We start from the raw sequence: 1,153,433 nt of genomic DNA on the forward strand, positions 1-1,153,433 counted from the left end.
AAGCTTCAAATCGCTGTCATCTGTCACATTGTGTGAATTCCAGTCTGCTACCACATTCTGACTCCTTGGTAAGTATTCCGTCTTCAGAATTACATTTTCTCCAAACAAAACTCCCACATTTCCTTTGCTAACTCAGACAGCCTCTTGAACCTGCTGCCCTCCAATTTGTTTATATATTTTACTGCCGGCATAGTGTCCATCCTCACCAACGCAGAGCTTCCCTTCAATTCTGACTTGAAACTCTGACTGGTAAACAAACCTGCGTGCATCTCCAAACAGTTTATATGCGCCTCTTTTTTCCGACTGAGTCCATAGTCCACCAGTCTCCTGACCCAAACATGTTGATTTTCTTCTCTCCCCCCCCCCCCCCCCCCCCCCCCAACCTGAACTGCTTTCATCCATCTCCCACACAAAACCTGGTTTTGTTCCAAAAATAGCCTGACCGTTCCAGGCTTCCAAATTCTCTTTCCACCAATGCAATTCTTCTTTTGCACTCACTTACAGACACACCTTGTACCCCTACCATAAGCCTTTCGCTAGTTCATTCTTCTTCAAAAGCTGAAGTGGCCTGTACTGCAATGTCCCTAGGAAGATCGCTTGGATAGAAGATTACAGCAGGCCCATCACTCAAGCTAAATCTCTCAATTTCACTTCCTTCCTTAACATCAATTGCACCTCCAGCTTTATTTTCCTCACTTTCTAGCCTGGTAATTGTAACTAGTATAAAACGGTGTTCACCACAAAACCCAGGAATTCTAAATTCTTTGCTGGGACTAATACCGACTTCTCTATATTTATTATAAATCCCAAATCGTGTAAGAGATGCTTTTCCTTTTCCAAATGCTCCATCAACTCGTCAACCAGTTGGTTCAATATTAAGATATGGTCTAAATAAATAATTTCATTTAGAAATCCAACAACTGGTCTCAACACCTTTGTGAAACACCATGGGGCTGATGACAACCCAAAGGGAAGACTTTGAAACTGATAAAGTTGACCTTTCCATCTGAACTGCAAGAACCTCTGACTCTCCCTCACTATTGGAATAGTGAAATATGTATCTTTCAGATCCATCTTCACCATCCAATCTGATTCCTGAAGCAAATCTCTCAAAAGATGTATACCTTCCATTTGGAAATGCTGATAAGTCACAAAAATGCTTCAGATCTCTCAAGTTTATCACCGGTCTCCATCCTTTGTTCTTTTTCCCCACCACAAATAAGTACTCATGAAACCCTTGTCTTCCTCTCTTACCTTTTTTATATTCCATTCTTTTCCAACATTTGCAAAACCTCCTCCTGCACAATCTGTTCCAACTCACTTGGCTCTTTTTGGCACTGAGTCAAACTGTATTTGATATCCTTTTATAGTCTCCAACACTCACTCGTCCTTTGTAACCTTTTCCCAATGATCTTTGAAATATTTTAACCTTCCTCCCGCACGTGTTGGCATAGAAGAAATCTTCCTACTCGCCATGGCTTTGATCTGGGGTGAAACTTTGGCCCCTTTGTCTACTACTGTGACCACGGCCTCTTCCTCTTTGAGGGTAAAATTGGTAATTTCCTTTTATAATTCCCAAAACCTTGTTTTTGGTATTTAGCCCTGTCTCCTGCTTGGTCGGAAGGGTGCCCCCCTCCTACCAGTCCTGCCATAAAAACTGTTTTTGGAAAAAACGTTCCACATAGAAAACTGTGCCTTATTTAAGCTTGTGAATGTACAAACATATTTGGTTAGGGATTTTACCATCCCTTCCCTAAAAAACAACCCACATGCATCTTCGCTAGACTCCTGCTTGGCTAAATCACATAGTTTTGGATTAATATGCATGAGTACATTCCTTCGCCTTTCTGACAAAAGGCCAGCATTGCATGGCCTAAAAAACAGATTGCACACTGACATCTTTCTCATATTAGATTCAAATCTCCTATGTGTTTCAAAAAGTCCTCTTCCACTGTGTCAAAAATCTTAGCTAAAGGCTCCAGTATATCCAATAGCCTATCCTGGCAATGCTTCAGAGATTTCTCCAAACCTTTTCTAGGATCTCTGCTCATCTTAAATAAGTATGTAATTAGCTTGGAATCAAGACTGGGTGTCATTGTCACTTTCTCATCAATTTTGAAACGAGAACACTCCGCCCTTATTATATTCCTTTCTTGCTTCTGTAAGGATTTCTGCAACCAAAACTTAATATACTCAAAAACGTGATCCATAGGCCACCAGTGCTTTTCTCTGGGATGTCTTATATCCTTGGGATTGAATAACTTCTCACCCAAAGGATCAATCACTGTATCTTTTAATGTACTCTTAGCACTTACCTCATTCTGCTCACATAAATCATATTTATACATCACATCAAGGATATATTCATCAAGATAGTCATCAGATCTGCTTTTTGACACCTCCATACCCTCAAAAGAAGAATCCACATTCTCAGTGTTAAACTGACGTTTCTTTCTACTGCTTTGGGTACACATCCTTTTTGAACCGCTGCAGATTCCTCTCTCATTGGTTGAATCTTCTATATGTTTTTTCTTTTTGATGCACTTACCCCCGGACACTTATTCAGGTCCTCCTCATCAGACACAGAATAATACCCTTCTTCATCAGCACTTTGTCGTGACTGATGTCACATTTAGAATAAACTGATGTTATAGTTAGAATGGGGATAAATGGGCTGGGGATGGACTGTTGTGGGGAGATGATGTGAGGGATGAGCTTGACTATCTGCTTGGAGCTGTTCTCCTTCAATGAAGGTTGTTTCTTCATAATACGAGTGCCAGTATTTTCATACATTTTTGACAACAAGTTAACCTCGGCACCGGACCCTCGCATAAAGGACCGCCACCCTTTGTGTTGCCAACCACTTTGAACTTCAGAGTGACCAATTCATTAACCTGTACCGGCGCCATGATGTGACTATCGCTTTTAAAAGTTAAGTACATTATAGACAAACTGCCATGTATTTACTTGCTTCAAACCTTCTGTCAGTCGACATCTACTGTGGTTAATGGATACTTATTCTTGCGCTTCTCGCGCACGTACAAGCTCATATCATCAAAGAACAACAAAGCCCGTCACCATTGCAACGCTTAATGCTCCATCACAACTAAGCGTGCTACCATACACCACAGCACCAGGGAAGTCATTCATGTACGCTCGTTTTTTTCTACTAATCTACAGCAATACGCACGCTTTAAAGTGGCAGAACCTTATGCTCTCTTTTATTGCATGTGCGCTCGACCCTTCATATTGCAGTGATGCACACGCTCCACAACTTTTGCTGCCCAAATTAGTCTCTAAGCATTTTCTTTTCTACAGTTGTGATTTCTAAATTTTTTGTCTCAAGGGCATTGCAATTTTAAATATTTCCAACTGCAACACTCCTTTCATTTGTCTGCTCAACATGGTTTATAGTAATCCATTGAATCTCACGCCCCCTCAACCGTTCAACAATACAGCTTGTGATTGCTCACTTTAATGGCATGAATATTTCACAAATTATATTTCTACATTTGACAATGGTGAGTTCCCTCCGGAAAAGAAAAAAAGTTTCTCTTACACTGCGTAGGACCGTCAGGGCTGAAAATATACAATCGTGTTGAAAAAAAATCTTTACGAGGTGATGTTTTTTCCAAAGCATTAGATAATTTAGAGTAGTATTTTGCACCAACTGTTTGTGTAAGTGTAGATAGGTTCAAATGTTTTCACAGGAAACAAAATAAATAAATAATTGATTGATTGCATTGCAGCTTTAAAGAAAACTTAGCATTAGCTTGTCGCTTTGGATTACATGTAAACTAATAAGAGACTAAATCATCATGCAATCTGCCAATCCTGCAATTCGAGAGAATTTATGGGCCAAGGGTGAATTGCCATTACATGAAGTCATTGTAATAGTTAAATGCACAGAACTCATGGGCAGACGTGCAAAAGCTGTCCTATGTGAATCCAACAAGGAGCTTACGGATGATAATTCCCATTCACCAAGGGATGTAGCCCATAAAGTCAAACAAGGTAAGAAAAAGAATGACAAAGATGTCTTAAGGAAGAAAAATTCATCCAGTGGACAGAAGGTGATAAATGAGGAGAAACGCAATATTACTTGTTTCAGATGTGGATTTTCAGGACACTACAGCAATAAGAAATGCCGTTTGAAAAATCAACGTTCAGCATGTGGCATATTAGGTCATTTAAAAAAGTATGCAGAAAAATGAAAAGTGGCGCATAAAAATGCTAGAAGGTGGTCTAAGCCAGGATTCATCTAGTTATGATGTGGATGACGCTAATATGTGCGTGATGAGCATAGAATCTTGTCATAATGCCTCCAAAGTGTGTAAATTCAAAACTAAATGTGACATTTTCAATTGCTAGAGTCAAAATGTTGGTTACAGTTGACACTGGTTCACCTTATACTATTGTAAATGAAAGTATTTGGGATAGTAAATTTGCGTTTGTGTTGGGAAATGAATTGCCACCATCTGATATTTCACCTAAAAGTTTCACCGGTGACACATTTGATGTGTTGGGGTTCAGAGAACTTCCTTTTGTTTTTAAGAATAGAGAAGCATTATGTAAACTGTGTATTTCCAGATCTGGGCATCCTTTTTGGGCTGGTGGGACTAGCGAGATTTAGGCATCATACTTAATCGCAATAGCACTGACCCGGTGTTAGTTGTTGATGACACCAAAAATTATATCGCTGTTGTTTCAGCTTTCCCAGAAGTTTTTTCCGATAACATTGGATGTTTAAAGGGGTTCCACCACAAGATTATTTTAACAAAAGATGTATTCCCGTGTACATAAAATCAGACATATTCCCTTGAGCATCAGAGAAGAAGTACGTTTGGAAATAGATAAAGTACAAAAACCTGGAATTATAGAACCAGTGGAGACGTCTGATAGGGTTGCTCCCCTATTTGTGGTACGACGATCCAATGAGAAACCAAGTCTGTGCATCGATTTTAAGGGATTTAAATAAGAATATTTTGGTCGATCAGTTTCTCCTCCCCAACATTCATAAAATGCTGCCCAGAAAATGGTTTACGACCATTGATTTGAAGTTGCATATTATCAGGTCACCCTCCATGAGAAGAGTCGCAGGTTCACGACATTTAGAATGCCAATTGAATGTTTTCAATTTGTGAGAGTTCCTTTCGGATTGGCATTGGCGGCTGCCATGTTTCAATCCCTTAGGTATTGAGTGTTCAGTGACTCAAGTAATATTTTGATGTATTTTTTTATTTTTATTTTTTTTATTTTTTAGGACGAGAAACTGATTATGGGTCAAGATAAGAGGGCGCACGATGCAAACCTAATTGAAGTTCTCAAAAAACTGAAGGGAAGTGGTTTAACTGTAGAGTATAGCAAATGTATAATTGTCAGTGAGGAAGTAACATACTTGGGTCGTGAAATCAGCAGCAGAGGAATTGTCCTAAATCATCCTTGGTGAAAGTCATAAGTTATGCACCTAGCCCCAACTAGTATGATATTGGGGCTTTCTTGGGTTGGTTGCGTTCTATTCAAAATATGTACCAAACGTTTCGAACAAAGCCTATCGCATCAGACACCTTCTCAAAGCAAAAAGTGAATTTGGATGGGCGAGCAAATTTGAGGAGCATTTGTTTTCATTGAGAGAGATCTCCAATTCCCCTCCATTGCAGGTTTTTGATACGAGTCTAATAGAACCATGGTCGCCATAGATGCAAGTAGCTGGGGGTTGCACTTGTCCAGATGGAGTTCTCGGGAAAGAATGTATAATAGCTTTCGCTTTGTGTTTTTTGTTACCCCCTGGGCAGAACTATTTGGTGATTGAAAGAGAAGCATTAGCTTGTGTGTGGGGATTAAATCATTTTAGGCCATGTATCTGGGGTTCTCAAGTAGAGTTGCGTAGTGACCACAAACCTTTAACCCAGGTCCTAACTAGTAAGGGTTTATACAGTGCATCACCGAGGCAGGGCTCGAAAAATCCACTCGACTCGATGCATACAGCAAACTTTAGTCTACTTAATCATACAAGAGGGTTTTTTGTACTGCAGAAATGCTGAGCTCACATATTTTGAAGGTGTGATCATACGTGAGAATTAAGAAAAAGGCAACTGTAAACTATTTGCCTAAGATCACACAATTTTGGACCTGTTTACGTGTCAAGTACTTTATAATTATGTCGAGTAGATTATTTAACTTACTTGACCTGCAGGTCTTGTAACATTTTTATGATTTTTCTAGCCCTGCGGGGTTAGCATGAATGTCCGTAAAATTGCTAGACTGTAATTATATTGGTAAGTATGCTCCGGGAGTTAAAAACAAGAATGCTGATTTTTCGGAGTCGCATTCCCATCACGGAGGAATATACTAAGTAAAAGTGTGTGAATATGGAAAAACTTGAAATTTTTTTATGTGGCTGACATATGTGAGGAAGTGATGGTACTTATGAATGACGGATGGATGATGGCGGTTGAAAAGAGTTCCATTCCGCAAAAAGTTTGTGAATGGTTAAGAAATGGCTGGCCACTTAAAGGTGTAACGGAAGTTGACAAATGTGTATTTTGGGAGTTGAGAACCCAGTTATCTAAAGAGAATGGGGTGGTGTTACGCAATGACAGAATGATTCCACCAGAAGTTCTAAGGGACCGAATTCTGGACATTTGCCACGAGGGGCATTTGGGAATCTTTAAAATAAAGAGTAGTGTAAAGGAATTTTATTAGTGGCCCGGTGTTGACGCTGCAGTAGAGAGGGAAGTCGGGAATTATGACCTATGTAACAAATCAGAAAAAACTTTGAACATGCACAAACCTCCCCTGATGTGGATTAAAACTCCAGATATGCCATGGGAGTTGGTTGGACTATACATAGTGGGGCCAATATCAGATGATCTGTATCTAAATATATTTTGGTATGTTATGATCATTTTGCTTAGTGGCCAGAGATTGTTTTCTAAAGCAGACTCCAGTGTTCGTTTCTTACACCGCATATTTTTAAGAGAAGTGCTGAAATGCATAATCACCGACAATGGGGCCCCAGTTTGTTGGAGATGTCTTCAATAAAAATCTACATAGGAATGCTATTTATTACTCATAACCAGACTTCAGTGTGCCATCCTGCCGGGAACGATGCAATAGAGCATTTTAATGGTGTCAAAGAATAGTATACAACTTGCAAAAAGTACTGCTGTGAATTGGAAAGAATAATTGTGGAAGACTGTATGGGCATACAGAGATACACCTTGTTAAGTCATTTCTCACTTCGAGGTAGGATTCCATTAAGAAAATATATTGTTGGTTGGGTGAGTACAACCAGAATGAGTGATGGACACCAGGAATAGTGAAGAGATATTTGGACAGAGCAAAGGAGAATTACAAAAAACTCTATGGCCGGAAAAATGGTTGTAAGAAAATTCAGGTGACAGCGGGAGATTTGGTAAACATGATTGTAAAAAAAAAAAAACAATGGTTTGTATAAGAAGGGTGAAGGCAAGTTTTACGACCCTGTCAGAGTAGTAAAAGTTTTTTGCAACTCTGTTATGTTGGAGGATGAAAACGTTTGGCAGATGACCCCTGTTTCCCCATATAAAGGTAAGGATACCCTTTGAAAACTAATTACAAGGAGGAATAAAATTCTAGAAAGATCCAGTAGGAGCAAGGGTTGGTGGATCGAAGAATTTAATTTTTAAACACAAGCTGCAGAAAATGGGAATAGGGAAGACTCTTCTGGAGAGTCGATGATAGTTCATGTAGGACAGAATAGAATGTTCAGGTATTAGATAACAGAAGGGAAATTAAATGTGGTAGGTTTGGTAGGAGAATTGACAAGCCTACCAAATTCAAGAATTTAATTTGTACATAACCTCAGTCTTTTTTATTTGGCCTGTGTGTAATATATAGAGCATGTTAAAATTTGCTTACTGTAGTTTTAGATATGTTGTATATCGTTTTTTTAATGTGTAATTGTTAGGATGCAATTATCACTCAATTCTTCATTTATAAGAAGGGAGGATGTGTCATGACTTATGTCACATTTAGAATAAACTGATGTCATAGTTAGAATGGGGACAAACGGGCTGGGGATGGAATGTTGTGGGTAGAAGAGAGAAGATGTAGCTATGTGAGAGATGGGCTTGACTGTCTGCTCAATGGAGTGCTTTTATGGCATTTGTTGTCGAAATAAAGCTTGAAATTGAAATTGACAATGACTGTCTTCCAGCTGCTGTAGTTGTTCTCCTTCAATGAAGGTTGTTTCTTCATAATATGAGTGCCAGTATTTCCTACAGACTTCTTTTCCTACTCAAGGCCTGCCTCACAGACTCCTGAACAACACCATGAATATCTTTACCTTTAATCTTTCTTTTTAAATTCTCCTGACTACATTCCTCCTTATTTGTTTCAGGCATGTTTATACTTCTTGTCTGTTTAAATCAGACTAATTATTAATATTTCTATTAGATTTTGAATATATTAAAAATGTTTTCTTTCAGGAAATCTGTCAAATACACTTTCTTATACTTCTCCGTCACTTGTGACTGTTTGAGGCAACTAAATGCACTTACTGCGCTCCGTTGCCGCAGAAACTGCTTCGCAGAGCGATTTGCTTTATGAAAAAAAGCCAGCATTCTCTTAAACAAGGCTATTGTGTTAAAAAAAACAGGAGCACACACAGCTCCAAAGAGATCCAGGTGAAAGATGCGCCAGGAACAGCATCGGGACATCCTCCTTTCTCTCATGAAACACTGCACCTCACAACAACTGCCGCGATCAAACCACTACCTCTCACGCACACTCGAGGCTGTACGCTTTACCTCATGTGCTCGCCAGCACGTTAAGCACCGCATTGGAATTAACAGTTAACACAAAAGCACGGCACCTTTTTGAAAAAGTAAGAACTTTCAATTCTTAATATAATTGTTGCTTAAGCAAAAATAAATGTTTAAATATTACATTCATGCTTTCCACTCAAACATTATAACTTAATTTCTACTTAAAATTATTACACTAACATTTAACTGTATACCATAACAAAGCTTTAATCAAAAATAATAAACCAGTTAACCTAAACACAATACATATAAATTGGGCAAGAACAACAAATACAATAAAGTCCTACTATTATACACTCAAAATTGTTACGCTCTAGTATACTTACCTGCTCGGAAGAACCAGACAAAAGAGGAGGAAGATTGCTGTTAAGCAGTGTATATGGGACTAACATTCTATTTTGGAAGCTTTTAATGGTTTGCTGCTCAGGAGTGAATAAAATGTTAATGCATAATGCAAGTCTCCCATCTTGACATAAAATCCAGGGTGATCCACCATTAAATTTGTCACGAGAGAAAAGGTTTAACAATGTGAGAATGTAAAGTTACACATGCATGAACGGACCTGGTCTGCTGTTGTACCAACCCAACTTGCACCTTTCCCTGCTTCTTTTACAACCTTAGTTATACGTCTACATGTCTGGAACGATGATTATAAAGGGCCACAATCAAAGATAATATCCAGAAATCGTATGGAATACACAGTATAAGGTCTCTCTGACTGACCTGATTAGCTGAAAGAGAGCTGTGCGAAATGATGCAGTACGTTACTTCCGTGGGAGTGTTATGTTAGGACATATTGGACTTTATGGATGTTTTCTAGTATCAGCTCTGTCCTACCACAGCCTACCAGCACCGTGCAGGATTGGTGTCTCATATACTTTACACTGTCACAAGGGAAACCCCCCAACCTACAAACTACACTCCACATAGTAGCCCGACCGTTCACCTCATGACCCTTCTAATTCAAGTTCATTTATCCGAATGGAACACTGTTTGGCAGCACCATTCATAAACAAGTAGAAGCCACTTTCTCCATTTAATGAATTTAAAAGCCCTAAAAGTCACCTTGTCACTTAAGAATTCTGGTACATTTTAAGCCCAACCTGTATGACTCCTTCAGAAGTGTCATATCAGCCATGTACATTTAAATTGTGATCATGTACTGCATGAGTCTGTCATTATTCAAACATCGATTTTATTTTCTTTTTTTATATATTTTTTAAAATGTATGTAACAACCAGATCAGTTTGTATTTAATTTAGCACAATAGTTTTTAACCTGTCGTCCTTGAACCCCTGAGGGGCCAACAAAGCCTACTTAGGGGTTTGTGACTGTCTAGTAAATTAAATATTATTAAAGTAAAAGTGCATATAAAAAAAGAAGCAAATTGTAAAAATGTTTAAAGTGTTCTGTAAACTTGAAGTAATTTAAAAATTGGAAGCTAAAAATTGAGCTACTATCCTCCAGATTGATTCATCAGAGCAAGTGCATGAAAAAGAATATAGTATGGATGATTGGCCTGAATTAATTTAGAAAAGCTTCAATCTGCTCAAAAATTAAAATATTGATTTTATTTATATTTGTGAATTAAAATATTTCATAGTTTGTGCGTTTACTTTATGAATGTTTGTTTCTATATTTTAGTGTAGTTTTTTTTGTGGTTCAAATGAATGAAAATTCTTAAACTGCGGACCCAAACTTCCATTAAAGACACAGTGGGGATCCCTGGGTTCCAATAATGACTCAGTGGGTATCCCAGTAATGATTATGTGGGAGTCCAAAGAATGCAAAAGTTAAGAACAACTTTGTGCATTCGGCATACTGGAAGCATATCGCGTTTCTTGTACAACCACAAATAACTATTGTCCTTTTGAAGAGTATTATTTGGCTTTGGGGCCTAAAGGGGGTCACTTAATTTTCAGCAACCTAAAACAAACAACAACAAAAAAAAACATATTTAACATGCAATACGCTGTTTAATTTATTTTATTCCATCGTGTTTTTTATTATAATGTATTGAACAGCAGGAGTTGCAGGCTCTGCGGAAACTTAACGCATCTCTGAAATCTCTCCATTACACGACTGTTAATCTCAATAAGGTAAGTGCCTGCAGCTTTCAGAAATGAGGCTCTGAGTATTATTAATATATATTTTTTTAAACTCTAAATAATGCGTGGCTATTAGAAAAAAGTTACAGCAGAGAAACAAGTTGCACAGGATGGTCGACTACATTATGCTGCAAGAAAGCAAATTATGCCTGTTCTTTGGCAGTATCTCGCTATTTTAACAGAGATCCAAAAGTGATGCCAGCCCGAAACTATAGGAAAGAAGACCGGGATCATTGGAGGCAATAACATTCATCCAGCAAACAATCCATGGAAGCAAAGGAACACCAAGTTATTCACTGTCCTCTTGCTTTACATAACGAAGTAGTCGTCATTACTACAGAAATGGTTTAGGTGAAACATTGGTTTCAGCAGAAGGCAAGCCTACATGCATGCTCTTTTTAATAAAATGTCTTATATTCACCCTCCTAGTCCTGAAAATGCTCCGTCATGCCTGTCAACAAAATGACACTATGGGCCAGATGTATCAAGCAATTTTGCATTTGCAAACGGTGCGAATCGCAAAATTAGGCCGTTTGCAAATGCAAAAATGCTTTTCAAGATGTATGAAAGGCATTCACTGTGCAATTTTAAGGAATTGCAAAAATAGCCGTTCCTTAAAATTGCGACCCCATTTAGAGAATCGCAAATTGTGACTCTAAATAGGAAATTGCAAATAGGGGATTCCAATTTGCGATTTCCAAAGCACATGTATCAAGCATTTCCTAAATGTGAATTGGGCATTTAGGAAATGCAATTACCACCATGTGCAGTTTTTAAAAGTGCATTATAAATGCATTTTTAAAAATGACTTGTAGCGCACACATGCCCCTAGGGTGTGTGTGTGTGCTTCGCATGTCCGCAGATATTTTTTTGGGGTGCATAAAGGGGGCCTTAGGGACCCAGGACACTGGGGTTTGCATTACCTAATTTGCGAATTCCCAACTGGAATTTGCAAATTGGGAAATGCAAAATCATTCGCACCTAAGTCACATTCTCTGATTGCGAATTTTAAGAAATCGCTATTACCGAATCGCAAATTTCATACCTCCCATTTTGCATTTCTTAAATAGCGATTTCTTAAAATTCACTATTTAAGTAATGCAAACCGGGAGCTTGATTCATCTGGCCCTATGTGCTGACACTCGTTTTGGTTACCTTTCCTTGCTGGCCTTTTTCATACACACAAGGCAGCCGATGTGGCGGCTCCTGCCTCTGTTGTTGTCCCCGTTTTACCCCAGCTTTCCTCTCGTGGACCTAAACTTTTTGTGCTTCTTGGCTGCCTCTCCCAGGTACTTGACCCAATTTCACTCAATGTGTTCTCCTGACTGAGCTGCTTCTTTAGAGCTTCCTATTAATTTTGAATCTAATTTTGATATTTCTTTGATGGGAACTGAACAACTTTCTACACGCTTGGTAAAGTGTACTAGGGTTGACACGATTTAATATCTTTCTTTCTGCAATCCGCAGCAGGAAGAACCTCCAACAGGACAATGTCCTCGGCTTCGACTTGGCCAGAAATTACAATGCACTCTCTATACTCTTCAATTGTACTAACCAGTAGAATGGAGACCCAAGCTCCCACAGCAACTGCGCAGCACCTCAAATGGCTCAAATTAACTTATCCAAACCCAAAGTTCTCAATGAACACACATTTTGTTTCATTTATAATGATTAAAGTAACACACCCCCACCAAGTGAGACAGCTGAAATATGAACCCTCTTCTTTCAGTTCCACAACCTGCTTTTCAGATTAATGAACAAACCACGTATGTACCTCATGCATTATTTGTGATTTTATAGTTGCAAGAAAGTTAGCACAAATACTGTCAAGCTAATATGGCTTTCCACAGCTATTGATAGTGATGCCAACGTGTTGTTTTATTGAATGCTCATACTGCTCTGCTATATATCCCTTTTAGATGCTTTAAAGTTAGTCTTTTGTTAGGATACCAATGTTAAGATTGGCATTGAAATATGGTTAACCAGCACCTGGCAATACAAAACAATTAGGGTCGATTTGTGACGAGCATCACACTGCAGTCGGTTTGCTCCTGAATAGCTATCACTTCTGAACTTCGTATCTGTTGCTTTCTGCTCTGTTGGTGCACAATTTGCTGTGCGTTATTATGTTAATGGTATCTACGAGCTAAGGTCTAGAGCTGGTAGATTCTATTGTGTATTATTCAGCCTGTGACCGAAAAATGCAATGGAGTAAGTAGAGGTTGGGCAAGTTCAACCAAACAAAGTCATGATCATATTATTAATGTCAAAAATGGGGGTGTCACAAAAGTACTCAAATCTTGACCTACACACCATTAGAATGTTTTTAAGAATGTCACACTCTTATCTGGAGTTACTAAATGGAGGATTTCACAATCGCAGTTCTTTTCAGCCTTTAGTAGCCAACATTTTAATTACATTAATCATTGTTGCTAGCACAGTAGCCTATTTGTCGATGCTATCTGTAGACTTTAGAAATCATTCTCTTTCTCCGGTCACCCTGAAAACTGACTTGTACCCCCTGATAAATTGTTTTGTCAGTAATTTCCAGGCAGGCCTAGAGAAGAAGGTTTGGTCTTGGCCCAGGCTAAATTATTGTTAATTTTTTAATAGTTGCAGGTGTTGTCAGTGGTCAGAACATTTGAAAGTACAGTATGGGGATTAGTTTGGTGTGGGATGTAGGGATGTATTTTGATTTTGCAGTTCTCACATGAATAGGTTATGTTTCCTTCCCTCAAGCAGAGATACAATAAGTTATCAAGACAAATGGGGAAAGAAGGGTAAGGTGGTACTTGTGGCTCAGAGAAACAGTCTGACCAGCCATGCCGTCAGATAATTTGATATGTTGTTTAGATCACTTGATTGTTTATTTGTGGTGAAATTAAATACTACAGCATTATCCTTTTGCTTGTATTTCACAGATGATCAATTCCGTCGTTCAGAACAGCAATGATCTAGCAGGTTAGTATCCTAAATTTCTGCTGTATATTGTAGGTACCTTCTTTTCCATTGGTTCATATCCAAGCTACGTTTTGCTTTTATTTTGTATATGCCTTGCGACAATGTTATTTTCACTGATACATTGGTCTGTATAACAAGAAGCAAATTCTGGTTTGCATGAGATCAGTCTCTATTTTGTTCTGGTGAACTTTATTTTCACATAATCCAATTACCTTAATTACAGGTTTTTCCAACGAGCTTGTAAAAAGTAATTAAATGTTCTTTTTGAAGTCGAATAGAATTGACAGAGCATCTCCATACTAAACAGATGAACCCTCATGTATCAAAAGTAAATTTACTGTCTAGGTTAATCCACAATTTCTGCACTTCTTACTGAATTTATGGAGCCTGATCAGCAGTGCAGGTGTTTTCACCATTCAACACTTGACATTGCACATCGGTTCCTTGGCATTGGTTTGTGGTAAACCAGGAACAAGCCTAGCAAACCATACCCTGGAAGAACACTTGGATGATCTGTGTTTACATGGGAGTTTGAACAGTAGTGCCCACCCCCCCCCCCCCCCCACCCCAAAGCTTTATTAACTATTATGGCCATCTTGCGTTGATGGTAAACCGGGGTTGCAGGTCAGTGCTGATAGCAGAGAATGGGACTGTCTGATTTATGACCAGAGACTTGATTTAGGCATAGAAAAATCATAAAAATGTTACTAGACCTGCAGGTTGAGTAGCTTGAACAATCTACTCGACCTGACTGTAATGTACTTGACCCGGAAATTTGTCTCATTGTGTGATCCTATGCAAATATTGTATTTTACAGTCTCCTTTTACTTCATTCTCACATATGAGTGCTTCTTCAAATATGTGGATATTTTTGCTGTAAAAAAAAAAAAAACTCCTCTTTTGTTTGATTAAATACACCAAACGTTTGCTCCATGTATAATAAATATAGCCCACATATAGGGCACACATGATCCATGCATGACTTGCCCCTTAGTATACCAATGGCTTTGCCATCAGGGCAGGAGTGTTTCTCAGTTTGTTTAAACCCTCACTTTTAATAAGTATGTTACTAAAACATGATGTGATAGCAAACTGTCATTTACAGACAGTTAATTTCCAAGAAATGTCTAAAAACCTTCTCACTAACTTGCAGCTTTACTGATAAAACTATATAGTGTATTAACAATCTGCGAGAATTAGGTTTCAGAAAAAATATTTATCATTTCCACATCACCAACTAAAGTGTTCTGACTTTTGTTTTCATCCTATTAAAAAAAATGTCATCACATAAGTACAACAAATAGTCTTTTACAGCTACTGAAATATATTTTGAAATGTTTGTTAAGTTGGCTTAGTTATATAAATGCTGTGTGTTAGGAAAGACCTGAAAAAAAAAAGACACACATTATTAGAATTATTATATGTATATTTTTTTATTTTGCACGGGTTGGCTAATCTCCATCATCTGTTGACACACTCTTTATATAATTACTGTCTCACTGGTAGTCGTTATTGGTTTTTCACACGTATTCTTGTTGCACTATATCATGGAATACATATGTTTCTTTTGATTATGTTTTTAACCCTGAAGAAGCCCCATGTTGGGTGAAACGCTTTGGCCATTCATCAAGAACTCATTACTTATCTATGAACTCGCTACGACAACAAGGACATAAGAATTTCTTGTCTTCTTGGTTTCCTTGACTGTACATTATATAATTTTTTCTTTCTTTTTTGTTATTCATTTTGCCAAACAAATAGGCAATCAATGATTCACTTTCTTGGATTGTTTTATGACTTATTAAACGCATAATATTTTTGTTCTCTACATTGTAACACTGGCCTTGGCCTTTTTGTTATGGTTCTCTGTATATATTGCAGTGCACCACCTTCTGGTAGCATTTTTAGTGGAGCTTTTCCTTAGCTCTGCTTTGTTCTTTATTGCAGTAGGAACTAAGGTGTAGTTGCACGCTTGGTGTTTTCTTTATTGCTGATTATTCCAAGCTTTATACTTAGGGGATACATATAGGGATAGTGCGTTTCTTAGGAGCTTACTGCATATCTTCCATTCTGTTTAGTGTTTGATAATTAGGCTGATCAAACCACGTTTTGGTTCAGGATTGTGATTTACCAGTGGGAATGATGAGGATAACTAAGGAACTGATGACTGTCGTCATTTTGAGGGCAATGCATGTAAGTGCCCTTTTTCATCGAAGTGCCTATGGCTGATGAATTCTTATCCTTTGCCAACTTGATGGGTACTGCAGAGAAAGTGTTTTACCTCCTCATCCAACTTCCTAGATCCAGAGTGATTTTGTTTTGAGACTCTTGAGGCACCTGCTACCCAAAAAGAGTACATGCCTATTGTTCAACAATAAATGGACAGGTTTTTCCAACCCATCCTTTTTCCAATCGGTGTCCACAATAAATGAATGTAAATACGAGGGTGTGTATTCAGATCCTGTTTTTCTGAAAGCTTGTGCACCAGCAGAGTTTTAGCTTGTTTCCGCTGTGGTCCGGAGGTTCTCAGGAATCTTGAGGGCAGCAACTCCTCCAGACTAGCACAGTCAATGTTTACAAAGCTAGGGCAATAAAGTTTGTCTGTTAGGAAGATTTCCTTTGGGAGGAGAATGCTGTATTTATTCTGGGCATGTTGGCTAAGAGGAGAAGGGACAAAATAGAATAGATTCTCTAGTACCTCCACAGCGAAAAGAGAATAAAATATGAATCTGTCCTGACTGATGGTCACACTGTACCAAACCAGTTGATTCACCTTTAGCCAGAATTATTTGCTTGCGTGGCACATGGATTTATGCCCAGGAGATACAGATGGTCTTGACTTTCGGTTCTGCATCCTAAAAATCAACCTCAGTTTGCTCACTTTCATTTTTTGGCTTCTTTCTTTTTGGTTGGTGCAAGGGTGAAGAGGGCCAGAAGGGAGAGTTTGAGATTGTGAGGTCTGTAGGATTAGAGCAGAGTAAGCTAGCTACAATAAGAAACATGGTTCTTTTAAAATATGCTTGTTGCATTTGGTTTAAGCCCAGAGAAACAAGCCACAGTGTAAAGTGGAGGAGCTGCCATAGGTCGTGCAACTTTTAAGAAAACTTGAACGCCAAGCCATTATGAATTCGACGATCCCATCCCCCCCAGTACCTTGGTGAGAGGAAGAGTAAGATTATTCTTGGATGAGAAGAAATTAAATTAGACTTGATTGCTGGAGGCTGTGCACTAGTGGCATAATCTCAGTTATGCAATCCCTTCATGAGATCCCACCTCAGTATACCTTCTACACAGAAAATCATACTTGTCCTTGGCAAGATGAGACTTCTCTTCAGAAAAATGTGGAGGAGGTGCAGTTTATTTCAAAGAAGAGGAGTGTACTGTGTTTCTGTAGACCAGTAAGGAGTGGAGGAGCAGAAAAGGCCCCTGCTAGATGTAAGGCATCTAAACTAATTTCTGTCTGAGTAGAAGTTCAAAATGGTGACCCTGCATTAGTGGCCATTGTGGAAGTAGGCATGAAGGTATTGTCTAGCCATTTCTGGACAAGTAGTTGTTGGCACCATCAAAGGAGGCTGTTCATGATCATCTGACCATGGAGCTGCTTCTTCATTACCTGAATTATTCAATCTACTGAGGGAAATCATCCATAATTCCTGCTACGGGAGTTCAATGAAGCTACAATGGAGGCAGAAAAAATGCGCTTCACATCTGTCACACATTTCAGAAGAAGGAGGTCAGGAAGGAGATGTGGACAGAGAGCAGAAAGTAGTATTTTCTGTTGGCATTGCATTGTTCTGGTCCCTCCTGTTTGTCTTCAAGTGGGTTCTTTAGGAATGTTTCATCGTAGTAGGCCGAAGTACTTCCTCAAGCTTTGGTTTATTTGTTTTGCTTTCCCAAAATCCAACTCCAGCGGACCCTGTCAAGCGCAGAAAATCAATGAGGCTCCAGTCATTGTTTAGTTGGCCTAAGTGGAATCTGCTGTGGTATGGTTTGATCCCAGAAGCTTGCTTAGAAATCTTCCCATTGCTTTCCTAGTAAGGTTTTAGGTGCCAGCTCTAATCTCTGCCTTTATCCTTTGTGATTCGTTATTTTACTGAGACACAGTAAGCATTACTGTATATTTTACCATTTAAATTTTGTGCCTCCCCATCTTTTTAGTTAATTAGGTGTGCTTTCAGATTATCTGATTCAGACAGTCTGCCAATCGCAGCGGGAACACTGGGGCTCCAGCCTTTTAGTTGTAACTATTTTTTTCTTTTCCACCTTGTGGCTCATCGGCTAGCAAATCCCAATAAGTTATGGGCTCACAGTTGACGACCACTTCTTGCATGTAACTTCCACTCTTACCTGCAATAATAAGGTAAGCAAAACTCAAGACTCCTCCCTTTTCACCCACTACTCACTTCCTTCCACCTAAACTATGGGTCTTCCTAACAATTTCGTCCCTACTCCTTGTTGCATTAGCAACTGAGGCCGACTCTACAGTCTCACCTGAATGCCTTTGGTTGAACACTCTTATTGCCTTGCAGTAAAAATGATTTGTCGTGGTTTGTAGAGACATTCAAATTTGTTATTATGGAGACAGGGTAACAAGATTCGTCTGGTCCTGACGTCTATTTTGCCAGCACACTGGATGTAAAATACTTATTTGTGACCGCATCAGCAAACGTTGTGGTCATGCTGTGGTTTTTAAAGACATTTTAACAATCTACCTTGTTGAAGCTGATCCTTTCCCTTTGCTGAAACACTACTATTTTTCATAATGCCAAATTCTTCCTATTCCATCTTGAGACTTTTCTCTTATCATACTCTGGGCATTATCCTAGTTTGGAAATGGTCTACCCGACTTTGTGGCTCTATTTCTCCTCTAATCAGCCAAGTTCATACTTTTAGGCAGTGTCAACATCTGCTTTCATTTCCTGAACAAACCTCACCCTTGACTATCTGTCTACCAAAGACTATGAACCGTTTTGGTAGGATATTTCGGAAGGGGAAAGGTAGAATGGGAGGGGCAAACAAGGTTTGATTATTACCATGGCTTCTGATGTCGTGCTGTTCCTCTAAGGTTGCTCAAAGAGTTGTAGGGTCCTGAACCTCTGTGACATGAGACTGCTGAAGTCAAGCCTTGATGTGTAATGCATGACGGATTGCCTGGGGCAGGAGAATTTCTTATCCATGTTTGCTAGATTGTGTGTGATACACTCCTTGGTGAAGCCTTGCAACATCTTGTGGAACCATAAAGAACTAAGAACTGGGTCCTTTTTCTTCCAGTAAAGGGCTATCAATTGTTTACCCGCTCTAGTCATATGGCATGCAAGTGTCCAGTCCTACCCACAATCATGGTCAGTCTCACTCCTAACAGAACAGTGTCAGGGGCAGTAAAGATAGGGCTTTTAACAGTTTGAGCCTCCCACTTACCAGACAGGAGACATTTATAATCCATTTTGCTCCTGTTTGACCTGGCCAACTCCTTGTCCTTGGTGAAGGTCATGGCCGCTTACCTGACTAATACTTCTTTCCCGTTCCTTGCATCTGCTCCTTGTAGCACGAACATGGAGAAGAATATCAAAACCTGTCAATTTTGGATTGAGTTCACCCCCTAATACCACTACATTTCTGAAGACATCTTGTCCCAATGCTTTTCCCTATCTGTTCTGTGGTGCACTAACAAGCTCGCTGCTGACATCAGACATCAGAACTGATGCTGATGCCAGAGCAGCTTATGGATTAGCATTAAAAATTCACAATAAAGTATGCTGAGCAATTTGCCTCCTATTTCACTGTTTTACCTGAAGCCAGCAACTCATCGTGAGAAGTCTATAACAAAGTCAAAAAGCTCTTTGAACCTGTGTTGGGCAGCACTAGTCTGTTGCCTACTGATGAGCTATATGTTTCTCTTTCTAACTTCAGCAAAGTCTAAGATATCTGTTGCCACTTTAACATTCCTGCTGACTCGTCTAGTTTTGAATCTAGTCCCAGTAAAAAGGCTTCTTTTCTCTAGTTATCTTCCTCTTATGGATAAGGTTACAAAGTTTTCCTTCAGCCAGAATTACCCTGTATCCCAGTGCCCTTCAGTTCTGGTCTTGGTGGTTGAGCATTAAGAATAGCTGTGATTCCCATTGAAAGTAGAGCCTCATCAGATGACTTCCATGCAGATGGGACCTGTCCAGATGAAAAGTCTGAATTTTTGATCATCGCCTCAGCTCTATCAGTTAGTCCACTGGTGCTTGCAGCCCTGCTGTATGACCTTTATTCTGCTGCAGGGGTGCATGAAAATTTTCAGAAAAGCTTGTTATCCTTTTACCAGGTTATTTTAATCCAAGACGTTGATCATATTTTGTATGTGGTGCATCTCAAACAATTGTGATCTTTTGCAGTATTAAGAAGAAACTTTATGGTTCTATTTATCCAAATTATGTTTGCAGTGTGGTTCTATTAGAGCTCCCCTACCTGCTGTTATAACCTACAGAACATCACCTGGTAAAGTGTCGTTCTTTAAGGTAACGTTTCAAGAATGCTGGTTGAATCTCCAGCAGTTATGTTTGTTTTACTTGTAGGTATTTGGTACGAAGGTTGTAATCAGTTATTGTGTTCCACATCCAAAACCTCTTATTCAGAGTTCACTTATAGCCGTCTTGAGGATACCATATCTTTGACAATGCTTTAATAACAAACCTGAAAAGTTGTAGTACACTGGTTGCTGCACCTACCTTTTTTGCGAAAACCACAGTTAAAATGCAGACATGTAGGCGTTGCAGAGTAGAGGATATTTGCATTGGTGTTGCTTTAAAGTACCAGTTATTTAGGACTACTTTGACGGTCTAAAAAGGGTATACTCGCCAGCTGGTAAAAATGCGTCTATCGATTAGCTCACTGCTGTTCTCTCGAAGTTAATAACTTCACCATTTGAATCTGTGCCTAAATGGGAGGAGTTGGGAGACTGCCTTTCCTGTAGCATTTTTTTTTTTCTGTCACGAGGGTTAATGTGCTCCAGGCTCTTTCAACAGACGAGAGTTGTACCGTTTTTCATCTTGATATCATAGTAGGTAAAACTCATTTTGCCTTTCTGTTAAAGGTTGAAGTTGAATTGGGGGGAAATTTGAGTGGATGCAGAAATTCAAGGGAGACAACTTTAAGCTGGTTCCTTCACCACATACACTACATTCTTACTATTCATAGAATATACAACATAATAAAAAAAAAAATGTTTTCATTGTGAACGGTTTTGCCTGCAGTAACCCCGTCTTCGACTTCTGCTTCAAGATATCTCTTTCAGGCTGACCGGATCTCCAGCCCTTCCTTTGCCAGCTGCTCTCCTGCAGCTTGTACTACCTCTTCTGTCTCCTTGTACAGTGTCTTCCATCATTGCTTGTAAATGCCCTAGGATATCACTAATGTCTTGAAGACAACTGGGACTCCATAAGCATTCTAGGAGCTCTCATCACAAATCCATGTGTCATCAGTCCAGATTTAGGCATCCAAATCGCTTCACATCTTCTCGGTGATCAAGGTCTATGTCATGCAATTTCTACATGTCTTTTAAGATCTATACACCTTACAAATGCTTCTTCTCATCCTTCAGTTTCTTCAATATGGCCATACTCCCCAACTTTGAGCCCCTTCAGAGAGAGTCTCGCTGATTGGTGCCATTACAACATTTAATGAGGGCAGGGGAGTTATGAAGCATAATATACTGATTCCGACAGCTCACTGTAAAAAGTTGGTTGTTTTTGAAACCCTAATTTTGCAAGACTGTTACTCCCATTAGTCCAGGGACTATTAGAACCAAAAATTTAGTTTTTCTTAACTCCAGCGCAAAATGGTTCTCCTGGATGTTTGCATAAATAGAACAAGCCACTGGATACTACTAAAGATTCAGCAATTGTTTTAGCTGCAAGGAAATACCACCCTACCTCTCATTCTCTACACTGTCTCCTAAACAGGAGAGCTAAGCGATTACGGAGATATCCTTAGTTACAATAGTGCATGCTTCGTGTTTTTAATTCTGAAGATCCAACTGCAGCAGAGTGCACTGCAGCTGTGCCTGCCTATGGTGCCAGTACCCGGGCAGTTGTTAAGATAAACTGATTCTCTATCAAATCGCAATCCATTCTCTGCTCTGGTGGTGCCATTACATGGTTCTTCTTAAGGATAAAGTTGTAAAGAGAACTTATCAAAGTTTTGTCCCCAAATTAATTTCAGACGTCATATCAAACTATTTCTCTTCCAACTTCCTTCCAAAATCCAACCTCTCCAGCAGAGTTTTAAAATTTGACCTCACTTGAACGAAAGACATTGGACAATTAAATCAGCTATTTGTTATGGCCCCTTACATGTTTACCCACTACGAACAGTCCATATCTAGGTGTATTGCATCCCTTATTTTGCTCTTGTATACCGATGCTAGTAGAACCTTATCTGGTAGTCCCAAAGCTGATTACAAAAGAGATAAAGCCTCTACTACTGCCTTACTTAGAAATGTTTCCATGCTGTCATCTGTTAAGTGGCCAGTTAGAAGGTCAAACATCGATATAGATGACATTAGGCCTTACTTAAAGTTTGGTGGATCAGATACTCTGCCAAAATGCAACGATGTCTTGTTTGCTATATTACAAGTGCAAAAGGCTATAATGTACTTGTACTATGGCGAATAGGATATCTGCCACATTTATGATGGAGTATGCCATCTGCCAAACCCTAAATAAGACGTATTGTCTTTATTCAGATTTCACAGCAGAAGTGAAGCAAGCTTCTGTTTTGGGAGTGTAGTTCTTTCCCCGTCCCTCCCCCCCCTTCCTTTCTAGAGGTACACTTGATACTCTCGTCACTGTATATGACTACAAATGGAGAGCCTCTGGAGAAGCAGTAGTAGGTCTTGTAATCAGAGTTCAGGGGAATATTCATTAGTCATAAACAATCTTCCCTCGTGCCTGGAGAAGAGACCAAGATTACCTATAGTTCTGTCTGATCCATGGACCCCGTAAAACCAAACTGGCTCAACTGCCACTGACAGGCATGATGTGTTACTAGCGGTATGATATTCCTTGAAGAAGCAGTGACAATTCTAGATAACTAACTAGTAAGCAAAGGATTTTACAGCTGATGACTTAATGATTTGCAGGATTGCAGTCCAAGTGGAAGTAAAGTGACAAACACTTGAGTTATATTGTGTGCTTCCTTGTGTAAAGGGTGTTGTGGTCCACAGACTCCTGAAATTAAACTAGAGGCGGTTGGGAGATGAATATACAGCGAACAGCTCATATCTAGCAATTGAACTGCGCAAACATCAAGTGAACAGTGTTTGTGTGCATGCAAAAGTGCATGGCTCCATATCTAATTAACAATAACTACAAAAGAATGGAGTGGTGCAATGGGTACATATAATAGGAGAGCTGCTTGGTTGGTAGACTTTGCCGTCTTCAGTGCAGTCTTGAGATGTTTGGTGTTCTTAGACATTTTAGCCATAGTTCATAAGGTAAAGAAACCATCATGATAGGTACTTGCTTGCATAAACTTTCATAGGCATGAAAAGAAGAGTGTTACTGGAACTCTGGAACTGTGTAATAATAATTTATGAACCTAATAAGGTAAGGGCACCGAGACGTATCTCTGGCCGTTGGAAAAGTATTTTCTTTTGAAGCTGCTAGATCAGTTGTGGGGGGGGGGGGGGGTCAGGCATTGGGGGGGATGTAGATACAGGTCATTGAACACGACTCAACTCAAAGTGCAGACAGTTTGAACAATAAATGAATGTCCAGCCAACTTCCTACTTTTATAACAAAGTAGTATTTCATTTCTAACTCTACACATGCAATGAAATGCAACAACACATTACCCCTTGAGGTCGAGGCTCTTGTAATTGTCGGACAAATTCCTGTCTGACCCTCCTTCGTGCAAAATATTTGGGGTTATGCCCTAAGCACTGGTGGCCGCATCCAGGGAATGCACACTAATAAGTCATACCCAAGAGTTCCCTTTGAATCTTCAGGTTTTTAGTCAAAAGTATCTGTGGTGCCGCAACACCTTTAGCAGCGAATTCCTTGGGGCCCACAGGCTCTAGTTCAAGTCTTACCTGTTCCTGCTGCACAGAAGCATTTGGCATTACAGTGGGTGCCCTCAGGCTGGGCCCTCGAAATATACAATCCTGCTCAGAGAAGATGGGCTGCTTGTGGTACATGCAGCATCATCAGATGGTGTCATGGAGACCAGATCCTCGGGGCTTGCGCATGTTTCCAACATGTCCACCTCTTGGCAGCTCCAAACTCCACTAGTTATATAGCACAGAGTTAAAGAATGGCCAAGTGGGGGAATGGGATTTGGGTTGGGAACAGCGGGGAAGGAGACCTGTGGAAGCAAGAGTTAAACAACACAATTGCAAGATTAATCACAATGACCAGGAGTTAGATCAATTTGACAGTCATATGGTCTGTGAGGTGGCAAGGTTTCTGCTTCTCTCATCAAAAACGTCTAGATAGGACGAATAGTGCCAGGGCAGCGTTACATCTTTTTCGGCAACTGTTGCTATGTGAGCTTTGCAAGGTTTTGTGACTCTTGATGTCTGGCGACATTTTTCATTATACAAGATGGAGGAGAATAAGATATGATAGCTTAACCATGGCAGTACAAGAATGACTCCATACTGAGGAGCATGGATGACGTCAAAGATGATTTTCTCTTTATGTTTGATATTCTGATCGCCCCCATTACAGGTCACCGACAAGGGGACAGTCTGTGGGTCACTGGGCCTCCAGTTAAAAGTTTTCCATCCATGGCTTGTATGATTTCTGGGGTTTTCTTTTTGGTGCATGGGATCCCCCATGTTTGAACCAATTGTGCATCCACAAAGTTACCAGTACCCCAGTAGCCCCAGAATCCACTAAGGCTTTCTTAAGATATTTGTTCTTCTTTACTTGTACTTCAATGTCTAACTTTAGATGCCTGGAATGTGAAGGGTCCATGGTGACACCCAAGAGCAACCCTTCTTTACATCTTGGGTGATCTAGTTTTCCTGCTCGGTTTGTGCATTTGTTGCTATTTTCTTGATTGGACCTTGTTTGCTCTTCGGTTTTATTTGACCTCTTTGGCGAAGTGGCCCTTGCGCCAACAGTAAAGACATTGTCCGTTCTTTCTACGTAGGTCTTTTTCGTCTTTTGTCAAAGGCCCCCTGATAGTTCCAATTTCCATTGGTTCATGTCTACTCTTTCGGAGTTCTTGATTCTCTACATTTGTGAACGCGCTAGGAATATTTTTCAGTCTTTTTGCGTGTTCCCTGTCGTTCTGCAAGACAATGGTTTATTCTCAAAACAAGGTTTATCAGATCTTGACAATTTGTAGGTTGAGGATCGATCTGGGCAAGAATGTCTTTTAGCTCATCTCTGAGTCCTTGGTAGAACAGGGCTGCTTGCTTTTCTTCAGGCCAGGATGTCTCTGCTATCTGCCGATTGAAACTAGCCAAGTAGGTAGCTAAATCTTTATTGCCTTTTCACAGTTCTCGGTCTGCTGATAGTCACTGTTCTTCGATCAAACACACTTTCAAATTCGCGGACAAAATTTCACCAATTGTAAAGCAGGGGACTGTCTTTACGCACGAGGAATTGCCCAAGTGGCCGCGTCTCCAGTCGGGTAAGATAACAGGAAGGCCACTCTGGATTGGGCATCAGGGAAAGTGTGTGGTCGACAGGTAAAATGCAATTCTACATGAGTCTAAAAAGATTGCGCTTTTAGAGGATCACCTGAAAACCGTTCTGGAGGAGCCAGAGGAATGGCTGAGGGAACGTTGAGGGAAATGTTAGTCAGAGGATTACCTCCTGAAACTTGTGGAGGAGTACCAAACCAACCTGCACCCAGAGGACCTTGTTCTTTCTTTTCTACTCGTTCTTGTAACTGACTCACTCTCTCAGATAAACTGGTTGCTATATCTTTGGATGCTAGCACATCCGATTGGAGCTGCGTGATAACTTTAACTAACTCATCCAATGTGGCCATATTGAGAACCTAGCGCAAACTAGGAGGATTAAAAATTTGTGGGCTCACTATTCTGTCACGGAGACCAGATCCTCTGGGCTTGCGCATGTTCCCAACATGTCCACCTCTTGGCAGCTCCAAACTCCACTAGTTATATAGCACAGAGTTAAAGAATGGCCAAGTGGGGGAATGGGATTTGGGTTGGGAACAGCGGGGAAGGAGACCTGTGGAAGCAAGAGTTAAACAACACAATTGCAAGATTAATCACAATGACCAGGAGTTAGATCAATTTGACAGTCATATGGTCTGTGAGGTGGCAAGGTTTCTGCTTCTCTTTCATCAAAAACGTCTAGATAGGACGAATAGTGCCAGGGCAGCGTTACATCTTTTTCGGCAACTGTTGCTATGTGAGCTTTGCAAGGTTTTGTGACTCTTGATGTCTGGCGACATTTTTCATTATACAAGATGGAGGAGAATAAGATATGATAGCTTAACCATGGCAGTACAAGAATGACTCCATACTGAGGAGCATGGATGACGTCAAAGATGATTTTCTCTTTATGTTTGATATTCTGATCGCCCCCATTACAGGTCACCGACAAGGGGACAGTCTGTGGGTCACTGGGCCTCCAGTTAAAAGTTTTCCATCCATGGCTTGTATGATTTCTGGGGTTTTCTTTTTGGTGCATGGGATCCCCCATGTTTGAACCAATTGTGCATCCACAAAGTTACCAGTACCCCAGTAGCCCCAGAATCCACTAAGGCTTTCTTAAGATATTTGTTCTTCTTTACTTGTACTTCAATGTCTAACTTTAGATGCCTGGAATGTGAAGGGTCCATGGTGACACCCAAGAGCAACCCTTCTTTACATCTTGGGTGATCTAGTTTTCCTGCTCGGTTTGTGCATTTGTTGCTATTTTCTTGATTGGACCTTGTTTGCTCTTCGGTTTTATTTGACCTCTTTGGCGAAGTGGCCCTTGCGCCAACAGTAAAGACATTGTCCGTTCTTTCTACGTAGGTCTTTTTCGTCTTTTGTCAAAGGCCCCCTGATAGTTCCAATTTCCATTGGTTCATGTCTACTCTTTCGGAGTTCTTGATTCTCTACATTTGTGAACGCGCTAGGAATATTTTTCAGTCTTTTTGCGTGTTCCCTGTCGTTCTGCAAGACAATGGTTTATTCTCAAAACAAGGTTTATCAGATCTTGACAATTTGTAGGTTGAGGATCGATCTGGGCAAGAATGTCTTTTAGCTCATCTCTGAGTCCTTGGTAGAACAGGGCTGCTTGCTTTTCTTCAGGCCAGGATGTCTCTGCTATCTGCCGATTGAAACTAGCCAAGTAGGTAGCTAAATCTTTATTGCCTTTTCACAGTTCTCGGTCTGCTGATAGTCACTGTTCTTCGATCAAACACACTTTCAAATTCGCGGACAAAATTTCACCAATTGTAAAGCAGGGGACTGTCTTTACGCACGAGGAATTGCCCAAGTGGCCGCGTCTCCAGTCGGGTAAGATAACAGGAAGGCCACTCTGGATTGGGCATCAGGGAAAGTGTGTGGTCGACAGGTAAAATGCAATTCTACATGAGTCTAAAAAGATTGCGCTTTTAGAGGATCACCTGAAAACCGTTCTGGAGGAGCCAGAGGAATGGCTGAGGGAACGTTGAGGGAAATGTTAGTCAGAGGATTACCTCCTGAAACTTGTGGAGGAGTACCAAACCAACCTGCACCCAGAGGACCTTGTTCTTTCTTTTCTACTCGTTCTTGTAACTGACTCACTCTCTCAGATAAACTGGTTGCTATATCTTTGGATGCTAGCACATCCGATTGGAGCTGCGTGATAACTTTAACTAACTCATCCAATGTGGCCATATTGAGAACCTAGCGCAAACTAGGAGGATTAAAAATTTGTGGGCTCACTATTCTGTCACGGAGACCAGATCCTCTGGGCTTGCGCATGTTCCCAACATGTCCACCTCTTGGCAGCTCCAAACTCCACTAGTTATATAGCACAGAGTTAAACAATGGCCAAGTGGGGGAATGGGTTTTGGGTTGGGAACAGCGGGGAAGGAGATCTGTGGAAGCAAGAGTTTAACAACACAATTGCAAGATTAATCACAATGACTTTTAATAAGTTTTGTTTCAAATAAAACACTTACGCTGAAAACATGAATGGTCTAAGGCTTCACTATAACTAGGCCTCAAGAATCTAGGTACCTGGAAATCAAGAAAGGTTATGCAAGATTTTCACATGAGCATTCCAGAATTAGCATATTATATTTTTGAACAATAAACTCTCTCCAAAATACGGCTTAGAACAATTTCTGCATTGTAGCAAGAATCAAAGAACACATGGTTTTTTTTGCTACATGAATGAACTGTAAAAATACCATGAATCGCACTTCTACATCACTTTCTGATTAGGAGTTTCAAGACTTGAATGTTTAGGGAATATTATGCACTTTAATCAAAACTGCTCATCTAAGCTTCAATGTCTAGAAATGATTGCGCACTCCGCCGATCTGTATTTCAAAAGTTAAACAGCAGGAAAGAATTGCGCACTCTGTTGCTGATTCGAACATCTAGATTTTTATGCAATGAAATGATCGCGCACAACGCCGATCTATGATTCAAGATCTAAATGCAAGGAAAGAATCGCGCACACTGGTGCCGATTTCAGAATTCACAATACAAATGTCATGAAATGATCGCGCGCACTGCCGATCTGAATGCCAAGAAGTAAATGCCTGGAAGGAATCGCGCACACTGTTGCCGATTCGGAATTCACAATGTAAATGCCATGAAATGATCGCGAACACGCGATTTCAAGTTTAGGCCCAAAACTCGAATGTCACTGGAAAACTGAGTCGGGGGCCTAATCCAACCTCCGCCTTACCACCCTGCCTGAAGATCACCAAATAAGCAAGAGCAGGCCTGGAAGTGACTGGATAGGCCTCCGGGACAGGAGCTCTGGAAAACGCTGCTGCTCTGCACCCGGACCTCGGAATAGTGAGCACTTGGAGCTGGGCTGGCTCCCTTATATAGAGCCAAGCCCCGCCCACGAGCCACACCCAACCATGCTGCAAGAAAGGCTTCTAGAAAGTCTTAGAATAAAGGACCACACCCTGTAGTCCTGTAAACAAGCCTTGCAAATGAACAATGAATTACAAACAGCATTAATGACTTTTCAAGGTGAAAGTTCTGCAATGAAAAAGATTAACATCCTGCATAGAAACACAATGCATGAAATATACCTCTGCATAAGGACTGGGTTTTTGCATTTACGTCGCCCGTAGAGCGCGCACTGTCCTGATGTTGACAGATGGGCACAAACTCGCTCTTAAAAGTGGTGTGGCCGGCTCTCCCCAGCAATTGGAGTAGCTTTGCAGAGACATGGTAAGTCCTGTTTGCCCCGCCAGGGGGAATTCATTCCTTCAGCTCCTGACTGAAGTCCTGTGAGGGTGTGTCATCCTCCTCTGCATCTTCCTGGTTCTCAAGAGTCAGTCAAGGCAGATCTCTTGGTGCGACTAGACCTGCTGGTCACAGCCTCACTTTAGTCCCTGCTGACAGCCCAAAGTCTTTGATAATTTGATCCTAGCAGGCCCTCCTGCTGCAGTACCTTCTGGACGAAATGTAGATTCCTCATGTGCAATTGCTCACACCACAATGGTGCCTCCTTGCATATGCGGTTGCCACTCAGGCATTCACGAGTTCTGGCATGCTGATCACACACCTTTTTCAACATTGGCCTCCCTGGCATACAGGGTCACCGCCCTGAGACTGTTTTGGCCCGACGCCTTCCACACATTGCTCGATACTTGGCTTAGTCAGTGATATCCCTCTCCGGGCATACATGGGATTTCTGAAATTAGTCCTGCATGTGACCTATGGTCTGAACAGTCCACAGCAGTATCCTCACACCGGGAGCCCTCACAGGCCTCCCTACTGGACCTCCCTCCAGCCCACCCCACTCAACTTCTCACAGGGCACACCGGTCTTGGCAAGCAGGTGCTGGTTCTTCAGGCTCTAGAGCAGGTCGACGTGGTTTCCCTGGATGATGTCCTCTTACCTAACAAAGAGTCTGGAAGGCCTTGGCCGCCAATCCTGGTCACAAGCAGAAGTCTTGCAGAGCACCCTTCACACACGGCCTATCTGGCTGCTTTGCATATGACAAATGTTTGGGGTCTTTACATTCTCTTCTTAAATTCTCCAGACAGCAAATGTGATTTCGGGTCTGAGACTTTGAAGTTGTATGTTGGGGTTCTGCTTCTTTTGAAGTAGACACTCCTCTTTTTCTTCATTCCTTATGAAAGAATGTCTGTCACAGGAGACATGACTCACAAGAGGATTTACCCACAACACAGTAGATGGGAGTGACCAGAATTCAGACGTGGATGTCAGCCAGTGCATCAAAAGGTTAATTCCGGGCTCTCGGTCCTACTTTGATTTCCAAATCAGCCCCATCTTCCTCCCTGAGATATGTCCAGGCCCGGTTCCTTGTGATCTTATCACTGAATCAAAGAGCAACCATCCTCCAGTGTGTCCCACCCACTTCACAGGAATGCAGCAATACACAAATCTTTCTGGTGGGTGGTTGGGGGTGTGGGGGATTGCTCTACTCATGTCTTCCCCAGGAAGGCGTGGGATTTCCAAAATTGAACCCAAGGTCCTCCATATAACGTACCATTGCAGGCACATTTACTTAGTGTACATTCATAGCACACTTAAACTGTCCAGCACTAGTACCTCCATGCATTGTACCATTTCAAGTACACATGCATTCAGTACACACACTGTCTGTGCGCATTGTTCAGCACTGAAGATTTTCTATATTTAACTAGGGTGTGCTATTTACAAACACGCACACACACTGCCAGCGCGCGCACTAATTTTTTGCACAATACACAACTCTTCACCTTTCATGTATTGTACTTAACGCAAGTACTCCTACACCCAGCACATGCACTCATTGTGCATGCACTGCACAGCACTGCATAGTTTGTGTCACGTTTTCCTCACGGGCATACCTACTCTCAGCACGTGCACCAATCTCACATTAACTTCTCAGTATTGCTCCATCCTTATACTATACCCACCCCAGGCACATACACATCCAACGCAGCCACTCCTGCACTATGCGGCACTCCACATCTATCTGATGTAGTCCAAGGGTGAGTTAAGCACACAGCAGCAGAACTCTTAAAGATGAATGAGCCCAAGGACGCACTCCAGGGACACAGGGATAAAGGTTCTGTTCACTACTACTGATTACATGGTATGCTGCTACCACTGCATTTATGCTACTTCACTATTATGATGGTAGCTCTTTGGGTGCCCTTCCCAGTCCCACAAGATCGCAGTCTGAGACATGCCTATGTCATGGCCACACGCATGGTTCATGTTCACTTAATAAAAAATGAGCATGAGTGATCCAGACAACAGTATAGTAGGGCACTCAGGGAAGGGATACACTTCTTTACCATGCAGAGGACTTTTCCATCCCAACACACACCCATGATGAACGCAAGAAAACTTAGGATAATTGCATTGCCAGTGTTAGCAATATGGCATTCTCACTCTTTGCTGATTTAGCAGAATCATTCAGCTGACCTTGGGTGCAAGAAAAACCTAGACTTGGAAGGGAGCTCTTGCAGTAGTTGAGGGTATGGAATGTACTTAAGGATGGGTGGAAGCGGTTGAGAAAAGAAGCAAGACAGTTAACATGAATGAGGTTACCAGAACAAGTGAATCATGCGATGGAGAGAGGAATAACCATCAGAAAGCATTGTGGAAGACTGCTGTAATAAGTGGTGATAATAAATTGATGAGTTATAGATGTGCAAGTTCAGGATATGCCTGGAACAGTAAACATTGCTTTGCCAAGAATTCTGTGTGCAAGACGTATGGCAAGTCTGAGCATTGTGTTTGTAAAGGTATCCAGATTCAACAGAAAAAGGGGCGAACAAACATGGCTTACAGAAAATAATCTTCGGGTAAAATTAATGATTCACGAGGATGAGAAGACCATACCTAGTTATGATGTTAATGTTTTTTTGGAAAAATAGTAACTTTGTTAGCTTATTCTGGGTTACATTACACACTCATTGGAGAGAAAACATTGGACAGAGTGTTTGGGAAGGAAAACAGAACTGTCAGAACCAGAAAGAAAAACAAGTGGTATACAGAAAAATCAGTTTTGAATTGATGGATCTTACAAAAATTAAGATTGTATTTAAAGGCTGAGAGTTGATTAACAAAATCTGTGTTGCGAAAACGGGTAATAACCTGGGTGTAAACATTAGAAGGACCGCTGTATAATGTTGAACACTACTGTTTCTGAACAATAATGTTAGTTCCAAGGTTAGCTGAGGATGAAGATATTGTGAAAGCATGTTTCAGATTATTTGAGGCTAGGCTAGAGTTGTTGGCATGGTTTGAAAATAAGGTGATACCAAAGATGCCAAACTGGTGGTTTACAAGGTATAGAGTTCCACGTCTGGTTTTAGAGCTGTTAACAATCTAGCTAGAGAGATTAAACTATGAGAAACTATTTGATGAGATAGAGGCCTCTGAATGCATCACCCCTGTGGTTTTAGCACCTCAGACAGGACACAAGAGTATCTGGATGTGTGGATCTTTGCAATCTTACAATTAACATATGGGTAGAGACGGTCCCTGTCCAACGTTTCTGAAGGGCTGGTGATATTGTTGCAAACTGTGCTCCCTATTTCTCATTCATGGCTTTCCAAACACAGGCACAACTTGTTGTTACCTTGTCCTGATGATGACTTTTTAATTTACTATGGTTGAAATGTTGACAATACAAACAGACTGTCTACTCTAATTATTAGATACTATGTTGTGAATTCAAGACCACTATTTGGATTCAAGTCAATTTGTTTTGTTTTGTTACACTTGTCGCTTTTGTTATATTCTCACCCTATCATCAGTGTGTGCTTCGAGAACATCCTTTATCACTATTTGAACTCTAATTGTTGGCAATAAATGTGCTTGTATTGGCTAGGTTTGGCTTGTGTAGCATTAACTGCATTGACAAATTGCCATTTAAATTTGAAATGTACACTTAAATGAGCCAATGTTAGTAGAAACAATTGTATTGAAGGTCACGTGTTTTTGACATCCCATCAGGTCAAGTTACAGGAAGACAGGACGCTTACCTTTTGTGGGGCCCCACTTGATGCCTATGCGTTTGTTTAAATGCATGCTGCCCCTGAGGCCAATCCAAACGCCATGAAGAACACATTGGAACACATTGAAAAAGTCCTGTTCTTACAAAATTATATCTTGGTGCATATTAAGAACCGAGTGAGCAATGATAAAATCTTTTGGAAAGTGTTGAAAAGATTAGAACAGAGTCTTGAGACATAATTAAGCATGGGTGTGAAATATGTTTGGACTGAAGAATGCCAAACAGCTTTGGTCATGGTAAAAGAGAATATGACGAAAGTACCCACATTGAGATACTTTGTAAGTAGGAAAAGTGTACTTATGCAAAACTGAAGGGGTTAGTTGCTGTATTGTCTCAGGAAGCTAATTTGGAAAATGAATGATCCATGAGAACGAAGAGGAAATGAGAGCATTTGCATCACAAGAACCAAGACCTTTTGGTTTTATTAAAGTTTTATGTCTCTCTCTAGCCATCTGTTGGCTGACTTCACTGTGAGTGTTAACAATCTGCTCTTTCACAAGGGGCATATCTGCACATAAAGTAGTTTTATTCAGTGCCAGGAACTACTGTGGCAGTGTGTGCATTTTGAGACCAAAAAATATTTTTGCCTTTTAACAATGTTTGTTACAATGATGAGGGCCCAGCGGCACCCACAACAATGAAGTGTTACAAAATCCATCTCAAAACAAGAAAAGGATTGACAAAACCAAAAGACTTGACCACCAGTGTCGGGCATATTGGCTTTGACAATGCATGTATATTTTCATGTTTGCCTTAATCCTATTTAAACTTGGTTGCACTGATTTTCCATCATTAATATTTTTGGGAAATATCAGCATCCATTAACACATTTTACTAAATGATTCTTCAAAGAAATGATACCTAAAACTTCACAGTAATTTAACAATTTTTTTTTCTCAAGTTGTTTTTTTCTGAACATTTTATTTTGAAAGCAAAGAATCAATACAGCCTGCTTTCAAGCTTCTGAAAATATTTGCATATAATCAGACAGCATTCTGGGAGCATTATACGTAACCACATTCTGTTACACTTGGCAAACGTGTACACTTTTTTTGTTTCTTACACTGGAACTACTGTCAGTAGTGCAGTCCTGGCTTAAAATTGATATTTAGAGAGGTCATCCTAATAATAAAAGTTTTGAATTAATGAACCATAAATACAAGTTAGAACAGTATTTACATATGGACACAAATATTACCTCAGCTGCACACAATTCCCTTCATGCACCATAATGTGGTACTGTAATCTGGCAGCCAAAGTGTTTATGCTGCAGGGGGTTGGGCCTACTTATCACAGGGACAAGATAAACATGAAAGCTTCTTGTCTTTGACACCAAACACCTGGGAGTCAGGGTATAGGAATTCAACACCACTGACTCCCTTTCAATCTGTTCTGTCTATGCTGGGGACCATTCACCATCATGACCACAGTCTGAACTCTGACAGTACCCTATATCACCGTACCTGACGCAGATTAACTGAAACCTGCTTGTAGTGCTCTGCCTCTGTAGCTGCTGGATTATTTACTCCATCCTGACCACAAGCTACTTGTGTTGCTTTGCCCCCTCCTGCAATGGACTGGATGCTGGTGCACCATGGAGGTGTATCTGCCTGATGACCAAGTAAGCTCTGACCGCTTGGACCTGGTTCGGGACTAGAAAGACTGGTCTTATAACACTACAGTATCCTGGTTTGAGTCTTTCCTGCTAAACTATTCCAACCCAAGTGAATGTGGGACCATTCCTTTCCCAGACCACAAATATCTGCGGTTGAGTTTTCCAAGCCTCTGTACGGTCACTTTCACTCTTGAACATTTACATGGCCTCACTCAATGCCATCATGAACTCTTACCAGATAGGCCTCCACAGATAATGTGCAGCTCTGTCTCCTTCCTTATTGTGTCTCAGTACCCCACCTGTGTTCATCAGTGTATAGAGATCTGGCTGTGCTCCAGTGGGGAGAAAATGGAAGTCTTACTGCTGGGGAAAGTCATCCCACCTCCTTTTCCTCTTCCCAGGCCTTTAGAACTAGGTTCCTCTCCAAAGCCGGTGGATAAAGTTTGTAATGTGGGTGTACGCTTTGACAATGACCTTTCATACATCCCTCCCCCCACTAAATGATGTTTGCAAAGCAGTTTTCCACCATGTTCTGCTACAAAAAAAGTTTTTCCTTTGCTACACTGCACCCACAAACGGGCCTTATTATAACAGTGGTACTGTCGTGTTTGAACCGTTGTGACATCTTTTACACTGGTCTCTCTAAATATACCATTTTAGAGCTTCTGAGTAAAAAAGAAAAAACAAAGAAGCCCTGCCTACATATTATTCGACCTGCATAGACAAGAATACATCACATCTGCCCTAAAGTACCTCCTCTGGCTACTAGTAAAAGAGCGATCAACCTTAAAGACTCACCGCACAAGGCACTTCATGCTTGTGCACCCAGTGACTTCTCAAAGCTGTACACCCTGTATCTTCCACCAAGGAACTTAAGATCTTCTAACAAAGGGATTTTGACAGTAAACAGGACCAGATACAAGAATATACATTTTATACACATGAATGTTACTAGTTGGCTGCAGCACCCTTTAACTCACCCACTAAAGTGACCAGCAAATCTATATCCAGGCCTACCATTACAGTCTGGCTATGCAGTGTCATACTACTATTTTGAGCTGTCAAAATAAACCCTTTTTAATTGTCAAACATCCTTTTACATATTACTAAGCCACCCCTGAGGAGGCCTCATTTCCCATGAAGCAGGGTGTGTGGTATTTAAAAGTAGGGCGTCTAGAAACTTCATGTTAACATGTTCTTACAGTGATCAGCACCCAAAAGCTACATTTCACTGTGGGAGATCTATCTCTTGTATGTAGAAAACCAGAGAACAGAGTAAAAATCTTAGTACTGTGCCTCGAGTGGGACTAGCAGAATAATTTGGCAAATATTTGTAATTGTTATAAAAATCCAATTGATTGTTTTCTGAGTTTTAATGAATATTAAGGAAAGGTCACTTTTTAGAAAGTTACCTTTTATCCTGTCTGAAGTTCCTGGAAGCTACATTTACATTACCTCTTCTGACAGCCAGTGAAAAAGGTGTGAAGTGCCTTCTAGGAGCGAACATGACCTGAATGAGCAGATAGGTCTTCTAAACCTGACTGAATACACAGGGTGGGGCTGTGAGTATCCCTTTTGACATTGGTGGCAAATCTACATATAACACTGGGGTACACTTGAAAGTAAGGGAAACTGGATGCCAAAGGAATTCTTGTGTATCCACTGTCTGGTTGCTGGAAAAGTCAGCTTTGTTTTATTAGACTTCTATCTCTGAGTTTATTAGAGGTATAGTAACTTCCCCAAACTGGACTTCCGTGTTAAATGCTGGATGATACTACGATTACCTTACTACACTCTCCCAGCCCTCCGAGACCAAGTTTAGTGTGACTGAAGATTTCGATCATCTTGCAAATGCCTGAAGTAGGTAGGGTGGGCCCTGGAAACGTTTACCCCATTGGTTAGGATGTGCCCAAGGTCATTCCCATCCAGTAGTTTGTTCCAGTCGTACGAATGAAACCTCCAGACACCCACTTCAGAAAACTCCTGGACCTGAAGATCAAGAGAGGGTTAAACCTGCTGTCTTGAACTTGAGAACTGGACCTGCTCCCTTTTTTTACCCTGGAAAAAGAAATTGACTCAAAGAGTCATAAGGCTGGCCTCCTGTTCAAACTACAGGGATACAGCAGGCAACAGGACTGCAGTGGCCTAGCTAATCAGTGGCAGCTGGATCTAAGCTGGACTTTATTGCTGGCGCCTCTTGGACCCCCCTATTAGTCTCCAACTACCTCCCCCTAGATCACAGGTATTGAAAAGTGTACTCATGTGGTAAATTGGGACCTAAAGGTCTAAAGTAAGAAGGTAACATCTTTGACCAGAACATATATGGTTGCCTCAAATTGCACCAAGGTCCTGGTCTACCACGACCATTGACTATCATTGCCACTTTGTTCTTTTGAATGCTATTCCTACTTGCGTCTTTTAAAATTCATAACTCTGGTTCTTCTTATATTTTTTGTCATTTTGGTGGTGTTTATTAAACTCTACTGTATTTTGTACTTCGGGTTGGGTTTTTTATTGTTTTGCATTCTGACTTTATTACTGTTCTGGTACTGCATAAATACTTTGCACGTTTCCCTAAGTTAAACGCCTCTGCTCTGTGCCACAGCTGACAGGGGGCTGAGCTCTGGTTAATTTAGTGACTTTCAGGGAGCACCCTTATCAAGGGTTGTGCTTATTCCTTAAGGTGGGTTGTCGCCCACCCCAATCAATAATCCAGTTTCTTACATGACCCTTCAAGGTAGTGAATGTTACACTGAATATAGTTGAACTTCATTCTGGAGCTACATGGACTGTGTCAAAACTAATACGAGTGAGAGCCAGTGACAGCCTCAATAAGGAGTGTGTGCAAGAAGGTGACTTGGTAGTGAAGAAGTATGACAACACTTCCAAGTGCAAATATCCCAGGGGATCCATAAAATGACTGGTTTAAATGAGCATTTCCAGTGCATCTAAAATTGTAATTACATGGCTGTGGGGTGAATGTTGCTTGTCATCGTCTTTTCTTTTTGCCTTGCGTTTCCATGGGCTTTCTTGTACGCAATCACCGTACCAGTTAACTGTATGATTCAAGGTACCTTGCCTTATTTTGATTTTGATATTTTCATTATCTACCAGTCTTTTTTTGTCTCCTGCACATTTTGTTAGTATACTGTGATGTTCTATTGCATTCATCCTACTTTTTTTCTTCATAAGTTATTGTCTTTTTGCGAATGGGAGTGTTCCAGTAGAGGCTAAGAACTTGTGCTCTGTGTGTGTGGTTTAATTTTGACCTAAGGTAAGGAAACCCAGAGTGATGCTAGCAGGATTGTGGAATTTAATAAGATATCTAATTGTCCATGGGACAGGTTGCTTCATAAATCTTCTTGCTATGTAAAAAAAGTTCCACTTGTCCCTTTAGTGCTGTGTAGTGCAGAGCAAATGGCAGCAATTTAGTTGTGTAAGAGCACTGATTATAGCCTCCCTGATTATGCCAAAGCTCATACCTTAGCAGGGTTTGAATATTAGCAATTCCATTATATTGCCATCTTTTCGCAGATCTGTATACTGGGGCTGGAGTTAGCATAAATAGTTCCAGTGTTGGACTGCCCTTTTGAGTCTGTGCAAACCTCCTAACTTGCATGTTTTAGAGTTTTTCCACCAACTCTTGTGTCCTCTTTTCCCATACTGAGAAAGGTTGGAAATTTACTCTTGACGAGGGCAGAAGTAAAATTTCTTACAATGTTGGGGGGTGGGGGGAGGGTAGGTGGTTGGAGGGAAAGTAAACTTGTAAACACTCAACTGATTTTCGCATGAGCAAATCTACAGATGCATATTTGCTTGTGCTAAAATGCAGTTCACAAATATTTTGTAGGAGTACGATTTTCTGGCATAATGCTGTTATTTCTTGTGAATTCAGGAAAGCCATAAATCTGCACTAATGCAAGGGCATATACCATGGATGCAGTTTTGTGACTTTCTTCTAGAATTGGGCCCCTAATTAGGTCTGTTAACCAAGACCTTTTGTTTTCATTAAAATTTCACTTCACTGTGAATGACCGCTTTCTGCTCTTTCACAAGGAGCATATTTGCGCACAAAGTAGTTTTATTGCGTGGAACAATGTGGCAATATGTGCTTTTTGAGAACAAATGTTTTGTGGCCATTTCTAACATGAATGATTGCATGAGTGGTGCAGTATGCTTTGTGTTGGATCTAGTTGTTCATCATATCTGTAGATTTATATAAAGTCGTGTAAATTAAATACAATAGTTCCTCAACTAAAGATTGTTAACCAAGTTTCTCAAGGATGGTGCCAGACCTTTGAATTATTAAAATTTCTGAAAATTAAGTGATTCTGTTGAATGTCACCTAGTGAAGGCCTCTAGTAGTGAATGTGGTCCATCTACATCATTCCATCTGAAGCTTTTTCCACCTTTCGAGTATCTTGTAATAATATTCTTATGTGGAATTTTTGGGTTGAAATTGTGAGTTTTGCCATGGAGGTTGGGGAAAAACGAACTTGATAGTTCAGACATACTGTGTTTTCAGAGTTGCAGTAAAGAAGTAAACTGAAATAAACCTGGAATAATACTTCCAACTGTAGACTCCTTACCTTGTGTATTTCCCCAGCTGTTAGATCGGATTCGGAGATTTTGCTCAGCAGGCCCTTCGCACGTTATGTGGCTTTATGTGGCCCTTTGTCTTGTCCCCCCACCCTAAATGGGACGTCTGGGCTCTGCATTGGAGTCCCCTTTGTTGGCTGTTGTCAGTTGCTTTCTCTGTGCACCTTCCGAAGCGCATCCTGAGCTCACTTTCTCAAAATCTGTCAGACATAATATACTTTATTTCATGCAGAGTATTTTTTCCAATACAGAATATCCGACCCTTTATAATAACAAAAGCTGTACCTACGATAAAGAAACCCTATTTTTTGACCTACAGGACACCAGTGGGCTCGATACATTCCCTTACAGTGGCGTCCATTTACCCACACAGGCTACAGCTACCAAGGAATCTGCTTCATTTGACATAGTTATAAGGATAGCGGCAGAGGTACTAGATGTTAACCTATCCACTTCTGAGGTAAAGAGAAATGTCTTCACAGAGGTCCTTCACCCATGGCAGACGTCTCGGAGCCTCTTGTGCCAATGAACTAAACTCTGACATTTACACATCTGGGCACCTGGACAAAGCATAGATCTAGCCCTCCAGTTAAAAGACAGATTGCAAAGTGACACAGGCCTGCTTCAGAGACTTCCTCTTTCTCCTCCAACACCCTACTCCAGAAAGCAGGTCAAACACAAATGTATTTGTGACAACCCTTCAGACAGAGTCGGAATGATGCGTGGAGATGTTCTTCTAGGCCAGAATTGAGCTCTGATCTTTAAAAACACCAACTGCCTCCTGAGGGAGCATTTGCATGTGTTATGGGACATGGTGGAGGACAGATTGCCAACAGTCCCACATGACATTCGGTCCAATCTCCAATGCCTTATTCAGGGTGGCCAGGACGTAGTGAAGTACTTCATTTTAGTTGTGCCTGGACACTGCTGCCTGCTTGGGTCGGGCAGTTGGGACCAGCGTGGAGCTTTGATACCATGCTTGGATTTCCTCTACAGGTTCTTTTGAGCGACATCCAACAGTCTTTCCTGGACATTCCAGAGACAGGGCAGAATCACCTCTGGACTTTTTTCAAGAGAACAAAGCGCTACCGCACCACCAGTGCAGCCATTCCCCAACACTTGTTCCTCTTTCAAGCCTTCAAAAAGGGGTTCCAACAGAGGCATCCGATCTTTCCTCTCTAGCAACAGGCCTTTGAAGCCTTTTGCGGTAGAGACCTGGGATCCAACAGTCAGTGTCCAGTCCCTCCGGTGCAGTGAACTACCTAAACCCAACAGAGGTTGTACCGCCTTTTTTCTCCTGAGATGGAGCATCCCATCCGACAAATGGGTACTCCAAATTGTTCAGTAAGGTTACTCCCTTCCTATCTGACTAAACCTTCCCCACTGTCCCCCCGACATGCCTCTTATTCCACAACTCCTCTCAGAGGACCATTTGTCTATATATGTGAGGAGAAGTTTGTTATCTTGGCCAGGAGAGCCATAGAGAGGGTGCTGGGATCAGAAATTGGGACTGATTGCTATCACTGTTACTTTCTGGTGCATACACATATGCGTTTCCTCCCTTTTTGACAGTTGAACGTCTTCCTTGTAGTTCAAGTTCAACATGCTCTCCCTTGTCCAAGTTTTGCCTGCCCAGGATCCAGGTCACTGGATAGTAGAGCTGGATCTGCAGGACCCCAATTTCAGCAATCTGGTCCTGCTGTCCCACAGATGCTACTTGCAGTTTCAGGAAGCCCATGATCACTTTCAGGTCTTGGTGCTCTCCTTTGGCATTATCCATGCACCTTAGGTGCTCCTAAAAGCAATAGTGGTGGACACTACCCATCAGCAGAGGTTGGAAATACCAGTCTTCCAGTACCTCAAAGACTGGCTGCTTAAGGTGGGCTCACCTTGAACAGTGGTAAATCACCTCTAGCCGATGGCCAGTCTGACATTGTTGGGTTTTTCCATTAACATACTAAAAGTCACACCTGACTCCTTCACAGAGGCTCCCTTTTGTTGAAGCTATTCTGGACAAAGTGCTTTTCGGAGCCTTTTTCTCCTCTTCAGCAAGTCCAGAACTTTCTGGCTATGTTTCTGATGCTTCACCTTTTAACCAGGGTCCCTGTGAGAGCAGCTCTGAGGCTTCTTGACTGCTTGCATCCTGTAAGGGACACACTGGGTGGAACATGCACGTTCTGTGTTGGGATTTGAAGTTTCAGTGGGCTCAGCACCAAGGGAAACTGTATGCTTATGTCCAGATGTGGTGGCTGCTAGACCGCAATCTGACCAATGGCAACCCTCTCCCTAACCCAACCGGAGCTAATTGTTGTGAATGATGTATTATTGCAAGGTGGGGGAGGTCATCTAGAAGAGGTGGAGATTGAGGGATTCGGGTCTCCGATAAAAGCCTGTCTCCACATCAGCTTGTTGGAGCGGCAGGCGATACTCTTGGTACTGGAATTGGTCTTCCTGTCCAGTGAGAAACGAGCACAGGTTCACACAGACCACACCACCGCCATGTGGTGCTGCAACAAACAGGTAAGATTGGGGTTGTGAGTCCTGCTGTAGGAGGCTTTGTGCATTTTGGAAGTTGCTGAATAATGAAGTCATACCCCTGACTGTATAACGCCTGGCAAGATCTTTGAACAACCGGGCAGACAAATTCAGCCGATGTTCTCCTAGCAGATCACAAAAAGGTGGCTCCACTTGGAGGTGACACTAGGTGTCTTCTAGCATTGGAAAGAACCCTGGCGTGATCTTTTCGGCACTGCAGAGAACATGCGGTGTACAAAATTCTGCGTATTGGAATTCCTAAGGCAGTTCTCATTTGGAGAAACCTTAGGCTCAGATTAGAGCTCTGGAGTCTTGCATGCCTTTTCTGCTTCTACCTCTGCTGCCAAGAGTTCCAAAGATCAGGAAAGGCAACGCCCAAGTTATCATAGTAGTTCCACGCTGGGCGAGGAGAGTGTGGTACCCTGCACTTCTGGTGATGAACATGTTTCTTCCAATCTCACTGCCATTTCAGAAGGACTTCCTGTCACAGCAGCAGGCCAGGTTCCTGGACTCAAACCTGCATAGCCTCCACATCCTTGCATGGAAATTGAGCAAGGAAAGTAAATGGCTTTTGATCTGCCGTTCAAAGTGGTATGTGTCATTTTGGCAGTCAGGTGTCCCTTCACTAAAACAATTTATGCAGTACACTGAAAGAAGTTTGTCTTGCGATATATAGCCTTTACAGGTGCATTTGAATGACATACTGATGTTTTGTCCTTTGCTAGGCCCATCATGGCCTTGCTGTGACAATAGTTTAGTTAACTCTGCCCTTTTGACCTTCCTACGTTTACCTGATTAACCCTCTCTATTCAGATCAATTTATTATTTATCTTTTTAAGGTGTGGATCCATATGATCTGATAAGGAATCTAAAGCTAGTTTTCTTTATCTTAGAATTCTCCCCTAGGCGTCGGACTGTATCTGGAATTTTTTTCTTTGCGGTACCTCTGCGCGCGCCGGTAGATAGCCGGTAGATAGCATTGCGCATCTCCACAGTGATGTCGTCCCCGGACATGACATCAGCGGAGTCCATATATTCCCTCGTCTGATGCGCTGATGTCGGTTTCTTCTTTTCCATGCAGCAACACGGATGCAGTGTATCGAGTACCTTTGGCTTTTTGGCCTTTTTTCTACCCGATCTTCGGGTATTTTTGTAGATTATTCTCAAAATTCGTGTATATGCCTTCTGGATTTAACCCCTTGCGGGCCATAAACGAAATGGTTACGTCCATGGCTGCGCCTCCCAGGCGCCACAAACGTAACCATCTCATCCCATCCGGTTACCGTCCCGTGTGCTGACCTCATCAGGTCACCTCCCATCGCGCTGGGAGCATGCTTCCAGCGCGATGCTGAAGAGAAATGCAGAAGCATTTCTCTTCTGCTCTGGAGGAGGGGGGGCCAGCAGAGTCATGAAAGGAAAGGCCTTTCCTTTCCTTTAGTGTCTCTGCAAGCATTTATGCTGCAGAAATGCCCACTAAACACCAGGGATTTTTTTTTTTTTTTAAATGGACATGAGGGGAGCGGCCTCTTGGGCAAGGGCCACTCCCCAGGGGGGGGCAATAATTTTTAGGCCTATATATATATATATATATATATATATATATATATATATATATATATATATATATATATATATATATATATAGTTTTTTTTACTTTGTGTTTTTGTATGGGGAGCAACCCTTTAGGCAAGGGTCACTCCCCTGAGGGGCAAATTGTATTTAGGCCAATTCTGCCCCCTTTGGGGGCAGATCACCCTTATTTTGTTAGGTTACTAGACACCAAGGATTGGTGTGTTTGTACGTTGTGTGTTTTGTTTGGGGGTGTAGCCCCTTGGGCAAGGGTCGCTCCCCATGGGGGCACCTTACTGTTGGCCATATCTGCTCCCCGTGGGGGCAGATCGGCCTATTTTTGGAAGGCCCGTCTGCGCCCAAGGGGGGCTGAAAGCCCACCAAAGGCCAGGGAAGATTTATTTCCCAAAATAAGAGGGTGGGTGTATGGCCATGCCCCCACCCCAAATAAATGGGGCCAAAGTTGTTCTACCCACCAGTGGGCCGATGGGGCAATTACCTCCGATCCACACCCGGGGGGCAGAAAGTCTACTAGATGCCATGGAATAAAAAAAAAAAAATAGTGCAGTGGTAGCTTCCAACCAGTATGGACCTGGTTATGCCCCCACCCAAACTGAAGGGGGTAACAGTCTTTCAGCTCTCCTCCCTCCCCCGCACACTAAAACATCTTATCCCATGGCAAGCAAGAGGGCATTCGATTATTTGGGGTTTTGGTTTTACATTTGGGCCATGAGAGCTTGTCTAACTCTCAAAATCGTCCCGCTTGGAATGGTGAGGGCTGCACTTTTTTGACTTTGGGACGCTGCCATGTATAAAAATCCACAAGACCTAGACACATCTGAAAACTAAACATCTGGTTGATTCCAGGGTGGTGTGCTTCACATGCACCTGCACCATTTTCTCACACACAGTGCCCTGCAAACCTCCAACTTTGCTGGAAATCACACATTTTTCCCACACTTTTGTGATGTAACCTTCCGGAATCTGCAGGAATCCACAAAATTCCTACCACCCAACATTGTCTCATCTATACCAATAAAAATTCTGCTGCACTTGTCAGCCTAAAAAATGTTTTTTTCCAAACTGCCGTTTCGGATCCGCTTTAGTTCCCCCTCAATTTTGACATGTTTTTGGCTCTTCCCTGTCACAGGCAGTTGGCCCACCTACACAAGGGAGGTATAATTTTTACCAGGAGACTGAGGGGAACGTTGGGTGGTAGGAAATTTGTCCCGGTGCGGTGATCCCACACAGAAATGTGGGGCAAAAAGTTTTATTTTTTTAGCTACATTTGAGGTTTGCTGAGGATTATGGGTAAGAAAACATTGGGGGATCCACGCAATTCACACGTCCCTGGACTCCCTCTGGTGTCTATTTCAGAAATGTCTGGGTCTGGTAGGTTTCCCTAGATGGCTGCTGAGCCCAGGACAAAAAATGCAGGTGTCCCCTCCCCCCACCCCCTTGGAAAAACAGGTGGGTTTGTATTTGATAATTTTGATGTGTCCACATAGTGTTTTGGGGCATTTCCTTTCATGAGCACAAGGCCTAACCACACAAGTGAGGTACCATTTGTATCGGAAGACTTGGGAATGCTGGGTGGAAGGACATTTGTGGCTCCTCCCAGATTCCAGAACTTTGTCACCGAAATGAGGGGAAAAAGTGTGGTGTTTTTTTTTTTTTTTTTTTTTTTTTTTGCCAAATTGTGAGGTTTGCAAAGGATTCTGGGTAACAGAACCTGGTCATAGCCCCACAAGTCACCCCATCTTGGATTCCCCTAGGTGTCTAGTTTTCAAAACAGCGCAGGTTTGCTGGGTTTCCCTAGGTGCCGGCTGAGCTAGAGGCCAAAATCTACAGCTAGGCACTTTGCAAAAAACATGTCCGATTTCAATGTACAAATGTGATGTGTCCATGTTGTGTTTCCTGTTGTGAGCATTAGGCCTACCCACGCAAGTGAGGTACCATTTTTACCAGGAGACTTGGGGGAACACAGAATAGCAAAACAACTGTTATTTCCACATGTCTTTCTCTAAATTTTTTCCTACCAAATGTAAGACGGTGTGTAAAAAAAAAAACAAAAAAAAAAAAAATAACCTCTATTTGAGAAATGCGCTGTAATTCACATGCTAGTATGGGCACCCCGGAATTTAGAGATGTGCAAATAACCACTGCTTCTCATCACCTTATCTTGTGCCCATTTTGGAAATACAAAGGTTTTCTTGATACCTATTTTTCACTTTTTATATTTCAGCAAATGAATTGCTGTATTCCTGGTATAGAACGAAAACCCATTGCAAGGTGCAGCTCATTTATTGGCTCTGGGTACTTAGGGTTCTTGATGAACCTGCAATCCCTATATATCCCCGCAGCCAAAAGAGTCTACCAGACGTAACAGTATATTGCTTTAAAAAATCTGACATCGCAGGAAAAAGTTACAGAGTAAAACGTGGAGAAAAAAGACTTTTTTTTTTTTTTTTTTTTTTTTACCTCAATTTCAATATTGTTTTTTATTTCAGCTGTTATTTTCTGTAGGAAACACTTGTAGGATCTACACAAAATTCAGAATTTTGTCTACTTTTCAGAAATGTTTAGCTTCCTGGGATGCAGCATTGGTTTCCCGCCCATTTCTGTCACTAACTGGAAGGAGGGTGAAAGTAAAAAAAATAGTAAAAATGGGGTATATTCCAGTTAAATGCCAAAATTATTTTGAAAAATTGGGTTTTCTGATTCAAGTCTGCCTGTTCCTTAAAGCTGGCAAGATGGCTATTTTAGCACCGCAAGCACTTTGTTGATGCCATTTTCAGGGAAAAAAAACACAAGCCTTCTTCTGCAGCCCTTTTTCCCTTTTTTTTTTTTTTTTTTTTTTTTACTACATTTTTCCTGTATTTTGGCTAATTTCTTGGTCTCCTTCGGGGGAATCCACAAAGTCTGGGTACCTCTAGGATGTTGGAAAAAAAGGACGCAAATTTGACACTGATAGTTTATGTGGACAAAAAGCTATGAGGGCCTAAGTGCGATCTGCCCCAAATAGCGAAAAAAGGCCTGCCACCTGAGGGGGAAAAGGCCTGGCAGCGAACCCTGTGGATCCAGTTCCCAGCAGACGTCTGTTTATGGTGTCTGGGATCTCATCACGACACAACGACTACGTCTGCCATCGTTTGAAGCCAGTCTTTGAGGGCGCTTTGAATGAAGCTCCTTGTGGCGCGAGTGGGCAAGTCCTCTTCTCGCCTTCGTCGTTGTTGTTGTTGTTGTTCTCCTTCTCCTTTCTCTTTTTTTTGTTTCTTTTTTTTAGTTTCCTTTTTTTTGTTTCCTTTTTTTGTTTCCTTTTTTGTTTCCTTTTTTTTGTTTTCCTCTTTTATTGTGTTTCCTCCTTCTGTTTTTTTTTTTTCCCCCTCTTCCCAGGAGTCGTTCTTGCATGATTCCCTTGACCTCGGGTGGTCCTTCGGCGTCTCCAGGTAGGTCTGCCTGGACACTATCATGCCCTTCAGCATCCCCGCCCCTGCGTTCTCCTCATGTGCAGTCCGCTACCGAAGCGACCCTTTCCCTTCCGCTCTATCCCGGGGCAACAATAGACCAAATGCGACGTCACTATGCGTCTCTGCATTCCATCTTTGGTTCTTTCCCTCCCTCTGGAGTGCCTTCAGGCCCTATGGAGGTGGTGAGTGCTTTGCTGGAGTGTTCGCCGAAGATTTCTACCTCGATACCACTTCACACTCTTAGCGCCCCATGTCTGATCAGCGCCGGTGCACGGCCTTGTACAACCTCCGTCTCCTCCACCTGATCCTGTTGTCCTGAGGCCCCTCACGGCGCCGTTAGGTCGGACGACTCCACTTGACAGCCCTATACTGATTTCCCCAAAGTCGAATGATGCAGCTTCTGAGGAAGCTTCCACCTCTCGACATTGGTTGAACCTGACGCATGGAGCGGCGCCGTGTGATTCGAATGTGGTTCTTGTGCTGGGTCCACTGTCTGTGCCTCCTACTCAGCCTCCTGCACCCTTTACGAGGCCCCTTCTGGGATCATCCTCTGATTGGGTGCTTGATTTAGCCATGCCTAGTGGCCTAGACTCCTCGCTGATGTCTAGCCTAATCTCGTCCCCTGGATTGGCGACAGAAACCAGCTCTGCCTTCGCAGATGTCTTGAGGCGGGTGTCTGAAGTTTTGAACTTGCTTCCTTTGGTACAATTATCCATTGATTCGCTGTTAACATTTACTCCAGATCATTCCGACACTGAACCCGTTCTGCTTTTTTGTGAAGCTCTGTACGGCATTCTTCTTGGTGTCTGGACTCAGCCTGTCTCTGGTCCTTCGGTGACCGTTCTATCTTAGACAGGCCTTGGCCGGTACAGGAAGATCTCTTGTGCCTTCGCCATCACCCTTCCTGTTGGGGGTTTGTTGCCCGAACTGCTTTGGGCATCCCAGCTTTGGAGCAGATTCCTCTGACTGCCGCACAGGGATTCTAGTCGGTTAGATGCTGCTCCATTGGTTCGGTCATGGCTGCCTCTGTTGCCATTTGTCGCAGGGCTTGGTTATCTGCTTCGAATTTATCTCCTCCAGTGTGGGATGCTCTTCTTGATATGCCATTTGATGGCAAGTCTCTTTTTGCGGTGCATGCAAATTCAGCCTTGCGCTATTTTCGTGATTCCCATGTTGGGCACGAATGTCCGTCCTCTTCTAATGCACTTATGCTGCTCCGTTGCACCTATATTTGAACAGCTAGGTTCCTTTCAGATGTGGGTCCTGTTATGTACTCCCCTGTTTCTGTTACATGTTATTGCATTTTGTGCGGCCCTGTGACTTCTTCTGAGTCCATTCAGAGTCTCCTCCTGTTCTTTCCAGTCTATTTTTTTTTATCCACTTTGAATATTTTTGCATCTCTTTTAGTGGTGCTCTGCGTGCTTTTCATGCTGCTGCTCATTTCAGTAGTACTGTAGTTCCTAGGCATAGTCTGGTGCTTCTGCTGCCACAGGCTCCTCTGTACAGGGATTTTATTCCAGGGCCGGTACTGATACATTTCAGTATACTTTCTGTGTGAGTTCCAACTCTCAGCTTTGTTTCCATTCGGCAGATTCTCACCATGTTAGAAGGTAGCTCTACTTCTGAGGCAGGCCAGGTGCCCTCTTATAATTAGGCCATATCTGCTGGTGGTTCCCTTCGCCTCCTTTTGGCCTTTCCATTCCACGGTTAGTGGTTCTCTTTTTGTTGTGTGTTCTGACAACATTTCCTCTCCTTCAGTTTACTTTAGGCATCTTGCCTGTCGTCTCTGTTGATATGGAGATTGGGTTGGGCGTTAGCTCTTTTAAGCTTTTGGTAGTAAGCTACTTTACACATTTACCTTGTTTTTTTCCCATGTCTTAATATGTTGTACTCCTCCAGGAGCCATTTCTTGCCTACTATCTGGTGTCCCTTTTTCTTATGTCTTCTGGGAAGGCTTCTTTTCCCATTTTATCAATGAGTTCTACATTGTCCTTATTTTCCTGTGCTACAGTCACATATTGGTGCCTGTTGCAGATTCCCCTCCCTGTCTTTCCGGGTGTTCTCGATTGCTTCTACCGTAACCTTTATTTACATTTCTACCGGGTCCATTGCACAGTGGCTCAGTGTTAACGTCTCTTACCTTTCGTGGCACCGGCTCCCCCATACCGTGGGTCTCCGGCTAGCCAATGCAACACTGTTTATGTAAAAAATAAATAAAAAAATACAGTACTATTATTATACTCTCCACTGGAGGGTACTGTCCTCTCCTTCCATTTTACGTCTTGCCCACTCCTTTGTGGTCCTTCCTGAGTTTGTGCTGTCCCTGTGCTGTTGTTCACAGGTTCTTTCTTTCCCACAGGTTGTTGTGGATTCTTTTGTGGTACTCCCTCTTCTTGAGGCAGTGCCGTTCCTCCTTCTGGCATATGCAGGGGTATCACTTGTTTTTTGATTTTTCATCCTGCCGCCAAATTCAACTGGCTACCGCCCCCCCCCCCCCCCCAGTTCGAGTGGAGGGGAATGGTGCTCTTCCTGCCCTGGCTTGTACAGGTTTTTTACGGCTTGCATGGTGCCTTTTTCCTCGCCTTCCTTGTTCATTGTGATGGCTTGGGAAAAGTGCTACCGTTTGCTTCCTGTTGTCAGTCTTTCTCCATTGTTCTTGGTTGACCTGCTGACGACAAGTCATTTGGTCCCCTTCTGTGCACGCTTACGAGGATTGTTTTCTTCACAGGTGTCTCTTGTCTACCTGTTCTTTGTTTCTGAGCACTGATTCGGTCAGTTCCTTACCGTACATTCCATCCTTCTAGCTCATGGAGAGTTCTGTGTTTTCCCTATACATCTGGTGTTTTCACACCTTGCATGATTCCTATCTTTCTTCCCTGGCCATGGCCAATGGTTGTCTTTCCATGCTTCCACGTCCTCCTGGACACGGTCATAGACCCTCGCTCTTTCATGAAGTGGGCTTTTTCAGACTCTTGTCTTTTAACATGTCTCAGATTGATCTTCCTTTCATGCCCTCTTCTTTCTTCGGGGGTACCATGATTGGTTTGCTTTTCGGTCATGCTCCTTTCAATATGTTCTGTGCTTTTCTGCTGCACAGTTCTGTGGGCTACTTTTGTGTGCGAATGCTTTTTCTGCCTCCGGTTCCCAGGTCAGGCTGCTTCCTTGTTTTCAAGGCTGTTTTCATTGTCTGGAATATTTTTGTACCCCTTCATTTCTTTTCTCACATTCCTTTTTTGCTCTGGGTTCACACGGGACCTTCAATTTCTTTTACCTTGTCATTCCACTTCCGCTTCAGTGTTCTCTTTTTGACTTTATCTCATACCCTGTCTTGTGTATGTCAGTACACTTTGCACTTTTGCGCAGGGCCGTACTGGTTTTTTCACCTTTATTCTTCCATTGGGGCCTGGAGCTGTTTTCCTTACTGCTGGTAAGCCTGTACTCTTTCGGTTTTTCATTCATTCTTTTCCTGACCCCGTTTTCCGTCTTGGCTTGTGTCTCACATCGCCTCTGCTGGGGTTCTATCTCATTCTGACTGTGAGATTGTTTGTATTGCACAATTATTCTTGTCCTTCTACTTTGATTCTTTTACACGTTTTCTGTCACGTGTTTTTTGATTCTTATCTGACTTTTTTTTTTACCCCCCGCAGTTTTCACTCCCCTATGGGTGTGGTCGATGCCGCAGTTTCCTGTGAACACTTTCACTTACCAGTCCTAACTTAGCATTTCCCCTGTGGACATGACGGTCATTTTTTTATATTAGTAACTTATGTTATTCTCTCGCCTTCTGTCTCCGGCTGTCCTTTGCGAGACTGGTGTTATCTCTTCACACCCCTCCTCCGGGTATTGCTTGGGTATCTAATTCTAAGATCAGGAATCTGCGGCTAGTTGTCTCTGAGATGAACAAGTTAATTACCTTCCTGCTTGCGAACTATGTACTCTTCAGTCTCTCTTCGGGCGATTTTGTATTTTTTCTAGTTGTTGTACATCTCATGACGTGTGTTTTTCTTTTCTGGTTGGTAAATACACTATTACTGTTTTATTATTTCACTGCCCGTTTTTCTGTGGCTCTGCGTTGTTCTGCATCTTCAAGCCACAGAAAAAACGGACTTCAGGGAATATATGGACCCCATGGGTCATGTCTGGGGACAATGTCGCAGTGGAGTCGCTCAACTCCCTCTACCGACGCGCTGAGGGGGAAAAATTTCCAGATCAAGACTGATGCCTGGCGGAGAATTCTAAGATAAGGAATCTACGGCTAGAAGTCTGTCACACGAGTTCATTTCACAGAACGGGGACATGGATGGTTTGATGAGGAATCTGCAGGTTAACAGAGTATCAACCAGAAGGAGTTTTACTGATGGTTATTTGTTTTTCTGATGGATATTTTTAACAGCAGATTCCTAACAATGTGAATAGATTTCAAAGCAGTGGCTTTCCCAGATGGTTGGTCTCTGGAATGGTTCAGGTCAGGAAATCCTGTAGGGCAAAGGCTCCTCCTGCTGTACCTGGCTATCCAGGCAGTAGCCACAAAACGCATGCCCCCTCCCCTCTCAGCAACACCCAGCCCACTTGACGCAGATACCAGGCACCCACCACCAGCTCGCATTCAGCCTCTATACTTGTTCACTCGGAAAAGTCACATCTGGGACTTTATCACCACTGTCTCACCTGACAGTCTTCCTAACCAAGACCTTGCTGAATCCTGCGTCAGCCCCGACATCACCACTGCCATACCAGTAGGATACAATATAACCCACCGCTTCAACAAGCCAGTGGGGGGAATTTCCATCATCCACAGAAACTGCATCAAATGCACTACCGCCACGGATGACGCCATCTCATCAATGGAACACCTCAACTTCACTATCCACACAGGTGAGAAATCCACCATTAGGGAAACACTGGCATGCCGTCCACTGGGACCTCGAACCACGTTCTGCGACTCCATCACCGATTTCATAGCCATTGTCTTAAGGGACAACATGTTCCCTGGGCAACTTCCATCTTGTCGACCTAACCGGTCCTAACTCAGCCAACCTCCTCAATAGCCTGAACGCCATTGGCCTCACCCAAACGATACACGACCCTATGCAGTTTGCAGAACACATGCTCAACCCCCACATTCACCTCCGGCGACCGCATCAAATACAGCTAATCGTCCACTTCATCACCATGACTCCCATGCTTGCCCCCGATGCAACCCAGTGCCACCTGTTGCACCTGGAGCAAGGCCCCAGAGACCAGATTGACCAACACCCTCGCCCTCAATCCAACCAAACACCATAAAAATATAAACCAGGACATCCGAAGCTTCAACAAGTGGATCACTGGTTGTGCTGATATCATCACTCCCAGCTCTGCCCCATCAAAAACTAAAAACCAGAAGATACACCAAGCAAGCCAGCTGGTACACCAAAGGGACCTCAGGACAGCCAAGCGCCACTGCAAGCACCTCGAGGAAAGCTGGCACACCAGCAAAAGCTCCACAACAGGACAGCCTGCAAATCAGCACTCAACCTATACTACTGCCAACTACGTGGGATGGAAAAAAAAAAGCTTTGGCATCGTGCACTGAAGCAACCCCAACAACCGTAAGGAGCTCTTCTGCATAGTCAAGGAATTCACCAACCCGAGCATGGCGACAAGCAAAATCCCTCCTTCTCAGGACCTATGCGAAAGCCTTGCAGATTTCATATGTGATAAAATTGCCAAAATCTACAGAAACTTCAACCCCCTACTCAAGCCTGAAGACTTTTTCAACAGCCATACTTACACTCGCAACCATCCCAAGGCTAACCACCCGGAACCACTTCACCACTCAGGACCCTATCACCATCATGAAATCCATCCTCTTGGGGCTAATCTGACCCATGCCCCCACCACATCTTCAACCAGGAGCATCCAGAATCGGCCTCAAACTTTATACCCTACTTAACTCGCTGGATTCTGCCACCTTCCTAGAAGACTGGAAGCACACAGGAATGAAACCCCTACTGAATAAACCTTCAGAGGACCCCAAAGAATTCAGCGCCTATAAACCCATCTCCCTGCTGCCTTTCTCACAAAGTCTTAAAAAAAGCCATGAACCAAAAACTCGCCATATACTTGGAACACAGTCCCGTCCTGGATGACTCCCAATCCGGATTCCACTGCACCGAAACAGCCCTGATCGCTGCCACAAATGACAGCCGGACCCTCCTCGACAAAGGAGAGACCGCTGCCCTGTAGTCCTCAATCTCTCAGCATCCTTCGACAGTCTTCCACCACACGCTCATTGCCCGACTTCATGACAGGCAACCAGGGAGCCACCCTCGGATGGATCACCACCTTCCTCACCAACAGAACACGAGTCCATTTTCCACCCTTCTCCTTCAAATCCAAACCAATCATCTACAGAGTCCCTCACAGCTCATCACTCAGCCCCACTCTCTTCAACATCTCCCTTGCCAACACAGTCAGATCCCATGGACTCCACGTTATGTCCTACGCTGACGACACGCAACTCATCCTTTCCCGCTCCAAGATCTTCACCGCCACCAGAACCAGCTTCTACCAATGCATGACCAGTGTCATCAGTTGGATGAGGAATAACTGCCTCAAGTTTAACACAGACAAAATGGAAGTCTTGATGTTTGGCAACAGCAACTCCCCCTGGGACACCACCTAGTGTTCCACAGAACTCGGGCCCACTCCAACCCCAGCTGAGCACGTCGGGAATCTTGGTATCATACTGGACAGCAAACTCACTATGAGGTCCCAAGTCTCAACGCAGTGTTGTCATCCTGCTTCTTCAACCATGCATGTTACGTAGGATTTTCAGACGGCTTCCCCAAAATGTGAAATGCACGATCACCCTAGCTCTTGTCACCATTTGACTGGACTATGGAAGCACTATATACGATTTGGAACACCACAGCAAGACTTGTTCTGACTCTCCCTTGTCGCACCCACATCATCTCCCACCTTAAAAAAAAAAAAATAATACACTGGCTCCTAGTTCAGAAGATGTGCCAGTTCAAGCTCCTCATCATATGTTCAGGGTCCTCCATGACTCCGGATCCACCTACATGAACCACCACCTGAGATTCCATGAACCCTTCAGACACCTCCACCCAACCTCCCTCGCAATGGCCCATACCCCTTCATATACAACTCATCAGGGCAGGATGACGATCCTTCTCCTATCTTGCAGCTGAAACCTAGAACGGCTTCCCCCTGAAGCTCAGGACACTCCTCCTCTACAGGAGTTCTGTAGGACGTTGAAAACTTGGCAGTTCGACTGAGGCCCTGGACCCTGCCAGCACCTGTACACCCTCACGAGTAACAGGTTGCGCTCTACAAGTCAACTGATTGCTGGATTGATTGAGTTTGACACAGAGCAGGATGGGCGTCATCTGACGCTGGCACCAATTGGAGGCATTCCAACCAAGATGAAGCCTGTGCCCTATTCCTATGGGCTAAGATTTGGGTAGACTGGGAGGGGCCACTGGACCCTGATGAACACCAGCCCCTAGTTGTCACAGAGAACACCTGGTGTGAACATCTGGTGAATGCTAGTGGTCTGGACCCCTCCCCAGATTGTGGCTTGGTTTCTCCTGGCATACCATGGTTAGGGAGGAGGGAACCTTTTTCTTTGGTGGTGAGGATGGCGGCTGAGGGCATGAACCTCAATTGGCCTCTGTGGCTGTCAAGACTAATGTATTAATGGAGTTGCTTTAGCTATAGTTCGGCACGCCTGCGGGGACCCCGGAGCACTGTTCTGAAGTGTGTTCTTAAGTGTAGATGTTACGCCTTTCTTGAGGAAGGCCTGCAAAGTCACTTAAGAATGTCAATCTGCAGCCTAGAGGAACATCTACAAAGGCCAAATTGTTCATTCTTTTGGTTAAAAAAAAAAAAAAAGATACTGTATTTTAGATATACATTTAAAAACATGTTTATTCTAGAGATGAGGTAGAAAACATCTTTCACAAACCTTTTTACAACTTCAAAATAAGGATGAAATAATGCAGGGCAGTGTAGCCCATAGGCTGCCATTATACAGAATGTAAATAGAGCTGTGCCTTTAAGAAGAGAAAGTCTTCCTGTATCCCATCATGCATAGCAAAAGGCAGTTGCCTCAGTTCTTTTTGTAGGCTTGTAATATGACACGAAGAAGTCTGAATATATCCTTCATTATTAATATTACTATTATTAGTTGTTATTATGTCAACTCCACCGGGGAGGAGGGAGGGTTGCTTATGACCATCATGGAAATACCCCTACGAGAGAACTGGAGTTACAGGTAAGAAACTATTCCTTCTCTCATAGGGGATTTCCATGTATAGTCATAAGCACTGAATAGATTAGCAAGCCCATCCCAATAACCGCGGTGGAGTAGACGGAACAATAAAGAAACGATAAATCATGCAAAGAGATTCTTAAAAGAGGCCTGTCCAACCTGAGCATCTGTCCTAGCATCCGAATCAAGACAGTAATGCTTAGTAAAGGTGTGGACAGATCTCCATGTAGCTGCTTTGCAGATCTCTTCTAACGGAATGTTTCTCATCAAAGCAGCAGTTGCTGCTTTACCCCTAGTGGAATGGGCCTTAGGCCTGCCATCAAGGGATTTATTTGCTAACTGATAACAGAATAAGATACATGAGACAATCCACCTGGATAAGGATTGTTTGGAGGTGGCCAGACCTGTCCTAACTGGCCATAGTTAATAAAGAGCTGTTGTGATTTGCGCAATGATTTTGTTCTAAGTAAAATTTTAAAACCCTCTTTACATCAAGAGAGTGTAGGGTTCTCTCAGCAGGAGTAGATGGATTTTGGAAGAAAGTCGGTAAGGATATGGTCTGGTTTACGTGAAAGTCTGAAATGACTTTAGGTAGAAATTTAGGATGTGTTCTCATTACTACTTTTGAGGAATGAAAAACCGTATAAGGTTCCTGAGTGCAAAGGGCCTGGATCTCACTAACCCTGCGAGCTAAAGTGATTGCTACAAGAAAGGCAGTTTTCTAAGTAAGATGCTGGAGGGATGCCTTGTGTATGGGTTCAAAGGGGTGTAGCATCAGGCGCAAAAGGACTATATTAAGCTCCCATGGAGGAGATGGACGTCTAATAGGAGGAAAAACCTTTTTTTAAACCTTCTAGGACATTTTTTATGATTGGAATCTTAAAGAAAGAGGTTTGGGAAGGACTTTTTCTATATGCTGATAGTGCTGCAAGGTGTACTCTGATTGATGACAGCTGTAAGCCAGACTTCACCAGGTGTAATAAATATGGAAGAATAGGTTCTTCTCCACATGGCGTTGGGTCAAAGTTCTTGTCCGAACACCATATGCAGAACCTTTTCCATCTGAAGGCATAAGCTGTTCTTGTAGAAGGGCATTTTGCCTCCCTTAGAATCTCCATGCAGTCCTGAGGAAGATTAAGGTGACCATACTGCACTAGCTCAGAAGCCATGCTGCCAAATTCAAAGACGAGAGGTTGGGATGTCTCATCTGGCCTCAACTTCGTGAGAAGGTCAGGGCGGCAAGGTAATCTGATATGTCGACGGAGTGATTGGTGAAGGAGGTCTGGAAACCACCACTGGCGTGGCCACTCTGGGGCGATGAGAATCCTCTTGGTGTTGGAGTGGAACAGCTTGAGGAGGACTGTCGGTATCAGGGGAAGCGGTGGAAAGGCATAAAGAAATTTTCCTGACCAGTTTATCCACAGGGCATTCCCCAATGTTCCTGGATGGTAGTACCCGGAGGCGAAGTCTTGGCATTTTTTGTTTTCTGGGGTTGCGAATAGGTCTATAGAAGGGGTACCCCACATGGAGAAGATGGAGTGGACGACGTCGTCGTGCAGAACCCACTCGTGGTTTTCGCCCATTGCTGGACTGAGGGCATCCGCTTGGACATTCTGTATGCCCGGAAGGTGAGTTGCTACTATTAAGTTCCTGGCTAGAAGCCAGTGCCAAATTGTTTGGGCCTCTGTAGACAGAGTCCTGGATCTGGTGCCCCCTTGTTTGTTCAAGTAATACATGGTGGCCATGTAGTCTGTTTGGAGAAGCAGAGTTTTCGCAGTCAATGCGGGGAGGAAGGCCTTGAGTGCAAGATGGACTGCACGTAACTCTAGGAGATTGATGTGATATAGTCTTTCCCTCTGCGACAAAGAGCCTTGAATATGAAGGTGATCCATATGCGCTCCCCAACCGAGCAGCAATGCATCTGTGACTATGGTCTGAGTGGGAGGCTGTTGGTGGAATGGCATCCCTTTCAGGAGATTGCTCGGAGCACACCACCACTTGAGGGATTGAATGGCATGGGGAGAAAGAAGGATGCTGTTCTCCCAATCGTCTACTGGTTGATTCCATTGATTTTCTAGGCACTCCTGTAAAGGTCTCATATGGAGGCGAGCGTTGGGAGTGAGATAGATGCAAGACGCCATCGACCACAGGAGAGAGGATATCGCTCTTGCAGTGGCCTGAGAGATTTTCTCGAGCAGCTGGCACTTCTGGAGGATTGATAAACGTCGTTCCTCCGAAGGAAACACCTTTGCTTGAGTGGTGTCGATGATGGCGCCTAAGTAGTGCAACCTCTGTACAGGTGATGTTGTGGACTTGGAGAGATTGACCTGAAGACCCAGTCTCTGGAGTAGATGGTAGGTCCAATTGAAGTGCTGTTGGGCCTCTAGGTATGTGGATGCTTTTATGAGCCAATCGTCTAGATAGGGATAGACAAAGATCCGATGTTTCCTTAAATGGGCTGCCACCACCGCCATGCAGTTGGAAAACGTCCTCGGTGCTGACTTGAGGCCGAAGGGTAGCACTGTATACTGGTAAAGGCTTTTTCCGACGAGAAATCTTAAGAACGTCCGATGTTTTTTGACCACGGGAATGTGGAAGTAATCGTTGCGGAGATCTATTGAACAGAGCCGATTGCCTTGATGAAGTTGGGGATAGATTTGGTGTAAGGATAGCATTCAGAATTTTTCTCTGCAAATCCATTTGTTGGCTATTCTTAGATCGAGAATGGATCGGAACTCGTGCTTGTCTTTCTTTGGTACCAGAAAGTACCTCGAGTAGATTCCCTTTCCTTGCTGGTTCATAGGAACAGGTTCTATCGCCTTCTTTTGTAATAGGGTTCTTACCTCTACTTTTAGAGCGTCGAGGTGGTATTTCACCGGTTTGGGTGGAACAGAAGGCGGAGGGTTTATGAACCTGAGACAATAGCCATTCTGTACAATATTCAAAACCCAGGCGTCTGGTGTTATGCGTTGCCACTCTCCCAGATGATGCTAAATACTTCCCCCTACCGGAGTGGGTAACGTAGGAGGGGTAAGTGAGGACTCAGAGTTTAGACGCCGATGTTTGATGACCTGTTTGGGCGGTCTGTGGTGTGGAGCGACCCCTTGTTTGTTTTCGCTGGGTCGAAAAAGGTCTCTGGTGTTGCTGGTGCTGGGATCTCGGAGGCATCCACTGCGGTGTTTGAAGCCTTTGAGCGAAGAATCTCCGGTGGTAGGGACGGAATGTTTTCCGTTGTTCTCTTCTCGATGCCCACTGCCTTCAGAGTGTCTAATTCTGTCTTCATCCTAGACATCTCGTCGTCAGCATGAGACCCAAACAAAGTGGAACCTGAAAAAGGAAGGTTTTGTATCCTCTGTTGCGCTTCTGGCTTGAGTGAAGTAGGGCGTAGCCAGGAATGTCTTCAGAAGGATATGCCATGAGAATAACTATGTGCAGATATAACGCAGAGGAGTCTGCAGCCGCACTAATCACTTGGTTGGAGACCATGGCGCCTTCGTTTACAATCGCCAAGAAATCCTCCCTTTTGTCTTTAGGAAGGTAATCGGCAAATTGTAGCACAGAATCCCAAAGGGCGTGATCATACCTGCCCAACAGGGCAGTGGCACTAGCCGCTTTCATGGTTATGGCTGAGGTTGAGCAAACTTTGCGGCCTGCGGCATCAATATTTCTACTCTCCTTGTCTGGTGGAGAAGAAGACGATGGAGATGTTGAATGCAACTTTTTAGCAGCCACGATTACCACCGAATCGGGCGCTGGATCCGCTCTCCGAAATAAAGGGTCCTGCTCTGGAGGACGGTATTTCTTTGAGTCTGGAAGGAGCAGTCTTGGTTGTGGACGGCGTAAGGAAAATGTCCATTGCCGGTTCAAGTAACCCTGGAACCAGCGGTAGTAATGGTCTAGCCGAAGATCGCTGGTGTAATGTCTCAAATATGACAGAAGTTGTTGGAGTGGGTACTACCAGAGGGATGTTCAGCTTGGTAGCACCGCAAATTAATACCTCTTGAAAAGTATTCACATCATCTATGGGAGAAACTCTTGGAGACGGGGGAGTCCGATAACGTCGGAGAGTAATCTCTTGTGGATAAAGAGGAGTGTCTATGGTGGGAACGAGGAGACCTGTGATCTGAGTCATGCCGATGACGGTGTCTAGACGCAGAGGAACGTCTCGAAGAATGACGTGATTGTCTCGTGGATTCTGCAGGAGTCACTGGGGCGGCCTCCGAAAGAGGTACCGGCAGAGGAGCTGTAGATGACAGAGGTGTCGGTGGTAGAGGAGATGGCTGAGGTGAAGGTGGCAAGAGAATCAGAGAAGCAGAGGATTCCGAGGTGGTATAGAGACTCTCCTTGGTCTCTTTGAATGCCTTCTCAACGCCGACAAGCTTCTCGACGTCGAAGTACGATGCAGACGTGTACCCCTCGACATTGACTCCTCTCGCCGTTGCGAACCCCTCGACGGTGATCTGCCTCGACGTCGGTGGGATGGCGTCGATCGTCTGCGACGGCGAGTACTGTCCCTCGACGTCGATCTTCCCCTTCGCATCGAGGGTGACCTGGACAGGGAACTTCGACGGCAAATGTCTATGCCGTCTCGTCGATGATAACGCTCTCGACGACGAGCGATGCCTCTTTCTCGACGGTGAGCATGTCGGTGCCGTTCCTTGTCTTGACGTTGATGCTCTCGACGTCGTCGGGGACCTGTGACATTTTTGAACAGATCTGGAAGCTGCTCCAGAGGACAAAGTGAGAGCCCTGGTAGAAGACTGACCTTCTCCTCGCTCTGTGGCGGACTGTGTCCTCCGTCTACTGTCCTCCTTGGCTTGAAGACAAATTTTCAACTGAATAAGCGCGGTAGATTCCAAATTTCTTACCTCCCCCCCCCCCCCCTCCCCACCGCTCCCCCCTCCTCCCAGAGGCACCCGAAATTGGTTCAAGTTAAACTATAGCATTAAACTTTAGCATTGGACCTCCCTACCAGATCTTTCCAGACCACACAAAAGACTGCTGCACTAGCTACCGCAAAAATTTGCATACTCCGTCACTGGCGGTCAGAGGCCCCCCCAACCCCAGATGAATGGATTATAGCCATGAGCCGCACGGGCACGCACGAAAGAATCATCTATAACCTACAAGACCAAGACCAAATATTCACACAGATATGGGCTCCCTTCGTTACAGTGGGAAGATAGCAAACCATCTGGAATCTCTGCCCCCCTCCCCCCCCCCCCCCCTCACCCCTTCATTCCTCTTCCTCCTTTTTTTTTTTTTTCTTGCAAACCTCCCTCCCTTTTCTCTCCTTTCCTTTTTCTTTTTTTAATTCCTTTTCTCTCTTTTTCTTTCTTAATTTCACTAAAGACTAAACACTGAGCTTCCCCATCATCTCAAGCAGACTTTTTTCCCAGATCTTTCTCTCCGTGCCATGAGAAGGACACTTAGTATCAGTTTGAACTGGCCAAGCGACGACAGGAGATCCAAATCCCACTATTTGTACCGCGTAGTCACCTTGGCAACTCGCAGCCCTAGGGTACACTACTGTCTCGGGGTCGCGCCTCCCCCAAGGTAAAAAGGTCCGGCCGAACGCCCCGCGGCGCAGGCGCTCTCGGACCTGGTTCCAACCCAGATATCGACGCAGCGAGAAATATATTCCGCATGCTTAGGGAATCAGATGACCCCGTACTCAAAATCTCCGCTGCCTGACTAGCTTGCTCATTTGCTTCCCCTTCTTATCCTCTCTCGCCTACTACCTGGGCGACTAATGACGCGATACCTCGTTTATCCGTTTACTCGTTAACTCTCCATCCTTTATCCCTACCTATATCTTAATCCCCTTTTCCTATTGCATGCTGGAATTGAACAGTACATCATGTTTTTTTTCTAAGTACGAATGATAATATTCCATTGTTTTACCCGTTTTTCTTATTCTTTGATGTTCAATTGCTTATAAATGCCGGGACTTTGATCCCATTTGGTCTTGTATCATATTGCAGTGTTTACAATAAAATCATATAAAAATTAAAAAAACTTTAGCATTGGGTTTTCCATATTTGGAGTGGCTTGAGTTGTAATGTTCAGGAAATGGATACTTGAAATCGTGATTCCTGATAGGTACCTCTTAAGTGTTCCTGTATCCTCTCCTCTAAAGGATGAATAGCCCATCCACCATATATAAGATTACAGTGGCAAATAATACAATGTTCCACAAAAGTGATGTTAAAATTTATAAAATGGATCAAGGAGTATTTCCTATTAATGTTACATGAAAAAGTAACCATTTTATCCAGGTCAAATTGGCAAACATTGCATCTGCCACATTTGTTAAAACCTCTCCGTAATGATGGTAACCATATTTTTGTGACACAGCATATCGCAAGGAATTCTGCCCCTGCTATGTGTTAAGGCAGTTTATTTTTTAGATAGAACTTTGGAAAGAGTATTGTCAATAGTTGCCAGTGTAAAATGTTGTACACTGACGAGCTCTGTCTACTATGATGTTATTTGCAAGATCCTATCTTTTTGGTGGCCAACTTTCTTCCTCGCTCTAAGAAGCATTCTGCATTTTATGGTACAAATCTTGTGCCAAGCCGCCACCAAAAAGTCTGTAGGGTATCCCCTCATTCTAAAATTGTCTTGTAACTTTTTGAGTTTTACAGTGAAAATCTCATCACTTCTACAGATGCATCTCAAACAAGTAATTTCTCCTATCGGTATGGCTTTTGTTCGTATTCGAGGGTGCCATCTGGTGTCTTGGAAAACTGAATTGCTCGTTGTGGGTTTCCTGAAAATCGAGGATGCTGTGCTCTCACTCTCCATATACAGTTCACATCTAAAGTCTGTTTGTTCTCAGTTATAATTATAAAATATGTTCAGTCACATGAGGAGGACAGTGGGTCCAGATGTGTAAGTACTCATACCAGCCCTTATTGAGAGTCACAAGGAAAACATTTTGAGCCCATAGCGACCCCCTATGTTTGTTAGAACCAGCAACAAATGTGTGTGAAAATGTGGTCAAGAACCAGCAATGTAATTTCCAAAAGCATATTAGTGTGTTCCATTAGTGTAGCATTTCTAGAAGGTGGGAAATATTGTGTAGCGTTACACCCTCTTCTTAGGAATACATGTATAGAAAGCATATACATCCATGGTGACATTTAAACCATGACCCCAGGAGAACTTGCCATACTTTTATTTTTTTATTTTATTTTATTTTTATTAAGCATTTCCCAAGCTGGAGGTTTTGCTATACAACTGGGAGTTCAGCTCTGTGTAGGGGCTAGTACCTTGTTAGCTTTCATGTACAAAGCTCTTTTGAGGTTCTTTTTATGATTGTATTTTTTGGACTGAAATGTTGAATGGAAAATTGAGACATATATAACTTTAAAAAATCTGACTATTTACATATTTTCACCCACAAAATGTATTAATAAAACTATGTAAAAACAGACCTGTAGTTTGGCAAGACTTTATTAAATATTTGTAAGTAATCATTATTAAAAAAAACATGCATTGGGTGTATTATTGAAATATACATTTGATTTAAAATTATTGGTGATTTTTGGATAGTGAGGAAAGATATTCTTTTATTTATTTTTATATATATATATATATATATATATATATATATATATATGGGTTTGGGTGGGGAGAGTGTTGCATGCAAAGAATGGGTATTGAGTGCTGAGCGAGGTTGCAGAGGTAGGGGGCTGGAGGGTGTGGGTGAGTGCTGGGGGGTGGTGGAATTTTGGCAGAATGCCAGGCCCTGCAGCGAAAACCCTGCGGTGCATGCCAAAGGCGGTGCTCTGCCGGGGTTAGCTTTACGTTTGGCAATTAAATATTACTTTGTTTAAAAAAGTTTTTTTTTTTTTTAAAACAACCTAATAATTCACTGAAAAAGCAAGGGCTAAAGTTGTGTTATTTAGGAATGATAATTATGTCAAACTTTGCATTTAAAAAAAAAACCCTGAGGTATTCACGGAAAAACCTTAGTTTAAAGTAATGTTATTGTTAGTTGAGAATTTCAATGATAACGTAATGTTTAAACAAAACCACAAAAACTCACCAGTTAGATCAATTAACAATAGATTATGCCCTAAGGTAACTAACTCTGGCCACTGCCAAGCTCCCCACATACTATATCATTCATGGCATCTTCTATGAGTTCATTGATAACATCACTGAAACATTTTCCATGAAATTGAGGAGAAATCTGTACTCATTAGCCAGTTAGTACTACCTTAGGACACTAGTTATAGTTACTTGAACTAACTATAACTGGTGAATTTCAGTGATGGGTTTGTTTGTTTAAAATGTTACGTCATCACTGAAATTCTCATCTAACTGTAATGTTGCTATAACCTTTGTCATTTTTTTCCAGTGAAGTGTGTGTGTGTGTGTGTGTGTGTGTGTGTGTGTGTGTGTATATATATATATATATACACACACACAATCTATGTGTTTTTGTACTTTTTCTTCTGGAATAAGGGTAACATTTACCTCTCGAGGCATAGACGACACTACTTCACTTGAAATGTGGTAGACACTACAGGGAGGATAAAAAAAATAGTGGATTACAGGTATTAACTTCAGATGTTGAAATTAGAGGAAAAGGTGAAAAATTACTTTCAAGGGCATGTGTCGCCCCGAGTCAAGGATGGTGCGACATGTATTTGCTTGAGTACATTTATCGAAAGGTATATTTAATACTTTTAGTTTGAAGACTTCAGCAGCTATATCTCTGGTTATTCTAGCCAATGTCACCTTGGAAAAAAATTAGTTGATGGTTGCCTTCACTATTGGGCTACTACTTTTCCAGCATGACACTGATAAGCATATATTCCCTCTTATGGGAAATATGCTAATTTCAGCACATTTCACAGGCGGACCAAAATTATCCTACTGATTTCACTTTTTCGAAGCAATGCTGAGTTGAAACATGAAGGAGAAATTAAAACAGGTGGTAATTCATCCATGTAGGTTTATCCGATTTCACCCCGGATTTTACAAAGGCATTTCCATACGGCAGGATTTTGTGACCTCATTAAGCTTGTAAATCCTCGTAAAAGGGTGCTGCGTCTTCTCTATCTTTAGATGAGAATTGCATAACCATCCATCTTTGGGCTTTCCTAATCCTATACTAAGGGTTAAGTTTGAATTCTGAAAACTCAGATGTTGAGAAAATGCACATTACCAACAAACTAGGCTAGAGACCTTGAGGGGGTGCTCTTCTCTTTTCTTGCTGTTTATCAATATTTTATATTTTTTTAGTAGAGTAGTTGAGATTCATGTGTAAATTTCCCCCAACCAAGTTAAGTGCTCTAATGAAACTCTTGATTGTCTGTAAATTTACAAGGCTAAATTGCAGCGATTATTTAACAAGCTCAGATACGTACAGTAAAATGAATGCCTTTCAAATGAATTGTAGAAAACATAAGACTATGGGACTCGATAAAGATAAACACCGAAAGAGAGAGCAAGCTAGTTGGTAATAAACTTGAGGTTGTGCAGACATATACCTACCTGGATGTAGAACTTAACTCGAAATTAGATCGCCTCCAGTATTGAAGAGATGCTCTTACCATGGTGAAGGATTTAGATAGCTAGCTATAATTAAAAAGAAAATACTCTGCTAAAATAACCATTCTGAGAAGGATATCAGTTTTTATGAGTGACTCTGGAACTTTGAAACTCCTTTGCTGTCTGAAGTTCCTAACACACTCTGCTATTAACAGTGAGCTAGATTTCGCCTCAACTGTGGAAGAACGGCATGTGCTGTGATGTGGGTATAGGAAGGGTAACATATTCTGCATAAGTTGTATTTCACTCAATATAGAAACGTTTGAAATGGTGGGAACCATTGCATCTGTTAATTGTGATGAGCAAAGGATACAAATGGGTGTAGATGATTTTACTGGTTCAAGAACTAATAAGGTTGACTGAATTCATTAAAGACGATTGAAAAGCAGTGATTAATTACTTACATGATGATTTGTGCCTGTTAATGAAAAATTGTCCCTAAAACTGCGGTTGGTACACTTAAAATTTGGTACAATCCAGGAGTATATTGTACAACTACATTGAGTGGAATCGTGGACTATTGTAGATGTTTAGACTGAATAAATTGCACAACCTTTATGTGATGGGTGCTTTATTTATGTAGTCAGCAACATTTTGAATGTTCTGAGTGTGCAAGTAGTTTGAGTGGTTGAAACTAAATCAACTTATGCTCGTCAATCCTAGCACTGGTTTAAAGTACCCAGGTTTGTTTAAATGCATCAGTTTAATCTCTTTTTTAAAATGTTTTTCAGGCATTACAATCCCCGTGCTATATAAATAATGCCTTTTTTTTTTTTTTTCTTACTTGTAGGTCTAAATGTTGGTTGGAAGATATTTTTCACTGGACGGAAGTGAGACTTGAAGTTATATCAACATTTACAGGGATCTTTGCCTTCCTAATTTTTAACAGTTTGAGCAGATTGGAACTCTACTTCGTTGCATGGCAAAAGGACTAAGCTGCACTTTGAAATACAGCAGCAATACTTTATTTGTCGGGACAGGCCAAAGTCCTTGATGGTCTATCTATACCTCCTGCTCCCAAATGAGGCATTTCTGAAAACCCATATCCCACTTAAAGAAATGTGTGTGAAAATGGAACGAACATTGCGCTGAGTATAGTGTATCTCAAACATTATATTTTAGGATTTCTGTGACAGATGTAAAAATTACAGCATTGTCTTTTTTTTGTTTTCCCCAGAAAAACATTTCAGGTTTTCTGAAATGTATACAGTAATATGCAAACTGAGTTCATGCTTTCAGTTTATATTCTTTCAATGTTAGTTGCCGTTGTTTAAGGAGACTGCTTCAGAATATCACAATTAAGTAAAATGATACGATGAAAATGGACAAAATTGAATGAAAAAAATGACAGTAGGTGTCAAACAATAGTAATAGTATTTTGACACATGAGAAATTTCACAAGTGCATTTGGAAAACGTGGAGGCGGTAGGTCATGCAAAGAACTGGAGTTTTTTAATCTGTTTGTGTTATGCACAATTGAAAAGTTTTGCAGTAACAGTTGTGTGGCACATAAGTACAACAATAAGGAAGGTGACTACAGTGTCAAAAAAACAAAAAAAAAAAATAGAATCAAACTCAGAATTAAAGTTATTTAGAGAAATGAGGCCTGGTAGGGATAATTTTTAGAATATTAAGGAAGCCTTGGCAGATACTGCCGCCTCAATTGACAACATTGTCGAGTGCTTTTGTGGTGACTCAGGTGGAAATTTTGTTCTCATTCCACAAAAGTGAAAGAGGTTGAAATTGCCTACCGGCCCAGATAGCCTCCTTTCAGTATAGGTATTTAAGCAATCTTTGAAAGACATAGTAGAATAGCTTCAAGCAAGTGTCTCATCATAGCCTTGGCGGGCAGCTTTGACAGGGATGCCAAAAATCTGATTTCTCTCATGACCATTGATTTGAGTCAGGATGAGCAATTGATTAAACTACGTTATAGTAGCCAAAAGCATTTAACTCTCTATACGACAATTTTTTTTTTTTTATTTTTTTTATTTTTTTAAAGTCTCAACAGTTTTGTGTTGCTTCGCCATCCTGAGATACAGGGTTGGGAAAGTGACTGACCAGAAACAAAGGGTTCTTTTAGGTCGGGAAAAGTGATAGAAGATGAGGGTTCAGGTGCGTAGCAGTGTTAATTCACTACTTGTATCTGTATTTCTGAAAATGAACCAGAATGGAGAATACGTGTCAACACTAAAATCAACAACAATCTGACTCACAAACTTAAAGATCTTTTAAAACCTTTAAGGATGCCTTAGATGACCCCCCCCCCCCTGGATTTTAACTCATGTGCCTTCAGTTATTATCTCCACTTTTCTTCATTGAACATTTAAATATTGGCTAAAATGGCAGGTCCTTGGATTGCAGTATACCAACCCATTTTATTTTATGAATAATTCAACATGGATTTTTGGATAGGTTCCAGGGGAATGTGAAGACATTCTTGGTGGATATTTACCATGGCATGAGCTTTTGTTTCGTCTCATCTCCAGCTTGGTTTCCTTCTCTAGTTTACAGGATCCAAATTTAGCAGTACCCCAATATGGAATCCACTTCTTGAGAAAAATACATTCTTTAAAACTATTTAACTGTTTAAGTCTGTGTGAAGCTTGCACAGCTTTCTGTAAAGCTAACATGGCCGTGTCTTTTGATATTGGTGCAGTCAGTTATATTACTCTCAACATCGGGTATCTTTTTATGACACAAAGCTTGTGCACAGTATTTACATGTTCGCTAACTATACATTTCAAACAAACTTAATGTAATTCATGTCTTCTGTGTAAGCATCTATTTTTCAAAGAGAGAAAACATCTGAGGCAAAATTATATGTTGGTGTATTCCTATTTTCCACCTTTGTTTTGCAAAACAATATTTCCCATGCTGTAATTGGGATGCAACATTTCCTGCTCATCACTGCCGTATGTTTCAACTGTTGGGACTCTTCCTTTGTGTCTGTATTGGTTGCCCTTTTTTGCTTGCCCTTTGTTTCTAGGCTTGAGAACACTCACTGAAAAATTACAGGCTCTAGTTAAATGTGTTGGCTATGCTTTTTTTTTTTTTTTCCACCTTTTCTGACAACTGTAAATTATAAATAAGATTTTTATCACATATGTAATTGATCATTTAACTACTCAGTACGAATGTACTATTCGTTATTACTGCAACAGAAGAGTGATTTCCAACCTTTTTTTCTTGTACCTCTCTTTTACACTAAGTGTCAATATGAGTGTAAATTACAATCCTTGACCACACATTTTGATTAACTACAGTGGTTCAGTTCAAAGGATGACTTGCCTCAACTGGGTTAAGCACCTACTTTAAATTCAGGATATGATCTACTCCAAAAATAAAAACAATCTATGTGAAGGAATCTTAAGAGAAGCTGTGATAGCTGATTAACCCCCTAGGAAAAAAAGCACTAAAGGCCAGGTTTTGCTAACTGAAGTGTAAAGAGTATGCAGTTCTTCAATTATTTAAGACAAGTTACACCCTCATTTGCAAAAGTTAATCTTTTCACCTTCCTTTAAAATGTATTCCAAAAACTACATCACCATACAATAGCTTAATGTTGTACATGTTAGTGCCAGCTTTCATTACATGTAATGTTGACCAGTTTAAATTTTTCTTATGTAACATTACAAACTTCCCCAACGAACACTCCCTTTACACCTCTGCCCTATATACTCGATTCCCCATTGCATGTCTCCCAATGGACTAATTCCATTCAAAACAATAAACCATTCTTTTGCACAATTCAACCTATTTAGCCCTCAAGCAATCACAATTATTGCTCTTATATGTAGGGTCAGATTTATGTGAACTAACACATCGCTGCGGCAACACAGCAATGCTTTAGAAACGGTTCTGCTGGCAAGGCAGTTTGAAGCAACATAGATGCGTTGTATTTACGGTATGGCAAACCATGTCGTCGGGTGTTTAATGTTGATGCATTGGTGGGAAGGATGGTGCACAACAGCGTAATGGTTCTTCTCCAGTTGTGACGCAAACCTCATTTTTGGCATGTAAAGCATTTTTTACTTCCTGCAAATCAAATTTGCGAACATCGGGGTGCGTTGTGTCGGAAAGCCTAAAAAGATGCATTACAAAAAAAACAGTTTTGTAGTTCAGCAAAAGCAAGAAATGGAGAGAACAGCAAGCACAAGCACAAGCACTGAGGACAACCACAACACCAGCCAAGATGTCCAGAAAGAAGCTACGAGGAAGAGCACTTTCAGTGAGGAGGATATCCAATTATTTATACCTGAGGTGACAAAAATGAACATCTCTTTCTCACCTCCAAATTGCCATTAGGGAAGAAGGAAACCATTTGGCAGTCCATAGTGGATAGGATAAACTGTGTTGGCCAAACAAAAAAAGACTGTCTGAGCCGAAAGAAAGGTGGCATGAATATAAGAGCAGGACCGTGGAGAAACTAGCCAAGAACCTGAGGGCAGCCATGTGGATAGATGAACTCATTGGAGGAATGGGTGGTGTCACTTATGCCAACATAGTTGGTGGCAGGGGTTGCTGGACTATACAGTGCTGCAGTTTAGGACCAGGATGATCTACAAGGTTAGTGTTATCAATAAATAATACGGTTAAACATATCATGTTGTGCAGTGCAGCAATACACTTTGCTGCTCTACACTGCGCTGTGTGTAAGGGAAAAGGCAGGAATGTCTAATATGTTAACCTATATATCACCTAAATGTTAGTTATTTTGCCAAACAACTGTTTATCCTGTCCAGCTCTGCCAAGTTTTTTGATGTGCTGCCACAGTTCAGGTTGTCATTTGATTACTGCTGCTTGTGGTCTAATGTTTAACATCAGTGGCCAGGACTACATAGCAAAAAACCTGGAATGTAGTAGCACGTCATGCATGGACATGAGCAGCCTACCCAACCTTACTGTGACAAAACAGGCCCCCTTGCACCATGAGACAAATGTGTTTGTCTTGGGGCTACCCAGTCAAAGGTGGAGTGTGAACTAATGGATTGGAATAGGGTTGCCAGAGGGTCAACTTTGCACCAGAGAGGAGATCCAGGGCTTCAGTATGTGGAGTATCTCCAAGTAGTTTCACGTGAAGAGCCATGTGTATGGTCATTAGCATGAAACCACAATGCACACAGCTGTCCTGATGTGCTGGATCATATCTCACAGGTGTCGTCTGCCATTTTAGAGACACTACCTCCTGTATTGTTCAAATGAATAATGGGGGTGGAGTGAATGCAAGTGATGCATGCCAGAGCTCCATGAGTGTTTGTCGGAAGCATAGATTGGTTAGTCTCTGGTAGTGTAGTGCCATGTAGTTGTGGCTGACACATGGAATTGGCAGTGTGTCTGAATGGAAAGCCATTGGATCTTAATGAGAAGAGGGGGAAATGCTTGTGTGGCCAGGTAGCCAAAGGGACAGTGATGCACTGCTTCTTTTCGATAGTGTTTCACTTTTGTAGTACCTGTGAAGGGGTGGCGTAGAAGAGATCATTAGTGCACTACACAAGTGATGTGGGCCTGGCAGAAGGTGTCGGGAGGGAGGTGCAGGCAGAAATTTCAACTATGCTACATATGTCAGAGCAGGAGGCTGTTTAACAGGGAATTGTGAAGTGACACCATGAGTCCGTTGTCCAGGATGATGGGCATGTTTTGGGGATGTTTGGAGGGTGAGGTGTATGAGCCTAGTCGTATTGGCAACCAGGGTAGGTAAATGTTAGAGATTATTATCACTACTCTCTTGTGAGGTTTGGCATGAGCCATAGTTCTGACATACAGGTAGACATGTTTGTCAGTTGCAAATTGTGACTAATGTAGGTTTTGTTGGTGTCTCATGAGTCAGTGTGTGGAAAAATAGTTTCTCACCCTTCGTGCAACCACTGTTCATTTGACATCAGGACAACCATATTGAATATGGCATCCATTTTGTGAGTGTTTTAAACACCCCGTCGCAGAGAAAATAGGCAGAAAAAGATGCAGCTTGAAAGCAGCTACATCGTGTAATATGCCTAAGGCCGAATACCAGACTGGCCACATACCTGTGGTTAAGCCAATTTTGAGAAAAACTAATTTCCACGGAATAACCTGTAATTGGAACAAGGTCATACCTGCCATTTACTACACACTATTATACGCCTCAGCTGTTTGCACATTTTTGTTTGAAAGCAATCTCCCACTCCTCTCCCCTGAGGCATACAAATGTTTTTATACCTAACTAGTGGAAAATGATTGAACCTCTGCCATTTGTTTGCATGTAGTAGAAAAATGTATAAAAGCTCTATGCTGCGCGAAGTAAGACAGACTACTCCCTAACCCGCTTGGTGAAGGAGCTCTCCCTTAACTCGAGTTATTGAATAAATCCCGATTATTCTCTACATCTCGGACCCCGTCTCTTTCCTTTTTTATTATTTATTTAACTTACAAGGAAAATTCAGAGGTATTTTAAATTATTTACCACATTTTGGCGCCCGAACAGGGACTTTCCCTTCTCTACACGCGCCGGTTTTGCCGGTCGCGGGTTTTTCCCCTACTCTCTCACGACGGACTTTAGGTGCACCCGGTGGGGATTTCCCGCCGAACTCCCTCGGAGACCTAGGGGCGGACCAGCGCCCGGCATACACATGAGGCGGTGAGAGACGCGGAAAGTCCATACCCGAGTGCGACAACGAGGAGAAGAGGAGTCCGAGACGTCCGAGATCCCTCAAAAACGCGCAGCGTCTAGATTCGATCGAAGAATAACGAGTTTGCTTTTCGGTGAGTACTGCTGAAAAGTATCAAGACGTTTTCTGTTTAAACAGAAACGGTACAGATATACATTAAGAATGTCATTATTTACTAAATTCAAGTATCGGGCAAAAGAGAAAAAATTGTTAGAGAGGGCGATTGCACTTCCACCCAAGGACACTCCAGCCAGGTTCATGTATAACAAACATGGTATGCCCGCCATTGTATTTTTGGACCTATGGGTAGAATATACTAGTCAATTAACGGAACGATTCAAATGGCCAAGTATGGGGACTTTTGATATAGAAAATGTCCTCAAAGTAGAGGAACAGTTGTTCAGGAGAAAAGCAAGACAGGGCCAGTTAGAGGCCATAGAATGGTGGAGGAAAGAAGCCCAACGGAGGCAAGAGAAAGCGCAAGGGAAAGTGGAGAAAGCCCAGAGAATGTCAGGAAAAAATAGACAGGAGGAACTACAAGAGAAAGGAAAGGAGGTAGTTCTCGAGCAGATGATAAGGGAAAGTCAAGGAAATGTTACAGGTTTATACCCCGTACTGCCAAGTAGTGAAAATTCCTGCCCCGATAAATCAAAAAAGAATCCTCTCCTTCCCAGTGCACCTATGCCCCCTGATGATTCAGCGCTTATAGACTTATTAGATGTGCCACCCCCATATTCTACCAATACACGACCACTCTTACCTGTACATAATCTACCACCATCGGTTTCTCCTGAAACTGTTGAGGATCTCTCCAAAGCAGCGAGATTTATCTCTATAGCAGAAAAGGATAAGAAGGACGAAGCGGGAGGGGGAGAACCAGAAGGACAGTGTCCACACGATCCCTTATCCACGATATACCCCGCTTTAGGGGAAGAGGGAAAAAGATTAGTTGCCATTTGGAAAAAAATAGAAAAGATCCCCGCTGTACAAAATAATATCAATGGTATGCTAGAATTACTGTTAAGAGGGGGCGACTCTACTCCCTATCAAGATGTTCTGAAAGGAAGAAACAGAAAACAACAAATGTATATATATACCTTCATGTTATATCTATTTGCTCGATACTTCCAATTTAAGAGATTAAGAAATCCGGCGAAATTAGAAGATTTAATGGAAGAGGTGGCGGAGGAAGGGGGGGGGATAAGGGAGAAGGAGTGGATTCCAAATTAAATAAATTATTAGATCTCATGAGGGAACATAGACATAAATTTAAAGAAGGAACAGTAACTCCCGAGAGGAAAATCAGTAAACAGCACCCTGTACGATGCGTACCACCCCTAGGGGATAGGTTTCCTCCCCTACTCGCGTTCCCAGAACCTCCCAGTAGCGAAGAATTATATGAGGAAACTGAGGAAGCTCTAGACTGGTTCTTTGAACAAGAACCGCCATTGACAGCCGAGGAACAAGAAATGGTCCGTACTGCTACCCTATGGACTTCACAACCGAAGATTTATAATTCGGACATTATAGCCCAGTTATACTCTAGTTTACCCCTCATCCAGCGTAGGTTAGCAAGTCTGTACATGACACAACACTTGATGACACTGAATAGAGTTTTCAGACCCCATCAATCAGCCCTTGAAGACTTGTTATCCAAATGTACCTCCTTGGCCTTCTTGAAAGATCCTGCACACTTCCTTAACATATTTTTAGATGCAAGACAGGAATATCATGATGAAGTGGCTAGGACACTCCTTCGGGCCCGCCATACTGATTATAGGGAGAAAGAAATGTATCGACAATACCCTCTCAGAGAGGTCCATCCTAGAGTAAACGCTGCAAATGAATTGCAGAAAGTTTTTGTGTATACACCTCTTACTAAATTAGAAATAATGAAAATGAAAGAAATGGTACCACCGCATTCTAAGGATCCTGTTGGGTTTTTTAAGGAACTCACAGACGTCCTTACTATGGGAATATATACCTTAACAGATCTAACAATTATACTAAAAAATTAGCTGCCCCCAGGTATATATGAGAAATTAAGGGGACAAGACTGGTTAGTGGATAACGCTAATTTGAATTGGGCCGCCTTAGAGACAAATGACAACGCCAGGACAGCTGGAGCCGACATACCAGATGATGTGAAATTAGCACCGACCCTCATTCTTAAAGTATTGCCCCAACTTCTTACCACAAGGAAAGAGGATTGGGATGCTATCTCCGCCTGTAAACAAAAGACAGGTGAAGATATAGGGGATTATTATACGAGATTAGAGAAATGTTTCACTGCCAATAGTGGTCTTAAATTAGAAAGTGATTCATATGCACATCTTTTTGTATCCAAATTGGTGGAAAACAGCCTCCCGAAGTTAAGGGAAAGAGTTCAGAAGGTAGAGAGCTCCTGGCAAGCACAAAGTCCCTCCCAAGTCCTACGAATATTACAATACCATCAAAACAGGATAAGGGGGAAGAAGAAAGCGAAAAGGTTAGGGTAAAGGAGACTAAGTTAAGAGCTCTAGTGGCACAAACAGTGATGCCCAAATCAGGGCCACAACTTCAGGTACAAAGAAAGGTTAATAATTCTAAAGGTGTTTGTAACTATTGTAAAAAACCAGGACATTATGTTAAAGATTTACAAGGGAATGTTACGTGCCCAGTTCTAAAGCATAATGTGGCCGTTGGGAAAACTGCACCTAGAATACATGTTCCTCGAGATCAGTACAGACCTCAAGAAGGAACGCCCCAAGAACAGAATCAGGGAATACCAAACACAACGCAAATGTACATATCTGATGAAAATACTCGATATGCCGATTTTCCCAGTTTTTTATGAGGCTGCCCAGGGGGGGTCGAGGATAAATTGCCCCTTATTCCTATACCTGTGGACCAAACTGGTCCATATGTAGACGTTCACCTCCTGGGACAAGACAAGAAATTCCTATTGGATACAGGGGCAAGTAAGACAACGATAGATCATAACGAGCTTCCGCAAGCTCCACTCTCTGGGAATAAAAATATTTCACTGGGTTTCTCTGGTCAACCCATTACAAGTAATACATCAGAGCCACTACCCTTACAAATTGGCCCCCTTACCACTACGACAGATCTTCTCTTGACTGATGCTTGCCCCGAGAATCTATTAGGAATAAAACAATTGAAAGAATTAGGAGCCATAATAGTGTGCTCCCCCTAGGATGTGCGTCTGTTCCTCCGAGACTTCAAGGGCCATTATACAGTCAGAGATTTAGATCCTCGATTGGCCCACCTCCCAGCCGAGTTGTGGGCCACCAGTCCCACATCGGTCGGGCGGATGGTCATTACGCCCCACAAGATCATTTTAAAGGAGGGAGCCATACTACCACGACTCCGTCAATATAAAATGCCTCCACAAGCTGAGAAAGACCTTATTTCCATTATAGAGGACCTCATCACTAGTGGGGTGGTGATCGAAGTACCATCAAATACCGTGAATTCACCCGTATTACCTGTGGCAAAGAGAGTACAACAAGGAGAAAATACCAACTATAGACTGGTGGTAGACTTACGGGAATTAAATAAATGTGTTGGGGCACAACATCCTGTCATACCAGACATATCTACCCTTTTAACAACAATTGATTGTGAAGCCACACGTTTTACTGTTATCGATCTCAAAAACGCGTTTTTCAGTGTACCAATACATGAAGACAGTCAATATTTGTTTGGGTTCTCATTATCCGGAAGGAGTTTCCGGTTTACCCGAGCTCCTCAAGGATTTACTGACAGCCCGAGCATCTATAGCCAAGCAATAAAAAGACAGTTAGACACTATACAAATGCCTGATCAGACAGCTCTTCTGCAGTATGTCGATGATATACTCATTACGGCCAGATCTGAACAGTCATGTGTCGAAGCTTCATTATTGGTATTAACATTCTTGGCTGAAAATGGCTACAAAGTGTCACCAAAGAAATTGAAATTCTGTCAACAGCAAGTGACCTACTTAGGGCACTTGCTGTCAAAGGAGGGAAGGCAGCTAACAAAGGAGAGAATACAATTGATACAAAATATACCACAGCCAAAAACACAGAGACAAGTACGCGAATTCATAGGACTAACATCCTACTGCAGACAATGGATACCCCAATTTGCACTAATATCAAAACCACTTGTAAAATTGACGACATCAGAAGCCAGCACGTCTCCCCAGCTTCCCTGGACAGAGGAACACACGCTCGCTTTCAAAACATTGAAAGAGGCGATGTGTCAGGCCCCGGTGTTGGCCACCCCTGATTATCATAAAGATTTTACACTATTCGTCACTGAAAAGAATGGGACCGCTCTATCAGTTCTGACACAAGAGCAAGCTGGAAAACAAAGACCATGTGGATATTTTTCATCCACCTTAGATCCTGTAGCACAAGCTCTTCCCGCATGCCTGAAGGCTGTAGCAGCAACAGCTCAAGCTATTAGACAAAGCGATGCTATAGTATTGGGACACCCTTTGATAGTACGAGTCCCCCATGCAGTAGAACTATTACTTAACAGAACACAGACACAACATCTAACAATAGCAAGACTGTCAGGGTATGAACTGACACTTTTTCAACCTCACATACAGATCTTAAGATGCAATACCCTGAACCCTGCCACACTCTTACCCATTCACGAGAACATAGATGAGGTACATGATTGTATGGAAGTGATTGAACAAGTGACAAAACCACGATCAGATTTAAAAGACACTCCATTACCAGATGCCGAAGAAAATATTTACGTGGATGGTTCTTGTAAAAGAACAGAAAAGGGGGAGATAATGGCCGCCTATGCTGTTACCACAAATACTCAAATTTTAGAAAGCAAACAGATACCCATTCTCTCAGCACAAGCGGCTGAGTTGATAGCATTGAGCAGGGCCTGTCGATTGGGTAAAGGAAAAAAAAAAAATATTTATACTGATTCACAGTACGCTTTTGGAGTAGTACACAATTTTGGAACATTATGGAGAGAAAGAGGATTCATGACATCGCATGGATCAAAAATACAACATGCAGATTTGATAACACAATTGTTAGATGATATACATCTACCAGAACAAATAGCTATAATAAAATGCAAAGCACACACAAAGGGGACAGATCAGGTTATATTAGGAAATGCATTAGCAGATCAAACAGCTCAAGACATGACACAGAAAGACGTAGAGAGTACGCTGCATCACGGTCCCGAATTTATGCATATGCAGGTCACACGAGATATAACTATGGATATCCAAGACATACAGAGTCACGCCACAAATGAGGAAAAAGAAAAATGGAAAGAGGAAGGAGGGATACTAACTGATCAAGGATGGATGACACCACATAAAGCAGTCTGGTATCTTCCCGATGCCATGGTGCAGATTATTATAGATACAATACATGGACCAGCCCACCTTGGGGAAAAAGCTATGCTAGACGCAATACAACATATATGGGACAATAAACATCTTAGGGCAGCAGCCAAACAAAGAGTCCAAACATGTATGATATGTTGTCAGTATAATATTGGAAAAGGCACAACAGTAGGGGCAGGAGGATTTCATCCTTCTGAACACCCTTTTGAAGTTATACAGATGGACTATATACAAATGGAAAGGTGCAGAGGACAGAAGTATGTACTCGTAGTAGTATGTACATTAACACGATGGACCGAAGCTTATACTGTACCTGACTATACTGCCAGCACTACAGCTAAACAATTGATTAAGGAGTATTTCCCTAGGTTCGGTCTGCCCCGAGTTATATATTCTGATAATGGTCAACCATTCTCGTCTGAATTAATGAAAAAGATATCGCTCCTGTTGGGATACCAGTGGAAATTTCACTGTGTGCGTCATCCACAGGCAGCAGGCCTGGTTGAGCGACATAACCAGACTTTAAAAAACAAGATGCAAAGATATGTGCTGAAAAGGGAGTTGATTGGATTACTGCCTTACCAGTAGCTCTGTTTTACATGCGTATGATTCCTCATTCCAGAATGGGGCTTGCGCCGTATGAAATAGTTTTCGGTAGGCCTCCTAACATATGGGGAATACCACGTGCGAAAGCTATAACAGATATTGAAATACCTGTACTGACTGATTACCTGGCTTCCTTGATGTCTGCACTTCAATCTTGTCGTTCACAGGTTGCAGCCGCATTTCCTGATAATACTGAACCCAAAGAGCACCAGATCAAACCAGGCGATTGGGTTTATATTCGTAATTTTGATCAAACAACACCTCTTGAGCCTCGATGGAAGGAACCGAAGCTCGTTCTACTGGTTACCAGGACAGCTGTAAAAGTCGAAGGTCGTAAAGGATGGCTCCATGCCAGTCACTGTAAGAAACATTTTCACAAGGAAAAAAGCGGACAGACATCGCCACTTCAGACACAACAGAACGCAGAACAATTGACATTACCCACAGAAGAAAGTCTCCAGCAGACTTATAGATCTAAACTCAGGTCATCTACTCGAGCCCAGGTCAATTAAGTCCAAACAAGCTCTACTTGTTGGTGAAACGGCAGGGGCTCTGAGAAGTATACCTGACAAAAATGACGACGGAGACAGTGAAACAGAAGATGTTGAGAGACAAATACAGAAAGAAAATGTGTGCGAAAAGAAATTTTTGTATAATGATGTTAATGTTGTTTCTGGCAGCAGCAATGTGTTTAGGTTGGGTTTTACATTTAATTTTTCCATCTAGTCAACTCCCTATATTCTCACCCAACAGTACACAAGAACATACCTATTATGATCTTACACCTCATGAACGGGCCCACAGATTAGCTATGCAAAATAACTCCTTTGTACGGATGTTGCACTATACTCACCAGGTTGCCAATACTACCGATTGCTGGATATGCGGACAGATTCCCCGTCATCAGAATGACGGAGGGATGCCACTGGTACCTTTTCCTTTTTCATATAATGGTACCTGTGAGGCTTGGTTTGCCTTAATAACAGCGTACAATACCTCCAATTCCGCATGTCCTGAAGGAGATGTTCGGATATGTAAGAATGGGTGGCCATGGGGAGATCTGAATACCGTCCTTAATCAAGTCTGTTATCCCGACGATAATGGAATACCACAGGCTAAGGGGACTATATTCGAAAGTGAAGAGTATAAACAGGAGTATTGGTCTTCCAAATTAGTAAATACCAAGCCTAAAAAGAAAGGCGGACCAACCTCCATATCTGTTTCCAAAATGAAAGGACAGCTGTGTGTCCAGAAGACTGGTATAACACAGTGAATGTAATATTACTGTGAGTTTCGAGGACAAAGGCCAATCAACGTTTCCAGCGTCTGGACATACATATTTTGTCTGTGGAGAGATAGCCTATATACGTCTTCCCCTCGGATGGGGAGGAAGATGCTATATATCTTTCCTATTGCCTCCTGTTTTCCTTGCCCCGCCGATGTATCATAAGGATCGCCTACTCCCTAATGAGAGGCATAAGAGATATATAGATACTTCGGGGATAGACCAAACAGAGACTACCCTGGAACAGTATACAGACTTCAATAGAGGTTTCTTCTTCTTCTTTATTGGACCGATTCAGAATAGTAAGCTTATCCGTAGGCTTACTCGAACAGTAGAAGCAGTTGTAAATCAGACTATAGCCGCTCTGGGAAATTTGACACAGGAACAATCCGCTATCAGAATGGTAGCGCTTCAAAATCGTCTTGTTCTTGATGTCATATTAGCAGAGAGGGGTGGAGCATGTAAAATTATCGGGTCGAGCTGCTGTGTTTTCATACCTGATAATGCCCCCTCTGTCTATGAGGCTATTTCTAAATTGCACAAAATTGCGTCCAGCTTACACCAGGATCCTGGCAACTGGACCTGGTCAGGATAGTTTTGGGGACTAGTCTCCACATGGGGCTGGAAATTGATTTCTGCTATTGGCATAGCATTGTTTACATTAATGGGATGCTGCCTGTGCATCCAGTGTGGCCCGCCACTCTGTGGATTGTGTGTTACTATGTGCATTCCTAAACCACACATCCAAAAAAAAGAAAATGTTAAGATTATGCTCCAAGACCATATTGATGATCTTATGGCCATCGAAATAGAGGACAATGGTTGCACTCTGGTGCAAGGAGGGAATGTGGAAAAATAGTTTCTCACCCTTCGTGCAACCACTGTTCATTTGACATCAGGACAACCATATTGAATATGGCATCCATTTTGTGAGTGTTTTAAACACCCCGTCGCAGAGAAAATAGGCAGAAAAAGAAGCAGCTACATCGTGTAATATGCCTAAGGCCGAATACCAGACTGGCCACATACCTGTGGTTAAGCCAATTTTGAGAAAAACTAATTTCCACAGAATAACCTGTAATTGGAACAAGGTCATACCTGCCATTTACTACACACTATTATACGCCTCAGCTGTTTGCACATTTTTGTTTGAAAGCAATCTCCCACTCCTCTCCCCTGAGGCATACAAATGTTTTTATACCTAACTAGTGGAAAATGATTGAACCTCTGCCATTTGTTTGCATGTAGTAGAAAAATGTATAAAAGCTCTATGCTGCGCGAAGTAAGACAGACTACTCCCTAACCCGCTTGGTGAAGGAGCTCTCCCTTAACTCGAGTTATTGAATAAATCCCGATTATTCTCTACATCTCGGACCCCGTCTCTTTTCTTTTTTATTATTTATTTAACTTACAAGGAAAATTCAGAGGTATTTTAAATTATTTACCACAAGTGTATGAGCTGGGTGTCATCAGTGTTTGAGAGTAAGTCCTGGCCTTGGGCCCAAATGGTGATTGACTGAGGAGTCATGTGCAGGTACAAGTGAGCAGGGTTGAGTGAACAGATCTGTGATATTTTGCAGAGGAGCAACTTGGGTAATTACAAAATGTGGTGAAATTTAATGTTTGTATTTTTACAAGTGTAATGGCGTGTATCCCCATTATAGATAGTTCAAAGTGAACATTAGTCCGGACTTTGGAGATGACGGTGTGTGCTAGGACGTCACAGGAGTACACACAAATGAGTAAATCATTGTAAGTACATGCCCTTACCCATTCATGCAGTGTAGCAAGGCAGCTTGCTGTGTAGAGTTCTGTGGATGTGTGCCAAGTAGGAGCCGTTGGCCACATGAATGCACAAATTGCATGCAATACAGCACTGCGAGGCAAATTGGCATGCTGTACTGTGTGAGAGGCAGAGTAATGGACCTAAAATAATAGGTGACCAGGCTAACATCACTTTGTTAGGAGCTGGGAGCTGAGTAATGGCTACAGGGAATGCAGGCACAGTGGTAACATGGTGCAGTGTTCTCAGTGGTAGTGTCAATAAGTTAACCTTACATCAATATAGCCATGATATGAAAATAGGTCCAACAACATGCTAAAGGGGGTCATTACATACACTCAGCCTTTCAGCCAGGACAGGCCAGCAAGGATCCTAACTGCCTTGCAATGTGTGCCATGACACAAAAATAATTCCCTTGCCACACATTGGTTGTGTGAAGATGTACAGGTATTTCCATTTGGAATGCAAGTGTAACTTTGCTTCATTTACTCTGATTAACACATGTTCCACACATGTTACACAAAGTGAACGATAATAAAGTATGTTTGCAAAATGATATTGGCAACATCTATCACAGATCATCATAAAAAAAAAAAAATCATTGCAGATGGACAACACCTCCTGCCCAGCAGCCTGTCCTTGATGACATCCTGCTCCCCTATGAACATCTTCTAGCAACTCCTAGCTTTCAAAGAATCTACTGCGCCGGACATGGCAAGGGATGACCGTGTTACAGGGTCTCCATATGCACCACCACCCACAGAAAATGCCCCCTCTGCCAGTCCAAGCCTAGCTGTGGATTTGAAGGACCCCCTAGTTGTGTTCCAACGGCGAGTGGTAGGAGTCTAGCAGCAGATGATTGAGGTGTGGGAGGGGATGGGAGACCATAGTGGGTACTCTAGAAGGGAGTCCATAGGTGCCTAAGTCCCATTTAGGATAGGTCTGAGGCAATACAAGGCATCTACACCTGCCTCCATAGTAAGGGTGAGTCCGTAGCTGACATTGCTGGTGTCATGGGGCAGAGGCAAGAACACAGATCCACATCTTTAGTCCCTGATGTGTGTTTGCCTCAGATGCCTCATACACAAACAATACCAACTGCATGTGAGGCACATTAGCAACCGGAGGATGAATATGTGCACTTCTTTAATTTCCACTGGAGAACTGCCAGGTAACGTCTGTGCCCCCTGGACAGTCCTCCTGTGGTCCTGTGTCTATCATCATGCCACCTTGTTACACAGAAGTGCCACTTTTTGTTTGTGCACCTTTTAACATTATCCACCTGTGGATTTGTAAAGTGGCCTACCTTGCCTCATGGCAGAGTGTGTCTCTTCATTTAAATTCTCTTCACCTCTGCATGTCACACGGCATGTCTCCCACATGGACTCTGACTGGGCATCCTTTGCTCACTATCAATTTTGGTGTAGTTGTCTCAAACAATGTAAAAATGCTCTTGCTTACCAACCAATACATGTAAATAAATTCACTGATATAAACCTGAGTGATGTATGTTTGTTCCAGAAAAGACTACTTATACCAAAGTTTATGGGTACATACAAAACCTGTTTATCATCTCAAGGAGCTCGTGTTAAGCTTACCATCACTTGCTCTTGTTGTATATGGTCAAACATCATGTACATCAGCTGCCATTTCATCATGCAGAAGGTCTTGTCTACCAATTGAGCATCATGGTGTGACAGTAAGCTTCAGTTACTGGACTGGCACACAGTGAAAAGGCCTTACTAAACACACACATGCCTCAAAATGGGGGCTGTGAGACGTGTGGCATTAACAAGGTTTCACTCATCCACTTATAGCTCAGTGTACATGACGTGATCAAGCACATATGATAGTCTCAATCCTTACACTGCAGAGACACTAAAATACCAAAATTATGATTGTACTGTTAATATGCAGATACTCATGTCCAGGCTCCTTCTGAATTAGCATCATACCTATGCTGCACAAGGAAGGATGTACAAGGTCAGTCCCACACCTTGGATGTCAGTATGTATGAAATCCCACCACTCATTTTTTGCAGTCCAGTTTCAATTGATAAATGGTGTTGAAAGGTCCACTTTGATACATAGGGTATGTGTGCTCCTCTGCCTCTGAGAGGCCTCTCATGTTGGAGTGTAACCACACATGACATCTGTTGTGCAATATACACACATATTACTGATTAGGAAACAAAACACAGAACTTGGAACAAACCATCACCCCATAGGGGAAAAGGAAATTGGAGAAGCATGTTTCAAGCTGCAAGTACGGTAACAAAGTTATATGCATGAATTGCCCTACTTAGGAAATAGTCTGTGCCAATGATGGTGGAGATTCTTCAAGCAGGTGTGGACACATTTTTGTTTTTAATCAGGCAAGTACAATGTTCCACTTGCGCAATGGTTTGTGGGATAGTGGCAGGCACCAGTGTGTGTCCCCGCACAACTACAAATCTGTCATCTGTACTGACAAACATATCCCAAATATACCTGGCATACTTTCACTTTGGATGCAATAGTAGTAGTAATTGTATGCTACCTGTGTTGTGAGTAACAATACAAAATGGGTCCCACTTACGGTGACTAAAGTAGAAACATGCACCATACTTGACTTGGATGTAAGGTAGATGAACATCTCTTCATAGTCCTCTGCCAAGGCAACATTTAACTCCAAAGTCTGTAGGCAAATAGCTACATCATGTTCTCAACTCACTCCACGCTACCAGCTCATAATTATTGAAATGACCAAGTTCTTAAACCTTTACCAAATTGTATTCTATACAAAATATCTAACCTAACTACTCCTACCTAGTCTAGACTGCCTAAGATTAAAACAACTTTACCCATAATTAATCTTACACTACCTACACCTACCGAGCCAATCCAATCCAAACTAAACTTACCTCTAGCCTACACTATCTTAACTTATCTAAATATATCCTACCTACAAAACACAAATAACAATGTAAACATCAACCTCCCTTCTCCCTTAATACACCGAGATCGGCACAATACATACAAAATCCACATCTTAAACATACACTACCTAAACATGTATTCCTAAACATATATATATATCTTTTATTTAATAAAAAAAAAAACACATTTACCCCCACCCAGTTAAAAAAGTAATACTATAAAATACACTTAAATAAAACTACCTAATAACATATATAAAAACCTAGCACTATACTGTGCTAAACCTATGCTAAATTCTAACGCTATGCCTATTTTAATACTACTAATCAATAAACAGCTTAACAGGGAAAGGTGTTTGGGCAAGGCTATTTTAAAAAAAAATGTGTGCACTTCTGCGTTCCAGTATTTTTTAATTTGCAGCAGCATGGCACACAGGCTCGCCTGTTCGTTTTCTGCATGCATGTTTTAAGTTCTGATATCTTGAGAACCTGGCTCTGGAATATTGAGTCAGTTGCAGGTATTGTCTGCATTAGCTGATGGCGTGCCACATATCATCCACTAGATGTGCCCAGAATAGGTTGGCCGGCTAGTATTCACCTGCTGTTGGACTCCAACCTGTTGTGCAGGGCAACTGCATAGGCCAGTGTGTGTCCGCCTTTCTGCATGCCAGGGACCCACTGACTTTGCCTTCTCTTATATCACATCCATCTTTCGAAGTGCCTTGCCAACATGCCTGCTATGGCGACAGAGCTCAAGTCATAGACAGTATTGTTTGTCGTGTGTGTGTGTGTGTGTGTATATATATATATATATATATACATATATATACACACACACACACACACACACACACACAGGTAAAGAAATAACATATAATTTGTCATACAATTATATGTGGCATCCCAGACCAACCACAGATGGCAAAAGGGATCTGAACAATGTACTGTCTGAACAAATACATCTGAAAATCAAACAACACAAACTGAATCAAGTGCTAGCATTGGAGGTATGTGATATTCAACTGCAGTTCACAGTTTTACAATTGCATATCATTCATGACCATGACTAGCAATCATGATGACCTGTACACAGGGAATAGGACGCTTGGTCTAGTTGTGGACATTTGGCTGTTAGTTTTGCATCATGCAAATGGGCATGTAAATTGCTCATGACGGTAAAATGTGCTAAGCAGGTCCAGGTAGTGTGCTTCTGCACTGCATTACTCATCTGGAATAACCTAAGGCTACAGGCATTGCTGTCATGATTTACACAGTGACAGATAGCATATACATAGATGGAGAGAGGTTGGCTACCTCCTGCAAGATATAACTTTAGTACAACACAACAATTGAGCCTAAGGCCAGTTCCAGAGAACCAGACAAATAGCGTCAGATAATATAACTGTAGCATGGTGAGCTAAACCTTTACAAACCTCTCTACACACATCCTCCCAAAGCTGGTTTCCACCCTACACATTCTTTTTTTTTTTTTTTTTGGGCCAAAGCATCTCTGAAGTGTGTGTGTTTTCTGGTGTACCCAACTGTACAAGACAAATGTAGCGCATGGTGCTGGTAACTGTGCACCATAAGGCAAGGCTGACTCCGTTGTCGTCAGCAAGTACGAGTTATCCCACCAGTATGGGCTGTATGTTGCGGACATAGGGCATCCTTGCCTGTGTTTTTTTTTTTTAACAAGTTCATCAACATTGCTACTTATGTTGCATAGGATGAATGTCTTTGAGAAACAGGGCATAGAGTACATAAGGCAATGATCTAGGCATTTCAGTGGAAATCCATGTGCCGACCGGTCACCTTTGTTCACTGTGTCCCCCATTATTCTGACTGCACTGAGCTAGGAAATCGGACATCCTCATATGACCTGCCAAACCATATGTCCATAACCCAGACATCTACCCTCGCAATGCGATTCAGTTTGGCAGTGTGATAATGTTTTGACCAATACCATGGTTAATAACAGTTGCAGCCCTACATCCTTACAGCCTCCAGTACATCTGTGTTAACGTTCCTACACACACACCCCAGACATTTTCAGTGTTTTCTGCATGACTGCCTGACCACAAATATATTCATCCACAATACAGGATAGATGTAATGTATGCAGCATGTACATGCCTAGTATGATGGAAAACAATGCATTATATGTGGCATTTGGACGCACACTTATTTTAAATCATGCTTCATGAGTCAATTTTTTTTAAACTCTTGGTAGCACTGACTAGTTGATGTCTTACACCTCAGTAGTACCAGTGTCATACTCAGTTATGGATGTAGGCTGCCAAACTGTTCCCGGGCAAACTTAGCCTAGCCCTTTCTACTTTTATGCAACACCTGTTGTAACATTGTATATAAGGTATATGCCATATGCCTTCAGTTAAAGTTTTATTGTGTTGACCATCTACTAATTTATGGCCAAATAAAGGGAAATGTACCATAAGCATCAAAACTGTATTTTAGCAAACCCCACCACAGCTGTTAAAGATGCATGCTACCTGTGTGCCTGCATGCATTGCTCTTACATGCACATTGACGCCTGTCCTTGGCCTTTTACCATTAACGTGGGTACAGATTCAGTTGTGTTGGTCCACTGAGTTTTGGCAGGTGATTGATATAGCCACATACACATTACAATCTTAGCACTATGATGGATCACACATCAACCCTATAAAGTGACAACAGCGTACTTATCACATTTACTGGTAGCTGTTCTCTTCCAGTTCTCTGTGTAATAGCAAATGATGAGCATGCCATGATACTGTAGACACTTCTACATCCTGACTTCCCTGTTTATCCAGTAGTTGAGATGTTCTTAATCATTCTGTTATGTGCACATTCCTCATATGTAACATGACAGATTGTTGGTCAGCTTTTTGGCCAGTTGCTCTTCCCTAGTTAGGTAGTGATATTGCCAAAGTTTCACACTTGCACATACATATGTCCATGTAAAACCACTGATGGTGTTGGTGGTCTGCATGACATTAACACAGCTGCTTAACTGCTCACTTACTTTAGCATGTGAATTTGGTGCATTCATGCAGTGCGTTTCAACCATGCAACATGGATTATTATACATTGTATTGTCCGTCTTCAGCTATTGTCTTTGACAGAGAGGTTATCCTGGTGCACTTTGACAATAGGTCTTGCAATGTGGGGGTCATCTTCATGTGTGGTACACTAATGTTGTTACAAGTAGCTGTCTACTACAAACCTGGACACAATACTTTGTTTTGTTTTCCCCATGTATGTCTATGACTCTAACTCGTAGGGGATTTTCTGCTTCTATGCCTTAATTCTGTTGTCATATCTGTGACCAGTGAATCTTGACATTGGTATCTTCGGTACACTGTGATGCCTTTTACAGGTTGTATTTTAATCTGTTCATGACTGATGTATGACATGTTTGACAGCATTGTGTTAGACTTTGTTTGTTTCACGTTGGTGGATTAATGTGCATTTAATTTGGGCAACTTATACCAGAGAACTCTTGAACCATAATGTTGCTTACGTATGTCAGCGTTGCTTAATACCCATGTATATGTGTGCACTTAGACTGTCGGTATGCCTGTTTTGTACAGTTAGTGTCACGAAGTTACCCGATATTGACATTTAAACATTTCAGGGGCATACACTTGCATAGCAAAAACAACAAGTGATGGACGGAATGCTGAACATTGTCAAACACTCACCCCCAGTCATAGATCTGGGTTTAATCCATCGTTTTTTTGCTCACCATGCCACCCTAGCTTGGACCCAGCCATATGCAAATCAGTCTTGACCCTGTTCCTCATGGGAACAGTCCAGACCGAACTGCCAAGCCAGGTCCTCACTGGACCGGAAACAAGCATCCTGGGACCGGTTTCGGGGTTTCACCCCTCATCAGCCAGGCTAGCTTGAATCCAGTGGCATGGGAAGCACGGGACGGCGGAATGCTGTACATTGTCAAACACTCACCCCCAGTCATAGATCTGGGTTTAATCCATCGTTTTTTTGCTCACCATGCCACCCTAGCTTGGACCCAGCCATATGCAAATCAGTCTTGACCCTGTTCCTCATGGGAACAGTCCAGACCGAACTGCCAAGCCAGGTCCTCACTGGACCGGAAACAAGCATCCTGGGACCGGTTTCGGGGTTTCCACCCTCATCAGCCAGGCTAGCTTGAATCCAGTGGCATGGGAAGCACGGGACCCACGTCTGGGCATACCCTTCCCACTTAGGGCGACAAAGCAAAAACAACAAGTGATGGACGGAATGCTGAACATTGTCAAACACTCACCCCCAGTCATAGATCTGGGTTTAATCCATCGTTTTTTTGCTCACCATGCCACCCTAGCTTGGACCCAGCCATATGCAAATCAGTCTTGACCCTGTTCCTCATGGGAACAGTCCAGACCGAACTGCCAAGCCAGGTCCTCACTGGACCGGAAACAAGCATCCTGGGACCGGTTTCGGGGTTTCCACCCTCATCAGCCAGGCTAGCTTGAATCCAGTGGCATGGGAAGCACGGGACCCACGTCTGGGCATACCCTTCCCACTTAGGGCGACAAAGCAAAAACAACAAGTGATGGACGGAATGCTGAACATTGTCAAACACTCACCCCCAGTCATAGATCTGGGTTTAATCCATCGTTTTTTTGCTCACCATGCCACCCTAGCTTGGTGTAGTGCTTTCCTCTTATTTAGTTTCTAAGCACTAACATAACACAACAGAAATGCACTTCTGAGGTCAAAGAAGACTTTTATTGTTATTTTATTCTTCCCCAACCACAATGTTTATGAATGAATGACGAATTAGTAGCTTTCAAGTCCGCGTTAATCAAACAAAATATATCAGTTTGCAATATACACAGCAGGTTATATTTATAAGATATTGAATGCAAAGCAAAACAAATACTTCACCGTGTGGGAACTATTCACAGCTTCATCTTTCTAAGGTCTGCAAGCTGAGGACCCCTGTCAGCCGCGAGAAAGAGAGATTCATCTACCCACACGGGATTGCTGGCAGCCTGCGCCAAGCTCCAGCACGAGGTCCGGCAGATTCGAATCTGACTCTCTGCAGCCTGTTACATTCGTTACAAAGGTGTGCCCCCTCCTCTCAGACCCGGGAAACTGAGCAAGCCTTTTGGAGACTGGCCAGGTCTCCAAGACTACTCCTGTTCCCAAGCTCAAGGGAAGAGAAACGACGCCCATGTACTCTCTCTTATCAGGTCTAGTCTACTGTGAGAGCAAAACATCTTGGTTCTCTGGTGCAAAAACACAGCTTGGAAAAATACAGCTTAGATTCTCAACTGCAATGTCTAACTCCACGTTAAAGGCAATGGGCAGCTAACCTAAATATCAAATGCAATGTCATGTTAAAGGCAATAGGCAGCTAACCTAAATATCAAATGCAATGTCTAGTGTCATGTCAAAGCCAATAGGCATCTAAGCTGAATACAAAATACAATGTCTTATATCATGTCAAAGCCCATAGGCAGCTGAGCTGAATACAAAATGCAATGTATAATATCATGTCAAAGCCAAAAGGCAGCGGAGCTGAATACAAAATGCAATGTCTAATATCATGTCAAAGCCAATAGGCAGTTAAGCTGAATATCATGTCAAAGCCAATAGGCAGTTAAGCTGAATACCAAATGCAATATATAATATCATGTCAAAGCCAATAGGCAGTTAAGCTGAATATCATGTCAAAGCCAATAGGCAGTTAAGCTGAATACAAAATGCAATATATAATATCATGTCAAAGCCCATAGGCAGAATATCTAATAGCATGTCAAAGTCAATAGGCAGCTAAATTGAATACATCATGTCAAAGTCAATAGGCATGCAATGTCAAAGCCAATAGGCGGCTAGACTGGATACAGCATGTCAAAGCCAATAGGCGGCTCAACTGAACAAAACATACCATGTGCTACTGGTGAACATTGAGCAACTAATATGCGCAGTGGTGAAACACAAAGTCATTGGTCAAAACAAACTTTATCAAATGGCAGGACATTCCGCCCTTTGACCAATGAATTTTTGTTTCACATATCTCATATTTCAAACAAACAAAAAAAAAAAAAAAAAAAAAAAAAAACATCAGCACAAAAAAAACATTATGATCAAAGCAATCCCTGTAAAGCAATAGAAGTGAATTAACACATTGATTTCATAACCTTTCACATCAGATACATCTACATAGAAAAGACTGGGCAATTTTTTTTTTTTTTCTGAATGAGTCTCTAATTCAACAGTGTTAGCAATTTGATGTGGCATGAGTTCTGCTCATGTAAAGGTGCACGGTCCACCTGAAAGGTTTTCTGGAAGGTAAGCAAAAGTCAGAGTTCCATACGAGAGGGGAAAAAAAAAAAACACAGCAAACAAGTTGAACTTGAACTGAAGGCGCAGTTTGCGCAAAATGGATCCATGGTGCTGGCACTTTACTCAGCCAGGTTCAGGTTGGGGATTCGGTCCCTTCCCCGACCCCACACGCACACACCGGAAGGGGGACCACACAGCGCACTCAGGGACAGTGGCGAAACGTGGTCGGATCTGTAAGTGGCCTTTTCACATTTCTGGGGCACCCACATAGCCATCCCCACTAAGGCAGAATTCTGGGTGAACACTTCTCTCTCTGCATTTTTCTCATTAACATCTGCAAGGTAATTGAACCAGTTAGGTGCTAAAACATTATCAAAGAACCAAAAATCAGCATAAAAATGACACATCTCACGTAGCTCTTGCTTTAAAATCTGACACACATTATACAACGCTGTTCCTTCTACGGTGCCAGAAAACAACATTTCAGTCAATGAATCATTAGTAAAACAAACATGCTTTTTATCTTCAGTGGACACGAATTCAAATGGTGCATTCAACTTCATTGGTAATTCTTTTATCTGTGGTACTCTAGCCCTGTCTTGCAAGTACCAGATCCATTGTATGATTCTAGCTAGGGGCTGTATTTTCTTCCCTTGTTCTTGAATTACATGTACATAAGTATTTCCTTCTTGCACTGCGCAGAAACCTAAAGTCTGCATTATTTCATTTGCCAAATCACAAGCGCGCAGCTGCATATTATTTTTCACAGTGACCATATACAAAAGTGTTAGGATTTCTCTCAAATGAGGGCTATTCTTTTTCCAAAAATCAAACAAGCTAATGAAACTCGGTGTCTCTTTCTCTAAAATCTTTCCTTTTACTTGGGCATTTTGCAATGGTAACTTGTAAATCACATTCTGGGCTCTCTCGTCCCTGTTATCAGTTAAGGAATGCATTTTGGCTGCCAAAAACCCTGGCTCACACGGAAACTCAGTGCAGCTCGGAGCTGTCTTAACCCCCTCATTACTGGAATGGGACAAGAAAGATTCTTCATTTTTATAACTTTCAGCATTATTTTGAATTATCGTATCCTGGCTAATTTGCTCACGTAAATTCCTATTTTCATGTTCCAACTTCCTACATTTCTCCTGCATTTCTCTGTAAGCAGATAAAGGTATCCAGACCTTTCTGTCATCATTACTTCCAAAAGACACGTTTTCTACATATATACAACAGGAATTATTTCTCAAAACATTATCAGGCCTTTTAGCTACACATGCATTTTCTTCTGTAATTCCCCAAACAGAAAACAATTCACAGTTTTTCTTAGCACCATCAGGCAGTTCATCAACACATGTATTCTCAGACATGGTCTGCCATGCTACTGTGATTCCCCAAACAGAAAACAATTTCTGTAATTCTCCAAACAACAAAAAACAATTACACTTTTAAAGTGTGCACTTGGAAATCTACTAACTCGTCAAACCCCTTAATCACCTCTTAATGACCGACACCCCACTCCTGGTACCAATTGTAGTGCTTTCCTCTTATTTAGTTTCTAAGCACTAACATAACACAACAGAAATGCACTTCTGAGGTCAAAGAAGACTTTTATTGTTATTTTATTCTTCCCCAACCACAATGTTTATGAATGAATGACGAATTAGTAGCTTTCAAGTCCGCGTTAATCAAACAAAATATATCAGTTTGCAATATACACAGCAGGTTATATTTATAAGATATTGAATGCAAAGCAAAACAAATACTTCACCGTGTGGGAACTATTCACAGCTTCATCTTTCTAAGGTCTGCAAGCTGAGGACCCCTGTCAGCCGCGAGAAAGAGAGATTCATCTACCCACACGGGATTGCTGGCAGCCTGCGCCAAGCTCCAGCACGAGGTCCGGCAGATTCGAATCTGACTCTCTGCAGCCTGTTACATTCGTTACAAAGGTGTGCCCCCTCCTCTCAGACCCGGGAAACTGAGCAAGCCTTTTGGAGACTGGCCAGGTCTCCAAGACTACTCCTGTTCCCAAGCTCAAGGGAAGAGAAACGACGCCCATGTACTCTCTCTTATCAGGTCTAGTCTACTGTGAGAGCAAAACATCTTGGTTCTCTGGTGCAAAAACACAGCTTGGAAAAATACAGCTTAGATTCTCAACTGCAATGTCTAACTCCACGTTAAAGGCAATGGGCAGCTAACCTAAATATCAAATGCAATGTCATGTTAAAGGCAATAGGCAGCTAACCTAAATATCAAATGCAATGTCTAGTGTCATGTCAAAGCCAATAGGCATCTAAGCTGAATACAAAATACAATGTCTTATATCATGTCAAAGCCCATAGGCAGCTGAGCTGAATACAAAATGCAATGTATAATATCATGTCAAAGCCAAAAGGCAGCGGAGCTGAATACAAAATGCAATGTCTAATATCATGTCAAAGCCAATAGGCAGTTAAGCTGAATATCATGTCAAAGCCAATAGGCAGTTAAGCTGAATACCAAATGCAATATATAATATCATGTCAAAGCCAATAGGCAGTTAAGCTGAATATCATGTCAAAGCCAATAGGCAGTTAAGCTGAATACAAAATGCAATATATAATATCATGTCAAAGCCCATAGGAAGAATATCTAATAGCATGTCAAAGTCAATAGGCAGCTAAATTGAATACATCATGTCAAAGTCAATAGGCATGCAATGTCAAAGCCAATAGGCGGCTAGACTGGATACAGCATGTCAAAGCCAATAGGCGGCTCAACTGAACAAAACATACCATGTGCTACTGGTGAACATTGAGCAACTAATATGCGCAGTGGTGAAACACAAAGTCATTGGTCAAAACAAACTTTATCAAATGGCAGGACACTTGGACCCAGCCATATGCAAATCAGTCTTGACCCTGTTCCTCATGGGAACAGTCCAGACCGAACTGCCAAGCCAGGTCCTCACTGGACCGGAAACAAGCATCCTGGGACCGGTTTCGGGGTTTCACCCCTCATCAGCCAGGCTAGCTTGAATCCAGTGGCATGGGAAGCACGGGACCCACGTCTGGGCATACCCTTCCCACTTAGGGCGACAAAGCAAAAACAACGAAAACAAATTGCATGCCACAGATGGATTTTGCAAATACTTTTTCCAGGGTTGCATCTGAAACTTTGGACAACATACAAGTATACTGCTATAATGACACACTTTTTCATGTATTTAATATTTGTCATGACACCATTAAAATTGTGGACCTTCATCTGATACCAAGGGTAGGTACACAATTGAGGAGGCACTCATCTTACACTTCTCTATTGTGTAGCCTTCTTACTCATATGAAATTGTCTGGCATATTCATGCATAGGCCCTCATCTACAGGGATTTGGCATAGGCCAATGCAGTAAGTCACCTTGCTGCTCTGCCCTACACCAAAGTGAACGTTCAGTAATGCACCGTATTAATACAATACAGTGCATTCCTGTCCTTTCCCCCTGGCTGGAGCCTTTATGGCAGCCTAGAACCAATGCAGACACCCTTTGTAACATGGTGCAAGGGTGCCTGTGTTGTCGGCAGGATTGTTTTTGTGCAGGAATGGGGACCTTCCTGCACAGAAACAATCCCTAGAGTCGTTTCCCTCTTTGCAGCACACATGGAAAGAGGAAAAAAGTGGAGGAATAAACATATTTCTCCTCATTATGCCTGCCATGGGAAGGTGTAAGGTTTTGGCATAGCTCCAGGTTTACAGGCTTCCCTATTTCTGAGGATGTCAAAATCCATGGGTGTTGCGTGGGAAAACCCATTGCAACACCCAGGGAGCGCCTCCCTGGCACAGAGTGAGGCAAGACTTGCCTTACTCCATATCTGTGGCACCATTCAAAGCCAGGCAAAGTAGCTTTGTGTGGCCTCAAATATACGATTTTGTCATCTGCGCCGCTGGAGCATCACATAAAGTGATGCTCTGATGGTGCACACTGCTCATAAATATGCCCCATGGTTTTTGACGTGATTCGTTGATGAGTGCAGATGATGTGTGTCAGTTCACTCACACAGTGGAATGAAACATTACTGTTTAAAGATGTTCTCTAGCTACTGACATTGACAGATTAGTGAAGGAATATCAGTATGTGAAATCATTAGCTACATATTGTTGTACATTGTTCCCACTGTGTGCACATGACACTGGGGGCCAGATATTTAAGAAAGTGGCACAAAGTAGCACAGCAAATCACCTGTCTAAGCTGCTCTATGTCACTTGTCACTGGGAAAGGACAATAATGCACAGTATTTTGGCCAAAATGCAATCCTGTCCTTTCACCCGGCACTGGCACACAATCGGCTGCATAGCACATAGACACTCATGCACCATGGTACAAGGGTGGCTGTGTTGCGTGCAGGATTGTCTTTGTGCAGGAAGGGACACATTCCTGAACATAACCTTTAGAAGCATAGTCAACTATGTATGTGTGCCATGGAATGCAGCACACATGGGAAGTGGTAGTAACTTCAGGGACTATAGTTATTTATCCTTGTTGCACATCATCTGAGGGGCACTATTTTTTGGATGCATTTCCAGGTTTCCCTTGTTTGGTATAAATGGCACGCATCATAAAACATGAAAGTTTAATGGAAACACCCACACAACACATGGAAGTTTCTCCTGCACACAGTGATGCAACACAGCATTTTGCACAGGTTTGCATTAGTCCAAAATGTTTTGATATTCAAAAGCACGCAAAGTTGCTTTGTGTGTCTTGACATATCAGAAATAGTGATTTGCATTACGCATGTACCATGATGCAAGTTTGAGGCATACCCCTCATACAGATGTCCCTAGCTTCGTTGACAGACACAGAGAGGGCTATCTGTCATACATTTCTACATTTTAGTTGGTTATCAGATTTACTTACCAACGAGTAGGCCATTCCCATATAGCCCATTCTGGAAGCACTCATTTATAATGCTGTGTCTGACGATGGATTGCAAGCATATTGGGGAACCTTACCAGATGAGCCACAATGGCCCGAACGTTGATGGAGTACTTATGTTTTCTGTTCTGGAACAGGTGTGCTATTTGTTTCTGGCAGAACCAATTGCACATGTGCAATCCATAGCACCTGAGATGTGGATAACCTGCAATGGCATTGAAGCCTTGCTTGTTGTTCATCTGATGATTTTGTGTCTTTGGGAATAGAAGGTACGGCGATGAGAGGCGATTGATGGATTCCAGGACTGTGGGCAAGAAGGCAGAAAAAGATGCCTAGGATATTCCTGCCACTCTTGCTGTTTTGACCTGGAATGATTCAGAGGCCACCATGTGGAGCACAGCCACCAGTTTCACCTAGGGAGTAATGGTGAGCCTGGCAGTTGGTGGCAGCAGACTTGGTCCAATCTTCTGAAGCAAGTCTATAATGGACTCCCTCCCGAGCTCTAGAATTTTATCACCTCATCCTCTCTGAGGTTGATGAGGGATTTGCACTGCTGAAACGCACACTCCCTCCTCTTTTGCTGCCTACTTGGTGGTGGACTCCTTGCAAAACTGAGCTGCAGGATCCCCTACCTCAATGGCTTAGTTGAGCTTGCCAAAGAGTTCCTTGATGTTCAAGTTTATTTAGCACACCCACTGCGTCATTTCCTATGCCACTGAGTTGCAGAAAGTTTGGCCCATTTCAGGCTTTGCATGCTGAATCCATAGGATGCGTCACACATTGCCAATGGCATGAATATTGTTGCGTTAGTTTTCTGTGATATTTTGCAGGGGAACACTTAACTTAGCATATTTTCATTTCTGTGTGGCAAAGCTGGTCTAGATGCAGCTTTTATCTGACACATCTTAAATGATGCCTTTGGGCAAATGTATTCTCATAATTTTGGATTAGTGCTTGTGCGGCTGATGCATCAAAACGTTTGGCGCAACAGAGGTGCAGGCCACTCATAAATATGCCCCCTAGTGTTTTTGTCTGACCTCTCCAACTATTCCATCTTACGTGGCAGACACCCAGCTGCGTTCAAAGGCAAATTTGTCCTACCTCGCCTTTATTAAAAAACAAAAAAGCTGCTCTTTCTTTTGCTCCAATTAATGCTCACTGTCTCTACTCTCATTTTTAGGTTAAGCCTGTGTAAGTGTGCGCTAGCGTATGCACCATTGCTTGCAAGACACATTGTTTACAATTACCCTTCAAGCCTACCCATTGCTTATGTTGGACCTGGTTCTTTTTGCGGGGTTATTCTCAAACGTTTTGCCTATTTTTTTTCTGACCTATTTTTAGCCCAGGGCCTGTAAATCAAATGCTACTAGTAGGCCTGCAGCACAGATTGTGCCACCCACACGAGTAGCCCTGTTAATATGTTGCAGACCTGCCATTGCAGGATCTGTGTCTGCCGTTTAATCTGCCATTTCGACCTGGCAAGTGCATCCACATACAAGGCCTAAATCTTCCCTTTTACTACATGCAAGTTACTCCTAAAGTGGGTCCAATGCAGTCCCAATGGCAGGGTGCAGTGTACTTGAAAGGTAGGACATGTACTGGTGTATTTTACATGTCCTGATAGCAAGCCCTATCTCTCCCTTAGGGTAACATGGGGATTGCCTTGAAATATCTTTTAAGTGAAACTTCAAATTGGGTGCAGATAGAGATGTGGAGTTTGGGGTTTCTGAACTCACAATTTAAAAATACATCTTTTGGTGAAGTTTGTTTTTGAATTGTAAGTTCGAAAATACCACTTTTAGAAAGTGAGCATTTACTTACGTAATCATTTTCTGCCTGTCTGCTGAATACAGGTCTGGGTCAAGATGAAAGTTGGGCTTTTTGTGTTTTAACTCTAGACATTAACACAAAGGGGGCTGAGGTGTCCCCTGCATATCCTGATGACCCATCACCAGGCTGATGGGTCTTCCTGAGCTAGACTGGTGGGAGGAGCTGACACTTGCTCCTGTATAGGGTTGTGCCTGTCCTCTCACAAAGCAGTCTCTAACCGCGTGCCTGGGGCCAGGGGACGGAAAGGCCGGCCCTTGAGTACTATAAAGACTTCTTTGATGTTTGCCTACTTTAAAGATAGAAATGAGTACAAGTACTGGACTTCTTAGACCACAACTTTAGAATCCTTCTGGACTGAGGACATTCTGCCAGGAAGAAGAGCTGGATTCTGTAGGACAAACTGCCACTCTGCCTGTTTCTTTGTTGTGCTAGCCTGCTGCTTCCGTTTTGGGAGTAAAGGACTGGAGTTTGCATTCTACATCCTGCTTCCAAAGGTTCTCCAAGGGCTTGGACTGAGCTTGCCTCCTGTTAAGAAGTGTCATGTACTTCAAAGACTTCATGTGCCAGCACCTGGGCTCTTTTGCTGAGAGTCCTGACTTGACAAGTGGTGCTAAATCCGGTTCTTTGGCCCTTGGGAGTGAGTTCTGGTGCAACAAGGAAGAAAAGAGAGCATTGACTTCCAGAATGACTTTGAAACCGGTGCTGCTTTCTGACCTCGTGCCGCTGCCTGCACTGGAGCCTGGTCCCTGCTGAGTACAATGACTGCGATCTACAGTGCAAGCCTGATGCCTCAGAAGTCCCAGCAAAACGTGAGTCTAGATTGCTGTCACTGATGTCTGTGGTACCCCCCAACTCTGCCGCAGCAGCTGTGGTGTGATCGTGATACTGTGAAGTTGATGCCCCGTGTCTTGACCTGCTGGATTCATCGCCCCCCCCCCCCCTTTGTCATAAGGAACCGATGCCTTGCTGTCAACACTGCATCACCTCCTCTGCAACCATAAGGAACCGACGCCTCACCTCCCCTGCCTAGCAGTAAGGAACTGATGCTTCACCTCCCCAGTGATAGTAAGGAACGGGTGCTGCAGTGGCTTAAGCTATGCCCCACCTCCCTGACTCCTTGCAACGTCTTTGTTTCATCATTGTTTTCCAAGGTACTGCAACCAGGGTCTGTATGACTCAGTGGTTAACCGTGCTCCCTGGTGGGTGGTACCTGACTGTTGAAAGTGACTCCGTCAAGCCATTGTGATGGCCCCAGTTGGAGCTATTGCATTTCCAAGTGCTATACTACATGTAATCTTTGATCATTTGTATCTTTACTTGTATATGTTGGATTTTTGTTGTTTCCATCTTGTTTTACTAAGATAAATACTGGTTATTTTGGATTAACTTGTGTGGAGTACTTTTGTGGTGTTTTCATTGTGTTACTGTGTGTGTACAAAAACTTTATACATTGCCTCCGAGAAGTCACACTGCTCGTGCCAAGCTACCTAGGGGGTGAACAGAGGTTCTTAGCGGTGTTACTCCCTTACCCTGACTAGAATGAGGGACCCTATTTGGACAGGGTGCAAACCATTGCCAGCTAGAGGCCCCATTTCTAACAGCTTACCATTCAGCGGCTTGAGCGCCATTCCCCTTTTCTGCCTCCCAATTGGTTAGTGCAGGCCAGGCATCACTTCCTGTTTGTCTGGTGCATGGACCAAGTATAGCCAGATTCCTCTAAATTAGTGTCCACCCACCTCACAGACTGTGATTCAGTTACTTCTTTTTCACGTTCAACCTGCAACAGTGCTTGTTTCCCCTGAGTGTAATCATCTTAAAGATACCAGCCCTCCCCAAAATAGTCAGGTGCAGCCAACACCAGCGTTCAGTATCTCCCAGAAAAGAAATCTACATCTTCCCTGGGTTTGCCACCAGACAAGTCTCTTATCAGATGTGACATGAATGCTCAAGTATTTAAAACTCGCTGTTTAAAGTCGCAATCTACCTGGCAAGGCAACAGTGTCAGGGGAGTCACATGGTTGGAATAGCACAAATTTCCCCAAATTTATTTTGTCACCTGAGTAGCTACCAAACAGCTCTATGGTCTGAAAGATTACGGGATTGTGGCATGAGGTTCCGTGACATAAAGGAGGACATCAACTTTGTAGAGGAAGGTTTTCTCTTCCAACGGGGTGGAATCTGAGACCTGGAATTCCAAAATAGCAGGGTGAGCGCGGATCATGCATGTCAGCGGTTCTAGCTTGAAAGCAAAGAGGAGAGGACAGAGGGCACCCCTGCCACTTCTGATGGCCTTTTGAATATAAACAGCATGCTAACTTGGACATGCCTTATGCTTGTTTCCTCCACTTATTTAACAGCTGATGAGGCCTATTTGCCTTGTCGGCTACCTTCTTCCCTTTGAGACATTAGTCTCCTGTCTGCTATAAAAGCTCTCATTTAACAAAGAATATGGTCCAACTTCCATGCAGTCATATATTATGCAAAATTCTTGATCTGAAATCTTTTATCTGGAATGGACTGGAGGTACTTCAAGTGGCACTTTGGAGGTACTCCTGACCCGAACTCCCACCATCCTGTCCTTGCCAAATGCTCCTCAAAATGTGTTTACGGGGGTGACATCTGGGGGTAGCTCCCATTGAGGGAACTTCAGATTGAGGAGAACAGATTCTTAAGGTGGGTGCTTTGTGTCCCTCAGAATACATCAACTTATGCTATATTGAGGAGCTAGGGGTTAAGTGTTTGAGTGATCTTATAGCGATGTGCCCATTAATATCATGAATTAGGGTATGGTCAAGAGAGGAGTTGTCCCTAAATCGTTTGATCATGAGAGATTGTGTACAGATGAACCATGCCCTAGGAATCCCTTGTTTAAGATATGTCAAAGCCACATTTATGAGTTTGAGTTGAAAAAAGATTTTATCTTCAGCCAGAGGGGATGTAAAGGGAGATTTGAAGTATATTAAAGAGGCTTTTAGAGAAAAGTTGGCCTTAAAATGGGAGGAGATGGAGTTGGGGAAGCTCTCAGTCCATCAATACCTTATGATTGCTATTTGAGGATCTGAACCCTATTTAACCTTTGTAAAAAATAATAGGGATACAGGGCTGTTGACTCGCTTTATTGCATTTAACCTTAGCTTCGACCCGGAGATGTTATGATGCAAATGTTTTAGGGCCTTGTGGATGTGACAATAGGTCACCTCAGGATACCATGCATTTTGTGATACTTTGTAAATTTTACCAAGTTTCCAGGTCCTTTTTGTTTTTTAGTCCCTCTGGTGAAATGTTTTGGTTTTAGACAAGTTAGACCAGCGTTTTCTTTACCTAGAAATGTTGCCTGGACATTGGGTAATTTCTAATGTGTGTACATTTCTAAATGATCCTATGATGATTCGAAGCACCTTGGACTAAGCCAGTGGTCTCCAACATTTTAATGCAGCACCCCCAGTTGAAAAATAAAAATGATTGGCCCCCCTCAGAATTTTTCACAATTATTTTATAAAGATGTCAATGTTTAAACATGTCTAGACCTATTTAAACATTGCAGTTAAGTACTGTTACCTTTTAAAAAATGCAATAACATGCTTCTGCTTAAAACAAAGGCCTGTTACCTGTATAATGCTTCTTTTGGCCAGAGTCTGGCGCCCCCCCTGATCGCTTGAGGTCCCGCCAAGGGGGCCTGCCCCCCAGTTTGAAGAACTCTGGACTAAGCATTTTATTGTGATGGCAATTGCTATCATTTTTAACATTGTATTTATTGTATGTGTTTGTTGCTGTCTTTTATGGTTGTATAAATTATCTGAGTAAAGTGACGAATTTCTATCCCTGTTTCTTTCCCCCCGCACTCCTGTCCATGTTTTTCTCACCCCCCCAACCCCTGTCTCTGTTTATTCTCCTGACAGAAGAAGAACAAAAGTGTTATGAAGCTTCAAAGGGCTTTTCTTTATTCATCCAGTTATCACCACACATGTTCCCTTGTTACCCTACCCTCACCTCATTACCCCCCCCACTTAACCCCTGATCCCTACCTGATTGCCAAAACCAGTAGCTCGCACATCAGTGAGACCTATTGGCTTTGACAGTGCTTGTTCTCCAAAGTCCGCAACTGTCTTATGCTCTATCCTCTAGTAGTGTATTTAATCTGCTGCCATCTGGTTCAGCTCCCGCCACTCGACGGAAGCCATATTTATTATATGCGTTCAAATTTATCACTCCTGCTCATCATAATCACTTTTCCTCTAGCCTCATACTATTGCAACATATCTACTGCCTTATACACGATTGACCATCTAACACTGCAATTCTGTCTTAACTCACTATGAATCTCAGACTTAGTTCATGAATTGCTTGATTCTTTTCTGTCTTAACACAGTTTTGCAGTTGTCACAATATCAGCACTCACCATGCTTAGGATAGGTGTACCACAGGGTTCTGTATTGGACCTTCCCCATTTTCTCACCATACATCATCATTTGGGGTCTCATACCTTCTTTAAAATGGTGACAAACAACTTTTTTTTTCCTGCCCTACTTTTCCACCCCTGCTTCATTCTGGTGTCTTCGATGGTATTGCTGTTATCTGTTTGCCAGCATTGAACCTTTCCTAGGTTCACATGTTTCAATAATTTCCTGATGTTAGGCTGGGAATCCCCTGTAACTACAAATAGCAGTCAACAATGTTAAAATGGCCGTAGATCTCAACAGCTGTTTAGAAGCATATTCACATAATTTGAAAAAGTCTGAACTTCAGTCATTGGGGTGGCAGTATTAGCTCCTACTCCCCTTATAAACCACCATTGCTCCTAATCATAAAGCATGTATGTGAGGAGAGCCCTGCTCTAAATTCTGACCTTATCTTGTTACGTTTCTGGTCTACTGTGGGGCTGAATGAGTCCTAACTTCCACTTTCAGAGTAAGCCATCTTTTTAGGGTCTACCTGTGGAGTGATACAGATCTATATTGATGATCCACATGAATGGTTTATTTCTTGCCTTTACTCAGAGCAAAAGGCTTCATGCTGTGACATTTGTATGACTTTTTCTTTTGAAAACTCTGACAGATAGGTTTTGGCACTGTATTTTTGGGCGAAGAAGAACAAATATTCCTCTTATGAGGGAGTTGACCCTCGTTTGGGGATGTTTCTGTGAAAAATGCTCCACCAAGCACTTCCATGAAGACAGTGCAAAAAAAAGCTACATATCTGGATGTTTTATCCAAAGCACCTGCAGCCATCTCTTCATGGGGGTAAAACAATGAGTTTCCTTTAATACACTACAGGAAGGACTATACAAGAAATAGTGCAAAATTACAATTCCTATGGTGTAGTCCAGCTGCATCCTCACCGGTGACTTATAAGTCATCCTCATCAGTGAAGAAAAGACTTGTGGTCACCAGAATTCCCATTGCCACTTATTGGACAAGCACTGTTAACTGTGACCTTGTCTAGGACCACTTTAAAGATGTCCCTCTTTCCACCATCAAGTATGTTGCCATTGATGGCACTATTCAAAATGGGCTTTCCTGCAGCTACCTTTTCACCCATCAAGAAGACCACTGGCTTGCCCACCCAGATTCTGGACAAAAGGCAGATCTCAGTGACCAAGATGCCTTGAAGACTACCTACAGTCCTATACAACTAGATGTGCATTACATCATTGAGTTTGAGAAAGCCCTGTATTGAAAGGAAATATGACAGGAGTATGAGTATCAGTTGTAGACTTTGTCAGCTGACAACCTTTCTTGCTTTTATGGTCCTCCTCGTTACATTTAGCGAGCCGTAGTTCTTGCAGGTGTGTAGTATTTGTCCACTTTGCAGCAGATGATGGATGCCATTTCAAAGGTTAATTCCTCAGCATCATGCTGGGCAACCTATGCCCACCCTGCCCTCAACACTTGCCTTACCTACTATACTGCTGCTTCCTCGACCACCTACATCTTCACCTGCACCTAGAATAGACACCGCTTGTCAACCAACCGCTTGTCCCACCAAGCCCTACAAAAAGACTCTTCACATTCTGTGTATTTGGATATAGAAGTGGAAGAAGGTGAACTTCCACAGAGAGTTGACCGAGATATAGTGGAAATGGATGACAACTTCATAGCCATAGCGGATGACTAATCGCCCACCCACCCAACCAGATTTGCCATGGATGACATAGTCCAGTTTCATGCTCTCATGGAAAGAGGTGCCAAAAAGTTGAATTTACCAATGGCTTGGGTGAAGCAGCAAGGATCTATTTTTGACTTTAAAGAACAGCCACATAAGACAATATGATCCATACCCATACTGGACTTTGTCTGGTCAGAAGGCGTAAAATTGATGAACCAATTAGCTAATGTTTGAGTGGTGGTACCTTGACAGAAGAAAAAGTACAGGGCCCCAGATTCAGTGCCTGCCTGCTTTACTTGCCATCCAAAACCAGACTGTCATATACTCCCCTCCCCAGTGCAGGTGAAAGAACCAGATCACTTCATCATCAGTGCCTCAGACCAAGGCAGCCGACAAATAATTTGATCTACAAAGTTAGTTTGTTGGATGGCAGTGCCATTTATTAAAGCTGCTAAGGCATTTGCAATATTAAGGCCATTATGACTGCCAGATGTGACATGACACCTCACCGCAACTTAACCTCATCCTGGAAGACAACAAAGAAACTGCAAAGGCAATTGTCAAAGAGGAGCAATAACATCTGCGGCCATTTTTTAACCTCCAGTATGCGTGTCCAATGCAGGTTTCGTCAGTTAGAATGTGGATATTACCCTACAAAACATTAAGAACTGGTCAGATCTGGTAAATCCCTTGGTGTACTGCAGTATCTATGTCCCACCTCAGCCACTTTCTGCTGCTCACAAATATCCTATGCTTGCAGGGGATGTTTCAATCAGTATGGAGGTCAGGCATAACCATATTACTCCTAACTACTGGATATGACCAGGGGTACACACCCATCTGGAAACAAAGGCAAGGGTATGCCAGATCATATGAACGGAAAAAGAGTGTCTCATTCGCGCTCTAGTGACAACCAGAAGAGAGCTAGACTCTACCAGTCTAAGCAGGTGGGAGGAGAATTACCCTTTTTTGCCCTGCATGGAAGTCCATAACATCAGACAGACGGATGCAGCAGACTGTACTCTCAAGACACGTTGGCATTCGCACAGAAACCGTCAGTCAGCCCTCCCAAGAAGAAACATCTTCACTTGGAGGATTTACAACAGGAAAATCTCCTCCTTAAGGAAGTGACAGAAACGGCCGGGAGATTGCAGAGAAACCAGGGATTTCATTTGAGATTATTTCTGATAAAGAAGAAGACAATGTAGATCAATTCAAGATCTCAGAATACTGAAAGTTACAGAAAAAGCTATGGTTATGCTAAAATAAGCCAACATGATGATCCAGGAGGGAGATTACCCAACCTAGCTGGATCTACAAGATGCCTATTTCCATGTCTTTAGATACTGGAAGCACAGGATATACCTCCAGTTTTCAGTGGCAGGACAGCACTACCAATTCAAGGTGCTTACATTCGCCCTCAGTTGGGCAGATATTTACCAAGTGACTCAGGCAACTGGATCACCAGGTGTACTCATAGTTAGAATACTGGCTTGTCAAAGCTCCGTCAAGGGAGGAGGCAAAGGCTTTTACGGTGGCCTGTTTCACAGGTTGGGACTGACTCTAAACATTGTGAAATTCTCTATGGAACCCCACATTAGGCTTCAGTTCTTTGGAGCAATACTGGACACGCAGCTGGGAAAGGTATTTTCCTTGCGGGGAAGAGTCATGAAGCTCCAAGCCATTGCAGAGAGCCTCTCTAACAGGCAATAACTTACAGTCATGCAATACAAATCTCTGCTGGGCCTGATGTCATCCTGCATAGGCCTCATACCCTTTTGCATGGCTCTGACTTAGACATGTCTAGCAAGAACTAGGCAATCAACAAGGAAACCAGTAAATAGTTCACAGGACAATATGGTCTTAGTTATAAGAAGGCGGGAGCAGGGTTTGCTATGGTGAATAGTCCCACAAATCTCAATGCAGACCTCTCTTTCCATCCTTAAAAAGAAAGAGTAGTACAAATGATAGATGCGTCCATGGGCAGCTTGGGAGCTCACATGCAGGACCTGTCAACCAGTGGCTTCTGATCAGACATAGTAAAGATGCTGCATACCAATATCCTAGAGCTTCGTGCCATACAACTGGACCAAAAAGGATTCCTTCTGAGACTGACAAGTCAAGCTTTACTCAACATAACATCAATGTTTTACATCAAGCAAGGAGTAGTGGGATTCTGTCCTCTCTTGGAAGAGGTGCAACTGCTATAGGACTGGGCCATTTTTCATCCTGTTGACATTTCTCTGGATCATTTGCAAGGATGCCAGAATGATTGGACAGACACCCTATGTCAGTTGTCAGACTGGGAGCTTCACCAGTAGCAAGTGCACTACAAAAAATGCCGGTGCTATGTCAGCAGGTTTTGGCAATCAGAAACCAAGGACAATGCTTTTTCTACCAAATGGTCCAAAATCTTTGATCCCCAGGGTAAAAAGGAGGGCTAAGGCAGATCAATTTACCCTGATTCTCATTGCCTTGACATGGCCACACCAGTACTTGTACAACAAACTCCTGAAGCTATCTGCAGTCCTGGTAATGTCACTGAAAGTGTACTGCAAGCTCCTCTCCAGACACAACGGAGAGATACTCCATCACATCCTCATGTCCCTAATCCTGGCAGCATTGGATCTGACCACTTCAGTTTGGTCACTTGAATCAGTCACTGGAATGCAGGAACATCATAGCGCATACAGAAGCGCCAGCAACAAGGAGGCCTAAAATATCAGGTGAAAGTGATTTTGTGTCTTCTTGAAAGGCAATAAGCAGCCCCAACAAAACTTTTATAATTGTTGGACCTAGCCATGAATGGTCTTGCATACTCATCAGAATGAGTCTATGTAGCTGCTACATGTAGATTCAGAAGAAGACTTCTCCTATTCTGTTCTCAAAGGATCATAAACCTGTTTATGAAAGGACTTCTAGAACATTTCATCCAGTACGGCAGTCTCCGGTTTCATGGAAGCTTAACAATGTTGTGAGCCAGCTGATGCTCCCCCACTTCAAGCTGATCCACAAGGCAAAACTAAAGTAATTTTCTTGGAAGCCAGTGCTTCTCTTAGCTCTTACATCGAAAAGAAGAGTAGGAGAGATGAAGGGTTTTAGAGTGAAAGAGCCCTTTCTTAGATTTACAAGGAACAAAGTTACCTCGCGAACCAACACTAAATTTATACCCAGAGTCCCTATTGAATCCCATTTAAATGAACCTGTTATACTGTGCTCATTCTTCTCAAATCCCCGTCAGCTGATAGATCATTGCACTTAGATATGCGCAGATGCATGAGTTTTTTATTTATTTAAATAAAACAGCTTTATTGATTTTATTACTGAACAAAAATCCAACACGGCAGAACACCACTGGCCACAATGCACTTCCTCTAGATGAGCACTACACAGATAGATCGTTTGCACTGGGCTTACAATCCCCATATATTCTGCATAAAGACTTGGGTGTGCTACCTCCCGCTCATGCCTAGGGACCACACCCCAGGTCCTCCTCCCAGGATCCCGTCCATCTCCCCCACACCTGCTCATATTTAGCCGGACAGCCCCGTGCTTCGTACACCAGTTTTTCTTGAGAGGCGCACCAGCCCATCCCTCGGCGCCACTTCGCAAGCGTAGGGGCCGACTCCGCTCTCCAGCCCGAGGCAATGTCCCTTTTGGTCACCAAACAAGCCATCCCTACAAAAGTGTGTTCTGCCCTGCTGGAGCCCACTCCCTTGAGAACTCCCAGCAGGACCGGTATGGGGACGGGCTCCATCTCCTCCCGCAACACCCTGGACACCTCCACTAACACTGCACGCCAGTAGACAACGATCTCGGGGCATGTCCACACCATATGGAAAAAGTCTGCAGACTGGCTCACACACCGTGGGCACTCCGCCTGCTGCCTAAGGCTGGCCGCGTGCAGCCTTCCAGGCGAGAGATACGCTGCATGAAGAAAATAAGTCTGCACCAGTCTCAATCGTGAGGACATAGTCAACAGTCTCAGAGCCATCAGGGCGTCTCTCCAATCCTTCTCCGTCATCGGACCCACCCAGTGTTCCCATCTAGCACGAAGCGTGTCAAGTGGCTGCAATATATTAGTAGTCAACCTGCAGTATATACGCGACACCCCCCCTTTCCCAAGGTGTCCCATAAGTGTCTTGGTTTCCACAGGACTAAATTCTGGGAGAACCGACCCCGCCCAAAGGTGCACGTGAAGGGCGTGACGGAGCTGCAAGTATTTATGGAACTGGGTCTGACTGAGCGAGAATTGCTGTTGAAGTTCCTGGAAGGGCATGAGCGTGCCCGCCCAGATGTCTCCGAGTACCGATATACCAATAAGATCCCACCTATGGAACCCCTGGAGCGCGAGACCTCCCTCAGCCAAGCACCCTGCCACAATGGAGTTTGTTGGGTAAGCCGACGCCACCACCCCGACGCGATGTGCCGTCCTCCACTCTATAAGCACCACCCTTGTCAACTGAGGAATCACACGGGACATAGGGGCCCCAAGGAGCATCCCAAACAAGTCAGGGAAACTAATGGACAGGAGCTCCAGCTGATAGGCGGGGTCCGGCCACCCACCCCCAGCCAGCCGTTAATTACCAGCAGGTGCATTGCCAAGTGATGAAGGTGAAGGTTGGACACCGCCCACGTAGACATCCCGCTGACAGACCCAAAGCGCCACGTGCGGACGGGACCCGTGCCACAATAACTGTTGTGCCGCTGCGTCCATGTCGGCGAACCACCGTTTGGGTACATGATAAGGGAAGTTTTGTAGTAGGTAAAGAAACCGGGGGGGGGGACCATCATCTTACATAGCGCGATCCGTCCGAGGGTATTGAGCGGAAGGGATCTCCATCTCTGGAGGTCCTCCCTGACCCGCCTGACCAGAGGCTTGACATTCAGGGCCCACGCCAGCTCCGGCAACAGAGCTACATGAATCCCCAAGTACCGGAAGCTGTTTCGTTTGATAGGAATGCTGTACTGCCAATCATAGCAATCCCTAGAGTGGTTGAGCGGGATCAATAAAGATTTGCTAGGGTTAACCACAAGGCCTGACGCTTCCGCAAACAGCCCCAGAAGCTGCATCACCCTGGGGCCACTACTGGCCGGGTTAGCCATGTACAAAAGGACATCATCCGCGTACAACACAATATGGTCCTCCCTCCCGGTAGGCCACGACCATCCCTCGACCAAGGGATCCTCCTGAATTAGTTTCGCCAGCAGCCCCATCGCCGAGCCGAAGAGATGCGGGCAGAGGAGACAACCCTGGCGGGTCCCCCCCTGCAGATAGGGAACTGATCCGAGACCACCCCATTGACCTGCACCCGGGCTGACGGGGTAGAATAAAGGTGGCCCACTAACGCACGGAACCGTGGCCCGAGACCCATCCTCGCAAGGACACCACATAGGTATGACCAATCTACCGTGTTGAATGTCTTTTCAAAGTCCACCAGCAGGAGCGCCAGTGGAGGAGTAAGAAGAGCCCTGTGGGCCAGGGCTACATGCAAACGCCTGATACAGTGACGAGTACTTCTGGAGGGCATGAAACCACACTGGTCCGGGTGAACCAAAACGGGCAGCACCCTTTTCAATCTCTGGGCCAATATTGTAGAGAAAATCTTAAGCTCCGTGTTGAGGAGCGATATGGGGCGGTAGGCTGAGCAATCCCGCGAGGGGGGCCTAGGCTTTGGGATCACCACGATAGTGGCCTCGTCCAAGTCCGATGGGAAGGCCCATCTGTCTTTGGCCTCCTCATGCATTGACAGGAGGTGGGGGCCTAACGTCTCTCGGAACCTCGTGAAAAACTCAGCAGGGAACCCGTCCGGGCGTCTTCCCCGTCGCCAGCTCCATCATTGCTGTGTTTACCTCCTCTAGACTGAGGGGCTCATCAAGTTCACGCCTCTCCGCGTCGGTGATAGTGGGAGGGTCACCTCCATCAACAATGGGGCCTCAGTCTCAGCAAGAGGTCTGGGCCTTACCTCATAGAGTCTCCGGTAATAGGCAGTAAAGCTCTGTGCAATTGTCCGCGGGGTCCGCAAGACAGCGCTCGATTCGTTGACGATCTCCGGGACCACCCTGTCAACCATCGTTCTGGTGGCGATCCAATGCAGGAGCTTGCCGTTCTTGTCTCCCCACCCGTACACCCGGCCAACTGCCGCGCCACCTCCGTCCCCGCCGACCAGTCAAGTTGGCCTTCCAGGCGCGCCTCAAGTATCGCTATTCTATGGTTACGTGCCCGTTCCCTTGTTCGGAGGAGCTGCCTAGCGTGCCCCCTAACTGTGGCCTTACAGGCCCCCCAAAGAATGCCCAGCGACGCCACGGATCCCAGGTTATGCTAAAAAAAACGCCGCGAGCTGGTCACCCAATACCTGGGCATACTCGCCGTCCTGCAGACACCAGGCGTTGAGTCGCCACACCGGTCGATTTCCAGGACTCCCTCTGTCTAAACGAAGGAGGAGCGGTGCATGATCCGATACCCCGTTCGGAAGGATCTCCACGCCCGTGAATCGGGGTACATCGAGGGCGGGTGCTAGAAAGAGATCAATTTGCGCGTGCGTGTGGTGTGCCGCCGAAGTATGCGTGTACTGCCGCAAAATGGGGTGCCAAACCCGCCACACATCCCAAAGACCTAGACCATCCATCCATCTTTGCAAACCTGACGACCCCATTCTGCGACTCAAGGACGGGGGCCCCGTGACATCAACCTCAGTGTCCACGACAGAGTTAGTCCCCACCCAACACGGTCAGACCTGGTGGAAGTGCTGCCACCACCTCCCCAAGGGATTCTACCCAACAGATGAGTTTCCTGGAGCATAATCACAGATGGGGTAGACCTGCGGATGGAGGAAAACACCGCTGACCATTTAATTTTATCTAAGAGCCCATTCACATTCCAGCAGAGGACCCGTTTAGACTGATCCAGTGTAGATACCTATGTGATTGCTTCCCGTGCAGTGCCCCTGCCTTAACCTCTCTTTGTGACCAGTGGACCAAACATGAAAAAACATTATGGGGGTCATTCTGACCCCGGCGGTCTAAGACCGCCGGGGCCAGGGTCGGCGGGAGCACCGCCGACAGGCCGGCAGTGCCCTGCAGGGCATTCTGACTGCGGCGGTTCAGCCGCGGTCAGAAGAGGCAAACCGGCGGTCTCCCGCCGGTTTACCGCTGCCCTTAGAATCCCCCATGGCAGCGCAGCTTGCTGCACCGCCATGGGGGATTCTGACACCCCCTACCGCCATCCTGTTCCTGGCGGTTCGCCCTGGGGGCCCCTGCCGTGCCCATGCCAATGGCATGGGCACGGCAGGGGCCCCCGTAAGAGGGCCCCGCAAAGTATTTCAGTGTCTGCTAAGCAGACACTGAAATACGCGACGGGTGCAAACTGCACCCGTCGCACCCCTGCAACTACGCCGGCTCAATTCTGAGCCGGCGTCCTCGTTGCAGGGGCATTTCCTCTGGGCCGGCGGGCGCTCTTTTGGAGAGCGCCCGCCAGCCCAGAGGAAATGTCTAAATGGCCGCCGCGGTCTTTTGACCGCGGTGCGGTCATTCAGCGGCGGTACCTTGGCGGACGGCCTCCGCCGTCCGCCAGGGTCAAAATCAGGCCCTATATGTGCCCAACCGTAGTAAACAATGTAGGAACATTCTTCCCTTGCCCCCCAACTGCCCCCCACCCCATACTTCCAATCCCGAAGCATCTGTCACACAAAACTGTAAATACAGGTTGTTATTCATAAGCATGGAGTGGTGGACCCCTCCTGTATGTCCGAGAATTGCAATACGGCCCTCAGCCGCCCCAAATCCAATGTCGTACAGCCATCGACACCCAGACTCTCTCTGCCGGGACAGAGCCCCAAGAGATCAGCCACAAGAAATCTGAGAGGTCTGGCTGAGGCGCTCGCCCTCCTGGGCCTGCACCCGACCCTCGCTTCTGAGGACCTCCGGTGTAGCCCTTCCACTGGCTGGCTGAGGCCCGCCCGGTCGTCCTCCGTCGACCCTCCACGCGGGCCGCTCTGCCTCCTCCTGCGAGACTGGCTCCGCCTGCGCCCCCCCGGCCCCGGTGGGAGCCACTGGGAGCGGGCACCCGCCTCTCCCCGATCGACCCAGAGGAGCTCTTCTGGGCCACTCGGTGCTCCTCTGAAAGCCAGTCCCAAGCCGCCTCCGGTGACTAGAAGAAGAAGGATTTTCCATTGTGGAGAACCTTGAGACGAGCTGGGAAAAGGAGCATGTAGGTCTGCTGCATGGCCCGGAGCTTCTGTTTGACCCCTTCATATGAACGCCTCCTGACCTTCACCTCCTGGGTGTAGTCAGGAAATATGAGGATCTTATGATTGTCCCAATGAAGGTCCGGTTGCGCCCTTGCCTCACGGAGGATGACGTCTCGATCTCTGAAGTTGAGGAAACGTGCGATCATCGGACCTCCTGGCGGGGGCTGGGGCGCCAGGGCCCTGTGCGCGCGTTAAATGGCGAAACAGGGGGAGAGTTTCTGGGCAGGGACCCATGACTTTATCCAACTCTCCAAGAAGTCAACTGCGCGCCCTGCCTCTGCATCTTCAGGAAAGCCCACATAACGCAGGTTGTTGCGTCTGGCTCGATTTTCCGCGTCTGGCTCGATTTTCCGTGTCTTCCGCTCTGTGGTGCAGCTCGCCAGTACGCGTTTGCAACTGTGCCACTTTAACTAACATCTGCGATCTCATCTTCGGCCTGGGAAACTCGGTCTTCCACCTCCTTGATACAACCCACAGCGGCTCGCAGGTCTTGCCGCAGCAGGCCCACGTCCTCTCGAACCTCTCCGACCTTGGTCTCGACCGCCAACTGCGAGGATTGGATGGCTTGTAGGATAGTATGGACCCCATCTGTCGCGGTTGTCTCGGGGGGCGAGTGCACACCTCCCGCGAAGGGGTCAGCTTGGCAAAATGGTCAATACGCTGCTGGGATGCCGGAGGCTGTTTACTTGCTTTGTCCTTCCCCATCGTCGTCTCCGAGTCAGTGGCTTTGAAACACACCGATCTCTGTCTAGGACCTCGAGACGGAGCCCCGTGGCCTTCACCGAGTCAGGCCCGACTCACCAGGGGCCTCCAAAGTTGTTCGCCCGGCCGATGGCCGCTCACCCTCGGGAGTCAGCTAACCACTCCAGGTCGGTCCGGGCCGCCGCGGCCTACACGGCGGCCTACTCCACCCCTCTCTGGCGCCAATCCAGCAGGCGCAGGTCCCGACCCAGCTCACCGTCAACCGCTGCGTCTCTCATCTCGCTGCGCCAGCAGCTCCGCTCACCTCTGCGCCTCACTCCACACCGGTGTCATCGGGGCGCAGCAGCCGATCCGCTGTCCGATTGCGGCGCCTCTACTCCATCCTTCCGGCCCAGCTGCGGGCCCAAAAGTCCCCTGGTCCTGGGACCTGGCCAAAACCTGCTGCTGCCGCTGCCTCACTTCGCCTGTCCTCCACCACTCCCGCAGCGAGGCCCTCCTCTGGCAAGGCCACGCCAGAAGTTGAACCGCCTGCAGCCTGACCGTGTCTCGCAGCACGGACCCCACTCCTCAGGCCTCACACAGCCCCCAACCCTGGCGCCAGCCCCAGTGCACACTCCAGGAGGGGTGGGGGGGGGGAGAAAAAGAAGGATGAATGGGGAGGGGGGCCCAGGCGCCCCCCTGGCCCGCTGCTGCCTCTTCCCACTGCTTGGGGGACGCCCAGGAGCCGGCGCTGTCCTCCGAGCCCCTCCCCCGGCCACCGTATTCAAAGAGCCCCCCACTCCTTGGGGGGCCGCCTGCCTGACTCACCGGCGCGGCCACGAGGCCCGGCAAGCCAATTGGCGGGACCCGACAACACACGTGGCGCGTGCCGCTGCCCCTCTGTCTCCAAAACTCCCGCACCCTGGCTGCGGCACCGACTGCGCCCCCGGCCCCAACAGGACTCCTAACCACCTCCCCCGGCTGGGGGAGGCAAGTGGCTGCCTCGGCTTCCTCTCTCTTTCTGTTTCTCAGCGCCCTGTAGACAAGGGGTGCCGTGGCTCCCGTGCACCGCCCGAGGGTCGCCACATCACAGCAGGGGTGCTGCGATCTCTCGGGCCTCCCCAGCAGCCCCGGGCCGAAAAAACAGACACACGCCCGGGCCCCCTGCGAGGGACCCCGGCCCACTGTTCGCCTCCCCTGCTCCTCGACAGACGGAACGCCGCCCGGGGCACAGGAACGTCTTGGGGGCGGCCAGCCTAACAGGGCGGATGACAGAGGGGTCTGGGGCACTCCTAGAGTGCGTCCGCCATCTTGACGCCCTTAGGCACGCCTCTAGGTTTTTTTTATGAACAAAACAAAGGACAGCCTTTCTTCGAACCAGTTGTTTGTGCCCTACTAGCCTGGAAAGGTCAACTCCTGTTTAAGCAGGGATAGCATGTTGGCTGTCAGACTACACCACCTTATACCCCAGCAGAGCCAAGTTTCCGCTTTAGGGAAAAGTGTGGGCGCATTCCGCCAGGAGCATAACTGTGACTACTGCACTCTACTGTCTGGTATGTGAACACAGAAGGGGCCTCTACAGTGGGACAGGCAGACTTTCCTGACCTGGTCCAGTAAAGGTATGTCCGCGTCCCACTTTATTATAATTGGCATGCACTGATTACTATTTTGATTCAGGCATGTGCATGTTTGAAATATCTAATGCTGGAAAGGGTACTTACCCGTAACTCCAGCAGTTCTCCAGCAATGGTATCATATATTCCCATGCAGCCCTCCCTCCTCCTTGTCAGAGGCTCATGTATTGTGTACTCTATTCCAAATTTATGCTATGAAAACAGCTGTTGTGGTCTCTGGGGGATAAAGGAAAGCTAGCACTTCTATCTCATTGGCTGAAGTTCTGTTTATTTTAATGCGGTGGATGTGCTACTATACAAAAATTGTTGCTGAGGTCTAATGCCATTTTAGCACTGTTTACTGCTGTTTAAAATATGTTTCCCAGCCTGACGATGTAGAGTGATTTAAGCATGGAGGGACGGTTGCATGTGAATATATGAAAGATACCAGTGCTGGAGAACTGGCGGCACAGGTAAATAACTCTTTTCTCATTGTTTAGCTCAGTGGTTGTTCATGCTGAATTTCTCAAAAACAGAGATCCTATACTTTCCTACCTCACCAGCACCTTCTCTAATAGACCAAATTCACTTTGTATCTGACACAGAAATGTATCCCTTCTGCTACAACCTTGCGGTTCTCTTCAGCCCATACTAGAAAACATAATCCTACATAATCAAAACGGCAACTGCAGCGGGTTCCAACTATTGAACATACATAAGATCCATTCTGAGATCCATTTCAACACCGCACTGAACCGATAAAAAGATTGCATGTCAATATATCAGAGAGTATATCGGAAGTCACTACATCATAGTTACACTTTTTTATATATTAACTATATATTCTTAAGCCCTCTACTTTTAGCCATGCAACTTGTACCCTTAACCTTTATTCTCAACCTTGTAACCTTAATAATGTAACCTAAAGCCTATACCCATAACATTATACCCTAATATTGCTCCTAGTATTTGATACTCTTCCAGTACACAATATTATCCATAGACATAGTTCAAAACGTTTTCCACCCCGTATGTTTACAAAAGTCAAAGGTCCTTTATTGTTTCACTCATAAACAGCCATGTAATAAAACAGGGGATATAATTTAAAAAAATGCAAATAATGATTCCTACAATTATCACAATACAGATGTTCAACCACCTTAAGATATTGCATACAAAAGGGGTTAAAATACATGCAAGATTTTACCACCCAGGAAATATGAACACCACTGTGGTAAATATTACTAATGAGTATGTAAGAGCCGCCGTAGCCAGGACAGCTCATAACAATAGTGCTGAACTAGTTCCATCCAACTACTTAGAGGTCCTGCTTTTGGGATCTTGTTGCTTTCTGTGACGAATTGATGTATGCTGCTATGCAGGTTAGATTTCCTTCACGTCTGTCCTGTAACAACCCTCCAGGGCTTCCCTGTAGCGCCGTAAGTTGTATTTTGGAAAAAGGATGTAAAAAAATACATTCCAACTCAGTGAATTGGTACAGAATAGCATAAAATGAACCTCCCAATAAAAAGTTGCAAGTGTTGGAGTTGTTATCCAAAGACTTAAACCATTTTTAGTGAACAACAAAACCTGCAAAGTGCCCAGTCTGAATGTAAGATATAGGGGGTCATTACAACCTCTGTGGTTTTTTAACAAGACCGCAGAGGGACCGCCGTGCGGAAAACCGCCAGTAGTGGCGGTTTGCCGCTCGGCGTATTATGAATGTTGGCTGCCCTCTGTCGTTTTTCTGACGGAGAGCTGCCAACAGGCATACTGGCGGGCGGCAGGGAAGTGGAGGTTGCTCCACCTCCACCGCCACGCCAACAGAACACCGCCCAGCGAATCACATCCTGTGATTCGGCGCGGCGGTGTTCTGTTGGCGGTGTGGTGTCGGCGGAGCTGCCCCCATGGCTCCCGTCCCCTCCCGCAGGATCGACGGCCTGGTAAGTCGATCGTCCGTTAGGTGAGGGGGTGGAGGGGTGTTGTGTGGGTGCATGGGGGTGTGCGTCTGTGTATGTAGAGGGGTTGTGTGAGTGCGTGTATGCTTGCAGGGGTGTTGTGTGTATGGGAATGAGTGCGTGTATGTCTGTGGGTATGTCAGTATGGATGTGTGCGTGAATGTTTGAATGTGGGTGTGCGTGTCTGCTTGTGTGTGTGTATGTCGGCATATATGTTGGCGTGTGAGTGTGTAGGTGGTGCCTGCGTGCGTGTGTGTATGAGTGATGTGATGTTGGGGGTTGGGGTGGAGAGGGGGGCCCTGCCACCTTTGGGGGGTGGCAGGGCTAGTGGGGAGTATAGGGGAGGGAGTCGGGGTCGGGGTGGGGGTGGGGGAGACCCCTTTCAGTGCCAGGGAAGGAATTCCCTGGCACTGATAGTGCTTACCGCCATGGATTTCATGGCGGTTCAAACCGCAGGAAATCCGCGGCGGTAAGCCGGGTCAAAATACCGCCGGCAGTATAGTGACGGCCGCCGGGCTGGAGACCCAGGTATCCAGCCCGGCGGTCGTCTCCGCCCTGTGTGGGGCGGAACGGAGAACCTGCGGATGACCATGGCGGTAACCGCCATGGTCATAATTCCATGAAGGGAGACCGGCAGCCTGTTGGCGGTCTTACCGCTGGTTCTCTGCCTTCCGCCAGGGTCGTAATGACCCCCATAGTGTTATTTTTTCTACAGGGAAGATCGTATTGATGTAAAGCTCATTGTCCTGACGTGATCCTCTGACTTATCATTGCCCCCAATTTGCTTTTTTTTTTTTTAACAATTTGTAAAGCATCCTTATTCATCTGCTCAGGTTTCTGTTGAAATTGATCACTTCCATATTGCCTTAAGAATGTTCTTGATGTGCTCAAACCATGATAACAAAAGATTTTTCACTTCTTCGCAAATCTTGGAAAGCCTTCTGAAATACAACCAGGTCAAAGTTGACCCATATACAGATCCTGCAGCAGATGGGGCTAAGGGCTGTAGGAGTTTCTAGTTTGGCCATGCCCAGTTTTGATGTCAGAGCTGCCATTGGTGTTCCTGGGTCTAAGCGAAGCATTCGTCGTAAGACAGTTTACAGTCGTTTGTAGGACGTACCCTCTTACCTTAATAATGTAACCTAAAGCCTGCGCCCTTAACATTGTACCCTAAAATTGCTTCTGGTACTTAGTTCCCTTCCAGTTCACATTACTATGCTTACACATAGTTCAACACTTTTTCCACGTTGTATGTTTATTGCACAGTGCAGCACACATGCAAAGTCCTCTACCATTTTGTTTGTGTTGTAGATGGCTTTGTATCGAAATCCATGGTTGGTTGCATGGGAACACCATGTACCACCCATGTAGTGGCCCCTTAATGCAAAGTAGCTCAAATCGCTGCTTTGCATTGCTTTAGTGCTACTTTCCAATACAAATCAGGATTTGGGGTGGAACGTAAATCCCAAAACAACACTTTGCACCGGTGTTTGCCTCACTTTTGGGGCAGATTTAGTATGAGACAGAAAACTGCAAATTAATCATTGAGGACAAAAAGGCCGTTTTCTGAGACTGAAATACTTTTTTTTTCTTCTTCTTCTTATCCGAGAGGGGGGGGTGAGACTGTATCCTAATGAACCACATCTCTGCAGTGTTATATTTGAACAAGCATTGGGAACTTGCCATTATAAAGTCTCCATCCTTGTGTCTCAGTTTAGGATGGTTGCTTGGACAAAAACATTCTCCAGTAGTCTCCCATCTTCAGGTGATGATAAATGTAAAGTGTAGGAATTTGGATTGGTAGTTGAGGGGTTAAGTTCTCACCTCGAGTTGTCACAAGCCTTGCCAAAATGAATCCTAAAAGCTGCTAAATTAACCTGGCTCAGCCTCCTGGTATCTATGGCACAGGTCAGACGACGACCTGAACTTAGTACTGCATAAATAGTTTCCACATTGTCTCTATGACCATAATAATGTTGAAATATAAACCAATAAAAATCCCAAAATGAATTAGAAACAGAGTAAAGTTTCATAGAAAAGTGACACCAAAATGACAAAAATTAGGGGAAACTGTAAATATGAATTGTTAAGCTTTTAAGTAAAAATAGTGCCACGAAGCACAAAGTTGTGAAGATTGGAGAAGAACAGGACCTAGGAGCAATTGAACTCTGACTGTGATGGCGTGTGGGTTGGATACACTTAGCATGTTCATCCTAATTAAAGAATTTACCTTCTTACTTTAGTCCTTTAAGTCCCAATCAGTCACAGGGGTATACTTCTAATGCCCCGCCAGCACCTCAGGGGAGGCACATCGAGATTCAGAGGGTGGCAGGGAGAGGGCCACAGAAGGGTCCTGTCCTGGTCCAGTTGTCACTGGTCAGCTGAGCAGTTGCAGAAAAAGGCCTTTTGTAGATTGTTGTGTCCCTGTACCTTTAACAGGAGGTCAGCCTTATGATCTTGGAGTACACTTTCTATCTTGTGTACAAGAGAGAAAACCGGTACAGTTTTTTAGGCTCCTCTTAGGTCTCAGACAGCAGGTTCAGTCCTTTTCTGTTCTTCCATAGGTCCAAAAAGTGTCTGAAATGCGGTTACTAAGGTAATTATAGTGTCCTCCCTCATCTAACACCAAAATGCAGGTTGAGCCAGTATCTGTACCCCCTAAAAACCCAGAGGATGAAGTCTGGTAGGAAAAAAACAGGGTTTATCTGCAGCAGTGGGTACACAATTGTTTTGGCACCTGGCTCTTGCCTTGTGAAGGGCATTCCAAGCATTGTATGTAAAAAACCCTGCAGACCTGTCAAGCAGGTCTTGACCCCCCTTGAAGGAATTGACACTGTGATATCAACAAGAGGCCCACTGTAATTGGGGCCAGTTTGGCTGCCAGAACAAAAGAAGGGTGCAGGCCAGGTTATTTAGCTACATCTGCTTGTGATGGGAGTAAGCCTCTTTGAAGTTATTCAGTTTACTGGGTCTGACTGACAGGTCATAATGTCGAGGGCACAACACCTCCCCACACCCAAGACCTTTTGCCCTTGTCCTGGAATCAAGCTCATACTTCTTTCACACCTATTCAAATGCTAATTATTAACTGGTAGAAGTGGGAGAACAAATTCAAAGGGGCGTTCAGGGGCTTTAGTTAGGGAAAAGGTTACCGTTTCGTTAATAGGTTTTACGAATTCAATTTTACCTTTAAATTGGATCTGAAATAACTTTTGTAAAAAAAAAAAAAAACAGAGTTTTTGATTTATATTTCTAGCTGCTTTCAAATCAAAATTAGCTTTCTTACAGGTAAAAGTGTAATTCAGTGTTTTCCTATGGAACAGCCAACCATGCTACAGTGAAACTAGCTTTAAGGGCATTCTCACTTTAATGAAATGTTTAACATTAAATGTTTTAATGTCCTACTTTCAAATACCATGCACCCTGCCTTAGGGGCAGAGAGGCCTAATTAGGGGGTGACTATGGGCCTGATTTAAATGTTGGCGCTACTGGTCCTGCCGTTAACTTTTTGACTGTAAACCCACCCTCCACTGCAATGATCTGCCTGCCATATTTAGATGTTGGCAGTCCCACAGATGAAAGACTGCGTCCGAACTGCTGTGTCCGCCAAGGAACTTCAGCCGTGTTGATGGCTGGAAAGGGAAAACGCGATGCTGGTGGGACCTCAGCCAGTCCTCCTGCCTTGCAGATTTAGATGCGCCTCACTGTCAAGGAAAAAGTGGCGGTCTGATCCCCCACTCCTTAGTTGGTGGATTGGGGGGGGGGGGAGAGGAGGAGCAGGAGGAGGAATAGGAATATACCATCGACACAGCTTGCCAGTTACACTGCCAACATTTAAATCAGGCCCTTAATATTTGAAAGGAAGGTTTAGACCTGTCAAAGGGGGTGGTTTTGACAGTTTGAATATACAGTTTAAAACTGCATCAGCCAGGCTACAAATGATAGACCTGGAGACGTGGTTGCACTGCCACTGTGGGTGGCATAATAGGTGCTACAGCCCACTGCGATATTTAATTTGTAATCCCAGGGTACACTTTGTACAATATACTAGGGGTTTACAGATTATTTCAGGCAATTAGGGACATGCCAGTTTTCTCATATTATAAGGGGGAAGCACAGGCCCTTTACCACTGGTTAGCAAGGAAAAAGTGCACAGAGCTACTTGACCAGGAAATAACTGTTAACTCATAAGTCTGGGGATACATCACACAAAAGATGTTCATTTCCAACTTTCCAACATGCTTCAACAAGGTTGAGATGAGTGGCAGATTAGTCAAAGTTCTACTGACTTTTTCAGTGTAGAGATTAGATGAAGCGTGGTCTAGTGATCCTCAAGGCTGTGGGTTGGACACAAAGCTAACAACCTTGTCTCATAAAAAGCATTTGTTATGGAAACGGTATCACGTACCCCTAAATCGTCTGAGCATAAAGGATTTCAAGAGTCTAATCATGATTGACATTTGTCAAAGCAGCAAGAACACTACTTACAGGATGACAGACATTCTGAGTGCCAAGTGCAAGATCAGACTCTAAAACATACAGACGATGTATGACACAGGAAAGCTGGCTCAAGTAACACCTGAGATGAAATGCTACAACCTACACATTCTGGAAGTCAGCAAAGGCAAGTGAACCAGATCAGGCAGATTGAAAACCACTACCTGACAGAAGGTACTGTACTTGAGAAGGGCCAATCACCAACATTACAAAGGTATGGCTGTCATCCTAAGCAAAGGGACAGAGAAATGCCTAATTGAGTGGAAGACAGTCAACAGTACTTATGATAGCCAGGTTAACAGGCAGACATATCAACACTATTCTCCAATGCAACAAATGATGCAGAGGAAACAGTCAACATATTGTACCAACAAATGCCAGCTGGGGAAAGAATGGATACGGCAAGACACATGGCTAGCGAAAAGGGCAGGACAGGAGGGCAACAAAAGAGAAACCCATAAAGGCCAAATCAGAGAGGCTGCAGGAGAAATACAAGCACAGAACATAGCAGACAGAGAAGTCAAAAGAATGAAGAAGCAGACAAGCAGGCATACTTGGGTCCCCCTAGTAGCCAAGTAGAGGAGGCAACCAGTAGAAGAAAACAGGGGCAGCCCTTCAAGATCACGAGGATAGTCTGTGGTAAATCACTTGCAACATACACCTCCCCTGTCATGGACAAGTAGGGCAGACTACTCCAAACAGAGAAAGAGCAGGAAGCACACTTTGCCAAGCACTTCAAAGAAGTCTTGAGCAGATGAGTACCAAACATCGAAGTGGACATCCAAGAAGCAAACACAGTCTTGGATATGACCACAGAAATTTGAAGAAAACTCTGAAACATCGGCCAAGATCCACCAACCACTGTCTACATCAGTTTGGGATGGAAAAAGTTCCAGATGACTGAAACCAATGCAGCATTGTCAAGATTTCAAAGAAGGAAACATTAGCCAACTGTCAAATGCCACGGAATCACCCTTCCGTCAATGCTAAGTAAAATCCTGGCGGAAATTATAGAGCGCATTTCTGATGCTGTGGACAATCGGTAAAATAAAAAACAAACTTGGTTCCCTAAGGATTAGGGGTGTGCTCAGCTCCTTACTCTATGCAACACGATACAGCAGTGCACGGAGTAGCATAGACAACTATACATCAGCTTCATTGATTGTGCGAAATCTTTTGACAGTATTCACTGTAACAGCCTCTAGCGTATACTTAAAGTCTATGGTATACCACAGCAGATGGTTCTCCTCACTAAGAACTTCTATGATCATTTTAACTGCAAGGTGGAATTTAGTATAGCTTCGACGTCAAAACCTCTACAGGTCTACATAATATGAAACTTCCAGTGACAGCGGAAAAGGGGATTAGTAGATGCACTGAAAATGCACGACATAGGATGTGGCACACAGTGTATCTCTTGAGGGCATTACTCGGAAGAGGGCATGGCGTGCCAAGGAACTCCCTACGTATACCCCCCAGGTGGGTCCAGTCACATGCCGCATCTACTTTCATGGGTCCCAGTCCTCTGCTTCATCTCAGTCCAGTCCATCTGCGTTGCAAGGTGGTTTAAAATTGACAGTCTGTCTTTCCATGTGGCTCTCTGTGGTGCACTGACAAGTTCCCACCTACACTAGGGACAGGACCTTTATTTACAATAACTGAGCACACTAACCTGGTCTGCACTTGGTATGTTTAAAATATGTGTTCTGCTGTGCAAATCAGGACAGTGTGTGCAATATGTAATTTTACACCTGGCCTTTCTCAAAGAAGACTCAACCATTCCATGAAGTTGTTGGCTCCTATTTAATTAAGTTTCAACCAGTCAAATTGAAATTCTCTCACCCCCCCCCTGAAAAGTGTTGCATTTGCAGCATCACTGCACTCCCATCACATGTAGTGATAAAACACATTAGTAGGTTGGGTAGCTCAAGTATGTTATTCTTATAAAGACTTCTAACTGCAAATTTTTCACCTTGCAAATATTGTCAGGTGCCAGACTGGATCCAGAAAGATCCAGGTCCTTCTGTTCCGGATGTGACATTGAGGGCCACTATAAGACAGTCACCTCTATGTTCCACAGTTAATTTCTTTCTGCATCTACCAACAAGGACGCAGAGCTAGTAGCACTGTCACTTGACAGAACCTTTCTTCAGAAAAAGTGTTTTTCCAGCGAAATTCATGCACTATTTAGGTATGGGACCCAAACGTACAGGGTTTAAACCATGTTGTGATTGTCACAGACCTCTATTGTTGACAGAAACACATGAGGTCTGCCTGTGGTACCTTAGCTCCACACAAGATACAAAGGCATGGTGGTGATGTGCTAAAGTTAACCGTAAGGCAAGTCAAGACCGTGTTATGAAACACACCAAACTCTGGAAGAAGTTCTAGAAGCAGTCCTGGACCTAATCACGTGCACAGTCTCACTCCCAGGACCGATCCTGAGATTCTCGACTTGTGGCAGGTCAAAGAAATACAAAAAACACACAAATTAAAGCATGGTTCTCAATCCCATTACTCTGTTATAAACACACGAGCTGCTCAAGGGAGCAAGCTCCACAAGCACTTCTGCTTGACCTCATTCTTCCTCAGCAGACAGCCACAACAGACAAGCTGTGGCATCTGAAAGAGGCCACAGCAGTCATTTTCTATACTACACCTGATCCCCCTGGAGCACCAAGGATTTGAGGTGGCAGCCTGTCAAAGGACAGTTGGTGGATCTGTCCCAGACACTGACCGCACCACTCAACCTCCACCCAAGGTCTGAGCTACCTTCTGGCACGGCACCACCAGCTCTAGGACTGGTGCAATGTCTTATGCAGTCCCTGGCTTCGAGACTGATGTCACCAAAACAATTTTATCAGATGTCAAAGTTTGACCTCCATGTCCTCAAACCACATTATGTCACCTTTTTTGTTGTAGATCAGCAGTTTTATGATCATGATGATGAAGGGGGTGCATTTTATGATGAGGGCAATGTTTTAGAGGACATGCCAGATGTCAGTAGGTTGGATACCTCCCCAACCATTGAATTCAACTCACCTAAACCTATGGCCACTGAGGAGTCTGCCTCCTTGGCAACAGTCATTAGGGGGTGGTGAAAGTTCTCAACCTACCAACTTAAGAGGTAAAGACTAATGTGTAGACAGAGGTTCTTAACCCAGCAGCTACCACTTACGAAACTCTGCTTCCTTTCAATGAGGCCCCGGTAGACATGCTTGTATGAACCTGGATAAAACCAGGATCTTGCCCACTGGTCAGCAGACAGGAGGCAAGGTGGCTCAGACTTACTCTCATGGACCCAGACCTCCTAGCGTATCATCACTTCCCAGAAAGTCTGGTGGTAGAAGCATGTTTACCTGACAGGGAATCCAAACAGATAGAAAGTTTTGTGAAACATGTTTTTACAGTACCAATCTTGTGATCCTCCTACACCTCGTGCCTCCTTGGATGGTATATGGGTGCCATGTGGGAGGGAGTGGTGTTTTTTTTGCCAGCTGTCCACGGGGATGGCAGCCATAGCCTACAATGTCTGATCCATAGTGGCCAAGATGCTGCAAAATATACCATCTGCTCACTGCCTGGGTAGGGCAGTTGGCACCAGCTGGCTGCCACACCTCGATCCACTCCACGGTCTTCTCATCGAACGCCCATTAATTTCTAAAAGGCATAGCGAAGGATGGCTCAAAAGCTGTTAGGGTGAAGGCTGATTTGGCCCTCAAACAATTTACAGAGAGCAAAGCCTCTGATCGCACTCTGGGTCTAGTTCAGCCATCCTGGCAGTTCCCTAAAAAACAACACCATATTTGAGGCTTTGGCAGAAGATATCTGTAGAGGCCCGACAATATGAGTCTCAGCAGTCACGCACCTCCTAGCGCTTTCAGGTTTGAGGCTGTGGAGCCAGACAACAATGTTCAGGCACACAGTGGCAATGCTCTACCCAGATCACAAACCTGCACCTCTTGCAGACGCTGCTTAAAACCCACTTTAATCTCTCCTTAATGCCTCACAATCAGCCAGTAGGAGGTCTGGTCACCTTTCCCCTCCCCAGATGGCGGAGCATCACATCAAACCAATTGGGTGCTTCAGATTTTAGAGGGTGATTAAACCCTATCCATTCTGCCCAATCCATTGGACATGCCACCCACACAGCAACACCTCCTGGAGGACCACTTGTCCATACTCTGGGAAGAGATTCAGACACAATTGGCCAATGGAGAACGGAGAGCGTGCCGCACCAGAGATCAGGACTGGCAGTCATTTCCAATATTTCCAGGTCCCGAAGAGGGACGGAGGCATCCACCCTTCTTCCTTAGAAAGGACAAGTTTTAGATGCTCGCCCTGTGCCCAACTTCTCTCTGCCCTGTATCCAGGAGGCTGGATGGTGGCACTAGACCTTTAGGACACACATTTTCACATCTGTGTCCTGCAGTCTTACAGATGATACCTGCGGTTTTGGGTAGGTCAGGAGGACGTTCAGTTCCATATGTTCCCCTTTGGTCCTACCAGTGCTCCTCAGGTATTCACAAAGGTGATGATCGTTGCCCATCTGTGGTAGTTGGGAATGCCAGTCTTCCCATACCTTGACGACTGGCTACTCGAGGTGGGCTTGCCTCAAACAGTTGCAAATGACCTGCAGATGACGGCCAATCAGTTAACATTGTTGTATTACTTCATTAATGTGCTGAAGTCACACCTGACTCTTTCTCAGCAACTCCGCTTCATTAGAGCCATTCCGAATACAGTGCTTTTTCGAGCTATCACTCCACCTAGAGAGTACAGTACATTCATATTATGAAACTGATAGTTCAACCTGGATCTTGGTGACAGCGGCTCTGAGATTTCAGGGCCTCTTGGCCCTCTGCATCCTGCTTGCGGACCATGGCCGGTGGCACAAGTAGGCTCTGCAGCAGTGGGAAGAACCCTGGGTCGATATATTTGCCACCACAAAGAACACCCAGTTACCAAACATTTGCAATTTGGAGTTCCCAAGGCAGTTCTACCTAGGAGATGACATCTATCTGCATTGGGGATTGGGATTCAAGTAAACCTGAATACCACTGCCCAGAGTGCTGAAAAAAAGCTGGAAAGACTAGGCCTAAGTCATCCTAGTTGAGCGAAGGAGAGTGGGGTACCCAGAACATTTGGCAGTGAGCATTTGTCCTACCAACTGGCTGCCCCTTCAAAGAACCTTCAGTTGCGACAGTGCAGTTGGGTCTTGCACCCGAGTCTGCATAACCTCCATTTGTGTAAACTGAGTAGCGGCAGTTGACGGCTTTCAGTCTTCCTCCTGACGTTGTTTTTGTTATTCTGGCATTCAGACACCCTTCCACTAAGTCTGTATGTTTATGGCACTGGAAGAAGTTTGTTACTTTGTGTTTTACCAATCATGTTCAACCATTGCAAGAAAATTAATCAGACATCCTTCTGTCAGGTCTTTCATTGACCCAGCAAGTCCTTGCTGTGGACACAGTTAAAGGTTTTTGTTGGCCTTTTCAGCCTTTTTATGGTTACCAGATCAACTTCCCCTCTCTAAGTCAACTTTTGTGATTCGTTTTTTGGAGGGACTGACCTATATGTTTCCACCAACACCTTTTGTGATGCTGCAGTCAGACTCTTACTTTTTTGATGTGCACACCAATTGAACCCATGCACTGTTGTCACTTATGCCTCTTAACCATCAAGACATTGCTTGTCCCAATCAAAGCGGCTAAACGAGTGAACTCCAGGCATTGTGTGTCCAACAACCACACACTTTGTCCTATCTGGACAAACTAGTACTTTAGATTGTCATCTTTTCTACTGAGGGTTGTTACACCCTTCTACACCGCAAAATTTATTACTATGTTGGCATTCTATACACTACCTCACCCCTCTAAGGAGGAGGAACAATTTCACCAAATTGACCTTAAGAGGGCTGTTAGTTTCCACATAGATAGAACCAGAGAAGACTAGCAAGATGACCAGCTGTGTGTTGGTTTCTCCAGACCGTAAAAGAGAATGGCGGTACAGAAGAAGACCATCTTGCAATGGATTGTCCTATGCATAAAGATCTGCTATTGCCACCAGAGCAAAGACTGCTACTACTGCGCTGGCAGGCCATGCGTCATTCATGGACATTTGCCAGGTTGCCATGTGGGTGTCTGTCAGCATGTTCACAGAGCACTACTGCCTGGACTACCAAGTCTGGAGTGATGGGCACTTTGCCATATTGTTCCTGCAGGATTCCCTGGTATGAGCAATTCACAGACCCACCACATACAGGGGGGAGGAGGGGTCCTGCTTTGGTAACTATTCACAAGGTGAAGAATCTTCATTTAGAGGTCTCTGTCAGTACAGCAAGTTACTTACCTTTGGTAACACCTTTACTAGTAGATACTCTGTCTACCTGCAGATTCCTCACCGACCCACCCTTCTCCCGTTCTGTGGAATGCATTCATACAATCAATTAATAAGATCTCGGGTTTGAAACATCTGCACACTGCACTTCTTGTTCCATTGACTTAGCATCCAATGAAGCAAACCAAGTTCAGAAAGAAATTGACATCAGCACGTTGAGGAGGTTGCCCCAACTTCACATTCAGAAGTGAAGAACTCCATGTAGAGCTGCACAATGCCACCTGTTAACGCACAAAGGAATCCCTATTAATAGTTTCAGGATCCAATCTAGCACCTGGGGGAATTCACAAGGTAACGAATCTGCAGTTAGGCTGAGTCAAATGCCAGTATTCGTGTTACTGAAGGTAAGCAAACTGTTTTTCACTCTTCATAATAGTCCACCTGGGTTACATTTTATAAATACTTGCTGAGCTGAGTGATAGATGTTTACCTACATGTCTTTGGATAGTTCAGGACTCTGCATTGACAAGGCTGGAAGAAGTGCATCTGGGAATTTAAATGGATCCTTCTAGCTGCAGATTCTTCCAGGCGAGACAAATTCTAGAAAGTGTACAATCCCTCACCTGTGCTCCAAGTCGACTCAAACACCTTCTTCAGGTCCCCCATATTTGATGTCACACAGCCACATATGGCTTCACCTGGTGCTCTGACGTCATGAAATGAAACATAATATACCTCTTTTGCCAGGATACTATAGTAGGCACTCATGTTGGTTAGAATGTTCTGCATGGTGACCACTCTTTTTCACTTTATGAGGTTAGAAAAAACTTTTAAATGTGGTATAGTTTAGCTCCATCATCATAGTATTTTTTAACAAGCATTGAAAAATCCTATCTACTTGCACGGGGGGTATAGGTTAATTGCATTAAAAACAACTCCATAATCACGCCAACTTAAAACAAACATACAAAAGACGTTACAATTGTTACCATCATTCTGTATCTGCTATTCTTATTTTGTAAGTCCCCCATTGGAAGATACTTTTGGAATCTGGCTTCTGTGATACGCAACACATTAACGTGACTATTGATGCAGATGAGAAATATCAAATGGCAGAATCTGAGCTTTCTACAAGGTAAACAATGTGTGGTCCAGCAGATCCTCACACTTTGAAAACACAGTAAACCGCCTCAATATGTTCTCTGCTTTACCAGTCCATAGGGAACATTGTAATTGCTGGTGTTTCCCAAGTTGAATCAAAATGTCTTGTTATTTGAGAGAGCAGTGAACCAGTCATGATGTTGGATTGTATACTTGGAAAGCATACATCTTGTTTGCCCCTGTAAAGCATGTCGAATATTTGTGTTGTTTATTATCTCTTCCTCTAGGACTGACCTTACAACCAATCTTTTATAGATTTCGGCAGCCATTTTTGTTGACATAGATGTATTTGAATCAGGGTTTCCTGCCCCCTTCTAAATTCACTTACAAAAATGCATATGTACCTGTGTCTTGGCCCAAAGATTTCAATTAATTATTCACTCCCAGTACCTTGCCCAACAGCTACTCTCTATCCTTGCAATATTTGTCATGGTCAGTAGTGGCTGGAAATTTTAGGAGGTGAGGCGGGCAGGACACATAGGCACACATGCACACTCACACTCATTCATTCACATATGTGTGCGCACACATCCATTCACAACACTCATTATCAAATATTCAAACATACATGCACACACTCAACAAACATTCATTAAAAAAAAACCACAAACACACACACTTCCCTTCAGGTCTGCCTCGTAGGTCCCAGGAGAATTGGGACTGCTGCTTTCCCTCACTGGCTAACCTAAGGTAAGCGGATGAAGGAAGGCAGCAGTCCCAATTTGTCAGAGAGAGATGGGGTCAGCGCCCCACCCCACTCTGTGATGAGGGGTCACTGATGGACATTCGGCCCTGGGCACCTCTGGGCTTAAAACTGAAGCACCCAGGTCCGAAGCATTCAGTGATGTTCCCCCTTGTCATGAGGGGGAGGACCTCGAAGCACCTTTGCTAGGCTGAAGAGGTTACGCCCACAGGGCTGTGACTTCTTCAGCCCGCCCACGTGCAGCTCAGGCAGCCAGGAGCCTGCACAAATAGCGCATGTCTAGTTCCTGGCGGCCTGATCTGAAAATGAAGAATGTCTATCAGGCTTACCTTAGCTCAGCCTGACAGACACTCTTCTTGAGGGGCAAAAGGTGGGGGCGTGGCTCCTCAGCCTCAAAGGCCGGATCGCGGCTGGTCATGATACTCGCAAAAGGAATCTCTTGGCACCAGCCCCTTCTTGCCTACCTTTTGAAATTGTATTGTAGGAAACTGGAGGGGGTGTGAGGTATGAGATATTCCACTGATCCATCTAGTGTGAAACAGTTGCGGACTTTGGAGACAAAACTATCTTTTTCTGTCTCTAAAATAATGCTTTCTGCAGAGGTCACCGCACTGTTTATGACATTACAGCTTAATGCCTCTAAATGTAAAATGTAAGATTTGAAACAACAAACTCGAATGTTTCCAGTGAGGGAGCAGAATTAGATCTGTTTATTTATCTGATTTACTATGTTGCGAAAAAAAACTTTGTAAAGAGCAACAGTAGTTTTGCAACTGTAACGATCAGGTTAAACTGGACATTTTCTTGGGCGACATAGAAGACTGTGGAAAAGTCTTCTTTACTCACTGACTAACAGATAGAAAGGAGTATTAGCAAAAGAAGCATCAACAAGTTACATTAATACCTGCATGAAAACTAAATTGCGTTTAAAGAATCCCTAAGTGAGATATTTCTTTTCTCGTGGCGTTTGCAGTTAAGACGGCCGGGCATGAGGACTGAATACTTGATTTAATAGCTGCGCTGAAGAGGCTGGTCCTCGCCAGTGCTTTTTACAGGCCTGTCGCAGGCTCCATGCTCTTTCTTGGCATAATTGGTCCAGTTGCTGCTTGCCCGTTTAGCTTCCTAGAAAAGAAATGGATAAGCATTTTAAAAAATATGGCAATTGCAGTAAATTGCGAGAACACGGTGCTGAATGCTTTCTCCTAAAGTGGTGGCAGGGGTTGAAAAGTGATGCTGTGTGGGCGCAAAATAATACTTTTCTGCAGCTCTACAACTAGCGCCTTCTCTCCGCTCCTGTACCTAATCCATAAGAAAAGCTCTTCAGTTCGGCTGCGACTTTTCAGAAACTCTTAATGGATGTTGCTGTCTTTCTGGCCTATTGTGTTTACATGCTCACTGCCAAGGCGAGGTGAACTATTTCAAGCAATTACATGGCGAAATCAAAATACAGAATCAACTAAACCTTTGTTTAGTCATTGAGTTTTGGTGTCTTAGATGCAAAGTATGAATGTGAGCTGTACCATATCTTGTTCCTCTGGAGGGGATTTGACCTAATTTCGTTTGAATTAGTTTAGGAATGGAGCAATATTAAAATTACTCACATTGGGTAAAAGCTGTGTCGATTTCAAAGATACAGCTTTCTCTGCGGTTGTGGTCGGACCGCCAGCAGACCACCGTCCGCGCCAGGAACATAGTACCGGTCAGGTTGACGGCAGTCTGAGTCTTGCTCAGCCACGTCAGCACTGAGTTCAGCGCCACTGCACTGATCATGAGTCCAGTTTCCGCCAGGTGACTCAGCCATGGAATGGCTGGCAGAAACCCAGTGCTGGGGTCCACAGGGGACCCCTGCACCGCCCATGACCATGTCGTAGGCAATGCATGGACCCCCCTGCCCAGCACCCTTGGAATGCGCACTGTCTGCTACGGCAGACAGTGCGATCTCTGAGGGTGCTGGGGGCACCCTCTGGCAAACAACATTGGCCTCAGCTCCCTGAGGAGCCAAGGCCAGTGCCGCCGTATGGTTGCCACTGATTTTAGATGTTTCTGCCAGTCAGCCCATTGGAAAACTTGTAAAAGGGCCGGGGAGGGTGGAGGAGACCTCCAGCTGCACTGCGGTTTCCTCTCCACGGGTCTGGCAGTCCGGGCTTTGGACCGCTAGACTCATAATGAGGCTCTTAATACCTATTCAAGGGCTGGCACGGATAAATAATGTAATTTGACTCAAAATAAGGTGTGTACCTGTATGTACTGCCTTTTCCAGTGGTCTAGCTATATAAGGGAGATTTCGGATATGTCCTTAGACAGCAAAGTCACTCGGGCCAGACTGAGGTTTTTTTACATAACGATGTCTTAACAGCCCACATAAGTGATCAGGTACCAAGTTGCTTGCTAGAGTGGTAGACCAGTTACCTGACACACCACGAGACAGGTGGGGATGCGCCAAGGGTTTTGAAAAACAGAAGCTGGAACTGGATCTAGCTGGGGCTTGTGAACTTCTTTTTTAGACTACATTTGTGAATGGACTCTGGCAGAAGAGTGAAGCTACTGCTCAGTACGATGAAAATTCTCCCAATCTTAGAGGATGGTAGACTAATGTAACCATTAGATTTCTATTTTCAGCGTTGGATATTTTAACTTCAGTGGTAAATCATTCAGTCTTATACAGTGCCTGACTGCCTCCAATCTTCTAATTTAAAGTTTAAGGATATTTAATCCATCACCAAGTTTATTCAGTGGTCACGTACACCCTCATGGAAAGGAGTCATAGGTCACTAAAGATCTTGAGAATGTATGCCCCCCAGCTGTAAAAAGACAGCTTGCCCATCTAGTCTGTTAATCAATATAGGATGAGGACCTTTCATCATGATGCATATTCCTTTGCCTTCTGACATGGGCCAAACATTTCAGGGTGAATTAAATCATGTGCTGGTCAGATCAGCCAGTCAAAATAGATGTACGTATCTGAGCTGTTCATGAGGCCTAACGTATAGACCTTAATGTGGGCCTTGCACCATACAGTGGCACCATAGCCATTTCAGTGTGACAAAGGTCTTCCACCCAATAATTACAATCACCTACAATGTGGTTAATTCTGTGGTTAGTGGTAACTGAGCTACCAAGTTGTGCATGCTACAAAGCTGGGATGATAAAGCAGAAATACATTTACAGGCACTTGATTGGAAAATCAGCGTATACCAGCAAAGTCTCTGCATTATTGGACCGGTTATGTGTTTCTATTCAATAGCCAGACCAACCTCCTTTCTTCTGACTAAGTGTTGAAGAGTGATTATATAGCCTGGAGGAATAGAGTGTCCATTCCTTCGTAATCCAAGATTTTGTTAAGAGCACAGGACCCGGCCGATCAATTATTGTTTCTTATCAAGAGTTAAATCCGACATATAAAAGCCAGTTTAGAGATTTGTGGTACAGGCTGACTTGTGTACTTTGAGGAAACATATGTGGAAAGTTCTGATGAGAGAGTCATGGGCTGCGAGTTACTGCGGAAAAAAAACTGACAGCACATTATGTTCCAGTGATTGAAGCAGCATAACTATACATACCATAATAGGATTCTTCCTAACGACCTCTTCCATCGTGAGGGGTACACTGACCATTGCCTTCGAAGGACATATTTTATCTTTTGTCGTTATTAAACTGCAAAAAAAAAAAGTTTGGAATTTTAAGTGAAATCGAGTTCTTGATTTTATAGTGTAGCCGCAAATACGTGAACATCTGTAATTAATGCACCTTTGCAGGGTCTGAGAAGTAGCTACAGCCATATTATTAGGAGGGTAACATAATTTACCTTTCTTGCCAAATCCAGTAATAACAGGAGTAACTATTACCAATTGTTTGGGAGAATGCCACGTATTCAACTTCCATTCTTATCACGGTGCATTATGTCTCTGCAGTCTGCATACTTTCATAGCTACTAATTGATCTAAAGGAGTAACACGTTTGGAAGCTGTTATTTGTTCTTCCCAATATTAATTTACATACTTGTTTTCTTGTCTGCACCAGCCTTGGTTAGTGTTTTGAAGAACAGTTGTGCCACGTAATGACCTATTTTTGGTGCGGCCCAGAGGTGTAGTGAAGCCCTTTGGAGATGTTTTATCATATGTATGTTCAGTAATTGAAAGTGTGCTGCTGTTGCTGTGTTGGTAATTAGGGCTCCCGGTTTTAGGTCACAGCCTACCAGACAGCGCAGCTGTCTAGGTATGAAAAATACATTTTGTGGAGTTTCAGAAAGTTGACCTTGGAATGCAACCTGCTGATCCCTTGCTATCGGCTATGTGGTTTGTAACTCATGTTTTGTGGCTTTTCATTTGACGGGTTTATTTGGATTAGGCTCCACAGTTTGACTTTGTTCCTTCCCAGTTGAAAGCCATGTTTACAGTATTGTTCCACAAACTCTTTTCTGTAATAAACAGTCCTGTAAATCTTTTTCTTGTCTCGCCACATTTGCTAGGTGTTCAAAGACCGAGGTCAAATATCAGGCGCTGTCTTGCAGTTTAGGCCTGGATGGGGGGGAAGCAGATATAAAGTAACTAATCCATGAGATGGCTGGTATCCTCTCCCTGACTTTCAGCCGGGCTCATGGTGCTGGGGACACATGGCAGAGAAGCCTTTCTGGCTGAGTGGAAGCAAAAGGGCCTCCCGCAATTGCTTCAGAGAGGAGCTTCAAGGGACTTTTAGCCCACCCATTATGCTACTCATTTCTCATTGCTCAATGTGCAGATTTCACTCCCTCTTTGTCCCTTCAATGGAGCATGGATCATGTCTTTTGGTGTCTGTCCGCTGCTCATGATGAGATTGAGGTACTATACCCCCCCCTCCTCTTCGTTGGTGCATTCTTCGTTAGATTGCTTTGTTGTGTAAGTCGCAGTTGCCAACTGTTCTCCCCCTACCCACCTTCTTCACACTGCCTGCCTCTCCCACCCGCAATAATATTGAGGTGGGGTGGAAACACTTTAGAATAGAGGCCTGCTTCCATCTGACCACACTGGTGCTTAGCTAGTGGTACCAACAGCAGCTCTACATATGCTACAGCTTTCTCTCATTCCCCTGCACATCGCCAGCTCCACGGTCTGTACCAGCTTGGAGTCTTCCTGACTGAGCTGCGCCAGGAGCTGTGCGCGAGAGCTGGAGACAACGGCTGCTGTTTCATTTGAAGAGGAGGCCATCACTGCTGAGCCCTCCTCAGAATGTACCTCTCCACGGCAGCCGCCTCTGATGGGGAAGGAGTGGTATGATTAGAACTCGTACCAGCATGCAGCTTAGAAGCGAGGGTGAGTAGTTGGTGTGGATGTTGCATGAACTTAAGGGGCCCCTTTAGGACAGAACAAAGTCTGGTAGCACCTGGTTAAAGCATACATAGAGTAACAGTGGAATGAATCTGTGTAGCCCCTGCAGATGCAGTACCACAAACCCTAGCCATACCTGCCAGTTTTTGTTCTATTTGTGTGGAGCCACTTCATAGTAGTGTTTTTTTTTGTTTGTTTACTTCAAAATGTTATCATTTTTCAAACCCCCTCTTGTACAGGTATCATTTACGTGTATATAGTGGATTTATACATCTCTGCTGCTCCTGCCTGGGTTCCAAGATTGACATTTTCGCTTGTGTTGCCAATCACCTGTTTTAGGATGCTGCACTGACAACAGTCCACGTCATTTTTACACCAAGACTCCTTAGATGCACTAAAATACCCCCTTTAGCACCGGCATGATTAAAGCCATCAGTCAGACCTGTCCTTTTACCAGGGTAGATTGTTTTATGTGCGAGATTATTAATCCCCTACCTACTGCTGAAACCAAAACTACAAGTCTCAGAGTGAAACTTGCTGTCAGCACAAAAAGACAAGACTACCTTCTTTACTTCCGGTCAGTGCATTGTTTACCGTACGTGTTTTGTTATGTTAGAGTGTATTAAACTTGATTAACATCCTACAAAGGACATATTGATTTGAGCGGTTTCAGTATTCTGAGCACTTGTCCATAGTAGTGAATGTTTTCAAATTTGAAAGATTAGATTGAATCAAAGATCGCAACATTAAGGAAAACTAGTCTCAGAATGGTCAGAATAAGGAAGCCCTCAGAACTGTGAGCTTATGGAACGTGCGCCTCTTTGTAGCTTACTTTAGGTGTTACATAGCGTAAACCTATGCCGGATGGACAGAAAATAGTTTTTGAAAGCTTTTTATTGATGCAGGAGCATGCTGCCGTAAAAGTATGGTGTCTGCTTGAGTCAGGATGGGTTGATGGGGAGTATGTAGTTGGAGCAGTACTGGACATACAGTGTACAGTTGTTTACGTATTTTCATTACAATTATTTCCAATTTGAGTGACAGATAAATACACAATGCTTTGGTCAAGTGCTCAAGCTGGGATTAGAATACGGGTTCCGTCTGCAAGAAAGCCAGCAGATCTCATTTAAATCACAATACAAAAATACTGCAATAGCCTAAACCATGAACAGTAAACATTTTGAGCTGCAGTGCAGTGTTGCTACGTCTGCAGATACGAGCTCACATATACATTCTTGGTGTTCTGCTGTTACCACTACTTTGGTCACACGTGCACATCTGTCAGAGAGGGCATAGCTTGTAAATTCATGCCCACGCCCTGCTCTTGCAAGTATTCATCAAACGGTTCAGCTGGGAGTTGGAGGAGTTGAACAGAAGGTACTGGAGAGAATTCTTAAACAGAGCCCAACTCGTTTTTGGACACAAAGCCACCTTTGCTGCCAGAGGGTTATTAAATGAGCAGTGAACAAGTAGTCCACTGCACGAATGCTGATCAGGTGATTTGCAGGGTCACTATTCCAAGCATTGTGCACTGCTGAAACATTTATATTTCTTTCTTTCTATGACGGATCATATGAGAGGAACTCTTCCCCAATTTTAGTGACATTCTTTAGTTTGCTTAATAACCATACCTTTCTGTTTCTGCCCTTTTCCAGTGACTGCCTGTCTTACTCCCAGAATCAGCTGTGGAAACCTGTGAAATATCTGGTTGGTAACCATTGCCAAGGCCAAGAGCTCTTGTAGGCGACACCTACTGGCTTTGTCAATGCTTGTTGTTGATGAGCAGAGGAGAACCCAGGGTTTCTGGCTGGGGAGACAAGTGCTAGAGAGTCAAGGGGAAAGTGGAAGTAGTTAATAATAGAGATGTGTGTTGTTGATGAAGGAAAGTATTGGACCTCAATACTTGAGGAGTTTAGCATGAATGACAATAATGCCATTGAGTGTCTGATCGCAGTGAGCCAATATGAGATCTCTGACTAGTGTAAAAGTAGGAAAGGAGACAAATATTTGAATGTTGCTAGAAAGGAGGTGATAGAGGAAGCCAAATGAAGGTATAATATTGCTGAGGATGGGGTGTAGAGTGAGAAGAGGAGCAGGCCATGGACCAAGCTACCAAGAGACACATAATGATAGAGGGATGGATGTTGTTGTTTTTAAGTACAGTGAACATTTTTATGGGAAATTCTGCAGGCAAATGATGTTGTTTTATTGGAAAATCCTTAATTAGTATTGATGAAGAACATGCCAACTCAAATGTATTCATCCCAAGGACAGAAATTATAGAAACTTTAGGAATACTGTACAAAGCCAATGTAATATCTTGAGAAGAAATTGTGTCAATTTAAGGTTCTGCTCTGATTTAAATAACTAGTGTTCAAATACCCAGAAAGATTTGTATATTTCATTAGTCTATAAATAATTTACTATATAAGGGATAGAATACCTCCTGCTGTACATTATAAGGATACTCAAAGTCACAGAGCAGTTCATTAACCCAGTAGTAGAGGAACAAGGCCGAAGGCCAAGTTCCTTGATAAAGTTATGGAACTCCAAGGTGTCTTGCAATTTTCTTATCATGTATGCCAGGGAGTACTTTATTCCATATAATACATGGTCACACCATCACCTTTCCCACAAACCACATAAAAAAACTTGGGCCCATATTTATACTTTTTTAGCGCCACATTTGCATCGTTTTCTAATGCAAAAGCGACGCAAACTTACAAAATGCAATTGTATTTTGAAAGTTTGCGCCGCTTTGGTGTCAAAAAGTGGCTCAAATGCGATGCTAAAAAAAGTATAAATATGGGCCTTGGTGTGTAGCTCTTTTATATGAATGAGTGAGCATGTTTGCAAACACGAAAGATAAAAATAAAACCTCTAGTGCAAAATTAAACACATCAAAACCTATTGCACACATACATCAGAAACAGTTCAGTACGAGTCAGCTTTTTCAAAAACAAAAAAGAAGGAAAAGACAAAAAGATGCAGAGGCTCAGAATGTGTAATAACATGCAGTAAGATTCTAGCGTTCCTCTATTTCAGGCGTGCAAAAAATAAACATGTTCTCTCTGCTTGTCATTGTAAGCTAGAAATATAAGTTAGAAGAAAGACAAGCAACATCCAGTTTTCATTCTAAAAACAGCTGCTTCAGTTATGTTCCGTGACCTGACCTGCCTTCCACCTCACCTGCTAGCTCTGACAGCAGGCATTGCGACATCAGACCTCGACTGCAATGTTATTGCACTTGAGTTCTGATGTCTTTTCTTTATAATTGGCGACTGTGTGGGTCACAAGTCACTGATTAAATAAGGGATAAAGCACCCACTGCCATATATGATAAGGATATTGCAAGACATTAAGGGGAGTGCCATAACCTTGTAAAGGAACAAGGTAGAAGGCCATGTTTGTTTATATGGTTATGGAACTCTGAGGTGATTTTCAATATTCTTATCATGTACGCCAGGGGGTACTTTATCCACTGTAATAAATGGCGACACCATCACCTTTCCCACAAAACGCTTAAAGCCTTGGTGCGTAGCTCTTTCACATGAAAGAGAAAGCATGTTTGCAAACATGAAGAATAAAAATAAAAACTTTTTTGGCAAAATTAACCACATTAAAAACCTGTTCGATCTTTTTTGCAAAACGATATTAGTAACAGTTCAATACAAGTCAGTTTAAAACACACAAAAGCTGCAGTAGTTTAGAATGTGTAGAAACATGCAGAAATAATCTAACTTTTCTATAATTATTTTAAGGAATGCAAAATAATCTGGTCAGCGCACTACTCACTTTCAACTAGGAAAAAAGAGCAGATGAAAGAAAAGCAACATTTTATTTTTGTTGCTTTAATCCCTCAACTGCTGGTCCTCCCCACCAAGTGCTGAACTAATTGGTGTAATATGCGCTTAGGGCTCTATAACTTTTTTCCACTTTTTTCCCAGAGCTGCACTATACAATGGGTTTTTCTTTGTGTATTGAGCATAGACCAATTCATATGGGGAAATATGTGGAGTGAAAAATGAATATCAAGGAAACCTATGTATTTCTGAAATGGCCATGAGAAAGAAGCAGTGGTTATTTGTATATCTCTGAATTCGTGGGTACCCATACTAGCATATCATTTAAAAGGTATTTTTCAAAATGTATTCTTTCTTACACACTGGCTTACATTTGGAAGGCACAAATACAGCAAAATCCAATTGGTAATAACAAATGTTCTACTATTCTGTGTTCCCCTAAGTCTCCCAATAAAAATGGTACTTCATTTGTGTGGGTACGCCTAGTGTCAGCAACAGGAAACAGTCCAAAATGCAACATGGATACATCACATTTTTCCACTCAAAACTGACCCTCTTTTTGCAAAGTAGGTAGATATGGATTTTGGGCCATAGCTCAGCGGGCACCTATGGAAACCTAGGGAACTTTCACATTTTTGGAAACCAGACACCTGGCGGAATCCAGGAAGGAGTGACTTGTGTAGCTCTCACCAGACAGTTTTACACAGAATCCCTTGCAAATGTCATACTTCACTAAAAAACACATTTTCTTCACATTTGTGTGATGTAAAGTTTTTCAATCTGTGGGAAGCCACAATCTTCCTTCCACCCAGCATTCCCCTAAGTCTCTCGATAAAAATGGTGTTTCACTTGTGTGTAACAGGAAAGAGCCAAAAACACAACATGGATACATCACATTTTTTCCACTCAAAACTAACCCTTTTTTTTGCAAAGTGGGTAACTGTGAATTTTCAGTTCTAGCTCAGCCGACACCTAGGGAAACCTAGCAAACCTGCACAACTAGACAAACAGGAGAGTATAGGGGTACATGACTTGTATGGGTCTCACTAGATAATTTTACCCAGAAACCCTTGAAAATGTAAAACTCTGAGTGGGGAAACCCATTGACCTTGGTTTGATCCGTTCCTGTCGTGGGCACTAGGCCCAGCAACACTAGTGGCACAGCGTTTTTATTGGCACAAGTGCGATTATGCTAGGTAGTAGGATTTTTGTTGATTCTTATGGATTCTGGAAGTTGTTATCACAAAGGTATGAGAAAATATAAGGAAAATGTGTGATTTCAGGCATAGCTTCATATTTATGGGGGATTGTGGGTAAGAACATCTCAAGTGATCCACACAAGGCACACTACCCTAGACTTCCCTAGTAGTATAGTTTAAAAAAGATGTGTGTGGTTCATAGGTTTGCATGGGTGGTGGGCAAGCACGGCAACGAATCCTACAGCTACCCCTATCATTGATCTCTCCTCATAGCGCTTTAGGGCCTATTGTGCCAAGGTCTCTTTGCCCACTCACACAAGTGAGGTACCATTGTTATTTGGAGACTAGGGAGAATTCTGGGTGGTAGGCAATTTGTGGCTCCCCACAGATTCCAGTCGTTTTCCTCACAAACATGTGAGGAAAGTGTGTGTTTTTGGTCAAATTTTGAGATTTACAGGGCATTGTGGGTAAGAAAATGTTGTGGGATCCAAAAGAAGCCCAACTCCCTGGACTCCCCCGGGTATCAAGTTTTCAGAACTGCCAGGTCTGGTCAGTTTTCCTAGGTGGCAGCGTACCCAAGCCCAAAAAGGTCAGCCATTCAGAATTAGAAGTGAAAAAAGACTGAGAGTTCACCGCACTCTCCTGACCCATATGTACAAATTGAACCCAGAAGAATCATATGTTCTCTCGTTTGCCAGTGTGGATGGGATTTCTTTGTCTGCAGTGGAGCAGAAAGATTGTGGAGGCTTTAGGGGTGGGGGCAGGGGGATGTTAGAACAGACCAGATCCACTCCATTATTTTATTAAAAATAGATATTCCTGCATACAGTGGGCTTTCTGGCCCATGAGGAAAATTGGGACAAACCTCCCATCTGCTCCTAGGGAGGCAAAAATACTGGTTTGTTCCTATTTCAAGGGTGAGGGTGTGACCAATGCCAGAGTGCAACACCTGCACCACTTTCTTTTGCTAAAAAGCATTATCCCTGGTGTCACGTGGGCTTCCTTCCCCTCAGGCAGCAGATTTGGGGCATTCTTCCCATTTGACAAACCTCTTTCCTGCAAAAAGACACAATTGCCCCTTCTGGGGTAGGGGTTATGGCTCAATGTAGGTTAGGCCGCACCCTCTCTTTTTTTTGTTTTGGCACGATTTTGAAGTCCCTGGTGTGTAGTGGACTTTCTGCCCTCCTAAGGAGCAATTGATGGCAAACTCCCTGTCTGGCCATGGGTGGGATGGTGAGGGGTTGTGTGTGTGTGGGGGGAGGGGGGAGTGGGGCATAAAAACTGTTTTTGGCCACACACCCATTTCAAATAGGACAAATCAGTTTACCGTAGGAATTGAAAACCAAACTCCATCCTTTAGACAACCACAAAGAGGTAGTTTCGGTTGACCAAATCTACTTCCTTCTGAAAATCTAGTGAATATATCAGCGGCTCGGTCAGGTGAATTGAAAGTGGGTGTGTTGTGCAAACATCTATTAGGTCTGGTAGAGCGGCTAGGCACAAATCTGCTTTGGTCTTCGTGATCAAAGTATTAGATACAGGAGAGAAGCAGTTTGTCTAGGACTTTGGTAAGGATCTTGGCTTCTAGATTGATTTGGGATATAGGCCTAGAAGAGGTACATTGATCTACCGGCTTTTCTAGTTTAGTAGGACTGTAATAATTCCCTCAGATCCGGGGTGGAGGATGCTGTTTTCTTGTGTCTTCCCAAACATATCTCTAAAAGAAGAACCTACTTTGGGCATTAAGTATTTGAAAAGTTCAATTGACAAGCCAATCACACCAGGGTTTTTCACAAGGTAAGTTAGAGATGGTGTCATCAACCTTCAGAGATCATCTGATAACACAATTAGAATCTACATTTGGTAGTGTGGTCAATGGGAAGTTGCAATAATTGAGGCCATTTTAGCCTGATTTAGTGTGCTTGCTGACAATAAAAGGCATGTACCACTGCCTTTTGTCAACCGAAGAGATGAGTCCAATTTTTTAAGCACATCTCTCCTACATGACTAGAGGGATCTTCTCAAGGACATAACCTAAAAAGGACCCTACCTAGCTCACCGCTGCGCTTGCAATAACTGCACTAGGATGCAAGCCATTGGTACTTAGGGGCATATTTATACTCTGTTTGCGCCGAATTTGCGCCAAACTTTTTGACGCAAATTCGGTGCAAACCTAACACCAGATTTATACTTTGACGCCCAACCCCGCGAATGTCAAAATTCAGCAGTGTGCGTCATTTTCTGGATGCGGGAAACCGCCTTGCGTTAATGATATGCAAGGTAGGCGTTCCCATGCAAAAAATGACTTTTAAGCATCTGCACCTTATGTATTCTCCCGCGTCATTTTGACATTTTGACGCACAGGAGGGGGCGGTCCTTAAAAAATGGCGCCCAGCCTGATGTGTGCTGTTTTTTAACGCTTGGGTGAGGGCAGGCGTTAAGGGACCTGTGAGCTCATTTCCATGGTCTCCGACCATAGAAGCAATCCACAGGTGCCCTTCCCTGCACGCAGGGACACCCCCTGCCACCCTCTCCCACCCCTGGAGGACACCCATGGATGGGGTGACCCATCCCAGGTAAGTACAGGTAAGTAGAGGTAAGTATAATTTTTTTTTTGTCTTTTAAGTGGCATAGGGGGGCCTAATGTGGGCCCCCCTACATGCCACTGTGCCCAGTGGCCATGCCCAGGGGACAGAATTCTCCTGGGAATGGCCATTGGGCAGGGGGCATGACTCCTGTCTTTGCTAAGACAGGAGTCATTTCAATGGGGGTTGTGCGTCAAAAAATGGTGCAATTCAGGTTAGAGGCAAGATTTTTTACTCTAACCTGACTTGCACCATTCTTTGACGCACAACCCCCATTCTTCCCTACGCCTGCGCTGGCCGGTTAGAGTAATTTATTTTGACTCTAACCAGGCCGCAGCGCCGGCTAACGTCATTCCATAAATAAGGCACCTGGCTGGCGCGTTGGAATGGCGTTAGACGGCGGTAAACTTTTTCATGCAAACCTGCGCTGGCGCTGGTTTGCGTCAAAAAGTATAAATATGGGCCTTGGTGTTTGCAATTTCCTTAATTGGGTGTTGTACCAAATGGCAATCTTGAACGCACAAGGTGCATGCTGGTTTTAAACTGATTCTCTTAGGAAAACCATCAGAGCTCGATGTTGAAATGTCAATCAGTCACCCATTGTACTTAATTGCGAAACCTGACTATGGCCCTCATTATGAGATTGGCGTTAAATTCTGAATACTGCCACGGTGACTGCCGCCAACATACCACCACGGAGGCGAACATCCGTCTGCCAGATTAGGACACATACACACAAAACCGAAAGAAAACAGCCACAACCACAAATCGGCCAGACCCACTGAACGTGATAAACCATACCGTTACGCCACCAAAACAATGCCCTCCACATAATGACCCACGAATCATTACAGCGGACATTCAGCTGTGGTAAACCATTGGCGGTGCACACCACTGTGGTGGATATGGCCACCCAAAAGCAAAACAAGACAACATTGGCCAGAACAAAAAACCCACACCTGACACAAATACACACACCCCACACACCCACCAACAGCACTATAAAACACACCCCACGTCACCCAAAATCCTTTGCAAACATGAGAAGACTGCAACACTTTGCCAGGGCAATGCCAGAGAGAACTGCACACACATATCACAATTACCCATTCATCCGTCATGCACCACATACCCCACCACTTCACACATCACCCTCTGCACAGCATACACACTACACAACACCCATGTCCCCACAAAGGCACCCCCGGTTCACTGATGAGGAGTTGTGGGTCATGGTGGAAGAAATATTCAGGGTAGAGCCTCAACTGTTTGGAGCATAGTTACAGCAGATCTCCATTGCCAGGAAGATGGAGCTATAGTGGAGAATCGTGAACAGGGTGAACGCCATGGGACAACATCCACGCAGAAGGGACGACATTCGGAAGAGGTGGAATGACCTACGGGGGAAGGTGCGTTCCATTGCATCAAGGCACCACCTCGCCATCAGGAGGACTGGCGGTGGAACCCACCTCCTCCCCCACAGCTGACAGCATGGGAGGAGCAAGTCTTGGCAATACTGCATCCTGAGGGACTCACAGGAGTAGCTGGAGAACTGGACCCAGGTGAGTCAACATGTCCTACTTATCACCCCCCATACCTGCATGCCACCACGACCCCTCCCCCTGCCTCCCATCACCCCACCCTATCCCACACAGTGCACAACCCCATTTACCACACCTAAATAGCAAGCACTGCATGCCATACCCAATTCATGCATGTCCCTTCCGGCTCTGCATGCACACCCACCATGAGTGCATGCACAGCATGGAGAACTAACAATCTCACAATCCATCACCATACACAACCAAAGGTGGGAGGACAACAGCAATAACATTAGGAAAGCTAGAAATGCAGAATATGTCACTGACGTACCATAATACATCACTTACATCCCCACAGGTGCCCCAGCCAATGTCAGCAGCGAGGGGATGCCATGGCTACCCAGTCCCCCACCAGAAGATGCCTCCAGTGATGACAGCAACTCAGAAGCTCTGGATCTGGATGAACTCCCTGGCCCATCTGGGACCACTGGTTAGTCAGCTACCCCATCAAACAGCCAGTCCACCATTGAGTCCCTCCTCAGAATCTAACACCACAGGAGCCAGCCAACACCCTCAGGCCTCTGTCCCCAGGACACGTCAATCAGGAGGGTGCCCACCTATACAGAGACCTGAGTCCACACCACACAGGCAACACAGTGTCAGTGGGAGTGGGCACACTGTTCAGGGGACACAGGCACAGGGGACCAGGGACACTCTGAGGACAGCTGTGTGCCAGGGGGAGGACAGGCCTAGGGAACCGACTGTCCAGGAGGCACTCACAAATGTCCTGGGGGCATAACAACAATCCCAGGACAGGATGGGTCAGGTGATCAACATCAGGAGAACCAGCGGCTGCAGGGGGTACACCACCAGGAAGAAATGCAGCAGTTGCAGGGCCTAAATACCAAAATGGCCTTCACTGTAGGGGTGCTGGGTGACATGGTCAACAACATGCGGGAGAACAGAGCACACCAGCGGGCCACTTCCACTAGCCACTCCACCCAGCAGCCATCAACATCTGCTGCAGCTAGTGGTCAGGAGGCCCTGCCACAGGACTCACAGGCCACCAGCACCCCTCCCCCTGCAGAAGATGAACCACCCCGCATACGTTCCCCAGACAGACACCAGAGACAGTTGCCAAGACCAAGACCACCGCTAGGAAATGAGCCACTCCAGAACATCCCCCTTGTGTTCCACTGTGTCACATTGTCCACTTTGAACTGCCATTGCTCCCCTTCCTATGGCCCCTTGGACACTGGACCTGTTCAACAAAAAGATTGGCCGGCTTCACTGGACTTTTCCCAATCATCATCCCACTCTATTGCACTTTGCATTGTATACCTTTTTTTAAAAAAAATCTGTTTATTAAGCAAGATATAGAAACTGTCAATGCAATACAGTTGTTTCAAAGGAGTATGCGGCTTCTTAGCTCATATAGCTTTGTAGACAACAAGACGCTTTTAATGATGTGCATCGAGTAGAAAGAGAGAGCAAAAAAGTAACAAAAAAGAAACAAGAAAAGAAGAAAAAAAAATAGGAACTATACATTATATAACTGTGATCACTCTGGTTGTATCTTTTTGCATGTGTGCATAATGGCGTTTGAACATTAGAATTGTCGTTGGGGTGCCTGGGGGGGTGGAGGTGCACATCTGATGTGGGTACAGATTTTAAATAAAGGTGCCTGTTTTTTGAGTGGGCCTGGCATATGCATGTTCGTTTGGAGGAGTTTATGGCCATACTGTCTTGGGGAATCTAGCTAGTTCTTTAGGTTATGTGACCATTGGATGTTCTAATGTGAGCGCTATTAGTGAAGGAAGTATAGGGAGTCATGGGGGGAACATGTCGTCTCTAGTTTCTATTTTAACCACGAAGCTATCCCATATTTCGACTCCTTCTTGTGGCTGGCCCGTCTGTTGTACTTGTTTCAGTGTGTGGGCTTCTGCTTGTGTACGGTTGTATAGGTCACGCAGCCAGGTGATGTAAGGAGGGGTTTGGGGCGCCTTCCAATGTATAGCGATCAAGCGTTTGTACACTACAAATGCCAAATCTATGAATTTGTGTTCGTGTTTGTCACCTTTGGTGCGGTGGCGGATTCCTAGGAGACATGATTCTGGGGAGGGGGTGAGTGCATGATCAGCAACCTCTGAGGTAGTTTCTGTGATTCTCTGCCAGCTTGCATTTATTGAGGAGCATTCCCAGACCATGTGGTAGAAATTGGCAGTGGATGCGGCACATCTAGGAAATTCCGATTTGGCATTAGGTTAAATTCTGTTGATGCGTGCAGGGGATAAGTACGTCTGATGAATATAGTTAAATTGAGTGTATCTCAGTCTGGTGTTTCGTGATACCGTTTTGACCGTGGCAAGAATGATTCCCATGTTTTTTGGGAGATTGGATCAGCTAGGGCGGTGTCCCATCGAGATTTAGCTGGTGTTAAGTCTATGCGGGCATTTGCTGTTAGGGCTTTGTATATCATTGAAATAGTGCCCATAGTGTTTCCTATTGTCAGGAGTGTTGTGAGCAACCCGGATTCGTTGAGTTCATTGTTACTATTGCCCCACAGGCTACGTATCAGTTTGGTGATGGCCCCATACATTAAAAAAGCTCCGGTGTGCATTACTCCTATCGCCGCCTGTTCCGCAAAAGTTTTCATATGGGAGTCAGAATATAGGTCACCCACATTTAGAGTTGTAGTTTCCCGTATATCATGGTGAAGTGTTAGATTCTGTATTTTCGGGATCTGGGATAGAGGTATTGTAGGTGAGTATGGGGGAAGGTTGGACTTGCCCTGGACATATCTTTTCCAGCAAAATTTAGCAGCTTCCAATATTGGGGATCTACTGGGCGGGGAAGGGGAGCCCGCTAACAATGTTGTTAATATCGTTTGCGATGTTGTGTATCCATTCATTGCTACGCTTTCTGGGGACGTTGAGTTGTTGAACCATGAAGCTATCCACTGCAGTTGGGCCGCTGCATAGTATAGTTCCAGGTTTGGCATACCCAAACCACCTTCCACTTGTGGGTGTTGTGCAATAGCCAGTGATACCCTTCGTCTATCTCTGCCCCATAGTAATTCAGTTAGAAGGGAATGCAGTTTATGGAAGAATGTGCGTGGTAAGGTCAGCGGGAGGGCTGTGAAATAGTACAGGAAACGCGGTAGGATTAGCATTTTAGCTTTTGCGGTACGGCCCATGGGGGATAGTGGGAGCGATGTCCAGAATGTCAGGGAGCTCTGGGTGGATCTAAGCAGACGGTCTAGATTGCCCTCCTTTAGGTCTTTCATAGAGTGGTAGATCTGTACGCCTAATAACTTAAAGGTTGAGGTAGCCCAGGGTAACTGATATTGGGGTAAACTGATGTGCTGTTCATTTGGTATGGGTGCTAGGGGGAAGATACATGATTTGGACCAATTTATATGTAATCCCGAAACCCGTGCAAAGCTATCTAGTATTAGCATTATTTCTGTGATAGATGTTGTGTGTTGGCGTAGGGAGATTAGGGCATCGTCGGCGTATAGTGACACAATGTGATGTTGGTCCGCTTCTGGTATGCCCCATTTGTGAGCGTCTTTACGGAGTCTGATTGTCAGTGGTTCCATTGCAATAGCAAGTAATAGGGGGGACAGCGGGCAGCCTTGCCGGGTGCCTCTGCCTATTGGAAGTTCTTCGGATATAATTTGACCTGTTTTGACACGTGCTATGGGCTTGTGATATAACGTCCTAATCCAGTTTATGAAGCCACACTGGAACCCAAATGCTTCTAATGTACGGTAGAGATACTCCCAGCTGAGTGTGTCAAAAGCTTTTTCTATGTCCAGGGACATAGCTACTGCTTCCACCCCGTTGGTGCCATGCATTAAACGAATCAGTCTTATAATATTTAAAAAGGTACTTCTGCCTGGTATGAACCCGGATTGATCTGGGTGTATCAGCTCTGGTAGGAAAGGGAGTAGTCTATTTGCTAGGATCTTCCCTAGGAGTTTACAGTCAGAGTTAATAAGCGAGAGGGGTCTGTATGACCTGACGTCTAAAGGGTCACGGCCTGGTTTTGGGAGCATGGCTATTAGTGCTTCTCACATGGAATCTGGGAGTTGCTTTCTGCTGTGGACTTCATTAAACACCTCAAGGAGGGGTTGTAATAAATGGTTAGGGTATGATTTATAGTATTCCACTGGCAATCCGTCAGGGCCAGGGGCCTTGTTGCTTGCCATTTGCGAAAGAGCCTTTCGTAGCTCTTCTATTGTGATAGGGCCGTCTAGCATTTCTGAGTTGCTTATTATGTGTGGGTTTTGGGGAATCATTGTTAGTAAAGTAGAAAGCTGTTGTTTAGGAGGAGGATTAGAGGTTTGGTAAAGAGTACAATAGTACGTATGGAAGGCTGTGTTAATTTCGACTTGGGTATTGACAACAAGGCCTGTGTGAAGTTTAATCGCTCCTGTAGGTGCTGCCTGCATTGGTTGACGGACCAACCAAGCTAATCATTTTCCTGATCTGTCGCCCTCTGCATGTTGTCTCGCCTGTAGGTGTCTATAATCATGTTTGCATTGTCTGGTGTCTGTTTCTTTGTAGTTTGCACGGAGATCACTGGGTGTTTGCAGTGAGGATGGGTTTATTGAGAGCTCAACTTCCGCCCTACGCATTTTAATTTCTAATTCCTGTAGTTCTTTAGTGAGCTCTTTTCTGACTCCTACTGTGGCCGCTAAGCAGTGGCCACGGGTCACAGCTTTATGGGCATCCCATTCAGTAGCGCGTGTTGAGGCGGTATCTTTGTTTAACGTAAAAAAAATTGATAAGCATTTGGATAACTCTGCTTTGAAGGGGGGCCTGTGAGGGATTCTGATTGTAAGCGCCAAGTTGGAATACGGGTATGTGTGCGTCCCCATCTTATTGTGGCATGCAGTGGATTGTGGTCCGAGATAGTGCGAGCTAGGTATTCTGATTTATTTATTTTATGAATTATGGCAGGCGTTGCGAATAGCATGTCTATTCTTGTGTGTATTTTATGTACTGATGAGTAGTAAGAGTATTCGCGGTGCGTGGGATGTCCCGCCCTCCATATTTCTTTCAAGCCATTATTTGTAGCCCATTCTACTAGGTCGGCAGTTGTGCGTCTGGCTGGGGCAGTGATCAGTGGGGGGATTGATCGATCCATGTGTATGTCTAGCACCGAATTAAAATCCCCACCCCATATACTAGGCTCAGATGGATCTCTGAGTTTGCTGTTGTTAAGTGTCCATAAAAATTTGCGTTGGCCTGTGTTCGGGGTGTATAGAGCAACTAGTGCTAATGGGTGACCATCTAGTTCCCCCTCCAGTATCACATACCTTCCGTTTGGATCAATCTGCGTGCGGGACATTACGAACGGAACCCCTGGTGCGATCCATATCGCCACCCCACGAGCGTAGGATGAGAAAATGGTACCATATATTTGGCCCCGCCAATTTGCGCGTAGGTTTTCTAGCAAGGCCCCGTTGAGGTGAGTCTCCTGCAGCATGGCTATGTGTATCCGGTGTCTCTTAAGATATGCATGAATTTGTTGCCGTTTACGTATAGCTGCCATGCCCCTGATGTTCCATGTGATTATTTTATATTGCGGAGTGTTTAAGTTATGTTGGTGTGCCATGGTATGTGTGTTGTTTTGTTGAGTTTGGGGGATATATTGTCTGTGTGTTGTGCCCTACCCAGCATTCCCAATTGTGTTTTATGGTTAGGGTGTTACCAACTGTGGTAACGAGTACGACATTTGTGTTGTGGGATTGTTTACAACGCCTATTGCTACAATCATGGATTACGATATGTGCCTTGAGTAAATCACATCTAGTAAAATTTAAAACAACAACTATATATAACTGTAACTGTGCATACAACACGGCTGGAATAAAGCATGTGTCTGCCTTCTTAAAGAACCTGTCCATATGGAGTGGGGGGCGCTGTGGGTAAATGTATCCAAGTCGGCGAGCTTCTCGGCCCGCTCTGCTCCTGGTACTGGTGCGTCCTCTCGGGTACCCCCGGCGGCTGCGGGTCCGCGATCCTGGCTGGTCTCCAGGTTTGGTAATTCTCCACCTCTTTGCTAGTCATCAGGCTAGGTGGGCTTTTTACTCTGTGAGGAAGACTGTTCCTGATTGTAAAGTTATTCTGGATCTACTTGTTTAGCAAATGTCATCTGCCGTACGCGGGGTTAGATTAGGGCCGCGGTTGGAGTCTGTGGAATCATATTGTGTTTAGAGGTCTGGCTCGCCTTCATTTTGGATAGACTGGGACGCTGGAGACGTGTTGATGAAGCGTGTTGTGGCCTGTAGTAATGAAGAGCGTTCTGCTTGGGACTGTTCAGGTGAAGGTTTAACGTCCTGTTTCCTTCGAGGCTTGCGCCTAGACTTAGGTGATGACCATTTTTCCGCTGTGATTCCCAAATTTGTTTGGTCGGCTAGGCCTTTAGCGTGTAGCCAAGTCCAGGCGTCCTCAGGAGTAGTGAAGAAGAGAGTGCGATTGTCACTTTGGATACGCAATTTTGCAGGGAACAGAAGGGCATATTTTATGTTATGTTCACGCAGTCTTTCCTTGACCTTAAAAAAGGAGTTGCGTTTCTTCTGCACTTCCGCAGTGAAATCTGGATAGGCTGTGATTTCTGCATTTTCGAAGCTTACAGGGCCTGATTTTTGGAACAGTTGCAGGATAAGGTCTCTATCACGGAAGTTAAGGAGTCTTGCAATAAGCGGACGGGGCTGGGCCCCTGGAGGGGGGGGTTCTTCCGGGCACTCTATGTGCTCGTTCCACTGAAAAATAAATTGGGATACTATTTTGTAGTATTGTGTTCGTTAGCCATTGCTCAATAAATAGTTATGCGCTGGGTTCTTCTGCCCGTTCTAGAAATCCCACGAATCGGACATTGTTCCAGCGTGATCTGCCCTCAGCGTCCTCGGCCCTGCGATTCAGGGCTTCGACTTCCGTTGTTACTGTCATTAGTTGTTGTTGAAGGTCATTTATCGATGGCGGTAACCGTGCCGTTTCTTCTTCGATCGTTGTTACTCTTTCCGCCAATGCTTTTTGGTCCGTGCGTAGAAGGTTAACATCTTCCGTGATCGTTCCTATTTTTGCCTCTAATGTAGATTTGGTATCCAGGATGGCTTGTAGTATTTTCTCGAATTGCGTAGTGTGCGACTGTAGGGTTGTCTCAAGCTTCTGGAGTGCCTGGTGTGTGACCGAGGGCTTCGGCGGCGGAGTAGGCTCGTTTGATTCCATGTTGCTTGGTGGCGCTCGCGGGGTCTTTGGTTTGCCCATTAATGGTGCGAGTATAGTTTGATTTGTTGCGGGTAAGTTGGCGCAGCACTTATAGGTCGATCTTAGAGCAGTATTAATTGAGTTCGTCGGTGTTTTTCTGGCTCCGTTGCATTCAGGTTTGCTTCAGCAATGGTGGTCTGGCCTATCCCTCGTAGAATTTTTGATGCTGTTGAATGTTGCACATACGGTGTACTTTTATTTTGTAGCGAGTGGTAGTTGTTGGAAGCTGCCTGATGTGGGCGGCCACAGTACACTGTATGGTGCCCTACCGGACAGCCCGCTGCTATGGGACAGTTAGTGCGTCTTCTGGGCACTTGTGTGGTGTCTGTTATACGTTGTGGGGCCCTGGGGTCCGATCAATGCCGGCGAAAGGGCTCGCAGTTGTACTCCACGAAGTGTAGGTTATTTACAAGCGTTGAATATTTGGTGCGTAGCTTAATGTGAACAGCCACGGTGCGTAGCGGGATAGTTATTGTGTCTTCTAGTCACCTGTGTGGTGTCTGATGTGCTTTGGGGGGCCCTGCGACCCGGTCAGTGCCGCCGATAGGGCACGCAGTTATGGTCCGCAGAGTGAAGAACTTTTACAAGCGTTGAATATTTGGTGTGTAGCTCGGGCCCCTCTTGCCTGCCTCTATGTACGCACTACGCCGCTGCTACCAACCATGGGCCGGATATGCCGCCCGTGAGGACGCCGGTAAGTAAATGCCGCCAGTTGATGCTCTTGCTAGGCCAGGCCCCGTGTGTATTAGCTGGTCGGGGACGGGTCCGCCATCTTAGGCCACTATGGCCTGACCGGGAGGCCTCCGAGGTCTCGCCTCGCCGTCCCCGGGAGCTTTCACCTGTCTCTCGGATCCCACGCTGCCGCTGCTGCCTCCTCGCTAGTTCCCTTAGCCCGCACGCGGGCTCTGTCCTCGTTTCAGCTCCACCTCCGTCCGGGGTGCTGGAGCCGCAGAGTCCGGCTCCTCGCGTGGCCACGCTGCCTGTCTTAGCGATTGGTCTCCGCGCCTGACTCCGCAGTCACGACACCGCCTCTAAGGGGCATCCAGGGTGTGTTTGAGAGCCGCCAGGGGGTTCCGATGGCAGCACGTTCGGCGCCTACCGTTTTTTAGATAACGTAGGCGTCTTGTAAAGGATTTTTATTGGGGCCGAGAGTGGAGCTGTGTTTTATGCGACCGCTCTGGCCGCCATGTTGGCCACGCCCCCCTTTGCATTGTATACCTGATTCATTAATAAGCACCCTTGGACACAACTTGAATAATAGTGCTTTATCTGAAGGTAATGTACAATGTATTGAACTGCATGGTCCTGTGAAAATGTCCTGTTAAATGTTGTTCCAACCTACATATGTGTCTCAGCAGTCTGTACACATCACAGTATTACAGTGTTGTAACCACACCAACATCTGCAATAAGGGAAGGCATCGGTGACAGTCAGTTGGGATGCAGAGGTAGTTACTGCCATTATGCTACAGCCACACAGCACAACACTTAAATGGAGAAATGTTTATTTCAACAGTTTTACTTTATTGTCATTGGATGTACTGCTGTATAATATGTGTCCTGTTGTCCACATCCTCCTCCTCTTCCTCCTCTCCTCATCACTGTCGTCACTGTCCACTGCTGCCACAGATGCATTGTCACCCCTCTTCTCCTGCAGCTGAGCACATGGCGTCTGAGGGTCAAATTGTGCAACATGCAGCACACAACAACAATCTTGCAGACCTTCTTAGGGGAGTAGCATAAGGATCCACCTGTGAGATGGAGGCACCTGAACCTGGCCTTCAGGAGACCAAAGGTCCTTTCAACAATCCTCCTGGTTTGCCCATGAGCATCATTATACCTATTCTTAGCCACCTGTTCTCAGATTCCTAACAGGGGTCAAGAGCCAGGACAGGTTTGGGTAGCCGGAGTCACCTGGAAAAAGTGAGGGACACACATTAGCCTTGCACATTGGCATGGGGTATGACTCCTGAAGGCTTACACTGACATACATTGGGTGGGGACTAAAGCTCACCTATAAGCCACACTCTGTGCCTCTGTAGTTGTGCCATCTGTGTGGGGCGCTGGTATTCCTCAGAACAAAGGCATCAAGCACCGACCCAGGATACTTTTCAGTGACTTGGGAGATGTACTGGTCAGCAAGGCACACCATCTGGACATTGTGTAAGTGGAAACTCTCCCTATTCCTGTACACCTGTTCATTGGCACTGGGGGAACTAAGACAATATGGGTCCCGTAAGTGGCCCCAGTCACATGTGGTATGTGCCCACTGCATACATCCCAGCCCTCACAGTGGGCAATTCATCTACCTGGGGGAATGCGATGTAGCTGCACATGTGTGTGAGCAAGGCAGCCAAAACCCTTGCAAGCACAATAGAGAATATTGGCTGTGACATTCCTGCAGCCAAGCCCACTGTCACCTGGTAAGAGCCTGTTGCCAGGAAATGGAGCACTGATAGTACCTGCACAAGGGGGATATTACTGTGGTGCAACGGATAGAAGGTAACAGATCAGGCTCCAATTGGGCACACAGCTCTATAATTGTGGCCCTGTCCAGACGATAGGTGAGTATGATGTGCCGGTCCTCCAGTGTAGCCAAGTCCACAAGGAGTCTGTACACGGGTGCTTACCTCCTCTTCCTATTCCTCCGCAGTGGTTGGCACCTAAGTGACCCAAAATTAAGAAGGGACTGACAACAGGAACAATGAACACACAACATCAGTGTACACAGAGCATGTTTGTATGTTGGACACTGAAATTGTGTAGGTGTGTACAGTCAACACCTAATGATGCACATTTAAATCAATATATGTGTGCTAGCATAAAAAAATGGTATCCGCCTGTCCTATATGCAGGGACAGGTGGAAGTGACTTCACTCCGCCGGCGTTCAGCGTCCCGCGGGAGATAGTCTGCACCGTCTTGCAATACCTCATTGGCTAACATGGGGCTCTATGGAGTATAGGAACCAATGATGACCAATGTAGGGGGTGGCGGTGTTCACCGCCGCTGACGTGACTGCCATTTTCTTCCTACTACTTCACTTGATTCCTGACTTTCCACAGGATTACATCTCCACTGCATGTGCTGCTGTGGCCTGTGTCTGGTACCTGCCATGGCCCGTGCTACAGGGGAAAGGGCCCTATCCTTGACGTCGGAGGATTTGGAGAGGATCGTGGATGGGGTCCTACCCCTGTATGGGCAGTTGTATGGGCCTCCAGACCAACAGGAGAGTACATCATGGGTAAGTTGCATGCGACATGGCTGCATGTAGATGTGTGTGCTGCAGTGTGTCATTTGGGGGTGTATGGCTTGTGGTAGTGTTAATGCAGAGGTACGGGTCATGTGTGTGCCTCATGAGGGGCAAATGCAGTATGTAGGCCATATGTGTGACAGGCTGGATTGTCTGGTTCATGGTGTCCCTCTGTCTGTGTTTCCTCTGCAGGTCAGCACCCATCAGAAGAAGGGGTTGTAGCGTGCCATCGTCAAGGACGTGAGGACCCTGGGGGACCATAGCCAGCAGAGCACCAACTGCAGCAAACGGTGGGAGGACCTGAGACATTGGGCCCGGAAGACCGCAGAGACCCAGCTGGGGACGGCCTCCGAAGGAACCTCATCCCCCTAAGGGCCTGCATATTGGCGGTGGCCTACCCAGAGCTGGATGGGAGCTTGAGGGCATCACAGCAGGCACAAGGGGGTGAGTAGAGTGTGTGTGACAACCATCATTTGTTGCATGGCATGGGATTTGGGTACAGGGCTCCAGTCAGTGGATGCCCCAATATGCCAGTTTAGATATTGCTGCGTGGTCCAGCTCAGGTATTTTGGTTGTAATGCATATTTGTGATAGCTAGCTAGCTGGCCTTCCATGTCAGACAGGGCTTAGTTAGTCAACAGATGGCAGTGTTTGGCTCCTACCTGCTGTATACCTAGCCAACGGTATGCCAGTGTGGTCCATACTGCCCATGCTTAGTCTCAGTGAGTGATAGTGTTCTGTATGCCATCTGTGCTGTTGGTGCTATTGACCTCCTGAGATCCATCTCTGTAGGGTAGTCAACCATAGTGAATGCCACCCAGGGGCTGGCATCCCAGATGCAGCAATGCAATGCCTTCCTGGACGGCATTCACAGTAGCTTGGCAACCCTACAGAGATCGTTTCAGGCTCTGTCCTATTCTACGACAGCAGCCAGTGTCCCTGTTTCTTCTGTCCCCCCTCCAACTACCACTTCCCAGTCCCAGTCTCCTCTCCCCAAGCCCATCCCATGCACACATTCTAACAAGCATGCACCCAAAGCAACAGACAAAACTTGCACTGACAAACACAGGCAGCACACTTCAGTCCACAAACACTCAAACAGCCAACACACAGATGCACACCCAGCTTCATCCACTGCCTCCACTGTCTCCCCCTCCTCCTCGTCCCTCACAGTCACATCAGCACCCACTCCTGCATGCACAGCATCAACAGTCCCAGAACCTGCCACCTGCACAGCCTTGCCCACAGCCACCACAATAGCAGACCCGCAGACATGCAACCCCCACACCACATGCGCAGTCACCACCACCACCATCATCACCTCATGCAGCACACCCACCTCACTTTCAGACACCATCACAACATCCATCCACACGTCCTGTTTGACCTCCCCCACCTTGTCTGCCCCCCCAAAGACACACAAACGCTCGCACTCAGACCCCCAACAGCCAGCCACCTCACACACGCACACTGTCCATGCACCTGCATCCAAGTCCAGCACACCTCCTCCTCCTACAGCCACTCCCTCTACCTCCACTCCCATACATCCTCCCACAGCCTGCCCCACTGGTCCTAAGAATATTTTCCTTTCCTGCCTTGACTTCTTTCCTACCCCTCCCCCATCATGCCCGTAAGAGAAAATTCCCACCCCCCTAGCCCAGTACCTCCAGCACCAAATCTAGCCCTGTTCCACCCCTTCAGACTTCAGCTGCCATTAAGGGGCACATGAACGGAACTCCAGGCCCCCACCCCATGCCACTCCTCCGCCCCCAAGTCGGAAGGCTAAAGACCCACCCGTCCCAAACCCAAACCGAAGGACCCCCCCTCACAAAAGAAGCCCTCCCAATCCCCTGGAGTGCCTGCCTATTTCCAACATGATGCCCCTGCACAGTAGAGTCCCGATGTTGTCAGGTGTCAAGTTGGGCCTTGGACTTTGCCCTGTGGGCATTTTCAGACTTTGGACTGGCCAATGGCCCTGCATGTAAATATGCATTTCTGTACTTTTGTGGTTTTGGACTCTTCATCCAACTGGATTACAGTGATTGGAACAGAGGTATATGTCCCTGCTTTCTTTGCTCCTGGGTCCTGTTACTGTTGATTTACTCTACAGATGGTTCTGGGTGTGTGGTGTGTGTGTATGGTGTGTGTTGTGCGTGTGTGTGTCACTATCCCCTCCCTCTCTCCCTACCGTTTGTGTGCTAGACGGCTGTACTCACCATAGTTGACTTCATCGGCGTTAGTGCTCCAGAATGGCTATGGCGTGGTACAGCATTGGGAAGACTTCCAATTCAGGTTCCATGGCGGCCGCGGACTCCTCTGTGTCCATGGAGGTGAATGTCTCCTTCTATATGATGTGTTTCCCCCAGGCTTTTGGTGGCATTGCTTCCGCCCCAGAAATCCGGGCAGTGTGCTATGTCATATTATGGTGGGCGGATCCTTGTCTTCCGCCTGGCTGGAGATTGCTACCGCTGTGTTCAGTGGTCAGACCACACTGGGGGTTGGGGTGGTACATTGGCTGTCTATTGGAGGGATCACCGCCATGGTCATTATTTGGAGGTCATTACCGCCGGACTAGCGGTGGTACTGCCACCATTGCAGGCATGGCGGTCACCTGACCGACAATGTCATAATGGCCACCTCTGACTCATCAATCTTACCCACATTCTATAAAGATCTTTCAAGGCACAATTTCAGCTTTACTGTCTGTGGATAAATCCCTGGCATCCAACAAACATAAATCTCTCTCCCTTTCGTCACGGAACAATAAGAGGCTTCCAACTACTAACTCATCACCCAAAAGTTTGATATGGGCGACCAAAGGCATCTCACTGCTATCGGATCTTGTCTTTCGCAAACCTTCAGACCAAACATGATCTCTCAAATATGGATTTTTATGAGTTCCTACTGATTAAAGTGAAAGCGACCAAGCTAGATCCACTTCAGAAATTGACTCTCTCTAGTAAGATACAACTTATACTGTTATGCAGCCATTCTGCATCCAAGATCTATAAATCACTCATTACTGTCAATCCTACCTGTAACCCCCCACTACTGAATAAACGGTGATCATACCTTTCATCCAAAAATTCCATACCTATTAGAGAGGAGGCTTGGTCGAAAATCTGCCTCCAAAATAAACTAATCACCTCTCTGAGGCAAACAAAGCACTTTGCTGCCCACTTCCTATACTGGACACCCACTAAACTCTTCAGACTAAAATTTATAGACACCGACACATGATGGGCCTGTAAATCGTCACCTGGCGAGGCTAAACATATGCTCCTCTCATGCCCTTGCCTGTTTCCTTCTGGTCAGACATTTCCTCCCAATTCAACAAAATATACAAAATCAGCTTCACATTGATAATTCTTGGTCCACACTCAGCCAAGCCACCAAAATAACTATTAAAATTGGACCTTGCTTTATTAGATCGGTTACTTACCATTTCCCTCAAGGTCATCTTGATTGACTGGAAACCCATTAACAATGTCTTCTATAATACATGGGGTCATGGGTCACTTATCTTAGAAGCACACTCATATCCCAATCTCTTAACAAAGGCAACCTCACTACGTCACAATGTAGACGCCTATATTCACAACTTACCTACACAATGAGGGAACTTCCAGACCCCATCTCATGGCCACGGGCTTCATGTGCAACCTGGGCTATGACACCTTACCTTCAACCCACATGACTCCCCCACCTTCTCCACTGCTTCCGCCCCACACTTCTACCTCCATCTATTCACTCACTTCATTTTAGTACTTTTGCTTTGGTTTCTTGTTATGTTATGCTATGTTTCTTATATCTCTAGTTTTGTACCCTATGCCGATTGCCTAGGAGCCAACCACAGATCTAATGTCTTCTAGGAATAGACCACTCCTAGCTGCCTTAAGAGCTGTAGTTTTGTGATCAAATATTTAGTTCCCTCCCACCAAATCAACATCACTGGCATACGATCCTTTGACACTCCCAATATTTTCATTATCACAGCGTTGTGATTATTGTGCTCCTATGTTCATTCCAAACTGGCATGTACCAACATCTTGTGTTGTTTTGATTTAATTGTTTTGCTTAAAATGTTAATAAAATATTTAGAACAAAAAACTATGGACCATGTCTACTTCCTCACACATAGGTCCATGAGAATGACAATGCATAACAGTCCACAGGCACCCTGTGGTGAAATTCTCCTCTTCCTCAAACTATTCTGACACACTGGTTCTGCTGCTGCACTATGAAATACAAACCTGTAAATTTGGTGCAAATCTGGCAATGCCCCAGCACCTGGGAAATTATTTGCTTAGCTTACACTGCTTATAGGGCTTTTGTCAGTACACACACAACATCTCATCTACCTCCCCAATACCTCAGATAATCCACAATTAGTTCCTGCACCCCCAGTTCGAATCACAAAGATCAGATCCCAAATTTAAAAATTTCTGGGCCCAGTGGACTCTTTGCTTTGCCTTTTACACTGCTCAGAGTGATTGAAATGTTGTTGGTAGGTGATAATGTTGGAGGCACACAACAGCACAAAGAATGTGCAGCCACCTCTTCATCAGACAAGAAGACCACTGGTCTCCTTTAGTCCTCAGCAGGGAGCAAAGGACAACTGTATGTTATCCTTTTTTGTCTGTGCTACATGCACAATAGATCCTTGTGTTGGTATTGAGCAGACTGCACACTGTGGAAAATAAACTTTAGGCATTAAGGAAGTAAATAGTAAGGAAGGATCACAGGATCACGCTTCTAGCCTTCTAAATTCATCAGGTACACAAACTTAAGCATAACATCACTTGGACATCGCTTAATTCAATGTGGGTACTGACATAGGTTGTATTTGTTCAATTTTTATTTTACTTATGCTGCTAGCAGATTGAAAAAATATATACTCACTTTTCAATAGATTTTTCACTTTCAGAGACCGTCTGTTCTGATTTTTCCTGGATTTTTTCTGAAACATAACTCTCAGAGACCTGTGGAAATTGCCTCATTTTGGGGGAGCGCTTTGTCTGTTCTGTAGTCTTTGCTTCAACTTCCGGAAATAGATAAGCCACCTGAAATTAAAGTGCAAGAATTAGATCAAAAGTTGTTGTTTTTTACAAGCTCCTGGATGTTAAAATTGAGTTTGCCTTTTTCTCCAAAGAAACTGAATTCACGATAAATGATTTCCAAACCCAAACATTTTTACATAAATGTATAGTTTGCTGAAATTTCTTCAAACAGAACCATTTAGTGAAGAATTTTCAGTATAAAATACGGATTGTAAACTTTATTTTTCACTAAAAGTTGCAGTAACTATTTTTACCCATAAATGGACAACATCTTTGAGATGTGCAGGCACTATATTTTACAGACTAAACCTTATTTCAACTTTCACTCCCTGTCTTGTATGTCTGGCCGTTGACGATTTTGACACTGTAACAGCTGGATTATCTAGCGACATCCACTGTTCTGCATTGTTCCCCTACAGTTCTTCTCAAAATCAGGCAAGTTCTTTTTGCTCTCAAAAGCCATACTTAGGTTAAGAAAATATAACTTGTTGCCCAAAGTTTTCCGACACAAGTTATAGTTTCTTCAAATAAGTATAACTATAACTGCTGAATTTCTGTGGTTTTGCATGGGTAAAACATCAACCTAACTATAATGTCCCTGTAACCTTGTTTTTACAGTGAATTTCTATGTTTTTTTTAATGCACACCTTAATATTTCTGTCAGGTTGCGGCCAGCTAATCAGGGCCTTGCTTTTCCCCAGAATCCAAGGAGGATCCAAGAAGGATCCGCATCCCTATGTATACACATTTTTTTTCATTTAATAACTAGAAAACCTTTGTTTTTTCAGTGAATTTCGATGTTTTTTTAAAGCACACCTTAATATTTCTGTCAGGTTGTGGCCAGCCAATCAGGGCCTTGATTTCCCCAGGATCCAAGGAGGATCCGAGAAGGATCCGCATCCCTATATATACAAATTTGGTGTTCAGTTAATAACTAGAGAACCACTGAATGGATTCACACCAAATCACAAAAAGGTCGCCTTCTGGACCAGCACCTAGCTTTCTGCCCCATTTGGTGTAAATCCATCCAGTAGTTCGGCTGCTCTTCCTGTTCAAAATCCGTATGGAAAAATGAATGAGGAAAAAGCGTTTTAGGACCCCCCCCCTTTTTCTCGGTCCCCACTTGACGGGTCACCCCAAAACTTTCCATACAGACGCTGAAGTGAGTGTTGTAGTTTTTTGGAAAGGTTTGTGAAGATTCATCAAACCGTGCCAAAAAAGCTTTTTCTATAGAAACTAGGTCCTAACTATAACTACCTACTGGCGACTGCCAGTTGGTAATATATATATATATATATATATATATATCTACATACATAAATACATGTGTTTGTAATAAGAAGGTATAACCAGTATGCCTTTCTGAGCTAAATGTCAAACGAAATTCCAACTGACACGTTTGTACAAGGTCATTGTAAGTATTGGAAAATGTGTCTGCCACAGGAGGGTAGAATGACAGTGAGTCTATGGGATGGAGGGAAGAAGAGCACCAAATATTTCTGTGTAATTTTCTGGCATAAGTCAGGGATAAAGGTTTGGGGGAGATATGTTGTGGACAGCCACGATGTATGTTTTAATTCCAAGTTAATATATTCCGCTTGTTGCTGACATAAGGCAAGGGATATAGCAGGCTCAGTAGTGCAAATCCCAGCCTAGTGTTCAGCCTGTAGGCCATTTTGTGTCCCATGTTACTCTTTCTGTGTGCTGGGCCTAGGCTTGAGTGCTTCACTTTTCCTTGACATTTTATGTAATGTGGGGAGGTACGGGCCTTTGAGGGAGTGAAGTCTGGGGACAGGGAACCAACTATTTGTTCTCCTTCTATGTAATGTTCTTCTGTTTGTGGCATGAGTACGGAGAAGTTTTGTGCTGTGGCGTGGTAGGAGTGGTGGCAATATTTTGTTGCAAGTCAGAGGTCTCCAGCTTTTTCTGCAATAAGAGCTACTCGTAGCTAATAAAAATCATCTTGAGCTACTAATATAACTAGTGTAATAGTGATCTCTTTGGACAAGATTACAATCATTTTCACCATTTACAAGATTACAAGAAGCAATCATCAGCTCAATTCATCAGGCATGGCTGCCAGAAATCATGTAGAAAAAGCCATGTGAATGTGGAATGCCTCTACATGGATAATATATCACAGCCCTAGGTGCAGTTCCTCTGGCTGCCCGGTAGTAACAATTGTAATAAGTCTCCACAACGCAGCTTGATTTATTGCTCGAATATCCGCTTTAAATATATTTAAAAATTCAACCATTTCTCCACAAACATCAGCTTATGAGTTCTAAAAATACACACATTTACGTCTCAAATATCAAATACACACTTTTCAATGTTGATACTGCTGTTGCTCATGTAGGTAAAGTGTTGGAGCTGGGCAGCACTGAATGTTTTTCTTTAGGTAATATGTCATTTTCTGCTGCAACTGACACATGGATCGGCCATGGAAGATGTGGCAGGCTTGAATAGCACCTACTCTTTTTCTTTGTTCATTGATTACATAAGGCAGTCCTTTAGCTGTGTTCATGAAGGCACCTGTCTGTACTGGTACATAGACAGCAAGAGTGGTATCACTTCCGGTGGTAATAACTTAAAAACATTAAGGGCCACATGCACAAATATTTGGCATTGCAATTTCCTAATTGCGATTCCATGCAAATCGCAATTAGGGAATCTCAATTCCAAATGTAAGAAACTCGACTGAGATTCTTTTGCTATTCCCGGTGGGTCACAAATAGACCTGACTCATTAATATTAATGAGGTACGTCGCAATGGTGTCAGCAGACCACCATGTCTGTGATTGCTTTTAAATAAAGCAATCTTTTTTATTTTTAAACACAGCCTGTTTCCCTTAAAGGAAAACAGGCTGCATTTAAAAAGAAAAAAATGAAAAGTTTCAGTTTCATTTTTGAAGAATAGGCAGTGGTCCGTGGGACCACTGCCTGCTCTTAAAAAACGTTTTTGTATGCATTCACAAAGGAGAAAGGGTCCCGTGGTGCTAATTGCGATTGTTTTGCGACCACATTTATGGTCACAAAACAATCATACATACCATTTAGATTCGGTATTAGGAAGGGATGCCCTGAACACTCCCCTTCCTAATACCGAATCGCAAAACCCAAATTGCGATTTGGTAACAAGTTACCGAATCGCAGTTTGGGGTTTGTACATCCCAAAAAGCATTTTTCTAGTTGCAAACGGGCCGATTCTGTGAATCGGCCTGTTTGCGATTAGAAAAAGTGCTTTGTACATGTGGCCCTAAATGATTTTATGGACGTTATTTTGACAAGACTCAGCAGTCAGCTAGTATTTCATGTGAATCTACATTTCTAAGTATCACAGCAACATGTGATATCCATTGCAAGATCATTTTTGTATTTTTTAAAAGAACTTCTGCAAAACAAGAAACATTTAATGGTTTTTTCAGCAAATATTGCAAAGTTATGACCGTAAACATATATAAAAAGAGGCAGTAGAGGAGTGAGCTGAAATATGGTGCCCCTCACAAACTGTGACTATTTAGAAATGAGTAATAAAAATGAAAAAGGTTTAGGTACAATACAGCACATAAGCCTCTATAGCTGGAAATAATACAAACCCAAATACAGACAATATGTCAATGTTCAAAAACAAGTGTTGACGGTTCAGTTTTCCTGTGGGGCCATCATTATGAGAATGTGATTTGTATACCAAATTCCCCCTCCCTAAACATGCAATAAATATTGAATTACCCTCTACTTTACATGTAAGCCACCTATAACAAGTGGCACCAGGGGCACGGCATAAATTCTTAAGTAATGTTAATAATTTATTGGCACAGTCATATATACATGGATTAACATGTTTGTATTTATGCAAATGTATCATAGTGGCATGAGCAGTGTAACATCTTCCCAGCCTTTCACTTGTCCCCATTCCTGTGGGATCAACTTTCCTAATCCTCCTATATAATGGTTGTTAGGTTTATTGCACTGTGAATTTTTTTTCTATAATCAACATATCTAAGAGTTTAAGGGTTTGATATGCTCTTTAATGAGCTTGGAGTTTTTCTGATATGACTCTCCTTCACATCTCCTATTCTAGCATCATACTTTACTGTAAAAGTTCCCTGGTGTTTACTTGTTTTCTAACCCATTAGAGTATCCTCTGCCTCTTGTATAGGCCCAGATTTCTTGAGGCAGCAGTAAACATTTACAAACCGAGCCAGTATCTTTTTTTACCTGCTCTGAGGCATTCAAACTCGCATTCCCCATCAAAAAAGCAGGGGGTGAAGCCTGACAACGTTTTGCTGGCAGAAGCTTCATTGGAAACTGAACTAAGGTACGACACAGTGGCTGAAGAGTCTTTTATTGTTACATCCCTCCCGAACATGTGTTGCTCCGGTGAGAGACAGCACTGCTTCCACTACACACTCCAATGTTGTAGGAAATCGGTGTTATGGAGTGCCAATTGCCTTATTGCCCTAGATTGCTGCCCAGCAGATCACTGATTCCCCAACCAGTACTGTGTCCACATGGAAAAACTGTACTGGAACGCAGGAAAAGACTTTCAAAGACTATGAGTTCACTTCCAATCAATGAATACTGTCGTTTCTTCAGGGCTGATGACTTTTAAGTTAGATATTTCTTCTGAGATATTGATGTTTGCGCTACAGAAGCTTTCAAATGGATCATTTGTACGAAGGCGTGATATTGATTAAAAGTCATCAGCCCTGAAGAAGGGACGATATTGCAGATAACGTGTCGGCTGTGGCTGTATCAATTATGGTTGTCAAATCGAATACATCATATTCGTTGACTGGAAGTGAATTGATCTTCTTTGAGAATCTTTTCCTCGGATCTAATATAGGTTTTCTATCCTGTTGCTCGGGCCCATAACTGCAGGTGGATAATTAATAACTTTTATTACTCTCAGGTTATGGAAATCTTGCTTAAATAAACGATGTTTACAATCTAATGGGGTTACTCAGTGAACCTCAGGGCCCGGATAGCATATGATACATACAGATCATCGGTATTGCACACAATTATTTTGTGAGGGGCTTATATTCCTTTAAGGAACCCAATACATAACTCAAAAATACATTTGAAAAAGAAAACTATTTTTCAAAAGGGAAACAAAGAAAAACACATCAGGACAGAAATTACTTAACAAAGTATGTATATTTATCCAGCGTACATGAAACAATCTATGTACATGATAAATGAAGGTTGCTCCAAAAAGTGCAAAAATGTGACATATGTGACCCGTGAAAGATTAAGGTGACTGAACAAAAGAAGATAAAAAAAAAACATAGACTTAGAAACGCAGTTCAAGCCACCTACCGGCTCTGTTCATTTCTTATCCAATTCACAGAGGGTAATGGGGACGATTACTTAGAAGTCCCCTGGGGGAGAATGAGCCTTTGTCCAGTAAACTAAAGAATGTTGACGTTTTAACCCTTTAAACTGGGTGGTTGAGTAAAACCATCGGGGATGGTCTTCATCAGGTCATGGGTGGGGGGGAACCTATTGAGACAGGTTTAGGTTAAAAAGGCTGACCCGTGATAAAACGTCCGAAAGAGAAAATTACAGAAGTACAGGATGGCAGCCTGCTTGTCCTATCAATATCTGCATGTAAAACGAGTTGCCTCAATATTCAGTACCACAATGTCATCTAACACACAAACAAAGAAGAAGTGAGGGTGAAAATCCACTCACCTCAATACCAGCTAGCTCTGATTGCATGGAAAACGTGGATCACTGTCCCCAAGACTCCTCCCTAAACAAAAATACACAGCAGACTGTTGGGGAAACACAAACAGGTAGGGAACCGGGGCACCCTTCTATTAACTTCGAACTGGAATGAACTGGACTGGAATGGGATACAAAAGTGAAAGACACTGCACTAAGTAAAGTAACATCTATAGGTTAATTTTATCTAATCTCTGTTAAAAATAGTTAAAATCAGCAGTATCAAAGTGGGCAGGGAAACTCACCCACAGCAGTCGCTCACTGCGAAAACATCGGAGCGCTAACAACGCATGCTACTCCCCTTTAAGATAAAGAATGCAACAAGTGTGATGCCAACATGCTTGCTAATGCAGGACGTGAAGACATCCTTCAAAGATGGCCGCAATGGGTGTTCGTGGTCTAGTGTTGGTAAAGAACAAAAAATGATCGTCCATATGATCATTTTGGAAAAAGTCCAAGCTGTTTCAAATAGTTAACAAAAAACTATTGTGTCTTGGACCACAGTTCCATCAATACTGTTGGAGAAATTCAAACTAATTCATGGAGTTAAGTATGCTTACGTAATTGTGCACACTGAGTCACGGTGCACAGATTTCCTTTCAATATGGCTGCGATGAATGTTCACGGTCTAGTATTACAGAATGGGCAAGAAGCAATTGTATATGGGACAGTAGTCCTTGCAATTAAATTGTTAAGTATGCTCATGTAGTTATATGGAGACTCAAGGATTCCCCTCACAGAACTTTACCAACGATGTAAACACTGCAGTACATGATATCCTTGGTCAATACATTACCATAAATCATCTTCATTGCCATACATCATCTTACAGTCCAAAACGTATTGTTAACAAAAAAAAGTAATAATTCAGCATGTTATCCACTCATAAAAAGGGGTCACATATAACCTGAAATTCTCTTGTCACCAGTATTGATTACGGCATCTCTTGAGTAGGCATCATGAGGGGTGCCATCTTATGGGGATACAGTCGACACATCTAATATTACCATTACACAAGCAGAAAGAGGTGCTTGGGGTAATAACCCCATAATACTTGGAGAGACAAATAGAGTACATATCGACAGACCTTCTGATTGGCACACACAATTTCTAGATAGACACCCACAAAGAATCAAAAGACTGAATTGTAAAATTACAGGGAATTAGGTCATGCAATGTGATTAGGCACAGTGATTAACACCTATATTATCCAGAATAAACAGATCAAGTCAGTAGAGGTCATAGTTCCTTAGACATTATTTAATGTGGCCACATGACTAGCAATTTCCTCAAATTCATTCAGTGTATTGGCCACTGTATCAAGGAAATGTATCCACCTGCATTCTTGCATGTTAAGGATGTTAATTATTTCCCCACCCCTTTGGTTGATGGTAACCTTTTCTACTACAGATCGCCTCAAACAAGTGGTTCAGTGTAGCAAAATGTTCAGCTACAGGGGAACCCTGTACCTTACAGTGTATCCTACTTTAATGTTGTAATATTCTTACCTTAACTTTCTGCCATGTCTGACATACATACCATTGATCACAAGGACATTTTATGATGTAAATAACATCCACTCTGTAACAATTTGTATGGCTCTTAACAATGAATTTACGGCCAATATGTGTAAAATCCTTCAACGTCAATGTGAGACCACAACTGAAGTGGTCTATAATGTGGTTAAAATTCCAGTGTGAAAGTAGATCAACATTGGTCTGTGATTTGAGCAAAGCACTCACCACATGATCTTTGACTCTCTTTCCTTTTTTGAAAGCATACATTGGTTTCTCCTGCAGGTAAAGTTAATCTGAGACAAGCCTCCAGCGTTTTTGATTATCTTTTTTATGTTATTACTTTTGTTACAAAAGGTGGTCACACAGATCATACTCTCATGGGGGCTGTCTGCTCTCTCTCTTGGGGTTCCAGCAGAGTCTTTTTGGGACAGTACTATGTTTGTTTGCGCATTCACTTAACTAGTCCCTTTGGGTATCCCTGCTTCTGCAACTTGGCCAACAAGGTGTTGGGTTCCTTGAAGAAGTCCTCCCTATGAAGGTAATTCATCCTAATATGTAAAAGTTGTCCTTATGGGAAATTTTCTCGCAGGTTTCTGGGATGTTGGATAGAGTACCTCAGCAGGGTATTGCGTTCAGTCTCTTTTCATTACAGTGTAGTATAGAGCCTGCCCTCGTCAGCCTTAATAGTAAGGTCTAGGAAGTTGATCTCTTGTCTACTCTGAGATCTAGTAAACTTTATATCCTCCCATCTGTTGTTAAGCCACTCATGAAAGAGTTCAAGATTGGAGTCACTCCCTGACCAAATCATGAGTATGTCATCTTTATAGCACTTCCATAAGGTGATATTGGTAGTGAAAGGACTAGCTGCTTTATAAATATACAAGTAGTCATAATGATCCATGTACAAAATTGCCAGGTCTGGGGCAAATGCAGCCCGCATTGCGACTCCCTTGGTCTGATAACAGTAGTCACCTTGAAAAAAAAAGAAGTTTCTAGTCATGGCTATTGTCAGGAGGTTGACAATAAAGTTAGTTGGAACCTCCATAGGATGATATCACCTGTTAGGTAAACTTCTAATGATTTCCAGGGCCAGTTCTTGAGGAAAGCTGGTATACAATGATGCTATATCCATTGTCACCAGCAACACTTGAAACATGTTGAATGGATAATCCTCAATGAGTTTATTAATATCCATAGTGCTCTTCAGATAGGACAGTCTGGTTTGGACCCAAGGCTTAAGAAAGATGTCTATATATTTACATAAGGGTTTCGGAAGGGGTCTGCATATGAATTTTGGGTAATGTATATATTGTATGCATACAAGGACTTTTTAAGATAAACATATTCCAGTACACTGAGAAAACCCTCCAAGAGTCCCTTATCAATTACCTCTTTGATTAATTTGTCCACTTTGGCGGACGGGATCCTCCATAGTTTTTGATAATGGCCCTGGACCTCTAGTTGTGCCAATATTTCTGTCTTGTAGTCCCCAGTATTTTGCAGAACAATGGCTCCCCTTTTGTCAGCTGCCTTGATTACTATCTTATCGTTTTTCTTCAGTGTTTCCAAGGCCGGTCTGTCTACTTTACTAGGGTTGTATTTGATATACTACATTTGGGACAGAAGAATTAGGACATCACAAAGCATATCCTGCTCAAAAGCCAGACTTTTAGGGGACTTCAGGTGTGCAGGTGGAATGTATGTACAGGGTGTTCTCAAACCAGTTGCCATTTACATGATCACAGATGTAACTTTATCAAACTAATATCTCAGTTGTACTGCAAAACAACTGGTGTAACTCCATCTTGATGTTGAAGGAGATTGGCAATGTAGTAGGGACAAAGGATAGTGGGTGGTCTGAGAGGTTAATGATGGGGTTAGACTGGCTTACCCTGTCTTGTATATTCTAAGTCCCTACCATCTGTAATGCTGTCCCCTGTTTTGAATTTTCCATTGGCTCTCTTGCGGAAAGAATCAGACCACACTGCGTTCCCTGTTCCTCCCTCTGCTCCGCCCTTGGTCTCTGCCCCTTTCTCCATACGAATCCTGATCCTGCCCTCATCCCCTGTGTAGGACCCATTGTCTGTCCCCTAAAAAGTCCCATGTTGTTGCGCTGGGTAACCTTGATTATGTGATGCTGTACTAGTGCTAGGTTGTTCACGATCACTATCTTAGGTGATACTGCCTGAAGATTCTGAAACGTTTGTGTATTTCTTAGCAAAAGGTATCCACCTGATAATGTACCTCTCTTGGCTGTCCCGTTTGTAATAATCCTCTTGTAAGGGTAGATAACTTTTTCTGTAATACACCCTAATGTCTTGCACCAATTTGCCCTGTTTCCTATTTTGTGTGACTGTGTCAAAATTGTGTATTGTCTTCTCAAGTTTTTCAAGAGCCTCTTTCACATTTATCAAAGCATTATCATCAAGGATCTCCTTCTTAAGGTCTGCGATTTTCTTAATCAATTTGTGCATGTATTCTAAGGCAGTATCTATGCCCCCACCATCCAGTGGCACAAGCAGTTGGCTATGAAACTGAAGATTTCCCTAAACCTCGGATCATCTACAAAGATGGCAAGCTCATTCTTAACCTGCAACCCTACTGGTATGATGTTGGATTGGAAGTAACTGGTTAGCTTGTTTTAATCAATTTATTTTCTAGTTTTTCCAGTTTGTTTAATTTCTCATTAAGGGTGCTGTCCAGCGCTAGGATGGCAGTATTAAAAAAACTCACACTAGCTTGACCCATTGTGAGTTTGTTTATATATTAGTCACTATAAGAGAGTTTCCTTATCTGACATGTCTCAGTGTAGACAAGGGTTACAGTGAGGTAAATTACTAATATTACAATCAAAGTCATTGTCAAACCTTCGCAGGTATGCACCTGTTCTCAATTACATTCTAATGAGGTTACACATTGAACCTCAGGGCCTGGGAAGCTTATGATACACACAGAGAAAGGCCATGTCGGTATTGCTCACATTTCGTGAGGGAACTAAGGCCCATATTTATACTTTTTTAAAGCCGCATTTGTGCTGATTTTTGATGCAAAAGTGGCGCAAACTTACAAAATACAATTGTATTTTGTAAGTTTGCGCTGCTTTTGCGTCAAAAAATTATACAAATGCAGCGCTAAAAAAGTATAAACATGGGCCTATATTCTTTTAAGGGACCCAACACATGCTCTGGGGTCTAGTAAATTTTATATCCTCTGATCTGTCTTTAAGCCACTCATGAAACAGATCAAGATCGGATTCACTTCCTGTCCTGATCATGAGTATATCATCTATATGGCGCTTCCATAAGGTGATATTGGTAGTGAAAGGATGAGCTGCATTGTAGATATGCAAGTTCTCTTAATGATCCATTTACCAAATTGCCAGGTCTGGAGCAAAGGCAGCCCCCATCATGACTCGCTTGGCCTGATAATAGTAGTTGCCTCAAAATATATAAACGTTTCTACAGGAGGTCGACATTGAAGTTAGTCGGAACCTCCATAGGATGATCGCTCCTGTCATGTACTCCTCTAATGATTTCCAGGGCCGGTTCTCGGAGATTGTTGGTGCACAATGATGTTATATCCATTGTCACCAGCATCTGTTGAGACAGGACGAATGGATAATCCTCAATAAGTTTAATAACCTCCATGGTGTCCCATTTTGCACTTGTTGAAGCAACCTTCATTTGACATATACATATATTGTTTCATGTACCTTGGATAAATGTACATGCTTTGTGCAGTAATTTCTGTCCTGGTGTTTTTTTTCTTTGCTTCATTTGTGAAAAAATCTTTTTGAATGTATTATTGAGTTATGTATTGGGTCCCTTAAAGGAATACAGGTTCCTCACAAAATAATTCAGTGCGGTACCGACAAGGTCTTTCTCTGTATCTATCTTAAATAAATGATGTAGCAAAGTGATAGTGACTATTCAGCCCTGAATTTGTTAGGAAAAATAAACAAATCATACTGAATTGGGCATAATTAAAAACAGAGTTTCGGGTAAGGGATAAAAAATGATACAGTTACTGCGCAGCATAACCAAAATGAAAGCAAAAGGGAGTCCAAAATCCAAAAACTGCAAATGGTTTTTAGCTCATTGACCTAAATGATCCTGACTGAATTAGTTTGACAATTAAGGAAAGTACCTGTGCAAGGTAAAAGGTGAACATGTGGTCTTTTAAGTTGGATTTGCCTCTGAAAGAATCAGCCATTTCATCAACAAATCAAGCAACAGCAAGTTGTTTGTTCTATGGCTCTCAATTGATATAGAAATAGTGGGTGTAAAGAGAGTATTTTTATGTTTACATAGAGTTCTGTGGGCAGTAATGCATTTCTTCTTTCTTCACTATACTACTGTGTTGCTTTCGTAAAGGCAGCACAGTAAACAGTGTTTCAGTTGTAAAAGCAAAAATAGATGCAGGTGACCAATTCTTAACAGGTTGCTGTCTCCTTCCCGCACTGTCACTGCTCAATTCACTATACTTGCGCCAGGTATGTCTGCATAGACAAAGCCTGAAGTCAGATTGCAGTGAGCGACTGAGCCTGCGTTCCTCAAAGGGAGATCTGTGGAGTTCACTCTTGTTAGCATTTTGAAATAAAATAGTGACAAATGATGCATTTTACAATGGGACCCTGGAGGGGATCAGCCGAAGAATGAGGTCTCCCCCCCGGGGTCTTTGGGGAGGGTGGTATGGCCCACGGCATAGTTGGGTGGCTTTTGGGCTTTTTTGGTTGGGTGTGGGGTGGGGGGTATATAACCGGACATTTTAAGTCCCAGCCACCATTTTGTCGATAGGTGACACGGTAGCCGGTCCTTTCATTGTAGGGGGCTTTCAGATCGCGTTTGGCGCTGGTTGGGTCGGCAATCCCCCCCCCCAAAAAAAAAACCCAAAATAGAAAAGACGGAGGCAAGGCAGGGCAGGAAAAATAGCTAGGGACAGTTTAACTTGCTTTACCTTTGTATCGGCATGTAGGATGGCGGACGAATGCGTGAAGTGGGTGCTGGCCCTCCTCGCGAAGGCCAGGCGCATGGACTTAGTTAGGCAAGAGGCGCTTGGCCCCTTGGCCCGGCCCGTAAGGCATCGCCGGTGTCGCGGCGGCGGTATTTGATTGCTCGCAGCTGTGGTCTGGTTCCAAGCCGGTGCAGGTGAGAGGGGGCGGGCGGGCAGTGGGATGGTCCGTTGGAGGGGGGGCGCGGCATTCTGCTGTGAGCATGGCGAGAGGGTTGCCGCTTAATGCAGACACGCCGGGGAAGCCTCGGCTCGCCTGCCGGTCCAGGCAAGGAGCGCTGACTGCAGGCAGCGCCCAGAAAAGAGGCATGGGCGTGGCTGGCATGTCGAGCATGGGACAGAGAGGAAAGGACAAGGGGAGGGGCTTGGGGAACACAGGGAGAATGGGCTTGTCCCGGCGGGCCCCTGCAGAGGCAAGGAGGCGCAGAGGGGAGGTGGAGGAGGAGATAGACTTACCAAGGGTTGGCAAGCGCGACGGCCTGGCTGGGGTTAGGGCAGGCACATGCACGGGGGCCTCGGTCTGGAGACAGGGCGAGGTGGGAAGGGGGAACAAGGGGGGCCGAAGAACAAGGAGGTGTGCCGCAGCGAGCGAGGGGCCTACAGGTGCCTCTTTCCAAAAAATGGCCTACTACATTACAGTGGAGTAGTAGTGAGAGCAAGGGTAGCAGCGAAGTTGAGGGAGTGGGGTCAAAGGAAGTCAGGGACCCTCCCCTTCCCCCACACTTAGGTTTCCGCTGTAAGTGTATGGTACACAGGCGGTAAGGCGGAAGGGTGGAGAGGTTGGGGGTAGGTGGGGAGTCAGAGCTGTTGGTTTATGGGGGGGTCGAAGGGGAGGGTGAGTTAGCAGACAGGTATGTTGAGGAGGGCTTTTTTCAACCCGGCACATCGGACCTTCATTGGCAGGATGAGGAGGAAGTTGGAAGCGATGAACAAGGCGAGCAGGTCGCGGTTTGAGGACCCTGGCAAGAAGAGAAGGCGGGGCCCGGGGTGGCCGGCTGGATGTCATCAGCAGGAGGTTGAGACGGGAGGCAAGAGGCTGCGGATGCTCCCAGGGAAAGGTGTAGTGGGATGGGTTTTGTGCCCGCCGACGTCGCCGTTCCTAGGGAGCAGCGTCCGGGCCCGTCAGGTATACAGTGGGAGTCGCGCGAGTCTGCATCAGAAGCTGCCTGGTCTGGTGGACGGCAGCAGTGTGTTTTGACAGTTGGGACACATGGGCAAGGGGCTCGGGTGGATGACGAGGAACAGGATTGGGAGGAGAGTAGTATTGAGGAAGGGGAGCTGGTTGGGAGGAAGAGGAATGGTGGGGGAGCAGTAGGGGTGGGGGGCCACCGCTGCTAATCCTGTAAATAAGTCATTTCAGAAAGAGAAGAAGTTGAGGGTCCGGTCTGCTGGTGTAGGATTGCATGGATCCCGTCTGGAGGAGTGGAAGGCACAGGAGCGGCCACCATTGTTGTCTCCAGGTAAGGAGTTGGCAAGGAAATATGGTGTCTGCAGCAATAGAAGCTAAAGAGGGAACAAAGGGCGTGGGGCATTTAGTCTGGGGTGTGTAAGTGCTTGATGCGGGGTTGCGACCAAGGGTGGGGCGGCTGGACTAGGAAAGGGTGACAGCGCTACACAGGGTGCATCAGTATACACAACACATCGTGACAATCTCTCACTGACGACCGCAGGACAGTAAAAAAGGGGACAAGGAGGAGGAGCTGGTGTCCAAACGCGTGAAATTACCTTACATGGGCACTGCTAAGCCGTTGGGGGCTCATTTGATACAGGCGACCAAGGAGAAAATTTGGAAGGGAGAGTATGTCGAGATTTTAAAGCTGCTTCATAAAGAGGTTCGGGTGAAGGAGGGCTACAAAGAGGAAGAGTGGGAGCTCTCAAAACGGCCAAAAGTGACAGTTAACATTGAGAATTGGATGGCGGCCTTTTTGATTTTCGCTAGTGTATACTGCAAGCGTTTTCCAGAGCGGTCGGTGGCTCTTTTTAAGTACATGGACATTATTTGGAAGGCGCAAATCAACTATGGTGGGTATGCATGGCGACAATATGACGAGGAGTTCAGGGCAAGGATGGCCGTGGACTCACAGGTTGTGGGGGGAGATAGATGCGGACCTTTGGCAACATACCATGGGCCTGGCAAAATTCAATAAGACCGTATTTATGGCCAGCGGGTTGCCCATTACTTGCTGGCCGTTTCGGGAGCGCCTCACCCAAGGGGTGGGGACCAGGGGCACAAGTCAGTCGAGTCCAAACACAGCTGGCAGGGGGTGAACAGGTGCTTGCTGGGACTATAACAAGGGAATCTGTTATTGGGAGTACTGTAAATTTCACCATGAGTGCTCCAAGTGTGCAGGGCATCACCCCTCATCCACTGTTCCGGGCAGCAAAACTCTACAAGTGCCAGTTCGGCACAAGGTCAGGCCTCATGGGGTGATCAGCAATCAGAATCCGGGGGTCGCGACGGACAGAGATTCAGGAAAGGTGTTACGGGAAAAGGGGCATACTCCGGTTAAGGTGGACAGACTAGCATTTTGGTTGCAGGAGTATGACAAACCTGCGGACGCTGACGTTCTGATACAGGGATTTTTGCAGGGGTGCCGTTTGGGCTCTGAGGGTCCCCGGTTGCGTCAGTGGGCAGAGAACATTCAGTCGGTACGCAGGAAGGAGGACTTTGTGGGGCGCAAGCTGGACAAGGAGGTGGGGGGAAGGTCGCATGGCTGGCCCTTTTTCAGATTGGCTGATGCAGAACTTGATGGTGTCTCCTATTGGTGTGGTACCCAAGAAAGAAAAAGGGCAATTTCGATTGATTCATCATTTGTCGTGGCCGGAGGGGTTGTCGGTCAATGATTATATTCTGGCTGATGTGGCGAAAGTGTCATATGAATCAGTCGATGTTGCAGTTGATATGGTGGAAGATTTGGGGCTCGGAGCGTTGATGGCAAAGACAGATATCAAGTCGGCCTTCCGGCTGCTCCCGGTTCACCCGGATGACTTCGAGTTGCTGGGAATACAGTTTCAAAGGTCCTGGTATGTGGACAAAGCGCTCCCCATGGGTTGTTCAAGTTCTTGTGCGCTGTTTGAATGCTTCAGCACATGCTTGCAATGGATTTTTACGCAGGCGTTGGGCCATGTCCACGTGACGCATTATCTTGATGACTTCTTCTTTGCGGCACCAGCTCGCACTCTGCGGTGTGCAGAAGTTTTACAGCAGTTCCAGGAAATCATGGGGGACCTTGGTGTGCCCTTGGTTCCCGAGAAGACAGTGGGGCCATGTACGGCGCTGTCGTTCCTTGGTATTGAGTAACACACCGTGTCAGGGACAGCTCGGCTGCTGGACGACAAGAAGGTGGACATGATGCAGCGGATTTATGGTGTGTTGGGCAAGAGCAAAGTGACAGTGACGGCGGTCCAGGTTTTGCTGGGTCACATTAATTTTGCAAGTAGGGTGGTGCGCGCAGGGAGGACTTTTTATAGGTGGTTGGTTTTGGCGATAGCGGGAAAGTCGTTGCCCCACCATCATGTGCGCCTCAAGGCGGGTGTGCGGGAGGACCTGCGGATGTGGAACACATTTCAGGAGTCATTTAACGGGATACCGCTGAAGGCCTGGCAGGATTGGGAGTGGGACGTTCAGATATTTTCTGATGCGGCAGGATCAGCAGGCTTCGGTATTTACGGGGAGGGTCGATGGTGTGCGGAGGAGTGGCCTCCTGAATGGAAGAATGGTGGACGCTGTATAGCCTTTTTGGAGCTTTTTCGGCTGGTGGGAGCAGTGTGCCTGTGGGGGAGCACCTGGCAGCATAAACGAGTGTTGTTTCGTGTGGACAACATGGTAGTGGTGCAGTTAGTCAACAGGCAGTCGGCACGGGAGGTCCAGGCACTTCAGTTGCTTCGTTTTTTTGTGCTACAGTGCTTAAAAAATGACATTTTGTTTCGTGTGCGGCATGTTCCAGGAGTGAACAATGACATTGCGGATGCTTTGTCTCGTTCGCAGTGGGATCGGTTCCATGGGTTAGTCACGGGCATGGACGTGTGCAGGATGGCCATACCGGAAACTCTATGGCAAATAGGCACTCGAGGATGCTTCGACTGGTAATGAATTCGCTGGCGCCATCCACGCGACGGACATATATGAAGGCTTGGGAGGAGTTTATATGTACTGGTGCCTGGAGGAGGGTAAGACATGCAGACTCGGTAGAAGATGTGGTCCACTTTATTATGTCTCTGATAGACAGAGGACAGTCCATGGTCACTATAGCAGATAAGCTAGCAGCGTTGGGTTTCATGGGTAAACTTCTTTGGGGATACCCGTCATCGGGGGATGAGCTCGGTCAAAGGATTTTGGAAGGTTGAGCAAGGGTAGGGGCAAGAGGGGATGCATTAGGCAGCCGTTGTCATTACGCTTGTTAAAGAGTTTGTCAGGTATCTTGGGGTCCATGTGCTTTAACAGCAGCAAAACTCTCCTTTTGCGGACTATCATGTCTTGGTTGCTTTTTGATGCTCTCTGGGTCTCTGAGCTGCTGGGCTCGCTGAGGAAGTCGGGCACAGAGTGGACAGAAGTGCAGTTTGGGGGCTATGGTGTGGCCTTGCGAATCAGGCATTCAAAGACTGATTAGTCGGGTTCAGGGGTGGTGGTATTCCTCAGATGCTACTCTGACGTCTCGATTTGCCCTTTGATTCTGGGACGCAAGTGGAGGAAGGAGGCTGGCAATCGACCTGGAGCGGTGTTTACACACAGTGACGGGAGTAGGGTCTCAGCATCTCAGTTGTTGGCAGTTATGCGAAAAGGGCTGGCAGCTATCGGTCAGGACGCCCGTCAATTCGGGACTCATTCCTTTAGGATCGGGGTAGCTACGGAAGCGGGGCATAAGGGTTGGAACAGGGAGGAGCTGATGGCGTTGGGAAGGTGGAAGTTAGATTGTTTCAGGAGGTATGTGAGAGGGAAGGAATATAAAAAAATAAAAAAAAAGAGGGGGGTATGGAGGCTAATTTTCTGTTTTTTCCTTTGCAGGTGTGGTAGCAGGCCCTGAAGCGGATTACATTGCTATTTGGGTCGTCATACACTCATTTATCAAATGGGCACAGTGCCAGGCATGCAGGACGGCCATAGGGGAGAATTTGGGGTTTGATTTAGACCGGTATCATGTCCGATGGATTGGTAAAGGGGGTATAAAGGTGGGGGGAGCTAGTACCTTGTCTGCAAGGGTCTTCTGTAAGGGGATGATGTCTGGACGTGTTGTGCTTACATTTGGGAGAGAATGATTTGGTGGTGAAAACGGGTCTAGATCTTCTGAAGGAGATGAAGAAGGATCTGCAGGTCATTTCTGCTCAGTGGAGCGGCTGCCATGTGGTTTTCACAGGTTTTGTTCCACGTCGGGTTTGGCGGGGAGCGAGAAAGCTGGGGTGTATTTAGAGGGCAGGCGCAAGATTAACAAGGAAATGAAGAGTTTTTGTCTTGAAAAAGGGATTACATACATGGAACATAAGGATTTGCGTTTCGAGGATGTGGAATTTTTCAGGGATGATGGGGTCCATTTATCCTTCATGGGAATGGAGCTCTATCTTTTACAACTCAAGGAGATGTTGAGGGGGATGCTGCGCAAGGTTTAGGCAGGGGGTTCCAGTAAAGCGGCCTTTTCCACACAGCAACGGTGTTGTGGTGTCATTCCCTCCTCTCCAATGACGCCCTGGGGAGGGTGGTATGGCCCACGGCATAGTTGGGTGACTTTTGGGCTTTTTTGGATGGGCGTGGGGTGGGGGTATATAACTGGACATTTTAAGTCCTGGCCACCATTTTGTTGATAGGTGACACGGCGGCCAGTCCTTTCATTGTAGGGGGCTTTCAGATGCCCTCCCTCGCTCCCTCAAAGCAGTTTTTTCCATGGGCTGTGTTGTTGCTGTTCGTTTTGGGCCAGAGCTTTTGGTTTGGAACCAGTGCACGGTAGGTCTGGGTATATAGTTTGTCGCTTGGGACAGGTGCTGTCGGAGGCAGAGAGAGTTTTCTTACAGGTAACAAAACATGTGTGGATGGTGAAGATGGCAGGAAAATGTAGGTATTAAGGGGGGGAAACAGCAGTAGGTCGTGACGGACAGGCAGGGAGACTGACATTAGCATTCATTAGTAGAAGAAGCGGGTATGACGGGGAATAGGTAGGCATGAGGGGAAAAAGGGAAGGCAGGACAAGGTTATAGGGAGGGGGTAGGACAGGGGAGGGGGAAGGATAACTTGGATAGGCGTTTTGATGTCTAGTGAGGTTTTAGTTTTGTAAGGCAGAGGCCAAGGTTTACAAGATTGTAAGTGCACCTGTTCCAATAAAGCAGCCTTTTCCACACAGCAACGGTGTTGTGGTGTTGTTCCCTCCTCTCCAATTTTAACTTAAGATTGTGAAGAAATCATAAGCTGTGAAAGGCCACTGTGAATTGGCACTCATGAAACACTACAGTACTTTCATTGACCTGATCGGTCAGATGAGGAGGCCTGGGAAAGGTGGCTTCCATCCTTATGAGGTCAGTAAATTGAGCACCATTAAATTAGGTAATAGTGAAGTCTTATTTACACTGCTTAGAAATGGCAGATGGGTGGTAGGAAGTGCTATTTAAAAACACTTTGGGCTACATGTGCGTAGCATTTTGCACATTGCAAACAGCGAATCGGGCCGTTTTCGATGTGCAAAATGCACTTCGGTATGTTGGAACCCATTTTTGCGATTCGGTAAACTATTTACCGAATCGCAAAAAGGGATTGCGAGTCGAAATTAGGAAGGGGTGTTCTCTTCCTAATTGCAAGTCGCAGTCCCATGTATGATTGTTTTGTGACCGCAAATGCGGTTGCAGGACAATTGCAGTTAGCACCAGTGTCACACTGGTGCTAACCCATTTGCAAACGGGTTTGTGAATGGCACTGAAAAAAGAAAACAAAAATGTTTCATTTTTTGTTTTTGAAATGCATCTCATTTTCCTTTAAGGAAAACGGTTTGCATTTTTAAAAAAAACTTCTTTATTTAAAAGCAGTCACAGACATGGTGGTCTGCTGTCTCCAGCAGGCCACCATCCCTGTGAGGGCAGCCATTCCCAAGGGGCTCACAAATTGCTACCATGAATATTCATGAGGTAGGGCATTTGCGACCTCCTTGCGAATCGCAAACAGTGTCATTGGCACTGTTGAACATACACGTAGCCCTTTTTTTCTATTAAATGAATCACTTCAATGCACATCTAATAAACACTTTTATGAGCAATCTGGGCACCTTTTATTACATAGAAGAAAGCCTGCAGGTTTATCATCATATGAGCACTAAGATCTTCTAAAAAATGTTTCCTAAGTCCCCTTCCATTCCAGGGTTTGGTAGATTTCCTTTGGTGGCCATTGATTCCCTGGACCAAAACCAGCAGCCACCCCCATTGCCAAATCAGAGACTTTTTGTGACATGTTGTGTTTTTGCCACTTTCCTGTTGTAGGCACTAACCCACCCACAGAAGTGGGGTACTGAAACAATTGGGGGAATGCTAGGTGGTAGGAAATGAGTGGCTTACAGCAGATTCCGGAACATTCCACCACAGAAATGGGGGGAAAATTTGTTTTTAGTCAACGTTTGAGATTTGAAAGGATTTCTGCATAAAAGAGCTATGCACCCCACACAAGATTCGCCCAGGTGTGTAGCTTAAAAAAATGTCTAGGTTTTCTAGGTTTCCCTAGGAGCCATCATAGCTAGGACCGAAAATCCACAGCTATGCACATTGCAAAAAATGTCAGCTTTCAGTGGAAAAAGTTAATGTGTCCATGTTGAGTTCTGGGACCATACAAGTGAGGTACCATTTTTTACGGGCACATGGGGAAATGCTAAGTGGTAGGAAAGTTGTGTCATCATCAAAATATGGGAAAATGTGTTTTTAATCAAAGTTGGAGTTTTGCAAGGGCTTCTGAGTAAGAAACACTGGAGAGAGCCACACATGTCACCCCAACCTGTATTTCTCAGTTTATCTAGTTTTTAAAAAATGTGGAGGTTTTCTAGGCTTCCCTTTGTGCTTGATGAGCTTGGGCCAAAAATCCACAGGTATACATATTGCCAAAAAAAGTGTCAGTTTTCAGTGAAAAAATGTGATGTGTCCATGTTGCTTTTGGGCTCTTTTTTGTCACAGGCAGTTGGCCACCCGCACAAGTGAGGTACCATTTTTATCAGGAAACTTGGGGGAACACAGATTATTAGAAAATGTATGAATATCAATTGAATTTATATGCATTTATGCCTTCTAAATGTAAGCCAGTGTGTAAGAAAGAATACATTTTGAAAAATACCCTCTACATCATATGGTAGTATGGGTACTCACAAATTCATAGATATACAAATAACCACTTCTTCTAAACTCCACCACACATGCCCATTTCTGAAATATGTAGGTTTCCTTGATACCCATTTTTTACTCTACATATTTTACCATATGAATTGGTCTATACTCAATACACAATGCAAAACCATTATACCTAGATCTGGATACCTTGGGTACTTATGTTGAAAAAAAGTATAGAGCCCTAAGCACAAATTACCTCAAATAGCCAAAAAAGAGCTCAGCACTTGGGGGTCTGGAGGACAGCAGTTGAGAGATTAAAGCAACAAAACGTAAATGATGTTTTACTTTCTTCTGCTCTATTTTTCTAGCTTAAAGTTTGAAAAAATGCCCTCTGAATCACATGCTCTTATGGGTACCCACAAATTCAGAGATGTACCAAATGACCACTGCTCCTAAACTCAGTATTTGGTGGAGATTTCTGAAATATGTAGGTTTCCTTCATAGCCATTTTTCAAATTTTATATTTTACCATATGAATTTCTGTATAATCGGTACACAATGAAAATCCATTGTAAGGTGCAGCTCATTTGGTGGTTCTGTGTACCTTGGTTTCTTAGAGAACCTACTAACCATATATATCCTCCTAACTAGAAGGGTCCAGAGGACATAATGGTATATTGCTTTTCTAATCTCCCATTATGACAAGAAGCTACAGATCAGAACATTGTCTCAAATTGCTGTTATTTCCTATTCATTTTAAATGTTGTTTTTTTTATTTTTATTTTAGCACTTAGCTTCTTTGGGAAAAGCTTGAGGGATCTAGACAAACGAACCCTTGCTGAATTCAGAATTTTGTTTACTTTTCCCAAATTTCTAGCTTTCTTGGATCATCCATGGGTTTCACACCAATTTCCACCAAAAAACTGGAAGTAGGTTGAAAGCATAAAATTAGGAAAAGTGAGCTATTTCTTTGAAAAACGCCAAAACTGTAGATAAAAAATGGTTTCTTTGATTTAGCTCTGCATGTACCTGAAAGCTGGGAAGATGGTAAATTTAGCACAGCAAACCTTTCATTTATGCCATTTTGAGGGAAAAAACACAGACCACTTTTTATGGAGCACTTTCTTCCTATTTCTGCCAACCCAAAATTGCCCCTCCCCCCCAAACAAAGTTAGCTATATTTTGGCTATTTTCTCTGTCACCTCTGGGGGAATCCACAAACCCTGGGTACCTTTAAAATCCTCAGGATGTTCTAAAGAAAGACTCAAACATCACATGGATACATTATGTGAAGCAAAGCTAAAGAGGCCTAAGCACAAACTTAGCCAAATAGCCAAAAAAGAGCTTAACATTCCAAGGGGGAAAGGCTGAGCAGCTAAGGGGTTAAAAGAAGTTATGGTGATGATGAGGCAGTTAAAATTCAAAGGATGCCATCTACATGAAGTGCTAATTTAAAGTCTTGGTTTGCCACTGATAGCCCTCTTATAGCACAGTTATTCTGGGTTTTCTGCACCCAGTGCTCCATGGAGAAGGCGAACTTCAAGGGTGAAAGGCGGCATCCCTGGTGTGTGCCCCATTATAAAGGGGAAGTTTTGGTTTGCATTCTCTGTTCACACTAATCTGTGTCTCTGGTCTTTTATGACTGGCTAGAAACCAGTTTCAATTTGGGGACCAAAACGTATTTTCTCTAAGATTCACATATTGAGACCCAGTTGACCCTGTTGAGGCCTTCTCCGCACCCAGCGAGAGAAGCAGTATCAGCAGTTTGGAGTGATCTGCAATCTCCATTAATGCCACTAGTCTAGTGTTGTCTTTTGCCTGTTAGTTCTTTCGAAAACCACATTGATGTGGGAAGATCAACCTGGGTCATATTGTGTGTAATCTGGATACAAGAATGGATGTAAATATCTTTACAGCTATGATCAGGAGAACAACAGATGTGTACAAAGAGCAAGATTGCGGCTCCTTCTGAAGCTTTCATAGGAGCTGAGTTGCGATTCTAGTATGGAATATGTTGTTATTCCTTTATTCAAGTTGTGATTGAAGACTTTTGCCAAGAGTCATGCTAGAAGATTAGCATAAATCTTATAAAAGGAGGTGGATGAACCATAAGGGCTTTGAGTACTTCTTCACTTGTTATGTCCTCCTCCAATGGAACAATCATCTCTTTCTAATGAACAGGTGAAGAGTTCAAGATAGCTGTCGTGAGTTTCCGGTTGGAGATCGGATTCAATTAATGGGGCGCTATACAAATCAGAGAATGCGTTCAACATGTTTTGAGTTTCAGTGTGGTTTATGCCTGTGCTGTTCCTAATTTCTGGGATGAAATTTCTTGTCTGTAGCTGTTTGAGTTTATATGCCAATAACCTTTCATTGTTGCATAGGCTCTCACTATTCTAATGAGACTACTGGATTTTGAGCAGCAGGATCGTCCGCGGTGTGGGAGACTGCAACACAGCTGATGTTCTGAGAAAATGTCCCTACGTAAGGATGTGTATTTTCTAAGAATGTTGGAGACTAAACTTCTACCACGTTCATCAGCAATGTACCGAACGGTAGCCTTGAATGAAGCACAGAGTGATCCGAAATGTCTTGTTTGAGAACAGAGTACTGGGCTAGGCAAAAACAGTTATACAGATGAAAATAAAACAAGACCGTAAAAATGGTTATTGTAAAAATAACAATGCAAAGCTGAATAAAATATATCTAGGTTAAAGTGCACAGCGGCCTAGTGTGTTAAAATAATGTGCATGGAGCTATAACTAAAATGGCTACACAACACATCTTTGTCGCCGTTTCATAATATGTCTGCTTAAATATTAGAAATGGGGTCTCTAGTTGGCAGTGGTTTACACCTTGTCGAAGAAGGGACCCCCACTCTAGTCAGGATAAGGGAGTCACACAGCTAAGATAACCCCTGCTCACCCCCTTGGAAGATTGGCACAAGCAGTCTGGCTTATCGCAGGGGCAATGTATAATGTATCTGTACCCAAACACACACACACACAAAAGGACTCCACACCAGTTTAAAAAAAAAGCCAATATTTATCTGAATAAAACAAGTCTAAAAATGACAAAAATCCAACATACATGAGCAAAGATATCACTTCAATGAGTCTTAATCCAGTGGTTGTATCTTTTTAGCACAAATTGCCTGGGATGCATCAAAAACAAAGACAATGCAGGCCACAGGAGAGATAAGATGCCGAAAAGCTAAGCAATGTGTTGGTTCCTTACTGTGCAGTGGAGGTGATGCGTTGATTCTTTCCTCGCAGGAGAGGCGATGCGTCGGTGCCTTACTGGCAGGGGAGGTGATGCCTTGATTCTTTCCTCGCAGGAAAGGCGATGTGTCAGTTTTGCCCATGGGACTGCCTTGTCCCTATCTTGGGGGTGACTTACATATGGTAAAAAGGAAGGTTTGGGCCTGGCAAGTGGGTGCACTTGCCAGGTTGAGATAGTAGTTTAAAACTGCCCACACATACGCTGCAGTGGCAGGTCTGAGATGTACACAGGGCTTCTCGTGTGGGTGGCACAATCAGTGCTGCAGGCCCACTAGTAGCATTTCACTTACAGGCCCTGGGCACACACTGTGCACTTTACTAGGGACTTACTAGTAAACCAAATATGCCAATCATGGAGAAACCGACTGCCAATACATTTTAGACAGAGAGAATATGCACGTTAGCACTTGTTAGCAGTGGTAAAGTGCAGATAATCTTCAAGCCAACAAAACCAGGTCAGAAACAATAACAGGAAGAAGGCAAAACATTTGGGGATAATCCTGCAAAAGGGGCCAGGTCCAACATTAATAAAGGCATTTTGTTGCTCCATCACGCATTGTTACAGTTCGTCCCTCACATTATGCAATGCTCTGTACATCCACTGTGAGTTTTGTTTGTGCTGAGTCTCTAAGCGTTTAAAGTTTGCCTCTAAATGCTTCTTCTTTTGTATCACTAGTTGTTCAAATAGAGTGATGTGGGATATGAGCTCTCCCCATATTACAGCTTTTGCTGTGTCCCAGATGGAGTTCAAAGTAACCTCGTTTGTGTAATTCTCTTGAAAATGTGTTAGGGCCTCTTGAGTTTTTTCCATCATCACCAGGTCTCACAGAGCCACCTCATTCATCACCCAAGACCTAGGAGGGGTGGATGTACTGAAGGATCGAAGACCATACACACCATGGTGAGGTCTGATAGCATCTGTGTATTGATGTCCATAGAGATAATCAGCTGCAACAGACACCGTGGTATTAAGAAGAAATTATTGCAAGTGTACCATCTTTGCCCAGGAGAATAGAAAGTAAAATCTTTAGCCCCTTGATGTTGGTGTCACAATACATCCCCTAAATCAAGGTCAACCATGACTTGTAGCAGGGATTAATCTGCTCTTTGCATCTCCACTCATTGTCACACACCACAGGTGAACTCCACACTTTTAGGAAAAATTGAAGCACAGTTTAGCAGAGCACTACACACTTGTAAAGAGGTAGAAAGGAATCCTTCTCAGTGGAAAGAGCAGGTCTTAAGTTGTGCCAATGGTTGCACGTGATGGGCACTGGTCCTGTTTTTGGGGACTTGAGTTTATTTTTGATCTTTAGACTTTTATGCAGAGCAAGAGAAAGGAGAAGGAATGCTGGAAGAGAGTGACAGTGGGAGAAAACAGGATGAAAATGAACCTCAGCTCACTGGTCTCCAACAGTGGTCCATGTTGGCTGGTTCCATGCTAGCTTTTCGAGATATTTACCTAAGATAAATTTACATGCCATGGATCTAAATGGAACATTTTTACTTTGATGCTCATCCTGAAAACCTGGAATGGATTCAGCCCCTCAGGATATAAGTGCTGTAGGCTGAATATATCACTGATGCCAACGGCCATCGCCTGGGGTTGCAACTTGTTCTCTACCTCATACAGATGTCTTGGCAGGTGCCTCCATCCCTGTGAATCGTGGATGGGTGCATTTAATTACACTTCGTAAAGGGAGTGGGGATCGAGATAAGGAGGTAACTCTGCTCTCCCTGTCTTGAAAAACGAGATTTAGACCAGACACCTCCCCCCAGGTGCCTCTTCTGGCCAGGAGTTTTTTTTTACCCACAGGAGGAAGAAGTTTGAGGATTTTTAGACCCACTCTGCACCCAGTGACCTTTTTTGTTCTTTTTCCTCTAGCAGCAGTAGTAGCACTGGGCCATGAAAACAATGGCTTCTCTCGCCACACCCTCTCTTTTTTGCATATAGGCTGTTAAGCATGGTGGTGATAATTTCACCTAAAAGATGAGTTTTTATGAGGTAGAACAATTTCCTTTAATGTATCTCAAACCTCTTCATCAGGGTTGGGGATGTGATTGGTGGAGGACATGTGGGGCCCGTGCATGGACATTGCGGGAAGCGCTTTCCCGATTGCTGGTTCTATAAGCATGCAACTCTCTATTCAGCATGTCCTTGCTCATTTCTTGTGCGAATGTTCCTTGGCCATTTGGCATGCTCAGTACAGGGGATGTAAATAGCTAACATTTCTGAATTTTATGCCAATATTACGTGCTTTGACAAGAGATATGAGGTAGGTATCTGTGTAAAATATGTTTTTCAGTTTCTCTGGTTGCAAAATCAATCTGTGAAACATGTGACATGAAACTTTAAACTGTGTTGTGAAGCAAATCAGACTACTTCCTACTTTGTATACAACAAACATGTCAACTCTTCGTTCCCAAACTGCTGTAAATTGGTGAGGCAGCATGCGCGTACTAAAAATGTGCAGTAAAGCGTATTTTAAATGTACAAAAAATACACCATCAATGTGTTCTTATTTTTCGAAAACTTTTTTAAAAGAAAAAGCAAATTCTAAAACATTGTGCCGTTTCAAACCAGGAAACATCAAAAGCACAAACACAGCATCACATTACTGACCAGATCATGGACAGTGTTCTCGTCTTCAAAGTCAGCAAAGAGGCTGTTTTTCTCCAGCAGCCTGACCGGGGCATTGCACCAAACCGAGAAAAACAAACGGAGAAGAAAGCGGTGAGATTCGGAGCTTGGAGAGTAGAGTACACAGCAGCTGGCGCAGAGAAGCCCCTTCACTCGCACTGTTTGCCTTATACCGCATTCACGGTCAGTACAGCGCTTGTAAGCTTTGCGGCGGGCGGCACGCTTTATTCAGATGAGCTGCATACACACAAACACGTAGCACACTGTTTATCTATTTATTTAGTTGTTTCTTTTTCCTGGGGCGGACATTATACCGAGGATGCCAGAAAGCACTAAATGTGACAAGGGGGAAGAGGATAAACATATGTTCCTCGAGAGACATTGGGTGACAAATTTGAGATAACAGCTTAAAAAAATCTGAAGAAATGGACTTTATTTCTGCAGATTAACATTTTGGTACTCCCTTCATGTATACGCAAGATATACCATGAGTTTTGCAGTGTAGGTGATCGATAAGGTCTGTGCAGATGATGGGGATAAAAGAACATAGGTTTATGATCTGTGTAGGGGTTGTATGACAATACAATGCATACCTATACCACACATGCCTTTATCATGCAAAAGTATATATATATATATATATATACGTTATATATATATAAATAAATATATATATATACACACATATATATATATATGTATATATATGTATATATATATATTTATACATATATATGTATATACATATATTACATTACCTACTGGCGGTCACCAGTAGGTATAGTTAGGACCTAGTTTTCATAGAAAAAACATTTTTGAATTGGCTATATCTTTGGCACAGTTTGAAGAATCTTCACAAAAGTATCAAGTTGGGGCATTGTTGTGCATGAAAAGTTTTGGAGTGATCCATCAAGCGGGGTCAGAGATATGGGGGTGTCAGAAAAAGTGTGTTCCCTATGTTAATTCCCATAGACTCTTTAGACATGCCTGCAGCCCGAACCACTAGACAGAATTGCTCCATATTTGGCATAAGGTAGCTTTTGGTCCGAGATCATGCTTTTTGTTATTTGATGTAAATCCGTTCAGTAGTTGTCAAAATATTAAAGGAAATCCAAATTTTTATATCTAGAAGCACAAATACTTTGTAAACAGTCCCAATCTTGTGCTGAGATTTCATTGGCTACCAAAACTTCAACCAGGAAGTGTTGCCAGCCATTTTGGGACTCTGCTTCAAGGGTTGGGCTGGCCCATGTATCACATAGGAGGAGGGATACGGGCCCCCTTCCTGGAGCCATATATGGCCCTGGGGACCGCCATCTTCCCAGGGCCGGCTCCTGCTACCCACCCTCGGGGGTAGCTGTTTCTTTTTGCTTGGCAGGAGCTGTGACACCTCCCACCAAGCAAAAGCAAGCAAATCTCTGCCCCCAGCAAGCTGGAGCATTAAAACTGCTCCCGCTTGCTGGGAGTAGAATTTTCATCTGCTGTCATGCGGGCAGGGAAAGAGATGAAATAATCGATCCTGCATGCAGGGAGCTGCATTTTTTAGCAGCTCTTTGCTTGCAGCAGCAATGCCGGTTCCCGCAGCAGATGAAGAGCCGGCTCAGACCGCAGGGTCCTTGAGGCTCCCTTTGCGGTCTTCAACAATTAAAAAAAAAGAATCTTGCTCTGCTTATTCATGTCAGATAAATATGCAGTGCAGGACTCATTCTAGCACAAAGCAGTGCTCAAATTGAAGCTCCACTTTTTAAAGTTCTAACCATCCTAACTTCATGCGCATGGCCAAGGCAAAGCAACCATGTTTTTTCTACATTTCCACTGCGAAAATATATCTCTAAACCTTGAAGGAGGTGTTTGCATCCTTGCTTTTTTTTAAGTGCAATATCTCATGTAGTGACTGTGACGAGTGGGTTCATTCTTGTCATCTGATGCTGAGACCAGAGATTGTCTTATCCCTTTTAAAAGCTACAAGTATGTAAAGAGGCCTAAAAGCCCCACCCTTTAGTCCCTGCCCCATATACATTAGTGATATGCAACGCCTTCCACCCATTTTCAAAGGAATATGGACAGCTTAGTTAGAGGACCACCTCAAGCGCATTTCCAACAGATTTTGGAGACACATTCTTGATGCACAGGATTATGCTCACATCTCCATCAAACAAAGAAGCACTTCATGAGTGCAGTGGGGTAGGCTACAGGGCCTGGCAGCAGGCCCGGCCCTGCAGCCACCCCCGCTGTGCACGGCTAAAGGCCATGCATGAATGGCGTTGGGTGATTATAGGGGGGTTGGTCGCAGGCCCTGTGGGCAACCCCTACTGCGCACTGTCGAAGGGTTGGTTGATTGGTTAAAGGGGGTTGGTTGAAGGGCCTGGCAGCAGGCCGTGCGCAGCACATGGGTGGGCCCTGCAGCTAACTTCACCAGTGGATGGATTAACATATAGGGCCTCATTAAAATTTCGGTGGACGGAAAAGCCCATCCGCCAATATTGTGACGGGGAGGTTGCCGCCATTTTGGCTGCCTCCCCGCTGGGCCCATTACGAGTTTCCTGCTGGATCAGCGGGCGGGAACCTCGTTTCTGCCTGCCCGCTGGCCTAGCGTTGAAATGGCCTACAGCAGTGTCTCTGGCTCGTATAGAGCTGGCGGCAATACTCTAGTGGTCAGGGTGCACCAGTATCCTGGCAGTGTTCACTGTCTGCAAAGCAAATAGTGAACATTGCAACGGTGCTGGCCCGGGGTGCCCCTGTACTGCCCATGCCAAGTGCATGGGCAGTGCGGGGGCCATCTGGGGCCCCCTGCACCTGTTCTCCGCCAGCCTTCTCATGGCAGTACTACCACCATGGAATTGCTGGCGGAGAACAAAGTCATAATCCCCAGGGCAGCACCGCACGCAGCGCTGCCCTAGCAGATTAGGACCTCCATGACCGCCAGACCACTGGGATGACTAATCCTGGCGGTGCTGGCTGTCCGACCGTGGCACGACTGCCTTGGTCGTAATATGGCGCTGTCATTATACCGCCATGTTCGTAATGAGGGCCATAGTAATTAAAATTACTTTATGTTTAAAAAAACATAGAACTGCACTGAAAAAACAAAGGTTGCAGGGACGTTATTGTTAGGAAATAGAATGATAAAAAAACAGAGATTCACTGAAAAAACAAAGGCTACTGGGGCATTATAGTAAGGCTCACATTTTAAATGTACAAAACCATAGAAATTCAGCTGTTATAGTTATAGTTATTTCAAGTAACTATAACTCGCACCCTAAGGTAACTATAATTCGCACCCTCGCCATGCATTCCTAATAACCCCAGATATTACAGTACTCATGACATCTTCATCATTGATAATCATTGATAATATTACTGTAACATTTGCTGTAATATTATTGATGAGAAAACTGTGCCTTGCGGGGCGCAACGTTACAGTATAGTTACCTCAGAGCACGAGTTATAGTTACTTGAAATAACTCTAATTATTTTCCTTGGAAAAAAAATAACAAAAATTATAGGGACGTTATAGTTAGATTGATGCTTTACACATACAGACCAATAGGAATTCAGCAGTTATAGTTATACTTATGTTATGAAACTATAACTTGTAGCCAAAGGTTACTCAACAGCACAAGTTATACTTTCTTCAGATAAGTATAGCTATACATAAAACTATAACTGCTGAGTCTGTATGGTTTTGGATGGGTAAAACGCCATCCTAACTATAACATCCATGTAACCTTTTTTTTGAGTGAATTTGTATGTTTTTTTAACGTAAAGTAACTTCTAATTACAAAACGTTAAGACCATGCGTGGCCAGACCCTGCAGCCCCCTCCCGCCCCCAAATGCACCCAACCCCATGCTGCTTTTGGTGCATTAGTGGCTTTTTTTTATTTTTATTTCATTTGGATCCATCGATTCTTCAAGAGTTTACACTGAGGAGCAGCTCTGAGTGCTGCAGTGGATCCGGGAATTGGCCCAAAAAATGTGGGCAATTTCCTTCCTGGACTCCTCAATCTCTCCTGTGGTGTCAGAATACCTCTATGCTGGCCCCTTATGCTATTTTTTTATTATTTTCATTATCCCCCTGCCCTGATGAGAGAAAGAAAATGGCAGCTACTACTTTCCTCTTAGGCTGAGGCAAGGCAAGCAGGGCCTTGCTTTTCCTTCTGATCCGTGAATCCTCCGCCAGTGGATCTGTGAAGCGTCCGTTTCCAGAGATTCCTACATTTCTTCTTTTAATAACTCCAAAAGTACTGAAGGGATTTACACCAAATTACAAAACAAGACCTTTGAGGATCAAGAGCCAGCTTTCTGCCAAATACAGAGTAATTCTGTTCAACTTTTCAGGCTGTAGTTGTGTCTAAAATCCCTATGGGAAATTACACGGGGAAAACTGACCCTGCTTGAACGTTATTTTTTTAAATTTCTAACTTAAATGGATTTATGGTGTTGCTTACATGACACAATATATTTTCTGTATACTCTTTTTGTTATAAACCTTTGTAAATAAATCAATGTTTACTCAGATCATTAATTGCATAGGGGCTGCCTCAATGCACAAACTGGGTGGTGATCAAGAGTAGATGACAGCACCAAAACAGGGCAAAGCCTGCGAGCATGACATTCCCTTTCATTTGTAGAGCATGATAGCGAGTGCATAGTTCTGGTTAACTCTTCATCCCTGTATATGCTTCCAAACTATCTACCTTAGCTGGAGAAAAAGTAGTAAATTGGCAGCTATAATAGTATTCCTACAGGAGTGAAGAGCTATTAATTTTTAAAATTCATAGAGATTGAAAGTATTACTCATACTACTGGAACTGTCACCTGACATTGTTATAGTTGCATTTTCCCTAATATCTAATTGTACACTAGGAGCTATCCCTGCTGTGCAATTGCAGATTTTCTATTGTTTTTTCCTTGAAGGAAAAATATTTTGTCCCTTGCATGGGGGTTTTACTACAGCGTTCTTCCAGAAGCAAATATTCAGTGATTTCCCTGATGGGAAATGATCCGAGAGATGTTTGTGAATGTCCACTAGCTCACCAGTTTGTGGGCTTTTACACACTCACAAGACAACCCCTGTCTTGAAATGCACACTTCCCATCCCTAACATATGATTTACACCTATGTAACTGTAAGCAATCGTTTTACACAATTATGTTGTAGAAAAAATGCATGTATCTGTTTGTGGATACCCAACAGGAGTAAATTAACAATTTTTGGCTGTAACCATAGGTTGATGGTCGAAATGGCTTTGTGAATCGGGCCCATTGCCTATAAAAGGATGAGAGATTTTTGAGATCTAAGCCTGAAACGTTTTTGACTATAGCTCATGGACTGTGATGGCAAAATGACACAAGGAATCAAGAGCGCTAACGTTACTATCCACTGGAGAAATGCATATCCGTTGTCTGATAGTTAAAGGGTTAAAAGCTGCTCTGAAACCGAAGCAGCAGACTTTTGATAACTGTTCTGAGACTGGACCAAAGTAAAGCTGGAGGAGTCCCAAAAGATGTGGCCATATTGGATAGAGCTGTATCACAGGCTCTTGCAGCACAGCATAGCTATCCACTCAATATTATTTCGTTTTATGTTTTATTATATTGTATGATCGTTTTCAGAAATGGGTAAAATGTACTATAAACCAAAGTTTAACTATACTAAAATATATTGTAAAAGCAATACATGAAGAAATAGAAATGTTATGAATCTTTTTAAAAGCTCATCTGGCAGTTGTGTTTCATGACAACTTATGAATTTCCCCCAGACACTCCCAAACAATGGGAGTTGATTTCTCGCATTAAAGGCCACTTTCCATGGTTTATAACTGAGGTGGTTCTTTATTTTACTTTCACCTCTCTAATTCCATAGAATTAATTTTTCCCAACAATGTTCTTCTGAATATAAGCTCTATAAAATAACTGTCCTTTTGTAGGAGAGAAGTGTCAGTGAAAAGCAAAATCTTTTCACCAATTTCAGTTGATGCTCCTAAAATTATTAACCTCTTAGTTACAACTTTCGGCATTCCAAACATCTACTTTTTGTTGCCTCCATGTAACTGTTAAAGGGTCTCGCAACACCCTGCCATTTAAGGTATTTAACGTAGCTTCAAGAGGCAAAAGAGCAATTTACAGAAAAGCTATGTCTTGTAGCAGTGTTATATAAAATATGAGGTGCTGTCCATAGAGCCGTATGTGTGTGGTTTGATAGAGGCCATTTTACAGTAATGTGGGTGTGATGGGGTTGGTGGTTATGGTAGCAATATGAACATGACACAGTTATATAAAGTACGATACAGAGTCTTTTTATTTTTTTTATATTTTTACATTTGCAATCAAGTGACTTGGTTAGCTGGTGGAAGATGTCTCTGTTGAAGGGAGGTCAAGACTGGGTTAAAATTCGCATCATGTGTGATATGCTCTTGATCTAAATCTGAACCTTCCTATGATCCTAAAGGTAACCACTTCAAAGACCTACAGACAGGGCTAAAGGAACTGCATGGCAGCATCGCACCAAATTATGTGGCAGAGCTCACTAAATTGTGTGGCAAAACAAATGACATAATATGGCAGCATAATGTCATTAATTTGTAATTTTAACACACATTAATAATCTCTGGGCAAGCACTTCCCCTCCTTGTAATCTGTTTGACACCACAATACAGGAAACCAAAACTAAAACATCAATAGTTACCCTTTACAAAGGGTCTGCTACTAAGTGACACACGTGGCGTTTTTCCTCTGTAACTTCTGATGGAGCTAAGCAGATTTTTGTTGGTCTGCAATTTATGCAGCAGGTGCTGAGTTATGCGGTAACTGTGGTACATATATAATTATGCAAAAAAGACAGCTGCTACAGAGTTGGATAATTATAGTGGCCCTGACTATTGTACAACACTTTCAATTATTAATTAATTTTGCACTATACTAAAATACAAAACAAAAAAACAGAAAAATATATTTCTGCTTACAAACTGTCCAGCAATAGGGTAGGATTATCGTAAACAAATATGGCACTGTGTGTACTCAGACAAATACCCGGTATTGTAAGCAGGGCCTTCAGATGTTTTCTTTCTGCTGGTAGATTTGTGAACTTTGCAACTTCCCAAATTTCTGAAGTTTATGTTACTTGGTGGCTGGCCATATGAATTTCTTTCAAACAATAAGTAGGTTGAGTTACCATAGGAAATATTTGTTTTGTTACTAACTTTGGTGCCGTTTGCTGAATCTTCACAAACCTTTCTGAAAAAAGCTCATTCCTCTAAACTCCTTCTTGGAAATTTTTTGAGTGATCCCTCAAGCAGGGGCTGAGAAAAAGGGAGGTCTCAAATACAATTTCCCCCCTGCAAATTCCATAAGGATTTTAGAACAGTGCTTCAGCCAAAACACCTGAACGGAATTACACCATAAAAGAAGATCCTTACCCAGAAAAGTTACAGTTAACTCAGTTGAGTATAACTGGGGTATCCCAGTGTTTTTTCTACTTTACATTTTTATTTGTAATTGACATTTTCACCTAACTATAACCTCACTTTGACCTATGTTTTTTGTCAGTGAAATATATACATATTTCTTTACAGACTCTTTGATGACATCAGGTCACAAAGTGGCCCCACCTCTGCAGATCCTTAGTTGTGATTCATGTTGTGCTACCTCAGTGATTTTTGCAAGGCTGTCTTGTGCCTGTGCACAAATCGACCACTAAACGTTGCTTGCTAGAAAGAAGGCAGGCAGGAAGTGAGGGCCACGTCTGTGTGAGTGGAACTGACGGATTCCCTTGGGCCCATGTTGTGTGATCTTCAGCAGCAAGCGACATTTGCATGCCTGTGGAGGGACACACTTTTCTCCAGCCTGTTACTTTCTGTTCTCTTTTATCTGATGAAATGGACACTTGAAAATTACTTGTAAGTTTCTTCGGCAACAAAAGTGAAGTTCCTCCTTTCAGTCAAAACAACAAGTGGATTTTCTTTGAGATGCTAATGGGGGAGGATGTGAATTGGCCATTAAAGTCTGGCCCCGAGTGACTTTCTTCCCCATGTGTCTGCAGACTTCCCCTCCTCCTCTTTAGAAAGAAACCCCAGCAGCCTGCTCCCCAGGACAATACAGTGCTGAAATCTAACTCAAGTCTTTAACTGCTTGATAGATTCCCCGTGCGGCCCGTATTCTGTACTGACTACCCCGTACAAACCAACGGAAGGACTAATGCAACTGGTGCTCAAGTAAAGCGCTCCAATACCTTCGGGACGAATTCGCGCTATATAAAACTGCAAAAAAAAAAAGAATTCAGATGTCATCAGGGAGGGCTTAACTTTTGGACCCTGGGCAAGACGAACTAAAAATCAAAATTTATAAATAGCGATCGCTTAAAGAAGTAATGCACCCAAGAGTCTTAATAAGAACATAACAAATGTCAACATAAAGAAACATTTAAATCGATCCTACTTGGGTGTAGTATGTGATGGTCATATTTTGGATTCTAGGAACGTGCCCCATGGCTTAGTGAGTTGATCAGTGCCCTTAAAAGCTTAAACATAGGGCTCATTCCTGTAGTGCTTTGAAGCGGAGGTGCAAATTTAGGGAGGAAAGATACTACAGAATTTATATACAGCATATATAGTGGCAGACTATCATAGGCATTTATGAGTACAGGCAGTGCTTAATTTGACCCGGTGGGAGCCACAGGCACTTATTTTTTCCGAATCAAATATTTACCGAGCGCAAGAGAAAGTAAAACAGATCAGAAAGAGGGATGAAGAGAAGGATGGCAAACCGACACAGGGGGAGCAAGCAGGATTCTGCAAAAGTGAGGTAAAGCGGCAGGAAGTAAAATGCATTAAAGAGGCATGAGGTGAACTTAAGAGTACCAGTGTGGTATGCAGCGCATGTTTAGCTACATTGGCCACAGGCTTCTGAGTAGAGCTTCAGCTGCGGAACTCTTTTTTTTTTTTTACAAATTAAACATTGGGGGCCTTATTTACAAGTCCCTTGCGCCGTCGCTGCGTAATTTGTTTAGACACCGGCAGCACTAGAAATGCACTACACTGCTCCATATTTACAGACTGACGTATTATGCCGAATGTGTCAGTTTGTAAAGCTCTGTTTCACATTATACCTGCTCAAGGTATAATATATGTGGGGTAGGCGTTCCCACAGAAAAAGCCATGTAGAACTAACACAATGAAATTAACAACTTTTCACTGCATCACTCTACAACTTCACTGCGGCAAAATTTAACATCCTGCTCAGAACAGGCATAAAATTGTCGCAGGGCTTTTTCTAGACTCTCCTCGCATTGCTGAGTTGCATCAGTTTAAGGACGCAATTCCACCAATGAGTCACTTTAGCGCCAACAGATGCGTCTGAATTTCTAACGCATCTGTGAAAACGTGCGCCATAGAGCTCTGTATTGTAAATATAGTGCATCCATTGTGTCGTTAGGGATTGTGCGGCAGGTGCAAGAAATCTGGTGCATCGACGACGATGTGTCAGCTTCTTGTAAATGATTCTATGAGTATTGGAAGTAGTACTACAGGCATACTCTTGCAAGTCTATGTGAATTGATTCAAAACATTTTTTTTCACTGTTAGTGAAAGCGCATAGACAGCATAGTCCTCATTCTCATTATATAACCATTTTAGATATTTTGGAGGTAACTCACGAAGATAGGAGTACTTGCAGAAGTACTAGTTTATATACAAGATGCCTCTGTGAATAAGACCAGACGCTAGCAGTCAGATGAATGAGAGGTGTCATAGAGATGGGCAAAAGTAAAACAAAAGATGGAAATAGGTACCGCATTAAGCTAGGTAAAATACCACCACCAATTAAATGATGGTGTTTCTTACACTTGTAAATTTCTTTTGTGAGATCTGGAGTTATTTATTGTAATAGTAGTATTTTATATAGCGCTCACTACCCCTGACGAGGCGTCGTTTATATATGATTTATAATACAAATTCCAGAACTGGAATTTACAGAAAATAAGTTATATGTTTTTCTTTAAGTGAGAACACCTCAGTTTTAGACTCAATATTTCCTTACATGGTATTATAATAGTTTGCAGCATCTGGCCTAAAAATAATGCACTCTGAGGTGATGACAACTTGACACTTCAAGCACTTGAGCTAATAGCCCAAATCGAAACCAGTCACAGATGGCAAATTTGCTACCTATATCGCCCAAGGTAGAAGGAAATTGGGTGTGGCGAGCTTCAGAGTGTCAGCCAGCAAGATCACCACACTGTAGTGTGGCTCTGGCAGCCTAAAGGCACAGTCAAACAAAATCCTATAACAACAGCCCATCAAATGGGAAATTGATGCATGGAAACTGTGGCTAAACCCTGCTTCCGATAATGGGACAAATTAGCATCTGAAATAAAGTAACTTGCTGCTAATCAGGAGCGCCACTAGGGCCTAGCCTCAGTGCCGAAAGACACTGGTTAAATGGCTGAAGACCCCAAAGGGTAGGGTACACTCCTGTGGAAGTGGGAACCTGCCCAGCGCTCGCTGAAGGCCCTGAGCTGCAGCAGTGGCCACAGGGAGCCCGGCATCGCAGGCAGCTGATGAGAGTTGACCCACACACAACCACAAGCAATTGCATTGTACCTCCTGGGCCCATCACTTCATCCAAAAGGGCAAATGAGAGAGTACTTTATGGCACCCCCACATCACACCGGAAATCCTTGACTAAGGCTAGTGATGTGCATCTGCAGGTGGAGGCCCTGTCAGCTGTGTTCGACAGGGGCTGGGGGAAGACTGGTCAGTGTTGTGAGAGCCCCATGGAGAGGACATCAACATCAGGTGTGGGCATCAATACAGCCCCAAAAGAGAAATGGGATCACATCTCGGGTAGTCCTAAATCGTAAATGGGTTTTGAGGAGTTAGGGCCTGCTTGTACCCTACCTGTCAATTTGCAGCAGTATCAAAGTAGGGCAGGGCTATTGACAGAAAAGTGGGTGAGTTCCTGGGGGAATGGTGAAATAGGATGGCTGGCCCTGCTTGGGCCTAACAAATCAACATGGTAGCCTAACTGGGCTGCCGGCACGTTGGGTTGGACTCAAGCATTTTCTGACTGCCTTCATCATTTCACATCTGAATAAGCTGGGGTGTGGAGGCTGGACATTCACAGGGTCCTGAGAGGATCCCATAGGGAAACCAGGACTTGTTGTTGGGAGGAACCCTTGCCTCGTGTCCAATTGGGCTTAGGGCAAAAGTGCTCCTGGGGACAGAAATTCATATCTTGGGGATCCTTCACTTAGACCATGTATCGCACATGGTCATGGGGAAGGCAGATGCCAAACTTAAGTTTGAAGCACAGTAGAGCACCAGGCTCGCAGAGATGAGTGGTGCTTCAGGGACAGCAGCCAGTGCTAGTGGTTCAGGCACTGAAGATGTCAGGTCCTTGCTGAGAGCCATTCAGCACAGTCTCACTTCATTTAATGATAAAATAGACGCATTAAACTGTAAAAGTGAGGCCACCCCCTCGTAGCTGGCAGAACATCACACCCTGGAAGCAGTGGCTGGCCCTGCCAAGAAACACAAAAACTGTTCAACATGAAAATAGTCCTGCAGATTATAGCTTCAAAAATGAAAAACTGAAAGCGAGATCAAGATGCAACAAGCTACAAATACTTTGAGTTCCAGAAACCACATTGAGAAAATGCTGATGTTCTTGATTGGGGCAGAATCATTCTCCAGCTGCCAAACGTGAAGCAAGATCATAGGATGCTAGGCTCCAGATCCCAGCTGGGGTACCCGCCCAACCAACAACTGCTACATTTCGCAACCTCAGAGACAAGGATACGGTCTGGCACCTGGTTTGTGAAAAGCACAGTGATTTTAGATAACAAAGTCGATCACACAATTCCCTGGCTTCACAGCGACAATGCAAGAGGCAAGGAGAATGTGTATTCCACCCAAACAGAAGCTGTCCCAGGAGGGTATTTAATACACAATGCTCTACCTTGCTGTTTTGTTTAGCTTCAAACTAAGAGGGGACAAGGCTAAAGAATGCAAAGAATGCAGCACTCTTAGTCTGACTAGTAAATGTATTAAAGCACTTTGTTCAGCATTCCGTCCATCACCTGTTCTTTTTGCATTTAGTTTTAAATGATGGCATCCTAAAACCGCTTCACCTAAGCAAACTTGAATCTGAGATAAAATGTTGGTAGTCAGACTTAACCGGCAGTGAAGACATGGAGTGCTGGAAAACAACCAGAAGCACAATTTTAAGAGTACAATGAACAGGCTGAGAAAGAAAGGAAACACAGGGGCAAATATGCCCAAGACCCAACATACGAAGAGGGGAACAGCCAGTGGAAAAGAATGGCCATCTTGATAAAGCAACCATTGGCTGCAAACAACTTAAGAAGAATAAGTACACAGGACCGTTAACACTCATATGAAGCTAACCCCATCCTTTACGCATTTGCAGATAATTACTGCGGCTTATCCTTCTCCGAGGTTGGGCCTGTGGAATATCAGATGGAAAGCTATCTGGGTATACCACCCAGGCGTGTCGAGTGACACACTGTGGGTTCCTCAGCTGACTGCTCAGAGTAGAGAAAGGCAGTTATCAGGAGCAGGCCATCTGGCCAGGGCCCAGGGTTGGGAGATTTTGGTTGTGTATCTGCTTGTCCTATATGAAGAAGCACAAAGTGGGCACAGGGAAGCATTACTGGTTGCACTACTAAAACTAGAGAAAGCAGCTGACAAATGTCAATCCAATGGGACACTATCACTCATAAAATGCAACAAAAAAATATTGGCCAAACTCCCTTCTTACCCCCTACTCCCATTTTTCCCTGACCTGGTCCTCCACGACCAGGTAGTCTTATTTCCTGGTAGTTCAACTGCTCACAATTTACATATGCTGTTCGCCCTAATGCACTACCTCAAGCTAAAGCCCAAGGTGGCAGTGGTGTTTCTAGATGCCACTAAGACGTTCCATTCTTTGGAGTGAGATTACCTACTCCAGTGGTGCTGGAACAATTTCCAGAATGAGGCTGCTGCCATTAGCATTACATCACTAAAGTCATAGTGAAAGTTCCAAGCCTCACGCACAAAGAACAAGTGTAGAAATTGAAATTGAAGGCAGTGGCAAGGGTGTAGTGTGTAGCTTGTGGTGATTTTTGGACAACACTGTCATAAATATATTATTAAAGAATGGTGTGATAGAACGCTGTCATTTGCACACAGCACTCTTTCCATTGAAATGGCCACTAAATTTGCCCAGACATACAAGTTTTTACTGCAAAAAAGCACACATGTGATAATGTGTGGAAATCTGGATTTTGAATAATGTCTAGATTTATTTTAAAATCTTTGTTTTCATCACACTTCAGATATACAAAGCAATTGTGCTTCATTTGTGCTTTCTGAACTGCTGATCTAGGCTAAAACATTTGTACACTTAATTTACAGGTATTTGAATTTTATTATGTTTTAGGAAAAAAGACATCTACAAAATTGCCAAATACTTCACTTTGCAAAATCATATCGCTTTGCAGTTAAAGTAGACACCGGTGTTCATGTTAAAAAAATAAACAGCCATTTGCCAGAACTTATTGTCTGACATTTGACCCCTTTGAAGCACAGCAAATATATTCAGATAAAAACAACATTTAAAGGCATCTTTATTGCACATACATGTTCTGAACTTCAGTTATTTTTGGGGTACTGCAGCACCCCCAGCACCCCTACTACCAGTGCATATGACCTCTTCACCATACTTTATAGAACAGGACTACCTCAGGGCGAAACCGACTGTGAGTTGTTTGTGTTACGATTCAGTGAGGAACTGGCCTGGCAGTTCAGGTTGGCCTGTTCCTCTTGGAGTAGAGTCAATGCTTATTTGCATATGGATGGGTCCACAATGAGGTAGCAAGGTGTGCAAAATAGCGATGGACTGGGATGAGGCCCTGAGCAATTACCAGCGACAGATTAATTCAAGCATTCCATCCACCACTCACTTGTGTACTTCAGTTACTCTGGGCCAGTGAAGCATGTCAACGTAAACAGGGTGCTATCTGTCAAGGTTATCTCCATTTTTCCTGTTGTTTTTGCCATAGCAGTTGAGATTCTACTGCCAGGCTTTGGCAAACGTTTCTGAGTTCAGGATTTGGTATACCAACTTTTGATTTCTCTCTATGCAGATAACATTACTCTGTACCTTAGAGGTTCCTGTGTGCGCCTTAAACCAATTATGTGGACATTTATACAAATTATTGCTGTATCAGGTACTAGTGTCAACTAGAGTAAATCACAAATATTTCTGCTTCCTGTTAGCAAGAGGCGATTTGTGTCCAACTTCCTACTGGAGTATTGCAAGAACTCCATTATCTACTTATTGACTGGGGTCTCATATGATGAAGACCCAAATACCCAGGAGACCTATGCTGTGATCTCCTCCAGACTAGAGATGCAGGTGAAATGCTGGACTACCCTCCCACTATTGCTGGCAGGGCACATACGGCTAGTTAAGATGGTTATTCTTCCGAAGCTATTGTGCTATTTTGTGAACCTCACCATTCCTCTGAAAAATACGTTTTTTCATATACTAAGTTAAATTATGATCAAATTGGCATGGGCAGGCAAGCAGACATGGTTTAAGTGGGAGATACTGATGACACCATTCTCCCACATGTGACATGAAGCACATGATTTCGAGCTATACTATTTATGTCCTTGAGCACACTTCACATATTACAGATTTCAACCAGGTCATTGTCTGTCACACTGGCAGTGGAATCTGACAATGGAGCACCAGCGGTGCTACAGGAACAGCTGGGCTCGTTGCTCATACAGCACCCAGCAACACTGACAAGGTTGCCTGCACTGCCCAGACTTGTGTCAAGAAGGGAGAATGCACAGGGTTGTAAAAAATTGGATTATTATTTGGGGTGAGCAACTACCCTCCTCATGAAACAATCACAAACTCTGCCAGTGTGAGCTCTGTCACCAAATAACCTGCGCTCAACCCCCAGGAAGCTATGGCAGAGGAGAACAAGCTTAACTTAGAGCAAGGTGTAAAATATTTATGCAGTACTAAAACATAAATTAAGTAAAAATGCAAAACAATAAAAATCACAAGTTAAAAATACAGTAACATTTGATAAGCATGACACAAAATGACAAAATATCCAACAAGGGAAACTAGAGATATGAGTTTTTAAAGAATGAAAGGAAAACAGTGATTAGCATCTGCTGGAAATCTCCCTTTCTGCAGGGTTATTCCCAAACATTTTGCCTTTTTACTCCTATTTTTTCTGACCCTCTTTTTGTTGACTTTAGGACTCTGGGACACTTTACCACTGCCAATTAGTGCTAAAGTGCATGTGCTCTCTCCCCTAAAACATGGTATAATTGGCTTACACCTGTTGGCATTTTAAATTTACCTGTAAGTCCCTTGCAAAGTGGTATACCATATACCCAGGGGCTGTAAATTAAATGCTACTAGTAGGCCTGCATTGCTGATTGTGCCACCCATAGAAGTAGCCGTTCAAACCTGTCTAAGACCTGCCACTGCAGGGCTTGCATGAGCAGTTTACTGCCACATTGACTTGGTATTTCACATTACTTGCCAAGGCCTAAATTCCCCTTTTACTACATCTGCATCACCGTTAAGGTAGGCCCTATGTAATCCTATGGGCAGGGTGCTGTGTATGTAAAAGGTAGGACATGTACTTTTATGTTTTGTGTGTCCTAGTAGTGACAAACAGCCTATTTCTTTTTCACTACTGTGAGGGCTGCTCCTCTTACAGGTTAGCTTTGGGAATTTCCTTATATATCCTTAAGTGGTAATTTCTGATCTGAAGGGAGTAGCGTTGCCATGTTTGGAATGGTAGTGGGCAATCCTGCTTATGGTGTAGTTGGATTTACATTACTATTTTAGAAATGCCACTTTTAGAAAATAGGCATTTCCCTGTGCTTATAACTAGTGTTTTGCAGCCTGACTCCAGTCCACGTCTAGGGCAGAGTGACACCTACATGTTTTGCATTGTTTCTGGACAGCCACAACATAGGAGGGTCTCGGTGTGACCAGATAGGTATCTGCATCCATCTGCATACTGATAGTCTTCCTGGGCTCAGAGAGGTTGTTCACACCTTACATTTCAATAGCCTGTGCCCTGCCCTCATACAAAGGGATGATTTACCCCCTACTGATGTCTGGAGCCAGTACTGGGATGAAAGTGGTTATGTTACACTTCAAAGGGTTCCTTTGAAGACACTTTTGAGTATAAGTCCAAGGGCTCTGACTCCAGGTTGTCAGAGCACTTTTGGAACTGGGACTGAACCTCTGTTATAACTTCTGCACTGCACAAGAGATTCATCTGGACTGCTCTTCTGATGTTGGCCTGCTAGCCACTACTTGGTAGGTGGCATAAAGGAATCACTGTATTGCTTTTCTGCTTGTTGCCCTGCTGCCAGCTGCTCCCTGACTCTGTTCTGCAAGGACACTGTGACACTGCCTAGCTAGATCGCCATCAGAACTGCTGGACTGGTTATGCTTGTCTACCTGCCCACTGCTGTCTGCCTTGTGCCCCCTCTCAGTGTTCTCCCAGGCCTTGGAGGCCTGCCCTGTGCTTTTAAAAGCCAACATGTGGGGAAGCAGTGTTTATGACACTCTGCCTCCACCCCTTCAAACTAGTGCATGCTGAGTGCTTCATTTTCACTCTCAGTACTTGAGGAGAGCTTTACACTGTCCCCTCATTCCATAATCTAACGCATGGTGAAAGCTGTTTCCCGCTCTTGGCCTTTGTGCCCAGCGCCTAATGAGCGCTTCATGGTTGCCTCGTGTGCCAGGACTAGCATGTGGTGAGTGCTGATTGTAGTCCAGCGAGTGCTGTGCCCCTGGAATTCTTTCCACAGAGTCTCTGCACTGAGGAAAACCCTCATCACATGGCCCGCTGCATCGCTAAGGCAACAGAAGCTCTCGGGGAGTAAAGGCAGAAGTCGCAGATCATGCTGGACCCAACCTGTTGCCGTCCCCGCTGCAGCTCCTGAGGATGCCAGAGTACTGCAAAAACCTGTGCCGCCCCATCCATGCGGGTGTGAGATGACGAGCCTTCCTTTCATCAGAAGAGATTCCCCCAGGTCGAGGAGACAACCTCCAGGTACTGCAGGGGGTGCTGGCAAGAAGGCCCCACCTTCCAGGATACCTTCCCAGGCGTCCCGTCCCAGATGAGGAAGTCTGCGTCGGACCCAACAGCTGCATTGCACTTTTGCAGGCAGCTACAGTAGTTTGGATCGCAGAAGAGACAGAATTAGGTCTTCCCGCATAGCAGCTGCTTTTCAACCTGCTAGCATTGCGCCACTTTGTAAATATGATGCAGTGCGGGTGACTGCTTAGCGCCGCCATAGCATATAAAAAATGAAAAATGATGCTTTAGCCATGCTACGGGGCGCAAGGGGCTTGTAACTATGCCCTTTTTTTAATTAGAGTGATTTGTAGCACTCACCTGGCCTCCTCCGCGTCCCATTGCTTTTCCATACAGGGAGCTACTGGACATGCAGCTCCCTGCATGGAAAAGCAATTCTTTCTTCTAGCTGCCTGCCCGCATCTCCACAGGCAGGCAGACAGAGGAAATCTCTGCTCTGATGAAGGGAGAGCTGTTAATCAGACCAGAGTGTTTGCAGTGGCTTGGTGGCAGCTTCAAACCTGCCACCAAGCCACAGAAACAGCTATGACCCGGGGTTTGGCACCTCGGGACATAGGAGGAGCCAGCCCTGGGGGGTGGCGGTCCCTAGGGCCATCAGTGGCTCCATTAATGGGGCCTTGTGGCCCACCTTCAACATACAATAGCCCTGGGAAGGTAGTGGACCCCGAGGTCTGTGGGGGCAGACGGCACTGCCCTCCCTGCACCAAACTTCTTTAATGCCCCTGGGAGGTGGTGGTTCCAAGGGCTGCAGGGGGGGCAAGTGTGCCCCTCCAAAGTACATTTCATTCAGGCCCCAAGCAGGTGGGGGTCCCCGGGGCTGCAGGGAGAGGCAGGCGGCACCCTCTTTTTAATTTTATTAAGGGCTTGGGTGTCCAAAACAAGTTTGATTTGATAGCTGAAGAAGTAGTCTGTGTGATTAAGTGGAGTAAAAGGATTGTTTGGGTGTGTGTTTTTGGTAAAAAGAGGAACAGGGTGTTGGTGGGTGATATGATAGAAGGCTAAGTATAGGTTTGGTGGTGGCAGAAAGGGGTCTGTTAAGATCAAGTAAACGGCAGAGCTGGTGTTTTGTATGAACAGGAAGTGTGTTACTGAATGCATTAAAGTTATGTATAATGTGGATTTGTGTTGTGTTGGTGATGTGTGGATTTATTAGTGATATAGGACAGGGTGGTGTTTTGTGTGAGAGTGAAGGCCCCAGGTACTCAGGAGATAAGCTTAGAGACTCAGCAGGGCCAGGTCCAGTTGCATTGGACAGTTGGGTACTTCCAGAAAAATGGCCTCTTACTGCTGGTTCTCTCCTGATAGCCATACAGGAAGTCAGCCAACTGAACCTTTGAGTCCGCTTCTTCCTCCAGGTTGCAAGAGGGAGCAGGTCCAGTCCACTCTCCTGATGTTTTACAGGTCCAGAAGTGTTCTGAAATGGGTGCTTGGAGGTGCCACATTTATGCCTGGAACTAGCTGACTCCTGGGCATACTCTAACCAATGGTTAAACGTTCCCAGGGCCAATCCTACCTGATCTGGGCATTTTCAAGATGGTGAAAGTCTTCAGTCACACTAATCTTGGGCTCTCAGGGCTGGGTGTGTGTGTCTGGTTCTCCCACATCTAAAATTAAGATCCAGTTTGAGGCAACCACTGTAGCCCCAACAAACCTAGAGACAGAGGTGTGGTAGGACAAACGCAGAGTCCTTCATCAACCAGAGAGTGGATCTACAAGCATTGTCTTGGCATCCTGTTTTCTCCCCTTACAAGTGTGCCTAGGTCATACATATAAACCCAGCAGACCCGTCAAGCAGGATTTCCCACGTAAGCAGGATTTGACACTGCAGTGTCAAAAAGGATGTCCACAACCTCCCCCAGCATATTCTGTGGAGTTCAGAGTAGTCATTGCTGCCCATACACGCAAGCCTATTGTTTGCTCCTGGGAGGCATTTCACATCTATTCACACATACTCCAGGCTAATGGCTGGCCGGGAGAAGCTGGGGAGTGAATACTAATTAGCCTCCAGGAACTTCAGGTAGGGAAAAGGTAACTTTCTACAAGTTATGTTTCCTTACTATATATTAAACATCAAACTTCACTATTGAATTGGATTTTAAATAATTATTAGAAGTAGTTGTCTAGTTATTTTTCCAGTGCAGCCCATTCTCGAAATACAGTATTAGTATGCTGTACTCTGGTTTTCTACATAGGACAGCTAGGACTGTCACAGTGAAAATAGCTGTTGAGTGCTTGTCACAGTATGGGCATGTTAACATTAAATTTCTTCATGCTCTACTTTTAAATACCATGCACCCTTCCTTGTGAGCCTCATGGCTTACATAGCAGTGAATTATTAATTATCTAAAAGGGAGTTTTTACCTGTCAAAATGGTTTGTTTTGTCAGATCTATTTGCAGTTTTTACACTGCTAGAGCCAAGCTATAAAGGTAAGCCTGAAGCTATGCTTACATTGTCACTGCAGTGGACGTCACAAAAGGTGCTGTAGTCCACTAGTGGCATTTAACTTCCAGACCCTAGGTACATTTGGACCATATAGTAGGAACTTAATGCAAGTTAAATATGACAACTAGGAATATGCAAATTCAACCATGTTTAAAGAAGGATCACAAGTACTTTGCTACAAGTTAGCAGGGGTAAAGTGACCAGAGTTCTAAAAATATAGGGTCCAGTTAAAGGCAAAAAATCCAAGATGATCACACAGAAGACATGGATTTTCTTCAATAATTTACTCTCAAAGGCTTGCATTCTCATACCACCCAAGGATGGGTGTTATCATGAAGGAAATGCATTGGCTTAGTTCTGGGACTGGAGACAGCAAAACTGGGGGACCTATATAATGACAGCAAGTTCATAGACTTAAACACCATCACAGACAGACCAAGTTCCACTTCATTAGATATCTTTGTTTATTATTGACTCCAAGGGACCCGTAGGGCAGGACTAACTGACTTTCCACAGGAACCACCTCCCTCCACAATTAAGACACTGGATAAATTAACTGATGCCAAATTGGCTAGGTGCCTGGTATCATTAAACTATAGGTCTCTACAGGAAGAGGCCCCTATCACATCCCCTTCAGCTTGAAATAAGTGGTCTGACTAACTGGGTAAGGAAATCATAGTAACAGAAATGATTTACTATTGCATACAAACTGGTATTCTGGCCTGCAGTAGCAGGCTTAGCCTTATTTATTTTAAGTTCCTACATAGGTTGTATTATACCCCACCACCAAAGCCATATGGAACACAGCCTTAGTAAGGATTCCAATTGCAATTGATATGAAATGCCAGAGGACGTCTTTCTGCACTTGGCCTGAAGCTGCAGGCCTACTGGAGAGACGTTCTGGCTTCTATCACTAAGATGATTGAAATAGAAGTGCGGCTGGATCTCAGAATAGTGGTATTCAGTTGGGTGAATGAATTCCCAAATTCTGTGAGATGTGCTACCCTCACGCTTCTTTTAGCGAAGCATATCAGTGGGTACAGCCCATGCCAGAAGAAATGGATGGAGTTTTTTATCCCGTGCAATGAACAGCTGGAGCGCTATGCTTTTGTAGGGGCACCCAAAGCCGCTTCTGCAGCTTCATATTTTCAATATTTCTATAGTTTGTTTTGGAATTTAAAGTTTTGAGGCATCCATGTGTAATACAACGTTTCTGACAATTACACCAATCCCCTCATTGGTGTGAGTTTAATTCAGTGGAACTGATGATGTATTTATCTGCATTTTAATCCCACAGAAGAATTTGGCGGCTCTAGTCACCTTCTGTTTGTTGTTTGGCTATGGAGGTGCCATACAAAGGCAATGAGACCAGGGACCACATAATGAGGCATTAGAGGGCAGTGACATACAGCAAAAGGCAGATGTGGCTTGGCATTGTGGTTGGCATTTCTACACAGTTGGCACTAGAGAGGATTTGCAGTGCTGTCACCTTGTCTGGTGGGTTGCAGGATGGACCAGATATGAATGGTTGAAAGGGACACAGATGGTGAGAGTTTGTGTGCAAAATGTGTGTCTTGTGCAGAAGGGCCAGATGTGTACCTCCAAGTGGATAATTGCCATCAACATTTAAGCAATGTAACGTATTCAACAATATAACCAAATACATAGATATTAACTCAGTTGCAAACTTACTCATTGCGATAAAGGGCACTTTTAGTCAACTCTTCAATTTTAGCCAAAAAAACACTTGAACTTGTAGCTTCACCTTTCCCACCATATGTGTACCGAAGTACTCATTTTGGAAAATAAAATTCAGATATCCAAAGTTTCTAAGGAGACCATTGCTGGTGCTGCCAAATGTTGGGGTAGCTGAATACCAAGACGGACATCATGCCTTTTTTAGGTTTCACCTGAACAGCGAGCATGTGCTGTCAGCGAAATCTATTGTTAAAAAATAACCTTTAAACAAGCTTAGGGCATGCCCATTATTTACCATTACTTATGGTTAGTTGGCTTTCACATCACTCTTGTTTCCTTGTTTCTGATTGGTCAGAGCCTCCTGCACCTTCCTGATTCCTCCCGGGGCTTCAAAGTCATGTCTGCTTTGGAGCATAGAGATAGTACAGCTTCCTGTCTGGGGCCAGTGCCCCTCCACTTGCCACAGACCCATGCAAGCACTTTTTTTTGTTTTTACTTTTGGACATGCCCTCTTCCCACACCCATGTGTTCCTTTGTGTTGCTCTCTTGATCCCTGCTTTATCCCTGGCTCACAATTTTCCTAACTTTCTCTTCCTCCTTTGCTCTCCAGTTTCTGCCTTTCTTTCTCTAGTTCCTGTTCTGGGTAAAAGTCTGATTATGAAAAATAAATTATGTTTACCAAAAATTACTGCTGCTGCCAATCACCTGCAGCCACCAACAGAAATTAAGCACTGGAGATGAGCCTCAGCATTCCCAACACCACTGGTTGAAAAAGTGTTTTAAAGTCACCTTTACGATGAGAGGCAAGCAATGTCTCTTGTCAATGCAACTGAGATTTTTTATTTAAAAAAGTTAATTTAATTATCTTTTTCTACCTAAGCTTTTCAAAAGCAGATGAACGAATGATGGGAGAGAGTAGACAAACAAGTCTATCGAAACATAGTAAAGAATAACAACAAATTGAAACTAGGATTTAATTATTGAAACATTTTTATTTTCTTGGAGTTCTCAATTCAAACTCAGCAGCACCTTAGCTGAGGAGAATTAATGAGGTAATTTACCATGTTGTGGTGAAACATCAGAGGTGATGAATTTCATAGGAGTGTGCACAGCTTTCATTACGCTAGTATTGTATCGCGTAGGGTCTGAATCTGGGCCTACCCATACTTGCAGTGTACTGATTTTCCTTTGCTTTCAAACTTGGATAGCCTCGTTTTGTTGGTGTAAGCTGATGACAGTACCTCCCAGTCATTTTGTATGGGAGAGTACACATTGTTTAGCTTTTTGAAAACAGTACTCTGAAACCGTGCCCTGCCAGTACCTTGCAGGCAATTGTACGGAAGTGCATACGTAGATTTTCCTTGTGAGGTACTAACCACGAATTACACTTGCATATATGTTTGAGTTCCGAAAACCCAACTTGCGTACAATGTTACGATCTCCACTTTTTTGCTGTAGTTTTGGCGAGAAAAGCTCAAAGTGCACAATAGAGTAAGTTCACAACTTTGCTTAAACTTTGATAAGGTTGGCAGAATGGCAAATGTGCAGTAACAAAGTCCATCCCATCAGATGTCCCCATTCTTTCTCCATCCATGCCTGCTCCGGACCATAAATGTTTAAACAAAATATCAGATTGGACAACCCAGTGCAATAAGCAGGTAAGAAGACTATGATGATAGAAATACCATAAAGGGACCTGCAGAGCTGCTCTAAGTTGCTAACTTACTGAAAACCATACACTGGTTGTCTGTCTCTCATACATCTTGATCCACCACACTGATAATCACTACGCCCTAAAACACAGTAACTGCACCTCGGTGTCCCTGAAGCATTACAAGGTAACATTTCCACATAGAATCAAAAACAAAGTCAACTCTCAAACCCCCCCACCCCCCCTTCCCCATGGAGTAGCCTCCTGTCCATTTAGTTACGTGCACGTGCTTCAGAGCCCTACTTAGGAGTAGCAAGTGCTACATCAATACTATAGAACAGTACAATGTAATACAACATGGATGCATGATACAGTCTGCACAGGTTGAATGCTTCCCACAAAGACAAGGTTAGGAGACCACTTGATTATGTACCAAAGTTTTTTGTATTGCAACACAGTGAATTAATGTACAGTTTTGTAAAAGTCTTGAGCAGCAATGTTTCAGAGAAACAACTTTCTTGATAAGAACAATCACTTTGGTTTAAATTTCCAACAAATGCTCAGATCGAAAACACCCTTCTGATGCTGCCACAGAAAACATTTGCTACACCTTGTGAAAATTCTGGCTAGTGACTCTCCTAATGGTTGAGTACTTGTTTCAAGAACACAACCAAGCACCTTTACTATTTTCCCATAACCCTGCTTGTTGGGTGCAGCATCAGACCCAACAAAACACTCGGGGAGCCAGACACTGAGCCCAAATGCACCATTCTTCTGGTGTCTTCCATGCTAGATGTACTCCTCTGCATATAGGACTCAAACTGCACCACAATGATGAGGCTCAACAAGTGAGAAATTGGTTTGGGGTTACTATATGGGTGGTTCAGGCTGAACTGTTCTTACTGGGCAAAAAAGATGGACTGGAACGAGGTCCAAATAATTAAAAGTGACTGAGATTGAACTAAGTACCACCACATTTGTGGGGGGGGGAGGGGTGATATTAGGGCCGTGGCTTCCTGTGAATCCCTATCACTCCCCTTGCAACTGTTTGGCCTAGAGCAGGGGACAGGAGGGAGTCACGTGTTTTGGGCAGCCCGTCTCACGCAAGGCAAAGACCGCGAGCGGGCAAGTAGGTGTGCGATTTGATGTACGTCATCAGAGCTCCTGTTGTTGTGGGAGCTGAGAGCCTTTTATGGTAACACCATCTTTGGTGCACCTTGTTTGTCCCTGTGACCTCAGGGTTTCACAGCAGCTCAGACAGGCACAGGGGACTGTGGAGGATTTTTCTCTGATCCAGACAAGGAGGAGAAAGCTTGAGACAAAAGAGAAAGAGGGCAAAGATGCTGCTAAGGATAAGAAACCAAAGGTTGACAAGATCATCATAATCTGGCTGTTGGAGTTCAACGATTATTTCTGTAATGCTGGAGAAGAAACTCAAAAGGGGCCGGCCAATGATGATTTCATGTTAATACAATTCTGAAGGCTCAACATGATTATGGTTGTAGGGCATAGCTAGACTATGACCATAATTTCAGGTGGACAAGGGTAGACAATCCTGATACTGTGTGGGACCAAACGTAAGTGAATGTTTGGCTAGATTGTGCAATATAAAAGTACTCTCAGTTGCATTCCTTTCACCAACACCAAACAGGAGGAGACAAAAACAGGTTGTGCTGTGCATGCAACAGCAACATGTGCTCAAAGCCCACAGGGTCCTGCAAGCTTAATCAAGTATGCTGTTTCCATGGACTCATTCCTACCCGACTTTTACACTGCCTCAATTTGTATGCCAGCAAAAAAGTCGGCTCAAGCCCTTTATTTGGGTGTAAGGATACCTGCCTCAATTGTTCCCCCCACTCCTCACTATAGGAACAACAGCTTCAAATGGCAATATTGCAGTGCAAGTAATCACTATTTAGAGTACCAGTTTGCTCCTGATAAGTGGTACTCTCCCACAAAATGTATTGCAACAGTTCTGGGTAGTGAAGGTACTCTCCCTTTCAATTTAGAGAACTGCAGGTACTCAGTACCGAACAGCACTTGCCCATTTAATGAACTGGTAGGAACCAGTTATCAGTTCAACATCACATAGGAATGGTTGTTAAAAAATTGCATCAAGAAGGGAACTAAGGGAGGATTGCAGGCCCTTTTGTGCACCCCAACTCCTGGGGTATTCATACTTTGAAAATTGTGCCGAAATAGCACCTTGTCAGTTCAGACTAATTCACAATTTGTCAGTACTAAAAGGATTTTCGGTCAATGAAGCGATTGATCATTATGTTTGCATTGTGAAATATGCCTCAATTGTCTGCTTTCAGTTTGCTACTGGTGCCTCCGGATGATTACCATTTCCTGGGGGTTCAGTTTAATTATACATACTACTATGACAAGTGTATGATTATGGACTGCACAGTCTAGTGCTTATTTTTGAGCTGTTCAGTTCTGGGTTAGGGTGGATTGTTTTCAGCAAGGTCGGGATTAACAGATGTGATACATTACCTTGTTGATTTCCTACTCATGGGCCCTGTCAGTTATCCATAATGCTGCCAGGTGCTCGATATTTTGCATCTTACTAACAGAGTTATTGGCCCCTTTAGCAAAAGAAAAAGACCAAGTGTCTATCCACATATATCACATTTGTAGTGATTGACTCCATGTTGGGCGAAAATAGGTTGCTATATGAAACAAGCATTTGCGATACAATGGGTCTCGCATTTGCTCGATTTAGAGCTATTAGCATTGTAAAGTCCTAACCGGATTTTTCTTGCCACATAAACTGAAAATGAACAGTAATACAGTTTCACATAAGTGAGCCAATTCAGAGCACCACGGCATGAAGCAGCACACAAACGAAAAAAGAAGTTCTCTCGCCGTAAAACATATTGGAAAAAGTGCAATTAACCATGTAACAGGGGCGATGTCCAAGGCGGTAACTAAACCGCCCCAAGGAGGAACAAATGTAAAGAATTTAGCAATGAAAATAAAGGATTTTTGAAGGGCAAGCCCATGAACGATTGATAGTGATGGGCATGCGGTGGGTGTGGTTAAAAGCCCAGATACATACCAACACGTCGGAAAAGCAGCGCTTGCACGCTGCAATGCTCAACCTAAAAATGACTCTTTATACACTCAGTTGAGATCCTCCAGTCACAGAAAATGGTTACACTACACCAACTCCAAGTATTAGTTCGACAGTTTAATTTTATCCTGTGGAATATCCCCATGGCTTGCTCCCTGGAAGGTTTGACAAAGAAACATCATACAGGGTTGACTGCTGGGGTTAAGGAAGACTGAAACTTTTGGCATTGTTTCTTGGTTCAGTTTAATAGTTCAGTGATTTTGCCCTCACTCCGTGTATCCAGTCAGGTGCTGGGCCTGTTCAGAGATGCTGCATGCACTGCCTTTTTGGAGCTATTTCCTATAATTGTGGCAGTTCTTTATTTGGGCAGACATTTAAAAAAATAGGATGATAACGTGATGTTTTTAGGGGGTTGAGGAAATTAGCAGACATGGGGCCTTTCGGTGGTATGTTTTACGGTTACTAAAGAAATTGGTCCTTCTGTGTTTGAAGCTGGAAGTGTTATTTAAGACCAGGCATGTACTTGGGGTGTTTAATAATGCAGCTGATGCCTTGTCTCGCTCCAAGCTACAGGATTTCTGGCTGTATCACCCCAATGCAGGAGAAGACATGAGCAAATGTCCGGAAGATCTATGGAAGTTGGTGTCTTGTCAGCTTTAGTGGCAGCCTCTCGTACAAAGCAAACACATTATGCATATGAACGCACCTTCCAGAACTAAAGACCATTTTTACAGGGGCAGCATGTTGATGGCCTTTCACAGGGCAGGCTCTGTTATTATTTTAAGTGAATTGCGAGCGCGGGGGCAGACAGTTATCGTGTGCCAGAGTTCCGATAACAGCCACTGGTTTCTTTGCAAAGTTGCCCAGAGCTCGTGATATGGCGAGTAGTTTTGTGAAGAGGCACTGGACAGTTTTGCAAGATTATTGCTAAAGATGTAAGGAGGCCCCTAGATGTAAGTGAACTGTCTACAATGTCATCTCACTTAGATATTGTGTGCTGCACATGGTATGAGGTTGCGCTGTTTGCTGCTACGTTCGTGATAGCCTTTTAAGGGGCTTTCAGAGTCAGCAAGTTAGTGGAAAAATCTATACAGGATCAATCAGTTGGGGTATAGTTCCAAGACGAAAACGATGAGTGTGTGTAATTTTACCAATCTTCGGTGGTGACGGCTGCTGCAATAAGAAGTTGCTGGCATCCTGCAAGACAGGCAGTAAGAGCAGGGGTCACCCAGGAAAAGGTCAAGAACATAGGACAATCACCCTTCCTCTGTTTTAAGCACTATGTCCATTCATAGTTTTATAAAAAAATAATTCTTGCTTGTGCCATATCTGATCTTCTTTTCCATTCTCTCTTAGTAGTAATGTCGGTCAAGATCATGTGGGTCATCGGTCATTCCTTTGTTCGGCGAGCATCATACAGCCTGCAACAGCTCCATAAGCCCAAGCCAGAGGTATTGAGGAATGTCATCTTCAGATTGTGAGTTGTGTGTACTGGCATAACAAAGGCCCCCGTGGTGCTCAGGGGGCCCAAGCTCTTTGGTGGAAAGCCCAGACGGTTGTGAGGGACTGCAGTCTCCAGATCCGATCATTGTGCACATAGGTAGTAATGACCTTGTTTAAAAAGGTCGGAAAGAACTGAGGAAATTTGTTTTGAAGCAGTTCTTTTGGCTAAGAAGGTCATTTCCTGAGGCCTTCATAACATGTGTGGCCTCACATGATTCTGGGGCGGGTATCGGGCTTTGGCATTAAGTGTTGGATAATAACTTCACTCAGCAGTGTAAGGTGTGGGGCTGTTGCTCCCTGTCACACTGCACAGGATAGCTGTTTGCTACGTGGTGATGAGGAGTGGGTTCACTGCAGGTGTTGGCTTCTGCAGAGGTCAGGGACCGTCTTTCAGGCATGCAGGTGGTTTCACCTCTATGGTTGGGGTGAATTTGGATTGAGAATTAGGAATCAGTGCTGTGTAACTTATGCTCCAACCAGAAATTACAAATAATAATTTGGTGAATTTAGGGGATGGAGCTGTTGGCTTTAAGTGTGTCTGTGTTATGGGATTTAAATATTGTAATGTCCTGGTAACTGCTTATCTTCTCTAGTAAATGTGAAATTCATGATGATTAGGTTTTATTTTGTTTTGATGTTATTTTCTGTAAAAATAAAACATGACCTCAATGCACCCAAACATGTCAGTTGATTTGTTGAGTTGGATAGGGTGGTGGGATCCATGACGGGGAGCCTAGTGGGCCTATAATTCAAGAGTACTAATCACCACTTCTTTGTGTTTTGTCCTTGGCTCAGCTTGGGGCAACTTAGCGAGGGTGTAGGAAGGTAGCCTCTTTCTAGCCTTGTGACCCCCACTTTTGGCCTGTTTGTGAGTATATGTCAGGGTGTTTTTACTGTCTCACTCGGATCCTGCTAGCCAGGGCCCAGTGCTCATAGTGAAAACCCTATGTTGTCAGTATGTTTATGTGTCACTGGGATCCTGCTAGCCAGGACCCCAGTGCTCATAAGTTTGTGGCCTATATGTGGGCCCTGTGTGGTCCCTAAATGTATCACTGAGGCTCTGCTAACCAGAACCTCAGTGTTTATGCTCACTCTGCTTTTACAATTGTCACTGCAGGCTAGTGACTAATTTTACCAATTCTCATTGGCACACTGGAACACCCTTATAATTCCCTTGTATATGGTACCTAGGTACTCAGGGTATTGGGGTTCCAGGAGATCCCTATGGGCTGCAGCATTTCTTTTGCCACCCATAGGGAGCTCAGACAATTCTTACACAGGACTGCCACTGCAGCCTGAGTGAAATAACATCCACGTTATTTCACAGCCATTTTACACTGAACTTAAGTAACTTATAAGTCACCTATATGTCTAACCCTCACTTGGTGAAGGTTAGGTGCAAAGTTACTTAGTGTGTGGGCACCCTGGCACTAGCCAAGGTGCCCCCACATTGTTCAGGGCAAATTCCCCAGACTTTGTAAGTGCGGGGACACCATTACACGCGTGCACTACATATAGGTCAATACCTATATGTAGCGTCACCATGGTAACTCCGAACATGGCCATGTAATATGTCTAGGATCATGGAATTGTCACCCAAATACCATTCTGGTATTGGGGGGACAATTCCATGCATCCCCGGGTCTCCAGCACAGAGCCCGGGTACTGCCAAACTAACTTTCCGGGGTCTCCACTGCAGCTACTGCTGCTGCCAACCCCTCAGACAGGTTTCTGCCCCCCTGGGGTCTGGGAAGCCTGGTCCCAGGAAGGCAGAACAAAGGATTTCCTATGAGAGAGGGTGTTACACCCTCTCCCTTTGGAAATAGGTGTGAAGGGCTGGGGAGGAGTAGCCTCCCCCAGCCTCTGGAAATGCTTTGATGGGCACAGATGGTGCCCTCTCTGCATAAGCCAGTCTACACCGGTTCAGAGATCCCCCAGCCCTGCTCTGGCGCGAAACTGGACAAAGGAAAGGGGAGTGACCACTCCCCTGACCAGCACCTCCCAGGGGAGGTGCCCAGAGCTCCTCCAGTGTGTCCCAGACCTCTGCCATCTTGGATGCAGAGGTGTGAGGGCACAATGGACAGCTCTGAGTGGCCAGTGCCAGCAGGTGACGCCAGAGACCCCTCCTGATTTCACAGTAGCCAATCCTCCTCCGTGGGCTATTTAGGGTCTCTACTGTGGGCACCTCACCAGATAACGAATGCAAGAGCTCACCAGAGTTCCTCTGCACTTCCCTCTTCGACTTCTGCCAAGGATCGACCGCTGACTGCTCCAGGACGCCTGCACAACTGCAACAAAGTAGCAAGAAGACTACCAGCAACATTGAAACTCCTCATCCTGCCGGCTTTCTCAACTGTTTCCTGGTGGTGCATGCTCTGAGGGCTGTCTGCCTTCACCCTGCACTGGAAGCAAAGAAGAAATCTCCTGTGGGTCAACGGAATCTTCCCCCTGCCAACGCAGGCACCAAACTTCTGCATCACCGGTCCTCTTGGTCCCCTCTCATCCTGACGAGCGTGGTCCCTGGAACACAGGAGCTGGGTCCAAGTGTCTCCCACAGTCCAGTGGCCCTTCTGTCCAAATTTGGTGGAGGTAAGTCCTTGCCTCCCCACGCCAGACAGTAATCTTGTATACTGCATGAACTGCAGCTGCTCGGACTAATGTGCACTTTTGCAAGACTTCCTTCATGCACAACCTAGCCCAGGTCCCCAGCACTCCGTCCTGCATTGCCCAACTCTCTGAATTGGACTCTGCCTTCGTGGGACCCTCCTTTGTGACTCTGAGTTGACCGCTGTCCTCAGATCTTCTAAGTGCCTTTTCAGGTACTTCTGCGGGTGCTGCCTGCTTCTGCAGGGGTTCTCTGAGTTGCTGAGCGCCCCCTCTGTCTCCTCCTCCAAGGGGCGACCTCCTGGTCCTTCCTGGGCCCCAGCAGCACCCAAAATCCTCAACCATGACTCTTGCAGCTAGGAAGGCTTGTTTGCGGTCTTTCTCTGTGGAAACAATTCTGCATCCTCCAGCACGCCGTGGGACATCATCTGCCCAAAGGAGAAGTTTCTGGCACATTCCGTTGTTGCAGAATCTTCGGCTTCTTCCACCTGGAGGCAGCCCTTTTGCACCTTCATCCTGGGTTTAGTGGGCTCCTGCCCTCCCTGGACACTTGCGTGGCTCTTGGACTTGATACCCTTCCTTTACGGATCCTCAGGTCCAGGAATCCGTCTTCAGTGTTTTGCAGTCAGTTGTTGTCCTTGCAGAATCCCCTATCTCGACTTTACTGTCTTTCTTGAGCAGCAGGGTAACTTTACTCCTACTTTTCAGGGTCTTGGGGTGGGGTATCTTGGACACCCTTGGTGTTTTCTTACACTCCCAACGACCCTCTATAACCTACTCTAGGCCTGGGGTCCATTCGTGGTTCGCATTCCACTTTTGGAGTATATGGTTTTTGTTGCCCCTAGGCCTATTTCTCCCTATTGCATTCTATTGTGATTCTACATTGTTTGCACCACTTTTCTAACTGTTACCTGATTTGGTTTGTGTACATATAATTTGTGTATATTACTTATCTCCTAAGGGAGTGTATCCTCTGAGATACTTTTGGCATATTGTCACTAAAATAAAGAACCTTTACGTTCAGTAACTCAGAGTATTGTGTTTTCTTGTGATATAGTGCTATATGATATAAGTGGTATAGTAGGAGCTTTGCATGTCTCCTAGTTCAGCCTAAGCTGCTCTGCTATAGCTACCTCTATCAGCCCAAGCTGCTAGAACACCTCTATTCTACTAATAGGGGATAACTGGACCTGGCACAAGGTGTAAGTACCACAAGGTACCCACTATAAACCAGGCCAGCCTCCTACAGAGAGTCAAGGTCTCTTGTTTCTAGGCCTCGCATACACAGCACATACTCCGTGCTGCAAGATATATTGTTTACAATTCAGTGGACTTTCCATTCCCCCACAGCATACCATTAGTTGTTTTTGCTGTCACTTTCATTTACAATCTTTCATTTGCTTAGCTCACATAAATCAAATCAAATCAAATCAAATCTTCCTTTTCAAATCAAAGCTTCCTTTTCTATTTTTGTGTTAGCTTCTCCATAGAGCGTGGACCAAGTACGTATTCTTCCTCGTCTTTTTGCAAGGCACTGTTTTTTGAAAATTTTATAGACGGTATTATTCCTGGACGTGCAATGTGCTTTCCTACTTTTAACACAGGCATATGGCTCCTTATTTATGTTGCTTTCAAGTAATCTGCCATCTCCGTTGACACTTTAATTACTCACACCCACAACTGCACCACTCTATGCCATTCTACACCACTCTCTGCTATTCTATGCCACTTCACTCTCCTCTATGCCACTCCACTCTCCTCTACGCCATTCCACACAATGCCACTCTATGGCACTCTACGCCACTCAACTCTGCCATGCCATTGCACTCTATGCCAATAAATACCACTCTACTCTATGCCATTTTACTCTATGACAATCTATGCCACTCTAGTCTACGCCATACTACTCTTCTCCACGCCACACCACTCTACTCCTTTCCACTCCACTCTATGCCACTCCATCCTACACCATTCTACTCTATGCCAATGTATTCCACTCTAATACACTCTACTCCCCTCTATGCCACTCTACTCCCCTCTACGCCACTCTTCTCCACTCTACACCACTCTACACTACACCATTGTACTCTATGCCACCCTACTCCACTTCACTCTATAGCTACTCTAATCTGTTACTCCACTTAATGCCACTCCACTCTACAGCAGTCCACTCAACTCAATAGAGTGCCAATCTATGCCACTCTACACTACACAACTCCACACAATGCCACTCTAAGGCACTATGTGTCACTCCTCTCTTTGCCACTCTACTCTACCTCTCTCCACTCTATGCCACTCTACTCTACAGCACCCCACTTCATGGCCCTCTATTGTATGCCACTTTACTCTATACCAATCCACTCTATGTCACTCTACTTATTCTACCCTTCTCAGTGCAACTCCACTCCACTCCACACAATGCCACTCTACGCCACTCCACTTGACTCCACTACACTGTATGCCACTCAGCCTCTCCACTCGAGTCCACACCACTCTACTTGATGCCATCTTCCTCAATGCCACCCCACTTCATTCCACTCTATTTTACACCACTCTACATCACTCTACTCTATGCCACTTCACGCCACTCTACTCTACGCAACTCCACACAACATTCAATGCCACTCCACTCTAATTTGTGATACTCAACTTCACTTTATGCCACTCCATGTGACTCAACTTTACTCCACTCTGTGCCATTACATGCCACTCTACACCACTCTACTCCACCCCACTCTATTCCACTCTACTCTATGCCTCTCTATGTCACTCCATTCCACTCGTCACTCCATGCAATTCTACTCTACTTCATGCCACTCCATGCCCCTCCACTCTACACCACTCTGATCTACGCCACTCTACTCTACACCAGTCCAGTCTATGCCACTCTACTCTACGCAACTCTACTGTACATTACTCCAACCCTACATCATTCCTATGTATGCCACTGTACCTTACACCACTGTACCCTATGCCACTCCATGCCACTTTACTCTACGCCACTCCACGCTACTCTAAGCTACTCCACTCTATGCCAATCTACTCCACTCTCCTCTATGCCACTCTATTCTGTGCCAGGCCACTAACTTTTAGCCACGCTGAACTGCAGGTACACTGCTGTACAATATAGCTAAAAAGCATTAGCAAGCCAATAGTTTTCATATAGGCGAGACCTATTGGCTTTGACAATGCTTGTTCTTCTAAAGGTAAGCTCCCTCCTTATAAATAATGCAGACAAGATGGTAAAATAAAAAGATGGCACGTCGAGCGATTATTAATACAAACACGAAAGAAACGCGTACATAGCACATTCCTATGTTTTCATAAACGCCCACTACTTAATAAATGCTGCATCCACACACGTAGACAGGGATTACATTGTTATAACTTTCGATTCACTTAATTGGAAATGACAGAGTTCACCTGGGAGGATACGGTTCAGTTTACTGCGGCTTTGATGAAAGTCATTATAAATCTATTCGCTGTTTCCCAAGGTAGGATTTCAACCGCCCCCCTCAACCACCCTCGACTATCCCAAATTACCATACAGGCTCCGGACCCCTCCTGTGTTCCTGGTTTGGACAACTATATTTAGCTCTGTTAAGTGGTGGTTGATAGGCGCTATAAACTAATTCAGAACAGTAGCAGCTGAAATAGCGCTTGTCAGGTCTGACGGGCGGTGGCACGCCTTTGGCAGGTCTTGCGGCCTACATCTGCTGAACGGCAAGACTCCCCTCACCTTAGGTCCTCCCTGTCGAATAATAACTCGTAGAGCTCAGATTAATTCTGCTGCGTTGTATTGTGGTCTTTGAAGTGTAAGCCTTCGGACCAGACACTCCGTACTAACTCCACTCGTTGCAACACTGACACAGAACGTTAACAGGCCAAATAGAGCATTTTAAAGGACGCTTTCTGGACCATAGAAATGCGGCCTACGTGAGGTCGCACAAAAAGCAACAAATATTACTGGATTCGCTAGAATGGGAGACCTATATATAATGGGAGAATATAGAGAATGTAAGAAAGAGACTGCCCGTGGTCTTGGCATGAACTTCCACATTAGGCTGAAATAAACCCAGGCACATATTTATTATTTCGCTGCGCCGCATTTGCATCATTCTTTGAAGCGGAGCAAACTTACAAAATACTATTATATTTTGTACGTTTGCACCGCTTTTGCGTCAGAAAATGACGCAAATGCGGCGCAAAAAAAGTATAAATATGGCCCCAGTATCCAGAAAGATGGCGCAATGTCAGCACAACAAACCTTGCAAGGGAAGCCTATATCACAGCCTAGGGTTTATTGAAGCACAGCGCGCCCGACCACTGGAGCTGAGGCACAGGGAAGGAGAGCAGAAGTAATTGCCTATGTTGATTTTACTCCTCAGTGACGGAGGGGCTGCGCCACTCACTCCTGGTCTCAGCAATGAAGAGCGTTAGCCCCATGGACCTCAATTCAACAAAAGTCCAGGGTTGCTGGAAGTGAGGTCAAACACCCTCCGATCGGGGAACATTGCAGTGACTTCAAATGACTACTGGCCACAATGTCTTCCAGAAATTAATGCCATGAAGATTGACCCTGAAGACATCACAGGAAGCGACACACTGAAGGTAATAACCCCGAAATAAACACATGATTGATAAAATAACGCAACAGTCACTAAATAAGATTTCCGATTTTAGAAACTGACTTTATTCTAACTACGGTGCTGCCAAGATATGCCACAGGCAGAGCCATAACCTACCAAGGTAGAGATAGCCTCACTGTTCACGAGCTTTGGTCCCATGGATATCAAACCACCAAAACTCGAGGATGACCAGAAGTGACATCACACACGTTTTGAACCACAAACCTCATATGTAGGGTCATCGAATTACTTTTGAATGTAACATCTTCCTACAAAGGCATGTCATATTACCTTTGGCCATGATGACACCACATGAATTGATATCACTGAATTTAAGATCCCTCCAATAAGCTCAACATTCACTGATAAATGGCTGTTTTAGTAACAAACAATATTTTAACTAGGATGCTGCCTAGATATGCCACAAGCACAGACATTGCCTTTACAGGTTGAGCTAGCCTATGCAAAAAACAGGCAACAACAGCCTAAAATGTGCAGGCAAATGCATTACAGCTCAGGCATGCAGCAACACAGCTGCTCTGTTCATGCCAGCATTTTGCCACAAATCATGCAATTTAAACATATACACCATTTGCAATTTTTAATCAATGTTTTATAATAATTCTAATCTATTGTAATTCAAATTTATCAAGGGTACCCAAACTGCTGAATAGAATACATATTTCAAATAAATCTAAATAACGTTTTTTAGAATCCTGTGAAACACTGTGGTCTGCTGTAGAAAATTTTGAAAGCTTGTGTATGAAATTTGTGAGCCGAGCTTCCATTGCCCAGTACCAAAAAGTGCTTGCAGCCTCCTCGGGTGCAGCTGAGCCTTAAATACCCAGTTTTGGCTTCGGTATGGAGCCTCAGACTTTAAATCCTTCAACAGCTGGTCTTCAATGAATGTACCATAGTTCATTGTTCACCATGAGATCCATTCGTTCTCTCAATTTATCATATTTGTAAATAGCATGAGCTTACCTATATATAGAATGCTACCTTGAATTTCATTACTGCTTAATTTGATGCTGCAATCACACATGGTATTCCAATGTTTCTTCTGTGATAGTGGAAGACCCTGTGAAAGTTACAGTCCAGCACCATTGAGGCATGCTGTTAGCTCATAGTAACGGACACGAAAGAGGTGGTCATGATAAAAAGTTCTTCAGGAACCAATCATGTCACCATTGCAAAATAGTAGCCACATATCAACTCATCTGCGCACACTGAAGGTTACATTATGAACACTATTCAGCAGCACTGCTTCCAGGTACTGGTACAGAAACTGCCCTATTTGTAGGGTGCACTTTCACTCCAAGGAGGTTATTGAAGGTGACCGATGTTTAATGTTACCCAACTCAACAGATTTTACTTTGGAAGGATGACCTGCTGATTGGGCCAATGGATTAAGCACAGATTCTTGGAGTGGAGACATTAGGCCACTGAACCATCAGATCCACAAGCACCGGGCCACCACACTTCTCAGTAGGGCTAAGATCCTGGTAATGGAGAGCGCTAACACTTTTAATCATGGCTGTTGTACTCTTAATGTGACAGAACTAGCTCTTTTCAGAAAAGATGCCAGACCAATTATGGAAATAGGACAGTTCTAGCACTTCACTACAGATAACTGCCACCAGAGCTCAGATTGTCTTTTGTTCTTTACAAAGCCTTCACAACTTCTGAGGCCAAGGCTTTCAAAAGCATTGCCTGCGGTTTCCTGGTCATGCCATGGATGGTACCTGTTACTTCTAGTTATTCATTTATAAATGATATCCATACTTGGAACTTCCTTTGCATATCGCAATAGATTGTCTTGGACAGGAGATATACAGCTTTTACTGCTCGTTAAGTTTGCAGGTGACTGAATCTACATATAAGATTCATCAAAAGTGTCCATCTAGCCTGAGAGGTTCATAGAATCAGACTCTGAAAAATACCAGTGGTTCCGTTTACGCCTGCTGCAAGCTCCCATGTTCAGGGCTCCGTCAGTGGCTGCACTGTCCACCCCAGCGCATCAACACAGGGTCGGACTGGAAACCCAAAGCAGCCCTAGCAATTTTGTCGTCAGATCAGCTCCTAGGTGGGGGGCTATGAAGCACTGCTGCTTTTGTTCTTTTGTTACTGGGAGTCGATACTGAAGCACAGCAACACCAGGCCCCACCTCTGAAAAGCTGGCCCCACCCTTCTGTCCCCACCCTTCTGGCCCACTGGGAAAAAGCCTGATGCCCACTACGGTCAGTCCGGCTCAGCATCAACACCTTTTACAGGGATAAACCTTCACATCGGCAGACGCATTATACTGTCTTGGGCTTTTCCCCGACTAGCCATATCTTCGATATCCTTCCAGTAGCTGCATTGCCGAGACTGCAGTTAGAATAGTAAATCGGTTAGGTTGCAATCACTGCAGGACAGAGTAATGGCCTGGACAATGTAAAGGTTTTGTCAATATGTAGGTAATGGCTATCGACATGGTGGTATATATTTGTCTGCACCTCCAGTCTCACTTCAGTTTTAGTTTATTGATATGAAGAAAGGCGAAATACAAACATGCAAAGCAGTCCTTGTAAGACATGATGACTCTAAAAGATAATGTGCATTAGCTACATTATAGATTTCCTGCTGATCTTTTTTCCTCTATGCAGAGAGGAATGGCAAAGCATTGCCTGTGCAAGGACTTCGAGAAACCAAATTCCTAGGAGCACTACCCGTTCCTGACAAACACTGCTGAATTTCTCGTCTTCAATAAGTAAAGGCAGCAGAAAGTTATTGTGGAACACAAAAGAGAAATATGTTACAAGAGAGACAGTTTAATCTGGAGAAGCGCCATTAGAAACGTTTGTATTCAATCAAGAACATTGGATGTTACCATTTCTTCAGAGGAGTCAGTAAGGGGGATTCGAGCTCCCTTACTTGAGTCAAATAAACTTTCAATTTCTTTATAAAGGATCCTCATGCCATTATTATTCTATAAATTCTGTAAAGTGCAGCATTCACATTGAAGAGTCCATTGAGAAGCACTAGCCTAGACGAGAAACCTAGAAGTGCAATCCTATGCAATCAATAAGCCGTTTGAGAAGCAATCTCACTCTCCCACTATAACCTAAAATCCATGATCATTTACATTTTATGGATAGATGGACAATGCACAATATCTTGAACCAGAATCTGTGTTTTGACCAGAGGCCAAACCTAGTGTCTCGTGGTGCTGGTATTGGAGTTGTGACTCAGACTAAACTGCAACATTTGCAACACACTGCAAAGTATATAAGCACTATTCTAGGATATCTGCGTGTAGTCATTGTGCAAAATCCATAATCTAAATCACAAGTGCAAACACAGCAAATACTGAATGTCCAGCATTTAGCAATTTTTCTTAATGATTCTCAAAAGGAAGAAATTCACTTTCAGATATTGTTCACCTCTCTTCATTGGAAAACTACGTTCTTCGCCAGCGAGGTGGTTGTGGGGCACCCCTTAATTCTCTTCATCAGCTCTTTTTTGGTCATTACGTTTCAGGAGTTCCAACCATCATTATTACAGACTTTCAGGCTCTAGTTTCGCTTATGCAGCACTTTCTTGTCCTTTGCTCGATACTTCATCTCATGACTCTTGGGAAAAGTCGGAATGAACCTACAGGCCATGTTTGGCCCAGTTGAACTGGCACTTCACTCAGAAGCATGTCAGTGGTTCATGACAAGGATATTTCTGGCATGTTTTTTTCAGGTCTCCATCAGAGCTGGGCTTACTCTTCGTTAGTGGCAGCTGAGTGTTTTTTAATGTTGGCTGGGCCCTTAGTTTGTGCAAGTGTAGTGCGGTGAAAGATTAGCCGAGAGGCCATCATGATTGTCAACGGTTCAGAGGGAATACAAATTCATGATAAATTGCACTTTATGTATGTTCATGCATGTGATGTTTTAGAAAAATGTGATGCTATTATGAACAATAATTGTGGTCCACGATGGTTTCTGAAACCACAAAAAATAGTCCTGGGTCTCTTCATTACGTGCCTTTACTCTGAGCCTTTCCCACTCACTGTGTCCCCGTTACTACCTGTGGAAGCCGAGTGAGGTACTCTCAATGCATAGGGTCCTGAGCAGCAGGGGAGTCGCCGCTGTGAGGTTCCAACTGCATGTCTCTTAGTCCCAGAGCAGAAGCAAACAGGCGTAGTGAAACCCTTGAAGGCCCCCAAATCATACAGGAAGCCAAAAATGTAGCAGCCATAAGCAGTAACAATTAAATCAATATCATCACACATGGTCAGGACAAACAATAGACAGTCATGCTCTAGGTTCAAAGAGCTTATTTACCTCAAAAGACAATAAAATCCACATCAAAATCGATGTGATATTGATGAAAGAGAAGAAACTCCACTAAGCACCGTAGGCTTTGCCAAACCACATCTTTTAGGCCCATATTTATACTTTTTTAGTGCTGCTTTTGCGCCGCTTTTTGACGCAAAAACGGCACAAACTTTCAAAATACAATTGTATTTTGCAAGTTTACGCTGCTTTTGCGTCAAAAAATGACTGGCCCTTGGGGTGGTGGGCATGACTCCTGTCCTTTTTAAGACAGGAGTCATGTGGTATGAATGGTTTTGCGTCCGAAAATTACTCTAGGCAGGTTAGAGTCATTTTTTTTACTCTAACCTGCCTAATGTAATTTTTTGGTGCAAAACCCAGTTCTTCCATATTGCCAGCCCCACCCGACTAACGCCATTTTTTTGACATTATCCTACCCTTTGCACCGGCTTGCACCATTCCATAAATATGGTTCCTAGGCTGGTGCGGAGAAATGGTGCACGGCGGTGCAAAACTTTTTGGTGCAAAACATTTTGGTGCAAAACTGCTTTAAGTCAGGGCCTAATAGACACTGAGACCAAGAGTGATTACAGCAATGGCTAATTTATAGGATGAAACTCTTGCCTATGTTGGAGCTTCCATTTCTTGGGGACGTATGACCTGTGGCATTCAGTTAAATTCTGTACCAGTTTTCTGACAGTGATTAATTTATCTGAAATAGATTAATTTTTCTTAAAACCTAGTGATGTGTAGAGACAATCTTTCATTCAATCCGCTCTGCATTTTCATGGATGCAAACCGGTGTTTATCTGGAGTAGCACAGTTCTGTCATAGGAATGTATTTCTCTTTTTTAACTGTAACTCCTGATGGCACCCACTAGGATTGATCTGCTCCACTACCACGGCGTTTTCTACCCACGATTAATGATCTGTGGCATAGTGAAACCACACAAACAACTGAACCCACAGACACTGCTTCTTCACAAGGGTACAGAGGTAGGCAGGAGAGAGTGCTTACTGGTTTATTTGTTAAACAAAAACACTTCAGAGAATGCTTCAGAACAAATGTTGGCACACGTGGCTCAACTCAGGTTCCAGGCATCCAAAAAGCATCAAGGGTTTACAAGAACTCCTCGACCGACAGGCCTCAAAAGTTGGTTAAAACGAAATGGCAGTCAGTGTTTAGTATAATTTGTACCATTGGGAACCGGGGCGTCGCTTGGAATAGCAGGTATGACATCTAAATATTCTACATTTTGTAAACATTTTGTAAATACTGCTCTGATAGTGTCAGGTTGGTGATAAGTGTGCATGAGTATTTCTAAAAATCTTCCACACACCTTCTGGAGGATGCCATGTTGCTAAGAGAAACATGGTACATCTGGCGCAGCTGGCGTAGATATCTCTCGTGTCGGAGGTTCCATCCATCACGCTGAAGGGATTCCTGTTGATAAAAAGCTCAGTGTTATGGCCTTCAGTTTTCACACCACTCTCGCATAAGTCTGCCTACTATAGATCGGTTTATGAATTCACCAATATTCCACTTTTTTAAATATTTTCTCGTTTTCATTTAAAGGTTCCACTCTCCAGAGACGCCTTGTTATTTGAAAGTAATTATCGAGCATCTAAGAAATGAAACTGCTCAAGCATCTGGATCAACAAAGAAAAAATATCATGTGTGAATAAAATAAATAACTTTAAACCGATTACTCGTCTGTATTGCGAGATTGTTTGATGTTCATGCAAACACCAACGAATGCATAATGCTCTTTAACTAATCACATTCTATGCTTTTCAAGGTATGGTCAGAGGAAATGTATAGTTCAAACATATGAATGCCACAAATGTCCACTGACATATGGGATCTTAGCAACCAACTTCTTTGCCATCTAAATATCGTATAAAGTGGGTTTTTTCAGGAGCCTTGTAAATCATGTTTCTCTACCGCCCTGGAAAAAGGGTTATCCCTGCTCAATGCTGCAGTTTTGTATGTTTTTTTAAATAACTTATACCACTGACACTGTTGTGGAAATTTTTTAAATCGGCAATATATCCAACATTTCTTCTATAGTTCTGGTCTTTGTAGTAAATGAAGGGCACATGACCACAGACCTGCCTCCGCTTCCAAAGCACATTCCACTACCTTTTAAAATAGTCATAGGCACGTTCACTGAGTGCCCCAATCATCAAAAGACTAGATGTGATTTCCCCTCTTTCTCCTGTTAAATTCTGGAAAGTTTCATCTGCAATAATGAAGGGTGCAAGCTTTATGTCATCTGGTAATTAAGGTGTGCGGTGCCCTGCACAACTCATAGTCCTGATGATGAAGAATCAGAAAAACTCCTGCCCGTAAGTCAACAGCCTGTCTCTGGAAAACCAAACCGTTAATGTGGGCCGTACTTGTTCACCTTCTAAAACAGATTCTCCTCTGGATTGATCCTTCCTTATATTCACCAGTAGTGAACGCTACTATTCAGCCTCTTCTTGACTACACTAATTCAACCTATCTTGAATCTCCAGACAAAATATGAAATTGACTGTAGCTTGCAAAGAATTCTGCAGCACAAGTGCTGACAAAAACTGCTACAAAACCTCAAATGTCACCTGTACTGCAATCTCTACACTGGCTCCCCATTCAATCTTGAGTAGTCTTTTAGGCCGCAACAACCCAACAATTGTCCATAAAGCCCAACACCTTGGATCACAATTCTTTCTGGCTAATACACTTTTGGAGACCATGTTTTTTCTATAGCTATGGTAACACTGGGAGATACTCTCTCACTGAGTTTGCAGGCAGATACAAATCTACTAAGTTTTAGATGCCAGGTGAAAGCTGGCTTTTAAAAAAATAAGTTTTCTTTGGTCTTTCTGCAAGTCACTATCAGGTTTTAAGGTTGTTTCTTTCTAAATTGCTTGAAGCATCTGTGTATGAGCACTCCACAAGCAAAGTATAAATAAAGCAATGAAGGTCATAATGACAAGAGTTATTTTCGCTTTGCACACAAGTTTTTTCAAGCACCAGTTACTGGCTTGGCTCACTGCGATACTACTTTACTAAAAACACAATGCTGAAAAACTTTTTGGATCAATGTTGTTAGAAATCGGTGTCTAGTTGGCAGTGGTTTGAACCCTGTCCAACTAGGGACCCTCACTCTAGCCAGGGTAAGGGAGCCACACAGCTAAGATAACCCCTGCTCACCCCCTTGGTAGCTTGGCACGAGCAGTCAGGCATATCTAAGAGGGAACGTGTAAAGTATTTGTATATACACACTGAGTGCAACACAGTGAAAACACCACAAAAGTACTCCACACCACTTTAGAAAAATAGCCAATATTTACCTGGTGTCTGTACCCTTAGGCTGGGCATATGTCTGGAAAGCCAGGACTTCCAGGGGAGTACAATCACCCTCCAAATGGAAACACATTCTGCATGTGTTGTGTTAGGGTCTGCCTGGTGCAGGTCTCCCGACTCCTGTCCATTTGACAGAGCATCAAGCCCTCCCAAGCCAAAAGTGGCATCACCAGGGTCATTCCTGGGGTTCTCTGACCCCAGAGCTGGCAACCCCTGACCCACTGGTCCTCTGACTGGGGACTCTCTCTTCTCTACCACCCACCCACCCCCCACCTGAACTTCTGCACCCTCCTCTTTGGAGTGGTGTTGCCAGATAGCAGAACTGATGGGACGCTTGAGACAGCTGCCCTCCCAAATTCTCCTAACACTATGGGACTCCCACCAGTGAATGGTCTCCTGGGACAGACCAGGGTCCCCTGCCTATTCCCTCTCTGAGAGCAATCCAAGTACTGGGGCTGAAGATATAGAACCCTGGGCCTCTGTCCACTCCAACAACTCCTACTACTGGAAAGGATGTGGGACCCTTCTCCCTCCTACTACACTGGGACCTGTCTGGGTCAATGCAACCCTCTCCCTCACTCTTATGGGGAAAACCTGAGCCATCCTCTTTGGGAACACTCCCCAGGGCCATCCCAGAAGCTCTGGCACTCACCCTGAAATTTGCCTCCAGTGCAAGCTCCCTGGGGTAAGAGAACTCACACTCCACCAGGTGATGGCATAGATCTGGACAACTGTGACTGGACATATGCTCTCCAGCAATCAAATTGTACAGACCTGCATATGTGGTAACCATACTACCCATCACCCAACCAGCCTTGAAAAAGTACACCCCATCATCCCCCATATGGTGAGACAGTAACTGATTGCCCTTCAAACTCAACCTACCCTCCTCTGGGGTGAATCCATATTCCCTAACCAGGGCTTGCTCAGTGGGGGTACACCTCTCCCTGTCACTCCCTTCTAGAGACAGTAGAGTGTCCCTAACACCACCAGGAATATGACTCCCCGTGCCAGTTCCCCAATCCACCTCAGGGACCCTGTGCACCTCTGGAGCTCCCTCATATGCCTGAGCCCACTGGTGTATGTCACCCCCTATTTAGAAACCATGTCTCTGGTATGTGGACTTTTTCTTCATGCCATCGGAGCTGAACTCAGCCTTCCTGGCTTCTAGATCCATCAGACTGAGCTCCTCGTCTCCAGCCTTAGCTTCCTGGCTCTCCGCCTATTCTCCAGCTTCTCGGAAGACAGACCTGGAGAGGAAACAATGCTGCCCATTCCGGAGGGAGCTTTTCCACCAGGCAGGCTGGCACCCCGCCCCACAGGTGATGCTAGTTCCCCCAGCTATCCCAGGTGCAGACTTTGTTCCTCCTCTTCAACCACATCATTCCCATCCTCTGTGTGCTCACCAGGCTTCCTGGCTGCAAACCAGGCCCTTGGTGCCTTTTGCAGCTCCTCCTTCCTAGTGAGGCCTTTAAAAGGTTATTTGAACTTCCTACAAAACCTTTTGAGCTGAGACACCGTATAAGTCTCCAACCTCTCCTGCAGAAACACGAAATCTGCAGCTACTGCTGATGGCTCACCAGACTGAGACCAGACTGTGGCAAAACTCAAGTGTTGCAAAAACAGAAAAATAAAAACTGTATGCTGGTATGTAATGGTCTGCAATATGAAAGTTGTCTACACTAATAACTGTATGTAAAGTACAAATACAAGTCCTATCCTCACCGCTGACCACCAATGTTAGAAATAAGATCTCTAGTTGGCAGTGGTTTGCACCCTGTTCAAGTAGGGACCCTCACTTTATTCAGGATAAGGGAGCCACACAGCTAAGATAACCCCTGCTCACCCCATTGGTAGCTTGGCACGAGCAGTCAAGCATATCTCAGAGGCAATGTGTAAGGTATTTCTACACACACACACAGCAACACAGTGAAAACACCACAAAGTACTCCACACCAGTTTAGAAATATAGATAATATTTATCTGAGTAAAACAAGACCAAAATGACAAACATCCAACACACACAAGTAAAGTAATGATTTTTTTAAGATGAAATCTTAGTATAACACAATAGTTCCACCTGGGACTATCGGAGTTGCTTCCAACAGCCCGATGCCACTCATGAAGGAGTGTGGGCCGGTCACGGAGTCTCATGGATCTTATGTACAGTACCTTGGAAAGCAATGAGGAAACAAAGATGCTGCACAGAGTTGGGGACATGAGGCGTTGCTGGAGCCGATGCAGCATCGGTTCTTTACTGCTACTGGGAGATGAGGCGTTGGTTCCTTACTGCTAGGCAGGGGAGATGAGGTGTTGGTTCCTTACGGTTGCAGGGAGTTGATGCGGCATCGGTGGTGAGGTGGCGGTTCCTTACAACAAGGCGGGTCAATGAATCCAGCAGGTCAAAATGCGAGGCATCGACTTTGCGGTGTCATGATCACACCACGGGGCCACAGGTGCTGCGGTAGAGTCAGATGTCATGAACGTTGGTGACACGCCACACTGGATTCATCCTGTGGCGTGAATTTAGAGGCACTGTGGCAGCATCGGGCCTGTATTGCAGGCCACCGACATTGCACTCAGCGGGGACCACAGCTCCTGTGCAGACAGCGGCATGGAGTCGGAGAGTGGCGCTGGTTCCAAAGTCGCTCTGGAGTCGATGTGCTCAGTTTCTTTTTGGTTGCATCAGAGCTCACTTCCAAAGGCCTAGGAACTGGATTTAGCACCACTTGGCAAGCCAGGACTCTCAGCAAGAGAGCCCAGGTGCTGCCAGATGAAGTCTTTGATGGCTCTGATGCTTCTTAACAGGAGATGAGCTCAGTTAAAGCACTTAGAGAGCCTTGGAAAGCAGGAAGTAGAAAGGCAAGTCCAGTCCTTTCACTCCCAGGCCAGCAGCAGGCCAGCACAGCAAAGCACCAGGCAGAGTTTCAGTCCTTACTACAGCATCCAGCTCTTCTTCCTAGCAGAATGTCTTCCATCAATAAGTGTTCTAAATTTGTGGTGTCAGAAGTCCAGTACTTATATCCATTTCTGTCTTTAAAGTAGGCTAACTTCAAAGAGAAGTTTTTGTAGTGCACAAGGGTTGGAGACTGCTTTGTGTGAGGACAGGCACAGCCCTGTTGAGGTGCAAGTGTCAGCTCCTCCCACCACTCTAGCTCAGGAAGACCCATCAGCCTGGTGATGGTCCATCAGGATATGCAGAACACAGATGACCTCCATTTGTGTGACTGTCAGGAGAGAATACACAAACAGCCCAACTGTCATCCTGACCCAGACATATATATTCAGCAGACAGGCAGAGGCACAGAATGGTTAAGCAAGAAAATGCCTAGTTTCTAAAAGTGGCATTTTCAAACTTACAATTCAAAAACGGACTTAACCAAAAGATGTAAATTTAAATTGTGAGTTCAGAGACCCCAGACTGCAAAAAGGGCCAGATCCAACAAATATCAGCAATCACAAATTATTGCTTGCCGATACTACTTTGATTAAATAGTTCTCAAGATTAGACTGGAAAGGTGATAATTGCCTAAGGAAGTAGAAATGGGTTCATTGTTACACAGCTGTTCTTCCATATTGTCTGCCATACCTCTTTCCAGACCTTGCTTTCCTTAGGATGACTGTCCACAAATGTCCAGTGACACATCCGCTTTTAGACATTGATTGCTCTGTATTAGATTAAGTATGTTTACCATAAATGCGTCCTCAAATCCATGCTTATCAATCTACATTGGCAGAAGCGGTAATCTTGATCAATGTTGCAGTTATGTATAGTGAAGATTAGGTTTATAGTTTCCATCAGATAAGCATTTGTTTTTGCTTTTGTTTACTTATTTGTGCATAGTGGCTAAAGTGGCAGACCTTGGAACATGTGGAACCAGGTTTGAATCCTAGCACCACCGTAGCCAAAACTATGGCCTGCCCACATGTAAAAGGATGGATGGACCATTATGTTGGCAGTAAGGATACTCTGTCTCCATTACGATTGAGTATTCTTAATATTGGAAATTGGAAGAGGAGAAATTGGGGTTGCACAGGAGGAAGAGGGTATAGGAAGAAGGTGAAGCGTATTTTTAAAAACCATAAACATAAGAGAAGCATGTATACTTCTTCGATCTGTGAATCAATCTCCGTTAGAAGATTTCCAGGGTCAAATTAAGGATTATGAACAGTTCCTATAATGTGGGGTAGTCAGGGCAGAGGCATTTGGGGGATCATGGGTCTTTGACCTTGAAGGTAGTATCTAAATAGGTGAGTCTTTAGACTTTTTCTTAAACTCAAGATGTTCTGTGCTGTACTCAGGTGAAGTGGTAACGCATTCCATGAGCTAGTGGTGGAACGAGAAAGGGTCATTCCATATCAAGACAGGATTTGAATTTTGGCATTTCCAAGTTGAGACAGATCTTACTCCTTCATTATCCTGAGCGTCCTGACATAGTTAGAAGGTTCACCTTTTAAGGTGGGTGTGCCATTGTTTAGCACTTTGTAGATTTGGCAGCATATTTTGAACTCAACTCACTCTTTCTTCTAGAACCATTCAATTGAGTTATTTCAATAATGGAGATATGGGTTGTATTGTAAAGCACTTAGAGATCATGTTCACACTATGAAAGCTGCAGAAATGGGTTATATTTTATCAGGGATATTTATGGAGCTCATCTCTTGAACAGAGGGTCCCTTGATTCTTCAGGGAAGTGGTTGTTGAAAATGTGCCATTAAAGGTTTGCACTTCTTCCCTCTACAGAGCGTGAAGAAGGGTCTTGAAAACCCAGAGACATATATACTGGAAAGCAGTGCAGTGCAGACCAGCAAGTCATCTTGCTGCGCTGCGTCACTGGGAAAGGGCAGGAATGTGCCATATTTAGGACAATACAGCACATTCCTGTCCTTCCTCTGCAATGCAGAGTGCCAAAGCAGGCACCCATACACCGTGGTGGAAGGGTGCCTGCGTTTTACGCAGGATTGCTTTTTTGCAGGAAGGGGCACCATCCTGAACATAAACAATCCCTTGAGGTGGGTTTATTTCTATATGTGCTGCAGAATGAAGCGCACATGGAACAGGACCGCTTTTCATCAGAAAGAAAATTACCAAATACATCCAACAAAGAACCCTCCGCTCAAGACTGGCACCCCGACTTAGAACACCACCATACAAGAAAAAGACTGTAGGTGGTACATCCTTCTCCGTCCAAGCAGCCAAACTATGGAATTCATTACCCCCAACTATAAGAGCCACAGATAACTTTCTTGTTTTCAGGAAACTACTCAAGAGTTGGCTCTTTCCTTCATAACCACCTTTTTCAAACAACTATGAACTGCATATGCCTATGGGGATAATTATTTTTTTCAGATTATATGTATATTTCTATTGATTTATAGTTTCTTTGGAAACTAAAGCAAGGCTGTGCGCCCAGAGATCCCATAGCAGAAAAAGATCTAGAATCCTTCCTGGAGGTGAACTGATGATGTACTAGAGCGTAATCTGTATCTGACTGTGACGTGCAGGTTCTATCTCCCTCTCCTGGAGACACAGAGTAGAAGGTTCTCCCTTTATGAAGCACCTGTAAGCTCCGCCCGCTGAGCCACGCCCCGTCCACCCTCGAAGTAGGTAAAGGAATTCCCGCCTTTTACCAGGATGACGGACAGCTTTCCAAAACGACCCCACTGCGTTTACCGCCGATTCCGGTGGTGCGTTGTTGATGCACAGAAGCACGAGGACATCTCCACAGAGACACACTAGTAACAATAACATTGCCAAAGGCACACAAGGTTGCTGGAGACGTTTACCCCATGGCCCATCAGGTACCCCTAGTGTACAATATAAACGGGGCGTATAAAACATGCTAGGTAACGCTTACTGACATACTCGTAGAAAATACTCTGGTTGGTTCGGTCACGATGCTCATTTTTACAGAAACTAAACCTCAACAGGAAACACTTACCAATATAAACGTAGCAGGTGCCCCAGTTGAAGCTCAGCTTCTGGAAAGGACAAGCCACCCTAACTCTCGGGCTTGGCAAAGATAAAGCAAGGCTGTGCGCTCAGAGATCCCATAGCAAAAAAAGATCCAGAATCCTTCCTGGAGGTGAACTGATGATGTACTAGAGCGTAATCTGTATCTGACTGTGACGCGCGGGTTCTATCTTCCTCTCCTGGAGGCACAGAGTAGAAGGTTCTCCCTTTATGAAGCACCTGTAAGCTCCGCCCGCTGAGCCACGCCCCGTCCACCCTCGAAGTAGGTAAAGGAATTCCCGCCTTTTTACCAGGATGACGGACAGCTTTCCAAAACGACCCCACTGCGTTTACCGCCGATTCCGGTGGTGCGTTGTTGATGCACAGAAGCACGAGGACATCTCCACAGAGACACACTAGTAACAATAACATTGCCAATGGCACACAAGGTTGCTGGAGACTTTACCCCGTGGCCCATCAGGTACCCCTAGTGTACAATATAAACGGGGCGTATAAAACATGCTAGGTAACGCTTACTGACATACTCGTAGAAAATACTCCGGTTGGTTCGGTCACGATGCTCATTTTTACAGAAACTAAACCTCAACAGGAAACACTTACCAATATAAACGTAGCAGGTGCTCCAGTTGAAGCTCAGCTTCTGGAAAGGACAAGCCACCCTAACTCTCGGGCTTGGCAAAGATAAAGCAAGGCTGTGCGCTCAGAGATCCCATAGCAAAAAAAGATCCAGAATCCTTCCTGGAGGTGAACTGATGATGTACTAGAGCGTAATCTGTATCTGACTGTGACGCGCGGGTTCTATCTTCCTCTCCTGGAGAGACAGAGTAGAAGGTTCTCCCTTTATGAAGCACCAGTAAGCTCCGCCCGCTGAGCCACGCCCCGTCCACCCTCGAAGTATGTAAAGGAATTCCCGCCTTTTACCAGGATGATGAACAGCTTTCCAAAACGACCCCACTGCGTTTACCGCCGATTCCGGTGGTGCGTTGTTGATGCGCAGAAGCACGAGGACATCTCCACAGAGACGCACTAGTAATAATAACATTGACAAAGGCACACAAGGTTGCTGGAGACGTTTACCCCGTGGCCCATCAGGTACCCCTAGTGTACAATATAAACGGGGCGTATAAAACATGCTAGGTAACGCTTACTGACATACTCGTAGAAAATACTCCGGTTGGTTCGGTCACGATGCTCATTTTTACAGAAACTAAACCTCAACAGGAAACACTTACCAATATAAACGTAGCAGGTGCCCCAGTTGAAGCTCAGCTTCTGGAAAGGACAAGCCACCCTAACTCTCGGGCTTGGCAAAGATAAAGCAAGGCTGTGCGCTCAGAGATCCCATAGCAAAAAAGATCCAGAATCCTTCCTGGAGGTGAACTGATGATGTACTAGAGCGTAATCTGTATCTGACTGTGACGCGCGGGTTCTATCTTCCTCTCCTGGAGAGACAGAGTAGAAGGTCTCCCTTTATGAAGCACCTGTAAGCTCCGCCCGCTGAGCCACGCCCCGTCCACCCTCGAATGTAGGTAAAGGAATTCCCGCTTTTTACCAGGATGACGGACAGCTTTCCAAAACGACCCCACTGCGTTTACCGCCGATTCCGGTGGTGCGTTGTTGATGCACAGAAGCACGAGGACATCTCCACAGAGACACACTAGTAACAATAACATTGCCAAAGGCACACAAGGTTGCTGGAGACGTTTACCCCGTGGCCCATCAGGTACCCCTAGTGTACAATATAAACGGGGCGTATAAAACATGCTAGGTAACGCTTACTGACATACTCGTAGAAAATACTCCGGTTGGTTCGGTCACGATGCTCATTTTTACAGAAACTAAACCTCAACAGGAAACACTTACCAATATAAACGTAGCAGGTGCCCCAGTTGAAGCTCAGCTTCTGGAAAGGACAAGCCACCCTAACTCTCGGGCTTGGCAAAGATAAAGCAAGGCTGTGCGCTCAGAGATCCCATAGCAAAAAAGATCCAGAATCCTTCCTGGAGGTGAACTGATGATGTACTAGAGCGTAATCTGTATCTGACTGTGACGCGCGGGTTCTATCTTCCTCTCCTGGAGACACAGAGTAGAAGGTTCTCCCTTTATGAAGCACCTGTAAGCTCCGCCCGCTGAGCCACGCCCCGTCCACCCTCGAATGTAGGTAAAGGAATTCCCGCTTTTTACCAGGATGACGGACAGCTTTCCAAAACGACCCCACTGCGTTTACCGCCGATTCCGGTGGTGCGTTGTTGATGCACAGAAGCACGAGGACATCCCCACAGAGACACACTAGTAACAATAACATTGCCAAAGGCACACAAGGTTGCTGGAGACGTTTACCCCGTGGCCCATCAGGTACCCCTAGTGTACAATATAAACGGGGCGTATAAAACATGCTAGGTAACGCTTACTGACATACTCGTAGAAAATACTCCGGTTGGTTCGGTCACGATGCTCATTTTTACAGAAACTAAACCTCAACAGGAAACACTTACCAATATAAACGTAGCAGGTGCCCCAGTTGAAGCTCAGCTTCTGGAAAGGACAAGCCACCCTAACTCTCGGGCTTGGCAAAGATAAAGCAAGGCTGTGCGCTCAGAGATCCCATAGCAAAAAAGATCCAGAATCCTTCCTGGAGGTGAACTGATGATGTACTAGAGCGTAATCTGTATCTGACTGTGACGCGCGGGTTCTATCTTCCTCTCCTGGAGACACAGAGTAGAAGGTCTCCCTTTATGAAGCACCTGTAAGCTCCGCCCGCTGAGCCACGCCCCGTCCACCCTCGAATGTAGGTAAAGGAATTCCCGCTTTTTACCAGGATGACGGACAGCTTTCCAAAACGACCCCACTGCGTTTACCGCCGATTCCGGTGGTGCGTTGTTGATGCACAGAAGCACGAGGACATCTCTACAGAGACACACTAGTAACAATAACATTGCCAAAGGCACACAAGGTTGCTGGAGACGTTTACCCCGTGGCCCGTCAGGTACCCCTAGTGTACAATATAAACGGGGCGTATAAAACATGCTAGGTAACGCTTACTGACATACTCGTAGAAAATACTCCGGTTGGTTCGGTCACGATGCTCATTTTTACAGAAACTAAACCTCAACAGGAAACACTTACCAATATAAACGTAGCAGGTGCCCCAGTTGAAGCTCAGCTTCTGGAAAGGACAAGCCACCCTAACTCTCGGGCTTGGCAAAGATAAAGCAGGGCTGTGCGCTCAGAGATCCCATAGCAAAAAAAGATCCAGAATCCTTCCTGGAGGTGAACTGATGATGTACTAGAGCGTAATCTGTATCTGACTGTGACGCGCGGGTTCTATCTTCCTCTCCTGGAGGCACAGAGTAGAAGGTTCTCCCTTTGTGAAGCACCTGTAAGCTCCGCCCGCTGAGCCACGCCCCGTCCACCCTCGAAGTAGGTAGGGAATTCCCGCCTCTTGCCAGGATGACGGACAGCTTTCCAAAACGACCCCACTGCGTTTTACCGCCGATTCCGGTGGTGTGTTGTTGATGCGCAGAAGCACGAGGACATCTCCACAAAGACGCACTAGTAACAATAACATTGCCAAAGGCACACAAGGTTGCTGGAGACGTTTACCCCGTGGCCCATCACGTACCCCTATTGTACAATATAAACAGGGTATATAAAACATGCCAGGTAACGCTTACTGACATACTCGTAGAAAATACTCCGGTTGTGTAGGCCACGATGCTCATTTTTACAGAAACTAAACCTCAAAGGAAGCACTTACCAATATAAACGTAGCAGGTGCCGCAGTCGAAGCTCAGCTTCTGGAAAGGACAAGCCACCCTAACTCGCGGGCTTGGCAAAGATAAAGCAAGGCTGTGCGCTCAGAGATCCCATAGCAGAGGAAGATCCAGAATCCTTCCTGGAGGTGAACTGATGATGTACTGGAGCATAATCTGTATCTGACTGTGACGCGCGGTTTCTATCTTCCTCTCCTGGAGACACAGAGTAGAAGGTTCCCCCTTTATGAAGCACCTGTAAGCTCCGCCCGCTGAGCCACGCCCCGTCAACCCTCGAAATAGGTAGGGGAATTCCCACCTCTTGCCAGAATGATGGACAGCTTTCCAAGGCGACCCCACTGCGTTTGCCGCCGACTCGCGTGGTGCGTCGTTGATGCGCAGGGGCGCGAGGACATCTCCGTGGGGACGCACTAATGGCAATGACATTGCCGGGGGCACACAAGGTTGCTGAAGACGTTTTGCCCCCGTGGCCCATCACGTACCCTAGTGTACAATGTGGACGCGGCAGATGCCGCGGTTGAAGCTCACCTTCTGGAAAGGACGGCCCACCCTGGCTCTTGGGCTTAGCAGGGATGGGGCGGGGCGGGGCGGGGCTGTGCGCTCAGAGATCCCATGGCGGAGGGGATCTGGAATCCTTCCTGGAGGTGAGCTGATGATGTGCTGGAGCGTGGTCTGTGTCTGACTGGGACGCGCGGTTTCTGTCTTCCTCTGCTGGAGACACAGAGTGGAGGGTTTCTCCCTTTGTGGAGCACCTGTGGGCTCCGCCCGCTGGGCCACGCCCCGTCCACCCTCGAGGTAGGTGGGGGAGTTCCCGCCTTTTTACCAGGATGATGGATGGACGACTAAGTATTTTTTACCCATGTTTCTAATTATGTATTGTATGTGCAGATGTGTGTGTATAGTCATGTGTGTGTGTGTGTATAAATATATATATATATATGTGTATATGTTGTTTCTGTGCCTGGCATGTTTCTATGAATTTCTGCTCTCTTTTTATCACACTTATCTACTCATCGCTCTTATGTCATGTCTCTATCAAACTATCCTCCATTCTCACTCGGACTCATCCCAAATCCCTTCGACCACTTCCATCTCCTAAATATCTCTGCCTAAGCTCATCCCTCCACCCCCACATCTAACTCACCAAACCTCACTCTACCTCTGTGACCTCCCACACAACCCTACTAAATTCTCCTGCATTCATCTCACCCTGCTACTATGCTCTCCCTAACCCTTCCACATCCTCTTTCCCCTCCGCCCCCCTTTTATTCATCTCAAGCCTTTGGATTGAGCAAATGAAGGATAAACTCCCAATTAACACTTCTGGATTTCTTTCCTCCTCCACCCCTTCATTACTCCAGTCAATCTAACTAACAAACTCTCATATCCGCAACTCAAATTAACTCATAATAATACTAAAACTGTACTCCTTATTAAATTATACTAATCCATCACTAATTCTTGTTGGGTACCGGAGTAGCGTGCTACTCATCGAAAAGCGCTTCGACGCCTCGTCAGGGGTAGTAAGCGCTATATAAATACGATTACAATTACAATTACAATTACATAGATATAGGAAGAATAAAGGAGAAATAGAGGTATTTTTCCTCGTTACGCCTCCCCTGGGGAGACGTAAGATTTTAGCGCATCTTCAGGCTTACAAGATCTTGCAAATCTGGGGGTGCGTCAAAATCCATGGGAGTTACATGGGAACATCCACGCAACCCCATGGAACTCCTTTCCAGGGCAGAGTTATGCAATGTAGGTATTTGTGATGCATTGCGTTACTCCAGATTTTTGAAGCCACTCAGAGCCACACAAAGTGGCTTTGGGTGGCTTAAAAGATTTGAGTGAAAGTTTGCGTTGCTCTTGCACCACGTTGCAAAAGTGTCATAAACCGGGTCACCAGTGCTTAATTTGAGATGGTGGTTGCAGTGGGAGCCACCAGCACTTAATTTTGGGGACTGGCACTTATGTTTACCATATCAGACGTATACCGAAAATAAGAGGGAAAAACAAATGGGGAGATGGAGGAAGAGAAAGATGGAAAACCGTCACAAGGGAAGAAAGCAGGAACATGCAAAAAAGAGAGAAAGAGACAGGGAGTGTCTAGTAGTGATTAAGGAAGCAAGAGGTGAAGTTAAAGCCACACAGTGTTGGTATTTGGCATGGTGACATTTAATTGCACGGGCCATGGGCTGCTGAACCTCGGGGACCAGCATTCTTTCTTTCAAAATTAAGCACTGGGTAGTCACTGGAAGATCAATGAGGTTGAATCAAGACTGCGCAGCCATTCAGTGCACTGATGTTTAAAATTACCATTCAAGGTTTCCTAAGCATACCTTTGGGCACCAGCACTCATTCTATTACAAATTAAGCCTGTGAGCCCCCTTTGGAGTTTCAGATGTTTGGACTCTCTCCTATGAGTTTCTGGAAGACAGGTGCAAAGCAAATGGACTTTGGACCGTAAAATGTTCTCCCTCTAGTGTTTCATATGTTGAAAAGTTTGCATCTTTCAGTGCTCTACAGCCTCTGGAGCACATGTGAATGCACTACAAGCATGCACCCTGACATACTCCTATTCTTACTCTCACCACTTGCCAACAGACAAACCCTCCGAAAAATACACCCTGCAAGAGGACTTGGCTGTGAAGACTAAATGATCCTATCCTTGAATACGTGGGTGTATTTTCTATGCCACTCCTATTATTTTAAGAGGAAGCATGAAAATATGACAAGACACATGCAAAAGGGGAGATTCAGCAGTAGGAACACCACCCGGAACATGTCAGTAAGGACTGAAAGATAATTATGTGCTTATTTGTCTTAGTTATTCCTTGAAAGTGTTTATTATATTTTAGGAGCCTTTATTTTTATGCAATTTTTATTTTGTCTCTTGGTTGTGTGGTTTATGTTAGGAGGTGAAGATGTATCTCACTAATGAGACTATAATGACAGCACCTGTAAAGATAAACGTTTTCAGCAAAAACAGAAAACAAATCAATTACAGCAGTCACTATCAGCTGACAATGTAATCAACAAATAGAAACTAGGAAGAGACTTCCTTATAGGGTGCCCAGGTGTCCTGGATTTGGTGGGACAATCCTGTTTTTTCACTAGCTGTTCTGGCAGATTTAGCACATATCCGGGTTGTCTGTATTTCTTTGTTGGTGAGCCCTGTCATTAAAGTCCTTCCATGCACATTGGTTGATGTACAATTGTTGTCCTTCTGTTTGTTAAATGTCCTGTTTTTTTTTTTTTCAAAAACTGGTCACCCTCCCTCCTAAGAACAGGATGCACTTATTGGATCAATCAAAGGCAAAGTCAATATGTCTCGCCTATTCAAGAGTGTTTGGCTTGGCAATGTGTTTTGCCATGTTCTACAACAGTGCGGTTTCTGTTCAGCATGGCTAAAAGTTATGGGCGTGGAGTGTCATAGAGTGGAGGGGGAGTAGTTGCAGGGTGGATTTGTTGGAGTGCAGTGTCCTAGAGTGGAGTAGGGCGAGTGCAGTGTCGAAGAGTTGAGTAAAGGGAAGTAGAATTTAGTGGTTCAGGGGCTGAAAGTGGAGTGGTGTAGAGTGAAGTGGAGTGGGGTGGAATAGGTTGGAGTGGGTTGGAGTGAATTGAGGCAGTGTCCTCATTGGATTGAAGTAGAGTGGGGTGGATTTGATTGGGATGGAGTGAGGTTGCTTGAGAGGACAGGGGTGGATTGGAGTGGGGTGGATTCAAAAGAGGTGAGGTGGATTGGATTGAGGTGGATTGGAGTGGGGTAGATTAGAATAAATCTGAATGGGTGGATTGAACTGGAATGATAGGACTGGAGTTGGGTGAGTGGCGTGGGGTGGTTTGGAGTGGGGTGGTTTGGAATGGGGTTGTGTGGGGTGGATTAGATTGAACTGGAATGTGTGGATTGGATTTATTGGATTGGAGTGGGTGGACTGAATTTAATTTGATTGGATAAGGGTGAACTGGGCTGGGTGGATTGGACTAGAGTGGTGCGGGTTGGACCGGAGTGGGAAGGTCTGGACTGGAGTAAGGTGGATTGGATTGGAGTGGGGTTGACTGAACTGGGGTGGAGTGGAGAGGGGTTGGGTAAAGTTGGGTGAATCTGGAGTAGATTGGATTGAAGTGGAGTGGGGTAGATTGGAGTGGAGTAGAATGGACTGGAGTGCAGTGGGGAGAATTGGAGTGGGGTGAATTAGATGGGTGGACTGGAGTGGGGTGGATTGGATTGGAGTGCAGTGGGTTGGATTTAGGTAGATTGGATTGGAGTGGTGTGGATTGCATTGTGGTGGATTTGAGTGGGGTGAACTGGATTGAGTGGGGTAGATTGGATTAAGATGGGTTGGACTGGATTTGAGTGGGGTGGAATGTGGTGGATCGGACTGAAGTAGAGTGGGGTGACTTGGATAGAAGTGGGTGGATTGGAATGGAGACAGGTGGACTTTTTGGAGTGTGGTGGATTGGAGTGGGGTGCGTAAGAGTGGGGTGAATCGGATTGGTGTGGGATTTATTGGACTAGAGTGGGTTGGATTAAGATAGTTTGGCATGGGGTGGATTGGATTGGAGTGGGATGGATTAAGGTAGACTGGATTGGATTGTTGTGGTGTGGATTAAGGTGAATTATGTTTGAATGGGATGGATTGGAGAGGGGTGGGTGGATTGGAGTGGGTGGATTAGGTTACAGTGGTTTGGACTGGAGTGGGGTACATTGCATTGGGGTGGAATGGATTGGAGTGGATGGGTTGTACTGTACTGTGGTGGGTTGGATTTGAGTAGGGTGGGTTGGATTGGAATGGGGTGGTTTGGAGTGGGGTGGGGTGGCTGGATTGGTGTGGGATGGAATGGACTGGAGTGGGTGGGTCTGTAGTGGGTGGATTGAATCAGAGTGGGGTGGATTGTGATGGATTGGATTGGAGTGAGGTGGAATGGATTGGAGTGGGGTGGGTTAGATTGGATTTGAGTGGGGTGGGTGGGATTGGAGTGGGGCAGAATGTTTAGGATTGGAATGATGCAGATTGTTTTAGATTGGAGTGGGGCAGATTTTTGGGATTGAGCAGGACAGATTGTTTTGGAGTGGGGCAGATTGTTTCGGAGTGGAGCAGATTGTATTGGACTGGAGTGGGGCACATTGTTTTGGATTGTAGGGGGTGCATATTTTTCTGGATTGAAGTGGGGTAGATTGTGGTGGATTGTATTGGAGTGGACTGGTGTGTAGTGGTGTAGATTGGATTGGGGAAAGGTGGACTGAATTAGAGTAGGGTGGATTGGAGTGTGGTAGATTGGAGTGGGACGGATTGGAGTGGGGCAGATTGGAGCAGGACAGATTGGTGTGGGGCAGATTGTTTTGGATTCAAGTAAGTCAGATTGAAGTGGAGCGGACTGGAGTTGGGCAGATTGTTTTGCATTGGAGTGGGGCAGATTGGAGTGGTTGGATTGGAGTGGGCGGATTGGAGTGGGGCAAAATATTTTGGATTGGAGTGGGGCAGATTGTTATGGAGTGGAGCAGATTGTTTTGGATTTGAGTAGGGCAGACTGTTTTGGATTGTGATGGGGCAGATTGTTATGGAGTGGAATGGTAGGGATTGGGGTAGGGCAGATTGTTTCTGGATTGGAGTGGGGACGATTTGGGGGATTGAATGGGGCCGATTGTTTTGGAGTGGGGCAGATTGTTTTGGATTGAAGTGGGTAGATTGCGGTGAATTGGATTGGAATGGAGTCGGTTGGGGTGCAGTGTGGTAGATTGGACTGGGGTGAGGTGGACTGCATTAGAGTGGGGTGGATTGAAGTGTGGTAGATTGGAGTGGGGTGGATTGGAGAAGGCGGATTGGAGTGGGGCAAATTGGAACAGGGTAGATTGGAGTGGAGCAGATTTGTTTTAGATTTGAGTGGGTCAGATTGGAGTGGAGTGGACTTGAGTTGGGCAGATTGTTCTGCATAGGAATGGGGTAGATTGGAAATGGGGCAGAATATTTTGGATTGGAGAGGGGCAGATTGTTTTGAATTTGAGTGGGGCAGACTGCAGTGAGGAAGCTTGATTTGGACTGGAGTTGAGCAGATTGTTTTGGACTAGATTTGGGCAGACTGGATTGGGGCCAATGGAGTGGGGCAGATTGTTGTGGACTGGAGTGGGGCAGATTGTTTTGGATTGGTGTGGGGCGTATTGGACAGATTGTTTTGGATTGGTGTGAGTGAGATTGGAGTGGGGCAGATTGTTTTGGACTGGAGTGGGGCAGATTGTTTTGGATTGGAGTGGTGCAGGTGACTTTTATTGGAGTGGGGCAGATCATTTAGGATTGGAGTGGGGGTAGATTGTTTTGGAGTGTAGTGGGGCAGAATGTTTTTGACTGGAGTGGGCAGATTGTTTTGGATTGGAGTGCGGCAGATTGTTTTGGACTGGAGTGGGGCAGACTAATTTGGACTTGAGTGGGGCAGATTGGAGTGTGGCCTATTGTTTTGGATTGGAAAGGTGCAGACTGGAGTGGGGCAGACTGGAGTCGAACAATGGGGCAGATTTGAGTGGAGTGGGTTGGGAGGATCGGAGTGGATTAGGGTGTGTGGTTTGGATTACAGTGGGGTGGATTGGTCTGGAGTGGATTGGATTGAGTGTGTTGATTGCTGTGGGTGAGGTGGGGTGGATTGGATTGGAGTGGAGTGTACTGCACAAATATGTGTTAAAGCATAATTTCTGAAATTGTACATAAGGAAGAAACAATTGCACTTTGCGATATTTAGAACAATATAATCATCATCTTTTTAGAACAGCGTCCACGAGCAAAACCAAAACCAAACATGAGTGCGAAGTGGTAAAAGAAGACGTGCAAAATAAACCATTTAACTGTAGTAAATAAAACTTTGTAATTGTGCTTGTGTTGCTTGCCACGTTTTTGCCAGTCACACACTTGATTGCAGTGCCCTAGAAGTTTAAAAAAAGAGGTACCTCAAGCAGCGGACGGGCACTGATTCAGTCCAATCAGTGCTTGGTCTCTACTGCACAGCCAGGATCCGAAATAATGCTAGCGATGCAGTGACCCATTACAAGGCTGCGAAGACAAGTTCCACGCAAGCCAACAAATTGAAAGCAATGGGCAGGCTCTGAGTCTAAACCCACTGTAAGATTACAATCGTCTTGAAGACAGCGCTGCCTAGCCGAGACCCAAAAAGGGCACATAATGACATTGTGAGGGAGATAAAATTGTGACCCTTCCATCTTTTTCCCCACGACTCTGAGTTGGCGTACAATAAATTTCTAAATCCTTCTAGCTACTAAAAATGGATGAGTCTTGTCCTGCAGAGATCATGGCTGATCGTGTGAAGCACTGACGCAGTGTTACTTACTGTAAACACCTCAATAAATGACAGCGCCAACTTGGCTTTGTAGTTCGCTAATCAGGCCTTGTAAACGTGCGCCGTGACTCCTGGTGGCAGGAAGCCGTTTTATTATAGTACAGTAACACGCACCATTGTCCGGGCCTCCGTGCCCAACTTCATTACTATTACCATGAGAAACAGGCGTGCCCCCTGCCCTCCCCCATCTCCCCTCTTCCTCTCACCACTCAGCCCACCCCCTCCCAAGCCCCGGCCTGCCTCTGTCTTGAATTTCACTTTGATTCCCCGACACCTTGCTCCTCTCCCAGACGGATTAAACTGCCGGGGCCTCGAATAAACTTTCTCTTCCCAGAGATCCCCCACTAAGGACAATGCTCAGTTCTGGGAAACTTACCCTGTCCTTGGGTTTGTACTCCTGCACCGGCATCATATGCAATTCGGAAAGGCGAGAAAAATGCAACTGTGGGGATAAGCAGAGAGCTATTAAGGAAGGAAGGAATACTGACAATCGAAGTTCAGTCATCCCAATGGTTATTTTAAAGGGCCAATAATTACCTGTATAAAAAAAAGGAAACGTCTGTCTATGTTGTTAAAAGTGTACAGTTATGCCAAATAAAAGTTGTGCAGGGTAATCGTACAAAATGTATATGAAAATAAACGGCAATACACATAAGCGATAAAAATGCTGACCGCATTACGTTTTATTTCAATTCTGTGTCTTGTGTTTGACAAAGATCGAACACGGAGAGCTAAATGCACCACGATAGGAGAAATTCTCATTGACTCAGAGACAGCAGGTTTGCGGTTGGTGGGTCACAAATAGTGGGCCTGGGAGGAGGTGAAGAGAGACGTGGTGTTGAGGCCTTCTATAAGGACAGGAGAAGAAAGGCCACAAGCCGGTATTCATTTTCAAACTCATGGAGAAAGACCTACTCAAAGAGCTGGGACATGTATTCAGGACCAGACAGACCACTGCCTCGGTTTAAACTTTGGAGGTTCTACTCTCAAACCATTCATAAATAGGGGCAGTTCTATGCTGGAGTCATCTTTATCTCACTCTCTCCCTCTGTCACACACACACACTAGTCTGTCCCTAAAAGCATGGGTTATGAGAACCTTTTTGGGACTTTTCTGCTCAAAAGGGGACGCTCAGCTCGACTACATCTTTACAGGGGGTTCGGTCGTTGGAACTTTTGGAAGCAGATGAAACTAACCCTGTAGCAGGAGTTTCTGCGGATGTAGGTGTGCCAGCCCTTCTCACCAGCACTTCTCAGGTTAGTGTTAATACTTGTTATAACACGTTTACAGTCCTAGAAGACTATCTGCTGGTGCATGTGATTTAATCCCAAAACCTAATTTAGGGCCATATTTATACTTTTTGACGCACAACTGCGCCAACGCAGTTGTGCGTCAAAAATGTTAACGCCGGCTAACGCCATTCCAAAGCGCCATGCGGGCGCCTTATTTATGGAATGACGTTAGCCGGCGGAGATTACTGGTGTGCGTCAAAAAAAATGACCCACACCAGGCAGCGCCGGCGTAGGGGAAAATGGAGCTTGGGCGTCAAAAAATCGGGCAAGTCGGTCTGAGGCAAAAAATCTGCCTCAACCCGATTTGCGCCATTTTTTTGGACTCCAATCCTCCATTGACATGACTCCTGTCTTAGCAAAGACAGGAGTCATGCCCTCTTGCCCAATGGCCATGCCCAGGGGACTTCTGTCCCCTGGGCATGGTCATTGGGCATAGTGGCATGTAGGGGGGCACAAATCAGGCCCCCCTATGCCACAAAAAAAAAAAAAAAAAACTTACCTGAACTTACCTTAAGTTCCCTGGGATGGGTCCCTCCATCCTTGGGCATCCTCCTGGGGTGGGCAAGGGTGGCAGGGGGTGTCCCTGGGGGCATGGGAGGGCCCCTCTGGGCTCCTTCCGAGCCCACAGGTCCCTTAATGCCTGCCCTGACCAGGCGCTAAAAAATGACGCAAAAGCGGCTGGAAGTCATTTTTTTTGACCCGCCCACTCCCGTGCGCCATTTTTGCACAGGAGTTTAAATAAAGCGCACATGCCTTGGAGTAATTTTTTAGACGGGATCGCCTACCTTGCATATCATTAACGCAAGGTAGGTGTCCACGCTAAAAAATGACGCTAACTCCAAGATCTTTGGCGCTAGATGGGTCTAACGCCAAAGTATAAATATGGAGTTAGCTTTGTGTCGGATTTGCGTAAAAAAAACGACGCAATTCCGGCGCAAACAGAGTATAAATATGCCCCTTAGTGACTACACCAGCAGTGACCAAAGAAGGAGAGAACCGAACCCCCCATGCACATGTTCATGCTCTAAGTGAAAGCACACCTGCACTTCGGAGTATAGAGGGCACAAGCTATAAAAGCAAGGTAGCCTCTGTACAGTTGTACGATGGCAAAGACTTCAGGATACATGGTGGTATTAATGAAGCTACCACCGGCACCAGATTGCTTAAAGGAATGGATCCTGAACAGGGCAAGGCTGCGGATAACTTTTTTTCATTATCAGATCAATCCAGGGATGTAGATGACCCCAGCTCTTCATCAGAACCGGATTCCAACAGTAGCTTTACCACCTCCATGACGGGATTAAGTGAGACTGAAAGAAAAAAAAAAAGACTAAAAAGGCTGGCTTTGGGAAAGTGGGGAAGAAGAAGAAAAAGCCCACAAGGGGGACAAGAGGGATGTAATGGGATTATACAGCGACCCAGCAACTTCACAATAACCCAGATGATCCTCTCTCAGGCTCTACTGATCGCCCCTTTGGACCTGCAGAATCCCTAGAACCCCCTTCCCTGAATCTTATCTACCAGACAATGATGCTACAACATAAGCAGACTCAGAGCGATAGCAGGAAGGCTAGGGTTGCTAGCAAGCAGCTCCAAGTTTCAGTAAGAAGGATTGCAAAGACCTGCTCAGAGATCGGAAAATGTACCACCGCAATGGGGACTCGCACCAGTGTGCTAGAATCTGATGTTGGTGCTGTTGTGCAACAATCAGCCATGCATGAATCACAGATCACAGACATTTAGTGGAAGATGGAAGATTTTGAAAATTGGCAACGCTGTAATAATATACGGATACTAGGGATTGAAGAAGGGGTGGAAGGCCAAGACGTGGACTTATATTAATAAGTTATTTAGAGGCACCTTTCCTGAATTAGAAGGCTGGGATTGGGAGCAGGAGATACAGAGAGCCCATCGGTTTCTGCTTCTCTGGAAAAAGCAAAGAGATTAATCCACGGATAATCAGCCACCATCCAGGGCTGTCATTGTTTATTTTGGTAATTATTTACTACAGCAGACGGTTTTTGAGAAGGCCAGCCCTCACTCAAAGATTAATTTTGAGGGTGTCTCCTTATGTACTCATCCTGATTACGGTCACGCTACCGTCGAAAGGCGTTGGTGACTGAGGCAAATAATTAATCCCTTTCAGGAGAGAGGGGCAGAAGCATATTTACTGAACCCTGCCCGCCTAAAGATTGTGTACATAGGGTACTGTGCAGGTCTTTTCATCAGAAATTAAGGCCAAAGAGTATATGGAAAAGCTGACAAACTATGGATAGTGAGATGGGGTTAACGGTTCAATGGCAGTTGTTCACAGGGCATGGGAGAAATGCTGATACTGCACTGTAGTGTTATTCTTTTCTCCCCAGCGATTTTATAGAAAGCTAACTGGGAATAAAGAATTAAGGGCCAGATGTAGGAAAAATCTGGATTGCGACTCGCAAATTGCGAGTCAGACCGACTTGCAATTTACGAGTCGCAATCCAGAATGTAGGATGGTGTCCCTGATACCATCTGTGACTCGCAACGGGGTCGCAAAGGCCCACCTCATTAATATTAATGAGGTGGGTCGCAATTTGCGACCCCCTTCTGAGTGGCGCCACTCACAGGGATGGTGGCCTGCTGGAGAGAGCAGACCACCATGTCTGTGACTACTTTTAAATAAAGCCGTTTTTTTTTTGTAATGCAGCCCGTTTTCCTTAAAAGAAAACGAGATGCATACAAAACTAAAAAATTAAACGTTTCCGTTTTGCGAATGGGTTACCACCAGTGTGACACTGGTGGTAACTGCGATTGCTTTGCGACTGCGTTCGTGGTCTCAAAACAATACAGCATCGCGCTGCGACTCGCAATTAGGAAGGGGAACACCCCTTCCTAATTGCGACTCGCAGTCCCGTTTTGTGAGTCGGTAACCAGGTTACCGATTCGCAATAAGGGGATTGGGCATCGCAATGTGCTTTTTGCACGTCGCAAACAGTGAAATTCGCTGTTTGCGATGTGCAAAAAGCTTTGAACATCTGGCCCTTAGGGTTGGATGTAGTTACCGGGATGGGGAAGGGGGCAACCTATCCATCTTACAGACCTAGCAGTCTGGCTCTCTCAACTGGTAGGACTGGGGGGAGGGCTAGGGCGGGAGGGGATAGTAGGGCAGGGCGTGGGTCTGGAGGTGCCATGGCGGGGAGTGGGCGGGTCGGGGTCGGGTAGGGAACGAGAGGCGCACAGAAGGTCAATGGCTCAAATCCTGTGCCTTTACGATGGTGGTTGGTGTGGAACAGCTGTAGGCAAACACTAATTCATATGAGGTGTGGTAGTAACCTGCACTTTGCCACGTTAAATATTAGCGGGCTAAATGATGGTGGGAAAAGGCGTTCCGTGATTGAAGGACTAAAACACTTAGGGCTGATATTATCTGTATGCGGGAGAGACATATTACAGGCTCCAAAAAATATCTGCAGGATTTCCTGGGTATCAATTATTGGCTTACACTACACAGGGAACGACAACGAAGGGAGTAGCAGTATTGGCATGTAACAGAATGATAGAAGTCATCAAGAAATTAACGGATAAAGTGGGCCGCTGGGTTATCTTAGAATGTGTAGCAGGTAGAACCAGGTTCACATTGTGTTCAATTTATGTATCTAATCTTGATGATCCGGATATAATTGACTTTATTAATAATGAATTAGCGACTTGGTCTTTCCTGATTATTATACGTCGGGATTTGAATATTCATATTGACATGAACCTGCCCTTTCAGAATCAGGGACAGTATGTGGGGGGAAAACCCAAAGTATTCCAGGCCGTGCAAACTCTTGTGTTGAGTCATGGATTGGTCAATGCCTGGCAGCAGTGCAAGGCTCCTGACCCTGGATTCACTTTTTTTCTGTCCCCACACGAAATCCGTGAGGCTAGACTGCTTCCTACTATCAGCTTCACTGTATGAGGGATTAATACTGGAAAAGTACCCAAGAATTATGTCTGACCATAACCCCCTGGTAAGAACAACATTGGCATTAAGTAAGGAACAATATTCTAAGACATGGTCATTTAACAGGGGGCTGTTGTTGGATCAGGAATATATTAAACACATGAAGAAACAGATACCAGATTTCTTAGATATCAACCGAGGGTATGTCCCCATGGGGGTTGTTTGGGATGCCCTTAAGGCAGGAATTGGAGGTGAGACCCTAAGTTACAGCTTAAATAAGGATAAACTGCGCTCTAAATTTATAAGCGCAGTTCAGGCCGAGCTGGTGACACTGGAATCCCAGATAGTGCAGGCGGCTAGAAATAATTTACCTTTGCAAGAGACTCTCAACAAAATTGATGCAGTAGGGGCTAGAATCTCTAAATTTTATTCAAAGTGAGATGGAGGAAAGGCCCAGATGCACTAATAGGAATGCTATGAATTTAGTGAAAAGGTCGGCAAATTACTGGCCTTTAGAACAGACAAAAGATGGCACAAGGCCTCATTAGCGAAGCCAAGGATGAAGATGGACGGATAGTAAAAGGAAACTGTGCACTTTTCAGGGTGTTTAGAGAATTTAATCTGACGTTATATCAGCAGGATGCCAATATATCAGAATGTAAGACTAACCAATGTCCGGGCAAAGCCCCTGGAGGGCGGTTGCATGAGGTTGAAAGGTGCCAGCTTGCGACCCCAATGACAGCTGTTGAGATTATAGCAGCATTGAGTTCTTTGCCTAGTGGAAAGACCCCAGGTGCAGATGAAATCCCACTAAAGATTTTTTAAAGTATTTTATGTGGAACAACGCAATGAACTTCTCACATTATTTAAGTAGGTGCAAGATGGAATACAAGCCCCTGCATCGTGGCTGGCAGTGAATATTATAGTCTTTTTGAAAAAAGAAAAAGACCCTTTATTGCCGGGTTTCTAACCTCCTATTTCTTTAATAAATGGGGATGCTAAACTCTATGCAAAAGTCCTTGCCACAAGGCTTAGTATGGTGATTAGTAAACTGGTTTCCCCTTGGCAGCACGGCTTCATTCCTGGGAGGCGGGCCACCGATCATGTTAGGCGGGGGATAGCTACGTTAGATACAACTCAGGCTGCAAAGGCTCCTATGTTTTTTATCTTACTAGGGCATATCTATGGGTGGTACTCTCCAAATACAACATAGATCCTGGCTTTATCAGGGCTGTCCAAGGCTTATATCAGAACCCACCATACGAATAGCAGGGACAGAATCCAAGGCAATTTCCATCTCAAGGGGCACAAGACAGAGGTGCCCTTGCTCACCTCTGCTTTTTGCACTTTACATCCTCCCACTCATAAGAAGGCTACTAGATGATAAGTTAATTGTTACAATGGAAATGATTTGGAGGAGTGTTAAAACGTTGGCATACGCAGATGATATTGCTATAGTATCACCAGATCCAGGGACAACGCTAACAGAAATAGAGAAAGAAACGTCCGAATTTGGAGAGGTGTCGGGTTATGTATTAAATAATGCTAAGTGTCAGATAATGATTAATGAATGGGTAAGTCTAGAGGATGAGAGGAAGGCGTGCAAGTGAAATACTTGAGGGTTAGACTAACAGCTAATCTTGACACCATTGTTGATAATAATCTCGCCCCAGTGTTAGCTAAGACTAAAAAGAAATTACACCGCATGAATAACCTGCACCTTCGATAGTATGACGGTGTAATGTTATTAAAATGCTCTTCCTTCCCAGGGTTTTTTATTTTTTCAGAACCATTCCTCTGTAATTTGGGAGGAACTGGTTTAAACCAATGGAAGAAATAGCCAACAGCTTCCTATGGTCCTTCTCTAGATCTTGCTGAGCTTTTAAGTATTCACCATAACCAAGGGCATAACCAAGGGCAAGGGGAGAATGGGTAGTCCATAACTTCAGCTTATATTACTGGACAGCTGCCTTGCAATACATTGAACTATTAATTTGACCTGATGACTTTAGCAGACCACCAGGGGAAATATGTCCATGTATATACAGTATGATTTGGGGTAGTACAGCCAACACCACTTTTCTGAGAATAGTGGAACCAAGATACTTTAAAAAAGTTTAATTTAAAATAGTATGGGCTGCTTTTAAAGTATGGAGTCAGATTTAGCGCAGAATAGGAATTGATTGACTTAGCTAGTAAACTCTAGTTCAGAACACGCCAATCCTCCTCGAGATTTTTAGAGATAAATGGTGCGATAAATGGGTACGATTTTTATCATGGTAGGCAGATAAAATCTTTTAGTGAACTAAAGGCGGAGTTTTCTCTTGAAAGTAAAGACTTTTTAAAGTTTTTACAGATTAGAGACTTTTTGATGACCTCATCTAGGGAAAGTTCATTCGGGGAGAAGACCTCAGTGATGGAGGTACTTGAGAACGCAGCAGACTGTAGTATATGAAAGCTCTACCCGCTCTTAGTGGACTTAATGCAAGATAATTTGGGGAAGCATATAGAGAACTGGAAGCGACCCATAGGGATTCTCAGAAACATAATTTTTTAGCTTCTCTGGAGCTGGCTCAACATATATTACTTTCAGCTGGACCACAAGCTCAATACCAAAAGACATTATTCAATTTATATTACATCCCCGCTAGAATATCTAAATGGGGAAAGCTAAATGGGGTCTCTTGTCCATGGTGTAACAGCACAGGAGCAGACTTATGCCATATGTTTTTAGCTGTGACAGGCTTGAAATGCTTTTAATTGATATAACAAAGTTTTTGAAAATGGTAACACACCAAGAAATTGGTTTAATGCCTCAACTTGTATTACTAGAGATTGATGAAGAGGTATGGACAGGCCAGTCTCAATGCTTTGTGTTTTTGGCCATGTAAGTAATGCAGAGCTATATCGCTTCAGACTGGTTAAAATCCGAACCTCCAACTTATAATCAGTGGTTGGCTCGAATACTCTCTATGTATTACCTGGAGATTAGCTTGTACAAGAGCCAAGACCGTAGAAAGAGGGGTGTGAATATTTGGACCCTGTTGACTCAATGGCTCAGCAAACTTTAAGTGGGAAACAGTTGTATGCAATAAATGTGAAAACCCCCATTATATAATGATTGTATTATATGTTTCAACGTCATGAATTTTTTAAAATGTTAACAAAGAGATGGCTCTTATTTACCCTACTGTGCGCCTTTTATAAAATAAAATTAAAATTAAAAAACTCTTTGCAGTCTGAAGGTTAGTGGAGACCAGGCCCAATCCACCTTGTGTATCCAAACCTCACTCAATTGTAATAGGCCATAACCTTCGACTTTACCCCAGTCTCCCATCATTAGCTGTCCGCAGTTGGCGTTTTGATTTTTGGCACTATTTTTCACTTTTAACTTAAAAAATTCAAATCTCTGGTTCACCTGCACTGGCTAGTGTGGTTGGCAAAAGATCGACTGTAAAACTTGACATTTTCTTTCACACTGATTCAACTTTCACCAGTTGAGTTTTTGCTTGCAGATCCAGTTAGGAATTTACAACACCAATAGCTCTAACTTAAGCAGATGCGAGACCCATTGCATTGCAAATGCTTGTTTTCAATTTACTCTCATTGTCTCAGTGCACAAGATTTATTGCAAACCTACCCGCATAGGATTACTCATTCAAAAGTGCACACAATCTGCAGACACTAATACCCACACACACGAACGAACCTAAACTAGACTTGTATATTTAGTCACACACACACAATAACATAGTGACTATCAGTCTGTTAAACACCACACATCAACACAATCTAAAACACACGCTTAAGCAAGACATGCACACACAGACAATGACACACTCAAACTGCCTGCACATGAAAAACAAAGTGTGCTCTCACACATGTGCGTGCTGCACATTCCCTACACATACGCTGGCAGGATATTCCCATTGGGACATGAACTTCTGTACTGGCTTACAGTTTCATGTGGTACTATGGCTGTATTTGTATAATTATCCACAAAGGGAGAGGGCCCTAAACCCTCAAACCCCTATGTGCGCTGTGATGCACAAAGGCGCTGTAAGCTAAATCATTTTTTCACAGTGCTGGTAATGCAAGAAACACACTGAGCCATGACCTTTCTACCCCTTGTCTTCTTACAAAGTGCACACTATGTAGATGGCTCACACCCATAAATAAGCAAGTGGCTTTACTTCATAATGTCTTGGAATGAGGCTTCTTATTTATAAAACTGTTGGAAAGCTCAATGGAAGACTACAAGTTAAAGCCCACGAAGCTTAACTGAGGCGGGAGCTGACTGGAAACTGCAATTCATCTCTCCCACTGGAGATTTGGAGTGCTGGAAGTAAAATAAAAAAGTTGGGAAGTAGGCCACAACTAAAGGTGTGAGGAGCGAAAGGACATTCACTGTGCACAGAATCAGTTCTTGGGCCACGCTCCAAGGGAGGGACAAACAAACGAAGATGATGTGAAGGTGGCACAATATAACCAATGAGAGGCAACAAAATGAGTCCCAATGAAGTCAACAAACCAATGTGTGGGTTCTAATACCCCTTCAAGCTAGTAAAATGACTAACGTGACAGCGCATGCGCTGTTTCAGATAAGACCTAAAAAGCAATGTTTTAGACACATACTCACCTGCCATGTTTCCATGTGCCTTTCCACGGGCTGACAGAAAACAACATGAATACTTAAGAAAGAATGTTAAGGTTTGCCAGATTTTACAAAGGATGGGAGCTGATTTCCCCCCTTTGTAAGGCTGTCAAAAATTTGGGAAGGTGACTGGATGAAAGGTTCTCTATGGGCATCCAAATTTCTAAAATCGTGGCTTATTGCTTTGGGTTACTTAAATGCCTCAAGAAAATTCATTGGCTTCTTCCGTTATCAGCACAAAAAATGGTGGTTCAAGCCTTAATTGTCACTAGGTTGGATTATGGTAATGTGCTTTATTGGGGTGCACCTAAAAACATTGAAAAGTCTTCAGTTGGTGAAAAATTCTGCAGCACATCTGCCTTGCTATTGTAGGAAAGTAGCCTCTTTCTAGCATGGTTACCCCCATTTTTGGCCTATCAGTGTGTTTGACTGTGTCTACTGGGATCCTGCTAACCAGGACCCCAGTAGTTATGCTCTCTCCTTCTGAATTTGGTTGTTGGATACTGTTAACACAGTATTCCACTCATTATTGGCATACTGGTGCCCCCTTATAAGGCCCTATTATATGTTACCTAGGTACCCAGGGCATTGGGATTCCAGGGGATCCCTATGGACTGCAGCATTGCTTTTGCCACCCATAGGGAGCCCATGCAAAGGCTTCTACAGGACTGCCATTGCAGCCTGTGTGAAAGGGTGCATGCACCCTTTCACTGCCATTTACACTGCACCAGGTCACTTATAAGTCACCCATATTGCAGGCCTTCTAGCCCTGAAGGCTGGGTGCAGAGTACCTGTGTGTGAGGGCACCCCTGCACTAGCAGAGGTGCCCCCACGACCTCCACCACCATTTTCCCGGACTTCGTGAGTGCGGGGACGCCATTATACATGTGCACTGGACATAGGTCACCACCTATATACAGCTTCACAATGGTAACTCCCCATATGGTCATGTTTGGTATCAAACATGTTGGAATCATACCCCAAGGCTTTTGCAAGCATTGGTTGTATGATTCCATGCACTCTGGGGCTCCATAGAGGACCCCCAGTACTGCCATTACAGCTTTCTGAGGTTTTCCAGGCAGCCCCAGCTGCTGCCACCTCACAGACAGGTTTCTGCCCTCTTGTTGCTCCAGCAGCTCGAGCCCAGGAAGGCAGAACAAAGCATTTCCTTTGGGAGAGGGGTATTACACCCTCTCCCTACAGAAATAGGTGTTGCAGGCATGGGAGGGCTAGCCTCCCATAGCCTCTGGAAATGCTTTGAAGGGGGCACATGGTGCCCTCCTTGCATAATCCAGTCTACACCAGTTCAGGGATCCCCAGTCCCTGCACTGGCACGAAAATGGACAAAGGAAAGGGGAGGGACAACTCCCCTGTCCATCACCACCCCAGGAGTGGTGCTCAGAGCTCCTCAAGAGGGTCCCCGGGTTTTGCCATCTTGAATTCCAAGTTGGCAGGAAACTCTGGGAGCATCTGAGTGGCCAGTGCCAGCAGGTGATGTCAGAGACCTCCCCTGATAGGTGCTTACCTGTGTAGCTGACCAATCCCCCTTTCAGGGCTATTTAGGGTCCCGCTTTTAGGTAATTCTTCATATTCAGATTGCAAGACGCCAGCAGGAATTCTCTGCATCCTTTACTTCATCTTCTTACCGAAGAAACTGCAACTGGACCCTCCAGGAACTCTACAAACTGCAACAAAAAAGCAAAGACGACTTCTGCAACATTGTACCTTCAGCTCCTGCCAGCAACTGCAACTGTTTCCAGGTTGTGCATCCTTCGAGGACTGCCTATCTTTAGCCTGCACCAGAAGAACAAAGGGATCTCCCTTGAAGTCAAGGAGCCACTTCCCTGCTTCAGCATGCATCTCTCTGCAGCGACGACCGGTGGCATGGGTCCCCTCTCCTAACGAAGTGCATGAATCCAGCAACATGGTGGTGGACTGAAGTGGTCCCATCGGTCCTGACATCCAACTGTCTAACTTTGGTGGAGGTAAGGGCTTGCCTCCCCAAACAAGACAGTACCCCAATGCACCATGTGTTTTGTAGTTGCCAAGGCTTGTTGGCATCCTTCCATGAAGTTCTTCATGCACTGTGTGGCTCTGGCCCCCAGCACTCTATCCTGCAACGCACACCTTCCTGAGTGGTTCTCCGGCAGCATGGGATCCCTTTGTGTGGTGCTGTATGGGCCTCCTTTTACATCTCCTTTGTCCCCGTGCTGTGGAACTCCTGTGCATGCTGCCTGGTCTTCTGAGGGCTCACTGAGTTGCTGAGAGCCGCCTCTGGCTCTCCCTCTTGGGTAGAGTCCACAAGATCCCTCCTGGTCCTGGGCAGCACCATTTTCTGCTAACTGGATGCTTTGCATGTGCCGAGGCTTGTTGGCGGAATCCTGAGACGCAAACGAGACTGCAATCATCCATCTGGCGTGGGACATCATCTGCACCAACCAGGAACTGGCATCCATCTTCTGGGGTGCAGTACAGACTGTTGTTCTTCACTGGTGGTTCTTCTTTGGCACCTTCATCCAGGTTAGCAGGGGCTCCTGTTCTCCCTGGACTCTTCAGTGCTTCTTCGACTTGGTCTCTTTCTTCCACAGGTCTTCAGGTCCGGGAATCCATCATTGGTGTCTTACAGTCTCTTCTGGTTCTTGTATAATCTTCTTTCTCATGTTCTTGTGTGTTCTAGGAAAGTGACTGTGATTTACTCCTGCTTTCCCGGGCTCTGGGGTGAGTTCTATTACTTACCTTTGGTGTTTTCTAATACTCCCAGCGCCCCCTCTACACACTACACTTGCCTAGGTGGGAAACCGAATTTCGCATTCCCCTTTCTTAGTATATGGTTTGTTTTACCCCAGGCCCATTTCTAACTATTGTGATTTTCACTATTTGAACTGTTTTCTAACTGTTTTACAGCTATTTCTGCATACTAGTTTATATAATGTGTGTATTACTTACCTCCTAAGGGAGTATAGTCTCTATGGTATTTCTGGCTTTTGTGTCACCAAAATAAAGTACCTTTATTTTTGTAACTGAGTATTTTCTTTCATGTGTGTGAGTACTGTGTGACTACAGTGGTACTGCATGAGCATTGCATTTCTCCTAGTAGGCCTTGGCTGCTCATGCACACTACCCTTAGAGAGCCTGGCTTCTAGACACTGACTACATTCCACTATTAAAGGGTAACTGGACCTGGTATAAGGTGTATGTAGCTTTGGTGCCCACTACAAACCAGGCCAGCCTCCTGCAGCCATGTTCCTAGACAATCTTCTGTTGCTTCCCACGTCTGATTTCTTCATTGTGTGACTGTGGAGAAGCACATTCATTTTAAAACAGTGTGCTGTATGCATAAGCCCTTATATGTTGGTGGTCTGGATATCAGTTTCTTGCCACCATGCCTCTCTGTGAAAGCATAAGGCAGGGTGGCAGGTCTTTTGCTGTTCTGGGTCCTTCCTTGTGGATTTTTTTCCCCTTGAAAATGTGTAGATGTTTTTTGCTGATGGAGTTTTGAAAACTGCTGAAAACCTGGCTGTTCTGAGCTTTCTGTTGTCCTTGCTTTTATGGACGGCCCTGGGAAACTCTTTTATAGTAGCCATGCCCGATAGAAATTCTAAATTCATTGATTTATTAAGTTCTAGCATGATTTATATGTCCTGCCAAAGTGAAATATTTCAAATGTCCTCCCCAGCCCTGTTGAAGAGTTTAGTGTGACAGTGATTAATTACTTTGGTCAGTCCTCCTCGCTGCCTAGGCTGGCTGTGTTTGCCCATCTCTGCAATCTGCAACGATTGCTTTTTTAGTTTGCCTCGTTTAAATGTAACAGTGTAGTGTGAGAAAATCTAGGTTCGGTTTCAGCGTACCTTAGTGAAACGTCTGACTCTCATAAATTTCCTCAGATGGTTAACTTCTATGCTGTTTACTTGATCGCCTATTAGCAGGCATTTTTTTTAGATACCCACCTTAGGGCAGTGCTTAATTTGTGAATAGATAAAAAATTAATGCACAAATAAATAAGTGATTCGACCTAAAGTGTTACTGAATAAAAAAGCAACCTAGTTTTGATTCCACCTCATGTCTCTTTCTTCCACCAGCTTACACTTCCTTATCTCCCTTCTGCAGTTTCTTTTTCATCCCTGCTTTCTCCCTTTAACACGTTTTCTTTATGTTTAGCTTTTTTTCTCCCTTTTCCGCTCCTTTATCTCTTGTGCTCAGGGTCAAAGCCTGGAAAATAAGTACCAGACCCCAGAAATGAGTCTCTGTGCCCAACACTTGCAACCACTGGCACTCCCTCGGGAACATATGCCCTTAATTTGTTCTTTATCACTACTATCAGTTAGGATCATTGTTGTGGAGCACGAGAGAGGTTATTGGGAATCCAGGTCTTTCAGAAGCTGGTGTGCCTGTTCTAGACTGCTGTGTCCTGCCATTGGTATTGCCTCGCAGCACGAACGGGAATCCTGCTGCCTTCCATCCCTGAGGATTCCAGGGCAGACAGGAATTTGATTGTGTATTTAATGAGCCATCGGTATTGTGTTTGGTTCTATTCCGTTTTACAGAGATTTTGCCAGTTTCATATTGAGTGACTTGTTCATTTTGTTTGATGTCAGTGGGAGCAGTGTGGGCTCCCTGATTGAGGTCTTTACTGTGGGCAACAGATATTTTCTAAAGATTCTGGAGCCCCCTTTTTAAAGTCTCAGTATTGGATCTCTTAAGATCATTGATATGCAGCAAGGTATCACCCGCCAACAACTTGTAACAGGGACCAAATATGACTTCAGCAGAATTAGACTTGCTATTGGCATATATTTGTGATGGCAACATATATTTTAAACAGATAAGGATTAAGCCATTAAATATGGGGAAAAGGAAACCATTCAACTAGACACTAATTACAGATAGGATAGACTTTCTCAATATTTGGGAAGTTTAATTTATAAAGTCCAAAGGGTCTAAGAACACTGTTAAAATATACTGGAATGTATCAACAATGGATGATGCAGGCATGCAACGAAGTGATTCGTCAATTCATTGTGGGAGCCATTATGACACACTTGGCACCTGTATTGGTAAGCACAAACTAGGGATGATCTAAGGTAACCCAAAGCAGCTCCTAAGTTTCAGCCTCATCTCCCACTAAGGACGTCCTCCTGCCCCCCATATCCTTAACCAGATATAAATCCAGAGTGCTACTGGTTGCAAAAGTGAAGCCTAATTTTTAAAAGATGAAGTTAAAATGGGTGAAAATGCATAAAAAAGAGAGAAGAGACAATATAAAGAACTAACAGGGATTTCCAAAGAGAAGTATACCACACTGGAACATGGTGCAAATGAACGATGCATAGATATGAGGAAAACGTATCTCAGTTGCTGACAGCAAAAGTTGTTGCTTTTCGATGTCTGGTAGATTTTGATCCGGGGATATTGCTAAAAATAGAATTGAACCACTCATATGTGGGGTTTGCTGTTACATTTCTCCTTTACTAAATATTTCTAAAATAAAGAGGGTGAGTATCCTTCCTTGAAATGGTTTCGACTCTGAAATAATCCTTAATCGATCGATCAGCAAAGAGACTCACGGGAGCTGGAGTTAAAGGTAAAAGAACTATAAAGGAAGACATAACTCATTACAAAATAGACAAAACACGTTCGAATGGATTACCTGTTAAAAATCTGCAACTTTGCACTCCCGTTGCGCTGATCAAGAACGGTCCCTGAATGCTAGTTTTGTTGAGTGACTTAAATTCACTGTAGAGCGGATCCATACACCACTAATGCAAAGACAGCTACAGTTTTTTGCAAGCCAGGCGCTGCCAGATACCCGTTAGAGTCAAAGCAGGCTGAGACCAACTTGAGGCACACAATATGGACTAAAGTCAGTACCACGATGATTAAAAGCACAGCGATGGCAGCAGATGGGATCTGGGTACATGTCTCTGGACAAGACAGGCGAAACACCACGCCAACAAAATCATTCATCCCGGCTGCGTATGATTCACCACTGCTGAGGACTGTGGCCAACACCCTAGCGACAAACATAGCAACTAGCAAAACCAAGGCAAGTACAGCAGGTGTATAAAAAAACAAAAGACTGCTGAACAAACTTAAAGTAAAGCAAGGAAAGCCAGGCAGGAGCGGGGGACAGAGGAGAATGCTGTGTGGGTGAGGCTAAAAACCTGGGGCAAGCCAAACACAGAGGGTAACCTTACCCCACCGACCACTTCCCTGTGGGGATAGAAGATAAATTGTGGCCTGGGCGAAAGGAAACTGGGCATTTAGGCAACAAGGGGCAGGAGAGAGGACTGTGGTGTACCTAAGAGCATCACAATATAAACCGGGGTAGATTTACTAACATTTCACGCAATGCAGCGCAGCAAGGCAACTTGCTGTGCTGTGTGAAAGGGAGACATCAGAAATGCACCATATTTACACTATTTACAATGTTTCCTGCTTGCTCTGGTTTACTGTGTGCTGCCTAGCACCAAGACAGGATCCCTTGCACCTTGATGCCAGAATGCCTGCATTACAGGCAGGATTGTTTTTGTGCAGGAAGGAATACCTTCCTGCACAAAAAGAATCTTTAAATGCATTATCCTTTTTCTGTGTGTGATGTGGAATGCATCTCGCATAGAAAAAGGAAGTAGCAAGTAGAAATAAAGATATTCCTGCTAGATACACTGAGGTCGAGAAGGCATACCATTTTGCTGCATTCACCAGGTTACCTACTCTTTGTAAATCTGTGAATGCGCCAAAATCCATGGGTGGATGTATGGGAATGCCCACACTCCACCCATGGAACGCCTTCATACTGCAAAGTAATGCAAGGCAGAGAAATGCGTTGCCTTGCCTTACTTGAATTTACTAAACCACGTGGAGCCATGCAAGGCAGTTTTGCGTGGCTTAGTAAATCCCAGTTAATGACTTGCGTTGCCTTGTGCCACCTTGCGCTGCCTTGCATGATGCAAGGGCAGCGCAAGCCCTTTCTGACTCTGGGCCATAGTGTCTGCCTCTACCTGTGGGATCCTTGGTTGAGGGCCACAGTCTGGAGACAATTGGCTGTACATTTTCTGACAGACAGACAAGAGTGCTTCTGGGAGACATGCAGGCATGCGCTGGCATTGGCTGCTTGGGCGGTGAATCAGCCCTTTCCTCTCCCGGCCATTTACACCCACTGCTCTGCTCTTGCCGTTCGATCAGGGAGGTTTAAGTCACCCAGCAGTGCTATCAGATTGCTGGCCAAAACAAGAGCAGAATGGGTTCAGACGACTTGGCAGGGTATTGATATGGTGCGGAAGCTGCTGTGGGGATACCTGAGGTGCAGCACTGTAGGGTAGAGAGTCACGGCGCATAGAGGCGCCAGCCTAAGTGATGGTGCGACGTGCTCTCCGCATGACCCTCCCTCTCCTTCTTTCAGACACTCAGCGATGTCAGCAAGTAAACAGTCAGCAGTCTGGAGTTACACCTGCTTCCCTTGCTCAGACTTCTTCACTGTGCTAGAGGGACTGGTTGCAAAGGTGAGGAGGAGGAGGAGAAGGAGAGGCTCAAGTCATAGTTAGCGGGTGTGTTGGCTCCAATTACTCTGACTCAGCAACGTCTTGCATAGCAGCGGAAATAAAAAGAAAGTTGCTAATGCAAAAGACTGTCCAATATTTGTCTACATCTACATGCCAGTGGCCAACATCATCCAATCCCATGGACTAAACATCATATCCTACGCAGAAGACACCCAACAGATTATCTCCGTATCTGAAGACCCCACCACCACTAGAACCAACTTCTACAGGTGCATGACGAGTGTCGCCACTTGGGTGAAGCACAAATGCTTGAAGTTGTACCTTGACAAAACAGAAGTACTTATCTTCAGCAGTGACACCACTTCCTGGAGCGACTACTGGTGGGCACCTGATCTAGGACCATCACACCCGCGAAACGTCAGCATCATTCTTGACAGCAAACTGACCATGATGTCCCAGATTAATGTGGTCTCCTCTGCCTGTTTCCTCACTTTGGGCACACTATTAAGAATTTTCAGGTGGCTACCCAAGGCCACAAGACGCACTGTCACACAGGCCCTTACCACCAACTAGCTGGACTATGACAACACCCTCTACTCAGGGATCTCCACCCACTTCCTACACAGACTTCAGACCATACAGAATGCTGCAGCCATACTCATCCTTGAACTCCCTCGGCGAGCCCCCTTCAGCCCCCCCCTTTCACTTCAGAAAACTCCACTAGCTCCCCATGAAGAAGAGATGCAAATTCAAGCTGTTGATCCTCGCATACAAGGCTCTACACAACCAGGGTCCTACCAACATCAACCAACGCCTCAGCGTCCACCAACCTTTCAGACAGCTATGCTTCTCGTCACTCTCCCTCACCCACACCACTTGTATCCACGGTAGCAGAAGTGGTGAACACTCATTCTCCTCCCTCGCGGCCAAGATATTGAACAGCATCCTGCTGCAGCTACAGACCTCCTCTTCTCTTCTGGAATTTCAGAAGGCACTGACTGCTCCCCTCGAGACCCCAGTGGCTGGATACCCCCCTCAGGTGATTAGCCACACTATATAAATCCATTGATTGATTGATTGACTCCATTTATGGTCACAATTATTCAATTGCAGTAGTAACATCGAACCTCAAGTATGAACTTAATCATATTGGAACAATGGCCAGCTCATTCAACAATTCTATATCGTTAGATCAACTGTCAAAGCTGGAAAGCTGGAGGGATACAGATTTTCACATCAACCCCACTCTGACACCTGAAAATGCTGAGTTAAAACACATAATTCAGGCCACTGACAGGTCAAATAATAATGTTAAAACACTGAATGAAGAGGATGTGCCTCCGACCTATCCAGTACTGGCTGCAATTGGGGCAGTCAGTAACACTCAAACTCAAATGTCAGACAGACGAACAAATCCGTCTTTGCTATTTTATGAGCAGGTTACAGTACTAAAACAGATCAATGGTGAGCTGGCATTGATGAAAGATAATACTAAAATGCAATCTTCAATTAAACAAAATCTGAGTGAGGTGACAGCAGCATCAACCAATCTGCAGCAACTGGATGATATTGTTGACTTGGTTCAATTACTTCCAACAAAGCTTATGAACCTTGTAGCAGTTGCCATTTTGACCCAGTCTCTACAGCCCGCGTTCGAATTCTAATTCTGAACCAGGTATTAATGGAAGACCATGCATTATAACCAGTAAAACAATTGCATAAAATAGACAAGATCCCTTACAGTACCAAATTATTTACAATCGAAGGCACTCCAAACAGGGGAGTCAAGTGAAAGTGAGCCACTTAGAAAAGAAACTTCAGAAGGCTTTCCACCGTTCTTTAGCAAAAGAAGCCTGAAGAAATTAAAAGGACTTAAGAAAAACTCATTCATGATGCAGGTGAAGTAAGCTAACCCTTCACCCTTACCAAACCAACTGCAAAAGTGGTCTCACAAATCGCAAGTGAGACAAATACCACAACATCTGCTGTGAACTTTTGATGCATTTGTCAAGATAGATATGGCGCGGTCTACCCCCTTGTTATCAGAGAATGATTATAAAGAAATTAACCTGAACGTAGTTTCCTCTTCTCTCACCCGCCCTAATTTAACAACATCTGTAGTAATTACCGCCACTCCTGCTCTGAGAGCTTCGCCAACAAGTCTTCCTTCAGCCAATGTTACCTCAAGGCTAAACACCCAGTCGACTTTCAGTGAAATCAGGAGTGCCTCAGCAACGCCTAAAGATATGAAGTGTGCTGCAATCATGGCGGTCAATTCACTGAAATGCGGGGGGTAAAGGTAGTGACATAACATGCCCTTTGACCTCCACTTTCACTCACACACACCTACTTACACATACACACAAATTTACACTTACATACACTCTCTCTCTCACATAAACATACTCTCACCACTGGCAAGCATGCACACAACATACATTTAAAGGCATTTTTTTACTTACTTCTGATGCCATGGAAGGGCATGTTCCAACTAATTATACTCCATTTTTATTGCACTAACAGTGAATAATATCTTATTATTCCCTATTAGTGTTATAAAACAGTTACACAAAATAAAGAGAGTGGGGCCCCAGCTGACGTCCATAAGGATGAGCTGCCACTGTGTTCCTGGCACTAAATTTTCCACCTCTCAAGTCAGGTCTCACCAGGGCAGTGCCAGGAATAACAAAGGGCAAGCCAAGGGTCCCAGCTGCGACCTCTGTCAACCCCTAAATGATGTCCATGGATGCAATCCTGACTCCCAGTCAAACAAAAGACACAGAGATGCTCAAACATATAATAGATGCCATTGCAATGTTAGTCAGATCACTCGCAACCAAATCCCATGATAAACCTCTTGTAATGCGAGTTCTAACAACCTCAAATCCAGCTCTCAGGACAGCAAAGCCATCCTATTCTCAGTATTTGAATACTGGCCTCAGAGGTAGCATCCCCTATCCACAAAAGGTGCCCAGAGACCCTGTCCATGAATCCCAAGGAAAAACTATGGCTTGGACCAGAATATATATCTAGGAGATTTTCCCATAATGCCCCTGTGTGCCCGTTGAGGTCATTAAAGGCTAATCTTATTAAGGTTCTAACATTCAAACTCAAAACCCAAGGAGGTTGCGGTCCGAGGAGCCGACTGAATCTAAGGACAGGTTTAGAAAACAGCTGAAAACCTGGATATTTGGTTTATCAGGTGCACTTTGCTACTCTTTAATGATTTGAGCTAGGAGTCTTTCTCGGTCACTAACTGAGCTAACTGCTCATACAGTGCCAGGATGCTCCCTTGGGAGTGACAGTTGCGCTCTATAAATCCCTGTCATTCATTCATTCATAAGCGAAGCAAGTGGAGCAGTCAGTGTAATTACTCAAATACCGAACTATGCAAACCAGGAGATGTATCAAATTGATTTTACTCCCTTGTACACATCAGAAGGATCTCATAATATATTAAATCGACAAAACATACTAACATTTTTAAATTTCTTTGATAACTTAAAAGAACTTGACTCCAAGTCCCAATTAAATATATGCTTTCTCAAAAATACAAAGGTATTACAGATGGTAAAATAACCAGGGCAACCTGGTCAGCTCAGTTTACGGTCCAAAGAATATGGGCTCAGAAGAAATGTTTGCGAACTGAAGGATTATGGTCACATTATTAGAAAAAGCAGCATATATTTCCGGGGCCCAAATGTGCACACAATATTTGATTATGACTTTATTCATTATTATCACTTCAAACTTGTTAGTGCTTTGCAATAATACAGAGGGTCGAAAGTAACCATGGCCACAGAAGATGATTTTTAACACCAGGCTCAACCAGCTAGAACCATGGGAAACTACAAAAAACAATCATGCAACTGTCGTAAACTCAAAAACCTCAGATAGAACGCGTAGCTGAAGAACAAAACTGCAAACATAGGCAGTGAGCTCTGTTAAAATCAATAACTTGATTAGTAAGGCCTCGATCCAAACTTGGCGACACATCTTGGAGAACATCTTGAATATTTTAATGACAAAATTACCAAATGCGCAGAACACCTCTTACTATGCGTCTATTAGTGAGGAAATCGGCAATGAAAAAAGGATTCATCGCGCATTATTGCGACATTTATTAAAACAAGCCCCTTCGAAGGACTGTGATATAGCAATTAGGAATTTAAAGTCTGCACATAAACGGAAAATAGTGGTAATAAAGTATGACAATCAAGAAAATGTTTGGGCTAAATTCACGCATGCAATCTCATCCCAAAATGAAAATGCAGTCTGGACCCTGGTTGGTGAGGGCTCCGGGACTTATCTACAGCCTAGTGACTTGTTTATATCAAATGATAAATTGGAACCTCATATTAAATTGCTGTATATATCAATGATTGATGCTTCATTTGAATGCCAAATACACTTTGTACCTCTTTCATCTCTCTCCAAAGAAGAACTAGCAGAATTAATCAAAGGTTCCTATCCATCAATAGCAGTAGGACCAAAGGGCACTCCTATTGACCTGGTTAAACAAGACTTGCCATATTGGAGCTCATTACTATACGAGCTATTCTTAGATGTAATCTTGACTGGGGTGGTTCCTGCAACATGGAAAGGTGCAGTCGCTCACCTAATATATAACAAGCATTTGCAATGCAATAGGTATAGCATTTTTTTGAGTTAGAGCTATTGGTGGTGTAAATGCCTAAGTGGACTTTTTTTGACATATAAATTGGTCAACTCTGTTCCACACTGAAGTCCTTTTTGCCATGAAAATCTAGTGGCCCTGTATATAACTAAAGCATTTCTATTTACCTTCTTCCTTTATGTCCAGTTGAAATTGAAAATGCTGCTGATATTTTTTTTATTGTTTTATATTTCTATTTTGGGGTCTTTTTTACTATATATATATATATATATATATATATATATATATATTATATATGTTTAAAAAGCAATAAAAAAATTCAACATCGCATTTAAAAGTGAATAATTCATCTACGCACAGCCGGCTTTATAGCGGTGCCAGTGGTGCGGCCGCACTGGGTGGTGAGCCTTGATTTGGGGGCACTAACCTCAAGGAGGCACTGTGTTTAGCAATAACTTACAAAACGTGCGATTTTAAAGCATGTGTTGAAAAGCTCCATTTAAAAGCAGTCTCACAGTGGTCTACTGACCACAGCAGACCACCATTCCTGTGATGGTTGCGAATCATAGTGGGTTGCAAACTGCAACCTACCTCATTATTATTCATAAAATAGGTTGAACTGCAACCAGCTGTGATTAAGATTTTTGCAAAACTACCTTTCAGTATATTGGTTGGTACACAATACCAGAATGGATTCAGTAAAAGTTGGTGCACAATTTACACCTGCTTTTACCAAATCTATCCTTCCTACATCTAGCCCTATGTTTCTTTCTTCCCATAATCAATTCCCTATATCTAGATTTTATTTTTTATAAAGCAAAGACCACCTGGTGCAGTTCATTAGGTCATTAATGAAAAAACATTAACATAGCCGAGAATATAAGTGTCTTGGTTCAAATCTCAGCTTTCCAAATCACCAAATTGGGTGTTTCTGGGAATGCCAAAGCACGACCCTTTACTTTGGTATTCCATGTCTGTCAACATTGGAAGTGCCTACGAGTAAAAAAATGTATCGGCAATTGTGCAATTATCCATGTAACAGGGTCGATGTCCAAGGCGGTAAGTTCTCTTTAAGTACTACCTAAGGGGAGTGGAGGGAGGGGATCTAGCATTCCTTTTGGGGTTTTTTTGGGTTGTGGACATAGGCAAATCTCCATTTTGTGATGAAGTGGACGAGGACTAGAGGGACCTGGGGGTAACGTTTTTAAACAGTCACAGACACCCTGAGTAGGCCTTGCGGACCCCAAGGAGTCTTCAGACAACAGGCTAAGAACCACTGCCAAAGACTGTCTTTACTGTCTACAACAGCCATCCCAACTCCCAGTGCCAATACCAAATGCAAAGCGCCTACTACACCTTATGGAAAGAGCGCCGCGTGAGTCTACCTGCCACTGGGCTTAGCACTTCACTCACACTGATGTGAAGATATGTAACTTTCTTGCTGCTCCCAGGCATTGTATTTTGAAAACAGATATAATCGTCTTAAAATCAGTCTCTTTTTCGACAGGGGAAGCTAGTGATATCATCATGAAAGTAGCTTCCCCAGACTTTCCTTAGCTATGCATTTCTTTTCCAGAAAGGTTTCGAGTCAACTTGATTTAACGTGTAATTACTGCTATCACAGTTTCGCTTTTTCCATCATCACATAAGAGCACCTCGAAATACATCAGCTAAGGATGAGAACTGTACTAAACTCCTATTATATTGGTAAAAATATATTTATATAATATTATTAAGGACTGCCCACCAATAACAAGTAACTGCTCGCTGTGCAGACTTCTTATAACTCCCGAACTGACATTTTCACCATCATGACCAGCAGGAGCCTTTTTTACGCTACAGATCGTGACTACAAAGTTGAATGATGTCCACTGGCAGTTTTGGTGAAACCCTAACGGTGTCAAGTGAGATATGAAGAAGCACCACCCTGTCCTCATAGGCTTCGCGGTGGAGGTGGCCTCTGTCTCTGTGGAATGCCCGGGTCAGTAGCGACCATGCTGAGGAGCTTGCGATCCAAGCAACGCATGTCGCGCTTCACTGGACCCTTCTGGCCAGTGAACATGCCAGCAGCGTAGCCAGTGTGTCATAGGCCCTTGTACAAGGAAAGAACTGGGCCCCCAGGCTGCTGTTTGAATTAAAAATTGCAGCAATAGTCAGGGTTCAGTGGCACACTCAAGCCTGTGTGCTCTGGTGCCAAGGCACCCGTTGCATCAATGGAAGCTTCGCCCCGGAGAACATCTGGATTTATCAGCCGATCCTGGCTGAATCTTTGCAGTGCGACCACACAAGCTGCATTAAATGCGTGGAAGTAAACGCAGCGCTGACACTCACCTGGGGTTTGCATGGCTGCCAGCCCTGTACACGCCTCCCTTCCCAGGCATGTCCGCAGCAGAGGCAGGCTGTGAGGGGCAGGAATCCGCCCCTGTCCGTTCCTCAAGGGTCCTCTGTCGTCTCTGGAGGTGCTACGGGCTCGCAGGGGTGCTTATTGCACGACCTCGACGCTCTCTCCTTGGCTCCTCTCAGCAAACTTGCCACGTGAACAACACCAGGGCCGCCAGGGGCAAGGAAAACAAACACAGCACTGAGACCTCCGGGCTGCAATCAAGGCTCCAACACGATAAAGCCTCGGGCGTCAGAAAAAATAAGCATCACGTATTGTTTTCTGAACAACCACCAGAACGTGATATTTCTTTGTTGCAATCAGTTGTTTCACATTGAAGTTACCGAAGATGAAAAACAGGCTGTTATTGGATTGATTCTGTAAAAATGTTTTTTGTAGTTTCGTATAGGGCGAACTTACGACCTAGAGGATCAGAACACCTTACAAGCAACATACTAAGTGAAACACGCATTAGGAATGCAATAGTCTTGTGTTTGCTCGAGTTAGAGCTCATAGTGTTGTAAATTACTGACTGGACTTTTATTGCCACACAGACTGAAAATAACAAAAGGAGGAGAGCGAGGGTGAGCTGGCCCTGGAAAAGCCCCCCTCTGCTGTTAGTTTATGTTTACAGAGGGAGCTGGTGGGGAGGAGTAACTGAACAAGCACCCACACTGTTGAGGTGAAACAGGCAAATGCCAAAAAAAAATCCCTAACAGAAGAAATAAACAGGACATAGCGTAATTACACAGTACTTTGTGCTGCTCCCAAAGTGAAAAAAGGCAGGACAAAGAGGCAGAACTGACTACTAGCAAGCAAGGATTTTTGAAGGACACTGCAACTAACAAATCAGAACGCTGGAACTCACTCTATTGTATACTTTAGTATACAGCAGGCCGAACGCTAACGCTCGACCTAAAAACAAGATCCATCATGTTATTGCTTAATAGCCCTTTTGGGTTTATTAACTAAACACTCTAGCAGATTGGGCAATAAAACTATACTTAATACAGTTGACTCAAATGTGATTTCTCAGGGCTGCTCCACCACTGATAACATTGTGTCACTGACTTTACTTGCGAAAAAATCTCAGAAAAATAAAATAGCACTGTATTATGTCGACTATTCCACTGCCTCCGATGGTAAACCATCAAAAATTGTGGCCTAAACTTAAGAACTGGGGGACTGATTCTTCATTATTACACTTCCTTGTTGAATTACGTAGAGACACCTGGCTGCAAGCAAGACTCTCCACTGACAATGCGTTGTCATCTAAATGTTATACAGAGAACGGCCTGAAACAAGGCTGCATCCTTGGCCCCTTCCTATTTTCTTTACCTATTGTGGATTTGCCTGGGTTTCTTAAATCTGAACATGGAGTACTACCCAAGTTGAGAATGGAAGGGTTGACTCATTTGAGCTATGCTGATGATCTGGTAATACTGTCACAAACTCCCAAAGCACTACAATATCTTCTAAACCGGTTAAATGCTTTTAACTCAGAGAAAGGTTTTATTGCTGATTTATCAAAAACTAAGGTCATGTTATTTGTAAAGAAAATAAAGACTGCATCCTGGGTACTAGGTGATGCCTCAATTGAAATAGTTAGCCACTATGAATACCTTGGAATAACGATTGACAATAAGTAATTATGGATAAACTATCTGTCTACTAGGAAGATTAAATCTAACTTGATCACTAAAGCCATAACAAGACTTTCAAAACCAGTTATGATTAAACCATCATTAAAAGCATTAGGTATGAAATGCACTCCGTTTTTACTCTGTGCATCATCTTTGTTAAATAGCAAATCCACATCTTTTTTGGACAAAACCTTTATTTAGTGTGTACGAAATCTTTTGCATCTCCGAACAGTCACTTCTCACTGTGCCATTAGTCTAGAGATGAACCTAAGATATTTCGCATCCCTCCACTATGGGGCATACCTGAATGATCTTTGTGATTGTGCGGGGTCGGAAACCTCCACCTTAAAATCTTTAATTTAGACAGAACTTAGAAGAACTTCATATAAGGATATGGATCCTAATGTTTTATCATCTAATGAGGTCTTAGAAATGCATATCTTGCCCGACTGGGAGTCGTTAGCAAAGTTAAATCGTGTGACTCGTAAATGTCAGTAGCGGCTAGAGGGAAGGAAAAGGGCCGGGACGGCGCGGCACGTAGCGGGGGCACAAAAAATAATAATATAATAATAATAAAAATTAAACTTACCTCTTTTTCTGAGCCGCGCCGCTCTGCTCCTCCGTCGCAGGCTGCAGGCAGGCACAGGCTCCCAGCCTGCCCTGTAGCCAATCCTGACGCTGCTCAAAGCAGCGTCAGGACTGGCTGGGAGCTCCATGTTGCTGGTCTGGAGAGAGCCCTGTGCGCATGTGTGTTTGGCCTGCCAAACATACTTGCGCACTGAGTGGGAGTGCTGTGCACTCCCCCTCTGTCCACATCATACCAGTGGCCCGCCCACTTTTAAACTGAGTTTATTCTGTTGTTTCTATAAAAGTTTTGCAGCTCCTGCTGCGGGCGGGGGGAAGAGGGTGCTCCTCCGCCCTAGTGGAGGAGCCGTCCCTGGTAAATGTATCTTTAGAAGGGCCGTACTGAGCAGACAGAGGGAGAACTATCTGGTAACGCTAAAGAAACACAAACACATGGATTTAGTTTTAGAAAGTTTTGCCTCACTACTTCAGGTTTATATCAGGTCCACTCTGCTGGGTTAGCTTAAACTGAAATATTTAGGATGTAGACCATTTTATATTCCTATTTGTGAATTTGAGGGAACTTGGAATCCAGTCTTCAAAGGAAAGACTGCATGCTGACTCTGTGGATACAAAATGGAAACCCTTACGCATATACTATTTACTTGCCTAAAATTTTTGTATTTAAGAAAACTATACCTATGTCCGATTTTTAAAGATGCAAAAATAAGCTGTAGACTTGTGTCCGTTAAGTATTGTTTTATACTGAAAGATAATTTTTTTATTATAAAATTACTGAAATTTCTTGAGCATCCCTATACAATGTTAGGGTCTTGTGTTATTTACATCTAATATGTATGATCCCTGTAATATATTTTATCTATTATTTTATCCTATATTTATGATGATCGCAAAATTTATTTTTCTATTGTCATCTATGTAATAATACAATAAATGTACTGCACAACATGGACACAACATCTGGCAACAAAGGCTGCTGAATCAACAGTGGACACAAGAAGCAGTGCAGCAGTCCACAGAACACTACATTCAGGCAGAGGAAGCTTGTAAACAGGGCGCCAGCACACAGTATGTGCCGTAACAGCGCACAGAAGCCTGTGTCACATTAGGCCAAGAAGCGGGTTACATGGAGTCTCGTTCCATAATCCCCAGTAGTGGGTTCCCAACAAAGGAAGGATGGTGTGCTCCAAGCAGCAAAGGGTACGAAAAAGTGCTGCACAGACTGACACAGACAGACCAGAGAAGGTGTTGCGCAGGGCTTAATTTGTGCAGGTGGTGGGCACCATCACATCATTTTTGGATCTAGACTTCTTTTTCATCTGCAGACTTTGACCCAGATCAGGCAGAAAGAAGACGGAAAAGAAATATAGGAAAAGAGTGACAAAGGGAGCAAGCAGGGATGAAAAAGAACCTACTAGAGTGAGATAAAGAGACTGGGTGTATCTGTCGTAGGAGTAGAAGCATGAGGTGGAATCAAGGCAAAACATCCATGGCATATGGCATTCGGCAGTTCCATTATTCAGTAGCACTGGTAGTGCGCTCCTAGGAAAAACGGTGAACCGCTTACAAATTTTAAAATCAAGCACTGTGGGAATCGACAAAAATAATAAATTATGAGTGATACACTGTTAGTGACTCAAGAAGACACCATAAAGCGCAGGCCTAGAGGAGAGATGAATTCGGACCAGAGAATGAATGAATTAGTTGGTTCATAATGGTACTGATGTCCAATGTTTCTAAATTTTCATTGGCATGCACTACGTGTTTCTGCTGTTTGACTCGACTAAATATATAAATCACATAATTCGGCTGATGAAAGTAGCTTAGTGGTAGAAGAAGCACGCACGAGGAGCAGTAACCCAGGGAAAAGAAAAGTGAGAAGAACATAAACTTGTGCTTGGGACTAGAGCACACAACATATTTCCTCAGCAATGGTTTCCCTATGAACCAATATATAAAGGCGAACATTTTAAAAGACAGAAACAGATAAACAAGCTGGGAAGAGACCTGATGTTTGCGTTCAGCAGTGGAGGACTTTGAAATATAAACAGAGCATAAAAGGACACTTTATCTGCATCTGAGATCCCACGTGGTTATTGGTTGATGGAACATCAATACGTAGAGGCAAGAACATGGAGTAAAATGATCAGCCACAAATCCACAGTCTACATGGAGAGTAACTGGTACACAAGGGCAGGATGGTCAAAGTAGGAATTCATCACTAGTTCAAGTGCGAAATTTTGACAATACAGTGAAAATGAGACAGAGTAGGCATGGATCAATCAAGAGCCTTCAGTGTCACTTGGAACAAAGCAGACAATCTGAGCAGGAGTACCCAGGGGGGGAAAGGGGACATAGAAATGGATAAGGGAAGGAAACTCGAGAGGTAAAGGCCATGGACACATTTACATATTTAGGACTAAATTCACAAAACAGTTTCATTATCTAAGTTGAACTGAGGTGCACAAAATGATCATTTTGAGTGGGTGTATTTTCATTACAGACACACTTAAACGGGACTGGTGGAATGTCTTGCACGTACTACTCTGTAGTATTTCATTCACTAGTATGATGGAATTTCTACATTCCACAAGGGAGTGGGCTTGTCGCTGTTCATGGATTTGCATAAATGCAAAAGTTTGTGAACGCCAACAATCTTGTGTATCTATCAGTAGCTACATACCCATTGCAAATAGTTCCCCACCCTAGAAACAGACACACATTTACTCCAGTTGAGACAGTAATATGTACAGTTCCTCAGCGAGAATACTGAGGGAACGCCCTTATATATCCTGTTATAGGTACATGTATGAAAAGCGGGTTCCTCCCCCCAAAAAAAGTTCCCAGTGAAAATAGAAAAAAGCTGTGAGTCAAAACCTTTCATAGACCAATCCTTCTATTTCCTTAGAGACTGATGTACTGCTAAGTTGAGGTCCTCTATCCTAGGTGCGGAGGTCCAAAGTTGCAGTAGCACCACAGAATTAAACCAGTCTCTCTTTATGGTGCTGTGCACCAAACACCTCTCCTGATCTGGATGCAGATCAGCATTAGTCAGCTTTGATTTCTGTAGGAGAATATTCCTGGGAGTACAGCATAGCGCATTCTGTGTGTAGCCATTTGGAGTCTAAGTCTATTATGAACCATCCAAAGCATACCTTCACCATCTCCTCTCGGTTGAACCCAGCACTTGTTTGTTGAGGGGGTGGGAGGAAGAGGTGAAGAAGGAGAAGGCCACGGAGTAAGCAATGAGCATTATTTCAGGAAGAAGCAAAAGAGGCCTGCCTCTACTGAGCCTAGGTGCACTTGCATTTTCCCTTGAGGTAGAAAGGCTAGAGAAAGAAGCAAAGGCACCAAGAGCCACCAGTCGAGCTAAACATGCCATCCATCAACTGCATTCTTGTTGGGAGGCCATTTTAACTCTGGAGCAGGATAAGACCCAGTAGTATGTGAAACCAACGTTCTCACTCTTTCTCCAGATCTCAGAGGTAGAGGAGTATGCTCTTAGTCCGCTGCACAAACTCATGCTCTGGGCCTGTTAAGATGACAGCGGGTCAATTTCCAATCCCTTATATCCCAACAGAATGCCGAGTTGACTCATCTCCCTGCACCCGTCATGCTAGAGGCCATGCTTAGAGGACCTGGATAATAACATGGACACTGGCATCAGACACAGTCCAACAGTCCAGGAGATTACAACAATCTGCACGCTATTAACTAGCAATTCATGGAGCTAGACAAGATCCTTGAGGCTTTCTTCAAAAAGACAATGATTTCTAAGCCAGAAAATGAGGGAATGTTAACACCATTGAAAGCCTCTGTGTCCCTCTCAATGGTGGCTTTCGTCATCAAGGCCACATTCTCTACTAGACTGTGGTGATCTGGAATAAGCAACACTCCTGGAGGCAGATTTTCTATGATTATGCACATAAAAGTGACACAACCTTGATGCAAAATCATTTTTGGTATTTACTAAGCCATTTTGCATGGCTGTGCATTATTTACTAAACACAAAGTAATACAATGCAGAGCATACCGCTGCCTTGTTACCTTTCATTGGGAAGGCGTTCCATGGGGGGATCATGGGCGTTCACATACATCCACCAATGAAGTTTGGCACATTCCAAGATTTACTAAAGCTTGTAAACCAAGGAATGCATCAAAATGCTACGCCTTCCCAAGTGAGGCATAACGAGGAGAAATGTCTTTATTCCTCCTTATTATTTACTCTTCCTATGTGTGCTGCATTTTGCAGCACACATACAAAGTGGAAAATGCATCTAAGGATTGTTTTTGTGCAGGAAGGTATTTGTTACACTCGATAGTGCAACGCTGCCTTTGTTGGCACTAGTTAGCCTCAAGTGCACCAGAGCAGGGACAGAGCTGAAGATCATAATATCTAAGTAGATATGGCACTGTTCAGCTTGCTCCCATTCAAAGCAACACAGTGCAGCAACATGCCTTGCTGCCCTGGGTTGCATGCATTCTAAGTACATCTGCTCTCAAATGGCTCCAAGACTCTAGAGAGCAAATATTGGACACTCAAGTTCAGTCCTATCGTTCCCCTTGCTCAGCCTGTTTGGTGATAGAAGACAAGCCATCATTCCCTCACATTGTGGAAAAATGTCTAGCCGCACATGGTGAAAAGATGCATCAGTCTATACAGGTTAGAATTCTTTCACTCAGGCCAATACCAACTGCATCATAGTGACTTACAGGCCAACCCAGCAGAACAATAGGGAGTAGCATACCTCTGTTATTCAGAACTGTTCCCATGTTTTATATAGGTGTATGTTCAACCTTGGCAAAGAAGCAGTTGAGTAGGAACTGCTAATCTATCTGACTTCTATGACAACGCTTCCTAGAACATCATCACTAATCGTTCCATGCAAAGCCACAAATGGGTGATGTCTTTAGCCCTCATGCCAAGGGTTCAGGTGGAAAACATCAATCTCCCATTTAACAGTAAGATCTTTTTCAATTCATCCAATGACTAGGCCCTCTGGCAAAAAACATAGCTATATCACAGCAAAATCAATGGGTTCCTTCCACATTTCATTACCCAGACCATAATCCTCTTTCTAGCTGGGTAAGGCTTTTCAGTCTCTCAAGAACATGGTCTCCATTCACTTTGAGCATCTGGCAGCTGCCCATCTCATTCAGCCTCAGATTCACTCTCAAAGCGGAGGCGTTTTACTGAAAAGTCTAAACCTGACAGCCGCGCTTTAGTAAAGACATAGAAGACACCTTCTGTCTGTTGAGTGTGGGAGGGACTGTTCCCCATGCTTACCATCACTTAGGTTTAGCTCCTGATTCTTGTGGAGCTAACCTTCCCCACCCCAGCCTTTCATCTGAGAACCTGAGCATCCTGGCTGCAAGCAGGAGGACCTCCACCAGAGTACAGTGCAAGAGCAAGTGTTAAGGGTTCTTCTATTCGATATCAAACAGCTTGCTTGGTCACTGAATTACGCCATGTCCCTTTTCAGCTGCCAAGTCAAATTAGGTACCTTAATTGATATATGTACTCCTATTATGATTAGTGCCTACCGAAACAGGCCAGAAGAACCCTTCTCCACTGCCAATTAGGTCATAAGGTAAAATGCAAAGGGGCTTGTAGGCCTTTTCCAATTAGGTACCCCACAACGTCTTAGGATCCCCTCTTACTCCTAATCATATTTATTTACAAACCCTTTGAATCCATTCCCATGTGTGGGTTACAGCTCTGCTCTCGGAAGTCTTCCTTCCTAGTCACCCTAATGTTGGCCAAGGCTATTTGTAAGTTTCAGGTCCCGGTGTCTCTGAACAATACACCATGTTCCACTCAGACAGAGTGTTCCAGGGGACTCCTACCACTCTGTTCTCAAGGTGTGTGTTGCACTTTAATGAGGTATTTTTTCTCCATACATTTTATCCACATTGCTTGTCTCCTCCTCTATGGAGATGCTAAAGACTGTGTCCTATATGTACGGGGTTTTGGTGCAGGGTAGCCCAGCAAGTCACCTTGATGTCCTGCCCTGCATCAAAGAGAAAGGGTAGGAATGTGCTGTATCTATGGCATACAGTTCATTCCTGTCCTTTCCCACTGTGCTGATGCTGTTTTGGCAGCCTAGCTCCAACGGAGGCACCCTTGCGCCATGATAGAAGGGTGTCTTCCTTGCAGGAAGAGGCACCTTCCTGCACACAAAAATCCAGGGAGGCTTTTTCCTCTTTCTGTGTGTGCTGTAGAATGGAGCACACATAGAAAGAGGAAATAACAAGGAGAAATAAATATATTTTTTCTTTGTTCGCCTCCCCTGGGGAGGTGTAAGGTTTTAGTGAATCCCCAGGTTTACAAGGTCTTATAAATCTGGGGATGCATTAAAATCCATGGGTGTTGCGTGGGTACAACCATCACAATGTCTATGGAATGTCTTCCTTGCGCAGAGAAAGGCAATGGAGTGATTTGCGCTGCCTTGCCTTAATCCATATCTATGAGGCCATTCGAAGCCATGCAAAGTGGTTTTGTGTGGCCTCATAGATATGATTTCAAGGTTTGCGCCACTGTTGCACCACAAAAAGTGATGCAATGGCGGCGCAAGGGGCTTTTAAATATGCCCCTATCTACGGAATTCACACCTTACATTTTTACATGGATTGAACCAGCTATCTACAGACTAACCTTTTCAAAGCAATGACCCTGGCTGAGCAAGGGCTAACACCGCCATTGTTAGTGGCTACGTTTTTGCATCTCCCACTACTGTGACAGACTCTGCATCTGGTATCTGACACAGACCACCTGAGCTAAGGCAGCTTCCGTGGTCTTCCACAGCACGGTGCATATCATAAAAAATGCAGAGTGGCTACATGGGCTACCTTACACGATATTTAGGTTAGACACGTGGCTCTACAGATCCTATTCTCTCAGGCTGAAGTTGCCCAATTCTGCCTTGTTTTTCCCTCTTCGTTTTCTTTGCTGAGGAATCAACCAAAAGGTTGGGAATCAATGAAAGCCCTTACAAAAGAACAGAATACAGTTTGTGATGTTTATAGTTCCGGGGCTCTGTTCTGCTATCGACCTCCTTCCAGAACCCCTCACTCCTTAGACCAAAACTAACAGCATTTGGCTCCCTGTCAAAGATAGGAACTAGTGAGGGTGAACATCCACTTGGAATAAAGGAACATACCTGTGCATGACCTATGCACACATGCAAGGCCATGCTGAGGAAATCAGAGAGCTTCACTGGGCCCTGAGGAGTTTTCAGGGCGAGCAGATTCTGTATTTTCTAAATAGCAACATACCCATGAGAGTTTCAGAGGTCGGGGAAGAGAGGTATGGGAGTCTTACCAGCAGCTCTGTACTGGCAGATCCCACCTTTTGATGAGGCCACTGTAATCTAATAGTGTGGCAAATCCTGACACGAGAGTCTGATTTGAGTTTGACATGGTAGGTGATCATGGCAGTGGGATTTAGGCAACAGCTTGGCTCTTTGTATAAGTTCCCAGGGTTGAAAGTGAGTAGCAGGAGAAGGAAGTAGCCTTCTCCCATCACACTGTAAATTTGGTTCAAAGTTCATACTTAGATCTTTTCATTGTGTGACAGAGAAATTTCAGCCACATTAAAAAACTTCAAAAATAGTCAACATGTTTATTAACTATTTATCTAGACTCTACATTGACAGATACTTCTTTTAAAGCCTAAGAAAGAAGGGGGGAAAAGAGAGAGGAATAGAGAAAAAGAGACAGAGATATAAGTGTTTCCTCTTTAACAAACAGATATTTGCAGAAAAATTGCTATACAAAAATATGTGCTTAGCAATAAAAATGCATTTTTACCTAACTATTCTATTAAGAAATACAATTGTGGACATATTGTTGCAGTATTAAAACAATTAAGCTTTGATATATTTCATTGACTTTTGAAATTCTTTGGAATAGAACACACCTTTAAGCAGACTCTTTGTAACAGAGAGAGGAGAACTTAAAACCGGTAACCTCCAGGCTGAGTGCCTTAGACTTTAACCCAGTGCTTAATTTGAGCCGGTGGTTTCCGGTGTGTGGTACCGCCACTTAGATTTGAAGGCTGGTACGTATTTTCTGCCTCAAGCATTTACTGCAAGCAAAAGACACATTAGGGAAAGACAGAGGAAGAGAAAAACGAAAGCATCACAAAGGTAGAAAGGCAGAAAGTTGCAAGAGTGAGCTGAAGGGGCAGGGAGTGGCTGTAAATGAATTTAAGAGGTTTGAGATGGCTTCAGGATTACACTGCCTCAGTATTCCGTGCACATGTAATTACAGAAGCCACATGTTTCAGAGGAGAACTTTGGGCACTGGCACGTTTTTATTTACAAATTAAGCACTGCTTTAACCATTAGTCCACAAGTGACTCTCCAGTGAACTGGATGAAAATATAACTATGACATTCAACCCAAAATGGAACGCACACTGCCAACTGCATCATTTCAACACTAGGAAACAGACATGAATAGAGAGAAAGGGACATGGAGGGAGTAATTTTGTTATTTGGCCATACTATATTTTAAGAGTATAATTCCAAAGAAATACCAACTAAGTTAAATTCTTGTCTATATAAAGTGGTTAATTTTCATTTGAAAGGAGAAATATGTGACTTCATGACACCTAAATCTTGCTTTAGTAATACATCAAATAACCAACATTGGCAAAGCCAATAGGCCGCGATTTTGGATCCACTTGGAATTGCCAGTGGTTTTAACCATGCTGTACAGAATCCTTGATGTTGTGCAGCATGGCTAAAAACGTGAAAAAAGCCTGTGATGCAGCAGACCATATAATTTGTTAGGTGTGAGCACCAAGCATATATGTGCCTACAAAATGACGCACTTTCTTTTTGTTTGATCGGTAAACAAAAGCAATAAATTAAGAAAAGTACAGCGTGTGTGATAGGAAGCAACATGGAGGAAGGGCAGAATCATGGACACTGGGGTTGGGGAAGCAACACTGAGTTGGCGGAAGCAATGGGGTGCATGTGGAGGGAAGCAGCACGGGGAGGGAAGCAAACAGAGTGAGAAACAGGGAGCGGGGATGCAAACAAATGAGAGAGCACAACGTGGAGTTAGTGGGGTGAAGCACGCAGGCGAGAAAGCAATGCAAGGGGAGAAGCACACTAGGCCAGTGCATCACAAGGTGGGAAGAAGGGCAAAGGGAGAGAAAGAGCAACATAAGCACGGCTGAAGGATGGAATACATAGGGCAGCCAACTAGAAAACACATGCACTTTTGTGCAGTGCTCAAACAAAAAGAAAAAAGTAGCACCTGAAAAATTAGCAGAGAAGGACACAAGTAATGTGTTCATACTCCAGGGGAGGAATTTAGTCTAACACTGATCTGACTGACTGAGTTGTATCCTTCTACTGCAATTTTGGGGTCTCTTTATTATTTTACATTCAGCACCCCATGGGAATACATGTATTTCCTTGTGCTTTCTCGCTGCTTTTTTACTCTTTCCCTCGGCACACTCCTTTCATTCTCTCTCCCCGCACTACTCCTCTTAATTTATTTGTTTTTAAATTGTCCTTTTTATAGGTTTTTTTTAACTAGGGCCCGGCAGCTGCAGAGGGCTATCAGGATGCTCAAATTCCTATTGGTGCTTTGTACACAGTTTTGTTTCTTTATTTTAATACTTTAGCATTCTAATTTTGCTCCCTGTCATGATAGAAAGTTAATTTAAATATAGACACCTGCTTTGCGACGCATGTGCCTGTACTCATCATAATGCACTCACCACATATCACAACACAGGCATGCGCATTGCTGTCTTGGAATGTGTTTTATTTAGTAGAAATCCCATTGGAAGATTGCCAGCCATTTGTGTGCACACATCGTGATGCATGCACACACATGCAATTTGCACCAAGCTTTTGCAGAGCCAATAGATGAGCCTTTTAGAGCACAGTCATATTGGGTTTTGTCAGTGCTTGTTTCTCTTTTTGCAAGCCCTCGCCTATGTAAAACTTTGAGTATTGGTAATCTGGCACTCCCTAGCTAATGCAACCCGAGGGCATTGCTTACAATCGCCTTGTCTAGCACCAGCCTTTGTTTTGCTTCAGTTTCATAAAACAGTAGTGGAAGTGGAAAAACATGCTAAATTGCTCCGTCAGGCCATGTGGTCTGTAAAACAGAAGACAACAAACCTTAACTTGAAGGTACTGAATATGTTTCTATGTTATATAATTCGTTGTATTTACATAGCACTTCTTACCAATGACGAGGCGCTGAAGCACTTTTGCAGACGGGTAGCAGGCTACTCTGTGGCAGTGCCATGGATGGAAGTGTATCTGTCTTAGGGTAGTGCAGATGCTGTGCGTGAGGACCCAAGTTGTGATTTAGCTTGTTTTTGTCACCGCACCTACACATAAACTTGACACACACAGCTATCTACTATTTGATATCCATTGCTTTAAATGGAAACATAGAAGTGCTGTTACTCACAATCTACAGTATTTGTTCATGAAAAGTGCCAATACTCTCCCATTAAATGTATTGCAGCATTGCCGAGAAGTGCAGATACTCTTCCTTTCAAATTAAATTACAGGTACTCAATACCTGGCCGTACCTGTCCATTTAAAGCACTGTATCCGAATCCATAAAGAGCGATAGGAACTGGGGATCAAGTTCGAGTCTCGGCGTCGGCTCAACACCATGGACGTCATTTGGGGTCGCAGGTGCAACCCCTGGCTTGCCTTCTGCTACCCCTGACACTGCGACCCGTGGCCTCAAAGGTGGCAAATTCAGCGCCAGAAACACAGTGGCTGCTCGTCCTTATGGACGTCAGTTGGGGCTCCACTCTCTCAGTTTTCTGTCTTTTTATCAGAATAATAGTGATTAATAATAAGGTATTATTCACTTTTGGTGTAATGAAAATGGAGGACAATTAGCTGGAATATGCCCTTCCATGGCAGCTGAGGTAAGTAAAAAATGCTTTTGAATGTATGTTGTGTGCGTGATTGCGGGTGTGAGTGTGTTTATGTGAGAGAGACTGTATATAAGTGTGAATCTGTGTATGTAAGTATGTGTCTATGAGTGAAAGTGGAGGTCAAATGGCGTGGGATGTCACTTCTGCTACCCCTGGCATTTCGGTGAATTGAAGTCCAAGCTCAACGCCCTGTTTCTGGGCAAATCACTTTATCTCACCGTGACTAAAAACACAAAAATGAATGTGTCCTTGTGTAATGTAAATGGAGCTCATGTAAATAGCTCCAATACCTTCGAGCATTGTTCGCGCTATAGAAATCTGCAAAAAAATATTTAAACAAAAGAAATAACATGGGCAGTCCTGCTTCTTGATTATGCACAGTACGGTAACCAAGCAGGGCTTAGGGTTCCCTTACTGACAGAAGCAGTTCTGCAGCAGAGCAAGATAAAAGAAACTGGGACCGGAGGGGGTCATGCATCCGTTTTAGATCTGTTAAACTAGGAAGTGATAGCTTTTCAACACCTACTTAGATAAGGACACCGAAAGTAATTAGAAAGAGTAGAAAATAAGTATAATCCCTAGCACTGGGCGAGGGCTCAATGTATGGCCAGCTGAGAGATCCAGCTGACAGAGAGCGACTAATCCCTACATTTTTGTCACCTACTTTGGGAAACTTTTTCTCGGTTTCTTCAGGAGTCTCCTTGTGTTTGCCGAGGTGATGAGCCTGGAGTTCAGAGGGCACTGGTGCCGGAAAAGGGATCTGCAAGAAAAAATAGTCACTATTTAGCTTGTAGTAGATCAGTTATACACAGGAGGGAAAATAATTTGTATTTAGAACAATGGGCTAATAATTGTCATATTGTTAATGTGCACTCAAAAGAAACGTGCTCTAAAATGATGTGTGGCATACACACGTATGTGAATACGTAACTCAGTTGTTAAGCAAGCTTGTACCCACGTTTTGCGGTGGTCCGGATGCCCCGCATCCGCCTTCCACGCCACACCAGTGTCCTGGCTTCTAACCACATCTAAGAACACGCCTGGATGGGCACACAGACAGGCATTGCAAAGAAAAATACACGAAAGCCATAATTTGCTCCCTATTTTGGATGGTGAGATATGGTTCTGTGCGGAAGTGCTGTAGAAAGTTTATTTCATTCCCACAAACAGTGGTTGCGAGTGTTGAAGAGGAATCCTCGGGAACACAATAGTCGTTTCAAAACTTGGCCCAGATTTACTAAATGTTTTGAGAGACCGGTTGTGTGACGCAAAGCGACGTGCATGACAACATTGATCCACTTCCGTGCACAATTTCTTTTTTGCGACAAAAGTCTTCGCGAGCGCAGCACACACTAGCATTGTGTCACACAGTCTGAAATCCATCATGCAAATTGGGTGTTATCAGGTGGAAGGGGACGGCCTCGTAGGAGTGAACACAATCTCATACCTGCTGAAGTCACACAAAGTTGCAGAACCCAAAAAGTTGCAAACAATGGGCACAGGTTGCGGTTGGCAACATTACTTGATATTTCAATACATATTACTGTCAATAATTGTAAAAAATGACAATATATGACGTGATGTACTCTGTAACCTTCACCTTTGTGAAGATAATTATACTAGAGGTTAACCCCGGGGAACAGATGTCAGGCAAGGTATCCCTCGAAAGCCTTTTGCGATGTGGACACACGTGTTGTGTTTTGCAAGCCTTACGTAATGCGCATTACGGATGACATCACCACGCAGTGCATGGTTACTAAGCGCCCATGGGGGATTTTAAAACGTGAATAACAGTTGCATTAATATAAGGAAATCAAGTTTAGTAGCTGTACAAGAGTTGAAGGGCTACAAAGGAATCAAAATAAGAGTCGTGTGTTGGATTTTGAGGCCTTCTTTTAGAAGGCAGTACACGTGTGGTGGGGTTTTCTGCAGGCGCGGCCTTGGAAGTAAACGCCACGCCTTGCTCGCAACCAGGATGCCTCTCAGAGGGGATTTTTGCACTCAGCAGCCAAAGTGTGCCAGCACCACAGTGTGCAGTGTTGCCAGGTGCTAGCTACGGCGCTGTGATACATTTCTGAGACCTCGCACATCATTAGCAGTACCTTCACATCTCAATGAACAGGGCTTGGGTCAGCTGCCCGCCTCAGCAAAGCTCCTATTTGCTGTTCTGTGCAATATATCTATTTCGTTTTACAGCGCAGAATTGGTAGCGGATAGATAGGCAGTATTTGGTGTTATGGAAAGACGTTTCTGAACTCCTTTGAAGAAACCAGGCAGTTCTAGGCCAAATTACATAATCTGTACTCACAGTGTAACTTGTCTTCTGGGCGCTTTTTTTCCTGCGAGGGAGCAGAAGGAGCCACAGAACTCCTTTATAGGCCTGGTATGACAGTGCAATTGTCTGCATTACCTAATGTCACCAATGTTTTAAAATATTGATAGAGTGGATTTTGGCTCCACCAAGAGGAGTAATTTGTTCTCACCTCATGCTATTGGATGTTTGGTGTAGCATACCTCCTCCTATGGCAGTGGTTTTCAAACACGCCCCCCAGTGGAAAAAAAATAAATCATCGCCCCCCCCCCCCCTTAGAATTTTTCATAACTATTCTGTTAAGCTGGTAATGTTTAAAAATGTCTAGACTTCTTTAAACATTGCAGTTAAGTTCTGTTACCTTTAAAAAAAAAAACAGTAACCATTTTTCTACTTGACACAAAGGGCTTTTATCTGCATAAACCCTCTTTTGACCAGAGCCTGATGCTCCCCCCTCCATCCCTCTCCCCGGGATCACTTAAGGCCTCCCTAGGGGGACGTCCCCCCCCCCAATTTGAAGACCCCTATCCTATGGCATGCATGCAATGCAATCTGCTATATTACTTCCCAAAGGTACACCGAATCATTGCACATTACATTCCTTTCTCATAGATGCATTGCACGTAGGAAACAATTGCTGCTTGTTGTTTTTTTGTTTTGTTTTTACTGCCGCAGACTTTACACATACCAAAGTGAGTATTCCCTCCAGTTCATATGAGTATGGCCCCATGCCAATGGTGGAATCTGTTTCCCTATCCCATTCTCCATTTTACTGAACATGAACACTGACAAAATGTAGGTGTAGGTGCCCTAATGTATAGTACATACATATCACTCACTTGCTACCTCCGGGTGCCCTTTGGGAAAGAGGATGCACAGTGCCATGGACCCCTAAGATCTCCCACTTGTTCATGGGGTGTCCCTGGCCTTCTTCCAGTGCTGGTTGAGGGCACTTCTACAGTGACGGAGAAGCATGGGTCTCACTGCTAATACCTGTGACCTGACACTCTGGCATTCGAGGTCATCTGCAGACCCTCATGATGGTGGATGCAGTTTGTGTCTGTCCCCACCCTTGAGGCACCTTCAGTGTCCACTTTAACATTGAGGAGTGACAACCTGCAGAAAACACGGAGTGGTGGGCGTGCTGCTCCTGGCACTCAGTGCTACACATGCACACAGCTGCCATCTACCCTGGCACACCATGTTCAGGTATAATCGGGTACAAAACAGGGCAGTATAGAATGTAGATGTAAAAAGTGCAGTGCTTAATGTGAGATAAAGAGACAGGAAGATTAGGGATGGTGGACAGAAGAGGTGTAAGATGGAATCAGCCTGGGTACTCGCATTCCTGGGATTTGGCAGCTCTGGTGAGAGGCTTCTAAGAAGAACTTTGGGGCCATGTACTACTGCTGCTGTGCTACTTCTCCTTACTACTCAACTGAGTCAATGCTGTTGATGTCCCGAACTGTACCCCTCCCTCTCCCATTCTCAATGTCCCTTCCTGCGACTTCCGGCGCTTCTTGCGGAATATGACAAGAATTGCTCTATTCCTTTCCGCAGCAGAAAGGAATAGAGCAATTCTTGTCATATTCCGCGAGTACTTGCAGGTACATCCGAATTTACAACCCGTTTCTCCTATGGATCATGTTACAAATTCGGCTGAAATAAATTACTACTAATGCGTAACCAAAAGCAAGGAAAATATTAAATCCCCAGCTGTTCGCACAGTTAACTTAAGTGCACGGCTGAAATGGCATCTGGTGTTGCTATAACTGTTGGCTTCCTTTAATTAATTTACACTCTCCAATATAGGGCCTCATGGAGGACATTACCTTTTATATAAATAAACAGGTATGCTGCTGATGTGAGGATAGCGTGCAGGGTGCTTCCCCAGAAAGGAAAACGATGGCTTCTTGGACTGATGCGATAGCTATAAGAAACATTTCACACGCCTACTTGGAGTTTCCCAGAGAGCTGAGAAACACTGCCCTGGCATGGTGGGGCAGAATGCTACCTGCAGGGCGCCATGTTTACAGATGGAACAGCGAGAGTTCACACGTGGAGAAGCCTTGTCGGCATACGTCATTGCCAGGATTCTAGCCCCCGTCCTAATTTCAGCCGGTCCGGTGCCATCAGGGGTTGCACATGACAGAGGCCCCTACCTAGTAGAGTTAAAACCGCGTTGGCAAGTGTGGCGGCGGCATCTCTATTTACATAATGACCCCTTCATGCCCAGGCCCTGCACTTCACGGCTGGTATCTAACAGGCCGAGATGGGTATCTTCAGGTTTCTTCTACGTGACAGTCGAGATTACAAATTGACTTTTAGACAGACTTTTAGAGTAGACTTAACCCATCAATATATTTTCCACACTGCAATGCTTTCTGTGTGTCTAAGAAGCAAAGGCGATGCCAGTTTGTCAGGTCTTAGAAAACTGGTGCAGTGGGTATTTTGGATTTTTTTTTTATTGCACACATATGCAATAAATATGTTTTTTTGTAAAAAAAAATAACCTTCACAAATAATTCTAATAAAACAGTATACATGTTTTCTAGCATACATGTGCGCTCAGAACATGTATAGAAACCATGTTAGTTTTAATGCACATCACAGGAACATCTATTTTTATTGACACAGAGAAAAAGTACTGTTGTGTTTGAATTATAATCAACTGCAGATAGTTTAAACACACAAGTATGCCTAAAAATATGCACATAAAAAAAACATTAGCTAAGCATTGGCTCACCAGTCCTGGCACTGAAGATTACTTCTTTCCACGAGAATGTGCACCTGTGATGGGCAAAATGCCATCACTCAAGGTGCAAAAGAACCAATGACTGAAGTGGGCTGACCCATAGCGCCATGCTTTATGCCTTGGTGGACGGAAACAAAATGAGAATGACAGTTGATCTCACCAATGGAGAAAGAGGGCTAAACCAAAGACCAGCTACATTTATATGCATGTATACATATGGCAAGACCGCTATCTGCCTCTAGCGAGTTCAGACAAAATGTCATGTTAAAAAGTATTTACAAGAGATAAATGTTGTTTCAAAATATTGTGAAGTTAAGAATATCGTGGAACAGAACAGAGAAGGTAAGAATATCATGTATCTAGGTATTTCATGCATGATTTTGAGCTTGACAGATGGGTAACGTCATCACGCATGTGACAGAAATCCCATCCGCCCTATTACAAGTTTATTATATGCTATGCCACTTGTAATAAGGTGGGTGGCAAATTTGTCATGCTTGTGATGAAGTACCCATCCTCAAACCCTTAATTTTTTTTAAATAATGTTGTATAGAACATCATTTTATTTAATTTAGCTGAATATATTGTTTTTTAATTTGTGATACATTTGAGTTATTTTATTATTATATGCCATTAGTATTGTAAATATATTTGTGTTTAGTTTGTTTTAGAATATTTTGTAAATTTCAATATGAAATGTCATTATTTTTATTTCATTAGAAACTGTTTATTTAGTAGCGGGTTGTTGGGTTATCAGGAATTCAAGAGGAAGTTTTTAACATACAAATTATTTTTTATTATTTTATAATTACATTTTATTTTAATTAGTTTATGCAATTGGTAATTATTTTGTTATTTTGATTATTAGTTGATTTTAAATTAATTGGTAATCAGTTTATCAATATATGTATTTTTTTAATTTTGATATTTACCTTTTTATTATTTGATTAAATTACTGCTACTTGTATTTAACTTTATGTAATATTAATAATTCATAATTGTTTATATTTTAACTAATTTTAATTGTTAGAATTCGTATTTATTGTAGGATAGAATGATGCAAAGCCTTTTAACTGAAAGCATTTATTTAAAAATCATTTGTTTTGTAATACAGAATGTGTACGTATTATTCTTATTTTTGTTTGTTTCACATTTAATGAATAAATCCATTATTTTAAAGTTATTTTAAAATTGTAATTTTTGCCTATATTTAACTGTCTTATTTAAATAGATTGGGAGTGATGTTAGCAAATGTAATGCCTGCAAAGAACATAATTTTTAATCCTGTTGCTTAATTGGAGTGTGAATAGTAAATCTGACCTTTCTAAATTCCAACATTTTGCCTACTGTTGCTGAGATTGGGGTGGGAATAGCACATCTGACCCTCCAATGTCAAACACATTCCCTACTTTTGCTTATGTTGGCACCAGAATAGTAAATCTAAGCCCCCCCAAAGTGCAACTCTTACCTTGTAATTAGTCGGCTTGGATTGACAATAGTGAATTAATTACCCAACACGTGTAATTTGTAATTAAAAAAAATATATTTTAATATATATTTTTTGCTTTCATTTCAAAAACTTTTTTTTTTATTTCCCTTGTAATAATATTTTTTGTTAATAGATTGTTTATTTTAATGTTATAATCCTACTGTTTAATATTTAATATCTATTGTTTGTAATTAAAATACATTATTAGTAGTGTTTTTTAATATTTATGTTCAAGTTATATGTTTTTTTAAGCAATGGTAATTTTTGGGTGATTCTTTTAAAGTGTATATTTTATGTTATGTTTGTAAGTTATAATTTTAAATATTTTTTCAATTTCATAAGTATCAATATTGTAAGTTTAATAATATGTTTAAAGTTAAAATATGTTTTAAAGTTAATGTAGTCTCTAAAAATTAAAACTCAATACACTTACCTATTTTCTAATGATATTGTTGTCTTCTATATTTTTATCAATATTTTTGTTTTTACAAAAGGTGATCTTTTTGTCACCAATATTTTTTTGATGATACTTCATCAGACAAGTGTCTCTATGCTATACCTAAAAAGTTGAAGAGTACTTAAAAGGTACTGGCATGTGTCACAGCTGTGTACAAAGCACCTTTCCACTGGCTGGCTGCAAGTTCATCCATTATTCCTCATATGTGCTAATCTTTCTAAAAATGAGGACAATATATTCCCATAGCTACACAGCTTCCACCCGTAAGAGATTTTAGATCATGTCTTCCAGGAAAAGAAAGAAATAATGTACCCCTGTCTCTAAAATGTTACTTTATAGAGCAGTGTTAGTTCTAAATACAAGATAAAATACTTGATTATTCTTTCTTTTCCGAGATCAAATAATGAAAAACCCAGGAGACAAATTGGAAGAACAAGTTAACAGCCTGACCTATGTCATTTATTTATCATATATACATAGGGATTAGGTCTTAGAATTTTCACATAAAACCCTATGTCAGAAACAGTATTTGTCAGTAGTAATTACCCCCAACTGCCTTACATTGATTAAATACCTTTTGCCTACAATGAATTACATAGAAGTAAAGGCTAATGCATAATCACTGTGCAAAGAGGTCCATCTTTCTGCCACTCAAATGTGCCATTACCAGTTATAACTTTATTGTGAATTTGTCTCTTGGAACCTTTTGGAAAATTCTCCCAACTCTGCACTTGTTTTTAAGATAATGTATACTTAATGTGCAAGCAGGATGCAACTACCTACCAGAACTGCTGCACCAATCCTTGTCCAGGCATGGAGGTGCAGGGTGAATGGGTGAGCTTAACATCCAGGCCAATGAGCAGGACGGAGACTTGAATGATGATTCAGCAACTGCTGATTAGGTAGCTCATTAACATTGGGGATTCAGTGCTGATATGCAGACAAACTCTAGATGTGCAGCGGAACCCCCCAGGATCGCCTGAAAGAACAGCCTGGAAATCCACCAAAAACCCCAAAAGTCCAAGCAGAGATAGATGGTGGATGAAGGTACTGACGGAGATGTTCTTATGCTAGGCTTGGCTAGATTTCAAAGAAGAGCTCCTTGGGAAAATTCCCTACCCCCCCACTACCATGTTGCAACGAACAAGCAACAGGAAACTGTGCCTACTGCGGTGCAAGAGAAGAAAGTGGTTGGGCAGGGGTTGACAGCAATGCCATGCCAGAGCTCGTTCTCCTTCAAAAATAATGTGACGTGTCAGGAAAAAATCAATGCTTTCATTATAGTAGCCAGTCCATTGTAAAGAGGTAGTCTCAAGATCACAACTGCCATGGGGCACAATACCCCCAGATGTTATTTAACTGCAACCATCCAATAACACACCCATGAACAAATGAATGGAGGAAATAAGGAGTTAACGATTGGACTGTGTATTGTATGGTGTGTATATTAGTTGACTTTATATTTAGTTTTCTCATTTAAACATTTATTGTATAGACATATCCAAGGGGTGTGAGTGAACTAAAAACATCTCCCCTGAATCCAATTAAGAAATAAAGCTCTTTTTGTTTTGCCATTTGTTTTGGCTTTCCAGTGATTAATTTGGGCTTTCACTGAGACTAAATGATATTGTTGAATTTTTCCTGACGCATCACAATGTGTTTAGGGTAATTTGGGCACATCCCTAGATTATATAGAGCTCGTCCTCCTAGCATATCTTGTGCACCATCACCTGGATATAGCACTCCTGCCTCCAAGCAAAGTTCCTTTGTGGGAGTTTTCTTAGCCCAGCCTATTCCAGAGTGCTGCAAGTCACTCCTACTGCAGCCTCTGCAACGCTGCTCAATTCCCATCCCCTGTCTTAAATCCTACATTGTTCCCCAGACACATATATATTGGACTTTGTTTGATGGGACATCTAGCGACTAAAAAACACCCCAGTTGTGAAGGCAGTGGACAGGGAAACTTCACCTTGCTAAAATTAGAAACCTTTGCCTGTTTCACTGAGGTGAACGAATTTTCCAACTTCTCAGGTGAGAATTTTCCTATTGCTCCCCCTTTCCTAACCACTTTATCTCCTGCTTTCCACCTGTAGTGTTAAAAGAAGAACCAGCTCGGCTCTACCTTCCTTTATCTTGATTTTTCTTTTTCCTGCAGAAACAAGCTCTGGGTAGGAAAGTGGATGAGAGATACGGGGAGGGAGATAGTAAGGGTTAAAGAGCTAAAAGCTTGCATGGTGTGCTAAGGAACAACACTCGGCTCTCTCCAAGCATGAAAAGGTCCAGCCTTCGTTTTTTTAGGCCTGACCTTACACGTCTAAGCCGCACCGTACATTGTGTGGCTGCTCTGGTGAAGCTCCGGTAAGCTAGGCCAGGTAAGAAGTGTGGTCATGTTTTCAAGCTTTATGGGCACCTTGTACGTTGCAAGATGCAAAATCTTGCCCATTTCATCTTAACATTTCTGGGGTACCAGATGGCAGCAGCAATAAGCTTTCAAATGGAAAGTGCAATGATTTTGCCAGTAGAGGTCAGAAAAGATGGCTAAATCCTGAAGCTGGACCCTAGAGCTCAAAGCCAGAAGTGGGACACACGTGTACACAAACAGTTAGAACTCGATTCTTGCCTCTTTGTGCACATTAACCCAACCTAACTTGTTATCAGGGTATGTTCTCAAAATCTCTTTGGTGGCAGTGTCTCTCCGAGATTTAAATTCTATAGACCTGTGTCCTGGTCCATAAGGCACACTGAGTGATGATAGCAAACCCGTAGAGAGACAGAGGGCCTCAGTTAGACTGTAGCAGAGAGGGAGCGCTGCCATAAATGTGCAGTGCTCATGCCCCATCAAACTTGCAGTTCCCTCATGTCACTTTGAGTCCGGGGAACTGATGAGCTTGTGATGAGGGAGAGTCAGCTGGCTCCACCATCAGAAACATTTGATCTGGAGACCCATTCACCACGAGTCTGCTAGGTCACAGTGTTGATGCTCTATCTGGTGGTGATGCATGGGAGAACAAGGCCGGGAAGAAACGTAATGGCCCCAACATCCATGGAAAAACATCTCAGCTGGTCAGAACCACTGTTTTCGTTTTTCAGAAACACACTTCTGCTTTGTGAGTTTGTTTCTGAAAAAAAAACAAAAAATGAATGCCAAGAGGGGCAAACAAACGCTGTACACGTTCACTGGTGCTTTCAGTGCATTTGCTGCATCACTGGAGGCATGTCATACAGACAGATGAATTGAAGGCCCAGAGCTCTCCACCAGGCAGGTAGGGATTTCTGAGTATGGTGGGTGGGCCTCCGCCACGGGATCTGAGCCATGATCTCCACTGATGTTGCTGCCTGGCAAACTGCCTGCAAAACTTTAAATGATGCATAGAATGACTTACAAAGGCATATAATCCAGTGCTTAATTTGAACTTGCAGTTGCCGGTGGGAGCCACCGGTACTCAATTTTGGAGACCAGCCCTTATTATTTTGCTTCAAACACAGAGAGAGAGGGAAAAGCAAACAAAGCAGAAAGATGGAGGAGGAGAAAGATGGAGAAACTCCATAAAAGGAAAAAGCAGGGATCTGTAATAGTTAGATAAAGGGACAGGAGTGTCTGGAGGTGGATTGAAGAGGCCAGATTCGGATTCAGGAATATGCAGCCTTGTATTTGGTGCACTGACGTTTAATAGTGTCAGCTGCGAGCTTCTGAGCACAGCTTTGGGCACTGGTACTTTTTTTTTTTTTTTTTTTTTTTTTTTTTACAAATTAGGCAGTGCAGATACTGGCTTTTCAGAGGACATGAGATAACAGTTAATTGAACTGAGAAGAGTAGATAGATTTCTCTGAAGCTATATATGTCATTCTGATGACAGAAGTAGGACACTGTGAGATGAGTGCCAAAACAAATCTAAAGTCAGGTAGAACAGTGAAGGTTACAGGTGTGGGTCCGTGTATTTGCATCAATTTGTACAACTTTGGTTGGCGTATGCTAGGGAGTGCAAGGATCTCTATTAATGGGGAATGTAAGAATGGTGAGAAAGTGCTCTATAATTGGATATAAACTTTAAGGGGTTTAAATAAGACAGTTTTGTTTGACTTTTTTGGCACCCCAAAAGGTTTAGGCAGTCTCTGGTGATGTCTAATTATCAGAAGACAGAGGATCAAGGCATTTGGAAAAAAATGATCATGTAGCGATGTTAAAAGTCCATGAGTCTTTGTCAGAGTTATCAATGCAATTATTGTGGGAAAAAAACAGTCTAAGCAATTTCTTTTATGTAGCACATCAAAATAAGGCCTTTGATTTATTATAGATAATGGTTTCTTTCTCGCTTTTTGTCTTACAACATCATGAAAATTAATGTGACGTAGGCAGGGCTTCATCATTATGAAAACCTTTTTTATTTCTTTTTTTGTTAAAAATTGTGCATGTTTAAATGTAATTCAAAAGGACGTCATGCACTAAAAGATTTTTGAGCTCTTCTCGAGTAAAGAAAGTTGGCCCAGTGTCTTGTGTACCCATTACCTGAACTGAACTCTTTAAAACTGCCTCATCTGTGGCTATTTTGCTTGATCATTTCTACCTGGAAAGAATAAAGTCACTGCTTGAAATGATGGTTGTTTGCAAGCTGCCCAAGTATTCCCACTCTAGTTTCAAGTTAGCCTAGAAAGTATTATGCCAGGTTTCTTCTGCTACCTATGGTCACATGAATCATAATGACAGGATGCTTTAAAGCTGGTCTGAGTAGCAGATCTTTGTTCACAATATTTAGCACAAGAAGTGAGAAAGAAAGACTTGTCAGCCACATATCACAGCCATTTAAATGACGGGCAAAGTAATTTATTGTGAGTTTATAAAATATAACAGAAGAATTCATTTAGAATACAATATATTTTTTCATTTTCAGGTGCATTTTGCATATTTGCTTACTGGGGTCATGCCTGTGTGTGCACTGTTTTTGTTAATCAAACCATACAATGTAGTAGTTAATTGGCCTTCCTATGCTGCCCTGTTATTTTCCGGAATAGTCTAAGAACTAAGGCGGTAATTGAAAGGCATCCACCAAAAAAGAGCAGATGCCTCCTCCAGTAACCTTGTGAATCACCCACTCCATATAGGCGTCAGAGAACGACTAGATGTCCATCAGCTGAGGCTCTGCTGTCTCCTCAGGCAGAACAATTTGATTTGACAGCCTGTCTGTCCCTAAACTGCCAGGTCATAGTGAAGTGACGGTTGCCTTTGCTTTTTAGGCCTGGTCTCTTAATGTATATGTTTTCATCTTGGATGTGCCATGCTAGGGAGCACTTGCAAGTAAAGATTCTCTGTTCCAAAAAGTACTGATATGAAAATGTGATTGTAGTGAAAGCGGTTGTATATCACAACTATAGGGTTAACTGTAGAGTAGGGCGAGCCAGCAAATCTACAGGGAGAGCCCAGTCTGAGCCGAGCCAAGGGTCCGATTGGGCAATACCTGCTCATGCATGAGCCGAAACAATAAAGTTTCTTCAAAATCACAAAAATATATTCCTTTAACAGGCCTAAGCGTTTCACCTTAGTACATATGATTAGATCACTGCATTGAGAGGCAAGAATACCATTGGTGAACTCAGGGGCAAATCATGTGTCATGTTTATGCCATAATATGAGGCCTAGGTTCTTAGATGGAGCGACATTATAATCTATTAAATAAAAACAAGAATTTTTCCTTTAGCACGCATCTTTCAGTGACTTTTCCGCCTATCGTTAACCTAGGAACAAAAAAATACATACCAAAATGTTCTCTCCAACACAAACTGTCCTTTACTAAGCGTCCTCTCTGTAATTATTTATTTTTACAGAAACATTGGTTGCAACAGAGATCTTTACTGTGTACATCCACATACAAAAGAAACACAGCGAATTGCATCACGGTTTGTTTGCAGACTGCGCACTGTACAAATACAGTAGAAACCTGCGAACACTAAAGGACTCAGTACATGTTCCTTTGTAAACATAAACGTGATTCCCGCCAAATCCACAAGGCAACACTCAGCGACTTAGGACAGTTTGTAAAATAGTAAATGGCATTGAGCATATCACTTAGTTTGTTACAGATTTGACGGTACTGGACTTATCTGATATTTTACGTATTTACCTGAATGTTAGAATCTGGTGGTGTAACACATATCTGATGATACATGCTATATCTGACATGCAACATATTTGGTGGTGACATATCTGGCTCTACAAAGTTGCTCAGCAAATCAAAACTAACAATAGTTAATGGTTGTTCAGAGTATGCACAGCGGTTCTTGTTAAAAAAAAACATAATACTTGTACGATAGAGTGACCAGAATTTTAAAGCCGAAACCCGGGACATTTCACGAAAAACATAGAAGTAGGACAACACGTTTTCTTCAACCGACCGCACAGAATTACAGCGTCTATCAGCATATAATTACAGAAGGGCACTAAGAAAACAAATCAAATGTCATTTTTAAAGCCAGTGTAATGACTATTAATTAAAAAAATATCTAATAATGCCTGCATAGTATATTCGATTTGGGAAAGAAACAAACAAAAAAAAAAACACTTCCGACGTTTTTGAGTGGGCTTTCTAAAAACCGTGACATAAACAAAATTTCCCGAAACCTGCGGGAGAGGTGGCGAAAAACCGGGATTGTCCCGGCAAATCCGGGACGCCTGGTCACTCTGTTGTACGAGCACAGAATGAAAGAAACCTTTTGAAAGAGCGCAGCTTCTATCTCACTACTGGATGAAAATGATTCAACGGAAGCGTAGATTAGGCCGCGAAGCCCTAGCCTAAAGGATTTAAATTCACAAGATGGCAGGTTAATGGCCAGACGTTGGTTTTTAAATGCAATTTAAACTGACACTTTCTGCCCATTAAAGGAGGGGTCCTTCCTTCCTCGGCTTTATCCTTCTCTCACCTGTCTGTGAAAAGACCCTTTGCTGGACAGACCTGCAGCACAAGATGCCTCGTATTTGGCGCTTATTTGTCCCGGGCCAGGCCGTGTAAACAGGGGACATGTGGCCCTCTTTCAGACAGAGGGCAAGATGAAAGGACAGCCTGGTATCCTCGCAGTTTGGTGTCACCGCCACTAATCCTCCGTGGCACTGGAAACCAATTACAGAAAAAGTCATTTTAGAGTATTCAAAAGAGCAAGACTTGTAAAGCTAAAACAAGACCAGCTGCGATGTAAAAAAAAGGCGTGCCAACTCCTCTACCAGTGCTGCTTGGGTGAGAAGACATATAGAAGGCTGTTCTTAATTAAAGAACCAGAATTAAAGTGAAATACTGGTGTTAGGCTAGAAGTGTTTGTTTTGAAAATGGGTCTATGAAAAGAAAACATGAAACTGAATGGAATTTATAAAAACAAAACAGACAGTAAATTGGGGATGATATCAAAAAAAATTTCCCTCTCCAATCAAGGATTCAGCACACCACTCCACCGAGACAGCCCTTATGCAGGCATCAAACACTATCAGGTCTGCATGTGACCTTCCCATCTCCTCCATCCTAATTCCCCTTGACCACAAGTGGTTGTCCCCCTTCACCATCTATGCCCAGGAACAAACCTGATGGCACTGCTGAGGCTCTACTGGCCTACCCTGTATGGGTACCACCAGCCAGACCAATGTGTGGAACAAGCACATTATTGCCTTCTCTAGCCCTCCCAGAGACTGGAGGAGGGACGCTCAAGAACTACTGCAGCATCAGGGAACCTGAGTCGTGACTGCTGGCGTTCACAGTCGCTCTCTGGACCATATTTTGTTACTTGTTGTTTAAGATGCACTGCCAATATAGCGGCAGTCCAGTACCCAGTTGTCTTCAAAAGTTAGCCATATCGAGAGATACCTGCATGGTCTAGAGAAACCCTTCTGTACCTGTGTGAATGTATATATTGCTGATAACTAGACTGCTGTCTCAACTCCTTGAGAGAGGAGCCGCTAAGCCTAAACATTTAAATACCTCCGGTGGAAGGATATTCCTATTTTTGTGAATCAGCACTACTTGGCCATAAATTGGGAGAAAGCCCTAGCTTCCAGGCCACAGAAACTCAGGGGCCATATTTATAATTTTTGACGCAAAACTGCGCTAACGCAGTTTTGCGTCAAAAAAATTAGCGCCGGCTAACGCCATTCTGAAGCACCATGCGGGCGCCGTATTTATTCAATGACGTTAGCCGGCGTTAGCCGCCGGCGCTGCCTGGTGTGCGTGAAAGAAAATGACGTACACTAGGCAGCGCCGGCGTAGGGGAATATGGAGCTTGGGAGCCAAAAAATGGGGCAAGTCAGGCTGAGGCAAATTTTTCGCCTCAACCCGATTTGCGCCATTTTTTTCGACTCCCAACCCCCATTGAAATGACTCCTGTCTTAGAAAAGACAGGAGTCATGCCCCCTTGCCCAATGGCCATGCCCAGGGGACTTCTGTTCCCTGGGCATGGTCATTGGGCATAGTGGCATGTAGGGGGGCACAAATCAGGCCCCCCTATGCCACAAAAAAATAAAAAAAAATACTTACCTGAACTTACCTTTCCTTCCCTGGGATGGGTCCCTCCATCCTTGGGTGTCCTCCTGGGGTGGGCAAGGGTGGCAGGGGGTGTCCCTGGGGGCATGGGAGGGCACCTCTGGGCTCCTTCCGAGCCCACAGGTCCCTTAACGCCTGCCTTGTCCAGGCGCTAAAAAACGGCGCAAAAGCGGCTGGACGTCATTTTTTTTGACCCGCCCACTCCCGGGCGTGAATTTTGCCCGGGAGTGTAAATACGGCGCACATGCCTCGGAGTCAATTTTTTAGACGGGAACGCCTACCTTGCATATCATTAACGCAAAGTAGGTGTCCACGCTAAAAAATGACGCAAACTCCATGGACTTTGGCGCTAGACGCGTCTAACGCCAAAGTATAAATATGGAGTTAGTTTTGCCTCGGAATTGCGTAAAAAAAAACGACGCAATTCCGGCGCAATCAGAGTATAAATATGCCCCTCAGTTTCATGGACTCCAAGACTGTGTCACTTTGCTTTGAGGGTTATTGATACTCTGTATTGTATATTGTCACTGTGGTTTCTTTCTTTCACCTTGTTTACAGTGTTTGTGAATAGTAAGGTTTGTGAATCAGTTGCAAAGTATCTCATTTTTGGTGGGAGAATTATGACTCTCCAATTCATAGCGCATGATTGTGATAAGTTACCAATCATGATACAATGGCAAACATAGTTTTGGCCATTACATTGTTTTCAGTACAGTTCTGGTACTCACAATTATATAGTGACTGCAAACAATATACACTGTGCATACCCAAGGGTCTGTGTTTTGTTCTAGAATGGTGCTGATGCACAATATGTACTTTCTATAAATTAATTCCAATTTGTAATGTAAATATATGTATACATATTTCTATGGGTTATTAAAGTGTTGCACCCTCTCAACTCTACCTGGGATTTCACATTTTTTATGCAACTGTGATAACTCTATTGTACTCCCTTCAAATCTTCCTGGTGATTAAAAGATGCTCGGGTGACCAAAATCCTGCCACAGAGTGAGTACTTAGAAACCTTGTTTCTGGGGAACACCAGCACTCTTTCTTTCAATGGCACTTGGTGGTCTTTGTTACTTCATGGATAGCGTGAAATACTGACACAGGCAGCTGGTGGTGTGATTTGAGTGTGAGACTGAACAAACGTAGTATTCTACTGCAAAACATCCAGCTGTTAATATTGCCTATGGTAAAAAGAAAAATGGAACAGATTGTAGAAATTGAAGTATGTGAGCCGGGGGTGATAAGTCAGGAGCAACAGAAATCTTGTGCAAGTTGAGACTACCAAAATCAAAAGGCAATACGTTTCACTCCTAGAATCCTTTTTAACAGCACCGGTTTTGCAGAAGAAGAACTATTCCATGGCCCTTGTTCTTTAATGGCTACCACTCATCAATGCTATGATGCCTCTATTCCCAAAGACATCAACTTCTAGATGAAATAGCTAGAACTGGAGGAGGAAAAGGACAGTATACAGCAGGCAGAAAAAAGGATGTCAGTAAGATACACTACATATAAAGAAAGAGGTGGAGAAAGATAGTTGTTATGCCGTCAAGGCCTAGCGCTTGAACACAGACGCTCCTAATATGTTAACAGGCACTTTCTTATGTGGCTGTGTCTACCCCAGTGGCATCCCCACTCTTCTGGCTTTTCCTAGATCTTGAAGCACCTTGTTCACATGGGCTCTCTAGACAAGGACGTACAAAGGCACTATATGAGCTTACTTGTGAAGTTTGACAGGTTAGTCTTGACGAAACAGTTGCAGGGTTATTGAGCAGCATGCCTCTCAGCGATATGGAAGTGACCATGGAGTTTGCAGGAAAGCTGCTTTTTCTGCTTGGTCACCCTGGATTTTTCCCCTTTTGCTGGATCCCATATTTTGCTGGTTTTGAGATGTCTGTGCTCTTTATCCCTGCTAACCAGTGGTAAGTGCCTACACTCCCCTTTACACATGGTTGAATTAGCATATTCCTAATTGCCATATTTAATTTACCTATAACCCCCTAGTTTATGGTACAAAGTGTATCCAGGGCCTGTAACTTAAATGTCACCAGTGCATAGCAGCTCCCATTATGCCATCCACATCCATAACAGTGTAAAACATGGCTTCGGACTTACCGGCGTAGCCTAACTGTAGCATAGCAAAAACTACATTTCGACCTGTCAAAATGAATCTTTTTGACAGGTTAAATCCTTCAATTTATATATAAGTGTCACCCCTATTAGACCTTTCACCTATAAGGCAAGGTAAAAGGTATTTTGAAGTAGGACATGTAGAAATATAATATTAACATGTTCTTACAGTGAGTAGCACCCAAAAGCTATTTTATATTTTGTGAGGTCTAGTTGTTCTGTGTAGAAAATCAGACAACAGATTTAACATTCTAATACTATATCTCTGGAATGGGACTAGCAAGAAAAATAATTAAATAACTATTTTTATTAGTTATTACAAATCCAATTCATGGTGAAGTTCACTTTTTAAGAAATATTAAGGAAAGATAACTTTTCAAAGGTTACCTTTTCCCTGCCTGAAGTTCCCAAAGGCTACGTTTGTATTTACCCTCCTACTTCTGCCAGCCAGCATTCTGCAAATATTTTAATAGGTGTGAAAAAGGTGTAAAATGTTTCCCAGGTGCAAAGAATAGACTTACCTGAACGGGCAGAGATGTCTCCTCTGTACCGAACACAGAATGCAGTGTGGGTGTGTGAGCTTTTTAACATTACAGTGGCAAATTTTACATGACAGGTCTGCTGAGGTTACATAAAACACATGGGCATACTTGAAAGGAAGTAAACCAGGCTGCCAAAACAATTCTTGTGTATTTACTATCTAGCTCCTAGAAAACTACTTTTTTCTACCAGACGTCTGTCTCTGGGTTTATTGTGGGTACAGTGACTGCCCTAAATTGGATTTTAGTGTTAGATTAGGGAGAACACAAGAATTAACATAGTACACCTCCAACACAAACCCTTAGCCCTCGAAGCCCGAGTTCAGTGTAGCTAAAGACTTTTGCCTCTTGAAAATGCCCAAAATGGGTAGGTTTGGGCCTGGGAATTTTTACCCCATTGGTTAGGTTGGGCCCAGGAGTCATTCCAATCCACTAGCCTGTGCCAGGCATAAATATGGCATATCCAGACACTCACCATAGAACACTATTGGAACTGAGGAAGATCAGATCAGGACTCAACCTGCTGTCTGCAACCTGAGAAGAGCCCTGATGGACTAAACCTGCTCTCTCTTATACCCAGGACAAACAAGTGGGATCCAAGGGTCAGAAGTCTGACTTCCTGTTAAATATGCAGGGACACACCAAGCTACAAAATGGCTATTCCTGGAACTGTCCAGGTAACCAGTGGCGACTGCACCCTGCTATTCGGACTCTGCCTGCCATCCTGAAAATCACTAAGTACCTCCCCTGAGGTCCTGGGAGGCATTAGATTTGCACTCCTGTGGTGGATTAGGAATTAAGGGCCAGATGTAGCAAGCATTTTGCATGGTGCAAACTGCGAAAATCGCAGTTTGCGCCATGCAAAATGCCGTTTGCGATGCACATTCACAATTTGTGGTACCGACTCGCAAATTGTGCATGCGACTCGCAAATAGGAAGGGGTGTCTCCTTCCTATTTGCGACTCGCATCGCTATGCTAAATTGCTTTGTAACCGCAAATGCGGTCACAAAGCACTTTGCAGTTACCACCAGTGTCACACTGGTGCTAACCCATTCGCAAAAGGGTACGGGGTCCCCATGGGACCCCTTCCCCTTTGTGAATGTTGCCAAAAAGGGGTTTTCAGAGCAGGCAGTGGTCCAATGGACCACTGCCTACTCTGAAAAACCGAAACCAAATGGTTTCATTTTTTTATTTATTTTGCAACTCGTTTTCCTTTAAGGAAAACGGGCTGCAAAATAAAATAAAAAAAACTGCTTTATTTAAAAAGCAGTCACAGACATGGTGGTCTGCTGACTTCAGCAGGCCACCATCCCTGTGAGTGCAGGGACTCGCTATGGGGTTGCAAAATGCGACCCACCTCATTAATATTAATGAGGTGGGTCTTTGCGACCCCATAGCGAGTCGCAGACGGTGTCTGAGACACCGTTCTGCATCCGATACTGCGACTTGCAATTTCCGATTCGCAATATCGGAACATGCTACATCTGGCCCTTAAGAACTAAAGTCAGAAGGCAACATCTTTGACCTGGGAGAACCTGTTTTGTGTATCTGAACCGTACTCCATTGTGATCAACGTTACATTGTGCTTAGGTCCTAGTCTACCATGACCGCTGACTATCATAGGAAAGTTATGCTTCATGGCGCTATTCCTACCTAAAAGTTTTAAAATGTATACCTCTGGTTCCGCTTACTAGATTTTTGTCATTTTCATTCCATTTAGTTTTTTACATTTTATTCATTTTTTCTAATTTGATTTGCAATTTTTAATATTTAGCAATCTAACTTTAATACTGTTTTGGTACTACATGAATACTTTACACATTGCCTTAACTTAAGCCAGTATATTCAGTGTCATACCTATCGCATGGTTGAGCTCATGTTAATTTAGTGACTTTGAGGGTCACCCTGCCAAAGGGTTTGATTATTCCTTGAGGTGGAAATAAGAACCCATTTTTTTAGTTGGTTGTGTGTCAAGTAAGAGAGGATATAAGAGAGGGTGAAATATGCTTTACGTAGGTGGTTTGGTCAAATCCCTGACCAGTGCATGTTACAGGTCAAGGAGATTGAAAAGAGGTCTCCTAAGGAAACCTAGATATCTGGATGCACTACAAATGCGGGGTGAATGTTCATATGATCTGAGGAACTGTTTAATTTTCTCTTAACTGAGAGCATGTTGAAAGCTTATCCTTCAAATGTGCTTGAGCACCTTGCTGGCACACAGGGCCCAGACCCTACGCAATATAGCTTATGATGGTGAACCATTGCCAACAGGGTGAACCAGAAGGGGCAACCTGGTCGACAGTCAAAAACGTTGTGTGATGAAGGTAGGTGTAAGGGATCAGGTCCTTAAAAAATTATCTTTTTCCTCTCTGGAATCACACGGCAAATCTAGTAGCCTACTTTTGTCTTCATAACAACACAGGTGACCTTCAGAGCTCTGTAAGAATCTTTGCCTTACCTAGCTCTCTTCAGTGTTTAACTGAGCGCCTTGGCAAAGCCAACTGACCAATGTGGCTTACAGTATTTCATGTTCATGTAACAAAGATATTTCCAAGGATCGACAGAGATAACCTTGTTACACATTCTGAAGACCAGCCTGCTAATTTTATGAGAGAAAAAGCAACATAAGTCAGTAGTAATAAGAGAGGGTAATGATGGCGGGGACTAAATCTTAATATTGTTTCTGGGAAGGCTACTCTAGTCAGCACCTTCATCCATCTATTGTGGTTGCAATTTGGTAATTCTTTTCGATATTGAGCTTTCCATTGCCCTGAGACAGAAACAGTAGGCAATGCTTTTATTGCAAAGTACCTATTCTCAAAAATGTCTTTCCATTTCTCCCAGAGTAGTGAAAAGCTCTTTGTTCGCAAGCACATTTCACTAATGTATCATAACAGATTTAAACCAGAATGCTACAGTGTGTTTTGGGGAAAATTCAAAGATATCAGAGAGCTGCAGCCAGGCTAGCCATCAATAACACCTGCCAATGACTTATTTCCCCAGTTCTATTACCCCTACTTAGGCTTACTGGGGCTATTTTAGAGATTGGGTGCAATTTCTATGTCTGGGCGGCAGCACACCCGAAATTATGTGCACCTACCCGAGACAAAGACAGTGCACCCCATCATGGAAGAAAACACATTCTCCCCGGTTTAGGATCAAACTTTGACAGCTCAAGCTTGCCCTAGGGAGAGCACATTAGTGAAAGACAATGCAGCAGTTTACACCCAGAGCTTCACCTTTGACTCACAGTAGATTTTGCCCCATTTTTTAAATGGGGAAGCGATCTCCTGGAATCCGTGTTGAGAGCTTAACTGCATCCAAGAACGGAAGTGTGCCTGATATCTCCAGGGGTTGAACTGACTCCATGCCATCTCCATTGTGGTGTGGTGTACAATCAGTGTGACACCTGATAGCTGCTTTACCTGTGCACCTTGTATGTAATATGGCAGGAACACAATGCCATATTTTGCACTGCGCAATCCAGCTGATAAAAGGGGATGAGCAAGCATCTGTAGTTCTTTCCACAATGCCAAAGTGCCCCGGCGGGCAAAAAGCAGACACTAATGTTGTGGTTCTGAGGAATTTTCAGTAATATGACTCCAGCATGGTAAAGAATAAAGTTCAAGCCCCTTTACGTTGTATGCAAACCTTTGACTAGAAATAGACCTTTCTTTCTGACAAATGAGCAGAGTGCACACCCATAGGTGTGCATGGCGTTCGGGGCTGGGTGGGCCCGTGGAGCTGCACCATTCCCCTGCACTCACAACTCACTGGCTTGAGCCAGGGGAGGTACCATGGTGTTTAGGTAGAGCTTCCTGTCCCTCGTCTTCGCGAGTCACAGGGTGGGGGGGTAGGAAACTGGGAACACAATCAGCAAGAAAATTCCAGTTGCGAAGGCATGAGGGTATTTAGCAAGGGCCTCCCTTCTTTTGGATTTGCCGGTATGACATTGGAACCAGGAAGTGGCAGAGGCTTCACCGGGATCCCTTTTTTCAGTTAATTCCCGATGCATGAACAGGTTAGTCCAGTATCATATGCTAAGGCTTATGCGCCGGCTATCAGTTTCTTTGCAAAACTGCAACATCGCAGGATGTGGGTAGTAGCTTTGTGGTGAGAAAGGCTTTGACCAGATGGCCAGGCTAAATGTAGTATTCAAGGATGGTAGGAAGCCACTTGTGGCGCACAAATTCACTGTCATCTTAGGCAACTTAAACATTGCATGCAGCTCTACATATGGGATAGCGCTATTTTTGAACACTTTTGCAGTGGTCTTCTACAGCGCCTTCAGAAACGGTGAATTGATAGGCAGTCCCAAGCAGGATCAATTTGGAGACTACATTGGCTGAATACCCCCATTCTCCAGGACAAACTGATCATCAGGCTCAGGAGGTCCAAAACAGATCAGGTTGGTAAAGGGGCCCTGTAAAGATCACTCTTTCACGGATCCTTTTGATATCCACTTTATTTCAAGTACATTGTATAACGACATCTTCAGCACAGCTCCACCCTTGAGCCCTCTCCACTTCTAGCCTTCTACTCAGTCCCCACTGTTCCGTCTGACCTCACTGCCTACATCATCACATTCCAGCCTTCTCCAGTCACACCTCTACAGGTTATCTCCACAGGCCCACATAAACTTCCAGGCAGCTACAGCTATTCTGATCTGCCCAGTGGCCTGTATGAGGGCCTACATGGCACTACATCCAGAACTAGGGCTGTCTGCTTTATTTATCCATTTAAATGGTGATTGCCTTTTTCAGTACCAGTTGTCAGTAGTTTTTGCCTCTGCCCTCAGGGTTAATGGGGCTCATCCATCTGGTTATTCTTTCCATTCATTCAGACTAGGGGCTGCAACCTTCGCGACATGGGCAGGCCTTTCAAAGCAGGAAGATAAGCGAACTAGACAGTGGTAATTTTCCTGTTTCAAATATTACATCCACACAGAACTGCTATAAAAATGACTCCTCAGTTATGCAAGTTGTTAACCTGCCTCTCTCTCCGTTTTATCTTTTTAGTAGCCATGCCTCCAAAAGTTGAGTAGATCATCGGTCACTCCTTTTTGTGGTCTGCACATACCAGCTGCAGCAGCTCAGTAGGCCTACATTGATGGCATTGAAGAATGCTTTCTTCAGGTGGTGCAGAGCTGGAATTCTGAGGATGCTTCACTGAGGAAAATGGTGGAGGAGACTAAAGGCTGTGAGGGTCGTCAGGTCCCGGACCTAATTGTTGTGCATTTGGGCTGTAATGACCTGGTAAAGTTGGGCCGAAAGGAAGTCAGAAAATCCATTCTGAGGAAGTTTGCTTGTTTGGGCTGGTCATTACCGGACTCTTTCATTGCATGGCCCCACATGGTACCTTATCAGTTTTGGGTTAAGGGCATTAGGTCAAGGGCTCTCAATGTTTAGATTTAGGTGACTTAGAGCTGAATGGCAAAACTGTGTCCAGGTTTTGGGCATTTAAGAAATATCCCACACAAGCTGATCAAGGGACAGAAGATGTTTTATCATGACAGGGTACATCTATCTGATATGGGAAGGGTTCTCTTCATTGAGAGCATATTGGCATTCACTCAGTCTTTGTTCTTTGGTGGGGAGGACAAAGCACCTCATTGCCTTGATCACGGTTGTGGCACATTAACAGCAAGCAACTCCTCTCAGAGATAAAGGGTTTTCCACCAAATACTTCTTAGGACAGCACTCAGGGGATGGACAGCAATCCTTATTCTGAAAGGAACATTCACATCGGCTTGGGGCAAGAGTCTCACAGGTAACCAGTTTGGGGCAAGAGGCTTTAGTCCCGACTCTCATATCCTCTAGCCCCTTTTGGCAGCTTGGTTTTGGGGAGGGACCATAACAGGTGGTCAAGGGTGCAAAGAGTTGGGGCAGCCCCTCAGGGATAGAGGGGTTTCCTGTGTAGCCTTGGGAGGCAAACTGAAGGAAAGGAGTTTTAGTCCGTACTGCTGTGACATCTCAGGGAATGACTCTTCCGTAAATATATGTGTGCTACAACTATCACTATTGCTGGGATGGAAAAGTTCCTCACATGGTGATGGATCTGCACCCCTGAACTGAGTGCCCCAACTGTAATGATGTGTGGATAAGTAATGCAGATTTTTCTTGTCATAGGCAAACACAAATCATATGTGTGCACCATTACATTAACCTGTCTCATAGATTGCAGTCTTGCTGGACCAGGAGGGGTGCCCAAACAGGTACCCTCATAGTGGTGAATGGATACTGCCTTTACGAGAAGTCAAACAGTACGAGTACAGTGGTGGCAGCATATCATGTAGTGATCAGTAGGAGTGGACAGGTCCTTTTCACCTGTGTTACTGGACTGAAGCCTACAGCCAAATTCATTTAAAGTTCTGCTACTGTGTTCTTAACTCACCCTTGGCCTACATAGGTTTGATGTGTAGCGTTGCACAGTGCATGTGTGATATCCATATGTGGATGCATGTGGTTGCATGTGTATCTGTGAGTGGTGCAATATAGGAATAATGCAGTGCTGTTCAATGTGGCTATATTGTCTCTTGTGATGGGTGTATGTGTGCCTGTGAGTAGTGCAATACATAAAGGATGTGGGGCAGTGCAGTCCGTGTATAGAATATGCATGTGCTGAGTAAAGGTGTGCCTACTAATGGTACAGTACATGAATATTGTAGTGCTGTGCAGCGTGTGGATGCTATATGCATGTGCTAGGGGTATCTATGTTTGTGGTAGATAAATGGAAGACTCAGGGTTCCAATTTGGGAGACCCAGGGGTGGATGGAGAAACATGAGAAGAGATGGTAAAGGATTCCTCCACTGGCAGATTTGTGTATTTCAGCATTCTTGTAAGCTGAGTGGAACACAATGGAGGAAGGGAGAGCCTGACTTTTCAGCAAACATCAAATGGTGCTCTTTGATTCAGAGAGAGGTCAGAAGGAAGGGGCCCTGGGACAACTCAGAAAGGAGATAGGGCTGATAAGAGAAGCATAAAGAGTAGGGCTGACGTCCTGGGTAACCTTTTGATTCACATACCAGTGTGGCTGAAATCCAGGTGTGAACCGCTAGTCATTGCCATGACCTGTGTTGTGAGGTTATCTGATTTGGAGTCACTCCTGCTGTAATAGACTGCTTTCTGGAGGAAGAGATAACAGAGGAGTGGGCATTTCAAAAGTAAGCAGACTCCCAACATAAACTTCAAAAACTCAGACTCTAAATCACATTTGGTGCCTGGAAGTTGACTGTAGAAAAGGGAGCTTGAGACCCCGTAAAAATGGACAACAATAAAACAGCCAGTTGGGCTGTGTGAAAAAGGGAAGCCCTGCAAGACCTCTGCCTATGACCAAGAATGGGGCCAAAGCCTGCTAGTCTCCTAACTGAGTTAGGAGACATCACCCAGGGAATCCAATATCAACAGCCCAGAAGCCTGGAGCACCAGCACCTGCCTGCTTGTCAAGCCCAGTGTGCCCTGTGAGGAAGAGGAGACCATTGAAGGGAGTGAAGTCCAGTGGGGAATGCTGGCAAGTGGATACGCTTAGAGCATTGTGAGGAGATGGCTGCTGCCCTGGTCAGGTCATTGCATGTGTGCAAGGAAAGTCCGTAACTCCCGCATACCCGAGGAGGGGCACCATGAATTGAGCAGTAATCACTTCTGCACCGAACCGGTCATAACCCATGTCCAGTGTGACGTCAGTGAACCCTAATGCCAGGTGGGGCTGCCATGGTGTGTGCCGCTGTGCCATGCAGGCAATATTCTGTATTTGGTGTTAAGTTGCTGACCCCGTATGCCTAGTCGAGCCATGGTGCATGGTGCTGCTATGCTGAGTGGGTTGTTAGCAGTGTGTGGTTTTAAGTTAGCGACCTTGTATGCCATGGGGCTGCAGTGAAGACTGTCGATGTGCCGTTTGGGCTAGAGACCATGTGCAGTGAAGGGATGGTGACCCAGTATGTCAGAGAAGGCTACCGGGATGAGGCAAGAAGTGTGGGATGGTCAGGCTCGTAATCAAAGGAAAGGGCCACCTTGTTGACCCTAGCGGATCTGAGCCATGACTAAGGACCAGCGGCAGAATCATTACACCCGTACCCCCTAAATACGGGTGGGAAGAATGAAAGAACTTACCCATCTTGGAAGAACCAAGGGACTCCCCCTCCCCCGCTGCAGGGCCACATGTGGAGGAACTATAGGACAGCTGAGCGCATCCCGATTGGGTTCCCAAGAAAAAGACTCACTGGACACAATTGCTGTAGATCTAGCGCCTGCAGAGGGGACACGCACAGAGACTTCAGTTGGTCCGATCCTGCTGGTGTGAGTAAGGCATTTTGGGGACTGAGAGCCCCAGGGAAACTTGGCTGTAGATAGGCCGTGACACTAGAACAATTTTGATTTTATACGGAGTCACAGTGGGACTTCTGAGACTCGGACAACTAGTGGGGCTTAACCCAAATGTTGCCTGTAGTGAATGGGAAATAACTACTACTGCTAGCGTGAGGGAAGTGTGACTCAGTAGCCCACCTATGAAGCACTAGAGTTCTGACATTAGGGGACTGTGTATATTGTTTGCGAATATCATATTTTACTTTGGGGTCATATACCGATGCTACTTTTTTCAGAAAAGCAAGTGGAATGGGTGGTACTGTGAGCGTGCCACAGCAACACCCATTGCATTTTGACGCTGGCTCAGATTTATGAGATTTTGAAAACCTGAGGCAATGCCAAAATCTAACGCCCCCCTAGGGGTGGCTCTAGCAAGGCGCAATGAGGAGGAATACTTTTATTCCTCCTTGTTTTTTGCTTTTTCTAAGCGTGCTGCATTATGCAGCACACATAGAAAGAGCAAAATGCCAGAAATTATTGTTTATGTGGGGGAAGGTGTCCCTTCCTGCACATAAACAATCATTTGAAAATGACGCTTTGGCACTTCTGTGTGTGCTGCATTCTGCCAAATCGCCATTAGTGATTGTTTATGTGCAGGAAGGGACACCTTCCCACACATAAACAATTACACCCCTCAACGCAGACATCCTTGCACAATCGTGCAAGGGTGCCTGCATTGGCAGCTAAATTTAGCACCAGCGCAGGGGACAACACAGGGGTGCGCCATATTCAATTAAATATGGTACATCCCTGCACTGTGAAAATGATAGAGCGCAGCGCTGCAAATGTTGGCGCAGCGGCGCGCTCCACCATTTTCCCATAAATATGGGCCTACACGTTTCAGTCATATATCACAGGCCATGAGCTGCACTGCTTTCAAACACTATTTAGGGGCCATTTTAGAAGACACATGTAGATGGCTATCCTATTTAGAACATCTAATAGCAAATTTGGATTCACAAGAGTAAATGCATGTACGCACATATTTTAATGCCCCACATAATTTAGGATGTAGTGTTAAAAATGCACAAACGTGCTGTGCATCCCTTAATGTTCTGAGATTAGAACCAAAATTAATGATAGTCCGCAGTATTTGATGATTGACGACCACCCCACTACTTGGCGTAATATTTTGTATTGGATTCCAAATGCATTTACACTGCACTTACTACCTCTGCCGACGGGTGAGGGACAACACAAGCAATATAAATGGGCTCCAATGCCCCAACTAAGTTGGTGAAATGCACCCATAATTTGTGTGCAGCAGCCAGGCCTCTCCATCCAATGGGATCTGGTGCTACTGCACCTGCTGCACCATCGATAGCTACGCTACTGACAGAGCCAGCATCTTCATACCACACTCTTGGTTCCTTAAGAATACCTAGCACTATAAAAACTTATTTCAACCTGAATAGGACGGTGTAGACATCGGGTACAGGATTCTGGAAGTTAAACAGCTCGGTATGGGTAGTTTAATTAAATCGTGAAATGTACTATATTGTGCAGCGATATATTCGGTTCGTTTTCCATCTGTAAAATTAATGCAACTGACTCTGCTCAGCAATAACTGAGTTCCAAACCAAGCTTCAATGGCTAATTTGTGATTTTTAATTTAGACAAGAATGTGTTTGTTGAGGGCATACGGAGCACGAGCCCATTTTCATACTCTTCAACTCAATTCCAGAGCAAGCAGTACCCAGAGAAGGAATGCACACAGCAAATTAAACCTTGCCCTTCCCCTGCCACCTGACAGGCCAAGACCAAGAAATACTGTCATGCCTGTCAGAAGGGTGGAATGATGTGCGCATCACACCCAGGTGTGAGGAACCTCTCCCTCTCCGCTTTTTCCGTGGCCCAGCTGCAGAAGTGCCCCACAACACAGGAGAAACCTGGGCAAAGAGTAACCAGCGCTGCCTCTAATCAGCGTTCCCTTTCCTTCTTAGAGATACACCTTTGAAATCACCCCAGGCCCAAGCTGCGAATTTTTAAAGAGATATTGTCCAAATGTAAAAATATAATTTTCTTAAGGGGACGTTCAGTGCAGAGAAAAATCCCTGCTCCTTTTGCCCAGTTTTACATCCCTAACAATCACCGACATTAGGCATTTCGGAATATTCCTTTTTTGATTATGCCTGCTCGGGTTTTGAGACCTACTGTGACATCATTCACCAAATGGCTCCGCATAGACCTGAAGAAGTTTAATAAACTTGAGTAGACACTGTAAATAAAGTGAGCGAAGTAGGCAAACGTGTGCTATTTAATGTGACCATGTATTATATAATGAAAAAAATGGCCATCGCTTAAATAGATCTCACTATTCTCTGCTTTAACCAATGTTAGTGCTTGAACACTGGTGTAATTGTACTTCATAAGCAACTGTTTTTTTTTTTAGTTTAAAGATGTTATTTGTGTCACTTCTTAAGGCTTTTTTGATGGTTATGTTTTCTTGTTCTAGTTATCCATGTGTTTCTTTGCCCCTCACTGCTAGCTTTTAGATGTGGTTTATTCCACAGAAGGCTTCATCAAAGGTGTGTGGACTGGTCTTTGAACTTATCTCTAACTCGTGCAAGTGCGCACATTTGTGTGACATGTATTACACCCTGGATTTTTCTTTGGGATGTGGTGTATATCGGAATACTTTATGTTCCTTGATGGTACCATCATTGATTTTGTGTAATATTAAGGTTGGGTGCATAAATGTTCCATAGTGGCGTTACAGAGTATGTTCTTACCTATAGTTTCAGAACTGGTCTGGTGGTACTTCTCATTTGCGCAGGCATAAGCACAATTAGTGTGTTGTGGAGCAGTGTGGTGTGATAGTGTGTGGTATACTTTGACATGAGTGGTACAGTAGGATACAGTGAGATGTTGAATAGCATGATTAGATATGCTGCAGAACTTTCTTGAATAGTGTGCCGTTTGATTTGGTTTATAATGAGGCAGTGTGAGATGTTATGGTACTGTTGATTTGTGGTATGCTGCATATAATGTTAACTTAAGCAGTGTGGATTGATGAAGTGATGGTGGTATGGTGGTGTATGATAAGAGAGGTTTTGCATGGAGTGATACAGTGTTTGGGGGATAGTTTGATGTCATTTTGTGGTTTAGTGTGTTGTCAAGAGGTATGGTGTGATGTGAAGTAATTCTGTGTAGTGTTGTGAGAAAATATATAATGGTGAGGGGTATGGGATACTGTTGTTTAGCATAGTGAGATGTGGTAAAAGGTTGGGTGGTAGAGTTTGTAACTCTTGTTGTAAGCTGTGTGTTTGGTATGATATAATGTGGAAGTGTGTTGTAATATGTATATATGGCAAACACAGCTACATTGTAACAGTGTAGTGGATACTTGAGGCTTCACAACAGATTGCAAATGCAGTGGTGGCAGTCTGAGGTGGGAAGAGTGAGGATACAATATAGAAGGGAGACTGTTACAAAGGAATAAGCAAGTGTACGGGAGCAAGGTTTAACATAGAAGTCTAAAGCAATGTGATGTGATACAGTTAATGCTGTGGTGTGATATGCCAACATGTGCTTTGTGGTGTGTAGTGGTATCCCAGTTGGGTGGGAGAGATTTGTGTCTTACTTTTTGATAACATATTGAGGCGTATGATGGAGCATGGTACAGCATGAAGTAATGAAGAATACTGTATAATAAATATGTTGGATGACATGATGCAACGCGGTTTGATATGCTGAAAGTGTAGTTAGTGATGTAGGATGATGTAATGTCAGATGGTTTATATTGCATGATGTGATATGGTGGCCAGATATGGTACGTTGCCTAGGGGTAATTTATTTTTTATCAATTTTAATTAGTTTTATAACAATCCAGTACAATGCACTTTTTTACATAACTGTATGTGCCGTGTGAATAGTGGTACACTTAAATGTACAAACACTGTTATCTAATACATATCTGCTTCTCTCATGAAGGCTGACGTCCTTTCTCCAGCAGAGGAACTCTTTAGATAGATGAGCACAGTCTCTCAAATCTTCTGCCAGTCTATCATCTGTGCTAACCAGAGACATTTGTTTTAGACATGTTGTTGAAAGACCTATTAGAGACCATAATCAAAACTTACAGAGGGCTTTGTACCAGCTTATGGCTTACCACTGGAGGGCTTTCTTATCATTCATTTGCACTGGAGAAGTGTGGCTCAATGGTTAGAGCGGCAGACCCTGAAGCAGAGATCTGGCTCAAGACCAGGGTTCAAGTCCTGCTTCGGCAGGTCTTGGGCTCAATTCCCCTTGACCAGATAATTCTCGCCTCGGTGCCTAATCTAACTCATGGGTCCCACTCTGCAACTCTGGGCAATAGCTTGCTTAATCTCCACAACGGCCCCAACAGCGCTTGGATGCCTGGCTTCACTCTGGGGGTGCTCAGGAGTGGGCGCCTCACAGGGAAAAGCCAGGAGGGGTTCCATAGCGGTATGAGTACAGCGCCTTGAGACCCTAACGGGTGAGTAGTGCGCTATACAAGTGCTAATTTACATTTACATTTGCTTGTTTCTTATTCACTTGCTTTCCTTCTTCTTCTCACTATAGTCCTTCCCACAGAGCATAGCTTCTTTACCATTGTATTTGACTCATATTTGGAGAATACTTTTTACTTTTGCTTTCAGCACTCCATGAGAGTGCATGTGTTTTCCTGCTCTCTGTCTCATGTACTGCTTTTCCATTCAAATACCTGCCCAGGGTGCTACATGTTGTTCCCACTTACACCCCTACTTACCTTCTCCACTGTTTCTTTCAATTCCTTTTTTTTCATTGAGTTTTATGTTTTATTTCTTCTCCAACCCAGCCTCAAGGTCCCCCGTAGGTCCTTCATCCACTTGCTTTAGCTCTTGAGCGTGTTGACTTTTCCTTTCCTCTACTTACTTCTTTGTTGCTCCCTGACCACTCCCAGAACATTCAGAAAGTGTTTCTTTTCAAATGTTTGGTGGACTCTGCAGGTACCATTTGCTGCGAGGCCACTTTGTATTTTAGACCGCTTTAGTGTATGTTTAAGTTAGTTTTTTTTACACTCCAAGCTCCACTATCTCGGAATTGGTAAATAAAAAAATAAGCAAAATGGTGGTGCGTCATGCTTTTATGTGTCTGTATGCATGATCACCAATGCCCTCCCTCATATGTCATCATGTTGGGCTGCCACAATGTCACAACATGTAAGCACGCATGTGTGTGCACACAATCATCACTCTTTTTGCATTCTGCACAGCATCAGCAAAAAGTGTTGACAAGTCCAGTAGGTCAAAAAGATGAAACTATAGGCTTAGCCGGTGCTTATTTATCCTAGTATGGCCCTTTTGCATAGATTTGTTCCGGATTTTTCACCTCAGGCCTTTCATTTTGAGTCGAGTGTATTGCAATGCGTATGTTTGCCAAGAAAATACCCCTTGTTATAAATCTATTTTAGTTTTCTCTTTTTTGAGGTATGGATGAGTCATATGATACAATGTTATGGAGTTTTCTGGACTATATGTCCCATTTTAAGTGGAATTGTCTTATCACTTTTTCTCAGTATTCCACTACTTTTGCAGTTCCATTGCACGTTTAATATATCAGTACTTTTGGTGTCAGGTCTGGGCCTTGTGTAGGGTTTATCTTTATAAATTGCGTTGAGTACCATAGAGGTGCAATACTTTTTATGAAAACATTTCCAAATCCCCCATTGCTAGAACTTTGGTGTCTCACTGCTTTCTCACAGTTATTATCAGTTAACGGGTGTGGTAAGTCATTATTCCACTTATCTCCAGCCTTCAACTGTGTCTTCAGTGGCTCTTGAATTAGAACTGTCTTGGGGTAATTTATGCAGTTATTGAAGGTTTGCTGATGTGTGGCATGGAATGCTGTTTTCTGAAGAGGTAGTGCACAATGTGGAGCTGGGTGGTGTGATGTTGTCTGATAAGGTGTAAGTGATGTTGTGCAGTGTTAAATAGTCTGATGTGATAAGGTGTGGATGGTAGAGAGTAGCATAACAGGCTGTGTTAGGTGGCAATGAGGGGTTTGATGTTGGACAGTGAGGATAAGTGCTGTGAGGAGAGGTAAAGTGTGACGGGTGCCTACATAAGTGGTTTCAAACATTTCCATGCCACACTCCCTGGTGCAAAGAAAAGTCATTGGGGAAATCAGAATGACAAACATATTTTCTCGCATTTAATCTATAAAGTGGGAAGCTCTGAGCATATTTAACAAGTCAAACATTACAACTTCAGTTATTCCTTTTAAAGATGCAATCAAATACATAATTACCATAATTCTATTGGCAACCAGGTCTTCCTTAAAAGGTTATAGCATCCACAAAATGATCAGGTATTAGAAACAGGAGGGGGTGTACATTTCAGTGTTATTTGGGGGCTCCCCCTCACCCCATCCTACTTTGACACCAGCCAGGACATGAGTGACAAAATACATAATTGGTGGCCCATTACAGAGTGGTTCAATGCTCGTTCAAAAAAATCTGACAGCACTGTTTTGCCATGGTGTTTGTCTTTGTTCCGTGCGGCAAAATAAATGCTCTTTTTGACTACGAACTGGTGCTTCCCCCCACACAAACAAACATACAAAATCAATTAGCAGGGTATGCTGCACAGTTTGACAGACCTATGCACTAAAAGTAGGGGTTTGAAGTTGGAACACGTTATCCGGAGTGGGGTTGACTAGATTAGATTGGGGTCATGGCTTGTACATTTTGACAATTAGGCTTTATTTGCATCAACCCGTAATTTTTCAGTACTGGCTGCGCTGAAGGCAAGAGGGACTTACATTATGTAAAGACTCTCCAATTAATCTTGCTATTTTGCGTGCAAACTACAGTTTGAGAGCCCAGAAGCTGAGAAAAAAAGGCCCAGATTTTCGAAGGCTATGCGCCTGCACAAAAGTACCGCACAGTGACACACAGGTGCATCCTGCCCTGTGCAAAGGGTCCTGTGCAAGGTCGCGTCCTGCCGTGTGCAACAGGTATTTTGTGCTAAAAAGGTGAACTTTTCACATCACAAAAACTGTTTTATATCAAGTGAGCATTACAAGTTTGTGATGCAAAACCCGATCGACTAAGCTAGTCAGAGTTGACTTTTTGTGAAAGACCAATGTGTACTTTAAGCTGGCACAACAAGTGCAAATGTGTTAATTTTGCCCAAAAAACTGTGCTTTTCATATGTGCTGCAGTGCAGAAGACACATTTAATGTGTGGGATCCTTCTGGTATTTGTATAAGCATAGGACGTTTTACTGAGAGGATTAAGCCTCCAGTACAAATCCTATGCTTGCCAGCGCACACTCACCTCTGTACTATAGTGAGAGACTGTGCAGCACACAAGGCAGTCTGATTTTGCACCAGAACCTGAGATGACAAGAACAGCTGGCCAGTGTTTGTAGATATGACACTGTGCTATGTTTTCCACCTTGCAGAGTGAAACGCAGCAAATGTAGATGCTGTGTTGTGTGAAAAATGAGTATACGTGCCACAATATGTAAAACTGTAGCCTTCTGTGTTAGAAAGTCTTTCTTTTTTAAGATCTGGCTTTACAGAGCAGTGGCCCCAGACAATTATGTGAGAATCACCAGGAAAGGGGCTTTGGCTCCACCAACATTTTGGGAGCCAGCAGTAAATGTTTTGATTCAGTTGTGGGCTTCCACAAAAAATGCTTGCCTTCCATGCACTTGTGATCATTTTGTTTATTTATTCAGCTATTTGGGCTTGTACTTTCAGGGGCACACATGACAGTGTAATGCAGCTAAAGTGTCTTAGATAACAGGTGGTTTATGTTGTTTTTAGGTCTGGTTTGACGGTGCAACTGTCACCTGACCTTTTAACCTGCACCAAAATTATTCTACAGTTCTTTGCTTCCAGATAAATATATTCCCATTCCTTTGCTATTTACTTGTGATGTTTCACAATGCCACACAATATTCCTTTAAAGCCAGGCCTTTTGGTATTGCCAATGCTTGATTTTACTTGTTATTGGGTACCCTATCTTAATTAGATGCATTCAGATCTGTAATGTACTATAGTAAGTTTGCGATTTCAACATTTTAAATAACTATAATTTAAATCGGAATGCTTGTTAGGCTATTTGGCCTTGTGGACTTTGTGTAGTATTTTGGGTATTCTTGTTCTCTTACCCAATCTGATTCCCTTTTCCCCATGACCTCAGCAACCTGGCAGGACTCTGTAGGGGAAATTGAATAAGTAAGAATAGAGAAAGACAATAGGAATGAAACAAATATACAAAGAATACTTATTCACCCTTTGGCGTTTTGACTTTCTTGAAAATAGGATTGGGTATGCTCCATAAATAGGTGCCTAAGCCATTTTTAAGATTCCAGGTTCAGTCAGATTTCCACAACAAGACCAACCCTGAAAATTGAAGCTGATGGTGGTGTAGTAAACCAAACCTGGTAAGCACTGGCTTGTTGATGGCAGTTTGGGATGTGCGGCAGCAATAGGGAAGGTCAAGGGCAAAAGAAGAATACAGTTCTGTTGACTATTTCTAGGAGAACTGAGAGAATCCACTCACAGGACCTTCTAGTAACTGACAACCACATTAATAATTTGAGAAAAAGACCACTAGATGATGGGTGCACTTCATGGATGAATATTGGCACTCTGTTGTACCTGGGCCTGAAGTGGAAAGACCTAGGCCTTATGTAGGAGCATAGATGCATGCCATGGGAAGCAAGAAGGTAATGTAGACAGAAAATACAATGATAATGTCTGTCTTCATGCACAAACAGCCATAATTTATTTGCGGACACCAATGTGAGTGTGTGGCAAATGTTCTTAGTCCCCACTGTTCTACAAAGTATTTGCAAGAGCACACAAGCCTTGGCAGTTGGACCATGACACATGTGAGATAATCCTAGAGTGCTTTCAGGACAGATTTGAATGCTGAAGTGTATGAAAAAAGTGGTGTAAGCATCGGGCACACAGGAACGATAAATGGCATGCATCATGACAGACAAAGGAGCTGCAGGCTGCACCAGAACATTCAATAGAAAAAAAGGGAGGAACTAGGAAAGGCTTTGGAAGGTGGCACTTATGATAAATGTATTAGTCACCACAGAGTTTGTTTGATATCTGCTAGACAGAAATCAAGGGAAATGCATCTTGTTAATTCAATTACGAGAATTCCTCCTCCTAAAATCACAGTGTTGTGGTTCTTGTATCATTAATATTTGCCTTTGCAGCAAGGAAGATGGCATAGCAAATGTATCTCAGACTTTAGAGTTAGTAGCCATGCTCAGCAATTTCATGGTTACAATTTTCATGCTTGACTGCGTGGTGGTGCGGTCCTACCTGACTGGAGCTGTCTTGAGTATCCCCTTTTTTTAGGGACGAATGCGCAAAGCACTCTGTCCTTGTTGTAATCTCTCTATCGGCTTGTAAACACACCCATGTCACGCCTATGAGTTTGGTTGGTTCGTGGGCTTGCCTTTTAAAATTTGCTTGGTTTGATTAGTGAAAGGCATTCATATGTCATGCCTTTTCCAGGGCTTAGCCCTCCTCGAGCGCACCTGCCAACTACTGAAAACATACAAGGCTCCATGTTTTCCGTATGGCTTGTGGACTACCTTTTCTCTTTATTTCGTAGGCAGCGTGATCTCACTGGGCAGTAGTCGAGCGCTTTGCATGACATCGACCCTGTTACCTGGATAATTGCACTTTTGCCGGGTACATGGATAATTGCAATTTTGCCGGTAACAAGGATAATTGCACTTTGCTGATACGTTTCACTGTGAGCGAACTTCTGTTTACTTTTCTGCGTCACACTAATGGTGACCGTGAGCTTGCTTATGTGAAACTGTTTTACTTTTCATTTTCAGTTTATGTGGCAAGAAAAGTCCGGTTACGAGTTTACAATGCTAATAGCTCTAACTCGAGCAAACGTGACACCTACTGCATTGCAAATGCTTGTTTTACATGCGTCCTTTGAGCTGGTAAAAGTAACCAAAAGTTGTGTAAGTACGAATGTGAAATTTCTACGGGAGAAACTCAAAGGCATCTCTGTGACCAAAATCCTGGAGACTATCAGGAAGAAGTTTCAGAAGTTCACTTAATTAAACTTGTACACAATAATATTAGTGACCTGGGGTGCAATAGAATCTTCCTTTGTGTCGGAAGATGGCTCAAACATGTCAGAAGACTAATGTCTCCATATGTAATTTAGAGGAGTAGGCAAGGGGGCAGTTATGTCACCTGGTCTATAAGACTGAAACTAAAGGGGCCACCAGAGGAAATTACAGCGGTCAGTACACTTCTTTAAGGCACCAGCTTTTTTCTGTTCTTTAAGATACTAATTATATCCGTTCAAAACAGAGGTGGTGGAGAGAAGAGGCGCCTAATACTATGTATTTTATTTCTTAGAAGAATAAGGTTATAGTAAGATTTTCTCTCCCACTTACTACTCTGCACTTTATATTTTTGAGGCCTTGAGGGAGAGGAAAGTCTTGTCAGTGGGGCAGGATTATGATTAAAGATTCGTGGTGTTGCTCCGTTCCACGCCAGGTACTTAAACAGCATGAGGCCCTTTTAAGAGATTGGCTTGAAAAACTACGAACCATGATTATTGTTGGTATGCGGCTTTTGAGATGGATTTCTGCTTTGAAATTTCTTACTGTTAGGTAATTTGGCTGAAACCAGCCATAGTTGGTGAGTTTGGCAAAACTTTCATCAAACCCGAGGCTTGGTACTTCTGTCTTAAATGCTATTCATTGCTTTGCATGAGGACTGAAGACTTCTTCTGAAAAAGGATCACACAGAGCTAGTTTAACAAAGGGCCTGGTTTAATATAAGTGGTGTCCTCACATTGTGTACCAAGACTCGAATTTATGATGCCTACCGGCCAAGTAACCCTTCTGATTCTAGGATGGTCACAAATTTCAGGAATTCTTGGAGACAGAGGCCTAGAATGTCTCCCATATCTGTTGGGCCTAGTTTTGGGGTAAAGGACTGGGAAAGGACATAAAGGGCCTGTGAGCATCAGATAAGGATATTTGACGACCGCAAGACTTGTATTTTCAGAAAGCCTTGTTAGCGTTGATTGCCATATGCAAGCTTTGATAACCAGACACCAAACAGATAAACACCCTCATACAAATGAAATAATCAATGTCCAACATGGTTATCATACAGTGACAGTGCCACAATTTCCGTCTGCATGACTGGATGAGCCCAATGAAAATGAGAACACAGGGCAGGCTTGCATCTGCACCCTGCAGGCAATATGCTTACGTCTGGTTTATGTTCTGGAACTAGGGAAACAATGGTCCTATTCCTTCACTTTGGAAACAGAGGTAGTGCAATGAAAATGGTTAAAAAAGCAAGCACTGGCAAAGCCAAAATGTGTGGTTTGTAACTGCAGAGGCAAGCAACACCTACTGGCTTGGACAGTGCCAAGTGACTGAGGGACATAAGAAAGCTGTGGCACGGCAGGAGAATCACTGAGCACCCACTTCTCACACACTCCTACATCAATGCTCTGTTTGCGCTTGTGCAAATTTCTTGGCACTGCCGCCTCTATCCAGCCAAACAGGTCACAGCCCACAAGAGCAGAGAGAAGGAGACTCAGAGATAGGAGAGCAGACCCAGAAATGGAAGGAGGAGCAACAGGGTTGGGCAAAGAAAGGGGGCAGATCAGCAGAGAGCACTGTGGTTCTAAAAATTCTGGACCCATGTAATTTACTTTGCCACAGCAGTACGATTTTAGTATCAAAAGACCGATAATGACTAGTACACTAAGCATGAGCATTTTCGCTCAATTCCAGCAGCGTTTTCACCTCGAAATCGCCATTTTCGTCCTGCACTCGTGGCTCCCATTTTTAAAAGTTGCCCTCACATAGGCTTATAATACAGTCAGATTTGATTCCAAGGACACGTACACCTTGATTGACTTTTCTCTGACCTGGGCAAGCTGGAACCATTGCCTCAGGCCAAACCTGTTTGGTCAGTCCCTCTCCCAGTGGCCGAATCAGATAGCATCAAGGCACACCATGCCATAAAACCCTTATTATCGCTCACACACCCTGCCTAATCTTGCTCACACCTGCATCTGCTCTTTTCTTCTTCTTACTTTACGAGGGGGAGGTGCCCGTTTTTATTGGGGGTCCACACTTATCTGATGTAAAATACTAGGCCTTGCCGGGTAATTTATTATGGGTTGGATGACATGAAATATGAGGTTTCATCATGACACTGTTTTTTCCTTTGTAGTGAAAACATGTGAATGACCAACCAAAATGTCAAGAATGTTTGCCTGAAGCTTAAAAAACTGTATATAAGGAAACCTGACTTTGCATTGAGACACAGTCTCCTGAGAACATACAAATCGTGCTGTTGTACTTCTAGGACACTTGTCACTTGGTTGCAGCCAATAAATTCGATCTTTGACTTCACCTAGAAGACTCTGAGTTTCTGTAGTCTGAATCAGGAAAGTACCCGAGGTCTTTGGGTGTACCCTGGCACCGCTGGGTTACCGGATCAGTACCGGTTCTGAAAAACCCAGTACCTCAGTTGGCGCCCAACGTGGGGCGATACCAGCGGTACCGGTCCAAGCCTGAGGTCCGTGGGGAGCTTCGTGTGAAAATTCTGGAGGAAGGCCGCCACTTCATCGACCCCTGCATGTCGACGTGGTCCGAAAGTCTTTGCTGCGAGGTTCCCCGCTTCCCGACGGCTATGAAGGACTGCTGCCCTGGCTATCGCCCTGATTTGGACCCTTGATGTTTGGTAGAGCGAAACGATAAGACGAGTCTTCTGGTGACGTCATCGATATTTTCAGTTAAGTATAAGTGGAGCGTCTCCCAGTCTTTAGTTGGACACTTGGTTTGGTCCTTAGTTGGACACTTGGTTTGGTCCTTAGTTGGACATTTGGTTTGGTATCCCTTTGGGATCACTTTGATTTGGAACTTGCAAGTACCAAAGCCGAAGGACTCGTGTATTCACGAGACTATCGTAAACGATAATCCTTTGAAGTTTGAAGCTAGACTAGTGAGCGAAGATGCCTGGTCTTAGCAGACTTGGAAATTTGTTTTGTCTTGGTTGTAAAAGGGACTCCCGGTTGGAGGACTCGTGTCCGGTTCCTCCGATTGGAACTCCAACCTATGAACTATATGTGAAGCACGGAGTAGGCCCCATCACGTTTAATAAAGTATGGGTCCGCTATTCTTGGAAATAATTGAGAAAAGTTTTCTTTTTTTTCTTGTAAATATGACTTACAACTAGGATCTGCAAACGGTTCTGTAAGTAAATTACGACGGCGCTATTTATGAAAAATGGCTAAAGCGCGCTGTATTGTGTGTCCTGAGTGTTTTCTGTTTATATCTGAAATGAGCTCATTGTGTGTTTGTGGATCTTCTTGATGTTTTCAGTTTGTTAAGTAAAATGTTGGTTAATTAATATTAAGTAGAAACTTAGAAAAAATCCAGAAATGAACCATGTGATGTGCTAACATAGCTATATGTTGCTCTTTAATTTATAGAATGAGCAATTGTGCACATATACAAAACTGCCGTTAAATGCTTAATAAATTAGAAAACACATTCAATAGATATAAATAGGGCCCCCCAAAAAAAAACGAAATTATCTATTTTTGCAAAAAAATAAATAAATTTACAGCATTTTTTCTTAGATGCATTGTATTAGATGTTCACAGGCAAACTTTTCAGCTGCAGTATATTTGATAGGAATGTTCAATTCAGCCAGCACTTTCCCAGTTAAACATGGGTGGAATTTTGCATAACCTTCCTTTTAAATGAAAGTGGCGCAAAAATGTGACGCATTTCAAGTTAGGCTTATGCGCTTAGGCTTGTGAGTTAATGTATCCCAAATAATAGGCAAGGGATGCAGCTTGCTTTTATATGTTGAATTATCACAAAAAAAAAAAGAATAATTGGGTTCTTATTTTTTAAAAAAAAAGAAAATTATTAATTATGGAACAATTATTTAAAAAATAAGTGCCTTTCAAAATCGTTTTTTAATATTTATAAAGCTTAATACCTATACTATGACCTCCTAACATTAAAATTTAATTTAAGTTATGCTGCACCGCTAAAATGACATTTGTATGTGCAATTTTCCCTTGGCGCAGGAGCAAACAAGCTCATTTCTATAAAGTATAAGTTAATATTTTCAATGGCTGACTCATGGATTGTGTAATAGACATTCTGGTAATGCATATTATGCAAGAAAATTGTAGGATATTGATTTTATAATGCCTAAAATATCAAAGTCGATTTTGGGCAAAAGCACTGTTTAAACTGCATTTTCTTTCATTCAGAGTACTTTTTAAAGTGTCTCAGGCTTCAGTAAATGCATACATTTAGGTTTGATATATATTTACAGGTTGTGCCTTCTTATGATTCAATGAGTCAATGTGCCAGTACAAAGGCTTGTTTTAATATCGAGGTTGAAGGTTCTAACTTCAGCTGGGCCTACTGAGACGTTCATTCATTCGAGGTTGATGAAATATGTACCATTGCATGGGATTGCAACAAGCATTTATTCTAACAACTGGTATGTGTGTTATTAAGGTTTGTGAATTATTCACAGTAAATGTAGTTTAATAATCTGGAAATAGAGATCATTTTTTTTAGCGCCTAAAAAGGAAAAAAATGTTTTTTTTTTTTTTTTTTTAAATAGAGTGAATTATTGCAGGTTAGAAGGAAAACAGGAAGGCCTACTGTCTTTGACAGATTCAGAGTGGCAGAAGCTAGGAGAGCTACAGAGGCTGGCTCAAGTCATGCTGCTGAGATGCTATCTTTAGTTTTCCCATAAACAATGGAGGAGGCTGTCGTGTTGACACTTGTGACCTTTTAAATTAGGGCCTTGTCTCTGTGAAATGCAGAATGACCCTACGGGCCTCTAAAAGTGGGATTTCTGGTTTCTCCAGAAGAACATCAATACAATTAAAGAACTTAATTCCAAAGGGAAAATATAAAAAAAACGGGTTTCTTCGAAAGTCCCAACATCATGTTAAATGCTATGCAGAACTGATACATTTGTGTCTCCGCTCTAAAAAAAAAAATTGATGCCTGCTAGTTGCTTTTATTTGACAGAAAACGAAGTGTTGCATTAAGTCTTAGACAAAAAATAAGATGCACCCCTTTTCTAAAATTTTGAAGGCTACATGCCTTAATGAGAACGATTTGCCAATTAAGACTTATTTTTCACAGTGGAAATTGTAGGTGCCAAATTAATATGGAGTGTCAGTGTAACAATTTTTACTTTTAGAAAGGTAAAACTAAGGTGGCTTGATGTTGCGAAGTAACTGACAAGAGGGTAACAGTTAAGTAATGGAAATTTATTTTCATGTATTTGGTCCTATCATGAATTGTTCTTGCTGGTCCTGTATGTTAGAAGAGAAACAGTAAAGTTATATTTGACAGCAGATTTCCATTGCCTGGTGATCTACTGTCAAAAGGAGGGTAAGGATTTTAAACCTGAACAAATTAAACAGGCCCAAATATTGGGTTTTGGGCTGCAGGTTTACAGTGCATAAAGTACATGACATGGTGTTGTGTGTCACCGCTTATTCACACATGCTATTGTTTTGTCTATGCTTTTTGTGCTTGATACACAGCAAGTATATCTGATGGCTTGACGTTTTGTGCGTTTTTATTATTTTTTTTATTTGTTTTTTTTGCATGTTTGTTGCTGCTTTTGATACTATTACAAGCTCCCCTGTGTTGTGAGGGGATGGTCATGACGATGCCCATCGCTACGCAACAGTTGGTTGAACTTGTTCTGGTTTCTAAATTCCACAGATAATGATATTTCATGCTGTGAACATAACAGACAACACTTCACCAGTGCATGTCTATTTGGCTATAATGGTATTGAAGGAAAATAAAAAGAGATATACAGGATCAAAGTGTGTCACCTGCAGTTAGTCACGTTACTGCCCCTTCCCTTAAAGGAACAGGCAGCCCTACATTTATGTATCCTTGATTGGACCTAAGGATGAAATTATAGATCTGTGACTCAAGGTGGCCTAATTTCTATTTTACATTAGTTAATGATGGTCTGTTTCCTAAGTAGCATATGGCTTTCGTTCCTTAAAAGAAAACCAGGTTTTAATTTTTTCCTGAAGAAGGAACTGAAACATTAGCTAGGAGTACCGTATATGGTGTAGTCGCCAACGGTAGAGTTAAAATTTGTGTAACTTTGGCCTTTGTGTATCACCCGTACTCTCGGTGTTGTGTCACATGCCTGACTATCACCCAAAGAATTTTTTTTGTTCTTCCTATAGATTTTTTTCTTTTGTTACTTCCCCTGACCAATGTCGCATCATGCTTAGTTATTGAGATTTTAGCTATGTCCTAGTCCCATTTCTCTTTTTAGAATTCCTTTCACCAGTCAGCCCTTTTATTATTATTGATGTACTGTTCAGGTTCACATTTCCAGACTGCAGTGATGTACCAGGGACCCCCATGTTATGTATAATTCCCTTTGGTATGACCAGACTAGTTTTCAAGAATTTGCCTTAGGCCTGCTTCAATGTTTTCCAGCCTGACTGTCAGGGTAGCGATAGACTGGTTAACTGACTCAATATTATAGTAAGACAAGTTTTCCATCTCAATAGGAGATATCTTATGTTTACCTTTTTGAACATGACGAATTTTCAATGTCTATTTCAATTTGGTTTTCGGTTCCCTTCTGTTCCTGCTACTTTAATTTTTGGTGGGATCAGATGTGTCCTAATCATGCAAATATCAGGACCCTCTAGTTCTTGTCTTTTTGTTTGCACATTTGACTATTAGCCTGTGTATTGCATAGTGCACCTGATGCACAGTTTTTAAAGGAAGGTTTCTACATGTCCCTGATAATCGGTATCATGTTATTTCTCTATTGAGATGTTCTAAGGTAAGGAGGAACACCTAGACTTAATCATTGAGGAAAATATGTGTTTACCCAATTAGACAATGCCACTGTGTGAGGAAATCCATTCAGATAGAATTCGCATGTAGCTATAGATGGCAGAGAATAATGGAGAGAACTGAATTAAAGATGCTACAGACCCTGTTTTGCCCTTCTGCCTTTGTCTTTGTATTTTATGCCCATGGTGTATGGCTACTCCTTTGAAGACTGCAGACCACCTGCTTGCAGTCCCCTTGTTAAAAACCATGAACTGTTTTTGTACTAAATTGAAGGAAACTAACAACTGTGGCACACTTCCTACGTCACTAGATTCTGCGGGTATCAAGTCATAATAACCTGCAGGACATTGATTTAAGCCTAATTCCCATCAGTGACAGCTACAGTTGAAAGACGGACGTCTTGGCCCTACAGTCTCAGCACCCAGAAAGTAGCAAAGCTGGACAGCGATCGCCAGCGCATGGTATCGTACTTGCTCCATCAGACGGCGTTGGACATCACAAAACCAAAGATTCAGTGTAAAAGAGCTAAAGAGAAGGATTCCTGTTGTTGATGGCAGAGCTGTTTTGAGGTTTCATTTCTCTACCTGTCATGTGCTGGTAACCTCTGACAGTTTGCAATCCCTTGAGCCCCTTGGCCTGAGTTTTGGCCACACCCCCCCCCCTTTTCTTTGCTCCAACGGAAGAAGGGCAGTGCACCGGAGATTTCAAGTTTGGAAAAAGGCACTATATTGTGGTGCCCATGAAAGAGCAGCTTGAGCGTCCTCTGACACTAAATAATGAGTGTTGGAGTCTGAAAGTGCTGCTGAGCTTGAGCTATTTCCCAATTACTGGTGCTTGGGTCTGCACAAGATGATTTGTGCCCTTGATCAATGAAGAGCACATTGTTTGTAATGTCTGCCACAGAGGAGAGACACTGGTGCATTGCTTTACGACATTGAGACTTTCGAGTGAGCTGTGGGTGTTTGCCAGGAGGGCACTCCAACTAAGCAGTACTTTTCTCACGAAGAGGCCTGAATTGAGAGGCCCATGCGAAAGAAAACAACAAAAGAAAATTTGATGGACAATAGGAGCCTGCCAGAGAGGCTTTTTGAACGGACTCTGGGCATAGTTGGTTTCACAAGAGGTTTCCGTGTGATTGTATAGACTAGGTGTTAGGAGACTGATTGTTTTGCTGGCATTGTTTTAAAGTACTATTCTGTTTAGTAAAAGCAGAATAAAGTCAATTTTCTGTGGAAAGAGTACCCCCTTTTCACCTTAGAGCATTGATGAGAGTCACCACTGTTCCACCTGAACATACAAAATTACTGAAATGCAGAGGAGCCCTAAAAATGTTACTAGATAATTTTAGGATTTGCTTTTTGGTTAGGGTTGTGAAAATTATGATTTCATTTGTGATAGTGGTCACTACTTTCTCCCGTTGTCTATATGTTCTTAATAACGTGTTTTCTAGTGTCTTTTAAACATGACGTTGTCATTTATGGGTGGGATTGTTTTTCGCTACTCAATTGACTTCTGCACCCACTTCCCAACCTATGTCTTTTCCTATTATTGTTTCTTTGCACTCTTTTCACCCTTTTCCTGAACATGAGCAGGTTAGAAGATCAGAATTCGTAAGCAATTCTTTTGTACAGCTTCTGCATCAACACTAGTTAATAGTGAACATCACTAATTGTTGGGTATGTGATCTTATGCCACCTACTGCAGATAGAGGTATTCCTTATTTTGTCCTGCCATATGTGGCCTTTTGTGCTACTTCATGTTCGAGGAGACCTGTCCAGAGAGAGTTACCAAGTACTAGAATTTTGCTCCAGCAACATCTCCATGGCCTTATAAACATAGACCTGGACTCAGATTAGCATGAGAATAGGTGTATTGCCTATGTAAGGGCAAAAGGAGGGTTTGTGGTTCTAAAAATTCTGGACCCATGTAATTTACTTTGCCACAGCAGTACGATTTTAGTATCAAAAGACCGATAATGACTAGTACACTAAGCATGAGCATTTTCGCTCAATTCCAGCAGCGTTTTCACCTCGAAATCGCCATTTTCGTCCTGCACTCGTGGCTCCCATTTTTAAAAGTTGCCCTCACATAGGCTTATAATACAGTCAGATTTGATTCCAAGGACACGTACACCTTGATTGACTTTTCTCTGACCTGGGCAAGCTGGAACCATTGCCTCAGGCCAAACCTGTTTGGTCAGTCCCTCTCCCAGTGGCCGAATCAGATAGCATCAAGGCACACCATGCCATAAAACCCTTATTATCGCTCACACACCCTGCCTAATCTTGCTCACACCTGCACCTGCTCTTTTCTTCTTCTTACTTTACGAGGGGGAGGTGCCCGTTTTTATTGGGGGTCCACACTTATCTGATGTAAAATACTAGGCCTTGCCGGGTAATTTATTATGGGTTGGATGACATGAAATATGAGGTTTCATCATGACACTGTTTTTTCCTTTGTAGTGAAAACATGTGAATGACCAACCAAAATGTCAAGAATGTTTGCCTGAAGCTTAAAAAACTGTATATAAGGAAACCTGACTTTGCATTGAGACACAGTCTCCTGAGAACATACAAATCGTGCTGTTGTACTTCTAGGACGCTTGTCACTTGGTTGCAGCCAATAAATTCGATCTTTGACTTCACCTAGAAGACTCTGAATTTCTGTAGTCTGAATCAGGAAAGTACCCGAGGTCTTTGGGTGTACCCTGGCACCGCTGGGTTACCGGATCAGTACCGGTTCTGAAAAACCCAGTACCTCAGCACGCTGTGGTACAGTGGACAGAGAGTATGAACCATCAAAGCAGAAAGTGAAAGGGGGCAACGCACAAGTAAAGGTGACAGAGGAGGCAAGGAGATTGAGCAGCGAGGGGACAATTATTCATAGGAGAAGAAATAAGGGGCAAAGGAAGAGAATGGGGGTAGTGAGACTTGAACTGTCAGAGAGAAGGGACAGGCAACAGTAGAGCAATGAGAGAGAGGGGGTGGGCATTAGTTAGCACTAGGATCACACTTGATCCCTGAAAAAATAGTAAAAAATGCGTTCTACAGTCAAATAAAATTGAAAGATATTTGCTATTCATGAAGAATGCATGTGTGAAAGAAACGATAGAAGGAGACAAAAAAGTATGATAGTTGAGTTGTTTTCAGCTGTGAAATAGACCCAACAGGAGGTGGAATGATACACCGAACAACCATTAACATGATAATGAGAGAAACAATCTTTCAATTGAAGTCAAGATGTGATTGTCAATCTCTCTAATCAATGGCTGTTGAGAGCTGACACAAAGAAGCTAATTGTTGAAGGAGGTTGACCCAGAGCTCACTCCTTGAGCCTTAGATATCGTTCCTCTAGCAGCTGCTGTCCTATCAAGCCAGGCATCTGAAAAGTGTTTGTACATTGGAAAGATTGAGACTTTTTAAAAAGAGAGAAGATTTACTCACATTATCCAGCTGGCCTTGTGTTTGCTTGATTGATGGGTCATAGAATAGTTGTTGTTTGCTGTCTCTTGTGTTGCGAAACGAAGTTAAAGACTTAGACAGTGTCACTGTAAAGACAAAAATATATTTCACAACACAGGTGACTGTCTTATGTGGCTAAGTGTGAAGATTTTATTAAAATGTTATCAAAATAAATCGGCAATGCTGTTAAGTACTGAACGCTACCGAAGTATACTACTCTGAGGTCCAATGCTATCCTTTTCTAAGTGTACAGTAGCACCACTAGGCGCATGCGCTGTGAGGTGTGGGGCCCTACCTACTACAGCTATAAAGTCGGTGGCCTGCTTGCTGAGAAGGCAGACGTCCTCATTGCTCTGATTCAGACCTCTACGTGACAAATAAAACTTTCTAACCATGAACTCGGGTAAAGATTTCTTTACTTGAAGAAATCAGGTCAGGCCTTCATTTTTAAAAGAAGCATTAGCAACGTTCTTCACAGATCTGATTGAAGGTACATGGTGGTTTGTAAGCTCTATCTATGTTAGCCTGGCACTAAGCACGAGTTAGAAATTCCATTAGCCTTTGTGACATCACAGTAGTCAACCACATATCTGGCCTAGAAAGGTTGGGTTTGTTTTATCTGGGCAATATTACTGTGTTCTGCAAATACCTGGTAAGATAACTTGAGGCACTGAGAGAAGGTGTTGTTTGAGATACAGGGGTTGAAAAGGACATTCTTGTAACCTAGTGCCAGTGCTCTCTTGGCCACTTAAGATAATGTAAGTGTGTTTTACTGATTTAAAACGTTATACTATTAACCTGCATTAGAATTAGTTATGGGTCTGCTTTCAAATGAGGCTTTGCATTCGAAGACTGCACAGAGAACATGCACTTTATTTGAACTGCTGATAAGCATATTTCATTCTTCCTCCTTTCTTTCCTATTCATATTGTTAGTTTGACCGATGACATTGTCATAAGTGTATATCTTTTCATGATGGAAAAGTTCTGTGGTAGCAACTGCATGACTAGATGGACTGTTAAAAACAGCTTCTTATCCGGTTGACACATGTAGAACGCTTGCAATGTTAGAACTAATCTTAAATGTTGTTTCTTGTTTCTTCATGGATAGGTATTTCAGCAACCTGTATGAGAACGGCAATGACTATATTTGAATTGAATTGTTCTTACTAAGACTTGTTGTTATTTCATGGACTTTCCTACAGTGGGATGAAGTCCTAATCTTACAAAGATTGAATTACAGAATAGTTAAATGTATCATGTATTTAGAATGCTTTTTGTTAAAATTTCAAACATAAGCTGTCTTGATTTCATGAAGACATCCATTTTAATTGGTTGGATGTGAAAATTACCCGGAGTTAACAATTGTTGCAGTAAACAATGTTATAAAATGTTAGAAAAGTGTGTTCCCAGACTAGATAGAGAGCCTTTTCTTTGAGAGCAAGCACTCTGACTCTGAAACATTCTGACTTCGACTTTTTGTTGTTGCATCTTAGATTTACGGTGACATTTATTTACTTACTTTGATTTAGCTAAAAAGTTCACAGGATCTCGCAAACATCTCTTTATGGGAGGTTCCTTTATATGCTTTCATATCAAGTGCTAGATCTCTTTATGGATTCTATCGAGATTCCAACCTAGGCTTAAGTTTATTTAGAATAGGGAGTAGATTATATGGAACACTTTATGTTATGTTCTGTAACTTTCTTTATTTATGCTATGCTGAATAAAGATTGAGACACCTATATCTTTAATAAATGCTTTAAGCTAAAACCAAAACTCTTGTTATTGACTCATACTCAAGGGAATTGATAAGTAATTGTTGTTGATTGATCAGAGTTCTTAATTAATTTCTTTCTCACCCTAAAGGTCCACACCTCTTAGCCCCAGTGGGCATATTAATAATGGTTGAAGTCCCCCTTAGCAGCACCAAGTCTGCAATGGAAAGTTTTGACTTGTGTAGGCAAAGGCCCATCCAGTACTGCACTAGGTGTATCCCACTGCCCAGACCTAGGAGAGAGCCAATGTGAGTCTCACTGGGTATTACTGGAACTTTCAAGCCAACTATGGGACCATAGTTGACTCTTTAATAGCTCTGACTTTTAAGAAGGGCCCAGAAAATGTTCTGGATTCAAGAGTCAGAAGACATTTAATTATCTCAAGAACACACTGTGTTCTTCACCCATTCCAGAAGATTCCTTGCTATAGTCTTGATATAGCCTTCATCATCCAAATGTATGATTCTGAAGAGGGAGTTGGGGCAGTCCTTACCCATCTCAAAGAGAAAAGGAATGAGCATTCAATAAACTGAGGGGCATATTTATACTCTGTTTGCGCCGAATGTGCGTCAAAAGTTTTGACGCACATTCGGCGCAAACACTGCCCCATATTTATACTTTGACGTCCGACCCGCGGGCGTCAAAGTTCCACCATGTGCGTCATTTTTTAGAAGGGGGAACCAGCCTTGCGTTAATTATATGCAAGGTAGGCGTTCCCTTCCAAAAAATGACTTTAAGGCCTGTGCCCCATATTTATACTGTGACGTCATTTTGACGCACAGGACGGGGCAGGCCTTAAAAAACGGCGCCCAGCCTGATGGCCGCCGTTTTTTAACGCCTGGGTCAGGGCAGGCGTTAAGGGACCTGTGGGCTCAGAAGGAGCCCAGAGGTGCCCTCCCATGCCCCCAGGGACACCCCCTGCCACCCTTGCCCACCCCAACAGGACACCCAAGGATGGAGGGACCCATCCCAGGGAAGTTAAGGTAAGTTCAGGTAAGTATTTTTTTTCGTATTTTTTTTGTGGCATAGGGGGGCCTGATTTGTGCCCCCCTACATGCCACTATGCCCAATGACCATGCCCAGGGGACATGCATCCCCTGGGCATGGCCACTGGGCAAGGGGGCATGACTCCTGTCTTTGCTAAGACAGGAGTCATTTCAATGGGGGTTGGGCGTCAAAATAAATGGCGCAAATCGGGTTGAGGCCAAAATTTTGCCTCAGACCTGACTTGCCCCATTTTTTTACGCCCAAGCTCCATTTTCCCCTACGCCGGCGCTGCCTGGTGTGAGTCATTTTTTTTGACGCACACCAGTCCGCAGCGCCGGCTAATGTCATCCAATAAATAAGGCGCCCGCGTGGCGCTTTGGAATGGTGTTAGCCGGCGTTAAAATGTTTGACGCACAACTGCGTTGGCGCAGTTGTGCGTCAAAAAGTATAAATATGGGCCTAAGCCACAGAACTGGGCTGCTATTAAGAACTAGCTGTATGCTCTTGTTTGAACATTCAAGAGCTTAGGGCCTCACTTGTTCAAGGTGCGGTTTGTAGTCCAGTTCGACGACCTCACAAACCACTCGAGTAGCTGTTGGAAATGAAGGCTGAAAACTCTTTGTTGCTCTGGTCATAGATTGTGGACCTAAGTGCCTCCACATACATATTTCCCTGAACCACTCCCAAAAAACAATTGTCTTTGTGGGTGGAGAGAGGTAGCTCACCATTTCTTTGAAGGTAGCTATAGTTTCCTATCAGATTGATCCTCTTCCTGCTCCAAGTTCTTGTGGAATTCTTATTATGATAGTATATGACTTCTCATCTAGAGCAATATGCATTCCACTTGATCCTGGTCTAACTGGTCTCAGCGAGGATAAAGTGATACGTGCCCTGGCCATGAGCTGATCACACTGAAGTTACATAACCTCGCCATGAGCTGATCACCCAAAAGTTACCCATCTAAAGGACTGCTGGAGCTCCTCAATATTTTAGCATTTCAGATGCCCCAGCTGGCCAGACCTGGCCAAAGGTAGAAGCTCCTGTGATTGGTGAGTTGTTTAGCACTTTATTACAGACCACGGTGATTCAGCACACAAGTGAGTGCAAAGTCAGACCACCTAGGAGGCCACCTCTGCTATTTTCAATTGTCCCTGACTTGGAATGGGGCTGAATTCGGACTCTGGAAGCACTGCTGTTGCTTATCAGCGTACAGAAGAAGACCTGCCTGCATGTGTGAGCCACTAGTCTGTGAATGCAAGAAGTAGAGACCAACCCCAGTGAAGGATAGAGCTTAGGTTACTAGAAGGACTTCTGTGGGACAGCCTTGTGGACTGTATCTGCACAAGAAATGCAAGCACACTTTTAACGGCCGTCCCAGAAGCAAGTACTAGAATCATGTCGACATTAGGGAACAGGGAAAAGTCATCGCCTTAAACAGACTCTGAGGATTAGCCTGCTTCATCCCAGGTACGCCTGTTCCATATGTAGCCCATATCTTCCTCTCTAGTTGTCTCCTGAGTTCTTAAGGTATCATTGACTTCACCCTGTGGCCTGGTGATATGTTGGGGTAGATGGATGAGGTCTTTCCAATCCCAGAACCATTGGAAAATTGATTCTAGCACAAGAAGTAAAATATATCAAAATGTAGATTCGAGGTCAAGACTCAAAGTGACAGCCTAGTCTTCAGCTTTGTATTACGTTTTCCATAGGATATTATAGAATTGTGTACATCCAGGGTGACATGGTTCTTTTGGGATGTGTTTTTGACCTTCTTCCAAGTCCTCATTTTGTTTTTTGTTTTGTGTGAAGGTTTGGGTAGGCTGACCTCCCGCTCCTATGCCTTGGACTGGACCTGCTATGTGTTTGTAATTCAAGGCATGTACCCCCCCCTTTTTTAAAAACTTTACTTGTGTTGAGGGTTTGGTGCATTCTGCAGTGGCTTTGTTTTTATGATGCAGACACTGCCTCCTTGTTCCAACCTGCAGCTCTTCCTGCTCATTACCTATTTTTGTTTCCTGCAAGGGTTGTTGGTGGGCTGGGCAAATACACCATATTACCTCCCATTTGTCCTTGTGTTATATTTGAGTATAACTGTTCTCTGCTTGTGTTGGGGGTAGGCTTTGCTAAGAGACAGCGTACTTGTGTTCTGGTGTGGACTGTTGCATATTTTGCCCTTCTGTCGGAGACTGTACATGCTTCCTTTTAGGCGTGGTGGCTAGGGATTTCTTTTTAGATTTTCCCCTTGTGATTCACACTTAGGGGCATATTTATACTTCATTTGTGCCGAATTTGCGTCATTTTTTAATGCAAATTCAGTGCAAAACTAACTCCATATTTATTTAATGCCAAAATATTGGAATTTGCCCCATTTTTTGCGTGGACCTACCTTGCGTCAATGAGATTTAAGGTAGGCATTCCCATCTAAAAAATGGTGCTAACCCCATAGCCCCATACTTATCTCCCATGCTAAAATGAAGCACAGTGGGAGGAGGGGCTAAATAATGGTGCAAAGCTTCCTTTGCACCATTATTTAACACGGGTCAGACCAGGTGTTAGGGGACCTGTGGACCCATTTCCATGGTTAAACACCATTCAATGGGTCCACAGGTGCCCTCCTCAAGCCCCAGGAACACCCCCACCCACACCAGAGGACACCGGAGGATGGGGGACCCCATTCCAGGTGAGTAGGGTAAGTACAGTTAAGTATTTTTTTTTAAATTAAAGTACCATCAGGGGCCCAAATTGGTGCCCCCTGCATGGCACAGGGTGCAATGGTCATGCCCACGGGACACTGGTCCCCTGTGCTAAACATTGGGGTGGTGGGCATGACTCCTGTCTTTTCTAAGTCAGGAGTCATGTGGTATGGATTGTTTTGTGACAGAAAATTATGCTAGGCTGGTTAGAGGCTTTTATTTTGCCTCTACCCAGCCTAATGTCATTTTCTGGTGCAAAACCCCCTTCTCCCATACCGCCACCCCCACCCGGCTAACATCATTTTGTTTTTTACACTAGCCCACCCTTTGCACCAGGTTGCACCATTCCTTAAATATGGCACCCAGCTGGCGCTCAGGAATGGCACAAGCTGGTGCTAAACTTTTTGATGCAAACCTGTGTTAGTGCAGTTTTGCATCAAAAAGTATAAATATGCCCCTTAGTGTTTGCTCCACGCACTTTGCCTCTAAGGGTGGTAGTTCAGCCTTCTCCATTGGGCTTCTGGTCCACTCCCACCCATTTTTCTGCAAGTGTTTTAGGGTGATCTTTCCTGCTCTTCCTGTTTTGTGGTTTTTGTTCCAAGCATCTCTGTCCTGTTTTGTCTGAGGTTCCTTGTGTTTTCTTCTTCTCCTGTGGGTTTGGTTCTCTTGCTTCCTATTAGGCTTGGGGATTGTGGTTGCTACCCATTTGTTCCTTATAGCATCTTCATGACCCTCCGCCCTGCTTTTGCATTGGTTTCTGGGAGCTGTTGAAGTTGGGAACATAAGTTTATTTTACACTTCCAGAGTGGAAGTGGCTTTTCATTAATGGGACCTGCCAACTCATGTGATTTTACCTTGTTGGGGAGACTCTATCTGCTTCCTGGTAAATTAGCTGGCTTAGACATTCTACTTGCCATGATTTTGCTCTGGGGTATTACTTGCATTCCTGTCCCACAAGGTGTGTTGATACCTTTATGACTTCAGTTTTATCATGTGCTGTCAAAGTCTAGGCTGAACATTTCATATCTTTCTCTCTTCTTGCTCTCTTTTGGAACTGGGTACTTGTATACACTGTGTGTTGCATGCTGCTCCACTGTTGCTTTGTACCCTTGCTCCATAATGCACATGGAATTTGGAGTGTCTGGTACACTGAAGGCCCTAACTGTTTTTTTGTTTCTTCATTTGATCCCTCCTCCATCTGTTGCTGTTGGCCTGTGAGTACTTGAAGGTGTTGTAAGCGGTTTTGGGGTTGCCTATTTATTATTACTACTACAGCCTCAGTTGCTCCCCCCCTTTTGTGTTGGGGATCTCTCAGCAGGGGTATGCAATTCTGGCTGTGGTTAATCCGTGTCTGGGGCTTGTGCCCTGTGTAGGATACATACTGTTCCTGCAGTGTGCTGGGGTTAAGTTGTTGGCTCATTCTTTGATGGTCATCAGGCATATTATGGTGCTTTCTGCTTGTCAAGCCTTACAGGTTGAGATTTAGAGTGCCTTCGTGTGCGTCCTCCTCTTACACAATTTCTTTTTTGTGTGGGTTCTTATGGTGGACTCTCCTTGTGCACTTTCTTGGAGTTTGAATTTGGTCAGCTTTGCATACTATTGCTTCCTTTTTGTTGATGGCATCAACTTTCTCTGCCTTTGCATCTCTTTGGTGTGGTATCTGGTAATGTTTTTTCCCTGTATTTCTGGCTGTGCACAGATCTGGGGCTAAGTCTGCAAGGTGTGGTTGTTTGGTTTCCTTGAAAAGGTTTTCCGGTGTTACTCTGCCCATTTGGACTTCTTTCCTGAATCTCCTGTACTTAGGTGACCATATCTTTGGTGTGGGTATATGCACCTTTGGTGTATGATGTGCATGTGTATCTCCATGTCAGCTCTTTTGCTTCTGAGGCATGCCAGTTCTTCGTCTTTGTGGGGGACGCTCTACCCCGCTAGGCCTTCTTTGTTTTTTCCCCTTGAGTGCTTGAACCACTGCATTAGGTTTCACCCTTATTTGGGTTGGACACTTATATGCTGCCTTGTGGATAATTGTTTTCTTGGCTTCACCTTTGGATTGCCTCTGATACCTAGCATTAGGGTGGTGTGCTATAGAGCCCCCATTTGTGGTCCAGGTTTGTGGCCCTCTGGCCGTGTTCCATAGGGTGCTTGTGTTGGATTTGTTGTGAGGGCCTTGATCTTGGTTCTCAGCTGCCTCCTAGCCTTTTTGTTAGTCTTTTCTGCCACTCAATCCCCAAAAGTAGAGGATTGGTAGTGGTCTTGCCACTGGGTTCCTGTTTTTGCTTGGACAGGCCTGCTCTGCTGGGGATTTTCCTGCTGCTCCCTTGTGGTCCTTTTTGTCTTTCTTTTTTCCCAGGTCACTGGCTATGGGTTCCTTGACTGGCATGCCTTTGACTTCCTTAGGTCCCTTCTGGGCCTGTGGGGCTTAGCACTTGTGGGTACCCTACTCTTTGAGGACCTCCTGGCATACTGGTTATACCTTCTGTATTTTAGGCTTCTAAATAGAATTGCATAATAAATTGTATTAATGAGATTACTAGTAAGAAATTGAAGCTTTACTACAAGTAAGCATTTTTCACCTCTTACCGTAGCTAAAAGACAGAATAGGACACCGGAAGGTTACTTTTGAGGAGTAACATGTGGCAATATTATTTAAGGGTGTATGTAGGTTGCAGTCTTCCTAACTGAATATGAGTTCGGCAAAAGAGGGGTGATATATAGATGTTTTTGTATCTGTGGATTTCTGGGACAAAGGGGCTAGGTATGGTGGAAAGACCATCTTCTCTCAAAGGAGAACACTGTATGGTTTTGGAAGAAGGGACTTTGAGAAATATGAAAAGAAGACTTGTTCATAATCCATAATTATGATTTAAATAAGTAAATGGAAGGCAGATGTTTAGAATAAAAAAATATTATTAGATGCTGAAAACAACATTGGGAGTGTCAATTAAATGCAAAACATGAATCTGCCTACTTTGTGCTCTACAATGTGATGCCATTTTACACTGTGAGGCTTTATCGTTGGGGCTTACAGTAACTATCTATTGAAGAGCAAGACACTGCATAAGAGTATCTCCTGCTGTTCACACGGGCATGTGCAGAGACACACAATGATGGTAAAAGCTGAGCTGTGAGTTAAAACCAGTATGCCGATAGGAGATTGTAGGGCACAAATATAACCCTTCATCAAGCTCGGACTGGCCCAGAGGGCAATTAGACAGCGCCCGATGACCTGGTCTGCCAGGCCAGAGTGTGGGCCTTTCTTTGGCCTTTTCGTTGGCCTGTTTTACTGTCTGCTGGGCCGGTTTTTACTGCTGATTTCCATGATATTAATACAGAAGTTACCTGCATCATCTTCAAATCTTCCATACCTAGCAACACACTTACAAAGAGTGGCTTTGCAAATTCAAAACTGCCTCAATCTAGAAATATGGGCCACATTTTTAGCTATTTGATATACTAATGGGGGCAACTTTTAATTTGGTACCCGGACCTATTTTCTGTCTCAATCCCACCCTATCCTTTGCCCTCTATTAACAAACTAACTGCTTAATAACGGCCATACAGTGGGCCTGTGGTGACCAGCAGGTGTACAGAGCCTCCATAATTCAGAATATAACAAGGCATTAGACTCAAGGCCTCTGCGTGACAATGAGGTAGGCCTACCTAGTTCTCAGTGCTAGCAGTTGGACAATTACAAAGCACAGAGTTGCACTTGGGGTCCCTGGCCAGGATGAAGCATGTCTCCTCATTTTTGTGTTTGACCGATACACTTATGTTTCTCCACCATGAGTCAGTTTAGAAGACTGTGCTTGTGATTGTAAGCAGATGGAAATAGACAGAGCTTGTAATCTCTCCATTTTTCAGAGATGTAATCTTCTTACACAGATTTTATGTTTTCTAAACTTTCCCTCCTAAGGGTGAGAAGCACCAACACATTTTAATGCAAGAGTAATAATAAGAAAATAAAAATATATAGAAAACCGAACTCTTTGATTTCACATCATGAAGTGTATCCTTGAGCTGTGCACCCTCATCTGCAGCCTGTATCAAGTGATGAAATACTTCAAAATCTCCCCTGCTCTTGAGGATTCCTTTTCTGGTGAGCTCGTCCCGTAGTCCGATGATCTAAAGAAAAGGATTGAGATGATTAGACAATACTAGTGATCTACATTGTTATTTTCTCCCTATGGATTTCTCGTAGTAAAACAGAAAAAATACTTTGAGAATCAGCGCTATGACTAACAATGTCTTACTCCTGGAAATGTATGAGTAGGCCACATTTAAGTCTGGAGTAAGACACAACTACTCAAAGAAAAAAAAACTTGTCAATCAGTCTTGTAAACTCAGGAGTAGTTCACAACTAATACAGGTGTAAGATACAACTTCTTCTTTAGACAACAGATTTTAGGACATAACATCGTGTTTAAACAACTGCTCTTAGGAGAGTGGGGCCCTCTGCATATGGGCAGCATTGTTGCAGAGGAGAGATCTAAGGCCCATATTTATACTTTTTTTGCGCCGCATTTACATCATTTTTTGACGCAAAAGCTGCGCAAACTTACAAAATACAATTATATTTTCAACGTTTGCACCACTTTTGCTTCAAAAAATGACGTCAATGCAGCTCTAAAAAAGTATAAATATGGGCCTAAGTGTGCGTTTGTATGGGGCACAGATGTGTACATGAACATGCTAGGATTTTGGCAGCTTCAATCCTGTTCTGAGTGGAATGTGGAAGATGTGTTTTAGTTGCCGTTGTGGCAGATTATAATCCCTCTCTTGACTAATTAATGTTATATTCCTACCTGTGGCATTCATAAAAATAAGAGGATTTGCCTGTTATATTCATTCATTGTCTTTCCAAAAGTAGGCAAAAAACTTCTGTGAGCAGCTGGCTTTAGCCACTGTCTTTATTAGAATCCACCTTCTGGGTCCATGATGTGTAGGGGCGAATATTTAGAATACTGTGTCTGGTTGGGCGGTTGCCAAGAATTGCCCACAAAAGATAGATGTGCAGGTGGTTTCACTCAGACAGAGTGAATGGTAGCACCAGCCCCCACAACCGAAAAACATATGTGCTGGAATCCTTAGCCTGGGCAGGAGTGGATGTTCACTAGGTCACTGGAAGGGTCAATTTAGAGTGTGCATTGGACAGTGTGCTTCCCGCTCTTATGTGGTGTGGGGTTTTACCTTTGGTAGTAAATGACTGTCGTCGGCAGGAGGGGAAGAGGACCAGAATCTGGTTATTGGTGCATGTGAGAGGTTGTAAGGGGGCGTCAAGTGAGTCTATAAAGTCTGGGGAGGGCTTCAGGTGCAGATCTCTTTGCCTGCCCGTTCAATGCATCCCAGACCTAACACACACCTTTGTGTTAAAAACCAACTGACTGTACCCACTTTAAGTTGCCATTTGGGGGAAGAATGCAGAGGAAATACATGCTAGCTGTAGGAAAGTTCCCCTTTTGACCCACTGGTACTGAGGTTGTTTGACTGAGGTATACTGGGTTCCTGCTAAACAGGCCCCCAGTGCCAGTGCTCTTCCCCAAAACAGGGAACATGGTGCACAGTTGGCACGTTCCACCACCAGTGTAAGTCGTTATTAAGTGGTACCGCAGGAACTGAGGGCCTGTGTGGAGGAGAGGGTCCCCAAAGGCTGCAGCACAGATTGTGCCACCCTCAGGGACCCCCATAAAAACAAGAAATGCACGGCCATGATCACAGACTGCATGACCTGGTACAAACCAGGAGAAAACACCCACATGGCGAACCCTTGGTGTGCCAGGCCCCTATCACTGCAGCTAAGTGTATGTAAGACACCCCTAAGGAAGGCCTAAGAGCCCTAGGGCAGGCTGAAGGACTCTTAGTGTGTGGACTTATCTACAGGAGTGGATATGGCCCTGTGATGCTCAGCCCCATTGCTGAGCACTGCAAGTGAACAGGAAAGCCATTCTAAGGTATGTGCTAGACACTCGTCAACACGAGTGACCCAGACACATAATGGCTTCACTGAACCCTAAGGTGTTTGGTATCAAACACACTGTCTTAATAACTCTCAGCGGTGCCTCCTGACCCCCACTAGTCTCTTGGTGTGCTAACTGACTAGTTTGGTCCAGTCTGCCACCACCAGACATGTTTCAGACCCCATGAAGGTGACAGCCCATGCTTACAGAGGGCAGAAACAATACCTGCTCCGGAGAGCGATGGCACCACTCACTCCAGCAGGATAGCTAGCAGATCTGCATACCAAGGCTGGGATCTTCAAGGAACCTGCCGCCTTTGGTATGCACACCCTCCTACTTCCCCAGTCCTGGGTGTAGCCACTCCCTGCCCTGAAGCCCATTTGGCACTCAGAAAAGCTGGAAATTACCTAGTCAGCAGGCATGTACCATCTCTAGCCTAACCCTGCTCCTAAGGTAGGCTACCGGAGGTGGACACTTAAAGAAGGGTTCCATCATCTTGGTTTTGGTTGGAACTAGGCCTTTTGGGATAGGAATATGCCCACTCCCCACAGGAAGTGGTTATATTGGGTGTAGACCCCCCCCCCCAAGGGTAAGTAGCCCATTGGCTACTACTCTACACTCCCCTAAAACACCCCTAAGTTTAGTATTTAGGCAGCTCCCCGACACCAGAAGCCAGATTCACCTGACAACAAAAGAAGAGGACACAGAAGAACCGGAAGAGCGAGACCTGTGGATGCCTGGTAAACCTTTGGCATTAAACCCTGCTTGCTTACCTGATGCCATGCCAACAATCACGACAACACAACTTGTCCTGCAGCTGTGGGGGCTCCAAAAGCCTCTGAGGTTCTCCAGCACTTCACTAGCCCATCAGCATCTCTCTTGGAGTATAGGATCCACTTCCCTGCTTCCCGCAGGTAGCAACCGCAATGTGCAGTTCACCGACCTGCTGACCCCAGGGGCCACCATTGCAGCAGTCATCCAGGAGAAGGTCACCTTGCTCCAAGAAGCCAGTCCTGTCTCCCCTCTAAAAGAGGAAACCCGAGGATCCCCCAGAGCCAAGTTGCACTGATGCCTAGGCTACTAGACCTCTTGCACAAACCAAGGCTTGTTGAAGCCCAACCCCGACCACAGCAGCAGAAACGAAGACCTGCGAGCGAGGCATGTTAGCACCACAGAGGACAACCTTCACAGCCATCCAGTTGCCTTGTCTGTCTCTCCATCTGCAGGTCCCCTAAGGAACCGTGTGTGTCTTGATGCAAGAGCACTGTAGCTAAAGATCCACTGCACCCTAGCGCCCTGGCCTGGGTCCATGACTTCCAATGGTGCCCCCTTCCTTCTGGACACCCACTGACCGAGCCCCCCTGTTGGGAGCTCCCAGACTTGTCCCCAAGTCCACCCTTGCTTTCTCTTTTCAGGGGGCTTCCTTTGTCGCCAAGCGTTCGATTTGCAAGAACCCAACACAACCAAAACTACTGCACCCGGACACCCCTGGGCAGGTAAACCTGAACTTCTGGTCTTGTCTATAACTTTGCACCTCCAGCATCCCACTACTTATGGGGAGGCCCTGAGAACTGACTACAAAAACTCCTAAGCAGACGCAGTACTCTGGAACCTGTGCTGCGTAAAAGTGCATTTTTCTACAAAGAGTGTTACTTACTTGCAAATCGTTCTCAGAACTCTAACAGTAGTTAATTTTCTGCATATGTTCTGGTGTTTATACATAATGCAAACAAAGTAGCCATTATTCTAACCAATTGGTCTTGAGTTGCTTCTTGAGTGTGTATCTCATTTATTGACTGGGCGTCCAACAAACGATCAGCACTACCCTCTGATAAGTCTAACTTCTCCACCACACTACCATGCATGAGAGCTTTAGGGTTTGTCATTTTTACCGCTGTAAACCAATAAGGGTTGCCCAGGACTATCAGCATAGTGATCCCCTACATTGGGTCACAGCATAGATAGCCAGCTTCCTACACTAGTTGAGCTGGGTTTAGTTTGGAGAGTTTATTTATTTGAGTATTATTACTTCCTCTTTGGTCGTGGGGGATGGCTGGGCTAGTAATACGATTAGGGAACTTTACATCTTGAGGACTATTTTGAGGCCCTGCATGAGCAATTTTGCCTCCAAGGTGTGCTATAGAGAGGTTTGTACTTTTGAGGGACACATCAATGGCGTAATGAAGCTTGAGGGCCCCCCATGCAAAGTACATGATGGGGGCCTCTCTCCCAACCGATCACCTATTAATTTTGCTGAGGGGGACCACTGGAGCTCCGGGACCCCCCTGCACCACCGCAGGGTCTGTGGCACTTATGTTACGCCACTGGGACATAAGACTGGGATCCATGCTTCTGAACTATTTGTCCCCTGGGCCTAGGGTCCTGGGGCAAAAGGGAGAATCTGGTCCAGGATGCGGCATGTAAGGGTGGTTGCCAAAAAACAACCTAAGAGTATGGGTGTTCAAAGACAGTATGGGCGCTCGAGCACAAGGATGATTTTTTTCCATCCTAGACAATCTTTTTAAGGGTCATGCATGTGGAGTTAAAGACTGTTAAGCATCTTGGCTCGTCTTTTTTAAAAACTTTGATATGGGTTTTGGGCTGAAGGAATACTGGCTTTAAAAAAGTCAAGATGTTTTGCTGCTAGAACAATTCTGATTGATCTAAGTATTTAATGTGTAAGTTGCTGTTTTTACATATCTTACATTCCTGTGTTTGAGTGAAATTGTGATCAATTTTAATGAATGTGTAATGTAAAATGAAAACATTCATTGTTTCTTGTTCTTGTACATATAGAACTTGGGTCTCTATTTATTTCACAAAGTGTAAGGGGTCCTGTTATTGCCCATGCTCAGCCTACTTTTCCTGTCTTCATTAATTTGTATATTAAGGTTGCTGGGTCATGCCATGCACGTTTTAATGTATATTTTTTGTACTGTTGTGTTATTACTTTGTAAATTAATAGCGACCTTCACAATTTCAACCAGGTCTGGGACTGACATCAGAAAGGTTACGGGTACCTTTGCAGTTACTGTCATCTGCAATCAAACTCCTTTGCGGAGCAAAGCTTTCTTCATGAATATGGGTTTTCCAGCCCCCAAGTATTTCTAATAGAGTATTCAGTTTTTTGGACTGCGTTTTGTAAAGAGGTGCCGTTGACAGTCATTCCAGAAAGACTTAGGCCCATATTTACGAAAAATGGCGCACAACTGCACTAGCGCAGTTGTACGTCATTTTTTTTTAACGCAAGCTAATGCCATTCCCTAATGCCATCCATGCTCCATATTTAAAAAATGGCGCACTATGCCGCTAAGGAAAGGCTAGCGTCTCAAAAAGACGCTAGCCAGTGAGGAATGGCGTTAGGGGAAATGGCGCTAGTGGTTAAAAAATGACAGTAGGCTGATTAGTGGCAAATAAATCTGCCGCTAGTCAGCCTAGTGTCATTTTTTGACACACAAGCAGCCAAAAAATGACTCTTGTCTAAGTACAGACAGAAGTCATTATCACTACCCTAGTGCCCACCACAGGGGATCAGTGTCCCCAGGGCAAGCCCAACATACCCAGTGCCAGCCAGGGGGCACCATGTAAGGGGCCCCCAGTGGCACACCACACACATACACTTACCTGCAACTTACCAGGGATGGGCTCCTTCCTCCTGTAGTGTCCCTGTGGTGTGGGTGGTGGTGATGCTGACGCTTGGGGTGGGCATCTTTGCGCCCATTCCATGGTGTTTCCTCATGGAAATGGGCCTGCCAGCACATTAACCGGGCGTTAAATAATTACGCTAATTGGGCTTAGCACCTTTATTTAGGCCTCCTAGTTGCACATCGTTTCTGTGTCGGGTGTTAAATATGGCGTTCAGGCGCTAGCCACATTTTTAGGAAGGGAACGCCTACTCTACATCTCTTTGACTCAAGGTGGGTTAGCGCTTCCTAGAAATGGCTCTAACACCAATATTTTGACACTAGGCGGGTCTAGCGTCAAAATATAAATATGGAGTTAAGTTAGCCCCGCTTTCAGCGTCAAAATAAATGACGCTAAGGCAACGACACCTCTCCTGAAATATGGGCCTTACAGTCTGTTAAAACCTACCAAAACTGATATTTTACAGAGGCATCGCTAAACATATCAACCATTTTGTACTGAATTGGAATGTTTCATTTTAATATAGTGCAGGGAACCAACTAGATAATCTGCCTGCGGTGGTGCTGTTTTATAGACGTTGCTCTGAGGCACAAAGTCCTATGTTTTGTAATTGACATGCTATTTTGAGTCTTATATTAAGATAAGCACTGTTGTTTTGTGGCAGAATACTCAGAGGCTGTTTTTGGCCTAATACCCTGGCGCTTTGCTTGGCTTAAAGAACCCCTACTTTGCAGGTAATGTTACTGAGACATACAAAGTGAATTGCTCAGGATTACATCATGAGTCCAAGTTAGGGAGCCCAGGACAGATCTTCAGTCCTATTCCATGGTCAACAATTTAGTTACTACACTGTACAGTATACCTGCCGTACAGTTTATACTGAAAGTTAACAGGTTGTCCCCCTGAAAACAGTGCAACAGCCCGCCAACTAGCAGACAACATATTTTTTCACCTGTTATACACGATCTTCTCCTCTCTACTAACAAAGACAGCGATATGTCGGTGCCGAGAAACCACAACGTAAAATCATGCACAACCTCCACATTGCACTTAAAAACATGACATGTAATTTCCGTGTTTTTCCCTTTTGAGCTTTCATAAAACGATCTTAACGTGCACAATGAAAACTGTTCGACATACGTAAACTTAATTTAACTCGGAGATATTTGTTTTCTCAGTCATAGAGGTGAAAGTACAAAAAGACAATAATTGGAAAAGAATCATGCATGGTGAATCATACCAGATAGTTACTTGACTTTGGGACTGTCTCTAAGTATTTCAGATCGTGGGAGAGCTTTACGTGGGGCAGCTGCTGTTCAGAGGTAGCCTGACAGGAAGAAAACAAGACAATATTTTGGTCAGCTTTAAACTTTTCAGAAACAAGGGAACAACAGTACCGAACAAATGACAAGCAAACACTCAGCCACAGGAAGCCATTAAAGACAGCAGTGACCAATTAGGACCCAGCAGGTAGCCCTTGCAGTCACTGCTGCTCCGGCCCCGCCCTCCGCGCTTGGACATCACACTCAAAATGCGGGTTGAGGAAACAACAGGCCGTTTCATTTGCAGTGCAATTTGAAGCCGCAGACCCCTGCAGATAAGACCATAAACCTGTTTGTAGTTTTTTTCTGTTCCCCTTCAAGGTTGTGTCATTAGAAGCTGCAATTACTGCCCGCTAAAGAAGCCCACTCTATAGTAAAGAGAACTGAGATTCTGTGATCTCGCTTCACCCTTCCCTCCCCAACCTCCTGAACAGATCGTCTAAGTTAGTCCAGCAACAAAGCACCTGAACCTAGAAACCCGGGTTTGCACTGCACTTTCTGTTTGCTTTTTGCATATGTCTAACTCCTGTAGGTCGCGGCATCATTTCACCCATTGTGCAGAGAGAATTGACTTGCCCTCTCAACATGATGGTGCTACAAGACACTACATCACATGCATGTTGAACTAGATGGCTCTGTGTCTCTTTTTTTTAAAATAACCTTTATTTCTAGATCTGCGTTAGCTAAGACCTGTTGATTTTGCTAAAAAATATATGTGCAATACACTTATTAATAGGCTTTCTGTTAGCCACCTTCATCCAATGGTCTGGTATTGTGACATTCACATTTTTATACAAACTGGTACAGCATACAACATGGAGTAATGGGTCAGCCTGTTTCTGCCGTTGGCTTTCTTCACTGTGGGGGATGGTAATGTGCCCTTTCATGAATACTTACATAAACTAGTTTCCTTGATTGCCAGGGCCTACCATAACAATATGTGCTTTTAGAGACAAAATAAAATATTCTTGCTTTCAGCCACTGTTTTTTTCAGACTGATGAGGGTCCAGCACCCTCCCTAACAATACATTTTTTATAAAAACATATGACAAAATAAGCATTGTCCGGGCAGCCCACACCAGAACAACTGACTTTGCCACTACCTATTTATTTAAAGTACTCATTTGTGCACTATTTTAATAGACAATGATTTATTAGGATCACAGAACCTGATTTGGAGATTGGCAGAGGTGTACTCCGTCATAAACATGGCAGATATCCCGTCCACCTTATTACAGGTTCAGTAGGAAATAATGCAGTTTTGTGACTTAGGAACCCATATGCTAAACTCTAAATAAGGCCCTTTGTCTGCTGCCAAAAATGAAAGGCATCTTTACTTTAAACTGCTGATTAACTGATTTGGTAAATTGTATAGGCTCTAAAACAGATGCACCGAAGTTGAAAGCAGCAATATGAAGGTGACAGCAGCAAACATTAAATACTGTCTTAAAATTACATAAAACTTCTATGTAGTTCATTGGTCCAGATTCAGAACATCTTACTGGCATTTACAGGTCCTTCACTGGTTGTAGGCCAACTATAGTTGCTTGCCTCTTTATCTTTGTTTGTTATCTCACACTTATTTGTCATCAGTGAGTTAATAAATGGCAAAAGGTGTATAACCATCAGCCACATTTAATTTAACTTTTTCCTTTGGCAGCTTGTGATGATCGATGTTCATTTTTGGCAAGTATTTGTTATAGCTGTGAAACCAGCAGCACGTCTGACACATGTCAATATCCAAGTACAGGCAACATGCAGACGACTCAGTGACATCAGATAAAGCCAAGTACTAACCGAACACCACTTATGAAGCTTCAAAAAAATCAAGCATTGTATCAATCCTCTGCTTCACCCTCCAATTTCACGCTCCACAGATAAGTGCAATGCCGTCAACGATTTTTACAGTAAAAAAAAAATACAGATCTGACAGCACATCTACAATATCAAGCCTGCTTCTCCTTGTAAACCTACCTCCTCTTATAACATTTTGAATTGGTCATCCTTCAAAGCCCTTTCTGGCACAGATCTCACCAACAACCCAACTCTCCAAAGCAACCTGATATGAACATATCTTAATATCATCCTAAGTCAAAGTTCACTCTGGAGAAAATCTCTCACTCTTACCATTGTTAATGGCATCCTCACTCAGGGCATCTTCCCTAAAACTCCCAACACAGGCTAGACTTGCCCATCAGTCACCCACCCTTCAAAAGTACAATTATTGAAAAAACAGTCCAAGCTCATTTCAAAGATAACATCAATGCGAGCAACCACCCATGTTGCACAACAACCAGTCTGGCCTCAAGTCAGCATGGAGACAACTACTTTACAAATTGTAGATCGTACCCTTTTAACCCCCACCCGCCTGGCATTCCTGGACCTCTTAGCCACCTTTATCACTATTGACATCCCAACTTCATCCGTGCCCTGAATCCTCAGTTGGTATTCACTGACAATGTCCTTCACTGGTTCTGTGATTACTTATTCAGCTAATAGCACTTCATTCAAATGGGCATCTTCAGGTCCTGGAAGATCCCTATCCTTTCACCTGAAGTGTCTCCCAGTGTTCTATCTTATTCTTCATCTTAAATATCTACAAGGAGTTCCTTAGTATTCTACTCATTGATAACAGCATAAAAATGCACTCCTAAACTAATGATACATAATTACTTTATAGGATCCGGAGGCCTCCATACAACCCACACTTCCCCACCAGAAATACACAAACCAACAACTTTTAATCATTGGAAGTGGTTTATTTAAACATTAAACATCTTATAACTTTTTAAGCATACTAGATATCGCAAGAGTAATGGGTATCCGTTCACCAAACACTCATCATATTTACATTTTCATATTTACATGTCATGAGCATTTTGTGACCATAAATCAATTCCAACAGGATCCCTTCCTGTCCTGAACCACCATTGGACCACACAGGTGACCCATATCTCACCTGTATCCCTAGGAGGGGCGGTTACCCTGACTACACTGTACCTTGTCCTCATGCTTCAGGTTCCGCCCCCCCTCCAAACACCAATCAGACTCATGGTGTAACGGGGTGGCCAAGAGCTGGAGCCCCATGTTCCCCCAGCGATCTGAGCTCCCTTACCCCTTGATCTGGTGTGTACATCCGTTGGTTGGCTCAGAACTTCAGGATCCTATCCCAGGTGTCCTCCCGGGGGCCCCACCTTGGGGACCCCCCCCTGTTGCTTCTAGTCACATTTATATCTCAATTTCCGCAATAAACATGCATACAGCCTAACAAAAGGAGAGGGTGGGTGGGTCAAACGTGGACCCCCGCACGCATCCAGCCGCCGCAAAAGGTAAAGAAGGACTAGCCTTCTTGGGGGGGCTCTTAAATAGCCCCCCACCAGATTGCGGCGGCTGGATCCGGTCAGGGTCCGACGCAGGCCCTACGTCCAACTCTGAGAAGTCCGGCCGGCCCCTGAGCACCTCTGGTGCGCCAGAGGGGAGTGCTGGGCCTTGGAGCCACCGACCCCTAACGGGCCGCGCCCCCCCACTTTGGAGGGGGCGCTTTACCCTAGGATCCGGAGGCCTCCAGACAACCCACACTTCCCCACCAGAAATACACAAACCGACAACTTTTAATCATTGGAAGTGGTTTATTTAAACATTAAACATCTCATAACTTTTTAAGCATACTAGATATCACAAGAGTAATGGGTATCCATTCACCAAACACTCATCATATTTACATTTTCATATTTACATGTCATGAGCATTTTGTGACCATAAATCAATTCTGACAGGATCCCTTCCTGTCCTGAACCACCATTGGACCACACAGGTGACCCACATCTCACCTGTATCCCTAGGAGGGGCGGTTACCCTGACTACACTGTACCTTGTCCTCATGCTTCCGGTTCCGCCCCCCCTCCAAACACCAATCAGACACGGGGTGTAACCGGGCGGCCAAGAGCTGGAGCCCCATGTTCTCCCCAGCGATCTGAGCTCCCTTACCCCTTGATCTGGTGTGTACATCCGTTGGTTGGCTCAGAACTTCAGGATCCTATCCCAGGTGTCCTCCCGGGCGCCCCACCTTGGGGACCCCCCTGTTGCTTCTAGTCACATTTATATCTCAGTTTCCGCCACGAGGGCGACCAAGGCCCAAAAGGTCCTTCGCCCTCCCCACCTAAAAACAAACTACGCGCAAAAGACCACATGTCATGAATTAATTGATCAGTCCCTGCATCAGATAGGTGCACCTGGTCCTTGTGAAACATGTGTTAGCCCTTTAAAAGTTTGTGGGGGATGTTCCATAACCGCCCTGGGCCTGGGCAAAGTTTTGCCATCTCAGCATTAAGCCGTCGTACTGAAACATTGATAGTCCTTGACCTGATCCCTGCGCCCCATTTTTGCCGTGGCACCATGTGGGACCACGCAATTGCAGCATTTGGAAATTGCTTTGACAACTTAGTAATCTCTAAAAATACTGTTTCTCTTAGAGTCTTGCGGCCCAATCGCTCCAAGTCGTTGCCTCCTAAGTAAATAATGATAAGATCCGGGGACTGTAGCCCCCCACATCCTTTCGCCATATTGACCAAATGCTGTAGCTGAATGATGCCTACTCCACCAATTCCACACCAGCGGAATGCCACACCTTGTACCATCGCCGGATTCGACCCACGGAGCTGTTGCACCCCGTACGCCGCCAGTCGAACAAATGAATGCCCAAGAACCCAAACTACACGTTGAGACATTGCACTGAAATGAAAAGAAAAGAGCATGAGGAGATCACATACTAGCACTGTGCTGCCTCTATAACAATTCGGGCCTGATGTAACATCTGTAACACTCGGATGACCACCGCCCGATGCCTTTCACTGCGGTGGCCATCAAGCCAGCACCTGCTGCTAGTGTGGCTACCCCTATTCTAAATGAATGGGAGGAGTAACCTATTTGCTCCACCCATATTGCCTTCAGGGCCAACTTGAAGATCACCAAGAATTGGTATCGCGATAGGTAGTCCCCGTTAAGGTGTATGAACAAAGCGGACGAGCCAGCCTGAGGGCGGACCTTGAGGTAATTATTTGTAAGCCGTACTGGGCATATCGGTGATCCGGGCGCGGCCCTGAGTGTGATACGCGCCCCCTTCTGAAGCTGATCCGTTTTTGATTTGCACAAGACTATAGAAAGGAACCCTGAGCCGATAGTAACGTCACCCCACTGTAACCCACCCGCATGATCGCCCTTGACGAGTCCACCAATTCACTGATTCGGAAGGCCCCGTAGAAAGCCACAGCGAAAGCTGCAGAGAATAAGGCTGCCTCAGCGGGGAACGAGCAGATGCCTGGAAGTGCGCCCAGGATGTTCTCATACAGGGGTGCGGTAACGGGGCGCCTAGTATCTGCTTTAACATGAGCCACCCTGGCCCAACCTGCTATGGCACGTTTTATAATAAAAGTATTCAAAGGTGCCTCAAGTTTTCTGATCTTTGCGAAAAAACGTATCGCTGCCAAATAAGCCTTTGCACACAACATTGGGCCCCCCAGGAGTTTTAAATGCTGCAGGAAAGCACAAACCGTGAACTCAGTGAATAGTTCGGAAATATGCTGTGACTGTAAGAACCGTCTGTAATGATAGAAATCGTTCTCATAAGCTTTCCTTGTGTGTGGTGCTAGAGACGTTGCTACTAAATTGGGGAGGGCGGGGCACCAATTCTCCACAGAGACTCTGGGAACTCCGACATCTTCTCCATCGCCTGGGGGTGATACCGCAGAAATTCCTGCATTAATGAGCGAGACAGAGCGTCAGCTGCGTTGTTATGAACCCCAGGCACATGTTTAGCTTCATGCCCGCTGGTCCTACGCTCTTTAACAGGCGTAGGACCAGCGGGCATGAAGCCCCTTGGAGGTTAATGACTTCTACTACCGCCATGTTGTCAGACCAAAAGATTACCACCCTATTCTTCAATACCTCTGCCCAGATATTTACCGCTACAACAATAGTGAATAATTCCAAAAAGGCTATGTTCTTGATCCAACCCTTGCTTACCCAAACTTCGGGTCAGTCAGCTCTACACCACCGGGGGCCCAATATTGCTCCAAAACCTATGCTACCAGCCGAATCAGTGTACAAACCCAGCGTTGGGCTGGAGATTGCCTTCTCGGGCCAAATGACAGCACCATTGAAATCTTGCAGAAAAAGATCCCACAACCTTAGGTCTCCCTTACCCTCCACAGATAGCCGGGTGTGGTGATGCTTTTCAGACAGCCCGGACATTGAACGAGAGATAGATCTAGAAAAGGGGCGGGCCATGGGGATGATTCGCAGTGCGAAATTTAGTTGGCCTATCAGCACCTGTAGCTGGTGGAGGGTAACTTTCTTCTGAGACAACATTACATGCATGGATTCCTTGAAAGCCAACAACTTCTTCTGAGGTAAGCGACACTCCCCGGCCACCGAATCAATTTCAATCCCCAGGAAAGTGATGCACGTAGTGGGACCAGCCGTTTTCTCTGGGGCCAAAGGAACCCCGAATTCCTCAAACATTGCAATCAATGCCCGGAGAGCCCACCCGCATTTGTCAGACCCCGGGGGGCCCAGGATTAGGAAATCATCCAAATAATGAATGACATCGCGGTGACCAGTGCGAAGTGAGAAAGCCCACTGGAGAAAAGTGCTGAATTGCTCAAAATAACTACATGATATACTACAACCCATGGGCATGCATTTATCATAGAAGTATTCCCAGTGGAACTGAAAACCCAAGAGATGATAATTGTCGGGGTGGACAGGAAGAAGACGGAACGCTGACTCAATGTCGGTCTTTGCTAACAAGGCCCCTTGGCCCAGCGCCCTTACCTTTTCCAATGCATTGTCAACTGATGCATAGCGGACTGAGCAAAGCTGGGGATCAATGGCATCGTTAACCGATGACCCCCGGGGGGCAGACAAATTGTGAATCATCCTGAACTGCCCTGGTTCCCTCTTGGGCACCACTCCCAAAGGGGAGCACACAAACCCTGGTAAAGGTGGTCTCTCAAAGGGGCTCGCTAGCCTGCCCAGGGCCCGCCCCTTTGCCAGCTTCCTGGCCACTACATAAGAGTTCTGTGACGCTGAGATTAAGTTCTTACAGTGATTTACTGGTGCGACATTTGTGGCGGGGATCCTGAAACCATTAGGAAAACCCGTGAAGAAGTAACTTTGCGGAATCTAAGGCTGGGTAAGCCTGTAACCATGGAAGCAATGTGTTTCGTCTAATAGGGGAAGGCAGAGGGTGGTCAATTTGCTGGCTTACCTGGATCCCTGCCCCTCTCTTTAGCCTTCTTGATACACTTAGATTCGGGGTGGGAAGGGTGCCCGCAAAAGGAACAGTTATGCCTGAACTTGCATGAACCTGTGGGGCGTGAACACACCTTTCTGTTGAATGCCCAGCAAGAGCCCTTCCTCTCACCAGGCGCCTGTGGCCGAAAGGGCTGCCTCCCAGAGACCTTGTTGTTAACGCATTCCAGCCAGACATTAACCTCAGTTTGATCCCATCCAATGGATGGATCCTCTACCTTAGCCCAGCGAAAATCCCTGTCGTATTCTAACCAAGCATACCCCCCATAAGTGTGATGGACCTTCAATATTTTATTTGCATAGTAAATCAAAGAGGAGCCCAACTCAGGTTTTTTCTCCAACAAGACTGACATGAATACGTTAAAACCCAATAACCAATTTGTAATATTCTCTTCCACCTTGGGTTTCCTATCACCAAAGAATTAAGACTTAGGTTCTTTATCTTTAGACTCGGCCTCCCTCCTTTTTGCCCTTATCAAGGAAAAGATGTCCACAAATTCCCCTTTCCAGATCTTCTCCTTTATCTCTGCAGCAATGTGTGCTGTCAACTTACCTGGTCTGGATAGCAACGCATCTGTTGTCCCTTCCTTTGTAGAGTTATCCTGACCCTGAACCTTGCTGGCACTAGGCTGGACATTTTGAACTATGAGGGGTGAGGCGATAACAGCGCCCGGTGTCAGGGTGACACTTGGGCTGTGAACAGATGCCTGCCGATTTGATGTATGTGCAGCTGATAGTGCGTCCACCTGGCGTTTTAGTTCTTTTAGTGTGTTCTGCAAAGAATCATCCGCCCCCCCACGGGGTTGTAGGCGGGGGCGAGTTGTCAGGTGGTGCACTAATACTGGCTAACAACCTGGATACTTCAAGTAACGTTTGCCTGGATGGGTCCTGTACTTGTGCCTGATGCTCAGGAGCCTTAGGAGTAGGGGGGGGTACAGGCAGCGCTGCAGGTACTGCTGCGGGCAAAGCTACCCCTGTTAAGGGGGCGGGTGGGGCCCCTGACTGTGCTGTGGGTGTCAAGGAGGCCAAGGATTTCTGGATATCCGCTAGGACCCCTTCTAACCCTGGAACTGGTGATGCAAAGGTGTTTACTGCTACGCCCTGGGTCACATGGGAAGGGGCTGCGACCAGGGCGGGAGGTTCTGGTAGGTCAATATGAACTGGGGGGCTGGCTACTGCATTGGGGGGCTGCGTGGAGGAGACCGGAGTCGGCGTTTTACCATTCCTCTTACGCTTAACTGGGGGAAAAGCAGCGCTTGGAGCTACATGGGACCGCTTAGGGCGACTGCTCCTATCCCCACCAACATCCTGAACAGGTGACCCCATGACCTCGCCTGCCTCCTCTCTCCCCAATTTTTCTAGGACCAATCTCAGCAACTGTGATAATTCCGGATCTTTCCCATTTCTTTTTGAGGCGCTCGCCTTCTTAGGGGGCATGATCAAATGTAAAAGTAAGGATCCCCCTTACTCTGAAAATGTCAAGAAAATACCTATATATTTTTTTTTCTTTTTTCTTTTAAATTGTGTTATTGATGATCCTGCAACAAAATGAATACAAACACAGTTAACTAGTAAGTAGGCAATTAATGCAAACACAGACGCCACCCTCTCTTTTGGCTGAAACCCTGTGTCAGCTCAAGATAAAAACTTACCCAGGCAGGAGTTACCACAGCCCGAGAAGATTCCAAACACAATGCTAAAAAAGAAAAACTGTAAGCCCCCCAGTTGTAACCACAGCTTTACATCAACATTACTTTCTTTGTCTGATAACCATGGGCTTGTGGGGATTAAGTTGAAATATAATGCAAAAGTTGCAAAATACTCCCCTGCTGACCAGCGAAAAGAGCGATATACCAAGAATGAGACTAGTTATCTAAGGCAGAAAGTGAATGCACGTCAAAAACAAGATCTATACAAGTGTTTAAAAGAAGGACAATAATCAAAGCGACATTGGTAAAATGTAGCAATATTAAGCAAGCGATTCAAAACATGTGCATAATAACACGGTTGCGAAAAGTACACAAAAACAGATAACCAGCCTGCGTTTGAAATGCGCTGCCCGTCCCCAGTGAGTATGCCACCACGACCGGAATCCAAGCAATCCGGTGCCTGAATAAACTTTTTGCCCCCTCGTGGATACCGCAACAAAATGCTGCCCTGTAGCGGGGGTAAGCCTGGTCCCTCTTAAAAATGCGCCTCCCGCGCGCTGCTGAGTTTTTTGTCAAATCCCCAAAGCCAGGATCGAAACTTGCGCCTGTTCAGCGCTGCCCCGAATGTTAATTAATGCCCCTGGGATCCTGAAAATAATTGCGCCCGCTACGCGCTGCACGCCGAGCGAAATAACAACGCTAAATTAAACAAAACCGGCTAGCCCCACGCGGTGCAATATACTTACAAGTCTACTCCACCGATAAACAGCCAGCCACCGATGGATCCTGGTACGTGGGAACCTTGGACGCGACGACGGCCGACGGCGAAAAGCCTGGAACACTGAAGAGACCGAGGACGCGGGAACCTCAAACGCAGGCCCCCGCACGCATCCAGCCACCGCAAAAGGTAAAGAAGGACTAGCCTTCTTGGGGGGGGCTCTTAAATAGCCCCCCACCAGATTGCGGCGGCCGGATCCGGTCAGGGTCCGACACGGACCCTACGTCCAACTCTGAGAAGTACTTCCGCCCGGGCCTCCAGCCGGCCCCTGCGCACCTCTGGTGCACCCGAGGGGAGTGCTGGGCCTTGGAGCCCCCGACCCCTAACGGGCCGCACCCCCCCACTTTGGAGGGGGTGATTTAATCAAGTCTCCACTGCTTCATAATCCTATACTAAACACTGCCTGCACCTCTTTCAGACATGGATATCCAGCACCTACCTGCAGCTCACCCCATCAAACCTCAACCCTTTTATTTTCCAAGAACAACAAAACACAACTAGTCCAAACATGGCTGAATGATATGGACCTGAATGGATTCAAACCTCAACTTTCATCCAACTCAAAGTCACGTGGATTCATCCTAACAACCCTAACCTTAGGAAACACATTGCCAAGAAAACAAAGACAGCCTACGCCCAGTTCTCTCTAAATGTAGAAAGTGAAACAATTCATTCCAGAAAACAAGTTCAAAACTGGTTAGTAGCAATGCCCCGCCTTGATGGCCTCCCAGACACCCCACTAATTATCCATAAGGGCATCCGAAATACATCAGCATGTGCCATTTAGGGCCTTAAGAAATTTTATCTTGTCATCCCATATGGATGGACAACCACTAGCTTTGATTACTGGCTTGTGCAATCTTCAAAACCAGCTGCATCATATAGAGCCATCCCAACCAACAATTCCCATATCTGACTGACAGCCTCCCCATTTCCAGTGGCTTTCCGCACACTCACATCCAGGACATCATCAGACTGATAAAGCAAATAAGTGGATAAAATGTAAACAGGCTTTTGCCATCTGTACACCGAGGTTCGGGAACAACATCTATGTATCTATCAGGACTGCCCCAACCCTTCTCCGATTTAGGAAAAAGCTGAAGATGTACCTCTTTAAAGAACTCTCCATCATGATACAATAACAGTCCACTTTTTCACTGAGATCCCAACTACTTTTCCAATCACTTGTTGAATGTATCTTTGGCTTTTACATTGTACAGAGTTCTGTCGCCTTTGGCCAGGTTTACCCAGTGCACATACAACATATCTATACACATGTTGCTTTGGTCCACAATGCATACATTCATGAATATAAACCCACTAAGCTGGATGGTGGATGAAGAATACATTTGCTGTTTGTATCAGCATTCCCTTTATGCCTATGCATGATGCAGCCTGGAAAAAGAGCACCTTCAATCAGTCTTTGCTAAGGGTACCTTCTTTGTAACACAAGATAAAGATGGAAAATCTTTTCCAGTACTGAAAAAACTTGCCAATGAAATTGTGTCTCAGCAGCAACTAGGAAGCCCTTTGAAACATTCTGCTTTGTAATCTGCTACAATTTCCTCAAGTGGCTAGAAACCTTCATGGGTGGTAGACAGCTCTTGAAGAACCCAATAGCAGAACATACATTTCCTTGAAGCTCAACTACACACCTGAAATTGCCACATGGATTTGATAATCTGTCACCATTGCTAACACTATAAGTGGATTGAGGTATCTTGAGCACCCGGATATTTGATGGTATCCAATGAACATGCATGTGCTCTGAATATTTGTCAAAAGCGGTGAACTGCATTAAAGCAATTATGGAAGAAGGTGACTGTGAAAACTATGGCTGTTTCTCATAGATACCAAAGACCAGACATTTTGGCTAACATTTGTTTTTATGTTGTTTTTTGATCATAAACATAAGTCTATGAATACATTTACCTTTTATGCCTGCCAGGAATCTACAAAGGGATTCCTTTTTGGCACAAAACAGTTTATCTCTGCAGGTGTTTCCACCATGACTGTGGTAAAATCCACTGTAGTAAATCCCACTTAAGTGGTAAGAAGGGGGCATTCCAAAGGCACAATTTGCTTTGGAAGTTTATGGGCAAGGCCAAACTCTAATCCAACTCCTCCCTTGCTTAGAAATTGAGATTTTCTCTGACCAAGATGGGAAGGGTAATGTATCACCTCCAGACTTGATTGGGATGTAAAAATATTTTCCCCATGAGGAAAAAAAGCGCATTCACACAGGAGGATCCTATGCTGCCTGTGAGGAGCTCTCTACGATGTATGTACAGAGGGTGAATAGGAACATTTGGAAAAAGCCACATGCTATTCCAGGACCATGTGCCTGGTGCAGCTTTCAAGGGGTACTTCGGGCAGTGTTTGTGAACCCCCCCCAAAAAAATCCAAGTATGTTCAAGCAAAGATCTCTGGCCTTATTTGTAAGTTTTACTTGGTAACTGGTTTACATGTTTGAACAATACAATCAGTTGGACATTGATATCAATGTTATGACCCTTTAGGTAATACTTGGACAGGAGTATACTCAAGACAGAAACACAATCAATAGGCTTGATGTCACCATTCAATTTTCAAAGTCGCCAGTAAAAGCTATCAGTGACAGAAAGTATTCAAGGTTTATGGAAGTAATTTCTAAGGGTAATTTGCAAGAAACAATCCCATTTTAGCACACTTGGAGAAAATGGACAGAAGCTCAAATCAAAGCAGCATTTGCACATCTGCAGGGTTATGTAAAGTTGCAAAACTATTTGGAATGACCGTTCTGGCAAGATGGCCCGCAGATCTGTGATTAGTAGCTCTAGTATTAAATACACACACAACACGTACATACATTGCCTACAGTTGTGAACCATGGTATATATAACACATTTGGTAGTTAAACAGTAGTTAAACAGTTTCCATAAGTCGCAATGTAAGTGTCTTTCTTTAAACAATATTTAAGAGTCTTCAGAATTTATAAATGTAAACCAGTATTGCCCAGGGGTGGCTTCTTCGCTAGGGCGGAGGAGCATCCCCCCACCCCGCCAGCAGCAGCAGCTGCCAAACTTCTCCAATACAATGATGATAAACCGTATTGTTGAAGGGGTGGGGCCACGGGGCTGATGAGCATGGGGGGGTGCACATGTATGTTTGGACGGCCGTCTCATGCCACCAAACATACATGCGCACTAAGCTCTGTCCAACCCAGCACCGCATCCTGGGTTGGAGAAAGCAGGCAGGCTCTCCCAGTCTGCCTGGAAGTGCCCTGACTGGGCACTCTGACCAATCGGAACACTGCTGTCATGCTGCCAGCAGTATGACAGCAGCGTTCAGATTGGCTGCAGGGCAGGCTGAGAGCCTGTTCCTGCAGTGAAGCAAAGAGGAGCTGACTGGTGGTGGCGGCAGCAGCTTCAGGTATTTTTTTTTTTAATTATAAATTTTTCTCCCCCCTGCGCTGCCCCGACTCCGCCACATCGCGAGCCGCTCCTGGTATTGACCTTCGGATCATACATTTATTTAGTACGAATAATTTTTGTTGCATCTGGAAATTCCTAATATTTTTTCACAGTATGTTCTTTGGTTAATCTTTATATTTATCATCAAATACTTGCCTTGACTAATGGACTTCCTCGTGGCTCTGACTTAAGCCATGCATGTATGATTGTACGTTCAGAAACGGTTACCCTCAGTATCTCTACGGCGCTATGCTAGTCACTCATATACATATACATATTCACAGACAAAACAAAGGTTAAAGTGCCATTATAGTTAGGTATGGAGAAACACCATAGTTTAAATACAAAAACTAAAAAATTCCCTGAAAAAAACACAAAGGCTAAATTAATGGTATTGTTATGTGACAACGTCACATACACCGTAATGTTTAAAAACTAAACAATACACTGAAAGTGACAACTTATATAGTTCAGTGAACTAACTATAACTTACTCTCCCAGCATGCACTGCCTCATGTATTATGTACTCATGGAATTAATTAAAATGTCATCATTGATGATATTACTGATATCTAAAATGATATCCTTGATGACATCACTGATGACATTGTCCAAAGTTCTGCTCCTCAAATTACTCTACAAACCACTAGATTATTTTAGAAAACAAAGTAGATATTAAGAGGCCAATAGACATACACAGCATAGATTGACTATATGTTAATTTATGCATGTACTAAATAGAAATAGTGTAGTACTGCAGACAAGTCTTATTAATTATGCATTAGTTATGTGGTGCACTGTTTAAATACCAGTAAAGTTTTAAGTGAAAACTGAACTTGATTTAAACAAGGTAGAGACTGAGAACTACTTGTGTGAGTGGCAGAAATATGTTGCAAATAGGTGTAAAATCCTTTTTCCAAAATATATGACTAAAACTAAAGCATAGCCTTCCATACATTTTTCGTCTGTGGATTTCTTTGCACATGCTGAGTTTTTAAGTAGTGCTGTCAACAATCTCTATATAAACTGGCAGTTTATAAGGTGCAGAAATGTATTTCCAGAAGTTCATTGAAAATTCTGAGACATTACATATTGGAGAATGTATAATATGTGGGTGACTCACTTACAAACAGTCAAGTCGCAGTATGATTGTGAGCTTCGTTCTAATTGTGTATGCTATTCTCCTCATTTTAGGAATACGTGTAAGATATTTTTACAAAGTACAGAGGGTGGTGCATAGAACCTGGCTGTGCGTGTCTATTTTGTGGCTGATGCATAGATGCATAGATGTTAACTTAAAATTCTATGTCAGATGAGGTATTTAACAGGTATATCTCATTAAGGAAAATAATAAAAAAACACTCTTTTGAATGGTATTCAATGTTTAATAAATTCCTGATCATGTTAATGTCTACATAAACACATTACTCAAGGGTGTAGCTTGGTCAGTAAGATTAGGGGGAGTGAACTCCACATTTTCCGACAATCAGGCTGGCATACAATGCATAAGTATATCATATGACAAGCAGGGTGCATGACAGGGGCCTAAGGGACAGTGAAAAGAGAGAGGAATGTGGATTGGTAGAGGTACAAATTGAGTAAAAACACAATGGGGGTCATTCTAACTCTGGCGGGCGGCGGAGGCCGCCCGCCAGAGTTCCCCCGACAGAACACCGCTCCGCGGTCTGAAGACCACCGCAGTGATTCTGTGTTTCCCGCTGGGCTGGCGGGCGACCGCCAGGAGGCCGCCCGCCAGCCCAGCGGGAAACCCCTTCCCACGAGGAAGCCGTCTCCGAATGGAGCCGGCGGAGTGGGAAGGTGCGACGGGTGCAGTTGCACCCGTCGTGAATTTCAGTGTCTGCTCAGCAGACACTGAAATTCTTTGTGGGGCCCCCAGGGGCCCCACAACACCCCATACCGCCATCCTGTTCCTGGCGGGCGAACCGCCAGGAACAGGATGGCGGTATGGGGTGTCGGAATCCCCATGGCGGCGCAGAGGATTCCAGAGGGCAGCGGAAAACCGGCGGGAGACCGCCAGTTTTCCTGTTCTGACCGCGGCCAAACCGCCGCGGTCAGAATGCCCTGCGGGGCACCACCAGCCTGTTGGCGGTGCTCCTGCCGACCCCGGCCCCGGCGGTCCTTGACCGCCGGGGTCGGAATGACCCCCAATATTTTGAAAAATTACAAAGATTAAAAAAGACTTTAAAAACTGAGGGAGAGAGTGTGTATATTTTTGTCTGAATAAAAATTATTGGTGATATCCGGCAGACATCTCACCATACCCGACTGGAAGCATCTCTACCCAACTAATTATCAGGAAATTAATTTATTAGGGGGTGTGGCACCCGCTACACCCCCACCCCCGAAGCTACTCCCCTGACATTACTGGAGCTATTAACAAAAGTAACTTACACTTTTGAGATTACACTTACATAAATTGCAGATCACATTCATGTCTTCAAAGACATTACATTTCTTACACACCAGAATACCAGAGATAAAAAGTGAATTATATCGACTAAATGTGGGTAATTCCACTGATATGTTTCATGTCCCACATGTAAAGAAAGGTCCATTAGTAATACAGCCATTATAGGAAAATGGGTCTAGGTGTAGCTTGATCAATAGCTTTCTATATAAAATGCGTATAACAATGTGTCACATTCATTATGGGGTGTGACTTGCATGGCCACGGTGTACATGGCATGCTGAAGGAGCTCCGGCCTGCTGATGTATGGTACCTCCTGTTCCTGAATGGCCCCCATTGCCACATTCACTAGTTACTCCCTGCCCCCGGTCTTTCGTGAGACTGGTAGCGAGTCTCTTGGTCCACAGTATTGGAAGCAACATGTGGCTTTAAGAGAGGAGTCAAGATGGTTGCTGGGGTGCTGCACAAATAGTGACTTGGCTGTCATACTTTGGAACCAGCATACCTGGAATAAATCGATTTTACTAAACTAAACAGAAGCTTTCAGTTCATTGCTTAACAGACTTTACTACATCATGTTGTTGTGTAGCCATTTTAGCTACAGCTCCATGCACGTGAGTTTAATACATTAGGCCGCTGTGCACCTTGACCTAGATATATTTTATTCAGCTTCGCATTGTTATTTTTACAATAACCAGTTTACGGTCTTGTTTCAATTTCTTCTATCTAACTGTTTTGCTTAGTTCAGCATTGTGTTCTCAAACAACGCATTCTTGACCACACTGTGCTTCAGTCAAGTCTACGGTCTGGTACATTGCCGGTAATCGTGGTAGAAGTTTAGTCTCCGACATTCGTAGAAAATACACATCCTTACGTAGGGACATTTTCTTAGAGCATCTGCTGGGTTAATTATAAAAACGCTTTCTAGTCCCATTACATCTCAAGAGGGAGATTCCAGCCAGGGAACCACAACTGTATGCTGAATGCTTTGCTGCAGATGCTGACGCAGATTACAGGCCTTTGTTCAAGTATGAGGGTTGATGTCCTCCCGGGGGAACCTGAAAGGCAGGATTAGAGCTTAACATGCTGTGCTCGAAATATGATTTAGAAAGGGAATAGTCCCTCGATTCTAGTGGCACTTTGATAGCATTATTCTTATGCTTCACTCTCATCGTCACCATTTTAATATTGTTGTGTTGTGTAGTTCTGGTTATTGCAGCTCATGCTTTGCTATCCAAAATGCAGTCGTTTTATTAAACCAATCTTTAAAACTTATACTGCTTTTATTGTCATTTATACATGAGACCGAATTGTGAATGAGAGAACCGGATGTGACCTGAGTGACCACGACTTCCCTGAGAAGTACAAATATGTCATGCGCTCGGCTGCCCAATCATCTCTCCCTTTCGGGAGAGATGAGGCACTGCTAGTTAGCCGGAGCAAAGCCCGGATTTGGAGCGACAAGTGTCACCCGCCGTGGGTCAGACTCAGTCCCCCACACTGTGGACTATCTTGCTGCTCAAAATCCAGTAGTCTCATTAGAATAATGAGCGCCTACGCGACAATGTACTTTCTGGACTTATTAGGTGTGCCTTGGTAATTCAACAACCTGCTGCAGAAATAGTTGTGGAGACAGACTGTTGGTGAGGTGAGGTTGGATAATGCAGCCTGGGACTGCACCCGCACGTTTCTGCTGTACCCTGTTTGGGGGGCCACATATGGGGATGGGTAGGTAGTCGGAAGACACAGAATTGGAATCCTTGAGATCTGGGCCTAGTGGTCAGCCCGGAAGAGGTGTGCACGCCCGGGGGACCATAATAGACCAGCCTGAACTGCCAGGACAGGTCCTCCCTAAACAAGAACACAAGTAACCCAAGATCAGTTTTGTCATTATTAGGGCTCGTTATTAGGATGTAGCTTGTTTCCCGTGGCACAATGTGCATTGGCCCACACCTGGACATACTTGTCCCACTTAGGGCGTCATGCTGAGGAACACAAAAAAGTAATAAAAAGGATGCTTGTATTCATCTCAGCCACTGGTAATCACTCGGGCTGCATCCTAGTCCATCGTTATTTTTCACCCCAGGCCACTTCAGTGTAGACCCGGCCTTGTCCAAATCAGTCATGACCCTGCTCCAATGGGAGCTGATAATCCATACTAAGGACAAAAGAGGGGTGGGCGGAATTCACAGAGTTTGATTCAGTAGAATCAAACGTAATTGCATCAAAATACCACCAGATTAAGAAGAATTATGTGATGGGTAAAATTGGCATTTGGCACTATTGGTAAATTGTTGAAAGCACGCATTTTGCCTCACAAAATAGCAGCGAACGCCCTTACGTACTCTGCAGTGATTAAACCTCTTACGGCCAGATGTAGGTAAGTAAAAATTTGCGACTTGCAATTTGCGAGTCAAACCGACTCGCAAATTGCAACTCGCAAAAGTGCATGCAGAAAGGTGTCTCAGACACCTTCTGCGACTCGCTATAGGGTCGCAAAGACCCACCTCATGAATATTAATGAGGTGGGTGGCATTTTGCGACCCCATAGCGAGTCCATGCACTCACAAGGATGGTGGCCTGCTGGAGACAGCAGACCTCCATGTCTGTGACTGCTTTTTTAATAAAGCAGGTTTTTTTTTCTTTTTGCAGCCCGTTTTCCTTAAAGGAAAACGAGTTGCAAAAAGAAAAACTTCAGAAACCATTTGTTTTCGTTTTTTTCAGAAAAAAACTTTTTTTCGTCATTCACAAAGGGGAAGGGGTCCCCCCTTTTGCGAATGAGTTACCACCCACTCCAAGTGGGTGGTAACTGCGAGTTGGTTTGCGACCGCATTCGGGGTCACAAAGCAACTCAGCATGGCGATGCGGTCGCAAATAGGAAGGGAACACCCCTTCCTATTTGCGAGTCGCATCCTCAAATTGCGAGTCGGTACCGACTCGCAAGTTGAGGATGTGCATCGAGTTAGGCCTTTTGCATGTCGCAAACTGCATTTTTCGCAGTTTGTGACATGCAAAAGGCTTCCTACATCTGGCCCTTAATCACTGCAGAGTATGTAAGGGCGCTGAGTGTTGTACAATGTTTTTTTAAACAGAGAGTGACTGCTCCCTTTTCCCATCATGTTTAGAAACCACTACAAACCACTCAACCACTCAACTCCTTTGCACACTCTTTAGTGATTTAAACTTGTAATCACTGCAAAGTATGTAAGGATGCTGAGTGATATGTAGTGGCTACTAAACATAGAGGGGCTGCTCCCTCTCATTGCAGTGTTTAGAAACCATTGAATACCACTCAGCACCCTTGCATTCTCTGCAGTGATTAAAACGTTGAATCATTGCAGAGTGTGTAAAGGTGCCCAGGGCTACACTATACTGTGGTTTCTAAACACAGTCCTTCTGCATAATTTAAATTTTAATTTAACAGTTATTCCGTGTTACAAGAGTAACGCAGAATTAACCAAATTCTTCAAATTCCGACAGCAGAATTAAAAATTCTACCCAGGCCTAGGCATAACCAGTCCTGGGTTATTTGTGTTCTGTTTCAGTGAGGACCTGGCCTAGCAGTTCTAACTGAACTGTTCCGACTGGATCTGGGTCAAGACTAATATGCATATGGCTGGGTTCAGCCTGAGGGTGCACGGAATTGTGTCAGTAAATTTTTGTGTTTTTTATGCAAGTGAAGGTGTTTTTTGTATACCTAATAAGACAGCAGTTTAACCTTTGTTTTGTTCAGTGAGTCTCGGTTTTGTTATGTAAGTGAAGGTGTTTTTTCCATAGCTAACTATAATGTTGCTGGTGGACCTGACTTCTTTGGCATGGTTTCCCCCCACCTTTTTGCCTTCCATCCTTCTGTTTTTGCTGTCTTTGTTTTTGCTGACTTTAGGACTCTAGACACATTATCACTGCTAACCAGTGCTAAAGGGCTTGTTCTTTCCTTTGAACATGGTAACATTGGTTTGCATCCAAAAGGTTCAGTTATTTTACTTGTAAGTCCCTAGTAAAGTGGTACTACATGTAACCAGGGCCTTAAACTAAATGCCAATAGTAGGCCTGCAGCGCTGATTGTCCCTCCACTTAAGTAACTTTTTAAACATGACTCAGGCCTGCCATTACAGATGCGGGGCATATTTAAGAGCCCCTAGCTCCATCAAAGAACCACTTTAAGTGATGCTCCGGTGGCGCTATGCCCTGCGCCGTATTCACAAGGTGGCGTTCAGACACTTTTTGTGGCTTAACGCCACCTTGTAAATATGGCCCCTTCACACGCAGCCCTTAGCGTGGAAAGGGCATGCAATGGGTGTTGCTGTGGATGTGCCACAGCAACACCCAATTCATTTTGATGCTGCTTTGACGCTTGCTAATGCCTTTGACCCCCAGGGGTGGCATTAACAAGGTGCAAAAAGGAGGAATATTTTGATTCCTCCTCGTTTTTTGCTTTTTCTATGCGTGCTGCATTCTGCAACATGCATAGAAAGAGCAAAATGCCAGACATGATTATCTGCGGGAAGGTGTCCCTTCCTGCACATAAACAATCTTTCCAGAATGACTCTTTGGCACTTGTGTGTGTGCTGCATTCTGCAGTACACACACAAGTGCCAAATTGCCATTAGTGATTTTTTTATGTGCAAGAAGGAACACCTTCCCACACATAAACAATGAAACCCCTCCATGCAGACATCCTTGCACGATGGTGCAAGGATGCCTGCTTTGGCGCAAGCAATTTATTTTAGCGCCAGCATGGGGGACAACACAGGGGTGCATTGTATTCAATTAAATATGATGCACCCAAGCATTGTGAAAATAATGGAGGGTTGCGCTGCCAATTTTGGTGTAGCCTCGCGCTCCTTCATTTTCTTTTACATATGGGTCTATATGTGCAGCTTAAAACTGCCTCTCGTCCTGGCAAAATGACCTTTTGCCAGGCCTAAACTTTTCTTTTTAGTACATATGTCACACCTATGTTGAGCCCTACACAGTCCAGAAGGCAAGGTGCAGTGTATTTAAAAAGTTGGACACGTAGGGCCTCATTTACTAGGAAATGGTGCAGCTCAGTGCAGCAAGCAATTTTGCTGACCTGAGAAGCGTAATTTCCAGAATGCAGGTTTGCACTGTATTTACTAGAATATGGTGCATCCCTTTGTTCTCCCCTTCCTGCACATAAACCATCAATAATGGTGATTTGTTACTGCTATGTGTGCTGCATTCTGCAGAACACATAGAAGTAGCAAATTGTCATTATTTTATGATTGTTTATGTGCAGGAAGGGGCATCTTCCTGCACATAAACAATCATTAATGGTGTTTTGCTCTTCCTATGTGTGCTGCAGAATGCAGCACGCATAGAAAAAGCAAAAACAAGGAGAAATAAAAGTATTTTTTCTCATTGCGCCACTCTAGCACCACCCCTGGGGTGGTGTTCGTTTTTGGAGCTGCCTCAGCTTTAAGATTTCTCGTAAATCTGGGGCAGCCTCAAAATGCAATGGGAGTTGCAGTGAAACATTCACAGCAACACCCATTGCACGCCACTTTCACGCAAAATGATGTGTGTAAAATGCCATATTTACAAGACGGTGTTAGGCCACAAAAAGTGGCTTAATGCCGCCTTGTAAATATGGAAAAGGGCACAGTGCCACAAGAGCACCACTGAAAGTGACGCTTCTGTGGTGCTTGTAAATGAGCCCTGTAGTTTTAAATATTAAGTGTCATGGTTGTGAAAAAATCTTACATTAGTTTTTCACTGTTGCAAGGCCTACCTCTCCCATAGGATAACATTGGGTTATCTTATTACATTTAGTAAGTGCTAGCTTCCAATTAGGAGCAGGTAAGAATATTGAGATAGACGCCCAAAGAAATGTAATTTTAAACCCTCCTTAATGGTAAAGCTGGCTTTTAAGTCACAATTTTGAAAAAAAAAAAACACTTTTAGAAAGTTGGTATTTTCTTGTCCTAGCTATTTGGTGCCTGCTGCTTGTATCCTGGGTCACATGACTAGATGTTTTGCTCCAGATAGTGAGTCAAAGCTGGAATAGGTGTTGGCAGTATGAGAGATCTCTGACATGATGAAGGGGAGGAACTGTCATCTACCACACTTGCACAGCACAAAGGCTGTGCCTGGGCACATTCACTAAGGGTGCAGCTTCCTCTGAACCACGTTGCATGACGCATTCTCAATACAGAACTTCACATCGCAACCCCGTTGACAAGGGACTCACCTGGTATTCCCACGCCACCATCTCATTTGTTCTGTGGGTCCTACTGGAGTGTCACAGTATGGGAGGTTAAAATATATATAAATATGAAAGCAGTCTTATTATTGCCCACTTTCAAGACACTTGTCAATCCTACTCCATTTAGAAAGACCATGAAATGATTTTCTTAACAAACATTACTGAATTTGGTTTGAGAGAGACAATCTGCTGTATGGCAGTCCAAAGCCATCATGGCTTCAGATAAACATGGACCACAGAAAACACCAAAAGCACCATCCACCAAACCAATCAGAGGAGCAGCATCTGTAGATGACTACATTACAGTAGTTCCATCCAGGTCTGCTGCACCACAACAACCAAGGCCTGAGAAGGAATCAGTGGTGTTGAAGAATTTGGACTTCCACCACCTTAAAAAAAATAAGAGTGCAGGAGGTTACGTTCAGTCTGTGGAAGCAGGTGTGGCATAGAGGAAAGCGGGGGAAATATTCCATGGGAACCAGTGGGATGTTAAAACAGCTGAGGGTATGGATCCCAATAGCTCATGCTGGTGAAATGCAGAAGAACTGAGCAGTTGAACAACAACCAACTGCTTCCAACTGCTTCCCAGGAAGTGCTGCATCAAGAAAAGGAGAACATTAATGACAAAATGCAGCATTTGCAAACAGGCACTGACACAAGTAGTGGCCTTTGAGGTAGTTAATAAAAGAATATTGTCAAAGGCCATTGAAAAACATCTCCACACAGAACACATTGAACATAAAGAGTTGTGCTAAAACAAAATAAATAATAAACTGTGTTCAAAATAATGCTTAAAAAGCTATCAAAAACGTTTTAAAATAACAGTAGTTCTAAACTAAAGAAATTAGAAAAAAACATGTGTGAAAAATAGCACAATAGTCAAAAATAAATATGTGCAACCAATCTCTACTACACAAAACCACAGCCTTTGTGTAGATTAGTTGAGGTCGCATTTGAAAGTCATGGAGAGTGGGAGGTGGCCTTCAAAGGACATGTGGGCATAGGGTCTGACCAGACAGAAGACCTTGTGGCCCAACTCTTTGCTGGGCACTGCTGAATGTTCTTCACATTTGGGGAGTTGACTGACTGTGATATAAAAACCTGAAATTCACAGAACAAAACAGTGTTTAAAGCAACTGTAGGAAATTAGGTTATGGGTTGGGGGGGTGAAACACTACACAAGAAAAATGTCACACCAATTTAGAACAACAGAGTAAATTATTGACACCAAAATGACAACAAATCCAATCAGTAGAACTGGGTTTATGATTTCTTAAAGTTTTATTGAAAGCTAACATCTCAAAGATCAAAGTGCCAACTGCGGACTTCTAGTCTTGCGAGACCGGGCCGAAGTAAAAAAAATATGGCTGACTGAATTGGAGCCCGGATTGGATACAAGAAGTGGATTGGGCATGGTCAGCGCTTACCTTTGGACTCAGAAGAATTGTCAAGAAAAATGTTCTGAGAAGGTAACGTTCAATGGGGCAAAGATGCAGGTAGTGTCCAGGAGGGAGCTTCATTGTCAGGAAGCCACTGGAAAAAGTAGTGGTGAAGATCTCTATGTTCGGACTTAGTCGCTTTTTTAGAAGTTGAAAGTCTCCAGTGGGATGAGACAAGAAGCTGGAGCTGAAGACAGTTCCAGGAGCTCGGATACCTCTTTGGCAAGGGACTGATGAACAGGATTTCCTGCAGCTTGGCAGAACATAGTGGGAGCAGTCACAAAATCAGGCCAAGCGATGATGGACCTTGGGTGGATCAACAAACAAGTTGGTCCCAGTCAGCCCTCGGTTCTCAGAGCAGATTTTAGCCAAAAAGTCCCAAGTTTTGAATTTTGGCTATCTGAGCATCTTCAGCACCACAACCAAGGATCCAGGACTGGTGGGACAACATTTTGGGGTTCATCAATTCACTCAGGCTGTGTCAGGTGTGGGTTCAAGGTGGTGGGAGCCTTTTATGTCCCTAAAGCTATTCAGAGGAGGCCAGCAAACTAGCCCGTAGAGTCACCCTGGTAGTCCTGGGTTAAGATGAAGAAGTAGGGCTCAAAGAGCAGGGTTGGCCTCTGAGGGGTCAAGGCACACTTCAGGCAGCAAAGTAGTCCTTCTAGGAATAGCAAAGCAGTCTTGTAGAGTACACAGCAGGTCACAGCACCAGGCACATGCTTTCATAATGTCACAAATTTCTAGAGGTTTGTCCTTGAAGTGCTTGGAATTTCCTGACTCCCCTGGCTCCAAGCTGGCTGCAGAGGCAATGTGGAGGTGATAATCCCTTTCTGTTAAGACAGAGCACAGCCTATTTAGTTGCAGGTGTGGCTGTGCCCAGCTCTGAACACCAGTCCTGCCAGCAGAAGAACCTTTTAGGAATTTGTATAACTGTCTGGGGGTAATTCAAAGCTCTAACTGTCAGTTTCACCCAGTCATGTGACCTAAAACAGCCTGCAGGCTCCTAAAGGCTAAGGGAAGGAAAATACAAACTTTCTGAAAGTGGCATTTTCAAAATTGTTATTTAAATCTGACTTTACCATTACAGATGATTTTTCATTACAATTTCATAGATATCAAACATTACATGCCTACCTGGGCCTAATTAGATGTATTACTTATTAAATGTAATAAGGCAACCAACTGTTATCCTATGGGACAAGAAGACCTCACAGCAGTGAAAAACAAATGTAGCCGTTTATCAATGCCAAGACATGTAAAACTTAAATGTACATGTCCAACCTTTTAATTACAAGGCAGCCTGCCCTATGGGCTACTTATTACCTACTTTAGATGTGACATATCTAATAGAAGGGGGGTTCAAGGCTCGGTGAGGGGATTATATTGCCAAATCAAATTAGCAGTTTAAAACTGCATCCAGGCTACAATGGCAGGGCTGGGACATGTTTCAGGGGGCTACTAAATAGGGTAGCACAATACGTGCTGCAGGTCCAATAATAGCATATGATTTACAGGTCCTGGGTATTTGGTATGCCACTGTAAATGGGACTTAGAAATTAATTAAACATGCCTGTCAGGCGTAAGCCATTTCAACCATGTTTATGGGAGGGACCACAAGCACCTTAGCATTGGCCAGCAGTGGTAAAGTGCACAGAGTATTAAGGCCAACAATATACTATGCTATATGTTGTGCACCTCTGTACTGTATACAGTCTTGCAGCATCACTTGTCACACTACATTAACTCGCCTTTTCTCTATGTTATAATTTTGCATATTACATAACTTATAGCATGTGAAATCATGGAAGTTATATTACACATAATACATTTTAAATTACATAATTTCTGAGAACACAGTGCCTAGTAGAGTAGCGAGTTATAGTTAATGTAGTGTGGTGACGCAGAGGTGTGTGACACTGTAAATTAAAGGTGGTGCATCACATACATATGTAAGTTACAACTGATTATGTGCAAATTAGAAATTTAAGTTATAATTATAACTTAAGAATTTCTAACGTTTGTATAGTTTATGTTGTGTTTCTATATAAAGAGTAAATAAAATTCTCTTAACTATAACTTAGCTTTAACCTTTGTTTTTGTAATTAAATTTAAATGGTTTTTATTTGTTAATAAAATGTATTTCAAATCATAGTAAGAGTGTAATTAAGTTGAGTGCTGTTAAATGGAGTGTCGTAGAGTATGGTGGAGGACAGTGTCGTAGAGTGTAGTGTAATAAAGTCTAGTGTTGCACAGTGGAAAAGTGTAGTGTAGTAGAGTGGAGTGGTGTAGTATGGAGTATGGTATAGTGCAATAGTGTATGGTAGAATACCGTAGAGTGGAGTGGCATATGGTGGAGTGGTGTAGAGTGGAGTAGATTAGAATGGAATAGTATGGAGCACAGTAACATAGAGTGGATTGGCATAGGTAGAATGGCATAGAGCAGAGTGAGGTAAAGTGTAGTGGTGTACAGTGAAATAGCATAGAGTGTAGAAGCATACACTGTAGTGGTGTGCAGTGGAGTGGTGTACAGTGGAAAAGGATGCACTGGAGTAGTCCACAGTGGAGTGGCATGCAGTGGAGAGTCATACAGTGTAATGGCTTTGAGTGAAGTGGTGTACACTAGAGTTCTGTACCATGGAATAGAGTACATTGGAGTAAAGTAGATTGTAGTGACGTACAGTGGAGTGGAGTAGACTGGAATGAGTAGAGTGGAATAGTGTTAGAGGTTAACAGTGTAGAGTGGAGTGGTGTATAGTAGAGTGGTGTAGAGTGGAGTGGCATATAGTTGAGTGGCGTACAGTGAAACAGTGTACATTTGATTGGCATATAGTGGAGTGGCATAGACTGGAGTGGTATAAAGGTGAATGATGTAGAGTGGAATGACATACAGTAGAGTTGTGTACAGTAGAATGGCGTACAGTGGAGAGGGGTAGAGTGGAGTGTTGCACAGCTGAGTGACGTAGATTGGAGCGGAGAAAAGTGGAGTGGCATAGAGTGCATTAGTGTAGATTATAATAGCATAGAGTGGTGTGTTGTAGAGCAGAGTTGGTTACTGTGGAGTGGGGTAGAATGTAGTTGCGTACAGTCTAATAGTGTATAGTGGAGTGGTGTAGAGTGGAATAGTGTAGCGTTAGTGGCATAGAGTGGAGTGCATTAGAGTAGAGCAGCAAACAGGAAACTAGCTTAGAGTGGAGTGGTGTAGAGTGGAATATCATTCAGTGTAGTGGGATACAGTGGAATGGCATAGAGTGTAAAGTGGCACCCAGTAGAACAGTGTAGAGTGATGTGGCACAGAACGGAGTGGCATACAGTGAAATAGCGTATAGTGGAGTAGTATAGAGTGACGTGCTGCACAGTGGAGTGGTGCAGACTGCAGTGTCGAACAGTGGAGTGGCATACAGTGCAGTAGCATTGAGTATAATAGAAAAGTGTGAGGTGGGGTTTGCAGTGCAGCAAACTGTAGAGGCTTACAGTGTAATAGTGTAGAATAGAGTGGCATAGAGTTTAGTGGATTAGAGTGGAGTGGAATACAGTGGAGAGCATAGAACTGAGTTGTGTTGAGTGGAATAGCTTTGACTTCACTAGCATGGAGTGGCCTAGAGTGGAGTGACATTCAATGGAATAGGGTGGAGTGGATTGGCGTGGACTGAAGTGGCATAGACTGGGGTGGGATAGAGTGGGATAGTGTATTATGGAATGACATAGAGTGTAGTACAGGACAGTGTTGTAGCATACAGTGAAATAGCATACATTGGAGTGGCAATCACTGGAGTGGTGTAAAGTGGAGTGGCATAGAGTGGAGCGGTGTACATTGGAATAGGTTAGAATAGAGTGGCATATAGTTGAGAGGCATAGACTAGAGTGGTATACAGTGGAATTGTATAGAATGGAATGGCAGACAGTAGGGTTGCATACAATAGAATAGTGTACAGAGGAGAGGGGTAGATTGGAGTGTTGCACAGTGGAGTACACTGGAGTGGTGAAAAGTGGAGTGGGATAGAGTGCATTAGGGTAGAGTATGGTAGCATAGAGTGGTATGTTGTACAGCGGAGTAGGTTACAGTGGAGTGGGATAGAATGTAGTTGCTTGCAGTATAATAGTGTACAGTGGAATGGTGTAGAGTGGAATAGTTTAGAGTTAGTGGCATAGAGTAGAGTGCATTAGAGTGGAGCAGCAAACAGGAGACTAGCATAGAGTGGAGTGGTGTAGAGTGGAATATCGTTCAGTGTAGTAGGATACAGTGGAATGGCATAGAGTGTAGAGCGGCACCCAGTAGAATAGTGTAGAGTGGAGTGGCATAGAATGGAGTGGCGTACAGCGCAATAGCGTATAGTGGAGTAGCATAGAGTGAAGTGCTGCACACTGGAGGGGTGTAGACTGCAGTGTCAAACAGAGGAGTAGCGTACAGTGCAGCAGCATTGAGTGGAATAAAAAAGAGTGAGGTGGGGTACACTGCAGTACGGTAAATTGTAGAGGCTTACAGTGTAATAGAGTAGAATAGAGTGCCGTAGAGTTTAGTGGATTAGAGTGTAGTGGCATACAGTGGAGTAGCATAGAGCTGAGTTTTGTGGAGTGGAATAGCTTTGACTTCACTAGCATGGAGTGGCGTACAGTGGAGTGACATTCAATGGAATAGGGTGGAGTGGATTGGCGTAGACTAAAGTGGCATAGACTGGAGTGGCATACAGTGGAATAGTGTATTCTGGAATGGTATAGAGTGAAGTACAGAAGAGTGTTGTAGCATACAGTGAAATAGCATACAGTGGAGTAGCAATCACTGGAGTGGTGTAGAGTAAAGTGGCATATAGTGGAGCGGTGTACATTGGAGTAAGTTAGATTAGAGTGGCGTGTAGTGGAGAGTCATAAACTGAAGTGGTATAAAGTAGAATAGTGTAGATTGGAGTAGCATACAGTAGAGCCACGTACAGTAGAATAGTGTATAGCGGAGAGGGGTAGACTGGAGTATTGCATAGTGGAGTGGAGTAGACTGGAGTGGCAAAAGGTGGAGTGGCTTAGAGTGTGTTGGCGTATAGTGTGATAGCATAAAGTGGTGTGTTGTAGAGTGGAGAGGGTTACAGTGGAGTAGGGTAGAATGTAGTTGCGTGCAGTCAACTAGTGTAGAGTGGAGTGGTGTAGAGTGGAAAAGTGTAGAGTTAGTGGCATTTAGTGCAATGGGGTACCATGGGATCATTAAAGTTAGTGGCATAGAGTGGAGTGCCATAGAGTGGAGTGGCATAGTGGCATACAGTAGAATAGTGTAGAGTGGAGTGGCATAGAGTAGAATGGCATACAGCAAAATAGCGTACAGTGGAGTCATGTAGAGTGAAGTGCTGCACAGTACATTGGTGTAGACTGCAGTGTTGAACATGGAGTGGAATTGCTTTGACTTTACTGGTGTAAAGTGGCGTAGAGTGGAGTGTCATTCAATGGAATAGGGCAGAGTGAAGTGGCATACACTGAAGTGACATAGACTGGAGTGGTGTACAGTGGAATAGTGTATAAAGGAATGGCAAACAGTGGAGTGCAGGAGAGTGTAGTAGCGTACAGTGGAATAGTGTATAGTGGAGTGACAATCACTAGAGTGGTCTAAACTGGAGTGTCATGCAATGGAATAGCATATAGTCTAGTGGCATACAGTGGAGCAACGTACAATACAACAGTGTAGAATTGTTTGGGGGGGAGTGGACTGTTGTAAACTGCAGTGGTGTACAGTGTAATAGTGTACAATGGAGGGCCATACAGTGAAATAGAGTAGAGTGGATTGGCATCCAGTGTAGAGACATAGACAGAGTGGCATACAGTGGAACAGTGTAGAGTGGAATGGCATAGAGTGCAGTGGCATAGAGTGGAGTATTGTACAGTGGAGTAGCGTACAGTGTAGTGCTGTAGAGTGGAGTGGCATGGAGTTGAACAGCATAGAGTGGCGTAATGTCCAGTAGAGTGTAGTAGAGTGGAATAGCGAGGAGTGAAGTGGCATAAACTGGAGTAGTGAAGAGTGTAGTAGTGTACGGTTGAGTGCCATACGGTAAAGTAACATAGAGTGGATTGGCATATAGTAGAGTGGCACACAGTGGAGTAGTATTCAGTGGAGTGGCATACAGTATAGTGGTGTGCAGTATAGTGTAGCAGAGTGAAACTGCATAGAGTGGAGTAGCACACAGTGTAGTGGCATACAGTGCAGTAGCATACAGAGGAATACCTTACAGTGGAGTGGTGTAGAGCAGAGTTTGGTAGATTGGAATAGCATACCGTTGAATACTATATAGTGCAGTGGCATAGAGTGGAGTATTGTACAGTGGAGTAGCGTACAGTGTAGTGGTGTAGATTGGAGGGGCATAGAGTTGAACAGCATAGAGTGGGGTGGTGTCCAGTAGAGTGTAGTAGAGTGGAATAGCGAGGAGTGAAGTGGCATAAACTGGAGTAGTGAAGAGTGTAGTAGTGTACGGTTGAGTGCCATACAGTAAATTAACATAGAGTGGATTGGCATAGAGTAGAGTGGCACACAGTGGAGTAGTGTACAGTGGAGTGGCATACAGTATAGTGGTGTACAGTAGAGTGTAGTAGAGTGGAACTGCATAGAGTGGAGTAGCACACAGTGTAGTGGCATACAGTACAGTAGCATACAGAGGAATACCGTACAGTGGAGTGGTGTAGAGTAGAGTTTGGTAGATTGGAATAGCATACAGTTGAATAGTATAAAGTGTAGTTGCATAGAGTGTAGTTGCGTACAGTGGAATAGTGGATAGTAGAGTGGCATGGAAGGGAGTGTTGTTGACTGGAGTGGGGTACAATGGAATGCATAGAGTAGAATAACGTACAATGTAGTGGTGTCGAGTGGAGGGGCGTAGAGAGGAGTGTGGCAAAGTGTAGTAACATACAGTGGACTAGTGTACAGTGGAGAGGGGTGTGAGAACAGGCCTCCTTTGTCATGGTTAGGCCCACTTTTTGCCTGGTATTTGATGTAGTCTCAAAGTTGTTAGTGCCCAGGGCCCTGTCTAACAAGGATCCCTGGACCAGATCTCTTTCCCTAAGACTGCTGTGATGCATTGGCACAATTGGCAACACCTTTAGCTGCCAATATAGGTCTCTAGTAAATGGTAATTAGGTACCCAGGACATGGGGTGCTAAGGGTAGGCCCCTGAGGGAAACAGCAGTTTGTGCCACCCTCTAGGGCCATGCATCCAGAAGCACCCAGCACTGCCTGTGCAGGCTAAGTGTTCTGATGCAGTCCTAGAAAGCAAACGCGACATGGCACACAACCTGTGTGCCTTGTCTATTATACACTGCATGCAATATAGGTAAGTCACCCCTCTGGCATCCCTTCCAGCCCTAAGGCAAGGTGCACTATAATGTATGTGTGGGCACAGATTCACAGCCCCCTGAAAAAGCTAACTACCATGGCATGGTTGCTGTGTAGTCACAACCAGCCTGTTACCACCAGGATAGATTCTGGAACCCTAAGGTGAGAAATCCTGCTCTCTGGGTCCCAGAACAAAGCCCGTCCTGGGTAAAGGTGCAAATACCGTCTCCCTCAGGAATGTTCACTGCCCTGCTAGCGAGCTTCAAAGGGCTTACCCCCCTTGAAACTCGCCCCCCAAACCTGCTGCTAGCAGCAGATGGCCACCCCCATTGCGAACCCCCACTCTTGGTGGGAGCAATGGTGGGAAAATACAAAAAGGACAGGAGGAGTGGTCATCCCCAGCTTGCACCACCCCTAAGGTGTTGCATGTGAGGTGACCCCTCCATTTCATTTTCCTCCATCTTGCATGGAAGAAAGATAGCCAATCAGGTGTAAGGAAGTGACCTCTGCCCACAGGAAGTGGTCACTTAGTGGGTGTAACCACCCTAAGGTAGATGCCCCACTGATCACTACCAGGTCCTCCCCTAAATGCCCACTAAATACAGTATATATTGGACATCCCTAGACCAAGAAAATCAGATTCCAAGGACAAAAGAAGACCAGCAACAAAGAAGACCCAAGGCTCGAGAAGTGAAGTCCTGCTACACAAAGTAAAGGTGCCAAATCCTGTCTGCTGCACCCAGGACTCTACAATCACCTCTGAGGGATTGCTTGGACACTGGGCAGACTCTAAGAATCCAGAGAGGATCTCCACTCTTCGAAAATCACAACAGATCTCCCTCCAGAGTGAAGGCTTCACTCTCCTACAACCCAAGACCAAAGACCCTGTGAAGGCCACTTCACTGACTGGCTGCTGACCAAGGAACTGGATGCCACAGCCAGACCAAACTCTACCTGACAGACCATGAGGACAAACCCTGCAAGTGTGCCAAGTCTGGTGGCACTGCACCCTCCAATGGCCAAACCATACCATAGCCCTTGGAACTGGTCATATAATGTCAGACACCCAGAAGGACAGTCCATTCTGAACTATAAAAGGACCAGGAGCCCCTGAGGGGCCATGTAAGCCCCAGTCAAGGGACTTCTGAAACCACTAGGACCTTACACTGGAGTACCCGTGCTGACCTAAAAGTGACTCTTAAAGAGACCTACCTCTTGCTTCCAAGGGCACCTTTGCGCACACCTCCTGGCTCACCGATTCGCTCTGCACCCAGCCCCGTCCCTGCACTGAATATCCAGCTGTGCCCTAAAGGTCCCCCACCCCTTGGGACCTCAACACTCCAAAGGAACCCACCAGACTTACCTTTAAGTCCACCTGTGCAGTGCTTTTCCAAGTGGTCCCCGAAGTAGTCTGGCTCCAGCTCCAGTGACTTTCTGCAGCTGCTCCTGTTGAAACCAGGAGCCACCCAAACTTCTCCAGCTGGTCCATAGTGCCCACCAATGACCTTGACATACCTGCAAAAGGAGACAGTGGTAAACGCATTGCCTGATATTATGTGAATTTTAAAAATATTTCTCTATTAATTCCTATGGTGCGTAATTATGCACAAAAAGACTCATAACTTAAAAAGTATTTACTTGATTTTGATGATCTTGGTCTTAACATTTTTATAAGAATCTGAAGTATTTGTGTAAATTGGTCTTGAGTTATTTTTTGAGTGTGTGGACTCATTTATTGATACTGTGAATACAACAAATGCGTTGCTCTTCTCCAGGATTCGCCTAACTGCTCAACCAAGCTATCATAAAAATTAGAGCTTTAGGTGGTCAAGGTTTTACCTCTGTAAACCAGCATGTGGTTGCCCAGACCCTCTGCATAGTGTGCCTAGCTTTGCACACTACATAGAGGGCCTGCCTCCTACAGGGGGTAGAGTGGAATTGTGTAAAGTTGAGTTGCGTAGTGTAGAACAGCATGCACAAGAGTTGTGTATAAGTGAATGGCATACAGTGAAGTGGTGTACATTGGAGTAAGGTACAGTGTAGTGGTATAGAGTGGAACTGCATACAGTGGATGGCTGTAGATTGGAGTGTTGTGGAATGGAGTGTCAAAGAGTGGAATAGCATATAATGTATTGTTATAGAGTGGAGTTGAGTACAGTGGAATAGCATAGAGTGGAGTAGTATACGTGGAGGGTTGAACACTAGAGTGGTGTACCGTGGAGTGTCGTAGAATGGAATGATGTAGAATGGAGTGTCATAGAGCGGCATAGTGTAGACTGTAGTTGCGTAGAGTGCATTGTGGACAGTGGAGTAGTGTACAGTAGAGTTGTGTGGAGTAGAATACCATTGAGTGTAGTGATGTATAGTGAAGTCACGTAGAGATAAGTGCCATATAAAGGAATAAGGTAGAGTGGGGTAGAGTGTAGTATTGTACAGTGGAATAACATAGATTGCAGTAGTGTACAGTGGAGTTGGGCACCTTGGAGTGGCATAGAATGAAGTGGTGTAGACTGCAGCAGTGTAGACTGTAATATTGTATAGTGGAGCATTTTTGAGTGGTGTGAGGTATACTGAAGTACAATGAAATACGGTACAGTGCAGTAGTGTACACTTGAGTTTGTAGATTGGAGTCGCATAGATTAGAATAGCGCAGAGTGTAGTATTGTTGAGTGGAGATGAGTACAGTGAAATAGTGTAGACTGAAGTAGCGTATATTGGAGGGGCTTACAGTGTAGTGGTGTACGCTACAGTGTCATAAAATGGAGTGATGTAGAATGTAATAATCTACACTGGAGTGGGTAAGAGTGTAGCAGAGTGTGGTATAGTGTAGTGGCATACAGTGGATTAGCAGAGAGTGGCATGGTGTACAGTCTAGTGACGTAGAGTGGAGTGGTATAGAGTGTGGTATAGAGTGTGATATAGAGTGTGGTATAGAGTACACTTGAAACAGACATAGCATTAACATGGGTGAAGAGATATAGATGTAATGTGTCAGGAATATAGATTATGAGGTGTAAATACTCATTTTTGGGAGTAGGCATAAATAGTATAAGTAGTGTTAAACTTATAAATGTAAAAATACTTAGTGATGTTTTGTGCCATGGGATATAGCAGTAACATCTCAGTATACTGAGCTACATGCCGATAAGAAAGCAGTATCTGATTGGCTTATGGCTGTCTTTACAAAATGTAAAATGTGGCAATGTAGTTTTAAGCACACTTTCACTGCCTTCTGGGTCAGGGCTTTACATATAGGTAAGTATTAGGTTTCATGTTTGTTCCCTGACTATTACCACTTTATGAAAGTGGTCATAGTTAGAGAAATGTATTTATAATTTTCTGTATATTTTTCCAGCAGTTGAGGGGGACCTGCACTTTCCTTTAAAATGTTTTAAGTAGGGCAGTAATTTTAAGTATTGTTGCGTACTCCTTAGACTTTTTGTGAAGATTAAAATATGTTTAAAAATTGAAAATATACTGTAGCACACTATAGTTGTGAAATACACTGCATTACAGTGTATTTTGAATTTTTTAACATATGTATTTTTTTAAGTCTTTTTAAGTACTGCGGTATTTCCAAAGCAGTACTATGGTACTCAGTACTTTTTTTTAAATATAGAAAATTATAAATGTTGTTCCTTACCTATTACCACTTTATCAAAGTGGTAATAGGTATGGGGAAACTATCACACCTAATGCTTACCTATATCTAAGGGTGAAACTACGAACACACTGAAAGTGTACCTAAAAACAAGGGTGCATTTACGTTTTGTAACAGTGGTCATTAGGCAATCACAAACACAGTCAAATTCCATGAAATTTCATGAAACTACTGCGACAACAAATATCACTAAGTTAAGATGTCTTATAACTTAAAAAAAATACTTACACTAATCACCTGTAGTAACCAAAAGGATCATCTGCACACTATAATGTGTAATCCAGCTAAATTTCAATGCAATCCGACTGGGTGTTTGGCTGCTACCTATGAGTACAAAATCTATGGAAAAATGCATTTTTGCCCAAACATATTTTGGGACACGCATTTTTTTTCTGATCTTCCTTGACCAATCCTAGTCAAACTTTCCATACTCTGTCAATGTGAAAAAAAAAAACACAATATGTCTGGAACATTTCTTGGAGATTTGTCAAACGGGCACGCAGTTATTAATAGTGAAAAATCGAAGGAGTTCCTATCTCTGATAACAGTAGCTAGAACTACAGCATGGCTACTGCCACTCTGTAACAGTTTTTCTGCCCAAAAACAATCTTGAGAGGATTTTTTCTCTTTCTATGTGCGCTACAGAATGCAGCGCACATAGAAAGAGGAGAAAATGAAGAGAAATAGAGATATGTCTCCTCGTTGCACCTTTCCTGGGAAGGTGTAAGATTTTGGTGCATCCCAGGTTTACAAGTCCCTGTAAATCTGGGAATTAGTCAGAATTCATGGGAATTGTGTGAGAAACCCCACCGCAAATCCCATGCAATGCCTACTCAGGGCAGCGTAGTGCAAGACAGTGATTTGTGTTGCGCTACTCTAGATTTATGAGGCCACTCAGAGCCACGCAAAGTGGCTTTGCGTGGCATCATAAAGCTGTCTTAGAAGTTTGCGTCGCGCATGTATAGGGTGACCAGATTTTGAGGACCAAAAATCTGGAGTAGTGCAATAAATATTCACACACACACATTCACAAGACTACATATATAAAATTAGCTATGGCTTGACCTCCCACCCTGCACCCCTAACCCGCCCCACCCAACTCTCTTTGCTCCCCACTCCGTCTCTCTGCTGGGAGCAGACAGGGAACTGTTTTGCTGGACAGTAACAGATAAAGGCCCATATTTATACTTTTTGACGCAAAACTGCGCTAACGCAGTTTTGCGTCAAAAAAATTAGCGCCGGCTAATGCCATTCTGAAGCGCCATGCGGGCGCCGTATTTATTGAATGACGTTAGCTGGCGTTAGCCGCCGGCGCCGTCTGGTGTGCGTTAAAAAAAACGACGTACACCAGGCAGCGCCGGTGTAGGGGGATATGGGGCTTGGGCGTCAAGAAATGGGGCAAGTCAGGTTGAGGCAATTTTTTCGCCTCAACCCGATTTGCGCCATTTTTTTTCACTCCCAACCCCCATAGAAATGACTCCTGTCTTAGCAAAGACAGGAGTCATGCCCCCTTGCCCAATGGCCATGCCCAGGGGACTTCTGTCCCCTGGGCATGGTCATTGGGCATAGTGGCATGTAGGGGGGCACAAATCAGGCCCCCCTATGCCACCAAAAAAAAAAAAAAAAAACACTTACCTGAACTTACCTTAATGTCCCTGGGATGGGTCCCTCCAGCCTTGGGTGTCCTCCTGGGGTGGGCAAGGGTGACAGGGGGTGTCACTGGGGGCATGGGAGGGCACCTCTGGGCTCCTTCAGAGCCCACAGTTCCCTTAACGCCTGCCTTTTGCAGGCGCTAAAAAACGGCGCAAAAGCAGCCGTACGTCATTTTTTTTGACCCGCCCACTCCCGGGCGTGAATTTTGCCTGGGAGTATAAATCCGACGCACATGCCTCGGAGTCGATTTTTTAGACGGGAACGCCTACCTTGCATATAATTAACGCAAAGTAGGTGTCCACGCTAAAAAATTACGCTAACTCGATGGACTTTGGCGCTAGACGCGTCTAACGCCAAAGTATAAATATGGAGTTAGTTTTGCGTCGAAATTGCGTCAAAAAAAAAGACGCAATTCCGGCGCAAACGGAGTATAAATATGCCCCAAAATACTTTAATTATTTCATACTTTGTAGGCCTCTTTAACTTAAAATCTGACCTCTGTCCCAAAAAACCGTGACATTTATTTAATAATATGACCTTTGTCTCAAAAACCGGGACATTTATTTAAAATTAGGAGAAGCTCGAAACACCGGGACAGTCCTCTAAAAACCGGGACTGTCCGGGGAAATCCGGGACGTCTGGTCACCCTACATGTACCACATTGCGTAGTACAGGCGCGTCGCAAAGCACTTATAAATATGCCCCTATATTTTCAAATCAGAATAACAGCGTTTACTCTATGTATTAGTAAACGTCGAAAAAACGAAAACTTATTTACAGTTATGGGCCATTCAGCCAGTCGAGATGCCTGTTCGTCCCAGTGGTCGTCAGTCATATCTTACTTAGGAGGTCCCTGTTAAACTAGTCCTGAGGTGGGAGAGGAAATCATTTCAAGGAAGCTCTTTAAAGTTGAATACGGGCTCAGGATGCGGCCAGTGAAAGGCGCGAAGGGCTTGCCTTTGATGCGTTCTTTTTGTGTATTTGAGGGCAGACCCAGACAGCACTTTATGCACATACTGATGGGATGCGAGCGTCCGTCGGCACTTCATTAGCATCGGACAGGGGACCCTGCCCGGTGCCAACACTTGCCTCGGCCTTCCCACGTGAAGGGAGATTTTACAGGAAGGCCTCCGGTTTCTTCCCCTCCTTCCACGCCGCCCGCTGCAATTCTATCGCTGATAGTTCCAAATATCCAGCAAAAATAATATAACACGTAGTAACTAAAGAAGCTCGATGGGGAAGCAAACACGTTTATTAAAAATATGTCCCCGAAAGTCTAACAACACTATCAAAAATCTCCTAACCTGCAATTTAACCTTCTCAAGCGGCTAGTGAACCCACTAAAACGAAATATGAAATGCATATTCAACAGTGCTGAACTTTCTAGCCTAATGTGTGTGAAATCTGAGTGTCTTGTCAACGGCTGACTCCAATAGCAACATTTCACACACACATTTGAAAGTGTATATTTTAGCATAAAAAATGAAATTCTCCTATTAATTCTATCATAGGTAGTAATATTACTCACCCACGGAAGCGTATGTGAAGACCACAAACCTCACCCTAGAACCATTTTTTTAAAGCAACTTCTTTTTTTTAATCAAATAACACTTTCTATTGAACATTTGTTCATTTTGAGCGCAATACATAAAAGGAGTTCTATTAATCAATAGTGCTCGCTTTACCGACCTCGAAAGAACAGAAGTCTGTATGAACGGAGCGCTGATGCCACCAGAATGGTGCTTGGAGCGCGTACTGAAGTCACAAGAAAAAGTTTGAAGCGGGCGATGTACGCATGACTTGGGCGCTGACGTCACAAGCGGGGAGTATAGAGTGCGTGCTGATGTCACAAGTCGGAAGTTTTGAGCAGTCACTGTAAGTATGAGGTGGCTGGTGATGTAACAAGAAGGAAGTGTGGAGTGCGTGCCGAAGTCAGGAGAGGAAAGTTTGGAGCAGATGCTGTAAGCAATGAAGTGCGTTCTGGTGCCATAAGAAGGAAGGTTGGAGCAGGCACTGTGTGTAAGAAGTCAGTGCTGATGTCACTTGAGGAAAGTATGCAGTGCCTGCTGGTGTAACAAAATGAACGCTTGGAGCGGGCGCTGTAAGTAGAAAGTGGGTGTTGATGTCACAAGAAGTTAAGATAATGTGTGGGGTGAAGTCACAACATGGGAATTTACAACGGGCACTGTAAGGCCCAAATTTATACTTTTTTAGGGCCGCATTTGCGTCATTTTTTTACGCAAAAGCGGCGCAAACTTACAAAATACACTTTGCCCATATTTATACTTTTTTAACGCAAAATCGGCGCAAACTTACAAAATACAATTGTATTTTGGAAGTTTGCGCTGCTTTTGTGTAAAAAAATGACGCAAATGCTGTGCTAAAAAAGTATAAATATGGGCCTTGTATTTGGTAAGTTCGCGCCGCTTTGCGTCAATAAATGACGCAAATGCAATAGTATACGTATGGGACTAATTGTGAAATAGTCACTGACGTCACAAGGAAAAAGATCAGCTCCCTCCAGGCTCTGGTGCAATTTGTGCTGCCTAGTGCTTATGCAGCCACCCTTGCACTGTAATGCAAGGGTGTCTGCGTTGTGGCCAGGACCGTTTTTGTGCAGGGGATGTTACCTTTCTGCACAAAACTATCCTTTAAGGCTTTTCTTCTTCGTATGTGTGCTGCAGAAATATCTTTATTTCTCCTTGTTACACCAGCATCAGGTAGGTGCGCCATTTTGGTACAAACCTACATCAATTTGTAAATATGAGTTTAGGTAAAAATCCATGGGAGGATGCACATTGACCCCCGTGGAAGACCTACTTGACACAAAGTAACGTAAGGCAACACCATGAGCTGTTGTAGTAAAGAGGCGTTGAAGGCCAAGTAAGGAGCAACCTTTATTGTAAGTAGAAACGCAAAGAACAGGTCCGTTCAGGGAATACACCAGGCTCAACTGACTTCAGGAGACTGCACGTACTAGAACGTGGAATCTCCCTAGGTCAGCAAAGCGAGCATTCCAGTACAGAAGCATGACACACTACATATCCCCCTTCTTTTCCAACAACAAGAAAATAAAATGCGAAAGAAAAAAAAACAAGGAAAATATAAAATAAAAGTGAAAATAATTAAACATGAAAATCAGAGACGTCAGCTAAGTATCCTAACACGTAATCCTTCAACCAACCAGGAGGCATCACTTTCCTTTTCCTTTCTACAGAGTCACACTGAAGTGCGCACTCAGACACATTCCCATTCTCTGACTCAGCAGTCAAATCACTCACACCTACCTCCTCACTCAAGACACTATCACGAAGAATTTGTGGAGAAGGGGCGGCATTGTGACACGTAACCTTCCAACCATTCAGCCCGTACAGGCCTTCCCTTCACACCTCTCTTACTGTTAATGGGGACTCCATTCCACCCAGGTCTCTGTATATTCCTAAGTAAAACAATGCGCTTAAGATTCCACACCTTACCATCACTCAGTTTTATGGCATTGTGCAAAACTTCCATAACACATTCAGGCTCAAAGTACTGGCTTTCACCCTTCTTGACTTTATAAGGTTTCTTTACTCTAACCCAATCACCAACATTGATTTCAACAGGCTTGACATGATGGAGCTTGTCATAGTAAGACTTTGATTTCTCAAGAGACCTATCCAAACAATCCCTTACACCCTCCACTGACCAATGTTGGATGCCTGTCTCAACCAACCAAGCAGAGTTATGTTTGCCTCTCGGACTTCTTCCCCTCATAATAACGAATGGACTGAGTCCAGTAGTCACGTTCTCAGTAATCCTATACGCCCACACAGCTTTAAAAATGGCAATGTGCCAATCCTCTCCCACATTCATAGCACTCTGAATTATACCTTTAATGACTCTATTGAACCTTTCTACGGTGCCATTTCCACTGGGATTATACAGAGATGTGGTTTTATGTTCAATTCCCACCCTCCGAAAATACTTCTTTGCAGCATCCGACATAAACTGCACACCATTATCACTTAGCAACTTAGAAGGAGTGCCTTCTGTAAGGAAAACCTTATCCAAAAACTCCAGCACGCTTACTGTATCTGCTTTTTCTAAAATACAAATTTCTGGCCATTTGGAGAACAAATCAATGAGGACTATTACAAACTCTTGAGAGCTACCAACTGGACCTAAGAGATCGATGGCGACATATTCCTATGGTTGCCTGGGAACAAACGCTTGCTGCATAGGTGGTCTAAGGTTACACAAACTCTTGTCAGCATAGGAACATACATGACAAGTTCTGACAAATCTTTCCACCGACTTGTCAACTCCTGGCCACCAAAACAACTCTTTAACCACTGACTTAGTTCTAACAATGCCGAAATGTCCCTCATGACATAAATCTAAGACTACTTCCCTTAAACCTGATGGAGGAATCATTCTATCACCTCTCCAAAGAACATTGTTTACAACAGTGAGTTCGTTCCTGACCTCCCAAAAACTTCTGCATTGTTCAGGTAACAGATCCTTCTTAGGCCATCCCTCTAACACATATTTTAAAATTAACTGTAAATTGGTGTCCACCTCCATTTCCTTCCTCCAACTATCTTCATTAAGTGCAGGACTACCAGAATCATGTATAAGAGCCACATTCCATTCATACCACGGGTCATCAACGCACCTCTCCAACAAATTAGGTAATCTAGAAAGGCAATCAGCCATTACATTACTCTTGCCAGGTACATACACGATGCAATAAATGTAATCCTTTAAGCACATAGACAACCTTGAAATTCTAGCCGAAGCCAGTACACTTCCTTCACTTGTAAGAAGTTTAATCACAGGTTTGTGGTCACAGCAAATGGTTATGTCTTTTCCCCACACGAATGCTCGGAAGTGCTCTAAGGCCCAAGCACAAGCTAAGGCCTCCTTCTCTATAACTGAGTATTTCTTTTCTGGAGGAGACAACGATCTGGAAGCAAAAAGTATAATCTTTTCCTTACCATTACAATCTTTTTGAGACAACACAGCACCTAAGCCTTTATTACTTGCATCCGTGGTAACAAAAGTATCCAACTTAGGGTCAAAACTTTCCAAACATGCAGCCTTGCTTAATTCCCTTTTCACACACTCAAACTCATGGTTGCATGCTTCATTCCACATGAATGGAGAGTTCTTTTTGAGCAAAGATCTTAAATTGTAGACCTTACTGGCAAAGTTCGGAATAAATTTGGCACAAAACTCCGCCATGCCCAAAAAAGATCTTACTTCATCCTTAGACACAGGAGGAGATACCCCAATTATAGCATTCACCAAAGAAGCTTTAGGTCTAACACCCTCACCACTTATCTCATGTCCCAAATATTCCACACTCCTCTTTGCAAATTTACACTTACTCAGTTCCACAGTCAACCCCTTATTACCCAACACATCCAACACATGTTCCAACCGCTCATCATGCATGCCCTTATCCTTTCCAAAAATTAAAATGTCGTCTTGGAAGCACATAACTCCTTTGATTTTCCCAAAAAGTTTGTGCATTAGACGTTGAAAAACAGCTGCTGCAGACGCAAGACCGAAGGGCATCCTCTTGTATTGGAAGCATCCAAAGGGTGTGATGAAGGCTGTTAGTCTTTTGGAGTCCTCCGATAAGGAAATCTGATGATATGCAGAAGACAAGTCGATAGTGGAAAACCATCAAGCTCCCTCCAGACTAGAAACCATTTCCATGATTTTGGGCAGAGGAAAACGATCAATCAGAATATTATTATTTAAATATCTTAAGTCCACACATAAACAGATTTTTCCATTACTACGCCGAGCTAAAACTACAGGCGAAATCCATTCCGAACTTTCAATTGGCTCAATCACATCCATTGAAATTAATTTGTCCAACTCCTTGGAAACTTCTTCTCTGATCATAATTGGTACAGTTCTGACTTTATGAATTTTTGGTACAGCTTCCCTCTTTAATATGATTCTATGTTCGAAACTGGTAAGTTTCCCCAAGCACTTATTAAATACTTTTGGAAATTTGGTTTCCATCAAGGAGGTCAAAGAGGAGTCTTCGTCGTTCACCATTAAAACCTTGTCTTTACCATTTGGATTCAGAATCATCTGTAACTGTCCTTGATCTTTCCAACCTAGAACAGACAGTCCTTTTTTGGCCACATATAATTTGCCTCTTGCACTCCTATTCTTGAATGAGAATACCAACCACCTAAAACCTAACAAGTTTATTTTTTCTCCTGTATAACCTTCCGGCTGAATATCAGGTGGAGAAAGCTGCTTGCCAATTTTATCCACGAAAGACTTGTTCCACACATCCTCATTCACGATTGTGAATGGGGAACCAGAGTCTGCATACATTGTAACAGGTACTCCACCAATCTCCATGTCGCATATGGGTTTTTCCTTAGTGTTAACCTCCATTATATTAAGGATGAAATTCTTATCCTCATCCATCCCTCTGGGACCTGTTTCCTCTGTGTCACATTTTACAACGTTTTCACCTTCATATATATACTTAACTATTTTCTTTTTAGATTTACAGACTTTTGCAAAATGGCCCACCACTCCACATTTGTTACACTTCAATTTTAATACTGGACACGACTTGGAGTGACCTAAGTGGTCTTTGTTATCACATCTGTAACACCTTCTTTCAGTTTCCCCACTCTGTAAGGTTTTTCCTGCTTTGCGATTGGTCACTTTATAAACACCATCCTCATTTTTTCCAGTAGATTTTAGTTCGGATAAACATCTTTCAGAGATCTCTGCTTTCCTTACTATGGCTAAAATTTCTTCCAGAGGAGAATCGCCATTTATCCAAAGTCTCTCTTGAATAGATTGATTGCTGCAGTGCAAGACAATTTGATCTCTAATAAGTTCATCATGAATTATCCCAAATTTACAGTCTAGGGCCAATTTCTTTAAGTCTGCAACATAATCATCCACCAGCTCATTTTTTTCTTGTTTCCTTTGGAAAAACTTATAACGGACGATTCCCATACAGACTTTCGGAGCAAAATACTTGTTGAGATCAAGAATTCAATAGAATTCTCTTTTTCTGCTCTGCAGACATCTTGTTATCAACGTCAATAGCACCTAAATAATTTAGAAAATAGTCCTTCCATTCTTGCCACTTAATGGGTGGAGAATTACCCATGGCCCAAAATGCTTGTGGGGGAACAATTGTAAAGTTGGCTTGTGCCATATCCGAGGCAAATATAAGGAACACCAATTGTACGTCTATAAATTGCTCATCCACGTAGAGGTAAATATAAGAAACACAAGTTGTACGTATATTAATTGCTCTTCCCTTCCTGGACCTGTTATTTCTTCCTTCTTCACAGTATTTTTGTTTTATAAATCAAGTCCCACTTCAATTATATTTCTTTCCTTTAATTTAAGATCAAAAATAGCTCTGTAGAAGTAACATCCATGCTGCCATGTTACTATTATCACTAAAATGTATGCGGAAGCCGCCTCCGTGCTCCGCGTATCCTTTTCCTCTATATATATATTTTTTTTTTTGGAAGGCTAGCGTCTCCATCACCAGGGAGACACTAGCAAACGCTGCGTCAGTCTCCTTAGCGTGTTAGTTGCCAAGGAGACGCACAGCGGAAGCGGCGTAAGTCCAGGAAATGCACGCGCAGCGTCTGTTGATAATAGACGCGCGTGCTGAACTCGCACCTCGTAAGCGTCTGACACCAACGGCCAGTGTTATGAAAATAAAAGGCCGGAGTCTAAGAAAAAAAAAAAAATACTATAAAAGAGAAAATACACCTACGGAATGTCCCACGGCGGCGGTCAGGCAGCACAACACGGCAAGGCAGCAAAGCGAGATTGAAGTGAGAAAAAAAACAAAAAGACGATCCAGACTGGAAAAAAAAAAAAACACAACGAAGGTTCGAAGAAGCCGGCTCTCTCGTCGCCAAATTGTAGTAAAGAGGCGTTGAAGGCCAAGTAAGGAGCAACCTTTATTGTAAGTAGAAACGCAAAGAACAGGTCCGTTCAGGGAATACACCAGGCTCAACTGACTTCAGGAGACTGCACGTACTAGAACGTGGAATCTCCCTAGGTCAGCAAAGCGAGCATTCCAGTACAGAAGCATGACACACTACAGCTGTGTTGTGTCATTTTTTCTTACAAAGCCATGGAAATCAACATTTGCTTGGGTTCGTATTGTGCATTGGGCTGCATCAAAAAAGTGAAACAGGCTGACGCCAAATCTTTGTAAATCTGAATCTTTAGCATGTACTTTGCAATTTGTAAAAATGTACCCAGATACTTATTTAAGAAGTTAGAGTGTCTGACCTTCATCTTGAAAAGTTTACAAAAGGTCTCGATGCGCACAGTGTGCTGTAAACAAGGCCACTGGAATTATGTGATTGTGCAGCCATGGCATTTTTTGCATAATTATGGATCGGCCACATTCACCACACAATCCATACATTGCAACAGTAGACCGATCACTTTTTTGTTGCTTATTGTTATATTTGGATGCTAAACTGTTACTAATGATGTGCAGCCTATACCCAGACAGTGTTAACAAGCATAAAAATGAGACAACAATAAAGTAATACTATCATAAAATATTCTGCATTAAGCCGCATGATGTGCCTTTTTATGCATAATTTGGCCCTCCCCAGCCACAATATTCCAGTGGGCCAGGCTTTAAATCTAAAAGATGGTTTGGTGGACCGACCAACTGTCCAGAAACTGAGTGCAGAGCAGGATATTCACAGAGAGTTCATTTAAATTCGTACTATTAATAATATCTGCTATTATTAAAGTGCCCAGATGTTAGTCAGCTCGTCCTGAGCACTATACAAATGCATTATAGTCATAAGTGTGAGTCAAACATTTTAACACATGCCCTTCTGAATTTAAAAAATCTGCCGTAGCCCGGGTATGGGAAGTACATTGACTATAAAGGGAAGGAGTCGAACTGGGTCATATAACATTTTCAAAAAAATTGGTGTAATAGATTAAAAACGACTTACTCAGTGCCTAACATCGGCGTTCACTTCCCTAAAGAAGGAGCTGCTGCAGTCCAATTTACACTCATATTTACCCCACAGACCAGTGCAGAGGTAAAAAGAAAAAGTGCACTGGCGGGTCGAGAAAATGCATTTTTCACCCACCAACCACTCACTGCTAATCTTTAGCTCTAATCGGTAGATGCAAATGTTCTTTTTGCATTTATGGCTTGGTGCAATTTTTTTAACAATTGCCGAGCACCCATGCACATTTCTGTAAGCTGCCCCTCCTTCAAATCCAACTCCTTGTTGTCAGAAAGTTTGAAGTTAAAAGTGTTCAAAGATATTGTTTCACATTCACATTGTTTCATTTTTTCAAACTTCAGTGCACGTGCATTAATCACTGGATGAAATTTCTAAAGTGCAGTAACAAATTCTTCCTTCTTTCTTTTTTACTTCAATTTCCTGAATTACTATAAGGGTATTCTCTTCCTCCGCTGTGGTAACACCGAGTTTGCTGCTTATCGACACCTGGATTTCTGTAGGGGGCGCCACCTTCCTTCTGACTCGCACCGTTCAATCGTAATTTATTCATTTTGGAGGTTTTCACTTGCTCCGGGGATGTTTCTTTGCTATCGGATGCTGCCGCGTAATTCGTGACTTGAAGGCTACCAGCCGGGAAAACATGGGTCTTCGTGTAACCTTGACCCTGCAGTTAATTTATCCAGTCTTTTAACGGAACCGATGTTTTCTCTTTTTTTCCGAAGGTGGCATGCTTGTTGAAAATTGTGAGCGGGTCAAAAGTGCCATCTACTGTCAGAGAAGGCTAACTGCAGTTTGTGCCGCTGTCCACGATAGTATCTGGCCTCCAAGCCTCATAATTTTGACCGCACGAGATAAAAGTCATTTATTCAAGATGCGCTGGGGTGAAATAGGTGCCTTAAGAACAGAACAGCTTCCTCCCCAAGAAAAACTTTTAGCATTTTGCATCAATGCAGCAGAATGTGTAAGAGAAGGATGACAATGTAACCGTAATTGAGATGGAATGGAGGAAGAGATGTGGCATAGTGAAAAAAACGAGTGGACCCTCTTAGACAGGGCGCCCCGAGTTTCCTGTATCTCACACATCTTCATTGGCCTTCGGCTACACGGGGGCCAATGGAAGGGGTTGGCAGACCTACGTTACACTCCTGCATGATACTGCTCAAATGACTCATCCAGGAGTCATGGTGTGAAAATAGTTTTCTCTCCCACTCCGTAGGTTAAATATGCCCGCATCCAATGACTTATTGTGGACGTGGACCAGCTCCTGCCTCCCGCCCCTCACCCCATTTGCACCAGGACTCCCATTTATGCTAATAGCCATGGAATGACTGGACTTTTCCAATGTTTTCATTCTTTCTTGGGCTATCGCAATTCTTTGGCCCTGGACATAACGTGTCAAAATATTCCAGGGTGTTCATACTATCTACCTCCGACATCTGAAAGGTTGAATATGGCAGGCCAAGATTCAACCCTGTGAACATGCACATTTCCGATCTGAGCAGCAAGAGATTAATTCAACCAGCTATTTAATGTTGGTGCATATAGACCTGTTACGTTCCTTCTGCTGTGTGTAAATACTGTAGAAATGATATGTAACATAAACATCCATGTAACAAAACATAGAACCGTCTCACTGTCTCGTACTCTTCGAGAGGCAAGCTGACCGGCCTACATGTAAGGGTGTTTGGTCGGGGGCACGTGCAGTCACCGGTCAGACAAACATGCCTAGATCACTCTTTTCCCAGCACTTCACCTCTCAGGCCTCCCTTAAGTGACAACACAGTTTTTTTCATCGGGATTAAAGGAAACAATCTCTAAAACCTTCAGGACGTAAAGCAAATTGGCAATATTGACCAGTCCACAAGTGTGTAGGAAAGATAGAAATGGTGCATTGTGATCTTCAAGGGGCGGGTAATTGTATTTTCCATGGATTACAACGTTATGACCACATGGATGGTGGCAACTGCCAAATCGACAAAGTGGCAAGAAATACGATGGGCACAATTTTGACATCACTTTGAATGTAGCTTTTGTAAGCTCATTTCTGTTATATTTGATAACATTTACCCTTTTTCTCATTTGCAGATCTAAGCATAACTCACCTATTTGTGCAATCCCTGTACATCCCTGTTCATTGATTCAATGTGTGCAAGAGTTCTCTGTTTAGGGTCGTCCCGGATTTCACCGGACAGTCCCGGTTTTTAGAGAACTGGCCCGGTGTCCAGACACGTTTCTTAATTTTAAATAAATGTCCCGGTTTTTGTGACAAAGGTCAAATCATTAAATAAATGTCCCGGTTTTTGGGACAAAGGCCAGATAACCTAGGGAAGCATAAGTTAAAGACACCCACAAAGTATGACGGAGTGGGGTGCAGAAATGTAGTCTTGTAAATGTGTGTGTGTGTGTGTGTGTATATATGTGTGTGTGTATATATATGTGTGTGTGTATGTTTGTGTATATATATATAAACATATATATATATATATATATGTATATATATATATATACACACACACACACACACACACACACATGTATGGGCACACATTCACACAGCTACGCAAATGCAAAAAAACGGGACAGGCCACATATAAAAGTGAGAGTAAAGTATTTAGTCCTTCTTTTATGTCTGACCTGTCCCGGTTTTTGCTCCTCAAAATCTGGTCACCCTATCTCTGTTGCACTAAAAATCTCCACACTCTTCTGACAAGGAAACCGTCCATCTTTACCCATGCTTCTTTCATTGCTAGATATAGTACTTCTTCTATAACAAAGCTATTATTATTAGTCATTTATTTAGGTTACAAAACTCACACAACAGCATGCATTTCATCCTTATCAAGCTATTACATGGGGGTATGGCTTGACTGCATAAGATGGCGGTTCACCTCAGGGGAGGTGATCACAGATCACTGGGGCACCAATTGCCACCCTATTCACTGGCAGGGATGAAGATCCACTGAGTTCAGTCTGGAGGCTAGCCCTGTTCGTCGGTGGACCGCCTTACCGTGCCTGATGCCAAAGGCACCGGGGCACACAAGGTGGTGAAAAAATGTCACTTATCCTCTGTCGCGGCCCCACTGGGTACCGGAGACCCAATCTGAACCAGAAGATGTAGGAGGCATGCTGACACTGACCCTGAGGGATGGCTGCACGCACCCTCCATCCCTTGACCTTCCTTCTTAAGAGCCACCCGATGGAGTAACCTACTCAGGGGCTATTCTGCTTTTATGGCCCCTGGCATCACTGCCCTCCAGAGTGCCAGAGGTCTGACCTCTACCAGTAGCCTCAGGGGAGGGGTACGCCGAAACCAGGTTCAGGACACAACCGCAAGTGGCCCAGGTGAGCGCCCCTTCCCCTGGGCGCCAACGCTGCCATTAGAGACTTGCTGGAGCAGCCTGTCAGGTGCCTCCTCCTTTGATGTCTGCAACTAACAAATCATGCCATGGGGATTCCCCCTTCCGCACCTGTTTCTAGACTCTTGATTATGGACTGTTGGCGGAGGCCGGGCAGTCACCTGCCTGAGGGGACCGCCGTCCAGCAGATGCCAAGCTTGGCGCCTCACTGCTCCTGAAGGACCGAGAGCACACATGTGCTAAAAGGGGCGCAGGGGGCCCCTTACACAGACATCTGGGACATCCCTGACCCCACAAACCAGCTGCTACCGAGGACTGCAAAGAGCCCTGGAGCCAGACCAACAAGCCAGCGCTGTTGACTTTGGCAGTGGGAGGCCCATTCCTCCTACCCTCCATAAGATGTTTGCTAGCGTTGGGTGCCAAGGGTCCGGACCTTAACGGGGTTTGCTTTATGCTTCCTCACGGGGAGCCTCTGCCACCTCGCCCACTGTTGTCACCCACCGGTCCCCGCTGAGTGGTCATCGGTTAAGCTGAGACAGAGGCCGGTGACTGCTGGGCCTCTTTGGCAGCCGGAGGCCAGCCTGCAGTTGATCAGAACAACACAGCATAGGCCCCAGTGATGAAGGTCGGCAGGTGACGAGCACCTAGGGACCAGCACCACACTGAATTCTGGGGTTCCACCCTGTCCTATAACCAGGTTTGACGAGGATGCTGGGTGGCGACTGGTTCATGTAGGCTGAACTGAACTCCTCCCTGAGGCCACTGGCCAACAGACATTCTCCTCCTTGACTCCGCAGACCTCCTCTCATTCTCCTCCCGCTGGCTCTGATGTGGGCACTGGTGAACGCAAAGAGACTGGTGTCATCTGGTGAGGGAGACTGGCGGGCCCTCATAAGACCACACTACTGTTGTGCAGTCCTCCTGAACACCCTTGCTGCCCCTCTACAAGACACCTGGACTCCCCTGATTCCCCCACCTGCTGTCACTCACAGAGGCAGAGGGTGAACCAGTGTGTCAAGACCATGGTTCCCCAGGACTAATTCCTCCTACATGGCCAGGTATTGGTAATGTGCTGCAGGTTGTGGCATGCAGTAGACAAAAAGCCTCCCACACATGCAGTTATCCACACACTGTACACCATGGGTCGCGGGCGTCATTTGATCCCCTGGCTGTACAAGGTGATAAGAGTACATGCTGAGGTCACCCCTGTGGCAAAAGTGGGAAGATGACATAGGGCTTCCACTACACAACTCAGAGTGGGCACAGGTGCTTGACTCACGTCGCGTCATATCCTGTGAAGTGCAACTTAAATGCATCCAGTACACAGTCTTACACCAAGCCTATCTGACCCCGACAAAACGTAACCACATGTTCCCCACTGCTAACCTCACAAGTCCCAGATGCCACTCTGATACTGCAATCCTCCAATATATTCGGTAAGAAGTGCCCCACGCTCACTACCTATTCACAGGCAGTTCATGATGCCCTGGCATCTGTTACTGAACTTATGCACCTAAGTACATGGGCGGCAACAGCTCTGAGGGTTTATAAGAGGGAGCAAAAAACATATAGGGGGTTATTCCAACTTTGGAGGAGGTGGTAATCCGTCCCAAATGTGACGGATTTACCACCAGCTGTATTACAAGTTCCATAGGATATAATGGACTCGTAATACGGCTGGTGGTATATCCGTCACTTTACCGTCACTTTTGGGACGGATTACCACTTCCTCCAAAGTTGGAATAACCCCCATAGTCCGGGCCCACTACACCAATTTGGTGCTGCTGTTTGCCAATACCCTACATTAGAGGGTCTCCCAGCCACCACCTACGATTATATGGCAAAATGCCCTTTTATGGTGGGGAGATGCCAAGAGCACAAATCTGCTTTATGAGGAGGCCCGCCATCTTTGTAAACGGTCCATAGCGGATGCATGGGATACCATGGCTACACAATTATGTAAGGATATGTGGGTGACTGACACCCCCACTCAGCCCCCAAGCAACGAGGATAAGGCTCTCCCCCAGGATTGACACATTGCATATGCCCAAAGTTCCTCACTCACACTGAGTGAGTCCTCCTTAGCCTCCCTTGTGTATGGTCCCTGATGCCGCTATTTATTTCACTTCACTATGAGTCCTGTTCCTGCCATGACACACCCTAGGGTGTCCTCCAGGCAGCCATAATTCTTCCCCTAACTCTGAAATCCCATAAGGCTCATGCTGCCCTGCTACCTCACCCCTACGCAAAGTTTACTGTTTCAGAGTTTCAGAGTTACCCATACGTGCCAATGGCACGGTGGAACAACACACTGCTTTAACCACTTTTCTCAGATCGCACAGTTAGCTCGTGTTCTTCCTCCTCCAGTAGAGGTCTATCTATGGCTTTGCCTCCACCCCACTTCCATTCTGAGCCTTGTAGAAGACTTACCCTCAGACTGATATCTTCATGCTGTCTTATGATAATCCTGACATGCATGTTATGTTGTCATTATCATTCTTTGCCATATTGTATTGGTAAAATGCCTCAATAAAAAGAAATTGAATAAAAAAATCAAGCAATTGTGTAAGGATCATGATACCATTACAAAGTAAGCAAAAAACGAAGTAAAATAAAATAAAAGTGTGCGGCTAGCATTGCTTTTAGCCTTCAGTAGCAGTTTGATTGCGTCTCTTTAGCAACCTGGGTTTCCAGAAGACCACAGCTGCATGAATGACTCGCTGCAATGAGAAATAACATAACATGACTCTTCCATCTAACAGCCCCATCTCACAGTCGGTTGAAACAGTGCTGCCAAGCTCACAACCAAGCATGGTTGCTCAGATAGTACATCACAGTTAGCACAGCAACCATTTTTTCATTCTAGGATAGCAAGAGCATGTCAATGTTCGTATGTTGCCAAATGTTTGAATAAAAAATGTGAAGTTCTGTTTTACATACAATAGCTGCATTCTTCTTTGTGTCATACAGCGAAGCCCATTGTAAGTGAATGGGATACCTAAACATATATATTTTCTTACACTTTCCAGCTCATGTTGTTCACTACTGTTTGCAACATACCGTAAAGCCATTGTTGTTTTTGTTTTTTCTCTACTGAGGTATATTGCACATGCTTTGCATACTTGAGGGCGCCATTTGTGTAAGGCCGAATCATGGCAATTATTAATATGCTGAACAGATGTTTTGAAAAACTTGTACTCATGCAGTAGAAGAGCAGCATTGAAGGCAAAGTCATCAGACTACTCTACATACATAAACCAATGAAACACAAGCCAAGTGATAATCTTAGCATTTGAAAGTAGATGATTTTTTTAACACACAAAAGCCAACCATAGTGTAGCGTGATGCTTCTCATAGCAGATGCATCATCATGGCTCCAAGCAGGAGCACCCACAAGATGGGCACAATGCAGTGTGATATCTCTGCACCTGGGTACCATCAACCTTCTTGAAGCAGCAATTGTACATAAACAAAGGGCAGGCTTGGCTTAGAAGCTTTGTCACATTAAACAACACAAACTGCTGCCTCACCCTTTACCCCTGCAATCTACCAAATAGAAGTGCTCAGGAAGAACTAATCACCATCTCCTTGATAAAAAGAAAGTCAATGAAATTGCAAAATGTAGCTATGTCTACATCCTCCTCATTTCATTGACTGGGTTTCCACCCTCCACTAGAAATCAGGCAATATATTTCCACTGTCTGGAAAAGCTAAGCTCATCCTGTCTTATTCCATGCCAAACCAAGAGCATCCAATTCTTTTTCGCAATTAGTACAGCAAGCCAAACTTTAAGGGTGGCCATCAGAAGACACTGATGATGGTGGGCTGACATTGGCAGCAGAGCTAGACCAGGATTTCCCAGAGACCCGCTGGCTCTCAAAATAGTTACCCCAACATATTAAATAAAATGACTTTACCTTGGACCAAGATAGCCCCCCCACTCGCTCCTCTTACCCGTGTCTCACGTCTCACACCAGGAGAGAGAAAATGGTGGAGAGCTGTGTTTTTCTTTTTTGGCTCATTCCACACTAGCTGATGCGGAGATGCACAGCTGCGGCCCAGCTCGGGTTCTGCATCGTGGCAGGCAGCGCTGCAAAGGACGGCTTCCTTCATGTGCAGGGCTCTACCCTGCAGGGATTTACTGTGCTCGATACTGACGGCTTGTGCTCTGGTGCAGATTGCAGCCCCACTTCAGGCAGTGCACTGATTAAGGTATGGGGTCAACATGTAGGGGGGGAAGATATATTAAAAGGAAAACCACTGAAGATGTGTGAAGTGGGGAGAGGATATGACCATGAAACCCTGTTTCAGGCACAGTGTTTGGACCACATGTTTGTGGCTAGGAAAAGCATATTGAAGCCAGTTAAGGAAACGGTGAAGAGCAGATATTCCCTTAGGGCATCAAAGGAGATGGGGCATCAGCACTGGCTCTAAATAAGGGTGGAGATACCCTAAAGATTAACTAGCCACGAAATGAGCCCCTTTTATATAAGTGCGCCCAGGAGGGGTGCAATAAGACTTTAGGGCCAGGGTTCAAATGCTCCCAGAGCAAATTTCCTCCACCCTGAACTCTTTCTTCGGAATTATGGAGAAAACAGATAAGGGCACCCTGCCAGAATCGCAGATTAGGAATGAGACTGGGAATTAGATACCTTAAATGAAGGCCCCGGGACCTGGCACTGGAACAGTGGGAAGTATTGGAGCAGAAGAGGTCAGTGATCTCCCACTCCCCATAGCAGAGGGAGTGGTGTTAGATGTAGGTTACGACATCCTCAGTCAAACTGGGATAAGCGTACATATTCCACTGACAAATAGGTTTTAGGTCCTAACAGACCCCACAGGCCAAACACAGGTGAAAGATACTTTGGGAGCTGGGGACATTTTCAGTCAATTTGCACAACCTTCGCAGGAACTGAGATGCCCTAATCTATCTACTTTGCCTGCTCTGGAGAAAGTTTCAGTGAGCTGTATCCCAGGAACTAGTGAGGGTGTACAGGTCTCTGCCAGCAGTCTGAGGAGTCCTCCTTTTCAGAACTGTTACTTTCCTTGAAAGCTGCCATGTTGAAGTAATTTGAGACTTCAAAGCAGAACCACAAGGAGATACGTGGGGTCTGTCAGGCACTGGGTGGTAAGTTTGATGCCTTGGCTCAACAGACAGATCTCCTGGAGGAGGGTGTAGTCCAGCATAAGGAAAGTCTGTCTAAGAACACTGTCTTATCCAGGTGACTGGTTGACACCTGTTCAGTATAAGTCAATAAGGATGCTCAATGAAGGACCACACGCCAATTATGAATACAATTTAGCTTTACTAGAATTTCAGGTAAATGTATGCATTTAGCACGTCAACAATAGTAGAATAAGAATAGCAATGAAAAGCATCTATTTATATATGAGTACACTACAAAGAGCATCTATGCATATATATATAAGCAAAGAGTTCATTGACAGATATAAGCTTTGATTAACTGTATACCAAAATGCATCACACTACGATGTTCAGGAAGCAAAATATAAATGAGTTGAATACTTCAGATGAGCTTTGATTTACTGCACACCAAAATGCATGTTTCAATTACTGCAGCAGGCTCACACTACGATGGTCAGAAAGCAAAATATAAACAAGCTGAATACTTCAGATTAGCTTTGATTAACTGCATACCAAAATGCATGTTTCAATTACTGCAGCAGGCTCACACTACGAAGTTCAGAAAGCAAAATATAAACGAGCTGAATACTTCAGATTAGCTTTGATTAACTGCATACCAAAATGCATGTTTCCATTACTGCAGCAAGCTCACACTACGATGTTCAGAAAGCAAAATATAAACGAGCTGAATACTTCAGATTATAAACACAGTGCAAGCATAATAATCAATCATAATAATAGAGCAGAGAAACAAAGGCCTTTCATCCCTGTGTGGAACTTAACTTAGTCCACGAAATGCTGGGAAGCCCGCTACCACCCGCTTGGACCTCTCCCCCTCTCAAGCATCACGGTCTCTGAACAGCAAACAGAGAGGCAGCACTGGGTCTGGAGAAGGCAGCTCTCACAACCCCATCTGCAAGCTTCAAATCCCTCACCCGCACTTCAGTGCTTAAATAAATCGAAGCTTGGATTCTATCTCTTTCTGGCATTTTCTAGCTATGTTATCAGCACTTGTCTCTTGGCTGCTCTGCCCTTCCCCAGCCTTTGTTTTCATTCCATCTTCTCCCTGCACTCTCGTTCTCAAGGTTGAGACGGAGTTTCCTACACATACAAGCTTGAAAATAACATCATGAACTTTTCCACGTTGTTCGGGGGTTTCAGCAGGCATCACGCTCATCTACACTGCTCAAGCTAATTAACCCTTTGCGTCACAATGTCTTCCGCACCTTTCCCTATACTGATCAAACACAAAGGAAATTTAGAGTTTACAGTACAAGAATAGGCAACGGAGGAAGGATATAAAAAGGCTGAAAATTAATTCTAGAAAGAACAATTTGCTGTTGATGAACATTCCCGATGAGATCGAAGGAACTGACATTAAGATATTCGTGGTCAATATACTGAAGGAGAGTTTCCTCAAGGACAGGCCGAATGTCAACTTGGACTGGGAAATTCAAAGGGTGCATCAGGAGCCTTTCAGATGGAACTGTAGCCGCAAGTCCCCCAGGAGGATTCTGGTCAACTTTCAAACCTATGCAGTGAAAGAACTAATTGTCTCTGTGGCCTTGAAACAAAAATCAGTGTTCTATAACTCATTCATATATTTCATTAAGTCGGATGTAGGGAGACTCATGACACAGCGACAGTGGGAGCTGGGGTGAGGGAGGAGTTGGAAGAGCTAAGGGACCTTGGCGCTACAGTGCATTTTCGGTTCCCCGCAGCTCTGAAAGTGATGTGGAGGAATGAAATGTAAAGTGTGAGGGAAGTGGATGAAGCTGGTGATTTAATAAAGAAAATGAATCCTTTACAGGTCAGTAGTAATAACAAGTGGGTTGGTAGGGTTATAATGTGTTTAATGAGTTACCGTACCCTGGATAAGGCCTGCCCCTAGTACCAGCATCAGCATTAAGTCTTAAGAGATTCTTCAAATCCAGTAGGTGTTCCATAGATCTAAGCGGAGGAAGGCATTAGGGGAAGCACATTGCACTATATGCACAGCATAGACATAATGCAAGGAAGTAGATCTTGAGTTTGGGAGAGAGTCAGGGAATTCACGGGGAGGCCTGTAAGAGGCCATAAAGGCATGATGAGAATGCCAGAGGTAGTCGGATGGTTCCTGAGGGAGAGTGCACATGGGTGGGGAGAATGAGAGAAAAAAGCAGAAAAAACAGTGTCTTCACTTCACTGAAATACAAAATTCCCAGTAAAAGTGTGTATCTGGAGTGGAGCAAGTAGAGGAAACTGAACAAACAAAAGAGCTAGGAGAAAATTACGTTTGGTGCAGGAGATTTTGAAGGATGCGACGGCTCAGGTCATTATATTATTACGTACGTCAGAGTGTTTGTAGGCTTTTGTTGAGATGTTTGTGGGTACAGGAAGTGGTGTCCTTTGATCAATCACGCAATACTAAGGGGCTGGCTATACTCACTAAGAAAAACTGTGGAATCAAAGTGGTACGCTGTAAAGTGCATGGCTGTGGTAGATGGGTGCTGGCCACCCTGTATAAGGGGGGATATGAGTGTTCCTGTGCAGGGTATTGTGGACCCAACTACGATGATCCTAGTTATCTGAGCATCTTAGAATATCAGCCGCTGCAGCTCCGCACCCCATATATTGTAGGTGGCAATTTCAATTTGGCATTGGATGCTGAGCCAGATAGAACATCTCAGCCCAAAAACACGAGCATGCAGAAAGTGAGGGTAAGTTTTATAAATCTCATGTGGGATTTGAGTCTGAAGGATATATGGCGGAGTGGGTTGGTAAACAGGGTGGCTAGACATTGTATAGTACAAAATATGGCCAACACTCCAGTACTGACTACTTCTGGATAGCTCTCTGGCCCAGTATGTTTAATCAGTTTCTCATATCCCAACTATGATCTCTGATCTTGCTGGAGTGCACTTAAAGAAGGAACTGCCAGTGTCAAGAGTCAGATGAAGGTGGAGGCTAGATAGAGCACTATTACAGGATGGAGAATTACTTGTGGGATTGTTGCAAGAGTCTAAGATCTTCTTCAAGAATAACAGTGGGTCCACTAGTGAGCTGATGGTTTGGGATGCTTATAAGACATTTATGAGGGGTTGTATTACTAAAGCAGCACATGTCATTCGCTTGATTCACAGGAAGTGGTTGGGGGAGATGAGAAACAGAATTGGCCAGAAGGAAAGGAAAATTCAGGCATAAGCTCAGCTGCTGGCAGGGCAGGCCAAAAAGCTTAGGACTGATTTGGAAAAGCTACAAGGCAAGTTAACAGCCATCCTTGAGCAAAGATTACGGGATAGATGGAACAAAAGTAAGATGTAACACTTCGAGTATGGGGAAAAGTGAAGCTCTTTTGGCATGGCAAATGAAGACAGACCTAGCTAGGAACCAAATAGATAGTCTGGTGGAAGCAGAAATGGGAAGGGTGCTGAAGGTGGACAAGATCTAAGAACAAAATTGCTAAGAACTCTGAGTGCCGTCTACCATGAGGATTTAAATCCAGATCCCTGAGAAATTAAGGGTTGGTTTTCAAATAGGTGGTTACCTAGGCTATCTCAGGAGCCGTTAGAATATCTACAGGCAGAAGTAAGTGAGGAGGAAATTAAGTGTCAAGTGGTGAGCATGAAGAATGGGAAGGTAGCAGGCCCTGATGGATTCCCTGTGGAACTATATAAAGGCTTAGTGGAGGGTTTGGTTCCGGTCTGGAAATTTCTATTTAATGAGATTTATATATGTAATAAAGAGGTTTCCCCTTCTTGGTATGAGGCAACTAAAGTTTTGATACTGAGACCAGGTAAAGACCCCAAAAAAGCGGCGACATATGGACCAATATCACTATTAAGCTGTGACTACAAAATCTTCGCAGGAATCATTGCCGGGAGATTCTCCGAAGTTATTCACACTGAGTAGAAAGGTTTCATTCCAGGTAGACATCTTCATGAGCTAATCCACTTGCTGATAGGGGTTATTAATCTAGTTGAAACTTTTAACTCCCCTTTGACCATAGCCACAGTGGGTGCAGCAAAAGCTTTTGATCAATTAAATTGTGTATAATTCTGGGAGGTGTTAGAGGCCTTTAGGATTCCTGCAAATCTTGTTAAGACCATCAAAATGTTATATTAGGTTCCCCTAGCTAGGGTGTTGGTCAATGGCGAATTTACGTCTCCCTTCCCGCTTATGAGGGTACAAGTCAGGGGTGCCTGCTCTCGCCATTGCTTTTTAATCTCTATATTGAACACCTGGCTCAGGTAATTAGACAAGATTGATTCATTTAGGCACTATGAGCTTACTATTAAGGCTGTCTTGTATGCTGATGACTTAATCTTGTATACAGTGAATCCAGATTATTCGATTCTGCATCTTGAGAAGCATGCAGAAAGGTTTGGGAAGTTATCAGGGTACCTGATCAATAATGATAAGACGGATGTGATGACATGGGCTAGTGTGAGTTCGAACCACCAATTAGAGGATCAGATCAGGTATCTAGGAGTCCAAATCACTCGTAGCTTGGATGAGGTGCCTTGACACAACTTTAGCAAAGATGTCCAAGGAAATAAATAGGTTATTGAGAAGGTGGGAGAATTTGCCATTGATTATGTACAGCATGGTGAATCTCATAAAAATGATGATTTTCCCAAAAGCGACTTTCCTTTTCAATACTATTCCATTGCAGTTTCCAAAGAAGCAGAATGAGAGGTCGCAAGGCAAGATAGGTAGTTTCATACGGGCATCTAAGGGAACAAGAAGTGCCTGGAAGAAGTTAAGGAAACAATTGAAACAGGGCAATTGGCTTTGCCTGATTTCCTGAAATATTGTTATTCTTTCCAAGTTAAAAACTTTTGCATTTTAACAAGATCCCTGGCCTCTAGCCATTTGGGACAGCTATATGTTGCTATGCTCCACAATCTTGATCAGGAAAATCTTTTATATAAAGTTGGAGATTCTAAATTTTTCAAATGTGTCCGCCTTAAGGTCCTGCAGTCAGCTCTTACAACTTGCGTATCCATAAGAAAAGTTATGGGACTACACTTCTTCTTCTGATTTGGCCCCTCTTTGGGATTCTCCTGGTTCTCCTGAATGGTTAAAGGACAGCCTCAAATGCCCATTACACAGGGACAACTTTAAAAACTGAGTGGACTTTAGAGATGGGGAAGCTTTGATTACCTGGCAGGACCTACTGGTGCATACAGGTGGGGCACTGACAGAGTGTAAAAATTACAAATTATGTTCATGGTGGACTGCGCAGGGCCTAATAAAAGGGGGTTGGTGGGATCAAGAAGCACTTTTATGGGAGCCACGTCTTATCTATTGAGAAGTGCCTTTGTGGTACTGGGATATGGTGCTGGATGAAGACTCGACAGGTTTGGAGCCCTATCAGATCTGGAAAAAAGACCTACTGAAACTTCTAAATGAGGAGTTATGACTAGTATCTTTCGATTTCCTTTGCACGACAGTGAAGCCAGCTGCGCTAAAGCGGAACCATCGCTTTGCCCTCAATAGGGTCTACTAGACTCCCCTAAAGATTGTCAAGTTTGTATGAGGCACATCCAGGTGCAAAAGTTGCAGCACAGTAGATGTGGACGATATACACATGTTTGTGGAATGTCATGTTTCGTTTTTTTTCAGAGTAGGCAGTGGTCCATATGACCACTTCCTGCTCTGAAAAAATATTATTGTGAGCATTCACAAAGGGGAAGGGGTCCCAAGGGGACCCCTTCCATTTCGCGAATGAGTTACCATCCACTTCAAGTGGATGTTAACTGCGAGTTGATTTGCGACCGCTTTCGCGGTCACAAATCAACTCTACATCGCGGTGCGACTCGCAATATGTGTTTCTGCATCGCGTGAGGGCATTTGCGCCTTGCAAACAGCGTTTTTCGCCGTTTGCGAGGCACTAATGCCTTCCTATATCTGGCCCTAAGTGAAATCCTGGGTGTTGAAATCAAGGTAAGCCACTCCCTGAGTTTGTTTGGGGTTGACATGGAGCTAAATTGCCTAAATAAGTGGCAGAGAAGAGAAGTCTACTGTTTCTCTCATTGTTGTTGGCAAGGACAGAAATTTGTAAAAATTGGTTATTATAGGACTCTCCATCTGAGCATGAGTGGGTGAAAATGATCCACCGCTACTGCCATTATGATATAGCCTGCAATAAAGAAAAGTTGGGTGGCTTCTATTTATAACCTGGTGTGACAGAGCCATAACTGTCCAATGATTACCCTTTTGTGTTGCTGAGAGGAAATAGGTTTAATTAGAACTTCATATAGAAAAACGTTATAGCGAGTTAAGAACTGGGAATGGCAAAGATTGTTGTTCTTTGGAATAATAGAAAGAGAACAATACTACTGGTTGTGGTTGTGTAATGAGGACCACAAAAAAACAGAAGACAGAGTCCACCATTTGCAGAATTCCCTTTTCAATGTTTCCATTATTTACCATATATACGCTCTTACGTTTCTATGGTCACTATGTTACTGCTGCCTTTGAGTACAGCTTAAACCTCCCAATATCTCCCTATATATGCATCCAGCCATTACTTTGCACTTCCAGCCCTTGAGCTGTTTAGCTATTCTTGGTTAAGACGTGTTCTAATTGTAGCCTTTCAGGGAATTCACTGTTTGCCTGATTTTACTGCTCATCAAAAGTACCTTATATAACCCTACCTAATAAGCAAATAATGTTGTTTCTTTGTGGATCCTCAGATTGTATGCAATCTCCAATAAGCATTGGTAAATGCAATAGGGTTTGCCTATATCAGGTGCCCCATGACCGCCTCGTCGGATTCACTCACTACTGCCCGGCAAATGTGCCACTCATCTTTCCATAGCCCCCCTTTCACATACAGTCTTTGGTTTTAAAGCGCTTGTGAAGGCTGGCTTTACTAATCCACTCAGCTATCCACATAAAATTAGTTCTGTTCTTTGCAGCAGGCCTATTAACCCTCTCCGTTACTTTATGGTGAGTCAAAGCTGCTGCCAGACAAAACTCCTGTCTCTCTTCCTAGCAGGAACGTTAATTACAAGAGGTATCTTGACATTTTAATTACTTCCTTAAAACTGGATGCACAAGGAACTTTTCAGCAGGTGCTTTTTAATCTCAAGTTTCGCAACCCCCTGAGGCCAGCGACCCCCAATCCAGGTCAGCACCTGGTGCAGCTGCATCGCTTGGACTTCCCTAAATCCGACTCTGACAATACCCACAACAAAAAGCAAGTAAATGTGCTTGCCCACGGTGTGCTGTGATAAAGGACGCTTTAAATACATGCAGTCGCTAACAAAGCAAAGAACATGCTATTTAAAACCACAAATTTGTTCAGCAAGCAATGCGTTCTGCCATGGGAAGATAATAAAAGTTAAGCAATAAATGCTGAGCAGCAATCAAACTAAAGAAGTTCCACCATCAAAGCGGCAAGAGACGGATGAGAATGAGTACTTGGGCCACGGGAGTCTGATAAGAGAAAAACACACAAGGAACACAGGACAAGTACGCTTACAACCAATAGAAAAGAGGAAAAGAAAATTGACAAGCATATGGACCAATAAGAAAGGAAGGTGAAGGGCAGGCGGGATGTAAGCCCCTTTTAAGGTATGTTTAATACAATAGATTTCACAAGCACAGTCCAAGTGCTGTGCAGGCGAAACCTAAAAAGCATCTTCTGTATTTCAAAGAAAATTGACCTTGATTTATCCTAAAACCTATTTACAACTTGTTAGAATTCATTAGTTGAATTAAAATTCTCAACAGCAATATTCCCTCTGCCAATTTATTAGTTTGAATTAAAATTCTCGACAGCAATGATACTTCTGCCACAAAAAAGATACCCAATACAGCAGGCTTAACTGCATCTCTTAAACTCCCACTATGGGGTTAAAGAGAAGGCTGCTAGTCTCCAGAGGTAACGAGCGTTTGGACCCAATTTGAATCTCAAACCTTTCTACTAGGTGCCAGGGTATGGAGACTTAAAATCAACAAGAAGAGAAATCTCCTTCATTCTCACAGTCCAGGCCCTTTGTAAGTACCGGGAGACTGAGAACACTATCTTTTCACTTGTATCACTTGTTAGAATCCTAAGCATCTCATAATAGTTCTGGGTACCAAGGAGTCTACACAAGAGAATAATTCACGTCCTCCTAGGCTTCAGATATTTTGGACAGAAAAAAACAAAGTGTGCCATAGTTTCATCTTCCAAAGGGCAATTTGTGCAAGAACTGCTTTTGCGGCCACCATTTTTTGATTTGGTAGTAACAGAGTTCAGTGGAAGAATACCCAGTCTAAATTTTACTAACAGATGTTTAGCCTGGACTGGATGTATTCTATACAGGTATTGCTCAAACTTAGGAGAGCACTTATGATTTAGAAATTGCTCTATTCTGCTACCCACTGACTAGTCATGCCAAATCTGAGATAGTACAGCTTCCCAGGATAGTTGCTTTATGCGCTGTGCTATACCTTTAGTTATTTTCTGGGGGGAAGCCCATACATCCTCCATTTTGATCCACTGGCACAGATTCTTGACATGCTTGAGCCAGGGAGTAGATACAGCTTTGTCTATCGTAAGTAACTCTGACAAAGCGATCCTATAGGAGCTCAAGTCCTCAGAGGCCCATAATCGTACCCAATATAGTAACGGCTTTAGGGAAATTACACAGTGAATTTGATTGAGAGCCAGTCAAATCTAAGAGGTGTAAGAGGAGAACTAGTGAATAAGTTTAGCAAGGATCAAATGAACTTGTTTTCGATCAATGTTAGCCTCTGACAGGTATAATGTCTCCAGAGCTCAGCACCATATGTTGCGGCTGTCACTGCTGCAGCCTTATACACCATAAGGGCAGGTGAGAGTGGCCCTCCCATTGAGGTCTTATATTTCCTCCCAATTGTCACTGTTTGCTGCTGGAGGATAGTAATGCTTTTCTTAATAATTTGAGGGGCCCATGATAGATTATCTGCCAACCTTACCCACAGATAATCAAACTACCTGACTTGTTCAATGGACTTGTTCAATGCCCCCCCTTGGACATTTTCCCCTGAAAGATTTGTGCACGTTTAATACCATAAACTTAGATTTCTCTGGATTTATTTCAAGACCCCAACTCGCACAAAACGCTGCAAATGAGTCTAATTTGTTATGTAGGCCCATCGGGGTTCTTGTGAAAGAAGGGTGTCTGCAAACATTAGGATAGGGACAGGGACTCCAGCAATCTTGGGAGCATCATGATTGCACTGGGCTAGCTGGTCCACTGCGCCATTAATGTAGAGGCTGAACAGGGTGGGGGCCAAGACACACCCCTGTCTAAGCCCTCTCGCTATGGGAGTTGGAGCAGTAAGATCGTCCCCTGTGGTCCACTTTACTCTTGCATAGGTATCCTAGTGTAGGAATCTTATTTACATTAATAAGTCACAGTCTAAGCCATAGGATTCTAAGACTCTTCAGAGCTGTTTCCTTGGAACCAGGTCAAATGCTGCCCTCAGATAAATGAAGGCAACACAGAGGTGGTCTTGTTTTAGGGTTATGTATTTCCAGCACAGTATTTTAAACCTAAGTACTTGATCTACAGTACTAACCCTGTTCTTGAATCCAGCCTGCCAGTCTACAAGAATCTGATGGTCAGTGATCCAGGAGTGCAACCTGGCCAGAACTTGTCTGTAAAAAACCTTTTGGCTACTATTGATTAGACTTATTGGTCTATAGTTCCCTGGTATATCTCTATCACCCTTTTTGTAGATTGGTACTATTGTTGCTCCCCGCCATGTGGGAAGGATACCATCTCCCCTGACAATGGCGTCACTTATGGCATTTAGGTATGGTATCCAGACCTCGGGGTGAGAAAAATAGAGATTGCCCGGTAAACCATCAAGACCCGGTGCCTTCCCCTTGTGCAATAAATTTAAAGCCTGAGCAGTTTCCACTATAGTGAAATTGGCCATCCCTGTTCTACGGGGCCTCTCTTCCTTATCTAGAGGGTAGGAAGCATTGCTTCTGCCCTTGGGTACTAGTGGCTGCACCTTATCACTAGGCCATTTCCTGTAAAGCTCCTCAAAATGTTTTACCCATCTCTCAGGCTGGATTAGTGGTCAGGCAGTTGACTATAGTTTATACAGGCTTTATATAATTCCTTTATTCTGTGTGGTATTCTTACACTCACATAGAACAAAACTACTATGGGTCATATCCATCACCCAGTACACCACCAGCCCATAGCAATAAACCACCCATCACCAACTGAACAGCCATGGAATAACTGAGGAAATCTGCCACATTCTGCTGGCCAATGGAGAACTCTAATTTTGTTCACAATTGTAGGTCCCAACAAGCTACATACTATGACCACGTATTGACATTTCACAATGACAATCACATATGGAATGATATTCACAAAGTCCGCCCTAGCATATCTCTCCACCATTTCTCCCTACAAGCTATGCCTGATCAGGACCATACACATTTAATGAAATGTCGCAGAATGGACTACTCAGTGCAATAAATAGCTAAGTGGACTGTCATCATAATAAATATTGTAAAAGGACCTGCAGAGCAGCTCAAAGATGCCTAATTATTGAAAACCATAAGCTGGTCACCTGTTTCTCATTCTTCTTCTTCCATCACATTGTTAAGCGCTGTGTCCCATACCACAATAACAGCACCACAGTGGTACTTGCACAAAACAGAAAATTACTTCCAAGATAGGGTCAAAACAAAGACAACAACACACAATGCATGGTGTAGAACACAACCAATGTAGGCGAGTGCTTCAGTGTTCCCAAAAGGGGTAGTAAGGGCTATATAAAGGATGCAATACAAAACCATATGCGAAGAGACCCTAAGGTGGGGAAACATTCTCATTTGGTTGAGACATCCAGCAGGAAAAAACGTTTGATTCATAAGTATCCTCTTTAATTTCAGTAAGATAGTTGAAGACAAGAACCCAGGAAATGGCCTGGTACCATGGCACTGAATCACAAACATGCCAGGGGTAGGGAAAGTGATATCACACATCCTTTGTCCTTAATGGCATCACAGGAAGTGACATCATGACTGTTGACTGTGATTTTGATGTGATGTCACATGACCTTAACCCGGATAACATTGCATTAATTGGCATTACTGAAGATCCATAATAATTGCATGATTAAAATAATGACACAACACAGACAAGTGTCTGTTTTAGATAGCACCTATAATAGGGTGCTGACATGTTCTTTAAAAGTGGTTGGGTGTAATACATGACCTGAATTGTAGCAAGCTAGTGTAGCGTGTGAGCTTTACCTGTTTCATCTTCTTGCCATGCAATGAGAAGTGCCCTTTAAGGGCTTCACATGTAGACTTTTGGCATCAGTGGCAGTAGTGGTTTGCCCTAAGTGGTAACTCAAATTGTCTGTCATTTGGTGGCGGTAATAGTTTGACCCAAATGTAATTACAGTTTGATCATACTATCATGAAGTGGTATCCAGTCCTCAGGTGCCATCAAATCCAATATATCATTCCTGCTTCTTAAGTGTTCCCTTTCCTGTCCCTTTAAGACTATTATATTTAGGTACATAAGGTAGGATTAACTAAAGGGCAACTTCTTTGGTATTAAAGACTTACATTGTGGCACACTGTCTTGCCACTATTAGACTTATTTTTTATCTCCGGGCCATCATATTCCTTGCTCTTGGTCCTCCCCTTGTTGCTGTCCTTTGTACCTTAGTCCTGTTTCTACGTGCCTAAAGACCAGTCTCCAATCCACCTATTACAGTCCAATCTTCACAAGCCCGAAGATCAGGCTCCTTATCCACTTTTCCATCCCAGAAGTTACAAGTCTGAAGCTCAAACTTCAGTTCTCCCATTTAAGTTTGGTACATGTGAGCCCGAAGTTTCTACTATGAGAACTGGGCAAGTATAAAAAGCTGGCACCCAAAAGGATTCATGCCTTTGTGGTTTGCTGATGAAATCTGTTGGTGTCTTCACAAACACCCTGAAACATGTAGGTGATGGTTCCAGATAAGGAATGGGAACTAAATGGGATGCATAGGATCATAACAACCTACTGCATCCTTTCAAGAGTTGGACAGATAATCCAAATCTATCCTCTCACACAGGACCAGCATAAAACAGAGGTGGTGTGGGGAGTGCAGGAGGCTCTATATGAGTGCACAACCAGGGGTGCCAGGACACACACTGCCTCTGCTTGACACCGTGTGAAGACACGAGCCAGGCCTGAAGTGAAGACAGCAGATCAGTTTGGCACAATCACCTGCGCAAAATCCAGTCAAGAGTTCACATCTAATGCTCTAAAAAATACACCACCAACTATCAAGAATGTTTTTGCCACCAGAATCTAACTAGTGTACTTTTTCTAGGTGTCATCCTTGAGTGGGAAGTGGCTTAAATTTACACAGCAATTATAACACTGTACAAACACCTGCCTGGCACCTGTCCCAGCACTGGCACCGTCTGCCTGTCCAATGGGTTACAGACAGTCCGTTTTTCATTCAGGTGTACGTTGGCAATCCTTGACAGGTGGTGGCCATACCTAGCAGACAGTTGGCATCTACAGCATATGATGATCACCCAGGGATCTCCTGTGTATCCCTAGCACATGTGCCAGGGATACATAGGTGTCAAGTCAAGTGATGTCAATTTCCGTGATTGCACTGTGCTGTCACTTCCTTTAATTTCAAGTGGTACGTAAATGAGAGTTTTACAGTCACCCATGCTATTTGAGGCCCTAAGAAATCCTGGCACCAGCCCTGCTCACACCGGTTTCTTGAACTAGGATCAACTGCGATATCCAGGATCTCTGGTGTCAATTACACAAGCATAACACAAGCATGTAAGTTGTCCTTGTGGACAGCATAAAGAACTTCAGACACGCTGAGTGATTTATGTTGCTGAACAAGTACTAACCTAAATGAAGTGAGGGCAAAGACAAAGTAAGTTTCAAGGTAAGTTTATTGCCTATATTAATGAGGTGTATACATTGCAATTCCACTTGTTGTAACCGCACAGAAAAATAAAAAATGTGGCAGTTTCCTGTGACCTACTGAATGTAGGAGCACAGGCTCCAATGTTTTGAAATTATCCTAAAACTCATAAATGCAATAAATGATGATATGTCTTGAAATTTAGATGGCGACAATTAACGCTACAATTTGTTTGTGTAAGATGTTTCTCGGGAAGGACGGATCGTCTGATAGATTCAGGACTCAGTTGAGCGAGTGCTGGTGGACAACGAACAAGCCCAAATAAAGCGCTTTCGAAAACGTGAAGAAAACAATCACTTGCATATCAAAAACAGTGAGGATAGAGTTTGAAAAATAAATCCATAAATAGTAATTCCATGCTAACTGGGCCCTGCCTTATGATGGCCTGCTTATTTGTGCTTTTCGATGATGCTTTGTCTTTCTTATATTCATTTATTTTTATGAGGATCTGTGAAATAAATGATGCAAATGGACCTACATACTATGCCTAAAATGTTTTACCGATCAAGAAAGCTGAAATTATCGTGTTGGGGAGGTAGGGAGTTGAGTGAGATAACGCAAAACAATAATAAACTATGGTTTAGAGCACCGATTCTTAACATTTTGACTTCTGTGGGCCACCCCTTGTTACTGGAACCTGGGGACGAAACCTGGGGACTCACACTGAGTCACTATTGAAATCCGGGGACCCCACTAGTATTTAATAGAAGCCGGTGACATCTGCCTAAGCACTCATTAAACAAATATACAAATGATGAAATAATTTATTTAATTCTCAACCAAATATTATTGAAAAAAATCTAAATTCGAATGGGAAGGTTGGAGCATTTTAAAATTCAATAGAGGCCACCCATCCTCCATGCTATATTCTATTTGATACACACGCACTGCTCCCATAAATAAATCTATAGATATTACCTTCATTATTAGCTTCCAATTTCACTTTACTTCAAATTTATAGAAGATTTTAAAATTTTAATTTGTACATTTTGTTTCTTTTTTATATACACCTTAAAAATCTATTAATAATATTTAATTTTCTAAGCAGACCTAGACTTCCTGAGTAGGCTTTGCAGACCTCCATGGGTCAGTGGACCACAGGCTAAGAACCACTGGTTTAGAGGATTATAAAAACCTCTTCCACATCAGGTTACCAGATTTTAGTAGGTGGTGTAGTTGCAGTATATCTTAGAGTGGGAAGTGACTGTTGCTGAAGGTATGTGGAAAAGAAGCAATAGTAAATTCAAGAGTGTGGAACACTAGTATAGGATTTCCAGGAGAAAAATAGACTTGATGAACAAGTTACTTACCTTCGGTAACAAATTATCTGGTAGAGACATATACTAGTTACAGATTCCTTACCTTGGAATTTCCTCCAGACGTCAGACTGGATCTGGAGATTTTTCTTCGAGCAGTAACCTTGTGCACCATTAGGTGGTGTTGGTTGACTCTGTGCCCGTCGTTGGCTCCGTGGTCACCATGATGATGCCGCAGTCATATATAGGCACCACCCTGGCATGCTGACGTCAGTTTCTTTTCATTACTTTTCATGCCAGACGTTCGGAGACATGAAAAACACTGAGACTGATGTGCCAGAACTAGGGCCTTGAAAGGAAAGTCCCTGTCCCTAGAAATCAGTTTGCAGAGCGGGGAGGATGGATGGGTCGGTAAGGAATCTGCAAATAGAATATGTCTCTACCAGATAATTTGTTACCGAAGGTAAGTAACTTGTTTATCTGATGGAGACTTCTAGTTGTAGATTCCTTACCTTAGAATAGCTACCCAAGCAATACTGTCCCCGGAGGATCATACTAAGAAGTCCTGCAGGACCAAACGGCCAAAGAAACCTGACTATCCAGGCAGTAGTGTTCAGTGAACATGTGCAGGGATGCCCACGTTGCTGCCTGGTAGATATCCAGAACTAGAACTCCGTGTGCTAACGCAGTGGTTGTGGCAATTGTTCTGGTAGAGAGAGCATGCCAACCCTTAGGAGGTTTCTTTTTTCAGCCAAAGCGTAGCACATTTTGATGCAAAGAACAACCCATCTAGAGATGGTCCTTTTCTGCACAGCTTGTCCTTTTTCCGCACCCACATAACCCACAAAGAGTTGATCATCCACCCAGGAGTGTTTGATACAATTAAGGTACAATGCCAATGCTCTTTCTGGATCCAGATGATGGAGTCTCTCCTCTTCACAAGAAGGATGTGGGGGGTACATAAAAAGTAGCCAAGGCGATGGATTGGCCTACATGAAAGAACGTGACCACTTTAGGTAGGAAAGAGGCCCTGGTATGAAGCACCACTTTTTAGGGAAGGACAGAGATAAACGGTGGCTTCAAAGAAAGAGCTTGCAGCTCACTTACTCTCCATGCAGAAGTGATGGCCACAAGGAAAGCTTTTTTCAAGGTGAGGAGCCGAAGAGGACAATTATGAAGAGGCTAAAATGGAACACACATGAGGAAAGTGAGTACCAAGTTCAAATCCCACTGGAGCATTATGAATGGGGTAGACGGAAACATGTGGGTAAGACCCTTGAGGAATCTCCCAACAAAGGGAGATTTAAACAAGGAGGGCTGATCAGCTAGTCTGAGGAAAGCAGAGATAGCAGACAGATAACCCTTATAGGTGCCCTGCTGGGCAAGAGAGAGCACAAACAAAGGAACCTCAGACAGAGGTGCAGAAAGGGGATCAACAGACTTGTTGGTACACCATGCCATAAATTTGTTCCAACAACAGCTGTACACCATTTTGGTGGAAGGACGCCTGGCTGCCAAGATAACATTACAGACTTCGGGCAGAAGGTCAAAAGCTGTCAAATGCTGCTGCTCAATGTCCATACACAAAGGCCAAGACTGGACAGGTTCAGGTGGAGAACCGTCCCCAGCTCCTGCAACAGAAGATCCTCCCGAAGAGGCAGTCTGAGTGTAGGATTGATGGCCATGCTCAGAAGCTTGGGATACCATACTCTTCAAGCCAAATGTGGAGCTACAAGTATTACTTGGGCCCAGTTGTTCTCTATCTTCTTGAGAGCTCTGGACAGAAGTGGCATTGGCAGAAAGGCGAATAAGACGCCTGAGTTCCACTCGAGATGAAAAGCATTGCTGATCGAGTGCCACCTTAGAAACTCCAGTGCGCAAAACAGGTGACATTACTCATTCTCTGCAGAGTTGAACAGATCTAACCAAGGCTTTCCTCACTGCTGAAAGCGACCTTGTGCCACCTTTGGATGGAGACGACATTTGTGATCGACCATGCATTGAAGACTGAGTTTGTCTGCGCTGACGTTCAGAGAGCCCGCCAGATGTTGAACCACCAGGGATATACCCTGACATTCCAGCCATGTCCAGAGGCACAAAGCCTCCTAACAAAGGGTCCACAACCCCACCCCAACCTGTTTCGTGCAGTACCACATGGTGGTGGTGTTGTCCTTGAACACCTGCACCACTTTCCCTTTGACAGAGGGAAGAAATGCTTTCAATACAAGCCTGATCTCCCTGAGCTCCAGAAGATTGATGTGGAGCATTTACTCAACCGGAGGCCAGATGCCTCTGATCTCCACCTCCCCCTTTTGGCCGCCCCACTCCAGGAGTGACGCATTTGTCACTACTGACAGAACTGGTTAGGGAAGGGTAAGGGATCTGCCTTGACCCAATTGCAGTTCGAAAGCCACCACTGTGCAGGAAAGTCTGAGATCTGGACCATGTCAGAGAGATTCCCCTGATGCTGCACACACTGGAACTTCAGGTCTCACTGCAAAGCCAGCATATGCCATCTGGCATGTGTGACCAGCAGCATGCAAGAGGCTATGAGGCCCAGCAGCCTCTGAGTCATTCTCACCGAAACCCAGGACATAGGCTGAAATATCGGTATCATAGCCTGAATATCGTGGGCTCGTCGCTCGGGAGGATAGGCCCAAAACTGCACTGTGTCCAGGACAGCTCAGTTGAAAGGGAGTGCCTGAGAGGGAGTCAGGTGTGACTTCAGCATGTTTATAGTGAACCCCAGCGAATGCTGGAAGTTCGCCTTGGTCAGGAGGTGGGAGATGATAGCCTGGGGTGAGCCCGCCTTCAACAGCCAGTAATTGAGGTAGGGGAAGACTGAAACCCCTGACCTGCACAGATGAGCTGTGACCACTGCCATCACTTTCGTGAACACCAAGGGGTGCTGGTAAGGCCAAAGGGGAGCATGGCAAACAGAGTGCTTGTGACCTTACGTGAACCGCAAATAACGTATGTGGCCAAGCAGGATGGGAATGTGAAAGTAGGTGTCCTGCAAGTCCAATGCTACCATCCAGTCTGCAGGGTCCAAGACAGATAGGACCTGAGACAGAGTGAGAATTTGGAACTTCTCTTTCCTGAGGAAGAGATTGAGGGCCCAGAGGTTGAGGATAGGGCAGAGGCCCTTGTCCTTTTTTGGGCACCAGAAAGTAGCAGAAACAACAACCATGACCTACTTCTGGCACCAGGACCCTCTCTATAGTTTCCTTGGCCAAGAGAGCTGTAACTTCCTAGTGCAGAAGTGCCAAGTAATCCTCCATCATCCGATCGTAGGATGGTGGCATGGCTGGAGGGGAAGTCTCGAAGGGGAGGGAGTAGCCCCTTCAGACGATGTGCAAAACCCACCTGTCGGTCATGATGGATTTCCAGTGGGGCAGGTGATGGTTAATACTGTCGCCAACTGGTCCATGATAAAGCAACAGACTAGGAAGGTTTGGAGTCTGCAACTGCTGGCTCCCTGAACAACGGGGATATTGGATCCCGCATCAGCGGCCACACAGAGGCTGGGCAGCATGCACATCACAGTGGTTAAGGGGAAATGGACGCAGTTGGATGTGCCATCCGTAGCCACGAAAGGGAATTGAGGGGGGCAAGGAGCAGCTGTGAGGCCAAGGAACTGATCCGTAGACCGTGATTCGTTAAAGCACTCGAGTGCATCAGTCAGTTTTGTCTCCAAAGAGACGGGTGCCATCGGGAGACATGTCCATAAGCAATTGCTGGACATTCACCGAAAAGCCAGGCATCCTCAAACAAGCATGGCACCTCAAGGCCACCATTGAGGCAACTTATCTACCTAGTGAGTAGTACACCCCACAATGAATCGTGAACTTGGCTGCATGCCTCCCGTCAGCAACAGCTTGGGAGAAAATGGCCCGGGTCTCCTCCAGGACTTGTGGCAGCACCTTCCTGATCGTATCCTATAAAGTATGGGAATATCAGCCCAAAAGGCATGCAGTGTTCATGGACTAAAATGAAAAGACTGGAGAAAGAGAGCATTTTCCTCCCAACTTGGTCCAGTCATTTTGATTCCAGGGGGTGCGGAAGGGAATGTACCAGAAGAGGAAGAAGCCTGGATGACCAAACTCTCAAGCATAGGATGTTGGGTCAGGAATTTAGGGTCATTAGGCACAGGGTTACGGCGGCAAGCCATTGTCCTGTTAATGAGAGTCCCTCTACTGGGTTTAGACCATGTCTCCAGCAGGACATCAGTAAGGGCTTCATTGATCGGTAACAGGGATTCAGCTGAAGCAACACAGTCAGGAGGTTAGTCCTGACAGCAATGGAAGGTAGCTGCAGGTCCAGGATCTCAGCTGTTCTTCACACCACCATTGAATATGAGGCTCCCCCCCTGTAGCCATGGTAGGGGGAGAAAGCGTGCCAGCAACAGGGGATGTGTCTAGAACACTGGCTTCGTCAATTTCTGAGCCCAGTCCATTTTCGGATCTTCTAGCTGGAATTCTAAAGGGTCCAGCAACCCTTCCATACTCTCACCATACCCGTATGTATAGGCATAAGGGTCAGGATCCAACCTGAGGGACAAAGTCCCTGTCGAACATGGATTCGGAATCGAGCGACGTCGTTCTTGCTCCGGATCTGAGTCAGGAATTAGTATAGGATGGATGCTGATCGTGGGCCCAACTTGCGTCGGAAGCATTGACTTCCTTACTTGCGGCAAGGAATATTGCGATGGCACGACCGGCATCGGCACAGATCCGGTAACGGATCCTGGGGTGCCCTCGGGAGCCAAGACTGAAGCTGTCAGCGCAGAACCCAAGGGTGCCCCCTCCAGCCCCACTGGGCGCATGGCCTCGTAAAACTCTCTGAGTTGGATGAGGGTGGCTCCGGCTCCCAGAAATTCATGGAGGCGCAGAGCTGACCGAGAAGCAGGTTTTGAGGATGGAGGCCTAGAGTGTTGACCCTTCTCCCATGTTGCATTGTCCAAATGATGGGGTGAAGTCAAAGAATGTTTCTTCTTCTTCAACTTCTTCTTCTTGTGACCTGAATGTCCTGACAATTTGGAGTAAGACGAGTACGAGTGATGATGGCTCCACGAACAGTCTTGTGACCTTCCTCTTCAACGAGACCAGAAGCAATGCTGAACCGAGTGCCGGGCCACCATGAGCTTTAGGTACGGCTGTCTCAAAGACTTCGGGTTCATGGCCTGGCACTTGGAGCACAACTTTGGGGTGTGGTCGCACTACAGACACCACAAGCGCACGAGGTGCGGATCCGTCACCGACATCATGCAGTGACAGGAGTCACACGGCTTGAATCCAGTCTTGTGGGAAGACATCACGATGCACCAAGTAGTTAAAAACTTCTACAAAAAGAGTGATAAGTCAGTCAAAAAGCGACTGTTGGGAGCTGTTCTCCAGATCTGCGCGTAGGCTGGAAAGGAAAGAAAAGAACTGACGTCAGCGCACCAGAGTGGTGCCTACATACGACTGCGATGATATCACGGCGACCAGGACACCAACAATGGATGCGGAGTCGACCGACACCACCTGATGGGGTGCAAGGGTACTGCTCAAAGAATTATCTCAGGATCCAGTCTGATGCCTAGGGGAAATTCTAAGGTAAGGAATCTGCAAATAGAAGTCTCTATCAGATTCTGCATGTGACAGAAGACGGCAGAAGGCAATGAAGAGGTATTGAGTGCTGATGCAGAAGAAGATACTAGCGGGAGAGGTTTGATCAGGGTGAGGGTATCAGGCTATGGAGCACAGCAGAAACTAGTAGAGGACATTTCTAGGGCAGCAGGCTGCTTCATAACCCAAGGATGAAATGGGTTCATGCTAGGAGGTTGCTCTGGGCAGAGTCCCCAGTGTTGAGCCATTTCTCTGAAAGTATGAAGGAATAGAAAGGCAGTTCAGTGAATAGGCTTTTTGAACAATTCAGTTTACTGTTAACTGGAGAACTGAGAAGGATCCTGGCTAACTGAAATATGAGCTGAGGACAAATGTTGGGGAAGTTAATTAGACAATTGGGGGAAAAGAATGCAGAGGATGATGAAAGTGTAAAGGTACATGCTCTGGTGAGCATTAGCAAAGAATGTTATCTGGTAAAGCACATCAGGAGACGAAACCTACTAAAGTTACAAAACGTTATGTATAGAATTCATTTCAAATAGATTAATGTATTTTTACATTTTGAAGTTATATATATTTCAAAATTAAAAATAGGTTACTAACATATTTGATTATAAATTAGTTATTTATATAAAGTTTATCTATTTTTAATTACATTTACATTTTATAATATTAATTTCAATTGATATATACTTAAAAAGATGGAAGAAATAAAATTAATTAGGCAATATTTTCTACGGGGATCAATTTTAAGTTCCTCCCATGATTTTTTTTTTAAGAGGGTATTGCAGCATCAGGGATTGGTCTTGTGTGGTGCTGGACTTACTACTGCTATTGTTTGGTAGTAGTAAATCACACTTGTAAATGATAAGTAGCCAAAAGTAGTAAAGATACTCAGAACTGTAAGAGTTAATTTACATGTGTAATGTGCTCACAAGTGTAAATACCTTTGGGAATAGTTGCAAACATGTTCAGTTTATTGGGGCAGTCCTCCAAACAGAATTAGGGCAGTTTATTTTTTATTTTTCAGTAAAGAAAATTGAAGTTAACATTGCATGCAGGGGCTCTGTTCCAGAAAACAGAGTTAAGATCCAGAGATTGGTTAGGAGTCCTTGGGGTAGATGGTAGCTGGCTTAACATTGGTTCCAGGGGTGCAAAGTCACCCTCAACCTGTGATGTAAAATGCCTATAATCAGTGGAGTCCAGTTTCCTAAAATTATAAAGTTTTAGTTCTTGTGACTTTTCAGATCAATCAGGAGAGCTAGTGCCAGAGAATCTAGACAAAGGGGTTCCCTAACCACCCACTCCCCTAAGATGTTGACTGCAGACCCCAAAAACTGGAGACCAACTGTGGCGGAATTTTATGTTCAGGTGATTGGTCTTGAGAGGAAGTTTTAAACTCTTCCAAATGGAAGGAGCTTGCAGCCATCCATTAAGGCTTAATGTATGTTTAGTCAAAGCTGCACAGCCAGGCGGTTTGTGTAAGGACAGACAAATATGTGGATTCATGTAACTCACCAAGGGAATTCTCAGGTTCCACACTTAGTATCTTTAGTCCAAAAGATTTGTTTATGGACAGAGTCAACTCTTCTCTCTCTCTGATAGCAGTTTATTAAGGTGGAGAGGGAAAATCTGTCTCCATCCTGATCTTTTTCGGGCGATCTTGGCTCTGTTTATTGACTCCTGGTTTCTTCGGAGTAGAATACACTTTTTCTAGTTTAGGTTTTTCAGTCCATCTCAGAGAGTTTGAGGCTTCATGCCTTATCTCCCCAGTATTTACAAACCAAGTACGGGGCAACCCAGTTCCCCTAGGAACCTGGGTAAATATATAACAAATCGAACAGTGGTTCAATCAGGAAACTCTAATAGCCTGCACTTCCTAGGCAACAATAATGAAGTGGTCCCATAAAAGATCATAGTCTATAAAAGACCAAGGCCCATATTTATACTTTTTGACGCTAAACTGCGCTAACGCAGTTTAGCGTCAAAAAATTTAGCGCCGTCTAACGCCATTCTGAAGCGCCATGAGGGCGCCGTATTTATGGAATGGCGTTAGCCGGCGCAAGCAGACCGGCGCTGCCTGGTGTGCGTGGAAAAAAACCACGTAGACCAGGCAGCGCCGGTGTTGGGCAAAAATGACGTTAGGGCGTCTTAAAATGGGGCAAGTCAGATTGAGGCAAAAAAATCGCCTCAACCCGATTTGCGCCATTTTTTTACGACGCCCAGATGCCATTTCATGACTCCTGTCTTAGTAAAGACAGGAGTCATGCCCCCTTGCCCAATGGCCATGCCCAGGGGACTTGTGTCCCCTGGGCATGGTCATTGGGCATAGTGGCATGTAGGGGGGCACAAATAAGGCCCCCCTATGCCACCCAAAAAAAATTAACAAATATAAAAAATTATACTTACCTGAACTTACCTGAATGTCCCTGGGGTGGGTCCCTCCATCCTTGGGTGTCCTCCTGGGGTGGGCAGGGGTGGCAGGGGGGGTCCCTGGGGGCAGGGGAGGGCACCTGTGGGCTCATTTTGAGCCCACAGGCTCCTTAACGCCTACCCTGACTCAGGCGTTAAATAGTGGCGCAAATGCGGGGTTTTTTGACCCGCCAACTCCCGGGCGTGACTTTTGCCCGGGAGTATAAATACGACGTATTTGCGTCGCCGTCATTTTTTTAGACGGGAACGCCTTCCTTGCATCTCATTAACGCAAGGAAGGCGTTCACGCAAAAAAATGACGCTATTTGCCCATACTTTGGCGCTAGACGCGTCTAACGCCAAAGTATAAATATGGCGTTAGTTTTGCGCCGAATTTGCGTCGAAAAAAACGACGCTAATTCGGCGCAAACGGAGTATAAATACGGGCCCAAATGTTTAAACGTTATACACATACTTGCATATATACGTGCAGATTCTAAGCATATATATGCATCAATGGTATCTCAAATAAAGTACATACACCTGTACAAAAAAACACAGTAGGTGCTCCAAGTGGTGGATGGCAGAGTAATATTGATTAGTGAAAGGTCATGAACAGTGATGCACAATGTTACATAAACAATCAGAATGTTGACTTAAAAAACATAAGTCCTTTAAGGAACCTGGACTCAAAATGACCATGTAGGCTCCACGATTAGCAAACATCCTTTTAAAGTCGATGTTGTGACCCCTATCAGTGCACTTGTATTGAAGACTTCATTAGGTCCATACGGGTATGACACCTACAAAACCTACAAATGTCAAATAGCAGAAAATCAAATAATCAGTAACCTTTGATATACATTTTAAACCAGGGTTGACCAGGTAAAACATAAACTGGAACATTGTTACCTCTCAAATAAGGTCAAGGACATAATGATTAGCTTCTTGATATTTATATGTAAATATGTATTTCTGAAAGCAACAGATACATAGTTGGTTACCCATAAAAAACAATCTACAAAGGTGTTATGGGTACACAAGAAGATTCCTTTGTGTCACCGCAGTGTCATACTAGAGAAAAAGATATTTAATTCTCCCCAGGCGGTGTCCTTAAAGTTACATCTTGTCACTAATGCAGCAATGAGGTATTAATTTGCCATGCAGTGGACAAAGGTACTTTCAGGAGTGTAGCAGACGTCTAATGCTGCATCTGTGCATGCAGTCATAGTGCGGCAGTGCAGTCTCCTATAAATAATGTGTGCAATGCATAGCATGCACATGATGGCAAATGGGGGAAATGCCAGATTTCAGCCAAAAATCTGAAAATCACACCAGACTACTAATACAATTAGAGGAGTGTGACTATGTTATAAGATAAAAATATAAACTCATGGAAATTCTCATATAGTTCTAGGAAAGGAAAATAACTACTAAAAAGAGACAAAATACTTTCTTTAAAGGAAACCAGATGCTAGTTAAACAGAGGAAATAAACTGGGCATATGTAATATTAAGTTGTGCTATCCGGGCCACAATACTTCAAAGGAGTCAGACAGTCCGATTAGGTTACTAAAAGTAATGAAATCGTGAGTGGGACCATATTGCAAAATACGGACTACCATGGAATGAGCGAAATTATTAAGAAGGTATTCCTTAAAGAGCCCAGATGATAATTAAACAGAGGAAGTGCACTTGGCTTAATCATTATCTAATTAGATAACATTTCACAATAGCCCAATAATTAAATGCTATAAATGTACAATTGTTGGTAAACCAAATTAAAAGCAGTTCTTGTTTCTCAGAAGAGTGCTGCCTGTCTTCAATCCTCCAGATTATTCAGTCCCTTTGATATGGAGTCCACACAGGCAATCGATTAAAGTTCCTTTTTCATCAGTGTCTTTATTGTGTTTCCTCCTCTGGGATCTGATGTTACCTGTTCAAACACTTGCCACTGGTTGTCCTCTGTGGTGTGGTGTAGCAGTTGGAAATATTCCACCAAGGGTGCTCCTGTAACATTACACCTGATGCAGCTCCTATGTTGCAAAACCCGATGCTTGACTTTCTGATCGGTATGTTTTATATAAATCATATCGCAGGGACATCAAATAGCATAAACCACATTATGAGAATTGCAATTGATCCGGAATCTCATTCCATATTCAGTTTGAAGATGCACTATTGCCACACTTGTAGTGTTTCACTGTCCGGGGTAGTCCCCCTTGCAATGTGAGGGTAGATGTAGGGGGTTTGGAGAGCGCTGCCTTTACTACTAAATCATTAATGTTGGACTCTCTCTTGAATTAAAACATGTTTTTGTTCTGATTGTGGCATAAGTGGTTTTATTGCGTCCCAGTGTTCATAGACAATAGCATTAGTACCATTGCTGGCCTTACTAAGGGGGTCATTCTGACCTTGGCGGTCCATGACCGCCATGGCGGAGGGCGGCGGTAGCACCGCCAACAGGCTGGCGGTGCTTCCTGGGCGATTCTGACCGCGGTGGTAAAGCCGCGGTCAGAAAAGGGGAGCCGGCGGTTTCCCGCCGGTTTCCCGCTGGCCCAGGGTATCCGCCATGGCGGCGCTGCTTGCAGCACCGCCATGGGGATTCCGAGCGCCTTCCCGCCAGCCAGAACCAGGATGGCGGGAACGGGTGCTGTGGGGCCCCTGGGGGCCCCTGCACCGCCCATGCCACTGGCATGGGCAGTGCAGGGGCCCCCTAACAGGGCCCCACAAAGATTTTCACTGTCTGCTTTGCAGACAGTGAAAATCGCGACGGGTGCCACTGCACCCGTCGTACCCCTGCAACTCCGCCGGCTCCATTCCGAGCCGGCTTCATTGTTGAAGGGGCTTTCCCGCTGGGCCGGCCGGCGGTCTTCTGGTGGTCGCCCGCCGGCCCCGCGGGAAAGCCAGAATGACCGCCGCGGTCTTTCGGCGGGAACCGCTTGGCGGGCGGCGACCGCCGACCGCCGCGGTCAGAATGACCGCCTAAATGTATTGACACAAATTAGGCAGTCAGCAGATTCATCTCTCATGCAGGGCTCCAAGAGATCATCCCAGGATTATACCAGGTCCTTTTACACCTGCTTCACAAATCTTTTAGGATAACTTCTTTCTAACAATCTTGAAATTAAAGATTCTTTAAAACAGTCATCTTTTTCGTGTAGTTCCATCTGATCCGAAGAAATTGCCCAAACTGGAGATTGTCTCTCAAATTACTTGGAAGATGGCTGTGATTTTGAAGAAGTGAATTTCTTTCAGTGGGCTTCCTAAATAGTGCAGTGCACAATTAGCATTTTCCGACAGGATCTTGATCTAGAAAGGCAATCTCTGGTTCATCATAGGACATGGCCAATTTAATATCTTTGGAATGTATGTTAATCCAAATAGTCTTATACACATGCCCCTCCAGACCATGAAAACATCATTGACTTAGTTCATACAATGATGTTTTCATGGTAGGGATTGTTGGGGGGAAATGTGCTGCTCCCCATGGTCTGCCGTGTCAAGATTCAGCAGATCTGGCGCAAATTCAGCCCCCACTGCTACACCTTTGGTTTTGAAAAAAAAATATTACCAAATTGGAAGCCTTTTTTTACATAGAGCTATCTCTGTGAGAGTCACTGTGAACCAGTTGGGGGCTTGACAGGAATCTATCCTGTGTTTGAGGGTCTCCTGTACCACCCTGAGGGCCTGCTGCTGGGGAATGTTGGTATAAAGAGGTTGTATGTCCATACTTACTAGAAAGTCCGTAAATATGTCCACAGCTATTTCTTCAATAGTAATAATGAAGTCCATGCTGCCCCTCATATAAGCACTGGTCTCCAAAACTGACAGTTTAATGGAAAAATCAACATATTTGAAATGAGGCTCCAGGATGGAACTACCGCCCGAGACTATGGGTCGGCCTAGGGTATTCCGAAGGTTCTTATATCAGGATGTATACTGCAGGGATATGTGGGTGAGGCCTGTACAGGAAGTCAAATTCATTTTGACTTAAAAAGTACAAATCCAAACCTTTCCTGGTGATATCAAGAATTAAGGGTTGGATATGTATTACTGTCAATTTTTGACAATTTTTTGATAGCATTATTACCTATCAGCTGGATCTCCTTGCAGTAGACAGTGGTGTTCAGGAAAACTACCCCCTCCCCCCTTGTTCACAGGTTTGACTACAAGGCCTGCATTATTTCTTAAGGATTTTAAGGTCATGCTTTCATTCTTTGTGATACTGTAATAGACATATTTGTGTTTGTTACTAAGTTCATCTATGTCTCTTAGTACATTTTCTCAAAGGTCAATAGTTCCTCAGTAGTTCCACAGGTAGTGAATGTGTAGGACGAATGAATGTTGAAGGACGTCTTAGGCCTGTGACATCGAGTTTACCTTGATAGGAATTCTCACTAAAAAAATGAACATGTCAAAATTTTCTGGAAAATTTGAGCATCTCAAGTTTAATCTCGAAAAAATCAGGTTTGTGTGTGGGTACAAACGAAAGACTCCTCCTTAGTACAGATATATCTGATTGAGATAATGTAGGTATGATGGAGGTAATGCATGTTGTGTGCAAATCAACTTTTTCTTTCTCTTGGTTTTCTCAAGTTTATCTGTTTTAGACTGAAGTGTGTCCTCTACTGTAGTTGGTGGTGTGCCTAAAAAAGAAGCACGTTTTAGACGTTTATCAATGTAACAGTAATAGTAAGAGAGTGTCTCCTTTTCTGACATCCTTTGGACATTTTTAAGCACCCTCACAGCTTCAAAACTGCAGAGTAAATTATAAACAATGTACAAGGCAACACGGTGCCCTTAAGAACCTGGATAAATATATAAAAAAAACTGAACAGTGTTTCCCTCAGGGGAAGCTAATAGCCTGTGCTTCCTAGGCAACAATAATGAAGTGGTCTAGTAAAAGATCATAGTTGATAAAAGACCAACAGTTTAATAGTTACACACATACTTATATGCACATGTATGTACAGGCATTAAGCATATATGTACATCGATGGTATTCCTATATAAAGCACATACACCTGTACAAAGAACCAGGCGTGGCTCACGGTTTTAGAGGGGGCGAGGCGGCGCACGCACGGGGGGGGCTGAAATATTAATACATTTTAACAAAATAAAAATAAACTTACCTGGACCTCCACCGCCGCAGCCTGAAGAACCGTGTTGCTCCTCGCCTCTTCCTGCAGGCACAGGCTCCCAGCCTGTCATGCGGCCAATCCTGACACTGCTCAAAGCAGCGTCAGGATTGGCTGGGAGCACCCACCCAGGGCGCCACCAGGCTGACTGGGAGCCTGTGCAGGCTCTCTCCAGCCCAACAACTGTGTTGCTGGGCTAGAGAGAGCCCTGTGCATCTGTGTGTTTGGCCAGGTGTCTCGGGTCGGCCAAACACACATGCGCTCTGAAGGGAGTGCTCTGTGCACTCCCCTCTGCTCGTCACAGCCAGTGGCCCACCCCTTTCACAAGGAAGGGATAATAAACACAGTTTATTATCCCTTCCTTGTGAAAGGATTTGCATCGTTGCTGCTGGTGGGGAGTTGGGAGGTGGGGGGGACGCTGCTCCACCCTCATGGAGGAGCCGCAAAAAACACAGTAGGTGCTCCAAGTGCACAGTGATAGTAACTAGTGAAAGCTCATGAATATTGATGCGCAGAGTTACATAAACCAACAGGATTCCGAAGGCCGGTTGCATTCTCTGGATGCCATTGGACGTTTTTCATGTATTTATCTAGAACAGCTTCCTTTTGTAACACTAATACTTTATTAATTATCTTTGGGCTTCCAAGGCATGAAAGACATCCAGCCTCTGTGATTCTCTGCCATTGGGTCTGTTTTGCTATCTGTATATATTAAGAAGCAATAAGAGTAGATTAGCCAGGTCCTGTTCATAGTCACTCAGGAGGAGATTCAGTTTCTTGGGCAGCTTTCAAAGAAACGGTTTTGAGAGACGTTTGGAGTGCTCCCTCACACCTTCATGTGGCATTACTTATTGCTGATTTGGTTTGGTGTTTCCCATGGATTTTAGCTCTCATATTTTAAGTTCTAGTACTCTGAATGCTGGCATTCCTCGGCATAGTCCTTATTTAACGCCCCCTCTCCCCGTGATTAGTGTCCACAAGTTGGTGTGCCACCTGGGCAGTATCTTAATAGCTTGGCCTGTGTTTTTATTTCCATGCCATTAAAAAAACAGAAATGCAATGCCATTCAGTATTTAAAGAAACCAGCATTTGAGAGATTCCTAAATCATTTCTAAATTATTATTGAAGCTCTGTGCACATACCTTCTGTTCCATTGGTGCCTTGAAGTGGATCTCGCACATTTGCATCTCAATCCGCTGCTTTTCGACTTTCTTGTTCAGAAGATCCATGTACTTAACGTACATGGCGTTTCTTAGCCTGTGCATATTCCTGTACGTCTCAAGGTAGCGCTAGAAGAAAGCAAGACACCAACCATAAATTTAGACTATTGCTTTTTCTAAAGCTCGCTCCTAACGCGTCCCAAACAATTTTAGTCATAGAATAAGTAAAACATAACAGGGGAAACATGAATTATTATTCACTTGTAGATATTTTACAAATCACCCTGGACTCGAGGGAATCATCCTCATTTGTGAGTACCGCTTGTGTTTAGAAGTGGATAGACAAGCAAATTCAACGAGGAGAGCATAACCAAAGACCACAGGTATCGCCATAAGAACCAAAATACAAACGGGCCATTGAAAGATGTGTCTTCCATGCCACCTAATCGAGTTAATATAAAATTAAGACATGGAACGATGAAATAAACAGTTAATTATGTTTTATATTTGAGATTTGTTTAATTTAGTTCATTAAATCATGTTTCTGTATGTGATATATGTTAACATTAATGCATAGTTAACATTGGTCATTGGCCCAGACAGAGTTAATAGTGAGGTTCGAGAGCCATGCCATTTCTATGAGATTCCAGACAGGGATAATTCAGTTGGCGATGTTCACTGTTATTCAATTCTTATATTAGTAGAAACACTGTAGTCTAATAAACAATAAAACGGACGATGTTTATATATAGCGCACACTCTTCACCGTACTCCTAAATTTAACTGGCGATACAAAAAAGCGCATTCAAGTACTGATATGCCTACAATCACAGACATTGGCCATATCCTCCTGGCCAGCATCTGTTGCCCTCCACAGCTCCTCCTGCGGCTGCCTCTTCCTCAGGGAACCAACTGAGAGTGCCTGACTCTCAATTCGAAGCCCTCCTCCACCTGTAGGCTCCTGCCTGTGGCTCATCCCTCGTGGCCATCCACAAGTAAGTATCTTCTGTCTCTCCTAACTCCTGCATTTTACTTCTTCTTTTTACCTCTTTTTTACTTCGTTTTTTAGGGTCGAGCCTGCGTTGCATGCGCTCGCGCATGCATATCGCAGCGAGACGCTTTAGTATTTAGAAAAGGGCTCGGAGCCCTGTCAACTTCACGTCAGTGTTTTTTATTGGTTCGTGGGCTTGCCTAATAAAATCTGCTTGCTTTCATTAGTCGAAGGCACGCATACATCATGCCTTTTCCGGTAGCTAGCCCTCCTCGAGCACAGCGAGCAAGTACAGAAAACATGCAAGGCTCGCTGTTTTCCATCGGGCTCGTGGACTTCTTTTTCTCTAATTTACGAGCGCGATCTCGCTTGGCAGAAGTCGAGCTCTTTACATAGTTAATTTCACTTGTTTGGGTTATGTACATAAATGCACTTTTGCCCGATAGGTGAAAAGTCGGGTTAGGAGTTTACAACGCGATCAGCTCTAACATGAGCAAACGCGAGACCCGTTGCATTGTAAATGCTTGTTTCATTTTCTGTCTCTTCTCTTATTTTTTCTGTCTTTCTGCTCCCCTCTCCCTCCTGCACTGCTGTTGCGCCTGCAGCCTTGCCCACCGCAAAGCGCTTTTACCAGGTGACCGGACCCCCCCCACCTCTCTCCTCTTCTTAATAGTGGCTGCGCGAAACTGGTATGCCAAAGGCAAGCCCGTCTGCGCCAGTCCGCGCCTTGACCGCGCCCAGCTGTAGAAACCCTGGATCTCCAACAAGCCATTACCTGGCCACCCTCCATTAGGACACCAAGAAGCTCCACCGCCTTAACAACGGACGACTCAGCGCCTGCTGCACCGCATCTCCTAAGAACACCCATGGACCTTTTTTCTGCCAGAACTGTAACCTCAGTTTCAGCAACAATAGACAACCGGAACACTCCGAACCTGAAACCACTAACGCCTGCCACAACCTCATCAACTGCCACCTCCTGAATATACGCTCCTTCCACAAGCACACCACCAAACTCTGGGACCTGATTAACTCCACCCGTCCAGACATCGCCTTCCTAACTGAGACCTGGACCAACCCTACCTCCAGACCGGACATCACCATCGCAATCAGGGATGACTACAACTTCCTAAGGAAGGATCAACCCTCCTGTCTGGGTGGAGGACTGGCCATCGTACACAAGTCCTCACTCTGCATCATGGTCAAAATGGAGGAACACTGCACCTCAATGGAACACCTACACTTCCTGATCCACGCCAATCACAACTCCTCCCTCTGCGCCTCCCTAGTCTACAGACCGCCTGGCCCCACCCAGCCTTCATCGACGCGATTGTAGACATCGCCAGCCCCCACCCCATGGTGTTCACTGAATAACTCCTCCTGGGTGACTTTACTGCATACACTTCACCATCACAGCACCCAACAGCAGCCTCTGGTCCCCAGGGCCCCCCACAGGAAATGGTAGGAATCACTGATGAACAACTCACAGTGACCCTCGCCAAATCACCCCGCCCCTCACAACAATGCCAGCGCTGAAGCACGCAACCTCAACACCTGGATCACTGAATGAGCCAACTCTTTAGCCCCCCTCTGTCAACTTCGGGCAAGCACATCCCAAAAAAAGCCAGCTGGTTCAACACCGAACTCCAAGAATCCAAACGCACCTGCGGGCTCCTAGAGAAGAAATGGAGAAACAGCAAAACCAGCAAAGACCTCGCCTCTTTCAGATCCGCCATTGCCACCCATCACCAACGCATCAAGAATGCAAAAAAAGCAGAATTCCGTGAATGCATCAACACCTCCCCGCACAACACGAGAGAACTCTTCATGGTAATCAACAAATTCACCAATCCTGCCTCCAAAGCCACCAACACCCCCCATCGCAAGACCTCTGCGACAAACTGGCCCCTTTCTTCCACCGCAAGATTAAGGACATCTATGATAGCTTCCTCCCACAGAACCCACCCAATGTCAGAACCTACGATTGACCCAGCCCCCCAGAACCCACCCAAAACATCCACAGCTGGTCCATGCTCACCACAGAAGAGACTGAAATCAACATGAACAGCATTCACTCCGGAGCTCCAACAGACCCGTCCTCACCACATCTACAACGGAGCCAGTATATCCATCACCCCCGAAATCTGCAAAACTCTAAATTGCTCCATCAAAACAGCCACCTTCCCTGAAGGTGGGAACACGCTGAAGTCCACCCCCTTCTGAAGGAACCCACAGCCGACCCATCAGAGCTCAAGAACTTCTGACCCATCTCGCTGTTATCCTACCCAGCCAAAGTCCTGGGAAAAGCCATAAACTCGCAGCTGCGACAATTCCTCGCGCAAAACTCTCTGGATACCTCTCAGTGTGGATTCTGCTGCAACCACAGCACGGAGAGAGCTCTTCTTGCAGCCACCAATGACATCCGCACACTCCTCAACCACAGACACACCGCAGCACTCATACTCCTGGATCTCTCAGCAGCCTTCGACAAAGTCTCCCACAGCACCTTGTGCACCAGACACTGCGACGCAGGAATCCATGGAAAAGCCTTGCAATGGATCCACTCCTTCCTCACTGGAAGAACACAGAAAATCAGGCTCTCACCCTTCATATCCAAACCAACAGAAGTCAGCTGCGGAGTCCCTCAGGGATCCTCCCTGAGCCCAACGCTCTTCAACATATACATGACCCCGCTGGCAGCCATCATCGGAGACCACAAAATGAACATCTTGTGATACGCCAATGGCACACAACTCATCATATCCCTCACTGAATACCTGGACAAAGCTAAGAGGAACTTTCACAGAGGGATGAAAGTTGTCGCTGCCTGGATCAGTAAGAGTTGCCTCAATCTCAACTCGGACAAGACCGAGCTCATCATCTTTGGAAACTCCACCTCAGCCTAGGATGACTGCTGGATGCCCACATCACTCAGCGCTCCACCTACTCCGACTGACCATACCCGCAACCTAGAAATCATCCTCAACTCCTCCGACAGGTAAACACAGTCACCTCTTCCTGCTGGCACACCCTCTCCCAACTCCAAAAAATCTTCAAATGGATCCTGGTCGACTGCCACAAAATAATCATCCACATCCTAGTCACCAGTAAGCTCGACTACGGCAACGCACTCTATGCCGGCACCACAACAAAGAACATTAGGAAACTACAACTCATCCAAAACACAGCTGCAAGACTCGTCCTGGACCTCCCCTTCCAAGAACACATCTCCCAAAACCTGAGGACCCTCCATTGGCTCCCAGTAGAGAAGCAAATCAACTTCAAACTACTTACTTACACCTACAAGGCCCTGCACAACATCCGACCGGCCTACCTGAACCATCGCATCTCCTTTCATAACCCCGCCAGACCCCACTGCTCTGCCCAGCAGGCACTAGCTACCGTCCCACATATCTGGAAAACCACTGCTGGAGGAAAATCTTTTGCATACCTCACAGGTAAGAGCTGTAACAACAGGAAATGGGCAGAGAGGCCCTGGAAGGAATGTTAGGGAGGAGTGGCTGAGTTTCAGGGCACATGTGGCCCTAGCTCCTGTACAACACCATTTTGAGCTATCCCAGAAGACCGTGCAGGAAGGAGGGGACAGGGGCAAGGAAGTGATGTGGCACATCTGGATACCCCTGAGGTGCAGGTCTGCTAGACACTTCTGCCCCCATTTAAAAGGTCCTGTAAAGTGAAGAGCTCTCTATCTTTGTTGTGCTTCACTCCTGGACACTGGGTTGGTAGACAGGCGTCATTGGCAACTGGAAGGGAGAACCCCCGGGTGCCTGCCCCCAAGGGCAGGCACCCTCCCCCTGAAGGAGTTCAGCCTAGCAAGGCACATGCCAGGTGTTAGACTTTTCATCCTTGGCGTGGTCTCCCTTAACTTTTTGCCTCTGTTCCCCAGGTTGTTGATGTGTGCTGGACTCTGATTTTACTGTTTTTGTTACTCTGGGCACTTTACCACTGCTAACCAGTGCTAAAGTGCAAGTGCTCCTGTTTAAAATGTGTACGTAATTGGTTCTCCATGATTGGCATATTTGTTTTACTGTTAAGTCCCTAGTAAAGTGCACTAGAGGTGCCCAGGGCCTGTAAATCAAATGTTACTAGTGGGCCTGCAGCACTGGTTGTGCCACCCACACAAGTAACCCTGTAATCATGTCTCAGACCTGCCACTGCAGTGTCTGTAAGTGTATTTTTACACTGTAAATTCGACTTGGCAAGTGTACCCACTTGCCAGGCCTAAACCTTCCCTTTTCTCACATGTAAGGCAACCCTAAGGTAGGCCCTAGGTAGCCCCAAGGGCAGGGTGCAGTGTATGGATAAGGTAGGACATATAGGGCCTGATTCTAACTTTGGAGGACGGTGTTAAACCGTCCCAAAAGTGGCGGATATACCACCTACCATATTACGAGTTCCATAGGATATAATGGACTCGTAATACGGTAGGTGGTATATCCGCCACTTTTGGGACGGTTTAAGACCGTCCTCCAAAGTTAGAATCAGACCCATAGTAATGTGGTTTATATGTCCTGACAGTGAAATACTGCCAATTTAGTTTTTCACTGTTGCAAGGCCTGTCTCTCTCATAGGATAATATGGGGGCTATCTTTAAATATGATTAAAGTGTAGATTCCCCTAGAGAGTAGATGGACATGTGGAGTTTGGGGTCCCTGAACTCACAATTAAAAAATACATCTTTTAGTAAAGTTGATTTTAAGATTGTGCGTTTGAAAATGCCACTTTTAGAAAGTGAGCATGTTCTTGCTTAAACCATTCTGTGACTCTGCCTTGTTTGTGGATTCCCTGTCTGGGTCAGTTTGACAGTTGGGTTGTTTTTCACCTCGCACTAGACAGTGACACAAAGGGGGCTGGGGTGTAACCTGTATTTCCTGATTAGCCATCTCTGCTAGGAGGGAGGGGTGGAGTGGTCACTCTCATCTGAAAGGACTGTGCCTGCCTCTGACAATGCCGGCTCCAACCCCCTGCTGTGTGTCTGAGGTCTTGCCTGGGCAAGGCAGGATTTCACAAGTAGGTGTGAGTCCCCTTTGAAGAAAGGTGACTTCAAAGACTAAAATGGGTATAAGAAGGGCACCCAAATCTACAGACTTTAGAAACACTGGAACCAAGAGGAACCTCTGCCTGGAGAAGAGCTGATAGCTGAGGAAGAAGTGCTGCCCTGCCTGTGACTGTGCTTTGTGGAGCTTTCCTGCAGTGCTGCTTCTGCCAGAGTAAGAGGGCAAAGACTGGACTTTGTGTGCCTTCCATCTTGTGAAGAAATCTCCAAGGGCTTGATTTAGAGCTTGCCTCCTGTTGTTTGAAGTCTCAGGGACAGCAAAGACTTCTCTCTACCAGCACCTGGAGTCTCTGGAGAGACTCCTGCTCTGACAAGTGGTGCCCTATCCAGTTCCTGGGCCCTTGAAAGGAAAGCTGGTGGAAATCCAAGGAAATCGACTTCGGACGACTCCGGACCAACGCCGCTGCTGAATCCGGTGACGCCGCCTGCACCCGACGCCGTGACCTTCGCTGGAACGCAACGCTCTTCGCAGGCCCAACGCTGCAGCAGCCACGCTGAAGTCTGCGACACCGTGGAAGTCGCCGCACCACGTCGTGACCGACGCCGCTCGAAGTGCACGGATTCAACATTTCGCACAGACGCCGCGATCCCCGACTTCGCGCATCGGCTTGTTTTCACTCTTCATCAAAGGTACTGTACTTGGGGGTCTACACGACTCCGTGTCCGGCGCCGCTGGTGTCGGCTTGTTGGGAACGACTCCGTCACGACGCCGTGTTAACATCTCATCAAAGCATTTTTGTTTCGAAGCGCTATTTTTGAATTTAACCTTTAAATATTCATAACTTGACTTGTGTATGTCGGATTTTTGTCGTTTTGGTCTTGTTTCGTTTAGATAAATATTTCCTATTTTTCTAAACCGGTGTTGTGTCATTTTGTAGTGTTTTCATTAAGTTACTGTGTGTGTTGGTACAAATACTTTACACCTAGCACTCTGAGGTTAAGCCTACTGCTCTGCCAAGCTACCAAGGGGGTAAGCAGGGGTTAGCTGAGGTGATTCTCTTTTACCCTGACTAGAGTGAGGGTCCTTGCTTGAACAGGGGGTAACCTGACTGTCAACCAAAGACCCCATTTCTAACACCAGGGCCAGGTAAGCTGGACCCCTTACCCCCCCTGAGGGCTAGCTGGGGAAAAGGCTGGGCTGGCGCAAGGAGAGTGCACTGTCCAGAAGGAAAGGAGGGCCCCCAGATGAAAGGCTGGTGCACAGAGTCAGTGGGACTGGCTCCCTACAATCTAGGACCCCTCTAGGCCAGGAGGCCTAACGAACGTGCTCCTGGTGGCAAGGGCTCGCCACTAGGAGTGAAACGACATCAAGATCATCAAAATCGGCCCTTAGGGGCCCAAGATATCAGGAAGAGAAGGTCAGTGACCTTTGACCTTTTCCTGAGCCTGCAGCACAGTGTGTGGGGTTCCACTGTGGCTCGAGACTGTGGCCCTAAGGTGGGCCAGGGCCCGGGGGCTGCCCCCAAGAAGAAGAGGAGCTGGGGGAGTGCTGTCGCACTACCCCTCTTGTAGAGGGCAGGCCCCAGACCCCATCCCGGGGCCCCATGCTGCCGAAGTAAAAGTCAGGGAGTTCCGTCACACTCCCTGTGAAAAATTAATGTGTGGGACCCCATCCCTGGGCCCTGCAAGGAAGTCAAGCCTGAGGATGCCGTTGCGTCCCCTGTGAAGATGACCACCTGCCGTGGGAGGCACCGGCAGCTGAAGATGAAGCCAGGGGAAGCTGTTGCACCCCCCATGAAGACTGCTAAAAGGGGGGCTCTGGACCCCATCCCGGGACCCCGCACCGAAGGTTAAGTCGGGGGTGTCATTGCACCCCGTGAAAATTGTCCTAGGACCCCGGACCCCATCCCAAAGGAGAAGTCAGGGGCACCATTGCACCCCTTGTGAAGATTGTCCTGGGCCACGTACCGAACAAAAGCCGGGGAGTGCCATTGCGCTCCCTGCGAATATCCAGGCGGCGGTGGGGACCAGGGCCCATCCCTGAGCCCCAAGAGCAGCATGAAGGCTGGGGGAGTGCTGCTGCACTCCCCTGGGATGCTGCTGTCCCTGCTCCCAGTAATCAGCAATGGTGGGAGTAGGGAGGACCGAGTCGCCAGTGAATGTCTGTCCACAGGAGCGGGCAGACCAAACAGTGGCTTCCGGCCCCTGCGGCTGGCATGGGAGCCGGTGAGGGCAGCCGGGGGTGGGTTCCCTGGGCTGCCCTCCAACGAGACGGCATGACATGGGGGTGTCCAGGTGGAATCAGACACCCCACGAAACAAACGTGGAAACAGACCATATAAACTAAGGCAAAGCGGCTCTCCCTGGCACAGTGGGAGAGCAGCTTATCACATATGCATCGTGGCCCACAATGCTTTGTGAGGCCCAACATCTATATGAGCTCAGTTCTCAGCTCATCGTTGCCCCAGGAAGATGGGGCCACCACCAACCAAGTGCCCATGGACAGGGGGAGCTGCAGGAGCAGCGCAGCCTACCGCCATTTCAAAGTTTGTGTCCTCAGCCTAGGTTGGGTGGGAAAATGGAATTATAACCCCCAAAGGGTTCCAACATAATGTATAGCACAAGCTTTTTGGAACTTTGTTTTTTTGCTTGTGGGACTGCATTCTTTAGAGGTAAGGATAACTAAGGAGAAATTTGAGAGTAATCTGAAAGTCATTCTAACCATTAAATTATTCTAGCATGTCTCTGTATGTTCCTTGTTGATTCTGATTTGATTAACAAGACTCACAGCCATCTCATTGCAAAGTAGATGTAGTTATTTGACAGATTTCAGTGGTCTCACTCCAAATTACAGTCAAATATTGCGTTGGGATACCAGTAATTATTTTGCCATAGGGGTGTTGGATTATATTTTCTCTCAGGGGAGACATGAGCAATTACATAATGTTATTCAAGGGTAATTCCATCAATTTGTGTATATTTGTAAATTGTTTCATAGTATGCGTAGTGTGTGTGTAAACAATTTACTTTTACTATATCAAAGCAAAGGAAAAAGCACAGACTGGACAATCATTTATTGATTTTCATGCCTGTGTGCATTTGAATGGGGATGACTAGCCCACACCACCTCCCTTGAGTAAGCCTTGGACTGCTCTGTAACGCTACCCTATGAAAGTCAAGCACTACAATGGGGTGTTTGGTTGCCAGTGGTGGTCGTGTATGGACTCATTACTTGTGCAAGCCACACAACTAATGACCCACATTTCAACAACAGTCCTTAGTCTGGAGCCTGGTAATGTCCTGGCTTTGGGTGTGCTGAGAACCATCAGTGATGGTGAGCTTCTCTGCAAGAAAAGCTGGTCGTGATGGCATTACAAATAATACAGCTAGTTTTGAAGATGGTGCAGGACAGCATGGGTCCCTTTTGGATAGAGGTGATGTGATCATACTTTTTCAGGCCCTGGATGAGATATGCTCTGGTGTGTAAGGTGGCTCCCCAAAAGGTGCCAGTTTGGAGTCTTTGAGGTCATCAAGTAGAGAATGCTACCATCCAAATGCAAGACTACAAAGGTTTGAACCACAATTTGAAATTGCTTACTGAAAGAGATGGTTTGACTTTCTTTAGAAGAGTGAGCTGGTACCAGACCAACTTTGTTTTTTGACAATGTGTTTCTTAAGGGTGAGGTTAGTGTTCACCCATGTGACTTGGCATTCATTGAAAGTTGGGTTTCGAAGCCTCCAAGGCTCATTTAATTGAGCCAGGTTTGTACATCATCTTGTTTGTTGGTCCTGGCAAATAACATGAGTTCTGTCTTGGCTTGTTTTTGCTTTAGGTAAGTGCAGAACATCCAAGTCTGGATGATGTGCAAACAGTGTTTGAGGCGTTGGATGTCTGAAGCAGAGGAGACTTTCAAGTAGAGTTGTGTACCATTAACATTTTGGTAAATCGTAATTGTAGGAGGCTGGACTGGCTTGTAGTGAGTACCAAGGGGTACTTGCACCTTGCACCAGGCCCAGTTATCCCTTATTAGTGTATAGGGTGTCTAGCAGCTTAGGCTGATAGATAATGGTAGCTTAGCAAAGCAGCTCAGGCTGAACTAGGAGACGTGTGAAGCTACTACAGTACCACTTAGTGTCATATGCACAATATCATAAGAAAACACAATACACAGTTATACTAAAAATAAAGGTACTTTATTTTTATGACAATATGCCAAAGTATCTTAGAGTGTACCCTCAGTGAGAGGATAGGAAATATACACAAGATATATATACACAATAGCAAAAATATGCAGTATAGTCTTAGAAAACAGTGCAAACAATGTATAGTTACAATAGGATGCAATGGGGAAACATAGGGATAGGGGCAACACAAACCATATACTCCAGAAGTGGAATGCGAACCACGAATGGACCCCAAACCTATGTGACCTTGTAGAGGGTCGCTGGGACTATTAGACAATAGTGAGAGTTAGAAAAATAACCCTCCCCAAGACCCTGAAAAGTGAGTGCAAAGTGCACCAAAGTTCCCCTAAGGACAAAATAGTCGTGTTAGAGGGAAAATGCAAGGAAAACACAAATCAGCAATGCAACAACGATGGATTCCTGTCTGAAGGTACCTGTGGAACAAGGGGACCAAGTCCAAAAGTCACAAGCAGCTCGGAGATGGGCAGATGCCCAAGAAATGCCAGCGGTTGGTGCAAGGAAGCTCTTACTAGGCTGAAGAACTGTGAATACTGCAGGAACGACAAGGGCTAGAGACTTCCCCTTTGGAGGATGGATCCCCCACGCCTTGGAGAGTCGTGCAGAAGTGTTTTCCCGCCGGATGGACGCCAACAAGCCTTGCTACACGCAAATCGTGCGTTTGGCGTTTTTGGACGCTGCTGGGGCCCAGGAGGGACCAGGAGGTCGCAAATTGGACCTGCAGAGAGAGGGGACGTCGAGCAAGACAAGGAGCCCTCACTGAAGCAGGTAGCACCCGGAGAAGTGCCAGAAACAGGCACTACGAGGATGCGTGAAACGGTGCTCGCCGAAGTTGCACAAAGGAGTCCCACGTCGCCGGAGACCAACTTAGAAAGTCGTGCAATGCAGGTTAGAGTGCCGTGGACCCAGGCTTGGCTGTGCACACAGGATTTCCGCCGGAAGTGCACAGGGGCCGGAGAAGCTTGCAAAGTCGCGGTTCCCAGCAATGCAGCCCAGCGAGGTGAGGCAAGGACTTACCTCCACCAAACTTGGGCTGAAGAGTCACTGGACTGTGGGGGTCACTTGGACGGTGTCGCTGGATTCGAGGGACCTCGCTCGTCGTGCTGAGAGGAGACCCAAGGGACCGGAGATGCAGCTTTTTGGTGCCTGCGGTTGCAGGGGGAAGATTCCGTCGACCCACGGGAGATTTCTTCGGAGCTTCTGGTGCAGAGAGGAGGCAGACTACCCCCACAGCATGCACAAGCAGGAAAACAGTCGAGAAGGCGGCAGGATCAGCGTTACAGAGTTGCAGTAGTCGTCTTTGCTACTATGTTGCAGGTTTGCAGGCTTCCAGCGCGGTCAGCGGTCGATTCCTTATCAGAAGGTGAAGAGGGAGATGCAGAGGAACTCGGCTGAGCTCATGCATTCGTTATCTAAAGTTTCCCCAGAGACAGAGACCCTAAATAGCCAGAAAAGAGGGTTTGGCTACCTAGGAGAGAGGAAAGGCTACTAACACCTGAAGGAGCCTATCACAAGGAGTCTCTGACGTCACCTGGTGGCACTGGCCACTCAGAGCAGTCCAGTGTGCCAGCAGCACCTCTGTTTCCAAGATGGCAGAGGTCTGGAGCACACTGGAGGAGCTCTGGACACCTCCCAGGGGAGGTGCAGGTCAGGGGAGTGGTCACTCCCCTTTCCTTTGTCCAGTTTCGCGCCAGAGCAGGGGCTAAGGGGTCCCTGAACCGGTGTAGACTGGCTTATGCAGAATTGGGCACACCTGTGCCCAACAAAGCATTTCCAGAGGCTGGGGGAGGCTACTCCTCCCCTGCCTTCACCCCATTTTTCAAAGGGAGAGGGTGTCACACCCTCTCTCAGAGGAAGTTCTTTGTTCTGCCATCCTGGGCCAGGCCTGGCTGGACCCCAGGAGGGCAGCTGCCTGTCTGAGGGGTTGGCAGCAGCAGCAGCTGCAGAGAAACCCCAGGAAGGGCAGTCTGGCAGTACCAGGGTCTGTGCTACAGACCACTGGGATCATGGAATTGTACCAACAATGCCAGGATGGCATAGAGGGGGCAATTCCATGATCATAGACATGTTACATGGCCATATTCGGAGTTACCATGGTGAAGCTACATATAGGTAGTGACCTATATGTAGTGCACGCGTGTAATGGTGTCCCCGCACTCACAAAGTTCAGTGAATTGGCTCTGAACAATGTGGGGGCACCTTGGCTAGTGCCAGGGTGCCCTCACACTAAGTAACTTTGCACCTAACCTTTACCAGGTAAAGGTTAGACATATAGGTGACTTATAAGTTACTTAAGTGCAGTGTAAAATGGCTGTGAAATAACGTGGACGTTATTTCACTCAGGCTGCAGTGGCAGGCCTGTGTAAGAATTGTCAGAGCTCCCTATGGGTGGCAAAAGAAATGCTGCAGCCCATAGGGATCTCCTGGAACCCCAATACTCTGGGTACCTCAGTACCATATACTAGGGAATTATAAGGGTGTTCCAGTAAGCCAATGTAAATTGGTAAAAATGGTCACTAGCCTGTCAGTGACAATTTGGAAGTAATGAGAGAGCATAACCACTGAGGTTCTGGTTAGCAGAGCCTCAGTGAGACAGTTAGGCACCACACAGGGAACATATACATGCACACCTATGAGCACTGGGGCCCTGTGTGACAGGGTCCCAGTGACACATACATATAGGCCACAAACCTATGAGCACTGGGGTCCTGACCAGCAGGATCCCAGTGACACATAACAACCATACTGAAAACATAGTGTTTTCACTATGAGCACTGAGGCCTGGCTATCAGGATCCCAGTGAGACAGTGAAAACAGTGACAAACATCCTGACATACACTCACAAACAGGCCAAAAGTGGGGGTAACAAGGCTAGAAAGAGGCTACCTTCTCACACAACCCCCCCCCAAACGAAGGACAATAAGGCTAACCTTGGCCAGTTGAGACTTTATTGTCTAAGTGGTGATAAGTAGAGAGTAGCTCTGCAATAGACTGGTTACTCCCTTTATCATCCACTATATGGTTACTTCCCTGTGGGGATGTAAACCACCCTGTTTGAAGTTTTTTAGCTAACCAACAATGTGAAGATGTATTTTCAGAGTTTCTATCAGTAAGTTTTAGTTTAGAGCAGTGGGAATTATCCACTGAACCTATTTGTAATGATGGAAATGCCAGACAGGGATGCTGTCTCAGTAAAGCCATAGCTGGACAAAAACTTTGTCCATTTGGCTGGAAGAGAGAACAGGGATGCTGTTTCTCTTGAGTTGGAGCAGGGCAGGGATGCTGTCCTATGAGCTCCACACTAGGGCAGGGATGCTGTCCTAAGTGTTGTGAGGCAGTACAGGGTTTCTGCACTAAAGTTTCTCTGGGAGGGTTGGAGGGATGCTCCATGTTAACTAAAATGGTGCTCTTTTTGTCACCAATGTTAGTTATCCCACAGAGAGGTACTTCTACCTCAGGGAGTCCAGCTATGCCAGCTGATGATTCCCTTGGAACAGGTGCCACCCCAGGAGAGGTTTCTCCCACCACAGGAATAGTATCCTGAATGGTAGGGTGGTTAGGGGATACTGTGATACCCTTTTTACCTGTTGATGGAGAGGGATCCTGAGTTTTCAGGCCTTCTCTCCTTTGCTTTTTCATTTCACTTGAAATGAGAGGGAACAATTCCTCAGGGATGCCCAGCATGGCTGCATGGGCATAAAACTCTACATCAGCCCAACCTGAGGCCTCTAGGTCATTACCTAAGAGACAGTCTACAGGTAAGCTAGGTGATACCACCACCTGCTTAGGGCCAGTAACTCCACCCCAACTAAACTGAATTATAGCTAAGGGAAGAAACTTAGTGGAGTTATGGACATCAATAATTTTATACTGTTGTCCAATGATGTGTTGTTCAGGAGGCACTAGGTTTTCAGTCACCAAAGTGAAACTGGCACCTGTGTCCCTGTAGGCCAAGGCCTCAACACCATTTATTGAAACTGTCTGCCTGTACTTATCCATTGTAAGGGGACAAGCAGCCAGTGTGGCAAGGCCAATGCCACTAGGTGTGACAGAAACTGTCTTGGGACTGATTACATCAGTTTCCACTATGGACCCATAAGTGAACCCAACTACACCCTTTGCTTGACTGTTGCCAGCAGTCCCACCACTAGTACCACTACTGCTAGGGGCACTAGAGCTTGATGTATTAGTGGTGGTAGGCTCAGGGGGTTTACCTGGACAGGACTTATCCCCTGGCCTATGGCCTCTGTTTTTACACACAAAGCACCAAGGCTTTTTAATGTGTGCAGGTTGGGAAGAAGAGGAAGAATTTGTTTTATCCCCACCCTCTGAAGAGTGTTTAAGATTTGAAGTGGGATCTTTGGTTTTACCCTTATCCCCATGCTTATCTTGAGATTTTTCACCATCTTTCTTCTTATTGCCATCTTTGTCACCCCCTGTATGAACTTTTCTGTTCACCCTTGTTCTGACCCATTTGTCTGCCTTCTTTCCCAATTCTTGGGGAGAGGTCAGATCAGAGTCTACCAGGTACTGGTGCAACAAATCAGACACACAATTATTAAGTATATGCTCTCTCAGGATTGTGTTATACAGGCTTTCATAATCAGTAACTTTACTGCCATGTAACCACCCCTCCAAGGCCTTCACTGAATGGTCAATGAAATCAACCCAGTCTTGTGAAGACTCCTTTTTGGTCTCTCTGAACTTTATCCTGTATTGTTCAGTGGTTAAGCCATAACCATCCAGGAGTGCATTCTTAAGAACTGTAAAATTATTGGCATCATTTTCTTTCACTGTAAGGAGCCTATCCCTACCTTTTCCACTAAATGATAGCCATAGGATAGCAGCCCACTGCCTTTGAGGGACATCCTGTACAACACAGGCCCTCTCAAGTGCAGCAAACCACTTGTTAATGTCATCCCCCTCCTTGTAAGGGGGAACTATCTTGTGCAGATTCCTGGAATCATGCTCTTTTGCAGGATGACTATGGGGAATACTGCTGCTGCCACCATGGGTATCTAAACCCATCTTCTGTCTTTCCCTCTCTATTTCTAAAGACTGTCTATCCAAATCCAGCTGTTGCTTCTTGAGCTTCAGTCTGGTTTGCTCCACTCTCAATCTATTGAGCTCCCTTTCCAACAATCTGTCATCAGGGTGGGTGGGAGGGACATTTCTAGATACAGAGGTGTGATGGGAATGAACAGAAGGAGACCTGTCCCTTACAGAGGGCACCCTAACAGCTTGGCTACCAGTATAATGTGAGAGCACATCATCAGTATGATGTGATTCAACCTCTGTACCAACTATGCTAGACTGTCTAGTAATGGGCAGGCTGAGAAGTTTCTTTCCTGAACCTTTTCCTGGGGGAGTCCCTGGATCAGATTGAGAACCATTAGCTACTTTTTCTACAGATTGGGCACTTATGGCCTTATCCTGTACTCTAAGCATATTAATTAACAGTTCTAAGGAAGGATTCTTCCCTACACTCAAACCTCTCTCTATGCAGAGACTCCTTGCTCCTTTCCAGCTAAGGTGATCATATGCAAGTTTGGACAGTTCAACTTTTTGGCCTGTGCCAGACATTTTTTAGAGAGAGTTAAAGTGATAGACAAAGAGAAAAAAGTTTTCAGAACTTTTTGGAAAGACAGAAAAAACTTTTTAAACTTTTAAGAACTTTTTGAAAGTTTAGAAGTACTTTTCAGCACTTAGAAAAGAGTGAAAAGAGGAAATGCAAAACTTTTTGGCTATGTGTATATACACTGACCTTGTTTTGTATATTTTTCTCTTATGAAAAGTACAATGACAAGAGTGGTAAGTAGTCTCAAGCACCTATCCCACCACTGCACAACCAATGTAGGAGGCTGGACTGGCTTGTAGTGAGTACCAAGGGGTACTTGCACCTTGCACCAGGCCCAGTTATCCCTTATTAGTGTATAGGGTGTCTAGCAGCTTAGGCTGATAGATAATGGTAGCTTAGCAAAGCAGCTCAGGCTGAACTAGGAGACGTGTGAAGCTACTACAGTACCACTTAGTGTCATATGCACAATATCATAAGAAAACACAATACACAGTTATACTAAAAATAAAGGTACTTTATTTTTATGACAATATGCCAAAGTATCTTAGAGTGTACCCTCAGTGAGAGGATAGGAAATATACACAAGATATATATACACAATAGCAAAAATATGCAGTATAGTCTTAGAAAACAGTGCAAACAATGTATAGTTACAATAGGATGCAATGGGGAAACATAGGGATAGGGGCAACACAAACCATATACTCCAGAAGTGGAATGCGAACCACGAATGGACCCCAAACCTATGTGACCTTGTAGAGGGTCGCTGGGACTATTAGACAATAGTGAGAGTTAGAAAAATAACCCTCCCCAAGACCCTGAAAAGTGAGTGCAAAGTGCACCAAAGTTCCCCTAAGGACAAAATAGTCGTGTTAGAGGGAAAATGCAAGGAAAACACAAATCAGCAATGCAACAACGATGGATTCCTGTCTGAAGGTACCTGTGGAACAAGGGGACCAAGTCCAAAAGTCACAAGCAGCTCGGAGATGGGCAGATGCCCAAGAAATGCCAGCGGTTGGTGCAAGGAAGCTCTTACTAGGCTGAAGAACTGTGAATACTGCAGGAACGACAAGGGCTAGAGACTTCCCCTTTGGAGGATGGATCCCCCACGCCTTGGAGAGTCGTGCAGAAGTGTTTTCCCGCCGGATGGACGCCAACAAGCCTTGCTACACGCAAATCGTGCGTTTGGCGTTTTTGGACGCTGCTGGGGCCCAGGAGGGACCAGGAGGTCGCAAATTGGACCTGCAGAGAGAGGGGACGTCGAGCAAGACAAGGAGCCCTCACTGAAGCAGGTAGCACCCGGAGAAGTGCCAGAAACAGGCACTACGAGGATGCGTGAAACGGTGCTCGCCGAAGTTGCACAAAGGAGTCCCACGTCGCCGGAGACCAACTTAGAAAGTCGTGCAATGCAGGTTAGAGTGCCGTGGACCCAGGCTTGGCTGTGCACACAGGATTTCCGCCGGAAGTGCACAGGGGCCGGAGAAGCTTGCAAAGTCGCGGTTCCCAGCAATGCAGCCCAGCGAGGTGAGGCAAGGACTTACCTCCACCAAACTTGGGCTGAAGAGTCACTGGACTGTGGGGGTCACTTGGACGGTGTCGCTGGATTCGAGGGACCTCGCTCGTCGTGCTGAGAGGAGACCCAAGGGACCGGAGATGCAGCTTTTTGGTGCCTGCGGTTGCAGGGGGAAGATTCCGTCGACCCACGGGAGATTTCTTCGGAGCTTCTGGTGCAGAGAGGAGGCAGACTACCCCCACAGCATGCACAAGCAGGAAAACAGTCGAGAAGGCGGCAGGATCAGCGTTACAGAGTTGCAGTAGTCGTCTTTGCTACTATGTTGCAGGTTTGCAGGCTTCCAGCGCGGTCAGCGGTCGATTCCTTATCAGAAGGTGAAGAGGGAGATGCAGAGGAACTCGGCTGAGCTCATGCATTCGTTATCTAAAGTTTCCCCAGAGACAGAGACCCTAAATAGCCAGAAAAGAGGGTTTGGCTACCTAGGAGAGAGGAAAGGCTACTAACACCTGAAGGAGCCTATCACAAGGAGTCTCTGACGTCACCTGGTGGCACTGGCCACTCAGAGCAGTCCAGTGTGCCAGCAGCACCTCTGTTTCCAAGATGGCAGAGGTCTGGAGCACACTGGAGGAGCTCTGGACACCTCCCAGGGGAGGTGCAGGTCAGGGGAGTGGTCACTCCCCTTTCCTTTGTCCAGTTTCGCGCCAGAGCAGGGGCTAAGGGGTCCCTGAACCGGTGTAGACTGGCTTATGCAGAATTGGGCACACCTGTGCCCAACAAAGCATTTCCAGAGGCTGGGGGAGGCTACTCCTCCCCTGCCTTCACACCATTTTCCAAAGGGAGAGGGTGTCACACCCTCTCTAAGAGGAAGTTCTTTGTTCTGCCATCCTGGGCCAGGCCTGGCTGGACCCCAGGAGGGCAGCTGCCTGTCTGAGGGGTTGGCAGCAGCAGCAGCTGCAGAGAAACCCCAGGAAGGGCAGTCTGGCAGTACCAGGGTCTGTGCTACAGACCACTGGGATCATGGAATTGTACCAACAATGCCAGGATGGCATAGAGGGGGCAATTCCATGATCATAGACATGTTACATGGCCATATTCGGAGTTACCATGGTGAAGCTACATATAGGTAGTGACCTATATGTAGTGCACGCGTGTAATGGTGTCCCCGCACTCACAAAGTTCAGTGAATTGGCTCTGAACAATGTGGGGGCACCTTGGCTAGTGCCAGGGTGCCCTCACACTAAGTAACTTTGCACCTAACCTTTACCAGGTAAAGGTTAGACATATAGGTGACTTATAAGTTACTTAAGTGCAGTGTAAAATGGCTGTGAAATAACGTGGACGTTATTTCACTCAGGCTGCAGTGGCAGGCCTGTGTAAGAATTGTCAGAGCTCCCTATGGGTGGCAAAAGAAATGCTGCAGCCCATAGGGATCTCCTGGAACCCCAATACTCTGGGTACCTCAGTACCATATACTAGGGAATTATAAGGGTGTTCCAGTAAGCCAATGTAAATTGGTAAAAATGGTCACTAGCCTGTCAGTGACAATTTGGAAGTAATGAGAGAGCATAACCACTGAGGTTCTGGTTAGCAGAGCCTCAGTGAGACAGTTAGGCACCACACAGGGAACATATACATGCACACCTATGAGCACTGGGGCCCTGTGTGACAGGGTCCCAGTGACACATACATATAGGCCACAAACCTATGAGCACTGGGGTCCTGACCAGCAGGATCCCAGTGACACATAACAACCATACTGAAAACATAGTGTTTTCACTATGAGCACTGAGGCCTGGCTATCAGGATCCCAGTGAGACAGTGAAAACAGTGACAAACATCCTGACATACACTCACAAACAGGCCAAAAGTGGGGGTAACAAGGCTAGAAAGAGGCTACCTTCTCACAGTAATGCCGTTATCTGAGAGTAAAGCACCATGGAAAGGTAGATGACTGGAGACCTCTGGGGCTCAACAGGTGATAGGGATCTCTTGTGACCTGGAGGTGATTGCCCATATGAACAAACTAGTGTGGGATGGAAAGGTTGGAGGAGAACCAGTAAAGGACATTGCCGGTGAATCCAATTTGAGACTCTAGGGTGCGGATCAGGGAGGGATGGTCGACTCTCTCAAAGGCAGTTGAGAGTTCAGCAATACTAGATAGCATGGGACATCTTCTTCTGTGGTCAAGAAAACATCATCTACGAAGGGTTAGGTATCTGTCTCTGCCCTGCAGCGTCAGTTGAAGCCAGACTTGTAGTCGTGCAGGAGATGGTTATCAATGTTTGTGTGCTGGATTTACTTTTCAAAAGAGGAAGAATACGTTATTTTCTTGCATTACCTTACTCCCCCAGAATCTCTTCCCTTTATTTCCTGTGTCTACAGCACTTTTCACGCATGCACTACAGTTAAAGCAAGAGGGGTAGTGCTGTCAGAGAAGCTATTCAACCATATTCTAGAAGATACCATTCATGGAAATGGAATAAAGTTGGGTTGCGCTAACTTCTGTGTGAGGAACTTCTTACCACAAAGTGGAGTGTGCGTTGAGACATAGTGGAAGGTTTCGATTTATGAAATAAAGTTTGCAAAGCAGTACACTTTTAATCATTATTGTCCACGATCACTGGTAATGTTCTCTTTGTGGGCTGACCAACCGTTACTGTAGTTGCAGCAACCAAGGGATCCAGAACAAGACAACTGTGCACACATAAGATTTTCATGTCCAACACATCCGTGTTGCCAGGTTTGGGAGGTTATGTAGTTGCAGAGAAGAAGGTAGTAATTGTGAAGGGTACAATATTTGAAAGTAGTCAGAAGAAGAAGCCAAAAGGGTGGCATTCCAAAGTCGACGTTTCTGGAGAGAGGCAAGTTTAATTTTCGATTTGTCAGAGGAAGGGCCAGGGGTAATGAGGAGTTCAGTACTGACGAAGAAGACACTAGTGGAGAAAGTCGATCATGCAAAGAGTGCCAGGCCATGAAACAATGTTACAACTAGGGTAAGACATTTCTAGAGAGTCGCTAGTTGCTTTATAACCGAAGAATGAGCTGGGTGCATGTTTGGAGGTTAAACAGGTGTTGTTCCCAGCGTTGAGGACTTTCCCTCAAAGCATGAAGGTATAAAGAGGCATCTCAGTGAGGAGGCTACTACAAAAGTGCAATTTTAATGAGAACTAGAGATCTGAGAAGGATCCTGGCTAAATAAAATATGAGGTGAGGACAAATACTGGGGAAGTTCAAGAGGTGATTGAGGAAAAAGGTGGCAGCAGAGGTGATGAAGGTTACATGTATCTGTCTCTGGCTGAGCATTAGGAAGGGGTATTACCTGGACAAAATGTAATAAGGGCATTTGTCAGTGCAAAGCCTTCTTGAGACAAATAAGCAGCGAAGCTATGTATAACGAAAACAATATTGCTCACCAGCTCTGACTTAGGTCAAATATATTTCAAAATAATCCACTTCCCTCAAGTAAGACAACTAAATAGGCTGGCAAAACAAAGACTTCAAGGGGACACACAGGGCCTCATTACGACCCTGGCGGTCATAGACCGCCAGGGTGGAGGCCGGAGGTAGCACCGCCAACAGGCTGGCGGTGCTACATCAGGTATTCCGACCGTGGCTGTGAAGCCGCGGTCGCCCCGCCGGGTCCGGCGGTTTCCCGCCGGATTTCCCCCGGCTGGGGGAATCCTCCATGGCGGCGCTGCATGCAGTGCCGCCTTGGGGATTCCAACCTCCTTCCCGCCAGCCTGTTCCTGGCGGTTTTACACCGCCAGGAAGAGGCTGGCGGGAACGGGTGTCGTGGGGCCCCTGGGGGACCCTGCACTGCCCATGCCACTGGCATGGGCAGTGCAGGGGCCCCCTAACAGGGCCCCATTAAGATTTTCAGTGTCTGCTTGGCAGACACTGAAAATCGCGACGGGTGCAACTGCACCCGTCGCACCCCAGCAAATCCGCCGGCTCCATTCGGAGCCGGCTTCATCTTTGCTGGGGCTTTCCCGCTGGCCCAGCGGGAAAGTTAGAATGGTCCCCGTGGTCATTTGACCGCGGGCGGTGTTTGGGCGGTTTCTGCCCGGCGGGCGGTGCCCGCCGCCCGCCGGGGTCGGAATGACCCCCACAACAGTGCTTAATCTGTGCTTGTTGTTTCCGGTGCTAAGCACCAGCACTTATTTTTGAGGGCCGGTGCTTATTTTTCTGCCTCAAGCATTTCCTGTGAGCAAAAAACACATATGGGAAAGAGAGTGGAAGAGAAAAACGAAAACGCGTCACGAAGGGAGAAAACAGAAAACTGCAAGAGTGAGCTTAAGGGGTGGCTGTAAATGGATCAAAGAGGCCTGAGATGGCTTCAGGATTACGCTGCCTCAGTATTCCTTGCTCGCATCTTTAATTGCAGCAGCCGCGTGTTTAAAAGGAGGGCTTTTTTGGCACCGGCACCTTTTAATTTACAAATTAAGCACTGGGTACACAGCTAGACTATGTGATCCGTTGACATTTCGTCATTGGTTACTTTTTTGGTATTTTTCTATAGCAGAGTTGTACCAAACAAAAGGGGTGATGTGTGCTTTACAAATAGCTAGAAGATGCAATGTCAAATAGGAGAAAACAGCGTTAACACCACAATTAATAGACAGACAGCGGGGGAAAGGGAGAAAATCAGGCAGATTTGTAAGCACTCGGTCAAGGTGAGGATGGACTAGGTGGGAGTTTAGTAATTTCCTGACGGTGAGCAAGTTAGAGTTCTGATGGAAGGTGGATGTTCGAGAGTATGTCTGTCTCTGTGTCAAGGAGGTGTTCAAAGCGACAGTTTGCATGCAGTGAGAGTTCTTGCTTCTAAGTTCTCTCTTTCTGTCACCTAGAGACAGTAAGAAGTGAGGAGGGGTCTTGAGAACAGTCTTCAGTGAGACATATCTGTGCAGTGTATCGTAACTGCAAAATATAGGCATACTTTCTGTACATGTTCTGCCTTTAAACAACAATTTTAAGCCCATATTTATACTCTGTTTGCGTCGCATTAGTGTCATTTTTTTTACGCTCATTTGACGCAAACCTAACTCCATATTTATACTTTGGCGCTAGACCGTCTAGCGCCAAAGTTATGGAGTTAGCGTAATTTTTTTTTACTGTGAAAACCTACCTGCATCAATGAGATGCAAGGTAGACGTTACCGGGCAAAAAATAACTCAAAGGCCCTAGCGCCTTATTTATCCTCCTGTGCAAAAATCACGCACGGGAGGAGGAGGGCCTTAAATAATGGCGCTAAGCCTGCTTAGCACCATTATTTAACGCCTGGGTCAGGGCAGGCGTTAGGGGACCTGTGGGCCCATTTCCATGGTCAGAGACCATGGAAACAGCCCACAGGTGCCCTTCTCTGCCTCCAGGGACACCCCCACCCACCTGCACCCACACCTGGAGGACACCTAAGGATGGGGGACCTATCCCAGGTAAGTCCAGGTAGGTATTTTTAATTATTTTTTCAAAGTGCCATGGTGGGCCTAACTTGGGGCCCCATGCAAGGCACTGTGCCCAATGGCCATGCCCGGAGGACATAAGTCCCCTCCGCATGGCCATTGGGCTGGGGGGGCCTGACTCCTGTCTTTACTAAGGCAGGAGTCATGTCCAGGGGGTTGTGCGTCACAAAAATGACGCTAGTCAGGATAGAGTAATTTTTTTTACTCTAACCTGACTAGCGCCATTTTCTCCCACACAACTTCCAGTTCTCCCTACGTCTCCCCTACCTGGTAAGTGTCATGCATTTTGACGCTAACCGGGCCTTCGAGACGGATTGCGCCATTCCTTAGATATGGCACCCGGCTGGTGTCCTGGAATGGGGCTAGCCGGCGCTATACTTTTTGGCACAAACCTGCACTAACGCAGGTTTGCATCAAAAAGTATAAATGTGGCCCTTAGTGTACACACCTCAAGCAGAAAGACAATTTTTCAGTTTTAATTTAGGTCCATCAATTTGATACATTCCAGATAGCCTTCATTTCGCAGAAAACATCCCATTTTCTTTTGAAAAGTTGCATTAAGAAAGAATGGTAATGCTTGGTATGGCTCTAAAATGTTTTGCCAGTCACATGTGAGGACAAGGAATTGGCTAACACAACTGTGAGAGTGACATATAAGGATATTGGTATCTCTGAAACTGATGTAAATCAACCACTTTGCATTGACAAGATGAAACTTGACACATGCTACCCTACAATAGCTTAACTGCAGGGATGGTCCTAAAGTATGGGCAAATTGAGGCCTAGCCCAGCTCCAGATTTTCATGGGCCCTAGACTCAAGATGATTAGTCGTCAGCTGATGTATGTGCTGTGCCTACCACGTGAGCTATTAGAACGTCAAGGGCTGCTCCCTGAGACTATGGCAGGACTCAGCATTAACAGCCAAAGATTGGATGGAAATCCCCATAACTTCAACAAAAAATGTAATGAGGATATATGTAACTAACTTTCAATAACAATTCACTAGTTAAGAGGGGATAGGGAAGAAGAGAGAAACTCACATTGTATCTTGTTCACCATCTAGTAGACACAGGCGGTCATTCTGAGCGCGGCGGGCGGCGGTAGCCGGCCGCCATGCGGTCACCGCCATCTGGCCGCACCGCGGTCAAAAGACCGCGGCGGCCATTCTGGCTTTCCCGCTGGGCAGGCGGGCGCCCGCCAAAGGAGCGCCCGCCGGCCCAGCGGGAAAGGCCCTGCAACATGGAAGCCGGCTCCGAATGGAGCCGGCGGTGTTGCAGGAGTGTGACGGGTGCAGTTGCACCCGTCGCGATTTTCACTGTCTGCTATGCAGACAGTGAAAATCATGCTGGGGCCCTGTTAGGGGGCCACTGCACTGCCCATGCCAATGGCATGGGCAGAGCAGGGGCCCCCAGGGGCCCCACGACACCCGTTCCCGCCATCCTGTTCCTGGCGGTAAACACCGCCAGAAACAGGGTGGCCGGAAGGGGGTCGGAATCTCCATGCCGGCGCTGCTTGCAGCGCCGCCATGGAGATTCAGCCCAGACAGGGGAAATCCGGCGGGAAACCGCCGGATCCCCTTTTCTGACCGCGGCTTTACCGCCACGGTCGGAATGGGCAGGGAAGCACCGCCAGCCTGTTGGCGGTGCTTCCGTGGTCCTCCACCGCCAGGGTTGGAATGACCCCCCAGTCTTTTGGATCTGAAAGTGAGGTTGGAAGGGTAAAAAGTCAAGATGTTTAACAGCCATAGGTTTCTTCTTCTGGCCTGCGAGCCCTAAGGAGCATTGGGGTCACCAAAATCACACACCCTGACATGGTAGAAGTTAGGAGTGCCTGCCAGGACAAATACAGGATACAATATTCCACAGAACCGAAAAACACAAAAGAACAAATCCTGGCATGAAGGGGAAATAGGGGAAAAAGTGCAGCACCAAACATGGGTGCAGTTTCGGTGACACAGATGCCCCACGCCCAACCAAAATTGCTACACATGTGTCCACTTGTGAGGATGAGTCATGTTGATCTCGAAATCCACTGCATGGCTCTAATACCACCACCTATCCAAAAATCCTGCACCCCATCCGCAACTCACTGGCACTCCAGATACACAATCTTTCTACATGGTCTTGACATGCTGTTTAACCTCATCTTCTGTGTCTGCCTGCCACAGGTTGGAAACACATTGCAACACACCCAAGCAGAGATCTATTAAACTAGGTTTATTGGGAAATCTGTGTCAAAAGGCATTATTAATTGTGTTATGTGAAAAAATGAGGCAGTTTCGAAAGGATCTCTCAAAAATATCATACCCGTTCTGCCCCATGAGGTACCTCAGCTGCCCCCATCTTATTATGGAATATGAAATGGCCTGAACCTTACACCCAGAAGACTAATCAGATATAACAGTTACTTTTACATGAGAGAAATGAATTACAGGATGGACTTTTCATTGAGGCAGAAGGTCCAAGTGAGCGGCCCGGTCCACTATTTGAGTAATCCGAAATAGAACCAAGAAGTGGAGCGAACTCGGGGTGGCATCCAGGGATCAATTGGAATTTTCATGATAATCATACATGATACCCCACTATTAGCAACAGGGTTTCTAGTTGGCAGAGGTATACACACTGTCCAAGCAGGAACCACAATCCTTGTCAGGCTTTGGGGGTTATTACAACTTTGGAGTAGGTGTTAATTCGTCCCAAAAGTGACGGTAAAGTGACGGATATACCACCAGCCGTATTACGAGTCCATTATATCCTATGGAACTTGTAATACGGTTGGTGGTATATCCGTCACTTTACCGTCACTTTTGGGACGGATTAACACCTCCTCCAAAGTTGTAATAACCCCCTTAGTCACGAACACACTGTAAATTAACTTGTGCTCACCCCCTGGTAGCTTGGCACAGAGCAGGCAAGCTTAATTTAAGAGGCAATGTGTTAAGCATTTGTGCAACACTTCAACAGTAAAACAGTGAAAACAGCACAAAAAAGATACAACACTGGTTGAGAAAATAGAGTTAATTTAATGAGCAAAACAAAACCAAAACGACAAAAATGCAATAAGTAGAAGTCAAGATATGAATTTTAAAGAATAAACTTAGTTGTAGTGCTTAGAAGCATACAGTTTCATTTGGGGCTATCTGCTCATGCTGGACAGGTTCAAGTCTGAAAAGTCAGGCTGACCGCGATGGAGCCCGACCTTGGCTCACTGAAACAGTACATTGGTTCATGGTTTCGTCGACATTGAGAACAAGATGAAAGGAGCAAAGGAGGCAATGTTTTGGCGTTGAGCCCAAGGATGTAGGCAATGCATTGTCTCTGAGCCGTGCAGTTAGGAATGTGTTGGGAATGGAGGCCATGCACCTTGCCGACAGTGATGCTGTGTCCTTGATCCTCGCAGCAGCATGGTGTGTCGATGGAGATGTGCCGGTTCCGAGTGCCGCAAAGGCATTGATGCGTGGATTTTGGCAATTGCAGCACTTTATACCCACTTCCAAGGGTCTAGGACTAGACTGGCACCACTTGACAGGGAAAGAATCTCAGATGGCAGACTGCAGGTGCTGTACATGATGAGTTGAAAGTATTTTGTGTCCCTGAGACTTCAGAACAGGAGCCAAGCCAGCAAGCCATTTGAGACACTCTGGTTCTGGGTTCAAGTGTTGTGAGTCCAGTCCTTCTCACCCAGGTAAGGAGGGCAGTAGGCAGCAGGTCAGCACAGCAAGAAAACAGTTGTTCCAGACAGCAGCCCTAGCAGAGTAGCAGTCCGTGTTGCAGCACAGCAGTCCTTCTTCCTGGCAGAGTATCCACAGGTCCAGATGTGTACTGAGTTGGTGTGGTCAGAAGTCCAATTCTTATACCCAGTGGTGCCTTTGAAGTGAGGCAGCCTTCAAAGAAGGGCTTTGAAGTGCCCCAAGGTCCTCTGTTCATGCCCTGACTCCAGACTCACTACAGGGAGGTATGTAGCCCTTTGTGTGGTGATAGGACACACTCATTCAGGTGTGTGAGGTTGTGACCAATTTCTGCCTCCCATCCTGCCCAGATCCACCCATCAGGAAGTTGATGTCCCATCACTTATACCTACCTTAGGAGTGACTCAGATGTAATACAAGGCGAGTTCAAGTCTTGGCAAGGGGTTGTAAATACCAAGTAACCAAGGCAATGTAACACTGCATTTAGGCAGCAAAGGCTGCAGGCCTACTCAGGGGTTTAGCTTGGTCAATGTGATTTGCGGGGTGTGAGCTTCTGATTTCCCAACAATCACGCTCAGGCATCTTGTTAAAACCCATTATATGAGAAGCAGGATATGAGGGGGGCTCTAGGGGCGGCGGAAGGAGAGGAGGATGGATTATTAGGGGTACTTAATACACAATATTTCTCAAACTAGTCAACATTTTGACCTTCAAAAGATAGACAAGAGAACGTGAGTGTGTGTTTGTCATTGTAGGTGTGTAAAAATCCCAGGTGAAATTCAACAGAGACTTAATTTCACACTTCACATTACACGACTGAAAGCACTTACACCCAACTATTTAATAAAGAATACAGTTTTTAGGGGAGTGTAACACCCCAAACACCTGCACCACCCCACCACCATGGACCTTTGCCCCTGGGCCTACTGGTTGCATTTAATTTACAGGCCTTGGGCACATGTAGTGCACTTTACTAGGGACTTATATGATAGGTAAATTAAATATGCCAATTAGGTATATGCCAATCAAATCATGTTTTAGGGAGGGAGCACATCCACTTTACCCCTGGTGAGCAGTGGCAAAGGAATATGTGACAGAACAACTAGGTCCTAAAGAACTATAGCCTAAACCACTACTGCTAAACAACTAAAAAGTCTCTACAACTAAGTACTGAACAACTACTGTCTAAACAACAATTGTGCCTGAATAACAATTGCCTGAACAACTAATATATATTTATATATTCTAAACAACTAATAAACCTCAAAAACCAAAAAGAAAACCTTACCTTAAAATTGGTTGTTCAGGCAATTGTTATTCAGGCACAATTGTTGTTTAGACAGTAGTTGTTCAGTACTTAGTTGTAGAGACTTTTTAGTTGTTTAGCAGTAGTGGTTCAGGCAAGTAGTGGTTTAGACCTAGTTGTTCAGGATGATTCCCATCACAGCATGGTCATGCAGAATGTATTTACCAAGTTCCTGTTTTATTCTGGAGATCTGCTCTCCCTGACCTATCAAGAACTGGGTTAATAGTGCTATTCTCTACCTAATATTAGTTTTTGTCTGTTAAATGATTCTAGACATGCCGTGACATGTCTCTCATACACAGACCATGTGGAGCATTTAGATCATTTGGAGCATACACAGAGCCAAACACTGCCATCTTTCTTGGCGTAACAATAGAAGAATGAATTCATTAAGCATAAACAGGAGGATCTCAGGGAGCATCTTGGTGAATCAAAGAGGCAATAGGTCTAACATCAATGTTAAATAAGGTAGAGCTAATGGAATTACCCCGTAGAACCTGAAGGAAACTTATTTGACTGATGAGAGGAATCTGCCAGGAAGTCCTAATTCTTATCTGTCATGTACTGCAGGACATAACTGAGCCAACTTAGAATGCTGACCCAAACCTACCTTGCCCCACCTGTAAAATAGTAAAGGTTGGGAGGCAATGCTATCAGTGGCAGACAAATCAAGTAGAAAAAGGAAAAATGTAGTGTCCTTGTCATTGAGATAATTTAAAACAGCCGTCAAGGCTGATTCTGTGGAATGTCCTGCTCTAAAACCTCATTGTGCCTAGTCAAGCTGTAGGAAAGTGCCCCTTTGTGTATGGTCACCCCACTTTCTGCCCCCAATGCTGATGTATATGACTCTGTTAGTGCACTGGAAGGCTGCTAACCAGGCCCAGGGCCTGTGCTCTCTCCCTAAATTGTTATGGTGAATTGGTGATTAAATGATTGGCAAGTGTTTACCCATTGTAAGGCCCTAGTAGACAGTACCCACGGCATAGGTGGTAAAGGGGTCCCAGGGATGCATCATGAGTTTGTGCCTCGCTGGGTGACCCTCCCAAAATGCTGGTGGCAGGGTGCCATTGCAGACTACCAGAGCAGTGCAAACTGCTCAAGTTCAACTGTACCCTCACTGTGTGTCGCACAGTCCCATGCACTGTTTTATATGAATATCAGACATGCCTAAGGTAGGCCTCTGCAACCCAGAAGGCAGGGTACATTATATTTTACGGTGCCGACATATAGGCATAAGCTTCTATGTCTCTGTAGTGTTCTTCCATTAATGTATTCTATAAGTGCAGGCCAGTACATAGGATAACATATGACTTAAGCACTGGTTGACCAAGGATGCTAGCTCCATTATGGTACCACCTAAATATGTCGAGTATGTGTCAAACAACATGCCTTCTCTCCCCTAAGATGAATCTCATGTCAAGGAACAGCAGGCATGCATTCACGTGGCACACTAGAGGTTGCCCACCTGTTTGCCACCCTTCTTTGTGCTCTGTCCGAGCAGCCTGAACTTTTTCCCACGCTTGCTGCTGCCAAGACAGGTTTCTGACCTCCAGCCGGGCAGCCCGGGTGCTCCCAGAGGTCAGGAACAAAGTCTGAGGCAGGAAGGAGGTCAGTCACACCTGCCAACCCACAGCCAGGCTAGTGAATAGAGCCATCTGGGTGGTGAGCTTCAAAGGCTTCATTGTCCCTAATAGCCATATGTGCTGTCCCCCAGTGGAGGAAACAGCCCTTTCCCTGCCCCAGGCACATTTGCTTGTGGACAGGCAGGAAATTAGGTATGCAGGACTTTTAACCCCCCAGCAGGCTGACCACACCTCTAGGGTGAGCAGCTGAGTCTGTGTGCTAAATTTTTATTTCTGCTTCTTAGGAGTGGCAGAATAGAGGGTTCTGGGTAGCTAAAAGTGACCTGTCCCACCGAATGGGGTCACTTCAGGGATGGAGTAGCTGTAGGAGCTAGCTGCCCATTGACCTCTAGTCTCCCCACACTACCTCTCCTAAATCTAGGACTTAAAGGACACCCCTGACAACAGAACCTCAGATCTGATTGGCCTTCAAAGAAGGACCAAGAGGAGCTCTGCATCGTCGACAACCGGATTGCATCAAAGCAAAAGAAGGAAACTCTGTCCCTGAGGCAATAGACTGGGAACTGCGTGATCAACCCTCGTCCTTGGCTGACATTTTTCACTCCTTACCAGAGGGACATCTGTGGAAGCCAGAAGCACCTTCAGTCTCCCTTGGACAAAAGGCACTAGTCCCCTGCAAACTGCAGGCAAAAGCATCTGCAGAATCTTCACCGGCCATCAGGATTGCTGTGGGATCTTCGAAAACCAGGTAGTCCAATGTCTTAAGGGAGTTGTAGTCCAGCCTGCCTCCAATTCTCCAGGAAAGTTTTTAAAGGATTTTTGCACCCTTACCACAACCAAGACTTGCTGTTTGCCAGCTCAGTAACTAACCCCTTCATTTTACACTGCAGGTGCAGGACACAGTGTGCAACCTGCACCCAACATCTGCAGCACAGCCCAAGCTGAGATTTTTCATCTTCTTGTCAGCATTGTTGTGTAAGCGGTAAAATCAGCCCCAGAACGAGTCCCGTTCAGCACCACGGACAGCCAGAACAACTCTGCACCTGGATCCCATGACCAGGTAGAAGTGAACTGACTGCTGTGGCCTAGTCCCAGGGCCCACACAATCTTAACCCTGCAAATGTTCCCTCCAGCTCCAGCTCCAAGTGGTTGTTTGTCACCAGTGACTTCCTGCCATTGACTTGAACGAGAGTACAGTTCAGAACTGTAGACAGCCAGGACAACACTGCACCCAGATGCCACGGGCTAGGTAAAATTGCACTGACTGTCGTGATCTAGACTGCACAACCTTAACCCCAAAAGGGTTCCATTCAACTCGCTTTCTAAGTGTGTTTTTGCATTTAGTTACATTTCTCCCGTTGACTTCAATGCAATGTTTAAATCTCAGTTCTTATGTGATTTAATATTGCTTCTAAATTCTTTAACTCCGGTTATACTTATCCAATTCTTTGTGTTTTGGTGTCTAAATTTGTATACAAATAAGCTCTATTTTTATAAATTGATGTCCGATTTCTTTCGAGTCATGTCAATTACTTTTCGTCCATGTTTGTGCTGTGAAATGCTTAACACATGTTTCTCTATGTAGGGCCTTACTGCTCCTTGCCACACTATCAGGACTGAGCCAAGCATTTAGTAGTGTCAATCCAAGTCCATCTCTGGGGTATTGTGAGAGTATTACATGGTGGGGACTAACCCTCACACCACATAATCCTCCCCTTTCCTACACAAGCAATTAGGTGTATAATTGTAAATTGGCTAGGCTCCCACTAACCTTGGTGGCAAACACTAGCACTGAAATAGGTATGTAGCTGGTAGGGCTGCAGGATCACCATTCAGCTTTTAAATAAATCTGGGCAAGCCTAAATGATAGATTTGTAATTTGTCACCTCTATAAACTTGGCACATACGATATTGTTGGCCAAGTGTCGAATCCTTAACTTTCAAGATTCTACTGGGCAGCCGAAGCTAGTTTTCCACAACTGAGCTTCCAATAAGCTTTACCTATTGTACTGCTTTTAGATCTGAGCAAAGACGAGTCACTTGTAAAATGTTTGCTGTGATAAACATCCTGTCCTCCTGAAAGAAGAAAGGATGGTTGATCTTTTATGCCAGAGTTAACCCTTAAAGTGGCTGTCGATGTTGTACAAAGCATGCTATTATTGGTCTCGGTGTTTCTTGCTTGGGTTGATGTGATTAATTTCTGTGAATCGCTCTGTGTACCTTTTGGAATTCCAGCAGGGGAGAGAATTCACACGACTGAATATTGGGGAATAGCGTAGACTGAAAGTGCACCATATTTGACTGTTCAGCACTGATTTAACTTCTATTGCATTTTCTTCAGTACTGTTCCTGACCGATACTGTCAAATCCTGACTTGATTATTATCAGCTGTCTATTAGTGTCTAAAGTAACATCTGCCATTACTGGTGTCATAGCAGCTGATTATTTAGGTCTAACTCTTCCAGCGACCACATTTAAGACAACAACTCCCTTGGGGATTAGACTTAGACATAGATGAACCTTACGATTGCATAGGCAATGTTTGAAGTGCAGAACAAGCTCAGCTATGGGATAAGTTGGGCTTACTGTCATCTCGTTTCAAAGGGAGTCCGCTGCTATCCCACCACTAGACACGGGAACTGCTTTTGCCTGTGTATTAATAGTGCGTCCAGTCCTTAAAAATTACTTATACTTGGACACGCCAGAGGTCGGTGAATCTTTTGACCGAGTTGAGCTCTCCTCATCCAAATAATAGTCAGATCTCTCAAATCAATAATCAATAATCATTTATAATCAATAACCAATACTCAATTAGTGATCAATCAACAACTTAATTAAACAGAAAATCAGTAATTAGACATGCCATGACCTTTCAGTCATGAATAACCACCCCTGTTTATTAAAGGTTAATGAGTTTATTTTCCCTATATTAACAAAGCTAGCACAATATAAGTAAGTCTCAAAATCAAATGGTATACATTTACGAACATTACTAGCTGTCCATAACGACGGAAGAAACGCAATCTACGCAAAATCTGGATTATAATGCACTCGGTTATAGCAATGCAAATCACTAATATGAGTAACTGAATTTGAATAATTGCATACATTGGTCAGCATAACAAGATTTCAATTCAGCATGGTGCATCAAATGAATACCTCAACTAACCTCTGATTAGCATTGGCATGTGGGGCTTCATGCTAAATAATTTAATCAACATGAATTTAGAAAACGTCTAGCTTGGGCTCTGTCAAAATAAGTAGGTGGTACCTAAGAAGGAAAATACAATGAATAATACATTTATCCTTTCATAATTACCAAATACAATCAGCACTCAAGGTAAGTCTTCGTCCTTCAGGTACCGGTTCGATCAGCATGGGGCGAATTTCAAAGGGGCAAAGTTTAAGTCAAGTTTTCCTTGCAGCAGTAAGGAAAATGGGGCAAAAGCTATTGCATGGGCAAGACGGGGTAAAATTAAAGTTAAAGTCTCTAGGGTGAGAATTCTTTAAAGTCTCTCTCTCTGGGATAGAGAAAAAGCATCAAACTGTCCTTTAAAATGGCGTCTTGAATCCGGCTTCAAAATGGCATCAAGAAAATGGCTGACTTCTCTTTGTCCGGTGGGTTTAAGTAAGAAAACGTTTCAAATCCTTCAGGGTCTTCCATTGGAGGTTTCATAGGGTGGCTTCCTTCTGACCAATGAATAGTGTCTTTATCTTAGTACTCGTTTATGCATAAGGTGTCCTTGGAGCTTTGGAACACAAGTTGCAACAAAGTTTGCCAATTATTTTTATATCAGTGTCTTTATTGTCTGCACCTGCAGAAACTGACCTTGCTTCAAAGGGGATGAAACTGGCCTAGCACGAAACCTTGAGATAAGTGTATTAGTCATTCTACTGGAAACATACAGCCTTAAAGTTAAAATAAGTTTTTGTTAATACAAATGAAAACCACACAGTTAAAATTGAGACCAGGCGACTAGGCCAAAGCCTCTGCTAAATTTAAGCTAAGCATACAACAGTTCTAGCAAGAAAATCATAAGATACATCTGTAATTATGACGGATAACTACATTGTCGATTCTTCATGATTAATCAAGCTCGCTTATACTAAATGGCGAACTACCTCGAGGGCACATTTTCTACATACATTATTTTTCTTTGCTAAAATCACGTTACTTTATACGATTTTGTTACATGATATATGAATGCTTGTTAGCCTTTCTTTTTCTGCTTCATCAATCCCTCCTCTGATGACTAATTATGTCATCACATTAAATCTTCCATCACAAATTTTATTCCATTAAAATTCTGTTTTAGTAATTTGGCACTTCAGTCAATTCCCTCTTTCTTTTGGTTCCCTTTGATTTTTCCCTGTATATTTCTACTATTTTATTCTGTTCTTTCTCTTCTCTTCTCCTCTTGTTTCTTGATTTCAATATTTTAATAGCTTTCCATATTCCCCAAATACCTATTAAGCAAATTAATATTATTAATAATCCTTTTACTATTTTCAGTAATAATCCGTTCCAAATGTTCCTGAGCCAATTTCCCACAGAAGCAAATCCTTTTCCAACCTTTTCCCATACTCCTGGTTCTTTTAATTCTTTCAAATCTGCGTTAGTTAAATTTGTAAGCATATTTCTAATTTGCCCACTGTTGTCTGGTATGTAAGAACAACAATGACGTGCACTAAGCATTTTGCAAACGCCGCCATTCTTTGCTAAAAGAATGTCTAAAGCAAGCCTATTTTGAAGAGTCATAGCTCTTTCTGCAGCAAGTTCAGCATCAATCAGGATCATTGCTCCTGAGAATTTCGTCAGCATGTTATCCACAATAGTAGACAACTTTCGTATTTTAATTGAATTCAATATAACTCCTACTGAAGGAATCATTGCTCCAAATATATCTCCTACCACACCAGAAGCTGTCTCCCTTTTCTGAATGTGATGTAATTCAGACAGCTTTGGAAATTTCTTTAAGTCGTCCAGTTGAAATCTTTGGAAATACTATTCCCAAATAACATCTCCCATACCATCCCTTTGGAAGACGATAATAGGCATTGAGTCCACAAATATAGTATACTCCTGGAGTAGCTGGATCTAGGCCATTTAACATGAACGTCCATTTAGCCTGAAACAAAAACACGTGTTTACATTCACTCGTTCCTACAAAGATCGTGTCATAGTATGATTTAGGTCTATATATACAAAGTTTCCCTATGTGTATTGCATCTAAAGCTAGTTTCCCTTGTGTCTTTATTGCGGCAAAAGCATAGTTATCTACAGATGTCCTTTTGTGTAATTCCCTTTCTAATTTTTCCTTTACCATTTTTCTTCTATCTTCAGTGTGATCTAAAAAACTTTTCTCTACGGGTGAAAGCAATCATGTAAGGTTTTCTTTATGAGCTTGAAACGTGGAAAAAGATGATAATGGTTCAAAGAAACCCCTAACTATTTTTATATAATAATCTCTTGCTACTTTACTCAAGTACTCTATTTTGGGGACATATGAAAATATGACATCATGATTGGAATAGAAGTATTGAATATACTCCTGGCCATAAAATCTGGTTAGTAGCATACTACATGTTATTCCATACGAAAGAGGCATGCTCTGATATATCACTCCTTCTATTACTGAGGTAGGTATTTGTGTGCACACATAACAATCTTTCGCGTCTATTGTCTCAACATATTCATTCAGCAAGCGATAGAAGACATTAGACGAAAGCTCTTTCTTGTCGTGTAAATATTTTTCGTCTTGTTCGAGTTTCTTTAAAGGAGTTAGTTCAGTAGTAGTTTTAAGAGTAGAAGCATCATTTGCGTCTCTTTCATTCCCTCCATGCATTCCAAGAATTATTGCCATAATTATTAGTACACATGCAGTTATTAGACCTATACACATATATTTACAATATTTCATTTTATGTCCTTTTGTAGTACTGCCTGGCATGATCTGTATAGACAAAGCAAAACACAAACGCTGTGGGATAGCGTAACTGGATGGACGGAATGCGGAACCAATCAAACATTCACCCCCAGTCACAGATCTGGGTTTAATCCATCCATTATTTTGCTCACCATGCCACCCCAGTTTGAACCCAGCCATATGCAAATCAGTCTTGACCCTGTTCCCCATGGGAACAGTCCAGCCCGAACTGCCAGGCCAGGTTCTCCCTGGACCGGAAACAAGCATCCTGGGACCGGTTTCGGGGTTTCACCCCTCATCAGCCAGGCTAGCTTGAATCCAGTGGCACAGTGAGCCCGTATAGAATCAGAAAGCTGAAGACACGTTATCAAATCAAATTTGCAGATATATATAAAAGATGAACGAGGTCAAAGTTCACACGCTTTTCTTTAGCAGCTTAGTCTCTTATCAGTTTAGCAGCTTGTCTCAAAATCGGTTTCAAAAGTCAATCAAGTTATCAATGTCTTATTCGGTAATGGAAACGCAATTTCACTTTTCAAGTACCAAAGTGTCCTTCTGCTTCTTCGTTTTCAACACTAAGAGATAGAAATTCGTCTGACCAATCTTTAGTGGCTGTGTATGCCCATTCTGGACCAGAATATCTTCTGCTCTGTATTCTTTTCCTTTTCAATTTTGCATCTCCTTTTGCTTCCCTTTCGCTTATGTCTTGTTCTTTGGCTGTCTCTTTTTCTTCGTTCAATGATGTTGTGAAGGATACTTCCTTTCTTTTCTCTTTCAACTTTGGCCCTTCGTTTTCGTTTAATGTTTCTTTAGTCTTTGATTTCACTGGCGATATGCTTTGTCTTCGTTTCGCATTGTTTTCACCTGATGGACCTGCAACCGGTTCTGGAAGATTTGGAACAATTTCGCTTTGCTCTGTCTTGTCTCCTTCTTCGAGGAGGTCAATCAGGTTTTCTCCTTCTTTTCCTGTATCATCTGCTTCTGGGAAAGCCCTCCTCTTATCAGGCTCTCCTGTTTCTTCACTTGAGATAGGATCTTTGTCACCTCCTGAGGCTTCTTCTCCCTTTTCCTCAAAACGAACGACTTTGTCTTCTTCAGAGAATATTTCTTCTGTCCCAATTTCTTCTTGTTCGCTTACAGGCTCTCTTCGTTCTGTTTCAGTGCCTGGTACTTCCCTGTCAGTTGTGGGTAATTTCAGTGCTTCAATTTCCTCTTCTCTGGGACACGTCACCCTTTTAGTGTGATTGGTGTGAATCCAGTTGGAAACTCCTGCACACTTCACAGCGGTGGTAGTTGTCAGAATCACTTGAAAAGGTCCTTTCCAACGGGGTTCCAGGCACGACTTCCTCACGTGCTTCTTTATCACCACCCAGTCACCTGCTTTCAGAGCGTGTCCTGGACCTTGGTTCGGTGGCAGGGTGGTTGCCTCCACCTGGTGAGAAAAAGAGCGGACCACATCAGCCAGTCCTTTGCAGTAGTCCAATACCATATCATCTGTAATACTAACAAGGGCATTTGCAGGAACTGCTGGGAGTCTCATGGCTCTGCCCATGAGTATTTCATGCGGTGATAGTCCAGTCTTTCTATCAGGTGTGTTTCTCATTGACATTAACACCAAAGGCAACGCATCAGGCCATTTCAAATTTGTGGATGCGCATATTTTCGCCATTCTTGATTTCAGCGTGCCATTCATTTGCTCCACTAGTCCTGATGCTTCAGGGCGATAGCTACAATGCAGTTTTTGCTCAATGTTCAACGCTGCACATAGTAATTTGATTACTTTGTTATTGAAGTGATTTCCCCTATCTGATTCTAAAGAGATCGGGAATCCGAAACGTGGTATCAGTTCTCTCAAGAGTAGTTTTGCAACTGTTAGACTGTCATTTCTGCGTGTGGGGTATGCTTCAATCCAGTGACTAAAAATACACAGAATCACCAACACATATTTCAAGCCTGCATGCATAGGCATCTCAATGAAATCCATTTGCATCCTGCCAAATGGCCCACCTGCTATTCCAATGTGGCTCAAATTTACTACGGTTCCCTTTCCTGCGTTCATTTGTTGGCAAATGACGCAACAATGGCAAACTGCTTCAGCAACTTGGCGAAATTTGGGATTAAACCAATCAATTTTGAATAATCTAATCATGGCATCCCTTCCAAGGTGGGCTTGTCCATGATACAACCTGGCTAATTGCGTCAAAAGACTGTCTGGCAAAACTAATCTCCCTTCGCTTGAAACCCACAAATCATCTAGTTTCTTTACACATTGTAATTTACTCCATGAGAGTTTTTCATCCTTACTGACATTATTTTGCAGGAATTTCAATTCTTCAATTGTGTCTACAACTTTTAGAGCAAAGGCTTCACTCGGTTCAAGTTCTGGCTCATTTATCAAATTCCATTTGTCTCTGAGCACTATACAGTTCAATGCGCAAAACCTTGCGACTTGATCCGCATATCCATTTCCCAAAGAGACGAAGTCTTGTGATTTCGAGTGTGCACTGCATTTTACCACTGCTACTTCTCCTGGTAACTGGATAGCATGTAACAATTCTCTTATTCTTTCACCATTTTTCACTGATGATCCTGAAGAGGTCATGAAGCCTCTTTGTGACCACAATTGTCCAAAATCATGCACTATTCAAAATCCGTACTGACTGTCAGTGTAAATGGTGACTTTCATTAATGCGGAAAGTTGGCAAGCTGTAGTAATGGCTACTAGTTCCGCTACTTGTGCAGAGTAAACTCCCTGAAGCCAAGATGCTTCTAGAACAGCAGTTATTGTGCATACAGCATATCCTGCTTTCAATATTCCTAGTGCATCTCTCAAACATGAACCATCAACAAAAATAATTTGATAATTTTCTTCCAATCAAGTCTCTTTGATATCAGGTCTTGGTTTAGTGCAAAATTCAGTCACTTGAAGACAATCATGTTTGAAGTCTTCGGCGTTTTCAATTTCGACATTTTCTCTGGGAAACAAGGTTGCTGGATTCAACGTAGTGCACCTTTTCAGCTGCACATTCGGTGATCCCAAAATTATTGTCTCATACCTTGTAAGTCTAGCCCAGTCATGTGCTGTGTTCGGGAACGTGTCAAAAGTATTTCAACTGAGTGAGGGACCATAACTGTTAAGGGATGTCCCATTACTATTCCCTCACTCTGATTTAAGCTTATACCAACTGCTGCTACAGCACGCAAGCATCCTGGTAAGGCTGCTGCGACTGGATCCAAAGTAGCTGAAAAATATGCTACTGGTCTGTTTATGCCACCATGGGCTTGAGTCAAGACAGACAAGGAACATGCATCACGTTCATGACAAAACAAGGTGAACGGCTTTGTGTAATCAGGCATACCTAAAGCTGGAGCTCTGCACATGCATTCCTTTAATTCAACAAAGGCATCCATTTCATCTCTCTTCAACACTATTTCATCCTGCCCATCCTTCTGGGTCAGTTTCAGTAAAGGTTTGGCTAGAGTTGAGAAATTGGGAATCCATTGGCGACAGTAGCTCACCATTCCCAAAAACGTTCTCACCTCTTTTCTCGTTTTGGGTGGACTCATTTGAAGTACACTTGTTACTCTTTCTTTCATTATTCTTCTCGACCCTTTTTCTATTTGATGACCCAAATATTTCACTTTCCTTTGGCAGTTATGCAATTTCGAAGGAGACACTTTGTGTCCATTCCTTCCCAAATGGTTCAGTAGGGCAATAGTGTCAACTGTACAGTCATTTTCTGTTTTGGATGCAATCAATAAATCGTCATTATACTGTACTAAGGTCGATTCAAAAGGTAATTTCAATGATTCAAAATCTTTCTTTAGAATCTGTTTGAAAATTGATGGTGACTCCGAAAACCCTTGAGGAATTCGACACCAACTGTAGACTCTGTCCAGGAATTTAAAACAATAGAGAAATTGGCTGTCCTCATGAAGAGGCACAGAAAAGAATGCTTGTGACAAATCAATGACTGAGAACCACTCTGCATCACAGGGAATTTGAAACATTATTACAGCTGGATTTGGTACTACGGGACAACATTTGACTATTATATCATTTATTTTTCTCAAATCTTGAACAATTCGGACCTTTCCACTTGGTTTTATTAGTCCCATGATTGGCGAATTACATGGACTACTTAGTACTTCTTTCAGTACTCCTTGTTTCACAAACTCGTCAATGAGTTGGGCGACTTTCATGAGATTATCTTGTGACATATGGTATTGCGGGGTCTGAGGAAAATTCACATTAGGTTTTACAGTCACTTTCACTGGTTCTGCTCCTTTGACCAATCCTACTTCTTTCCCTGTCATATCCCACACTTCCTTTCCAACTGTTTCTTGTAAATCAGCTGGAATATCTGCTTCAGTGAGCATAGGATAAAGAGTAATCAGCGGATACTCTTCATCGACAGTGTCCATTTCATCTTCTTCTAAACTGTCCTCTTCTTCTTCATCACTGTTTGTCTGTATTTTAATTCCATTATGTGAGCACATAATCGAGCATCCTAATTTGCATAATAAATCTCTCCCTAACAGGGATATCGGACTTGAGTCACACACCACAAATGTATGCACCCCTTGAAAGTTACCAATTTTGACTTGCACCGGATCTGTAATTGGGTTTGTCAGATACCTATTTGCTACTCCTACTACTTGAACTGTTCTCCCTGAAAGCGGCACATTTGGTACTTCAATGCTTCTAACTGTGGAGCGTGAAGCTCCTGTGTCAACCAAAAATGAAACGCTACGACCCATAACTCTTCCTTCCACATACGGTCCCTTTTGATCAACTTCCAAAGATGCTGCAAGCATACAGTTTCCCTCTTCATCTGAACTTTCACTCTCCCATACATTGTTTATTCCATTCTCACTGTGTAACGGGAATTGGTGTACTGTGTCATTTTGATTCATTCCTTGACCTGTTACCTGTTGAGGAAGCATTACTTGTTGCTGATTAATTGGTGCTAAGGGTATTTGCATTTGCTGATTAGGTACCAAAGGAAACTGCTGCTGCATCGGCTGCAACTGTGCCATTTGTACACAGGGCATTTGCACCTGCTGTTGTTGTATGGGTTGCAGACCCTGCATCTGATTTACATTATTTTGGAGATTTGGACCTCTCAATTTCGGTCCTCTCATATTCTGAAATGTATTGACATCATCGTTTTGCTGACCTGCACCAACATTGGGCACTCCCGTTTCCAATGTCCGATGATTCCGCACGTGTGACATGGCATCACCTTCTTCATTGCCTGTATACCATTAGGAACCACAACAGTATTTAAATCAGGACCATTATTCACAAAACCTCCTCGGCCTCTGCCTCTCATCTGTGGCTGAAACATAGCATTTCCCTGCTGTTGCTGCCTTCAACAATCTCTCATAGAATGCATGTATCGACTCCTTAACTTCTTGTGCTGTTCTGTCAATTCTCTGCCAATCTACATTTTTCGACGTAACCTTTGTTTTCAAGTGCTCAATCACCTTATGGTGTAGACTCATTACCGTAGGCGATGGTGCACCTGTGTCCCTATCTCTTTCTGGTTCACTTGTTGGCCAACCTGCAGCCCTTTTACAATCTTCCCACAAATCTGCCGGAACTACAATTTCGAATAAGGTATTCAGGTCTTCCCAAAGACATTTTGCGAGTTTCACAAATCTGTCTGTCTGTTGATACCATTTGATCGGTTTCTCTCTCAACTTAGGGAAATCATCCGTAAAAGATTGAATGTCACACCTGTGCCATGGTACATGGACAAGTTTTCCCCCGCTGTTTCTCTCATTGGTAACATCGTTATAAGATCATCATTCTGTTGTACTTTCTCATTCCGATTTGGGGTACTTTCTTTCTTGTTATCCTTTTTCTTAATCCACCTACTCTCCCATTTGTCTAAACATCTCCAAACCTGCGCGCTTTGCAGTATTTCTTTAAGGTGTGTTTTCATTCCTGCAGACCTCAGGTGTTCAAAAACATTTTTTGACTCAAAGTCTAACCTGTAACTTCTGCTCAAATGCTTTTTTTATTTATGTCTATTTTGTGTCTGTCTGCAATTTCTTGTAACCTCCTATGTATGCTGCTTACTTCTCTTGTAACTCTAGGGCAAATGTATCTCAGCTCTTCTTCTGTGTATGATTCTAACCTGTTCAAACCCATTGTTCCATCTACTAGTTCACCTGCTTCCATACCCAGTCTTATTTGATTCAGATATTCTTCTTCTTTCCCCTTAGGTGTACTCTGTGGGGAACTTAGACTGTTCAACCATTGTGTTAACTGTTGTGTGTTTAGTCCCATTAATGCAGCATTTACGTCTACTGCTACTGATGGTTTCTGTAACATTTCTGTTTTCGAAGTCAACGGTCATATCAGTGGTGGACTTGACCTTACCACCGTTGACGGAGCACAAATTGGAATTGGACTAAATTCCAACAAAGACCCAGATCTATTTGCCAGTGTTCCCACGGGAGTCGTTTCTTGAGTATTTTCTATGAATCTCCTTCCTGTCTCATTCTGCGTCATTACACCTTGATCGCATACATTTGGCTTTGCCTATATATATAATGGTACTGGCGGACCCACAGTGATAGGCAAAGATATCGCATCCGGATTCTGTCTGTTACCCAAATTCTGTGGCATGTTAATTCCCATATTATGGTTCATCATTGCTGGCGTGTCTAACTGTGTTTCTGCACTTTGAATGTACTTCGGCATGTCTTGCATCTGCTTTTGAGACATCAAAATTTGTGTTGGTTCGGTTTCAATCAATGTCGGTCTTTGGTTATTCTGTCCTCCCTGTGCCATTGAATTAGAGGTCATTTCCAAATTATGCTCATCATAATAGCGTCTTTGGACCTGTGGCTGATAATCATTAACAGATATCAGTTTAGTCATGTCAGGATATATTCTCTGAACTTGTGGTATTTCTGGTGTAAAAGGCATAACAGGACTACTTTGCCTCTGCAATATTCTCGAATTTGGGGTTACAGTGCCCTGTATTGGTTCTGGAGGGGCAGTACTAGTGCTTGGGCCATTTTCGTTCTTCACATATGGTGGTGGACGGTCATTTAGCAATTGCAGAATGAAATCCTCATCGTCTGATTCGTCTGACCTTTTCGAGTTTCTCTTGTTTTCTCTATCTCCGGACTGACTTCTGTTTGTTTTATGGGTAGCTTTCCTCCCTTCCATCTCTGCTTCGTCAGTAATTGCTGGAAACAATTTAATTCCCTGCAATACGTCTGATCTCCAAACCTTTTAAGTAGTATCCCATCTAGCATCCGGTAGTGTCTTTTCTACTTTTCTCACTCTTGTCTCAAATTTCTTTTGTAATTGCCTTCTAGCCATTTGTTCCCAAATTGCTAATGCTTCAAACTGTGCTGGTCTTGGAGGTACTTTCATGTCGTATAGCGCAAATCTTAAATTCTCCAAAACTCTTAGATTAAACAACCCATGAATAGGGAACGCTACACTTCCATGCTTTTCCGTTAATTTACACCATTGCTTTAACCAAAGACATGGTGCAACACCCTTTTCTTCAATTACGATGTAAGCTGGTGTACCCTCAGGTGGTGTTTCTTCTCCTACATTTGCTTTAATATATACATCTCCCCTCAAGGCACTCTTAAGTGCTTTGAAAAATTTCATCTTTCCGTCTTTTATTTTTCTCAAAAAATTTGTAATCAATAAGTAACTTTAATTCCCGGAATACTCTTTGCCTGCCTTTCCCCACCAATTGCACTTCATGGACTGCATCCAATCCGTGCGCGACCCTTCTCACCAACCAACCTATCCCAGCGCGGCTCCTAGTGACGTCACACTTACACACTGCGGCTGACAAAGCCTTGCGGCTTGTCCTCTTTCATTCAACTTCACTCAAACTAATTTCTGCAAAATATATCGCGAGCACTATCCAAAAGGAGAAAACAAATCTGTTGGTTTACTACAGGAAAGGTAATACAATCGCTTCAGAAACCTTAGGGATTTTTCACTAGCCTCAGCAGTTATTCCATCTTTCTCGGTTTCCAACTTTCGCAAGCAAAATTTGACCTGCAAACTTTACTCTCGACTGATCAATGAACTATTCTAGTGCACTTTAGAATTCGTCAAATCTCAAAGTCGAAAATTTTCTATTATTCCTCAACATTCGTACTGACTTGTTGACCACGCCCGATCAACCTATTAAACCGAACAAATTACAACATCAATCAAGTGTCTCATACACTTTTCAACATACTCCGGAGTCTCTTGACCTCGCAGGGCCCGTCTCAACATCAACAACCACATGGACAATTTTTTTCTGCACAAAGCGCTACACACATATGAAGTTCGACGACTTCCCTACTCTCACACTTTGGAGTATCACTCCTCTAAATGTTTTATTGGGATTCGTAACCCCCTAAAAATCCTCACAAACTTCACAATTCATCTGCGTCATAAGCTGTGCAAGCACAAAACCCTAACTTCACTCATACCGTAACTAGAAACTCCAAAAACATTATCACACCTCCATTTCCTCCATTCGCAAGCTCCGAGATTCCGGAAAAGTCATTGGAGATTTAGGGCATGATCATCTCTCCAACTTGTTTTATCAAAGAAAATTCTAACTTGAATCCGTCTATCATTCGGATGGGGTCCCAGAGGGCCAAGCCATCAATCTCTGCTACCATCTACTGATAGCGCGTCCAGTCCTTAAAAATTACTTATACTTGCACACGCTGGAGGTCGGTGAATCTTTTGACCGAGTTGAGCTCTCCTCATCCAAAGAATAGTCGGATCTCTCAAATCAATAATCAATAATCATTTATAATCAATAACCAATACTCGATTAGAAGTCAATCAACAACTTAATTAAACAGAAAATCAGTAATTAGACACGCCATGACCTTTCAGTCATGAATAACCACACCTGTTTATTAAAGGTTAATGAGTTTATTTTCCCTATATTAACAAAGCTAGCACAATATAAGTAAGTCTCAAAATCAAATGGTATACATATACGAACATTACTAGCTGTCCATAACGACCGAAGAAACACAATCTACGCAAAATCTGGATTATAATGCACTCGGTTATAGCAATGCAAATCACTAATATGAGTAACTGAATTTGACTAATTGCATACATTGGTCAGCATAACAATATTTCAATTCAGCATGGTGCATCAAATGAATACCTCAACTAACCTCTGATTAGCATTGGCATGTGGGGCTTCATGCAAAAGAATTTAATCATCATCATCATTTAACTTTATTTCGGTAAGTAAAAAACAAACCATTAAAGTACAATACACAACAAAGAGAAAGCGAGCTTCTTAAAAGCAGGAGGGTACTAAAAAAGTAAAGTAAAAAAACAGTTAAGAGAGACAAGACAAGTTTTAAAAAAGCAGACAAAAAATAAACAACCAGATAAGCATCACTTAGTATAAAAGAAGGTCTACTCAACAAGGAAACTAGTTCCATGAATCAGTGATGGTTAAAGATATAATACACCAATATCTATATCCTGAGGAGTAACGACCAAAATCACACGTCCAATTTGATAAATATACATAAGTAAGTCTAAAAGTTAATTCCCCAATCTTACTCCTTAAAATTGCTAATCTCAGATGTCAGAATAAAAAGATTTTACCATTAATAAAACTGTCTGGGTGGATGAATCACATTTTAAAATTGTCACAACATAAAATAAGGGATCAGTTCCATAGATCTATAAATAATCAATAATAAACCGAACCAATATCTATATCCTGTACAACAGAAACTACAATCATACATCCAAGTTTAATAAATAGATATAGGTAAAACTAAACATTAACTACACGGTTCTGTTCCTTAAAATTGCTAATCTCAACCGCCAGATTGACTCAAGAAATCTTGCCACTGGTAGAGCTATCTGTACGGACGGATCGCATTTTAAAATTCTCTCAGCGTGAAGACAGGATCTAACCCCTAATTGTTTGCAAAGCGGGATGAGCCAAAGTGCTCTTTGTTTATGATACGCTTGACAGTGGAAGAAAACATGTGAAACGGTTTCTTCACTTTTACAACCCATCGGGCAATGTTTAGATCTATTAATTGAGCTGGACCATTTGTACGTTAAACAGCACAAAGGAAGAGACCCGATCCTGAACCTAATAAAAAGGGCACGAGCAAATGGAGAAAACTTTGCGTCCATAAAGGGCTCAAATTCATAATGACATTTAACAAGTAAAAAGTTGTCGGACATAGACAATGGGATAGAACTAGCAAATTGGCCAACCTGAACATTATGCCAGAAAGCATCCTTTAACAGCTGTGCAGCATTTTTAGGAATAGAAATAGGATCCTGCCAATAGGACCCTAAGCCAAGCCGAGAGAAAGATTGTTCAACAAAGACGCACCATTTAGTTTTAAAACTAGAATCGCGGCCCACCACATTGAGAAGGCCACAACGAAAAGGAGTTAGAGCGTCTGTTGTCCACAACCGAATCCAAAACAGCAGGGGCCTTAAGGCAGCAATCTGTGAAATTGAGAAAAGATTTAGGTCCAGGCGAATGGGCAAGGATGGAGTACTTGATGGAACCTTTAGCATCATTTTTATAAACTGATTTTCCGCCCTTGCCAAATTCGCCAAATTACAGTGGCCCCAAAGTTCAGCTCCATATAAAGCGCCCCCCGTAGCTTGAGCTTTGTATATTTCCAGGGCAGGGGATATTGCAAATTTTGGAGAACTAGAAGCAAATCTGACAATGCAACCCGCCCTCTGCTTCAGGCATGATAACGATTTTTGGCGTTGAGCATGCCAGAGATGTGAATCTTCCACTTTGATGCCTAAGTAATCAAAGGTACCCACCCTTTCCAAGGGAACACCTTCTAAATATACAGGCCTCTTCATTTTTTGCCTAATATCTCCAAAAACCATGTATTTTGTTTTTGCTGAATTAATTGATAGCCCATGGTCAGTGCAAAACTCCAGAAATCTTGAGAGTAGTCTAGAAAGGCCCATTGCAGTACGTGATAACAGTAGGGTATCATCTGCAAACAGAAGACAAGGAATCTTCTGCCCGCCCAGACTAGGGGCATCACTTTGGCAGTCTAAGAGGTATGGCAAACAAGCATTGATAAACAAAAGAAACAAGGTAGGCGCCAAGACGCATCCTTGCCTCACACCCCGTGCAGTTGGAAAAGCAGGAGTCAGATCGCCAATAGCACCCCAGCGGACTTTAGCACAGTTATCAGAATAAAGATCCTTAATGATGTTAATCATAGAGCCCGGAACACCGATGGTACTAAGGACCTCCCAAAGCTTGGCGCGCGGGACAAGGTCAAACGCAGATCTCAAATCAACAGAGGCCACAAATAAATGGCCTTTATCTGCGTCTACGGTCTTCCACTTAATGGTGGAAATCCGGAAGATCTGATCGATGGTGCTGATCTTGTCCCTAAATCCTGCCTGAAGATGGCTTAAGACCTGATTTTTCGTTATCCATTGTTTTAATCTAGTTAGCAACTGGTCCGAAAAAAAAATCAGCAAGTTGTCTAATAGACTAATAGGTCTATAATTCCCAGGGAAGCTCTTGTCTCCTTTTTTATGAACGGGGACAATAATCGCCATCTTTCACGAAACCGGATAGGATTGAGTTGCCATGGCAGTGTTCGATACCCTATTGATATATCGGGTCCATACAGGTAGGTCTGATTTATACAGATCCGAAGGAATACCATCTTGGCCAGGGGCCCTCCCAGATCTTTGAGCGCAAATTGCCATCTCTGTTTCTTTCAGGGTGAAGGGCGGCATTACGGACTGGCACAGTGCATAATCTGTAAAAGTATCGTCAAAATCCGACCGAGAGCTATACAATTCACAAAAATAAGAGAACCAAGTTCCTGAGTCGATATGACATTCAGGAGTGGGTGACAGGGCTGGATCACTACGCGAAACCAAAGTCCAAAAGAGCTTAGCGTCTCGAGAACTAGCCGCCTCCGCCAGACACTCCCATAAATGTTCCTCATATTTGAGTTTCGATAGCGTGCGAGTAGACACATAGGCGGTCATTCTGACGCGGCGGGAGCCGCCCGCCATGCAGTTACCGCCATTTGGCCGCTCCGCGGTCAAAAGACCGCGGAGGCCCTTCTGGCTTTTCCGCTGGGCCGGCGGGCGCCCGCCAAAGGAGCGCCCGCCGGCCCAGCGGGAAAGGTCCTGCAACACAGAGGCCGGCTCCGAATGGAGCCGGCGGTGTTGCAGGGGTGCGACGGGTGCAGTTGCACCCATCGCGATTTTCACTGTCTGCTATGCAGACATTGAAAATAATGCTGGGGCCCTGTTAGGGGGCCCCACGACACCCGTTCCCGCCATCCTGTTCCTGGCGGTCAAAACCGCCAGAAACAGGCTGGCGGGAAGGGGGTCGGAATCCCCATGGCGGTGCTGCTTGCAGCGCCGCCATGGAGGTTCAGCCCTGCCAGGGGTATTCCGGCGGGAAACCGCCGGATCCCCTTTTCTGACCGCGGCTTTACCGCCGCGGTCAGAATGGGCACTGAAGCACCGCCAGCCTGTTGGCGGTGCTTCCGTTGCCCGCGGCCCTGGCGGTTTAGGACCGCCAGGGTCAGAATGAGGCCCATAGTTCCTTCTCGCATATATAATGTCATCCCGGTTCTTTGACTTTAAGGCTTCAGATAGCAGATGCTTGGCCACCCGGCACTCTTTGTCAAACCATTTGCACCTAGGAGCAGAAGATTTTAATTGGGATTTAGAAGGTTTAGTGAAAAGCTCCTTGAGTTCTGCAAAAAAACCCTCATGGGCGGACATAATTTCTGAGGAAGATAATACGATGGAGTCCTCAAAAAGTTGGTGACAGGACATCATGACGCCAAGCTTGTGATTCAGTAAGTTGGATTTCAAAAACGAGGGCCACTTTACCGCACGCCTATTACTGGAGAGTTTCAACAGATCATTTCGATCAACCAAACCAGTGGGTAGATCAAACAGGGCTATGTTATATGCAATTTGCAAGGGGGCATGGTCACTAGTACGAGGAAGACCCACCTCTACGTTAGTTATGAGATGCCAAACTCGCAAATCCAAAATGACATAATCCAAACAACTGCTATAATTTCCTCTAAAAAAAGTAGGCCTAGCAGGGTTATCGTTTGGAAATCGGCCATTTCCAAAACGGAGGCCGTATGTAAATGCAAGGTCAATTATCTGAGACACCCTAGGGGAAGGAATACGTGGCGTAGAATGAAATTGAAGTGTGGGAATGTTCCACACTACGTCCTCATCCTGAGTGGACTCAGCAAAAGCTGAGCCAAGTTCAATTTGGGCGTTAAGATCACCAGCAATGATGACTCGATATTTAGAATGGAGTTCTGATAAAACATTATGCAAGCGATGAATAGTATCAGACTGTTGATTAAAAGGGCCTGGTCGGTTATAGATATTAATACACAGCACAGGGGTACCAGACCTAGGCTGAATTACTATGGCTAAAATATCACAGGAATCAACAGCAATTTCCCTGACCCTGCCCATCTCAGACAGCTTGACCCAGATACATAGACCCCCGACCGCCCTTCCCCTAGGGGATTGGATTGCCTTTTTTATAAAAGAACGATAACCTTGCCTATACACACCATCCATTGCCCAAGTTTCCTGGAACATGCAGATAGAATAAGATTCCACAAAAGCCCCCCACTCCGAATCAGGCAGTTTGCTCTTAATACCTGCCACATTCCAGGACAACAAGTACCCTGCAGAAGATGGAGTATTACAAGCAAGCGTGCCAGAATCAATGTCAGTAACTAAATTAGGATTTACTATTGGGATACAGAGTGAAGCACTTGAAATAGGACCACCTGGGCTGATTAAAGGACTTTGAGGTAATACAAGTGGACCACAGGGGATGCAAGGATTAGAGAAGCGTAGTCAATCCACATCAGATGTATCCCCTAAAGAAGCGGGGTCTTGAGTACCAATATGTTTAGGATTGTAAACCAAAGCAGCCCCATCAGCAGGGAAAGGCAACAAACCAGGCTTAGCAACAAAAACTGGAGCACTGCGAGGATTTTCCTTGGGCCTAAAAAAATGGGGGGGCAAGATCTTATGACCAATAACAGGCAGGCATTCGCTAAGGTGTATATCAAGGTCAGTTCTTAACATGTTGCGGGCTTCCATCTGCAAAATCCCCCTAACTAGTACAGAATTAATGAAGTTAATTTTAATGGTGTCACGTCCACCGGGACAGCCACGCACCCGAGAAGCAAAGACAATATCAGAATGAATAATAGAAGCACAGCCCCTGGTGTGACCGATCGAAAATGCCACCTTGTTAACAAGAGAGGAAGTATCTTCACTGATATGAGATGCAAGAGGGGGAACATTGCAAAAAAAAAAAAATTGTATTAGACACATGAGTAGGAGGGGCCACAACTTGTCCAGAGTCAAAAAGGGAAGATGCCGAACATGCTGTTGAAGTAGCCAGTTGTTTCCCATGGGTTGGCTTATTGGAGGGGGCCTTGTTGGGGTCCCCACTTGATGAAGAAATAACAGGCAGTACAACCGGACCCAGAGGGTAAGAAGATTGTGTTGGAACAGGAATCAAAGTACGGTGAGGAGATGAGTCAGTTTTTTAAAGACGTTTAAGAACCTCAAACAGTAGACCCTTTAACTCCCCGACTTCACGTTTTAAACTAGAGACTATTGTTAGCACGTCTTCTCCTTGAGGGTCACAGGAAGTGATAGCGGGTGGGGAGATCGAAGGTTCTTTGTCACCCACCAAGTCAGACTGGTCCAAAATGGAAAACCGATTAACACAAGGGATGCCACTAAGGATAGGATCAAGAGAAGTAGCATCCAAATTATCCACTAGAACAGGGGGAGATAAAGATTTAGATAAACCCAGCTGGCTAGATAAGGCAGAAACTTGCACAGGGGATTTCAAAGGCTGGGCAACAATAGAAAGGTTAGGGCCTGCTGTTAGGAACGGAAGTAAAGTCCCAGATTTCAGTCTCTTGCAGGCTTTGCCCTCCTTTCCCTTAAGAATAGATTCCACCTCCTCAGTTAAGTTGTCAATTTCTCTTGAGACGCAATTTGAGTGGACTTGTGCTACTCGATTGAGTTTTAGGTTTTTAGATTTAACTCCTGCAGCATCAGGACTGGTGCGCGCCTTACGCTTCCCCATACTTGGAAAGGAAAATAAGGAAAATAAGGAAAAAAGGAAAGCCAAGAGGCTCGCACTACACTCTTGTAAGGCACAAGAAAAGAAATTAAAAAAAAAAAAAAAACACCCAAGGGGGGTGGCCCAGCCCAGCCTCTTCCGGGCACTGACGGGCAAAGGACGGGCCCGCCCTTGGCCCGAGCTTTGCCCGGGCGCGTCCCGCGAAGCAGGCGCGCTCTTCACAGATTTAAAGGGCTCACGGCCCCGCCCTCAGGATTCCGGAGACCCGGCAGCAGTCCTCCTCCTTGAGCAAACAAAGGCGCGACCCGCGAAGCGGGCGCGCTCTTCACAGATTTAAAGGGCTCACGGCCCCGCCCTCAGGATTCCGGAGACCCGGCAGCAGTCCTCCTCCTTGAGTAAACAAACGCGCGACCCCATGAATTTAGAAAACTTCTAGCTTAGGCTCTGTCAAAATAAGCAGTTGGTACCTAAGAAGGAAAATACAATGAATAATACATTTATCCTTTCATAATTACCAAATACAATCAGCACTCAAGGTAAGTCTTCGTCCTTCAGGTACCGGTTCGATCAGCATGGGGCGAATTTCAAAGGGGCAAAGTTTAAGTCAAGTTTTCCTTGCAGCAGCAAGGAAAATGGGGCAAAAGCTATTGCATGGGCAAGACGGGGTAAAATTAAAGTTAAAGTCTCAAGGGTGAGAATTCTTTAAAGTCTCTCTCTCTGGGATAGAGAAAAAGCATCAAAGTGTCATTTAAAATGGCGTCTTGAATCCGACTTCAAAATGGCATCAAGAAAATGGCTGGCCTCTCTTTGTCCGGTGGGTTTAAGTAAGAAAACGTTCCAAATCCTTCAGGGTCTTCCATTGGAGGGTTCATAGTGTGGCTTCCTTTCGACCAATGAATAGTGTCTTTCTCTTAGTACTCATTTATGCATAAGGTGTCCTTGGAGCTTTGGAACACAAGTTGCAACAAAGTTTGCAATTATTTCTATATCAGTGTCTTTATTGTCTGCACCTGCAGAAACTGACCTTGCTTCAAAGGGGATGAAACTGGCCCAGCACGAAACCTTGAAATAAGTGTATTAGTCATTCTACTGGAAAAATACAGCCTTAAAGTTAAAATACGTTTTAGTTAAAACAAATGAAAACCACACAGTTAAAATTGAGACCAGGCGACTAGGCCAAGGCCTCTGCTAAATTTAAGCTAAGCATACAACAGTTCTAGCAAGAAAATCATAAGATACATCTGTAATTATGACGGATAACTACATTGTCGATTCTTCATGATTAATCAAGCTTGCTTATACTAAATGGCGAACTACCTCGAGGGCACATTTTCTACATACATTATTTTTCTTTGCTAAAATCACGTTACTTTATATGATTTTGTTACATGATATATGAATGCTTGGTAGCCTTTCTTTTTCTGCTTCATCAGTATGAAAGTATTGTCTCCTGAGGTCAATGAAAATCTGTTTTTCGGATGGTTCGTAGTAAATTAAAGGACTGCCTATCATTACCCTCTCTTAATTACCCTGTGACAACAATCCAGCAATCTCCAGCACTCTAGGGTTTAATCACTTGAACTACTAGACCATTGTTCACCCCAGAACATTGCCAAATGAGCCTAGCACCAAGTCTCTGCTCCTCCACTCCGGCCGCAATGGCACTTTTGGTAGCTTTCTCCAATGGGAAAAATAATTGTCTGGATGCTACATCAGTAGTGTGGCCACATCAATATCAGTTTCCTCAATGATTTGTTTGCTAGAGCAGACGATTTGCATGAGGCTTATGAAATTAGATGCACTGTTGTATTTACAACCATTCAGCATGGCTGGTGTGCGTGTAATCCCATGCCCAGTTCAATAGTTCGGTCAGTTCCTCATATTACCACCATGAATTCCCCGGTCTTTCAGCAGTCCCATTGTCCTCCCTGGGATAGCGCGTCACTCACTCAGCTGAGCAGGTCTCAACAAGCCTCCTGGACTGTGGGTCCTCCCCAGCCATCTAGTAGCATAAGTAGCATATCTATTGGCTTACTCTGGTCCTACACCGCACCTCAGTTGTGGGAAGTTGCTCGTCTCTCCACCAGCCGAATGAGGGCTTTCTCCATTTCCAATGTTGATAGACCTTCCAACAGTGCGAGGACCATCTCTCCGTCCTCTTGCTTTTTAAAGGACTTTGAGGGGCAACAACGGTGCACAGGTCTGTCACTGCTCCTCAGGTGGCGTGGATGGCATTGCTCTTCCATTCTTCCTGCTCCACTGTCTTCACAGTGCTTTAGCCCCTACTAGTAATGTTCAGTGGTGCTAGGCACTCCTCAGTGCTGTGGATGGGCCCAGATGCTGTATTACACACTTGACAGTCAAAGCCTTTCCAGAAAGTAGCATGGTAGTGCAGACTAGCCTCGCCCTCTCGTGTTGATGATATTTCAATAAAGTAGGGAGGTGGGTCGTGTGTTTCTGTGAGCAGTTATCAGGATTAAGACGTACTTAGTCACTGAAACTGTCAATAATAATGTCTTATTTAAGTAAATTCTTGAGAAAAACACATCCAAAGCTGGAGTAAGACATGTTTGCTCCCAGAAAATGCTAGCAAATCAGGTTTGGATAGTCAGTCAGGTGCAATTCACACCTAAAACAGGTGTAAGTACAAGCAACTTAAGGAAAAAAACTTTGTTATTCGGGCCCTGTATCGTTTTCTCTGCATGTAATAGGCCTGGTTGGCAGCACTGACTACTGAAAATGGCTTTATCTTGCAGTTATTATTAGGAGGTTCGCCTTGCCACTGCAGCCTCGTTATGAAAGACAGTGAAAAGTTACTGGCACCATCAGAATTTTGAGATCTTTACCTATTCCAAGCAGGCAAACTCTTTGAATAAAACTCTGGTGTGAATGGGGAATAACAGAGGGCATCAGATGTCCTTGATTCTTCCCGCAACCTGAAGGCGCTCCAGTCTCATTCATTATGAGGCCATATGTGGTTTCAAAAATACCTACGTGACTGAAGTGTTTCTTACGTTGTCAGTCAGTATTTTATTTTCCTCCTCCTATTTTGAAAGATGATGATTATAACCAGATAGGTTGACAGCTTAATACTGAACATGTCAACTTTTAATTGTGAAGTGTTGTTCTTTGGTGTTGAAAATAATCTGTTCCTGGAAGGTTGGTTCTCGCCCTGTATGGAGGGTGCTTACAAAGAGCTTGCTCTCTAATTACTTTACTGCCTGGTAAATATGCAAACAAACGCGTATAAAACATTTCCTACGTCTTTTATTGAAATGTACTGCGGCATAAAAAAAACGAAATAAAAAATGCTGCAAACAAATCTAAGAGCTCGTTCTTTTTCATGAAGCAAAGGCCTGTGACATAAACAAGAAATACATGTGCACAGGAAAAACTATTGCAGTGAGTAAGGATGAGTGTCAGCGTCCAATATTCACGAGACTAGAGTGTGAGTGAATAATCAAACACGATTGGTGAAGCTGAAAGCAGCCGGCTGAACTTGACAAGACTGCGGAACAAGCAGCGGCAAACTGAGCAGACATCACAGATAGGGGGTGACCACCTGGCATTGAGGCAAATTCTGCACAGGACTGCAAAAAGTTCAGGACAAAGTGTTAAAATTCAGGACAGAAATTCAGGACAAAGGGTCAAAATTCAGGACAAAAATTCAAGACCAAATGTCAGTTCTACAGACACACGCAAGAGAGGCCATACCTCACTATGTTGTCAGTGCATTTATTTACTCTTTTTTAACATAATACTATTTATTCATTGTGGTCTTTTTGTGATTGCTTCCTGGTATACTACATTCAGCTGTCACATTACTTCCTTATTCAGTTGTAAATGAATGCCCTTCAGTACTGCGACAAGGCCATCACCCCTACCCAAATCCACCCAATCTTTCTTGAAGAGAAAGCAACAGCAACATTTTGATTATGTTTCTGAACCTTTTAAAACCCCTGGCAAACAGTTTGGGAAACCTTAAGGTAATTAACCTTATGCTAGTTTGAACAAATTGAACAAAAGCATTTGGCATACCCCATTCACCCATGGACTTTCACACTAAAAAAAAAATTAAAGAGGCAGGGCAGAAGGTTTGGGCGACAGTCTCGCACCTAATGTCAGGATTTGAGGTACTGACAACTTGTCTGTAGTCTCACAGCACTAGAGTGTATGTCTGGGACTCTACAGTTATCTCAGAAATAGGAGCACGGACTACCACTCAAATATAATAAAGGAGGAGGCAAACTCTTCTGGTGCAATGGTCCACTTTTCGTGCCTGTGAAGGGGGAGCATGGGCCAGACCCCATGCAAGGCTGTGCCAGGCAATTGCCTACTCTGTCCATAACTTTAAATGGTTTTGAAACTGAGCAAAAGCCAAAATAGTGATCTGGGTTATCCCTAAGTGTCAAGTACACATAGAATCTTCAAAATATTTGAGATGTAAATTGCACGACAAAATGTAAGAATTTTAAAATGTAATTAGTGTTTCAATAACATATGGCACTGTTTTCCCCTTAATATCCAATTAGATCTCAGATTGAACTGGGAACAAGTTACCTTTTGATACCTAGTGCAATAATATCTACCATTCTCCCATTGATTTGCAGGATGGAAATCTTGGGAGAGCGTCATTGTCCCTCCAAGCCCAGTTTGCTTTTTGGTCTTCTCTTCTGCTTTCTGTAGTGGGCCACATGACATTAGTGAAGATGGTGTTCTACCCCAGTGATATTATTATTTTGCAAACCATCCCCGGCTCATCCTTCATTCCTTCTTCAGACAGGCCACACATCTGATTTGGTCACTGCGGTGCAGTCATGTAGCTCTTTCCATTCTGAAGCTATCCGTGACTGCGGGTGGATTAGGTCTTCTGGACTTAGAATGCTATTATTCAGCTGCACAGGTTCAATGGGTGGCTCGCTGGCTTTCTGCCCACCTCCCTTCATGAGATGGGTTTTACTAGTAAAGACTTTTAAGGATGGCGTACTGCACTGCTCATTGTTTCCTACTGACCATTCTACGGATCACCATCCGGGTTTATCATGCACAGCTTTCTCTTGCCTTACTAGAACCTGTAAACTCACTGACACGGAGAAACCCTATGCTCCTGCACTACCTTTGCTAAGCCTTCCCACTCGCACAGGACGGCTGTGCTCAGAGCAACTCCACCAGTGGCATGCTGCAGGTATCTTAAAATTGGGGGATTTGTTTTTGGACGGCAAGCTACTAAATTTCCAAATTCTTGTGGCAGACTACAATCTTCATCCCGGTCAACTCCTAATTTACAACCACCTCAAATAATAATTAAATGCCCTACTTCATGTCTGCCAGCTAGCACTAACCCTACAAGAGGTGTGCCAGAAGCTCTACACCATAGGAACTGGTGGCAAACTGATAGAATGGGTGTACAGACCTTTCCTGCAACATGGAAACCACTCCAGGTCTTCTCGTTACACTACCTGGGTGATTGATGCGGCCAAACCTCTGCAAGATATGGACTGGACTAAAATACTGAACTTTCTCCACAAAGTGTCCCACGGATGTCACTTTAAGTACATTCATAGTGCTTCCTTGTGACCTTTGCTTGCCATTGGCCTTGTGGTTTGTAACTCACATTTTGTTGCTTTCAATTTGCTGGCTTTATTTGTTTTAGGCTATGCAGCTTGAGTTCATCCCTTCCCTTGCCAAAAGCTTATTCAGTATCCTTCCGAGTGCTCCCTTTCTGTAAACAGGCCATAAATCTTGTTCTTATTTCATCACATTTGCTGTGCATTAAAAGAGCAAAGTCAAATGTCACGCTCTGTCTTTGGTGAGAACTTAGTGTTTACTTTTCTTGCTCGGACTTCAAAGTGAGAGGATTTATGGGACAATCTTGCTGGATACTGGGGTTAGGAAAGACTTTTTTCTATCATATGACAACATTTAAATAAACTTCAGAATATATCAGAATTAGGATTACAAATGAAGCACATTTCTGAACTGTGCTGGAAACAAATACATTTATATGATTAAAACAAATCATTGCATTAGGTGATGCAATTTCCACACATCGTCTGTACACATTATAATTTGATTTGAAAAACTGTATATATGTGCAAATCTAATGGTCATTTCAATCAAAAATGTGTTGTCTGTACTGGCAGTGTGTTACCACACCATGCATACTCCACTCCACTCTGCACCACTCCACACCACTGCACCCTATTCTGTATCACTCCACTTTACGCCACTCCATGCTACTGCACTGCACTCTTCTCCGTTATGAACTACTCCACATTATACCACTGCACTCTATGCTACTTCACTCTATGCCTCTCTACTCTACTCTATACCACTCTACTCTATGCAAATGGACTTTACGCCTCTCTACACCACTGCGCTCTGCTCCTCTGCTCGCTATACCACTCCAGTCTAGGCAACACCAATCTAGTCCGCACAACTCCACTCTATGCCACTCTGCAACACTGCACTGTACGCCACTGCACTCTAAGCTAATACACTCTATGCTGGTGCACTTTACTCTCTAACACTCAACTCTATGCCCCTGCACTCTACATCAATACACTGTGCGTCACTCTAATCTACTCTGCACCGCTGCACGCTATGCCACAGCACTCTACACCACTTTACTCTATGCCATCACACTATATGCCACTCTATGCAACTCCACTCTACCTTTCACCTCTCGACTCTAAGCCACTTCACTCTACTGTGAAACAATCTACTTTATGCCACTGCACTCTATGCCACTGCACTCTACCCTGCACCTCTCCACTCTATGCAACTGCACTACACTCTGAAACAAACTATTCTACGCCACTGCACTCTATGCCACTCTGATCACTGCACTCTAGTTTAATGCACTTTATACCACTGCACGCTGACACTCTACTTTGCAACACTGCACTGGCTGCCACTATACTCTATACCACTCTACTCTCTACTACTACATTCTGCACCAGTACACTCTATCCCACTGCACTCCATGCCACTCTACTCTGCCCCATGCCACTCTGTGCCACTGTACTCTACACCAGCGCACTCTAAGCAATTGCACTGTATGCCACTGCCCTTTACTCTGCACCACTGTACTCTATGCCACTGTTCTCTGTACCACTCTACACCACTGCTCTGACACTCTACTCTGCAACACTGCACTGTACACCACTCTACTCTGTACTACTGCATTCTATGCCACTGCACTGTGCATCACTGCACTCTACACCACTGCACTCTAGGCACTATACTCTGCACTGAGCCACTCTACAATACTCCACTCTGCACCACTCTACGCCACTGCACTCTATGCCACATGAGTCTACTCTGTATCTATGACACTGCACCACTCTTTATTATTGCACTCTCTGCCATTCTATTGTATGCCACTCTACTCCACTGCACTCTATGCTACTCTACCCCATGCCACTCTATGCCATTACACTCTGCACCAATGCACTCTAAACAGCACTGCACGCCACTGCCCTCTGTGCCATTCTGCTCCACTCTACATCACTGCACTGACACTCTACCCTGCAACATTGCACTTTCCACCACTATAATGTACACCAATCTACTCTGCATTCTACGCCACTCCACTCTATGCCACTGCACTCTATGCCACTCTACTCTGCATCACTCCACTATAGCGACTGCACTCTACAGCACTATACTCTATTCTGCACTGCACCACTCTACACTATGCCACTGCACTTTCTGCCACGCGAGACTACTTTGCACTCTATGCCACTGCACCACTCTGCACTACTGCACTCTTTTCCACCCTATTGTATGCCACTCTACTCCACTGCACTCTATGCCACTCTACTCTGTCCAACGCCACTCCATGCCACTGCACTCTAAACCATTGTACCCTACGCCAATGCATTCTAAACAACTGCACTGTACTTTGCACCACTGGGCTCTATGTCACTGTTCCCATGCCACTCTACTCCACTCCACACCACTATGCCACTAACGTTTAGCCATGCTGAACAGCAGTCACTCTGGTGTATAACACGGCTAAAACGCATTGGCAAAGCCAATAACTCTTGCATAGACAAGACCTATTGGCTTTGACAATGTTTGTTAGTACTATGAGGTACTGAGGTCCCTGAAAGAACTGTGAATATGTAAGTCCTTATTTTAAACATGCATTCAACGCCTTGTCAGGGGTGGTAAGTGCTACTTAAATACAATTTCATCATAATATAGGCTGCTACAAAATGTGCAAATACATTTTGGTTAAATAAAAAAAGCGTTTCTCAAATACAGATTTGAATAATATACAGTTTATACCTACTACTAACAATTTTTATAACACTCCATTAAAACCACACACTCCACAGCTCACCTTGGAACACCATTACAGTACCTCTCTGAAAGGAAATAGCTTTGCCATCAGAAAGCTTCAAGTGACTCCTTTGGTTAAAGTCAATGCAGGTTTTCAAGCCCCTTAGCATTTGCAGATTTACTAGTTACCCACATTTGCATTTCTTTAGGGAAGGAGACACCCTGGCAAAAAGGTCTGTTTCTTATCTGTCTGCCCCTCCCTCCCTCAGAGCACAGGAGACTCCCTGCCTTTAAAACCTGCCGGGGAAACTAATCTGCCTGTAATTTCACCCTGCCCTCCATTTTCCTTTTGGTGAAAGGCTAAAATTACGGACAAATGCCGTCCGTTAAGCCTTTCATCATGGACAACGGACGGCAGGGCGAAATTACGGGCAGTCCGTGAAATTTACGGATGGGTGGTCACCCTAATCACAGACCGCATCAAAACAACGGTGCTTCGAGGCTGCCATGATAAGACGAGATGTAGGCACTAAAAAGGAGACGAGAGGGCAGCCTTTCCATAACCGCTATGAGCCTCCCAGATAACACCTGACTGCACACTGGCCTTGTAAGCTGTTACCCGGGCTCCATTTCTACGAGCAGTAAGATTGTCTACCCACTTGGTTAGAAGTTATGACCAGGGTTTTAAGTGGGATATAAAAACTGAAGGGGCATGGCTGATGTAATTAGGACGTGGCGTAAGAAAACATGTGAGCTAAAAATCTGTGCATAGCATAGTGTGCAGTCCGTCTGAGTTTTTGCTGCTGCTTCCTGTCCTTGCGTAAATGCTTCAGTTCTGTAATGATGAGACTGTGAAAGAACTGTAACGATCCTCTTTGAATTTGCATCAAAGGCATTGTGACCAGATTTTCAGCAAGAAAAACCAGGACGGGCACAGACATAGAGATAGAAATAGGACTAAATGTCCTATTAGGTCACAAGGCATGATATATAAATATATATTTTTTACATTCCTCCCCTTTCTATGTAGAGCTCCCGGGTCAAGCTGGTTGGCCTGGACTTTGACGTACGCTGACTCTGATTTACACCTCATTAAATCCTGCTGTGCTGGTTCAATGAGGCGAGGCAGCTGTCGTACGTGAGTTAACGTACGAGACGTGTGGGGACAGTGCTTGGTCCTTCCTCTATGTCGGATCGCCTCCTGACGTCACGGCCAATCCGGATCGAGGATGGTCGTGACGTCGGGGGGCGGCGCGAGGGGGAAAAGAGCGGAGCGCGAAGACGCGACCGGGTCGTGTTCTTGCCGGCTCCTCGTGGGCCTTATTGTTTGTGGCATGAAGAATAAAGAATGATTCAAACTCAACGCGACTGCTTCGCATCCTTCATTCCTGCCACTACAAATGGCGACGAGGTTCACAACTTCTGACAAGGCCCACGAGTATAGCCTACCATGCCTGATGTCTCCTGATGCTAGCAGGGCGCGCTGATATGTCCTCGCCGATGACCACGTGCACTGCCCCAGTGAGCTGATGCTGGGGAGCTCCAGGCGATTGATTTTGACGACCCCTGCCACGTGGGGACCAGACAGTAGGCCCGAGCCCCGGGTTTCCTGTCCACGAGTGTACACCTCATTGGAAGTGGCCGGTGTACTGGTGGTTTCCGTCTATCCGGCGTCCTGGGGGTCCTTCCGTGCCGCCTAGGAGCCATTCAATAGTTGCTGCTGCACCTGCATCACGTGATCTCCCCGGGTGTGGTGCCCGCTTTCCGGCTATGTCACAGACCGGTCATATTTGCGTGCCTCCTCTCTTCCTGGACTCTCCCGGTAAGCCGTGCATGAAATGGAAGGGATGGCTGCGCGCATTCGAGAATTATATCGTCTCCATTGATGGTAAAGGGTACAGCTCCGAGCGGAAAAAGTCACTGCTATTCGGACTGTTGGGGAAAGCTGGCCAGGAGGTTTTTGATAGTTTGCCGGTTTATGTGAATCCCCACGGGGCTACAGCTCCTCTGAGTGAATACCAGGAGGCCGTTAAGCGGCTTGAGCTGCAGTATGCTGAGGAGTGTAACATCATGGTGGGGCGCCATAAATTCGCACTGCGGAAACAGGAGGAAGGAGAGACTATCGAAGAGTATATTTGTAGGAGGCTGGACTGGCTTGTAGTGAGTACCAAGGGGTACTTGCACCTTGCACCAGGCCCAGTTATCCCTTATTAGTGTATAGGGTGTCTAGCAGCTTAGGCTGATAGATAATGGTAGCTTAGCAGAGCAGCTTAGGCTGAACTAGGAGACGTGTGAAGCTACTACCGTACCACTTAGTGTCATATGCACAATATCATAAGAAAACACAATACACAGTTATACTAAAAATAAAGGTACTTTATTTTTATGACAATATGCCAAAGTATCTTAGAGTGTACCCTCAGTGAGAGGATAGGAAATATACACAAGATATATATACACAATAGCAAAAATATGCAGTATAGTCTTAGAAAACAGTGCAAACAATGTATAGTTACAATAGGATGCAATGGGGAAACATAGGGATAGGGGCAACACAAACCATATACTCCAGAAGTGGAATGTGAACCACGAATGGACCCCAAACCTATGTGACCTTGTAGAGGGTCGCTGGGACTATCAGAAAATAGTGAGAGTTAGAAAAATAACCCTCCCCAAGACTCTGAAAAGTGAGTGCAAAGTGCACCAAAGTTCCCCTAAGGACAAAATAGTCGTGTTAGAGGGAAAATGCAAGGAAAACACAAATCAGCAATGCAACAACGATGGATTCCTGACTGAGGGTACCTGTGGAACAAGGGGACCAAGTCCAAAAGTCACAAGCAGCTCGGAGATGGGCAGATGCCCAAGAAATGCCAGCGGTTGGTGCAAAGAAGCTCTTACTAGGCTGAAGAACTGTGAATACTGCAGGAACGACAAGGGCTAGAGACTTCCCCTTTGGAGGATGGATCCCCCACGCCTTGGAGAGTCGTGCAGAAGTGTTTTCCCGCCGGATGGACGCCAACAAGCCTTGCTACACGCAAATCGTGCGTTTGGCGTTTTTGGACGCTGCTGGGGCCCAGGAGGGACCAGGAGGCCGCAAATTGGACCTGCAGAGAGAGGGGACGTCGAGCAAGACAAGGAGCCCTCACTGAAGCAGGTAGCACCCGGAGAAGTGCCAGAAACAGGCACTACGAGGATGCGTGAAACGGTGCTCGCCGAAGTTGCACAAAGGAGTCCCACGTCGCCGGAGACCAACTTAGAAAGTCGTGCAATGCAGGTTAGAGTGCCGTGGACCCAGGCTTGGCTGTGCACGAAGGATTTCCGCCGGAAGTGCACAGGGGCCGGAGAAGCTTGCAAAGTCGCGGTTCCCAGCAATGCAGCCCAGCGAGGTGAGGCAAGGACTTACCTCCACCAAACTTGGGCTGAAGAGTCACTGGACTGTGGGGGTCACTTGGACGGTGTCGCTGGATTCGAGGGACCTCGCTCGTCGTGCTGAGAGGAGACCCAAGGGACCGGAGATGCAGCTTTTTGGTGCCTGCGGTTGCAGGGGGAAGATTCCGTCGACCCACGGGAGATTTCTTCGGAGCTTCTGGTGCAGAGAGGAGGCAGACTACCCCCACAGCATGCACAAGCAGGAAAACAGTCGAGAAGGCGGCAGGATCAGCGTTACAGAGTTGCAGTAGTCGTCTTTGCTACTATGTTGCAGGTTTGCAGGCTTCCAGCGCGGTCAGCGGTCGATTCCTTATCAGAAGGTGAAGAGGGAGATGCAGAGGAACTCGGCTGAGCTCATGCATTCGTTATCTCAAGTTTCCCCAGAGACAGAGACCCTAAATAGCCAGAAAAGAGGGTTTGGCTACCTAGGAGAGAGGAAAGGCTACTAACACCTGAAGGAGCCTATCAGCAGGAGTCTCTGACGTCACCTGGTGGCACTGGCCACTCAGAGCAGTCCAGTGTGCCAGCAGCACCTCTGTTTTCAAGATGGCAGAGGTCTGGAGCACACTGGAGGAGCTCTGGACACCTCCCAGGGGAGGTGCAGGTCAGGGGAGTGGTCACTCCCCTTTCCTTTGTCCAGTTTCACGCCAGAGCAGGGGCTAAGGGGTCCCTGAACCGGTGTAGACTGGCTTATGCAGAATTGGGCACCTCTGTGCCCAACAAAGCATTTCCAGAGGCTGGGGGAGGCTACTCCTCCCCTGCCTTCACACCATTTTCCAAAGGGAGAGGGTGTCACACCCTCTCTCAGAGGAAGTTCTTTGTTCTGCCATCCTGGGCCAGGCCTGGCTGGACCCCAGGAGGGCAGCTGCCTGTCTGAGGGGTTGGCAGCAGCAGCAGCTGCAGTGAAACCCCAGGAAGGGCAGTCTGGCAGAACCAGGGTCTGTGCTACAGACCACTGGGATCATGGAATTGTACCAACAATGCCAGGATGGCATAGAGGGGGCAATTCCATGATCATAGACATGTTACATGGCCATATTCGGAGTTACCATGGTGAAGCTACATATAGGTAGTGACCTATATGTAGTGCACGCGTGTAATGGTGTCCCCGCACTCACAAAGTTCAGTGAATTGGCTCTGAACAATGTGGGGGCACCTTGGCTAGTGCCAGGGTGTCCTTACACTAAGTAACTTTGCACCTAACCTTTACCAGGTAAAGGTTAGACATATAGGTGACTTATAAGTTACTTAAGTGCAGTGTAAAATGGCTGTGAAATAACGTGGACGTTATTTCACTCAGGCTGCAGTGGCAGGCCTGTGTAAGATTTGTCAGAGCTCCCTATGGGTGGCAAAAGAAATGCTGCAGCCCATAGGGATCTCCTGGAACCCCAATACCCTGGGTACCTCAGTACCATATACTAGGGAATTATAAGGGTGTTCCAGTAAGCCAATGTAAATTGGTAAAAATGGTCACTAGACTGTTAGTGACAATTTGAAAGTAATGAGAGAGCATAACCACTGAGGTTCTGGTTAGCAGAGCCTCAGTGAGACAGTTAGGCACCACACAGGAAACATATACATGCACACCTATGAGCACTGGGGCCCGGTGTGACAGGGTCCCAGTGACACATACATATAGGCCACAAACCTATGAGCACTGGGGTCCTGACTAGCAGGATCCCAGTGACACATAACAACCATACTGAAAACATAGTGTTTTCACTATGAGCACTGAGGCCTAGCCATCAGGATCCGAGTGAGACAGTGAAAACAGTGACAAACATCCTGACATACACTCACAAACAGGCCAAAAGTGGGGGTAACAAGGCTAGAAAGAGGCTACCTTCTCACACAACCCCCCCCCAAACGAAGGACAATAAGGCTAACCTTGGCCAGTTGAGACTTTATTGTCTAAGTGGTGATAAGTAGAGAGTAGCTCTGCAATAGACTGGTTACTCCCTTTATCATCCACTATATGGTTACTTCCCTGTGGGGATGTAAACCACCCTGTTTGAAGTTTTTTAGCTAAGCAACAATGTGAAGATGTATTTTCAGAATTTCTATCAGTAAGTTTTAGTTTAGAGCAGTGGGAATTGTCCACTGAACCTATTTGTAGTGATGGAAATGCCAGACAGGGATGCTGTCTCAGAAAAGCCATAGCTGGGCAAAAACTTTGTCCATATGGCTGGAAGAGAGAACAGGGATGCTGTTTCTCTTGGGTTGGAGCAGGGCAGGGATGCTGTCCTATCAGCTCCACACTAGGGCAGGGATGCTGTCCTAAGTGTTGTGAGGCAGTGCAGAGTTTCTGCACTAAAGTTTCTCTGGGAGGGTTGGAGGGATGCTCCATGTTAACTAAAATGGTGCTCTTTTTCTCACCAATGTTAGTTATCCCGCAGAGAGGTACTTCCACCTCAGGGAGTACAGTTTTGCCAACTGATGATTCCCTTGGAACAGGTGCCACCCCAGGAGAGGTTTCTCCCACCACAGGAATGGTATCCTGAATGGTAGGGTGGTTAGGGGATACTGTGATACCCTTTTTACCTGTTGATGGAGAGGGATCCTGAGTTTTCAGGCCTTCTCTCCTTTGCTTTTTCATTTCACTTGAAATGAGAGGGAACAATTCCTCAGGGATGCCCAGCATGGCTGCATGGGCATAAAACTCTACATCAGCCCAACCTGAGGCCTCTAGGTCATTACCTAAGAGACAGTCTACAGGTAAGCTAGGTGATACCACCACCTGCTTAGGGCCAGTAACTCCACCCCAACTAAACTGAATTATAGCTAAGGGAAGAAACTTAGTGGAGTTATGGACATCAATAATCTTATACTGTTGTCCAATGATGTGTTGATCAGGGTGCACTAGGTTTTCAGTCACCAAAGTGAAACTGGCACCTGTGTCCCTGTAGGCCAAGGCCTCAACACCATTTATTGAAACTGTCTGCCTGTACTTATCCATTGTAAGGGGACAAGCAGCCAGTGTGGCAAGGCCAATGCCACTAGGTGTGACAGAAACTGTCTTGGGACTGATTACATCAGTTTCCACTATGGACCCATAAGTGAACCCAACTACACCCTTTGCTTGACTGTTGCCAGCAGTCCCACCACTAGTACCACTACTGCTAGGGGCACTAGAGCTTGATGTATTAGTGGTGGTAGGCTCAGGGGGTTTACCTGGACAGGACTTATCCCCTGGCCTATGGCCTCTATTTTTACACACAAAGCACCAAGGCTTTTTAATGTGTGCAGGTTGGGAAGAAGAGGAAGAATTTGTTTTATCCCCACCCTCTGAAGAGTGTTTAAGATTTGAAGTGGGATCTTTGGTTTTACCCTTATCCCCATGCTTATCTTGAGATTTTTCACCATCTTTCTTCTTATTGCCATCTTTGTCACCCCCTGTATGAACTTTTCTGTTCACTCTTGTTCTGACCCATTTGTCTGCCTTCTTTCCCAATTCTTGGGGAGAGGTCAGATCAGAGTCTACCAGGTACTGGTGCAACAACTCAGACACACAATTATTAAGTATATGCTCTCTCAGGATTGTGTTATACAGGCTTTCATAATCAGTAACTTTACTGCCATGTAACCACCCCTCCAAGGCCTTCACTGAATGGTCAATGAAATCAACCCAGTCTTGTGAAGACTCCTTTTTGGTCTCTCTGAACTTTATCCTGTACTGTTCAGTGGTTAAGCCATAACCATCCAGGAGTGCATTCTTAAGAACTGTAAAATTATTGGCATCACTTTCTTTCACAGTAAGGAGTCTATCCCTACCCTTTCCACTAAATGATAGCCATAGGATAGCAGCCCACTGCTTTTGAGGGACATCCTGTACAGCACAGGCCCTCTCAAGTGCAGCAAACCACTTGTTAATGTCATCCCCCTCCTTATAGGGGGGAACTATCTTGTGCAGATTCCTGGAATCATGCTCTTTTGCAGGATGACTATGGGGAATACTGCTGCTGCCACCATGGGTATCTAAACCCAACTTCTGTCTTTCCCTCTCTATTTCTAAAGACTGTCTATCCAAATCCAGCTGTTGCTTCTTGAGCTTCAGTCTGGTTTGTTCCACTCTCAATCTATTGAGCTCCCTTTCTAACAATCTGTCATCAGGGTGGGTGGGAGGGACATTTCTAGATACAGAGGTATGATGGGAATGAACAGAAGGAGACCTGTCCCTTACAGAGGGCACCCTAACAGCTTGGCTACCAGCATAATGTGAGAGCACACCATCAGTATGGTGTGATTCAACCTCTGTACCAACTATGCTAGACTGTCTAGTAATGGGCAGGCTGAGAAGTTTCTTTCCTGAACCTTTTCCTGGGGGAGTCCCTGGATCAGATTGAGAACCATTAGCTACTTTTTCTACAGATTGGGCACTTATGGCCTTATCCTGTACTCTAAGCATATTAATTAACAGTTCTAAGGAAGGATTCTTCCCTACACTCAAACCTCTCTCTATGCAGAGACTCCTTGCTCCTTTCCAGCTAAGGTGATCATATGCAAGTTTGGACAGTTCAACTTTTTGGCCTGTGCCAGACATTTTTAGAGAGAGTTAAAGTGATAGACAAAGAGAAAAAAGTTTTCAGAACTTTTTGGAAAGACAGAAAAAACTTTTTAAACTTTTAAGAACTTTTTGTAAGTTTAGAAGTACTTTTCAGCACTTAGAAAAGAGTGAAAAGAGGAAATGCAAAACTTTTTGGCTATGTGTATATACACTGACCTTGTTTTGTATATTTTTCTCTTATGAAAAGTACAATGACAAGAGTGGTAAGTAGTCTCAAAGCACTTATCCCACCACTGCACAACCAATGTAGGAGGCTGGACTGGCTTGTACTGAGTACCAAGGGGTACTTGCACCTTGCACCAGGCCCAGTTATCCCTTATTAGTGTATAGGGTGTCTAGCAGCTTAGGCTGATAGATAATGGTAGCTTAGCAGAGCAGCTTAGGCTGAACTAGGAGACGTGTGAAGCTACTACCGTACCACTTAGTGTCATATGCACAATATCATAAGAAAACACAATACACAGTTATACTAAAAATAAAGGTACTTTATTTTTATGACAATATGCCAAAGTATCTTAGAGTGTACCCTCAGTGAGAGGATAGGAAATATACACAAGATATATATACACAATAGCAAAAATATGCAGTATAGTCTTAGAAAACAGTGCAAACAATGTATAGTTACAATAGGATGCAATGGGGAAACATAGGGATAGGGGCAACACAAACCATATACTCCAGAAGTGGAATGTGAACCACGAATGGACCCCAAACCTATGTGACCTTGTAGAGGGTCGCTGGGACTATCAGAAAATAGTGAGAGTTAGAAAAATAACCCTCCCCAAGACTCTGAAAAGTGAGTGCAAAGTGCACCAAAGTTCCCCTAAGGACAAAATAGTCGTGTTAGAGGGAAAATGCAAGGAAAACACAAATCAGCAATGCAACAACGATGGATTCCTGACTGAGGGTACCTGTGGAACAAGGGGACCAAGTCCAAAAGTCACAAGCAGCTCGGAGATGGGCAGATGCCCAAGAAATGCCAGCGGTTGGTGCAAAGAAGCTCTTACTAGGCTGAAGAACTGTGAATACTGCAGGAACGACAAGGGCTAGAGACTTCCCCTTTGGAGGATGGATCCCCCACGCCTTGGAGAGTCGTGCAGAAGTGTTTTCCCGCCGGATGGACGCCAACAAGCCTTGCTACACGCAAATCGTGCGTTTGGCGTTTTTGGACGCTGCTGGGGCCCAGGAGGGACCAGGAGGCCGCAAATTGGACCTGCAGAGAGAGGGGACGTCGAGCAAGACAAGGAGCCCTCACTGAAGCAGGTAGCACCCGGAGAAGTGCCAGAAACAGGCACTACGAGGATGCGTGAAACGGTGCTCGCCGAAGTTGCACAAAGGAGTCCCACGTCGCCGGAGACCAACTTAGAAAGTCGTGCAATGCAGGTTAGAGTGCCGTGGACCCAGGCTTGGCTGTGCACGAAGGATTTCCGCCGGAAGTGCACAGGGGCCGGAGAAGCTTGCAAAGTCGCGGTTCCCAGCAATGCAGCCCAGCGAGGTGAGGCAAGGACTTACCTCCACCAAACTTGGGCTGAAGAGTCACTGGACTGTGGGGGTCACTTGGACGGTGTCGCTGGATTCGAGGGACCTCGCTCGTCGTGCTGAGAGGAGACCCAAGGGACCGGAGATGCAGCTTTTTGGTGCCTGCGGTTGCAGGGGGAAGATTCCGTCGACCCACGGGAGATTTCTTCGGAGCTTCTGGTGCAGAGAGGAGGCAGACTACCCCCACAGCATGCACAAGCAGGAAAACAGTCGAGAAGGCGGCAGGATCAGCGTTACAGAGTTGCAGTAGTCGTCTTTGCTACTATGTTGCAGGTTTGCAGGCTTCCAGCGCGGTCAGCGGTCGATTCCTTATCAGAAGGTGAAGAGGGAGATGCAGAGGAACTCGGCTGAGCTCATGCATTCGTTATCTCAAGTTTCCCCAGAGACAGAGACCCTAAATAGCCAGAAAAGAGGGTTTGGCTACCTAGGAGAGAGGAAAGGCTACTAACACCTGAAGGAGCCTATCAGCAGGAGTCTCTGACGTCACCTGGTGGCACTGGCCACTCAGAGCAGTCCAGTGTGCCAGCAGCACCTCTGTTTTCAAGATGGCAGAGGTCTGGAGCACACTGGAGGAGCTCTGGACACCTCCCAGGGGAGGTGCAGGTCAGGGGAGTGGTCACTCCCCTTTCCTTTGTCCAGTTTCACGCCAGAGCAGGGGCTAAGGGGTCCCTGAACCGGTGTAGACTGGCTTATGCAGAATTGGGCACCTCTGTGCCCAACAAAGCATTTCCAGAGGCTGGGGGAGGCTACTCCTCCCCTGCCTTCACACCATTTTCCAAAGGGAGAGGGTGTCACACCCTCTCTCAGAGGAAGTTCTTTGTTCTGCCATCCTGGGCCAGGCCTGGCTGGACCCCAGGAGGGCAGCTGCCTGTCTGAGGGGTTGGCAGCAGCAGCAGCTGCAGTGAAACCCCAGGAAGGGCAGTCTGGCAGAACCAGGGTCTGTGCTACAGACCACTGGGATCATGGAATTGTACCAACAATGCCAGGATGGCATAGAGGGGGCAATTCCATGATCATAGACATGTTACATGGCCATATTCGGAGTTACCATGGTGAAGCTACATATAGGTAGTGACCTATATGTAGTGCACGCGTGTAATGGTGTCCCCGCACTCACAAAGTTCAGTGAATTGGCTCTGAACAATGTGGGGGCACCTTGGCTAGTGCCAGGGTGTCCTTACACTAAGTAACTTTGCACCTAACCTTTACCAGGTAAAGGTTAGACATATAGGTGACTTATAAGTTACTTAAGTGCAGTGTAAAATGGCTGTGAAATAACGTGGACGTTATTTCACTCAGGCTGCAGTGGCAGGCCTGTGTAAGATTTGTCAGAGCTCCCTATGGGTGGCAAAAGAAATGCTGCAGCCCATAGGGATCTCCTGGAACCCCAATACCCTGGGTACCTCAGTACCATATACTAGGGAATTATAAGGGTGTTCCAGTAAGCCAATGTAAATTGGTAAAAATGGTCACTAGACTGTTAGTGACAATTTGAAAGTAATGAGAGAGCATAACCACTGAGGTTCTGGTTAGCAGAGCCTCAGTGAGACAGTTAGGCACCACACAGGAAACATATACATGCACACCTATGAGCACTGGGGCCCGGTGTGACAGGGTCCCAGTGACACATACATATAGGCCACAAACCTATGAGCACTGGGGTCCTGACTAGCAGGATCCCAGTGACACATAACAACCATACTGAAAACATAGTGTTTTCACTATGAGCACTGAGGCCTAGCCATCAGGATCCCAGTGAGACAGTGAAAACAGTGACAAACATCCTGACATACACTCACAAACAGGCCAAAAGTGGGGGTAACAAGGCTAGAAAGAGGCTACCTTCTCACAATATTGCATGCCTACGAGTTTTGGCCCAAGATTGTGAATTCGCGGAGATGACTGATACGTACATAACAGACCAGGTGGTGTTCTACTGCCATTCAAAGAAGGTGCAGGAACGTTTGCTTTCATGCAGGAACCCTTCACTGAAGGAAGTGATGGCCATCGCAAAGGCAGTGGAACGCTCCATGGTGTCTTCTAAGGAGCTGGCGAGCACTAGTCAGGCTTCAAATGTGTTCTATGTGCAGGACAGACATAAACATGCGCCCAAGACTCCAGACAGGGCGGCGAGCGATAGAGGGGGAGGCAGGAGGCCGCTCGCTTGTTTTAGATGTGGGTCAAGGGACCACTTAGCGGACCGCAGGACCTGCCCTGCCTTGTACAAAAGCTGTTCTAAATGCAGGAAGATGGGCCACTTTGCGGCAGTATGTAAAGCCAAGAAATACAATACGGGCATGAAAGTGAGCTCGGTGAGCGAGAGCGACATGGATGCGGATGCGGACATCGTGTTGTCCATTGATGATGAGGACGGTAGAGTGAAGGGGCCCATTGGCTCCGTCATGATTGGTGCGGTAGAATTGCCATTTACGGCTGATTCTGGTTTCCCCCTTACCCTGATCTCTGATAGGACATTTGAATTGAAATGGCAGGATGTACGACTGCATGAGACGGATGTGAATCCAAAGGCCTTCGGGGAACATGACATAGTGATGAGGGGGTACTTCTGGGACTCCCTCACCTTTCGAGAGCGCACGGTGAGAACAAAGATATATGTGGCTGAAAAAGGGAGGAGCCTTGTGGGGTGGAAGGACCTGGCGAAGCTGGGTGTGATGCTAGTCCCTGGGGCAGATGATCCCATAGTTCTGAGGGATGATTGGATCAATTACGTGCAGCCTCAGGATTTGCATGAAGGATTGGCTGAAGTTCTCGAGGAATTTGATTCCGTTTTTGAGAACAAAGTAGGGTGTGTAAGAGGATTTGTGCATGCCATACGGTTGAAAGAGGGTGCCATACCAATTAAGCACAAGGTCAGAACGATCCCTCTTTCTGTAAAGGGGGAGCTGAAGGCTGTTCTCGATAGGCTGAAAATGGAAGGAGTAATAGAGGAAGCAGGTGCATCAGAGTGGGTGTCCGCAATCGTGGTGTCCAAGAAGAAGAGGACAGGGGACATTCGGTTGTGTGTAGACCTGCGATCCTTAAACAGAAATATCCTGGTGAACTGCCACCCTCTGCCCAACATTCAGGAGATATTGTCTTCCACATCAGGATCGAGGTTTTTCACCCTGATAGACCTGAAGTCCGCATACCACCAGGTGTGTCTCACGGAGGACTCCAAGGAATTGACCACCTTCATTACCCCGTTTGGAGCATACAGATACGTCCGTCTTCCGTTCGGCCTTGCATCGGCCTCGGGCGTCTTCCAAAAGCTGATGGACCTTCTTTTCTGCGATATGAAAGGGGTCGAAGCCTTCCAGGACGACATTCTGATACACACGGAAGATGTGGAGGGGCACCTGGAACTGCTAGGCAGAGTGCTGGAGGTGCTACAAAAAAGGGGGATGACGGTCTCCAAGGACAAATGCAAGTTCATGGAAGGGAAGATAGAGTACTTAGGGCACGTGCTTACTCCAAATGGCATTGCGCCTAAAGATGATTTGGTGAGGGCCATGCGAGATGCTCCTTGCCCAGGAGACAAAGACGCCTTGCGATTGTTCCTGGGACTTAGTGAATACTATTCCAAGTTCATGCAAGGATACGCGACCACCGTGGAGCCTCTAAGGAAACTGCTACGGAAGAACGAAAAATACACCTGGACGCAGGAACAAAGCGCTGCCTTTGAATCCGTCAAGCAGGCAATAGCTGCGGCTCCAATATTACAGCCGTACAACAAGGATCTCCGGAACGTAATCACGGTTGACGCCAGTGCCAAGGGTATCGGTGCAGTGTTTTGCCAATTCCAAGGGAAGAAAGAGAACACAGTCGCATTCATATCCCGGTCATTGAACGAAGCAGAGAAACACTATAGCACCATCGAGCGGGAGACGCTCGCGTGCGTCTGGGCCGTGGAGAAACTGAGGAACTATCTGTGGGGCAGGGAGTTCGAACTGGTCACCGACCACAAACCCTTGATATACATGATGGACGGTGAAGGACGTGGCAATGGCAAAGCCAGCTCGAGGCTCCTACGTTTACTGTCCAAGTTGCAAGAATATCACTTCGTCATCAGACACATCAAGGGTGGCCTCAACTGCAGGGCGGATTGCCTATCGCACATACCGGTCACGGGTGAGGAGGACGGTTCCCTGGATGACACGGAATGCGTTGTGGCAATGGTTGACGCAACAGCCATGTGGGTGGGATCCATATCGGAGGAAGAGTGGTTGATGGCTCAGGAGAAGGACACGACTATTCGAAAGGTAATGGACCACATGACGGCTCATTGGCCCCCGGTCCGGAACTTGCACGGAGCACTCAGGAGTTTTCAACAGGTCAGCTCTGAACTCACCATTGAGGGCGGTTTTGTGAAGAGACACGAGCTATTTGTACCTCCGGAAAGTTTGAGACACAAGCTAATCAGTATTGCCCATAAGGGTCACCCGGGCAGTACCGCTACAAAAAATCTTCTCAAGCAGTACTACTGGTGGCCAGGGATGTGCAGCGACGTCAGCAGCTTCATAGATCGGTGCGGACCGTGCTTAAGGGCCGACAAGCATTGGAAGACGGCAAAAGGGGAGCTGCAATTGGTGGACATTCCTGCTGGTCCATGGAACAAGATTGCCATTGATTTCGCGGGCCCATTTACCCTGCTACCAGACGATTGTAGACATCTCATCGTCCTTACGGATTACTTCTCCAAATGGATTCACTACAAGTTCGTCAGGGAAGTCACCACTGAACGAGTGATCAAGACGTTGACGAAAATTTTCGCGATTGAGGGGCAGCCGAAGATCATGGTGTCTGACAATGGCACCCAGCTAGTGTCCAGGCAGATGACGGATTTTCTGTCCAGGTTAGGGATTAAGCAGGAGAAGACCCCGCTGTACAGCCCGAAGAGCAATGGGCAGGTTGAGCGGATGAATAGGTTCCTCAAAGAGGGCGTGCAACAGGCAGTCGCCTCTAACATGGATGTGAAAACGTTTCTGGCGGACAAGGTGCACACTTTTCATAACACGCCCAGTGAAGTTACGGGACACACTCCGTTCTACTTGATGAGAGGGAGAAGATGCATGAGTGAACTTACCCCCAAATTCAATAAGTGGTATGACATGAGGGAGGAAATCGAGGTGGCGTCTGATGAGAGTTTGAGAGTCAAAGGAAGAATAATGGCTAAACAGGAAAATAACAAGCGGTATGCTGACATTGTGAACAGAGCCAAAACTAAAAATATAGTGCAGGGGGATTGGGTATTGGTGAAGAAACCTAACAAGGTGATGAAAGGAGAGTCTGTGTTTCAAACCCCTGTACGTGTGCAAGGGGTGACAAGAGGGGCAGTCTGTTTGGAAGGAGGGGGATGGCGAAGCAAGGACGACATCGTCAGGCTCAAGGCTGGTCAAGAGGAAATCATCATGAGAGGTAGTCGTGTGTGTGGGGCCGAGAGCACGGACAATGTGGATGAGTGGCAAAGTCACGAAGCCAGGGATGTAGTCACTGGTGATGAGGAGTGTGTGAATACGCCCCCCAGGCGAGGACGAATCGGACATGGAAGTACAGAGCGATGTGAGAAAGCATGGCGCGGCTTGGTGGATGCCAAAGGTCAGAATGGTAGCAGGCCCGAATCAGCGAAGAGCGACTGTCGCAACGTAGTGAGTTCAGGCTTAGAAGATGCATGCGCCGTCAAGGAGTGTTCGCCCCAGTATATTACTCCGAGCAGGCCAACGCGGCATATACGAGCTCCTAAGAGGTTCGAAGATTTTGTTATGAGATGAAGTCCAGAAGTTATTCTTGTTCTGTAAAAGAGGGAGATGTTGTACGTGAGTTAACGTACGAGACGTGTGGGGACAGTGCTTGGTCCTTCCTCTATGTCGGATCGCCTCCTGACGTCACGGACAATCCGGATCGAGGATGGTCGTGACGTCGGGGGCGGCGCGAGGGGGAAAAGAGCGGAGCGTGAAGACGCGACCGGGTCGTGTTCTTGCCGGCTCCTCGTGGGCCTTATTGTTTGTGGCATGAAGGATAAAGAATGATTCAAACTCAACGCGGCTGCTTCGCATCCTTCATTCCTGCCACTACAGCAGCACAGCAGGATTGTTTCAACCGGTGAATTCCTGTCTCCCGTTTCTGAGATGGCCGGTTGAAATGTGAGCCTGCACAAAACCATGATTAATGTGCAGGTTCACCGGACCCTCCCTTGAAAACCGGGCCATTTTTTGATTTTAGAAGAAAGTGTCGGACACGGGTCACTCCTTCAGAAACCAAGACTGTCCGGGCAAATCCTGGACGTCTGGTCACCCTAAACACAGGTATTATAAAGAGTGGTACTGCTGCTGAGTTTTTTCACCCTGAGGGTGAAAGCAAAAATGAAGAGCCCAAAAGGGATCCGTCTCAACACCTGCTTTTTAGAACTGCCGGTGCTGAGCACCGGCTGGACCCGGCCCACTTAAAGCCCTGGTTATGATCTTTAAAAGGGGGGTGTTGTAAGAATCCATGTCTGAGAAGGAGGGACATCAACTAGTGTGTTCATTCTAACACAGATGTCAGAAGCCATGTTTGGCTTAGGGGCTAGCCAAAGACCTTTTCTCATGAGCATGAACAGAGATGGGTTTTGGGCCAGCCCTCTTCAGTCACTCACTGGTTTTGGTGAGCTGCTTTCATCCATTTCTTTTTTTAAGTGTCTTTTACATTTTCAATGAGGTGACAGAATATTATGCAGGTTTACATTTAGTTTTGCAAAAGTGACTGGCAAATAAGCAATCCATATCTTTTCACAAAGCTGGTCCCTCCCATGTCCACTCAGGAGTGGCGACAACTGACAGCACAGACTTCACCCTCCATTATTCCCTTTGCCCACCATTCTGTACTCTTTTACTTTCTTGTGGTTTGTTCTGTGTGTTTCATTGAACATAACCATTATGTATATGTTGCCAGCAGAAGGTACAATTGAGTTCTGTAACCTGATTAACTTTGGAAAAGTTTGCATAACTCTTTACACATGTAATATCAGTCAGTAGACCACAAAGTTTTGAAGGTGAATGGATGAGCACCTTTGAAAACTTGTATTTAAAAGCTTTCATTACAAGTGCCCAGAGGAGGGCGCAATAAATAGCATATATTATAACTTTTACCCTGACATTCCTCAGGCTTCAGTAATTACTGGGCCTTTTTCCTCTGTTAAATTTCAGCAGGTGTGAAGTGCTGGAAGTTAGGGGGTATGGAGGAAATTATTGTTCCCATTAATTATTGTGTGTGATATGGTCAGCACAACTCATAATTCCAAACCCTGCACAAACAGAAGTTGGTCCAGGGATCAGAAGTTTCTGCCACCTTGCAATTAGGGCCATAGTTTTCTTTGAGTCAGATGAAGAATTGTAAGGACACCATCATTGAGATGTGTTTTTAGTATATCTGACTGGTCAAAAAAGAATACAAAGATGTGCATATCTAGATATTCTTCAAATACCCAGCCATGTAGTTTAAGGATGCACCCAGCACTTAGGTGTGGATAGCAACAATCCAAGCTAGAATTAGAGATTTTTTTTAGTGGCTAGGTACATATCAACGCTAACAAAAAAGGTTACCTTTGTAAACGGTCATGGCAATAATTTGAATTGGCTGTTGGCCAGACATTTTCAGAAATTGGTTTAAATTATTATAGAAGTGGTTATAATATTTTGAGTTCAATATAAAACGTAATAAAAATGGGGGAAGTGTTTGAATTAGCTCTGTGAAAAATTAAATTTGCCATAACTACTTGGGTGGTACCAAATGTGCTATGAACTTGTGATCTTAAAATAAATAAACAAAAGACATCAATACCTTCATGTGACTGAATGTTCAGAATTCTACCTTGATTACGAAGCTCTGTCCAGGCGGCTTTTGCACATCCTCAGATGGAAGAGCCCTGTCATGGGCTCCCTCCCTCAATGCTGGAGCATTTTCATCCTTTGCAGGAATCAATGCCCTTCAAGGTTGACAGATATTTGGACCCTGCAACATGGTATGGTAGAACCGCTAACACAATTTCAATACAAACCCTATTAAATTACACACCTTGGCCCATGTGTCCATGAAAAGAAAACTCCAGTCAGAAATAAAATTAAGGGATTTATTACAAACTCAAGCTCAAAGTCATGTAGACAATTCACACAACCAAGTTATATAGATATACAGTATATCCAAGGTTTGCCCAAGGCAACAAAATGTGTTCAGGCGGACTAACTAACAAAACTAAGCATCCAAGAAGAATAATACAAATCATTAACAGGAATATTTGTGATACAGAAATCAAGCATTGCTCAGGATTAACAAGACTTCATTCAATTCAATTTAGCTTAACGAAGTTACAATTTTGGCTGGGCACAGGGTATCCCTGTTGTTGGCTGAATCAGGGAATGACATGTGGGGCAGAACACATGCAGACAAAAGACAAAAAAGAACAAAAAGGGCAAAGAAAATTTAGAAATGGTAATCTTTGGCATCAAACTACTAGCTAAGGTGGGCAAAAGGTATGTAAAAAGGGAAAACATCAGCATATTGGAAGCTCAATCAAGAGTCTTCTGCATGGGATTGAAAGAAAAGTCTCTAAGCCTCAATAAGGCATGAGAAAGGGGCAAAGACAGAGAGGATGATACCTCTCCAAAGGGCACAGCATGCGGGTTCTGAAGATTTCAGACCATCTTTGGGGATCTCTATTTGACCAAAATCCAAATGGTTATCGATGTATTAAAGTTAATATGGCATTGTGATTCGCCAAAGGTGACAGTCCACATTACGTTGAAGGGGCATCATCCAAAAGAAATCGATCACATGACTCCAAACTGCAACATCGATTAATCTTCCCAGGTCTTTCATGGGAACATCTTCCATCCATGTGGCTCCGCACAAGTTTGAAAGAATTGTATAAAATAGCAGTCTATGTTCCAGAATGTTCTACATTCAAGGACATTGTTGCATTTCTCTCTATGTCTAAAACAATAGGGGTCTATTACCAAAGCTTGTCTTCTCATGAGAACGAAATGTGAAAGAAAGCTCACATTAAAGAAACATTTTTTAACATACATATTCATTATGCAAACTTATGACTTCAACATTAATAATACCTTGTCAATATGCATGTTACATTCACTTTAAATGAAAAGACTGTTAATGCATTTCAGTCAGTGTAACGTTGAACTACATTTCTTCCAATTTTTGCATGCATATTTATTTAAATAATCAATCATTAGAAATTAAATTTAGTTTCAATATATTCTATTAGTACTGCCATGTAAGATTCATTTTGTTTTGTGTACTGGAGTACTTTTTGCATGTTGCTCGTGATAGCTGTTATTCGCGGGTTTTTAAAATGTGGATAAGGCATTTTAATCTTCAGATTTTGTTTATTTAAATGTGATTTCAGTTGGTCTCTCCATTGTAGAAGACAAAGCTGTTTATAGTATTCAGACTCCTTTTAGAAATAGACAGTAGGTTGACACCATCTGCACACTGATAATATTAGAGACAATGGGCCTGATTACAACTTTGGAGGAGGTGTTAATCCGTCCCAAATGTGACGGATATACCACCAGCCGTATTACGAGTTCCATAGGATATAATGGACTCGTAATACGGCTGGTGGTATATCTGTCACATTTGGGACGGATTAACACCTTCCTCCAAAGTTGTAATCAGGCCCAATGTTTGTAAATGACAGTTCCACATGGTGTGGGTGCACAATGTGATCCACACAGTGACAACAAAGGCAGCAGAAGATAAATGTAGGAACAGCTCATTTGGCCAGCAGAGATTGTAAAACTATGGCTTATGTGTTGAACACACTTTTATTTAAACCAAACTCCCAGGAGATAGGAAGTAAGTACAAACCTAAAATTCAAACAATACAATACTAAAAAATAAAATAAAAGATGTCAACGTAGGAAACAAAAGCAACGAGAAATAAATTACAAAAATAATCAAAATGTTACGATTGCAGAGTTCAAGGTTATAGTTCAAAACAGGGGGCAGTCAACAACCAATAAGGGAGTGATTCACAAAAACATGCGCAAAGAGATGGAAATGCCAAGGAAACAAAGTAAATAATAGACCCTTCTTAAGGGCCAGCGAAGATGAAATCATATCCTTACAGGGGGCAGGGGCATTAAAAGCTTGGCCAAAGGTGTGACATATTTTAATCGAGCAATGTCCGGTGTCAGAAGCTCAATATTATGGAAATCTATAGAGGTGCTGAAAATATGAAGCTACTTTTTATTATTAAAAGAATAATAGTTTGTCCTATCGGACAGCAAAGACATCATCTGTGCTAACTAAATCGTTAGCTAATTGGTTATTGCTTATTACTAGGGGCTGCTATTTAATTCTGCAAACGAACACATGAAATCTTGCCTCCCGCTATCTTCAATAAATCTCTGAAAGCCTGGACTCTAGCCACAAGCCTTTGGATCTAGTGATTCTCCTTTTTTTGAAAGCTTTGGTCAAACAAATGGCCGAAGTCCATAAATTAGTGTCATTCCCTCTACTGCAGGAAAAGCTAGATCACAAAAGATATGCTGACTTTCACCAGAAACATGGCCTTGTCAAATAGTGGGTGTTAGACCTGACAGCCGTAGGATGATCTTCCCCCAAACATTTTGCCTGCTTGACTCATGTTTCGCTGATTTATATTTGCTGACCTTAGCACTAAGAGCACTTTGCCACAGGAAACATCCTGAACAACTAGGTCTAAACCACTACTTGCCTGAACCACTACTGCTAAACAACTAAAAAGTCTCTACAACTAAGTACTGAATAACTACTGTCTAAACAACAATTGTGCCTGAATAACAATTGCCTGAACAACTAATTTTAAAGTAAGGTTTTCTTTTTGGTTTTTGTGGTTTATTAGTTGTTTAGAATATATAAATATATATTAGTTGTTCAGGCAATTGTTATTCAGGCACAATTGTTGTTTAGACAGTAGTTGTTCAGTACTTAGTTGTAGAGACTTTTTAGTTGTTTAGCAGTAGTGGTTTAGGCTATAGTTCTTTAGGACCTAGTTGTTCTGTCACATATTCGCAGTGATAGATGTATGGAAGCTCTTACACCCACAAAATTAATAAGCTTTTCTCTCCAGTGTATATGGAACACACACGCTGCGTCACTTCAGAAACACAGTGATGCGCTGTATTAACAAAAATACGGCGCACCCCTGTGTTTCCCCTAGTGCTGGTGCTAAATTTAGCTGCATAGAGCCAGTGCAGGCACCCTTGCCCCATAGTGCAGGTTAATGAACACCTTCCTGCACAGACACAATCATTAATGGCCTTTTGCTCTTTCTATGTGTGCTGCAGAATGCAAACAAAAGTACTTCTCCTCGTTGCGCCTTGCTAACGCCACTCCTGGAATGACGTTAGTTTTTGGCGCAGACTCAGATTTACACTTCCTTGTAAATCTGGGGCAGTGTCAAAAAGCCATTGGTACTGCGTGGGTACGACCACAGCAACACCTATTGCACACCCCTCTGCTGCAGAAAACTGCATCAGGGGGCCCATAGTTATAAGGTAGCGTTAAGCCACAAAAAGTGGCTTAAATGTCATAACGCCACCTTGTAAATATGGTGAAGGGCACAGCGTCACTGGACCCTCACAAAAGTGACGCTCCGGTGGTACTTGAGGCTTGTAAATGTGCCCCCAAGTTCTTTAGGCTGCTGTGAAAGCATGCATTATGGTGCAAACAAGACAGGGATAAACTAATGGAATTACTACTCAGGAACCTGACGTTGCAGTATACCAGAAAGTGTTTGCTATCTCTTCTTATAAAACTGCTAAGGGACAATGTGATTTAAACAGATTCTTTACAGCACAGTTAGAATACATGCTGTTGAGAATATAATGTAAGCTATAACATCATTTGGAGAAGGCAGTAAGGCTGTTAGTACTCCAACTTCACCAAAGGTAATCTTCTGCTGTCATTCCTGCAGTGAGGAAGGATAATGGGGATCTACTGGTATGCCCCTTACATATCACCAATGAATCTGCTTTATAAATTGGGAGACTGCAGTTCATTAAATGAGACACTAAAACATAGGAGTCTGAGTTGGAATTACTCTATCTACTGTGTAATAAGCAATGAGGGACATGATGGAGGGGGAAACAACAGAGTAAGGGATAAAAGGCCTGATTTAGATCTTGTCGGTAACCGTCCCGCCATCGGTTTTCTGACTGAAAATGCATCAACCGCCTTGACGGTCCACTGACCAGATTTAGAAGTTGGCAGTGCCACAGATGATAACCCGCTCAAGTCTTGCCGATTCCGTCAATGATTCCCATCTGCCTCCATGGCACAAGAGAAAAGAGTGGCTGCCACACTTACCGCTGTGCAGATTTAGATGTGCCTTACCGTCAAGCAAAAAGTGGGGGTCTGACCTCCAAGTATGACTTGGCGAATTGGGGGTTAAAGGGGAAAAAAATCACCTTTTCTCCTGATTCTACTTCTGTACACAGCTGTTCACGATTGGACAATGCTCTCCGTCGCCGCTGCCACTGGACCACAGAGAAAACACAACCCCCCCCATCGCTGGACTCAAAGGTAGGGAACTTGCATTGCTCTGTACATTAGGGGGTAACTGCACATGAGCTCAAGACCACTTTAGACATATACATGTTAGTATCTTTTTAGGATTACTGTGACATGCATATGTCGGGGGCACGAGTGGGTCAGACACACTAGTACACAACACATATCGCACCACAATGACGGTACATTCACACTTATCATCTGTGTCCGTGTGTGCACATTGCAAGGGGACCTGTACTTTTCAAGATGTGCTTCAAGGTGTGTGTGTGAGTCATACGGGATCAGTTTAGAAGGGCTCTGTCAGGAGTATATGGAATAATTATTATGGCCTGATAGTCCACCCCAACATTGAACACTCTTAAAACACATTGACAAAAACAAACTAACCCTTACGTTCTCAGATGACAATCAGTCCACAATCTTGCTTCTTATATGTATGTATGTATGTCTGTGTGAATATCTTTATATATATATATATATATATATATATATATATATATATATATGCATGCATGTATATGTATGTGTATATATGTGGTATTTCCACTGGACAAACATAGCCAACAGGTTGCAGATTGGTGTACAGAGTCAAAGACAAGCATACAGTCAATGAGTTATAGGAGTGGTACCTGGTTTGTGGACTGGCAATGCACAGTGATGTATGCTGTTTGAAGAGGTATGCCATCACGATGTAGGCCTAAGGGAGGTGAAGTTGACACTCAGCTTCCCTAAGATCAAAAATGATTGTCACTGGTCCCCAAGGAGGTTGTAGAGATCAGGTCTGAGGAATCCCTCCAGCTGCTGGAGGTGTGGAATTTTCTAGTGTGATTTAGTGTACACCATATGGTCTTGAACAATACTGATCCACTTTTGGTCTCAAGTAAGTAGCACCATGGAAACTACCTGCAGTTATGATTTCCAATTGATAGTTTCCCTTGTCATCTTATGTGACCTTTCCAAAATGACGGGTGAAATCACATTGGAGATGGTAGACTACAGCAACCTTGGCACTAAAAAAGCTATGCATTCTGAGGAGGTGGAAACAGCGCAGCCTCCAACTGAAGAAGAGATTGTTAAGGATATGGTGGTGATGGCAGGACACAAAACACTGATTTATAGACTCATCATTGATCCAACATTCAATAGACTTTTGAATCATTTCTCGCAGCAGATAGCTGATAAATCAAACACTCCTCTAAAACATGCTAGTCGGACATTGTCTCCATAGCCTAAAAATAGGAATATCCCTTTCATCAATTTGCAGATGTTGTTTGGGTGTTACATTGGAATTTTCTTGGTGGAATATATAGTATGTGTACTTTGGGCCTTGTGATTTAATAGCAAGGTCTCAGCAATAGAACACCCTATTTTCCTTTAAGCTCAGATGTCCTAGTACTTTATTTTAGCTCTTGAGTCATGAGTTATGCTTAGATCCCAGTGGGCAGGAAAGCCATGGCACTGTTTTTCCTCTGTTTGAATATTTATGAACCATGTAAAACAGGATTGGCATAATGTACTGTAACTATGGTCAGATCATCTGCCTGTGACCTATCTGATTCGGATAAGCTTGAATCATACCCCATTTAAGGGCCATGGTGGAAACGTGGCCTGGGCCTCAACTGTGGGGAATTGGATTGTTTGCCTCTGGAAAGGCTCAAAGCTTATGTTCAGATTGCCCTGACATTTAGTCTCAGGTTCAGTGCTTCTGGTAGATCTCAGATATACAGTCACACCCAGTTTAGGCTTCGGATTTTGAGTCCAGCGCCAGCAGCACAGACTTCAGCATGCATTTGTCTTCACTTTTGCTCCTGGAAGAGAGGTGCCAGCTAGGTTCTTGATCGATGTCCAAATGAGAACAACAGCAGAATGCCAGTGGGAGCGAAGGACTCTCTTCCTTTCCAATCACCAATGAGTAGCTGTCAGTGGGCTACAAAGCTCAGAAGTCACAGCAGCGTGAGAACAGTCGCTATGCGGGTCACAGGTGCAGTGGCTCAGCACTTGGGGTGCAGTTATTTGAAAGGGGGTGGCATGTCCCATCTGGGCTCAATCTTCGTAATGGCGGCACACTCCATGTGGGCACAGTGACACTTAGGGCACAGTCTTCTTGGGGCTGCATTGATGGCCGCTCTCTGTGAATACTCTAAAGTCATCATCACTGAGAGCTCAGACGACTCAGGGCACACAGATCTCTCTTTTCAGACGTCTTTCCCCCAGGGACCCATACAGTTTATGGAGGTCAAGCTGCTCAAGGACTTCAGGTCAGATACTCCTCTGGAAGGTTGACAGACTCCCCCTCTTTCAGTAGAAGGTTGGTTTAAGGTCAGAGATGTAGCTGCTTCCAGCAAGACCCGATGGAAGGTGATGTCCCTTCACCTTTGAGTACAAGCTTTGGTTGCATATCAGTCCTCTGAGTACTCTGCAGAGCACTCCCTCCCTCGGTTGAAGAGAAGTTAAGCTGTACAAACAAGTTGGTCAATGACTCCTACTTTTATACTGTGAAAGCAAAAAGGGGTTGTGGAATCTCAGTCTGAACTTTCAGAACTATTTTGGGATGGTTCTTCTATCAATTGTCCTTGCCAGGCCACCCAGGAAGACTCACCAGCAGCCCCTCTCAGCAAAAAAAAGTAATAGAATTTTTAAAGAAGCCCTCTCTTCTCTTTCCTCACTTCAGAGTCCAGGTCTGTCTCCGCCAGCAGCAAGAAAGCCAGCAATAACCTCTCACTATATGAGAATACAACCTCATCTCTTATGCACCTGAAAGGGTAGGCGAGGAGTTTGTGAATGACTGCAAACTAACCTGTTCGTGGTACTCACAAACTCTCAAGGCAAATCACTCTCTGACAATTGCTACCACATATTTGTATGCACTTGTACACAATTGTGCAGTGGTAAAACCATTTATGCCTGACAAGAAGTGTATAAGAAACATTCTCCACAACATATTGTAATTAGTTTCAATCCTATGAAAAGGGAAACCTTCCCTAAAAAGTCCCAGCAAAATTAATTCTATCACCAAACAGTATGAACTTTTTAATCTGTTTTTTTTCGAAACAATGACTTGCCAAGTACTGTTTTCTTTCTCACAGCATTCTTATCAAAATATTGGCACTGCTGACAAAGTTTAATTTTGATTTTCAGTTTTTTGTTAGGAACATTCTTGGAAAGCAATGCAGAGGATTATGCATACTTTCATTTGTTTCTTGATATTCATGAATACCTCTCTGCCAGAGGGACTTATTGTAGGCTCATGTAGGTCCTATGGCTTTGCACTAAATCTGTTTCAAGTGTTTCGACTCAAGTAGTTACTAATCACTTGGTGTAGGAGGCTGGACTGGCTTGTAGTGAGTACCAAGGGGTACTTACACCTTGCACCAGGCCCAGGTATCCCTTATTAGTGTAGAGGGGTGTCTAGCAGCTTAGGCTGATAGAAAAGGTAGCTTAGCAGAGCAGCTTAGGCTGAACTAGGAGACGAGTGAAGCTCCTACAGTACCACTAGTGTCATATGCACAATATCATAAGAAAACACAATACACAGATATACTAAAAATAAAGGTACTTTATTTTTATGACAATATGCCAAAAGAATCTCAGTGAGTACCTTCAGTATGAGGATAGCAAATATACACAAGATATATGTACACAATACCAAAATATGCAGTAATAGCAATAGAAAACAGTGCAAACAGTGTATAGTCACAGTAGAATGCAATGGGGGCACATAGGGATAGGGGCAACACAAACCATATACTCTAGAAGTGGAATGCGAACCACGAATGGACCGCAAACCTATGTGACCTTGTAGAGGGTCGCTGGGACTGTAAGAAAACGGTGAGGGTTAGAAAAATAGCCCACCCCAAGACCCTGAAAAGTGGGTGCAAAGTGCACCTAAGTTCCCCAAAGAGCGCAGAAGTCGTGATAGGGGAATCCTGCAAGAAACAACAACACCAGCAATGCAACAACGATGGATTTCCTGACGAGAGTACCTGTGGAACAAGGGGACCAAGTCCAAGAGTCACGATCAAGTCGGGAGTGGGCAGATGCCCAGGAAATGCCAGCTGTGGATGCAAAGAAGCTGCCACCGATGGTAAAAGCTGTGGATTCTGCAAGAGTGACAAGGGCTAGAAACTTCCCCTTTGGAGGATAGATGTCCCACGTCGTGAAGAGTCGTGCAGAAGTGTTTCCGTGCAGAAAGACCGCAAACAAGCCTTGCTAGCTGCAAGGGTCACGGTTAGGGTTTTTGGATGCTGCTGTGGCCCAGGAGGGACCAGGATGTCGCCAATTGCGTGAAGAGACAGAGGGGGCATCCAGCAAGACAAGGAGCCCACTCAGAAGCAAGCAGCACCCGCAGAAGTGCCAGAACAGGCACTACAAAGTGGAGTGAACCAGAGCTCACCCGAAGTCACGAAAGAGGGTCCCACGACGCTGGAGGACAACTCAGGAGGTCGTGCACTGCAGGTTAGAGTGCCGGGGACCCAGGCTTGGCTGTGCACAAAGGAAATCCGGGAAGAGTGCACAGGAGCCGGAGTAGCTGCAAAACACGTGGTTCCCAGCAATGCAGTCTAGCGTGGGGAGGCAAGGACTTACCTCCACCAAACTTGGACTGAAGAGTCACTGGACTGTGGGAGTCACTTGGACAGAGTTGCTGAGTTCAAGGGACCACGCTCGTCGTGCTGAGAGGAGACCCAGAGGACCAGTGATGCAGTTTTTTGGTGCCTGCGGTTGCAGGGGGAAGATTCCGTCGACCCAAGGGAGATTTCTTCGGAGCTTCTAGTGCAGAGAGGAGGCAGACTACCCCCCCAGCATGCACCACCAGGAAAACAGTCGAGAAGGCGGCAGGATCAGAGTTACAAGGTCTGTGCTAGAGACCCTGGGAATCATGGGATTGTCTCCCCAATACCAGAATGGCATTAGGGGGGCAATTCCATGATCTTAGACATGTTACATGGCCATATTCGGAGTTACCATTGTGAAGCTATACATAGGTAGTGACCTATATATAGTGCACGCGTGTAATGGTGTCCCCGCACTCACAAAGTCCGGGGAATTGGCCCTGAACAATGTGGGGGCACCTTGGCTAGTGCCAGGGTGCCCACACACTAAGTAACTTAGCACCCAACCTGTACCAGGTAAAGGTTAGACATATAGGTGACTTATAAGTTACTTAAGTGCAGTGTACAATGGCTGTGAAATAACGTGGACGTTATTTCACTCCGGCTGCAGTGGCAGGCCTGTGTAAGAATTGTCAGAGCTCCCCAAGGGTGGCAAAAGAAATGCTGCAGCCCATAGGGATCTCCTGGAACCCCAATACCCTGGGTACCTCAGTACCATATACTAGGGAATTATAAGGGTGTTCCAGTATGCCAATGTAAATTGGTAAAATTGGTCACTAGCCTGTTAGTGACAATTTGGAAAGACATGAGAGAGCATAACCACTGAGGTTCTGATTAGCAGAGCCTCAGTGAGACAGTTAGTCATAACACAGGTAACACATACAGGGCACACTTATGAGCACTGGGGCCCTGGCTGGCAGGGTCCCAGTGACACATACAACTAAAACAACATATATACAGTGAAATATGGGGGTAACATGCCAGGCAAGATGTTACTTTCCTACACAACCCCCCACCCCCAAACGAAGGACAATAAGACTAGCCATGACCTGATGAGTCTTCATTGTCTAAGTGGAAATATCTGGAGAGTCCATCTGCATTGGAGTGGGTACTCCCAGGTCTATGTTCCACTGTATAATCCATTCCCTGTAGGGATATGGACCACCTCAACAATTTAGGGTTTTCACCTTTCATTTGTTTTAGCCAAAGTAGAGGTTTGTGGTCTGTCTGAACAAAGAAGTGAGTGCCAAACAGGTATGGCCTCAACTTCTTCAGTGCCCAGACCACAGCAAAGGCCTCCCTCTCTATGGCAGACCAATGCTTTTCTCTAGGGGTCAATCTCCTGCTGATAAAAGCAACAGGTTGATCCTGGCCCTCAGAATTAAGTTGTGATAAGACTGCCCCTACCCCTAATTCAGATGCATCAGTTTGGACAATTAATTTTTTGGAGTAACAGGGGCTTTTCAGGACAGGTGCAGAGCACATGGCCTGCTTCAGCTCCTCAAAAGCTTTCTGACAGTTTGCTGTCCATAATACCTTCTTAGGCATTTTTTTAGATGTGAGGTCATTAAGAGGGGCTGCAACGGAGCCATAGTTCTTTATGAACCTCCTGTAGTACCCAGTGAGGCCTAAAAAGGCTCTCACCTGAGTCTGAGTTGTAGGGGGAACCCAATCTATAACAGTTTGGATTTTCCCCTGAAGTGGTGCAATCTGTTCTCCACCTACCAGGTGTCCCAGATAAACCACTTTCCCCTGCTCTATCTGGCACTTTGAAGCCTTGATAGTGAGGCCTGCCTTCTGCAGGGCCTCCAAAACTTTCCATAGGTGGACAGGGTGATCATCCCAGCTGGAGCTAAAGACAGCTATATCATCTAGATATGCTGCACTAAAAGCTTCCAGCCCTTGCAGGACTGTGTTCACCAACCTTTGAAAAGTGGCAGGTGCATTTTTCAATCCAAAAGGCATTACTGTGAATTGGTAATGGCCTCCAATGGTTGAAAATGCAGTTTTTGCTTTTGCATCCTCTGATAACTTGATCTGCCAATACCCTGCAGTCAAATCAAAGGTGCTTAGATACTTGGCAGATGCCAGTGTATCTATTAGCTCATCTGCCCTGGGTATAGGGTGAGCATCAGTTTTGGTTACCTAGTTGAGACCTCTATAGTCTACACAAAACCGCATTTCCTTCTTTCCATCCTTGGAATGAGGTTTTGGTACAAGTACCACAGGAGAGGCCCATGGACTGTCAGAGTGCTCAACCACTCCTAGTTCAAGCATTTTCTGCACTTCTTGCTTTATGCAGTCTCTGACATGGTCAGGCTGCCTATAGATCTTACTTTTGACAGGCAAGCTGTCTCCAGTATCTATAGTGTGCTCACACCAAGAAGTGGTGCCTGGCACAGTAGAGAAGAGTTCAGAAAACTGACCCAGGAGATTTATGCAGTGGTCTTTCTGCTCAGCAGTAAGACAATCTGCCAAAACTACACCTTCCACTAGAGCATCTTGTTCTGTGGAAGAGAAGAGATCAGGGAGAGGGTCACTCTCTTCTTCCTGTCCCTCATCTGTTGCCATGAGCAGGGTGAGATCAGCCCTGTCATAGTAGGGTTTCAGGCGATTGACATGGAGAACCCTAAGGGGACTCCTGGCAGTGCCTAAGTCAACTAAGTAGGTGACTTCACCCTTTTTCTCAACAATAATGTGGGGTCCACTCCATTTGTCTTGGAGTGCTCTTGGGGCCACAGGCTCCAAGACCCACACTTTCTGCCCTGGTTGGTACTGAACCAAAACAGCCTTCTGGTCATGCCATTGCGTTTGGAGCTCTTGGCTGGCCTGAAGGTTTTTACTGGCCTTTTTCATGTCCTCAGCCATCCTAGATCTTAGGCCAAGTACATAGTCCACCATGTCTTGCTCTGGAGCTTTTAAAGGTTGTTCCCAACCCTCCTTCACAAGTGTTAGAGGACCTCTTACAGGGTGTCCAAATAGGAGTTCAAAGGGGCTGAAGCCCACTCCTTTTTGGGGTACCTCCCTGTAAGCAAAAAGGAGGCAAGGTAACAGGATATCCCATCTCCTGCAGAGTTTTTCAGGGAGTCCCATTATCATACCTTTGAGAGTTTTGTTAAATCTCTCCACCAGTCCATTTGTTTGTGGATGATAGGGTGTGGTGAACTTGCATGTCACACCACATTCCTTCCACATGGCCTTTAAGTAAGCAGACATGAAATTGTTTCCCCTGTCTGATACCACCTCTTTTGGGAAGCCCACCCTGGAAAAGATTCCCAGGAGGGCCTTTGCCACTGCAGGAGCTGTAGTGGTCCTTAGAGGAATTGCTTCAGGATATCTGGTGGCATGGTCCACTACCACCAATATAAACCTATTGCCTGAAGCAGTAGGAGGGTCAAGGGGGCCAACTATGTCAACCCCTACCCTTTCAAAGGGAACCCCAACCACAGGCAGTGGAATAAGGGGTGCCTTTGGAGTGCCACCTGTCTTGCCACTGGCTTGACAGGTTTCACAGGACTTACAAAATTCCTTTGTGTCCTCTGACACTCTAGGCCAATGAAAAAAGGGGACAAGCCTGTCCCAAGTTTTCATTTGCCCCAAATGTTCAGCTAAGGGAATGTCGTGGGCTAGAGTTAGGAGGAACTTTCTGTATTCCTGAGGAATCACCAATCTCCTGGCGGCTCCAGGTTTTGGGTCCCTTGCTTCAGTATACAAAAGGTTGTCCTCCCAGTAAACTCTGTGAGAGTCACTGACATCCCCATTTGCTTGTTTGACAGGTTGCTGCCTTAGACCTTCTAGTGTGGGACAGGTATGCTGTGCCACACTCAGCTCCTCCCTGGCAGGCCCCCCTTCACCCAAAAGCTCAGCAGTGTCTGCTTCCAGCTCCTTTGGTGTAGGTTCTGCACAGGGTGGAAATAATTCTTCCTCAGAAGTTGAATTCACTGTAGAGGGAGGGATAGTAGGTAGTGATTTACCTTTACTAACCCTAGCTTTAGGGAGCACTTGGTCCATTCTTCCAGGATCCAAGTCACCCTCTCCTTTTTGCTTTTTGGCCTGAGCCCTGGTTAAAGCAAAAATATGCCCTGGAATGCCCAGCATTGCTGCATGAGCCTCCAACTCCACATCTGACCAAGCTGATGTCTCTAAATCATTTCCTAGTAGACAGTCTACAGGTAAATCTGAGGCAACCACAACTTTCTTTGGACCAGTAACCCCCCCCCCCCAGTTGAGATTCACAACAGTTATGGGGTGGCTAAGAGTGTTGTTATGAGCATCGGTTACTTGGTACTGGTGACCAAGTAGGTGTTGTTCAGGGTGGACCAGTTTCTCTATTACCATGGTAACACTGGCACCTGTGTCCCTGTAGGCCTGAACCTCAACACCATTTATTAGGGGAAGTTGCTTGTACTTATCCATATTAAGGGGACAAGCAACCAAGGTGGCCAAATCAATGGCCCCCTCAGAGACTAACACAGCCTCTGTGGTCTCCCTAACAAGACCAACCCCAACTAAATTACCAAAAGTGAGCCCAGCTACTCCCTTGGATTGGCTATTAGTAGGTTTGCTCCCACCACCACTGCTATTACTGGGGGCACTAGGTGTAGCAGCAGGGATTGTAGTGGTAGGAGGCTTGGTGCTTTTCTTTGGACAACTGGGATCTGTTGTCCAATGGCCTTTTATTTTACATAAATAGCACCATGGTTTCTTTTCTTTGTTTTGATTTGAAGAGGATTTGGGCCCACCACCCCCACCAGAGTGTTTTTGTGGGCCTGATGAAGACTCATTTTTAGATTTGTCCCCACCCTTGTCAGAAGACTTACCATCCTTCTTCTTGCCATCCTTGTCACCCCCTGTATGAACTTTTCTGTTCACCCATGTTCTGACCCATTTGTCTGCCTTCTTTCCCAATTCTTGGGGAGAGGTCAGATCTGAGTCTACCAGGTACTGGTGTAACAAATCAGACACACAATTATTAAGAATATGCTCTCTCAGGATTAAGTTATACAGGCTTTCAAAGTCAGAAACTTTACTGCCATGTAACCACCCCTCCAAGGCCTCCACTGAATGGTCAACAAAGTCTACCCAGTCTTGTGAAGACTCCTTTTTGGTTTCTCTGAACTTCATCCTGTACTGTTCAGTGGTTAAGCCATAACCATCTAGGAGTGCATTCTTAAGACCTGTAAAGTTATTGGCATCACTTTCCTTTACAGTAAGGAGCCTATCCCTACCCTTTCCACTGAAAGATATCCATAGGATAGCAGCCCACTGCCTTTGAGGGACCTCCTGTACAACACAGGCCCTCTCAAGTGCAGCAAACCACTTGTTAATGTCATCCCCCTCCTTGTAAGGGGGAACTATCTTGTGCAGATTCCTAGAATCATGCTCTTTTGCAGGATGACTATTTGGAATACTGCTGCTGCCACCATGGGGTCCTAACCCCAACCTCTGTCTTTCTTTTTCTAAATCTAAGGTTTGCCTATCTAAATCTAGCTGTTGCTTTTTGAGCTTCAGCCTGGATTCTTCCATTCTCAATCTATTGAGCTCCCTTTCTAACACTCTGTCATCAGGGTGGGTGCGTGGGGCATGCCTTGAAACAGAAGAATGGTGAGAATGAACAGAGGGAGACCTGGCCCTAACAGATGACACTCTAACATTCTGGCCTACAGAAGTAACACTTCTACTGTGATGAGAAGCAACACTATTACTGTGATGTGAATTCACATCAGTACCAGCTATGCTAGGTGACCTGCTAAGGGGCAGGTTGGAAAGATTCCCTCCCAAATCTTTTGCTAGGGGTGCCCCAGGATCAGATTGGGAACCATCAGCCAATTTCTCACCAGAACTGCCAACTAAGGTCTTATCTTGTTCAATGAGCATCTTAACCAACAGCTGTCTTGAGGGATTCTTCCCTACCCCTAAACCTCTATCTATGCAGAGACTCCTTGCTTCCTTCCAGCTAAGGTTGTCATAAGCTATGCTGGACAGATCAAGAGTTTGGCCTGTACCAGACATGATAGAAAAGGTTTAAGGGACAGAAAAAGAAAGAAAAAGTTTCAGAACTTTTTAAAGAACAGAAAAAAACTTTTACAACTTTTTAAGAACTTTTTGAAAGTTTAGAGGTGCTTTTCAGCACTTAGTAAAAGAAGTGAGAGAAGAAAAGCAAAACTTTTTGGTTAGGTGTACATACACTGAACTTGTTTTGTATATTTTTCTCTTATGAAAAGTACAATGACAAAAGTGGTAAGTAGTTGCAAAGTACTTATCCCGTCGCTGCTTCCAATGTAGGAGGCTGGACTGGCTTGTAGTGAGTACCAAGGGGTACTTACACCTTGCACCAGGCCCAGGTATCCCTTATTAGTGTAGAGGGGTGTCTAGCAGCTTAGGCTGATAGAAAAGGTAGCTTAGCAGAGCAGCTTAGGCTGAACTAGGAGACGAGTGAAGCTCCTACAGTACCACTAGTGTCATATGCACAATATCATAAGAAAACACAATACACAGATATACTAAAAATAAAGCTACTTTATTTTTATGACAATATGCCAAAAGTATCTCAGTGAGTACCCTCAGTATGAGGATAGCAAATATACACAAGATATATGTACACAATACCAAAATATGCAGTAATAGCAATAGAAAACAGTGCAAACAGTGTATAGTCACAGTAGAATGCAATGGGGGCACATAGGGATAGGGGCAACACAAACCATATACTCTAGAAGTGGAATGCGAACCACGAATGGACCCCAAACCATGTGACCTTGTAGAGGGTCGCTGGGACTGTAAGAAAACGGTGAGGGTTAGAAAAATAGCCCACCCCAAGACCCTGAAAAGTGAGTGCAAAGTGCACCTAAGTCCCCAAAGAGCACAGAAGTCGTGATAGGAGAATCCTGCAAGAAACAACAACACCAGCAATGCAACAACGATGGATTTCCTGACGAGAGTACCTGTGGAACAAGGGGACCAAGTCCAAGAGTCACGATCAAGTCGGGAGTGGGCAGATGCCCAGGAAATGCCAGCTGTGGATGCAAAGAAGCTGCCACCGGATGGTAGAAGCTGTGGATTCTGCAAGAGCGACAAGGGCTAGAAACTTCCCCTTTGGAGGATGGATGTCCCACGTCGTGAAGAGTCGTGCAGAAGTGTTTCCGTGCAGAAAGACCGCAAACAAGCCTTGCTAGCTGCAAGGGTCGCGGTTAGGGATTTTGGATGCTGCTATGGCCCAGGAGGGACCAGGATTTCGCCAATTGCGTGAGGAGACAGAGGGGGCGTCCAGCAAGACAAGGAGCCCACTCAGAAGCAAGCAGCACCCGCAGAAGTGCCGGAACAGGCACTACGAAGTGGAGTGAACCGGAGCTCACCCGAAGCCTCGAAAGAGGGTCCCACGACGCCGGAGGACAACTCAGGAGGTCGTGCACTGCAGGTTAGAGTGCCGGGACCCAGGCTTGGCTGTGCACAAAGGAAATCCTGGAAGAGTGCACAGGAGCCGGAGTAGCTGCAAAACACGCGGTTCCCAGCAATGCAGTCTACCGTGGGGAGGCAAGGACTTACCTCCACCAAACTTGGACTGAAGAGTCACTGGACTGTGGGAGTCACTTGGACAGAGTTGCTGAGTTCAAGGGACCTCGATCGTCGTGCTGAGAGGAGACCCAGAGGACCAGTGATGCAGTTCTTTGGTGCCTGCGGTTGCCAGGGGAAGATTCCATCGACCCACGGGAGATTTCTTCGGAGCTTCTAGTGCAGAGAGTAGGCAGACTACCCCCACAGCATGCACCACCAGGAAAACAGTCGAGAAGGCGGCAGGATCAGCGTTACAAGGTCGCAGTAGTCGTCTTTGCTACTTTGTTGCAGTGTTGCAGGCTTCCAGCGCGGTCAGCAGTCGGTTCCTTGGCAGAAGGTGAAGAGAGAGATGCAGAGGAACTCTGATGAGCTCTTGCATTCGTTATCTAAGGAATTCCCCAAAGCAGAGACCCTAAATAGCCAGAAAAGGAGGTTTGGCTACCTAGGAGAGAGGATAGGCTAGCAACACCTGAAGGAGCCTATCAGAAGGAGTCTCTGACGTCACCTGCTTGCCCTGGCCACTCAGAGCAGTCCAGTGTGCCAGCAGCACCTCTGTTTCCAAGATGGCAGAGGTCTGGAGCACACTGGAGGAGCTCTGGGCACCTCCCAGGGGAGGTGTAGGTCAGGGGAGTGGTCACTCCCCTTTCCTTTGTCCAGTTTCGCGCCAGAGCAGGGCTGAGGGATCCCTGAACCGGTGTAGACTGGCTTATGCAGAGATGGGCACCATCTGTGCCCATCAAAGCATTTCCAGAGGCTGGGGGAGGCTACTCCTCCCCAGCCCTGACACCTTATTCCAAAGGGAGAGGAAGTCCTTTGTTCTGCCTTCCTGGGCCAAGCCTGGCTGGACCCCAGGAGGGCAGAAACCTGTCTGAGGGGTTGGCAGCAGCTGCAGTGAAACCCCGGGAAAGGCAGTTTGGCAGTACCCGGGTCTGTGCTAGAGGCCCGGGGAATCATGGGATTGTCTCCCCAATACCAGGATGGCATTGGGGGGGCAATTCCATAATCTTAGACATGTTACATGGCCATATTCGGAGTTACCATTGTGAAGCTATACATAGGTAGTGACCTATGTATAGTGCACACGTGTAATGGTGTTCCCGCACTCACAAAGTCCGGGGAATTGGCCCTGAACAATGTGGGGGCACCTTGGCTAGTGCCAGGGTGCCCACACACTAAGTAACTTAGCACCCAACCTTTACCAGGTAAAGGTTAGACATATAGGTGACTTATAAGTTACTTAAGTGCAGTGTACAATGGCTGTGAAATAACGTGGACGTTATTTCACTCCGGCTGCAGTGGCAGGCCTGTGTAAGAATTGTCAGAGCTCCCCAAGGGTGGCAAAAGAAATGCTGCAGCCCATAGGGATCTCCTGGAACCCCAATACCCTGGGTACCTCAGTACCATATACTAGGGAATTATAAGGGTGTTCCAGTATGCCAATGTAAATTGGTAAAATTGGTCACTAGCCTGTTAGTGACAATTTGGAAAGAAATGAGAGAGCATAACCACTGAGGTTCTGATTAGCAGAGCCTCAGTGAGACAGTTAGTCATAACACAGGTAACACATATAGGGCACACTTATGAGCACTGTGGCCCTGGCTGGCAGGGTCCCAGTGACACATACAACTAAAACAACATATATACAGTGAAATATGGGGGTAACATGCCAGGCAAGATGGTACTTTCCTACACTTGGTCTTTGTGATGTTAAACTACATTTTACAAATAAGGTGCCATGTTGATATAGATGAACACCAATGAATCGCACTCCTCTACAGTTCTAAATACACTTTATTGGCAACTCGTTTCAATCTGCACGATCTTCTTCCAAGTCATTTTTGACATTCGTGCCCAACTTTCCTTAAACATCACTTCCCTACACCAAGGACAGAAAAAGAGAACAGACCCTCAACCTCTATGTTAGAAGACAGACTCTTCACATATTCACTAACAAATGAAATCTACCAACAAAAATACATGTATAATAATCAAAGTGCAAATGCAGAAATTTCATTATTTCAAACAAGTATCAATTATACACAATAAAATGCAAACATGTTCTCTTTTTTTCGTGAATCAGTCATTTCACACTTTTTTTAACATGATAAATATTCATAACATCCAGGCAAGGTGGGTAAATTTCATCATCTGTATCATAAATCTGCAATCTCTTTTCTTCTTTTTAGTCCTTATCACATAATCTACATATTAATAATGAGTACAAAACCATATCAAAACGAAAAGGAAAAAGCAATTGAAGAAATGATATCATAGCAATTATCTTCCTCATTTGCCCTGTTAAGTTAATCAAATACATCCATACCCTAATCATATTCATGTAATGACAAGTAACACCAATACAAATGTGCACAAAACGTTCTTCATCAGAGTTCAAACCTCCTGGTGCGCGACTATTTAAACGCATAATTTATTTGAATTCCATGATTCTTGGGCCCATATTTATACTTTTTGAAGCAAAACTGGGCAAACGCAGTTTTGCGTCAAAAAGTATAGCGCTGGCTTGCGTCATTCCAGAGCTCCAGCCAGACGCCAAGTTTATGGAATGATGCAGGCCGGTGCAAAGGGTGGGCTAGTGTAAAAAATAAATGACATTAGCCAGGTGTGGGTCGTGGCATGGGAGAAGGGGTTTTTGCACCAAAACATTATGTTAGGCTGGTTAGAGGCAAATAGAATGCCTCAAACCAGCCTAGCGTCATTTTCTGACCCAAAACCATCCATACCACATGACTACTGTCTTAGAAAAGACAGGAGTCATGCACACCACCCCAAAGGCCAGCCCAGGGGACTAGTGTCCCCTGGGCATGGCCATTGCACCGTGTGCCATGCAGAGGGCCCCAAGTTGGGCACCAGATGGCACTTTAATTTAAAAAATAAAAAACTCACCTATACTTACCCTACTTACCCGGATGGGGTCCCCGATCCTCTGGTGTCCCTCTGGAGCGGATGGGGGTGTTCCAGGCCACCAAGTAAACAGAGCACATCACCTTTGCCTTCAAGGCCGCCCACTATATTTAGAGATCTCTGCTAAGCAGGAGGGAATCTCACTGCTATCAGTAGAGCAATCACTGTGGTAGCTCGATTAAAGGCAGTGAAGCTTCGCGGAGTGCAGCACCATGTTTGATGCATTTTTTTTTTCTCCATGAATTAACTCCAAAAGTTTGGCCTATGTTTATACTCTGGTTGCACTGAATTAGCCTAATTTTTGTAACGCTAATTCAGTGCAAACTTAACTTAATATTTATACTTTGACGCTAGACACGTCTAGCTCCAAGGTTATGGAGTTAACTTCATTTTCTGGACGTGAAAATCTAACTTGCATCAATGAGATGCAAGGTAGGCATTTCCGTAGAGAAAATGACGGTATGGCCCTTGTGCCATATTTATCCCCCCATGCTAAAATCTAGCACCGGTGGATGGGGGCCTTAAATAATGGAGGTAAGCTTGCTTAGTGCCATTATTTAACGCTTGGGCCAGGGAAGTCGTTAGAGGACCTGTAGGCCTTTTTTCGTGGTACGAAACCATGGAAAGAGCCTACAGGTGTCCTTCACTGGCCCCAGGGACACCCTCACCCACCCCCAGTCACACAAGGAAGACACCTAGGGATGGGAGGACCCCATCCCAGGTAGATAGAGGTAAGTACGGGTAAGTATATATTTCTGTTTGTGGAAGCACCATAGGGGGGCCTAACTTGGGCCCCACTACATGGCACTGGGTCCAATGGCCATGCCCAGGGGACTTAAGTTCCCTGGGCATGGCCAATGTGTTGGTGACTTAACTGAGACAGGAGTCATGTCCATGGGGTTTTAACGTCAAAAAATGACGATAGTCTAGGCAAAGCCATTTTTTTTGCATCTCCCCGTACTAGCGTCATCCTCTGATGCTAAACCCCCTGATCCCCCTACGCTTCCCCCACCCGGCTAGGATCCTTTTCTATGACGCTAGCTGGGCCTTACCCGCGGCTAGCATCATACCATAAATATGAATCCTGACCGACGTCTTGGTATGGCGCTAGCCGGCAGTAAACTTTTTGACACTGAACTGCATTAGCGCAGTTCAGTATCAAAAAGTACAAATATGTGCCTTTAACCCGGAAGCACTTCTTCCTTTCACGTGGGGGCCATGGGATGATTTCCCTGCCAAAGAACTCCATGCTTTGCATGGTGGTCTCAGGTAGGGAACTCTTGTGACCACTACCCATTAATATGACTTGATGGCCCCCTGATGGATAGGCCATCAATTCAAAGGTTTATGATGGCAGACCCAGAAGAGACCCGCTGTTGGAGATCCAGTCCTTTCCCTGACTAGAGTAAGAGAACCCAAGTTTGCCAGAATGGGAGCACTGTTGATTTAGGGAGTTCCTTCCACTCCAGCAACACAAAAGCGTGATAAATGGAGTGCTGAAACCTTTCAAACACTCACTAGTAACAGATCTGGGTTTAATCCATGGTGCTTTTGCTCACCATGCCACCCCAGTCTTGACCCTCTTCCCAATGGGAACAGTCAAGCCCGTACTGCCAGGCCGGACCTCCCTGGACTGGAAACAAGCATCCTGAGATCAGTTTCAGGGTATCACACTTCATCAGCTAGGCTAGCTTGATTCCAGTGACACAGTGAGCATGGGACCCACGTCGGGCAAACCCTTACTACTGTCTGCAAATATTTGGGCATGTGTGCGCTACATGTCATTTTTAAAAATGCATTTATAATGCACTTGAGTTTGTGGTATTTGCATTTCCTAAATGCCCAATTCGCATTTAGGAAATGTTTGATACATGTGCATTGGAAATCGCAAATAGGAATTCCTTATTTGTGATTTCCTATTTAGAGAATCGCAATTTGCAATTCTCTAAATGGGGTCGCAATTTTAAGGAATTGCTCTTTTTGCAATTCCTTAAAATTGCACTGTAAATGCCTTTCATACATTGTGAAAGGCATTTTTGCATTCACAAACGGACTAATTTTGGGCCAGATGTAGCAAAGGTTTTTCCCCATTCTGTGTCTATGGGAAAAAGTGTTCGTACATATTGCCCTTTGTGATTCGCACCGTTTGCGAATTCAAAAAAGTTTGATACATCTGGCCCCTAGTTGCCATCTTTGTCAACACGAACACAACATGTTAACGAGGGGGAAGGAATGGATTGTCCAACTGCAGACTTGCACATCACAACATCCTTTACCGGTTTGAAAATAATGCAAAGTACACTGTTGAAGCTGCTGGTGTCTCGTACAGTTTTGAAATAACATGCTAGCATAAGGAATAGTCTTCTATATGACAAAAACATCGTGTGTCCTTATTAAAATAAAAAATAAAGATTGGCAACAAAGGACATAATGAATAGTACGTTTAGAGTTTATAACCGTTGATCTATCAGATTCCAGATGGCTTGTACCAACTCCCTATGTTATGATCATTTAGGACATTACCCTTTGAACTCCTAATACAAAGTCCTCAACTGCAGTTCCCAGTCAGCATGAGTAAGATGAAAAGTGTTGCCACTGTTATAAATGGATCAACGCACAGAAAAGGAAACAAATCAAAACGTCGCATTGAAACAAATGTAAAAGAAAAAATAGGAGCAAAATCGTAACACTGACATACAAACAAGACTTGCCCACAAATTAAAATGAAAACAAATACAATTATTAACCAATAACTCGGGACCGAGTAGTCAATACATTTGCACCCATGCCTCCTTTAGGACATCTTTTGTCTTAAAGCCTTGTTCACAATATTGCTAAAAACTGCCCTGCATTGATTTTGTGAGAGACGTGTACCATGATAAGATTTTGGAGTCTTTCCTAAATCAATGTTCCATCTCTGGCATCCATTGACAACTTGGTATCTATTCAATAGTCCTTTTCACTCTACAAGTGTTTCTACCTTGTTGTGTAAACACGTTCTCACCCCCAAATCTCAGCCTGAAGCAAATTAGAAAGATCCCACCTCAAAAATGAAATTTGTATTAGTAATATTGTTTGTTTCTCGAGTAATAAACACCTCACTTTATATTTATACTGTAATAGTGCCTGCAGACGTGCTCGGCTCCCATTCATAATGATGGCACGTGAGATGTCAAGGACAGAGCAAGGGGAAAAGGTAACAAACCACACAAAAGTAGCATAAAAGCTGTAATATGCACAAAGACAGAATTTTAATTCAGAAGACATGAATCAACCTGCAGTAAGCACGCTGTCACTGACGAGTTTTCTACTCAGGACAACCAGAAGCTACATTGAATAAAGTCACCCAGGGGCACAATGGGCATGCATGTCCATTTTATGGACCCCTAGGGGACTTTGACATCACAGAAGTGGCCTAAGGTGCTTGCTGTGCCCCTTCTGTCATACAGATTGTGCAAGAGCACCTTGTTAAAGGCGCACCGCGCATCAGACCAGGGCAGTGCACCCTATGTACAATACAGCCCCTGGGTTATCTCCTAAGTATATCAGAGAGAGCAAAGAGTCTTATGAACTGTTGTAAAATGGCAATCAACAACATAGAACACAAACATAAATTACATTTTTCAGATAGTGAACCTCAAATTAGAGAATGGAAGTCTAATACTATAGACCCATCAGGTTGCTATGGTGCCGAGTGGGCCCACTTACAGACTACACACCTTCAGGGTCCAGAAGTAGCTTCACTACAGAAGAATTGCCATAAGCTACTGCTCAGGTGATTAGGTTCACTAAGGAACAAGTATATTGGGGAGAGCCAGGTAGTTGCAACTCCAGCCACACAAACCTCCTCTGTGTCTTCGAAGGAATCTTTGGGTATATGGCCGGAGAAAGAAGATGAACAAGATTAATTAACTCCAATGTGGTACCTGGTACTATGAGTTCACAACTGAAAGTCGAAAACATCTTGTTGGGAGCACAAGTTGGCCCTGACGTATTGTATTTATTGTTATTTATTGTATGTTAATTGTTTTTCTACACAGTGCTCATGCAGTGGAATGTCATGCTTAAATAAACAATGAAGAAAACAGCAGAGATGGTTCACTAGTTTAAATCTTTAGTTAAACTTCAGGTATAGAAGGCACAAATGTATATATTTTAATGTATCCATATATACAAACTAGTGGTGTGGAAAAAGAAGCCTCTATTACCACGTCTCTTTTTGTCATTTCCAAAAGAAAAAGCGGGTGAGTACATTTTCTTGTGTGATTGTTCCTGACACCTAGGGGAGAGGACCCAGGGGATGCTTTGATGGACTTATTTCTGTGAGGCTGGGGCTTAGTTTCCTCAATTTGGACTTCCAAAAGGAAAAATAAATATTGTTTTATGTTTGTGATTGGAGAGTTACCTATTAATAGCAACACATTACCTCTTTCGATTTTAGCTCTAGACAGCGTACATGCGCTGTCTCGAACTGAGACATGCTGTATCTACAACGTGGCCTTCAGCCCCGACCCCTTCCCTAACCTTCCCATTTGCTGGCACCATTGTCGCTCCATTTTGCAGTATCCCCATTTGTCAAGGGCATGAATAAGTCATGCCTTATCTGCTGTTTAGCCCTCCCCGAGAGCACCAGCCATCTACTGTTTACTTACACAGTGGCTATTTTTTAGTCATTGTTTCAGGACTACTTTTTTATTTTGGTTTCAATTGGTGACCGGTCCCACCACACATTAGTAGTGCTATTGTTCCTGCGCTTGTTTATTTTGGTTTCAATGGGTGACCAATCACGCCACACATTAGGAGCACTTGTGATCCTGTCGCTCAGTTTGTTTCATATGTCTGCTTTCATTTAAGTGTAGGCTTGGATGTTTAACATTGCCGTTTGTGTTTTATGAGCTTCACCATTAAGTCTGTGAGATTGGAAACATGTTAAAGGGATAGTGTTTGCTAAAGGAAAGTTCTACAATTTTGTTCCTGTCGCTCAGTTCTTTCCATATGGCTGTTTCTTTTACGTTTAGGCTTGGATGTTTAACGTTGCCATTTGTGTTTTATGAGCCAACCCACTGAATCTGCCCTCTGTTTGTGCCTCTCTGCCAGTTTTCTACTCGTTTCTTGCCCTCTGTTTGTGCCTTTCTGCTTGTTTCTTGCCCTCTGTTCCTGCCTTTCTGCACATTTCTTGCCCTCTGTCTGTGCGTCTTTGCCCGTTTCTTGCCCTCAGTTTGTGCCTCTCTGTCTGTTTCTTGCCCTTGGTTTGTGCCTTTCTATTCATTATTTGCCTTCTGTTTGTGTCTCTTTGACCATTTACTGCTCATTTCTTGCCCTGTATTTCTGCCTCTTTGCCCATTTCTTGCCCTCTGTTTGTGCCCCTCTGCCGTTTCTGCTTATTTCTTGCCCTCTGTTTCTGCATTTCTGCTCATTTCTTGCCCTTTATGCCCCTCTGCTCATTCCTGCCCTCTGCCTGTGCCTTTCTGCCCATTTTCTGCTCGTGTCTTGCCCTCTGTCTCTGCCTTTCTGCTAGTTACTTGCCTACTGTCTGTGCCTTTCTGCTCGTTTTTGTCTGCTGCTTCTTTCTTGCCCTCTGGTTGTGCCTTTCTGTTCATTTGCTAATTTCTTGCCCTCTGTGTGTGCCTTTCTGCTAATTTCTTGTCCTTTATTTGTGTCTCTCTGCCCATTTTCTGCTTGCTTCTTTCACTCTGTTTCTGCCTTTGTGCCATTTTTCTTGCCCTCTGCCAACACTACAAAGCAAAAGGCATGTTTTGGCGCTACATTTTCACCAATCACTTACTATATATACATCGTTTATATAAAGCATTACATTCTGTGTTTTCTTATGAAGCCCTTTCAAATGAAAAGTTAGCTAAAGGTACGAATTTGGGCAGACGAGCCATTATCATTTTTATTAGTTATGAGCCGTGGCCATGGTATATATATCTTAAGTGATTTATCAATATATTATTCTTCAGCAAAAACTAATACCATACAATACCCGTAGGGGATACATACCTAAAAACTGTAAGCCAGGTAAGGCTATTCAAAAACCGCAAATATGACACATAATGAAAACAAGTTTATTGAGGGGGGAAACAGCACTTTTCGAGGCTGTATAAAATTAAAGTTGATGTGTGCTGGATTTGGACACACGTATTAAACGTAATTGTGCTGAATCTAGCTATGTAACCCGTAGAAGCCATCTTTTATTGTGTCTTATTAATGCACTAATGAGAAGCCATCACCTCACAGTGAGGTCAAGGTTGTAACTGGCACTGAAACAGCAAATTTGAAATGTGCTGTGTGCGTAGAGCATTGAGAGGCCGAGCGCTACATTTAGATACATTTGAAGGACACTAGCCCTTGGTTTCATTATTTCGCATCTCCTGCTAATCTTTTAGGATGAGCTCTTGTGTGTAAACTGAATTATACTGTGTACTGTACACCTGGAGGTTTTCCTTTAAATGTTTCTATGGAAAATGCTGCTTTAGCTTTTCTGAGTGGATTTCCTCCCTCTTTTGTGACCAAAGTTGCAACCCCTGAGGAAGATTTGTCTCTTATTTTAAAATGGGTTCCTGCTTTTTTGTGGCCTCAAGTGATCCCAGGGGGGGCGCCAAATGCTGGCCAAAAGAAAAATTATACAGATAACATGCCTTTGTTTTAAGCAGAAGCATGTTATTGCAGGTTTAAAAAGGTAACAGTACTTCACTGCAATGTTTAAATAGGTTTAGACATATTTAAACATTGCCATCTTTCTAAAATAATTGTGAAAAATTCTGAGGGGGGGCCCAAAGATTTTTATTTTTCAACTGGGGGGGCGCGGCATTAAAAAGTTTGAAGACCACTGCTATAGGGTAATGAATTAGGAAGTATCCCAAGTATTGATCCTGTTAAGATAGCTCATGAAAAAGCTCCTCGCCTACCCTAATATCCTCCTGTCCTTAGTCTGAAGTCTTATTTGTGCATTATTAGAACAGGTACCCTTGTCTCCATCTCTAGAATTTGCAACACCTTAATTGTACCTATCAAGAAGCTTGGAAATGAAATGTAATGCTTTGTGGGGTATTTGAGAGCTCTACATTCTGTAATGTTGCCTATTTTTTCTGTTGTCTCGAATTTGGCAACTATTTTGCTTGTATATGGCACTCTGCTATTTCACCGTGGTCGATTTGTGTTTTGCATTGTTTTACACCCGATACATCTTGGAAGTCAAATGTTGTATGCCTTTACATTTGAACATTGCCAGCTAATTCTGACAAGGCTTCACCGTCTGTATTCTCCCAAGTCCCGAAATAGGGTCTTATTTCCATCAAATTCCCTGCTGGTTCCATTCCCACTCAACATTTGGATTACTTGGTGAAGGAAGTTGGCTCTGTATGTGCTATTTCAAAGTAAGGAATAGCATGCACAGAGTCCAAGGGTTCCCCTTAGAGGTAAAATAGTGGTAAAAAGAGATAATACTAATGCTCTATTTTGTGGTAGTGTGGTCGAGCAGTAGGCTTATCCAAGGAGTAGTGTTAAGCATTTGTTGTACATACACATAGACAATAAATGAGGTACACACACTCAGAGACAAATCCAGCCAATAGGTTTTGTTATAGAAAAATATCTTTTCTTAGTTTATTATAAGAACCACAGGTTCAAATTTAACATGTAATATCTTGTTTGAAAGGTATTGCAGGTAAGTACATTAGGAACTTTGAATCATTTCAATTGCATGTATACTTTTCAAGTTATTCACAAATAGCTATTTTAAAAGTGGACACTGCAATTTTCACAGTTCCTGGGGGAGGTAAGTTTTTGTTAGTTTTACCAGGTAAGTAAGACACTTACAGGGTTCAGTTCTTGGTCCAAGGTAGCCCACCGTTGGGGGTTCAGAGCAACCCCAAAGTTACCACACCAGCAGCTCAGGGCCGGTCAGGTGCAGAGGTCAAAGTGGTGCCCAAAACGCATAGGCTTCAATGGAGAGAAGGGGGTGCCCTGGTTCCAGTCTGCCAGCAGGTAAGTACCCGCGTCTTCGGAGGGCAGACCAGGGGGGTTTTGTAGGGCACCGGGGGGGACACAAGCCCACACAGAAATTTCACCCTCAGCGGCGCGGGGGCGGCCGGGTGCAGTGTTAGAACAAGCGTCGGGTTCGCAATGGAAGTCAATGAGAGATCAAGGGATCTCTTCAGCGCTGCAGGCAGGCAAGGGGGGGCTTCCTCGGGGAAACCTCCACTTGGGCAAGGGAGAGGGACTCCTGGGGGTCACTTCTGCAGTGAAAGTCCGGTCCTTCAGGTCCTGGGGGCTGCGGGTGCAGGGTCTTTTCCAGGCGTCGGGACTTAGGTTTCAGAGAGTCGCGGTCAGGGGAAGCCTCGGGATTCCCTCTGCAGGCGGCGCTGTGGGGGCACAGGGGGGACAGGTTTTGGTACTCACAGTCGTAGAGTAGTCCGGGGGTCCTCCCTGAGGTGTTGGTTCTCCACCAGCCGAGTCGGGGTCGCCGGGTGCAGTGTTGCAAGTCTCACGCTTCTTGCGGGGAGTTTGCAGGGTTCTTTAAAGCTGCTCCTTTGGATAAAGTTGCAGTCTTTTTGGAGCAGGTCCGCTGTCCTCGGGAGTTTCTTGTCGTCGTCGAAGCAGGGCAGTCCTCAGAGGATTCAGAGGTCGCTGGTCCCTTTGGAAGGCGTCGCTGGAGCAGAGTTCTTTAGAAGGCAGGAGACAGGCCGGTGAGTTTCTGGAGCCAAGGCAGTTGTTGTCTTCTGGTCTTCCTCTGCAGGGGTTTTCAGCTAGGCAGTCCTTCTTCTTGTAGTTGCAGGAATCTGGTTTCTAGGTTCAGGGAGAGCCCTTAAATACTAAATTTAAGGGCGTGTTTAGGTCTGGGGGGTTAGTAGCCAATGGCTACTAGCCCTGAGGGTGGGTACACCCTCTTTGTGCCTCCTCCCAAGGGGAGGGGGTCACATCCCTAATCCTATTGGGGGAATCCTCCATCTGCAAGATGGAGGATTTCTAAAAGTTAGAGTCACCTCAGCTCAGGACACCTTAGGGGCTGTCCTGACTGGCCAGTGACTCCTCCTTGTTATTCTCATTATTTTCTCCGGCCTTGCCGCCAAAAGTGGGGGCCGGGGCCGGAGGGGGCGGGCAACTCCACTAGCTGGAGTGTCCTGCGGTGCTGTGACAAAGGGGTGAGCCTTTGAGGCTCACCGCCAGGTGTTACAGCTCCTGCCTGGGGGAGGTGTTAGCATCTCCACCCAGTGCAGGCTTTGTTACTGGCCTCAGAGTGACAAAGGCACTCTCCCCATGGGGCCAGCAACATGTCTCTAGTGTGGCAGGCTGCTGGAACCAGTCAGCCTACACAGATAGTCGGTTAAGTTTCAGGGGGCACCTCTAAGGTGCCCTCTGTGGTGTATTTTACAATAAAATGTACACTGGCATCAGTGTGCATTTATTGTGCTGAGAAGTTTGATACCAAACTTCCCAGTTTTCAGTGTAGCCATTATGGTGCTGTGGAGTTCGTGTAAAACAGACTCCCAGACCATATACTCTTATGGCTACCCTGCACTTACAATGTCTAAGGTTTTGCTTAGACACTGTAGGGGCACAGTGCTCATGCACTGGTACCCTCACCTATGGTATAGTGCACCCTGCCTTAGGGCTGTAAGGCCTGCTAGAGGGGTGTCTTACCTATACTGCATAGGCAGTGAGAGGCTGGCATGGCACCCTGAGGGGAGTGCCATGTCGACTTACTCATTTTGTTCTCACTAGCACACACAAGCTGGTAAGCAGTGTGTCTGTGCTGGGTGAGGGGTCTCTAGGGTGGCATAATACATGCTGCAGCCCTTAGAGACCTTCCCTGGCATCAGGGCCCTTGGTACCAGAGGTACCAGTTACAAGGGACTTATCTGGGTGCCAGGGTGTGCCAATTGTGGAATCAAAAGTACAGGTTAGGGAAAGAACACTGGTGCTGGGGCCTGGTTAGCAGGCCTCAGCACACTTTCAATTCAAAACATAGCATCAGCAAAGGCAAAAAGTCAGGGGGTAACCATGCCAAGGAGGCATTTCCTTACACTTGGTTCTTTCCAATCTTTAAGCCAGTGCAGATGTGATTCTCTGGATATACTCACTCAACTACTCAAGAAAGGGCAGAAACCCTTAAACGTGAAATTGCTGTTTTTCCTTCCCCATGAGTGTTATGTATGTCATGACAGTTCGGCAGCAGAAAGACATTTGTCACAGGCAAGCAATTTTTTAAAGGTACCATATCCCACTTCAGTATCTCATATGCCCATGTTTAGGGATGGCTGGTTGTTGTTGCTAAAGGATTTTAGGCTATGCAGATATTGTTAACCCCCTACACAACCTCACCAAGGAAGACACTCCTGGTCCTTTCCCTTAGTCCAAGAAAGTGGAAAACATGTTTGCCTTTTGAAAAGAGTGCTGTGCTCAGCTCACGTTATGTTTGCCTGATTATTCAAAACTTTTCATATTTGTACTGTCATGAGATAGGGTTTTTTTGGCTCTCAGGATAAAAACTCTGGTTCATGCTGACAACAAGAAACCCACCGCCTATTATTATTTTGTTTGGATCCTGTTGCTGCTGGGTTACTTTCATGTTTACTTGTGGGGGAGACTGATGCCCACTTGGTTGAAGTGTCTGAAAATATTGTGTTGGGGTCTACTCTCTTAGTTGCTGTTCCTCATGTTGCTGTTGCCATCTTGTTTACTAGTAAAAATGTCTGTTAATGTCTAGATTGCCAAAGTATGAAATTTTACTTCTACCTGCCTCTCGTATCACTCTTGTATTGTGTTCTTTGTTGAAACTCATTGTTGCCCATTTGCCAAGTTGGTAAACCTCATGATTTTTCTATCACCACCGCCCACTCTGTAAATCGACCTTAAATTTACATTGATAATAAACTGTGATATTGTGTTTTTATTTAAACGATTCTGCTTCAGAATCAGTAATGGAAAACTGGTGGCAAGTTACACCGTATGTACACAAAATGAAATAGTGAAAAGTAGGTGCTTTAACTAGGTATACGCTGCCCAGGAGGAAGAACTTGCTCGCCTTACTAGTCTTTTCCTGAACACAAAGCAGACTGTCAAGCATTTTCACTGGTTCAGAGTATGTCTTTGGACTACCCACAATTAGGTCAGTTATGGCTATGAAGGGGTGGCACAACTGTGAGTACACCAATTAATTATGTCAGATGTATGATGAATCTGCTTGATGCTTTGCATCTTCCAAAAGAGTTAGCTGAGGTAAAATGTGCTGCCCACCAGTCATTGCAAGACAGAGGCCCTTATTACGATGAGACCGCCAGGTTCACGGTGGTGGTCGGACCACCGCCAATGCAGCAGTCCGAGCGCCATATTACGACCATGGTGGTCGGACCGCCAGTACCGCCAGGATTAGTCGTCCCATCGGTCTGGCGGTCATGGCAGTCCTGTAAGCAGCGCTGCCCTGGGAATAAAGACTTTGTTCTCCGCCAGTGATTTCAGGCTGGCAGAGAACGGGTGCAGGGGGCTCCAGGGGGGCACTGCACTGCCCATGCACTTTGCAGACAGTGAACATTGCAAGGGTGCTGGTGCGCCTTGCGCACTACAGCATTGGCGCCAGCTCTATTATGAGCCAGAGACAATGCTGAAGGCCGTTTCCCGCTGGGCCAGCGGGCGGAAACTGAAGTTTCCACCCCCTGGCCCAGCAGGAAACTCATAATGGGCCCTGAGGGAGGCAGCCATAATGGTGGCAACCTCCCGTTGGAATTTCGGCAAACTGGCTTTTCCGGCCACCGAAATCGTGATGAGGCCCAAAGTGTCACAGGGTAGTGTTCTTGTAGATTCTGCTGCTATGCAGGAAGCCTTTGTGTTTCTTACCCCTGATCCCGCTATGCCCCTGCATTATCTTGCCTTTCAAGAGGAGCAAGCACCAAAGTATTCAAAGTAGATTGGTAGTTAGCCTGCGTGCCTCATACACCAGGACAAACTGTGGCGATCAAAGTATGGTAAAATACTGGGCACCAGAATGCTGTAACCTAATCATGCTCATTACTATCATTGAATCAGGGTATACAAAAACAGAATAATACTTGTATTTCAATATTAATTGGTTTGCTTCTCATTCTCCTTACGTGGCATACCATTATTGTTGCTCATATACTGTCAGGCAAAGGCATACAGTATTGGCAAAGGTAGATTAAAGCTTTCGTGAAATTAGTATAATGCACATTAATATCAGTTGCTCTGCACTTGATCCACGTGTGCATAGACTGAGACTAAACAACTTCATTTGAAAAGCGTTTGCTATGATGTGTAAAAGAGTATTTTCCTAGCTTAGGTAAACTAGACTTCACTTAGGTCTTGATGCCATCTTGTTAAAAATGGTTGCTGTATCATGATGTTCATTCTGAGTTCTGAGATGTGATTTGGTTTTTCTGTATGACACTGTTCTCAAAGGGCTGGCTAAAATGAGGCCCATTTGAAACATTTTCCAAGATCCTTCTGCTTGCACTCTGTACCACATTCATTCACAATGGTTTTCTGTTGTTTATGTAAGTAGCTTGTTCTAGTACCTCCAGATGGCATTAGACCAGAAGGAGCAAATCAATTTTCATGTAGTAGGATACTGCTGAGGAGGAGCAATGATCATCCATGCTGACTTTGCATTTTCTGTCATTTTTATGTGATACTTATAGATGTCAATTGGTACTCCATCTGGGCCTGGAGCTTTCCCACTCTTACTGGCGTTTATGGCATCAGTGACCTCGCTTAAACTGAATGGTGGATTAATAGGCTGGAAGTCCACTCTATGGGCATTTGTATCTAGAGATGAGTTTTCCGAAGAATATATTTTGGAGAAATGGGTAACCCACTCGTCTTTCGTGATAGCTATTTCAATACTTGGTGACGTGCCATCGCCCAAGAGAGGAGAGTTCACTATCTTCCAAAATCTGACATTATTATTTTGGAGGCTTGCATTGCAGAGAGTATTCCAAGCCTCATCTTTTTAAAAAAAAAATCCTGGTTTTTATAGCCTTTTTGTACTCGTATCTAAGAGTAGTGAGCTTGTGCTTATCAGGGTTTTGTCTGTGTAGGTACTGTTTGAGTTTCTTATGAGCCCGTGTGCATTCGGTATCGAACCACCCTTTGTTTCCCTGCGACAACACCCTCCAAATAATCCCTGGGTCAACTAATGTCATGCAGATCCCTACACTCTCCCAAATTGCACCAGTTGCTTCCAACAATTAAATATAAACACCTAGTCAAGACGTCTTTTGAGTTATTGAAAAAGCGCCTAACCCAAGTGGAGGAAAAAGTGGAGTCAATACTTAATCTAGTGAAGGTTCGCTCTTTAGGAGAATGTAAATTCTGGTGTGGGACTATGTCACCGCAGTATTGAGGGATTGTAGGGGGCTGGGCCTAGAATCCGAACCTTCACTAGATTAAGCATTAACTCCACTTTTTCCTCCACTTGGGTTAGGCACTTTGTCAATAACTCAAAAGACGTCTTGACTAGGTGTTCCAAGGCAATAATGTACTCTAGGGTGTTGGTTTTTGCCTTGACTATAGTTCGAGAGATCTTCTGACAGGGTTTCGTGTTGGCAAGATTAGTTTGAGATTGTTCCATGGATTGAACTCCAGTGTTGCCATGTCTGCTTGTTTCAGATGGCTCGTGACTGGGTGCTCTGCCCTTTCAGACTGCTTTAGGTTTCCTTGTGCGTTTGGGTGGAGGTGGAGAATCATCAACATCTGAAATAGTCTCATTTAGATAGTGGATGCATCCATTTTGGCCCTTTAGTTGGACTCCGCTTTGTCTGAGTTTGAAAAGCTAATGCTGGCGATGGGGAGTTATTATGATTAAATAAAGATTCCAATGGGCCCTTCTGAGTTAATATCCTTTCCTCAACGTTATTGATCTGCTTGTCGATAGCACCCCTTGCTCCTGAGATAAATTTTAATACTGAGGAGTGGTCTTTGTAGGAGGAAGTATCTTTTGCACTAGGTTTCTTCCTCTCACCCATTTTCTGGCTATATGTTATAGGCTCAGGGGTTCTTCAAATACTACTCTAGAACATTTCTAACCAGTATCTAAAAACTAGCAAACATACACAGCATGGACAATCTGTACCAATCAGCACTTATTACCTGGGATGTACAGCCTAAATCGACACAGGTGTTATGACAAATGTTTAAAAGCTGAAAGTCAAAGACAAAATGTAAGGGGCCTTGCCAAGTTCCAAGTAGTAAAACTGTTGGTGAAAATAATCTGTAATACTATGCGCCAGTTCACTCATCAACAAAACTCAAGGAGCGAGAGTACCTGCCTAAATTCCAATTGAATGCGCGTTGTCCGGACCTGATGTAGCGGTGAAGATTTCAGGGGGGGGGGGCCCAGCCCGGCCTCTTCTGGTCGATGACGGGCGAAGGACGGGCCCGCCCTTGGCCCGGGCGCCGCACGCGCGCGTCCCATGAAGGTGGGAGGGCTGATGGCGCATTGAAGCGTTGGTGAGGCTTTTGCCCCGCACCCAAATCGCGTTGCCGGGGCTCTGAGTCCCCCAGGGGAAGTCTCCTGTTTCCCGTTAGGCGTGAGGGCTGGTGGCGCTTTGAAGCGCTGGTGAGGCTTTTGCCCCACCCCCAAATCGCGTTGTCGGGGCTCTGGGTCCCCTGGGTGAAGTCTCCTGTTTCTCGCTAAGCGGGAGGGCTGGCGGCACTTTGAAGCGCTGGTGAGGCTTTTGCCCCGCCCCCAAATTGCGTTGTCGGGGCTCTGGGTCCCCCGGGTGAAGTCTCCTGTTTCCTGTGAGGCAGGAGGGCTGGCGGCGTTTTAAAGCGCTGGTGAGGCTTTTGCCCCGCCCCCAAATCGCAGAGCCGGGGCTCTGGGCCCCCCGGGTGAAGTCTCCTGTTTTGTGTCCTTAGAGCCGGAGTGGCAGCTGAGAGCTGACAGCAAGGAAACACATTGACAACTCTTGGGCCCTGTCGTCTCGTATCCCAAATACTGGAATGCCACTTCTTGAGTCATTTCTTTCTTATTGAGTATATATTTTTGAACAACTGTATTGGCTCTTGTTGCAGGACACATTGCCTCCTAACTTTCAGGTTACCCCCTGTACCAGATCTATGGGCAGTGGGCACGCCACTGACATATAGATTTTCTGGAGGGTCATGCTGTTCTTGGTTGATTGCTGCTTAAGCCTCACTGTGATTGCGTGCAGTATTGAGAGTTCCTAAAGTTCCTAGTTTACCTATTATGGACGTTGAGACGATTTCTCCTGAAGTGTTTGTATCAGCTTTTGTTTTGGGTTTGCACCCAGGGCTTTCCTTTTACATTCTCACATTCAGCAGAGAGTAATGTGCTGACAAGCTAAGAGTATTGAGATACTTAAATATGGCAAGTTCTGTAGTGACTGGTTTGTTGCAAAGCACAAAAAGGTCAAAGAGAAGTTGATGATTGTGCTGTCAGAGCAGATCCAGAGAAACAATAAGAATTGTACAGGCAGAAAGTTCTGGCATGAATGTAAAATGGAAGTTTTGGCAGGTAAGGATGCAAGAAGCTGAGATGAGGAGTGATATAGTGCAGATGCAAAGCCAAGGTAGGGGTAGAGGGTTTGTGAATAGTTCTGCAACAAATGTGAATGCCAATTTGCTAAACAAGAGCACTGCTTGTCACATCTGTGGAAAAATTGGGCACTGGAAGTGAGACTTTAGACAGACCCCAGATCGAGTTCAAAATTAGTTTGTTCCCCAATGCAGCAAAATGCAAATCCAATGCAGGCACAATTTATTACCCTAACCCAACAGACTTTTATGAGAAATGCACAGAACTAGGGGCAGCTCCATACAAACATGCTCATAGGTTTAGTGTTGCAACAAAACATATGAAACAAAGTGCCATATAAGCCAGGGTACCAACAGAAACCAGTGACACTGGGAAATGACTTTCCCCAGTTTTCACCGGATGGGACAAATTCACAATAATGGTGTCTGAGGGGGGAGGAGGATTGCATGCTTGGTGCAGTCCTAGATGTAGACCAGAGTGGGAGATATGCAGATGGTGAAGTGAAAGGGCATCCCATGTCATTCTTGATCTTTACCGGTGCTATCTGCTCTGCATTTCGTTCCTTGAAGGGCCCAAACCTACCCCTCTCTGGAAGAGAAGTATACATTGTAGGAATAAGCAATAAACCTATTATTAACCAGGTTAAAATGGGATCCATGAAAAACAATCATTAATTTATATTGTGTGATTGAGTCCTTCAAATTTACTCTGCCGGGTCTTGCTTTCCAAGAAGAATTGTGTGATTCATTGCACTCTGGATGGTGTTGCAATTGGAACTCAAGATGAAGATTCAGTGTTTAAAATAAAATCACAAGCGCTAAGACTTCTGCTGGTCCCAGTTCTTACAAAAGATGACTTGTGTCTTGATTTAAGAGACACATGAAAACGAGATATTTTTGACTGTAAATGGAAGGAAATAAAATTGATGAAAAAAAGTGCAGAACCAGTCAGAATATATGTCAAGCAGAAGAGGGAATAAAACCCATTATTGAGAAAATGTTAGAGCAGGGTATTCCACAAGAGGTGCTTGGTAGCCCATGCAACTCTCTGGTGATGGGCAAAAAACAAAACAAATGCAAAGTGGAGGTTGGTCGAAGACCTTAGTAAAGTTAATAAAAGTGCAGTCCCTTGTTATCCGTCAGTACCAAATCCTGCTGTGATTTTGTTTCAGGTTCCGGCAGATGCAGAATTGTATACAGTCACTGACTTATGCCAAGCATTCTTTTCTATTCCTGTTCTTGAGAACAGTAAATATTTTTTGCCTTCTGGTTCCACAATCGACTTCTCTTATGCTGTTGTATCCCACAAGGATGAACAGAAAGTACCTTGATCTTTAGTCAGATTCAAAAGGAAGATTTGGAAGGTTTGCAGCTGCCCTGTAATTGAGTGCTCATGCATACCTTTTGAGGACATCAAAGACACGAGGACTGCAAGTTAGATACAATAGCACTTCTACATTATGTTACTGACAACGGTCACAAGGATTCACCTACAAAATACAGTTCTGTAAAAAATAAATGAATTACCTTAGTCATCATATTGAGAAGGGTCAAGGAAAGTGTTGAAAGAACTAATTTCTGAAGTCCTGAATAGACATCTTCCAAGTGAGGGAAGTGAGGATGTTTTTGTAAATAGGCTGGCTACAGTTGCTGGAGGATTTTAAGCTTTTCCCTGACTGTGGAGTCTTTACTAAGGCTTACTCACAGTGACACAGAGGTTCTAGTACCATCTGACAGCAAATGCATCAAAGCCTTCTGAGAACTCAGAGAAAATATTTGCAGTGCATCTGCTTTCCGAATGCCTGATTATGAGAAGGAGTTTTGCTGTTCTTGTGCAAAAGCATGGTGAGGTATTGCTTCCTGGTTGTTTGAAGTCGAGCTGTTTGCCTTTCAATTGAGCAGAGCAAGGGAAATGTTATGGATCATACCCTCATTGTGGTTGTCCTTCATTCAGTCAAGATTTTGCTGACCAGTACTAAAGTCTAGGGGCAGATTTCGAACTTTATTTGTGCAGGGCAGCTCAGCACATCACCTTGCTGCCCTGCCCTTCATCAAAGGAAAATGACATGATGCACCATATTTACAGAATACGGTGCATTCCTGTCTTTTCCCACTGCACTGGAGCACAATGGGCTGCCTAGAGCCAGCACAGGCACCCTTGGACTGTGGCGCAAGGGTGCCTGAGTTGCATGCAGGATTGTTTTTGCGCCGGAAGGGGCACCTTCCTGCACAGTAACAATCCTTGGAGGCATATTGCTCTTCAGAGTATGGGTGCTCCCACGCAACTCTGATGGAATGCCTTCCCAGGGCAAAGTCACATAACGCAGCAATTTGCAGTGCATTGCGTTAATCCAGGTTTATGAAGCCACGCAGGGCCATGCACAGTGGCCTTGCATGGCTTCATAAATCTGCCTTAGGGCTTGCATCACTCTTGCACCATGCAACACAGTGTTGCATGGTACAAAAGTGATGCAAAGAGACTCATAAATATGCACATTGGCTTCTGCATCAGCTGTATTACTAAGTATGAACTGACATACTGGCAGCTGAAAATATTTCACTTAAACGTTATAATACCTAAATCCTGCTATGTTGCTTCCAAAAACAAGCAATGATGAGATGATGATGAAAACCCTGACCACAATTGTATTAATGTGACTTATGTACCAAACTAAGATCAGCTGTCAGAGTTGTTCCCTTAGAAATGGCTGATCTCACGTTGTTTGTTGATGGATCTTGCATGAGAGACCATCTAGGAGTACTGAAAATGCTTATGCAGTCTGTCCAGTTCTGAAATTGTAAATGGTTGAAGTATCATACTTGCCTGGTGTACGTTCAGCACAAGTAACAGAACTAATTGCTCTGACTAGAGCCTGCTGTTTTTCTAATGAATTGAATGTGAGAATGTACACAAACAGCCAACGTGGATTTGGGCTGGAGTTGTACATGACTTAGGATAATTATGGTCAGAAAGAGGCTTCGTGACATTCGCTAGTACCATTATCCTAAACTGTTCATGCATTTTGGAGCTGTTAGAGGGTATTTAACAACCAAGGGAGGTATCAGTTGTAAGTGTGTTGCTCATAAGTATAGTCACCATCAGTAATCACTATTCTGCCCAAGTAGAGAAAATATTGCGATCTTGGAAGTGTAACTGTGTAAATCAAATGAGCAGAAGCAGACAAAAGAAACTGAACAATGTGAAATTGATGTTGATCTAAACATTGATAATGCAGATAATGTGAAATGCTTTTGCTGAATCCAATACAGGCAATACGTCTAACATTACAGCATAAATGTGAATGTCCAATCACTGGCCTGGCTATTGCTGTTCTGCTTATGTAGTATGCTGTAGGTATGCGCTCTCCCTTCCCACTGACTTTCAAAGTTAATGCAAAAGAGAGATTTTAAATAGTGCTCAGTTCTATGCAATTCTGTTTCCAAACAATCACATTGGTCTTTCCATGAAGGAGAGGCTGCAAGCATGCAACGTTGCACCTGCACCTCTCTTTTAGGAATCAATGTTTTCATGTGTGATATTCCATTGCATTTCATTTAACTAAAGCATACCTACAAGTACCAGAATGCATATATGTATATATAAAGCAAATGCACAGGGTGTACATAATACCGATTGCCAAAGCAGGCACCAACACTCAACTGCTAGGCTTTTCTCTTACCTTTCAGAACGTCTACCTCATAACCAGGGCCACTGGATTTATGTGGCAGGAGAGGGACAAATTATGCAGCACATTTTGTGACATTATTACTTCATTATTTCATCATTTTTAAACTTTGTAACACTGCATGTGCCTTGGTTGCGCCTCATCAATATCAGTTTAGTACCCCAAAATACCAATACGCAACAGAAAAGTGGCCAGTCTAGCTTTGCAAAGGGCCCTGTACTGCACTGCAACACGTGTTGCTGCATTTTTAGTAACTTTTGAACTGTTGGAGCTAGAAACAATTTTTTTTGTTAAAATCTGCAGAATATGTGGCAGCTGCTAAATTATGTGGCAAATGCGGCAAATCTATAATCACACGAAAAATCACAGTGGCTGCACAATCACATAATTCCAGTGGCCCTGCTCGTAACTGACCAACTCATTTACAGTTCTGCATGCTATCAAGCAGCAAGGATGACTGCTAAACCGTCTATGTATAATTGTGGTATAAATCATCCTTACGACAGGGGCCTTTTTAGTCCAATAAATTATTCTAGAAAACCGGGGCCCCAGTGGCTTTTTTGTTATTTCCTGCTATTTTCGGCCTTTTGCTCAATGGTTAGTTTCCCAGAAAATATTACATCATGATTTCCATTTGAGGAATGTATTGTCTAGTCTGCCCACCTTGAGGTGATACAAGTGAGCATCCTAATTCTTGAAGTGTGCGTGACTGGACAGATAGGCAACACAGGTGGCTGTATACATCCATGTACCCGTCAAATCAAGTGGAAGGAAGGTATATTTTCATAGATTAGAAGAAATATAAAGAATTTTCTATCTTTATGGAATGTTGCAAGATGCATGTTAAAAAAATGAATGGGCTTACTATACTAGAAGGTGGAGTGAGATAAACTTATGGTGTAATATATTTACTTTAAGCAAAACTGAACCACAGATCTTTACATGTTAGGTTTTGACTAAGGAATGCTTTATTTTAACCTGAAGTTAAACAAGTAACTTTACAAAGTAGGAGCACGTGTTTACATGTGGAAAACGTACATCATATCAAAGAACTGACTAACTGGAAACTCATGTCTAGAAAAAACTGTCCGTCTTTGAAACTTATATCCCCCTCTGTCTCGCAGGCGAACAAGGCGGTACTAGATTAAAGGTATACAAGTTTAGATTTTCTTCACTTGGTCAACTAGTTTGCAGGGAAAAAACCTATTTCAATCACTTTTATATTACTGCAATATATCCAAATAAAGGAGACGCAGGGGCAAAAACGCAGTTGTCTCAGGTAGCGCTCAAATCAGAGCTGAACCTGCCATAAGCATGCAACACAGATGAGGAGGAAATCTTTGGTTGGATCATTTGACTGTCGTGAATCCAAAATGGAAAACACATTTGCTACAAAATAATAACCAAGAAACGCCATAAGCCGAATTTATAGACGTTGATAAGAATCGCTGCAATAGAGGCAGCATGTGTGCCTTATTGTCGTAATGGAGTAAACTGGAAATGCATATTTTCATTTTGTTAAAACAAAATAATTCAACATATTATGATAAATAACACCATTGACTATGTCTAGAAAATCATGGTATTTACAAAAATAAAAGTAGAAACAGTAACAGTGATATTATTAGTTTAATAATAATAATTATTTTTAATAATAATAAGGTAAAAAAAACACAAATATTGTATTTACATTGAAACAAATTATCTTACAGTAAAATAGAGGGTCAACAGTGGGAGATAGAGAGATCAGAGACAACAGTGAGGGATTGGTGAAATAGTGGGATTCTGAAGGGTTGTTACCCAAAAAAAGGTCCCAAAATTACAAAATGGGCAAAAGATGAAAAGCTCGGACATCACAGTGAGGTGGTGTAGAGTGAATTCGGGGCGTTTTGCTCGAAATAAAGGATAAACGGTGGCACAAAAAAATTAAAATATAATATTTTCAGATATTGGTGTTATTTTTATTTCGGAATTGTAGTTTTAACACATTCAGTATTTTATCATTACCATTATTATTCATATTTTGAAACAAATTGTATTTGTATTATTCACATAAGATGTGTGTACAGTAGGACATTGTATAAATATCAGATTAAACCATGGTCGTAGTGATCTGATATATCACTAGATGCAGGTTAGCCAGTGGCTGGTCCTTCTAGACTCCAAACATTTTAGTGCTACGCCCCCCCAAGTTGAAAAATAAAAATCATTGGGGCCTCCCACAGAATTTTTCACAATTATTTTATAAAGATGGGAATGTTTAAATATGTCTAGACCTATTTAAACATTGCAGTTTAGTACTGTTACCTTTTTAAAAATGCAAAAACATGCTTCTGCTTAAAACAAAGGCCTGTTATCTGTATAATGCTGCTTTTGGCTAGAGTCTGGCGCCCCCCACCCCCCATCACTTGAGTCCCGCCCCCCAGTTTGAAGACCTCTGGTCTAGAGAGAGGGTGTGCAGATGGTGACTGCTAACAACAGTTCCCATCTACAGAACTTCTTGATAAAACAAGGGCTTTAAAGCCAGTGCTGTCCACAATGCCTAGCTGCCTCTCATCTTCGCTGACACGAGAGTCAGGTAGCCAGACGCTATTCAAAGGAACACATGCGCTAATGTGATTGTGCTAAACAGCACTTACATTTTTGTACACCCCCTGATCAGACTAAAGGCAGACCTAGCGCCAGCCCTGGCCTGTAGTTTTCAGGGGTCTTAGGATTCACTAATGTCGAGCAGCAGCATCATATTTTCAAGTAGTCCCGGGCGCCTAGGGACGTCTCGGTATTTCCTAAGCTGCTTGTCAATCATGTCACAGGCTGCAAGCAACTCTCCTCCTAACTTGTCACCTGTGACGCGCTACAAAAGGGTGGGGTTACTACATACCGCCTGTAGATGATTGAGGCCACGTGATCTGATGTCACAGAGTCATCAGAGGCTGTGGCATTGGGTCAGACGCATGCTGTTAACAGAAACACGGAGCATGTTTTAGTATACGCAGATTATCTGCTTCCAGCATAGCTCCTCGTGTTCCTGGGCGGCTGAGAGGGCATGTCTGGCACCCTCAGTGCCTCCTGACTGGCAGAGCGGCAGGAGCACACCCTGTTACAGGCCGGTGTGCGTGTACCAGAGCAGGGTGACAGGATCTCAGGTAAGCTGGGGACAGAGGCCTGCGGTCTGTTTTTACAGTTGGAAACAAACCGCAGGATGGCAAGTGTTTGCTTTCAACTCCAGAACTGATCTCGGCATTTTCTGAGCCAGCCTTGAGTCCGAAAACAAACATAGGGGAACAGGAAGCTTTACTGCTTCCAGAATCCAGCGCACCCATCCTCAGCTAAGGTATATGAAATGCTCTTATATGTGCTAATGAGGTCTTTGGCACATACAAAGAGAGCTTGGAAATACGAAAGCTCAGGGTGGGCGCTGTATAACTACTACAGGCTGTGATGCGTGCGTGCTGTTAGCCTCTGATAAAAGTCTATTTTTCACACATTCTACTTTTAAACGAAGTTGCTATTTATAAAATAACTTTGAAAATATCAACTTCATTTAAAAGCAAAATGCGTGAAAAATCTACCGTAGAGAATTCCTCACCTTGTATTTTATCAGTGGCCAGCAGCACACGTGACACAGCATGCAATAGTTATACCCCCTTGAGAAACGCCGGGCCCTGCCACTTTTACATTTCACCAGCCTCCACTGAGTAAAGCAGTGCACAATGCGAAGAGAATTCCTCAGTCATCGAGTGAAACCGATAACGTTAAATAGGGTATCAGTTAGCAGTGAGATGCAATGAGATAGGAACATTATGAAGATACCAAAAGTTATACAGGGGGAAAGTGCAGTATCACATCTTTAGTGGGCTGAGGTCTTCAAAGCCACGGTACTGATAGTACATAGTGGGGCTCTCCAGTCCTCAGCACATATACTGGGAACATTACTATCCACAATAGAGATATGCATTAGAAGACCAACTCCCTAGGATTCTACAGAGGCTTCCCATACTTTCTCAAATATCCGAAGCAAAGCTTTGATCATACGTGTGGCATGCTCATAGGAGGCCATGAGCATCAAAGCATTGTACCATCAAGTGTGGGAGAAGTTTTCTATTCCCACCTGTGCAGTATACATATGTTTGACACAGCTAGAGCCACTCCTACTTTTTCAAAGGATATTGCATCCCGTAACTTTCAGAGTGTCCTGAAGAATCTCCACGGGTGGTGATAGGTCAAAACCAGGTCCTTTGTTTCTTGCCTTCCAGACCATGCTCTATCCCTAATTCAACTAATGAGGAGCATGGCCACAAAATATGTATAATGGCTCCATTTAGATCAACATATCTCCTGTACCGGGGCATAGCATAAGTTTGCTATGTGGAACTTGTCGGGTGCCCAGTGCAAGTCATGCAGTGCTTTGAAGGCACTGAACCTAAAGTGTGCCTTTCTCACGCCTCTGTTGTGTTCTCTGTAAACATGTCCAGTCATTTTCGGTGTATTCTTTATCCAGTTTGATTTGCCGTTTATCAATCAGTAGGATCCATAACATCTTTGAGTATAGTTCTTCAATTAGTCTGCTATGGATTTCAGAAGTCACTCCCTTGAAATGACACCATCTCTTCAGAAAACTAAGAATTGGAGACTCTGGGGTCCCGTATCAAGAATTCTACACATACAATTCTTAAATTGTAGGTATTTAAAAACCTTGGCTTGGTAAGTACCAAATTCTTTCTGGAGTTCTTAAAAGGTTTCAAGTTTCCATTATTCAGCATGTGGCCTATGGTCAGAATTCGGTGATCCGACCACTCAGTCTGCTTAATCATGCTGTTGCCAATTAGAATTGCTTTGTTGTTCCAGAGAGGAGCTACGACATACAAGGAGTTGTTAAGTTTTAGCAATTTAAAAGTCAAGTCCCATATTCTCTCGGTCTTTCCTGGATGGGGTTCTTGACATCACAGGAAGGTTTCCTACTGCCATACTAAATACCAGGGGCAGTCAGCACACCACCTGGCATCTTTCTATGAATGGTCAGCCTAGAGTTTCGAGGGTCAAAGAGAAGTGATAGGCGAACAAGGACAGTTAGTGCACCTTATAAAAAAAAGTAGTGCATGAGATGTAGTCCACTTAATTCTGTAACAGCATATATTTTGATGTATTCACCCTCAGTAGATACGTGCCGCACCTCCAGACCGTCATCAACTCTTCTTTTTCTTCTGCTACCTTCCCCGAATGCTGGAAACACACCGAAGTCAACGCCCTACTAAAGAAACCTAAGGCTGACCCGAGCGACCTGAAAAACTTCCGCCCCATCTCTCTTCTGCCTTTCCCAGCCAAAGTAATAGAGAAGACCGTCAACAAACAGCTGACCACCTTCCTGGAAGACAACAACCTGCTCGACCCCTCACAAACCGGATTCCGAACCAACCACAGCACTGAAACCGCCCTCATCTCAGTCACAGACGACATCAGAACCCTGATGGACAACGGTGAAACAGTCGCCCTCATTCTTCTCGACCTCTCGGCTGCCTTTGACACCATCTGTCACCGCACCCTAATCACCCGCCTCCGCTCCACCGGGATCCAAGGCCAGGCCCTGGACTGGATCGCCTCCTTCCTCGCAAACCGTTCCCAAAGAGTTTACCTCCCTCCGTTTCGCTCAGAACCCACCGAGATCATCTGCGGCGTACCTCAAGGCTCATCACTCAGCCCGACACTCTTCAATGTCTACATGAGCCCCCTCGCCAACATCGTACGCAAGCACGACATCATCATCACCTCCTACGCCGACGACACCCAACTTATACTCTCCCTCACCAAGGACCCCGCCAGCGCCAAGACCAACCTACAAGAGGGTATGAAGGACATCGCAGATTGGATGAGGCTCAGCCGCCTAAAGCTGAACTCAGAAAAAACGGAAGTCCTCATCCTCGGCAACACTCCGTCCGCCTGGGATGACTCCTGGTGGCCCTCGGCACCGCACCGACCCCCACAGACCACGCCCGCAACCTCGGCTTCATCTTGGACCCTCTTCTCACCATGACCAAGCAAGTCAACGCCGTGTCCTCCGCCTGCTTCCTCACCCTCCGCATGCTCCACAAGATCTTCCGCTGGATCCCCGCCGACACCAGAAAAACCGTGACCCACGCCCTCGTCACGAGCCGCCTGGACTACGGCAACACCCTCTACGCCGGGACCACAGCCAAACTCCAAAATCGCCTGCAACGCATTCAAAACGCCTCGGCCCGCCTCATCCTCAACGTACCCCGCAGCAGCCACATCTCCGCACACCTGAGACACCTGCATTGGCTCCCAGTCAGCAAAAGGATCACCTTCCGACTTCTCACCCACGCACACAAAGCCCTCCACGACAAGGGACCGGAATACCTCAACAGACGCCTCAGCTTCTACGTCCCCACCCGCCTCCTCCGCTCCTCTGGCCTCGCACTCGCTGCTGTCCCTCGCATCCGTCGCTCCACAGCGGGTGGGAGATCTTTCTCCTTCCTGGCGGCCAAGACCCGGAACTCCCTCCCCACCAGCCTCAGGACCACCCAGGACCACTCCGCTTTCCGGAGACTCCTAAAGACCTGGCTGTTCGAGCAGCGATAACCCCCCCTTTTCCCCTAGCGCCTTGAGACCCACTAGGGTGAGTAGCGTGCTTTATAAATGTTAATGATTTGATTTGATTTGATGCCTAGTTTTTCTCTTTCTTGTCAATTTTATCACCTGTGTCTGTAGGACACAAATAGGCAGCTTGCGAAACACATAATTGAATCTAGGTGCCACCACCATCTTTCATTTAAATTCTGCACAAAGGACATCTGCAACCTTTCTCACTTCATAAAGTCTCTAATCAGATTTTCCAGTAAAATGGTGATGTACCTCAATAGGACTTCTTACAACAGTGGGTTGGGCCTCCACTGAAGTACATGAGGGCCTGGAGGTATGTTTGTGTATTGCCCTACGCAGGAGTGCAGTGTCACACCCGATATCACCCTCCTAGTGCCCGAGGGATCTAGGTGTGGAGGAAAGCCATCAGCAGGTGGCCATTTTCCCTTGTGGTCAAGTTTTGCTTCTGCCAACACATTGAATGTTAATTAAAACTGTTGTAATAGTGGTTTTGGCCTTTTGGCTTGTGCTAGTTGCTTTCTTGATTTTATATTCTTTATTTTCTCATGGAATCCGGTTTTAGTAGTTTTGCAAACGAATCATGCCAGCAACTGTGACACTTTTATTATTTAAGAATGCCATTTTTAAGAACAGATTCTTCCCATAAGAACTAGTGGGTTCTTTCACGTTCACATTATAACTGTCAACGACAGACAATTTTCTAGCAGGACCCTTAGAATTAAGAACTTACTTCTTCCATATGGGACGTTTTTGACTCGTTCTCTCCATCTTCAAGAAATGGCAAGTCTCGGAATCCTTCACTGCGTTTGCTTTGTCTGTTTTTCTTACTCTGTTTCTTGGTCACCTGAAAAGGCACAAATGCAAATTTTAGAAAATGTTTTTAGGTGTCATCCTAAACTGCAATACTGCACCCTCTTATTTATTCCATTGCACACATTTGGAAAATTGTGTTTCAGATACAGAAAGAGATGTGACCTTTGTATTGCTCTACAAGAATTACATCTAGGTTAATTTTGCAGGGCCAGACAGAGTATGATAATGGCAGCACATTTGTTTTTTCACTTTATTTATTTTTGCAGGCAGCTTTATACACTGAGAACTTGGTCTAAATGCATTAGAGCACTTGCTAACGAAATCAGATATCATAAGACTTTTTTAAGGCATGGGAGATTAAGTGTTTTCTACCCAGAATCACAGGATGGGGAGCTAAGGCCAATAATCGATCTTGGTTTCCTAGCTACTAAGTTAGCACCTCTGGCCGCTAGGTCACATCTCCTCCCTTTATGTTCGAGGTACCTATTCAGCCATGGATCTGGATCTAAAAACGAAGCATTCTTCCCAGCACTTTAAAGGGAAGAACTAACAAATGCACAGAGCCCATGAACAAATGGCTCTTGCCTTACAGAACAGAGCTATCTCTCCTTAGGTGATACAGGGCTCACAAGTTCTTTCTTGATGCTGCAGAGCTGTCCATCAGGGCAAAACGTCCTTACAGGCACACTTAACAATGCTGTCACAAATCTTGAAGGTTCATCCTTGGGTTCGGTTCTTAAACAACAGAGCTATCATGGAACATTTACCACTTTTGTATTTGGCAGGAGGTACGTGTCTCTCCTGCTGTTTTCAGGTGCCAGTCTTAAAACCATGGGGAATAAAAAAGAAAAGGCATTTATACTAAGTGGTGGTGGCTATCTTTTTAAGTCGCGGGGCGTTCTTAAAACACATTTAAACATACATGCATACTCATACACTCTTACTCCCACCCTTTCACAACCACACACGTGGATACTCACACATGCGCACAGCCACACATTCATAAACACATACACACATAAATACTCACACCCTCCCACACACAAGCACACTCAGGGAAATACTCACATATATATTCATACATGCACACATGCGTACATACAGTCAAACATTCAAAACATAATTTAGTTGTGAGGCATTACGATCAGGGCTCGGCTTAGAAGACAGCACCTGCAAGTGGTAGGAGGCAGAAGCACAGCTGCCCTGGTTTGATCTGAAGGCTTCGCAAAACAGGCACCAAAAGATCCCACTGCTTCCTCTCAGTGTCTAACCTTGTTAAGTATTACCGGTTGGGGGGGAGGAGGTTCCTAATTTATCACAGGGTGGGATGAGATCAGTGAGACTTGCTGATCCCACCCCATTTTGTGATGAATTGAGACTGGTCGGTGTGAGGCTTCACTGATTGACAGCTGTTAAAGCAGATATGCTAATTAAGAAAACTATTAATGATATATATGTGTTTACTAATGAGAAATGCATAGAGAAATTAATCATAGAGAAAATAATGTGCACGTTCGAAAATGTGCCCTCGGGGAGCGATCACCATATGTTCTAATATGACTGAAAATGTGCAAAATAATGAAAACATATAAGAAAATGTAATAATATGTCATAATGAGATGTATGACCTATGTTTTGCATTAATTTGTAGTGCTAAGTTAGCTGAACTAAAGGCCTAGCTTTTCTTGGACCTCACACACACGTAGAGCTGAATTACTGAGCGCTTTGCAAGGAACTGGAAGCACGCAATGACCCTGACCCGCTAGATGTTAAAGTCGCTTAGCTGGAATATTCTGCAATGTACCGGCGGACAGGAGATGATGAAGACAATTTGATACAATTATGTGTAGTGTAGGCTAAATGTACTTTCCCAGGACTTGAACAATGGAGCCACTGATTGAAGAGGAACATGCAACAATTTTGATACCTGAAGAGCCGGATGATGAGAACATCGCATGGTCAACCAATCCGCATCTTGTGAACGAACTAATATGAAAATTTGTAGATTCGGTAAACAAAAACTATAGGTTAAAGTCATATCTGCTGACTGACTGACCAATTAGCAATTAGGGGGAATGGACTGGGAGACCCTAATAAAAAGTAATGACAAGGGGCAAAAATCTGAGTTGCGGGGAGAGAATTGATGACGTCAGGAGACGCTGTCCGAGGTGCTGATATTGGGCTCGTATTCCGTGAGCCTGATCCGTAGCTGACTAATTGATGACCTGAAGACGAAGACTGACTTGTTACTGATCTATCCTGGATAGGTAGCTATGAAAATGTGATTGACAAATTTTGTGCCTTTTCTTCTAGGTACCAACTGCGCTGATTATAGATATTCATATTGAGATAGATTTTTCCAAATTAATGTTTTTCTCTAAAAGGTTTTCGCACGAAGTCCCACATGCTGATGCTAATCTTGGTTAGATAGGCTGTTAAGAGAGACGCTGACAGTAACATTTGACTGACGGACTTAATTGCTGAACTTCGCTATTAATGCTGGCATTCTTAGCTTATTGAGCTGTATTTCGCATATGTTTCCTTTAAGTGATGATGTTTTCTAATGATGGATTAATAAAAAGTGGTTTTGAATAAAGATCTAATTAACAGATGCTTAGAGTTGTAATCAATAGGGAAATAAAAATTGTTAACTCCTTCCCGAGTTGTGGTTATTCATGAGTAGATGGTTTCAAGCTGTTTTCATATAAGATGTTTCTTGATTATTAATGTTGATAATTGGTTCAGTAGTCACTGCATGACTAGGATACTCCATGCGATTCAAAAGGTTAATCGGCCTATACGCCTCCCCTTGTAAGTTTACTTACTAAGGACCAGGCGCACTAGCACAGCCAGCCTGGGCACTTCATCTCTTAAACCTAAAATGCCTAGATCTGAGTCTATCAGTGCTGCTCCCGATATCACCAAGGGGTGAATTCTCAAAGGACTTTGATGGGGTGATGACGTCACTGCCCTCAGGACTGTGTGACCTTTAGCCTAGCAAACCTTGGTTGCTTGACATGGCGTCTGCCCATTAGTGCATGTAAAGCACCAAATTGCCTGACTTTGACATGATGAGTGTGTGAAAAGCTGACCTTTGCTTAGTCTGACAGACAGTTAAAAAATGCGGTGCAAGGAGCCCCCACCATCTACACTAGTGAGCCCTTAATAGACACAAATGTCACTTCTGCTGTGCAGAGCTTTAAAACACCACTCCCTTCCTCCCTGTCGCTCACCTCCACCCTTTCAACATATTTCGCTCTCCACAATACCACTCACCTAGAGAGCACCAGGCACCCATACCACAATAATTGCCAACACTTTGCTCAGCAGCACATTACTCACCTATTCCACGCCACGCTTGACAATTACTGCACTGTTGAACTGTACCACAACAACATACCAGGCCCTATAACAGCACTTTTCAACTCTTCCACACCAATCACCTTTATCACTACTGTCACATCTACCTCATTTTGTGTGGTGCATACTTCCACTACACCAGCCACCTTATCTCCAGCTTCACCCACTGATCATCTCAGTGTTAACTGCGTCCTAGAGATCATCTCCACTTCTGCTTACCAGCATCGAATCACTTGCACCAGACCAGAGAGGAATGCCATCTTCTATATAACTTTGATCCCAGGTTATTATTGGGAGTAAAACTGCATTAAAAATAGGCATGCACTTTTCATTTATCATTATCTAGGAAATTTCTCAACATGTTCCAAACTCCCTAGTTTCGGGAGAGTAATTATGCAAAAGAGGGGAGAGGGGTCTACATTAATAATAATTTAGATTACTTTTGTTCACAGCTCTAAAAGTAACTATGGAATGAAAACTTTAAAAAAAAGTTAGATAACTGGTTGTAAAATGGAAAATGTTGAGACTGCTTTTAAAACTGTAGCCGAACTGACCCAGTTCATGTTCTTGGTTGTCAATAATGCCCTTGGAGGCGAATAGTGTTCTTCATGACAATGCAATAGTAAAGCAAACACTGTTTACCACCATGATGCAAGGGTGTATGTGCACTGGTGCATGACAGCCTAAAGTGTACCAACAACTGTAGAGAGAGCAAGCATTTGCAATGCAACAGGTCTCGCATTTGTGAGAGTTAGAGGTATTAGTGTTGTAAATTACAATGTCTTTTACGCATGTGGTTTGGAGTGTAATGGATGAATGCCAGGTTCCACAGCAACTCTCCCAGGCTTGTTGCTGCAGGAGAGAGAACAGAACAAGGTCTCCAGCTTGGGAGTATTTTTGCCTCATTCCAACAGACTGGCTGTGATACCCTAGAGATGCAACCTTTTCTAGTGTGTCTACCTAAACGTTCATAGCACCAAACATGCCACAAAGACACACCTTCATGGCATTTAACCTGGAGAATGAGGGGGCCAAAAGAGTTAGGAGCAAAGAAAATGGAGCAGCAATATATTTGTGGGTGTTAAACTTTTAAATTAGATATTCCTCTACATTGGCAATACCAGCCTTACTTTAAACAACATTGACTGTATACAAAGAGAATAATAGAAGAGGCAGCTTAACTGCAAATGAATTATTGTGATTCAGTTAAGAATGGCACCTGCTTTACAGCACTAGGAAATGGCAGAGCCTGTATTACCAAGTGCTATATAAAAAAATGAGTTATTCCAAGACTGCCCCAACACGCACTAGACAAAGAACTCTAGGGGAGAGGATGTGGAGTAAGGGCCAGAACTGCCAACTTTGGAGCTGGGGAACACAGTTCGAGTCTCCCCACTGGCTCAGAATCTTGTCGTTCTGGGCAAATCTCCCCTTGCTACCAAAAATGAATGTGTTCTTGTGTAATATACCTTTGTATTGAGTTCACGCTTACTGGCTCTATTTGAAGAGGCCCAATTTACATCCAAAGGCTAGATGTTTTTGCTATCAAGCTTGAGGCCGTGAAGTGCTTGGGTCTGGAGTCATGACTCCCTTTCCACCTTTTTGAAGACAACACCTTTTGCCATCTTGCCTAGAATTAACCTATGTGCTTGGTTGGTAACCCTCTGGAAGTTTTCAAGAGCACGTGCTATCCCTTAATGTTAAGCTCTGCTCAAGCCAGTTGGTTAATCAACCCACTGCAGATGTCTTGACAGAACAGGGATGTCACAGATTACAATCTTGACATAGCTTTTTCACCTCTTCTTCATCCCTACAAGGTTGATGCAAGTGAATTATAGTGATTTTGTTAAGAATGGCACCTGCTTTTCAGTGCTTTCAAATGGCAGAACCTGTATTGCCAAGTGCTATATAAAAAAAAAGAGTAATTCCTAGACTGCCCCACCATGCACCAGACAAGAACCCTAGGGGAGAAGATGTGATGTGAGGGCCAGAGATCTCAAACTTGGATTTGGGAAACACGTCTTGAGTCTCGGCGCTTGCTCAACATCCTGTGATTCTGGGCACATCACTTAATCTTCCCTTGCTACCAAAAATAAATGTGTTCTTGTGTAATGTAACCAGTGCTCATGTAAAGCACTATCTTTGTGTCAAGTTCACGCTACATAAAACTGCAAAAAAATTAAAAATAAAAAAGACCCCACAGACATCTCAAAGAAATAGCAAGGTGTCCGAAAGCAAGTAAGTTGAAGAAACAACATACCGCCATGAGCGAAGTGGCGAGGCAAAAGAAAAAATAGTGTGCCACACTAAGTTATATGGCTAATGGTGCAATAATCCATTTAACAGGGTCAGTCTCCAAGGCGGAAACAAAACACCCTCAAGGCATGACAAACAAAAGCATTTACCAACACCATCAAGGGATTTTTTGAAAGGCAGGCCCAGGAACGAATAAAAGTGATGGGCATGAGATGGGCTTTGTTAAACCCCACAGAATAGGTTACAACATGTCGAGAAAAGCTCCACTTGCGCGCTGCTATGCTGGACTTAAAAACTGCGCTACATCTTTAGTTTCTGTGTTGCTTGAATGTTTAGCAAATATAGGCCCAAATTACTAATTTTGCTGTGAGCAAGGAAGATGTTCACCAAGAAATTTGTATTTTTTGATTTGCGTGTTTCTCAAGTAAAACTGTTTAAACATCACTGGTGCAATTCACTTATAAATAAGTCTATATTTACAAAGGTTGAGTAGTGTAAATTTATGTGACAAATCTGGTAATCTGCTGCTACAATCCATCATAAATCTGTATCTTCAGGGGGAGCGAAGTTGTGCCCACCCAAACAGATGAAGCAAAGAGGGTTGGTAGCCACTGTAGTGGGAGAGAATGGAATGGCAGTCCTTACGGGTATAGCAACTTGAGTGACATTGAGTGACAGTTGATATGGGAATGGCAGTCTTTACGGGTAAAGAGACTTGGGTGGCATTCCTTGCAAGGTTGATATGGGCTGATGACTGCTGCATGGAGAGAGGTGGGGGATGGAAGCCCATTTATATGGAGAAAAGACAGCTATAGGCCATGCTAAAGGAGAGAAAAGGGTAAATAATAACTTTTATTCAGTATGAAAAAAATTCATCCATTACAATAAATAATCTCCAATACATTTGTTAAAATTAGCAATAAAACCATAAATAATAAGAACACCCATCAGGAATAAAAACATATATAACCACATGCATAGAAACAATAAAATAGAAAGATTAATTCTAAAAACTCTACATTGTTACGCCAAGTAATAGCTCCCTTCAGGAATGATCCCAGCCCCTTCCCACCAATACATCAGAGGCCATCTGCAGCCACATAAAAGCAGGACGATATTGCACAAAACCCTTAGGCCTTAGGAGAGGTAATAAAAAACGAGTTCTGAATGGTGCATAAAATACACAAAACAAAGTAAAATGGGGCATGGTCTGTTGGGACACCCCATCACAGGGGCAAGGTCTAATACATTTGTCCCCATACTGACCTAACGGGAAACACAGGTTACTTCTGATGATCCCCAAACGGAAACGGGTTATGAGAGACCTTTCCCTCACATCCTTTATCTGTAAGAGATAGCGCTCAGGGCCTGCCCACATCTTTAACATAATGAAATCCCTGATCGATTTTTTCCTTAAGGCCTCCCCCTCCCTTCTATTCTTCTGGATTCTTAAAAAATTCTCCTTAACCCATTTCTTATCACACCTGGTCAGGCCTTCAGGATGATCAACCAAATCAGGCCGCCCCAAATCACAAGCCATCTTCCTTATGTGCATCAAGCAGGGAATATTCTTTACATTGTCACAAGCCAGACAATCCTTTAAGATATCCCTATTTAGAGTGGCATGTTCGTTAGTCCAAATTGAGATCCATAGCAGAAGGGGAGCCAACTGAATAGTGTCCTGGACAAACTCAAGCTCCAACTCCAGATGAAGGCTAAAACCAGGGATATTTTGTCCAACTCCCAATAGCCTTCTACAGAACCGATTTTCTTCCACCGTAAGGGCTCGGGAGTCCCCATACCCCCAAAGTGCAGCACCATACAGCAGGACGGGGAGGCATTTCCGCCTATAAATTTCAAGCAAAGGCCTGATGGGTTTACTACCTACCCTAACAGCAAAGTCAAAAGTTGCGCCAACTGCTGCATGAAAAAGCGCACCCCTTCTGGCAATACAAGGTTTCCAAGATCCTTTCTCATCAAAAATAATCCCTAGGTATGGAAACTCATGGACCCTACTAATAATTTGATCCTCTACCCTTAGCTCCCCCACCCTACTCAGGGGTTTTCCACACACCATAAAATGAGATTTCTTAAAATTGACCTCTAAACCCAAAGCTGACATAAAGGAGGCATAAGCTCTAACTATTTCCCGGAGACCATTCATAGTACGGGCCATGAGGACTGCGTCATCCACGTACCTTAGCACAGGGATATCAGTACCATTCACCTTTGGAACATCCCTACAATGTTTCATCAGAAAATCAGACAATCCATTTGTATATAGAAGGAACAAAGTAGGAGCCAGAACACACCCCTGGCGCACACCCTTTGAAAACTTAAAGGCCTCTGAGCATTCCCCATTCGACCCCACCCTCACATTTGCAACTGTCCCAGAATGTAGATATCGGAGCAACTCTACAATATTAGGATCCAGCCCTAACTGATTTAATCTCTCCCATAATTTAGACCGGTTCACCTTATCAAAGGCACAGCTAAGATCCATAAAAGCAAGATAGAGCGTACCTTTCCTAGCCTGCGTGTATTTGCCGATCAGCATCAGTAGGTTGAGACATTGGTCTCCCGTGCCAAGCCCTTCCCTGAAACCATACTGGTCCCGGCTTAAGATATCATTCCCTATCATCCAGGACTCCATACGTCTTAAAATAATCCGTCCCAGAATCTTCACCGAAGAGTCCAGTAGAGAAATAGGGCGGTAGGACTTTTCGGTCGCCCTTTTTAAACACTGGGACAATACATGCCAGTCTCCAAGAGGCAGGGGTACCCACAGTAACTGATGCATTAAGGACATTTAAGAGAACAGGTGCCCATAACTGGGGGTTCGCTTTATACAAGTCCATAGGGATCGAATCCGGGCCCGGAGCTTTATTGCTCGCACTACTCTGTATCGCTTCCATAACCTCCTGGAGCGAGAACCTAATTGCTAGGTTAGGAGCCATCTCATACTCGTTCTCCCGGTTATTTCTTAGGGGAGAACCCTCAAAAATACTACAAAAGTGAGTTACCCATGCTTCCGGAGCGATGTTACAGCCAAGGCCCTCAGTTTTACCTGTTCCAAAAGAACCTCTATTTACCACTTTCCAAAACAGGCCAGGATCCTTCAGAGCTATGGCACGTTCTAATTCTTCTCAGGCTTTATCTTTATGTTTTATCTTTGTTAGAAATGGGGTTTTTGGTTGGCAGTCAGGTTGCCCTCTGTCCAAGCAAGAACCCTCACTCTAGTCAGGGTAAGTCACACACAATCCAAAATCAGCCTGTGCCCACCCTCTGGTAGCTTGGCACGAGCAGTCAGGCTTAACTTAGAAGGCAATGTGTAAAGCATTTGTGCAATAAATCATACAATACCATAATATAACACCACAAAAATACACCACACAGTGTCTAGAAAAATATATAATATTTATCTGGGTATTTGCAGGTCAAAACGATTAAAGATGCAATATGAATTTGTAAAGATATCACTGAAAAGTGATATAAAGTGTCTTAAGTCTTTAAAAAGCAAACAAAGTCTCTTTCAAGCACAAAGTACCTGGTTTCTGGTGGAAAATCTCCGCAGAGGGCCGCAGAAGAGGAGATGCGTGGAAAAATGGTGTGTGCGTCGGTTACGCCCCTTCACACACGGACTTGCGTCGTTATTTTTCACTCGGGGAAGACGTGCGCCATTTTCCGGCATGGGGATCGTCTCCTTCTATGGGTCGCGGGGATTACCAGATGTCCCGGGTCTGTGCGTGGATTCTCCTGCTTGTTTTCCGGCTGCGCGTCGTTCCGCGGGCTGTGCGTCGAAATTTCACTCTCACGGCAGCCGTCGCGTCGATTTCTCCTTGGAAGTCGGCCGGCGTTGTCCTTGCGAGGCCGTGCGTCAAAGTTTCGGTCGTCACGAAGGCGTCGCGTCGATCAGCGTCGGTGTGCGGCGTTTTTCTCGCCGCGGAACAAGCTGTGCGTCGAAAATTTCGGCGCACGAAGCGTCCAAGTGAAAGAGAGAAGTCTTTTTGGTCCTGAGACTTCAGGGAACAGGAGGCAAGCTCTATCCAAGCCCTTGGAGAGCACTCTTACAGCCAGACAAGAGTTCAGCAAGGCAGCAGGCCAACAGCAAGGCAGCAGTCCTTTGTAGAAAAGCAGACAGGGGAGTCCTTTGAGCAGCCAGGCAGTTCTTCTTGGCAGGATGTAGTTTCTGGTTCAGGTTTCTTCTCCAGCAAGTGTCTGATGAGGTAGGGCAGAGGCCCTGTTTTATACTAAGTTGTGCCTTTGAAGTGGGGGTGACTTCAAAGAGTGTCTAAGAAATGCACCAAGCCCCCTTTCAGTTCAATCCTGTCTGCCAGAGTCCCAGTAGGGGGTGTGGCAGTCCTTTGTGTGAGGGCAGGCCCTCCACCCTCCCAGCCCAGGAAGACCCATTCAAAATGCAGATGTATGCAAGTGAGGCTGAGTACCCTGTGTTTGGGGTGTGTCTGAGTGAATGCACAAGGAGCTGTCAACTAAACCTAGCCAGACGTGGATTGAAGATTTTAGTGCAAAGAAATGCTCACTTTCTAAAAGTGGCATTTCTAGAATAGTAATATTAAATCCAACTTCACCAGTCAGCAGGACTTTATATTACCATTCTGGCCATACTAAATATGACCTTCCCGCTCCTTTCAGATCAGCAGCTGCCACTTCAACAGTGTATGAGGGCAGCCCCAATGTTAGCCTATGAAGGGAGCAGGCCTCACAGTAGTGTAAAAACGAATTTAGGAGTTTTACACTACCAGGACATATAACTACACAGGTACATGTCCTGCCTTTTACCTACACAGCACCCTGCTCTAGGGGTTACCTAGGGCACACATTAGGGATGACTTATATGTAGAAAAAGGGGAGTTCTAGGCTTGGCAAGTACTTTTAAATGCCAAGTCGGAGTGGCAGTGAAACTGCACACACAGGCCTTGCAATGGCAGGCCTGAGACAGGGTTAAGGGGCTACTGAAGTGGGAGGCACAACCAGTGCTGCAGGCCCACTAGCAGCATTTAATCTACAGACCCTAGGCACATATAGTGCACTCTACTAGGGACTTATAAGTAAATTAAATAGCCAATCATGGAAAAACCAATCAATAGTACCATTTACACAGAGAGCATATGCACTTTAGCACTGGTTAGCAGTGGCAAAGTGCCCAGAGGTCAAAAGCCAACAACAACAGGTCAGACAAAATAGGAGGAAGGAGGCAAAAAGTTTGGGGATGACCCTGTCAAAAAGCCAGATCCAACAATCTTGCTATCCCTCAGGGCCCTCTTATATTTCATTCTAGCTTCTTTTACAAGGACCCAATCTCTAGGGTGTTTCTTAGTGGCCATCTTCAGGTTTGCCCTTGCAACATAGCAGGTCTTATCGTACCAACCACAATTACGTTTGCTAGGTTGGCTGCTTACTGAGAAAAGGCAGTCTCTCACTGCTGCATTTACTCTTGTTATTACATTCATAACAGTTTTAGGATTAGGAGCCTCTATCAAAAGTGTGTCCATAAATAAATGTAAATTTCCCCCCACCACCCTTTCTACCACTTTTAGGGAATCCACTTGCTTCCACCCAAGCCGCCTACCCTGGTCCTTTATCTCCACTACTACCGGCCTACCTCGTCCTAAATTACGTAGGGCCCCAGGGAGTTTAAAGGATACTATAAGGGGATTATGATCACTGAAACTCTCACCCAGCACCTCCCCCCCAGTCAACAGGTCTTTCAAAGGTGGAGACAAAAAAATATAGTCAATAGTGGATTCAGATCCTCTTCCCACATAGGTTGGGAGTTGATGAGTGCCAACGGCTTCTATATCACACACATTCAGAAGGCCCATCTTCCTGAGTTCCTTAATTAGAACCCTGCCTCTGGAGTCCTGCAGACCATCCACTGAATAATCCTCGCAGTCAAAAATAAAGGGATTAACCACAGTACTGAACCCCCCCAATTTAGCATTAAAGTCTCCAGAGACAATAACACAGAATTCTAACCCATCTCCTCCATTCTGAGTTTCAAAACCTGAAAAACGTAAAACAGGCCCCCAATTCGGCATCCCATATCCCACACAGCGTTATAAAAGTTAACCAGTAAAATATAAAAATTATTAGAGAAAATTACCCATACCAGCAATATACCTTGGTGATTGCAGTTAATTTGAAAAGCACCCACTATCTTAGAGAGGCGGATTAGGGTAACCAAGCCACCTTTTGAGCGGCCACTAAGAGACTTCACAGCTGGAATTGGAAATCTGTGGTACCCATCCCACACAGACAACCCCTCTGAACAGGTTTCCTGAAGCATGATCACATCAAAATTAATCACACACCTAATCCACGCCTGATCAGATAATTTAGCATCATAGCCCGCAATATTCCATGAGATAAGTTTACACTGTGGGGGCACCTCTTCGTGTATAGCCAGGGTCTTGGCACATTGTCAGTCCACCCCTTCCAAGGATAAATTACTGTTAGTGACAGTTCTTCTGCTGGTTGCCTGGCGACTATTCTGACCCAGGGGGGGAAACCTACCAGAACCCGGAAACACCCCGGCTTTATGACATGCCTCTCCACTCTACTCTATAACATGCCACTCTACTCTATGCCACTCTGCTAAATGGCACATCACTCTACTCTACGACACACCATTCAACTCCCCTTCACTCTCTTACCCTCCACTCTGCACCGCAACACTGTACACCATGACACTTTGTGACATGGCACTATGACACAATACTCTATGACACTCCAGCACACTCCACTCTGACACTATATGCTGCTCTAGGCCTCCCCACTCCATAACACTTTACTCCACTCCACGCTACTCCACTCCACTCTTCGGCACCTCACTGTATGCCACTCCATTCCATCCATTCTGTGACACTTTACTCTACTCTACACCACTCTGCTGCATGTTACACCACTCTATGTTACTCTATGACACTCTACACAACTCTCACTATGCCACTCCATGCCACTTTACTCCACTCTATGCCACTCCACTCTGCAAAACTCTACAACACTCTACACCACTTCACTCTATGTCCCTGTACTCAGATCTACACCCCTCCACTCTACTCCACTCTATGACACAATACTGCCTCCACAACACCCCACTCCACTTTATGCCACTCTATGAAACTGTACTCCTCTCTATGCCACTCCCTTCTATGACACTCTACTCCACTCTATGACACTCTAATCCACTCTGCAACTCTCCCTATGCACTCTACTCAATTCTACTCTACTCTACGACATACCACTCACACTACAGCACTCCACTCTCCAACACTCTATGACACCCCCTCCACTCTATGACACACCACTATACCCCACTCCACTCTACTCCAAACTGCAACACTTTAATCCACTCTATGCCACTCTACTACATGTTACTCCACTCTACATCACTCCATGACACTTTACTCTATTCTGCACCCCTCCACTCTACACCTTTCCACTCTATGCTACTCCATTCTATGCCACTACACTTTACTCCTCTCTACAACACTCTAATCCATTCTATGCCTTCCACTCTATGACACTCTACTTCACTTGATGCTGTTTAACACTACAAAAACAATGCTCCACTCTGACACTCTACAAAACTCTACTCCACACTACTCCACTCTATGACACTCTATGCAACTCCCTCTATGCTACTCCATGCCACTTTACTCCACTCTACTTTACAACACACTATTCCACTCTAGTCCACTATTCCACTCTATGACACTCCACTCTATACTACCCTATGCCACTCCACCCTACGACACTCTACTGCACTGGAAACCACTCCACTCTACACTACTGCATGCCACTCTCCTTTATGACATTAACTTTTAGCCATGCTGGACAGCAGCCATGTTGCTGCACAACATGGCTCAAACACATTGGCAAAGCCAATAGCTTTTGCATATGCGAGACCTATTTGTGTTGCCAATGCTTGTTTAATATATTGTCAATTAGATTCTACAGTGCACCTTAATACTAAGGCACCTCTGGGCCTTAAACACAAATTTACTGGACTCTTTTCAAATGAGGCAATTACTCAAATATCAGGTGTATGAAGTTGCATATGCATGATGGGCAACTGAATTCTCTGCAGGCTGGGGAGAGAGAAGTAGGAAACATTATCTGTAGAAAAGCTTGGGGGTTACTCCATAGGACAATTTCAGACAAAGGAGTGCCAGTGGTGGATGTTTGTTCTGAGCTGAATAATTAGAAGAATGTCCAGTTTGTGAAAATCCGAAAAACAATGTACATACGATTTTTTAAAGGATTTGATCAAATTTCATGTCATATTCTATGATCAGAATGTTTCACTATTTTTTAGATTCTGCGTTTAGGCACATCCTACGGGGCAGGAGCCCTTTAAAAACTGATTATTTTTATTTTTATTTATTTAATGCGTTTTTATATAGCGCGGACTTTACCCGAAGGTGTCAGAGCGCTTCACAATAGGCAAAGTAAAGATACAAGAGGAGAGGAATTACAAGTGAGCCTGTTACAAACACAAACGTTACATTACATGAGGCAATACGAAAGGAGAAAGTGACGTGTGCAGGTTACAAGAGCAAATAAAGTACGAGTAGAGGAAAAAAAAAAAAATAGCAATAAATGGTAGACACTCAAAACACTAAAACAATAGTTACGTTACATGAGGCAGTGGTGGCCGTTGTGCATGTATCAAAAGCAAACAAGATAAAAGAGGTAGCAAATGATACGTTGTAAAAGGAAAGGTGCCGTGTGCATGATACAAAAGAGTACAAAATACATGTAGAGGTATAAAACTGCACTAAATGGCAGACACTCAAAACACAAAAACACCCTGGGAAGGCACTTCTATAGGCATGGAGAACAGAATTTCCTATAATGGAAGGACTTCCTTCAGAAAATAGAGGGCTTGAATTAAATTTGGAAGTGTCTTTGAAGGAGGAGAGCTTTGAGGTCAGTTTTGAAGGCCTGGGAAGAGGTGGTGGTCCGAAGCTGAGGCGGAAGTGAGTTCCAGATTCTCACCGCGTTGCCTGAAAAGGATTGGGCCATCGATCTTTCCTTCTTGAAAATGGGAGGTTCAAGCAATAACTTTTCTGCATTACGTGATGGTCTGGAGCCCCCAGAGAGTTTCAGTTTATTCACCAGGTAGCGAGGGGAGGAGGAGTGCAAGGCTTTGTGGGTGATACATGCAGTTTTGTAGATAGATCTTGCCTCTATGGGAAGCCAACGGAGGGTGGATAAAATGGGTGTAATGTGGTCGCTTCTTTTGGCCCCATATATGAAACGAGCTGCTGAATGGAGAATAGACTTCAGGGGGGAAAGGTGGGATTTGGGAAGGCCAGTAAGAAGAGAGTTGCAGTAGTCCAATCTGGAGAGAACCAGCGATTGGACCAGGGTTTTAAGGTCGTGCTCCGGGAAGAAGCGACGAATTCCCCAAAGAAGGCGCAGTTGGTGTCGAGCAGACTTTGCAATGGAGTCGATGTGGGAGAGTAGATTGAGTTTTTTGTCGAGTATGACACCAAGGGATTTTGCGCTCTCGACAATGATGGGCTTATTGTTCATTAGATTGATCTGATCCATCCATGATTGCACTGCGGGACGCGCGTCACTGGAGGAGGCGGCGGCGGCAGGCACATCCTACGGGGCAGGAGCCCTTTAAAAACTGATTAGCGCTCCCGCTTCCACGGGACGCGCCCGGGCAAAGCCCGGGCCAAGGGCGGGCCAGTCTTGCGCCCGTCATCGCCCGTTAGAGGCTGGGCTGGGCCACCCCTCTTTCATCTCCAGTGAAGGGTGACTATTTATACTTTTACTATATACTGGGGATCATTTTGGAGCCTTTTTAGTGGGTCTAGTGGGTCTTTAATATTTTTTAATTTGTTAGTCTGTTTTGTTTGATTCGTTATTGAAACATTTTTTTTAAATGGGCAGGAAAAGAGGTCTGCTAACTGGTCCCATGGGAGGGGGTGGTGGTGGCAGTAGACAGGGAAGCGGCACCACCACATTGGACTCCTTCCTCGCAAGAGCCGTTGGGGTCGTAACAAAGGAGATTGATCTGGCAGAAAGGAGGTTATCCATGGAACTGGAGGACTGGCGTCTGGCACCAATAGATAGTGGTCCTCGTGAGGTTGTGGATGTGGAGGTGACTTATCCGGGGGGAGATCAAGGTACTGTTATGGTTGCTGTTGAACCTGCTCAAATTGAGCTAATAGAGACTACAGAGGGTTCTGGTGGCCAAGGCCCTTCCAGAAGAAGTAAAAGACTTTTATTATCTTCTCCCCCGGCCTGCCCCCTGGATAAATGTAGCCCCCCCGAGGAAAAAAAAGGTCTTAAAGAAATCGATTCCCAAGTCAAAAACATCCCCCTTGGAACTCCCTAAGGGTACGAGTAGTGACCCTGCACTTTGCCAGCAGCTGGGTTGTGATGTTACTATTTTATTGTCAACATTTTGTGAAATGATCCAGGAGATTTTATCCCCTGTTGTGGCGAAATTATCGGCCATAGAAAAGGCAGTCTCTCTGATATCTGTGCAAGGAAGTCAGGGGAGACATTGTGCAGGTGGATGTGTGGCCCGACCAGGCGATCCCATCCTTGTGAGGAGTTGCTCCTGCTGGAGGACGCTGCAGGGCCGTTGGGGCCTCTGGGAAAATCATCTCAGCTATTGGTTAATTCTGGAAATTCTGGGGGTCAGGGCGCTCATGTTGAGATTGCGTCGGCTGCACCGACTTCTATATTAAGGGCGGATAGGACTGTCAATAGGTCTAGCTGTAGTAGGCAGCCTGATCCTGAATTTGTGGTAGCGGGGGGCTGACCAACAGCTGGTTGGGAAAAATAATCTGAATCTTCCGACGGCCAGGCCTGCATTGACCTGTTTGGATCTCCCCCCAGCTTGTGCCCCCTATGTGGTGGTATTGACGAATGTACCTGCTCTTGCCCCTGGGGTAACTGAGTCCACGGCCCAACTCACAAACAAGGCTGGATATTGGTTGAGTAAGAACTGTGATTTCTCATGTAAGGATTTCAATGATATTCTGTTTGCCAGAAGAATTGGATGGGTTGGGCCCAAAAATAAGGTGGGGGATGAAGATTGTATTATTATAAATGTTAGATACCCAGCCCTGAGTCAAAGGCTCCTTTCTTAGACCTGGTACAATTGGTATGGTCCCTCTGGGTTATTTTTATGACCACATGCGATTGAGTGCCGGGGTGTTTCCGCAGAGTGGAGTGGCATAGAGTGGAGTAAAGTGGCATGGAGTGGCATAGTGAGAGTTGTGTAGAGTGTCATAGAGTAACACAGAGTGGTGTAACATGCAGCAGAGTGGTGAAGAGTAAAGTGTCACAGAATGGAGTAGAATGGAGTGGCATACAGTGAGGTGCCGAAGAGTGGAGTGGAGTAGCGTGGAGTGGAGTAAAGTGTTATGGAGTGGGGATGCATAGAGCAGCATATAGTGTCAGAGTGGAGTGTCCTGGAGTGTCATAGAGTATTGTGTCATAGTGCCATGTCACGAAGTGTCATGGTGTACACTGTTGCGGTGCAGAGTGGAGGGTAAGAGAGTGAAGGGGAGTTGAATGGTGTGTCATAGAGTAGAGTGATGTGCCATTTAGCAGAGTGGCATAGAGTAGAGTGGCATGTTATAGAGTAGAGTGGAGGGGCATGTCATAAAGCGGAGGGGCATGTCATAGAGTGGCAGAGAGTAAAATGGCATAGAGTGGAGTGGCGTAGAATGGACTGGCATATGGCGAAGCAGAGTAGAGTGGAAGAGGGTAGAGTGAAGTGTAGCAGAGTGGCACTGGGAGAGTTGCAAAGTGGAGTAGCATGTCATAGAGTGGAGTAGATTGTCGTAGAGTGGAGTGGCATAGAGTAAGGAAGGGTGTCATGGAGAGAGCAGTGTGTCATAGAGTGAGTGGAGTAGAGTGGAGGGGTGTAGAGTTAAGTAGAGGGGCATAAAGTGTAGTGTCATAGAGCAGAGGTCTTCAAACTGTGGGGCGGGCCCCCCTTGGGGGGCCTCAAGTGATCCCAGGGGGGGTGCCAAACTCTGGCCAAAAGAAATATTATACAGATAACATGCCTTTGTTTTAAGCAGAAGCATGTTATTGCAGTTTTAAAAAGGTAACAGTACTTAACTGCAATGTTTAAATAGGTCTAGACCTGTTTAAACATTGCCATCTTTCTAAAATAATTGTGAAAAATTCTGAGGGGGGCCCAATTTTTTTTTTTTTTCAACTGGGGGGGGCGCGGCATTAAAAAGTTTGAAGACCACTGTCATAGAGTGTTGTAGAGTGTCACAGAGTGGAATGGCATAAAGTGGAAAAATACAAGGAGCCAGCTAACCATGCTGTGCTCCACAGGCGGGTCAAAGTCAAGCTGGATAGCCTATAACATATAAAGCCAGCAAATAGAAAGAAAGCAACTATGAGTTACAAAACACAAAGTAAAGTGGTATGGAGTGGCATAGAGGGATTTGCATAGAATGGAATGGAGGGTCATAAAGTAGAGTGGCATACAGTGGAGTAGATTGTGAAAGAGTGGAGTGGCGCTGAGTATAGTAGAGTGTCATAGATGTGAGTGCCATACAGTGGAGTAGCTTGTCGAAGAGTGGAGTGGCATTAGGTGGAGTAGAGTGTCATAGATGTGAGTGGAGTGGAGTGTGGTAGAGTGGTGTAGCATAGAGTGGAGTGTTGTGGAGTAGAGTGGAGTGGCAAAGAGTGGAGTTTGTTGCAAAGTGGAATGCCATAGAATTGAATAGAGAGTTGTAGAATATCATAGAGTGTAGTAGTGTTTATGTAGAGTGGAGTGTCAAGAGAGCGTCATAGAGTAGATGGACGTAGGATTGAGTAGAGTGGTGAAGAGTGGAGTAAAGTGGCGAAGCAAAGAGTGGAGTAGCCTAAAGTGGAGGCGCATGGAGTCAAGAGGTGTAGAATGGGCTAAAGTGTCGCTGAGTGACCTATTGTAGTAGAGTGGAGTAAAGTTTAACAGAGTGGACTTGAGTAGAGTGATGTAGAGTGGGGTGCCATAGAGTGTAGTGGAGTACAGAGGAGTGGAGCAGCATAGAGCGGAATAGAGTGTCAGCGAGTGGAGAAGTGTAGAGTGGCATAGAGTGTCTTAAAGTGTTGTGGCATAAAGTGGAGGGGAGTGGAGTTGAGTGGTATGTCATAGAGTAGAGTGGAGAGGCGTAAAGGGGAGTGGCATAGAGTGGGGAGGCATGTCATAGAGTACAGTGGAAAGGCATGTCTTAGAGTAGAGTAAAGTGGCATATCATAAAATGGAAGGGCATGTTGTAGAGTGTCGGAGAGTGGAGTGGCATGTTGTAGATTAGAGTAGAGTGGTGTCGAGTAGAGTGCAGTGGAATGTTGTAGAGTGCAGGCGTGTATTAGAGTGGAGATGCAAATCACAGAAATGAGTGGAGTGGCATAGTGTGGAGTGGTGTAGAGTGGATTGGCTTAGAGTGGAGTGTTGAAGAGTAGAGTGTCAAAACGTGAAGTGGCATAGCATAGAGTGGAGGGGCACAGAGTGGAGTACAGTGTTGTAAAATGGAATGGTGTAGAATTGAGTGGCATAGTGTGGAGTAAGCATGATGTGGCTGCGCACATTTTCAATTGAGATGACCATTACATTTGCACAGACATAAAGTTTTACTGCTAAAACTATTCAGCACACAAATTATAATGTTTTTAAATGGTATCACCTAGTGTATTGGTTTGCTTGGATTGTATTCAATATTTGTTTCCCCCACACTTTAGAGTTACAAAAAAAGTTATTTATTTGTGCTTTCCTAATTCTGGTATATTCGGAAATATCTGCACCAATCATTTATAGACATCTAAAAAAAGTTGGGGTTGTGATAGGAAAATAGCCATTTCCTATCACAACCCCAACAAGATTGACACATAAATACTCTAAGTTTGAAGTCAGAGAAAGAAAAGTAAATGCCAAGCTCCCACAGAAGACAGAGCCTGACATTTGGCCTCTGTCTGTGAATGCACAACGATTTTGAAAAGATAAAAAATAAACGTAAATGGCCTATTTATAGAAAGTGAGTGGAAAAATACAAGTAGCCAGCTAACCATGCTGTGCTCCACAGGCGGGTCAAAGTCAAGCTGGATAGCCTATAACATATAAAGCCAGCAAATAGAAAGAAAGCAACTATGAGTTACAAAACACAAAGCCAATGGTAAGCAATGAGTGTAATGCATTCCAAAGGAAGCTTTCAGAGTCAGGGGTGGCTCCTCCGTTAGGGAGAAGGAGTGTTGCCCTCCCGCCAGCAGCAGAATCTGCAAACCTTTTACAACAAAAGGATAATATATTATGTTTATTATCCCCTTGTTGTGAAAGGGGCGGGGCCATATGTGGGGTGACCTGGATGAGGAGAGTGCAGTGTGTACTCCCCTCAGTGCGCATGTGTGTATGTTCGGCCGTCTAGGGCCGGTCAAACACACATGCTGAGTGTGCTCTCTTTCCAGCCCGGCACTGTGTTGCCAGGCTGGAGAAAGCAGGCACAGCTCCCAGGCTGCCTGGGAGTGCCCTGGCTGGACACTCCCAGCCACTCCTAATGCTGCTTTGAGCAGCATCAGGATTGGCCGCAGAGCAGGCTGGGAGCCTGTGCTTAGAGTGACGAGGAAAAGAAGACCGGCGGGCGGCAGGACAGGTACATTTTTAAAAAAAAATGTTCCTCCCACCCCCACGCTTTGCACCCGCCCCACCCCTTGTGAGCGCAGTGAGCCGCAACTTTTCGTGGTGTCCCCAATAGTCTTTAACAATACAAACAGCTCTGCTGTCTGGTAGGCTTTGACTTAATAAATGGCTTGGGAGAAGAAGATGTATGTGAGTGCTGGCCTTAGTTGCGACTTGGACATTGATGAAGGTGGTGTCACGCAATTGAGTCAATTGACATTGAACCATTCAAGTCACGCACTTTTTCTCCTACTGCTATGGCTCTGAACAAACATTGGTAGGGTGACCTAACAATATCTGCTTGAAACACCTATCAATTCATCCATTAGGCCATTGCCTGCTCCTCTGTTTGGGCGGAGGAGCATCGTCCCCCTCCACCTGCCAGCAGTGGCAGCTGCAAAACCTGTACTAGAAAACGATCATAAACTCTGTTTATGATCGTTTTCGGTGAAGGGGGTGGGGCCACGGGGTGACGAGCAGTGAGGGGGAGTTCACAGCACTCCCCCTCAAAGTGCATGCATGTTTGGCCAGCCGTCTCGGGCCGGCCAAACACACATGCGCATAGGGCTCTCTGTTGCTGGGCTGGAGAGAGCCTGCACAGGCTCCCAGTAAGCCTGTGAGCACCCTGGCTGGGCACTCCCAGCCAATCCTGACGCGCACGGCAGGCTGGGAGCCTGTGCCTGCAGCATCTGGCGATTGAGAGGAGCAGTGCAGTGGCGAGGAAAGGTAAGTGTTTTTTTATTCAATTACATAAATGTTTATTCCCTCCCCCCCGCGTGCTGCCTACCCCTTCAGCACCCCATGAGCCACTACTGCATTAGGCTAAGATGCTGTGGCTAAAAACTCATCAGTGACATGATAAAGTTGGTAAAGGTGGATGGTACAGTGGTGTACATTTTGCTATCTATCATCGCAGTAATAGACAAACTGTAATATCCTGTTCCGTTGTGTAGACATTTGCAGATAACTGACTGCAATTAACCTGTCCTAACATGAATTATCAACAGTATTCTTATTTTCCAGGAGGCAGAGGTTGCTCGCAAGAAACTACTTTCCCACAAAGAAGGATCTATGCTGTGGTGTCTCACAGGGTCTGCCCTTGTCCCCTCTCCTATTTAACCTAGCTATGAAGTTCCTCATTGAAATTATTATAGTCATATATATTTATATATACCTGAAAAGGGGACTACCCAGTATTCCTAATTGGGTTGGACTTGGACAGTAAATAGGCCCAGGCACCAAAGTAAAGAGTAGCCCCCATTAGCAGATCAGATAGCTAAAAAAGTGTCCCACATTCTGCAAATTGGAACAGTTTGGGATTTGTAAAGACATACTGTATAGATGTTTTGCAAGGTGTGGAAGAATGCATGCATTTGTGCTTGGTGTGGGCAATGTTTGTAGTAATATCAGGAAAATCAAAAGAAAAAACACAGCCCACCAGACCATAAAACAAGCCCAAAAACAGCCCACACACTGAGCTCAGACCAGCACTTCGGGCACTAACAGATTGCACTAGATGCCAGTCCCAATCTGATTCCTAGGCACTTGAGCCAGTCATAATGAAGAAGAACATTGGTACAACAAATTTGCAGTGTTCCTAGCAGGGTCGGACGGTGACCAAATATAGGTCCAGCACCAAACTTACAGTGGCGCCCAATTAGCGAATCAGATAGCTAAAAAAATGTGACACACTTTCAGTGTATCTAATCTCTCACACTAAAGAGTGCTTCATCATAGATGAAATGTGTCCCAACAATTTCAATTTACCCTGCAAGTGTAATGAAAGCATGGAAAGCTAACAACGATGCTGCATGATAAAAAGTGACTGAACGTGCGAGTAAAACATGTGATGTGTTTATACAATGGAATCATGTGCAACACACATCGTGGAGTTTTGCCTTATAAGGTAAACGGGAGAGAAACGCGGGCTCTATTAAAACTCATGTTTCTTTGTAGAACATATGAATACAAGTTTTTCCATCAGGATAGAAGCCGTGACCAAGACCAGATGACCGTACCGGGCACCAGGCAATTCCCTTGGAGGATGGAAGGGTGGTGGCCGCTTCTGTTACTGGGGTCTGGTTCTGTAGCAGTGCAGCAGTTTTAAAAGCACTGCAGAGTTCCTTGAACATCCAACAGTTTTCAGGCAACATTAAAAGTGCCAAGATAACGCTGATGATTAATGTACCTGTTGGAGAGAGAAGGAAATTTGTCTAGTGGCAGTTTTAACTCACCTAAGGTAGCACAGATGGTTAATATGTCTGCTGCAAAGAACGTGTACTATGCAGATCACAGAACAGTATTTTATGTGTATAGCTCAATGGGATACTGTTTTTGTCACTGAGATCCTTTTCTTACTGTGTGGTTCATAAGTTAAAAGCATAATTTAGCACAGTGAGCTATGAACTGCCATCAAACTACTGCATGCAAACTGCATGGTACAGGTTAGAAAGTTATGTTTTTCCCAGTCTTTGACTATCCTGATTTTGCTAAAAAAAGATTTGTTTGGGTAGAAATAAATTGTTATTAGTAAAGTCAACCCTAACCATTGTGTTACTTTCTGAATCGTGACTTTATGCATCCCCAGACCAAGCACTCATAAAAGATGCCTACCAGTATGGATGATGTGTGAATTTGACATCTTGTAGTCTCCTTTGTCTTATGTAACATTTTCTATACACTGATTTACACACATATGATTTGTTGCCCCTGTTTGTGTGATTTAAAGTGCACCAATACCCTATGCTGGTAAGAGAGGTGCTATAAAACAAATTAATTACATGTGATGAGAGAGGCTATAGAGAGATGAGAGGCAGTTAGAGAGTGGCATAGAGGGAATCATTGAATAACTCCAATAAAGGTATCCGTATCCTGGTGCACTGTAAGGTCATCATTTACTATGCTTTAAAAACGAACACAATTGAATATATAATGAAAAATTTGTTGTAGAATGCACCATTTTTTACTAATTTTCTTGGGGGAAGAACCCCTCCCCAAGTCCCATTGTAGTAGTCAGGCTCGCTCTTTATGCACCTTTTGGGGGGCTGGTCTGACAAAATTTGACTGGGCTGCTTTGGGTTCCCAGTTCAGCCCTGGCTGTGATAACTGTATAGGCAATATTTTAAGAAATTTCTCAGTGCATCACTGGTCAATTGGCAAGATTAGCTAGTAAACAAAAACACAGGATCTATGGTCCAAACAAATGTGTGCTGGGTGGGGGGTAAATCTGTAGGCGCTGTTGGAGCAATACACTGCCCCTGTCTTCAAGCCCCACTTAAATACAGGACAAAATACCTGATCCCATACATTAGTCAGCTGCATGTCAGGACTTGTACTGAGGTTGAAATGCTACCGAATTAAACCTCTGTCAACTTTCAGTATGATTTATAATCTATACAGAGTGGGTTTTGGTTCCGTCCCTTTCGACCGTTCACTTTATTTTTTGATCAGCCTCTTTGAGTCATTGACTTGACTATTTGAGGTTCACTTGTTGGCTCAGCCAAGTGAATTATAACAAACTCTCTCACCTCATGCTACTGGTTGTTAGTGTACATCCTTCCACCTCCTAACAAGTGCTTGCAACGAAGTGCCCTGGGAACTATTTTGCAAGTACAGGACTTGTTTTCGACTACAGCGCTTTTCCAATTCCCATCTTGTAACTCCTCCCCTGTGTGTCACTCTTTGTTCCTCCTCCATTCTCCCTCACTGCACTGCTTTCTGCCTGCTTCACCTTGTTTTCACACATGCATCTGCTTCCATCTCTTCACAATTATCTTCTCTTCCATCGCTTCTGCCTCTATGCTATCTCCCCGTTTCTCTCCGTCATCACTCCACCTCATTGCTTATGTACCCCAGACATCACCTTTTCCTCCTCGTCCTTTTGTCCTTAGCCACTGCTTCTGTCTGCCCGTCCTTTGCTCTAGCACCAGTGATTCAGTACACTCGATCTTCACTCCTCTGCAATTGCTTCGTCTCCATAACCCCTCTCACCCCTAGGTTCATACACTTCTGTCTGTCACAACTGCTTCGGACTTCTGCACTTCCGTCCATGCCATCCCACCCTTTCGCTCTACCTCCATCACTTCTATCCCCGCCCTTCTCTCCTCACCATCACTTCCCTATGTTTTCTCCCTTACTCCCTACCCTGCGTAACCCATCTGTGTCTATCGTCTGGGTTTAATGGGATAACCTTGTGCTTTCTCGCGTTAGCATATTAAACTCATATCTCGGACATTTTGTTTTCTTTTTTTGTGTTCGTATCGTTTCCTTTTTGGTAGCTTTTACCATTATGGCTCTTCTATTCATGTTATTATGTATAGTTTCTTTTAGAACTTACTAAATTGTTTTCTTTTCGTGTTCTTTCGTTCTGTTTCTTGTAGGTTGTGCCATTTTATTTTCCCATTACCACACCATTAATTAACCTGATGAAATACGCCAATGTGATTACTGTGTTTTTTGTGGTTTTGTGTGTGTGCATGAGGGTTGGGGGCTAGGGGTGGAGGGCGGAAGAGTTATTATTTGCTTTTTCTGTGATTAAAAGTTGCCAAACAATGTTGGGTGAAGTATAGTGAGGATTGGTGACAAAGAAGTAGATCAATATCCACGATATGTATTACACATTCTTTGCAGAGAACGGTATTGTTGTAACCCTTCATCCATCACCACAGTGTGACAGAACACAGCATGCCCCCACCGCCTTTCTAGTCTGGTGATTGGAGAAGACAGGCTATGTCAAAAGTTGTATGACAGCAAGTATTGTTCTGAAGGAATGTCTACGTGCAGTTCAACACGCGCTTCAGTTAGGTCGAGTCCCTTCCACAATGCTTGCTTACTGCGCAGCCACCCCCTGCAGGAGCGGATTAGCAAACTGGCGAATTTTTCGAACATTTCATTGGTTAAAACTGCTATGCATTTTTGGAACCCCTGAAAACTGCACTTTCCACTTTTTTTTATTAGATACTGAGTTCCAAATAATGGAAGGTGTGTGTGTTTAGGAAACATCTGACAAGGCCAGACTCACCATTTAGAGTAAGAACGTGGTCAGAAAAAGAGAAAAAAGCATTGGCAAAACCAACAGGTTTTGCCTTTGTTTTTTCTTTGGCCTCCCATCTTACTAATTCGTTTGTGAGTATTGGAAAAGGGTTATTATAATGTTTTTGTTTTTTAATTAGATAAACCGTTAATAGTTGATTACGTTGGGGTGCACGTTAAATTAATATCCCATGGTTCCAAACTCGTAATGTATACCTTATTTAATATGGCCTTGTATTATAATATACTAATGTGTACTTAGTAGAGTTCCACCTCATCTGCTGCACCATTCAAATCATGCCATTTTTAAATGCAAGGTAACCACAATTGTGACTGACTGTTTAGTAGTGAAATATAGCAAAATTTGGCATTCAGAGGAGATTTGACAACTTTTTGCCCAGGTGCCACTGCACCTTCTGCACCATTCAAATCATGACCTTAATGCCTGCAAGATAACTGCACTTGTGACTGCCTGTTTATAGGTAAAATTGGAGTATTAACTTGTGTTTAATGGCATTCCTAGACCATTTGGGCACGGTGCCACTGCATCTGCAGCACCTTACAAACCGTGCCCCTAATGTTGTGACTGCCTCTTTTGTTGTAAAATATAACAACATTTGGGGGGTCATTACGACCCTGGCGGTCATGGACCGCCAGGGCCGTGGACCGCGGATGCACCGTCAACAGGCTGGCGGTGCATCCAGGCCAATTCTGACCGCGGCGGTAAAGCCGCGGTCAGAAAAGGGAAACCGGCGGTTTCCCGCCGGTTTTCCCCTGGCCTGAGGAATCCTCCATGGCGGCGCTGCAGGCAGCGCCGCCATGGGGATTCCGACCCCCTTACTGCCAGCCTGGTTCTGGCGGTTTTGACCGCCAGAACCTGGTTGGCGGTAACGGGTGTCGTGGGGTCCCTGGGGGCCCCTGCAGTGCCCATGCCAATGGCATGGGCACTGCAGGGGCCCCCTTACAGGGCCCCCCCAAGATTTTCAGTGTCTGCATAGCAGACACTGAAAATCGCGACGGGTGCAACTGCACCCGTCGCACCCTTTCCACTCCGCCGGCTCCATTCGGAGCCGGCATCCTCGTGGAAGGGGGTTTCCCGCTGGGCGGGCGGGCGGCCTTTTGACCGCGCAGCGGTCTTCTGACGGCGGTACTTTGGCGGGCGGCCTCCGACACCCGCCAAAGTCAGAATGAGGCCCTTGTTGGTGTTTAGAGGAGTTCTCACAACTTTTGGGCCTGGTGCCACCGCACCTGCTGCACCATTCAAATCATTACCCTAGTGCCTGCAAGATAGCTGTCCTTGTGACTGCCAGTTTAGTAGTAAAATATTACAACATTTTGTGCTTAGAGGCATTGTGACAAATTTTGGGCTGGGTGCCACTGCACCTGCTGCACCATTGAAATCATGACCGTGTGGTCTGCAAGCTAACTGCACTTGTGACTGCCTGCTTAGTAGTAAAATATAGCAATATTTGGTGTTTACAGGCGGTTCTAGAGCTTTCGGCCCAGTGTCACAGCACCTGCTGCACCACTAAAATCATGACCCTACTGCCTGCAAGGTAACTGCACTTGTGACTGCCTGTTTAGTGGTAACATTTAGCAATAATTTGTGTTTAGAGGGTCCTCAAACCTTGTGGCCCTGGTGCCACTGCAGCTGCTCCATCATCAAATCATGACCCTAATGCCTGGAAGGCAACTGCTCTTGTGACTGCCTGTTTAGTAGTAAAATATAGCAATATCTGGTGTTTAGAGGAGTTCTAACAACTTTTAACCCTGGTGCCACTGCAACTGCTGCACCATTCAAATAATGATCCTAGTGACTGAAATATAACTGCACTTGTGACTGCCTGTTTATAAGTCACTGAGAGAATAACAATTCAAAATACAATGCCAATAAATTACCTTTCTTTAAAAACAACTGATTGGTAATTTAAGAAACGAACACACAAATATTTTTAATATTTACAACTGTTATTCTTTGGAAATGCAAATAAAAAATCTTGTTTGGGAAAACATAAGAATGAGCAAGACTACTGCCTAGTCCTACTGAAGCGGCCAACCCCTGCCCCTTTGCAAATCAGTTATGGCCTTCTTTGAAGAGTCGGCAGCTGGTCAATGGCTTGAGATTGGAATTTTTGCAAACCATTGATACATAGGTTACTGAATTGCAATTTTGAAGGAACACCTCTTTCAGGCTCCTTCCAAATTGTGATTCAGCACAGGTCACAAAACTCATTTTATGAGCCAGAAAAACGTTTGCACTCATAAAATGGATTCTGTATATTACAGGTGGAAATTTTGTGGTCACAAACCCAGTGAGTTTGTGAACTGCAGGGTTTTCAATTCCAAAATTGCTTAGTACACTAGGCCTAGAATGCAATAAAATCTGAAGCCGTACTAGAAGAGTGGAGAAAGACAGCTATTGCCTGACGCAATATTTAGTCAGAAAGCATCCTGTGCTCTTTTAGAAAACTGTCTGAAAGCTAAATACACACTTAGAGATAACCTGTGCCCACCCTCTGGTAGCTTGGCATTGAGCAGGCAGGCTTATCTAAGGAGGCAATGTGTAAAGCATTTGTGCAACAAACACACATAGTAACACAAAGAAAACACCACAAAAGTACTCCACACAGAGTTAGATGTTTGCTTGTTTCCGGTCCAGAGAGGACCTGGCCTGGCAGTTCGGGCTGGACTGTTCCCATGGGGAACAAGTTCAAGACTGATTTGCGTATGGCTGGGTCCAAACCGGGTAGCATGGTGAGCAAATAAATTGATAAATTAAACCCAGATCTGTGACTGTGGGTGAATGTTTGATTGATTCCGCATTCCGTCCATCATTTGTGTTTGTTTGCTTGTGTCAGAAGTAATGTCTCGAGAACTGTGTAATCTCTCTTCATTCATAGGTTGGAATTTAGGGACTTATTTACAAGCCCTGTGCGCCACTGGAATGTCACTTTTAATGATGGTCCAGTAGTGCACACTGCAGAGTCATATATACAAGGCCACTTAAAGCTATCCTGCGTGGCTTTTCCTGTCCTTGTATATATAGAGTGAGGCAAAGCAGTGCAAGTCGCCATGTTGCCTCACACTGCAATAGGGAGGCATGCCATGTCGTTACAATGGGTATTCCCATGTAACATTCATGGCATTTGACTCATTCCCAGATTTACAACATGCTGTAAACCTGGGAATGCGTCAAACGCCTATGCTTCCTCAGGGGAGGCATAAGGGAGGCGCAACAAAGAGAAATAACATTATTTCTCCTCGTTTTTTCCTCTTTCTATGTGTGCTGCAATCTGCAACACACATAGTAGAGGAAATTACCTCCATTGATTGTTTTTGTGCAGGAAGGGGCCCCTTCCTGCACAAAAACAATCATACCTACAACGCAGACACCTTTGCACCCTGGTGCGAGGATGCTTGCATTGGCGCATGGCAGCCATATGTGCACCAGCTCTGTGGAAGAGGACAGCAATGTGCCATATCCTATAGAAGGCTTGTGGCATTGTCCTGCATCAAAATATTGTAAATATGCCCCTCAGTCTTTTGGAACTTGCTTCCTCAGCTTCTTTGACTTGAGGTGGACAACAGAAAGTTCGAGAAAAATCGGAAGACCCATCTATTCCATTCAGCATTTAGACTAGAATGTTAATATTGACTTTATCTGTTACTTTCTCTGCAGCCATCCTTATTCAAAAAGTACTCTGAAGCACCCGTTGGTTGCCCTAGTCGTTTAAAAACCAATTAAGGAAACTAGATTTAAATATCATTACGTGGGCTACTAGTAATAATATTATACCCATGGGCTAAACGGTTTTAAAAGGGTGATGTTTGTCAATACACAAAGCAGTGCTGATGGCACCCTTGGCGGAGAAGGCCTTGCGAACTTACATTTGTTGATATCTCTACTGCCTTTAACAGTATTGGTTAGTCACTACTTTAGGTTGTGTTTTCGGCACCTGAAGAGGTTTTCTGGGTGCTATGTAAGAAATCAGTTATTCAAAGAACTTTTGCTAGCTCAGACCTTTAACTTTTATACAACTTAGTTTTGTCAGAAATTAAGGATATGGAATGTAATTCTAACAAAACCACCCAAAGCAGACCTCTTGCTGTCTTCTATGAGGACAATACAAACTCTATGTGACCACACCTCAGTCATCACTCAGAGGGATCTAGATGCCTATAATGAGGGCTGGCCTATCAATCACTTGGAAATACATTGTCTTAAAACAAAAGTTATAGTTTTCCAGAGTAATGGCAGATCTGTGTGCCAAACTAGTGGTAAGGGCTTGAAAGTGGAACCAGAGAATGCATTTCTCAGTGTTTTCTTAAAACAAGTTAAACTCAATCTCCTTAATTAAGACGCAGATGAAGAAAAACCTTAGGAACATGATAGGTTTATCTCACCTTGATAGGGATTATGGAAGGTTATCACTTTTACACTGAAGACCTAGCTTGCTTGGTCTCCCCTTCTGTGGCCTATTGGCACTGTTATGATTCCTCATTGTTAAATGGAATTGTGATGCACTAGAGGAGGTCCTATGGCAGCAATCCATTGCCTCGGATCTTCAACCCTAAAGCAGGTGATTAGGTTGGAGCTTGTGGTTCAAACATACAGAGAAATAGCAGCATTGGGTTTGTTGATGTGGATTTATGATGTCCTTCATAAACAGCATGGCACCGTACTGCCTATATTCAGTGAAGATTTGGATGATGTCTCATCTGCACCTCAAAAGGAATATGGCAAGATGTTAAAATGGAGCTTCAAAAGACCGTATCGCATCTATGAGTCAAAACAATAGCTCTATTGGGGAGCGGTAATGGGTGAAAGTGGCTTCATGAATCTACAGTGCACCTCTTTGGAATGTGTTTTGATCCTCGTACTCAGCCCACAATCCCACTTTCTTTGATGCTGTTTGGCCTAAAACTGCAGTGAGATCATAGGAAACACTATCCCTTGATGACACAAAGACAGGAACTGAAGCACTAAGGGGCTTATTTAAACTCCATTTAAACCGAATTTGCGTCATTTTTTAAATACAAATTTGGCACAAAACTAACTCCATATGTATATTTTGACGTTAGACACGTCTAATGTCAAAATATTGGCGTTTGCACCATTTTTTAGATGCATGAACCTATGTTGCATCAATGAGATGCAAGGTAGGTGTTCCCATCTAAAAAATTGTGCTAACCCCGTAGCCCCATGGGAGGAAGGCCATACACCTGGGTCAGACCAGGCGTTAGGGGACCTGTGGACCTATTTCCATTGGTAAACACCATTGAATGGGTCCACGGGTGCCCTCCTCAAGCCCCAGGAACACCCCCACCCACACCAGAGGATGGGGGACCCCATCCCAGGTAGGTAGGGTAAGTATAGGTAAGTATTTTTTTTTTACTGAAAGTGCCATTGGGGGCCCACCTGTATGGCATACAGTGCAATGGCCATACCCAGGGGACACTGGTCCCCTGTGCTGGCCATTGTGGTCGTGGGCATGATAGTTTTGCATCAGAAAATGATGCTAGGCTGGTTAGAGGCATTTTTTGCCTCTAAACAGCCTAAAGTAATTTTTTGGTGCAAACCCCCACTCATCCCATACCGCCATCCCCACCCGGCTGACGTATTTTTTTTTACGCTAGCCCACCCTCTGCACCAGCTTGCGCCATTCCATAAATATGTTGCCCGGCTGGTGCTCAGGAATGGCGCAAGCCGGTGCTAAACTTTTTGAATCAAAACTGCGTTAGTGCCGTTTTGCATCAAAAAGTATAAATATGCCCTTAAACCTCTCAAGCCAAAAAAAAGAAAAATGAAAACATGCCTCCTGTGAAACCCGTCACTGTTAACTACTCTGACTCCATTGAAACTTTTCCTGTGGAAACAGGCCTGAGAATATTGGACAGATAGGATGGTCGCAGGATAGATGGTAGGCTCTTCCCTTTGCTCAACTGGGTCAAGTGTAGGTTTAAAATGTTCTTTGAGTTAAAATTGGAGGAAATATTTTATGAGAAAGAATTATCCCTCATGACCCATTGCACAGTACAGATTAATCTAAAGGTGTTTTTCTTCTGAGATCAAAAGTGCCTTTATTCTGCATCACTTACTGTTTTTAGTACACAACTATTTTTGAAATGTTTTGTTTTGCCCACACTGTGGCGCAGAGTTGTGGCACATGCAGCTCTACTTTGTATCTCCTTGGAGGGTTAAACTACCCCTGTAATATTAGTTTAGCTTTCACTGCTATGCAGGCAACTTTACCTAATGCTTCATTCTCCAGGTGAACAATGATGTTGACAGCGGATTTATTTACGATTACACAAAATCAATCTGTAACTAAAGGCCATTGCTGCCATCAGAACTACCCACTGACCTTAAGTAAGTTCCAAGAATATGCCTTGGGAAGACTTTTCTTCTACAATATAAAAACACACAAAATGGCATTATTTTCAATAGCCTAATCAATGCAAAAAATGATAGAGCACTCGTTATACCTACGAGCAAGTCAATTTGTAAGATGGCACCTTAATGAATTTGAATGAAACTATTATACAGAATATTTGTAGTCCTTATTTATTCATTCCAAAATCGAAGTCCAGAAATCATGTGGAGTGGTAATCATGTGGATTGCCATATCAGCCTTGAAAAAGTCCAAAGTTGGGCGAAATACATGGTGGCTGAATCACCTGTCACTTATCATTACTGGACCAGCTGTGTTGAAAGTTTGATTGGGCTGAATCATCTGTAAATTGTCATTACTGGACAACTGTATTGAATGTTTGATAGCATCAAGACCAAGTAAAAAACGACTTGCCACTCCACATGAATTCAGGACTTTGACTTTGAAAGGACTGAATAAGACTAAAATATTACATATAATTGTTGTATTCATATTCATTAAGGTGCTATTTTACAAACTGACTTGCACATAGGCATGATGAGTGCTCCATTATCTTGCATTGATATAATTTGGGCTAGGATCACCAGTTTTCCAGGATCTTGCAGAGGCACATCATGGCAATGGATGTGAAACAGTGTATGAGCATCAATCAATTTTGTGACTATGCTTTAAAGGTAGAGATGTGCGACAAATAAACCACAGTTCCCTTGTACACGAGTATTATTTCCAACAGCAGCAGTTTATTTTGTAGCAGATGCACAAAACAGTATTTATACTGTCCAACTGATGGAAGATAAAACAGAACACTGTTTTTAGACCTGCCATCCCTGACGTGGTATTCCTCCAAAATCTTTGTTTTCACTACACCTGTTTTGCTGACTGTTTTTTGTTAGCACTAGGGCTCTGTGCATTTTACCACCACCATCCAGTTTTAACATGCTTGTTGTCTCTCTTTCAAACATGGTAAATATTGGACTACACCTAATTGGCACATTTGATGACGCAGAAAAGAAGGTTCGACATATATTCATGTACACCGTGTAACCGACATATATAATGAAGTGTGATTTTAATTAAAGAAATAATGTGCGAGGGAAATTGTGCCCTCGGGGTAGTTCGCCATCATTATAAACGAGCTTATTAATCATGAAGTATTAAAAATTGTACTAATCCGTCATAATCGCAAATGTATGCCATGATTTCTTGTTTGAAAACTGTTTTGCTTAGCTTAAATTTAGTACAGGCTTTGGCCTAGTTGCTTGGTTCCAAATTCTAACTGCCTGAATCTTTTTTCCTTGAATTAATGAAATATATTCTTGCTTGAAGTTGTATTTTTCCAGCAGAAACTGGCTGGTACACTTATCTCCAAGGTTTCGTGCTAGGCCGGTTACATCCCTTTTGATACAAGGTCAGTCTCTGCAGGTGCGGACAATGAAGGTCCAGATAGTAAAATAATTGGCAAACCATGATACAATTTGTGTTCCAAGGCGCCAAGGACAGTGTATGCATAAATGGGCGCTAGTAAAAGACAATTTTTGATTGGACAATTTGAAGCCAACCTATGAACCCTCCAATGGAAGACCCTACAGAATTTGGAATGTTTCTTACTTAAACCCACCGGACAAAGAGAAGTCAGCCATTTTCCTCGATGCCAGTTTGAAGCCTGATGCCAGACTCCATTTTGGACGACACCCTGATGCCCTTTTCTCTATCTGAGAGAAAGAGACTTTGAGAATTCTCACCCTAGAGACTTTAACTTTGATTTGCCCCCGTCTTGCCCATGCAGTAACTTTGCCCCATTCTCCTTGCCGCTGCAGGGAAACTTGCCCTTAACTTTGCCCCTTTGAAATTTGCCTCATGCTGATCAACCGGTACCTGAAGGACGAAGACTTTTCTTGAATGCTGATTGTATTTGGTAAATATGAAAGGATAAATGTATTATGCATTGTGTTTTTCCTTTTAGGTACCAACTGCTATTTTGATAGGATCCTAGCTAGAAGTTTTCCAAATTTGTGTTGACTAAATTCGTTTTGCATGAAGTCCCACATGCCAATGCTAATTAGAGGTTAGTTGAGGTATTCATTCAATGTATCATGAAGAATTGAAATCTTGTTATGCTGACCGAATGTATGCAATTAGTCAAATACAGTTAGTCACATTGGTGATTTGCATTGCTATAACAGAGTGTATCATTATTCAGATTTTGCGTAGATTGCGGTTCTTCCGCCGTTATGGACAGCTAGTAATGTTCATATACATATATCAATTGGTTTTGAGACATATATATATCGTGCTAGCTTTGTTAATATAGGGAAATAAATTTACTAACTTTTAATAAACTGGTGTGGTTATTCATGACTGAAAGGTCATGGTGCGCCGAAATACCAACTGTTATTGATTTCTGATATGTTATATTGATTTATTGAGTATTGATTACCGATTACAACAGTTATTGATTATTGAATTGAGCGACTTGACTATTGAGGATGAGGAGAGCCCGACTCGGTTAAAAGATTCACCGACCTCGAACGTGTCCAGATACAGATAATTTATAAGGGCTGGACGCGTTATCAGTAGATGGTAGCAGAGGATGGTTTAGCCCTTTGGGACCCCATCCGAACAATAGACAGAGTCAGGCTAGAATTTTCTTTGATAAAATAAGTTGGAGAGTTGATGATGCCCTAAGTCCCCGATGACTTTCCCGGGATCTCGGAGCTTGCGAATGAGGAACATGCAGGTATGAGAACGGTCTCAGCGTTTCTAGTGACGGTATGAGTGAAGTTAGGGTTTCGCGCTTGCACAGCTTATCGCCGCAGATTAATTGAGAAGTTTGTGAGGATTTTAAGGGGGGTTAAAAGATATTAGAGGAGTGTTACTCCAAAGGTGTGAGAGTAGGGAAGTTGTCGAACTTCACGTGTGTGTGGCGCTTTGAGCAGAAAAATTGTCCACGTGGTTGTTGATGTTGAGACGGGCCCTGCGAGGTCAAGAGACTCCGAAGTATGTTGAAAAGTGTATGAGACACTTGATTGATGTTGTGATCTGGTCAGGTTTAATAGGTTGATCGGGCGTGGTCAACAAGTCGGTATGAATGTTGCAGAGTGAAAGAAAACTTCGACTTTGAGATTTGACGAATTCTAAAGTGCACTAGAATAGTTCATTGATCAGTTGAGAGTAAAGTTTGCGGGTCAAATTTTGCTTGCGAAAGTGGGAAACCGAGAAAGATGGAATAACTGCAGAGGCTAGCGAAAAATCCCTAAGGTTTCTGAAGCGATTGTATTACCTTTCCTGTAGTAAACCGACAGATCTGTTTTAATTCTTTTGGTTAAGTGCTCGCGTTATATTGCAGAAATTAGTTTATGAGTGAAGCCGAATGAAAAGAGGACAAGCCGCAGGACTTTGTCAGCCGCAGTGTGTGAGTGTGACGTCACTAGGAGCCGCGCTGGGATAGGTCGGTTGGTGAGAAGGGTCGCGCACGGATTGGACGCAGTCCGTGAAGCACAATTGGAAGGGGAAAGGCAAGCGAAGAGTATTCCGGGAATTAAAGTCACTTATTGATTACATATTTTAGAAAAACAAAAGACGGAAAGATGAAATTTTTCAAAGCATTTAAGAGTGTCATGAGGGGAGATGTTTATATTACAGCAAATGTAGAAGAAGAAACACCGCCTGAGGGTACACCAGCTTACATCGTCATTGAAGAAAAGGGTGTAGCGCCATGTCTTTGGCTAAAACAATGGTGCAAATTAACAGAAAAACATGGAAGTGTAGCGTTCCCTATCCATGGGTCGTTTAACCTAAGGGTTTTAGAAAACCTGAGATTTGTGCTATACGACATGAAAGTACCTCCAAGACCAGCACAGTTTGAGGCATTAGCAATTTGGGAGCTAATAGCTAGAAACCAACAATAAAAGAAATTTGAGACAAGAATAAGAAAAGTAGAAAAGACACTAGCGGATGCTAGATGGGACAGCACACAAAAGGTTTGGAGATCAGACGTATTGCAGGGGATTAAATTGTTTCCAGCGATTACCGAGGAAACGGAGACGGAAGGAAGGAAAGCCACCTGTAAGACAAACAGGAGTCAGTCAAGAGAAGGAGAGAGCAATAGAAACTCGAAAAGGGGAGACGAGTCAGATGATGAGGAGTTCATTATACAATTGCTGAATGATCGCCCACCAGCATACGTGGAAAGCGAAAAAGGCTCAAGTATTAGTACTGCCCCTCCAGAACCAATACAGGGTAATGTAACGCCAAATTTGAGAATATCTCAAAGGCCGAGCAGCTCTGACATGCCTTTCTCACCACGAATACCACGGATTCAGAGAATGTACCCAGACGTGCCAACATTGAAACCTGCTGATAACTATCAGCCACAGGTTCAAAGACACTATTGCGATGAGCATAATGTGGGAATGACTTCCGATTCGATGGCGCAGGGAGGACAAAACTATCAGAGACCGACATTGATTCAAGCTGAATCAACACAGTTCTCGATGCCCCAAAAGCAGACACCAGAAGTGCGAGTGGTAGAAAGCCAGTTAGGTATGCCAGCAATGATGAACCACAATGTGGGGATTAACATGCCACAGAATTCGGGGAACAGACAGAATCCAGATGCAATATCTCTACCTATCACTGTAGGTCCACCAGTACCACTGTACATACAGGCAAATTCAAGCACCAGCGACCAAGGGTTAATGATACAGAATGGGACAGGGAGAAGATGCATAGAAACCACTCCAGAGACAACTCCGATAGCGGCACTGCCAAATGGATCTGGGTCCTTGTCGGAATTTAGTCCAATTCCAATTTGTGCTCCGTCAACCGTGGTAAGGTCACATCCACCACTATTAGTGCCGTTAACCTCACAGACTGAAACATTACAGAAACCGTCGATGGCAGTTGATGTAACTGCTACATTGATGGAACTGAACGCGCAACAGTTGACACAATGGTTCAACAGCCTGAACTCCCCACAGAGTACATCAAGCGGGAAGGGAGAAGAATACCTGAATAAGATAAGGTTGGGTATGGAGGCAGATGAACTGGTAGAAGGAACAATGGGTTTGAACAGATTAGAATCATACACAGAGGAAGAACTAAGATACATGTGCCCTAGGATTACAAGAGAAGTGAGCAACATACATAAGAAATTACAAGAAATTGCAGACAGAAACGGGATCGATATAGGTAAGACCAAACATCTAAGCAGAAGCTACAGGTTAGACTTTGAGACAAAAGATTTTGAACACATGAGATCCGCAGGGATGAAAACACACCTTAAAGAGATACTGCAGAGTGCACAGGTTTGGAGATGTTTAGACAAGTGGGAAAGCAGGTGGGTCAAGAAAAAGGATAAAAAGAAGGAAAACACTTCAGAACGAAGTGAGAAAAAACAACAGAATGACGATCTGATAACCATGCTACCAATGAGAGAGACAGCAGGGGGAAAACTTGTGCATGTACCATGGCACAGGTGCGATATTCAATCCTTTACAGATGACTTTCCCAAATTGAGAGAGAAGCCGATTGAGTGGTATCAACAAACGGATAGATTTGTGAAGCTCGCGAAGTGTCTCTGGGAAGACCTGAATACCTTATTTGAAATTGTGGTTCCGGCAGATTTGTGGGAAGATTGTAAAAGGGCTGTAGGTTGGCCGACGAGTGAACCAGAGAGAGATAGGGACACAGGTGCGCCATCACCTATGGTAATGAGTTTGTACCACAAGGTGATCGAGCACTTGAAAACAAAGGTGGCGTCGAAAAATGTGGATTGGCAAAGGATTGACAGGACCGCTCAAGAGGTTAAAGAATCTATACACGCGTATTATGAGAGGTTGTTGAAAGCGTTTAAAAATTACAGTGGCACGGAAACGATTGAGCCAAAAGACATGCTCCATTTTGTGTTCAGATTTGTGGAAGGGCTGAGACCCGAAATTAGCCAAATGATTAAATCGCATTTGATTTGTTGGCAGTCAAAGTCGATCGATGAAGTGTTGAATTATGCAAAATACTGCAGGGATGAGATTGAGACGAAGCAGAAAAGATTGAAAGAAAAGGTGATGGTGATGCAGCTCAGAGCAGCTCAGGCAGGTTTACAAGGTTTGCAAGGTTTTCAACAACAGATGCCGCAGCAGCAGCAACAGGGAAATGCTATGTTTCAGCCGCAGATGAGAGGCAGAGGCCGAGGAGGTTTTGTGAATAATGGTCCTGATTTGAATACCGTTATGATTCCAAATGGTATACAGGCAATGAAGAAGGTGATGCCATGTCACACGTGCGGAATTGTCGGGCATTGGAAACGGGAGTGCCCAATGATGGTGCAGGAAGGTGTAGGTCAGCAAAACAATGATGTCAATGCATTTCAGACTATGAGAGGACCGAAACTGAGAGGTCCGAACCCAAATTTTCAAAACAATATAAACCAGATGCAGGGTCTACAACCCATGCAACCGCAACAGGTGCAAATGCCTCGTGTGCAAATGACACAATTGCAGCCAATGCAACAGCAGTTTCCTATGGTACCTAATCAGCAAATACAAATACCCTTAGCACCAATGAATCAGCAGCAAGCAATGCTTCCTCAACAGGTCACGGGTCAGGGAATGAGTCAAAATGACACAGTACACCAATTCCCACTACACAGCGAGAATGGAATAAACGATGCATGGGAGAGTGAAAGTTCAGATGAGGAGGGAAATTGTGTGCTTGCAGCATCCTTGGAAGTTGATCAAAAGGGTCCGTATGTGGAGGGAAGAGTTATGGGCCATCGCGTCTCATTCTTGGTTGACACAGGAGCTACACGTTCCACTGTTAGGAGCATTGAAGTACCAAATCTGCCACTTTCAGGGAGAACAGTTCAAGTAGTGGGAGTAGCAAATAGGTACCTGACGAACCCAATCACAGATCCAGTACAAGTCAGAATTGGTAATTATCAAGGGTCACATAATTTTGTGGTATGTGACTCAAGCCCGATATCACTGTTAGGGAGAGACCTATTGTGCAAATTGGGATGTTCGATTATGTGTTCGAACGATGGAATTAGAATTCAGACAAGCAGTGATGGGGAAGAAGAGGACAGTGTAGAAGGGGATGAGATGGAAACTGTCGATGAAGAGTATCCTCTGATTACCCTTTTTCCGATGATCACTGAAGCAGATATTCCAGCTGAGTTACAGGAAACAGTCGGAAAAGAAGTGTGGGACATGACAGGAAAAGAGGTGGGATTGGTGAAAGGAGTGGAACCAGTGAAAGTGACCGTAAAACCCAATGTAACCTTTCCCCAGACCCCACAGTACCATATGGCACAAGACACCCTCATGAAAGTCGCCCAACTCATTGACGAGTTTGTAAAACAGGGAGTACTGAAAGAAGTGTTAAGCAGTCCATGTAATTCACCAATCATGGGACTAATAAAGCCAAGTGGAAAGGTCCGAATTGTGCAGGACTTGAGGAAAATAAATGACATCATAATTAAATGCTGCCCTGTAGTACCAAATCCAGCTGTGATAATGTTTCAAGTCCCTTGCGATGCCGAGTGGTTCTCAGTCATCGACTTGTCACAAGCATTCTTTTCGGTGCCTCTTCATGAGGACAGCCAATTTCTCTTTTGTTTCAAATTTTTAGACAGAGTCTACAGTTGGTGTCGAATTCCTCAAGGGTTTTCGGAGTCACCGTCAATTTTCAATCAGATTCTAAAGAAAGACTTGGAAGCGTTAGAATTGCCATTCGAGTCAACCCTAGTACAGTACATTGACGACTTACTGATTGCATCCAAGACAGAAAGTGACTGCACAGCCGACACCATTGCCCTATTGAACCATTTGGGAAGGAATGGACACAAGGTGTCTCCTTCGAAATTACAATTCTGCCAGAAGAAAGTGAAATGTTTGGGTCACCAAATAGAGAAAGGGTCACGAAAAATTATGAAGGAAAGAATAACAAGTGTACTTCAAATGAGTCCCCCAAAGACGAGGAGGGAGGTGAGGAAGTTTTTGGGAATGGTGAGCTACTGTCGCCAATGGATTCCCAACTTCTCAACCCTAGCAAAACCTTTACTGAAACTGACCCAGAAGGATGCATTGGATGAAATTGAACTGAAAGGAGAAGAGATGGATGCTTTTATTGAATTGAAAGAATGCATGTGCAGGGCTCCAGCTTTAGGTATGCCTGACTACACAAAGCCTTTCACATTGTTTTGTCTTGAACGTGATGCATGTTCCTTGTCTGTCTTGACCCAAGCCCATGGTGGCGTAAACAGACCAGTAGCATATTTTTCAGCTACTTTGGATCCGGTCACAGCAGCACTGCCAGGGTGCTTGCGCGCCGTAGCCGCAGTTGGTATCAGCCTCACTCAGAGTGAAGGAATAGTGATGGGACACCCTTTAACAGTCATGGTCCCTCACTCAGTTGAGATACTTTTGACACGTTCCCGAACACAGCACATGACTGGTGCTAGACTCACAAGGTACAAAACAATAATTCTGGGATCACCTAATGTGCAGCTGAAAAGGTGCACTACATTGAATCCAGCAACCTTGTTTCCCAGTGAAAATGCTGAAATTGAGAACGCTGAAGACATCGAGCACGACTGTCTTCAGGTGACTGAATTTTGCACCAAACCAAGACCTGATATCAAAGATACCCGATTGGAAGAAAATGATCAAATTATTTTTGTTGATGGTTCATGTTTAAGAGATGCACTGGGTGTATTGAAAGCAGGATACGCTGTATGCACAGTAACAGGTGTTTTGGAAGCATCTTGGCTTCAAGGAGTTTACTCTGCACAGGTAGCGGAATTGGTAGCCCTTACTAGAGCTTGCCAACTCTCTGCATTGATGAAAGTTACCATTTACACCGACAGCCAGTACGGGTTTGGAATAGTGCATGATTTCGGACAATTGTGGTCACAGAGAGGCTTCATGACCTCTTCAGGGTCGCCAGTGAAAAATGGCGAAAGAATAAAAGAATTGCTACATGCCATTCAACTACCAGGAGAAGTAGCAGTGGTAAAATGCAGTGCACACTCGAAGGGACAGGATTATGTTTCTCTGGGAAATGGATATGCGGATCAAGTCGCAAGGTTTTGCGCCTTGAACTGTATATTGCTTAGGGATGAATGGAATTTGATAAGTGAACCAGAACTCGAACCAAGCGAAATATTTGCTCTTGAGGTGATAGATACGATGGACGAATTGAAATCCCTACAGAATGATGTCAGTGAGGATGAGAAACTCTCGTGGACCAAATCACAATGTGTAAAGAGACTAGATGAATTATGGGTTTCAAGTGAAGGGAAATTCGTTCTTCCAAATAGCCTTTTGACACAGATAGCCAGATTTTACCATGGACAAGCTCATCTTGGGAGGGATGCCATGATTAGGTTGTTCAAAACTGATTGGTTTAACCCTAAATTCCGTCAAGTTGCTGAAGCAGTTTGCCACCGTTGCGTCATTTGCCAACAGATGAACGCAGGGAAGGGAACAGTAGTAAATTTGAGCCACATTGGAAGAGCAGGGGGTCCATTCAGCAGGATGCAAATGGACTTCATTGAGATGCCTGTGCATGGAGGCTTGAAGTATGTGTTGGTGGTTGTGTGCATTTTTAGTCACTGGATTGAAGCATACCCTACACGCAGAAATGACAGTCTCACAGTTGCAAAACTACTTTTGAGAGAGTTAATACCACGTTTCGGATTCCCGATCTCTTTAGAATCAGATAGGGGAAGTCACTTCAATAATGAAGTAATAAAATTGCTTTGTGCAGCACTGAACATTGAGCAAAAGCTGCATTGTAGCTACCGCCCTGAAGCATCAGGTCTAGTGGAGCAAATGAATGGCACATTAAAATCGAGAATGGCGAAAATATGTGCATCAACAAACTTGAAATGGCCTGACGCATTGCCTTTGGTACTAATGTCAATGAGAAACACCCCTGACAGAAAGACTGGACTGTCCCCACACAAGATTCTCATGGGCAGAGCTATGAGACTTCCAGCAGTTCCTGCAAATGCGCTTTTGAATATTACAGATGATATGGTGTTAGACTACTGCAAAGGTCTAGCTGATGTGGTTCGATCTTTCTCTCACCAGGTGGAGGCAACCACCTTGCCACCGATCCAAGGTCCAGGACACACCCTGAAAGCAGGTGACTGGGTCGTGATAAAGAAGCACGTGAGGAAGTCGTGTTTGGAACCCCGTTGGAAAGGACCTTTTCAAGTGATTTTGACGACTACCACCGCTGTGAAGTGTGCGGGAGTTCCCAACTGGATTCACGCCAGTCACACAAAGAGGGTGTTATGTCCCACAGACGAGGAAGTTGAAGCGCTGAAGTTACCAGTACCTGATAACAAAGTACCAAGCGCTGAGGCAGAGCAAACCAGAACTAGAAGCGAACAGGCAGAAATAGAGGAGGGAGAAATATTCTCTGAGGACGAAGCAACTGATTCACTTGGGGAAGACCAAGGAGGAGCCTCAGACAGCGACGAAGCAGCTGAAGGTAACAAAGAGCCTGAAGCAGCTGAAAGTGACAAAGAGCCTGAAGAAAGTAACGGTGACAAAGGGCTCGAAAGAGGTGAAGAAGCAGGAGAGCCTGATCAGAGGAGGGCTTTCCCAGAAGCAGACGATACAGAAAAAGAAAAGGAAAACCTGATTGACTCCCCAGAAGGAGGGGACAAGGCAGAACAGAACGAAACTGTTCAAACTTCTTCAGAAGAGATCGCAGGTCCATCAAGTGGACACAGTGCAAAGAGAAGACCGAGCATATCACCAGTAAAACTAAGAACTAGAGAAACGTTGAACGACAGTGAAGGGCCAAGAGTGAAAGAGAAAAGAAAGGAAGTGTCTGTCGTGGTACCAACACCAAGTGAAGAAAAGGACTTGGCCAAAGAGGAAAGTACCAGTGAGAAAGAATCAAAGAGAGATGCAAAACTGAAAAGAAAAAGGATACCGAGCAGGAGGTATTCCGGTCCGGAGTGGGCATACGTAGCCAATAACGATTGGTCAGATGAATTCGTATCCCTCAGCCTTGAGAACGAAGAGGCAGAACTTCATTTTGGAAATAAAAACTTCATGGACTCTGTTGATTGAAACCATTGATCACTTGATTGATTTTTTTAACCGGCTAAGACATTGCTAACTTGACATTGCTAACCTGATTGACTTTTCAACCGGCTAAGACATTGCTAACTTGATTGACTTTGAAACCGATTTTGAGACAACGCTGCTAACCGATAAGAGACTAAGCTGCTAAAGAAACTGTGTGAACATTGAACTCGTTCAGCTTTGTAAATACCTGCAACTTAGAGAAAAAAAAAAAAAAAAAAACGCTTTGATAAAGTGTCTTCAGCTTTCTGATTCTATACAGATCACGACTAGCTTCACTACACAGGGGCGTAAAATGAAGTATTGTAAATACATGTGTATAGGCTTACTGACCGCATGCGTACTAATAATTGTAGCAATAGTTCTTGGAATGCATGGTAAAAGCGAGAGTGAGACGAATGATGCTTCTACTTCTAAACCTATTATCGTTACTGAACTAACAGCTCTGAAGAGACTCGAGCAAGACGAGAGACACTTGCATGATAAGAAGGAACTTTCATCTAACGTTTTCTATCGCTTACTGAGTGAGTATGTTGAGACCATGGATGCGAAAGATTGTTATGTGTGTACACAAATACCTACCTCAGTAGTGGAAGGGGTAACGTATCACAGCATGCCTCTTACGTATGGAATTACATGTAGTATAGTAGCTTCCAGATTTTATGCTCAAAGAGACATTCATTATTTCTATACTAATTACGATGTTACTTTTGCATATGTCCCCATAATAGGGCACCTAAGTAAGATAGCTAGAGATTGGTCTGCCAAATTAATGAGGGAATTTTTCGAACCAATGTCACCTTTCCACACAGCTCACGCACATAGGGAGAACCTTACATGCTTGCTTTCACCAGTAGAAATAGAATTTTTAGACCGCACTGATGACAGAAAGAACGAAATGAAGGAGAAATTAGAGAAGGAATTGCACGAAAGGACATCTGTAGATAATTATGCTTTTGCCGCAATAAAGACACAAGGGAAAATAGCTTTAGATACATTGCATGTGGGAAGATTTTGTATACATAGATTTCCATCATATTATGACACAGTTTTCGTGGGAACGAGTGAATGTAAACACACATACGCATTCCAACAAAAGTGGACGTTCATGCTGAATGGACAAGACCCAGTTATTCCTGGAGTATATTATATTTGTGGACTCAACACCTATTATCGTCTTCCTAAAGGATGGTATGGGAGGTGTTATTTGGGAATATTGTTCCCAAAGATTTACCAACTAGATGACTTAAAGAAATTTCCAAGGCTGTCTGAATCACATCGTGTTCAGAAAAGGGAGACAGCTGCTGGTGTGGTAGGAGATATATTTGGAGCTATGATTCCTTCAGTAGGAGTCATATTGAATTCAATCAAAATACGAAAGTTGTCTACTATTGTGGATAACATGTTGACAAAGTTTTCGGGAGCTATAATCCTGATGGATGCTGAACTCGCTGCAGAAAGAGCTATGACTCTTCAAAATCGGCTTGCCTTAGACATCCTTTTAGCAAAGGATGGCGGCGTTTGCAAAATGCTTGGCACGCGTCACTGTTGTACATATATACCCGACAACAGTGGAAAAATTAGAACGATGCTTATAAATTTAACTAGAGAAAGTGTAGATTTAAAGGAATTGAAAGAACCCGGAGTTTGGGAGAAAGTTGGAAAAGGATTTGCTTCTGTGGGAAATTGGCTCAGCAACGTTTGGAACGGATTGTTACTAAAAATAGTAAAGGGAATATTAATAATATTAATTTGTTTATTAGGCTCTTGGGGAACATGGAAAGGTTTCAAAATGTTAAAAGCAAGGAACAAAAGAAAAAGAGAAGAGAAAATAGAGAACAAAATGGTGGAAATTTATAGGGAGAAGTCAAAAGGGACTAAAAGAAAAAGGGAATTGACTGAAGTGCCAAATTACTATACAGAATTTTAATGGAATAAAATTTGTGGGTAGATTTGATGTGATGACATAATTAGTCATCAGAGGAGGGATTGATGACGCAGAAAAGAAGGTTCGACATATATTCATGTACACCGTGTAACCGACATATATAATGAAGTGTGATTTTAATTAAAGAAATAATGTGCGAGGGAAATTGTGCCCTCGGGGTAGTTTGCCATCATTATAAACGAGCTTATTAATCATGAAGTATTAAAAATTGTACTAATCCGTCATAATCGCAAATGTATGCCATGATTTCTTGTTTGAAAACTGTTTTGCTTAGCTTAAATTTAGTACAGGCTTTGGCCTAGTTGCTTGGTTCCAAATTCTTACTGCGTGATTCTTTTTTCCTTGAATAAATGAAATATATTCTTGCTTGAAGTTGTATTTTTCCAGCAGAAACTGGCTGGTACACTTATCTCCAAGGTTTCGTGCTAGGCCGGTTACATCCCTTTTGATACAAGGTCAGACTCTGCAGGTGCGGACAATGAAGGTACAGATAGTAAAATAATTGGCAAACCATGATACAATTTGTGTTCCAAGGCGCCAAGGACAGTGTATGCATAAATGGGCGCTAGTAAAAGACAATTTTTGATTGGACAATTTGAAGCCAACCTATGAACCCTCCAATGGAAGACCCTACAGAATTTGGAATGTTTCTTACTTAAACCCACCGGACAAAGAGAAGTCAGCCATTTTCCTCGATGCCAGTTTGAAGCCTGATGCCAGACTCCATTTTGGACGACACCCTGGTGCCCTTTTCTCTATCTGAGAGAAAGAGACTTTGAGAATTCTCACCCTAGAGACTTTAACTTTGATTTGCCCCCGTCTTGCCCATGCAGTAACTTTGCCCCATTCTCCTTGCCGCTGCAGGGAAACTTGCCCTTAACTTTGCCCCTTTGAAATTTGCCCCATGCTGATCAACCGGTACCTGAAGGACGAAGACTTTTCTTGAATGCTGATTGTATTTGGTAAATATGAAAGGATAAATGTATTATGCATTGTGTTTTTCCTTTTAGGTACCAACTGCTATTTTGATAGGATCCTAGCTAGAAGTTTTCCAAATTTGTGTTGACTAAATTCGTTTTGCATGAAGTCCCACATGCCAATGCTAATTAGAGGTTAGTTGAGGTATTCATTCAATGTATCATGAAGAATTGAAATCTTGTTATGCTGACCGAATGTATGCAATTAGTCAAATACAGTTAGTCTCATTGGTGATTTGCATTGCTATAACAGAGTGTATCATTATTCAGATTTTGCATAGATTGCGGTTCTTCCGCCGTTATGGACAGCTAGTAATGTTCATATACATATATCAATTGGTTTTGAGACATATATATATCGTGCTAGCTTTGTTAATATAGGGAAATAAATTCACTAACTTTTAATAAACTGGTGTGGTTATTCATGACTGAAAGGTCATGGTGCGCCGAAATACCAACTGTTATTGATTTCTGATGTGTTATATTGATTTATTAATTGAGTATTGATTACCGATTACAACAGTTATTGATTATTGAATTGAGCGACTTGACTATTGAGGATGAGGAGAGCCCGACTCGGTTAAAAGATTCACCGACCTCGAACGTGTCCAGATACAGATAATTTATAAGGGCTGGACGCGTTATCACATTCGATTTACTTGTAACATCCTATTCAATAGTACTACCTTTATTCAGGCGCTGCAAATTAAATACCACTAGTGGGCCTGCAGCTCTCATTGTGCCACCCACTAAAGCAACCTTTTAAAACATGTTTCAGGCCTGCTTCTGCAGCCTGCAGTGCAGTTTTAAACTACAATTTAAATAAATTGTTTTTCAGGCCTATACCTTCCTTTGTAATATGTGTAAGTTACCCTCAAGATAGGACTTGAAGGCTCATAGAGCAGGGTGCATTATATTTAAAACATGTGTACTTCAATTTTACATGTTCTTGCAGCAAAAGCTCCTAAAGTCGCTTTTCACTGTTGTATGGCCCGTCTCTCCTAAAGACTAACACTGGGTTGCCTTATTACATATAATAAGTGACAGTTTGGACTGAAAGCAGCTAGAGCTATGTTGTTTACACTCAAATGCATTCTAATATAAAATACCCTTTAATGGTAGAGTTAGTTTTTAAGTCACAATTCTCAAAATTTTAAAATGCTACTTTTAGAAAGTTGCCATTTTCTTGTCATAACCATTTGTGCCATCTGCCAGTGTCTTGGTTCACATGACTGTGAATCGGTCTGCTGTTGGGGTTTGTGCATGGCTTCCAGACAGTAACACAAATGGGCCTTACGTGTGGACAGGATAGGCTATCCTGGCAGGAAGACTGGAGCTCCTGCACCCAGCCCCACTTACATTTCAAAGGGCTTCGCTTTCTGCACAAAGGAATGTGGCACCAGACCTCCCTTGTCTTTTTTTTCACCCCCGACAGCTGGAGCCTTCATATATATATATGACCTCCAGAGGCAATCTTCAGAACTCTTTTGGGCCCAGGGAAGTTACAAAATAAGAACAGCCCTGCTGCCATAGGACTACCTTGCTGCTTGAATGACTGCCTTGCTGTCTGAGAAGAAAGACTGGACCTGCTTGCATTTATCCCAGGCTAACCAGAGCAACTCCAGTGATCTGTTGGCTGACCTTCTGTGTGAGCTACAGGGACACAACAAGCTCCAGAGGCCTCCCTGCAAATTCCCAGCTGACCTGCTGTTCTGGCCCTGCATCAGCCTTGCTGCTGGCCTCTGACTGGAGTGAGTCCTGTTTTCTAAGAGGTGCCCCCCCTAGGTCCTAGACCTTTGGCTGACATCAGAGTGTAATGCTCCCTACCTGTTGGACCTAGCCCTTTTTGCAGGGTCATTTCCAAACGTTTGCCTCCTTCCTCCTAATTTCTCTGACCAGTTTTTGTTGGCTTTAGGACTCTGGGAACTTTACCATTGCTAACCAGTGCTGAAGTCATATGCTTTCTGTGCAAAGTGTATTGGTGATTAGTTTATCCCTAGTTGGCATATTTGATTTACTGGTAAGTCCATTGTAAAGTGCACTAGAGGTGTCCAGGGCCTGTAAACCAAATGCTACTAGAGGGCCTCCAGCACTGATTGTGCCCCCCACATGAGTAGCCCTGTACACATGGCTCAGACCTGACACTGCAGTGTCTGTGTGTGTAGTTTTAAACTGCCAATTTGACCTGGCAAATGTACCCACTTACTAGGCTCAAATCTTCACTTTTTATACATGTAAGGCACCCCTAAGGTAGGCCCTAGTTAGCCCCATGGTCATGGTGCAGTGTATGTTAAAGGGTGGACATGTACTGATGTGTTTTACATGTCCTGGCAGTGAAATACTGCCAAATTCGGTTTTCACTGTTGCAAGGCCTATCCCTTTCATAGGTTAATATAGGGGCTGCCTTTCAATATCTTTTAAGTGCAGTTTCCATTTCAGACCAGATAGAAACTTGGAGTTTGGGGTCTCTGAACTCCCAATTTAAAAATACATATTTTGCTGAAGTTGGTTATTAGATTGTCAGTTTGAAAATGCCCCTTTTATAAAGTGGGCATTTTCTTGATTAAACCATTTGGTGACTCTGGCTGCTTGTGTATTTCCCTGTCTGGGTCAGACTGACAGTTGGGCTGTTTTTGAATCTCCACAAGACAGTGACACAAAGGTAGCTAGGGTGTAGCCTGCATCCTGATGGGTCACCTGGGCTATAGTGGAGGGAAGAGCTGGCACTTACACCTGAATGGGCTGTGCCTGCCCTCACACAATGGAGTCTCCAACCCCTTGGTGTGTGCCTGGGGGCAGGCCTGGGCAAGGCAGGATTGTGAACAACAGAGGCTTTCCTTTGAGGCTTGCCAACTTCAGAGGCAGAAAGGGGTTTAAGTAGTAGACCCAAAACACCAGATTTTCAGATTAAGTCTGGAAAAAAGACAAACCTCTGCCAAGGAGAAGAGCTGAAGAGCTGGAGGAGGAGTACTGCCCATTTGCCTGTGACTGTGTGGTGCTGGGTTGACCTGCAGTTGCTGCTTCTGCCTGGACTTTGTGGTATATTCCTGCTTGTGAAGTGTCTCCAAGGAGTTGGACTGAGCTTGCCTCCTGTTTTGAAGTCTCAGGGCAATCAAAGACTTCCTCTGCCAGCACCTGGACTCTTTGCTGAGACTCCTACCTTGCGAAGTGGTGCCCTGCCCAGTCCCTGGACCCTTGAAAGGTGAAGCTGGTGGAACCAAGGTGGAAATCCACGCACAGGGAAAATTTCAATGCACCACCTGCAACGCGGCTGTAAAAATGCCACGCCAGCCGCAACGCGGCTGGGAAATCAACGCACCACCTGCATCGCAGCTGGAGAAATGACGCAACACCCGCTTGCGGCTGCTAAAATCAACGCAAACCCCACACAGTGCAGATTCTCGTACTTGTGCTGCCGGATTTCGTACGCAACATCGCTGGGCATCAAAATTGATGTGAACCTGCCCGGACCGAGGTGCCTGTCCGGAAATCGATACATCGCCCTCTTGCGGGAGTGAAAACCAACACATTGCCTACCTGACCAGAGAAGAAGCGATGCAATGCCTCACTTGCGAGTAAGGAATCGACACATCGCTGACTTTTCTGATGCAGGCTCGCCCGTGCGACTTTATTTTTTACGCAAACCAGGTACTTTGGGTAACAACAACGTTTCCATTGTTTTCTATGGAGTAAGATTCTATTATTTTAAAAAATCATAACTTTACTTGTGTGTGTTAGATTTTTCTTGTTCAGGTCTTGTTTAATTTAGATAAATATTGGCTATTTTTCTAAACTGGTGTGGTGTCCATTTTGTAGAGTTTTTACTTTGTTACTGTGTGTGTTGGTACAAATACTTTACACATTGCCTTTGAGATAAACCTGACTGCTTGTGCCAGGCTACCAAGGGGGTGAGCAGGGGTTATCTTAAGTGAGAATCTCCCTTGCCCTGACTAGAGTGAGGGTCCCTGCTTGGACAGAGTGCAAACTGACTGCCAACCAGAGACCCCATTTCTAACACTACCTAAATGTGGGTCACCTCAAATCCAGTGCAGCTTGATGCAGCTAGATGCAGGACCTTGCTTCGCAGTCCCTTGCAGCTCTTCATCAGTGGCCCTATCAGAATTGAGGCACCATGAACCAACTCAATGCAGGAAGTTGCAGCTCCTAATTAGATGCATCATTAGAACTGATACTGCGCAATGCAAAGTGGCACAGGACCTCGCATCACAGCTCTCGCAGCTCTTCATCAGAAATGATGTAGTGCAATGCAAAATGATACAGGACATCGCATCACAAGCCTTGCAGCTCCTGATCAAAACCCACGTAGCGTGACACAACTCGACACAGGACTTCACATTTTCTTTGCTTTGAATTGCTATCATTAAATAGTGCGTGTGTCTTCATTTGTGACTGAGGTGTCCATGTAGTGCTTTGTAATTTGGACTATTCATTTGTGCTATTGATTTCTTAGTGTATGTCAGTTATAAGGTATGTGATAATGCCAACTGACTATATTGGATTTGGTACAAATTCTGCCCTTGTTATATTGATTATTATGATTCTCCTGTTGTTGTTGTTTTTTTAATTGTTTTTTTAAATATATTTTTATATGTTTTCTCCATGTTGTTTTTACCATGAGGATCCTTTGTAAGGGATGCAGCTACATATAGGGTTACGGTATTTGAGTTCACTCACACCATAGTCATTAGATTTAGATGGAGTCCTACATTGATACATGGCAGGTATCCTTATTCCAGATACCTGGTATTCACACACTGAGGGGAGATGGTGGTTTTTATTACAGTTCCCCACTGTCTTGTGCTTTATCTTAATTTGCAGACAATGGTTGCTTGAATTACGACGCATTATGCGTTTGGTTGGATCCTGTGCTATATAAATTGTTGTCTTTGGGTGATCCTTGATATTTTATTTATTGCTGCTTGGCTCAGAAATGGACTTGTCCATTGGAAGATCTTAAACATTTCCCCAATACGTACCTGTAGAAATTCTAAGATGGCCGCCTTTTCCACTGTGTTTGTCATGTGACCTTTTTATGACCAATCACACGTTGTAGACGTGGAGTGGTTTGCACTAACTTGTTAACATAGAGACACTGTGTGCCCACGATGTATTAACATTTAGTACAATTGGGATTATTTTTGGCAAAACATATGTCGTATGTAAGACTCGGTTTAGGCCATTTAGTTGAAAACTTTGTATGTGGTAACTTAAACAAGGCTGCCATTTGCTACTATGTGGGTCATGGATTCACGCAATGTTTAAAGGCGCCTTTTACGAGCTCAGCATTTTGGAGCTGACTCGTTATCAAAGAGCAGAACCCAGAAGACAGACACTTGCGTTCTCATGCGGAAAGGTAAAGGGCATGCGAAGGTCCTTGTGATACTGATAAGTTGAATAGATATGTGGCCTGATTTATGAGGTTATCTGTTGTCCCTGTAATATGTATTCCTTCTTATGTGCACTATACAGAAGTTTGAGGCACTATCACTGAGTATATTTGATGTAAGTAGAAATGGATAGAGATGCTGTTAAGTTACCCGGTTTGGTCTATGAAACTCGTTTCTGACACTTTTTGGTTTATAGGTATTTCTACATGTCCGATGGATGGGATTTATTTCTTGTGTGAGTGTCTTTTGCTCTTTTCACACATGGTGCTTCTTTGTAGTGCCAACACCATCCGTTTTGGTGATTTATGATTTAACAGGGAGTACACATGGTGGTGTAGGGTGGACACCCTTTGTTTTTGGGTGCACCTTGGTTGAACAGTTGACACGAGGTGTGGTTTGGTCCTGTTTGCGTACTGTCTCACTGTTTATATTATTATATATAGGTATGATCTTGGTTTTGTATCAACACTGAAGTCCTGAAGATGGTCTGACTGACGCTTGCCTGCCATTTAAGATGAAACGTCGACTACTCCTCATTGCCATGCCAAGTGGAACACCAGGATGTTACTTGGTTGGACTGTAAATAACCTGAAGGCTTGGTTCAAGAGGTGGTCTACAACACCACCCTGGATCTTTGGATGTTACTATATATATTTGAATATTGTGATCTAGGTGGGAGTGTACACAGTGTTGATGACTAATGGACACATATTTATGTATATATACTTTTTAATTAATTCTTATGCCAATGTAATCCACATTTGAACAGTACTTACTTGAATGTTCCATTTATTGGAGATTGGATCTGTTCGGACCACTGTGATTGCACTCAAATAATATCATAATAATTTTTCTAGAAGCATTTGTTTTTTTCAGACTTCACATCGCAGCACTGTGCAGCTCCTGACTGGTACCGCCACTGAGCAACGTGAAGCCTTGCATCAAGGACATAAGGTGCAACTTGAATTGCATATTCTGGTTCAAATGATTGGATTTTGTCATTCAGTGATCATTTTATTTATTGGATTTCAGTCTAGCTTTTTAAATTGGTTTGAGATTATTCTTGTGGTGTTTTCACTTTAATTACTGTTTGTGCTGCCTAAATACTTTACACACTGTCTCTGAAGTTAAGGCTGACTGCTTTTGTGCTCTGCTGCCAGAGTGTTAAATACAGGTATATTTGGTGGCTTCTGTAGTTTACCCCAACAAGGATTTTCTTTGTCTGAGTTTCTTACAAGTGTCCATTAAATAAAACTTTTAGTGGCTACAAACATAGTGCCAAGAAACTGGACAGCCCTCCCTTAACAAAATTACTCTGCTCTTCTTCATCTCAGTGTGGTCCATCAGTACTGATAAAGGGCCAGATTGTGTACCGGGGGAAGAACCAAATTTAACTAAAAAGTACCAGAAACAAATAGAGAAAATAGAATTGAAAAATACCTGCGTGAAACCATGAAATAAAAATAGTCGAGCAAATTTGAAAACAAGTCATACGCAGAGCATAAAAACGGATTCATGTTTCATTTATACCTACTTGTGCTGTCTTGATGTGTCTGCTAGTACCAAACAATGGATCCACTGAAGTGGAAAACTTTCTTTTTTTATTGTAGTTTTTAGGGAGTTCTTTGCACATATATCTATCATATGCATAACCACAACAGCACGAGGGACTTGCCAAACGTGTTTCACAAACCATAAATAAATGTAAAAATAAGTATTTCGAATCATGTCAATGAATGTAATAAACAAACAATTAAATATACTCATATTGCCTCCTTGAAAATCCTACTGTATTATAGGAACAATAGGATAGCTTTTGTCAAAATAATGATACATGGCCAGTGACTAATCTCTGTTTTCCATATTTAATCATTTTTTCTAATCAGTTCTTCCCGGGAACCTTTATTTTTGCATTGACAATCTACTTAGCACTGTATTTGATGAAAAGGTTACTTTTAAGTGCCTCTTTGATAGCAATCGAAGCAATCCATGTATTTCAAGAGCTGTTCTTACATACAAGGGGGAAAGGCAAGATGAGACGTAACGGCATGCTACGCTAGCCTCATTTTATATCACTCACACATATGGTGCGTGGCAATTCTTTGGCCTGTTAGCCTAAAGATTTCTATTTCACCAAAATCTCTACAGGTGTGACCCTGTGGTAAATTGAAAGAAAATATTATTCCATTCAACTATAGTTTGGTCTAGTTCCGCAGATTCTGGAAAGCTTAGATGAAGGCTTTATTTACCATCTGCATGGTCCATATCAGTGGCTAATTTGTAAATTGAAATATTAAACACATGAGTGTTAAGACTCAAACATTTTCCCACCAGCTGTTGAATACCAGGATTTCCAGTTAAGGATGTCTACTCTTTATTGCATCTAATGTTTCTTTCTTCCACTACCCTACACTTCCCATTTCTTTTTATATGTTCTTGTCATCCGTGCTATCTAACTTTATCACAGTTTTCCTAACTTACGTTCCCTACTTCCTTCTCAATGTTCTGCCTTTCTTCCCCTCTTGTTCTGAGTCAAAGCCTGAGGACGGAAAATAAGTCCCTGCCCCAAAACCAATGGTCTGTACCCATAAGCTGCAACAGCCAGGTGGCAAGTAAAGCACCGGCCCAATGTTTGCTTCTGGTCTACAGGTCAATCTTTGTATTGTCTGGTCAACTAGGAGAGGAGCTGAGGCCTAGCGGCTAGAGCTCATGAATTTGGAATTGGCGAACCGGGTTCGAATCCTGCCTTTGATTCAACATTCTCTGATTCTGGACAAATCAGTTAGTCTCCCATGCCAACAAAAGTGTAACAAAGTATGATTTTCTTGATAAGTATTCTTATGCCCTTTGATGCAGAGGTGGGAAGCCATGGAGAACTTGGAAAATACCTGTAAAAATATGGAGCAGAATACTGGCTACAATGCTGACACCTATCAAGCCTATGCTGGCTTGCATTCATTTTCACCGTTAAATCACACACAGCCTTTTAATATGCATAGTGGATAGCACATTCAGTTCAAGGTATTAAATATTAACTTGGAGACTTGTCAATCTATATTGAATCTATGTTACCTTGTCCCACAGTACCAAATTTCTTAGTGTGTTGATCAACAAATACACATTTGCATCGATCAATTCCATTGCCCCTTCACTCATTCATTTATATTCCCATTATGCAGCAGCAAAGGACATAATGAATAGAAGAGTAAACTTACACATGTATCAAACATGTTATAAGAAATTGGTTTCTTGTTTGACTAGGGTGTGAGCCCTGGTCAAGCACTAACTATAACCCTTGTCAGGGTAATAAATAAGCAAACACCAAATTAACCTGTGCTCCACGCTATGATTGGCATATTTGATTTACCAGTAAGTCCCTACTAAAGTGCACTATGTGTGCCCAGGACCTGTAAATCAAATGCTACTAGTGGGCCTGCAGCACTGATTGTGCCACCCACATGAGTAGCCCTGTAAACGTGGCTAAGAGCTGCCACTGCAGAGCCTGTGTATGCAGTTTCACTGCAATGTAGACTTGGCATTTAAACCTCTTAGCAAGCCTTAGATTAACCTTTTAGTACATATAAGGCACCTCTAAGGTAGGCCTTAGGTAGCCAATAGTGCTATGTAAGTAAAAGGCAGTACATGTACATTTAAGTTTTACATGTCCTGCTAGTGAAAAACTCCCAAAAGTCGTTTTTCACTACTGTGAGGGTTGCTCCTCTAATAGGCCAGCATTGGGAATTCCTTACATACACTGCAGAGCCTCTGTGTGTAGTTTTAAACTGCCAGTTCGACTTGGCAAGTGCACCCACTTGCCAGGCCCAAGCCTTCCCTTTTACTACATGTAGGTCACCCCTAAGTTATGCCTAAGGCAGCCCCATGGGCAGGGTCAGTGTATTCAAAAGGTAGGGCCTGTACTGGTGTGCTTTACATGTCCTGATAGTGAAATGCTGCTTAACTCGTTTTTCACTATTGCAAGGCCTATCTCTTCTAAAGGGAAACATGGGGATTACCTTGAAATATCTTTTACGTGTAATTTCCTATTGGGAGCAGATAGAGATATGGAGTTTGTGGTCTCTGAACTCACAATTTAAAAATACATCTTTTGGTGAAGTTGGTTTTATGAATTGTGAGTTTGAAAATGCCACTTTTAGAAAGTGTCAATTTTCTTGCTTAACCATTCTGTACCTCTGCCTGCCTGCTGAATACATGTCTGGGTAGGATGATAGTTGGGCTGTTTGCGCATTCACTCTAGACCAGTGGTTCCACACCTTTTGACTTCTGTGGACCCCCACTTTACCAGTATTGGAACTCAGGGATCCCTACTGAATCATTATTGGAATCCGGGAACTCCCCCAGTGAGTCAATGCTGAAAGCTGGGGACCAAATCTGTTAATAATATGATATTTTCTAAGCAGTCGCAGACCCCCTGAGGAGGCTTTGCGTTCCTCCAGGGGTCCCCGGACTACAGGTTGGGAACCACTGCTCTAGACAGTCCCACAAAGGGAGCTGAGGCGTGCTCTGCATAGCAGGATGTCCCACCACCAGGCTGATGGGACTTCCTGAGCTAGAGTGATGGGAGGAGTTGACACTTGCACCTAAATAGGGCTGTGCCTGTCCTCACATAAAGCAAACTCCAATGCCCAGGAGTGTGTTTGGGGCCAGGGCAAGGAAAGGCAGGGTCTTGTGCACTACAAAGACTTCTTTTTGAAGTTTGCCTACTTCAAAGACAGAAATGGTATAAGTACTCTGACACCACACCATAGAATCCTTCTGGACTGAGGTCATTCTGCCAGGAAGAAGAGCTGGATGCTGTTGGAGGGACTATCATTCTGCCTGTTGCTTTGCTGTGCTGGCCTTCTGCTTGCTGCTTATGTCCTGGATGTGAATGGTCTGGACTTTGCTTTCTATCTTTTGCTTTCAAAGGTTCTCCAAGGGCTTGGATTGAGCTTACCTCCTGTTAAGAAGTGTCACGGACATCAAAGACTTCATCTGTCAGAACTCTTGCTGAGAGTCCTGACATTCCAAGTGGTGCCAAATCCAGTTCCTGGGCCCTTGGGTGTGAGGGTGCAACCAAGAAGCAACCAAGCACATTGACTCCAGAGCAACTTTGGAAGCGACACAGCTGGCTGCCTGCACTGGATCCATGGTCCCCACTGAGTGCAAGGACTGCGACCAATGCCGCAGGCCCGACGCTGCCACAGTGCTCCTGAAGTCCTGCCACAGCTTGAGTCCAGAGCGATGTGTCACCGTATCCAGCTCTGACTCCACGCAGCACCTGTAGCACCGTGATCGCAACACCGCAAAGTTGATGCCTCCTATCTTGACCTGCTGGATTCATCGACCCCACCTTGTCATAAGGAATTGACTACTCCCCACCAATGCAGCATCACCTCCCCTTCAACCATTAGGAACCAATGCCTCACCTCTCCTGCCTAGCAGTAAGGAACTGACACTTCACCTTCCTGGTAGCAGTAAGGAAGTAATGCTGCACTTGTTCTAGTGACACCTCACCTCCCCGACTCTGTGCAACAGCTTTGTGTCCTCATCGTTTCCCTAGGTACTGTACCTGGGGTCCGTGCGACTCCTTGACCGGCCCGCATTCCCTCACGAGTGGCATTGGACTGTTGGAAATTACTCCGTCAAGATGACGTGATAGCCCCAGTTGGAGCTACTTTGCTTCTAAGCAATATACTAAGATTTAATCTTTGAAAATTCATATCTTTACCTGTGTATGTTGGATGTTTGTTGTTTTGGTCTTGTTTTAGTTAGATAAATATTGGCTATTTTTCTAAACTGTTGTGGAGTACTTTTGTGGTGTTTTCACTAGAGTGAGGGTTCCTATTTGGACAGGGTGCAAACCACTGCCAATTAGAGACCCCATTTCTAACAATCGCCAAAAGCCATGAACCTCCAACTGTGGTAATCTGGTTGCGCTGGACAAACTCACATGTTCAAGCTGACCATAATGGAGCATGGACTGGCTACAGGAACCCAGTTAGGCCAGATGATTAAAGGTACCTTCAATGCTGATTTGTGGAGCGTTGCCAATATCTGCGTCAAGATGCTTTGTGCAGCTGAGGTGATGGGTCGGTTGTGATGTGCAACGAGGCTGCGGTGCGAGGTTGTGTTGTGTCGACGTCGAGGATCCCGTCAACAGGGCTTGCGATAAGAAGTTTGGTGTTGACAATGTGATGCGAGGCGCATGCTGCCGTCAATAAGAGATGTGAGGGCCTGTGCCGAGGAAGCATTGCACCATCCGAAGCCAATGTAGGTTGCAGTGGCGATGCAAGACAGCAGAGAAGATGTGTCAGTTCTGCAGGATCTTAATGCTTTCAGAGCCCCTTAGGGCCACTTCCAATGGCCCAGGACTGGGGTGGCACCACTTGGCAGGGAAGACTTACAGATGGCAGAATCTAGGTGTAGATGTAAGGTTGTTGGAAGTCTGATATGTCCCAGAGACTTCAGATCAGGAGGCCAGCCAACTAGCCATTGGACTCATTCTGGGTTCAAGAGATGCAGGTCCAGTCCTTCTCACCCATGCAAGAGGGCAGCAGGCATCAGGTCAACATGGAAAGCAGGAGTCCAGCACAGTGTAGTCCAGCAGAGTGTCAACCCATCAGCAGCACAGCAGTCTTTCTTCCTGGGAGAGTAACCACAGGTCCAGAAGTGTGCTGATGTGTAGTGTCTAAGGTTATTCTTTTATACCCTGGTGCCCTGTTTCTGAGGGGTGGGAGAAGCTGTTAAACAGTGGCTTTAAAGTGGAAGGAATTCCTCCCTTCTCTACCCTGGCTCCAGGCTGGCTGGAGTAATAATGCAGGGTCGTTAGGGCTTTTGGGTGTGGATAGGAGACATCCTATTTAGGTGTAAGTAATGCTGGGTCCAGCTCCCCTATCCCGTCCTGCCAGTGATGGCCTATCTCGTCACACCTAAGCTGCCATTGTGTGTGACTGTCTAGGAGGAATACCCAAATCCCAACTGCCAACAACATTCTTGTCATGTGACCGGAGACAGGCTGTAGGCACCAAATGCCAACTTTATAAAAGTGGCATTCTCAGAGTTGCAATATAAAATCCACCTTAACCATAAGTTAGGATTTACAATCGTGATTCCAGTGACACCAAACATGAAGGGGCTATCTCTTTCCATTTGGAAATTACACTTATAAAATGTAATAAGGCGACTATCCTATGAGAGAGCTAAGCCTTCAGTAGTGAAAAATAAACGTCAGAGTTTTCCACTACCAGGGCATGTAAAACTTTAAAGTATATGCCCTACTTTTTAAATACATTGCATCCTGCCCTCTGGGCTGCCCAGGGCCTTCTCTAGGGGTGCACTATATGTATTAAAAAGAATGGTTTGGGCGTTGCAAAAGGTTTACTTTGCCAGGTCAAATGGCAGTTTAAACTGCACACAAAGGCTCTGCAATGGCAGGCCTCAGACATGTTTAAAGAGTGGCACAATCAGTGCTACAGCTCTCAAGAGGAGCAGCATCAAGACTGATTTTCATATGGCTGGGTCCAAACTGAGGTGGCATGTTGTGTAAGAAAACCATGGAATGAGATGCAGCCTGATCGATCGCCACTGGCTGAGATTGATTCAAGCATTCCATTCATCAACTTGTTGTTTATGCAGGCCTGCTAGTAGCATTAAATTTACAGGCGCTGGGCACATGTAGTAACACTTTACTAGGAACTTATAAGTAAACTAAATATGCCAATTGGGTATAAGCCAATATTACCATGTTTAGAAAATGTGTCCCCATGTAAAACATATTGACTTAATGCAGTTAAGCATCAGAAGAGGTGGCTTTGGTAGAAGAGAAGGTGCTCACACAGATAATGAACACCATTGATTTCCCAACTTTAACGCATGTCCAGTTCTGGAGAAGGAACTGTGTATTGTATTATGTACATGTACAACACTGCAAGAAGGAGCTCACTCACACTATAATCAATCTATTGCTGCCAAGGACACAGTGAATACATACCCAAACCCTCCAAGGCATGTCTTCCCAAATGTGCATTGAATAAAAGTTTAAAGGGTCACAACATGTGAGAATTAGAATGCTAAGAGTGCTGGCTATATGGCTTCTGACACATTTGTACAGGGTTGTAGCTGGAGCTGACAATTGCTTTCCTTTTATATTAAATGTTTTAGTATGGCCTACCCCTGCACCCAACTACCCAGTGGAGTGGAGGTCAAGGTACCACATGGTGCATGGAGATGGCCCCCGTAGCACCTCCCTGTCCCTCTAATGGATGGTAGGGAATCATTGATGCCCCCTGAGACAACACTTGGCTCAGAGGATAACTTCTAATAGATTGTGTCATGGTCATTTTATAGTTTGTGACAAGGTATCTGCTCTGCTAATACAATAGAGTGACAGGATCAGGTGATCTACACATGGGCGGCGATTCACCAAAATGCCAGGGATAGTGACATCACACACTCTTTGACCACAGTGACATCACATCAAGTAACCTCATATGACCTTTGACCATGATTTTTTCGAGGAAGGCATGTCACATAACCTAACATCAGAACAATTGAGGATTTGCGTTGGATAGTAACACAAAGTAATGGAAAGTTGTGCTATGCGCTGCTTTGCATTATTTTGTCTAAAGAGGGCTTTCCAAGCAACCACCAATGGGTTTTGACAGAAATCTCTATCTGCAAACATTGATAGACATGAACGTGCACCAAAATCATATGCTTTCTTGAGGCAGGTGTAACGAGGAGGAATTATTTCATCTCATTTTGCCAACGTTGCATATGTGCTGGATTTTAGAGCACTTGTATTGTACAGCACCCATGCAAAGTGGGAAACATCTTGAAGCATAGCTTCTGTACTGGGAGGGACCCATTCCACTAAAAAACATGTTGCACTCTGCCACATGGGAATATGTGCTGGCGCATGGCTGTCAAATGTGGGCCAGTGAACTGGGAGAGAAAAATATGCCATGTCCGCCATGACCATCAGAGTAGACATTTATGTCAAAACAAGACTTTACATTGTATATAATGAACATTGTATAATAATGAGAAAAATAAATAATGAGCATGTCAAACAGTCAGGATATAACCTCATGTTCCATTCTATAAACCATCCAATACCATCCGATTCACCACCCAGATACCATTGTGCTTCAGCTACCTCTCTTGTGAGCTAACCCCATCTCACCCGTGAGAGCATGGTTCGCCTCGTTCTTTATTGTCATTCCCCTGCCCCCCAGCAAGGTAAGTTCGCAGAGGGCCCAAAATGGCCCTAGGGCATGATCTCACAGGTAATAGTGTACTGTGTATTTCTATGCTAAATCTGCTAGCCATTTGTCCAAAGTGGGAGGTCATCCCCTTCCCAACGCCTTAGCTAATCGACGCTAACCCAAGAAAAGGGTAACTCCAACAAAATTCCTGCTTTGGTTAGGTGTTGGTTTAACATAGCCAAGCAAAGCTGTTAGGGGCTCAGGTTGTAGTGTCAGGTCCAAAATGTCGTTTAGGATGTGGAACAATTCACTCCAGTACTCAGAAATCACTTTGCAGTCCCAAGCCAGGTATAGGACAATCAGCCACAGGGGGCATTACATCTCTCACTTGCATTGCTATCTCCCCTCCCCATACCCATATAACCTTGCCAGGGTGTAATAGACCTAGTGGAGGAAGTCATAATGTATTAGTCTATGTCTGACATTTATAGAAACCTCTTTCGTTACTCGACAGCAGTATTCCCATTGTGTGTCTGTCATTGCATACCCAAAGCTTCTGACCATTTAGTCGTGGGTCGATGCCCCATCTCTCAGGGTTGTAGTGTACATTGTGGTGATTGTTTTTGTAGTCAGGGCACCTAATGCTGCAAGACTCAGCAATCTCCATTCTGCATGTTCTTGAGACTAATATGGAATTCCTCTCTTGCCGCTGCTTGAAGCCTGATACAGAGAAATATCACTAATGGTGTGGAGTGGACTTTAAATAAATATTTCTCAAGAGTAACAAATCCCCCGCCACATATAAATCTCCCAGGATTCGGAGCTGAAGGTTCTTCATCAGTGGTTCACTTGTAAGTGGTAGTTTGGGATTATGTAATAGCGCAATATGAAGATACTTTATAGTGCCTATTCCGGAGAGTCTGGCCAGCCATGCCCACGCACAGGTAGTGCAATGCACTACATGTATGTCAGGTCCTTTTCTCGTCACGGGTTGCATAATAAAAGTCCTATGCTTATGGAGTGTTGCTGAGCCAAATTCCAGGTTAGGGCGCGGTGGTTGTCTATCGTTGTCGAACCAGTGCATGGCTAACTGCAGTGAGCTACGTAGTTATATATATGTGGTACAGCAAATCCCCCTTGATCCGTGGCCTCTGTAATAGTTGCCAGATTACTTGTGTGTCTGTTTACCCACCCAGGTGTTTGCTTTGTGAGAATTGTTAGCGGTTGAAGAAGCTCCGATTCAGTGGAATCAGGATATTTTGGAACAGATAGAATAGTTGGGGTAGTACCACCATTTTTGTAATTGCAATGCGGCCTGCCATTGATATGTAGAGTATAAAACATTTGTCAACATTTGATTTTGATTCTATCAAGGAGAGGGCCATAGTTCACTCTTTGGATCATCACTGGGTCTTTATGGATCAGAATCTCAAGGTAACAAACGGGCTCTACCTGCCATTGCAGCGGGAATAACTGGGATGGAGGTGTCATTATGTCTGTAAGGGGCATCATAATGGACTTGGGTCAGTTCATGGTGAGGCCAGACCAAGAGTCAAACTCAGTGATGTCAGAAAGAATTGGGATCAAGTTAATGTCCGGGTTTCACACTAGCAGCAGTACGTCATCAGTGTAGAGCAATGTCAATACGCTGCTTGTCCCGAATTTAATACCCTTGTTGCTGTGTAATTTGCAAAGTCTACTAACTAGGTGCTCTCGATTGCTAGGACAAAAATTATCTGGGGAAGGGGCAGCCCTGCCTCGTCCTGTGCTGTATAGTGATAGGGTGCAGTGGCGGCCGGCAGCTTTAGGAGGGAGGGGGCGGGCGGGACACACACACACACACTCTCATTCTTTCACACACAGACACGCATGCACGCACATCCATTAACAACACTCATACCATTCAAACATGCATGCACCAAACATTCATTTTAAAAGATCGCACACACTTATTCTTTCACACACGCACGGACGCACGCACGCACATCCATTAACAACACTCATAACACTCAAACATGCACGCACGCACCAAACATTCAATTTAAAACATCACACACATACACACACACTTACCTTCAGCCTCCAGGTCCCAGGAGGGTTGGGACTGCTGCCTTCCCTCGGTCAGCCAATGAGGGAAGGCAGCAGTCCCAGCCTCGTCACAGAGTGGGATGGGGTCAGTGAGACTGCTGCCCCACCCCACTCTGTGACGAAGTGTCACTGATTGACCCTCGCCCTGGGCACTTCAGGGCTTAAACTGAAGCGCCCAGGGAGAGTGTCAATTGGTGACACTTTCCTCGTCACCCAGGGGAGGGCCTCGAGGCACCTTTGCTGAGCCGAGGAGGTCACGCCCATAGGAGCTGTAACCTCCTCAGCCCAGCAAAGTTCAGCTCAGGCAGCCAGGAGTGTGCGTAAATCGCGCATGTCTGCTCCTGGCTGCCTGAGCTGAACATGGAAAGTGTCTATCAGGATGACCTTTGTTCAGCCAGACAGACACTCTTCATGAGGGGCAAAAGGTGGGGGGGCATGGCCCCTCTGCCCTAAAGGACGGGCCGCCACTGGGTCAGAGATATATCTATTCAATTGCAAGTCTGCTACAGGGTCAGTATAAAGCAGATTTATCCACTTTTTCATTGCCACTCGCAATCCCGTTCTACTTGACACAGACAGCAAATAAGGCCATTCAGTAGAATCGAATTCCTTAGTACCGTCATTAAATACTGCCCCGGCCTGCAACCAGAGTTCAATTTGATGAAGAACAGCAAAGATAGTCCGGAGATTATAAACAGTAGATTGCTGCAGTATGAACCCTGATTGTTCCAGCAAGAATAGTCCATGCTGTAACAGTACCAACTGGGCTGCCAGGATTTTCCCCAGGATTTTACTATCGGTATTTAGTAGGAATAGTGGTCTATATGAACCTGAGTCCTGTGCACGCTTCCCAGGCTTGAGGAGTGTGATCACCACCGTCTACCACACCATAAGTGGGAAATGGCCCTTCTGTGAATCTTGGCTGTACATTTCAAGGAGGTGTGGGGCTAGGAGTTCACCATACTCTTTATAGAACTCCATTGGTAGGCCATCACTACCTGGTGCCATGCAATTCGTGAGGTCCTTAATAGAATAGATAATTACCTACATAGTAATGTAGGGAGCCAACTATTCCCACTCTTTCGCCTCAACTCATGGTAGTGTGATCTGCTCTAAATACTCTGCAAGTCCTCTTCATCTGACCGGTGTGTAGAAGTATATAACATACAATAGTGTGTCGTAAATTCTGCAAGAATATCCATCAGTTGGGGTTTTCCCTCACCTCCGGTAGTCGTCATAAGGGCTATATCATCTGAAGCTCATTTGGGTTTCAGTAATGTAGTCAATGCATGCCCTGACCTCTCGCCCTCCCTGTATCGCCATGCTGTGGTGTACTTCCCCAAGTATTTCAACTCTCTATCTGCCTCATCATAGAACTCTCAGAAGTTTAAATGGATCTGTCTGAGCATGTCAAGATTAGAGACCATGGCGCACTGAGTCTCTGATTGTTTTAATTTGCCTTTTGTACCAGCAAGGGCCCCCCAAACAACCTGAGGATACTATTTTTCTTTGATATGCACTCCCCCCGTATTAAAGCCTTGAAGCCCTCCCATTCTGATCCACATCCCTGCACTGAGTTCTTATTCATGTCAAAGTATGCCACTATGGCCTGTCTGACTTCTTTCCAAAACACCATGTCAAGGAGCATAGTTGGTTGCCATTCCAAGCGCCCCATCCACCCCCGGTAAGTGCAGCATAAATATCACTGGGAAGTTTCCGACAATGTACGGGGCATGTGTATAACATCATGTGTCCATTCCAGTACATCCTTGGTCCCCAACTAAATGTCCAGCCTGGAGGCTGACCTGTGAACCGCTGAGCAAAAAGTATATTCCCGTTTCGTATCCAATCGTGTTCCCCAGATGTCTACTAGGTCTTGAGTCTATATTATATCCAGTAGCGTAACTCCAGCATCACTATGTTATCGAGATCTGAGGTTGGAGCTATCTAGGGTGTCATGCAATATCAAGTAAAAATTCCCCCTCATAGTATCATGCTCCTTTAAAGGCAGAGACATCGCACCACCATTGTATGATAGAAGTCAAGTAGCCAGATAGAAGCCAGGGTTGTCATGATTGGGAAATGGTAAAGTGTGGTTGCTGCAGAATCCCCTGAACTATCAGGTATCCCTCTTTTGGATCAGACATTACATGAAGGGGGTGAAACTGGTGATCGCGCCTAATATGCACAGCAACACTCTGGGGTATGAGGAATATGTTGGAATAAAATCAGTGGGAACTCCATTGTTAAGTCTCATGCTGACTCCTTTGGGGCAAGAGACAGGTCTCGTCTCCTGTAGCAGTAACATGTCAATAGAATATTTAGAGGCATACACTAATATCTGATGTATTTTTCTAGGCCTGTTTAAGCCCCGTAAATTATACGTCGTGCATTTCTCAAGACGTAGCTGGCCATCAGTCACTATATTGGTAGCCAAATGCATCAAGCTGTATTATATGTGAGGCTGTAACTTTTACATAGCAGTTGTTTATGTAACTATGCAATTGGTTTCCCCAATTTTCACCTCACTCCACCCATGCTCCCACACCGAGTCTAATCTGACCAGCGATGTTTCCCTCCTCCCCATTCCCCATCACACACATCCCCATATTTCTCAAGAACAATCCCCTAGGATACGCTACTCACGCCTGCGGGTGGCTAGTTGAAAACTGTATGAACTATAAAAAGCATTATATGAAAAAACAAAAAGCAAGTGATAGAATGCCCACATTTGTAGTTGTAGATCCATAGTACAGAAAAAAAGGCTAGACAGGCAGCAATGTGACATTGCCAACTCCATAGGCAATCTGGCACTCAAAATGGGAACCCAGGTCATAATGAACAGGTTGTAAGCCCTGAGGCATCGCCATAGTCATAAGTGAGCATCTCATGCAATGTCACTGAGGCTGTGAGTTGAAGCAGACCCACTGGGATATTGAGTCTTGTGTTTCTGCTTCCTTTGCATTTTCAAAAAGTGTCACAGCTTGGTGGTCTGTAAAGACGTGAGGTTTGCCATTATCGTAGAATTGCAGGTGTCCCGGGTACAGCATTGCATATCTTATTTTCAGTTCCTGTAGCTTCTTTGTCACAGACATACATTTCTGACAAGCGTTCTGCACCACCTGGGTGTGATCGGAACAGCTTAGCACCTTCATGTGTGATTTCAATTAATTCCCTGACTAAAGCAAGTATTGTGTCATGATCTCTATATTTAAGTAAGTTGGCCAGGATCAGATGTGGTGGAGCCCCTGGAATCAATCGCAGTCCCATGGTGTGGTGGGCTCTTTCCACTGCAAATTGGGTAGACACTTTATCCCAGCCAAAAGTATTTGTTCTATATGCTCTTCCAGCCTCTTCATTGGTGTCGTCTTTGGGAGTCCCAAAATATGAACATTACACCCCAAGACCTTGCCTCCAGGTCATCATTCTTCCTCTTTCCGGTGTTCAGCCACTATTATCCGCTGATCATGGCCCTCCAGCTTCTCTTTCTTAGAGTCTAAGCACAACATAAGCACATCGATCTTCCCAGTGATCTTGGCCAAACTCCCTTGCATCGCTATCAGTAGTGTCTTCACCCCTTTATTAGTGTTAGGTTCTATTAGTGAATCCATTGCCACAGTAGGGTCCAGATTTGTTTGCTTCTCCTGGGAGCCGTCTTGGTTTCAAATGGTAGCCGACCCTGTCTGAGGTCTGTCTTGCGAGTAGGAATTTGCTAGTTTTATTCAGAGTAAGAACCAGCGACAGAGGGCGGTCCTGTGGTTTATACATGTTACCTGTCATGGCAGTATGTAGGCCCCTCATGAAGAGTCTAGAGGACATAAGGGCACACAAGGGCTGCGAACAAATCACCCCGGAGAGCTCAGGAGCGGTTCCACTTTTCAAAACCGTGGAGGCTTTTCATCCCCTCGCTCCTCTGATCTCGCTCAGAGAGTGCCTGGTCATGTCCAAAAGAAGTAGGTTTGCAGTGTAGTTGTTCAAGCAGCTAAAGAGTGTCAAGGCAGTTTAAGGATCACAACGCTCTAACAGTAAGGCAGCAGATCCTCCTGACGTATACATTATAAAATACCTAACTCACTAGGGTACTCTCTCAGGCATGCCCTGCGGCACCACAGCAGCAGTATCCAGCTGGGTTCATAGAGGCCTCTAGTCGTGCATGCAGGCTCTCACTCATTAGGCTTGCCCTAACCCCTCTGTTGCCATCCTAAGAGGGAGGTGAGCAGGTCCCTGTCCTAACTCAAATTGCAGGTGGTGTAGCATCGCTGGCAGTCCCTGATGCCTGACCGCCGCTCTGTCACCACAGCCTTGTGACCCAACTGCAGTGCATGAGGCCGAGGACTGTGGCTTAGGCGGCAGGCCCATCTTTCTGCAGCTTCCTTCACTCTGCTGCCACCAATAACTGAATTGGGGCAACCCAGCAGCTGATGATGCAATCATGCTCTCAGGGCTACTCCCTGTGTAGCAGGATGAAGTGCAGGCATGGTCTCTGCAACTGTTTCTTCCCTTCGAGGACCCCAGAGCTCAGTCATGATGTGGACACCTTGCTGGTGTTTAAAACCACACCCCTAAAAAAAAATGCCATATGTTATTAGATATGACAGAAGAGAGAATAAGATTGTAATAGTTGGGCACATCATAACCTATCAGCAGTGGTGTAGCTTCAGTAAGGGTGTTGGGGGTGTGACACCCCACAGATAAATACATTCTTGGCTTGGCAGTTGGACCTGGGTATCCTGAGTCATGTCTGCTATGTCTGTGTTGGTTTTATCTCACTGTTCTAATTTCACTAAGAGGTTTTAACTTTAACTTGTTCTTTTTGGGATCAGGAACCTAAATATATATTGACAGTTAACCAAGAAAGTAGTAAATCTCCACCCATACCAGAGTTCCTTGAATGGATGCAAATTTACTACTTTTTGAAATTCGCAAACATTAGCAGCAGTAGGATTGGAAAGTTGCTCCAATCTCAGGTTTCCAGGCATACTAATATCAAACACTCAAAAGCTGATGGGATGAACGAATGCTTGCAAGTAGTCTAACCTCTGGTAATGACTCAGGGTAGCATTCTAAATTATTGTTTTTTCACCTACTGTGCCACTCTAAACAGAGGGCCTGATTTAAGGTTTGGTGGATGGATTAAAGACAGACAGGATGCCGGAGAACTTTATGTCAGCCACCCTGCCTTTACTCCACCCACAAAATTTAGAGATGTCCACTGGCCCAGCAGATATCTATATACATTGACAGGAGCCGCACCACGATGGTTCATATCAAGGTAGGGGAAGTTTGACAGATGGCTCCATACAACATGATGACTGGCTGTCAATTATTTCCAAAGTTTTTTCTTTTTCCAAAACAAACTCATAAAGTGGGGGGTTGCGTTTGAAAAATACAGAACTAATGACCCCCACACTACGATATTTTTTCTGTTTTTTAACTGTCCCTCACCACAAACGTCTACCTAGGGGTAATGGAGAGTTAGAAAAAGCCATCCACTCTAAATAGGGAAGAGAGTTGGATAGCCTACCCCAGAAGACCCCCTACCCTGTTGGGCTGTGGGAGGAAGTTTGGCACCAATGGAGTAAATTTTACTCTATTGACGTAAAACTTGCAGTCCTCTCAACCTCAAATGTGGGCAGTCCCTGTCTGCCAAACTTTAAATCAGCCCCAGAGACCAACCTAATGCAAATCACTACTGACCCAGATCCTTAAGGGAACACTCCATCCTGAACCTTGGCCACCTCACCCATTCACCCTGCCTCCACTGCTTTTGTAGTTTGGAAATTTGAGATTCACACTGCCCAAATCTCACTGCCAAAGCTACTGTGCTGCATAGCATTATGTACAAATGTGCACACCCCAAAAATGAGACAGCCAGGTAGCTACATTCATATATGCGATACGGAAGATGAGAAAGAGTTACAAGTGAATCAAGAACCCACTCTAAGGTAGAGTGGAGAACTACATGTGCTGCCATATACACCACATACATGGAGACCCATAGTGAACACTCTCAAAAATACATTGCGTTTATCAGACAGTTTTATGGCCAGTTCTTTACTGTCGATGCACTTAAATATAAAGAGAAATCAGAAGCACCATGCATTTCCTCACCTAGAAATACGAAGGCATATATCCCTCTCTGCAATTGTGGCCTCTGGGAGGAGGCCCTCGTTCATTGTCCGGTTCCCTGGCCCTACTTTAGTGCATAGGGAACTTTATCTAACACATTACTGAACCTCCCAGGTTTAGCTATTTAACCATGGCACAGTGGTAACTGTCATTGGTGTGGCAGGTGCAGTGGCATCAGGGCCGAGAAGCCTTGGGGTGGCACTGAACCCTGATTATTGTTGTGTTTAATAATTCAAACAGCAGCCAGGAGACAATTTACTTCCATGCACTAGGGTAAATGACACACTGGCTACTCTACTGAACCTTGATACCTTCCCCTCGTTGAAACCCCAGAGTGTTCGAGAGGTCATTGCATGAGTGCCAAGCTATTTCCTGCTTTAGTTGTTGTATACTTCGGTCAATGAAGGATTGATGGTTGGTACGTGCAGGCAGGTGCTATATATTGTTTGAATTGCATTTATACAGCGCTTACTTTCACTGACGAGGAGTTGAAGTAGCGTATTTGGTATTCCGTTTGGCTTCCGATGGATGATGTTGGGCTCCGTTCTTGATAGGTAACATTAATAGAGAAGATTAGACCCATTCTTGTCTGCTTTGTGAATCTTTTCAAGCTTATGGCCTGCCTCCATTCTAGCTGTAAAGACCACGGTAGGTACCTTTGCTTCGCTCTTCTCTGTCCAACCAGAATTTGTTTTGCTTTACTTACATGCACGAACGGGAGCCCCTCCTCACCCCCTTCCCTCACCCCGGCACAAATCAATTGACTGCATACGGTGTCCCTGACAAGAGACTCGGTGCATTCACACAGTTTGCAGCAAACAAGCTACCATGTGCCTTCCATTTACTTTTTCCAAGAACGGAGAAGTTAAAGGGGTTTGAGATATTCTCGGAAACGTCATAGGTGGACACCCAGCTACGGGAGTTCTCGGGACAAGTCAGGCCCTCAAACATGGATTACAAAAGACACAGAGAACGCCATTTGGAGGGCTCCTTTCATGTCGATTTCCTCTTTATAGATACAAATTAGTCAAGAGGTGGAATGCTGGAGGGAGGAAACAAACGTTTTCTGAGTATAAATTAAACTTCAAAATTAAAGAACTGAGAAAGCACTTTGCAGCACTACAGGCTTTATTGTGCAGAGGCCAGGGTGCTGTAATTTACGGCTCTATAAATGTTTGGCCCGTGTGAATGAGGAGCCCTAATTACCCTTGCCTCAGGCTGCCAGAAGAGTCCATTTTGACCTGCGAAAGTACAGGCTGTGCCAGGGCGGTCCATCTTCTCTCAGCTTGTGCTGCCTATCCAGGGATTTGTTTTACGTTCATCCAATTAAGAAAATGGACCCCCTTTGTGATATTTCAGTACTCAGGAGCCAAAGGTTAAGTTTTCAACCGCGTTACCTGGGCGACATTATCCAGTCAAGGATTTACAGTCGCTGCTTTCACTCTGTCCCTAGGGCACCCCCAGTGCGCTCCAATCGTTTTCCTTTTCAAGACGGCCGATTGGATGTAAAGAAAATATCTGTAGCAAAAGGAGTATGTTTCCCAAACCTCTGTCACGCGTTATTTGTGGCCACACTGATGAGTAATTAGCAAACTAACCCTTTCCTATTTTGACTGAAACAGTCAGGATTTGTTCTTTCTAGCGTTTTTCGGCACTCACCATCAAAAACTTAGCATGCGGCACTAGTACGACCCTTGCGCCCCCTTTTTCGGTATCGCGAGGAGAATGCGTTTTGGCAAAGCTGTGTGTCCATTTGTTCCCATGGCAACATGCTAAGAGCTTGTTCTTCTGCAGTGCCCGATGGACGCGTCCATCGCATTGCGATTCAGTACAACACAGCGAAACTAAAAAGTAGGTCACAAATAAAACAGGGTACTGACAGCAAACAGGCATGTTCCTGTTACAGTTCGCTACCAACACAAAGCAAATATTAACGAAGAAAACTTTCTTGAATACAACTCGTCCAGCGAATCTGCGGAGAGACAGGTACCAGAAATCAGGCTACTAGCATCATTCTGATCGGCCTCTTCGTAATTGCTTTGCAGCATCACGCTCGACGTTTCCCATCTTTCAGATGGCAGGAAGTACAGGAAGTAAGGGGTGTATTTGGAGCCGACTTTTATGAACAGAAGATGCAGTTGTGCAGTTTTCTGAGCGCGTCCACTTCATCTGAATTTGTGCACACGGGTGGGGTATGATAGAAAGAGACAGGCAGCGGTAGGTGTGTATGCCACATTAAGGAGCAGGTTTACAGGCCCCTTGTGCCGGATTAACGCCGCTTTAGCATCATCTTTATGACGCTAAGGCAGTGTTAAGACGGCCATTCCCCTGCACCATGTTTACAAAGTTGCGCAATGCATGCATTGTGCCACTTTGCAACCCCTTGTGCCACATTGTGCCTGTACAAGGCATAATGTATGCAAGGGGGGGGGGACATTCCCAGACACAGAAGCCCGAAAAAATGGCACAGTAAAATGTACAAGATTTCACTGCACCATTTTTTTCTGTCATTTTTAATGTCTGCTCAGGGCAAGCGTTAAAGGTATGAACCCATATTAGAACATTGGAATGTTGGGGGCTCCATTGAAAACAATGGAGTGCTGCGGGCTTTTACTGGCCGGTAAAAGCCCGCAGCGCCAACATTCCAATGTTCGCTTTGTTCACAGCAGAAGCTGTGAACAAAGCCTCACGGAGCCCGAGGGGATTTTAATCCCCTCGGGCTCCGTGATTTTTTTTTTTTTTAATAGAACATTCTGCCCTGAGTGGCAGAATGTTCTAATAGCCTTAGAACCCGCCGTAGCGGGCTCTACTGGCTATTAAAGTCCCTCTCCCTTGTTAAATGCCCTCGCCTTCGGCTCGGGCATTTAACGCGGGGAGCGGGCCTTTAATAGCCAGTAGAGCCCGCTACGGCGGGTTCTAAGGCTATTTTAGAACATTGGAATGTTGGTAGCTCCATTGAAAACAATGGAGTGCTGCGGCTTTTACTGGCCGGTAAAAGCTCGCAGCGCCAACATTCCAATGTTCGCTTTGTTCACAGCAACAGCTGTGAACAAAGCCTCACGGAGCCCGAGGGGATTTTAATCCCCTCGGGCTCCGTGATTTTTTTTTTTTTTAATAGAACATTCTGCCCTGAGTGGCAGAATGTTCTAATAGCCTTAGAACCCGCCGTAGCGGGCTCTACTGGCTATTAAAGTCCCTCTCCCTTGTTAAATGCCCTCGCCTTCGGCTCGGGCATTTAACGCGGGGAGCGGGCCTTTAATAGCCGGTAGAGCCCGCTACGGCGGGTTCTAAGGCTATAATAACCTATGGGCCTCCCTGTTCTTTGCTGCACTAGCGCCAAACCTTGTGGTACTAGTACAGCAAAGCGCCACAACAACATCAAACTTTTTGACACTGTTGTGGTAACGACCACCACGGTGCACCGTACTGTAAATATGGCGCAACCATCGTGTTGTTAGGAGGGATAAGGGAGTGCAAGAAAAGTGGCACATCAGGACCGATGCGCCACTTTCTCATAATCATGCCCCTAAATTTGAGTAAAGGCTTGGGATAGTTTTCATGAAAGTGCAAAAGAGTAGTGGCCTTGTGCACACACTGTGATAATCAGATGCAAACACAAGCTAACTAAATAGCCAGTGTCCTTTCTCAGATAGTGCAAAATGGGTCAGTCTGACAGGTCAATGTGTACTCCAGTTTTGTGGCTGTGAGATGGCAGACTTATGGTGTGCTGAGCAGGTTTTATGCCTATATGTGGGCTGATATCGGCTGCTTGATAGTTAGAATAATTATAAAACACACTGGAGTGTTAATCTGTCTGTTGTAAAACACTGTATGCAACCTATCAATCACATTTTTGAATCCACACTAACCTAAAGTGCTTAGGGGACAGCCAATGTGGAAAGTGGGAGAGGAAATAAGGGGGACAAGAATGAGGGACTGAGAAAGGTGCATTGTGGATGCTATAATTTAATTGTCAGCAGTGCCATTGAACCACTAGCACTCTGTGGGTGGAGAAGCATGGGTGTGCTGGAATTCCTTCCCTAGCACTGATGGGGGTCTCCACCACCCCCCACCCCCACCCCGACTCCCTCCCCTACACACCCCAACACACCTGCCACCCCCCAAAGGTGGCAGGGCCCCCCTCCCCACCCCGACCCCCAACATCCCAGAACTCACACACACCCGACACGCATGCAGGCACCACCAACACACACACGCACACACACCGACATACATGCCTACATCCACACACACAATTAGACACGCACACCCACATACAAACATACACGCACACATCCATACAGACATGCCCACAGACATACACGCACTCATTCCAAATACACGCAACACCCCCGCAAGCATACACGCACTCACACACCCCCTCTACATACACACACGCACACCCCCATACACCCACACCCCCATACACCCACACAACACACAACACCCCCCACCCCCACAAAGGGATACAATCTCTGTTGTAACCACTTGGTTTAATATCAGCTTTTTGGAATTTATAACCTTTACCAGCAAACATATTGACAAACACATTCTTTTCTATCTAGGTGAAGTGTAAGGAGAACAAGAGTCTGCAAAAACCTTTACCTCCTCCCCATCCATGGTAACATTACAGATGGGATAAGTGTTGTGTGCATTCGTTTCTTGCATATCAATTTGAAAAATGCATTTTCCACTGTTCTCTTCACTTTTGGCTATAATATGCACCTGGTTGTTATCCACATTCTTATACACTTTTTCTTATACCCCGTATTAAAGCCTTGAAGCCCTCCCATTCTGATCCACATCCCTGCACTGAGTTCTTATTCATGTCAAAGTATGCCACTATGGCCTGTCTGACTTCTTTCCAAAACACCATGTCAAGGAGCATAGTTGGTTGCCATTCCAAGCGCCCCATCCACCCCCGGTAAGTGCAGCATAAATATCACTGGGAAGTTTCCGACAATGTACGGGGCATGTGTATAACATCATGTGTCCATTCCAGTACATCCTTGGTCCCCAACTAAATGTCCAGCCTGGAGGCTGACCTGTGAACCGCTGAGCAAAAAGTATATTCCCGTTTCGTATCCAATCGTGTTCCCCAGATGTCTACTAGGTCTTGAGTCTATATTATATCCAGTAGCGTAACTCCAGCATCACTATGTTATCGAGATCTGAGGTTGGAGCTATCTAGGGTGTCATGCAATATCAAGTAAAAATTCCCCCTCATAGTATCATGCTCCTTTAAAGGCAGAGACATCGCACCACCATTGTATGATAGAAGTCAAGTAGCCAGATAGAAGCCAGGGTTGTCATGATTGGGAAATGGTAAAGTGTGGTTGCTGCAGAATCCCCTGAACTATCAGGTATCCCTCTTTTGGATCAGACATTACATGAAGGGGGTGAAACTGGTGATCGCGCCTAATATGCACAGCAACACTCTGGGGTATGAGGAATATGTTGGAATAAAATCAGTGGGAACTCCATTGTTAAGTCTCATGCTGACTCCTTTGGGGCAAGAGACAGGTCTCGTCTCCTGTAGCAGTAACATGTCAATAGAATATTTAGAGGCATACACTAATATCTGATGTATTTTTCTAGGCCTGTTTAAGCCCCGTAAATTATACGTCGTGCATTTCTCAAGACGTAGCTGGCCATCAGTCACTATATTGGTAGCCAAATGCATCAAGCTGTATTATATGTGAGGCTGTAACTTTTACATAGCAGTTGTTTATGTAACTATGCAATTGGTTTCCCCAATTTTCACCTCACTCCACCCATGCTCCCACACCGAGTCTAATCTGACCAGCGATGTTTCCCTCCTCCCCATTCCCCATCACACACATCCCCATATTTCTCAAGAACAATCCCCTAGGATACGCTACTCACGCCTGCGGGTGGCTAGTTGAAAACTGTATGAACTATAAAAAGCATTATATGAAAAAACAAAAAGCAAGTGATAGAATGCCCACATTTGTAGTTGTAGATCCATAGTACAGAAAAAAAGGCTAGACAGGCAGCAATGTGACATTGCCAACTCCATAGGCAATCTGGCACTCAAAATGGGAACCCAGGTCATAATGAACAGGTTGTAAGCCCTGAGGCATCGCCATAGTCATAAGTGAGCATCTCATGCAATGTCACTGAGGCTGTGAGTTGAAGCAGACCCACTGGGATATTGAGTCTTGTGTTTCTGCTTCCTTTGCATTTTCAAAAAGTGTCACAGCTTGGTGGTCTGTAAAGACGTGAGGTTTGCCATTATCGTAGAATTGCAGGTGTCCCGGGTACAGCATTGCATATCTTATTTTCAGTTCCTGTAGCTTCTTTGTCACAGACATACATTTCTGACAAGCGTTCTGCACCACCTGGGTGTGATCGGAACAGCTTAGCACCTTCATGTGTGATTTCAATTAATTCCCTGACTAAAGCAAGTATTGTGTCATGATCTCTATATTTAAGTAAGTTGGCCAGGATCAGATGTGGTGGAGCCCCTGGAATCAATCGCAGTCCCATGGTGTGGTGGGCTCTTTCCACTGCAAATTGGGTAGACACTTTATCCCAGCCAAAAGTATTTGTTCTATATGCTCTTCCAGCCTCTTCATTGGTGTCGTCTTTGGGAGTCCCAAAATATGAACATTACACCCCAAGACCTTGCCTCCAGGTCATCATTCTTCCTCTTTCCGGTGTTCAGCCACTATTATCCGCTGATCATGGCCCTCCAGCTTCTCTTTCTTAGAGTCTAAGCACAACATAAGCACATCGATCTTCCCAGTGATCTTGGCCAAACTCCCTTGCATCGCTATCAGTAGTGTCTTCACCCCTTTATTAGTGTTAGGTTCTATTAGTGAATCCATTGCCACAGTAGGGTCCAGATTTGTTTGCTTCTCCTGGGAGCCGTCTTGGTTTCAAATGGTAGCCGACCCTGTCTGAGGTCTGTCTTGCGAGTAGGAATTTGCTAGTTTTATTCAGAGTAAGAACCAGCGACAGAGGGCGGTCCTGTGGTTTATACATGTTACCTGTCATGGCAGTATGTAGGCCCCTCATGAAGAGTCTAGAGGACATAAGGGCACACAAGGGCTGCGAACAAATCACCCCGGAGAGCTCAGGAGCGGTTCCACTTTTCAAAACCGTGGAGGCTTTTCATCCCCTCGCTCCTCTGATCTCGCTCAGAGAGTGCCTGGTCATGTCCAAAAGAAGTAGGTTTGCAGTGTAGTTGTTCAAGCAGCTAAAGAGTGTCAAGGCAGTTTAAGGATCACAACGCTCTAACAGTAAGGCAGCAGATCCTCCTGACGTATACATTATAAAATACCTAACTCACTAGGGTACTCTCTCAGGCATGCCCTGCGGCACCACAGCAGCAGTATCCAGCTGGGTTCATAGAGGCCTCTAGTCGTGCATGCAGGCTCTCACTCATTAGGCTTGCCCTAACCCCTCTGTTGCCATCCTAAGAGGGAGGTGAGCAGGTCCCTGTCCTAACTCAAATTGCAGGTGGTGTAGCATCGCTGGCAGTCCCTGATGCCTGACCGCCGCTCTGTCACCACAGCCTTGTGACCCAACTGCAGTGCATGAGGCCGAGGACTGTGGCTTAGGCGGCAGGCCCATCTTTCTGCAGCTTCCTTCACTCTGCTGCCACCAATAACTGAATTGGGGCAACCCAGCAGCTGATGATGCAATCATGCTCTCAGGGCTACTCCCTGTGTAGCAGGATGAAGTGCAGGCATGGTCTCTGCAACTGTTTCTTCCCTTCGAGGACCCCAGAGCTCAGTCATGATGTGGACACCTTGCTGGTGTTTAAAACCACACCCCTAAAAAAAAATGCCATATGTTATTAGATATGACAGAAGAGAGAATAAGATTGTAATAGTTGGGCACATCATAACCTATCAGCAGTGGTGTAGCTTCAGTAAGGGTGTTGGGGGTGTGACACCCCACAGATAAATACATTCTTGGCTTGGCAGTTGGACCTGGGTATCCTGAGTCATGTCTGCTATGTCTGTGTTGGTTTTATCTCACTGTTCTAATTTCACTAAGAGGTTTTAACTTTAACTTGTTCTTTTTGGGATCAGGAACCTAAATATATATTGACAGTTAACCAAGAAAGTAGTAAATCTCCACCCATACCAGAGTTCCTTGAATGGATGCAAATTTACTACTTTTTGAAATTCGCAAACATTAGCAGCAGTAGGATTGGAAAGTTGCTCCAATCTCAGGTTTCCAGGCATACTAATATCAAACACTCAAAAGCTGATGGGATGAACGAATGCTTGCAAGTAGTCTAACCTCTGGTAATGACTCAGGGTAGCATTCTAAATTATTGTTTTTTCACCTACTGTGCCACTCTAAACAGAGGGCCTGATTTAAGGTTTGGTGGATGGATTAAAGACAGACAGGATGCCGGAGAACTTTATGTCAGCCACCCTGCCTTTACTCCACCCACAAAATTTAGAGATGTCCACTGGCCCAGCAGATATCTATATACATTGACAGGAGCCGCACCACGATGGTTCATATCAAGGTAGGGGAAGTTTGACAGATGGCTCCATACAACATGATGACTGGCTGTCAATTATTTCCAAAGTTTTTTCTTTTTCCAAAACAAACTCATAAAGTGGGGGGTTGCGTTTGAAAAATACAGAACTAATGACCCCCACACTACGATATTTTTTCTGTTTTTTAACTGTCCCTCACCACAAACGTCTACCTAGGGGTAATGGAGAGTTAGAAAAAGCCATCCACTCTAAATAGGGAAGAGAGTTGGATAGCCTACCCCAGAAGACCCCCTACCCTGTTGGGCTGTGGGAGGAAGTTTGGCACCAATGGAGTAAATTTTACTCTATTGACGTAAAACTTGCAGTCCTCTCAACCTCAAATGTGGGCAGTCCCTGTCTGCCAAACTTTAAATCAGCCCCAGAGACCAACCTAATGCAAATCACTACTGACCCAGATCCTTAAGGGAACACTCCATCCTGAACCTTGGCCACCTCACCCATTCACCCTGCCTCCACTGCTTTTGTAGTTTGGAAATTTGAGATTCACACTGCCCAAATCTCACTGCCAAAGCTACTGTGCTGCATAGCATTATGTACAAATGTGCACACCCCAAAAATGAGACAGCCAGGTAGCTACATTCATATATGCGATACGGAAGATGAGAAAGAGTTACAAGTGAATCAAGAACCCACTCTAAGGTAGAGTGGAGAACTACATGTGCTGCCATATACACCACATACATGGAGACCCATAGTGAACACTCTCAAAAATACATTGCGTTTATCAGACAGTTTTATGGCCAGTTCTTTACTGTCGATGCACTTAAATATAAAGAGAAATCAGAAGCACCATGCATTTCCTCACCTAGAAATACGAAGGCATATATCCCTCTCTGCAATTGTGGCCTCTGGGAGGAGGCCCTCGTTCATTGTCCGGTTCCCTGGCCCTACTTTAGTGCATAGGGAACTTTATCTAACACATTACTGAACCTCCCAGGTTTAGCTATTTAACCATGGCACAGTGGTAACTGTCATTGGTGTGGCAGGTGCAGTGGCATCAGGGCCGAGAAGCCTTGGGGTGGCACTGAACCCTGATTATTGTTGTGTTTAATAATTCAAACAGCAGCCAGGAGACAATTTACTTCCATGCACTAGGGTAAATGACACACTGGCTACTCTACTGAACCTTGATACCTTCCCCTCGTTGAAACCCCAGAGTGTTCGAGAGGTCATTGCATGAGTGCCAAGCTATTTCCTGCTTTAGTTGTTGTATACTTCGGTCAATGAAGGATTGATGGTTGGTACGTGCAGGCAGGTGCTATATATTGTTTGAATTGCATTTATACAGCGCTTACTTTCACTGACGAGGAGTTGAAGTAGCGTATTTGGTATTCCGTTTGGCTTCCGATGGATGATGTTGGGCTCCGTTCTTGATAGGTAACATTAATAGAGAAGATTAGACCCATTCTTGTCTGCTTTGTGAATCTTTTCAAGCTTATGGCCTGCCTCCATTCTAGCTGTAAAGACCACGGTAGGTACCTTTGCTTCGCTCTTCTCTGTCCAACCAGAATTTGTTTTGCTTTACTTACATGCACGAACGGGAGCCCCTCCTCACCCCCTTCCCTCACCCCGGCACAAATCAATTGACTGCATACGGTGTCCCTGACAAGAGACTCGGTGCATTCACACAGTTTGCAGCAAACAAGCTACCATGTGCCTTCCATTTACTTTTTCCAAGAACGGAGAAGTTAAAGGGGTTTGAGATATTCTCGGAAACGTCATAGGTGGACACCCAGCTACGGGAGTTCTCGGGACAAGTCAGGCCCTCAAACATGGATTACAAAAGACACAGAGAACGCCATTTGGAGGGCTCCTTTCATGTCGATTTCCTCTTTATAGATACAAATTAGTCAAGAGGTGGAATGCTGGAGGGAGGAAACAAACGTTTTCTGAGTATAAATTAAACTTCAAAATTAAAGAACTGAGAAAGCACTTTGCAGCACTACAGGCTTTATTGTGCAGAGGCCAGGGTGCTGTAATTTACGGCTCTATAAATGTTTGGCCCGTGTGAATGAGGAGCCCTAATTACCCTTGCCTCAGGCTGCCAGAAGAGTCCATTTTGACCTGCGAAAGTACAGGCTGTGCCAGGGCGGTCCATCTTCTCTCAGCTTGTGCTGCCTATCCAGGGATTTGTTTTACGTTCATCCAATTAAGAAAATGGACCCCCTTTGTGATATTTCAGTACTCAGGAGCCAAAGGTTAAGTTTTCAACCGCGTTACCTGGGCGACATTATCCAGTCAAGGATTTACAGTCGCTGCTTTCACTCTGTCCCTAGGGCACCCCCAGTGCGCTCCAATCGTTTTCCTTTTCAAGACGGCCGATTGGATGTAAAGAAAATATCTGTAGCAAAAGGAGTATGTTTCCCAAACCTCTGTCACGCGTTATTTGTGGCCACACTGATGAGTAATTAGCAAACTAACCCTTTCCTATTTTGACTGAAACAGTCAGGATTTGTTCTTTCTAGCGTTTTTCGGCACTCACCATCAAAAACTTAGCATGCGGCACTAGTACGACCCTTGCGCCCCCTTTTTCGGTATCGCGAGGAGAATGCGTTTTGGCAAAGCTGTGTGTCCATTTGTTCCCATGGCAACATGCTAAGAGCTTGTTCTTCTGCAGTGCCCGATGGACGCGTCCATCGCATTGCGATTCAGTACAACACAGCGAAACTAAAAAGTAGGTCACAAATAAAACAGGGTACTGACAGCAAACAGGCATGTTCCTGTTACAGTTCGCTACCAACACAAAGCAAATATTAACGAAGAAAACTTTCTTGAATACAACTCGTCCAGCGAATCTGCGGAGAGACAGGTACCAGAAATCAGGCTACTAGCATCATTCTGATCGGCCTCTTCGTAATTGCTTTGCAGCATCACGCTCGACGTTTCCCATCTTTCAGATGGCAGGAAGTACAGGAAGTAAGGGGTGTATTTGGAGCCGACTTTTATGAACAGAAGATGCAGTTGTGCAGTTTTCTGAGCGCGTCCACTTCATCTGAATTTGTGCACACGGGTGGGGTATGATAGAAAGAGACAGGCAGCGGTAGGTGTGTATGCCACATTAAGGAGCAGGTTTACAGGCCCCTTGTGCCGGATTAACGCCGCTTTAGCATCATCTTTATGACGCTAAGGCAGTGTTAAGACGGCCATTCCCCTGCACCATGTTTACAAAGTTGCGCAATGCATGCATTGTGCCACTTTGCAACCCCTTGTGCCACATTGTGCCTGTACAAGGCATAATGTATGCAAGGGGGGGGGGACATTCCCAGACACAGAAGCCCGAAAAAATGGCACAGTAAAATGTACAAGATTTCACTGCACCATTTTTTTCTGTCATTTTTAATGTCTGCTCAGGGCAAGCGTTAAAGGTATGAACCCATATTAGAACATTGGAATGTTGGGGGCTCCATTGAAAACAAAGAAGTGCTGCGGGCTTTTACTGGCCGGTAAAAGCCCGCAGCGCCAACATTCCAATGTTCGCTTTGTTCACAGCAGAAGCTGTGAACAAAGCCTCACGGAGCCCGAGGGGATTTTAATCCCCTCGGGCTCCGTGATTTTTTTTTTTTTTAATAGAACATTCTGCCCTGAGTGGCAGAATGTTCTAATAGCCTTAGAACCCGCCGTAGCGGGCTCTACTGGCTATTAAAGTCCCTCTCCCTTGTTAAATGCCCTCGCCTTCGGCTCGGGCATTTAACGCGGGGAGCGGGCCTTTAATAGCCAGTAGAGCCCGCTACGGCGGGTTCTAAGGCTATTTTAGAACATTGGAATGTTGGTAGCTCCATTGAAAACAATGGAGTGCTGCGGCTTTTACTGGCCGGTAAAAGCTCGCAGCGCCAACATTCCAATGTTCGCTTTGTTCACAGCAACAGCTGTGAACAAAGCCTCACGGAGCCCGAGGGGATTTTAATCCCCTCGGGCTCCGTGATTTTTTTTTTTTTTAATAGAACATTCTGCCCTGAGTGGCAGAATGTTCTAATAGCCTTAGAACCCGCCGTAGCGGGCTCTACTGGCTATTAAAGTCCCTCTCCCTTGTTAAATGCCCTCGCCTTCGGCTCGGGCATTTAACGCGGGGAGCGGGCCTTTAATAGCCGGTAGAGCCCGCTACGGCGGGTTCTAAGGCTATAATAACCTATGGGCCTCCCTGTTCTTTGCTGCACTAGCGCCAAACCTTGTGGTACTAGTACAGCAAAGCGCCACAACAACATCAAACTTTTTGACACTGTTGTGGTAACGACCACCACGGTGCACCGTACTGTAAATATGGCGCAACCATCGTGTTGTTAGGAGGGATAAGGGAGTGCAAGAAAAGTGGCACATCAGGACCGATGCGCCACTTTCTCATAATCATGCCCCTAAATTTGAGTAAAGGCTTGGGATAGTTTTCATGAAAGTGCAAAAGAGTAGTGGCCTTGTGCACACACTGTGATAATCAGATGCAAACACAAGCTAACTAAATAGCCAGTGTCCTTTCTCAGATAGTGCAAAATGGGTCAGTCTGACAGGTCAATGTGTACTCCAGTTTTGTGGCTGTGAGATGGCAGACTTATGGTGTGCTGAGCAGGTTTTATGCCTATATGTGGGCTGATATCGGCTGCTTGATAGTTAGAATAATTATAAAACACACTGGAGTGTTAATCTGTCTGTTGTAAAACACTGTATGCAACCTATCAATCACATTTTTGAATCCACACTAACCTAAAGTGCTTAGGGGACAGCCAATGTGGAAAGTGGGAGAGGAAATAAGGGGGACAAGAATGAGGGACTGAGAAAGGTGCATTGTGGATGCTATAATTTAATTGTCAGCAGTGCCATTGAACCACTAGCACTCTGTGGGTGGAGAAGCATGGGTGTGTCAATGTTTTTATCTTTTTGATGGGATAGAATGTGGTGAATTCCACTGCTGTATTATTTTCCTAACATTGCGATACACATGTCTGCAGTAAACACAAATTCCTGTGGGCCTCCTCCCCTCACAGACTACTCAGACACCAGGCCTTAGAAAGTTCAGAGTTGATCACTTTACCAATGTGTGCCACTTATTTGCTAACCATTTCGCAAATTGGGGCCTATTCTCTGTCCCAGTCTGCACCTGCCCATCTGCCAGATATCAATTAAGGTTAATCTACAACAACAGACTGAGATAGAACCTTTTACCAAGGCAAGTGTATATTTCATATTCAGTCTGGAGAACTTTGTGCACATCAGAATCCTTGGAAATAAAAATATTCTACTGATTTATTAACTGAGATATATATATACACAAAATTAATGAAATCGAGATCACACCAAGTAGATTTCACCAACAGAATTTATCTGTTGAATTTCCTTTCCTTAGGTTACCTCATTGTGAGTTGACATTGAGTTCTTTTAATCTAACCCAGAGTTTGACTTTATTTGAACATTGCAAGCATGTTACTTTGAGCTCAAAGAAGCACATCACAACCCATCTGTAAGTACAGTTCACTACTCCACAAAATGTTCTTATGGGTACATTAACTGCATTTGGACAAACTTAAATTTCTTCTTGTAGGTCCACAAAAAGAAAGTTCCTCTTAGCCATCTACTTGAGTTTTTTTCATAAAAAGATGTAACAGTTCCTCTACCATCTCTCTCCTAAATACAGGATACACATATCAGATAAATCACCCCCTGTTGTCCATTATAAGGATATTGTAAGTCACTGAAGAGTTCAGTGACCACATAGAGGAGCAAGGTGAAAGGTTGACTTTGTTAATAAGTTAATGGAACTACAAGATGATTTGCAATATCCTTTTAATGAATGATGGGGTGTTTTATTCCTTATAATACATGGGCACACCATTGCCCTTACACAAACCACTTATATGTTTGCTGTCTTGCATAAAAACTCTTTAAAAGAAGAAATCAAGCTAAAGGACTTCATTTACCATCATCCACCTACACAGGAATTGATAATCACTTTCTTCCCTTCCACTTTAATCTGTGCTCCTTCCTCCTCCCAGGACCTATTAAATGGTGGATGCAGTGCAGACACATGCAGCAGGTGTGCTACTGGTGTGCTGAAGGCAAAACCGTCTGCGCCTGGACCACACCTGGACTGCATCCCCAGCACCAAGAGCTCAGGTTCTCCCCTACCCACTGATACCCTGCTGCACTCCTCCATGCTCTTATCCCCGGCTTCCACTCACTTCACTGCTGCCATATCACAGCACAGAACATGAAAGGAGCATTCCCTTGCACCTCCTACAAGTTCTCATGCACTCTCCTACTCCCTACACCCACCACATGAGCCTCAACAGCACCTAGCACCCCACTCACTTGTACAGACCAAAACCCACCCAAACAACACAAAATACTTGCATGCATGCAGCACCTGCTCGTAAATCCAAACATGCCACAGAGATATGGGACTGCACTGCAGGGCTAATACTCCGGACCTGCTGATTCTCACATAAACATGGCTAAAACCAGCCTCCACACCAAACGTTGCTACCGCCATCCCCGTTGACTACAAGATCATTAGGCATGACCGTCAGCACAAGCCCAAAGTTTGAGCCACCAGCATATTCAAAGATACCATCTGCTGCACCACCAAGGTAATCAAAACATCAAAGCTACCAGATCCGCAAAACAATAAAGAGAAAAGAAATCAACAAAGTACAGAAACAATTAAATATATAGGGGGTTATTACAACTTTGGAGGAGGTGTTAATCTGTCCCAAAAGTGACTGTAAAGTGACGGATATACCACCAGCCGTATTACGAGTCCATTATATCCTATGGAACTCGTAATACGGCTGGTGGTATATCCGTCACTTTACCGTCACTTTTGGGACGGATTAACACCTCCTCCACATTTGTAATAACCCCCATAGTATGTTAGCAATGGTGAAAGGGCTGGTCAAGGAAGGAACAATTTCTGGGTTGTTATATTGAGAAACAATGTCAGATCCTATTTGCAGAGGCTTCTGTACATCAAGCACATCGCTTGGGGTCATTTGCCTCTTGTTGTGAAGAAAGATGATTGATCCTAAAATATGTAGGCCTTATTAGAATTCAGAATACATCCTACAACCTCCAATGTCACCTCCTGGGCTAAACTGATAAAACTACCTGGATCATTCCAAATAATGAAGGAACGAAGGGGCAGAATGACATAGAATGTACTACAATGTGATACAAGACTTTATGATATATGTATATATTCCTACAACAGATTCCCTTCAAAAGAGAGACACTCACTCGGGCCGTAATGCAGCGATAAATTTAATGGCGCAAACCACCTGACAAAAACAACTATATAAATATATATCAATGCCGAAAATATTCACCGCACTCCAGGAGGTTTTACAAAAGCCATACTTTATTATATATATATATATTATATATCAGTATACTTTACTATATATCAATTACATACAACCATTTATAGGAAAGAAACTGCTACAAACAATATACTACATGGGACTAGTTTCCATCCAAAACCACTACTCAAAAGTATCACTTTTGGGGAATTTCTAAGAACAAGAAGAAAATGTTCTGATGTGAATGAAATGGAAAAACAATTTTGAAATGTCTCCAAAGGAAATATCCTAAATCACACCTTGAATTAGGGATACAGAAAGCACAAGGGAAAAATCGCCAACAACTTTTGATTGATGAATCAAATGTTATTGCAGAAAAGGAAAGTAGAGCCCCTCGTTTGATACTACCCTATAGTAAGGAGAGCAAAAAGATTGAAAATGTCTTCAAGAAGCATTGGAAAATTTTGAAAAGTGACCAGGATATAGCACCTATGGTTGGCATGAAACTACAGGTTACATATAGAAGGTCACGTTCGATTAAAGATATGTTGGTAAAGAGCCATTTTTTGATACAGTCAAAAAGGAACTGGCTGAATGAAGGATCAACAGGTTTTTACAAATGCAACAACTGTAAGGCTTGTTTAATAGCCAGTAATGTCAAAACTTTTAAGGATTATAAAGGGAAGGAAATTACTATCTCGCAAGGAATAACATGTAACAGCCAGTTTGTTGTTTATCTAATTGAATGGGAATGTGGACTACAATACAGAGGTAGTACTATTTGCCCATCACAAAAGAGGATTTTAGAACACATAAGGGCAATACAACATCAATATCATAGCTATGCGGTAGCGAGACATCACAATAAACATCATACATAAAATTGGAAAAGTTTGAATTTTTTTGGATTGGCTCAGGTTAACAGAAATGAACGTGGTTGGGATAGAACTCTAAAACTACAACAACTTGAAAGTAAATTTATAATTCAACTTCGAACAAAGGTACCTCATGGATTGAACATGGATGAGGAACTTTATGTACATGTATAGATGGAAGAATGATGTATTCTAAGGAAATGATAAAAAAGAACTGCTGAGTGTTTTCTAGTATTGTTCTCTAGTATAATTGTTTGCATTAGAAGAATAATATCAAATTTGGGTGCTTCTTTTCCTTCCTTTTTCTTTTCTTTCCCCCTTTTTAACTTACATCTGTAATTAGAGATGTGTGGGAAAAATGTAAAAGAACAAGTGCACGAATTGGTGTAATGTTATATTTTTAGATAAAATTTCAAATAATGAAGAAACTACATGTTTGAATGATAAAACTATTCTTTACAGAAAAATTACTTGGGGTCATAAAAAAGAAATATTTTAGAATGAAGAAACATTTGAGAATGGCACTCAGCCATTATTGGGCAGAATGTATACCAATATTGCATATTAAAAATTGATTGGGATACATGAATTAGAGCAAGCCATGCATATTTGAAGTTTATAATGCAACTAGTCAGAAAAAAAGAAAAACATTTATTTTTTAAATTAAAAATACATTATTGTAGTTATAGTATTAGGAATTGTTAGGAAACCTACTTACTGGTCATCTAATTTATTTTAATATTTGTTTCTGTAAACAGTAACTACATGGTCCAGAATGCCTCATAATGGCATTATGGACTGCTAAGGGAAATAGTAAAAAGACTTACTAACCGTGAGCAAGACTCCAGAGAATCCAGAACGCAGCCGCGCGCCTCGTCCTTGGCCTCCCCGCCACAAACGAATCTCACCACACCTCAAAACCCTTCATTGGCTGCCCATAAACAAGAGAATCACATTCAAGATCCTTATCCATGCACACAAATCCCTCCACAACACCGGCCCGACATACCTCAACGAAAGAGTGAACTTTCACACTCCCACCCGCAACCTCCGATCAGCCAACCTCGCCCTAGCCACAGTCCCCCGCATCCAACGCACCACCACAGGAGGCAGGTCCTTCTCCTACCTCGCCCCCAAAACCTGGAACTCCCTCCTTACCAACCTCCGCAAAACCAAAGACCTCCTGCTCTTCAGAAAAAAACTCAAAACATGGCTGTTCGAACAATGACCCTCCTGCCCCCCCCCCCCCACCAAGCGTCTTGAGACCCTCACGGATGAGTAGCGCGCTTTATACATTTTTTTGATTGATTGATTGACTTGTGAGAAGTCGAAACACGTTGGTTGTTACTGCAACAATAAAGTAAGGCTTTTGTAAAACCTCCTGGAGTCTGGTGAATATTTTCGGCATTGATGTTAATCGAGGGTGGTCTCCTCTGTCACCATCACAGGCACCGGCAGTGGAGTGCGCGCACCGAAAATCTTTTTTTAGACCACTTTGGATTGAATATATATATTCACATGCCCCACCATGCACAGTTTCTTATTAATAATTTTGCAACAACTGTTACAGTGATACTATCGATGATATTATACAAGATGTCATGAGTGCTGTAATAGCAGGAGTAATTAGCAGTGCATGGCGAGGATGCAAGTTATAGTTACCTTAGGACACGTGTTATAGTTACTTGAAATACCTCTAACTATAACTGCTGAATTTCTAAGATTTTGTATGAGTTAATTCAGAATCTAACTATAACGTACCTGTAACCTTTGTTTTTTTACAGTGATTTTTTTTTTTTTTTTAATTCTGTTTCCTAACTATAACTCCCTGAAACCTTTGTTTTTAACATTTAATTTCTATGGACCCGATTATGACTTTGGTGGTCGAGGACTGCCAAACTCGTGGTGGCGGTTGGAATTCCTGGTGATTCGACCGCCAGATTATGATCCTAGCAGTCGGACTGCCAGAAGACTGCCACCACCGCTGGGATCAGGGATCCCGATGGGTTGGTGGCGGTCGGTGTCGCGGGCCTCCCTGTTTCAGAAACAAGCATCCTGGGCCCGGTATTAGGGTATCACCCTTCATCAGCCAGGCTAGCTTGAATCTGGTGGCATAGCAAGCACGGGACCCATGATTAAATGGATTAAAGCCAGATCAGTGACTGGGGGTGAATGTTTGATTGGTTCAGCATTCCGTCCATCATTTGTTTTTCTTTGCTTTTGTCACCATAAGTGCGCCTGGTATGCCCAGACATGGGTCCCGGACTCACTATGCCACTGGATTCAAGCTAGCCTGGCGGATGAAGGGTGATACCCTGAAACTGGTCCCGGGATGCTTGTTTCTGGGCCAGGGAGGACCTGGCCTGGAAGTTCGGGCTGGACTGTCCCCATGGGGAACAGAGTCACAACTGATTTCCATACAGCTGGGTCCAAACTGGGGTGGCATGGTGAGCAAAAGAATTAAACTCAGATCTGTGACTGAGGTGGAATGTTTGATTGGTTCTGCATTCCGTCCATCATTTGTCTTTCTTTGCTTTTGTCACCATAAGTGCGCCTGGTATGCCCAGACGTGGCCCCCAGGCTCACTATGCCACTGGATTCAAGCTAGCCTGGCTGATGAAGGATGATACCCTGAAACCAGTCCGAGGACGCTTGTTTCCGGTCCAAGGAGGACCTGGCCTGGCAGTTTGGGCTGGACTATTCCCATGGGGAACAGGGTCAAGACTGATTTGCATATGGCTGGGTCCAAACTGGGGCGGCATGGTGAGCAAAAGAATTGATGGATTAAACCCAGATCTCTGACTGGGGGTGAATGTTTGATTGAGTCCACATTCCGCCATCATTTGTGTTTCTTTAATTTTCACAGAAGACATCCTAGACAAAAAGTCTGCTGCTAAATTTCTGTTTCCAGGAAGATATTCCATTTTAAAATGTTCTCCCCACAGACTTAGGGGGTCATTACAACCTCAGCGGTCTTTTTACAAGACCGCCGAGGGACCGCCGTGCGGAAGACCGCCAGTAGTGGCGGTTTGCCGCTCGGCGTATTATGACTGTTGGCTGCTCTCCGTCTTTTTTCCGATGGAGAGCCGCCAACAGCCATACTGGCGGGCGGCGGGGAAGTGGAGGTTGCTCCACCTTCACCGCCACGCCAACAGAACACCGCCCACCGAATCACGTCCCGTGATTCGGTGTGGCGGTGTTCTGTTGGCGGTGTGGTGTCGGCGGAGCAGCCCCTATGGATCCCGTCCCCTCCCGGAGGATCGACGGAACAGGTAAGTCGATCGTCCGTTAGGGGAGGGGGTGGGGGGTGTTGTGTGTTGTGTGGGTGTATGGGGGTGTGCGTGTGTGTATGTAGAGGGGGTGTGTGAGTGCGTGTATGCTTGCGGGGGTGTTGCGTGTATTTGGAATGAGTGCGTGTATGTCTGTGGGCATGTCTGTATGGATGTGTGCGTGTATGTTTGTATGTGGGTGTGCGTGTCTAATTGTGTGTGTGGATGTAGGCATGTATGTCGGTGTGTGTGCGTGTGTGTGTTGGTGGTGCCTGCATGCGTGTCGGGTGTGTGTGAGTTCTGGGATGTTGGGGGTCGGGGTGGGGAGGGGGGCCCTGCCACCTTTGGGGGGTGGCAGGTGTGTTGGGGTGTGTAGGGGAGGGAGTCGGGGTGGGGGTGGGGGGTGGTGGAGACCCCCATCAGTGCTAGGGAAGGAATTCCCTGGCACTGATAGTGCTTACCGCCATGGATTTCATGGCGGTTCCAACCGCTGGAAATCCACGGCAGTAAGCCGGGTCAAAATACCGCCGGCGGTATAGTGACGGCCGCCGGGCTGGAGAGCCAGGTCTCCAGCCGGGCGGAACGGAGAACCGGAGGATGACCATGGCGGTAACCGCCATGGTCATGATACGTTGAGGAAAGACCGCCAGCCTGTTGGCGGTCTTACGGCCGGTTCTCCGCCTTCCGCCAGGGTTGTAATGACCCCCTTAATATCCATTTGGAGATGTGTGGCGTTGTGCATTCAATTCCTTTAGATATGAAAATGAATGTGAGAGGCTTGTGATCCTTCGTAGAATGAAAGGTAAACACTATGAAAATATTTGAAGTGTAATATTGCCCAACAGCAAGCTAACGCTTCTCTTTCTACATTAGAATAATTTGAATTTAAACCCTTTAGAGCAAGAAATACGAAAGCCAACTATCTGAGTTAAGGTGGCTCCTATACCTTTGAAACTCGCATCAGTAGTCAAAATAGTTTTATGTCTCACATCAAAATTCCCCAAAGTGGGTGCTATAATAATAGCTTGTTTGAGGTCATTGAATGGAGTTTGAGTCACTGCATTCCACTCAAAATGATAACCGTACTTCATAAAATCTCTGAGGGGCAATACCTTGTCAGCAAAATTATTTTAGAATTTGGACATGTATTCCACCAACCCAAAGAACGATCTAGGTTATTCTGTGGTGGATGGCGGTGGTGCTTCTTCAAGATCAGTTTTAGGTTTTATGCCATCTTTGAAATAGCATGCCCTAGGTAGTCCATAGATCCCACCCCAATGCTGCATTTGTCTAATTTCAAAGTTAAGCCAGCTTCCTTTAATGCTGAAAAAATTCTCTTAGTGTTTTATTTTGTTGAGCCTCAGTGCTCCCATATATTAGAACATCATCTTGAAAACACAAGGCTCTGCTTAATCCTTTCAAAACCTGCTGCATAATTGTCTGAAATATCGCAGCGGTGGAAGCCAGCCCAAAAGGCATCCTATGGTATCTGAAAGCTCCAGAAGGGGGGATAAAGGACTTTTATGACTATAATTTGGGGTGGAATTCCACTTGATGGTATGCTGATGATAGATCAATCAAGCTGAAGCAATTTGCATTATCAATTATGCTTAACATTTCAATTATCTTTGGAAGGGAAAAACAATCCACCCATATACTAGAGTAGAGGTCCCTGAGGTCTACACATAGGTGTATCCCTCTTCCCCTCTGTCTTGTAGTAGCCACAGTGGGAGTGAGCCACTCTGAACTCTGTGTAGGCTCAATTACCCCTACTCTTCTAACTTCTTAAGTTCCTCCTTCAATGGCTCCCCCATGAGAAGGGGAATGGCTCTAACCCTATGTGTTACAGAGTGAGCATTGCTCTTCAATTTTATCTTGTGCTAGAAATCATGTAAAAGGCCTAATCTGTTTTCAAAGAGCTCAGGAAATTATTTAGATACTTCCTGACCAGCGCATGATCTTTCACACAAAATAACTTGTTCGGGATTATTAGGGTCTAATTTCATCCCCAATTCTTTTTGGTAGCTCCACCTAAGTAAATTAGAACTCTGCTATGTGACATCAATGTTGCCAATACTTAAACAATCTCTGAATTCAACGCAAATTGTTGTCACACCCAATAAAGGGATACAATCTCTGTTGTAACCACTTGGTTTAATATCAGCTTTTTGGAATTTATAACCTTTACCAGCAAACATATTGACAAACACATTCTTTTCTATCTAGGTGAAGTGTAAGGAGAACAAGAGTCTGCAAAAACCTTTACCTCCTCCCCATCCATGGTAACATTACAGATGGGATAAGTGTTGTGTGCATTCGTTTCTTGCATATCAATTTGAAAAATGCATTTTCCACTGTTCTCTTCACTTTTGGCTATAATATGCACCTGGTTGTTATCCACATTCTTATACACTTTTGCATAATGTCCCCTTTTGTTACATTTTCCTGCACAGACATGAATGGTCTGAGCAAGTAGGGCTATTAGCCATGTGATTGCTATTTCCATACCTATAGCATTTTAGTTTTGAACCCTCAGGGTTCATACTCAGTTTGTGTCTATTTTTTCTTATTTATCTCTGTTATTCTCTTTTCCTCTTCTTTCGTTTCTTGTACCACATGGTTGTCCTCACTAAACAAAGGTTGTTTCATTACTTTTTTACATTCAGCAGTACACTCAATAGTCTTTGCAATTACTAATGCATCTTTGAGATCTGGATTGAGAGCAAGTCATTTTCCCTGTATTTTAATGTTATTAGTGCACCTGACTAACTGATCTCTGATTAAGGAATCACACATTGCACCAAAGTCACACATGCTAGAAAGCCCTCTGAGAATTGCAATATAAGTGGTTACCGTTTCATTTCTCTCCTGTGCTCTACTGAAAAACCTTATGCCACTCTAGTACAACATTCATTTTCTGTCCAAATGTTCTTCTAACTTTTTAAATGTTACTTGGTATCGATCTAATAGTTCTTCATCTTCTTCGACATTGCCTGCAGCTTGAACACATAAGCTCTCAAAAATATTCCTACCTTGCTCCACTAAATTATGTAAAAGGATATGTTGTTTTCTATAAGGTGAAAACGTTTCTCTTCCAATGGCTATAAGGTAAGACTCGTACAATGTCACCCACCCTTCCCATGGATCACCTGTCATTCAGAAAAGGTGGGGTTGGAGCATACTTGCTGCTGCCATATTGGGAGAGGAACAAAATAGTAGATCAGCTTTATAGCATAGGTAGGCTTATAGGGAAAACCACACAACCGTGCAAACGAAACAACCAATCCTACTAAAGAAAATGGCACATGCAAGAAGTACAGATACTTTCACTTATGTGGAGAACTTTGAAATTTGAAATAATTATCCTGTGAAATACTATCATTTATAAAGCACAATTATATTATACAACTGGGTTTCAACACCTTTGCCTGTTAAGAAATGGCAGTTATTGTGACTTTGCACACAGTATCCTATTTTTATTTCTCTTTCTTCCTAGTACCGTAAGTCAGAAGAAAGCACCGCCCTAAAGAAGAAGAGAGCAGTGTACAGAGGAGGCGGGTTTCTTAGGGGCCCCATGCACGCACTGGCCTCCCGGCTGACAATCCAGAATTCTGTTTCACCAGTATTCAGGCAAGAATCATTTGTAATATTAGCTTGATATGCGGACGTCGTCTAAATATGCAGCCGTTGTGTGAAACACAGCAGAGGATTCCCCAGCTAGTTCTGAAATCGCCGATGTTCCTCCAATGCAGGCCGCACTGTGAGCGTGGACCAATGATGTTGGTCACACGGTTTAATAATCCCCCACAACCATAAAGTCAATGGAGAGCGTAATTTAATAATGACAAATGCTCATGCCTAAACCACTGTGAGACGCCTGGCGGGAAATGTAGTGGAACTTTCCTCACATGAATGACTGTGCCATACTCTGGCAGGATGCAGCGAACCCGCTCAGCGTTCTAGGCCATATCCAAGTGGCTGCTGACAACGCATACAGAGGAGAAAATTACTTTAAAACTAAAGAGCGAGGCTCTTATGGGGATAATGAAAAAGGGTTCAGCAGTAAATATGACAAGAGCTGCACAAAATTAACCGCCTCGGTGAACAAGAAAGCCCAACAAAATGATTTTGTTTTATACCCCTCAGACACTCCATTCTGTAATGCACCTCATGAAATGAATCTGCTTCACCACAATGGTAGACCGCACACCAGAGTAAAAGACGCATAGGGGTACGTGTCAATCGCTCAGTCTCTGCTAATCACTCCGAGAATGACAATCATAAAATATTTGATGTGTACCGGAGGATACGATAACTTGGACCTCTATCCTGATATGCAAGAGGCGCTGACAGCTTTCTGTTTCCCTGTTCTTCACAATAAGAACTTTTCACAAATGCAGCTCTATCTAGTTGCACATATGCGATCTCCTGTACTGACAGCACCAAACAGCTGGCGTGAATGTTGACAGAGCTTAACAACTCTGTGACCTCACATATATTCAGTGTGAGGTGTCTTCTGCTGTCCCCTGCACAGCTAGTTATCGCATCCTTGTCAACACAAAAGGATGATGGAGGGAGTGTTGAAACTTTTCAAACACTCAACCCCAGTCACAGATCTGGGTTTAATCCATCGTTATTTTGCTCGCCACGTCACCCCAGTTTGGACACAACCATATGCAAATCAGTCTTGGCCCTGTTACCCGTGGGAACAGTCCAGCACAAACTGCCAGATCAGCATCCTACTCACCAGCTATTCACCAACCAGAAAATCGACCTATCTAACAGAAATACAACCCATGGAGGAAGAAATGGATGGAGGGAATGTGAACATTGAGGCTCAAAAAAGACCAGCAACACACTTTGCGGATGAATTAAGTATAGTGGTAGAGAGGTTGTAAACAATCAAACGCTGAGACCAGTGATAAATAGATTGCTCTGCTACCGGTTCTAGAAAGCAAGTACATGCAGTTTTAAAAATAGTGTGGAGCAGTACATAAGGAATCAGATTTTGCTGAATTCTGCCTCAAAATACAGGAACACCTATTGTGCTGTACTAATCCCACACTAGTAGGGACTATTAAGAATGCTAAAGGCTGTGCACTTTCAGTAGAGTCACTGCATGTTATAGCTAGTAAAACAAGTGAATCTGAATGTATGAGTGGGAATGCTCTGAAAAAGTTATGTGAAAGTACATCAAAAGGAAGTAAAGTTGTTCCTCGTACTCCCAGCCATTACAGATGTGGATCCACTAACTATATAGGAAACAATGTTAATTGACCAGCAGTAGGGAAAAAGTGTAAGTGCGAGTTTGTAAGAGTGAAAGTAATTGAAAAAAACAGTAGTTTCAAAAACAGTACTATCAAAAACGAGGAGGTCCGAAAAAATAACTGAGAACATTTCCACTGTTATTCTAATTGTTCATAAAGAAGGAGGGAAATAATGAAATGCAAACAAGAAGGGTCCCTTTTGCAAGGTGCAAATGTTGATCTGAATATTATGGCAGATTCAGGCTCGTCAGTCACCATATTAGATGTTTCTACTTTTAAAAGATGATGGAGTTCTAACAATTTATACAAGTCTGACATTTCAGCTGTTGCCTTTGGCAACAAAGAACTTGAAACAGTAGAATTTTTTTAGGACACTACCATTTTTAGGTAGAGAAATTGCGGCAAATATATATGTTCTATTGATGGTATGGATATTATGGGCTGTGTTGATCAAGGTCGATTTAGAGATTTCCTAATAAATGGCACTGATTCACTGGTCATGCTGTCTGAGGTTTTGGACATAGAATTATATTGAAGGGCTATGCTATTCCTATTGGTCTCAAAATAAGTGATCTGTGACTTTTTATGAGGAAGGATTTGGAAAAGTATCTTGAAGAATTGTATAAAGACAGTCATTGAACATGTGAATGCGTCTGAGTGGGTTAGTGCAGTTGTTATTGCAAAAAAATGGTCATATCTGTTTACGTGCTGACCTTATGTTATTGAAAAAGAACGTCTTAGTGGACTGCCACCCATTACCCAAAGTTCAAGGAATTTTAGCTCCTATTTTTGGTGCCAAATGTTTCATTATTATTGATTTGAAGGCTGCTTACCATCAGGAGGCTCTGGAGTAAAAACCACAGCTATTGACTACTTTCATAACACCGTTTGGGTCAGTCAAGTATTTAAGGACACCTTTTGGGATTGCCTGTTTGGCAAATGTTTTTTAAAAATGTATGCATTGTTTCTTTAAGGGGTAGAAGCCTGCCAGGATGAGATACTCATTCTTGCTAAAGATCTAAATGAACACACCTGTATTTGAAGCAAGGTATTACATCTCCTAAAAGAACAGGGCATGACGGTTTCAAAGGAGAAGCATACATTTCTAATGGATTTGGTTGATTATCTGGGTCTCAGAACTATGGCAGAAGGAATCAAACTCAAGTAGGATTGATTATATCTTTAAGAGAAGCTCAATGTTTGGATAGAAATACATTGTTATTAGTAAAGTCAGCCCTAGCCACTGTGTTACGTTCCAAATGCTGAGTTTGTGCCTCCCTAGACCAAGCACTCTTAGAAAATGCCTTTCAGTAAAAATGACATGTGAATCCTACACCTTGTAGTCCCCTTTGACAACATTTTCTATACACTGATTTACACATATATGATTCATCGTCTCTGTATATGTGGGTGATGCAAAGTGCTCCAACACCCTAGGCTGGTAAGAAAGACACTATAAAACAAATGAAATACATGTAAGATAGGGGCTATAGAGAGATGGGAGGCACTGTTGGAGAGTGACAGTGAGGGAATCATTGATGAACTCCAAAAAACGATTACTGTTTCCTGGTGCACTGTAAGGTCATCATTTACTGTGTTTTAAAAATGAATACAATTGAATATATAATGGAAAATGTGCTGTAGAATGCTCATTTTTTGCATTTTCCCCCAGATTTTCTTGTGTGTGTGTGTGAGGGGATCCCAAGTCCCATTGTGGTGGTCAGCCTCGCTCTCTATGCACCTTATGGGTACTGGTCTGACAAAATTTGCAAGGGCTGCTTTGGGTTCCCAGTTCAGCCCTGGTTCAGAGATATGCTATAATTATGAACATATTTGCTTTTGGTCACCAATGCATTATTACTGTGCAACTAGTGTTATTGGTATCATAGTTGTTTTGTGTCAAAAGGTTGGTAATCATGAAACGACTGTAGCTTTTGCATCAAAATCACTTACTGATATTGAGCAAGGTATAGTACTATAGAAAGGGAAGCTCTTGCATGTGCATGGGGCATTGAAAAATATAAAACTTACATATGGGGTTCTAAGTTTATTTTGTGCACAGAACACAAAACATTATTTTAAATTTTGAGAGAGATAGGAGCTGGTTTAGCATACTTCAGATGAATTCATATTTTGTAAAAATTACAATTATAATAATTCAATTTCGATGTGCAATACATTGTGGGAGGCAATAATATATGTGCTGACTGTTTGTCAAGGTTACCTTTGAAGGAAAACTATTCAGGACGATATGTGTGACAAAGAATGTGTGGTTGCAGTAATGAATGTAGTTAAATGTCAAGGAAGTAGTACAAAAAATCAGTGACAAGAAGCATGCAGAAAATATTCTGTTATGGGTAAAGTAATGCATTATATAAGTATGAGTTGGCCATCTCGCAAACATTTAGATGGAGATTTTTTTTTTTTTTTCATGTTTCTAAAGATTTATCACTGGAAAATGGTGTTAGGCAGGGAGTTTGTTTCTCAAGTTGATTTGAGACAAAGAGTTGCCAATCTTGCACATTTTGGTCAATTAGGTGCTACTTCAACCAAGAAACTTTTAAGACAATGTTTCTGGTGACATGCAATGAAGAGGTTGATTGACTCTGCTGTTAACAGGTTGGAAGTATGTTTTTTTATCCAATAAACTTTGTAACTGGAAGGATACGCCTTCAGTGGCACTACCTTTCCCTGAACATGCATAGGAAAAATTAGCATTGCATTTTGCTGGGATTTTAACGCAACTACCAGTACATATATGTTATATTATTGTGCTTATGTATTATTTCTCTAAGTGGGTGCACCTTGAATTTGTTGAAAAGATGAGCATACACGTTACTATTAACATTTTGAAGAGGCATGGAATGACTTCCTTCTGATCTGGTCACTGACAATGGGGTGCAATTAGTATCAGAAAGGACGGTGAATTTTCTGAAGGAAAGGAGCCTCAAACATTGCACTGTTGCTTTGTATAGACAATAAAGTAATGAAGCTGTTGAGTGTGTTAATAGATTTTTGAGAGAGGGTGTTCAAAGTGTTTTAACCTGTGGGATAGATGTTGAAGAACATTTGAGAAAAAAAAGTTTGAACATACCACAATACTCAACTACAGTTGAAGTATATCCATTTGTTTTACTAAGAGGGAGGATGGCTAAGGCTGGGTTAGTTTTTAAATGATTGGAAGAGAAGTGTCAGAATAGTGTGGCAGAAGTACATTTGGATGATGTTTTCTCAAAGGTTACTGAAAAACAGAGCTGGACGAAAGACTATTATAACACTAAACATTCGTTGTCGGATAAAGGTGTGGAAGTTGGTAGTTGGGTTATGTTGTAAAATATGAGACCAATCAAATCTAAGTCAAATTTCAACTTTTTTTAACCTTTTGAAGAAAGTCAGGTGGCTTGCAGGTCAGTGAAGCTGAAAAAAGGTAGATTGCGGTCTAAGCATTATCTGGTGCCTGTCAGTGAGATGTAGGGCAGGGTTTTTGGCGATCAGATGGGAAAGTTAAGTGATATGTTTTTAAATTGTGTGCATGAATGTTCTTTGAGGAAAAGACATGAGAATGCAGTTGGGTTGAGACTCATTGATGAAGCTCCAAATGATGGGGATGCTATTGAAACTGATGTTTCTAATGAGTATGTTCATCACCATAATGAGTGTAGTGATGTGTGTGAATTATCTAAAGGTAATGACACAATCACTTGAAGTGGGCGTGTTTCTAGAAAACCACAATGTTTACAGGATTGTCATTATTAGAATGGTTTATGGCATTTATAGATTATATTTAGTTTTTTTTTGTATTTTGTGGGGCGTTTCATTTTTAGTAGTTAAAAAATTTAATTCAGACTTCATAATTATGACTTGATAAATATACATTGTGCATGTGCATATCTGATATGTAAAAAATGTATACTTTTCTCTGTATTCTGTATCATGATGCATCAATGTGTTCTGATTAATGATAGTTGGAAGAGTGATGGTTATAGATCCAGGATTGAAGGGGAGGACATTTATCACTGGGCTCCAAACATATTATCTTTAATCTGCTTAAATAAATAGCTATTTGTTGGAATATCCAGACATCGCTCTATCATCATTCTAATGAGGTAAAATAACTTAACATGCAACAGCTCAGAAACAAACAACCACCCAGCAGTGCAAGAACTGAATGTGCAATAAGGTGCTTTACTTGTATAAGCAAAGTATTTTAACTTTAACATGTGCACTTAAAATGAAATTATCACAGGCAATATAAGCAACTGTGTCATACTGATGCTTCAAGCTCTGAGCCTCAGTTGCCACCCTCATTTCACCTCTTCCCCCTGGGTGTCCCTCCTGTCAAGTGTCTTAGACATGGTCCCACTTTTAGGGCAGAAAATCAGTATGTGTCAAAAATCAAGGCTTGTTGCAGATACACCAGTTCATGTTTCATTGCTCTCAGTTCCTTGCAGTCCTGTTTTATAAGCCTCACCATACTCAGGTCTTCATGACATTTTGGCTGCCCCAGTGAGTAACTTCTGACACATGCCTCAATCCCCTCCCACCTCTCCAAGGAGATCCACTTGTGGCAGACATGGTCTTCACTTCTGATGAGACACTAAAGAGTACAAAAAAAGTGATGGATGGAATGCTTGAATTAATCTCTGCCACTGGTAATTACTCAGGCCTCATCCCAGTGAATCGTTATTTTGCACACTATGCCACCTCATTTTGGAATCAGCCATATTTAGACTTGGCTCTGCTCCAACGGGAACAGTCCAACCCAAACTGCCAGGCCACGTTCTCTCTGAATCAGAAAACAAGCAACCTAGGATCTGTTTCACTCTAGTTAGGGCACATCAGCCATGTATAGCTTGGTTGCAGTAACAATGTGTGCACGGTACTCATGTCTGGGCATACCTCTCCTACTTAAAGGAAACAAAAAAGGGATGGATTAAATGCTTGGATTAATCTCAGCCACTGGCAGTTACTCTGGTCTGCATCCCAGTCCATCCCTATTTTGCACACCATGCCACCTTAGTTTGGACCCAGTCAAATCCAAATCAGACTTCACCGTGCTCCAATGAGAACAGTCCAGCCCAAACTATAAGGCCATTTCCTCCCTGAACCAGAACACAAGCAACCTAGGACCAGTTGCATCCTACTTATGGTTCATCAGCCTGGTGTAGCTTCTGGTGGGCAGCTGCAGGATGACCCACAGAGCCTGCTTTGGTGTCGGTAAGTGATGGAGTTCAGAGAGAACCTTTGCAGACATGCTTCTGAGTCACTAGGTGATGGTCAAAGGTAAGCCGCATCTTGGATTACGCCACAGAGGCACAATGGCAGCTGGGGACAATGACCACCAAAGCACAGCTCTGGTTCTCAATGGCAATGATCAACACAACACACTCAGTTCACAGCGGCATAATCAGCTGCCTTCAGTCTTCCCTGGTTCAGTGGTGAGCTCTGCCATTGGTCTGTGACTGCCTCTTGGAAACAGGCTTTTAGAGAGACTGCACCCACACTCCGGGCCACTGTTTCACTCTCTGCAGTCTTCCGTCTTCACAGTCCTTCTTACAGCACTGGAGGCTAGCCACATGTGGCACTCCCTAGATTGATATACCCCTCCTGAAGGGTTGGTAGTCTTAATTCCTCTCTCAACAGGCAGCCTCCTTTCCAGGTTCTTTGGGTCAGAGGAACAGTTTTTCAGGAAGGCAAGACTCCAGGTGATGCCCCCTGAGGTCTGGAAAGCTGACTGTTAAACAAACACCAGCTCTAGCAGCACAGCAGTTCTTGGATTACTCGGTGGAGCCTTCTCTTCCTTGGTCCATGAGAACTTGACCAAGTCCGTGGCTCCCACCTTTTGCTGGTAAAGTAGACTGTAGATGTGGAGACTCTGTATGCACTTTCAGAACCCATTTAGGGTGGTTTCTGCTGCATTTGTCCTCCTTCGGCTGTTCTGCAGGCACAGCCTTTTTCCAAACAGATGATCCTCACAGGAGAATAGTCTCCAGTCAGGAGTACCCACAAGAATGACACAAAGAGGTGTGAACTTTCTGCACCTAGCTTATACAAAACCACAGTGAGAGTGACCATGAAAGGGACGAATGGCTGGCTGTCCTTAACAAAAGGACTCTTCTCACCCATAATAAAATAGACACAGTACTGCTCTTCTCCCCAACCATCTGTCAAATGACAGTGCTGCAGGAAGGTTAATCAGCAATCCCTCTCAACAAAAGGACCAAATCGAATTTCTAAAGAACCCAGTTCTCCTCTTTCCCCTTCAGACCAAGGGCCTGATTTAGAGTTTGGCAGATGGGTTACTCCGTCACAAATGTGACAATTATCCTGTCCGTCATATTGTGATTCCCATAGGCTATAATGGGATCCTAATATGGCGGATGAGATATCCATCACGCTTGTGACGGAGTAACCCCTTTCACTAAACTCTAAATCAGGCCCTAAGTCTCCTCCATTCGGGTTCAAGAACTACACCTCCTTGTGTGCATGATGAGGCTTCTAAAATGGAAGCCACAGGCCTTTATTACTCTGGTTTACTCATAAACACAATGAATGCACCACGTAGGCCTCATACATGAACACATACAACTTACAACATATACTTGAGACATTAGCACAATAGCCTGGGTTAGCACATAGGAACTCAGCTTTACACAAGTGGGCCTTCGGTTCTGTGACTTTGGTCTGATCACAACTATGGATTCACAAAACATGGTACACTGCCACCACTGCTCTACATGCTGAACCCATAATATAGACTGTTGTCCACTGCCAGCCAAATGAAGGAACACTTGGCGTGATCTTCCAGATAATGAGGATAAGAGTAACATAATTAAATTAAAGTTTGTTATTACAAGAACAAGCCTCATAAGGGATTCTTAAAGGTTGTTAGAGAGCTAGGAAAGACACAGCCTTAAAGTGAAGAAAATAGAGAAGTGAAACAAGCCAATTATAGATTAATATGCCTTGGTAGTAAAATAAGAACATGAACAAGGCAAACTGTAAGACTATATGAGAAACAATAGCCGTAAAAGACTAGTAAAAGCAGCAATTATTGAACAAAAACATTTGTTTAATATGTTCCATAAAGAGAAATGGTGGCTGACCTGTGAAAGTTGATAGAAGCACTAAAATAAGTTAAATGATTATGACTCTATAAATGGAAGGAATGGTTGAAATCTAACTAACTTAAAAAAGCTGAAAAGGTGTGAAGGCAGTGAGTTGTGTGTAGTGTTGTGTCGTGTGAGTATGAATGATGGAACGCTTTTCTCTCCTGAAGGACTACGTAGAGCTGTGAGTTAAGTGTTAGAACATAGTGAAGTGAAATATAGGTTTAGAATATTGGAGTTTGCAGTTACATGAAGACGAATAAAGATGTGTAATACACAGATCCATGTGTGGCGGGTTCATTGGTGGGTACCCAGGCTGGGGAAGTTGCTACAACTAGTGACAAGATATGGGATATGAAACCTGAAGATCGACAGTACTCTACCAGAGAGTTTGCCATGGTCCAAGCAAACTGTGCGTGCGTGCCGTGTGTGCCTCCACTGAAGTACAGAATCAACGTTTGGCATATGTGGAGTTAAAGCACAACTCCAGCTGGTGTGGAGCATTTGAAGATAAAGAAAGCTTCACTGAGAAGTCTACGCATCGCTGGTCAAGAACCTACTAGCAAGGCAATACAGAGACGTGCAGCACTACTACGCAAATTAAAATTATACAGTACATGGAGTGCAACTGCTGGAGGCAGATACAACCAAGTTTTGACAGTGCAGCAAACAGCGACAGCAAATCACACAAGAACAGTGTGATCAGAAGCACTGCGAGGCATAGATCAACCAGGTGTGAAAAAGCACAAAGGAACACCTGAAAACGCAGCAATTCAGATACAAGGAAAGGTTATCTGCTAACCAGAACTGACTAAAGAGTGTCATTATACTGCAGCACTGGAAAGTGGCCCAAGGAGAAATGCCCAGGGTAGTGCTTATGGTACTGTGCAGACTTGAAGTAGCAGTTGAAACAGTCGAATGCGGTTCTTCCAATGGAGACCAATAAAGAGGACACATTACCTGCAGTTATAAAAGATGTACCAGAGGCCAGCATGTGACAGGGCCTGGCTGATGGTATGAATAGAAGAGGTCCTGATGGACAGCAGATGAAACTAGAGAAGAGTCTGATATCAATGTCAGTAAGTCCCAAAAATGGTTATAATGCTGCCGCCATCCTGAAATCACCACCCACCATTTGATACTGCCAAAAACAAATATTGGCTATAGATGGACTGCCTGGGTAAGACATTTAATAATTTTATTGATGCCTTAGAAGAAACAGATAACAAAAAGATTATCAAGTACCAGAAGAATATTGCTGGTGAAGGTGTGAAAGAAGTCATAAAGAAAATGCCACAAGTTGATGAAGTTATGTACTGTCAAATAAATACGCCTTGAATCTCAAATTCAATCCAGCGCCATATGTAGTTTACAAAAGGTACATTTTCAGTCAAGAAAGACAAGAAGTTGGTGAAACCATAGACAAATGTGTTGACAGACTGGATACGCTCATCAAACACCGTAAGTTCCACAAATGTAATGATGAGGAAGCAACATACCTCAGAGGTATTGATGGATGCCTGTCAGATTCATTTCGACGGTGAATGCTGAGAGAAACTCTTAGCCTGGAGCAAGTTCTCACGGCTGCCAGAGCTGAAGAGCATGCCAATTAACAAGCTACTGACATGGAGGCCAGGGGTGCCCAAAGTGAGTCAGTCATGAATATGAAAAGCAAGCAGAAAACACAAGGTTGAAGGACACAAGGTGATGACTAAGAGGAAAAATAAGTTGTGTTTCAGGTGTGGATTGTCATTCTCACATGAAGAGAAATGTCCCTCTATTGGACATGTATGCAGACACTGTGTGAAGGAGAACCATTTTGTAAGAGTTTGCAAGGCGAGGGAAAAAGTAAGTGCGTCAGTGAGAAAACAAAATGGCCTACTAAATGTTCCAGAAGCGACTTTCGACGCACGCCCACAAGACCAAGTGACAACATCAGTTGTGACAAATTGACACCAAATGAAGTTGATCATCATCTAAATCATCATCAAAACGTTTGTCAGTATCAATATTAAGTGAAAGTGAAGAAGATGATTGTGCAATGTCGATATTTACGTCAGAAAAATGCACACATGTTGGACTGGCCGCATGTGAAGAAAAAAAACAGTAAAAGAAAAGTCGACATGAAAAAGCACCAAAGTCATTCAAACATTGTCTGAAGATTACACTGAAAACAAGCAGTTGTTCAATACCTTTCATTATTGACAGCGCTGCATCAATAAATATTATGGCTGAGGATAAATATAATGAACTATCTCCATTGTCATGACTTATGCCATCAAAAACTAAAGTGTACACATAGACTGAACTAACATAATTGAAAAGTAAACGTTAATTCGTAGTGACAATGAAACACAAGAAATCAAAAGTACAAGTGTCTAATCACATGCTTCAAGGTACGGCTTCAAGTACCTGTTTACTCAGTAGAGCTGCTGATATGGGACTGACTTCAGTGAACTACAACATGAATGCTCACCATGAAATAGTAAGTTAGTTCCCTTCTTTGTTTCATGGGTTAGGAAAACTTAAGACTATGAAAGTAAAATTGCATATTAATGAGGATATTCGTCCTGTTGCTCAAAGACAGAAGAATTGCATTTCACTGGCAAGAACCTGTTTAAAGGGAATCATTACTTAAACATGAATATCATTAAGCGTTCTACTGGTCCGACTCCATGGGTTTCTCTGTTAGTGGTAGTACCCAAAAAGGACAGTGAAGGAGCCTTACGCATCTGCATGGATATGTCATCCCAGTCTGCACATTGCTGACATGATAACACAATTGATTGGTGTGAAGGCCTTCTGTAGCCTTATTTTAAATAAAGGATATCTTCATCTGAAACTTGAGGAAAATTGCAGGTACATTACAAAGTTTTCTGCACATGATGGTCTGTTTCGATGTAAGAGACTAAGGGCCTGTTTTAAAGTTTGGCAGAGGAATTGCTCCATCACAAATGAGATGCATAAGCCATCCAGCATAATACAAGTCCCATGGGGTATATTTGAATTGTAATATGGCAGACAGGATATCTGTCACATTTGTGGCTGAGTAATCCCCTCCGCTAAACTCTAAATCAGGGCTTAAGTTTTGGTGTGTCATCAGCTGCAGAGATTTTTCAAGATGTCATTCGATGTATGATACAGCCTGTCATAAATGCCTTCATCTATAGTGATTACATTTTGGTCTTCGGAGCTACAGAGAAGAAGCACTATAAAACTCTCATGTAAATGCGTTGTTTATTTGTTGATGCAGGTTTAATGTTGAATGCTGAGAAATGTGAACTAAATTGGACAAAGCTAAAATTCTTTGATCATAACTTTTCTGATGGGGGCATGACACCAGATCCAGCTAATGTACAAGCATTGTCAACTGCCAGTTCCCCAGAACATGTTTCATTGTTACACCCATTCCTTGACATGGCCAGTTACTGTTCCAGATACATACAAAACGTTGCCACTGTGAGTGCTCCATTGAGAGAGCTGATGAAAAAGAATGTTTCATTTGACTTGTCAAATGAATGTAAGCAAAGCTTTAAGAGAACCAAACTAGCTATTGAAAACGCTAATTGTTAGACTGTTGTTGTAGTTTTTGTTACTCTGGGCACTTTATCACTGCTACCCAATGCTAAAGTGTAAGTGCTCCTATATAAAATATATGTGTAATTGACTTTCCATGATTGGGATATTTGATTTACTAGTCAGTCCCTAGTACAGTGCACTAGAGGTGCCCAGGGCCTGTAAATCAAATGCTACTAGTGGGCCTGCAGCACTGGTTGTGCCACCCACATAAATAGCCCTGTAAACATGGCTCAGACCTGCCACTGCCAGGCCTAGATCTTCCCTTTTTATACATGTAAGGCACCCCTAAAGTAGGCCCTAGGTAGCCCCATGGGCAGGGTGCAGTGTATGTAAAAGGTGGGACATGTACGTATGCGCTCCACATGTCCTAACAGTGAAATCCTGCCAAATTAGTTTTTCACTGTTGCAAGGCCTATCCATTTCATAGGTTAACATGGGGGCTGCCTTTAAATATTATTACAAGTGCGGATTCCCTTAGGGAGCAGATAGAAATTTGGAGTTTAAGGTCTCTTAGCTCACAATTTAAAAATACATCTTTTAGTGAAGTTGGTTTTTAGATTGTGTGTTTGAAAATGCCACTTTTAGAAAGTAGGCATTTTCTTGCTTAAACCTTTCTGTGTCTCTGCCTGTTTGTGGATTCTCTGTCTGGGTCAGTTTGACAGTTGGGCTGTTTGCACCTTTCTCTAGACCGTGACACAAAGGGAGCTGGGGTGTAGCCTGCATATCCTGATGAGCCATCTGTGCTAGGAGGGAGGAGAGGAGTGGTCACTTACACCGAAAAGGGCTGTGCCTGCCCTCACACAATACAGTTTCCAACCCCATGGGGTGTGTCTGGAGCCTGACCTGGGCAAGGCAGGATTTCACGAACAAAAGAGACTTTCCTTTGAAGTAGGCCAACTTCAAAGGCAGAAAGGGGTATAAGAAGAGCCCCCAAAACCCCTGAAAATTAGATCACTTCTGGAATCAAGAGGAACCTCTGCCAAGAAGAAGAGCTGAAGAGCTGAGGAGAGGTGCTGCCCTGCCTGTGACTGTGCTTTGTGGAGCTATCCTGCAGTTGCTGCTTCTGCCTGTGAAAGGGGACAAAGACTGGACTTTGTTGTGCATTCTTGCTTGTGAAGAATCTCCAAGGGTTGAACTGAGCTTGCCTCCTGTTGTTGAAGTCTCAGGCCCATCAAAGACTTCCACTGCCAGCACCTGGACTCTCTGCTGAGACTACTGCCCTGCCAAGTGGTGCCCTACCCAGTTCCTAGGCCCTTGAAATGTGAGGCTGGCAGGCAAAGACTGAAAATCCATGCACAGACTGCTGTGCGGGGAAATTTTCAACGCACCTTCTGTGACGTGGCTGATAAACAACACGCCACCAGCTTTGCAGCTGAAATCAATGCTCCACCTGCATCGCGGCTGGAAGATTGACGCAATGTGGCTGGAGAAATGACACGCAACACCCGGTAACAGACGCTAATAATGTCGCAAACCCCACGCAGCGCGGTTTTGTGATACCATGCGACCGGATTTTCAACGCAACATTGCTGGGCGCAGAAAAACAACGCAGCCCGGACCTGAGGTGCCTGTCGGAATCGACGTATCGCTCTCTTGCAGGAGAGAAGAAACAACACACGCCAACCCGACTGGAGGAGGAACAATGCACGGTCTTGCTTGCAAGTAAGAAATCAACGCATCGCTGGCCTTTTTTCGACACACACTCACCCGTGCGGATTTATTTTGACGCTACCCTGGTATTTTTGTGAAATAACAGCATTCTCACTGTTTTCTAAGGATTAAGACTCTTAGGGCCTGATTACAACTTTGGAGGAGGTGTTAATCTGTCCCAAAAGTGACGGTAAAGTGACGGATATACCACCAGCCGTATTCCGAGTCCATTATGGCGGTCATTTTGACCGCGGCGGTTGGCGGTCGCCGCCCGCCAAGCGGTTCCCGCCGAAAGACCGCAGCAGCCATTCCGGCTTTCCCGCTGGGCCGGCGGGCGACCCAGCGGGAAAGCCCCTTCAACAATGAAGCCGGCTCGGAATGGAGCCGGCGGAGTTGCAGGGGTGCGACAGACAGTGAAAATCTTTGTGGGCCCCTGTTAAGGGGCCCCTGCACTGCCCATGCCAGTGGCATGGGCAGTGCAGGGGCCCCCAGGGGCCTCACGGCACCCGTTCCCGCCATCCTGGTTCTGGCGGTGGACACTGCCAGAAACAGGCTGGTGGGAAGGCGGTCGGAATCCCCATGGTGGTGCTGCAAGCAGCGCCGCCATGGCGGATTCCCTGGGCCAGCGGGAAACTGGCGGGAGACCGCCGGCTCCCCTTTTCTGACCGCGGCTTTACCGCCGTGGTCAGAATCGCCCAGGAAGCACCGCCAGCCTGTTGGCGGTGCTGCCGCCGCCCTCCGCCATGGCGGTCATGGACTGCCAGGGTCAGAATGCCCCCTATATCCTATGGAACTCGTAATACGGCTGGTGGTATATCCGTCACATTTGGGACGGATTAACACCTCCTTCAAAGTTGTAATCAGGCCCATATTCTTTGAAAATTCATAACTTACTTGTATATGTTGGATTTTTGTCGTTTTGGTCTTGTTTCGTTTAGATAAATATTTCCTATTTTTCTAAACCTGTGTTGTCATTTTGTACTGTTGTCACTGAGTTACTGAGTGTGTTGGTACAAATACTGTACACATTGCTTCTGAAGCTAAGCTTGCCTGCTCGTGCCAAGCTACCAAGGGGATGAGCAGGGGTTAACCAAGGGTGATTCTCCGTTACCATGACTAGAGTGAGGGTCCTTGCTTGGGCAGGGGGTAAACTGACTGCCAACCAAAGACCCCATTTCTAACACTAATGAAACTGCATATTTTGATCCAGAGCTCCATACACAAGTTGTTGTGGATGCAAGCTCAGTCGGTTTAGGTGCAATTCTTGCACAGCATAGTGGACACCCAAATTCTCTGGGCAAGGCAGGATTTCACAAACAAGTGAGACTTTTCCTTTGAAGTAACACTACTTCAAAGGCCAAAATGGGTATAAGAAGAGGACCCAAAACCACAGACTTTAGACACTTCTTGGGGTAGACGTTCTACCTCACAGACACTTCCTGGAGAAGAAAACTGGACCCAAAACCTGCATCCTGCCAAGAAGAACTGCCTGGCTGCCCAAAGGACTCACCTGACTGCTTTCTGTGAAGGACTGCTGCCTTGCTGTTGCCCTGCTGCCTTGCTGCTCTCTGGCTGTGGTGCTTGCCTCCTGTTCCCTGAAGTCTCAGGACCAAAAAGACTTCTCTCCTGCAACTGGAATCCCTGTGGGGCGAAAATTTGACACATCGCCTGCCAAGAATGACGCACAGCCTACTTGCGGTGAAAAATTAATTGCACGCTGAGTCCGGAACGATGCAGGCCGACTTCGCGACAGAAGATCGACGCAGCACCGTCGACGCAACCAGAACTTTGATGCACGGCCCTACTGGATCGACGCAAGCTGACTCAGAACAATGCAGCCTGACTTCCTGTGAGGAATCAACGCAGCACCTGTCATGCAGTAGAAAATTCCATGCATCACCCACCGGAATCGACGCAGCACCTGTGACTTTGCTCCATGGGCCCAGGATTCCATGCATCGTCCCCGGGGCATCCAAAAACCCCGCAACCCGAAGAGGATCCAAGTCCAGAAATCGATGCAACGTCTTCCCTGCTTGGAAAATAACGATGCAAGTCCGTGTGCGAAGGTGCGAAACCGACGCTCACGGTGGGCACAGGATAATTTGGATTGTGTGTGACTTACCCTGACTAGAGTGAGGGTCCTTGCTTGGATAGGGGGTTGCCTGACTGCCAACCAAAGACCCCATTTCTAACAGTGGAAAATCGGGGCTATTGCTGACCTTTAAAAGTCTGGAAGTGAGGAGAAGAAAACTAACAATGAAGACATATTCTTCGAAAAGGACTCAGGGAATCACTTCTAGGAGTAGCATTGTTTATTAAAATATACCGAGCTGATAAAATCCAAGAGTCTATTTAGGGAGAGGCTGATTAGACCTATGAGTTTGCTCCATTGAACTTGCTGTATGTGAATGGCTGTGGAGTGATTCCCAGAAATTCTAGACTAGTATCTAGACATAGACTTTACACATGCTCATTGACATTCCTCTTTGTAGATCATAGAGGTCTCTCTGAGAAAAGACCTATATGGTCTTCCTCGAATATGGGGAATTTCATAATGAGAATGGTTGCAGACACAATAAAATTCGAAAAAATACCAGAATGAGAAATGCCTGAAAATGGTATTTGTCACTTAATGTGGAACTCAGAAAAAACAAGAAAAGATTAGACATTGATGAATAGCAAACATAGTTTAGTGTAGAAACTGAAAAGAGTGCTGTAGCAAAAACTAAATATAGGTAGGGACTAATGAGTTAAAGACAGTGCCTACTTTGTGCTCGAGGTTGGAAGTGCGATCCAGTAGCCCTCATTTGTGGGGACCAGGACTTGTTTTTCATCAGTCCTTGACCCAGAACGAGAGAGAGAAAGGCAGCTAAGAGGAAAAAAGGTGCAAGAGAAAGACAGAGAAAACAGTAATAATGGATGAAGGCAGGAGTGAATGGGAACCTGTGAGAGTGAGTTAAAAGGTCAGAGTGATTACATTGGTGGGCTAAAGAGGCATAAGGTGCACTCAATTCTAGACATCCTTGGTATTCAGCAACCGTGGCATTCAGCAGTGTTGACGGTGTGTTTCTGAAAAAAGCTTCGGGTTCTGGCACTTATTATTTTACAAATTAAGCACTGGACTCTCAGCTCTAATATGCGAAAGCCACATGCAGTTATTGCATCCAATAAACCACTCGGTCACCTAATAGGCGAACAGCAATGCAATTCAGAGAATGTACTGGGAAATTTCAAATATGTGCTGAGTGATGAAAAATGAATAAAGAGCAAACTGGAGACAAGGGGCCACAAATTGGAACAGTAATGGGCCTGATTCAAAAAATAGAAACTCTTCACCTACAGCAGTACTCCAAAGAATGGGTGCCAATTTACTGCTTTTCAGAATTCACAAATTTTCCCAGGGGCACACCCAGAAAGCCTCCATAGCTGCAGGTATCCTGGTACAGTACTTGAAAGGTTGTATGACCTGTTTCACAGTCTCCCATTTTCGCAGCATCGGTTGGTACATAGTGAACATCTACTCTTTGGGTAAGTGCGGTCTTGTTCGCGATTGAACGTTTCTTTTATTCTCCACTGAGAAAAAGATTTCACCATAGAAAAATCCCCTTCCCCATCTTTCACTCCACGTTTGGAGGTGATCCATTCCAGTTCCCATCTCGATGGGGGGAAGGGTGGGTTACACCAACCCCTGTTTTGCTAGAGTAAAACTCCAACTATTTCCAAAATGGGAAAAGGTTGCACTGGAATTTGTGAAAGCCCACAAGCTCAGAAGTGTATATCCATGCAGATTTCTCCACACTATTGGCAGGGTAATCCACAGTGGTTATATTAAATACTTCTGTTAGCATTCTTGTGAGTTCTTGACAGGTGTAATGAAGCCATTTTTTTGCATAAACTTGTGTTTACAGCTGAATATAGTTTCGTGGGATGGTTCAATGAGTTTCAAGGAATCAGGACCCAATTAAAATTGTTATATACTTTCCACTGGTGAGTTCAAGGACTCAGGACTGTTAATTGTTTAATGCACCCTGGAATGCCTCTTATGTGCATCATTTTTTCTCTTCTTGTATTCCTTGTAGGAAGAACACAGGGAATATGTTTGCCTATGAGGTTTCTTCCTAAAATCCTTATTATCCTTTGGTGTCCTTTCTAACAGCAGGTGTCAGTTTTTGACACAGGAATCCATATCTCAACTGTAAAGACCATGTAGGTGTCTCATGTCTTTATATATTATCTTTAGACTACTTTGCAAATACACGTACAGCATACATTCCATAAAGTCTTGAATTGGGAGTTAATCTGGTACTAGTTGACTCTGGCAGGCTTGAGTTTTTCTGTCTCCATCTTCAGTTTTTCTCCTAATACTAAAGGCCAGAACTGTCAGTCAGTACAAGAAGTATTCATATAGTCATGCGCTTTAACCTGTCATAATGCTCAGAAGCATTAGCTTGTGCTGAATCTAGTGCAGGGACAGTCTGCATCCAAGAAGATTGAGAGCGGAAGAACCTCTGCTCACCAGATTCGGGTTGAGTAATTGGGCCAGAGTTACTTGAGCAGGCCTTCCTCCTCCCCTCACACCTTGCACAGCCCTGTATGTTTGAGGTCACATGCTCTTAGAATAAGGTTTTTGTTGGTTGTTGCACCTGCATTTTGATTGGACCCCAAGGCTAGTGTTCCTCTTCCACTTAGGACCTAGGCTCGGTTGGTTGATAGTGCCAGGTTGCTGATTGACTTCCGTGATTAGGGTTTCTCTTGGACCTAGGAGTTTGGTTCTGATTGGTTGATAGGGCTATGGTTTACATTGTCTCCTAGGGCTAGGGATTCTAATGGGCTTGGATTCTGATTGGGTGGTTGGGCTAGGGTTTTATTGGGCCTCAGGAATAGGGTTTCTGTTGGACCTAGGCCTTAAGGTCTGAATGGTTGATGGGGCTAGGTTGCTGATGGATACCCAGGATTAGGGTTTCTATTCGTCCTTTGGTTCTGATTGTTTGGTTAGGATTCTGATTGGCTCCCTGGGCTTGGGTTTGTATTGGACCTAGGGCATAGGGCTTTGGTTCTGATTGGTTGTTAGGGCTAGGGTTGTGATTGGTTCCTAGGGCTAAAGGTTCCATTGGGCCTAGGGTCCAGAGTTAGGGCTCTGATTGGTTAGGGTTAGGGCAAGGGTTCCCACAGGCCCATGATCACCTGTTCACTAGGGCTATTTAACCCTAGGGCTCAGGGCATTCTGCCCGGGTGGCCAATTAAAGTTAAAGACATTTAAATGTGTTCCCTGCTTGGCCTGTTAGGGCCTCGAAAGGGCTTAGGGCTAGAAACTCTGCATCTCCGCCATACAAATTTCAGGTACGAAACCTCACACTTACAAAATCTTTCCAAACTAATGATCGCTAAACCCCACTTATACTAATTGCAACCAATGAGTAAATTTAACTACACGTACATCTCCCTAACAACCATCTATCTTTTCCAAAACAATCACAACACCAACAATACACAATATATCACAAATAATACAACAATTCAATAACTGCAACCCATATTATCTGCAAACACAGTGCCACTTGCCACATGGAAAATGGAAATCAAGGGAAGGCGCGAACGTATGATCACAAGATTCCCTAATCGTACCTTCCCACCACAACTGCCCGCACTGTAAAACAAATACCTATACAACATGGCAGGTACAACACCATGTCCCACCACAAAAAGCCCCCTCCACACACACACACACATATCTCAAAGTCCTAATTTCTCCAACTAAACAGCCTCCCTTCCACCTCCATCAAAAGCCACAAGAACAATATACCCTCAAACCAGTTACATCAAAATATCCTTTGCCTCTCCACGTTACCCTTACTACAGGACATGAAGAAAAAAGAAACACAACTAAAAAGCCTACTCTTTAATACAAGATCCATGAAAAAAATCACTCTAGCATCTATAACCTATTCTCAGAAACAACTCCAAACCTCACTTTGAGTACAAAAATATGTCTCAGTGAAGATTCTGCACCCACTTGCCATGAAGCCATCCTTCCTGATTTTCACATCATTAACTCAAATCATATTGGCAAACACACAGAAGGCCTAGCTGTCATCCATAAAAAAACACTACAAATAGCAATCTACTAAAGCCTCACCTTGGACTGCTGTGTATCCTTGTTGATAAGATGTCACCCCACTTTAAGTATTACTTATTCTTTCTTGTTAATGTATAGACCATCTCTCAGCACTGCCGACTTTCAAGATGTTCTACTTGATACAGCAATCAACACTCATATGGACCAACCAAACCCTTACATTCTTGGAGACCTCAAAATATGGTTTGACAAGAAGAATTTAACTATAGCTATCATAGCCAATCTTAAGGCCTTCAATGTACAGCAAATCCTTACGGCCCAACTCACTACACAGGACACATGCTAGATGTAATATTTGCACTCTTAGGACAAGCCACAGTTACAGACAACTCCCCCATAAGCTGGAACAACAACAACATCATCACTTTCAGGGTCTACACACCTATCAATAACAGCACTTGAAAGACAACAAAAACAAACACACATACAGACAATGGAAAAAACTAGACATTAACCAAACCAACAATAACCTCGAAACAACCCCAATAAACATTCAGCCAAAAGACATACACACGTTCTACAACTGGATCTGCACTGGACAAAAATATACCAACAAAAACAACATCCAGGGCTGACCACGTGAAGAATACCACATGGTTAATGACATCAGAAGAAGGAAAAGACAACGTAACATATTACAACTCAAATAGAGAAAATTAGGAGATGAAACAGACAAAAAGCACACTACAGCACAGAGCCTACAAAAGAGCCTTCAAAACCACAAGTAACAACACCCCACATGCATAATTGAAGCAGACTACCCTTCTAAAGAACTCCATAAATTTCCACAATCCAGAGTGCCTCAACATAGAAACACCACAATCACAAGATATCTGTGACAAACTCTCCAATGAATTGATCTAAACAATGACAAATATTGAAAATTACATGAAAGAGAATGGGAACAACACCACAGCAACACATGACTTAACACCACAGAAAGAGATACCAATAGCCATCCATCAATGCATACCTTCCGTTTCTTATCCAAATAAGATTTTCTCTATATTATCATTGCAGCAAGACCATCAGGATTGTCTTCACAAAACCTTTGATGATATCCTTCGCTCAACCTTTGCAGGGACCGTAGCCAGATGCCTACTTAACAAGTCCTTAACTCGTCCATTCCCACCTGAGCTCAAAACCTCCTATATCAGATATCTCCTCAAAAAAAGAAAACTCCAATCCATTTGACCCAACAAACTCCAGGCCCATATCAAACTGATCATGCTTAGGAAAATATTTTGAGAGAGCAGTGTTTACTCAACTCTCTTCATACAACCTCATATGTTACAACTAAGCAAATGATAGCCAAATCATTTTGAAAGTGGATAGCCCCGAAGACCCATGTGGCCTCCTCCAACAATGTCCAGAGAAGTTAGACACCTGGGAGTGAGCATGGATTCAGACCTGTCCTTGTTGCACCCTCATGCGCATTCCTCAGCTTACAATCCACACATTGCAAACAACTCAACCAGCAAATTGCTTTCGATAAGCAGGTAAGCTAAGAAGGGCAAACATATGATTCATCAAGGCATTATATAGTTATGGCCCACAGTAATACTAAAGCCATAATACACAGCAGTCAGCAACAAATTATACCTCCTAAAATCAGATAAAACATATCTGTTATGTGTGTTGTCCCTCTCTACAACCACAAAAAGCTGCCACCACCAAATGAACAGGCATGGAATAGCTGAAGAGTTCTGTCTTACAATGCTGGACAATTGGATTACTTTAATATAGTCCACCACTGCAGGTCCCAAATATCTGTACAATCTGACTACTTCTTTGCATCTCACAAAGACACTCAGATATGGAATGATAATAAAAATGCCCAACCCAACATATCTATCCACTTTTCTCTCGCTCTATCCATGCCAGCTCACAAACACAACTATACACAAAATTGGACAACCCAGTGCAGTAACGAGTTAAGCAGACTATATCATATGAATTACCATAAAGGGACATGCAGAGCTGTTCAAAGCTACCAGAAAACCATTAAACTGTGGGCATCATTTACAAGGAAATGTCAGAGTGCGGAGCTGTGGCAAATTTGGCAGCACTGCGCTTTGACTATGAATTAGCATCATTTTTTTAACTCTAATTCGGTGCAAAACTAACTCCATATTTATACTTTGGTGAGAGACCCGTCTAGCACCAAGGCCCTGATTTATACTTTTTTGCAACGCATTAATGTCATTTTTTGACGCAAAAGTGGCACAAACTTACAAAATATTGGCCCTTATTTATACTTTTTGCTGCAAAACTTCACTAACTCAGTTTTGCACCAAAACATTTAGCACCGGCTTGCACCATTTCTGTGCACCAACCAGGCACCATATTTATGGAATGGTGCAAGCCGGTGCAAAGGGTAGGCTAGAGTAAAAAACAAAAAATTACTTTAGTCGGGTGGGGCTGGCGGTATAGAAGAAGAGGGTTTAGCACCAAAAACTGACTTTAGGCAGGTTAGAGTAAAAAAAATGACTCTAACCAGATTAGCATCATTTTATGGTGCTAAACCTACCATGCCACATTACTCCTGCCTTAGAAAAGGCAGGAGTCATGCCCACCACCCCAATGGCCTGCACACAGGACAAGGGTCCCCTGGGCATGGTCATTGCACCCTGTGCCATGTATGGGGGCCCACTTCAGGGCCTCCTATGACACTTTCAAAAATAAAATGCAATCTTACCTGTACTTACCTGAGATGTGGTCCCCCATCCTCCGCAGTCCCTCTGGTGTGGGTGGGGGTGCCCCTGGGGCCTGGGGAGGGCACCTGTGGGCTTATTCCATGGTGTTTGTTCCACCATGGAAATAAGCCCACAGGTCCCCTAACGCCTGTCCTGACCCAGGCTTTAAAAAATGGGGCAAAGCAAGCTTTGCAACATTTTTTGACCCCTCCTCCCTCCTTTTGCACTATTTTTGCACGGGAGTATAAATATGGCGTTAGGGCCATAGAGTCATTTTTTGCACGGGAACGCCTACCTTGCATCTCATTAAGGCAAGCTATGTTTCCATTTCCAAACAATGACTTTAACTCCATAAATTTGGCGCTAGACGGGTCTAGCACCAAAGTATAAATATGGAGTTAGTTTTGCACCAAATTAGAGTAAAAAAAATGACGCCTATTCAGTGCAAACAGATCATAAATATGCCCCGTAGAATAAAAAAATTACACTAATTTGGTTAGAGTCATTTATTTTGACTCTAACCTGCCTAACGGCATTTCTTTTTACGCTAGCCTGCCCTTTGCACCGGCTTGCACCATTCCATAAATATGGTGCCCAGCTGGTGCTAAAAAATGGTGCAAGCCGGTGCAAAACTTCTTGGTGCAAAACGGCGTTAGTGCAGCTTTGCACCAAAAAGTATAAATAAGGCCCAAAGTGGCTTAGTGGTGCCTTGTAAATATGGAAAAGGGCACAGTGCCACTGGAGCGTTGCTGAAAGTGAAAGTGAATGCAGCACACATAGAAATAGGAAAAAGCCTCAGGGGATTATTTTTGTTCAGGAAGGTGCCTCTTTGTGCACAAACACAATTCTACATGCAATGGAGGCACGCTTGCACCATGGTGACTAGACAGGCCATTGTGCTCCAGGACTGGGGAAAGGACAAGTATTGGGAGAAATTCCTGCCTTTTCCTTGTAATACAGCTTACTGCAGCAAGGTGACCTGCTGCGTTGCGCCACTTTGCCATAAATATGGCCCTTGATTTGCAGCCTTCTTCGCACAGATACCTCAGTTACCAATCTAATGTAGGCCCAGACCTGCTTCACCATGCGTTCGCCTTTAATCAATTGCTCTGTAGAGTTCTGATTTGTGGGCTTCATAAAATGCAGTGGAAATACCACTTCAGTTGCAACATGGAGTTATCTCTGTACCAGAAATATGACTTCAGAACTCCTTTTAGAAAAGTCACACTCAGCATTGCAAGCAAGGAAAATGGCATGGTTGGCCACTGTTGAGGTATTAAACTACAGATTTATCAGGGTTAGGTGGCCCGCGAGCGCACTGGGCCCCGGAGCCACTGGACCTGCTGCACCATTGGTAGTCACGACCCTGTGTCTTCCTGTGAGCAAGGATGACAGCCCTCTAAAACACTGGGAAACTCCTACATGTATTCTTCAATCACACTAGTAGTTACAACACAGTCACACCTACATTCCCCCAGGGCCCAACTCAGAACATCAGCAGACCTTCTCTTTGGGAAAAATCAGGGTGCGTAAAAACAGCCAACAGCAACACCGGAACTATCGGCACCTTTTAAATATAATTTGTAACGCAGGGCGGGTTTTTAAAGTCGATTACCCAACATCCGAGCAACAGGTGCGCGAGGCAGGAGTCGCAAGGTGTGTTGTGTAAGAAACCACATCTTACAGTTTTTCCTTCAATGAACAGGGAAAATGTGTGTCAGCCATTGTTATGCCCTGACATGACTCACCTGTTATTTGAATTAGTGCTTTGCAAGCAAAGTCGAGTAATTATTCATCGGGTGAGGAGAGACGAGCTGTCCCGTACGCCACTCCGTCTTTTCGCAATAAAAATGACTACTGCGTCATTTAATAATTCACCCATATTCAGCTTAAATCCCTCCAAACAACTTCACGTTGTGTCTGTTGACAAGAATAATATATATATACTTCATTGGCCACGTGGCAGAAATAAAAAATGGCAAACACAAGTTGGAATACTGCCACATCCTGTACGTTTAATCTGTTGTCCTTTCTTTAGGCCGGTGTCTGGAAGGCCAGCAAAAAGGCCCCATCTGATAGAGCGGCCCTTTGTATAACCGTTGATTTAAAAGCCAAATAAATATGTTAGCCTTGTAGCCAGAGGTTATAGCAGCGTTTAGTGTATGAGAATATTGCTACACAACAAGGCTAAAAGAATTCCGTGGCACAACTTTAGTCACTTTTGTAGCGCTACACCAGACAGCATCTACCCATGTGCATTATATTTTATCACAGCATTTCCAGAGTACTTTCCCATATATTCTGGGGCACCAACGCGCTTTTAAACGTTCAGGTGGATAGTTTCTGCTTCTGTAGTACATGGATAAGAGAAGGGTATTGGTTAGTGTTAAAGTTTGGTGTCGTGCATGAGACCCAGAGAATGTGCAACTGTTCTACTATTGTCCTACTCATTTAAAGGGAAACTATTGATTTTGCGTGTAGGCCCGGTTTCCCTATCTTGTGACAGCTCCCCACTCACTGTGCAACACTTCTAGGTCTGTCTCTGCCCTCCACAGGACCCAGGAATCATCCCATGTCCACTGTGCAAAGTGTAGTATGGAAATGAAGCACTGACAGACACCATGGCTATTCTTGGTGTCGGCTCCTGGTTTTCAATGTCAATTTAACCATCTCTATATATTCTACAGGCATCACCAACAACAACATATAATCAAAGGTCTGGGAGCTATGGTCTGAAGGGTAGTACTACTGAATATTGACACCAACAATATTGCGGTAAAAGAATATGGAGGACAGAATATCGAAAGGTAATTGCATATGGGGAAGTATAGATTTACTATTCCTAACTCCCCAACTTCAGAACTTGAAGATGTATGTACCTCATAGGTACATGTATGTGGAGGATCGAAAATCTGCACTTCCTGACCTGATGATTTTTTTCAATATTTTGTCCTTGAGCTTTTGTCCCACGGACATTGTGGGTTCGATGATCAGGGTGCTGACCCTCTGAAGCACATTTACACGGCCAGCTACTGTTTCATCAGGACATGACCAATCATAACTATAGACAGACAACGACTGTCTGGAAAAGCACATAGTTAATCACCCTCTAACATTTACTTTTGGCCATCTTTCATGCTCTCGAGAAACACGGGCTCCACTCCATTTCAAAACTTTGTACTAGCTTACTACATTTTGGTTAGGGTTTCCAGTGAACATTATATCTACCTTAAACCCCTCTACATGGTGCTGCACAGCATGCTGCATTTAAAGACTGCTAAAAACCGAGCTGGGTGTGGAGATAATCCGACTGGAATAGAGGTCACATATTAAAAACATATATAATGCATATCCAAATGTCGGGTTAGATGCTGGGTGACCAGAAGTATTTTATGCTTCGAGTGTAAATTAGATTGTCTTAGTTTCCATAACTAGCACAAAGGAATTCATGCATATTTACAGCAATAATATTGTTTTTTACATAGCATTTCATAACATGAATACATAGCTGGTTGCTAAGTGCTATAAATAACTGGTGCTACTTTATCTAATTTAATGGTTCTCTAATTTTGGCACATGAGCATTGTCCTCCTAGGACTGGAAGGAAATGGTTTGTGTACTGTGGTAAAGGCATTGAACATCATCACAGTGGAAAGAGGGAGCCAATAAAAGTGACGCACAAATTGGAAAATAATGATTCGTGTACTGGCTTCTACGACTTCTAATAAACTACATTTTAATTTTCTGTATCTAAAAATGACACCCTTTGAAGTGGCAGGAAAAAGAACAAAGCGATAGTCAAGGTACAGTGACTGGAGAAGGTAAATATCTGAGGAACCTTTTTAATCTTTTGTCTTCAAATACTTTTCAACAGTAACTACGCACATGCTTCAGCAATCCACTCTCTTGATTAGTATCAGTAAGGTTATGCCATTAGCGTTCACAGTGAATTTGCAGGTAAGGTGCCCCAAAGAAGTTGGAGGAGCTGTACGATCAGGATGGTAGTTTTCTATACCAGCCTAATGTTCTGCTGGGTGTCCAGTGGGTGAAATTGATTTGGTCCTCAGGAAAAGCATGATAGTTGCACCAATGTTCTTTCAGTAGTGCTTATTATTGCAGTAAGAATCATCTATGGTACTGATTTCAAATGGCTTGCAAAATATTATAACCAATTCCATCAGTGGTTATTGTCTCACCCAACTCTTGGCAAATCACTTTATCAATGTATTGGTTTCCAGCAAATGGGAAGTACTCACCAGTCGTATTTCTAGGATTCGGCTTACGGTATCTTTAAGGAACTATATTATTACACACATGCTCATGGTCCTTGGTCAAATAACTTGTTTTCAAAACTTGGAAGGTCTAATCTTCTCTGTTCTAAATATAATACCTCAGTAATCCCTGGTTCTATGTTTGACATGTATTTTCAGATAATTATATAACAAAGAAAGATGGGAACAGTGACAGAGTATCTATAACACCAAGATAATGGTTCACCGACAGGATTTAGATGAGGGTGGACCATAGGTGTAATCATGGCAGAGACTAGTCCGTCTCTACCATAACCAAATCTCTTCAACCACCCTATGGAGTAAGGGCAAGCGAGGAAGACCTGTAATTCTGCCCACCTAATTTAGATGGGCAAAATTACAGGTGCGTTTTTACTGCCTGTCACCTGACAGTGAAAACTGCTAAATGCTTCCTTCACCATAGGAGAGGGCTCCCATTATGAGAGAAGCATTTTCCTTTTCATTTTCAAAACGAAAATCCAATTTCAGGATTTTCATTTTGAAAGTAAAAAAATAAAACTATTTGGTGCAGGGCTCCATCATGTTGACTGAGCCCTGCACCAAACAGCAAAATGCATTGATAGGAACCACCGTGATGGGGGTTTCTAGTAGTGCTTTATTAATGATTGCCAGTTTGATGGCCATTCATACATCTGGCAGGTGGCCCATCCACAGAATGATGGAGTAATTCACTCCATCACCCTGGTGGAACAATGAGTTGTCTGCCAGGATTTAAATTGGCCACAAAGATGCAACTCTATAGACAATAATAGCCAAGAGACATTTGACAATTCACTGGTTGAGACCACAGGCGCCACAGACAAGAAGCTGGGTCAGGGATGTGGAAGAGTAGGCTGTAGCTAAAGAGATTCTGATGAAGATGTTGAGGTGTGATGAAAAATTAACATAAAACCTGACAGACTGGGTAATGATGTTTCAGAAACTAATAGATCTCTCAGACCATTGACCACAGTGAATGCATAGTTGACATGCATAGCATGATGTAATGACAAATCTGGCATGACACACAATGTTCATGAATAATTGTGGGTCATTAGTGGAAACTTGGAACACATGGGCACTGGAAGTGTTAATAGGCCTACTCCTTGTGCTGACACATTTGCTAGAGTGAGTGACATAGGAGCCAGTAGCACTAATGTATAGATTGAGACAGTGACTTGAAGAGCTCCACAGAAAAAATAAAGAATGTTGAACATGAAGGATGGGTGGGATAAAGTGCATCATGGGGATATAGGGGATGATTTAGAGTTTGGCGTGTGGAGATAAATCCATTGGGTTGGTGCAGTAATTTTCTCCCGCCATGCAGAGGGTTCTCTGCCTATCAAATTTGGAGTTGTCAATTCTAAACGTTGGCAGGAACTGCCCTCATGGGGTTTGTGTCAATGTTGTAAACGTTTGATGGACGGCTCCATCAAACATGATGGCCGTAGATCGAACTTTTACAGTGTTTAAACTCACAAAAAGGGAGTTTGTTTTTGAAAACTTAAAAATAATGGGCCCCATGCTGTTGAAGATGTGTTGCATGGTGAGGTGGTTGTTATCTTTTTTGCCTGTCTCTCACCACCCGTGGTTTTATCTGGCGGGGATGAACCGAAATCGGGCTGATAGTGTTATATGTGAACCTCTAACAACCCATACTCTGTCAGTCCATCTGTGGAGTATGTCAGTGACGGAGCAGGAGTAGGCGCCATTGCTGACAATCTTAAGGACCGTCTGACTGTAAATCGGGGGGCAGACCTTCAGTTTGGCTGAGAGGGCACTTGCTACAGAATATCCTCTCCACCAAATGCTACATCAGACACATAGTGAGAAACCAACAAGTTCTTGATGGGGACTGAGGATGGTTGGTCCAACGTGGTTGGGGCAAGTTAGTATTTTTTTAACTATGACATTTCCTGCGCATTATGTTTTTCTTCTTTATATATTATCATGTGTGCCTACAGTTCTAAGTTTGGGTTTTCAAGTTGTCCTGCGACAACAAAAATATAAACATATCTTAAATAAATATGCAAATGCTTTTGTCCGCTGTACGACTGTCAAGTGTCATCAAGGCCACTGAAGGAAAAATGTGGATGTTGTCAGTGAAAGTATAATTTCCCTAAATTCAAAACTTTTTGTGTGCATAGGTGAAGTAGTTTGTGCAAAATGTTTCATCTATGGCTTGTGACTATTTTGCACAATTCATAGGCCTGAATCAAAAGACTGTGTTTACAATTGCAGAAAATATAGTCATATTTGTCAGGTTTGTAATGTACCCACCACCTGAACGTCTCTTGTTTCTGCTTTATTTTCGACCATTATAAATGTTGCTTTGGAGGTGTGAACGGAGGATTCATATGGGATGTCATCGAAGCAGGATTACCTAGATAATAATGTAGGAGCCAGCTCTAGTTTGGATTTCGTCACCCTCAGCCAAGAGGTCCTAGCATGTAAAAAATGGGAATGCTAGTCTAATTACGACACTCACCCTTGGAGCCTCTAAAGTATATTTTCCTTTCCAAAATATCTTCTATTACAATGTCTCTCCCATAAGATATGCAGTATTACATTTTTTCCAACAACACCACACAACATTCAAAGTATCTCGCCTTTAAAACTAGCCTTAACTTGCCTGTTCTACCTAGCCTTGCTGCAACAAAAAGATACACACATTCAATGAAGCTCTTAACCACGTTCATGATTACAAGCACATAATCAGGAATGAATAGATGCTCTCTAATAGTTTAGTTTCAGCTCCCCAATATATTTCTGAAATCCTTAAACAACAAACATGTTTGGGCATTCCTTACAACCGCTGGAAGAGTAACTACAGCTGATACACTTGGGAAAGACATCTTCGAAATTCAAACAATTTCTTTCTTTAAATAAGTTAGAGATCTTATTCTTGTGAAATACGTTTTAGACACGTAATTCGGATGTTTTCTGCAAAATCTTAACTAATTTGTAGGTCTGACATTAGAACATCTGCACACACTGTAGTTCCCTTCTGTGATAGGACTACTAGGCCAATGAATGCTTTTTGACGCCAAAACAATATTTTTGCTTTTAGCCACTGTTTTTTTTAGATTGATGAGGGTTTGGTAGCTTCCTCAACAATAACGTTTGGGAAAAATGTGACAAAACAAAACAAGCACTGGCAAAGTCAAAAGACTGTCAGCGAACACCATTCCTTGTTGTATGTGCATCTTTATTTTTTCTATACTACATATTATGTTGCACATGTAATAATTAGTGGCCATTTATGTCATTATGTCATGCAAATTGAGCTATCTGTCCCAAACACACAAATAAAACTCATGACCTTATCTCTAGTTTCATTTTTTTTTTTTTTTCCAAAATGCTCACACGAAGCTTTTCTTTGTTTGTAAACTCAAACGTTAGCAGTACTTATTCCTGCATTACAAAACTTAGCGGAAATACATCGATCTTCATAAATGATTGATTTAATTGGCATGTTTCTTAGTGGGTGGGGTTGGTATGTTACTGTTCCTTAAAAAAACAAGGTACCTTCCTGTGATACATTTTACAGATGAGGCAATTCTCTTTTATTGCCTGAGGTTTATTAATCACAGCATTTAAGTCATACTGCAGTGTGTAACATACTATTATTATAAGTGTAGAAAATTCAAATTTGATGGCCTTTGGAAAATTGAATTGGCACAAGACATCCTGACATGTGGCTCAAGAATAGTTTGAAAACAATCTATTTATTTGAATATCACTGTATTTCCTTATTGTGGAGTGTTGCTGGTATTCCACACTCTATGAACCCGGAGTGTTCCTTCTCAGGCAATTTGTAGTTTGCAGACAGATAGCTCATGCTTTTGAGAGATGCCAGTCCAAGCTTTACTGAAGAACTGTTGCCAACAGAGAACCTCCCAATTCAGTGCACAACAATTCGACACTCAGTCAATGGAAATAGCAGACAGTGCTTTTCCAAAATTGTCATATATACAGTGGGACATGTGTAGGCGAGTGACTAGGATCAATCATGTAAATGCTGGCAGGATTGATTTTGCATATTGCACTTGGTGAAACCAATTCTTAGATTACTCACTACCGCCGTCAGAAGAGCTTATTCTGACATAATATTTTTAGCTTTTGCTAACTGATTTGCCAGCTGCAGTAAGCAAAGTGTATCCTTGTTGATGCTGAATACCTGAAATGTTGCTGCAAGGATAAAGTGAACTGTCTGGAATAAATGTTACCCTAAAGAATAGCGCCTAATTGTGTTTTGTCACTCAAGGCTAATTCCTAATAATAAATCATGCAGGATACTATAAGTAAATCTATATTCTTTATCAAGTACCAGAGGCAAGTATTATGCTTGTCTCTTTAATACATTTTCAACGCATAGGAGCAAAGATCTTTGTAACAAAGGGCCTGATTTAGATCTTGGTGGATGGAATACTCCCTCACAAATGTGACATATATCCCATCTGCCATTTTACGATCTGCATAGGACATGTTGGAATTGTTATACGGCGGATGGGATACTCGTCACATTTGTGATGGAATAGTCCCTGCTGCCAAGATCTAAACCAGGCCCAAAGTCAAATTTCTCATAATTGCAGGAGGAATCAATAGTTCAAAACTCTCCCTTATCTTGAACTCCATCACTGCTCATCTTTACCTCCTCGTGACCACAGCGTGCCTAGTCTTGCCTTTTTCTTTCCCTTCTCATTTCAGAAGATAAACACTGCTTACATCTGGCTGCAGTATTCAGCATTGGTGTGTTCCTGCTTGGTATTCAGCTAGACAAGGGATCAAAATTATAGCCTGAGAGTAGGGGTTTTCCAATAGTGTCTGACTGGTGCAGTGTTGTTCTTGCATTGGAGCGGTGATGGTTCCTGTACTACCTCACACCTCAATTACCTTTTTTTCCTCTCCCCCCAAATTGAGAAGAGAGTCTTCCGGTTAGCAGTCAGTTCTCCATTCAACCCTAAGCTGTGATTTTTTGCACAGGGTGGGCACAGAAGGAAGCTGCCAATTGTCTTCAAGCACAATCCCTCGCCTCACCAGTGGGATAGGAGCAACAGTGGGTGAGGAATGTTAGCTGGTACAACACAAAGGCCTATATTGGTGAGTGCATGTTGTCTTCCCTGGCGCAAGGTATGTGGAGGCCTGCTAGGCATCAGAGGGTTCCAAACGATGCCAGGGACTCCCTCCCCTGCAGCGTTTATTGGTGCTGACAGTAGAAAGCAAAGTACAAAATAAATATACCCTCCAAGGAAATCCAGACACAGCGGGCCTTAGACAGGCCACACGGGAATGTTCGGTGTTCTTTCCTGTTCTGAAGAGATCAGAAACATCATTCTGATTTACGGGATCATAACAATACCTAGGAGGTTTTGGTAACTATGCAAGTAAGTAAATGTTAATTGATCATAGGCTTCTGTTCATGACATGGCACAGAGAAAAGAGTCAAAGGCCAGTTACTGATTCCGCCAAAGACTTAAGTATATTTATTTCTGAATGCTTAACTTCTGGCTTCATCTAAACGTGGACTACATACACGGAACTCTTGTAGGTTGCATTGAGCTGCAGGCAAGCTGGCACAGATGTTCCTGGTTATCAGAGAGAGAGGTAGAAGATGCTCAGGAATCAGAGGGTGAAAGCAGGAGGGTGTCACATGAAACATCTCACACAAGCATTTCGATTGAGAAGGCAGTAACACCCATGTTGGTAAGTTTTCAAAACATCCCCTTAATAAGCTCATAGATTTCTTTTTCAGTAGCGTACATGCTCTTTAGAGTCCAGACACAAGAAGTTGCTGGTTATGGATCAGAAAACGTTTTAACAATTGTCTGAGGACGAAACGGTGCAAGTGATGCTGCATATAACACTTAGGTACATATCTCATTGGGACTCTTTAGTCTTGTCGAATACAATTTATATGTAGGGTGAGAAGCTGGTCTCCTGTGGCACGCTACCCCTGAGGTCTGATGAGGGTTTGAATGGTTGAGCAGGAAGAATTGATGCATCCAAAAACAGTCCTGTCTCCTCTGGTGGCTAAGTAAGTGCACTACAGAATGTACGAGCCTTATGAAAAAAAGAGGGCCAGATGAAGTTAAGTGTGGAAGGGCCCTGTCCCTATACAGAAGATTATGTGAAGGTTGTGGAAACTGCATGATCACCTTCCTGTGTATAAGCACATGTGATCTGAAGAATGGTATTGATTGGGCATGTGTTAGAAATGGGAGTATCTAGTTGGCAGTGACTTACACCATGTCCGAGAAGGGACTCTTCTTTCTAGTTAGGATAAGGGAGTTGCACACCTAAAATAACCTGTGCTTACCATCGTGGTAGCTCAAGCAGTCAGGCTTATCTCAGAGGCAATGTGTAAAGCAATTGCACATAACACACAGTAATACAGTGAAAACACTGAAAAAGGACACCACACCAGTTTTAGAAAACATAGCTAATATTTAACTGTGGCAAACAAGACCAAAACGAGAAAAATCCAACATACAGTAATAATGATATGAATTTTGCAAGAGTTAACTTAAAATTACAGTTCCCTGAAGTCAGTAGCTCCATCTGGGGCTATCACTGTGTCATAAACAACAAATCCAACAGTTGAGATGGACCACAAGGTCACGGGCGAGCTACGGTGTCGAGAAGGCCCGCAAACAGTACCTTGGAAATGTAGGGCGTTCCGATCCTTGCAATGAGATCCAAAGTGCAGCATTGCTGGTGTCAGCAGGCTTCGGTGGGAATTAGTTCCGGAGGTTGGTGCAGGGGTTGTTGGGCCCTAGAAGTCACATGTGTTGCAGATCGAACTCTGTGCTGATAACAAAGTCAGCCAAGCTGGTGTTGATGGTGGAGGAGCTGCCAGGCAAAGCGGGAAAATGTGACATGCGGTGCCCAGAGGTCACAGTGCAGGTAGTGGCTCTATGGCGCCGTCTTGTGGTGTCGGTGAGACCAGGGCTATGGTGTGAAGCCAGGCGGTGCGGAGTGAGGTGTCTTCAGGTTGTCGTGCAGGCAGCGGGGTTGTTGCTGAAGTGCTGTCATCAAAGGCCCAATCCCCACGGGTCACAGTGCAAGCAGTGGCATCTGTTGACGAGGCTGGAGTTGATTGTTCTGTCGTCGGTGGACAGAGGTCCGGTGTGGGATGGGGTGATGCTTCGTGAACCTCACGAGCGGTGCCCACAGGCCACGGTGCAAAAGCAAATTACACTAATTTTGCACACCCCTAGTCCTGATTTGAAACGCTATGGCCCATATTTATACTTTTTTAGCGCTGCATTTGCACCGCTCTTTGACGCAAAAGCGGCGCAAACTTTCAGAATACAATAGCTTTTGCGTGAAAAAATGAAGCAAATGCAGCGCTAAAAAAGTATAAATATGGGCCTATGACTGAGGGGCAGCAGGTCTTGAGATGAAGGACCCTGAGCAAACAGAGGGAGTTTCCTGGGGCGAAAGAAGGTGCCCTGGAGCTCAGAGGTGGCATGGAGAATTTTAAATTGACATTGTTCTGGCAGAAGCTACCGCAAGCAAAGACCTTCATTTAAATCATGGCAAGCTAGGAATAACAAAACCATTGTACTGGGGCTGGAAGAGGTTTTGCTTTCGGGTTTGCCTGGGGGAGGTGGAGAAAGGGACAGGGCTCCTAAAACTGGCAATTCATCCTCTGTGAGGTAGAGGAAAGGATCAATTTGCATCTTGCAGCGGCTTTGTGGATGCCCAGGTCCATCCTTCCTCCCCCATTCTTCTGAAGGCAAATACTGCCTTGAGGCTTGTCTTCTTTAGGGCAGGAGCAGGGCGGGAGCAGAGGAGGGGCCTTGTGCTGGCCACTTTGGTGTGTCCTGAATGCTAAAGTTTGGAACCATGGTGAAAGATAAGATAACATGAGCCAAATGGGACATATTTTACGCTTCAGCACATATGATGATCTTTCCAGTTATATAAAGGGTGTTCCATAAATGCCGAAAACCTTCATGTGCTGAAACAAAAACTCGGGACAATGAATCCTGAGTATACATTGTGGTATTAGGCAAAACTAAGGGTCCGTTATCTGGAAAAATAACTTCTTCTTATGAAACACCGTAATTGTCACAGCATAGTAATGGGATGAGTAACGGAAAGACTTACATGCATGGAATGCCCACCTTCGAGGACTGGGCATCACACATTGATATTGAAGTCTTGAAGAGACTGAATGATCAGCAGGCGGGGAACAAGAACAGAAAAATGAACAGCGACGCACCCCACTTCCAGATCTGATCAAATGATAAAGCTAAGTGGGGAACCATTTTTTTAGACTAATAGGTAGAGGATGACATTTTAAAAGTGCAACTTTGCATTACTTTGGGAAACCATCAAATTCAAATCCTGATTTGCTTTAGTTAGTATATCTCAACATAACACTTTGCATTGTGTGTCAATTACAAATGTAATGCTAACTTGGTGCAAAGCTTTAGTAAATCTGGGCCGAAGTCTCTAAGGTGGGCAACAGCGGAAAAAGAGAAAGAGCTTAGCAGTATGTGGTCTAAAGGAGTTAAAAATAAGGAATGACTGGACTAAAGGAAAAGGAACCATTTTGCACAACTTATTTCATCATTATTTAAGGTTCGACTTGACTCTTAAGCTTTGCAACAGAAACCAAGGCCTCACCCAAAGGCTTGAATGGCGGCTCCACACAGTATGGCAGGGCTACAGCTTCCTCCATACTGGTTGCAACAAATACTAAGGAACTCTATTTCTTTTGTCCAGTGTGTGCCCTCTGCCTCATTTTCAGCCCACAGAATCCACATAACAGGTGCTCCTCACACAGAGTTGGAGTGTTGCGTATCTCGCTGCCAGCAGACTCCACTTTGAGCAGGAATCAAATAGATGGCATGCTGAGTACAACTAAATTTTCGCTCTCTGGACCTCATTTCATCTGCTGATGGGAGTTACCACCTGGATTTCTAAAATGTCAGGCCCACACCTAGAGAAGTCTGTCTCTCTCAGCACTATTACCACTGTCCATTTTTGTGCTGTACTTTTAATCACAACAGAAAGCTAAAGTGACAAACAGCGCTTATGATCCTGATACTGAGGGAGCAAATGATGAACCGCAACTCTGTGGTGTAGCTACACCGCCGTCGCTGCTGAAATGTGTCGAATAGTTTGCCGGAAGTTTCAGGACAGTTTTTTTTTTTTTTTTGTCCTCATATTTCTTATAGTACTTCCATTATGACCAGACCCAATATATACTCAGATCCCTTTTGGATCAGGTAAAAGGTCAGCCTTATCCAGAAGACTCATAGCGGAAGGGTGGGAGTAACTATATGCCACCCATTCCTTAAAAATAATCATTGGACAATTTACTCAAGAACTAGTACTGGGAGAAAACCAATTCACCTAGGATTGCCATAATTCTTTAACATCATTGGATCCAGTTCTACAAAGATCTAATTGACAGATTTTCATTGCAGCATCCACCCGTTCCCACTAGGTTGGGGGAGTAGAAGAAATCCAATGTCTACAAACCTCCCGTCTTGCCAAAAGTATTAAATAAAATAACAAGTTCCTATGAGCACTTGAGAGGTTTATCGATTCTAAGGTGCCACCAAATAAAACTAAAGCTGGGGAGGTCACCAGTGGGACCTGCATCACAGAAGATAAAGGGGGTCATTCTGACGACCACGGAAGCACCGCCAACAGGCTGGCGGTGCTTCCTTTTGTATACAGCCGCGGTCGCCCAGCCGGGTCTGGCGGTTTCCCGCCGGATTACCCCCGGCTGGGATAATCCTCCATGGCGGCGCTGCTTGCAGCGGCGCCATGGGGATTCCGACCCCCTTCCCGCCAGCCTGTTTCTGGCGGTTTTCACCGCCAGAACCAGGATGGCGGGAACGGGTGTCGTGGGGCCCCCTAACAGGGCCCCAGAAAGATTTTCACTGTCTGCATTGCAGACAGTGAAAATCGCGACGGGTGCAACTGCACCCGTCGCACCCCTGCAACTCCGCCGGCTCCATTCGGAGCCGGCTTCATTGTTGCAGGGCCTTTCCCGCTGTGCCGGCGGGCGCACCTTTGGCGGGCGCCCGCCGGCCCAGCGGGAAAGCCAGAATGGCCTCCGCGGTCTTTTGACCGCGGAGCGGCCAAGTGGCGGTTCCCGTTTGAGGGCCAAAGTCTCAAACACATGCCCCCAGAAATGTGAAACCCGAGAACATAGCATCAACATATGAGTATCGTCTGCCCCCACTAACCCACACTTTTTACAGGCTGCATGGGCATTTTTGTTGAATTTATTTAACTTCTTTGGAGTATAATATGCTCTGTGCAAAACAAATAGATGAGAAGCCCGGGAAATTCTTTTCATCATCTAAGCTGTCCAAACACTACAAGAATATCCTATAATAGACAGCGGCTTCCTTCTTACATGGCTGATTCTTATGTAACAACTCCACTAACTCATTGGTCTCCTTTTCCGCTATCCTTAAAGATCTTACCCATGCGTGTAATTGATAATATTTAAACCTAGACATTGAACACTGGCTAGTGACAAATGTTCCCCAAGATTTCAATCCCCCCCCGTAGCACTTGTCCCCATTCCATGATACCTGCCTCCTTCAAAGGGCAAGCCAAGACATCTTGCAAACATTCTTGGGTTCCGGGGAAGTCCCAAATGGGAGCATTAGTACTATAATACGATAAATTAGTGATTTTCCTGATTCTTGCCCACAAAGAGGCCGTCGCCTTTAGTGATTTCAGCCTTACTTTTTTATAGAACCTTGGGTGGCTGAATTTATACAGGAAGTTCCGCTCCCCTTCCCCTTCGCCACTCAGCATAGCCTTCTTTTGTGGGGAGACCTCCTCTGCTACTAATAAATCTTTAACATTCTTTAACTGGAATGCTCATACATATAACTGGATATCCGGGATGGCAATTCCTCACTTGAAATAACTTCTACGAAGCTTCTTCCTGGCAATCCTAATTCTCTTATAAACCCAAATAAAACTATCTATTTTTGATTGTATATCCTGTATTTGTTTTTCCGCAAATTCCAGCGGGACCATGTTGAAGAGAAAAGTGAGCTTCGGAAGAATACAATTTTTACTAAGTTCGCCCTCCCGTATAGAGTTAAAGGAAGATGTACCCAGCTTAATAACAGTTTATCTATCTGATGCTTCAAAAATTTCAGGTTTACCAATGATGTTTTCTACAAATCTTGTGGTATCTTAAGTCCAAGGTATTTTGGGCCAGATGTAGGTAGGTATAATTTTGCGACTTGCAATTTGCGAGTCACAGCGACTCGCAAATTGCAATTCGCAAAGCCAAATGCAGAAAGGTGTCTCAGACAACTTCTGTGCCTCGCTATGGGGTCGCAAAGACCCACCTCATGAATATTAATGAGGTGGGTCGCAGTTTGCGATCCCATAGTGAGTCCATGCACTCACAGGGATGGTGGCCTGCTGGAGACATGGAGACCGCCATGTCTGTGACTGCTTTTTTAATAAAGCTGTTTTTTTTTCTTTTTGCAGCCCGTTTTCCTTAAAGGAAAACGAGCTGCAAAAAGAAAAACTTCCGAAACCATTTGGTTTCGGTTTTTTCAGAGTAGGCAGTGGTCCATAGGACCACTGCCTGCTCTGCAAAAAAAAATTTGGGGCATTCACAAAGGGGAAGGGGTCCCATGGGGTCCCCTTCCCTTTTGCGAATGAGTTACCACCCGCTTCAAGAGGATGGTAACTGCGAGTCACAAAGCAACTCAGCATGGCGATGCAGTCGCAAATAGGAAGGGAACACCCCTTCCTATATGCGAGTCGCAGCCTCAAATTGCGTGTCGGTACCGACTCGCAATTTGAGGTTGTGCATCGCGTTAGGCCTTTTGCACGCCGCAAACTGCGTTTTTCGCAGTTTGCGATGCGCAAAAGGCTTCCTACATCTGGCCCTAAATCTCTTCTTTTATTAGCTTATGATGGATATTCATGTTCCATGTCATGATTTCCGTCTTTGACAGATTAATTTGATCCCCCGATATCTGGCCAAAATTTTGTGTTATCCCTTCCACTCTATCTAACGCCGCAGGGAGGTCTGTAGTATAAATGATAATGTAATCCGCATACATGGATACCTTTTTCTCCCACCCCATATAAATAAAAGGTTTTATTAGAGCATCCTTTTTAATCATACAGGCAAGCAGCTCTATATACACATCAAAGAGCAGAGGGGAGAGAGGACAGCCGTGTCATGTCCCTCTGGTAATAGAAAACGGAGAGGTTAAACTCCCATTTATCAAAACTCTTGCCGATGGATTGGCATAAATACTTTTAATCGCCCCCAAGAACCTTGGCCCGAAGCTCAGCTGTGTTAGAATATAATTTAAATAGCCCCAGTTCACTCGGTCAAATGCCTTAGTAGCATCAAGGGTAATAACCGCCAAAGGAAGACCCGATACTGATGCCATATCAATTGCCCCAATTAATTTGTGGGATAATTGATACATATGCCTGTTTTTTAAACACCGTTTTGATCTTCATGAATCAGGGGCGCGATACCCTCCCCTAATCTACTGGCAAGTATGCTTGTGAATATTTTATAATCATTACTCAATAGGGAAATTGGCCTATACGATTCACAAAACGAAGAATCTTTCCCGGGTTTTAATATGACAGTTATTATTGCTTCATTCCAAGACCCTGGTAGTTGAGATTCCCCCCTCCAAATTGCATTAAAAAGGTCTTTAAGCAGAGGAGATAAAATACTACCTAATTTTACATAAAACTCTGCAGGTAAGCCATCAGGGCCTGCTCCCTTCCCTTTTTTTGCTTTGGCAATTTCCTGTACTATTTCTCCCTGTGAAAATTCCTCCTCCAAAAGAGACACCCCTTCCTCATCAAATCTCCCTGACATTAGTTCTTCTACCTTTGGCATCTCTTCTTCCACCACTTCTGGTAAATCCTCTTTATATAAAGCTTAAAAAAAAAAACTGAAATGCTCTTTGAATTGCTAAGGAGTCTGTTACAACCACCCCTGTACCAGGGTCCCTTATCTCTGAAAATTGATTTCTAATAAGATCAGACTTTGTTTTCCACTGCAATAATTTCCCCACGAATTCCCCATACTCAAAATTTGCGAATTTGCTTGTCTCCCATTTCTCTCTTACTCGCGTCTCTATTAATGCTGAGAGTGCTGCTCGCTTAGTCACCAATTCTAACATAATTAAATCCTCTTTATCGAAAGCTTAAAAAAAAAAACTGAAATGCTCTTTGAATTGCTAAGGAGTCTGTTACAACCACCCCTGTACCAGGGTCCCTTATCTCTGAAAATTGATTTCTAATAAGATCAGACTTTGTTTTCCACGCCAATAATTTCCCCACGAATTCCCCATACTCAAAATTTGCGAATTTGCTTGCCTCCCATTTCTCTCTTACTCGCATCTCTATTAATGCTGAGAGTGCTGCTCGCTTAGTCACCAATTCTAACATAATTAAATCTTCACTTTCTCAATATTCTGAATGCCTAATCTGTACTCCCTGTTTCTCCGTGCAGAGATGGAAATCCGAATGCCCCTAATAAAAGCTTTATATGCATCCCACACCACAAAGGGTGCTGCAGAGTTCCCATTATCTTCAAAAAACCATCTAGTTTCCCTTGACAAACATTCCACCACCTCCATGTTGCTTAGTAGGGAGCGATCTAGCGTCCACCTCTTTGCTGACCGTGGGCCATCTTCCTTCAGATTCACAATAACTGCGGCATGGTCAGATAAATGGGCAGGGATGACATGCCCTTAGAGTCTTAGCTAGTAGAAAATAATCTATCCTAGAATGATGACTGAATTTTTTATTATGGAAAGTAAAACTGCGCGAGCAACCATGTAATTCTCTCCAAATATCAACCAAAGCATACTGATCCATCATCACTTTGATATACGCCAAAGATTTTCGAGACCCACAGGCCTTACTACCAGAAGACTTATCTAACATATAGTTTAAAACTACATTAAAATCGCCTGCTATTATGATTGGTTACTGAGTTTCCAAAAGTGCATTACATATTTCCCGTAGAGAGGTCATATCTTCTACTTTGGGACCGTAATAGGATAGCAAAGTATAAATGGCCTGGTTAATTTTAACATCCGCCATAACCCATCTACCTTTTGTGTCTGATTTAGTGCACATGATCAGGGCATTGGCAGCTCTCTTAATCAAAATTACCACTCCCCTTGAATGCGATGTATTATTAGAACAAGTCATTTGCTTAACCCAAGCAAGAGGTTACGTCCGGAGAAGCAGGGAGGGGGGATATATTAGAAGTGGCCATAGCGTTGTCTAAGCTCTTGGCCTTAAAATATGCCCTCAATGAGGGGGTTATTCTCTTCTGAGAGAGGGGGGGGAGTGCTGCTTTTTCCTCCCCTCAGGTTTCTTCTTTTGCTGTGGCAGTGTTACCCCCCTGTCAACCCGCAAAGTATCCATAGAGCTTTCAGGGCCACTGACCATGTCCTTGCTGACCTGACATGAAAACATATGAGAAGAGCCCCCCTCCCTTGAACTATTAAAGTCCTCGGGCTCCACATGTCCTCCCCCCTCTCCTGGTACCTGGTCCACGGCGTCATCCATGTCACCTTGATGCAAGTTCAGAGACCCCAAAGTTGAAGAGGGAGAGAGGGAGTCCTTTCTTCTTGCATGGGGCAGTAATTCACCAATCCTGCCTTCCATGCTGCCAAAACGTCTTGTGCTGCCCCTGCCTGGTCTGCCTCGGGTCGCTCCCCTCAGCGCAACCCTGGTGTGAGAGCGCGCACTCTCCGAACCTCGAGAGCAGCGCGCTCCCAGTTTCCACCACTTTCCCTTCCCGCTGCAGCAGTTTCCATTACCGGCGTCTTGACTCGCGGTGGAATGCGATCTCGTAGCCTGTGAGATGGCATGCCGCTGTCGGGTAAGTGTACGGGAGGGATTCCCGAGCCCCGTATTTCCTCTCCTCCTTTCTTCCCCCTTGCGTCCTAACTTCGCGCCGGTAGGGGCCTTCAGCCGCCATGTTCCCCCACTTCTCTTCGGTCTTGTGACTTCCAGCCCCCGGTCAGTTCTTATATTTATCCTGGCGTAAGAGGTTTATATCAGAGTTCCATGGGTCTGAAGATTAAGCCATGTAAGCGCACCTCCATTCTCACTGACAGCTAGCTCTGCCCCATCAATGCCCCCAGATGTCACACTTACAAGCATCTGTTTTTTCCAATAGTGCGAGTTTATCTTAAAAAAGGCAACCAGCACACCAAGTACAACTGCTTAACATATGCTGGTTTGATTCAGGGCAACTTACAATGTTTGCCTACCTGACACTGGAAAGACGAGGGCTGGTACCTATCCAGGAGAGAAGGAAGAGAGCTTGTTGTGTAAGACTGGAGGCTAGTTGCCATGGCCTTGCAGAGCCTTCTGTGTGCTTTACTGAAAAAGAGATAAGAATGTTTATTAAGGCAGGGAGAAACCACCATATCTAATAAAACTTTAATAAATGTTGATCAACATAATGAATACTGTATATTGGTAATTATCAATTATTCTTTTCTTTTAAGCTGTTTAATGGATAAGAAAAGTTAGTTTGCTGTGGTATAGTTTGTAAATAGCAGGAAGTAAGAACAACTTCATTTTATGTAAACATTTTAAACAAATCTGAACTTGAAGCCTCTGAACAACCAAGCACAAGCTGTGCCTAATCAAACCACCCAGCACATGGTGGCCTCGATGAACTATGTTTGCGTTTCATGTTTTAGAGAAACCAATTACTTGTCATCATCTATCAACTTAAATGGAAATGATTTTTGCATGCCTGTTTAATTGCAAAACGTATGGGAGTAGAGAATCTGCAAAATGGAGAAGGGTAACTCTACAACAGTAATCACTGGGAAAGCCAATAGTTCTGACATTGCCTTCAAGGCGTTCCGTTTTGCCAATAGATCATGGTAAATGCGAGACCTAAAAATACCATCGTAATTAATGTTGAGCATTTCCACAAACAGACTGTTCTTTGTGGACAAAATCCCCACGCTGATAAGCCCTCCTTAGGAGTTCCACATATTTTGGTATGGTGAACCAGGGAGGGCTTCTTCCTTAAGGCAGAGAAGCCTCCCCCTCCTGCGATCAGAGGCAAACGAAAAATGAAATGATAATAACATGTTTATTATCATTTCACATTTTCAGTAGGAGCCGAGTCTTGGGGGCGAGCTATAAAAAATAGTGGAGGACCAGGAGGAGTGGTGGGCACTGCTGTCAGTGTGCATGTCGGGTTGGCTGGCCGTCTTAGGATGTCCAAGCCGAAGTCCAAGCCGACATGCACATTGACATCTCTCCAACCCACCTGCATTGGTCGGTGGGGAACAACAGCAGGCACAGGCTCCCAGTCCTCCTGGAGCACAAAACCAACCTGCTCCATCCAATTCAGACGCTGCTTTCATGGGTATTACCTGGATGAGAGTATGGTCTGGATTGGTTGTACAGGAGTCTGGGGGCCTCAGCCTGTGCACACCCACACACCAGACGAGCGACGTGTGGCGAACGACGAGAGGCAGGTATGTTTTTTTTCTTTGCTTATTGCCCCCTCCTATTCCACTCCACTCCACAAACTTTCCCTGGCTTCAGCCACTTCTGCTAGTGATACTGCGGGTCATGAGTTATCTATTTCCCAGCCGGTATATAATAGATAATGGGGATTAAGAGTTATTTTCCCAGCAATGGATAACAAAACATAGAACCAGGATGACACTATTCCATTCAATGTTTCCAAAACAATGGGCCCAAATCCTCATTAATTTACCACTTGCCTAGTTCAGGTGGCACACGGATTCAGGGGCTTTGATTTTGCAATTGTATGCATGGTAGGAGGCGAGAGGGGACCAATTACATGAGGGGAGAGCTGGATGTTGCATGCACCCTGAATATTGACCCCACAATATCGATGGAACACAATATTGAGGAAAAATATTGAAAAAATATCGACGGGTAAGTGAGGCAGGAATTTCTATACCCAACTTGATGTATATGCATTCACACTGTACATATATCTTCAAGGCACATAGATATGGAGTTAGGAAAAATAAATCTATGCTTCTTTATCTGCACTTATCTGTCAATATTTTGTCCTTTGATATTCTGTTCTTGATATTCTTGTGACCCAATATTCTGGGGGTTGATGTTCGGTAGTGCAGTCCTGGGTGTGCATTTTTAGCTCCCCCTGTTGTGAAGGAGCAGGATGGGCAGGGCCAGGGACAAAAGCTGCTTGCACTCCATGATGCACCGCACACAGGTCTATGTACACCATCCCTAGGCCTAGGTACAATATCCCCATGCCTGGAATTATTGGGGTCAGAACGTGCTGACTCAGTAAATCTGTGCCCGAAGATGGAGGGTAAGTTAGAATGGAGTAGAAAACTATCCCCTCCTGGGGAAACCCCTCCAGGCGACTCATAATATGGGAATTTTGTCTTTTCTGCCCGATACCTCACTTACAAAAGTAATAGTGTTGGGGAAGGGAAGTGGGCAAGTGGACAACATGGTGCATACAACAAAACTTTAGTGTAATCCTCTATATATTAACATGGCCAAATAAGTACCTTATGCTGTAACCCCTGAGATCCCCTCCTAGGCTGATGCAACACTTACTGCCATTAATAAAAAGCTGGCATTTGTGACAGAATCAGTGTTTTCTTAGGAAAAGGACAAGCTGGCGAATGAGGACAAAATGAAATCCCTTGCTAAATATAAAAACACTAACAACTAGGACACAATTAGTGCATTTTCCCAAAATGCAAGATATATTTGAGGACAAAATGTTTTATTTAAAAATTGCCATTTGGGGACAAACCACGTCTATGCACTGAAAACAGAAAACTGGTATTTAGGTACAAAATTAAAAACGTTTAAACTGGGAGACCTTTCGTACTGATTTAAATACATATATCTATGATGCTACTGCATAATTTCTTGATGCAGCCTTTTCTTGGTTTTATGGTGTCTTAGATCTAAAACTGAAAGTTTGACTTTTTTCTAAGAGATGTGTCTGCTTTTCTGAGATCTTCTGGTCTTTCTAAATTGAGTTATATCTGTGCTGTCTCAGCCTGTGCAACCTGTGTAACCCAAGGATAATTCTGCTGTCTAAGGCCTGAGAGTTTGAAATCAGGGTAACTTTGAGTTTTGTTATCGCACCTCCAAAAGCAGATTGTCTGCTCTATTACATTCTCTATAGGGACAATGGAAGGTAGAGTAAGGCAGAAGCACATGGAGATGCTATACACAATAGGAATATTGAAAGGAAAACAAATCGAATTGTTTTGCAGACTACCTGAGCTACCCCTATAAACTATGTTTTCTGCCCTCTTTCTTTGGCAAACGAACCCACAAAATAAACCTTATGACACCTTTTATTTTTATGTATTCTTTGGCATCAAAGATACCTTGACATCATCACGAGGTCTGAGATTACACAGCTTTTAATTGTTTATCTATTTTATTGGGGGTGTTTATGAAGTGTAAACCTAGCCCAATACGATACTAGGCCGCTGTACACAGTACACAGAGTGAGCATAGAGAGGCATGAACTTATGCTTAATGTTTAGATACAGAACACAGTGGGGCTGGCGAGGGATGGAAGTTAAGCAGTTTAGGAAGGTGGGAAGAGTATGAAGTGTTGGCTTTGAGACCTTTCCTAAACTGAACCTCTGAAGAGGCAATTCTAAAGTACAGATGGAGGTTATTTTAGAGTCTTGCTTCAATACAATGAACCTCTGTTGATGTGTACATTCTTCATAAAAGTTTTGGATTTCTAGCCTGCACACTCCCAGACATGAAATGGCGGCAAGGTATGCCAAGACAAGGTTTGCTGAAGTAGACTGCTGTATGAATACGTAACAAACCTTGATGTGGATTCTGGCACAGAGAAGGAGTCAACACACTCTTCTAAGATAGTGGGCGGAGTGTCACTTTCAGCGACGCTCCGGTGGCGCTGTGCCCTGCTCCATATTTATAAGGCGGCACTAAGCCACTTTTTGTGGCTTAACGCTGCCTTGTAAATACAGTCCCTTTACATGCATCACTTTGCGTGAAAGGGGCGTTGCTGTGGGCAATACACTTCAACACCCATTGCATTTTGTTGTTGCCACAGATTTACGAGAAATCATAAACCTGAGGCAAGGCAAAAAACTAACTCCATCCCAGGTGTGGCATTGGAATGGCGCAATGAGGAAAAATGCTTTTATTTCTCCTTGTTTTTGCTTTTTCCATGTGTTCTGCATTCTGCAAGGGTGCCTGCATTTTTTGTAGGCAGCCCATTGAGTGCCAGCACTTGGGAAAGGACAGGAGAGTGTCGTATTGCAATAAATATAGTGCATTGCTGCTCTTTTTGCCTGTAAAGCAGCACAGCACAGCAAGGTGACTTGCTGTGCTGCATTGCATTAGAATCCCATAAAAATGCCCCCAAAAAATTGAGACAAGGTATTGCATCAAAACGTAATGCCATTGAAAGCAGGCATTAAAAGGAGAAATGTTTTAATTTCTCCTTTTTTTCAGATTTTGCATGTGCGCTGCACTGCACATCACACATACAAAGTAGGCAAAGTTTTGCAGTTGTCTAGGCATAGTACTTTTTACTAAAAAGGATCCCTTCCAGTACAAAGCCTATGCTAGACTTACACACACACACACCCTTGCACTATGGCTTAAAGCTGTGTGGATGGCACACAGAGCAAAATTCTGCACCGGTGCTAGAGTGATGGGCGGAGAGAGTCATATCTCTGTTTACATGGCGCTCTCCTGCTCTCTCCTTCTCATGCAATGTGGCACAGCATTTGTGAGCGCTCCGCTCCGTGAGACTTTCGTAAATCTGTCCCCTTGTGTCCAGGTGATCCTATGTCATGCCTGACTCTTTCAGCAAGTCCTGACTTTAAGCCAGCAACTATGTGATAGCCGTCCCCTATTTACAATGTAAAAAAAAAAAAAAAGACACAAGTTCCAGAGGGCATCACACCTGACGATGGGCCACATTGCAACTACGTGTAAAGTTTAAAGACATCGTTTCAATTCAAGGCTTGGACTTTTCTTCTTGGGGCAAGCGAATGTTAATCAATAAAGCGGTGAAAGAGAAAAGACAGATTGTTCGAGGAGGTGTTAGAATTCAGTGTAAATCGGCACCCAGTTACACCCAAAGAAAATAGGCATTGCTATAAATCTTCTATGGCCCAATCTGTGGGCTCCTTGTATCTCCCAAACCAGCAAAGCTTTCTGCAGAGGCCTCTGTAAACAGAAAAACACTTAGTTAAATAAAATTAAATGTTGTACAGCCTCGAATTCACTGGAAACAAACCCACAGTTGCATTTCCTCTCCTCTATCTTCACCCAGCACATGCAATGAGAAGGCTGTTTGTGAGTGAAATAGAATGCAGTCCTCTCTCATAACTAAGATTGGCTGTTGCAAGCCAATCAGTGTGAAGGTGTGTTTCACACAACTGAAAATGTGTTGGTATGACTGAGGGATGAGGAATGAGGAGTAGGGATGATGGATGAGGAGTAGGGATGATGGCTGAGGCATGAGAAGTAGGAATGATGGAAGATGTATGAGAAGAAGGGATGAGAAGCAGGGACGAGGGATGAGAAGTAGGAATGATGGAAGAGAAGTAGGGACGAGAAGCAGAAATGAGGGATGAGAAGTAGGGATAATGGAAGAGAAGTAGGGATGATGATGGATGAGAAGTAGGATGATGGAAGAGAAGCAGGGCTGAAGGATGAGAAGTAGGGATGATGTACGATGGATGAGAAGCAGGGATGATGGATAAGAAGTAGGGATGATGTATGATGGATGAGAAGTAGGGATGAAGGATGAGAAGTAGGGATGAGGGGAGAGAAGCAGGGATGATGGATGAGAAGTAGGGATGATGGATAAGAAGAAGGGATGAGATGCAGTGATGAAAAGTAGGGATTATGGAAGAGAAGTAGGGATGATGGATGAGAAGTAGGGATGATGGATGAGAAGTAGGAATGATATATGATGGATGAGAGGTAGGGATGATGGAAGAGAAGCAGGGATGATGGATGAGAAGTAGGGATGATGTATGATGGATAAGAAGTAGGAATGATGGATGAGAAGTAGGGATGGTGTATGATGGATGAGAAGTAGAGATGATGGATGAGAAGTAGGGATGATGGAAGAGACACAGGGATGATGGATGAGAAGTAGGGATTATGTATGATGGATGAGAAGTAGGGATGATGGATGAGCAGCAGGGATGAGTAGTAGGGATGAGGAGTGAGGAATGAGGATGTCCTAAAATGGATGCCGTACACTTTCGAAGATCGCAGTCACCACTGGTTGCAGGACTTGTGGGAAAGTGCAACAAGGTGAGAAGTGTTCCGAGGGTGAGGTCAGGATGGGGAGATATTTACAGCAATACGATTTGCAGTTAAAAGAAAGAAATATAATTGTATTGTAAACAGAGGTTAGAATGTGTAAGGCAGCGCAAAACGTACACATTAATTTACATACAATATAATTTGTGTATTTTTGCAGGTCTAAGACAGGAATGTAAGTGGACTTCAAAAACCCTCAAACTGTGACCATATGTACAAGGAAACTGGAGTATAATGTGCACATACTCTTCCACGCAATATATGGTTACTTATTAACTTGCACCACTCATTTTTTACCGTTTGTTGGTATAAGTAGACATGAATGTAGTGCCTTTTTTTTTTTTGGATGGTAGTTAGTTAGGTTACGTTTTACTCTTGAATATTTTGTGGACATTTGTTACATACTCGCTTGTCTTTTAGATATGTTGCGGTATACCTTTTATATATGTGACATCTTTTATGTGTCCACTTAAAACGATTTTTATAAGATGATAACGTTTGTGTATGCACTAAATGGACAATGTAACTTGTCTTGTCACGAATGACAGTTTATAAACAGCTCCTTTATACCACATGAAATAAATTAAAATAAAGCAAAAGTAGGTTAGAAACCGTTCGTTATTTCATTGTGCCCAATTTCCTCCTGTTGCTATAACGTAAAACATAGATACAGCAAAGGGTACACTCAGGGGAACTGTGAGAAGGAGGAACACATAATGAAGAAAATCCCCTTGCTGCACAATTTATATTTTATACACGAAACATTACAACTCTTGCATTTGTTCAAGCAATCAAAAGCCGCTGTAGAGATACTTAACGCTAAAAAGAAAACAAAAGCAACGATAAAGATTTAATCTGCCGCATTAGGTGCCCTTGTTAATACTTTACCAACAGCAATCAACAAAGAGTGCATAGATAGGCACATAGGCCATTTCAAGCGTATTCAGTATTGCTCAACACGTGCTTTAGTGACAATGTAATACAATGCTACAGTTGATGGGGATATGTTGCAATACCCATTGAAATTGCTGACGGCAATGGCAAAACGTGCCAAAATAATGCGGCCTAAATGGACCTCATCATACCAGCCTTCGCAAATGATTGCCACAAAAAAAGGGGCAAATGGAACAGTGTTGGAGGTTTTGTTCCCAATTTTAAAGCAGCCACACATAATACATAACTAAATACAAATAAACTACATATTTGTACGACATAAAGTATTAGGTTCCAAAATCAAACTCTAATTTCTTTAATGCTGAGTAAATTCACTTGAGGCACATCATTTGTTACTTCCAGTGCTTAATTTGAGCCTGTGGTTTCGGGACACCGGCGCTTATTTTTGAGGGCTGGCGCTTAGTTTTCTGCATCAGGCATTTACTTCGAGCAAAAGACACATATGGGAAACACGGAGAAAGAGAAAAACTAAAAAGCATCACAAAAGGAGAAAACAGAAAGCTGCAGGAGTGAGTTTAAGAGGCAGGAAGTGACTATAAATAGAGGCCCGAGATGGCTTTAGGATTATTGTGCCTCAGCAGTCTGTGCTTGCACATTTAAATGCAGCAGCCACGTGTTTCAGAGGAGAGCTTTGGACACCTTTGGGCACGTTGGGCAGCTCTGGGCACGTTTTTGTTTACAAATTTAGAACTAGTTTCTCCACTGAACGCTCATCCCCACAAACAAAAACAGGTTATGGACTGTGTTGGCTACCTCAGAACTGCTTGTTTGGTCAGACACTGAATACTGAAATGTATTGGGGGAAGGCTGGACAGGTATTTTATTCCACTAAGTAGAACCTCAGTGAGCTGGATCCCTTGAAGGCCGCGGGCAAATCCTGGCCTCTCTTTCACTTCCCCCAGCTCCCTCAGAGTCACTTCAGCAGCCATGGGGGAGGCTTCAAGAGACAGAGGAAGAGAGAGAGAGAGTTTTAAACAAAAACAAAAAACACAGAAATTCACCAGTTGTAGTTATAGTTATCTCAAGTAACTATAACTTGTGCCCTAAAGAACCTATAACTCGCACCCTAGCCATGCACAGATTTCTCATCAATACTTTCATTGCAAATGTTGCAGTTATTTTATCAATGATGTCGTAGAAGATGTCATGAGTGACTACAATGTAATTAGCAGTGCATAGCAAGAGTGCAAGTTTTTTTACCTGAGAGCGCAAGTGATAGCTACTTGATATAACTATAACTTGTGAATTTCTGTTTTTTTTTTTTAAGTTTTAAAAGTTGCATTATTGTTCAACGTTACCAAACTATAATGTTACTTTAAACTTTGCTTTTTCAGTGAATTTCTAGTGTTTTGTTTTTACATAAAATAACATTTTGATTAACATACGTAAAGACAACCCCCTTCGACTGTGTGCAGTGGGGAATTGGCCACAGGCAGCTAACCCCATGCGGCAAGGTTGGCCGCAGCATCTGGTCTGTGGCCAGGCCTTGTGGCCAGCCCACCTCACCACAGGCTTTAGACCCCACACTTCATAAAGCTTTTAACCATGCACATCGGGAGGTTGGCTGAAAGTGCCATGCCCTGTGACCAACCAAGCCGGAGGCATCCAACCCCACACTGAGCACAGACTCTGGCCTTGCGCAGTGAGAGATTGGTCGCAGTGTCTGGGCTAACTGAGCCAACTATAATTACTGCGCTAACAAAAGTTTGTGCCCCCATCATGCACTGTTTATGACCTCACATATTACATCTCATGACATGTTCCATTACATCATTGATGACATCACTGATGATATTTCAATTGACATATGACATATATATATTTATGTTTAAATTTACTTGTATCACACATCAGAGAACGTGTCTTTGAAGCTTCATTTGATGGATATACAAACCACAATGGAAAAAACCTACTTTGCATTTATCTTGGAGTGCATGTCATCTTCAAAAACAAAAAGTGTGTATGAGTAAATTTAGCTGGATTCTCGCACCCAAAACATGGACTGCCGCAACAAGTGCTATATCTATACATATTTATAATACACACACATATACGGATATATATGTATGAGTACATATATATTTGTGTGTGTGTGTGTGTATATATATATATATATATATATTGCATCTTCGCGGTCACCATATAGTTATAGTTAGAACCATGTTTCTTTAGAAAACACGCTTTTTGATTTGCTTATATCTTTGGCATCATTTGACAAATCTTCACAAAATTTCCCAAAAGAAGTGTGCTGGTGATGCGTGCTGCACACAGAAAGTTTCGAGGTGATCCGTCAAGCAGGGGCTGAGAAAAAGGGGGCATCAAAAAACATGTGGTTCCCATGGTAATTCCCATAGGAACTTTGAACACGACTACAGCCCAAACCACTGGATAGAATTACACCAAATTTGGCAGAAAGCTGCTGGTACACAGATTACGATTTGCTTATTTGGTGTAAATCTGTTTAGTAGTTTTGGAGATATTGAAGGGAAAATAAATTTAGATATACAGGGCCGCAGATCCTTCACAAAGATCGCAACAAATTTTTGAATTCTCGCACCAGCAGGGATGCTGTGATTGGCAGGCCTTAACCTGACCAGAAAATTGGGGCCATCATTTTAAGGTCCCAGGAGACTGCACCCAGGGCTGAGAAATAAAATGAAAAGTGGCATGAGGGGTCAGGGTGGGGGCACCCTGACCCCAAAGCTGTGATACAAGGGTCTGTGAGGGTGAAATTATGTCCTTAAAAATGTTTTTTCATGGCGTGCGATATTAGCAAATTCATCACAAAAATTTTGCGAATAAGCAAAAATAATTAAAAAAAACATTTACAGACTCATTCATACACTAATTCTTTCTGTCATAGATGCACTCACAGACTCATGCTCCAACTCACAGACCCACTCTGACACTCATGCACCCACTCAGAACCTCTCATAGACTCACACACCCACCCACTTTCAGACCCACTCAGACACTCAAGCATACGCTCAGAGATCCACTCACAGGGAGAGACCCTGTGGCCAACCCCTGCCATGCAGAGCCAAAGACCATGCATGGCTTAGGGTAGGGTAGTTATAGGGATAGGCTGCAGGCCCTGCGGCCAACCCTAGCTATGCACGGCCAGAGGCCGTGCGCGGCCATGCTTGGATTGACGTATACTAAGTAAAATTACTTTACGTTTAAAAAAACATAGAAATTCACTGAAAAAAGCAAAGGTTATAGGAATGTTATAGTGGCATCATTGATATTATTACTACGACATTTGCAATAAAATTATTGATGAGAAAACTGTGCATGGCCAGCACGCGAGTTATAGTTACCATAAGGCGCGATGATAACTCATGACAACTTCAACAACGTTATTAAAAATATAAATGAAGCATTAGCAGTCAAATTAATGAACAAAAAACTGTTCATGGTGGAGGCACAAGTTAGAGTTATGTTAGGGTGCAAGTTACAGTTACTTGAAATAACTTCAATTGATGAATTTTTATGGTTTAGTACGAGTAATTTCAGAACCTAACTATAACTTCCCTATAACTGTTGTTTTTTTAAGTGAATATATATATATATATATATATATATATATATATATATATATGGTGAGCTGCAGCTTTACTACAGTATTCCAATTGAGCAACTTGAGTGTTAACATTCTGAATTTATGTAAAAAATGTGGCACATGTGAACGCCATCTCGATGTCATCTATGTGGAAAACCAGAAGCTTTGTCTACTGAGGATACTGCAGTGAGAGAGGAAATTAGGGATCTTCATAACAAATAAGTCTCCTCAGATGGCCACCAGAGGAAAAAGAGCCAAGATGTAGCACAAGTATCACCCTAATGTAGCACAAGTATAGCCCAATGACAGAAGTGTGAATTATACTTATTTTTTGTTTCTTTGCAGTTTTATATAGGGCAGACTTGACCTGAAGGTACTGAAATGCTTTACATGTGTATCAGTTACATTACACAAGGACACATTCATTTTGTTTTTAGGTATGGGGAGATTAAGTGATTTGCCCAAAATCCCAGGATGTCAAGATGACACTGAAATTTGAACCTGGCTCCCCAGTTGCAAAGTCTGCAGCTCTGGTCGTAACACCACATCCTCTCCGCCAAGTGTAACAAATAATCAAGTGATCAACTGAAAAGAAAACATAAAGATAGCAAATCATTTTAAAGTGCGCTATTTGAGAACTCAGAAAATATGTCCTCATTTTAGTTGTTCAGTGTACTAACCATAATTTCTATGGGAATAATGCCTTCTCATTTTTATAATTTCTAAAGGAAATGCTTAGGTATCACAGTTGTGTGTACATCAGGATGACGTCAGACGTCCCACACTGTTGTAATACATAGTGTTAGTACTCTAGTTGTTCATTGGAATATTGTGGAGATACAGAGGACAGGGGCACGAAGTTGGGTAATTGAGGGCAGGGAGGAGGGTAAAGAGGCAGAAAGTTGACCACGCTGGGCGGGCGGGAGGGACAGTGGCATCACATCGGACCATGGAGGGCAGGGGAAAGGCAGGGGCAACAAACCGACCAAGCAGGAGAGGCAAGAGAGGATGTGTCAATATAACAGACCATTGAGGGCAGAAGGAAGAGGCAGTGTCAGTTCAACTATGCATGCAACAGACCCAATTCAAACAGGAGATTCCTGGTGTTTTGATGCCCAAAGGGCTTTACTTTATCTATCTTCTGAATAAAATTTCCTCTTTTTCAATGTAAGTCAATGGGGAAAATCAATTCTCCCTCTCACTGAGTTCAGCATGTTGGCAAGTATGGTACATTGGATCATGGAGGGCAGGAGAAAAGGAGTAGTGACATGGACTTGGATAACAGAGGGCAGGAGGGAGATGGGCAGGGGCACCAAACTGGCCGGACAGGGCAGGCATAAGAGGTTGCAGCAGCACAATACATCACACAGGACAAGCGGTATGGTAGTGCAGCACAATGGACCATCAAGAGCAATAGGGAGGGGAAAGGACCATGCACATGGACAACAGAGAGCAAAGGGTAAAGAGTCAAAAGCAGCAAGCTAAGTATACTGGACAGCCAGGAGGGACAGCTGCAGTATTACGGACCATGAAGGGCAGGAGGGAAGGGCATGGGGCACAGCAATGGGCCAGACAAAGCAGGAGGAAGGGGATATGGGCCTGCACATGGGAAACAGATGGCAGGGAGCAAAGGGGTAGGGCAGGAGCAGCAAGCTGACCATGGAGGGGAGGCGGGATGGACACTGGAGGCACAATACAACATGGATGGCAACCGTGAGGCTAAAATGACATACACATAGACAACAGAGGGAATGTGGGAGAGGGTCAGGGGTAGCAAGATGACCAAACAGGGCAGGTGGGAGGGCCAGTGGCATCACAAAAGACCATGGTGGGCAAGAGCGAGGGGGAAGGGGCATGCACAAAGGGCCACGGAGGACAGAAGGGAGAGGTAGGGGCTGGACACAGACAAGAGAGGACAGGGGAAGGGTCTTCACATCAGACAGCATAGGGCAGTCAGGAGGAGCAGTTGCAGCACAACAGAGCATGGAAGGCAGAAGGAGTGCCTTCACGGGGCCACACAGGTAACCTACACAATTCTGTATTTAGCACAGGGGAGGTGGGAGTCCCTGGGGCTGTGGTGGTGGGGGGCACGTGGCCTCCCTGCACATTTTGTGCTAATCGCCCTGGGGAAGTGGTGGTTTCTGGGGCAAAGGTAAGAACTAGGAGGGGGGCACGAGTGTCCTCCCTCCTTTTTCAATCCCCCAATATCCCCAGGACCTGGTCCACCCAGGATAAAAGAAAAGGGCAGGAGACAGCCCTCTTTTTTTTTTAATCGCATAAAAATCGGTAGATCCAGATGCTTTTTAGCCCTGGCGGTGTCCATCAGGGACCCCTAGACCACGATTAGGGCTCAGGATGACCCTACCCTTGCCCCTTTTCTATGTTTTAACACTTATTTGTAGGACTCAGTTGAAACCGAGCCCCAAAATTGCTGCCAACACTTCCTACCTAACTATAACATTACTTTAACCTTTGTTTTTGTCACTGAATATATATATATATATATATATATATATATATATATACACATATATATATATATATATATATTATACAGTGGCGGTCGCTACATCCGTAGCCTTGCTCACAGATGAGTAGGCGCCATTTTACATTTCAAAACATACGCTCACAGGCTCACTGTATTTGTCAAGAACTAACAAGTTAAGAGAAATTCTCTTCATCAACCATAGAATGATGATTACTGCAGAACATTTTGTATAATCAACCTTACATTTCAACAATTAATTTTTATGCTTTTATATATTTGTCAGCAACTTCTCATTGATCATAGCTATTCCATATCTGACCAAAAATTAAAATTAAATTTAATCATCTCTCATACTACTATTCATCATCCAAGTGGGCTATCATTCAACTTAAATATAAGTTAGATATATCCAGTAAATCAGGTTAAGAATACATATAGTAGTCCTCTTAGTGCCCAGTGTGCTCCAAATATTTATAATAAAATTGCTCACAAGTCATCTGAATTATTTTCCAATATTTCAAAACTAAATCAACTTCCATCACCATGCTTTAATCCTTCTATAAAAGAAAACCTTCACACATAATTGAAAAAACATTCTACATTACACAGAGCTTCATGGTTGTCCATTTTGTTTAGAAGGTAGCAATTTCTCTACTTTATTCTGCTTGAAGATTCAGATATTCCTGATATTTTGGCTATTCAAAGAAGTACATACAGTTCCACATCCATATTTAAGCCATTCAGCTCTTTGGTGTCCATTTCGATTATATATATTGATTTCAATCTCCTTAAATTGCTTTCTTTGCCAGCCCCCGTGCACTCGAAAGAACTGCATCTATGATGCTGTAGCACAAGTCTCTAATCCTCCCTCATCCTCCTCATATTGTTCCCAGAAATGTCTGGCTAGTAGGTAGCTATTATCTCTATCCTTAATAGCTTGTTTGTGCTGTAGGATTATTATAATTTTGTGCTGCCACTATACTTTTGGCACGTGGGAAGGATAACATATATATCCCAAATTCTGTTCTGCAATTATATATCTCCTTCAGGGGTTTACTACTGTTAGAAAAAGGATTGCAAAGGGTTTGGATATTCTCCCCCATTTTTGTTTATTAAATGTGAACTCACTTCTCACCAGATAATCTCTCATGGATTTAACTTTGTGAAATGTCAGACATGGGCTTTTTGGTGCTTCATTTCCTATTACTGAATGTTCTAATCATATACAAGTACTTCCTCACAATATTTCTTACTGCTATATGTTCTCTTTTGTACGTTGTTATCAATCTAAATGTCCTTTCCTGTGATTTGGATAGGCTCTTCCCACCAAACAGTATGTCCTCCTTCTTTCAATGCCTAACCCTGTTGGTTGCTGCCATGATTGTACTATTTCTATATCCTCTAGCTTTAAAACAGAGTACCATATCTGCACTCACTTCCTTGTATGACTTTTCTGTGGCTCTGTTTCTTTTGGCACATATTAACACACCATACGGTATACTTTTCTTTAATGGTATGGGGTGAAAACTGTTCACATGCAAAAGGATATTGCCTGAGGTGGGTTGTCTATATAATGTAATTTGTAACCTCATGTGGTGACAAGCCATGCATGTTTTTTCAATGACAGCAATTCTTCACTGCAGGCAATTCTTCACCCAGCAAAATTCAGAAGACTATTTATTTGGAAATACATTGTGATGTGAATCAACTTTCAGAATTTGTGTTGCTTCATCTACATGTGAAATAACAATTGTCCTGCCGAGTTGCAGTTTTGCTTTTTGGAACATCTTGGCCTGAACACCTGGGGCCATATTTATACTTTTTGACGCAAAACTGCACTAACGCAGTTTTGCGTCAAAAAAATTAGCGCCGGCTAACGCCATTTCGATGCGCTGTGCGGGCGTCAAATTTATACTTTGACGCTCGGCGGCGCAACCAACAGGTGGGAGTCATTATTTCGTGACGCACACAGCGGCGTCAAGTCGTAAAGGAAACCTACGTTAACGTGACGCAAATGACTGTGGGTCAATTTACGACAGCGCAACCCGGAAAGCGCTGTTTATTTTGACACGATTGCGTCAAATTTACCCGCGAAAACTGCCCGTTCAGCAGAGGAGAGCCAAAATGGATCCCAGATGCCACAACAGACCCCAGGAAGATGACAGCAGACCAGGAACCAGCCAGGATGATCCATACCGGAACCAGGACATTTAAAAAAAAAAAAGAAAGTGTCGCTTCAGTGCAGAGGAGCAGGAAATCCTGGTTAAAGAGGTGACGGAACACCAGCACCAATTGTTCATCACCTCTAAATTGCCCATCAGTAGGAGAGAGGCCATATGGAAACAAATTGTGGACAAGATCAACAGTGTGGCTGAAGAACGCAGGACAGTCACCGAGTGTAAGAAACGCTGGCATGACTGCAAACGTAGGACAAAAGAAAAAATGGCCAGGAACAGGAAGGCAGCACTGCAGACTGGAGGGGGGAGTCCAGCACACCAGGAGGCCCTGGACCACACGGAGGAGATGGTCGCAGCCGTCATCCCTGAGGAGATCGTCACAGGGATTCAAGGACAGGACAGCGCAGACTACCACGACACAACACACATGCAGGGTAAGTAGCATGGGGAATTAAAATGCAACAATGATACATGCTACCGGAGGGGGGAATACCTACTACACAATGCATGTAAGTCAGCACATATATGAAGTGGCATGGGTAAAGGGGCACGGCAGGGGGGCATGCCCAGCACAGACTGAATTTGGGGCACGACAAAATACAGCACCAACAACAGTCCCATGGGGCCATCCTGTAATTACAACAATAGAGCCAAGGGAAAGCAGCAACAGGTGTGAAGGCCACTACGTCAAACTCACATCCAGGCACTTGTCTGTCAAAATCTATCCTACATCAACTAGGTCCCTATCAGTAATCCAGTAGCCAAAACAACAACTGCAATGTAACTGCCACAACAGTTGACAATAACACCTCTCATATCTGTGCAGCTATATTAGCAAATGGCAGGAACCTCTCCATGGAACATACATACCTAAATTAGGGGGTGAGGATGACATCTGCAACTATTTATAGAAATAAGACAAAGGCACCAGTACACTCAAATGCCAATGCCCATAGTTGACACATACATCAGCCAAAGTAAACAGCAATAGGAGCCACACAGCACTAAGGACACACACATGCTGCATACGTCAGGGTCCCTCACGTGCCTGGCTAACAAGGCAACATCACTAATGTCATACTGCTCAGACAACAACATTGAGGAGGGGACACAGGCAACTGGTCACTGAAACACACCTGCACAGTCTGACAACCAAATCGGACCTTGATACGATAAACAGGGCAATCCAATTAAACACACATGACCCAACATCATCTCCAAACATCAACAATGTTTACATCCATATCACATCCTAACATTGACATGCATAGGATATGCCACATCACATGTACATTTCGGGCAATGTGAATAAAAAGTGTTTGGGGCAGGTCCTGAGAGGCAAGTGTGCTGCCAGGGCATTCACAACACCCACAGCCAGTCAAAGTGTAGTGTGGTAAGTGTTACGTATACTTTGCGCATTAGCTTCAGGCTTTAGGCCTTTGTGCACCTTGCCCTGAATGTACTTTTACCCATTTGCTCACATCTAAGAGCCTCTGAGCACTTTGCACTAAATGCTTTTTATTAAGCTTCCTATCAGTTATTTTTGCAAATAGCCAGTCCTATAGTGTTGTTTATTAGTCAAATCACACTGTTTTGTCTACTTCAGCACTGGAGTTTGCCAGAACATATTCACTCTGTGCCCCAGTCAAGGATACAGTCTGGTACATTGCCGATAGACGTGGTAGGGGTTAAGATTTGGCATTCCTGCGTAGGGACACTTTGTCATCACAATGACATATTACTTATACAATCACTTCCTTGTCCCAAGACACGCAAGAGGGAGTTTCCAAACAGAGAACCACAACTAGACGCTGCCTGCCTTGCTGCAGATGCAGAACCAGATCACAGGCCATTGCTCTGATATGAGGGATGATGTCTCCCCAGTGATTCAGACAGGCAAGCTCGAAGCTTAACATGCTGTGCTCTAAATAGAACAAGCAGAGGGATAGTAGAAACAGTTAGGCACCATGATAGCTTTGTACTAATGTTTTACTCTCCTGCTGACTATTTCAATTCTACCATGTTGTATTGTTTGGGTTATTGTGGCTCACACCTAAATATCTACAAGTCAGTTGTACAATGAAATCATCATATAAAACAAATACTGTCTTTGTCTTTTGTGTATGAGATCATACTGGAAAAGAGAGAATTGTTTTGGATCTGAGTGACCACGACTTCCCTGAGAAGTTCCAAAGATGTCATGCGCTCAGATGTCTAATCATTCCTTTGCCGTGGGAGACATGAGGCACTGCTAGTTAGCCAGAGCAAAAAGAAAGAATCAGGGTGACAGAGTTAATTACAAGTGGGTCAGACTTAGTCCCCCACACCATTAGCTATCCTGCTGCCTAGAAAGCCAGTAATCTCATGTAGGATAATGAGAGCCCACCCAACAAAATGTCTCTCCATAAGAATTGTTAAACACGGAGGGACGAGTAGGACAAAAAGATGGCTATTCCTAAATTGTTACAAAGCAACACCTAGAGGCAATTAGGCAGACAAGTGTGATAGCTCTATATCATACATGTGACACACAGGTGGGCCATAGGGCTACAACAATGCCCATATGAAGGACAGCAGATACCAAGACGAAAACAGAGCACAAAGTTAAGGCATCCAAAGGCTTGTATCTTATTGCAAAATTGTCACAACACAGACACACTAATTGTACCCTGTTTCATTGCAGAGGAACATGGATCTCCTGCCGATATGCCTGTCCCTGATTTCCCTGATCACATGGATGACGAGCCCATAAACATTCCACAGGAGACCATCCAAATGGTCCTTGAAAGCCTCCAAACCCCACCTTCAGTCACAAGGAGGAGCACAGAAGAAGCAGCCACCACAGTAGAACCACCCGCCACCCCAATAGTAAGACCTGCCAGCTCCAACACAGCTGAGGACTCTGACGACACTGGCACCAGCTTCGAAAGAACCGTCGTTGGGGTACAGCGGGAGCTGGCCAAGGAGGTGCGGGTGGGGATGCAAACTATGGCAGCCAGCCTTGAGGGGGTGCGTTCGTGCATGATGTCTTCTGCTGATCAGGCAGCTGCTATGCAAGCCCTAACATCTCTCTTGCAGGAACGTGCAAAAACACAGAAGGAAATCAGCACAGCTGTCATCCAGTTGACACATCACCTACAACTGCAATCCAGTCAACGTGTGCACGAATGTAACAATGAACCCCTCAGGGCCGACCTGGCTGCCTACCATCGTGATGTGGCTGCCATTCTCAAAAACCAGCAGGCCCTCCTTGCTGCAGTACTGCCCTTAAGAACTCCACAGGGAGCAGCCCCTGGGAGGTCTGCCTCCACGTCTTCTAACACTGAGGTGTGTGTTGCCCCTTCACAACCAACAACAACAAGGACAAACCAGGCAACACACACATCAGAAGAAGAAGACATGGAACAGATAACATTCTCACGGAAGAGTACCCGGAAGCACTAGTCCCTGCACCATGGCCTACTTTGACCAAGGTCCTACGTTTTGTCAAATGCCAGTCTCACTACAACTACACTCAATGACTGTTCTGCAATCCACTGTATGACTTGTCCCCATTGCCAGTGAAGGTCTCTCTCCTACTATTTGCCAATTCCTGTCCCTCTGCACTGTCTGTGACATCACCCCAGCATGTCAGGAGCATCATCCACACCCCTTCTGTAGGATCACCATGTAAGAATGCACCAGAACGGACCCAGCAAACATGGACAATGGACATTTTTCACTACAGCACCTATAAATAAAAAGCACTTGCACACCTATTATGTCTCTGTGTTATTTCACACTTCAACTGTGCAGTACATAACTCCAAAGTGCCTGTGTGGCAACCATGTAGATTGTCAATACTACTGTCCTGATATCATGTAGTCTGAAACATCTGTGCAGTGGCCAGGATTGCATCATAGCCTTACCATACTGAGGAGAATAACTGATGAAGGGACTAACCACACACAATCATGCTGTGTTGGACAGAATGATGCACCATCTATAGCTATTCTAGTCAACTAATGGTGGCTGAGAAATGTAGGCACCATGCAATACTAAAACATGAAATTATGCTGCAAAATGTAAGGAAACATTACCAAATTACACTGCATCAATCACCCTTTCTGAGTATACTTCCATGAAGGAAAGTCATGCTGAATGAGTACACACATGATGTAGGTCAGCAATGAAAGCAACAAGACAAGAGTGTGAACAACTCCTCATCTACAAAGATCTCCCTGAACTTCACACTGCAGTCCGATCTATTAATTTACCCACAATGACAAGTCTGGAAGCACACTTTGTGAAGTAGGATACATACTCCCCAACACAAAACCTTGGTGATCAATGCAAACTACCAATGGTCGGTCTCCCAAATGGTGGATACTTACCAAGTTAGCACACGGGTAGCTGGCATGTTAAACCTCAATTTCATGGGGATGGCGAGCATAGGACACAAATGTCATACAAAAACATTCACCTACACTGATGTCAAGCCCATGATAAAGTAGCACCTAACACATCATGTAAAGGGTTAACTATATATTTATTACTATATATTAACACAAGAGGCAACTAAGGGAAAGGTAATACCTACACTAATCTAACCTGACTACTACTAACCCACAACTGTCCCTAACTAACCTAAGCTAAACTTACTCTACACATGTAACGAAACGATCTAAACATCAACCCCCCACCCACCATTATGAGACAGGACACATGCAGGACAACACTTACTAACCTACACACATACTATACTATCCTAAACAAACATATTTTTTTTGTAAATTTTTGTATATATATATATATTTTTATTTTTTTAATTTTTTTATACATAACAGGAATCCCAACATTGCCCCCCACCCACCCACCCACACAAAAAATAAAGATAGAAAGAATAAGGACCCCCGACCCTCTTCCTTAACACTAACTAAGCTAATTACCTATACTAACCTAATACTAATCCCCAAAACCCAACTATCAGTAGAAAATAGGAAAGAGGAGAGAGGGGAGGGGTAAAAGTTCAACAGGGCAAAAGTCCTAGAGGTTCGCCCTCCATAGTGTCCGCCTGATGGAGCTGACCCTTTTTTTTATATAGGCCACATCCTGGCTCAGGTTGTCCCCCTTATTGACCAGCTTGTCCAATTTTCTACTCAATGCCAGGAATGCGGCTGGGTCCACAGGAGGGGCTGATTTAGTTTGTGTGCCGGCCGAGGTTAAGCTTGTGCCAGGAGTTGACTGCCCACTGGAGTGTCCTGGTTGTAGAACACGGCTGGGTCCAGGTCTTGAGGATGAGCCAGGGTCTACTGTTCCCGACGTTGCTGGGGCCACTTGGGGCGACCTGGTGGATGTGGTGTTGGTGGCTGTTGTGGGCAATGTAGGCCGACCCTGTGGTGAGGCCCACCATGCCCCGGAGGCCCGATCCGATAGATATTTGCGTGCCATCCTCTGGTACCCAGACTGCACCTGCAGGATGTGCCTGTATCGCATGGCACGCCTCTCAAATTGGTGTCTATCTGCGGCACTCATGTTTGCAGCTGTGAAGAGAAAAGACAAATATTTTCCTTTGGAATTGCATTGGGGGGAATAGCACAATGGGTTATTTGTACATTACTAGTAATGTATTTGTTGCAGCAATTGTCACAACATAGTTCACTTAAAGGCTCAGAGGAAGTACATGTGAAGCCTGCATACATAAGGGCATCTCACACCTAGCATATCCATGTCTCTACATGATGGATGACATCACCCTAAACTACTCATCCAAATTATGCCTAAGGCATCTGACATTATGGCTGCACCTCTTCCGCATACTGACTTCACTACATATGTCACTCTATGTGATAACTATCACAATCCTCACTCAATGCCATTTGTAATTTGTTGTGTGCTAATATTGAACCCATGGGCCATAACCGAATGTGGACACTAGGGGCCAGATGTAGGAATATGGAAAATTGCAACTTGCAATTTGCTATGCAGAACGGTGTCTCCAACACCGTCTGCGAGTCGCTATGGGGTCGCTAAGACCCACCTCATTAACATCAATGAGGTGGGTCGCAATTCGTGCCCCCTTAGCGACTATGGGCACTCACGGGGATGGAGGCCTGCTGGGAACAGCAGACCTCCATGGCCGTGACTGCTTTTAAATAAAGCTGGTTATTTTTTCCCAAGTGTAGCCCGTTTACATGAAAGGAAAACGAGCTGTACTTAGAAAAAAAAAAAAAATCTTTAGGCCCGTATTTATACTTTTTGAGCGCCGCATTTGCGCCGCTTTTTGACGCAAATGCAACACAAACTTACAAAATCCAATTGTATTTTGTTAGTTTGCACCGCTTTTGCGTCAAAAAGTGGGGCAAACGCAGCGCTGAAAAAGTATGAATACGGGCCTTAGTTTTGGACTATTTCAGGGCAGGTAGTGGTCCCTTGGACCACTGGCTGTATTTAAAAAAAAATTTAGGTCCACTCACAAAGGGGAAGGGTTCCTATGGGGACCCCTTCCAGTTAGCAAGTGGGTTACCATCCACTTCAAGTGGATGGTAACTGGGAGCCCCATTGCGACCACGTACTCGTTTGCAAATGGAATTGCATACCACTGCGAGTCGCAAATAGGACGGGAACACCCCTTCCTATTTGCGAGTCGGATATGCATTTTGCAAGTATGTTCAGAATCACAAAATCCATTTCTGCATAGCAAACAGACGTTTGCGACTCACAAAGAGCAATTTATGCCATTTGCAACTTGGAAACTGTTTGCTACATCTGGCCCTAGGTTCTAAATAAAGTTGCTAAAGGTCACAAGTACGTGTAATACACTGGTTGCTACAGTCCTAGGTACCCTGTTTCCCATTAACATGGCAGTCTTTGAGGGTGGGGTGGGAAGAACAACCAACAATCCCATGTTCAATGCACACCCAGGAGTGTATAGAAAGGTCAACAAGTATGTGCCTTCACACACAACACCTATGAAGGGCTAGCAACACGTTGGAGTCAGCCAAACATTGTCACATCCAAGGTCCACACATGTCAAAATGCTCTGACTTAGGCAAACATCACATACTATCAGTGAGGCATGTTTTACAACACACACAGAGGAGCTAGAACACCCATTATCATGAGTCGACAGAACACCTAGGCCATTGCACTCTAGTCACACACACTTCTAGTTCAACTAGTGGAAGTACATGCCCCCGGAAGATCCAACCTACAGTGTACACAGAGCATCCTCAACTAGGAAGATGCACATTTCATCAAAGCCATTTGCCAAAGCTATCTGGGAGAATGTCTGTCTGATATGCAGACTCAGTTCAAGCCAAGTCCCAGAGCAAGTCTTACATTAACCAGTGTATTCCACATGAACATCTCATTCCCCATTGCGGCCCAACTGGAATGACCTAAAGCCCCTAAATCTGAGAGATGGCTAAGTATTGGTTTACAGTAACAGAAGTGATATTTGAAATCCCACTAAAGCAACAATGCCAATGAACGGCCAGCGCATCAAATCATGAATTCTGTTGAACACACAGTAGTCCATCATGCATCACTAGCAAGCAATAAATATAGCACTCAGGCCACACTCACTGTAGGTATCGGGGTCCTCAAAATGTGCCACCTCTCCCACGGTGTACGGTGCTGGTCCACCTGTAAAGCATGAAAGGAAGAATATACTCAGACTCGGTGCACTGACAAATTATTGCAGTTACTATGACACTGTGTGAATATGACATGGTAATGATACACTTTCCCACATGCTCATACTGCATGGATGAATTTTTATTCAACATTAACATTGGATGAGTCTCCTGCTACAGTTACACACCCTACTACACACATGCAGTGGCCAGGACAGTCAGGTGTTGTCAAAGATACCCCTCCATTAGTATGCCCAAACAATAATGGCTTGCATACATCTCATCATGTGCATCCCAGAGAGACATCCAAAAGCTGGTTACTTGAGGACTGCATGACCCCTCACAATCAAACAGGCTAGGTGGACATTTTCAACACACAGCAACCAGACACACATGTGACATATGCGTGGACAACATAGCTGACTTCATGTGACGTGAAGGCACCACACATTTATAGCATCATCATGGGTTTGCAATTTTCTGTCTAGCTATGGCGTCAACATATGTAGGTATGTTGTTTCTACATGACTTTCTCACTGGCCTACCTGTAGAGTTCAAATAGAGGCATTAACGTGTCGCTTGTCTGACACAAATGCAACACTACATTACATACAGCTACAGGCATCTGGTATGTGTTGAAAACATGAGCCATCTGACTGCTAGCATTGGTCTTCCTACACATTGTGCAACAAATACACATTAGGGCCCATATTTATACTTTAGTAGCGCCGCATTTGCATCATTTTTTGACGCAGAGACGGCGCAAACTAGCAATATACAATTCTCTTTCGTAAGTTGCCGCCGTTTTTGCGTGAAAATGCGGTGCAAAATCGGGGCTAAAATGTATAAATATGGGCCTAGGTTTCCCTAGCGTTACACACATTCAGCTACTTATCTGGCAGATTGGGTAACAATCATCACATGTCCCCACACAGATTTCTATTATACACATGTAATTGATTTGTACTCACCAACATGGCCACCAATCCTGATTCCCAGGTGGTCCAGCAGGTCCTGCTCCCTGGATATGAGATCAGCCCAGCGGTGCTTTAATTGATGCTCATTCCGCATGCTCCCGTACACCCGGACCAGGTGATGGCGCACCTTCCCCCACCGGACTTTACGTGCCTCCGTGTGATACCCCTGTATCACATGGCCCCCAGCCTCCAGCATGAGTGGGAGGAAATGGCAAACGAGCCAAATGAATCCCCCCAATTCATCCTCACCCATCCTGGCAAGCCGAGGCCTACCTGACATATTAACTGACTTAAATGAGAAAAATGAAATAAACAAATAAAAGTGGGAAATGGGGAAAGGTAGAGTAGTGAAGGAAAAAGACAAATTTAGAAAAATAGCCCAACTAACCCCAAAGTTAAACTACCCAGAACAGACTCCCACAGACAATACAAACAAAAACAGGATTGTACAAAACTAGACTAAACAGACTGAGACAATATTAGGCAACAAGACTAGGATCACAAAAAGACAAAATACAAGGTACACAGGACACAAAAGCAGTTAAACACAGGACAACATCTTTCACACAACCACACAGTCTAGATAAATCTGAGACTGCAAAGTGAAAGTGAAAGTTAACTCCCAGTACAGATTTAGTAAACAGGATATCCTATTACATCACTTCCTGCATAAAATGGCCGCCGTTTTTATGTTCCCGTTATGCGTCATATTTTCACGCATACACAATGTGCATCATATGTTTTGACGCATAACATTGCACAGAATGCAGAGTCAAAAAATATTATATGTTGCGTCAAATTTCCCACGCATACAGCATGGGCGTCATATTTTTTCCACGTACAGTAGTGCACAGAATGCAGAGTCAAAAAATATGATATGAAAAATAATAAATTCATAAGGTACATGACATGTCCAACATATTGTCCATGTTGCGTCAAATTTCCCACGCATACAGCATGGGCGTCATATTTTTTCCACGTACAGTAGTGAACAGAATGCAGAGTCAAAAAATATGATATGAAAAATAATAAATTCATAAGGTACATGACATGTCCAACATATTGTCCATGTTGCATCAAATTTCCCACGCATACAGCATGGGCGTCATATTTTTTCCACGTACAGTAGTGCACAGAATGCAGAGTCAAAAAATATGATATGAAAAATAATAAATTCATAAAGGTACATGACATGTCCAACATATTGTCCATGTTACGTCAAATTTCCCACGCATACAGCATGGCCGTCATATTTTTTCCACGTACAGTAGTGAACAGAATGCAGAGTCAAAAAATATGATATGAAAAATAATAAATTCATAAGGTACATGACATGTCCAACATATTGTCCATGTGGCGTAAAATTTCCCACGCATACAGCATGGGCGTCATATTTTTTCAACGTACAGGAGTGCACAGGATGCAGAGTCAAAAATTATGATATGAAAATTATAATTTAATGGCAAAATATGAGAAACATTTATGAAAATGTATATTTGACTCTGCATTCTGTGCACTCCTGTACGTGAACAAATTATGACGCCCATGCTGTATGCGTGGAAATTTGAGGCATTTTTTAATTTTGTCTTCATTTTTATAAGTTGGGGAAGGAAATTTGTCATGGCCAAAGGGTGCTATGTGATACACCTTTGTGGTTAGCTATGACACATGTCCCTTATTGGATGTATAGAAGGCATTCACACTGTAATATTTATGATACCTTAAAAAATGTGTTAACCATATTTGTACACATATTTTGGGTAATTGCTGATGGCTATTTTGAAATGATGGATGGGATACCATGATGTATTCCTTCTCAAAAATGTGTCCACAATTATGATGGTAATGCTTTTATCTATAGTCCAAACAGGGAGTGCAATAGTCACTTACAGTTTTTATGGGGCTAACCATGTCCTATTATGATTTTGTGTTTCTGATTTTTGTTTTGCTTTTGACACGTAGGCCACACATGTGCCTTATGCATGTGTTTAGTTCACAAGTACATGATTCTTGTATATTTGGGGGGCGGTAGAGGTGGACTTAGGCCCCCAGCACCCTAGGGTTTGCCCATCCAGATTTGCTAATGTATCCATGGATTTTATTTATTCTGTTATGCAAAACCTGCAGCAGCAGGCTAATGTAAGGCCATAGGGTATGAATCACTGTTAACCCTTCATTCATCTCATTTGCCCATTTGACGTTTGCACTATTGATGATTTGGAGCAATCTGGCATACCATTTTGCTATGACTATGTTTGCAAAATCTCAGCGTTCCTCATGTGCTGAAGACAACTAGATTGTTGATGTATGTGGCCCTTTATGCATTACCTGGTTTAGTGGCATGTTACATTCTTCCTGCTAGGTTCAAACTGGGACACTACTGTGATGGGCTGCATTCAAATATTTGGTTGCTTGGATGACATATGTTTATATGTGTGTGCGAATGTGGATCCACTATCACCTGTCTGGGTGTATGTTGTCACTGTAACTTCAAGGTCTCCTCATGAGTTAGTGGCAGCTAATGTTGTTCCAATTAGGTATTGTTTACATCAAAAATTGAGAGAACCCATTGAGGACATGGTCACGTACACATGGATGGTCCCACCCTGTCTCTGAACCCGTGTGATGAGACTTTCAAATGATCAACATTTTTGGGCTGGGTGAGAGACTGTCTCAGGTGTCTGGATCAGGCATGTGTAATTGCTACATTTGTACTCCTGTTGGCCTCTGTGGATTGTAATGTATCATGTAACATCCTACCCTCTGTGAATACATTTGTGATGTTTTTTTTTGGTGTGATGATTGTTATAGCATTATTGCTCAATGAGACGACATTCTTCTTCAGCAATTTCTAACTAAAGGTGGGCAGAAATGAATAGGCCAAAACATGATGTGGTGTTTGTTATCTGTGTTTATTTACAATTTTGCAATAAGTGTTGTTAGAAGAAATTATGAGAAAAAATTATTGACAAGCTGTTGGCGCCTACCCACTCCTGCTGCCGTGTTAGGTTGTTCCCTCTCCTGTTGCAGGCCAGCATCCTCCTCTTCGTCATCCTCAGGCATGTCTGGGTCTGGTTCAAGGAGGGGAATGTTCCTTTTTACACAAATATTGTGCAATATGGCACAAGTGAGTATGATCTTACAGACCATCTCTGGGGAATAGAGTAGGCTACCGCCAGTTATGTCAAGGCAGCGGAACCTTGACTTTAGGATCCCAAAGGTCCGCTCAACAATGCTGCGTGTCCTCTTATGGGCGTCATTGTATGCCCGCTCTGCAGCAGTATTTGGGTTCCCAAATGGTGTCATTAGCCAAGGCTGGATGCCATACCCCTGATCAGCTGAAAGAGAAACACAGAATGGGATCAATTAGATGTAGGAGGCACTGTTGTACAGACCTTTGATGGCAGTAGTTGTCTTGTGTTGTCTGTGACTCTTTTGTGTACTAATGTGACAACCTATAGTTGTTGGAGAAAACTTTGGCATTAAGTTTTTTCCTTGGCTGACCAAGTGTTTGTTGGCTAACCGTTTGTCAGCAGTATGTATTTGGTTTTTCAGTACTGTGTGCCCTCCCTAGCATTGTGACTTGTCATACAGGTGTCCGTGTGTCTTCACTGGGGGTGAGATGATAGTTCCATGCAGAGTTAAAACATGAAAGTGTAGTTAACACGTTCATGTGAATGTACCCTGGACATCCCATCCCTTAAAAGTTATGCAATGTATTAGTGTACAGCTTATTGTGAGACTTCCAATTTCCAAGGTGACATTTAGGCAACCACACTCATTAATGTCTTCACATTAAGCTGTAGAGTAAATTCCAATGTGAGACAGGTTCAATGGTGACTTCAGAAACATGGCTAGTGATGTGAGTACCTCAGTGTGTTCCTGGCTAGGTGTTGCTATTGTGGTGTATGTGTTGTTTGTCCTAAAGGGTTGCTGTGGAGTGTGTATATAAGTAGGATTTTTGTCCTTACCAACAAGTAGTCCATTGCCATACCGTCCATCCTGGAAGTGTTGGTTGATGGTGCTGTGACGGAAGATGAATGCGTCATGTACACTCCCAGGATATTTAGCCACAATGTTGCTGATCAATCCTTGGTGATCGACTATGGCCTGCACGTTGATTGAATGTGTGTGCTTCCTGTTGCGGTAGAGGTGTTCACTCGCAGCAGGTGGCACAAGGCGTATGTGTGTGCAGTCGATTGCACCAAGGACGTGCGGGAAGCCACTGATGGCGTAGAACCCCTGTTTTGTTTCCTGCTGCTTCTGCAGTGTGTTAGGGAAGCAGATGTGGAGGGGTGTCAGGCGAATGATGGCATCCAGTACTTTTGGCAGGAATGCAGAGAATGATGGTTGTGATATTCCACCAACCAGGGCACCAGTTGTCTGAAACGAGCCACTTGCCAGCAGGTGAAGTACGGCAAGCAGCTTTGTTTCTGTTGGTATGGTGTGGGGTGTCACCAAAGTGGGGGCAAACTGCTGTTCAATATTTCTCAGCAGCTGCTGAATGGCCTGCCAGTTCAACCGGTACCTCTGGATGATGTCGTGTTCCCCGAGGCCATGCAGGGTTGTTCTTGGGCGGAATATCCTCTCCTGCCTTCTGCGCTGCCTTTGGGGTCCCTGCTGTTGTTGTTGTAGCTGCTGTTGTTGCTGCAGGGCTCTGCGTCGACGTGCACGCTGAATGAAAATCACCTCCATGTCTCCCTGTTGCTGCTCTGCTGCTCTGCTGCTCTGTTGTTTGTTCTGTGTGTTCTGATTAAATACAGGTGTGTTTGCCCCATTTTAACGCCTGCCCTGACCCAGGCGTTAAATTTTGACGCTAATCGGGCTTTGCGTAATTTTTTTGCGCAGCCTCCCGGCCGAGAGTCCTTTTTGCCCGGAAGCATAAATACGGTGCACGGCTGTGTGCGTCGTTTTTTGGACGGGAACTCCTACCCTGCATGTCATTAACGCAGGGCGGGTTGCCGCATCCAGAAAATGACGCACATTGCGAAATTTTCCCTTGCGCCGGCTCGGGCGTCAGTGTTTAAATATGGGGCAACGTTTGCACTGATTGTGCGTCAAAAAAAAGTTTTTACGCACATTCGGCGCAAACGGAGTATAAATATGCCCCCCAATTTTTGCAATTTAGGAAGCAACTATTGCAACTCCCACTTCCTGCGACCTGTCTTGGTGGACATATCAAAGAAAATTTTAAAGTAAATTAATTCTAAGCAGTAGGGTCTTTGTCTTAACTGCTTGCTGGAGAACTATTTATTTGAGTCAATAGTCAGCAAAATTCCCCAAAATAGCCCAAAGTCTGGAAGCGGTGCTGAGATTATTGAGGGTACTCAGTGGGCTCTAGTGATGGTTAAATAACTGTGAAAATCAGGAAGAGTGTATGTCTTAATCAAGCTTGAGACAGTTTTACTACCGTAGTTCCTTATTCATTATTTTTTGGGATGGTCCTTCTGGCCCTGTTTTCATTATCCTCATATTTGTCTTTAACCCATCGAGATTTGGAAGAATTGGCAATTTCTGTTGCAACACTTTGCTTTTGCCATTCTGAATTAGACACTTGTTCTTCTAACGTCTTAATTCTGCTTTCAACTTGCACTAGCTCGTCATTGGCTTGTTCTATTTTGATGTTCAACAACGAAGTAGTCTGTTCTTGTGCTAGTAACATATGTTTGGTCTCTTTTAATATTATTTTCAACAAATGGATAATGGAGTAATGATCCACTAGCTCAACATTTGATAAAGGCACGACTGAACTACATCTTGGAAGAATACAGCAGCTTGCATAGAGAATGCATTATTGTTGGCATTCAAAAACTTCCAATGCAAACCATATCTTGAAACGTACACTTTGCACCCCTTGTGTGGGATTTACTTTGCTGTTTTCTTCGCTCTTTCCTTTGTGAACTCCAGGTAGGATTAATATGAGTAGATGTATATCTGTGACAATTTTACCTTTGTGAATAGGGCCCCATGATTTGATTTTCATCATGGTTCTACATGGATGGTAAATAGAATACATCCGTTGCTGTGTTTTTCAAAAGAGAAATGCGTTTATTCAACATCATGTATCAGTTCGGTAAGAAGGCACTAAATCAGTAATCACCATGTTGTATGTCAGGGCCACTTCACCCAGTCATATTAGAAGGTGGGTGTGGTGTAAGGAGCTGAATATACTGATTGTCCCTGCACGCAAACAATGCTATCTCTTTATCATTATTTTGTTTTATAGTGCCCACTGCATAACTTCATTTCTTTGATCGTTTATGCCTTATTTGAGATGTTGAGTCTGAATCTGAGGAAATTGCTTAGGATGGATAGCATTTCTGGGGTTTAAAACCAAATTGAACACCCCTCAGTTAAATCAACATCTTAACATTCCCCTAATTACATGGTTTCTACTTTTCAATATATTGACCCAATATGGGATAGTTATGCTTTGGTTTATGTAGCATAGACTGTGATATGAAACGAGAGAAAAAGCAATGTTCTATGTTGGTTCCATGGACATGGTAATATCTCTGGTGGCTGTGGATGGTCTGAGTCAAAAGGTGATTGGGAACTGCTGTGTATAATAAATCATTTTGATATATCTGCTCAATGAGTGGAATTTAACTGTCGTAAGTGGCGGTGAGGTGGTACCAAAAAACAATGTGGTGGTGTCTCAATACTGAGCTTATACTGGCAATCAGAAGAATACTGTCATTGTGTAACTGATACAAAGAAAGAGGTGGCTTTAACAATAGGTGTTCGGAAATGTAAAAATCAGCCACGGATGGGTCTTATAAACTACTACTCAGTATGGCAAACATGTGAGAGTGGATCCTAGATAGTGTGCATATTGTATTAGCATTGATAATGTTCAGCAGCTAATGGAAGTGATGGGCAGTGCTCATGTAGCATCCATGATATATGTGTGCTGGAAATGGTGCACACGTCTAATGGGTGGTATTGCAGGGTCATAAATGAATGACAAGAAAAGACACCTACTTCAGTTGCACCAGAGAATATGTAGCATTTGCATCTGCCATGGTGAACAGACTTTCTTGAGCATGTTACCTGTGCTCAACATAGCACAGCGAATTACTGCAAGGGCTCAGAGGACCAACCTATTTGTGAAGAGCAGAACAGCTGAGGAAGCACATTATTTAGGAGCATCGCATGACCACTGATAATAGAGAAGAAAGACTACAAATTTGTGTTACTGTTGGAAAGTAACTTCCTAAGAATCAATTATAATCAAGAGTTATTGTGTGTATCATTGGTGATATACACTCCTGCTAGCATGTGTTTAAGAAAAAGGTTGTCTTAAATTTAAAGAACTACTAAAATCTACTGTGTAGGTCAGCAGCGATATGCATACTCCACTTATTTTGAGCAATGGCAAGTTCTAAAGAGCAATAAAGATGATCTACGTTTATGCCAAAAAGTATCACATTGCCTTTAGCTAGCTGTACTATAATGGCAAAATAAATAATCTTTCATTTTGGTTTGTACTTTATGCAGTCAATATTGTGTTTGCATAGGAGTGCTTGGGCAGTATGTGGATTGAATAACTCTTTTCCAACTGCAATTCTGATAAGGCTGGTAGCAGACTGGATACTGGCCCGTGCTAACTGTTTGCTGTGCCTTGGTGTTTATATACGATAGAGAATGTAACAGCTCCTCATTTGTTTGTTAACACTTGTTGAATCCGATATGGAATTTGAAAGTGAAAAACATTTCCAGCCATTATCCAAAGGTGTGCTTGCCTTATTTGAGCACTGAGAGGAAAACGTCATTACTGATGCTCTGCATGAGTGCTGAGTGACAAGAAGTCTTCACACCTGTTATCAGAATAATTGATAAAGAGGCTGGAAGACTGAATGAGTATGAAATTAGTGAAAAGTAATCGGATTTATATTATTTACATGAAAGTGAACATGATCCTAAAAAGATATTGTTTTGTTATGAAGGCATAGAGAGGTGGTGAGAGTGGCAAAATCTCTCACATAATTGGAATATCTGGCTGAAAAAAGTGCATTTGGGGACTAACACTAAAAGAAGATTTGTTGTCAATTCATGTTAAGAAGCAGTTGTTAGGGGAATGCTATAGCTCAAGAAAAATCAAGTATTATTATATTAGGTAATGATAATGGAAAAGTAAGTAGAACACACCATGACTTTTGTGGAGGAAATAAGCAATAAACTGAAAATGGTGCAGATATGTAAGTGCTATAATGTACAAAATGAGATCGTTTGAGAGGAAAAGTCTTCAAATTCCAGAATCAATGTTTCATATGTAACTGTATGATGAACAACAAGGAATGACCTTCTGTTATACAAATTTGTAGGCGCAGATAAATGAGTGTTGTCTAAAGTGTTATAAAAATAGAAATAAAAATAAAAATGCATAAGAGATTAAAGGAGAGTACATTGTAATTGTACTGCAAGCAGACAGAGAAGACAACTGCAATACAAAGTAGCTATTAAATGTGTAAAGGTGAATCTGTTTTTGACATAGATTCAAAATTTAAAATCATTCCCAAGTAAATATGAAAATATATTTCAGACGTTAGGTACAATTGAGAAAAATGCATGTAAGACTGGGAGACTTTGGAGAAGAAATCATTAAGATGAGGGGTTACTTTGACATACCTTTGAAATATGGAGGGAGGTAAATACTGGAAAAAGGTGATTGTATTTTGCGTTGTCCTTCAAATTTATTAGAAATAAAGCTATACCCCATTGCCAGTCCACCACTGCATGTCAGTAGGTCAAAGTAGAAAGCGTTGATTCTAAATTGCAATTCTCTGACATCATCAGTGGGAAATTGGGATGTTTAAAGAACTATATTCATAATATAAAACGGAAGGTGGACTCAATACCAGTATTCAGCTCAATAAAATCTCACAGTAAGTGAGACGAGTGCTAGAGAACCTGTTGAAGCCACTAGATGGTTAGCTTCAGTTGTAGTGGCAAAGAAACCAGGAGGAGACATTTGACTATGCATTGATTATAGAGAGCTCAACATGTGTGATTGTGCATAGGTATCCACTACCTAACATAGGTAGGTTTCTTTCCTACATGACGCCAGAATATTCACAATGATCGATCTGGCGTCTTGATACCATCAGGTACCTCTACCTGAAAAATCTAGAGACTTTGCAGCATTTCTACGCCCCCCCCCACCAACTGGTGCATTTAGACTAAGCTGTATCCTGTCTGGGTTTGTTTCTGCCACCTCAGTTCCAGTATGCTGTGTCGAATATGCTACATGTATAGCAAGAGTGCATTTTGTGAGGGTGGTGGGCTCATTTACAGATAACATTGAGACCAACTCAAATAAAGTGTATAAAAGTATTATCTTGCTTGTAAAACCCTGGGGTGTCAATGAAAGTTTAGAAATGTAACTTTAATTTTCAGAAATACAATATGTAGGCCATCTCATTGCAACAGAGAGTATCAAAGTTAAGGAACACTTCATTAGAACTGCTATCTACTTTTCTACTGTCTGCAACAAAGACAATCCTCTCACTTTTTTAGGCAGAATTTTATGCCAGATTAGTAGAAAATTGTAAATTTGTTTGAGAAAGCTGTTAAAGAAAAATGAGGAATTTCATTAATGTATAAAGTGTGATACCAAATTCAGGGTAATTAAGGATGGACTTAAAATAAACACAGGACCTACAAGGTTTTGGTTCTATTTATCAGTGTAGCATTGCTGTTTTTGTTGCAGAATTGTAGAGGGATTGCTATAACCATAGTGTTTGCTTGTAGAGTTTGCTTATAGAGCACAAAAGGTTGTCAAGAAAAACTACTCAGTGGTAGAAAAGGAACCATTAGCAGTAGTATGGGCTTATAAAATAAATCATCTGTGTGGGGTACACTTTGCATCATACAAACGTATCATAAACATTTTCATGAACAGAAGAATTAATGCAGTATTGGTATGTAAATGTGAGGCAGCAGCCTGTCTGCAGGGACACACTTTTATGATGGTAAAGATGACAGCTGCCGAAAAATGGTGGTGGTGAGTGTTTTCCTAGATGAGCAATAAGATTAGAAAACAGACAAAGAGGAAAAATCATGCATTTAAAAAAAACATTTTTGTGATCACCCAGAACATAATTCTAGAGGACAAAGGGAGAGGAGAGGTTGTTAAAAATTAAATTTTTATAGGACGTATGCACTTTATCAGGAACAGAAATGGAAAGGCGAAAAGAAACTGGGTGCATAGTCCAAGCTGCACCGGGATATCAAGAACGATTTGTCTACTATGGATGGTTTAACATCCAACGGAACCAGGTTCAGACAACCATGAAAGGACAGACAAGAACTATTGGAGTCTAGTTATGTAGCTCATCTAGGTTCTGTCAAAACAAGGATAGTTTTGAGAACTAAGGGCCAGATGTATGAAATGTTTTTGCACTCGCAAACGGTGCGAATCGCAAAAATCGGCCGTTTGCGAGTGCAAAAACGTGGTCTGCGATGCATGAAAGGCATTCGCAGACCAAAAATAAGAAATCACAAAATTTGCGATTTTTTGCGGTGCAACTGCGTTTTGCCAGTCGCATTTTGCAATTCAGTATTTCCAGTAGGAAATTGCGAGGTGCAAAATGCGAATCGCAAAATCCAAATCGCAAAGAGTGTCTGGAAGTGGCATTGGCCTGGGCTTGCGGCGCACAGTTGAGACATTGATGGACCAACTGGTGTTGGTGTCAGAGGGCAGCTGTGTGTCCATCTCCCCTACACACGCAAGTTCTGTGGCTGCTGTGCCAGGCCCACCTGCAACAACAATATGCAGCATGTCAGTTCTGTATGTTACATTCTCTGTCCAGAAATGGCAATAAAGCTATAGGTACTGCTCTACATGGTGTAGTGTGTGTTGTGTTACCTTGGGTGTCACTATGCTTGCTTACATTGTCATGCTACTGTCTGTACTAGTTTGTGGACCACGACTCCCATAATGCATTGTTGTGCTGCTACTAAGATGTGGAGTGGACTACTTCACACACTACTTCACATTACATGCTAATTCCTAAGGGGCTTTTATGCATGCACATATTGGGTTCACACGACATCATTGCACTTACCTTACTGCTTCCGGTAGGAGTGTTGATTCCACCAGGTCCTCCAGTGTTGTGGCAGGTGGCTCAGTTGGTGGTCCTCCTCCAGTGCTCCTGGCCTCTGCAAGTCGCCTTTCCACCCTCTCCTTTGCCCGGGACCGCAGGTCATACCAGCGTTTCTTGATTTCTTCAATGGAGCGCTGTGCCACTCCAATTGGGCAGATTTTAATTTGGATCTCCAGCCAAAGTTTCCTCTTCTCACTCTCTGGTACCTGGAGGAATGATTTGCCAAACAGGCGATCATGACTCCTCACCACCTCTTCTGTTAAGACCTCCAGCTCCTGCTCACTGAACTTCAGTTTGCGCTTCCTCTCCTGCTTCTCAGATCCTGGACCTTGGGGCTCCATTGTAGCTCAGGTGATGCTGCTCCTTCCGAGTGCTGCTCAAAGTGCCTGGGCTGCTCTCACTCAGGATGCTGGTTTGGGTGTGGCACCTGTAACTGCCTGGGATGACTCATTTCCTGCTGGTGATGTCATCAGGCTCCTCCAGGTGTGCATTCTCGAACTTTCTCGCATTTTGCGATTTTTTACCGAATCGCAAAAAAATCGCAAATTGCGAGAATGCAAATTGCGATTCGGTAAATGGGCCTCGCAAACCTCAAATTGCGATTTTTAAGAAATAGCTAATTCCGAATCGCAATTTTGTTGCATGGCCAATTGCGACTCGGAAATAGCAATTTCTTAAAAATCGCATTTTGCGATTCGCAGAAGCCAGTTTTCATACATCTGGCCCTAATTTTTTGTGGACAGTTTTTGATTTGGATGCATCAACTCTAGAGAGGGGTTGGCTGATATGTTGCTGGAGCGACAACGTTTGGAAAATCATGACACATCCCATGGTTTGTAGAAAGTTACATTTGACTCCTTGGAAAAAGGAAGAGACATTTGGCATTATTGGACCCATATTCTGTAAAAAATAAACTGATTCTAGTAGACATATTTTCGAAGTGGCCAGAAAGTATGTGAGTTACTAATGCAATACTATGAGTGTTGTTACATTTTGGGATTACTTTTTCAAAAGTGATTATTAATACGTGTCTATCAGATAAGAAAATGCAACTTACGTTTGTTGAAATTAAAAAAAAATGTAGATGAACAGGGAATAAAACAAGATAGGTTCACTCCATTGCATTAAAAAACAAACATGGTTGAAGAAATTAATGGCATGGTAAAGGAAGAAATACTAAAGACTAGAAGCTGTGGTAAATGCACATGTCCAGGCCACCACATAAGAAGTTCTGAAAGTAAGTGTATTTAAAGTGAGGGAAAACGCAGGTGGGTCCTGTCACTGGCATAACTTGGCGAAGGTGAGAGGCTGTGTGATGGTGGCATGTACTTTCACTTGATGGAGATGAAACTGATAGGTGCCTTTTGAGCGCAGCCCTTCCGTCACAAACATTTAAAGGGGGCTCTCTAGCTATGGACTTCAGCACCAGCAGTGTTCTAGTGAAAGATGGTGGACTGATGAGACTTCAGGGTGCTTAGGCAAGGCCCTCTTCAACAGAGCTGTGTCCTGTGTTTGGCTGTGACAACACGAGATGCCTTTTTATGAGACAAAATTCCATATTTAAAAAATAAAAAAGGTTAATAGGTGAGGCACGTTTCTGCTTTCATGCTTTCCATGGCACGTGGATGTACATGAGTATTTAGACAAGGGCATAATTTAATATTCCGTAAACCTGTAGATTCGTGCAGAATCTTCCTTCTGCACTACCCTCGGCGCTGCTACTGTGCTATGCTCTGAACTTCCTCGGTATCTCTCCTGTGAATATGTGCGAAGGCCTGACTGTATTACGTATTAAACATTTCCAATCCCCATATTACTCTTTTCTAACAGGCCGGTGCCTCTGCGCTGGCTCGCAGACTATTGTGCATGTGCTTCTCTGTGGTTGAAAGTGGACATTGAAAATCAGGCCCATATAGGGATGTTATCTTTACAAAGTGCTGCATACATTTTCACATATAAAATCCTATACACGTTACCAGTGGAGGCTGGCCAATTAATGTGCACGAGCAGGGACGTCCAACCTAACTTCCTATCACACATCTCTTGTAGTTCAGTGTAGCAAACTCAATACTACAAAGGCACAGACAGACATACACCACAGTGCCTAGTGTTAAATACCATCACAAGAAACTTATGATCCAGAAAGTAGCGAAATGTAAAAAAATCACAAAAAAAGAAAAAGGAAAATATTTTCCTTGTCCACATTACAAAAAGAGATGCAAGCGTTCTAAAACAGCTGCCATATTAAGAGGTAAGGCCTCTTAAGTACTGATAGAGATTGAGGTAGTAAATATACATTTGTAGGAGATAAGCCCGTCATTTAGCTAAGGATTGGACAGCATTTTTGCACAGCACTGGTGCTCTGACAATGGATACGTATGGTCGTGTTCAGCACCAAGTAACAAATAAAACAAAAAAATAAAGAAATGTTTCCAGATGCAAGAATAATGCCCAAGCGATAGTACTATGTTGGGATGCCATTTGATCTGGAGCCGGGCACAAAATGAAGAATTGGTAATTCCAATAGATCTATCCGTTTGGCTTTGCCAAGGCTTTTTGCCGATGTTGTTCAGCAATGATGAAAATAAATTGTTATTTTTGCTGATGAACAAAAAAATCCCAGCATAATGACATATGCATCATATGTATATACATGCATCACCATGCATTTGCGCATCCGTCATGACACGGTGGCACGTTTGCCTTTTTTGGTTACCATTCCAAAATAGTAGACTGCCATCTTGGAGTGGTAAATTAGCAAAAATAATTAATAAAAGGTGCATTCACAGAAAGGTGTGGCCCTTTACCAAATTGCAGCTGGTGCCTCCTCCCCCTAAAGGCTAAAAACATTAAGGGGCTCATTCTGAGCCCGGCGGGCGGCGGGAGCCGCCCGCCTGGAGGGAGCCGCCAAATGACCGCACCGCGGTCAAAAGACCGCGGCGGCCATTCAGACATTTCCTCTGGGCCGGCGGGCGCTCTCCAAAAGAGCGCCTGCCGGCCCAGAGGAAATGCCCCTGCAACGAGGACGCCGGCTCAGAATTGAGCCGGCGTAGTTGCAGGGGTGCGACGGGTGCAGTTTGCACCCGTCGCGTATTTCAGTGTCTGCATTGCAGACACTGAAATACACTGTGGGGCCCCCAGAGGCCCCGCGGCACCCCCTACCGCCATCCTGTTCCTGGCGGGAGACCCGCCAGGAACAGGATGGCGGTAGGGGGTGTCAGAATCCACATGGCGGCGGAGCGCGCTCCGCCGCCATGGAGGATTCCCCCGAGCAGCGGGAAGTCGGCGGGAGACCGCCGACTTTCCGCTTCTGACCGCGGCTGAACCGCCGCGGTCAGAATGCTCGTGGGAGCACCGCCAGCCTGTTTGCGGTGCAGGGTCAGAATGACCCCCTAAATGTAGGAAAACTGGAGCAGGGAGGATTGGGAGAGAAATTGAAGACTAGAAGATGGAGGAAGACGAGAAAGCCATCACCCAACAGCTCACCCACTACCTCGAACGAAGGCACCTTCTCAACACGTCACATTCAGGATTCCAGGTCAACCACAGCATGGAGACTGCACTGATCGCCGCCGCAGACTACATCAGGACCCTCCTCGACTGAGGAGAGTTGGCAGCTCGGATCCTTCTGGACCTCCCCGCAGCGTTTAATACAGTCTTCCGCCACAATCTCCTCAAAAGACTCCACAACACAGGCATTCAACAAAATGCCCTTAAGTGGGTCACCTCTTTCCTCTAAGGCCGCACGCAGAGCATCCGCCTTCCTCCCTTCACTTCTACACCCTAGAACATCACCTGTGGAGTACCCTAAGGATCCTCCTTCATCCCAACCCTTTTCAAAATCTACATGGCCCCTCTAGCAGACATCATCAGATCCTACGGACTCAATATAGTCTCCTACACTGACGACACTCAGCTAATCCTCTAACTCATCGAAGACCCCCACAACACCAAAGCCAACTTCTGCAACGCTATGATCAACGTAACAACAGGGATGAAAAACAGCTGCCTCAAACTAAACACTGACAAAATGGAAGTCCTGATCTTCAGGAAGAACACCTCTTTATGGGACCACAGCTGGTGGCCAGCAGAACTTGGACCAACACCCTCCATCACAAAACCTCTGCATCATCCTCGACAAGTAAACTCAATTGCCTTTTCCTGCTTCTACATCCTCCGTATGCTCCGCCGAATCTTCAAATGGATCCCTAGTGACACCAGAAAGACAGTCATGCATGCCCTGGTCTCCCGCCTCCTCGATTATGGCATCGCTGTCTATGCCAGAGTGTCCTCCCAGCCACTTAAAAGATTCGAGACTCTGCAGAACACCGCAGCCAGACTCATCCTCAAACTTCCCAAGTGCTCAAGCACCACCCCACACCTCAGGAAACTCTACTGGCTCCCTATAGAGGAGATGCCAATCCAAAATTCTCACAGTTGCATACAAGGCTCTCCACAACCCAGGACCATCCTATATCAACCATAGACTGAGCTTCTATGTCCCAGCAAGGCAACTACACTCCACCACGGTCAGCAGAGGCCGCACCTTTTCCTACACTCAAGATGTGGCTTTTCGACAGAGACACAGCACCCTCAGTGCCCAGATACTTTTAGAGTTGATAGCGCTGCGCTTTACAAATGCTATGATTGATTGATGGGGGAACAAGTTGTTGTGTAGCCATTTTAGTTATAGCTCCATACACGTTATTTTAGCAAACTAGGCCTGTCGCTGTGCACTTTAACCTAGATATATTTTATTCAGTTTCCTTTATTATTTTAACAATAGCCACATTTGCGGTCTTGTTTAATTTCTCTCTATCTAGCTGTTCTTCGCCGAGGTCAGCACTGTGTCTTAAGCAAGACATTTCCTTCACTTCGTGCTTTTCTCAAGGCTGCAGTAAGATAGATTGCTGGTAAATGTGGTAACGCTTTGTCTCTAGTGTTCATAGAAACATACACATCCTTACGCAGGGATATTTTCTCAGAACATCAGCTGTTTTATTATAAAAACACTTCTCTGTCCCATACACGTTAGAGGGAGATTCCAGCCAGATGACCAAAACTGTATGCTGATTGCTGACGCCTCGCTACAGCTACTTATGTAGACTACAGGCCTCTTGGTCAGGTATTGGGGATGATGTCTTCCCAGGAGAACCTGAAGGGCAGAACTAGAGCTTAACCTACTGTGCACTAACATAGCTTAGGTAGGAATTATTTTAATGATTCTAGTGACAATATGATAGCGTTATTTTTAGGCTTTACTCTCCTCCTCACTATTTTAATCCTGTCATGCTTCATCGTCCTGGTTATTGTAGTACATGCTTTATTATCTAAGATGCAGTTGCTTCATTTAAACCTTATTGAAACATATACTGCCTCTGATTGTCCTTGTATATGTGAGGCTAATGTAAATGAGAGAAACTGATGCGATTTGATTGACGACGATTTCCCTGAGGAGTCAGTTGTGTCATGCACTCAGCTGCCCAATCATCCCTCCTCTTGGCTAGAGATGAGGCACTGCCAGTTAGCTGGAGCACAACCTGGATTAGGCCGACAGGTGGCCTCTGTAATGGGTTCAGACTCAGTCCCCCACAGCACAAGTGCCACCCAAAGCCAGTAGTCTCATTAAAATAATGAGAGCCTCCGCGACAATGCCAACGATGATCGGCAACAGTGTTATGTGATAGGTGTGATAGCAACAGAACTGGGAAGTATAAAAATAAAGCTGAGGCAGACAGAGTGGGAGGAGTGAATTAACAGACAGGCTGGGGGGCTGGAGAGCAAAACAGACAGACCATTAGGTGGTGATTTGAAGGAGAAGTAGAACATAGGTAACTGGGAAAGAGGACGATAAATCAAATGCATTCTCATGGAATGCTAGAACAAAATAAAAAATAAGTTCTCTGAATGTAAGGATTGAAAGAGTACAAGTCATCCAACCAAAAGGATGGGAAAGAAACTGTGCTTCAGGAGAAGGACAATCACAATAAGAGGAGAAAAAAAAAGAGAAGAAGCAAGCAGATCAGATTGATAAGAAATTCAATCCTAAGCTGATCATTAACAATGAACTGTTTCGCTGTAAGTATTGATATTTTTTTTACAATAGGACTTTTGACAACACACTGTTAAAGCTAAGCAGAGAGAACTACTAAGGCCTCAGTTCTAAATTTAAGAATAAGTGAGTTGAGACACAAGGGTTTCACAGTTGGATTTTAATGATGTTCGTGTTTGGGAAAATAGGTTCATGATTCAACTTACAGAGCAGAAATGACCATATTTGTGCATATAGGCCCGCAACCCAAGTTCTATACACAATCATCCTTATGTAAAAGTGGACATCAATAACTTTGAAACTTGGATCAAGTTCATCTAAAAATCAATAAATAAAAACAGAAACATTAGCCTCATCTCTTTATAAGGGCCATGACACACCTTCGAAGGTGACTAGACTACAAAAACGATATAGTTCAAGAAATGATTTGCCGAAAAAATGAATGATAAGATTACAGAATGGACAACCTATTGCCACAGTCAGCATAAGAAATCGAACAGAGCTTATCAAAGCTGTAAGCATACCACAAACTATAATAAATGTGGATCTATCTCTCACACTTCTTCATAAATCACACCATCAAACACTGCATCCCATAACAAGATAATCACTCCTTAGTGGTCATCACAAATGATATGGAAACACTCTGCACAAAGGCTCAAGATACAAATAGCATACTTCTAACAACACCCCTGCATGATGTAGCATGTTATGCAGTGGATAAGCACTTCAGAGCCCCACACAGGGTAGTAAGAGCTATACACATGCTACAATACATATAGTAAGTAAGCTAATGGTCTGAACAGAATGCAGTTCATTATCTTAGGTATATTATATGATTGCCATTTACAGAAAGTTAGTACATATGTTGAGGACATGCTGATTTGTCGCTCTTCATCCAAGTGTGAAAGAAAAGGAAGGAACAGCAGTTTTACCTGCACTGTGGGCAGACAGTGCCCTGACCCTCACAGTGGGCCAATCCAATACCCAGGTTCCTGATGGCTCACTTCAATAGCTGAGACTGAAAGACCACCTGTGCCCGCCAATCAAGCAAGGCCCCAGTCAAGACAGAATGGAACCTGCCATTCAGCATTCAACAGTATTACTCTCTGTTCTTGCTCATACGCTGTACACCAGTCCCTGGCCAATCTCAGATTCTTGTGGGCCCTTGCATAGGGCCTGTCCAAGGTTTTGAGAAAAAGAATGTAACAGCTTTCCAAGGGACATCCATGCAGACTTAGAACCATATGGGCTGAATTCCACCATCGGTGTCAGGACCACAGCTGTAAGAGGGTGTGTGTGTCTGTGTTTGTTATGTGTGCTAGTAAAGCGTACCATCACCTGCAAGGTTATCCTGCCATTGAGCAGGTGTGTGTGCCTAGCCCTGCCTATGGTAGATTGGTTAGGTTAATTTAAAAGCCAGGCCTTCAGCTTCTTGTGGAATTCAAGAAGAGAGAAGAAGGCTCTGATGTGGTGTGGGAGTCCATTTCATGCTTTAAGAGTGATGTAAGAGAACACCCATACTTCTGATCTAGTTCTGTGTATGTGTGGTGTTGCAATTGGATTCCGACGTTGTCATGACCACACAAACTTGCCAAGTCAAATCAAAGAAGTGCATGAGAAAAGCAAAGAGATATCCTCAGTGGAGACAGCAAAGCCCAAACTGGAAGAAGGTTTGCAGAGTAATCTTGCGCTTATTTCAAAGGAAGAATCAAGAAGAGAAGATCCAAGATGGCCGCTGTGAGTCCTGAAGGTTAGTTACAGTTCTAGTCTTGCAGTCGGTTGGTTGCTAGGTTACGAGCTTTCCAGCTGGAAGCCTTGCACTTCAACTGAGGTCTGACAGGAATCAGCTGTGTGGAGAGAGAACGCGCTTCAGAACAGAAACTCCTGTGAGGTAAAATTACATTTGAAGATTATATTACAGAAAACGGATAAATATTGTCAAGGTTTATTCGAAGAGTTTGATAGTAGACCGTTCCCGTGGAAGTCGGCAAGGCTACAGAGTTAATGTATGAATCAACCTTATGTTTACAAGGTTCTTGTTTAAGATATTAAAGTCAAAGAAAAAACGAACTTTAAAAGAGCAAGTATCTACAAATGTCAAGGTTATAAACAAAGGCCAAGTTTAAAGGAGAAACGAACTGTTAACAAATAAGCATTTACAAATTCAATGGTAATTAACCAAAAATAGAATTTAAAAGAGAAACGAACTTAAATAAACAAGCATTTACAACTACAAGTTACCGACAGATGTCGAAGTAAGGAAGGAGAAACTAACTGTAATAAACAAGCATTTACAAATACAAGTTATCAACAAATGTCGAAGTAAGAAAGGAGAAACAAACTTTAATAAACAAGCATTTACAAATACAAGTATTGACAGAAGTCACAATAAGACAGGAGAAATTAAATAACATCAGCTGATTTGAAGAACGCATTATCACCAACTATATATATATAGCAACATAAAACCAATCTCTAACAAAGGTTGAGAAGTTCTTCCAGAATCAGTAATAAGCATTTTTTTAAGAAGAGCTATCATTTATAGAGAGAAGCAAGGCTACAGAGAACTCAGGGTGAGTGAAGAAATAATAGAATTAAAGAGAATTAAGTGTTGAGAGTAGAAAGTGAAAAACTGATGTTGTATGTCCCTAGTAATTGCGACTGTGACTCTTGCAGGTGCTGTATCCAATCTTAGATGTGAAGAGGCAGACTGAGTACTGGCGTTCACCATCTCTGTGGCAGTCTCTCTACCATCCCATTCCCCTTTCCCCCTCCGGGGTACTCAGCACGAAGGATTAATATTCGTTGTGAGTAGCTCGGGTCGGGACTGAGGAGTTATCTTCTGCTTCTGAGGAAATCAAATTGAAGTATCCTGACAGACGTTTTAGAACACCCAGATTGTTTGCTTTTTGATCACCCAACTTGGGACATTTTACTGTGAGTTTCAATACTTTTGTCTCAACCATGTTAAAAGCAAGGTAAATAGACTGCACGTCTGCCTATTAAGATAAGGCTGGTGCGACGCAGCAAGGGTAAGGGGCACTTCACAGGTTACACACGAACACATGTACACACATATGTGCACATATGTGCGGGCTGCGCTTGGGAGACATCATCCTGCACAGCCTGGTAACTGCACACAGGCAGCCTGGCGCAGAGGGGACTCTAAAAGGTTGAGATGTTGACCTGGGATAGGTCGTACAATATAAGTGAGCACTCACAGGTAAAGGCAATATGGTTTACTGTTTTTTCTGCAGTAACACTGTATTATACACATAGGAAGAAATCAGCCTTGGAGTGCAGTTTTGCTTTCATTAGGCCTACAAGGTCCTGTAAGGTATGAAACTGGGCTGAAACATATGTGCCCAGTCTGAATACGCAGATTCCATGATCTCACAGGTACCCCTTATGGGCCATCCAGAATTTTCATATTTCTCTGGCTCAGCTAAGGATAAGGTCCTTTTGTCACCTTTTTGAGCCAAGGTAATTACTATGCTCCCCTGCAGAGTGAACAAAAGCCTTCCCACACAAAAGGAGTAATTGACAGTTTGTCACCCAGCTCCTGAGGCGGGAGTGGTGGGGAAAAAATCTGCATTTGTTAATTAGCTGTCACACTGTACCAGGGTTGGGACAGCCTGTGTCTACTCAACAAAGGAGGAAGTCCAGACCTCTGGAGCCAACACAGGAGATGTATTTGCTTTGATGTTTTAGTGGAAATGTCCCTGGCAGTGATGTCAACTAGGGGCAGAGCTGAGGGCCACAGAGGAGATGTAAACAGTGACCTCTTGATGCCACCATGGAGAACTATCCCAGTATGTTGTGCAGGAGAGGTGTGACAGGGGTGGAGGGGTGATGTGGAACTCTAGGATTGGCTACGGGGTATCTGGCTTCTAGAATTTTCTACCCCTATTTAAAAACTCTTGCACAAGTGAGAGTTGTTATTGTTGCACTCAGGACCTGGAATGCAACAGCGATAACAGCATGTACAAGTGGAAGGACAAGACCCCCTGATGCGCTAATGGACTAAGGACTCTGCATACAGTTGACCCAACAACAGTGGGTCTTTTAAGGACCATGGAAGCAGGTTTTCTTACACCCCCTAAGGACCATTTGGGTGGAAGCTCTGGACTTCTGCATCCAAGCCTGAGGAGAGGAGCACCAGAGGCCAAGAAAAGGAGAAAGGCTGGTGCAGAAAGCCAAGGAAACCAGATCCTTGCAAACTGTGCCCTTTTAGGCTGGGAGAAAATGTTAGTGGTGCCTAGACCTCGCCACCAGGTGTAAACTAAGCCCAAAGTTATTGAAACCGGCCCATTGGTGCCTGAGTGATGAGATTTTAAAGGATCTCACCACCTGCAGAAAAACAGATCGTGTGGGACTCTGCCCCTGTTTCCTTCCATACCCCAAGGTCGGCCAGTGGCTGGGGATTGGCAACACGGGCATTATCCGGTAAGGAGCTCAGGACGGGGTATGTGTTGGGCCCCCTCTCCAGAGCTCTCAGTCACCCATGATCCCATCCCTGGGGCCTGCTATTCCCTAAAGGGGGCCTGAGACTGCAACTCTGAGCCTCCAACACAAAGAGGAGGAATGGGGAGAGACGTTGCACCTCCACCCACTGATGGTGGCCTCACTCCCACTTCCATGTCTGCAGGGACCTGGACAGTCACCGCTACCACAATACTCTGCCCACACAAAGCAGGCTTGGAGAAGGAGATTGCCAGTTCCAGCACTGGCAGACAAAGTCGGTGGGCAGGGAGCTGGCTGGGTAGTGCAGGAGTGGGCTCCTCAAGCTGCCTCAATGTGGGAGCCATTTCGAGGGTGATCCAGGTTGGAATGGGCACTCCTGCTTTAAAAAAAAAAAAAAAGAGAGCAAAATAAGAAAGAAAGATGCTCAAGCTTCCTATCACAGTGGGAGATCAACTGTTAAAATATTCTCTGCTTCCAAGGAGGGAGCTCCCCATAATACCCTGCATATATCTTTCTGCTTGTGGTGTGTGTCCCCATGATGGCAGGAGCACCAGAAATGAATTTCAAGGAGTGTTGTGGGGGTATAATGCTGATAGGGATTGTTAATGTTGGAATGCTTTATAGACATTAATAAATGTATTTCCATATGGTTATGAAATGTATTGCAGTTAAATGGTGATGGTTTTAAAGGTCGTTATTGGTCTTTATTTTCAATGTGGTGATCCCTATGCAAAGTCTATAGGCTAGCCTTATATGTTGTTGTGATGGCCCCAACAATAATAGCCCTGCTTTATTTATATATTTATTGTGATGATCTATTTGATATAGGTGGGAAGATACTGTGATTGTGGGGAGGCCTGACCATTTAGTGGCCAAATGTGATTTCAGAGTGTCACCAGGGTACTCTTATCTGCCTCCTATATATTTTTGTTAGTTAATGTCCAATATTTAGTAGTGTGTGCAATAAATGTACTTTTCCTTTTCCACAGAAACAGCACTGAATGGACAATCATTTATTGAGTACTATTATCGTGTGCCAGCCAATAGTGATTACCAGCCCACACTTCTTCTCCTGAGAGGGCTTTGGACGGCTCTTCTTTGCTACTCCGAAAGATGCAAGTGCTACAATGGGTGCTTGGTTCCCCATAGGGGGAATTTTGTACCTATTAAATTTGCAGGCCTCACATCCTGCACAATTAATAACCATTGTTTTTATATGTGGGTGTGTGCAAATAGGAGTCCTGTGTAGTGGAGATGTCTGGGTGGTTGGTGGAAGGGGAATCAGGGCCTGAGTTGTGTAGCACCTTGAATGTGTCTGAGGAGATTAAAGTGAGCACATTTGTGTATCAGGAGCCTGTGGATCTCTCTGAGATGTGGTGTGATGTGAGTTCTGTGTGGGAGGATGAGGATCAGTCTGGCTGCTGATTTCTGGATGGTTTGTAGCCTTTTAGTGTGTTGCTTGCTGATCCTGGAATAGAGGATGTTCCGGTAGTCCAACCTGCTGGTTACAAGGGTGTGAGTGATAGTTTTTCTAGTGTTGCTTGGGAGCCATTTGAAGACCTTCCTAAGCATCTTCAGTGTGTGGAAGCAGTATACCGTGACAGCATTGATTTGTGCAATCATATTCAGTTTGCTGTTGGTAATTGCCCTGAGGTTCCTGGCCTGGGTGTAGGGTGTGAGTATGGGTCTGAGTTCAGCCAGCCACCAGTTGCCTAGTTGCATGGTTTGCCTAGTTTGCCTAATAATCACAGCTAATTTGTTTATGCAAGAATAAGATTGTTGCAATAAGTATTTGAAACAACATTTCCACATTGTTCTTGTGTCTCATCTTTGGTACACAAGGTAAAACGAAAGTGTAGATCTGTTTCCAAGATTTCCTTGGGAATCTGAGTAGTCATGTTTGAGGATGCAGAAACCACCTGGTACCCTGATGTGTGTAGCTAGCTAGGAACCATGTCAATATTTTCTAATGGAATACATGGACTTAGTCCCTCTATGCTGATGTTTATTTTGACTAGATTCACAGTACTATTTGATTTGTAGGGCCTGTATAACCTGGTGCTACCATGTTTCCATGTCTGCCACTTATTTAATGGGTCTCCAGAGTAGTTGTCACATACCCAAGGTATTACCCTTTTCACCTTTATACGGAGATGTCTGTGGTGTTAGGGAGTAATCTTCCTGAGCTGAAAAGGAAACCCCTATTTTAGTCTGTAGGTTGTTCAAGCTTGAACCTTTAAAAGGATCACCCACTATAGTGTTCCATCTCTGGATTCCATTCTTTAAAATGGCGAACCCATATAACATTCCAATTAATTGTAGACCGGCTGTCACATTCCAATTAATTGTAGACCGGCTGTCACAACATATTTGGCACAACAGGGACCCCCCTCACTGGTCGAGAGGTTACCTTTGTGGTAGAGGCCCACAAAGCATATAAATTTGATTTCTTTTACTCGTGGGTCCACTTTCCTGCAGTAGATGCAAAAACACAAACATTTTATTCATACACTGAGGTGGCAACACCTAATCAATACAGAGCTTACACACATTTGAAATAGTTAGTTGACATATCAGGAACATCACAATAAATTCCAAGGTCCCCTTACACATGAACTTCAAAACACAAGACTGGTCCCTTCAGTAATGGTGAGGGGACCTGGCCAGTCCTACCTGGCTACACATAGTTCTTGCACAGGACCAGGAGTGTGAACAACTAAAAATTATTGCAGACACCTATACATCTGTAGGTCAAGACAATTTGGGATCCAGGCCTAATAAGCCACAGCCTAAAGGAAAAGCTGACCACGATAATTCTAAACAGGCCCCTGAATCCTCTAAAAAATCCTGGAACTGGAGGCCACTGAAAAAAGTTATAATTTACGCAACAGTGATACACTTAAACAGCCTCATAGATATCAGTATGAGGATGCACATCCTTCTCGTTCCTTTCAGGACTCACCAGACAAATGATCTGAGCGAGGAAGATAGTCCGAGTGCAGGCTTCAAGAGTATGTGAAACTGAAAACAGACTCACAACGCTCATCGGACATCATCATAAACAAGCATTTGCAATGCAATAGGTCTCTCATTTTCTTGAGTTAGAGCTACTGGCATTGTAAATGCTGGACTTTTATTGCAATATAAATTGATCAACCCTGTCTCATAATTTCATCTTTTCCTGCCATGTTTTAGTGGTCACTGGCAGCTACTGACATCAGAAATCACTTGAGGAGAGACGAGAAGATGACTGCACCACCTTGCGTTGTGTAAACGTCTGAACAAAAATTGGAAAATAAGTCTGGAAAAGTATTTTCTTTTTATGTTACCAGAATGAAAAGTCTTGCAAGTATGTTTGCCTTGCACTTCAACAAGCAGAGCAGCCTAAGAAGATTTATGGCCCCAATAAAGGAGATAAGCAATGCCCTGTGTGCGATGTTGTGAGTGCAGGCAGAGAGGGGCCCTGTGGAGAGAGACTCGAGATGCGAGGCGAGGCTAAGCAAGTTTCACATCATTGCTTCTAGATTTAGCTACATTCTACCAGAAAGGGCATATTGTGGCTTTCGTGAGCAGTGAGATAAACAACCGGTTGTTTCTTTTGTAAAACAAGCTTATTTTAGGAGCTAGAGGTAAAGAGGACAGCACTGGAATAAAGCCAATACAAATGGCAGTAACATGGGAGGAGATGGGAGGAACAGAATGCTGAAACAAAAGGCAGGCAGCTACCAGCCTAAAATGCCCACAGTAAAAGGGGAGCACCAAAGAAATAACAAAAATAGTCTGTCACAGCAACAGATAAAGAAATCAAAGTAGAATACTACAGTAGTTGTCACTGCTCTGAAACAGAAAAAGGAGAGAGAAAAAGGCTGAACTAACCACTAGCGCGCAAGATTTTTTAAAGAACACTGCAACCAACACATGAAATTGCTTTAAGCTATAAGAAGTATACTAAAAGTATACAGGAGGTCGAACGCCTACTCTTGACCTAAAAAGGAAGAGAAACTTTCACAACAAAAACCCCAAAACAAAAAGAAGAAAGTGGCAGATATTTCTGTAAAATATGCCACCCATACTGACAACACTCCTTCAGAACACGATATGGGCATTGACACTGCTAGACAGCGCAGCAGAGGTACAACAGTTCACTGAAATCTTCAAACGTTTCTGTTTCGAAAGCAACTAGTAAATTCATACAAGCTGAAACACCAGGCCAGCAGGTGAGCCCTCCTGACAGAGGATATACTTCACACTCTTAAATTGATTTTCTGGGACAAATTAATATATACTTAAGAATTCTCCTGGGTGATGTGGATTGGTCTCCTGAATTTGTTAGGAAAGTCCCACTAGGAGAAGATGTAATAATACTCTCCTCCTATGTTCTTGTTCCTCAAGCAGTTAAGCAAGTGTATGCCGAAGATTGGGCTCCTGCACAAGCCCCGGCACTGTACCACAATCATGTAGGTTGGGATATGGGTTCCCCCTATCATATAATACCTATAACCACAATACCCTCGCAAACATGAAGCAAAAGCTCCAGTGAGAGAAATTATCTCACAATTTGAATACCAGGAGTAATTGAACCCTGCATGTCTTCTATGAATAATCCTCTTTTTCCTGTCACGAAACCAGATAATTTCTATCACATAGTCTTAGACTGCAGACACGTAAGCAGTCACGCACTTCAATTCAAAATTCACACAGTACAGCTTTCATGAGCAACATAGTACGTAAAAACACAAAACTACATTTGCATGTTTCCAATCTTTTTTTCTGCAAAAATATAGCACCTGAAAGTAAAGACTTAACTGTGTCCTCCACCTTGGGTTCAAGAGGTCAGTTTTGGTATAAGAACAGTCCTGAGTTGTTCGCAGTCTGGGTTACATTAATTTTACATGAAATTGACTCAGAAGCATTGCCTTATGTTGATGGCATCTCTCTGATGGACGATGACTTGAACACACACTTTTCAAAAATCTAACATTGCCTTTTTTAGTGTCCTGTTTTTGGGATACAAGCTTTCAAATAAAGCAAAAGCCTTGCCCCACATTTCCTACAGGAATGTTCTCTTTTACAACCACCAAACACAATAAAAAGCTACAATCATTGTTAGATTTTCTGAATTTTGATAGAACATACATAGAGAATTATGCGTGGCGGGTTCAACCACTGTATAATTTAATGTACCCAGATTTGTCAAGTACACATTGGACATCTGAACATACACAAATACTCAGATCATTGCAAACTGACATGCTTGCATCCAGACACTTACCTACTTGTGTCCACACAACTAATCTAGTGATAAGCATCATTGCAGGTTCCACAGGCTATACATATGTCACCTTCAATGAAGGGAACACAGTGCCAGTTGCATATAAATTGCATTTGTATTCCAATGCTTAAATGCATTTTGCATTCACTTAAAAAATGTTAACTGCCGTTCAGATGGCAGGCGTAAAGGTAAGGCCTTTGGCCCAGGGGAAATGCATTCATGGTTTAACCCCCATTCCAGCCTCATAAGCTGTCAGCAAGGCGAGAGTTCCTAATGCAAAAGTCTTACATCTGAGATTGATACAGTGGGCAACTTTCCTGATGGCTACTGTCGCAGACTATGCCTTTGACCCAACTTTGCAGACTCAAGAATTCCTTCAATATGAACAAGAATACCCTGTGCCCTGTGACATTTTGCCTCTTGAACAGTATTACATTATAATCTATACTGATGGTCAGGCCCAGCCTGGATTGGCACCAAACAATCATATTCAGTTGCTTGCACATCAATTATGGTGTCATGACAAATGGTGAATTTCAGCCACTAAAAATGTTTACTCAGTCCCTGGGGGATTGCAAAGCCCAGCTGCCTGAATTAAAAACACTGATTTTGGCACTGGAGAATATGGATCCTGAATTCCCCATACTCATAGTGTGTGGTTCATGTTACTCTGTTCATTCTTACAACAAACATTTACTTATTGCTGCCTGAATAGATTCAGAGACTCCAAAGGAAATACTAGCAAACATAAACTACTTTGGGGAAAAGTGGTGCATCTGAAAGATTGCCTGACACAGTCTCACGCACTGAGTCATCAACGTGTTGGTGTACACATTGCAGGGAATTCATTAGCTATTGAAGCTGCAAAAGTAGCAATTCAGACTGTTACAGTAGCTGGGATTACTCGTTCTCACACAAGGGTAGAAGATCACATCATGGCTGCTCTCACTGCTTCATACAGTGGCACTCATTTACCTAAAAAGTATCCAGCAAAATATTTATATCTATTGAGTGCCCAAAATATTCATTTTTCCTGCATTCCTGGGGTGGGTGTTTGAGTGATACCCAACCAGAACCGCAGGCTTGAATTAATTGTTGCAGCACATGAAGGATTGGTGTCTGCACATGTTGGTGTTGCGGCTACAGTTTCTCTACTTCAGAAATAATATTGGTGGCATGGCATGTACAAGCAGACTAAACAATATGACATTTGTCAACAAATTAAAAGTTCCACCACAGTACGCCCACCACAAACACCCCTCTCAGTTTCAAATAAACTCCTCCAATGTGTGTATTTAGATCATTGTGGACCTCTAAATTCTGATGGTGCACTTACATTAACTCTACTGGCTGTGCATTTATGTTCTAGATTCCTATGGGTGTGTCACAGAGATTGGCTGACGCTCAAAGTGTTATTAAAGATTTACAAGTCTTTGTGGGGACATATGCAGTAGTGGCATTCCACTCGAGCTAGGATCTTGCGTTTGCCTCTAAGGCTGACATAGATGCCATGGGAACTCTGGGTGTTGCTGCACTTTACTCCTTTCCCTATGATCCTGAGGGAAATTTGATTGTGGAAAGGAAGAACTACAACTTAAAGCACTCCTTAACAGCTAGAGTACTATGTTCAGATCGTAACTGGATCCATCGATTGCATGGAGTCCAGAGAGCTTTAAATAATCGGCCTATTAGAGTTTTGGCAGCACAGACCCCATATAAGGTCCTTTGTGGCATCCAGAGGTAGGTTCCAGATCGCAATAATCCTGGCACAGTGGCAGCAGATATACCTTTTGACATCACTGAACGTTTTGCTGTCTAACAGGAATTTCCAATGTAAGGCATGAAATGAATTTACCAAACATTCTGCCACTGACGACATAAAGGAGCAACCAGCATCTTCTCGCTAGATTCCAAAAGTTGGGGACCTAGTTCGAGAGAAGATTATCAACAAGAAGTAATTTGGCCCATCATACCGTGCACCGGTGCCAGTCCGAGGCATTCAAGGTACAAGAACTGTGATTTTGTCTGCACTTGCTGGTTGTAAAAACAAATGTTTTACTTCATTAAATATAATAGAGCTACACCATGGCGCTAGTCCTAACAGTAGGCTACAGGGGCTCCCGAGTAGTTACCTGCCTCCTCTCACTATGCTGCATGAGATCCCTCTACAAGAATTAAGAAATACCAATACTTCTGCTCCCTGGCTGGGGATTTCAGATGCTGAATTTCCACTTGTTCCTGTTGCTAATGCCATTACAGGACATGATCCAGATGTGAGTTTACACTCCTCAACTACTGTTTCAAATTATGAGATTGTGTATTACCAACCACCTTTGGAGGAGACTGCCAGTCCACTCTTACCACGTGAGGTCCCTATTTTTTGACAGACTACCTCTTGTTACTTTGTTGACATCAATGATTTTTCTTCAAATTCTTCATGTGTTTCTCAGCATGGAATATTTGTTTTTCTCCTTTGCTACAAACAACTTATTTGATTCCTCCATGGTTCCAATCTGTGGATTGGCATTTCACACTTTTTCCTCTTCATTTGGATTTGATTTGTAACAGTTTTCTTTCTGATTTTAAACAGACATTACCTTCCAGAACGCACTGCTCCTGAACTGGTAGCCGAGGTGTTGAAGTCTCATTCTTCCTTGCATAGGGTGCAAAGAGACCTGTCCGATGTGAACATTTCTGCTTTTCCTGTCTCTGATGGAATTGTGTGAGATAAAGTTCTGTTTGAAATGTTTGGTCCTACAGAAACTTGCAAGATACCATATGTCTTCAAGATATCTATGGACGACATCATCATTCTAGGTTTTATTGATGATGAATAAGATGTGACCAGAGTGAGAAGTATGGTGTCTGAATTTTGAAACTGGGGATCTGCATTTAAATTCTGTAAATTATGGTGAGATGTTTTATCATCATTTTTCTCATCATTATTTGCATAGAGCTAGTTCTCCATGTGTAATTTATAATTACACACAAAATGAACATTGCCGGACACTACCCGTAGGTAGTTCTAAAACATACATGAAATAGATGTATATTTTTTCCAGGACACAATACCTGAGACACAAGTTCATATTATTATACGCCCACCCCTTCCCCAGAAAAGAAAAACATGCTAGCACAAACTAAACAGATTTATTCATATTCGTTTATAACACAACTGAATTTACAGGGTTAGGAATATTAGAAAAATAACTTTGATTTTGATATCAATTCAGAGAACACGTCATTGGCAAGTACAAGGTATTGATGCCTTGTTTGGAGCATGTTTAACACCTAGACAAATGATTTTTCTGAACAAAATCATGCAACAAACAACTTGCATGGGTCTAGCTAAAATTAAAGAAATTAAAACACCTAGCATTCCCTCCATTGCCCGTTTTGACAATTGGCAACATTTAATAAACTTTACAGAGGGGCAGTTAAATGGCATGATTCAGATAATTTTTCAATATCAGGTCCAGACAGGTGCTTAGTGTGGCCAGTAGACACTAATAGTTGCATGCAAATTTTTTAAACTCTAGTTTGGGTTTCAAAGCCAGCAGACCAGACCCCCGATACTTGCAGTCACAACATTTAGGGGTAGTTACCACTTACAGTGTGGGGATATTGTGCCAACAATGGTTACAATATTCCACATTTGTTACAGTTAAGGAACACTTAACTCTTCTTTGTGATGACATGGATTTACAAACTTTCTTGTTAGGTCCTAGATAACCACGTCAAAAATCCTTACTATATCCCATATACAATGAGATGTGGAAAATGTTTCAACAAGGTGCTGCTGAACAATTAAGACAGATTGACAAGGAGAATCTGGTTAAAAACTTTGGCTTTTGTAGGCAATGGTATGACCGCGTTGTCAACTCGCATTTAGGGCCAGATGTACAAAGCTTTTTGCACGTCGCAAGCAGCGAATTTCGCTGTTTGTGACGTGCAAAAAGCACTTTGCAATGCACAAACCCTGTTTTGCGGTTCGGTAACCTGGTTACCGAATCTCAAAACGGGTTTGCGAGTCACAATTAGGAAGGGGTGTTCCTTTCCTAATTGCAAGTTGCCGTGCAATGCAGGATTGCTTTGTGATCGCAAACGCGGTCGCAAACCAATCACAGTTTGCACCCTTTTGTAATGGGTGGTAACCCATTCGCAAAAGGGAAGGGGTCCCTATGGGACGCCTACCCCGTTGTGAATGGCACTGCACACATTTTTTCAGAGCAGGCAGTAGTCCTATGGACACTGCCTGCTCTGAAAAAATGAAACAAAAATGTTTCATTTTTGTAATGCATCTCGTTTTCCTTTAAGGAAAACGGGCTGCATTACAAAAAAAAAGTTTTAAACTGCTTTATTAAAAAGCAGTCACAGACATGGTGGTCTGCTGTCCGCAGCAGTCCACCATCCCTGTGAGGGTCACCACTCGCAAGGGGGTCGCAAATTGCGACCCACCTCATGATTATTCATGAGGTGGGTCTTTGCGACCCCCTTGCGAGTCGCAGATGGTGTCAGGGACATCATCCAACATTCCGAATTGCGACTAGCAAATTGCGAGTCGCTCTGACTCGCAATTTGCGGGTCACAGTTCAGAATGTTGCTACATCTGGCCCTTATTCTTTAAATAACATTGTGTCTTTTGCATTCGATAGCATAAAAAATGACATGTCTTTTTTACAACATGGACAGAACCAGTTGAGATTGAGTATGCAATTGAGTTGGACATTGCAGGTTTTGAATTTAAACCATGGAAGTATGTGAACTTGACAGAGTAATTTTTTTCCATTTAATTTAACATTCATACAGAGACTGATGGCTAAAAAAGATGCAACTTATACAATGGTGAACATTGAGCTTTGTAGAAAAATTACCTTCTTCAGTAGCCGAAACACCTTCTGCCCTGTGGTTAATTCATGGAGTAACCTTGCTGCCAATCTCTATGTTTCTATTTACATCTTTTTTTAAACAATATCAAGTAGGCAGATATGGAGCTGTAAGAGATAGCTTTGTTCACGAGTCCTGTCTTTCATTTACAAATGTATTTATGGGGAAACTGAAGTGTTGCTTAGTGGAAACTAATGAGAAACTTTGGTTGTCCATTTGTAAAGTGGTCATGCTGCACAGCGCATGTAATGCATCCATGGCTAATGTGGCATGCTATCTGGAAAGCGCACCAGTCACTTTGAGCACGACATGCTCTTTCTGTCCACATCATTTCTAGGTTCCCACTCTAGGTTAGGTTAGTGGGGACCACAAAATAATAACTCCTCGCACCTGTCAACTGTGTTTTTAAGTGCTTTCATGGCTGGAAATTTTGTTTAACAGCTGAGAACAGGCTTGCCACTCTTGAAAATGTTTAATGCACTATGTCCTCTAGGGGCTAAATATATAGGTACACTGCATTATTAAATGCCATTTTCTTTTTGTGTGGTTATGCCTTCTAGGAGCTAACTATATAGTTACATGACCACATTTCTTACAAATGATATTTTCACTGTGGTGTTCTCTAGGGGCTATTCTAAGCAGTACAGTCATAACAACATACTGAAGTATTTGTGGCACAGAAACTTGCCCCATAATACTTTGCAAGGCATTACTTTTATTAAACATTTTTACTCATAACTCAGCCTGTGACAATGGGACCACCTTTAAAACATTGACCACAATATGCTCTTTCTGTCCACATCTCCTCTAGGACCCCACACTATGTTAGTGGGGGCTCCAAAATAATAACATCTAACACCATTCATTATCTTTTTAAGCTCTCTCATGGCTAGAACTTTTGTTTCATAGTTAGGTAAAGTTATGTTTTATGGGCCTCGTTTGTAGTATTATTCCACTAAGCCTGCTAGCCTTTAAAAAGTGTAATGCACTAAGTTCTCTAGGGACTAAATATATGGTTATAGTTCATTATTTATTCCCATTCTTTTTTAATGTGGTTATGCTCTCTATGGGTTGATTGTATGGTTACATGACCATGTTTCTTCCAAATGCTATTTTTATTGTGGTGTTCTCTAGGGGTTCTTATGAGCATTGCATACATACTATAATATTTGCACCACGAAAACTCACCATATAATGTTTTGCAGGGCATTACTTTTACAAAACATATTTGCTCATAACTCAGCCTGTGGTGGTCCCAGGACAATGAGACCACCTCCAAAACACTTTTTCTGTCTACATCATCTCCGGGTCACCACACTAGGTTAGTCGGGCCCCCAAAATAATAACCTCTCCCACGACTCAGTGTCTTTTAAGCCATCTCATGGCTAGAACTTTTGTTTTACAGCTGAGAGACATTTTGTTTTAAAGGCTGTGTTTGTAATATCATTGCAGTAGGCTTGCTAGCCATAGGAATGCCTTCTAGCGGCCAAGGATATGGTTACACTGCATTACTTTCTTCTTGTTTTTTCATGGGGCTAGTCCCTCTCGGGACTAACAATATGGTTACATGAACAGTCTTCTTACAAATGATATCTTTCTTATGGTGCACTCTAGGGGCTGTTTTGAGCATTACAGTCTAATGCCAAAAGTTTATTTCTGATAAAGGTTTATATGATAAGTGTATTTGTTTTAATAGTCTCTCCTTATTACAATTATGACCATGATTCAGGCAAACTTAACACCCTTATTACACTATGACTGTTTGAACACTCTTGATATATTTGGGTGACCCTTATAGTTTATTTAGGCTCTGTGGCTGTCTTGTCTTTTTTTGGGGAATTGTGTTATCCAGCTGGCAACTCTGATGGTGGGGTAGTGAAAGTGGTATTCTATTGGAATTAGCATGGCAGATTTAAATTAGGACGCTAAATGACAATCTTTTCATTTTTTGCTGCAGATAGAGGAAGAAGGTAAATGGAAGTGCTTTTGTTATATGAAGGTCACTGGAATTATATGGCAGGAAAAGATAAAATTATGAGGCAGGGTTGAACAATTTATGTGCAGAAAAGTCCAGTTATGAATTTGCATTGCCAATAGCTCTAACTCACGCAAATGAACCTATTGCATTGCAAATGCTTGTTAATCTTCAGTAAACGTGCCATCTCGTTCTTTTGTTCCTTCATGGCCTTCTGCTGAATATAACAATGATGAAATTCAGGCTCTTAGGACTCTTCCAAAATCTAAGTTCTAAGCCGAGGAAGTTCCTTTTTCAGACTTTGTGGATAGTAATGGCCCTCTTTAAAGAACAGCTTTTCAGGATTGAATATGGCTTTAGTGCTGCTGCTATTTATGCCTTTCACTTCCTTGTCAAAGACTTCCAAGCTTTAACTTCTGCCATTCCGGATGTGCTGGAATGTTCACAGTTGTTTTCAAATATCAAAATGCAGGCTAAATGTCTTGCAGATGTTTCTTGCACTATTCTAGAAGCATCAACCTCTTCTATTGCTTCTTCCATTACTGCGCGATGTCATATATACTTTAGAGATTGGAAGACAGAAGGAGCTCAAAAATCTGGCTTACTTCACATGCCATATACTGGAAGCAAGTTGTTTGGTAACCAATTGGAGGATATGCTTTTTAAAGCCTTTCAAAATCACAAGCATATCCAACTTTTTAGGTTTCAGCCAATGACAAACTCATTTCCAAAAACACCTAGAAGATGTCAGCGGGGATGTTACTTCCAGTATCAGGGGGAAATGGGCCAAACCTTTCCAAATAAACAGCATTCAAAGCCTCAGCCTCCCCCTCCTGTGAAGCCCAAAAAGCTATCCTGACTATGCGACCTCCCAGGGGGAGGAAGCCTTTCTTTTTTCTCCAGAAGGGGCAACAAAATGTTTCAGATGCATCGATATTACGAAACATAGAAAGGGGCTCTGCATTGGACTTTGTAAGTACTCCTCCTCATTCAGGTCCAGTTCATTCTTCATTCCTAGGGGATGTGTCCAAAAAGTCAGCCTTTGCACAGGAGATTGCAGAGCTGGTGCAGAAAAATGCAATCACAGCAGTGCCAGGGGACCAAAAAGGGAACAGGCTCTTTTCACACTGGTCCAGAAGGCATCAAGTTCAGACTGATAGTCAACTAAAAGAGACTGAATGTGTTTCTCAACAAGGCTTGTTTCAAGATGGACATCCTTCAGAGGCTTATTCCTCGCGTACGTCCAGGAGAGTGAATGGTAGCTTTGGACTTAAGGGATGCCTACCCTCAGCACCAACAATACCACCACTTTTGTGTGGCGGGTCGTCATTGGAAATTCAAGGTGTTCCCTTTGGGCCTTCTGACCTCTCCATGAGTTTTTACCAAAGTGCTAACTTCAGTAGTAGCATATCTCCATAGGCTGGGTATTTAGGTCTACCTTACCTGGCTTCTCCATTTCCCATCACAGTCTACTCTTCAAACTCAAATAAAACTTTTTTCCAGGTTTTGGAGGACTTTAGTATTCTCATAAATTTTGAGAAATCTCATGTCAAGCCCACCCAGGGTCTACAGTTCATTGGTGTCCATTTCTAGACATATCTTGTAATGGCCAGTCTTCCTTAGTCCCGAGCACAAACCTTACAGAGCCTATTGCTTTCTAAGGGGCAGTGGTCAGAGGCTTCAGAAAAAGAATGGCTACGCCTTTAGGGTCACATTCTATGATACCCTTTTTCCCATTAGAAAACCATTGATATTGCCCTATTGCTTTCTCTTTTTTCTATATCATACCATTCCTGTTTTTTTGCAGGCTGCTTGTGTGTTTGTAATGTGCAGGACTCAACTACATCCGAGCCTTCTGGTTTGGCAGCTCCTGTTGCATTGGAATCCAGGATCTCAGACGTTGGAGTAACTGGTGCCCATAATGAGAGAGATTTAGCATGCAGTGGTTATTAACCCCTTTGAATTTAGCAAGGAGGTTCCTGTTATCCCTCCCCTCTCCCCAAATCTTACCTAAAGTTGCAATCAAATCGGGGTGGGCTACGACTTTAGGCAATCTCTCAGTTCAGAGGAAATAGCTTCCGGAAGAAAGGATTAATTCCTTGAATTGGGGAGAGTTGGGAGTGGTGCATCTAGCTCTGCTTCAGTTCTCTCATTTGCTGTTAAATAAGTTGTTTTAATAATGATAGACAACACAGTCACAAAATCATATATAAACAAAGAGTCCAGGGCAGGGTCTCAGACTCTTGCCGATCTCACCTTTCAGATAGTAGTTGGGCGGACACTCATTAACTGACCCTATCTGCAACTTACTTCAAGGGAAGGACAATGTTTTGGCGGACAGATTGAGCTGGGTCCTTCCTTCGTCCCACAACTTCTGTCTGGATCCCTGTATTTTCAACCAGAAATGTCAAAGGTTCACACCCATCAGATCAATCTTTTTGGCACCTTAAAATATACTCTTTGGCCAATGTTTCTGTCCATGTTACTGGATCCAGGTTGCTGGGGCACAGATGCTCTTGCCCACCCTTGACCTCCCTTTCTATTGTATGCCTTCTCTTCCTTTCCCTTGATATACAAGCTTTTGGCCAGACTGCAGAATGAGAAAGTAAACCTAGTTCTGGAAGCCCTCTTTTGGTCTCAAAGTGGGTGGTTTCCCTTGTTGCCCATGTCCCCTCAGGTCTCCTATTCTTCCTCTGGACACATGCAAGAGGATGTGTCTGACTGTATGGTTATTGAGAGGAGGGGTTTGAAGTTACAGGGTCTATATTATCCAGTGGCATATTCAATACAGCATTCAAGGAGACTATCAAATGGTGTTCAGCCAGATCTTTAAACCCCACTAATTTGAACTCCTCTTGAGTACCACAGTTTTTGCAGAATGGTTTTCAGAAGGGTTTGGCTATTGCTACTTTAACAGTACAATAGGCAGCACTTAAAGCAATTAGGGCTTCCTCAGATGGATCTCTTGGATGCTCGACTTCTAACGGGTTTTTCCCCTGAGGAAGCCTACTATTAAACCTACTCACCTCCTCTGAACTTACCCTTGGTCCTTAAAGCTTTGCAATTTCCCCCATTTCAGCTTTTAATGAGTGTGAATTTAAACACTTGTCTTTGAACATGTTCTTCTTGGTGGCTATAACATCAGACTTCCTTATGTCTGAAAAAAAAATCCAATAGACTACTTCTTAAGTTAGGTCCTGGTTTTCTTCTAGGAAATACCATTGCCCTCTTTCTTTCTAGCACCCTCCACTCCTGAGGAAGAGGCCTTACATACCTTGGATGTGTTGAGGGTGGTGAGAATCTATTTGTCTAGAACACAGCTTTTCAGACGATGCAAGAATTTGTTTATCAATTTTGCTATCCTTCATCATGGACAAAGGTGTCTATTCCTACTTTGAGTAGATGGTTTAGATCAATCATTTCTATTGCCTATTCTTCACAGGATGTGCAGGTACCAGGTGAAATTCAGGGAAGAGCAAATCGAGGAATGGCAGCCTCCTGGGCTGAGGCTGGTGGAGCTTCTGTCTTTGACACTTGTAAAGCAGATGCTTGGGCGCCCCAGCTGCATTTTCCCTCATTACAGGCTGGTTGTGGGAAGCATGGATTTCTTGGACTTTAGTGCTAGAGTTTTGGCTGCTGTGATCTCTTGAACAGTTTGTTCATCTTTTGATTTGCAATAAACAGTTTTTGTTTGCATGAGCCAAGAGTTTGCCTTGTTTAATAGGATCCGGGTTGTTTTTACTCAGCTTTGGTATATCCTCATAGAAGTAAGTTGTGATAAGAGGAAATGGGTTGTGGATGTAATGATTCAGTTACTTTCCGGTAATCATCATTATGCCGAATACCCTTTGTCTTGTATCAATACTTATGACTCTCCCTCCCTGTACCCATTGTGGGACCAGAATCCCCTTTTTCTAGCTTGGGGGAGTACACAAAGTGGTTTGGTCTTTAACCCTCTTATCACTAGTATTGTGAGAGGAAATTGGGAGGGATTGGGGTGGGGGGGTTCTTTGAACCTTTTTATTGGTTCCAGCAAGGCCATGTGGTGACTGGGTAGAGGTTGACACCTTAAAGAAGTAAGTATTGGTATTTCATTTCGTTTGTTACTTTATTCAGTACAAAAAGACCATAAAAGACATCCAATAAATACAACATACAAATTTCTCAATCATAAAATTACTAAAAAACATTATTAGTACATTTTCCGAATACCATGAGCAGCATATATAAAATTTAACACAGCCTGAATTATGTCCATGTTTCCCAAATTATGTAAGTGTGAATAAACAAGCTGGCTAGTTCTAATACTTTTAGACAAAAATAACGGACGTAAAAACCTTTTTCTCTGAACAACATATAAAGTGCAAAAGAGCATAAAGTGCAATGTACTCTGAGATGTCTTTCCATCACAGCGACAAGGAGGAAGGTTCTTGAACCAGGTTCCACATACTGGAAATGCTACCAGGTAGTGTAAGGTATTTAAACATAGCCTCGTAAGTAGAAACCTTTGTCGCTCGTGATTAATAATAGTCTAATATAGCTTTGGTTGAAGTTGTTGTGTCTCATGCCTCGTCCATGATCTAATTACACCCGAGGCTGGCTCCATGACCTGGTTTTTCTGCCAGTATATGTCTTTAACCTTTTTAATGTCCTGTCTTGTTAAAGTATCCGGTTTAAGGAAAAATTCTCCTAATCCTAATGATAGGAGGGAGAGATGGACATATCTAAGCCAGGGTATATCCAAAAATCGTGATAAGAGGAGACAATCCTGTATCACCTTTCTACATAAAAACGCTTCTGGCTTAGTCCAGATTTTTAACCACAATAATACAGGATGAAGCTTTATATAGCTAGATATATATCTCAGGCCTACTTCTTCAAGTATTGGTATGAGGAAAAAGGGTATTCGGAGTGATGAGGATTACCAGTAAGTGCTTGAATCCTTAGTCGACTTCATTGTTTACAAATGATTTGAGTAACAAGGTCTTCCTGCACGTACAACGCCATGGGAGGATCTAACTGGTTTATTAGACTAAGATGAATTAAAATATGTTGTGAGCATCTATTTAAAACGTTCTGTAAAACGACTGCTTTTTAGCCAATTACCTTTATTACCGTTGGACTACATGATGGAATACATAATATAAAATTTATTATTTTTCTATTCTTAAAATTTTCTTGTGGATGAACTCCACCAAAATCTTCTAGGGGCAGTTAGGCTGTCAACAGATCATGAAGTTCACGAGGAGAGCTCATGAATGCTCTTTCATTACTGCGTACACAGTGCCCTAGATTGTGGAGCACTTTTCTTGAGGGTCTGAGGACCGAATCCAAAACTAAAAAGTTTCAGGTAGGAATTAAAACCGACTTTGTTAGAATCTGTTATGTTCTCGGGTAATTCCTGCAGTGACTTAAACTGGTGACCTGCAGGCTATTCCAAGTGACCGCCTGCCCACCAAAGTCTGAGAACGTATAGGGTACTGTGCCAAGATTGGTTAGCATAACAGGCTTAACTTGAACCTTTATCAGCCATCCTTAATATTTTAGAAAGTGGGCAGCTGTGCAAAAAGGTGGCGGTAGGTTACTTTCTGGATAGGTGAAAATCAGTATGGTTCTTTAACAAAGCCAGAACAAGAATTAAGTAAATCAGAATTAATACAAACAGCTGAAGAAGGCACAGAATTCTAACGTTTAAATACTCAAATTAAAACACACAGAATTCTAACGTTTAAATACTCACATTAAAACATTATTTTCTAATTGAGCTCTGATTCTTGTGTTTAAAATCGGGGGAATCCTAAATGCAAGCACGACTTTCAAGACTTGTGTGCCTGGTACCGGCAGTAACCTCAAACACGAAACCCCCTGGGGCTCTCCGACAATGCCACTTGAAAGAGAACGGCAGGGCCTGAAACCACAACAAGGAGCAGCGCTCCAGTAACAGGGGCGTTGGATAAATGCCACAGCAAGCGGTGAATAACGCCTAAAAATAAAAAATACTGAAGCAAAAATAGCTTATTTCGTAGAGCCCCCACTCTCCCCCACTCTCCCCCTACCCACAGCACCGCGCGCCACACAGGGTGTATGCTATTCATCAGGTTGTTTGCTTTCTTTCATTCTCATTTTGTCACGCATACTAACTACTACATGGGGCTACTTGCACCCTCTCCGAGCTCCTCCCATGATTGCAGGATGATGATGTGTGACACGTCCTCCGCCCTGTGACTGCATGTAACTCTGACGGCAGCATCCTCTCGCATCTGTGCAGCCCTCCCTCCCTCCCATCCCTCTTTCCCGCGCATACCTGAAGGTCGCTAGAAGGTGGCAGGGGCTCGCGGGGGGCGGGTAGGTACCCACGAGAGTCCTCGGGTTAGCAGTTCCTCATGCTGAAGTTGTGAGAAGGCAGCGGCGCTCCCTCACCTGGGCTTCCCCCTCCCTCTTCCACTCTTTCCTTGGTCGTCAAAGCAACAACAGGTCGCCCCGCCCTTGCCCATTCTCCGCTGCTCTGCTCCATGCAATTACTGCTGTACCATGCCCCGCGCGAGAAAGGAGCCTTGGCATTGATGCTTGATGCTTAATGTTGGTTTTGGCATGGAAGGTTGATGCTGGTGAAAAAGTGACTCCATTTAGATTGCCGTACATATCGGGTATTTCACAAAACATTTAGAGCAAATCCTCCTTGATACTATACCTATGGCATATTTGCCTCACCAGTCAGGTCCAGTAGTCACAGTGACAACAAGCATTGGCAATGCCAATAGGTCTTGCCTGAGCGAGATTTACTGGCTTTGCCAACGTTTTTTAGCCATGTTGCAAATGGCTTAAAATAGAAATTAAAAGCTTTATGACACAATCAGCGTTGACAGTGTTATAGTTTATTTTTTACTTGTAGCAATGCTTCCCTACTGCTGTTTGATCTATGCTATGACGTCGATTTAGATCCAAATTCAGGGGGCGCATGCCCCGTCCTGACCTCTGCATGTGGCTCCCTGTTCAGAACAGGCAAATATTTATTTACAAGTTAATCTACATGAAAGAAAGCAAGTAACTAGGGTGTCCTGCACAGTTAACTTTTGACTCACCTTCATTTTTAAAGACATTCTGCAATACACGTGTAATATATAAAAACGTTTCTTCAAAAATTCCAAAAATATGTTTTATTCATATGCAGAACTGTTTCATCTTAGTAGTAGTAGTACATCAGACTAAATCAGTGCATGTAAGGAGTTTTCAAACATGAATTTTGAAATGTTTATGCTTCCACCCACCCTTACAAAGCCAATAGTGAGCTAAGGGCCAAGTCAGTTATGTTCACCCTTTGGATGGCTTGAGTTGCTATTCTACATGGACATCATTATAGTAAAATCAGATGTTGGTTACGTTTGTGTGCAGCGCAAATCCCAAAGGTATTTATATCAAGATTGTATTATATGTAATAATAAAGTGCATGCGTTGGCATAACTAAAACGTTTCACCTATGCAAAATCTATTGTCTTTGTCAATGTTTTTTGTACATGTTGCAGATGACTATCATAAAGATGTCAAGTACAGAAAGAGCTGCCAACTTGTGAAACAGGGTTCGAGTCTCGATGTCGGCTCAACATCTTGTGATCCTGGCCAAACCATGTAATCTCCCCATAAAAAGTATCTTTGTGCAGTATAACTGGTGCTCTTATAAAGCGCTGAAATACTTTATAGAACCTTTAAGAGTTTTTTATAAAAGTTACCCATACTATGAAAAAAGTGATCCATACCCTTTAAAGGTGAGCCAGTGTTCTAGGTGAGGAGAAGAGGAAGCCTTGCGGGTGGAAGCCGATTAGGGGAGAGAGGAAGTGTGAGGAATCGCGGTGTCAGCAGTAGAGAAGGTGGTGCTCACACTGCACCACAATGAGCACTGGGATGTAGACTGTCGCTAGGGTGTGGGGAGATATTGGCCATAGCTGGTTTTGACTTGGGGGTAGTAGTAAAATATAAATGTTCAGTGGGTTTCCTAGAGCTTTTGGCCCCTGTGCCACTGCATCTGCTGCACCGTTCAAATCATGGTCCTAGTGCAAGCTAGGTAGCTTCACTTGTGACTGCTTGTTTGGTAGTAAAATACAGCAATAACCGGTGGTCAGTGGGATTCTTAGAGCTTTTAGCCTCTGTGCCACTGCACCTGCAGTACAATTCAAATCATGACCGTAGTGCCTGCATGCACAAATGAGGAACTCATATATATCCAGGAATGTATGTGTTCTGAAAAAGTCACAGTTGCAGATGAGCAACACAATTATTGCGTAGATAAACATAAAACACAAAGGTTTTCATAAAAAGTGCCTTTGAACTGATCCAACTCTCCAGAACGAATTGCCACACATGTCATAAATAAAGCTTATGCTTTACACATCAAAGTGAAAAACAAGCATTGTTAAATTATGTCACAATGTGGCTGGCTCTTTCCTGTGAAAAGACTTTGGCCCTCATTCTGACCTTGGCGGGCGGCGGAGGCCGCCCGCCAAAGTCCCGCCGTCAGGTTACCGTTCCGCGGTCGAAAGACCGCGGCGGTAATTCTGACTTTCCCGCTGGGCTGGCGGGCGGTCGCCTTCAGGCCGCCCGCCAGCCCAGCGGGAAAGAGGCTTCCACGATGAAGCCGGCTCGGAATCGAGCCGGCGGAGTGGAAGCTGTGCGACGGGTGCAGTTGCACCCGTCGCATATTTCACTGTCTGCGCAGCACAGTGAAATACATTTAGGGGCCCTCTTACGGGGGCCCCTGCAATGCCCATGCCAGTGGCATGGGCACTGCAGGGGCCCCCAGGGGCCCCGCGACCCCCCCTACCGCCATCCGACCGCCGGGATCTGGATGGCGGTAGGGGGGGTCGGAATCCCCTCGGGCGGCGGTACACTGGCGGGAGCCCGCCAGTGGTGCCGGTCCGACCGCGGCTTTACCGCCGCGGTCGGAATCCCCATTGGAGCACCGCCGGCCTGTCGGCGGTGCTCCCGCGGTCCTCCGCCCTGGCGGTCTTTGACCGCCAGGGTCAGAATGACCGCCTTTATCCTGTGCTTGACAGTGAAGTATCCGTAAACAGTGTAAATTGCCCAAGATCACCATAAATTAGGTTGAAGCTGAGACTTAAATGCGGTTTTGTACTCTGTTCCTAAAAAGGCAGTTTCACAAATTAAATGGACTCACCAAAGAAGAAGGATTGTGCAAAATACAAATTAAATATGAAAAAGTCTCTGCAAAAATTCCCCACAAATATTTCATTCACATGCAGAACTGTGTCATCAAACTAAATCAGTGCAATGTGTTTTTGTATGTAATAGCTTTGAAACATGATTTTAGAAACGTTTATGCTTCCACCCATCCAATGTCATTAGAGAACTTCATGCCCCATGAATGAAAGGCAAATGTTTTGGGAAGCTGAAGAGCAAGATACATTTTGAGATGGTTATATCTAAAAGAAAATGTTGCAAGCAGGCTCCATGGAGAAAGTACACTGCATTCCTATTCCCTGTAAAAGCTCTCACTTTGAAGTCAGCTGAAAGCAAAACAAACACCGGTTCCCTCAAAGACACAGCTTGACATTTGACCTCAGTCTTTGAATGCCCAGCAAATATGATGAGATAACATGATTTATAGGCCTGTTTATTACTGAAAATAAGTTTGTGGAAGAATACTATAATTATGGCTTTGGTATGGGGATTGTATGGTGCACCTTTGACCATCTGGTGCGAATAGCTAGCCACATTCAAAGCTCAAGGAACTCCTCTCTGGTGCAGAATAATGTGATGCATTGAATTGTGATACGTAGCGGCACTTGGGATTCATCACACTTGTCTGGCCTACGCAAGCTGGACTTGTGATGATCAAACTATGGGCAAACAGATTTAGCTAACACTTTTTACCCGGTGTATTTTGCATGTGCCACACATATTGTTCCAGACACAAAGCCCAGACAGCATATGTGTATGTACCAAATAATTCCATGGTGGTCGTTGGCTATTTTAGTCTGCTAAATGATGTCTGTCTGACAATCACATGTGTCATATTGGCCAAACACCATACCTTTCATATCTATCCAGTTAATCAGTGTGCTGGAAGCCACATACACTGTAGACTGGCTCTAGCAGCCAGTGTCTCTTCTTACCTGAGTGTATATTGCTTCCATCACACATCCTATGGTAGGAATGCAGTCAGATAGTGCATATTCATGAATAAAATGGTGTATTTAATTTGCATAGCACTTCAACATATTTAAATGCAAAGATGCCACAGCTACCTACGTTCATATTTCCGCATATTTACACCAACTATGAGAATTCCACACATCCATTGTTTCAATTAGTTTCAGACAGTTCATTGGATTAATACATGAATTGTAGATATCCACATTTAAACACCAAGCCAAAATTTCTAATCCCAGTTAGAAAGACTGTATTAATCCAGTGAACTGTCTGAAATTAATTGGAACTAGGGATGTGCGTAATTCTCGCAGTTGTGTCAATATGAGAAAATATGCAAAATACATATACGTCATTTAGCGCTATATTTATGCACAAAATGCATCCTTGGGTTTATTTTTGACACAAGGGTGCATTTCACACTAAAAATAGCACAAAAACACAATTGCTATGAACAAAATGATCAACAAAAGTCACTGCCATTTTAGTTGTTGGATTGTTTCCATACTCCTGTGCTATATTTGTACCACACATTGCAGTGTAATTGCGCGACTGGTGTAATTTTGGAAATTTCCCATTGTTAAAATTTTGCCAGTGCCTAATTGGAACCATTGTCTGACATTGATGATTATTTTTATTTATTTTTACAGCTTTTCCATTTTTCATTTTTTTTTCTCTTATTGTCTGCTTCTCAATATTATAGATTATTTTCCACTTTATATGATAACCTTGATGTGTTTTCTTCCTTTTTCTCTTTCTAGTGTTTTGCCCGTTCACTCTATTTCTGTTCCCCTTTGGTGTGCAGTTCACTTCTTGCATTTGCTGTTAATCTCTTTTCCTTATATTCCTATGTTTCTTCCATTGCTCCCTCTTGTGATTCTTTCATAACTTCTCCCTCACTTTCCTTTTCTCATCTCCTAATTTTTTTATATCTCCACGTGAGCAGGTGTTGGTGAAGTGACAAGTGCACTAGACTGTTGGTGCTCTGGCCAGGCTGCCAGATCTCTTTGTCACCCTGACACCCTTCTCCCTCGATCTCTGCAGAGATGGGCAATTATAGACCCCCTGTTGGCTCAGTAATGAGATCTCACTTCCTGCTGACTGCTTGAACAGATGGTAAGCAGCAAACTAGATGGCAGCACCCAAGCCCCTAAAGAAACCATGATGGCAGACAGGCTAATCCGATAGCTGGAGCATGTTGATGTACAGCTGGGCATAGGTGGTGACTGAAGTCTGTGACGTAAGCTGCTCCTGGTCAGTCCCTAACGTTCAGAGGTGGGTAACTTCCTCGACTGTTCCTGGATCCCATTCTGTCCTTCCCCTCCGTCAGCAGCACGGAACTAGGAAGCAGAATATTGCAGAGGCCAAAGAGAAGTAAGCAGGTGACCCGTGGTGTGTGGTGACCCTGATACAGTGGGGTTGGAGCTCCTGCATGCTGAAAGACTGCCATGTCACATGGCAGCCTGACAAATGTTGATGGGCACCCCTACAAGAGCTGACGTTTATGGTCGATGACTGGATGTGGTTTCAAACTTGGGGTTCGCTGACTGGCGGAGGGTGGGATAGCTATCAGAGACTGGTTGTGGAGGTTTGGGAGATGCAACATGGCACTGGAGAATCACCAAGGGGAGCGCTACATGGCAGAGTCTACCTGAACCTGTTCCTCTTTTGTGATGCTGAGGTGAGATTCCGGTCAGAGTTGGAAGGCAGGAACCCTTTTGGGGTACAAGTGGGACCCTGTGCCCTAGCGGCAGTGAGTGGCTCGGGCGTGGGAGGTCCCTAGCACTGAATTTGTGCTTCCTCCCTCATACCTCTGCATCCTTACACTAAGGTATATTAGGTGAGTGCTGAGGAGAGAGAAGGCACAGTTTAAAAATAGCCTAAGACTGTGTAGAGGGGGCCAAGGAATGTGGTGTGGAGGACATTTCACATTGTTGGGACTGAAGATTTGTTGCACACAGGAGTGAATTGGAGGCAGGAGAGCATGGAGGATACTGCCCATTTACTGCCTGCACAAGAGATAGAGAGTACCTGAGCAACATTGGGATATGGACAACACAAGGTTTTACAGGTCTAAAGCGTATGAGCAATGCCTTCCTCAATCTTTGAGGAGGATTCTTTTAGGAGGCACAAGCAGCAGTAGTAGGAATCTAATAATCATTTGGTCAAAAAGACGCACTCTTTGACTGAGTGTATGTTGCCTTTCTGCCTACCCACAAAGAACCAAGGGCCAGATGTAGCAACCCGTTTGCGAGTCGCAAACGGCGAAAATCGCCGTTTGCGACTCGCAAACGTGGGTTTGCTATGCAGAAATGCATTTTGCGAGTCGGATCCGACTCGCAAAATGCATTTCAGACTCGCTAATAGGAAGGGGTGTTCCCTTCCTATTAGCGACTCGCACTGGTATGCAATTCCATTTGCGGCCGCGAAAGCGGCCGCAAATGGACTCGCAGTTACCATCCACTTGAAGTGGATGGTAACCCAGTCGCAAACGGGAAGGGGTCCCCATGGGACCCCTTCCCCTTTGTGACTGGACCAGATATTAATTTTTCAGGGCAGGGAGTGGTCCAAGGGACCACTCCCTGCCCTGCAAAACCGAAACTAAAGGTTTCGGATTTTTTTAAAGTGCAGCTCGTTTTCCCTTAGGGAAAACGGGCTACACTTTAAAAAAAAAAAACCTGCTTTATTGAAAAGCAGGTCGCAAACATGGAGGTCTGCTGACGACAGCAGGCCTCCATGTTTGCGAGTGCCTATACTCGCAATGGGGCCGCAATTTGCGACCCACCTCATGAATATTCATGAGGTGGGTCATTGCGACCCCATTGCGAGTTGCAGTCGGTGTCTGAGACACCGTACTGCATAGCAATTTGCGAGTTGCAAATTGCGAGTCGCAGGGACTCGCAATTTGCAAGTCGCAAATTGCTTTTTTCGTACATCTGGCCCCAAATGCTTTTCATCTGCCTGGATCCCTATTTTTTTAATGAAATGAGCAGAACCTCAGAAATGAAGGGCCTGAGCACTGCCCCAATGCAAAAGAATATGGATCAAACTCAACAGGGTTCCCAACAAAATCTGCAAGACTCACCCTTGTCCAATGCTTAAGGATACAAACTAGATTTAATTCACTTGCCGATTAACTCCACTAAAGATTCCCTAGAGCAAAGATTTGGCTATTTGGTGTTGGATCTGAACCTCATGAGGGATGATCACTGCAAAATCAATGAATGAATGGCAAAGGTAGAACTGACCCTGGATGAACTACAGCCAGTCTCTCTGGCCCATGATAAGCAACTAAAGGACCTAACTGAGGGACGTGCATGCCGAGAATACAGGGCTGAAGAGGCTGAAAGAAAGGTTAGGAGGAATAATATGTGAATTGTGGACTGCCAGAGAAAACAGAAAAGAAGGACATGGTATAATTCCTTTAAAACTAGTTGTAACAGACACTGGGGAGGGATTCCCTCTCATCCCTCCATTTTTTAGTGAGAGCTGGCTTGGCATCCTCCGTCAGATGCTCCACCAGGGCTGATAGTAGCCCTGAGTTTGAACCTCAGGGTTCATGATGCGATAATCTGTGGAGCCAGAGAGAGGGGTGTCTCAACAACGCCAAATTAAAGATATTTCCTACAACAGCGAGCATCCCACCTCGAGATGAAATTCAGGCACAGGTAAATAAATGGGAAATACACTCGACTATTTCTTCGAAGCTGAAAGTCATATCAGAGGACAAGTCATTCTTCTTCACTGATCCTCAAGCATTCTGGGAGTGGATCAAGCCCAGAACAGAGGAACAACAGAATGGCAACCCCCCAAAAGACAACATAAGAGGTGAAGTCTCCGCATGGACAGAGGTGATAGCTACAAACCGTCAAAATTAGTGATCCAACAGGATTGGAAGAGATTAATGTCAGCTGCAACAGAAGTTGATGGTCCATCACAGCGTGTAGAGAGTTCAGAGACTTCTAAGGTGGACTCTGAATCTCACTCAAACAGATTCAAGCTGTCAACCTTAGAACATCTGCCATCACAAATAATGCCCCAGATTGTGATGATGTCATTGAACAACTCTTTGTACTGAAAAGTGCAGAACTTGAAGAATCCTATCCAAGTTGGTAAGAGAGAGGATGAAAGAGTAACCGCTATATAGCACAACTTCTAATCATTAAAATTCCTGATCTGACAGGAGGGTTCGAGTTTAAGCTGAATTGGCTCTGAAAGTCTCAGACCAAGAAGTGGCAATTCCATATTACTACTGTTATTTAGTTTATTTTGTGAATTTTTTATCAATACTTATTGTTCATGGTCTTAGTTTTTGATTGAGAGGCACAATCTCTTAGTCCTGAAGCAGAGGATTGGGGGAAGTTTACTAATTTTACAATGCTGAGCCTTTATGCCAAAAGGAGGACGGCACCACAACCGGGGAGTCCTTATTGGCGGAGGGGTGCTAGTCATCACCTTAACAACCAAGAAAAGTCAGATCTAACTGCAACACATGACTGACGATGGCCCCTGGATCATAAAGGTTTTATAAATACATTACATGAAATGTCCAAGACCAAAAATAATATAAGCAAACAATATAAGATGCAGTGCTATATTATGAGACAACTGATTGAAATAATGTTTCTGCAGCAAGCTCACTTGACACAATCAAAGTAGGGCACTAATGAGGAAATGGAGAGGTCAGCCCCTACTATACACATTATTTGGTATTTTCAAGGGGGGAACTGGTATAGATTATGCGGTGGGGAAGTTGGGGGTGTCACACAACCATAGACACAGATAGCAAATGCATAATACTGAGAGGTAGATTGGATAGTAGGGAAATATCCCTAGTAAATATACATGGCTCCAACCAAGATCAATAATCATTCTTCTATAATCTAATGCGATTTTTAGCATAGGTTGTGTAATCTCCTTATGTAATGGGGAGGAATATAATTGATTGGCTTACAGAGATCTAGACCTGTCACCCTCTTACCAATGGCACCGGCAGTGTGAAGGGCAACCTTGATTAAGAACTGCAAACCCAATGGGACCTGACAGACCCCTGGAGAGTGCATAATCCCTTAGGTCAAGACTACTTGTTTTTCAGATTGACATGTGAAGTACTCCAACATTTCTTGACTGAAAATAGAAGGACCGGTACATCATCCTTAGTGGAATGGGAAGCGCTCAAAATCAAGATGCTTCAATTACAGGGCATATATAACTAGGATACATAATGAAAATGATAAAACCAGGCACCTCTTAGCATGGTTAATAAAATCTTATACTCAGGAATTTCCCCTTTTATCTATTAAAACACCTTAGGGTACTGTGTCCCACTCTCAAGAGGGTGTTAATACAGCATTCAAAAATTACTATGAACGGTTATATATGTGGGGGAAGGATCCTATTCATCAGGCTCATGCTGGGTTTATGTTGCAAATTGCCATGACTACAATCATTCCTAATGTATCGGAGGCCCTGGGTAAGGGGTTGGGGTACCCAAGCTAGGAAAGCAATAAAGGAAATGGCAGCTGGGTCGGGTGGACTCCTGGCAGATTTTTGGAATTTTGGGCAAGATGAACTAACTCATTTTGCATTTGCCAAAACAAAAAGGCATTTTGGTGTGTATTAAACCTAAATTGCAATTCTGTAACACGTTATGGAATTGCAAATAGGGTTAGTGAATACATTCTGGTTCACTATTTGGAAGGGGCGTTTTTAGGGCATCCCTTCCAAATACTGAATTGGAATGGAAGGGATTAATGTTTTGGAACTGAAATCTGGTCACAAACCGTCAATATTTTATTTATTGCAGACATGTAGTGATAACTGATTCGTAAACAAGAAGGGGTCTCCTAAGAACTCCTTCCCATTTGTGAATGTATTTTTTATTTTAATGTTGTTTCAGGAAGGGGAAGTGGTCCACAGGACCACTGCCTTCTCTTAAACAAACAACACAACAGAAAGAAATGGTTCTTTTTAAAAGCAGTCCAGTTTTTTTAAGAGAAATGTTTTACATTTAAAAAATACAAAAGTTTACTTTATTAAAAAGCAATTACAGACATGGTGGTCCGCTCACCCCGCCAGGCCATCATCCCTGTGATGGCTTTGATTCCTAGTGAGCCACACATTGTGACATACCTAAATACTATTCAGTATATAGGGCGATTTGCATTGCACAAGGGATCTGTAATTTCATACATTGGAATTAGTAATATCCTAATTGCAATTTGGAGAAACTCGCAATTTGAAAATCTGTATTCCCAATATTAATACATCAGTCCCTTAACATCTTGTACAGGACATTTTGGCCCAATCCACGCAAAAATGTCTCTTATGGCTTGACAACAAAGGACGCTTCCACATTCATTGTGTGAGGTGATTGTGGTGGCTCTGCCTAAATTTGGAAGTGACTCCCAAGACTTGTTGTCTTATTGCCCAATCTCCATTTTAAATGCAGACTATATGGTACTTAGCAAAGAGTTGGCAAACACATTGCTCCCCACCATTATGCAACTAATCCACTCAGACCAGTGCAGGTTCTTCGCTGAATGAAACACAGCTATGAATGTTTGGTTGCTTATTGAGATCCTGAGAGAGGTGATTACCCCTTCCCCCAGAGCAGCGATTATAGTGGTGAACATTAAAAAAGCCTTCAATACACTGAGTTGGTGATACCTAGATGGAGTGATGTGAAAAACGGGACTGGGGGTCGGGATTTCAGAGGAGAGTGACCGTCCACTACATTAACTCATCAGCTCTGGTGAGGTCGGGTAGATAGAGTTCCCTTTATTTGCCATGGTGTTGGAGCCATTCATCAGTCTAATGCAGTTGGACATTACTTTTTCTGGAGTAAAAGACACATACACCACACACGTTATTTCATAATATGCGGATTACTCGATTTTATATGTGGCGGATTTACAAGCTCATATAACCCAATACTACTAGCCCTAGACACCTTTGGCGATATGTCTGGCCTTGTTCCCTAGAACAAATGCAGTACATTTCCAGTACACCACCAGGATATCGTGATTTTCAAAAAAATCACGAAATCAGGACTTTTGTTGAAATCCCACAATTTTTACAAATGTGCCTTCCAAATATAAAAAAAAAATACAGGGGGTTGACCCTCTCTTTACTAGCTCTGTGTTGCTGCTGAGTCAGTAAAGGGAGGGTGAGCAACAGGTTAGCAGGCAGCAGAGGTGTTAACTTCCTCTGCGGCCTGCCTTTGAAATGCACAGAGCCCCCTACTGTATGATTAGCTGGCAGCCCACTCTCACACATTTCAGTGTGCCCCCTGTGGCTCTGCAAGCCACTGGAAGGCACTTCTCCCCTCGTCCTCCACTGCAATCCTCTCCCTTGGCAGGGGCTATTTCCCATTCACCCCCTAACCTCCCCCACATGTCTCCTCTTTTTTTGCACTTTTACATACCGCTCAATTGCCGCTGCTGCTCCCCAGCCCCTGCTGCCCTGCACACACAAGTTGTTTGATGCCAGAAAGAGCAGGTTTCTGAAATGCCTCCCAATTTTCTATTTACCAGAAAATCTTACTTTCTCCACATCCTCCAACATCCAAACACAATATCAGCAAAGGCATCAAACCCATGCAGAACAAACACTTCATACAGATTTCAAAGTCTCAACAACAAACACTAAACCCCACATACCACACCTATACATATATTCACCACAACTACAACATTATGACACCTGCATTATGACACCATACACAACTCTGTCCATTATCACTAACACATCCACACATCGCCCACACAACACAAAGCCACATTATACATAACTTTCATCCATCCAGAAACTCACTCCCTGTTCATACAAAACACCAGAACTATCCTCTATTTGCTCCTACCAGACCCTTTTTTATCATAACAAAACCTATACTCAGCCTTCCATCACACCATCCACCAACACCCTCCTCATCTTTTTATGGATTAAACACAACCATACAATCCTTACACTCCAATCCACCACACATACTACCTTTTCCGGTGATCAAATCTAACACAAACACTCTTAACTCTTGTCCATCTCTTCTTACTCACTACACTCTTCTCCAAAACGCATCACTACCCCCTGTACTAATCAAACACTACTCACCAGCAGTAACTCACATGCAAATCCTTAAGAGAAAACCATTACATCAATATCTCCTCTCACTACTCCACAAAAACAAAACAAACCACATACATCTGCACATCAAAATAACACAAAGTTTTATAATACTTTCCGTCATGCCCACTCCCACCCTTATGACTACACAAATACTACAAATCCTGACCAATCTTTACTCCAAAACTCTCACTCTTCACACCTATCTACCACAAACACCCCAACACAGCAAAATTCATTCAACCGCCTCTCATCATTGCATAGTTTAGGCCCAGATTTACTAAAATGTGGCACAGTGACAAATTTGGCAGTGCCGCGCTGTGTCACTTTAGAAATGCAGGGATGTGCTGTATTTATTAGAATAAGGTGCACCCCTGTGTTTTCCCCAGCGCTGGTGCTAAATTGAGCTGCCTAGCGCCAACGCAGGCATCCTTGCACGATTGGGCAAGGATGTCTGCAGTGAGGGATTTGATTGTTTTTATGTTTGAAGGTGTCCCTTCCTGCGCATAAACAATCACCAATGGCAATTTGGTACTTCTGCGTGTGCTGCAGAATGCAGCACAAACAGAAGTGGCAAAGCGTCATTTTGAAATGATTGCTTATGTGCAGGAAGGGACACCTTCCTGCACATAAACAATCATTTCTGGCATTTTGCTCTTTCTATGTGTGCTGCAGAATGCAGCCCATATAGAAAACCCCAAAAACGAGGAGGAATAAAAGTATTCCTCCTTGTTGTGCCTTGTTAATGCATGGTGTTAGATTTTGGCTGCCTCAGGTTTATGAAAACTCGTAAATCTGAGGCAGCGTCAAAATGCAATTGGTGTTGCTGTGGTACGAACACAGCAACACCCATTGCATGCCCCTTCCATGCAAAGGGCTACGTGTGAAGAGGCCATAGTTACAAGGTGGCGTTAAGCCACATAAAGTGGCTTAACGCCACCTTGTAAATATGGCGCAGGGCATTGCGCCACTGGAGCGTCACAAAAAGTGACGCTCTGGTGGCGCTAGGGGCTCCTAAATATGCCCCTTAGAGCCTTAGATTTTGATCCACATGCTCCTCCACCACCCCTAACCCATATTCCTACCACCCTAAACAGACGCATACAAAATAAACAATATGCCACTCTTAACAACTTCACATCCCCTTGTCTTTTACAAAACAAGGTTACTCTACAAAAATAACTCAACTCATCATTTCACTCTCGGCCAGCAAGTCCACCACCATCACACACAGACCAAACAAACTGCTTTCTAAGATTGCTGGACGAGGAACATAACATAGAAAAACAACACTATTGTGACTCTCATACAGTTACCACAACTAATAACACACCTGCTACAAGCCCAAAATATACTGCATACCCTTCTCCAAAACCAAATAACACCATCACCAAAACACAAATTCTAAACTGCCTGCTCATAAATGCTCGCTCACTCGAAAAAACAAGCACCACATCTACGACCTGCTCACTGACACACAACCTGAGTTACTATTCATAACAAAATCATGGTTGGGAGATGACATGGCCCCAATGTTGCATGAAGTCATTCCTACAGGCTATTAAACCATCACACAAAACTGTAGAGGCAAAAGAGGAGGTGGTCTAGCTATTATATTCAAACAAGCAATAAATCTAAGTAAAACCGAAAACATTTCCATACAAGGTTGTGATGCAACCCTACACCAACTTCCTCCTGTAATTTTCACCTCCTTTACAGACCTCCACCTAACAATTCAACATTCCCAGACACATTTCTAGACACAGTTTCAAATGTTATAATGATATACTCCAACCTCTGCATTCTTGGGGACCTAAACATTTGATTTGACAAACACAATATGCCACTTCCAAAAACTATCACCACTGGTCTAGTTACACTGAACCTACATCAGATTGAATGCAATTCACACACATTGCTGGACACATCCTAGATGTAATTTTTGCAAACCCAGAACGAGTTACCATTCAAAGCAACATGCCAGTCACATAGTCAGACCACCATTTGGTAACTGTCCAACATAAAACACCACAATTCAGCACACCCAAGACCACCTTACGTTCATCATCTATCAACCATGAAACAGACTTAGGGGGTCATTCTGACCTCGGCGGTAAAAGGCCCTTACCGCCGGTCAGAAGACCGCCATAACACCGCCGCGGCCGCGGTTAACCGCCACGGTCATTCTGACCCACAACTGCCAAACCTCCAAAAATCCGTCCTCCACTGCAGCCCGCCACATCAGCGGGCAGCGAGAAACTGGAGATGACCAAACCTCCACCGTCACGCCAACAGAAATACGCCCATGCCATTACGACCCACGAATCCACACGGCGGTCATTCAAACGCGGTATTCCATTGGTGCTACACACCGCCGCGGTCAGAATACACACACAGCACCAAAACACAGCCACATTGGACAATTTGAAATACAGACACCTGATACACATACACACACCACTCCCACACAATCAACCAACTATAAAACACACACCCACATCACCCACAAACCCCTGCGACCATAATTACTGAGAGAAGGAGAGAGAGACACAGCAGACAATCCATAGCAAGACACACTGAGGCACACTACACCATCACACACACCACATAGTAGCACAAAGCACCACTCACCAACATACTTATCATCACATACACCACCCCACACCTCACCCACACCACCCCATGGCACCCCAAAGGCACCCACGCTTTTCGGACCAAGAACTCCGGGTCATGGTGGAGGAAATCCTAAGAGTGGAACCCCAGCTCTTCGGCTCGCAGGTGCAGCACACCAGTATAGCTAGGAAGGCGGAGCTATGGCAGCGGATCGTGGACAGGGTCAACGCGGTGGGACAGCATCCCAGGAATAGGGAGGACATCCGCAAAAGATGGAACGACCTACGGGGGAAGGTCCGATCGATGGTCTCCAGGCACAACATCGCGGTCCAGAAGACTGGCGGCGGACCCCCACCCACCTCTCCCGAATTCACATCGTGGGAGCAAGAGGTCTTGAACATCCTGCATCCTCAGGGCCTCGCAGGAGTAGCCAGAGGAATGGACTCTGGTAAGTCCAATCTCAACTACTATATCTCCCCCACCCCACCAGCATGCCAACCCACACCCCCACCCTCACCCCCAACCCCCCAGCACACATCCTCCCTGACAATGTCTCACCAGCACAACCCACCCATCCCAACACCAACTCCTGCATGCCAACACAAATCATGGGCACCCATCACCTAAGCATGACCACTGCACTAACCCCCGCCCCACTAACTACCCTCACAACACCTCCCTCAAGGGAATGCCTGCACTGGGGGACAAGGGCACCCATAACACGCACGCTATTGCACACACAGAAACAATAACCAAACTCTCTTACCCCATGCAGGACCCGAACGACAACACACCAGCCAGGAGGGTCCAGAAGTGTCCATCCCACCACCGGAACAGGCCCACACTGAGGATAGCAGCTCTGTCGACAGTGAACCTGATGACCAGCCCGGACCATCGGGGACCTCTGGGCAGTCGGTTCCCCTCAGGCAGCCACAGGCCACATCAGACCCGACCCCCTCTGCCAACACCAGCACAGCTCCCACACAGCGGGCCCATGCCTCTGTCTCTAGGACAGCTCAATCAGCGGTGTGTCTGCCACTACAGGGCACCCAGGCTAACCCAACACCCCAACAACAACAGGGACCTGGGGGCAGTGGTAGCGGGCACACCGTCCAGGGGACAGAGGCCGGGGGAAACCGGGCAGCTCGGAGGGCTGCTGTGCGACAGGGGGGGGAGGAGAGGCCCAGGGAACCCACTCTCCAAGAGGCCCTCACCACCCTCATGGGGGCATACCACCACTCCCAAGAAACGATGGCGACGGTACTGGCCAGGTTCACTGAGATCCAGGCACAGCAGGAGGAACGCTACATGGGGTTCAGGGAGGAGCTGAGAATCATCGGGACCGCAATGGGGACCATCGTCCTGGCCCTCCACAGGATAGAGGACGCGTTGCGGGACCATGGTGCACCACTCAGGGCCCCTGTCACTAGCCCGGACCAGGAACAGCCTACCACCTCCGCCAGCGCTAGTGGACAGGAGGTCCCAACACCTCGACAGCCCCCCAGAACCCCACCTCCTGCTGAAGAACAACCACCCCGTAAGAGGAGCCTGAGACCAAAAAAAAAGACAGAGTAGGATGTCAAGACCCCCGCAGCAGGACATACCCCCTCAAGTCTTCCCACTGTCCCACATTGCCACCCTGTCCAACCATGAACTGCCTATGCTCCATCCTTCCACAGGCAAAAGGACAATGCACCTGTGAGACTGAGAACTGGACTCTGCCATGGATATTCCTCCACCCCCACCCATCACCCTTAGAATCACATGTACCGATATCTAGCACTGTAAATAAATCACATTTTGCACACAAATCTGTTTTGAGTCATGCTGTATTATTAACAAATGTATTACATATTACTGTTCAATTTCTGTTCTGTCAATTAGTCATGACAACATACCAATGTCAATACGCTGTATTTCATGGGCGAACCAAGCAGAAGTCAGGTACTGAGTCAGACAGCACTGAGAAGGGAATGGAAAGGCAAAAATTAATGACAAACATCTGTGGGGAACTACAGAAAGTACAGATGCAGGAGGCTATAAGCAATTGTGAAATGGCGTGGGTGATTCTTACCTGTGTGTTACTGGAAATACTGTTGTATCACTCTGTCCCTATTGTCTGTGTCGTCCTCAGAGTCTTCCTCCTCTTCACTCTCCACAGGCTCCACGGCTTCTACAACACCACCATCTGGACCATCCTCCTGCAGGAAAGGCACCTGGCATCGCAAAGCCAGGTTGTGGAGCATACAGCACGCCACGATGATATGGCACACCTTCTTTGGTGAGTACATTAGGGATCCACCTGTCATATGCAGGCACCTAAACCTGGCCTTCAGGAGCCCAAAGGTTCGCTCAATCACCCTCCTAGTACGCCCATGGGCCTCATTGTACCGTTCCTCTGCCCTGGTCCTGGGATTCCTCACTGGGGTCAATCGCCACGGCAGGTTGGGGTAACCAGAGTCACCTATTAGCCACAAACGCTCTCTCTGTAGCTGTTCCATCACATAGGGAATGCTGCTATTTCGCATAACATACACGTCATGCACTGACCCTGGGAACTTGGCATTTACATGGGAGATGTACTGGTCAGCCAAACAGACCACCTGGATATTCATTGAATGGTAATTCTTCCTGTTCCTGTACACCTGTTCATCGTCATTTGGGGGGACTAAAGCCACATGGGTCCCATCAATTGCACCAATGATGTTGGGGATGTGTCCAAGGGCATAGAAATCAGCTTTCACTGTAGGCAAATCACCCTCCTCTGGGAAAATGATGTAGCTCCGCATGAGTTTCATCAGGGCAGACAACACTCTGGATAAGATCTTGGAAAACATAGGCTGAGACATCCCAGATGACATGGCCACTGTTGTCTGGAATGAGCCAGTTGTAAAGAAATGGAGGACAGACAGAACCTGCACTAGAGGGAGAATTCCTGTGGGTTGGCGGATGGGGGACATCAGGGCTGGCTCCAGCTGGGCACACAGTTCATGGATGAAGGCTCGATCAAGTCGGTATCGTAGTATTATGTTGCGTTCTTCCATTGTGGACAGGTCCACCAGCGGCCGGTACACGCGAGGATTCCTCCTTCTCATCGCTAGTCCCAGCGGACGGTGCCTAGGAAGGAGAATATGGAGTACAGAGTCAATCCACTCACAGGTACGTACAACACAGCTTGCACAGTACAGGTAAATGTATGGTTTGATATGTTTGTATGTGTGCCATTGCAAGGCCTAGGCCTGTGTGACGCATTAGAAACTAAGCCATGTGGGCCCTTTAAATGGCCGATGCCTGACCTGTGAAGTGGGACAATGGGATGTGAGGTCACTGCGCTGGCGGGGCACACCGTGGCGGTAGGCGGTCGAAGACCGCTGTGCGAAGACGCATTGGTTAACATTGAAGCCTATGGGTTTCAGGAGCCAATGACGATGTGCGCCGGCGGTCGCGGGACGCACCGCCGCGGTACGCACCGCCGCGGGCGTGACCGCCATTTTCTATCTGCTCAATCATTCGAGACCTGATCATCCACAGGAGAGGACCTATACTGCAAGTGCTGCTGTGAACTCGGTCTGGAAGTGACAATGGCTGCTGCTACTGGTGAAAGGGCCCCCGCCTTCAGTTCAGAAGAGTTGGAGAAGCTCGTGGACGGGGTCCTCCCCCAGTATGCGCTACTCTACGGTCCTCCAGACCAACAGGTGAGTACACTCAGTGCACATTGAATGGGTTATGCCTGTGTGGAGGGGGGGGGATGTAAGTTGGTGGGGTGTGGAGGGAATGAGGAGTGCAACGCACGACAGATGAGAGAATGGGAACCATGACAAGGTTGGGGAGGGGGGGGCATGTACTCCAAACATGCAGATATGTGACGGTTTCTCTTTCCCACCCTGTACATGTCAAACAGGTGAGCGCCCACCAGAAAATTGATATTTGGCGTGCCATCGCCAAGGAAGTCCGGAACTTGGGGGTCTACAACAGACGGGGCACCCACTGCCGCAAGAGGTGGGAGGACATCCGCCGCGGAACGAGGAAGACCGCAGAAACACTGCTGGGGATGGCCTCCCGACCTAGGAGGGGTGCCAGTCGCACCATGACCCCCCTGATGTCCCGGATCCTGGCGGTGGCCTACCCTAATTTGGATGGGCGCTTGAGGACAGCACAGCAGACACAAGGGGGTGAGTATCCGCACATTCTCCTATCTGTATGCGCATTGGAGGCGTCTGGGTGGGGGAGGAGGGCTGTGGGTGACATTAGGCCAGGGCGCTCTCTGTAGTGTAGTCCGCTCCCTTAGGCATGGCCCTGTGCCCCCGCCCCCCACCTCTGTAGGGTGCCAAGTGCAGCTACCCATGCTCCAGCATCACACATGTGCGTGTGTGTTGTCCCTAGACCTGTTTGCCTAGTCAGAAGTACTGAGTAGTGTACCCCAAGTTCGCGACTTAGTGCACGAGGCACCTGTGTCTGTCCTCTCCGCAAAGGGTATTGCTAAGGCATGCACTCAACTTTGTTTCATTTCTCCCCCCACCCTAAATCTTTGTCTTCTTGTGTTTTAGCATCATCCGGCGGAGGAGATTTGGCGTCGGAGCAGGAGGGAGCTGCAGGTCACCAGGCCCCGGTGGGCACTGACACAGACACCGAGGGCACCAGTGATCCGGAGGGCGAGGGGAGCACCACAACGGGGGCCGGTGGAGACACCAGCGACACGGACACGTCCTCGTTTGGGAGCTCCCTAGCGGTGGCGGCACCATCTGTGCCCCCCGCAACAACAGGTACAGCCGCCACCCAGCGCACCAGCACTGCCCTCCCAGCAGCCCCTCAGTCTTCGCTCCGTGGCCGCTCGGCCAGGAAGGCGCACGTCTCCTTCGCCCCAGGCACCTCAGCCCCTGCCTCTGTTACCCCTGCTGCCCTCAGTGCGGAGCTCATTGACCTGGTGAGGACGGTCATTGTTGGGCAGACTACCCTTCTGAATGCCATCCAGGGGGTGGAAAGGGAGGTGCATCGGAGCAATGCCTACCTGGAGGGCATTCATTCGGGTCAGGCTGCCCATCAACGAGCGTTCACTGCTCTGGCCTCAGCACTGACGGCAGCCATTGTCCCTGTCTCCAGTCTCCCTCTTCTATCTGCCTCCACCCTTTCTCTGTCTCCTGTACCTCAACCTATCCCATCCACACCATCAGACCAGCCTGCACACACCTCAACACCCAAGGCCAGCTCATCCAAACATAAGCACCACAGAAAACACAAGCATTCACCCAAGCAACACACAGATGCAGACATATCAACAGTCACTACCACCTCTGTGTCCCCGTCCTCCTCGTCTCCCTCCTCCCTCCCTGTGACGTCTACACTCACACCTGCATGCACCCCAACATCAGCCAGTTCTTCCACCACCAGCAAACCCTCCACTACAGTCCGCACACCTGCAGTCACCACCCCCACTGGCATTTACACGTCCCCTGTGTCCTCTCCCACTGTGTCTGTCACCCCCTCTTCCAAGACACATAAACGCAGGCAGACACCCAAACAACAGCCAACCACCTCACCACAGCCTACGTCCCAGTCACCTGCACCCAAGGACAGCACACCTGGCTCTCATACAACCACATCCTCTTCCTCCACTTCTCTCACCACTACTCCTACCCCTTACCTTGGTCCCAAGAAAAATTACCTCTCCAGTTTTGACCTCTTTCCCTCCCCAGACCCACCCCCTCCAACTGGGAAAAGTCCCAAGGGCACCTCAGCCACCACCAGCCCAACTTCTACAGTGCAAGTGGTGCATGGCATGTGGAGTCCACCCTTTGGCGGCAGTAACACTTCGGTGAGCAGCAAGGGGACAGCCAGCCCCCCCCCAGGCAAGAGGACCCGGAAATTGAAGGGCCGCCGTGAGCGGACAGAGACGGCTGTCCCCAAGGAGGTGACTCCGGCCACTTCACCGGCCACAGCAGCCAGGGGAGGCAAGGGCCCGAGAGCCCCATCTAAGGAGCGGAAGGACAGCAGGGCGGAGAGGACAACCACCAGGAGCGCGGAGCAGGAGGGCCCCACAAGCCCCATCCCGGCTGCAAGGGACGACACCAAAGGGCCCAGGACTCACTCCCCGAAGGGGCCTGAAACAGCACGGTCGGAGGGCGAGTGAGCAGGGTGTCCAGGCCAGGTATGACTCCCTTGACATACTGCAAGAGCACCGCTGAACAGGGCCCCGCCGTGAAGACAGGTACCGCTGAACAGGGCCCCGCCGTGAAGACAGGTACCGCTGAACAGGGCCCCGCCGTGAAGACAGGTACCGCTGAACAGGGCCCCGCCGTGAAGACAGGTACCGCTGAACAGGGCCCCGCCGTGAAGACAGGTACCGCTGAACAGGGCCCCACCGTGAAGACAGGTACCGCTGAACAGGGCCCCGCCGTGAAGAAAGGTACCGCTGAACAGGGCCCCGCCGTCTCAAGCACCGCTCCGCTGGGCCCTTCCTGTCAAGCACCGCTCCGCTGGGCCCTTCCTGTCAAGCACCGCTCCGCTGGGCCCTTCCTGTCAAGCACCGCTCCGCTGGGCCCTTCCTCTCAAGCACCGCTCCGCTGGACATCGCCATGTCATGCACCGCTGCGCTGGGTCCCGCCGTCTCAGGCACTGTTTATGGTTCACTGTGCCCACCATGCCTCCTCCTTGACCAGTGGACTCTGTAATCCACTTGAGAGACTGTGGCTTTGCACTCCCCAGGATGGTCCAGTGGGCAACCCACCCACTGTAGAGACATTGAGAGACTGTGGCTTTGCACTCCCCAGGATGGTCCAGTGGGCAACCCACCCACTGCAGAGACTTGAGAGACTGTGGCTTTGCACTCCCCAGGATGGTCCAGTGGGCAACCCACCCACTGCAGAGACTTGAGAGACTGTGGCTTTGCACTCCCCAGGATGGTACAGTGGGCATGGTGGCTCCTCGTGGATCTGGCGTCGTGGACTCATGTGGCTGTGGTGGCCCCCCCTTCCCTTCCCCCTGAGGTGCCTGTAGTTTTGACATCAGATGCCCCTGCAGTGTTCTCTCCAAAGGACTCAGGTCTCGTGTGTGGGCTTTGCCCTTGTTTAGCAGAACCTTGGCCCACGGACATGTTAGATTCGTAGGATGTGCAGGACTTGTTACTTCAGTGATACACTGATGTGTATATCTTTTTGGTTTTTGTAAATATTTTTCACGGTTGCTCAATTATTTCCAGGTGCTTTTTTTGTACATGAAAATTTATTCCAAATTTGGTTGTGTCATTGTATTTTTAAAGGGTCTTTGTGTGGTGTCACTGTGACTTCCTGCTCTGCATTGGTGTGTACATATTGGGGGGGGTGGGGGGGTCGCATATGTGTATGCCCGTAACCTTTCTTCCTCCCCCCTCCCGTGTGTCGTAGGTGCAGTACTCACCGTTGACGTCTGCTCCGGAGTTCGTACTCGTGGTAGATGAGCAGGTAGACGAGAGCAGGTATGATGTTCAATTCGGGTTCCATGCTGTCCGGATTCCGCGTGGAGTGTCTCGAGGTGAGCGTTTTCCATTGGAAATGTCTGTTTCCGCCGTGTTTTTATCGGCGGGGCTCCCGCCCCGGAAAAGGTGGCGGATTGGTGGGTCGTGATAGGGTGGGCGGTACATTGTCTGCCGCCTGGCTGTTGGCGGTGACCGCCGCCCTGTTTGTTTGTTCCGCCGTGGCGGTCGGAGTGTTAATGCGGCGGGCTGTGTTGGCGGTTCCCGCCAGGGTCAGAATTGCATTTTTTTGACCGCCGGCCTGTTGGCGGGTTGGCCGCCGCTTTATCACCGACCGCCAGGGTCAGAATGACCCCCTTAATTTTTAAGACTTAGAAACACAAGCAACAGCCAACACAGATCTAGACACTAAATTCTATTTAAATAACTTTATGAGTGGTTTCACTATGCTTTCAGCATCCTAATACCACTCCAAAAACTAAACAGGACAAAAGAAAACCAACACCTTGGAGAAATACAGAACTAAAAAAGATAAAACAACAAATTAGAAGACTGCAGCAAACCTGACTCAAAACTAACAACATTCAAGACAAACTTCACCTACACAAACTTAACAGATTATACAAACCATCAATCAAAAAAACTAACTAAAAGTACTACTCAGACAGAATTCAAAATGCTACATCTGCAAATACAGAATATTATCAAATTCTCAACAAATTTTGAAAACCTAAATGCATGGAAGGAGCTCATCCTATTATTTAAGAATTCACAAAAACTGGCAAAATATTACACAACCACGGCAGGCACATTGGAGTCAAATGGGAAACAACCAGCACCAACCCATTTCTTAAAGTCCCCTCCAAGAGTAAACCAACCCTGCCTCTGCACTCCTTCAAACAAATATCACAAAGTGAATTTATGGATTTGTTCATAGCAAGCAGGCCTTCCAGCAGCCCTTCCGACCCTTGTCCAGCACACATCTTCAAGAACATTCTTTTATCTATTTCTGCTGCTACACCAGTAAAAAGAATCATCAATAATTCTTTAACTACGAGGACCTTTCCTGAAGACCTTAAAAAGGCATACATACACCTGGTATTAAGATTAAGGAAAACAAACATGGACCTACATGACCCCAACAACTACAGACCAATTACAAATGTCCCTTTCCCTGGCAAACTGCTAAAAAGAGCAGCATTCTCCCAAACGTCACAATTCGTTGAAGATAACTGCATACTTTCAGACTACTAAACTGGATTCCGCCCAGGAAGAGGCAATGAATCTGCACTCATCACAATCTGGGATGATCTTAAAAACACAGTCGACCACAATGGAGTTGGTGCACTACTTCTTTTGGACCTCTCAGCTGCCTCTGACACTGTTCACCATGACACCCTAATTCAAAGACTCTACAAAGCCAGCATAGAAGGGACTGCTCTCAACTGGATCACATCCTACCTTCAAAATAGAACAAATGTCATCTATTCTACCCCTTTCTTGTCCAACCCCTACTTCACAAAAGCAGGGGTCCCTCAAGGATAATTCATCTCACTTATACTTTTCAACTTCTACATGATGTCATTACTGGAATTGATCAATGAATTTCAACTCACATGCTACAACTATGCAGATGACACACAAATACTCCTTAAATTGGAATGCTACAAAGACATTTGAAACTCACAAATCTTCAGTTGCGTCAGAGTTGTTGATCAGTGGATGACTTGAAGCCATCTCAAACTGAATGCTTCCAAAACGGAAATACTCACATGTAGCAATTGGAAAAATTATGACCCACTGTGCACCTGACCTGACGATCTGGGACCACCTCATCAGATATCTAAGAAAGTTAAAAACCTTGGAATTACCATGAACTCCAAGCTAACAATGAATGCCCAAGAGGACAAATTAGCACAAGCACAAGCACATCACCTTGAAAACTCTGTAACGCATCTTCCCCACCTCGGATTTCCACACCAGGTCCAAGCTACTATCTTTCTTGTACTATCTAAACTAGATTATGTCAATGGCCTCTAACATGGATCATTTCTATCTACTATGAAAAAACTACAACACATTCAGAACTCGGCTGCCAGGCTACTACTACATGTATAGCCACAAGACCACATCTCCCCTGCCTTGAGGGCCCTACATTGGGTACTGGTTGCCAGAAGATCCACCTTCAAGCTGCTTTGTACCACCCACAAAGCAATACATGGAACAGGACCACTTTTCTCCATGAAAAAATCACCAAATACATTCAACAAGGAAACCTCCACTCAAGATTGTCACCCGGCCTTAAAACACCATCATACAAGAAAAAGACAATAGGTGGTGCATCCTTCTCTGTTCAAGTGGCCAAACTATGGAATTCATTACCCCCAAATGTAAGATCCACGGATATCTATCTTGTCTTCAGAAGACTACTCAAGAGGTGGCTCTTTCATTCATAACCACCATATCCAAACAGCAATGGACTTCATCTACCTGTGTTGGTAAACATTTATAATCTGATTATGTGTATATATCTAGATATATGTATTTCTTTATGACTTATGTATAATTTCTATTTCATAATAATAAAATATATACGTACTCTTTAAGCCTGTTTAGCAAATGTATATTTACTCATGGTTAAATGTATGTATGTGTATATTCGTGTGTGTACATGTGTGTATGTGTATATGTGTGCATATATGTGAAAATAACTATATATACAGAATGTATGTATGTGGATATGTGTGTGTATATACATATATATGTCTATATTATTTTATGCTTAACTAGTTCATAGGTCGTTGCATATTTCCCAGATAAGTTGTTAGATTAGATACTTATGAATCCCTGCTTTAATTTTATCTATCACAATGAGCAAATGTTATCTTAACTATTTTGTCATCAAGCATTTTGCTATTGAAAATTGGGGAAAGATAAATTAATGTTAGAGAAGTACACAGATAAATTAGCTTCAAATATTGCAAATCTTGAAAGTCTGCGTTTATACAACACAACTTTAAATCTCAAAATATTATGGGGGTGATTCCAACTCTGGCGGGCGGCTAGGCGGATTCTCAGGGGTAATACACGCTATATAAATACTATTACAATTACAATATTGTAATCTGCTCTCTTTGGCATCAGACACCCTCCAATTCGAGAGGCTGGGCTTCTGGAAACTCTGCAAGGTTACAGATTGTGACACAGCAGTCTCCAGCAGTGACAGCACAGGCTTTGCAGGATTTTTGTGACAGGCACATTTTCGCCCACTGCAAAAATACTGCAAATTTTCATTCAAAACAATCATTTTAAATGACCACCAGGCACTAAGCTTCATAAAGAATCTATTACGTTTCATGGATTTCAACAATATTTGATTATTTTGAATAAAACAGGTTTATGACAAAATGACAGAAAGGATGTGGTGGTGCTATGGTGAAAGCTAGGGTGCTCGTGCAGTGCAAAAAGTGCTCAGATTTACAAAGTAATAATTTTCTTCAATCTAATTTAACATAGTTATTATATATACTTTGCTAAAGTCCATTCAATAGCACCCTAAACAAATTCCCCCACTTGACATGGAGCTGTCCAGAAATCACAACATATTGGAACAAAGTATATAACTAGTTAATCAGATAACAAACAGGACCATTAGCTGCAGTATGGAGGCATGACTCTTTAGCAATTGTCCACACCCTAAAGAAAAGAAGTCTACAAGTCGATCAGTTTACTTAGCATTCAGTTTGGTTAAGTCACAGACTGCTATGAATTAGAAGGGAAGAGGAACCCCACCCATACATAGTGTGAAGAGCTGGGATATGGTCTGGTTATGAAAGTACCTGTTACATATGGAAGCAAAGTGAGGTCTGACAAATTGTGACTTGTTGAGGCCCAGGGAAACCATTCCTGAAGAATTTGAAGGTGCGGCCACTGAGATCACTGGCCAACATTAGGGAGGACCTACCTCCTTGGCTGATATGTTTACACAGTAGCCTCAACTCCCTCAGAGATTATAACCATTAGCTAAATATATGGCTATGGCTGACATTAGGTGAACCTCTGTCCCTTGTCTTTCCTTTCATAGTATACTAAAGAATACCTTCATTGGGTAAAATACTTCCTGAGCAATTAACTCCACTCCCAAATAGTGGCTACCCTCCTAGACATTATTGGACTTTCTGTTATTGTTACTGTATTTGATATGTTTCTATTGGAAAACTACGCTTATGTAGTATTGCTTCAGAGGAACTATTGCTGTGATCATTACTAGTAACCTTAAGTGGGACAATGGAAGTTATGACAACGTATCCCGTCAAGGTAAGCTTATCTTGATAATACTTGCAAATCTACCTCACAAACCTACAAAAATGGACACTGAGTGGTGACTGATCCCAATATATCTAGCAAGGTTCAGGGGAGAAAGTAGTGTCAAGGAAAACTTGTTATACCTAACCTCTTTAGAGGGGCATACAATAGCCAGCAAAGGCCAGTCTTTCTATGTCAGCTCCATCAATTTCCCATCTGCTTTTGACACTGTGGAAAAAGAGAGACTTAGGGTGAAATTGGCCAACCGGGGTATTCTGGACCCATTTTAACTGCAATTGTCAGCCTCTATACAGATACCTGAGTTCAAAGTAAAGTTTAAAGTTTTGGGGATATGGCCTGGGAACATGCTCCCGACCTCCCAGCCAGCATTACAGAACAATCCTGTCTAATCCTGCCATAACACCACAATACATGGCTTCTTGGGGCAGATAAAGGTGCAGACGCAACTTGTGACCCCCCCCAATACCCAGATAACCCTGGATGTGACATTGGGATGGGCTGCAATGAAGAGCCGAAGCAGGGGCCAGGTGGATCCTGTCGGGCCTGGCCTTGAAGCATGCATCAGCCCACTGCATTGCGCCTGCTACACTACCGACCCGGAGAAGAGAGGAGCAGCCACATTGACCGGGACAGGTCTTAAACATAGAAGTAGGACTACAGTTTGCAGTAGCCATTGACATAAAAGTAGGACTACTTAACAGCTTTCGTAGACAAAGAAAAAGGACTACAATGACAGCCTCTACCCAAGACACATATGAAGAATGAAAAATTTCCTAGCTAACATGAAGGAAACGTTCAATTCTATTAAGGACACGGAGGCGAGGATTATGCAGTCCTTTCTCCACGTTATTCACAACAGCAAGTTCAAAGTTCAAAATGAAATAAACTTCAAGCCCCATGATGCCCACAAGTAACCATGACAACCTATAACCAATCCAATGTCCATAACGAGGAGTATATATATATATATATATAACTGACGGGCACAGTCCTTCCTCTTCTTCACTGAAGGAAGTTAAGGAACTTGCGACTTCATTCTTACTTGGAATCACCTCCTACAAAATAAGGAAAAGATCAGACACAGGAACAGACATACCTCATAAGCAATACTCCTGCCAGAATATCCAGTCATGTTAATGAACAGAGTAAAGTACATTAGAAACATAATGAATAACAAGGTCATCACAAATTGAGGCGTCAATAGTATGCATAAAACCAACAAACCTTCGCAGATAAGACAAATACCACTGACATGTAAAGAAAAATCTCCCACAAAAGACGGGTAACTTAACCTTGGGAGAGTAATGCTGCTACAGTATGTGGGAGGGATAATCCTTACCTCCGTGTCCTTAATAGAATTGAAAGTTTCCTTCACTTTAGCTAGGAAATTTATCAATCTATATCAGGACCGGAGGCGAGGATTATGCAAGTTCAAAGCTTACTCATCACTAAAGATGCAGCTTCATGGAGCGGTTTAAAATAGAATTTCTTAAAAAACGACTCCAAGGGCCAATCCGCAGAATTCATGATGTCCTCCAATCTACCGCCGACCTGAATGGCCTTAGAAGCCATCGCCCCTCTAGTGGAATGAGCTCCAAAATGCCGAATGTCAATCCCAGATTCTGACATTACACAGTGAACCCACCTGGCAATGGTAGGGGAAGTCACAGCCTTAAACAGTTTCTTGATAATAATCAAGAGTTGCCTTTCTCCTGGAGGTCTATCCTCCTCCGTGACAGCTTCATAGGTCTTTAAGCATCTAACCACGCATAACTTCAGGTGAAAATCAAAACTGGTACCTGTTTTGGTCCGTCTCGAAATGGTAAAAGTAACCCCTTCCGGGGTGAAAACCCAGGCTGAAACATCCAAAGTGCGCACGACTGAAACTCTCTTACAAGAAACAAGGCACAAAAGCATCGCCAATTTAGCGGAAATCTGTTTCCTGGATAGATATTGATTCTCTGGCAAAGAAGAAAGGAAATTAAGAACCTTGTTAACATCCCATAAGCCAGAGTACCTAGGTTCAGGAGGTCAAGATAAACAAACCCCTTTTAACAGTTTACTTACCCAGAGTTTTTCTCCAACCGGGACATTATTGATGTATTGTGCCCTGCTGAAATAGCAGAACAAAAAGAGTTAATGGTACAGTATGCCAGAGGTAAAAAGTTCCGCCAGAAAATTGACTATGAACTCAACAGGTGCCCCCACAGAATCCACTTCCCTCTCCAGACACCAACAAGCCCATCTGTTCCAGGCCGATCTATACCGCTTGATGGTACCTGGAGCCCACGACTGTCTGATAAGGGCTGTAGCGTCCTGTGAAAGGCAGACGTTCTCCCAACTTCCCCTGAAATACTCCAAGCTATGAGTTTGAGGTGTCCCTGAAGCACCAATGGATGAGAGTGACCCAACGGGTCCCGAAGGATTTCCAAGGAACACGGTAGTCTGAGAGGAGCCATCCACGACAACTCCAGAAGAGTGGGGAACCATGCTTGAGCTTTCCATTTCAGAGATATCAGGATCAAGGATGCCCGCTGACGTCGGACTTGTGCCACCACTTTGGGAATCAGAAGAAACGGAGGGAAAGCATAACTTTGGTCGTTCGACCAATCCTGCAAGAACGCATCCACTGCGCTCACCCCCGGATCTGGCTTCCAACTGAAGTAAGTCGGAAGCTGAGCATTCCGACGAGAGGCAAATAGTTCCACCGACCAAGGACCCCAACGATCCATCAGAGACTGAAAGATCTCTGGGTCCAGTCGCCAATCGCTGGTATCCCTGAGGTAATAGGAATTCCAATCCGCCACCTGGTTCTGAATTCCGGGAAGATATTCCGCTGTAACAGAAATCTGTCTCTGGAGGGAGTAATGCCCAAAATTCTTCGCCAGGTCCGCCAGGACTCTGGACCGAGTGCACCCCAGTCTGTTTATGTACTGAACAGCCGAGATGTTGTCCATCCGAAGAAGGACACAACAGGATATCTTGGCGCGGGTCAGGGACCGAATCGCAATCGAGCCCGCTAAAAGCTCGAGACAATTGATGTGAAGGTTCAATTCCTCCAAAGTCCACTGACCACACCTGGCCCCCCAACCTGGTCTGCTGGCATCCGACTCTATCACCAGGTCGGGGAGAGAGCCAAAAAGGGCCTTCCCATTCCGTGCATCCATATGGCTCAACCACCATTGCATCTCTGAACGAGCCTCCAGAGAGAGTTCCACCAGAGCCGAATACGTATGCCCTTTCCGGAGATGTGACGCCATCAAATGCTGCAGAGCCCTGTAATGCAAGGGACCCGGAAAGATCGCTTGAATAGAGGATGACAGAAGACCCACAATCCTGGCAATCTGCCGTAGGGAGGTGCTGTCCCTGCGGAGTACCTTGGAAATCTCCTTCTTGATCCACGAACCCCAAGAACGTCGTGGACTGAGACGGGCGAAGAGTGGACTTCTCCGCGTTGGTCACGAAACCCAGATCCTGCAACAGCGCAATAGTCATGTTCGCATAACACATTAGTTGCAACCTGGACTGATCAATCAAAAGGATGTCGTCCAGATAAATAATCAGTCTGACACCCTGAGTCCTCAGAAACTCGACCACAGGTTTCAGCAACTTCGGGAAGCACCAAGTTGCTAAAGAAAGGCCGAATGGAAGAAACTTGAACTCATAGATCTGACTCCGCCATTGAAACTGCAGAAAACGTGAGTGAGGAGAGTAAATGGGGACCGTAAGGTAAGCGTCCTTGAGATCCAAGCGGATCATCCAGTCCCCTTGACACAGAAGGTCCCTGAGAAGATGGATTCCCTCCATCTTGAAATGATGATAAACCACCCATTCGTTGAACACCTTGAGGTTTATCACCGGACAGAAACTCTTGTCTTTCTTCTCGACCAAGAAGATGTTGCTCAAAACCCCCCTCGGATGAAGAGGTGCCGGGACAACAGCCCCCTTGCCAAGAAGAAGCTGAACCTCCGCGTCTATCAATTGGGAATCCTGGATGCTCAACCGAATGGGAGGAGGTCGAACTGGTTGAACTGGGGTCCCATAGAACTCTATGTGGAAACCCGACACTGTCTCCAAGATCCAAGGGTCGGAAGTAAGTCATGCCCAATTCTCTGCTCTTGAGGGGAAAAAAGGGTAGTACTCACCTGTGCTTCCTCCCTGAGAGTTGGAGTTGCCTCTGTGGAAACGGGAAGAACGTCCTCGACCAGAGCTACTTTTGGGAAAGAAGGTCCCTTGTCGGCCATCGTTCCAACCATTACTACGTCTTCCTTGAGCTCTGGAGGGGCCTGTCTGAAAAGAGCGGCCGGAGGAGCGACCCCTTCCTCGCCCGGCCCCAGCAACAAACCTTTCCAGGGAAGATCTTGCGCATGGAAGACTGTGCTTTATCCAAAGCAGAGAAGGTGGACACAAATCTCCTGAGCTCCTTCACGAAGGGGTCGCCAAAGAGATTGCCCTGGGCTACTGCACCAGCCTCAGACGTCACCAGCTCCCCTAATTTGAGGTCAATCTTGATCAGGAGAGAGCGTTGTCTCTCCGTAGAGCGCAATGGCGCAATTGGCGTTGCACATTAGACAAACCGCCCTTTGAGCCCATCCAGCGACCAAATCCGTCTGTGACGGCTCTCCTGAGGTCTTAGCCAAATCAGCCAATTCGATGATCTTTGTCAAGGGACCCAAAACATCTAAAAGTTTATCTTGACACGACCGACAAGAGCGGTCGATCCCTTTTTTAGGATCACGCACGTACTTAGAGAAAAAAGTAAATCGTTTTGGATCCAACGAAGGCGTAGCCGGCAACTTGTCCCCAAGCGCAGGTCAGGGGCATTCGACCCGCAAACGGGCCCGAACTTCCTTCTCCTAAGAATGGTGGATAGCCTTAGCTACATAGGCCGCCAACTTGGGATTGGGGACCCATTCGGGTTGAACATATCCGAGTCCCAACCTTCTTCCTCAACACTAGAGGTGTTCATAGATGGGCGCCAAGGTCTACCCATAATGCGGCCCTCTTCTGATGAGCCCTCGTCATCGGAGTCTCCCCCCCGAATGGGGTGATCCCACAAAGGGATCCAGTGCCAGGGCAGCAGAGCTGCCATGCTCTCCGGGCAAATCATCCTCCCTGCAGGGTACAGGATCAAGCGTTTGCTCACTCTTACAAAAGGCCTCTCTCAACCTGGCAAAGCCTTCCAGGTACCCCGCGTCACACTTCCTGGAGGAAGAAGGAGTCTTTGAGGTACTAGCCTATGGGTCCAAATCCCCCAAAACGCCTGACGAATTGGACACTTTGTCCATAAGCTTATCCACCCTATCCTGCAAGGGTGCAAGTGCTTTCGCCACTGCCTGCGAAACCAACCTGTCCATGCCTTCAGGAAGATGGCTTTTGGGAGGCCAGACTTCCTCTGTCCCCAAAGATGGGGCGTAGGCATGGTCCAGGAAAGAGTCCATGGAAGGAGTGGATGAAGACATCCTATGTTAATGGAAAAATACCAACGTACGCCACAAAAGCACTATAAACACCCAGGGATTAAAGATCGAGGGTCAGACCAGACAGATATGTCACTTACTCCCCTGCCCCCCAGAGGGGCGTCAAATGAACAGGGGTGAAAGCACAGAATATATCGCCCAACCTAAATCAACTGGGCAGCCCCCTTGCCGTGCTCAAAATGTACTGGAATTTTTCCAGAAAATACTAACCATAAAGGTTCCCCCAAGGGAATGTAAATTGCAGGTTAGAACCTGCTCTTACCGCCACGTGGTGTAGGGAGGGGTTGGGAGCCTGTAAAGTCAGGAATCCCCAAGGGCGGGCTCCTGAAAGGCTCAGACACGATGAGAGAACGCAGCACGCGAAACGCTGAATTATCCGATCGTTAGGCGTGTACACGCGCCCCTAACGGTGACAGGGCGTCACTGCACCACCTGCTCGGGCAAAAGCCTACCGCGCGAAGAGAAGAATGTCTGTTATGCGAGGAACGTTCCTCGCATACCAACAACAGTAATAAAATGCCAAGGCAACAAAGGCAAGCGAAATAACACAGGGTAATCCCTGAAATAATGAGAAGGAGCGAGGACTCAACTGACGGGCAGCAGTGAAGAAAGAGGACGGACTGTGCCTGTCAGTTATATATATATATACTCCTCGTTATGGACTTTGGATTGATTATGGGACTTTGGATTGGTGACCACCCTTGCCTTGTACATATTTAAACTTGTGAGTCAATGGGAGATGTGGTATCTGATGGTAAAGAGATGGGGGCTTTGGGTTAAGCATTTCAAGACTTGGAAAGCGAGTTTACAGAGAATGAATGAAAACCGGATGGGAAAAACTAGCCCAGAGCTGCATGGTATATTTTCTGTTCTCAGTGCCAAAGTACGATGAAGGTGCAAAACCTTCAGGATGTAACAAGTTCCTTAAGAATGTTTTGGATGAGGGACCAGCCCTCCACTACCAAGCAAGCCCTTCAACACCTCAAGAGTCCATCTAAGGAGTTTCTATCAGTTTCTTTTTTGCTCCAATGGCCCTCCATAAATTCATCCTGTCACCTCTGCAACAGTAATATTTACCTTCTCCCCTCAGTCATGCACAAATATAGCCCCTCTGTCACACTCACCTCCTGCTTATCAGTCACTCACACCCAGGGCTGGCTCTATGGCGGTATGACTGGTGCCGCCGCACCGAGTCCTGACTTCAGGTAGAGCACCGTATTTGCAGGTATAATATAGTTTTAAAAGTTCCTCGCCTCCAGCAGTTTTTAGGCAACAATATAAATATGTCAAGATAACTCTGGTGATTAATGTTCTGCCTGGCGAGAGTTAGGATTCTCTAGTGGACATTTTAAGGTAGCGCAGAGAGTTAATATGCCTGCTGCAAAGAACATGTGCCATGCAGGTTAGGTGCATATAATGCAAATAGGTCAGTGGCTTACTACTTTTGTCAGAAAGATCCTTTTGTTAAGTTAGAATGCTAATCTAGAACAGTGAGCTGTTACCTGTCCAAAAAGAGCTGCATGCAGGTATAGATTAGAGCGCTATGATTTTTTCCCAGTTTTTCAGTATCCTAATGTTGCAAAAAGGGCTCATTTTGGTAGAAATCAATTCTTTTTATTAAAGAGAACCCCCAACTGTAGTGTTACATTTAAAATTCTGAGTTTGTGCTTTTCCAGACCAAGCACTCAAACTATATTGCCTACCAGTATGGATGGTTTCACTCCTGGGCCCTTTTGCCTTTAGCAGCTGCTTGATTCTGAGCTGCGTGAAAGGGCAGAGCAGGGTCACAAAGGTGGGTGGCTGGATCTTGCTGCAGGGGTGACCTCTGACTCCTGTGAGCAGGGCAGGGTCATGCTGATCACTGAGGGTTCGAAGGAGCTCTTGTCCCGATGGCTGGCAAAACACAACTGTTGGTGCTTTTTATAAAGAGAAGGGAAATCCAGAGAGAAAATTTCTCTTTTTTCTTTGGATTTCCCTTTAGTGACGTCACGCCGCAACATCTCAAGCAGAGAACTCAAACACTACTGAAAAACCGGGACATTTCTATAAATAATCTAGGGCCAGATGTAGCAAGCCGTTTGCATGACGCAAACTGCGAAAAACGCAGTTTGCGCCATGCAAACGGCCTCCCGCGATGCTCATTCCCAAATTGCGAGTCGGTACCGACTCGCAATTTGGGAATGCGACTCGCAAATAGGAAGGGGTGTTCCCTTCCTATTTGCGACTCGCATCGCAATTCAGTCTTGCTTTGTGACCGCGAATGCGGTCACAAAGTAACTTGCAGTTACCACCAGTGTCACACTGGTGGTAACTCATTCGCAAAAGGGCCCTTCCCCTTTGTGAATGTCGACAAAAATAGTTTTTCAGAGCAGTCTGAAAAATAGAAACCAAGGGCCAGATGTAGGAAGCACTTTGCGAGTCGCAAACGGCAAAATTTGCCGTTTGCGACTCGCAAATGCGTGTTTCCTATGCAGAAATGCATTTTGCGAGTCGTTACCGACTCGCAAAATGCATTTCCGAATCGCAAATAGGAAGGGGTGTTCCCTTCCTATTTGCGATTCGCAATGGTATGCAATTCCATTTGTGACCGCTTATGCGGTCGCAAATGGAGTCGCAGTTACCATCCACTTGAAGTGGATGGTAACCCATTCGCAAACGGGAAGGGGTCCCCATGGGACCCCTTCCCCTTTGTGAATGGACCCCAAAATATTTTTTCAGGGCAGGGAGTGGTCCAAGGGACCACTCCCTGCCCTGAAAAAAACGAAACAAAAGGTTTCGGATTTTTTGAAATGCAGCTCGTTTTTCCCTTAGGGAAAACGGGCTACATTTAAAAAAAAAAAAAAACTGCTTTATTGAAAAGCAGGTCGCTAACATGGAGGCCTGCTGACTACAGCAGGCCTCCATGTTAGCGAGTGCCTATACTCGCTATGGGGCCGCAATTTGCGACCCACCTCATGAATATTCATGAGGTGGGTCATTGCGACCCCATAGCGAGTTGCAGTCGGTGTCTGAGACACCGTACTGCATAGCAATTTGCGAGTTGCAAATTGCGAGTCGGAAGGACTCGCAATTTGCAACTCGCAAATTGCTTCCTTCCTACATCTGGCCCCAAATGATTTCAGTATTTTTTTCATTTTGCAACTAATTTTCCTTTAAGGAAAACGGGCTGCAAAATGAAAAAAAAAAAATGCTTTATTTGAAAAGCAGTCACAGACATGGAGGTCTGCTGACTTCAGCAGGCCACCATCCCTGTGAGTGCAGGGACTCGCTATGGGGTCGCAAGAAGCAACCCACCTCATTAATATGAATGAGGTGGGTCTTTGCGACCCTATAGCGAGTTGCAGAAGGTGTCTGAGACACCATTCTGCATATGCTTTTGCGAGTCTGAAATTGCGAGTCGCACCGACTCGCAATTTCAGATTCGCAAAAGCATATCTTGCTACATTTGGCCCCTAGTTTCTTTAAAAAAAACGGGACATTTCTTTATTTTTGACGAAAGTGTCGGACACCGGGACACTTCCCAAAAAACCGGGACCGTCCGGGGAAATCCGAGATGTCTGGTCACCCTAATTTAAGAACACTGAGGCAAGTCATCATCCGAGCGGCCCGCAGAGATGTCATCAGTGCAGACTGAGACAGTGCGGCCTGAGCCACTCCTGAGGGAGGTAGGACTGCTTATAGCAACATAATCTACTCTTGGCCCCCAGAGCATACCGGGGGAACTACAGGTGGGTGCCAGATCACCCACCAGACCGAGGCGTGCTGCACAGGAGGCCTACCTGGTCTTGCCCCTGGCACTAAAGAATGTCTTGTTTGCAGTGACTGGGGAGGATCGGATCACCTCTCAAGCATGAATAGCGGTCATCCGCTTTAATACACCTTAACTTCCTGGGGGTGAGGCCTGGGACAGCAGGTGTCGAAGGGCTTCCCCTCAAAACAAGCACACTACCCCGAAGCACAGAGCATGCACCTTCCCTCCAAGTAGGCTGCATGGCCCAGGTGAGACAGCTGACAGACAGGGACCTTTCTCCTCCTCTGGGGTAACTTGACCCTGCGCAGAGTTGCCTTGCTGTACCGAGCACTCCACAATTACAGAGCCCACAGACAGCCTTGGTCAGCAATACAGCAAACATCTATAGAACTGGGGAGAAAACTGCCACAGTGCAATTTGACCACATGTACCTTCCTCTGGGGGCCTCTGACTAGAGGGTAATCCTGTGGGCCACACATAACTGCCATATGTCGACGCCTGGGAGGTAGTAGACCTGCATCACAGCAGAAGCTAACTGCCAGAGTGGGGTGACCAAGTGCTGGCTTAGGGCCTCAACTGCAGGAGATCATGTGATTGCTGTGGGCCTCGCACCCGGGCTGAGATTGTGACCACACTAACTTCAGGCCCCATAGCTTTCTCCTTGTCATGGGGTGCCAGAGTTAGACAGTAAGCAGACCGACACCCTGGCTCCTGATCCAGACCTGCTCAGGGAAGTCATACATATAAACACTGGTGAGCGCCCCAGAGTTGGGGCCTGGTGCTCGGGTACAGTGGCTAAGAAGACACTGCAAAATGGGAAAAGATAGATCTGCAAGAGCCCATGCAGCAAATACCATCACGCAATACACCGCGCCGCTTCAGCCTACACAACTAATAATGTGGCAAACAGACAGTAATAATCCCAAATATGCCCCAGAAAGTCAGACGTAACCTACCAGATCGGAGCTATTGGCAGCCCTATAGGGGTTCCGCACCGCTCTTGAACATAAAATTTAGGCTGTCTCCAATGACGTCAACATTCTAAGGGCAGACTAATAGAAGGTGGCTGAAAAATTCAAATCTACAGAGGGGAACATAACGAACTGCATGAGGAAGTCGCAACCCTCAAATGCCAGATGGCTCAGATGACTACTGTCATGGCAGGCTTGGAGCAGTGAGCTGAGGATGCGGCGGCCATTCCCAATTAAGTAACGTTTGTATCCTGGGATTCCAGAAGAGAGCAGACGGGTCATCAACAGTGCAATTTCTAGAGACAAGGGTACAGAGTGAACTTAAACCAAAGGGTCTATCCAATCTGCTTGTGGTGGAAAGAGCACACGCAGCCCCAGTGCAGACTCTGCACCCGAGGGGCCCTTCCCAGGCCATCATCGTTAAGATCTTAAATTACACTGATAGAGGCTGTATCCTCCGAGTGCCACGGGAGGCATTGGTCCCTGTTTTTGGCAATACTAAAATCACCATTTACCCATACTATAAAAAACAAGTCCAAGAGCAACAGAAATCCTTCCTCAGTGTGACACAGAAGCTCAGGGATCTCAACCTTATGTTCAAGCTTTTGTACCGAGCAAAAATCAAAGTGTTGCACCAGTAAAAGGTGCATCTTCTTGAGTGTCCAGAGGATGTCTGGGAGTGGCTTGAAATTAGGGGAGATTCTGCCGATTCAACATCGGGAGTCAGTCACTCCCGGACAAGGGAAACACATCCCTGGGGACACTCAGATTGCAGACACACTTGAGTGACCGGTCCTAACTCTCACCCCCGGGACCTCGGAAAATCATGATTAGTGAGGATGGCACCATGCAGTTATGCACCATTGATTTTCCAGCCACTGAAAAGAATGCATATCAACAGGCATCATTGGCAGGCGTCCACACAGATGTTGTGCCCGACACAATGGATGTCCCAGGGGAGGAGATTGGGGGCAACTGAACACTGTGAGGAGGGTGGGATTTAGGACACTGGATGCATATTCTACAGTTACTGACTTGTGTGCTTGGCTCTAGTGAACTGTGAAAGTGAGTAATGATATTACAAAAACGTGAGACATTAATAGGTTAGAATGACTGACCGGGATGCTGTTTAGAATCTGAGAGTTAGCCAGTCCCTGTTGGGCAGGCTGGGATGCGGTGCAAGCCCTGGCAGCTGCAATGGGTGGACATTAATAGCCATATAATTGTACTGTTCTTGTCCGAGGGTAGGTGGCGGGTATTGGTTTCTGTTATTTGTTTATTATCCAAATTTCTCAGCAGCAGATGGGAGGCATATGGGAAGAGAGGGCAGCGTATGGCACACAACTGCTACAGGGATGGGGGGCTTATAAAGTCCTAACCTGGAATTTCCGGGAACTGGGTAAATACATTAAAAGATACAGGGTACTTACCTTCCTCAAGCGTCACAAAATCGCTATCGTGGGTTTGTAGGAGACCTATCTAGATGATACAGGTGCCACGAGATTGTCCAAGAAATGGAGGGGACAAACATATCATTTCTCCTTCTCTCCCTATGCCAGGGACACAATAATATGGGTGGCTCCAGGTGTTCCCTTTTCCCTTAAATACATGGAGAACGGCGTGGGGGGAAGATATGTCTTCATACAGGGCGCCCTGGAAGGCCAGAACCTGATCATACTTGATAACGCGTCCAGCCCTTATAAATTACTTGTACTTGGACACGTTGGAGGTCGGTGAACCTTTTAGCCGAGTTGGGCTCTCCTCATCCTGGAATAGTCGGATCACTTAAATCAGTAATCAATAACTATTGTAATTAATACCCAATATTGAATTAATAGAACAAAATAACACATTAGGAATCAATAACAGTTGGTATTTCGACGCACCATGACCTTTCAGTCATGAATAACCACACTGGTTTATTAAAAGTTAATGAGTTTATTTCCCTAGATTGACAAAGCTAACACAATATATATGAGTCTCAAAATCAAATGATATATGTATACGAACATTACTAACTGTCCATAACGTAGGAAGAAACGCAATCTACGCAAAATCTGAATTATAATGCACTCGGTTATAGCAATGCAAATCACTAATATAAGCAATTGAACTTGACTAATTGCATACATCGGCCAGCATAAAAAGATTTCAATTCAACATGGTGCATCAAATGAATACCTCAACTAACCTCTAATTAGCATTGGCATGTGGGGCTTCATGCAAAACAAATTTAATAAACACAAATTTGGAAAACTTCTAGCTTGGGCCCTATCAGAATAGGAGTTGGTACCTAAAAGGAAAAACACAATGCATAATACAATTATCCTTTCATAATTACCAAATACAATCAGCATTGAAGAAAGTCTTCATCCTTCAGGTACCGGTTCGATCAGCATGGGGCGGATTTCAAAGGGGCAAAGTTAGGGCAAGTTTCCTTGCAGCAGCAAGGAGAATGGGGCAAAGTTACTGCATGGGCAAGACGGGGCAGGTTTAAAGTTAAAGTCTCTAGGGTGAGAATTCTTAAAGTCTCTTTCTCTGGAATAGAGAAAAGGGCATCAAGATGTCATCTAAGATGGCGTCTGGCATTTGGCTTTAAAGATGGCATCAAGGAAAATGGCTGACTTCTCTTTGTCCGGTGGGTTTAAGTAAGAAACATTCCAAAGTCTGCAGGGTCTTCCATGGGAGGGTTCATAGGGTGGCTTCAATTTGACCAATGAAAAGTGTCTTTCTCCTAGTACTCATTTATGCATACATTGTCCTTGGAGCCTTGGAACACAAGTTGCAACAAAGTTTGCCAATTATTTCGGTATCAGTACTTTTATTGTCCACACCTGCAGAAACTGACCTTGCTAAAAAGGGATGAAACCGGTCTAGTACGAAACCTTGAGATAAAAGTATTAGTCATCTATACACGAAAAATACAACCTTTAAAATAAAATGCTGTCTTTGTTCATGCAAGTGAAAACCACGCAGTTAAATTTGAGACCATGCGACTAGGCCAAAGCCTCTACTAAATTTAAGCTAAGCATATAACAGTTTTGACAAGAAAATCATAAAATACATTTGTAATTATGACGGATTACTACATTTTCTATTCTCCATGATTAATATAAGCTTGTTTATAATATTGGCGAACTACTCAGTGGGCACAATTCCCACGTACATTATTTTTCTTTGCTAAAATCACACTACCTGATACGATTTTGATTATATGATATATGAATATTTGTTAGACCTTCTTTTCTGCGTCATCAATCCCTCCTCTGATGACTAATTATGTCATCACATCAAATCTTCCCACAAATTTTATTACATTAAAATTCTGTTTTAGTAATTTGGTATTTCAGTCAATTCCCTCTTTCTTTTGGTTCCCTTTGATTTTTCTCTGTATATTTCTACCATTTTATTTTGTTCTTTCTCTTCTCTTCTCTTCTCCTTTTGTTTCTTGTTTTCAATATTTTAATAGCCTTCCATATTCCCCAAATACCTAATAAACATATTAATATTATTATTATTCCTTTTACTATTTTCAGTAATATTCCGTTCCAAATGTTGCTGAGCCAATTTCCCACAGAAGCAAATCCTTTTCCAACCTTTTCCCATACTCCTGGTTCTTTCAATTCCTTCAAATCCGTACTTTCGTTAGTTAAATTCGTAAGCATTTTTCTAATTTGCCCACTGTTGTCCGGAATATAAGAACAACCGTGACATGTACCAATCATTTTGCAAACGCCGCCATCCTTTGCTAAAAGATTGTCTAAAGCAAGCGGATTTTGAAGAGTCATAGCTCTTTCTGCAGCAAGTTCAGCATCCATCAGGATTATAGCTCCTGAGAATTTTGTCAACATGTTATCCACAATAGCAGACAACTTTCGTATTTTAATTGAATTCAGTATGACTCCTACTGAAGGAATCATCGCTCCAAATATATCTCCTACCACACCAGAAGCTGTCTCCCTTTTCTGAACATGATGTGATTCAGACAGCTTTGGGAATTTCTTTAAGTCGTCTAGTTGATAAATCTTTGGAAATACTCCCATACCATCCCTTTGGCAGACGATAATAAGCGTTAAGTCCACAAATATAATATACCCCTGGAATAACTGGGTCTTGTCCATTCAGCATGAACGTCCACTTAGCTTGAAACAAAAACGTATGTTTACATTCACTCGTTCCCACAAAGATCGTGTCATAATATGATTTAGGTCTATATACACACAGCCTCCCTACGTGTATTGCATCTAAAGCTATTTTCCCTTGTGTCTTTATTGAGGCAAAAGCATAATTATCTACAGATGTCTTCTTGAGTAATTCCGTTTCTAATTTCTCCTTCCGCTCCTTCTTCCTATCATCAGTATGATCTAGAAAACTTTTCTCTATCGGTGAAAGCAAGCATGTAAGGTTTTCTCTGTGAGCGTGAGCAGTGTGAAAAGATGATAATGGCTCGAAGAAGCCCCTAACTAACTTTACATAATAATCTCTTGCTGTTTTACTCAGGAGCTCTATTATGGGGATATATGCAAATACAACATCATAATTGGAATAAAAGTAGTGAATATACTCCTGGCCATAAACTCTGGTCATTAATAAACTACAGGAAATTCCATACGTAAGAGGCATGCTATGATATGTCACTCCTTCTTTTACTGAGGTAGGTATTTGTGTGCACACATAACAATCTTTCGCATCCATTGTCTCAACATAAACATTCAACAAGCGACAGAAAACGTTTGAGGAAAGTTCCTTCTTATCATGCAAATATTTCTCGTCTTGTTCGAGTTTCCGTTGAGGAGTTAGTTCAGTAGTAGTAGTAAGTTTAGAAGTAGAAGCATCATTCGCGTCTCTTTCATTCTTTCCATGCATTCCAAGAACTATTGCTATAATTATTAGTACACATGCAGTTATTAAGCCTATACATACGTATTTACAACACTTCATTTTATGTCCCTTTGTATTATTGCCTGGCATGATCTATATAGAATCAGAAAGTTAAAGGCACTTTATCAAATCAGGTTTGCAGATATATATATATACAGCTGAACGAGTTCAATGTTCACGCAGTTTTCTTTAGCAGCTTAGTCTTTTATCGGTTAGCAGCTTTGTCTCAAAATCAGTTTCAAAGTCAATCAAGTTAGCAGTGTCTTATCTGGTTCAAAAGTCAATCAGGTTGTCAATGTCTTATTCGGTAATGTTGGAATTTCACTTTTCAGGTAGCAAAGTGTCATTCTGCTTCTTCGTTCTCAAGACTGAGAGATAGGAATTCGTCTGACCAATCGTTAGTGGCTATGTATGCCCACTCCGGACCAGAATATCTTCTGCTCAGTATTCTTTTCCTTTTCAATTTTGCATCTCCTTTTGATTCTCTCTCACTGGTACTTTCTTCCTTGGCCGGGTCTTTCTCTCCATCAGTGTTGTTATTGCGACATACACTTCTTTTCTTTTCTCTTTTCAACTTTGGCCCTTCACCTTCATCTGATATTTCTTTAGTCCTTAATTTCTCTGGCGATATGCTTTGTCTCCGTTTTGCACTGTTTTCACCTGAGGGACCTGCAACCGGTTCTGGACGAGGTTTCTCCCCCTAGGAGGTCAATCAGGTTTTCTTTTTCTTTTCCTGTATCGTCTGCTTCTGGGAAAGCCCTCCTCTGATCAGGCTCTCCTGCTTCTTCACCTGTCGTAGGCTCTTTGTCACCCTCAGGATCTTCGTCACTTTCTGATGTTTTTTCCTCCGTTCTCCTCAAATGGATCAGCTATTTCTTCCTCAGAAAATATCTCTCCCTCCTCTATTTCTCCTTGTTCGCCTCCAGGTTCTCTTTGTTTTGTCTCAGTGCCTGGTATACTTTCGTCAGTTGCTGGTAATTTCAGCGCTTCAACTTCCTCTTCTGTGGGACACGTCACCCTTTTCGTGTGACTGGCGTGAATCCAGTTGGGAACTCCTGCACACTTCACAGCGGTAGTAGTCGTCAGAATCACTTGGAAAGGTCCTTTCCAACGGGGTTCCAGACACAACTTCCTCACGTGTTTCTTTATCACGACCCAGTCACCTGCTTTCAGGGCGTGTCCTGGACCTTGGATCGGTGGCAAGGTGGTTGCCTCCACCTGGTGAGAAAAAGAGCGTACCACATCAGCTAGACCTTTGCAGTAGTCCAACACCATATCATCTGTAATATTCAAAAGAGCATTTGCAGGAACTGCTGGAAGCCTCATGGCTCTGCCCATGAGGATCTCGTGCGGGGACAGTCCAGTTTTCCTATCAGGGGTGTTTCTCATTGACATTAACACCAAGGGCAATGCGTCAGGCCATTTTAAGGTTGTTGATGCAAATATTTTCGCCATCCTTGATTTCAATGTGCCATTCATTTGCTCCATTAGTCCTGATGCTTCAGGGCGGTAGCTACAATGTAATTTTTGCTCAATGTTCAGCGCTGCACACAGTAATTTTATTACTTCGTTATTGAAGTGACTTCCCCTATCTGATTCTAAAGAGATCGGGAATCCGAAACGTGGTATTAGTTCTCTCAAGAGTAGTTTTGCAACTGTGAGACTGTCATTTCTACGTGTGGGGTATGCTTCAATCCAGTGACTAAAAATACACACAATCACCAACACATACTTCAAGCCTCCATGCACAGGCATCTCAATAAAATCCATTTGCATCCTGCTGAATGGACCTCCTGCTCTTCCAATGTGGCTCAGATTTACTACTGTTCCCTTCCCTGCGTTCATTTGTTGGCACATGACGCAACAATGGCAAACTGCTTCAGCAACTTGACGGAATTTGGGATTAAACCAATCAATTTTGAATAGTCTAACCATGGCGTCCCTTCCAAGATGGGCTTGTCCATGGTATAATCTGGCTAACCGTGTCAAAAGACTGTTTGGCAGGACCAATCTCCCTTCACTTGAAACCCACAAATCATCTGCTTTCTTTACGCATTGTAATTTGCTCCATGAGAGTTTCTCATCTTCACTAACATCGTTCTGTAAGGATTTCAATTCATCGATTGTATCTACAATCTTTAGAGCAAAAGCTTCACTTTGTTCAAGTTCTGCCTCATTTATCAAGTTCCATTCGTCTCTGAGCAATATACAGTTCAATGCGCAAAACCTTGCGACTTGATCTGCATATCCATTTCCCAAAGAAACATAGGCCCTCATTCTGACCTTGGCGGTCGGCGGAGAGGCGGCGGTCGGACCGCGAACAGACCGGCGGTCCAAAAAATGGCATTCTGACCGCGGCGGTCACCGCCGCGATCGACCGCCACTTTCCCACTCCGACCGCCACGGCGGTCATGACCGACGGGCTGGAGTTTGCGCACTCCGGCCCGGCGGTCGACCCAAGACCGCCAACCGTATCATGACCCTGCTTACCGCCGCGGTTTTTGGCGGTCGGGAACCGCCATGCGAACCATGGCGGTAGGCACTATCGGGGCCAGGGAATTCCTTCCCTGGCACTGATAGGGGTCTCCCCCACCCCCCACTACCCCCCACGAGTCCTCCCCCCACACCCTCCACCCCCCCAGAGGTGGTACGAACCCCCTGCCCCCCCACCCCGACATGCACATACACGCACCCCGACATGCACGCACCCCCAACATGCACATATGCACACCCCCTACACACACACATACACAACGGGGGCACATACCCGCACACATACATGCCAACATGCGCACCCGCCGAACTACACACATTGCCCATAGGCACAGCAGCACCCCCCGCCCGCATGCACGCACTCACACACCCCCTCTACACACCCCCATGCACGCACACATCACACAACACCCCCCCACCCCCTCCCCTCACAGACGATCAACTTACCTTGTGCGTTGGTCCTCCGGGAGGCGACGGGAGCCATAGGGACGTGACCGCCAACAGAAGACCGCCAACAGAAGACCGCCACACAGAAATGTGGGTCGTAATTCTGGGGGCGGTGTTCTGCTGGCATGGCGGTGGAGGTTGACCAGTCTCCACTTTCCCGCCGACCGCCAGTGTGGCTGCTGGCGGTTTTCCGGCAGAACGCTCCCAGCGGTCGGAATACGCGCAGCGGCATACCGCCGCGGTCGGCGGTCTTTACCGCGGCGGTAACTCGGCGGTCTTGCGAAAAGACCGCCAAGGTCAGAATGAGGGCCATAGTCTTGTGATTTCGAGTGTGCACTGCATTTTACCACTGCTACTTCTCCTGGTAACTGGATGGCATGTAACAGTTCTCTTATTCTTTCACCAATTTTCACTGGTGATCCTGAAGAGGTCATGAAGCCTCTCTGTGACCACAATTGTCCAAAATCATGCACTATTCCAAATCCGTACTGGCTATCAGTGTAAATGGTGACTTTCATTAATGCGGAAAGTTGGCAAGCTCTAGTAAGTGCTACCTGTTCCGCTACCTGTGCAGAGCAAACTCCTTGAAGCCAAGATGCTTCCAGAACACCTGTTATTGTACATACAGCATATCCCGCTTTCAATATTCCTAGTGTGTCTCTTAAACATGAACCATTAACAAAAATAACTTGATCGTTTTCTTCCAATCGGGTGTCTTTGATATCAGGTCTTTGTTTTGTACAAAATTCAGTCACCTGAAGACAGTCGTGCTCGATGTCTTCAGCGTTCTCAATATCGACATTTTCACTAGGAAACAATGTTGCTGGATTCAATGTAGTGCACCTTTTCAGCTGCACATTAGGTGATCCCAGAATTATTGTCTCGTACCTTGTAAGCCTAGCACCGGTCATGTGCTGTGTTCGGGAACGTGTCAAAAGTATCTCGACTGAGTGAGGGACCATGACTGTTAAAGGATGTCCCATCACTATTCCTTCGCTCTGATTTAGGCTGATACCAACTGCTGCTACGGCACGCAAGCAACCTGGCAGTGCTGCTGCGACCGAATCCAAAGTAGCTGAAAAATATGCTACTGGTCTGTTTACGCCACCATGGGCTTGAGTCAAGACAGACAAGGAACATGCATCACGTTCATGGCAAAACAATGTAAAAGGCTTTGTGTAATCAGGCATACCAAAAGCTGGAGCCCTGCACATGCATTCCTTTAATTCAATAAAGCATCCATCTCATCTCTTTTCAGCTCTATTTCATCCAGCGCATCTTTCTGGGTCAGTTTCAGCAAAGGTTTGTCGAGAGCCGAAAAATTGGGAATCCATTGGCGACAGTAACCCACCATCCCCCAAAATGTTCTCACCTCCCTTCTCGTCTTCGGTGGACTCATTTGAAGTACACTTATTATTCTCTCTTTCATAATTCTTCTTGACCCTTTCTCTATTTGGTGACCCAAATATTTCACTTTCTTCTGGGTAGAACTGTAATTTTGAAGGGGACACTTTGTGTCCGTTCCTTCCCAAATGGTTCAATAGGGCAATGGTGTCAGCTGTACAGTCATTTTCTGTCTTAGATGCGATCAGCAAATCGTCAATGTACTGTACCAAGGTTGATTCAAATGGTAGTTCCAATGATTCCAAATCTTTCTTTAGAATCTGATTGAAAATTGATGGTGACTCCGAAAATCCTTGAGGAATTCGACACCAACTATAGACTCTAGGAATTTGAAACAAAAGAGAAATTGGCTGTCCTCATGAAGAGGCACAGAAAAGAATGCTTGTGATAAGTCGATGACTGAGAACCACTCAGCATCACAGGGAACTTGAAACATTATCACAGCTGGATTTGGTACTACGGGACAACATTTGACTTTTATGTCATTTATTTTCCTCAAATCCTGAACAATCCGGATCTTTCCACTCGGTTTTATTAGTCCCATGATTGGCGAATTACATGGACTACTTAACACTTCTTTCAGTACTCCCTGTTTTACAAACTCATCAATGAGTTGGGCGACTTTCATGAGGGTGTCTTGTGCCATATGGTATTGTGGGGTCTGGGGAAAATTTACATTGGGTTTTACAGTCACTTTCACTGGTTCTACCCCTTTGACCAATCCTACTTCTTTCCCTGTCATATCCCATACTTCCTTTCCAACTGTTTCCTGTAACTCAGCTGGAATATCTGCTTCAGTGAGCATTGGATAAAGAGTCATCAGGGGATACTCTTCGTCTACAGTTTCCACCTCGTCCCCTCCGAAACTGTCCTCTTCTTCCCCATCACTGTTTGTCTGGATTTTAATTCCATCATTTGAACACGTAATCGAGCATCCCAATTTGCACAATAAATCTCTTCCTAGCAGGGATATTGGACTCGAGTCACACACCACAAATTTATGCAACCCTTGATAGTTGCCAATTCTGACTTGCACTGGATCTGTGATTGGGTTTGTCAGATACCTATTTGCTACCCCCACTACCTGGACTGTTCTCCCTGAAAGTGGAAAATCTGGTACCTCTATACTTCTGACTGTAGAGCGTGTAGCTCCTGTGTCAACCAAGAATGAAACTCTGTGACCCATAACTCTTCTTTCCACATACGGACCCTTTTGATCAACTTCCAAAGATGCTGCAAGCATACAGTTTCCCTCCTCTTCTGAACTTTCACTCAACTGTTGTTGAAACCCTTGCAAACCTTGCAGACCTGTCTGAGCTGCTCTAACCTGCATCACCATCACCTTTTCTTTCAATCTTTTCTGCTTTGTCTCAATCTCATCACTGCAGTATTTTGCATAGTTCAACACTTCATCGATCGATTTTGACTGCCAACAACCAAATGCATTTTAATCATCTGGCTGATTTCGGGTCTCAATCCTTCCACAAATCTGAACACAAAATGGAGCATGTCCTTTGCCTCAATCGTTTCCGTGCCACTGTAATTTTTAAACGCTTTCAACAATCTCTCATAGTATGATTGTATTGACTCTTTAACCTCTTGTGCTGTTCTGTCAATCCTCTGCCAATCCACATTTTTCGACGCAACCTTTGTTTTCAAGTGCTCAATCACCTTATGGTATAAACTCATTACCGTAGGTGATGGTGCACCTGTGTCCCTATCTCTTTCTGGTTCACTTGTTGGCCAACCTACAGCCCTTTTACAATCTTCCCATAAATCTGCCGGAACCACAATTTCGAATAAGGTATTCAGGTCTTCCCAGAGACATTTTGCGAGTTTCACAAATCTATCTGTTTGTTGATACCATTCGATCGGTTTCTCTCTTAGTTTAGGGAAATTATCCGTAAAGGATTGAATATCGCACCTGTGCCACGGTACATGTACAAGTTTTCCCCCTGCTGTTTCACTCATTGGCAACATGGTTATCAGGTCGTCGTTCTGTTGTGCTTTTTAATTCCGATCAGGGGTACTTTCTTTCTTTTTGTCCTTTTTCTTAACCCATCTACTTTCCCACTTATCTAGACATCTCCAGACCTGCGCGCTCTGCAGTATCTCCTTAAGGTGCGTTTTCATCCCTGCAGATCTCATGTGTTCAAAATCTTTTTCCTCAAAGTCTAGCCTGTAACTTCTGCTCAAGTGTTTGGTCTTACCTATATCGATCTCGTTTCTGTCTGCAATTTCTTGCAACTTCTTATGTATGCTGCTTACTTCTCTTGTAATCCTAGGGCACATGTATCTCAGCTCTTCTTATGTGTATGATTCTAACCTGGTCAGACCCATTGTTCCCTCTACTAGTTCATCTGCTTCAATGCCCAATCTTATTTTATTCAGGTATTCTTCTCCCTTACCGCTGGATGTACTCTGTGGGGAGTTCAGACTGTTGAACCATTGTGTTAGCTGTTGTGCGTTCAGTCCCATCAATGTAGCACTTACATCAACTGCTACCGATGGTTGCTGTAACGTTTCAGTTTTTGAAGTTAACGGTACTATTAGTGGTGGATTTGACCTTACCACAGTCGACGGAGCACAAATTGGAATTGGACTAAATTCCGACAAGGACCCAGATCCATTTAGCAGTGTCCCTACCTGAGTCGTTTCTGGAGTGTTTTCTATGCATCTTCTCCCTGTCTCATTTTGTGTCATTACCCCTTGATCGCATACATTTGGGTTTGCTTGTATATACAATGGCACTGGCGGCCCTACAGTGATAGGCAGAGATATTGCGCCTGGATTCTGTCTGTTCCCCGAATTCTGTGGCATGTTAATCCCCACATTATGGTTCATCATTGCTGGCATACCTAACTGGCTCTCTGTTACTCGAGTGTACCTGCTTTTGAGGCATCAGAATTTCTGTTGATTCGGCTTGAATCAATGTCGGTCTTTGATCATTCTGTCCTCCCTGGGCCACTAAATCAGAAGTCATTCCCAGACTATGCTCATCACAGCAGCGCCTTTGAACCTGCGGCTGATAATTATCGACAGTTTTCAATTTAGGCACGTCAGGATATATTCTCTGAATTTGTGGTATTTGTGGTGTAAAAGGCATATCGGAACTGCTCTGTCTCTGTGATATTCTCAAATTCGGTGTCACATTACCTTGTATTGGTTCTGGAGGGGCAGTACTAATGCTTGAGCCTTTTTCGCTTTCCACATATGGTGGCGGGCGATCATTTAGCAATTGTATAATGAACTCCTCATCGTCTGACTCGTCTGATCTTTTCGAATTTCTGTTGTTTTCTCTATCTCTGGACTGACTCCTGTTTGTTTTATAGGTAGCTTTTCTTCCTTCCGTCTCTGCTTCGTCAGTGATTGCTGGAAACAATTTAATTCCCTGCAATACGTCTGATCTCCAAACCTTTTGTGTGTTATCCCATCTAGCATCTGCTAGTGTCTTTTCTACTTTTCTTATTCTTGTCTCAAATTTCTTTTGTTGTTGGTTTCTAGCTATTAGCTCCCAAATTGCTAATGCCTCAAACTGTGCTGGTCATGTCGTATAGCGTGAATCTTAGATTCTCCAAAACTCTTAGATTAAACGACCCATGGATAGGGAACGCTACACTTCCATGCTTCTCTGTTAATTTGCACCATTGCTTTAGCCAAAAACATGGTGCGACACCCTTTTCTTCAATCACGATGTAAGCTGGTGTACCCTCAGGCGGTGTTTCTTCTCCTACATTTGCTTTTATATATACATCTCCTCTCAAGGCACTCTTAAATGCTTAGAAAAATTTAATCTTTCCGTCTTTTATCTTTCTAAAATATGTAATCAATAAGTGACTTTAACTCCAGGAAAACTCTTTGCTTTGCCTTTCCCCACCAATTGCGCTTCACGGACTGCGTCCAATCCGTGAGCGAGCCTTCTCACCAACCAACCTATCCCAGCGCGGCTCCTAGTGACGTCGCACTCACACACTGCGGCTGACAAAGTCTTGCGGCTTGTCCTCCTTCATTCAGCTTCACTCAAAACTAATTTCTGCAATATATCGCGAGAACTAACCAAAAAGAAGAAAACAAATCTGTCGGTTTACTACAGGAAGGGTAATACAATCGCTTCAGAAACCTTAGGGATTTTTTTTTCACTAGCCTCAGCAGTTATTCCATCTTTCTCGGTTTCCCGCTTTCGCAAGCAAAATTTGACCCGCAAACTTTACTCTTAACTGATCAATGAACTATTCTAGTGCATCTTAGAATTCGGCAATTCTCAAAGTCGAAAATTTTCTTTAATTCCTCAATATTCATACCAACTTGTTGACCACGCCCGATCAACCTATTAAACCGAACAGATTACAACATCAATCAAGTGTCTCATACACTTTTCAACATACTCTGGAGTCTCTTAACCTCGCAGGGCCCGTCTCAACAACCACGTGGACAATTTTTTTCCTGCACAAAGCGCTACACACATGTGAAGTTCGACGACTTCCCTACTCTCACACTTTGGAGTAACACTCCTCTAAAATCTTTTAATTGGAGTTCATAACCCCCTAAAATCCTCACAAACTTCTCAATTAATCTGCGGCAATAAGCTGTGCAAGCGCGAAACCCTAACTTCTCTCATACCGTCACTAGAAACGCCAGAAACATTCTCACACCTCCATTTCCTCCACTCGCAAGCTCCGAGATTCCGGGAAAGTCATTGGGGATTTAGGGCATCATCATCTCTCCAACTTGTTTTATCAAAGACAATTCTAACTCGACCCCGTCTATTGTTCGGATGGGGTCCCAAAGGGCGAAACCATCAATCTCTGCTACCATCTACTGATAACGCGTCCAGCCCTTATAAATTACTTGTACTTGGACACGTTGGAGGTCGGTGAACCTTTTAGCCGAGTTGGGCTCTCCTCATCCTGGAAAAGTCAGATCACTTAAATCAATAATCAATAACTATTGTAATCAATACCCAATATTTAATTAATAGATCAAAATAACACATTAGGAATCAATAACAGTTGGTATTTCGACGCACCATGACCTTTCAGTCATGAATAACCACACTGGTTTATTAAAAGTTAATGAGTTTATTTCCCTATATTAACAAAGCTAACACAATATATATGAGTCTCAAAATCAAATGATATATGTATATGAACATTACTAGCTGTCCCTAACGGCAGAAGAAACTCAATCTACGCAAAATCTGAATTATAATGCACTCGGTTATAGCAATGCAAATCACTAATATAAGCAATTGAACTTGACTAATTGCATACATCAGTCAGCATAACAAGATTTCAATTCAACATGGTGCATCAAATGAATACCTCAACTAACCTCTAATTAGCATTGGCATGTGGGGCTTCATGCAAAACGAATTTAGTCAACACAAATTTGGAGAACTTCTAGCTTGGGCCCTATCAGAATAGCAGTTGGTACCTAAAAGGAAAAACACAATGCATAATAAAATTATCCTTTCATAATTACCAAATACAATCAGCATTCAAGAAAGTCTTCGTCCTTCAGATACCGGTTCGATCAGCATGGGGCGGATTTCAAAGGAGCAAAGTTAGGGCAAGTTTCCTTGCAGCAGCAAGGAGAATGGGGCAAAGTTACTGCATGGGCAAGACAGGGCAGGTTTAAAGTTAAAGTCTCTAGGGTGAGAATTCTTAAAGTCTCTTTCTCTGGAATAGAGAAAAGGGCATCAAGGTGTCATCTAAGATGGCGTCTGGCATTTGGCTTCAAAGATGGCATCAAGGAAAATGGCTGACTTCTCTTTGTCAGGTGGGTTTAAGTAAGAAACATTCCAAATTCTGCAGGGTCTTCCATTGGAGGGTTCATAGGGTGGCTTCAATTTGACCAATGAAAAGTGTCTTTGTCCTAGTACTCATTTATGCATACATTGTCCTTGGAGCCTTGGAACAGAAGTTGCAACAAAGTTTGCCAATTATTTCGGTATCAGTACTTTTATTGTCCGCACCTGCAGGAACTGACCTTGCTAAAAAGGGATGAAACCGGCCTAGTACGAAACCTTGAGATAAAAGTATTAGTCATCTCTACTGGAAAAATACATCCTTTAAAATAAAATGCTGTCTTTGTTCATGCAAGTGAAAACCACGCAGTTAAATTTGAGACCATGCGACTAGGCCAAAGCCTCTACTAAATTTAAGCTAAGCATATAACAGTTTTGACAAGAAAATCATAAAATACATTTGTAATTATGACGGATTACTACATTTTCTATTCTCCATGATTAATATAAGCTTGTTTATAATATTGGCAAACTACTCAGTGGGCACAATTCCCAAGTACATTATTTTTCTTTGCTAAAATCACACTACCTTATATGATTTTGATTATATGATATATGAATATTCGTTAGACCTTCTTTTCTGCGTCATCATACTTCAAACATATTCTCCCAGCACTGACTATCCTGCCTTTTTCTACTCAGTGTAGGACCTGATTACTCAAGAGGTTGATTTGTCCTTTGCTACGGCTGGGCGACTTTAACTGTATCTTGGATCCCTATCAGCTAGGACAGGCACAAAACCCAATATGACAGTTGCGCTTCAGGAGGTCATGGTTAACATAGGGTTGGTCGATGTATGGCGCTTAAAACATCTGGATCAGAGTGTGTACACCTGTCGTTCTGCCACATACAAAACATACAGCATACTGGATAGAATACTGGCAGCAGGGTTTCCCAGACTACAAGACGTTCAGATTGCACATTTGGTGTGCTTCTTATCTGACCACTCGCCAGTTTGTTGTACGGTTGCCCTGGAGACGGTGGCGCCAGGAACCTGGACCAGGTGGATTCCCGAGGGCATATTAGAAGACCCAAGAGGGCACGTGGCACTGTCAGATTCATTGACAGGTTACCTCGAGTTGAATTTGGGCTCCACTGGGAATTGATCCGCTGAATGGGAGGCCCTTAAAGCAGACCTGAGGGGCATCTGTATGGGACTGACTTGTATGGTCCATAGCCATCTCCAGGCTGATCTGAGAAGGGAGGAACTATCACTTGCAAATGTTGAAATGATACACCCACCTAGCGTGACCTCACTCAGGGATGAGCAAAACATATGCAGGCGTACAACATATATTCAGGGCCGTCTGGACAGATATTCTTTGAAACAGTATCAACAGCGACTGCTCCATGAGTGGGACAAGTATGGGCACCTTTTAGCTTGGATTTTGCATAGGGAGCAGGCCCCTCATGTCACAACATCACTTGTTGTCCGGGATGGCATAAGAGTTACCTCCAGAGCAGGCATTGTAGAAACATTCCATACACACATAAAGCAGGTATATACTGCAGACCCAAACATTAACAGCATTTCTACTCCCCTTTTCTATACATACTAGACATTCCCAAGCCTGGAGCAGCAGCCTCAGAAGCCTTAGATGAACCGTTAGGGCTAGAGGAACTCAGAGCTGGACTAGATATGCTCCCATGATCAAAAACTCCTGGTAGTGATGGCTTCCCATCTGAATTTTATCAAGCATTCTCAGCCTTATTAACACAAAAGCTCCTGGAAGTCTTCTTAGAGGTGTCAGAGGCGGTAATACTACCCCCGACTATGCGGGAGGAGGAGATATGCATGCTTCTTAAACCCGGGGGAGAAGAGGACAACCCAGTAGCTTATAGACCTCTTACACTGATAAATTCTGAAGTGAAGGTACTTAGTAAATCTCTGGCCAACCAATTGTTGCCTCACATGCCACAACTAGTACATGAGGACCAATGTGGCTTCATACCAGGAAGAAGCTCTGGCATAAACATAAGGTGCCTGATGCATTTCCTACATGAGGCCAAACGCTGAAACGAGGAGCTTGCTCTCTTGCCAATTGACGTGGAAAAGGCATTTGGCATTCTAGATTGGGGTTACCTACTCCAGGTGCTGCAAATCATGGGATTAGGCCTTGGGTTCTGCAGATGGCTTTGGCTTTTATACACGGAGCTGAGTGTGAGAGAGCAGGTGGGGTGTTACTGCTCAGAGGCGTGGACATTGAGTCGGGGTACACGGCAAGGATGCCCGTTATCCCTACTATTGTTCAGAATCACAATAGAACTTTTGGCCATATGGGTGCGTGGAGAGCTGCGGAACTGAGGCATACAATTGGCGAGACGCAACATGTCATCTCGCTATATGACAGTGGTGCCCTTTTTACCTCTCCTCCCTCAGGGTTGTGTTACTGTGGCTGTTACAGCTGCTCAATGACTTCGGCAACATATCAGATCCTTGCCTAAACCATAATAAGTCCTTGGTATTCCCTCTCGCCTCACTAGTGGGTACACCAGTAGCCCAGCTACCGACATTGGGCCTGCTCTGGGAACTGGAGTAATTTAGATATTTAGGGATTCAAGTGGCACACACCAGAGCACTGCAACAGCGCCTAAATGCGAAAGGGTCCTAGAGGCCTTTCAGTCATCCATGGTCTCTGTAACACATTGCAGCTCTCCTTAATGGGTAGGATGGGTATAGCCAAAATGGTACTGCTCCTGAGATGTTTGTATGTATTGCAGAACTCACTTTGTCCACTCCCACCCAAGATCTTTAAGCAGCTTGATTACATCCTTATCTTGTTCCTGTGGGTGGGCCAACACAGTAGAGTGGCCCTGACAACACTGACAAAAAGGTTTGATGTTGGGGAGGCGGAAGTCCCACGTCTCAACCTCTATTATTATGTTGCCCATCTTCAAAATGCTGCCAGATGGCTAGACACAGGTGAGAACATGTGTGAAACGGTTACTGATGGGTAGAGTTGCACTAGCATACATTTGTAATATTATTAAACATTTTCAGGAGAGAAAAAACATACAGAAAAAGCAAGTCATAATTGCTCAGTCGCAAATTAGCTCTGTGAATGACATAGATAGGCATGTGCACATTGCAGTTGGTAGATTCATATAGTGCTAACATTAGGAAGAGCATGCATCACATCTTGAGAAGTAACCCAGCTATGACTCCTCATTCTGTGTCACAAGATATGCTGTCACGGGTGCCCAAAATTCTTTAGGGTGTGATGGCCTTGGCAGTTCTTCTGCATAGGTCTCCAGTTAGTCTCAGCAGTAGGCGACATCTCTGAGCCATTGTGACAATGTTTGGCAAATGTTTTCCTCCAGTTCATAGCCACCTGCCTCTTAGCTAGCAAAAGTGTAACAGCAACCAGTTGACGAATAATAGGCTGTAGGGGCCTAACATATCCCAATAGACATATGCGGGGATCGCAGGGGATATGTCCTGATGTCACAGCCATCAGTGTTTGTGTAACGTACACAGTACTGGTATATCTTAGGACACCTCCAGGCTAAATGAAGAAAGTCTGCCCTGCCCCACCACTGTGAGGTCCAAATCTAACCAGCTGTGCAGGGGTGTAATATATCTTCTGCAAAAATTTGAAATGAATAAAATACAAATTTCCATTGCCAATGAGTCGCCCTGTCAGCGTACAGCAGAAAGTCCATTCTGATGCAGTGAGTGGTGTGTTAAGCACAGCTTTCCACCTGTCAAGTGGTGCATTTATAGGTCTCACCTCATCTGCCTGTGCCGCCTCATATAAGATAGTGAGTAATCCTATAAGGGTGGGTTTGTCAATACATTTTGAAGTGAGTGTAAGCTGGGGGCCTGCAGAAAGATTGGATAATGTTCATGCAGAGCCACTCGTAGTCTCAGGTAAGTGAAATGCACGAGGGGAGAGCGGCGACTCCTTCTGGAGTTTGGAGATGCCAATAAAGTGATCATTCGGATATAGACAGTGCTTTCGGTTCCTGCATAACCGACAGAGCTGGATGATAAACCAGGGAAACTGCAGGGGCATGTAATTGTTGCTTACCCTCACATTTACAAAGCACCTGCCAAGCCTCCTGAGTACAACTGATGGTATGTATGCTACCAGATTATTCCTCCACTTGCTCCTGTGTAATTAACAATGAAAGTGGAATAGGGTAGCCATCATCATGCTCAAATGCCAAATTTGAAGTGTAGCACTGGGCATGCACTCAATAATGTGCATGTTGGGCCTGAGCGCATACATAGTACAGGCGCAAGGTCAGGGGCTCAAGGGCATTGAAACCTCCCTGCTCAAAAGGAAGGGTAAGCTGCCACCATGCTATGCGTGGTTGTTTCCCAGTCCAGACCAGTGATATTCAAAGGGATTGTACCATTTTGACAAATGCCTGGGTGAGGAGAACTGGTATATCAATAAAAAGATACAGAAGCTGAGGCAGTATCACCATATTGCTCACAGCCACCCGATCTGCGAGGGATAGGGGTAATCTCAACCACCTCCATAACTGGTCCTCCGGTTTGGAGATCATCCTGCCATAATTGTAACACACAACCAGATACGGATCTCTCTGCACCTAAACTCCCAGATATTGAACTTGCTCCAAGCACCATTGCAGAGGAAAATCCATAGGATATTTGATAGTGTAGGCTATCAGGGGCAAGATATACAATTTTCCCCAGTTGATACTCAGCCCCAAGTACTGCTCAGAGCATAGATATTTTTGAATAAGCTGAGCTAAGTAGATCTTAGGGTAGCAGAATATAGGACAGTATCATCGACGCACAGCGAAACTGTCAGTGGACGAAGGCGAAATCACAAGGCTGCTGATGCATGTTGTTGCCTCTTATACAAGCCAATGGCTCCAGCGCAAGGGCAAAATGGATCGGTGACAGGGGACAACCCTGTTGTGTCCCAAGAAATATCCGGATAAGGGTGGAGGTGAGACCATTAACATGTATTCTTGCAACCGGCTCTGTATTTAACAATCATATTTAGCCTAGAAAAGCAAGGAGGACACACATTCTTTGCAGTATTGTGCACATATATGTTCAGGTGATAGAGTTGAATGCCTTGACGGCGTCCAACAAACCTACGAAAGCTTTCATAGAGGGGTCCAAATAATTCACTAAAACGAACAGCGTATGAAGATTGTGAGTGGTGGATCAGTGGGTATAAACCCCGCTTGATCTGGCAGTACCATATTAGGAAGTAGAGGCAGGAGCTTAGTTGTCAGCAGTTTAGGTAAGATTTTGATATCAGTGTTAATTTGGGATAGTGGGCGATAGGAGTCGCAGCCCTCCGAGGGCTTATCAGGCTTCAGAAGCATGTGAGTAGTGCTTCTCTAAGGATGGGAGGTAAAATTTGTGCCGCATAGGCATCCGCGAACATTGTCTGCAGATGGGTCCCCAGTAAGTAAGCATGGTCCAGAGTTTTACTATTCATTAGACTGCAAATGGCCTCTGTTATATCTTCAACAGTAAAGGGTTGAATGAGGGATTCCCTATGTCTGTCAGGGGAAAGCCAGGGCAATATCCGCAAGATACTGTGCTATTTCATGCACCTCCACTGTTGGGCGAGAGCCATACAGGTCAGCATAAAAATTCAAAAGGACCACTAGGAGAGTCAGGGAATCTAGGCATGGTGTACTGGCTGATAGAGTCACCTGTACTAAATGAGAGAATGCATTAGGGCATTTAAGCTTAGTAGCTAAAGCCTGGCCCGGATGGCCTCCTTCACCATATACACAGGCAATTTGTCTGCGTGACAAATGGCACCCCTCCTGTTTCCCCATTTCATTGTATGCTGATTCCTGTTCCCCAATGGTTGCCAGAGTACCATAGTCGGGGTGTATGTCATATTTACTCTCTAACCCCCAGAGTTACTCTTCTGTGTTCTTCAATTGCACCTGTATATCTTTCAGGATACCTGCCTGTGCCCCTATTCATACTCCTCTAATGGTGGCCTTACGGGCCTCCCACATCGTGCCTGCACTTTTCACTGAGTCCTTGTTAGGGGAAAAATACCCTACTATTGCTTTACGAATATTGCCCCTGAATGCTGGGTCTAGTAGTGCTGTGGGCTGGAGTCACCAACAAAGGTGTGTTGGGATATGTGTAGGAATGTTCAGAGTCAATCACATTGGAGCATGGTCAGAGAGTGTTCTGGAAAGATGACAGTCCTCCCTCACTCAGGTCTGAACCTCCTTGGTAACACACCAGTAATCTATACGTGACCAGGAGCCATGGTCGGAGGAAAGTGCTTTCTCTCACACCCAGATGCTGGGCACCCCATATATACTAGTTACCACAAAAAGGTATGGGGTTCACCAATGATATGGAGCTATGTTCACGAGAGATTATCCGTGGGCTCCTAGACCTCGCTGGGTGTAGAAAATGCGCAGTGTGGGTGCTGTGTAAGGTGAGTGAGGGAAGGGGGGATTTCCTTTTACGGACTAGGTGGTCTCACACACGATATAGAGTCATGCTTCATCATTTGACCACCTAGCCCCACCCAGGTAGGACAGTACTGCCTGGGCGGACTCAACCTCACCGTTAAAAGAACGGGAGGGAGTGCGTAAATATATTTTATCTGGAGATAATGGGATCCAGCTAAACTAGGGGAATATAAAAACACCTAGGCAGATACCTGTGTGTGGTCTACACTTATAATAGTGGTGTCTGCTGGTGTAACTAAAAACAAGAGTGGGACACCTCGGTGAGGACCGCTTGAGTCCAGCGAGGGTTCGGTCTATGCGCACAGTGAGCGCCTCCTTTGATGTAAGTGTGACTATAAAAGGGGACACTCCCCCTCCTGGAATCTGAGGCCCGTTGCCTTAGATATTAGGGCCTCCGCGAGGTAGTCCCTTGCCACAGTTAGGCCCATTCAATAATTATTTCTTTTTCCCCCTTTATTAGGGGAGGCTCATCTATCTGCACCTTGCATGATGGTTAGGGATCCTAGGCCCTGAAGAATGCCCCCAGACTTTCCATGGCTCATAATAGAGGGCAGAAACATGTCTGCTAATTCTTAGATAGGTGACCCAGTGAATCCTCATTCTCACCGAGGTGTCCCACCCTTGTTTTTAGTTACACCAGCAGACACCACTAAAGGAATGTTCAGAGTCAATCACATCGGAGCATGGTCAGAGCCAACCCTGAACATTCACATAGCATCCATGTGCATCGGCCTTTGAATGTGCAAGTATGAAAAGGCACACCTTTCTTGATTAAAATGAGCAGCCGCGGGCATAATTAGAATAGTTAGAAGCCATGCGGTACCCCACGCATTCGTGCACCCACCACAGTTACCACTTGGGCCAACAGGTACGTTTTCTGAAGGAAAGCAATATGTACATAATGCTGATCTAAATAAGTCATTACCTGCCTAGTTTCTTTGGGTTGTTCTGACCCGGCGCGTTCCAAGATAAAAAAACATAAGCTGGGCCACAGTGGGGTCAGGGTTAACACTCATGTCACCAGTTTGATACCTCTATAGGGACAGTTGCAGTAATTGTACTTCCACAGAGCATTACTGTAGTAGATTATGCAGGCAATTATGATCAAACTAAACTTCCCACCCACTCAAAAATATGCCAGTCCTGGTCACATCAATACTCTGCAATGGCATAGGGTGCCAATTAATGGCCGCCTTACCATACGGAATGATTGAGCTCAGAAGCTGGTTTAGTATCTGTCTGGAGACAGAGCACTGCAGCTGATACCACCACCTATTCCACCAAGGGCCAGCTTTAGGGGGGTGCGACTAGCGCGGCCGCACTGGGAGCCGACCTGGAAGGGGGTGCTGTGTTCAGCAATAATTTACAATTTAAAAGCACCTGGAGCAGAGTTCTATGTGCGTTCAGCTGTTAGGCAACAATAAAAATGTCAAGATAACTCATGTGAATAATGTTCCTGACAGAGAGAGAGATCGAGTTTTGTTCAGTGGCAGTTTTGACTGGCCATGAAGCAGCGTAGAGGGTTAATATGCCTGCTGCAAAGAACAGATCTCTACTTTATGTGGATAGCTGAGTGGATTAGTAAAGCCAGCTTTTACCACCACTTTAAAACAAATGAAATGCATGTGAGAGGGGCTATGGAGAGATAAGGGTCACCTTTGCCGGGTAGTAGCGCCGGAATCCGACGAGGTGGGGGTGCCAAAAAAGATTGTCGCACAGGGGCCACCAGGGCTAAAGATGGCCCTGTTTCCACCTCCCTGTGATTCTATGGCATTAGCACAAATCTGCCTTGAATGCAGCTTAACAAGGCAGGAACGGATACTGTGTGCCAGGTTTATTTCCTACTGTACGAAATTAAAGGAGGTAGTCCCGGACTCTATGAAATTTCGACTGTGGCAGGTAATACAAATAAGGCATCTAAGTGTAATAAGCATCTCAAATTGTCCTTTCAACCGGTCGATTGCTGAATTATGGGAATCCGAACTCCCAAGTAAACACCTGACAAAGCAAACCAAACTCTTCTCAGCTGTAATGGACCGAAAATTACTCAGCAATAAAGCGAAAACAAACCTTTTGACTAAGATCTGCTACCCCCGGAACTGGCCCACGTATTTAAAATTACAACTGGCATCGAAAAGACAATCAAAACTCAGGCTGCAATTCCGAATCATACCTCTTTTAGGGGGTATTGGTATGGGAGACTGAGTAGTGACACCAGCAGTGTAAGCTGTGCGGGGCAGCCCCCGAATTATTGTCACATCACTACAATTTACAAACAATTGCTCTCACCCAGGACGTACGGGCTGCTTTGAGTATTTAGTATAAGACCTTGCTTTGAGCCGTAGCAAGCTGCTTGAATGGGGCCTCACTCCCAAAGAGTGCAGTAACGAACTGAATCAGAAGAAGAGCCAATCTCAGCTAAACGTTGCCACGGTGACAAACTATGATTAAAGCAACTGAGAGACGCAATATGTTTAAATAACTCCTTTCTTAAGGTTTAAGATGAGTTAGTGTTGTTTTATTAAAAGCAAACGTACTCTTTTTTTAATGCTTTTTGTCAGTGCAATATGTGTAGCAGCCTTGGTTATGGCTGAACAGAATTTTGTAATGATTTTAATTTGCTGCACAATAAATAAATAAATCTATCTATCTATCTATTGAAAATGTACCTGGCAGATGCTTAATTGGCTCCCCACATACGTTATTTTATATATGAAGATCCAAAAGAAGTGACAGATATGATGTCATTTGTACCGTGGCGTGATATAATGTCGATACAATAAAACAATAACATATTTGAAAAAATACAGTAGACTGCATGGGGAACTTAGTTCATCAATGTATATTTTGATCACTTTCATACAACTGTGTTGTGACCATAACAGGGTGACCTTCTCATTTCCGGCCAGACAATTTCTACGTTCTTGAAAATCTGTTAGTCTAATTAATTCAATGGCAGGAAAACAACATTCTCACACAAAGTCCAGGGCTGTAAACAGTGTCCTTAATTAACTGGCAGTAGGTGCTCACTATATGCCAGATGCCTTGCTTGGTCTGCAGGGGCCAATGTCTCGTGTTTGATCAAAAACATCCAGGATTGGTCCCTGGCCGTCTATCCCTCAAGAATGCATAGGCCATTCATCTTTTAATTTTGTATAGCTCTAACCAACCAGTGTTGGACAGACAGGTCTCCCTCCCTTGAAAATGGAAAAGGAGTAAATCCCCCAAAAAGGTGGGTAGCACATACCCTTCACTTTAAAGGGAGTGGGTTTTTCTATGCATATTACATACACATGTTGTTTACCTATATACTTATTTGTGTATATATATTAATAACACATGCAAATCTACTTGCTTGTCTGCCACTGCAGACGGACATAAGGATACATTACCCTGCATTAAAAAAATACAATAATGCATTTATAAACATCAAACCTACCACTGTGCAATAAGACACAAACTAATGATGCAGATGTTGGAACTAAGGCCCATATTTACACTTTTTTAGCGCCGCATTTGCGTTGTTTTTTGACGCAAAATCAGCGCAAACTTACAAAACACAATGGGCCATATTTATACTTTTTGACGCAAAACTACGCTAACGCAGTTTTGTGTGAAAAAAATTAGCGCCGGCTAACGCCATTCTGAAGCACCATGCGGGCGCCGTATTTAATCAATGACGTTAGCCGGTGTTAGCCGCCGGCGCTGCCTGGTGTGTGTGGAAAAAAACGATGTACACCAGGCAGCGCCGGCGTAGGGGGATATGGAGCTTGGGCGCCAAAAAATGGGGCAAGTCAGGCTGAGGCAAATTTTTCGCCTCAACCCGATTTGCGCCATTTTTTACGACTCCCAACCCCCATAGAAATGACTCCTGTCTTAGCAAAGACAGGAGTCATGCCCCCTTGCCCAATGGCCATGCCCAGGGGACTTCTGTCCCCTGGGCATGGTCATTGGGCATAGTGGCATGTAGGGGGGCACAAATCAGGCCCCCCTATGCCACAAAAAAAAAAAAAAAAAAAACTTACCTGAACTTACCTTAATGTCCCTGGGATGGGTCCCTCCAGCCTTGGGTGTCCTCCTGGGGTGGGCAAGGGTGACAGGGGGTGTCCCTGGGGGCATGGGAGGGCACCTCTGGGCTCCTTCAGAGCCCACAGGTCCCTTAACGCCTGCCTTTTCCAGGCGCAAAAAAACGGCGCAAAAGCGTCCGGATGTCATTTTTTTTTACCCGCCCACTCCCGGGTGTGAATTTTGCCCGGGTGTGTAAATACGGCGCACATGCCTCGGAGTCAATTTTTTAGACGGGAACACCTACCTTGCATCTCATTAACGCAAAGTAGGTGTCCACGCTAAAAAATGACGCAAACTCCATGGACTTTGGCGCTAGACGCGTCTAACGCCAAAGTATAAATATGGAGTTAGTTTTGCGTCGGAATTGCGTCAAAAAAACGACGCAATTCCGGCGCTAAAATAGTATAAATATGGGCCTAAGTAACTAAGGGCCTGATTTAGAACTTGGCGTAGGCGAATAAATACTCTGTCACAAACATAACAGAGATCCCTTCTGCCGTATGATGATCCCATTAAGTCCTATGGGGATCATAATATGACAGAGGGGCTATCCATCATGTTTGTGATGGAGTATTTCATCCCCCAAGTTCTAAATCAGGCCCTAAGTGATTTGCAGACTCCTTACCTTTTTCAGTTCTGGCCACAGACAGCTTTATCTGTAAAGCGACTACATGCTCTCAATTCTTCAAGAAAGTGTATCACCTCCTGTTGCTACTTCCTTGTACCCTTCCCTACTCTGCAGAACATTGTTCCTCCATGACAAGCACTCCAAAGTCTGGTATTATTTTGTACTAAATAAACGGTTCAAAATAAAACACATGTCGGGAATAGGGTGACCACCCGTCCGCAAATTTCACGGACTGCCCGTAATTTCGTTGTCCGTGATGAAAGGCTTAACGGGCGGCATTTGTCCGTAATTTTAGCCTTTCACCAAAAGGACAAGGGAAGGTAGAGCAAAATGTCTGGCAGATTATTTTCCCCAGCAAGTTTCAAAGGCAGGGAGTCTCGTGTGCTCTGAGGGAGGGAGGGGCAGACAGATAAGAATCAGACCCTCTTGCTAGGGTGTCTCCTTCCCTAAAGACATGCAAATGTGGGCAACTGGTAAATCTGCAAATGTAAAGGGGCTTGAAAACCTGCATTGACTTTGCTAAAAGGAGTCACTTGAAGTTTTCTGGTAGCAAAGACATTTCTTTTAGAGAGGTAGTGTAATGGTGTTCCAAGGTGAGCTGTGGAGTGTGTGGTTTTAATGGAGTGTTATAACATTTTTTAGTACTAGGTATACACTGTATATTACTGAAATCTGTATTTGAGAAGCGCTTTTTTTTTATAAAACCGAAATGTATTTGCGCATTTTGTAGCAGCCTTTATTTTGATGTAATTGTATTTTTCACAGTTCTTTCAGGGACCTCAGTACCTCATAGTACTAACAAACATTGGCAAAGCCAATAGGTCTCGTCTACGAAAGAGTTATTGTCTTTGCTAATGTGTTTTAGCCATTCGCCATGTTATACACCAGAGTAGCTGCTGTTCAGCATGGCTTAAAGTTAGTGGCATAGTTGTGTGGAGTGGAGTAGAGTGGCATAGGAGCAATGGCGTAGAGCCCAGTGGTGCAAAGTACAGTGCAATGGGGTACAGTGCAGTTGTTTAGAGTGCGTTAGCGTAGAGTGCAGTGGTTTAGAGTGCAGTGGCATGGAGTGGCGTGGGACAGAGTAGAGTGGCATAGAGTGCAGTGGAGTAGATTGGCATACAATAGAGTGGCAGAGAGAGCAGTAGTGTAGAGGGGTGCAGTGACATAGATTGCAGAGTAGACTCGCGTTGCAGGGAGTGCAGTGGCGTGGTGTAGAGTGATGCAGAGTAGAGTATAGTGCTGTAGAGTTCAGTCGCATAAAGTGGAGTGATGCAGAGTGAAGTGGCATATAGTGCAGTGGCATAGAATGCAGTAGTACATAGTAGATTGGTGTATAGTACAATGGTGGAGAGTGCAACGCTGTAGAGTGTCAATGCAGTGATGTAGAGCGCACAGAGAGCAGTGGCGTAGAGTACAGTGGTACAGAGTAGAGGGCAGTGGCATACAGTGCAGTTGTTTAGAGTTAATTGGCGCAGAATTCAGTGGCATAGAGTGGCATGGGGTAGAGCTATATAGAGTGCAGTGGAGTAGAGTGGCATACAATAGAGTAGCAGAGACTGCAGTAATGCAGAGTGGTGCAGTGTCATAGAGTGCAGAGTAATCTCATGTGGCATAGAGTGCAGTGGGGTAAGCCAGATGTTTTTGTTCAATTTGTTTAAATTAGCATAAGGTTAATTACCTTAATGTTTCCCATACTGTTTGCCAGGGGTTTTAAAATGTTCATAAACATAATCAAAATGTTGCTGTTACTTTCTCTTCAAGAAAAATTGGGTAGATTTGGGTAGGGGTGATGGGCTTGCCGCAGTACTGAAGGGCATTCATTTACTCCTGAACAAGGACGTAATTTGACACCTGAATGTAGCATACCAAGAGGCAATCACAAAAAGACCACAGTAAAATAGTGCTATGTTAAAAAAGTGTAAATAAATGCACTGACAACATAGTGAGGTATGGCCTCTCTTGCGTGTGTCTGTAAAACTGACGTTTGTTCTTGAATTTTTGTCCTGAATTTTGACCCTTCGTCCTGAATTTGTGTCCTGAATTTTGACCCTTTGTCCTGAATTTTTTACAGTCCTGTCCAGAATTTGACTCAATGCCAGGTGGTCACCCTAGTCAGGAAGTCTAACTAGTGTTTAGTGCAAAATAGTAAGCCACACAGCAAAAAATCAAAGACAATTGTCATTTCAACCAGGGCTCTCTCTCAAAAAAAGTCAGTTAATGCTTAGCGTGAAAATAAACATGATTTTAAATCAGTAGATTTATGCTTTCTCCCAGTTAAAGTCAACAGAACTTAATCATGTGACAGAAACGTGTTAGTCTCAGAAAAAAAATATCTACTGAGCAGGTGGCATGATCTTCTCCCCAAGGAAGTGATGTTCGTCCTTGAGGAGAAGATATCATATTCATACATACAATATTAGGCTCATTATTATCCTGAAATCCCACTTCCACTTGCCAGGTTCAAAAATTAGGTTACGCTTCTAGAAAATATTCAGTTGCACAATCCTGAGCCTTCTGGCTTCTGGCTGTACCATGAAAATTGACTGTACAACGAAACAACGACTGCAAAAACAACTACTGCCTTAACAACGAGGTCGGAACACCGACCTCGTTGCTACTACTAATGATTTTACCACGAATGCCTTAACAACGATATTTCGTTGTAAAGGCATTCCTGATAAAATCATTAGCAATAGGCACCATTCACCCTACATCCCTCACCCCACCCCCCCAACCCCACCCCAAAACCTAAAACCCCCTGACCCCCCACCCACTCCCCAAAACCAAAAACGCCCCACCCCCCCAAACCCACCCCAAAACCTAAAACCCCCTGACCCCCCACCCACTCCCCAAAACCAAAAACGCCCCACCCCCCAACCCCACCCTAAAACCTAAAAACCCCTGACCCCCACCCACTCCCCAAAACCAAAAACGTCCCACCCCCCCAACCCCACCCCAAAACCTAAAACCCCCTGACCCCCCACCCACTCCCCAAAACGCCCCACCCCCCCAACCCCACCCCAAAACCTAAAACCCCCTGATCCCCCACCCCCTCCCCAAAACCTAAACCCACACTTACCTTCGCCAAGTCCCTTCTTTGTACCTTAACCACGCATGTTCGTTGTTCAGAACATACGTAGTTAAGGCACAAAAAACCGAAGTCGTGGTTAAAAAAAGCGTTGTTGCGCTTTCGTTAACCACGACCTTCGGAAAAAAAAAGTCGGAAAAAGGATGTTTCCCATGAAAATTAGCAAGCATATTCAATGTCAAAGGAAACTCCAAATTACCATAAGACTAACATCATATTTGATTACAAAATATTGGTACATTCTTGGTTACATACATGAATATTAACACTGCACTGCATACTAGTATATGAACATGATATAAGCAGGATGTAGGTTTTTACAGCCGTATCCAGTCCCACAAGCATATAAAGGGCATAACATATCAAGACTTTCTGCTTTTTGTCTATCTTCATGGAGACAGGTAGTTTCATAAGTGTGTGTTACCTGCCTAGTCATGGCCACAAAGCTTGCTACAGGAGTCAGGAAACTATGTTGGTATCGGCGTGCAGTGCAGCCTTCTGTCTGAACCCTCCTCTGTCCTGGGATGATATTCCTACAATTTGTGAGGTATTTTTCGGCTTCTTCTGACATCATACATCACACATGGTGAGTGAAGGTAAGTCTGTTGTGTGTGTGGATGCGCTGCTACTGAGGACAAGCCACTCTTAGTTATGGTGTTTTAGCCTATTCTCTAGTAGAGGCAATAAGCAGGTCTGGGACCCCAATTTCATAGTCCCTGAAGGGTTGTGTGTTGTATGATATTCTTGGCAAATTTATCTTTCACTGTGGAGTTTTTTTTAAGCTACTTTAATTTAATTTCTATATGCTTTGTTGCAGCCTACCCATATGAGAACCTAGGCCTTCGTTTTAGTGGGATGATTTTAAAGAACCCTGTTTGAAGATCTGCTTAAGTTGCCAAAGGTCACAAGACACATTCATGGGCAAATACAACCAAAAAAGAAAGTATGAATAATCTTCCTCAGGGTAGTTATCTGATTCCGCTCTGGAAGCTTTTGGCTCTACAATATTGGAAATTCTTCAAAGGTGGTGCAAATCAACAGAAATGAGATCTTCTCTAAAAACCACTCAGGAGTCTTTCACCTAGTCATATATTCAAACCACCCAAACAAACACATCTCCAAAACATATTTCAAAATGGATACTCTTCAAAAGGTGCTTACGAATGTGGCCCACATTTGAACTCTCTCCCATTTTGCAAGGAGCATATTTGTATGTTTCAATTCCAAAACAAGAACAGATGATCCTCTAGTTTGCTGTACTAATTCAGTTTGCAGTTCTTCCTTTAAGGGTCAAGTTCTTCTCAAGGGTATGCGCAAAATGTTTACTCCCTTGATTGCAATCCTTCACAACAAGGGAAGAATTGCTCATCTTTACTTGGACAGTTAGCTGACACATGCATTAAACAAGGATCAAACCTCATAGGATGTCTAGAGTGTGCAATCTTCTAATGGACCATGGGTTTCTTCTGAATTGGCACACATCACATCTTCTACCATCTCAAGATCTACAATAAATTGAGGCCAAGTTCTAGACAGATTAGAGCATGGCCTTTCTTTCTGTCAACAGGGTCAGCAAACAGAAAGCTCATGTTTTAAGGATTACTAAATGCAGAGGCACCAGTACTGTGGTGGTTACAGTTGCCAGGGAACATGTCAACACCCCTTATGCTTGTGCCATGGGCCTGGGGATCTTGGACCCATGTATACTCAGATTCTTGTCTTCTCAGAAAGGCAGTCTCAGGGGTCCTAATCCTGTTCTTCCTTTAATGGTCAAGGAGTTACAATGGTGGGTGACTCCTATGTCCTCCTACCTCAATCCAACAGGTGCCACCAGCACCGGGGGGACTCTATCAGCCCAGTGTTGCTGGTCAAGGTGAGAAGCAACCCTGTCTTTCAACTCGAGGGAGGTGGCAGTGGTCCAGCAAGTACTTCAACTGTTTCAATCTTAGAGGTTTAATTCAGCAGTTCTGGATCTGCAAACAGACAATGTACCTACAAAGGCTTAAATCAATTGCATAAGCGTTAACAAAAGAAGTGTTTGGTACATCCTATGTGCAATATTGGCCAGCGGCAAAGAAATATTTCAAGACTTTTTTGGTCATTCATACATGAGGTTGGGACAGTTGTTAAGATGATACCTTGAACAGGGCATTTTGTTTGGCCTCTTCTCAAAATTATGCATGAGATTTGGATATCCTACACTGAAACTCTTTGCTTCCCAGCACTGTGCACTGCTGCCTTTGTTTTGCTCTCAATTTCAGGAATCAGAGTCCTGGGCAGTAGATGCTTTCTCATGTCATTGACCAAGTGGGCTGAGGTACACTGTATCCCAGATCTCGTTAAGCCCCATTATGCTTCTGATGATTGTTCAACTGAAAGCCAAGGCTCTCCTGATCACACAGTTTTGAAAAATAATGTTTTCTCAATGGATGTCACTGGAAACGGAATCACGTCTGTCAATATCTCCCTTTATCTTAAGCAGTCCAACACTTCCAATCTCCTCTGAAGATACTCAGATTAACGGCTTCACTTATGAGTTTCTCTACCAATGGGGTTTTCTAGCCCCATGACTAGGGCTGGGCGATATAGATGTCTAGTGGTAGTCCATTTTGAAAGCCTATACTCATCCTTTTTCAGAAGTGGTGTAAAGTGAGAGAAATGCATCGTCATCATTTTGATAAAATGCAGATTTTTGATTTTCTCTCACAGAGTTTTAACAAGGGATTGGTAGTTTCTACCTTTACAGTTCAGTTGACTGCTATGAATGCTTATAAAGACTTGTGGAAATTCCTAAAAGACTTACAGCCCAATTTAGAGTTTAGCAGACAGGATACTCCATTTCAACAGTGATGGAGTACCTTGTCTGACAAACTCTTGGTCCACCCACCCAATTTTGAGATGGGCAGACCACCAGGTTAACGCCAAACAGTATAATTTACTCTGCCTGTGTTAACCTTCCTCTGACAGCCCAAGAGATTACGGGCTGTCAGGAGTAGGCCATGCTACTGTCTGCCCTATTTAGGGTGGGTGATATTTTTTTCACTGTCTGTCACTGCCAGGAATATCCTGGTGGTGAGGGACAGTAAAAATATTTAAATTACCCCCCCACTCCATGGGAGAATTGGGTTTGAGCCAATAGTTTTCATATTTCAAAACTTTTAAAAGGTTGGTGAAAGCATCCCTGTAGGAGGCTGGACTGGCTTGTAGTGGGTACCAAGGGGTACTTACACCTTGCACCAGGCCCAGGTTTCCCTTATTAGTGTAGAGGGGTGTCTAGCAGCTTAGGCTGATAGAAAAGGTAGCTTAGCAAAGCAGCTTAGGCTGAACTAGGAGACAAGTGAAGCTCCTACAGTACCACTAGTGTCATATGCACAATATCATAAGAAAACACAATACACAGATATACTAAAAATAAAGGTACTTTATTTTTATGACAATATGCCAAAGTATCTCAGTGAGTACACTCACTATGAGTATAGCAAATATACACAAGATATATGTACACAATACCAAAATATGCAGTAATAGCAATAGAAAACAGTGCAAACAATGTATAGTCACAATAGAATGCAATGGGGGCACATAAGGATAGGGGCAACACAAACCAAATACTCTAGAAGTGGAATGCGAACCACGGATGGACCCCAAACCTATGTGACCTTGTAGAGGGTTGCTGGGACTGTAAGAAAACAGTGAGGGTTAGAAAAATAGCCCACCCCAAGACCCTGAAAAGTGGGTGCAAAGTGCACCTAAGTTCCCCAAAGAGCACATTAGTCGTGATAGGGGAATTCTGCAAAGAAGACCAACACCAGCAATGCCACAATGATGGATTTCCTGATGAGAGTACCTGTGGAACAAGGGGACCAAGTCCAAAAGTCACGATCAAGTCGGGAGTGGGCAGATGCCCAGGAAATGCCAGCTGTGGGTGCAAAGAAGCTGCCACTGGATGGTAGAAGCTGTAGATTCTGCAAGAACGACAAGGGCTAGGAACTTCCCCTTTGGAGGATGGATGTCCCACGTCGTGAAAAGTTGTGCAGAGGTGTTTCCGTGCAGAAAGATCGCAAACAAGCCTTGCTAGCTGCAAGGATCGCAGTTAAGGTTTTTGGATGCTGCTGTGGCCCAGGAGGGAGCAGGATGTCGTCAATTGGGTGAGGGGACAGAGGGGGCGCCCAGCAAGACAAGGAGCCCTCTCAGAAGCAAGCAGCACCCGCAGAAGTGCCAGAACAGGCACTACAAAGTGGAGTGAACGGGAGCTCACCCGAAGTCACAAAAGAGGGTCCCACGACGCCGGAGGACAACTCAGGAGGTCGTGCACTGCAGGTTAGAGTGCCGGGGACCCAGGCTTGGCTGTGCACGAAGGAAATCCTGGAAGAGTGCACAGGAGCCGGAGTAGCTGCAAAACACGCAGTTCCCAGCAATGCAGTCTAGCGTGGGGAGGCAAGGACTTACCTCCACCAAACTTGGACTGAAGAGTCACTGGACTGTGGGAGTCACTTGGACAGAGTTGCTGAGTTCAAGGGACCTCGCTCATCGTGCTGAGAGGAGACCCAGAGGACCGGTGATGCCGTTCTTTGGTGCCTGCGGTTGCAGGGGGAAGATTCAGTCGACCCACGGGAGATTTCTTCAGAGCTTCTAGTGCAGAGAGGAGGCAGACTACCCCCACAGCATTCACCACCAGGAAAACAGTTGAGAAGGCGGCAGGATCAGCGTTACAAGGTCGCAGTAGTCGTCTTTGCTACTTTGTTGCAGTTTTGCAGGCTTCCAGCGCGGTCAGCAGTCGATTCCTTGGCAGAAGGTGAAGAGAGAGATGCAGAGGAACTCTGATGAGCTCTTGCATTCGTTATCTGAAGAATTCCCCAAAGCAGAGACCCTAAATAGCCAGAAAAGGAGGTTTGGCTACTTAGGAGAGAGGATAGGCTAGCAAAACCTGAAGGAGCCTATCAGAAGGAGTCTCTGATGTCACCAGCTGGCCCTGGCCACTCAGAGCAGTCCAGTGTGCCAGCAGCACCTCTGTTTCCAAGATGGCAGAGATCTGGAGCACACTGGAGGAGCTCTGGGCACCTCCCAGGGGAGGTGCAGGTCAGGGGAGTTGTCACTCCCCTTTCCTTTGTCCAGTTTCGCGCCAGAGCAGGGCTGGGGGATCCCTGAACCGGTGTAGACTGGCTTATGCAGAGATGGGCACCATCTGTGCCCATCAAAGCATTTCCAGAGGCTGAGGGAGGCTACTCCTCCCCAGCCCTGACACCTTTTTCCAAAGGGAGAGGGTGTAACACCCTCTCTCTGAGGAAGTCCTTTGTTCTGCCTTCCTGGGCCAAGCCTGGCTGGACCCCAGGAGGGCAGAAACCTGTCTGAGGGGTGGCAGCAGCAGCAGCTGCAGTGAAACCCCGGGAAAGGTAGTTTGGCAGTACCCGGTCTGAGCTAGAGACTCGGGGGATCATGGAATTGTCTCCCCAATGCCAGAATGGCATTGAGGTGACAATTCCATGATCTTAGACATGTTACATGGCCATGTTCGGAGTTACCATTGTGACGCTATACATATGTCGTGACATATGTATAGTGCACGCGTGTAATGATGTCCCCGCACTCACAAAGTCTGGGGAATTTGCCCTGAACAATGTGGGGGCACCTTGGCTAGTGCCAGGGTGCCCACACACTAAGTAACTTAGCACCTGTGATTGGTTCCCGTGTTGAAAGTCTACTCAAACGCGTTGGTCAGGTGTGCCAGTGTTTTATTATGGTAAGAAAAAAAAAACAGTGAGGTACGGTGCAGGTAGGTTTAAAGGGATTTTCTCCTTTGGGTGGGTGGTTGTTTCTTTGTTGGACTCGTTCTCACTCTTCTCTCTCTCTCTTGCGTCCTCGATATGTAGGTGTCCCGGGAGGTAAATGTAAAAGAACAGAGGATAGAGGTTAAGCCGAAGGTTCACGGAAGTTGTTTTCCCTTTATTTCTCCTTTCTAATCTCTACACTTCTTATTTTTGCAGTTACCATTAGTTACTCTCTCACTATCTCTCTTGGGTCACCTGAAACCCTTCTTTGGCCTATTCTTAGCGCTTTACTGTTCTTTCGCTTCTTTTAGATACTCTTTTATGCCTTTGTAGATGCGGTACCCTTCAAGTGCCTTGTGCTCTTATAGACAATTAAAGTGCTGTTATGTGCTCGATGTGGAGGTGTCTTTGTGCTCTGTTTTCCCCTTCCCCCCTTCCCAACTCCCGTTTTCTCTTCTTTTCCCCTTTCGGCCTTTTTGTTACGTTTCTCTCACTCTCATTTTTTCTCTATTTCCCTCAGGTCTGTGATCCCACGTACCTGGCTTCGCCGCGCTTCCCCAGAAGCGCGGCGGGCATTAGCGCTTCGTCCTCCCGGCTGCCTACTCCCGCGGGATCCGTCGGACGTCTTTGGCGGCTTCCTCCTGTTGCTGGGCCTCGAAGCACCTCCCGTCGTCTACTCTGTTGACCTCCGGTAGCTCGTTCCTCTCCGCCTTTGATACTCGTCTGTCCGTTTCCTCCAAACCATTCTCTCTCCTCGGGAGGTTCAGAGGAGTCTTTAACTTCTCGGCAACCCGCTGATTCTGAGTATTCCACCAATCACGGGATGGGAAGTGGGTCATGCAACGGTCTCCAGAGGCAGAGTCAGCACAGGACCTGGAAGGGTGAGGGTGATCTCCAATCAACCCGTCACAAACACTCCCCCTAGAGAGTGGACTGTCGAGACACGGAGATACAGGATACCGAGACAAAAAATCAGCTGTCACCATTTTGCTACCCGGGAGGTGCTGGATCTGAAACGAAAAAGGCTGTAAGGAAAGGAACCAGCGTAGCACCCGGGAATTAGTGTCTTTATGATGAGCGAGCCAGGTGAGCGGGGCATGGTCAGTGACCAGGGTAAAAGTTCGACCAGACAGATAATATCGAAGGGATTCAATAGCCCACTTAATGGCTAAGCACTCCTTTTCAATAGCCGGATAGTGACGTTCACGGGGAAGAAGTTTCCGGCTGATATACAGAAGAGGGTGGAGAGAGGCATCCTCCTGATTCTGCATTAACACAGCCCCAAGTCCAACCTCTGAGGCATCTGTTAATAGCACAAAAGATTTGTCAAAATCAGGACAGCAGAGGACTGGTGCGGAAGTCAGAGCGGTCTTAAGCTTTTCGAAACTACCCAACTCGATATCCGAAGGAGGTTTAAGTGTATTGGGACATGACTTTCGCAACAAGTTAGTAAGGGGTTCGGCTATAGTTGAAAAGTGGGTTATAAACCGTCTGTAGTAGCCAACCAGTCCCAAAAATGCCCTAATATCTTTTTTTTTCCTCGGATAAGTCATCTGTGCAATGCCATCTAGCTTCTCTATTTGTGGGCTTATCTTACCCCCTCCTACCACATAACCCAGATATTTAATGCTAGTTTGTCCTAGTCTACACTTCTCTGGGTTGGCGGTTAGCTGCGCTTTTCTAAGAGCACTTAAAACGGACTCAAGGTGAGACATGTGGTCATTCCATGTTCTGCTATAGATAACTATATCATCCAGATAGGCAGCCGCATACTGCCTATATGGTCGTAATATGTCATCCATGAGTCTTTGGAAGGTGGCAGGAGCCCTGTGTAAACCAAATGGCAAGACAGTGAATTGGTATAAACCTGAAGGAGTGGCAAAGGCTGTTATTTCTTTATCTGTTTCTCTCAGGGGTATCTGCCAGTATCCCTTCGTGAGATCCAGCGTGGTTAGAAATTTGGCTTGTCCCAATCTTTCAACTAACTCGTCAATCCTAGGCATAGGGTATGCATCAAAATATGTTAAGTTATTGACACCTTTATAATCAACACAAAATCGGGTGCTGCCGTCGGGTTTAGGAACTAATACCACTGGCGAGCACCAGGGACTAGCTGAGGGCTCTATAATACCGGCTGCTAACATGGCCTGGACTTCTTCCTCTATATGTTTTTGTTTGGTCTCAGGGATGCGGTACGGTCTCTGTCTAGACACCGTATTTTCTTTAAGTCGAATGGGATGTTGTATACGGGAGGTTCTTCCTGGATATTTAGAGAATATGTCTTGGTTTTGGGTCACCAATTCCTGCAGCTGACTTAAATATTGTTGGGTTAGATCAGGATTGATCCAGGGTTTCCCTGGGGAGGATTCAGGGGGTTTTGTAAGTATGGGATAGGGAATCTCTTCATTTACTTCCGTGGTGATATAATGGACGGTTTGTTCATCAGTGGGTTCTATCCATTTCTTAAGCAGGTTGATATGATATATCTGTTCTCTTCCACCATTTTGGGACATGTATAACTTATATGTGGTGGGGTTTATTTGGGCAGTAACTTCATAGGGACCTTGCCATCGGGCCAATAATTTATTATCGGTACTGGGAAGTAAGACCAGTGCTTTATCTCCCACTGTCAAGGTTCTAACAACACTATGAGTGTCATATGTCTGTTTCTGCTTCTGCTGGGCCACACGCAATGCAGAGTGTGCTTCTTCCCATACAGTATTGAGGTTATCTCGCAATTCTCGGGTATAGGTTAATAAATCCTTAACCTCTTCTTCAGTCTCCTCCCATTGTTCAACTAACATATCTAGCAATGTACGGGGTTGGCGACCGAACAACATTTCAAAAGGACTATGACCTAAAGAGGACTGTATATGGGTCCGGATAGCATAAAGGACCAGAGGAAGTTTCTTTTCCCAGTCCTTACCTGCCTCAGTTATACTTTTTCGTAGGAGAGACTTAATGGTTTTATTGTATCTCTCCACTAGTCCGTCTGTTTGAGGGTGATATACCGAAGTACGGATTTGTTTCACTCCTAGTAATTTACAGACCTCGGTCATTAGTCTAGACATAAACGGAGTCCCCTGGTCTGTTAAAATTTCATTCGGGAAGCCTACCCTTGAGAAGAACTCTATCATTGCTTGGGCGACTGCTTTTGTATGCATACTGGGAGGGCAATCGCTTCTGGATACCTCGTGGCGTAATCCACTAATACCAATACATACTGCCTACCTCTAGTTGAAGGAATGAGGGGACCAATGATATCCATTCCCACTCTAGTGAAGGGAATATCTATGATAGGTAGGGGTTGTAGGGGAACAGGTCGTGTATTAGAGGGATTGTATAACTGACATTTTGTACATTCTGAACAGTGCCTACGAACCTCTCCATAAACACCCGGCCAATAAAACCGTTTCAGTACAGCTTCCTCAGTTTTCTCTCTGCCCAAGTGACCTTCCCCATGATCCCCATGGGCTAACTGTAATACCTGTTGGCGGTGACTACGGGGCACTACTAATTGCAGGGTATTTCTTCTTGTATTGTTGGGTTTCCTATATAATAAATTATTTTGGATCAAGAATCTGGGACCTACCCCTTGTACGGCCCCGACGTTTGCCTGCTGCCATGCATGTTTCAATGTGGGGTCTTCATTCTGACTCCGTCGGAAATCCCCAGTGATTGTACAAACCATTCCCGTACTTGTAGGTTTCTCCGGGAAGGTGTTCCTCTGCCCATGAGAACGCCGTTGTTCCCTTTTTTGTCTTTTACTGAGATAAGGCCGCATGGGTTTTAAGTTCTCTGTTACCACCCCACTGGGTGCTTCCTTCCACCAGTCTTTAAACACATGCTCTTGCCCAGCTTTTTCTAAGAGAGCAGAAAATCCCTCATAGTCAGTCCCTAGTATGATGTCTTCCTCTAACTTAGGAAGTACCCCGACCTGCAATTCTTCTGGTTGTGCACTCCATTTCAACCAGATCTTGGCAAGGGGGTAATATCGTCGATCACCGTGTACACAGGCGAGGAGTACTTGGGTTTCCGGGTCTGTTTGGCCGGGTACAACCAGATTCTCTCTTATTACACTCTGGCTGCAGCCTGAATCGATTAATGCTATTCTTTCCATACCATTAACAAGGATAGGGAGGGTGTATTTGGGTGGTCTCCCACCCGTCCAGAAAACTCTTCCTTTTGTCAGGCCAATCTCCATGGGTTCTTCCATGTCTTTCCGGTGGGGACAAAACCTGGCTATGTGCCCCCATTCAGAACAGTTATAACATTGTGGGCCTGAGCCTGGGTATCCGGAGCCGACTGGACCCATAGATTGAGGTCGTTCCGTTCCGTGGCTTGCCACAGGCCGAGAGGAAACCATTTTAGACACACTTGGTCGGATTGAAGGGGGAGGAACTTTTCTCCCTGTAGCGCTGAAGTCCGGACTCCTATGATAAGCACAGGCTAGATCCATAGCCGTTTCATTAGTAAGTCCGGATGTTGTCTTACCCAATTACGAGTAGTAGAGGGTGATGCGTCTAAGTATTGCTCTAGGACTATGATATCAAACATTTCTTCCCTAGGTGTCTCCGAGGGCTGTAACCATCTGCCAGCTGCGTGTCGCACGCGATAATACAGAGTACGAGGGTTCTCCTGGTTCTGCCATTTCATTTGTCTGAATCTGGTTCGGTAGCTTTCACTATCGAGGCCCACTCTTTCCAAAATAGTTTTTTTGATGTCTCTATAAGGAAGAGTCCCGCTCGGATTAATTGCTTGATATGCTGACTGCAGATGCCCAGTGAGAAGTGGGGCGATGTACTGGCCCCATTTATCCTCGGGCCAATTAGCTGTGTTAGCTACCCTCTCGAAATTTGTAAAAAATGAATCGGGATCTTCCTGCTCTTGATACCGCTGTAACACACTGCTCGGTACATTAGGATGGACTTTAGTATGTGCGCGGTCTCATGCACCAATTGATTATTTGCCATAATCATGGCCTGACTCTTAAGAGCCGTTTGTAATGCCTCCCGCTCCTCTTTTGCCTCTTTCATTTGTTGCTCCCAGATTAACTGTAGGTGGCGTTGTCCTTCTGCTAATTGCGAAATCACATCGGCCATGGTTGCTTTTACTTCCATGATGGGGTTCTATCAAATCCCACTTCTGACACCACTTGTGATTGGTTCCTGTGTTGAAAGACTACTCAAACGCGTTGGTCAGGTGTGCCAGTGTTTTATTATGGTAAGAAAAAAAAAACAGTGAGGTACGGTGCAGGTAGGTTTAAAGGGATCTTCTCCTTTGGGTGGGTGGTTGTTTCTTTGTTGGACTCGTTCTCACTCCTCTCTCTCTCTTGCGTCCTCGATATGTAGGTGTCCCGGGAGGTACATGTAAAAGAACAGAGGATAGAGGTTAAGCCGAAGGTTCATGGAAGTTGTTTTCCCTTTATTTCTCCTTTCTAATCTCTACACGTCTTATTTGTGCATTTACCATTAGTTACTTTCTCACTATCTCTCTTGGGTCACCTGAAATCCTTCTTTGGCCTATTCTTAGCGCTTTACTGCTCTTTCGCTTCTTTTAGATACTCTTTTATGCCTTTGTCGATGCGGTGCCCTTCAAGTGCCTTGTGCTCTTATAGACAATTAAAGTGCTGTTATGTGCTCGATGTGGAGGTGTCTTCGTGCTCTGTTTTCCCCTTCCCCCCTTCCCAACTCCCGTTTTCTCTTCTTTTCCCCTTTCGGCCTTTTTGTTACGTTTCTCTCACTCTCATTTTTTCTCTATTTCCCTCAGGTCTGTGATCCCACGTACCTGGCTTCGCCGCGCTTCTCCAGAAGCGCGGCGGGCATTACCGCTTCATCCTCCCGGCTGCCTACACCCGCGGGATCCGTCGGACGTCTTCGGCGGCTTCCTCCTGTTGCTGGGCCTCGAAGCGCCTCCCGTCGTCTACTCTGTTGACCTCCGGTAGCTCGTTCCTCTCCGCCTTTGATACTCGTCTGTCCGTTTCCTCCAAACCATTCTCTCTCCTCAGGAGGTTCAGAGGAGTCTTTAACTTCTCGGCAACCCGCTGATTCTGAGTATTCCACCAATCACGAGATGGGAAGTGGGTCATGCAACGGTCTCCAGAGGCAGAGGCAGCACAGGACCTAGAAGGGTGAGGGTGATCTCCAATCAATCCTTCACAGCACCCAACCTTTACCAGGTAAAGGTTAGACATATAGGTGACTTATAAGTTACTTAAGTGCAGTGGTAAATGGCTGTGAAATAACGTGGACGTTATTTCACTCAGGCTGCAAGTGCAGGCCTGTGTAAGAATTGTCAGATCTCCCTATGGGTGGCACAAGAAATGCTGCAGCCCATAGGGATCTCCTAAAACCCCAATACCCTGGGTACCTCAGTACCATATACTAGGGAATTATAAGGGTGTTCCAGTATGCCAATGTAAATTGGTGAAATTGGTCACTAGCCTGTTAGTGACAATTTGGAAAGAAATGAGAGAGCATAACCACTGAGGTTCTGGATAGCAGAGCCTCAGTGAGACAGTTAGTCATAACACAGGTAACACATACAGGGCACACTTATGAGCACTGGGGCCCTGGCTGCCAGGGTCCCAGTGACACATACACTAAAACAACATATATACAGTGAAATATGGGGGTAACATGCCAGGCAAGATGGTACTTTCCTACACAACCACCCTCCAAACGAAGGACAATAAGACTAGCCATGACCTGATGAGTCTTCATTGTCTAAGTGTAAATATCTGGAGAGTCCATCTGCATTGGAGTGGGTACTCCCAGGTCTATGTTCCACTGTATAGTCCATTCCCTGTAGGGATATGGACCACCTCAACAATTTAGGGTTTTCACCTTTCATTTGTTTTAGCCAAAGTAGAGGTTTGTGGTCTGTCTGAACAATGAAGTGCGTGCCAAACAGGTATGGCCTCAACTTCTTCAGTGCCCAGACCACAGCAAAGGCCTCCCTCTCTATGGCAGACCAAAGCTTTTTTCTAGGGGTCAACCTCCTGCTGATAAAAGCAACAGGTTGATCCTGGCCCTCAGAATTAAGTTGTGATAAGACTGCCCCTACCCCTAATTCAGATGCATCAGTTTGGACAATGATTTTTTGGGAGTAACAGGGGCTTTTCAGGACAGGTGCAGAGCACATGGCCTGCTTTAGCTCCTCAAAAGCTTTCTGACAGTTTGCTGTCCATAATACCTTTTTAGGCATTTTCTTAGATGTGAGGTCATTAAGAGGGGCTGCAATGGAGCCATAGTTCTTTATGAACCTCCTGTAGTACCCAGTGAGGCCTAAGAAGGCTCTCACCTGAGCCTGAGTTATAGGGGGAACCCAATCTATAATAGTTTGGATTTTCCCCTGAAGTGGTGCAATCTGTTCTCCACCTAATAGGTGTCCCAGATAAACCACCTTTCCCTGCCCTATCTGGCACTTTGAAGCCTTGATAGTGAGGCCTGCCTTTTGCAGGGCCTCTAAAACTTTCCATAGGTGGACCAGGTGATCATCCCAGCTGGAGCTAAAGACAGCTATAACATCTAGATATGCTGCACTAAAAGCTTCCAACCCTTGCAGGACTGTATTCACCAACCTTTGAAAAGTGGCAGGTGCATTCTTCAACCCAAAAGGCATTACTGTGAATTGGTAGTGCCCTCCAATGGTTGAAAATGCAGTTTTTGCTTTTGCATCCTCTGATAACTTGATCTGCCAATACCCTGCAGTCAAATCAAAGGTGCTTAGATACTTGGCAGATGCCAGTGTATCTATTAGCTCATCTGCCCTGGGTATAGGGTGAGCATCAGTTTTGGTTACTTGGTTGAGACCTCTATAGTCTACACAAAATCTCATTTCCTTCTTTCCATCCTTGGAATGAGGTTTTGGTACAAGTACCACAGGAGAGGCCCATGGACTTTCAGAGTGCTCAACCACTCCCAGTTCAAGCATTTTCTGAACCTCTTGTTTTATGCAGTCCCTGACATGGTCAGGTTGCCTATAGATCTTACTTTTGACAGGCAAGCTGTCTCCAGTATCTATAGTGTGCTCACACCAAGAAGTGGTGTCTGGCACAGTAGAAAAGAGTTCAGAAAACTGACCCAGGAGATTTATGCAGTGGTCTTTCTGCTCAGCAGTAAGACAATCTGCCAGAACTACACCTTCCACTAGAGCATCTTGTTCTGTGGAAGAGAAGAGATCAGGGAGAGGGTCACTCTCTTCTTCCTGTCCCTCATCTGTTGCCATGAGCAGGGTGAGATCAGCCCTGTCATAGTAGGGTTTCAGGCGATTGACATGGAGCACCCTAAGGGGACTCCTGGCAGTGCCTAAGTCAGCTAGGTAGGTGACTTCACCCTTTTTCTCAACAATAATGTGGGGTCCACTCCATTTATCTTGGAGTGCTCTTGGGGCCACAGGCTCCAAGACCCACACTTTCTGCCCTGTTTGTTACTGAACCAGAACAGCCTTCTGGTCATGCCATTGCTTTTGGAGCTCTTGGCTGGCCTGAAGGTTTTTACTGGCCTTTTTCATGTACTCAGCCATCCTAGATCTTAGGCCAAGTACATAGTCCACTATGTCTTGCTTAGGAGCTTTTAAAGGTTGTTCCCAACCCTCCTTTACAAGTGTTAGGGGACCTCTCACAGGGTGTCCAAATAGGAGTTCAAAGGGGCTGAAGCCCACTCCTTTTTGGGGTACCTCCCTGTAAGCAACAATGAGGCAAGGTAACAGGACATCCCATCTCCTGCGGAGTTTGTCAGGGAGTCCCATTATCATTCCTTTGAGAGTTTTATTAAACCTCTCAACCAGTCCATTTGTTTGTGGATGATAGGGTGTGGTGAACTTGTATGTCACACCACATTCCTTCCACATGGCCTTTAAGTAAACAGACATGAAATTGCTCGCCCTGTCTGATACCACCTCTTTTGGGAAGCCCACCCTGGAAAAAATTCCCAGGAGGGCCTTTGCCACTGCAGGAGCTGTAGTGGTCCTTAGAGGAATTGCTTCAGGATATCTGGTGGCATGGTCCACTACCACCAAGATAAACCTATTGCCTGAAGCAGTAGGAGGGTCAAGGGGGCCAACTATGTCAACCCCTACCCTTTCAAAGGGAACCCCAACCACAGGCAGTGGAATAAGGGGTGCCTTTGGAGTGCCACCTGTCTTGCCACTGGCTTGACAGGTTTCACAGGACTTACAAAATTCCTTTGTGTCCTCTGACATTCTAGGCCAATGAAACAAGGGGACAAGCCTGTCCCAAGTTTTAATTTGCCCCAAATGTCCAGCTAAGGGAATGTCGTGGGCTAGAGTTAGGAGGAACTTTCTGTATTCCTGAGGAATCACCAATCTCCTGGCATCTCCAGGTTTTGGATCCCTTGCTTCAGTATACAAAAGGTTGTCCTCCCAGTAAACTCTGTGAGAGTCACTGACATCCCCATTTGCTTGTTTGACAGGTTGCTGCCTTAGACCCTCTAGTGTGGGACAGGTATGCTGTGCCACACTCAGCTCCTCCCTGGCAGGCCCCCCTTCACCCAAAAGCTCAGCAGTGTCTGCTTCCAGCTCCTCTGGTGTAGGTTCTGCATAGGGTGGAAATTCTTCTTCCTCAGAAGTTGAATCCACTGTAGAGGGAGGGATAGTAGGTAGTGTTTTACCTTTGCTAACCCTAGCTTTAGGGACCACTTGGTCCATTCTTCCAGGATCCAAGTCACCCTGTCCTTTTTGCTTTTTGGCCTGAGCCCTGGTTAAAGCAAAAATATGCCCTGGAATGCCCAGCATTGCTGCATGAGCCTCCAACTCCACTTCTGCCCAAGCTGATGTCTCTAAATCGTTCCCTAGTAGACAGTCTATAGGTAAATCTGAGGCAACCACAACTTTCTTTGGACCAGTAACCCCCCCCAGTTGAGATTCACAACAGCCATGGGGTGGCTAGGAGTGTTGTTATGAGCATCAGTCACTTGGTACTGGTGACCAAGTAGGTGTTGTTCAGGGTGGACCAGTTTCTCTATTACAATTGTAACACTGGCACCTGTGTCCCTGTAGGCCTGAACCTCAACACCATTTATTAGGGGAAGTTGCTTGTACTTATCCATATTAAGGGGACAAGCAACCAAGGTGGCCAAATCAATGGCCCCCTCAGAGACTAACACAGCCTCTGTGGTCTCCCTAACAAGACCAACCCCAACTAAATTACCAAAAGTGAGCCCAGCTACTCCCTTGGATTGGCTATTAGTAGGATTGCTCCCACCACCACTGCTATTACTAGGGGCACTAGGTGTAGCAGCAGGGGTTGTAGTGGTAGGAGGCTTGGTGCTTTTCTTTGGGCAAATGGGATCAGTTGTCCAATGGCCTTTTATTTTACATAAATAGCACCATGGTTTCTTTTCTTTGTTTTGATTTGAAGAGGATTTGGGCCCACCACCCCAACCAGAGTGTTTTTGTGGGCCTGATGAAGACTCATTTTTAGATTTGTCCCCACCCTTGTCAGAAGACTTACCATCCTTCTTCTTGCCATCCTTGTCACCCCCTGTATGAACTTTTCTGTTCACACTTGTTCTGACCCATTTGTCTGCCTTCTTTCCCAATTCTTGGGGAGAGGTCAGATCAGAGTCTACCAGGTACTGGTGTAACAAATCAGACACACAATTATGCTCTCTCAGGATTAAGTTATACAGGCTTTCATAGTTAGAAACTTTACTACCATGTAACCACCCCTCCAAGGCCTTCACTGAAAGGTCAACAAAGTCTACCCAGTCTTGTGAAGACTCCTTTTTGGTTTCTCTGAACTTCATCCTGTACTGTTCAGTGGTTAAGCCATAACCATCTAGGAGTGCATTCTTAAGAACTGTAAAATTATTGGCATCACTTTCCTTAACAGTAAGGAGCCTATCCCTACCCTTTCCACTGAAAGATAGCCATAGGATAGCAGCCCACTGCCTTTGGGGGACTTCCTGTACAACACAGGCTCTCTCAAGTGCAGCAAACCACTTGTTAATGTCATCCCCCTCCTTGTAAGGGGGAACTATCTTGTGCAGATTCCTAGAATCATGCTCTTTTGCAGGATGACTATTTGGAATACTGCTGCTGCCACCATGGGGTCCTAACCCCAACCTCTGCTTTTCTTTTTCTAAGTCAAATGCTTGTCTATCTAAATCCAGCTGTTGCTTCTTGAGCTTCAGCCTGGATTCTTCCACTCTCAATTTATTGAGCTCCCTTTCTAACATTCTGTCTTCAGGGAGGGTGGGTTGGGCATGCCTTGACACAGAAGAATGGTGAGAATGAACAGAGGGAGACCTGTCCCTAACAGATGGCACTCTAACATTCTGGCCTACAGAAGTAACACTCCTACTGTGATGAGAAGTAACACTCTTACTGTGATTTGAAGTCACATTAGTACCAGCCATGCTAGGTGGCCTGCTAATGGGCAGGTTGGGAAGGTTCCCTTCTAAAATCTTTCAATGGGGGTGCCCCAGAATCAGAGTGGGAACCATCAGCTAATTTCTCACCAGAAGTGCCAACTAAGTTCTTATCTTGTTCAATGAGCATATTAACTAATAGTTGTCTTGAGGGATTCTTCCCTACCCCTAAACCTCTATCTATGCAGAGACTCCTTGCTTCTTTCCAGCTAAGGTTGTCATAAGCTATGCTGGCCAGATCAAGAGTTTGGCCTGTACCAGACATGATAGACAAGAGTTTAAGGGACAGAAAAAGAAAGAAAACGTTTCAGAACTTTTTAAAGAACAGAAAAAAAACTTTTACAACTTTTAAAGAACTTTTTGAAAGTTTAGAGGTACTTTTCAGCACTTAGAAAAAAAGTAAGAGAAGAAAAGCAAAACTTTTTGGTTAGGTGTACATACACTGAACTTGTTTTGTATATTTTTCTCTTATGAAAAGTACAATATGACAAAGTGGTACGTAGTTGCAAGTACTTATCCCACCGCTGCACAACCAATGTAGGAGGCTGGACTGGCTTGTAGTGGGTACCGAGGGGTACTTACACCTTGCACCAGGCCCAGGTATCCCTTATTAGTGCAGAGGGGTGTCTAGCAGCTTAGGCTGATAGAAAAGGTAGCTTAGCAAAGCAGCTTAGGCTGAACTAGGAGACGAGTGAAGCTCCTACAGTACCACTAGTGTCATATGCACAATATCATAAGAAAACACAATACACAGATATACTAAAAATAAAGGTACTTTATTTTTATGACAATATGCCAAAGTATCTCAGTGAGTACCCTCAGTATGAGGATAGCAAATATACACAAGATATATGTACACAATACCAAAATATGCAGTAATAGCAATAGAAAAACAGTGCAAACAATGTATAGTCACAATAGAATGCAATGGGGGCACATAGGGATAGGGGCAACACAAACCATATACTCTAGAAGTGGAATGCGAACCACGAATGGACCCCAAACCTATGTGATCTTGTAGAGGGTCGCTGGGACTGTAAGAAAACAGTGAGGGTGAGAAAAATAGCCCACAGAAAGACCCTGAAAAGTGGGTGCAAAGTGCACCTAAGTTCCCCAAAGAGCACAGATGTCATAATAGGGGAATTCTGCAAGGAAGACCAACACCAGCAATGCAACAACAATGGATTTCCTGACGAGAGTACCTGTTGAACAAGGGGACCAAGTCCAAAAGTCACGATCAAGTCGGGAGTGGGTAGATGCCCAGGAAATGCCAGCTGTGGGTGCAAAGAAGCTGCCACCGGATGGTAGAAGCTGTGGATTCTGCAAGAACGACAAGGGCTAGGAACTTCCCCTTTGGAAGATGGATGTCCCACGTCGTGAAGAGTCGTGCAGAGGTGTTTCCGTGCAGAAAGACCGCAAACAAGCCTTGCTAGCTGCAAGGGTTGTGGTTAGGGTTTTTGGATGCTGCTGTGGCCCAGGAGGGACCAGGATATTGCCAATTGCGTGAGGGGACAGAGGGGGCACCCAGCAAGACAAGGAGCCCTCTCAGAAGCAAGCAGCACCCGCAGAAGTGCCGGAACAGGCACTACAAAGTGGAGTGAACCGGAGCTCACCCGAAGTCACAAAAGAGGGTCCCACGACGCCGGAGGACAACTCAGGAGGTCGTGCACTGCAGGTCAGAGTGCCGGGGACCTAGGCTTGGCTGTGCACAAAGGAAATCCTGGAAGAGTGCACAGGAGCCGGAGTAGCTGCAAAACACGCGATTCCCAGCAATGCAGTCTAGCGTGGGGAGGCAAGGACTTACCTCCACCAAACTTGGACTGAAGAGTCACTGGACTGTGGGAGTCACTTGGACAGAGTTGCTGAGTTCAAGGGACCTCGCTCGTCGTGCTGAGAGGAGACCCATAGGACCGGAGATGCAGTTCTTTGGTGCCTGCGGTTGCAGGGGGAAGATTCCGTCGACCCCCGGGAGATTTCTTCGGAGCTTCTAGTGCAGAGAGGAGGCAGACTACCCCCACAGCATGCACCACCAGGAAAACAGTTGAGAAGGCGGCAGGATCAGCGTTACAAGGTCGCAGTAGTCGTCTTTGCTACTTTGTTGCAGGTTTGCAGGCTTCCAGCGCGGTCAGCAGTCGATTCCTTGGCAGAAGGTGAAGAGAGAGATGCAGAGGAACTCTGATGAGCTCTTGCATTCGTTATCTAAAGAATTCCCCAAAGCAGAGACCCTAAATAGCCAGAAAAGGAGGTTTGGCTACTTAGGAGAGAGGATAGGCTAGCAACACCTGAAGGAGCCTATCAGAAGGAGTCTCTGATGTCACCTGCTGGCCCTGGCAACTCAGAGCAGTCCAGTGTGCCAGCAGCACCTCTGTTTCCAAGATGGCAGAGGTCTGGAGCACACTGTAGGAGCTCTGGGCACCTCCCAGGGGAGGTGCAGGTCAGGGGAGTGGTCACTCCCCTTTCCTTTGTTCAGTTTCGCGCCAGAGCAGGGCTGGGGGATCCCTGAACCGGTGTAGACTGGCTTATGCAGAGATGGGCACCATCTGTGCCCATAAAAGCATTTCCAGAGGCTGGGGGAGGCTACTCCTCCCCAGCCCTGACAACTTTTTCCAAAGGGAGAGGGTGTAACACCCTCTCTCTGAGGAAGTCCTTTGTTCTGCCTTCCTGGGCCAAGCCTGGCTGGACCCCAGGAGGGCAGAAACCTGTCTCAGGGGTTGGCAGCAGCAGCAGCTGCAGCGAAACCCCGGGAAAGGTAGTTTGGCAGTACCCGGGTCTGAGCTAGAGACTCGGGGGATCATGGAATTGTCTCCCCAATATCAGAATGGCATTGTTGTGACAATTCCATGATCTTAGACATGTTACATGGCCATGTTCGGAGTTACCATTGTGACGCTATACATATGTCGTGACATATGTATAGTGCACGCGTGTAATGGTGTCCCCGCACTCACAAAGTCCGGGGAATTTGCCCTGAACAATGTGGGGGCACCTTGGCTAGTGCCAGGGTGCCTACACACTAAGTAACTTAGCACCCAACCTTTACCAGGTAAAGGTTAGACATATAGGTGACTTATAAGTTACTTAAGTGCAGTGGTAAATGGCTGTGAAATAACGTGGACGTTATTTCACTCAGGCTGCAAGTGCAGGCCTGTGGAAGAATTGTCAGATCTCCCTATGGGTGGCACAAGAAATGCTGCAGCCCATAGGGACCTCAGTACAACATACTAGGGAATTATAAGGGTGTTCCAGTATGCCAATGTGAATTGGTGAAATTGGTCACTAGCCTGTTAGTGACAATTTGGAAAGAAATGAGAGAGCATAACCACTGAGGTTTTGGATAGCAGAGCCTCAGTGAGACAGTTAGTCATAACACAGGTAACACATACAGGGCACACTTATGAGCACTGGGGCCCTGGCTGCCAGGGTCCCAGTGACACATACACTAAAACAACATATATACAGTGAAATATGGGGGTACCATGCGAGGCAAGATGGTACTTTCCTACAGGCACTCTCAGGTCTTTTTAAGCTTTGTGTTAAGGTATCTCTCTTCACTTCCACAATGCAAATAACAAGCATAATGACCCTAAGAATTCCTGTGCCAGACTTTGTGAGTGCGGGGACACCATTACAGGCGTGCACTGGACATAGGTCACTACCTATGTACAGTGTCGCAATGGTAACTCCGAACATGGCCATGTAACATGTCTAAGATCATGGAATGGTCACCCCAATGCCATTCTGCCATTGGGGAGACAATTCCATGATCCCCCGAGTCTCTAGCACAGACCCGAGTACTGCCAAACTACCTTTCCCGGGGTTTCACTGCAGCTGCTGCCAACCCCTGAGACAGGTTTCTGCCCTCCTGGGGTCCAGCCAGGCTTGGCCCAGGAAGGCAGAACAAAGGACTTCCTCAGAGAGAGGGTGTTACACCCTCTCCCTTTGGAAAAAGGTGTCAGGGCTGGGGAGGAGTAGCCACCCCTAGTCTCTGGAAATGCTTTGATGGGCACAGATGGTGTCCATCTTTGCATAAGCCAGTCTACACCAGTTCAGGGATCCCCAAGCCCTGCTCTGGCGCGAAACTGGACAAAGGACAGGGGAGTGACCACTCCCCTGACCTGCACCTCCCAGGGGAGGTGCCCAGAGCTCCTCCAGTGTGCTCCAGACCTCTGCCATCTTGGAAACAGAGGTGCTGCTGGCACACTGGACTGTTCTGAGTGGCCAGTGCCAGCAGGTGACGTCAGAGACTCCTTCTGATAGACTCTTACCTGTGTTGCTAGCCTATCCTCCTTCCTAAGTTGCCAAACCTCCTTTTCTGGCTATTTAGGGTCTCTGCTTTGGGGAATTCTTTAGATAACGAATGCAAGTGCTCATCAGAGTTCCTCTGCATCGCTCTCTTCACCTTCTGCCAACGGATCGACCGCTGACTGCTCAGGACGCCTGCAAAACCGCAACAAAGTAGCAAAGACGACTACTGCAACCTTGTATCACTGATCCTGCCGCTTTCTCGCCTGTTTCCTGGTGGTGCATGCTCTGGGGGTAGCCTGCCTCCTTCTTGCACCAGTAGCTCTGAAGAAATCTCCCGTGGGACGACGGAATCCTGCAAAAGACTGCATCACCGGTCCTCTGGGTCCCCTCTCAGCACGACGAGCGTGGTCCCTGGAACTCAGCAACTCTGTCCAAGTGACTCCCACAGTCCAGTGACTCTTCAGTCCAAGTTTGGTGGAGGTAAGTCCTTGCCTCCCCACGCTAGACTGCATTGCTGGGTACTGCGTGATTTGCAGCTGCTCCGGCTCCTGTGCACTCTTCCAGGATTTCTTTTGTGCACAGCCAAGCCTGGGTCCCCGAAACTCTAACCTGCAGTGCACAACCTCCTCTTCGTAGTGCCTGTTACGACACTTCTGCGGGTGCTGCCTGCTTCGGTGAGGGCTCCCTGACTTTCTGGGCGCCCCCTCTGTCTCCTCATCCAAATGGCGACATCCTGGTCCCTCCTGGGCCACAGCAGCATCCAAAAACCCTAACCGCGACCCTTGCAGCTAGCAAGGCTTGTTTGTGGTCTTTCTGCATGGGAACACCTCTGCAAGCTTCTTCATGACGTGGGACATCCATCCTCCAAAGGGGAAGTTTCTAGCCCTCTTCGTTCTTGCAGAATCCACAGCTTCTACCATCCGGTGGCAGCTTCTTTGCACCCTCAGCTGGCATTTCCTGGGCATCTGCCCAATCTCGACTTTGTCGCAACTCTTGGACTTGGTCCCCTTGTTCCACAGGTACTCTCGTCCGGAAATCCACTTTGGTTGCATTGCTGGTGTTGGTCTTCCTTGCAGAATTCCCCTATCACGACTTCTGTGCTCTCTGGGGAATATAGGTGCACTTTACACCTACTTTTCAGGGTCTTGGGGTGGGCTATTTTTCTAACCCTCACTGTTTTCTTACAGTCCCAGCGACCCTCTACAAGCTCACATAGGTTTGGGGTCCATTTGTGGTTCGCATTCCACTTTTGGAGTATATGGTTTGTGTTGCCCTTATACCTATGTGCTCCTATTGCAATCTACTGTAACTTTACATTGCTTGCATTACTTCCTTTTGCTATTACTGCATATTTTTGTTATTGTGTACATATTTCTTGTGTATATTAGGCATCCTCATACTAAGGGTACTCACTGAGATACTTTTGGCATATTGTCATAAAAATAAAGTACCTTTATTTTTAGTATATCTGTGTATTGTGTTTTCTTATGATATTGTGCATATGACACCAGTGGTATAGTAGGAGCTTTGCATGTCTCCTAGTTCAGCCTAAGCTGCTCTGCTATAGCTACCTTCTATCAGCTTAAGCTGCTAGAAACACCTCTTCTACACTAATAAGGGATAACTGGACCTGGTACAGAGAAAAGTACCCCTTGGTACCCACTACAAGCCAGGCCAGCCTCCTACAGTGCCATTTATTGAGGGACACTGACCTCACAGGCTAAGGAATGGGATGTGGAAGATGGTACCAAGGTGACTGCCACAAGCATTCATTTTAAGGAAACGTAGGCCCATATTTATACATTGTTTGACGCAAAAGCGGCGCAAACGTGCAAAATATAATTGTAAAATAGGAGGCAGATCAAAACATTTTCTTGACTGGTCTAATGCATATTCTTAGTAGTAAGTAAGATAATATTTGGTGCAAATATCTTTCAACATCGTAATATGAATGTAGATTTGTGGAGGTGGCAATATGTGTGACTAGAATGTCTGTGCATATTTAATATGTTGCATTTTGTTGTGGTGGTAATGTGTTGTGGTTTTTGTGCTACATTATTGCATCCTGTCATTGCGTTGTACTGTGATTGTTGTTTTGCATTATGTTTTGTCTTTTATTTTGTCTGTTTATTTTTGTTGCATTGCTGTTTTGCTTTGTGTAATGTCATTTGCTGTGTTCTGTTATAAACTTTAGAGATGTCACCATGGTTACATTTACAGTCAAACTCAACATATTCCTTTAAAGTTGAGTAAGATAACCATTTATAGCTGTCAGAGATGCCATAATACTACAGCTCAATGTCTTTCATTTTTTTATGACTCCACTCATCCCGAAACTATGGCAGGGATCTGTCTTAAATAATACAGTACTTTCAGTGCTCACTTTAGGGCTTATTTACAAGCTCCTTGCACTGCCAGTGTGTCACTTTTTATATGGGAAAAAGTGACGCACCCATGGTGCCTGGAGCTTGGAAATAAGCCCCTATATGTGACATAACCTTACAAGGAGGCCCATAATCCAACACACTTTTAAGCTAGAAAGTCAGTGTGAGAAAGTATATTATTATTTGGGGTGGATGGTAGTCAACCACAAATAATAACTCACTGTTCTTGTTAGGTCTAGGAAAGGTTTCAATAATTTAAACCTAAGCTCATTCCCTTTGTAGGAAGCTGGCTCTCTATATGGTGCACTAGAAAGAGGTACACCATTTAGTGAGTACAGTGGATCCCCAATTGGTTGACAGAGGAAAAACTAGATAATACCACTGCTCTCTTTTGTGGTAGTGTGGGAGATCAGTTAGGCTTATCAGAGGGCAATGCTAAACATTTGTTGTACTCATAGAGGCAATAAATGAGACACACACACTCAAAGAATAAATCAGAGACCAAATTAGAAAAATAACACTTATTTTTCTGTATGTTTTGAAACCAAAAACATCATCAAAGAGTAAGTACTGTTTTTGATATCGATTTCTACAGGTAAGTAAACTGCTCAAACCTGTGCACCTTTACGCACCATGTAATCCTATGGAAGGAAAAGTCAGGAATGCAAATTGTTAAGTAAAGTCAGTTTCATAGGTTTACCTTCAGGGTTTGGAGATTTTGCTGGGAGCAAGGGGCTGGGGAGGTTATAGTTAGGTGGCCTACGGTGAAAGGGGAGCCACCTGGAAACAGGCTGCACAGGGTTACAAGTCTGAGAGCTTCAAAATGGGTCTAGGAGCAAGGGGGGCATAGCCAGTATTCCGATACGTAGGCCGGGCAACTCAGGTGCAGAGTGATTAGGGCAGCTCGGCTAGTGCACAAAGATGCTCCTCGCGGTTAGGGGCCAACAGCTGGCAGGGGCATGATGAAGACTGCTGGGCCACTCATGAAGTGGGTCTCAGTGGTGCTGATAGCCCTCAATGGATGCTTGGTCTTAATGCAGTGGGAGTTCAGTGTTTGGTGCAGGTTGTCCGGTACTCAGGGGGTTGGTGCTGTAAGGCTCTAGATGGCCCTGGTGTCCTCACCTCTTGTGGGGGAGCAAATATGATCCTCCAGAGCACGAGTACCCTTCCTGGTCATCTGTGGCATTGGGCAGGGCTTGGGAGCTGCAAGGCTTTGGATCAGACTTTGTTTTTTGGTACCTGCGGACTGTATGGAAGTAGCTCTTCCACTACAAGGGAAACTGCCTGCAATTTCTGAGGCACTGGCAGGCTACCCAAAGCTTTGGTAGTTCTCCATCTTTGCATAAGTCATCACTCTGTCATGATTGTCGAGAGAGCTGAGAGCAGGCAGGGTTTTGTGCCAAAAAAAACTCCTCAGCTTTTCTGCTGTTCCCACCAGGTATTGACTCTTCTTCATTCTTTTTCTCTTGATCCATCAAATCTGAATTCTTGGGTTCAGGGGTGCCACCTAAACACTCAATTTATGGGTATTACAGGGGGTGCCAGGTAACAGTCAATGGGTTGCTTAACTTCAGGGTGACTGCACCCTCTATGTGACCACTTCTGCTGGAAAGTGGGCATAATCCTGACCCTAGATTAATAATTCCATCCAAAACAAGATGGAGTAATTTGAAAAATGGTGTCCACATCAGTTGGTCCATCATAGGGGTGGGACTGGCATGACGTGGGCACATCTTCTAATCTTACTAATGTTCCTGTCTGTCTTGCCACCAAGAAGTGGGATCAGGACAGGGGTTGGTCTTTTCCACCATCTTGAGAGGCCTGGGTCACATAACAAAGGTGGCTGATCCTTTGAAACTTCCCACCCTCAAATGTCCATCCTGCCTGCAAGAGGTGATAACACCTCCATCCAGAGCAGGCTTTTGTTACTGACCTTTGAGAGCGCTGGCTCTTTCCTAAGGAGATTAGACATCTGTCTGGGGTGGCTGTGCTGGTTCAGGCCAGTCAGTCAACACACTAGCAGTCAATTAGGTTTTCAGGGGGTACCTCTAAGGTACCCTCAGTGTGCATGTATTAATAAATCCGTTGCTGGAATCAGTGAGGGTTTATTGATATGAGATGTTTGATCCCAAAACATCCTTAGTGTCAGTGAAGCCATCATGTAGCTGGGGAGCTTCTATTGACCAGTGCCCAGCACATGTATCTAAAATGGCTTCCCTGTTCACTTACTATGTCTAAGAATCAATAAAAACATAGCAGGGGTTCATCTGCTCATGCAGATATGCCCTCAGACTGCCTTAGGGCTGGAAGGCCTTCTGTAGGAGTGACTTACAAATATCACATACAGTGTTAGGGGACCTGACACACAGGGATATGTGACAGGTCGTGTTTTCATTTTTGTCTGCACCAAGACACGCAGCCTGTGAAGCAGCACTGTGTCCGTATGGTGCAGTGTCCCTGAGGGTGGCACTAGTCATGCTGCAGCCCTTAGGGACCTTCTTTAGAACCCCAGCTCCTAGGTACCAAGGGTACCATTTGCTAGGAGCTTACAGAGGGTGCTAGAGGTTTTGCCAAGTGGGGAAAACACCTGTACAACTTTTGGGGAAAGAGATCTGGCATTGGGAACCTTGATACCAGGAACCCAGTGTTCTTTCTTTCGAAATCACATCAGATACCAGGCAAAAAGAGGTGTCTAACCATGTCAAAAAGGTTGCCTTCCTACACCCTGGTTGCTGTGGCACAGCACAGACACGTTTGACTTAAGAAAATGTGTAAAGCAGTTTTAAGTAACATAGCAGTTAAATAGCCAAAAATACAACATAATAAAAATCCCAATCCTATTAAGAAAAATATAGAACAATTTAATGAATCAAACAACACTAAAATGTCAAAAGCCAATAGGGGAATTGGAGATATGATTTTTTTTAAAGTTTCCATTTATAAATATCACCAAAAAAGTTAAACTCCAACCACAGTCATCTACTTCCCCTGTCTTTGTGCATCATCCTCCAGTATGTTTGACTATGTGCTGGATTTGGTACTCTGGGCACTTTACCACTGCTGATCAGTGCTAAGGTGCAAGTGCTCCCTGTGTAAATTGTGATAATGATTGGTTATCCACGATTGGCATATTTTACTTACTAGTAAGTCCCTAGTGTAGTGCACCATTTGTGCCCAGGGCCAGTAAATCAAATGCTACTAGTGGGCTCGCAGCACTGATTGTGCTACCCACATGAGTAGCCCTGTAAATATGTCTTAGACCTGCTATTGAAGTGTATGCGTATGCAGTTTTAAACTGCCATGTTGACCCGGCAAATGCTGCCACTTGCCAGGCCCAAACCTTTCCTTTTATTACCTGTAAGGCACCCCTAAGGTAGGCCCAAGGTAGCCCCATGAGCAGGGTGCAGTGTATTTATAAGGTAGGACATGTACTGGTGTGTTTTACATGTCCTGTTAGTGAAATACTGCCAACATCGGTTCTCACTATTGCAAGGCCTATCTCTCTCATTGGTTAACATGGGGATTGCCTTGAAATATCTTTTAAGTGTAGTTTCCCTTTGGGAGCAGATAGAGATGTGGAGTTTGGGGTCTCTAAACTCACAATTTAAAAGTACACCTTTTAGTTAAGTTGAAAATGCCACTTTTAGAAAGTGACACAAAAGGATGATGGATGGCGTGCTGACATTTTTTAACCACTCACCCCCAGTCACAGATCTGGGTTTAATCCATTGTTATTTTTCTCACCAGACCAACACCGGTTGGACCCAGCCATATACAAATCAGTCTTGACACTGTTCCCTATGGGAACAGTCCAGTCCGAACCTCCAGGCCAGGTTCTCCCTAGACCAGAAATAAGCATCCTGGGACCGGTTTTAGAATATCACCCTTCATCAGCTAGGCTAGCTTGAATCCAGTGGCACAGTAAGCAAAGGATCCATGTCTGGGCATACCCTTCCCACTTAAGACAATTTAGCAACACAAAAGGATGATGGACAGAGTGTTGACATTTTTCAACCACTCATCCCTAGTCACAGATCTGGGTTTAATCCATCGTTCTTTTGCTCACCATGCCACCCCAGTTTGGACCCACCCATATGCAAATCAGTCTTGACCCTGTTCCCCATGGGAACAGTCCAGCCCAAACTGCCAGGCCAGGTCCTCCCTGGACCCGAAACAAGCATCCTGGGACCAGTTTCAGGGTATCACCCCTTCATTAGCCAAGCTAGCTTGAACCCAGTGGTACAGTGAGCAAAGGACCCATGTCTGGGCATACCCTCCCACTTAGGGCAACTTTAGCAACACAAAAGGATGATGGATGGAATGCTGAAATGTTTCAACCACTCACTCCCAGTCACAGATCTGGGTTTAATCCATCATTAATTTGCTTACCATGCCACCCCCGTTTGGACCCAGCCATATACAGGTCAGTCTTGACCCTGTTCCCCATAGGAACAGTCCAGCCTGAACTGCCAGACGAGGTCCTCTCTGGACCGGAAACAAGCTGGGTCCAACCTAGAATGGCATGGCAAGCAAAAACCAATGTATGAAAACCAGATCTGTGAGAGGGAGTGAATGCTTGATTTGATTTGCATTTCATCCCTCATCTGTTGTTTTTGCTTAATCAATCTGTACCTCTGCCTGGCTGTGGAATACATGTTGACAGTTGGGCTGGTTGTGAATTCACTCTAGACAGTCACACAAAGGGAGATGAGGTATGCTCTGCATATCCTGTTCTTCCTGGGCTAGAGTGGTGGGAGGAGCTGACAGTTGCACCTGAATAGGGCTGTGGCTGCCCTTACACAATGCAGTCTCCAACCCCCTAGCTTGTGTCTGGGGCCAGGGCAGGAAAGGCAGAGCCTTGCGCACTACAACTCCTTTGAGGTTTGCCTACTTCAAAGGCAGAAATGAGTATAAGTATTGGCCCCAAAACCCCAGACTTTTAGAACACTTCTGGATCAAGAGGAGACTCTGCCAAGAAGAAGTACTGAAGAGCTGTGAGGAGGAGTACTGCCCCTTTGCTGTGTATGTGCTTTGCTCGGTTGGCCTTCAGTTGCTGATTCTGCTTTGGTTAGGACAAAGACTGGGCTTTACTGTGTATCCTGCTTGTGAAGTTTCTCCAAGGGCTTGGACTGAGCGCCTGTTCGGAAGTCTCAAGGACATCAAAGACTTCACCTGCCAGCCCCTGGGGTCTCCTGCGGAAGACCCTGATTTGCCAAGAGGTGTCCACTCTAGTTCCTGGGCAGTTGGGAGTGAAGTCTGGCAGAAAAACAAGAAGAACCAGGCACACCGACTCCAGATAACTCCAGAACTGGTGCCGTTGCCCGACTCTGTGTCTCTGCCTGCACCCGAAGCCGTGGTCCCCGCTGAAGTGTGACGACCGTGACCAACATCACAGGCCCGACACTGCAGCAGTGCCTCTGAAGTCCTGCAACATCATGAGCCCCTAGTGCTGTGTCACCGACATCCGTGACACCCGAATCTGCTGCGGTGCCTCTGGGCCTGTGGTGTGACCACAACACTACAAAGTCGCCTCATCACATCTTGACTCTCTGGACTCATCGACTGTACTGGATCGTAAGAAACCAATGCCTCACAGTCAATGCTGCCTCACGTTCGCTGCCTCCATAAGGAACCAACACCTCACTTTCCCTGTGTAGCAATAAGGAACCAACACCTCACCTTCTGCATAGCAGTACGGAATCAACACCCCACCGGCTCCAGCGACGCCTCACCTCCCTGACTCCATGCCAAGTCTTTGACTCTGTCTCATTTCTTAGGTCTCTACTTGGGGTCCATGCAACTCTGTGACTGGCACTGCACTCCCTCGCGAGTGGAGTCGGACTGTTGGGAATGACTCTGTCACAATGCAGTCAAAGCACCAGTTGGAACTAGCGTGTTTCTTAGCGCTTTATTGGGATTTAATCTTTTTTAATTGATATCTTTGCTTGTGTATGTTGCATTTTTTTTGTTTTTTTCGTGTTTTACTTAGCTAAATATTGGCTATTTTTCTAAACAAGTGTGGTGTCCCTTTGTTGTGTTTTTTTGAGTGTTAGGGTGTATGGGTCCAAATACTTAACACATTGCCTCTGAGACAAGCCTGACTGATTGTGCCAAGCTACCAAGGGAGTGAGAAGGGGTTATCTTAGGAGTGTGACTCCCTTACCCTGATTATAGTGAGGGTCCTTACTTGTACAGGGTGCAAACTGACTGCCAACTAGAGACCCCATTTCTAACATCCCCCTTTCCTCTTGGCAATCAGATGTTGGGGTGGTAGTCCTGCCCCCAAGGTCTGGTATTAACAGCCTGGGGGTTGGAGTTCCCTGGGCCAATGGAAAATCTATGGATGGGGGTCCCAAGCACACCCCCTCCCTGCAAAAATGAAAGGTAATCCTGTGCGACCCTCAGGCCCTGGCCCAACACGGGGGTAATTTGAGGCAGTGGAGCCTCTGGAACTCCATTGTCAGAGAAGGGGGGTCAAAGGTCACCAATTTTCAAAACACCATACCTCTGGTCTGTTGGAACATTCTAGGTGATCTTGGGCTCATTTTAGTCTTGCTAGCAAGCTCTAGCCACCGAGAGTAGTTTCCATAGGCCTCTTTATCCCAGCAGGGTGTAATCCACAGGGAGTGGTTATCCTGGCTACCTGTGCCAGCCTTCCTCCTTGTCTTTGCATCTCGGAGCAGAAGTCCATGGCTTCACCCCACTGGTCCTCAGGTAGTGTAAGTGGGCCACCCTCACTTGCCCTTGAAGAGACCCACTGGTCCTGTGGTCAACTAAGCAGAGTCGGTAGTCCTTTCTGGCCATGAGGGGGTTCTGCCCTCCAGTTGTCCGTGGCAGCCCCAGGGTCTAGAAGTGAAGAGCAGAAAAACACCAACTGAAAGATTCTCCCCCTTGTGCAAGAGTTTTTAAAGAGGAGTGTGAGATTCTAGAAGCAAAGCACCTCAGGCCAATCCTAGGGTACCATGTCACCTCTCCACCCCTGTCACAACCCTCTGCACAGCATGCTGGGACAGGTCAAGATGGCATCATCCAGGAGTCCCTTGTCACATCTCCTCTGGGGGCATCAGCTCCGCCTCTCGCTGACATCACTGCCAGGGCCTTTCTCCCCAAATCTTCAAAGGGGAGTGCCCTCCTGTGTTGGCTCCAGAGGTCTTGGCTCCTTCTTTTGTTTAGTGGTCTTGGGCTGGCTCATCCCTTGTACAGTGCGACAGCTGATTGATTGATGCAGATCCTTCATCCCCACCCATTTCCTCCTCTGGAACTGAATGAAGCATTGTCAATTGCTCCTTTTCAGGCCTGCAAAGCCAGATATGCCCAGTAAAAAAACTTCTGAGTTCATCATTTACCTTTGCAGAGACCAATGCTTGTTTGCAGAGACCAATGCTTTTTCGAATTCATTCTTGTTAGAGACCAATGCTTGTTTGGGAGCATGTGTTGCACAAGCCTCCACCATCCCTATCAGTCAGACTGAGTGTGGCTGGATGCAGCAGGTATTTAAACCACACCCGCCCTGAGTGAATTGCTTGCTGCAAAGGTCACCGGCTGCAGAGGAGAAATCTCTGCTCCTCTGCTTTTGATTTTCACACTCTGTTCTGTCCAGCATCTTAGAGGCCGCTTCTGGAAGAAAAAGAGACCAAAGGAATTAACCCTTAAAAAGGCGGTAACGCGCTGCACGCAATTTAAGATTTAACACATTTATTGCTAAAACTTGATACTTGCAGACTTGAAACTTGATAAACAAATGTTCCAGGATGCAATGTGCCAAAAATGATACATCTTTGGGTTTTAAGGTCATTGAGATGTTTGTTGCTTATCATGCTATAACGCTTATTGTTGTTGCTTGTGTTATACAACAGAAAGGAGTTTCTATTGGACAATTATTATGAAAATGATATACTATGAATACGTTTATTATCGCTGAGTTTAATGTGGCATTACTATTGTTGTTAGCGACATGATGTACTGTGAATACGGTTATTATCGCTGAGTTCAAAGTGGCGTTTGCATTATTTCAAGATGTTGCTGGTGATGTGGAACATTCTGTGTTTGGCACTTAATACAACACCATATTAATGCAAACATAATAGATGGCTGAATCTAGCATACAAAGACATAACCTTGAGATGTCAAAGACAAGTCCTTGTAAAAGACAATTAATAAAACCAATCAATTTAAACACAGAACAATTAAACAAAGTGGACATGTGTGCACAACATCTACACATGGGACACTGGAGGCCACCTATTGCACATGACAAGTCAGGCACTCGCAGTAAATGTAGCAAAACAGATTCATTGTGGGTACCATCACAAAACCTAAGACACTGACTGGCATACCACATCCAATGGAAAACATGAATCCCTCGTATCTACATGCCTAGACAGGTTGGTGGTACGTCTCAATGTCAGCCTCCTCCTGGCAATCCTCTCTGGTGATAACCCACAATATGTTAGGAGTCTGAAGGACATTGAACATACTGAGAAGGGTAGTGAAAAAAATACCATCATTAATGGAACTTCTAAGTAATGCAAAATTACACACTAGTCTGACATATATGGTGACTCAAATCTCATAAAAAGCGTTAAATAACTTTATTGGATTTACTCTTATGTTTGAAGCAAATTTCTGTCATTACCATACTCTGTGGGTGCTATAGCTGTCACAGATTTCCAGGATTAGTTTTGGGGCTATCTTATCAAGTGTGCCCCAGGGGATCAACAAGTGTGAGTGCCTTCATTTTGCACCCTAGGGGCACTTTGCTTTTACAGAAGTGGCTGCAGACACTTGCACAGACCCACAACAATACAGATCACACCAGTGCTACAGGTGCACCCCTGCAAACTCAAGGTGGCATTCCTTCATTTCCATGAGTGTGTGGTGCCAAGCAAATGAGGAAATATGTTGGCTCTGCACACACTCTGTATTACAGACATAGGTGCAGAAGCAAAGAGGCTGTCAAGAGAGTCACTGTGTGCCACTTAGAGGGGAGCTAAAGTCAGTGTGTCTTCTATAGCGATCATTTGGAGGGATGGAAAAGGAATTTCTACAGTATAGTCTGTTCCATTGCCCTGCAGTGGCAGACAAATCATTTACAATACCCATGTTAAGTAGCATCTCTGCCCCCTTGCAGGTCAGATTGTCACTTCCACAGTGAAAGGTGGATCAGTTTCTTCAAACAGCCCGTATTCCTTTCACTACTGAGCTGCCCCCGGGCAAACATGAGTTCATGGTTGGGATTTGGAGCAACTCTTTCTTTACACTGACCCAGTCTGCATCTAGCACACCCATTTAAAGGTGCCACTGCAGTGCAAATCAGGGTAATATTCTTTATCTTTAAAAGAGGCTCTAGAAGGAATTTGTGAAATCCAGAATGCTCCAAAACTGAAAACAATTCTGCAGTCATATATGTAATAGATGTACATTTAGAATACATGTAAATAATATGCAATTGTACAACGGGAGCTGTATCACAGAAAGGGCCCCAGGTGTGCAATGGCCACGTGCACCTGCTTTGTGCACCCCCAGGACTTTGATATTTAAGAAGGTGCTGAAGACGATGGTGCGGCCCCTTCTGTAATACCAATAGGGCTGCCACACATGTAGCATCAGCACTATCTCAAGAGGACGTTTCCTTATTTTCATGAGGGGGCTTGGCTCCATGCAAATGAGGGAATCTCTTTACCTCTGCGCCCGTGCCGTATTGGAAACATGGGTGCAAAGGCAAAGAAGCTGTCAGGAGGAGCACTGAAAGTGCACCACAAAAAGGTGGCTGAAGAGGAGAAACGGGGCCCTGAGGACGCCGCCAGATATCCCTTTGCAGGCCGGTGCAATCACTTACTGTACCCACCTGCAAAGTGATCTCCAATCCCTCGTTAAAGTGCAGCGGGGTTGCCGTCTGCACAGTGAAAGACAGAGTGGCATTAAAGTAACCGTTCTGTATTTCACCTAAATGTACTGCCCGCTGGGCAGCACGAGTTTGTGGCGCATTCACTGTAACAGGGTGCAGTTTCCCTGTTTGCACACCTGTTTAAAGGTGCAACATGGCGCAAACAGGACAAGTGCTCTCTATAGGTAATTGGGCTCCTGGGCTTAAAAACTATTTTGGTTTCTCCACATGGAGTCCAAAGACGTGTTTGGATGCAAATCACGAGAAAGTCTAAGCTCGTGCTTTCAGAAAGCATCCTGAACCAGTACCTGCTCTCACACAACTAACACTGAATTACATTTTTGTACTGGCGCGACATAGGCACTTCACAAATATTCTGCTGTACTTATCTTCCATGCTAGACAGAAATCATATGTTTTTTCAAAGGGGTATCTGAAAAAAAAAGTCGCACGTGTAAAGACTGTACCTCGGTGTACAGCATGTTTATTCTTTCATTTTATTTTTATTTATTTTTCATTTTTATAGTACTGCTTCACCGCGTGGCATTAGTGTCCTCTACAGAAAACTCAAAGCATTTTCAGAACAGCAAGTAGCAATTAAAACCAGTGTAACGTCAATGGGTTAAACAAGGCAGATCAGTTCGTATTGGGGATTTTGCAGTAGGATAAGATGCTGAGTCCAGAATAAGGCGTAACAGTGGTGAAGGAGAGGAACAATGTGGGTTCGGGATTCTAAGCACTTTTAGGTGTGTTAAGTAATTTATATTTTCTTTGGGTTGTAGAAGAATGAGAGGCCACAAGAGAAGATTTTGTCTGGCACTTGATAGGTTTTAAATTTAGATGTTTTAAGGAGAGGGCTCACCCAATTTTATTTAAAGAAAAATAAGATTCGAAAACAAAAAGGTCACTATTAAGTGAAAGAAACTTTGGTATCATGCAGTCCTGGGGGTTATGAAAGGGGATGCGCTCTTTACACAGAATTATTTCGGTGTGATATAATTCTAGGACGACACGGAAACTTCCATAGATCCTGGCTGCTTTCGCCCATTTAGTATCTGTAGCAAAATTAGGTGATGTTTGTCCACAGGAAACAGTTCATACGCAGTCTGTTCGAGAGTTATGAAATGTAACCAGAAAGGTATGGCCTGGTTTTAACAACGCCACGTCAGACACTAGTTTTGGCAGCATACGGCTGCCTTCCGGTGAGGTGCACCGGTTCACACTGGTTCACTCAGTGGTGGCCTGACTCATTTTAAAGAGCAAAGGAAAAACAAGAAAGTAGTCGGTGAAGCAGGGTTACTCAGAGAAGGAATGAATAATCAATCCTTAATGCCTCACGAGGGGTATAATTATTGCCACTGGAATTATGCTGAATTTGAGAGCCAGGTTATGCATCAGATTGACTAATTTATGCGGCAAGAAAATGCAAAGTGGCAGAAAGAAGCACATATTGTGGCAGTATTCACTATTGTGTCATATTTACACATTAAAAAATCTTAGGAAAGATTATTGTTACCATGCAAGACAGCACTCACATCACAGCTGACAGGTTTAAAAACTGTATGAGAGAAGTCAATAAGTGGATGAACCATAACTGGCTAAAAATGAATGGGGACAAAGACTAAGTTATAGTGTTCGGTGAAAACCCCACCATTTGGAATCATAACTGGTGGCCTGAGACATGTGGGACTTTACCTACCCCAACAACTGCTGTCAGGAATCTTGGAGTTATCTGTGATCTTTGATGCACAGGTAAATAAAATTGCTAACACGTGCTGCTGGCTAAGTAAAATTCTTAAGAAAGTTCTGCCTTTCATCCCACAGGAACTTAGAGTGACGGTAGTTGTGCCCAAATTGGACTACTGCAATGCCCTCTACTTGAATATTAAACAACTCCCTCTGAATAAGCTTCAACCTGGTTTCCTCCTTTAAGGAGGGCATGAGGAAGCTACATTGGCTTCCAATTAAAAAACGCATTACTTTTAAGATGCTGTGCTTGGCACACAAAGCCCTTTACTCCCAGAGCTCTGGATACCTACAAACTGCAATTAGCTGGTATACACCAAGTTGCTCTCTAAGATCATTAAACCTCAGATTGGCGAGAATTCCAATGAGCAATAACGTAAAATGGGGGGATAGGGCCTTTTCAATAGCAGCCGTCAAATTGTGGAAATAACCTTCCAAATGAGATCAGAGGAATCCCATCCCTGCTTCCATTCCATAAGCAACTCAAGGAGTGGCTATTTTCCCTCTAGATACAGGATAGCCTGACTTCCTTACCCGTCAGCGCTTCGATACCCCTGGTCTGAATGCACTTTACAAGAAACACAAATATAAATACAAGATACAGAAATAAAAATGGCTGCCATGTCTCGTCTCATATCTGCCTCAAAGGTTGAGATTGTGGCTGGAGCAGGTGGCTGTTGGGGTGCCTGACTGTGGATAGGTGCAGTAGATGTGGAGGGGGAAGGACCAGCAGAGGCCCCCTGACCACAGATTTTTCCCTGATGTGGCCTGCACAGTTGTGGGCTGTAGTGGAGGTCCCCCATAAGAAAAGGCAAGCCAGTGGATTTCTCTCTCCAATATTTATTTGCCATCCATTGGTACCCGGTCTGTACCACCATGATGTGTCTGTATCTGTCAGCCCTCTTCCCAAATGCATGTTTCTGTGCTGGGGTCATATTGTCCGCTAAAACACGAGGAGAGGAGAATGGTCGTCCAGCCTCCACTGTCCGCCGAGGTGATTTGTGCATCTTTATTTGGAGGGCGGGATGTGGGTGTGCTTGGCGGTGGCGGGGTGGGGTGGGCCGTGATTCCCGCCGACAGGGTCCTGGCGGGGAGTGGTGGTGTGGGAATGTTTGGCGGTGTAGGGTTTTTTGTTCATTATATGGTGGGTTTCCATTCGCCTCCGCCAGCGGGATTCTGTTCACCACCGCCACGGCGGTCTGCGGTCTTTACCGCCATGTTCATAATGACCACCTATGTCTTTATGACAGCTCCCTTGAGACACGGCTGAAGAGCGTTGATGAGGTACCTGTGCGCCAGTGAGCGGTACTTAAACCTGAGAAGACTTTTGGCAGCATTTCAAGCAAACTCCCATACTATGCTGCTCCCTGCTGATGATGGGCTAAACCCAGAAACACATGTACAGGGATATACAGCACTTGCTGCACCTACCTAGGTGAAAGACTTTATAACTTTTTTGAACGTACTACCATTTCGACTGCATTTACCATGATGCATTAGGGTCATACTTTTCTTCTGGAGTGTTAGGCAGTGTGCTCCCTTTTTTGTAAACTATACTATGTTACTTTGCTGACACATGTCAACCATTGTAGGTAATTGCAAACCCCTTCCTACATAGGCCATTCACCCATACAGCAGTCTTCACATGAATATCCGGATTAGCTGCAGGCATGTGTCAAGACAGCAGATTTGTGTGACAAGTGTGTTAGAATGTATATAGCGAGTGCAACTGACTCAGCCTACATTCCACCCAGACATTCATTTGGTGGTGCATTCTCCCATTTTATAGTTATTTCCTGGCAACAGGCCATATGTATGGAGAGTGGATCAGCACCCATTGCTGCTTCACTTGTCTAGCAAGCCTTAGCGCACTCAACATCCAACATGTGTGTGCTATATTTGAGGTACAGCACACCATGTGGCAGGATTGGGCCAAGTGATGGTGCCGGTACGTAACACTATTGATGTACGGTGCAGTGTTAGGCTCAAACTTTGGTTCCTAACCCTGAACAGTCAATGAAGGTCCATTGTTACCAATGGTGTCCCCCCTTGTCACACGTGCTGGCATAGGACCTACCCACCTGAGATGTGACAGTTTAGTCCCTATTTTTCTAATGCACCAATTGGAAACAGCCCCTACCGTGTGAATGCCCCACTTGCATACATCTTGTCAGGCGTGGCGATGATATGGAGGAAGGGATAGGATTTTGCACAGTGCCTACTTAACACCACATGTTTTTTGTGGTGCGTTGATCTAGGCCTCCGAGAGCCACATAGCAGTGAGTTATGTGTCACTGATGTGTGACATGGAGGTGTTAGACCCTCTTACCTCACAACCTATGTTCCAACCATCTTTGTAACTGTTGTGTTTCTTTCCTGCTCTCTTAGGAATGAGCAACATTCCAATGGTATATGTAGTGGAGAATGAGTAGACCATGAACATTCTGGTGCAAAGTGATTTATTGGTGATATTTACAAAGTGATGTTAGTTGTAGAGTGTCTATGTGTGGATGTTCTGTACAATTTGTTGTCTCCTGTAAACTCCAGCAGCAGTGTTTTGTAGTTCCCACTCCACCTATGCTGCACCATTGTCATCCTCCTCCTCAATGGCAACATCTACCAGTTTATCCCAGGGGGCATTAGTCTGTATACCTAAGTTATGCAAGTAAGTACATGCAAGTAACATCTTGCATACCAGTGGTGGTGCATACAACAGGCTTCCTTCTGTCAGGGCCAGGCACCTGAACCTTGACTTCAGGACCCCAAATGTTCTATCCACCACATGTCATGTCCTTATGTGTCCTTCATTGTATGCCTGCTCCTCTACTGTTGTCGGGTTGCCAAAATGAGTCATCACCCATGGCTGAATGCCGTAACCTTGGTCAGCTGCAAAGGAATGAGAGAACATGTGTTGGTAATGCATATCTGTGGTTTTGTATGTTCCATGGCAGATGTTAGTTTTAGGTGGAATGGTGACTCAAACTTGCTTCTGGTCTGGTATGTGTGTGTTCCTGTTTTGTGGAATGGTTGCATTGGTTTGTGTTGATTGACATTACTATCATGGGTTATGGCTCAGGGACCTGGTGATTGTCAAAATAAATCCAAACTGATAGTTTAACCGTGCCAAATATGTGTTGTGTTGTCCAAATTTGAGACTGTACCCTATTGTTAGTGGAACCTACCACCTCCTTGCACCACAGTGGTGTCATTTGTATTGACACTATGGTAGCCCTACAAAGCCAAACTCAGGCCTCCATGTTACCATGTGGCACTATGCATGCAGTGCAACACTTAGTGATCCTTTGTGGCAGATTATGCCTCTGCCAGCCACCATGTGTACCAGGGTGTGATTCACACAATTGGAGGGGTAGCAAAATAGAGGCAGAGGAATCTCCAAGGTTCCTCAATATGATTTATTACAGACACTTTTGACACATGCACAATGCAGGCATTGGGAGGTGGCACACCATATTTTTGCATGGGTCCCTATGTAGGGTGCATGAAAGGTCAGGTATGTACTCAATACACCTACAGAGTCCTACTATGTCATCTATTATCTTGACTGTATTGCACCTACTCTGCACTATGGTGGGCCGTTTCTTGTATAAGGCGCACCCATGGTGGCGTTAGGGGGCGCTAAGGGGTACATGTGAAGTGGCACTGGACTAGGTGCTGCACCACTTTTCATTAATCTGCCTCATGGTCTTTCATGTATTCCTATGTGTGCTGCACAATGCAGCAGTCAGGTGAAGGTCACACAACGGGTTCATCAGCTATGTGTAGGTGATGTGAAGTTAGTAATGACAACACTTGGGTGGCATTTGATATTGGTGCCGCCAGAGGCTTAAACACCATGATGGATGTGGGGCTGTGCCTACGTGTGACTTTCTTTACATTCACATAGCTGAGCTATTCATTGTTTGGTGTTATGTGTGTGGGATCTGCATTTAGTTGTCAACCAGAGGACACTTGTAGTGGTTTGGGCCCAACTTCTGTATCCAAAGGGGACATAGCTGTCCTTCACATGGTGTGCCAGTCAGGTTGTGGCGGTATTATGTGTATATGGTTGTATGTGTGTGTAATGTGCAATGAATGCATGTGTGTGGCATGTAGCATATATGTTGCTATCTGTACATTTGTTTTCCCCTGCCCATGTGTGTTTAGTGTGGTGTATGTCTTGTTTGTCCTACAAGGTTGGTGTGTTGTCTGTGTAATGATTGGTATGGTGGCTTACCTATGAGTAGCCCATTGCCATATTACGCATCCAAGAACTGTTAGTTGATGGTGGAATGCCGGAATATGTAAGCATCATAGACACTGCCTGGATATTTGGTTAGGATGTTTATGAAGAGCCCACAGTGGTCCACAATGGCCTGCACATTTACCAGATGGGTGTGTTTGAGGTTCCTGTAGAGGTGTTCCGTTGCTGCAGGTAGCACAAGTTGGAGGTGGGTGCAGTCCACTCAGCAATTAGGTAGAAACCTTGCTTGATCTCTGGCTGCAGTTGCTGGGTGTTGGGGAAGCAGATGTGGTGGGGTGTGAGGTGGATGATTGCATCCAGAACCTTTGGTAGGAAGGCCGAGAAGGATGGCTGGGAGATGCCACCCACTTGTGCGCCTGTTGTCTAAATTGATCCTGACACCAGCACATGGAGGACAGTGAAGAGTTTGGTCATGGGTGGAATAATTGTTGGAGTTTCAACCCTTGCAGTGATGTCTGGCGCTATGTGGTGCAGCAGGCATACAATTGACTCCCGCTTCAGACTGTAGTTTCTGATGACATCTTGTTCCCTGAGCCCAAGGATGGTTGTGTGCGATTGAACTATCCTCTCTTGCCTTCTGTGATTCCGTTGTGACTGCTGTGGTGGTGGGCCTTGGGGGCAGATTTAAGAAAAGTGGTGCCTCACCTAGATGAGTGCCACTTTCCTTGTTCCCCTTAGCGACCCCCTACCGCCACCATATGTGCGCCATATTTAAAATACGGCGCACCATGGCGCACGGTAGGGGGCAATAGCATCATTTTTTTTACACTATTGATGTACTCTGCAGGAGTAGCACCAACATTTTGGCACTACTCCTGCAGAGTACATAGGGGCCCATTATAAATGATGGAAGCCCCCTTTTAGCGCCTGCTCTGAGCATGCATTAAAAGTGCAGATAAAAATGGCACAAGGAAATCTCTTAGTGGGAGAACCGCCAGGAACAGGATGGCGGTATGGGCTGTCAGAATCCCCATGGCGGCGCAGCGAGCTGCGCCACCATGGAGGATTCTAAAGGGCAGCGGAAAACCGGCGGGAGACCGCCGGTTTTCCGCATCTGACCGCGGCAAAACCGCCGGGGTTAGAAAAAAACCCTGCGGGGCACCGCCAGCCTGTTGGCGGTGCTCCCGCCAACCCTGGCCCCGGCGGTCCATGACCGCCAGGGTCAGAATGACCCCCTTTGTGCCACAGTTGTCGACAATACTGCTTCATACTTTTACACTTTTTTTTTTTGTTTAAAGCAAAAGTTTATTGAAGATTAATACAATATTTAAAATATATAAATACACTTGATAACAGGAAGGAAATAATACAATAGCAGTTCAATTTCCTAAGAAGCACATTAGTGAGGAGCACAATAAATATATTAATACTTTAAATCATAAGTATATATGCATATATTAAATATATTAGGAGAAAGAGTTATAAAAAGTAGAATTAAGTACAATAAAAAGGTAAAGAGAAACAATTCATGGAGGTTTAGGAACCTCCTCATTTCTAGGAAAATGATTGCATGAACAATAAGCCAAAGAGTTTAGGTAATTTGTAATAGGTAACCATAACATGTCTCATTTAATACCCAGGAATACAGGATAAACATAAGCTCTATGCAACCGATGATTATAACATATACCATACCACCAAGCCTGAAAGGATAATTGAGAAGAGTCCTTTCAAGTTTTCGTAATTTGTTGAAAAGCAACAGGCAACAATAAATCTAAGATTACAAAAGATTTTTTTGGAAGACGTAACCAGTCAACGGCAAGGCTACCTAAAAATATATTTGCTATGGTTAAGGTAATTTGAGTTTTAAAAATAGTATTAATTTGATTCCATACTTTGACCCAAAATTGTAATGTATGTGGACACTCAAAAAGCATGTGTTTAAGATCTGAAACCGGCTCATTACAGGACCAACAAGAGGACGAAAGGTCAGAATTCATTTTATGTAAAGATGAAGGTGTAATTAATTAATTAACCTATTATATATGAAAAAGAAAGTTTGAATTGCATTAGCTGCTCTTGAGGACTTTCGTATTTTAATCCACACTTCATTCCATAAAGATTAAAGTGAAATATCCAAATCTTTCTCCCATTGTATTTCTATTACGGATTTAGGTCTATCTTCAGGAAGAGCTGAAATTGTTTGATAAATACAAGAGGCTGATGCTGACTATAGTAACAGATTCTTAATTGGAGAAGGTTCGGACCAAAAGTGTTTGCTGAACTGAAAAAGATTGATAAGAATTATTTACAACATGAATTAGAGTATAATATTTCTTATTAAAAGAGGATGGAAACGAGAAAATAAATTGTGCTTGTTCAAAAGAAGAGGGGAATCATTTTCAAATAGTTGATGTACCTATCTTAACCCCTTCAAATGCCACGATTTCCAGTAGATGGTTCTATTATTCAACTTGATAAATTTGTTGTACCAAATGGATGAATTTAGAAATTGCATTCTGTCTCCACTGTATGAAGCAAAAATAGGTTGCAGAATTCTGCATGAATTTTTCAAAATCGGGAGGGAGATAGATGATGGTGCATCTGACAGAGTTAATACCTCCGGAAACGTAAAAGGAACAACAAAAGACTTTTCAACTTCAACCCATAAAGGTAAAAAAGCAAAAACATCTTCAGTCAATGAACATGAAGCTTGCTTAAGAGAAAAAGTCATATAATAAGAGCCAAGATTCGGAAAATTAACCCCTCCGCAGGTTTTAGGTCTCATCAATTTTTTGAGGGACATTCTGGGTCTCTTATTATTCCATAAGAATTTAGGTAGAATAGAGTTCAGCCTCTTAAAGTAGCTATTTGGTATATTAATTTGAATATTTAATAAATAAAAGAGAATGACAGGAAGTAACATCATCTTTAGACAATCTAATCTCCCCCACCAGTATAAAAGGGTACCATTTAGAGATAAGAGAATCAAGGAAAGAAAATAATTGCAAAAAATTACAAGAAATTGTATCTTTAAAAGAAGGTTTAAACCAAAGACCTAGATATTTAATGTTATCATTGCTCCAGTGAAAATTTGAAGATTTAAAATCATCAGGATGGCAAAATATATTGAAAGGGAGAATTTCATGCTTTTCATTATTTAACTTACACCCTGAAATAGAAGAAATATTTTGTAAGTCGAAAAGAAAAGGAGGACGTGAAGATTTTGGATATGACATAAAAAGTAAGATCTCATCAGCATAAGCCAAAAATTGTATTTGTCCCTCCCCAAACCAGAAACCATGTAAATTTGGATGAGCCCTAAGTTTCAATAAAAAGGGTTCCAAGGCAAGAACAAACAAAAGTAGTGACAACGGACATCCCTGATGAACTCCTCTATGAAGTGAGAACAAGGGAGAGATGAGACCATTTAGAAAAATAGTAGCCTTAGGAGAAAAATATAATAATAAGACAAGATTTATAGTATAAAGTTTGTAGTTCCAAAGCCAAACCATGAAAGCGTTGAAAAAATAAAATAGCCAATTAACACGATCAAAAGCTTTTTCAGCATCTAGAGCAATTGCAGAGAGAGAATCCCTATACTTCACAGACTTACTTAAAATATTAAAAATTAAGCATGTGTTGTCCGATAATAAGCGTTCTTTAATAAAGCCAGACTGCTCTTGACCAAAAAACTTAGGGAGAATCAATTCCAAACGCATAGCAATATTTTTAGAAAAACTTTTGTAGTCAAAATTCTCAAGAGATATAGACCGTTTTCCTTTTATTGGCAACATAAGAAATAATAAAATCCCTAGAGGCCGATTTGAATGTATCCCAAATAATCTGAACAGATAGCTGAGGGGTATCGTTTTCTACAAAGAAGTGTATAGCAAATTATCAAAAAGCTGAGTAAAATTAGTATCAAGAAGTAATCAATTATTAAAACTCCATCTATTACTTGGCTGATTATGTGCCATAAGATAAAGATCCAAACTCACTGAAGCATGATCCGAGATTAATATGGAACCAATTTCCAAACTCAAAATGTGTTGTACGAGATGATGTGAGACAAATAAATAATCGATCCTTGATTGGGAAGAATGTATTGGAGAAAAAAAGGAAAATTCCTGTAATGTGGGGTTACACAATCTCCAAACATTGGTCAATGCTGTTTGTTTAATCATGGAAGTAAACTGTGAAAATATGGTGGATGGCACAAATCTAGGATAGGATTTACGATCAAGAAAAGGATCCATAACCATATTGCAATCTCCTGCAAAAGTTAAATATTCATCCGAAAGAGTCATTATATTAGCTAATATTTCATTCCAAATGGATTTATCAGGTTGGGTTGGAGCATAAACATTAAATATAGTTAAAGGTACTTTATTAAAATTCATGGAAAGTATAACCCATCTAATCCTGCTTATCAGAATCTTGAACAAAATCAGAAATGTTCAAAGCTTTATGACACAGTATAGTAACCCCATTTCTTTTTCCCGTACCCGGAGATGCAAAGCCATGACCTACCCATTGTCTTTTAAGTTTGGCCACCTCATCACCTGCTATATGAGTCTCTTGCAACAGGGCAATATCAGCTTTCAATTTTAAAATAAGTGTTAAAACTCTTTGATGCTTTATTGGGGATCTCAAACCTTTAACATTCCATAAAAGAAATCTAATTGTCATTTAATATAAAACATATGTAATATGACCATGAAATTAATGCATACAAACCACATATTAGTATGGAGAAATTGAACTGAAAGAAAACATTTGGTGTACAGAAAGAGAAAAACAGAACTATGAACATGAGAAAAAAGAAATTAGAAAAGAAAAGGAGAAAAAATTAGTAAAAGCAGAGGAGATGAAGTTAAAGAAAACAAACAGTATATAAATTAGAAGGAAACATGAAAACTACAGAAAAACACAGAACGAGTAATAAAAACAGACCTATAAAACAAAAACAACGTGAGGGTGGTGAACCCACAACGGGAAGACGACGCAAACTTCACTCCCCTACTGCAGATACGGAAGGGAAGAGAGACCCGGCTACACCGGTTGCCATAAAAAAGACGGGTATGTTAATGCATGAAGATCTAAAAAGAGAGGAACATAGGAAACATTCAAATCCCTTAGATAATCGAACACACTTACGATTACATGAACCAATAATGGGCATATCCATGAAATAAGAGCAAATTAGAGAAGCAAAAAATCAATACAATAGTCAAGTCTCTGATACTTTGGAAGTGTCCATTGTTTCACCTCTACAAGAATCTATAAATCGCTGAAGTAATACTGGATCTTTATATGTTGTGGTCTTATTATTGTAAGTCACCTTGAACAAACATAGATGGAAGAGACCATACCAAGCATTAAGCGACTTTAATGCCGGATGCATATCCATCCTTTTGTTTGTACGCAGTCGACATAGCATAACCCTGAACAAAAAAGAGATTGGAACCTGACCATGTGATCCGACCTTTAGTTCTTGCTGCTCTGAGAACCTTTAGCAAATCTACATACTCCAAAAAATAAAGTATAATTCCTCTTGGTTTCTTTGACATCGAAGCCAAATGTGAAGGATGACCAAGTCTATGCACTCTTTGTATATTCAAAGCAGGAGAAGTAGGCAGGTCCAGAATCTTGGGCAGAAATGTTTGAAAGAAAGATAAAGGGCCTTATTTATACTTTTTGGTACAAAACTGCACTAATGCAGTTTTGCACCAAAAAGTTTTGCACCAGCTTGCACCATTTTTTAGCACCAGCTGGGCACCATATTTATGGAATGGTAGAAGGCGGAGCAAAGGGTAGGCTAGCGTCAAAAAAATATTATGTTAGGCAGGTTAGAGTCAAAATAAATTACTCTAACCAGATCAGTGTCATTTTTTGACGCTAAGGGGCATATTTATACTCTGTTTGCAGTGAATTAGCGTCATTTTTTTGTACTCTAATTCGGTGCAAAACTAACTCCATATTTATACTTTGGTGCTAGACACATCTAGCGCCAAATTTATGGAGTTAAAGTCATTTTTTGGAAGTGGAAACCTACCTTGCCTTAATGAGATGCAAGGTAGGCGTTCCCGTGCAAAAACTTACTCTATGGCCTTAACGCCATATTTATACTCCCATGCAAAAATGGTGCAAGGGAGGGAGGAGGGGTCAAAAAATGGGGCAAAGCTTGCTTTGACCCATTTTTTAAAGCCTGGGTCAGGGCACGCGTTAGGAGACCTGTGGGCCTATTTCCATGGTGGAACACCATGGAATAAGCCCACAGGTGCCCTCCCCAGGCCCCAGGGGCACCCCCACCCACACCAGAGGGACTGCGGAGGATGGGGGACCCCATTACAGGTAAGTACAGGTAAGTATTTTATATATTTTTGAAAGTGCCATAGGGGGCCCTGAAATGGGCCCCCTTACGTGGCACAGGGTGCAATGGCCATGCCCAGGGGACCCTTGTCCTCTGTGCTGGCCATTGGGGTGGTGGGCATGACTCTACCTTTTCTAAGGCAGGAGTCATGTGGCATGGTAGGTTTAGCACCATAAAATGAGGCTAATCTGGTTAAAGTCATTTTTTTTACTCTAACCTGTCTAAAGTCATTTTTTGGTTGTAAACCCTCTTCTTCTATACTGCCAGCCTCATCCGACTAAAGTCATTTTTTTTTACTCTAGCCTACCCTTTGCACCGGCTTGCACCATTCCATAAATATGGTGCCCGGCTGGTGCACAGAAATGGTGCAAGCCGGTGCTAAACTTTTTGGTGCAAAACTGAGTTAGTGCAGTTTTGCAGCAAAAAGTATGAATAAGGGCCAATATTTTGTAAGTTTGTGCCACTTTTTCATCAAAAAATGACATTAATGCGGCGCAAAAAAAGTATAAATCAGGGCGTTGGTGCTAGACGGGTCTAGCACCAAAGTATAAATATGGAGTTAGTTTTGCACCGAATTAGAGTAAAAAAAATGACGCTAATTCTGTGCAAACAGAGTATAAATATGCTGCAGAGTACAAATATGCCCCTAAATATGGCGTTAAGGCCATAGAGTCATTTTTTGCATGGGAACACCTACCTTGCATCTCATTAAGGCAAGGTAGGTCTCCACTTCCAAAAAATGACTTTAACTCCATAAATTTGACGTTAGACCGGACTAGCATCAAAGTATAAATATGGAGTTAGTTTTGCAGCGAATTAGAGTAAAACAAAATGACGCTAATTCGGTGCAAACAGAGTATAAATATGCCCCAAAGAGTCCGAACATTCAATTCCTTCAGGTAGACCGTAAATACGTAGATTATTCCTGTGGTTCCGATTTTCTATATCCTCTGCATGTCTTTTCAACATAGTAACTTCAGATTGTAGAGTCTGAATAGATGCAACTGAATCCTCAAGCACTTCCACTCTTCGTTCCACAAGAGAGTATTTGTCGTCCAATATTTGTAATTGTTTATTTGTATCTGCCATATATGGTTTAAGCGCCCTTATTTCCTCAAGAAGTAACTCCATAGACATGGTATCTACAACTTTAATAGGAGATGGAGGACCCTTTTTAGATCTCTTATTTGTGGACTTCAAAACCGTTACCGGAAGTTTGGACGAAACTTCATTAACGAGAGTAGGAGGAGAAACAGGTGTTTGAAGGTGTAGCATAAAGAGAAGTAGCTCCTGTACTCTCTGTATTTGATAAAGGAGCAAAAGAGTTTGATAAAGGAATATTATCAAAACTTTTATTGATCTGTACTTTGTTAGTAGTCAATTGAAGGTTCCTAGATCTGCCCATAAGCAAAAATATATAATTCTGCCAAAAAATTGTAAAACATATACTTTATGAAGCAAGAGTCCACCTCAGAAAAAGAGAGTAGAACGAAAAACAAAATAAAGCTGGACAAAATCTTCCAAAAGGCAAGGTACGGCGAGCAGAGAGAATAAACATACACTTTTAGGTCAAAAAGAATCCCTCGGGCAGCGAAACATAAGTAAGAAACGAAAATTGTGAGGTAAAAACCAAAAACAAAATGGCGGTCGCAATGAATTCCTCGCACGACCACCATGAAAATCAGCAAATAGGGCATAACAAAATACCTTTTAAGTCCTTTTAAGGGGCACAATGCATTCCATGCATGTTCCCCTAACTTTCCTTCACTGCAGGAGTATGAAAATGTGCCCAAGAATATCTGCCAGCTCTCCCGACTCCCACCCCAGTCACAGAGCTCCGCAGAAGGCGGCCATCTTCAAACGTCATCAAGCCACACCCCCCATACTTTTACACAAATAACCAATACATTTTTTATGATACTCTGAATAACCCTAGTATAAAAGTGCCCACCCTTGTTATGCTGACATACTTGGATTATTTGTTGCATGGTGGAAGCCCTATTTCAAGGGTGCCTAGCCGTGACATATTGTGGCCATTCTTGGGTAATTCTGACCTTTAATGCCATAAGGTGTAAAAAATCTCTGCTGTTGTGATGGGCATCTCTTGTATTTGATGGAAATAAATGGGCATGAAAAGCAGGATTTGTGAATGCGTGACAGCAGTCAACGTACATGCTTGGTAATAATTACAAGCATTTAGAGGTATTAACCTATGTAAAATAAAGAATCTGTATTTTAGCTTGAAATGTCTGTATTTTCAGAAATTGTTTCAGACAAAGGGATTCCATTCCTGATATATATTTTAAAGAAGGCAGGTGAGGAAGTTCAGAAGACCTGTTTATAACTTGGTTACTTTGTACAAGAGATGACTTTTCCTACGGTGTTATGGCATGCAACAACGCATATTTATAAAGTGTTTTAAGGTCGAGCGCGCAAGCACTCTGGACTGTTGTAATCTGTGGGCTTTTAACCACGCCCACCGCACGCTCATCACTATCACCCCTATATGGGCTTTCCTTTCAGAAATCCTTTGTCATCATTAGCAAATGCCTTACATTGGGGATTGACACTGTTACATGGATGAATGCAAGTTTGCCAATACGTTTGACTTTGAGCTAACTTCTTTTTTCTTTTGTGTCTCTCCTTGCGCTCATGCTCACCGTGGTGTTTTGAATTGCCTTGCTTATGTCAACTGTTTTACTTTTCATTTTCAATTTATGTGGCAAGAAAAGTCCAGTGAGGAATTTACAACGCCAATAGCTCTAATTCGAGCAAACACGAGACCCATTGCAGTGCATTCTGAGGCCTGAGCTTGTACAGTCGATGTGCCATTTCAGATGCTATAAATTTCTTTCTAATTGAGCAGTAGCATTTCTCTACAATCCTGATGAAGTTACCTTGCACTGGTGACAAAATAGTGAACTGACACTGTCACATATTAAGCTGCATTACTTGCCTTTTCATACCGCAGTTTAGGAGGGGCAAGGAGGAAACACCCATGAGTGAAATTTGAGGAATAATCCTCCTTGTGGATCTTAGCCACCTCCCACATTCTGTACCTGAAACCCTGCCCATTGAAGAGGGACCCGAAGAAAATGTTGCTCACTTAAGTCCATCACAGCATAAACATTCTGGCCCCAAAGGTGAAGTGGCACTCCTGCAACTGTGACGTAATATATGACCATGGACCCCCAGCCTCGCATAATGTTGGGATAAATCCCTCAGTCTCTGGTAGCTCACAGCTGTCAATAGGCTTTTAGTCAAATTGGGGGTCCCTAAGGGGCGTGAATCACCCCTGAAACACAGGGGCCTGTGGTACGCCCCTATTCTGCACACCTAGAGGTGAAACGCACTTGGCATTGGCATTTATGTATGGTGGTCAGCAACAGAGAACTGTACCTTAAAGTGGGTATTTGCATCTTTGGCTCATACAATTTATTTGCGGGTTTACACACACGAACGGAGTCATTCTTTTTCAAGGAAATTGATTGAGAGCAGGGCATACCCAGGTTAGTCCGGCTCTCAATCAACGGCCGATATAAAGATTGGGTCCACTGCGGCACGGTTGGGAGGTTAATTTCTAATCTAGACTCTAAAACCCCTTACCATTAGAAAAAACAACCCCCGCCTTAGATTACAGAGGGGTGCTCCTTTAATAAGAGGTTTCTCTCAATACCCTGTTGTCTGATCCCTGCAATGGTTGACCCATTACCTGGCGCTGGCGGGGGCTGTCTTCCCCCCGTAAATCCATGTGTGTTATGTTCGGATGAATTACATTGAAGATGATTTCTCAAAATATTGTGTTTCATAGGCCTACTACACTCAGAGAAGGGCCGTTAGCAGACAGCAAGTGAAAGAACGGGTGAGGCTACGACAACACTAATTTAAAGATTTAAGGGCCACCGTGAAATCAGTAATACCTGAACATTTGTTTTACAGGGATTTAATCTCACAGGAAGAGTTTTTGTATGTACAAGCGCTGGGTTGCTAGCTGCTGCAACCGAACGCCTTTTGTTGCAGACACTTTCGTTGCTATCTCTCGAGCTCTTCAAATTATAATGTTCAGATCTTTATCTACGACTGCTGCTACTTGCACTCACTGACGTCAGTGGCATAACACACAAAGGTGCAAAACAAACCGTCTTTGTTCCCACCGTTCATGAAGTTTGAATAATTTATTGTTCTTTGCGGTCTTTTGGAAATACCCCATACCAAGAGCACCGTTTGTGAAAATCAGAAATGGTCACGCACTTGAAATAACCTGAGGTGACCTCAGTTTTGCTTGTTTAAAGAGAAGTTGAAGGTCTTCATGTGTTATTAAGTGCTGCATGTGCCAATGTTTTCAATGGCGGCGAAAGAAAAGATTGCCTTCTCGGGGGTCAAAGGTTAAGCCGAAGTTGTTCCACTCTCTGGCTGCTTGGACACAGACAAATCTTCCTGTGGATGAGCCTAGCATTAGTCGAAGAGAAAGTAGATTTTTGATGGGGTTTTGTAAATGTCCATCACCATCAACAACTTTACCTGGAAGTTAAATTGTAAGGATGTCTTTTGTTTAAAAGTTCTCCTCATAAACAGTTTTGGGAAAGAATTCTCGCACAAAAAGGCCTTTGGGGAATTGGTGAGAGAGAAAGGACGTGGCTTCTGGTGAACTCTGAAAGTGGTGAGGGTAAAATATCTCGATAAAATTTGGCCAAGCAAGTGAGCAAGCAAGCCTAATCTCCATCACAAGGTTTCAGAAGAAGATCCGCCCCTCTCTCATGGTTGCATAGCAGGGACAAATTGTGCATTTCGCAAAACAAATTTCACATAAAATTGGGTAAAAAGCTAGAGATTCTGAAGGGGCACTCATGAAATAAACTAGTATTATTTTGATCTTTTAGAAAAGCCTTACTTTCCCAATGAGTTTGGGGATTTACAATTCCCTAAAATGAAGGCAAACCAGTAATTTTGTCAACTTAATATCCCCACAAAGCTTGCTAAATAGCTATATATGTGTTATGTGCAATTAAGGAAATCTGGTATGCAAGGTAATATGGCTTTAGCATTTTTCATTTTGTTTCTATTCACCTCCTTCCCTCAGTAGATTCTCAAAAAATTCCTATAGGGAAGGATCTACACGGAAGGGAAAGGGTGAACAAATCAAAGATTAGACAAATAGTTAAAATCACAAGCTTTAGACAACAGAACTAGACAAATCGTACAGGCTTGTGTAACAGTACTCCTGCTCAATTACATAGAGATCACAGGATCATACAACAGAGTCCACCAATTTGTTTGTGCTCAGGGCTTTGACAGCAGTAGTGATACTATTGAAAAAGCTTCATCGATGTAGATATAAGACTTCTTCACACAAGTCACAAAATAACAACCATGGCAGGAAGTGCTGTGTACTACTACGGAACGAAAGTCAGCAAAAAGTATCCCCAACATAGCATGACTTGTTACTCAAAAATCACCTTTTAATCTATCTCATATAAGGAATCATTCTTTGTCAAACATACATGAAATACAGCATTTTAAGTTTGGATAAATAAACACAATTTCCCAAAACAGAGCTTGCTATTTGAACAAAGTCTGCATTTTTATTCAAACTAGCAGAGTTTCATTTTCAGAAAATGCATTTGGTCCCTAAACATCAGATTTTCGTGAAAGTGTCAAATGTACATTTTCTGCCTTCCCGTGCCAATTTATCTTGAACAAACACCAGGGACCTTCCTCATACGACAAATATTTTCACCATTATCCTAGGTATTGCAACAGTTATGTCACAGTGTGAACATGAAATTCAGGATGAAAGTGGTTAGGCCCAAGATATCCATACTTTTGCTAAAGATTATCATGGTATGTAAAGGATGGGCCCACTATCATGTTAATGATAGACTCTTTCCCAGGAATACCACATTAAGGCAATAATCAGCAGTATAATTTATTGAATAGACAACACGTTGCTTATGACATCCAACCATATTTCACTAATGAGCTATTATGACAGCATATCCATAGGACTGGCCACAATTTGCCATGTATGTTCATCATATTAGGTTTAGTCAGGATGTCCCTAAGAAGGACCACAGTTTGGAATGAATGGCCCATTATAGTAAGATTAGGTAGTATATTCTCAAAAATACCCATCACATTAGGGTTAGACAGTATATCTGCAAGAATGCCCATCAAACTGGGATTAGGCAATAAGTGTTCAAGAATACCTATAGTTTGTCATGGATGATTCCCAATAGATCCAGAGGGAAATATGCCCCCCCTCAATATAACTGCCTTGAACAAAAAAGTATGCAATCTGGTACATTCATTTTAGTTATGTGTAGCACGTATCACCATTAATAAGAGTTAGGGCCTGATTTAGAACTTGGCTGAGGGGAAAATTCCGTCACAAACATGATGGATATCCCGGCTGCCATATTACAATCCCAATATATCCTACAGGGATTATGATACCGCGGATGGGATATCTGCTACACTTCAATGCTCTTAGCTGTGTTTCCTTCTATTTGTGGATATTTAGGCACCTTCAAGCTTTTCATAAATCATCACAAATCTTAATTGTTGTTATAACAGAGACTGCTGTCTGTCAGATTGTCACTGGATGCCAGTTAGAGTACAGACTTAAATTTTTTAGAGCATTTTTGCTATAAAATCTATCATCTCTGACCTTGAAGCAGAGAGTGTATAACCATAATATCTGCACGAAGTTCAGAAGCCAGAATGAAAATGAGGGAGCTGCAAATGCAACCTTTTTTGGGGTTTGTGAACTTTTTCAATATTGTTGTGAAGTAGCATCCTGTTCTTGAGTCATCAAGTGGAAGTTAATATTACCCTTTCAGGGAAGATGTTACCAGGTGACAAACATTCACCCTTTACATGTTTAGATGAGGGGAGGGAAGGCCACAGTATCAAACCCCAGGTGGGTGGAGTTAGATGCCTTCCACCTTTGCCCTTTCCTGCTTGTTAAAAGCTGCGAGTGTCAGTAACCAATAAAAGTAACAGTTGCTCCGACTGGCTCCAGACCTGATTATGAATATGGCAAGAAGTTTGACTGAGCTTGGAATTTCTAACAGTGTCTTTCACATTGGATAATTACGAGCCCTCACTGAGTGTGTACCTTGAAACAGTATGGATTTCTGAGGCAACTCTACAAAACAGTTGAGAATGAGTGTTTTCTGGGGCCAGAATTCTGTTTTTGATCTTCCAGAGAAGGGAGTGAAGCTTGTGCCATCACAAAGAAGCCACAATCTATAATGCGCTATTGCAAGGAGAACCTGTTTTAGTGCCTGTATTGCTTTTGCGATGAGGGCATGAGAGCCTGAGGCCACAGTCTGCACCCAGCTGCTACCAGCTCGCCTCAGGACTGTAATGCTGATATAGAAGGGAGGAGGAAAATAAGGTCTGTAGTCGAGGATACAACCTCAAACAAGTCAATGTCTCCAACTATCAAACATCTAAAGATGCTTTAGTGAGCCCTGAAGCAGTTAATTTGCCGGATGAGCTAGCATTCCTGTATCATTCCTTGGATTCGTCCAATAATGCCTCATAAACAAGCACAGGGCCCCTGACCAATGCCTACTTGGAAAATGGCATGAAAGACAGTTGACCCCCTTTGCCATATCAGGCCTAAAATATCTCAAGGCATACTCCTCGATTACATTTTCTCATTCTGAAACAGCTAGTCTCCCACAGTGAGAATGTAGCTCCATATGGCAGTATCCCTGCCTGCTCATCATTCCTTTTGCTTTTGTTTTAGAGCTTGTCCTCCGCCAGAAGCTTTTTATTTATTCTTGGGAGGGCGGTTTTTATCTCAAGTTTGCAGGGAAAGCCTCAATCTAGAACTTAATCGGTTTCTATGGCCACCCCTTTTTGCTTGGTTGTTTTTAATTTGGTTGCAGGGATTCCCCAGAAACCCACCTTTTTTTGAGAGGGGTCTAGCAGCCCATTTCTTTTTATTTCCCACCTGCTACAATCGTACGTTGAAGAGGTGGGGTTTTATTATTATTTTAAGATGCACAACAAAAACTGCATGCCTTCATATCCTACTAGCATTTAGTGGAATTTCTTTCAATTATGGAGCACCTGGGTCTAACTGTTTTCCGCAGAGAGAAACACTAGGCCACTCTTGTGATATATGCCATTGCCCTGTTTTATTGTGTCTGAGGTGATACATCAATTCATGGGGGCTAGTAGATTGGTCAACAAAGGCAAACAGAGGAAGGTAGGCTCAAGCAAGATGATTCTCCTAGTAAGGAACTCTCATTTCTCGACTGACCTAGTTCCAGAATAAAATGCGTGTCTTGTCTACACCTATTTTGATTCCTGCATATTCAAAGGACTACTTGTTTTGACGGACATCCCTCCATGTGAACAGAACCTTTGATGTATCACCTTTTGGTGGTTCTGAATGAGTTGAGTGTAGAAAACCTGTTGTGTTAAATTACAAATTCTGTAGAGTACTTTATAGTCTACAAGACATCCATGGCTACCCATCCAGAGATTTATTATATGAATTAATATGTAATGCATGAAGTATCCCTCTAAAACTTGCTGTTCCATAGATATCAACAGTTACATTTTTTGGTACCACTCTGACCAACACTAGGATCCCTGTCAACCTGTTGATGTCCCTTAGATCTTTATAGTATACGCATATTTTGAGTGGAGCCTGGAAGGTACCAAGGACCAAATATACAGCAAGTTGCAATGAACAAAAGGCACTTTGTGACTCAGAAAAGTGCATTTTGCGGTTCATTGAGAATTGGAAGGGAAGAGAGAGCATGTAAGGTGTGCCCCCTCCTCCTTCCAAGCCACAAAACAATGTGTCTGTGGTTTGTGACTGCAGTTACGGTTCCAAAGCATTGACAGATGGATTGATCGGTCAAAGAAGATGACATTGAATCACAAGGTGGGAGCAGCCCATGATGGACAAATTCCTATTTGTGACTCACAACTGGATCGTCGGGGTGCAGGTGGTGGTTCAGGGGATCAATGCCTACACTCTCCGGATTTCCAGAATGTCTATTTTTTATTCCATTCTCTGGAATTTATAAGGAATGGGACATGAATAAATATGTAGGCATTCTGCAGATATCAATGGATGGAGAGATGGTGGCCACACTCAAAATGAGTCACAAAAGGAATCCTGTCTCATGAATGTTATGGGGCAGGACCTTGATGACTCGCTGCGAATAGTGGGTTTGCACAGCTGATTTAAGTTTGAGCCACAGCTCATAAATGAGGGTGACTTGCAAAGCAGTGACTGTGCAAAAACGGTCACTGCTTTGCAACCAGAACTTTGTCCAGCAGGCCCCTGAAGTCCTTGTGATTTGGGGCCCTGACATGAATCCTACCAAGCGCAGGACCCAGTTACCCATAGTGCCCTTGGTCATTACTAGGAGCCCTGAGGCTTGGAGCATTGGACAGAGCTTGTGTTCACTGAGTTAGTTCTTACTTACGTCTACAACACTAGAATTCGTATATGAGTGCTTATAAAGTTGATAGGAACTTTGACTTTGTTTTGTTCATTTTGTCTTGAGTATCCTACCTTCCTCACTACTAAATAAAGCTTTAACAGAGCAACACTAACTGAGCATTGTATTTTATATTATGTGATAACTGTGGCCTTCTGTATAGATATCCAAATAATAACTCCTCCTGGAGTAAACCTTGACTGCTGGACGGAACCACCACTCTGTGCTGCATGTCACATGGGTGATCCAAACAATATCACCTCCTGGAGTAAGCCTTGACTGCTGGACAAAAGCACCACTCTGATCTGCATGATAAATAAAAATCACAAACATAATCGTACATATACTGAGGAGCTAAACATGTACTGAAATAAACGTGCTGGCCCCAGAAATCTGACTGGGGCTTCAACCCTCCGAGATTCCACACCAGAACAAAAGAACGTAGGAATCCTCACCATAGAAGCCTTATACTAAAAAGTGAAATGACCACCTTGCTATAAAAAGAAGTCAAGAAAGAGACTTCAAGAGTGTAACTGCCTCAATACAAGTCGTCCAGATGTTGACCTCGTGTTTCACATCCCTGGAATTACCAGTATGTGGGGCATCAATGATTCTAGGGTGTGTTAATGCACCTGGGAAGGGTGGCCTGATGGTACCCTCAGAACCAAGACATTATTGGTGTATCTGAGCATACCACACCTTATTCCACTGGTAATACTCTTTTCTAGAAGACAGTGGGACTTATTTACACTATTTTGGTGCAGAGCAGCACCACAAGGTTTCTTGCAGTGCTACCCTGCATCACAAAAAAAGGGCAGGAATGTGCTGTATCTATAGATACGGTACATTCATGTCCTCTTCCACTGTGCTGATGCACAATTGGCTGCCATACGCCAACACAGGCACCCTTGCACCATGGTGCAAGGGTGTCTACATTGTAGGAATGATTGTTTTTGTGCAAGAAGGGACACCTTCCTGCACAAAACCAATTAATGAAGGTGTTTTCCTCTTTCTACGTGTGCTGCAAAATGCAGCACACATAGAAAAAGGAAAAAAGAGAAGAAATAAAGTTATTTGTCCTTGTTATGCCTTCCCAGGGGACACATAGGCTTTTGACGCATTCCCAGGTTTGCATATCCTGGTAAATCTGGGTAAGCATCAAAAGCCATGGGTGTTGCATTGGAATATCCACTGCAATGCCAATGGAATGCCTCTAATGCAGAGTAAAGCAACCAGCGATTTTCTCTGCATTACCTTAATCCATATCTACAAGGCCATGAAAAGCCACACAAAGTGGCTTTGCTTGGCCTTCTAGAAATGGGTCTGTAGCCTGTGCCACGGGTGCCTAACAAAAAGTGCAATTATGCCCCAGAGTGTTCAGGTTAAACAGCGGATCTGTGGCGTTGCACTAGATCTTGCTATCCTGAATTGGCATGCAACCTAAGTTAATGGGTCTACTATGATTGTTACAGGACTCAGAAAGATACCCTAGGATTAGAGTGTATGCTGATCAGCCACTACTCTGCAACAGTCCTGACCAACTCCTCAGGAATAACCGCAGAAGCGTCATTTCCAACAACATTCCTAGATGATCTATTTCAGCAGTACTGCCAGTTAGCTGGTAATATCAAGCATTACTTCACAGCCACGGATGATACATTTCATACTCCAACACCATTACTCAATTTCTAATGGTATGATTAGACCTACTCAGCTACAGAGTGTGGCGACTACCATATTCCTCCTGATCCCCATGTGCAAACACTGAAAAAATCCTTCAAACTAATACCTCAATGCCAAGAGTGAAAAATGAGAAGGTATGCAAACAACATAAAGGCAGACAAAACATTATAACTAAAGTGATTAAGGTGGAAATACACAAACCTTAGAGGACTCTCTAGAACAAAAACATAGGCTGGTTGGACAAGTTGAACCAGGTATCATATGTTCGTTAAGCTGTTAGGAAGGTGAAGTGGGTCCCTTTGTCTGAGAGGAGGCATCAAAGAAGGACATCATTATGTGAAGAAGAGAGACTCTCTGGAGAAATAAGAGATTGGAAGGAAGAAACTGATGTCTTAAAATCCTGCTGCACCCTTCTTACGCTTGTCACACTACCCATCCTCCATGTCATGAAGACCAACTCCCCACACATTACCAGGGGGCTCTTTTTGATCAAATTAGATCATGTTGTTATCCATGAAATGCATCAAGGCCTCATTGACCGAAATTCAGGAGGCCAATTCACAAAGGCATTTAATGAGTGTTTAAAGTGTAAAGTAGAGCTCTTTTAGTACTACTTCACACATTCCTACATGTCTTTGACTATGGGCCCCATAATCTGTCAGCTAACCCTAAATTAATGTTTTGATTTCCTTTGCTTTGTTTTTTGGAGTGTAGTGACACTGTGAGGCATGGAGTGACATTGTGTGCTGTAGAGTGGAGTGGCAAAGTATGGAGTGGAATAGAGTGAAATTGTGAGTAGTGCAGTGGCACTGTGTGGCATTAAACAGAGTGTATTTGTGTGGATTGGAGTTGAGTGGCATTGTGTGGAGTGGAGTGGAATTGCATTGTGTGACATGAAGTGGAGTGGATTGCCATTGAGAGGAGTGCAGTCTGGTGGCTTTAAGTTGAGTAGTGTCAAGTGGCATTGAGTGGAGTGGGGTGGCATTGTGGGAAGTGGAGTGGACTGTATGGCGTGGATTGGAGTGGCACTGTGTATAGTGGACTGAAGAGGAGTAGTATTGTGTTGCATGGAGTGGAAAGGCAATGTATGGCTTGCAGTGGAGTAAAGGGCATTGTATGGCATGGAGGGTAATTGCACTGTTTGGTGTGGAGTGGCACTGCGTGCTGTAGAGAAGCACTGACTGGAGTAGAGTTGCATTATGTGGCATGGCATGAAGTGGTGTGACAATGATGGAGTAGAGTGAGTGGCAATGAGTGTAGTGGAATTGTATATACTTGAGTGGAGTGGAATTATGTGGCAAGGAGTAGAATTATGTGGTGTTGAGTGGAGTGAAACTGTGAGGTGTGGAGTGCAATTATGTGGAATGAAATTGTGAGGCATGGAGTGGAAATGTGTGGCATGGAGTGGAGTGGTATGTGGCATGGAGTGGCATGAAATTGTGTGGTGTGGAATTGTGTATAATGTGATTGTTTGGCACTAAGTGGAATTGGGTGGAGTGACATTTGTTCGTATAGAGTAGAATGGTACTGCATGGCATGGAACTGTGTGGCATGGAATTATGTGGAGTGGAGTGGAATGTGTGGAGTGGAGTGGAATTGCATGGAGTGGAGTGGGGTGAAACTGTGTGGATTGAAGTGGAATTGTGTGGTGTGAAATTGGGTGGCATGAAATTGTGTGGCATGAATTGGAATTGTGTGGAGTGGAGCAGTGTGAAAATTTGTGCTGCAGATTGGAGTGGAATTTCATGGCATGGAGCTGTGAGGCATGGAATTGTGTGGTGTGGGTGGAGTGAAATTGTGTGGCATAGAGTGGAGTGAAATTGTGTGGCGTGGAGTGAAATTATGTGTTGTGGAACTGTGTGGCCTGGAGTTGTACTGTGTAGGATGGAGTGGAAATGTGTGGAATGAAGTGCAGTGGAAGTGTGTTGGCCAAAGTAGAATTGTGTAGCATGGAATGGCATGGAATTGTGTAGAGTGAGTGGAATTCAGTGGAGTAGAAATATGTGGCATAAAGTGGAGTGGAATTGTGTGGCAAAGAGGAGAGGAGTGAAGTGTTAGTGTGTGGTGTGACATTTTGTAACATGAAATTATGTGGTGTGGAGTGGAATTGTTTGGTGTTGAGTAGAATTGAGTGGGGTGGAATTGTGGGGAGTGGAGTTGAAATGTGTGGGGTGGAGTCAACTGGAATTGTGTGGGATGAAATGGAGTACAAGTGGTGAAAGAGTGAGGTTGTCTGGCATGGAGTGGAATCGTATGGCATGGAATTAAGTGTAGTGGAATGGAATTGTGTGAAGTGGAGTGGAGTTGTGTGACGGAGTGGAATTGTATGGATTGGAGTGGCAAGGAGTGGAATTGTGTGAAATGGAGTCGTGTGGCACTGAGTGGAATTGTGCGGTGTGGAATTGTGTAGCTTGAAGTGACAGTAGAATTTGGGTAGCATGAAGAGTGGAATTGTGTGGATTGGACAGGAGTAAAATTGTGGCATGGAATGGATGGGATTGTGCAGGATAGAGTGGAATGGAGTGGAACTGTGTGGAATGGAATTGTGTTGTTCTGAGTGATGTCACATTATGCAGTGGGGAATTATTTGTTATGGAATTGTGTGGATTGGAGTAGAATTGCAGTAGTGGCACGTAGTGGAGTTGAATTGTGTGGCATGGATGATGTGGTATGAGAGAAATTGTGTGGTGTGGACTGGAGTGCAATTGTGTGTCGTGCATTGGAGTGAAGTGGAATCGTGTGGCATGGAGTGGAGTTGTGTGGCATTGAGTAGAGTGCCATGGAATTGTGTGGCATCAAGTTGTGTAGCATGGAGAAAAGTGGAACTGATGGGGTACAGTGAAATTGTGTGAAGTGGTGCAACATGTAGTGGAATTATGGGAAGTGAAGTGGAATTGTGTGGTGTGGAGGTGGATTGTGTGGCTATCAGTGGAGTATAATTTTGCAGAGTCGAGTGCAGTCAGACTGTATGGCCTGGTGTAGTGTAGGGTGGTGTGGAATTTTGTGGTGTGAAATTGTGTGGTAGGAATTGCATGGAGTTGAGTGGAGTTGTATGGCATGGAGGGGAGTCCAAATATATGGAATGGTAGTGTGTTGTGTGTGGCATGGAAGGGAGGGGCATTGTTGAGAAAGGAGTGAGTGACATTTTGTGGAGGGATGAGCATTGTGTAGCATACAGTAAAGTAGAATGGCATTTTTGGAGTGGAGTGGCATTGTGTGGTGAACAGTGACATGACTTGCATGATATTGAGTGGGAGAGTGTGGCATGGATTGGAGTGGTATTGTATGATGTGGAGTGGCTTTGTGTGGTGTGGAGTAGAGTGGCATTGTGTGGCATGGAGTGGCACTGTGTAGTGTATTGTGAATCTGAGTGGAACAGAAAGGCATGTGTGTTGTAGAGTGGCACTGAATGTATGAGGGGAATAGACTGGAGTGGTGTTGTGTGAAGGGGAGTGGAAAAACATGGTGTGGAGTGGCACTATGTGGCATGAAGTGGAATGGATTTGTGTGGTGTGGTGTGGAGTGGAACTATGTGGTGTGGAGTTGAATTGTGTGGTATGGAGTGCAGTGACATAGAGTGAAATTGTGTGGAGTAGATTGGAGTAGAATAGATTCAAATTGTGTGGCATGGAATGGAATTAAGTGACCTGGAGTGGAGGATAGTGGAATTGTTGTCATGGAGTGGAGCTGAATTTGGTGGGGGAAGTCGAGTGGAAATGTGTGGTGTAGAGTGCAGTGGGGTTGTGTGACCTGGTGTAGAGTGCAGTAGCATGGAATTGTGTGGGGTGGAATTGTATGTACTGGAGTTCAATTGTGTGGAGTGGAATTGGGAGTCATGACTTGGAGTGCCACTGTATGGTGTGCAATTGTTCGGTGTGGAGTGGATTCTGTGACATGGAGTGGAATTGTGTGGTGTGGTGTGGAGTGGCTCTATGTGGCGTGAATTTGTGTGACATGGAGTGGATTTGTGTATACTCAAGTGAAATGGAATTATGTGGCAGGAGGCAAATTGTGTGGTGTAGAATAGAATAAAACTGTTAGGTGTTGAGTGTAATTGTGTGGAGTGGAGTGGAGTGGAGAGGAATTGTGCTGCATGGAATTATTTGGCATGGAGTGTAATTGTGTGGCATTGAGTGGAGTGGTGTGGAATTGTGTGGCATGGAATTGCGAGCATGAAATTGTGTAGTACTCAGTGGAACTGTGTGGAGTAAAGTTGTGTGCTTTAGAGTGGAACTGAACTGTGTGGCATGAACTTATGTGGCGTGGGGTGGAATGTGTGGTATGAAGGAGAATTGGGTTGTGTGGCATGCAGGAGAGTGAAATTGCGTGGTGTAAAGTGGAAACTTGTGGTGTGGAGTTATGTGGCATACGGTCGTGTTGTGCAGAGTGCAGTGCAATTGTGTAGCTTTGAGTGGAGAGCAACTATGTTAGCAGAGTGGAATTGTGTGGCATAGAGAGGAGTGGAAGTGAGTAGAGTTGAATTTTTTTATGTGGAGTGGAATTGTGTGGAATGGGATTGTGTGACGTGGATAAACACTGTACAGTGTGGAGTGGAGTTGAATTGTGCTGCACTGAGTGAAGTGAAGTGGTATTGCGTGAAGTGGAGTGAAATTGTGTGGAGTGGAGTGAATGGCGTGGAATACAAGAAAAATATGTGGTTTGGAGAGGAATCATGTGGCATGCAATGACATGGAATTGTGTGACATGGAAGAGGGAGTGCGGAGTGAGTGTTGTGTAATTTTGTGGCATGGAATTGTGTAGTGTGACACTGTGAGGCATGTAGTGGACTGGAATTGTATGGATTAGAGTGGGATTGTGTGCCTTGGAATGGAATTCTGTGGAGCAGATTGACGTGGAGTGGAATTGCGTGGACTGAATTTGAATTATGTGGTGTTAAGTGGAATTGTGTAGTGTAGAGTGGAGTGGAGTTCAGTCGTGTGGGTTGGAGAGGGGTGGAATTATGTGGCATGGAGTGACATGGAATTGTGTGGCATGGGGTGGAATTATCTGGCATGGAGTGGAATTGCATGGAGTGGCATTGTGTGGCATCAAGTGAAGTTGAGTGGCGTGGAGTGCAGTGGAATTGTGTGGCATGGGGTTGTGTGTTATGGAATTGTGTGGTATGGAGTGTAGGAGGGTTGTGTGGCTTGGAGTGGAGTGGAGTGGAGTAGAATTGTGTGGAGTGGAATGGACAGGAGTAGAACTTGTGGCAGTAAACTTTGTGGTGTTGAGTGGAATTGTGTGGAGTGGAGTGGATTTGTGGCATGGGGTGAAGTGAAACTGTGTGCCATGGAAATATGTAGAGTGGTATTGAGTAGAATTTTATGGCATGAAGTGGAATTGTGCAGAGTGAAGAAGTATGAAGTGGAATTGTGTGGAGTAAAGAGGAATTGTGTGGTGGGTGGAGGATTAGAGAGAATTGTGTGGAGTGTAATTGTGTGGCATGGAGTGATATAGATTTGTGTGGCATGGGTGAGTGGGGTGGAATGGAGTGAAATTGTGTGGAGTGGTATTGTGTGGGTGGTGGGATAAGAAACTGTGTGGCATGGAATTGTGTGGCATTAAATTATGTGGCATGGAATGGAGTGGAATTGTGTGGAGTGGAACTGTGTGGCATGGAGTGGAACTATGTGGCACAGATTAAAGTGGAAATGTGTGGTCTAGAGTGGAGTGAAATTGTGTGGTGAGGAGTGGAGTGGAATTGTCTAGTGTGGAGTGGGATGGAATTGTGTGGGGTGAGTAGAGTGGAAATGTGTGGCATGGAGTTGTTTGGCGTGGAGCAACTGTGTGGCCTGAAATTGTGTGGATTGGAGTGGAATTGTGTGGAGTGGAGTAAAATGGAGTGGAGTAGCATTGTGTGTTCTGGAGTGGCAGTGTGTGCTGTGGAATGGAGAAGCAATGTGTGGCATGGACAGTTTCCTGAGTTGTCCCTGAATTGTATTTTTTTTTTCTTCAGAGCTTTGTGCCACATAAATGCAATTATAATCCAATATGTTACTATTATATTGACCTGCATCTCTGGAATCATCTGATGCCTTTAGTTCGAAGCAGGAGCTTGTTATTAGGTACAATGCTCTTGCGAGAACTGGCATGTTTACAAATAAATGTGTTTTAGACTTGGAACTGCTAGTAGGCTCAGAAGTGACATATATCATACCAGTTGGGGATAAATCATATGGAGCTAGTCGGCTAGCTACAAATGTTAAAAGCCTTTCCCAAAGTAGCAGACGTGCACAGTACTCAACATGATAGAGCATGGTAGTGAGTACGCAGACTGTCGAGGTTTAAACCAAAAATATTCCAGAGCTGAAAATCTAGGAGCTCAATGACAAATGTCTCAGACTTTGGGGTGGGGTGTGGGAGGGGAAGAAGCAACATGGAAAAGCGATGGGTGGGAGATGAATGTACCAAGGACAAGTGGTGTGGGAGGGGAAAAGTTAATAGTATCTCAATCACAGTTCGAGCAGCCGACAGACACTAACAAGGATGAATTAAACTTTGGTCCATATTTATACTTTTTTTGCTCCGTATTTCATAATTTTTGGACACAAACGTGGCGCAAACTTATAAAATATAGGCCCATATTTATACTTTTTTAGCGCCGCATTTGCATAATTTTTTGACGCAAAAGCAGTGTAAACTTGCAAAATACAATTGTCTTTTATTTGCACTGTTTTTGCGACAAAAAGCAGCGCAAACTCTGCACTAACAAAGTATAAATATGGGCCACAATTGTATTTTGTAAGTTTGCGCCGCTTTTCAGTAAAAAAATTATGCAAATGCAGCGCAAAAAAGTATAAATATTGGTCTTTGTTTGGTGCATACTCCACAGAAGAAAAGGAATTAACGTCCTGCATGTGCCGGCCAATAAGGAGGAAGCAATGAAGAGAGACAATGATGCCAATGAACGTCAAACAGTGTGTGTGCTCCGATCTTTTATAGTAAACAAGACCCCTCTCAGTGAACAGCGCATGTGCTGTTGGCAGGCAGGACCTCATAAGGAGAAATAATAAGAAAAGAGGTTACCAAGGGGAAAAGTAGGGATGAAAAAACCTACAAATGTGAAGCAAAGAGACAGGAAATGTAGGGTTATGGAAAAAATGGCATGAGGTGGAATCAAGACTAGGCATGTCTCAAGTTAACCATTTTAAAGTGACCTTTGCAGACACCCATTTGTCGTGTTGTCACAATCAAAGTCCAGCTCCATGTAGGGAAAAAAACATATTGTAAAAAATATACAAATGTCATGCTGACCATGTAAGACGAGAAATCAGTGAAAATGCCTAAAAGCCAAAACAAAAACAGTGTAGAAACTTCAGCTTTAAATCTTAAACTGAAATCTCTGGAAATGCTTTCTGGTGCAGCGACTCTGTGCTGAAATATTCACACACTGCATAGACCTGCAGATATTTGAGTGTCCTTAAAGGTAAGGTCTTGCGCATGTGAATTTGCATGACAGCAGCAAGGAATGAAAGTGTTCTATAAATATGTTCATACCTATAGCTGCACAGAAGCGTTCGTGACTAGGGCTACTCTAGACATGGTATATGTGTGTATGTTTGACTGGGCTCCGTTAGTGTGTATTGTAGTTGTAAATTGTAATATTAGCGAGTGAGAACAATATGTGCCTGTCGCAGTACCAAAATTAGACTGTAAAACACCATGAGAAGGCAGCCTCATCACATTCAATGATGGCTGGACTCATGTTTGAGAGGAGGGTATAGTCGATCCCAAAAAGATGTTCACTGATCCCTGTTCCTGGTCTGCACAGATCTCAACTTTTGAATCCTATGCAAGCAAAACTACTAAGCAAGAGTCTCTCACCCTGCTTAGGTTGTGTACTTGTCTCTTGGGGGACTGGACCAATGGGACGAAACATTATCACCCAGAAACTGCTGTGCGAAGAGAAAAAATAATAATACTTTTGTATATGGAAGCTAAAGCTAAAATAGAATCAAGTGTGGCAAGTAATATTGCGACAATACTTATACAGAGGGGTGTATATTTCTGAAAGGCAACAGCAGTGCAACTCTTTTAACCATATCTAAGAAGCCATGCAGAGGCACATTGCATGGCTTTGTATGGCCTCATAGATATGGAGTAAGGCAAGGCAGCTCAAATTGCTGTGTTGATTTACTCTGCACCAGGAAGGCATTCCATGGGCATAGCGGTGGGTGCTCCCCTGCAGAGTTTCACCACTCCGTCCATCGCTTTATTTCGTGATATTGCCTTGTGCGCCCTAAGGCCCTGATTTATACTTTTTGGGGCAAAACTGCACTAACGCCAAAAAGTTTGGCACCGGCTTGCACCATTTCTGTGCACCAGCCGGGCACCATATTTATGGAATAGTGCAAGCAGGTGCAAAGGGTAGGCTAGTGTAAAAAAACAATGACGTTACTCGGGTGGGGCTGGCAGTATGGAAGAAGGGGGGTTTGCATCAAAAAAATTACGTTAGGCAGGTTAGACTAAAAACAAATGACCCTAAATTGCCTAGAGTAATTTTCTGATACAAAACCATCCATACCACAAGACTCCTGTCTTAGAAAAGACAGGATTCATGCCCACCACCCCAATGGCCAGCACAGGGGACCAGGGTCCCCTGGGCATGGCCATTGCACCCTGTGCCATGTATGGGGGCCCATTTTAGGGCCCCCTATGGCACTTTAAAAAAACTAAATAAAATACTTACCTATACTTACCTGGGATGGGGTCCCCCATCCTCCGCTGTCCCTCTGGTGTGGGTGGGGGTGTCCCTGGGGCCTGGGGAGGACATCTGTGGGATTATTCCAGGGTGTCCAACCATGGCAATAGGCCCACAGGTCCCTTAACGCCTGCCCTGACCCAGGGCAAAAAAGAATTTTTGACCCCTCCTCCCTCCCGTGCACCATTTTTGCACGGGAGTATAAATATGGCGTTAAGGCCATAGGGTCATTTTTTGCAAGGGAACGCCTTCCTTGCATCTTATTAAGGCAAGGTAGGTTTCTACATCCCAAAAATGACTTTAACTCCATAAATTTGGCGCAAGACGGGTCTAGTGCCAAAGTATAAATATGAAGTTCGTTTTGCACTGAATTAGAGTAAAAAAATGACGCTAATTTGGTGCAAACAGAGTATAAATATGCCCCAAAGTGGCTAGGGTATGCCCAGACGTGGGTCCCTTGCATGCTGCACCACTGGATTCAAGCTAACCTGGCTGATGAAGGGTGACACCCCGAAACCAGTCTCAGGATGCTTAAATCCTGTCCAGGGAGGACCTGGCTTAACAGTTCGGGCTGGACTGCTCCCTGATCTTAGGTCAGCCAATGAGGGAAGGCAGCAGACCCAACCCTCCTGGGGCCTCTGAGGTTTCCCTGTCAGAGCTGCTGCTCTTGAGGTAAGTTTTTTTTTTTTAATATTGGTGCATGGGGGCACGTATGAATGTATCTGTTTTTGTAAGTGTTGTGAATGGGTGAGTGAGTGCATGTGTAAATAAATGAATGGTTGTGAGTGAGATGTATGTGTGCACGTGTGCCCTCCCCCTGCCTCATAAAATTACTGACCACCACTGCATAAGATGCCACCTATGCATGCCCTAAGGTAACTATAGCTGGAGCCTTCGCCATGCGCAGTTAATTACTCCACCTTCCATATCCCCAATGACACCTTTTTTGGCATCTTTGATATTATCACTGCAACATTTCCAACAAAATTATTGATCAGAAAACTGTGCATGGCGAGGGCACGAGTTATAGTTACCTTAGGGTGCAAGTTATAGTTACTTGAAATAACTCTAACTATGACTGCTGAAATTCTAAGGTTTTGTGTGAGTAAATTCAGAACCTTTGTTTTTTTCAGTGAATATACACATATCTATCTATCTATCTATCTATCTATCTATCTATCTATCTATCTATCTATCTATCTATATATGTATATATATATATATATAATTCTCTATATAGAATAATATACACACACATATACATTATATATATATATACACACACACACATATACTTAATATATACATATATATATATTATATATGTGTGTATGAATGTATATAAATATATATATATGTGTGTGTGTATATTATTCTACGCTTGACATGTTCATAGGTCATTGCATAGTTTCTATATAATTTGTTTCATTAAATGCTCATGAGTCTCTATTTTTATTTCATCTGTCAGAATAGGTACACATCTTAACTATTTATCTACAGGCATTTCACTTTGAAATATTGTTGTAAGATAAAATATTGTTATAAAAGTACACAAATAAATTAATTTCAAATACTGCAACTCTTGAAAGTCTTTTTTATACGATACTACTTTAAATCTCAGTATATTATATTTCTTACACATATATTCATTTAATATGTAATCATGTATCTATATATTTACTACTTTAGTCCTATTGCACAAGAGGAAAAAATACTCTCTCAAATGCTCTGACTCATCCCAGACCCATCCCAAACCCATCCTACTATTATGATCCCAAAAATAACCCTCCTCTACCACTCCTGGCTCACCCCAACCTCATTCTATTACTATTATCTGCTAAACACCCCTACTAAATTCTTTCTCATATATCTCTTCTTTGATTCACCCCAAACCCAATTTTACTACTATGATCTCTCATATCCCTTTCTAAAGACTCTCGCATCCTCCTCCTCTCCTTTATTCATCCCAAACCCCATCATACAATTATGATCCCTCTATTAACCCAGATTGATTCTTTCCTCCTCTATCACTCCATTATTCTATTCAGTCCAAATAACAGACTCACATGTCCTCTGCTCAAAGTAAACCATACCTCCTTATTCTAATACTAATACTGTGCTCATATTTCCCTATACTATTCGACCACTAACACTTTTGGGTTCCAGAGTAGCGTGCTATTTGCCAAAAAGTGCTTTGATGCCTTGTCAGGGGTAGTAACAACTGTATAAATACAATTACAATTGCAATTAAAATTAAATGATAGACCAGAAAATTTGGACTAATGGTTAGGTTGTGGATGGTGGAACTAGGAGAACAGATTTATTGCTCCTGTAGCACCACTAAACCACATTGTCTATTCCTGAGCAAATCAATATATATCTACAACTGCAAGTTCTCCTCAATGAACAATATTGAGCTTCCTCTATATGTTTGCTCAGTGCCAGTTCTACTGAATCTGCACCAACTTCCAAATCGAGGACAAGTACAAGCAGCACCAGTGAATAAGCAATACAACATCAACATATACAGGGAAGCTCTACCATTAATGGGGGTAGTATTCATACTAAAAACAGGGGTATGACAAAGTTGTCAATTGTGGAGCATGTCAAGCACATGCTTAGTTGATAGCAGGTCAAAGACCAATCAAAGCACCAGCACAATCCAAAGCAGCTAATTCCTGTCAAACACAGAAGAAACCAGTGGTGTTCAAACTTAGTGTGAGACTTTGCATTTGCTTTCCTGCAACTGATCTTATCATCAGTAGCAATAAGGAGCTCTCACAGGCAAGTGGCAGTAGATGGGTCTCATGCACTCAAACATTGTCAAAATGTGCTTATGCCAACCTTCAAATTCTTCCCAAAAGGGAGAGAAGGTAGATGCTAAAATTCATACAAGATGCCATGGCTGAGAAAGTAGCTTGGTATGAAAAGTTAGAGGATATCTTTTGGTGTTCAAATGTTCTGAATGCCAGTTTGCATTTATCATGTGAAACAAAGCTGAAATTTGTCCATGAGTGTCTTGTACATTTATTTGGAATGTAGGACCACCTCAACTTTTTATTTAGCTATAGCAAAGAAGGGCACATGTTTTCCTCAAAGGACATATTTCCTATTCAATTGGTGTTGGACATAATAAGGCTAAAGGTTGGAGAATACAGAATAAAAAAAAAGTAGAGAAACAAAGACGGAAAACTTAAGCAGTAACTCTAAAACTCAAAAGAATGTATTAGATTTTGCAGCCCAAAAAGGTAACCTTGGCTGAAGAAGCAGAAAAGAACAGATTAAAAGTACTAGACATTATAGACACTATGAAGAAGGGGTAGAAGAGAAGTGGAGAGGGGCAAAAGGAGGATGTGGAAACATCCACGTTAACAGTGTAACTAAAAATGCAAAAGAAAATTAATACACCAAAATGAAACCAAATGTTTCCAGTTCATGACATACATTTTACCTGGATATATTTAAAGCCTTAATAACATCAAGGTTCTAGAGGGTCATGCAGGTAGGAAGTAAGTTCTGGAGATTAATAGAGAAATTCTGCTATGTGTGTAGACATTTTGAGAGAAGAGTTATCAGAGAAGGTGACATGTTATGCCTTTTTCAATACTTACCTCACTGGACGCTCTCTTCACACACTCACATGGTAGTCTAGGAAAAGGTGACACTTATTGTAGGAAAGTGGAGCATCATGCAGTGAGGTTGGTTAGGCTTCACTATCTAATACTCTCACAATCCCCCAAAGATGGTCCTTTGGATTCACACTAATAAATCCCTAGCTCAGTCCTGGTAGTGTGGCAAAGAGCAGCCAGGCTTTACAGGAGAAACATGTGTTAAGCATTTCAGAGTACCAATATAGACAATAAGCAAGTGACACAACTCGAAAAAAATCTGATACCAAGTTATGAAAATAAAGCAGACTTTTATGTAAGTGTAGACACCAAAACAAAGCAAATCAGATATGTATAGCCGGAGTTATGGATTTTAGAGTAGAAATAAAATCAGTGCATTCACAAGCTGTCAAATCTCACCATTGCAGTCACTGGGAAAAGTTACTAGTGATAACCAATCACTTGAAGGGTGAGTTCATAGTAATCAACTCATGGTTAAGGTTGTGCAGGTCCCAGGACCAAGCTGCAATAGTTTGACCAATTTTACCTGGATTGTAAGGCCTGGTTGCAGTGGTGTCCTGGCTGTCTTTGTGCTGAACACAGGAGCCGTGGGTACTGAAAAATGGTACTTGTGACACTTGATCACTTGCAAGTCCAGTTCATGGGAGCCCACGGTGGCGTTAAGCTTGTGTGGGCCCCTGGACCAGGATTCACCAGGCAGAACAACACTACCTAGCTTGGATGTCTCAGATGCAGAGCTTTGCTTGGCTATCCTTGGTGCTGAACTGGAGCTGTGGTTGCTTGTTTTACCACGGAGACAATGTGGTTGAGGACAATGGAGCCACAGGTGATGTTGGATGAATGTGGTGCAGAGTGCAATCTTGTTGCAGCATGAGTAAAGTTGGTGATAACCGGACTGGAAGCTTTGGCAGTGTAGGGTGGTGGAGAAGCTATCTTCCCTTCCGGAGGCTCAGTGGAAAATTGTAGCTAGCTGTGAGTTGGCATAGAGCTGGGCTACACTTCCCACAATGCACTGGACCAACTGTCTTTGGGCAATGCCTTGGAGGGCTAGATGGGCAACACCTTTTCGGGTCTGGTGAGTACTTTTTGCCTGTGGTGGGCAAGGGACTAGTGTCACTAGTCCAAGGGAGTCTGGTTTTGCCTTTGGCTCACAAAGGGTTGCCTCTGGCTGGGGGAAGCAGCCTTTGGTCCAGGACGAGCCGCAGTGGAGCAGTTCCAGGAGGTTGCCTCAGGTTCAAGATATCAACGCCTTTCTTTAGTGCAGGTTCCTGTTCTCATCAATGCAGGCCTTCTTGTGTCCTTTCTTTGCATGCAAGTTGTTGCAGATCTGAGCTCCTTAAACTGTAGATATAAGGGTGTTAGGGGTGTGGGTGCAAGTAGGCAGTGGGCTACTAGCGTCAGCAGCTAATCAGCCCTCAAGTGACCACATCCTGTGGGTTTTGGCACCTTTTCTACCCAGAACCCTGTATTGTGCCACTTTTCAAGATGGCAGAAGTCTTACTCTGCTGCGCAGACCAGGCTACACACCCTAGAGGTGCTAGCCTTTTGGGGGTGTACATCTCCTCACTAACTAATTTTCCTGCCTGCCCCGGTGCAAATGTACCTGAGGGCAGGGGGATGCCTTTGACCTCCACTAGGAGACAAACTGCTTGCATATCAGAGGGGATGTTCCCTTTGAAGCTCACCGCTTTGATGTGCCACTTCACTAGCCCTCCTGGGAGGGAGGAAGGTGTGACCTCCTTCCTGTCCAGACCATTGTCCTGACTCCTGGGAGTATTAGCACCTCTGTCCAGGGGGTCAGAATCCTGTCTTGGATGCAGCACTGTGAGCTGGTAGCTAGAGCACAGGTAAACTGGGGTGGGCATCCTTTAAGGTTGCTTTCTGGGTCCATGCCACATTGCCCTCAACACGAGCTTCAAGTCAGGGGTGAGAAGGCATATTGTTTGATAACAAACATGACCCATTTAGGTGGTATCATAATGGAGCTGGAAACTTCAGGTTTGCCCGGGTGCCAGCCCATGTTATCCTATGGACTGTTGTTCACTTCTAGTAGCCTTTAATGGAAAGGCCACTATAGAGACAAATAAGTCTGTACTTATATGTCCACACCTTTAATATAATTCACCCTATCTTCTGGGCTCATGAGGCCTACCTTAGGGGTGACTGACACATAGTAAAGACAGTGCTGGGGATGTGCCACACATGATGTGGACACGGTCGAGTTCGGGCAGGTTGCACTGCCACTGGAGTCTGCAATGGCAGGCCTGCTGTCAGTAGTTTGCATGGGTCACTCAGGGTGGCAAACCAGTGCTTCAGGCCCTTGTGACCCTTTTAACACCTATGCCCTGGGTATCACTGGTACCATACACTAAGGACTTATAAGGGAGTTAAAGTACTTGCTAATTGGGAATACCAATTGACAGCTGCAAATTTAGGGAGAGAGCACTGGCACTGGGGCCTGGTTAGCAGGTTCCAGTGCACTTTCAGAGTCATAACCAACAGAATCCAGAGCAAAAGGTGTGGGGGCGACCTTCCAAAAAGGGCACTTTCATACACTTATTTACAAGATGTTCACCACCTGTTTTCAAAGGAAATTGTGTTATATGCAGTAAACTGTAGAGAGTACCCTAAAACCAAGGGAGTGTCATGGAGAAGGGAAAGCAGATTAGAAAACATACTGTCAAAGGAGGGCTGCCATGAATCACTTTATGGTCTACAAAAGATTCCTGGCCATAGAGGAAGAATAAGTTGAGAGTGGTCGCAAAAGTACTTTTGTAAAACGTGGCTTAAAAAGAAATTGACATTTAGGCACGAAGCTGAAAAAACAAAATTATTGAGGAATTCAGGTTGCCTCGGTGGATGAACATAAAGAGTGAACTGTGAGATTCTGCAGTTTGTGAGTAAATACCAATAAAGTGCTTAAGGACTGTGAGGACTGTGGACTCCACGAACTTACCGACATATCAGTAAAAAAATGTGTCTGATTGTCAAGGACAAATATATTATTAGCCCACTGAGACTCTGGAATTCATGGACAAACTTGCATTTTCGAGGGGAACATGGATGATTTCATAGGGCCAATGTTTTAGTTACCCAATAAGACAGTGAAATCCCTAGACATACCAACATATCCGTGGATGATTGTAGATAATTACCAAGATCCAATGGAGTATTTACACACTGAGACTATGAAACTCATACACATACTGGTATATCCACGAACATATTTTTTTGCATAGTGAAAATGTACTATTTAACACTGGCTGTAGTGGTGATGACTGATTATCAAAGGAATGGCAAAAAATTTTATTTCATAGGTGTCTCAAATACGGATGGAGTGATGGAATTTGTGAGAAATGTGGATGAGACTTTCCAAGGAAATCGGACGTTACCAGGCATCAACTATGTCTGGTGGGGTATTTGTTTTTTCGTGTCCTGTGGCTTTGAAACGAAAGACCATCTGAAGTTGGTGTAGCTGAGGAGTCCAAGACTGTCTCAGGGAAATGTTTTCGGGTAGGTAATTAGAACTCAGCATCCTAACAAATATCACTCAATAAATCACTGTCCAGTCAATGCCTTTCTTAAAAAATAGAAAAAACATTTCATATGCACTAAATGCTCCACTCACAATCACACATATTTACAAAATGTCATGTGGAAAAATCATATGAAACTCTTTACAGTTTGGGCATCCTAAAAGAAGATGACAGTGGTCCATTATCCTCTAAATCTAGACCCTAGCCCATAATTCTCAGGCTTCTTTGACCATTCGGGAGCCAGCAGAACCTAACCTACATAATAAAAATGCCTCCTATATGGACCAACAACAACATATACAGTGTTATGCAGATATGAACAATCTGGTCTACTGGCTTTGTCCTAGGTGTTCATAATGTTCAAATAAGGACTACAACTGCTGGCGATATACGTCAAACCAACAAAATCAGCAACATATTGTTTTCATAAGCATAAAGAAGAATTTGTCCTTTGCTGAGACAGTTTTATTGCAAAAGACTATGGGCCTAATTACGAGTTTGCCGGTCCACAGGACCGACAAACATGCGGTGGCTGTTGAACCATTGCAATCCTGGCGGTCTGACCACAGGATTACGATTCTGGCGGTTCGACTTCCAGGAGACCGCTGCCTCTGCCGGGATGAGGGATCCCGATGGGTTGGCGGTGGTCAAAGTCATGGTCAGCCATGACAGTGAAGAGTTCGGCACTGACGTGCTGATCACCACTTTGCTTTCCACCAGCCTTTTCATGGCAGGGTTCCCGCCATGAAAAGGCTGGTGGAAAGCCAGTGCTGGGGGCCGCAGGGGGGCACCTGCACTGCCCACGGCCATGTAGTGGGCAGTGCAGGGTCCCCCTGCCAGCACCCATGGAATGCGCACTGCCTCCCATTGCAGACAGTGCGCATTCCAAGGGTGCTGTGTGGGACAGCATCGGTCTCAGCTCCCTACAGGAGCCGAGGCCAATGGCGCTGCACTGTTTCCACCAGGCTGACTGGCAGAAATGTCGTAACATGAAGTTTTCACCGGTCAGCTCGGTGGAAACATCGTAATATGATGGGGGTGAGGCTGCCAGCTTGATGGCCACCTCACCTCTGCCATATTGGAGTTGTGGCGGTTCAACTGCTCAACTCATAACGAGGCCGTTAATCATGAGCAACATGTCTTTACCATAACAGTTATAATACTTTCTGTTCAATCCTAAAAAGACAGACATTGACTTTGAGATATTTCATTGCAGAGAACATTTCAATAAAAATCCACATTATACATAGTTGCCGAGCAACCTCTCAGGACCAAAACCCAAAGGCCGAAAATTCTCCCAAAGTAACACAAACAATCAGTCCTTGGGAGTACCATAAAAATAATCCCTGCCTTACCTGTGGTCATTACTTCTTTCCTCTCTGGAGACCTATGATGGCAATGTTTACCCTGCACATAGGGCACTTGTGGTGCCTGACGTTACTCCTAGAAGCTCCCAGAACCAGACAACGGTGTTCCTACACTTCACATGGCACATCAGCATAAAATATGGGAATTTTTCAGCTCACACTGGGGTTTAAGTTGCGCTCCTTTGCCTCTAGATCTTAATCTTTTGATGCAGCCATGAGTCATGAAATCTTTTCTTTTTTGTTTGTACCACTGAGCTAATCCAATGTGGGTGTTCTTCTCTTCATGCAGCACCCAAGCACACTCAGTGCTCTCCATCTCCACTGGGGATCGAAGGAGGCATGCACGATGAATTCCTATAAGTGTGTAGTGCCTACCAGTTACCCTGCTGTCTAACATACTCTGTGCTGTATCAGCCGGCTTGTGCTCTCCTGCCTGGTCGTGATGTAGCATGGGAGGAGGAAAGTAAGTGCAAGAGCACTCTGTGTGCCAGGAGAGCTCACTACCTCACAGTGCTGATTTGTTCCGGCCCAAGCCTCCCTGGGTGAATTAAATGTGACTATTGACTCCATTCTCTAATTATGGAAGTGATCATTCAGAACAGCGACTGAGTTCTCCTTGGTCATCTCCTTACGGGCACCACAGGGTCTTTCAGCTGATCACGCTTTAGGTTGCTTGACACCCCTGGTCTCTGGGCACTACATGAATGACAGAAAGTGTCATGTGGAGGTGGTGGCTTCTTCGTAACATATCTCAGGCCTTGGTGGGCCAATTCAGGTGGGCATTTTTGGTTGTACTCCTGGTGGCATATTCCAGGCTCCTGTGAGACCTCCAGACCCCTATAATCTAGCTTATGGCTGCCTGGTGCCTTTCTACAACTCCTGCCATAGCTGCTCTCTGTTTTGTAGAAACAAGTGGCTGTAGGGGCATATACCCAAATCTCTTTTCAAGGCCTGATAATCTCCTGATCTGGGATCTTCCTGGCAGCAACATCCCATGGCCCTCCAAAGTACAACAGCACCCTCTCTGCTTGCACTGTCCTAGCACCCAGCCTTCAGTGACTTGCAAGGTGGAGTACAAACCCACGGGACACTCCCAAAGATGTCTGGTCCACAGACAAGGGGATCTCCTTTCTTCACTGTCCCTAGCTAGTCCACTTTCTACTGGTACTGTTGGGGGGGGTGGGAGGGGGGGGGGTCATGAAGCTGGTATAACTAGCCCTGGAGTCAGAGTTAAAAAGTAAGTCTAGAGTAGGGTCCTCTACACTCCAAACAGATAATCAGCAGGGCAAGTCAGTCTTCCTATGTTTTCGATTCCCCTTCGTCTCAACTGTTCCTTTTGTGCAATTTTACAAATGCAGTTGGAGAGTTCTAGAACATGAAAGTTGCCTACACAATATTGTGATGCCACATCACCCCTATTCCCAAATTTGATTTCTAGGGATCATCTTGCTCGCTTGCCAATCCTCTTGCACAGTGTAGCATCTTCCTCAGCCCGGTACTCGCTGAATGACTACGCCATACACAGAGCTGTAAACCACATGTCTTTATTCCTCTGTTTATACCTGCCAACTCCCAGCATTCTAAAGTAAACTCTCATACATTCTATTCTAGGAATTACATCACACATTGATACAAAGTCCTCAGGGAGCCATAAAGGTTCCTTTCTAAAGCATGCAAGACACCACATCCCTCTCTCTGTTAAATGAAAAATTGCAAATTTTTAAAACATTACTAGACAGACACAAATTCTATATATACAGAAACAAGTGCAACTGTTAGACCTCTCATCCTTGGCGTGGTCTCACCTGTCTTTTTTGCTTCTGCTTCCCATGATTTGACTCTGTGATGAAATCTGTTTTTGCTGTTTTTGGTACTCTGGCACTTTACCACTGCTGACCAGTGCTAAAGTGCAAGTACTCCTGTGTAAAATTGCATTGATGATTGGCTTTTTCATGATTGGCATATTTGATTTACTAGTAAGTCCCTAATGAGATGCACTAGAGGTGCCCAGGGCCTGTAAATCAAATGCTAGTAGTGGGCCTGCAGCACTGGTTGTACCACCCACATGAGTAGCCCTACAAACATGTCTCAGACCTGCCACTGCAGTGTCTGTGTGTAGGCAGTTGTATCACTGCCAATTTAACTTGGCGAGTGTAACCACTTGCCAGGCCCAAACCGTCCCTTTTTATACATGTAAGGCACCCTTAAGGTAGGCCCTAAGTAGCCCCATGGACAGGGTGCAGTGTATGTTAACGGTGGGACATGTACTGATGTGCTTTACATGTCCTAACAGTGAAATACTGCCAAATTTGTTTTTCACTGTTGCAAGGCCTATCTCTCTCATAGGTTAACATGGGGGCTGCCTTTAAATATCCTTAAATTGCAGTTTCCCTTTGAGAGCAGATAGAAATATTGAGATTGGGGTCTCTGACCAATTTAAAAATACATCTGTTAGTGAAGTTAGGCATTTTCTTGCTTTGACCATTCTGTAACTCTGCCTGTTTGTGGATTCCCTGTCTGGGTCAGTTTGACATTTGGGCTGGTTGTGAATGCCCTCTAAACAGTGAGACAGTGAGAAAGGGTGCTGGTGCGCAGCCTGCATATCCTGATGAGCCATCTGTGCTTGAGTGGAGGGAGGAGTGGTCACTTGCACCTGAATAGGCTGTGCCTGCCCTCTCACAATGCATTCTCCAACCCCCTGGTGTGTTTCTGGGGCCTGGCCTGGGCAAGGCAGGATCTGGTAAACATCGGAGACTTTCCTTTGAAGTTTGCATACTTCAAAGGCAGAAAAGGGGTATAAGTATTGGACCCAAAACCCCAGACTTTTAGATCACTTCTGGATTCAAGAGGAACCTCTGCCAAGGACAAGAGTTGAAGAGCTGAGGAGAAGTGCTGCCCCTGCCTGTGACTGTGCTTTGTTGGGTTATCCTGCGATTGATGCTTCTGCCTGTGAAAGGGGACAAAAACTGGACTTTGTTGTGCATTCCTGCTTGAGAAGAATCTCCAAGGGCTTGAACTGAGTTTGCCTCCTGTGTTGAAGTCTCAAGGCCATCACAGTCTTCCTCTGCCAGCACCTGGGCTCTCTGCTGAGACTCCTGCCTTATCAAGTGGTGCCCTATCCAGTCCCTGGGCCTTTGAAAAGTGAAGTTGACAGAACAAGAGCTGAAATCCACTCACAGAATGTCATTTGGGGATATTTTTCAATGCACCATCTGCAACGCGGCTGATAAACGCCGCACCGCCGGCTTTGCTGCTAAAATCGACCCTTCATCTGCATTGCGGCTGGGAGATCAATGCACTGCGGATAGTGAAACAACGTGCAACACCCGCTTGCGGCAGCTGATAATGACCCAAACCCCATGCAGCGCGGTTTTATAACACCGTGAGACCATATTTTTAACGCATCCTCCCTGGGCGTCAAAGTCATCCTGACCCTGTCTGGATCCGAGGTACCCCGTCCGGAAATTGACACAGCGCTCTCTTGCAAGGGGGAAAAACAAAACATCGCCGACCCAACAGGAGAAGAAATGACTCACGACCTCCCTTGCGAGGAAGGAATTGACGCATCGCTGCCTTTTCTGACGCAAATTCGCCAGTGTGACTTTATTTTTTACTCTAACCAGGTACTTTGTGCAAAATCAATATTTCCATGGTTTTCTATGGTGTAAGACTCTTATTCTTTTGAAAATTTACATTTTGACTTGTGTATGTTGGATTTTTGTCATTTTGGTCTTGTTTGATTTAGATAAATATTGGTTATTTTTCTAAACTGGTGTGGTGTCCATTTTGTAGTGTTTTCACTGTATTACTGTGTATGTTGGTACAAATACTTTACACATTGCTTTTGGGATAAGCCTGCCTGCTCGTGCCAAGATACCAATGGGGTGAGTGGGGGTTAACCAGGTGTGTTTCTCCTTTGCCCTGACTAGAGTGAGGGTCCTTGTTTGGACAGGTGGTAACCTGACTGCCAACCAAAGACCCCATTTATAGCAACTATATCTCTTCAATTATTCTTCTTGGCGCTTTGATCTTTTGAACTGATCTGGTTACATGAAGCTGTGAATGGTCATCTTCAATGTCGGAAATTGCAAATGATGGTAAGAAATCAACAACAATCATTGGGTTGTCACAACTGTATTTCTTTCACCACCTCGAGCCGGAGATAGATGAAACACAGTCCTGAAGTGAGAAGAGTCTCTGCTAAGGGACTTCCTTGGTCTGAAGGCAGTCACCATGTGTCCTTTTTGTAGAAACTACTTGAAAAGGTGTACCATCGTAAGGAGCACCATATTTTATTTTCTGTAACTATTGAGCGATCGCCAAATCTTCCTTTCGGAATGAGGGGTCTTTCACATGTCACCTCTTATCTGCATACATTTTCATTTTCTGTTTTTGAACTAAGTCCTTCATACAAATCAAGTTTTCATTAGTATCACTTTCTGTGGTTCATTGGGGCATCTTGGTTGCCATTGCTCTCCTGAACATCAAAGTCGGAGGAATTTCACCTGTAGTTGAGTGGGGTGTTGAACGATAAACTTGTAGAGTTCAGCACTGTTTTTAAATTGAGCTTCTCAAGAGTTACACGCTGCATTGCCTTCCTTAGCGTAGGTATTTTTGGGGAGTTGTTTAGCTTATGTTTAGAGCTCCTGGTTTTATGGTATTTATTTATTTTTTAACATTTCCCATCTGTGTTTATCCATATTCATTTTTTGGCCATTTTATTGGTATTTATCCATATTTATTTTATGGTTTGAGAATAAATGGAGTTGTAAAATGTATCTTTTCACATTTATTTAGCTGATAAACATGCACTCATACTTTGATTCCTGACACGTTTCAGCAAATTAAGTAGCCAAATAAAACAAAGTACTATACCGACAGGTAAATATTAGCATTATATACAAATATATGTTAACATATGCCTATATTTAAGGGAATCTTATCCTGTTTTTAAATCATTATACTGTCTATCTGCTTAGCAGTCGGGCTGCAATTTATGAAGGACAACAAGGAGAGGCACTCACAAGAGCTCAATTTTCTTTATGTTTCTGCTTTTAAAAATAAATACAGACATCAAATGTGAGGTTTTCTGTCTTCATTTATCTGTAAAAATCACAAAAAATCGAAAACTGGAGCCTTACATATGATGAGTGACTCTGGTTGACAGGCAATTGCCTATGTCACAGGGTTTGAGCTCCCTTTCAACTCTCATCTGGGTATGGAAACCAAACCTGTAGCCTCATTACAAGTTTGACAGTCCCAACGCGGGACAGCCAAACTTGTGGGGAGGATGCCTCTGCCATGGGAGTGGCACCCCCATCTTTTACAATTTTCCCATCAGTCTGACTGGTGGAAACATTGTTATAGAGCATTCCTGCTGGTCAGACCGGTGGGGGCAGTGCTATAAGATAGAACTCGGCTCCCTTAAAGGAGACAAGTGCTATCTCATAGCACAGAGGGAGCCACCCAGCAACCTCGGAATGCGCACTGTCTGCAAAGCAAACAGTGTGCATTCCGATGGTGTTGAGCAGGGGGCCTCCTGCACTGCCCATGCTTTGGGCACGGGCAGTGCAGGGGGCCCCCTGTGGCCTCCAGCAGACCCTCACCACCAGCCTTTCCAAGCCGGTGAAACTGCCATGGAAAGGCTGGCAGAGAGGGGAGTTGTACTCACCCAGCGGCACTAAGTTCAGCGCCACCCTGCCTAAGTACAACTCTGACTGCCATCACCACGTCGGGAACCATGTTCCCGGCGGAGACAGCGGTCCCTTGGCAGGTCCACCCGCCAGGGTTGTAATTAGGCGTTTAAACTGCCCAGAGTGCGTCAGTCTGCCCATCAACACAAGTGTGGCAGCCCCTGGACCACTACACTGGTAGTGATGCCCTTGGTCTCAAAGAGCTCCTTTTGTAGCAACAATACCACAATGTCCTTTGTGAGCCACTTCTAGCACTTTTTGTCAGAGATACTCTGGAATCAGGATCCTCAATCCTCACAGAATAACTCCTTGATATTTTTGTACTTTTGATATTCACCATAATTACTTAGAGGTTGATCATGTTTGTTCCTTTACTGATGTGTAATTATGTTTTCAACTTTAATATGTCACTATTATGACTTATAGCAGTGACAATCTCAGCTAATGATACAACAGCTGTTCTACTTGATTTGACAATTAAATTGATGTAGGTCTCAGCCATTTTGGAAGGAGTGCCATGACATTGAACAGGCACTCGGTTTCCGTTCGGTTTGTAAACTTTATTCAGCAAATACAAAATACCCATAAAAGTACATAAATGAATAAATGAATTGTTGTATACAATCCCAATCAAAATCATAATATCGGTTATCAGAAATAATTAAAACATTTAAAACAAAACACAGCACATGCAGTAAAAAGAGAGTTTTTTCCTTACATAAATGGCATTTAAAATGTATAATGCCACCTCGTAACACAAGTGGGAATTATTTAGGTCTAACAAAAATTCCAGTGTGGCCAGATTAGTTCTTATATTCTGGGCAATTAAAAGAGGTTTAAGATAAAAGATCCTGAGATGTGCATAAAATTTATAAAATAGCATAAAGTGCAAAGCGATCTGTTTGCTAACCCCATCACAAGGCAGCGGACCATTTCTTGGCACTCTCAAAAAGTAGTCAGCAGGATTTTGATCCTTTCACGTTCGATGCACAATTGTATATTTATACTTTTGCAATCATAGTCCCTATCATTCAATTCGAGGAGGCATCTTGCCTTTCAGTTGCCGAACATAGTCAGCAAGGCTTGAGGATCAGTCACCAGCAGAAAAGGATTTCCATACAGGAATACATGGAAATGTTAACAAGCCCATACTACAGCCAAACTTTCCTTTTCCAGCTGGGAGTAAGCAAGTTCTGTTTGAGATAAACTTTGACTAGCATAGGCCACAATATGTCTTCTTGCATTTGGGTGTTCACTATGCTGTACCTGTATAGTTACTAGTCCAAAAGGGCTAGCATCAACTACAATCTCGGTATGGAGCTTTCGATTTCTGCAGCATTTTCTATGGCATGTTTGTTTCTCTTGAAACTCTTTTCACATTCTCTTGAACACTTAAAAGAAACTAACAGTGGCAAAGTCCTTTATGTATTGTGAAGAGTAGCTGGCCATTCCAAGAAAAAAAGTACCATCGAAACATTCTGTGAGGGTTCCGCATTTGTTAAAGCTTGTACTTTTGCAGGATCAGTCGTCATACCCCCATCAGAAAATTTGTGGCCAAAGAATATCAATTTTGTTTTATTGAACTCACACTTGTAGGCATTTAAGGTCAAGCCTGCATCACTGAGTAATTGACATAAATGTGTGAGAGCTCTATCATGCTCCTTCTGTGTAGCTCCAAAACCAATATGTCATCATACAACAGGTTGTGTGATGCATCGTATGACGTCTTGGAAAAGTTCTGCAGCTGACAACACACCAAAGCGAAGTCTCTTGTATCTAAACAAACCAACATGTGTAGCAAATGTTGTAATACATCTGCAGTTTTCTGCAAGTTCTAATTGATGATAACCTTTACTCAAATCAAGTTGAGAAAAGCTTGTGGCACAATTTAATTGCGTAATCATGTCTGCAATATGCAGCCCTGGATGTCTTTCTCGTTCAATTGCTTTGTTCGTTTGGTGCTTGTCAATGCAAAAGCACACAGCTCCTTCGTGGTCCTTTTTAGGCACTACTACCATGGGAGAAAGTCTTGGCATCGGACTAGTAGGACAATCAATAATGTCATGCTTTAGGAATGATTCAAGTTATTTTTCAACAGCCTTTTGTAGATGAAAAGCAACTTATCTATGTTGCTGAGCAACAGGACAGACATTCTCATTAATATGTCTTTAGCTTTCCAAACAAGGAAACAATGAAGGGATTTGACTTACTAGCTTGTAATGAGCATTCATATTGTAATTCACTGAAATCAGTCCCATGTCAGCAGCCGTGTTGAAACTGAGCAAACAGGCACTTGGTGTTCTACCTTGCAGTACATGGATCGGTGCTTGAACCTTTGTTTTTTTGTTTCACTGTGGCCATAAATTAACCTTTAATCTTCACGGGTGTCAATGCAGGCCAAGTGTATACTTTGGTCTTTGGCGGCATGACCCGTGGGAACAGAGACATTTCATTGTACTTTCCTTCAGGCATTATATTTATTGAAGCACAGCTATCAATGATGAAAGGTATTGAACATCCATTTATTTTCAGCGTAGTCTTTGGACAGTGTTTGTATGATTTAATTCTTTTGACATGTCTACTTTTCTTTGACTGACTTTTCTCTTCACAAGCAACCAGTCCAACATGTGCACCTGTTTCTAAGGTAAGCATTGACATGGCACAATCGCTTGCTTCACTTTCACTTATTATTGAGGCTGAAGAACTGTTTGATGATGATTTAAAATATGACCAATTTTGTATAGTATCTATTTGCTTAAACTGATGTTGCCACTGGGCCTTGTAGGAGCATGTCAAACATTGCTTCTGGTATGTTCTAGCAGCCATTTTGTCTTTGCACCGTGACACACCAGCTGTTTCCTTTGCTCTGAACATCGTCACAAAATGGTTCTCTTAACCTTAGCCTTTCCATATCTGATCAATGGAAAAACACTTTCCTTCATGTAGAAATGCAAATCCACATCTGAAACACAACTTCTTTTTGCCTGTCAACACCACATTGTGTCCTTCAGTCTTTTGTTTTAAGTTACTTTTCACACTTATGACTGACTGGCTCTGGGGACCTCTGACCTCCATGTTGGTTGCTTGTCTCTCAGCACGTCCTCAGCTCTGGCAGCCTTCAACACTCACTCCAGACTAAGGGGCATATTTATACTCTGTTTGTACGTAATTTTTTTGATGCAAAAACGTCTCAAACTTAACTCCATATTTATATTTTGATGCTACACCCGTCTAGCGTCAAAATATAGGAGTTAACATCATTTTTTGGATGTGTGAACCCAAGGCAGGCGTTCACGTCCAAAAAATGACTCTAAGTCCATATTGCCTTATTTATCATCCTGTGCAAAAATGGTGCACGGGTGGGAGGCGGGCCTAAGTAATGGTGCTAAGCCTGCTTAGTACCATTATTTAATGTCTGTGTCAGACCAGGCGTTAGGCGACCTTTGGACCCATTTCCATGGTCAGACACCATGGAATGGGCCCACAGGTGCGCAACCTAAGCCCCAGGAACAACCCCACCCACACCAGAGAGACACCAGAGGATAGAGGACCCCATCCCAGGTAAGTAGGGAAAGTATAGGTAAGTATTTTTTCAAAATTATCTAAGTGCTATTGAGGGCCCTGAAATGGTCCCCTGTGCTGGCCATTGGGGTGGTGGGCATGACTCCTGTCATTTATAAGACAGGAGTCATGTGTTATGGATGGTTGTGCACCAGGAAATGACGCTATGCTGGTTAACAGCATTTTGTTTGCCTCTAACCAGCCTAGCATCATTTTTTGAGGCATACCCCCCTTCACCCGTACCGCCACCCTCACCCGGCTAACGTCATTTTTTCTGACGCTAGCCCAAGCTTAGCGCCGGCTTGCGGCATTCCATAAATTTGGCACCCGGCTGGCACTTTGAAATGACGCAAGCCGGCGGTAAGCATTTTGACACAAAACTGCGCTAGCGCAGTTTAACACCAAAAAGTATAAATATGGGCCTAAGAGTTTCTCTCAGCATTTGTTGTCTGAATGAATCGGACCACATTCATCAATCACTTCAAGCCTCATGATTTCTTCATCATCAAATTCATTGATCTTACAGTATTTGATGAGTGTGTCGAGCATTTCCAAGAATTCAATGATTGTTTCACCAACTTGTTTATGTTCTTGTCTGAAAACATATTGTTCATAATTGATGTTTGGTACTGGGTTTAACTTGATATTCAACGCATTCTTAATCTGACGGTATGTGACTTCTTCATCAGTTCTCTGCATTTTCTGTATGACTTCTTTCACACCAGCAAGATTTTTGAGGTATTTGAGAATATTCCTGTTATCAGTTGCCTCAGGTGCATCAATGAAATCTTCAAATGTCTCTCTCCATGCAGTCTATCTATTGCCAATGTTTTGCTTTTTGGCAGTGTTGAATAGTGGTGGTGGTTTGAGAAATGTGGCAGCATTGTAACTGTTCATGGGAGTGGCTGACATTGAGAGTGGAGATCTGTCAAAAGCAGTCGACTGTCCCTGGAAATCTGCATCAACACGGTGGCCCAATGATATTTCAGCCTCTGGATCACCCAGGACAGCCTTTGAAGTTTTGACCTTCTACTTGGTCTCCAACGGAGCCCCGTCACTCATGCAGACCTCTGGATTTGTTCTGAACCGCACCCTGGCAGCCTTGATGGTGTGTCGCTTCAAGTATTAGACAGCTCAGTACGGACAACCCCAGTGCTTCTTCTTGGCTGTCCTCGCCCAGTGCTGAGACTCGGGTAAGAGTCTTAGCAGTATGCTTCCTTTTTCCTTATTCTGCCAGCCAGTGTTGTTTGATATCTGATAGCTGTCTTTAATTGTGCTTTGTAAACCTGGTTGAATCCACCTTTAGTGTCAACGCTCCATATATTGTATAACTTTGTTGGATGTGGCAGCACAGTACGTATTTGTAGGATATTGGTCGTAGTCCCTTTACCAAAGACAAGTAGACTTTTCCTTGAAGCTCTCTTTCCATTTACATGGTTCACATTGGCCGGAGTTGAGCTTTGACTCTGCATATGCAAACCATCGACTCTGCACTTCCACGAAGGCACATGTTTCACACACAAACAGTTTGCTTGGACCTCACCAAACTCTCCAGGAGAGCACTTTCTTCTAAGGTTACTTATCCCCTAGCTCATCGCCAGTTGTAGCATCTTCCCCAGCCTGGTACCTGCTGAATGACTGCTGAATGACTAGGCCACACACTGAGCTGTAAATCGCACATCTTTATTCTGCTGCCTGTACCTGGGAACTCCCAACATTCTAAAGTAAAGGTTCATACATTCTGTTCTAGCGATTACATCACACGCTGATACAGAGTCCTCGGGGAGTCATAAAGGTTCCATTCTAAATCAAGCAAGACCCTACACACAGCATTCTGAGAATAAATATAGTGGTTTAAACTTACAAAAGTTTCTCTATTAGCACTCCAACAATCTCTGTGCTATGTCTTTCTTTCTTTGACACTTCTCCATGATATGTACTGAGATTGAAGTAGGGCAATAAAGTCCATAGTCTCAATGGCTCTCACTAGGCATCCAACAGCCCCTTGCACCCAACTATACCTAGTACACAAGCTTTTCGATTTACACTTATAATCTGCTTCCCTCAAACAAGGTACACGGAACAGATCATCTGACACCCTCATGTGTACAACATGAGGGTGTGCAGATAGAAATTTCTGCCAACTCTAAAAGCACCCCACCTCAACCAAACCAATACATACCCTAGACCAGAGGTCTTCAATCTGGGGGTCGCGACCCCCAGGGGGGCCGTGAAGTCCTGGAAAGGGGGTCCCGCATTCCCCCAGCAATCCTCAAAATGCCTCAGCTGAACTTTGAGTCTCCAGTGCTGTGAAAGCCGCACAGACAGCTAAGGAGGCCTTCCCAGGGCGTCTGATTCCTGAATGAAATGCAAATGTGCTCTACGAGCTCATCTGTAAATGTAAAGGGTGCTTGGGAGCAGCTTTAAATGATGGAATCACTCAAAGCTTTGGGACGACAAATATTTATTCTTTTTGAGGGTAGTGCAAAGAGTTAACAACTGCGTTGTGAAGTGGGTGCTCTTAATTGTAATTGTATTTCCACAGTGCTTACTTCACCTGGAGGTGTTGAAGGGACAGCTATTAAAAAAAAAAGGTATTGCATATGCTCCGGTATTACTTAAATCTACATTTTGGAACCACAGTTTTGTATTAAACCTTTTTGTAGTGGCTATCTTATACTGTGTGTAATGCAAGTATAAAATAATGCCTCACATATTCACAGTGCTTTCTGTCACAGGCTGTAACCTCATGGCACTAAAAATACACAAGTCACTATTCTCAACTGCACTAACCAAGATTTAGTTCTGTCGCTCTCTGGTTACACGCAGACCTCTGCAGTGCATTAACTAATAGAGGTTTCATAATGCACTACAGTGCATTTACCAATGAGTAACAACTTTTTTTTATTTATTTTTCATTTAAGCTGGCTGTTATTTTATATGTAGCTACCTGACAGTGAAAGACCTAAAAAAAAACGTAGAGAATATTTTGAGTTTATTTATGAGGAGCTTGCGCTGCTGGAGCATCACTTTTTTTGATGCTCCAGCGGCACAGGCCTCTCAATCATACCTATGAGGTGATGCAAAGCCTTCCTGAGTGGCTTTGAATGGTGTTGTAGATATGGAGAAAGGCAAAACAGCTGCATTGCCTAACTTTGCGTCAAAGAGGCGTTCCATGGGAGTAGTGGTGGGTGTTCCCATGCAACACACATGGATTTTGACACTGCCCCAGATTTACAAAATCACATAAACTGGAGCAGTGCCAAAACATTGCGCCTCCCCAGAGCAGGCATAATGAGGAGAAATGTTTTCATTTCTCCTTGTTTTTTCCTCTTTTCATGTGTGTTGCTCTCTGACGCACATATAGAAAGAAGTACAATGCCTCTCTGGATTGTTTTTGTGCCGGAAGGTGCCCCTTCCTGCACAAATACAATCCTGCATATATTGGTGCTAGGCAACAATTGTGCACCAGCGCGGGGGGAAAGGACAGAAATGCACTGTATTTCATAAATACAATGCATTCCTGCCCTTTTGTATTGGCGTGGGGCAGTGTAGCAAGAAGACTCGTGGCACTGTCCTATGCCAAATCCTCATAAATGAGTACCTTTGTTTCTAGCCACACCCTTGGCCACGCCCCCACACTCACTGACCTTTGGTTTGCTAAACACTGTTTAATATTATTTCCTCACAGTAAAAATGATTTGGTGTGGGAAATGGGGACGTTTATTATTGTTGTTGATGATGAGGAATACCAGGTTCTAGACATTTTTATCAGAAGGGGTCCTTACACCTAATATTTTTCAAGAGGGGGTCCCGGCATCAAAAAGTTTGAAGACCTCTGCCCTAGACCCAGTTAATTGAAATTGTCTTAATCTCACCAGGCTCTAATATGCACAGTGTTGCATTATTGCTATTAACCTTGCTGTCAATGCTGATTAGACCACACTCATCATTGGCCATGCAATAGACAACTGGCCACTCAGCTTAACTAAAAACTGCAAAATAATTCATGCTACACACTCCAAGGATCTTCACATTAACCTCAGAAAGGCATTACTGAACTAGATATTTCATAAATCTCTATTATCAATACTCAATTACGTAATCCTGTACAAGTAATGGATGGACAGTCTAGAACAGTATTAAAAGGTAATCAGGATTAAGAACGAGCTACACTGACATGTTAATGGTGGAAGGGCTAGAAAGATGTTAATAAAATAAAATGACATTACATAAAATAGAACACGAACAGAAAATAACACGTCAAAATGAATATGCCCCTGTTAAGGAAATCTATATTGACTCATTTACTTATTTCTAGTTTTGTAGGCGTGAACCAGACACACAGGGGTATCGGCACAGTTCATAAGTAATGCACAAATATTCAAAAGGTAAAAATACGATATGTAATGTACATTAAGTAAAATACACATGCGGTATCCGGCTAAAGGCAGCTCGCAGGTATCTAGGAGTGAGACAGTCATCAAAAGCAGTTACAAGTTAGATCGACAGATTACTTTATGAGGTATAACGGGAATCCTTGAGGAGAACAGTGAAGGCTTTTGAATTTGGGGTGAAAGAACATAGCATAGCGATCAGTGAACACACGTTCCCCAAACAAACTATCTTTGGAAGAGGGGGGCTTGAGTTATCACCTGAAGCCTTTGTAAGATGTTTAAGCTCTGATGGAGGAGGGTATGCTTTGATGAATGTTGCTGCTTGTGTATTTCTCTCGGTATTGGGCTGGTGGAGCTAAGTGGAGTTCAGTGCTTTCAGTGGCATCTATACTGTTAGGCCTGTTCTTAATTGTACGCATGCAGCACTTTACCAACTTCATTGGTTTTAAGGAACGGTATCCTGTTGCATATGTTCTCCAGAAAAAAGAAAGACCTCAATAGCTGAATGGAGTCTGTGGCAAAGTATTTAGACTGCTCAAGACCTTTGACTATGAAGGGATGGGGATTCTATTGTGTGTGAAATGAGTGAGTAGATTTACTGTGTTTTCACACAACTACAAGACCATTGACAACAGGGGAGCACATTCTGTGCCAGGTAATCAATCCAGACCAAGGGTTAGTGGTCTCCTCAGTGGAAGTCCACTATGGAATTACAATGAGAAAGAGTGCTGCCATGGCGGCCTCAGTCAATGGGCTGTGGCCTAGATCCACAAAGATGATATTGTTATTTCTTGTTTGGTTTGTAAGCCTCTGAAGTTTTGAAAAGGTTTGAAGTGGTCACCCTTGTGTTGTTTCAAAATCTGCTGTGGATTGCTCATTAATTTTGAATTTTGAATCGACTGTTGTTTTGTATGTGAACTGGCTTTTCCTAATATGATGTCACTTGTTCTATTCCAATCTACTAAGTAGGTCATATCCTCGTGTGGCCAATGTGTGGTCGGGCTTTGTTCTTTTAAAAGGAAATGAGTATTGTTCATTTTGGCAGCATAGCTCGTTGATGCTCAGAGGCAGCGTTTACCTGGTTAATTGAGGAAAGAGCCACTTTGGACCACTTCCATAGAGCTACTCTAAAAGGTAATGTAAGGTTCGGGGCATCCCAGGCCAGGAGCCCAAAGAATGTACCTAGAGAGAATAATATTACAGAGTTTTTAAATGAAATTGGGACATGTGTTCGTATTTTCTTATACACTGGTCTGCTCTTGCAAGGTACTGAGAACAAACATGTTTTTGCTCATGCATTGAGGCTATCTTAACTCCATAAAGTGTTTAGATATAGATTTCAGCTGCACTATTTGTCTCGTGTCCAGTATGGTATTCTGCAAAAACTAGATAAATTGTTCACAAACTGTACATTGGTCTAAAATGTGGCAAATTGTGGGTCGCAGTTACGTGGTCATCAGAATAACCGACTATCTTTGAAGTCATGACGCAACTCTATTCTTTGGCTCGCTCCCACTTGACTGAGATTGAGATGAGGTGAGAACATGTCTGCGCGGGCTTCATCCCCTATTTGGCACTCTGTTGAGCCGGGGACTTGTATGTGCCCCTGCTTACACTGCCATTGGGAAACGCAAGCCAAAATGGCATCACTCAAGTCTGCTATCACCCACGAGGAACGGGGAGGCCATTAAACCATCTATCCAGTGTACACTCCGGGATCTGCCACAGCGCTTGAACCAGGCCAGAAACAGATGACCACGAGCCTTGTGACTGATTATAAAGGAGGTGTGTGGATGCGCGCTCTGCCTCCATGATGCATACTCAAGACCAGGAAAGGTGTTTAAAAGGGGAGGCTGACTTCACTCACCTGCTACCTTCAGTACCCGGAAACGACAGACAAACAGGAGCATTACAGACAAAATATTTGCTAGGGGTAACAAGCAAGCGATTGTAACAAACTAGCCAGCACGTGTTTTGCAGGATGCTTCTTATCCCGTTTAATCGGGGACATTGATAAAATATATGTATTCAATCATAAGTAGATGTTATTAGGTTAATAATAACCATCTGTAATGCACAATTGATTCAGACAAAAGATGCACAGAGTTCTTGGAGAGCCTAATTGAGATCAACAGACAAGAGAATATTAAAAATACTCCATGCTAAAAGTCTGAGGGGGTGATTCTAACCATGGCGGTCGGTGATAAAGCGGCGGGCAACCCGCCAACAGGCCGGCGGTCCAAAAAATGGAATTCTGACCCTGGCGGCAACCGCCAACACAGCCCGCCACATTAACACTCCGACCGCCACCGCGGTACAGACAAACAGCGCGGCGGTCACCGCCAACAGGCAGGCGGCAGACAATGTACCGCCCACAGTACTACAACTCACCAATCCGCCACCTTTTCCGGGGCGGGAGCCCCGCCGATAAAAACACGGCGGAAACAGACTACGGACGTGAAAACGCTCACCAAAACACACTCCACGAGTACGGAGGACAGTATGGAACCCGAATTAAACATCCTACCTGCACTCGTCTACCTGCTCATCTACCACGAGTACGAACTCCGGCGCAGACGACAACGGTGAGTACTGCACCTACGACACACGGGAGGGGGGAGGAGGAAAGGTTACGGGCACACACATATGCGACCCCCACCCCCCCAAACTATGTACACACCAATGCAGAGCAACAATGCACAGTGACACCACCCAAACCCCCCTGAAAAATGTAAAGACATAATTAAATTGACTCTGATATGTATCGGCAACTATGCAAAATATCCATAACAAAATAATACTATACACACTGCCATGGAGAACCGAGGCAATCAGTCCGCTACATCAAAGTCAAATGGAACAGTCCGTGGGCTACAGTGTAGCGACACAAGGGCAAAGCCCACACAGGAGACCTGAGTCCTTTGGAGAGAACACTGCAGGGGCATCTGATGAAAATACTACAGGCACCTCAGGGGGAAGGGAAGGGGGGGGCACCACAGCCACATGAGTCCACGACGCCAGATCCACGAAGGGGCCACCATGCCCATTGTGCCATCCTGGGGAGTGCAAAGCCACAGTCTCTCAAGTCTCTACAGTGGGTGGGTTGCCCACTGTGCCATCCACAGTCTCTCAAGTGGATAACAGTCTCCACTGGTCAAGGAGGAGGCATGGAGGGCACAGTGAACCATAAACAGTGCTTGAGATGAAGGGCCCAGCGGAGCGGTGCTTGAGACGGCAGGGCCCAGCGGAGCGCTGCTTGAGACGGCGGGGCCCAGCAGAGCGATGCTTGAGACGGCGGGGCCCAGCGGAGCGGTGCTTGAGATGAAGGGCCCAGCGGAGCGGTGCTTGAGACGGCGGGGCCCAGCGGAGCGGTGCTTGAGACGGCGGGGCCCAGCGGAGCGGTGCTTGAGACGGCGGGGCCCAGTGGAGCGGTGCTTGACACGGCGGGGCCAAGCGGAGCGGTGCTTGAGATGAAGGGGCCCAGCGGAGCGGTGCTTGAGACGGCGGGGCCCAGCGGAGCGGTGCTTGAGACGGCGGGGCCCAGCGGAGCGGTGCTTGAGATGAAGGGCCCAGCGGAGCGGTGCCTGAGATGAAGGGCCCAGCGGAGCGGTGCTCTTCTGCACGGCGGGCCCTGTTCAGCGGTGCTCTTCTGCACGGCGGGCCCTGTTCAGCGGTGCTCTTCTGCACGGCGGGCCCTGTTCAGCGGTGCCTATCTTCACGGCGGGCCCTGTTCAGCGGTGCCTATCTTCACGGCGGGCCCTGTTCAGCGGTGCCTATCTTCACGGCGGGCCCTGTTCAGCGGTGCTCTTCTGCACGGCGGGCCCTGTTCAGCGGTGCTCTTCTGCACGGCGGGCCCTGTTCAGCGGTGCTCTTCTGCACGGCGGGCCCTGTTCAGCAGTGCCTATCTTCACGGCGGGCCCTGTTCAGCGGTGCCTATCTTCACGGCGGGCCCTGTTCAGCGGTGCTCTTCTGCACGGCGGGCCCTGTTCAGCGGTGCTCTTCTGCACGGCGGGCCCAGTTCAGCGGTGCTCTTCTGCACGGCGGGCCCTGTTCAGCGGTGCACATCCAGTAGGTTCAAGGGAGCCAGACCTGGCCTGGACTCCGTGCTCAGACGCCCTCCGACCGTGATGTTCCTGGGCCCTTCGGTGACGGAGTCCTGGGCCCTTTGGTGTCCTCCTTTACAGCTGGGATGTGGCATGTGGGGCCCACCTGCTCCGCGCTCCTGCTGGCTGATGTCTCCGCCCTGCTGCCCTTACGCTCCTTAGATGGGGCTCTCGGGCCCTTGCCTCCCCTAGACGTTGTGGCTGGTGAAGTGGGCGAACTCTGCTCCTTGGGGGCAGCCGTGTCAGTCTTCGCACGGCGGCCCTTGTGTTTCCTGGTCCTCTTGCCGGGGGGGGGGGCTGGATGTGTCCTTGCTGCTGATGGAGGTGTCACTGCTGGCAAAGGGTGGACTCCAGAACCCATGCACAACAGTGACACCCGAAGTTGGGCTGGTGGTGGCTGTGGTGCTCTTGGGACTCTTTGCAGATGGAGGGGGTAGGTCATCGGAGGGGAAGAGGTTAAGATTAGCCAGGAAAACTTGTTTAGGGCCAAGGTAAAAGGCAGGAGAAGTGGAGATGGAAGTGGAGGAAGAGGATGTGGTTGTAGGAGAGTCAGGTGTGCTGTCATTGGGTGAAGGTGCAGGTGCTGTAGGCTGTTGTGAGGTGGATGTCTGTTGGGTGGGTGTCTGCCTGCGTTTGTGTGTCTTGGAAGGGGTGGTGACAGACACAGTGGGAGAGGACACAGGGGACATGTAAATGGCAGTGGGGGTGGTGACTGCACGCGTGCGGACTGTACAGGAGGGTGTGGTGGTGATGGAAGCACTGGCTGATGTTGGTGTGCATGCAGGTGTGAGTATCGACGTCACAGGGAGGGAGGAGGGAGACGAGGAGGAGGGGGACACAGGGGTGGTAGTGACTGTTGGGATGTCTGCATCTGTGTGTTGCTTGGGTGAGTGTTTGTGGGATCTGTGGTGCTTGTGTCTGGATGAGCTGCCCTTGGGTGTTGAGGTGTGTGCAGGCTGGTCAGATGGTGTGGATGGGATAGGCTGAGGAACAGGAGACAGAGACAGGGTGGAGGCAGTCAGAAGAGGGAGGCTGGAAACAGGGACAATGGCTGCCGTCAGTGCTGAGGCCAGAGCATTGAACGATCGTTGATGGGCAGCCTGACCCGAATGAATGCCCTCCAGGTAGGCATTGCTCCGATGCACCTCCCTTTCTACCCCCTGGATGGCATTCAAAAGGGTAGTCTGCCCAACAATGAGTGTCCTGAGGAGATCAATGACCTCCTCACTGAGGGCAGCAGGGGTAACAGGGGCAGGGGCTGAGGTGCCTGGGGCGAAGGAGACGCCCGCCTTCCTGGGTGAGCGGGCACAGAGCGTAGGCTGAGGGGCTGCTGGGAGGGCGGGGCTGGTGCGCTGGGTGGCGGCTGTAGGCGGGGGGCCCGGATGTTGCCACCACCGCTAGGGAGCTCCCATCCGAGGACGTGTCGCTGTCGCTGCTCTCACCACCGGTCCCCGTCGTGGTGCTCCCCTCGCCCTCCGGCTCACTTGGGCCCTCGGTGTCTGTTCCTGTGCCCACCGGGGCCTTGTGGCTTGCAGCTCCCTCGTGCTCCGATGCCAAATCTCCTCCGCCTGATGATGCTAATGCACACATGCACAAGAAGATGAAGAAGAAGGGTGGGGGGAGAAAAAGAAGACCTGGTTGAGTGCATGCAATGTCAACACTGTTGGCGGAGAGGACAGACACAGGAGCCGCATGCACTAAGCTGCGCATTCGGGGCACACTGCTCAGTACTTCTGACTCGGACAACAGGTCAGGAGACGACAAACGCGCACATGTGTGAGGCTGGACCATCAATAGCTGTACTTGTCACCCTACGGAGGTGGGGGCCGGGAGCACAGGGCCATGCCTAAGGGAGAGGACTACACTACAGAAAGCGCCCTGGCCTAATGTCACCCCCAACCCTCCTCCCCCACCCAGACGCCTCCACTGCGCAGAAAGATAGCTGAATGTGCTGATACTCACCCCCTTGTGTCTGCTGTGATGCTCTCAAGCGCCCATCCAAATCAGGGTAGGCCACCGCCAGGATCCGGGACATCAGGGGGGTCAGGGTACGACTGGCACCCCTCCTAGGTTGGGAGGCCATCCCCAGCAGTGACTCGGCGGTCTTCCTGGTTCCGCGGCGGATGTCCTCCCACCTCTTGCGGCAGTGGGTGCCCCGTCTGACGTGGACCCCCAGGGCCCGGACTTCCTTGGCGATGGCACGCCAAATCTCGACTTTCTGATGGGCGCTGACCTATGTGACATGTACAGGGTGGGAAGGAAACATTAATCAACTTACTGCATGTTAGATGTGATTGGCCCCCCCTCCCCAACCTTGCAATATAGCACATGCTCTCATCTGTCGTGCGTTGCACTCCTCATTCCCCCCCCCACCCCACCAACTTACATCCACCCCACTTCACACAGGCATCGCCCATTCCATGTGCACCCGGTGTACTCACCTGTTGGTCTGGAGGACCGTAGAGTAACGCATACTGGGGGAGGACCCCATCCACGAGCTTCTCCAACTCTTCAGACGTGAAGGCAGGGGCCCTTTCCCCAGTCGCAGCAGCCATTGTCACTTCCAGACCGAGTTCACAGCAGCACTTGCAGTATAGGTCCTCTCCTGTGGATGATCAGGTCTCGAGTGATTAAGCAGATAGAAAATGGCGGTCACGCCCGCGGCGGTGCGTACCGCGGCGGTGGGTACCGCGACCGCCGGCGCACATCGTCATTGGCTCCTGAAACCCATAGGCTTCAATGTTATCCAATGCGGCTCTGTATAGCGGTCTTCGACCGCCTACCGCCACGGTGTGCTCCGCCAGCGCAGTGACCTCACATCCCATTGTCCCACTTCACAGGTCAGGCAGCCGCCATTTCAAGGGCCCACATGGCATAATTTCTACTGCGACACACAGGCCTAGGCCTGGCATTGCCACACATACACGCCTTTCAATACCTAGATAACCGTGTGCCATGGAAGTAGTGGTGAACGTACCAGTGATTATCTTGACTCTGTGCTCCATGTTGTCCTTCCTAGGCACCGTTCGCTGGGATTTGCGAGGAGAAGGATGAATCCTCGCGTGTACCGACCGCTGGTGGACCTGTCGACAATGGAAGAACGCCACATCATACTACGATACCGACTTGACCGTGCCACTATCCATGAACTCTGTGCCCAGCTGGAGCCAGCCCTGATGTCCCCCATCCGCCAACCCACAGGAATTCCCCCTCTGGTGCAGGTGCTGTCAGTCCTCCATTTTCTTGCAAGTGGCTCATTCCAGACAACAGTGGCCATGTCATCTGGAATGTCTCAGCCAATGTTTTCTAAGGTTTTGTCTAGAGTGTTGTCTGCCCTGACGAAACACATGCGGAGTTACATTATATTCCCTGAGGAGGTTGATTTGCCCACTGTGAAGGGTGATTTTTATGCCCTTGGACATATTCCCAACATAATTGGTGCCATTGATGGGACCCATGTAGCCTTAGTCCCCCCAAAAGACGATGAGCAGGTGTACAGAAACAGGAAGAGTTACCATTCTATGAACTTTCAGGTGGTCTGTTTGGCTGACCAGTACATCTCCCATGTGAATGCAATGTTCCCTGGTTCAGTGCATGACGCGTATGTGATGCGTAATAGCAGCATCCCTTATGTGATGGAACAGCTACAGAGACAACGTGTGTGGCTAATAGGTGACTCTGGTTACCCCAACCTGCCTTGGCTATTGACCCCAGTGAGGAATCCCCGGACCAGGGCTGAGGAACGGTACAATGAGGCCCATGGCCGAACTAGGAGGATCATAGAAAGGACCTTTGGGGTTCTGAAGGCCAGGTTTAGGTGTCTGCATATGACAGGGGGATCCCTGATGTACTCACCAAAGAAGGTGTGCCAGATCATCGTGGCCTGCTGTATGCTTCACAATCTGGCATTGCGACGTCAGGTGCCTTTCCTGCAGGAGGATGGTCCAGATGGTGGTGTTGAAGCAGCTGTGGAGCCTGTGGAGAGTGAAGAGGAGGAAGACTCAGAGGACGACCCAGACAACAGGGACAGAGTTATCCAACAGTATTTTCAGTAGCACACAGGTAAGAATCACACACGCCATTTTAATTTTCCTGAATGCCTCGTGCTTCTCAACATTGTCTATGACCCCCCAGTTATTTGAAACTGATGTTTGATTTTCCCTTCCCTTTTCAGTGCTGTATGACCCACTGCGTGACTTCTGCTTGGTTAGCCCATGGACTAATGCTTATTGATCTCGGTATGTGTTCAGCACAAAGTTTACAGAACATAATTGATCGGTAATGTGTTTTACATTTGTAAATAATACAGCCTGACTCCAGCATGATTTCAGTGCATTGCGTGATTTATTTTTGGTGCTAGATGATGGTACATGATATTCACACGGTGATGGGTGGGGGTGGAGTAATGTCCATGGCAGAGTCCAGTTCTCAGTCTCACAGGTGCATTGTCCATATGCCTGTGGAAGGATGGAGCAGGGGCAGTTCAAGGTTGGACAGGGTGGCAATGTGGGACAGTGGGATGACTTCAGGGGGTATCTCATGCTGGCGGGGGTCTTGACATCCTACTCTGTCTTTTTTTTGGATCTCAGGCTCCTCTTGCGGGGTGGTTGTTCTTCAGCAGGAGGTGGGGTTCTGGTGGCCTGTCGTTGTGGTGGGGCCTCCTGTCCACTAGCGCCGGCGGAGGTGGTAGGCTGTTCCTGGTCCGGGCTAGTGACAGGGGCCCTGTGTGGTGCCACATGGTCCCGCAACGTGTCTTCTATCCGGTGGAGGGCCTGGACTATGCTCCCCATGGCGGTAGAGATGTTGGTGAGATGATTGTTGAACCCCATGTAGCGTTCCTCCTGCTGTGCCTGGATCTCCTGGAACCTGTCCAGTACCGTCGCCATCGTCTCTTGTGAGCGGTGGTAGGCTGCCATGATGGTGGTGAGGGCCTCTTGGAGAGTCGGTTCCCTGGGCCTCTCCTCCCCCCGTCGCACAGCAGCCCTCCGAGTTGCCCTGTTTCCCCCGGACTCTGTCCCCTGGACGGTGTGCCCACTACCACTGCCCCCAGGTCCCTGTTGTTGTTGGGGTGGTGGGTTAGCCTGGGGGCCCTGTAGTGGCAGACACACCGCTGATTGACCTGTCCTAGAGACAGAGCCATGGGCCCGCTGGGTGGGAGCTGTGCTGTTGTTCCCAGAGGGGGTTGGGTCTGCTGTGGCCTGTGTGTGGGGAAGCGACTGTCCAGAGGTCCCCGATGGTCCGGGCTGGTCATCAGGTTCCAGGTCGACAGAGCTGCTGTCATCACTGGGTGCCTCTTCCGGGGGGGGGGGGATGGACATTTCTGGACCCTCCTGGCCGGTGTGTTGGCGTTCGGGTCCTGCATGGGGTAAGAGAGTATGGTTATTGTTTCTGTGTGTGCTATTGTGTGCGATTTATGGGTGCCCTTGTCCCCCAGTGCTGTCATTCCCTTGGGGGAGGTGTTGTGGGGGTGTTTGGGGGGGGGGTATGTGCAGTGGTCATGCTTAGGTGATGGGTGTCCATAGTTTGTGGTGGCATGCAGGGGTTGGTGTTGGGTGGGTTGTGCTGGGGAGACATTCTCAGGGAGGATGTGTGATGGGGGGTTGGGGGTGAGGGTGGTGGTGGGGGTTGGCATGCTGGGGGGGGGGTGAAGTAGTTGAGATTGTACTTACCAGAGTCCATTCCTCCGTGTACTCCAGCGAGGCCATCAGGATGCAGGATGTTTAGTACCTCTTGCTCCCATGCTGTGAATTCGGGTGGTGTGGGTGGGGGTCCCCCGCCAGTCTTCTGCACTGCGATGTTGTGTCGCGAGACCATCGAGCGCACCTTTCCCCGTAAGTCGTTCCAACGTTTGCGGATGTCCTCTCGATTTCTGGGATGCTGTCCCACCGCGTTTACCCTGTCCACGATCCGCTGCCATAGCTCCGACTTCCTGGCTATAGTGGTGTGCTGCACCTGTGAGCCGAAGAGCTGGGGTTCAACTCTTATGATCTCCTCCACCATGACCCGGAGTTCTTGGTCCGAAAAGCGTGGGTGCCTTTGGGGTGCCATGGGGTGGTGTGGATGAGGTGTGGGGTGGTGTATATGGTGAAGAGTGTGTTGGTGTGTGGTGCTTTGTGCTTCTATGTGGTGTGTGTGATGGTGTAGTGTGCCTCTGTGTGATGTAGCTCTCTATTCTGTGATGTGTCTCTCTCTCCTTCGTCTATGATCTTCGGTCGTAGGGGTTTGTGGGTGATGTGGGTGTGTGTTTTATAGTTGGTTGGATGTGTGGGAGTGTTGTTTGTATGTGTGTCAGGTGTGTGTATTTCAAATTGTCCAATGTGGCTGTGTTTTGGAGCTGTGTGTGTATTTTGACCGCGGCGGTGTGTACCGCCAATGGAATACCGCGGTTGAAAGACCGCCGCGTGGATTGGTGGGTCAGAATGGCATGGGCGTGTTTGTGTTGGCGTGACGGTGGAGGTTTGGTCATCTCCAGTTTTCCGCGGCCCGCTGATGAGGCGGCCTTCCTTGGATGTCGGGATTTTGGCGGTTTCGCCGTTGTGGGTCAGAATGACCGTGGCGGTTTACCGCGGCCGCGGCGGTAGAATGGCGGACTTCTGACCGGCGGTAATCCCCTTGATATGTCTTCCCAGTGTGCTTAATTTTGTTTGAATAGGGGTAGCAGCTCCTCACACCTTAAAGTTCATTTTTACTTGTACATGCTATTATGGATCGTATGAAATTAGCAGCAGACTTATTTGGAGAGTCTGGCTCTAGTAATAATACGCACACATCTATTTCTGGTTGCAGTGTAACTAAAAAAGTTGGATTAAGGGAACAATTTATCAAATTAGAGAGATTAAAGAAGCAGGAGGTTTCGAAATGGTGGGATGGGGCTACGCTCAAACATTATATCAAACTCAATAGAATACCTAGGGGATTGAGGTCTCATTTATTTCCCACATTTGATGACTTGGATTCAGACCTTTTAGACTGTTGGGAACAAGAATTGATTTCCAGTTCTATGAAACTCATGAACATTTTAATTGAGAACTCTGAGAGGAAAGTGAATCAATTACAGAAAGATATTGAATGTTTAGAAACTGAGATTAAGGCTATGAATATGGAGGAGGCAACCTCTAAGAACTATGCGATCCTAAATGAAATTGTGAGTCAACATCAGTTGGAGGTGATGAATAGAAAGTCTCGTAAACTGAAGCGGGATGAGCTTGATTATATTAGAGGGAGAGTATTTACATTTTCTCGGAGATATGATCATTTAATTCAAGATATACATGGTAAGCAGACTCAACAAACAAGTGCACAGTCATCACTCAGCAATATTTCAGCCACTAGTAGCGAATCTAGTGATGTGTCTAATGTTTCAGATCAGAATGTACTGAGTAAACAGGGAACAGTTTCTTTTTTAGCCGAAGTACAAAGAATCAGACAAGGACAGAGGGAGGTAAACAGACGTACAGAAGACCCTGGAAAACAAGGAGAAGTAAGAGAGGAGGGACTCAAAGAAACAAGAATAGGGGTCCAAACCAGATCGTGGAACAGGCTAAAATGAGTAATATTGAGTGTAAGACAATTAATATTGTCAATCTATCAGATGTAGAATTATCTAAACATGCTAATACATTACTCACTAAGGGACTTGGGTTTTGCCCATATAGCTCTGGGGATTTTCAAAAGACTAAAATAGATTTTTTCAAATATGTGAGGAGACTTAAACTTAAGAAGTATTTTGGTACGTCTATCAGTACGTCTAAGAGGGATATTCTTTCTTCTTGCACTAAAGATTATCACTCCCTTTCTATTCGGGATATTCAAGATACAGCGGTACTTCTTTCTATTACAGATTTTGAACAGGATCCTTCGATAATCTCTAACATTTTGGAGGACTTAGATATACTGCCCGATACTATGGCAAGTGGCTTGAAATTAAAATCTAGATGGACGCCTGTCCTTAGTGGTGGGAATTGTGTTGATACTTTTTTCAAATTAGTTTGGCAGGACTTCCTTACAGCTGAAAAAAGGAATAAGTCTTATTATCACAATCGGTATGACAATTTGTCGGGTGGTGAACTGGAGTGCCTTAAAAGTTTACGCACCAACAAGGATATTATAATCAGAGAGGCCGATAAGGGCGGTAATATTGTAGTCATGAATACTGTGGATTACGATTCGGAAATCTTTAGACAGCTCAGTGATTCTGAATGCTATGAGCGTATTGAGACTAATCCCATACCTGGTCTTTCCAATAAAATCAATGAATTTTTGAAACTCTGTCTTGATCAACGATTACTTAAGGAAGATGAGTTTATGTACATGCGGGTGTTCAGACCCAGATATCCTTGTCTGTACACTTTGCCTAAAATTCATAAAGACTCTCGCTCACCTCCGGGCAGACCCATTGTATCTGGAATGGGTGGCCCTACTGAAAAATTATCTGAATATGTAGATATTTTTCTACAGCCTTTTGTTACTAATCTTCCCTCTTATATAAAGGATACCAAACATATTCTTGGTATACTTAGTGATATTACTTGGGAACAGGGCATGAAATTAGTAACTTTGGATGTGACTTCACTATATACTAGTATTGATCACGATTTAGGCATGACAGCCTTACGTCACTTTTTGTATAATCAATCAGCTAGCCTATATGGACATACCACGATGATTTTAGATATGATCAGGTTGATTCTGGACAATAATTTCTTTCTCTTCAAGAGTGAATGGTTTCGCCAAAAAAGGGGTGTCGCAATGGGATCTCATTTCTCACCAGCATACGCGAATCTTTTTATGGGTTACCTCGAACAGAAATGGATATGGGGGCCTGATGCGCAAACCTGGAATTCCAATATACTTTTTTGGGGTCGGTATATCGACGATTGTCTCATGATATGGACAGGGGACCTTAGTCAATTGAAGGAGTTTGTTAATTTTCTAAATTCCAATCATTTCAACATAAGGTTCACCTGGGAACATAGTGAAACTTGTATATCCTTTTTGGATGTTGAACTTTTTATCTGTCAAAACAGGATCGAAAGTCGTTTGTATAGAAAGAGTACAGCCTGCAATTCCATTCTGCACGCTAGCAGTGCACATTCGAAACATCAAATTTACTCCATTCCCTAGGTTGAAATGGTCCGTGCCAGAAGGAATTGCAGTAAGGATACCGACTTTTTCGATAATATTCGAGACATGTCTTCTAGATTTGAGATTCGGGGTTACCCTGCGAGTATTGTGGCTAAGTCACGTAGTAGAGTTGGTTGTCTATCTAGGGCCGACACTTTGAGACATAGGAACAAAGTATCTGACAACGTTATAAGATGTGTAGTGGACTATACTCCGGCTTCAGCAGCTCTTCTTAAAAGTATGAAGAAATACTGGCATATACTACAGGCAGATACTACTCTGAAGGGTTTATTATCTGAATCACCAATGTTTACTTACCGTAAGGGTAGAACCCTTAAAAATATTTTGTGTCCGAGTTATCCTGTAAAATTGCAACAGGGTAATTGGCTTACTACCCATAGCAAGGGGTTTTTCAAGTGTGGTCGATGTGGGATGTGCAAGCTGAGTAGATCGGGGATTTCATCTTTTGAAAGTCTGACGGGTGAGAAATTTCATATCACCTCCCACATCACATGTGATAGTTGCTTTGTGATATACATGATTATATGCAAATGTGGCCTGTATTACATTGGTAGTACAATCAGATCCCTTAAAGTCAGAATTAGTGAGCACTTTAGGGCCTTGAAGCATCGTGATGAACGCTATCCCATTGTCACGCACATGAGTCATTGTTCTAGACAAACCAATGTGTGTAATTTTGAATTCTTTGGTTTTGATTTGGTCCATGCAAACCCTCGAGGTGGAAATAGAGAGTTAGAATTAAGAAAGAGGGAATGTCTATGGATTCTTAAACTTAGAGCTGTGGAAACCGGACTTAATTCTAATTATGAAATGGAGTATTTTTTGGATTGAGGTACTCAATGCAAGAATTTTGTGTTTAATTAGTAACAATTGAATCTTGAAATTTTTTTTTTGTAGTAGGTAATAAACAATGCTTTGTGTGCTATTTAGTTCCTTTTTTTTTTTTTTTTCTTAACATTATCCATGATCTATATGGATTTCAATTGTTTATGGATGTTCTGACATGTATTAATAATTTCTACTGTTTTTGAGACTTTCACCTTGATGTATGATATCATTGTATCTGTTACATGATATAACTGTATTTTGTCCTATCATCTGTTAAGCTTTCCTCTTTTTTATAACTTTTGTGGCATTAACATAGGTTTTCTCTACTATGTGTTTGATATGTCATTATTCCCAACATGTCTGTGTTTCAAATCACATGACTTTTTCTGGTAGCTAGGTTTTTGATTACACTATGTTTACCATCACATCCTGAATTGTGGGGTGGGAATTATGGCGCGGACGTGCGTTTGGCTACAAAATATGGCTACAGCCTTTGGATCAGTCATTGTGGAGTTTACTTTTAAGTATGCACGCTATAAAAATAAATGTTTTTTTTTTTTTTTTTTTAAGTATAAGGCCAATTTATACGTTCTCTTTCGTATGGACATCATGCATGGTTTAGAACCTCAAACAATAGAATCTATAAACCTGCTGAAAACTAAGAAGTGTCCTTTTATTGTTGCTTTGAATAAGATTGATAGGTTATATGACTGGAAAAAGAGTCCCGACACAGATGTGGTAACTGCTTTAAATAAGCGAAAGAAGAACACGAAAGATGAATTTGAGGAACGAACAAAGGCGATTATTGTAGAATTTTATTTCAGACTATACAAAACTTTTCCCTTTTTTACTCTATTGGGCTATGCGTTGTCCAAATATATGTGTGGCTAGTATGTATTTATGTTAATAAAGTATATCGGCGCCCTGTTAAAGATGGCGCCCGTGTACCGCTAGAAGAGCAGCTTTTCTGTTGTGAGGTTGGCGGTCGCGCTGTGAATGACACGCGCGTACCGGATCATTTATTCAGTTCTTGAATGGCGGCGGTGATGAACGCTTATCGGGGGAATGGTCGAGCCTGGATTCCGGGCTCCAGATAATGGAGTAATTTTGGGTGAGTTAAGAGGAGGATTATTATTCAATATGCCAGTTTGGTGTTTATCTGCGGTAGTTTTAGATTTTATTCGATTATTTAGGTGCTGAACATACTCTTGGGCTACATAATTGACTAGAGTGGATTTCTACGTATGGGTAGGTGATTCGATTTTATCGCACTTTGGTGTAGGTGGTGGATACTTATGCCTGTCGTTTAGTCAACCTTTCTCATTGCGGTTTTGGTTTTGTTTGTTTTTCTTACAGCAGTATTACTTATCATCTAGGGTTGGTGTACTAGTGTTGTTTTGGAAGTCTTAGTGAGGTATGTTCTCTTTCATTTATTAGTGAGTAGTGGTGGTTTCTCTTGGGGATTAACACATTGATTTTTGTTGGTGCACATAGTTGTTTGATAACACTATGAGCTCATTGATATTTACTATTTTGAGACATCCGCACGCTTGTGCTGTGGTTGGTCACTTTCACTCTTCTTTTGGATGTGATGGTATAACAATTAATTTGTACTTGCATGAACTATATAAATGAAATATAAAGGGTTTATATGTTATTAATATACATTGTTAGTTAATTTAGAGATTTGTGAGACATTTAATCATATTATTTTTATAAGATACATGTATGTTTTTTCTTCTTATAATTCTTCTGTTTCAATGTGTAAATGTTGTTTTTTGTTATGTTTTATAGCCTTGAAAAAGTCAAGGGGAACATACCCCCCATGACGAAACACGTGTTGGCTGTTTTTCGTGGTGTTTGTTCGTTTTCCTTTATTTCGAATGATGGAATCTTTATGCTGCCTTTCGTCACATTAAAGATGGATTGATCACGACATACAGAACTTACTGGATTACTGTTTAATCTCACGTATATAATCAATTTGTTTAATTATTGATGGATTGTATATCCTTATTAATATAGCGGCTATTGTATTGTTACAGAGTGCCTAGGTCCTTTTTTCTAGTGACCGGCGGTAAGGGCCTTTTACCGCCGAGGTCAGAATGACCCCCTGAATGTCATGTGGCTTAAGGGCCAGGGCTGCTAACTTTGAAGCTGGGGAACTAGGTTCGTGTCTTGGAGCTGGCTCAATATCCTGTGATTCTGGGCAAATCCCTTAGGGACATATTTAAGAGCCCCTTGCACCACATTAATGTCGTTTTGTTTGTTACACTAATATGGCCCAATGAGGCCAAAATCTCTGTGCCATGTTTACAAAGTGGTACAATGCATGCATTGTTTCACTTCATAACCCTTTGCACTACATTATGCCTGCGGCAGGCAAAATGTGTGTAAAATGGCTGATCCCCCATTGGGGGGCCAAATAAATGGCACAAAGAAATCTAAGAGATTTCTTTGCATCATTTTTTACGGCACGTTTAATGCCTGCTCAGAGCATGCGTTAAAAGGAGGCTCACCATTGATTACAATGGGCATCAAGAAGCTTTGCAGGATTAGCGGCAACATTTTTTACGCTAATCGCGCAAAGCACCGGACTAGAGTCAAAAATGTGGACGCTAGTTCCCTAACTACCGCCATGGTGCACCGTATATTAAATACAGCGCACACATGGTGGCGTAAGGGGGGCACTAAAGGGCGCAAGAAAAGTGGCGCTGCAGTGTGTGCAGCACCACTTTTCTTAAATATACCCCTTAATGTCCCCGTGCCTACCAAAAATGAATGTGTCCTTGTGTAATGTAACTGTTGCTCGTGTAAAGTGCTCCAATTCCTTCAGTTCAAGTTTGTGCTATATAAAATTGCAACAACAAAAAAGTGTGCAACAGGGTATCACATAAAGGCTTAGAAAACTGATATTTGGATTATTGCCCTTAAAACACCTTTCATGTGTGGTGACCTAGCACATTACCACCTTAATTTGGAAGATATTGTACTTTGGATTTGTCAAGAAGTGGAATGATCTTACTAACCTTCAACCTAAAGAGAGCTATTTTAATTAAATGAAACATTATGAACTTTAATTCTTGTGATCTCTCATGCTGGACTTTTCTATGTTTCCAATTTATAAATTGGATAGTTGATGAATAATTGAGAAAATTTAGATTGATTTTACCCTTTCGATAAATTTCTGATAAAAATTAGATTTTGAAAATGCGCAACGGTGTTCCTAATTCTGACATCTCAGCATCTGTGGCTAGCCTTTTTAATCAGTGCAACAATCCTTGGTGATTTTTTACATCATTTTATATTGAGGATTTGAACTAATAGGTATCGGGTGTTGTTGGAGAGGTATTAAGTATAAATTGCAGGGCCATTGTTGGGATCTCTTTTCAACAGATTCATATTTTCCTTCCCTCTAAAATACTTTTATGTATGTTGAGAAGCCGTTTTTGCACTGAGAAGCTCATTTTTGTTTATTAGCACAGTGGCTAGTTACACACACGTTTGATTACAACAAATTAACACCAGCAAACACGTAGTACAAAACACTGCAGTAATAAAAAGTGTATAATCTCAAATTGCTGCAATCAATGCAGCATCAAGGACTCCCCATACTTGCCCATACTTTTTCGTTGCTCCTATGTTGGTAATAAATATATTCATAGATCATAATTAGCTTCAGTTTTTCCAAACAGACAGCAGTAGATAGAGGCTCTGCTGAACTTTATTTTTGAGAGATCAGAAATCGCACCACTCTAGTTGCCCCCCAAAAAACAGGGGTGCATGCGCAGTTTTATGCAGTGGGAGGCTCTCTCCTAAATTGGCACCAAACTTGTGGTTCACCTCCCTCATCTAGAGTCAGGAAACCACTGAGTTTCCAATGACAGAGCCTCCCTTTTCTTTTCAAGAAAAACGTGGAAATGTTTATAAAGAGGAAGGAGAAAAGTAATTGCACATAAAGGTCATTTGTTTTTTGTTTTTCAGCTACAAACCCTCCCTTTGAAGGTTTGGCACTGAATAGTCAAAGAGAACTCCAAGTGGGACAAAAAAACAAGGCAGCCCTCTTGCATTCACGTGTGATGAAAGAGCATCAGCTATTGTAACAGGTTTACTTTGATAATAGAGCTCAAGACTAGGGAGGCAGATCTCTCTAAATGTGGTGGTCAGTTCTCTGTAACACTCTGTAACAGGAGCAGTAAAGTCCAGTGCCATGATTAGTAGCAACTTCTGCTGTTCAAGGATGTCTGCAGGAGGTAGTTGGCATCTAAAGGCAAATACATATCTTTAGGAACTTGCATCAAAGGATCCTGTTTTTCATTGTAATAGTGAATGGATATACCTTAACAATATCTCTGTGCAAGCACCTCTCCGTACTTTAATATGAAATGTGTGATTCCTGATAACTAAATATACAGGGAGTGCAGAATTATTAGGCAAGTTGTATTTTTGAGGATTAATTTTATTATTGAACAACAACCATGTTCTCAATGAACCCAAAAAACTCATTAATATCAAAGCTGAATATTTTTGGAAGTAGTTTTTAGTTTGTTTTTAGTTTTAGCTATGTTAGGGGGATATCTGTGTGTGCAGGTGACTATTACTGTGCATAATTATTAGGCAACTTAACAAAAAAAAAATATATACCCATTTCAATTATTTATTATTACCAGTGAAACTAATATAACATCTCAACATTCACAAATATACATTTCTGACATTCAAAAACAAAACAAAAACAAATCAGTGACCAATATAGCCACCTTTCTTTGCAAGGACACTCAAAAGCCTGCCATCCATGGATTCTGTCAGTGTTTTGATCTGTTCACCATCAACAATGCGTGCAGCAGCAACCACCGCCTCCCAGACACTGTTCAGAGAGGTGTACTGTTTTCCCTCCTTGTAAATCTCACATTTGATGATGGACCACAGGTTCTCAATGGGGTTCAGATCAGGTGAACAAGGAGGCCATTTCATTAGATTTCCTTCTTTTATACCCTTTCTTGCCAGCCACGCTGTGGAGTACTTGGACGCGTGTGATGGAGCATTGCCCTGCATGAAAATCATGTTTTTCTTGAAGGATGCAGACTTCTTCCTGTACCACTGCTTGAAGAAGGTGTCTTCCAGGAACTGGCAGTAGGACTGGGAGTTGAGCTTGACTCCATCCTCAACCCGAAAAGGCCCCACAAGCTCATCTTTGATGATACCAGCCCAAACCAGTACTCCACCTCCACCTTGCTGGCGTCTGAGTCGGACTGGAGCTCTCTGCCCTTTACCAATCCAGCCACGGGCCCATCCATCTGGCCCATCAAGACTCACTCTCATTTCATCAGTCCATAAAACCTTAGAAAAATCAGTCTTGAGATATTTCTTGACCCAGTCTTGACGTTTCAGCTTGTGTGTCTTGTTCAGTGGTGGTCGTCTTTCAGCCTTTCTTACCTTGGCCATGTCTCTGAGTATTGCACACCTTGTGCTTTTGGGCACTCCAGTGATGTTGCAGCTCTGAAATATGGCCAAACTGGTGGCAAGTGGCATCGTGGCAGCTGCACGCTTGACTTTTCTCAGTTCATGGGCAGTTATTTTGCGCCTTGGTTTTTCCACACGCTTCTTGCGACCCTGTTGACTATTTTGAATGAAACGCTTGATTGTTCGATGATCACGCTTCAGAAGCTTTGCAATTTTAAGAGTGCTGCATCCCTCTGCAAGATATCTCACTATTTTTGACTTTTCTGAGCCTGTCAAGTCCTTCTTTTGACCCATTTTGCCAAAGGAAAGGAAGTTGCCTAATAATTATGCACACCTGATATAGGGTGTTGATGTCATTAGACCACACCCCTTCTCATTACAGAGATGCACATCACCTAATATGCTTAATTGGTAGTAGGCTTTCGAGCCTATGCAGCTTGGAGTAAGACAACATGCATAAAGAGGATGATGTGGTCAAAATACTCATTTGCCTAATAATTCTGCACTCCCTGTATAAAAAGAGCGCCTTAATTATACGATCAATAACACCTCTCTCTGTCTCGTTTCAAACTATGCAGTCTCTATGACAGATGAGTTATTGCTTCTGTTTAACGCTTGTAGCATTGCAATATCACCAACAATGTTAACCTTCTCTTGATTTTTAATCTAAGAATTTCTTTAAACATATTTGAACTCTAACATTCTTTACTTTGTCATATATACATCGCAAGAGCAACAAGGCTAAGAATCCTACCTATTGTGTCTCAGGACAATCCTTAGTAAATGTAACAACCCACAATCTTAAAAGAGTCCCTGTAAAGGTTGAAAAAACTGTTAAATGTTTGTTTCCACCAGCAACATGGCTTTCTGAACTACTTCTCTACATTCCTATTGTCCTTTAATGCAAACCCACATCGAAAAAAGTGGTTACTCTTATAAGAAACCTGTGAGCTGCTTAGCAGCTCCAGTAACATTTTATACTGATTGCCAAGAAAAGACAGCAGTAGGCCACGAGTGAAGTCATATCGAGATATCCATGGTAGCCGCTGCCTTACCAGCCTGTTGGGAATTGTAGTTCGTTGTTTGGACAATGTTGGATGGCGCGCTATCCATTCCCACTGTGAGTGCTTTTGATTTTGGAAATTCAGGGACCATAAAGTGCTTCTCTGGACGCACTGTGAGCGGTGTTAATCCCCTAAGCATTTTAGTACTCCATGGCTGAGCCTGGTTAGCAGATCAATGCATTCAATAAACTGTCTGGCTAAGTTAGATTTCGTAAACTAGTTCCCAAGTCCCTATTGGTCAAGGGATCGCATGTTCACACTTTGTCAAATAAAACTAAAACTTCAAATCTACATTTCTACTATTACATAGTTCACATGTCGATCATTGGCTCCTTCATCCCACTCACATCATTCGGCTCATCAGGTAACAATATTGTTGCAGCTTATACCCCAGTCAGAGTCTCCATTGTGTTTTGCTGAGAAAGTCAGTCTTACACATATTACATTAAAAATGTTGCATTAGCAAGTACAGCATATTCTACCAAGCAGTTTCTCTTGAGAAAGACGTTTAGCTACGAGCACATGGACAATGCAGTGGAAAATCACGAATTAATTCTCTAGACAGACATTTTATTAAACGCCTAAGAAATGCAGCTTGACATGAGGTTGTGTGACTAGGCCAAGACCTGGCTAAGTTAAGGCCTACAATTAATAAAGCTAACACATAATACGTAACCCTTAATATGACATATTACTACATTAATCAAACATAAGCGCATCATTTCATATTAATAAGCCATTAATAAGCACTTTGTGAACATTGGTGGCCACTCACATGGACACACTTTCAAATGCATGCATTATTTTTCTCAACGCAAATTCAACACTCAAAATGCATGAATTTTCATTAATAAATCATTAAAAACTTCTGTGTTAACAATCCCTCCTCTGATGACTAAATGTGTCATCACACTAAGCCTTCACTCACAAATGTTTGCATCAGCTGAAATTCTGTCATTTTATTCCCTTTATATTTCCATTCCCTTTTCAAATTTTCCCTTTTCTTTTCTTCCCTCCTCTGATTATTCTTCATTTTATTTAATTTGATCTTTGTACACAATTTGCATATTCCCCATATTCCAATTAAGCAAATCACAACAATCAATATCCCTTGTATTATTTTCAATAATATCCCTTTCTCAATGTTGCTGAGCCAATTTCCCACTGAAGCAAATTCTTTGCCAGCTTTCTCACAAACACCTGGGGCCAGATGTAGGAAACTCCCAAATTGCGACTTGCAATTTGCGAGTCCCTGCGACTCGCAAATTGCAAGTCGCAATTTGGGATGCAGAAAGGTGTCTCAGACACCTTCTGCGAGTCGCTATGGGGTCGCAAAGACCCACCTCTTTAAAACGAATGAGGTGGGTCGCAATTTGCAACCCCATAGCGACTCAGGGCACTCACGGGGATGGAGGCCTGCTGGGAACAGCAGACCTCCATGTCCGTGGAAAACGAGCTGCACTTTGAAAAATAAACCGAAACCTTTTGTTTCGGTATTTTTCAGGGCAGGTAGTGGTCCATTGGACCACTGCCTGCTCTGAAAAATTATTATTAGGTCCAGTCACAAAGGAGAAGGGGTCCCATGGGGACCCCTTCCCGTTTGCGAGTGGGTTACCATCCACTTCAAGTGGATGGTCACTGCGAGTCCATTTGTGACCGCTTTCGCGGTCGCAAATGGAATTGCATACCACTGCGACTCGCAAATAGGAAGGGAACACCCCTTCCTATTTGCGACTCGGAAATGCATTTTGCGAGTCGGTTCCGACTCGCAAAATGCATTTCTACATTTCTACATACCAGATGGGGTTTAGCGGCTCGCAAACGGCGTTTTTCGCCGTTTGCGAGTCGCTAAACCTTTCCTACATCTGGCCCCTGGTTCTTTCAACTCTTTCAAATCAGCACTTTCATTAGTCAGATTAGTAAGTAAGATTCTAATTTATTTATTATTATCAGGAGTGAACGAACAGCAATGCTTTGAATTAAGCATTTTGCAAACTCCGCCATCCTTTGCTAAAGGAATGTCTAATGCAAGGTGGTTCTGAAGAGTCATAGCTCTTTCAGCAGCTAATTCAGTATCTACCAGGATCATGGCTCCTGAAAAATTTGTCAACATGTTATCCATAATAGTAGACATCCTTCGAATCTTTATAGAATTCAGAACAACTCCTACTGAAGGTATCATTGCTCCAAATGTTTCTCCCACTATACTGGAAGGAGACTCTCTCTCTCTCCTTTCCCTAATGTGATGTCATTTTCGGAAATTTCTTTAATCTAGTGTCTTTGGGAAAACTATCCCCAGATAACGTGTCCCATACCATCCTCTTGGAAAACGGTAATAAGCATTAGGCCCACAGATGTAATATATACCAGGAATCGCTGGATCCTGTCCATTCAACGTAAGTGTCCATTTACCCTGAAACAAAAACACATGTCTACATTCACTCGTTCCCACAAACAAATTGTCAGTGCAAGATTTAGGCCTATAAATGTAAAGCTTCCCTACATGTTGTGCATCTAAAGCTAATTTCCCTTGTGTTTTTATTGCACTATAAGCATGATCATTTTTAAAAGTCCTTTTCTATAAACCTTTTTCTAATTTCTCCTTCAATGTCTTTCTTCTGTCATCTGTGTGATCGAAGAAGCTCTTTCAACATACTCACTCAACAACCGATGAAATACATTAGAAGAAAGTTCCCCTTGTGCATTACTACTGGTAGCGCGCCTGGTCCTTAGTAAGTGAACTTACAAGGGAACGCGTATAGGTCGATGAACCTTTTGGATCGCATGGAGTATCCTAGCTAAGTGCTAGACCAGTGAAACCATCAATAGCACTATAATCAATGTCAACTATTAATAAAAAACCTATCTAATAAGAAAAAAAAAACATCACTCCCCATATTGTTAGTCGTTTTTATTCCCTATTAGTCACAATTCTAATCAAAACCTTTATTCAATTTTCATTGTTAATCAAGCTTTATTAATCATCACAAGACAATGTTCACCAAAGAATCTCAAGAACTCAAAGTACAACATAAGTCGTTGAATCTTTAAAACATTTATAGAGTAATTCAGCAATGCAATTTAGTCAGTCAATTGTCACCGTCATAGTCATCCTTGTCAGCTTACCTAACCCACATTAGCATCAGCATGTAGGACTTCATGCGAAAACAATTTAGACCAAAAGCATTAATTTGGAAAAATCTATCTAAAGGAGAAAACATTTAAAACAGTGCAGTTGGTACCTAGAAGAAAAAGCACTCATTAATCAGTCACATTGTTACAGCTACCTATCCCAGATTGATCAGCAACAAGTCAGTCTTCGTCTCCAGTTCATCAGTCATCAGCAAAGTATCAGGCTCACAGAGAGTAAGCCCAATTATCAGCACTTCGGACAGCGTCTCCTGACGTCATCAACTTTTGCCTCTCCGCTCTAAATTTCCTTCCCTTGTGATGACTTTTTATTAGGGTTTCTCAGTCCATCCCACTAATTTCTAATTGGTCAACCATATCAGAAGTTTTGACTCTAACCTGCTCCAACAATCCCTCCTCTGATGACTAAATATGTCATCACACCTTTCCCTTGTCAATCATTTTACGAATTGCTTTCAGCTACATTTTGATTTTTCCTCCTCATATTTTCCATATAGATTCTCCTTCTGGGTTGTTCTTCCCTCCTCTGATCATTTTTGACCCTATTTAGTTGTAGTTTCTGCCATAATTTACATGCCCCCCATAAGCCTAATATGACAATAATCACAATCAATATTCCTTGGACAATTTTCCCCCATATCCCACCGCAAATTTGACTAAAACAATTTCCCACAATAACAAATCCATCTCCAACCTTTTCCCAAACTCCTGGTTCTTTCAATTCTTTCAAATCCTTACTTGCATTAGTTAAATTAGTAAGTAGATCTTTTATCTCTTTCTCATTTTCTGGAATGTAAGAACAACAGTGCTTTGCATTAATCATTTTACAGACTCCTCGAACCTTCGCTAATATTATGTCTAAAGCAAGCCTATTTTGAAGCGTCATAGCTCTATCCGCAGCTAGTTCAATGTTTAGTAAAAGCATGGCTCCTGTAAAGTTAGTTAGCATATTATCCACAATAGTAGACAGTTTTCGTATCTTATTTGCATTTAATATAACTCCCACAGAAGGAATTATTGCTCTAAAAATATCCCCTATAATTGCAGAGGCTGTTTCTCTCTTTTGTCTCATCTGGTGTAATTCAGTCATTTTCGGTATCTTTTTCAGATTATCTATTTGATAAATCTTAGGAAAATCTATTCCCAAGTAACTTGTCCCATACCATCCCCTAGGAAGGCGGTAATAAACATTAAGTCCACAAATAAAATAAATTCCAGGAATCACAGGGTCTGCACCATTCAGCATAAATGTCCATTTACTCTGAAACAAAAACACATGCCTACATTCACTCGTTCCCACAAATAAAGTGTCAGTGCATGATTTTGGCCTGTATACACAAAGCTTCCCTACATGTAATGCATCTAAAGCTAATCTCCCTTGTGTTTTAACAGCAGAGTAAGCCTAATCATTCTTGTAGGTTCTTTTCTATACCCCTTTTTCTAGTTTCTCTTTTGGTGCTTTTCTCCTATTGTAAGTGTGCCTATAAAGCTCTTCTTTATAGGTGTTAATAAGCAAGTTAAATTATTACGATGCGCATAAGCCGTGCCAAAAGTCAGTGTTGGCTCAAAGAATCCTCTAACTAATACTATATCATGATCCTTAGCTATCTTACTCAAATATCTAATTATTGGAACAAAGGAGAATACGACATCATAATTTGAATAAAAATACTGTATATACTCCTGATTATAGAATCGGGTTAGTAGCAAACTACAAGTTGTACCATAAGTCAGAGGTAGACTATGATAAGTGACCCCCTCTTCCACAGAGGAAGGGATCTGCGGGCACACGAGACAATCCTTTGCATCCATCGTCTCCACATATTCACTCAACAACCGATAAAAGACGTTAGAAGACAGCTCTCCCTTGGCGTTAGTATTATCATGTAAATATTGCTCATCTAATTTGAACCTTTCTAAAGCTGTTAGTGTAGTAGTTTCAGATACAGCTGTAATATCAGCTTCTCTCATCTCATGAATAGACATTCCCACAATCATTATTATAAACAATATACCACACACATTCGCCATTCCTACACTCAAATACCTACAATATCTAATATTCTTAGTGCTATTATCTAATCCAGCCATGATCTGTAAAGAATCGGAAAGTAGAATTAACTCTTAAGTAAGGTGCAACAAGAAAAATCAAAAATATACTTCTTCTTCACGCTTCAGATTCATACAAAATACCCTTTTTCTTCCTTTGTCAAAATCGGTTAGCAGCTAGTCATCCCCAGATTTTTAAATGTCAAATCAGGTTATCAGTGTCTCTTCCAGTAAAGTAAATAATTTTCAGTTTCTCTTTCTTTTAGCTCAACAACTCAGTCTATTGGTTCTCTTCAGGTTGCATCAAAATACTTATTCAGAACTTCTCTGTCAAAGCAAAAAGACATAAACTTGTTTTGCCAATCACTTGTTGCGGCATATGCCCACTCAGGTCCTGCCTATCTTCGACTTGCTACTTTTCAACTTTCGTTCTCCTGCTAGCTCTCCATCACTAAGTTCATCTTTCCTTGTAATGTCTATTTCTTCCTCTATTGTCTCATTTATAACCAAGTCCTTTTTCTTGCCTATTTGAGATTTAGGTCAATGGTCTCCTTTTCTTGTTCCTTCTTTCAACAATCTCATTAAGATCGGACTTTTCTCTTTCGCCTTGTCTGTAGTGCCTTCTCTTGATTGACCTGCAACGGGTTCAGGAGGAGTCTGATCACTTTGGCTTTGACCTGTCTCAACTCTTTCTTCCTCAGGCTCTGGCACTGGGTCTCCTTGTGCTTTGTCACCATTTGCTTCTGAGAGAACCTCCCCTGTGCTTGGTTCTCCAGTCACTTCCACCTGGTTCATTTTTTGCTCTGTCTCCTGAACTTCTGCACCCTTGTCTCTCACTGGAGTGATCGAACCGTCTTCTGCCAGTTCTGGATCTAATTCAGGCTCGATCTGCTCTGGTTCTGGTTCAGGGAGAACTATTTACTTTGCTGCTGTTGGTGCTCTCAACAACACTTCTTTACGGTCCCGAGGACTCACCACTCTCTTGGTATGGCTTGCATGTATCCAGTTAGGCAACCCTGCACATTTTACAGCTGTTGTAGTTATCAACACCACTTGGTATGGACCTCTCCAACGTGGCTCTAGGCAAGTCTTTCGCACATGCTTTTTGATCACAACCCAATCTCCTGCCCTTAGGTTGTGACCTGGGTCATGGATAAGTGGCAGGGTAACAGCTTGTACCTGCTGAGAGAAAGATCGAACCACGTCAGCTAGACCTTTGCAGTAATCCAACACCATATTATCTGTAATATTGACAAGAGCATTGACTGGTATTGCTGGCAACCTCATTGCTCTACCCATGAGAATCTCATGTGGGGACAGTCCTGTTTTCCTGTCAGGTATATTTCTCATTGACATTAACACTAAAGGCAATGCATCTGGCCATTTCAGATTCGTAGCAATACACATTTTGGCAATTCTTGACTTCAAAGTACCATTCATCTGCTCTACAAGTCTCGATGCTTCCGGACGGTAGGTGCAGTGAAGCTTCTGTTCAATGTTCAATGCTCCACATAAGAGCTTAATCACTTCATTATTGAAGTGCGATCGCCTATCTGATTCTAAAGAGATCGGGAATACGAACCGTGGTGTTAACTCTCTAAGTAACAGCTTTGCAACTGTGAGGCTATCATTCCTACGTGTGGGGTATGCTTCAATCCAATGACTAAACACACACACAATCACCAGCACGTACTTCAATCCACCATATGCAGGCATCTCAATGAAATCCAATTGCATTCTGCTGAATGGTCCACCTGCTCTTCCAATGTGGCTCAAATTCACCACTGTCCCTTTTCCCACATTTAACTGCTGACAGATCACACATCTGTGACACACTGCTTCAGCTGCTTGCCTGAACTTTGGATTGAACCAATCAACCTTGAACAATCTAATCATGGCATCTATTCCAATGTGTGCCTGACCATGGTAATACCGAGCCATTTGAGTCAACAGACAATTCGGCAATACCATCTGACCCTCCTCAGATACCCAATTTTCATCTGGTCTCTGTACACACTTCAGCTTCAACCACAACTTTTTCTCTTCCTTGTCTGCATTTGCTTGTCATTTTTGTCACTTTTTTCTAGGGTGTCAATTATTTTTAATGCAAAACTTGCACAATTGGTCTCTTCTTCTGGCATCAATTCCCACTTATCCTTGAACGATATACAGTTCGACCTGATCTGCATTCCCATTTCCCAAGGAAATGTAATCTTGCGTCTTTTGATGTGCACTGCATTTTACTACAGCAATTTCTTCAGGTTACTGAATTGCATACAGTAATTTATCCTGTCGCCATTTCGTGCTGGTGTTCCACTGGAGGTCATCAAACCTTGCTGCGACCACAATTGACCAAAACCATGAACAATTCCAAATCCGTATTGACTATCAGTGTACTGTATATTGTCACTCGCAGCCTGGTAGACACATAACAAGCTCTAGTAAGAGCCACCAGTTCTGCTACTTGCGCAGAATACACACTGGGAAGCCATGATGCTTCTAAAGTTCCTGTAATTGTACATACAGCATATCCTGCTCTCAAGGCGCCCGTCCCATCTCTAAGACATGAACCATCAACAAAGACAATTTGATCATTTTTTTCTAACCGAGTATCTCTACTATCAGGCCTCGGCTTTGTACATAGTTCGGTCACCTCAAGACAAGCATTCTCTATATCTTCTTCTTTTTTCAATTTCAACAGTATCACTTGGCAATAATGTTGCTGGATTCAACACTGTGCATCTTTTCAAAGTTACATTTGGAGCTCCCAAAATGCTCGTCTCATACCTTGTCTGTCTGGTCCCCGTCAAATGTTGTATTTTCGTCCTTGTCAGTAAAATTTCAACAGAATGTGGTACCATTACCGTCACCGGGTATCCCATGACCACCCCTTCACATTGGGAAAGACTTTGACCAACTGCAGCTACTGCTCGCAGGCAACCTGGTAAAGCTGCTGCAACCGGGTCCAAGGTAGATAAAAAATAAGCTACTGGCCGATAAGCACCTCCGTGGACCTGTGTCATAACAGACAAAGAACAAGCATCACATTCATGACAAAACAATGTGAAAGGCTTTGTGTAATCAGGCATTCCCTACGCTGGAGCTCTGCACAAACTCTCTCTCAATTCAGTGAATGCCCTCATCTGGTCCTCATCTAGGATAATAGGATCTGTAACTCCTTTGTGAGTCAACTGCTGTAGGGGTTTGGCTATCTCAGCAAAATTTGGAATCCACTGTCTACAGTACCCTAAAATTCCGCAAAAACATGCATACATCCTTCTGGGAAGTCGGGGGACTTCTCTGCAAAATCATTGTTATCCTCTCTCGGGAAATTCTTCTCAATCCTTTCTCAATTTGATGTCCCAAATACTTAACAGATTTCTGACAATACTGCAATTTCACAGGTGAAACCTTGTGTCCGGACTCTCCCAAATGATTCAACAGGGCAATCGAGTCATGCTTACGCTCGTCCCTGGTTTTGGATGCAATCAATAGATCATCAATGTACTGTACAAGAGTCGATTGACAAGGTAATTCCAATGACTCCAAATTATTTTTCAAAATCTGATTGAACAGGGATGGTGACTTTGTGTACCCTTGTGGAAGTCCACACCAGCTATAGACTTTATCTAAGAATTTGAAACTGCAAAGAAACTGACTATCCTCTTGAAGTGGTACTGAAAAGAAAGCTTGTGACAAGTCAACCACTGTGAACCATTCTGCTTTGCATGGAATTTGAAACAGTATCACTGCTGGATTGGGCACAATCGGGCAACACTTAACCACCATGTCATTCACTTTTCGCAAGTCCTGCACAACTCATACTTTTCCACATGGCTTTTTAAGTCCTATTATCGGTGAATTACATGGGCTGCTCAACACTTCCTTTAGAACTCCTTGTTTTAGAAAATCTCCAATTATCTGCGCCACTTTCATCATCACATCTTGCGCCATGTTGTACTGTGGAAGTTTTGGGAATTCAACATTTGGCTTCAACGTAATTTTAATAGGTTCCACTCCCTTAATAAATCCCACTTCCTTTCCTGTCAAGTCCCAAACTTTTTCCTTTACAGTTCCCTGTAAGTCTGCATGCAACTCCTTTATAGTGAACATCGGGAACATTTCAATCAATGGGCATTCTTCATGAGCATCATTGAATACCATGGCTGACACCTGTTCCTCCTCATCATCACTATTTGTTTGGACTTCTATCCCTGCATCTGTACAATTTATAGAGCATTTGGTCTCACACAGCAAATCACTACCCAACAAGGACACAGGACTTGAATCACACACCACGAATCTATGCAGTCCCAAATAATTACCGATTTTGACTTGCACTGGTTCTGTGATAGGATTCGTCAATTGTCTATTCCCCACTCCCACAACCTGAACTGTCCTGCCGGAAAGAGGTAAAATCGGTACTTCCACACTCGTCACTGTGGGGCGTGGGGCTCCAGTATCAACCAAGAATGAGACCTTGTGACCCATTACCTTTCCTTTCACAAAAGGCCCTCTCTGATCTACCTCTAGGGATGCAGCAAGAATACAGGCTCCCTAATCCGAACTGTCACTCATCTATTCATCTTTTATTTCATCCTCGCTGTGAAATGGGAATTGGTGTACTGTATTGTTACTATTGTCCTGTCTTTGACCTGTGACCTGTTGAGTAAGCATAACCTGTTGCTGTCCCATTGGTGCTTGGGGTATGTGCATTTGCTGTCTAGGCACCATAGAAACCTGCTGATGTACTGGTGATAAAGGAGCAAATTGTGCTTGAGGCACCTGCAACTGTTGTACAGGCAAGAAATTCTGACCTCAATTCGGAACTATGCCCCTCATTTTCAGGATCCTTACAGTTTGAACTGTACTAACATCCCCTTGCTGAACCACTCCTTCCTGCACCATCAATGGGCACTCCTGCTTCCAGTGTCCCACGTTTCCGCACAAATGACATGGCAACATCTTTTTCATGCCCTGCATGTCATTCTGAACAACCACATTGCCTAAATCCAGACCGCGCATCATATCCATTCCACGTCCTCTACCCCTCACTTGAGGTTGAAACATGACAGTTCTCTGTTGCGGTGGCATCGGCGGCACTAAACTTCCTTGTACTCCTGATTGGGCTGCCTTAATCTGCATCACCATTGCTTTCTCTTTCAATTTCTTTTTTTTCAATTCGATATCATCACTGCAAGATTTAGCATACTGCAGCACTCCATCAGTCGGCTTTGCCTGCCTGCAAATCAAATGATTCCTAATCATCTGCCCTACTTCTGGTCTCAATCCTTCAACAAATCTGAACACGAAATGCAACATGTCTTTTGGTTAAACCGCTTCCTTGTCACTGTACTCCTTGAAAGCCTTCAGCAACCTTTCATAGTAAGTATGTATTGACTCTTTAGAATCCTGGACTATCCTATCAATACGCTGCCAATCAATGTTCTTAGGAGAAATCCTAGTTTTCAAGAACTCAATCACCTTATAATAATTCTTCATTACCTCAGGTGAGAGTGCACCTGTAACCTTGTCTCACTCGTTGGCCAGTCTACTGCCCTCTTACACTCAACCCATAAGTCGGCTGGAACAACTATCTCCAACAGTGTGTTCAAGTCCTCCCACAAACATTTAGAGAGCTTTACAAACCTTTCAGTCTCTCTCAACTTGGGATAGTCATTCGTAAAAGACAATGGGGGTCATTACAACATTGGCGGGCGGCAGTAACAGCCGTGTGGCCGCCAATGCGGCCGCACTCCCGCGGTGCCCATAATGACATCCCCGCTGGGCCGCAACTTGGGAGACGGCTCCAATTGGAGCTGGCGGTGTTGCGGCCGTGCGACGGGTGCAGTTGCACCCGTTGCGCTTTTCACTGTCTGCTATGCAGACAGTGAAAAGCTGCACGGGGCCCTGTCAGGGGGCCCCTGCACTGCCCATGCCCCCGCAACTCCCCGTACCGCCAGCCTTTTCCTGGCGGTTCAAACCGCCAGGAAATGGCTGGCGGTAGGGGGACTTGTAATCCCCTGGGCAGCGCTGCAAGCAGCGCTGCAAGCAGCGCTGCCCTGACGGATTATCACCGCCGGGGCAAATGTGGCGGGAAACCGCCGGCCCTGGCGGTGCGACCGCGGCGCTACCGCCACGTTCGTAATCCCCTCTGAAGCACCGCCAGCCTGTTGGCGGTGCTTCAGCCACAACAGCCCTGGCGGTCTTGGACCGCCAGGGTTGTAATGAGGGCCAATATGTCACTTCTGTGCCATGGGACATGAACAAATTGAACCCCTGGAATTTCTCTTGTCGGAAGCATTTTAACTGATTCCCCTTTTTCATGCCCTTTGCTTCTTCTTGGGAATCTCATTTTCCTTTTTCCTTTTTCTTTGTCCATCTGCCTTCCCACTTCTCTAACGCTTCCCAAATCTGTGCACTCTGAAGTAAGTCCTTCAAGTGTGCCTTCATTCCAGCTGATCTCATGTCAAAATCCTTTGCCTCAAAATGTAATCTGTAACTTTGTCTTAAATGCTTAGTCGTTTTAAGATCAATGTCATGTTTTTCTGCCAATTCTGCTAACCTCTGGTGTATTTTCCCCACCTTTTTTGTGATTCTTGGGCATAAATACCTCAGCTCCTCTTCAGTATAGGATTCTAACCTATTCAGTCCCATTGTTCCCTCAACTAACTCATTTGCCTCAATATTTATTCCCACTCGGTACAGCTGATCTTCCCCTTTCAATGCATTCTGAGGAGTATTTAGACTATCCAACCAATTTTTCAACTGCTGAGCTGTTAACCCTTGCAATGAAATATTACTGGCATTCAGGACTGACAGCTGCTGCGCCACTGTACTTGAAGCTTGCGGTGTCAGGAGTCTCAGGCTCTGACTTGCATTTATGACATTTTCTGCATCTGGCAATGCCACAAGAGGACTAAAACCCATAGAAGGTCTAGTTTCACTAAAACCCTGTCCTGCAGATGATGTCAATTGTGTTGAATCTTTCACTCCCCTTCTCACAAGACTCTGTGACATGTCAGTTTGTTCCCCTGTCTCCGTTTTCTTCTGTGCATATAAAGGTACTGCTGGACCAACAGTAATTGGTAACGATATTGCATCTGGAGCTGCCCTTGCTCCTACACCTTGTGCGAGTGGTACCCCCATTGCCTAATTCATAACTGGGTTAAAATCGGTCGAGGTTCCTGTCAAAGGGATAAACTTTGACATACCCTGCACCTGTGCTGAGGGTAACAACATTGGTGTCGGGTCTGTCTGAATCAACATTGGCTTCGGAAGCACCTGCTCCCTTGGCATAATGATATTTGAAACAGTCTCAAGAACTGCCACATGGATAAATCCTCTGTACTGAAGGTGGATGCATCTGTGCCTGAGCTACTAGTTCCTGCAACAGGTGTACTCTGTACTACCCCTGGTAACTGTCCTCCTTCTGCTTGTACAGCTCCCACAACTTCCTGGGATGTTCAGGAGGGGCTGTAGCATTAGTTCCTGGACCCTCTGCATAGGTTGTCATAGGTGGAGGTCTGTCTCTTAACAACTGCGTAATGAGATCCTCAACATCAGAGTCATCATCATCTACATAAGACTTCTGCCTTTTCTTCTTTCCCTTGCTCTCTTCTTCCTTGGCACTATCCCCTTTCTCCGACTCATTGCCCTCTGTAATTGCTGGGAACATTTTAATCTCTTTCATGGTCGCCGTCCTCCACCTTTTTTGCTCCCAATCCCATCTAGCTTCTGCTAGTGACTTTTCTACTTTCTTCATCCTTCTGTTGAACTTCAGCTCTTGCTGCTGTCTGGCCACTAGCTCCCAAACTGCTAAAGCCACGAACTGTGCTGGTCTCAGTAATGGATTCATATCATACAATGATAATCGCAACTGATCCAAAATTCTCAAATTAAACGTTCCGTGTTCTGGAAAAGCTAATGTCCCTTGATTCTTAGTCAATTTACTCCATTGCTTTAACCAACGACACAGAGCTATACCCTTCTCTGTCATCACAAGATACGCTGGAGAATCCTCCAGGTGGGTTGGCTCCCTTACTGATGCCTTAATGTAAGAATCACCCCTCATTGCACTCTTTAATGCCTTGAAAAACTTAATTTTGCCTGTTCTGGTGTGTTATTAATTCAATAAATGAAATTACTTTTACTCCCAGGATTCTCTTCACCCGTTTACTTGTCCAATTGCCTCTTACGGACGGCTGCCAATCCGGTTTCTGGCTCTTCTCACTAACCAACCTATCCCAACTGATCAATGGGTCTGTCCTGGTGCACATAGGACTCGCCAAATGTCAGTCGAAGTTTCTCTTACTCAACTAACATGCACTCTGACTTGTTGACCACGCCCGGTCAACCTACTAAAACCAAACAGATTATGACATATAACCAAGTGTCTCCTACACTTGTCAATATACTCCGGAGTCTTAGACCATGCACGGTCTCCACTCTAAATTTCCTTCCCTTGTCATGACTTTTTATTAGGGTTTCTCAGTCCATCCCACTAATTGCTAATTGGTCAACCTTATCAGAAGTTATGAATCTAACCTATAGTTTTTGTTTACCACATGTACACGTCTATTCGGGATTCAAGTTCCATTCGTTTGATTGGATCTTCTGTTGATGAGAACATCATCCGGCTCTTCAGGTAACAAAATTGTTGCTCACAGTCTTTTAGTCAGTGCTTCCATTGTTCAAGTCCTGGGAAAGTACGTTTAGCCTACACTACACATAATTGTATCAATTTGTCCTCATCATCTCCTGTCCACTGGTACATTTGCAGAATTTTCTAGCAGAGCTCTCTGAACTCTGTACAGTTCAAGGTCCTTTTCTCCAGTTCCAGTCCTCAGCAGCTTTGTCGCGTCTACACGTTAAAGCAGGCAAGGCCCAGCGAAAACCAGGCCTCCAGTTTGGCTAAGTTAAGAACACAAATCAACATAAAACAGAGGTTATACATCCAAATATGACATATTACTACGTTTTAATGACTATTTTTCATTATTTAGCATCTTGTTAACCACTCCCCGTGAGCACATTTTGCTCATACATGTTATTTTCAAACATTAGCTTCTTTATCAAATTTTTCTCATTATTATTCATACGCAAATCATTAGAAATTTCTCATATTAGCATATCTGCTCCAACACTACCTACGTGCGGATACTTCTCATCTAACCTAAACTTCTCTATTGCTGTTAATGCAGTAGTTGTCTCTAAAGCTGAAATGTGGTTGGCTTTACTCTTTTCAAGAACAGTCATACCCACAATCAATATCACGCACAATATCACACACACAATTGCCAAACCAATACTCATGTATTTACAGCTCCTGTTCTTACTACCCTGCTGGCTAACGTTACTCAAGATCTGTAAAGAATCAGAAAGCAGAAGAGAAAACTTTTGGAAACTTGTGCAGCAAAAATAAAAAAATAAAAAAATCTTCTTTCAGCAGTTATTTACAGCTTTCAGTCTCACTTCCAGGATCCTTGGTCAAAAATCGGTTTAGCAGCTTGTCAAATCAGGTTATTTTGTCAAAATCAGGTTACCAAAGTCTTTTCCGGTTACTTTCAACAATCTCTTTTCTCTCTACACTTTTTCTCAATTTGTAACAACAGTTCAGTTTGTTAGCTTCATTCAAGTGCCAAAATATTGACCTGGAATCTCTTGATCAAAACAAAAAGAAAAAAAAAACTTTCTGCCATTCACTTGTAGTTGCGTACGCCCATTCAGGACCTCCGTACCTTCGACTTGCTATTCTCTTTGTTTTCAACTTTCGATCTCCATTCAATTTTCCTTCACTCAGATCTTCTCTACTTGTATCTACTTCTTCCTCAATTGTTGTTTCAACAACTGTTTTCTTTCTCTTTGCTTGTGACTCCGACCACTTATCTCCTTGCAGTGGACCCTTGGTCAATGCTCTTTTCAGAGTTGAACTCGAAACTTCTTCTTGTTTGGAAGGATTTTCTCTTGACGGACCTGAAACTAGAGTAGTTAGTTCAAATTGGCTTTGATCCGCCTCAACTCATTCCCCCTCTGGGTCTGGCAATTGCTCTGTTTGTCTCTCAAAATCGTCTACTCCTGGGAAAGCCATCCTCTGACTGGGCTCTCCTGCTGCCTCCTGCTGCCTCAATTGAGATTGGCTCACTGTCACCCTCCTGGAGTTCTTTTTCTTCATCTCTCACAGGACCGACTGAACCATCTCCAATGGACGCAGATCCGGTTTCAGTTCCTATTTCTTCTATTTCCAGCTCTGAGGCTTGTTTTGTCATAGTTGTTGGTACTCTCAACAACTCTTCTTCGGTGTCCAAAGGACATGCCACTTTCTTTGTGTGGCTGGAGGGGATCCACTTCAGAAGTCCAGCGCACTTCACATCTGTGGTAGTGGCCAGAACTACCTGAAATAGTCCTTTCCACCAAAGCTCCAAACACGTTTTCCTCACGTTTCCAGACCACAACCCAGTCACTGGCTCTCAGGCTGTGCCCAGGGTCATGAATTGTTGGAAGTGTGGTGGTTTCCTCCTGCTGTGAGAAAGAGCGAACCACATCAGGCAGACCTTTGCAGGAGTCTAACACCATATCATCTGTAATGCTCACAAGAGCATTCACATGTACCGCTTGCAACCTCATTGCTCGGCCCATGAGGATTTTGTGCAGTGACAATCCCGTCTTCCTGTCGGGTGTGTTCCTCATTGTCATCCGAACTAAAGGCAGTGCGTCAGGCTATTTCAGATTCGTGGATGCACACATCTTTGCAACTCTTGACTTCAAAGTACCATTCATCTGTTCTACTAGTCCTGATGCTTCAGGGCGGTAACTACAACGCATCTTCTGCTCAATGTTCAATGCTGCACACAGTGATTTAATTACTTCATTGCTGAAGTGACTTCCTCTATCTGATTCTAAAGAGATCGGAAACCCAAAACGTGGTATCAGTTGCATAATCTGTAGTTTTGCTACTGTGAGGCTATCATATCTTTGTGTAGGGTATGCTGCAATCCAGTGACTAAAAATGCAGACAATCACCAACACATATCTCAAACCTCCATACACAGGCATCTCAATAAAATCCATTTGCATTCTGCTGAATGGACCTCCTGCTCTTCCAATGTGGCTCAAATTAACCGCTGACCCTTTTCCCGCATTCATTTGCTGACAAATGATGCAACAATGGCAAACTGCTTCAGCAACTTGTCTAAATCTTGGATTGAACCAATTATGCTTAAATAGGCGAATTATGACATCCCTTCCAACATGTGCTTGACCATGATAATACCTAGCCATTTGAGACAGACTATGAGGCAAAACCTATTGACCTTCTTCTGAAACACACAATTCATCTTGTCTCTGCACACATTTCACTTTGCTCCACGATTGTTTTTCCTCCCTGTCAATATTATTCTGCAATGTTTTCAATTCTCCCAGTGTGTCAATTACTTTCAATGCAAACTTAGACACATTTCATCTTCTTCAGGTAACAATTCCCACTTATCTTTGAACGATATACAGTTCAATGCGCAAAACCTTGTGACTTGATCCACATATCCATTTCCCATTGACACAAAATCTTGCAATTTCAGATGTGTACTGCATTTCACCACGGCAATCTTTTCAGGCATTTGGATAGCATGTAACAATTCTTAAATTCTTTTACCATCTATCACTGGTGAACCAGAAGAAGTCATGAAACCTCTCTGTGATCACAACTGGCCAAAACCATGGACTATTCCAAATCCATACTGGCTATCCGTATAGATGGTAACTTTAAGCTGAGCAGAAACATGGCACACTCTAGTAAGGGCTACCAGTTCCGCTACTTGTGCAGAATACACTCCTCAAAGCCAAGATGCTTCCAGTATACCAGAAATTGTGCACACAGCATATCCTGCTCCCAGTGTTCCTGCATTCTCTCTCAGACAAGAACCAGCACCAAAGATAATTTGGTAATTTTCTTCCAATAAGGTGGCTCTAATATCAGGTCTCGGTTTTGTGCACAAATCAGTTACTTCAAGACAATCATGCTCGATGTCTTCCACCTTTCCAATTTCAACATTTTCATCTTGAAGCAAGGTTGCCGGGTTCAGCACTGTACATCTTTTCAATTACACATTTGGTGACCTTAAAATACTTGTCTCATAGCGAGTCAATCTTGCACCTGTCCGGTATTGGATCTTTGTCTTTGTAAGTATTATTTCAATAGACTGAGGGACCATGATAGTTAAAGGATGTCCCATTACAATGCCTTCACACTGGGTGAGGCTCTGTCAAATTGCTGCAACTGCACGAAATAGCCTGGTAAAGCTGCTGAGACTGGGTCCAAAGTAGATGAAAAATACGCTACTGGGCAGTTTAAACCTCCATGGACCTGCATCAAGACAGACAATGAACATGAATCAGGTTTGTGACAAAACCATGTGAAAGATTTGGTGTAATCAGGCAATCAGGTAATTGCACAGATTCGCTCTCAACTCAGAAAATGCTTTCATGCACGCCTGGTCTAACACTATGGGATCGGTGACGTCCTTGTGGGTCAGCTTCTGCAAAGGCTTAGAAAAGACTGAAAATTGGGAATCCTCTGGTGACAATAGTCTACCATCCCTAAGGACATTCTGACATCTCTCTGTGTGGTCGGAAGATTCATCTGCAATATTGTTGTGACCCTTTCTCTGGATATTTCCCTTGATCCTTTATCGATCTGGTGACCCAAATATTTCACTTCTTTCTGACTGTACTGCAATTTCAGTGGAGACACTTTATGACCATTTCTTCCCAAATGATTCAGTAAAGCACTCGTGTCATACTTGCACTAGTCCCTTGTTTTGGATGCAATCATTAAATCGTCAATGTACTGTAGTAAGGTCGATTGGAAAGGCAATTTCAAAGACTCCAACTTCTTTTTCAGAATCTGATTGAATATGGAAGGTGACTCTGAAAACCCTTGAGGAATTCAACACCAACAATAAACTCGGTCTAAAAATTTGAAACAAAAGAGAAATTGACTATCCTCGTGAAGAGGCACAGAAAAGAAGGCTTGTGACAAATCTATGACCGTGAACCATTCAGCATCACAAGGAATCTGAAACATTATCACAGCTGGATTTGGTACCATGGGCAACATTTGATCACTATGTCATTTATTTTTCTCAAGATCTGGACATTTCGAACTTTCCCACAGGGCTTTTTCAAACCCATTATTGGTTAATTACATGGGCTGCTCAACACTTCTTTCAAAACCCCTTGTTTCACAAATTCTGCAATTATTTGGGCAGCCTTTATAAGGAAATTCTGTGGCATGTGTTACTGGGGAATTTGAGGAAAAACTGCATTCTGCTTTAAGGGAACTTTTACTGGCTCAACTCCCTTTATCAGACCTATCTCTTTCCCTGTCCAATCCCACACTTTCTCTTTAATCGTTCCCTGTAAATCAGGAGGAAGCTCCTTTACTGTGAACACTGGAAAGAAATTAATCAGTGGATATTCCTCATTTATTGTCTCACACTCTGTCTCTGGAGCTGGGTCATCCTCATCATCATTATTCCTCTGTATCTCTATTCCATCATTTGAGCAAGTAATCGAGCAACTGGTTTTACACACCAAGTCTCTTCCCAGTAGGGATACCGGTCTTGAATCACAGACTACGAATCTGTGCAATCCTTAAAAGTTGGCAATTTTAGCCTGAACTGGTTCTGTAATTGGGTTGGTCAAATACTAATTTGCTACTCCTACAATCTGGACTGTTTTTCCTGAAAGGGGCAACTTCAGAACTTCTGCAGATCTTACTGCTAGCTACTGTGTCACCCTAGAATGAAACTCGGTGACCCATGACTTTTCCCTTCACATAGGGACCTTTCTGATCTACTTCCAAGGAAGCTGCAAGCACACACTCCTCCTCATCCGAGCTCTCGCTCACCCAATCCTCGTTTATTCCAATCTCACTGTGTAATGGGAATCGGTGTACAGTGTTATTACTTTGGTTAGACCTCTGACCTGTGACCTGTTGAGGAATTACCATCACCTGCTGCTGTTCCATTGGGGCTTGAGGTATTTGAATTTGCTGTCTAGGTACCATTGGAATCTGCTGTTGCATTGGCTGCAACTGTGTCGTTTGCACACGTGCCATTTGCACCTGTCGCATGGGTTGAAAATTCTGCATCTGATTCACATTATTCTCAAAATTCGGATTATGACCTCTCATTCTCGGTCCTCTCATGTTTTAGAACAAATTGATGTCACTTGTTTGCTGAACGACACCTTCCTGCACCATCATCGAACACTCCTTCTTCCAATGTCTGACTATTCCGCAAGCGTGACAAGGCAACAATTTCTTCATTCCTTGCACATCGTTTTGAACCACTACAGAATTCAGACCAGGACTTCGATTTCCATTACCTCCACGAACCCTACCTCTATTCTGGTTCTGAAACACCACTTTTCCCTGCTGCTGTTGTTGCTGCTGTAGAAACCTTACCTGCATCGCTGTTTTTGCAGCTTTAATCTGCATCACCATCGCCTTTTCCTTCAATTTTCTTTGCTTCAACTCAATCTCATCACTATAGTACTTCGTATACTGCAACACCTCATCAATCGGTTTAGCTTGCCAGCAAATCAAATGACTCTTAATCATCTGGCTAATCTCAGGGCTCAATCCTTCCACAAATCTGAACACAAAAATAAATCATGTCGTTCGGCTCAATTGTCTCTGTACCACTGTAATGCTTAAACGCCTGCAACAACCTCTCATAATATGCATGTATTGACTCTTAGGCTCCCTGAGCTGTCCTGTCTATTCTCTGCCAGTCAAAGTTTTGGGGCAAAATTCTCATCTTTAGAAATTCAATCACCTTGTAATAATATTTCATTACCTTAGGAGGCGGCACACCTGTAGCCTGATCTCTCTCCCTTTTTCCTTTGTTGGCCAATCTACACTCCTCTTGCACTCCATCCATAAATCAGCTGGGACTACTATTTCTAATAGTGTGTTCAAGTCTTCCCACAGGCACTTTGCAAGTTTCACAAACCTATCTGTCTGCTGGTACCATTCTACTGGCTTCTCTTTCAACCTGGGGTAATCATTTCTAAAAGACATACTATCACTTCTTCTCCAAGGGACATGAACAAAATTCCCTCCTGGAATCTCTCTCATTGGTCACATCTTCACTAGATCCTTGTTCTGCTGCACATTTGCAGCCAGTTCCACAGAATCACTTTTCCTTTTATCTATTTTCTTTGCCCATCTGCCTTCCCATTTGTCTAATGCTACCCATGTCTGGACATTTTGGAGTAACGCCTTAAGGTGTGCCTTCATCTCTGCAGATGTCATGCGTTCCAAATCTTTAGTCTCAAAATCTAACCTGTAACTCATTTTCAAATGCTTTGTTTTCCCTATTCCTATGCCATACTTCTCTGACAGGTCCGCTAGCTTTTGATATACATTGCTCACTTTGCTCGTAATCTTCGGGCACAGATATCTCAATTCTGCTTCTGTGTAAGACTCTAATCTGTTTACACCCATAGTTCCCTCATTGAACTCACCTGCTTCCATTCCTAGTCTTGTATAGTTTACGTACTCCACTCCCTTAGGAGCACTCTGCGGGGTATTCAGTTTATCCAACCAGTTAGTTAATTGCTGGGCAGTCAAACCTTGCAACTAAATGTTGCTAGCCTGGACAGTTGGCACATGTTGTACTACTGTATTCAGGATCTTCGGCGTCAGTAATTTCAGGCTCTGACTAACATTCAACCCTATCACAGTATCTAGAGGAACTCCAAATGGACTAAGGTCTAACAAAGATCTTGATCCGTCAAAGGTCTGTCTCACAGGTGAGACTACTCGAATATTCTCATTGAGTCCTCACCTTATTGCATTCTGACTCAGGCCCCCCTGTCCATCTACACTGGCTTTCTCTTGTGCAAACAAAGTTCAATTAGACCAATGGTGACAGGTACAGATACAGCATCTGGGCTTGGACTGACATTCAGATTCTGTGGGAGTGTAATTACCGCACTCTGGTTCATCAGAACAGACATATCTGACTATGTCCCTGTTATTGGAGTGTACTTCAGCATCGTTTGTGACTGCGCTTGTGGCAGTAAAAGTGGAGTCTGGTCTGTCTGAACCAACATCGGTCTCAGGAAAGCCTGTCCTGTTGGCACTATCAGGTTTGTGGCAGTTTCCACAATGGGCACATCAGGGTAAACTCTCTGGGCATTTGACTGTGGCATCTGATTTTGGACTAATGGAGTAGTAGGTGCGTCATTACTTTTCTGCATTGGGCTCTGTGTCGGGCTAGGAATAACCTGCACCAGACTTGTTGTCCCACTAAGCTGTGTCACAGCTGTAGGATTTACATTAGTGCTCGGACCACCCTCTTGGGCTGCTTATGGTGGAGGATGGTTCCTCAATAACTGTAAAATAAACTCATCATCGTCTGACTCTTCCTCCAATGTCAAAGTTTTTCAAGCCTCCCCACTCTCAGAAGGGCTTCTCTTAGTCTTTCTAGTAGCTTTCCTCCCTTCTGTTTCACTGTCCTGTGTAATCGATGGAAACAATATAATCCCCTGTAAGGTTTTGGTTCTCCAGCACTTGTGGTCATGATCCCACCTAGCCTCCACTAGTGTCTTTTCTGCCTTTCTCATCCGCCTCACAAATTTCTGTTGCTGTCTGGCTACTAACTCCCAGATCGCTAATGCCTCGAACTGTGCTGGTCTTGGATGGGGTTTCAGATCACCCAACACCCTCCTCAAATGCTCTAAGCTCCTCAAATTAAATGTTCTGTTTGCAGGAAACGCTAAACTCCCATTTTTTTCTGTCACTTTGCACCATTGCTTTAGCCAAAGACATGGCGCGACACCCTTTTCCTCGATTACAATGCAAGCTGGTGTACCTTCTACACCAGTACCCCTATACTCGTTGTAATGTACGTATTTCCCCTTAAAGCACTCTTTAACGCTTCAAAAAATTTAATCTTTGCGACCTTTATTTTGTTCTAAATCAAATGAGGAAGTGACTTTTACTCCCAGAATTTTCTTCACTCACGTTCTCAACCAATTGTGCTTCACGGACAGCTGCCAATCCGTGCGTGACCCTTCTCACTAACCAACCTATACCAGCACAGCTCCATTGACGTCACACACGTCCTGCGGCTGACAAAGTCTTGTGGCTTGTCCTCCCCAAACTCAGACGAAACTAATGCAAAATTATTGTGAGCACTAACCAAAATCAAAATCCAATTTGTCCGATTACTAAAGGTAAGGTAACACAATCGCTTCAGATACTTTACGAGTTTTTCACTGACTGTGTTTTGCTCTAGCAGCTACTCCTTCCTTCTCGATCTCCTTGATTCGCAAGCAAAATTTGACCTGCAAAGTTCACTCTCAACTGATCAGTGGGGCTGTCCTGGTGCACATAGGACTCGCCAGATCTCAGTCGAAAAATTATTTCACTCACTTTGACTCACACTCTGACTTGTCGACCACACCCGATCAACCTATTAAACCAGACAAATTATAACAAAAACCAAGTGTCTCATACACTTTTTCAATATACTCTTAGACCACGCAGGGTCCGTACATCACACATATGAAATTCGACGACTTCCTTACTGTCACACTTTGGAGTACGCACACTCCTTCTACAACTTCATTTGGAGTACGCAAACTCCCTAGACCCTCACAAACATCACAATTCACCTGCGATTTGCAGAAGCCGTGCAAGCTCAAAACCTACTCCATTCACACTGTCACTAGAATGCCGAGAACATCCTCAAACAATCATTGGGAAGCTCCAAGATTCTGGGTAAGTCATTCTAGGGACTTAGAGGCACATCTTTTCTCCAATTTGTATCATTGAAATAATAAATCAAAATCTTCACCAATTTCACCAATCTACGAATTATTTTTCTCTCTCTGGAAGAATAATCCTTACCCTACTACCATCTCTGGGGACACCTGTTATTTATTGCTTATAATCTCTTGGGCTCTTAAGGAGACAAACCTGTACCGGGCATCTATGACGGGCTCTTAAGGAGACAAACCATCCTCTACTACCATCTCTGTTAACACTTCTGACCTTAACAAGTAAATGTACAAGGGGACGCAAATAGGTCGAGGAACCTTTTGACTACACTTAAGATGTTCCCACCACATGAACCCTGTACCAATACCAATCAATAACAAGTAATCAATTGTTAGCATTAATAATCAATAGGAGTCAGTAACTGTCACACACCACGACCTTGTGGTCATGAATAACCACACCTTTATGCAAAAGTTAGAATATGTTTTTCCCTATATTAACAATGCTAAGGTAATGTAGGTTAGTCTCAAAATCAATTGATAAACATACAGAAGCAACAGTGGTTGTCTGAAGCGGCGAAAGAATCGCAATCTAATCAAAGCTTGAGCTACTACGCATCTAAAAGTTACAGTACAAATTAATAACAAGTATAACTGTGCAAACGATATTACATACATTTAGATTCAGCAAGGAAAAGACATCAGCTGTTATTTCATATAGTGAACTTAATTAGTGAGAACCCTAACTAACACCAGATTAGCATTACATGTTTGGACTTCATGCAAAACAATTTAGTCAACACAAATTTGTAAAACATCTAACTATGGCTCTTATCAAAATAGCGCGGTTGGTACCTAGAAACAAAAGCAAATAGACATGGCAAACAGTATCATAGTCAATATATGTATCCTCAGTTTGGATCAGCAAGCTGTGACAGTCTTCGACCTCAGGATATCAGTTTGGTCAGCTAGGCATCAGGATTCAGCATCAAAGTTCAGAAAAGGCAAAGTCTTTAAGCAGTAAAGTTAAGTAAGTCTCTTCTCAAGACGAAAATGGGCAAAAATGAGGAGGCAAATGCCAAATGCTGTCCTCTTCTCAGAGCAGTCTGGCTAAATTAGATTTTCTAACACTAGTTCCCAAGTCCCTATTGGTCAAGGGATCGCATGTTCACACTTTGTCCAATAAAACTAAAACTTCAAATCTAGTACATGGTTCACATGTCGATGATTGGCTCCTTTCATCCCGCTCCCGTCATTCGGCTCGTCAGGTAACAATATTGTTGCAGCTTATACCCCAGTTAGAGTCTCCATTGTATTTTGCTGAGAAAGTCAGTCTTACACATATTACATTAACAATGTTGCATTAGCAAGTACAGCATCTTCTAGCAAGCTGTTTCTCATGAGAAAGACTTTTAGCTGCGAGCACATGGACAGTACAATGGAAAATCACAATTTAATTCTCTAGACAGACATTTTATGAAACACCTAAGAAATGCAGCTTGACATGAGGTCGTGCAACCAGGCCAAGAACTGGCTAAGTTAAGGCCTACAATTAATAAAGCTAATACATAATACATACCCCTTAATATGACATATTGCTACATTAATCAAACATAAGCTCATAATTTCATATTAATAAGCCATTAATAAGTACTTCCTGAACATTGTTGGCCACTCACGTGGGCACACTTTCAAATGCGTGCATTATTTTTCTCTAAGTTAATACATTTTCAGCGCAAATTCAGCACTTTAAATACATGCATATTCATTAATAAATCATTAAAAACTTTGGCGTTAACACAGTTAGCCTCTCCTTCCCTGAAGCCCCCCTGTGCTTGCCAAATTCCAAGTGGTAAGCAATACCACCAGCCCGGGTTCCTGGCAGCGGTCTATTTCTGACACCAATGTATCCAAACCGGTAACACATGCTCAGAGTGAGCGTTGGGTCTCCCCATGATCCTGATTGACAGGCTGTCTTGTCTATGTCACTTCCCTGCTCCAGACTCAATACATTTCATCCATTTTCTTGTGTTTATTCTGCCCCTGGAGTATTTTGGTTCCACTTTGCTTTTTGACTGGTGACTGTATGCTTTTACTGGTGACGTTTAGGAACTGTTTTTCTTTTTGCATGTTTTACTAGCTTTTCAGCTTTTGCTAGTGATGGGAGTGAATGCCGTGCTCATTTGTCTCTCTCTCTCTCCCTCCCTCTCACTCTCCTGTATTTTCTGTCTTTCCCCATGCTTCTTCCCCATTGTTTCTCTGTATTCCTCCCCAACACATTGCCTCTGTATTCCTTTCCCTGCTCCCTCCACCCTATCCCTCTTGCAACACTGAGCACTACTACCACTTGGTGTCTCTCTCTCCATCCTCCTCCATTTCTATGCCCTTATACCTTCTCAAATACACTTGCTGCTGCCTGCCAATGCCACTTCAAAGCCAAAAGCGGTGGGTGGCCTTCTTGGAATGTTATTTACAATAATTCCAAGATGGAAAAAATGTTGCACTGTGGCATTTTCTACTGCCAGCTACCTATAAGCCAACCTTTTTCAATGCCAGCCTTTCAACTTTATGAGTTTGATAAAACAAGGTTCATTGAGCTGCTTAATAGTAAAAAGACATGTTTTCTGCAGCACTAAAATATAGCCCTAATAACATAACATGGATACCAAGAGCACCAGGAGATAAGGAGAGATATGCAAACAGGCACAACAAAACTCTAGGTGGGTGTCACAGACAGTTTCAACAAAGCTCATACATGTAACATAAATGTGAATAGTACACTCAAACCATCTCTAACAATCAGGCATTAGGCTTTTTACCAATGGAAAAGATACAGAAATAATTTCACTTCACTTCTCTGACTCAAATATTGTTCACCCGCTGCTTACGAAAAACATTGTTGTCACTCAACTTTCCATCAAAATGGCTGCTGAACTTTCAGCAGGTTGCAATAAGCAGGTGGAACAAAACATAACACACAAAACAAATTACCACATGAAGATTTAGACTGCAGTTTATGATGCACACCTTGGTAACAAATAGAGTGGCATCCCCGGGACAGTCAGCAGTGCTACTAGGCCACACTAACGCAAGACTGTAACCTATATAACCCCCCCCCCATAATATCACATACATAGAACTGTACAAACATTTAAATACCACACCTATATGAAATAATAACAAGAATTGGCAAAGCCAATAGATCTCACCTATACAAGAGCTATTGGCTTTGACAATGTGTTTGCCATGTTGTGCAGTATGCCTGCTGTTCAACATGGCTAAATGTTAAAGGCATGGAGTGTCAGAGTGGAGTGGGGGAGTACAGTGTTGTGGAGTGGATTTGTTAGAGTCCTGTAGAGTGGAGTAGGTGAAGTAGTGTGTTGTAGAGATGAGTAGAGGGGAGTAGAGTTAAGTGGTTCAGTGTCAGAGAGTGTTGTAGAGTGGTCTGGGTGGAATAGGGTGGATTGGATTGGAGTGGGGAGGATTTGATTCACTAGACTGGGCTGGAGTGGGGTGGGGTGGATTGGACTGAAGTGGGGTGGGGTGGATTGGATTGGAGTGGGATGGATTGGAGTAGGGTAGATTGGATTGGAGTGGGGTTGATTGGATTGGAGTGGGGTTGATTGGAGTAAGGTGGGCTGGATAGATTGGAGTGGGGTTGACTGAACTGGGATGAGGTGGGTGGATTGGATTGGGATAGAATGGAGTGGATTGGAGTAGAATGAGGTGGATCAGAGTGAGTGGAGTAGAGTGGATTGAGTGGGGTGGATTGAACTGGAGTGGGGTGGATTGAAATGGGGTGTGGTAGGCTGCAGTGGGATGGGTTGAATTGGAGTGGGGTGTGCTGGATTAGATTGGGGTGGACTGGACTAAGGGGGATTGTATTGGAGTGGGTTGAGTGGAGTGGAGTGGACTGAACTGGGATGGATAAATGGGTTGTGGTGAGGTGGATTGGAGTGGGGTGGACTGGAGAGGAGTACATTGAATTGGCATGGATGGATTGGATTGGAGCACGTGGACTGAACTGGATTGGAGTGGATGGATTGCAAAGAGGTGAGGTGAATTGGATTGACATGGGTTGAATTGGATTGGGGTGGGGTTAATTTGACTGGAGTGGAGTGAACTGGAATGAGGTGTACCAGATTGGGGTGGTTCGGGTTGATTGGGGTGGATTGGATTAGGGTTGGGTGGAATGGACGGAGTGTGGTGGATTGGAGAGGGGTTGGATGGATTGGACTGGTGTAGGGTGGTTTGGATTGGAGTGGGGAGTGGTGCGGAGGATTGAATTGGAGTGGGGTGGATTGGATTGGTGTGGGGTAGATTAAGGTGGTTTGGAGTGAAATGCATTGGATTTGAGTAGGGTGGAATATTGTGGACTGCATTGGACTGGAGGGGGTGGATTAAAGTGGATTGTATTGGAGTGGGATGGACTGGGGTGGCATGGATGGTTTGGATTGGAGTGAATTGGATTGGGTAGCAGTGGACTTGATTGTAGTGGGGTGGATTGTAGTGGGTGTATTGGGTTGGACTAGATTGAAGTAGAGTGGTTTGGACTGGAGTAGGGTGGGTTGGAGTGGGGTGGGATGATTGAAATAGGGTGGGATAGGATGGGTTGGAGCTAGTTGGATTGGAATGGGGTGGATTGGACTGGACTGGAGTGGATAGGACTGGATTGGATTGATTGATGTGTATTGGACTGGAGTGAGGCAGATTGGACTGGGCAGGATTGGGGTGGATTGGATTGATGTTGGGTAGATTGGTATGGGGTGGACTGGATTGGGGTGATGTGGATTGGAGTGGGCCAGATTGTTTTGGATTTGAGTGGGTTGTTTGGCATTGGAGCGGGGCAGGTTAAAGTGGGGGAGGCTGTTTTGGATTAAAGTGGGGCAGATTGGAGTAGATGGTATTAGGATGAATTGGAATTGGATGGATTGGTGTGGGGGGATTGGATGGGAGTGGGGTGGATTGGAGGGGACATCCTTTTGTGGACTGGAGTGGGGTGTATTGGAATTGGGCAGATTGTTTTGGATTGGAGTGGGGCAGATTGTTTTGGATTGGAGTGGGGCAGACTGGAGTGAAGCAGATTGTTTTGGATTGCGACAGATTGGAGTGAGGCAGATAGCTTTGGACTGGGGTGGGGTGAACTGGAGTAGGGCAGATTAGATTGGGGGGCTGGGAGGACTGGAGTGGGGTGGATTGGGAGGGGGTGAGGTGGGTGGGGTGGATTAGCATGGGGTCAGGTGGGTGGATTGCAGTGGGGTGGATTGGGGTGTACTGCACGATTATGTGCTAAAGCATAATTACAAAAATTACACATATTAAAGAACTATGTTGCTTTGCAATATATAGAACAAGATAATTGTCATCTTTTGAGAACAGCACCCATAAGCGAAAAAAAAAAGAAAAAACATGAGTGCAAAGTGAGAGAAAGACGACTTGGCAAAAATAAAAGTTAGCAATCAAAAAAAACTTTGCAATTTTGTTTGCCCTGCTGGGAACAACATTTTCCAGTCACAAGCCTTCTGTTGGCAGGACACTAGAAGTTAAAAAGAACAAAATCATACCTCAATCACTTTGAGAGCAGCAGACGGGCACTGATTAAGTTGAATCAATCAGTGCTTGGTTCGGGCTCCACACAAAGGAATAGAAATTATGCTGGGCTGAAGTGACGTATTACGAGGCTGTAAAGAATAGTGCCACACAAGCCAACAAATGGTATGCTGACGTGCTCAACAGAGACTCACAAACGAAACTCGTTCTAGCTCATACACTCTCAGGCTTGACCCTAAAAGCAGGGGTAGAGAGCCTTACATTAAAAACACATTTTATTCACCTGAGTATCATCTTTTCTTTAAGTATAGTTTTCTTCTGACACATCGGGAGCCATATTCCTTTAAACACTTGAAAATCATGAACTACATCAATCCAGCAGGAGAAGATACAATTACAGGCTATTTAAAAAAGAAAATAAATAAAAAATGGGAAAATGCTTCCATGGCACTGATCCAAAATATGCAATCCAGGTAAATTTAGACAGTCAGAGGAATACACCCAGGTTGTGATATCTGGGAGGGTGTTTTATTTAACTAAAACTGGCGAGATAACAGGCCTTGGCAGCAGCAGACGGAAACAAAATGATCACAGATCTAGGTCATTCAAAATCCTAAGCCTAAAGTGCAGACAGGGTTATCGATAAAGAACTTTTGCCACCTACCTCTGGAGCAAAGTCAGTCCCATCATAAGTGACATTGTAATGGGAGCATTCCTGATGCTATGCGGCATGGCTAAAGAATTTTAAAAAACAAACTTTTGACACAGACAGCTACATTATTTTGTATGTGTGTGCACCACACGTGCACCCCTAATAAATGATGCAGGAACATTTATTTTTATTTTAGTTACTGATTTGAGTAGGATCATTAATTAAAAAGAAAAACTAAATTCCATTGAGGGGCATGGAAAAAAACGGGAGACAAATCAGGGAATGCAGGCAGGGGGAAGCAACATGGGGAAGCACAGAAGCACAAGACGAGACAATGAAATATGGTAATGGAGGGAAGCAATATGTGATGAGAACAACAGGGGAGGGGGAGAGAAGCACACAGTGAGACAGAACAACCTGGAAACCAAGAGTAACCAGGGGAGCAAAGACACATCTGTCGAGACAGACCAACATGGAAACCATGGGTGAGGGGCACAGAAGTGAATGGTGAAAGAGGGCAGAAAAGCACACAAGGGAGACGGATGGAAAATGCATGCACTCTTGTAGAGTGCTTAAAAAGAAAAAGATAAAAATAGCACCAAAAAAACAAGCAGTGTAAGGACACAGTAATGCGCCAATGCTCCAGGAGAGAGACAATCTTACTATTGGAAAGCAATGCTCATACAAGCCATCAAATAAGAAGCAAGTAAAGGACATTGCCAATAAGCCAAAGAATGGGCACGTTCTAAGCTAACTGCAAGTTAACAAAATGTTTTGCAACATGTACATGTGACCTAAAAATGGAAAACTGATGTATCAGAATAGTCTCCCAAAACCATATGGGCATGGGTCAACCTTCAATTTCAAAGCCTGAAGCATAAAGAGCAAAATAAGGGACTACTGTGATCAATGTAAATACAATTAACCATCTAAAAATCATAGACTCGAATTCCAGCAACAGTCAAATGAGAAAGAGTTAGTCCTTTAATATCTTACATTAGGTGGTTATTCCAAAGACAGGCACCTGGGCAGAGCACAAAGAGCCTAAGAGAGAAAAGGAGCTTGTTGAAGGCCAGGTATTCATTCCTAACTATGAACAAAAAAGGTAAGAAGAAGATGACTAAGCTCTTGAAGGATTGTGCCTTGGTAATAGCATAACTCCTCTAGGAAACCACCTCAACTTCAACCTTTCATGCCATGAATAAGGACTAGTTAATTGACTGTGTATTCATAATTAAAGAGTATAGGCATAGAAAAATTGGTTAATAAAGTTATAATGTTACCACAAAATCCTTATGTGGGAATCCAAAGTACCCTAGAACTGTAATTGTGCATGATGAGAATAAGTGAAGATGGAATTTCAAATGATTTAATCAAGATCACCAATATCAAATATGCATGGAAATCTGGTCCGTGGACATAATTGTGATGAATGATCAAAAACCCTTAGTGGAGCAAGATATCTGTGAAAACTCAAAATGTGGTTCGCGGTACCCAAGGTGAGAAAATCAAGCAATATTTTGATTACACCGGCAATACCAGCCTGGCTCTGCTAGTTTGAATCTCTGAGAGTGTGGTTCGTCTGCTAAAGGACTTCTAGGACACAGTGATGGTTACCCTGCCCATATGAGGGTAGGGTGATTATCATTCATTTTCCTGCCATGCATGCACAAGAAGAAAGTGAAAATGTAGAGTGCCCCTACATGGGAGAAAACCCCCAGTGGGTCAAGTTCTTCCTCCGTTTGCATTGAGAAAACAAACTTCTGCTTTAGGAGTTTATTTTCTCAATACAGGCTTACTGTTTACTTGCTCAACAAACCACCAGTGCTGAAGAGAGCAGCTGGTGCTGTGCCCTGTCCATCTGGCCTGCTAAGACCACAGCTAGACATACAATATTGTGGAAATGGATATCCTGTTATCAAACCTAATCAATATGGACACGAATCCCACGGAGAATTACAATTGTGATCCTTTATAGCGATTCTCCTTCACAAGTGAAAATAGGAAAATAGGGCTACTGACAGATCAGTTCTAACAGAGGAGTTGTATCTGCCTTGGCAATATTGAACGTTTATCAAATGACATTTACCAAAATATTAGAAGACAACACAAGTATGGGGGGATCCACAAACTACCAATATTACTACACGCTAATGTTCCTCTGTAATTGGAAAGAACACCAGGCACATTGGGGGCTTGCCCGGTCTCCCCCTGGGTTGATCGGGAGATGGGAGAAACGAGGAGGTTGGGTCTTCATTGGTTGGATTTACAGGATGGGGTGGGTCTTGGAGTGGGCATATAAGAGGAGGGCATGGGTGTGGGCGACCTCTTTGGCCGTTGTTCACACCCAGGAGGCGGTACTGTTTTTTTGGGGGCGTAGTTGGTTAGAGTTTTTGTTATAATTCAGAGGTGTTTTGGTCTGTCGTTTTAATGGTAATAGAGCCCAATAAGGTAGTGCAAGCATTGAGGGTTTTGCAGGAGGAGGAGCGGGAGGATCTGATAAAAGAGGGGGTGCTTGAGCAAGTGTGGGTGGGACTGAAGAGCCCGAAGAGGTCTTCGGCTGAAGGTGTGACGGCAGCGGTTTTAGCCTACACATCGCCAGAGAAGAGTCCAAAAAAGTTCAGGAAGTTCAAATCAAAAGGTGTTTCAGGAAGAAAGGTCTCAGCTTCGCCAGAACGCATAGCGCATGTTGTTGAGAAAAGCCCAATGGACTTACCGGTTGTTCGCCCCGTTCGTCGGGGTGGCGTTCGCGTTGCGAGGAGGTCTGGGGCATCATTTAGGCAACGGGTTGCGGCCGTTGGGAGGGAGTCGTTGCCGGTGGTTGCGGTGCATTTAGAAGGCCAGGAGGTGGCGTGCGGCGATGATATGCACGTGTTGAACAGTCAACGCGCGCCTCAGGCTGCGGCGTGTGTTGGAGGCCTGTTGGGGCGTCGGCAGTTGGAGGATGGCTCAAAGCAAGCCCCGCTCGCTGTAGAAATGAGGTGGAGCGCTTCAAGCCGGTTTTTGAAGAAACTACCTTAGGAGGGGCAGCCAATATGGCTGCGCCCTCTGAAGCTTTGTTAATTTGGAATTTTGGAAAGGGCAGGCAACAACTTGGTGGAGGAGAGGATCGGGCTCTACCTTTTGATAACACTATTGTTGTTCTTGATTCAGATGAGGAAGCAGAGAATGGTAGGGATTCTGGTGGAGTGGGGGGAAGTAGCAATAATTTGGCATCTGCAGGTCTGTGTGCACAAGGTGGTAGATTGTTTCAATGGGTACCGAGGGTGGCTAGCCCCATGGTTCATAGAGTTCAGGAGTGAGAGGTTGCCAATCAGTCGCTTTTTAAAGCTGGCGAGCAGGTGGAATTTGTGGATGAGCATGGTATGGTGCTTAGGGGTACTATTTGTGGTGCGACTAAGGAAGATGGTAGTTCAGGTATGGCTCAAGTTAGGTTGGATTTTTGTCAGCAGAATCAAAGGGCGTACCGGCCTGGGTGTGATGCTGCTCATGTTTCTGGCGGACATGAGATGGCTGTGGTAGATCAGCGGTTGCGGCGGCCAGATGGTTTACGAGTATCGGTGGGGGTCAGGGCACCCCCAGGACACCGGGTGGAAGAGAGGGCGCAACCCGGAGCGGTTCGCCTGATGTCGAGGGAGGTAGCGGTTCGCGAAAGCGGATCTTCGGATCCTAATTTGAGTTTCACCCGTGCCATTCCTGCTAGCCAGGGCGCTATGTCAGGATTGGACATCGACGAAGACCCGTTGGACTATGAGGAAGAGGATCCAGTGCATGGGGTGCAGTCGGTTGCAGTCGAGAAGTCTAAAAAGAGCAGGCGGGCGGTCCAGCGCGATTGTCTTTCATGTCGTCCACAGGACTTGGCTGGCAATTTGCTTAGAGGTGAGGTCTCTTGCGAGGCAGGTTTGGTTGGGGTCAGTTCTGGGGGTAAAGCGGCGCAGAATACAGATAATGCTGATGTTGCTGTTCAAGTGGGAGTGGGGGATGGGGCAGAGGCAGGTAAGTTGGAAGGTTCTCAAGGTGCTACGGACGCGGTTACAGGTAAGTTGGAATTGGCTCAGGTGAGTACGGGGCAATCTGGTTCTTGTGTGGCGGGGGGAGGTTAGTCAAGGTGGGACTAGAGCTAAAAAATTGCCTTATATGAGAGTGTCGATGCCTTTGGGGGCGCATCTCACTCAAAGTTTGAAGGAGAAGATATGGAGAGGTGAATTTATTGATGTTTTTAAACTGCTACATTGAAAGGTGCAAGCAAAGGAAGGTTCTAAGGAGGAGGAATGGGAGCTGGCTCGCAGGCCTAAGGTTCCGACGACAATTGAGAATTGGACTTCTGCATTTTTGATCTAGGCAAGTGTTTTGTGCGAGAGTTTTCCTGATATTTGTGTGGCCTTGTTTAAATACATGGATGTTGTGAGAAGGGCTCAGATGGATTATGGAGGGTTCGGCTGGTTTCGTTATGACGAGGAATTTCGAGCCCATAAGGCTATTTATCCAGAGAAAGTTTGGGGGGAGATTGACAACGAGTTATAGATGTAGTGGTTGAGAACTGCAAGGAATGCGCCTACGACGCCTACGGCAAGCGGTCTACCTGTTCAGTATAAGCCCTTTCAGGGGCGTCCCACCCAATTTGGGGTGGGTTTTGGACAAAGAGGTCAGTTCCCGCAAAACGGGTATGCTGGTCATTTAACAGTGGAATGTGCAGTAGGCAGCAATGTAAATTTAGGCACGACTGTTCCAATTGTGGGGGCAGGCACCCGGCTTATCAGTGTTTTGGGGGATTCAATTGGGCTTGGCAAGGGGCACAGGGCAGAGGGGCTGATAGAGGCAGGGCACATGGGCCGCAGTTGGCAGGTAAAGGGCCCTGCTCCTATTAAGTTGGAAGTGGTTTGTTATTGGTTACAATTTTATCCTCGTTGGATGAAGTTAATTTTGCTACAGGGATTTCAAGAAGGTTTTAAATTATGTTACCAGGGTCCGAGGTTAAGGAGATGGGCCAATAAATGGAAATCAGCGAGACAGTTCCCAGAAGTGGTGAGGGCTAAACTCCAGAAGGAACTGGAATTGGGCAGAATTGTGGGTCCTTTTCACAGCTGGCCATTACCTAATTTGACTATTTCACCTTTAGGAGTGGTCCCTAAGAAGCAGCAAAGTGAGTTTCGGCTTATTCACCATTTGTCTTGGCCAGCAGGGGCATCAGTCAACAATTTCATTGCTCCTGAAGATTCAGTGGTTCATTATGCATCAGTGGACTATGTGATTTCTTTGGTGAGAAGATGTGGGCGTGGCGCTGAAATGGCAAAATCAGATATTCAATCAGCATTTTGGCTTTTACCCGTTCATCCTGAGGATTTTTCATTGTTGGGCATGCAGTTTGGGGATGCCATATATGTTGACAGGATGTTACCGATGGGTTGTTCGGTATCTTGCTCTCTGTATGAGATGTTTAGTACTTTTTTGCAGTGGTTTGTTCAATATCAGTGTGGTTTTAAGTGTGTTACTCATTACCTGGATGACGTTTTATTGGTGGGTAGGCCTCAGTCTGGTGAGTGTGGTGAGGCTTTGGTGGCTTTTGAGCAGATGATGGCTAATTTTGGGGTTCCCTTGGCCCATGAGAAGACTGAAGGGCCTTCTACATGCCTGAATTTATTGGGAATTGAGTTTGACTCCTTGAAAATGGAAGTGAGGTTGCCACGTGAGAAGGTGCAGCAGTTGGTCTCTTCATTGGAGGAAGCGGTCAAGAAGCCGAAATTGGAGTTGCGTTGGGCCCAGAGTCTGCTGGTTCATTTGAATTTTGCTTTCAAAGTGGTTCGGGTTGGCAGAGCTTTCTGTAGGCGGCTGCGTTTTGCGATGCGGGGAGCGGTTTTACCGCATCATCATGTTCGGCTTCGGGCAAGTGTCAAAGAGGATTTGAGGATGTGGATTGGATTCTTGCAAGAGTTTAATGGGGTCACCATGTTGGTGGATGATTCTGACTGGTTTTGGCAAATCCAAATATTTTCGGACGCTTCTGGAGCACATGGTTTTGGTCTTTTCTGGGATGGTCATTGGGCTGCAGAGAGATGGCCTTTGAGTTGGAGGAAGGCTAAGCATAGCATTGCCTTTTTGGAGTTTTTCCCACTTGTAGCATTGTCTATTTGGGGTTCCACCTTTGCGAATAGGAATGTTGTTTTCAATGTGGACAATCAGTCCGTGGTCAATTTGGTAAATTCGCAGAGAGCAAGGGATGAGAAAGTACTCAAGCTTCTGAGAGTCTTTTTGTTGAAATGTTTGACGTTTAATGTAATTTTCAAGGCAAAATATGTTCCAGGAGTCAACAATGATGTGGCTGATGCGCTGTCTCGTTTCCAGTGGCAGAGATTCTGTGGGCTGGCCCCGGGAGCGGATGTGCTGAAGACGGCTGTCCCCGGGGAGTTGTGGGAATTAGGAGAGTGAGGATGTTGGAGCTGGTTCAGCAGTCCATAGCTCCGTCCACGCGGAAGAGTTATGCTCAGGCCTGGTTGGAATTTTTTTATTCAGGTGCTGTTAAACGGGAGGGGGTGTGGAGGTGTTTGGGAAAAGGAGAGAAGATGCGGTCCAGTTCATTATACAGCAAATAGAGATGGGTTTATCTGCGGTTACCATATCAGGTAAGTTATCCGGTATTTCCTTCTACGGAAAGTATTTTTGGGGATATGACCCTGTTGAGGCTGAAATTTGTAGAAGATTGATTTCAGGTTGGGCCAGGGAAGGGGGGGCGAGGACGGACCGTAGGCGTCCTATAACATCGCAATTATTGCAGGAGATGTTGGGAGTTTTGGTTGACGTTTGTTTTTCAGATTGGGAGGTAAAATTGATGTTGCTTTGTATGTCATGGCTTTTCCACTGAGAATTTAGGGTTTCAGAACTTTTAGGAGTTAAAGGACACAAAGGCATTCTACATTCAGATGTGCAGGTAAGGAATGGCGACGTAGTTATTTGGCTGCGAGCATACAAAATGGATCAGTTGGGGAGGGGTCAGGATGTTGTGTTGCAGGGTACTGGGTCTTGCATTTGTCCCTTGAGGTTGTGGTTTTCCTTTGCGAGAGGTTTGCCAGAGTCCTCAAGATTTGTATTCATTCACCAGGATGGTTCAATTTTAAGGGCTCACCAATTGCTCGTAGTTTTGAAAAGGTCTATTGGTTTGTTGGGTTTAGATCCCCGATACTATGGCAATCATTCTTTTCAGGTTGGTGCTGCCACGGAGGCCAAACGTCTGGGTAAATCAGATAGATTGATTATGGGTATGGGGAGGTGGAAATCACAATGTTTTAAACGTTATGTTCGGTTGTTTCAATGATGGTATGTTTATATGGGTTAGTTTTGGTCAATGTGGTTGTCTAATTAGGATGCTATGCTTTTGTGCGGTTTTGTTTCCTTTCTTACTCACACTTTCCTTTCTCCCACCCCCCTCCTCTCTTTTATTACCTTATTTTCTTGTGACATGGTTTTATAAGTTTCTTATGCGTTTTTTGCTGTTCTCTTGTAGGTTGTGTCGGGAGCCCGATGGAGGCTGTTCGGTGTGGATAGTTGGGCATTCGTTCGTGCGGTGGGCAGAGAAACAGGCGTCATCCAGGCATTTCGGAAAGCAATTGGGTTTGGATGGAGCTAAAATTAGGATCAGTTGGGTGGGTAAGAGCGGCATGAGGTGGGTAGAGTTGTTGTCTGTTCTTTCTAAGAGGCTTGAGCGAGGGATTTGTCTGGATTTATTGGTTATTCATCTTGGGGAGAACGATTTGGTGTCTTTGTCTGGTATTGGACTCTTGAAAGCGATGAAAATGGATTTGGTGAGGATAAAGGAACGTTGGTCTGGGACGCACATAGGGGGTCATTCTGACCCTGGCGGTCATTCACCGCCAGGGCCAACGACCACGGAAGCACCGCCAACAGGCTGGTGGTGCTTCCTGGCCAATTCTGACCGCGGCGGTAAAGCTGTGGTCAGAAAAGGGAAACTGGCGGTTTCCCGCCGGTTTTCCTCTGGCCAAAGGAATCCTTCATGGCGGCGCTGCAAGCAGCGCCGCCATGGGGATTCCGACCCCCTTCCCGCCAGCCTGTTCCTGGCGGTTTACACCGCCAGTGTTGTGGGGCCCCCTAACAGGGCCCCAGCAAGATTTTCAGTGTCTGCTTGGCAGACACTGAAAATCGCGACGGGTGCCACTGCACCCGTCGCACCCCAGCAACTCCGCCGGCTCCATTCGGAGCCGGCTTCATTGTTGCTGGGTCTTTCCCGCTGGGCCGGCGGGCGGCCTTTTGGCGGTCGCCCGCCGGCCCAGCGGGAAAGTCAGAATGACCGCCGTGCGGTCTTCTGGCGGTACCGCCCGGCGGGCAGTGCCCGCCGCCCGCCGGGGTCGGAATGACCCCCATAGTCTGGACAGGTTTGGTGCCCCGTAGGGTTTGGAGAGGAGCATATTCGTTTTCTGGAATAGAGAAGCAAAGGAAGAAGGTGAATAGGGAAATGAGGACTTTTTGTCAGGTTCAGGGGTTTTCCTTTTTGTTTCATGAGAACATAGTTGTGTCGGATTTGGAGTTGTTTCAGCAGGATGGTGTGCATTTGTCATTTATTGGTAATGAACACTACTTATTGGATTTTAGGATTATGATTGCAGATTTGTTGGGGGAGAGGCTTTGGGATCGTTAGTGTAAACTTGGGTGGGACAGGAAAACGCCTGGCGGGTTTTCCTGTGTGGTGGGGGATTTTCACATAAAGGCTTTGGGGGGGAAGGGGATGATGCGGAAAGATTTGAGGGCAGGGAGGTTTTATCAAGGATCACAAGGGAGGAAAGGCAAGGGGAACTACAGAAGGTGGGCAGCATAACAGATGGGGAAGGGATGGATCAAGGGGTATTGGGGAGGGGCAAGTTTAGAGGGTGGGGAGGGGTTAGGAGGAAATATTGTTTAGTGAGGTTTTCTAGTTTTGTTAGGCTTAATGCCAAGGTTATTGTTTTATACCAGACCTGTTCTATTAAAGCAGCCTTTTACCCCTAAAACGAGCTTCTGTGGTTTGTACGCTTTTCGCCTGATGACAGATCACCTCCACACTGTAATTATCCATTGTATAACAAAGAAGTTGAAGATACATTAAAACTAAGTTAACAAAAAATGTAATACAAGGAAAAAGCATAACTCTTTTCTAAAAGTTTGGGGCAAGTTTGGGGAAGCATACCCATATTAGATATGACTATCAATGACAACTATTGTTGGGTCTCACATTTGGATCAGACACTTGCTGTATTGCAAAAGGACACAATTGGACTGAAAATGCTTGCAAAAATGACAGGCCAAAATGCAGCAACGCACATGGGTGAGGCCACATCAGCAGAGTCTGGGGTACAGTAGAGATCAGATCAAATATCTGGAGCTGTGAGAAACCAGATAAAATGATGCAAGTACCTGAACGCAAGATGCAGGAGATGAGCTTTCTAGCTTTTAACAGTCTTGGGATATACTTCTGTAGCTGAGAGGTTAGGGGAGGGTCTTGTAGAATGCACCAATAGGAGAGGTACTAGACACCTCAACCTCTTAGTTGAAACTATTTCTAAAGGAAAAGCACCTTCAAACTGAGATGAGAATTAGTCAATTTGCAGAGTAAACAAAGATGATGTTGACAGCCCTGTTGGGTGAAGTTTACTGCCATAATAAAAAAATAAGAGTGACGCATAGGTGAGAGCGGACATAAGGACTGTAAAAGTAGTCCTGTGCAAGGAGGTAGTTTCTTTTGATGAAGATCTCTGGACACACATATTAAAGTTCTCCAGCAGACAACCAACTCTTTGAGTGGAAGAAGCGCCAGCTATGCTTAGTAGGAGTCCGAAAAAGATGCAGCACTCAAACAGCGTGATTTTATTTGCAAGATGGAAGTCACTAAATAATTATCAAACTTTCATCAAATGTGCCCGAATCATAAAACTCCTTGGAAAGGTGGTTATTGCAGACAAAGGCATTACATGATCCACAAAAATGACAGATGTCCTCCTGGGACATATGCATATGATGATAACATCCATGTTGGCCACATTAATCCGCAAAGCATGGACGTTGCGAGCAGCAAGTATAAACCCCCAAAATGACACAAATGGAGGTGCTCAGATAGGCTTAGCTGTGGAGAAAACCTTCATGTTATGAAAACAATGAAGGGGGATATTAATCAGTTATGCTATCACCTGGGATCCAACTATGAACTTTCTCAATCATTGTATGAACACATTTACACATTATTAGAATGATACATAGACCGCCATCAGTGCAGGAAAATCATGGGCCATAGAAAAACCACTTTCAACAGATACATTACCATAAAGTGTGTCACCGAAATTGACCTTCGGTATAAAACTAAAGACTTTCTCCACCCAGTGCCAAGCTAGCCAGTGCTTTCGATTCATGCTCCTTGTACACTTGAGCTTTTATCGCATATGGACAAAACAACAGTCACTCAAATAGTTCTAACCGCATTTTGCAACACACCCACCAAGCACGGAAATGTCATTTTAATTATTTTATATACATGGTTTGTTGGCTTTGCACTATTTTGGGATACCAAAGGCTGGGGCTGTAAACTTGTAAATAAACAAGGTAATTGATCACTAATTTTGATGATTTTCCATGATCAATACTGTTAGAAAGGACAAACGAAATTAACCTTTTTTAATTCTTACTAAAATAGCATTTCACTCACTAGAGATGAAACATTTAATTACTCTTCCTCTTCGCACAGGTAGAGCTGAATATCTTTAAATTGGTTCTAGTCCGGTCAGGCTTTCTGTGGGAGCTCAATATAACCGTCTGACTTAGGGGTGAACCGAAGCCAGCAGTCTCTGCAGAGAATGTCGCATAAAACTTTGATGAGTCACTCTTTATTTTGCTGGCAGGCACGTGGAGACTACGGGAAACCTGTTTTTATCAGGAACTTCCTGTCGAAACTGATTGTGTTGAAGAGTTCAGCAAGTGCAGCACGCAGAGCATCCAGACATGGTGTCCGAGACGGGCAATTTAATTATATGTTGTCGGCTGGGAAAATTATGTTGACAACGCGGACATTTTATCTCAAGCAAAAAGGCTCTTAATGTGTATAGAGTCACGTGCAACAAATAGTTTTAACCTAGGTCTGGTGGAAACATGATCAGGGTGCGAGCCCTAACGGTCCAGGAATTTGAAATAGTTGCCATCATTAAAATTCACTTTATCAAAATTATTTCAAGTTTATTAATTATTTGATCAACTTACTTCACGGATTTCCAAATTGGCAGTACAACAACGAATTCATTACAAATTAAAAAGAAACTAAAATATACTTACGCAGTTTATAATAACATAACGTGTTAGCCGTTAACATTAACATTCCTAGTACTGCGTTTAAAAACAAGGGCTGTAATGAGGTGTATCTAAGTTTGTGCATCACAGGGCAAACGCAGTAGATGGGAAGTTGGGGTGCATCTGGTCATATTTGCTCTGTGTTCAAAAAACAGGGTCAGATGTCAGGCTAAACCTTCTGGCAAATTGTTGCTTATTCTTTAACGCGAGGATTGGTAATTACATTTTTTTCTCTGGTGCAAAGTTAGAGGATTTTGTAAATTGAACTATCTGACTAACTTGTCAGGGAGTGTGAAAGCAAAGACCGTAGTTCGTCATTTTTTTCCTAACACAATAATATTTAAACTATTGTAAATGAATAAATATTTCAAAATATCTCAACAGATAGATCACCATGGACGCATATTTTTGTAATTCTGAAATGTGATTGAAATAAACATTTAAATATGATCAAAATAAATGAAGGCAATTTACTTGGTGATGTTCAAATGATGACTATTTGCTGGAGACCAATTTCCACACACTATCATTTGCGTTCTACATAATTTTATTGGTAAAACTGCTTGTCTGTGCGAATATTGTTGCCATTTCAATGGACAATGTGTTGTCTGTAAATGACAGGGCTCTCCCACACCATGCTTCAGTAAAATATTTACAACAGTGTGCTTAAGATGCTACATACCACACTCGCCTGCTAGGTGGGCATGTCTCCTTTGATGTATTTGTTCTTTGTATGACTTTATGATTTTTCACCATCCTCATGATTTCAGTGTTGCAACTTTGATGGCAGCATCTCACACTCTGAAAAATTTACCCGCATCACTTTACATGGGTAAAGGATTTGGTGAAAAAATGACACATATAGCAGAACTTTTCTTCACAACTCATTCGCTTTCAGATTCCTGTCAATGCCCTTGATTGTAGTTTTTCTTGGTACCCATGTAAGACAAAATATCTAATTTCTTTCTTATCTATTTCAAAGAGAAGATTCTGTGAGGGAGTTGTTTTCGAGGGTCTGATCCCCAACACATGTGACGCAAGAAAATTATGTCCCCTCCCAGAATCTAAAGCTCCTATCACTAGTTGACTGTACTGTTGTTCTAACCTCTTAACAGCTCTCTGCTGCCTTTTGGCCAGGTTAGCTAAGTTAGCACTATTCACTATACAAAAACTACAGATATAGATACATGTTAATACTTTCAGGGTCTAAAGTACAAAGCATGGATTCAGTAAAAGTGGCCGCAATATGTGCACCGACCTTTACTGAATGCATTTGTATTTTGCAAACTGACCTTTGTACAAGTAGGTGAGTTCACAAAATACTGAAACATAGTGGGTTGGAATTCGACCTACCTCAATATTATTCATGGGGTGGATTGCAAATTGCAACTCATTAACATTAGCTACAGTCAAAGACATAGTGACCTGCTGTGGTCATCAGACCACTATATCTGTGATTGCTTTTAAATAAAGCAATCCTTTTTAAAAATGCTGCTCAGTTTCCTAAAAGAAGCACAGGGTGTGTTTAAAAAAGAAAATAGAAACTTTTGCAAACTGTTTTTTGGAGCAGGCAGCACTTCCTGCTCCTAAGTATGTTTTTGTCCTCATTCACAAATGGGAAGAGGTCCCTTTGGGATCCTTTTTCCTTTGAGAATGGATTACTACCTCCTTTGGGATAGTAATAAAATATTAATGTTTTGCTACCAGATTTCGATCTCAAAACATTAATACATATCAATGGATTCTTAATGTTTCCTAAACTCAGTTAATGGTTCAGATTTTTTTTTTTTTCTTAATTGTTAAATGAGTTGAGTACATTATTAAAAGTGTTTAGTAGCTGTAAACCCTCAGATTTACAGAATCTTTGGACTTGCAACACTTAAAACACATTTGTACATGAGGCCCTCCATACTACAGTCTTAAAAATGCGTGTTACTCTTATTTCACCCTATCTGAAGGCATCACCAAATCTATTGCAGAAGCATAGAGAAAAAATGTTGGCACTCCTTCTTTAGATTTAGCTCTCCACAACGATACTATAAGAAGTAAATTTCAAGAAAGAATCAATTTCTGCCACCTTTGAATGTATTCAAGATAGGCATTAGGGACCACATGTATGTATGTTAGAGATTACGATTCCCTAATTACGATTCCATGCAAATTGCACTTAGAAAATTGCGATTCCAAATGTACAAAACTCCATTGAATTTCCTTTGCGATCCCCAATGGGTCACAACTAGACCTACCTCATGAATATTAATGAGGTAGGTCACAATATGCGACCCATTGGGTGTCGCAAAAATCACAAGGATGTGGCCTGCTGGGGTCAGCAGGACATTTTTAATCCCTTCACTGCCAGCCTTTTCCCCCTCCTGTGCCAAGCCTTTTTGTGGCTATTAGGAGTAGTGGTTATTTGCACATCTCTGAATTTGGGGGTCCCCATACTAGCATGTGAATTACAGGGTATTTCTCAAATACACTTCTTTCTTAAAAACTGCCTTACATTTGGAAGGAAAAAATGTAGAGAATGGCAAGGGGCAATAACACTTGTTCTTCTATTCTTTTTTCCCCCAAGTCTCCTAATAAAAATGGTAACTCACATGTGTGGGTGGGCCTAGTGCCCGCAACAGGAAATGCTCCCCAAAAAACAACATGGACACATAACATTTTTACATTGAAATCTGATGTGTTGTTTGGAAAGTGACTAACTGTGGATTTTGGCTTCTAGTACAGCCGGCACCTAGGGAAACCTAGCACACCTGAGCATTTCTGAAAACTAGACACCTAGGGAAACCCAGGATGGGTTAACTTGTGGTGCTCTCACCAGGTTCTGTTACCCAGAATACTTTGTAAACCTCACAATTTGGCAAAAAAACACTTTTTCCTCACATTTCGGTGCTGCATAGTTCTGGAATCTGAGGTGAGCCACAAACTTAGTTCTACCCAGCATTTCCCCAAGTCTCTCGATAACAATTATACCTCACTTGTGTGGGTAGGCCTAGTGCCTGCGACAGGAAACGTCCCAAAACACAACGTGGACACATCACATTTTCCCAAAGAAAAAGGACCTGTTTTTTGCAAAGTGCCTAGTTGTGGATTTTGGCTTCTAGCTCAGCCTGCACCTAGGGAAACCTAGCGAACCTAGACACTTTTGAAAACTAGACACCTAGGGGAGTTCAGATTGGGGTGACTTGTGGGGTTCTCATCAGGTTCTAGCACCCAGAATCCTTTGAAAACCTCAAAATGTGTCTAAAAAACACTTTTCCCTCCCATTTCCGTGCTGCAAAGATCTGGAATCTGAGAAGAGCCACAAACTTCCTTCCACCCAGCATTTCCCCAAGTCTCCCGATAAAATTGGTACCTCACTTGTGTTGGTAGGCCTAGTGCCCGCGACAGGAAATGCCCAAAAACGTAACATGGACACATCACATTTTTACATTGAAAACCGATGTGTTTTTGGGAAAGTGCCTAGCTGTGGAATTTGGGCTCTAGCTCAGCCGGCACCTATGAAAACCTACCAAACCTGTGCATTTTTTAAAACTAGACACCTAGGGGAACCCAGGATGGGGGTAACTTGTGGTGCCCTCACCAGGTTCTGTTACCCAGAATCCTTTGCAAACCTCAAAATTTGGCCCCAAAAAATCACCTTTTCCTCAGATTTCGGTGATGGAAAGTTCTGGAATCTGAAAGGAGCCACAAATTTCCTTCCACCCAGCATTCCCCCAAGTCTCCCGATAAAAATGTTACCTCACTTGTGGGTGGTAGGCCTAGTGCCCGCGACAGGAAATGCCACAAAACACTACATGGACACATCCCATTATCAATTACAAAACTGCCTGTTTTTGCGGGGGCACCTGCAGTTTTGGTCCTGGACTCAGCAGCCATCTAGGGAAACCTACCAAACCCAGACATTTCTGAAAACTAGACACCTGAGGGAGTCCAGGGAGCTTTCACTTGTGTGGATCCCCCTGTGTTTTCTTACCCAGAATCCTCAGCAAACCTCAAATGTGTCTACAAAATCACATTTTCCCACATTTCTAAGTGGGATCACTGCACCAGCACAAATTTCCTACCACCCAACGTTGCCCTCAGTCTCCAGATAAAAATGATACCTCACTTGTGTAGGTGGGTAAAGTGCCTGTGACAGGGAACAGCCAAAAACATGTCGAAATTGAGGGGGAACCAAAACAGGTCTGAAAGGGGAGTTTGAAAAAAAAACGTTTTTAGACTGACAAGTGGGGCAGACTTTTAATCGATATGGATGCAACAATGCTGGGTGGTAGGAATTTTGTGGATTCCTGCATGTTCCAGAAAGTTCCATCACAAAAATGTGGAGACAATGTGTGATTTCAAGCAAAGTTGGAGGTTTGCAGGACATTGTAGATAGGAAAATGGTGTGAGGTGCATGTGAAGCACACCATCCTGCACTCACTCAGATGTTTAGTTTTCAGATGTGTTTAGGTCTTGTAGATTTTTCTAGATAGCAATGTCCCAAAGTCCAAAAAGTGCAGCCCTCGCCATTCCAAGTGGGACGATTTTGAGAGTTAGCCAAGCTCTCATGACCTAGATGTAAAATCAAAACCCAAAATAATCAAATGTCCTCTTGCTTGCTGTTGGGGTAAGATCTTTTAGTGTGCAGGGGGGAGAGCTGAAAGATTGTTGCCCCCTTCACTTAGGGTGGGGGCATAACCATGCTCCTTCTGGTTGGTAGCCACCAACCCACTATTTTTTTTTGTTTTAATACCCTGGCATCTAGTAGGCTTTCTGTCCTCCCGTGGAGTGGATCAGTCGTAGTTGCCCCATCTGCCCACTGGTGGGCAGAACAACTTTGTCCCCATGTATTTGGGGGTGGGGGTATGGCCATAACCCCATCTTTTTTTAACAAAAATCTTCCCTGGTGTCTATTGGCCTTTCTGCCCCCCTTGGGGGCAGATGGGCCTCACAAAAACAGGCCCCAGAAATGGCTAACTGTAATGTGTCTCCATGGTGAGCGACCCTTGCCGAAGGGGCTTCCCCCCCAAACAAAACACACACACACAAACCAATCCCTGGTGCCTAAGTGGATTTTGCCCTCAGGGGGCAGATGGGCCTCATACAAATAGGCCAATCTGCTCTCAAAGGGGGCAGAAATGGCCTAAAATAATTTGCCCCCAAGGGGAATGCCCCTTGCCCAAGGGGCCGCTCCCCTTACGTGAAATAATAAAGAAAAAAAAATCCCTGGTGTCTAGTGGTTTCTGCCTCCCTTGGGGGCATATTAGCCTAATAAAAGTAGCCCGATCTGCCCCTAAGGGAGGCAGAAATGGCCTAAAATAAAATCACCCCATGGGAATGACTCTTGCCTAAGGGGTCGCTCCCCTTCCGTGAAATTGAAGCCAAAAAAACAATTCCTGGTATCTAGTGGTCTCTGCCCCCTTAGGGGCAGATTGGCCTAATAAATATTGGCCAATCTGCCCCCAAGGTGGGCAGATATGGCCTAAAATAAAATTGCCCTCCAGCGGAACGATGGTTGCCTAATGGGACGCTCCCCATCTGTAAAAAATAAATAAAAAAAAGAACCCTGGTGTCTAGTGGTTTCTGCCCCCCTTGGGGGCAGATAAGCCTAAATAAAATAGGCCAATCTGCCCTCAAGGGGGGGCAGAAAAGACTTTATAAAAAATGCTGTCCTTCCCCGTTCCGAATGGGATACCACCAAATTTTCATTGGCGGTCAATTGCAAATGCTTTGCAACAGCATTTTGGTAGCAAAACAATTGTACATACCTTTCAGATTCAGTATTAAGAAGGGACGGTTTCAACATGCCCCTTCCTGACACCGAACCGCAAACCGAAATTGCGATTCAGTTACAAGTTGCAGAATCGCAGTTTGGGCTTTCTACATCCCAAATTGCTTTTTCGGTCACAAATGTGCCAATTCTGTGAATTGGCCTGTTTGCGACTGGAAAAAAGCTTCATACATGTGGCACTCAATCTTATGTTGATAAAGCTATGATCCAGTTTTACTAAAGCCATCCCTACAGATTTCTGATCCTTATACATTTCGCCCACCACATACATGCCTTTACGTTTTTCAAACTTCATCAGAGTGATTTCCAGGAAACCTTTGCTCCCTGTTGGAAATGACCATCTTTGGACTGGCATTTCCCCAAACTTTTGCCTCCTTTTACTGAAACTGATTTTGTTGACTATAGGACTCTGCACACTTGACTCCTGCTAACCATTGATAGAGCGCTTGTGCATGCCCTTTAAAAATGATAAATTTGACATATTCCTAATTGGGTCTTTTCATTTACTTATATGCCTCTACCACTTCATGTACCCAGGCCCTTCAGATTAAATGCTAATAGTGGACTACAGCTCTCATTATGCCCCCCATTAACATAGCAGTATAACGTGTCCAGATCTGCGTCTGCAGCCTTGGTATGCAGTTTTAAACTGCCATTTTGACCTGGCAAAATGAACCTTTTGCCAGACCTAAACATTCCTTTTTCATACATATAAGTCCCCTCTAAGTTAGACCCTACATACCCACAGGAGAAAAGTAGGATGTGTATATTTAATGGTATAAATGTCTTTGCAGTAAAAACAAGCCAAATACATTTTCCAATATACCAAGGATGGCTCTCCCATAGGAAAAAACAAAGAGTTACATTATAACAACTTGTAATGCTTAATTTCAGTTTAGGAGCAGCTAGAATAATTATTAAAGTACTTATTTAATAGTAATTTAAAACCAAACCCAATGGTCAAGTCGGATTTTATATTGTTTTAAAATTGACACTTTTAGAAAGTTGTTATTTCTCTGCATAATCAAACAGGGGCTTTCTGCTAGTGTCCAGTGTCACCTGAATCCTGAATAGCTGCCCTGTGGTGAGATGTAGATTGCTCCCACACAGAAGACATAAGGACTGAGTGTGGAGAGGTGGTTAGCTTCCTTAACCCCTTCTGTGCCGCGGACGTAGTGGTTACGTCCTGCGGCACAGTGCTGCTGTGCCGAGGACGTAACCACTACGTCCTCGGCACACAGCCCAGAGGGAGCGCTCTCGCTCCCTCTGTGGGGTTCCCCCCCACCCCCCCAAGTCAGGGATGGAAGGGGAAGCCCTTCCCCTCCCACCCCGACCCCCCCCAACCCCCCCTGTGACGTCAGCGCGCGCGCGCTGATTAGTCACAGGGTCTCCCCCATCGCGCTGGAAGCAGAGCTTCCAGCGCGATTGAAAAAGAAATGCTTTTGCATTTCTTTTTCAATCCCATGGGGGAGGCCCCGAGAGGCTTCAAAGGGAAGGAAATGTATTTCCTTCCCTTTGAAGTCTCTCACAGGTTTCAAAAGCCGGATTGCTTGCAATCCGGCTTTTGAAACCCCACTAGACACCAGGGATTTTTTTTTCTTCTTGAAATTGGCAAAAGGGAGCGACCCCTTGGGCAAGGGTCGCTCCCAGGGGGGCATTTTTTTAGGAAGGCCTTTTCTGCCCCCCCTGGGGGCAGATTGGCCTATTATTAGGCCGATCTGCCCCCAGGGGGGGCAGAAACCTCTAGGCACCAGGGACAATTTTATTTTTATTTTTGTGATGAATTATTTTTTTTTAGGTGGGGAGCGATCCCTTAGGCAAGGGTCGCTCCCCTACGGGGCAATATATATTTAGGCCATTTCTGCCCCCCTTGGGGGCAGATTGGCCTATTTTGATAAGGCCAATCTGCCCCCAAGGGGGGCAGAAACCATTAGACACCAGGGAGTTTGTTTTTGCGCGCGAATGTCACGCAACAAAGCGACCCCTTTGGTAAGGGTCGCTCCCAGGGGGGGCAATTTTTTGGGAAGGCCTTTTCTGCCCCCCCTGGGGGCAGATCGGCCTATTATTAGGCCGATCTGCCCCCAGGGGGGGAAGAAACCTCTAGGCGCCAGGGCAAATTTTTTTTGTGTGTTTTTTTTTTTTGTTCTTTTTTTTTTTTTAGAGATGGGGAGCGACCCATCAGGCAAGGGTCGCTCCCCTGGGGGGCAAATTGTATTTAGACCATTTCTGCCCCCCTGGGGGCAGATTGGCCGATTTTAGGTCAATCTGCCCCCAAGGGGGCAGAAACCACTAGGCACCGGGGATTTGTTTTTTGGCGCCAATGTCACGCAGGGGGAGCGACCCCGTAGGCAAGGGTCGCTCCCGGGGGGGGGGGTGGGGGGGCAAATTTATTTTAGGCCATTTCTGCCCCCCCGGGGGACAGATCGGCCTATTATTAGGCCGAACTGCCCCCGGGGGGGGGCAGAACACTCTAGGCGCCAGGGCAATTTTTTTTTTGTGTTTTTTTTTTTTGTTGTTTCTTTTTTTAGAGATGGGGAGCGACCCATCAGGCAAGGGTCGCTCCCCTGGGGGGGCAAATTGTATTTAGACCATTTCTGCCCCCCTGGGGGCAGATTGGCCAATTTTAGGTCAATCTGCCCCCAAGGGGGCAGAAACCACAAGGCACCGGGGATTTGTTTTTTGGCGCCAATGTCACGCAGGGGGAGCGACCCCGTAGGCAAGGGTCGCTCCCGGGGGGGGGTGGGGGTTGGGGGGGCAAATTTATTTTAGGCCATTTCTGCCCCCCCGGGGGACAGATCGGCCTATTTTTAGGCCGAACTGCCCCCGGGGGGGGGGGGCAGAACACTCTAGGCGCCAGGGCAATTTTTTTTTTGTGTTTTTTTTTTTTGTTGTTTCTTTTTTTAGAGATGGGGAGCGACCCATCAGGCAAGGGTCGCTCCCTTGGGGGGGCAAATTGTATTTAGACCATTTCTGCCCCCCTGGGGGCAGATTGGCCAATTTTAGGTCAATCTGCCCCCTAGGGGGCAGAAACCACTAGGCACCGGGGATTTGTTTTTTGGCGCCAATGTCACGCAGGGGGAGCGACCCCGTAGGCAAGGGTCGCTCCCGGGGGGGGGGTGGGGGTTGGGGGGGCAAATTTATTTTAGGCCATTTCTGCCCCCCCGGGGGACAGATCGGCCTATTTTTAGGCCGAACTGCCCCCGGGGGGGGGGGCAGAACACTCTAGGCGCCAGGGCAATTTTTTTTTTGTGTTTTTTTTTTTTGTTGTTTCTTTTTTTAGAGATGGGGAGCGACCCATCAGGCAAGGGTCGCTCCCCTGGGGGGGCAAATTGTATTTAGACCATTTCTGCCCCCCTGGGGGCAGATTGGCCAATTTTAGGTCAATCTGCCCCCTAGGGGGCAGAAACCACTAGGCACCGGGGATTTGTTTTTTGGCGCCAATGTCACGCAGGGGGAGCGGCCCCGTAGGCAAGGGTCGCTCCCGGGGGGGGGGGGGGGGTTGGGGGGTCAAATTTATTTTAGCCCATTTCTGCCCCCCCGGGGGACAGATCGGCCTATTATTATTATTAGGCCGAACTGCCCCCGGGGGGGGGCAGAACACTCTAGGCGCCAGGGCAATTTTTTTTGTGTTTTTTTTTTTTGTTGTTTCTTTTTTTAGAGATGGGGAGCGACCCATCAGGCAAGGGTCGCTCCCCTGGGGGGGCAAATTGTATTTAGACCATTTCTGCCCCCCTGGGGGCAGATTGGCCAATTTTAGGTCAATCTGCCCCCTAGGGGGCAGAAACCACTAGGCACCGGGGATTTGTTTTTTGGCGCCAATGTCACGCAGGGGGAGCGACCCCGTAGGCAAGGGTCGCTCCCGGGGGGGGGTGGAGGTTGGGGGGGCAAATTTATTTTAGGCCATTTCTGCCCCCCCGGGGGACAGATCGGCCTATTATTAGGCCGAACTGCCCCCGGGGGGGGGGCAGAACACTCTAGGCGCCAGGGCAATTTTTTTTTTGTGTTTTTTTTTTTTTTTGTTTCTTTTTTTAGAGATGGGGAGCGACCCATCAGGCAAGGGTCGCTCCCCTGGGGGGGCAAATTGTATTTAGACCATTTCTGCCCCCCTGGGGGCAGATTGGCCAATTTTAGGTCAATCTGCCCCCAAGGGGGCAGAAACCACTAGGCACCGGGGATTTGTTTTTTGGCGCCAATGTCACGCAGGGGGAGCGACCCCGTAGGCAAGGGTCGCTCCCGGGTGGGGGGGTGGGGGTTGGGGGGGCAAATTTATTTTAGGCCATTTCTGCCCCCCCGGGGGACAGATCGGCCTATTATTAGGCCGAACTGCCCCCGGGGGGGGGGGGCAGAACACTCTAGGCGCCAGGGCAATTTTTTTTTTGTGTTTTTTTTTGTTGTTGTTTCTTTTTTTAGAGATGGGGAGCGACCCATCAGGCAAGGGTCGCTCCCCTGGGGGGGCAAATTGTATTTAGACCATTTCTGCCCCCCTGGGGGCAGATTGGCCAATTTTAGGTCAATCTGCCCCCAAGGGGGCAGAAACCACTAGGCACCGGGGATTTGTTTTTTAGCGCCAATGTCACGCAGGGGGAGCGACCCCGTAGGGAAGGGTCGCTCCCGGGGGGGGGGGGTGGTTGGGGGGGCAAATTTATTTTAGGCCATTTCTGCCCCCCCGGGGGACAGATCGGCCTATTATTAGGCCGAACTGCCCCCCGGGGGGGGCTGAACACTCTAGGCACCAGGGCAATTTTTTTTTTGTGTTTTTTTTTTTTGTTGTTTCTTTTTTTAGAGATGGGGAGCGACCCATCAGGCAAGGGTCGCTCCCCTGGGGGGGCAAATTGTATTTAGACCATTTCTGCCCCCCTGGGGGCAGATTGGCCAATTTTAGGTCAATCTGCCCCCTAGGGGGCAGAAACCACTAGGCACCGGGGATTTGTTTTTTGGCGCCAATGTCACGCAGGGGGAGCGACCCCGTAGGCAAGGGTCGCTCCCGGGGGGGGGTGGAGGTTGGGGGGGCAAATTTATTTTAGGCCATTTCTGCCCCCCCGGGGGACAGATCGGCCTATTATTAGGCCGAACTGCCCCCGGGGGGGGGCAGAACACTCTAGGCACCAGGGCAATTTTTTTTTTGTGTTTTTTTTTTTTGTTGTTTCTTTTTTTAGAGATGGGGAGCGACCCATCAGGCAAGGGTCGCTCCCCTGGGGGGGCAAATTGTATTTAGACCATTTCTGCCCCCCTGGGGGCAGATTGGCCAATTTTAGGTCAATCTGCCCCCAAGGGGGCAGAAACCACTAGGCACCGGGGATTTGTTTTTTGGCGCCAATGTCACGCAGGGGGAGTGACCCCGTAGGCAAGGGTCGCTCCGGGGGGGGGTGGAGGTTGGGGGGGTAAATTTATTTTAGGCCATTTCTGCCCCCCCGGGGGACAGATCGGCCTATTATTAGGCCGAACTGCCCACGGGGGGGGGGCAGAACACTCTAGGCGCCAGGGCAATTTTTTTTTTGTGTTTTTTTTTTTTGTTGTTTCTTTTTTTAGAGATGGGGAGCGACCCATCAGGCAAGGGTCGCTCCCCTGGGGGGGCAAATTGTATTTAGACCATTTCTGCCCCCCTGGGGGCAGATTGGCCAATTTTAGGTCAATCTGCCCCCAAGGGGGCAGAAACCACTAGGCACCGGGGATTTGTTTTTTGGCGCCAATGTCACGCAGGGGGAGCGACCCCGTAGGCAAGGGTCGCTCCCGGGGGGGGGGTGGGGGTTGGGGGGGGCAAATTTATTTTAGGCCATTTCTGCCCCCCCGGGGGACAGATCGGCCTATTATTAGGCCGAACTGCCCCCGGGGGGGGGGCAGAACACTCTAGGCGCCAGGGCAATTTTTTTTTGTGTTTTTTTTTTTTTTTTGTTTCTTTTTTTAGAGATGGGGAGCGACCCATCAGGCAAGGGTCGCTCCCCTGGGGGGGCAAATTGTATTTAGACCATTTCTGCCCCCCTGGGGGCAGATTGGCCAATTTTAGGTCAATCTGCCCCCAAGGGGGCAGAAACCACTAGGCACCGGGGATTTGTTTTTTAGCGCCAATGTCACGCAGGGGGAGCGACCCCGTAGGCAAGGGTCGCTCCCGGGGGGGGGGTGGGGGGGCAAATTTATTTTAGGCCATTTCTGCCCCCCCGGGGGACAGATCGGCCTATTATTAGGCCGAACTGCCCCCCGGGGGGGGGCAGAACACTCTAGGCACCAGGGCAATTTTTTTTTTGTGTGTTTTTTTTTTTGTTGTTTCTTTTTTTAGAGATGGGGAGCGACCCATCAGGCAAGGGTCGCTCCCCTGGGGGGGGGCAAATTGTATTTAGACCATTTCTGCCCCCCTGGGGGCAGATTGGCCAATTTTAGGTCAATCTGCCCCCAAGGGGGCAGAAACCACTAGGCACCGGGGATTTGTTTTTTAGCGCCAATGTCACGCAGGGGGAGCGACCCCGTAGGCAAGGGTCGCTCCCGGGGGGGGGTGGGTGTTGGGGGGCAAATTTATTTTAGGCCATTTCTGCCCCCCCGTGGGGCAGATCGGCCTATTATTAGGCCGATCTGCCCCCGGGGGGGGGGGCAGAAACCTCTGGGCGCCAGGGGAATTTTTCTTTTTTTTCTTTGTTTTTTTTTTTTAGAGATGGGGAGCGACCCATCAGGCAAAAGTCGCTCCCCTGGGGGACAAATTGTATTTAGGCCATTTCTGCCCCCCTTGGGGGCAGATTGGCTGAGTTTAGGTCAACCTGCCCCCAAGGGGGCAGAAACCACTAGGCACCGGGGATTTGTTTTTTGGCGCCAATGTCACGCAGGGGGAGCGACCCCGTAGGCAAGGGTCGCTCCCGGGGGGGGGGTGGGTGTTGGGGGGGCAAATTTATTTTAGGCCATTTCTGCCCCCCCGGGGGGCAGATCGGCCTATTATTAGGCCGATCTGCCCCCGGGGGGGGCAGAAACCTCTAGGCGCCAGGGGAATTTTTCTTTGTTTTTTTTTTTTTTAGAGATGGGGAGCGACCCATCAGGCAAAAGTCGCTCCCCTGGGGGACAAATTGTATTTAGGCCATTTCTGCCCCCCTTGGGGGCAGATTGGCTGAGTTTAGGTCAACGTGCCCCCAAGGGGGCAGAAACCACTAGGCACCGGGGATTTGTTTTTTGGTGCCAATGTCACGCAGGGGGAGCGACCCCGTAGGCAAGGGTCGCTCCCGGCGGGGGAGGGTGGGGGTTGGGGGGGCAAATTTATTTTAGGGCATTTCTGCCCTCCCCCCCCTGTGGCCGGCTGAGCTACAGGCCAAACACCACAGGTAGGCACCTTGCAAAAAACACCTCTGTTTTCTGTGAAAAAATATGTTGTGTCCACGTTGTGTTTTGGGCCATTTCCTTTTGTGGGCGCTAGGCCTACCCACAGAAGTGATGTACCATTTTTATCGAGAGACTTAGGGGAACGCTGGGTGGAAGGAAATTTGTGGCTCCTCTCAGATTCCAGAACTTTCTGTCACCGAAATGAGAGGAAAAAGTGTTTTTTGGGCCAAATTTTGATGTTTGCAAAGGATTCTGGGTAACATAACCTGGTCAGAGCCCCGCAAGTCACCCCATCTTGGATTCCCCTGGGTTTCTAGTTTTCAAAAATGCACTGGTTTGCTAGGTTTCCTCAGGTGTCGGCTGAGCTACAGGCCAAAATCCACAGGTAGGCACTGCTTTTTATAAAAAAATGTGATGTGTCCACGTTGTGTTTTGGGCCCTTTCCTTTCGTGGGCACTAGTCCTACCCACACAAGTGAGGTATCATTTTTATCGGGAGACTTGGGGGAACGCTGGGTAGAAGGAAATTTGTGGCTCCTCTCAGATTCCAGAACTTTCTGCCACAGAAATGTGAGTAACATGTGTATTTTTAGCCAAATTTTGAGGTTTGCAAAGGTTTCTGGGTAACAGAACCTGGTCCGAGCCCCGCAAGTCACCCCTCCTTGGATTCCCCTAGGTCTCTAGTTTTCAGAAATGCACAGGTTTGGTAGGTTTCCCTAGGTGCCGGCTGAGCTAGAGGCCAAAATCTACAGGTAGGCACTTCGCAAAAAACACCTCTGTTTTTTTCCAAAATTTAGGATGTGTCCACGTTGCGCTTTGGGGTGTTTCCTGTCGCCGGCGCTAGGCCTACCCACGCAAGTGAGGTATCATTTTTATCGGGAGACTTGGGGGAACGCTGGGTGGAAGGAAATTTGTAGCTCCTCTCAGATTCCAGAACTTTCTGCCACAGAAATGTGAGGGACATGTGTTTTTTTAGCCAAATTTTGAGGTTTGCAAAGGATTCTGGGTAACAGAACCTGGTCCGAGCCCCGCAAGTCACCCCTCCTTGGATTCCCCTAGGTCTCTAGTTTTCAGAAATGCACAGGTTTGGTAGGTTTCCCTAGGTGCCGGCTGAGCTAGAGGCCAAAATCTACAGGTAGGCACTTCGCAAAAAACACCTCTGTTTTTTTCCAAAATTTAGGATGTGTCCACGTTGCGCTTTGGGGTGTTTCCTGTCGCCAGCGCTAGGCCTACCCACGCAAGTGAGGTATCATTTTTATCGGGAGACTTGGGGGAACGCTGGGTAGAAGGAAATTTGTGGCTCCTCTCAGATTCCAGAACTTTCTGCCACAGAAGTAACATGTGGATTTTTAGCCAAATTTTGAGGTTTGCAAAGGATTCTGGGTAACAGAACCTGGTCCGAGCCCCGCAAGTCACCCCTCCTTGGATTCCCCTAGGTCTCTAGTTTTCAGAAATGCACAGGTTTGGTAGGTTTCCCTAGGTGCCGGCTGAGCTAGAGGCCAAAATCTACAGGTAGGCACTTCGCAAAAAACACCTCTGTTTTTTTCCAAAATTTAGGATGTGTCCACGTTGCGCTTTGGGGTGTTTCCTGTCGCCGGCGCTAGGCCTACCCACGCAAGTGAGGTATCATTTTTATCGGGAGACTTGGGGGAACGCTGGGTAGAAGGAAATTTGTGGCTCCTCTCAGATTCCAGAACTTTCTGCCACAGAAATGTGAGTAACATGTGTATTTTTAGCCAAATTTTGAGGTTTGCAAAGGATTCTGGGTAACAGAACCTGGTCCGAGCCCCGCAAGTCACCCCTCCTTGGATTCCCGTAGGTCTCTAGTTTTCAGAAATGCACAGGTGTGGTAGGTTTCCCTAGGTGCCGGCTGAGCTAGAGGCCAAAATCTACAGGTAGGCACTTCGCAAAAAACACCTCTGTTTTTTTCCAAAATTTAGGATGTGTCCACGTTGCGCTTTGGGGTGTTTCCTGTCGCCGGCGCTAGGCCTACCCACGCAAGTGAGGTATCATTTTTATCGGGAGACTTGGTGGAACGCTGGGTGGAAGGAAATTTGTAGCTCCTCTCAGATTCCAGAACTTTCTGCCACAGAAATGTGAGGGACATGTGTTTTTTTAGCCAAATTTTGAGGTTTGCAAAGGATTCTGGGTAACAGAACCTGGTCCGAGCCACACAAGTCACCCCTCCTTGGATTCCCCTAGGTCTCTAGTTTTCAGAAATGTACAGGTTTGGTAGGTTTCCCTAGGTGGCGGCTGAGCTAGAGGCCAAAATCTCCAGGTAGTCACTTTGCTAAAAACAGCTCTGTTTTCTGTGATGTGTCCACGTTGTGTTTTGGGGCATATCCTGTCGCGGGCGCTAGGCCTACCCACACAAGTGAGGTATCATTTTTATCGGGAGACGTGGGGGAACGCTGGGTGGAAGGAAATTTGTGGTTCCTCTCAGATTCCAGAACTTTCTGCCACAGAAATGTGAGGAACATGTGTTTTTTTAGCCAAATTTTGAGGTTTGCAAAGGATTCTGGGTAACAGAACCTGGTCCGAGCCACACAAGTCACCCCTCCTTGGATTCCCCTAGGTCTCTAGTTTTCAGAAATGCACAGGTTTGGTAGGTTTCCCTAGGTGCAGGCTGAGCTAGAGGCAAGGTAGTCACTTTGCTAAAAACAGCTCTGTTTTCTGTGATATGTCCACGTTGTGTTTTGGGGCATATCCTGTCGCGGGCGCTAGGCCTACCCACACAAGTGAGGTATCATTTTTATCGGGAGACGTGGGGGAACGCTGGGTGGAAGGAAATTTGTGGCTCCTCTTAGATTCCAGAACTTTCTGCCACAGAAATGTGAGGAACATGTGTTTTTTTAGCCAAATTTTGAGATTTGCAAAGGATTCTGGGTAACAGAACCTGGTCCGAGCCCCGCAAGTCACCCCTCCTTGGATTCCCCTAGGTCTCTAGTTTTCAGAAATGCACAGGTTTGGTAGGTTTCCCTAGGTGGCGGCTGAGCTAGAAGCCAAAATCTACAGGTAGTCACTTTGCTAAAAACAGCTCTGTTTTCTGTGATATGTCCACGTTGTGTTTTGGGGCATATCCTGTCGCGGGCGCTAGGCCTACCCACACAAGTGAGGTATCCTTTTTATCGGGAGACGTGGGGGAACGCTGGGTGGAAGGAAATTTGTGGCTCCTCTCAGATTCCAGAACTTTCTGCCACAGAAATGTGAGGAACATGTGTTTTTTTAGCCAAATTTTGAGGTTTGCAAAGGATTCTGGGTAACAGAACCTGGTCCGAGCCCCGCAAGTCACCCCTCCTTGGATTCCCCTAGGTCTCTAGTTTTCAGAAATGCACAGGTTTGGTAGGTTTCCCTAGGTGGCGGCTGAGCTAGAGGCCAAAATCTACAGGTAGTCACTTTGCTAAAAACAGCTCTGTTTTCTGTGATATGTCCACGTTGTGTTTTGGGGCATATCCTGTCGCGGGCGCTAGGCCTACCCACACAAGTGAGGTATCATTTTTATCGGGAGACGTGGGGGAACGCTGGGTGGAAGGAAATTTGTGGCTCCTCTCAGATTCCAGAACTTTCTGCCACAGAAATGTGAGGAACATGTGTTTTTTTAGCCAAATTTTGAGATTTGCAAAGGATTCTGGGTAACAGAACCTGGTCCGAGCCCCGCAAGTCACCCCTCCTTGGATTCCCCTAGGTCTCTAGTTTTCAGAAATGCACAGGTTTGGTAGGTTTCCCTAGGTGGCGGCTGAGCTAGAAGCCAAAATCTACAGGTAGTCACTTTGCTAAAAACAGCTCTGTTTTCTGTGATATGTCCACGTTGTGTTTTGGGGCATATCCTGTCGCGGGCGCTAGGCCTACCCACACAAGTGAGGTATCCTTTTTATCGGGAGACGTGGGGGAACGCTGGGTGGAAGGAAATTTGTGGCTCCTCTCAGATTCCAGAACTTTCTGCCACAGAAATGTGAGGAACATGTGTTTTTTTAGCCACATTTTGAGATTTGCAAAGGATTCTGGGTAACAGAACCTGGTCCGAGCCCCGCAAGTCACCCCTCCTTGGATTCCCCTAGGTCTCTAGTTTTCAGAAATGCACAGGTTTGGTAGGTTTCCCTAGGTGGCGGCTGAGCTAGAGGCCAAAATCTACAGGTAGTCACTTTGCTAAAAACAGCTCTGTTTTCTGTGATATGTCCACGTTGTGTTTTGGGGCATATCCTGTCGCGGGCGCTAGGCCTACCCACACAAGTGAGGTATCATTTTTATCGGGAGACGTGGGGGAACGCTGGGTGGAAGGAAATTTGTGGCTCCTCTCAGATTCCAGAACTTTCTGCCACAGAAATGTGAGGAACATGTGTTTTTTTAGCCAAATTTTGAGGTTTGCAAAGGATTCTGGGTAACAGAACCTGGTCCGAGCCCCGCAAGTCACCCCTCCTTGGATTCCCCTAGGTCTCTAGTTTTCAGAAATGCACAGGTTTGGTAGGTTTCCCTAGGTGGCGGCTGAGCTAGAGGCCAAAATCTACAGGTAGTCACTTTGCTAAAAACAGCTCTGTTTTCTGTGATATGTCCACGTTGTGTTTTGGGGCATATCCTGTCGCGGGCGCTAGGCCTACCCACACAAGTGAGGTATCATTTTTATCGGGAGACGTGGGGGAACGCTGGGTCGAAGGAAATTTGTGGCTCCTCTCAGATTCCAGAACTTTCTGCCACAGAAATGTGAGTAACATGTGTATTTTTAGCCAAATTTTGAGGTTTGCAAAGGATTCTGGGTAACAGAACCTGGTCCGAGCCACACAAGTCACCCCTCCTTGGATTCCCCTAGGTCTCTAGTTTTCAGAAATGCACAGGTTTGGTAGGTTTCCCTAGGTGCCGGCTGAGCTAGAGGCCAAAATCTACAGGTAGGCACTTCGCAAAAAACACCTCTGTTTTTTTCCAAAATTTAGGATGTGTCCACGTTGCGCTTTGGGGTGTTTCCTGTCGCCGGCGCTAGGCCTACCCACGCAAGTGAGGTATCATTTTTATCGGGAGACTTAGGGGAACGCTGGGTGGAAGGAAATTTGTAGCTCCTCTCAGATTCCAGAACTTTCTGTCACAGAAATGTGAGGGACATGTGTTTTTTTAGCCAAATTTTGAGGTTTGCAAAGGATTCTGGGTAACAGAACCTGGTCCGAGCCACACAAGTCACCCCTCCTTGGATTCCCCTAGGTCTCTAGTTTTCAGAAATGTACAGGTTTGGTAGGTTTCCCTAGGTGGCGGCTGAGCTAGAGGCCAAAATCTCCAGGTAGTCACTTTGCTAAAAACAGCTCTGTTTTCTGTGATGTGTCCACGTTGTGTTTTGGGGCATATCCTGTCGCGGGCGCTAGGCCTACCCACACAAGTGAGGTATCATTTTTATCGGGAGACGTGGGGGAACGCTGGGTGGAAGGAAATTTGTGGCTCCTCTCAGATTCCAGAACTTTCTGCCACAGAAATGTGAGGAACATGTGTTTTTTTAGCCAAATTTTGAGGTTTGCAAAGGATTCTGGGTAACAGAACCTGGTCCGAGCCACACAAGTCACCCCTCCTTGGATTCCCCTAGGTCTCTAGTTTTCAGAAATGCACAGGTTTGGTAGGTTTCCCTAGGTGCCGGCTGAGCTAGAGGCCAAAATCTACAGGTAGTCACTTTGCTAAAAACAGCTCTGTTTTCTGTGATATGTCCACGTTGTGTTTTGGGGCATATCCTGTCGCGGGCGCTAGGCCTACCCACACAAGTGAGGTATCATTTTTATCGGGAGACGTGGGGGAACGCTGGGTGGAAGGAAAGTTGTGGCTCCTCTCAGATTCCAGAACTTTCTGCCACAGAAATGTGAGGAACATGTGTTTTTTTAGCCAAATTTTGAGATTTGCAAAGGATTCTGGGTAACAGAACCTGGTCCGAGCCCCGCAAGTCACCCCTCCTTGAATTCCCCTAGGTCTCTAGTTTTCAGAAATGCACAGGTTTGGTAGGTTTCCCTAGGTGGCGGCTGAGCTAGAAGCCAAAATCTACAGGTAGTCACTTTGCTAAAAACAGCTCTGTTTTCTGTGATATGTCCACGTTGTGTTTTGGGGCATATCCTGTCGCGGGCGCTAGGCCTACCCACACAAGTGAGGTATCCTTTTTATCGGGAGACGTGGGGGAACGCTGGGTGGAAGGAAATTTGTGGCTCCTCTCAGATTCCAGAACTTTCTGCCACAGAAATGTGAGGAACATGTGTTTTTTTAGCCAAATTTTGAGGTTTGCAAAGGATTCTGGGTAACAGAACCTGGTCCGAGCCCCGCAAGTCACCCCTCCTTGGATTCCCCTAGGTCTCTAGTTTTCAGAAATGCACAGGTTTGGTAGGTTTCCCTAGGTGGCGGCTGAGCTAGAGGCCAAAATCTACAGGTAGTCACTTTGCTAAAAACAGCTCTGTTTTCTGTGATATGTCCACGTTGTGTTTTGGGGCATATCCTGTCGCGGGCGCTAGGCCTACCCACACAAGTGAGGTATCATTTTTATCGGGAGACGTGGGGGAACGCTGGGTGGAAGGAAATTTGTGGCTCCTCTCAGATTCCAGAACTTTCTGCCACAGAAATGTGAGGAACATGTGTTTTTTTAGCCAAATTTTGAGATTTGCAAAGGATTCTGGGTAACAGAACCTGGTCCGAGCCCCGCAAGTCACCCCTCCTTGGATTCCCCTAGGTCTCTAGTTTTCAGAAATGCACAGGTTTGGTAGGTTTCCCTAGGTGGCGGCTGAGCTAGAGGCCAAAATCTACAGGTAGTCACTTTGCTAAAAACAGCTCTGTTTTCTGTGATATGTCCACGTTGTGTTTTGGGGCATATCCTGTCGCGGGCGCTAGGCCTACCCACACAAGTGAGGTATCATTTTTATCGGGAGACGTGGGGGAACGCTGGGTGGAAGGAAATTTGTGGCTCCTCTCAGATTCCAGAACTTTCTGCCACAGAAATGTGAGGAACATGTGTTTTTTTAGCCAAATTTTGAGATTTGCAAAGGATTCTGGGTAACAGAACCTGGTCCGAGCCCCGCAAGTCACCCCTCCTTGGATTCCCCTAGGTCTCTAGTTTTCAGAAATGCACAGGTTTGGTAGGTTTTTCCTAGGTGGCGGCTGAGCTAGAAGCCAAAATCTACAGGTAGTCACTTTGCTAAAAACAGCTCTGTTTTCTGTGATATGTCCACGTTGTGTTTTGGGGCATATCCTGTCGCGGGCGCTAGGCCTACCCACACAAGTGAGGTATCCTTTTTATCGGGAGACGTGGGGGAACGCTGGGTGGAAGGAAATTTGTGGCTCCTCTCAGATTCCAGAACTTTCTGCCACAGAAATGTGAGGAACATGTGTTTTTTTAGCCAAATTTTGAGGTCTGCAAAGGATTCTGGGTAACAGAACCTGGTCCGAGCCCCTCAAGTCACCCCTCCTTGGATTCCCCTAGGTCTCTAGTTTTCAGAAATGCACAGGTTTGGTAGGTTTCCCTAGGTGGCGGCTGAGCTAGAGGCCAAAATCTACAGGTAGTCACTTTGCTAAAAACAGCTCTGTTTTCTGTGATATGTCCACGTTGTGTTTTGGGGCATATCCTGTCGCGGGCGCTAGGCCTACCCACACAAGTGAGGTATCATTTTTATCGGGAGACGTGGGGGAACGCTGGGTGGAAGGAAATTTGTGGCTCCTCTCAGATTCCAGAACTTTCTGCCACAGAAATGTGAGGAACATGTGTTTTTTTAGCCAAATTTTGAGATTTGCAAAGGATTCTGGGTAACAGAACCTGGTCCGAGCCCCGCAAGTCACCCCTCCTTGGATTCCCCTAGGTCTCTAGTTTTCAGAAATGCACAGGTTTGGTAGGTTTCCCTAGGTGGCGGCTGAGCTAGAGGCCAAAATCTACAGGTAGTCACTTTGCTAAAAACAGCTCTGTTTTCTGTGATATGTCCACGTTGTGTTTTGGGGCATATCCTGTCGCGGGCGCTAGGCCTACCCACACAAGTGAGGTATCATTTTTATCGGGAGACGTGGGGGAACGCTGGGTGGAAGGAAATTTGTGGCTTCTCTCAGATTCCAGAACTTTCTGCCACAGAAATGTGAGGAACATGTGTTTTTTTAGCCAAATTTTGAGATTTGCAAAGGATTCTGGGTAACAGAACCTGGTCCGAGCCCCGCAAGTCACCCCTCCTTGGATTCCCCTAGGTCTCTAGTTTTCAGAAATGCACAGGTTTGGTAGGTTTCCCTAGGTGGCGGCTGAGCTAGAAGCCAAAATCTACAGGTAGTCACTTTGCTAAAAACAGCTCTGTTTTCTGTGATATGTCCACGTTGTGTTTTGGGGCATATCCTGTCGCGGGCGCTAGGCCTACCCACACAAGTGAGGTATCCTTTCTATCGGGAGACGTGGGGGAACGCTGGGTGGAAGGAAATTTGTGGCTCCTCTCAGATTCCAGAACTTTCTGCCACAGAAATGTGAGGAACATGTGTTTTTTTAGCCAAATTTTGAGGTCTGCAAAGGATTCTGGGTAACAGAACCTGGTCCGAGCCCCGCAAGTCACCCCTCCTTGGATTCCCCTAGGTCTCTAGTTTTCAGAAATGCACAGGTTTGGTAGGTTTCCCTAGGTGGCGGCTGAGCTAGAGGCCAAAATCTACAGGTAGTCACTTTGCTAAAAACAGCTCTGTTTTCTGTGATATGTCCACGTTGTGTTTTGGGGCATATCCTGTTGCGGGCGCTAGGCCTACTCACACAAGTGAGGTATCATTTTTATCGGGAGACGTGGGGGAACGCTGGGTGGAAGGAAATTTGTGGCTCCTCTCAGATTCCAGAACTTTCTGCCACAGAAATGTGAGGAACATGTGTTTTTTTAGCCAAATTTTGAGATTTGCAAAGGATTCTGGGTAACAGAACCTGGTCCGAGCCCCGCAAGTCACCCCTCCTTGGATTCCCCTAGGTCTCTAGTTTTCAGAAATGCACAGGTTTGGTAGGTTTCCCTAGGTGGCGGCTGAGCTAGAGGCCAAAATCTACAGGTAGTCACTTTGCTAAAAACAGCTCTGTTTTCTGTGATATGTCCACGTTGTGTTTTGGGGCATATCCTGTCGCGGGCGCTAGGCCTACCCACACAAGTGAGGTATCATTTTTATCGGGAGACGTGGGGGAACGCTGGGTGGAAGGAAATTTGTGGCTCCTCTCAGATTCCAGAACTTTCTGCCACAGAAATGTGAGGAACATGTGTTTTTTTAGCCAAATTTTGAGGTTTGCAAAGGATTCTGGGTAACAGAACCTGGTCCGAGCCCCGCAAGTCACCCCTCCTTGGATTCCCCTAGGTCTCTAGTTTTCAGAAATGCACAGGTTTGGTAGGTTTCCCTAGGTGGCGGCTGAGCTAGAGGCCAAAATCTACAGGTAGTTACTTTGCTAAAAACAGCTCTGTTTTCTGTGATGTGTCCACGTTGTGTTTTGGGGCATATCCTGTCGCGGGTGCTAGGCCTACCCACACAAGTGAGGTACCATTTTTATCGGGAGACTTGGGGGAACATAGATTAGCAAAACAAGTACTATTGCCCCTTGTCTTTCTCTACATTTTTTCCTTCCAAATATAGGAGTGTGTGTAAAAAAGACATCTATTTGAGAAATTCCCTGTAATTCACGTGCTACTATGGTCACCCCGGAATTCAGAGATGTGCAAATAACCACTGCTCCTCAACACCTTATCTTGTGCCCTTTTTGGAAATGCAAAGGTTTTCTTGATAGCAATTTTTTACTCCTTATATTTCAGCAAATGAATTGCTGTATACCCGGTATAGAATGAAAACGCACTGCAGGGTGCAGCTCATTTATTGGCTCTGGGTTCCTCGGGTTCTTGATGAACCTACAAACCCTATATATCCCCGCAACCAGAGGAGTCCAGCAGACGTAACGGTATATTGCTTTCGATAATCTGACATTGCAGGGAAAAGTTACAGAGTAAAACGTAGAGAAAAATTGATGGTTTTTTCACCTCAATTTCAATATTTTTCTTTTTCAGCTGTTATTTTCTGTAGGAAACCCTTGTAGGATCTACACAAATGACCCCTTGCTGAATTCAGAATTTTGTCTACTTTTCAGAAATGTTTAGGTTTCTGGGATCCAGCATTGGTTTCATGACCATTCCTGTCACTGACTGGAAGGAGGCTGAAAGCACAAAAAATTGCACAAATGGGGTATGCCCCAGTAAAATGCCAAAATTGTGTTGAAAAATTGGGTTTTCTGATTCAAGTCTGCCTGTTCCTGAAAGCTGGGAAGCTGCTGAGTTTAGCACCGCAAACCCTTTGTTGATGCCATTTTCAGGGGAAAAACCACAAGCCTTCTTCTGCAGCCCCTTTTTCCAATTTTTTTGAAAAAAACGAAATTTTCACTGTATTTTGGCCAATTTCTTGGCCTCCTTCAAGGGAACCCACAAAGTCTGGGTACCTCTAGAATCCCTAGGATGTTGGAAAAAAAGGACGCAAATTTGGCTTGGTTAGCTTATGTGGACAAAAAGTTATGAGGGCCTAAGCGCGAACTGCCCCAAATAGGCAAAAAAAGGCCCGGCACAGGAGGGGGAAAAGGCCTGGCAGCGAAGGGGTTAAGCAGGATGGACTAGGAGGCTGTGCCCAGACCCTTCCTGAGCTCCTGCCTACTCTGTCACTGGAAGATGTAGCTCACACCTAGGTCTGTCTCCCTTTGTCTCCCTAGCCAGCTTGACTCCAGTCCACACTCAGTGGGAGGGGGAGTGGCCACACTCCTGGGTGGGCACAGGTAGCTTTGACCGTGGGAAAAATGGTTCTCCCATGTTGGTTTTAAGTATAGAGGGGTGCTGTGGGATAGATTACTATAAAACACAAAGGAAATGCTGCACAAGAAGGTAGGTTTTCTCCTGGGAACTTTTACCCCATTGGATAGGGAGTGGCCAGGAGTTTCTCCACCCACAGGCTGGCACTGGTCATATACGTGGCACCATACTACCCCCCTCAGCACACTCCTGGACCTGTGAAGAATCAGAAGAAGAAATGTCCTGCCTTCTGGGAAACCTGAAGGAACACTGGATTTGCTTGCTTCAATCCCAGGATCTCAGAAGCGACTTCAAATGTCAGTTGGCTGATGTCCTATTTGAGCTACAAGGAAACAATAAGCTTCCAGAGCATCTCTCCCTGCAGCTGCCCAGCCAACTAGGTTCAACTCTTCCTGCACTGTACCCTGCTGATGCCATCTGTAGGAGTGAGGCTTAACACTCAAGTGGTGCCTCATAGGTCCTGGAACCTAAGCTGGTATGAGAGTGTACTCTTTATTTCCAAACTAAAAAAGTTGGGACTTAGACACTTTTTGTTAAATTTTTCCCCCAGGACTGGTGGGAGGATGGGACCGTTGTAGTGGCAAAGCCATCTGCATTGAATTGCTGGTTGTATACAACTCTCTGAAGGAGATCTGAATTTGAGAAACTTTTCTAAGTCCGAATGTAGAGAGCTTTATTGGCACTGACGCCAAGGAGTAACCTATTGAGGTCGACACTTTCCTGGGCAGAGACTTCAGACTTCGTTCACTGGAAGCTTTTCCACCTCCATCAACAACTGTGTCCAGACCCCGCCCTTCAGTATCCGCCACCATCGAGCCCTGCTCAGGTCCAGCTCACAGATTGCAGCACCGACAAATGGTTGACAACCACTTTTTCTCCAGAAAAATTTCGAACTTTAAAAGGTAAACTCTCCACCGGGACATCCCTGGTCCCTGTGTCTGACCTGTGATCCATTATGGTTGGCCTTAACTTTTGACTTTGACAATTTAGCACAACCACTTAACTGGAGTTGGCGTTTTGTGCCAAATTAAACTTTAAAAAGGCATAGCTTTGATTCTAATTACTGGATTTCTTGTTGTTTTGATGTCATGTTATTTATGAAAATATTATCTATTTTTCTTAATTGGTTTGGCATTTTCTTGTGTTGTGTCTTCACTTTGTTACTGTTTGAGTACTGCCTAAATACTTTATACAAAGGGCCTGATTTAGATCTCGAAGGTGTTACCACCGATCCATGGCAGCAGCATTCCCAAGTACTTCGTCAAGCTGCCGTATTTAGATCTATGGCTGTGCAGCCGCCAACAGCATCAACGGAGTGCACTCCGTCGTGCCAGCTGTATCCTGCAGCCGACGCAGCCGACTCCAATGCTGCTGATTAGCACTCTGTCGCTTTCATGACTGCAGAATTTCACCAACCATATTTAGATTACACAGTTATGCTGCCTCTGTGTCAGCTGCAGGCCTATGATTGCAGGAGTCCGTTGCGGAACCCCTTAAGCTTTGTATCACAGCTGTGGCTATCGGTTGGATGCTAGCAACCCGCAACTCATGTATATTGAACAATTGTGAACACCTGCAAAACACACTATAAAACACACTCCATTTCAGACCATGATTCCTTGACATTCCCCTGCTGAACACCATTTTCTAGCTGAAAATGCCACACAGGAGCCAGGATTTTTTTCTGATTTCATCTTCCTCTGTACTTTTTGTTATTATTACTTTTTGTGATTTTCCTTAAACTTTGGGGGAAGTAGATTATTGTTCACTTATTCACCATGGCAAGGAGGAGAATTCATGTTTCACAGAGAGAGAATTGTCAGTCATAATGGATGAAATTATTAGAGTAGAGCCACAATTTTTTGGAGCACAAGTACAAAATATTATCATTTCTCAGAAAAGGCAAATGTGGAACAGAATAGTCCAAAAGAGTGAATGCTGTAGCTAACAATCTGCGCACACAGGAGGAAATTAGGAAATGGTGGAAAGACCTGTGGGGGAGAGTGCATTCCCTGGCCTGCAAGCAATATCTGGAGGTCCAGAAGACTGGTGGGGGTTTTCCCAGCACCCCATTACAACTCTTTCCCTGGGAGGAGAAGGTCTTGCAGATCTTACATCCTGAAGGCATGACAGGAATCCCTGGTGGAGCAGAGACCTGTTAATTACACCTGTGTATATCTCAATGTTCACAAATGGAGTCCTTGCTCTTAACTTAGCTATTCAGAATGTTTCTAGACACCTATCAAAACATATATATATATATATATATATATATATATATATATATATATATATATATATATATATATATATACGTATATACGTATATATATATATATATATACATATATATACATACATATATATATATATATATACATATATATATATATATATATATATATATATATATATATATATATATATATATATATATATATAATTTTTTTAACTTCATTTACAAAAATATCTTGTGTTATCCAAACTAGTAGCATCATGTTTGTTACAAGCTAATTAACGATGACCGATATGTATTGTCAGATTGTGTGTTGTCCTCTATGGATCACCCCTTGCATTTACCTTGTCCTTTGCTATATCTCAATGTAGGTTGTTTTACTCCAAAAAGCAGGTTCCAAACTCCATCTATCTACACATGAAGGTATAGTGATTGTGAGTGGTATCGTAACCTAATCATTCCATACACATATGTGTGTGTACATTTTGCAAATGTGTGTTTAATGTTCACTGTATTAATTTATCTAGGTATATGTTACCCACTTTTTCACAAGTATTGGCAATGGTGTTTACAAATGGCTACAACTACCATGATGCCCTGCTTGTCTCTGTAATATAATAGTGCAATATGATGTTGTTCAAACTCCCTTTCCTCCACATATGGCCAAAAGTCAAAGCTTTAGGTATTTGACATTCACCATTTCATGGTATGTATTGAAATTTCATCTGCCGTGTTGATCCAGTATGTTGCCCTTCTTGTCACTCCATTGAACTGATCTATTTGCCTCCATAAATCATAGTTTGTGGTTTTAAAGGTTTCTAACCATATTCTGTGGTATGCTTTTTATAAGTAATATTGATGTACAAATTACTTTGCAGTGTTCAAATGATGACCAGTGGCATTAAATACAATAAGTTGTACCATAGTTTGTTTTTGAGGCTGCTAGACCTTGAAATTGAACAGCTTCCAAATCTCTCTACTGAGTTGAGTTGCATGTCTGATGCATGGAAAGTACACCTTTTTTGTATTTTACATTTCAGGGCATCTCTCCATCATTTTTACTGAAGTGTGCCCCTGTGTACACTAAACCGTATGAGTAAAAAGTGAAAAATCACACAATGGCCCCAACATCCCATTTATCATTATTTTTCTTTTCTTTAGGTTGCATCACCTGGAGCTGAAGACAGATTTGAGATGCAATACAGACCTTTAATGTATTTTTATTTTGTAATTTGTATTAGGACCACCTCCAGGGCCAGTGGACCACTGTGTGCAACTGAAGACACCTGCGCTCCAGGTCAGGATCAAGCCTTTAGTGAGGACAACACTCCTGCAAGTCTGAATGATGAGGGGATACCTGGTTCATTTGGTCTGTCTAGGCAGACAGCCCCAGTGAGTCTCACACCTACACCTCCTACCCTAGCTGCTACAACAATTACACATATGGATACTTCTACTTCTTGTGTCTAGAGGATCACAACTCCCATCTTGTGGCTCCTCCAGTCCTGGCTACTATTGAGCAACCACCACCACCTCTGGTTGGCCAGGACCCAGTGGGATGGGCCACATTGCCTCAGGGTTACGGGGCAGTGGGGGTAGATGTTGTGGGATGGAATCTGTGTGCAAGAAAAGTGAGTCCACTGGCATTATTGTTACCAGACCACCATTGACCAAGACTTGGGAGAAGTACAACAGGATTTCTGGAGGTGTAAGTTTTTCAGGCAGTGTCTGATAATGTGTTTGGTGTACTGTTTTATGCTAACGTTTGTCACTAGATTCCTCCTCACAAGCCAAATACTGTTTTGAGCAGACACATGGCTTCATGCAAAAAAGGGGTATCTGCATTTTCTCCATCTTATGAAGGACATTTGTACTAAACATGCCTCATTTGAGGATTGGGTCAGGTGTGATGCTCCATCACAAATGTGAGAGGGTAATGTAGGCCCTATTCCTGCTGACATGTCATTGTAAGCACTTATGAGTTACTTCATGTTTCAGACTTTACATTGGTAAGTAGGTACAATGAAAATATGATCATGAGCCTCTGCACCAAAAGGACTGGAAACGTGTAAAATGGCATAATTCCCTATTCACAATATGTTAGAAAAATGTTTCAATAGCAAAATTCACTTCGTTTCATGTAGACAATAGCAGGTTGTCATGAAGCCTCCGTTCTTCCCAAATGTCCATGTAAGCCAATCTGTGTCAACCAACATGAATGTTCATGTCAGAATGTAATGATTGAAACATACAGGCACACGTCCACATTGGTGACTGAGTTGCACATACCCCAAATTACATTTAAATGTTCTTAGTTATGTCCAGATGAGAAAGCTATGACGGTGAGCAAAGTGATACTCAAAATGACAATTACAGAAGGAAGGTTCCATTATATGGATGTTGGAATATCCCATCATGATGATTCAGCATCAGGCCCAAAACATGTCTCTGCTCTGTATTGAAGTGGTTTAGGAATGTATCCAGGTCTATGTATTTATTAATGCTGTCTAAGCAATTTGTCATGCAGAGAAATAAAAGCGGATAAGAGACAAAAGGCATACATGATGTGGGAGCGAGAAAGGGGAATTTCTAGACTGTGAGCAAATGGTTTATGAAAGTCTTCACTACAGGCATGAGATACTGATGATTAAGAAGCCAACTTTGAATCCCTTGAAGTTAGTTTAATACGTAGACTTGGCAAATTTTTGTGAGCAAAGTTCATGTTTAAATTATTCACCTAGATGCCCTCAAACTGTTATATCTGTCTTTACAGTATCTTTTGGGCAAGAGGAAGGTGACAACAACAACGTTGGTGGGAAAGAAGCTGGGCACTGTGGTCCTGGTGCAGACACCACTGACTCTGAGGGATCAAGTGCCACAGAGGGTGAGGGGACTGGCACAGAGTCCACAAGCCAATCCACATCATCTTCAGAGGCCTCCACAGACAACCAGTCCCCCGTGGTGGCAGACCCTAGTGAGACTACTCCACCTGAATTGTCGCCACCACCCATGTCTCAATCTCCACCCTCCCGCTTGCTCCCCCCATTTGGCCATAGCTGCCCCCCTAGAAGGGGGCCATCACCTTTCCTGAAAGCACCTCCCTCCTGCCCCTTTCTACTACAGTAGTCTGCGCTCAATGAGGAGGCTGTTGATCTATTGTGGACTATCACTGTAGGCCAGACCACACTACTGAATGCCATCCATGGGCTTAGTGGTCAGATGACCCAGATGCTAGCTTACCTGGATGGCATTCACAGTGCCAAGTCTGGCCTACAGCGGTCATTCCAAGGTCTGACCTCTGCATTGACCGCAGCCTCCTACTTATCCAACCTTATGCACCAACTCCCACTCCTTCCCCATACCAACTCCCGCTTTCCAGCCATATCCAGAGCACACTCACACCTTTTCACACACTCACGCAAAAATTCACAAGCAGCACATCCTCACATAAACACAAACATGGTAAGAAACACAGACATGCACACATGCAGACACCACACACTCCACCCCCACTGTCAGAAAAGGGATTTCTAGTAGGTAGTCAGTTTAAACCCTGTCCAAGAAGAGACCCTCACTCTAGTCAGGGTAAGGGAGTCACATACTTAGGATAACCCCTGCTCACCCCCTTGGTAGCTTGGCACAAGCAGTCAGGCTTATCTCAGAGGCAATGTGTAAAGTATTTGTACCCACACACACAGTAACACAGTGAAAACAACATCAATGGACACCATATAAGTTTAGAAAAAAAGCCAATATTTATCTGAATAAAACAAGACCAAAACAACAAAAATCCAGCACATACAAGAAAAGATATACATTTTTAAAGTTAAAAGAGTCTTAATCTCTAGGAATCAATGGATGCGTTGTTTCAGCACAAAGTACCTGGTATGCGTCACATATACAGCTGCAGGAAAGGTGATGCGTCAGAAAAGCAAGTGATGAACGATACGTCGATATCCGGACACGCAATCTCAGGTCCGTGCTGCAATACTGAAGACTTGACGCCAAGGGGTGATGCATGGAAAATTCCGACGCACTGCGCAAAGGGTCCGCGTTGAGAACAGGCACTGTGCCAAATTTTCAGCTGCAGGACAGGCGCTGCATCAAATTTTCAGCTGCAGCAAGTCAGGACTCTCAGTGGAAGAGCCCAGGCACTGGCAGATTAAGTCTTTGATGTCCCTGAGACTTCACAAAAGGAGGCAAGCTCAGTTTAAGCCCTTGGAAAGCAGGATGTAGAAAGCAAAGTCCAGTCCCTTCACTCCCAGGACAGACATAGCAGAATGCAGGCAAGCACAGCAAAAAATTGACAGAGTGGGAGGTCCTCCTCAAGCACCAGCTCTTCTCCCTGGCATAATGTCCTCAGTCAAGGAGTGTTCTGAAGTTGTGTGGTCAGCAGTCCAATTCGTATAGTCATTTCTGCCTTTGAAGTAGTGCACAAGACCCTGACTCTTCCTGTCCTGGCCCCAGGCTCACTCCATGGGGGTTTGAGACTGCTTTGTGTAAGGACAGGCACAGCCCTATTCAGGTGCAAGTGCAAGTGTCAGCTCCTCCATCCACTCTAGCCCAGGAAGACCCATTTGGCTATGCAGGACACACCTCAGCTCCCTTTGTGTGACTGTCTAGAGTGAATTTACAAACAGGACGACTGTGAGTCTGACCCACATGTGTATTCCACAGCCAGGCAGAGGCACAGAATGGTTAAGCAAGAAAATGCCCACCTTCTAAAAGTGGCATTTTCAAACTTACAATCTAAAAATCAACTTCACAAAAAGATGTATTTTTTGTGAATTCAGAGACCCCAAACTCCAATCTCTATCTGCTCCCACTGGAAAACTGCACTTTAAAGATATTTCAAAGCAATCCCCATGTTACCCTATGGGAGAGACGGGCCTTGCTGTCAGGACATGTAAAACACACTAGTACATGCCCTACCTTTCAAATACTCTGCACCCTGCTCATGGGAATGCCTTGGGCCTACCTTAGGGGTGGCTTACATGTAGTAAAAGGGAAGGTTTGGGTCTGGCAAGTGGGAGTGCTTGCCAGGTCGAACTTGCAGTTTAAAACTGCACACACAGACACTGCAGTGGAAGGTCTGAGACATGTTTACAGGGCTCCTAATGTGAGTGGCACAATCAATGATGCAGGCCCACTAGTAACATTTGCTTTACAGGCCATGGGCACCTCTAATGCAATTTACTAGGGACTTACTAGTAAATAAAATATGCCAATCATGGAGAAAACCAATCACCAACCCAGTTTAGACAGAGATTACTTTCACTTTAGCACTGGTCAGCAGTGGTAAAGTGCCCAGAGTCCTAAAGCCAGATCACCATAGGATCATAACAGGAGGTTAAAAGACAAAAACACGGGAAACCACGCCAAGAGCTGACAGGTCTAACAACCACCACAACCACAAGCATACCCACAGGCACCACACCATCCCCAAAACCCACATCCACACTCCCCACCAGCACACCCACAGATACCTCATCTACCACATCAGCAAACACCCACCACCACAGTCCCCATGCCACACACATGCACCAGCACATCCAGAGGCATCACAACCACACACGCCACCTACATAGCAGACCTATCCACACACACATACTGAACACAAATGCCAATACTCACCCACACAACAGACACCCAGTAAAAAACACAAACTAAAACATACACTTCATACACCAGATCCTCAGGTATCCACATCATCAAGAGACATATGCAAAACAGACACTGCCACTCCCTCTTCCTCCCAAGCCCAAATCCCACCCAAACACCCTACCTGTTTCCCTAAGGAGGACCTAATGTTTGCCCTGGCCCTGACCTGCTCCTCATTCCAGACTACCCCACCCAAACAGAAAATCACCCCACCCAAACGTCTAGGTACCCCTTCCATACCACAATACACCCCTTCCACATCCCAGTCCACCCTTTCGCAATCCAAACCCACCTCTCCTAAATCCAAACCCACCCCTCCCAAATCCTAAACCACCCCTCCAAGACCAAACCCACCCTCCCAAACCCACACACACCCCCAAATAATATCTTTGAGGTACCTGCGATCTGCGCCGTAGATGTCCCTTCCAGAGGAGGTTTATTCTGGCAGTGCATATAGGAAGCAAGTTATGGGCATGTAGCCTATACTGTGGACTCATGGCATAGAGCCTTTGGGGGTCATTCTGACCCTGGCGGTCACCGCCAGGAAGAGGCTGGCGGGAACGGGTGTCTTGGGGCCCCTGGGGGCCCCTGCACTGCCCATGCCACTGGCATGGGCATTGCAGGGGCCCCCTAACAGGGCCCCATGAAGCTTTTCACTGTCTGCCTAGCAGACAGTGAAAAGCGCGATGGGTGCAACTGCACCCGTCGCACGCCCGCAACACCGCCGGCTAGCGCCGGCCGGCCCAGCGGGAAGGTTGGAATGCCGGCAGCGGTCTTTTGACCGCGTAGCGGGCAAATGGCGGCTCCCGCCTGGCGGGCGGCAACCGCCGCCCACCAGGGTCAGAATGAGGGCCTTTGTTTTTTTCTTTGCACAAAAATTACAATAACTTATAAGAGAGGTATTTCATGTATATAAAATATTCTTTTTTTAGAATACCTTTGTCCTGGCCTTATTTTTGATTGTTACTAACTGTTTGCTGTTTATGTTATTTCTGCTAATGTGTGTGCCATGCACTTATTCTAATTTGTGACAGTGACAAGCACAGGTTGTATATTTCTGTTATTTTTTTAAATGTATATATTAGTGTTGTACATTTGTGATGGACATGTTAATTGTGGCGTAAGCATTCATCATGTAACTGGACTCTTACAACAAAATTATATATGTTTCTGATATTGTGACTGGGGAATGCTTGCATGTTTATTTTGATATGATGTGTCAATAATATGCACATATGCATTACACAGGGAACATAACACTTTCCTGTTAAATGGCATTTAATGTTTGTCAAAACTTGCACAAACCGAGGAAGCATGCGACCTTCATACATCTGTGACATGTTTGCAGTTTAGAGGTAAGATTGGTTGTACATTCTGTGTACACCTTCTTGTAGCATTTTGTAATACAATTGCTACCTTATCATGGTTGATCTGAGTAGGTCCTACTGGGTATATTGTTTATGTATACAATATGGTCATTTAGGGAAAAATATTGCACACACCTGTATGGACACATTTCGATTTGGGATCGCTGTGACTTTTTGTGAAGGTGTCCATTGCCATGAAGGCAGTTACTACCAGATTGGTGGGTGTTACTAATATCTTGAGGTGTATTTTTAAACATTTTTCTACACAATGACATTACACACTGTTAGAAATTGGGTGTCTAGTTCACAGAGGTATACACCCTGTCCAAGTGGGGACCACAATCCTAATCAGGGCAAGACAGGTACACAACCTTTATTAACCTGTGCTCACCCTCTGGCAACTTTGCACAGAGCAGGCAGGCTTATCTTAGAAGGCAATGTGTAAAGTATGTGTGCAACACATGTATAGTAATCACAATGACACACCACAAAAAGGACTCCACATGGGTGTGTTAAAAATATAAGTTATTTATCTGAATAGATCAAGACCAAAAATGACAAAAATCCAATGAATATTCACTGTCAAAGATATCACATTAGGTGCACTCTGTATGAGGCTCATCTTAGAGTCTTTATGGTATTTTGATAGAATACAAGTGTCTCTTTGTGAGGAGCGCAGAGTAGGTTGATCTGGGACGTTTGGGAGTAGCCCAAGAGAAGATTACTAAGTGTTATGTCCTCGGTATGCAGAAAGTGCAGATGGAGTTTGGAGGCCGTTCGGGCCTACGAGTCTGAGAAGACACCGCCACTGTCATGGGTGGAGGCAAAGTGATCCGAGTTGGGCAGGCGCAAGGGCAAGAAGCAGGGTTGTGCTCAAGCGTGACTCACCGGTCAGGGAAGGCAAGAGCATAGCATGCGTCTCCGTCATTTGGCAACACAGGCAGCGGACTGCACTGAAGCTACTTCAAAGTCCTCGTGTGGTGGGTGGTGAGTTCCTGCTAGGCCATTCAGAAGTCTGGGTGGGGCGTGCGGCAGTCCACAACAAAGCTGCACTGAAATCTTTGTTGGGTGAGCGGCAAGCTGTAATGGGTCCACGCTGAGCTCTTGAACAAAAAGGGAGTGGCAGGTTACAGTTAAGCCGTGCTGAAATCTTGGTTAGTTGAGCAGCGAGCTGCAATAGCCACGCTAAAATCTTGAGTAAAAGAGAGCTGCAGGTTAGAGTGAAGCCGTGGTGAAATCTTGAGTAGTTGAGCAGCAAACTGCAATGAAGCCACGTTGGCGGTCTTTGATGTCCCGAAGACATAGTGTAGAATTGGGGGCAAGTCGGAAAGCCCTTGGAAACACTCTGGGGGTTATGGTTGAGTCTTGAATTGCAGGGCAAAGATCAAAAGGCAGCAGGGCAGCTCAGCAAGGCAGGGCAGCAGCTCTTTGAAACTGTCAGACACAGCAAAGTGGGGATCCTTCAGCACAGCAGTCCTTACTCCAGAAGAGTTACCTTGAGTCCAGTGGTGTACTCCCTTTAGTGGGTCAGAGGCCCAGTACTTATACTAAAAAGTGCCTTTGATGTGGAGGATGACTTCAAAAGGTTTCTGTGAAATGCACAGGTCCCCCTTTCAGCTGAGCCCCGGCTCCAGACCGTCAGTGAGGGTAACCAGCCCCTTTGTGTGGCCTCTGGCCACTGTTATGCTATGTTGGTATGTTACCTGAATTTATAAAGCGCACATAGACCTAAAGGTCTCATGGCACTGGAGCTACAGAAACAGTATGTCAGTTATACACTCTGACTAGTTAATCGTAATTCAGTAGAAAAAGTCAAATCTTCAAATGTTTCCTAAATGTAGAATAACAGGAAGTAAACCTAATATCAGAAGGGAGGGTATTCCAGGTACGGGGCAAAGTATCAAAAAACTAGAACCACCAATTGTATTAGACCCACCAAGTGTCTTCCGTTTAAAGGGGGAATAGAGAGAAGATTCAGATGGGAAGATCTCAAATTGCGACCAGGTGTATATTTATGAATGCGAGCCAAGATAAAGGCTGGGCTGCAGCTCGTAAAGATCTGAATACAACAGGCCTTGAAGACCGAGCGTTGCTCAATTGGTAACCAATGCAATCCCCACAGCAGGGGAGTGATGTGACACTTCTGAGGTTGTTGGTACAGGATACTGGCAGCCTGATTTTGTAGTAGTTGGAGTCTGTCAACTAGGCCTTTGGGGAGACCCAAGTAGAGGGAGTTAGCATAGTCAACTCTAGAGATGACAAATGCAATAATAACTTGTGTGAGAGCTCGAAGGAAAGACTTCCACCAGTCTTTGAGATTTTACAAAGTTGTAAGAAGCAGGATGAGACTGCAGCCCCTACTGTGTTTTCATTGACAGTTTTGAGTCAATCAGAACTTCAAGGCTTTTGACTGACTTCTTGGGTTGGGGGGCAGAGCCCACTGAGAAGGGTCAGAAAGCAGCATTCCACAGGTTATGTTGCTTTGCAATGATGACAATTTCGGTCTTATCAGAATTCAATTTAAGTTGATTATTGTTCATCCAATCACAGTTGAATAACATCCTATCTTGAAAAGATGTTTTTGATTCCAATGAGTTTGCAATGGAAAATCATCAGCATACTTGCACACTTTGACTTGCATTTTATTCAGGCCTGTGCACTAGACGGCAGACGTATAGGTTTAAAAGGTAGGGAGATAAGGAAGATCCCTGAGGCACTCTGCAGGTTAATTTAACCTTAGGAGATCGAAAAGAGGAAAACCTAACTGACTGTGATCGACCCTTCAGGAGCGAGATAATCCACTCTTGAGTGGTGCCTTGAAGAGACGCAGCCCTGATATCGCCCACCAAGACCTCATGGTCGACCATGTCAAAGGTCGCCGAGAGACCAAGAAGTACCAGCACCTGGGTAGTCCCTTTACCCGCATTCCCCGTAAGTCGTCCACCACTGAGAGGATGACTGACTCCGTTGAATGAGCGAGTCAGACACCAACTTGATGGGAATCGAGGAAATTAGTATCCTCTATAAAGGAGCAGATACAGCCCGCTACGTGTGCATTAAGAACTTTAGCCAAATTAGGGAGGGGTGATATGGGGGAGATAGTTTTTTAAAATGAAAGAATCGTCCCTAGATTTCTTTAGCAGAGGTCCTATTGTAACTTCTTTAAAGGCACTGGGACCATACCACAACTCAGGGACTGATCTAGGAAAGCTAAGGCTATATCAGGAAAGTGGGTAAAACCCGTTCTTAGCACCTTTGGAGGGCAAGGACCGTCAGGTGATCTTGACTTAACTTTAATTAATAAATCCATAAGGTGCATCTTGCTGATGGCAGGCAATTCTGACATTGTCACTGAATTGTAATATTTTACTGCTGCACCCAGGTCAGAAGACTTAGAATGAATGCTGGATGTAATGGTTGAGATCAATAATAAATACTTTAAGGGCCTCACAGAGGCTCTGAGTAGGTGCAATAATAGAGTCACTGTCCGGATTAGACAGTTCAGTCACAATTCCAAGATTTCCTCCAACTTAGTGGTACAATTTATGATCCTATCTGAAAAAGGCAAATTTAGTTTGAATGATAAGTCTCTTATAGTGTTTGAGTTGTAGCAGATATGCCTCTTTGTCATTAGACGAATAATTCTTCTTCCTCTTTTGTTCGGCTTGGCGCAGTTTTAATTATTCTGCTTTCAAGTCATCAGAAAACCATTTTAATGCGTTATGATGTCTAGGTGGTTTTGTTTTGATGAGCAGAGCAAATGTGTGGCTAGCTTGAATCAACCACTACCACAACCCTTTGAGATGTAAGTGGGCACCCTTCCCAACCTCCTCCCCAGGAAGATCCATCAATATGTAGATGAATGGAGATACGGCTGAGTATCCTGTGTTGTGGGTGTCTGAAAAGCATGCACAAGTGTGACTGTTACCTAGCCCAGGACAGACATGAATTGGAGTTAGGCTGTACACATACAGGGCAGTGAAAGCAGAGAAATGCCCACTTTCTAAAAGTGCCATTTCCGAAACTGTAATGATAAATTTGACTTTACTAGTAAAGAGGATTTATCATAACAATCTCAATGATACTAAAAATGATGCAGCTACTCTCTCAGTTCAGGAATTACAGCGTTTTTCAAATATATATTTTTATTGTTTTTTTGTTGACAACAAGTACAGGCACAATCAACATCCTGATTAAACTATCCCCCCCCTTATTCCCCTCCCCTTCTTCTGGCTTCTACACTTGTTCTATCAGGATCTCCTTTATTAACTGGTTTTAGTCAAAGTTAAGGTCTAGCAGCATTTTGCTGGCTGTATTCTTTGTCGCTGTCTAGTTCATCGGATGATGAGGGCTGATCCCCCGCCTCTGTATTCGGTTCCTTAAGGCAATCTAACAAATAGTCCCATTTCCCTGCCATTTCTACGGGGCCGCAACCCCTTGCCGCTTCTTGGTGTAGTACCCTCCCTTCTGCCTCAGCCCATTTTATTAATGTGTCCTTCCATCTTTGTAAATGTGGTCCCCCTGTATTGTGATTTCCCTTTTGGCCAGTATCAATGCTAGGTCAATATACTTTTTTGTAATTCTTTTGGTGTTGGGGCGGGGGAACTCCCCTAGTAGGGCCGCCATTGGTGAGGCCTGAAGCTTTCTTTCTGTTACCACAGCTATGTTCTGGAACACCCCTTCCCAGTAGTGCTCAATCCCCATGCAGCTCCATAGGGTATGGACGAGGTCTGCGTCTGACTCAGAGCAGCGGGGGCATATACCATCTCTAGTTTTAAACATCTTTGCTAACTTATAGGGGGTGAGGTATGCTTTGTGGAATACGTAGAGATTGATAATTTTGAAATGGGCATTTCTAGATACCGTGTATACATGTGCTGTAATTCTTGCCACTGTTGTTCATCTATGGGCACCCCAATGTCCTCTTGCCATACCATTCGGAGCTTATCAAAAGGGAGTAGAGTGTCTTTTTGCAAAGATTTGTAAAGGGTAGATACAACTTTCCCCTCCCTGCCTACCGTGCAGATAGCCTGACATCCTGTGTGTGTGGGCAGTTTGCACAGTCCTTGTTTCCATTGCTGTTGTATGAGTGCTATCAGTGATCTGTGTATAAGAAACAACCCTGGGGGGACGTCAAATTGTTCCATTAGGGTGTTAAAGGTCAGTAATTCTCTGCTACTGAACAGATCCCCAGTTCAGTAATGTTGTATGCAGCTAGTTTTGAAATGCCCATCATGGTTTGCCCACCCGGGAGTGTAGTTAGTACGCACAGTGGCATATCTGGTGTAAATGGCGAGTTGGTTCTTGTGCGCTGTAAGCTGCGCAGCCAGCAGCTGTGCAGTACGTGTAAATCTGGCGGATTCAATGCGTGTTGCCCTCTGGGGTTCATTAGGACACCTAAGAGGACTTTAACTGAGTGCTCTGTGTGAGGGCCCCAGGACGACTCCAACAGTGCGGTATGTATTGCCTTTGCTAACCACTGTAGCTGGCATGCCATATAGTAGATTTCTACATCTGGTGCTGCCATCCCCCCTTCTACTGTGGGTCCTTGGAGCTTATTCAGTGCTATCCTCCGTCGCCTCGCCCCCCAAATGAAACTGGTCAGAATGGAATTGATATCCTGAAATAATGAATGAGGAATGAGTAATGGCAGGGTCAAGGAATAGTACATTAATCTAGGCAGGGTTACCATTTTTATAAGCGATATTCTCCCTGCCACCGACAATGGATGTTTCTTCCAAAACAGGACATCGGTCCACAGCTTCCGGATCACCTGGCCCACATTCCCCTCTAGAAGGTCCTCAGGCGTGTGATATATGTGCACTCCCAGGAATCGGAAGATGGACGAGGTCCACTTAAGCCCTTGTGTATTTCCCACCCTTGGAGTCCCTTCCCTCGGGGGAAAATGTGAGATTTCTGCCAGTTGATCCATAGTCCTGACATGTCTCCAAACTTCTCCAAGAGAGCCATTGCTCCCGGTAGTTCTCTTTCTGCATCGTCTAAAAAGAATATCATGTCATCTGCGTAAAGCGTAAAGCGCGATTTGGTGAGTTTGTCCCCCGATACATAACGCCTTGTAGTAGGTGCCCGTTCTCGCCACCTGCACCAGTGGTTCCATTGCTATGGCAAATAACAGTGGCGATAGAGGACAATCTTGTCGAGTGCCCCAGCTGACTGTAGGAAAGTACCATCTTGCCTGGCATGTTACCCCCATATTTCACTGTATATATGTTGTTTTAGTTGTATGTGTCACTGGAACCCTGCCAGCCAGGGCCCCAGTGCTCATAAGTGTGCCCTGTATGTGTTACCTGTGTTATGACTAACTGTCTCACTGAGGCTCTGCTAATCAGAGCCTCAGTGGTTATGCTCTCTCATTTCTTTCCAAATTGTCACTAACAGGCTAGTGACCATTTTCACCAATTTACATTGGCATACTGGAACACCCTTATAATTCCCTAGTATATGGTACTGAGGTACCCAGGGTATTGGGGTTCCAGGAGATCCCTATGGGCTGCAGCAATTCTTTTGCCACCCATAGGGAGCTCTGACAATTCTTACATAGGCCTGCCACTGCAGCCTGAGTGAAATAACATCCACGTTATTTCACAGCCATTTACCACTGCACTTAAGTAACTTATAAGTCACCTATATGTCTAACCTTTACCTGGTAAAGGTTGGTTGCTAAGTTACTTAGTGTGTGGGCACCCTGGCACTAGCCAAGGTGCCCCCACATTGTTCAGGGCAAATTCCCCGGACTTTGTGAGTGCGGGGACACTATTAAACGCGTGCACTATACATAGGTCACTACCTATGTATAGCTTCACAATGGTAACTCCGAACATGGCCATGTAACATGTCTAAGATCATGGAATTGCCCCCCCAATGCCATCTCTGGCATTGGTGAGACAATCCCATGATCCCCCGGGTCTCTAGCACAGACCCGGGTACTGCCAAACTGCCTTTCCCGGGGTTTCACTGCAGCTGTTGCCAACCCCTCAGACAGGTTTCTGCCCTCCTGGGGTCCAGCCAGGCTTGGCCCAGGAAGGCAGAACAAAGGACTTCCTCAGAGAGAGGGTGTTACACCCTCTCCCTTTGGAAAAAGGTGTCAGGGCTGGGGAGGAGTAGCCTCCCCCAGCCTCTGGAAATGCTTTGATGGGCACAGATGGTGCCCATCTCTGCATAAGCCAGTCTACACCGGTTCAGGGATCCCCCAGCCCTGCTCTGGTGCGAAACTGGACAAAGGAAAGGGGAGTGACCACTCCCCTGACCTGCACCTTCCCTGGGAGGTGCCCAGAGCTCCTCCAGTGTGCTCCAGACCTCTGCCATCTTGGAAACAGAGGTGCTGCTGGCACACTGGACTGCTCTGAGTGGCCAGGGCCAGCAGTTGACGTCAGAGACTCCTTCTGATAGGCTCCTTCAGGTGTTGCTAGCCTATCCTCTCTCCTAGGTAGCCAAACCTCCTTTTCTGGCTATTTAGGGTCTCTGCTTTGGGGAATTCTTTAGATAATGAATGCAAGAGCTCATCAGAGTTCCTCTGCATCTCTCTCTTCACCTTCTGCCAAGGAATCGACTGCTGACCGCGCTGGAAGCCTGCAAAACTGCAACAAAGTAGCAAAGACGACTACTGCGACCTTGTAACGCTGATCCTGCCGCCTTCTCGACTGTTTTCCTGGTGGTGCATGCTGGGGGGGTAGTCTGCCTCCTCTCTGCACTAGAAGCTCTGAAGAAATCTCCCGTGGGTCGACGGAATCTTCCCCCTGCAACCGCAGGCACCAAAGAACTGCATCACCGGTCCTCTGGGTCTCCTCTCAGCACAACGAGCGAGGTCCCTTGAACTCAGCAACTCTGTCCAAGTGACTCCCACAGTCCAGTGACTCTTCAGTCCAAGTTTGGTGGAGGTAAGTCCTTGCCTCCCCACGCCAGACTGCATTGCTCGGAACCGCGTGTTTTGCAGCTGCTCCGGCTCCTGTGCGCTCTTCCAGGATTTCCTTTGTGCACAGCCAAGCCTGCGTCCCCGGTACTCTAACCTGCAGTGCACGACCTCCTGAGTTGTCCTCCGGCGTCATGGGACCTTCCTTTGTGACTTCGGGTGAGCTCCAATTTACTCCACTTTGTAGTGCCTGTTCCGGCACTTCTGCGGGTGCTGCCTGCTCCTGAGTGGGCTCCTTGTCTTGCTGGGATCCCCCTCTGTCTCCTCACGCAATTGGCGACATCCTGCTCCCTCCTGGGCCACAGCAGCATCCAAAAACCCTAACCGCGACTCTTGCAGCTAGCAAGGCTTGTTTGCAGTCTTTCTGCACGAAAACACCTCTGCAAGCTTCTTCACGACGTGGGACATCCATCCTCCAAAGGGGAAGTTTCTAGCCCTCTTCGTTCTTGCATAACCCACAGCTTCTACCATCCGGTGGCAGCTTCTTTGCACCCACAGCTGGCATTTCCTGGGCACCTGCCCACTCCCGACTTGATCGTGACTTTTGGACTTGGTCCCCTTGTTCCACAGGTACTCTCGTCTGGAAATCCATCGTTGTTGCATTGCTGGTGTTGGTCTTTCTTGCAGAATTCCCCTATCACGACTTCTGTGCTCTTTGGGGAACTTAGGTGCACTTTGCACCCACTTTTCAGGGTTTTGCGGTGGGCTATTTTTCTAACCCTCTCTGTTTTCTTACAGTCCCAGCAACCCTCTACGAGCTCACATAGGTTTGGGGTCCATTCGTGGTTCGCATTCCACTTCTAGAGTATATGGTTTGTGTTGCCCCTATCCCTATGTGCTCCCATTGCAGTCTATTGTGACTATACATTGTTTGCACTGTTTTCTATTGCTATTACTGCATATTTTGGTATTGTGTACATATATCTTGTGCATATTTGCTATCCTCATACTGAGGGTACTCACTGAGATACTTTTGGCATATTGTCATAAAAATAAAGTACCTTTATTTTTAGTATATCTGTGTATTGTGTTTTCTTATGATACTGTGCATATGACACTAGTGGTACTGTAGGAGCTTCACTCGTCTCCTAGTTCAGCCTAAGCTGCTCTGCTAAGCTACCATTTTCTATCAGCCTAAGCTGCTAGACACCCCTCTACACTAATAAGGGATACCTGGACCTGGTGCAAGGTGTAAGTACCCCTTGGTACTCACTACAAACCAGGCCAGCCTCCTACACTGACCATATATGGCTCTGAAATTATGTGGCCCATGCGGACACGCGCCGTGGGTTTCATGTATGAAAGTTTTGTCCACTTAACCCTTCTGTGCCGGGGACGTAATGAATACGTCCACCGGCACAGTGCTCATGTGCTGGGGATGTAACCATTACGTCCTCTGCACTGAGCTCAAAGGGAGTGCTAGCGCTACCTCTGTGGGCTTCCCTCCCACCCCCCCAAGGCAACCCCGCCACCCCCGACATCATTACAGGGTGCCGGTCGCACTGGAAGCCCTTTGTTTCCAGTGCGATCAAGGGAGAACAGGGGAGTTTCTCCTCCGGTGGGTGGGGGGTTTGAAACAAAGAGGCACTGGGGGAAAGGAAAAGTTTTTCCTTTCCTCCAGTGTCTCTTTGAGCATTCCTGCTGCCCGATCGCATTGTAATCGGGCAGCAGGAATGCCCACTAGATGTCAGGGATGTTTTTTTTGGTTTATTTAGGCTGTTTTTGTGTCGGGGAGCAGCCCCTTAGGCAAGGGCCGCTCCAATTTGGGGGGGCATGTTTGTTGTGGCCATTTCTGCCCCCCTTGGGGGCAGATCGGCCTATTATTTTTAGGCTGGTCTGCCCCCAAGGGGGGCAGAAACCACTAGACGCCATGGATTTTGTTTTTGTTTATTTCGGCTGTGTTTTGTGTCGGGGAGCTGCCCCTTGGGAAAGGGTTGCTCCCATTTGAGTGGCATGTTTCTTGTGGCCATTTCTGCCCCCCTTGGGGGCAGATCAGCCTATTATTTTTAGGCTGGTCTGCCCCAAGGAGGCCAGAAACCACTAGAAGCCAGGGATTTATTTGTATATGTTTATTTATGTGGGGGGGGCGCCCCCCCCAAGGGTGGCATTGAACTGTTGGCCATTTTTGCCCCTCTTGGGGGCAGATCGGCCTATTATTTTTAGGCTGATCTGCCAGGGATTTTTTAATATGTTTATTTATGAGGGGGGCATTGAACTGTTTTTATGATGTGCTTTTATGGTACTTGTGTTTTACCGAAATAAAGCTAAAATGACGAAATGACGATGAACTGTTGGCCATTTCTGCCCCCCTTGGGGGCAGATGGGCCTATCTTTTTAGGCCCATCTTCCCCTCAAGGGGGGCAGAAGCCTCTTAGATACCATTGATAGTGTGTGTGTGTGTGTTAGTGGATTGGGGGCGACCCCTTGGGCAAGGTTCACCCCCCCCTTTGGGGGCACGTGTACCAAGGCCATTTTTGCCCCCCTTGGGGGCAGATCAGCCTATTATTTTTAGGCTGATCGGACCACAAGGGGGGCAGAAACCACTAGAACACCAGCTATTTTCTTTATATGTTTATTTATGTGGGGGGTGTTCCCCTGGGCATGGGGGTGCCCCCCCCAAGGGGGGCATTGAACTGTTGCCCATTTCTGCCCCCCTTGGAGGCAGATGGGCCTATTTTTTTTTTAGGCCCGTTGCCCCCAAGGGGGGCTGAAGCCACTTAGGCACCAGGGATAGTGTGTGTATGTGTTTTTTTGTTTGGGGGGTGGCCCCTTGGGCAAGGGTCGCTCCCCTTGGGGACACACTACTAAAGGTATTTTCTGCCCTCCTTGGGGCAGATAGGCCTATTTTTTAGTAGGACCATCTGCCCCTATGGCAGAACCCACTTAGGCACCAATTTCTAAATGCTTGATGGTGGGGTCTTTGTCAACTGACGAAGTATTTGCATTTGTGCTAAAAAAAAATCTCCTTTTTGTTCTAGTTCAAAGCTTTTGCTTTCTTTGCTGTGGCTCCTTGCGGTTTTGGTGGTGGTTGACCTGCGGTTTGCATAGTTGAATGTTTTAGGTACGTAAAAACAATTTACTCCAAAGGAGTATTGTTGCCATGCATGAATGAACTGTTTGTAGGTGGTGTACTAAATGCAGGATTGTGTGTGAAATTGTCCTTATATTTGTGCACAATGATATTTGTGTTGTCTTATTTCTAATTTGCTTTTCTTTCTTTCTTTTTAGTGGGATATCATTGGTGATTGCTGTGTCTGTGCAGAGTAGTTGCTGGTGAGTCAAGCTTTTTCAGGCAAGTGAGCGGTACAGTTTTTGAGTTTAGAACTCTTAATGATAAAGCTACACTTTATTACTTATCTTACATAGTGCTGGTTGTTGGTGGTACATTTGTCCAGTTAATTCTCGTAGGAAAGATCATGGCTAGCTGCAGGATCACAGCTCAGCAGGTGGTTGGTATGCTTTTTGAGTCATTGTCTGATCATGATTATGAGACGGACTCTGCATCTGAGGCAGAGGAGGAAGTGAGAGATTCTGTCAGTGAAGTTTCTGTCGAGAGGACTCTTCTGATGAGGAAGCCACACTCAGTGCAGATGAAGGGCCTGTTTTAGAGGAAGACACTGATGTGCCATTAGTGCAGCAACCTGGGGCTGAAAGGTTTCCCATTAGAAGACCTGAACTCTGGGTTGCCCCAAACATGGAGCAGCCAGAGTTGCCTGCCTTTACTGGTCTCCCGGGGTGTAGAGTCAATACAGAGAACTTTTTGCCTGTCAATTTCTTTGAGTTATTTGTGGATGATGTGTTTTTGGAAGAGATTGTTGAGCAGACTAATTTGTATGCGGAGCAGCATTTGAGGGACAACGCTGCTAGACTTAGGCCACACTCTAGAGCTACCCAGTGAATTCCAACAAATCTGGAGGAGAAGAAAAGGTTTTTAAGTTTGACTCTCTTGATGGGGTTGATAAGGAAACCGTCACTGGCTTCTTATTGTTCTACTAGTCCCTTGATGGCAACAGCTATATTTCCTGCAACCATGAGTCGTAATCGGTATTTGCTTCTTCTTAGGATGCTGCATTTTGTTGACAATGTATTAGCCTTGCCACAAGATAACCCTGATTCTGACTGCCTTTTTAAGATTAGGCCTGTACTTGATCATTTTGTAGATAGGTTTTCAGAGGTCTATGTTCCAGGCAAAGAAGTAGCTGTGGATGGGTCTTTGGTCCTCTTCAAGGGTCGTTTGGTTTTTAGACAGTACATTCCTAGCAAGAGGGCACGATATGGAATAAAATTCTAAATGCTGTCTGAAAGTAGTACAGGATATGTGTATAGTTTCCGTGTCTACACTGGTAGGGATTCCAGTATTGACCCCCCTGGTTGTCCTCCCACTTTTGGAGTTACTGAGAAAATTGTGTGGGAACTTGGTAGACGACTGTTCAACAAAAGTCACCATTTGTATGTAGATAACTTTTACACTGGAGTGCAGTTGTTCAAGGAATTGTTTAGAGTGGACACTGTTGCTTGTGGCACAATTAGTTGTAACCGGAAAGGCTATCCAAGGGAGCTTGTCTGTAAAAAACTTGAGAGGGGACAGTGCAGTGCCTTGCGGAATGATGAGCTGCTAGCTTTGAAATTTTCAGACAAGAGGGATGTCTACATGCTAAGTACCATCCATGATGAGAGTACTTCCCCCGTGACTGTTTGGGGCCAGGTTGCTGAAGTGTGCAAACCTGTGTGCATTTTAGATTATAATAAGCACATGGGAGGTGTAGATATAGTTGATCAGAGGTTGGAACCTTATACTGCTATTTATAAGTCTTACGTTTGGTATAAGAAGTTAGCAATTCACCTCTTCCACTTAGCAAATTTTAATGGTTTTATTGTGTTTAAGGATAGGTCTCCAGAGTCAAAGATGACATTTGTGAAATTTCAGGAGTCAGTGATAGAGAGCCTTATTGTGGTGGAACAGGCAAGAGTTCCTAGAGAAGCAGTGGTGCAGGATGTGGCTAGATTGAAAGATCGCCACTTTGCTGAGCACATTCATCCCACGCCCAAAAAGGCTTTACAGCTAAGAAATGTAGAGTGTGTGCTCGAAGAGGTATCCGGAGGGAGACTTGAATGTACTGCCCAGATTGTCCTTCAAAGCCTGGGCTGTGTGTGGGTGGTTGTCACAAGAATTACTGGGAACAACCATGAGTGTAAATTGCCTGTTTTATATTTTATTGTGTTCAGTTTCATGGTTGGCATTTCTGTCATGTACTTAGTTAGAGCTTTTGTGTTTGTAGTTTTGTAATTATGTCTAATTAGTTAGTGGTTTCTTTGTTTTTAAAACAAAAAAAAGTGATGCCACTGAGTGTGGAGTGGCGGTTGGCTGACGGTGTACATATTGACTTGCTGTTGGCTACTGCAACACACTGCCAGCCAAACGCCAGTCCACACACTCCCATCAGCTGGTGTGATTGCTGTATCAGGCATGTGGGCATATGTAAGTGATGGGCCCTTGAGTGGCGCTTTCTGTCGATGCGAGTGTTGTAATGTGCTGGGCCCTTGGCTGGCGGCGTGAATGGTCTTGTGCATGTCATGTATAAAAGGTGTGTGAATGGACTGTAAAGCGGTTGGTGCCTTGCCGTGGCTTTACAGCACACAAGCTGTGAGTCAGTTTTTTGGCTTGTCAGTTATTAAAAGTGCATTTCATTTTTGTGAAAGCTCTTGTTAATAAAATGTGATCAACTGAATCATCACTCACCCTCGTGCCAAATCCAACCAGTATGTGTGGTCAAAATGACAAAACCTGCTCCGCTGTAATCAGGAATTGCAGCACACCTGTGACACGCTAGGTGTCTCGAATGAGACCCCGATGACGAAGCACGCCACCAACTTGGTTGGTGGTTGAGGGGTCTTTTTAACATAACCTAAGTGTTTCTTTTCACAATTTTAGTGTTTGGCACATCACATAAGTATGTGGACACACCAAAATTATCTATTGCAAAACTACCTGTGTTTGGGGGGGGGGGCTCCTATGTTTATGGTCCCGGGTGCGGCCTTCATCTAGGGAAATCTACCAAACACAGACATGTTTAAAACATAGACACCCCAGGGGTCCAAGGAGGTGTGGCTTGCCTGGATCCCCCAACATTTTCTTACCCAGACTCCTAGCAAACCACAAAATTTGCTTAAAAAATCATATTTTCCTCACTTTTCTTTGTAGGATCACCTCCCAGCGTTCCCCTCAGTCTCCCAAGTAAAATGATACCTCACTTGCATGGGTCTCCAAAGTAGAGTCAGCCTAAAATATGTATAAAAGAAAAATATGTGCTTATCAACTCGCTGTGCTATCCCTCCAATCTCTACAGGTTGTTGGCATTTTTCTGTTGCAGGCACCTGGGACACCCACACAAGTGAGGTACCATTTTTATCCGGAGACTTGGGGGAATGCTGGGTGGAAGGAAATTTGTGGCTCCTCTCAGATTCCAGAACTTTCTGTCACCAAAATAAGAGGAAAAAGTGTTTTTTTGGCAGAATTTTGAGCTTTGCAGAGGATTCTGGGTAACAGAACCTGGTCAAAGCACCACAAGTCACCCCATCTTGGATTCCCCTAGATGTCTAGTTTTCAAAAATGCACAGGTTTGCTAGGTTCCCCCAGGTGCCGGCTGAGCTAGACACCAAAATCCACAGCTAGGCACTTTATAAAAAACAGCTCTATTTTCTTTGTGAAAATGTGGTGTGTCCACGTTGTGTTTTGGGGCATTTCCTGTCACGGGGGCTAGGCCTACCCACACAAGCGAGGTACCATTTTTATTGGGAGACTTGGGGGAACGCTGGGTGGAAGGAAATTTGCGGCTCCTTTCAGATTCCAGAACTTTCTCTCACCGAAATGAGAGGAAAAAGTATTTTTTTGGCCGAATTTTGATGTTTGCAAAGGATTCTGGGTAACAGAACCTGGTCAGCGCCCCACAACTCACCCCATTTTGGATTCCCCTAGGTGTCTAGTTTTCAAAAATGCACAGGTAGACACTTTGTAAAAAACAACTCTGTTTTCTTTGTGAAAATGTGGTGTGTCCACGTTGTGTTATGGGGCATATCCTGTCGCGGGCGCTAGGCCTACCCACACAAGTGAGGTACTATTTTTATCGGGAGACTTGGGGGAACGCTAGGTGGAAGGAAATGTGTGGCTCCTCTCAGATTCCAGGACTTTCTGTCACCGAAATGAGACGGAAAAAGTGTTTTTTTTGGCCAAATTTTGAGGTTCGCAGAGGTTTCTGGGTAACAGAACCTGGTCAGAGCCCCACAAGTCACCCCATCTTGGATTCCCCTAGGTGTCTAGTTTTAAAAAATGCGCAGGTTTGCTAGGTTTCCCCATGTGCCGGCTGAGCTATAGGCCAAAATCCACAGCTAGCCACTTTGTAAAAAACAGCTCTGTTTTCTTTCTGAAAATGTGGAGTGTCCACGTTGTGTTTTGGGGCACTTCCTGTCGCGGGCGCTACGCCTAACCACACAAGTGGGTTACCATTTTTATCAGGAGACTTAAGGGACCGCTGGTTGGAAGGATATTTGTGGCCCCTCTCAGATTCCAGAACTTTCTGTCAGCGAAATGAGAGTAAAAAGTGTTTTTTTGGCCAAATTTTGAGGTTTGCAAAGGATTCTGGATAACAGAACCTGGTCAGAGCCCCACAAGTCACCCCATCTTAGATTCCCCTACGTATCTAGCTTTAAAAAATGCCCAGGTTTGGTAGGTTTCCTGAGGTGCTGGCTGAGCTAGAGGCCAAAATCCACAGCTAGGCACTTTGTAAAAAACAGCTCTGTTTTCTTTCTGAAAATGTGGTGTGTCCACCTTGTGTTTTGGGGCATTTCCTGTTGCGGGTGCTTGGCCTACCCACACAAGTGAGATACCATTTTTATGGGGAGACTTGGGGGAACAATGGGTGGGAGGAAATTTGTGGCTCCTCTCAGATTCCAGAACTTTTTGTCACTGAAATGAGAGGAAAAAGTGTTTTTTTGGCCGAATATTGAGGTTTCCAGAGGATTCTGGGTAACAGAACCTGGTCAAAGCCCCACAAGTCACCCCATCTTGGATTCCCCTAGGTGTCTAGTTTTAAAAAATGCACAGGTTTGCTAGGTTTCCCCAGGTGCCGGCTGAGCTAGAGGCCAAAATCAACAGCTAGGCACCTTGTAAAAAACAGCTCTGTTTTCTTTGTGAAAATATGGTGTGTCTAAGTTGTGTTTTGGGGCATTTCCAGTCGCGGGCGCTAGGCCTACCCACACAAGCGAGGTACCATTTTTATTGGGAGACTTGGGGGGAACGCTGGGTGGAAGGAAATTTGCAGCTCCTTTCAGATTCTAGAACTTTCTGTCACCGAAATGAGAGGAAAAAGTGTTTTTTGGGCTGAATTTTGAGGTATGCAAAGGATTCTGGGTAATAGAAACTGGTCAGCGCCCCACAACTCATCCCATTTTGGATTCCCCTAGGTGTCTAGTTTGAAAAAATGCACAGGTTTGGTAGGTTTCCCCAGGTGCCGGCTGAGATGGAGTCCAAAATCCACAGCTAGGCACTTTGTAAAAAACAGCTCTGTTTTCTTTGTGAAAATGTGGAGTGTCCACGTTGTGTTTTGGGGCAGTTCCTGTCGCAGGCGCTAGGCCTAACCACACAAGTGGGTTACCATTTTCTTCAGGAGACTTGAGGGAACGCTGGTAGGAAGGAAATTTGTGGCTCCTCTCAGATTCCAGAACTTTCTGTCACCGAAATGAGAGTAAAAAGTGTTTTTTTGGCCAGATTTTGAGGTTTGCAAAGTATTCTGGATAACAGAACCTGGTCAGAGCTCCACAAGTCACCCCATCTTAGATTCCCCTAGGTGTCTAGCTTTAAAAAATGCGCAGGTTTGCTAGGTTTCCTCAGGAGCTGGCTGAGCTAGAGGCCAAAATCCACAGCTAGGCACTTTGTAAAAAATAGCTCTGTTTTCTTTCTGAAAATGTGGTGTGTCCACGTTGTGTTTTGGGGCATTTCCTGTCGCGGGCACTTGGCCTACCCACACAAGTGAGGTACCATTTTTATTGGGGGAACACTGGGTGGGAGGAAATTTGTGGCTCCTCTCAGATTCCAGAACTTTCTGTCCCCAAAATAAGAGGAAAAAGTATATTTTGGGCTGAATTTTGAGGTTTCCAGAGGATTCTGAGTAACAGAACCTGGTCAGAGCCCCACAAGTCACCCCATCTTGGATTCCTCTAGGTATCTAGTTTTCAAAAATGCGCAGGTTTGCTAGGTTTCCCCAGGTGCCGACTGAGCTAGAGGCCAAAATCCACAGCTAGGCACTTTGTAAAAAACAGCTCTGTTTTCTTTCTGAAAATGTGGTGTGTCCACGTTGTGTTTTGGGGCATTTCCTGTCAGGGACGCTAGGCCTACCCACACAAGTGAGGTACCATTTTTATCGGGAGACTTGGGGAAACGCTGGGTGGAAGGAAATTTGTGGCTCCTCTCAGATTCCAGAACTTTCTGTCACCGAAATGAGAGGGAAAAGTGTTTTTTTGACCGAATTTTGAGGTTTCCAGAGGATTTTGGGTAACAGAACCTGGTCAAAGCCCCACAAGTCACCCCCTCTTAGATTCCCCTAGGTGTCTATTTTTCAAAAATGCACAGGTTTGCTAGGTTTCCCCAGGTGCCGACTGAGCTAGAGGCCAAAATCCACAGCTAGGCACTTTGTAAAAAACAGCTCTGTTTTCTTTGTGAAAATGTGGTTTGTCCACGTTGTGTTTTGGGGCATTTCCAGTCGAAGGCGCTAGGCCTACCCACACAAGTGAGGTACCATTTTTATCGGGAGACTTGGGGAAACGCTGGGTGGAAGGAAATTTGTGGCTCCTCTCAGATTCCAGAACTTTCTGTCACCAAAATGAGAGGAAAAAGTATTTTTTTGGCCGAATTTTGAGGTTTGCAAAGGATTCCGGGTAACAGATCCTGGTCAGACACCCCAAAAGTCACCCCATCTTGGATTTCCCTAGGTATCTAGTTTTAAAAAATGCACAGGTTTGGTAGGTTTCCACAGGTACCGACTGAGCTAGAGGCCAAAATCCACAGCTAGGCACTTTGTAAAAAACAGCTCTGTTTTCTTTCTGAAAATGTGGTAAATGTAAATGTAAATGTGTGTCCATTTTGTGTTACCTGTCGCGGGCGCTAGGCCTACCCATGCAAGTGAGGTACCATTTTTATCGGGAGACTTGGGGGAACACAGCATAGCAAAACAGGTGTTATTGCCCCTTGTCTTTCTCTACATTTTTTCCTCCCAAATGTAAGACAGTGTGTCAAAAAGACATCTATTTGAGAAATGCCCTGTAATTCTCATGCTAGTATGGGCACCCCAGAATTCAGAGATGTGCAAATAACCACTGTTTCTCAACACCTTATCTTGTGGCCATTTTGGAAATACAAAGGTTTTCTTGATACCTATTTCTCACTTCGATTCCCCTAGGTATCTAGTTTTCAATAATGTGCAGGTTTGGTAGATTTCCCCAGGTGCCAGCTGAGGTAGAGGCCAAAATCCACAGCTAGGCACTTTGTAAAAAACAGCTCTGTTTTCTTTCTGAAAATGTGGTGTGTCCACGTTGTGTTTAGGGGTATCTCTTGTCACGGCCGCTAGGCCTACCCACACAAGTGAGGTACCATTATTATCGAGAGACTTGGGGGAATGCTGGGTGGAAGGAAATTTGTGGCTCCTCTTAGATTCCATAACTTTCTGTAACCAAAATAAGAGGAAAAAGTGTTTTTTTGGCCAATCTTTTAGGTTTGCAGAGGATTCTGGGTAACAGAACCTGGTCAGAGCCCCAAAGTCACCCCATCTTGGATTCCCCTAGGTATCTAGTTTAAAAAAATGTGCAGCTTTGGTAGGTTTCCCCAGGTGCCGGCTGAGCTAGAGGCCAAAATCCACAGCTAGGCACTTTGTAAAAAACAGCTCTGTTTTCTCTCTGAAAATGTGGTGTGTCCACGTTGTGTTTTGGGGCACTTCCTGTCGCTGGCGCTAGGCCTACCCACACAAGTGGGGTACCATTTTTATCAGGAGACTTGAGAGAACGCTGGTTGGATGGAAATTTGTGGCTCCTCTCAGATTCCAGAACTTTCTGTCACCGAAAAGAGAGTAAAAAGTGTTTTTTTGGCCACATTTTGAGGTTTGCAAAGGATTCTGGGTAACAGAACCTGGTCAGAGCCCCACAAGTCACCCCATCTTGGTTTACCCTAGGTATCTAGTTTTCAAAAATGTGCAGGTTTGGTAGGTTTCACCAGGTGGCGGCTGAGGTAGAGGCCGAAATCCACAGCTAGGCACTTTGTAAAAAACAGCTGTTTTCTTTCTGAAAATGTGGTGTGTCCATGTTGTGTTTTGGGGCATTTCCTGTCGTGGCCGCTAGGCCTACCCACAAGTCACCCCATCTTGGATTCCCCTAGGTATCTAGTTTTAAAAAATGCGCAGGTTTGCTAGGTTTCCCCAGGTACCGACTGAGCTAGAGGCCAAAATCCACTGCTACGCACTTTGTAAAAAACAGCTGTTTTCTTTCGGAAAATGTGGTGTGTCCATTTTGTGTTACCTGTTGCGGGCGCTAGGCCTACCCATGCAAGTGAGGTACCATTTTTATCGGGAGACTTGGGGGAACACAGCATAGCAAAACAGGTGTTATTGCCCTTTGTCTTTCTCTACATTTTTTCCTCCCAAATGTAAGACAGTGTGTCAAAAAGACATCTATTTGAGAAATGCCCTGTAATTCACATGCTAGTATGGGCACCCCAGAATTCAGAGATGTGCAAATAACCACTGTTTCTCAACACCTTATCTTGTGGCCATTTTGGAAATACAAAGGTTTTCTTGATACCTATTTTTCACTTGGATTCCCCTAGGTATCTAGTTTTCAATAATGTGCAGGTTTGGTAGATTTCCCCAGGTGCCAGCTGAGGTAGAGGCCAAAATCCACAGCTAGGCACTTTGTAAAAAACAGTTCTCTTTTCTCTCTGAAAATGTGGTGTGTCCATGTTGTGTTTTGGGGCACTTCCTCTTCGCGGGCGCTAGGCGTACCCACACAAGTGGGGTACCATTTTTATCAGGAGACTTGAGAGAACGCTGGTTGGATGGAAATTTGTGGCTCCTCTCAGATTCCTGAACTTTCTGTCACCGAAATGAGAGTAAAAAGTGTTTTTTTGGCCACATTTTGAGGTTTGCAAAGGATTCTGGGTAACAGAACCTGGTCAGAGCCCCACAAGTCACCCCATCTTGGATTCCCCTAGGTATCTAGTTTTAAAAAATGCGCAGGTTTGCTAGGTTTCCCCAGGTGCCGACTGAGCTTGAGGCCAAAATCCACAGCTACGCACTTTGTAAAAAACAGCTCTGTTTTCTTTGTGAAAATGAGGTGTGTCCACATTTTGTTTTGGGGTGCTGCGTGTCGCGGCCGCTAGGCCTACCCACACAAGTGAGATACCATTTTTATCGAGAGACTTGGGGGAACGCTGAGTGGAAGGGAATTTGTGGCTCCTCTCAGATTCCAGAACTTTCTGTCACCAAAATGAGAGGAAAAAGTGTTTTTTTGGCCAAAGTTTGAGGTTTGCAGAGGATTCTGGATAACAGAACCTGGTCATAGCCCCCCAAGTCACCCCATCTTGGATTCCCCTACGTGTCTAATTTTAAAAAATGCGCTAAAGGCCAAAATCCACAGCTGGCACTTTGTAAAAAACAGCTCTGTTTTCTTTGTGAAAATGTGATGTGTCCATTTTGTGTTACCTGTCGCAGGCGCTAGGCCTACCCATGCAAGTGAGGTACCATTTTTATCGGGAGACTTGGCGGAACACAGAATAGCAAAACAGGTGTTATTGCCCCTTGTCTTTCTCTACATTTTTTCCTTCCAAATGTAAGACAGTGTGTAAAAAAGACGTCTATTTGAGAAATGCCCTGTAATTCACATGCTAGTATGGGCACCCCAGAGTTCAGAGATGTGCAAATAACCACTGCTTCTCAATACCTTATCTTGTGGGCATTTTGGAATCACAAAGGTTTACTTGATACCTATTTTTCACTTTTTATATTTCAGCAAATTAATTGCTGTATGCCCGGTGTAGAATGAAAACCCATTGTAAGGTGCAGCTCATTTATTGGCTCTGGGTACCTAGGGTTCTTGATGAACCTACAAGCTCTGTATATCCCCGCAACCAGAAGAGTCCAGCTGTCGTAACAGTATATTTCTTTGAATAATCTGACATCACAGGAAAAAGTTACAGAGTAAAACGTGGGAAAAAATGGCTGTTTTTTTCACCTCAATTTCAATATTATTTTATTTCAGCTGTTATTTTCTGTAGGAAACACTTGTAGGATCTACACAAATGACCCCGTGCTGAATTCAGAATTTTGTCTACTTTTAGGAAATGTTTCATTTTTTGGGATCCAGCATTGGTTTTTCAACCATTTCTGCCACTAACTGGAAGGAGGCTGAAAGCACAAAAAATAGTAAAAATGGGGTATGTCCCAGTAAAATGTCAGAATTGTGTTGAAAAATTGGGTTTTCTAATTCAACTCTGTCTGTTCCTGAAAGCTGGGAAGATGGTAAATTTACCACTGGAAACCCTTTGTTGATGCCATTTTCAGGGAAAAAAACACGAGCCTTCTTCTGCAGCCCTTTTTTCCCATTTGTTTGAAAAAAAAAACATTCTTGCTGTACTTTGGCTAATTCCTTGGTCTCCTTCAGGGGAACCCACAAAGTCTGGGTACCTCTAGAATCCCTAGGATGTTGGAAAAAAAGGCCACAAATTTGGCGTGGGTAGCTTATGTGAACAAAAAGTTATGAGGGCCTAAGCGCAAACTGTCCCAAATAGCCAAAAAAAGGCTCAGCACAGGAGGGGAAAAGGCCTGGCAGCGAAGGGGTTAATAAAGCCCTGACCCAAGCCCATCCGCCCCATTACATGTTCCAGAAAATCTCATCGAAGACTATTGAAGGCCTTTTCGATGTCTACTGCTGTGATCGCTGCATTTTGTAGATTCGGGGACTTAGACTGTAAGATCGAGACCAGTAGTCTGATATTAATGGCGGTGCTACGATGAGGGATAAACCCTGTCTGGTCTTGGTGAATCAGTGTTGGCATATGAGTCAGAAGTCGTGTGGCCAGGATCCGGCTGAGTATTTTGTAGTCCATGTTGAGCATGGACCAGGGATGGTAGGAGCGCACAACTGTTACAGGGCGACCTAGTTTTAAGAGTGGTATCACTATAGCTTTGTTGGTAGACGGGGCAGTACTCCATTTTTCAGCACCTCTGAGTAGAGTGAGCTGAGTTAAGGAGCCAGTAGGTCTATGTATGTACTATAAAACTCCAAGGGGAGTCTGTCTGTGCCGGGTACCTTCCCTCTAGCCATCGCTCCCACCGCCATGGCTATATCCTTGGAGGATATTGTTTCCTCCAGTGCCTGCAGAGCCGCCTCCCCCAGTCCAGGGAGCTAAAGGTCATTCAGGCTCTGCAATTGAGTAGGGGGTATAGCCTCTTTCAGGGAGGCATATAACAAGGAAAAGTAGATAGTAAATCTGTCGTTAATTTCCCCGTCTGAAAAGCTGCTTCCCTTTATTATCCTCAATCTCCATTACCAGAGAATGCTGCTGCGGCGGGCCGAGAGCCAGGCCAGTAATGCCCCAGCCTTATCTCCCTCTGCATGCTGTCTAGCTATATACTTTTTATAGTCAAAGCATCGTCATTTTCCAATCACCATTGCAACTTTTTCCCTGGCCTCAGTAATTAGAGGGGACAACTCCGGGGCACCAGGCCTCCTTCGTTCCAGCTCTCTAAGTTCTCCCTCATTCTTCCGATCTCTTTCTCCAGTGATTTCCTGACCCCCCACTACCTTTGCCATGCACTGGCCTCTAATGGATTGCCGGAAAGCGCTATCTTCAAGTGATTCCACTTTGAGTCGCTAATCTAGTATTCGAGGGCGGTCCTTTCTCCAAGCCAGCATGAGTAATAAAGGATTACGGTCCAAGACCGTGCAACATAGGTACTCAGCTACTAATGCTGTGCTATTGACTTCAGGGGACGCTAAAAAGACATCTAGTCGGACATGCAGGTCATGCAAATGAGAGTAAAAGGAGTAGTCTTGCTCCCCAGGGAGGGAGGTGTCTCCAACAGTCTGTGGATCCCCAGTGTTGTTGCCAGTTTGTAAATGTTTTGGCTAACCTATGTGTGGGGGATCGTTGTAGTGGGGGATGGGATCTATCAAGCGCAGTATCAGCAATACAATTAAAATCGTCGCCAATAATGGTTGCCTGAATGAGGTGCGACCCCAGGGTATGTGACACTGATGTCGGGAAGGTGCCCTGTTCTTGATTTGGTGCGTAAATTCCCCCCAATGTAATATCTCTACCCTCCAAACTCCCAGACACCAGGACAACGCGGCTCTCCTTTTCTATAATTTCATTCGTTTTTTGGAAGGGGACTCCCGGTCAAATCCACATGAGGACCCCTCTAGCATATGCCGAATAGGTTGTAGCGTAGATCTGACCGCGCCATCTTTTGGCTATAGCCTTAACCTCCTGACCTATTAGATGCATTTCCTGGATAACAGCTATATGTACCCCTCTTCTTTTAAGTTGACAGTGGACTTTATATCTTTTGTTCATGCTGTTCAATCCCCTGACATTCAATTCAGAAATTTATAGGTTACGGGGCATTCCATAATTTGTTTTTAAGCAAGGTATATCTATCTTTTCTCCCCCACACCCAGTATCTGCAAACCAGTGAGGATATGCCCTTATGTGTTAATGAATGTGGTGGAGGCGATGCATCTATTGGTGTCAAAACAATAGTAAACAAAACAGTTTCCCCAATGTCCCAACTCCCTCTCCCCGGGACCAGCATCAAAACTATCCCCGTCCAAACTTTCAATAACTTTGTTAACATTGTACTTGGGGGTGAGGTGCAAAAGACCAAGAGCAGGCTCCGCCGGCGTGCCCTCCGCCATCCAATAACTCAGATCAGTCCTCTGCTTCCCAGCCGTGGTGTAGGAAGATCTTGTGCAAATCTGTTGTAGAACGTGTTATGACATGGTGGTGTTTGTAGCCCCTTCCTGTTTGCAGGTTCTGTTTGATTTCCGATTGATCAATGGTGTAAGATCAAGGCTTACCCAGTGTCATCCTTTGTATCTGGGTAGGCTTACTCATTCTCCTCGTATCAGGAGAGTCGGTGCGGATGCTCATGGGCTGGTGCCTATTATTATATTTCATCTGAGGTCCCCGGGGTCACCTTCGGCAGGATGTCTAAGGCGTCCTGAGACGAAAAGGATGCACTACCAAACGTGAATTCGTGGTCATAAAGAACCTCGGAGGGGTGTGATGATCCCGGGGCCCTTCCGTTCAAAGATGCTGCGACGTCCACTGCGTCCCGCATTTCCTGTAGTGCTTGTTTACGCTGCGGTGCTGCAGTTGTTATCAGTCTCCTGGTTCTCTTTCGTGCCCTTCTGCGCAACCGATTTGTGTTTTCTGTGGTCTCTGCTGAGGCAGGGTCATTCGATTCTACCCATTTCCACACCTGCTGCGGCTCAGTGAAGAAAAGAACTTCATTATTAGTGGCTACCCTTAGTTTAGCTAGGAACAGCCTGGCATATTGGATTCCTCATTACCGGAATTTTTTTCTTTGCCTCAGTAAAAGATGACCTTTGCTTCTGAGTGTCTTTGGTGAAGTCCAGAAAGATCATTATGTGCTGGTCCCGCATTTTAAGCTCCCCTTTCAATTTCGCCTGGGTAAGGATGTGGTCTCTGTCCTTGAAGTGGAGCAGCTCGGCAATTATTGGTCGCGGCCTCTAAAGCACCCTATGGCCATGCTCAATTACGAAATATGGCGATAGGCCCTCGGGGGCCACTTCTTCGCGTGTCCATTGTTCCAAGAATGTTTCCATGTTTGTCGGTTCCTGTTCTGCTTTTTCTGGAAGTTCCACTATTCTTAGATCACTTCAGCGAGCCCTGTTTTCTGAGTCTTCTTCTCGAGCCTCTAGGGTTTTAATGTGTGATGTTAGTTCAGACATATTTTTGTTAACTTTTGACAGTTCGGGCGAGTTGTTCAAGAGATTTTTCATTCGTAACAACTCTGTCCGTCAGACAGCGATGGTCATCTCTGAGAAGGGTGAGGTCCACGGTTAGTGTGTCAATCTTCAATTCCAGGGCTTCTCAGGATGCCTGTATAGCTTGAAGTATGGTGTCAAGGGTGGTCTCCTGGGACAGATCTCGATGTAGCTCCGCTTGTACGATGTCACCCCCCTCCAGCTGCGACACCACCAACGCTCGTCTTTCTGGGCCATATTGTTTCTTCATCTTGCCCTTTTTAATGCCTGCTGCCCCCACTCCTGTTGCAGGCACAGCCTGGGGAGAATAGGCCGTGTCGTCCAGGAGCCGGTCCTACTTCCGGACCGGCGAGCGGAGAGCAGCCCATGGATCCCTCCAGATGCAAGCTACGTGTTTCAGTTATGCGCTGTGTGTGTGCGCTCGTTCCAGGACTCCGCTGCCCAGGCCTCGGCTCTCAGGCCTGTGTTCCGCTCTTCAGACCGTGGGTCCACCCCCGAGGGTAACCGGGGTCCTCAGTGAAGAACAGGGCAGGCCCCACAATCCTACATCCACACTGGTGAAGGGGAGGCGAGCAGGTGATCCCTGCTGGCGCAAACGATGTGTTTTAAACACTGGTCATGTGGCCGTGCTCACTCTAGGACTCCGCTGTTCAGGCCCAAGATTGGAGTCCGCTCTTATGGGCCATGTGGGACCCCAGCGGTAAGCAGTGCAGGCCCCCCAGCCCGGGTATACAATGTCAATGGAAGGCCCCCAACACGGAGGGCGAGCCCTCACTCTCCCCCTGCTTTTGCCACCTCCACTTGTTCTACGGAGGGAGAGGGGAAGGGGGGTTCAGTGACACTCCCAGATCCTCGGCACAGCAGTTATGGAGTCGTGCTTATGCCGCTCTCATCCAGCCGTCTACCCCTATACCACTGTCGCCGGCAGCCACTCATCCTGATTGCCAGTTTCTGTAGGGTCACCGGTCGGAGGGCGATTTCCACTCCACAGCAGGCTTTCCCAGGCACAGAGGGTCGCCCCACTTTCGACCCTCTGCCGTGCACCAGAAGCTCTGATTAGCGCCCCTAGGTCCCAGCTCCACTGCGGAGCATCCGCGCATCTCCGCGGTACGGGCACTATCTTGCATTGCAGGCATCCATCGCAGAACGCTCCCATCAGCTCACCGGGGCTCCCGGGGTCTTCTATTCTCTGTCATTTGTTGCGCACTAGGCGCTCCTCATATTTCAATGTCCCGGTTCAGGATTCAGTCGAGCACAGGATAATATAGGACAAACGGAGGCCGCCAGGAGCTCCGCTTTAAGCGCGCTGCTCCATTTGCCTCAGACCACGCCCCCCTACCAGGAATTACAGCTTAAAGGTATTATAAGGACTTCCCAATGCTGGCCTATGAGAGGGGCAGGCCTCATAGTAATGAAAAACAACTCTGGGGGGTTTTCATTACCAGGATATGAAAGACTTAAAAGTACATGTCATGTCTTTTACGTACATGGCACCCTGCCCTATGGGCTGCCTAGGGCCTACCTTAGGGGTGACTTATATGCAAGAATGGGAAGTTTCAGTCTTGGCAAGAGGTTTTGAATGTCAGGTCGGGTGGTAGTGAGACTGCACACACAGGCTCTGCAGTGGCAGGCCTGAGACATGTTTACAGAGCTACCTAAGTTGGTGGCACAACCAGTGCTGCAGGCCCACTAGAAGCATTTAGTTTACAGGCCCTGGGTGTATGGTATACCACTTCACAAGGGACTTGCATGCAAATTAAATATGCCAATTGTGGATACAATAATGTTACCATGTTTAAGAGAAGAAACACATGCACTTTAGCACTGGCTAGCAGTGGTAAAGTGCTCAGAGTCCTAAGGCCAACAAGAAGATACATCAACAAAACAGGAGGTAAAGACCCCCCTAGGGATACTAGGTCTAACACAGACATATGCGTTGCACATCATGGTACTACTGCTTTAAAGTATTTGTTATCCATGCTCAAGTCCAGTTCTAATGCACAGCGACAATTTCAAGGATGACAGGTGAAACAGTGACTTAACTTTTGTTCTGGTGGCAACGGGGGTGATTTTCATCTTGGTCCAGGAGCAGCAGCAATGGCAGGACTTGTATGTTGGGGTTTATGGTGGCAGGGAATGTGAAAACTTGAGGAAAGGTGAGTTTCATCCTTTTATCCCTCACAATCCCCCACCTCAGGTGTGGAGCTTTAGCCGCTACAGTTGTGCCGGTGGGAAGGCACTTCGTCATTGGTTCAAGGGTAAAAGTGGCTGGTGTCCCTCCACCAGATGCTTTTGCCTGTGGCGTCCTCAGTGCGGGTGGGGATTCATGGCAGTGATGGAGGTTTGTTGGTGTTCTTCTGTCTATGGGCCTGCCAACATCTAAATGGAGCATGTGTACCGCCTAGTAGGCGGGCGGGAAAGCCGTCAGAAAATCAACAGCGAAACCATTACCGCCAAGATCTAAACCAGGCTGTTAGGCTCTAAGTTACGCCTGATTGCTTTTGTGCCAAGCTTTTGAAGGGTTAAGCAAAAGTTAATTTACTGATTTTAGTGAGTCACCCTGACAAGGATTGTGATTATTATTTGAGGTGGGTTTGCACCCTTCTGAAATAATACTCCAGTTTCTTTCACTTGCATACAGCAGTGAAGAAAGAGCAATTGACTAATGAACCGCCTTTAGGGCTCTAATCCTGCTTTACCTCATATTACTAAACAGTAGGGCAATCCAGATATTAAACCAGTAGTTATTAGCCTTTTGAATTAACTTTGATCCCCACTGAATCATTAATAGAATCTGAGGATCTCCACTGTATCATTACTGGAAATTTTTAGGATCTGAACATCAAAACAATACAAATTCAAAATGATTAAATATTTTTTTAATTCACAAACACATACAAAAAACCCATTTTTTTTTTATAATTGGAAGGTTCAAGCTGTTCTAAATTCAAGTTTCAATTCTAAAGGGCAAAGTGGTATACTAGCATTCAACTGTCTTTTTTGCACTTAGAGCATGCTCTCTTTTTGTCCACATTTTAATTGAAGGCATCCATCCAGGGCCAGCTTTAGGACGGTGCGAGCGGTGACCTGGATTCGAGGGCGCTGACCACACGGTGACGCTGTGTTTATCAATAACTTAGAAACTTGAGATTTAAAAGCATCTGCTAAAAAGGTAATTGTGCGTCCAGCCTCGAGGGAGCAATTAAAATGTCAAGATACCTCTTGTGATTAATGCTCCTGCTAGGGAGAGAGATGGAGTTTTGTTTAGCAGGAGCTTTGGCTTGCCATAAAGTAGCATAGAGGGTTAATATACCTGCTCCAAAGAACGGACAGCCAAACACACATGTACACTCTCCCCTTCTCCCCACTCCCGCCTCCAGTGGCCCAGCCCCACCCATCCTTGCACTGCTGGCTGAGCCAGAAGCAGACAAATAACACAGTCTTTGTCAACTTCTGGCACAGCCAGTGGGTCGACGCTCCTTCGCCATAGTGAAAGAGCCACCCCAGGTGATGACTCCTGGGCACTCCCTACCCAAAGGGGTTGGCATCCCTATCCACATTTTCAGTACTTTTTCTGTGCCTTACTGCAAACAGCCCCTAAAGCTGTGTGTCATAGCAGGTTCAAGATGGTGAAAGTCTTATACCACACAAAACCTTTGCTCTGAGAGTTGGAGGTGCGTGGGGGAGCATCATTCGGACATCACCAGGGTCCTACCACATCTAACACTAAACGCCAGTTTGAAGCAGGCACTCTACCCACAACCAACCCAAAGACAGACGTCTGGTAAGACAAAAGCAGGGTCCTTCGTAACCTGACAGGGGATACACAATTATTGTCTTGGAATACTATACTCTTCCTTTCAAGAATACCCCAAGTGGTACATGTGGCTCAACAGACCTGTCAAGCTGAATTTGACAGTGTGGTAGGAACAGGATGGCCACAGTCTACACTGTGAATATTCTGTGGAGGTCAGAGAATTCACCTCTGCCTATTCAGGTCAGACTACTGTTTGTTCCAGAAAGCCCTTCACACCTGTTCCCAGGCTTGATCACAGGCTGTGAGCTGGCAGAGGCTAACCCTAATTATGATAGTCAAAAAAGGTACACTGTTCCAAAACTAAAAATGTAGATTCCAAAAGGTGTCTTGAATGTGATTACATCATCTAACTAACAAACTCTCATATCCGCAACTCAAATTAACTCATAATAATACTAAAACTGTACTCCTTATTTAAATTATACTAATCCATCACTAATTCTTGTTGGGTACCGGAGTAGCGTGCTACTCATCGAAAAGCGCTTTGACGCCTCGTCAGGGGTAGTAAGCGCTATATAAATACGATTACAATACAATACAATACAATCAGAAGCAAGGGCCCTCAGGTCTCATCATCAGGCTTGCTCCACGCCAGACTGGTGCTGCAATGTCTCACGGGACCCTCAATAGGGTCACTAAGCCAAACGTCTGTGCAGGACAGACAAAACAGTGGAGAGAAGAAATGATAAAAAAAATTGACTCAACTTCCCTCAGGAACTTCCTTTAATTAGTGGCAGAGAACGTTGGTCAAGGTTAAAAACAAAAAGGTGAGTCTAAGGGAAATAATGACCCTTTACTCTTGCAATATGTGGTTGAGAATGCTGTTACTCACACCACTCTCCAAGTCAACATGTTTTACGCCTACTCATGTCTTTACAGATCTCTTGGCACTTCTTCAGGACTGCAACAAAGTACTTCTCCAATCAAAACAGGCAGAATGTTCAATGATAGTACGGTTTTAGCACAGGTATCTAGTAGTGAGGGTCTACTCACTCAATTATTCAATGGGCTCCTGCACGTATCCCATACCACCCAATCTAGAGGCACGGTCTCTTTTACGGAAGATCTACAACATGCAATAAAAGGTGCTTATTTTCAAACTCTTGAAGAAAGAAGAGTTTATATTAAAGTAAACCGAAGACTGCATGTGATCAGGACAACGTACTTTCCTTTTACAAGTCATTGTAAGGGATAGGGATATTAGTTAAGTGGGCTAATTTTAAAAAACAACAGAGTACATTTAATAAATGGAATGATACCAATATGACACAAATGCACAAAGAGAAACAGGAGATATGATTTTTTAAAGTTCAAATTAAAAACAGCATCAAAATGTGTTTTGACAGCAACTACTGTAAACTGATCACAGTGGGCCGGGACCTAGAAAAGAATTGAGACCAACTGTGATGGAGAGGAGGTCAGATTTAAAAAAAAGGTTCGACCCAGTCAGAGATTTTACATTGGGACTTGTCTCAAAAATGGATGTCAAAAAACCTCACCAGAGAAGACGGCAGGCTATAATCATAGAGGGTTCCACAAGGCCAAATAGCTGTCCGATGAGGTCTCTGTGAAGCCATTGGTTTTCACTTGGAAATCTCAGAGTGGGAAACATTTGTATTTTATACCCACAAAAATTATCTTACTTGCAGGATACTTTTAGCACCTTCGCACAGTCAAGATTTTTTCATTTGCACTTACTCACTTTTTTGGAGCTCGGATTCCTACTGCGGCGAAAGACAGGAGGTTGTAGCCAAGAGGGTATCTTCTCTGTGAGTTACCAACAGTGAAGATTTGCAGTCTTTGTAGGAAAGTACCATCTTGCCTGGCATGTTACCCCCATATTTCACTGTATATATGTTGTTTTAGTGTATGTGTCACTGGGACCCTGCCAGCCAGGGCCCCAGTGCTCATAAGTGTGCCCTGTATGTGTTCCCTGTGTGATGACTAACTGTCTCACTGAGGCTCTGCTAACCAGAACCTCAGTGGTTATGCTCTCTCTGCTTTCTAAATTGTCACTAACAGGCTAGTGACCAATTTCACCAATTCACATTGGCATACTGGAACACCCTTATAATTCCCTAGTATATGGTACTGAGGTACCCAGGGTATTGGGGTTCCAGGGGATCCCTATGGGCTGCAGCATTTCTTTTGCCACCCATAGGGAGCTCTGACAATTCTTACACAGGCCTGCCACTGCAGCCTGAGTGAAATAACGTCCACGTTATTTCACAGCCATTTACCACTGCACTTAAGTAACTTATAAGTCACCTATATGTCTAACCTTTACCTGGTAAAGGTTCGGTGCTAAGTTACTTAGTGTGTGGGCATCCTGGCACTAGCCAAGGTGCCCCCACATCGTTCCGGGCAAATTCCCTGGACTTTGTGAGTGCGGGGACACAATTACACGCGTGCACTGTACATAGGTCACTACCTATGTACAGCGTCACAATGGTAACTCCGAACATGGCCATGTAACATGTCTAATATCATGGAATTGTCTCCCCAATGCCATTCTGGCATTGGGGAGACAATTCCATGATCCCCCGAGTCTCTAGCACAGACCCGGCTACTGCCAAACTACCTTTCCCGGGGTTTCACTGCAGCTGCTGCCAACCCCTCAGACAGGTTTCTGCCCTCCTGGGGTCCAGCCAGGCCTGGCCCAGGAAGGCAGAACAAAGGTCTTCCTCAGAGAGAGGGTATTACACCCTCTCTCTTTGGAAATAGGTGTCAGGGCTGGGGAGGAGTAGCCTCCTCCAGTCTCTGGAAATGCTTTGATGGGCACAGATGGTGCCCATCTCTGCATAAGCCAGTCTACACCGGTTCAGGGATCCCCCAGCCCTGCTCTGGTGTGAAACTGGACAAAGGAAAGGGGAGTGACCACTCCCCTGACCTGCACCTCCCAGGGGAGGTGCCCAGAGCTCCTCCAGTGTGCTCCAGACCTCTGCCATCTTGGGAACAGAGGTGACGTCAGAGACTTCTTCTGATAGGCTCTTACCTGTGTTGCTAGCCTATCCTCCTTCCTAGGTAGCCAAACCTCCTTTTCTGGCTATTTAGGTTCTCTGCGTTGGGCAATTCTTTAGATAACGAATGCAAGAGCTCATCAGAGTTCCTCTGCATCTCTCTCTTCACCTTCTGCCAAAGGATCGACCGCTGACTGCTCAGGACACCTGCAAAACCGCAACAAAGTAGCAAAGACGACTACTGCAACCTTGTATCGCTGATCCTGCCGCTTTCTCGCCTGTTTCCTGGTGGTGCATGCTCTAGGGGTAGCCTGCCTCTTTCTTGCACCAGGAGCTCTGAAGAAATCTCCCATGGGTCGACGGAATCTTCCCCCTGCAACCGCAGGCAACAAAAGACTGCATCACCGGTCCTCTGGGTCCCCTCTCAGCATGACGAGCGTGGTCCCTGGAATTCAGCAACTCTGTCCAAGTGACTCCCACAGTCCAGTGACTCTTCAGTCCAAGTTTGGTGGAGGTAAGTCCTTGCCTCCCTACGCTAGACTGCATTGCTGGGTACCGCGTGATTTGCAGCTGCTCCGGCTCCTGTGCACTCTTCCAGGATTTCCTTCGTGCACAGCCAAGCACCGGGTCCCCGACACTCTAACCTGCAGTGCACAACCTCCTGAGTTGTCCTCCGGCGTCTTGGGACTCTCTTTTGTGGCTTCGGGTGAGCTCCTCTTCCAAGTGCCTGTTCCGGTACTTCTGCGGGTGCTGCGTGCTTCTGTGAGGGCTGCCTGACTTGCTGGGCGCCCCCTCTGTCTCCTCATCCAAGTGGCGACATCCTGGTCCCTCCTGGGCCACAGCAGCACCCAAAAACCCTAACCGCAACCCTTGCAGCTAGCAAGGCTTGTTTGCGGTCTTTCTGCGTGGGAACACCTCTGCAAGCTTCTTCACGACGTGGGACATCCATCCTCCAAAGGGGAAGTTTCTAGCCCTCTTCGTTCTTGCAGAATCCACAGCTTCTACCATCCGGTGGCAGCTTCTTTGCACCCTCAGCTGGCATTTCCTGGGCATCTACCCTCTCTCAACATTGTCGCGACTCTTGGACTTGGTCCCCTTGTTTCACAGGTACTCTCGTCCGGAAATCCACTTTGGTTGCATTGCTGGTGTTGGTCTTCCTTGCAAAATTCCCCTATCACGACTTCTGTGCTCTCTGGGGAATATAGGTGCACTTTACACCTACTTTTCAGGGTCTTGGGGTGGGCTATTTTTCTAACCCTCACTGTTTTCTTACAGTCCCAGCGACCCTCTACAAGCTCACATAGGTTTGGGGTCCATTTGTGGTTTGCATTCCACTTTTGGAGTGTATGGTTTGTGTTGCCCCTATACCTATGTGCTCCTATTGCAATCTACTGTAACTTTACATTACTTGCATTACTTCCTTTTGCTATTACTGCATATTTTTGGTATTGTGTACATATATCTTGTGTATATTTGGCATCCTCATACTGAGGGTGCTCACTGAGATACTTTTGGCATATTGTCATAAAAATAAAGTACCTTTATCTTTAGTATATCTGTGTATTGTGTTTTCTTATGATATTGTGCATATGACACCAGTGGTATAGTAGGAGCTTTGCATGTCTCCTAGTTCAGCCTAAGCTGCTCTGCTATAGCTACCTTCTATCAGCCTAAGCTGCTAGAAACACCTCTTCTACACTAATAAGGGATAACTGGACCTGGTACAGAGTGTAAGTACCCCTTGGTACCCACTACAAGCCAGGCCACGCCTCCTACAGTCTTGGAAAAGGTAGGAGGAAAGGAAATATGAATCCTCAACCCAGCGGCAATGCACCTTGGTTGGATCAGCTTGGCTGGTTTTCCCCAGCCCTCCAGAGGTCTTTAAAATCAAAAGGTTTTTAAGTCCCATATTTTCAGTGGTGGTAGGAGAAGTCCACGCAGACCCAGCCAAGGGTTCCAGGTCCTCAGGAACGGCACCCAGGGGGCAGGACTCCCTCAACCAGAAAGAACAGTTTTACTCCTTCAGGGGTCCTTTCAGGTGACAGACAACAGGTTCAGAGTCCCCATCTGAACTTCCATATGGCAGGTAGCATTCTGAGGCGGGTACTAGGGATGCCATGTTGTTGCCTGGCAAAAGCTTTTGGGTGAGGTAACTCCTAGCTTCTGCTTAACCAATGGGGTAAAGGTTCCCATGGGTTACCCTAACCACCTTTATGGCATTTCCTCTGTGACCTATTGCAAACAATCTCACAAATGCCCTCTCTGTTTAAATCAAAGATGGTGAAAGCCTTTTCCCTTGTATACAGCCTGTGTGCCCATCCCAGGGAAATTAGCAAACTGTCCTTTGAGGTCACTCTAAAACACTTCTAGTGCAGCTCCCCTCTCACTGGGATTACTAGCTTGTGTATCAAGAGAAGGGGCAAGTCCAGGTGTCATTTGGCACCTACCTGTGGCAGGTGGTGCCCTATTGACGAAAATGAAGGTCCTAGGCACAGCCTAAATGGTCACCTTACTAGAAGAAGAGAAACGCTACTGCACACCCAGGCTTTATTCTCTTCTGTGGGAGCAGTTTTCATATTTCAATCAGGGTGTGAGAACTCAGAGGGCTGTAGATGGAGCCTAATACAAATTAGCCTCCAGAGGATTTAAGCAGGGAAAATGTAACTTTATAAAAGTGCATTTTCTAAATATTTATTTGAAAACCAACCTCAATATTGAGTTAGGTGTTTAATTAATATTACATTGAGTCCTTGAATGATGTTTCTAGCTGTTTCCTAACCAAATATAGCATTTTTTGATTGAATACTGTATCCTAGTTTTTCTCTTCTAGAACAACCAGTCTTACTGTAGTGGAAATAGCTTTTAGGAACTAATTATTGTAAGGACATGTTTAACATTAACTTTATACATGTAGTACCATGCATTCGTCTTTATGGCCTATACGGCCTACAAAGGGGTGACTTGTTAATATTTAAAAGGAAGGTTTTGGCCTGTTAGAAGGGTTTATTTTGACAGGTCAAATTGCATTTTTACACTGGTAGTCAGGTTACAATGGTAGGCCTGAAGCCATGTTTACAATGCTACAGTAGTGGATGACAAAACAGATGCTGCAGTCCACTAGTAGCATTTAACTTACAGGCCCTGAGTACACTCTGGACTATATATTTTGGACGTATAGCAAGTTAAATATGCTGAGTAGGAGTATATCAATTCAACCCTGTTAAAAAGTGAGGCACAGGCACTTACTACTATTTACCATGGGAAAGTGCACAGAGTTCCACAGCCAACAAAAAAAGGCAAATATCTTTGGGTACCCCATAAAAATGATGGTCATATTCTATTTTCACTGTTACTAGGTGTCTCAGACTGATTGGTTCAGCTCAAAATTAACAAAGACTATAGTTCCCAGAATGCATTATGTTGTTAACTGCTTCAGTGGACGAGCTGGAGACATCCACAGCACCAGTGCTCAGGTGTGATGGATGGCTCCAGACCACTCTAGCTCCTGCAGCAGGAAACCCCTCTGGTGTGAGCACCAGAGTGATTTCCTTTTTTTAATTTCACGTCAGGCATTTTTTAAATGTTGTAATGATGATCGGCGTGCATGGTGCGCTGATGTAATTATAAGTGAAAGTGAAAGCGATATGAGCCGATTGACTCATTTCACTTCCACTTCTTCGGTGCTAGGGGGCCTATCTCAGGCACCTGAGCATTGATTCAGATAGGGGAGGTATAATTGGAAAGTAGAGAATCTCCTCTCCCCAAGGGTGTCTTTCGGTAGTGGATCCCTGCTTGGTGATTGCCCGGAAGGTGATCCCCAAGCAGGGATTCTTCCACTAGACCCCAGGGTCAATTTTTCGAGGGGGAAGCCCCCTTGTAATGGCAAGTGCCCCACCACCCCATCCCGGTGCAAATATCTTTCTGGCCATCCTCCACAGGGGCAGATTGGAGTCTGCTACCTCCAATCTGCCCCCTGGGGGCAGAAAGCCCACTAGACACCAGGGATTTGTAATAGGGACATACATGGGTGGGGGAGTCCCACTCAGGCAATGGGCCAAGCACCCAGCCTTCTACAATAACCCCAAGCAAACTGTCTGCCCCCTGTCACAGGCAGGTTGAAAGGTATTTTCCTCAAATCTGACCCACAGTTGGGGGCTAAAAGCACACTAGACCACCAGTAGTGGATTTTAGTGGGGGGAGGCACCTCTCTATGGGCTAGTGCTACCCAGGCCCAAAAGTCTTTCTACCCCCTTAGAGCAGATTGTAGTTTGTTACCTCCAATCTGCCCCCAGGGGGTAGAAAGCCCACCAGACACCAAGGATTTAGATAGGTGCATAATGGGTGGGGCAGCCCACCCAGGCATCAGGCCTAGTTCCCACCCCTCAAATGACTCACAAAAGTCTTTAACCCAAATCTGCCCCCCCTGAGGGAGCAGAAAGCCCACTAGACTCCAATTAGTTTTTTTTATTGTTACAAGGTGTGGGGCCAGTCTGCCGACACATTGAGCGTAGCTGCCACTTCCAATATGACTCCAATAGTCTTTCTACCGCTCCCCCACGCAGGCAGATAAGATGTCTTTAACTCCAATCTGCACTGTTGGGGTGCAAAGAGCCCAATAGATATGAGAGTTTTTTTTCCTGTGCCATGTCGAAAAAGGGTTGGGGGTGTACACCAACAATCTGCCCCAAGGGTTCAGAAAAGCTGTTGTGCCCACTGTGGACTAGGGGCAAGGTTTGATGCATAGGTGAGCTGCCCTACCCCTTTTTATTTACAGGAATATTTTCCCCTAGTGGCCTTTCAGTCCAGATGAGGACGATTTGGGGTAAACACCCTCAATCAAACCCCAGGGGGGCAGAAAGACTAACACACCTATTCTGGGTTGGGAGTCGCCCCACCCACTTTATTTTTATTGTTGGGAATATTTGTTCCCTGGGGTCTAGTGGCCTTTCTGTCCCCCAGAGGAAGACTTTGGGTAAATATCCTCAATTCACCCTTGGTGGCAGAAAGACTGACGCACCTATTCTATGGTGGGAGCAAGGCATGATATAGGACAAAAAAAAGGTGGGTGAGTTGGCTCACCCAGGCCTCATGCCTTGTTCCCACTCCAGAATACATGCATCAGTCTTTCTGCCCCCTCCCTCAATGGTTGAGGGTGTTTACCCAAAATCTTCTTCCAGGGGACAGAAAGGCATCAAGCTGTGCTCCCACCCCAGAACAGGTGCATCATTCTTTCTGAAACTAAACTTGCCTTTCTCTGATGGAAACTTCTGGAAGCCACAGAGATCCACAAAATGCCTGTCACTCTGCTTTTCCCCACTTGTCCTGAAAAAAATGTTACCCCATTTGTTTGGCTGGAAACTGAAATACAAAATGCCCCAAAACGCAATGCGGAGAAATCAGCAATTAGGGTCACTCCAGTGTTTGGACCCAGGCTTGGTGTCCAAACAGGAAAACCTACCAAACCCAGACAGTTCTGTAAGCTAGACATTCGGGGGTCCAGGGTGGTGTGCCTCGCGTGGATCTCATGATATTGTCTTTCCCACAGGGGCGTGCAAATCTCAAACTTTGACTAAAATCACACCTTTTCCTTGCATTTCTGTTACGTCAACTTCTGGAAATCTCAGGAATCCACAAAACTCCTACCACCTATCCCAATACAAATGGTACCCACTTGTGTGGCTGTGCCTAGTGCCCCCGGCAGGCAAAAGTCAATCCATGGTCAATGAGAGCTGCTTCATGAGATTCCCATTGACCTTGGTTTGAAGTGTGCCTGCCCCGGGCACCACACCCAGCCACACATGTGGGGTAGCATTTCTAACAGGACAAGAGGAGGAACACTGAGTATTAGAATTTTACGGATTCCTGCTGATTCCATAAGGTTACATCACAGAAATGCACGGAAAATGTGCAATTTTAGGTGGTGTTGGAGGTTTGCAGGGCATTGTCGGTAAGAAAACATGTGGAATCCATGCAAGGCACACCATACTTGGCTCCCCTAGTTGTTTAGTTTTTCAGAAATGCCAGGGTTTGGTGTGTTTCCCTGGGTGGCTGTTGATTCCCGACCAAGGAATTAGTATCCCATTTCCAAATCATCCACAAATTCAGATATGTACAAATAACCACTGCTCCTAAACTCCATATCTGGTGTCTATTTCAGAAATACATAGGCTTAATTGATACCCATTTATTCACACTTTATATTTTACCATATAAATTGCTCTATAACCGACACCCAGTGGAAAATAATTGTAAGGTGCAGTTCAGTTGTTTGTTCCAGGTACCTCGGGTTCTTGGATAACCTACAAACCCAAAAGATGCCCACAATCAGAAATGTCTAGTGGTCATAATTGTATATTGTTTTTGTAAATCAACCACTGTAACAGGAAGTTACAAATGAGAACATTATCACAAATGGACGATTTTTCATATTCATTTTCAATATTTGTTTTTTTCAACAGTTAGTTTCTTTGGGAAAACATTGAGGGCTCTACACAAATGAACCCTTGCTGAACTTCGAATTTTGACTACTTTTCAGAAATCTATAGCTTTCTGGATCAACCATGCATTTCTCCCCAGTTTCCACCACAAACTGGGAGCAGGTTGAGAGCACAAAAAATAGGAAAAATGGGCTACTTCTTTGAAAAATGCCAAAACTATGGTAAACAAAACATGTTTTTGTTTATTCAGCTTTGCACTTTCCTAAAAGCCGGGATGATGATGACTTTAGCACAGCAAACTTTCGTTCATGCCATTGTTAGGGAAAAAGGAGATACTTTTTGTCAAACACTTTTTTTCTATTTTTCCCCCAAAAAACAGAATGTTGTTATTTTGCCACTTCCTCAGTCGCCTCCGTGGGTATCCACAAACCCTTGGTACCCTTAGAATCCCCAGGACGTTGGAAAAACAGAATGCATATTTGGTGTGGATCCCTTATTTGGAAAACAGTTATGGAGGCTTAAGCACAAGCTACCCCAAATAGCCAAAAAAGGGCTTAGTATTCTAAAGGGAAAAGGTCTAGCAGCAAAAGGGTTAAAGGAAAGCCCAAAACTAGTAAATAGTGTCAATGGTAACAAAGAGCCTACTAGCTACTGTAACATTCAATAAATGCACAACTGGTAAAAACCCTACACAGTTAAATCACGAGTATGGCCCATAAATGACTATCCTACTGAGGTATATTTTTCCTATTCTACATAAAAAGGAGAACAGCCGTCTACCCCAGTTTAAGGCGTGTTCCATCACTGGGTTTGCTCTGTTTGATTGAGCAGGGGTTATACTATCTGTGTGCTTATAGAATTTGACATTGAGAGGTTGTGATGCTGCCCCAGTAAAAATGTCCTCCTTCTTCCACGTGTCTAATAAAACCTCAAGAGTCTGGATACTCTTTACCATTTTGGCAAGGTCAGAGAAACATGAAAATCTAGAGGCGTCCACAGTCCCAGGAAGAGAACGAAAACAAGTGGCCAAAGTAGTAAAATCTCAGTGAGGAAAAGAAAATTAAGCAACAACTAAACTGAAGGGACCTTTTCAAAGTAAAACGAAAGGGTGTGACCTTAGGCCAACAACAGAATAAAACACACACAATAAATAGTAAAATGCATGATCATTTGTTGTATTGTAACATTTATATAGTGCGTGCTGCCCCTATATGAGGCGTGGAAGTGCTTGCCTACATGGGTAGCAACCTACACCTTGTAGAGTATGTGGTTGGAAGTGTGTTGTCATTGTGTTTATCCTAAGTGGGAAGTGTTTATGCCTGCATGCTATCCACCGAACAGTACAAGCAATAGGCTGCAGGTAGCACTTCCTGTGGAGATCTCCAAATAAGACAGAGGCGTGACAACAAAAAACTCAGTTGGAGGCCCAAAATCGATCCAACCACCCTGACAACATACCCAAAGCTGGCATCCCATTCCTTCCCTAATTACAAAGCCAATCATTCCAGAGACACGCGAAAAGCAGGCTTTGTGTCCCTTAGCAACCACCGTTCCTCGGAAGCCTTATCCAGGAGCAAAACTGGCATTACACGTCGCAGTCTCTGGTTTTCAGACAAGTAAGCGGGGCAAAGGAACGATATCGCCAACAGAAATCCTAAGGAGTCCTCTTGGAGCCGTTGCTTTATGAATTCGTATATCAAAAACACACCGAAATTAACAGTAGCAACACTTGTACATAAGAAAGATGAAGTCCTTCAAGCCCCGCCCGTCCCCTTGCATGCACGGCCGTGTGTTGTTTAGGCGCTTGCTCTTCATAACACGAACACCATTAGCGGACATGTTGACATGGTAATTATGCGATTACACAGAGGAAACGCCCAGGTCTGAAGACCGAGGAGTTAAACTGCATTCCGATAGTGGTCGCGGCTGCTGCTTCATGTAGGGCAGCGAGGTTCTGCAGGAGGAAAGCAGCGGTGGTTGGGGTAAAGGGGGGAACCTCACTTAAAAAAAGTAAAATAGAAAAGAACAAGTGGGCCACCTGTATTGCTTGCTAATTTAATCCAGTGAGAGCGTAATGTTACATAGCGTTTGTACCACAATTTTGCCACTTGTAAGCATGGTAACAAAATTAACCGTTATAACAGTACTCAATTTACCGACCTCAGAAAAATGGACGTCTGTTTCGGCCCTATCAATAGTCTTGTTAATTACCTATAAGTCACAACAGAGGAAAAAATTAACTCACCGAAACACCTCGCTGCAGTTCTACGTGGAAAAGTGAGAAAACCCTGCACCATTAGTACGCATCCCAGGAGACCAGATACACTGGTGAATAAAGGATCTGGCTGCATGCTTATGGGACTTTGGTCAGCAACAGAAAGTCCCATTCTTACTCATAATGGAACTGGCTATGGCATATTATCTTGCGTTGCATCCTTGAAGCAGCGTTACCCGCTGGTGGTTGTTTCGTTACAGAAGGAGCCATGCAAGGGATTGCGTTTTAGAACCTTACACAATTTGTGTGGATGGAAAGTAGGACATGTGCACAGTGTGTGTGTATTTACTATGGTAGAGCAGGCAAGGGTAGGTCTTGCTTTCTTCCCCACCATCGGTGTGAGTACATTGTGTTCGTCGGTCTTTGGTGCGTTTCCGGAAGGTGTACCTAAAGTTGGGTCTAGTATAGGACAAACACTCGTATATCACTGTCTCAGAATCCACGCTGAGGTGACAAATACACTTTCCTGCTGCAGTACCAGTGAGCCCTTGACTCAGTGTATCCCCTCCCATACTTTGCCTCCCTGTCCTAGGGCCAGCTTCTTTCTCTGTCCCTTGCCCCCCTCCCATTCTAGTGATGCTAACCAGCTCAAGCCCACCATCTTAATATCTGTGTTCCATTTTGTGAAGGGACCATATCTACACATCATATCATCAGGGTGCACGTCTTCGCATCTGTGCTTCGTTAAGCCAGTGTCAGTACCCTTGCCCCTCTGTTACAGCATCTCCTGCACTGCCCACACACGTATCTGCCTATTTCGCACTCACCCAAGTTTTTATATTAACAAGTCCAAGAATTAGTGTCTCCCTCTACCATGGTCTGTAACTCCCTGTCCCAACGCGCATGTTCTAGTGTCAAGGTCTCACTGCAGCTGGGGTTGGCTAGCTGAGGATTTTCATACTCTAGTGTGCTTGGTAAGAGCTGCGGTAAAGTTGGGGAAACTCTTATTTATGAAGGAAATTGTACTTTTTGAGTGATTGGCATGTCATTTAGGCAAGGAGGAATTAAAGAGAAAGGTAATGCATAGTGCGTATGGATCCTGAAGAAACCTCACCATGCGGCTCTCTGGTCACTGTCCCCGAGGCTCCACCACCTCTCCTGCCTGTTTAATCGATTCATGCAGATCCTGCCTTCACTATTAGGGCAGTACAAGAACCACTTGTAAATGAAAGTGGACGACCCCCAAAACCACACTAACTTTAAGAATAATTAAAAGGACCATGATAAAATTGCCATTTATCTAGACCAGGGGTGTGCAACGTAGGTATTTGAGGGCTGGAACCATTACAGATTTCCCAGATAACCAACGACTATGTTAATCAATCCATTGTACATACATTATTTTATGGGGTATACTCAAAATCTGACATGGATCCGGCCCTTCTGGAACTGGGTCGAATCAATATAAACCAGCTCGTGCATAGATCATAATAAAAAGTCATGCAGTATTTATCACACCGTGGTAATTACAAGATGATATCGACTAATATGAAATTTCTCCAATCGACTTTAACTTTTGGCAGTTTAAAACTTGCAGAAATTGCAAAGGGGAAAGAGGCCCTGTAAACACTGGTAAGGGCACATTTTGGTGCAGAAAGCACCAAAATCTGTGTTATACTTCATTTCTAAATGCTCAATCCTTAATTGGTGTCATGTATCACACCTCTTACATGCCAAACCTGGGCTATCACTTTTTAAAAAGTGATGGTATATAACACCTATCCTTTCAGAGCACTCCTAATCGAGGCCTAATATGTGCCTGAACTTAATGTAATGTGACCCCATAAACATTTTTTGAAAGAGCACCTTTGGCTCTGAGTGGTTAAGATTTTAGTCACATCACTCTGTATCATCCACAAAACCTAATAGAATAAAGGCCCATCATGTGTACCAAAGTTGTTCCTACACAACATCTCAACCTGATTACACAACTTAAAGGGGATTCCCTTTGAATTCTAGGCCCAAAAACTCTGGAATGCTCTGGTTGCCCATTTTAGGATGGGGCCAATGTTTCTCAGATTCAAACAACTGCTAAAAAACAAAGACTGCCAGATGTAAGAATCAATCCACCCAGTCGTACCGGAACAGTGTGTTTAACATCTTTTTCCACTGTATATGTTTTTGTTGTTCGTTGTCTTATGACTAGCCAGATTTCACCACTTGCCGAACTCCCTGTATGTCTACTGAGTTCCGTCTGAATTAGGTTGACGTTTTAACTTATCCTGTACAATCCCAATTGTTCTTTTGCACTGGATATTTATAGTACAATGTCAAAACACCTTATCCACCAACTGGATCTAATAGGAACCATTTGCAACGGGTCAGTCTCAGCTTCAGAAAACACACTTATTCTACCAACTTCTCATTTTGGCTTCCAAAGACATCCAGAACGCTATTTTCTTCAGGCTGAACACAAACTCAACTCTATAATTGTGCCTGAGAGAAATGTAAATGACACTGGAGTAATTTCAGTTATTACATATTACTTGTGTTATGCGAAATTATTGGATTACACCAGCTTGAGTAATTGAGAGTAATTTGCTGTAACAGTTTTACCACAGGAACACAACAAATTAAGAGAGGGTGAGCAGCTGCAATCCACTGCTGTCCGCGCCCAGAAGTATTTAGTGCTATTTTCTTAGTATACAATACATCCCCTGGACCTTTCTAGATGCAAGGGTATATTTTGCACTATGAAAAGAGCACTAAATCCTGGCTAACACTCCTCACACAATTATTCATAACTACAAGTAATTTTGCAGTAATCATGCTAGAGAGAATTATGCCAGTTGCACCCACTTGTACTCATTATTGGAAAAATACTGAGAAAAGCAGTGAGGTGGGCATCTGCTTACCACCAGAAAGGATAGTACAGTCCAAAATTACGTGCAATGCAGGAAACCACTTATAAGGGCAACGCACAGAAGAGTTACGTAATAATCTCATTAGTTACTCAATGTTCTCTCATTAGTTACTCAATGTATATATTGTGGCAATACTTGCCTACCTTGCCATGCCAATCAAGTAATCCAGTTTGTGACAGGCAGTTTAACATCTGGTTATCTCCAGGCACAAGAACTCCATAAAAAAACATTAAGTAGGAAACACAATTTAATTAGAGGTCACATAAAGCGCCTCCCCACGTAATATAAAGTGCAACGTAAATCCTGCAACTATAAAATCATTTATTACGTAATAAATAAGGTGTGGTCTTGCCTTTCAACGTAAATATACAAAAAAGTTTTTTTTATTTACAAAGCTTAAATAACTACTGAAAAAAAGTCATCACAAACGCATGTCTTCTTCATTTGTCAGTTGGCACAAAAACATTCTTTGTCCTCACTGCCATCTGCCCACAAAAGGCTAACAGTTCCAGGAAACGTGCCGCCACTGAGGGGAAGTCCCCCTCGCCGTCTCCCCCAGTCCGAACACTTTATGGCCTGGCTGAGCCCTCCGGTCGCCATGATACTGCAATGTGTACAGATGGCTTGGGCATTACTCATGTGACCAGCCACAGGAAGAAATATCCAGTCTCTTTGCTCATCCTGTTGCACAACTTCTCAGAAGCACCTTCGAAAGGCACGTGGTGTGTTTTGTTGATGCCACCGGGGGCACTTTGGTGTTATTCCGTATTCATGTAAGATTCCCTGACCACTGTCTCGGTGGGAGTGAACCAACAGAGATTGTCTAAGAAGGTCGCCGGGCCCTCGCGCTGCCGCCCGGCTGCGAGTGTTCACATTGGCTTTCCTCTGACCTAAACGGTTTATACCTTATTGTGAAGACTTGTAATTCAATTCACTGGAAGAAAAGTGTCCCCCTCTTTTCTTGAACAACCTCGCTGGGCAGATGGGATAGGGACCCCTACCGCCACTGTGGTCCTGTAGTCTGTGAAAGAACACCACTTCTCTCCCACCACCGCGATTCACTTCACCAGAGTGTAACCTTCTGCGCTGGGCACACCTGTGACGCCTTTTAAAACCCAAGTCGGAATTCAGAAGGTGGTGGAGTGTGCTATCAATTGTACCGAGCTGAATAAACAACCTAGGGCTTTACACCGGTGACAGAGGCTCGCTTTATTCAGAGCATCGGGGTCCCCAAATATTTTTCTGAAGTCTGCTTTGATGGGGGCAAGAAATGGCAGTGCGGACAGAGCAGAGGCACCCCAAGGCGCAAAGGCGTGCGCTGTGTAAAACAGACAGGTCATGTTGAGTGGAAATGTTTAACCCTGGCCTCTGACCATCCTCAATCTGTTTAATAGGGGGGCGGGAGAGGAGTTCAGAACGGACTGTGGGAGAAAGCTCATGGTGTGGTGTATGAGGTTTATGAGGGGCAGGCGGGAGTCACTCGGTGAATGAGAGGTTGAGATGGCTCCGTCAATAGGGAAGGGCCAGGTGTGTAAGGACGCGCTCATTTGGGGGATAGTCGGATGGGGCAGGTTGCGGCAAAAGGGAAGATTCTGCGATGGAGCAAGGGCTCTGAGGCAGTCAGTTTCTGTGTAATCGGGAGGCGCAGACTCCGGTCACTGGGTAAGTCTAAGGAGAGAGAAAGCTCTGGTCACAAAAGGATAACACACTGGGTAAGTGGTGTCCAGGGCTAACGCTCAGTCGAGGCAAATGGTGGCTACTGAATGATGCTGGCTCTGGTCACTGAGGTGGTCCTCTGACCAGTGGGTGATGCACAGGTGAGGAAAGCACTGGTCACTGGGTGATGCTCAGGTGAGGCAGGCTGTGCAGCCTGTCGGGGGCCGCCGCGCTCTCCACGCCCCGCAACCACTCGGTACACCTCCTCACCAGCCCCTCGTCGGGTACTCTCCCTGCCGCCCAGCAATCTTCCTCTTCATACTCCACGTCGTCGTAGCGGTGCCGCTCGTTGAGCAGCGAGATTTTGAGTAGCAGTTCTTGTGGAGGGGGCTTCGGTCCACCCCGGCCCTCGAGAGGGCTCCCACGCCGGCTGCAAGCGAAGGCCCTCCGCGGGCAGCCTGGCACGGCGGAGGGGCCGGGGCGGCGAGCGGATAGCTGCTTCTCCAGGTTGCGCCGCTGCAGGATCAGCGCCGCCTCGGGGGTCAGGCGCAGCGAGAAGCGCAGCAGCGGCTCCTCGGGGGCGGTCGGCCGGCTCCCCTCCTCCTGGGCCCGTGGCTGCGGGGGGCTGGCGCGGCGGCCCGGAGGAACCATGCTCTCGCATGAACGCCACAGCGGCCGGGGCTGCTGCAAGGGCCGCGGCGGGGGCACCCGGAGAGAGCTCCCGGCCTCCCGGGGGCGGCAGAGGGCCGGGGCGGCAGGGCTCGGCATCTTCCCAGCACCTGCCTGCGCCCTCTGCGCCAGCTGCCTCCTAAGGGTTGCCGAGGGCCAGGAGCTGGAGAGCGCCTCCTGTCGCTGCGGGGGTCTGGTGTCGGCAGGCGGCTGGCTCTTGCCCGCTTCTCTCCCGCCGGCGTACTGCTGCTGCCTGGACAGGATGGGCGGGAGGGACATTCCGCGGTTGTCTGGTGTGCTTCGGTCCGCTGGGTCGCTGGCAGCGGATACCTGCCCCCTGGCGCGCTACAACAGGCTCGTCCTGTCTGTAGCCATGTTAAGCACAACAAAGAGCCGGATCTGTCTGGTGCTGCTTCTTCGCCTGGCCGCAGGTGTCTCAGCCCTGGCGTGAGACTGAGCGAAACGCCGTCTGTATAGGCATGTGTACACACAGGATGGGCGGAGTTCAGAGCAGGCTTCCACTTTCACCACCCCCTCCTTCTAACACTCAGTGGGTTCTCCTTCCAATACATCACTGCCCCCCGCCAGTTTCACACCCCACTGTTTCCGCCAAATATCCTTCCAGCACACTGCTGCTTCCGACACGCCACATCTTAATGTACACCCGACTTCCAGAATCTCACTACTTATAATACTGCACGTATTCAAGTGCTGTCCACTGCAACCGATCTTTCTCAGTCATCCCCGAATCGTGTCTCACCTCCCCATTAATCCATGGTTCAATCCATCATCCACTGCCTCTGCTTCCATTGCCCTTCCTCCCAACACACCAAATTTTCCATCCCCACGCGACCTTTGGTGCAGCAGGTGCAGTGGCACCGTGGCCAGAGCACCGAAGGCCCCATTGGACCCTGACAGTGGTGTATTTTACTACCCCAACAGCAGTCAAATGGGCTCTTTTCCTTGCGTGCACCAGGGCATCTTTATTATTCTACCGCCCCACTGATGGTGTGTACGCTCCCCCTCTCTTCTTGTCCGTAACCCCTATTTGCATCCCCTGTCACCCTATATCCTGGTGATTCGAACAACGAGGGCAGCTGACAATAGAGCCCCATTTCAAAATGATGTTCGGGGCCACTCTCGTTATAGCGCGTACCTAATGCTTCCCTCACCACCACAGCTAAATTGCACTGAAAAGTTGCAAGCAGTTTTCTTTAGAATTTGGCTTACTCTGGAGGGAGAGTCTGCTTATTTTTTTATTTTCACCACCCCCTTCATTCCTTTTTTTGTGACTCCAGTTGTCACTTTATAATTGCTGTTATAACATAAGTATTACTCTATTTTCTTCTTTATCATTTGACTTCCTCGTAGCTATCTCTCTTTCACATTGATCTAGCCCTTTTACTTGGTTTCAATCTAAAGAGCTACTGGTGAACCAGGAATGGTGCTAATCCCCCAATGATTATGTTGCTCCACAACTGGAGTTGGTCAACATGTCATTTCAATACTAAATAACATTTCAGAATTAAATGTAAAGCGCATTAGGCTTTGCAATAAAGACTAACAAGTATTATGGAAACCATGAAAAAAGTTTAAGGCATTGTAGAAAGTCAAATCAATGTCAGTTAGTCCGTTGGTCATTTGTCATATATAAGTATGAAGCACAGATTAAAATGCACATCACGAAATAGCAAAGCAGACTATATTTGATCTCAGTATATATGTCATGAATCACTGATCAGACTGACAGTGTGTTCCCTTCTAAAGATCAGGGGAGACTGAGCTCAACACCCTGATTCGAACATTATCTTCTCTTCTTCTAGTCTCTGCTTAGTTTTTATTTTGGGGGAAATATACCCATCGCTGATTATTCTAATAGTTTTTGCAGCAAATAACCTTTCTAATTGCCTTGATGTTCCATAAAAATACTAAGACAAATTACAAATCTAACCTCTAAATTCCACAGTACAAAATCAAAATTGAGAAAATATTAAAGTCTAAATAACAGTTTCAGTTCATATTTGCAAAGTTAATTCAGGGAAGGAATCTTACTATCTTCGACTGGATACCTAAATGGGGAAATCCTAATTCTTCAGCTGAATGCTTAAGGAAACCTAATGTATTTGACAGGATACCTATGATACAAAACAAACAGACTTTAACTTCAAGATTTAGTTTGAATCTTAGGTCAATATTTCATCAGGATCTATTCAGGAATGATTGACTCAGCTTTTAATCAGTTTACGGAGGCTCTTTAAAAATGAATTTGCAATCTGACAGCTCATTGACTTCTGTATCTGGTTGCTTAGTTTGCTGGACATTGACTAGATATAACCATTCAGCACCTGCACACTTTTAGATAGGAATATTTAGTTTCTTGGGTCTTTGGCTTTGGTTTGTTCATCATCACTGTCACCTTGCTCATTTTGTCCTGTTTTTCCTCAACTCTTGCATTCCTTTCAGTATTCCTTTTTCGTGCACCATTTGGACAACTTTCCGCTTTACATTCTTTGTCGCTTGAGGTACTTACTACTGTCTTTGATTCACAGTGCTCACTTCATTTTCAGATCTGTTGTGACCACTGCTGATGTCTTAATTTCTTTTATCACAGGTTAAGGACCGGTTTCACCCTCACCATCTTCATCCCTCTCAGCAATCCAAAACTCAGCAGGAGCTTGAGTTTTGATCTTTGTCTTTTTTCCCTGGACGTGAAACCCTTATGTATCTAACCTTGATCTTGCCCCTTTGACTCTAGGGCTTGATCAGACTCTGATGGTAACCGTCTTGCTTAAAATCAACATATGATTCTATTAATTTAGAATGAATACGTGTGATGGTGATCTGACTCATTGAATCAGTGGTTGTTGTTACCACTTCTACATCAGCTTGTCTCACCTTGTTCCTTTGTGATGCATTATTCCACTGCAGCAATCCAGCACATTTCATAGCAGTATTGTTCATTAGGACCCTCTATGACAAGGGCCTTTGGCCCGGAGAGGGCCTTTCTAATAAGGCTCCAGAGAGGTTTTGAGCACATGTTTCTTTACCAATATCCAGTCTCTTTGATTGAGATCCTGGGATTGTCCCTGCTTCACGGATGGGGTTGACAGAACAACCTGACAGAAGATAGAACACACAGTATCAGCCAGGCCTCTGTAACGAACATAACAATGTCATCTGTGATGTTTACAAGTGCAGGTGTGGGTACAGATTAGATTCTCATGGATCTTCCCAGCATCACTTAATGGTGGTGAGTCCTTTTTATTTCTTTAGTGTGCATCTGTGACTCATCAAGGCAAGTGGGAGTGCACCGTGACATTTGAGGGAAGTAGATGCACATACCTTCATGTTTCTGGATTTCAACTTACCATTGACTGTTCACCACTACTGATGCTTCTGGTCTTTAACTACAGTGGAAATTCTGCCCAGTTTCCAAGAGTAGACAGAGCAACTGCATGACATTATTTTTGAAGTAGATGCAATAATCCAGTTCTCAAGAAACAGGAGTGCAAAAATGGGGAATCAATTATCTCAAAATAGTTTGGCTACAGTGAGACTGTCGCTCCTTCTAGTTGGGCATGTCTCGATCCATTCCAGCAGTAGAAGAGGCAGATAACAAATATTATGTACAGCAGTCCCTGGCAAACAGGCATTTCAACATAATCAACCTGAATGTGAGTAAAAGGGCCATCTGACTTTCCCATGTGACTCTGTGTGGTCACAACGGTCTTCTTTCTGGCATTTAACTGCTGGTATCTAAAGCATCGCTGACACAAGCTTTCTGCCATGGACCTGGAACGAGTGTCAAACCTATACCTCTGAAAAGTATGGATTATTCCATACCTTTCCACGTGAATAAGGCCATAGAAGTGTCACGCCATAGCAGGCAATAGTGAATCCAGAAACACTGGCTTTCTAGCATTTGAAACAAGGCATCGCTGTCATCCCAGCTGCAACCCGGTTTGACCCGCCTCTCCTACTCCCTGTCAGATGCCTCACGTTGAATGTCTTTGAGTTAATTCAGGTGTGGAGGTGGTCAAACACATATTTGTGACATTGTCACTGTCAGTTTTATATGATTCATCTAGATTGAATTGGCTGGATTATAGAGAACAATGTTTGGCCACCTGGTCCGCATAGCAGTTTCTGGATGTGACCATGTAATTTCCAAACAATGTCTTGTTAATATAATTAATTAAGCTACTTGTGCTGTGGTTGCATTGCTCAAGTAGAATGCTTTCACGATATCAAACATAGTGCAGACCGCCGATGCGGCGGTTCCATAAGAATCTCTCAAATTAAGAACCATCCACAAATAAAGCCATTTTGGCAGAATCAAGTGGCACTTCCAATATGAAGGGTTTTGGCTTTGTACATACTTGTGTGACATCCAAACAATAATGATTAAAATAATCACCCTAATCGCTTGAATCTTAAATTGGCAAGAGAGTTGCATGGTTCAAGATGTTGCATCTGCAGATGGTAATGTTCTCAGCTGCCATTATCATTTGTTCCGATTTGGTTAATCAGTTGTTTGTCATATTCTGAGTATGAGTCATTAAAAGTTCAACTAAATGAGGGACCACCACAATAAGGGCATAACCCATTATGATCCACCCACTCTGCTAGATCCCAACACTAACAGCAGCAACAGATTTCGAACACCATGAAAGTTCTACCGCCACAGGATCCAAGAGGATGCAAAAGTAAGGCACTGGCCATTTCACTTCCCTGTGGGTCTGTGTCAACATAGGACATACACACCCATCACTTTTGTGACAAAAAAAGAAAACTTCCTGTTTACAATCAGGCATTCCTAGTGCTGGCACACTAAAGAGATAATTTCAGAGTTCTAGGAAGGCATTTTTGCATTAGTCATTCCAGAGTACCGGATCGCTCACATCATGATGTGTAAGCCGGTGTAGAAGCTTTGCCACTAGGGAAAAGTTTGAAAGCCAATGAGAACCGTAGCCAACCGTTCCCAGAAACTTTCAGATTTCACTTTGTGCAGCAGTTGGTTTCATTCTCAAAGACTGCAGAGATTTGTTCTGCAGACACATTTCTCACTCCCTTTTCAAAGTGGCATCTAAAGTATATGATCGAGCTCTTTCTGTCAGCAATAGAGTTTATTTGGAAATACTTGTACACATTGATTGCAAGGCGATTTAACAGGTCCATTTGTGTATTGTTTGCAGCCTTCTTTTGTTTTATACGTCACCTATAGGTTGTCTATACATTAGACTAGCTTTGAATTACTGGGCAAATGTGAAGTTTTGTATTTTTTCTTTAGTATCTTATTAGAAATTAAAAGATTGTCAGTGCCAAAGGACAACATGGGATTACAACTTAATATCCTGTCTCAGTCCATACATTGTTGTCCATTTTTTTTGTTGCTTTTGGAAGACCATTGAGTGGCGATTTACAAGGACTGCCGAGTACTTCTTTTAAAATTCTTGGTCTATCATCTCCTCACTTACGAGAGTTATTCCCACAACTACCTCTGGTGTGAGTTTGTATTGGGAAGTTCAGGGATCTACTGCATCTATTTTTATCTTAATTTCCACGGGCTTTACTCCATATATTATTCTGTTGTCTTTGCCAGTAAAATCCCAAACTTCCTTCTTCCCCCAGCTTTTTGAATCATGAGATAAGTCTCCTTATGTAGAAATGGGGGACAAACAGACTTCTAACTCATGTTAATTTATTTTAAAAGTCGGCGTCTGGATCATGGACCTGAATTGCTACTCAATCTGGGGTACAGAAAATTGTGCAGTTCATTTTGTGCAAATGGTCCCTTCCTAATTGATTAACAGAACTGGTGTCCTATATTACAAACTAATTGGTATCTTCAATAGGGCCAACCTTCACAGGGACCTTTGCTGAGACTTGATACGTAATCTGCATGTTGGAGATGCCAACATCTTAGATTTGGCTTTCCAAGAGGAGTAGGTTTGGAACCTCGATCAGACTAATCATGAAGCAGGTTGCTACGGCCTCAGTCAAAAGTGCTCAGCAGAGATCTGCAGAGCTCTGTTTGGTTGTCAACACTTCAACCAGGAAGTGTTGGCAGCAATCGTGGGATTTGGCTTCAGCCGAGTCCCTAAACAAAAGTGAAAAAAAAGAAAAGGGGCCATGGTAGTGTCACCCTGACTACTTAGATCTGGTGCTGGGGTCCCAGAGGGACACCTCCAGGGCAAAACATACTTTAAAAAGAGATTTTTGCCACGGATTCGCAACAATGTCACAAATTTGCAGCAATAGTTTAAAAAAAAAAACAAGCAAAGACTCCTGCGCTTGTCTTAATAAAGCCCTCAGGGGGTCATGTCTCCGGAGCATGTGAAAATAAAAGAGGGGGGCACAGGGGACCACCATCCTGGCCTTTATTATTCTCCGGGGACTGCCACCTCCCCGGGGCTTCAATTCAATAGTCAGCGGGGACAAAATGACAATTATAATCCCTGGGGCAACATGTTTAAAAATTAATAGGAGAGTTCTGTGGATCCACCTGGGCCATGGGGACCGTCACCTCCCAGGGGCTAACATTCTATTATATCCGGGGGTGCACAGCCCCCCCTGCAGCCCCGGGGACCACCACTTCCCCGGGGTAACATGTTTATTATATAGTAGAAGGGACCTATTGACCGTCCCGCGAACAGCCACCTCTCCGGGGATAACATTTTATTGTATGGAGTGGGCTGCACGGTGCCCCACTCTAAAGCCCTGCCACTTACCCAGGGCAGTTTCTAAAAATTACAGGGGGTGGCATGCAGGGACTGCCACCTCATCGGGGCTGAAATAAAAGAAGATAGGGGGTCCGTTCCAGACCCCCAGCCCTGGTGACCACTACCTCCCCAGTGCAAATTCAAACATTGGAGTGCCATTCATGACCCTGGTGACCGTTACCCACAGGGCCGGCTCCTGCTATGTCCTGGGGTGCCCACCCCTTGGACATAGCTGTTTGCTGTGACTTGGCAGGAGCTTTGACAGCTCCTGCCAAGTCACAGCAAACACTCTGGTTCCAGCAAGCCAGAGCTGTCAAACAGCTTTGGCTTGCTGGAAGTGGAGGTTTTCTCTGTTTCCCTGCCCACAGAGGTGCAGGCAGGGAAACAAATGAAACAATTATTCACAGACAGGGAGCTGCATGTTTAGCAGTTCCCTGTCTGTGACAACAATGCTGGCTCTTGCAGGAGACAGGGAGCCAGATGGGACCGCAGAGGCCTTCAGGCTCCCCGTGGCCTCCAACGATAGTGACCTGGTGCCCTGGGGTGCAACCAGGTGACATGGCTGGGCCCTGGGGATGGGGTCCCAGGAGCTGAGATGGGCTTGGGAAGGGGAGGGGTAGGAAGTCTGCATGGCCCCTCCAAAAAAAAGTATTTTGAGGCCGGGCCCTGAAGGATGGGGTCTCTAGGGCCAAATCGAACAGGGGAGGGTGGCGGCGCAGCTCCCCTCCTCCTTGTAATGAAGGCCGGGCCCATGGGGATGGGGCCCCTGAGGCCGAGATCATCCCAGGGTTGGGGGCCGCACGGACCCCCCCATTAAATTATAGTGGGCCCTGGGGGATGGAGTCACTGCTAATTACCCCAGGTATTACAGCACTCATGACAACTTTTATAACATCAATGAAAATATCAATGAAACATCAGAAGTCAAAATTGAAAAAAAAAACTGTGCATGGTGGGGGCGCAAGTTATAGTTACTTGAAAGAACTATAACTGCTGAATTTCTCTGGTTTTGTGTGAGTAATTCAGAACCAAACTATAACACCCCTGTAACCTTTGATTTAATAAGGGTGTGTATATATATATATATATATATATATATATATATATATAAATTATTCACCGCACTCCAGGAGGTTTTTGAACGCTCTATTTTATTAGTACAGGTTGCTGTAATAATAAAAAATAGAGCGTTCAAAAACCTCCTAGAGTGCGGTGAATATTTTCGATATTGATGTGAACCGAGGGTGGTCTCCTCCGTTATCACCACCGGCAGTGGAGTGCGCACAACGAACAATCGTTTTCAGACCATTTTGGATTAAACATATATATATATATATATATATATATATACACACACACACAAAGCCCTTTCAGGGTTAGAGTGATGCATAAATTATGCAAAAAAGAAGAGAGAACCTCTGGGTAGCTCCCAAGTTTAGGTAAAGAGCAGCACCATTAAGGAGCAACACCAGCGGCACTCTAGAAATGCTCATCTTGAATGTATGTTTATCTAGCAAAGTTTTTAAGCATAAGATCAGCACAGTGCTATCCACTAAACCTGTGGCAGCGCCAAAAACGTCTGCAGCACACATAGAAAGAGCAAAATGCCATGGGTGATTGTTTTGAGCAGGAAGGTGTCCCTTCCTGCACATAAGCAGTCATCCCAAAATGACACTTTGGTACTTCTTTGTTTGCTGCATTTTGTAGCACACATAGAAGTCCAAAATCGCCATTATGGATTGTTTATGTGCAGGAAGGGACACCTTCCTGCACATAAAAAAGATATCCCCTCAATGCAGACACCCTTGCGCTATTTTTCAAGGATGCCTGCATTGGCGTAGGCAGCTTAAGTCAGCGCAGGAGGAAATGCAGGGATACGCTCTGATCCTGTTAATACAGCACATTCCTGCATTTTTAAAAGTGGTGCATCGCTGCTAATTTTGGTGCAGCACTGCGCTGCGCCACTTTTGAATAATTCAGGGCCAAAGTATTTTGCCATTTGCACAGCAAAATCTTTAAGTATAGGATTGACACAGTGCCATCCTTGCCAAGTTCTAAAATGGCAGAAGTCCTCAACCAGTCCAGGCACAGTGTTAAAGCTTTGGACTGGTAAAATACCATCCACGCCAACCTGGAATAAATAAAAGCAACCCCTGACACGTGTTTCACTATCATTATAGCTCCTCAGATGGGTTTAGCTTCGTCCAGACACAGGGTTGCACCCGGTATATGACAAAACAAAGCCCATTCAGGGTTAGAGTAATGCATAAATTATGCAAAAAAAGAAGAGAGAACTCTTGGTAGTTCCCAAGTTCAGGTGGAGAACAGCTCCAGAAAGGAACACCCTGCAACACCAACAACACTCTAGATTTGCTCACCTCAAATGTACGTTTATCTCACAAAGTTTTTAAGAATCGGATCAGCACAGTACTATCCACACCAAGCTAGATAGTGACAAAGTCTTTTGCCATTTGTACAGGAACATCTTTAAGCATAGGATTAACACATGGGAGCACTCAGTATAAGTCAAAACTAAGGCCCATATTTATACTTTTTTAGCACCGCATTTGCGTCGTTTTTTGACGCAAAAGTGGTGCAAACTTGCAAAATACAATTCTATTTTGTAAATTTGCGCCGTTTTTGCGCCAAAAAGCGGTGAAAAAGCGGGGCTAAAAAAGTATAAATATGGGCCTAAGTCCTTTCAGGGTTAGAGTGATGCATAAATTATACAAAAAAGAAGTGAGAACTCTGGGTAGTTTCCAAGTTTAGGTGGAGAGCAGGTATAGTAAGGAGCACCCTGCAACACCAGCGACAGTCTAGATTTGCTCACCTGCTCACCTATATTTTGCCCACTAGCAGTTGCCAGTAGGTAGTTATAGTTAGGATCTAGTTTGCATAGGAAAGTGTTTTTTGTTTTGCCGTTTGATGATTCTTCACAAAATTTCCAAAAATAGTTTGCCACTCACTTCAGCTGCTATCTTGAAAGTTTTGGGGTGATTTGGACCGAGCAAAGGGAGGGTGGGGGTAGATGGGGCAAAAACTTTTTCCCCATGCAATTTTCATAGGGAATTTTAGACAGCCTGAACTGCTAGACGGAATTACACTAATTGGCAGAAAGGTAGATTTTGGTCAAGAAAGCGTGCTTTTTGTTATTTGCTGTAAATCTGCACAGTAATTTTTGAGATATTGAATAAAACATAAATTTGTGTATCTGGATGGAGCTTAAGCACAAATCTCATGGTGAGATCCGATTGGCTGTCAGCGCTTCAACCAGGAAGTGCTGACAGCCATCTTGGGACCAATACAGACCCCACTGAAATTCATTGTAGTGAAATGCAGGTTTTGAGTTACAAAAAGGAGAATGTATAAAGGGTAATAACAGATTTTAGTTACAATGTAAACCATTTGTTGATGGTACCATACCAATATTATAAATTGTGGTGTGTTCTAAGGTGCGTTTACCCAGTGAAAAAGCCTTCTGCTGGGATTTCATGAATCATGTTTGAAAGAAAACAGTTTTCTCATGATTTTACCAAAAAGGATATGGATGGTGCTCAAATGAGAGCTTATTTTCTTTATATTCACACAATCTTTCTCAGCCATATGAGAAAGAGAAATTTCCTAGCTAACGTAAAGGAATGTTTCATTTCTATTAAGGACACAGAGGCGAGGATTATGCAGTTCCGTCTTTACTTTTTTTATTACAGCAAGTTCAAAGTTCAAGTAAAAAACACAATAAAACACTACATATCCCAAGAGTCCCATAGCGTTTCCATAGTAACCATAAACAAATAGTAACACTGTCAAAATATCCATATAAATGTGTGTCGGTGTAGTCCTTCCTCCTCTTCACTGTAGTAAGTTAAGTTCAAGCAGCATCAATCCATGTTGGAATCAGGCCCTAGAATACAGACAAAACATTTATCATCCTCCAGCACATCTGACAATTTTTTTAACGATTCACTGCGAGTATCAGATGAAATCTCAACAATGGTATATCTTAATGGTATGCCTCCAAATAAGAGCAATAAACATCAATTGCCAATCAGAATAGTATGCAATCTTCTCATGAACATCATGCTTAGACTTGTAGTTTGTGAATAAGCATATTACCTGTAATTATACATGGCTCCTTCAGTAATCCTCTGTCTATTCTATCAATCGTTAGTTGATTACAGGAAAAACAGTGAGGGAAATAATGTAAGTGTATAGCGTGGGATAATCCGCGCCTCAGTGTCCTTCATAGAATTGAAACTTTCCTTTACATGTCAGGAATAGAGGCGTGGATTATGCATGTTAAAGCTGCCTCACCACCAACGATGTGGCCTCGTGAATAGGTGTGAAATACCATTTCTTAAATGTGGATTCTGAAGACCAGTCAGCCGCATTCATTATATCCTCCAGTCTGACACCTACCTGGATCACCTTAGAGGCCACAGCACCTCTGGTAGACTGAGCACCAAAGACTCGAACATCAATTCCTGCCTCTGTCATAAGCCATCTCACCCACCTTTCAATAGAGGGTGAAGAAACCGCCTTATATGGTTTCTTGATGGCAATCAATAATTGTTTCTCACCTGGTGGTCTTATTTCCATTGTCATCTCCTCGTGTGCCTTCAGGCACCTTACTAAACAGAGTTTAGGATGACTTCCAAACATAGGATATGGTACAGAACTGGTATTTGTTTTTGTCCATCTAGATATAATAAATGTAACCCCTTCTGGTGTAAAAACCCTTGCTGAGACGTCAAGGGCCCAGACATCCAAAAATCTCTTGCACGAAATGAAGCATAAGAGTATGGCCAACTTTGCTGATATTTCCTTCCTGGACAGGTATTGTATTGTATTGTAATAGTATTTATATAGTTCTTACTACCCCTGACGAGGCGTCGAAGCACTTTTTGGCAAGTAGCACGCTACTCCGGAACCCAAAAGGAATTAGTGGTGGATTAGTATAGGGAAATATGAGTACAGTTTTAGTATTATTAAGAGTTAATTTGAGCCGCAGATATGTGAGTTTGTTAGTTGGATTGACTGGAGTAATGGAGGTGTGGAGGAGGGAAGAATCCATAAGTGTTAATTGGGAGTTTATGGTAATAGGATTTAGGCTTGGGAAGAGTAAAGGGGGGATGGAGGAGGGAAGAGTCTGTGGAAAGGGTTAGGGAGATCTTAGTAGCAGGGTGAGATAAATGAGGGAGAATTTAGTAGGGTTGTTTGGGAGATCATGGTAGTAAAGTGAGGTTTTGGGCGAGTTAGATGTGGAAGAGGAGGGAAAAGCTTAGGCAGGGTTATTTAGGAGATGAAAGTAGTAGAATGGATTTGGGATGAGTCAGAGTAGGAATGGAGGATAGATTGATAGAGACATGATATATGGTGATGGGTAGCCAAAGTGTGATATAAAATGAGAGCAGGGATTCATAAGTTTCTAATATAACAACTTATCTAGGAATTATGCAATGACCTATGAACATGTTAATCATAGAATAACATACACACACGCATATATATATGTATATATATAGAAAGGATTCTCTTTCAGATACAAAAAGAGAAGAACCGCACTCCATCGTTGTGCCATAAATCATTCCGTTTTAATTCCATTAGTTAAATCACAACAAAACAAACAAGCAGGAATCTCCTGACGCGTTTCGGTCACACCGGACCTTGCTCACAGGTGTTTCCTGTGCATAGATTTGGCGCTTTAAATAAACTAAACCCACTTCTACTAAAAGAAGCCTCCAAAATAACACACAAATATAATCAGTTCTTTCTAAACATCACTGCAAATACAAATAAATATCTATAAACAAAACATAATAACAAAAACCTTTTGCAAATATGGTTTAACTTCAAGAAATAAAATTCACAAAAAATCCGAGATGTTTTCCTCCTCCATTCTAGATTGCAATGTCTTCTGGTAAATGTAGTTTGCAACATCCCTTTAACCAAAAGTTATAATTTTTCGATTTGTGTTCAAGAAATTATGTAAAAAGAAAAATAAGAAATAAAGAATAAAGAATTTTTGGTGACAGAAAACAGGAAGGTAAAAAGGCATGCTAATACAATTCTCCAGGTGTATTATCATACTGCAGGGAACCTTATTTATTCTCATATTCAAAAGAAATACATAATACTTTATTGCCTAAGACAGTACATTCCTTCAATGTATTGTTTGACTTTACGCTTCTCTGCGATCTACACCTCTAATATGAATGGGCCTTAATTTTATTCATTCAATAACCTTTTATTTTTGGCGCCAAAAATATATGAATGTGTGGCTATCTGATAACAACAGAAAAAAAGAGAAGAAAGGCGGAAAAAACAAAAGGGGTTTAAAAGCCAATGGCTCTTCCCTAAAAAATATGATGTGTTTAAAAATCTGCCCAAGCCCACAAAAAAAACCCTCTTAAGATTGATAAGCCTAAGGTGTTTAGGTGGCAGAATTTTATTAACTGTGAAGACCCTTATAAATGTACAAATAATTCCTCATCCTGATTCAAACCTAGCGGAGTGAGTGACCGGATATCCAGTATGCACCTGGAATCCAATTGCCGCAATTTCTTTTCTCTGTCACCACCACGCTCTAGTGTTGGTACTTGATCAATTGCATAATATGTCATGAGTTCCCACTTGCTGTCATGTTTTTGATCCATATGTCTCGCTATTGCATAGCTCCTATCTATGTTAATAGTTGCTCGAATATGTTCTTAGAATTCGCTTTTTGGTCTCACATATGGTGCTGCCAACATATTTTAGCCCATAAGGGCACTCAATCACATATACTCTGAATCGGCTTTTGCAATTCAAATGCTTGCGTATTGTTCTCTCCATGCCAGTGTTTGTGGAATACTCTTTCTTATTTACACCAATTTTACATGCCTTGCAGTTACTACATTTCCAAAACCCAGGTTGTTGTAACCAGTTTGGTTTTCTAGTCTGAAAATGACTGTGTGTTAATTTATCCCTTAAATTTGGTGTTCTTCTGAAGGTCATTTGTGGGTGTTGTCCCATGATTTCTCCCACTGTTGGATCCATTAATAGGATTGCCCAATGGTTCTCCAGAATTTGTCGAACTTGTGTGGCACTCTGTGAATATGTTGTTATAAACCTCAACTGTTGTTGTTTAGCATGTTTAGTAACTTGATTGCCTCCATGAACTGGTTGTTCTCTTGATGATTGTTTCAAACGTTTCTTAGCTAAAGCTAGGCACTTCTTTGGATATTGTCTTGCCAGGAATCTCTCCTCGGACAGTTTTAAGTGCTTCTCACACTCTTTTGGTTCGGAACAAATATTCTTTATTCGTAAGAATTCACCATAAGGAATATTCCACTTCGTTCGTGGCGGATGGAAGCTGTTGGCATGTAATATCGAATTCATAGCTGTTGTCTTCCTATGTAATGAGGTTTGAATTGTATCATCTTTCACATAAATTTCTGTATCTAGGAAAGTCACACGTGTTTCACAGATATCATAAGTAAAATTAAGTTTTGCTGCGTTAGAGTTCAGAATCTTAAAATATGTCTCAAATTCTGATTCAGTGCCATCCCAGATAAGAAAAAGGTCATCAATGAACCTCAGCCAAATCACTACTTTTTGTTGATGAATCTCATTTTCTTCTGCCCAGGCTATTCGTTGTTCAAACCAACCCATTGTCAAATTAACAAAATTTGGAGAAAAAGAGAAACCCATCGCAGTACCTTTAGTTTGTAAGTACAATTGTTGATTGAACAAAAAATAATTATTCGTTAGACAGATGTTAATCATTTCCAAAAGCATCTCATTATGCTGGTATAGACATATATTCCTTTGATTTAGGAAAAATGTACATGCTTGGATTCCTATATGATGTTCAATGTTTGTGTAAAGTGAGGCCACATCCATCGTTACTAGTTTATAGGTCTCCTGCCAGGGTATACCTTCTAATTGCAACAATAAGTCTCCTGTGTCTCGTAAAAAAGAGTTCAAATTTCTCGCTAAAGGTGCTAGGAAGAAATCAATATATTCCGACATGGGTTCTAATAAAGATGCTTTAGCTGATATTATAGGTCTACCAGGTGGATGTTGCAGATTTTTATGTATTTTAGGGAGGAAGTATATTGTTGGAGTTACAGGATGTTCCACTTGCAAATATTTTGTCTCTGTTTGGTCAATAAGGCCACTATCTTCCCACCTCAAAATACATTGACTTATCTCCTCCTTCAATTTTGTTAATGGATTCCCAATGACTTGTGCGTAACAGGTTTTATCTGTCAATTGCTGCATGGCTTCTTTTACATAGTCCTGTTTGTTTTGTATTACAATATTTCCACCTTTATCAGCTTGTTTGATTTCCACCGTTGTTTCCATTTGAAGTTTATGCAATGCCTGTTTCTCTAATATGGTTAAGTTCTCCACTTTCTTGTTTTTCCAGTTCTTTTTATAGAGGTCATGAATGACCATTTCAGCGAACAAGTCTATTTTATTGCCAGCTGGTAAGACTGGGTAAAACTTAGAAGGTGGTCTTTTGTCTGTCAGACCAGCTCCAAGAGGTGTCACTATTGCAGTTATTTCCAATGGTTCTTCTCCCCAGTCTAGATTCACCAATGTCATCAATGTGTCTTCATCTCCCACAGCTAGGTTGTACTCCTGTGTTGATGAATCATTTTTCTCTTTCATTTTAGCTTCAGCAAAAGTTTTTGCAAGTTTCATTTTGCGTATATACTTATAAAAATCTATTCTTGTTTGTACTAAGTCCAAATTGGTAGATGGACAGAATTGTAACCCCTTCTTAAGGACAGATTCCTCCGATTGGGACATTTCCCTGGTCGATAGATTGATAATGTTTAACTCTTGAAAGTTGCTGCCGTTTGTGCCCTGGTTTTTCTTTGCCTTCCCTCTTTGTCCCCTTCGTGTGGGTTTGTTCCTTTTGCGCCCCGTCCTCTCCCTCTTCCTCTTGTTTTGACTTGTTGGTCTTTGGATTGTTGTTGGAGGGCGAGGCGCATCTTGTTTAACAAAGTTAATTTTACTCCCTGAGTATGAATTGACGTTGATTCTCCTTCACTGGATTCATTATCAGTTGACCTTGATTCGTTACTCGATTTATCCGATTTTTCAATTTGAGATAGGTCAATTTGTTCTTTTAGTTTTGCATGTTGAAATCTCCTTGCAAATGTGAAAATCCTCCCTTCTTCATAATCACTTTTATCCCTTTGGAATTTAGTTTGTTTGCGTGTTTTCACAGTCTCCTCATTTTGTTGAATTCTTGAGGCCATTTCACTTCTGATTTTACTTTCTTCTTCAGTTAACTTTATACCATCAATTTCTTGTTCCAATGCTTTCAACTGATTCTGTATTTTATTCAATGCTATTTCCGCATGTTTAATCAGTATCAAAACTAATCCCTTTGAAGAGTCCAGAATATGCACACCCCATTCTTCCAATAGTGCACTGCTTGCATCTTGGTGACTAGGCATAATGCCTATTCGCAATCCCCTTGGAATTCTATTCACTTCAACATATTTCCTCAGGGTGAAAAGTTCCCACCATTTATTAATCTCTTTTCGGGATAATTTCTCCCATTCACGTAATTTCATCTTCACACCACCGTAACTCTGCCCACTCCACTATTTTTAACATTAAGATTGGGGCTACTAATTGCTTCATTAAAAATCTCTGTTGCTGTTTGTGTAGCTTCTCTTTCATCCATTATTCAAAAAACACGAATTGTTATGTCTGGTGATTCCACTAATGTACTTCACTCTTTAATTTAGTTTCATGCACAACACGACCACCCCTATGTCAGCATCAATGGCTATCCTGTGCCGTGTGTGCTTACTGGGGTCCCGTAAAACACGCTTTTCAGGACAACCTTTCATTTTATATGTATGTATATATATATATATATATATATATACTCACACACACACACACGTAAATATCGACATGAATAAACACACATATGCACACATATATGTACATACATATCCATATTTAAACCATGAGTAAATATACATTAGTTAAACAGGTTTAAAGAGTATGTAGTTTATTGTTATGACATAGTAGCGATACATATTTTCTAAAGAACTACATATAAGTAGAATATACACATAAACAGATAAAAATATTTATCAACATAGGCATATGCAGTCCATAGCTGTTTGAATATGGTGGTTATGAAGGAAAGAGCCAACTCTTGAGTAGTTTTCTTAAGACAAGATAGTTATCTGTGGCTCTTATAGTTGGGGGTAATGAATTCCATAGTTTGGCTGCTTGAACGGAGAAGGATGTACCACCTATAGACTTTTTCTTGTATGGTGGTGTTCTAAGGTGGGGTGCCAATCTTGAGCAGAGGTTTCTTTGTTGAATGTATTTGGTTATTTTGTTTCTGATAAAGAGCGGTCCTGTTCCATGTATAGCTTTGTGGGTGATATAAAGCAGCTTGAAGGAGCATCTTCTGGCAACGGGTGACCAGTGTAGTGCTCTCAAGGCAGGGGAGATGTGGGCTTCTTGCTTTACATGTAATAGTAGCCTGGCTGCGGAGTTCTGTATACGTTGTAGTTTTTTCATAATAGATAGAGAAGATCCATGGTAACAGTCACCTAGAGATTAGAATCAGAGCAATTATATCAGAACATTCAAATAACTCTATTGTGTTTTAAAAAAATGACATAGGAATGTTCTTTTCAGTTAATTTCTCACAAGACGAATGTTTTACCGATGAAGCTTGGAACAGAATTTTAAAGAATGGATGTAGTAACTCAGCAAAAATCTTTGACTTTGAAAATACCAACAGCAGGTACTGGTTATCCTGCCATTTTGAAAGGAGATGTAGGACCCTATTAACATTTCATAAGCCGGAGTACCTGGGCTCCGGAGGTCTAGACAATCTGATGTCTTTAAGTGGACTTAGGGGTGTTCCCCCACCGGAATATTACTGATGGGGATGTGTCCTGCTAAAATAGCTGATGTGAAGGAATTCACCATATGGTGTGTCTGCCCGCTTTGAATAAGTCCTCTAGGAAATTTATTATGTGTAGAATCCGTTCACCCTGGATGCGAAGGGATCCACATTGGAAGGCCCCTACTGCTCCATTATGGCTTGGAATATTAGCAGATGCAGTTGCCAGTTGCTGGAATCCCTGAGATGCCTGGAGTTCCAATCTACCACCATGTTCTGTGAAGGCATTCCGCCATCACTTACATTTGTTTCTGTAGGCAATAGTGCAAAAGTCCTCGGCCAGTTCCGCTAGTGCTCTGGAACAAGTGCCCCCAGTCTGTTGTTGACAAACCCAGGTTCCTGCAATAGCACAATAGTGATGTTCAGGTGGGCAACTAACTGTGGTCGAAATTGATCCATTAGCAGAATGTCATCCAGATATAGAATCATTCTGATACCCTGCATCCGTATTGTCTCCACAACAGGTTTTAGGATTTTCTTGAAACCCCATGGAGCCATGGAGAGGCCAAACGGTAGAGGATGGACTTCGTAGGTCTGATCCCTCCATTGGAACTGGAGGAAATGACGATAGGGCGAAAAAATGGGCACCCTTCAAATCCAGTTGGACTAGCAAATCACCCTGAAGGAGAAGGTCTCTTAGGAGATAGATTCCCCTCCTTCTTGAAGTGGCGGTAAACCAGCCACTCATTGAATTCCTTGAGGTTTATCACCGGTCGAAACCCCTTGTCCTTCTTTTCCATTAGGAAAAGGTTTCTCAAGAAGCCCCTCGGATGTGGAAATGTCTGAATAATAGCTGCCTTGGAGAGCAGCTCCTGGACCTCTGTGTCAATCAATTCCGACTCCTGTAGGGATAAACATATTAGATGTGGTCTCACATTTTGAAATGTATGTAGAAGCCCTTGATGGTTTCCAACACCCAAGGGTCCGAAGTGATATGGTTCCATTTGTGGATGAACAACCTCACCCTCCCTCCTATTTTTTGTTGGGAAGAAAGGTACTGCTTACCAGTGGAACCTCCTGGGGAGTTAGTTCCTCCTCCTCTGGCGGCACGGTTAGCTCTGCCTCTCCTACCTCTTTGGTTGGTGAAGAAGATGCCTTGTTAGCCGTCGCTCGATCTGTTGTTGTGACGGGCCTCACCTCTGGCAAGGTCTGATTGGAAGGAGCAGCCAAGGAGCGACCTCTAACTTCTTCGGCCCCACAGAAAACCTTCCCAGGGAAGATGATGATTGCGCCTTGTCTAGTGCCGAGAAGGTTGCAACAAACTTCCCCAGTTCTTTCACGAAGGGCTCCCTGAGGAGGTTGCCTTGTGCTACTGGCCCTGCCTCAGATGATGAGAGTTCCCCCAAGTTTGGGGTAGATCTTTATCAAGAGAGATCGTTGTCTCTCTGCGGAAAGGGCACAACTGGTGTCTCTAAGGAGACAGACCGCCTGCTGTGCCCAACCCGCCACAATATCAGTGGGGAGAGGGGACCCTTACAGTTTGGAATGCTCGTTTCTATATTATCTTAGTCAGGGGGCCTAAGACATCCAAGTGCTTATCCTGGCATGCACATCAGGTGCGGTCAATCCTTTTTTTTAGGATCTCTCATATATTTGGGGAAAAAACTTACATACTTTAGGGTTAATAGTAGGAGTGGCCACCATGTTGCCCTCCAAAGTCAATCTAGGGCACTCCACATGTAAGCAGGTGCATACCTCCTTATCCATTGGGTGACAAATTTTACTCGTCACCTAGTCAGCCTCTTTTTGGTCCGAGACCCACTCTGAAGACCTAGGGTCGTATATGTCTTCAGGGTCAAACATATCTATGTCCCCTTGATCCCCTTCACAAGAAGCTGAGGTGTTCATGGTCAGGTGTCAAGGTCTACCCAAGTCATGTTCTTCGTCTGATGATCCCTCATCTTCAGTATCACCCCCTCAAATTGGGGTGACCCCAGGTTTGGGTCAGATTCCGGGGCGCCCTAGTTGCCAGGATCTCTGGGTAGAACATCCTCCTGGCAGGGTACATTCTTTAACGTATGCACACTCTTACGAAGGCTTCCCATCATTGGTCAAAGCACTCCAGGTGCCCTGTGTCACGTTTTAGAGGCCTTGAGGAGGTTGTGGTAGATGATATGCTGGTACCTGCCCCAGTGTCCCCCATGATCCTTGATCCATCTAACACTTGGGACATAGGTTTGTCCACTCTTTCATGCAGGTGTGCCAGCGCTTTGTCAGTTGCCTGAAAAAGGAGCTGGTCCACCCCTGCAGGAATGTGGCGCTGAGGGGGCCATTTCTCTCCAAGGCCAAGTTAGGGAAATGTGTGTGATCCTGGAAGGAGTCCATTTCAGCTGGGGTGAGAGGACTTAAATCTGAAATGCCCTGCAATGTTTTCAATAGGGCAGCCCCCTCGCAGGTGCTCTTTTAAAACAAAGGGTTAAGTATTAAAATGCCCCAAAGTGTTAAGTATTTAACGTGCCACAGAAGGGTTAAGTACTTAGTATGCCACCAGAGGGCTCTCGAGTTCACAGGCCGATACCTGTATCTTAATGCTGTACGCGGTGTCAGCGAGGGTTAACGGACCCGCGAGGAACTGAAAGGTGCGCTCGGGCTATTGCCTATTACGCACCATACAAATTAAATGCTCTGTAAAGCAACAAGTAAATTAGTACAGCGATACTACAAAACAACTTCAATATTGCAAACAAACCCCCCGTCAACCCCAATAACGTTAAGGAAGCGAAGGACTAAACTAATGGGTCAGCAGTGGAGAAAGAGGAAGGACTGGACCGACACTCATTTATATGAATATTCGGACAGTGTTACTATTTGTTAATGGTTACTATGGAAACATTAAGGAACTCTTGGGATATGCAGTGTTGTACGGTGTTTTTTAACTTGAACTTGCTGTAATAATAAAAGTGAAGAAAGGACTTCATAATCCTCGTCTATGGTTCTGACCTAGAATGAAGTCTGATATGATCAGTAAAATAAGTACTTCCACCAGGCACAGTCTGCCAGTTGATTCCCTTGTGTTAGACTCCAGCCTCCCAGAGTGCTCTAAAGTACAAGTAGAGCAAAAGTGTGGCACACCTGAAGCCATCTTGATTGAATCAAACTGGTAAAACCTAAAACATTTAGGGGCATATTTAGGAACCCCTAGCACCATTCCATCACCACATTAGCATCATTTTTTTACGCTACTGTGGCGTTAGAAGGCAAACATGCTGTGCCATATTTACAAAATGGCGCAGAGCATGCATTGCGCCACTTTGTAACCCTTTGCGCTACATTATGCCTGTGCCAGGCATAATATATCCAAAGGGGGAGTTCCCCCATTAGGGGGGGGCAAAAAAATGGTGCAAGGAAATCTAGGAGATTTACATGAACTATTTTTTTCGCCATTTTTAATGTCTGCTCAGAGCAGGTGTTAAAAGGAGGCTTCGATTGTTTACAGTAGGCCTCTGGTGCTTTGCAGGTTTAGCGGCAACATTTTTGACGATAATCTTGCAAAGCACGGGACTAACGTGAATTTCTTTACGCTAGTCCCCTAACTACTGTCATGGTGTGCCATATTTTAATTATGGCGCACACATGGTGGTGTTAGGGGGGCACTAAGGGGCGCAAGAAAAGTGGGACTGCACCATGTGCAGCGCCACTTTTCTTAAATATACCCCTTAATTTAGAGAGGGGGACATTTTGGCATAGAAATTATGGTTAGTGCTGTAGAGAGAAAAATTAGGACATGTTTTAAGAGAGTTTTAAGGGAGTTCTCAAATATCTTCAGCTCCTATTTCAGTAAAACATTCTGACATGCAGACTGAAACGGCCACTCAAAGACAAAACAAGACAACATTGGCCAGAACTAAAATCCCAAGCCGCGGACGTGACCGCCATTTCCTTTCAACCACTTCACTTGATTCCTGACTTTCCACAGAACGACATCTCCACTGCGTGTGCTGCCTTGACCTGTGTCTGGAACCTGCCACGGCTTGTGCTACAAGGGAAAGGGCCCCAGCCTTCACGTCAGAGGAGTTAGAGTGCCTTGTGGACTGATCCTACCCCAGTATGGCCAGTCATATGGGCCACCAGACTAAAAGGTGAGTACACCATGGGTACATTGCATTCAACATGACTGCATGGTGTGTGGCTGGTGGCAGTGTCAATGCAGGGGTGTGGGTCATGTGTGTGCCTGAGGAGGGGAAGTGTTTTCTGTGGGCCATATGTGTGACAGGCTGGATTGTCAGGTTCATAGTGTCCCATCTTCTGTGTTTCCTCTGCAGGTCAGTGCCATCAGAAGAAGGGATTGTCGCGTGCCTTCTCCAAGGACGTGCGGACCCCGGGGGTCTATAGCAGGCAGAGCACCCACTTCAGGAAACAGTGGAAGGACCTGAGACGCTGGGCCCAGAAGACCACAGAGGCCCAGCTGGGGATGGCTTCCCAACGAGGGAGGGTTGCCCGTCAGAACCTGACCACCTGATGGCCTGCATACTGGCGGTGGCCTACCCAGAGCTGGATGGGTGCCTGAGTGCATCACAGCAGCCACAAGGGGGTGAGTGCAGTGTGTATCTCAACCATCTCTGTTGCCTGGCATTGGATTTGTGTGCAGGGTACTAGTCAGTGGATGCCCCTCTATGCCAGTTCAGATATTGCTGCATGGTACAGCTCAGGATAATAGGGTTGAAAGCATGTATTAGATAGCTAGGTAGGTGATGTCCCATGTCAGACAGGGCCTAGCTGGTCCCAGTTGGTGTGTGGCTGGCAGTGTTTGGCTCCTACCTGCTGTGGTGCTTAGCCAGTGGTATGCCAGCGTGGTCCATACTGCCCATCCTCAGTCTCAGTCTGTGACAGTGATGTGTCTGCCATCTGTGCTGTTGGTGCTGAGATTGACCCTGTGCTTCCTTTCTCTCTCTCCCACTGTCCTTCTGTCATCCTATCCATGTGTGCATTAGCATCATCTGGCGCAGGAGCACCAACAAGTGAGGGAGCTGCAGCCCACAGGACCCAGGAGGCAGAGTCCACCTATGCTTAGGGGACCAGTGGGACAACGGGTGAGGGGAGTACCACAGTGGGGACAGGAGGTGACACCACTGACTATGAATCATCCTCTGATCGAAGCTCCCTGGTTTTGGCAAACCCCTCTGGGACCACCCCAGCTACAGGTTCTACCGCCACCCCCCATACCAGCACCGCCCTCCCAGTAGCCCCCCATTGAGTTGCCCGTGCCTGCTCACCCAGGAGGGTGAGCATCTCCTTCGCCCCAGGCACCTCAGGCCCTGCCCCAGTCAGCCCTGCTGCCCTCAGTGAGGAAGTTATTGACCTCTTGAGATCCATCTCTGTAGGGCAGTCAACCATTGTCAATGCCATCGAGGGGCTGGCATCCCAGATGCAGCAATGCAATACCTTCCTGGAGGGCATCCACAGTGAGCTGGCGGCCCTACAGAGATTGTTTCAGGCTCTGTCCTCTTCACTGACAGCAGCCAGTGTCTCGTTTTTCATCCGTCCCCCCTCCTACTGCCACTACCACTACCCAATTCCAGTCTCCTTACCCACAATCCATCCCACGCACACATTCTAACAAGCATGCACCCAAAACAACACACAAGACTTGCACAGACAAACACAGGTAACACACTTCAGTCCACAAGCACTCAGCACAGCTTTTCCCCGATCCAATACAGATTCAGACCTGGCCTAGGTAGAACAAGCACTTAACTTACATCTCATTCTCAGCAAAGATGTTACTGGCAGGAAGGAATCTATTCACATGGCATTTGTTGACCTGTCGAGTGCCTTTGATCTGGTAAATAGAGGCAAACTCTGGCAGATCATGGAAACCATTGGGATCGATCCGAACCTGTTGGAACTAATAAAGCGTTTACACACTGATCTATTGGTCTCAGTGCAATATAGTATTCATGGTGAGAGGACTCACCCGTTTCCAACCATGCAAGGAGTACGATAGGGTTGCTTCCTAGCGCCATTTCTATTTCTGCTATATTTAAATGGGCTTTATGATTTTTTAGTAAAAAATGGGAAGGATTTTCCTCGGAAGGGATCGAGACAGCTTCCAGTATTACTGTATGCTGATGACGCGGTTATAATCATGCGCACAGCAAACGGTCTCCAAGGTATGTTGGACCTCTTTCAAACTTTCATGCAGGATCTTGATCTGAAAGTTAATTACTCAAAGACATATGTTATGACTCGTGGTCCTCGAAATACAAGGTTGAAACAATTTATTATGGGAGGAAACACCATTAACAAAGTTAAAGACTTTTGTTATTCAGGTATGCATGCAAGTTCCTCTATGCTATGGAACACCCATCTTAGAACTAAGACTCAGCAAATGGTGAGAAACGTCGAAGCAGTTTTCTGCTTTGCCTGTAAATTGGGACATAGACCGGCATACCAGATTTCTATGCTCTATAATTCTAAATGTGTTTCAGCAGCCACATATGGGGCCGGTTTATGGGGCTATACTAAATCAGACCAGCTCCAATGGGTTGAGAATAAATATGCTCATAGACTATTGTGGGTACCTAAGAACGTAGCAAATATTATTTACCATCAGAAATTGGGCTTACGATATCTAGAGGATATGATTACGGTTACCCCCTCTTACTATGGGTCAGATGTTGGAGTAAGTCTGAGGCTATTCTGGTACAAGATTCTTTGTCTGATTGTATTCAATTGGCTAAAACAAATAGAATCCCCTTGGTTTTTACACCTGCATGCATCCTTTCGAAATTTGGGGCTTGAGTCTATGTTCCTCGAGCCAAGGTCTTTACCTATAAATGCAAAGGAGCTGGTGAAAAACCGGCACACCGAGTATATCTTGTACCTTAGACTACATGGGGCTTTGAAACTGAAAACCTTTGATCCCTATGTTCAAATCTCAACCACGGATACTTTGGAACCTTATTTAACCTGGTTTTCGAGCCCCCAAGAATGCTCTCTGTTATCTTTACTTAGATTGAACCTACCTCATTTCAGAGTGGCTTTTCCTAAACAATGTTTTTGGCAAAAAGAGCTTCCAAATTGCCCCTGTGATGCTAGATCTAAGCAGAGTACCTAGACATGTTTTTATTTTGCCCAGTTACGTAAATTAAAATTTGTATCTCATAAGGACGCTTTGATTCATGTAAAAAAATTGTCCACCATTCAAATTTGCTATTCTGTACAAACTTTTATTAGATCTGCAATCACCATTAGGAAACAATATGAACAATCCGATTAGGCTGCATTTTTGCATAACCCAGATATGGACAAGTTCATGAAACTAATTTACGATTTTAACTGAACTAAGTATATGTCATTTTTCACATTTTGTATATTATTATTGATTTTAATCTGTCAGTTTTGTGCCTATGATTTTAGGATATAACATGATTGTGAACTACATTGACATGTTCCTAATCTTTTATATATTTTTTGCAACGTGTTTTAGTGCTTTGATTCATTTAAAAAAATGATCAACCATCCAAACCTGCTATTCTGTACTAAATTTAATCAGGTCTGCAATCACTATTAGGATACAATATGATTGGCTGATTAGGCTGCATTTTAGCATAACTTAGATATGGTCAAGTTCACGAAATATACTTACGATTTTAACTCAACTAAGTATATGCCACCTTTTACAATTTGTATATTACTGGCTTTAATAAGTCAGTTTTGTGCCCATGACTTTAGGACATAACATGATTTTGAATTGTATTGACATGTTCCTAATTTTTTATATATCTTTTGAAACATGTTTTTTGTAATATGTTTATTTTGTCTAAAATGGATCTGCACTTTTATGGCAACTTTGCCGAATCAAGAACTTTCTGACTTCTTCACTCACACAGCCAACACCCAGATGCACACACAACATCATCCACTGCCTCCACAGTCTCCCCCTCCTCCCTAACAGTCACATCCTCACTCACACCTGTATGCACTGCATCAACATTCCCAGATCCTGCCACCTGCACAGCCTTGCCCACAGTGACCACAACAGCAGACCCACAGACATGCACCCCACACACCACATGCGCAATCACCACCACCACCACATGCAGCACACCCACCTCACTTGCAGACACCACCACAACATCCATCCACACGTCTTGTTTGTCCTCCCCATCCTGTCTGCCCTCCCTCCAGTAACACACAGTCACTTGCAATCAGACCCCTAACGGCCATCCACCTCACACATGCACACTGTTCATGCACCTGCACCCAAGTCCAGCACACCTTCTCCTACAACCACTCCCTCTACCTCCACTCCCATCCGTCCTCCCACATCCCGCCCCATTGTTCCTAAGAAGCTTTTCCTTGCCTGCCCTGACCTCTTCCCTCCCCTCGTCATGTCCTTAAGAGCAAGGTCACACAACCCCAGCCCAGTACCTCAAGCACCCAGTCTGACACAGCTTCACCCCCAAAGTCTCCAGCTGCCACTAAGGGGCATGTGGGTGAGAATCTGGCCCCCTCACCAAGGACACTCCCCCCCCCCACAAATGGAGGGCTAAAGTGCTGCCCACTCCCAAACAGACTAGCAAGACCTTGCCATGCACTGCTAATTACACAAGATTTTATATCACTCATTACTTCTTCTATGACATCATTGATAATATCACTGTAACATTTGAAGTAAAATTATTGAAGACAAAAATGTGCATGGTGAGGGCGCAAGTTATAGTTACCTTAGAGCATGAGTTATAGTTACTTGAAATAAGTCTTACTACAATAGCTGAAATTCTGAGCTTAACTATCACATCCCTGTAACCTTTGTTTTTTAGTGGGAAAAAAAATATATATATATATCAAAACCACACGTTGTCAGAACACGCAGAACCCATCGACGTTATCAAAACAACGTGCCGTGACTCATTCAGCACCAGCATGTTTATTTCAAAACCATGAAAGAAAAAACCTTACGCGTTTCGGGGTCTCCGCTCCTTGTTCACAGGTTGTAACAGTGCCATGATTAATTCATTACCTCAGAACCCTGCCGTGACTTGCCGCGACAAAGAGGCCGGAACCTAGCGGTCTTGGATGGTATATATATATATATATATATATATATATATATATATATATATATATAGATACATATATATGTATAAATAAATATATGCTAGTGGCAGTCACCAGCAGGTTGTTAAAGTTAGCTCTGCTTTTCCATAGAAAGCATTTTTTGGTCTGCTAATAACTTTGATCCGTTTGATGAATCTTCACAAAACTTTCCCAAACAAAATTCATCCGCCTCAGCTCCTTCCTGAGAAGTTTCATGGTGATCCGTTAAGCTGGGGCTGGGAGCAAAGGGAGCCCCAAATCATAAAATCCCTATGCATTTTCCATAGACTACTTTAGACACTGCTACAGCAAAAAGTGTTGAACAGAATTACAACAATTTTGTCAGGAAGCTAGGTTTTAGTTGGCAGGCTGCTTTTTCTGATTTGGTGTAAATCTGTTCAGTAGTTTCTGAGAAATTAAGAGTCACATATAATTGCATATTGGATGGTTGGGCTTGCAAGAGTCACGCAGGATTCCTGCAAAAGTGCAAATCTAAAAATGGAGGCATGTGGTTGGTAGAGAGGGATGTTATTCAAGTGAGTGAGCATTCTTGCTTTCACAAGAGCAAAAGGATCCAGTGAGTCTCGTGACAGTGAGTGCTCTGATTGGCTGGCATTTGGACTGTTAGAATTGAAATGACCGCCATTATTGTTTACTGTCAAAAATTTGAGGTGTTTTGGAAATGAGGAAAAAAAAGCTAAATAAGGAGGAAACAGAAAGTTATGCTGTCCTCCTAAGATCAGAGGGGGGGTGTCTAAAGGATGAGTACTGTGAAGAAAAAATATGTATTTTGTTTTTGATAAAATTTTATGATCTTGCAGGACTCTCGTGGGATCATGGATAGTAAAAAGGAGCAGATGAGTTCTACATACACTCCATTAGTAGGAATGCATGTTGTGATGATTGTTTTTGAGCAAAAGTGTGTAAGAGATAAGTACTATGATGAGTAAATGGTTAATTATTATGAGGTTCATTCGATCCTGTGAACATTTCACATGAGGTGTTTTCCAATCCTGTAAGAGTCTTAAGAGATTGTAGGTGGAAAAGTAAAAAAAAGGGCCATGGCTTAACCAATAGTCAACATTTTTATTACATGATTGGAGAAATGCTGTGGTGTGTTTGGGGGCAGAACCAGAGATAGCTCAGTTTGTCCTTGGTGCTTTGAAGGAGAAGAAAGACTCTTTGAGTTGTGCTCAGTAGAACAGAATATATATGGAGTTGAAAGAGGCTAATGTGGTCACTTGCATTTAAGAAAGAATTCCAAGTTGAGGTATTTAGTAATATATTTCATAAACTGTGTTGTGAAGTGTTGGTAAATATACTAATGTTGGTAAGTAGAGTGAAAGGTTGCTTCGGGAGGTGTAGATGTGTTAATATACCTTTTGAGAGGTACGGATTAGAATATAGAGAAATGTGAGCAAGGTTTGCCGTTTGTGTTAAGAAATGAGGTGTACAGACTATGGGCCTCATTATGACTTTGCAGTCTTTTCGCAAGACCGCTGCGGTGGTGGCCGCCAAAAAACCGCCATGTTGGCAGTCATCTGACCTCCGTATGAAGAGTCACACAGTGAAGATCGCCAAAAAACAGCCACAAATCCGTCACCACTGGGACACTGAAGGGTGGGAAACAGTTGGTTCCACTACCACCACCAGCACCGCCAACCCGACAACTTTCCACCCACCAGATTATAACCCACAAATCACCACAGCGGTTCTTCCATGGTGGAAACCGCTGGCGGTCCAAACCGCCGCGCTCAAGAACTCACCTTAAACGGAACACCACACCACATTGGACAGTTCAAATACCCCACACCTGACACATACACACAACAGACCCACCCACTCACAGCACTATATAACATACCACCACACAACCCACATTCCTTTGCCTCAAAAACCACATACACAGACAGCAAGGACCCACAAACTCATAACATATCACATATACACCATAGGCGCGTATAAACTCACACTCAGCACATTCCACACAACTGCACAATCAACACTATACACACATCACTACTGCACACTAACTCCACAACTAACCACCACACATATCCAAACACCCCACCTCACCAAGCACCCTACACTGCACCCAAGCACACCCAACCCCACTGACAACACAACCACCATGTCCAGACAAAAGCACCCACGCTTCACAGACGATGAGTTGAGGGTCAGGGTCGATGAAATCGTCAGGGTAGAGCCACAACTGTTTGGAGCGCAGGTACAGCAAACATCCATTCCCAGGAAAATTGAGTTATGCCAGAGAATAGTCAACAGGGTCAACTCAGTGGGCAACCATCCATGTACAAAGGAGGGCATCAGGAAGAGGTGGAATTACCTACAGGGGAAGGTGCATTCCATGACATCCAGACACCAACTTGCCATGCTGAAGACTGGCGGTGGGCCCCAACCTCCTCCCCCAGAGTTCACATCATGGGAGGAGAAGGTCTTGGACATCATGCAGGGCTTGGGAGGAGAAGGTCTTGGACATCCTGAGGGCCGGACTGGAATACCCAGAGGACTGGACTCTGGTAAGTAACTAACACTCCCCTGGCACTAAATTGTACGGTCCAGCATACCTCCTCCCCAATCCACCCTATTTTCCACTACACCTTCCACCTAATCAACTAATGCCCACCTCCTGCATGCCACACCACCACCCACCCCCAGTGCCCACACAGTCCCTGTCAAGTGCACAATAGCACTGCCAATCACAATCACTACGACTCCCACAATACACCACCCATCCCTATCAAAACCAGCAATGTGTACCTCACATCACATCTCTTGCATGTATGACTTTTGCACCAGCTACACCAACTTGATGCTTCGACTGAGGACCACTACATGGCAATGACAGCAATGCCAAGCCACAACACTATGCCAAACCATGCCAAACACAGACACAGCATTGTCACCAAACCTAATGGCCACTAATCCAGATCAACAACCCAGAAATGAACTGAACCTGGGCTTGTAGGTAAGAAGGGATCTACTATTCACAACATGCACAGACAGGACAAGCAATCTTGCCTACACATACATCCCCCCTCCCACTTGGACACCATGCTACAATGTACAGCCATGCCCACTCACAACTTTCAAGCCTGAATTGCCACTTGCCAACAGGGCATACCTGTCATGTGATCCATCACACAGAAACAGAACCCACTAACCGAGCTAAAGTTACCAGCCTGACCGATAACAACCCGTATGGTGCATGGTACATATGTCAATATCCAACATCCACAAACTGTGGTAGCAGTGCTGCACCTGTCGTTGCCACTGCTGGGAATCAAGTAAAGCCATTGTACGCTTCACACAAAGACACAACCATTCAAACCGCCACCATTTAACCCTCTCCACTCCATCCACAGTACCCCTGCCAGTGCCACCAAGAAGAGGATACCAGAGACTGCCAGCCTTCCTCAGGATGAAGGCCCCAGTGAGGACAACACCGATGGATGTCTGGTCAGTGACGACCTACCTGGCCCATCTGGGAACTCTGGTCTGTCTCCCACTCCCAGCCTCATTATGCCCACATAAACCCTCCCACCCTGTGCCACCAAGATCACAGTCAACCCTTTGTCCCCAACCCTGTGTCCCAAGGACTGTTCAATCAATAGTATGCCCCACAGTACAGGGACCTGAGTTGACCCCTCACACCTAAGACAATGAAGGTCCTGCTGGCACTGGGAGTGGGCACACCGTGCCAGGGGCACAGGCACATGGGGGCAAGGGTCGTGGGAGGGAACCTGTGAGGCAGAGGATGGGGCACCCAAGGCAGTCACCTGACCAGGAAGCCATCTCCCAAGTCCTGGGAGCATACTATCAATTGCAGGACAGGATGGGCCAGATCATCAACATGTTGGGGGAAAACCAAAGGCTGGAGAGGGAATACCACCAGGAGGTCATGCAGCAGTGGCAGGCACACAATGCCACCATGACCTCCATTGCAGGGGTGCTCAAGGACATAAACACCACCTTGTGTGTTTCCTCCACCCATCAGCAGGCCCCTTCAACCACCCACATCACATCTGAGCCCTCAACATCTGCACCAGCTAGTGGAATGGAGGCCCTGCCAGGGGGGGAACCACAGCCCAAGGCACCCCTCCCTCTGCAGCTGAAGAACTCCTCCACAAACATGGATGTACATCCAGACATCCAGCTGCAGCAGATGGCAAGACAAAACCCACTGCCAGGAAGTGACCCTCCCCTGATGTTTTCTCCCTTGTGTGCCACTGAGACACCCTGTTGACTGTTCAATGACATTTCTCAATGTCCTCATGGCCTTTGGATAATGGAAATGTGCTACCTAAACCAGTGCCACATACACTGATGATTTCAACCACCATGACCCCACCCATCCCCTTTGTGACAATGAATGCACAATAAACACTGTAGATCACAGCAAATGCATGTGTGTCTTTATTTGCACCATTACAAACGTTTGGTCAGCAATATGTAATGTGGGTATGCCCCCCTAAACCAACAGGCAGTGTAATGGACAGCAGGGGGGGGCATCCTCTGCAGGAGCCACAGAACAACAGATATGTCCCAGGGCAGATGTAAGATAGTCTCTAGTCCAGCCACACACCAGAGCATATCTACTGATCGAACCTGCAAAAAGACCATGACAGACACTTCCATCAGGATAGTAGGCATGGTGGCACACAAAGCACATATGCAGTTCATAGTTGTCGTGCCCAGTATAGATTGCCAACTAAACAGTGCACAGCAGATGTCACTTCTACATCACCTGTCTCAGGGAATACATCACATAACAATGTAGCTGGCATTTGTCATGGCCTAATCCCTACTCTGTAATCACTTACCATAGGCTATTGAACACGAATGTCTCAAGCAATATGTAGGCGAGGAAAAGATTCACAGTACACATTAACTTGCTGGAATGACATGAGTACAGGAGAATGCTGGACACATGGCATAATACAGGCAAGGAGATTTGATACTTGCAACTTGTATGAAGTATACATGTTAGAGAATGGACACTGTAACTCTGCACCCTAAATGCAATCAGTCACCTCCCACAACACACACATAGGGATTGTATTAGATTAGATTGTATTATATTATTTATAGAGCGCATTCCGGCGAAAGCATCGAAGCGCTATGCAGACCATTAATGCAGAAAAACAAACCCAGATTATCACTAATAATTAGTTTGCAAAAAGCCAGGTTTTAAGTGTAGGAAAGTACCATCTTGCCTGGCATGTTACCCCCATATTTCACTGTATATATGTTGTTTTAGTTGTATGTGTCACTGGGACCCTGCCAGCCAGGGCCCCAGTGCTCATAAGTGTGCCCTGTATGTGTTCCCTGTGTGATGACTAACTGTCTCACTGAGGCTCTGCTAACCAGAACCTCAGTGGTTATGCTCTCTCTTTGCTTTCCAAATTGTCACTAACAGGCTAGTGACCAATTTCACCAATTCAAATTGGCATACCGGAACACCCTTATAATTCCCTAGTATATGGTACTGAGGTACCCAGGGTATTGGGGTTCCAGGAGATCCCTATGGGCTGCAGCATTTCTTTTGCCACCCATAGGGAGCTCTGACAATTCTTACACAGGCCTGCCACTGCAGCCTGAGTGAAATAACGTCCACGTTATTTCACAGCCATTTACCACTGCACTTAAGTAACTTATAAGTGACCTATATGTCTAACCTTTACCTGGTAAAGGTTGGGTGCTAAGTTACTTAGTGTGTGGGCACCCTGGCACTAGCCAAGGTGCTCCCACATCGTTCAGGGCAAATTCCCCGGACTTTGTGAGTGCGGGGACACCATTACACGCGTGCACTGTACATAGGTCACTACCTATGTATAGCGTCACAATGGTAACTCCGAACATGGCCATGTAACATGTATAAGATCATGGAATTGTCACCCCAATGCCATTCTGGCATTGGGGAGACAATTCCATGATCCCCCGAGTCTCCAGCACAGACCCGGGTACTGCCAAACTGCCTTTCCCGGGGTTTCACTGCAGCTGCTGCTGCTGCCAACCCCTCAGACAGGTTTCTGCCCTCCTGGGATCCAGCCAGGCTTGGCCCAGAAAGACAGAACAAAGGACTTCCTCAGAGAGAGGGTGTTGCACCCTCTCCCTTTGGAAAAAGGTGTCAGGACTGGGAGGAGTAGCCTCCCCCAGCCTCTGGAAATGCTTTGATGGGCACAGATGGTGCCCATCTCTGCATAAGCCAGTCTACACCGGTTCAGGGATCCCCCAGCCCTGCTCTGGTGCAAAACTGGACAAAGTAAAGGCAAGTGACCACTCCCCATGACCTGCACCTCCCAGGGGAGGTGCCCAGAGCTCCTCCAGTGTGCTCCAGACCTCTGCCATCTTGGAAACAGAGGTGCTGCTGGCACACTGAACTGCTCTGAGTGGCCAGTGCCAGCAGGTGACGTCAGAGACCCCTTCTGATAGGCTCTTAACTGTCTTGCTAGCCTATCCTCCTTCCTAGGTAGCCAAACCTCCTTTTCTGGCTATTTAGGGTCTCTGCTTTGGGGAATTCTTTAGATAACGAATGCAAGAGCTCATCAGAGTTCCTCTGCATCATTCTCTTCACCTTCTGCCAAGGAATCGACCGCTGACTGCTCAGGACGCCTGCAAAACCGCAACAAAGTAGCAAAGATGACTACTGCAACCTTGTATTGCTGATCCTGCCGCCTTCTCGACTGTTTTCCTGGTGGTGCATGCTGTGGGGGTAGCCTGCCTCCTCTCTGCACTAGAAGCTCCGAAGAAATCTCCTGTGGGACGACGGAATCCTCCCCCTGCAACCGCAGGCACCAAAAGAACTGCATCACCGGTCCTCTGGGTCCCCTCTCAGCACAACGAGCGTGGTCCCTGGAACTCAGCAACTCTGTCCAAGTGACTCCCACAGTCCTGTGACTCTTCAGTCCAAGTCTGGTGGACGTAAGTCCTTGCCTCCCCACGCTAGACTGCATTGCTGGGTACCGCGTGATTTGCAGCTGCTCCGGCTCCTGTGCACTCTTCCAGGATTTCCTTTGTGCACAGCCAAGCCTGGGCCCCGACACTCTAACCTGCAGTGCACAACCTCCTGAGTTGTCCTCCGGCGTCGTGGGATCTCCTTTTGTGACTTCGGGTGAGCTCCGGTTCACTCCTCTTTGTAGTGCCTATTCCGGCACTTCTACGGGTGCTGCCTGCTTCTGTGAGGACTCCCTATCTTGCTGGGCGCCCCCTCTGTCTCCTCACGCAGTTGGTGACATCCTGGTCCCTCCTGGGCCACAGCAGCATCCAAAAACCGTAACCGTGACCCTTGCATCTAGCAAGGCTTGTTTGCGGTCTTTCTGCATGCGAACGCCTCTGCAAGCTTCTTCACGACGTGGGACATCCATCCTCCAAAGGGGAAGTTCCTAGTCCTCTTCGTTCTTGCAGAATCTACAGCGTCTACCATCCGGTGGCAGCTTCTTTGCATTCTCAGCTGGCATTTCCTGGGCATCTGCCCAATCTCGACTTTGTCGCGACTCTTGGACTTGGTCCCCTTGTTCCACAGGTACTCTCGTCCGGAAATCCACCTTTGTTGCATTGCTGGTGTTGGGCTTCCTTGCAGAATTCCCCTATCACAACTTCTGTGCTCTCTGGGGAATATAGGTGCACTTTACACCTACTTTTCAGGGTCTTGGGGTGGGCTATTTTTCTAACCCTTACTGTTTTCTTACAGTCCCAGCGACCCTCTACAAGCTCACATAGGTTTGGGGTCCATTCGTGGTTCACATTCCACTTTTGGAGTTTATGGTTTGTGTTGCCCCTATACCTATGTGCTCTCATTGCAATCTATTGTGACTATACATTGCTTGCATTACTTCCTTTTGCTATTACTGCATATTTTTGGTATTGTGTACATATATCTTGTGTATATTTGGCATCCTCATACTGAGGGTACTCACTGAGATACTTTGGCATATTGTCATAAAAATAAAGTACCTTTATTTTTAGTATATCTGTGTATTGTGTTTTCTTATGATATTGTGCATATGACACCAGTGGTATAGTAGGAGCTTTGCATGTCTCCTAGTTCAGCCTAAGCTGCTCTCCATAGCTACCTTCTATCAGCCTAAGCTGCTAGAAACACCTCTTCTCCTCTAATAAGGGATAACTGGTCCTGGTACAGAGTGTAAGTACCCCTTGGTACCCACTACAAACCAGGCCAGCCTCCTACATTAAGGCACTTCCTAAAGAGAAAATGGTTCCGTATTTGTCGCATCGAGAGAGGCAAACCATTCCATAGTCTGGATGCTTCCACCGAAAAAGCGCGATCTCCCCATCTCGCTTTTTTACAGCGTGGGATCTTGATCGTAAATTTAGAAGCTGATCTCAGGTGTCTCGGAGGTTGGTAAAACAACAAGATGGATTTCAAATAATAACATCCCATCGACTGAAGTGCTTTATGCGTAAGGCAGAGTGTTTTAAACATGATTCTCTTCCTAATTGGAAGCCAATGAAGAGATGTCACACACCTAGTAGCAGAGATAGATTGGGGCATGTTTAAAGTTAGATGGGCTGCCGCATTCTGAATAGACTGCAATTTATCCAAAGAGGATTTATCAGCATTAAGCAGCAAAGAGTTACAGTAGTCCAGTCTAGAAGTGACCAAAGCCAGTACAATCGGACGTCTAAGGTCGTCCTCCAAAAGATGAAGAATTTTCTTAAGAATTTTTATTGTCCAAAAACAGACCTTGACCAAATGATTAATCTGTAACTTGAAAGAATAAATCATCGAACGTAATGCCCAAATTTTTTGCAACTGGTACCGGCGATGGGCAGCCCCCACAAACAGGCGGCCACCAGTTATTATCCCAAGGGGAATCTTTACAACCAAAGCACATAATCACTGTTTTGTCCCCATTGAGTTTAAGCCAGTTACAAGTCATCCACTTATTGATTGCTAAAATACAGCATTGGAAGTTTTCCTTTGTGTCCTTCACATTATGTGAAATGGGCACAATCAACTGAGTATCATCTGCATAGGAGACGATCTGGGCCCCAAATGAGCGAACCAGGTTAGCCAAAGGTGCCATATAAAGATTAAAAAGAGTCGGACTAAGAGAGGATCCCTGCAGGACGCCACAAGGAAGTTGGAAGGGAGAGGCCCTATAATCCCCGCAAGCTACCGTAGTGGTTCTGTCCATCAGGAAAGAGCTAAGAAGCTGCAAGGCCTTCCCTCTCACTCCAACTGGGGCCAGCCGGTTACATAAAGTAGAATGAGAGATGGTGTCAAACGCTGCTGATAGATCTAACAGGACCAAGATCGACCCCTCTCCCAGGTCACCTCTTCTCCGAATCATGTCTGTGGTGGAAATGAGTGCAGTTTCCGTACTATGATCACCCTGAAAACCATGCTGTGAGGGATCTAGTCCACCATTCTCCTGTAGGAAAACAGACAGCTCCTGATTAAGATGTTTTTCTAGTATTTTAGACAACCCTGGGAGTAACAAAATTGGGCGAAGATTGGAAAGGTCCGCCACATCTTTCCCTGATTTTTTAATGAGAGGAATGACAGTGGCCTGCTTCCAAGTTTCAGGAAAAATTCCTTCCTGAAGAATCTCTGCATACACCGGTTCCAACGCCTCGGCCATCATCTGAGGAGCTAGCTTAAGTACCCAGGGTGGACAGAGATCTGTAGGTGCCCCTGATTTAAGGGTCAAAAGAAAGTCTCTAATTATGGATAGGAACATATTACACCACCACTGATGATTCCAATCAGGTGGGCCACTGACATCAAACAATGTGGAATGTGGAAATACAACACTTGCAAGTACACACTCAACATACCTGTATGTCAGTTAGAAGTACTGATTGATGAGCTCTGTTCTTTAGTCAGCTGCACCTTCCTCATCTGCCTCCTAATAAAGTTCCATGTCTGTATTACCAGCCACTAGTGCAGCTGCCTCCTCATCATCAGCTAGTAATGGTATCAGATGTCTCAGGGCTAGATTGTGGAGCATGCAGCAGGCAACTATGATCTGGCATTCCTTTTGGGGAGTGTAGAGGAGGGCACCTCCAGAGAGGTCCAGGCACCTGAATCTTGCCTTCAGTAGGCCAAATGTCCTTTTAATTACAAATCTCGTCCTGCTGTGGGCCTCATTGAAACGGAGTCCCCCTTCCGGTGGCAGGGTTACTCACTGGTGTCAACAGCCAAGGAAGGTTAGGATAACCAGAGGCACCTGTGTGCACAGAGGTGGGACCTATTACAATATAGATACAGATACAGACACAGGGAAGATTTTGATGATAGGGGCCAAAACAGAGTCATGCACAGATCCTGGAAACTTGGCTGTCACTTGGGAGATGTACTGGTCAGCCACACACACACCACCTGGACATTGATGGAGGGGTAGTTTTTCCTGTTTCTGTACACCTGTTCATTGGCACTGGGAGGGACCAAAGCTACATGGGTGCCATCTTTGGCCCCTATCACATGAGGAATGTGTCCCATCTCATAGAAGTCTGCCTTCACATAGGCCAAATTCACACACTGGGAGAACCTGATGTTTGTCCAGGTGTTTCAAGAAAGCACACAATACATCCTTCAAAACAAGACTGAACATGGGCTGTGACATCCCTGCTGCCAAACCCACTGTATTCTGACAGAAGCCTGTGGCAAGAAAGTGTAGCACTGACAGGACTTGGACTGTGGGAGGGATGGCATAAGGATTACATATGGCAGGCAAGTGTTCTGTCTCCAACTAGATACAAAGATCCATGATGGTGTGACTATTAAGACGATAGGTCTGGATGATATGCTTCTCCTCCAAGGTTGCAAGGTCGACTAGCAGACGGTATACTGGTGCATGTCTCAATCTCCTCCTGAAAGGCCATCTAAAATAGAGAGGAGTGAATGTACAATGTGAGAAGCACTCCACACATGTCATTTGAACACGTCCTCCTCGCACACATCCAACACCGCAGACATGCCTAGCACTGCTGACACATACCATATTGGGCATGCTGTGAGGCATGGGCACCATCCTTCCTGCACATTTCTGGCTCTGATCAATAGTTTGTGACACACATCACTTGTGTAATGTTCCATATCTAGTTCACTGAGCTGTCCTGCACTAAGCATGTATGTAGTCATGCTATATACCTATGTGGTTAAACCGGCTATGAGGCTCTGAGCATCTGGACATGCACATCATATGACAACTGGCCATATGACGTGACTTTGTCATGCATGTCACATGTATCAGCCTAACCATGATGGCACAACATAGGCCTGCTCTGCATTTTGGCGGCTCCAAACGGGTATGGCTTCCGGAAGGTGAGTGTCTCCTTTCATTCTGTTGGTTTCCGCCAGGGTTTTGGTGCTGGTACGACCGCGGCAGAAACCTTGGCAGTGTGCAGCCTCGTAATGTGTCTGGGAGAAACATGGTCCCTGCTGGTCTGAAGGTGCCTACCACCGTCTGTGGCGGCCTGACCACACTGGTGGTACTGGTGGTAGTTTGACTGTGTTCTGTTGGGAACACCTCCAGGGTCATAATATGGCGGTCTTCACCGCCAGACTGTTGGCGGTACGACCGCCGCTACCAACAAGGCGATGTTGAGACCGCCAAACTCGTAATGACTCCCTATGTGTACTTGTAAGTAGAGGAAGAAGTGTTTCTTAAATTATAAAACAAAGAATGTAATGATGCAAGCTGTACTCATTGCCCATACAGTTTAACCCTATGTAACGTTTGAGTGTTGATACTGCTATTTATAGAGTGAAAAGCCATGGTGAGTGTTAGGAAAGGTGTCTCAAGAGGAATGTGTTACTTTATAAAGTTTTATGAAATGAGGTTTGATGGCATGTTAAAATGTATTTTGAAAAAGTGCACTGGGTTAGGATGTGGAATTTATGACAATAAATTAATAACAAGTTACTGGTGCATTAAATGCAAATATGTGATTTGGGGTGAAAAATGTAGAATGGTTTAGAAAATATACTGATGTCTCACTTTTATTAACTATTGACCAACCTGTACCTTTTATCCTTTTGGTTATTTTGCCTTTTTTTGAGGAAAATGGAAACTTGTCTCTGAGGAAATATTTATCTGCTTACATAAGCAGCAAAGAAGATGCTTGTTAACACAAACCGATGCAAATGCGGCGCTAAAAAAGTATAAATATGTGCCATAGTGTTTTGCTGAGACTTGATTGTCACCTAGCCTGCCATCACATGCCATGATACTGAAAAGCCTATGCCAGGGTAAAGTGGCTAAAGGACTGGAAAGAAGTGCCACCAATATCAAAATCCAGTAGGCAAATGAAGCGAAAAAGGTGGTGTATATAGCAGCTGCTTATGACTGTTTTGGAAAAAATATGTATTTTGAAGTTGATTGTTTTCTTTGTAATATCATTGTTCATATTGTTTGTGAATATATTTGTTGTAGTTTTGTATTGTTCTTAAATTCTTTTATTGTAATAAAAAAGTTTAAGTCACTTCAGATTACTTTCTTAAATACTTATTATAAATTAAAATTTTATTATGGTATTACAACATTCAGTAAAACTGACAGTTGTAGGACTGTGAATATGTTACTGTATGTGTATATATGTCAATAGACCATGCCCATTGTTTATCCTACAGAGACGTGTTAATGGAGAACCCAAATAATTATGCTATGCAGCTGTGGTTACTGGTCATGCAATAATGAGGAGTCCCTCCTGATATAAGTTGTTATGCTTGCTGTAGTATAGGGAACTCTGATACAAAAGCAAGGTCTTGGCACAGAGGGCAGTGCATCTTTATACTCTAATATACACTCCTATCAGCTGCTCTGCACATCTATTACTTATTGGTGTTGCCAGTGGGAGGCATCTGAAACAGGAGTAAGAATGTCTCCACAATCACATGTGGACACCAGTTGTCCATGACACAGTTCTCAAGAGAGAGGACACAACATTTATATTCTGATATGGGCACATCAGTATGAAGAGAGGTATGTGCTGCAGAGAGAACAGTTTCAACCCACAGCCTATTTTGCACATATGTTACTCTGTGGAGTAACATGCACAGGCAGTGTATTTTTGCATGATAGTGTCTATAGTTGTTATGCAAGACAGACTTCTGAGGATATAGGTAATTTCAACTCCATACCTTATTTGTATATCTGTCACACTGGGGAGAGCTATGACCAGAGATGTAAACCACTTTTCACCCTTAATTTGCACACCCATCATCCAAGAGAGAGGTCACAGGACAGAGGCCAGTCTCTCCCCACACTATACTATGCAGAGTATAGGAAACATGGTGGTTTCTCACCACTTCCTGCTATTTATACGTGTCAGCATGAGAGGAGGTACGAGAAGAGATACATTTTTTCAAACCCTACAACAGACACCTTTCACCCTGGTAAGATGTGTTATCGGAGAGGTCACTCCCTTCCTAAACAGCACTGCATATAGATGTTGTTCTATGGAGAGGTGTCATTACAGAAGCCAATGCTTTACTATACCGTACTGCACATCCATGCTGTCCTGGAGATAGGTGTTAGTGGAGAAGACAATGTTTTCCTACATACTATAGCCTTATAGCCCACCATAGCGGGTTATACTAGCCATTAAAGGCCCACTATAGTAAAGGGAACAAACCTTTAATGCCCGGTGTAGTCCAGCTACTGTGGGCTACAAGGCTATTAGAACATTCTGCCCCATCAGGGCAGAATTTTCCAATTAGTAAAACAAAGGCCTCACAGAGCGCAAGGGAGTTTAAATCCCTGCCGGCTCCATGAGGGCTTTGTTCATAGCAACAGCTGTGAAAGACAGGCATTGGAATGTTGGAGCTCCAGGCTTTTACCAGTCTTTAGAAGCCCAGAACTACTCCATTGTCTTGGATGGAGCGCTCAACATTCCCATGTTAATGCTGTATATGTCTGTTGTGCTGGGGAGAGCTGTGAGTAGAAAGGGAAATCCATTCTCACACCTTAATATATATGGGTATTTCCTTGGGGAGAGGTCTCAGTGGAGAGGCTAGTATTTGTAATACTTACTATGTAATAGTGAGGTCTTGCGTATGAGGTGAGTGAAAAACGGGTACAACAAAAACAAGAATCTGGGAGAGAAAACAATACAAAAAATCTCCTGCAAAACAAAGAGTAGAAAAAAAACAGAAAACAAATGTTTAAAAAACGACTGCCTAGGTAGGCATTTACTAACTTGGATGAGCTTGTCCTGCGGAGTCCTGCTTGTCTCAGAAGAACATTTATCTGCTTGCATAAGCAACATAAATTGGCTCTGTTCAAATAAGCAGGGTTGTTATTTGCTTGAGTGTTGAGTGACCAGGGCAGGCACAGTGCTACCAGGTTGAAAAAACGTGGACAACCCTGAGGAGATATCAAGCTCTGCAGCATGGGCTAACCCAGTCCGAGCAACGCACTGAGGGTGCATAGCCCTCAGATGTTGCCAAATCCCTGTGGTACTCATTCTGTATTGTTTGTTTCTGCTGCTCCTGCTGAACTTCTTTTTGCATATTTCACATATGACATATTTAGCAGATACTTTTTCCCCACCAGCCCTCATTTAAAAAAATTGCCACAGCAAAAACTTCTTCGGTGGCTGAGGTTTAGGAACAGACCTAGGCTTTCATCTGAAACTGAGGGTGACATTCTTGCGACAGAAAATTAGCAATGTCAGAGGGCTAGCCAAAAGGTCTAACCAAAGCAAAACCCAATAGCTAAATGACTCCACAAGGAGGGAACGTTGCCTTACTAAATTAGGTCATCCATATGAACCAATCACAATCCTTCCGTGGGATGTCTTTCCTCTACTGGACATCTTGCCAGTGTCTAGCGAGAGGCTGTAAGATCTCAAAAACAGAGAACTTTCTTTAAGTTTCAAATGCAACAATATATCAACTGATTTTCTACTTTAAACAACATTTGTTTTGTCTTATTTTCTTCAAAACTACAGACATCCACTGTTTTAAACTTTCAAATGTACGATCTCACAAGCGGATTGTGAAAGCCAGACAGAAAGTACAGCCCCTTCATAGTCCATCCAGGGGATTGTGTGTTCAGCTCCCACGACTGTCTCGCGATACCTGTAAGTTTGCAAATAAAATAATCAATACAATATACATACTATAATGACTTTATTACTAAAGATTAGAATTCAATAATAATTGACCACATGAAAAAGATTTCTGTGCAAAAGATTAAAATTATTTTTTTATGGGCTACTGTCTCATGAGTTTCCCGCGAGCCTCCCGCAAGAGGGGTCACACACGTCAAAAATGGATGTACATAGTGAAAACGCATAGTTTGCAGTATATGACGAACTTATCAGTGTGTTTGAAATATAATTTGGAAGTTTATGTAAAAATAGATACAAAGACTATGAAAACTTTGCTGGGTATATTTCTCAATATGCGAGTTACAAAAACTGAGTAGATGAATATTCTCAGCACTAACATTGCTGGAGTAGTTAGTGTCTATGTATTTATAATTATATTTTCATTCTAAAATAACCCTTCAAACACTGAAATAATGTTATAATTAGTTGTGATAAAAGATATTTTAAAACATAAAAAAGTAGAAATTCACTGAAAAAAACTTGAAGTAATGGTATAGTTACTTTAATTTGTCAGTCACAACGTTAACATTTTGAAAAAAAACCACAGAAATTTAGCAGTTATACTCAGCAGCACTAACTATAACTTGCGCCCCAGCCATGCACTGCTTAAGACCACTCATATGACATCACTCATGGCGTGTTCTATTACATCATTTATGCCATCACTGATGACATCTCAAATGCATCATTGATGACATCACAAATGACATCATTCAAACTTTGTTTTCCTGCATACAACTGTATAAATTACTATTGCACTCTACTGGGCAGGAAACACAACTTGGCTCCCACAGTTACTGAGCTGTCTCCTGCCAGCACCACAGGGGGTGCTAGCGGGGGCACCAGCAAGGGCCGCAGGGGCTCTGGGGCTTCCCCATAGCTCCCAACAATTTGCCTGCATGTGAGTGCCCTAAGTGGGCACCCAGGCACCCACTTTTAAATTGCAAAATGCCAGCTTTCATCAGCATTGGGTATGGTTCTGGTGGGGAGCTGGCAGTGGCCATGGGGCCATTGGGCTCTTCCCACGGCCCCAACAATTTAGGTCGGGCTTCTCCACTGAGTGGCTTATGAGCTACTTGCAGTTCACCAGCTGTCTGTATGTAGCTCTTCTGTGTGCAACCCAGTGAACTCAATTAGAATCTTTTGTTTAGTTGAATTAATATATGCATACCAAAATTGAAATGTATGTATTTTAAACTAAAATGTCTGTAGTTATAAAATTGATAAACTGGTGTTTGGAGAAAAACTGTTGAATTACCAAAATATATTTAAAGCTGACAGTTGAGTAATAAAACTCAGTGCAGCAGGTCTGCCTTATTCAGTCATGCTTCAACTGCAGTGGAGCCTTTTGTGGGAAAGATAAGGAACTGACACTTCAGATGGGTTCAGTTTGAGGTGAATATTTGATAACCAGGAATAGGGAACATATGGGTGTTGCAGGCTCCCAGAAGTAATCTGGTGAGGTGATATTCAGGTACTGGTGGCAGTCGTGAGTGTCAGTGAATCGTAGGCGGGAGATTAGGGGCTCCCCTACAAAATAAACAGCATCCGAGAATGTTATATCAGCAATCTTTTCATTTCAGGTGCCAATATTTCCTCAATAATCAGGCTTTGCAACATTATACCAGAATTTAGGGGGTGATTCTGACCCCGGCGGTCACGGACCGCCGGGGCCAGGGTCGGCGGGAGCACCGCCAACAGGCTGGCGGTGCCCCGCAGGGCATTCTGACCACGGCGGTTTGGCCGCGGTCAGAAAGGGAAAACCGGCGGTCTCCCGCCGGTTTTCCGCTGCCCTATTGAATCCTCCATGGCGGCGCAGCTTGCTGCGCCGCCATGGGGATTCTGACACCCCATACCGCCATCCTGTTCCTGGCGGTTCTCCCGCCAGGAACAGGATGGCGGTATGGGGTGTCGCGGGGCCCCTGGGGGCCCCTGCAGTGCCCATGCCAATGGCATGGGCACTGCAGGGGCCCCCGTAAGAGGGCCCCAAAAAGAATTTCAGTGTCTGCTTTGCAGACACTGAAATTCGCGACGGGTGCAACTGCACCCGTCGCACCTTCCCACTCCGCCGGCTCAATTCTGAGCCGGCGTCCTCGTGGGAAGGGTTTTTTGCACTGGGCTGGCGGGCGGCCTTTTGGCGGTCGCCCGCCAGCCCAGTGCAAAAGCCAAAATACCCTTAGCGGTCTTTCGACCGCGGAGCGGTATTTTGGAGGGGGGAAGTCTGGCGGGGGGCCTCCGCCGCCCGCCAGACTCAGAATGACCCCCTTAGTGTTGTACTTTATTATTTACATTTTGATTTACATTTAGTATTCCTCACTTTTCAAGGCCAAGCACTTGAAGTTGCTGGGCTGTTCTTATTCTCGCTTACCATCTACCACATCTTCTCTTATTCAATGAAGTGCAAGAAACAGAGCATGTCTTAAATGTTATATTAAACAAATAATTTAAGGCACCTTCAAAGATGAATTTAGATTTATGTTTCTTTCACTCTTCAGTCAAGGTTTATGCTTCTGATGCATCAATATATACTTTCCTTTCCAGACTACTAATTTGCCATTTTTAGTCCTGGGTAACCCATATATATTTCTCTCACTAGACAACTTGTTTGCCAATTCATGTTTCACAACTGTACTATTAATCTGTTGCTTCTTCAAGACAACTAAACTCGTAATTCCACAATTGATTTATAAGCTATACAATTTTAATTTTTTCATAGAATTTTAAGTGAATAGTTTCACTTCGACAAACCCATAATTTAACCAATACATAGAAAGTTTAAGCAAAACATAGACAAGTAGAAGAAAAAATATTAAAAATATATTAATATCCAATCCTTCTTTAAGACTAGAAGTACTAGCTCAGATATTTACCATTTACTGCTCAATGATTCAAAGCCTTTATGTTACAGAGATTCCAAATTGCAGAACTGCCCTTCTGGTTGACTCTCATTGATGTACCTGACATTTATATGTTTATTATGTCTTGGTAATATTAAAAACATTTTAGCATTCTCAGTCACATATATAGTAACTACGCATTTGGTTGCAGTACCTTTTCAAATATAGCAGTCTTTTTTTAGGTATTGTGGTAACCAGTTTAGTGACCTGAATGCAATATCCAACACAAGCAGTGGAAATACTTAGGGCCTCATTTAGATCTTGGTGGTAATTGTCCTGCTGCCTGTTTTCTGGTGGAAAATCCATCTGCCACCTTGGCGGTCCACCTGCCTGTTTCGATGTTGGTGGGACCATAGTCGAAAGACCATAGTTGAAAAAGCACCCGAGTTCCGCCAACTCTGCCAAGAAGCTCCAGCTGCCTCAACGGCTGCATTGAAAATAGGTGCTGCCGGTGGGACTCCAGCCACCTTTACCACTTAACAGATTTGGATGTGCCTTACTACCAAGCCAACTTTGGCAGTCTGACCTCCAAAACTGAGTTGGTGGACTTGGGGGGGGGGGGGGGGGGGTGAGGTACAAACCTACCTTTTTTCCACATTCCACTTCCATTTTTAAAAAGACATAACTAGACAAGAGGTTCTGGTGATGCTGCCACAGGACCATTGAGAAAACTAAATCACCCGTTGCTGGACCTAAATGTAGGTAACCCACATTGGCTTTGTAAGTTGTTTGATCACTGCATATGACCTCAGGACCAGTGCAGCCATCTACATGTCACAGTCATTTTTTTAGAATTATTGTGTAATCCATGGAGACACACTGGTATATGACACATATCGCACACATACACAACTGTCATATTGGTGTCAGTATTCATTGCCAAATGAATGCTGGCACCACAATAATGTTACATTCACACCCGTAGACTATACCCATGTGTGCACATTGCAAGGAGACCTGTTCCTGTGATGCTGTGCCTCCAGCTGTGTATGTGAATCAGTACATGCATGTGTGTGTGAGTGAATTTGGTGGTTGAGGTAGACGGAGCTAAAGTGAATGATGTGGTTGTGTCTGTATGTGTGCCCCTTGCATCTGGGTTCAATGTTGTTGTGTATGTTTGGTTGTGTGTTGTGTTGCTGTGTGCAACATTCAGGTAAGTGTTGTGTGGTTGTATTGTGTGTAGTTGTGCTTGTGTGTGAGTGTGTTTGTGTGGATGAGTGTGTAGTTGTTTCAGTTGTTGTGGCTGTGTCCTGTGTGGGTGCAGTGTCAATAATGTGTGTGTGTTGTGTCATGGATGTATGACACTTTGGGGGTCATTACGATCCTGGCGGCCGGCAGTATGTTGGCGGTAACACCGCCAACAGGCTGGCGGTGTTCCGCCAGCTATTATGACCGTGGCGGAAAAGCCACGGCCATACCGCCGGCCCCTCCACTTTACTGCCAGGATTCCGCCTGGCGGTCATAATCCCCAGGGCAGCGGTGCAAGCACCACTGCCCTGGGGATTATGAGTCCCCGACCGCCGGCCTGTCCATGGCGGTACACACTGCCATGGAAAGGCCGGCGGTAAGGGGACTTGGGGTGCCCCTGGGGGCCCCTGCACTGCCCATGCTTGCATGGGCAGTGCAGGGGCCCCCAGGCATAGCCCCGTCGCGCATTTCACTGCCCGTTTTTCGGGCAGTGAAATGCGCGACGGGTGCTACTGCACCCGCTGCACATCAGCATTGCCGCCGGCTCTATTACGAGCCGGCTGCAATGTTGATGTGACATTTCCGCTGGGCCAGCGGAAATGTCATAATAGGGAGACAAAAATACCGCCGGCAATGGCGGTATTCTGTCTCCCGCGGCCTTGGCGGTCTTTTCGTAATGACCCCCTTTGTGTTTTCGGCATGTATGTGTTGTGTGGTGTTGGGATGTCAATTGATATAAGTGTGTGTGTGGTGTGTTGTGTAGTTTGTTGTGCAGGGGGACACATATGGCTAAAGTACAGTGTGTGTGTGTGTGTGATTTACCTCTATTCCACAGCCACTGCCATTGTACAATGTCCATTGGGTCCAGCGATGGGTTTACTCCATCAGCAATCCACCACCAGTACACTGCCTATAGGACTGCAACATCTAAATAGGGTCAGTGGGAACGCGCTAGCCTTACAGGTAGAAAGAGCACTCCGTTGTGGCGGTTGGCAGGTTAGCTGCAATACATCTAAATGCGGCAGACAGAACACCGTTGACTTGATAGTGTTTCCAGGACTGCCGCCACAGCGGATTGGCGATATAACCCCCAAGATCTAAATCAGGCCCTTAGTAAATAAAGTGGTAACTCAATTAACTACCTACTCACACATTAAAAGTAGGGATTTTATTCGCTTTAAAGCCCATAAGATAATTTCTTGTAGCAGATATTCTTTCTCTTTAAATTGTATGCAATGGATCGCAGATTTAAGTTTTTATTTTATTTTTAACTTGTCCATGCCAAGAACTCATCTTGGATAAAGACCAATTTATTACATTATTAATTGTGCAACAGATAGTCCCTTTTGAAGGATAAGGATCCATTAAGTTCACTTTTCCAATTTCAATAAGCACTTACCAGAACACCAGTATGATAACCATGGACACGGTATCTGGTTTGGCAGCTTCCTTGTGAGTCATAAATTGGCAATTATTTATATAGGCTACCATCTTTGACGTATCACCATTTGTAAGTACCATTGCAAGAGCTTGCTAGTCCGTGATCTTACACTTTGTGGTTAGTTATGGAAATCATTTTAAGCGTACAGATGTTTTTCCTGATGCAAATGAGTCTTTCCAATTCACAAGTTGTTTTGTATAACTATACTACTATAGTAAGATCATTTCTAACTTTGTGCCAAAAATCATATTTGAAAATCCAAGTTACCATAGAGGATTTGACTTTTACCTAGTCAGTCTCTACAGAACTAACATTTTGAGCTATTGTTTTCCTTTTATTAAACACAGCACATTGCATGATAATCTCTTTCATATGATTTGTTGTTCTTTTTAGATATGCCTGCCAATGTTTTAGGATTACACCAAAATACATGCAACATTATATTTTTCTTGTTATTTTAGGAAATTCATAATTTCCCTCTCATAGTTCTCTAGTGTTAGCGCATAGGACCTTAATAAGTAAACTTACAAGGGGACGCGTATAGGTCGATGAACCTTTTGACTCATTCAGGATGTTCTTACCATAGTTCCAGAACAGGAGCAATAGTCAATACACAATAACCAATAATCATTAGTCAAATTAATAATCAATGGAGTCAGTAATTGTCACACCTCATGTCCTTTTAGGCACGAATAACCACACCTTTAGTAAAGTTTAATAATTTTACTTCCCTTATATTAACAATGCTAAAGTCATGTAGTTTAATCTCAAGACCAAATGAAACACACATAAGAACAATACTGATTGACCAAAGCAACGAAAGAAATGCAAACTAACCAAGGCTTGAATCACAATACATTCTAAATCAACGTTACACATCAATAGCAAAGTCAGTTGCGATGAAGTAATCACATACATAGGGTGTAATCATGCAAAACAATTTAGAACACAAATTTAGAAAACGTCTATATTAAAAGAGCGCAGTTGGTACCTAGAAAGAAAAGGCATAAAAATGCAATTCAGTCATATTGTCATATCTACCTATCCATGGTATGGGTCAGCAAGCAGAATTAATCTTTGTCCTCAGGTCATCAATTGATCAGCAAACATCAGGCTCTCAGTCAGAGAGTATGAGCCCAATGACAGAATCTCAAATTTCTTCTTAAGTCAATATTGCATCACAAAATTGGAATACGGTCTGAATAATGGTCTGAAATCTTTTCCCTCTGTCACGTTGTTATATCAGAGTTACCCATACTATCCCCTAATTCCCTGTTGGTCAGCTAATCAGACTTTATTATTCTGTCCAGTGAAAGTTCTATACCAAATCTATGAATTCTAATATTTAATGCTTCACACGTCGTTGATTGGTCTGCTTTACGATGTTCTCATCATCCGGCTCGTCAGGTTTCGAAATTGTTGCATCTTCCTCTCCAGTCGGTGTCTTCATTGTTCGCGTCCTGGGAAAGAAACTCTGTCACACATTACACACGAGTAGATACATTTTGGAGACTTCATCTCCTGTTAGTCGGTTCCCAGGAAAAGCTTTTGCTAAGCATTTTATTAAACAATGAAGATTTCACAGTTAATTCACTCTGTCAGCATTTTTTATTAAATGCTAAAAAATGCAGCTTCTGCAGGAGGCCTGACAAAACTAGGCCAAGATTCTCACTAAGTTAAGGCTTACAATTAATAAACTAAAGCATACTTCATAATCCTTAATATGACATATTACTACATTAATCTAATACATTTTCAATATTTCATAAGTATTATTAATAAATTAGTACAATTCATGAACACTGGTGGCCATTCTTCAAGGTCACATTTTCAAATGTGCGCATTATTTTCCTCTATGTTATTCATTTTCTACATAAGTCATTATTCAAAATACGTAAACACTCAGTAATCATTTCTAATTAAGACACCTGCTTCAGCACTAGTGACCAGTCAAAATAAACCAGTTCTAAATTTCCATATTGCTCTGGACCAGTCTTTTCAGGTCAATCACTATCCTTTGGGTCATATTTGTATGGTAAGATATTTTTTTTACAATTTGCATGTTCTCATATGTGTACTCAGATCTCATGTGCATGACTCCTTGCCGACCCTTTCAGACCACCTCCAGGCGTTTTTGTTGTATATCCTTCGATTAGTGTTGCTGCAGCATGCCCAGCAATGATCAAAATTGCTTTAGCCCGAAATCAATGACCCAACCAGGAAGACAACTGTGAACACCCTACCACAATAGGTAAGTGGAGAAGGGCAAAAGGTCTTCCCTGGTCAGGACTGCAAGTCCACACTACCCATAAGCAGACAGTGCCACAGGCCTGTGTTCTGAACCCCACAAAAGATTAGCGGGGATACTTACACAGCTTGGTATACTAATAACTAGGGTTTTCCAATAACAGTTAAGCGTTGTAATTGTTATATTTGCTTACTCCTTTTTTATTTCAGTGCTTAGGTGTGTAGGTATCCTGCATACTTTATAAAGCCTTTGCGTCTCTGCAGTTAGATATTGGCACCTTGGCGTGTCCCCTTCACAGTCTTTACCAGGGTCTGCCCCTCCCTAGTACTGGCATCTTTTATACCTTTGCTTCCAATGATTCCATTTGGAGAGAGACTGGTTACTGCTGCACAGTTCCCTATGCTGCTGTTCTGGAACACTGAAAATGTCTCTTCACTGGAGTGTACAGAATGCATGCTTTTTTCCTTCCAAAGACAGGTCGATGTGAGGCAGGATGGCCTTGTGACTGTAATTTATACACATAGCATTGCAACTTGCAGAATGCAGCACACATAGAAAGGGGTAAAAACAAGGGGAAATAAACACATCCCTTCATTATGCTTTTCCTGGGAGGCATATCTTTTTGGCACATTCCTAGGTTTACGCGTTCTTGTAAATCAGGGAATGTGTCAAAATCCATGGGTGTTGCGTGGGAACACTCATGGAAATGCCTCCCTGGCACAGAGTAATTAAATGCAGCGATCTGCGCTGCATTACATTACTAGAATTTTATAAAGCCATGCAGGGCCACGCAAGGTGGCCTTGTGTGGCTTCATAAATCTCATTTAAGATTTGTGTCACTTTTGCACCATGTTGCGCGGTGAAAGACCGACGCAAACCAGGCCATAATTATAGCCCTAAGTGTCCTTATTTTGGCATACAGTCAGGCATTGCTTGTGTGTAACATATGAATCATGGAATAAAGCCTACCATGAGCAGCACCTTTAACAGGAGCAGGCCATCCGATAGATTTAAGTTCAAGAACAGTCACAACAGGCACCTTGGTTTCTATAGAAAGGCTCTGGATAAACAACAGCTCGAAGTAGGCGCATGAAATGATGATGCCAAAACCCTAGACAACTCATTATGTGGATTCACTAGAGCGATAAACCCTCAAGTGAACCAGAAACTGTAGATGATGTATAAAGTCTCAGAAATCCCAAACTTCACTTATCTCTTATTCAGCACTTACTTCATCTAGATGGTGTAGATGGTATCAGCAGATGAAAAAGATCAGTAATAAAAGATGTTCCCTGAGAAACATGGAACATGGGATGAATTTTCCTAGAAAAAAAGTAAGTTTACGCCAAAATCTACAATATGTATTTGTTTGATGATGCTCAATGGCCAAACAATTGTAGCTGGAACTGAACTGAACAGGTAGCTGCCAAGAAGGCAAACATTAAGAGGATAGACATGGCCTCTCTCTGAAGCTTCAAGTCAGGAGTTGGCCTTCTTTGTAGATCAGTCTGAAGTTTCATTGTCTGCTTAGCTTGGCTCAAATTTTCAACAATAATTAGGTTTTGGTATTCAGGGTCTCCAAGAAAATGTTATCAACAGAAATTAAAGATGTGGCTGGCAGTGCTGAAGGAAAGAAACTAGGATAAAGTCCTTGGAGACAAATAAAAGGTGAAATTTTTGGTTGCAGAAGGACTGGATATAAGTAAACTGTGTCAAAGGCAAAATGTAGCGGAAGTACTCTTCTTGTGCAGCATTGATAAATTATCTTTAATACTGCTCTAACAATGATGAACTCTTTCAGTCTTTTCATTGGCCTTGGGATGAAATCAAGTGAATGAAGCCTAGTGAAGGCCAAGAGTTTCACAAAGTGAGTGTCAAAAAAAGAGAAATGTATGCCGAGAACCTCTGTCTGAAATAATGTGCATTTTAAAACATGCAAACAAATAATGACTGGTAAAAACGTCTAGTAATAGGTTTGACACGCCCTGTAAAGCTGAAGAAAGTTCCATCTTGGAAAAATATTACCATAATGCCACAATTTTATCTAAGGGAGGTAAAGCTATAATTAAATAAACTGATTCAGTATGCCACGGTGGTGGTGACATGGGAAAAGTTTGAATGTATCCAAAGGGCCTTTCATGAGTAGATGTCCGCTTAGCATGAACAAATGAACAGTTCTAGATCTTGGTGAACAGATGGCCACAAAAAAGAGTTAAAAACTAATTGCAGAGTTGATTTGACGACTCAATGACTAGCAGCAGCTTTATCATGACACAACATTAACACTTTTTCCTGAAAATCCTTTGTTGGAGTAAAAAGGTCTTGCTGGTAGACATAACTATATTGATGATATGCTAAAGGTATCTTGCATTGCGGTTCTTCGAGAGTTTCAGGGAATCTATGTGTGAGAGTCTCCAACTCTCTGGAGAAAGAAATGAACAAGAGTGATAACTCGATTTGGTAGCAAGAAAGTTTCTGGTTTTGTCTCCACATCATGACGCAGACTAGAACATCAGCTGCAACATTTTGAGAACACTGAACGTAAGTTATGTAAAGCTCATGTTGAGAACATAAATAGGCCCAGAAAGCTTTCCAACAATCCCTGCATTGCACATTATGAAAGTATTGATGATCTGTCATGATTCTGAATGGTTCAGATGCCGCCATTAAGAGATGCATCCAGTCAGTAAAGACATGCTTTAAAGCCAACATTTCTAGTTCTAGTTCTTACAATTGCATTCACTAGGATTCAACACATGGGACAAATGAAATATTGGATCTTCTAAATTATCTCAATTGTCTTTACGCAGAACAGCACCCACTGCAGAACCAGAGGCAGGTGTTTTAACTACAAATGTTTGTGAAGAAGCTGGACGACAAAAAATGGGTGCCTTTATTAACTTTCTCCTGAGGTTTTGGAAAGCTATTTCAGCTTTTTCTGACTAATGAAATCCTCTAGACAAAGTTAACTTTCTTCAAGGTTTTGGTGAAGGCACTAGTCATATTAGCAAACCATTCATGAACTTCCAATAGAAACCTAGTCCAGCACCATTTTTCTCGTGCCCCTTAGCGCCCCACCAACACCATCATGTGTGTGCCGTATTCAATATATGGTGCACCATGGTGGTAGTTAGGGAACTAGCATCATGATTTTTTACGCTAGTTTGGCACTTTGCAGAATTAGCGTCAAAGATTTTGACGCTAATCGTGCAAAGCACCCAGAGGCCCATTGAAAATAATGGGAGCCTCCTTTTAACGACTGCTCTGAGCAGGTGTTAAAAATGCAGATCAAAATGATGCAAAAAAACCTCTTAAATTTCTTTGTGCCATTTTTTCACCCCCCACACCCAATGGGGGAACAGTCCACTTGCATACAGTATGCCTAGTGCAGGCATAATGTGGCACAAGGGTTTACAAAGTGGTGCAATGCAAGCATTGCACCACTTTGTAAATATGGCGTGGCATTTTTGACCATCTAATGCCACATTAGCGTAAACAAATGATGCTAATGTGTCGTTAGGATCTTGCTAAGCCCTCTTAAATCTAGCCCAGATTCTCCTTAACAGAAGCGAGAGATGGTGAGTCCTTGATGGAAGTTATTTTCTGACAGACTGTTAGAAATTTGGTTTCTGGTTGGCAGTGGTATGCACCCTGTCCAAGCACAAACCACAATCCCCTTCAGGGAAGTTACATACACACCGCAAATGAACTTCTGCTCAAGCTCTGGTAGCTTGGCAGATAGCAGGTAGGCTTAACTTAGGAGGCGATGTGTAAGTGCAACACTTTAACAGTAAAACAGTGAAATCACTACACAAATATAATCCACACCAGATTAGAAAAATAGAGCTTCATTTATTAAACAAAACAAGACCAAAACAAATCCAATCAGTAGAAGTCAAGATATGAATTTTTAATGAACATATGCAAAATGATGCTTAGAAGTGCAAAGCGCAAACCAGGGCTATCTGGTCACGCCCGACCAGGACAAATCTGAAAAGTCAAGCTGACCACAATAGAGCACAAGTCAGATACAGGGACCAACCCTGTACCGCTGGAAAAGTACCTTGTGGATGGAGGATGCGTTGACATCGAAAACCTGACGCGACAAGCAGATGCTCAGGCGATGTATCAATTCTGATCCATGCAGTTGGGGATGCGTTGTTGGTGAACACTTTGCGATGAAGGTGATGCACCGTCATGGAGCCATGCAGCCGGAGCTGTGAAGGCATAGAGGCTGAGGGTGATGCGTTGATTCAGAGCTATGTTGCCGGTACTGTGATGTCATCGTCCTCAGCTGCAGTGGTGGTGTGTCAGGGAGAGTCGCCGGTTCTGATCGGTGCAGTGATGGCGATGTGTGGATTTTTCTAGAAACAGAAGAGGGACCCACTTCCAAGGGCCCAGGACTGATTTGACACCACTTGGCAGGATAGGATTCAAAGTTGGCACAGTCCAGAGGATGTAGCAAGGTTGAGTGAAGTCTGAGACTTCACAACAGGAGGCAAGATAGCAAACCTGTGGGGGTCACTTTGGTTTGGGGATGTCGAGAGGCATGCCCAGTCCTTCTCACTCCGAGGCAAGGGAGGCAGCAGGCAGCTGGGTAGGCACAGCAGTGCCTGAGTCCAGCAAAGCAAGCAGAGTCCAGCAGAGTGACAGTCTCTTCTGCAGCATAGCAGTCCTTCTTCCTGACAGAATGTCCTAAAGTCCAGAAGTGTACTGATTTGGTAAGGTCGGAAGTCCAGTTCTTATACCCAGTGGCACCTTTGAAGTGGGGGGGGGACTTCAAAGCAAGACCTTTGAAGTGCACAGTGTCCCTGCCCTTCCTGCCTGGCTCCAGACACATGACAGAGTGCTATGCAGCCCTTAGTGAGGGCAAGGACACAGCCATTCAGGTGTAAGTGCCAGCTCCTCCCTCCCATCCTGCCCAGGATGGGCCATCAACATGCAGATGGCCACTCACTCACACCTAAGCTCCCTTTGTGTGTGGCTGTCTGGAGGGAATGCACAAGAGCCCAGAAGTCACTGGCCCAGACATGTATTCAGAGGGAAAAGCAAACAAACACAAATGATGGTCGGAATGCGGAACCAATCAAACATTCACCCCCAGTCACAGATCTAGGTTTAATCCATCAATTCTTTTGCTCACCATACCACCCCAGTTTGGATCCAACCTTATGCAAATTAGTCTTGACCCTGTTCCCATGGGAACAGTCCAACCCAAACTGCCTGGCCAGGCCCTCCGTGGACTGGAAACAAGCATCCTGGAACTGGTTTCAGGGTATCACCCTTCATCAGCCAGGCAAGCTTGAATCCAGAGGCACAGTGAGCCCAGGACCCACGTCTGGGCATACCTGGCGCCCTTATGGCAACAAAAGCAAACAAACACAAATGATGGACGGAATGTGGAACCAATCAAACATTCACACCCTAGCACAGATCTGGGTTTAATCCATCAATTCTTTTGCTCACCATGCCACCCCAGTTTGGACCCAGCCATATGCAAATCAGTCTTGACCCTGTTCCCTATGGGAACAGTCCAGCCCGAACTTCCAGGAGAAGGTCTTCCCTGGACCAGAAACAAGCATCCTGGGACCGGTTTCAGCATACCACCCTTCATCAGCCATGCTAGCTTGAAACCAGTGGCACAGTGAGCCTGGGACCCACGTCTGGGCGTACCCAGCGCACTTATGGCAACAAAAGAAAAACAAACACAAATGATCGGCGGAATGTGAAATCAATTAAACATTCACCCCCAGTCACAGATCTGGGTTTAATTCATCAATTCTTTTGCTCACCATGCCAATCAGTCTTGACCCTGTTCCCAAACTGGAATGGCAAGGCAAGCAAAAAAACTGACGGATTAAACCCAGATCTGTGACTGGGGGTGAATGTTTGATTTGCTCTGTATTCCGTCCATCATCTGTTGTTTTTGCATTTGTCGCCCCATGTGGGAAGGGAATGCCCAGACGTGGTCCTGTGCTTGCTATGCCACCAGATTCAAGCTAGCCTGGCTGATGAAGGGTGATACCCTGAAACCAGTCCCAGGATGCCTCTTTCTGGTTCAGGGAGGACCTGGCCTGGCAGGTCGGGCTGGACTGTTCCCATGGGGAACAGGGTCAAAACTGATTTGCATAGGGTTAGGTCCAAACTGGAATGGCATGGCGAACAAAAAAACTGATGGATTAAACCTGTTGTTTTTGCATGTATTCTGAGAAAGGAAGAAGGCACTAGATGATTTAAAGTAAGAAAATGCCAACTTTCCAAAAGTGGCATTTTGAGAATTACAATTTAAAATCCGACTTCATAGTGAGTTGTGATGTATAATTTTGATTCCAGAAACACTAAACTCGGGGTCCCATCTCTTCTCAATTGTAAATTACACTTATAAAATGTAATAAGGTAATTCTAATATTATTCAATTGGAGAGATAGGCCGTGCAGTAATATAAAACTGATTTAAACGTTTTCCCTACCTGGACATGTGAAGCTTAAAACTAAATATCCAACTTTTTAAATACACTTTACCTTGCCCTTGGGGATGTCTAGGCCCTACCTTAGGAGCAACTTATAATTATTAAAAAGGAAGGTTTGGGCCTGGCAAGAGAGTTAACTTACCAGGTTGACATGGCAGTTTAAATCTGCACACAGACGCTGAGCAATGGCAGGCCTGAGTCATGTTTAAAGGGCTCTTGAAGTGGGAGGCACAATCAGTGCATCAGGTCCACCAGTAGCAACACAAAAAGATGATGGACGGAGTGCTGAAACTTTTTAAACACTCACCCCCAGTCACAGATCTGTGTTTAATCTATTGTTCATTTGCTCATAATGCCACCACAGTTTGTAGCCAGCCATATACAAATCTGTCTTGACCCTGTTCCCGATGAGAACAATCCAGCCCAAACTGCCAGGCCGGGTCCTCCCTGGGGTAGACACAAGCATCCTGCCTCCACCAGTAGCATTTATTATACAGGCCCTAGGCATATGTAGTGCAAAATACTAGGGACATATAAGTATATTAAATATGCCAGTCCTGGATAAGCCAATAGAATCATGTTTTAGGGAAAGAGTACATGCACTTTAGCACTGGTCATCTGTCGTAAGGTGCCCAGAGTCCTAAAGCCAGAAAAAATGAAGTCTGCAAACAGGAGGTCAGAAGGCAATAAAGTGAGGGGAGGCAATGCGAAGGATGCCAAGAATAACAGGGGCTATGAAGAAGCCTTGAACTGATATTTGAACATGAACATGAGCCTGAGTCCATACAAATCCAACCTTCCCAAGTTAATACAATTGATCTCACATGTTGCCAGTTGCCTCCTCATTAGTAAACTTGTATTGCGCTGATTGTCCTGTTTTCATGTGATTCATATATTGACACCCACTTATAGAATATAATCACATTCAATGTGGCCGATGTTCTGCTGTGGATGGTAGAGGATGAATGGACATCAGAGGAACCACAGAGATGTCTTAATCCGAATCTAGACCTGATACAAATAAAAAATAGGATGCATTTAAAAACATAACAATATAATTTATATCCAAAAGCCTTGAGAAAGCTGCCATCCAACAGGCTGTTAGAGGGGCGAAACACATGCTGGCTGTAATACTGAAATATATCCTAACCAAGTTTGTATGATGAAGATGCAGGATGCTTTACAAACACTACGTCTGGAATAAAGCTTGAACACGTATCATACCACGCTGAATGTAAATATAGTGTATAAGTGGATGTCAATATATGAATCACAGGAAAACAGGACACTCAGCATAAACTACCTTGCATCAGTGAGATGCAAGGTAGGCATTCCGGTGCAAAAAAGACGATATGGCCTTTAGTCCATATTTATCCCCCATGTTAAAATCACACTCAGCGCAATTTGCCTTCGTAAAGACTGCAGCTCCTCTCACAGATTCCAAAATATCTTTAACAAGGGATGGAGTATAGCAATTTCTGATGATGAATTTACTGAGTACCCTGGAGTCTATACTTGCAGAATCACTGGATAGATTAGTTCATTTGGGAACAAGAGGTTGCGACGAAGGAACTGAAGCTATACTTCTAGCCTTTCCCCCTTTTCCCTTTCTTTTCTGTAATCTATGGTCCATTAATAAGACTGGATCTAACAATTCATCCAAAGAACTAGGCCGGGTGTTTCAGACGAGTTCATCATTTATCTCTTCCCTCAGTCGTCTTTGGAATAAGGTCGTTTGTTTGCACGTGACCAAAGTAGTTTCAGCAGCAAAGTCATGGAATCGTGTTATACAGGTCACAAAACCAAAGATGCTTGAACAATTTTCCATAAGCTTATTCAGCAGAAAATGACCACTATCTGCTCATACAAACATTCTTTAAAATTTCTCTTTACGATGTTGATAATTATCCAGACTGGAATCCTCAGCAGATGCCAATGGATGGCTGGGCTAGGTCAGCTCCAGCCAGCGGCCAAATTAAGTAGCCATCCTTAGCCCTGTCTGTGGTAAATAACCAATAGCTGAAGGCCAAATGTACAGAAAAGCTATAAAAAAATCCTTCAATTTAAAAGAACTCTAGGAAATCGAGTAGGGTCAGTACTGATTGTACGAATGTCAAACTGGTCAAGAAATCATGTCTGACTTAGTGCTACTATCTTGGCTCAAGGTTGGATTATCTCTTGACTTGGTTGCAATAAAGCAACAGCCATTTCAACATTTTGGATCTATTTCCAAAATGGAGGATTGAATATTAAGACATCGCCACCCATCAAGGGTTGGATGCAATGGATTTTTTTTGAAACTGAACTTAAATTTCCAATGTAGGGGTTATGACTCCCTGAAGCCACAGTGCCAACACATAATCGGATCAACTGTAAAGGGGAGGGATTTGAAAGGTGGCATTCCAGGCTGAGAGGAAAAAGTGGCTGAAGTAATTGTCAGACAGGACAGAAGGCGTGGGAGTCATAGCAGATGATCGAACTGAGGCTATGTGAGCACAGAAGAAATTGACTGAAGAAAACTCGTGTTCTGTTACCAAGTTTAAAATGTTCTTAACAAACATGACTGCTGGCTTGTCCTGCCGTGACTATGTTTCCCACGGCCACTGAAAACAGTCAGTTAATCGTTACCTGTCTTCAGCTGTTAAACGGGCTCAACAACCTTCCAATGTACTGAAGACCATAAACTGTGCACATATCTCTCATACTTATTCATCCATCACACTGCAAAGTGCTGCATCCCTTTATACAATAACTTCACTTTCGTGATCTCCACACACAACAAAGAAACACTTTCTGCATATATAATTTTGCAGTGCACTACAATGTACATAATAAATGTGAGAAACTGGGTTGTTGGTTGATTGGGTGTGACCCTTGATCAAGTAACAGCTGCAAACCCTTGCAGAGTGAACCACAAAAAGTAACTAATGTAAACTGTGCTTAACCCTGGGTAGCTTAGCACAAAAAGCAGTCAGGCTTAACTTAGAGGCAATATGTAAAGTATTTATGCAGCACATAAACAGTAATAAAGTGTTATGAATGTTTAATGTTTTAACTTAAATCTAGTGCCTAAAAGATCAAACTGCCAACCATGAACATCTTATTGAGTGAGACCGGGTCAAAGTCGAAAGTTAGGGCCGACCATGATGGAGTATGGTTCGGATACAAAAAGTGGATTGGGGCTGGTCAGCGCTTACCTTCGGACTTAAATACATTCTTGTTGAAAGATGCCTGAGAAGGTAAAGTCCAGAGGGGCAAGGCTGCAGGAGGTGTCCATCCAAGAATGGAACTTCATCGTCGGATGGCCTTGGGTTAAAACCACAATGAAGATTTCTACGTTCGGACTTAGTCACCAAACTGGAAGTCAAAGAATTCCAGTGGGATGAGGCTTAAGGATTTAGCCAAAGACATTTCCATGAGGTTGGACACCCTTTTGGCGAAGGACTGCTGAAACAGATGTACTGCTGCGGAGAAGAACGTAGCCGAGCCGCAAAGTCAATCTGACCGGTGATGCACCTCTAGCAGATAGACAAGCAGGCTGGTCCCGGTCTCCTGCTGGTTCTCAGAGCACTTTTTGCCCAAATTTTGTTTAAGTTCTCAGTTTTGAAAATTGGCCTTCAGGGTACCTTTAGCATCACAACTAAGGGTTCAGAATTGGTGGGGGAACTCTTGGGGGTTCAGGACTCACTCAGGCTCACCCCAGGTGTGGTGTGAAGATGGTTGGAGCCTTTTATGTCCCTCTGACTCTGAACAGCAGGTCAGAAAACTATCCCTTGGAGTGACGTTTGGGTGCAGCTGTAGATGCAGAGCTCAACAGCAGGCCTGGCTGCTGATGGTTCAAGGCAGGCTGCAGGCAGCAAAGCAGTCCATTCAGGTGCAGCAGCAGTCTGGCAGAGTGCAAAGCAGGTCACAACAGTTGGCAATCCTCTGAGAGAGTGCTTCTTCAGGCCCAGTAGTGAACTGAAGAGTGTCTATGAGTATCCCACTTTTATACCCTGGTTCTGGAAGATGGGAGAAGCTTTAAGACAGTGTCTTTGAAGTGCATGGAATTTCATATCTCTCCTGCCCTGGCTCCAAGCTGGCTGAACTGACAATACTCTTTGTGTGAAGGCAGAGCACCGGCTATTCAGGTGTAAGTGGGGGCAGTGCTAAACTCTGCCCTCCCACCCTGCCAGAAGATGGCCTATCCAGGCACCTCATCCCTCTATTGTCTGTCTGGGAGGAATCACAAAATCTAAGTGTCTGTCACACCTAGACATGTGACCTAAGCCAGGCTATAGACACAAAAAGTCTAAGGGCAGAAAAATGCCTATTTTCCAAAAGTACTATTTTTAAACTTGTGATTAAAAAAACTGACTTGACCACTAAAAAGGGCTTTTCATCGTAATTCCAAAGACACCAAACACGAACTGAAATCTCTTCCCATATAGAAATTGCACCTATAGATCTTCTGCAATGGATTTGATCCAACTACATTGGCAATATTGTTTTCCTTGTAAGAAACGTTTGTGTCTCTTTTAGGTGGTGCCTGTTTCCTGACTCATGCCACAGTGGTGGGCCTTAACCCCGTTTTCCTAATTTTATGTTTTTACTGTTTCTATTATTTTACTTATAATCTTGATTTCCAGTATTCATCTGGTTCAGCCTGAAACAGAACTTGGGAGTGTCTGGACTCCAGTTTGTTTTTATTTATTGCCAACTGTTTTTTTTAAATTTGGAGGGCTGACTTACGCTTGTCTCCTAGCCATGCCCCCAGCCCCACCCCATGTTGGCCTTTAAAAATGACTGCAGAGCAGGTCCGTGCAGTATCTGCAACTGATTTCACCCAACTATATTGGCAATATTGTTTTCCTGTAAAACACCTTTGTGTCTCTTTTAGGAGGTGCCTGGCTCCTGACTCATGCCACAGTGGTAGGCCTTTGCACTGTTATATTAATTTTATGTTTTTACTGTTTCTCACTACTATTTTAGTTATAATCCTGATTTTGAGAATTCACCTGGTTCAGGGGAGCCTGAACCAGGAGTTGTGGGTCGCTGGACTCCAGTTTGTGTTTGTTTATCACAACCTGTTTTTTACGTTCAGAGCGCTGACTCGTGTCCATTTTCTAGCCACGCCCCCGGCCATGCTACATGATGGCCTTTAAAAACAATTGAAGATGTGTCGGTGCAGCTGGTGTTTCTAAGGCAAGCCCATCTGTGCCAATCTGTGCATGGACTATGCCTTCCACCAGAACCCTTGGCCAAACTTCCAACTAGAATTATTCCAGAGAAGTGCTTCATTGGCTTAATATTCCAGGTAGGCACATTTTATTTAATAATTTCGATTCCAACAAGGAACTGGAGGGTTTCCGTTGTGCTCACTGCCTTTTTGCCTGTCAAATGAACCCCTTAATCGGTAGCTGGCACTGCGTGACAAAACCATTCAGCCCCTTCTTCTAAAACCTCCAACTGTGCCCCTAAAATGTCCTGTGTACTGATTAACACACACTCAGTTATTAAGCACAAGTGTGAATTATTTGAATATTTAGGCACTCATACCCCAGATATAGCTTTTCTTACCAAGACATGAGCAGATGGGGCATCAGACCCTGATTTAGTAACCGTTAATCCAGCGGACTATGATATCCTTAGACAAGATCGCCCTTTCAAACGTGGAGGAGGTTTAGCGCCTATTTACCACGACCACCTAGAGATTCTATGTTAGCCAACCACTTAAATAGACTGGGAAGCACTCACATTCAAATGCAAACTAACTCACCAATAATCTCACTTTTAATGGACTGCTGATTTACAAGCCCTCGGGTCCTATAACAAACTTTCTAGTATACGTAAATGAATTTATGGAATGTTGTATGCAATACTCCAATTACACTATTCTGGACGACTTCAGTTTCACTTAGAAGGATCCACCAATAAAGAAACAGAACAGCTCATTGACAACCTGAGCTAGTTCAGCCTCAAACAACTGGGGAATACCGCTACACAAACAGCAGGCAATATCTGAGATGGCATCTTTTCAAGCAACGCTGACCTGCACCTGGCAGCCGTGCTGCTAATAACTTGAACGGATCATAAAGCAATTGGTTTCAGTTTAAAAACCCTCCAGGAAATCCAATCACTAAAACCTCACAGGTCATAACATTTCAGGCCTGGAATAAAATTAACAAAACTTAATTTATAGACACTTTAGCAGCTGCACGGTCTCATCTTATGAGTGATCTGAATGTGGCCACGGTAACTATTCTGAATCAATCAACTGAGCAGACACTGAGGGGCATATTTATACTCCGTTTTCGCCGATCGTGCGTAAAAAATTTGGACACACAATCAGCGCAAACGTTGCCCCGTATTTAAACTTTGACGCCCGCGAATGACAGAATTCCGCTGTGTGCGTCATTTTTTGGATGCGGCAACCCGCCCTGCGTTAATGATATGCAAGGTAGGCGTTCCCGTCCAAAAAATGGCTTAAGCGGCCGTGCGTCATATTTATGCTTTCGGGCAAAAATGACGCACGGCCGGGAGGCGGAGCCAGAAAATGACGCACAGCCCGATTTGCATAAAAAATTAACACCTGGGTCAGGGCAGGCGTTAAAATGGGGCAAACACACCTGTATTTAATCTGAACACACAGAACAAACAGCAGAGCAGCAGAGCAGCAACAGGGAGCCATGGAGGTCATTCTAATCCAGCGTGCACGCAGACGCAGAGCCCAGCAACAGCAGCTACAACAACACCAGTAGGGACCCCAAAGGCAGCGCAGAAGGCAGGAGAGGATATTCCGCCCAAGAACAACCCTTCAGGGCCTCAGGGAACACAACATCATACAGAGGTACCGGTTGAATTGGCAGGCCATTCAGCAGCTGCTGCGAAACATTGAACAGCAGTTGGCCCCCACTTTGGTGACACCCCACACCATACCAACAGAAACAAAGCTGCTTGCCGTACTCCACATGCTGGCAAGTGGCTCTTTTCAAACAACTGGTGCCCTGGTAGGCGGAATATCACAACCATCATTCTCCGCATTTCTGCCCAAAGTACTGGATGCCATCATTCGCCTGACACCCCGCCACATCTGCTTCCCTAACACACTGCAGAAGCAGCAGGAAACTAAACAGGGGTTCTACGCAATCAGTGGCTTCCCACACGTCCTTGGTGCAATCGACTGCACACATGTACGCCTTGTGTCACCTGCTGCAACTGAACACCTTTACAGCAACAGGAAGCACACACATTCAATCAACGTGCAGGCCATAGTCGATCACCAGGGATTGATCACCAACATCGTGGCTAAATATCCTGGGAATGTACATGACTCATTCATCTTCCGTCACTGCACCATCAACCAACACTTCCAGGATGGACGGTATGGCAATGGACTACTTGTTGGTAAGTACAAAAACCTACTTATATACACACTGCACAGCAACCCTCTAGGACAAACAACACATACACCACAACAGCAACATCTACACAGGAACACACTGAGGTCCTTACATCACTAGCCATGTTTCTTAAGTCACCATTGAACCTGTCAAACATTGGATTTTACTGTACAGCCTAATGTGAAGACATTAATGAGTGTGGTTGCCGACATGTCACCTTGCAAATTGTAAGTGTCCCAATGACCTTTACATTAATACATTGCATAAGCCTAAAGGTATGGGATGTCCAGGGTACTTTGATATGGACGTGTTAACAACACTTACAATTAAAACTCTACATTGAACTATCAACTCACCCCAAGTGAAGACACAAGGACACCTGTATGACAAGTCACAATGCTAGGGAGGGCACACTGCACTGAAAATCCCAAAACATACTGATGAGTTGGCAGACAAACACTTGCTCAGCCAAGGAAACAACACAATGTAGATGGTATAGCCTACAAGTATAGGATGTCACATCAGTACACAAAAGAGTCAAAGACAACACAAGACAACTACTGCCATGAAAGGTCTTTTCAATAGGGCCAGCTACATCAACATGATCCCATTCTTTTTCTCTTTCAGCTGATCAGGGGTATGGCATCCAGCCATGGATTATGACACCATTTGGCAACCCGAGTACTGCTGCAGAGCGTGCATACAACGAGGCCCATAAGAGGACACGCAGCATTGTCGAGCGGACCTTCGGCATCCTCAAGTCAAGGTTCCGCTGCCTCAACATCACTGGTGGTAGCCTCCTATATTCCCCCGAGATGGTCTGTAGGATCATCCTCACATGTGCAATATTGCACAACATTTGTGTCAAAAGGAACATTCCCCTCCTGGAACCAGACCCATACATGCCTGAAGACGAGGAAGAGGAGGATGCTGCCCTGCAACAGGAGGGGGAACAACCAAACACGGCTGCTGGAGTGCGTAGGTGCCAACACATTGTGAACAATTTTTTAAAAATATTATCACCACTTATTGAACTATTGTAAATAAACACTGATAACAAACACCACATCATGGTCTGGCTATTCATTTCGGCACACCTTTAGCTCTAAATGTCAGAAGAAGAGTGTTGCCTCATGGAGCATTAAAGATATAGCAATCAGGACACAGAAAAATACACTACAAATGTGATGCCTATCATACAACGGTCACATACACACACAATGTAAATGACTGACATCCTGTACAGTTCACCTTTGAAGGGCAATAGCTGAGGACAACACCTATTACACACATACTTGTTGGAAACATGGTTCATCGCAGCATATGGCACACAACTAAAACATCATCACTCAACTAGGGGAAAACAGGCCTCATACATCAGGCAGTTGACATGCTTTTGCTTCAGGAACAGGAATGTATGACCAGACTCTTGGCAGCAGTAATTCCAACTACATACAATCTTTGCAATGACTATCTGTCACTAGAGTTACACATAAGCAGAACATACACAGCACAAGTGCCACACATATGACAAGCATCCAGCACATCACATCCCATCTACATGTCAGCCCTTTTCTAAAAACCTTACACACCCATGCGCCTGGTCACACCCCACCTGTCTGAAGAGGTCCCTGGAATGCTGATATGTGTACCCTGAGATTCCCTTATCTACACACACACACTCACAAGAGTCATCCATAGTACCATCTCACTGCATGGAAGTCAGCTCAAATAATACACTAGCTTGGAGTTTTTAAGGCCTGGTATCACCTGTAGATTGCTTCTCGTGTGAAAGGTACTGTAGGCCATTTTAAAGCAAATCTCATCCGACAGCACTTGTGAGACACTGATGGAGGCCACACCAGTGATCCCCTCCATGCACACCACCCAAATTTACATGCCCCGTCCCTGCTAATGCTTTCTACAGCATAGATGTTGTCATTTGGGCAATTACACCATTAAGCAGTGCTACTAATGTTGCAGTGTAACACTTTATCAGGGTTCATGTGTCACCTTCAAAACAACACAGGACATACACAGTGTGACTTGTCAACTGTCTACTGCTCCCTCTGACCAGTCCTAGTCAGACCACTGATCATGTCTTCAACGCTTCGGCAACCGCACAATAGAGCTTTAGGAACCGCAAGCAGTACGCAAACCTCAAATAGCTTCAAAGCCATAAGGGAGGGGGTAGTCACCAGTCCAGAACAACAATTCACTGGTGAGCATCTACTGACTGACTCGCCAATGTCGCTCAAATATAACATGCTACACCCAACATCCCAAGACCAATTGAACGGGCACGCATTGACCACGAGGTTGGCAGCTCCCTGTCAGGGAGACCTAAGGGCAGGAAATTGCACCTACAAGGATAAATCTGAGATCCCTTTAAGTGACCAGTGAAGATTCCACCAGGACCACCCTCCTATGCAGCCGTCGCACAAACCACTTCCTCACTTTCGACAATAACCCTTCCGGAGAAGACCCAGGGCATCTTGTTGAGCCTCAAATCATCTTCCAGGCAAAGATCGTCAACCCAGGTCAACGAGGGGCAGGTCATAGTTATCCCCGCAGGCACAAAGAACAATAAATTTGCTCCTTTAGCAGACAACTCGCAGGCCAGATTCAATCCTCTCACCAGAGAAACACACCTGTCACACCTGTCACCGACCCTAAATCTCAAACATCCTTCTAGGGAGGTCGCAACTACTCATCATGATGGACGAATAAAGACTAAAGTAACGATTCAAAATACTCAAATAGCCGCAACAGACCTTGAAAATAAAGCCTTTTTAAGCAAACAATCAGGCAAGCTCAAAAGGGCCCCAACTAGAAATAATTCGGAAGATGGTCAACGGAACAGGCCTATGCCACACAGTATTATAGATCACTCCCAATCCACCCATGTGATTGAAAATGATAGGGAATCGAGGCAGGTCATTCTAACCCCAGATTATGACTCACGCGGCCAACAAGATAGCCTGAACAGGGGCAACATTCTGAGGCTTTTGGCAGAGCTTCCTTCAACTAAGGAAATCATGTCCCCAGATTTAATATGACTGAAATTCACCACTCAGAATGACCGGGAACAAACTCTGACTATGTGGAGAACAAGCGAAATCGCTGCTTCAATTATGGCAGTTAAGCAACAGTTCGAAACCTGGGGTATACGGCTATCACAACCACTATCACGTTATCCTTTTCCCCTATTGTTAAATCTGAATAGTGAACCAATTAAAAAAACTGAATCACAGGCCCGCAAGCGCGGATGGGGCCCGGACGTCGGGGAAGCGGAACAGCTTCAATCCAAAAGGGGGGAAAAAGATTCAAACACCTCTATTGACCCCCTAGTTGTAGGGAATGGTCTACAAGACGAATGGAGATGGATGGCATGCACCCTAAACTCAAGGAGAAATAATTGACCCACCATACGTAATGCACCAGACACAGATCAAAGGCCGACCGTTACTATTATGTCCTGGTACATTGCGGGAGCAAAAGCAATTATTACAGAAGGACTTACAACAATGCCCAGTTGCAACTACTCGATAATAGTGCTGCAAGAAACATGGCTGGTAGACCCGATAGAACTAGGAGGCTATTCTCTACACCACATTGGAGCTGAAAAATCAAACAAATCAGGCAGGGCAAGCGGTGGTCTAGCCACATACATCTCTACGGCACTTCAGGTCACAACAGAACAGCTGGCCTTCTCATCAACGGACTTACAGGCAATAAAAATCAATTTTAGTTGCAACCATCACGTTCCACTAATTATCTTTAACGTCTACGCCCATCCGCGGAAACATCGCAAAGTACTTCTCTTCGAGAAGTTACTACAAAAGGTAGAAGAGATACGGTGCGCTAATCCAGCATGGGACATCTTAGTAACAGGCGACTTTAACAGCAACCTGATATATACTCCAGAACCGGACGAGCAATTGGCAGCAGAAAACGCAATTTGGTCAGTGCTACCACAGTTACCATCAACACATATGAAACTGGATCCAAGGGGCAAACAATTGGTCGAGGCCTTAGAACATCGGAGTATGAGGGTGCTAAACGGCAGGGTGAAAGGTGATGTCCCACCCAGCTTTACTCATCATAGTGCAAAATCTGCAACTACAATTGACTATACTGCCGTCTCTCTTCCCCTTCTGGCACATGTTAAAAAATTCAAAATCATACCTACTCTTCACAGTGACCACTCGCTTCAGCACATAGAATTGGCTTGGAACGCTCTGTGTTTTCTTCCAGCCATAAATGAATTAGGTACAGTTGCCTCTGTCAATCTAAACCGCTTGTTCTGGACGGAGTCCTCTTTACCACAGCTGTGCAAAAATATAAAAACCCTGCTTCAATCAACAGCATGCCAAGATCTCTCAGCTGGGGAAGTGTGGGCCAGCTTTCTACAGTTAGTACCATCACTTGGCTCGGCCAGGCGTCAAGCACCAAATCACAACCGGAGGCCACTAACTATCCCACCAAATATCTTAGAATTAAGAAAGGATCTGAGGCGTAAACTCAGATCCACAAAGATAAACCTCCTACAGAGTCTTTATGTGCCCAAATAAAAACCCTTCGGAAAAATTATAAGAAACAGCTATGGCAAATACGAACCCAAAATGAGGATGATTTCTGGATCAAATTACTTTTCAACTTAAGAAAGGCTAATACTAGAGAATTCTGGATGTCAGTGAATGAAATAGACCGAAAAGCAAGAGTAATAAACTGTACTTCAATTTCAGAAGATAAATGGGTGGATTACCTGTTAGACATCTTTTTTAAGCCAACTCCTCCTGTAGAAGATCAGCAACTGAAGGCTTCGCTAAAATCTACAGACCTTCCTCAGAGTGATATGAGATTCAGTGCCAATAAAGTAGCCCAGGTGATCAGAAGGAGCCATAGGGACGGAGCTCCCGGCCCTAATGGTCTCCCCCAAGCCATATTCAAGGCAGACCTCGATTACTGGTCAGCCACTTGTAGTGCTTTTGCTCTTATCTAGTTTTTAGCACTTACATAACATACCAGGAATGCACTTCTGAGTTCAAAGAAGACTTTTATTGTTGTTAATTCTTTTCTAGCCGCAATATCGTGAATGACGAATCAGTAGATTTCAAGCACACGTTAATGCACAGTTTGCAATATACACAGCAGGTTATATTTATAAGATATTGAATGCAAAGCAAAACAAATACTTCACCGTGTGAGAAACTATTTACAGCTTCATCTTTCTAGGGTCTGCAAGCTGATGGCTCCCTGTCAGCTGCGAGAAAGAGATTTATCTACCCACACGGGATGCTGGCAACTGGCACCAAGCTCCAGCACGAAGTCAGGCAGATCCGAATCTGATTCTCTGAAGCCTGTAACATTCGTTACAAAGGTGTGCCCCCTCCTCTCAGACTCGGGAAAACTACGCAAGCCTTTGGAGACTGGCCAGGTCTCCGAGACTGCTCCTCTTCCCAAGCTCAAGCAGAGAAAAACAACCAATGTACCTTCTCTTATCATGTCTAGTATACTGTGAGAAGAAAACATCTTGGTTCATCTTGTGCAAAAACACAGCTTGGAAAAATACAGCTTGGATTCTCAACTGCAATGTCTAACTCCACGTTAAAGGCAATAGGCAGCTAACCTGAATATCAAATGCAATGTCTAGTGTCATGTCAAAGCCAATAGGCAGCTGAGCTGAATATAAAATGCAATGTATAATATCATGTCAAAGCCAATAGGCAGCTGAGCTGAATATAAAATGCAATGTATAATATCATGTCAAAGCCAATAGGCAGCTAAGCTGAATACAAAATGCAATGTATAATATCATGTCAAAGCCAATAGGCAGAATATCTAATAGCATGTCAAAGCCAATAGGCAGCTAAACTGAATACATCATGTCAAAGCCAATAGGCAGAATACAGAATGTATTGGCTAATGCAATGTCAAAGCCAATAGGCGGCTAGACTGGACAAAACATACAATGTGCTACTGGTGAACATTGAGCAACTAATATGCGCAGTGCTGAAACACAAAGTCATTGGTCAAACAAAATTAATCAAATGGCAGGACATTCCGCCCTTTGACCAATGAATTTCTGTTTCACATATCTCTTGTTTCAAACAAAAACAAAAAAACAAAAAAACATCAGCACAAAAAACATTATCAGCAAGTCAGATTTGAATGATCAAAGCAATCCCTGTAAAGCAATGGAAGTGAATTAACACATTGATCTCATAACCTTTCACATCAGATACGTCTACACAGAAAAGACTGCAACAGTGTTAGCAATTTGATGTGGCATGAGTTCTACTCATGTAAAGGTGCACGGTCCACCTGAAAGGTTTGCTGGAAGGTAAGCAAAAGTCAGAGTTCCATACGAGAGGGAAAAAAAAAACCCCCCAAAAAAAACACAGCTTAGTTCCAGTGGAAGAATGCAATCAAACAAGTTGAACTTGAACTGAAGGCGCAGTTTGCGCAAAATGGATCCATGGTGCTGGCACTTTACTCAGCCAGGTTCAGGTTGGGGGTTCGGTCCCTTCCCCGACCCCACACGCACACACCGGAAGGGGGACCACACAGCACACTCAGGGACAGTGGCGAAACGTGGTAGGATCTGCAAAAGAAACAAGTATGACTTTTCTTGCAAATAACATTTGTCATTTAAACTGCACCCTTCCTCTTTCTTTCCCTGTTTTATAATCAGCAGGACGTTTTTGGGGCCCTTTGTTATAATTTCTGCAGGTTCTGGAGGATCATCTGGGTCTTCAACCCACACATCAGCACTGAGGTTTTTATCTGCTGCACCACAGCTTCCCTTTTCTTGCACTGTCAGAAGGGCTGGGGCAGACTCATTCTTTACCAAACCTCCATTCACTGCATTTTTGCCAATTTGGGCCATTCTGTCTCCAATTTGTATGAATAAATCAGATTATTTTCTAGTTATCAGCATAATTTCGATTTTTCCTTGGTAATTTGCAGCAATCACTCGCCCTAAAACCTGATCAATTTGCCATTTCTGTCGTGGTAACTTTCCTCTCCCCAACTGCTCTGTGACTGCTTGCATGACAGATTGCTTTTGTGCGTGCTGCACAGTTTCTTTCAAATCTAGGGGAATGTGCATCTCTCTCATCTCTGCCCACCTGTAAGTGTCTTTTTCTCTCAGCTGTTCACATTTCTGGGGCACCCACTTAGCCATCCCCACTAAGGCAGAATTCTGGGTGTACACTTCTCTCTCTGAATTTTTCTCTTTAACATCTGCAAGGTAATTGAACCAGTTAGGTGCAAGCCATGTGGAAAAACAAACAGCTAAAACATTATCAATGAACCAAAAAATCAGTATAAAAATGCCACATCTCACGTAGCTCTTGCTTTAAAATCTGACACACATTGTACAACGCTGTTCCTTTTCCTGTGTCATAAAATAACATTTCAGTCAATGAATCATTAGTAAAACAAACATGCTTTTTATCTTCAGTGGACACGAATTCAAATGGTGCACACATTTTCACTAGTGACTCTTTTACCTGTGGTACTTTAGCCCTATCTTGCAAGTACCAGATCCAGTGTATGATTCTAGCTAGGGGCACTATTTTCTTCCCTTGTTCTTGAGTTACATGTACATCAGTTTTTACCTCTTGCACTGCGCAGAAACCTAAGATCTGAATTATTTCATTTGCCAAATCACAAGCGCGCAGCTGCATATTATTTTTCACAGTGACCATATACCAAAGTGTTAGGATTTCACTCAAATGAGGGCTATTCTGTTTCCAAAAATCAAACAAGCTAATGAAACTCGGTGTCTTTTGCTCTAAAATCTTTCGTTTTAATTGATTCTGCAACGGTAACTCGTAAATCACATTCTGAGCTCTCTCGTTCTTGTTCGTGTTATCAGTTAAGGAATGCATTTTGGCTGCCAAAAACCCTGGCTCACACAAAGGCTCAGAGCAGCTGGAAGCTGTCTTAACCCTCTCATTACTGGAATGGGAAAAGAAAGATTCTTCTAAAACAGCATTTTTATAACTTTCAGCATTATCTTGAATTAATGTATTCTGGCTAATTTGCTCACGGAAATTCTCATTTTCATGTACCAATTGCCTACATTTCTCCTGCATTTCTCTGTAAGCAGATAAAGGTATCCAAACCTTTCTGTCATCATTGCTTCCAAAAGGCACATTTTCTAAATATGCTTTATCACAACATATATTTCTCAAAGCACTATCAGGCAGTTTAGCTACACATGCATTTTCAAACATGGTCTGCCGTGCTTCTGTAATTCTCCAAACAACAGAAATCAATTCACAGTTTTTCATAGCACCCTCGGGCAGTTTAACTACACATGCATTTTCAAACATGGTCTGCCGTGCTTCTGTGATTCTCCAAACAGAAAACAATTTCTGTAATTCTCAAAACAACAAAAACAATTACACTTTTAAAGTGTGCACGTAGAAATCTATTAATTCGTCAACGCCCCACTTCTGGTACCAAATGTAGTGCTTTTGCTCTTATCTAGTTTTTAGCACTTACATAACATACCAGGAATGCACTTCTGAGTTCAAAGAAGACTTTTATTGTTGTTAATTCTTTTCTAGCCGCAATATCGTGAATGACGAATCAGTAGATTTCAAGCACACGTTAATGCACAGTTTGCAATATACACAGCAGGTTATATTTATAAGATATTGAATGCAAAGCAAAACAAATACTTCACCGTGTGAGAAACTATTTACAGCTCCATCTTTCTAGGGTCTGCAAGCTGATGACTCCCTGTCAGCTGCGAGAAAGAGATTTATCTACCCACACGGGATGCTGGCAACTGGCGCCAAGCTCCAGCACGAAGTCAGGCAAATCCGAATCTGATTCTCTGAAGCCTGTGACATTCGTTACAAAGGTGTGCCCCCTCCTCTCAGACTCGGGAAAACTACGCAAGCCTTTGGAGACTGGCCAGGTCTCCGAGACTGCTCCTCTTCCCAAGCTCAAGCAGAGAAAAACAACCAATGTACCCTCTCTTATCAGGTGTAGTCTACTGTGAGAAGAAAACATCTTGGTTCATCTTGTGCAAAAACACAGCTTGGAAAAATACAGCTTGGATTCTCAACTGCAATGTCTAATTCCACGTTAAAGGCAATAGGCAGCTAACCTGAATATCAAATGCAATGTCTAGTGTCATGTCAAAGCCAATAGGCAGCTGAGCTGAATATAAAATGCAATGTATAATATTATGTCAAAGCCAATAGGCAGCTGAGCTGAATATAAAATGCAATGTATAATATCATGTCAAAGCCAATAGGCAGCTAAGCTGAATACAAAATGCAATGTATAATATCATGTCAAAGCCAATAGGCAGAATATCTAATAGCATGTCAAAGCCAATAGGCAGCTAAACTGAATACATCATGTCAAAGCCAATAGGCAGAATACAGAATGTATTGGCTAATGCAATGTCAAAGCCAATAGGCGGCTAGACTGGACAAAACATACAATGTGCTACTGGTGAACATTGAGCAACTAATATGCGCAGTGCTGAAACACAAAGTCATTGGTCAAACAAAATTAATCAAATGGCAGGACACCACTCTGTCAATATTATATGCTGAAGTCGAACGAAACAGTACCATTCCTGATAGTTGGAAAGGATCCATCATTAATCCTATATACAAAGGAGGCAGCAGGTCAAACCCAGCTAGCTACATGCTGATAGCTCTAATTGACAGTGAGGCCAAATACTTTGCCTCGTTAATCCTAGCTGACCTGCTCTCCTGGTCAAATTCAAATAACTTGGTCCCTATGAATCAAACCGGTTTCCGGAAGGGCTACGGCACATTGACTAACATTCTTGCGCTAGGAGATATAGCCAATCGAGCAAAGTGCTTAAAGAAAAATTTACACATATGTTTTGTCGATTTCAAAAGTGCTTTTGATTGTGTGGACAGAACAATTCTCTGGAACAAACTACAGAGTTGGGGTTTGCAAGAACGCATTTTGAGGTGTATAGAATCACTGTATGACAAAACTTGGGTACGGATCAAGGTAACAGGCGGCTCAAAAGTTTCCAGGAAAATACCACCAAATATAGGATTAAAGCAAGGCTGCGTGTTGGCCCCGCACCTCTTTAACCTCTTCATGGCAGATCTCTCTGTAAAACTAGATGCAACCAACTCACATTCTCCAAGGATGGGAAGTCTGGCTATAATACATCTATCGTATGCGGATGACATTGTTCTGTTAAGCCACACAAAAATAGGGTTGCAACGCCTGGTTACTGCCTTGGGCGAATTTGCAAAGGCAAACAAACTAGAGGTTAATACTTCAAAGACAAAAACAATGTCAATAGGCTGCCCTTTGAATCCTGCAAACAAAATAAAATTGAACGGTTTCACTCTCGATACGATCTGCAGCTACAAATATCTTGGACTTACAGTAGATAATAAGATCAATTTTGTGCTGCAAAATCAGTATATTCTACAGAAGTCCAAAGCCTTGGCGTTCGCTTTCTGCACTCTTGCTAAAAGATTAAAGGGCCCATCATATAAGCCACTAATGTTGGTCATGTCGGCTAAACTCCTTCCAGCAATTACATACGGAAGTGCAGCCCAATATGGGAAAGATGCAAGCCTTCTCGAAAGGCAGCAAATAAAAATCTATAAGCAAGTCTTCAATCTTCCTCGCTCTGCTTCCATTGCACAGATAAGGCTGGAATTTGGTCTAACACAACAGCAGCTCGACAGGAAGGCCCACACAATAAAGATCTGGTACAAAATAAGTAAAAACACTGCCAGCCCTCTAGTAGCAGCACTATGGAGTTCAGTAAATGGCAACCCTAATTCAGTTTACAACAGATACCTAAACAACTCCTTGCAAGAGACGAAAACAAAGTACCTATGGGATTCCAACATGTCGTATTCCCTTTTGTGTCAAGCAATAAAAAAGGAAATAAGTACCTAATCTTTTCTAGATGATAAAGCTAAACTTGTGCAGCGCTCACACGCCTGGCTGGTAATGCACACTTATACCACCATGGCCCCATCACAATACCTGGCCGAAACTTTGGCACTCCACATCAAGCATCGCTTCCTGACCCTGTGTTAGGGTGCATCTCCTACTAGAGCGGATCAACCATCGTGGAAGAATAGAGGAGAGACTTCCTGCAGGCTATGCAAAGGCCCAAAAGAAGATATGGTTCACCTGATTTGTATTTGTCCAGCCTTAAAAGAAGGCCGCAGACAACTATTAAAACCACTTTTTATGAGAAATGGGACTCGTTCCTGTCGGTCAGCGGTGATGTCAATGTTTGATCCCAATGACGCACAATCAATATGCAAATTCATTAAATACTTGACTGCACACACCAAAGACGTAAACCTGCCATCCGGGATGCATACCTAATCATGCACTTTCTTTGCATCTTAGAATTAAGAAACTGATTTTAGACCCTCGCATGGTCTCACGGCCAAGGAATTAACGGAATTTTAGAGATGTTTTATCTTTTAAACATGTTGTATTATGAGATGATTGTTATGGTTTTTATTAACTAAACAATAAAGATTTACACGACTTTGATATCTCTTGATGAAGCATTATTCTGTCCAACACAGCATGATGGTGTGTGGTTTCTCACTTCATCAGTTATTCTCCTCAGGATGGGCAGGCTATGATGCAATCCTCGCCACTGCACAGATGTATCTGACTACATGATGTCAGGACAGTTGTATTGACAAGCTACATGATTGTCACACAGGCACATTTGTGTTATCTACTGCACAGTTGATGTGTCAAATTACACAGAGACATTTTTGGTGTGCAAGTGCTATTTATTGATAGGTGCTGTAGTGCAATATGTACATTGTCCATGTTTGCTGAGTCCGTTCTAGTGAAATCTTACATGGTGATCCTACAGAAGGGGTGTAGGTAATGCTACTGACATGCTGGGGGGATGTTACAGACAGTACAGAGGGACATGATTTGCCAAATAGTAGGAGAGAGACATTAACTGGGCATGCTGACAAGTTATACAGTAGTTAGCAGAACAGTCATTGAGTATAGTTGTTGTAAGACTGGCATTTGACAAAACGTAGGACCTTGGTAAAAGTAGGCCATGGTGCAGGAACTAGTGCTTCCGGGTACTCTTCCATGTGAATGCGATCTGTTCCATGTCTTCTTCTTCTGATGTGTGTGTTGCCTGCTTTGTCCTTGTTGTTGCTGGTTGTGAAGGGGCAACACACACCTCAGTGTTAGAAGACGTGGAGTCAGACATCCCGGTCGCTGCTCCCTGTGAAGGTCTTAAGGGCAGTACTGCAGCAAGGAGGGTCTGCTGGTTTTTGAGAATAGCAGCCACATCACAATGGTAGGCAACCAGGTCGACCCTGAGGGAGTCATGATTGCATTCTTGCATGCAGTGGAATGTTTGGGGTGCGAGGTGTTGTGGCAACTCCCTTACTGCTTACTTACTAAAACAGTTAAAACACTTTCCTGTCCCAGCTCCATTAATGCCTTGACTCTTAGTCAATTTTTGTGTGACAAACTAGCTAGATTCTTTCAAAATAATTTATAAGCAGTGTATGGTGAATTCAATTCCAGTTGTAATACCGATTCCTCAGTCTCTGAAACTGAACCTTTAGGTCCCTGGAACACTGATGTGAGAAAGCAGGGCTGATTGCCGAGGACCCCTAATTTGTGCCCCCATTTTTCACTTTTTTGCTGGTGTTTTCCTGATTCTGAGGGTGCCCATGGTACTGCTAACTAGTCCCAGGGCCTGTGCTCTGAGTAGAATGAGTATGCAAATTAGGCTAATTATAATTGGCTATGTCAACCTACGAATAAGTCCATGGTATATGGTAGGACATGTAGGTTTAGGGACTCCAGCATAGGTAGTGCACGCATAGGTACACTGCTGAGGGTCATTTTAAAGGCAGACCTGCCTTGCTGGCTGCTTTTAAATTAAAGTTGCATGCAAATTCGACTTTGGAATTAAAAGTACTTCCAAAGTCTTAAACTACCTTATTTTTACATATATGTCACCCCTAAGGTGTGCCGTAAGTGCCCCCAGGGCTGGGATGCCATGTAATTATAAGCATTGACCTAGTAAAATATGTTTTATAAGCCCTGGCGAGGTAAAATAGCCAAATTCGCTTTTCCCTCACTATAGTAAATGGCCTCCATAGGCTAATATGGGGAGACTTTATTTTACTTAACAAAGTCCCCATAAGTGACAGGTACCTTGTGTTTGGTATCAAATTAATTGTTATAATAAATCCCATAACTTGCCACTGTTGGCTTTAATATAACTAGTTCATGTAGAGAGTTTTAAAACTCTACTTGAAAGTTCACAACTTCAGCTCTGTAGTTCCCTTCTCTGATTGGCCAGCCTCTCGCAGCCTGACCAAGCTCCCTTGATGAGGTGTGAAGTGGCCTGGGCTGAACACAAAGGATGTTTCCTGGGGTAGGAGATCTGCCTTAGCAGATGGTGAAACAAGATAGGGGGAGAGCAGCTAAACTGGTCTTCAAAGGCAGGGAAGGATGTTTGGAGCAGCTCAGGGCCTCCCTAATTTCCTGCAACCCCAGACAATTAGGTGCCCTCTTGATTAGATTAGGAAATGACAGGAAATTTGTGTGTTTCGGATTTTTTAGCCACACCAGTGGGTGGGCTCAGCCAGATATAACTTCCAGTAATCAGTTTCAGCCATGATAGATTTTTGAAGAATGTTGCTCCCTGGGATTGATTTTTGCCACACTTCCAGTGAAGTGGTCATCAAAGGGGGAAGGAGCCTGCCTGTGAGTGGATAGGTAGGCCCCCTTGCTTTCCAGCCCAGGAGCAAGCATAAATATGGCAGAGCTGCACCCACACCTCAGATCCCTACAAGGAACAAGACAAAGAAGAAGAAGGATTGCCCTGCTGGATCCCTGACCTGCACCTGGACACTGCACTCTGAAGGACTGCATCAACTACACACTTGGGCTTCACCACTAAAATGACTTTACTCGTCTTCTACTGCTTTGAAAAGGGACTCCCTGTTTGCTACAGGTACAAAGGAGCTGCTCAAAGTCCCCTGCATCAAGTCCTGCAAGCAGAGCCCAGCTGACCTACGTCCAGTGGCAATTTGAGGATTCTGATTAGGTGCATTCTGGGAATTGAAGTCCTAAGGAGCAACTCAGAGATTCTGGAAACTTGGATCAAGTTGTGGACACTTCAAGGACCCAAAAAAGGACCTCTGGAAAATGATCCAGAAGTTTGGAGACGTTTGGAGCAACTCCATAAGTTAAAGAGGTGCATTGTGGAATTTGTAGTCCCAGACCCCAAGAGCCAAACCAGAGCCTCTGAACCCTTGGTTGGTGCTGTGGTCCACTTTACTGAATCTGAAAGTAAGTGTAAAAGTGTTACCTCATGGGTGGCTTGAACTCTGGACTTTGTCCCTGTCCAGTGTTACCTTTTTTAACCCTTTGAGTGCTAGTTGCATCTATGCACTAGAAAACATCAATCCTTTAAAAATTAATATCTCCGGTTCCCCTTATTTGATTGTAATCATTGTGGTGTCATTTTAAAGATAAAAATATGATCCATGTTTATAAACTGGAGTTGGATTTTTATTTTGTTTTGTGTTATACTTATTTACTGTTTTGTGATTTTTAAATGCTTTACACACTTATCTCCTAAGTTAAGCTTTGTCGCTCATTGCCAATTAACAAGGGTTGAGCTGGGTTTAATTTATTGAGACCTAACTGAACCTAAGTGGAAGTCAGTGGCCTATTGCTAAGTGTAGATACTTACCTGCCCTTACCAATAATCCACTTTTCCACAACTGAGCTTTGTGAGTTCCCTCCTCTTATGGTAGGCGGAATGTTTAACTTAATTATAAACACCACATCAGGGGCACCCTCTGACCCTTGCCCACTTGAAATTCTTCATGAAACAGCAGAGACCATAGCAGTCCCTCTTACCTTCTTATAGAATAGCATTATTATCTCCAGACGGTTCTAAATCAATTAGAAAATAGCCTTCATACTTCCTCTACTAAAGAAATCTACCCTTGACCCTATTGAGGTAAAAACTATTGTCCAATTTCACGCTTGCCGATGTCAGCGTAAATCCTTGAAAAACACCTCAACACCATACTTTCAGACTTTAGACATAAACTAAGTCCTAAAAGTTTACAACTTTGGCTGCGGGAGGAGAACATGGCAGCTGCATGGATTGCAGTGCACTGAAGTACCTATGCGGGCCTCCCAGCGGGCGCTCGCGCTCACAAAGCTCTGCATCTTCCAGATGGGAGTAGCTCCGCAAGTCCTGGGGGCTATTTTTTGGGGTCCTGACGACCCCTCAAAATCATCAAGCTGGTCGAGGGCGAGATCTGAGCTCAGGTGCTTCAGACAAGTCTCATCCAGGGTTCCTTTCCGAGGCAAGAGCGGCAGAGTCAGCACATGCACTGACAGGCTGCCGGTTGGCAGTGGGGTAACCACAAACTCTGCAGAAGAACCACAAAGGTATCGTGGAGGCAGGGTTGAAGTCTGCCCCCCGCCCAGGGTAGGAGTGGATCTTTCTGAAGAGGTAGGAGTTGGCTGGAGGGGGGAGAGACAACAGGGACCGGCCCAGTTTAAAGTGGATTCTATGAGGCGTAACAAGCCACAAGACAGGCAAGTTTTGCCTAGTACTAAACTTGAAATTGGAAAAGGGAGTGAAAAGGGTTCTCTTAAAATTGTTAAAAATACTAAAGTAAAGAAAAAAACTATCATCACTAATCCTAGTTCAAAGCTTACTCCGTCCCTGAAAACTTACCTTAAGGTGAGGTCCCCAAATAAGTCTGTTTGTGAGCAAGAAGAAATGAGTGTTAGCATTCCAGGAGCACTAAGTATGGAGGGTGAGGGCGGACGCCAAATAAAAAGTTGCTCATATAAATCATGACAGCAGCCATTGACGGTATCCCAGGAATCTGCTGACATTCATAAAGAGAGCAGGGAGAGCATGAGTAACGAGGATGTATTATCTGACACTGCGGACCCCTCAGCTCCTGTGTTAACAGAAAGCGAGGTACCAGTCATGTCTACCTCCCTGTTGTTGGCCCCCACCGCAGGCTCGGTTTTACTTGCAAACAATCCAGACTCTACTAGTGAGAAGGCATTTCTGGCCTTGTCTCAAGACATTAAAAGGGGGTTTGCGATTTCCAAAATTAGTCAAGGAGAAATAAGGGAGGCCTGTGGAGCCTTTTAAAAAGGCTGGACCTCCTGGTATTAAGAACGCAAGTATTAGAAGAGTCAGTGGAAGTAATGAAGGACGAAATTAGAGTACACAAAGAAGAAATTAACACATTAAGGGAAAATGAGAAGAATTTCACAAATAAGCTGGAACAGTTAGAAAACAACTCTAGGAGGAATAATTTGAGAGTTTTGAATGTTCTGGAAGGAGCGGAAGGGGAAAACCTTAAAACGTTTTTGAGCTCTCTATTAAAAGCTTCACTCTCATAGGAGGAAAGCCTGGATGAAATAGCAAACGATATTCAGAGGATTTTATAGGGATCCTTTCAAGAAAAAACCTGATAGTGTCAAAACTCAGAGGATTCTGATAAATTTTCAGACATACTTATTGAAAGAAAAAATCCTGACCTTGGCGCTTAGGCAGAAAACTTTAAAGGAATATCATTTTACATTTGAGGTCAGGTCAGATCTGTCTAGTGTAACTATAAATAAGCAGTGGGAGCTCGGGAGGCGGATGGATGAGTTCAGAAAATTGGGTGCATCTGTACAGTTGAGATTCCCAGCGGCCCTTATAATTATGTATAACAATAAAATGTATAATATAAGAGAGGTTAAAGCAGCGGATGAGCTATTGGAGGCTATTAAAGACAGAGATATCGAGAAATAGTCAAGGGTACCGCACCCGCTGAAGAAGACCCAAAGGTGCTTCAGTATTGGGCCAACATTGGTCCTTATGAAGGGAGGGTTCTCCAAGGGAGGAAAAGGGAGGTACAGTGGGCTGGGGAGGGTTTGGGGAGCACTGGGTGAGGAGCAGATAGGAGAAAATATGGGAAAAAAGTCCTGTGCACCTCAGAAATCATTAAGTTAACCGCAACAGATGGATAGTAAGGGTATAAAAGGTATTCAAGTTCTGTCTTGGAATGTGAACGGTTTGAGGGTGAGAGGTAGAAGGGACAGAATTCTACAGTATTTGAGGGACTCTCCCGCTCAGGTTTTGATATTGCAAGAAACTCATTAAACTGGAGATGAATGTAAAGAACTGTTTAAAGAACAGAAATGGGTCAGACACTGTGTTTGTACTGATCATGACTTTAATACTAAGGGGGTGGCAATATTGTTCAAACACCAGATTGATGCAGTAATATTAAAGGTTAATACAGATAATACAGGTAGGTGGGCAATAGTTAAAGTACAGTTATTCTGAAGATTTTTGAAGTTGGTTGAATTTTATGGCCCCAATTATGATGATATAGAATAACTTAGAAAGTTGTTTTGCCAACTTCTGGACTTCCTTGATCCAGTTCTAATGGCAGGAGATTTTAATGTAGTTTTAGATAGTAATCTCAAAAGGTCGAAAAAAGGCAGATCGGCACTTAGCTTGAAATCTCAGCAATTTTTTAGAAGGATGATGAGGGCTTTGTGTGATTTGTGGAGGGACAGAGCTGGTCGGAAGCAGGTCTTTTCATATAATAATAAAAAATACAGCCATTCTTCACGTATTGATTATTTTTGGGGGGACCAGGTGTGGTGTGATGTGGTAGAAGATATAGCGTATTTTCCTCCCCAACTATCGGACCATGGGGTTGTAGTATTAAAAATTAATTTACCAAAGGAGAGAGAAAAAAAAACGGTGGACCTTAGATTGTACTTTATTGTTAAATGAAGAAGTTGTAACTAAGCTGTGTGCAGAGACTGAGGAGTTTTTTAAGGAGAATCTAGGCTCAGCTTCACCTAATGTGGTCTAGGATGCTTATAAAGCAGTGATACGATGGGTAATTATGAACATTGCTAGTTCCACGAATAAGCAGTACAGAGCTGAAATAGGAAGTTTGGAAACAGAGATGAGGGGGTGTAGAGAGCGGTTATTGAAGAGTACAGATGAGGAGAAGGTGATGTGGCAACAAAAGCTCAACACTATAAAACAGCACTTTGAAGGCCTTTTACAATTAAGAGTTGCAAAGCGATGGAAGGTAAGCAAGTTGGCCTATTTTGAAAAAGGGGAAAGTCCAGGGAAGCTATTAGCGTGAAAAGCTAAAAAGGATCAAGTGAGGAATTACACTAAGGAAGTTGAGTCAGATCAAGGGGAAAGGACCACAGAGGGTGAAAAAATAAATAGTGCCTTTCTGCAATTTTTTTCCCAGCTCTATACTGAAGAGGCAAGGGTGGGGAAAACAGAGTTTTGAACTTGGTCAGGGAAGGATACACTTCCCACTTTATCACTAGAACAGCAGCTCTTGTTGAATAGGCCAATTACGTTCAGTGAAATAACAGCTGCTTTAAGGGGTAGCAAAGGAGGGAAAGCCCCAGGCCCAGATGGTCTCCCGGTGGAATTGTATAAAGCATTGCAGGAGGTATTAATACCATTTTTGTTAAAACTATTTACTGAGATTTTTGAGAATGACTCTCTCATTCCAGCTTCCTGGAATGAGGCAATTATTTAATTGATTTTAAAACCAGGTGAAAACCCAGCTAGGTGCGAGTCATACAGACCCAAGTCGAAAGTCAGGGCACTCATGAATCACAATTGTTTATGTTAGAGATGTTGAGAGTCCATATTGTAATAGTAAAGAATTTCGTTGTGAAATTGGAAATCATGAAAACAGGACCTTCAATTTATTCTTGAAAGATAAGTTGCATCACAGTGATAGGAAACGATCCTTAAGGTCAACACTTCTGTGACCATAACAGCCGATAAGTAGTCATGTAGCAACAAACGCCAACACGTGTTTCGTCTTGTGAGAGATAAATCTCAAAGACTTCATCAGGGCTGAGCTACAGTAAGGCCATCTATCAAAATTGTACTCCTAAGCAATCCCAGGAATCTGAAACTTGTGGTACCTGGGATATAGAGAAATAGCAGGTAGTTGAAACACCTATAGCACCAAAGTATCCTATTCTAACGAAGTAGAGAAGAACGGGAAACCGTGTTCAGATAATTGCACGGCGTTCCGTAGTGTCCGGAAAGTAAATAATACAGACCCATTTGCTGAATTGTGATTATAAGCTATTTGCAAAGATATCAGCGGATAGATTAAATGCGGTAGTAGAAGGCTTGATCAATGTAGATCAGAAGGTTTTTTATCAAGGGTAGGAATTTACATGAGCTTAAGCACACTCTAATTGGGGCAATCGATTTGGCAACAACTTATAAGGTCCCTTTAGGAATTATAACTTTGAATGCTACGAAAGTCTTTGATAAGGTCAACTGGGATTATTTAACATTGATTTTGAGAAATTTTAATTTAGGCAATAGTTTTTGTAGGGCCATAAGACAGATTTATTATGTTCGTTGAGCTAGAATTCTGATTAACAGGAAACCAACAAAGCCCTTTAGGATATCTAGGGGTACCAGGCAGGGTTGCCCTCTATCTCCACTGCTGTTTGATCTGTACATTGAAACTTTTGCCAGGAAAATAAGGCAGGATCATGAAATAGTCCCTTTTAAGTGGGAGCATTAGGAGAGGAAAGTAGCACTCTATGCGGACGATCTAATGATGTATACCACAAGTTTGTCAACCACACTTCCAGCATTGCTGAGGTTAGTTGAGGATTTTGGTTCTGTCTCTGGGTATCAGGTGAACTTAAATAAAACAGAAAAAATGGCATGGAATCAAGAAGGGGAGGTATGGCAGGGGAAGGCAGAAATGAGGTACTTAGGTTTAGTTGTAACTCAGGACATTGTGAAACTGATAGGGAATAATCAGGAAGAGCTTTTAGAGGATTGCACTAACTTAATGAAGGTATGGGCTCATCTCCCGCTGACGATACACGGGAGAGGTAATTTGGTTAAAATGATAATCTCACTCAAAATACACTTTATTCAGAACGCTATTCCACTACAAATGAATGGCAGGCACCTCAATAAGGTGCAGCAAGCTATAAACTCATTCATTTGGGCATGTAAGGGCGCCAGGATTGCATGGAAAAAGCTGCAGAGGAGAGAGAAGGGAGTCCTATCGTTGCCGGATCTACAACAATATGCATGGGCCTTCCAACTGAAGAACTCAAGGATGTTATTTGCCTCACCGGATGCTACAGTGATGGGCTTTATGTTTAGGGCTATGTTTAGGGCTATGACACAAACTATCCCTGGAGCTGCAAATCATTTTCTTTTTAAGTTCGGAGACCCAAAATTTTTCAAGAAAATAAAACAAAAAATATTGAGGGATGCAGCAATGTGCTGGTACCAGGTTAAAACGATCACTAAGATAGCTTATTACAACCAGCGGGCTCTGATATGGGACTCCCCGGGCACACCAGAATGTTGGAAAGATGTATTGGCCAAACCAATAAGGGAAGCCAGTTTGGAATTTTGGGGCAAACTTTTAAGGGAAGTGGTGTTACTCCCCTGGGAAGAATTAAGGGATAAAACTGGGGGCGCTCCAACTAGGTTTAAATACATTCAAGTGGAATCCTGGGCACAGTCCATTCAATTAAGTCGGCGGGGGGAAAATCCCTTAGCAGAAAAACTTTTTAATGGCTCCTCTAATAGCAATAATGTCTCAACTTGGTATTTGGAGATTCTGGAACTAGTTGATGGCGACTTCCAATTGCCTGAGCAGCTGTAGGAAGGCACTATGATGAGGGAATTGATACAGATAGGATGGCAAGAATCAATGAGAATATGTTTTGAGGTAGTAAAATCTGCTGCGCTGATGAAAAATCATTTGTATGTGATACATAGAGCCTATATCACCCAGGCAAAGCTCACTAAAAAAAAGAAAGGGGCAGTGGTGAACTGTGCTAAATGTGGGGTCCCAAATGCCACTGATATCAATATGTTTATGGAGTGTCCAACAATTGACTCCTTTAGGACTGAGATGGTGGGAACATTGTCAGAGGTGTTGGGGAGGGAAACATCGATAATTCTCCCCCTTATTATTTTCAGGAAACCACAAGACTTGAAGAGTTGGACTAAAGAGAAGAGGAACTTGCTGTTTTATGCCATTCTTGTGGCAAGAAGGGAGATTTGCTTAAAATGGGTGACGGTGTTCCCACAAAAGTACAGGAGTTGTCTTGAAGCTCTTCTGTATACGACAAAATTAGACATAAAGGTGGGTGGCCCCGAGCAGAGATGGAAAAAGAAGAAGCTATGGGCTCCCCTTCTGGAGTGGCAGTTGTTGGGGTTAAAGTCTAATGATTAAAACCTTTTTCATCCGTGCCAACCATGAGGGGCGCTCCCAGTAAGGCTGAGTGGGAGAGATTGGTCTCCTAGGGCTTATTGTCCTCCGTCATGCTTTTTGTTATGGAACTGAAGAAAGTTGCAGTCTGAAGGTGTGATTGAAGTTCTGAGGTGTATGAGGCCAAAACAAACACAAAAAAAACTAAGTCCTAGATGGTGCTCAATATGGTTTTGGACAAAACCATAGCACATACCATAGCACAGAATCACCCTTAATAGTGGCCACTGAGTAAATTAGACCTTTTATGGACAATGCAGGGAAGGCTGCAGTGATCCTTTTGGCTCTATCCATAGTCTTCAACACTGATAACGCGTCCCATCCTCGCTAATTTAGTTACACAGGGACTCGTTTTAGGCCAATGAACCTTTTGACCCTGACTGGGGACTCCTTAAGATGAGATAGCTATTTGGCATTTCAATCAATAGATCAATCACTTCATCAATATTCACAATAGCTAATCAATTCGACTTATCAATACCCTCCAACAAGAATGAAACACCATGACTTTACAACCAATAAATGATCACACAAAGGTAGTAAAGGTTAAGATATTTATTTCCTATTAGTTACAATTCTAAGGTCATGTTTATTAGTCTCAATATCAATAAGCACATCAAAAGCATTATATTGTGGCAACTTGAATAAGACTTTATCAAAGCACAAATCAGGAACATCACAACAAAACACAACGTCAACATGAATAAACTTTAGCAGAGTATCATTAGTACAGTATTCAACAAAGCAAAGATTCAATCATTTGTCTATTTGCACCCAATGTTAGTGAATTCCTTAACTAACCTCTAATTAGCATCAGCATGTTGGGCTTCATGCAAAACAATTTAGCAACACAAATTTAGAAAACATCTAACTATGGTCTCTGTCAAAAGAGCAGTTGGTACCTAGAAAGAAAAGGCAAACAGGCAATTACAATTTATCATCAGATAGTTACCCCTCCAAATGGGTCGACAGACAGTATCAGTCTTCGTCCTCAGGACAGCAGTTGATTCGCCAACAGCCAGGATAGAACAGCAAATCTTGGCAAGATAAGGCAAAGGCTCTTCCCTCATAAGGATGAGAAGTGCTTTATAGGGTAAGGAAAGGATGAGGATGGTTTAGGGTATCAGAGCAACAAAGTCTTAGGCCCTCATTACAACATTGGCGGGCGGCACCTGCCGCCCGCCAATGTTGTAACCGCTGTGCGGCCGCCAATGCGGCCACACTCCCGCGGTGCCCATTATGATATCCCCGCTGGCCCAGCGGGGATGTGGGCCGCAACATGGGAGCCGGCTCCAATTAGAGCCGGCGGTGTTGCGGCCATGCGACGGGTGCAGTTGCGCTTTTCACTGTCTGCTATGCAGACAGTTCAGTGAAAAGCTGCACGGGGCCCTGTCAGGGGGCCCCTGCACTGCCCATGCCAGTGGCATGGGCAATGCAGGGGCCCCCAGGGGCCCCGTGACTCCAGGTACCGCCAGCCTTTTCCTGTCGGTTCAAACCACCAGGAAAAGGCTGGCGGTAGGGGGACTTGTAATCCCCTGGCCAGCACTGCAAGCAGCACTGCCCTGGCGGATTATCACCTCAGTGAGGAGGCCATTGACCTCCTCAGGTCCCTCACTGTTGGGCAGTCTACCATTTTGAATGTCATCCAGGGTGTAGAAAGGCAGTTGCAACACACAAATGCATGCCTGGAGGGCATTCATTCTGGTCAGGCTGCCCTTCATCGAACCCTTCAAACTCTGGCCTCAGCACTGATGGCAGCCATTGTCCCTGTGTCTAGCCTCCACCCTCCAACTTCCTCCACCCAGACCCAATCCCCTGTACCTCTGCCTATCCCAAGCACACCATCAGACCAGCCTGCACACACCTCACCACACAAGGGAAGCTCAGGCAAACATAAGCACCACACATCCCACAGACACTCACGCAAGCATCACACACATACAGACACACCAACATCCACTGCCTCCACTGTGTCCCCCTCCTCCTCATCTCCCTTCTCCCTCCCAGTCTCGTCTACACTCACACCTGCATGCACTACCACTACAGCCACTACGTCCCGCACCAGCACACCCACCACCATAACCCGCTCACGTGCACTCACCACCCCCACTGCCATTTCCACGTCCCCTGTGTCCTCTCCCAGTGTGTCTGTGACGCCCCCTCCGAAGATACACAAACGCAGGCACACACCCACCCGACAGCCATCCACCTCACGACAGCCTCCAGCCCATGCACCTGCACCCAAATCCACAAAAGTTACACCTCCTACAACCACCACCTCTTCCTCCACTCCCAAACCCCCTCCAGCTACCCATCCCAGTGTCTCCCAAAAACTTTTCATGTTCACCCTTAACCTATCCCCCCATCCAACTCATAGGTCCCGTACTAGCACCTCAGCCAAAAAATCTACGGGACCAGTGGTGCCTGTTGTTACAGGTATGTGGAGTGCACCGGCCACCAGGCCAGCCAGTGTATCATGGAGCCACAGCACAGCCAGTCCCCCCCGTGAAGCACCAGAAGTTGGACAGTGCCCAGCGGGAGAGGGGGAAGACTTCAGCCAGCAAAGCCCCTCACAGGGGTCTCGGGGGGAGTGTTGACTCAGCTGTGACTCCTCCCAAGGTGGGGAAGGGGCAGAAGAAATCTCCAAAGTCTGGGAGGAGCAGCACGGCGGAGAAGACCGCCATCATCCCCGCTGGCCAGGAGACCACCGCCAGCCCCATCGTCACTGCCCAGGAGGCCACCGCCAGAGTCACTGCCCAGGAGGCCACCGCCAGCCCCTTCGTCACTGCCCAGGAGGCCACTGCCAGCTTCATCGTTACTGCCCAGGAGGCCACCGCCAGCCCCATCGTCACTGCCCAGGAGGCCACCGCCAGCCCCATCATCACTGCCCAGGAGGCCACCACCAGAGTCACTGCCCAGGAGGCCACCGCCAGCCCCATCATCACTTCCCAGGAGGCCACCGCCAGCCTCATCGTCACTGCGCAGGAGGCCACCACAAGCCACATCGTCACTGCCCAGGAGGCCACCACCAGCCCCATCGTCACTGCCCAGAGGCCACCGCCAGCCCCATCGTCACTGCCCAGGAGGCCACCGCCAGCCCCATCGTCACTGCCCAGGAGGCCACCGCCAGAGTCACTGCCCAGGAGGCCACCGCCAGAGTCACTGCCCAGGAGGCCACCGCCAGTCACAGCCCAGCTGGCCAGGAGGGACCCACAAGCCACAGCCCAGCTGACCCATGAAGGACCGCCAGGCACAGCCCTGCTGGGCAAGGACCGCTGAACAGGGCAAAGACCGCCATGGAAAGCACCGCTGAACAGGTCTGACACTGGCAACTCAAGCACCACTGAACAGGCCAAGGACCGCTGAACAGGGCAAAGTCTGCCATGGAAAGCACCGCTAGCCCATTTGCGGCAGGGCCAGTGACGCAACTGGGACGGTCACGGGGTGTGTGCTGCACTCTGGGCACCAGTCCCTCTACAGAACCAGTGGAGAACAGCATCCACTCCGTCTGTCCTTGGCAGGATGAAGCACTCTGGGCACTAGTGCCCCTCCAGAACCAGTGGAGAACAGCATCCACTCCGTCTGTCCTTCACAGGATGAAGCACTCTGGGCACCAGTCCCCCTCCAGAACCAGTGGAGAGATCCATCCACTCCGTCTGTCCTGCACAGGAGGAAGCACTCTGGGCACCAGTCCCCCTCCAGAACCAGTGGAGAACAGCATCCACTCCGTCTGTCCTGCACAGGATGAAGCACTCTGGGCACCAGTCCCCCTTCAGAACCAGTGGAGGACAGCATCCACTCTGTCTGTCCTGCACAGGATGTAGCACTCTGGGCACCAGTCCCCCTTCAGAACCAGTGGAGAACAGCATCCACTCCGTCTGTCCTTGGCAGGATGAAGCACTCTGGGCAATAGTCCCCCTTCAGAACCAGTGGAGAACAGCATCCACTCCATCTGTCCTTGGCAGGAGGAAGCACTCTGGGCACCAGTACCCCTTCAGAACCAGTGGAGAACAGCATCCATTCCGCCTGTCCTTGGCAGGATGAAGCACTCTGGGCACCAGTCCCCCTTCAGAACCAGTGGAGAACAACATCCACTCCGTCTGTCCTTGGCAGGATGAAGCACTCTGGGCACCAGTCCCCCTCCAGAACCAGTGGAGAACAGCATCCACTTGAGAGACTGTGGCTTTGCACTCCCCAGGATGGTACAGTGGGCAACCCACCCACTTGTGAGACTTGAGAGACTGTGGCTTTGCACTCCCCAGGATGGTACAGTGGGCAACCCACCCACTTGTGAGACTTGAGAGACTGTGGCTTTGCACTCCCCAGGATGGTACAGTGGGCAACCCACCCACTTGTGAGACTTGAGAGACTGTGTCTTTGCACTCCCCAGGATTTAACAGTGGGCAACCCACCCACTGTAGAGACTTGTGAGACTGTGGCTTTGCACTCCCCAGGATTTAACAGTGGGCAACCCACCCACTTGTGAGACTTGAGAGACTGTGGCTTTGCACTCCCCAGGATGGTACAGTGGGCAAGCCACCCACTTGTGAGACGAGAGACTGTGGCTTTGCACTCCCCAGGATACATCAATGGGCATGGAGACCCCTCGTGGACCTGGCGTGGTGCACTCATCCGGCTGAGGTGCCCCCCCTTCCCTTCCCCCTGAGGTGCCTGTTGTATTTCGATCTGATGCCCCTGCAGTGTTCTCTCCGTTTGGATCGGGTATCTTGTGTGGGCCTCGCCCATGCATTTTGGGCCCAGTGGTCCACGGACTATGAATGGTGCAATACCTGCACTACTAATCGTGGTGTATATTTTGTTTATTGTGTATATATATATATATATATATATATATATATATATATATATATATATATATATATATATATATATATATATATGTATATATTTGCTTACTGTATTTTGATATATTACAATGGTTCCACTAATTTCCTTTTGTCTTTGCATTCTTCCGGGGGGGTTGTGGGGGGTTACTGTAATGTATAGATATGCATTTGTGTGTGTGTTGTAGTGGGTGAGGGTCGGGGTGGGGGTTGGGGTGTTGAGTGTGTGTGTCCTAGTGTTTTTGCCTCCCCCCTCCCCTATGTCGTAGGTGCAGTACTCACCGTGGTCTTCGCCGCCGGCGTTGATGATCCTCGTAGAGGAGCAGGAAGACTAGCGCTGGCAGAATATGGAGTTCTGGCTCCATGGTGCCCTCCTTCCTCGTGGAGTGTGTAGAGGTGAGCGTTTTCCCTTTGAAATGGCTGTTTCCACCGTGTTTTTATCCGCGGTGAATCCGCCCCGGAAAAGGTGGCGGATTGGTAGGTTGTGATTCTGTGGGCGGTCCATTGTCTCCCGCCTGTCTGTTGGGGGTGACAGCTGTGCTGTTTGTTTATACCGCCGTGGCGGTTGGAGTGTTAAAGTGGCTGTCTTTGTTGGCGGTTTCCGCCACGGTCATAATTGCAATTTTTTTACCGCCGGCCTGTTGGCGGTCTTACTGCCGCTTTAACACAGTCTGCCAGGGTTGTAATGACCCCTTAAATGTTGAAAGAAAACTGCTGTCCGCAAGGGGCTGTACATGTCCAAATGTTCTGAGGACAAATTGACATCATGTGCCTCATGAGTCATGCTGTCTTATGGCCTACACCCTCCTCCTTGTGCACCCAGCATGGCTCATCCCAGGTGGGTCTGCTGACCCCTGCCGTGCACTTGCACTCCTCAGCACACATGAGTCACTTGCAGACACACTGCTAATTGTAGACCCCTCCTCACTGTCCTGAGGGGTCTCACCTGTGCCCCTTGCCACCTGCCTGGCTTCCAACAAGTCCACTGCATGGCTGATGCGGCCTAGTCCCCATGCCACATCCCCAGCAAAGTGGCCAAGTTCTACCAGTAGACTCACGGTCCGTCTAGACAGGCCAGTAGTGTTCGTAGCAAGACGCCCAATGGACGCTGCCATGCGGTCAAAGCGTGCAACTAGGTGGCGCTCCCTGCGCCTTGCGCTGCGTCCATCTGCCACCAGTTCCGTCACTAGTTGGCGGATGGCCTGGGTGAGATTGCCCACATTATCACATCAGCCAGGCCATGGGTCATGTTGTTCTCCAGTCTGTGCAAAGCACTTGATATTGACCGCAATTGTCTTGTTTGCAGGCGCTGACTGTTAAGGAGGGATGCCTCTACTGCTGACATTGCTGCCTCCCCTATCTCCTCCTGGGGCGCCGTCAGAACTCGGCGTCTGTGTCTGTGCCTTGGTCATGCTGCTGGCTCTGGACGACTGACTGTGGGGCTGGGGCCAGGGGTCCTGTGAGCTTTCCCCATTTCCTGCTCTTGTTTCAGAGGGGACTGTGGTGGTGTCCTGCTGGGCCCAGGATGTTCTGCTGCAGCCTCCTGCACTGCCTCTGGCCTGTTGTCTCCTCCCTGGATGTTGTCGCTGCTGGGGGTGTCATGTGGGAGACCTGTGGGACATAGGGAATACACTGTCAGTCTCTCACATCTGTTGTATGCCTCATAATAAACATTTGCCTAAATGCTGACTACTGTACTACATTGCCCATAATGCACCATTCTAGTGGTTGCTAGACTGGGATGGAGCTAGTCTGGTTGTGCCTGTTGCTGTGTACTGGGAGAGTGTGGATACTGCATTTGTAGGTGTGAATGCATATTTCATGGTACTCACTTTTGGATGTCCCTGGTGCGGAACTGTCCAATTCTCCCATTCCAGAAACCGCCTCAGGCTCCAGGGTCTGCTCCACCATTTCTTCCATGGCTGTGGGTGGTGGGACGGTGGATGGGCCTCCTCCTCTGCCCCTCATTTCTCTGAGCCACTCTGCCACCCTCTCCTTTGTCCTGGAGCGCAGGTCATACCACCTTTTGTTTATTTCCTCCAGGGTGCGGTGGCTCACCCCTATGGCATTAATCCTGTCCTGGATTTGCAGCCAGATCTTCTTTTTCTCTGTGTCTGGGACACTCAGGGCTGCCTTGCCAAACAGTTTGTCATGGTGCTGGCAGCATTCCTCAGTGAGCACCTCCAGTTCTTTATCAGAAAACTTAATTTTTCTTTTTCTGCCTGCACTGCCTGTGTCCTCCATAGTAGCAGCAGGTCCTCTCTCCTGGGTGTTGCACTGCAGTTTGGAAAGGGTGTGGTCCTCCCTCCTCCCAGGTGTATTTGATGACTTCCTGGTTCGGATGCCATCAGCAAGAGCCAGGAAGTGTATTTCCCAACTGTTATGCTGCACCTGCAGGCAATTTGCGGGCCAGTCACAATTTGCGACACCTGACTCGCAAATTGCGAGCTCGCTTTTGGCGTGGTCGCAAAAAGCTACCTCGCTAGAAGCGAACTCGCAACATGCGGTGCAACATCATTTGCGAGTCGCAAATTGGTGTTGCTTTTTTTTCTTGGATCCCATTTTGTGAGGCGGAAATTGCGATTTGCATTGAATCGCAATTTCCAACTCGCTATTTTTTTCCTACCTACATCTGGCCCCAAGTCCGCAAATATAATAGACCCCAGGGATCGCTGGATCCTGTCCATTTAACATGAAAGTCGACTTATTCTGAAACAAGAACACATGCTTACATTCACTCGTTCCCACAAACACATTGTCATAATATGACTTAGGTTGTGTAATGCAAAGCTTACCTACATGGAGTGCATCTAAAGCTAATTTCCCTTGTTCCCTAACTCCACTGTAATTCCCACTATTAATAAAGGATCGTTGCTACAAGCCTTTTTCTAGTTTCCCCTTCAAAACCCTCCTTCTATCTTCAGTGTGATCTAAAAAGTTTTTCTCTACAGATGTAAGCAAGCAAGTCAAATTATTGCGGTGTGCATAAGATGTACTAATTGTTAACGTCGCTTCAAAGAACCCCTTGACTAACTTTATGGCATAATTTTTAGCTACGCTATTCAAATCTTCTATGATAGGCACATAAGAAAACACAAGGTTGTGATTAGAATAGAAATATTGTATTTATTCCTGGTTATAGAACCGGGCTAGCAACAAACTACAGCTTATCCCATAGGTTAAAGGTAAACTATGATAGGTAACTCCCTCTTGTACTGAAACAGGAATTTGTGTACACACATAACAAGCTTTCGCATCCATGGTATCAACATATTTACTCAGCAAGCGATAGAAAACATTAGTAGACAGTTCCCCTTTTGTGTTAGTGCCTTCATGCAGATACTTCGTATCTTGCTCAAACATCTCCCAAGGTGTTAGTGTAGCAGTTTCAGGAATTGTAGAATTGTTAGTTTCATTCTCATCCACCAATCGCATTTCCACAAACAAAGCTATAATGAATATTACACATACAACACCCAAAGCAACACCCAAATATTTACAACGCCTGCTTCCCCCATTATCGTCTCCCGTGCTAGACATGATCTGTAAAGAATCAGAAAGCAGAGTGCTATAAGTGTAAACAACCAACTGAGGATGGTTTAAAGCCTTTTCACTTCTTTTTTTTCAGCAAAGCTAAGCAAAGTCTCTCTTTGGCAAGTATTTACAGCTTTCACATTCACTCCCAGGATTCTTGTCATTTTCGGTTAGCAGCTCATCACAATCAGTTTTCAAAAGGTCAATTCAGGTTAACAGTGTCACATCCGGTAACTTATCAGTCTCTTTTCTCAGCTTCCTTTAGCTCAATTTCAACGTAACACAATCTCTTTCTTTGTGGCCCACACTCAGGTACCATAGTGTTGACCTGGGACTTCTCGATCAAAACAGAATGCCAAGAACTCTTGTTGCCACTCAGCTGACGTTGCGTAAACCCATTCAGGACCTGCATACGTTCTATTTGCTACTCTCTTTCTTTTCAACTTGCAGTCACCCTGTAATTCTCCTTCGCTCAGGTCTTCTTTCCTCGTTGTATCGACCTCTTCTTCAATTGTCTCATCAACAACCACCTTTCCTTTTGTCACTTGCGATTCTGGCCACTTATCTCCTTTCAGTGTCTCCTTGGTCTTTGATCTTCCTTGTGGCAGCTCGTGGCCCTCCTCAAACTCTATGGTGCTTTCTCTTGCTGGACCTGCAATTGGCTCAGGAGGAGTCCGGACACTCTGACTTTCTTCTGCCTCAACTCCTTCGCCTTCTGGGTCTGCCAGGGGCTCAACTTCAAACCCATATCCTTCTGCTTCTGGGAGAACCTCTCTTTGGGTCGGTCCTCCTGGCGCCTCAGTTGAGATAGGCTCACTGTCACCCCTTTGGGTCTCGCTTGTTGTTTGAGTGACCAAGCCGTCCTCAATGGGCTCTCCTTCTGTCTCAGTTCCCCTTTGATTCCTCTCCGGCCCTGAGACTTCCTTTTCTTTTGCTGTTACTTCCGACAACTCAATTTCCTCATCAGTTGGACACATCACCTTTTTTGAGTGACTGGCATGAATCCAGTTTGGAATTCCCCCACACTTCACAGCAGTAGTAGTTGTCAGTATTACTTGATATGGCCCCTTCCAACGTGGCTCCAAACACGACTTCCTCACGTGTTTCTTGATGACAACCCAGTCACCAGCTTTCAGATTGGGACCTGGATCATTTATCGGTGGCAATGTGGTAGCCTCCACCTGGTGAGAGAAAGAGTGGACCACATCAGCCAGACCCTTGCAGTAGTCCAACACCATATCATCCGTCATATTCACAAGAGCATTTGCAGGAACTGCGGGCAGTCTCATAGCTCGGCCCATGAAAATTTCATGGGGAGACAGTCCTATTTTCTTGTTGGGTCTGTTTCTCATTGACATTGGCACCAAGGCCAACTCATCAGGCCATTTCAAATTTGTAGCTGCACACATTTTCGCCATTCTCGACTCCAGGGTACCATTCATCTGCTCCACTAATCCTGAGGCCTCAGGGCGGTAACTGCAATGCAAGTTCTGCTCAATGTTTAATGCTGCACACAAGAGCTTAACCACCTCGTTGTTGAAGTGACTTCCCCTATCTGATTCTAAAGAGATCGGAAACCCGAAACGTGGAATCAATTCCCTAAGCAGCAGCTTTGCTACTGTGAGACTGTCATTTCTACGTGTAGGGTAAGCTTCAATCCAGTGACTGAAGATGCACACAATCACCAACACGTATCTCAGACCTCCACAAACAGGCATCTCAATAAATTCCAATTGCATTCTGCTTAATGGACCTCCTGCTCTACCAGTGTGGCTCAAATTCACCACTGTCCCTTTCCCCGAATTCATCTGCTGACAGATGATGCACCGGTGACAAATCACTTCTGCAGCTTGTCTGAACTTCGGGTTAAACCAATCAATTTTGAACAACCTGATCATGGCATCTCTCCCAATATGTGCTTGTCCATGGTAAAACCTTGCAAACTGTGACAGAAGACTGTTTGGCAAAACCATCTTCCCCTCATCTGAAACCCACAAATCACCAGGTCTCTGTACACATTGCATCTTAACCCAAGTGCGTTTCTCATCTCTGCTGGCACGACCCTGCAACAATTTTAATTCCTCCAATGTGTCAACCACCCTCAATGCGTAACCTGTGCATGTCTCATTTTCTGTTTCAGGTAACAATTCCCACTGATCCTTGAGTGATATACAGTTCAATACACAAAACCTTGCGACTTGATCTGCATATCCGTTTCCCATTGACACAAAGTCTTGTGATTTCACATGAGCGCTGCATTTCACCACGGCAATTTCAAGAGGTAACTGAATCGCGTGCAACAACTCCTTAATTCTCTCACCGTTTTCCACTGGAGAATCAGAGGAGGTCAGGAAACCCCTCTGTGACCACAATTGGCCAAAATCATGGACAATACCAAATCCGTATCTGCTGTCAGTATAGCTAGCTACCTTCATTTTGTCAGCGGCATGGCATGCCCTAGTAAGAGCAACCAATTCAGCCACTTGAGCAGAATATACCCTTTCAAGCCAAGATGCTTCTAGGATACCAGTGATCGTACACACAGCGTATCCGGCTCTCAGTACTCCTACTGAATCTCTTAAACATGAGCCATCAACGAAAATAATGTAATCATTTTCTTCCAATTGGGAATCTCAAATGTCAGGTCTCGGTTTGGTGCACAGTTTGGTTACCTGTGTTCTACTTCATCAGCATCCTCAACTTCTGTATTCTCATTTGGAAGCAAAGTTGCCAGGTTCAGTACATTTTTTCAGTGACACATTTGGTGACCCCCAATATAATCGTTTCATATTTCGTCAATCTGGCATTTGTCATGTGCTGAGTTTTGGTCCGGGTCAGTAAAATCTCAACTGAATGTGGGACCATAACTGTTAAAGGGTGTCCCATCACTATGCCTTCACACTGTGTGAGGCTTTGACCAACTGCTGCAACGGCACACAGACAACCCGGTAAGGCTGCTGCAACTGGGTCCAAAGTAGCTGAAAAATATGCTACTGGTCGGTTTGCACCTCCATGGACCTGTTACAGGACAGACAAAGAACATGACAAAACAGGACAAAAGGCTTAGTGTAATCAGGCATACCTAAAGCTGGAGCCCTGCACGTACACTCCCTCGACTCAATGAACGCCTTCATCTCTTTCTCGGATATAGTTATAGTATCTGGGCCATCCTTAACTTCCTTAACCGTCAGTCTCACTAGCGGCTTGGAGATAATTGAGAAATGAGGGATCCACTGACGACAGTAGCCCACCATTCCCAAAAACATCCTAACGTCTCTCCGTGTCGTTGAGGGACTCATCTGTAATATGGTGGTCACTCTTTCCTTGGATATTTTCCTCGATCCCTTCTCAATTAGATGACCTAAGTATTTCACCTCTTTCTGACAATATTGCAGCTTCTTTGGGGACACCTTATGCCCATTCTTTCCCAAGTGGTTTAGTAAGGCAATGGTATCATACTTGCAATCATCTCTTGTTTTGGATGCGATCAACAAGTCGTCATGTACTGCACTAGAGTCGATTGGAAAGGCAATTCCAATGACTCCAAATCTTTCTCCAGGATTTGATTGAAGATAGAAGGTGACTCCGAAAACCCTTGAGGAATTCGATACCAACTGTAATCCTTGTCCAAGAATTTAAAACTGAAGAGAAATTGGCTGTCCTCGTGAAGAGGCACAGAAAAGAATGCTTGTGACAAATCAACTAGCGTAAACCACCCTGCATCATATGGGACCTGAAACATAATCACAACTGGATTTGGCACCACTGGGCAACACTTCACCAATATGTTGTTGATCTTTCTCAGGTCTTGAACAATTTGAACTTTCCCACAAGTCTTTCTCAGTCCCATTATGGGTGAATTACATGGGCTGCTCATCACTTCCTTCAGGAACCCTTGCTTCGCAAAGTCTGCAATTATCTGCGTTACCTGTATGACGAAAAGCTGCGCCATGTGGTACTGCGGTACCTGGGGGATCACGGCATTTGGCTTCACATCGACTTTGGTTCTACTCATTTTATCAATCCCAGTTCCTTTACTGTCAAGTCCCACACTTTCTCTATGATTGTCCCCTGCAGGTCTGCGGGCGTATCAGTCACTGTGAACATTGAGAAGAAAGTTATCATGGGGTTTTCCTCATCTGTTGTCTCCGTCTCATGCTCTGAGATCTGACCATCATCCCCTTCATCATCACAGTTTGTCTGCACCTCTATCCCTTCATTGGAACAGGTGATAGAGCACCTCCTCTTACACAGTAAGTCTCTTCCCAGTAGGGACACCGGACTTGAATCACAAACCACAAATCTGTGCAATCCCTGGAAAGTACCAATCTCAACCTGAACAGGATCTGTAATTGGGTTAGTCAGGAGCTGGTTTGCCACTCCTACTACCTTTATTGTACGTCCCGGAAGAGGCAGTTTCGGAACCTCTGCACTTCTGACTGTAGAGCGTGTAGCTCCTGTGTCAACCAAGAATGAGACCTTGTGACCCATCACTTGCCCTTGCACATAGGGCCCTCTCTGATCTACTTCTAGGGACGCTGCCAGTCTACACTCCTCACTATCTGAACTGTCATCTGACCATTCATCATTTATTCCATTCTCACCACGCAAAGGGAACTGTTGTACTGCATTGTTTTGACTCATTCCTTGACTTGTGACCTGTTGAGGAAGCATCACCTGTTGCTGTCCCATTGGTGCTAAGGGCAACTGCATTTGCTGTCTAGGTACTATGGGAATCTGCTGTTGCATTTGCTGCATCTGCACTGATTGCACATGTGGCATCTGTACCTGTTGCATGGGTTGGAGACCCTGCATCTGAACCATGCTGTTCTGAAAGTTAGGATTTGGACCCCTCATTCTTGGTCCTTTAACATTTTGGAATGTATTGACATCATTGCTTTGTTAAACAACACCCGCCTGCACCATAATCGGACATTCCCACTTCCAGTGTCCTACACCCCTGCACGCATGACATGGTAACACCTTCTTCATCCCTTGCACATCATTTTGAACTGCAACGGTATTCAAATCTGGACCACAGTTCACAAAACCTCCTCAACCACTGCCTCTCGCTTGCACCTGAAACATCCTGTTTCCTTGCGGCTGTTGTACCATCTGTTTTACTCCATTTCCCTGCATCCCTGCTTGCGTTGCCTTAATTTGCATCACCATTACTTTCTCCTTTAACTTTCTCTGCTTCAGCTCAATCTCGTCACTACAGTATTTTGCATACTGCAACACCTCATCAATCGGCTTCGCTTACCAACAGATCAAATGATTCTTAATCCTCTGGCTAATCTCTGCCCTCAGCCCTTCGAAAAACCTGAACACAAGGTGATTCATGTCTTTCGGCTCTATAACCTCTGTACCGCTGTAATGCTTGAACGCTTTCAACAACCTCTCATAGTAGGCATGTATCGACTCTTTAGCTTCCTGTGCCGTTCGATCAATCTTTTGCCAATCAATATTCTGCGGCTACACCTTCTGCTTCAAAAACTCAATCACCTTATAGTAGTACTTCATTACATCAGGAGGCGTTGCTCCATTAAACCTGTCCCTTGCCGGTTCTGCGGTTGGCCAATCAACACTTCTCTTGCACTCGAGCCACAAATTAGCAGGAACAATGATCACAAACAGCGTATTCAGGTCTTCCCAGAGACATTTTGCAAGCTTCACAAACCTGTCTGTCTTCTGATACCACTCTATTGGCTTCTCCCTCAGCCCGGGAAAGTCGTTCGTAAGTGATAGAATGTCACCTCTGGACCATAGTACATGGACAAGAACCCCTCCAGCTGTTTCTCTCATGGGTAGCATTTTTATTGTACCGGTATCCGGTGCTGGTTTCGCTTGCTTCTGCTCCGAGCAATCACTCTTTCTTTTATCTCTTTTCTTTGCCCATCTGCCTTCCCACTTTTCTAACGCTCCCCAAACTTGAGCGCTCTGCAGTATCTCTTTGAGGTGTGCCTTCATCCCAGTAGACCTCATGTGATCAAAATCCTTCGGCTCAAAGTCTAACCTGTAGCTCCTCTTTAGATGCTTAGTATTGTTCAAGTCTATGCCATATTTGTCTGCTAAGTTTGCCAACCTCTGATGCACCTTGCTCACTTCTTTAGTTATTTTTGGGCACAGGTACCTCAATTCTGCTTCAGTGTAAGACTGTAGTCTGTTCACTCCGATGCTTCCTTCAACTAGTTCAGCTACTTCCATGCCCAACCTCACAAAATTCAGGTACTCTTCCCTTTCCAACCGCTCTGCGGTCGCAGGAGTAGTCTGTGATGAATTTAACTTGTCTAACCATTCATTCAGCTGTTGCGCCATTAACCTTTGCAGAGAGAGATTCCCAGCCTGCATTACTGATGTTTGCGGCACGTTTACACTTGAGATCTGCAGAGTCAGCAGTCCCAAACCTGAGTGTCTCATGGCATCTGGAGGAACCCCTATCGGACTGAAGTCTAACAGGGACCTCGACCTTTCTACCATCTGTTCCACTGGAGTCATCCCTTGAGAGCTCCCCACGAACCTCCTCTTGTCATGTCCTGGGTCATTACTCCCTGATCAAATACACTAGGCTTGTCCTGCGCGTACAATGGTACTGGTGGACCAACTGTAATAGGTAAGGATATGGCGGCTGGTGCTGGATTATTTCCCACAACCTGTGGAACACTGACTCCCATATTCTGATTCATTATCTGTGCCATAGCTAACTGTAGTCCTGTGACCGAAGTGTAACTCGGTCCCATCTGTTGCTGCGGCTGGGGCAGTAAAAGTGGAGTTGGCTCAATCTGCACTAATTTGGGTCTCGTATATGCCTGATCTTACGGCACCATCAAGCTTGTAGTTGTCTCTAATATCGGGACATCAGGGTAGAGCCTCTGAACTGGTGATGGCTGCAACTGCGTCTGCATCTCTGGGGCAGTATACACACTGACACTATTTTGTACCGGAGCTGGTGTCGCAACTGTATTTACCTGTGCTGTATTCGCTGTTCCCTGGCTCTGTGTTGAGTTTATAGGACCTGCACTAGTACTTGGTCTATTGTCATCCATGGCATATGGCAGTGGACGATCATGTAACAACTGATTGAGGAACTCATCATCATCTGAGTCATCTGCATCTGTCCAAGACCTTTTAGTCTCCTTTTCCCTGCTAGAACCCTTATCCGTTTTACAAATGGCCTTTCTTCCTTGCGTGTCGGCTTCCTGAGTTATTGCCGGAAACATCCTGACTCCGTCTATTATTTCCCTTCTCCACATTCTGTGTTCACTATCCCATCTGGCCTCCGCTAGTGTCTTTTCTGCTTTCCTCATTCTCCTCTCAAACTTTTGTTGCCGTTGTCGTATGGCTATCAGTTCCCAAATTGCTAAGGCCTCAAACTATGCTGATCTCGGAGGCGGCTTTTGCTCATTTAACGCCTTCTGCAAATTCTCTAAGATCATTATATTGAATGACCCGTTCTCTGGAAACGCTAAACTCCCATCTTTCTCTGTTAATTTGCACCATTGCTTTAGCCAAAGACATGGTGTGACTCCCCTCTCCTCCTTTACGGCATAAGCTGCAGTATCCTCTGGCTGTGTAGGCTCCCCCACACTCGCGGTAATGTTCACGTCTCCCATCAAAGCGCTCCTTAGATCCTTGAAGAACTTCATTTTGATGTCTTTTATTTTGTTTACAATTGGCTCAGGAGGTGACTTTAATTCCCAGAACACCCTTCGCCTACCTTCTCAACCAATTGCCTCTCACGGACGGCTGCCAATCCGTGCGCGACGCTTCTCACTAACTGACCCATCCCAGCGCGGCTCCAATGACGTCACACTCACACACACCGCGGCTGACAAAGTCTTGCGGCTTGTCTCCCTCACTCTCGATCCGCACAAACTAATTAAATATATTGCGAGCAGTAACAAAAAACTCAAATTTGCCGGTTTACTACAGGAAGGGTAACACAATCGCTTCAGATCTTTACAGAGATTTCACTTTAAGCCTCGGCCGCTACTCTCTCCTTCTCAGATCCCGCACTCGCAAGCAAAATTTGACCCGCAAATGTTACTCTCGACTTGTCAATGGTTTGTCCTAGTGCACTTTAGAACTCACTAAATCTCCATCGAAGTTTTCACTCACACGCTTTGACTCAAACTCGACTCGTCAACCACGCCCGATTGACCTATTAAACCACGCAAATTACAACATAAACCAAGTGTCTCATACACTTATCAATATACTCCGGAGTCTTAGACCATGCAGGGTCCGTACATCATCAACAACCATGTGGACAATGTTTTTTAGCACAAAGCGCCGCACTCACATGAAGTTCACCAACTTCCCTACTCTCATACTGCAGAGTACGCACAATCCTACTAAAACATTACCTGACCTACAAATTCTCACAAACCTCACATTTCGCCTTTAATATGTATAAGCTGTGCAAGGGCAAACCCCACGTCACTCACTCTATCACTAGAACGCCGAGAACATACCCAACTCACTTCGGCAAGCTCCGAGGTTCCGGGAAAGTCATTTGGGACTTAGGGAACATCATCTTTCCAAATTGCCATTATCGCAAAAACAAGTATGAAACATGGTCCCTCGTCTCAGGGCCCCAAAGGGCCGAAACCATCCTCTGCTGCCAGAACTGATAACGCGCCCCAATCTCGCTAATTTACTTACACTGGGACTCGTTTTAGGCCAATGAACCTTTTGACCCTGATTAAGGACTCCTTAAGATGAGATAGCTATTTGGCATTTCAATCAATAGATCAAGCACTTCATCAATATTCACAATAGCTAATCGATTCGACTTATCAATACCCTCCAACAAGAATGAAACACCATGACCTTACAACCAATAAATGATCACGCAAAGCTAGTAAAGGTTAAGATATTTATTTCCTATTAGTTACAATTCTAAGGTCATGTTTATTAGTCTCAATATCAATAAGTATATCAAAAGCATTATAATGTGGCAACTTGAATAAGACTTTATCAAAGCAAAAATCAGGAACATCAGAACAAAACACGACGTCAACATGAATCAACTTTAGCAGAGTATCATTAGTACAGTATTCAACAAAGCAAAGATTCAATCATTTGTCTATTTGCACCCAATGTTAGTGAATTCCTTAACTAACCTCTAATTAGCATCAGCATGTTGGGCTTCATGCAAAACAATTTAGCAACACAAATTAAAAAAACATCTAACTATGGTCTCTGTCAAAAGAGCAGTTGGTAACTAGAAAGAAAAGGCAAACAGACAATTACAATTTATCATCAGATAGTTACCCCTCCAAATGGGTCGGCAGACAGTATCAGTTTTCGTCCTCAGGACAGCAGTCGATTCGCCATCAGCCAGGATAGAACAGCAAATTTCGGCAAGTTAAGGCAAAGGCTCTTCCCTCATTAGGAGGAGAAGTGCATTATAGGGCAAGGAAAGGATGAGGATGGTTTAGGGTATCAGAGCAACAAAGTCTTAAGGCAGAATATCAGAGTAACAGCAAGGGTGTACCTATAATGGCTGATTTCCCCTCATGCCACATTGTTATATTGAATCTTGTCGAACAAGTCTCTAATTTCCAATTGGGCAATATTTGGTGCATTGTTATCTCTGTCCAATAATCCGTTGATCACCTTACTAGAATTTTCACCTAAGACAGTTTTCATGCAGTTTATTGGACCTCTGATTGACGTCTTCAGCAGGTAGAATGTCAGGTAAGAAAAGTTACACTCGTCTCTCCAGTCAGTAGATCCATTGTCTTTAAGAGTTTAGGCAACCTTGTACCTGTTGCAAATTTCACTGTTGCATTCGGCAAGAATGTCTCCTTGAGCAAGTCGGGTCTCATGAGAAATAATTTATAACGGTTACACACACATTTCTAGCTTCTGGAAAAGTACAGTTTCATGTCTTTCAGGGAGACAGCACATTGCACGTTAGAAAAACACAGTTAATATGGGACCAGGCAGCTAGGCCCAGACCCTTGTTAACTAAGGCCTAGTGATTAATTTAGCAAACCTTAATACAAAATTCATAGTGCTAATACAGAATCATACATGAGTACATTATTAATTAATTATTAGTCAGTTTCATTAATCATTGTATACATTGGTGGCCACTCCCCATGGGCACATTTCAAACATGTGCATAACACTAAATCTTTTTCTATGCAGCTTCCTTATACATTATTTAAAAGCTTTTCATGTTAATATTGATTATAAAAGTCACACTCCAACAACACCATGAGTCACTCTATTCTTATAGGTCAATTAGATAAGATTGGGTTTGGCAGAGTGGCTCTAGATTATCTTTTCTCTTTTCTCTTACGCCTTTCTCATTGCCTTGTGTGTCCTTCAGGGGTCATCATTGAGACCCACACTCTTCAAGGTGTATGTAGTTCCTCTAGCTAGGCTGATCTGTTCCGTTGGCTTCTCCACTGTCTCCTCTGCTGACGACACCGAAATTGTGGTGTTGATTTCTAATGACGTTGATGATGTCTCTCAACGCTTCAATAGCTGCATGAGTGAAGTAGTTAGGAGGATGAGATTGCCTTAAATTATATTTGGAGAGAAACAAGCTTCTCTTTGGAAAAGATAGATCCTTCTGAAACCCTTCCTGGTGGCCCCAACATCGGGGCCCCCTTCTTTCCCCATTTCCAAAAGTTAGGAACATGGGTGTGATCTTGGATGCCAATCTTACATTTGCAGATCACAGTAACAAGCTCACTTCCTCTTGCTTTCTCCTTCTAAGAGCTCTTAGAAAAATCCTTCCATTCATCTCCTTTGATCTACAGAAAACAGTAATCACAGTGTTGCTACTTTCCAAATTAGATTAGTGCAATCCTCTTTATTTGGGAATGTAACAATGGTCCAGGAACAAAGTTCAAATATTACAGAATGCATCAACTCATCTCCTTAAGAGAATACCTAAATTGAAATCAGTTTCTAACATATTAGTGGAGCTTCATTGGCTTCCTGTCAAGAAGCGACTCACCTTTAGGGCACTCTGTATGCTTGACAAATCTCTTCATGACACAGACCTAGAGTACCTGAGGAAGAAATCAATATGGTGCATACCTAGGACAGTTCCCAAAAGCAACAAAGTTTCTTGAGGTGGTAGAAACTTTGGGTTTGATTTATGAAAAGTTAGCACCACCTTTGCATCATTTTATGATGCAAAAGCAGTGCAAACTTACAAAATATAAATATATTTTATACATTTGTGCCGCTTTTGCATAAAAAAATCGGGCAAAGGCAGCGCTAACTTTTCATAAATCAGGCCCTTTGTTTCTTCTGCTTGTAAACTTTGGAATAAACTGCCTTGGAATCCCAAGAGCCAGTCCAATCTGACCTGTTTCGGGAAACGGATTAAATCTTGGCTCTTTTCACTCCCCTATTAGTCTTACCTTGCCTTGAACATTGCAGACATTAGCACCAAGACGCTTTTGAGCATACGCATGCTTTATCAATAATATCAATATTAATACCAATAAGGCAACTCCAATGTTATCTTATGGGAGAGATAGGCCTTGCAGTAGTGAAAATGAATTTAAGAGTTTTTCGGTACCAGGGCATGTAAAACATAAAAATACATGTCCAACTTTTTAAATACAATGCATCCTACCCTTTGAGCTGTCTGGGGCCTAACGTAGGGGTGCCTTATATGTATTAAAAAGGAATGTTTGGACCCGGCAAAAGGTTATTTTGCCAGGTCGACCTAACAGTTTAAACTGCACACACGGTGCTACTTAAGTGGGTGGCTCAGTCAGTGCTGCAAGCCCACCCACTTAACTACTTTTACAGGCCCTGGGTACATGTAGCACCACTTCACTAGAGACTTATAAGTACATTAAATATGCCAGTTCTCTATAAACCAATTGTACCGTGTTTTAAGGAGAGAGCACAAACACTTTAACACTGGTTAAAGTGCACAGTCCTAAGGCAAACACAATCAAATTCAGGAAGAAGTAGGAGGAAGGCAAAATATTTGGGGTGACCCTGCAAAGAAGTCCAGGTCCTAATATACACCTCTGAATAATTTGACATCATGGTCCAAAGTAAAAAATGCAAAACATGGTTGGGGAGTAAAATATATGGCAAATATGTGGTTGTTTTTTGAATTTAGATACTGATTTTTTCTGTTCAGTTGATAGAACGTAGTCTGCATACTTTTTCTATATCGCCCCAAAATTTTTGGAGCCGATCAATATAATGCTGTTCACTGCATGATCAGAACCATCAATATAGGAAATAGTCAGTCTGAAGCCAAGGTTCAATTTTTGAAGTCTATTGCGTTTGACTTGAAGCATTAACCAGAGTGTGGAATAATCCAGACATTACATAACATTGTTATACACCTTCACCTAGATGTCAGCACAGCACCTACAAGCGGAGATGCCAGTGATGAGTCAGACACACACACCTTGCCTGACAATAATGCCCACGGCAGAAAAGCACATGCAAGATTGTAACGTGATAGGTGCTCATAATGGTCTGTCTTGTTAAACGCGTGTCATTGTCCTCCAGGCACAAATGACAGAATAATTCTGGGAAGGAACTGGGAGGAGCAAGGCTTAGTCAGAAGCCACCTTTACTTCATTCTTAAATGCAAGGAAAGCAGCCTACGTGAGACAAATCTGAGCTTCCGGATGGCCTTGTCACAAAAGGACTGTATAGTTCAGTTCAGACAAGCTCCCCACCACATAGCGAGTGTTGCCCTTTACAGGACAGTTATGAACAGTGCTGTAGGTGGAATAAGAAAGGTAGTGCGATCTTTAAGTAGGGCGCCCTTATCCTAGATAGCTAGGAACAATACATATGAGAAAGTGCATGCAAATACTAACATTCACTTTTAGGTCACGACTGTTCTAAGCACCATCAACGTGGAAAAGAAACAAGTCCCTTTCCAGCTCCCTTTTCTTCCATAATAAAGTAAAAAGTAGGGGTTAACGATTGTATAGTTATGGTGAAATTAAATTTTCTATGTTACAAGTTTCAGGTGACCTAGTACCATTTGACAAGCGTGCACACCATTTTCTAACGAAATCGCACAAATTCCTAAGGTTAATTATATTACGTTTTGTGCAGATTCGTTCAGTTAGGGAGTAGGAGAGCGGTAAAATAGTGTGCTTTCAAGCTAAATTCACAGGAAAGTTTGCTCTGCACTACAGCAAAAGGCGCTGAGCATAATTACACCACGCTCGGCCAGAGGACAGAACTTTACTCAGTGCAGTGCTTTGGCTTGGTGAAAATTAGTGCAGTAGCTTTTGACAATTTTCTATTAAAAAAGGTGTATAACTGGCTTTAAAGGGTTAAAGGTAGTGCTATGTAGACCAAGATCCATATTCTCAAATCATTAGATGATAAGGAGTTTGAAAAATAAACAAATCCCATTGGAAAAGGGAGTGTTATGCGTCCATTGTTAGTCGCTTGGGCATAGTGATAGCTTAGCCTAGGCTTGCGGCCTGTGCCCTTTTACTCAGTTATTATGCTCAGTTATTTTTATTCATTTTATTTTCCTAAACCCTTTTGTGGTATTGTTTTAATTACAATATCAGCTGCTATTCTGTGAAAGCATCATTGTCAGTGCTATGGATGATATACTTTGCATCATGTTCTTTTCCTCAGAATCACTGGAACAGAATGGGAGGCACACAGAATATTTTGTGTTGGCGGCCCCAAGCCTTCTCAACAGTCCAGCGCTTAGGTACATACCTGCATCAGGCTTCTGAGCAAAAACATAAACATGTCCCCTGTAAAAACATCTTGTAGGAATAAGGGCAATAGAGGGGGTTCCAGCCAGAATTCCATCCATGCTGAATGACAGGTTTCAGTTGACCTCAGCCGTTGTGTCTCTACGGATCCTGATTGGGAGACTGGCAGCCAGACTTTGTACCAAGGTAACAGGGGTGGGGTGTGCTTTTCATGGACACTGTATGGATAGATTTGACTTACATTGTCATGCTCTCTCTCAGGGGCTAGAGATTAGGCTTTTAGGTTGGAATTGTATGCTCATGTTATGACAATAAGTTGGGGTCGTTCATATTTACATCTCTGATTTTCACAATCCTGATTTTGTTATTCCTCATTTTGTTGCCTATGTGTGTTTAAGAGACTTATATGTGGAGAGAAAAGGGTAAGGCTTGTTTCCACCACGATTTCCCTGAGGGGATTTCAGAGTCCATGCAAAGCTGCCACAAATCACCTTTACCGTTTGGGTTTTGGTGAGGTACTGCTAGTGAGTCACGAGGGTTGGGCTGATAGCTGCCAACTGGTGTGGGAGTGACTCAGTTGCCTACAACGCAGAGGTGCTGCCGCCCCCAAATGAATCAGTCTCGTTTCTATGCAAGAGACTTCATGACAGGAAAATTTTTCCATTCATCCAATTCCAGAGGATTTGAGGATATGATCAATCTGATTGATTGGCAGCAACTAAAAATGTAGTTGCATTGAACATTACAAGAATCCTGAATGCAGAAAAAGAATGTGAAGGGTGGGGGAATCTGGGAGAGCATCCCCTGGTGAAAGGGAGGAGGTTGGGTGGGTGCAAAGGGGTGACCTTGCCCCAAAAGTTAAAGAAAACTGCTTTTCCCAAGTCATACAAAGATCAAAATTTGTGTCAAATTAGCAGGTAGATTAAACTTTTAAAAACTCAATAACTTTTTTGCAAACACTGAAAAATAATTTTAAAGACCAAAATAAATTCACAGTTTAACTATGCAAGGCAATGACCACACACAGCGAACATTGCAGACTCCAGGACTGGGTCAGCAGCTCACATTTAAAGAGAGCCACAGATCAAAGCAAATGGCATGCACAAAAGGCTTAGTGGCTCTCGCTCCGGTGCAGGCCTGGTTTCAATTATGTCCTTGCTCCTAAAGCCCAACATGCATGTTCAAAGACTGTATGGAGACATTGAGGCTGGCAAGGCCCTGCACCCTTGCTGTGTACCACCAAAGTTTGTCTGCAGCTGGTTCAGGGGCCAGTGACTGGCACAGGGCTGCTCTGAAAGAGAGTTTTGAAAGGCCAAATGATAATATGTCCATAATTAAGCGCAGCAGTGGTTAGGTGTGCAGGAGTTTGGTCATGTGTTCTATGGTCATCACCTACTGCACATGGTTAAATACTATATGCAGTGACTTTGGGTGCGGAACCTGGCAAAGGAACCAACCCTGCAGCCAATGTCTAATGTGGGCAGCCAAATGATATGCATAGTGGGGGTTAAACATTGCTTAAATTTTTTTTTATTGATTGCAAACATGTAGGTACATTAAGCAAAGGAATGGCATATACATGCATTATAAATTAAAAGTCTTAATTTGACGATAATCGCATAACAGGGATATTCTTCAAAAAAAGGTACATTAATAGAGAACAACCCAGTGTACTTCGAAACTGAGGGCCAGATGTAGGAAACACTTTGCGAGTCGCAAACGGCAAAATCTGCCGTTTGCGACTCGCAAATGCGTGTTTCCTATGCAGAAATGCATTTTGCGAGTCGTTACCGACTCGCAAAATGCATTTCCGAATCGCAAATAGGAAGGGGTGTTCCCTTCCTATTTGCGAGTCGCAGTGGTATGCAACTCCATTGGCGACCGCGTACGCGGTCGCAAATGGAGTCGCAGTTACCATCCACTTCAAGTGGATGGTAACCCACTCGCAAATTGGAAGGGGTCCCCATGGGACCCCTTCCAGTTTGAGACTGGACCCCAAAACATTTTTTCAGGGCAGGGAGTGGTCCAAGGGACCACTCCCTGCCCTGAAAAAACCGAAACAAAAGGTTTCGGATTTTTTTTAAATGCAGCTCGTTTTCCCTTAGGGAAAACGGGCTACATTTCAAAAAAAAAAAAATGCTTTATTGAAAAGGCAGGTCGCTAACATGGAGGCCTGCTGACGTCAGCAGGCCTCCATGTTAGCGAGTGCCTATTCTCGCAATGGGGCCGCAATTTGCGACCCACCTCATGAATATTCATGAGGTGGGTCATTGCGACCCCATTGCGAGTTGCAGACGGTGTCTGAGACACCGTACTGCATAGCAATTTGCGACTTGCAAATTGCGAGTCGCAGGGACTCGCAATTTGCAAGTCGCAAATTGCTCTCTTCCTACATCTGGCCCTGAGTCCCTATTCTTCTCTCTAGTGGTGTCTAGGTACTGTTGCCTAGAGATGCAGTGCGTAATAATGTGGTATCCCCCTAAACAATATATTGTGGAGAAATAACGTGTAACTTAAGTAACTCTTAACTCCCTCCCAGATCTCCGCCACCCGCCTACCCACTCCCTGTGTTGAACTTCCCCATTGTTCTACCATCCATGCTGCCCCTGGCTGTCACGCAAAGAATACTAGTTGAATGTATCTGGCATTTGCCCTAGTTCCTGTATCAGTTATCTGGCGAGTTTATGATGGGACTGTCTTGTCATCTGGTGGGTGCAGCATCTGGCTCTGCTTCTTCCGCGCAGGAGCGCAAAGGCTCAGCATGCAATGTAACCATAAGCTGTTCCCAGGCCTCCTTCAGCTCAGGAGAGCCTCTGCCCTTCCCGAGTTCCGTGTGTAGGACTAATCTCTTGCACTCCGCCCATTTTCTCAGCTCCCTCCTCCAACTTGGAGGATAGGGGCCCATTGGGCTTTTCCAATTCTTCGTCAACTCTCCTTTAGCTAGTATAAACTGGAAGTCCTGAAATCTACTAGATGCTCTATTCTTGGGGAAACCTATGCAGCAAGCTATGGGCAGGTGTACATGCTACGTAGCACTCTATGATTTCTGCAATGTCCTTCACCACTGTGTTCCAGTAGTCCCCCAGTTGGGGGCAGGACCACATCATGTGCATAAAGTCTGCTGCCTCTGCCCCACATCGGGGGCATTTCGCTTCTAGTACCTGGAGATGATCTTGCAGTCTTTGCGGGGTAAGATAGGCTCTATGTAAAACATAGAATTTTATGAGCTGAAACCTAACATTTCTGGATATCTTCGGCACCCTTTTCAATATTTGGGCTCAATCTCCTTCCGATATCGGGGTCCCCAAGTCTGCCTCCCATTTACGTCACAGGTCCTCAATGGGCCTATGCCCTCCTGCGCAGATTGCTCTTTATAAGCCTGTGACGGCTTTCTTTAACCCGTCCGATGTTAATAGACAGGTGCTGGGGCGAAGAGGAATGGGTTCCTCGCTGCCCATCTTCCAGTGCACTCGAATGGTGCGTGTGTTCGCCCGGTGCATCAGGAAATGGCCCTGCGGGAGGTCAGGTTCTTGTCAGAAGTCCTCGAACGACAGGAGGTTACCTTCTTGGTATAAGTCCCCCATCTGTGAGGCCCCTGCCTCCTCCCAAGATAACAGTCCCCTCCAATCTCCCGCCCAGGGCAACCACTGAAGCCAAATCATTGGGATCTCGGGTGCATATGGCGTGGCCAAGCCTGCTCTTTGGCGACAGTGTCTCCAGCACCTGAAGAGAACACCAACCTTAGGCGCAATCTTGGGACCCATGGCTGCCCCGCATCCAAACTGTTACTAACCAAAGTCAATGCTTATTGGGTGAGTGAAAAGGGTGCTCCTGTCAGGTGGAGCTACCAGCTCCAGGGTGGCCCCCATTTCCATCCTCTGGACCGAGCTACCCAGCATTATATCAATACTCGGAAGCGTTGCTGCTCCAGGGCTTCATAGATAATTTGTGGCACCCGGGCGTCGTGTCATATTATATCCTCAGAAGTTCCTATCATCACCACCGGTAGGTCCATGCTCGTAGCCGCTGAACTCTCAGATTCAGCGTTGGAGTCCGACCCTCGCGCTCCTCACCGTGTCGCCGCGGAACTCAGGCTAGTGTCACTTCCACTCAGTGATGCCACAGCCACCGTGGAACGCTGTCGTTCCTCCCGGCTCTTCTCGGAGGTGGGTGATGCTCCCCCCCACTTGGGCCCGCCAGGTTGGGGCCGACTACTTCTGGGTCTGGGCCCTCGGGGTGTTCCTGCTCCTGTAGGGCCCTCTTACCCATCCAGCCAGGCTCTTGCCTCTTGGTGTGTGCGAAAAAATCTTGCTCCTCTGCCGTCCGACACTCTCAGCATGGAGGGGAAAAGCATAGCGTACTGGATATTTAATTTTTGAAAATGCTTCCTGACCTCCAGATAAGTTGCTCTTTGTTTCTGCACTTCACGAGAGATGTCAGGGAAAATTCGCACTATATTGCGCCACAGCCAATACCTCTTGCATGTGGCCAAATATCTTGTCTATCGAGGAGTGAAAGCAACAAAAGGATTTGAAATGTGTTATAATAATCCCCAAAATTGGACTGAAAAAGCTTTGCAAATGTAAATCAAGGTTTCTTCTGCTCATAATGCATCAACATATTTTTTTTAAGCCGTCAGAAATTGCCTAAAAAATATAGCTAAAGTAAAGTTATGGTTATCAAACTGAACAACCTCCCGCCCCCGAAATTGTCAAGTTATAATTAGCTGAGCACCCTATAACCCACACCATAAAGCTTGTATCGTCTGGCAATGTTTGTGCTTTAAAATAATAATCAAAGAAGCAATAACCACTCAAACGTTATAATTAGTTATAATAATGAGTCCAAGAAATATGAATTAATCTCAGTTTTGCTTACTAATAACACTATTACCATTTGACGAATCGCCACAAAACTTTGCAGACCTATTCCTTTTTGTACTTTGAATGATGATGCAAGGTTTCGCGACATTTAGTTAAGGGGTTAAAAAGAAAAAGGAAGGTTTCAAAGCATGTTTTTCCACAAATGTTTTTCCAGAGAAGTTTTACTCAGAGATAGAGCAAAAATTGGCTGGGAGGATTTTATTGACATTTGGCAGTAACGTAGATTATGGTGTGGAAAGGATCATGTTTGTTAGCTTAGCTGAACTGGTACAGTAGCTGTAACGCCATAGGGACAAAACCTTAGTGATAAATTGGGCCACAGTATACTGCAGTAATTTCACCATACACTGCAATACATGGTGATGACAAAACATAATACTATTGGCTGAAGACAGCCCTTAAAAAATAAAAGTCAGCCATATTCTTTAGAACACAATTGGTGTGTTTGCTGTGTTTTACATTGGAAGCTAGATTACAAACAGTTTAGTCATGTCTAAGAACACATGAGGCACTTTAGAAAACTGTGTTTAGGTAGGGAAAATTATTTAGAGTGACGTTTTTATTTTTAAAAAAGTTAATGAAGTACAACAGTACTACTTCCAAATTATC

General features: G+C 44.3%; 2 protein-coding genes across 5 annotated transcripts; both read right to left on the reverse strand.

Moving 5' to 3' along the window:
- Positions 1-128,352: 128,352 nt before the first annotated feature.
- LOC138296303 (uncharacterized) lies at positions 128,353-747,588 on the reverse strand. Of its 4 annotated transcripts, none has more exons than XM_069235314.1 (14): positions 747,342-747,588; positions 683,445-683,556; positions 548,823-548,936; positions 426,384-426,530; positions 344,397-344,483; positions 337,541-337,679; positions 328,083-328,186; positions 281,865-281,960; positions 244,037-244,102; positions 224,555-224,658; positions 184,134-184,194; positions 157,529-157,689; positions 131,226-131,319; positions 128,353-128,787 (listed from the first exon to the last, which is right to left on the reverse strand). In XM_069235314.1, the coding sequence occupies exons 2-14, from the start codon at positions 683,526-683,528 to the stop codon at positions 128,674-128,676; spliced, it is 1,371 nt and encodes a 456-aa protein (XP_069091415.1). In that variant the 5' UTR covers positions 683,529-683,556; positions 747,342-747,588; the 3' UTR covers positions 128,353-128,673. The 4 variants fall into 4 exon arrangements, with proteins under 4 accessions (XP_069091415.1, XP_069091418.1, XP_069091417.1 ...); XM_069235317.1 differs by having other exon boundaries at positions 683,432-683,556; positions 747,342-747,480; XM_069235316.1 differs by lacking the exon at positions 244,037-244,102 and having other exon boundaries at positions 128,544-128,787; positions 747,342-747,473.
- Positions 747,589-1,039,059: 291,471 nt separating this feature from the next.
- On the reverse strand, positions 1,039,060-1,041,600 carry PRR18 (proline rich 18). Its single transcript, XM_069235318.1, has one exon. It carries the CDS (start codon positions 1,041,360-1,041,362, stop codon positions 1,040,592-1,040,594), a length of 771 nt encoding a protein of 256 aa, XP_069091419.1. The 5' UTR covers positions 1,041,363-1,041,600; the 3' UTR covers positions 1,039,060-1,040,591.
- Between the last annotated feature and the right edge of the window lie 111,833 nt (positions 1,041,601-1,153,433).

This window comes from Pleurodeles waltl, chromosome 5, assembly GCF_031143425.1.
Source record: "Pleurodeles waltl isolate 20211129_DDA chromosome 5, aPleWal1.hap1.20221129, whole genome shotgun sequence".
NCBI lineage: Eukaryota > Metazoa > Chordata > Amphibia > Caudata > Salamandridae > Pleurodeles > Pleurodeles waltl.

Bases quoted from the DNA above. Each gene is read 5' to 3' on its own strand.
- LOC138296303 (XM_069235314.1), bottom strand. From the start codon at position 683,528: ATGGCAACTAGCCTCCAGTCTTACACAACAAGCTCTCTTCCTTCTCTC. The intron at 328,187-337,540 runs GTTCGGTTTTCT...TTGTCTTTACAG, and splicing joins TCATGATGTGAAATCAAAGA to TGACACTGTCTAAGTCTTTA. The intron at 184,195-224,554 runs GTGTGTGGAAGA...TGCCCCGGTCAG, and splicing joins AACATGGCATCCTCCAGAAG to GCTGCTGGAGAAAAACAGCC.
- PRR18 (XM_069235318.1), bottom strand. From the start codon at position 1,041,362: ATGTCCCTCCCGCCCATCCTGTCCAGGCAGCAGCAGTACGCCGGCGGG.